General features: G+C 37.3%; 6 protein-coding genes and 4 long non-coding RNA genes across 18 annotated transcripts; 6 read left to right on the top strand and 4 right to left on the bottom strand.

Annotated features, from left to right (window-relative positions):
• On the top strand, nucleotides 99970-114354 carry ARRDC3 (arrestin domain containing 3). 4 transcript variants are annotated; one of them, XM_021084528.1, is made up of 9 exons: nucleotides 100519-100653; nucleotides 104400-104484; nucleotides 104574-104655; nucleotides 106565-106712; nucleotides 107716-107818; nucleotides 108161-108417; nucleotides 108763-108925; nucleotides 109197-109351; nucleotides 111605-114187. In XM_021084528.1, the coding sequence occupies exons 2-9, from the start codon at nucleotides 104400-104402 to the stop codon at nucleotides 111659-111661; spliced, it is 1050 nt and encodes a 349-aa protein (XP_020940187.1). In that variant the 5' UTR covers nucleotides 100519-100653; the 3' UTR covers nucleotides 111662-114187. The 4 variants fall into 4 exon arrangements, 3 of the variants coding, with proteins under 3 accessions (XP_020940188.1, XP_003123831.3, XP_020940187.1); XM_003123783.6 differs by lacking the exon at nucleotides 104400-104484 and having other exon boundaries at nucleotides 100095-100653; nucleotides 111605-114354; XR_001307093.2 differs by lacking the exon at nucleotides 104400-104484 and having other exon boundaries at nucleotides 100125-100653; nucleotides 109159-109351; nucleotides 111605-114354.
• On the top strand, nucleotides 172212-178968 carry LOC106508640. The gene is made up of 3 exons (XR_002341818.1): nucleotides 172212-173411; nucleotides 175945-176035; nucleotides 177007-178968. It is a non-coding gene; the product is annotated as an uncharacterized LOC106508640 (long non-coding RNA).
• LOC106508521 lies at nucleotides 233619-254597 on the bottom strand. The gene is made up of 3 exons (XR_002341817.1): nucleotides 250582-254597; nucleotides 243417-243577; nucleotides 233619-234424 (listed from the first exon to the last, which is right to left on the bottom strand). It is a non-coding gene; the product is annotated as an uncharacterized LOC106508521 (long non-coding RNA).
• On the bottom strand, nucleotides 266958-841157 carry ADGRV1 (adhesion G protein-coupled receptor V1). 5 transcript variants are annotated; one of them, XM_021085375.1, is made up of 92 exons: nucleotides 840893-840987; nucleotides 823654-823715; nucleotides 769138-769322; nucleotides 767004-767153; nucleotides 765839-765934; nucleotides 761701-761805; nucleotides 759423-759536; nucleotides 756246-756811; nucleotides 755027-755297; nucleotides 754164-754493; nucleotides 746857-747033; nucleotides 744129-744352; nucleotides 741252-741284; nucleotides 739415-739541; nucleotides 738276-738461; nucleotides 737350-737530; nucleotides 736211-736374; nucleotides 734806-734929; nucleotides 733540-733806; nucleotides 728437-728563; nucleotides 727267-727484; nucleotides 726004-726747; nucleotides 724790-725163; nucleotides 715639-715815; nucleotides 711684-711864; nucleotides 710239-710441; nucleotides 701344-701473; nucleotides 698387-698467; nucleotides 696876-697015; nucleotides 694305-694914; nucleotides 690514-690729; nucleotides 688341-688556; nucleotides 687404-687648; nucleotides 685745-685926; nucleotides 684136-684947; nucleotides 681189-681398; nucleotides 674326-674456; nucleotides 673171-673270; nucleotides 672053-672232; nucleotides 670766-670929; nucleotides 667759-667852; nucleotides 665432-665510; nucleotides 665189-665327; nucleotides 664228-664369; nucleotides 662279-662541; nucleotides 658763-658938; nucleotides 657837-657961; nucleotides 654476-654633; nucleotides 654239-654385; nucleotides 653799-653906; nucleotides 650327-650591; nucleotides 649488-649610; nucleotides 641726-641948; nucleotides 640797-641001; nucleotides 635271-635417; nucleotides 632523-632778; nucleotides 630850-631052; nucleotides 629013-629189; nucleotides 628470-628652; nucleotides 626398-626577; nucleotides 622674-622838; nucleotides 616712-616829; nucleotides 615161-615284; nucleotides 614108-614246; nucleotides 613727-613912; nucleotides 613164-613396; nucleotides 610770-610918; nucleotides 608716-608917; nucleotides 608004-608223; nucleotides 605619-605858; nucleotides 603853-604002; nucleotides 601882-602355; nucleotides 597101-597244; nucleotides 593008-593182; nucleotides 592170-592305; nucleotides 589284-590401; nucleotides 585786-585903; nucleotides 584750-584921; nucleotides 577409-577654; nucleotides 570791-571198; nucleotides 564150-564334; nucleotides 560082-560331; nucleotides 559358-559497; nucleotides 557722-557882; nucleotides 547315-547415; nucleotides 445738-445854; nucleotides 430466-430644; nucleotides 354328-354485; nucleotides 331164-331285; nucleotides 282006-282197; nucleotides 279691-279868; nucleotides 267615-270176 (listed from the first exon to the last, which is right to left on the bottom strand). In XM_021085375.1, the coding sequence occupies exons 3-92, from the start codon at nucleotides 769318-769320 to the stop codon at nucleotides 270058-270060; spliced, it is 18951 nt and encodes a 6316-aa protein (XP_020941034.1). In that variant the 5' UTR covers nucleotides 769321-769322; nucleotides 823654-823715; nucleotides 840893-840987; the 3' UTR covers nucleotides 267615-270057. The 5 variants fall into 5 exon arrangements, with proteins under 5 accessions (XP_020941031.1, XP_020941034.1, XP_020941033.1 ...); XM_021085372.1 differs by lacking the exon at nucleotides 823654-823715 and having other exon boundaries at nucleotides 266958-270176; nucleotides 840893-841157; XM_021085374.1 differs by lacking the exons at nucleotides 823654-823715; nucleotides 840893-840987 and adding an exon at nucleotides 809578-809755.
• Nucleotides 389354-396103, top strand: LOC110259685. The gene is made up of 2 exons (XR_002342051.1): nucleotides 389354-391099; nucleotides 395401-396103. It is a non-coding gene; the product is annotated as an uncharacterized LOC110259685 (long non-coding RNA).
• On the top strand, nucleotides 840887-856042 carry LYSMD3 (LysM domain containing 3). The gene is made up of 3 exons (XM_003123779.5): nucleotides 840887-841208; nucleotides 846167-846432; nucleotides 851369-856042. The coding sequence occupies exons 2-3, from the start codon at nucleotides 846178-846180 to the stop codon at nucleotides 852032-852034; spliced, it is 921 nt and encodes a 306-aa protein (XP_003123827.1). The 5' UTR covers nucleotides 840887-841208; nucleotides 846167-846177; the 3' UTR covers nucleotides 852035-856042.
• POLR3G (RNA polymerase III subunit G) lies at nucleotides 856550-898693 on the bottom strand. Of its 2 annotated transcripts, none has more exons than XM_005652940.3 (8): nucleotides 896411-898693; nucleotides 886142-886291; nucleotides 882890-883019; nucleotides 877269-877325; nucleotides 874838-874888; nucleotides 866932-867011; nucleotides 862327-862473; nucleotides 856550-859055 (listed from the first exon to the last, which is right to left on the bottom strand). In XM_005652940.3, exons 2-8 carry the CDS (start codon nucleotides 886256-886258, stop codon nucleotides 858969-858971), a joined length of 669 nt encoding a protein of 222 aa, XP_005652997.1. In that variant the 5' UTR covers nucleotides 886259-886291; nucleotides 896411-898693; the 3' UTR covers nucleotides 856550-858968. The 2 variants fall into 2 exon arrangements, with proteins under 2 accessions (XP_005652997.1, XP_003123826.1); XM_003123778.4 differs by having other exon boundaries at nucleotides 856677-859055; nucleotides 866932-867014; nucleotides 896411-896549.
• On the top strand, nucleotides 896658-912394 carry MBLAC2 (metallo-beta-lactamase domain containing 2). The gene is made up of 2 exons (XM_003123780.4): nucleotides 896658-897567; nucleotides 908854-912394. The coding sequence occupies exons 1-2, from the start codon at nucleotides 897114-897116 to the stop codon at nucleotides 909237-909239; spliced, it is 840 nt and encodes a 279-aa protein (XP_003123828.1). The 5' UTR covers nucleotides 896658-897113; the 3' UTR covers nucleotides 909240-912394.
• On the bottom strand, nucleotides 911642-951593 carry LOC102167126. Its single transcript, XR_002342050.1, has 2 exons — nucleotides 951487-951593; nucleotides 911642-914551 (listed from the first exon to the last, which is right to left on the bottom strand). It is a non-coding gene; the product is annotated as an uncharacterized LOC102167126 (long non-coding RNA).
• CETN3 (centrin 3) lies at nucleotides 951485-970802 on the top strand. Its single transcript, XM_003123777.3, has 5 exons — nucleotides 951485-951623; nucleotides 953422-953557; nucleotides 955109-955223; nucleotides 961697-961888; nucleotides 970395-970802. Exons 1-5 carry the CDS (start codon nucleotides 951607-951609, stop codon nucleotides 970436-970438), a joined length of 504 nt encoding a protein of 167 aa, XP_003123825.1. The 5' UTR covers nucleotides 951485-951606; the 3' UTR covers nucleotides 970439-970802.

Here is a 1062843-nt window from a genome sequence, read left to right as displayed (position 1 = left end):
AGGAAGAAGTGTTTCATGTGTCAGAGCTGGGATGAAGTATGATAAAACCATCAGAATAAAGGGAATGACATTTCAGAATGTTAGCATTCTGAGATATTAAAAGTGAAATCAGGAGTCAAAAATCCTGAATATTTAATCTGAAATAAAATCCGCCTATTAAGGCAAGGACTTCAATAGGAGAGGGAAAAAATAAAATCTTCCTCCCTTTGAAAAATCTTCAGCACATAAGTTAGGCAATAAAATTCTGTGAATTTTAACCAAGCTAGGTATCTTTGAGTTAAATGGCATTCATAAAAGGTGCTGAGCTACCTTCTATTAAACTTACTGAGAATGTAGAGTCCAAAGAATATCTCTTCAACACCGTCTCACTCTGAAGATACACTGTTTTCATAAATGTGGATAGCAATAGTCACTGGACCCTGTTTTATGTCTTTCTTTATATTAAAACCACAATTTAAAATACCATCACAAACGGACAACTCAAAGTCTAGGTCTAAAGCTCTACCTACTTTTGAGTGAAAGAGCATATTTTCAAACCAAAACTAATTTAAAATGTTAACTGCAAATGGATACTTACTGGGAGTTACTTTATTTTTCTCCAAGTGATATAATGTTCTCCAAAAGGTAATGCAGTAGAGTAAAAAATATGTTTAGGACAAATGCATTCAGTTTTTTTAAAAACCCTTCCCTTAAAATGTATGCCTTCTCATTACTTCTTAATCCCCTTTTTCACTGGAAAACAAACGGGTTGCAGTGTTGCAAGAGAGCAGGGAGTTAAACGTCATTTAACTTTAGTCTTACAGTGCCATCTAGTGGTGATAAGTGGTAACACTAGCTAACCTTTCCAATTAAGTATAAAAATAGAAATGGCTACATTGAGAATGAGAAGTTATTTCAATGAGTGTATCCCTTTTCTGTGGAGGTGCACAAAGACCTTACCTGACTCTGTTCTACTCTGTGTGCTGTTTAGGAAATTTAGTTTTATGCTGCGCTTAGCATCCATTTACTGGCTTGTCTCTCTTGCCCCCAGAGAGACAAAAAAAAAACCATACATATAAGATCAAGGCTGTGTTTGCTCTGTGCAGGTTCTCTACCCATACCTTATATTATGAATGTACAATGTTAGTGATTCAAAACAAGTGTTCAATATGTGGTCAAATTTGTTAAAAACACACAAGCACAAAACCTGCCCAGTATCAATCTCATTTTGCTCTCAACCTCTTCATAACCAGCAGAGCAAACCTAGGTGCAGATTCACTAGCCTGGCTCTTCCCAGCCTTCCTTTTCTTAGCTTCACCATATTGCAGAAGAGCATGAAAACTGAAGGCAAATAGACCTATATTTTCTTTCTATGTCTTAAATATTATCTATGTGGCCAGAAAACACTGTTAAACCTCTTTAAGTTTTAGCTTCTTCATTGATGAAATGAGCTAGCCCCTACCTCAGAGGGTTTGAGAAGATTGAATTAAGTGATATATGAAAAGCACCAGAGTCTGGTCTGTAGAAAGTGTTTGTTTGGTAATTAGCTTCGGTAACATTCTTCCACTAGATTCACAAGCAGCCAAATATCCTACTAGTTTCCAAATATCTCATGTACATTCCAAGCCCTGTCACTTTACTCATGCTGTTCCTTTGATTGGAATACCCTTCCTTCCAGGACTGACTTTGGTCCATCCTCCTTCATGAAAACTCCCTTAACACTGATCTTCTCCCAATTTCTCCTTTCTCTGGTTTGGAGCACTTACTGGGTTCTTGAGATAGCTCACCTTGTTTTACTAATGCCCACCCTCCTCTCAGCTGGATTTTAAGCTACTGTAGGACAAGATTTCATAACTAGAGCACAACACAATTTCATCTAGTAACACTGAGTAGTCACTAGCTGTTTATAACCCTGACAACAGTTGGGAAGTAGACAAGTTCAGGTATCTGACATTACCTTAAGCAGTAGTATAAATGGCAGCCTTCACTCCAAAGGCGACCCACAGACCCACTTTATCTGAGGAAAACAGGGTTTTTAATTTTTTTTTTTTTTTGGTCTTTTGAGGGCTGCACCTGCGGCATATGCAGGTTCCCAGGCTAGGGGTCGAATTGGAGCTGCAGCCGCCAGCCTACACCACAGCTACAACAACTTGGTATCCGAGCCCTGTCTGCAACCCACACCACAGCTCACAGCAACACCGGATCTTTAACCCACTAAGCGAGGCCAGGGATCGAACCCTCAACATCATAGTTACTAGTTGGATTCATTAACCACTGAGCCATGACAGAAACTCCCGGGTTTTTAAATGCTTGAAAGTAAATAAAGAGTAGGGGCTTTCAAGTCATTATTAGTGGCAACTTTTCTTTCCTATCCCTCCTGGTTTCCAGGTAAATAGAACGTCCAAGAGCAGCCCTTTCATCTCTTGCCCCATTTTCCTTCCATGAATTAAAATTGCCTTTTTGATTGGCAGGTGGTGCTTATTTACTAAAATCTAGAAGGATGAAGAGCAGGGATTTTCTTTCCTACTGCCCTGAACCACTGCAAACCAGGAATCTAGGTAAATGAAACTCCCCGTTTTCAGGTACACCACCTCATGTGTCAGAGCCAATGTGTGATGAGGTAGGGGTGGAGGCAGAGGTCAATGGACCATTACAAAACCGCTTTCTTCCAAAACTTTATCAGGAAACAAAAGGTAATATTTTCAAATGTTATCTGCCCAATACAATAGGCATATGTGGATCTCTCATCTCGACTCAGGCAGTGGAAGAGTATCAAATTCGCCTTTTAAATCCTAACGAGGTGTTTCCATTACTCTTACAGCTTACATTTTGTTTTCCCCCAAAGACTTTTGAACAACAACAAAAAAATCACAACTTTAAATTAAGTTGGATACTGATGCTGCACTCACATGACTCTGCCTCACTGGCCCAGCCTGACCTCAGCCCTGATTCCAATAAAACCTTCTGAACCAAAATACGCAGTCAACCCCAAAGGTGTAGGGGGCTGATTTGACTTTTTTAAATATTGATTTAAAACATGGAGTTCCTATTGTGGCTCAGCAGAAAAAAATCCAGCTATTATCCATGAGGATGTGGGTTTGATCCCTAGCCTTGCTCAGTGGATTATAGATCTGGCGTTACTATAGCTGTAGTATAGGCCAGCCGCTGCAGCTCTGATTCGATCCCTAGCTGGGGACTTCCATATGCCATGGGTTGCAACCCTAAAAAGACCAAAAAAATGCATTAAAATGTTATCTTGATTTCTGAAGTGTTAGATGTCATCTTATACACTGTACTTGAAGCGAGTGCCTCACTCTCCTCACCCTAGTCCCAGCCACTCTGACTTAGAACTTTTTTCTCTGGGTGCTTCCTGGCAATAGAGAAGCAAAAGGCTTGGGGAAACAGGGGCGAAGACAATCAAATGATAGTGTCGCATCTCTGAGAGACAAGCATTTGGGTGCAGGATACAAGGAAGACTAGAGTCCTTCCACAGAACTGGACTGCAGGCAGGAGTTCTCATGCAACAGAGGTGGCTAAGTATGGGAGGCAGGACTGGGCTGCCAGCGGGCATCTTCTCCATCCTTTGAAAGGGCTTGTGCGCAGAACAAAGCCAATCAGAGACCAGCAGAGATAAAAGCTTGGTAGAAAGAGCACATGAATCCAGTGGTACTAAGATTCTTTCTAGTATCTGAGGTCCTAGTTCTTCTAGTGGTTCCTTCAGGCACATAAGCTAGTCCAGCTACAAAAACCTTCATATCTCCTTTATATTCAAGGTAATTTGAATTGGATTTGTTCACCTGTGTCGAAAAGAATCTTGAGCAATTCGGGGATCTCATCATTAGAGGATTTTGAGGTCTATTCTTATTTTTCCTAAATTCTTTGGTCCTGTCTGAGCCCTTAGAACCTTCAATTCCAGGATGGCAAATCCCCCACATAGAGAGCTAAGTATTGTCCTATGTCAAATAGAAGAATGTTTAATAATGTGACACATTTCCTGTGGTCCAAGTCACCAATTGTTTCCTAATATATCTGACTTGGGGAGAGGCTGTGGAATAAAAAAAAAAAATTACTACAAGGCCTTTAGAATTCCTCCCCCACATGTGCAGGAAGCTTAATAAAGCTAATAGCAGAGAAATTCTACTTTGAGTGAACCCTACTGAGAAAATTTGTCTTCATAAAATGTCAGGCACTTCACCCTACTCTCTCCAGGGAAACTGGAACTCAGAATTAATGAGGTTACAGAAACTCTTCCTCTAAGGGTTCCTGGCCATATCTGTGTTCTCTGAGTAGCTGAGTCCCTGGACCTACACAGATGACAGGGCACTCAGCCCTTATTCATCATACAACATGAAACCTGTTTTGTTTTATTTTTTAACTTATCATAAAATAAGATTGCTTGGGAATTCCCTGCTGGCATAGTAGTTAAGGATCTGGAATTGTCACTGCTGTGGCTCAGGTCAATGCTATGGCTCGGTGAACTTCCCCATGCTGTGGACCTGGCCAAAAAAAAGAAAGAAAACACAAAGGTTACTTGCAATGACACTCAGTCACTTTAAGTAGCTAGAGATCTGTACACTTTTATTTTAGAATTCTTAAACTTTGTCTGAATAGAGGGTATGGTTTTGTACTGCCCTCCACAGGTGCCCGCAGCATGGGGTCCAGGGGACTTATTCTGTGCTCAAGCTAAGCTAAGCCCTAGGGAACTTCAAAAAACACAGACTGCCCTTTGCTGGCTCAAAGTGTGAAGCCAGTAAGGGTTTATGGCAGATTCTGGGAGCATAGGACCCAGTCTAGAGAAACTGTAAGTGAGAAATGAGAGCTGCTGTGTATAACAACTTATACAACCTATACCCAGATGGTGCTATAATCCATCCTTTAATTTCTAACCAATCTGTGCATCCTGGAACCTTTATAACTGCCCCACCTGGTGGGGATCCGGGGAAGTGTTCCTTTTGCAATTTATCCAGGAAGAAGCAGGATATAATTGAAGATGTCCTAACGGGTGACAGAACCAGAGTTTAAAGTTTCTTCTCTCAACTATACAACCAAAGCAAGGCAAGTAGAACCATGGAACTTTCTGTCCAAGGGAGAACCACTCTGTTCCAATGTCAAATAAGATAGCAAAGAGCAGCAAATAACTTTGATCACAAAATGAATCATTCTGATATTCAAATGAAATTGATAAATAAATCATGCAACAGAAAGAATAATACACTCTCACACACATCCCAATTCCCTGAACCTGTGAGTGTGGCAAATTACATGGTAAAAGAGCATTTAAGTTGCAGATGGAAGTTCGCTAATCAGCTACCTTAAAATAGGGAAAGGTGCCTGAATTATCCAGGTGAGTCCAATATAATCACAAGGGTCCTTTTAGAACAGCCTTGGTGGAAAAGGATCCTGTAGTTAAACAGTGAAGGGAGGAAAAAGAGAAATTAAGCAAGCATAGGTTAGGTCATTAAAAACTTACATCTAGAAAATACCAATGTTCATGACTTTTTTTTTTTTTTTTTTTTTTTTTTTGGCCATCCCTATGGCATGCAGAATTCCCCAGGCCAGGAATCAAGGTGGCACCACAGCTATAACCAAAGCTACTGAGGTTGCAATGCTGCTAAGCCATGAGGCAACTCCTCATGACATTTATTTATTAAAAACAATTTGAAAAGCATATATATTTTATACTTTGTGAAAACTTCACAGGCATGCACCAGTTTTGAAGGGCATTTTCCTGTGTGTGAAAGGAGAGAGAGAGAGATTAGATTTGCAATGGCCACAGTCTTGCCATACAACAGCCAATTTTTATAGTTAGGTGAACAAGCTTATAAATCAGGATCTTGCTTATACTGCTTATCTAGAAGGATAAGCATGTATTTGATGAAGTACAAAATATATGCTGAATCTGAGTAGTAGAAATCTAAAGTATATGAACTTATAGAACTGTATGCATATTTTTCTACACTTACAGTCATTAATATCTTCAACAAGTTTATAGATTTAGAGAAAACACAGATACCATTACACCGCATTTTTAGCCTCTTGTAACACATTTTGTGGGGTAGATCTTTGGGGACTGCGCACCAGCAGTATAAGGTACCATATTCTCTGCTATCCTGATGGGAGCACAGTAATGCACTGAAGGCTCTGAAATAACTCAGAGCAGTACTTCTGTCTCCTGTCCCCAGCCCAGCCCAGGCTTCTTACACTATCATGAAAACTATATTCCTGTACTTATCTCAGGCTCTTACTTCAGAGTACAATGTGGCCTAGAGGAACTAAAAGATTAAAGATGGGACTGTAGGAAAACAGGATTTAGAACCCAGGAAAATGTTTCCACGACTGAACACGCACCTATGCTACAAGCCAGAAATTTCCACCCTAGAGTACCCAAGAGAAATGAGAACATATAGTCACATAAAGACTTGTAGTGACTCTACTTGTCATGGTCAAAAGGTGGAAACAGCTGTCTATCAACAGGTGAATGGATAAAGAAAATGCATTCATTACATTTAAGGTAATACTACTTGACAATAAAAAGAAATGACCTACAGAGGTATATGGAATAATAGACCAACAAGGAACTGCTATACAGCTCAGAGAACTCTACCCAATATTCTGTGATAATCTATGTGGGAAAAGAATCTGAAAGAGAATGTATGTGTGTACATGTAATAACTGAATCACTTTGTTAAACAGCAGAAATTATCACAACCTTGTAAATCAACTATACTTCAATAAAACTTCAAAAATTGGAAAAAAAAACTATGCTGATAAAGGTAAAAAATTAACACTTTTGTAAAGCATTAAATTATTTGTGTACAGCAAAAAAAAAAAGAAATGAACTACTGATACTCGAAATGGTATGACAGAATCTTGAACAGTGTAGATATGAACATTTCCATTTATATGAAGTTTTAGAACAAGCAAAACTAACCTGTCCTGAAAAAAAAAATCACAACAGTAGGACAGAAGTGGAATTGACTGGGAAGAGATGCAAGAAAACGTTCTGAGTGATGAGAAATGGTTGGGGTTCCACAGGAGTATTGATTTGCGAAGAGTATCAAATTGTACACTTAAAACTTGGGACTTTCACTGTATGTTTAGTTTTTTCACTGTATATAACTTTTACAGTTGAAGTTTTAAGTCAACTACACTTTAATAAAAATTTTTAAAAATATAGGATGGATTGATGGATGGATAGAAAGGATATGTGATGACACAAATAGCAAAAATTAGGTGTCAAAACAATCTCAATTTTAAAAAGTAACAATTATGGATATCAAGCATCCACAATTAAGTAGCTAATTAAAGGATCAATTTTTAGTTAGAATTTCAAAATTCACCCATCCTATTTTCCCTTGTGCTGCTGCTTGATGCTTAATAGACCTGTGGCAAGTGGATAACAACAGCCCTTACCTTGCACAGACACCACCACCCACTTAAAGGGGCTTTATAGTGCATTTTATTTGCTCTAAACATTAACTTATAAGTGAGTCTCCCAAGGCTCAAGAACAACCTCAGGTCAAGAAGATTTAAAACTCAGATAGTGGAGAATAAGAATTTCTCAATCTGGAAAGAAACATTTTCAAATTCTGAAATTCTATGAAATTAATATAGCCAAAAAGTCCCTGGGTTCCTTAGAACGAATTCTGAAAACAAAAGTCTGGCTCATAAAGAATTATGAAGGCTGAGGTTTTACTGTACAGCACAGGAAACTATATCCAATCTCTTGGGAAAAAATAAGATGGAAGATAATATGACGAAAAGGGTGTGTGTGTGTGTGTGTGGGTGTGTGTGTGTGTGAATGACTGGGTCATTTTGCTATACAGCAGAAATTGGCACATCATTGCAAATCAACTACACTTTAATTAAAAAAACAAAAAATTTAAAGTAAAAAATTTTTTAAAATTATAAAGATGATCTTACCTCCTTGATAGGTCTTAAGAGTTCCCTCACAAATGCTAGCAGCCCTGAGCTATGGGAAGGACACTTTTAAGATCTCCTTTAGCAGATACCTCTCAACATCTGAAATGTTTTTTGGTTCTCAGCACATGCCATAAAGTTCACCTATCCACAGGATCTTCATCACTTTTACTTTTCTTTCTTTTCATACAAATAAAGACCCCAAACTTTCTTGACTTTGCCTTCTTTTTTTTATTTTTAATTTTTTTTCCACTGTTCAGCATGGGGACCAAATTACACATATATGTATACATACTTTTTCCTCCCATTGTTGTGTTGCGATGGACTTTGCCTTCTTTATGATTTATTTTGTTCTAGAATTTAGAGAAAAATTGCTGTGTCATGCAGAATCCAAACACCCCATCTGACACAGTGAGCGGTAAAGTCATTTGTGAACGGGTCAAATTTGCCCTGGTTGTGCCCTGGCCCTGAAATTCATCTACTTCCCCAAGGTAGAGCAGTACAGAAATTGCTGGGTTTCGCTCTTTCCTAAGTCCAACCCCTTAATAATGTCTCATAAATCATCACAATACTCAAAAGTCCTTCCTTGGAGGAAATTTAGAGTAGGAAATTTTAAAACTCTCTTAGCAAAAGGAACTCAACTCTCCAATACAGACAATTCAGAATTAGTCCAAAACTAAGGATTTATCTTTATAACTACTAGGATAAAACCCAGATGAAGATTAGAAATAGCATTCTTTCATTGCTCTCTGCTCTTTTGTAGAGTTATTTATTCTGGCTTTGATGGATTTATCTCAAGGGAATGTAAAACTGAAAGTTAAAACAAAATTGAGTGGCAGATGTAACTCTGACAGCATTTCTGTTTTTTCAGAGGGATGGCTAAAATTGAAGAAATGTCCCTGAATTCAATTAATTGTTCTCCTTTTATGAAACAGCCTGCTCAGTGGACATTTCATATTTCCCAGAGACTTAAGTTTTGATTTATTCAAAATAATCTTTAGCCTTTGATATTCAAGAAAATGACACTGATACTGAACATTCCATATAAATTATGGGAGAGTCAGAGAACTCAGCTTCCTACTAACCTTCCATATCCTTGAATCAGAAAATATTCCAAACATAAAACCTTTCTAACTCTTAATCCATGAATTTAAGGAAGTGTGGAGACCTAACTGTAAATTGTCTGGATGCTGTCAGTGCCCCATCGACCAGGCAATTCTGAATCTTGAATGCTAGCCTTGTACAATGAATTTTCCAGGACCAACTTTGATGGATGTAAAACTTCCTCAATCAGCTGACAAGGCTGAGAACTCCTTTATCTGAGTGTGTGTATGCATGATATGCAGAAGAGAAGTGTTCACAAAACAGATGGGAGGTGGTCTTGTCACTTCATTTTTTTATATACCTCCTCTTCTAACTACTTGTAATGAACCAGCTCTGCAAGCAAATCCTAACTACCAAATGCCGTAAGATTTTGCAGTGATTCGAAAGCATCTATTAAGCTGCTACTGTGTACAGGAGCCAGAAGAAATAGCTACTTAAGACATGTCTGTGGCCTTGAGAAGCTTGTAACTGCAATATATGATCAGCTGGGAGGCCAAAGAGATTTTGTGTATAGCTTCTCAGGTGTTGAATTCTTCATAATAAAATCAATAGGAAAGCGTTTTGTCAGGATGCCTCTAAGTTCTCTTGTAGAGCCAAAATCCTGTGGTCACAAGAATTCATTATACTGTCTTAGATGTATTAGACTTTTTGAAGCTAGAAGAAGGGCCAGTAGCCCAGTTTAACATAGCTAGAGTTTTTCTCCTGTGTGGGTAACCTGGGAATTGAAGAATAACAAAGTCATCTCCACCACTTTCTTTTAGCAAACTTAGCCCACTTTGAGTCCTCAGTAATAACAAGTTTCAATTTCCTAGTGGTTCCACTACCTTCTATTTCAACTCATAGCATGTCTGCTCCTCTTCCTTCAGCCTCTGGCTTTGGTAAGTGGTGGCCTGGGCAACCTTATGGAATCAACAAATTGCTTTCTTTGTGCAGGTTGCTGTGCTTCTGAGTTGCTTTACCACTTGAGTGCCTCACTTTTGAATGCCTCGACAAGATCTAACCAGGGCCAGTCTCCTCTCTCCTGTGGGGAGCATCCTGTTTCCTGGAGTTCTCATGCCACGACATGCCACCCCACACATCACCGGCCCACAGAGTGCTGCCTTCCTCTGAGTCAAGTGCTAATCTTTGATCCAGTCAGCTGTGCCCCCAAGGAGGACATCTCTGTGTCCAGGGTAAGGCCCTCTCTCTACCTATGTTCTTTAGAAACAGGATATGGAGTTAAGTGGCATTAAGATAAAACCTAATATACCTAGATACCATATATTTTTCTCAGACTGTAATTATATCATCATCAGCTTACATCTCATTTGGCATATGCATAGGAGGAAATTTAGAAAATTTGGTTGGGCTTCCTATACAGCAAAGACAAAATGAAGAAGTCTTCCCTTTTTTTTTTTTTTTTTTTTTTGGCCATGCTGACAGCATGCAGAAGTTTCCTGGCCAGGGATCAAACCCATGCCAGAGCAGTAATCAGAGCCACAGCAGTGACAAAGCCAGATCCTCAATCTACGAGGCCACCAGGAAACTCCCAGGAAGTCCTCATTGCTATATTAAGAATACCACCTCAAAAATTTCACACTTAAAACCAAAAGTTAAAAGGAACAAGATTTTAAAACTCACTGCCTTTTCAAACGATGAGCTCAAAGTTATTAACATAATAAAAATGAAGATGTAGTTTCTGGATGAAAAATCTAAATGTTAAAAAATATAATCTAGCCACAAAGATCAGAAACATTTATCAGAGGGGCTTATGTTTCTGATAAATATTTAAGTGTGTAATGCAGAAACACTGAGAACAATAAATACTTTATAGCTGGCACTTTGTCAAACCTATAAGTGGCTCTGCCTTAGAATTTTACATCATCACTGAATTTACAGTCATTTGATAAGTGGAACAGGACAAGAATTACTTCTTTCTAAATCTAACCCAGGTAATAAATCTAACATCAGGATTCTTCTTATTGTCTGTTATCATCTGATGACAATGCCTTTTACCTTCATTGTCTTGGCAGAAATATGCTATGTAAAATTATAATGTCATATCACTCAGAGTGATTTAACACTATCCAGCCCATACCATTTTAATCAATCAAAATTGTCGCTTTTTAGTGTAATGATTTTGTGGTGGATTCCCTGTGTTTAATATGATATATAGTCCTATCTACCCATTGATTTACTATTCTCTTCCAAAGTCGAATGGCCCAGGAGGCTGTTCTTGCTTTTGGACATCTCTGGAATTAGCAAACAAGAATAATTTGCACTAATAAAAATGCTAATTTCCATGGCACAATGAAAGTGGGAAAAATATCTTAAGTGACAGTAGCTGCAGCTACTTTCAAGTGCAAATAAAAGATGGTTTTTGTAAATTAAAACCACAGAAGACCTAGAGCATTTTCCTCTGTATCCTAACATGATCAAGGCTTCTGTAATACTATAACCAGGTACCTCAGAACATGATTTTTTCTTTCAATTCTATCAAGGAAACTTGGGAACAGCCAAAGTATTCCCTTTAATAAATTCAGACCTACATTGTACAAAGAAAGGAATACAAAAATACAATGCCTTTTAAAATTGCACCCAAAAAAATCAAACACATGGGTATATACCTGACCAAGGAAGGGAAAGACTTATATGCTGAGAACCATAAAACATTAATCAAGGAAATTAAAGAGGATTCAAAGAAATGGAAAGATATCCCATGCTCCTGGGTTGGAAAAATTAATATCGTAAAAATGGCCATACTACCCAAAGCAATCTACAGATTCAATGCAATCCCTACAAAATCACCCAGGACATTTTTCAAAGAAGTAGAACAATCCAAAATTTATATAAAAACATAAAAGACCTAGAATTGCCAAAGCAATTCTGAGGAACAAAAACTAAGCAGGAGGCATAACTCTCCCAGACGTCAGGCAATATTACAAAGCCACAGTCATCAATACAGTGTGGTACTTGTACCAAAACAGACAGACAGACCAATGGAACAGAATAGAGAACCCAGAAATAAACCCAGACACCTATGGTCCATTACTCTTTGACAAAGGAGGCAAGAACATAAAATGGGAAAAAGACAGTCTTTTCAACAAGTATTGCTGGTAAACTTGGACAGCTACATGCAAATCAATGAAACTAGAACACACCCTCACACCATGCACAAAAATAAACTCGAAATGGCTTAAAGACTTAAATATAAGACAAGACACCATCAAAGTCCTGGAAGAGAACATAGGTAAAACATTCTCTGACAAGCTTTTGCTCAGCAAAGGAAACCAAAAAGAAAACAAAAAGACAACTTAGAATAGGAGAAAATAGTTTCAAATGATGCAACTGACAAGGGCTTAATCTCTAAAATATACAAACAACTTACACAACTCAACAGCAAAAAAGCCAACAACCCAATGGAAAAATGGCCAAAGACCTGAATAGACATTTCTCCAAGGAAGATATACAGATGGCCAGCAAGCACATGAAAAAATGTCCACCATCCCTGATTATAAGAGAAATGCAAATCAAAACTACCACAAGACACCACCTCATACCAGTTAGAATGGCCATCATTAAAAATTCCACAAAACAATGCTGGAGGGGGTGTGGAGAAAAGGGAACCCTTCTGCACTGTTGGTGGGAATGTAAGGTGGTTTCCCATTATAACTGGTTTACAGTGTTCCATCAGTTTTCTACTGTACAGCATGGTGACCCAGTTACACATACATGTATACACTATGGAGAATAGTATGAAACCTTAGAAAACTATGCATAGAACTCCCATATGACCCAGCAATCCCACTCTTGGGCATATATCTGTACAAAACTTTCCTTAAAAAAGACACATGCACCCCCGCATGGAAGTGCAAGACATGGAAACAACCTAAACATCCATCTACAGATGACTGGATTAGGAAGATGTGGTATATATACACAATGGAACACTACTCAGCCATTAAAAAAGAACAAAATAATGCCATTTGCAGCAACATGGATGGAACTAGAGACTCTCATACTGAGTAAAGTGAGTCAGAAGGAGAAAGACAAATACCATATTTTATATCTGTACTCTAATATATGGCACAAATGAACCTTTCCACAGAAAAGAAAATCATGGACTTGGGGAATAGACTTGTGGTTGCCAAGGGGGAAGGGGAAGGAGTGGGATGGATTGGGGGCTTGAGGATAATAGATGCAGACTAGTGCCTTTGGAATGGATTATCAATGAGATCCTGCTATTTAGCACTGGAAACTATGTCTAGTCACTTATGATGGAGCAGGATAATGTGAGAAAAAAGAATGTATACATGTATGTGTAACTGGGTCACCATTGCTGTACAGTAGAAAACTGACGGGACACTGTAAACCAGCTATAATGGAAAAAGAAATCATTATATAAAAATTTTTTTAAATTGAAAGACAGTTTAAGTGATTCCTTAACATTTATAAACCTTTTCTACTAGTGATAAGCTAATAAAAATCAACCTCAGTTCCCATTACTCACACATTTAGCATTTACTACAATGCAATAACAATCAACTACAAAATCTCAGTAATTTTTGGCTTATGCTCTGGACCCCAGATACAGTTATTTAGGGACCCAGAGGCCCAAGGACCCAGGCCACATACTCCACATAGGTCACCAGAGAGTCCCTGAGGAAGCCTGGTTTGCAGAGGCCCCACCACCTCATAGCTGCACCTTCTGGAATATAAAGCCCCCTAGGACCCTGGGGAAGAGGAAAACAGAGCTGCAAGTCTTGAGATAGTAATCACATGACTAAATTACAAGTCTGCTGTGCCCATAACCCATTGGCCAGAACTAATTACATAGCTTTTCCCAATGGCAAGGTTGGGAGAAAATACTATCCTCCTCTATGCTTACAAAAAGAAAACAGATTATGGAGGAGCTCAAGAAGTCACAAACTTACATGTTTGTAAAGAATAAAGATTTCTAGGTTTATTAGGGGTAACTCCCCTTATTAGAATCTTGAGAAGCATGTATGTCCCCTGGAATCTATAACACTAACACTCAGAGAGAAAATTACTTATATGACACCTGTTAAGATTAACAACTGATTCCATTATTTAAGCTGCCATATATGTTTAAATAAGAGGAAAGCAAATATTCTGCATATAGTTTAAGCTTAAAAATACTTATCTTTAAAACATTTTAGGAGTTCCCTTCATGGCTCAGTGGTTAACAAATCCAACTAGGATCCATGGGGATACAGGTTTGATCCCTGGCTTCACTCAGTGGGTTAAGGATCTGGCATTGCCATGAGTGGTGGTGTATATTGCAGACGCAGCTCAGATCCCATGTTGCTATGGCTGTGGTGTAGGCCAGTGGCTGCAGCTCCGATTTGACCCCTAGCCTGGGATCCTCCATGTACCTCGAGTGCAGCCCTAAAAAGGAAAAAGCAAAAAATAAAATATTTTAAACCTAGCTCCAACGTGCAAAGTAATAAAAATTATTTAAAGTAAAACTTTTCTTTTTGACACCCAGTCATCCAAATTCTGGCTATCCCAATTACATAAAGACATAAAGACAGATTTTAAGCATAAAAATACTAATAAGAAATCTAAGATTCCAAGATTTTCAATGTAACCTTAGCAGAATGAGTTGAGCTTCTTTAAACTTGTTCAAGTAGTTTCCTTTCCCACTGTAACTGACCACACCAGTCAGCCTGGGTGCTGTCACTGCAGTTCCCAGTAGGCAGAGTCAACAGCTCTTAGGCTGAGCTGGCTCCACAAGAGTTCCCAGTACTGATGGGGGAGAAGAATATGAGTTTATTTATTCATTCAACAAATATTTATTGAATACCTGCTTTGCACCAAGCAATCTGCCATACTCTGAATGTGTACCAATAAGTGAAATCAACAACAACAACAACAAATTCTCTCTTGGACCTCACATGCCAGTGAATGGGAGAGCAAACAAGATTAAGAGAAACTTTATTTGCTTTATAGCAAACCAACAAATAAGGAGGATAATTCCACATAAGGATGAATGAGATGAAGAAAAGTCAAAAAAACAAAACAAAACAAAAAAAAGACAGGGGAGTTGGGAGCTGTTTGGAGTGGATGGCTAGAAAAGGTCTCTGAGGATATGACATTTGATCTGAGAAGCTGATACCCAGAATGGAGAACCTATACTTCTGTTTCATTATCAGCTTCTGCCCACAAAAGATGCTAAGGTTATACACAATGCAGCAACTGTGAATAGCCTTGCCTTCCTAACAACTGATGTCATCAGAAAAAAAAAAATCACAATTTGTTATAGAATATGAAGCTCTTACTTGTTTTCTTTAAGCATTTCTGCAGTGTTTGCGGCGAGAGAGAGCTAAGCTTATAACAAAGGGAGGAACATAATTTTTGCTGTCTCTATAACTGCAATAGTTTTCTACTGTCAGCCAAGCATGGCCTATGTTTCCCACTATTCTTCCTGTTTTGTTCTGGGTGAGAGTGGCACAAGGGAAATGTGAATGAGATTTGGGGAGGCAAAACTGAGGCAGAAGCCGTTATGCTATGGTATATGTACCAAATGAACTTATGAATATTGCTCAATAGATTTAGATACTACCAAACAGGTTTTTTAAGTGTTCATAATAAAACAAAATTAGAAGAGAGATGGGAACTCAAGAAGGAACTTTTGTGAATAGAATTTAGAGAAATTAAGGAAGAGTTTTTAAGCATTAAATATATTTACTAAATTGGTATGATTGACATTTTATGTTATTGGGTCATCCCATTCAAGAGCATGGTGTCTTTCAGATTAGTTAATGGACTTCAATATATGTTATAGTCTTCTTCAAATAGACAAAAAAGCATTCTATTTATCCCCTGCTAAGTGACTGGAATATTTTATAAGAAGTAATTTAAAATACACACACACACACACACACACACATATTGCTTGGCTAAATGATTTAAAATAAAATGCTGACTAGAGGCAAGAGCAGGAAAACCCCATCTGCAAATTACAAACCAGCCTCTGTTTACACTTTACACAAACTGTCTCTTCAGCAAATTGCCTCTGTCTTAATTAGAAGTCACAAGTAACATTAGTAGTGAAACAAAGTGTTGGGTCCCCACTCTGGATATCAACTTCATAATTTTTTAAAATTTTATTCTGAAAAGTCATAAATGCAATCATTTTCATTTGGAAGATTCCATAATCAAGAACTAACACAAATCTTTCAAGAGACAGTACAAACAGGAAGGAGAAAAGCATATGAATGTTACTGTTTTTCTGGTAATTGGTCTGTAGCTCTAGTCATTTTGTCCTATTTTCAAGACATATAAGAGGATATCAGTTGGTTAGCTAAATAGTTCCAATCAAGATATTTCAGGGAATCCCTGAATACCGAATTATCTTGTAATTTTATATTAGAGTATTTTAGGGTAGGGATGAACTTAAGAGACCTGTATCTGAGACATTTAAACTCCACTTGATTTTATTATGTATCCTTCCAATAAACATGTAATCCAACCAAAGCTGAATTAAGATGTGGGTAAACTAGACAGCTGCCCAGAGTGCCAGGCCAGAACAGACACCAAATATTCCCTAAAATATACTGAAAACATGGCACCAGTATATTGAGGTTTAATATATGACTCCTTATATAACTGTCAAATTATAAGTGAATCCTGTCCTCATTTAGTTCCTGTTCATTGAAGGTATGTATGTCCAGAAAAAAAAATATATATATATATGTAATTCATAATCCGTACCATGTTTTATGGAGAATAGATCATTTCAAGTGGAGAAATGTGTAGTAGCTATTTTTTTAAAAAGACACAGTTTGGCGGTTGCTAGAGGAGGGGTGTGGGAGGTGGGCAAAATGGGTGAAGGAGATCAAAAAGTAAAAATTTCATTTATAAAATAAATAAGTCACAGGGATGTAATGTACATCATGGTGACTACAGTTAATAATACTGTATTTCATATTTGAAACTGTCTAAGGTAATAGATCTTAAGTCCTCATTGTAAGAACATACATTGTAACTATGAATGGTGATGTATGTTAACCAAACTTGCTGAGGTGATCATTTTTGCATTATATGCATATACAGATCATTATGTTGTACACTGAGATGAATATAATGTTATTTGCCAATTATACCTCAATAAAAAAGAGAAGAAAAAGACTGTCAGGTGGAAAGAAAAATTCTACTCATTTTAATGGGCCTTCTGACATACTTGAGGAAAATATTAATATTTACCAGCCAATATAACAAGTTATTAATTTTAAAAAGTAATATTTACTAGCCAGTGTATACATCAGTTAACCAATTTTTTTGTCAGAATAGGAAGGAAGGAAATAAGGAAGGAAGAAAGAGATAGAAGAAAGAAAGGAAGAAAGAGATAGAAGGAAGGAAGGAAGGAAGGAAAGGAAGGAAGGAAGGTAGGAGGGAAGGAAGGAAGGAAGAGAGAGAGAGAGAAAGAAAGAAAGAAAGAAAGAAAGAAAGAAAGAAAGAAAGAAAGAAAGAAAGAAAGAAAGAAGAAAACGAACGAACGGAGGGAGGGAGGAAGGGAGGAAGGAAGGGAAAGAAAGATCTATGACTTTGTCTCTCAGGACTAAACATTCCCATGACTTTCAAAACTGGCTTCATTAACATGGTTTCAAATCCTCTCCCAGTGATGGTCATGCTCCTGCTCCTGAAGCCACAGCCCTCACTGATTAAGAAAATAGTTCACATCCATCCCACCAAGAGGACGTCCAGAAACATCCCCATCTCCTTCCTTATACCATAGTTTTAAAACAGGTAAAAATTGTACTAGCTTTTTTTTTTAGCAGCCTCATCATCCTGTTGCCTTATAAGTTAGCTTTCTATAAGTAATCTTTTAATATTACCTTTTTTACATTCAAAGTTCAAAATACTTAATTAGAAAAAGACACCTGTTTAATTAAGAGGGAACCTGCTAAAGTCATTTTTACTCTGCCCCAAAATACATGAATTAGACTTTCCTAGTGTGTAATATATTTATTCTGACTGCTTAAATTAAAAATTTCTCAAAAGAAATGTTTTTATACCTACCAATTTAATTAATATTTCCATCATTGTGAGAAGTATCTTTTATTACCAATGTTTAATTCACTCATCAGTACACTAATGATAACTGTATTACCATATCAGCTTCTAACAGTTAGTGTGTCAGTGACAGGCATCATAAAGTTAAATAGATAACTAATATTCAAAGAGACTGCAATAAAAAAATTATTGTGGTAATTACCAATGTCAAAAGTAAAGAGTTTTATTCAAATCACTTTCTTGGGTTCCTACATTTTCATTTAAAAAGGAGTTTGAGAAGTCACAGAGAAAGTTGCTGCTTTCAACATCAAATGTAAGTCTAATTAGTGCTTTTTTACTACAATTAATAACAATTATTTATGCTCAGCATTCTTTAAATTGGCATAAATAAATTCTCCTGTTTTCTCGCTTCACATCACTCTTTGCCTGCTGTTTCTAACTAACATTTGGCAACAGTGAAGAGTGTTTGCTTGCAAAATATAATTACCATTCTTACTGTCCTGGAGTTTCCTCATGACTAAACAGAGTAGATATCTGAAGAGATTTCCAATTCCCTCTATTGCTTGTGTTGTGGCTTTTAACAGATTCTGAAAGATGTCATTGGTTTTGTATGACAGTATCTCATAGTGTAAGCTCATACAAAATTTGCTTTCCATCAGTGCTCTATTTATTTTAACACAAATTTCCCTTTGTCCTCCTATTGAAATTGGATTTTCAGAAACAAATAATTTTCTTTGAATAGTACTTCATAATTTTCTGGCTGCATTAATATCCTTTGGTATTTGTTAGAGGTGAAAATTATTATACGAGTATTAAATCAGTATGCACTTGTTCCTTTCCTTAACCAAGATCATAAAGACGAATCCTTACTCATGCCGTGATACCTCAAAATAGTAGAATAAATAATATAATAGTACAATGAAAAGAACAGTGGACTACAAATCAGAACACTTCAGCTGGAATTCTGATCTCCCCCCCACTCCAATTTACTAGCTGTAGAATCATGCACACATTACTTAAACTCTCTCAGTCTTCACTCCTTTAGTTACAAAATCATAATGAATGTGCCAGCTAAACTGAATGTGGCATGTGATAGAAAACACATGGGGTCAAGGACAACTGAGAGATTTGAGGTCTAAGAAAATTAAAGTATGATTTTGCTATTTAATGAGATAAATAGGGCAAGAAAATATTTAAGGACAGGTTTGAGGGTTTGGTTTTTTTGGGGAGCATGTGAAATCTGAAAGATCTATAATATATCAAAGAAGAGATAACAAGACAGCAATGGGCTATGCAAGTCTAGAGTTCAAGAAAAATATCAGAACTGAAGATAGAAGGATTATTCATGTAATATGTTAATAATTGTATTTCCACCCACTATGCACCAAACAGTGCTGCAGATAAGTTATTTATTCCTCAAGACAAACCTTTGAGTTAATAATGGGTATTATTACCATTATTATTTTTTTCTAATTCCTAGTACAGTGTCTGGTTATGTGAGCTACCAAAATATTTTTTGAATGAATTTTTAAACTTATGAACAAAGTCAAGACTCAGAAAAAAAAAAAACTGACCACAACTAGTAAGCAGCAGAACCAGGATCAAAATCAAGTTTGTCCCTAATTCCAAATGGCTATTCTTGCCTTTACTGCAGAGATAATATCAACTGCAAAGCAAAATCCCCACTCATTAGTTTATTTAATCATCACAATAACCACTTCAGGAAGGAGCAGAGACTGAGGCTCAGAGACACTGAAGTGACTTGATACTAGTAAGCATCTTGTCAACGTGCCAGGACTTTCTATCACTCACAGCCAAGAGTAAACCTCCCAACCTAAAGATAATAACCATGGAAAACCCTCTACTGCAGGTCCTTCGGAAAACTTGTTCTCAGGCTTTAGCAGACACCATGAGCCACCAGAATTCAACACATTTTATCATGTATAACGTGACAAGATGGCTGTTACAGTAACCATGTATTTTCTTCTTACTTTTTTTCAAGACTCAAAAGAGGAGTTCCCATTGAGGCTCAGTGGTTTAAGAGCGAACCTGACAGTCACGGTGATGATGCAGATCCCTGGCTTCACTCACTGGGTTAAGCTCACAGATGTGGCTCAGGTCTGGTGTCGCTGTGGCTGTAGGATAAGCTGGCAGCTGCAGCTCTCATTCGACCCCTGACCCCTAGCCCAGGAATTTCCATATGCTGCAGGTATGGCCAATAAAAAAAAAAAAAAAAAAAAAAAAAAAAAGACTCAAAAGAATGAGAGATGTTGTTTTCATCTCCCTACCAGAAAGAAAAGGAACTTCAGACTCTTTGAGGGCTGGGGGCTCTCTGGCCAAAGGGAAAGTTAACAAGGCTCCATTTCAAAAATGTTCTACTTGTAAGAGACCATCGGGTCTGCAGAGGATGGGAAATGGCATTATGGGGGCAGGAGAATAATCTCTCTGAGTGTGGAAAAAATGGAAGGCATTTGGGTGTGGGAGGGGTGGTGGCCTCTCCTTTTTGCACCCAGTGCCCTGGATGAGGGGGAAGGTTTTGGAGTGGTTCTTAGGAAGTGAGGTAGTGGGCTCTTCACTCTTCCTCCAACTCTTCACATGGCTGGTTGGACACTTTATCCAGGCCCCTATCACACATCAAGCCTAACCACTGGGAAATATCCACCTCCCACACCCCACCATCACCTTCTCCTCCCTTATCTGCTTTGTATTACTCTCCAGTGCTAATCTCAACCTGAAATGTTATAACATACATATTGCACCCATATGCTTATGTATTTATTAATATAAGGGCTTACTGTTCTTTTCACTTGCTAGAATTTATGCCCTTTGAAGGCAGGGATTTGGGTTTTTTCAACATTATATAACTAACACCCAGTAGATAATCAACAAATATTTGTTAAATGATTAGCTTCCCCATATCATTGGAAGGACATGAAAGATACAGATGTAATTTTTAGGAACTCCCCAAAATTTATTTTAACTTCTTCAGATTTTTATATTTTTGTTAAATAGTGTGTGTAGAAATAAATTTTAAAACATACATGTTAGGTGAAAAAAATAAAAAGAACAACCAGAAATCACTACTTAGCTTAAGAAATGGAACAGTTCAGGAGTTCCCGCTTGTGGTGCAGTGGGTTAAGGATCCAACTGCAGTGTCTCGGTTCGCTGCAGAGTTGCAGATTCCATCCCTGGCCCAGAGCAGTGAGCTAAGGACTCCACGTTGCTGCAGCTGTGCTGTAGTTGCAACTGCAGCTTGGATTCAATCCCTGGCCAGGGAATTTCCATATGCTGTGGGCGTGGCCATAAAAAAAGAGAGAGAGGGGGAAAAAAAAGAAATGGAAGAGTTTAGTAACTTTAAAATACTTTGTGGAGTTCCTGTCGTTACTCAGCGGAAAGGAATCTGACTGGTGTCCATGAGGACACAGGTTCAATCCCTGGCCTCGCTCAGTAGGTTAAAGATCTGGCATTGCCATGAGCTGTGGTATAGGTGACAGATGCAGCTCGGATCTGGCATTGCTATGGCTGTGGCATAGGCCAGAGGCTACAACTCCTATTGGACCCCTAGCCTGGGAACCTCCATATGCCACAGGTGTGGACCTAAAAAGACACACACACACACACACACACACACACACACACACACACACACACACACACACAAAGTACTTTGTGCCTCTTCCCCATAAGGAATTACTACCATGAATTTTTTTTTCATCCACCTGCTTTTCTTTATAATTTACATGTTTATATCTCTTTAAAATATTGTTGACTTTTTCCTGTTTTTAACTTTTTATAGATGACCCAAATGCTGTGTATCTTTCAACTTGTTTCTCCAGCACAATATTATTTGACAGATGAACTCACATATTGCTTTTAGCCATGGTCCCTTATTTTTACTTTTTCATTGTATTCTATTGAATGAAAACCACAATAAAGTCATCTAGGTTTTATACTGCAAGATGTTCAAGTTGTCTCCAATTTTTTGCTAGTACAGACAATTGCATAAAATTCTTATACTTGTCTATACTAAACATGTACAAGAGTTGCCCTAATATATTTGCTATAAAGAAGAATTTGGGGTCACAGGAGATGTATAGACTGAATTTCATAGAATAATGTCACATTGTCTTCCAACTTGGGTGTACCCAGAACTAGAATTCAGCAGGTACACACCAGTATGGCTTCACCAGTTTGTAAAATATTGAAATAATTCCACACTTAATAAATTGCTACCACCCTGGGTCCCTTGAGGGTTCCCCTGCAGTTCATATGGCCATAGGGTGACTAAACTATTTTGGCTTGCCTGGAACTGATAGGATTTGGGCTACACAGGATGTTTGGTTTTAAAGCAAAAAAAGTTCCCAGCAAACCGGGACAGGTTGGTTGCACTACCTGGCCAGCCTCCTAGATGTCAGAGACCTTCACAATTCAGTGACTAAAGGGTCAATGCCTGACCCAGTGGCTAACATTGTGACTGTTGCCTGTGGTTACACCTGTTTATACTCCTACCAGCAGCTTATGTGTTTCATGTTTTCACCATCATGTGTTATAGTCCTTATTTTTAATTTTTGCTACCTAAGAGTATAAAATGTTATCTCATGCTAATATTAATTTTCATTTTCCTAATGTGATTGATCATGTTCCATAGGATAACTGGCTATTTATGTGGCTTGATGAAAAAAAAATCACTATGTCAGAGAGGAAAGAATATGAGCAGGCTAGGTAAAATGGTTCAAGACCAGAGCTTTGAAGAGATTTCCTCTCCTAGTTGTGCTTAGAGTGGGAGCCCTGCATCTCCAAATTGGCCATCAAAGCTTGCACCATGAGTATCCATCACAATGGCAAAAAACAAATTAAAGGAAAATCAGAAGCACTTCCCTAATGTTTTCAGGTTGGATAGGCCACCTTGTCATCCTATGCCATACTTAAAAAGGAGAGAGCAACAAACTATGATTAAGATTGAATATTTAGCCAAACTAAGGTGGATAATAAGCACATGGATTTTATCTGACCTAGAAATATATATCAATACAATACTGCCTGCACCTTCATCTTGGGGGTCCTATGTATACTCCGTATACCAGACTCCCCTGACCACCAAACTGGACACAATAAAATCTGCTCTAAAAGTATAATCCATGTAAATTAGTATACATCTAAAATCTGAGTAATAATTAGCATAGTCTTGAAAGGTAAAACAAATCTAGAGGAAGTTAGACTTAAAGTAAAACACCACAGCTGGCCATCTCATCTTTTAAGACATTTTAATTATGTCTTGGGAAGAGGGGTTGGCTCAGTAAAGGTAACTGACAAAGTTTCCATGTAATTGCTGCATCGGACGTGTGATCTCTTAAATGTGGGACATTTTCCTAGTTCAGAAAGTGTTTGCCCATGGTGAGAAGAATACAGCATGATTTTAACCTTGATCAACAATATTTCTGTGGCTTTTACATTCTATTGAATTAGACATTCATGATCTTTCTACAACTTTAGTGTATAATAAATTTTTTCCTTGCTTTCACAATGTCCTGTTTCAAAGAAAAATAATTTCTTGAGCAGTGTTTCCAGTGCATTATGCATAAACATTTTGGTACATAAGTAGTGAGGGCAGAGGCCATAGGGGAGCTGGAATAGGAGAATAACTAGCTCACAAAACCAGATAGAAGCTTACTCCTGGGTAACATAATTTAAGAGGTTTAGAAAAGATCTGTCCAATCCCAAAATATCTCCTAACTCCTTGTTTCAATGCCTGGAATTTCATCACTAGACCGTAATTATTAGGCCCCGAAATTTCTCACCAAGAGCATCCTACATATTTCTTTTTTGAAAGCCACTATTTTTAGAATATGTGACTCAAAAATAACAGTGGGTGAGAAGGGAGTTTGGGAGAAAGAAAGCTGCACCATCCAACTCAGGGGTAAGTTCTTACAATTCTTCTAAATCTTCCTTATGCTCCTATTCAATTGACTGAAGAAGTATGAAAGAATCGAAGACAAGATTATCTTCTTTGCAGCCCACTCTGATCAATACCAATGAGTCATTTCCCCACCAGCCTCTTTGCCCCTTGTCACAACAGGCTACTGACAGTCTTTCTGAGCCTAACCAGCTGCTGACCATTCATTCCCCAAGCCACAGAGATGGAGTATCTGGCCTGCATATTTCTAGTTTGTAGGAAAACTCATGCTGCTTCATTCACTAATTCCAACAAATGTTTATTGTAGAGCACTGTTATTTTTAAATGTAAATAATATATCCACTCCTGTTGTCACTTAAGCTATGACAAGGGAGGTAAGAATATACAATGGTGAAAAAATCTCAATAAGTGGTCCTGGGAAAAGTAGAAAGCTACATGGAAAAGAATGAAATTAGAACATTCTTCAACACTATATACAAAAATAAACTCCAAATGGATTAAAAACCTAAATGTAAGTCATGATACAAGAAAGCCAAGTCATAGAAGCAACCTAAATTCCCATCAACAGATGAATGGATAAAGAAAATATGAACACACACATACACAGTGGAAGATTACCCAGCCATGAAAAAGAATGAAATAATCCCATTTGCAGCAAAATGGATGGACCTAGAGATTATCATATGAAGTAAAGTAAAGCAGACAAAGACAAATATTACATGATATCACTTATATGTGGAATATTTCTAAAAATGATACAAATGAACTTATTTAAAAAACAGAAATAGATTCACAGACTTAGAAAACAAATTTATGGTTACCAAAGAGGAAAGGAGGGAGGGATAAATTAGTTTGGAATTAACATATACATATTTCTCTATATCAAATATATAACCAACAAAGACCTACCTTATAGCACAGGGAACTATATCCAATATTTTGTAATAGTCTATAATGGAAAAGAATCTGAAAAGAATATACATATTATACAAAATATATAAATATATAATATACATACACACACACACACATATATATGCATAACTGAATCACTGTTGTACACTTGAAACTAATACCACATTGTAAACCAACCATATTCCAATTTAAAAAAAAAAAATTAGGGGGTTCATACTGTGGCACAGTGGAAGTGAATCCAACTAGTATCCATGAGGACAGGCCTTGCTCAGTGAGTCGGGGATCTGGCATTGCCCTGGCTTTGGTGTAGGTCACAGACACAGCTCGGATTCTGAATTGCTCTGGCTGTGGTGTAGGCCAGCGGCTATAGCTCCAAATTCGACCCCTAGACTGGGAACTTCCATAAGCCACAGACACAGCCCTAAAAAGCAAATAAATAAGTAAATACAGTGGACTCTAAAAAACATGTAAATAATATATCAACAGAAAATGAAACCTAAAAAGAAAGTTAAGAATTAGAAACTACTTCTGTATTAAACCTGAATCATTATTCATGCTGAACATCTGGGGAATTTGAGTGGCTAGTGTTTAGATCATGTAGCATTCTGTAGTTTTTATATACAGAATAATTTAAAGAGCTAAACTCAAAGTCACATAGAGTAGCAGGAAAAATAAGGATGAGTGGCAAGTCATATCTCATGGGTAATCATATGAACCCATGTCTAGAAAGAAAACTCTTTCTCTCTTTAGATACACTTCATATAAATCAGTCCTGATACTTGGAGCTGGGGCCTTTGGGAGATAATTAGGTCATGATGAGGGTGAGGTCATGAAGGCAGTGCCCTCATGATAGAATTAATTCTCTTAAGGGAGTTCCCACTGTCATGCAGCAGATTAAGGATCCAGCATTGTCTCTAGCAGCACAGGTTTGCTCCCTGGCCAGGCACAGTGGTTTAAAGATCCAGCGATTGCTGCAGCCATGGCACATTCAGCTGCTGCTTGGATTCAATTCCCAGCCCAAAAATTTCTATACACTACGGGTGCACACAAAAAAAGAAAAAAAAAAGAATGCTCTAAAAGAAGGATAATGTGAAAAAAGTATGTATGTATATATATATATATATATATATATATATATATATAAAAAACTGGGTCACTTTGCTGCACAGCAGAAATCAACAGAACAATGTAAATCAAGTATAATTTTTAAAAATTTCTTTAGAAAGAACTTCCTCACTTCCTCTGTCTCTCCATGGACACACACCAAGGAGAGGACATATGAGGACATGACAAGACGATGGCCATTTGTCAACCAGGAAGAGTGCTCTCCCAGCACTGAATCTGCTGGCACCTTGATCTTGGATTTGAGCCACTCAGCCTATTGTATGCTGTATGGCAGAAGGAGCTGACTAAGACAACATATTATCCAAAGGCAGGAGAATTGTGAAGTTATTAATAACTACGGTTAAACACACAGAGACACCTACACACAGACACATAGGAAAATAAATGTCCTTCTGTGAAGGGAAGAGATAAATCAAGCAATGTGTATTTTTAAAAGCTGAAAGAATCAACAAAATAACATAGGATGAGCAGAGAGGAAAAAAATAAAGGATTTGGTATAAATCTAATTAGTCATATCAACAGAGAGAGGGTGCAGGTTGGTTTTGGTAAACACTGGGTGGTTTCGGAGCGTAACAAGGCACTGAGGTACTGTACTAATCACATTTGTTCTACACTGACCTTATAATAATTAAAAATTGATGCTTGAAACATAATACAGCTGTGCAATCATATTTAAACCTAATCATTTCATAGAGAGAGGAAAGTTGTACAAAAAGGTCAAAAACACTTTAATTTCATGATAGTAAATTTACTCTTTATTCCCAAAGTGAAAATGTCTAATTTCTAAAAGAGCAAACCAATAATTACTTATTATAAAGCTATTTTAGTCAATACTTAATTTCTCTATATTGATTAGTGTTTAGACATTTAAAATGTACCCTACAGCAAGAATATGTGTTTACAATACTATTCTCCCTACTGATGTTTGTAAGTATTACATGTATTGATCAAAGACATGTCTCAAAAATGCCAAACATAATAGTAATCATATAAAAAAAGAGTCTGACTCTCTTAAATCTGGAATTTAATTTTTAAATATTTGAATACTAGTGTGGTTAAAGGTCTCTATCATGATGGCTATTTGTGCATTATATACTTTAACGATGAGTGTTCGATTAAACTGTGCATTTTAAGTTCCACCCCCCTCCCAAAAGTAATAGAAAGAGATAATATAAAAATGATCAACTCTACCACTCACAACTGGAACAAAATGTTTCTTTTTATGTACTTCTGATTGTAAAATAAAGACTAGGATATTATTTCCCCCTTAACTTGCATTCTGCGTAACTTAGAGCTCCTTGCAATAAAACGAAATGATGCTTCATCAGGATGTTACTGGGAGTACCAAGGCAATTTACAAAGTTTCAATCATTAAGTCTGAGAACATCACTGTGAGGCAGGTATTAATATAACACTTCTCTCCTGAGGAGTTCGATGCACTTTACATAACTTGACTTTATTAACTCTTCCTTGAGCTGGGCAAAAAGGCTAAGATGTCTAACCATGTACCCCACTCACAATGCATGTAATAAAAACAGAAAAGATTATATATAGCCATATATTTTAAACTTGATTTTGCTTCTCATCTGAAATGATGACTAAAGATAAGAGCAATTGGCTGACCCAATACATTTGGCTTTTGTTATTATTGATTTTAAGCAGGTTTCAATTTCGTAAATTTGAAGTCAGAATTAAACACATAAAATATTTTTAATCCCATTAATTCATAAGCAATAATTGTTTCTAGAGATGGAAAATACATGAGTAACAATCAACTTTTCCCTTAATATACTAAAAACTACAAAAGCAGATTATGATCATAGGGCCAGGCATCACAACATTTTAAGTAAATCTATGCATTTCTTAGCAAGAGGGCAACTAAGTACACATGGAGACAGAAGGCAAATATAAAGTTCAGGACATAGAAACACTAATAATATCTAGCAGTGCTCACCAAATGTCAACCATTATTTTAAGAAAACTACATGGATTAACTCATTTAATCCTTGTGACAACTCTATGAGATGAGCGATATTATCCCCCATTTTATAGATGAGAAAACTGAGGCTCAGAAAGCTGAGCTTGCCCTAGGTCACTAAGCTACTAAGTGGCAGAGCTGGGATACAACCCAGGAAATATGATTGTAGAGTCATGTACTCAGCCAATGTTCTAGAAAGGAAGAAAAGCTGTCCTCAGCTGACCTAATCCATGGCATACCCCATCATAGTTTCAAGTCCATAATCTTTCTCCACTTCAATTGCAACATTTTCCTGCCTGCGTCAAGCTCACAATTACTGCAGAACAGCTGCTCAAGTTTGTGTACTGTGCTTTCAAATATGACACCAGTATTTAAAAAATGATCAAGGGAAGGTAGTATAGTATAGCTAGGAGTACAGATCTGGGTGTCAAACAGAATTTAAGAGGCTACCACTAGGCAAGCTACTTCTACCCAAGCTTCATAAAAATAGAGATACTTGAACTTTCCTTCTGGCACTGCAGTTAAAATTATACAGGCTAATGCTAGTGTTTAATACAGAGCCTCACTCAATAAGTGCTTGCTATTATTGTAAGTTAACATAAATTATTTGAGCCATTCTCAAAACTCTGCAATTCAGAATTAACACTGGATTTAGCACATCACAATACTGGTGGCAAATTACACTGAATCAATTCTTTTGTCAAATATATATTCTAGGCATTATGCATGATCTTATTTTATCCTCAGAACAAACCTAGAATTGAAGTGTGGATATGTCCAATTTAGATAGGAAAGAAGCTTAGAGATTTTACTTGTCCACTATCCCACCAAGAGTAACTAGATGATTAATCAGTTAGCTAGCTATATCTGATACACCAGAATGAAAACCAATAAGTGGAAAAGTTATTTGAAAAACTCTCCCTTCTCAAAATTGTGGAAGTGAAAAGTTCCTGGGCTAAATTCACCTGGTTTAACTTTCGCTGTACTTAGAGCAAGGTTACACCCAAAGAGAATAGTTAGAATAGAGATGCTAAAGAGGAAAATTACTGCCCCCAAAATATATCCTTCATGTACAGCATAGGACAGGTGCTTCAGCTACCTCTACCAAAGCCACTGAGACAAACAACAAGGGCTGAGGTTAGGGCAGGAGCTATTAGAGAGGACAGTCCAGAGCAGAAGCAGATAAGAACTCTGCACTCAGGGCTGGGGCTCCTGCCAGAGAGAGGCAAGACTGTGGTTCTACAAAGCACATTTGCCTCAAATTTGCCTTATCTGTACCCAAATATCCTATAGAGATCAGTGTCTGTTCTAGTCAGAGAAACCTGAAGAAAAATAGAAAATACATTATATTAGTCTTCTGCTGACCTACTCTGTGAATCTTGACCTACTGCTATTCTCTAAGTTGGAAATGCCTTAGTTATACAAAATAAAAATACCTCCTGCTGAAATAGGACACTATTTCCTCTTTCTTTCATAATGCAAGTGAAAAGTTTTTGTCATTTGCATAATATCCACCATACATAGAAAGAAAATTATTTTATCATTCTCACTTAAAGAACATGATTCAGAACTGGCTGCAATACATACTTCATTTCACAATGACTGAAAAAAAGCTTTAAATGAAAGAACAGAATTTCCTATTGCACTGGCCAACATACAGGCTAAGAAGAAGGATGTGGCAGATATAAAGTAATCAGATATAAAAAGAGACATGAGCTCAATGATAAGAATTTTTACACAAGTGTGGAAAGAATTGGAAAACAATTGACCCACATGTGAACAAGATATATAATTGAAAATATATTTATATTATCTCAGTAACATATAAGAACTTGCATTCCATTATCAATTAGCAGGCTGAGAACCTACTCTATTTCTTCCATGTTTAGAATACATGACCTCTCTGGATAACTTATTCTGGATTTTAACAATTGTTATATAAAGGGAAGGCTTTTTAATCTAACTTTCAATCACTCATATAATATGTTTGAAACACCTAGAATGATGCAAATCACACACGTTACTCCATAAACCTTTGTTGATGAGATGGTGATTTCAGTCTATGTCCCTTTCTCTGACCTTAGCGGAGGGAGACAGGAGAAATGCTGAGACAGAAACATTGGCCACAGGGTTAGAGATGAGAGCAAGCTGATAAGGGACAAACTGCAGAGAAAAACTGAGGAATAAAACTATGTGAAATGACTCACTGTGCCTGAGGACAGTGTGATCTATTTCAGAAGACAGCCAGCCACCGTCAGAATGTGAACTGTAAAACAGAACCAGCTAAAGCAGGCACTTGGAAAACCCACTGCTTCCCTGCTTCCCTGCTTCCCTGTTTCCCTACTCAAGTTCATTCAAAAACTCCCAAATCCATCCATCTCTCTTTCTAGCCTGACTTCTCCAAGAGTTCCAGTTCCATTCATATAACTGATTGTAATAACTGCATTGGGTTGTAAGATGGAATGTTCTTTCTCCATGATTCACTGTGTTCTTTCCTCACAGCTTTTATGCTAGTATGGGAGGCATCGTTAGTTAGACCTAGTGAAAAGAACCACATGGGTTGGCAGAGTGACCCCTTGATGTTTAGGTATGAGAGGTAATCAGTGTTAACAAGAAAAAAAAAATATTTACTTGTCTTGCAGGTTCTTCAATCTCTTGAGCCAACAATGTGCAGACAAGATCTGACATTGCCCATGCAAGGAGGACTTAAACAACCCTGGGGGAGAAGGCAGAAAACTCCCTGGAAAAAAGTAAAGTGGGTGATTGGTTAACAGCAGGACTCTGGTCATGGAACATAGTTGCCTGTTACCTTTTCCAATAAAAGATCCAATAAAAGGGTTAAATTTGGATGCCCAGGAAGCACCTCAAACTTAAAATTTCTAAAATTAAACTTCCCCAAGAAACAGTTTCTGCTGACTTCCTTGTTTGCTAAGGGTACACTTGTTCTCTTGGTCTCCAAACATGAGTCATCTTGCCTCATTCCTCACCCACCCCCATCATATCTAATTAAACACCAAGTTGAAACAGTTTTTCCTTCAGCACTTTTGTGCAACTCTCTGCTGCTTTCTTTTCCCATTGCTTCACCTCTCATTTGGTGCTGACCTCACACTTGGCTCCCTGACTACAGCCCATTGATTCTTCCAAACAACCCATCTGGCCTGTATCTTCAGCTTTGAGTTTAAGCTCTGCATTGATTGGATAACTTTTTTTTTTCAGGAATATTTGGTGATTTCCCCCTTGTCTACTGTACAAGGATATTCCAAGCAATTTCCAAATGCATCCCAGGCTGCCTTTCGATTTTACCTTCTCCTCTCTTTCTGGGCACCAGCCACGCTGACTGTAATCCTCCTCCCAATTCCACATTCTACTGCCCTAACTCCTGCCATGTCCTTTTCCTGTACTACAATGCCTGCCCAGGCCCAGCACATTCCAACCCCCCCCAACACACACACACACACACACACACACACACACACACACTCACTCACACACACGTTTTGGCATCAGCTCAGACATCCTCCACATCTTTAACTCTTGCTTCACTTTCCCACAGATGCCCCCAAGAGAAGTTTTTCCTGCTCTAAGAACCTTCATTTGCCTTAAATCTATATGAAAACATATTTCTTTGTATTGTAGTTTTTTTTTACTTCAAGGACCTTTTTTCCCTACTATGCTCTCCACTCTTGCGAGGAAGGATCATGCCTAATTTGTGTACTATCGCACCTCATTGCCTGACATGGTTCCCTCACCAACTGACTGGTCAGGAACTATATCTTATGTGAATAAACGCAAAAACAAAATGACTGATCCAGATATACTGTTTTCAAAACAGTGCTTTTCTCCCCCCCCCCCTTTTTTTTTTTTTTCGTTATTTTAGGGCCACACTTGTGGCATATGGAAGTTCCCAGGCTAGAGTCAAATCAGAGCTACAGCTACCAGCCTACACCACAGCCACAACAGCACCAAATCTGAGCCCTGTCTGCAACCTACACCACAGCTCATAGCAAGGCTGGATCCAATGGTTAACCCACTGAGCAAGGCCAGGGATCGAACCTGAGTCCTCATGGATACTAGTTGGGTTCATTACTGCTGAGCCACAACTGGGAACTCCAAAACAGTACTTTTCAAGTTTTAGAATGCCACAGAATTACCTGTGATGCCTGTTCAGATATTCCAATTCAAATGATGTGGTCTGGGAACCAAGTATATGTATTTTAAAAGCTTTTTAAACTAAAAACCCATTAGTGCCCATGGGAAAAGATATGGTCTGTGCAATTTGTAGTCTGCTGAGGTAGAGTCAAGCTATTATTCTTTAAAAAAAAAAAAAAGAAAGAAAGAAAGAAACTTGAAAAACTGCATACCTCAACCTAGCAAAACAACTGATGTTCAATAACAGTAATAATAATACCATGGAGTCAGTCTTCTTTGGCCTCATCACTAGTCTGAGGGAGGAGATGAAGTAAACACAGAGAAAAATTGAACTTTTCTTTCCTTAAGATGTCTATGAATTCAGAGAAAACTATTTTTTCTATAAAATTTAGAGATGGGGAGTTCCTGTCGTGACTCAGTGGTTAACAAATCTGACTAGGAACCACGAGGTTGTGGGTTTGATCCCTGGCCTTGCCCAGTGGGTTAGGGATCCGGCATTGCCATGAGCTATGGTGTAGGTCGCAACCTTGGTTGGGATCCCGCGTTGCTGTGGCTGTGGTGTGGCAGGCGGCGACAGCTCCGATTAGATCCCTAGCCTGGGAACCTCCACATGCAGCGGGAGCAGCTCTAGAAAAGGCAAAAAGACAAAAAAAATAAAATAAAATAAAATAAAATAAAATTTAGTGATGGACACTGTGGATTATGTAAAATTATAAATTTTAACAATTTATATTTTATTTAAAAATATTATTATGACTAGTAAGAAAAAGGAATATTTTAACTTTAAAGCATTACCTCTAGTTTGAGAAATAGAGCCAAAATAAACAATCATGGATATAAAAAAAATGTGTGTAAAGATTTAGTCATGATATATATACATATTTTTTTTGTATTTTTGTCTTTTTAGGGCCACACCCATGGCATATGGAGGTTCCCAGGCTAGGGGTCTAATTGGAGCTGTACCCTCTGGCCTACACCACAGCCATAGTAAGTGGGATCTGACCCATGTCTGTGAACTACACCACAGCACACAGCAACGCCGGATCCTTAACCCACTGAATGAGGCCAGGGATCGAACCCGTGTCATCATGAATGCTAGTCAGGCTCGTTAACCGCTGAGCCTCGATGGGAACTACTAGTCACAAAGTTTTTTAACAGCAAAGTAATTATAGATTAAATGTCCAAAAGTAAAAGATTAGAAAAATATAATTCATTAATAAATCAGAAGAGTATATAATGGCTAAAAGTGATGCCGTAGATATCTATTCAGAGAAATATAAAAAATTTTAAGAAGCAGATTACAAAATACTATATGCAGTAACATTTTATAGACACATATAAACATGGAAAATAAACACAGGAAAGACATTCACCAACAAGTCGATCATGGTTGTTTATGGTTTTGAGAACTATTGTTGAATTTTTTATTTTATTGTGAATAATTTCTCGATTTGATGTGTTACCTATGATAAATGTAATATTTTTATAACCGATACAAAAAAAGAAAATTAAAGTCTGGAGTCTAGTGATAGCTGAGTCACCTCATGCAAGTCGCTTAGGCTCACTCAACAATAGTTAGTTACTTATCTAAAAAAGTGGGCCAATAGTTATACTAACTTTATAAGTTTGGGTAATAATTAAAATAAATGATATAATAAATGTAAACTTCTTAGCACTGGTACATAAACAGAACTTTGAAAAGACCAGCTAAAGAAAAGAAGCTCTATAGAAATTTCAAGTTTTCCCCTCTTTTTTATTCTTCATTAACCATCAAGCCAGTCTACTGTTGAATTTAAAGTCTCATAAATCAAATAATTGTTCCACTAACTTGTATGGGTTTGCTGAGCCAAAGACGATAACTATGGCTGTGGCCCAAGTTGATATTTTCCACCAGCTACATTACACATTGGTGGTTTCAATAAATGGCCATAATGTCCAACAGGGGAAAGAAAAGAATTATCTTACAAATCCACACTCTTTGGGAATTCTACAAAGGAAATACATAATTACTAGAATTTGGCTGGCATATTGAACCTGGTGCATTAAGAAAAGTCATGGGACTTCTAATGATAGAAAATGGCCCAGACCTCAGGTTTGTATGTCACCAAATAAAAATAAATATTTTAAGCAAAAGTACTCTAATGAAGCCATGTTTCACTTCTGGGTATACTTTAGTCATTTTAACTGGAAAAATATATTATTATTCTGTATGATTATTATATTTTCATTTTTCTTGGATGTATGCATCACTGTTAATCAGGTAATAATCTTAACAGAAAACAGTCACAAGTTCAGAAACATACTTTACTCCTTCCTTCCTGCATTCTTTCACCCAACAAATATTTATTGATCACTTAGTATATGGCATTTACTACATAGATGCTGAGGACCCAAGGAAGATCTTTTCTTAGGAAGCATAAAACACTGTGGGGAAATATTATTTAAATAAATATATATAATTATTCACATAAACATATAATTCTAATTGATGTTACAAAAAAGATGTAATACAGTACCAGGTGAAGAACTAGAAACATCAAACTTTTAAGATGCTCAGGGTTCTTTACCACAGTATGGAGGTTTCTCTCATACACTTCCCTCTATTCTCTCTCTCTCTCTCTCTCTCTCTATGCCCACAATGGCACATCCATACACCTGCTTTAACTTACTAAATTGAAAGTGTTAGAGGTACATACTAGTTTTCCAGGGTTGCCATAACAAAATACCACAGACTGGTAGCTTAAACGACAGAATATCTTTTTCTAGCAGCCTTAGAGGCTCAAGTCCAAGTTCAAGGTGACAGCACGCAGGATTGGTTTCCTCCGAGGGCTCCCTCCTGGCTTGCAGATGGCCACCCTCCTGCCACCTCTCAGCATAGCATTCCCCTGTGCACATCACCCCTGGTATCACCTCTTCTCCTTATGAGGACACCAGTCATGTTGAATTAGGACCACACCCTAAAGGCCTCACTTTATCTTACCTCTTTATTTTATTTTTTTATTACTCAATGAATTTATTACATTTATAGTTATACAATGATCATCACAATTCAATTTTATGGGATTTACATCCTACAACCCCAGTGCATCCCCCCCCCCCTCCCTGAACTGTCTCCTTTGGAAACCATAAGTTTTTCAAAGTCTGTGAGTCAGTATCTGTTCTGCAAAGAAGTTTACTGTGTCCTTTTTTTAGATTCCACATGTCAGTGAGAGAATTTGATGTTGGTGTCTCATTGTATGACTGACTTCACTTAGCATGATAATTTCTAGGTCCATTCATGTTGCTAAAAATGCCGTTATTTCTTTCCTTTTAATGGCTGAGCAATATTCCATTGTGTCTATGTACCACATCTTCTTTATCCACTCCTCTGTCAATGGGCACTTAGGTTGTTTCCATGTCTTGGCTACTGTATAGAGTGCTGCAATGAACACTGGAGTACATATATCTTTTTGAGTCATGGCCTTCTCTGGATAGAGGCCCAGGAGTGGGATTGCTGGATCAAATGGTCATTCTGTTTTTAGTTTTCCAAGGAATCTCCATATTGTTTCTTTTTCACAGTGGTCACACCAATTTACAATCCCACCAACAGTGTAGTAGAGTTCCTTTTTCTCCATACCCTCTCCAGCACTTATTGTTTGTAGGCTTTTTGATGATGGCCATTCTGGCTGGTGTAAGGTGGTACCTCATAGTGGTTTTGATTTGCATTCCTCTAATAATGAGTGATGTTGAACATCTTTTCAGGTGTTTTTTGGCCATCTGTGTCTTCTTTGGAGAATTGTCTGTTTAGATCTTCTGCCCTTTTTTGATGGGGTTGTTTGGTTTTTTTTTTTTTTTTTTTGGTATTGAGCAGCAGAAAGTGTTTATAAATTTTGGAGATTAATCCCTTGTCAGTCAATTCACTTGCAAATATTTTCTCCCATTCTGTGGGTTATCTTTTTGTTTTGTTTAGGGTTTCCTTTGCTATGCAGAAACTTTTAAGTTGATTTGTTTATTTTTGTTTTTACTGTCATTACTCTAAGAGGTGTATCTGAAAAGATGTTGCTGTTGTTTTATGTTGGAGAATGTTTGGCCTATGTTTCCTCTAAGAGTTTTATAGTATCTGGTCCTATATTTAGGTCTTTAATCTACCTAAAAATACGAAAGACCTGTATGTACTCTGAAAACTATAAGACACTGATGAAAGAAATCAAAGATGACACAAATAGATGGAAAGATGTACCACGCTCTTGGATTAGAAGAGTTAATATTATCAAAATGACTATACTACCCAAGGCAATCTACAGATTCAATGCAATCCCTATCAAATTACCAAGGACATTTCTCATAGAACACGAACAAAATATTTTAAAGTTTGTTTGGAAACACAAAAGACCCAGAATAGCCAAAGATATCCTGAAAAAGAAAAATGGAGCTGGAGGAATCAGGCTCCCTGACTTCAGACTACACTACAAAGCAATAATCATCAAAACCATATGGTACTGGCACAAAGACAGAAATATAGATCATTGGAACAGGATAGAAAGCCCAGAATTAAACCCACTTACCTATAGCCAACTAACTGATGACAAAGGAGGCAAGAATATACAATGGAGAAAAGACAGCCTGTTCAATAAGTGGTACTGGGAAAACTGGACAGCCATATGGAAAAGAATTAAATTACAACACTCCCTAACATCTTACACAAAAATATCTTAATTACCTCTTTAAAAAACATTTTCAAATAGAGTTATATTCTGAGGTACTGAGGGATGGGATTTAAAAATCTGCCTACACAATTCAGCCACCAGAGGGTGTTGGGGAGCAGAGCTGCCACGTATGGTTGTGACAGTTTCACAACCCCAAGGTGTGCCACCCACATCACAGTTATTATAAATCTATGCAATTTTTAATGGGGAATTTTCCTGCTAAAAGTTTTTTAATTGAAATATTCCAAGGGGAAGCTTTACTAACTTCTAATTTTCACAAAAGACCTTTGGGCTATAGGGTTAAACATACAGTTTCTAGAAGCTTCCACTATGGTACAGCAGGTTAAGGATCTGGCATTGTCTCTGCAGTGTTCTGAGTGGCTGCTGAGGTACAGGTTAGATCCCCAGCCCAGTGCAGTGGGTTAAGGATCCAGCATTGCCACAACTATGGCTCAGATTTAATTCCTGGCCCAGGAACTTCCATATGCTACAGGTGCAGCCAAAAAAAAAAAAAAAAAATCCACACAGCTTCTACAATAAGATGACCTGGGCTTAAACCCCAATCCTACCATTATGTAACTATAGGCTTTTATAAACATGTGTATGCTTAAGATTCCTCATCTCTAAAATAAAAATGATAAATGTACTTACTCTTTAGGGTCATTGTAGGAACTCAATAAGATTAAAGCTATTCATAAGTGCTTTGTATAAATAAACAAAAGGCTGCTGTTAATGCATCTGCATAGTTTGGGGACTGCCCTTCCGATTCCCTTCGCACAAGCTGAGGCTTGAGAGCCACACTAACAATGATTTGAATGTAGTTCCAAGGGAGCAGCAACTACACTCCACTACATTCAAAGACAAGCAGAGCCCCTGATCTGGGGAAAATATGATAGACTTGTCAAACAAGTTTCCTAAAGGAATCAAGGCCAGACTACAAAATTCCAGTCTACAATGGAGAGTGCAGCCTTCATCTCATTAGTCTGTGTATCCTCTAAATAATATATGATAGCTTGTATGGTTATCTATGTATAACCATATACATTAATATAGTTTTTATCATTGTCTCTTTTCTGGGAACTTTTTCTTTAAGAAATTAAGAGTTCCTTGATTTACAAGAAGAGTTGCACAATTTTTATTTATTTATTTATTTTTTTGTCTTTTGACTTTTTTAGGGCCGCACCTGCAGCATATGGAGGTTCCCAGGCTAGGGCTCTAATCAGAGCTGTAGCTGCCGGCCTATGCCAGAGTCACAGCAATGCCAGATTCAAGCCACATCTGCAAGCTACACCAAAGCTCTTGGCAATTCCAGATCCTTAACCCACTGAGTGAGGCCAGGGATCAAACCTGCAACCTCATGGCTTCTAGTCAGATTCGTTTCCACTGCACCATGACGGGAACTCCAGAAGAGCTGCACAATTAAAAATGCCTTCTGTTACTATGTACACAAGCTAAGACATGGAAACAACCTAAATGTCCATCGACAGAGGAATGGATAAAAAAGATGTGATATATACATCTTCTTTATATACACACACACACATATATAATGGAATACTAGTCAGCAATAAAAAAGAATGAAATAATGCCATTTGCAGTAATATGGATGAGCCTAGAGATTATCATACCAAGTGAAGTGAGAAAGACAAATACCTCATCATATCACACATATGAAATCTAAAATATGGCACAAATGAAATTATCTACAAAATAGAAACAAATTCACAGACATAGAGAATAGACTTGTGGTTGCTAAGGGGATTAACGGATACATAATGGAAAGAAAATGAAAAAGACTATATATATATGCAATTGAATCACTTTGCCATACAGCAGAAATTAACACAACATTGTAAATCAACTATACTTCAAAAAAATAATTTCTTTTTAATTCCTGCTATGGAGTTTCAGAGATGGATGGTGGTGAGGGTTGCACAACAATGTGAATGTACTTAGTATCACTGAACTGACTCAACTGTACTCTTAAAAAGATTATAAATTCTATGTTATGCAGATTTTGCCAAAATTTTTTAAAATGTCCACTTCAGATCTATGGTAAGAAGAAAAAGAATGGGAGAAAATAACTGCAAACGATGCAGCCAACAAAGGAAACCATAAAATAACAAAAAGACAACCATAAAATGGGAGAAAATCTTTGCAAATGATGTAACTAACAAGGGCCTAATCTCCAAAATATACAAACAGCTCATACAACTCAACAGCAAAAAAAAAACAAACATCCCAATCAAAAAATGGGCAGAAGACCTAAATAGACTTTTCTCCAAAGAAGACATGTGGATGGCCAGCAAGCACATTAAAAAATATTCAATATCACTAATTGTTAAAGAAATGCAAATCAAAACTGAAATGAGGTACCACCTCACACCAGTCAGAATGACTATCATTAATAAGTCTACAAATATCAAAAGCTGGAGCAGGTGTGGAGAAAAGTGAACCCTCCTACACTGTTGGTGAGAATGTAAATTGGTAAAACCACTATAGAAAACAGTATGGAGGTTCCTCAGGAAACTAAATATATAACTGCCATATGACCCCACAATCCCACTCCTAGGCATACAGCTGGACAAAACTACAATTCAGAAAGATACACGCACTCGTATGTTCATAGCAGCACTATTCACAATAGCCAAGACATGGAAACAACCTAAATGTCCATCAACAGATGAATAGATTAAGATTATGTGATACACACACACACACACACACACACACACACACACACATGCATATATGAAATGGAATACTACTTAGCCATAAAAAAGAATGAAATAATGCCATTTGTGGCCACATGGATGATATTATGGATTCTCATATTAAATGAAGTAAATCAGAAAAAGAAGGACAAATACCATATGATATCACTTATATGTAGAATCTGAAATATGGCACAAAAGAACCTATCTACAGAAAAGAAAGAGACTCACAGACATGGAGAACAGATATGTGGTTGCGGAGGGAGGGGAGCAGAATGGACTGGGAGTTGGGATTAGTTGATGCAAACTATTCCTTTTCTCTTTTTTGGGGCTTTTTTATGGCCACACTTGCAGCATGTGGAATTCCCAGGCCAGGAGTCAAATCGGAGCTACAGCTGCAAGCCACAGCCACAACCATAGCAACTCGGGATCCGAGCTGTGTCTGTGACCAACACCACAGCTCACGGTAATGCTGGATCCTTAACCCACTGAGGGAGGCCAGGGATCAAACCATATCCTCATGGATACTAGATGGGTTCATTACCACTGAGCAATGACGAGAACTTTGCAAACTATTATATTTAGAATTTAAACAATGAGGCCCTGCTGTATAGCACAGGGAACTATATCCAATCACTTGTGATAGAACATGATGGAAGATAGTATGAGGAAAAGAGTGTGTATATATATGTGTGTGTGTATGTGTGTGTGAGAGAGACAAGGAGAGCAGAAATTGACAGAACATTATAAATCAACTATAATTATTTTTTAAAGAAGAAAAAGAAATTGTGCTACTGAAAAATTTGGTTGAGAATTGAGTGAGATACCAGAGTGCCTGACACATGGCTGAAGCTCAATAGAAGTCAGTTCCATTTTCCACTACTTCTAGATCACAACAGTCCCAGAGGGTGACAAGTCACCCAGAATGCCTGTAGTTCCCACTGCCAGATAAAAGTTTTCTCTAAGGGCGTGGGGGTGGGGAGAAATCTCTAACTTTTTTAGTGCTTCCTGTCCTGATACTGCAGATGGTGGAGATAACCCCTCTCAAAGAAACCCTCTAGCTTGATCTCTATTATAATCAATTCTAATCATAAATTACAAAGTATCAAAGGAAATGCTTGAGTCTATTAAAAGAAGACATGCCATTTACTATCCATTTTGGATAGGCATCTGTAACATTTTGTTTCAAATAACATGGATTTCTTTTTTCAATTACAGCTCTAGTGAATTTATGTGCCTCATTATAAAGTAATTCTGTAGGAGTTGAGGGATTAGAAAGTAGAGTCATTAACTCTTTCTTCAGAGGAAAATCACAATAACCTACAAAGAAAGAATGACAGATGTAAATAAGAACTTCATATTTAGTAGAGAATCAATATTTTATTTTAAAAGATATATTTCTATTTACCTTCTAATCAGTCTCCTTGAATTTGACTTTTTTTTAAATCAATGTATTTTTGACTGTCTGCATTTAAATAAATCATGACATGATCCCGAGAACTTGGCAAGAACATCAATGATTTTACATCTGGCATCACACACCAGCTGCATATTGAGGGAATGAAAGCTTTTCTATTTCTTTACCTTGCTTCATTAGTGAATATGTGGTGATGCATGCATTGCCGCGTGTGTGCAGGCTCAGCTCCCCATATGGAGAGGCATCCAGCAATGTCACAAAACCCATGCATCATTTGCTATAATGCTGAACTTTCAAAAACAATAAGATGATATTTTGCAGAAAAATTTTTATCCGTAAATGGACAGACGTTTCTCACCAATGGAGCTATATGCTTAATATATATTGGTAGAACCTGTTGCAAAAATCTAATGGAGAAATAACTTTAGCTGTCACAGTTGAACATATGTACAGTATGGTACCCATCTTCAAGTCATCATACAGAAAAAAACAATACTTTCCTTGCCAAATCTATGTCCAACACATTTCTACTTAGTTCTTGACAACTATACTACTTACTAGAAAAATATCTGCACTGTGAGCTTTATGGTTATCTAATTAAAGAAATCTTTATGACATCCTCATTCTCTTCACAGGTATTTGCCTTACGTTCACGTACTGTATGTTGAACAAATACCTCTTTTTATTAGTTAGATGCTGTGTAACAAATTACTCCCTAAGTGTTAGCCTAAAACAACAACTTCTTATCTTGAGGTTCCAGTGGGTCAGGAAATAAGATGTGGCTTGGCCAAGCAGTTACAGCTCAAGATCTCTTATGACGTTGCAGCTCAGGTTCCACACTGTAGTCATCTTACCATTTGACGGTGGCTGGAGGATCTGCTTCCAAGATAAGCATTCACTCACATGACTGGCAAACTGGTGCTAACTCTTGGCAAGAGGTATCAGTCCCTTTATTGAGAAAGTCTAGAAAGCTCTTTGAATGTCCTCGTGACATGAGACCTAGATTCCCCAATGACTGATTCGAGAGAGCAAGACAGGAAAGGCACTGTCTTTTACAACCTACCAATGGAAGTCACACACCATCACTTACGCCATTCTCTAGTTGTCACACAAACCAAATTTGCCATAATATAGGAAAGCACTGCCAAAGAGATTCAGTATCAGAGGTGAAGGTCTTTGGGGGCTACCTTGAAGACTGGCCCCCACACTCATCTGTTAGCTTCCATTGTACATATACTTTTTATTTGGTAGAAATCTGATTTTGCATATGTTCACTTTTCTGTCTTGGCTGAGAATTAAAATAGCAGCATAAAGATAAAAATAGAGGTTTGCAACCATAATAATTTAATCAATCCAAAAATTACAAGCATATTCACATGCAACTGATGCAAAAAAAAAAAAAAGTATCTGATCTAACAGCAAAGCTATTTGTAATCCACTAGAAGCACTTACCTAATAATGACAACAAAAATCACTTTAAGTTACTGGTTAAAATTATAGCCAAGGAAACTAATTATTTGGAGAGATTTTGCTGTTTCATCTTATTTAATATTCTGAGGTTATATCAACCATTAATCTCAAAAAAAGGTTCTGCATGTCTGATCTTCTGAAGCCTTTAAGTAATGATACATTAAGGGAAGAGAATGATCTTTATAAGTTTTCTAGTCAATAAAAAGGCAATATTTTTGCAGAGATTATCACTAAGCTATTTGCAAAATCTCTAACTTGGTACCCAACCTCATTCATTCAACAAATATTTCTTGAGTATCTATTACTTTGAAATACTCCAGAACATAAAGAAAACTAAGCCAAGGCCTTTGCCCTCAAGAAACCTATATCTAGAAGTTCCTGTCGTGGCTCAACAGTAATGAACCCGACTAGTATCCATGAGGAGACAGGTTCAATCCCTGGCCTCCCTCAGTGGGTTAAGGATACGGTGTTGCCGTGAGCTGTGGTGTAGGTCAGAGTCACGACTCAGATTCAGCATTGCTGTGGCTGTGGCATAGGTCAGCAGCTGCAGCTCCGATTTGACCCTGAGTCTGGGAACTTCCACATCCCTTAGGTGCAGCTCTAAAAAGCAAAAGAGAAAAAGAACCTTATATCTAGTAAGATTGATAAGGCAGTTTAACACATATTTTAATACTAAACATCCTGCAATAGGTTTTATAAGAGAAAGAAAAAGTGCACTATGAGTTCGAAGAGAGAGAAATCAGTTCTGCTTGGCAAACCCAGCAAAGCATTAGGGAATAATGGCATTTGAGCCACCTGCTTAAGGATGAATAGATTTTAACAGGGGGAGATTATAGCGTGGTTATTTCAACGAAAGGAGAGCAAAATAAAAATATAAATACAAGGAAATCATGCCACTACTAATACTTATCAAGCCTTCTCTAAAGTAGGCACATCCTCCCATCACCTCCATATTTCAAGGTGAGAGGCCAGATGTAGATTTTGCTCCTCAGATGATTATACCCTTCATCCAGTGCAAACCTTGTCATTCCTTCCTATTGGCTTTTATACATATATATAATGATTTTTATTTTTTCCCATTAATGCTGGTTTACAGTGTTCTGTCAATTGTCTACTGTACAGCATGATGATCCAGTTACACATACATGTATGCATTCTTTTTTCTCATATTATCAGTCTTTTTCCCATTTTATATTCTTGCCTACTTTGTCAAAGATTAATTGACAATAGGTGTCTGGGTTTATTTCTGGGTCCTATTGGCTTTTAGCTCAAATTTTCTAAGTCTGGTTTTCCTTCCCTTCCATCAGGATTTGTGCAATACCTAATACACTTTCAGTGAGTTCTTCACTGCTTTCTTTCCTGTTGTAATTAATCCATGAGGATTTCTGTATAGGATTTAAATTTTAAGCTCTTCTGATATAGCTACTGTGTCATATTGTGCTTTTCAACGTGGCCACAAAAATAGCCTGAGCTGAAGTCCCAGTCCCAGCTGCCATCTGACTGCCACCATAAGACTGGTCTCAAGTGAGAAATGCCTAACTGAGCCTGGTCCACCCCACCAGCACAGAAGGTAATAATGAACAGACTGTTGTTGTTTTAAGCCATTATGCTTTTGTTTCCTAACAGTAGATAATTAAGAAGGATTCTGGCTCCAGGAACTGGAATGCTGTTGTAACAGAATCCTAAGACATGTATCATTGTCTGTGGGACCAGGTTGTGAGCAGAAAGATGGAAGAACTCAGAGAAGACTGCTAGTGGAAAAAACCAAAGAGCCTCCATGAAAGCATTAGTGGAATCTGAGGGCCTCAAGTAGGCTGCAGCTAGGGTTCAAGCAAAGTAAGATTAATGTCACTGAAAGCAGGAGGAAAGGGTACATTTGTCATGAAGAGGTGCAAAATTTGGCAATGTTGTCATCTGTGGTAAGGTGGAAAATGCAAAATGCACCTAATGAACTTAAAGCTCTAGCTAAGGAGCTTTTCAGGCAGGATACTGAAATTACCACCTGGCTTCGTCTCACTGCCAGTGATAAAAATGCAAAAGGAAAGAGATAAGCTAAAGAATGAACTGTTAATATAGAGGCGCCAAGCCTTGCTGGGTTTGAAAATAAAACTATTTCTTATTCAAAGCCTCTCTAGACAGCAAATGATTCTAAAATTAAAAGTCGCTTCTGGGCAGAGATGAAATCCAGTGCACTATCAGGAAAACATGGTCTAAAAATGAAACCGAGGGCATGACTAAAATTCTTTGTTAAGATTTTAGAAAGATCTAAAATGGTACTCATAGACCCTTTCAATCAGACCCAAAGCTTTTCAAGGTTTGGCAAAGTGACTCAGCTCTACAAGGTTATCCAGGGATAAAGTCATTTCAAGCTTTTCCTTTACCACCTCATCAGGTTTTCTTCATCTGCAGGGTCAACACCACTCACTAGCACCAAATTCACATTGTCATTTACAGAAAAGGGGAAAGAACAGAACAAATGGCAAGAAACCTACTTATTAAAACAGATTCCAAAACTCCCACCTATTAATTCTGCTACTTTCCCATTGGCCAAAACTTAGAACGACCCCTAGATACACGGAAGGCTAGGAAATACAGACTCTGGCTGAGCAGATATGTACCCAGTACATGGACTCCAAGATGGCCTTATGGTCCCTTTTTACTGGTTATTCATGCCCTTGTATAATCCCATCTGCTTGAGGGTTAGCTGGACCTGTGACTTGTTTGTAAGCAATATAATATGGTAAAGATAATAGATGCATACGATTACATACTTGTCATGACATTACATCACATTACATTACACATATTACATTACATTAAAGATGATAACGTCCATCATGCTAGAAAACTCTCCCTTGCTTCTCAAAGAAGAAAGCTTCCATGTTGTGAGTTACTATGTAGAGAGGGCCACGTAACAAGGAAGTGAGGGCAATCTCTGTCCAACAGTCAGCAAGGAAATGAATGTTGCCAACAACCATGAAATCAGATATGTCAGAACAAAGAGACTGGTTCCATCCATTAGCAAGAGAGCAACAACATCAAGACTTAAAAGGCATTTAGTGAGAGAACAGTCATAGGGAACCAACCACTCAATCTGCCAGCCCAGCTCAAGTCATGGAGGTCAAGTTACAATTAGCACATGAGCATACAATCAACACAAAGGAGTGAGTGACTATGATTCGGATGCTGAACAGCACTAGAGTAACTGAGTGTGCGTTATCACTACACAGTAGGAACAGACCTGCAAATCCAACTCCCCAGAACAATGACTGGATGAACAAGGTTAACATTTCCCCAGTGACTCTCTTCTGCTTCCTGGGTAAGCTGACCAACCCTTCTGATTGATACACACTTTCCGAATATTCTTACAAATCCAAATTTGCCGGGTAAGGACACCATGGACAGTTACACAGATTGTATGGATTATACAGTGTACAATGATCACATATAATCTGACCATCAACATTCATGTGCATTTCACATATTTGAATATTTATTGTGATATTTATCCAACCAGATAGAAGTCACGTGCTCTGAGAAAGGGGTACATTTTGTAGTAAATTATATAAAATTCTGTATGGACTACTGGCATTCCTTGGTTTGTAGATGAATCACTCCAATTTTTGCTTCCCATAGTCACATGACTTTTGCCTGTGTCTGAGTCCTACTTTCCCTCTTCTCAAAAGGACACCACCCTAAACCAGAATAACCTCATCCTAACTCGATTGCATCTATGAACACTCTACTACCAAATAAGGTCATATTCACGGATACCAGGGATAAGTATATGAACATGTTTATAGATGGCTGATTCAACCCACAACAATATCAAGTCTTAATTTTCCTCCACAGACAATATAATCTAATTTACCCAAGGAAAGTATGTTCCTGGAATCAATATGGCTTGCACCCAAATCTCAGCAAAATAATATCCCCAACTTACGGTGCTAAAAAATTTACCCATTTCATAGGTATTGAACTATTTTTTGTTTATTTTTAACTATCTGGGTCTCTGGAGCTTCTGAGTTTGTAACCCCTTGGAGAGAGTCCATTTTTTGTAGGGGTGGTATCACTCATATTTTTAAGGTGGCTATATATGTATCTGTATGTCCTCTTTCGTGCTGTTCTTTAAATTTAACAAAGAATAAGTTTTATTTCAAAATTCTTAAAGGAAGTTACCACCTAATTACTGCCACATACTGACAGCACGAGTTTTGTGTGGCTTTTAGATTAATATATAATAGCTCAGTGGGTGAAAGTTAATAGAGATACAGATTTTACAAAATTATAGAACAAATTTTTAACCCTTAAAATAATCTGAAAATAGAATAAGGACTGGTCTTTAGTAGTGAGTAGTCTGCCCCTATAGGTGTTCATTCAGAAGATCAATAGAGCTATATCAAAGATTATATATTAGAGTGTGAACAGTGGCTGGCACACAGTAAGTGCTCAATAAATGATAGATGAAGTAACGGTAGAGAGAAAGTTCCTCTGAGGCTCTGAGGTCTCATCCAAATCTGAGATTCTGGAGTTCCCATCGTGGCGCAGTGGTTAACGAATCCGACTAGGAACCATGAGGTTGCGGGTTCCGTCCCTGCCCTTGCTCAGTGGGTTAAGGATCCGGCGTTGCCATGAGCTGTGGTGTAGGTTGCAGACACGGCTCAGATCCAGCGTTGCTGTGGCTCTGGTGTAGGCCGATGGCTACAGCTCCGACTGGACCCCTAGCCTGGGAATCTCCATATGCCGCGGGAGCGGCCCAAGAAATAGCAAAAAGACAAAAAAAAAAAAAAAAAAAAAAAACCCAAATCTGAGATTCTGTCATTTTACCTGGAGTTCATTTAGAAAAATCCATTTAGTATCCCTAAAATTTTGGGAACTTTGAATTTTCATTAATAATATTATTACTACTAGTAACAATAGCTTCCAACCATCAAAAACACATATTTCTAAGGCTTTAGGCTAAGTGTCCTATGTTGTCTCATGTAAATATTTACATGAGATAAGTATTATCTTCCCACTTTACAGGTGAGGGAACTGAGGTTCACCCTGTTTACATGATATATGCAAGAATACACAATTAATAGGATACAAAATCAAGATTCAATCTGAATCTGCCTGGCTCTAAAGTCATACTTACCACTTCTTGTACCCTGTCAAAGACCAAAATGGCTGATTACCCTCCAGAGAGAAAATACAACCGGAAAATTATTTTCAAGTAAGGCAGAGACATAGATGTCCTCAGATAGATACCTTCACTTGACTCAAAAAGGTACCATTGTTCTTCCTTGATAAGGTCCCAGGAAGGAAAGAGACCACACGGCAGATCAGAGGGAATTTTACCTTTGCCGAGCTCCTTCCTTGGGAACAGAAGCCAAGAGAAACTCCAGCCCTACCCCAAGGCTTCCAGCTACCATTTGAAAGGAGCTGGGGCCTATGAACCAGAATGACAGCTAGGAAAATTTGTACTTTGGGGAATTCTTAAGTGTACTTATTTTATTAAATTATTTTTTCCAGAATGACTTGTAGAAATTCCACAAAGTAAAGAGGACCTGGGTGCTTGTCTTTAGGCACAGGAAAAAAAAAAAAAAAAAAAAAAAGTTCCTTTTTTAACAACCAGGCTGAGTGGGGAGAAATAAAGACTTTTAGCAACAGAGATTGCAGTAGAGTCTAAAAGAGAAAAATCTAAGTGAAATGGCCAATCTCTCTAAAAAAAAAAAAAAAAAAAAAAAAAAAAAGAAGAACTGGGGTGCTTGGGAGCTGAGTGCAGCCCACCTCAATAAGCAGTAGGACATGTCGCCATCTCTCCTGGGGCACAGAGATGACTAACCAGAGGACAGGCACTCGGACCTGCCCTAGAGGAGTGGTTCTCAAATTGTGGTTCTCAGGCCAGGATTTCATCTTCCCCTGGGAACTCACTTGCTATACAAATGCCGCAGCCATTGCTGATGTACTGAATCAAAACCTCTGGAGATGAGGCCCAGAAATCTGTCTTCAATAAGCCTCCAAGTGATTCTCATATGTGCACAAGGTTGCCCACCTCCACACTAGGGAACAGGATTTGGCTCTTGACTGCATTTCACCTCGAGGGGGTACTGATCCCCTGACACAAGGTGAAAACAAAAACAAGTTGATTAGAAAGTAAGTGAGCTGGGAAAGCTAGAGAAAATGATTCATTTCTTCAGTATCCACCAAGAGAAAATGTCACAAAAGAAGCAAAGCGAATAATCAATCGAGTGATCATGAGTCACCACGGTCGGTAGCATCTTTTAAATAGATTGTGGTACAATCCACATTTGTTTGCTGACAGTTTCACTTGCTAACCAAAACCAAGAATACTCACTATAAATGATATAAAAATAGGACTTAAAATTAGTGAAACTTACCGTATCAGTTAGCCGTAAATTTGGCTGAAAACAACATATGCCTAAGATAAACACATATCATTCCAGTAAGACACTTTAAAGAAAAAAAAATTAAAAAAAAAAGACTCTGGTTATCAGTGGAATATTAGGCACTGATGTCCTAAAATGAAAGGTTCATTATTCAAACATACTCATGAGCTTGTTTAAAATGTGACAAATCCTCTACTACATTTAATTCACTGGTAAGGATTATGCATTCTAATGAGTTGGACAAAAATAAAAGAAAACAGTATACAAGATCATGCCCAAATCCATCTAAAGCCATGATGTTTTGTTTCCCAGATTTCAAAACATGAATCTTGAACTTTTATATTTCTCCTAACAAACAGCAAATGTCCTTATCATTATATCATACAGGATCCACTTTTAAATTTTTTTCTTTTCCTCAGAGATTGAAACAGCAAAACAGGAAGACATATTTTAAACACAACCCTTTCACTGAAGTAAAAGAAACACAAGGCCTCTCACCATTAGTAGAAGATAATTCCCTGAGGTGGATGACGAAAGGTAGCTAAGCCAAGGAGAAACACAGGCTCTCAGCTGCAGAATTTTACACTGATGTCAAAGACAGAGGAGTGATGCCAGAAGACTTCAGTGCAAAAGCCTGGGAACATGAGTCATAAAGGTTTACACAGGGAAAGGGCAGGGCGTGGGGGGCAGGCTGGGATTCTATTCACCCTAGCCATGTAGGTGACAGCAGATCTTTTTCATCTTCAAGTGCTTAAGACAGCATTTTGTATTTCTTTATTAAAACAGTGATAACCAAGAGAAGCTACAGTGATGTTGTGGGTCGGGGGAAACACCAGAGCAGCACATTGTTTCAATTTAGTTCATACAGTTCTCTTTCCAACTTTGCTGTATTCAGAGACACCTAATTATATCACCATATGCTTTGAAAAGAACATTTTTTCACTGCATCTAAAACAAGCATATGGTGAAATGTTTTTTTCCAGGGTTTTCTTTTAAACGAAGTGAAGAAGAAATGATGTGGTATGTAATACTCCTGATATGTAAGGAGCTTGAAAACCTTTGAGATAAAACATCAGAATAGATGGATTAATAATTTTCTTGACATATTTTTGCATGTTTGATTAATTAATTGGTGTCTTGAGACTATGTCATTTTATTTCAAGATTTGAATGTACATGGGTTAATTTAGTAATGGATATCATTTTAATTGGATTTGAAATGGGGTATATGTCTCTGAGGATCTTAACTGGTCAGGGTAGTCAAAAGTATTAATTAATGCACGTTAGAATATTAACTTATTTTCTGAATGCCTTATGGTCCTTCTCAGTTCATAAATTTGTGAAAGTTCTCCTCACAGGATGAACTCATGCCCATAAATTTGATGTTACAAAGATTAGTCAAATGTAAAATGATGAAAAAAATCTTAAAAATTAGCATGGACCTTCTGTTACTGATTTTTAAATTAGTTTACTGAAAATACACTTGTAGTATCTAGGAAAAATTCAACTGTGTATTTCTTGAATGCCTAGATTCACTTCCTATCAAATACAAATGCATTGGCCCATGTTATCAAATTAAGCTATTTAAACAGTGAGTGTTATTGATCTGTTTTAGAAATATGTGTGTCAAAATACATATCAGGTAGCTTGGAGATCAAAAACCATGGGAACTGGTGGTGGTTCTTTTGTTCACTATCCTGGCCAAGTTAACCTGTCTTTTTGTGTTGGGTTAATGCGTCCTTATTTGTAAAATGATGCTACATTCTAACATGGCACAGTTCACTGAAGTGTAGGTCTGTGAAGCCTACAGAGTGAGGAGACTGTTTGCTGACTTTGTTGTGCTAATTGAGAGACCTCCTAGTCACTCAAAGACCCCAAATACAAGGTATTGCACACACTGCAGTTTACAGAGGTGAGGCCTAAGGAAATTCAGTAACAATTCCAGGCCCACCAATGAGTGGAAGTCAACCTCATTATTCCTATGCACGTCAATGGACCTTAATACTTTCCAGAAAACATCAAGATGTAAGTAGGGCAAGTAGTCCAGGAAACACTCCAGAGATCCTGGGTCCATTACTTTCCCATCATGAGCATCCTGTCTCACAAGAAAGCATAGTCCTGTTCCACAAAAAAAAAAAAAAAAAAAAAAAAAACATGGTCCCATATGTATGCTGCCCTCTGTTTTACTTTCTTGTTTTGTGTGGGATTGTTATCTAGAACCAGAGGGAGGCAAAGCCTCCCAGGAATTTCATGTGATCTATAAGGACCTGCATGATTTGGCCATCTGCCTGCCTCTGACTTCCCCTGCCTGGGCTAAGAGTGGGGCTGCCCCTAACCTTGCATACTCTGGTTAGAGCAGCCACCTTGCCACCTGCCTCAGGGCCCCAGTACCTTCAGTCTTGCTCTGTAGGCCCACACACAGTCTTGACCATATAAGCCATTCTGATCTTTGTAAAAGTATCACTTTCTCAGGGAAACTCTCCACAACGCCCTGGTCTAGATCATGTTTGTTTATGATAAACTCTAAAGGATTATGATCCCTTCCTTCACTTATCTACATCCGCAATTATGCATTTATGATGGGATTAATTCAGTAATATTTGTGTCCTCAACTCAGAGGTAACATCCATGATCATGTGTACTTAGAGCCTTTTGCTCACCAGTTCTATCTTTCAAGTTCATAGGCACATGCACCCGACAGCAATTATGACTAAATTACAACACAGGAGACATAAAGATTAAAATCCTATGTCAGGCACCAAGCTGCCTGGATTTAAATACTGAACTTATTTAACGCCACTGCCACTTATTACCTCTGTGGACTTGGACAGGTTCATTAATCTCTGTGTACCTCAGCTGTCTCATAGGTAAAGTGGGCATTATTAGAGGATCTATTTATCAGAAATGTAGTGAGGATTAAATTAGTTTATTCATCTAAAGCACTTAGTAAGAACAGACCAAAGCATATGTACATTTGTTTGTTTGTTTGTTGCCAAACCCACAGCATGAAGAAGTTCCCCCGGCCAGGGATCAAACTCACACCATAGGAATAACAACCCACTGACTCCTTAACTGCTAGGCCACCAGGAACTCTCCGGAACAAAGGAAATATTCAGCATCCAATAAATTTTGGCTACTATTATTTAAGCAGAAAATAAATGTATTAATATTCATTTTAAAGGTTATTGATATAATAATGAAAATTATATAAATGTTATTGGTAATGCTTGATGATTCTGGAAAAAGGAATAGAAAACAGATTAGGGTTTGAAGATGGCTAGGGTTGACTGCAATGGCAGGTACATAGATTTATATATTATCAAATCTGTAAAACTGCTGGCCACAAAGAGAGAATTAATTGTATGTAAATTTTATTTATTTATTTATTTATTTTTTGTCTTTAGGGCCACACCTGCAGCAAATGGAGGTTCCCAGGCTAGAGTCTGAATCAGAGCTGTAGCCACTGGCCTACACCACAGCCACAGCAACGCCAGATCCAAGCCGTGTCATGCTGGATTCTTAACCCACTGAGCAAGGCCGGGAATCAAACCCATGTCCTCATGGATGCTAGTCGAGTTCATTAACCACTGAGCCACTACAGGAACTCCTATTTTATGTAAATTTTTTTTAAAAAATGAAAGGTTACTTGATAGCTCATATAATCACTCTAATTTGGAAGAACTAGATCTAGACACTGAGCAGAATAAGAAAGGCCAGTCAATATTGAGGACCATAGCCTAAATCAGTTCAGAGGGGAAAGGCACCACTACTTCTGGAGACTGGATGCCAGAGACCACACCACCGCTATCATTCAGGGCATGGAACATGCAAACCTCCATCAGGATTCACTGCCCCTGTTATTCTGACAGACCCTGGAAACTGGATATTAATACTTCATGGCAACCACCTGCCAGCTAAGAGGAGTCTCTGTCCTGACTTCTTGGGCCAGTAGCTACCAATTCAAAGTCTAATGGGGGTGCAAAAACTAGCAAAGCCTAGACCATGAACACATATCTTAGCTGCCAGGGAGGCTGGATACAAAAATGCTTGTTTCTGTTTGTAACTATTGGCAAATGCTACCCCTAGCCACGTGAATGAGGTAGAAAATTATTCTGAACAAAGGCATGGGTTCAGATTCTGGACAAAATTAAGGAAATAAAAACTGAGACAAAATAAGCATACCAATGATTGCTTTCAATAAATGAATCAGATTTACAACAGAGAGCTGAAATTAGGCCTTTCAGAGAAGTTCTTATTAACCAATAACTTTAATGGCAGCCAATTACTCCTGTCCAATTTAAATATAAACTAGCATTTAACAAGAGGCAGTGTGTTAGAGTGGAAAGGGAACTGAACCATGCAACCATAGATCTTGAATTCACAGGCAAATGCCTTGACCTCCTTAAAGCTTTCATACCTGTATCTATCCAAGCACAGAAATGGTGTGAGAGTGAAATTGGGGGGGAAATACGAAAGTTTTTAAACTCTAAAAGCCCATACAAATGTAAGTTATGAAATGACATTGCCTCTTTAAAATGATTTAAATCTTCATATGCTGAAGTGGTAAGATCTCCAAGATATATTTGCTGGAAAAGCAATTTCTATCCTCCTGCCTTATATTTCCCTGTCAACACTTGGGAGAGGCAGGCTCCCAGCTATGCTCCCAGGCCATCTCTCTACCCCCTTCCCAGCTACTCTCTTCCCTCCCATGAGAGGGAGAATTTTTAATGTCATTAGCCTCATTCTTGGATCAAACCTGACTAAGAGCAGGGCTACCATTCCTTAAAAACAAGAATAGTTTCCACTGATTTTTTTTTCTTTCTTTCTTTCTTTCTTTCTGGCCAAACCTGTGGCATGTGGAAACTCCCAGGCTAGGGGTTGAATTGGAGCTATAGTTGCTGGCCTATGCCACAACCACAGCAAAGCCAGAACTGAGCCATATCGGCAACCCATGGTCAGCTTTTAGCAACGACAGATCCTTAACCCACCGAACAAGACCAGAGATGGAACCTGCATCCTCATGGATACTAGTCCATGATTTTCTATTGCTATCTGTTCCTCTGCTGCCTGTTCACAGAGCAGAGCCTAGCCTCAGAGGCAGGCCAGCATGCCAACACATAGGCTGGCTAGGTAACTGGATTTAGGAAGCAGAGGGCAAGTGGCCCTCCTTAGATCACTAGCCCTCTCCCTCATGGACTACAGCCACTTCACAGGGGCCCCTTCTTTATAGAGATACAGGCACCTGCCCAGCTGCTATATCTAAGAAGTCATTACTTGTCCTGTGTCTCCTCTTCCCCACCTTTGGGCTGTTGTTTATTAGTCAAGAGTCCCGGACAGAAGGTGGGCCAGTTGTAGGATTTAGTATGAAAATTTTACCCCAAACAGAAACTATTTTAGTGAAAGAAATAAAAGCCTTAGAACAATATCTTTATTATAATTCTGTTTCTGTCAAAACAAAAGTGTCCTCCAATTCTGTGTATATGCTTATATGATTATGAGAATAATTTCTGAAAAGGTCAGAAAGGATGCAAGCCAAATACTTACTATACCTGCTATTTGAGAGGAGAAAGGGCTGCAGGGAGTTAGAGGGGTAAAAATGTGAAGAGAGATGTTGATTTTTTCCCAGTTCAACTCTGTACATTGTTCGAATTTTACAATGGGCATGCACTCATATATTATGTGTGAGTGTTTCAAATGAAAAGGTTTACTGGGTTTCAATACATAGAAAAATACCTTGCTGAACGTCAGAAATCTAAAGAACAGCAAATCTCATACACAAAAATTCCTTAAGCAAATGTATGGGCTTATCTATAAAACAAAACCTATTCTCCCCTCAAAAAAAATCTATAAAAATCATGAGAATCAGGGGGGAGAATCATAAAAAAAAAGATAATAAAAGATATAATACAAAGTAATTCCTATTTTCAGTTTTTCTCTTGGGTGGCTTGACTTACTATCACCTCTGGGCCTTTCCTAGAACTAGACTATCAAACAACAGGTATTTTGAGGAATGCATGAATAATTATGAATTCTCAGAGGACAGAAGAGAGGATGAAGTTTGCAAAGTAGAAACTGATGTTTATCTTCTGAAGTCACATGCTATGATTACCAAGTGCTACATATTATACAATACCTAGACAGAGAGCACACATACATGCATATGACTGTTAACACAATTCATGCAAAATATATATTACTGAGCTTTCTAAAAGCAAGAGCCATAATTTGGCCACTTTGTATCATAGTACCCAGTGTAATAACCTGACAACTTATCATCACACAAATATTTTGAGATGCTTAACAATACTTTAGCTATCGTCAATTAAAGATTATGCTGGCCACTTAAATACACTGTTATGTAACCTACAACTCACTAGGTAGAGATTATGGCCTGAATTATATTCCCTTTAAATCCATATGTTGAGGTCTTAACTCCCAGGACTTCAGAATATAATTCTATTTGGAGATGGTAATTAAGGTAAAAATGAGACCATGTGGGTAGGTCCTGACCCAATATGACTGATGCCCTTGAAGAGGAGATTAGGACACACATACACAGAGAAGAAACACCACCAAATGAAGCCACTGGGGAGTGACATCCATCTATAAGCCAAAAAGAGGCCTTACTTGGACTTCCAGCCTCCAGGACTGTGAGGAAAGTTAATCTCTGTGGTTTAAGTCAGTTTGTGGTACTTTGTTATGGCAGCTTCAGCAAACTAACATAGTAAGTAAATTATTTTATCCTACTATCTGATTCTTTTGAGATTTACTCAAGTCTGGAGAGTGCAGCCCAATGGACTTGTAGTGGATATTTGCTTGGGAAAGAGTTCCCTGTTCTTTCTAAGGGCTTCTATTCCATGGAGTCTTTGTAGGTCACCAACAAAGGCTGAGCCCATGATCACGACTATGACATCCTAGGATTCCTTCTCACTGCAAGTGGCCCAGGGGAGACTTCTGGACCAAGCATTCAATCAGCCTCTCTCTTTTAGGATCTGAAATCTGAGTAGAATCTCATGGAACAGAAGGAATTTGGGGCTGAGTCATTTCAAGTCTGTTGCCCCAGAGTTTCTTCATAAGTTCTGGCTATAGAGATCCAGAGCCACCCTGATTGTTGACCTTCCTAAGGCCTGGAATTTTCTTTTTTTCTTTTCTTTTCTTTTCTTTCTTTTTTTTTTTTTTTAATCTTTTTCGTGGCATATGGAAATACCCAGGGTAGGGATAGAATTGGAGCTGTAGCTGCTGGCCTATACCACAGCCACAGCAATGCCAGATCCAAGCCACATCTTTTACCTATACCACAGCTCACAGCAATGCTGGATCCTTAACCCACTGAGCAAGGCCAGGGATCAAAACTGCATCTTCATGGATGCTAGTCAGATTTGTTTCCACTGAGCCAGGATGATAACTCCAAGGCCTGGAATTTTCAACTCCTCCTCTGCTCCTGAACCAGTTCATTCCCTTTTTTGGCCTAAGCTCATTAGGGACAGTCTTTGTCCTTTGAAGTCAAAAACCACCTGAGTGATACACATATTATTTTGTACAATCAAGTTCCTCCCATGATAATCTGATTATAAATGAGTTAATTGTGTATTTTGGGGCCCCTTCAGGAAAAAATAAGTTTGAGAATGCCTTGCAAATATACACACCACTGTGTACAAAATCGATCAGTATCAGATTGATTTTACTATTGTATTTTTCCCCAGCTACTATATAGCTCGGGGAAATCTATTCAATACTCTCTGATAGCCTATGTGAGAAAAGAATCTGAAAAAGAATGGATATATATGTATATGTGTGGCCAATTCACTTTGCTGGACACCTGAAACTAACACAACATTGTAAGTCACCTATACTCCACTAACATTTATTAAAAAAAAAAAAAAGAAAAGAAAATGCCTTGCAAAATAAAACTCTCTATCACACCTAACCAATGTAGGTAGGTGACAATGCCATTTCACAGATGAAAAATGGTCAAAGAACAGATGCTGACATAAAAAGAAACTTTTGCAACATACCAAACAGAATTTCATAAGAAGATGAGGGACATGAGAAAATAGGACATGGAAAATTCGAATTTGAAGACCTATAGAATTTGCTCAGTAACTAGGTTGGAGTTTGTCCCTACGTGCACTGTGACACACAGCTAACAAGGACCTGGAGAGCAACTGAATGCAGGAATTTTGCAACAATAACCTTGCCCTACTGAACTCTCACCCCCCACACCAGATGGCTTCCACAGAGACAACCTATCTCATTACCAATGTGACTTAATATCATGACTTGGTAAAGAAATGTTTAAATCATATTCTCTAGCAAAGTTTCCTGATAGTCTACACAAGTCAAATGCAAAGTTCCATCTGTTTCCTAAAACAGTGAGTTCCCACAATGAAAATTGCTTATTCTGCATTTATTATTTATATCACATGTACTTGGTTGGCATAAAGTTTATAAAAAATATATTCTCCCAATTCCCTATCAGTCACGAGTTAAAAGTTGCCTAGAGCCAGATCATACAATTAGATCTCAGAATTAACATAACTTCTTTCTGCTTAAAGTTTAAAACATCAATACAGCTTTCATTTATTTTTCCATCCTCCTTCAATATTAGAAATTAAATTTCCTTAAATTTTTCTAACACCTGGGAGATTTTTACTTGTAGTTTCTGCTTTCCTTTATGCATCAAAAACCTGCTACAATAGTTTTCAAAAGCTTTATAAGCCACAGTTGAAGTGATTTGATCATTCATGAAACTGGCATCATTCACTCAGCCAGTCTGCTACCTCAATTAGTAAAAATTAAGAATGACCTTTATATTACAGGGGAGTAATCACCTACTGCGTAGGTTAACTAATGGGATCAGCAAGAAAGCCTTATATCCTATGTCCAAAGATGTTTTCAGGTGTCCCATTACCAGCCCCAGAGCTAATACTTATTTTGCCCAACTACAAATCTACAAATCAAAACCTCTCCTTTCAAAGAAAAATTAAAAAAAAAAAAAAAAAAAAAAAAAAAACACCTCTCCCTCAGTCTCTTCCTCCATCCCCTGCTTCCCTCAGTTTCTGAATGTTCTCATTTCAATGTTCTGGATCACTCAATCCCAGCTCAACAAACTAGCTTTCAAATAGAGACAAACACAGGCAGCGAAAACGTTATGACTTACAAGTCTCCACGGTGCTATTCCCTTTATGTAACAGTTCACATTGCCCCCCAATTCCCACATTAATAACCACAGAAGTTTAAGGCCTGGTCTCTCCAGATCAACTCCGTTAAAATACATACAGCTGCCTTTGGTAAATTAGCGTATGAATAGCCCTTACAAGGAAGGGGGCTTTGTGCTAGGGATGCAAAACCCAAGCAGTAAGTGGCACAGATCTAGACATTTAGCTCCGAGGTGATCCAGCCATCAGTAGACATGCAGGTTTAAAGGCAGGAGTAGAGAAATTGGAAGGAATAAGAAGTAAGTTATGCTCCAGAAGGAGCTAAGGAGACATCTATACGTAAGGTAATGGCTTCAGTTGAGAATAGCAGGGACAGACCCACATTTGTGTGATAGGCAGACTTAGACATTTTTAAAATTTGTTTTAAATTGGCACAAAAGTGAATATTTATTTAGAATGAGAAAATAAATAACAACGAATTACTCATTTTTTTACAGCTGACTTATCTGACAGATTTTTATGATGTTTTCTACATTTTTTTTCTATATATTCACTATCTCTTTATATGACAATTAGCTCATGTTATCTACAGAGAGAACAAAAAAGTAATTCAATCTTTCTTTTAGCATAGCTGGCAGATTTTTAGTTTTTATTACAAATATATTCCAAGTTTCATTTCCTTTCATACCTAATATGTCATTTTGAGTAAACTTTTGGATTTTTTTTTTTCAAATTTGACAATGCTTCTCACCAAGTTTCATATATAACTGGCTTCCATTCTCTGCACTTCAGACCTTGTTTCTCTCCACTCCTAAGTACTTTCTGTGCCTAGAACATGTTCACATTGCAAATGTTCCCAGTCTTGTACCTTCACATCCAGCTGCCACTGTGGGCAGCAATTCCTACACAGGGACCGTGGCTTTGGTTGTGAAACCACATGTCAGCAGCCATTTCCCTTTTATAACATTTCTCTGTAACCAAGTTGCACGATACAGAAGCATTTAGAGTATCAAGCGAAGCTACACCCGCTTTTAATTTTATGTTAAATGGAATAAATCACATGAATTTGCCGATAATTTCCTCCTCACCAGAGCATTTGCTTCTTCTGATTTGGCTTTCTTCCAGGCCTCTTTAGATAGCAGCGCTGACCAAATTATCCTGTTATTCAGAAAGCTCAATGAAACATTAGATCATATTTATTTTCAATAATTAAATTCATACCCAGCTGCCGAACAAGAAAAGCACTTCTTCTAACGCAAACCAAAATCAGTTTTAAAAAGACATTGCTCACAAAGAGTTTGTGTACTGAACCAGAATATCCTACATTTAAAGCTACACATAGCAACATGGGCAACTGTGGATACATTAATTTGCAGGCAGTAAGGGGATGTCTTCCTATTCACATTATTTCGTCCTTATAAAATATAAAGTTCTATCTAAACCGCTTACTAAGGGATTGATCACCATTCACAAAGTGCCTAGTATAGAAACTAGATTTAAAAACCATGAAATAAAACAGTATTTCCATAGAGTTAATTGAAAGCATCTATTCACACTATTCTTAGGATAGCTATGAAATTCCTGGTTTGTGTCACAATGATTTTATAAAGTTAAAGAGCCAACTGTATGGGCTTTTTACTCTGAATTTATTAATTTATTAAAATATAAAGACCTAAAAATACTGCTTTATCACTCATTTGACCCGTTAGGAAATTCCTACAGAAAAAAAGAGTTTAGGAGTACAGGACAAAATAAATATGTTTTAAAATTTGCTTTGACTAAAAATAGTAAAATATTGCTTAACACAGTTGTTCTCGATCTTGGATGCTTATTAGAATCACCTGGGGAGCTTTTAAAACCCCCTACTGTCCAGACTACACCCCAGACAAATTAATTTGGATTTCTGCAGAGAAGACCCAGGCCTCAGTATCATTGGAGATGTTAAGTGATTTTGAGGTATTTTAAAAAGTGAGAACAATTGCATTGCACTGTATTTGTAATGAGCTAGCAGGCAAGAGCAGACAAGAATATTTGCTATGGTTTAATTCAGAGAGAAAACTTGTAGAAAGCACCAGAAAGCACCAAAGTCATTCCCAACATCTCCAGGCTAGAGGTCCTCAAAGTAAAAAGACTCGAGGTAAAGATTATTTTAAAGATGTAGATATAAATCTTTTTAAGATTTCACAAACTCTCCACTATTCTAACTGGTTTCTACAAATGCTATGGGCTTTGTCTCATAGCACCCCATCAATTCCAGAGAGACCCATCTTGAAGTGACTTGTGCATGTGGCTTTTATCTCATGGAGTAAACCCCCAACAAGATTCATAGAAAAACCCACAAAACTTTTAAGAAAACTGTACTAACAGTTTCTTAACTGGCTTAGGGGACAAGGAAGAAGAGCCACGGTGCCACCAATATTCCACAGAGCTTTCCCCCAAAGCAGATTTAGTCTCCCCAGCTATCACGTGGACCATGGAAAAGGAAGACTAAAACAGAGGACAGAACCAAAGATCTTGGAAGGTGACGCAAAGAGCACAGAGACTTCTAACCAGAGCAGAACCAGGGCCTGCTCAAAGAACCAGAAACCTGTGCCCAGCTGGATTTTAGAATTCCAGTTGATCAGGGGACTCCTTTTCTACTGCAGCCATGACAAATTACTGCAAAATTTCTGGACTGAAACAACACAAATTTATGAGCTGATAGTTCTCTAGATCACAAATCAGGTACAAGAGTCATCAGACTAAAACCAAGATGTTGTAAGGATTTTCTGGAAGCATTAAGAGAGAATCTGTTTCTTGCTCATTCTGGTGTTTGGCAAAATTTAGTAACTTGAGATTATAGGAACAAGTTTCCTATTTTCTTGCTGGCTGTAGATGGAGGGCCATTTCCAGCTTCTGGAGGTCATCATACTCCTTGGCTTATTGTCCATCTTCATAGCAGCAAAAGCCTTTCTCTGACTCCCTCTTCTGCCTTTCTCTTCCATTTTTAAGTGCTCAAGTGACTCAGATGACCTGGACAATCCAGAATAATCTTCCCACCTCAAGTCCTTAAACTTAATCACACCCTTTTACCATGTAAGGTAACATATTCACAGGTTCTGTGGATTAGATCATAGACAGATTTGGGGGCCTTTTTCTACCTACCATACTCACAAGTGGTAGAAGCCTTCTGTTCTCCCTTTTTAATGGGAACATCTTCTGCACTGATCCTGTGTCTTACCAAGGTATGCATGGGGGTGGGGAGAGCTAACAGTGGGGAAGAGGAACAGATAATCAGTCTCTTTAATGTGCAGGTCTTCAGAGCAACTGGTTCTCAGCTTAAGGAACTAAACCCAAGGAACAACCCTGAGGCGCTCCAGCCACATCTGGATCCGATTTAGATAAAGAGTTCTAGATTTTGATCTGATGTTGTAGTAGAATGACATTTTGGAAAACCTTGGAAGGGGCATATATATTTTGCATGTGAGAAGAATGTAAAAAGGTTGTGCAAATTGTGGTGGAATAAAAGTGACAGCAAATTCTTTTTCTCTTTTTCTTCTTTTTCAAGTTTACACTTGTGGCATATGGAAGTTTCAGGGGCCAGGGATCTCATCAGAGCTGCAGCTGCTGACTTACACCATGGCCATGGCAACACCGTATCCAAGCCACATCTTCGGCTTACGCCACAGCTCACAGCAATGCCAGTCCTCTTGCAGAATCTGCAGCCCCTGCTCTTGAATCTTACAACTGCTTTAACTAACAGAGTAATGCAAAAGTGATGCATCATGACTTGCCAGGCTGATTATTGTGCCTGTCAATAACAGAATGCTCAAAAAAACATGTGAGTGGATAAATGAAAAACCTACTCTCTATAGAAGTCAGGACAGAAGATTACATTAAATATTAATAATGTATATGGCCACATAATTTATTGGAGTCTTCCTAGGCGCAAGGTAAGATGCAAGGTGCTTTTATACAGGTATTAAGATTGTATTATCTGCACTTTATGATAAGAGCAGAGAGATTAAGTGATGTGAATATAATCATATGGTTACTAAGTGACTTAACTGGGGTTCAAACCTGGGTCCCTCTAATGCCAAAGTCTCCTTGCTTTCTTCTTTCTTTTATCTTTTAACTTATTTTTTAAAGTTATTCATAAAAGCAGTCCAAAAAAAACCAGAAATAGTCTAAAAAGTATACAGTGAAAAGTACCTCCCTCTCACCTCTGATTCTGGTCTCCCTCTCATTCCCATCCTCAAAGAAAAGCACGGCTGCTAGTTTTCTCTGTATTGTTCTAAATATATCCTAGGCATTTACAAATATATATATATATCTTTTTTTTACACAAATGGTAGGATTTTAAACACAGTAATTCAACTTTTTTCATCTAACCATATGTATCCAAAATTGTTAAACAATATACTGCATTAACATATACACACACAAGAAGAAGTAAAAACTGGAAAATGTCAAAGTAATTTGAGGCAGTGTAATTGTTTAAACAATAAAACATTATTGTAGCCAAAACAAATCAAACATTTTATTCCTCAAAGTTTTCAAATTAAGACTCTTAAACATATGTTCTACTCATAACAGTTTAGGAGTATCAAATATTATGTTCATTAAGCAAATGAAAAAAACAAGCAATGTAACTGCTTAGCTCTGATACTGTTTAACTATTTTTTAACCACCAAGGAAAAAATATGAGGGGTATACAAAGAAAAAAATACAGACATTTTCCACAGAGTTATGAAATATTTCTTTTTAAACATTCTGAATCTATGGCTAATTATCATATGAAAAAAATTATCTTGGCTCTTATACTGAGTTTGCCTCAATCTATTATTGATGCAAAATAAAACTTGAGCTGAAGTTTTCAGAATAGGAAGCAGAAAAGTTTTATTAGTATAAAAGGAAAAAATATAAATTTCACAAAAGCTGAAAAGAAGATTTTGCAATATGAAAGATTAATTCCATACTTCAAGAGTCACTCTCCTGGAAAAGGCATTTATGTTCAAAAATATGAGAATATTATCAAACTGCATCTTTCAGGATAAATTTGGCCAATAAATGTCATACAGAATAAAACTATCAATTAATAAAACTCATCTTTCCTTTAGTAGTAAGAAAAAAAAATGGTCCAAATATTTGGCTATAAATTTTTCATCACACCTGAGTAGCTTATACATCAAGTGACACCCTAAATAATATACACACATGAATAATTCACATTTGTCATGGTTTGGATTTCCCTCCAGAAGCACACTCTGAGCTAAGGATTCTAGCACACATAGTTGATCTGGGAGGAGATCTTAGGAAAGACCATAGTAGAGTGGAAATTAGTGAAGGGTGTTTTATGGAGGCAGTGAGCACTGTGGGCAACCAGATTCAATACCCAAGGAGGATTCTGATAGTCAGTATTGAACATGTCCAACTAAGGGACGAGGCAGCCTGGGTATTTTATCCATTAACAGTCACTGAGGGAAAGCTCCTCCCCAAAGATGTTGATTTGTGTATACTTCTGACCTGTTAAGAGCCCAGGCAAAGGGGGCTCAGACTCAGAGAAAGCCCTTAAACAGTAACAAGGACTTTGCACTACAAGGGTGGGTAGAACCCAAAAGAATTTGGAACATCTCTGCCATATTTCAAACCAGGGGAAGGCAAAGGTTTTCTGTAAAGTCCCAAAGAGTAAACATTCTAGGCTTTGTGGGCCACTACAATCTCTGCTGGGGCTTTGGGCAGTTGTAGCACAAAAGCAGCCATAAACAATCCATAGACAAAAGAGCATGGCTGTCTCAATAAAACTTTGTGGACACTGAAATGTGAATTTCATATCATTTTCATATGTTAGAAAATATCATTCTTCATTTGATTTTTTTCAACCACTCAAAAATGCAACAACTGTTCTCAGTTTGCAGTTCATAAAAAAATAGGCAGTAGGCTATATTTGGCTCACTGGCCATAGTTTTCCAACCCCTGTTTCAGACTGTGAAGATATTTACCAAACATTTATAAAACCCCATGGGAGATAATATTCAATTTGTAAGAATTTCATGATAATATTTAATAACTAATCTAACACAAAAGCTGTCCTAGTGTTTTGAAAATAGTATATTTCCATTTTAGTCTACTGATCTATGCTGGAGTTACTAATTATTTATTAAATGAAGTGAACATGTATATGAAAATCCAAGTGATACAAATTACCTCAGACTTGTTTAAAAGCTGTGCAACTTCATCTCATTAACCTGCTCCTTGTCAGAATAATCTCATATCTGATCTGATGATTGCCAAAAAAAAAAAAATGAATTACTATACCACAGACAGTTTTTCATCAGTCTTAAGTGCATTATGCTACCCAGCATATTTAAATCAGCTATGAAGTCTATGTAATGCAATCTAAATAAGCAAGTATGGAATGTCATTTTATTGAAGGGACTTAGGTGAACTGGTTGGAGGGTGGAGCTAATCTTGTATGCAAGGTTACTTTTCCTTTCTTTCTTTTTTTTTTTTTTTTTTTTTGGTCTTTTTGCCATTTCTTGGGCCTCTTCCATGGCATATGCAAGGCCAGGGATCGAACCCACAACCTCATGGTTCCTAGTCGGATTCGTTAACCACTGAGCCACGACGGGAACTCCGCAAGGATACTTTTCTTTAGACTGTAAATTTAGTTGGGATTGATAGATAGTGAAGAAATACTGTAGATGACAGAAGGATGCAAAGTCTCCTTTTCTATGTGCTCCTTTTTGCCAGCACTACACAGCAAAAGTGTCAGAGAGCCTAAGCTCAACCTCCCACAAAGAGACATGTTACCTTGGGGAAACCATCTGACCTCTCTAATCATTATTCATCTTGAAAATACTCATTAAACACCAACTGTAATCACACAAAAAGCACCTTGCTAGATGCTGGAGATGGTCACTCTCTTTTAAAAATCAAGATCCGAAGGACAGATCACAACAATTCAACATGATAAGTGCTCAGCTAAATGCGTGCACAGTGCAGCATGTGATCTCAGAACAAAGAGAGACTAGCGAGCTTCATGTAGATAACATGTGCGCTAATTCTCAAAGGGTAAGCAATGCATAGCACCCTGTGGGAAGGCATTTAGAATTTATCCTGCACACAATAAAGAAATGAAAGGTCTCTGAGACGGGGTGGGACATGCAATACAGAACAGGCAGCGAAGGTAAGATAAGGAATCAAATTGAGAGACATATCTGCGCTAAAGTGGTCTGCACGTCCCTGATTAGATGAGGGATGAAACAGAGCAGCAGTTAGGAGGGCTCACATTGCTAGCTTGGTGGACTGGGTCAGTTGTGAGGACAATGATGTTGATATACAGGAAGAAAAGAATGGGGACAGAATAACAATTGGCTTTGAAAAAAGTATATGTAAGTTACTTGTATTGTATCCAGAATACTCATAATAATAGCAGCCTAAAATTAAAAGAAATGTCTTAGATTTAAGAGACTCTAATCCATGGAGAGCTGTGAGAAAAAATAGAAGAGGCTGAAGGCAAAATCCCAGTAGACACAAAAGTGTTCCTGTTTGTAAAATGGATATAATTATGGACCTTAGAAAAGTATTCTTTAGGCACAGACAGTATTCAAGAAGTTCAACCAAAAATTATTGATTGATTGATCCAGCAATATTTATCAAAAAACTTCTAAGTACCAAGCACAGTGATAGGTCATTGGTTTGCAGCAAAGAACCAGACAGAAAAATTTAATGACTCATAGAACATACAATCTATGGGAAGACATATTTAACAAATAAACAAAGAAGTAAAATAATTCTAGACTATTTCAAGTACTAGGAAGAAAATGAGCAGAGTGCAATGACAGAATAACAAGGGACCTACATAGAAATTTTTAATTTATGTTTTTTAATTTGTGTGTGTGTCTTTGGTCTTTTTAGGGCCACACCTGCAGCATATGGAGGTTCCCAGGTTAGGGGTCTAATCAGAGCTGTTGCTGCGGGCCTACACCACAGCCACAGCAATGCAGGATCTGAGCTTCATCTGCGACCTACACTTCAGCTCACAGCAACACCAGATCCTCAACCCACTAGGCAAGGCCAGGGATTGAACCCTCAACCTCATGGTTCCTAGTCGGATTCCTTTCCGCTATGCCACGACGGGAACTCCTAATTTATGTTTTTAATTATGTTTTGTCAGGGCCAAATTTCTCTGAGGAGGTTTCATTTAAGCTGAGACCCAAAAGAAAAGCTGAAGGAAGAAGTTCTGGGAGATGACAGTAAGTGCAAAATCCTTCCATAAGGAAGGACTTGATCTGTTCTCAAAACGCCTGCATGTCTGCATGCCTAAGAGATAGGAAGCAAGATGGGAATGAAAGCAGAGATAGGGGTAGGGAACAGATCTTTAAAAATCTTGTAAAACCAGGAGATTAAGATTTGAGAGTTTTTCAAAAGAAAGTTGAGAAAGACTCCCTATTTTCTGAGTGTACTAACTATATAGTATAATTTGCAGAAGAAATGGAGAGACCCAGTAAAAGACAAATTGGGGGTTAAAACTTAAAATTTGATTTGTACTAGTAAGTGAAAGTATGTACAGATGGCCAAGTAAGGAATGCCAAAAAGTCTTTTGGGTATAGGAGTCCATAGTTTAGAGGAGAGATTTTAACTGAAGAAATACTTTGGGGTTATTTATCTTATATGTGATTTTTATCTTATATGTGATATTGTAAGCTAATCTTATATGTGAGATTGTTTGACAAGAATGATATATTATTCAGTAAATGTTTGCTAATGAATTAGTAAACAACCTGTTAAAAATGTCTTCATGTCAGACAGATAATAGGTTTAAACCTTGACTGCGCCACTTATGAGCTGTGTGACCTTGGGTAAATTACTTAACCACACCAAGTACAATGTAAAAATGGAAACAGTAAACAACAGCTCACTTGGTTGGTTTTAGGACTAATGAAATTATGAATCTAATATGCTTAACAGTGCATGACACATAGCAAATTCCAACACATGTTACATTTCCACCACCTCACGTCCACAACACCCCAATGCCATGGGTGAAACTTTTTACAGTATCTTTATCAAAGCCTTTTATGTGCCAGGTAGAAGATATCTCCTTTCCCTTCCTGCCTTCCCCTATTTTCCTCCCTCCTTCTCTCCCCCTCTGTCCCTCCTTCCCTCTCTCTCTCTCTCTCTCTCTCTCTCTCTCTCTCTCTCTCTCTCTATATATATATATATATATATATATACACACACACATATATATGTGTGTGTGTGTGTTTATTTCTGTTGAAATAGAAAGTGAATGCCTACTTTATACTTGATGCTTCAGCTTCCTTTGGATACTGGAAACAGCAGTAAACAAAAGCATAGTAGGAGAGAACACAACCCTGTGCCTATCATTATCCTAAAAATAGAATTAAATCAAATGCCCACCCAATCTAGCTAACAATGATAAAAATCATTCCCTATAAAAGAGAAAAAAAATGAAAAAGATCTGTCAATTCAGCTTCTCAAATGGGCAACTGCAATCATTTATTAAAATAAAGTTGGCCTTCTCCCCAAATATTAACATTTTTGTTCTTAATCTCTTAGACATTTCTTGAGCAGTAAAACTGGCAACACTTCCTAATCTTAGGGGTGGCGGTGGGGAGTAAATAGGACCATCTCCTGAAACATCTAGGACAAGGCTGAGTACAAGCCAGACAACTGACAAAGTTACATCCAGCCCCTTTCCCCTTCTTGTATTTTAAAAATAACTTTGGAAATTACACACACACACACACACACACACACACACACACATCCTAACCCAGTCCAAGCTTTTACAGAAATGTTAAAAAATAAATTTAAATCTTACTGAATATAGACAAGTCTAACTTCCTTTTGGAAATGAGTCTTCTTTATATTAAGAAGAAGATGGCAATTTTTAAAGTTCTCAAAAATAAATTGAGTACAAATATTAAAAAAACTCACTCAAGATTGAAACTCAGTCATATAAATATAGGTATCTTATATTGTACTTAAATGTGTATTTTTATGTGCATAAGTTCTTGAAATTTATAACTGAAATAATTTTACTTATTTCCTATGGTATTTATTAGAAAGTGTAATCACAGTAGTTCTTCAGTCACAAAAGGGAATCCAAAAAGTTGGTATTTGACCAGAAGATGGCGCCAAGCTCCCAAAAATTTCTGTGCCAGGCAACCAAAACAGCATTCAAAAGTTAATTTAGGGCTGGAGGGTAGTCAACTGCTCCCAAGCTTGTAGTTACACACAAAACCAACTCAAAGAATCAGAAGAAATTATTTTCTAAAGATCAAGACTCCTTTTATGTGATCCTACCAGATTCTTGCTTTGCTGTTAAAATTTTCATCTACCCAGTTAAAAAGATACTTTTCACTGCCAGATCTTTACCACATAAGTTCAATGAAAGAAAAAATATTGAATACAATTATTCTCAATTTTTAGTTATTGTAAATTCAAACTAGAATGGTAAAAATGATTTAAACCAATTTTCTCTGGGTCATTAGGGTTTACAGTAGGAAGTTGAAATATTTTAGATTAATCAAACATGGAGATTCCATTCCTGAGAAATCCATAGCTGCTTCTTTTCAAAGCAGTTGAACCTGCTATGTATTTCAGTTTTCAAGTTGCAACTTTCAGTGTTCCACATATATTTAAAATCCATTCCACATATTTCTGGATGATACTCTGAGATTTTGAGACTTTGGTGTAGGTCTCATTAAAATGATTCAGGTTTCAATATTCTCTTCCTTATTTATTTTTAAATATAAGAAAGAGAGTATATTGTAATTACAGGTCTTCGACATTTTAAATGAATTAAAAATTACCAATAAAGAAAATTAGAAATTTTATTTTAATCAAAGTTTGTAACAGTAAGTTGTGCTGCTATTATCTACAACCTCCAAAGTCTCAGTGGATTAAAAAACAAAGGTTTATTTCCTGCTTATTCACAGGTGGTTTGGGGCTCTTTCACAACATGCTCCAACATACTTGCTCTAGGACCCATGCTGGGATCAATTACCAACTGGAATATTCCTTCTCTCTGTGGCACAGGTAAAGAGGGACAGTAAACCTAAGTTGCTCAATAGCGTCTATCTGGAAGTAACATGTCACTTTCACTCACATCTCATTGGCCCAAACTTGTCACACGGGTACACCAGGAGACCTGGAAAGCTGGAAATATATGGTTAAGAATGACTATGTATAATGCATAAATATTACATCACTACACTGTATAACAGATTTAGGACTACCATAATAGAAAACATTTTATATGAATTTTTATGGCCTTACCAAATCTTCCTAGTATTAAAGAAATGCAAAAGTTCTTTCTTTTACAGGCATTCACTCTGGTTGGAGAGAAAAGACATACTTGAAAAGTAAAATTCTTAGGACAACCAATACCAGAGGTAATAAAGTGATAAGAAAGTGATTTTAAAAAAGTCACAAATTGATAAAGATGATTAGCTGAAGGAGAGATTTGATCTGCACGTCAGAAGAAGTGTAGAATTTGTATCAAAGTAGCAGGAGACATTTGAGACAACAGGAACAATCATGAGAAAAGACAGAGAAGTGGGAATAAACAACTGTAAAACAACTAAGATCATTATGTTTCCTTGACCAGCAAAAAAAAAAAAATTTAAGAGAATATGTGTGTGTGTGTGTGTGTGTGTGCGTCCACATGTACCTTGTATTTTTGCAGCAGGGAGAAGTGGGAGGGGTAGTGAGGTGGGAAGAAGGCAACCATCAAATTTACCAACTTATGGTTTTCCCAAGGAAGACCTTTTTAAAAATTCTGCCATCAACTATCAGCATTTTACAAAGAACGAGCTTTTTTGGCTTTTTTAGGGTCATACCCACGGGATATGGAAGTTCCCAGACTAGGGGTCAAATCTGAGCTTCATTTGCAGGCCCATACCACAGCCACAGCAATGCTAGATCCAAGCCGCATTTGGGACCTATACCAAACTCATGGCAATGCCAGATTCCCAACCCACTGAACAACTCCAGTGGGATGTGCTCAAACCCACATCCTCATGGATACTAGTCAGGCTCATTACCCCTGAGCCACAACGGGAACTCCAAGAATGAATTTTTTTTAATTTTTATTTTTTTAAATTGTTATTTCCCCAATACAATTTTTTTCCACTGCACAGCATGGTGACCCAGTTACACATACATGTACACATTCTATTATCTCACATTATCATGCTCTATCATAAGTGACTAGACATAGTTCCCAGTGCTAAACAGCAGGATCTCATTGCCAATCCATTCCAAAGGCAATAGTTTGCATCTATTAACCCTGAGCTCCCAATCCTTCCCTCCCCCTTGGCAACCACAAGTCTATTCCCCAAGTCCATGATTTTCTTTTCTGTGGAAAGGTTCATTTGTGCCATATATTAGAGTACAGATAGAAGTGATATCATATGGTATTTGTCTTTCTCTTTCTGACTTACTTCACTCAGTATGAGAGTCTCTAGTTCCATCCATGTTGCTGCAAATGGCATTATTTTGTTCTTTTTTAATGGCTGAGTAGTGTTCCATTGTGTATATATACCACATCTTCCTAATCCAATCATCTGTCATTGGACATTTGGTTGTTTCCATGTGTTGGCTATTGTGAATAGTGCTGCAATGAACAATTAATCAAGGAATATTCCATGCTTCTGGGTTGGAAAAATTAATATTGTAAAAATGGCCATACAACCCAAAGCAGTCTACAGACTCCATGCAATCCCTATCAAATTACCCAGGACATTTTTCACAAACAATCCAAAAATTTATATGGAACCACAAAAGACCCAGAATTGCCAAAGCAATTCTGAGGAACAAAAACCAAGCAGGAGGCATAACTCTCCTAGACGTCAGGCAATATTACAAACCACAGTCATCAAGACAGTGTGGTACTGGTACCAAAATAGACAGACAGACCAATGGAACAGAATAGAAAACCCAGAAATCAACCCAGACACCTATGGCCAATTAATCTTTGACAAGGAGGCAAGGACATAAAATGGGAAAGACAGTCTTTTCAGCAAGCATTGATTGCTAGGAAACCTGGACAGCTGCATGCAAATCAATGAAACTAGAACACACCCTCACACCATGCACAAAAATAATTTCAAAATGGCTTAAAGACTTAAATATAAGACAAGACACCATCAAACTCCTGGAAGAGAACGTGGGCAAAACACTCTCTGACATCAACCTTATGAATATTTTCTCAGGTCAGTCTCCCAAAGCAACAGAAATAAGAGCAAAAATAAACCAATGGGACCTCATCAAACTGACAAGCTTTTGCATAGCAAAGGAAACCAAAAAGAAAAAAAAAGACAACTTACAGAATGGGAGAAAATAGTTTCAAATGATGCAACTGACAAGGGCTTAATCTCTAGAATATACAAGCAACTTATACAACTCAACAGCACAAAAGCCAACAACCCAATGGAAAAATGGCCAAAGACCTGAATAAACATTTCTCCAAGGAAGATGTACAGATAGCTAACAAGCACATGAAAAAATGTCCACCATCCCTGATTATTAGAGAAATGCAAATCAAAACTACCATGAGATACCACCTCACACCAGTCAGAATGGCCATCATTAATTAGTCCACGAATAACAAATGCTGGAGGGGGTACAGAGAAAAGGGAACCATTATGGAGAACAGTATTGCGGTACCTTAGAAATCTATACATAGAACCACCATATGACCAGCAATCTTACTCTTGGTCATATATCTGGACAAAATTTTTCTTAAACAAGAATAAACTTTTTATCACAAAAAAAGGGGGAAAAAATCTCAGATTTTTTTAATTGAAATAATTTTTGTTTTATACTACTCTAACCACATTGTTCATATTTTTACCTTTTTACTATAGGCCAGCTTTTTTGGAAATGGAGAGTCCAAATTGAGAGGAATGAGAAAGTCAACACATGTTCAAAACAAAACTGAGTAATTTCATCTGGTTGGCAACTGGTAACTACTATATACCTTTGAGTAGAGAGCCAAGTAGAATTTGCTTGTGGAGGTGGAAGGGGAGTCTAGGAGAAAAAGTCCAAAATGACCGGCAGTAACCCAGAAAGATACAGGGGCCTGGATTAGGATGCAGACAGAGGAAAAGGAGCCGCATGATGGAGGGAAACCAAAAAAGACCTTAAAAATAATCCTATTCTCCCCGCCTGCTATTTCCCACCCACCTATCTGGGAAGGTTTTCTTTTAGTGATTTGTATAACAGAGTTCTTAAACATCTGACACATCAGAATGTTCCATACATCTTGAAGAAATGCTATATAAACAAGGCTATAATTCCTCAATTAGAAAGTATTTCAATATCCTGCACTATTCTGGGACTATTACTTAAACCTTCACCTGCAGACTTGGCCCAGCAGAATGTGGCAAACTGTGTTTATGTAATGTTGACCTCACTTGCGTTTTTTACTTTCCTTGTGACCCATTCAACCACATTAGCATATGAAAACGATACGACTTAAAGTTTATTTATACCTGTGTAACTCTGGAGAAAGAAGGCATTACTTAGATTAGACTATAAGTATTTATCAGGAGATATTAAAACCAGGAACCACACTGTTTTACATTCAAGTAGTTTTAACCTAATTAAATCACAGCGTTTTCCTCTGATGTAAAATAAGTATTTTTTCCAAAAAAAAAATTTTTTTTAAATAAAAGCTTTTTGGCATTAAAAACATATTTCTTTTTTTTAGTTGTAGATAATTTAAAATTTATTATTTATATTTTGTTTTTCTGTTTATTTCTTTACTTATTTATTTTATTTTTTTCCCACTGTACAGCAAGGGGATCAAGTTATCCTTACATGTATACATCTTTTTTTTCCCCACCCTTTGTTCTGTTGCAATATGAGTATCTAGATGTAGTTCTCAATGCTACTCAGCAGAATCTCCTTATAAATCTATTCTAAGTTGTGTCTGATAAGCCCAAGCTCCCAATCCCTCCCACTCCCTCCCTCTCCCATCAGGCAGCCGCAAGTCTATTTTCCAAGTCCATGATTTTCTTTTCTGTGGAGATGTTCAACTGGTACAGCCACTATGGAGAACAGTTTGGAGATACCTTAGAAATCTATACATAGAACTTCCATATGACCCCACAATCCCACTCTTGGGCATATATCTGGACAAAACTCTACTTAAAAGAGACACATGCACCTGCATGTTCATTGCAGCACTATTCACAATGGCCAGGACATGGAAACAACCCAAATGTCCATCAACAGATGATTTGATTAGGAAGATGTGGTATATATACACAATGGAATACTACTCAGCCATAAAAAAGAATGACATAATGCCATTTGCAGCAACATGGATGGAACTAGAGAATCTCATACTGAGTGAAATGAGTCAGAAAGACAAAGACAAATACCATATGATATCACTTATAACTGGAATCTAATATCCAGCACAAAAACATTTCTTTATACAGGGCATTCTTCTCCACTGTTAATGAATCGACAGATGCTTTAGTTTTTAAATTATAAATAAAAGTCCAACATCCAATCAAGTTCACTATAATGTTATGTATCATTTTGGAGAAATAGTACCATATTTTTTTATAAAAAATAATGAGAGTGAATTTTCCCCTGGTTTTAAGTGTAAAATATTTCAGGCCTATCAAAACATACACAGAGTAACAGTAGAAATAGTCAGGCATCCTCTTGTTCTGTTTTAAAATAGAAGACAGAAAATTAAATTTCCTGTGAAGTCCATACACACATCCCAGAGATAAACACTGAGTTTGATGTTTATCCTTATGATCCTGAATGTTGGTATATCTTTACTATTTATATAAATACCTATGAACCATGTACAATACTATGTAGCATACTTTACAACTTTATACACATAGTATTCTATCGTACAGATGCTTCCCTATTTTGCTTTTCCATTCACCATAATATCGGGATTTAATTATAAATTGGCACCTAATGACTATAGATCACTCAGATTTTCTGCCACATCCTATTTACTTATCCTCTCTTCTACTGTTGGACAATTAGGTATTTTTCCACTCTTACATTATGAACAATGTTGTCATCAACCTTCTTGCCTCAATCTCCTCAGACACACATGCCAGACTTTGTCTGAATTCTATACCCTGATGTTCATCCTTGCCTCACATTAGTAATATGAGTTCCTTTTGTTTCTCCCTCTAACCAAAACTTTTTAAATGAAATTTTCTCATTTTATGCTAGTCTGATGAATGTGAAATAGTGTTTCCGTGAAGTTTTAATTTCCTTTTTCCTGATTACAAGTGAGGTTAAGCGTCTTGTGTTAATGACCATTCAGATTTTCTGTTCTGTGAAATGTCTCCTCGTATCATTGCCTTTTTCTCTATCTAGCTGTTGATCTCCTTATTGACTGCGTAGGATTCTTTGTATATTTGGAATATCATTCCTTTGAAAGTCAGTAGTAATCATTGCAACTATCTTCTTTCCATCTGTGGCTTGTATTTTTTACTTTTTTATACTTTTGTTAATGCACAAAAAGTAATGTTAGGAATACCTCTTTTGCTTCATGGTTTGTACTTTTTATATCTTGTATCTTATTTAAAATAACAATCACCAAGGGTTCCCACTGTAACCTGTGGCTCAGTAGATCAAGGATCTGGCATTACTGCAGTTGTGTGGCTCAGATTTGATCCCCAGCCCAGGAACTTCCATATGCCGTGGGTACAGCCAAAAAAAAAAAAAAAAAAAAAAAAAAAGCAATCACTATTCTGAGGGTGTATAAGTATTTCTTTATATTTTCATCTAAAAACTTTATTTAAAGTTTTTCTTTCACATCGAAGACTTTAGTGCACCAAAAATATATTTTCAAATATCATGTTCTGTAAAAATCTAATTTTATTTTTTTCCATATGGACAAAGAATTGTCTTGGCATCACTTATGGAACAGTACATGCTCTTCTTAATCTTTGCAGCATCTCTGTCACTTATCAATTTTCTATATAGGTGAGGATCTGTTTCTGAGCTTTGTATTCTTTCCCAGAATCGGAGAGTTTTCAAAGAACAAAGCCTTATCTAACTCTTAGCACTCATTATCTGATTTATTTTTTTTCCTATAGGTAAAGTGTAAAGTATAAGAAAATTTACAACTACACTTTCCAAAAGATTGAGAAATGAACTTAATAAAATAGACCTATACTTTGTCTTCACCAACGTAGCAGCATAAACTTTAACAAAACTCTGATTCTTTAAGAAATATTTCACATTCTTATGATAATTTCAAGTCAGGACAATCAATTCCAGGTTTTCTCTTTTTCCCTTCCACCTGGGGTGGCAGTCAAAAAGATGAACCTTGCCGACAATGGTAAAATTTGCTGAGAAAGAGAAAGAAGAGTTGGGGAGTTGGGAGGAGAAGTTTGCACTTGGGTGCATACATGCATACACACACACACACACACACACACACACAACACACACACACAATACACACATACACAAACCAAGATTCATTGCTCAGTTTATTTTTCTCTCTTCTAGTTCATCTGCTGTTTGCTTATACCCTTTCCCACCTGCCTTCCTTAAATTTGGTACCAAATTTGAGACCCAAGTGGTGTGATGAAAAAGCAGGGTACCTCTGGAGTTTGATCATTTTTGCTGAGTCTTGGCTCTGTCACTTTCTAGCTGTGAAACCTTGGGCCTATTACTTAACCTCTCTGTGCCCCATTTTCCTCATTGGTAAAATGTAGATTACAATGATACCTACCCCCACAGAGCTGTCGTGAAGAATAGATGAATTCATCTAATTAATATTTCTAAGGCATTCTAGACATACAAGTGCCAATACATGCTACTCCACTGTACTCTGTCTTCCATTGTGGTAAGAGAACTCAGATATCAGTCTGAGATTTTTCTCCTTGGAGAACTTGTTTTTTCTCCTTGGAGAACTTGTTTTTTCTAATATAAAAGTCAGGCACCATTTTATATTAATGATTGGAGTTCAGGGATTTTATCGTGATATACCAAGTATTTTTCATCATTTTTCCAGCCTGAAAGTTGGCAAGATAATATAATCTGCAAACTCATTTCTTTCATTTTGTGGAAACAGACTTCATTTGTTTAATTATTGCCTGACTTCCTTTTTCCTCTTCTGAAACTACCGTCACTCACATGTAAGGACTTCTGAAGATATTTTCTAAGTATCTAATTGTTTTCCTCAGATTCCTATCTTATTTATTTATTTACTCTGCACTTTGAGAAATGTCTTGTTACTGATTTCTAGACTATTTCATATTTCAACAGTAAGAACCCCAAGTTCCTCTAATAAATTATTTGGTTAGTTTTGTTGTTTTGTTTTGTTTGGGTTTTGGCTCCAGAAAGCCTCTTTTGTGCCTCATTTTTATTTCCTTGGGTGTTCTTCTTATTTTTGAATTTAAGATTTTCCTTTTTCTCTGTCCAAGAGCTCAATTTTACTGAATATTCTGCCTTCTGAGCCCAAGCTCCCTCTTGACTGTTTTAGAAGCCAAGGAGACTGAGTTCACTCATTCTGAGCCTGTACAGACTCTGCCTCTCAGGGCCCAAAGTCTCCCTGAATCCATAGCTTTCTGGCTTTCCTCTGCCTGGTCAGCCACTGGCCTCACTCCTTATGTTATAGGCTTCAAGTCCCCTTCAAGGAGATTAAATCCAAAAGCCTCTGGCCATGTCTCATTGTAATGCTCCTTCCCCCAGCTTGACCAGCCTGGGCTGCTCACTCCCTACTAGGCTACTAAGGAAGGCATGTCCCCCACTCCTCACCCTGCCTCTCCATAACCTGTTCCCCTTGCAGATAAGGTATCCTGCCTGAGACCAATGCAAAAATCAAATGTGCCCCATGCAGAGATCAAACAACACTCAGCCCCTAAGCTTAGCTCAGGAGAGCTGGAACAGGAAATTGGGTCCCCAGGAAGGTCTGTGGCATGGAAATATAAGGGAAGACCCATCTGCAAGCAGAGCCAGTCCCTACTCCAGGATGGCCTGTTCGCTCGTTCTCTCTAAGGGTGTAAATAAATTTGCTGTACACTGCCGCAAACTTGACTTGAACTTGATTGTGATCTCTGAAGGAACCCATGGCGGGAGTGTTTCTTGCTCTGGGAGATGCGTTGGGAACAACCCCTGAAACACTCTAACAAGAGTTGTAACTTTCAACCTAAGATGCTGTGGCTTTGAGGGGAACTCCCCTTGACCCAAAGCCGTTCCAGTCCTGCACTGAACGCTCTTGCCTAGAGAGCCTGCCTGCCTCCAACCCTATGCAGCAAGACCACTGGCTCTATCCTGTGCTGCTGTAGCACCTCTCAGCTAGAACGGTCCCCTGCCAGACCATCCACACTTCCAAATCCTTGCTGCATGTGAGAAATAATGCAGAGGGACATGACACTAACCTGCACTCAGCTTTCTCAGTTTGATCCACGAAAAGCATAGAGAGTGGAATTGGGAGTGAAAGTGAGGAGAAGAACTGTCCAGATTCTATCCTCCCAGCATCTTTTTTTTTTCTCATTATTTACCTAATTTATTGATATAAAATTGTTACACTATTTTTAAATGATTTTTATCTTTTCCATTATAATTGGTTTACAGTGTTCTGTCAATTTTCTACTGTACAGCAAAAGTGACCCAGTCACACATACATATATACATTCTTTTTCTCACATTATCTTCCATCATGCTCCATCATATGTGACTAGATATACAGTTCCCAGGGCTATACAGCAAGATCTCATTGCTTATCCATCTTACCATCATCTTTTTAAACAATTTATAAAAACTAAGATGAAGGAGTTCCTGTTGTGTCTCAGCAAGTTAAGAACCTGACGGTCTTCATGAGGATGTGGGTTCAATCCCAGGACTCACTCAGTGGGTTAGGAATCCTGTGTTGCCGCAAGCTGCAGCGTTAAGTTGCAGATGCTTCTCAGATCTGGTGTTGCTGTGGCAGTGTCATAGGCCTCAGCTGCAGCTCTAATTCAACACCTAGACTGCGAACTTCCACACGCCACAGGTATGGCCAAAAAGACGAAAAAGAAGAACTAAGAGATAAAAGGCTAGAAGAAAATACACTCACCGAAGTGAGTATACAAGATAGAAATGTTATGGGTGGGGCATGTTTGTTATTTCTACAATTTCCAAATATTCTAAAACAGACATGATTTTGATAAACAAGAATTTTACACATTATTTACTTTAAAAGCAACTGTTGGCTGTTTGTATGCCATTTTAAAAGTCTATGCTTATTGCTGGCTGAAATGTGTCACACGCTTTAATTGCTAAGTAAGTTACTATTATGATTTAGTTTCAGTTCATTAAAATACACTTCTAACCCAAATTAATGAATTAAAGACCAGCATTAAAATGAGATCTAACAAATATTTCACCATAATATTGTTCTAGATCATGATTGACTATAGATAATTTTATACAGATTTCAGTAGTCAGTCATATATATTGTAACTGCTCAGGATCATTCTGTTAGTAATGGCTTGCTTTCTGAATTTACCAGTGAAAATTTTCTATTTCAGTAGGTGAAAGAGCATACTGGGAAAATGTCTACCCCGAGTATATATTTACCTCTATATATTCTTAACATTAACTTTTTTTTACAATTAAAAAGTATACATGCATGATTTAAAATTTCAAACAGCACAAAAATGTACACAGTGAAAATGAGGCTCATGGTCCACTCATCTCCCCACACCTCAGGTATTAACAGTTCTCTTGAGCATCACTCCTCAAAATGTATATACTGATACAAGAGTATATTCACTTAAATATCCTTTTTAAAAATGCAAGCATAGGGAGTCCCCATTGTGGCAGAGTGGACATGAATCCTACTAGTATCTGTGAGGACATGAGTTCAATCCCAGCCTAACTCAGTGTGTCAGGGATCCAGTGTTGCTATGAGCTGTGGCGTAGGTCACAAACACGGCTAGGATCTGGCGTTGCTGTGGCTATGGCATCGGCTGGTAGCTGTAGCTCCGATTTGACCCCTAGCCTGGGAACTTCCATATGCCAAGACTGTGACCCTAAAAAAGCAAAAAATAAAATAAAATAAAAATGCAAGCATATACTACAGGCTCTCTTGCACCTTGCTTTTTTCCAAGCAGCAATGTATTGTGGAAATCATTCCCCTTTTTGAATGGCTGTGTAGTGCTCCATTTCTATATAATCATTAAATGGGTTTCCCTGATCACCCATAAAGGTACTTATTATTATTATCTGCACTTTACTAATAAAAAAATGAGGTCCAGGGCTTCACAGATAAGAGAGCCAGAATTCAGAAAAGATTTGAAATATTACAATAAGCTACCCTAATTTTCAGTTTTATGCTTCAGAAATGAATTTAATTCAATCACTATGCCTCATGTTGGAAAGGATATGGCCAAGGGATTTCTTTTATTTTGCTAAGTGTTGCTATTTCTGAAATGATTTAGTTTCCCTAAGCAAACTCCTCTCCTTTTCCACCTCCTTCTCTTGACAGATCCATAACCAGGGCACTGGCATTGGCCTGAAGAGGGCACAGCTGTTGAAGATCCTAGCAGCACTGCCATTTCTCAGGCCATCTTCCCACACAGTCTTGATTTTCTTTGCCCAGCACCAAAGACTCCTTCAGCTCTTTCTTTAACAGGATGACTCTACTGAGAAGCTCTTCTCACAGGTAGTGGGTGCTAGACTAAGCTATTTGATTATAAATTAAAGTAAACTTGGGTGATCAGTATTTCAAGGTCACGTGCTTATTTTCACTGCTGCTAGTTCACTGCTGTTAGTTCTGCTGCTGCCCTGAAGAAAGAGCAGGTGTTAGATCCACAAAAGGGCTTAGCAGTGGCTTCAGGGCCAGTGTAGCCCCAGGCAAAATGAAATCCACTATTTCTTAACCTTTCCAAGGCAGACATCACTAATCAATCCCTGCACTCTGTTCTGCAGAGACCTGATAAGGATTTACAGTCTTTCTCAATACAGCATTCTAGGCAGGCACTCCTAAGTGACTACCAGTGATTAGTAAGATTATATTACCCCAGGTTTAGGCTAAAACAGAGATGAAGCAAGTTGCATTCTTCTACAGTGACTTGAGTTTCTCATTATACATAACCTGATTCAAATATTTTGCTCTTATATACCTCTTCTGGTGTTTGGTTTTTTGGTTTGTTTTTTAACCTGATTTTCAGTGAGTATATTACTTTCTTTCATTTGGTCCCCAATCACAAACAATTTATCTTTTTAACTCTCTGATGCTTTCAAGTGTAATATTAACCACCACTACAGTTTAGTTACTGAGTTCTCATATCTAATCCAAATAAATATATTTAAGTAACTAGTCTGTGATCAGGGCTTTGCTGAGTTGATTGAATTTATTTGTGCTCTCATTGGTGAAATATAGTTCAGAAAAACACAAGAGTACCTAGTGGTAGCTGCACCTACTGTAAAATAATATTATACATTTTTATATCTTACAAGGATGTATACTTTTAATTTATTGCAAGTATACAACTAACCATCTAATATACCCTGGACTCTGGACACTAAAGGAAAATGTCTCAGTCTAAAAGGGTGAATAAAAATTTGTTTATATTTTATTGTGATTAAAACTGAAACAAGTCTACATGAGAGGACGATGTTAAGTTTTAGCAAGAGGTCCATAGCCTGGAGAATCCTGGTTCATTTAAGGCCTTGGTTTACCTTATAGTGAAGCTGCTTCTACAAAATAACAGAACAGAGTCAGACCCTTGCCAACAGTTGAAAGAGCTGAGCTTTGGAACTAACCACTGCTCAGTATGTTACTAGCTGTACAATACTGAGCAAGTTATCAATCTTTACAAGCCTCAGTTTTCTCATCTATGTGGTGGATGTAATATCTCCTAATTTGCAAGGGTGATGTCTTCAAGATTAGAAATAGGATAAAAAAATTTTAAGACAGTTTTATTGGTTACTTATGATGTTGTTGTTTCTGATGTTTTTTGCTGGAATTGAAGCTGACAAGACAGTGCTGCACAGGCCTGGATCCTGGAAGTGACTCCAGGGTTAATTAGCAAGAGGTCTACAGACTACCGAGTAGCTGCCTTCCTATCTGGTTTGGGTCTCTGACCCAGACTCTGAAATCCAGAAATTGGCTTCTCCGTCCAGGTACACATGATTCACCAGATGCTGACTCTTGGGATGTATGTACAAAACATTTCTTTCCATTCCATCACCCAAATGTCCACTGAGGATTCCCTGCTGTTCTAGCACCTACAGTGGTAAATGCTATCACTATGCTTTATTCTCTTTATAGCTTTTTCACTACTTGAAATTACATTCTAAGCTGATAGGTTAACTTGCCCATTATTTGACCTCACCATTAAGAATATAAACTCTATGAGGAAGGGAATTTGTTTCTTTTTACCATTTGACCCTCAGTGCCTAGACTGTGGCTGGAACATATTTGGATGAATTTAACACATATTTTTAAAAAAATAAATGATTTAAAATAATTGCACTCACTCTGTGCAGCTTAACATAAAACTCAGCTCTGATTCAAGAACTACTAAATAATGTACTCACACAAAAATATTATTGGTCAATGTTGATTTTACTGAACATTTTGTATGGGAAATGAAGATAGGATTTATATTGGCACTCTTCATTAAAAATTGCTCAACCTCACAACAAAAAGAATGCAAATTACAACTGCACCAAGAAATTTGAGGAGCTTATGAGGGGTGAAGAGAACTTCTTTGGGAGATGGTGGGAGGGAATAGGGATCCCTACATGGAGTGTGGAAAATCTTTATGTGCAAGAGAGGCAGTGATGTGAGGTGTGTTAGAAACAAGAGAATGGTGAAGTAAGTAAATATATAAGAATAATGTGAGCCAGGTTTCTCACTGTCAGAGAAGTGAGTTAAAAATACTCAGGAAAGGGAGAAAACCAAAATGAATCATGGTGTGGGATAAGAATTGAAAGTGTGGTATTAACTCTAGTTTTTAATATGCAAATAAACAAATGAGATGCAAATATGTGTCTGTTTACTAAGAGGGTCTAGGAACAGAGACACCCCAACAGGAAGGAGCAAACCAAGCACCAGATCTTGGATTCTAAATACCATTCTCCACCAAAAGTTGCCTTGAAGAAATGAGTAATTCCAAGTCCAGAGCAGCTAAAACACCTCTTTGAATCAGACAACAAGGAAGTAAGTGTTCACAGAATGAGGGCAATAAGTCAAAATGACAAGGAGCTTCCACTGACCAAATCTATAATTTTGCCAACAAAATAAATGATAGTAATAGTCTATGATCCAGTGAATATAATAGGAACCAATGGATCCATAATAATATAACTTAAAAAATTAATAAATTGAAATTTTAATACAAAAGGAGATATTTACATAATTTCAAAGTACCCAACACAAATACTACTAATTACAAAAGTAAAAAACTAAATTTACATTGGAGAATCCTAGAAAACAAGGCCTTAGTCAGATGACCAGAATAAACATTATCATGAATGCAATAATTCAAAAGCATGCACCAACTGATAGGTTATAAAGAGAATACAGTGTCACTTCTGTCATATTCTTGCCAAAGATGTATAATCTGAACTGAATCAAAAGGAAACATCAGGAAAACCTAAATTAAGAGAAATTTTACAAAATATCTGTCCTATAATATTTAAACAGCATCAAGTTTGTGAAAGCTAAAGAAAGCAGAAGGAACCACTTCAGATTGAAAGAGGTTAAAGGGACCCAGCAGCTAACCACACATGATTCTCACTAGATATTTTTGCTATAAAGGACATATAATGGTTAATAAGCAAAGCATGAATGGGGTCCTAAGATTAGATGGCAATAATGTATCAAAGCTAATGCCCTGGGATTGGTGGTTTTATTTGGCTACAAGAATGTACTTGTTTGTAAGATATATACCCTCAAGTTTTCCAGACTGCAAGGATATCATATCAGCAAGTTACTTTTTAAACAGTGTGTGGAAAAAAGTTTTTGTACTGGCAACTTTTCCATCAGTTTGAGATAGTTTGAAATTTTTGAAAAATTGAACTTGAAAACCTAGACACCAAGATGCCATTTGTCAGGTTTTGTAAAGCATGGCAATACACCGTGTTGGCAAAGCTTTAGGAAAAGCAGGAACTTTGCTCAATTATTTCCATTGGGAGTATAAGTCGGTACAGTTCCTTCGGAGGGAAATGTAGCAATGTCTATCAGAATTCCAACTGCAGATATCCTGTCCAACAATACTAGAACTGGGAATTCATTCTATGAGTATACATGTTTTAGTGAAAAATAAGCTCTAGGACCCTTTTCCAGCACCTAGTCCCCAAACTAGCTGAACTTCTGCTCACCTCTTTTTGCTAAAGCTCTATAAAAATTCCACCTTTTTCCCCCAAGGCAGAAAGTTCCTTCAGCACCTCCTTTGACTTTGATGTGGCATTTTGAATAAAGACTCACTTTTCACAGCAAAAAAGAAAAAGAAGCTCTATATGCGTTTACTCAATATTGTAAATGCAAAAAATTGGAAATAACCCAATCTCCATAAATAGGTTCAATTAATCATGGTACAGCAATAAAATGGAATACAGTGGAAGAATGAAAGGAATTAGAAAGCTCTATATGTGATGACAGGAAAGATGTCAAAAATATATAGGATAATGAAAAAATTAAAGTACAGAACAATGCATGTAATAAGCTAAATTTGGTGTAAAAATAAGCAGAGGAAAATAAAACCAATATTCATATTTGCTTTTATGTTTATAAATAAATTTGAAGGCTTACATACAAAAACAATAGCTGTTGTTACTTGGTGGAGAGAGGTGTGAACACTGAGGGACCAGGATATTAAGGAAACTTTATAGTCCAGGTTCTAATACTTCTGTTGGGTTTAGAGTAGGCCCACATGATAGATGTGTTTCTATCATCTATTCAAAAGATTAATTTTAAAAATCTCTCACTAAACATTTCTGTTTTTCAGTCTTTCTTTAAACTAGTGGCTGCTTCCCTTTACTTCCTCTCTAAAGGGTCCTTAACCCTTTAGAGGTTAAGCTGGCTCCTCACTTCTCCCAGCATTCTTCAGAATCTCACATTCCATTCTCCTTGTAAATAACCCAAAACTACACCTTCTACTAAATTCTACCTCCATATCTACTTCCCAGCTCTTCAGGGAAGTGACCAAAACCAGGGGCTCTATGTGGAAGGCAATTCTCCCTTCTTGGAGAGGAGAGGAAGGCAGGTCTGATTATTCCTAAGTAGTTTATCAAAGCATTTTTTCTAAATACATATATTCTCTGCCCAAGGGAAACTCCAAGGAATGGGATTTCCTCTATGTTCTAAAGTTCTCATTTACCGGCTAGTGTTGTCCCTCTGGCTGACACACGTAACTATATACCCCATGACTTTCTCTTCCTTTTCATTGTGGTGGGTCCTAATAGGCCTGGGCCATCATCTCTCTTGTCTAAAACTGAACTGAGCTGCGTCTATCTCTAAATAGGCCGCAGGCTCTGCCCAAATTTGGAGAAACATTTAAGAACTAGCTAAAACTTAGGATTTTTGGCTCAAACTCAAGATGAACAAGATAAACAAATTCTGCCCAAATGGAATCTAGTTCTGATATACTTCTCTGCTTTCTAATTAAAACCAAATGTTTAAACATATCTTAAATTACCTCTGATGAACTTCATAGCATTATTTTGCCTTTTAAAAGTAGATGAATTTATGGAGTTCCCATTGTGGCTCAGTGGTTAACAAAACTGACTAGGAACGATGAGGTTGCAGGTTCAATCCCTGGCCTTGCTCAGTGGGTTAAGGATCTGGCTTTGCAGTGAGCTGTAGTGTAGGTTGCAGATATGGCTTGGATCCCGCATTGCTGTGGCTGTGGTGTAGGCCAGCAGCTACAGCTCTGATTAGACCCCTAGCCTGGAACCTCCATATGCGGTGGGTGTGGCCCTAGAAAAGACAAAAAGACAAAAAAAAAAAAAAGTAGATGAATTTATATGGACATTGTTAACAGGTGTCTTTCAATTCATTCTAGTTTTCAGTGTGTTTGTCATGGGGTGTCATAAGTCTCCATCATAGCTGTCCCAGTAAGCTCTAATCTTTGATGGACCCACAGGCACATTTGCTCCCTGAACTGCACATGTACCAAAGAACTATGAGAGCCACAAGTGGTCCAAATACCCTCTCTCACAACTTGTTATCATTACTTTTCTCCCTGCCTTGGGAGCTAGGGGGAAAGATGCCTTGATATCAGGGATCAATTAAGAGCAACACTGAAAAAAGTAAAGTCCTATGACGTGACCATACTTCAAAACAATACTCTCAATCCCAAACATTTCCACAGGGCATTTCAGAATCCACTGCAGGTGTTATCCCACTGGATTTCCACAAGCTGAGGTGGCTATCGTCATCCCTGCTCTGTAAGTCAGGAAATGAAGACTCAGAGGTGAGCACCCAACTTCCCCAGATCACACAGCGAGGAAGGAACAAGCCTGTCAGGTGTCTGATTAGGCTTATCTTCAATGATCTCAGACTAAATCTCTGATTATTAGGTTTAATAACTCTATCAGTACTGGGTATTTCTAAATTCAAATGAGTTTAAAATTTTATGAGGCTATCTACTGCCTCAAGAAGAGTATCTGCGGAGGTTGGGAATTCCAGAAAATAGGAGCTAAAAAGGTTAATTTATTCTGACAGAAGGATTATTAATGTAAGGTAAGATTACCTATCTCTAATTAACCTAGTCCATGATTGCATTCTTAACATGAAAGATATGGAGAGTAGAAATGTCACTCAAAGAATTCAGCTGAGAAAGTCTGCAGACAGTACCACTCTAGGAATGATCATCATTATACTTGTTAGCCATTGGGAATGTTTAAAATCACCTTCCTATTTAAGCCAGAACCTAAAATACTTCTTTATTCCAACCTCTTTTAAGAGGACTATGAGGTATAAGATTAACAAGTACATTTTAACATCTACTTAGATAAAAAATTATCTTACAAAGTTCTTAAAGAGAGTTCTGTTTATTTTTTTAATCAATGCCAATTCTGCCTATTATAGTCAAAGTCCTTCTAATAAAAATAGTTAAATATTGTTACTCAGAAATATTCTTGACTGATCAATGATTTAATAATAGGCCTAACACCTCTCCCTCACTGATCTGCCTGATAACTTCCATATTCCAAAGGGAAATCAGACAAAACAACTATTAACATCATTAAAAGTATTTCTAAAGACTGTGGAAAATCAATGTTGCTTTAAACATGCCTAACTAAAAATCTTAAGTACTGAAAAGACCTGGTTTTCCATATTCCATGGACTAGAGTTTGTGGGTTTGTTTTTTTTTTTTTTTTCTTTTCTTTTCATTGTAAATGGCAGCATCAAATAAGAAAAAAGGATATCATTTAGTTTGGTTTTATAATAGAATGTTGAATAGGACTTTTCCTGCTGTCTTGGAATTAGTTATTCTGACTGAAAAATGATGACAAAAAGGCACAAGTATTCCATGCTTTTAAAGGCCTCTCCAACCACTGGCGCCAAAAGCCCCTGAAGGACTTACTCAGAGGCAGGGAAACCATGTCTGCTCCTCCCAACCACCAACTCAGTCCCAGAGTGGGCATAAAAATACTTCCTCTCAACCCTCCAGAAGCCAAATGAAGGAGAAGTTTCAATAGAGTACAGAACCTGAGTGCAGGCAAGGAGGAAATATTGATGGTCTTCTGGCTGGCTGAATACTTGCAGAGTCAGGGACCTAGAGACAAACCCTATGCCTGCCTTCAAAGTGCAAGGGGTCCCATGAGGGAGTCTGGGGGAGAATTTGACCTGTGTCTTTTGGAATTTTGGAGCATATCTGAATACCAAGAATTGTGCCTGCTACTTTTCTGGAGATGATGAAGGAAGTGGACTTGCTGGGTGAGCCCGAGACCATGTTACAGGGAACTTAAGAAGGAAGGGAGGAAAACCTCCAACACATCCTAGGTTTCCTCCTCTTTCAAAAGGTGCAGAGGAGGACTTCCATGTTTGACTCCATATGAAGAAATATAGAGAAGAGAAGAGAAATGGTTGGGATGTGGACCAAAGGCAAGACTATAGGAAGACATGGGTGCTCCTTCTGTGGGTGTCCTCAGGGGTGTGGAGGACCAAGGTGAAGCTAAACAACTCTAAACACTGCACAAAGTTAGGAGGAGACCACACATCCTCAGAGACCACCAGTGGCAACAGAATCTCGTACAGTCTTGTGGGAAGAAGCACTCCTCATCTCCAGGAAGCAAACCCTGCCGTCTCTCATATTCCTCCTCCCTGACAAAAGGTTTAGATGTGAATAGAGGGAATTGAAAGGATTAAATTTGAATCAGATTTTAGATTGGATTTTTACACTGGAGTGAAATTAGTCTGGTTTTGCTTTGTTTTTTTAATAACTGAAAGTGATGAGAAAGTTGTGGAATGTGCCCAAGAAATTGTCTTGGGAGATTCTACATAGTACTATTGGGAATTGTGATTGGAGAAAAATAAAAACATTATTGTGTTAATATCCACAAAGTAGAGTCTACTCAACAGAACTATTTACACTAAAATGTTGACTTTTAAAGCAGGCTGGGAGGAGTTGTTTTATGGGAGGAAGGAGGTTACTTATTGTTTCGAAAATAATGAACAATGAAAAGAACAATAAAAACAAAAAAAATAAAAATAAAAACAAGTAAATTCTTAAATGTAGGGATTACAGAAGGAAATTTCAAAAGAATAAAAAATCATAGAAATTTTATTTTATTATGTTAAGTTGAAGACACATACTTAAATACGTCTTTTCCAAAGCCAATATTTTAGTAAAACCAACTACAGATTTGTATTAAGACTTAGAAGTTTTCAATGCACTGTTTTGTACTTATGAGCAAGAAAGAGACCAAACTCTCATTCTCACTGTGGATATCCATAGTGTACATGACAGATTTGAACCAGAGACAATGTTCAAGCCATGACTTTCAAATCAATCTATCACCTTCTACCCACTTCTCCCCTTTGCTGTCATATCTTAGTCATTGTTCCACAGTTACTGAAGATCTGAGGAAGGGAGATAGTTTTAATTATTTTATTTTGTATTGTAAGTACATATTTGGTACAATTCCCACAGCAGGAATTCCAAAAACAGCATCAATACCAAGGCATTACTGTCAAAATGGAATAATTTAGTGTTTTTTAACTGAACCACAGGACATAGTAATGATTTCCTCCACTCTCTTAAGAATGATACAGGGAGTTTCCATCATGGCTCAGTGGAAATGAATCTGACTACTATCCATGAAGCCACAGGTTTGATCCCTAGCATTGCTTAGTGGGTTAAGGATCCGGCATTGCTGTGAATTGTGGTATAGTTTGCAGAAGTGGCTCGCATCTGGCCTTGCTGTGGCTGTGGTATAGGCAGCAGCTACAGCTCTGATTCGAGCCCTAGCCTGGGAACCTCCCTCCATATGCCATGAGTGCAGCCCTAAAAAAAAGAATGATACATAACTAATACTCTTTTAGGTGTACTGAGATAAGATAATTTTTTTTTTTTTTTTTTTTTTTTTTTTTTTTTTGCTATTTCTTTGGGCCGCTCCTGCAGCATATGGAGGTTCCCAGGCTAGGGGTCTAATCGGAGCTGTAGCTGCCAGCCTACGCCGGAGCCACAGCAACGTGGGATCCAAGCCTCGTCTGCGACCTACATCACAGCTCACGGCAACGCCAGGTCCTTAACCCACTGAGCAAGGGCAGAGACCGAACCCGAAACCTCATGGTTCCTAGTCGGATTCGTTAACCATTGCGCCATGACGGGAACTCCAAGATAATTTTTTCATACCGGTGCTTTAGGCTTAATTCTCTTCCAGAACCCTGATTGGAAAAGGCCCAGAAGTACAGTCCACAAAATAACTGGTCTATAATCTTTAAAATGTCAAGGTCATTAAAGACCATGAAAGATTGTTGCTGCTCCAAACTCAAGGAGACTAAGGAGGCATGACAACTCCTTCTTACAACAGGTGATTCTGAACTGTATTCTTTTGCTCTAAAAGACAGTATTAAGACAATACACTTGATTGGGATTTGAGGAGTAGACAGTTGTAATACATAAAGTCAATGACCTGATTTATAGTTGTATTATGGTTATGTAGTGAAATGTCAATTATAGGAAATACGCAGTAGAGTATTGAGGGGTGGTGGAACAGCATACTGGCAAATTACTTCCAAATGATTCAGAAAAAAAGTTTCTGTGCCACCGATTTTCTTTCTTTCTTTCTTTCTTTTTTTTTGGGGGGGGGTGCCCTGTGTGAGGTTTGAATCTACCAATTTTTAATTGTATCAAAATTGTACAAATCAAAAAAATTAGAATGAACAAATACAAAACTAAACAAATACAAATTCATCATCCACCTCACTCCTCATCTCAGTGAATGACTCCATTCACTCGTCAAGTTGCCTAAGCCAGAAATTGATTCCCCTTCCCTCTATTACAATATATATCCAGATAGTATGTCTTCCAACTGAACCCATATCCAATTACACACCAAGTTCTCATGAGTCCACATCCTAAATACCTCTTGAACTTATCCTTTTCTCTCTAGCCTCTCTGATTTCTGGCCACCATCCTCACTCTCCCGTATCACTGAACAGTCTTGCAAAACAGGCTCAAATCTTCCCTAATCCATTTTCCACATCTAGTCTGTGTTACTCTAAAACACAAATCTGATCATGTTATTTCCCTTAAAATCCCTTCAGTGTTCTTAATTGCACCTAGAATAAAGTACAAACTCCCTACAATGTCATACGTCCTGGTTTGCCCAGTTTTTGCTTATTTCTGTTGTACCCGCACAGATATTATTGATCTCCTTTTCACTCTCCAATATCCCAGCCAAGACAATCAATTACATGTATGTTCTTGCTGTAAGGTTCTGACAGTCTGGCCTCCATTTACATCTCTGATCACCTAGCACTCTGCCAATTTCTCTCTCCTCTCTAGTGAATCTCAACAATTCTGGGAAAGCTCCACCTGAGCACTGGATCAGGATTCACTACCTTGGCTGGATGCTCCCTAACATTACATTAATCCAACTAGTAACTCATATCTATTGCATACATATATCTATTGTAACTATTTGTTTGTATTCTCACTTAAGCTGTAATTCTGTACAAGTAACTCTGCCACTTACGGTGTGACCTTGAGCAAGTTACTCAACCCTTCAAAGTCTCAATTTCCTCATCTGTAAAATGAGGATAATTTGCATTACGGTTAAGATCAAATGATATAAAGTACATAAAGAGTTTAGCCCACCATTTCATCATTTTATTTTTTAAGAATTATGTAAATAGTCAAATGTATTTTTTCTCTCTACAGCTCCTTAAAGTTATCTTCTTTTCATACCTAATCTTTTGATTTTGTTTTATGTACCCTATTTATCAAGCAAGTAGAGATTGTTTCTTCACACAAACATAATATGTCTCTATAATAGAGTTCTTTTAAATTTTATTTATTTCCTTTTTCAAAGAAAACACATGTTCTTACAGAAAGTTATCTTTTGGGAAATGAGATAATACCAGAAACTGTTAGCTTTGCTCAGGCATTGAATATTTCTTTCCTCCCTGTTCTAGTGAGCAAACACGTAAGTTCCCACAGCAAACTCTGCAGATATATAGTATAGCAAATATAGCATATATATGTATATGTGTGTGAAAACATTCGTCTAGCACATTATAGAACACTGATGGCCAAATGCATAAATTTGTGGAAAACAATGTTTTCTATCATTTAAAAAGTTGTTTATTAATATTAATTATTGTTATAATATTAATATTAGTTATAACATTGTTTTTGAAAAGAAAGCCCTATCATAAAAGGATAATTCAACAATGACAATTAGTGCATCCTAAATTGACTGCAGACATTGTATATAATGTATTTAGTGCTCTTTTCAGTCTCATAATTGTGAAGAAAAATATGCAGGTATTTTAAAGGTCTCTATCTTACATGGTGATTCTTTTATAAATTTTAAGCTAAAAATTCTGGCTTCTAGGAGTGAAAATTCAGAATTACATGATTGTATATTTCTACTCACTAACTACATTCTTTCTCTAACTTTATCATGTTTCAGCTTTGTTAGTTGTACAATTTAATCATAGATTCCTTTTGTTCAATAAAGCATATAAGATAATACACTAACCACATCCTTATAGCTTTTCTTTTAATTATTAAAAGAAAATTAATTCATATTTTCAGAACTAAATTTATACAAACAACCAGTATAGCCATTGTTATAACACAGTACTCACCCTGTTCATGCTTTCTAGTATCCTGAAAGCATCTGGAATGTTTACATCTCATTTCAAGTCATAAATGCATAAAAATCTGCTTAACCACACAAATACCTCATTATTTTCCACCTATTTCATTGTTTTTCAAAAATAAAAAAGTATATTTAGAAATACAGTTAACCCTTGAGCAACACTGGCTTAAACTGCATGGATATAGATTTTTTTCACCAAATACATATTACAGAACTAGGCAATCAGAGGTTGCCTGAGGTTGGTTGAATCAGAGGCTGCAAGACCTTGGATTCAGAGGAACCTGGGAAACAGAGGGCTGACTGTAAAGTTATACATAGATTAAATGAACAGGGGAGGGGATTGGTTGGTGCCTGCAACCCTCAAGTTGTTCAAGGTTCAACTGTATTCATAAAATCTTTTTTTTTTTTTCCTTTTTAGGGCTGCACTTGCAGCATAAGGAAGCTGCCAGGCTAGGGGTCAGATCAGAGCTACAGCTGCCGGCCTACACCACAGCCACAGCAACGCCAGATCCAAGCTGCATCTGTAAACTACAGGGCAGCTCTGAGCAACGCCAGATCCTTTAACCCACTGAGCCGAGCCAGGGATCGAACCCTCATCATCGTGGATATTAATTGGGTTCTCAACCCACTGAGCCACAATGGGAACTCCATATAAAATTATCCTTAAATAATATATATTTTTAAAGATCAGCGTTGTACTTACCTGATTATTGAGTTTACCAAATGAAATTCAACATGAATGAAGAAGTGTTCATCTTCAGAAATGTTTTCAGTGATTTTAACTTCTAAGAGAGACATCACCTATACATAATCTAAATGTATGGATCAAATAATAATAATTGAGATCTTTGAAATAAACCTTTCTATTACCTACTGGCAAATCAGCTCAGAACACTATTAACTTTTACCTGTGAAACTGTGTTAAAAATACCGATAAACAGTATTACAAGTTTTATTCAACTTCCCTAAATTCTTACAGTCAGGTATTTTGCTCTCTGCTATGGCACACAACTGAATTTTTCTTGTAATTAAAAGCAGCCTGGGAGACTCCTTGTTGATTAGTTGTAAAAAACGTATGAATGTAATGTAAGTAGACAAATGCTCAAAGAGGATATATGTATTTTACTATGATTATTACTCAATAACCATAAATTTTAGCAAAGACCAGTAATCCTTATTTACTTTAACTGGTACTGGATAATATGTCATGATGGCAATCAGCATACATTTATAAAATCATGGTTTGAAACTTAAATCTTATTTTCAGTTCTTCAGTTTCATGTGGTTATCTGGAAAAAACTACCCATAAAACTCTATAATCTTACAATGGAAAACTGCTTAAAGATAAAACATTCCAGTATCAATTTATCACATATCAATAAATATTTATTGAGTTTGTATTAGGTGCCAGGCACTATGCTAAGTGCTTTAGATTAAAAAAAAAAAAAAAAAAAAAAAAAAAAAAAAAGACTAACACTTGGGCACCAGATAAGACATGGAAAGTGCCCTTGAGAGGCTTGGAGTATTACAGTAGAGACAATAAATGCATAAACTATGTAACAGATTGTTGGAGTTCCCATTGTGGCTCAGCAGTGAATGAATCTGACTAGCATCCATGAGGACACAGGTTTGACCCTAGCCTTGCTCAGTGGGTTAAGAATCCAGTGTTGCCGTGAGCTGTGGTATAGGTCAGACATAGCTCAGATCCTGCGTTGCTGTTGCTGTGGCCGTGGCCAGCAGCAACAGCTCCAGTTCGACCCCTAGCCCAGGAATCTCCATATGCTGCGGGTGGGGCTCTAAAAAAGCAAAAAAAAAGAAAAAGAAAAACTGTAACAGATTGTCAAGAAATGGGGTTTTTAAAAGGTGTTGTGTAAAAAGAAGTGAAACTATGGGAAGAAAAGATAGTTACAGTGTTACAGTAGCGTCCTTGGAGGAGGTATTGATAAATAAGCCTACTGACTTGCCTGCGGTAGGGCATAGTGATTTAAGAACACAGGTTCAAATCCTTACACCATCTGCTACTAGCTGTATAAATTTGGTAACCTACTTGGTCATCCCAAGTTTCTTTTCTTCTTTATAACATGAATATAATAATATCTACCTCATAAGGCTGTTAAGAGGACCAAGCGAGATAAGAGTAGAAACCCCAAATAAGAGGAGAGAACACTGGAGTTCCCACTGTGGCACAGCGGAAACAAATCTGTCTAGTATCCATAAGGATGCAGGTTCTATCTCTGGCCTCACTCAGTGGGTTGGGAATCTGGCATTGCCGTGAGCTGTGGTATAGGTTGCAGACGTGGCTCAGACTTCACGTTGCTGTGGCCACGGCATAGGCCAGCAGCTCTAGCTCCCATTTGACCCCTAGCCTGGAAACCTCCATATGCTGCAGGTGTGGCCCTAAAAAGAAAAAAAAGAAAAAAGAAAAAAAAAAAGTAGAGAGCCACAATGATTGCCATAAGATACACTTGTATTCTGGTTCTTATAATGTTGATTTCTTTCCCTCTCTCTCACACACACCCCTTAGCATACAACTTGTTGGTTTCTGGACTTCTTGGCCAAGGTATGTGTGTCCTATATACTTAAAAAAGAAAAATACTCTCCATCCTCACCCCTATTTTCTGTTATCAGCCAGGCTTCCCAATTCCCTAAAAAGTCTCCTTGACTCGCCATCATTACCAGACCTGCTTGTGCCATTGCTACTCTCTGAACATGAGTCTGACCACCAAGGCGTCTCTGGACTATCCATCCACCACCACTGTCCGCTTTTCCTTCAGTCTCCACATTCACTAAGAGGTAGATCTCTTGGACCATCACACGACTCTCTGATGCATCTTTCTTACTGGTGTTTAGGTGATTTTTATGCATTTCACTTTACCAGCTTTGCCCTTTAATGACTGGCCACCACTGTCTGCAAGCCAGTAGCCAATATTTCATTTCATTTCATTTGGAGTTATAATCATTGTAGAGAAAGACAAGAAAAATACATGAATTTACTAAGTCATGGGCTGAATTGTGATTTCAAGGTTTAACTATCAGATAACCTGTTTCCTGACCCTGAAACATCATTTGAAACTCTTAAAAATTCTGGAGGCAGTGAGTCCTCAGTAAACTTCTAAATTTAAATCGACCCTTCTTCTTTTCCCTATAAACACTTCCTTCATCATAGCTATTTCTTCAGTGTGGTGGCAAGTAAAATCTCTAAGAACAAAAATGACAGTAACATGAAAACTGAGCTGATTAGAGATGGGTGAAAGTGAGAATTCTCTCTTACATTTTAAAAATTATGATAAGATAATAAATAATTAACAACAGTAAATAAAACTAACCTTACTTAGATGGCAGACTTTTGGAAAATGCTTCCATTAAAATAATCTTGAGAAGGTAGTGACAGTAAACAAGTTTTTGGGCTTTTTAAATTATTCATAATGAGCCTCTTCATCAAAAGAAAAAATGCAGATGATTGGAAGGGCAAAATTCTCCAAGTAAGATATTCAACATGAAATTCCACTTAGCCAAATATGAATTTGATATAAAAAACTGAGAACCGGCTCCTTTCAATTATACTTTACCACTAAAACTCGATATTCAGGAGTTCCCGTTGTGGCTCAGTGGTTAACAAATCCAACTAGGAACCATGAGGTTGTGGGTTCAATCCCTGGCCTCACTCAGTGGGTTAAGGATCCGGCGTTGCCATGAGCTGTGGTGTAGGTCGCAGATGCGGCTCAGATCTGGCGTTGCTGGGGCTATGGTGTAGGCCGGCGGCTACAGCTCCAATTAGACCCCTAGCCTGGGAACCTCCATGTGCCACAGGAGTGGCCCTAGAAAATAGACTAAATAGATAAATAAAATAAAATGGCAAACCTAAAAAAAAAAAAAATCAACTCGATATTCAGAAAATATTAGTGATTATAATTTGAATTTTTAGCCTCATTACAGGATGCTGTGCCCATTCAAAAATGATAAAATAGTTCAGAAAAGAATTTAGCATTTCTGATACTTCTTGTAGACCACTTCTTGTTCTTATAGCCACTTGAGCCTAGATAAATAATCTTTATCAACACATCTAACTTAGCAGACCCTAAATGTTACAAATTAATTAAAGAGTCTATCCCTGGGAGCCACTAATCAAATCTGCTGTCAAAATATGCTACTGGATTCAACAACAACAAAAAACAAACAGCCAGATTTACAAATGAGCATAGGATCTGAACAGACATCTTCCCAAAGAAGACATACAGATTGACAACAGGCAGATGTTCAACATCACTAATTATCAGGAAATGCATATAAAACCACAATGTTGAACTAAATGTTGAAAGGATGTTCAATGTCACTAATTATCAGGAAATAAAAACCACAATGAGATATCACTTCATACCTGTTAGCATGGCTATTATCAAAAAGACAAGAAATAGCAAATGTTGGAAAGGATGCAGCAAAAAGGAAACCCTCATACACTGCTGGTAGAACCGTAAATTGGTGGAGCCACAGTGGAAAACAATAAGGAGATTCCTCAAAAAATTAAGAATAGAACTACCTTATAACCAGCTTTTCTACTTCTGGGTATTTACTGGAAACACAGAGAAGCATAAATTTGAAAAAATACATGTACCCCCATGTTCACTGCAGCATCATTTACAATAGCCAAAATATGGAATCAACCTAAGTGTCTATAGATGGACAATGGATAAAGATGTGGTGTATATACTAAATGGAATCTTAGCCATAAAAAGATAAATAAAATCCTGCCATCTGCAAAGACATGAATGAAACTTGGGAGTATCACGCTAAGTGAAATAAGTCAAATGGAGAAAGACAAATACCTATGGTTTCACTCATATGTGGAATCTAAAAAGACAAAACAAATGAAAAAACAAAATAAAACAAAAATAAACTCATAGACACAGAGAGCAGATTAGTAGTTACCAGAGGAGTAGGAGGTTGGAGGGTGGGTGGAAACGGGAAAGGGGATGGTGATAGATGGTAACCAGACTTGTGGTGGTGATTACTTTGGAGTGTGTACAGATGCTGAATTATAATGCTCTACACCTAAAACTTAGGCAATTTTTTTTTAAGTTTAAAAATTCTACTTCATAAGAAGCATTGTCATTGCTTAACAGGTAATGCTTTTCTTTCTTAGTTGTACATCTAGATGGAAATGTACCAAAATGTTAACAGTGGTATCTCTAGGTGAATAGTAGAATTACAAATGATTTTACAAACCAAATCAAAAGGAAAAAGATTAAATGGCTTTCACATAACACATATCACATTTCTTAATGATGGAAAACAGAAACCAAATTCAGTACTGAATTTTTATCACAAAATCCAGAAGACATTAAAACATGTATTAAGTATGAAGAACATAACAAAACATACCATACAATTCACTATCAAATATAAAAAACAAATCTTGTTCATTTTGCTATTACTATGTATTTAGCAAATCTTACCTCTAATCTCCACATCAAAGTCAAATTTGCTGCATCTTGAAGATATTAAAGAGTTAAGTCAGAGCTGCAAAATCTTGAAATGCAGAAGACAAACAAAACCTCTCTTAGTTTTATAGCACTCAAGCCTGTCACGTGTTAGTTAATATTAGGAGTAGGCATGGATTTATTTCTCTTTAAAAAATAGGTTCTGACTGCTGATAAGTTTTTCTTACAACCACATACCAAAACTTCCGGTTGAGATGGCTTGCTTTATTCTGTATAATAATGATACTGAGCATTTTGATATAATACGTGGAAAACTCCAGATTTGGCAGTAATTTTGACATACTGTCTCAATATTATATATCTTGATAGCGATTATCATTTGTCAGTTTTTGACAGTTTCTGAGCTTGAGTTTAAAACTTTATATAGTAAGGGGGAACAGCCATTGAATTTAAAATCCAAGAACAAATACCATAAGTAGAGATTCCTATTTAAGTTCTTAAAAAGCTGTAAAAGGGGGAGGGAGAACTGAGGATTCTGCCTAGTAGGAATTTTATTCAGTTGTGCCAACTGAATCTAGTGGAGGGGTTAGAAGAAGAGAAAGGAGACAACACAGCAGTGGGATGTTCTGGGCACAGAAAGCAGCCTGTAACTGCATGCTGGCAACAGTGAGACAAGCTAACAAAGGGGACAGAAGATTTACTTGACAGGAGTATAGAGAGAGTTAGCAGATGAGTAGGAGGAGATGGCATATGAGCCGTAGGCTGGGGTGCAGTAGGAAAGAGCCTCAGCGGTAAAGATGAATAGCTTAAATTTAATGCAAAATACAGTAAGGGCCCAGGGAAACAAGTCCAGAAGCCCCAGACAATGGCTACAGTACAGCATTTCAAGCTGTGTGAAGGGTAGGTATTTGACAAGGAATCTTGAAAAGGGGAGGTTATCAAAGTTATGAGAGAAACATTCAAAACTTAAGTCCAAGTGTCCTTTTCTTTTAGAAATGGAAACACGCAGGGGTTTAGAGGTGCCAGAGGTGGCTGTTTGCTGCTGTTTGTTTCTGATGTTTTCAGAGTTTCAATAAATAGGAGGAGGAAAACAAAATGAAATAAATAAATTCAAGTTTATATATTTAAGAAATAGTCACATGACAGAATCGAAGAGAAGAAAAGTAATAATTAGTGTGAGTAGGACCTTAGTAAAAAATGAGAGGGGGAAAAAATTTCTTGGCAACTTGTCAGTTCCTAAAGTATTCAGGAAGACATCATAAAAAGAAAAAAAAAGACAGAAATAAATAATAATAATGATTTATAGCATCCTAAAAGTTTTACACAGAAGGGATGATGTAATACAGTAAGAGGAATGAATCATTTAAGGTGCTAAAACAATTTTCCAAACTATAAGTAAATTTCTTCAGAATTCTTTTTGGTTAAATGCAATTCTAGCTTAATTTAAACAGCTGATTCTTATTTTTTCAGAAATAAGTCATATTCCAACTGGAGAGGTTTTACTAAAAATTCTGAAGAATTAAGCAATTATTCACAAGTCCTTAGTAATTTAGAACAACTTTGGTAATAAAGGCCTCACTTTGAACTGCACTTTTAAATCCATTCTTTGTCCAACGTCATTTGGCTGCTTAGTATATGTCACCTTAACGTCAAACACTTTAACAAATTCACCACTTTTACCACTAGGTGGCGAAAAACCCCAAATAGTATCGGTTATTGAAGCTTGTACTTGAACTAGAATAGCCAAGCACTTGACAACTAGAACAGCCACCAGGTGTCAACCAAGAGGGGAGGGGAGTCTATTCCTTCCACTCTGATTCATAGTTTTAAACACAACCATCTAAGCTCCATCAAGAGATAAATATCCTGCCAATTAACTGTCTAAATAGTCTGCATATTTATAATCTGTATAAAGCTCTTGACTCCAAGATACTGCCTTTTCAACTAAGATCCAACTAAATAAAATTTAGTTTCTCCCCCCTCCCAAAAAACAAACAAACCCAGCAAGACCAATGAGCTTAGTGTGCTGTGACACACTGGTTCAACCTACCCAAATATACTGCACAAAGAAACTAAAATGGCTTAGACATGGACAGCCAAAAATCTTCCAAAGTGTATTTGCTTATATATATATATATATACACACACGCACACACACACACATACAGTTCCAGAGTACTATTTTTTCTTCCTATATTTCTCTTCTATAAGCAATTTTGTTGAATGCAAAAAATCTATATAGGTTTATGCTGTTATGCCTTGAATCCCAGTGATTTTTATGAAAGCATTGTTATTTGCTATCAAAACGTTCACAATAAAGAGACAAATGTATCTGTCCTTAAGATAGATGTATTATGAGAATTACTGGGTTGAACAGTCCAAGGCTGAAAGTTAAAATTAAAACTTTACAGAATTAAGCCCTATTTATATAACAAATTCTCTCTTAAAGAACCATCTTCTGCGCCTCACTAACTTCTAACAAAAATTTTTCAATCCTGTTGTAAACATTACGTCAGCTAAAACGCAGTGATGCAGCCTTTTATAAGGTAGTACTTTTTAGGCCGAACTCTATTCTTAATCCTTTGGACACAGGAGTTGTAATCATGTCATACCCTGCAAATCTAGCTGTAGGTGGTATCTCAAAAAAGGACTTTTTTCTTTCTTCGAGGAAGTGGTCAAACCTTTTTTCCCCTGATGTCATCATGCAAACAACCTGGTTGCTTTTCATTGCTATCGAATTAAGAGAAGAGAAAGCAAAACATACTGAGTACATTTTTTTGCTTCTCTTCCTTGCTCCGTGTAGTATTCTCTTTTAGTCTGGATTTGGCCTCCACAGAGCTCATTTCTTCACTGCCTACAAAGCACTGGTTTAAATAAACAAACAAACAGTGCAGGCCAAGAATGCTCTTGTCCGTGAATATCATTGCTTCTCTAGTTTTTATTACATTTTCTTTTGAAATTCATTAGATTATGCTCAGCAGCCCTTGCCCAACCGGTTTCTTCCCTTCCCCCATCTCTCTACACACATCACTTTTGCTTCCTTCCCTCCGGGGAATGGGCAAACCCCTACAGCGCCGGTAACGCACTCTCCCGGCTTGGTCACTCATCAGTTTGTCTTTACTTGGCTTTGCAAACAGTTCCCCACCCAACCTTGTCCCCCAGTGCCCCCTCGGCCATTATCTTTCTGCCGGAGTATGCTCGATAAGGGACTCCAGATAGCACGTCGAGGGTTTACGGTAGCCTGCCTACCAATAGGAACCCACAATGAAGAGAAGTCAGGTTCGGCCTCCCGGCAGCCCCACTGCCGTCTTCCTTGGTTGTACACCTACTGTACCCGCGAGCGAGCGAGCCAGGGAGCGAGCCCGGCGCGGGAGGGGGCGCGCAGGGAGGGCGACAGCAGCCGCGGCGTGCGCATGCGCCCTGGGGTTGTTTTTCACAAAGCTGCTCTTAAAGTGAGCTGGCAGGTTCCAGCCGCCCGTCTTTGTAAGGAGACCACTGAGACTAGCAGGAGCGAGGAGCAGCAGCCTCTCTGCTGCCTTGACTTTTTAAGAAATCTCAATGAACTGTTTGTAAAGAATCACTGATCCTGCCTGTAAGCTTTTTGCACGGCAAAGACATCGATCAGTGTTAAGTGAAGATCACATTTTATATGTGTTCTTGACTTTTTTTTGTCTTACATTATATTTTTTATAGATTTTGTTACAAACATGGTGCTGGGAAAGGTAAAGAGTTTGACAATAAGCTTTGACTGTCTTAATGACAGCAATGTCCCTGTGTATTCCAGTGGGGATACAGTCTCAGGAAGGGTGAATTTAGAAGTTACTGGGGAAATCAGAGTAAAATCTCTTAAAATTCATGCAAGAGGACATGCGAAAGTACGCTGGACCGAATCGAGAAACGCCGGCTCCAATACTGCCTACACACAGAATTACACTGAAGAAGTAGAATATTTCAATCATAAAGACATCTTAATTGGACACGAAAGAGGTAAGTTTTTACATTATTCAGAAATTATTACACCTATTTTCTTTGGGAAAGTATCTGTTCAATTTCTCTGAATTAATGTAATGTTACTCCTAGCATAAAATATAGCAGTTTGATAAATGTTAGCAAAGTTAGCCAAGATTTGAATTCTCCTTGACTTTCATCGTGTGTTAAGCCATAATGCATGCAGGCATCTGCAAAGTGACTGCAAACTGCACTTATTCAACTACCTCTATACCCGGCTTGATCTGTGCCATACGCGCTTGCAGTCTATTTCCACCTTATAAATTCTGCTTAAATCCGAGGCAGTAATTTTACTGATACGTTTTCAAATGAATTGCTAAAAGCTGCAGTCCAATATTAGATTTTTTCCTTGTTCTGTGGAACCTTAGATCTTAAAAATTAAGCCTCAATGAAGAAATGAAATAACATTTTTAAGTGGGTTAATGGGTGTACTTCATTTTTAATATTGACACTCAAAGACTTTAGAGAATTGATTGTTGTTCTTTGATAAAGGGTTTCTGTGGCTTATTTTGACATATGGTATGAACACCCCACGTGTTTTTTCCCTATTCTTTCCAGTTCCTTTAGAAATTTACATCAAGCCTTCTCTATTTTAAAGGACAATACCAATCATTATGATATGTTTCAAATCGGTTTTAGAAGCCATTTAAAGTCAATTTTTTTTTTTCTGAGCATCATGCCTAACTTTGGAACTGCATTCAATGAAACCTAAGCCAGTCAAAAGGAATTGAAAAGTATTCGGCTCATTTGGATTTGATTTTTGGTTATAAAAGGGAGATAAAGGGTTGTCAAAGGGAGAAGGGGTCCTGAGATTTCCAATCTATTGTTTAAATGGTCACATTGTGGAAATATAGGAGACTCTAAGCTTGTTTTTCTAAGTTTCCACCCTTTGTTAGAAGCGGTTCAATCCTGTTTCGGACCAGTTCTAGGGGGTGGTGAGGAGGGGCGCTTGTTCTGCTCTCAGCAGATTGGTTACACGCGTCAGGTGGTGGGGATGACTTAATTCCTAGCCCAAGAAGAATATAATGTTAAAACTGGTTATGTAATTTTGTGCTTCTCCTTTTTAATGCAGTATTTAGTTCTAATGTTGGCCATTTCTCGAAGAGTAGAGCACATTTTTACCTCTTTTTTTATACTAAAAAATACCCATCCATGAGGAAGTGCTAATTGAACTAAGGCAAGTGCAGAAATGTAGGGGTGCTTTGAGTTACAGCATCTTAATGCATTATTTTAACAAATTTTAAGATGAAATCTGTTTTGTTGGGTTTTAACTTGCACATAGGTCATTTGCATCCTGAAATAATTTCTAGTTAATATCTCCAACCATTGACACCGCTTAGAAATGCAGCTGCTTAATGACAGTCCTGGTGTTTGTTGAACAGCACACACACGAGTTTGTATTTGAACCTTCCTGGACTGGCAGCTTTTTATAATACATGGGTGAGAAAAAAACAAAGGTTTTTAAGGAGTTGAGGTTTGCGGTGAGGCAAAAGTAGAATAACGATTTATGGGGACAAACACAATTTCATTAGTTGCGCTATGATTTCATAGTAAAGAAAAACTGTGTGTCCTGAACTCCACGGAGATGCCTCTCAACCCTTGCAAAGCATGGACGAGCCTTTAGCCTGGAATAGTTTCAATGACTTAAAACTGGGACCTCTCAAACTAGCCTGGAAATTGAGACCCCGCCCCGGGCGGCCAGCGATAGGCGGAGCCGGGTTTGTTAGCCTGTTGCTAAGGCGATGCCAGGCTCTGATTGGATTGGGTGCAGGCGGGTGGGGAGAGTAGGCTCGCCGGCTGGGGCGAGGCTTGGAACCGGCGTGCGCCGGTAAAGGTCCCTCCTGAGCAGCCACCCCCGCCCGTTCTCGCGTCTGCGTTGCGGGCTCCTGGAAGCAACCGTAGTTCCTGTCACATATTGTTCTGTTTGCCTCTCACTTGAGCCTGTGCAGCCCCCTCCCCCATGGAATAGCTTAAGGTTTTGAAGAGTAGAGGAGAGATGCTTTTGCTGGCCTGATAGTTGCCCAAGGGTCCTGGGTGCAACTTTTTAGCTCAAGATCTATATACAGGGAAGTTGGGCCAGCATGGTCAACAGGATCTTGTTTTCCAGTTTTTCGGGTGGAAGTTGTCAGGCGGCTTCCGTGAAGGCTTGCCTTCCTCCTAGCTGAAACAAAGCGACTTTCCCTATCTAGGCACTCATCAGACTGGCTACCTTGATTTGACCTGAGAGGAGAGGTAGCAAAAGCTGGCCAGGAAGAGAAGGGAAAGCGACACTAACATCTAAAGCTGGGGGGTGGGGGCCCTCCGCCACTATTCCCCGCCCTTTCCCCATTGTTTCCTGAGGCTTTTTGATCCTCCCCCGTTCGCCGCCGCCCCAGTTTCCCTCGCCGCGACTGTAAAGGTGTCAGGGTGGCCCGAGCCAGATCGAACCGGTCACCGGCTGGGGCGTGTAAAGCGGAAGCGCCGTGGCGCGCTCGCCCCGCCCCCCTAGCAAGCTAGGTTGCGCGGCCACGAGTGCGAGCGCCGCGCGACATATGCCGTATGTATAGCGGAGCGCGCGGGCGGCGGCGGCGCGCGGGCGGGCCGGCTGGGATCTGCTCGCGCCGGTTTAGGCCGGTCCTCTCCTGCTCCGGTCTAGTTCTTGATTGACAGCCCGGCACTTGTTTACCACGGCGCGGCCGCCGCCGCTCTTCTCAATGAGACTGCTGAGCTGGCACAAAAAGGGAGCGAGAGGGGAAGAAAGGAAAAGGGAGGCAAACTTTGGGCTTCTTGGAGGGAGCGGTTTTAAATGGCCCCCAACTCATCAGCCGGTTTTCGGTGCTGAAATCCTGTTGAGAGAATTTGCACAAGGAGCGAGGGAAATATCACTGACCTAGAAGCCAGTTATTCTGGTTTTTGAATAAAAGTATCCACATATAGGCGTTTTTCTTTTCTCCTATGAGGGAAGGGAAGCATCACATTTTTTATGTGTATTCAGTACTTTAGGGGGAAGTTAAGTGATAATACAATTTCTTCTACTCACATAGTTAATGATAAAGGTTTCTACACCGAGAAAACTACATATATTTGTAAGATATTTATGTAATGAATCACCTAGTCAGAATGGTTTAAAAGATTTTAGGAATCCAAAACCCTCTCCCACATTTCGTTCTATTTATTTTAGAGACATTTTTAAAATAACCCCTTAGACCAAAAGAAATTGGTTGTAAAATGAAAAATCATCCCGTTTTTTTTCCTAGCATTTGGAAACAACCTTAGTCTTCATTTTTCAAGGCTATGTGACTGTTGTTTCCCACAAGTAGGCACTTTTTAAAGCTAAGGTATGTATTTTATATATGTGAGTTTTTAGCTGTTGCTAGAACATACTGAAGTTGTCATAATTTTAGGTTCAGTAAGAATTTTTATTTTTAGCTATGAAACTGACATTAAAATCACTGTTCCTTTTTTTTAATTACGAAACTTATTTGACAGTTTTCTAATTGTTTTGGAGTTTGAACATTCACATCGTCTCTATCAAAACTGATATATTTTAAAAGATTTACATAAACAGTGTTCACTTTATATATAGTCTTAATAGGATAAATTGGTTGAAGACAAAGGTAAACTCTTAGTATGAGGTTGGCGATCTGAATCTTTTGTTGAGTCTGTACTGTGTTACATGTAGGTGCTTTACAATTAATTACAAAGCCCCCTATGGGGTTTAAGTATTAATTATCCCCATTCTACAGATGAAACAACTGAAGACAGGACTTGTATTTTACTCAGAGGATGTGATGAAGTTGGAATTAGAACTCATATCTCTCAGACTCCAAAGTTTGTGGCTTTAATTATTACATGAGCATCTTTAAAATTAAAAGAGTGTAAAGACTTATTAACAGTTTTTTTCTTTTTATGTTTATTAGATGATGATAATTCCGAAGAAGGCTTCAACACTATTCATTCAGGAAGGCATGAATATGCATTCAGCTTCGAGCTTCCACAGACGTAAGTATTTTGTAACAGACATTTTTCATAAACATACATTCTTTTAAAGTAAAACTTATTCTAAATTTAAATATTTTTAGTTTTTTTTCTTTAAAAAAAAAAACCCTTTTCATTACTTAATCTTGCTAGAGGAAAACAATATACTCAAAAAAGAAGCTATTTTTTTAATCCAGTGTGGCAAAATTACAGAAAGCAAAGCTCAATTTTTAAGTACTCCATCTCAAGATTTAGAAGATTTTTAAAGCTTGAGTAGTAGTTCATTTAAAGTGAGTGAATTGAAAAGTACTAGTCAAATAGTAAGTACTTAATACTTTATCAGAAGTATTAGCAGAAAAGTTAGAACATACCAAGTCTCATTTAACAGTTTATAAAAATTCACTGTTCTGTCTTTTCTACTGATGCTAAGCAACACCAGTAAGATAAGAAGGTCAGAATAATTAGGAATTTCCTTACTTTAGAAGAGATAGGGTTTCTTGATAAGAATTCATTAGCTTCTGTGCAAAGAGCTATACAGAAGGTTACACAAGAGATACTATGAACTGGATTTAAAAGGAACCATCCATCAGAGATACCTTAATATAAAGCTTGGAATCTTATGAGAAGAGGAAGGAAAGTAGTATGTTCTCAATAAGAAGTATGAGGAAATTATCCCAAAAGCAATTTTTAAATAATGCCTTAACAGGTATCAAAACATGCAAAGTGACACTTGTACTGATATTCTGAAGGATAAACTTAACATTACATAAGAACTTACCTAATGCCAAATGTACATAATTCTATATTTTTAATTCTAGTACTTGTTAGATGTGAATAGAATTCATAAAGGATTTTTTCAGAGTGTTAAAATCACATTGCTTGAGAACATCATTTTTAATATAATGCCCTAATTACTTTCTGAGAAATATTTTAAGTCTGGATACAATAAGACTAATATAATTGGGCCTGAATATTTTCAACAAATGGAGGTAATAAGTTCTTTAAAAATTCTATCAATAAATCAAAGCCTTTTAAAATAAACCCTAGAAGACTAGCATAGATCTTACATTTTATTTTTCTGTGCTATAGAAGTTAATGCAAGAGCCTAAAATGCAAACAAGAAATAAGTAAAAATACCATTACTCTTCATAAAAAGCTAGCACTCTACCTTGTAAATAACTGAACCTTGGACATTTTTATAATGAAATTATGAAAAAGACTGAATTTACTAAAATAAAATCTCCCAAAAGTAGTAAAATCTGGGAGAGTTGAAAAAAGATTCTGATTCTCCTGATGCAGGTCAACAGAAAAGATTCTTTTTCAAGTCAATAGTATAATTAGAAAACATGGCCAAAAAGTGTTAAAACATAAGTGGGAAATGTTAAGGCAGTATTTTAGAGTGAAATGTGAAAAATTTTTGAAACTAAAATGACTATTCCAGCCCTTTTCTAGACTGTCTTAATTAGTTGCAATTAAAAAATAGTAATTCATACCTAATGAAAAGTGGAGCACTGTAGGGAATTTGCTCTGAATGTTTAACCAGTGTCTAGAATTTCTCAATAGAAACAGTGAAACTATTCTTAACTTTTATTTTTAAACTAAAATCTTGACTTATTCAAGAATTGTTCATTTTCAGACTTTCGTAATTTTGCCACCAGCATTAAAAATAGCCTTCTCTTAGGTTAAAAAGATTGTATTCTTCTGGCTTTTTCAAGCAAATTTTCTGTAATATTTAACAATTATCTATTTTTATTTGGAAACAGTGACTTTTCCCCCAGTGACTTTTATCCCTTTGGAAATTTTTTTATATGATGCCTTTGATACCTCATTGATATATAAACAGTACAATATATTAACACTTCTATGCTGACCTACTGTTTAATTATTAAAAAGAAGTGTAAGATTAATATATTGACCTTTATATTCTGCACAGACCACTTGCTACCTCATTCGAAGGCCGACATGGCAGTGTGCGCTATTGGGTGAAAGCCGAATTGCACAGGCCTTGGCTTCTACCAGTAAAATTAAAGAAGGAATTTACTGTCTTTGAGCATATAGATATCAACACTCCTTCATTACTGGTAAGAATTGACTAAATTCTACATTCTTTGTTTTTGGCATAAAAATACTAAAGAATAATTATCTAAATTATGCATTCTTTATAATTTTTAAAAAGTAGCTCTATTTTTAAATTCCATAAATATTATTTTCAAAAAAAGTCAAGAGCACACAAATGAATGCAGAATATGCTCATATTTTTCTGATAGAGTAATAACTTTAAGTAAATGTTTAAAATGAGACCAGTATTTGGTATGAAAATATGTCTTACTCAAAAGATAACAGTAGTCTCAAAAAATAGATCTGTTCCCTGGATAATTTGAGTGGAAAAGGAACAGCAGTACCAATTGTTGTAACAATGTCATTTAACTTCAAAATACCATAATCTGAAATTTTTATTGTATTGCATTATTCCAATATAGGGATAGTTGTCAAATGATGGGGAGATTATTTTCATGAAAAAACTTAATTCTTTTTAAATTGCATTTTGTCACAGATTCAATTTGACTTCAAAAACTTTATTTGATTTAAACAAATAATAACATCTTTAAGCAAATAAGTTTTAAAAAATGAGTAGTTTCCTTTTTTTACACATTGAGTTTTACATTTTCAAAGAAAGATGTTATCATTTGGGATAATAATCAAAAGTTGCTTTCCAAGCTGCCTTTTTTTTTTTTCTTTTTAAGGCAGTTCAAATGGAATGTGGAAAGGGTTTTTTTGTTTGTTTGTTTTGGTTGATTTTTAATTACTATATATGTAAATAGTGTGGGCTAAAACTATGTTTATAAAATAAAATGCTATTAAATGCTGTACTCTTTTTTCTTTAGTTGAATGGGAAGTTCTGTAAAGACAAAAATATCAGTTTAAGCAGAAGCCATTGGTTAGTGAAAAAGTATATTTGGATATGTAAAAAGCAACACAGCTTTTAATGTTAAATTCTCTAAGGATTTAGGATTGTGTTTTAAAACATTCTCTGACTGTCTCAGTTCGTACGTTGATCTTTTTCTCTAAATTTATTTCTTACAGTCACCCCAAGCAGGCACAAAAGAAAAGACTCTCTGTTGCTGGTTCTGTACCTCAGGCCCAATATCCTTAAGTGCCAAAATCGAAAGGAAGGGCTATACGCCAGGTATGTATGAGGTGGATTCCCACAAAAATGATCTTTCTTTACTTAGCTTTTGTATATAAATTTCCATTATGTATACTCAGTGCAAAGATGATATGGTATTCTTTGGTAAAAATATCATAAATTGTGCTTATCTACTTTCCTTTTGCAAATTGGAATGTAGTCTTATTTAAATAGCTACTGTAAATGAGTAGTTTGTTTTTATGACTCTTAAGTTACTTGCCACTCTCAGGACAGCATTTTATCCACGTAGTTCACTGAACTTTCAAACTTTAAGAATCTGCATTTTTTAGGGGCTTATTGGTTTGTTTTTAACAGTAGATACATATTTTTTTTTTCCTCTAGGTGAATCAATTCAGATATTTGCTGAGATTGAGAACTGCTCTTCCCGAATGGTGGTGCCAAAGGCAGCCATTTACCAAACACAGGCCTTCTATGCCAAAGGGAAAATGAAGGAAGTTAAACAGCTTGTGGCTAACTTGCGTGGGGAATCTTTATCATCTGGAAAGACAGAGACATGGAATGGCAAGTTGCTGAAAATTCCACCAGTTTCTCCCTCTATCCTCGACTGTAGTATAATCCGTGTGGAATATTCACTAATGGTATGTATAGATTTAAGGGTTTGGATTTTTTTTTTTTAATCTTAACACATAGAATATCGTTCTGTCTTGTATCCAGGATTTTTTTTTTTTTATTCTGCATGTAATACATAGACTCTTATATAAATATTTATACAGTTTGGATTATAATTACTAATTTTACCTTAGGTAAATGTCCCATATAATAGTGTACATAACAGATAAAATTTTCTTTTATATGTATATGACAAAAAATTGAAGTAAATGAGGGCCTGAAATAACTTTAGCTTGGGTTATTAGTTTTTAAAATTAGAAATAGTACTTGTCATTCTAAGCCTAATACCACCTTTTTTTTTTTTTATTCGGTAGGTATATGTGGATATTCCTGGAGCTATGGATTTATTTCTTAATTTGCCACTTGTCATTGGTACCATTCCTCTACATCCATTTGGTAGCAGAACCTCAAGTGTAAGCAGTCAGTGTAGCATGAATATCAACTGGCTTGGTTTATCCCTACCAGAAAGACCTGAAGGTAGGTTGCTAATGCATAGCTAAGCTTAATGTATTATTTTTAAGAACGTAATTTTGCTTCTGATATTTTATGATTTGATAAATTTTGTCTGTACTTGAAGAGAGTAGATGTGTCCTTAATGTTAGGGTTAATATGTATATCTCCCTAGTTTTGATAACAGAACAAATTATTATTATTTTACCTTGACATTCCTTTTTAATACCTACTATTCTGTGTATTTTGACATGCATAAGAACATGCTGTTCGAATTGCGTGTATCTTTTTCCTTCAGCACCACCCAGCTATGCAGAAGTGGTAACAGAGGAACAAAGGCGGAACAATCTTGCACCAGTGAGTGCTTGTGATGACTTTGAGAGAGCGCTTCAAGGACCACTGTTTGCATATATCCAGGAGTTTAGGTTCTTGCCTCCACCTCTTTATTCAGAGGTAAGCATCAAATTCTCAAATAAAAAACTGGCTGGTTCATTTTGGAAAGAATACTACAGACTTCTGAAAACACAGTAAAGTTTTGATTATCATGATAAGAGAAAAACAAATAGTTTAGAAAAACAGATTAAAACTTTGATTAGCGCTGTCAATATTTACTAAGTTTGATCCAGAGTTAGGACTGGTCTCTTACATTATTAGGGAAATAAAGATAATGATCTAATAACTTCATGCTTGCAAAATGCCAGTTAAAGGAATAATTTGTATTTTAAAGTATCAGTAGAACCGGTATTTTGCAGTCATTGATTATATAGTCAGAATTTATCTTTTTCTTCATCCTTTTCCAACTTAATTTTCATTTTTTAACACTCTGAATCATAGGGGAAAATAAAATATTAAACAGCATTCCTACACTGTTAGATTATTTTTATTTATCTCAAGTAACTAAGCATTTACATGAAAAAAAACATGGGGGAAGCCTACAGACATGAAAAAAACAAACTTAGAAGGAAAATATTACATAACATTATGATAGGATGCACACAGTTCATTTGATGAGTAGCTTACTGGGTCTTGAGAATCAGAAGGAGCTTCCCTAAGAAGGTGATTATTAAACTGATTCATGAAGAACAAGTAGCTCTCTCAAAATGTAGGATGTTCAAGGCAGGAAGAAAAATATGTGCAAAGAAAAAGAGGTAGGAAGAAATCCAGCAATTTCAAGATATTTCAGAATATACATATACGTAATACATATTGAGGGACTTTAGAGTTGGCCTTGATATTAATACAGTACCAGGTAATTATGTCAATCAGTAGAATCAGCTTTTTATTTTTGGTTGCTGGACTTTAAGCAGCTCTTTTACAATTAAATATTACTCCCCAGTAAGACATAAAAGGATTGTTTTAATCTTCAACAAATTGCCTTTATTTATTTTTTTTGTCCTTAATACCATGACTAAAAGAGTCAGTTTTCCTTTGGATGTGGTTAAGGTGAAATCCACTATATTCACTGATTATAGGATATTCAGAATCTGTTTTGTTCTTACAAATTTTTGATTGGATATAATTTTTCTAACCCATTTCAATTCATAAAATTTTTCATAAGCTAAAAATGTTCTCCCACTTGTTAGAAATACTATTACTACATTTTTATTCTGACACTTCTGTCTTGATTATTAAGTCCTTCGTTTGTGACTTGATCCTAGGCTTCCTAGCATCCAATAGGCATTTTAAAAGACTGGCAATCTAAAGTATCCATTTTTAAGCAATTTGTCATAAAATTCTATTGCCTGCTTTTAAAATGAACTAAACATAATCAAGAGAATTTAAAACTTTTAAAACCCTAAATTGGTTCAGGGTGTGATTTAATTATTTAACATCTATCCACAAAGAGGGAGGGAAAAGTTCTAGATTGTATTAAAGTTATTTTGAATTTTTTTTTTAAGCTTAGTCATTAAAAAAAGAGTAGTTACTTGGCTTTTTTTCTTCAAAAATGTGTCGTTTTACCTAAACTTTTTGAGGCACTTTGGATTGTCTCACATTTAAAATGCAAACAAATGGGTCTTGTTCAAAAGATCTTTCAGTAAAAGAAATGTATTTATCCTAACAATTTGCCTTCCTGTGCCCATTCTGTTTGTGCCTAAGAAGCAACTTAAATATATCCACTTTTATTAAGTGTAGATATGGAAGTCACTACAGAAAGAGAGAAGGTGAGAATTTCTTAGAGCATTTGGGGTTCAGCATTCTTATTTCTCGATACACATCGATACACATTGTATCCGTACACCTTCTTGTCACACCCATGAGTTATTACCTCATTTAAGCACCAAGAACACTGTTTATACAACTACATTCTTCCCAAAGCTTAGGGAAGAGATGAGTTGACTTTTTTGGTAGCAGAATGAAATGGATACTTTACAGAAGAAAATCATTGCCATGAAAATGTTTGCCATTGTGTATATGAGTCTTAAGTACTTAAGTGCTAAGTAAAACTCCATTCTCTGATAAAGTGTTAGTTTTTCTTTTGTGAAAGAAAACTATTTGGACAAACCTTTATAAATTGTATTATAATCTAGTGATTGAATAGAATAGCAGGCACTTTATATATAAAACTAGTATCCTTTCTTCCCGTACAAGTTCTGTATGTTCTGATTATATTTCTCAACTAGTATTCAAAATATTAACCTATTTGCTACATTCTTACTAAACCTTTATCAGTTAACTTTGTGGATTTTTTTCCTTTTTTCTTCCTAGATTGATCCAAACCCTGATCAGTCAGCAGATGATAGACCATCCTGCCCCTCTCGTTGAAGGAAAAATTGGTTAAATCAAGTTGATGTGGGTTCTGAACTGTATCTCTTCCCTTCCCGGCTGAGGACAGAGAAGTATCTTGGAGACACGTTTTCAGAGGAAGTGGAATTGCTTTTGCCCAGAAAAATGGCGAATACATGAAACAACCAGTGATCACTTTAGAAGCCTCCAGCAACATTCTGGGACTGCTCCAACATGCTTGAAGATCTAAGCTTTTCTCCTTTAAAACTGGCACATACTAAGAGCAGTCTTCTTAGCCTATGGTCATATGTGTCAAGACACCACGTTGTAAAGAGGGATGATTTCCTTCTTTTGATTTGAAAATTTGCACATGCTCAATGCTTACATTGTGCGGTTCGATGTCACTACAGCTTTTTTTTTTTTCATTTATGCCAGACTCTTGATACTCTTTTAAAACTTGTTTGTGGTGAGCACAACAAGGAACAAAAGAAAGCTTTGAAAAAAACTTTAACATGAAAAAAACGCACTGACTTTTTTTTTTTAATTTAATATAGCCTGGACTTTACCCGCGTATGCACATGCTCAGAATTGTCCTACTAGGCTGACCATGTATCACCTCTTCAGCTTGGATCCTATAGTGGATTTATTTACAAACATCAAATGCCTTCAAGCCAATCCTTCTTGCTGTATGTTCTGCAGCCTACTGTAGTAGATACGCAACAGATATGTGGGAAGAGAATAAGAGGAGGAAGTAATAAGAGACTTTGTCAAGATTGTACACCTTCTTGGTTTCTTTTAAGAATTTGTTGCCTCTCTACTCTTACAGCAAAGCAGCATTTTGTTACTGACTGCCTAAAATCACTTAATCTCAGGTGAACGCATCACTTGCCAAACTGTTGGAATGCTATTTGTGTTTTGTTGCACTGTTGAGTTATATTTTTTTTTGTTTGTTTATTTGTTTGTTTGGTTGGCTTTTTGGAGAGGGAGATTTGGAAGAGGGACATACACAAAAGTGATAACCCACCCGCATTCCCTTTTTATCATTACATATAAGAAGAAACTAGCAGAGCTTAGAATGGAGTAAAGGCAGTATGGCAGGCACCAGCAAAGAGTTAAGGGCTGTTGCTCTTAAAAATTGTTGTTATTTTTATTATTATTTTAAAAGTATAGAAGTTTTCCAGTCACTGGTGAGGAGGAGAAAGTGCATTTATTTTTATACAGAGTTACTTAATTACCTCCAAAACACATATGTTGGAAATCATTTTTGCTGGTGCAGAGTATTTTCATGAGCAGGAATATCTATATGTTAAGTCTATGATTAGAGAGTTCAATTTATACATTACCTAACCTGCTCAAGCTTGACAGAGCTTGAAAACCCAAGTTTATTCTAAAAGTGTCTAACGTCAAAATTACAAATACTAGAATATGTGCTGGAATAGTAACTTTTATATTTTTGTGGGGGTTTTTTTAATGAAAGTATTTTTTCCATTAGCTAAAGATTTCGCTGAGTATGAGAAAACGTTCACTTTGAGTATAGATAGATATGAAGAATGATCAACATCAGTAAATTTTAGCTTATATTAAAGGTAATTTACTGTTGGCTCTTAACAAATATACCAGCATTCATGAAGACACTTAAAACTGCATTTTCCAAGGTGTATCAAGTGTGCTGCTTATTTTAGAAGGAATTCAGCTCTGATGTTTTTTAGTGAAAATCAGCATCTCTGATGTTGCAACATATGCGTGAAATGGGTATTACATCTATCCTGCCATTTAAACCCATAGTTAATAAAGTGACTGAAAAATAATAGTAACTCTGGCTTGGTGCTTGACCTGGTTAAATACTGTCTTAAAGCTTCATACAAAACAAATAGGCTTTTCCATAAGTGGCCTTTAAGAAAACATGGAAGACAATTCATGTTTGAAAAATGCTGACAGGGTGAAGAAAGCCCATGTAAAAATGAATCGCGTTTTAAGTGATTCGGTTAAAGGGTTTGGGCTCCCGTAGCAAACTAATACTAGATAATAAGGAAATGGGGGTGAAATATTTTTTTATTGTTGTTGAATCATTTTGTGAATGTCCCCCTCAAAAGAAGCTAATGGAATATTTGGCATAAAGGGCATTTGGTGGTTTTATTTTTGTTGGGGGGGGTGAATTGTCCAAAAATCCCTTTTCTTTTCTCTCTTCTTATGTCTAACTGACTAGGGAACAATTGTTGATATGCATAGCATTGGAATACTTATCACCATATACTCTTACAAATAACACACGAGGAAAGAATGACCAGTATTCTGATAATTGGCACTGGGTCACAAAATGTGATGGAATTTTAAATCTATAAAACTTTATCAAATAAAGTTTTATTTCCCCATTAAAATATTCCTTTACTTTCCTATTTTAAGGCATTACTCCTTTCTAAATATTGGTCAATTCTTGATGTAAGATGTGAGGTTCACAGGTGTATTCCAGTATTCAAGCTAGATTCCTGATTTTTCAATTAGGAAAAGTAAAATCCAAAATGTTAGCAAAACAAAGTGCAATATTAAATGTTTGCTTTATAGATATATTCTATGGCTGTTTGTAATTTCTCTCTTTTCTTCTTTTTTATTTGGTGCTGAATATGTCCTTGTAGGCTGTTTTAAGAAAACAATATGTGGGAAATGATTTAATTTTTCCTATTGCTCTTCCTTGTGGAAAATAAAAGTGTTTTGTTTTTTTCTTTTTTGTAAAATTGTTTGGAAATTTATTTAATCCTGACCATGTCAATAACTCACCATATATGCAAACACTATTAAGACTACAGTTAAACTCTTTTAAACAATTCTGGATAAGAATTGTTCCTAGATCTATACTAAAAGAAATTACTGAAGGCTTAAAGGAATTTTTAATACAAATGATCATTGTTTTACGTAATAATTCATTAAGTTATGGGTGCTTTTTTCTAAAACTTAGAAGTTAGATAACATTGGAGTTTCCTTTGTGGCTCAGTGGGTAACGAACCCGACGAGGATCCACAAGGTTATGGGTTTGATCTCTGGCCTCACTCAGATACAGCGTTGCCATGAGCTCTGGTGTAGGTCACAGACCCGACTTGGATCTGGTGTTGCTATGACTGTGGCATAGATCAGCAGCTGTAGCTCCAATTTGGTTCCTAGCCTGGGAACTTGCATATGCCTTGGGTGTGGCCCTAAAAAAAAAAAAAAAGCAAAAAATGAAATTACATACATAAAATTCCTTCATATATATAAACCAACCAGGTATAGTTTAACTTTCTCACTGTGATGTGTCCAAGTTTCTACTATTTCAGGAGCACATAAATATAAAAATTATGATTATTCTAATCTTAAAACATAATTTTTCTCAATTTTAAAACATTTTTCTCTGAGTTTTATAGTGATTTGTAACAAGAAGTGTCTTTGGCATCATTTAGAAGTTCTCTTCTTTCATCAGTGTTTATACATTGACAGATGAGCTATCAAGTTATGTGCCTTATTATATGATTCTCCCTTTCAAAGTGTTTGAAAGACATTTAGACAGATAAGTTTCTAATCAGTTTTATAGCAACACACTCTCATCTTTGATATAATTAAGAGTCAGCAATCTACACAATGTCCTTAATACAATAAGGAAATAAAAATGACTATAGAGGAAGAGGAATTAATAACATGAAATGGATAGACCTATGTTCTGGGTCTGTGAACTAAGACGCAACCTTAAATAAGATAAGTGAAACTTTTTTTTTTTAATCTACAAAGTGGGTAAGAGCTATCCAAAGTCATCACTGAAGGTATGAGATCATAATACTTACTTAGGTAGAGAAATAATGCTCTACATCAATTATTAAAACATTGGAAATTAACCGTATTCTAAATTTGCATCTGAATACTTTTAGGCTGAGTTCAGTATATGTCACAAGTTATACAAAGGCGACAGGTTATCTAGAACTGCTTTTGCATTATGTCACCTATACTCATCAAACTCCCCTTGCTATTAATTATAATTTATTGAATGGCCTAATTTGGTATATTTATCAGGACTTTCGATTGTAACAGAGAAATTCAGACTAGCTTAAGTAAAATGTATTAAATAGTAATTCTGGGGAAGAACTATATTAAGCATGTTTGGATTCAGAAAGCCAAATAATGCTCTGGGGACACATTGGTCTGGCATCTCTGTTCCCTTACCTTGTTCATATTAGCAGTATTCTTTCTTACCATCTTTATTCTTTCATGTTAGATGGGTCAGGAAAAATGACCCTAGCTTTTACAACTCACAGAAGAAATGCTATTTCTAGCCCCCAGATCACTTGTCAGGGAAGATTCTGATTGACCAATAACTGGATCATGTTTAATGCTACATGGAATGGCTTTCCCAATAGAAAGAGTTCTCTTTCCAGCAGAAGGGAGAAAACAGGTCATTACATTCTTGCTACTCAAATGCTGTTCAAAACAGGAGCAATGGCATCACCTGGGAGCTCATTAGAAGAGAATATCAAGATCTATCCCAGAATGTTGACCCAAAACACCTGCTTACATAATCCCCTGATGATGTGTAGGTACTACAGTTTGAGGAAACTGCAGCACACCAAGCAATTTTGCTTTCATGAATCTCAATCTATAAATGAGCTGAGAATTTTGTCCTCTTAATAAGTGAAAAATAATCATGCCATTTTAAATTACGAAGTGTAATTTACAGTTTGATGTTTTTGAGACAGGACTGAGATGGTGGCAATTATTAAACCTTCAGAATTACTACATCAACAATCAGTATTTCTCAAAACTTCTATGACTGAATGATGAAATACTTTGCCTTTTCACTTCTTAGTCAAATCAATATGGTGGGGAGAGACATTTTTCAATTCATGAGAAAAAATTTATTCATATAAGAAAATTTATTTTGACTTCTGAGGAGTATAATAAGTCTATCATCTTTTGAAGAAAAAAATTTGGGGCAAATAACGAGGAGATGTGGTAAACACATGACTACGGACAGGTCACCTCAAATTCAAGACGACTAGTAGTTTAAAAATCCAAAAGCACATGCCTAATTGGGAAGAGAACCACTGTCTTTGACTGTTGAACAGCACTAAAGTAAACATGGAAAATAATTTTTTCAAACCAGTTTCACACATACCAACTTAGACAAATAATGTCATTATACAGAGCCAAAAAGCAAACAAGTTTCTTTAGAATAGTGTTTAGCATTTATATGATAAGTGTATGTAGTCTAATGTGATTCAAGAAAACAAATGTTTATGACATCTATATTAAGAACTTCTGATACATCATAACTAATTCTAACTGGAAATGGATTTTTGCTAGTTCTAATTCAAGATTTACATAACTTCAACATTAATTTCCAATATTACCTCTGGCACTGATAAGTCTCCAGGAACATTAATAAAGTTAAAACAATGAGTTAGAACAGGATTTTGTATAATTTAGAGGTCTGTTTACTAGTTACCCAGAAGAGTCTTACCAGTGAACAGAAGGGCGTGAAAGATTAAAATACACTGTCCTAATTTTTAACCTTATAAGATGTGAATTTTGCTAACTCATAAATCTAACAGTGATGATACAACTAATAAAGTCAAAGTACTACTACACTGTCATTACTTTAGATGACAAATTTTTACCAAAAGGAAAAGCTATCTGATGCTTATCGAATATAGGAATTTAGATTTATTAGGTCATTTTTGTCCAGTGAATTAATGGCTTCAACAATGATAGAAATGCAAAAAGTTGTTGGACTAAGTAGTCAGTTTCTGTTTGTTTTAAGAAAATCAATATTTTCACTTTCTGGTGCAAGGCCCACTTTTATAATCTTGTCATCTTGATGGATCTGAATCCCCAAAAATAGTACTTAAGATATACTAGAATAATAGAAAATAATAGGAAACTATAATACAGCACATGCATCATGCAAACAAACAGTATGCTGGCAGTCTGTAACAGCACGGCCAGAACCTACAACAACAAAATCACACATGCATTCTTCTCTGAACTGCCAATTCCAAAATTACAAAAGCAGCGTTGGTGGTATAATGGTGAGCATAGCTGTCTTCCAAAATTACAAAAGCAGAGGAGAAAATGATCCCTCCCCTTCACTATTCTTCCTCCCATTTAGAAAGCCAACTCCAAAAAAAACCCTTGTGAAGAAAAAAACCATAGGAGCACAGGCTGTGTAGGAAAGCAGCAGACAAGTACCTCAGGCTGGTGAGCTGTTATGAATGCCCTGAACAGACTGATCTAAACAAGCAAAATAGATTTCCCCTTTACACTGCCCCCTGTTTTCATTTCCTAGAGCTGCCTTAACAAAGTACCGCAGGAGTTCCCTGGTAACTCAGCAGTTTAAGGATCACAAATTGTAACCGCTGTGGCTCAAGTCACTGCTGTGGTGTGGGTTCGATCCCTAGCCCGGGAATTTCTGCGTATCACCAGTGCGGCCCACACAAAACAAAAACAAAGTACCACAGCCTGAATACTTAACCAAAATTTATTTGCTTCACAGTTCTGAAGACTACAAAATTACGGCAAGGCTATATTATATTCATTCTGAAGTCTGGAAAGGAAAGTATTTCCTTGCCTATTTGGGAGCTTCTGGTAGTAGGTGGCAGTGTTTCGTGTTCTTTGGCTTGTAGAAGTGTCACTAGAATCTCTGCCACTCTTATCTAATGGCCATCTTCTCCCTGTGTATCTCTGCCTCTTCATATGATACTCTTTCTAACTTCTCAGTAGGGCTCAGTCATTTTGGATTAAGGACACACCCTATTCTGGTTTAATATAATTAATAATATAATTCATTGACATTATATTAACTATTCTATCTGCAATAGCCCTTTTCCAAATAACATCACATTCTGCAACATTGAGATCAGTGCTTCAGCATATCTTTTTGGGAGATGCAATTCAATCTATCATACCTTCGTTTCCTCCAAAATATGAAACCATAACAATATAGTATTTATAAGGAAAAGCCACCTCTTCAGGGTAAATACAGTTAGCTATTTCTCACTTTATAGAGAAGATTTAGTTCTGAACTCTAAAATCAATATAGATCAAAGGAAACTTCATTTAATGTTGTTGTTATTACTGTTACTATCCTTATTTGATCTGATGAGCCATAGTAGTAGGCAAGCGCTCATCTGGGAGATAAACCTAAATTCTGGTCCACAGACACTAAATGGCTGAATGAACTTGAACAAGTCATGTGAGTTTTTTGGGCCCTCCATTTCCTGTCTCTTTATTTAAGAATCAAAGGTTTGGGGTCCCTTCCAGCAATACCTTTCTGCTTAGGGTACCTGATATAATTGAGTGAAAACATTTAGCCTTATGCTCAGGCTCTGGTGTTCAAGATTTTATATTATTATAAAATCTGTAATTTCCCCATATTTAAACAAGCAGGGTAACTTAAAACTTAGGCAACTGAATTTCACTATTAGAAATAGTTTGTAGTGATATGTAGGCCACTACTTTATTTCAAAACAGTAAAAACTCACCAGGTTATTTTAAAGCTAGCCAGGATACCATCTAGTAGCCGCTGTGTTTGAGAAAGCATGGAGGAGTTCCCACTGGAAATGAACCCGACTAGTATCCATGAGGATGCAAGTTCGATCCCCGGCCTTGCTCAGTGGGTTAAGGATCCGGTGTTGCCAGGAGCTGTGGTGTGGGTTGCAGATGTGGCTTGGGTCTGGTGTTGTTGTGGCTGTGGTGTAGGATGGCAGCTGCAGTTCCAATTCAACCCCTAGCCTGGGAATTTCCACATGCCTGTGGCACGGACCTAAAAAAAAAAAAAAAAAGAAAGAAAGAAAAGAAAAAGAAAAAAGAAAGCAAGTATAGTAATTACACAATTTCTTCTAGACAAATGGTATACCTCTTACTCAGTGGGTTTGAAATGCAGGTGAGAACCAGTTTTTAGAGTGCCATAAAAGCAAACAATGTGACTTGGGATGGGTTTGATTATTTAGGCATAAGTCTTTTTCCTAGAAACTTAAAGTAACTAAAATCTTCCCAATTCCAGCACAAAATGTGTATTTTTACCTGGCATTGAGAAATTTTAATACACATTCCTAATGCCAAGATAGAGACACAATTTTTTAAATTTCAGGATGTGACTATTATATAAGAAAGATACTTGGCTTTATAAAATTTATGACAGCAAACATCAGTTTATATAAAGAGCTGTTGGGTCCTAGTTGGTATAAGAGTCACCAGAGAGTAAAACTTCTTCTAAAGAAGATTTGGCCTAGTCCTCAAGAGCAGCCACAAGTCACCTGCCTGCTTATTTATGGCGAAGACACTGGGGACCCTGACGTCCATAAAAGAAAGGAAGAAGATGACAAGTCGAAACATTCCTTCTAAGGGAAATTGAGTATTTCCCTGTTCACTTTAATGTTGTTTACTTCACAGATAATCTCCCATTTAGTGTTAACACTAGATTCTTTCAAGAGGAAAAAATGAACCTGGGATAGTCCCATCTGGGACAAGGCTACTAGGATACAAAGCAGAAAAATCTAGAAAAACACAGTATAGAGTTTTAGCTACAATCCCCTCTTCCTGCACAGCGAAATTTCCTTCTAAAACACCCTTGGCTCGGTGCTAATGGAGTACAACATAATAGAGTTTTGTTACCTGAGGGTATTATCTGCACCATTCTATGTCTCCTTGACAGTTAGCTTTCTTGATTCAATAAGGGAGAAGAAAATTGCTCCAATTTAAGGAAAATCTATTAACTGGTTTAGTTCTCCAAGGTACTATTCTTCTGAATGCTGAAGTACTAGCTTACAAAATAACATCATAGAAATCAAAAAGGTTCTGACCATGTAGGACCTAGAGTCTGTATTCCTAAATTAGGGGAAAGATTATATGTCTATCTGCTTTCATCTTCTTTTTCCTAAGGGCCTGTAGCACATAGAATGATTTGCCAAGCATAGAAATGGCATATGTATATTTTCCTTTGGCCTGTCTTCTAAATACCATCCTAAGAGACTCCTACACTGTATCAGGTACTGTGCAAGGTCCCTTTATGTATGTTATTTATTCTTGGAGCCACTTTCCAAGGTAGTTATTACCTATAGTGATTTTTAGTTGGGGAAACCTTTTTCAAGAAATTTGAGCAACTCACACACCTGTCACATTAAAGACTAATGACTCATATCCACTATTGGCTGGATTTAATGCCTTGGCATTTTACCACAACACTACATCTATTATGAATTAATAATTATAATTATCACAGCCAAGGCTTTGTTTCCAGAAAGCCCCCAGTTAGCATAAAATGCATTCATCCACACCAGGAACCCTCCAGAACTAGAGACTAGAATGGTTGGTAATGCCAGTAGGAGGGCAGAAGAGGTTGGAGGAGTTAAAATACTGGGTGCAAATGTGAGCAGCCCTGAGCTCCTAGGAGAGAAGTAGGAAGTTAAAAGACCATAGCACTTTGTCTTCACAGAGGTAACCAGGGCCCGACTGTCAGCAGCAGCTGTTGGTCTAGGGAGAAAGGTCAGTGAGAGCGGAACTGCCAAGGGGAGAGGCCAAGGTAGGCTCAGGAGACAGGACCTGATTCCAAGGGGAAAACTAGGTCACAGCACAGTGCCGTTCTTTCCCAGGCTCCCTGCCCACTGGGAATGCCTGAGTGAATGTACCTGGACTAGGCTGACAGTCAGATGACTCCTCTGAAAACTGAGCTCATTAATCCCTTCATGTGATGGCAGAACCATTTTAACTAATCATTTCTTCAGTGTACGAGCAATAAATAATCCTCACAACGCTCAGTTCCATGGAGGAAGGGCTCGACCTCAAAACATCCCTGATGCATACATGGCGTCATGGATTTTAAACTCCTCACATTCACTCCTTCAGTCATCGAGCCAACCAAAAGATGCTGATTGTATATAGCACTAAGGGCTGTGTATATCCTGAGAAAATCAGAACAAAATTCATTCAATTTTCAGTAGAATTATACCACTATGCCATTTGTTATTGCTAGATCCTTCAGGGTGATGATGATGGCCCTTAGCTCCTTGCTTTCCATACATTTCTCTACATATTTTCTCAAAGAAATCTTTCATTTCTTTAGCTTCAACAATCAACTCTATAATAATAATTCAAATAATAGTTATCTTTGGTCCTAGTTTTTCTCATCTCTTTGCCCTTATTCTGAATGGCATTACAGGTAATTTGCTTGATAAATTCTTCAGTTTCTAAAAACTGATATTTTCTAAAATGAATTCATCCTTCCTCATGTGCCTAACTCCCTCTCCCCATACCTTCCCTTTTTCTGGGATGTCTGATCGCTATTAATCTACTCTCCTCGCCCATTCATTCCATGCCTCAGTTACTGAAGTTTCCCTCTGTCTTCTCTATAAACTTCTATGGTCTTTGTCCCTGTCCCTCCATTCCCATTGCTGTCTTCCTGGTCTAGGTTTTTATCCTGTCACACACTTCTTACTTCCTTCCACCCATGTTTAAATCCTAGCTTAAGCTTCATCTCCTCCTTAAAGTTTTTTGGACTATACCAAACCCTCATTGATCCCTGCTACTATGGAGTTCCCTCACCATTCATTCTAACTTTACGACTTACTGGTCTCACCTCCCCAGGGAGTATTTCATCTTACCCTCCCCCACTCCCAACCACCACAATCCCTGGTCCATCCTGGTTCAGGACAGGTGCTCAAAAAATACTAGACAATGATTAATCTTTGGGTACCGCTATATATTGAACGTACCCTACCCTCTCCAATTTGTACACTGAAGCCCCAGCATTCAAGTTCATTATAGAAGATAGTGTCTTCAGAATGGAATTAAGGATAAATAAGGCTATAATGGTGGGGCCCTACTCTGATAGGACTATGACCTTATAAGAAGAGGATGAGAGATTGCTTCCTGACTGTCTGTCTTCCTGTCTCTCTATTTTTCTCTCTCTCTGTGCCATGCAAGGACATAGCATAAAGGTAGTCTTCTGCGAGAGAGAAAGAAAGCTTTCACTAGAACTCAACCAGGCTTACACCCTGATCTTGGACTTTTCAACCTCCAGAATTGTGAGAAAGTAAATTTCTGTTGTGCAAGCCACCCAGTCTTAAACAAAATTTTTGTTACCCCATGCCTTTTAGCCATGAGGTATGAAAGAGCTAATAAAGAGTAAATCTCAGTTAGCTTAGTTTTGCTACCTTTTATTTTGTGAGAATTTCTGAGAAACTTCCTTGCTCTCAGCAAGGAATTGTCAGGATATATATTCTCTCTTCCACAGAAAGTTATTGTGTGGAATTATTTGACTGCTTATTTACTGAGTAGGAAGGCAAACTAAAAACGAAGCGGACACAGAGAGAGGGGCAGAGCTGAGAGACAGAAGAGAGGTAGAGCTAGAGACTTGATCAGATGATGCCTGAAGTATGTCCTCCCCCCCTCCCCCGCACTTTTGGTTCTGTGAGCTAGTAAATTTCCTTCCTTGTAAATGTGATTCTGGCCTTCAATTACATGCAACCAGAAACATCTTTCTTATAGAAAAGATAGTTAAGCCCATTACAATGAGGAAGTTATTATTTTGCTTCCCTATTGTATTTTTAAAATTATTTTATTACAGTTGATTTACAATGTTCTGACAATTTCTGCTGTATAGCAAAGTGACCCAGCTGTACATATATATACATTCTTTTTCTCATATTCCACCATGTTTCATCACAAGTGATTGGATATAGTTCCCTGTGCTATACAGCAGGACCACAATGAGGAAATTATTGTTCCCAGGAGAAAATTCAGATCTTCTCACTCTATATCTCAATCTGGCTGGATTCATCCCACAAATGCTTTGTAAGAACATTTGTCCTTACCCTCCAGTATATATCTTTATCAATGCTGGCCCATCCTATAGTCTGAGGCACTTTACTCTGAGTACACTAAATGTAAATTACATATATTTGTCCTCTCAGAACAAACTAAAGTCTCTGATAAAATAAATAGAACAACAGAATGAACAATTGCAGAAGCACTGCAAAGGCATATATTACGAGGACAAAAAATCCACTGAGAAGAACTGAGAAAGAATTGTATAACCACTGAGAAAAGTCTGGGTCCCACTTTCTCAGCAGCAGAATGGGAGTCGGCAGTGTAAAAACAGTGAAGGCCAAATGTAAGCTCAGAGATCCAGAGCCTTATATTTTTGTCATGGTTGCGACAATACAATCTAGCTAAACTCTCCTGCTGACTCAGGGGTCAAAACCTTAATTTGTTAAGAATAATTTTCAGTGGGAAAGTCCAAAGAGGATCTAATGCCTGCAGATTAAGGTCTATGAAGGTAAGTTTCAAACCAGGTTACTGTAGCTGGGAGATCACAAAATCAAATGCTGTCAGTGTTCAGGCAGGTACAGCTTGTGGGTGGGGAGTGGAGAGGACTGGGGATCAGTGCTCTGTCCCCAGTGCACAGGGGCTTCTCGGCTCTAGATCATTTTTTTCCCTATAGAAATATTACCCTCCTGTCATCAGATTTTACAATTTTTTCAAGAGAACCTGAAAATGTGTATATATAGAGTGTGTGCATATGTGTGTGAATGTGTATAAGATTAATCTGAAAAAAAAATCACTGTTCAGTCCAAAAAAAAAAAAAAAAAAAAGGAAAGAAGGAGAAAAGAAGAAAGAAGAAAAAAGAAAGTCAATGAGCCATTTCTCTGAGTTATGCTTTAGAGAAGTCATCTTCAAGGAGCCTGTGGAATAGATCATTGTTCAAACTGTACTTACATCTACTCTCCTCCACACCTGAGAAAAGCCCCAAGGTTCCGACAGTGCACATGGCAGAAAGAGTGTGTGTGTGTTAATTATTTTCTCTCCCTGTGCACTAAATTATATCATTAGGCAGAAAATGGCCAGCCTCAGAACAGGACTTCTTTTAACCAGGGGTCCTGTTAAAATGCAGATTCTGACTCAGCCCGGTCTAAGACTGAGATACACATTTCTAAGGAGCTCCCAGATGTTACAAAGCTGATGGTTCACACTTTGAGTAGCAAGAATTTAGAGTAGGTTTTTCCAATCTCTTTTGACCACAAAAATAAAAAAAATACATTTTACTTGGCAACCTAAAACACATACACAAAATAGACATACGACTGAAACAGAAACAAAAGTTATTAGATGGAATGTAACTTGATTTTTTTATACAATTCTACTGTTTTATCTTGTCCTATTGTAGTCTATCTTTCTCAAATATTAGTCAGTACTTATTAAAGAGTTTTTCTGAGTTTTTAACCATTTATAAGTGATGATATAAAGCTTGAAAAATACTTCCATTAAATTTGTATTCAAAACCATTCTGTTACATTTTTTAAAATGTATTTTTCTAACTCTTCAAAGACAGAACAAGAAGCAAAACCCCTCTAAATGTTGCTGGAGGAATGTAGATCAGCAGAGATGATAGTAATAACTGACAGGGGTTGAGCACGCCTATTTTTTAGGCGTTTGATTAAGCAAGCACTTGTGCTGCCAGACCAGACTGCAGGATTCTAATCCTAGCACAGCTGTGATAACTGGGCAAGTTACTTAATCTGTCTGTGCCCAGTTTCCATATTTGTAAAGCAGAGATAACAATAATACAAATGCCTCATGGGGCTTTTGTGACGATTGCTGTATATATAAAGATATATGTGCAGAGGACAATGTATTGCACACAGCAAGTGTCATAGAAATGTTTGTCATTGTCATCACTATTGCTTAGTACCTTGTAGGAGTGGTATCATTTACCTTTCCAATAATCCCATGGGTTAGGCGATCCCACCCATGTCTTTATTGACAGAATTCCTATTTACTCAGGGCATCCATCCCTCCCAAGTGATTCAGAAGTGAGTTCTGGTTGGTAAAGTGATCACAATAAACCTTCCTCCCAGGCCAGTGATGAGTTAAGAAAGAGCATATGATTCAGCTCTGGGAGGTATCTGGGAGATGTTCCCACTCCCTTAAAGTAAGGCAGAAGAAAGGAACATCCAATCTTCTTGCACTGGATGTTATTATGTCCAGATGTGATGCCAGGAATGGTAGCATTTGTTTGCAAACCATGAGGGAAGCCAGAGAGAACAAAGGGAGAGGCATGCCTGTGGACCCAGTAGATATGGTTATCATCTCTACTGCTGGTGTGGAAGGTGAGGATGAAGCAAGTATAGGACGTTTCCAAAAATCACACTAAGGAAGTCAACAATTCTTTATCCACTAGGCTACCATACTCCCATTTTAAAAGAATGCATAATTATGTTCTTCAAATGCCCTGAAGATATGAATTGATATCTATGGAAAACATTTCCAGAATCAGTTGTCCATCACAAGATGGTTAAGGTGGGTTGAGATGATCATTTGCCAGGGGGCAGGTAGGTTGGGATCCTGTTACTATGCATAGCATGTAGTATTTACTTTGTGCTGCACTCCGCCACTGGATACATGTTCATTACTTGGCCTTTTTTCTCCTTATTACATGTCTATGGATTAGTTTCTCTCTAACCAGGCTGTCAATTTTGTAATTATCCTATAAACAACCTTAACCCAAGGCATTATTGACTAATAATACATTAACACATCCCAGTTTCCCAGTTAAAGGTTTATGCTTTTAACATACATCTTCCCTAAATGAATTTTAATACTTTGGAATTTCAGAGACTCTAGCAAGGATATAAGTGATATTTAGGGGGTGAGGTGACCACACTGACGCCTAAAAGTAACACCCCTTTAGGAGGGTCTGACATTTCTTTTCTAAAATATAGCAGTCATAATATTCTTTATGGCAACCTCTCTATTAATCCAGTGGACACAGGAATTCCTAAATGAAAGTTTTACACAGGTATGATGTTTAAAATTTACTAAGTCATTTTATAAACTCATAACAACATCACCTGGTTTTTGAAATCAATATTTTGATTTTTTTTTTTTTTGTCTTTTTGCCATTTCTTGGGCCGCTCCTCCAGCATATGGAGGTTCCCAGTCTAGGGGTCTAATCAGAGCTATAGCTGCCAGCCTATGCCAGAGCCGCAGCAACTCGGGATCCGAGCCGCATCTGCGACCCACACCACAGCTCACGGCAATGCCGTATCCTTAGCCCACTGGGCAAGGGCAGGGATCGAACCCACAACCTCATGGTTCCTAGTCAGATTCGTTAATCACTGCGCCACGACGGGAACTCCCAATATTTTGATTTTTAAGAAACACACTATCATTTAACACTTTAGCATCTCTGAAGTCAGATAGTATCTTGCAACTTTTGTTGGCCAGGCAGAAACTAAGATGCAGTTGCCATTGACTCGGCACAAACTTTTAGTTATTTCTTGCAGCAAGACTGAAAAATTCTAAACTTGTGTCATTTTAGATCCACTTGAGTTGTGGTTGTTATCTAAAAACTTTCTGTTGGAGTTCCCATCATGGCACAGTGGAAACGAATCTGACTAGAAACCACGAGGTTGCAGGTTCAATCCCTGGCCTCACTCAGTGGGTTAAGGTTCCGGTGTTGCTGTGAGCTGTGGTGTAGTTCACAGACATGGCTCAGATCTGGCATTGCTGTGGCTGTGGCGTAGGCCGACGGCTGTAGCTCCAATTCGACTCCTAGCCTGGGAACCTCCATATGCCACAGCTGAGGCCCTAAAAAGAAAAATAAAATAAAAACCTTCTGTTGATATCTTTTGGTAAGCTGAAGAACGTCATGACAGAAAAACTTGTAAATAGGTGTCAGAAACTTGGAGGGGGCAAAGTATAATGACAACAGTGAAAAGTCTTTTTGAAAATGTTGCATTAACACCCACAGGCATTGATAAATCTGATTCAAGAGTGAATCTGAAAAGCTAACTCCAAAGAAATTTTAGGACTACCTCAACTGGTTATCTGGCTTCTATTTTCCTTTTTCTATACACAGGAGTAAAATAGGACAAAAAAATCTCCGATTCTAAAAGAACTCAACTATAGAAATAAATACTAACTCTAAGTGATAAAAAGAACTGTCAATTAAATTGGCATCATTTTTTTTTCTTAACGATACCTAAACTTGTGATGCATCTTCACATCAATGACAATTTGAAGTCTGTGAATATGATACTATTCAGGGAAGAGCAAACACAATCAGAAAGTGTAAATGACTTAGACTTACACACACACACACACACACACACACACACACACAGTTTCTACAGGACTAGAAGACAGGTCCTTTCTATGCAATGCAATATTTTGCCTCTCCTTTGTTGAGCATTTGAGTATGAACCAGATTTCAAAGATTTCTGCTAATCCAAGGATTTAATTTAGAGACATTATTTGCCACCCATGGAATGTTATGTGTATGTTTTCTCTAAGACCCAGGGCATAAGAAATGAAAAATGACATAGCAAGGATCATGTGTTCTCTTCCTTGTGAAATCATTGTGAAGGAAGCAATTAATTGTCCAGACTGCAGGCAGGGACTGCAGTCACATGAGACACAGACTACATATGTTAAGGGGAAAGACACATTGTAGACACATGCTCTGCTGCTATCATTGTTATATTACCTCAGAGCCTGTCAGCCCCTGGAGAGAGTGACACGCGTTTGCTAGGCTGACATGCAAAACACAGAGTGCAAAATGTTCTGATGATCTCTAGATTATGTTTCAGAGTTTAGCTTCAGTGATCAACGATATAAAGGAGTGATCAAGATCTCCCCAAAGTTTAAAATCTGAAAGGACCTAGAGGGAATTCTAGTTTGATCCCACAGTGTTTGTAAGCTCAGAGTCTTCCAAGCCCCTGCTGGCCCACAAGTAAACATTTCTTTGAAAGAAAAACAGGCCCTGGGAGAGAAGGTAGAAACCATGCAGGAGCTTCTGGACTGTAGGATGGTACTGAAGCGCTCGGGGTTTGAGAGGGAGGCCTATCAAAGATTATACTTCATATGCAATGCAAATGTTCAGAATGCAATGCAATGTATACAATGTTCAGAATGCAATGCTTTAAATTAAAAACAATAAATCTAAACTCCGGTTATCTGCCAGTAATCATTTGGAAACTGAAGCACAGATCATTCAAGCAGATCTGTGGAAGGGGAAGGACAAAATCCAAGGGAATTTTTCCTGCTATGAAGCCTTTGAGAGCAGTCTGCCAAATGGACAGTTTTATGGCTGTGCTGACTTGGGGGGCAGGGAGAGCAGAAAATCTTATGTACTACAAAAACCCTAACAGAGTCACTCTCTTCAGACCAATGATATTAAAGTCCTTACACTAATTTAATTTTACCTTTGTTAAAGCAAATTATAAACCATTTTAAAAAGTCATTTAGGGAGTTCCTGTCGTGGCACAGTGGAAAAGAATCTGACTAGGAACCATGAGGTTGCAGGATCGATCCCTGGCCTTGCTCAGTGGGTTAAGGATCTGGCGTTGCCATGAGCTGTGGTAGAGGTCACAGACGAGGCTCAGATCCTGTTTTGCTGTGGCTGTGGCATAGGCCGGCAGCTGTACCTCTGATTTGATCCCTAGCCTGGGAAACTCCATATGCCGCAAGGGCGCTCCCCCCTCCAAAAAAGCAAAATAAATAAATAAATAAAAACATAAAAAGTAATTTAGGGCTCCATTTTTTTTCCATCAACGCAAACTAAAAAGCTTGTCAAATTTAGAGATTTTCAGATAGTAATTTATTCAGTACATTTTTTTTCCGTTCCACAATTAAAAAGAGTTCAGTGGAAACTTCAGTGGTCTTAAACCTCAATTATTTTTCATGCAGATCTAAAATATCCAGGCCCTGTGTTCAAGAAGGGGAAATAATCATCAGCAGCAAAAACTCTTCTAAGCTACCATCTTTATCTGTGTTTGCAAAGTGCCTGCTTCCTCTTAAGGAAATGTGTAAATAACCAGGAGTACGTGTCCATCATTCCAGGATATTATGTCAAAGCTGAAAGAAGAAAACCTTGAGCATTACCTTCTTATAAAGTTTAGGCAAAAAACGTTTCTTTGGTATTTTTTTTCTGTAGTAATAGAAAGCATGTAGAAAATTTTGTTCAAAAAATAAAACATAAAATTTGATAATGGACAAAACTCCTTTTTCAAATCAGCTTCTTTTTTTCCCCTACAATTTACGCAAAAGGAGATTTTATTGTTGAATGCTTCCATTCTGCTTTGCTATGATTTTCATCTCAATTATTTTCAGAGGAGCCATTTTTTAACATTTCTGGGGTTGGAGTTCCCCTTGTTGCAGAGCAGAAACGAATCCGACTAGGAACCATGAGATTGCAGGTTCATTCCCTGGCCTCGCTCAGTGGGTTAAGGATCCAGCGTTGCCATGAGCTGTGCTGTGGGTCACAGACATGGCTCGGATTCCACATTGCTATGGCTGTGGTGTAGGCCAGCAGCTACAGCTCTGATTAGACCCCTAGCCTGGGAATCTCTATATGCTGCAGGTGCAGCCCTAAAAAGACAATAAAAAGAAAAAAAAAGAAAGAAACATTTCTTGGATAACTTCAAATAAATATCTATGTTCATATAGACCAGTGGTTTGCAACAGAGACATCTTTGCCTCCTCCAACTCCCAGCTCTTACCAAACCTTAGGGGAAATGTGGCAATGTTTAGATACATTTTTGGTTGTCATAACTTGGGAAGAGGAGGAGGTGCTACTGGATCTAGTGGGTAGAGGTCAAAGAAACTGCCAAGCATCCTGCAATGCACAGCACAGCCCCTGGAATTGTGAGAGTGCTAAGGATGGCTGACCTTGATCTAGACACGTCTCTTTGTTTGAACAGCAACATGCCACAGGGTCCATGGGATGGAATTTAGTGCACAGGGAGAGCAAACAATTTTAACACACATTCTTTTTGCCACATGCACTCCCAACACCTTAGACTATTCCACCATAAATTGCATGGATTACTTCTGTAGCTTCCCCACTGGCCTCCCTGTTTCTACTTCTGCTCTCTCTATTCCAGATTCCAGTCTCCTCCAGAGCAGCCAGGATGTCTTAAATAAGGGGTGGGGGGGGGCTTACTATAGATCGTATTTAAGTCAATATCCTATGAGACCCTGTAGGGTTTCCTTCCTGCCCCCTCTATCCTCAAGGCACACTGGCCTCCTAATTGCTCCTATCACCTTGATACCTTGCCCTCGGAGCCTTTCGGTTTTGCCTCCACTGCCTCTTTATTCCTTTTTTATCTTTCAGATCCACTTTCAATTCCAAGAAGCCTTCTTTAATCCATCTTTACTAGATAAAGTCAATCTGCTGTAAAGTCTCATAGCCAGCTCCCTGTACTTTTTTATTAATACACTACATCATTTACATTATACACTCATGTAAACTATCTCTGCTAGTTGACTCTAAGTTTGTGCATGCAGAGCCACTACCCAATTTGCCCATTGTTTTGTCTCCAAAGCCCAACAAGGTACCTGATACAGTAGCTCAATTATACTATTGAAAGGATGAATCTCAGGTTTTGCCTTCTTGGATAATTAACACCACTGACGGGGCTAGAATACATCGTCTCTTAGGTTTATTAAAATACTCCAATGCATCTGCATCCTGTGGTAGGGGAAACATTGAAAGGCATGATTTAGATGGGAAGAAAGTATTGAACTGCTTTGTATGAATTAGAAGGTTTGGAGGTGGCAGGTGACTTGAGAGAGGAGAGACCTGGGGGTGTAGAAGTACATTCAGGAGACAGAGAAATTCTCCATGACAGGGACTAACTGCTAGATTTCAAGAGAGTTATGGTAATGACTTTGAAGTTATTTCCTATACTGTGCAGCTCCATAATTCTTTAGTATTAATATGAATTCCAGTAAAAACTTTGCACTCTTGACCTTGTATTAGTGGTGCTTTCTGAACTGGGAGTAATGCAGGCTGTGTTTAATGGTGGGAACAGGATGGAAAAAAGACATCAGACAGGGGCGGGGCCTGAGATCTCAGCAGATAACAGCAAATTGGAATGATGAGAAATGTGAACCCCTCGAGGTTCACCCCTCTGAAGATATTGAGATAGGTGCTGGGTTTCTTCCATTTTTATAAAAGAGCTTGAGTCAATCTTTAATATTAGGGGTCTCATTGCTCGCAAGCAGGTGACACATGGGAAGTGGAATCTGTGCTACATAACAATGTGGGGCTAAAGATAAAAAAAAAAAAAAGGAAGGGCTAAGCCAGATGATATCTAAGGTCCCTTTTTCAAACATTTCCCCTTTATTCTTTCTAATAGAAAGGGCGAAGCATGAACCTGAGAATAATTGCTTTTAATTTTAATATTTGAATGTGTATACCTTTTTCTCTGGCTTGTCCAAGTATTATTTCTTTTGTTTCTTGAACTCTCATCTCACAAATTGCCAAATGGAAATCAGACTTACCCTTTATTCTCAATTTCCCAGAAAGGTTTACAACTTCCTATCTAAAAGATACCAAGTGACTCATTATGGAAAGAAATGGGAAAAACCAGCTCTAATGAGGTGTGGGAAAAGGAATTGCAACTTCTTCACAGCCAGGATACTGTTTGCTGACATATGTGTGCCAGTTTCTGTCTTTAAGAGCTTTCATATATTAATTCACTGAATCTTATCAACTCTATGAGGTAGATAATATCATTATCCCTATTTCACAGAAAAAAACATTTGAGGCATAGAAAAGTTAAGTAACTTGCACCAGCTCACACAGCTAGTAACTGGTGAGCCAAGGTTAGAACCTAGGTAGTCAGCCTCCAGAGCTCACACTAAACCAATGTGCACTCATACCTCAATTTGATTAAGTTCATCCTGATTGGTGGGCTTTTGAGTATAGTGCAGTGCTGAGTAAGACAGAGAATGACATCCCTATTAATGCCACCTCTGTCCTTCGTTTGCTCAATCCAGAAAAACATCTTTGAGTTCTTTCTTTCTCTAACATTCTACATCCAATTTGTCAGGTAATATCCACAGCTTTACCTTCAAAATATAGATCGGACTCCGGTCAGTGCCACAGTGTAGTTTCGATCCCTGGCCCAAGAAATTCCACATGCCGCAAGCATGGCCAAAAACAAAAACAACAAACAACAACAATAACAGCAACAACAACAAACCCAGACTCCAACTGCTTCTCATCATCTTCACTCCTACCATCCTGTTCTAAATCACTCTCATCTCCCCACTGGATTACTGCTCTAACCTCCCAAATATTTTCTAGGCTTGCCTTCCAACACGTTATTCTCAATATAGTAGTCAAGAAGGATCCTTACAAACAAAAATCAGATGAAATTACCTCTCTGCTCATAATCATTCAGTGGCTTCCTCTTTTATTCCAGGTGAAAGCCAAGATTGTTACAAAGGCCTATATGTACTACATCCCCTCCCATGCACACAGCCACCCAGTGACACTGGACCACCTGCTCTTCCTCTCCTGATTACTCATACAGACTCTCTACCCTTAGGGCTTTGGCACTAGCCAGTCCCTCCACCAGAAATTATGCGTGGTCATTATCTTCACTTCCTGCAAGTCATTACACAAATGATAGGCCTGTCCTGAAAACCCTATTTAAAATTATACACGGCTACTACCCATGGTCCTGCTAAATCCCATCTCTTTCTCTCTCTCTCTTTCTGTTTGCCTATGGCACCACTTCCTGATATAATTTCTAATTTACTCCTTATTTATTGTTTGTCTTCTCTATCAGAATTTCAGCTTGTCAACACCAATGTGCCTTTTTTTTTTTTTTTGTCTTTTTTTGCCTTTTCTAGGGCCGCTTCCCGCGGCATGTGGAGGTTCCCAGGCTAGGGGTCTCATTGGAGCTATAGGCACCAGCCTATACCACAGCCACAGCAATGCAGGATCCAAGCCACATCTGCGATCTACACCACAGCTCACAGCAACGCTGGATCCTTAACCCACTGAGCATGGCCCAGGATCGAACCCGCAACCTCATTGTTCCTAGTCAGATTCGTTAACCACTGCCCCACAGCAGGAACTCCAACACCAATGTATCTAAAGGCCATACAGATTTGTCAAATGAATGAAAGACTATGTGTGGTCATAGTGACCCTAAGGAACGAGCACAGCTGGTTTTTTAAGTCAAGAAATTGTCTATGGAAGCAGGTGGAGCATATTACCATTGGCTACATCAGTTGTTTGATACGCAAACATAAGCATTTGGATTTTTAGGGACCTAAATTTTTTCCCATAAGTTTCCAACATTAAAATACAAATTTACAAGTAATAAATCTTACCACTTTAATCATGACGTGCCTCATTCCAGCAAATACCCAAATATTCTCTTTCTAGTCACCTTACAGGGTCCCCAAAAGGAACAGGAACAGTTACAGAAAAATTATACACAGGCTTTTTTTTTTTCCCCCAGAATACTTTGTCCTCCCAGTTTGCTCAGCCCATTCTTATAAGTTTTCTTCTCCCATGGAATCACTCCATTTGTGCATCATACTCTCAGGATAATGCAGAGGAAGCAGGTATCTTTCCTCCTCCAAGCTGGATGCCAATCCCATCAGCAACCAATGTGGTCCAGGAAAATCCACATCAGGATTCCTGCAACCCCAGGACTGATTTAGAATCCCAAGAAGTGGGGCTGAACATTTGCATTTTAGCTTCATTCTAGTGTGATTACTAAATTCCACTGATGTTTAAGAACCACTGTCCTAGTCTAGACTTTTCCTGATCTTTCTCCCAGGTGTAAATCTGCCCTTCGTGATTCTTACTTCCTTGTGCCCGATTCACTGCCAAGATTAATCTCCCAAGAGATATTCAGGCAATAATTATAGATAACGTTTTACTGTGTTAATTCTCAAGACCTCCTTTCCACAACTGCATTCGATTCTTGCATGCAAACTAGTAACCAATGCCAGGGTCTGTCTGCATCCTCATGGGCTTAGGAAGGGAGAGAATTTTTGACACCTATCCCATTCAAGAAAAGTTTTCCTGCCTAATATTTTGCCTGAATGATTTGACTGAAGGGAAGGATGCTTTTCTCTGTAAGAAATAATATTTTTCTTTCCAAAATATCTCTTCATTGAAGTCATATATTTGGAAATAAAAATTATTTCCTTGTATACCATGCTTGCATTTTTTTTTTTTTTTTACACAGCTACCAGGTTGACCTAGACAAAACCAGGGGAACCCTAGGGAGAATGGCATAAATTAAATTAGGCCTTGATCCTTAATGTTTGCTGGGTTATAACAAATATTGCTATTCGAAAGTAGGTACTTCTGGTGTTTTTAAGAATGAAGTTATTCTGAGAATTCCAATAGTCTTGTTTATGTAGAATTCCACTAAATAGCAGGTGCTTTGAAAGCAAGAGTCCAATTTAATATAGTTGATTCTCATTATTCATGAGAATACATTCTATAAAGTCATCACAAGCACTGAATTAGTGAACACTGAACCATTGCTCTTAAGGGGAATACAGGGTTAGTTTCCTACAAGACTTGGGTCACAATATTTTTGTCAAATTATCGATATATAATTATGTTTATGTGTTTTCCTATTTAAACACAACTTATTTAGTAATAATGTCATAGTCATGAGCCCCCCAATTCATGCCTGATTGAAGCTTATCCAACACATACATATTGTCTGTAAGATACATCACAGCCTTCTTGCTCTTAGGAACAAGCACTACCGCACAGTACTTGGTGGCCAAGATAAACAGTAATATTACCAACAAAAAGCACAAAAGTGAGAAAACCACAGCACTAAACAGACCATAAAAAGGACATTTGTTTACACTGTGAGAGCTCAAACGAGAAGGCATAAGGTCACCTTGTTTCACTTTAGTCAGGTAACTCAAAATTTTCACTGCTCTATGCATACACATGTCTGCAAATAACTGTGGATACCACAAGTATTGATTTTAGGGTTACAAATAAACTGTAGCAAATAGGAAAATTCATAAATGTGGAATGCACAAATAATTAAGAATTGACATTATATCCAAAATAAAATACCAATAATGATAGTATAGCTACCACTTATTTGAGTATGTTATGCCAAGCACATTTATTAATTCACTTAATTTTTTTTTCTCTTTTTAGAGCTGCACCCATGGCACATGGAGGTTCCCAGGCCAAGGGTCAAATCGGAGCTGTAGCTGATGGCCTACACCACAGCCATAGCAAAGCCAGATCTGAGCCTTGTCTGTGACCTACACCACAGCTCACGGCAATGCTGGATCCTTAACCCACTGACTGAGGCCAGGGAGTGAACCTTCATCCTCATGGATACTAGTCAGATTCGTTTCCACTGAGCCACAACGGGAACTGCAATTCACTCAATTCTTAACACAAACTTATCTAAGAAATTGGAATTTAACAAGATTATTGTCTCAAGATCACAGCACTATAAATATCAAAGCAGGAGTCAAGAACTCAAGATTTATTTTTAAGACCACTTAAATATTCTTTCAAAACATACATGAGGTTTGACTTTTTCTTTCTTTTACATTTAAAACCTTAATTTAAACATCATTAGTTTGAAGTTAATAAAGGAATTTTTCTGACATTACCTTATATCAATGGGAAAAATCAAAGCACAAAGACATTAAATTACTAGCCAGGCTCACAAAGTCAATTTTAAAGAACAGGAGTTTCAACATCCAATGGCAGAGCCCAGACATAATGACAATCGGACTCTGGATAGAAACAGAATGGAATATCCACTAAAATAATTGGCATGTCATTTAAATTTGAATTTGCCAGACTATTCCTAACATCTTATTAGATTGGATAATGTCTTTCTGAGGATATGTGAAGGATCATTGTAATTGTAGCAGAACATAAGCTTTACAATTTAGTGCTTTTATTATATAAAAATATTGGATAATATATAATAGAATTGCTAGTGAAATTGTTCATTAAATGTTACAGAACAAATGGACATGAGGAATTGCCATGTCACTCCCACAACACTTTGCACTGATCTCTCTATGTAGTATTGTAATTATATGCTCTCATGTCTGACTGTCCCATCATGATACATGCTCCTCAATGTCTAGGACCCAATTTTCCTCACTTTTGCATTGTCTAGTACAGTGCTTGACTCATAGTAAGTGTCCAGTGAAAGTTGTGGAGTGAATTCTTGAATGGATGGATGGATGAATGTATTCATAATTGACCATAAGGTTTCCCTGTCACCATATGTGAGGTCTTAAACAGTGAGACTGGGTGGAATGTCTTTTATTGCCAGTTTGTTTACACATTAGCACTTAATTCTTGAGCCACTTAGGTGCTGGTCACTGCCCTAGGCATCAGAGGTAACTTAGAACAAAAGATTAAAAAAGTCTTTGTCTTATAAAACTTAATATTTTAATATTTTTGTGGAAGGGAAAACATCAAATAATTAAACACATAAATGTCTTCAAATAGTAAATAGTGTAATGGAGACAGAAAAAAAAAGTCAAGGTCATTGTGGGCAGAGTGACTGGGCTGGAGGTGAGAGGACTCCCTGAGTGGGTGACATTTGAACCAAGACCTGAATTATGAGGGCAAAATTTTCAGGTAAAATCAGAGGGCCCTCTACCTCAGCCCAGGAGTAACACACCTTCCTTCTGCTCACATTTCACTGGCTACACTGTTCACACGACCGAAACTGACTCCAAGTGGGCTGGGTAGTTGAGTCTCCTGTGTGCTGGGAAGGAGGGGATGACAGATTATGGTGCACCAGCAGTAGCTACCCAGTTGCTCAAATAAAAGGAAATGGCTCAACAATTACTTTGCTGCTTGAAAATACAATTACATTTAGTATTTAGTGTGGCTTGAAAAATCAGGACAATTGTTCCAGGCAGAGGGAGGGGAAATGTTTGGCACATTAAGGGAACAGGGAAAAGGCCAGAGCATGGCTGGGACAGAGGAAAGAGAAGCGGTGCAGTGGGACAGGCAGAGTTGGAGGAGGTTCAAGCAATGGGAGGGAGTTTCCTCTCAGTGCAATGGGAAGACTTTGGTTGCAAGGAGAGTCAGATAATTTGACTTAACTTTTTAAAATATCTCTTTGGCTGTTGGGTGAAGAATAGATTGAGGTTGGGGCCGGGGTGGAGGGGGCAGTGAGTAAAAAGGTTGAAAGACAGTCACCGAACTCTACAGGTGAGAGAGGATGGTAACAAGGCCTGGAGGGAGGGAACAAAGAAGATGAAGGTAGATTTTTGTTTTTTTTTAGGGCAGCACCTGCAGCATTTGGAGGTTCCCAGGCTAGGGGTCGAATTGGAGCTGTAGCTGCTGGCCTATGCCAGCCACAGCCACATCAACACAGGACCCGAGCTGCGTCTGTGACCTACACCACAGCCCACAGCAACACCAAATTCTTAATGCACTGAGTGAGTTCAGGGTTAAACCTGTGTCCTCGTGGATGCTAGTCAGATTTTTTAACTGCTGAGCCATGATGGGAACTCCAAAGTTAGATCCTGAATGTAGAAGAGACAGGACTTTGCGGTAGATTGGATGCAAAATAGAGAAAACCTTCACCAGTAAATAGTGCCAGATATTCGTTTTTTTCTTTCTATTCTTATTTTCATCCATAAACGTGAGGATGCCAGAGTATATGCTATACTATGTCTTTCACTGCAAAATGTTATGAACTGTATGGGATAAAGTAGAGGCGTCCAATTTTTTTTTTTTTTTTTAAGTACTTCATCTGAGACATTTGGAAGTTCCCAGGCTACGGGTCAAATCGGAGCTGCAGCTGCTGGCCCACACCACAGCCACAGCAATACACATGCTGCAGTTTTCAGCAATGCGGGGTCCTTAACCCACCGAGGGAGGCCAGGGATCAAACCCATGTCCTCATGGATACCAGTCAGGTTCTTAACCTGCTGATCCACAATGGGAACTCTAAGGAGACCAATTTTTACTTGAAAATAAAATAGACTTAATAGACCTTGTCAAGCCAATGGTCATCTTTAAAAAAAATACAAACTATTATTGAGTTTGGTTTTTAATATATATTTCATAACTCAGGGCACACAACTGCAGAATGTGAATTTGTATTGAAAGTTTTCTAGAAGTTAGTCTATGACGGCCTGGTGTGGTCCAAGTATTAGTACAGCAATTGAATTTTACAAATGTCTATATTTGCTGTCAATGCCAATCACAGGCTACAAAACAGTTTCCTAACTGACTATAATCATTGGTGGCTTTGTAATTACACTGTAAGAATAATGTTCCTAACCTTTATTTTTTTTAAGAAATGCGAACTTCAGCCTTCTGTCCTTTTACATTCTTTATAGAAACACAGAAGTTATTTTCACATAACATTTTGACAAAACAATCACATCTTTTAATGAACAGAGATGTATGCAAAAATAAAATTTAAGAATTAGCTCCTCAGATATATTGAAGTTTATATTCATGTTATGTTCCAGACAGGCTGAGTTGCAACAGAACAGGCTGAACGCTGGATGAGCCACAAATCTTACAAGACGAGGTTGAAGTAGAGATATGGAATGATCTGTTTATTTTATTGTGTTATGTGACCAGATGTGTTTAAAATGCAACAGAAGCTGAGTCACATCTTCCATGAGGCTAAGTGTTGGTGAGGAACAGCTGCATGGTGTGGTTAGGAGACAGGGTTCATAAGAAGAGGCTGCTTGCTGTAGTCTCTTTTCCCATATTTAAGAAGGGATTCTCAGTCCAAGTTCTATGTTCATTTTTTCTGAAGCACTTTATACCCAGCTTTCTTAGATGTGGAAACCGTCCCAGGAAGAAAGAGCTGGGGCCCTGTCTGATCCAAAGACCTGCTAACCTGCTTTGCTGTTTGCCTGTGAGAGCTGGGCTGGTTCCTAAGTAAGCAGGAGTCATTGGGCTGGAGTGACTGGCGACTCTGAGGGTTGCCTAGCCCTAGAGAGGAGACCAGTTGCTTTCAATAGCACTTCCTTGGGGGAAGAACTTTTTTTAAAAATTTAATATAGTAAGGATCTAAGGGCATGTATCAAGATGAAGGATACAGCGGAGAGAGAAAAGGAGCACCAACACCAATGAGGAAAGGGACATCAGGCAAAGGGGGCATTCCAAGTTTTGAGGTTTTCTTTTGTTCTGGTTCTTTTGGAGAAATGATTTTGTAACTTTGGCAGGGGGGATTTTCTGTCTTCCTCTTTTTTAGATTTGGAATGTGTCTTTCCATGAGGCAAGGAGGGGTTACTGTAAATGCTCACGTCTCTTTCTCCTCTTTCTGCTAAGAAAATTGCCGTTGAACATGCCGCTGCTACTCCCTTATTTTGCACCAAGTAAATGTTTAAATATTTTAAAATAAACATGTTTCAGCTGACTGCTGGGTGAGATTCATTATAGCCAGGAGGAACTCAGTGGAACTGTTCAAAGAGATCTGGTTAATATCACCATGATTTATGCCTGTGGTGGAAACTGCGCTAATATTTACACGAAGGGCATGGTTTGGGGCAATGGCAAGGCCCGATTGATGTGGGAATTTGCACAGTCAATGCCCACTAATGAAAATAGCTACAATTCAGTGCTCTTTCCAGAAGCATAATTAGGCCCTTCAAATGACATATTATTTTCACGTTTTTACTCTGAAGCTGTAAACTTTTTCTTGCCATCCCATGCCTGCACCGAGATTATTCCTTTGCAAAAATAATTAAGCAAGAAAATACAAGGTTATAGGATAACGTCTAAAAAATGTATTTGTCCTGTTCTTTGATAAGCTTTCCCAAAGGAAAACAAAATCATCATTTTCTTGATTAGTTACAACTATTTTTAAATCATCTATAAGGGTCTGAGTAACATTGTAGAACTGCGTTTCTTGGCACTGTGAACACTTGAATCAGTTTCATGTGGGTGGAAAAGAAACTTCAGACCAAAATTTACACTGAAAATACAGTTCTGCTGAAGTCCTTGTGGGTTTCCTCATTTAAGTGATGAGTGAGCCAGGAGGAAATCCTCTGATATTAGGTTTGCCAGGCTTTTATTTTTTCTTTACTCTTGCTTTCCAAGTTCAGTGGTTTTCTAATTTGTTCAGGAAGCAGAATATTCTGGAGGTCAAGGTGCTCTTCGTGTCACATGATGAAATACAGATCTATTTATTATGATTTAGTATAAAAAGACTTAACTGTGTATCTCTATGTAGAGACAGATAGCTATATAGATATATAAAAAATTATGTATTTACTTTACTTGTTTTTCAACTTATTCAATCTTGCTGTTGTAAACAATATTCCCTTGATCTTATATTTATAAATAAAACAAGGCTGTTCTAGGTTTCCATAAGGGTCATTTCCAATGTTTTCTGTAAGAACTTTTTTGTTATATGTTCACTCACTTTCATATCTAGCAAATAAGATGCAATAGCTGGTGTTTTGAGAAAAAAAAATAGAGAAAAATATAAAGTTTTAAAGGTTATTGGAGTTCCCATCATGGTGTAGCAGAAATGAATCCGACTAGTATTCATGAGGATGTGGGTTCGATCCCTGGCCTCACTCAGTGGGTCAGGAATCCAGTGTTGCTGTGAACTCTTGTACGGGTTGCAGATGTGGCTCAGATCTGCCATTGTTGTGGCTGTGGTAGAGGCTGGCAGCTGTAGTTCTGATTCCACCCCTAGCCTGGGAACCTCCATATGCCTCGAGTGTGGCCCTAAAAAGCAATAAATAAATAAATAAAGTTTTAAAGATGTGTTTCACTTATTTGAGATTTTTCTGAGTTGGGGAAATTCCATTATTTGATTTTAGCACTGAAGACATTAGCCTAGCAACGATAGATTTGAGTATAGCTTGAGAACTATTTCTTTAACTTTAAGAGTGCATTATAACATCTAATTGCTGCTCAGAAGATAGAGACAAGGTATTAATATAGCCCAAGGTTAACTGGAAGGCAGCTATGGGCAGCTCCCCTTTTTTTTTTTTTTAAATCTTTATTGAGCACTTAACTACATGCTAGGCACTGATTTAAACCCTTTACGTGTATTAACATTTTTAATCTTCCAAACTCCAAGAAGCCAATATCATTCTTTCATTTCTTAATACATTTATACTAAGTGCCTAGCACTATGCTATGCCCTGGGGGTAGAACATGAACAAAAGAAAGTCCCTGCTCTGCTACAGTCAATAATTCTCATCAGAGTACAAGTCTGTCTATGTTCAAATCCGTGGTTCACCTGTTACAAGCTCTGTGACCTTTGGGCAGATTACATAATCTCTCTGTGCCTAAACTGCTTTATCTGTAAAATATAGAGGATAATAGTTCCTTCCTTGGAAGGCTGATATGAAGTGATATGGTATAATATTAATGAGTTAATAACTATAAAATAAAATAAAACTTGGTATGGAAAATAGACTAGAAACAGATTGGAGGCGGGGTCAGGTTGATTTTATACAGGTGAATAGGAAAAGCATCACTGACAGAAGTGAGAGCCTGGGTCATGTGGCCGTCTAGGGAAGGAAAAGTCTGGGTAGAGGGAACCGTACCTGTAAAGCACAGAGGAAGGTGTGGCGTGTTTAAAGAATAGCAAGAAAGTAACACAACTGAGAAAGGGAGTGTGTGGGAGATGAGGACAGAAGGAAGTAAGGACTGTGATCAGGAAGAGGTTTGTAGACTATAAGAACTTTCTAGTTTAATCAGAGCTTCATTCTGAATAAAGCGAGAGGCTTCATATGAGATCCACAATAATACCCCTCTTCCACACCCAGGTTTTAAATAATTGGTAAAATAAAGCAAGGGATTTTTTTTTCTTTGCCTTTTTAGGGCCACACCCACAGCATATGGAAGTTCCCAGGCTAGGGGTCCAATCGGAGCTGAAAGTTGCCAGCCTACACCACAGCTACGGCAATGCCAGATCTGAGCTATCTATGTTTGCAACCTACACCACAGCTCACAGCAACGCAGGATCCTTAACTCACTGAGCAAGGCCAGGGTTGAACCACCACCTGATAGATACTAGTCAGATTTGTTTCTGCCAGGCCACGATGGGAATTCCAGAAAGCAAGGGATTTTTAACCTGATTTTCTTTTTCTTCCCTTCCCTAATGTATCCCAAGCAGCAGAACAGTACCTGGCATATAGTAGGCTCTCAAAAAGTACTTGATGAGTGAATGAAGAAATTCTGTTTTAAAATAAAGATGGTAATCAACACATCAGCTTGATTACTGATAGAGGTGAAGCTGTTAGATGCTGCTTTGGATTCATTAGCCAAGTAGATGTGCTAATAGTGAATCCCAATATTAGGCAGAAAGGACCATTGATCAGCGCATTAACTGAGAGGACCAGAAGAGCTCTGGGAAGGCCGAGCTGAGGACGGTGCCTGAGGGGGTGAAATACCAGTCCTAGTTTCTCACCCTACACTTACGAGATAAGTCAGTCCAGCTTCCCAGGAGCAGTGTCAGGGGACAGAAGCCAGGAATGTGCTTAGTAATACTCCCTCCTCAGGAAAAAAGAGGAGAGGGAAAACAACTGACTGAGATAAACACACCCTTGAAGATCTGGACCAGGGAAGGCCATTTTCTGATTTACATTTTGCAAAGATTCCTTCTATTTGCCCTTCCAGATCCCCACTTCTCCCTCCTCCTCTGGCTCAGTGCTCCAGGGTGGATGGAATAGGACTGCAAGGGGGGTGGGGGGTGGGGCATCAAAGAGCTCAGGCTGGGAATACCCTCCCTTTCTGCATTCCAGTAACCACTTCCTGTGCTGTGAGATACCAGACCGATTCCTTTCGGATTTCCCTCAAACCTGTCCTTAACTTTGTAAATCGTTCCTTTACTAAACTCTTCAAACTGCTAAGTTTGTGCATGCCATCTGTTTCCTGCTAAGACCCTGTTACCATCAAGATAGAATTGTTCTGGCTGTTTTGTGGGGAAATGATTATTTGGCTGGGGGTGGAGGGTACCAGAGGAGAAGGCAAGTATAAAAGCAGATCTGTTAGGAGTTGATTGCAACAATCCAGGTGAGAGAGGTTGGTGCTGGGCATCGTGGGAGGGATGTCATATAGAGTGAGAAATGGTTGAGTTCAGAATTCATTTGACAGTAAAACAAACAGAATTTGCTGATGCATCCAAAAAGGCTCTAAGAGAAAAAAACTTCAGAAAAGACTCAACATTCTGTGCAACAGAATGGTGCTATTTAGAGGCCTGATGGAGAGGAAATTGACTGGTTCTTTTCAGAGGTGGGACAATATCCTCCAAGAATTTGCAAGATTGCTTAAGCAAGTTTTTTCCTATTGGTAGTGATCACCTCAAACCTGTTATTCCTAGAGCCTATCCTGAGGCCTTCTGTGGTTTCTCCAACTGTTGCAGATATTCCCACCCGAGGGGATGAATTTTAACCCACTTTAATTAAAAAAGCAAACCTGGATATATGCCACACAGCCTTTTTAGGAAAAGGGAGGAAAAGGAATATTTTGAACCAAATTACCAAGGGATGTTTTAATTGTAAAACGTTTGGTTTTACTATCCCATAGCATAAAACCCTAAGTTTCTGACCACTGAATCTTCTCATCTGAGTCACTGGCCATACAAACTTCTGCCTACATATGCTGAGAGAATAGGCACAGTTTATTCCTTTATGTCTCAATAATATACAGATGCATGCACAGGTATGGTGAACCAAGACCTTGAAGATAAAAAACAAATTCCTAAGATTATAAGTGATTTAAAATTTTCTCTTTATATTTATCCACATTCTAAGTTTTTGTTTGTTTGTTTTTTCTGCTTTTTAGGGCCATACCTATGACATATGGAAGTTCCCAGGCTAGGGGGTCAAATCAAGCTACAGCCACAGCCACAGCAACAGGGGATCCAAGCCGAATCTGAGACCTACATTACAGCTCATGGCAACGATGGATCCTTAATCCACAGAGTAAGGCCAGGACTGAACCCACATCTTCAGGGATGCTAGTTGGATTTGTTTCCACTGTACCACAACAGGAACTCTACATTCAAAGTTTTCTGATAAATCAGGTTATTAGTTTTAGAAACAGTTTCTATTTTGGTACTGCACCCTTAGATTGGGCTTACTTGGCTGTCTATCTAAAATAGTGATTCCCTCTCCCTCTTCCCACTTTCACACAAAAATATACAAACAAAGCTTTACTCTTCTTAACACCACATATCACAGCCTGAAGTTATATTATTTGCTTACTGTTCTGTGCAATCAATAAAATTTATGCTGTCTGAGACTGGCACTGAGGAGAAGTCTCGATATTTATTAATTCACACACACACACATACATGCACACATGTTAAATATCTTTTCAAAGGCCAAAGAAAAATAAATCATTATAGGAATTAAATTTCCGTTGAAAGAGGTATATCACATACTATTAAATTTTAAAAGAAGTAGCAAAGCAGCACGTAGAGCCTAATTGCTTATATGTGGAAATCTTTGGAAACTCCAGAATATTAATTGTGGTTATTTCTGGATTACAAGATTATAGATGTTTCAGTGTTTCTCTGTGTGCTTATCCACACATTTTAAAATATCTGCAATAAAGACTTGAAACAAAGGATTGTTTTATTTTATTTCATTTTTCAATAGCATTAAAAATTATTATAAGCAATCCATAATGGATTTCCTAAGGAAAACTGCAACTACAGCATAACTCAAAGTGGTAAAAATAAAATGTTCCAGTGAATTAAAATCACAAAAATGTCTGAGTATTTTCTCTATTTCTGCTATCCAACATTTATGTCAAATGGAAAAACATTTCTCTCTGGGCTCCAAAAGGGATTTGTAGAATTACCGCCACCTCCATCTGCCAGCAGAAATGATTATTGCAAACAATAATTAGGTTAATATTGAAAACCCTGGTGGGTTAATACAAAAGCCACCATTCTCTATTATCCTTGAGTGGAATCTGCAGAGGTTAGTGAAGATGTACTCTTTCAAATTCAAATCAAATAAATGGTAGTAAACTGCACTAGACCCATTGAGGCCCCGAGAAACACAGAATGCGTGCTGCAAGGTGCTTGGGTGACCAAAGACTATGCTTATTCAGCCCGAGAACGTTCTGATCAAGAAGGCTGGTTTGCATGTGTGGGAAGGATAGTGTTAGAGATGAAGAGTGGAGTTATGGACAGTGTATGTTGCTTCCCTAAACTGAGCCAGGAGTTGCACAAATGTGATTTAAAAGGTGACTCAGCCCTGCAGGTATTTTAAATACCTAGAGTGCTTAAAAACAAAATTTGAAATTTTATTTAGTTTTTTTCCAGGCATAGTACTTTGCAGGTAGTCTGATTCAAAAGTTTGCGTAATACTTTGCAGGTAGTCTGATTCAAAAGTTTAACTTACGGGTCCTACAGTTATAGTCTTTGATCCCTGTATCTGAGCTATTCATGGATCCCTATCTGAAAGCTGATCAACACTGGTCAAACAAAAAAATCCAGAGAACACTGACTTTAATGATCAGCATGAAGGTGTCATGCTTTCAAATTTTCATAATGCTAACTCTCACAATTCTCAGGGAATAATTACTAGGTAGGATTTCCGCCCAGACCTCTTCCTTAAAGCTTTGTCTTGCTTCTGCTTATCAGCCAGAAATGAAAACAAAGAAATGAAAAGCAGCAAGCCAGGGTTTAACAACAAACCTAATGCAGTGCGGGTCTATGGTGCTGAAAAGCAGGAGTAGATCATTTTCTGCAGGATCTCCATTCCAGGATGTGGAATTCTGACTTTATCCTGAAGAAAATCAAAGGTCCCTGATAGGGAGATAGAACAAAAAGTTTTAAGCAGCCCCTAAATTTCAGAAATGGAATCCATCGATAAGAGTTTCTTCTAAAAAGGTATCTTCCCACTTGAAGCATGAGATCAGGCCAGTCCAACAATTTCTGTCAGTCCCCAGAAATTGTGGGGTGCCTTGGCCCCTGGGCTGATGGGTTGGCAAGAAAGGAGCGATCGTGTGTCATATCAGAGACCGCCACAGACAGCCGGGGCAATGTAATTTGTCACTTAGAAGAGGAGGCAGCCTAAGAGTGTCCCGTCCTGGGCCGGCTGCTGAGTCATCCTACTCTGGTAGCTATCTAAACAGAAGCCTCCAACACACACACAATCAACACTCCACTCAGACAGTGCCCAGACCTCCAGAAACCGTATCTAGCTTGGATTGTCCAAGACAAGTACAGTTTTCAAAAACAGTTTCTGTCCACTTTTCCCGGTACTGTCACTCTAGGGGGTTCTGACTTCTGGTTCCTTTCCTCAAAAAGGAGCCCATCCAGCAGATCCTGCAATAGTACCTTGGCCCCAGAGGCCATCAATTTCTGTTTCCAGTTTTCTCACAGTCTTTCTGGTATTTCTGTCAAGTCAGCAAACACTGGTTGAGCACCTGTTATGGGTTAGGCACTGACCTACAGGTAAGGGCTGGTTAAAGGATAAAGGAAACACATTCCTTGTTTTGAGAGGCTAATAGTCTAGTGGAAGAGACAGATAACTGCAATAGGTGAGGTAATGGCTCCAAGACAGGTAAGTACAAGATGATATTTCAGACCTGAATTTGGGGTGGGGGAGGGCACCTCTACTCTTTTCTAAAAGCCATCATCCTTTGGGTCTGGCTTTCTGGGAGGAATTGAAGGGATGTGGGAGGCTTCAAAGGCATACAGGAGGATGGATGTTTTAGAAGGGCTTTTCAAATCTAAGAGTGTGTTTGCATTTCCACCTGTCTGCCAGCCAGCCGTTGCCCTGTTTGACCTGGGTCCTCGTGGCTGCTCTGTCTGGCTGTGAATACTGTGAAAGGTTCTTTTCCTTGCCCATCCTCTAGGTGCTTCCTTCAGTGTGTCAGATGAGGACTCTCTTCATGGTTGGCTGTCATCTATCCGCCACAACTGTCCTGCCCAGAAGCGCTGGCTTTGGCTTTCAAGTCTGCTTCCTGGCTGGCTTTTCTGCCACTCCATTAAGGATACCATTTGGTATCACATGTGCTGCAGGTGCTGTTGATGAAAGTGCTAAAGTTGCTGGATGTGACTGACGTCTTTGGGAAGGACAAGACAGTGTACCCATGTAGTTGTTGTGTCCAAAAGCTGTTCTGACCTCTTGATGGAAATGTACTGTAAATAAAGGGAAAGGGCACTACCTTATTTTAAACGCCAAATATGAGCTAGGTGCTATCCTGGGCGCTGTGTAAAAGCTTTATTTATTTCTTGGAGTAAGAGTGTCCCATACAATAGACCGAGGAAATTATGGCTCAGAGAGGTTAAGAGACTTATCTCAGGTCACACAGCTCTTTAACTTTTTGTGTGAATTTGAACACAGATATATATCATTTGAATCTTTTGTTCTTTAAACTGTTGGACTAGTTCACAGAAGGAGCTGTGGAATATTAACATGGCAATAAGATTTCTGATTCCAATCTGATTATCAGTCTTCTAAGAGTGATATATATAGGATGTATAGCATACATTTCTGAATCTTTGCTCTGAAACATGAAAGCAGTTGGAACAAATAGGAGTAGAAGGAAGCAATGATCATAGAGTAAAATATAGTTCATCAGATGAAAATATGGATAAATACATTTACATTCATAGAAATTTTAATATTGAAGAATAAAAGACACACTGGGAAAGAGATAAGGGGAAAACATGTCCGTTTTTATGACTTGTTGATATCTATGGGGTTTTTCCTTAAGCCCCAAAACAATTTACAGCATTGCCAGCAGCATTCAGTACATTCAGAACAGGATCATTTCACCCACAGCTGAACAAGGACCATGCCTGGGACAGCACAGAGAAGAGCCTTCCAAGAGACGTGCCAGGGAGTAAGCCAGGGTCAGTCAGTGAAGAGGCAAGCAAGGCCATTTAAAGCAACACGGTTTATGTAAGTGTGATCTAATTGCTTCCACTGGAAATGGGTCAGATTCGTGTCAAGAAAACCTGGTTAAATCGGATGATGGCTTTTCTTCCAATCTCCTCGGAGAATATGGCATACAATAATAAATGCTTGGATTCATTATAATCTGCCAGGTTTCTCACTCCCTTCTTGCTTCCTCAGAGATGATTTGTTTTGTTTTGTTTTCTTTCTTTTCAGTGAAACACATTAAACTAAACAGGATATATCGTATGACCGACTGTGATAAATTTACTATTGGGAATAGGGAAAAAGTATGGGATAAAGAAATAAGTCTTTTTTGCCTCTCAGAGCCGTGATTCAGTTCTGACTCAAAAGGAAGTATGCCACCTACTGAATCATGGAAACCACTTCCTGTAGCTGTTTGGTTTATTCTGGAGGGGCATCAGGCCAAGTACTGCCCTGCCCTGACCCTGACTGGCTCTTCAGAGCCAAGGCGTTCACAGCTTGAGGTGGTTTGGACTCAGACTCTGAGAACATTACATATTAAATTACAAGTGTTTTGTTTCCTAGCGAGGAGGCTTCAGCAACATGAAAACGAACATGTGTTATTTGCAAACCAAGTGTACCATTACTCAACCCAAATATCCTCACTCTTTCATAAGGTATGGATTCTGGATGACCGTTCTCAAGATCTGAAAATACACTGGTTCTGTTTTTCCTGAGAGCAGCTTGGGCAGGCGATGGTGTAGCATAAACCAAATGAAGCTGCAAGGGTACCCTTTTGTCAGCGAGGCAACACTGGACTTGTAGTCATTCATTCTACATGTTTCACAGGTTCACTGCCATGCACCCTGCTGGCTGGTGCGGAGGATTCAGTGGCAGATAAGTCTTTCTAGTGCCTGACCTTGGGATGCTGATAGTGTATGCTGTATGGAAATGATAATCTCCCTTCTAGAAGCAGGGGCTGTGTTTTGTACACCATTAAAAGGCACACCAGCTAAGGGAAAACTGCTATTTCCTCTCTACCCACAGAACATTTCTGATACCAAGAAGCGTGTGTTTTTCCACACTGAGAATACTCCACTTCTTGGCACACATTCATTGGGTATCCTACAATTTAACTCAGTCCTGACACTAACTGCCTGGTGTTAGCAGAGACCCCTCAAGTGCTCAGTCCCATAGGACTACCCCCCACTTCAAGCACCAAGTCCCAGTTGTCACCTGTACTTTTGACAAATGTCTATCTAACTAAGTGTTCCCACCATCCCCTCCTCAGGGTTTGTTTGTTTTTTTGGTTTGTTTCTTTCTTTTTAGGGTCACACCCATGGCATATGGAAGTTCCTAGGCTAGGTGTCAAATTGGAGCTGCAGCTGCTGGCCTATGCCACAGCCACAGCAATGCCAGATCTGAGCCACATATGCAACCTACACCACAGCTTGGGGCAATGCTGGATCCTTAACCCACTGAGGGAGGCCAAGAATCGAAACAACATCCTCATGGATACTATGTCGGGTTCTTAACCCATTGAGCCACAATGGAAACTCCCTCCCCTCCTCAGTTTTGATAATTTGCTAAAATGGCTCACAGAACTCAGAATAAACACTTTACTCATGTTTACTAGTTTATTACAGAGAATAAAACTCAGGAACAGCAAGAATGGAGAGTTACATAGGGCACGATTTGGGGAGTGGAGGGGTGAGCAACGGAGCCTTCATGTCTTCTCTGGACCCATCATCCTCTCAGTACCTCACCAACCTGGAAACTCTGAACTCCACAGTTTAGAATATTTATGGAGACTCCATCACATGGGCATGCTTGACTATTGGCCTGTGGTGATTAAGTCCATCTCTAGCACCCTCCACCCCTGGAGGCCTGGGGATGGGGTCTGAGATCTCCAGCCCTCTAATCACATGTCTGGATCCCCTGGCAACCAGCCCCCATCTTCCAAGAACTACCTTATTATCATAAACTCAAGGATGGTTGAAAGGGTCTTATCATGAATAGCAAAAGATGCTCCTATCACCACTATCACTCAGGAAATTCCAAGAGTTTTAGGAGCTCTATGCCAGAAAACAGGGAAGAAAACCAAAATCCCTATTTCTTATTATATCATGATTATGCAATCTCAGCACCCAGCACTGGGCCTTGCATGAAGGAGCCCCCTCAATACTTGTTAGCTGAGTAAATATTTGAAAGAAGAAAGAAAGAAGGAAGAAAGAGAAGGAAGAGAGAAAAAACTTCATATTATTTTTGGTTTTATTTAGATGTGAAGATATGAAAACATCCAGTTTTGGGTTTTTTTTTTGTCTTTCTTCTATAATGAGAATTTCGAAGAGACTATGGATTTCTGCTCTTAGGTGGATCTGGAGATTCTACAGTGCCTCAGGACACATGTGGGCTCTTAATCAGGGAAGTTCTGGAATGAAGGAGGCCCATTCTGAGATCAGGTCAACACTTGAAGTTCTGAGAATACCATCTGAGAGTAAGAGGCTCTTTGTTCTCCTCCTCATTAGGTCAGAATCTCTAATGATAGGAAATCTATCATCCTTCTGGTGGTCTATGTTCATTGGATGTGTCAAAGAATGGTTGCAAACCTGTGTAACACTAGATCAGTTATTTACCCACTTCACAGATGAGTGTGAGAACTCAAGAGAAACAATGTCTAGAATGACACTTAGCACACAGTAGGCTCCTTATAAATAGAAGCCATCATAGATGCAATTTCTCTTATCATCATTATCGTTACCTCTACTATCATTATTTAGGTTGTACCTATAAAGCCAGCAGCTTTTCCAGGGTATGACCTGTGGCCTTATGTTTAATGACAGAACTTTATGGTTCAGCATGTCTCATCCTTTCTAAACCCATAGTCTTCTTTGAACAATCATAAAAACCTTAAACTGAACTTCCAGTTTAAAATCCCTGTCAAGATGGTACTGTCTAAATTACTCACCATTTTTCCTTTATGAGAACAATATATTTTATGGCCGTACCTATGGCATATGGAAGGTCCTGGGCAAGGGATTGAGTCTGAGCCCCAGCTGTGACCTATGCCACACCTGGAGAAACACTGGATCCTTTAACCCACCAGGCTGGACATTGAACCCACATCTCTGCTGCAACCAGAGCCACAAAGTCAGGTTATTAACCCCCTGCACCATGAACGCTTTTAAAAATTATACATAACTCAAATATAAGTAGTGTTAAAAGATAAATTAAAGTAGTATTAAAAGATATTTTAAATTTTGGCACAACATTATAAATCAACTATACTTTTTTTGCCAACAAATATTTTATCATTTTTTATTACTTTATGAATTTTGTTACATTTATAGTTGTATAACCATCATCACAACCAAAGTTTATAGCATTTCCATCCCAAACCCCCAGTGCATCCCCCACCCCCCAACCTGTCTCATTTGGAAACCGTAAGTTTTTCAAAGTCTGTGAATCAGTATATGTTTGGCAAAGTTCATTGTGTCTTTTTTTTATATTCCACATGTAAGTGATAGCATATGATGTTGGTGTCTCACTGTCAACTTCACTTAGCATGATAATTTCTAGTCCATCCATGTTGCTACAAATGCTGTTATTTCTTTCCTTTTAATGGCTGTATTTGTGTACCGCATCTTCTTTATCCACTCCTCTGTCGATGGGCATTTAGGTTGTTTCCATGTCTTGGCTATTGTGTATAGTGCTGCAATTAACACTAGAGAACATGTATCTTTTATTTATTTATTTATTTATTTTTTAAATAATTTTTTTTAATTTTCCCACTGTACAGCAAGGGGGTCAGGTTATCCTTACATGTATACATTACAATTACATTTTTCCCCCACCCTTTCTTCTGTTGCAACATGAGTATCTAGACAAAGTTCTCAATGCTATTCAGCAGGATCTCGTTGTAAATCTATTCTAAGTTGTGTCTGATAAGCCCAAGCTCCCGATCCCTCCCATCCCCTCCCCCTCCCATCAGGTAGCCACAAGTCTCTTCTCCAGGTCCATGATTTTCTTTTCTGAGATGTTCATTTGTGCTGGATATTAGATTCCAGTTATAAGTGATATCATATGGTATTTGTCTTTGTCTTTCTGGCTCATTTCACTCAGTATGAGATTCTCTAGTTCCATCCATGTTGCTGCAAATGGCATTATGTCATTCTTTTTTATGGCTGAGTAGTATTCCATTGTGTATATATACCACATCTTCCGAATCCAATCATCTGTGAATGGACATTTGGGTTGTTTCCATGTCCTGGCTATTGTGAATAGTGCTGCAATGAATATGCTGGTGCACGTGTCTCTTTTAAGTAGAGTTTTGTCCGGATAGATGCCCAAGAGTGGGATTGCGGGGTCATATGGAAGGAGAACATGTATCTTTTTGAGTCATGGCCTTCTCTGGATAGATGCCCAGGAGTGGGATTGCCGGATCAAATTGTAATTCTATTTTTAGTTTTCTGAGGAATCATCATACTGTTTTCCACAGTGGTTGCACCAAATTACATTCCCACCAACAGTGTAATAGGGTCCCTTTTCTCTACACCCTCTCCAGCATTTATCATTTGTAGACTTTTTGAAGATGGCCATTGTGGCCAATGTAAGGTGGTACCCCATAGTGGCTTTGATTTGCATTTCTCCAATAATTAGTGATGTTGAACATCTTTTCTGTGTGTTTTTTGTCCATAAATCAACTATACTTTCATAAAAAAAGTTAAAAAGGCAAAAAAAAAAATCACCAACAGAGCACTATTATTTAAAAAAAGAAGCATATTAAAATTTTTAAGAATTTATTTGAGCAAAGATTGCATTAAATGGGACAGCACCAAACCAGAAGTGGTTAGGAGTGCTCCATCAACAGGCACCAGAGTGAAGACTTTTATAGAAAAGGGTAGGGGGCGGGGGGTGAGGGAGGTGGGAAGAAGGGAAGGAAATTATTGGCTATGGCTTAAGTGGTTGCATTATTTGGAAAAGGTTCATTAGCTGTTTGTGATTTGGTGCCCTTAGGTTTTTATTTCCTGACCTTGAGGCATTTACAGGCTTAAGTCTGGGTTCGCTTACTAGTCTGCTGAAGCCTTAGAACCACCCCACACTAATGCCCTCCTAATTTAATCAAGGTAGGTGGCTTTGTCCCTGCTCTAAAGTCTATCTCTACATGTTTGACATAAAAGAAGAGGAAGAAGAAAAAGAAAAGGAGGAAGAGTAAGAAGAGATACAAAGGTGCAGGGGGGTGGGGGGAATGTCCCCACCCCAAATGTTGAAGAGAAATGGAGGTTTTAAGTGAAGTTTCTTAAGTATTGCTGAAGCATTTGTCCTGTCCCTCATATCACAACAATAACTGATATCTTACTGAAACCTTGACCAGTTTCACTCAGAGTTTCTCTTTCTGAGGAAATCCCATTTCCCTTCTATAGGTTCTTTCTTACGTGAATGACAATTTCCTTCCCTGTTTCCTCCAAATTATCCCAGAGTTTGCCCCTCTGTTTGCACAAAGATCAACTTAACTGCGTCTCAGCCCCCCTGGTCTCTCTCACCTCTCATGTCCTTTGACTCAGCAAAGAACAGGAAGTTAGGTCTGAAGCGAAGTTTTCACAGTATTGAGATGTTATGGAGCCAACAATTATTATAGCAATTACAGCAGCAATTTCCTTCACAAGAGTCTCAGAAGCCCAACAATAATTTAAGCCCTTATTTCTGTGTACAGTTTTGTTTCTGTTTTTTTTGTTTTTGTTTTGCTTTAGGGCCACACCTGCAGCATATGGAAGTTCCCAGGCTAGGGGTTGAACTGGAGCTCCAGCTGCTGGCCTACACCACAGCCACAGCAATGCCAAATCTGAATGGCATCTATCAACTATACCATGGCTCATGGCAAAGCTGGATCCTTAACCCACTGAACGAGGCCAGGCATTGAACCCGCAGCCTCATGAATACTAGCCAGGTTCATGACCACTGAGCCACAACGGAACTTTGTTTTGTTCCTGTTTTTGTTCTGCTCACTGATGTATCCCAAGTGCCTATAAGAACACTGAGCATAAATATTTATTGAATAAATTCATTAGAGAGTTAACATTTCAAGTAAAATAAAATACCATAAGATTATCTATTTTTTTAATCTTAATGTGTATGAGACAAGTTGTCACACCTGCATCCACAGCAAAGGATACAATTCTCTGTAATTAATTTTTTTATGTCACTTTCAGTCAAGTGTGACAGAAAATTATATTGAACACTTAACCACTCTATCTATTTTTTCCATTGGAATATTGGCCCAACTAAGAAATAACATCAAGGAAAAGTTATTTTTTGGCAGAAAAAAATGTCCTCACTAAATTCTTTTGTGTTTTGTTTTGATTTTTCCTTAGTGACTGGAGGTCAGTTTCAATCCACTAAGGCACGGATTCCAAATTTTCAATCTGGTTTTCTTGAGTACATACCAAGCGCCAAGAATGAGGCAATGACACAACCTCACTACTGAGACAGACGCATAGACACAGAGTTCAGGGCATGTTCTGGTGAACTGCAAGCATATCACCCTAAAATTTGCTCTCAAAACCATACTTTTATTCATGTATTTATTTATTTATTTATTTATTTGTGTCTTTTTAGGGCTGCACTCACGACATATGGAGATTCCCAGGCTAGGGGTCAAATTGGAACTTCACCTGCCGGCCTACACCCCACTACAGCAATGCAGGATCCAAGTTGTATCTGTGACCTATACCACAGCTCACGGCAATGAGATCCTTAACCCACTGGGGCCCAGGATCGAACCCGAGTCTTCATGGTTACTAATTGGGTTTGTTACTGCTGATCCACAATGTGAACTCTGACAAAACCATACCTTTAAATATCTCCTCTTTCTCTCTCTAGCCAATTCTTATGCAATTTTTTGTCGCATACACTGGTCAGGGTATTCCAGACTGTAAAATATATCATAATGAAATCATCTATTGACCAAAGATAATGTGTCCTTTCCTTATCCTTTCTTGCTTCCCTTGAAAACTTGGATTTTAATATGCTCAGGAGTGAATCAATGACTATAAATGTAATTCTTGAAGAAACAATCATTTGTTTTAACCGAAGAAAAAAGGAACACAATATTTGACAGTACCCCTCCCAATAATCGTATGTTATTAAACAAGCAATATAGAGGAGGGACAGTGCCCTAAAGGAAAGAGTGGCACCCTGGACAGCCAAAGGAACACACGTCTACTACCAGTAATATGAGAGCCAGGTTTGGATAAGACTCATCTCTGCAATGAGACTAGAGACAGTTCACTTAATATGAGCCTTATTTCTTCAGCTATGACTAAAGTGCTGATACCCTTGTCTACTTATTTTGTAATTCTCCTTACTCCAGTTAACTGTGTCTTTTGTTCCTTGAGTCTTCAATTCTCAGAATAAACTTTTCCTGTTACAGCCACATTCTCTATCATTAACAGAGATCTTCACCTGGTTATTTTGGCTTCTCTAATCCTGCTGGTGAGAACACCTCCAAGGGAGCTTTTGCTCAGGAACTGACAATGGCATTTAAGGTCACTTGTGCTCTTGGTGGAATAGGAGAATTTGAAAGGGAACGAGGATTTAACCACCAATAATATATTTTTTAATTTGGACCTAGTAACTTCCTTGATAATGATATTTAGCTCATATTTTTATGTCCTTATTAATCTAAGCTTTTTTTAAAAAAATGTATCCCTTCATTTAATTCTTACAGTAATCCTTTGAGATAGGACATCAAGGTGTTTGACTCTAAGTTACAGAAAAAAAAATTTCCAACTGAGTTAATAAGGGCATTTGTTGGCTCACATAACTTCTAGTCTATAGAGAGGGCAGCTTCAAGGTTGTTTTATGGTGGCTTCACATTGTCACCAGGTCCCCAGGATATGTCACTGTCCTGACATCCAGTGTTGGATTCCTCCTAACACCAATTTCCCTCTATAGGATGGCCGTCAACAGGAAACCTGCTTCCTTATTTATATCTAGCAGAGGTGAGAAAGGACCCCCATAAACAATGAAAAAAGTGAAAAAATTACCTTCTCCTCCTCATGATCTACCTAACTTTAGTGACCTGCTTAGCTCTGAAACAGTAGCTACTGAAGATGGAAGTCAGGGGAAGGAGGAATATTATGGTATAATTAACTAATCATCCTGTATCCAACTATTCTGATGGATTTGGTTGAATTATAATTTACTCCTGGAGCTGGGGCAAATCTCTGAACCACGTTGCATCCTATACTATGGAAGAGGAATAGAGCAAATTTGGGGGAACCAACTACGATGCGCATTATAGGTAAATACTGCTAATTCCCAATTTACAGATGAGAAAACTGAGGCCTAGGGGAGGAAGGTTAAGTAATTTGCCCAAGATCATAACTGAATCTTAAACATGTATCTGTACTCTAAGACTTAAATTATCTTCTGTGTGCATTTTTTTTGAAAGCTTATGATATAGGAAGAATTAAAGGAAAGACCACAGCATTAAGCATCAAGAGATGAGATTACGATCTTGCTTCCCCCAGTTACTAGCTAGATAACTTCTTTGGAAACGAGAACAATATAATTTGAGCAGTGGCAAATTTTCAAATAGAAACCATGTAGAAGAGTGGCATCACTTGGGAGCTTGTTTGAAATGCAAATTCTCTGCCCTACCCTAGATCAGAATCAGAAGCTTTTGAGGGGGTGAGGTCCAGCAATACTTTCACAAGCCCTCCAGGTAATTGTGATGGTTGCTAAAATCTCAGAACTGATGGTCTAACACATTGCCCAGTGCCTAAGTTTTTATTGCTCTGAAGACAATGAATACATTGACTTCTATCACCAAGAGTTTGCAATCTAGGGAAATACAAAGTTATTTTAAGATCTTTAAAATAGGACCATACTGTTTGTTGTTTGTTTGTTTTTGGCCAAGGTGTGGAGAAGTTCCAAGGCCAGGGATCAAACCCAAGCCACAGCAGTGACAATGCCAAATCCTTAACCACTAGACCACCAGGGAACTCTAGGACCTACTGTTAGACGAGTGCTCTAATACAGGTTTAGTTCACTCTGAAAGAATAAGGGGTTGAATTTATTTCTAACAAGATGAATCTCAGAAGGATTTATAATATAGATAAGAAATGCAAAGGGGAAAAATAGCTATGAACTAAAAGCGGTAGAGAAAATTAAACTTCCTTTGATTACAGCCAACTTCTATCTAGAAAGTTAAATTAAAATACAGTTGACCTTTGAACAATGTGTCGGTTAGAGACACTGACCCTATGCACAAAGATCTGGATTTAACTTGTATTTGGCCCTCCAGAAACATGATTCCACATCATCAGATTCAACTAACACAGGATTGTGTAGTATTTACTACTATTAAAAAAAAATGTATAGAAGTGACTCCTCACAGTTTAAATCTGTGTTGCTCAAGGGTCTGGGGTCATATGTATGACAATGCAAACTTAGAGACCTTGTGTGTACAGGAATAAGAACCCATCAGAAGTTAGAAGATGAGGATTTTAATCCGGATGTTACACCAGCTGGTCCTTAGTGCGCTATTTCATAAAAGAGATTGGATCCTGGATTGTTAACCAGAGGAAAATAAGGTGGAGATGGGGCATCTGCAGACTTAAAGATTCCACAGGGGAGTGTGGACACACCCTGGTTTAGAAGCACTAGACTCAGTTGTCTCTAATCGGTCACTGTATATTAAAGAATTACTGAATATGAAGTTAATACAATAAAGAAGCATACAAATATCACTAAAATTCTATAAGCCAGACTCTGCTCTTTGCTATTGTCATTTGCTTAACATCTCTGATGCACCTCTAGTGTTCAGTACCTGAGCACCCAATTAATCAAAGGGAAACATCTATAATGTGTACCAACTCAAATGTCACCTTCCCTGTCGTGGATCACAAAGTCCTTGGCAGTCGCATCCATACCAGAGAAGTGAGTGTTGTTGGTCTCATTTTCCAGATGGATAAACAGAGGATAAAGGCCTGGTTATGTATCACATGTTTCAGTCAACAAGTAAGACACAATGCCTATCAGTCTTCTCATCCCTTCGACAATAAAGAGCTTTTAAGCTCTTGCAGTCAACAAGAACTTCTGGAAAGACCACATTGGCTGGAAAGGCATCTATGTGCATGCCATCCACAAACAGGAAAATCAACAACACTGAGTGACTAAGCTCACGGACTCTCAGAAGAGACAGAAGAAGTGTAAAGTTTTAGCAAAAAGGGATCTAGATAAAAATAAATACAGTTGATTATCATTATTTTGACATGGTCAAACAAGGGCAAAATTACCCTAAATTGTAACTCCTATCTCTTGATTGAGTCATTCATTTATTCATTCATTCAATACTTATAGATTGCTTTTATGTGCCAAGTATTATAAATGTAACAATGACCAAAAGCAGATGATAATAATAATACTACAGCTGATGCAGCAAGTACTAATAATATAAAATAAATAATAATAGTTTGCTGAATAAAATGTCAAAACTCAGTATGAACTAGCTTTCTCTTCGGGGCTTCATCCACTGACTGTAGGTCAGCTAATCGACTTTGAAAATTTTCAGTTCTGGGGCTTCTATTGGAAGACACTGTGATTGGACCTGCCTCTTATTGTCGATGCATCTGCCAGTGAAAATGGACTAATGTTCACTCTCCTTGCAAAAACCACCAGAACTGAGAGCACTGTGACATTTTTTAAACTGTGATTTCTTGAATTACTGGAACCAGTTCTTCTAAGTTTACATCTTTGTTTTCTACTTACTCAAATACTGGAAGAGATATGTAAAATAAAAGAAATGCCTTCTTAAGTTTTTTTAAATACAAAAGTGTTCTTTCAAATGGGCTTGAGATGGAGTAAAACACCAGCATATTTGAGATTCACTTCCAATGGTAAATTCATCCTCTATATACTTTTAAGAGTAAATGCTTGCGGGGCTTTAAAAAAACACCTCCATCTTTTTAAATGTCAATTTACTCACTGATGATGCTCTCAGAAGTTAGGAAATATTTTGAGACAGAAAGTGGGAATAGAGTGATGCAATATTTCTGAGTGTCAATTGATTTCACAATTTGTTTTTCAATCTGTTTGGACTTCCAAAAAGGAAGATTCTCCTATGTCAACAATCTCAGGAACTGAAGCTTAAAATATGAGGGACAAAACCAATATATATAATCATATTCTTTGTTTGGAGACTGGCATTCATGTCTGATCTTCTGAGAAATGTTAATTTTTGCCTGAGAAATTTCTGGCTTGCTTCAACTGAACACACGAACCATGAAACATAAACAATGCCTAGTAAGAAAACTTTCTGTCTTCTCCAAGGTCAAAGTTGGTAAAAGGAGAGGGAATTCAGTTTTCTTTACTCAACAGTATTCATCATTCTTGCAGTCAGTGTGCTCATAAAGAAGCCAAACCTCTTATAGTTAGTAAAAAGATACAGCAAATTTTCAGATCTAAAATATAAACTGATGAAACTGGAAAGGTATAAAAAGATAATTAACATCTTCCATTTCCAGATTTAAAGTCTGAACTCTGTGCTCTCCTTGTTAAGACAAAGTCAATGTAATTGAAAACAAGAATTTGTTTTCTTACATTTTACTACTCCAAACACCTATAAGAACTTTTGCTAGTACTGAAGCTGTTAAACTACCCATGTTTCTATGCGTTTTTTGTTTTGTTTTGCTTTTTTTAGGACCACACTGGCTGCATATGGAGGTTCCCAGGATAGGGTTCAAATTGGAGCTGCAGCAGCTGGCCTACACCACAGCCACAACAACACCAGATCCGAGCTGGGTCTGTGACCTACACCATAGCTCACAGCAATGCTGGATCCTTAACCCACTAAGTGAGGCCAGGGATTGAACCTGCATCCTCATGGATACTAGTCATATTCGTTTCCACTGAGCCACGATGGGAACTCCAGTTTCTATGTGTTTTTCCAACCTCTGCTGAGCGTTTCTGGTATGGTATAGATGGCTCAGTGATAATAGGTAAATGAGGAGGAAAGAAAAAACATAACATTTCAAAACAGCATTAAGAAAAGCAGTAATAAAACATAATTGTCTGGAAATGACAGCCTTGGAGACAGGTGGGTCAAATAAAATGCATCATATTTAGTTTGGAGTCAGGAGATGACTGGAATTTGTCTCTATTGAGCATTTATTTGGTAAACTTTAGCCAAAGTTTTGTGACTCAATTTTCAAAATGTAGCTAAAATAAAATGACAGTGTGAAGTAATTTTTAAAAGTAATGGTGCCAATTAAATACAAAGTGGCATGAAGACATCATATGGAAATAAAACGCGAATTCTGTCTTATTGCCAGATCCAGAAGCAAAACTTTGAGAAACTGTCAGTATTATAATTGCAGAATCCTTCACTGCATATTCTTTCAATATTCTTAGATTTTTCTCATCTTTACTATACCACATTGTATTAATAGGTACCACAGCTATGTTTATTTAGTTTATTCAAGTCACAGTCAACCGGCATAATTAAGAATTATCTTCCCATACAGCTGTGGCCTGATCACAGCATTTTAAATTCCATGTATTTAATACCTCTGTAAAATAACTACCATGCTAGAATTATGATGATAATATGATGAATCACATCAATCACAACTTACATGAAGTTTTAAATCTGTTAGAGCAGATATAGTAGTAAAAATAAAATACCACCTTCCCTAAAACTCTTCTAGCCCTAAAGGCCATCTTTTTAAAATAAACGCTATATGAATTTCCTCCATATCTTGCCCGTGTTAAGAGTATTAATACACTTTGCAAAATGTGCAATTCATTAGCAGGTAGTAACTCAAGCAAAGGAAGCAAACCGGCTGGATCAGTGATTTGTCAGCAAGGCCTGAATCACAGGAGATTGGTCTCTGGTGTATCCTCTTGGTCCAGAAAGTGGGAGGTGGTGGTCTAGGGAGCCAGGAATTGCCTGGCAGCAACAACACACTGGCTGTTGCCCAGGGTAGGTTGCATTTTTTGGCTTTTGCTCCTGAACCAAAAGTTCAAGTGTGAAAACCAGGACTAAAGCCTCTTCTCAGCTGGATCCAGGACACCCCCAGTTCAGCCAGAAGTTAGAGGGTGGAGTGGCCCAGTGTTCCAGGAGTGGCACATGTCACCAGGAGGTGTGGCAGGGCTGTGTCCCAACTGCGGAATTGGGCTTGCCACACATCCTTCATTTCATTAATATGCTGAGTTTCTGGGTGACTGGGCAAAGACGCTGTTGAGACAAAACCAAGATGTGACTTACGTGCTGAGTCTATTATCTCAGTTTTGGGAGTTGCGTACTGGAGAAGAATCAGGCTATAGCCCATAGATTTCAACTCATCTTTCCACCATGTACCTGAAAGCTTCTCCCGGAAACTCATTTCATCATTACTCGGAGTAAAGCGCTCATGTTTCTCTCTTGCTCCTTTTGCATAACTAACTGCTTCTACAACAGTGCTTCTTGGAGTGGACTCTGCATTCCAAGGAAGGGAACACTTCCCCACGTGACCTCTCCTGGCATGACCTGTTCCCTTATACTGCTGGCACTGATATGCTTTCATAAACTGTATATAGACAATTAAAATGTAGGCTGTACTTATGGTGAAAAAAATCAGAAGAGCACAGAGATGTATGAACTGAAAGTATTAAAAATAAAAGTCCACCTGCTGTCCTTCTGTGGCCTCACTCTCTTGGTATTTTTCTGAATTTTGCTCTGAACACACACTACACACACACACACACACACACACACACAAACACACACACTATATATGTACTATATATATACTATGTATAAATATTTTTGTTTCTATAAATCTGTGCTTTTTTGGTTTTGTTTTATTTTTTACAAAAAATGAGCTCTCACTCTTCTCTTTGAGCAAACATGTGCACAGACAGCAGTTGGAGGAGGGGCAGGTGCTATGTGTCTTCCTCCCAACCCTCTCAGGCTTACCCCATGCTCTGGCTCTGCATGACCTCAGAGGAGAGCTTCCTGGTGTGGCGTCCAGGACTGGGGCCATGCAGCAGAGGTATAGCCACTGGTACAATGAACATTTGGTTCTCAGATACAACTCACGCAGCCAGGATTCAGGTACTTGTCTTTCAGTGCCCAGCAGAATCCAGCATCAGTCCAAATTTAACCAGCCAGGAAGGAACATGGGAGTGCAACTGTGGTAACATGATTCAGCTGAAAATGTCAATGACTTAAAGGAAACTGGAATGAAACTTCCCAATGGCTAAAATTTTATGGTTCACTTTTGCATGGCTCTTGGCACAAAAGGCAATTAGGATGTATGTGCAAAATGGTAGGCTGATTAGTTGTTCACACACAGGAAGATAATGCTTTTCACACATTTTAATTGGTTTTCTGCTAAGGAAAGTGAAATTTCAAATCATAAAAGCGTAGCATCCTTCATTTTAGTAACAGGTAATATATCCTGAATATCATTGAAAAATGACAAAAGACACATATTTCCAGGGAAAGTTGAGGTTAAGACACTGCTGTCATAGAAGACAATTATAAAATATTACTATTCACACAATACACATATCCCTGTACAGAAATATTATGATTTACTATTTTAATTTTAAGGGTTTGTTTTTTGCATTTTTCTTGTTTGCCTACATCAACCTGTAGTTTAGGGGAATATACTGCCTCAGAAAGAGGGAGGAGAAAGACTAGAGTAAAAGGGTTAAATTAAAGTCCTCTATAACTTTTCTAAACACTAAGGTAGATAGAATCATCTTGAAAGCAAACACTTCAAGAACATAAAGAGCCTTTTAAGCCCCATAAGACCTAAAGCCTGAAGGAGCCAGAGCCCTAGAGTTTCTATCCTAAGACAGAGAGTGGGTAAAATGGGAATTCCTGCTGTGACCCATCAGGTTAAGGATCTAACATTGCTGTAGACATGGCATAGGTTGCAAATGTGGCTTGGATTCGATCCCTGGCCTGGAAACTTCCATATGACACGAATGTGGCCCTCCCCCAAAAATCTTTTTTAAAATCTTTAACAAATCTTTTGTTAAAAAGTGGATAAAATTGTGAAATTTCTTTACATTAAGATAAGAGATAAATGTTTTTCCAGCTGGAAGGAGTCAGACATGCAAAGGGAGACCTGGTTGGTGCCTGGGCCCTGGGAGGGGGCAATAGGAGTCCCATAAAGATGTAGGAAGCCTGAGGATGGAGAATGTGGGAGATTTTTGCCTCTATTCTTAGAGTGTGGCTAGAGGAGACTCCAGATATTTCAGAGGAATGTCATGTCCAGCAAGGAAACAGAGCACAGTGGATGAGGGAGGATCTGGGTAGTTATAACTGAGGGGAGGTCTCACCTCACCCAGGGCAGGGGAGGACCCACCAGAGCCCATGGTTCTCTGGAAGAGCACTGGGACAGCTGAGAATAGCCACAAGACCCAAAGAAACCTAGGGTGGGATGAGGAGGATACCAAATACTGGGATGACATCTTCTATATCTTGGACTGTGAGCACCAGCAGCAGAGGCCATCAGGGCCAAGCCAACTGGGTTCTACTTCAATCAAGGCCAGCAGGGATAGAAGATGATGGCAGACCTAGGGCTCCATTACCACCAGATGTCAGGATGATATACATGCCTCTCTTCAATATCTCATCCCCAGAAAAGGGGTGGGAAAAGATAAAGAGTAATCCTGAGTTAAGTGAGAATTACTCAAAAGAAAATGAACTTCGAATTAGCAAAATGCAGTTTTCCACTGGCAGCAGAAATAGGACTAGGCTAAGTTCAGGGTTAGAGAAACAAAACTACATGCTGTTACCATGGCTGTTAACCTCCAGCTCTAACTCGTCCTCTTCTTTGAGGGAACAGGCAAACTGTGGAACACTGTTATCTTTGTCTTAAAGGAAACCACCAGAAACAAAAAATGAATTACATTTACAATGGATAATCAACGAAGTCCTACTATATAGCACAGGGAACTGTATCCAATCCCCTGGGATAGACTATGATGGAAAATAATATCAAAAAAGAATGAAAAAAAAAAGAATGTATATGTATGTATGACTGAGTCACTTTGCTATACAGCACAAAATTTGCACATTTCTATATGATAAGTAAATCAACTATACTTTAAATTTTTAAAAATGAAATAAAGAAGAAATGAGAAACAAGAGTCCACCAGAACCAATTAGAACCAACTAGGCCCAAGATGGTGGAAGACCTGACCTCCAGTTGACCTTGAACGTTATGATATACTCATTGTAATACATTGGCATGCTGTATAACACACCCATCAGCATCATGACCCTTGACAACTGCCATGACAATGGCAAGAAGAGCGTCTACAAGGACTGATAAATCATAAATTTTCCTCGCTGTCCTTACTCAGTTCCCTCCTTTTAACCTCGAAACCTCCAATATATACATTGCGTCTCAGCCTGAGTGGGGCTGAGAAGTTAATCTGCAAACTAAGTTCTTCCTTCTCCATTCTCTGGCCACTGAGTAAAGCTTGTACTGTTTCAGTCTCAGCATAGGTTTCGTTGTTGGCTGTGTGAATCTGAACAGAAAAGGAACCTTCCCAGTCAAGGCTGTAGGCTTCTGCCAGGCTAGGGCCCAAGTAAGGGTCTATAGGACAAATTTGGTAGAAATGCTATACCTTAGTCTGTGTCTGGAATTTCATGCCCATTGTGTATACACACAATGCATAAATGCATGACTAAAGAAATATCTGTGTCTGTGCCTTTTTTTGTAATATCATAAATCCTAGAGGCAAACAAATAGCTGGATGACTTTGGGCAAATTTTTTGATCCAAGATTCTGCTTCTGTGAAACTAGGACTGATAGTATCTTGTAGGTTTATTATGAGGATTAAATGAGGCCTAGAGGTTACTCTAAAATCTGGCATTTGGTAAGCCCTTAATAAATGTTATTTATTATGACCATGATAATAATTACCACTGTGCATTTGCTCATTTTGACTATGAGTCTGAACTTTTGATTGGTAGGATTTAATTACCTGTTGTACACACAGCATTGCACATCCAGCTACCAAGATAATAAATGCTTAGAGGTAAAGGGGACATTCATTTACAGGCTTTCAGTGATGATATTTAATGTGCACCTACCTATATATATTTGTGTTTATTGTTTAATTCTGAGAGTTTGTTCTGAGGGAGAGTATATGTGCCTCTAGATTTGGGGAAATTAGAGGTAAAATTCCTTGTGGGCCAAGACAAAAATCTAAATTTTAGACACAGAAAGTGTTCCCCATCTTCACCCCCATCATGTATCAGGAAGTAAGGCCCCAATGGTCACATTTGGTTTTCTCTTTGCCAAGCTCATCAGAGACATAGTGTCCTTGAACTTCAACCCAGCACACACTGAAGAGACCTGCTTTATGCATCCTAAAGCTTCCTTTCGGAGATTTGGTCAGGCAGTGGTTTTATTAATGTATTGTCCTTCTAGAGTAAACAGGTTTTTACGTCAACATTTTAATGCAGCAATATCCATGCCATGTCTCTGCTGCTCCCTTCTGAAGAAAGGAAATTTCACTAGACAAAGCATTCAGGATGCTTCTCCACATCTCTGCCCTAATCATCCTACACCTCTTATCCAAGAATGGGTAGGCAAGCCTAGTTCCACTCCCTAGTGGTATCAAAGTATAAAACCTGCAGAAATCACTATGTCCCCAGGTAATAAAACTACACAGTCTCAGGGGCTAATAGTCTATTTTTGGCAAAAGAGGCAGCTTTAAGTCTTTGCTTGATCTCTGAGTGCCTCAAAGCTTCCAATCTCTTGACTCAGTAGTTTATTTACAAAAGGGGGCTAATGATATTGTGCCACTTTGCCTCAATGGAGTATGCTGGAAATTTGCACTGTTGTACTGTTAAAGGACAAAGCACTATGCAAATGTTGTGATTATCATTAATCAGCACTGGTTTGATTCATATGGTGAGTCAGTTTTGTTTATTGTTTACTACATCCATTCCCTATATTTGTTAAGTGTGGATAATAGCATTTTCACTGTTGGCTTCTAGATTTTATTCAAGGCAGGCATAGAATTCACTTGGGTCTCTGTCTTTCTCATCCTGAAATAAATCACAACAAAACAAACTTTTTCTATTAGAAAGGAGGTTCTGTCCTATAGAGTGTGCAGTTCAGAGGCAAAGCCTTGGCCGTGTGAAAGAAGACAGATGCAAGTGGCCAGATGGCACCTGAATTAGGCCTGCCCTCATGCACAGATCTTTTACTCCACCTGATGATGTTGTTAAAAAGAAAACTTGTGTGCAAGTCAACATTTGGCAAGTACTTTAATACGCACAACTGTGCCTTCTTACAGTTATTATAAGAGTAAATGTTCCTTGGTATATACATGTTATTCAAGCTACCCAGAAGTTCCTGTCTTCTTTACAGCACCTCTAGAAATATGGGTGAACCATCCTCCAGTCACACTTATAAAAACATATATTGTGTACACTTGTGGGAAAAACATACACAAAGTTGCAAAGGATCTTTTTTTTTTAACTCTAAGGGCAACACTCTGACATTTGAAGCCATGGGAGAGTCTGTGTTTTCACCATTACTCAAATTTCCTCGGGGTTAGTTGAATTGCCGAGGAGACGTGAACCCAGCCCTGGTCTACTGGGACAAGTGCCAGCTTTATGTTTTGGTCTGGCTGTGGAAAATCCCAGGGTAGATCTAGGAATATCTTGGCTGGGACATATGATTTGATCATCACCATTATCATCCTTCTAATAGAGATGCTTCCCTTCACATCTGTGTCTTTCTTACAGAGGGCCTTCCAGAAGGCCTTGATCACCTCAGTGTGGGCCTCATGAACTTTAGACCCAAGAGATCCAAAGGCCTAAGACACCAGGTGGGGTCCAGGATTGCCTGGCTTCCCAGAGCACCCAGCAATATTATTTCAGGGCTCTTATTCAAGGGACAAAACATAGTCAAGGATAGACCTGTTTGGCCCTAGAACTCTCCTCTTGACTTTGTTTCCCAAAGTAGATTACAAAACTCCTGCAGGTGGGGGTCCATGCTATTTCTTTTACACATTTCATGGGAGAAGTGGACTCTGGGGTGATTCACATCCTGATGTGAACTCAGGGCAGGGAGCCACATGTACTTTTCATTGGTGATAAAGATGATATGAACTAGGTCATTCTCTGTCAATGTGATTAATAGAAAACATTCTTTATATTCTACCTCTCTCAATAAACCACCACAGAGGCTGGAGCCTGTACTATACTGACCACGGCCACTCCTCACACCCCAGGGGGTTCCCACAATGGTTACTGGAATCTATCAGATACTTGCCTTTTCATTGAATTTTACTTAGAACTGGTGAAGAAGAGCAGTACTTTGGAAAATTTTCTAAACTAGAAGATAAACTCATTTGTTTATCCAAAAAACACAATTGATTACGTTCACTGCTGAATTATATAGTTGATACCAGTATGTTCATTGAAATTGGCTAAAACAACCCCATTCTGAACATTCTTTAATAAAACAGATACCTGAAGCATGATATAAAGGAAAGAGAGCCGGTGTTGTTGGAATCCAGGCCTAGCTCCACCAATTCTGAGATGCGAAGTTCTGGGTAAAATATCTAACTTTTCTCAGTCTCTGTAAAAATGAAGACTGTAGAAATGAGGCAGAGTAGCATTATGATGAAAATCTCATCCTCTGCAGCTGGACAGGCCTGGAGTCTAATCCACTTTGTTTCTGCTGCTTATTAGCTGAGTACCTTGGACAAGTTACTTAACACTGCCTATTTCTTAGTTTCCTGATATAGGAAAATGGGAATACTACTACCTCAGCCCACAAAGTTGCCTTGATAAGAGTTAAAGAAAAAAATAGTCTAGAGTGCTTACTTCAGCATCTGGCTTATAACAATAAAGAGTAAAACATGGTTAGAAAAATAATTAAAAAGAGAGAGAAAGAGAAATCCTGAAAGAACTTTTGGGTTCACAAGGTATAAACTCTTTCACTTTTTTTTTAAATTGGAAATGGAGGCCCAGAAGTAAAGGATCTCTCTTCAGGTCACTGAGCCTACATGTGTGTGACGTATATTCCCAAACATTCTATGAATCCTCTGATCTGGACACAGGACTATCTCTTTGTGACCTAATCCATTTACCAAAATATGGACTGAGACTTGGTGATCACCAAGTTTCCATCCATGGAAAAATGCCAGTGATTGCATTACTATTGAACACTTCCTATGTTCAGAACATGCTGCTGGAAATTGTGGGTGTTAAAATGGGCATGTGAAAATCTCTCTGGTCTCTAGAGGATTTAAAGTTTAGCTGGAGAGACATTTATATAGAGAGTTATGAGACATGTAAACTATGGTATAGCCACACAATGAGGCCAAAGTTCGAGTACAGACTGGACTCGGTGAGAGCCTTTTGACTTGAATGTTAGTGATGGCGTCATAGAGAAAAAATAGGACTTTACTTGTGCATGAATTTTGAACTGGATTTTTGAATACACAGAGAGGGGAGGGGAGGACATTATGTGCCTTGAAACTTTATGTGCCTAGGCAAAAGTGCAGAGGTAGAGACAAACACCATTGAGGGTGGGGCATTCACTTAAGCTGGCTCGACCATTCCTTATGTCAAACCCAGTCCTCTCAGCATGAACTTCTGTGGCAGTGGGAGTTTTCACAAGTGTGTATGTGTGTGTATACAGGAGCACACACATTTCAGTATTCTCTACTTTAAATACTGGCAGGGAAACAATACCAAGACATTGTGACACCCCAAATTCAGTACCCCAAAAAGTACAGGTCATCTCTGATTCCTTTGGCTTTTGACTCATTCCAATCTATCAGCTTACTGGCTCTTCTGCCTCAAGCATGTATCTTGGGATCTTACACTTCTCTTTATTTCCATTGCCCCAATATCAGTCTTTATTATCTATTGTTGTACCAATGCTAAAGGCAACTCCATTTTATTCCTGATCCCTGTGATGCATTTCCCACTGTAACAGTCTTCTGATAGAGTGAACTACATCATGGAATTCTTCCTTGCTGAAAACATTTCAATGGCTGCCAATTTTACTGAGCATATAATCTAAACTCTTTGCTATGGCCTTCAAGGTGCTGTAGAATCTGACCTCTCAAACCTGTTCTCTTGCAATTCATCCTCTCCCTTGCTGTTCTTTGAACCAGACAAAGTGCTTCCAGACACAAGGTCTTTGTGCTTGCCATGCCCTCTATCTGAGCTGTTATTCCCCCAACTTTGTGAAATCTTATTACCCTTCAAACTGCAGCTTAAATGTCATCTTCTCTGAGAAGTCTTCTTCTTCTTCATTTTGTTTTGTTTTGTTTTTTTTTGTTTGTGGCCATACACATGGCATATGGAGGTTACCTGGCCAGGGATTGAATCCGAGCCACAGCTGTAACCTACACCACAGTTATGGCAACATAGGTTCCTTTAACCCACTGTGCCAGGCCAGGGACTGAACAAGCACCTCCGCAGCGACCTAAGCCACTACATTCAGATTCTTTTTTTTTTTTTTTTTTTTTTTTTTTTGTCTCTTTGCCATTTCTTGGGCCGCTCCCTGCGGCATATGGAGGTTCCCAAGCTAGGGGTTGAATCGGAGCTGTAGCTGCTGGCCTATGCCAGAGCCACAGCAACACAGGATCCGAGCCGCGTCTGTGACCTACACCACAGCTCACAGCAACACCAGATCGTTAACCCACTGAGCAAGGGCAGGGATCGAACCCGCAACCTCATGGTTCCTAGTCGGATTCGTTAACCACTGCGCCACGACGGGAACTCCTACATTCAGATTCTTAATCCACTGTGCCAGAGTGACAACTCCTGAAAGGTCTTCTTTGATCTTACATAATAATTTCCCTCTGGGATTCTAGATGGCAGCCTATGAAATTTCCTTTCTAGCACTTATCACCTTTTGATACTTATTGAATTGGTTAGTTTTTTTTTTTTTTTTTTAACTTTTTGAAATGTCTGTTTTCCTTCCATATAACCTCTGTGATTAGGCCCTGTCTGTCTCTTTTGTCTTTTGTTGTTGTTGTTGTTGTTAGTCTCCAGGATCTAGTACTGAAGATTTCAGATAAAGGAAGTAAATGAAAATATATTAGAGTGAGTAAATTGTCACAAAATGCACTAGCTTTAGTGGCCACATTCACCTCTTGATTCTGTAAATATGAGACTATGATCAGTTACAAAACAGTTGCTTTATTTTAGGGTAATTCTAAAAGAAACATTTGTCTTATTTTTTTCAAGAGAATGACTGTTGCCTCTCATGAGTAGAGGACTCAGAGTGGCTTGGAGTGACTAATTGGTCCATAACCTCCATTAATAGCTAAGCCCATTACTTTACACCTGGAAAGAACCAAATTTTTGTCTCCACAAAACAACAAATTACCACGTCACAGAAGTTGATTAATAATTTAAAGGACCAATGTTATATTCTCTTTGCTTAATGACTGCTATACTATTCTGTCAAGTTGTTCTCTCTGTGGACAGAGGAAAAGGGCTCTAGCTTGACTATTTTGTATCACCTTTCTGGCCAACAGGTGATTGTAGGCTTTCTCTTGCTTTAGATTTGCCTTATTTCTCTTTTAACTTTCCTCTCATAATCAAAGAACATTAAACCCTCATCCAGCCGTTTTACAATCTTACTCAAAGATCTTGCCTAAGGCCACTAAACCAACAGGTTTGTGATGCATTTTCCCAAAGCCTTTACTAGTTTTAGGATTTGTATAAAACACAACCTCTTTGTGACCTAATCTATAGTTTAATCAAGTTCAACAATAAGGACAACAGGATGCAAGCATTCATTTATTGAAGCAGTTTTTTTCCTTTTTTATGTGCCTGGTATTGTGCTAAATCTTTTATAGGCATCAGATCTTTTAATCCTGCCTAACAAGCCCATGAGGTAGTGATTTTAATCTCCATTTCACAGAGGAGGAAGTGAAGCTAAGATTTAGTGAAGCTAAGTAAATAGCCCAAGTTCACAATGTTATAAAGTGAACTTGGATTTCAAAGTTTGGACGACCCCATAAGTGCCGAGGTAGTATCAATATGGATAAGTTAAAAATAATCAGAACCAGGAGTTTCCATTACGGTGCAGCAGAAACGAATTTGACGAAGAACCATGAGGTTCCAGGTTCCATCCCTGGCCTTGCTCGGTGGGTTAAGGATCCAGCGTTGCCATGTGGTTTGCAGACGCAGCTTGGATCTGGCATTGCTGTGGCTGTGGCGTAGGCTGGCAGCTGTAGCTCTGATTCGACCCCTAGCCTGGGAACCTCCATATGCCATGGGCACAGCCCTAAAAAAAAAAAAAAAATTCAGAACCAGACACAGTTTTTTAAACATTAAATGATGTATAGACTGATCTATGATGGTTCAAATTAATGATTTTTTGACAGTGGTGGGAAAGGAATACATGCTCAGTAGAAACCATACTTCAAATTTTTGAATCTTCATCTTTCCGGAGCACGTGAGCTATTCCTTTGTGACAAAGGGCGGAGGTAGTGAGCCATAGCTCCCAGTCAACCACATGATCACCAGGGTGAACAACCTATACAACCATTCTATTTTTCACCTTCCGTACAGCATGTAATACATTAATGAGAGATTCAACACTGTTATAAAATAGACTTTGTGTTATATGATTTTGCCCAACTGTAGGCTAATGTAAACTTTCTGAGCATGTTTAAGGTAGGCTAGGCTGAGCTATGGTGTGCAGTAGGTTAGGTGTATAACATGCATTTTTTGACTTATGATAATTTCAATTTACAATGAGTTTATTTGGGACATAACCCCATTGTAAGCAGAGACAGATCTGTATATGCTTAGTTAAAATTTTAGATTTTTTTTTTTTTTTGGTGAGGGGAGGGCTGGGCCTGCAGCATATGCAATTTCCCAGGCCATGGATGGGACCTGCACCACAGCAACCACCTTAGCTGCTTCAGTGATGCCAGATCCTTAACCTACTGTACCACAAGGGAACTCCTAGATATTTTATATAAGAATAATTTAACGTGCTTTTTAAAAAACCTAGCACATAAGTATATCCCTGGTTATGAATAGTTCAAGTCTATTGGATTCCATTTTTGGTCCATATTACTCATTTTGCTTTACTGGGCTCTCACCATTGTTCACATTTTCATGTTTCCTTATTTTTTTCAGTTTGGTGGTTTTTCCCTCCTTTTAAAAAATTGCATTGTCATGCTTCTCTGTAACCTTGGTGAGTCAGTTCAACCTCTAATTACTTCAGTCTCCTTCCCTGCAAGAAAAGCTGTCAAAATACAAGAACACTCAAATGTTTTGCATCATCTCACACGCACACAGGGATAAGGAGGGATATAATTCTCCTGAAGAAGCAGAACAACTGGCAACAGCTGGCACAACAGCTTCTAAAGACCTAGTCTAACTCTGTCTTCAAAATCAGCCTCATACTGCCCCGAAATAACAATTACCCCATCTGCACCAGGGCAATCTCATTGACCAGTTACAGTTAATGACATAATATCTGCTATCAACTTTCAGCATAGATGTAACCATTGCCATAATATTTTGTAAGATCAACAAAGTGTCATCTGTACCTTAGGACAGTGGGATATTAGTTAGGTAACAGGATGCACAAGGACATTGCTCTCCTTTCTTTGGTAACCCCATATCAAACTGCTATCAATTACATCTCCAGTCTTCAACATAATTTAGTTTTTAGAAAGGTGACTGGATAAACCGGCAAAGATAATTTCTTAACCAAAAGCAAATCAGAACAGAATGAGTTAGTCTTTTTCTCCAGTTACCCAGCATTCAAAGCTCTAACTGTAGTCATGCTGTACTCATTTTAGACCCTAAAGCAGTGTGACCATTTGATACATAATTTTTAACACATGTTTTATTAATCCATTCTTCCTGTGCTTCATTTAAAATACTGGAAACTATAAAAAGATCAGCGTGTTTCTGCCCTTCCAGGAAAAAGGAAAAAAAGAAAAAAAAAAAAAAAAGAAAAAGAAAAGAAAAGAAATGAAAAACCTAACAAACACCTAAAAAGCCAGAGCAACTGAAATCTCAGTCTCGAGGAAACACATGGGATTGAAGCATCCGCCGGAGCTCTGTCATCAAGTGTCGTCTGTGACTCTACCTCGGTGCTAAAGCCTAGCTGTCACCTGGCTGGAGTGAGGAGGAGGCTGTGCGTGCAGGCCAGTGAGTGTGTGACCGCGGGGGTCAGGGTGGGGACCTGGGGGCCACGAGCCTCGTCCGCGGCGCGGGCAGAGTCTGCCAGGAAGCCCGGAGCTCCGCTGACTGAGCTGCTGCGAATCAGGCTGGGGCGCCTTGGCCGGCACGTAGCGCCGGGCATGACTCAGCGCTGACTCACCGCTCCCTCTGCCAGTGGATTTCCCGGTCTGAGAGCTCCGCCTGCCCTCGCAGACGCCTGCTCTCCCGTCTTTTCCTGCACCCTGCACGTGGAACCGTCTGCTTTAATCAGAACAGGACAGATTTTATAGCTTTTGAATCCTGATCAAACAGGGAACAAACTGGCTTTGCTTTCTTTGACTTGAAGAGTTAAATAGTCCACTGGTCAAATTCTTTCAAAGGTTTGTTGGAACAATTCTCTAACGACCTTCCACAGTGACTTAGAGATGACCTCCACTCAGATTTTGCTTCTCTTGTCCCAAGCTCGAATCTTATTTTGTTCCGCATTTGGGAGGTTATCTTTTCAATATGTTTAATAACCAGCCTTGGCACAAAACCACGACTGCGGTGACGCAAATCAGGTTGGAACTTGTGTGGGCCTTGAGTGGCTTTCTGCAAAAACTGGGGAACACTTCAAAAAGATGTCCTTATCTTCCATCTCAGTCGCTGATTAAATGCCATGCTCCTTTTCAGTCTGTGGCTACCCTTTGCAAGGTCCTGGGATAGATTTAGATTGTTAATAGCCAGATTCTTGGGCGGCCATGCTAATTTCTTGCTTTGCAGGGTCCAGTGCAGAGAGCAATAGTTAGGCATTATTTCTCCATCTGTAGCCCAAGGACCACCTGCATGTTCAGGCAATATTTGGCAAAAAAAAAAAAAAAAAGCAGGTTCTTAGACCCCACTCCAAGCTGCAGACTTGGAATGTTTTGGGCTAGGACCTGGAAATTGATCTTAATTAAGCAGCGCATAAGGGTTTGCAAACTAGGTAGAGGATGAAGGTGGGAGACATTCTCTGAAGACTAGGAGAAATCCTTACAATCAAGATCGCTTTGTTCTAAAATGGATATTGACATTCTGATGTCAAGCAATCATATTTCTAAAATTAGTTTTCTATATAATATTGTGTTTGCTTTAACAGTATATCAATACAGACAGATTTTTTTCTTTATAATTAGACATTCAGGTATAGGATTAAATGAAGTACCTGTTAACTTTCTTATTTCATACCAGTATTTCCCAAACCTGACTTTGCATCAGAGTTTTCCACAGATCCCTAACACACTCTAATTCCTGGACCAGACACTAGGTAGGCCTAAAGAAACACTCTCTGAAGGTGAAGCCCAAGAACAGGTAATTTGAAAAGCTCTGAAAGTTAGTCTGCACCTTTGCAAAAGGCCATTATTCCCAAGTACAATAGAAATGTCATTTCTGCAAGGTAGTGCAGGGTAGTTGGGCTGTGTTATTCTAATACAGTGTTCATTTATCTCCCAGTCTGCACTGTTTACTTTTGAAATCACCATTAAAAAAAAAGGAATGTTAAAAGTGACCACATAAAATGTCAACATGCCATTATATTGATATGTTCACTTCTTCCAAAAGTAAGTTTGAAATCTTTAAATTTTAAGTATTTTGAGGGGAAGGAGTAGGGAGCATGGCAGATGTCTAGAGAATAATCAGGGAGTTTATTTTGAAAATGTTCTTATTCTTTTTCTTGGATATTTTGTTTACTCATTTTCTTTTCATCTTACAAAGATAAGTGTTTTCACTTATCACTATTAGCATTGTGGCAAAAAGCCTAGATCTGAAACACACCTGACAGAGATAGCTCCTTGCCTACTTTCTTATAGAGCCTTGCTCTGGTGTGGTTTTTGGACCAGCAGCATAGAGGTCACCGGGAACTTGTTAAGAAATGCATAGGAATTCCCTCTGTGGAGCAGCAGGTTAAGGATCTGGCATTTTATCTGCAGTGGCTAGGGTTGCTGCTGAGACACCCAGTGTGTCTGTGGCATAGGCTGCAGCTGCGACTTGGACTAGATCCCCGGCCAGGGAATTTGATATGTGTCAGGCGTGGCCAAAAAGCAAAATAAAAATGCAGACTCTCAGGCCACATCCACAACTACTGAATTAACACATTAGCAAGATCCCCAAGTGATCGGTATGTGTGTTAGAATTTGGGAAGTGCTGTCTTATGATAATAATAAGGGTTATAAAGGGGGGCTGGTAGAGGAAAAGAGAAGAAATAAGAAGTGGGATATATTGGTTCCCTAGGGCTGCTGTAACAAAGTACCACAAACTAGGTGGTTTAAAACAATAGAAATTTGTTGATTTATTCTTCTGCAGCTCTGGAGGCCAGAAATAGAAAATCAAGCATTAGCAGGGCCATGATTTCCCTGAGACTGAGTAGGATCCCTCCTAGCTTTTAGTGATAGCCATGGATACTTGGTGTTTCTTGTTTTACAGCTGCATCTCTCCTATGTTTGTCCCTATCATCACATGGCATATTCTCCCTGTGTGTCTCTGATTTTTCATTTCTTTCTTAAAGGACACCTATCAAAATGGATTATGGCTCACCCTAAAGAGCTCATGCTCACTCAATTACATCTACCAAGATGTAAATAAGGTCATATTCACAGGTAAGAAGGGTTAGGGCTTCAACATAATCTCTTTGGAAGACACAATTCAAACCACAATAGGAAGATGGGGAAATTCTGTTTTCCATAAGTAGAAATGCATTATGTGAAAAATAACATAAAAATTAAGTATTATTTTAAAATAACCTGATCAGATTTTATAACCTGATCCCATTTTAATTATGATTATCAAGCTATGAAATACTTCTGGACAAATATACAAAATCTTACTTGTTTTAATCTATTGATGGTACAGGGTCAGAAAAGATTCTACCCACAAAGAGTAGCTTGACCATAAAATTAAGCCCTAAAATAAAGGAAAAAAATAATTATAGCTAGAAGTATAACCACAGTGATAGGCAAACTGAAAATACCTTAAGATCAGGGCAAAAAAGTGAAGGGAATCCTTATAACCACAGAAGAGGATAAGAATAGTACCAGAGAGGCAGCCAAGAAGGTAATGTCTTTTTAAAAGCCCTTGACAGTTTGTAGTGGGCACCTGGTTTTGTTTGCTCAGCATTCATTTTCCCTCTTTCCTTAGAGAATGCCCTAGTCATCCTCTCCAACATTTTTGTGCAGGACTGGCAATAACCACAGTGTTTCCCTTCCCTCTTCCTCCCAAGGCTGAAACACATGACTCTTTTCTTTCTGTCCTGCACACTGAAATCTGGGTGAGTCTCCAAAATGTAGAAAGTGATCGAAGCTGAGTCATTTCAGTGGTAGCGCTTGAAGACAACAACCAGGTGTTTTTGTCTATTGGTTTCACTGTTGAGAATCCCAGAGTAATCCTAGTTACAGTCTTCACAAGTCCCAACTGCTTAACTCTTCCTTTTGTCCTGAGAGCTGTTCAGTATTTTTTTAAATATTAAATTATTTAAAAATGTAAAACTGCAATGTTTGTTTTTAACTTATTCTTTTTAGATCACCATTTTCTATTATTTTATTATAATTCAATGTTAATTTTTTTTTTACAGAGCCTAAAGTTAGCCCCAGTTGTTTTCTGTTGCCTACAGACAAAAGGACCTAACTACTATGAAAAGACTGATGGAGAGGACACATATTGCCCTGCCAAGCCTATCTGAAACGGTACTCTGGATTCATGATAAATAAAATACATATTCTAGAAATGTAATGAATGAGGCTCTTCTCTAACTTATTTCAATTGATTTTTCCAGCTCTCATCATTGCTCTGTATTTTAAGCTGAGTCATTCTTCCCTTCTGAACCATCCAAATTGCCAAGGGGTGCAAAAGAGACAATCACTTTTGTTATGCTAATTGCAGGCACCAATCATCTTCTTTATGTTGCCTCCAATTCCTCATTGTGGTTTTTATGATATTTGCAGTATTAAGGAGATTAAAGAAAAGTACTCCAGAGTTTCTAATTAGAGCTGTTTTACCAGGGGTCTAAGTGGCACAATAGAAACAGGGCAAATGTGATCTTTTCTTTGTAAATGTGATCTTTTCTTTTCTTTGTAAGCAAAGATTAGCCCAAAGCTTTTATACTGGCCAACACTAAATGTCTGTCTTTTGAGTTCGGCTGATGGGATTTAATTTGGTCAAGGTGCATCAGCCCCCTTCTATCATACACTTGTTCCAATGGTGGCATGGTAAATATGGTTTCGTTTGGCTGGGGTAGGGAGCACACAGGGAGAATAAGCCACCAAAATAGCTATTTTAGAATTATAGTGAATCATGAATATTGTGGTAAGAATTCTGTACTTAAGTATAATTTTTCAACGGTTTTTGATTAAGGCAAAGAAGTGTGACATTTATGCCTGGAACTACATTATCCAGTGATTTCCTGTTTATGATGGGTGGATTTAGCTCTCTTACACAAACTAAGACATTAAGTAAAATATTTAAGACTCAAAAAAATTTTGTATCAGTCACAGATAATATGAATATTTACTTTGTGAGAAGAGGGTGTATGTTCCCCATCTTTTCTTCATCTTTCTTTTCTCTTAATACCTGTTGAATTTGGTCACCTTTTTTTTTTTTTTCTCTTAGTACCTGTTAAATGCCGTCATGTTTCCTTTTACCTTATTGAGATTGATAACATTTGTGTTAACTATTCTGAGGTTCAGGTTTGACACTGAACTAAAAAAAATTCTTGAACAATTGTGTTACATTAAGACGCCATGAATATTCTTCTCATGTTTTGAGCTAGATGGCTAGAAGTAGGGAAATGGGGAGCACTGTTCATTGTGGTCCACTGCTCTCTACAGAAACTTTATCTGGATGTTTTTGTCCCACTTTTCATTGTGATCCATCTTACATCCCTCAGTGTCTGAGAAGAGAGACTCTCCAGGTGCTGCAAATACACAGCTTTCTGCATTTTCCAGGGAAGCTCTCAAAGAGTACAAATTCCTGGGCTCTACCTAGGGATACTGATTCAGCACCTTTGAGATATGCCAAGATACCTGCATTTTTTTTTTTTAATATCTTCCTTGGCTCATGCACACGTTCAGTTTGGGGCACCACCAAGAATGAAGCAGATGTAGGAGGCTAATAACATGGCAAACGACTGGATGTAGGAAGAACAAAGAGCAAAGGATCAAAACTGTCTACTAGGTTTTAAGCCTGAGTTGGCTCTCAGAGTGATAGTACCATTAGCATAAAAAGGAAAAGTGATCAGGAGGAGTAGGTTTTACTTTCTTCCTGATTTTTACTTCCAGATATTGTCCTAAATGGCACCCCCACAAAATATTACTAAAGTGATCCTTTCGGAAGAAAGATTGCTAATAAGAGTGATGTTAGATTACAATAGAAGGATGAATAAATAGATGTGTAAATACATTTTTAGGCTGGAGAACCAGTATTTATATGCACAAAGTAATCGATCCACCTTAAACAATTTATAAAGGTAATTAAAAAACATTTAGGAGTTCCCGTCATGGCGCAGTGTTTGACGAATCCAACTAGGAACCATGAGGTTGCGGGTTCGATCCCTGCCCTTGCTCAGTGGGTTGACGATCCAGCGTTGCCGTGAGCTGTGGTGTAGACTGCAGACTCGGCTCGGATCCTGCGTTGCTGTGGCTCTGGCGTAGGCTGGCAGCTACAGCTCCGATTGGACCCCTAGCCTGGGAACCTCCATATGCCACGGAAGCGGCCCAAGAAATGGCAAAAAAGACAAAAAAATTAAAAAATTTTTTAAAAATTAAAAAAAAAACATTTATAGAGCATTCTAAAATGAAATGTGAGTAATTTATTTGTGGAAAGTTCCTGGTTTCCTTTCAATCAAGTGTCTTAATTTTGCAAATGTGAAAGAGCAAAATTCAAATATACAATACCTCTTATACTTACTATATCTAAATACAGATACCAAAAAAAAACCCCACAAAAACCACAACCAAGCAAAATTCACAATGATATCTACTGTTCTTTATAAGATTTATATCCTTACTAAAATATTGCTGTTCACACAGTTCAATTTCTATTAATAGAACAGCCTGATGACTCATTTTATATACTGAGAGTCTAAGGAGGATTTTTATATCTGCAATACTTGTGACAACAACTAACAGCTCCTTCTCATTAAAACATGTTTTCTTTGTAAATAGTTCTATGAAAATATTGATTTTTTTCTTTTTAAAATTAGGGTATAATTTATATGCAGTAATTTTTAGCCTTTATAATGCACAGTTCTGCGAGATTTGACAAATATATCCAGACATAAAATCACTGTCACAATCAAAACACAGAACAATTTCATCATTCCTCAAAGTACTCTCAAACTTCTTATTTATTTCTTTTTCTTTCTTTTTTTTTGTTTTTATTTTTGTTTTTAGGGCCACACCCATGGCATATGGAGGTTCCCAAGCTAGGGGTCTATTTGGAGCTACAGTTGCTGGCCTACACCACAGCCATAGCAACGTGGGATTGGAGCCACGTCTGTGGCCTACACCAGAGCTCACGGCAACACCCGATCCTTAACTCACTGAGCGAGGCCAGGGATGGAACCTGAAACCTCATGGTTCCTAGTCGGATTCGTTTCCACTGCACCATGATGGGAACTCTCTCACAAACTTTTTAAATAAGTCAAATCCTACCCTCCCCCATCCTAGCCCTGGCACTGACTGATCTGTTTTCTCTACATACAGTTTGTCCTTTTCCAGAATACGTTATATCATCAGCCAGTATATAGCCTCGTTCATTTAGCATAATGCATTTAAGGTTCATCTATTTTCTTGCATGTATCATTAGTTTGTTCCTTTTTATTGCTGATAATATTCCATTGTACCACAGTTAGCTTATCTAAATATTGATATTTAACCATTTATCAATTATTTTGTAAAAGAGGATGGTTTCATGACTAGGAAATTATGCATTTATCAAGAAGGGGAAAAAGTAAGGTAAATTCCCTTTATGCTTTGAATTCTCTAGTTACTTTAGATTTATTTGACTATATATTATGTAGAACTACTTCAAAAAATGTTTCATATAACTGAAAAAAAGCATAAATATTTGTTCAACTCCTGTGTATGTACATTTGAAGCATGTACTGTGATTCAAAAGGTTTTCTCTACTTAAAATGTGAATACAACACTTATGATTATTATTGCTGATAACAATAGATAATGTTTTGCTTAAACTCTGAGGATAAGTGCTCTATGAAGACCCTATTCAACCCAGAACCCCAAAATGGCTCACTTTCTATCGAAACCCTGTTAATCTTTTACTCCATGGAGGTAACAGGTGGGTTAGAAAATAGCCAATAGAAAGACAATTCTTGTCCTTTGGGATCAGTGCCAATGGAAAAAAGTGACCTGAAATACAGATCTCAGGCCTGACATGACGAAAATCTAATGCCACAGCTGTTGTCTCTCACAACTGTCACTCATCATGTTTTAATTTCACAGTTTTGATTTAATCTTTTCTAAATACAGCACTGGATAAACACAGAAGAAGATAACGAGGATTCCCAGTAAAGGAGCCAGGTCAATGTTAGCACCATCCTCCTTTCACCACCTCCCCCACCTTTGGGGTTTTATTTTTTGTGACATTGCATCTCCAGACACTACTTTTTATGTTCACAAGGGCCAATGCTTCTGTACCAGCTCAGAAGCTTAACAGGAATCGTTTTGATTTCATGGTGACTTCTTCACTTTTCTTACCCTGTCAACCAGGATGCCTTTACCAGCCATCTTAAGTTGTAACAAAAGTGGACATGTATGTGAAAAATAAAAATAAAAAATTTCAATGATATACCCTCAGATCCCTCCTTTTGTAAAATATACATTTAAATATACTGTTTTCAGTGTTTTTCCTATGAAAGTCTCTATTAAAAAAAACTATATCGAGCTATATTTTACATACAATAAAATATACCCTTCCTAAATGTACAACCTTGACAAATGCACATCACTACAAGATATAAGCATCTGCCCCCTTAAAGCCTTTCTAATGTCCTTTACAGCCCTCTCTCCACTGTTAATCTCAGGCAAGTGATTTACATTCTTACATGATAGATTAGTTTTACTTTTTCAAGAATTTCCTACAAATAGCCTGTATTCTTTTTGGTCTGCTTTTTAAAATTAGCATGAACTATTTGAGACTCATCAATGTTGTTGCATATATCTGTTAACTTGTTCTTTCTTTTTCCTTCTGAGTAGTATTCCATTTTATGAATATACCACCCTTGGTTTATCCACTTGCCTATTGATGAGCATTTGGCTTGTATCCATTTGGGGGCTGTTATGAGTAAAGCTGTTATGGACATTTGTGTATGAGTCTGGGTGTAGTGCTCCTTTTTTAAATTTCTTAAAATTACCCAATGAATTTTATTACATTTATAGTTGTACAATGAACATCACAATCCTATTTTATAGCATTTCCATCCCAAACCCCCAGCCCATCACCCCACCTCCCAACCCGTCTCATTTGGAAACCATAAGTTTTTCAGTCTGTGAGTCAGTATCTGTTCTGCAAGAAGTTTACTGTGTCCTTTTTTAAGATTCCACATGTCAGTGAAAGCATTTGATGTTGGTATCTCATTGTATGACTGACTTCACTTAGCATGATAATTTCTAGGTCCATCCATATTGCTGCAAATGCTGTTATTTCTTTCCTTTTAATGGCTGTATATGTGTACCGCATCTTCTTTATCCACTCCTCTGTCAATGGGCACTTAGGTTGTTTCCATGTCTTGGCTACTGTATAGAGTGCTGCAATGAACACTGGAGTACATATATCTTTTTGAGTCATGGCCTTCTCTGGATAGAGGCCCAGGAGTGGGATTGCTGGATCAAATGGTCATTCTGTTTTTAGTTTTCCAAGGAATCTTCATACTGTTTTCCACAGTGGTTGCACCAATTTACAATCCCAACAGTGTAATAGGGTCTCTTTCCTCTACACCCTCTTCAGCACTTATTGTTTGTAGGTTTTTTGATGATGGACATTCTGGCTGGTGTAAGGTGGTACCTCATAGTGGTTTTGATTTTCATTCCTCTAATAATGAGTGATGTTGAACATCTTTTCATGTGCTTTTTGGCCATCCAAAGTATGTATTCTCTGGGGAATTGTCTGTTTAGATATTCTGCTCATTTTTTGATGGGTTTTTGTTTTGTTTTGTTTTGTTGGTCTTGAGCTGCAGAAGGTATTTATAAATTTTGGAGATTAATCCCTTGTCAGTTGCTTCATTTGCAAATGTTTTCTCCCATTCTGTGAATTGTCTTTTTGTTTTGTTTTGGGTTTCCTTTGCTGTGCAGAAACTTTTATGTTTAATTAGGTTCCATTTTTTATTTTAGTTTTTATTGTCATTACTCTAGAAGGTGGATCTGAGAAGATACTGCTGTGGTAAATGTCAGAGAGTGTTTGGCCTATGTTTTCCTCTAAGAGTTTGATAGTGTCTGGTCTTATATCTAGGTCTTTAACCACTTTAAGTTTATTTTTGTGTATGGTGTTAGGGAGTGGTCTAATTTCATTCTTTTTCATGTGGCTGTCCAGTTTGCCCAGCACCACTTATTGAACAAGCTGTCCTTTCTCCATTGTATATTCTTGCCTCCTTTGTCATAGATTAGTTGGCTGTAGGTGTGTGGGTTTAATTCTGGGCTTTCTATCTTGTTCCACTGACCTATATTTGTTTGTGCCAGTACCATGCGGTTTTGATGATTGTTGCTTTGTAGTATAGTCTGAAGTCCAGGAGCCTGATTCCTCAAGCTCCATTTTTCTTTTTCAGGATGTCTTTGGCTATTCTGGGTCTTTTGTGCTTCCAAAAAAACTTTAACAAACAAACTTTATTTTGTTCTGTGAAAAATGTCCTTGGTAATTTGATAGGGATTGCATTGAATCTGTAGATTGTCTTAAGTAGTATAGTCATTTTGATAATATTGACTCTTTCAACCCAAGAGCATGGTATGTCTTTCCAACTATTTGTGTCATCTTTGTTTTCTTTCATCAGTGTCTTATCGTTTTCAGAGGTCAGGTCTTTTGTCTCTTTAGGTAGGTTTATTCCTAAGTATTTTATTTTTTTCAATGTGATGGTAAGTGGGATTGTTTCCCTAGTTTCTCTTTCTGATCTTTTGTTGTTAGTATATAGAAAAGCCATTGATTTCTGTGTATTAATTTACTATGCTATGACTTTGCCAAATTCATTGATGAGCTCTAGCAGTTTTCTGGTAGCATCTTTAGGATTTTCTAGGTGTAGTATCGTGTCATCTGCAAATAATGATAGTTTTACTTCTTCCTTTCCAAGTTGGATTTCTTTTATTTCTTTTTCTTCTCTGATTTCTGTGGCTAATACTTCCAAAACTATATTGAATAGTAGTTGTAAGAATGGACATCCTTGTCTTCTTCCTGATTTCAGCAGGAATTCTTTCAGCTTTTTACCTCTGAGAATGATGTTAGGTCTGGGTTTGTCATATGCAGCCTTTATTATATTGAGGTAGGTTCTTCTCCCACTTTCTGAAGGGTTTTTATCAGAAATGGGTGTTGGATTTCATCAAAGGCTTTTTCTGCGTCTATTGAGAGGATCATATGGTTTTTATTCTTCAGTTTGTTAATGTGGTGTATCACACTATTGATTTGCAGATATTGAAGAATCCTTGAATCCCTGAGATAAATTCCACTTGATCATGATGTACAATCCTTTTAATGTATTGTTGGATTGGTTTACTAGTATTTCATTGAGGATTTTTGCATCTATGTTCATCACTGAAATTGGCCTGTAATTTTCTTTTTTTTGTGGTATCTTTGTCTGGTTTTGATATCAGGATGATGGTGGTCTCATAGAATGAGTTTGGGAGTATTCCTTCCTCTGCAATTTTTTGGAATAGTTTCAGAAGGATAGCTGTTAGCTCTTCTCTAAATGTTTGATAGAATTCTCCTGAAAAGCCATCTGGTCCTGGACTTTTGTTTGTTGGAAGCTTTTTAATCACAATTTCACCTCCGGTACTTGTGATTTGTCTGTTCATATTTTCTATTTCATCTTGGTTTAGTCTTAGAAGATTGTACTTTCCTAAGAATTTGTCCATTTCTTCTGGGTTTTCAGTTTTATTGGCATATAGTTGCATGTAGTAGTCTCTTAAGATCCTTTGTATTTCTGTGATATCTATTGTAATTTCTCCTTTTTCATTTCTATTTTTTATTGATTGGAGTCCTCTCTCTTTTTTTCTTGTTAAGACTGGAGAAGGGTTTATCAATTTTGTTGCTCTTTTCAAAGAACCAACTTTTTGTTTCATTGGTCTTTCCTATGGTTTTCTTCATTTCTATTTCATTGATTTCTGCTCTGATCTTTATGATTTCTTTCCCTTCTGCTAACTTTAGGTCTTGTCTGTTCTCTCTCTAGCTGCTTTAGATGTAAAGTTAGGTTGTTTACTTGAGCTTTTTCTTGTTTCCTGAGGTAGGCTTGTATTGCTATAAACTTCCCTCTTAGAACTTCTTTTGCTGCATCCCATAGGTTTTGGAGTCTTTTATCATTGTTGTCATTTTCTTCTAGGTATTTTTAAATTTCCTCTTTGATTTCTTCAGTGATTCATTGATTGTTTAGTAGCATTTTGTTTAGTTTCCACGTGTTTGTGTTTTTTGCAGTTTTTTCTTATTGTTGATATCCAGTCATATAGCGTGTGGTCGGAAAAGATGCTTGATATGATTTCAATTTTCTTAAAGTTACTGAGGCTTGGTTTGTGGCCCAGAATGTGATCAATCCTAGGCAATGTTCTGTGTGCACTTGAGAAGAATGTATATTCTCCTGCTTTTGGATGGAATGTCGCATAAATATCTATTTAGTCCATCTGGTCTAATCCTTCACTCAGGGCCTGTGTTTCCTTGTTGATTTTCTGTCTGGATGATCTGTCCATTGTTATAAGTGGGGTATTAAAGTCTCCCACTACTATTATGTTATTGTCAACTTCTCCTTTTAAGGTTGTTAGCAGTTGCCTTATATATATTGAAGTGATCCTACTTTGGGTGCAAATGTATTTATAATTATTATATTTTTTTCTTGGATTGATCCTTTTATCATTATGTAATGTCCTTCTTTGTCTCTTATAGTATTCTTTAAGTTCTATTTTATCTGATATGAGTATTGCTAGTCTAGCTTTCTTTTGATTATCATTTGTATGGAATATTTTCTTCCATCCTCTCATTTTCAATTTGTATGTGTCCCTAGAAGTGCAGTGGGTTTCTTGAAGACAGCATATATCTGGGTCTTGTTTTTGTATCCATTCAGCCAGCTTATGTCTTTTGGTTGGGGAATTTAGTCCATTTACATTTAAGGTAATTATAGATATGTATGTTCTTATTGCCATTTTATTAACTGTTTTGGATTTTTGTTGCTCTTTTTTCTTTCCTTCTTTTCTTCTCACGTCTTGTGGTTTGATGACTATCTTTAGCGTTGTATTTTAGTTGATTTTTCTTATTCATGTGTGTATCTACTGTAGGTTTTTCATTTGCTGTTACACTGAAGTTTTTATATAGGAGTCTATTTATGTATGAAATTGTTTTAAGTTTTTGATCTCTTAATTGCAAGTGCATCTCCAGTGCCCTCCATTTGTACCCTCCTCTTTTCGCAGTTTCTCATTTTGGTAGCATATTTGTGTGTGGATGATTTCCTATCTTTACTGTATATATAACTGGTGAGCCTTGTCATTTGTGGTATTTTTGTTTCTAGTTATGGCCTTTTCTTTTATGCCTAGAGAAGTTCCTTTAGTATTTGTTGCTGAATTCTCTTAGCTTTTGCTTGTCTGTAAAGTTTTTGATTTCTCCTTCAAATCTGAATGAGAGCCTTGCTGGGTAAAGTAATGTGGCTGGAGGTTTTTTTCCTTTCATGACTTTAAGTACATTGTGCCACTCCCTTCCAACCTGCTGAGTTTCTGCTGAAAAATTTGCTGATAACCTTATCAAGGTTCCCTTGTATGTTACTTGTTTCTTTTCCCTAGCTGCTTTCAATATTATCTCTTTGTCTTTAATTTTGGTCAGTTTGATTAATATGTGTCTCAGGGTGTTCCTCCTTGGATTTATTGTATATGGTACTCATTGTGCTTCCTGGATTTGAGTGAGTGGTTCCTTTCCCATGTTAGGGAAGTTTTGGCTATTATCTCTTCAAAAATTTTTTCTGTCCCTTTCTCTCTTCTCCTTCTGGCACCCACATAATATGGATGTTGGTGCATTTAGCATTGTCCCAGAATTCTCTTAGATTGATTTCATTTCTTTTCAATCTTTTATCTCTTTTCTCTTCTGCATCAGTGATTTCCACTAGTCTGTCCTCCACCACACTTATTCATTCTTCTGCCTGCTGTATTCTGCTGTTGGTTGCTTCTAATGAATTTTTTACTTCAGTTACCGTATTTTGCATCTCTGCTTGCTTACATTTTAAATTTTGTATTTCTTTTTCAATGTTTGCTGTAAATTAATAATCTTTGCCTTCAGTCTGTTTCCAATGTCTTGCCTCGTCTTCACTACCATCAATCTAAAAATGTGGAGGCTGATAATCTCCAGATCACTTAACTGTTTTTCTGATTTTTTTCTTGCTCTCTTATCTGAGTTATAGTTCTCTGACTTTTCACTTTTATAGGTTTTTGGTGTGGTCTCGTTTTTGCAGACCACAGAGTTGTAGCCTCTCTTACTTCTGATGTCTGCTCCCCTTGTGGCTGAAGTTGGTACAGCGGCTTTCTGTAGGCTTCCTGATGGGAGGGACTTTGCCTGCCCACTGGTAGGTGGGGCTGATCCCTCTGGTGGGTGGGGCTTTGTCTCTGGGTGAGATTAGATGGGGCTGTATGCCTGGGGGTCTTTAGGCAGCCTGTTTACTGATGGGTGGGGCTGTGATCCCACTTGGATTATTGTTTGGCATGGGGCTTCTCAGCATTGATAGGTGGAGCCAGATATTCCCAAAATGGCCACCTCTAGAGGAATACATGCTGATTAATATTCCCAAGAACTTTGCCTCCAATGTCTTTTCCTCACAATAAGCCACAGTCACCTCCTATTTTCCCAGAAGATCCCCCAAGAACTTCAGTCAGGTCCAACCCAGATTCCTATGGATCTCTGCTTTGCCCTGGGACCCAGTGCACATGAAAGCCTGCATGTGCCTTTTAAGAATGGGGTCTCTGTTTCCCCCAGTCCTATGGAGCTCCCACACACAAGCCCCACTGGCCTTCAATGCCAGATCCTCTGGGCGCTCTTTCTCCCAATACCAGATCCCCAGGCATGGGGACCTGATATGGGGCTCAGAACTCTCACTCCGGTAGGTGAGTCTCTGTGATACAGCTACTTTCCAGTCTGTGGGCTGCCCATCTGGGGGGTGTAGGGTTGCTTATATTGCATAATTGCCCTGCCTACGGTCTTGATGTGGCCTCCTTTTTGTCTTCTGGAGTAGGATATCTTCAAACATCTCTGTTTCTGGGCTATACTTTTGACAAAGATGTTTGCTGTTTTTGCTGATAGAGAACTTCTGAATGCACATTTTATACTGGTACATATTGAGAGTAGAATAAATTGTTAGTAGGAAGGATCACCCTTTCCAAATAAAATGAAGGCTTCTAAAAACAAGCAAACTTGGGATTCATGAAATTCTGGAACACCAGAAGAGGCAGAATAAATAAAATAATAGGCATGACTTTTCTAAACTTTGTGATGATTAAACATCAAGTTCCATTTGCTAAACAACTTGGAAAACCAGTAGAAATGTGAATTATAGCTCTTCCTCAATGAAGTAATAAAATAACATTGCCCAGATAGCAAATTTCAATAAAATTCATTTAAAATTGGAAAAGATAAGCCGATTTGGAAACTGCTGTTAATTATTCAACCAGCAAGGGCACTGAACATATATCTTATGTCCATCAGTGGTTTAGAATGATGAAGACATATGAGAGAGAAAATGAAAAGGTCTTTGCACTCAAAGAATTTATAACCTAGTTCTTAGTGACAATTTTGCTTCAGATTGGTAGATAAAAGCTTTAGGTGTTCCTTGATAACCTTCTTTCAAGAATCAAATTTTGTCAGAATCACAGGACTCTTTTAGATGATACAATGGAGTAATTAAACAATATTGAAAGCGTTTGCTTCAAATAAGGTCCATATTTTATTCAGTGAGTCCTGTTTGAAATATCTCAGTGTGGAAGAAGCCCTGACCAGGATTTCTTTACCCTCAAAAAGGAAAAATAACATTGGTTCTGCTGGCAAAGAACACATGAGATAATGGGCAACTGCACACCAAGGACTCTGATGTCATTTAGAAACAGATTTCCAAAGCATCAAAGAGATAGGCATTTAAACCAAACAATTAAATTGTAGGAAAACAACTTAAAAATAAAATTGACTACTTTTGTAATCTTGCTGGACATTCTGCCCAATCATCTCTCCTAATCCCTACATGGTCCAAACTGCTTCTTTTCTTTGCATATTTTGGAAGGAAAAAAATAATCATTTTTTGATGCCAAATTTTTGGTGAAAATTACCTAAAGACTGGTTTAAATCTACTAGATTTCTCATATGTAATCCTTATCCATGATCACTGCACTGAATGTAAATTGCACTTCAATTCAATAATATATTTATTGCACAAGTTTGAGGTACAATTCTCCTTGCTAGACATGGAAAGAAATAAACACATAAACATTAACCTATGTTTGATATCCAGATGCCCACCAGAGATAAGTCCATAAATTCTATAAAGTTGCATTTATACTGTTAAGATGTATCTGAAAGCTGCACTGTTGAATACAATGTTGTCAAAGTAAACTAATATTGATTTTTTTGTTAGTTTGTTTTGTTTTTGTTTTTGTTTTGGCCATGCCCATATCATGTGGAAGTTCCTGGACCAGGGAATGAATCTGAGTCACAGCAGTGACAGTGAAGATCCTTAACCCACTGATCCACCAGGGAACTCCCTTGTATTTATTTTTATCATTAAAAATAGAATGGGGACTGAAGGAAAAACACAGTTTTTAGAGCTTGCTCATTGTTTACATGCCATAAAAATTTATTTACATGTGTATAATATATGTATACTATATTTATATTCAGTTTTAGGACCTAGAAAATAGGAGGAGAACTTTTTCAGAGTCAATTAAAGAAATGAATAAACTTGGAGTTCCCTGATGGCTCAGCAGGTTAAGGATATGACATCCTCACTGCTGTGGCTCTGATCACTACTGTGGCAGGGATTTGATCCCTGGCCTAGGAACTTCTGTATGCTGTGGATGTAGTAAAAAAGGTTTCTGTGGGTTTTGTTTTGTTTTGTTTTATCTTTTTAGGGCCGTACCTGCAGAATATGGAGGTTCCCAGGCTAGGGGTCAAATCAGAGCTGTAGCTGCCGGCCTATGCCATAACCATAGTAACACCAGCTCCGAGCCATATCCATGACCTACACTGCAACTTGTGCCAATGCCAGATCCTTAACCCACTGAACAAGGCCAGGGATCAAACTTGCATCCTCATGGATATTAGTTGGGTTCCTAACCTGCTGAACCATAATGGGAATTACTACTTGATCTTTTAAAGGTTCAGAGACACTTTTAGTACTGTAGTATACCAATCTTTAGTGTTGTCATATTTATTTATTTATCTTCTTAGGACCACACCCACAGCATATGGACGTTCTCAGGCCAGGGGTCAAATAGGAGCCACAGCTGCTGACCTACACCACAGCCATAGCAACACTAGATCAGAACCGCATCTGTGACCTATAACACAGCTCACAGCAATGCCAGATCCTTAACCCACTGAATAAGGCCAGGGATTGAACCCGCATCCTCATGGATACTAGTCGGGTTCATTAATTGCTGAGCCACAACAGGAAGTCCAGGTCAGGTGTTGTCATATTTATATTTGTTTCAGAATTCTCTTATTATCTCTCTGCATCAGACTATGTTTATATCTAATCTTACACATAAAAATGGTCATTTTGCATTTATTTATTTAACAGTGCTCAAGAACTATGATGACCTCTTTTAGTTTATGACAATACAATTCTGCTATTTGCAAATAGTGGTAATAACAAGAGCTGACATTAACCCTCAAAAACCCTTACAAGTCAGATAATATTATTATTCCCAGTATACTGACAAGGATACTGAAAGAGAAGATGGAAGCTAAGAAACTTACTATTAAGTAGTTAGAGCCCAGCTAGTCCACATAAGGTAATAAATGGTAAGAACAGAATGACAGCATTGGATGGGTCATGACAGCTGCTCATTTCTATTGCGGAACACCAGAAGAAGAAAGACATCAATAGGCATTTATTTTATTTTATTTTGCTTTTTATTTTATTTTATTTTTGTCTTTTTGCCTTTTCTAGGGCTGCTCCCGCGGCATATGGAGGTTCCCAGGCTAGGGGTCTAATTGGAGCTGTAGCCGCTGGCCTACACCAGAGCCACAGCAATGCCAGATCCAAGCCGCGTCTGCGACCTACACCACAGCTCATGGCAATGCTGGATCCTTAACCCACTGAGCAAGGACAGGAATCAAACCCACATCCTCATGGTTCCTAGTCAGATTCATTAACCACTGAGCCACGATGGTAACTCCTTATTTTACTTTTTAGACCTGTACCCATAGCATATGGAAGTTCCCAGGCTAGGGGTTAAATCAGAACTTCAGTTGCCAGCCTAAGCCACAGTCATGACAAAGTGGGATCTGAGCCATGTCTGCAACCTACATGGCAGCTCACAGTAACACCAGATCCCCAACCAATTGAGTGAGGCCAGGGATCAAATCTGCATTACTATGGATTCTAGTTGGATTCATTTCCACTGCACCACACGGGAACTCTGCAAAAGGGATTTTGAATGGCATATGTAAAAAGCCAAGAGGTCTATAAGTTGATAGAAGAGGTCATGATGTGGTTTATATGTGGAATAGACTACTTGGTGAGTCCAACTGTGAGGACTATACTTATAAAGTGATAAAGGTAAGGTAGGAAGGATCAGAGCCCACCAGGAAGAACGTTCTTTTTATAATTCTGGACAGAAACAATGTTCTTTTAGTGTGCTACCACTCATTCTCTCTCCCTTTATCCACATAATCTCTTCTCCCAAACAATTATTCTTTGAAAAATTTTTAAAATATTTTATCATAATAAATAATAAGTATAAAAAAGTACAGAGAAGAACATAATATACACGTACCTATCATTCAACTTCATCGTTTGAACATTTTGCCTAATATTTTGTTCTAACATGAATTTTACTTGCTAATTTTAAAAAATTATTCTTTTCAATTCTATGCTAGATTAGACAGTTAAAATAGTATAAGGAACACAACTACATAACTTAAAGAGTATTAAAATGACTATTCATTATGCTGCAATAAGCCTAAAAGAAAAGACATTACTCCTATGTTAGCAGTTTCTGTATTTCCCTCTCTAATGTTGATACTTTAGCAGAGTATAGAATTCTAGGTTGGAAATAATTTTGCCTCAGGATTTTGAAGGCAGTGTTCCATGGCCTTCTGGCTTCTAGTGTTGCTGTTCAGACACCTTATGCCATGTCCTAATTCCTTATGTTTTGTGTGTAACCTGCTTTTCACCCTCTGTGGAAGCTCTATCTCCAGTGTTTTGAAATTTCACTATGCTGTCTCCTGGTGTGGGTTGATTTTTATCCATGTGCTGAGCACTCTGTGAGCCCTTTCAGTCTGGAAACTCATGAACTTCTGCTCTATGAAATGTAATTAGACTACTTTTTGGTGATTGTCTATGTTTCCTGCTCTTAATTTGAATTTTGGATGTGATGGGTTGGTGTCTTAATTAAAAAACATTTTTTTCCTCTCATTGTTTAAATCTCTTTGCCTTTTTGCTGTACTTTACTATTAAGTCCTCTTAATTTCTTGCTACTTTGTTTATAATTTCCAATGGCTCCTAGGAAGTATTAGAAAATATATGTGTCAGTCTCAGCCCCTGGTTCCAGGTGCAGAGCTCCTAAAACCCTTGTAATTTCCTAAGTGATAACAGCATTAGGACATCTCTGTTCTCATGAGGTGACTCTAGGAAAGACCAAGCTTTGGAATTTTCAGCCCTGTCCCCCACTTCTCTGGGCAGGGGAGAGATGCTGAAAATGGAGTCAATAATTGATCATGCCTATGTAAAGAAGCCTCCATTAAAAACTCTAGTAATACAGGGTTCAGAGAACTTCCAGGTTAGTGAACACATCTGCACCAGTAGCATAATATACCCCAACTCTACGGGGAAAAAAGCTCCTGCTCTCAGACTCTGCATGCTCTTCATATGAGCATCTGTCCATCTATATCTTTTATTATATCCTTTCCCAAACTGGTCAACAGTTTATATCCTTTCCTAAACTGGTCAACACAAGCAAGGGTTTCCCTGAGTTCTGTGAGCTGCTCTTGTGAAATAATCAAACCTGAGGAAGGATTCATGGGAACCTCCAATTTGCAGCAAAACTCGACAGAAGTTGTGGGTCACCTCGAGATGTACTACTTCCAATTGGCATCTGAAGTGGGGTGGGGCAGCCTTGTGGGGCTGAGGCTCTAACCTGTGGTATCTGACCCTATCTCCAGGTGGAATTAAGGTATTTTGTATAGGACACCCAGTTGAAGTCACGGAGAATTGCTTGATGTGGGTTAAAACCTCTACAAACTTGGTGACCAGAATGTCAGAAGAGATGTGTTCTATGTAAATAGTAAAGGAGAAAGATACAGAAGGAAAATAGGGTGATCTTTCTTATGCAGCTTCTTTGTCTCATCTGTTCTTTAGTAAAGCTTCAGATTCTTTTACAGAAGCATTATTTACCTTTCTGAATATATAGATAAAAATTTTTTTCTCCTCTTTATGTGGTCTTTGTCTTCTTAGAAAAGCTTTTTTTCCATTTCTTTGTTTTGATGTCTCTTTCTCATATTCTTTATTATCTCATAGTGATCCTTGCCTCATTGGCATTAAAAAATGGGGCATTGAAAAGGTGTTCAGAGTTCCATATTCATATCCAGTGTTTATTGATCCCAAGTTTATTTTAATATGTTTTAGCTAAACCATTTTATTGGGGAATCTCTAACATCTTGCCTATTGGTGTATTTTTATGAGAGCTGGAAAATCCCCTGGGAGAGATTCTTCCTTTCTCTTTTCTTGCCTTTGAAACCTGACTGCTATATGTTTCAGAGTCAGGAGGCTGTAGAGGGATGGTGGTATCTCAATAGTCAGCTTGTTAACATTTCATTTAATCCTTCTGCCTTCAGGTGGTACCCAGGTCTGCCATTAGCTGTGCCCTGAGCCCTTCAATCAAGAAACACTCTGTCCTATCCTCTCAAGGCTGTAAACCTCCAGGGTCCTGCTGTGTAGGAAAATGGCAATCTCCTGGCTACATAGAGCTGCAAGGCTCTGGGTACCTAGCTCCTCCTTTTTCAGGCCTGACTTAACTCCCACTTCCAAAATTACCAGATATTAGCAATGCTGAGATCTTAGTGACTTTGAATGTATATATTGGGTTGCTTTTTTCCCATACACTTTCTCTCTACTTTCACGTTAGAGTAGGAAGCTTCTTGAGGGCTACTAAATTCATCTAATTTTTAGAGTCTGATTTAGACTTCCCATTCTTTTTCCAATTAACCTCAAGTTTAGATGTGGATTTCATTTATCATGTTTGGGATTCCTTATGTCCTTGAATGTGAAGATTTGTATTTTTTCCCAATCCTAGAATATTCTACTAGTAGTTTTTATGTACACATAGCTAAATACAATTCTGGGGAATTTCTTTTGACTAATCATTCAACCCACTAACCCACCCTTCAGCTATGTGTATAAACTGCCTTAAACTGTATATAGAATTTCTAATTTTAGTCATTATACATTTTATTCCTAGACTCTTTAATTCTTTTAAAAATAACTAAACACACTAAGCATGCTTATTATCGTATATTCTGTGGCTTATAATTTCAGTAGCTTTGGCCTTTGCAGTTTTGATTCTTCTGTGGTGATGGCATTTTGTTTTCCTCTTGGTGTTTTCTCTGCTCAGAGTGGCTTGTTTTATTGTATGTTTTGAGACTTTTCATTTTTTACTGTTTTTTTTTTTGAAATTTACCTGTGAGAAGTCTTTGAGACCTGGATTTAAAATATCTACATTTTCTTCTATCAACACTACATGGGAACATCAACAACCTAGGACCACTTTGATGTAAATTTTTAGGTTGGGCATTTTAAGCCACATAGAATATAAATTCTGACCCTAACTTAGGTTGAGGACTCCCTTGAGGTTACACATTATCAAGGAAGAATTCCCACTCTCATACAGATTAAGACCAGGAGAGGCAAGTTTCTTCACTTTTCCTGTTTTTGTTGTTGTTGTTGTTGTTGTTGTTGTTTATTTGTTTTTTAGGGCAGCACCTGTGGCATATGGAAGTTCCCAGGCTAGGGGTGGAATCAGAGCTGCAGTTGCCAGCCTACACCACAGCCATAGCAATGCAGGATCCTTAACCCACTGAGCAAGGCCAGGGATTGAACCTGCATCCTCATGGATACTAGTCAGGTTCATTACTGCTGAGCCACAATAGGAACTCCCTATTTCTTTTTTTCCTATTTGTCCTATTGAGGGGAACAAATATCTGTTGTTATTGGGGCAGGGTCTTATATAATTATCTCATATAATTCAGTTTCTACACTGAATGGATCCTTATCACTTGTACTAAACTAAAACATCTAAAGCTCTAGATTCTTGAGGAGATCATAGTCTGCCATACCCTGTCCTCTCCCAAGAGTGGAGGAAATTAACTTTTTTTTTCTGTATCATAGCCCTATTTCATGGTTCACATTACTGTGCATCAGATCACATGAGTTTTAAGAAGAGATGATCTCTAACCTTAACAAGCTTTTCTCAAAAAGAGATTAAAAAAAAAACCTAAATACAAACATACAAATAAGTTACATTTAAATTTCAATATATGAATACATTTAAGCATAATGGAAAGAGAGATGGAGCTGACTGGGGTGGGGTGGAGTGGGGGTGCAGAAGTAAACATACAGAGTTAACTCTGTGGAGTGTACCCAGCCTGGCTGTCCTCATTTACCCCTCAGTTGCATGCTGACAAAACATTCACTCCCTCTGTTTGGTAGCTGGAACATTTTTAGCAGGCCTAGAGTCCAGACATGCACACATTTAGATCTCCCATTCTCCTCCTGATTGACAGTCCCTGAAATGGAAATCTCTGGAAATTTGGTCATTTCTGAGTCTGATGTCTCATCAGAAAAATGAAAAAGCAAAGCGTATTAGTCCTTTTTCCAGCCAGTGTTATTCAACTGCATTCCTCTACCACACAGCCTTGAAACTTCATGGTGCTAAGCATGGACTTTCCATTAACTCTAACGTTAATCTCTTTTTCAGCGATCCCCCCAGATAGTGGGGAATAGAATCACCATCTTTGGAGGCATAGTAGTGGAGTTAGCTACTTGTAGGGAAATAATTTTATCTATAGAAGAGTTGGATTATTAGAGGAACAAAGGGCATCTAATTTTTGCTTTTATTCCCTTTGCCTGATTCAGCTTAGCAGAGTAGCCCATGTCTGTAGGTGTGGATCTCTTTTCCTATTCTCCTTCTCCAGCATGCCTTTCCGTCTCCCATTCTAATTCTAGTGTGTGTGTATAATCTGATAAACTGAGTCTGTCATTTCCATGAAAATATAAAAAGGCCAAGTGTAACTAAGACACATATGGAAAACAAAGTAAGAGTTCTACCAGAATCACACAAGAAAAAGTGCAATGCAAGACGGATGAAGCTTCAAAATATCAGCCTCTAAGAAGGGAAAAGGAGGAAAATATTCAAAGGAAATTTCAGATTGTACTCATAAAATTTGGGGAAGTCTCTAGTAATAAGTTCTGAAATATATGCTATTTCCAACAAGTGTGATAAAATGCTTTGGATTTGTAGTTAAAAACAATCTGCATTGCACTTCTAACTCATTACACATCACAAGCTTGCTACATGTGTAAAATAGGTATATTATTCTAGAATCACTGTAGCAAACATCTCTAAAGTGAAAAGTATTGTTATTAAGCTCAGTCTCCTTTGAGATAAGACCAAGAAGAGTTTTAAACCAGTGAGCTTGATGGAAATTTTTGGCTAGTTTGTGAGAAATACTTCTACATTTTTGAGGGTTGACAGGTCAATAAAATGAAAATAAAATGTCCATTTTTAGATAATTTTGTAAAACATGTAAGTGGAAATTATTAAATGGATTAATGTCCATCTAAAAATGTAATGAAAAAAATTGTTTTATTTCCAATCATAGTTCAAGTAATTAGTAGTTGAAATGAAAATATCTCGTGTATTTCTACTAACTGCAATATTAACAAATACTTTCTGAATAGTTTCTTCACCACCAGCTGAGCATATGCAAAATTTTGTATGCATGCATTGCTTGTATTTGCATGCTACTATCAGGGGCACTTGTTCAAAGGCCACTGTCAACTGGACACTCTCTCCCAGACAAGTAGAGACATTGTAAGTGGAAGGCCATGCATATCCGCACAGTGACAAAAAATTGTTTGTGTGATTTACAAGCATGAAGTGGAACTTAATGTATTGTGTAATATTTTGGAAGTTTAAAATGTTGCTATTTCTAAACTCAGTTTGCCAAAATTGTCAAAACACTTGCTATTGGGGATTTTGTATAAAATTTCAAAATGGCTCATTTTGAGTTTTCAAGAAAAGCACACGTTCCTTCTTCAACAGTGAAAGTAACCCAACATTGTTATAATTAAATATTGCTATGTTTATAATACTTTATATGTTAATCATGTGCTGGCCAGCTGATGGTGAACTGGCTAGTATTTTTGAGTGAGGATGCCAAAAACAAAATTTCATAAGATCTTTACTTCTCAATGATAAAAAAACAATTTTTTTTTAATCAATTAAGAATGTAGGAGTTCCCATCATGGCTTCACAGTTAGAGAACCTGACTAGCATCTATGACGACTCGGGTTCAATCCCTGGCCTTGCTCAATGGGTTAAGGATCCAGCATCCGGCATTGCCTTGAGCTGTGATGTAGGTTGCAAATGGGGCTTGGATCCTGCGTTACTGTGGTGTGGGACGGCGGCTACAACTCCAATTGGACCCCTAGCCTGGGAACCTCCATGTGCCGTGGGTGTGGTCCTAAAAAGACAAAAAAAAAAAAAAAAAAAGAAAGAAAGAAAAAAGAAAGAATGTAGGGGGGATTTAAACATCAGGAATTTCTGATTCAAATAAATCTAAAATTCTTCTGAGGTATAAAATTATCATTTATGATCATTATTATTGATATTAAAAAAAGGTTGGCAGTGGTCTGGTTTATAAACTAGATTCCCAATCCAAATATCTTACGCCCAGTCTTCTCAGGTACAAACCCTAAAAGCTACCTGTTATATGGAATTTGTCACTGGTCAAATTCTGTGTACCTCCCGGTGGGATGCAATGAGGTATGTTATGTCAATGGTGCACTAGAGCTGGTGCAAAATGACACTTGAGAACCAATGTGGGTGTGTTTTCCAATGCCGCTTTAAGTGACGTCAGGCTGATGGTTTGAAATCAGCCATGGCAGGAGTAGCTATACGAAGGAAATTGGAAAACACTATAAGTCTGGTCTTCTCACCCTAGAGAGCCAGCTGTTAAACATTCACCAGCTTATCATCATTTAGGGGAAAAACAAGAAAAGGAAACATGGGTGTGGTATTAGCTGTAAGAAGGTAATGGAATTTGGAAGTGGAGCTGAGAGTGACTCGTCAGACAGAATTGGAAAATATTTTCACAATGTCATGTACTTGAAGAATATTTTAGCTTTGGTGAGATAAACTAGTTTTGTAAAATGTGGAAGAAGCCTACTAGGAATTTGAAGTAATAGGAAGTCCTGAGGAGTCTAGTATCTTTGTAAAAGGGATGTGCAATGTGATCAAATGCTATCTTATCCAGCACCTTGGTTCTGGCCTGCTGCAGATTATCCTGATTTGAACAAAAACGCCTTCCCTAGAACCTCAGCTAAACCTGGTGTGGAGGACCAAGATGTAGGATGCAGTTTGGTGTACACTTGAAAGTGAATGCATACACGTTGGCTGGTACAAAGTAATTACATTCTTCACTTGGTAGAGTCAACAAAAGTCAGCTTTCACTAATGGCAATAAAAAAAAAAAAGTTCTAAGATGTTATAATTTGACTCCAGTTGAGGTCCACAGTGGAAATTTACAAAGAAAAATTCATTCATATAGCTCATCTTGAATAAGTAATTTGATTGATTATATACACAATATAGAAACAGTTATTTTGTATATAGTATGAAACTGTAGGACATCATGGCTGTTACAAACATTTACAAGTAATGAACAGATACATATTCAAGTATGTGAAGCCACAATGATACACAGATGAAAAGTAGACCTATTCTTGTAACTACCATTTTATTGTTAATCAACATGCTGTATCCTCTTTCTTGGATTATTTTTATCTCCACATACTTATCACACTACATAACTTTCTGACTGTTCTTATATACCTATTTCCATCTATGAGAATGTGCAAGCCTATGTAGGCAAGGGCCTTTTCTATTTGTTCATTATCTTATTGCCACTGCTATGTCCTTTCATCACTTGGCACATGATAGAGAATAATTTTTTGCTGAATAACTGGATGAATTAATTAGCACAAAGACTGGTAAAGGAGTCCAAGTGACTAAAAACTTTCAGAATTCGAGTCTATTTGAGATTCCACTAACCATTACAATCAGAAATGGATAAGATGCACAGACAAACCTGGCACAAAAATGTTACTCATTTGTACCTAGTTTACTAAGCACAGAAAATATGTTTCAGATGTCACATCTCAACTTAGTATAATGAAGAACATATCTTGCAAACATTTTAGCTAATAAGAAATGATAATTTTCCAGAGAGCCAGGTGAAGTTATCATTAAACAATCTGATTTCAAAGAACAAAGTCATCCCTAAAAATCCTAAAGATTGGACACTTCTATTTTATTTTATTTTTTGGCTTTTTGGCTTTTAGGGCCATACCCACAGCATATGTAGGTTCCCAGGCTAGGGGTCCAATCAGAGCTACCCCAGAGCCATAGCAACACTGGATCCAAGCATCATCTGCAACCTTCACCACAAGCTCACAGCAATGCCACATCCTTAACCCACTGAGCGAGGCCAGGGATTGAACCTGAGTCCTCATGGATGCGAGTCAGGTTTGCTAACCGCTGATCCACAATGTGAACTCCAAGATAGGACACTTTTTAACAATGAAATGAAATAGGATGATTTTCCTTCCTTACGCTGGAGATCCACATTCTCACTGAGCGTTTCTTTGACAATATTTAAATGTGGTCTCAGGGAAATTTATTCCCACATAGATAGGCTTACCTTTTCAACAATTTTCCATATTTACTCACTCTTACCATTATTATATTACAAAGGAAATGTAGAAAATTATTTTAAACCCACTGTAGAAGCAGGTTAACAGAAAAGTGCTAATGAATTAGCAGACATGGGTTGGATAGTGGGAAGACAGCCGACCCAGATGAGTTCAGATTATCCAGATTCACAAGATATGTAAATTCATCAGAAAATAGCCTGTTTTTACTTGGATTTGACTATTTAAAACTAGTAGTTAAAGAAAAAAGCTATATTTCTATCTCTCTTTCAAACATGAGATTTTTAAAAGTTGAGTTATCTGTGTGTTTTTAGGGTTTTAAATTTCTAAATTATTAACAAAATGTCTCCATCAGATAGTCTGATGGTGAGTTCCTTGGAGGGCTTTGTCATCCTTAACATCTACTGTGGATCTGAGAACATAATCAGTTCTCAATAAATATTTATGAAATGAACATTGCATAACTGATTTAATAATGAAGTATCTTAGCAACCAGGCCTCTAACTTTGAATTCAGAGCTGGACCAGATATTTTGGTCCCTAAAACTCATTTTCTTCATTGAACTCCCTTTATTCTTTGCTTACCTTATGAGAGAAAAGTAGAATCTGGATCCAACAAAGTAAATAGAAATGCACAAAATAGCATTTTTAACATAAGAGACCATGTGACCTTTAAGAAGAGTCCAAGCTCCATTGACTGAAAAGTTTTCTGTGGGCAAAGCATTTTCTCAAGGTCAGGAGAGTTCAAAGAACACAGCAAACTTTGAGGAACATGCCAATGAATTTTGTAAAGTTGTTTGTGTGTGTTTGTGTGTGTGTGTGTGAAGACACAGGGCTTGGCTGGTCATTCTGATCTCCAGATGGTCACAGGATGCAGCCAGTAATGACCATGGAACATCCTGAAACAGATTATTAGTTTAATCAAGCAACATAGTCTCATTTGTTTGCTTAAAAGAGAGAATTCGTCAAAAATGTTAACTCTGTTCTCTATCATTCCACCTACCACCCCAGGCTAAGGACCATTGTTTTTCTTCTGGATCCTTGTAATGACTCTGTTTATTAAAAAAAAAAAGTTTATTAGAGTAAGTTGCTTTACAATGTTGTACCAATTTCTGCTATACAGCAAAGTGACCTAGTCATACATATATGTACATTCCCTCTCTTATATTATCTTCCAGCCCAGTCTATCCCAAGAGACTGGATATAGTTCACTGTGCTATACAGCAGCATGTCATCACTTACCCATTCTAAGTGTAATAGTTTGCATCTACTAACACCAAAATCCAAGTCCATCGCACTCCCTCCCTCCTCCCCCTTGGCAACCATAATTCTGTCCTCTATGTCTGTAAGTCTGTTTCTGTTTCATAGCTAGGTTCATTTGTGCCATATTTTAGATTCTACATATAAATAATGTGATATATGGTATGTCTTTCTCTTTCCAACCTACTTCACTTAGTATGAGAATCTCCAACTGCATTCATGCTGTTGCAAATGGCATTATTTTGTTCTTTTTATGGCTGAGTAGTATTCCATTGTATATATGTATCACATCTTCTTAATCCATTCATCTGCAGATGGACGTTTAGGTTGTTTTCATGTCTTGGCTAGTGTGAATAGTGCTGCTATGAACATAGGGGTGCATGTATCTTTTTGAGTTGTAGTTTTGTCCTAATATATACCAACGAGTGGTATTTCTGAATCACAATAGTGCTTTTTAATAATCCTGCTTCCCTGCAATCTATTCACACTGAAGCTGTAGAGATCACTTTAAAACTTAACTTGAATCCTGTCACTTGCAGCATTTGTAGTTAGAAAAAAATGCAAAAATCTTTACTAAAACCTACAAAGCCCTGTTTGATTAGGACTCCACCTTCTTCAGCTGTTTCTCCAGCACCTAACCATTTGACTCCAGCCACACAGAGTTCTTGTGGTCCTTCAAAATCCCCAAATCCCTCCTTATCTTAAGGCTTGTCCTGTGCTCTTCCTTCTCCATGGAACATGCTTCTCATTCATGATTTAGTACTGTCTTTACTATCCTAGACATCTCTTGAAGGGTTAGGAGGCAGTAGTTACTTTTACTGGGCTAGGCTGGTTAAGGGTTCATGACAGAGGTGATTCTCAAACTTGAAGATGAGTAAGCTTTCCTAGCCAGACATGTGGGATGAAAGTGGAATTGTAGCAGAGGGAACAGATTAGATAAAGATACAGATGGCAAGAAATATTCTACCCCATTTGGCATAGAAATAGCTCTGCCATTTGTTAAAATAAAGAAAATAGACTGAGAATGAAATTTTGAGAGATAGATGATCTCTGCTTGGACATGTTGAGTTTATCAGCAACTGCAGGATGGAGCTCAATAAAGAATAGGCAACTGGATATGTGGGGAAGAACAGTGAATGGATACATAAAAGGCAAGTAAGGATATACAGATCCAGGAGTTATCAGCATGTACCATTTCCTAGGAAATGTAGAGAAACAAAAATGCCAATATTTAAATAGCAGGCACCGGTAAAGAAGATAAGGAGTTCCCATCGTGGTGCAGCAGAAACTAATCCAACTAGGAACCATGAGGTTTCAGGTTCTATCCCTGGCCTTGCTCAGTGGGTTAAGGATTCAGTATTGCCGTGAGCTGTGGTGTAGGTCGCATACACAGCTCGGATCTTGCACTGCTGTGGCTCTGGCGTAGGCTGGCAGCAACAGCTCCAATTCAACCCCTAGCCTGGGAACCTCCATATGCCACAGGTGCAGCCTTCAAAAGACAAAAGACTATATATATAGTCAGAGAAGTCAGAGAAATTGTCTCTGGAGACAAGCAAGTGGAGAGTTTCAAGATAGAAGTGGTGGACTTCCTATCACAGAAACATAGGAAATCATTTGATTATGGTGAGGATGAAAATTAAATGATTTGGAAATAGGAAAATCTTTGATGAATTTTACCAGGGAAATATGAGAAACTGAGCCATAAGTAAGCTAGATGGAGATTGAAGAGAAATTGGGATATAAAGAAATGAATCTGGAGTTACCTGGTGGCTTGTAGATGAGGATCCAGTGTTGCCACTGATGTGGCTTGGGTCACTTCTGTGGCACAGGTTCGATACCAGGCCGGGGAACTTCTGCATGCCATGAGCACAGCCAAAAAAACAAAAATCAAAAGAAAGAAAAGAAATGGAGCCAAACTCAGAAACAGACTCACAGACACAGAAAACAAACTTACAGTTACCAAAGGGAAAGTGGGTAGAGGTATCATTTAGAAGTTTGGAATTAACAGATACACACCACTATATATAAAATACATTACCAGAAAGGATTACTGTATAGCATAGGGAACTATTATATTCACTATCTTGTAAAAACTTACAATGGAGGAGAATCTGGAAAAGAACATTGTGTATGTGTGTGTGTGTGTGTGTGTGTGTGTGTGTGTGTGTGTGTGTGTGTGTGTGTTGCGTACATAACTGAGCCGCTTTGCTGTACATCTGAAACTAATGCAACATTGTAATTCAACTATACTTCAATTAAAAAAAAAAAAAGAAATGCAGCCAGAGAATGAAGGCCTTCTTTTGTGGAGCTGGGCTGTGAAAGAAAGGAGAATGGTAGAAGGACAGGAGTGCTAGCTGTGAAGTGGGTGCAAAGTTGAGGGAGAATTATTTATTTATTTATTTGACTAAATCTCTTTTACAGGAGCAAGGAACATGTTATTGAGATACAGTTTTTGAGGAAATAAGTTATGAAACAAAATATTGCAAGAGAGAGCAAGGGATTTGCCTTTGAAACAAGAAGAATTAACTTTTAGTGCAGGAGCTTAAACTTCTGAGATGAGAAGAAAAGGGAAATGAGTCATAGGGTGCTGACACATATGTTTGCTGCAGTCCTCTGTGACATAGGCGATGTGGTCCCTGCTAAGAGGGCAGAGGATGTGAAAGCAACTCGATCTCAGTAACTTCACTGATATGTCTGATGGTGCTAAACCATAGTGGGTTTATATGTCAAGGGTTCATGGTTAAGAGGACTTGATGCACACATAAAATAAAATATTCAAGGCAATGACATTTCTACGGATATGTGCACATGGCCTGGTTTAGGACCAGAAATCGGAATGCGAGGCCAGAGAGGACATTTCAAGGTCAAGGATATGAAAGCAGCCAGGACAGCAGGTGAGATCCCCTCTGAATGGGAAAATGAGATTGTTAGAGCGACTGATTTTTCTTTGACATAGGCCTTGACACCATCTTCTTTTCATCATTAGAGTGCGTTTAGTAGTCACTATAATTCAAGACATTATCTAATAATGATTGAATGTACTCAAATTTGAGGTTTTCAGTGTTTTTAAATAACTTTCATTTTGAGAGGGATGAGAACTTTTAGTGAAGGAGTGATGTATGGAATTTTCTATCGTCAAAATAAATAGCTATGCAGTTCCTGTAGTTCTCACTGGGAAATAACAAACAAAACACTTTACATATTTACTCAGTATTTTTGGCATATGTTTGATAGATACATTTGGTTTAAATCCATAGATTATAGCTGTGGTTGATTCTTTATATATTTGTCAATATAATTATCTCCTAGTTTTAGTGGTACTAAATGTTTCTTCAGTGCAATGTAATTTTTTTTTTATTCTCAGCTTTTGTTCTTTCCCCTTTTCATTTTCTTGTCTCTTTTTGCCTTCGCCTGTGTTACCCTGCTGAGTTAACAGTATCTGGACACAGAGTAAGCACTGGATAAATACCTGCTGATTCACTGACCCAAATCCTGTGAGGATGCTCCAGTCACAGGGTCAAAACAGGAAAATGAGGTTGCCAATTTAAACCTGTCTTCCTGGTTGCTTCAAGCCACCCATTCTTGGCTAAGCAGGGTGTGTGAGCAAACTACCTTGCAGTATTACTGGCAGTGCTGTTAGGAGTGTAGGAGGGAGAATTTACTAAAGTACAGAAATCTCTAGCTGGGGTTTTCTTTGTCTCCAGTTGCTAATCTTAATTACACTGTCAACCTAAAGTTATCACAGGTACCTGACACCCATTTCTTCCTTCCTTTCCCTTCCTTCCTTCTATAGCCGCACCCATAGCATATGGAAGTTTCTAGGCCAGGGACTGATTTGAGCCACAGCTTCAACCTATGCTATAGCTGCAGCAACACCAGGTCCTTCAACCCATTTCACCAGGCCAGGGAATGAGTCAGTACCTTTCCAGTGACTCAAGCCGCTACAGTAGGATTCTTAACCCAATGTGCCAAGTCAGGAACTCCTCTTCCTTTTCTTTAACTATAGCTTCATTAGCAGAAACAAAAACTGGGGGGATGAGACCAGTTTTGACCAGTGGTTTTGACAAATAATCAAAGGTTAAGAAATTGTTCAAGGCAACAATATTCGAATACTTATTTTTAGTAGTTCCTTAAAAAGAATTTTTTAGGTGTCCCTATCATAAATAGTATGCCAAGGGCTTTCCCATGCTATGTATTTCTGGTGAAGTCATGATATGCATTACTCTGTGGTGTTGTATTTTTGGCACAATGTTTGACTTAAAAGGTTACTGATTTTTCCTAGAAAGTTTTTGTTAGTCTATTGAATATGTAGGGTTTTTTGGTTTGTTTTTTGTTTTCCTTGGCTGCACCTGTAGCATGTGGAGGTTCCCAGGTTAGGGGTCCAATCGGAGCTATAGCCACCAGCCTACTCCACAACCACAGCAATGCAGGATCCAAGCCATGTCTCTGACCTACACCACAGCTCATGGCAATGCCGGATCCTTAACCCACTGAGCGAGGCCAGGGATCAAACCTGCTTCCTCATGATTGCTAGTCAGATTCATTAACCACTGAGCCTGATGGGAACTCCTGAATATGTAGTTTTTAAATCTTTGCCTGTTGTTTCATGTGCAAAAGGATTTTTTTTTTTTTTTGAATCACGCATGGCTTTTTACAACCACCATCTAGACAGCTAGAATTTTCAACAGGAATATGTACATTCCTCTAATGCAGTAATATACAAGAAAGGCTAGATCCATGTCCTGATGGAGTTTATCTTCCAATGAAGAAGACAGTTTAGAAAAGCAAGCAAAATGATAAATGTATAATATAATTTTAGGTGGGGGATTAGCATTATAAAGAAGAATAGAAAAGAGAAAGAGGGCAGCATGGTGGAGCTTGCATGAAAATGGGAGTTGCTGTTTTAGACGAGGTGATCAGAGAAGATCTTTGTGAAGAGAAGACTAGGCAGAGACCAAGTGAGGAACTGAAATGTTAGAAGGCCTGGGGAAGCTGAGTCAAGCAGAGGGAAAGCAAGTGCACAGCCTATGAGGTGGCAAGGTGTGTATGAAGAATATCAAGTGGGCCAGTGTGCCTGTGCTACATGAATGCGAGAGAGGCTGGTTACAGACAAGTTAGGATAATGTTGGATTCTTCAAGTAATATTGAGGCTTCTGGATTTTGTTTTCCAGGTAAATGTGGGTAGCTGTGTTAATCAGCTGGGGCTGCCATAGCAAAATACTACAAATTAGGGGGCTTAGGATAACGAAGATTTTGTTTCTGAGATTTGTGGAAGTTGAACGTTTGAGATCAAGGTACAAGCATAGTTGGTTTCTATGAGGACTCTCTTTGTTGCAGACAGCCACCTTCTCCAGCCTTTACTTCATATGTGTTTACATCGGGAAGAGAGAGCAAGCCAGCCTATGAGAGTGTCAGCATGCAGGTAAGCTCTGCTCTTTTTAATTTTCCCAGCGTTATTGAGATATAATTGACATATAATATTGTGTGGATTTAAGGTATACAATATGAGGATTTGATCCACTTATATACTGCAAAATGATTATCACTAATGGGTTAGGTAACACCTCCATCATCTCACATAATTACCTTATTTTTTTTTGTAGTGAGAATATTTAAAATCTACTCTCTTAGTAATTTTCAAGAGTATAATACAGTATTGTTAAACTACATTCATCATCGTATACATTAGATCCCCAGAGTTTATTCATTTTCTTTCTTTCTTTTCTTTCTTTTTCTTTTTTTTTTTTTTTTTTTTTTTTTTTTTGTCTTTTTAGGGCCGCACCCACGGCATATGGAAGTTCCCATGCTAGGGGTCCAATCCAAGCTATAGCCACCGGCCTACACCACAGTCACAGCAAAGCCAGATCCGAGTCGTGTCTGCAACACACACCACAGCTCACAGAAACACTGGATCCTTAACCCACTGAGCAAGGCCAGGGATCAAACCCACATCCTCACGGATGCCAGTTGGGTTTGTTAACAGTGAGCCACCATGGGAACTCTCCGAGGTTATTCATTTTCTAATGAGAAGTTTGCTCCCTTTGACTGACATCACCTCTTTTCCCCATCCCCTCAGTCCCTGGCAACCACTATTCTATTCTCTGTTTAGGTGAGTTCAGCTTTTTTAGATCCTGGGTATAAATGAGATCATACAGTGTTTGTCTTTCTCTGCATGGCTTATTTTACTTAGCTTAATGCTTTCAGGTTGCATCCATGATGTTGAAAATGGCATGATTTCCTTCTCTCTCACAGCTGAATAATATTTCATTGTATATATATAATAAAATGTATATCCCATCTTCTTTGTCCATCTGTTGATGAACACTTAGGTTGTTTCCATATCTTTGCTATTGTGGATAATGCTGCAATGAACGTGGGTGTGCAGATGTCTCTTCAAGATCCCATTTTCATTTCTTTTGGATATTGCTGGCTCACTGCTGATAGTTCTATTTTCAGTTTTTTGAGGAAAATCCATGCTGTTTTCCATAATGGTTATACAAATTTACATTCTCACCAACAGTACACAAAAGTTCCCTCTCTTTACATCCTCACTGACACTTGTTATTTCTTGTCTTTTTGATAATAGCTACTCTAACAGATGTAAGGTGACATCTCATTGTGGTTTTGATCTGCATTTCTCATGATTGATAATGTACTTATTGGCCATTTGTGTATCTTCTTAGGAATAATATCTACTCAGATCTTCTGCCAGTTTCTTAATCTGATTATTTCATTGTTGTTGTTACTACACTGTATGAGTTCATTATATATTTTGGATATTAACCCGCTAACAAATAGAGGAATAGCAAATATTTTCTTCCACTGTGTAGGTTGTACTTTCATTTTGTTCAGTATTTCTTTTGTTGTACAGAGTTTTTGGGTTGACATAGGTCCATTTGTTTATTTTTGCTTTTGTTGCTTGTGATTTTGGTGTCATATCCAAAAAAACCACTGCCAAGACCAATGTAAAATAACTTTTTTCCCCTCTTTTCTTTTTCATGTTTTATAATTTCAGGTCTTACATTTAAGTCTTTAGCCCATTTTGAGTTATTTTTTGTGAGTGCCATAAGAAAGGATCCAATTTCATTCTTTTGCATTTGATTATCCAGTGTTCCCAACTCCATTTACTGAGGAGACTATCTTTTCCCCATTAAGTATTCTTGGTTCCCTTGTCAGATATTTATTGATTGTACATGTAAGGGTTTATTTCTGAGCTCTTGATTCTATTCTATTGGTCTCTGTGTCTATTTTCAGGCCAGGACCACACTGTTTTGATTTCTATAGCTTTATGATATAGTTTGAGGTCAGGAAGTGTAATGCCTCCAGCTTTATTTTTTCCTGGGGTCTTTTGTGGTTCTGTATGGATTTTAGGATTTTTTCCCTATTTCTGCAAAAACATGCCATTGAAATTTTGATAGGGATTATACTGAATTTATAAATGACTTTGAGTAGTATCAATATTTTAACAATATTAATTCTTCCAATCTATGAACATGTTGTATCTTTCCCTTTTTTATGTGTGCCTTCTGCAATTTATTTCATAAAAATCTACAGTTTTTAGTGCATTCACCTCTTTGGTTAAACTTATCCCTAATTATTTTTTTGTCTTTGATGCTATTATAAATGGGATTAGATATTTTATTGTGAGTGGTATCTCCTTTTATAAAGACACTAATCACATTGGAGCCAGGTTCCTGTCCTGATTTCATTTAACCTTAGTTACTTTTTATTTCATTTAACCATCTGCAGTAGGCTTTAGCATATGAATTTGTAGGAGTGGGCACAAACATTCAGCCCATAACAGGAATTGTATATCTGGCTCAATTTTTTTTTTAAACATCACATTGGGTGCTATGTACTGAATAAACCACATGGAGAAAGAGTGAAAACAGAGAGGCTAGTTATAGGTCTAGGCAATGGTTTAGATAAGAGATGATAAAGGCTCTGAATAGGATGACATTGGTGGAAACTGGGACAATATGTAGATGCAGATTATATTTTGAAAGCACAGCTGTAAAAACTTGCTAGATATGGGTGGGTAAATGAATGAGGAGAAGCAAGGAAGAAAAAGATCATGGCTTGGGATTTGAGCATCAGGGAGCATGGTGACATCATAACCTAAGATAAAGAGGACTAGGGGTAGAAAAGTGGAAAAATCAACAGTTGGAATTTTTTTTTTTTCTTTTTAGGGCCACACCTATGGCATAGGGAAGTTCTGGGGCCAGGAGTTGAATTAGAGCTGTAGCTGAGCCCTAAGTCACAGCCATGGCAACCCGGATCTGAGGTGCGTCTGCAACCTATGCTGCAGCTTGTGGCCAACCCAGATCCTTAACCCACCGAGCAAGGAGGCTAGGGATCAAATATGGCCTGTTCAGAACCTTTATCATATATATACATCTTTAATCTACAGACCATCAGAAGGCTGGCTGGTCTCCAGACAGTATGGAAGCTGAAATATTGCTAGTTCAAGCCTAGCAAGGGCAATATCATCCTAAAATGCATTTAGCACTTTTCTTGCCAGAACCAATTCTGTTTTGAGGTGTCTGGAGGAGATTTCCTTGAATACCTATGACAACTTCTGTTTCTAGGTACCCAACATGCTATAATAACTACTTAATTCAAATAAAGTTAATTTCAGTGTTTATAACTAAGTGATAAATAACCTTCCTGAAAAAGATGCTGTTGTCAAAGCTGGTTATCAATCAACATTCCACAAACTGAATATTCGTCCAACCGCATACTCCAAGTTAACAAGACTGTGTAATAGGCACCTCAATCTTAACCTGTTTAAAATACAGCTCTTGGAGTTCCCACTGTTGCTCAGTGGGTTAAGAACCTGACATAGTGTCCATAAGGATGTGGGTTAGATCCTTGGCCTCACTCAGTGGGTTAAGGATCCAATGTTACTGCAGTCTACAGTGTATGTGAGATTCAGATGTGGCCTTGCTGTGATTATATTAGCCTATTGATTATATTGGACTCCTTCCATAATGAAAAGAACAGTTATTTGGGAATACATGATTAGACAATTATTTTATGTTCACATTTGCTTTTCCTGTCCATTCTTCCAAAAATCACTATTTATAGATTTATTATATGTATTCTTCATCATGAAGCACCATACAACATAATTTCTAATCCAGAAACTTACTTTGTGGTAAAGAGTAAAGAAAATGGACTAGTGTTTATGGAATTACTGGCTTTACCAGGTATTCCCATTATTCAGCAGCAATCGACCTTACAGAATTTTGGAATAGCACATAAAATATTCAGTTCTGGTACTAGCTTGGAGACCTTCGTGAAGTTGGGGTGCTAGTATACAAGATATAGTATATGCTCTGAACCAATAACCATGTATGGTACTTGGTTCCACAGCCAGAGTACATGAATCTGGTAAGCAAGGGGAAGAAGCGGGAGTGACGCCTCTCACACATTTGCCTAACGGCTCATTCACAAAAATTTTGCATCCTATTCCAGCCCCTCTAGGTTCCATGGGTTTAGGGGTCTTTGTAGGCGCTGGGGAGGTAACTGCCACAGGCATCGAGTAAAGACTGGTTTAATCCAACCAGATGCTGAGAATGCCAATTCTCTATTTTCTATTCTGAAACCACAGGATGACTAGTCAAAAAAGAGATCATGGTACAACAGGAATGATTGATCCTAGCTACAATGGGAAAATAGGGTTGCTATTACACAATGGGATCAAAAGATGTTAAGGGAAACCCAGTAATCTTCTGAGGTGCCCTTTAATACCACCATTTCCAGTGATAAAGGTTAAAGAAAATCCACAAAAACTCAGTATAAGAAAGATGGCCAAGGGGTCAGTTTTCTCAGTGATGAAAGTACAGGGAAACTCTCGACCGAGGGCAAAAGGAATGTGAAATTGATAGCAGAGGAGCCAAATCAACAACACAAAATACAGCACCAAAGATGAGATGCAGAAGTAAGGATTGCATATATGTACATATTCTTTTAGGTGTATATTTATATATTTTATCACATTTTCCTCCATTTTCTGTCCATTTCTCCTATGATTTATGTAGTGTATGTTCCTGGGGTTGAACTTAAACTTCAGTAGATGATTTATAGAATACTGAGACAAGACCATGGCACAACTCCAGAAGAATTGGACATCTTCCAGAAAGCCTGCATTTCAATCTGAATGACCTCAGCTCATTCCCTTTATATGGGGAAAAATAGTTGCTTTAGGTTAAGTGCAAGGAAAAGTGTGTAAATTGATATTAGGCTGCCAAAGTTTGACTTAGAGAAGGCATTTGTGATTTCTTTTGGCTACATAGCAACTAAGTCCCTTTCTATATTTGGAGAATTCTCACTTAGGAGTCTTGGTGTGGGGCAGAGGGAGTCCATTGCTATAGAAGCTGAGAATAATAGATACTTAGCAGCTTTTCTTAAAGATAGAACGCTTTCATGAGAATTAAGATTCATAGCTGGACTTTGACCAAGTAGTTACTGATGCAAGAAACCAAGAACAGGAGGCTGGTAGGGGTGGGGGTGTTGCACACGTGTGTGGCTGACAATGACAACAATCACTTCTTTTTGAAAACCAAGACTGAGACTTAGGTTGGAGTTTTCCTCTGGATTCCTAGCCTGAAATTGTGCTCTCCACTCCAGTGTGTCTATAAACTCTTCCATGTCCTTTTAATGAATTCCTTTTCTACTTAATTCTAGCTGGAATCGTTAGACGTCAAGAATCTCAACTAATATAACATCTGTTGAGATAGTTTCCAACATTGTGTCAATGTTATGAATCACTTTTTAAAAATACCTTCAAAGCAATCCCTTTAAAAAAAAAAACCCTGTTTTTCAAAGTTGGTCACACCTCCCATATTTTAAACTTTTAATGTTTAAAAAATGCATTTATTAAGTCTGTACAATTTTGGCTCAGATAAAATTACCATTCATCAATTTAAAAATACTAAAAGTAAGATATATGCCCTCATTACTACTTTTATTTACTTAGTTGTTTGTTTATGTATTTATTTATTTTTAGGCCTGCAAGTGCGGCATATGGAAGTTCCCAGGCTAGGGGTTGAATTGGAGCTGTAGCTTCCAGCCTACACCACAGCCATGCCAGATCCAAGACACATCTGCGGCCTACACCACAGCTCTTGGCAACACCAGATCTTTAACTCACTAAGCAGGGCCAGGGATCAAGCCCACATTCTCATGGATACTAGTTGAGTTCGTTTCTGCTGAGCCACAATGTTAACTCCCCTTCATCACTACTTTCAGATTGAGGAGATCACCAGGTTGAGATAAAGTCAACATTGTGCAATAAAACCTCATTAATTCAAATTAAAAAGAAGGAAGGACTCCCAATGTAAAATAATGATTTTCAAAGCACTGAAGTTTGATTTTTAATCACTGAAGTTTTATAATTTGAAGCAATGTAGTTTTATAACTTATGATAAGCAACTACATCTAAATACCAACAAAGCCCTTATTAGAAATCATAAAAATCTATTAGAAATTACTATAAATCTGCCAAGCCAGATTTATAGATTACATAATCATACAGTCAAGTTTTGTTGAACAGGACCTGTATTTTTTCAGGATTCTGTTTCAAATAAAAGAAATTCAATTCAAGGAGTTCCCATCATGGCTCAATGGTAATGAATCCAACCATATCCAGGAGGATGCTTGTTCAATCCCTGGCCTTGTTTAGTGGGTTACGGATCCAGCATTGCCGTGAACTGTGGCATAGGCCAGCAGCTATAACTCTAATTCGATCTAATTCGACCTCTAGCTTGGGAACTTCCATGTGCCTCTGGTGCTGCCCCCACCCCCCCAAAAAACAAACAAACAAAAAAAGGCATTTTTTTTTTTCCCCAACAGTTTCAAAAACTCCTAGGACTCACTCAGCATTGCCAGCATAATCCATGGCCCATTCTTGGCCAAAAATCTGCAGGACACTGAATGCCTATATCGGGATCACACTGCCATTGCTGGAACCTGAAGATGACTTCAGCTCACCTCAGAAGTGGGTTCCACCAAGAACACTGAGATGCTACTAACAGATGGAGAAGCAATGAGATCTTGGCCAGGCAGAAATCACAGCAATTTCCCTGGAGGACCTTGGATTCTCAGCATCACCTGGGGTATCATCTCCTCTCTGCCATCACTGATTGCTACTGAACTTCCTCTTGAATACTCCTTATGTTGACACATGTTTTTGCTCACTCAGTAACTATTTTGCTACCAATGCATATTAAAAGTACTTCCTTATATATATTTTTGTTCTTTTTTTAATTTGCTTTTGAGGGCTGCACTTGCAGCATATGGAAGTTCCCAGGCTAGGGGTCGAATCAGAGCTGCATCTGCCAGCTTACATCACAACAACACCAGATCCAAGCTGCATCTGCGACCTAGACCATAGCTCATGGCAACGACAAATCCTTAACCCACTGAGCAAGGCCAGGGGTCAAACCCACATCCTCATGGATACTAGTTGGGTTTGTTACCGCTGAGCCATGATGGGAACTCCCAGTTCTTCTTCGTATTGAATTAAAATTTGCCTTCTTAATTTTAAAAGCCTAAATCTGTCTACATTCTGCTCTCTGGAGTATAACCTTTGCCCCTTCCTACTTAAAAATGGTGTTCTTTCAAGTGCATGAGGTCATGTATCATACAAATCTTGCTTCCCATCCAGTACTGCTTCCTCAGCCATTTCTCAAATGATACATTTTCCACCACCTTCATTGTCTTGGACACTTTTCCTCAAAACATTTTCTCTTTTGTCTATGTTCCTTTTCCTAGTGTTTCGTAAAAATATACTTCTATACAGGAATACTTTGGGAGTGGGATAAATAAAACAGGAAAACAAGATTATACCATGAAATATAGACTATCATTTTGTTAACTGTGGCCCATCTTCCTACAAGCATTTCAGTTGGGTTAGGATACTAATCTTTGAATTTAGATGTCAAGTGGATGCAATACGCTGCTTTATATTGTGTCCTAAATAGAGCGACCATAGTCTTCATGGCCTAGGACAGCCCCAATTATACCTCTGGACTAGTGTAGCTATTGAGATGGTGTCCTTTTCACTTTCAGAATCTCATGTTGGTCACCCTAGTTTTGAACTATCGGTCACTCAGATAAAAGGTTATTCCACAAGTTCAGGTGCACTAGGCTGTGACCTAAATGAGAGACTGTGTTTTATTTGACCTTGTATTCCTGGAGCTTAGCTGGGTGCTGGGACACAGTGGAAGAAGGGAATGAATAAATCTAATCATATTGTGTTAAGCTTAAACACAAAATTTTGCATCTGTCCTTTAAAATACACATATACCTGGCAGACGCATGCTTTAAAGCAAGTGGTATATTTTGATATTTAAGTATTTAAAAATAGTTCTCTACATAGTCTTCAAAATAGCCTGAATATTTCATAGATAATGCCACAGACAGTGAACAATGGCCAAATAAATGAAATGTAACTAGTAGAATCTTAACTAGTAGTAGAGTATCCCTGTGCCCAAGACAGAGTTTCACAGATAGTAAATATTAAATAATATTGTTAGAGTCAAAACTAACTTCAAAAATATTTAATTATCACAGGTATAGATTGTGATGGTAAAGTAGATACTGAATAAAGTGAATTCAATAGATTTGGTCTTACATATCTATTAGTTTATTTTATAACAGACAGTGAGAAGTGTAGAACTGGCAAAAATGTTGGTTAAATAAAATGCTTAAAGTAGCAATCTAGACTCTCAGAATTGTCATGCAGAAAGATGATGGAGACCACCTGGTTTAATCTACTCTTTTACAAAGGAGAAAACTTGATCACAAAAATAGACTTGTTCAAGGCCACATAATTACTAGCAGAAACAGATAAAGAACACATGTTTTAAGCTGGAAAGGTACAGGGCTTTTTACTTATCTCTAATATTATCTTCCATGTCAATGGAGTTGAATAGATAAATATTTTAGAACTCTCTATTACTGTGTTTTTAAAGCAGGGGTGTGGATCAGCTGATAAATATTTCCAGGATCTTATTTTCTCATATAGCTACAGGAGCACTGTAAATATAAAGGGACTACAGTCCAGTCATGAGGTTCCCCTATAGTAGTTGCAGAGGGAATGCAGATTGAGAGAGCTATATGTGGAGTGACCAGATAATTTATCACCCAAATGGAAAAACTTTTGAGAATGAGAGAGGATGCTATTAATAATTATGCTTGGACAACAGTTATAAGCCAAGACTTCCCTGGGTAAACCAGGATGTATTTTCACCATAGACAAATGTGTACTCATTCCATAGTTAATTGCCTCCTATTAAGGAATGTGGATAAGAATTCTGATAATGGAAGTTGGGAGTATGGGCTTTGTTGTATTGGCTGTACTAAAAATATACTTTAAATAAAATATTACATTTAGAATGGATAAACCACGAGGTCCTACTGTATAGCTCAGGGAACTCTATTCAATCTCCTGGGATAGACCATGATGGAAAAAATATTTTTAAAAAAAGAATGTAAAAAAATACCTTAAATAATAAATGAGTTTCAGGATTTGGATTTAGTCTAAGCAAATTATACATCTAGAATTATACATCCAGAAATTATACATTTGCTATATCATTTGGGAGTGTCAAGGTTGGTAACTATAACACAAATCAGGCTTAAAATAGGTTGGGAAAAGTACAAGTTGTTTTGAGACACCTCGGCCTCTCTCTAATATCATTACTAATCATGAAAGCAATGCAAATGCCTTTGTTTTCCTCTTGACTTGGGTCACATTCCACTGTGGAATGATGTAAGAGTTTTAACCAAGCGTAGAATAACAACGAGCAGTTTGGGAGATCAAGTTGTAAAACCTTGCCTTTGGTCACACACAACTAGCACTTAGACTCTAAAAATGTGGAACCTTTTGATTTGCAAGGTTAATTGTACACCTGTTTACTTCTGGCATATTTTCTAAGATGTTAAAACTGTAAAAGCAAGGGGTAAGTTATGGTCCACTTGTCTAAGGGAAAACAAAAAAAAAAGGCTATGAGTCTTGCAGTATTTTTCCTATCTCATTGAAATATACAAGCCTGGACTCCAAAGCTCTCCTCTGAAGACAACTGAGAACTTTTGACTTTTGCTTGTAGCTGGTAGTTTCCAGCTTGGCTGCACATTAGAATTACCTGGAGGGCTTTTTAGAAGTCCTGTGGCTTAGGCCACACCTCAGATCAATTAAATGATCATCTCTGATAATAGAACCCAGGCATCAGTATTTTAAAAACACTACAGTCTCTCAAAGCACCAGAAATAAAAGCAAAGATAAACCAATGGGACTTAAACTGACAAGCTTTTGCACAGCAAAGGAAACCAAAAAGAAAACAAAAAGACAACTTATAGAATGGGAGAAAATAGTTTCAAATGATGCAACTGACAAGGGCTTAATCTCTAAAATATACAAACAACTTACACAACTCAACAGCAAAAAAGCCGACAACCCAATGGAAAAATGGGCAAAAGACATGAATAGATATTTCTCCAAAGAAAATATACGGATGGTCAACAAGCACATGAAAAGATGCACAACATTACTGATTATTAGAGAAATGCAAATCAAAACTACCATGAGATACCACCTCACACCAGTCAAAATGGCCATTGTTAATAAGTCCACAAATAACAAATGTTGGAGAGGGTGTGGGGAAAAGGGAACTCTCCTGCACTCTTGGTGGGAATGTAAGCTGGTACAACTACTATGGAGAACAGTATGGAGGTACCTTAGAAAACTATACATAGAACTACCATATCACCCAGCAATCCTACTCTTGGGCATATATCCGGACAAAACTTTCCTTGAAAAAGACACATGCACCTGCATGTTCATTGCAGCACTATTCACAATAGCCAAGACATGGAAACAACTTAAATGTCCAGTGACAGATGATTGGATTGGGAAGATGTGGCATATACACACAATGGAATACGACTCAGTCATAAAAAAGAACGAAATAATGCCATTTGCAGCAACATGGATAGAGCTAGAGACTCTCATACTGAGTGAAGTGAGTCAGAAAGAGAAAGACAAATACCATATGATATCATTTATATTTGGACTCTAACATATGGCACAAATGAAACTTTCCACAGGAAAAAAAACTCATGGACTTGGAGAACAGACTTGTGGTCGCCAAGGGGAAGGAGGAGGGAGTTGGGTGGATTGAGAGCTTGGGGTTAATAGATGCAGGTATTGCCTTTGGAATGGATTAGCACTGAGATCCTGCTGTGAACTGTTTCTAGTCATTTATGATGGAGGATGATGATGTGAGGAAAAAAGAATGTATACATGTATGTGTAACTGGGTCACCATGCTGTACAACAGAAAATTGACAGAACACTGTAAACCAGTTATAATGGAAAAAATAAAAATCATATATAAAAATTAAAAAAAAAAAACCACTACAGATAATTCCATTGTGCAGGCAAGGCTGAGAAACACTACTTCAGACCCAGCTCCATCCCTAGCTTGGGAATCATTTAAGGGCTGATTGGAGGAGTTCTAGCCCAGTGCTCTGGGGAGAAGTCAAAATCAAGTTACAAAGCTAGCATGACTTACTAGTTCCAGTAACTGATCTCCTAGAGTTGCCAGTGGAAGTAAGAAAGAGATAATTAGCTTTAGACTTCGGTAGCCTTTATTTTTAAACCCAGAATCAGATACTTAAACTAGCTATAAGACTTTAGACATGTCACTCTTCTCACTTAGCCTCAGTTTCCTCATCTGTAAAATGGACCAATAACACATTTTGCCAGCCTGCTATGGTTGCTTACCAAACCTTTTCTCCCACTTACTCTAGCATTGGAAGCTTCTTTTTCTAAAATATCTAGTGTTCTGTGTTGATAACTTTATATTCCATAGTATATTCTAGAACTTGGCCTCTGCCTTGTTTATATGTATGCCTTCTAAACGACTGTCTCTCCTTGACATCAGCCTGGTGTTGGGGTTTGCTTCCTGCTGACAGATGATTCTGATCTTATTTTTCCACACACATATACATTTGTGTGCCATCTCTCCTAGATCTCTTGTTTCTGGCCTCCTGCCACCTGACCACTGGCATATTCCAGAACTTCTTTCTGGATACCACTGACACCTGTTGTCTCTGAGTACACATACTGGGCACCAAGTTCTAACAGTCTGACTAGACTTTTGCTTAGTACATCTAACTGGGCTATCATCCCAAGTTCTGCCTCAACTCTAGGGAATGTATTGGGTTTATTCATTAAATCAATATTGGTGGAGCATTTGCCAAATCAAATCACTTTGGCTCTGCACTCGCAATTTATAAGATAGATAAAAAAGATGTAACAAGTTCGTTCATGGGGACAGTTCCAGACCTTGATTATCCCTATATTCTCTTTTTTCCACAAAGCTTAATGCTTTTACATTTGTTTATATCACAAAATAGGATCACTGTTTAAACGATCATAGCAAGGAAAGTGGTTATTGCCTCTATTAAGTTATGCTGGATACTCGTGTTTTGCTCCACACAATTGGAATGATTTGGATTAATTTTGTTTTGATGATTTTTCCAAGTTCGTTTCCTACTCCTTGGCATTGTGCAAAAGCACACTCTCAATTCTACTTGGGGAATATCTTTGCGAATGTAAAGAGCTCCATACTTTTCCCTAGAAACAATTTAGTATGCTGTGTGAATGAGGTATCCTTTGGCTCTTGAAAAACCAATCTGGCTTCATCTGTCAATTTCTATAAACACCTCACAGGTATGTGTGCAAACAAGTCTCAGAGAGAAAAGGAATTTGATGGCCTTTCCAACAATCTACGTGATGGAGCAATCAGCAAGGATGTAATCTAAGCTACCCTTTTACATTTTCCCTCGACTGTGCCTTTCAGTCCTGACTTCCCTCTGTGCCTTCCTAATTATCTTTCTTTGTGTTTTCTGTGGCTGGCAGCAACTTTATATCACCTATCAGAGGAATGAAAATGACTGATTCTACCAGAGGCAATTGAAATGGTTATATACGCTCACAGCAGTGATGATGATGATGACTGTTATCTTAGCATTTTACAGAATTCAGAAGTAATCGGCTGCCTCCTGGCCATACTACTCAAGACCATTTAACCTTGAAGTTGTCCAGTTTGCTTTGTAGTGATCAGGGCTGGCGCAGCAAAAATTGCAAAGGACAAAAAGTCTAGGTTTAGTAAATCTGTCTCCACTACTATGCATCTAGTCTCCTTGTGTTGGTTTCCGAGGGTGCCCTCTGCTGGGCTCCAACCAGGAGTTCTGATTCTGGGCAATAGCCCATGAAACCCATACCTCAACTCTCATTAAGAACTTACTATTTTATGTCATATGTCGTAAGAATCCTAGTATTTGTTTTCCAAGCTGACAATTAATTAAGGTAAACTAACCCATGTCAATGAGTAATGTATTTTATTGTATAAATGGGAAAAAAAAACAACACCCCTCCCAGATCAATTAAGTGTACATTTCCACAATGAATTTATAGAGATAACACTTATACCTAGAGTCTATTTCATTGGTGACTAATGGTGGGAACAGAGTCCAGGCATCTGGGGAAGGCCATGTTCTGGGAAATCAAAGGGGAAAAACATTTACCAAGAGGCAAACCTTACGGCTCCCCTCAAATTAAAATGTGTGGGCAGCCGTCAACTCTAGCTGCCTATATGATCAGACCCCACCCCACAGAAGTAAGTTTCACTCTGCTAACAGGAAAAGAACAAACAACATTGTTTACTTTTAAGTTTTTTATGAAGAATGCCTAAAGCTTTTTTAGAGGGTATTATCTAAATTCTACCAGGTAAGTATGTGGCATTGTTTGGTGGATTAGTATGGCCATAAATATGTGCATAAGATGTACATTCATTGGCATGACCTCTGTTGCCCTATGTACTTTCTTGTCTACTGAATTCAATTGGGCAATCCCTGTCTGTAAGCACATTTCCCATGAACTGGTTAGATCCAGTCTTCATAAGAGGAACTTATTATGAAACCAGCTCCAGAGGATATTTACTTTGTTGAAGATCTGCTGAAAGATACACTTGCTTGAAAATGAAATTGCTTTCTTTTGGCTCCCATCTGGCCCCTTGAGCACTAGAGAACCTTGGGGCTCAGTCAGAATTAGATAGAGAAGGGAGATGACAGCTGTACCTGATTTGCCTTTTAATACTTACTCATCATTTAAGCTGGTATTTTCACAGCTTGAAAGCATGTGTTTCACAAAGACCAGATAAACTCATAACATATTACCAAGTTAATAATGTGCCTGAGATTGGGAACTTGGAAAACAGTACACATTTTTTGAAGGCTTACCTTTTTCTTAAAATTTTCTGTAAATTGTTTCTCTTTCTCTTTAACATATCCATGTTTTAAGTCAAAAATAACAAGTAGGTTGCTTTCCAGATAAGTTATTAAATCTTCAGTTAAGTTAATGTTCCAGTAAGAAACACCACCATTAACTTGTGGCTCCTGATCTAAAATTGTGTATCCCCAGGGTTATATCTATTTAAAGTTGAGAAGCACAAACTCTTAAGAATAGTGAGGGAGAGGATCTAGTTGGGGAAGAATGGATGTTAATGATAAATCTGTTGGTAAGGAGGATTAGCCCGAGTTTGGCTGTGGATGACATTCACAGGGGCATAGTGGCTTTGGATGATAAGATCCAAAGTGCATAGTTGTAATGAGATAGGGATGTTAAGAGTATCTACGTAGCACTGAAGTTGAAGAGACAATAAACTTAACATACAGAGCCATGAAGATGGGTGGGGAAGAGGCAGAAATGTTATTAAACCAATGCACATTTCCCAGGTTCCTTATAGACCTATAGCAGTTGTGGGTGCACAAAGTAAATGGCAAGGCAAATAAAGAAAGAAAAAAATTCTGCATATTAATTTTCACATTACAGTATCATCTCTTGTCTTTCTGAAAGTTTAAAGCATATATATATTTTAATCTTATAAATTCTATACCTATATTTTAATTTATTATTTTTTTCTTTTTACAGCTGTACTTGTGGCAGATGGAAGTTCCTGGGCCAGGGGTCAGATTAGAGCTGCAGCCACCAGCCTACGCCACAGCCACAGCAACATGGGATCTGAGCCACATCTTCGACCCACACTATAGCTCACAGCAACACCAGATCCTTAACCCACCAAGTGGGGCCAGTCCTCATGGACACTATATTGGGTTCTTAACCCACTGAGCCACAATGGGAACTCCAACTATATATATTTTAATCACTAGTGTTTTATATTTATTATCTGGAATACATTTATTCCAGAAGTTAATTCATCTATAGGTTATTTGAAACTCAGAGCCTGCTTTCTATTAGTCATTAGCAGTGGGTTTTTCATGCCAGTCCCCAAAGTGTATTTAACGCATAAGGGAAGGGTACCTGCATTTTCCTTTTTTTATAAACACACTTTGATGAAAAATGGTCTGAACAATACTGTGAGAAATACTGTTTTAAGAGGTCGAAGTCTTGTGATGAGGGCAAGAGACCAAGGACACTGGCTGAAAGCCTGGGATAGGGTTACCAGGGGGTGTAGAGATATGCTAACGTTGACTGCCCTCTTTGCTACCTGGTTCTTCTCCACACATCCAAAAAGAGTGGTTACTTTGGCAATTAGGTGAAGCCTAATGGAACGAGTGGACGCCTGACCTAAGTTAGGTCAACCAAATATTTTAACTTAAGAGTTTGCAAATGAAGACAGAAGCACCAATTAACCCCTGCGGGTTATTGGAAATGAAGAGATTTCCAGGAGCTACAGGGAGCCAGTCCTGTCAAAGCAATGGGCAAGCGGCGGGCTAGCATACACAGAAAAAGAATGAGAAACACGCACAGAGAGAAGAAGAGATGAGAACTATGCTTTGTGGGTGAGGAAGGTGAGGCAGAAAAAGTAGATGAGGGAGAAAAAAAGAGTGAAAGCAAACAAAAAAAGAAAAAAGAAAGGAGAGAATTTTCCTTGGAGCCTGTCAATTTGTTGTTGTAGATGCCGGTCCCGTCTATGGTTATGCTTTCCATCTGTTGTGTCCTTCCTATTAATTTACTTTTTCACTTAAGCTAATTTGGATATATTTCTGATGAGAAGACAACCAAGAGTTTTGGAGAAGAGAGGACAAAGTGAGACCTATTTTATTCTGTCTGCTCCCTCGTCTGGTCTGTCCCATCTTTCTTACTCTACCCTCTTTTCTCCATTTCCTTTTTCTCCAACTCTTGATCTTTTTGATGCTCTTCCTTTTCTGCTTTTAACATCCTTTGCTTCTCCCTCTCAAAGAATAGGACCTCTTTTCCTCTCTTCGTCTCCAAGTCTTGACCATTTCTGCCCTAAATAGAAATAAATGACCAGAGTAGAGAGGAAGGGGGCAGAAGGACATTCCTAGGATCATATGGGCACAAATAGAAAGTGACTACTTATACTGAAATATAATACTTGGACTATATTTATTAAAATAGCCCATTTGTTAAGTACATTGAATTTAAGAAGCAGCTTCAGGTTAGCTTGACAGTATTTTTGTGTAGCAAATAAAAATGCTATTACTCTCTTTGAAATCTAACCTTTTGTAAGGTTTTACTTTGATGAAACCCTTCTCAGTCTTAATAAGCTTTAGTTGCACTAACCAGCCTTAAAAATTAGATGGTCTTCATTGCACTGAGAGAAAAAGAATTGCAGATGAGGAATAAAGGTCTAGATATGTTATTAACTTGAAATATAATAGGTCATACATAAGATTTATGACTTTACCTCATAAAAATCCTCACTATGCTGCAAGGGCTAAGCTAAAAATGCTCCAGTTTTGGCTTGGGTTGTTTTTTATGAAGCCTTGGGCTGAGTCGTAAACTCACCTGATCAAGGCAGACAACATATTTGCCTTAAAAGGAATTTTGGCAGCTTTCCTGCCCTGCTTTTGTGTGAGAATGGGAGAAATGTAGCCTAATATGAGTTGACAGAGAAGACAGCTTCGAGTCTACCTCAGTTCTGCTGCTCACTGGCTACAAGAGTCAGAATAAGTCACAGTTCCTCTGGGTCTAAAATTTCCCATTTTATGAAATGTAAAATCCTTTCTTCAAACAAAGCAACAATAGGTGCTTTGTGGATATGATGAAGGTGGAGTGCCCCAGGTCCAGTTGGGGTGGGGTTGGGCTGACAAGGCCAGAATCCTTTCCCCTGGCTCTCTTCACATTACCCCACAACTCTACCCATCCCCCACCTGCATACCTGCCTCCATCCCACAGAGCCTCCCATGAGCTCTAAGGGTTTTGTTGAACATACCTGAAAATTCCCCAACTAAGTAATCTCCGCAATTGCTTCAAGCTTATTAATTCTATAACTTTATGAGGTCTTTAATGAAAACTCTGCAGAAGAAGAGAAAATATGTCCTTTGCTCCACTTAGTGTTTGTCACTAAGATCCTGGGTCAGGCATCAAACCTGTGCTGCATCTACAACCTGTGCCATAGCTGTGGCAACACCAGATCTTTAATCCACTGAGCCATGAGGAAACTTTCAAATATATTTTGGATTCCAATATCTCTCTCTCCCTTTTTTTTTTTTTTTTTTTTTTTTTTTTTTTTTTTTTTTTTTTTTTTTTGCTATGCATGTGGAAGTTCCAGGGCCTTGGGATCAAATCCAAGCCACAGCAGTGACAACACCAGATCCTTAACCCATTGTGACACCTGGGAACTCTGACTGACTATGATATTTATGATTTAAAGGACCAGATGATGTGGGAAATCAGATTTTTATTGGTACTGCCATTTTAATTGCCAGATACCACTTTGTATGTGTGTTTATTGAAGAGAGAATATCCCTCATATGTCTGCATTTAGACGGAATTTCAGAGCAAAAGAATATACTCATAAAAAAAGTTGATGAGTTCCTGCTGTGGCTCAGCAGTAATGAACCTGACTAGTATCTGTGAGGATGAGGGTTCAATCCCTGACCTTGCTCAGTGGGTTAAGAATCCGGTGTTGCTGTGGCTGTGGCATAGGCTGGCAGCTACAGCTCCAGTTCACCAGCAAACTACCACCGGAATTAGCAAAGAGGCGTGGAACAGATTCTCCCTCAAAACCCTCAGGAGGAACTGTTACCAAGGCTGTTGCCCTAGAATCATACTCTACCTCTGTCTGCCTTGAATAGAAACCAATTACTCAATTATCTAAGTTTCAGGAGGAAGCTGCAAAGAGAAAAATCCAAGAACTGTTTAGAACCAATTAGACCCACGATGATGGAGGAGGATTTGACTTCCTTGAAACTGAGCCTCATTATATGCTCCCTGGAACACACTAGCAAGATGAATGATACACCCATCAACACGATGACAGTTGACCATTGCCATGACAACAATTGGAAAAACCCATACACGTACTGAAAAGGAGAGTGGTCAAGCACCAGGTTTAAACCACACCCCTGTTCTCAGATAACTCATGAATATTCCTCCCATTCTTTCCAATTCCTGCCTCCCTTCCACCTCAACCCTCCTATATATTTGGTGTCTCCCCCTACCCCTCCCCAATTGACTGAGCATTTGATTAGTTGATTTGCGAAGTAGGTTCCTGCCTCTCCATTTTTTGGCCATTGACTAAAGCTTGTGCTGTTCCAGTCTCAACACTAGTTTTTATTAGCTGTGTGAATCTGATTGGAAAAAGAACATCTCTGGACAAGACGGAGGGTCTCAGTCTGGGCTAGAACCCTGGTGTGTGTCCAGCAGACCAATTCAGTAACAGAACCAATACTGCTCTCCTCTCATCTTACACTTCTCACCTCCAGAACTAAGAGACAATTTTTTGTTAAGCCACTCAGTTTGTAATACTTTGCTACGGCGGTGCCAGCAAATGAATACAACCACCATCATTGTTAATTTTCTAGAGGGCTGTTTCTTAAATGTCATTTGAGTAACGTTTTTCATGGCTTTTGCTAAGGTAGTACATAGCACCTGTCTTATTTGCTTTACATTTTTCTTCAAAAACATTTTTTTTTTGGCTAGTTGGATAGAAGAAGACTTTTAAATGGACCGTGGCCTAAGTGTTTAAAAACCACTAGAGGTGCTGAGGTAAAATATCCTTTAAGATATATAGCTGACTAAAAATTAGACAAAGTTCCAGGTTTCAAGGTGCTAGGTTAAAATATAATAAATATCCCTTAAAATGCACAGCAAACTTCATAGAAAAAGAAAAGAAAGTTCCAGGATTCAGGAAAACTTGTGAATCCATTCACTGTTTTTTGTTTCTCCTGCATGCCTCTGTCTAGCCACCACCAGCTTTCACTCTGGACCCCTGTAAAAGGTCTCTTCTCCCCCAACAACTCTTGCTTCCTCCAAACCATTCTAGGTAAAGCCAGATAAGCTAAATATTTACATTTAAATTTCAAAATACAAACAAAATCAATTACCTTTGCGGTTTAAATCCTTTCCATGATCTGCCATAGCTATTAGGATAAAGACCAAAATCTTAGCATGGCCCCTGCCTACCCTCCTAGTAAAGCCAGATTCCAGTTATACTGGTTTTCTCTGGGTCTCTGAGCAAAGCGATTTCTCAGTTGGAAACATAACCCCCCTCTGCTCTCTCAGCTCCACCTTTCTTACTTAACTCTGGCTCACCCCTCAGAGCTCTGCTAAATGACACTTCTTTTAAAGACTTCCCCTGATCCTCCCAAACCAAGAGGACTTCATTGTTTCACTTACATCTGTCCTGCTAAATTTAGGCTCCATGAAGGGAGAGACTGTATCTATCTTGTTCTCTATGATATTCCCTGTACCAAGCATGGTATCTTCCACAGGGAATTAAAAATATGTTGAGTGAATGACCTGTATGTTCATGAGAGGAGAACTGATATGAATTTCTCTCCACCTCACTCCTTACATTCTATCCACTAATCATTTTAAAAGTAATGTTAACCTGTGACAAGTTTTCTTTCAGCCTTTCTTATAAAGCCTACATAAAGAAGCTTTATTCCACACTCCCTGGCAAAATTTTATCACTCCTCTGCAAATTGAAATATCAAGAGCACTATACTCCACATACCTCTAATTGTTGCCAGGGACTTATTATTTTAAGTTCTTATTTAAAATTTTTATGAGTGAATCTCAGTTGAAATATATAAGTGAATTTAATTATTTAGGTTTGTCTGATACAACTGATTTTACTTTACCTGAAGCAGGTTTGTGGTTATAACTGAAATATTAATTTTTGCAATATAATCAACTTGTGTATGTGTGACCAGTTCCCCAATTTAGCACAGCCTAATTAACTAAGGATTTCCCTTGCCTGTAATCCTCTTATTTTATCAATTCAGATATAAGATTTGAGATCTTTAAAACTGGCAACAGTGGAGTCAACAATCCTATGGAAATAGAATCTGAATGTCTGTAAAGTTAGCTTTAGAATTAAATAAGCCATTCTCATGTTTAACAATTATAATTAATGCAAAAGACATTCTTTAGCATATAAATAACCAATTTTCTTGGTGTGATAGTTTTTTTTTCTTTTAGAAAATGAGACTCAAGTCACCTCTGTCATGTGAGATTGTTTGCAATTCAGTACTCTTGGAGACTGTTTCATGCTAAGTTATTTGCCCACAAATTAGCAACAACAACCAGATGAGTGCAGAATTTTTTACTGCATATGATTAAGTGTATAAGAAAGTCAACAAAGGGCCAGGCCCTGAATTTAAAGCTTTACATCCATCATCTCATCTTACTTTCAAATGCTCTTTGCAAGGCAGTGGGTCATTTTATCATGTCTTCATTACTCTCATTTCTTGAAATTCAGAGAGAATGAGTAACTTCCCCAATGTCATGCATTTAGTATACGTTAGGGTCAGGAAGGGAACTCAGTTTATTTGATTCCAAAGCATCATTTTTAAGCACTATGTTCTAGTGCTTATACATGAAAAGCTATATGTTGCCTAGTATTCCAGTGCATGGCATTTATAACCATGATACTTTTAGATGAATTTAATTTTATACTTATTAGGGTTACACTGCTTGTGCCAGAATTTGAAGAAATCAGGTGTCCTGATTTCTATCCCAATTTTCTTCCCATTATATTATACTACTTCCATTTATAGAGCTTTTTAACACATGTTTTAGTTGTGACATAAACTAAAGCAATATTGCTGGGCTCTATGCTTAAAGAAGTTATATACACCAGAAATTTTCAAAAAAATAATGCCTGAGTTAAAGTTTGATGTTATTCACATGGTTAAGAGGAGGTTGATTTTTTTTTTTAAGTGCTCCTTTCTAAAACCCTGATCATGATCTTGAAAAAAGACATCGGAGTTCCTGTCATGGCTCGGTGGAAATGAATCTGACTAGTATCCATGGGGACACAGGTTCAATCCCTGGCCTTGCCCAGTGGGTTAAGGATCTGGTGTTGCCATGAGCTGTGGTGTAGGTCACAATCTTGGCCTGGATCTGACATTGCTGTGGCTGTGGTGTAGGCCAGCAGCTACTGTTCTGATCTGACCCCTAGCCTTGGAACCTCCATATGCCACAGGTGCAACCCTTAAAAAAAAGAGAGAGAAAAAAGACATCTTCTGGGACTAAGACCTCGATCTCAGAACATTAGACCAATGGAAATGTTAGCACAGTCTTCATTTTTTTCCATTCTTTCTTCAACTACTAGTAAGAAGAAAATCACACAGAAATTCTACCCTATTTTACGATGTCTAACACTTCTGCTCTGTATTGCACATGGTAGATATAAGCAGAAAAAAAGAATCATTAAATAGAACCAAGAGAGGGAACATACCTTAACCTAATCAAAGCCATTTATGACAAACCCACAGCCAATATAATACTCAACAGAGAAAAGCTGAAAGCCTTCCCACTAAAATCTGGAACAAGACAAGGATTGTCTGTTCTCATCACTTTTACTCAGCATAGTATTGGAAATCCTAGCCACAGCAATCAGACAAACAAAATAAATAAAAGGTATCCAAATTGGAAAAGAGGTAAAATTGTCACTCTATGCAGATGACATGATGCTATATATATGTCTACACAAAAATTATATGAACAAATAAATTCAGCAAAGTAGGATACCAGGTAAATATTCAGAAATCAGTTGCATTTCTGAATACTAACAATGAAATATTAGAAAAGGAATATAAAAATACAATACCTTTTAAAATTGCACCCCCCAAAATTAAATACCTAGGAATAAACCTGACCAAGGAGGTGAAAGACATATATGCTGAAAGCAATAAAATATTACTTAGGAAATTAAAGAAGACTCAGAGAAATGGAAAGATATGCCACGCTTCTGGATTGGAAGAATTAATAACATTAAAATAGCCATATTACCCAAAGCAATCTACACGTGAATTACAATCTCTATCAAGTTACCCATGACATGTTTCACAGAAGTAAAACAAACAATCCAAAAATTTATACAGAACCATAAAAGATCCAGAATGGCCAAAGCAATCCTGAAAAACAAAAACAAAGCAGGAGGCATAGCTCTCCCAGACTTGAGATAATATTACAAAACTATAGCAATCAAACTGTGGTATTGGTACAAAAACAGACATACAAACCAATGGAAGCAAATAGAGAACCCAGAAATAAATCCAGACACCTATGGTCAGTTAATCTTTGACAAAGGAGGCAAGAATATAAAATGGGAAAAAGACAGTCTCTTCAGCAAGTGGTGTTGGGAAAACTGGACAGCTGCATGTAAATCAATGAAAGTAGAACACACCTTTACAACATTCACAAAAATAAACTCAAAATGGCTTAAAGGCTTAAAGATGTGACAAAACACCATAAAACTCCTAGAAGAAAACATAGGCAAAACGTTCTCTGACATCAACCATACAAATGTTTTCTTAGTTCAGTCTCCCAAAGCAATAGAAATAAAAACAAAAACAAACCAATGAGACCTAGTCAAACTTAAAAGTTTTTGCACAGCAAAGGAAACCATTAAAAAAAAATCAAAAAAACAACATATGGAATGGGAAAAAATAGTTTCAAATGATGCAACCAACGAGGGCTTAATCTCCAAAATATACAAATAACTCATACAACTCAGCAGCAAAAAAACAAGCAATATAATTGAAAAATGGGCAGAAGTCCTGAATAGACATTTCTCCAAAGAAGACATACAGGTGGCCCACAGGCACATGAAAAAATGCTCAACATCACCAATTATCAGAGAAATGCAAATCAAAACTCCTCACACCAGTTAGAACAGCCATCATTAGTAACTCTACAAATAATCAGTACTGGAGAGGGTGTGGAGAAAAGGGAACCTTCCTACACTGTTGATGGGAATGTAAATTTTTGGTAAAACCACTATGGAAAACAGTATGGAGGTATCTCAGAAAACTAAATATAGAACTACTATATGATCCAGCATCCAACTCCTGGGCATATATCCAGACAAAACTTTCAATGAAAAAGATACATGCTCCTATATGTTCATTGCAGCACTATTCACAATAGCCAAGACATGGAAACAATGTAAATGTCCAATGACAAATGAATGGATTAAGAAGAGGTGGTACATAAACACAATAGAATACTACTCAGCCATAAAAAGAACAAAATAATGCCACTTGCAGCAACATGGATGGAACTAGAGACTCACACTAAGTGAAGAAAGAAAAAGACAAATACCATATGATATCACTTATATCCGGAATCTAATAGACTGGCACAAATGAACATATCTACAGAAAAGAAACAAACTCATGGACATGGAGAACAGACTTGTGGTTGCCAAGTGGAAGTAGGGGGGATAGACTAGGAGTTTGGGGTTGGTAGATACAAACTATTGTATTTGGAATGGATAAGCAATGAGATCATGCTGTATAGCACAGGGAACAATATTTAATCACTTGTGATAAACATGCAGAAGGATAATGTGAAAAAAAAGAATGTTTATATGTGTGTGTGTATATATATATGAACTGCGTCACTTTGTTGTACAGCAGAAATTGACAGAACATTTTAAATCAACTAAAATGAAAATTTGTTTAAATTTACATAAAAATAAATAGACACAAGAGAGAATTCTTTCAGATTTTATTCTTTAATCCAAAAAATTAACCATTTTTCTACAATTAATAAAAAAGATATCTCCCTGCTTGGTATTTTCAAAGATCCATAGATAAGGTGTTATTTAAGATTTATATATTATGACTTTCCTTTTAGTAAAGCTCATATAACCTGCAATTTTAAAAAATTACCAAAGGGGTATTATCTCTTATTAGAAATCCTAGGGACTTCCCGTTGTGGCTCAGGGTTAACAAATCCGACTGGGAACCATGAGGTTGCGGGTTCGATCCCTGGCTTTGCTCAGTGGGTTAAGGATCTAGCATTGCCATGAGCTGTGGTGAAGGTCGCAGGTGCAGTTGGATCCTGCATGACTGTGGGTCTGGCATAGGCCGGTGGCTACAGCTCTGATTAGATCCCTAGCCTGAGAACCTCCATATGCCACGGGTGAGGCCCTAAAAAGACAAAAGACAAAAAAAAAAAAAAAAAAAAAAGGCAAGAAATCCTAGTTATACCCCCACCCTCACCCCCAAAATACATTCCTCAACCAACTGACAAAGCTTTGTGGTGGAGTTATTAAGCATAATATCTGAAGTACTTGTATTAGACTTTGGTAACTTTTAGGAACATGATGAGTGTTTTTCTCAGGCTATTTTATTTCATGAAGAACAGTTCAGAACCTTTCATTGCTCCACATATCCTTATTTTCCAATTGCTTAGTAATCTTTTCTGGTTCTTCTCGGACCCTATGGGCTTCTATTTTGGATTATTGTACTAGTTGGCTCAATGCTGAGAGCTGGAAGTTCTATGACCTTCCATTCACTCACCCATTCAACCTATGCTGTCATGACAGCCTATGACAGGCACTGGAGATAAAAAAGCAGATCTAGCTCTAGGAGAGACTGATCAGTGTTCCTCAAGTCATTTGTTCTTCTTCCTGGGTGCACAGCTAAACCACTTTCCCCCAGCCCTATAATTAGGTGTGGCCATAGGCCCAAGCCTGTGGCTTGTGGGCACAAGTCATGTGTGACACTAGCAGGGCTGACCCATCACACTTCCTTCCCCTTTCTTTTTTTTTTTTTTTTAGGGCTGCGCCTACAGCATATCAAAGTTCCCAGGCTAGGGGTTGAATCAGAACTGCAACTGTCAGTCTATGCCACAGCAATGCCAGATCCAAGCCACATCTGTGACCTATGACATAGCTTGCAGCTAGATCCTTAACCCCCTGAGCATGGACGGAACTCACATCCTCATGGGTACTAGTTGTGTTCTTCATCTGCTGAGCCATAAAGTGAACTCCCCTTCCCCTTTCTTAAAGTAAATATGCATTGAAACAGGCTGAGTCAGAAGATAGAACTTGAGATCGCTCACTCCAGCCTGGAGAACAGCCACCTGACAATTAGCAACGTCATGGACTTTGTGTGGACAAGAAATAAACCTCAATCACATTAAACTACTTAGAGGTAAGAGTTTATTTCCTACAGCAGCTAGCAGAGCCCTAATTAATACACTGTACCCCCAGCACAAACAGGACAATAGATGTAAAAAAACCACTATATGGCACAGTGCTCCAATAGTGGTCAAACTTGCTCTCTTCAAAGAACAGAGGTTGGCCTAGGGAGCCTCTGAACTGAATTTTGTAGGGGTTTTTTATTGGGTTTTTTAATTTTTAATTTTTTAAAAGAACTTTTTATTTTTAGGGCCACACCTGAGGCATAAGGACATTCCCAGGCTAGGGGTCAAATCAGAGCTGTAGCTGCCGGCCTACACCACAGCCACAACCATGTCAGATCTGAACCACATCTGGGGCCTACACCATAGCTCAGGGCAACACCAGATCCTTAACCCACTGGGCAAGGCCAGGAATCAAACTTGCATCCTCATAGATACTCCTCAGATTTCATTACCATTACACCACAACAGAACTCCTGAATTGAATTTGGAAGGCTCAGTGAATGTTGGGCGAGCTGAGCAGAGAATGAGTGTTCAAGACAGACTTGAATAGGCAAGAAAGAGTAACGTCAAAGGATGAAAAGACAATTGAGATGGATTACATGCTGACTTCCTTTAAGGCGAATGCTGATGCAGGAGCCCACAGAAGGAAGGAAGAGCCACTGAAGAGGCATCAAACATGTAAAGAACAAGTAAGGAAACATCATTCTGGGCAGAAAAAAACAGAAGATACAAAGCCCGGAGTTATTAAAGGGCATACTGATCACTAGAGATTTAAACACAAACGGGCAGAGATGGAATAAGGTAGGAATGGAAAATAAGATAGATAAGAAGAGGCTGGAATGAAGACCAGACCCTGTTCTTCTTAACTTGACTTTGAAGACAATAAAGCACTATTAAGTCGTTTTAAGCAGGGAAGCCATGGAACGTATGTCTACCTTACAAATATTTCTCAGGCAGGAAATCATGTGGAAAACATTAGCACTTAGGTGGTCTTTCAACAAAGTGTTGTCTTCCTATCAAAAATGTTACTGAGAGGAATTTTCCCATTGAATTTTACTTTATCATTCAATAAAAAGTAAAAGTTTCAGTGCTCATGGATCATCATCAGGATGTACAGGATTAGGAAAGATTGGAAATGGGGGGACAAGTTAGGAAGCTATTGGTGTGTTCAGAATGTTGCTGGTGAGATAGCAAAGAGTGGGGGAAAATGTGAGATACAGATGTAACAACTAATAGAGGGACCTTAGATGGAAATAAATATCAAGGATGACTTAAGTTCTTTATGTTGGATGAACAGGGAAATGGCAATGCTATTCACCAAAGAAGGGCCCAGGACATAGGTAAAGGAAAAATTGGGAGGACAGAAATCTGACTTTTGGAAGACTGATTCTGAGGTGACCAAGGTACATCCGAGTGGAAATGCTGAGCTTTCATTTGGAAAGCAGCACAGGGTGAGGCTCCCAAAGATCAGGAAGCAGAGGCTAAACTGTAGAGTGTCATCAGTGTATAGAAGTCCCAGTAGAAGCCTAAATGAAAGCAAGAGATTGTCCAGGGTGAGCAGAAAGAAAGGAGGGCCAAGTATGGAGGCCACATACATTTCAGCCACCCAACTAGATAAAAGGAGAGACAAATGGAGTAGAAGGAAAGCAACTCTGAAGCAAGCTTCTGAGCCCAGAGCAGTGCAGTCATGGAAAAGGATTCAAAAACTTAAGATACAAAACAAACAAAAAACCACCCTAGAATTTAGGAGTTCCCACTGCAGCTCAGCAGGTTACAAACCTGACTAGTATAAATGAGGATGTGGGTTTAATCCCTATCCTCACTCAGTGGGTTAAGGATCTGGCATTGCCACAACCTGTGGTATAGGTTGCAGATGTGGCTTGGATCTGGCATTGCTGTGGCTGTGGCTGTGGCTGTGGCGTAGGCTAGCAGCTACAGTTCCAATTTGATCCCTAGCAGAAGAGGCCCTAAAAAGCAAAAAATAAAAAGCACAAAAACAGAAAACAAAAAAACTTAAGATGCTACAACAGGGGGAACCAGAAGCTTCCATTGCTAGCAAAAGGCCCTTGGAGACCTTTTGGGAAAAAGGTTAGTAGAATGCAAGAAAGCTTTTCCTTTATTGTACTGGATTCTGGGTGCATATCTGATTTTTGACAGTATGAAACCTTGTAATAACAGCCTGAGTCCCTCAGAAATCTCTTCCCTCTTCTGTTTTCCACTGTGACCAGCAGAGACAGTAATCCAAGTTGATTCATTCATAAGGTTTCTGCCTTTGTCATCTTAATCACAAATGACGGAACCAGGCACACTTACAGCCATCATTTTCCTAGTAACAGTAGAGCTGTGACAGGGCAGGTTACACAAAGGTGTTGTTGGAAAGAGCCAAAAATAGTGTTATTCACTTCAAATTTCTAAATGTACCCTTCCTTGATGATCTAAACTCAAAGAATTCTCATGAAGTGTGATTTCATGACAACATGTGTGACTGAAAAAACAAACAAACAAACAAAAAAATGGAGGAAAGCCCAGATTATGGTGACTGATAAGTGCAAAGATGTGGAAGCATCAAATGTTACTATTCTTTCCAGAAATTTTGCAAAATGGCTGAAGACAGAAAGAAAGAATTCTCTTAGGAAGAAGAAACACTTGAAAATATGTATAAGAATGAGGGATGGTTGCAATAGGTAAAGGCACCGAAGGTGAAAAAGCCTGGGGATAGGGAACAAACTCTTCCATTATGAGGTGTAAGCGAGGCCTCTCTTTCCATTGCTCAGCATCATTTGGCAGCTTCCAGTTCTTTGGCTCTGAAATGAGACCATTTCTCACAGAGAGTTCCACAGGGAAAGTCCCTTCTGCACTAACCACTGTGTGATCTTCAGAGCCAGTAGGACCAGCAGCACAAAACTGAAAGACAGGAAATGCTCACTGCAGAGAGCTGTAAACTCAACACGTACATTCAACATTGATTTATTGGATGTACCTGACTCATCTAAAAAAAAAAAAAAGATTTCAAAAGTTTGAAGTTAAAATGAGCTTAGCGAGGAGAAATGAATGTTGAAAGGACTATTTTAGAGGCCAAATAGCAATATTTTGTTGTTGTTGTTATTGTTTTGGTTTTTTATTTTAATTCTTTCGAATCCCAAAAGATATGTATTTAAGGTACAAATCAAGTGCATTTCGTTTGCTTTTTTGTCTTTTGAATTCATGGCAGAGAGCAGAAGCCATTTCTCATGGGAAAAAAAACAATTCTTTTTTAGACCATCTGTGGATACATGTTGCTTCATTCCTACTTTTCAACCTGTTCTCTAAGGATTTTTTATTAAATTCATAAAGATGAAATAGTTTGTATTATCAGTGCCACTAATTTTATGTCATTTCAGTCAAGTCAATATAAAATCTTTTTCTATTTTGTCTCTGTTTCTCAATGCTTAAAATGTTAATACCACCTGCTTTGCTAAAGTAGATACTGAAGAAGATTGTTGGATTCTAGTTTTGAATGTGTCATAGAACAGGAGGTGACAAGGGATTGAGAGTCAGAGAACTCAAGTTTGAGTCCCAGCTCTTTCTTACACCAAATGTGAACAGGTTTGATCACAGGGATAATAAGTAAACTTCCTGATTGACCATTGTGAGATATCTGTGAAAAAGGACCATACACATACAAGTTTATGTAGACTTCTAAGTCCTTGTTTAGTAATCCTTAAGCAATAACAAAAAAAAAGTATCTTAGGGAGTACCTACTGTGATACAGTGGCTTAAGAATCCAACTGCAGTGGCTCAGGTTGCTGTGGAGGCATGAGTTCAATCCCTGGCCCGGTGCAGTGGGTTCAAGATACGGTGTTGCCCCTGCTGAGGCTCAGATTCAAGCCCTGGTCCAGGAACTTCCATATGCTGTCCGTGTGGCCCTAAAAATAAAAAAATCTCAAAACAAGTAAGCAAACAATCTTAGCTTGAAACTTGTTATATAGACTACTGCCAAAATGAAAATAAGTTTTTCATAGGTCATTTCTACAGATAATAATTATTTCATTAGGTAATAGAATCAGCTGGCAAAGGTTAAGTGTGTTTTAAGAAAGTTTTCCTGGAAGTTCACCGTGGGGATTACAAATATGCGGACAAATATAAGAAAAAGTGATCTGGACAAATAGTTTCTATTCTTCAGAATAAATTATCAATTTTAGTGAGAATTTAAAGCTCAAAGATAGAAGCCTGACACATCTGATCCAAAATTAAGTGTCTTTGTGGTATTTTATATTTTTTATGAATATATTTTACATAAACAAAACTTCAGCATTCAGATTCCTTTATTTATTTTTATTTTCATATAAACCTAATGCTTGACTAGATTACATGGGCTGCTCTAGAGCTCATTTAAACTTTGATCTTTAAACAGTATATATGCTTATGCTCACCTATTCTTATCTACTTAGCATCTGTCTTCTTTTGCTGCCTCAATATTGTGTTTTTATTTTCTCAGAAGGCAAGGCAACATCTGTGTTGTAAGCAATTTGATATGTATTATAAAGCCTTGAACATAGTTTCGCTTTTATTTATTTATCCTTTTATTTTATTTTTTTTTTTTTTGCCACTTCTTGGGAAGTTCCCAGGCTAGGGGTTGAATCAGAGCGGTAGCCACCGGCCTACCTACGCCAGAGCCACAGCAACGCGGGATCTGAGCCACGTCTGCAGCCTACACCACAGCTCACGGCAATGCCAGATGCTTAACCCACTGAACAAGGGCAGGGATCGAACCCACAACCTCATGGTTCCTAGTTGGATTTGTTAACCACTGAGCCACGACGTGAACTCCAATATGTATTATAAAGCCTTAATGAAACTTTTGATCGGTTTTACTTGCTCTGTTAGAATATTCGCATTCGACTCCATTAAATAATGACTCTGATTATTATAATAAAAAAATTAGATCAGTATATAGGGATCATTCCAGGTTTCTATGTTTAGGGACAATCTTTTCTTGAGCTAAAATGAGCTCATACTGACACACACTGCCAATATCGGGCTTTCCAGCACTTGTTTTGTTTGTACGTGTATGGGTTTTTTTTCATTTGGGGCTATGTCTTTGACTACACCTGAAGATTCCTCAGATAAGTGAAACCCACATTGGTCTTTCCATACTTTAAATTTTTTCCTAAGAAGCACTGTTATCTGTTTTATCTGTTAATTGCTTGTTTGTTTGGGCCCCACGGCATATGAGTTCCCAGTCCAGGGATCAGATCCACAGCTGCAACTTATGCCTCAGCTGGGGCAATGCTGGATCCTTTAACCCACTGCGCTGGACCAGGGATGGAACCTGCAAGCTGGTGCTGCAAAGATCCCTCCGAACCTGTTGTACCACAGCAGTTAACTCTGTATCAGTTAATTGTATTACCCTTTCCTCTCACATAATCTCCTTGAATATAGCTTAGTTTTTTTTTGTTTTTTTTTTTTGTTTTTGCCTTTTCTCACAATTTTCAGCTCTCTGCTTCATATGTATAGTCAGTAATGCATTACGTATCTAACTATAAACAGTTAACCTTTCCCGCCCATTTGCACAAACTTTTTTTTTTTTTTTTGCTTTTTAGGACCGTACCTGAGGCCTATGGAGGTTCCTGGGCTAGAAGCTGAATTGGAGCTGCAGCTGCTGGTCTACACCCAATACCACAGCAACAGCAACTCAGCTTCTGAGCTGCGACTGTGACCAACACCACAGCTCATGGCAATGCCAGATCCTTTAACCCACTGAGCTAGACCAGGAATTGAGCCTGCATCCTCATGGGTACTAGTCAGGTTTGTAACCCACTGAGCCACAAAGGGAACTCCTAGTACAAGCATTAAAATCACTACTACTTCAACATGGTAGGATTATTTCTGCTTAATCAGAATGGCCCAACTACAAGGTACAGTCCCCCGAATGCCAATTTGGTGAGGCAGCCAGAAGACTCTGTATTAGTCAGGATTACCAATGCCGGAAGGTTTAACACAAACTCCTAACATCTCAGTGGTTTAATACAACAAAGATATATACCTCTCTGTCACTTTTTGGTCTGATACACATCTGGTGGCTTCCACCAAACTTGCAGTTAAACCACTGTACCAGTGCCTCCTTGGGGGAAGGCAGGGAAGAGCTGGAGGGATGGGTGCCTTAAGGAACCGGGCCTGGGAATGACTATTTTCCACTGCCCTTATCCTAAGTTCAAAGCCAGTCACAGAGGCCAGGGAGGCTGGGAAATGTAGAAAACACATGGGTATGTGTTGAGTACTATAGACCCCTGAGGCTCCTTTAAGATTGAGCAGTAATAGGAAGGGCCATTTTCCATTTCTGTAGGGATGTCAGCTGTGGGAACTAATAGAGTCACAGTGGGGAGGGGGTGCAATCATGGGTGACAACGAAGTGAATGTGCAGCTCTGCATTTTAGGGCTCCTTCACACTTTGTGGTGATTGTACTGGGAGAGCAAAGGCTGGGGTAGAATGCTACATTTGGAGCTACTTGGCTTCTCAGCCATCTCAGACCTATGATCAGTGAGCCCCTTACTCCAGCCTCAGGTTTGCTAACCTCTCATTCTTGAGGTCAAAGGGTTGCTTTGATGCAGCCCTGAGAAAGTGGTTAGAAATCAGTTGCCATTCACTTAATATGGTGGAGATAGAATGATTTTCTATAGTGATCTCGACTGAGAAATAAAACTGGACAGGTTCAAACATCTGACCAAAAAAATGAGATTCTTTCCTCTAGGTCTCTGTTTTCCTCTGAAGGAAAAACAGATATTGAATGAACTCCTGTGAATCAGGTATCCTAGGAATAGTGCAGAATAGTAATTATCTATGCCTCACTGCAGTCTGTTCTCAAAAGCATGGTCACAAAATTAGACAGGGTAAGTCAGTCTACCTGCAATTTTGCTTCTTCGGGGAATTTAAATAATTTAAAGTTAACTGATTTGATTTTCAGTTTGATTTAAACCCACTCTGTTACATGGTTCAGTGCAGGGACGGGCAGCTGGCACTTGGCTGTGCAATCATTCTCCAGGCAGAAATAATCATCACAATATTACCTTTCACTCATAGCAGGTGTCACCAAGGAGCTGGAGCACCACAATTCTGTTTGGTGGGTAGAAATATAGCCCTTTAATGCGCTCATTGCATTGAAAAACAATGAAACATAACCCTGATGATGGGTAACCATTTTCAGACCTGGCCATGGCATTCCCTCTATTGTAGTAATGGCATATTATTGGCTACCACTCATCGGTAGATTTTTGTGGCTCACAGAGATCTAATAAATTGCAGCAGATGAAGTTCCAAGTCTCCTCAGAGAACTGACTAATCCTACAACCTGTGGAACTGCTCTCTTTATGGTTATGGCTTGGCCTTTTTCAGAGACAGAAAATGAATATGACAGGGAAACTGACAGAAGGAAAACTAGCTGCCAGAGCTTTGACACTCTTCTTTTGTCTCTACTGTTCAGGAGCTGAATCTTACTCCAAACCACAGTAATTTTGTTGCCGTGCCAAGCAAACGTACTACTTTATTCACACTGGAAATTAGAACTGTGCACAGAACCCAGATTAGCTAACTCAGTAAGGGGATATTTCTGGTCCCTACCACCCTCTACAGATCATTTTTTTTGTTTTCCGGTTCTATTAGTCTGCTCAGGTTGCCGTAACGAGTAGTGTAGACCTGTTGGCTTAAACAGCAGAAGTTTATTTTCCCACAGTTCCGGAGGCTGAAGTCTGAGATCAGGGCACCAGCATGAGCAGGATCCTGTGAGGACCCGCTCCCTGGCTTGCAGATGGCTGCCCACTGGCTGTGTCTTCATGTGGCAGAGTGAGAGACACAAAGCCAGCTCTCTGGTGTCTATTCTCACGAAGCATCTAATTCCTAACTCTTCTAAGGGCCCTCCCTCATGACCCCATCTAAACCTAACTGCCTCCTAAAGGCCATCCCCAAATACCATCATATTGGGGGTTAGGACGTCATCATATGAATTCAGTCCACAGCATTAACATCATACGTGCATGGAATGCTCTAGGAGTTTCTTGAGGGATCTTGCTGTTCCTCCCTAGACCCTTTAAGCTATTCTCAAAGTAGATTTTTGAAAAACACATATCAAATAACATCACTCCCCTGTTCAAAACCCTCCAACGACTTCCAATCACACTGAGAAAATGTATGATATGCATGTATGATATGTCAAGTAATGGAGAAAAAGGTGTTTCAACCGTGGCTTTCATTAAAATTGTTTCATTTTCTGTTCAAGAGCAAAAGTTTCCTGTAAATGGTATGGAAGAGTCATGTTCTCTGGTAAGGAACTTACTTGCATTTAGTAGTTATCGATTTGCAGATAAACTGTCTTTTTTTTTTTTTTTTTTTTTTTTTTTTTTTGCTTGCAGCATGTGGCAGGTTGATGTGGGATCTCTTTCCAGACAAGGGATTGAACCCGGGCTGCCCACCAGGGAACTCCTGATAAACTGCCAGTTTATCATGGGACATGTTGGGATATCATCATTAAAATAAAATGCTGCTACACAAAATGTGAAGGCAACATGCGTTCTATTCAGTGATTCAGTTCTTCCCCAAACGACTTTGCCATGCTTAACATAGGGCTTTGACAAAGATTTTTAAAGCCCCCAATACGACTTTGTTTTAACAACTCATTATTATTGCAACCACAAAAGGCTGCACCTCTAAATCCAGGTGTTTTTAATCAAAATACAAAAGATGAAGACTATCCTGGGACCAAGCCTGAGGCAATTGATTATATAACTGATTAAATCAAGTTGAGGCTCAAAAGCAAGAAAGCATCTCAGTCTACACAGGACTCATGGGCTAATAATGATTTCATATACTACAAGTGTTGAAAAGCACAACATAAAATATTTTGTGATATGTAAAAATCAGTATGAAATACCAATTTCACACAACTCTGCCCATTCATTTACATCTTGTCAATGTCTTCTTTTACACTGTAAGAGCACAGTTAAGTAGTTGCCAAAGAAAGCTTCAAAATTTTTGACTGGAATTCTCAGTAATGTATTTTACATCAAGAGCTGTATATGCACAAAGATACATAGCTGAAAATTGTCACAAAACAATCTTTATAGTATTGTAATCTGCTGTACTGTGTTCTGCTCAATTCTATTTCATTTAAACAATATTTCTAATGTTATTTCTGAATCTGAGCCACTAGTGACTGCTACTTATAATTTGATAAACATTAATTTAGATTTGTTTTCTCAATCCTAGTTGCATAATAAACCACCTAGGAAGTTCTTAAAACACTACCAAGTCCCAGTCCAGACCAGTCAAATCAAAATCTCTAGGCACCTGGGTATTGGGCTTTTTTTTTTTTTTTTTTTTTGTCTTTTTAGGGCCGCACCCCCCTTGGCATATGGAGGTTCCCAAGCTAGGGGTCAAATTGGAGCTGTAACCGCTGGCCTACACCACAGCCCCAGCAACGTGGGATCTAAGCCATGTCTATGACCTACACCACAGCTCATGGCAAAGCCAGATCCTTAACCACTGAGCAAGGCCAGGGATCGAACCTGTGTCCTCAAGGATACTAGTTGGATTCATTTCCGCTGATCCATGACGGGAACTTCAGTGTTGGGCTTTTAAAAAGAGTGAACAAATGGCCTCTCAAGGTGATCTTATTGAGAAGCTCAAGTCGAAAACTAATCCCCTTGCTGTTCAAAGCCTGGTCTTAGAACAACAGCATCAGCACTTAGAGTTTGTTAGAAAGGCAGAATCTCTCGGGCTCCATCCAGATCGACTGAATCTACCAAATCACATTCTGCTTTTTTTACAAGATCTCCAGGTAATTTAAACACACATTAAATCTAACCCCCCCAAAATTTGATTAAGGACTGCAGCATCAGGTTACACTCTTCCTCATTATTAGGGAAAGGAAAATGATCACATTTGCTTCTGGTTAGGACTGGATTTGAACTTGCAAGGGTAATGGTAAAGAATAAGATGTATCCAGAAAGAAAAGCTATTTCATGGATAGGCGTTTCCATCTATAGGAGTCCATCAAACTCCAAATTAAGGGAGTCTGAGAGCTGGGTTCCAAGAGCAGAGCAAGAGCAACTGTGATGTCTCAAATCTAACGAGCCATCCAAACTGGGTCCAAGGGGGTTCTAACCCTGCCCTCCCACTCTCCTGCTGCTGCATTGAGACCCAGTACACAGCTTTATCTAATCTCAACCTTTGCACCTGGGCCAGAACCAGACTGATATCTAAGAATCAGAGTTATCAGCTCTGTTACCATCTATTTAGTTGGAAAACTCCCTGTCGTAGAAACCAAGTTCTGGGGATTTTCATCCCAGGAGATCAAAGGCAGAGTTTCTGCATTCTCTCTTGTTGCTGGATCTGAGGATTCCCAGGGACACAGTGAGTCACAGAGGAGCCACCAAGGGGTGAGGTCTCCGGCAACCTACACAAACTCCTTGGCAACTGGAACCCAGGATGGAAAGTTTTCCCGCTGTAATTTCCTCCGGACTTGTCTACAGTTTAAACTATTTGTGCTCTCACAGCATTTCCAAATGCTGGCTTTACCCTCCACTGACCTGAGCGATTCTGTTTGGCACTGTTAACTTTTTATGCGCTGGTAAGGGACAACATTCGGTTTAGATTTTAGCCTTGTTTTGTTTGGGAGGCAGGAAGAGGTTGTGATTAGAGGTACTGGATTTTGAAGCAGGCATTAATAGTTTAGTCAAATAACACTAGGTCTAGACACAAACACTAGAAGCCATTTTTTTTTTCCTTTAGCGCTCCCTTCCAAAACAAGTAATATATAATACACAAACTGTAAGAAAACAATCACAAATCATATCTAATTTCAAAAGACCACACTGAACCTCTCTGGAGGAGTTTACACAACTTCCCTTGGATGTTTTTGCTCCCAGTCACCCTGGTGACAGTGCACATTCCCAGGGCAGTGGTTCTCAAAGAGTGATACCAGGACAACTCACGTCACTTTGGATCTTTCTAGAACTGTACAAACTTAGGCCTCCTCCCAGACCTGCTTAATCCGAAGTTCTGGGGCCCTGGACTGGTTCCTCAGTGATTCTGAGGGATGCTAAAACCAGGGAATAACTAGTTTTTCTGGGGAATAACTGAGTTCACATCAGCCATAATTTAAACTGATCTCAAACACAGGTTGACCTTTTTAGAAAACAGCACTACCTTTGGAAAATAAGTTGGATTTATGAAAGACGATTCTTACTCTGAGCATAGACAGATTAAGATCAACTTTTCATGGTTGCCAAAGCACTTTTCCGATAAGAGATTTTAAAAGTTGTATAAACATTACCAAGTCTCACTAATCCTCAGAGTCACCTCATGGGTTGGTCATCTTGTGTTGAAGATGATGTACTCTAGTGGGCATGAATCTGTCATAAGGAAGAGTACAAGCTGCTCTCCTTCTGCAGTTGAATTATAACTCCAGTCAGTCAATTAGATAAATTAATATTTATTTGGAAAGGATTAAAATACCTCTAAACAAGGAGGAGTTCACTGGTCAAGATTCAATTAGCAGAAAGAAATCTCTGTTCCCACAACTAGTGCTTTAAAAGGTAAAAGATAAGCACACCTGCATACAAACTCAGAGGCAGTATCCACGATACATTTGCCCAGTGAATCATGAAACATGGCCTAGCATGAATTTGCAAGCAAAGTGAAGACGGAAATTGCTGCCCAATCCTTTGGCACAACAGTAGTTCCTAAAGGAGACCAAGCCCAACATTGATATAAGCTCTAGGTAGAAATATCTTGAGATTACACTCATGTGTATAAAGAATTGCTAAACAACAAAAGTATTAGAGACAAATCATTTTCCATTTAGAAAAACTTTTTAAGAAACCAAGGTTAAATTGGAGTAATTTTTAAAACAAAACAACCTACCTTAGTAGAAAAGCAGGAAAAGTAAATTCCAGGTGGAGAGACTTTCTTCTTGTAATTTATATACCAATAATTCATTCATTCATTTGTTCATTCATCAGCCTGTCATTTGTTCATTCCACCTCTCATCCTTTTCACACATTGAGCTCTCCTTGCCTAAGGGACTGAAAATCATCACTGATGATAAGTATCCTGACTTAAAACTATTATTTTTTTTCTCTTTTGGCCTCCCCATGGCATATGAAGTTCTGGGGCCAAGGATCAGATCTGAACCACAGTTGCAACCTATGGCACAGCTGTGGCAATACTGGATCCTTGAACCCACTGTGCCGGGCTGGGGATCAAACCTGCATTCTGGTGCTGCAGAGACACTGCCAACTCCATTGTGCCACAGCAGGAACTCCTGCCTTAGAATTATTGGTCACCAAGGAAACGCAAAAAGTTTTAGTTATTTAGAAGTTGGGTGATTCTTTTTTGGCTGAGCCTGTGGCAGGTAAAATTTCTCATGCCAGGGATCGAACCAACACTACAGCAGTGACCCGAGCCACTGAAGTGTCAATACAGAATCTTTAACCTGCTGTGCTGCAAGGAAAATCCAAGTTGTGTGATCTTGAATAAGTTCTAAGAGAACCTTTTATTTCTACAACAAAATTATACTATTTTATGTGGTTCTTATTGGACATCCTATACATTCTCCCAATGGGATTTCCTCAGTGAAGTAGACCATTGTAGAGAGAAGTCCAGCAAACAGTCATTTGGGTATTTTGTTTTGCTTTAGAAACAGTATCAATGTCAACTTTTTTGGTTTATTCTAGATATTATTTAAATTCAAAAGATCCAAAAGGGAGTCCTCCCCCATCCAACAAAACCACTACTCTTTTATCAATATTTGCCGGTTTATCAGTGTTTATTAATTCCTGTTAATCAATTTGCCAGTTTATCAGTGTTTATTAATTCCTGTTAATCAAACTAATCATATCGAGTGCCCTCTGTACAATCTGTCAAATCCAAGGAACAATCACAGTCCTTCTGTTTCTCCCTTAGTAACATCTTCCTTACCATCTAATCCCTTTGCTTTGTCTCATTCTCTTGTGCCTGGACCATTGCAATAGTCAGTGATCTCATTTTCCTGTTTTCAGTTTCTTTTTCTAGCCAATCTAGTCTTGATAGTATAGTACGTGCTCAGACAACATTTAGCACTGTTTGCATAGTTTTTAGCACTGCTTGCATAGTTTTCATTCACCTACACCTTTTCATAGTTATCTCAACTTGGACAAGTTATTTCAACACAAATAGCTTTTTTATTTCATCTGGAAAATGGATACTATAAAAGTATCTGCATATCCAATCTCTTGGGATAAAACATGATGGAAGGTAATATGATAAAAAGAATGTATATATATATGTATGACTGGGTTACTTTGCTGTGCAGCAGAAATTGGTACAACATTGTAAATCAATTATACTTCAGTAAAAATATTTTGAAAATTATCTGCTTTACATACGCTGTTTTGAAAATTCAGTGATATGAACAATGTAAAATATTTACTGTGCTTAGTTCGGAGCAATCACCATGTAAACATTAGTTTATTTTATTCATCACCCAGTCTTACTAAAGCATATTGCATATGTCACTGCCCACTCAGAAAAATCCAGAATAGCTTCCTAATGCCAATAGGTTAGATTCCAGAATGTCCATAAACGGCTGATACTTTTTGTTGGAAAATGCATACTCCAGAAATCTTAGAATAATGCTCTTACCTTAAGAAACTGTGTCAATTAATGCAGGAAGGGAAGCTAATATTTGGATGCTAATACAGGGGAGGGAAATAGATATATTTAAAACACCTCATAATCCAACCTGGAGGACATGTGTGCCAGGAATCCCCTCCTTTCTTGCAGGTGCTGTGTCACCTTTGCCCCAAGCTGACTAATGCTTAAATCTCTGAATTTATCATTTCTAAATCCCCCAGATTTCCTTCCTGCCTCACAACCCAATATACAAATTTTTTTTGTACTTTACCTAGTTCCAAAGAATTTGAGAAGGCTTACAGAAATGTGTGCAGCAGGAGAAAAAATACATAGCACTCTGTTAAATGAAGTTTTTAGTATAGCTAAATAAACCCTCTTAAAATCTGGAATGTTCACAAGAATGCCTCAGTGGCACAACAGGGATTGGCAGCGTTTCTACAGTGCCAGGATGCAGATTCGATCCCAGCCTGCTGCAGTGGGTTAAAGGATCGGGTGTTCCTGCAGCTGCAGTGTAGGTTGAAACAATGGCCTGGATCTGATCCCCGGCCAGGGAACTCCATATGCCTGCGGGATGGCCGAAAAAAAAAAAAAAAAAAAAAAAAATCTAGAACCTTCAAACCAATTCTCCGTGTGTGTTTGAATTAGGCCCAATAAAATGAATCCATCTCTTAACCTACCTTGCTATGTCTCTATATTTCTTTATAAGTAAATTAGGGAGGCAAGACCCACGGGGCAGGGGCTGAAGAATTAGTTTGTGACATTTGATGATTTTCAGCAAATTCCTGATATATTTAGGTACTCAAAGTTCCCAATGGTGCATCCATTGCTCTACTAAAAATTGGAGAATTTTAGGGAAAAAACTGACACTTTACTTCCAAAATAAACCTTCAAGTTGTTCAAAATAAAACCAAGTATCTTTGAATCAATGTTGAAATAGTTGGAATGACTGCAGGTATTTTAATTTTTAGAAGGGTTCACAGAAATTTATGTATGTGGGAAAACTATAGCTGTTTCAGAGAAGTAAATTATATAATGAGATTCAGAACAGATTAGCTGAGATTTAAAATGTAGGATTATTTTTCAAGAAAAGTAGAACAGATCCACTTCCCAGTATGAAAAAGTGAACAATATCCTTGCCACATTCCAGCATAATAAAAATGTTATGAGAACTAGCGAAAAACTAAACTGAATGTTTAAAATATTCACTTACAGGTGTGTTGGCCCCATGTCCTATTTTGCCCTTGGACAGTCCATATTTGTATCTGTTGTCCTGGAATGATTGTTGGTAGTGGCCCCTTTTTGATCTTCAAAGTGTTTTGCTGCAGATGATAAATTTTATACTCACTCTTTAATTGTAAACATTATATATATGTGTGTATATATATAAAATTTGTAGTATTACACATCTTAACGTTTTGACTGATTAAAGTGCTTATTTGCCTGGTTTGCAGAAGCAGAACTCTAACAGAAACTACCTGCTTGGGTTGGAAGCAAACCAGTTCACTTTTCTAAACAGGCACTGAGAAGTTCCCACTGTAATAAGTGGGTTAAGAATCTGACTGAAGCAGCTTCAGTTACTGCAGAGGCACAAGTTTGATCCCTAGCCTGATGCAGTGGGATAAAGGATCCAGCATTGCCCCAAAACTGTGGTGTAGGTTGGAGCTGTGGCTTGGATTTAATCCCTGGCCAGGGAACTTCCAAATGCCAAGGGTGCAGCCATAAAAAATGAAAACTAAATGGGTCTGATTCTAGGAGGTTTGGGAGATTTTTCCCAACTTTGTTGTATATATAATAACAATTCTGTGTGGATCTCAAAGTCCCAAAGCCTGGTAGGAATTACCATTTTGTTCCTTCCCTTTGATAAAGCACCTCTGAAAGACTGGTGGGAAGGGCTGGGACTGCTGGGAACAGGAAGTTAACACAAGTCCCCTTGAGGTGGGGATGAAGGGGAGTGTATGCATGTCAGCATTTCAGCCCAATGCCCTTCTCCAGTCCTAGAGAGATCAATGTATTAAAAGGTCACAGGCCAACTGTGAAGATTAATTAAATCCTTAGGTTAATTCTCTCAAGCTGGTTTCCTGATTTTCCATAAACATAAATTTTTCCAAGTCCTTGTCACTTTAAGATCCCTCTCATTCATGAGCTATTGAGAAAAACCAGTAAAGACTTCTTGGAGGCCATAGGGAGAAGTAGAGGTGAACACTTCAGTCAAACACTGAAAGGTGAATATATGATTTGCATACATGGAGGAATTACCCATAGCTCTTTAGACAGATGTCTCCAGAGATAGCTCTAGTTTGCACCTCCAAGTCCTTTCTATTTCATGAAACTGCATCAGAAAATAAAATGGATAATAAAGATTTTTTCTTTTTTTTATCAAAGTCTCAAGCTATTTTGGGGGAATAATACCCTCACTTTCATCTCAAACTTCATATACCCTTTAATGAATAAAAATATGTAAGTGATTATATGCAATGACATATGAGACCATTCACTACAAAGAAGTTATAAAAATGGAAGACATTATTATGGTTAAAATTTCACATGTCCAAGTCTTCCAGATTCCTTGGGGTGCCTGGCCCCAGAAACATACAGCATTGAGAGCTGTATTGCAAGAACACCAGTAAAGCTGATGTTTCCTGTTCTCTGAGTAAGTGGCTGGGAGGAGGGGCTAGTGTTTCAAGGCTCTGGTGCTCACTTCTCCCTCCTTTGCAAATTTGTTTTGGCAGTCAGGTGAGCTACCAACTTCTGAAAACAGTAAACTGGGGGAGGGGGTGGATCAGGAGTAAATTCTTACTCTGTTAACCTGGCTTTTTTTCTTCTCTTGGCACAGCAGTTTTGCCTCAACCTGAAACCTCTTCTTATTTTGAGTTCAACATTTATGCTTCTCAAACTGAAATCTTGCTGCTGAAGCCCAGAGAGGCAAATGAAAAGGAAAAGAAGAATCAAGGAGGAAAACACACACACACACACACACACACACACACACACACACACACACATTAAGGTGGCATAGAAAGAAAGCTAAAACAGGATAGAGAGGAAAAGGTTGAGGTAGAAATTACTATAAAGATATCAAGTGTTGTGGGTTTCGGTTTCCTCTTCTATAACATGGGATAATCAAAAATCGAATAGCTTTTAGCAAGATTGAAAGGACTCTATAACATTAAGCATAGGAGTTTGTGTATAGTGCAGTGGGTTAAGGATCTGGAGTTGTCACTGTTAGCAGCTCTGGTCACTGTTGTAGCATGGGGGTTCAATCCTTGGTCCGGGTACTTCCACATGCCGCAGGCACAGTCAAAAGATTAGGTATAGAAATGACGTGAATCAGTGCCTGGTGTATTACTAGTAATCAATAATTATTATATTATGTAATTATAACAGGAGAATCGGAACATAAGAAATAATTTTTACAAGTCGCCTGTTCATCATTAGCTAAAGATAGCTCCTTAAAAAACAAACAAACAAAAAAAACCCAGGAGTTCCTGTCATGGTGCAGCATAAACAAATCTAACCAGCATCCCTGAGGAGGCAGTTTCAATCCCTGGCCTTGTTCAGTGGATTAAGGATTTGTGTTGCCATGAGCTGTGGTGTAGGTCATAGATGAGACTCAGATCTGATATTGCTATCATTGTGGCATAGGCCGGTGGCTGCAGGTCTGATTCAACCCCTAACCTGGGAACCTCCATATGCCATGGGTGTGGCCAGGAAAAAAGACAAAACAAACAAAAACCTGTAATCCCTACTCGGCGAAATGTGTAGTAGAGATGATCCAACCCTTGCCTTCTGGTCAACATCCTCGGTATCCAAAACCCAAACATGCAGTGAATACACAGAGACATGCAGATTTCCTTCTTCTGGATACTGATTACGAACCTAGGATTCTTGGCCATAGGTCTTTTATCACCCTTGGTTTACTTTTCAGCAGGAATGACATGATTCATCAAATAACTCGGGGCTTTTTGCAACGGAAATAATTAGAAAGTAGCCAGAGATGCCTCGTGGGTTATGTGTGATCTCACTGAAGAGTCACGCCCCCACATCCCAAGGGTTGCTGGGTGCCAAGCCCGAATTGGCTGCCACCTGGGTTCTGGATTCAGCTGGTTTGACTTTGGATGGTGTAAGAGGCCATAGAAAAAGATAGATCATAAAAGGCCTTAAGAAATCCTTTTCAATTACAGGTGTGGTGTTTTCAAAATAACCTTGTTTTCAGTGAGCTTAGCTCCACCCAGAGGAGAGAGAAGTCTATAGCCAGCCAAAGAGAAATGACTTTGTTCAACCTCTGCATATACAAACACGGAAGAAGGAAGTTGATGCCTCTATCTTTACCTTTGGGTGCAGTGTTTTACATGAAGCAGGCAATGACCTAGTTATAAGTTGAACCAGCAAACTCCTAAGAAACATATGTAAGACATACCACCTCCTCCCTTGTGGTCAGTCTCTGAGGGGTCCTCTCTGGCCTCTTGAATTCCTATTCCTACCCCAGCTGATGGAAATTCTATGCTTCATCTAGTCATAAGCTAACAATAGAAGCAAATGCTAGTGGTATCCAGGGCATTTGCTCTATCAAAGAAAAGAGTTAGCAATTAGGAATGTGCTTTTCATATACCCAAGTAGCTAAAGACACAGCCTGTGCCAGGAGATGGAGAAATATCTATTATCTTTTCCTGGCCTGTCTCTTAGACCTCCTTGCATACTACATGCATCCACGCTTGTGTAGGTCTTGCCTGAGGGGCCCGCTATAATGCCAGAAAGACTCTCATGGAAGAGAATAAATCATGGAGAATTGGAGCCAAAAAAGACATCCAAAATAATCTAGTTCAGTGGTTCTTGTCACTAGCTGTATATTAGAATTATTGGAGGAATTCTGAAAAACTTCCAATACCAAACCCTACCCTAAGAGATTCTGATTTAATTGTTCTGGGTTAGGGTCTGGGCTCAACAATAGTTGTTAAAGGAAAGGATACATGTATTAATAAATGCATAAGTCATAAATGCATTTACTTTTTTAATGCATTAATAAAGAACACGTAAATTTAACACTTTTCTGGATAGCTGGAAACAAAAGCAAATATTTTGAGCTATGATCTTGGCTTACTCATTTTGATGTTCTGAGCACCCTCTTTCCAATGAGGTGGGGCACTTCCCCACACCACCACCGATTCTCTGGGGACATCAGCTGGGTGTCTACAGTTCAACTCATTCTGACACTTTATGTACCCCGAGATAATATCAGATATTCCACAGTTACATCCCCCACACACCACGCCGTTCCAGACTCCTTAGCAAGCCCAGGTTGTGACCTCTGCTTCTGACCAACCGGCTACAGCCCAGAGATTCCAATGACACCCTTTTTCCTTTCCTTCAATTAATTTGCCAGAGTGGCTCCCAAAGCTCAGAGAAAGAGTTTACTTACCAGGTCACAGGTTTATTATAAAAGGAAATAACTCTGGAACAGCCAGACGGAGAGACATATAGAGAAGGGGCAGGGAACAGGTGTGGCACGTCCGTGTTCTCTCCTGGAGCATCACTGTCCCAGAATCCCCCTGTGTTCACCAGCCCGGGCACTCTTCGAACGCTTCTTTGGGACCTTTAAGGGAGGCTTCTTTATACAGACAGGCAAAAGTAATTAAATCATTGGCCATTACTGATTGACTCAACCTGTGGACCCTCTCCCCTCCCTGCCCTCATCCTTAAGTCGGGTCTCAAAGTCACCTCATTAACATAACAAGTCACACTTTTGTTGCTCTCCTCACCAAAGGAGCTCTGTGCTGGAAATAAGATGAAGACCAAATATGTATTTCTTACTATAGATCACATCATCACACTCCTCTACCTCACGCTGGTGAATTATACAATGCAATCAATCAAAAAAATAAAAATTGAGTATAGGCTCAAAGGTAAAGTCTGAAGTCATTAACAAACTAATGGTGGATTTAAAAACACATTTACAGATTCTTTGATATTCCTTCCTTCATGGGGTCAAACCTAAGTTCTCTCCCCTTGAGGATGGATTTAATGACTCGATTCTCTAGAAAGAATAAAGCAGAAGGTGTGGAGTATGAATTTGGAGGTGTGAAAGGGCCCTGTGGTACTCTTACCATCTCTCGAGTGCATAGCATGCCCTCTATGGAAAACAGCTGAAATACATTAGGACACTCGGGCAGCCCTGCAAAGCCAATGTTGTAAAAAATGGAGGCCTTCTGTCACCAGCGATCTGAGCCAGCCATCTTGGAAGTGGATTCTCTAGGTCAGGTCAACCCCTCAGATGACTTCCTATGAGGTCCATCCCTGACTGATCGCTTGAGGGCATTCCCATGAGATCACTTGAGCTAGAAGCTCCTAGCCAAGCCACTCCCAGATTCCTGGCCTTCGGAAATTGTATGAGATAATAATGTGTGTTAAGATTCTAAGCTTTTGCGTAACTTGTACAGCAACAGATAACTATTACAGTAATACATGATCCTCAGCCTCCACGAGTTTGCAACACAGTTGAAGTCGGTTATAGCACAAAAAACATCAACTATGAAAGGCTCAAAATATTCTGTCATATGAAGGGAACTGTTGTATAGTAGAACTAGAGGATAATAGCCACATCATAGTCTTTGTGAATTGAGTGCCCTAAAGCCAAGCAATTTGGAGCCCACATGGCAGCACAGAACAGTGGATTAGAAATACATGGATAGGTAGATGATAGATAGATAAATAGATAGATAGAGATAGGCAAACAGATGGGTAGATAGAGGATCCATGTCCTTGGGAAGCCTCCTCGTGGTTCTAATTTGTCTGAGGAAGCCAGTGATGTAACTAATACATTAACCTGGGTATTTAAGTAGCTCATTTAGATAGCATGTAACATGCTACCAAAGTTCAGTTAATCAGACAGAGTAACACAACATTTTAATTAAGGTGCTTGATCAATCATTGTGCAAAGCTTACTTTTCCAGGTTTTAATGCTAGCCTTGGTTTCTTACGATATATTCTGTGTTCCTTGAGCTGTACCAACAGTGGGCCTTTAATCCTCATTTGTATGAAATGCTCCAGCCCTTGCCAAAGTTGATTGAATTAGAGGTTGAAAACCTGATTCAAACTGGAACGACCTGAGATTCCTTTGTAGAAATTAAGAATGGGGTCTCCGTTGAGGTGCTCTCTTAAACAGAGGATAGGTTGGTTACACATTTTCTTCCACATCTACCCAGGAAGCACAGAAATCTAGTCTGAAGGAAGAGAGATTAGAGTGCCATAATATGACCTGTGATTTTATAACAAATTTTCAATTTCCCCTTATCACTAAATCTGGTTTCAGGTGGATCTTTCTGCCACCAAAAGAATAGTCTTCATGATCTTACAGTTTAGACTTAACATTAAAAATGACTTGAACTTTGTCTGTTGCATATTATAATAAGGTCCTAATGGCAAAGCATCTATTCTTTTGCACTTTAAATGATTTTCTTTTTCCTAAATTGAATAACTTCCCAGAGAAATGGCACGAGTGAAAGAATTTATAAACAACATCTGTCTAGCTCATGTTATTGGTTATTTGTATAAAAATTTGTCTTATTACTCACACTAGTTTTTTTTTTAACCTTTGGAAAAGAATAATCTATGATTTCCTGTAAGTGAAAGAGACAGGGAAAATTTTTTATTCTGATCTAAGTTGTTGCTTCACTTTTAATTATAATACCTACCATTGCCCTATTAAGCCAAGAAAAATCTGACCTGGTGTACAGCTTTAGAATAATTTTGATTTAAAAAAAGTTTCAATAGGAACTGTAAGTCAATTTAAGTCAAAAGGACTGTTGTACTCCCATGGGTTATTGAGGAGATACAGATAAAGTTAATATGATAAACCAAGACAAATTTGAAAAACTAGAGCATGCCCTCTAAAGAAAATTGATTATTATCATTAAGTCAAATAGGAACATTTTAATTTTGCCATATATGATTCATTTGATAGATACAAGCAAAGACCAGGAAAAAATCCAGTAGTACCACCCTCTATTTATTTTTCTAGCAGTGCTTGGATGATTCTGAATTCCAGAAGAGCTGTGAGGTCTTTTCATCATGGAGTTTTTTTTTTTCTTTTGTTTCGGGGAAGAAAAATATCTGGTTTAGTAGTGACGTCTGGTGTAAGAGATTGTTTTTCGGAATATTTCGACTCATCTTTGGGTCACTGACCTCAGGTCTGAAAAGTGCAAGATGTTTCCTCATGCAGCTTGTTGTGTGGAACACTTCTTTCATAACTCTAGTATCTACCCCTAGGCGCTCTATTCTGGCACCGATGATTTACCTTTTCATCTCAGGGAATTCTGAAAGATTGTAAATCAGAGTATCAAACATTATTATGTTAGTCTTTTAAGAAAAACCCTAGGTTCTTATTTCAGCTTCTATCTGCCCTAGTATTTTCATCATAGCCACTTTTATTGGTTCTTACTCTTAGTATTGATGGTTTCCTCTGGTGGCTGGTGATGATTCTACTGGCTTATTTTTCCCTCATTTTTTATTCTTTACAGACATTGAAGGGATGAACACAATCTGGGGCAAGGATATTACTTTGGAAGCATTTGATTCCTGCCTGAAATTTCAAATGCAGTGGTGAGGGTTGTCAGGAAGTAATTTACGAGGATTGTGGGAAGAGTAGCTTTGGGTGAGTTAAAATGGTAGAAAGATAAGATAGAGAGGGGCACAGGGTGGTTGGGATGCTAAGAGCAGGGTGGACATTAAAACATGTCCTAGATAATGATTGGTCACCAGAGATGGTATGATTATAGCAAGAATTGAGAGGATCTCTATATGGTATAGGCTCTTGGTGTTTACCTAGATCCGCTCCTTTATAGCACACAATTCAACATATTTCCTAGCCCTTCTTGTACCCAGGTAGGGTCATGTGACTGCGTCCTGGTCAGTGAACTTCTAGTTCTGATCACACAGATTTCAGGAAGATTTCCATGCTTTCTCTCTTTCCAAGGCTGCCCTGTTGGAAATGAAGAATTCTGAGGATCTTAAAGATGATGCTACAGGATAGAAGGAGCTGGGACTCCTGAGTCCCTTCTTGGAGGGGAGGTATGTTAGATTTTGCAAAAAAAGAAATAAACCTAAATGATGTTAAGCCACTAAAAACTGGTCTTTGTTTCTTACAGTAGCTAGCATTGATTATCCTGATTAATATCATATCTCTTTGGTTATGATATTGTCTTTGATAGCATCACAGTAAAAGAATAAAGAAACAGGAAAACATTACTCCAAAAGAGAATATTTGGGATTGGAGGGAGGGGATGAGGAGCTGGAGAAAAGAGGTAGCACTGGGCATGGAGGGCCTCCCAAGACAGAAAACATTTTGTGGATGTTCTGATTTAATACTAAAACTGAGCAGGACACTTCTAAATGGACTTCAATTTGTATAAAAGTAGACTGACATATTTTTGACAATTATAATTAAAAGAATACAACTGTAAATGAAACACAATATATTAAGTTTATTTAAAAATATAAAATAGGGAAAAGCAAAGAACAACAATAAAGTTCTTAAATACATATAAAAGATTTTTTAAAAAATACCGAAGTATGCTACATGTACTTCAAAATACCAAGGAGAGAAAAAGAGGAGGCTGGAAGCTCTCAGCTTGCTGAGTGGAGGGTGTGTGAGGTTGGACACTGTATGTGGAGGGGATTTTTATTGCGGGCAATTGCATATAAAGCATTCTGGGCCTGGGAGTCCAGAGAAAGGGGCAGGAGAGGACTAGGTTTTCCTTTTGCTTTTTAGTACTTAAATACAGTGTCTTAAAAGTCAGTTTCTATGCAACAAAAGGAATATTTAGTAATCAGATTTCGAATACTTATTTGCAATTTCCAAACATCTGAAGGGTAAAAAATTTAAAGCTAACATTTCCTTTGAAACATAGCAATTTTTTTTTTCCTCAAACATGGACTAAATCCTCAAGTCGGCCATAAAATCCGCAATGGTCACTCTTCAGTGTATGACCATCAGTTAGATGTCATTAATTTTTAAAATATGTTAACATTGTGGCACCACTGATTAGGATAAAAGCACTCCTTTGGTCCTTCTATAAACTGCCACTGACAGCCTTTCTCTGTGACTTAGGGCTTCCCTTTTCTTTTCCCCTTCTTTTCCACACCCAAATTTGAGACTTCCTTAGCTGAGAGGGAAGTCTAAGTGTTTTTGAATAGAGATCCCCAAGACTCTAGTGCCTAATGGCTTCTGTGGTCCTGAGGCTCAGGGTGGTCACTCTGAGTCAGTCACTGTGGTCGCTCAATATCTTCTCTGAAGCATGACTTTCTATCAGGAACAGGGTGTTTGAAGTGGTCAGACTCTAAAAATCTTACTAGCCAGGGGTAGGGTGGGTGGGGAGAGAGAAATAGGTAGAGCACAGAAGATTTTGAGGGCAGTAAAAATACTGTGTATGATTTAATAATGATGGATTACATTGTTATATATATTACAACACCAGGAGGAAACCCTAAGGTAAATTTTTGGTACTGGATAATTATGATATGTCAGTGCGGGTTCATCAAGTCTAACAAATGTACGTTCTGGGGGGTGATGCTGATAATGGGAAAACTATCCAAGTGTCAGGGCAGCAGATATATGGGAAATCTCTGTACCTTCCTCTCAATTACTGATATTGTAAACCTAAAACTGCTCTAAAAATTGTCTTTAGACTCAGTGGATTAAGGATCTGGACTTGTCACTGCTGTGGCACAGGTTCAATCCCTGGCCCAGGAAATTTCCATGCCACAGGTGTGGCCAAAAAAAGAAAAAAAAAAAAAAAGTTGTCTCACTAGCTATAGTTTTTTCACAAGGAAAAAAAAAAAAAAAAAAAGGTGTCAAACACCACCTGCGCTAAATTCAGGGCTAAAAATAATTTCCAACAAACTGTACTTTTTTTTTCTGATTTCAAAGAAAACACATGTCTTTGTAGAAAACTTGAAAAGATACAAAAAGAAAAATATACCAAAAAGAAAAGGAAAATCTCTAATCACTGTTAGCTTTTTATATACATATGTGTGCATTTGTATGTCTGTGAATATGCATGTAAATATACCTACATTATAAATGTAATATATGATGTATGTTATATACTTACATACATATAGTATATACACCTATTTTTACATTTATGTGAGGTTTGCATAAATACGTAGAACTTTATTGTGTATAACTTTGTTAACTATAAATTTGGTTTGTTTTAAGAAGGTTGTCTTATGTATTCATTAATACTTTTAAGATACTCTAGCGATATTCTCTCACAAGTGACTTCACAAGAGCTTTCTTCCTACATTTGTTTCACTCTCCAAAAAAATCTGTACCAGAGAAGGGCCTGTGTACTGTGTACATTTCTAATCTTTCCATTGTTACATTTTTCTTTAAAACAAATGATATTCTCTTTGAAATGATGCTTTGGAGTTATTAGGGAAAACTGCCAACTATAACTCATGAACATCATCAAAAGGAAGTTTATAAAATCTTTTATTATGTGTACTTTTTGGCATGCCATCAGCATATGTATGTACCACCATGTGGGTCATTGTAGAAGCCATATTTTAAAAAGTCCAACTATTCAGTTATGAATTTAATAGCTTTGGTCATTGTCTATGATTCTTTTACAGTCCTTGAAGGGTCAGTTATTGCCTGAGGGGAATCAGTGGTCTGTTTTTCCCATAATGAAAATGATAAACGGGAAACCATTATAATGGTTTCCTATTTCGTTGGAAACCTTGGCACTCTCAAAATCTATTTATAAAGGATGCTCACATAAGTCACTTGTAAGTATGTGATGACATGTTGAGCTTAATTTTTACTTTGCCTTGAAGGAGGCAGAATGTGAGCAATTCCCCACTCTGCTTCACATTACACAGTTTAGTCCTAAAACAGAAAGCAATGATTGTTTATTCCAAAAACCATATAGGGTCTTGGTTTCTACAGATTGTACCATATGGCAACTGGAATCGAGTTGATGAAATGCGTGAAATTTATTATATATCCAATTGGCATTTTTCCACTCTGAAGGTCTAAGTCTTCAGCAACCATGCTTAGGAGAAGATGTGGATGCAAAGAGAAATACAAATCACTGAAGTTAAAAGGCTTGTCATCTTCAGAGAATTTCTAATCTGTGCTCTCAGAGTTATTTATTGCAATCTAAATCCTGGGAAGAATGTTCCCCAAGGAGAGCAAAATATATCAGATAGTTTAAACGCTGGAAAATGAAGGAAACTTTTAATTCGAAATGGACAACCTTGTATTCTTGAGATGGTATTTGAGCAAAATACAAAAGCCAATGAACTTTGCCTGTGAAGTTCTTTTGGTTGGATGAGATGGGAGCATATAGTCTTAAGCATGGTACTGTGAAACCAGGAAAAATCTGCAATTGTGTTTTAATAGAAAATATAAGCTACTCTCTTTGCAGAAATAAAGCAGAACCTGAGTTTACTTACATGAAATCATGGCATGCTAAATTCAACAGAGTTTTAGAAAACGTTGTTGGGCATTTGCAAAGCTTTTCAGAATAATCATTTAGTGAGTAATTCTGTTTCTTAGTAAGATCACCTGTGAGTAACAGGCAGACATTAATCTAGAGTTGTATCATTTTCCTACCTCTTCATAAATCTTTTGTGTTCCAAATTTGTTGAGTATTTTATAGTGCTTATGTCTTTTATTCCTTGACTTAAATATTTGTATTGCAAAAGAAATTCAGTTTTTCTTGTCTCAAAGGCATGTTCAATTCCTACTTAATTCCTGCTCACTGCATCTACTTGTAACCCTTCTAAAAATAAATTTATCCACCTGACTGGGATTCATTCCTTTTACTGTTTGCTCTTAAGGTTTTCATTTATTCCTTTTATTGTGTGCTCTATTATGAAAATCCAGTATATGTTCTATACATTTTTCTTTAGCTGTAGAGTGTAGCATTAGTCATACTTACTTGCGTAAGTTCTTTTCATATCCAGGTAAGTAACTTCCTTTATAGAGTTTCCTAGCTACTAACAAGCAGAGTCTACTAGTCTGAATGTCATGAGGCAACTGATCACTGTGTAAATTAAAGAAATTACTCTTAAACCAACCATGAATAATTGGTTTGGACTTGTTAACCCCATTAACTACTTCAGATTACCTAAAGTTTTTAGGACTTTGTGTTTATGGGGTTGGGGAGGAGTGTAGGAGGAAGGAGAGGGAAGAGTTGGATAATGTCACAAAACCTTCTGAGCTGAGAACAAAGCAAAAAGTTTCATCCCATCTTGCCTATTAACTCTATATCAAAATAATTTACCCACAGACATAAAAAATGTTCCCATTTGGGTTTTTTTTTTTTTTTGCCAAGAATACATACTGCATTGAAAACACTTATAGTTGAGTATCTTTCTACCTCATCAATGCTGAAAAAAAATATGTTTATTTTGTTGGTGAAAATTCTAAAAGGTAGAAAGACACCAATTGCTCTCCACTTCCCTGAAGGCAGTAATGGAGTGGATATTTATTAAAATATTTTCTAAAAATACAGATTGACTATATAATCCATATTTCAACACTCAGTGGGGAGGATATAGGTGGGAATTGTATGAGGAAAACAATGACCTTATTTCCAGCTACAATGTAGAAGTAATGTGAGGGGAGAAGAATATGCTTATCATTTTGGTTCTTCACTAATGTTCTGACCAGGATCATCACTCAGAAGTGGGTCTTTACTGGAGTTTCTGCTGTGGCATAGCAGGTTAAGGATCTGGCATTGTCTTTGCAGTGGCTCAGGTTGCTGCTGAGGTCGGGTTCCACCCAGGCCCTGTGAAGTGGGTTAAGGATCCCGAGTTGCCACAGCTGTGGCATAGGTCGCAGCTGCGCCTCCGATTTGATCCCTGGCCTAGGAACTTCCATGTGCTGTGGGTGCAGCTGCTCTTGGATATCCCCCCAAGCACCTGATGCACAAATGCAGGTGGAGGCACACGGACAGGCTGAGGATGGCAGGGAGAGATTCTCCTTCTGTGCTCAGATCTCCAACCTCAACCTGTTCTCTGGGGACAGAGGACCTTAGTCTCCACAACTATGTTGGTATGACTGAATACTCTTAACAGTGCCTCAAATCTGGTGGCTATTCCAATCTCAGGGTTAGCCTCTCTGGATTCACTGTAACGTTTTAGAGCTGCTATCAGTCTTAAACAAACCCTGATAATAAGATAAAAACACAAAGAGAAACATAATTTCTATTGCTCTGCTCTCCCTGTCTGGCTCTGTCTGGCCTCTGCTCCATGCCCTGGCACTTACACCTACACGGCATCTCCAGCTAAATCATTATCAGGTGGTGACTTAGGCCCTGAGGAGTACTGGCTGAACATCACACATCTCCATTTGTTGTCTGTTTCTTTTTTCCTTTTGATGAACAAGCAGATGTACCTCATCTTAATATGAGCTAATCTTTTATCAGAATCCTTATTTATAACCAGACTTTCCCACATAGAGAGGAAAATGTGATATATTTTATTTAAACACATAATTTTAAAGTAAATTTTGAGAAATTCATTCATCTATAAAATAAGTGTGCCTGTGTGAGGAAACGGGGAAATGGTAAATAGGAAGACAAAGGGTAAAGATTCCCAATCTTCTTTTTGTCTTATATGGTAAGATGATAAAGGAGATTTTTTTGTAGCATTAAACTCATGTTTTTTTCTCTTTCAAAATAGTTTATACTGTTCTAGTGTATAGAGTTTTACAATACCTGGACCAAAGATAAATTGAAATAAAATTTGTTCATCTTTCTGTTCATCCTTCCAATCTGGTTCATCCTTCCAATCTGGCAATTCTGCTATAGACTCTGTAGTGTTTCCATAAGCAAATCATGATTTTTGAGCAATTCATCAGTTATTTTTGTCATATTTTCTAAGGTTTATTCTTTTAAAAATAAGTTGCTTTTTCTTTTTTTTTTTAGGACCTCACCGGAAGCACATGGCAGTTCCCGGGCTAGGGGCTGAGTGGAGGTGTACCTGCCAGCCTACACCACCACCACAGCAACGCAGGATCTGAGCTGCATCTGCGACCGACCTACACCACAGCTAACAGCAACGCCACATCCTTACTTAACTCACTGTGTGAGTCCAGGGATCGAACTTGCATCCTCATAGATACTAGTCAGGTTAGTTACCACTGAGCCATAATGGGAACTCTGTAGTTGTTTTTCCATTTTTGTCCTTTGCCAGAATGAAGTAGAGAAGGTCTACTTTCCACAGTTCAATCTTGGAGAATGGCAAGAAACAACTTTTGACACATAATCCTTTGGGTTGTCTTCAGAAATCATCCTTTGGGTTGTCTTGAGAAATCGCAAAGTGGCTGGATATGGGAAGGTCCTGGTGCTTATCAATAATTAGTTCCTAACAGCATGTAATAGAGGCATTGCTCAGTTATGAACATGATGGTGTGTTCCTCCGGAACTTAGACCCTAACAATTAGTCTCGTAGACAATGTCATCTTAGCTTCAGAGTACAATTAGTCTTCTTCCCTTGGCTCACTAAGATTAGAAATTACATGTTATCTAGGTTTGAGTGTTACAATGTAGACTGTTATTTCAAATATATTTAGTGCAGGCATAATGAATCAACCATGAAATGACACATACACACTCCTTTGACTTCCTACTGTGGAACCAGATAAATATGAGAAAGATTTTAGATTATAACCCTTTGGTTACAAAATATTCATGGGCATGTAATTTCCCACACAAAGCCCTTATGACTAACAAGTCATGGAATAGTAATGAGATATAAAGACTAAATATCACCTCTTTTTGTCTATTTATCCTTGGTTTGGCCTTCTCCTTGCCCAGCAAGCCTTAAAAAAAGTATCTTAGTTTGAAACTTGTCACATAGACTATGGCCAAAATGAAAATAACAAGTTTTTCATAGGTCTTCAGTGGTTTTCAAGACTCCTTGAATGACTAGGAAACAGGATGCTTTATATATATAATTCAACAAATTATAGCTTTGGAAATGAAAGCTGTTGGTAACATGACGATGATATGGCATCTGATTTTGCAATAATTCCCATTCATGTGGATTATTAAAGGCAAAACATCTTTAACTAAAACTATAAAAGATCAAGGAAAAATATGCTCTAATTTAGTTCTTGGGATAAAGATGATTTTTTTTTCAGTTGAATATATATTTATTGGCCATCGATTTTATTCCAGGTTTGTGCTAGGTCCTTAGGATACCAAAACAAATAAAACTTAGTTTCTGCTCTTCAGGAGCTTAAATCTAGTGTGGGTTTCTCATTTGGGGTTCTGCAGAAGTCATTAGGAGTTCTATGAGAGGTTAACTAGGAATTCCAGAAGAGATTGGAAAACACATGAAATTTTTTTGAACTTCCTTCCTCATGCAATGCCAGCACTTGCAGTAAAGAATAGTGATCAAGCAGTCCTGTTAACAATTTTAAAAATTGTTTTATTTTATTGTGCTATGAATACCTAACATGAAGTCTACCCTTATGACAAAATTTTAAGTGTTAAGAGGTACAATATTAAAGAGCAAGATCTAGAGCTTGTTCATCTTGCTTAACTGAATTTTTATGAACACTGATTTTGTAACTCTCCATTTCTCCCTGCACTCACCCCCAGGCAACTACCATCCCACACTCTGATCCCATGAATTTGATTATTTTAGATACATCTTAAGTAGAATCACACAGTATTTGTTTCTCTGTCACTGTCTTATTTCATCTATCAGGAAAGTGAAAGGGCAACCAGTGAAAAAGGAGAAAATATTTATAAACCATCTATCTGATAAGAAATTAATATTCAAAATATAAAGAACTTCTACAACTCAATATCAAAAAAAAAAAATAATAACCAACCCAATTAAAACATGGGCTAAGGACTTAAATAGACATTTCTCCAAAGAAGACACACAAATAGCCACAGGTATATGCACAAATGCTTAATGTCACTAGTTATCAAGAAAAAGCAAATTGAGACCACAATGAAATATCACCTCACACCTTTCAGGATGGCTTTATCAAAACAACAACAAGTGTTAGCAAGGACATGGAGAAGGAAATCTTGGACACTGTTAGTGGGAATGAGAAATGGCACAGCTACTATGGAAAATAGTATGGAGTTTCCTCAAGATATTAAAAATAGAACTACCAATAATCCAGCAATCTCACTTCTGGATATTTATCCACAAGGACTGAAATCAGTATCTTGAAGATACTGCTCTCTCATGTGTATTGCAGCATTGTCCACAAGAGTCAAGACATGGAAGCAACTCAAATATCTGTCAATAGATGAATGGATAAAGAACATGTGATGTATACATAATACGAAACAGTTTTAAGCCTTAAAAAAGTAGGTTGTGATGATGGTTGTACAACTATAAATATAATAAAATTGATTGGATTAAAGAAATAAGGAAATTCTGCAGTAGGTGACCACATGGATGAACTGTGAAGATAAAGATAATCTTTCAAAAGAAGAAACCACCAACTTACTACATAATACCTGTGTGCCATTGATAGGATAGAAATTCAGGAAAGGAATGATAATGCACCTGATGATTTGTGAGGACTTCTCTAGTCTGTTTTAGTGTTCTCATGTTTTGCAAGTGTTTTATTGGAAGATTACTATTTCCGTCTTATAATGTGGTGAGTCTTCAAAATGATTTTGATGGATTCATAGACCAAGGACATAAACTGTGGGGCAAGATGATGGGCAATGTAAAATACTTCCTGAATCAGCCTTTCAAAATATCTTTTGGAGTTCCTGCTGTGGCTCAGTGGGTTAAGAACCTGGCTGCAGCAGCTTACTTTGCTGTAGAGGTGTAGGTTTGATCCCCAGCCTGGCACAATGGGTTAAATAATCTGGTGTTGCTGCTGCTGAGGTGTAGGTCACAGCTACAGCTCAGATTCAGTCCCTGGCCTGGGTATTTCCATATGCTGTGGGTGGTACAATTAAAATATATTGTACCAGGTATTATAAACTGGTACGATATATTTTAATCAGGTATTATAAACTATAATGGAAATTATTATCATGATTTTCCTTGCTTTCCTTGCTTTGAATGCCCAGATTTTTTTTTTCTCAATCTTTCTTTTATTCTCTCTCTTACATGCACATATATACTCTCTTATCTTTGAAGTAAATGTAATCAAAGAAGTGATGTAGCAATGATACACATTCTCCTCTCTTCCTTCTTGTTGCAAAACAAATACACTCCTAAATTAAAAAAAAAAAAAATCAAATTTGTGATTTTGCTCATAGACTCCCAAAGGCTAATCACAGGAAAAATCATAGTTTACTCTGCTTAAGTTGGAGTCCTTTTATCTGTTAGAAAACAGTGAGTACTTATGTTTTCTCACAGAACTAACATTCCATTTCATGCCCTGAAAGTGCTAAAAATTTCCTTGAAGTGAGTCTTTTTTAAGGATGTCCGCTCTAACCTTGGTGCTCATAGAACAGTCTAAGCTGTTGAGTCCAACTGCTGGGCCCCTAACAGGGGCCAAGCTGGGAAATGAATTGAAGCATCCTGTAGTGCTCGCTCCCAAAGACCATGGTAACAGCACTTGATAACTGTACCCCATTGTCAAAGATGATGAGAAACAGGGTTATTCTCCATTTGCTTCTTTTCCTGAAACCACATACGTTACTTAAGTAAAAGATGTTTATTAACCATTATTATTAAACTCTTTTAGCTCCAGTGTAGTAAATTCTTAATTAACAGGGTTTGCCAAACTTGTCAGGGTGATTTGAATCATTACAGACCACAATAAAAATAATGTCCCCCTCCCCCACAAGAATATTTTCTTTTTTTTTTTTGTCTTTTTTTTGTCTTTTTTGTTGTTGTTGTTGTTGCTATTTCTTGGGCCGCTCCTGCGGCATATGGAGGTTCCCAGGCTAGGGGTCGAATCGGAGCTGTAGCCACCAGCCTACGCCAGAGCCACAGCAACGCAAGATCCGAGCCGCGTCTGCAACCTACACCACAGCTCACGGCAACGCCGGATCGTTAACCCACTGAGCAAGGGCAGGGACCAAACCCGCAACCTCATGGTTCCTAGTCGGATTCGTTAACCACTGCGCCACGACGGGAACTCCAAGAATATTTTCTTAAAAATACTATGCACATATTCATTGTATGTGCTAGATAGTATGTGTTATTAATAAAGCATCTGGAGCTTCCTAAATTTTTATAAAGATGAGTTCGGTTTTCTATTTTAGTGTTGAAATTATTTTTATGAGATAAAAGCTTCAGTAGGTGAGATGTGTTGGGTTAATGACACAAACTTACCAACTAAATCTTACCAATGAGAATATTATTAATCTTCATTTCACTAGTCAGTCAATGAGATTAGAAGATACTCAAGATAATGGAAGAGTTCTGAGCTTCAGTCATTAGGTCCATTCTTTAAGTGTTACTTACGGGCGAAGTCCTACGACTTATATCCTGTTAGGCAAGTATTGGGGAACTGGGTTCATGCCATTAACAATTTAAAAACTACATGAAACACAGGATTTCCCTTGTTGGTTTCTCTGTTTCCACTGTGGTCAGGCTGTCTATAGGAGATCCACTGGTATCTAGCTCCTTTGAAAATTCAGCATTACCTACTTATCTGATTCAGACCTAGCCTCAAACGGATCTACCCAGAGGACCTAAAGCTAATCTCAAGCAGATCTTAAGTGTGGGTAAACACAAGGCTGAGTTGTTTAGGAGCTATGTTCCTGACCGGCATTTTCTTTTCCCAGTCATACCTCCATCATGTGTTTATTATCTGGTCAGATTTGGGAAACATAGAAAATATTAATTAGACACTAAAACTCCCCAAGGGATTGAAAACCAACTCAAAGCTACAGTTCCTAATGAAATTCTTCCCGTGTTTTGCTTACTGAGATTTTCATTTGCCAGTTCTCCCGCTACTCCACACCTCAACTGCATACCTGTCTGCATTTGAGTCCACATTAGGAAAATCCTCTTTAAAAATAATCTTTTAAAAAGTTGAGAAAAAAATAAAGCAAAAAGAAAAACAAATTTTAAAAAAAATCAGAAAAATGCAGAAGCAGAGACATTTCCCAAGGAAATGTTAGGTGTCTACTGACAGAGGGAAGAAAATGTCAGGGAGATAGGGCGAGTACAGAGTCTCTGTGTGAGGATGATAAAAAATGTTTTGGAAATAGAGGTAATGATTATACAACATTGAGAGTGCAGTACCACAGAATTTTTTTTTTTATTTTCCCACTGTACAGCAAGGGGATCAAGTTATCCTTACAAGTACCACAGAATTTTAACAAAAATTTTATTGTAGTTGACTTACAAAGTTGTGTTAGTTTTAGGTATACAGAAAAGTAAATCAGTTGTATGTATATCCATTCCTTTTCTGATTATTTTCCCATGTAGATTATTATTATATAGTATTGAGTGAATTCCCCTATACTATACAGTAGGTCCTTATTAACTATCTATTTTACATATAGGAGTATGAATATGTCAATCCCAACCCCTCAATTTATCCCTTCTCCCACCACATTCCCCTTTGGTAACCCCAAGTTTGTTTTTCAAAATTTTTGTCTGTTTCTGTTTTGTGAACAAGTTCCCCTGTATCATTTTTTATATTAAATTCCACATATTAGTGACCTCATATATTTGTCTTTTTCTGATTTACTTCACTTAGTATGATAATTTCTAGTTTCATTTATGTTGCTGCAAATGGCATTCTTTCATTCTTTTTATAACTGAGTATTATTCCATTGTGTATATGTACCACATCTTTATCAAATCCTCTGCTGATGGACATTTAGTTTGCTTCCATGACTTGGTTATTCTAAATAGTGTTGCTCTGAGCATTGGGATGCATATATCTTTTCGAATTATGGTTTTCTCTGGATATATGCCCAGGAGCGGGATCGCTGGATCATATGGTAGTTCTAGTCTTAGGTTTTTAAGGAACCTCCATACAGTTCTCCATAGTGGCTGCAACTGCTTACAGTCCCACAAATGGTGTAGGAGGATTCCCTTTTTCTCCACATCCTTTCCAGCATTTACTGTTTGTAGACTTTTTGATGATGGCCATTCTGACTGGTGTGAGGTGATACCTCATTGTAGTTTTGATCTGCATTTCTCTAATAAGCATTTTTTCATGCTTTTTGGCCATCTGTCTTCTTTAGAGAAATGTCTGTTGAGGACTTCTGATCATTTTCTAATTGAGTTGTTTTTTTGATATAAAGCTGTATGAAATGTTTGTATTATTTTGAAGATTAACCCCTTGGTTGCTTTGTTTGCAAAGATTTTCTCCTATTCTGTGGGTTGTCTTTTCTTTTCTTTCTTTTTTTATGGTTTCCTTTGCTCTGCAGAAGCTTTTAAGTTTAATTAGGTCCCATTTGTTTATTTTTGTTTCTATTTTCATTATGCTAGGAGGTGGATCCAAAAAGATATTGCTGCAATTCATGCCAAAGACTCTTCTGCTTATGTTTTCCTCTAAGAGTTTTATAGTATCCAGTCCTATGCTTAGGTCTTCAATCCGTTTTGAATTTATTTTTGTATGGTGTTAGAGAATTCCTAATTTCATTCTTTTTGCCAGTTTCCCTGCTACCACATATTGAAGAGACTATCTTTTCTCCACTGTATATTCTTGACTCCTTTGTTGTAGATTAATTGACCATATGTATGTGGATTTATTTCTGGGCTTTCTATGCTGTTCCACTGATCTTTATTTCTGTTTTTGTGCCAGTACAATACTGTTTTGATGAATATAGCTTTTCAGTATAGTCTGAAGTCAAGGAGCCTGATTCTTCTAGCTTCATTTTACTTTCTCAAGATTTCTTTGTCTATTTGGGGTTTTTGTGGTTCCAAATTTAAACATTTTTTTTGTTTGTTTTAGTTCTGTGAAAAATGCCATTTATAATTAAATAGCGTTTGCACTGAATCTGCGGTTTGCCTTGGGTAGTAGAGTCATTTTGACAATACTGATTCTTCCAAACCAAGAACATGGTATATCTTTCCATTCGTTTGTATCATCTCTGATTTCCTTTATCAGAGTCTTAATGGTTTATAGAGTACAGGTATTTTGCCTCTTTAGGTAGGTTTATTCCTAGATATTTATTCTCTTTGATGCCATGGTAAATGCGATTGTTTACTTAATTTCTAATACCACAGAATTTTAAAATTACATTTAAAAATGGTAAAATGGCAAATTTAGTGTTACATATATTTTACCACAATTAAAACAAACAATAATGTAATATAATCAAATAATACTGAATTGTACACTTCAAATGGGTGAGTTGTATAGAATGTGGATTTTACTTAGTAAAGTTATTTTTTAACTTTCATGGAGAAAAGGAGTGTCAAACATCCTGAAAAGAGAAATACCACAGTCAAACTGTTACATATATTTCTAGTCTTCAAGTTTTCTTTTTTCTGTTTCTTTTCTTTTCTTTTCTTTTTTCTTTTTTCTTTTTTTTCTTTGGCTACAGCATGCAGTAGCTTGATTTGGGATCTCAGTTCCCAAACCAGGGCCACAGTGGTGAAAGTGCAAAGTTCTAACCACTAGACCAGGTAACTCCCAAGTTTTCATTTTTAAGACTTTGATTTGATTTGCTTCTGCCCTACACTGTACTACCCTTCCCTGGCAGATATCCCATTTTAGTCAACACTGAGAGGATGGCAAAATATTGCTGCTGTGGGATATTAAGCTTTATTTGTTTTAGCACTGTGGCTTCAAGAAATCTTGCTTTTTCCTTCCAATATTTAAAGTGTCATGCTGATCAGCAGCAAGTGGTTCTTTTGATTCCTTATCAAGATGATGTTTTGAACAACAACAGAAATTCATTAACCTGAAGTAACAAAGATGTCCCTGATTGGTCATATTTTTGTTCAGATTTTCCCAAGTTCTGACAACATGTAGAAATGAAAATAGCTCTTGACAATTGCCTTTGTTAGAGAATTCATCATGGTGAAGTTATAATCATTATAGGAACTTACAAAATGTTGGTTATAAGATAAAATTTACCATAAGGAACAAATAAGAATTGAGTTATCTGCAACAAAAGTTACAGTAATTATGACTGATGGATTCAACATATTTCTGATGAAATCTCACATTTCTGTAATCATTATCTAAGCCTCAAATTCATTAAAACCTATGAACAATTTAAAAATGCCTAGCAGTTTCAAATTTTTCATCTTAAATTCTTATTTTTTAACAAATTTCATCAATTTTTTCTACTTATTTTGGAGCAGACTATAGTGCAATACTGTAGGCTGAGAGAGACAACTAACTTATTTGTCACTTAACATAAATTCAATCATATTACTACCACTTTTAAGGCTCATTGAAAGTGTTATAACTCCACCAATGATGCTGCCTTTGTTTTTTTTTTTGTTGTTGTTTGTTTGTTTTTTGTCTTTTCTGTCTTTTTAGGGCTACACCTGCGGCACATGGAGGTTCCCAGGCTAGGGGTCTAATTGGAGCTGTAGCCGCTGGCCTACACCACAGCCACAGCAACGCCGGATCTGAACCCTGTCTGTGACCTACACCACAGCTCACGGCAACGCCGGATCTGAACCCTGTCTGTGACCTACACCACAGCTCACGGCAACGCCAGATCCTTAACCCACTGAGCAAGGCCAGGGATTGAACCCACAACCTCATGGTTCCTAGTCGGATTCATTTCTGCTGCGCCACAGTGGGAACTCCTGCCTTTGTTTTTTATGCTGTTTGATTTTGTTGTGCAGCTTTGTTTTCTACCTAAAAAGACAATTTACTGATCAAAACTCATCATACGAGAAGGAAATGGAAGCACGGGAGGACCAACAGGAAGAGGAGAGAGAGAGTCATTTTATAATTCATCAAGATCAACAATACCACCTGAGGTTTTATAAACAGTGATGACAGAACCTTTGGATATTTTAATGGAAAGTATTAACAGAACATAATTTTCTGAGATTGTTTTCAATTTTAATTTTTTCTTGAAATGATATACTGATTTTCCTCAAAATACTTAAGAATTCAAAAGGCCAAAAAGTCTTTCTCAGAACAAACTTGTTTTGTTCCTAATGATTCTTCTGGAACCAGAGTCAATGAAATCATCTTGAACACAACAGTGTTTGTTCTAGGATAGACTTCCTGATTTCTCATTACAAGACAACGAAAGACTGAAAAATCCGAACCAAGAAATATCTCTCTCAAACAAACTCTGTACTGTTTGAATGATTCTGTTCTTAGCTGTGCTAAAATGCTTGATGGAGTTATTTTTAACTGGGAACAAAATATTCATCCTGGAAAATGTTCAGATCCTTCGTTTTATAATGAGCAGAAACACATATTTTTGATGAAATATTATGCAAACTACAATATTGTGTCAACACTCTGGTGCAAAATCATCAACAGTCAATATGTTTTATGGTTTTTAGGACCCAAAAACTTCTAGATATTGCAAAGTCTTAAATCTGGATCACCTGTATCAATGTTGGAAGAAATAGGGGTGCTGGACATCATCTAGATAGAGTGTTTCTCTGCTCAGCCATAATATTTCCTCATAAATAATGAGCCTGGGTGATGCCAAATGGATTATATTGTCTTTATTGATTATTATTATTTTGTTAAACAATGTTAGCCATGTAGGATGATTTAAAAAAACAACTAATATCCATGGAATATGTACATCCTATTAACTGATATAAATCAATCCTATTAACTGATATCAATTGATCCAGTCTTTCATTACAGCAGTTAATTTTCAGGTTGGACAAAGATAAGTAATTTATATACAAACACAGTAATCACTTCTAGGTTAATGATCCAGTATAATTCACATATTCCTGTTAGACAGCTGCATATCCTTATAGAGTTTTAGCATAGAACCAATACAAATATGAAAATACCCTCATTCTAATGGTTACCGAGGGACTAGAGGTGTGTGTCGGCGATGGGTATCCTTCTGAGTTCTACGATCTGGGAGTCAGTCAGGGTGCCTCCCTCCTGGCTGCCTTGACCAGATTCATTATCACTGACACTGAGACCAGCACCTGCAACAGAAAGAATCAACACAAAACTCCCAAATATTAGTCCTGCAAATTAGGGTCAAGTTACATTGTCAACCTACATTTATTTCTAGCAGATTGGTTAAAAAGTGGGCTACACATTTATAATAAATATTATTAATACTTAACACTTAAAAATAAAACTATATTTTAAATTCCTTTTGGTATTTTTTAAATTTATTTCTTTTACATTTTTTATTTTTTTGTCTTTTTAGGGCTGCACCTGCAGCATATGGAGGTTCCCAGGCTAGGGATCGAATCGGAGCTGTAGCCGCTGGCCTGTGCCACAGTCACAGCAATGCCAGATCTGAGCTGCATCTGCGACCTACACACGGCAATGTCAGATCCTTAACCCACTGAGGCCAGGGATCAAACCTGAGTCCTCATGGATACTAGTCAGATTCATTTCTGCTGAGCCATGACAGGAACTCCCTTTTGGTAGTTTTTATAAGTAGAAATTAATTTCTAAAGACACAAATTTGGGTTCTCAATCTTTTTTTCTGTTTCTACATGGTTGACAGGTAGAACTTCTAAAGAGCCGCATTTCTTAATTGGGGGCTTACTAAAATTTAAAAAAAAAATCAGGCAGGTTATTAGAATATTTCAGTGGGGGGCAGGGAGGGAGGAAGGAGGATTTGCTGTTAGAAAACATATAACCTCCAACCCCTCATGTACTGTACCTAGAAGGTCTTTGAGCTAAGACTCAGTATGGGTAGGAATTTGAGAAGAAAACCATGCATTGACAGCACCTGGTATCATATCAGTGCCCAGAAGACACTGGCTCTCAATGACTCAGATCTGACCCCAAGATAAAAATGCTTATGTAACACAGTGCCAAAACAGATCCACCCAAGAATCCCACAAAGCTAGCTGTTAATTACAGATAGCGATGAGAATCTCTTTTGAGGAAGCACCACTATTTCCCACTTTTTCACAACTCAGAATAATTCATAAAAATTGACACTATGTTAGACTAACACCTTGTTATTTTCTTCTGTAATGTTCAGAGGAACACACACACACACACACACACACACACACACACACACACAGAATAGGGATGTGGTCACTGGGCCTGCTGTTGGCTGACTCACTAAAGATTATGCCTCCCAGCCCCACCCCCCTGCTGGGCACAAAACTGCAAACAAGAAGCATAGTGAAAAACCAGTTGCCTGGGCAGCTGAGACTTCTCTTTCTGTCTGAGATGGCGGCGGGGGGGGGGGGGGGGAATTCTGCAGCTGATAGCCATGGGAAGATGGTGGATCAGCTTTTTCTTAACCTACTTGGACATGAAAGCGGAAGCCCACTAAGGACCTCTTTCTAGTCGAACCCTCCCTCTTTCGGGTCTCTGTCCTTCCCACACTCTCTCTGTTAAAGGCTGACTGGTGAAACCTCACTTCCTCGCTTTGCTTCTGTGACACTGCAGTGACCCATCTCATCCTCTGATCTGTTGGCTCTTTCCAAAGCTCTTCTGCTTTCTTTCTTTTGCATCTCCTCCTGCTGTCTGACCTCTGGAGAGCTTGTCTTCAGCCCAACTTCAAGGTCCACACAATCCACCTGACTCTTGCCTGCTATCTAGCTTAATGTCTCACCAGAGCTGCTGCTCATTCCATTTTCCCACCATGTTATTAAGTGGACATTTATGCCTAAGATGCTCTGTTTCTGCCCATCTTCCACTCTTTCTATGAATATTAACTCAGTATCACCTCTGCTACCCATGAAGACATGATGATTCTCTTTTAAAATTTATGATTATCCCATTGGATTCTGTCTCCTAGTTCAGAGGACAGTGCCCAGCACATTGCGGGTGTGCAGTAAATGTTTGCTGAATGTATTAAACTTTGTTCTGCATCCTAGTTCTTGAAAATGCCTCTTCCCACTTTTATTGCCTGTTCTGTTCCTCTGATCCAGTCTGCATCCTGATTCCTTCTCAGGATCAAACATTAGTTCCTACTGCCAACTGCATCAAGCCTGGAACCCTCTGCATTGCATTGCAAGACACTTTCAACCTGGCAGGATCTTACCACATAGACACATTCCAACCTTCCCCGACTGGAGCACTTTCTCAAAGCGATCAGTTCTCTCGAATGGTCTTGCATGTGCCATGTTAATTCTATCCTGAGCATCTTCCTGCCTGTCCATCAAGGCCCATTTACACACCCTTTCATACTTCTTTCACTAGTCCTTCAAATCAGAGAGCTGGAGGATGTACTATTTGAAAAGTGCTAGTTTATACATGAAAAAATTATTAGTCACATCCCTTTTACTCCTTTTTACATCGAATTGCCCTGATGTGGACGATAAACTGTATGATACCATTATATATAATGTACATGAGTCATGAAACAAAATGTATAACAAACCCATGAACTCTTCCCTGAAGTTAAGAACTAGAACACTACCAATGACAGTGTATTTTTACAAATTTAATTACTTGCCATAATTTAAAATGAATACATTTAACATTAAAAATCCGATCTGGGAGTTCCCTGGTGGCTTAGTGCATTAAGAACCCAGCATTGACATTCTGTGGCTGTGGCCATGGGTGTGACCAAAAAAATCAGATTTAGGGTTTCTCTTCAAAGAGAAGAAGGCAAGGCAACACTGGGCCTGAATTTCTGGACTGTCTAAAACAACAACAACCAAAACAAAAGTAAAAACATGGATTAGACATGACCTTCTGGTTTGTCACTGTCTGAATGGCCCTCTTGAATCACTTACGGTATTTGTCTGGCCCTGAGGTAATACTTGAGTTTGAAGGACAAAGGGCCCATGTTTCTCTGTCAGGGAAGTGGAAGAACTGTTTAACTTAGAAGAACCTCAAAGTAGATCACTGACAGGTTGCCATTTTATAAAGCTGCTACGGCCTAGAGCAGCTTGATCTGGGGGAGGAACTGAAGGGCTCATTAATAGTGGGATCAACTACAGAGAAACAGAGAAGACCCCAGGATCAGCACTGGGGAAGAACGGGGCTTGATGAAAAAACCAGCACCAACTCCCTCTGATTGCACAGTTGGCCTGCTCTAAATGCCACCAGGAATGCATAAGCATTTGTCCGCCATTGGGGAAAAACACACGAGAAAGAAGTTCTGAACTGAGAGCCTGCTGAGCAGACCATGAGGGATTGGAGCACCCTGAGCTGGGAGATTCAGCGTGGGGTACAGCTTCACAAGCAAACAGGTGTCACCAGCTCGTTCAGTAGGCCAGAGCTCTGGGAGATGGCAGCAGGTTCTAGACCCAGCCTCCCCTTGAGTCATCACATCTGTATGGCTCACCTCACTCTCCTTTCCAATTTCCTCCCAGGTGGCATAAATGCACAATACTCACATCCCAATCCCTCGCTAAGACTCAGAAAGGACACATATTACAGACAAATAAGACACGGCAGGACTGGGAGTAGCCCAGGTTTCTCGTCTCCTTGTTATTCATTCAATGGTCTAGGAAAGTATTTGGCAGTGAATGTTCTGATTTTTCTGAAAGGTATTTTTGTGCCTATATTTTAAGCCAAAATGTCATGAGAAATCCCACAACTGTGATAATGCTCTCCCCCTTGGTAAACTGAACAGGTAGATTCAAAGGAATGATAGGTAATAATTCACATTCATCTAGCATCTCTCCTTTCCTCAACATCTCAACATACTTTAGTTATGAAAGCTAGATGATTAATCCTTTTTACAGACATAGAGACTGAGTGGGGATCAGACAGATTCATTGAGCTGCCCATGTCACACAGCAGGGAAGTCACAGAATGAAGATAGCCAATTGGTCTTCTGGCTCCCAGTGTAGGGTGTTGTCTGCAAAACCCAGTATGGCCTCTTATGGAAGCAGCTCTAATCATGTGACTTCTTTGTCCCCCAGGTTTGAAGTGTTCATCAAAAAAAGATAATAGACCACAGGATCTAACACAGGGTTCTCTGACCTCAAAGCCCATTCTTATTTTCTATGGCCTTTTAAAATGTAAAATGATATACAAATTTATAGATTAAATTTCAAATTCCTGGCACATATTCAATCACCAGCCTACTTCACTCAATAGTTACCGTGCAGTAAACACTCAGGTATTACAGAATACATACAAACATTTAAAATTGTATTGAAGCATAAAAATAAATTGAATCCAACAAAAATTTATAACACATACTGAATTTCTTTACATAGACTCTCATCTCCAAACTCCACGAAACCTCATAAACTAATTATAAAAATCCTTATCTGATAAATGAGGAGACTGAAAGTCATACAGATAATAGACTATAGGCGTTCCCATCACAGCTCAACTGAAACAAATCTGACTAGGAACCATGAGGTTGCAGGTTTGATCCCTGGCCTTGCTCAGTGGATTAAGGATCCAGCATTGCTGTGAGCTGTGGTGTAGGTTGCAGACTCGGCTTGGATCTAGCATTGCTATAGCTATGGCATAGGCTGGCAGCTGTAGCTTTGATTAGACCCCTAGCCTGGGAACCTCCATATGCCGTGGGTGTGGCCCTAAAAAGACAAAATAAAATAAAATTTAAAAAATAGAACTTAAGCCTTAAAAAAAAAAGCTAATAGTCCATAGGATCTAACACAGGGCTCTCTGACCCCAAAGCCCATTCTTATTTTCTATGGCCTTTTAAAATATACGATATACAAAGGTTCTATTCCTTCAACGTACTTTTGAGGAAAAATAATCGAAACCTTTCCAAATTTTACTTTTCCACCTTGATGGCTGCCTAACTCTGTTTAGTACACTGAGCTGCAGAAGTTTTTGAAGTTAAGTAAGTCCTTGTAGTTTTATGCAATGTCACTGAAAGAGAAATTTATTAATGAGTTCTTTGCGGAGTTCAAGTATTTGGACTTTGATTCTGAATGTTTTCATTTGTGTACAAGGACATGCTACTTATTTTCTTCTGAATCAAAAAGAAGTCCATTTAGCTGTTTCCAGTAGGGAAATGTTTACCATGACATTTGTGTCACTGGCCTGAGGTAAAATTGGGAAGTTAAGGGACCAGAGATACTGGAGAGTCAGATTAGTCTTGCTGGGAGAAGCCCCTGTGAAGAAAGACCCTGTTGCTATGCTCCCAGATTGACATTTTCTAGAATCTGGTCAGCTTTGGATCAACATAAATATGCCAGGACTCAAAATGCTTCCTGTTAGGGATGTAAGCAGAGGGCATGCCCTCCCATCCTGGACTCACCCTCTCTGTTGGCTGAGTCTGTTCTAGTTAGTTCAGCACCTTCTCCCATTGCCTACAATGAAGTCTGTATCAGGATCACTGTTCTCATTCTCCTAAAGTCCTGGCTGGGGACATTGATGATCCATTGGGAAGTTCTATTTAAATAACTAATAATAACTAGGGCACCACTGTCTAGAACTGACTGTCTCACTTGCTTGTGAAGAGGCCGATACACTTTGAGAACAACTAATTGAAGGAAATGTCTGTCCTCTTTTCAGAGTGAAATGCGAATTTCTCATAGAAAAATAATTTCTTTTAGAAATAAAAAGGTCAATGATGTTTTCTTTTTCTTTGTGTGTGTGTTTGTTTTTAAAGAAATTCAATATGGTTAAAATTCAAATGGAAAAAGAAGTCCATTACTGGCTTTGGGAAAAGGGCTTCTATTTTATACCAATTCAATGAATTTCAAACAAAAAATATAATTCATTAGGATGAAATTCTGTGTTGGGAGTGGAAAGGTAAGAAAGTTCAAAGAGAAAAGAGAATGGTAGAAAAATTTCCAACTGTAAAAGAAAAGCCTGTTCATATAGATTTAAAATAAAGTGAATGACAGTGGGTATTGAATTGCTCTGGTACTTAGACTCCCTTGTTATTAGTTTGAAAGAAAAAATGTAAACTTTTTTAAAAAGCACTAAAATGTATAATACAGTGGATATTACATCGCTTGATGCTATTTCAATTTATGATAAAAACCTTCAGCTGTTTGTTTCCATGTATGCAAAGTGTAACATGGCTTTTCAAAGTTGTTCAGCAGTTGAAATGAAAAAGACTGGGAAGACCCGCCTATTTGACTGGGAGTGGCCCACAGTTAAGTGGACCTGAGACAGGTCAAGGTTTGCAAACCCAGGCATCACAGAGGCCAGGCAGGCTAACATAATGCAGTGATACAGGTCTGCTGGGCACTGGACAAATCGAAGAACATATGTCCTATCTTAAGGGGCATCCATTACTCAGCTCCAATTAAGAAATATTGTGCTAGATTTTAAGCACTCTACTGCTAGATTTTTTTTTTAAAGAAATTCTGGGTTTTTATATCTCTTAATTTTTGAATTTTGGCTAAAAAAAATTAAAGTGCAATGAAGTTCACCTAAAGCTCCCTGATGGCCCTAAGCTGGCCAATGTGTCAATTGTGCATTCCTCTGTGGATGAAGGGGTAGGTGGCCTGGTCCTTTGATTTAACCATATTTCATGATGGAAGTAGAGGGTAGTGCTTGACTATAGTACTTTTTCTAAAAATAGATGAAGCTTAGTGTTAGAGACTTCTATTTTGGTCTTTTTAAGTCTTTACTTCCTAAAGAGTTTAGTGAACTCTAAGGAATGCTAAATTCAGTCTATAAGTAAGTGAGTCATTCCATGCATTCCTGAATGGAATGCATTTAATACTTGTTATATATATATATATATACATACACACACACACACACATATATATATACACACACACACCCAGATCTAATTTAATTATGTTGCAAGAATTCATTTTATGCTTCCAGAGTTGTAATCAACTGAGTGTCTTGGAGTACTGGGGACATAAGCTGCCATGAGAATTCTTTGTAATGTGAAAACTCTTTCAGTCCTAACTTGAGTGAGCATTTTTATATAATTGTTCCTTCCCTTCTGCAGGAAACTCTGGTCTCTCTAGTTGTTGTGCTAACCAACCATGCTACAGTGTCCTCTGCGGGATGCTATTTTATTCACCTTTTTTGTTTTGTTTTGTTTTGTTTTGTTTTTGTTAATAGCTGCACCTGTGGCATATGGAAGTTCCCAGGCTAGTGATTAAATTGGAGCTGACTGCCAGCCTGCACCACAGCCTCAGCAACTCGGGATCTGAGCCACGTCTGTGACCAACACTACAGCTCACAGTATTGTGGGATCCTTAGCCCACTAAGCGAGCCCAAGGATTGAACCCACATCCTAATGGATCCTAGTTGGGTTCATTACAACTAAGCCACACTGGACTTATTCACCCTTTAAAAGTAGGTATCATCTAAAATGCTCTTTTTGTTTCCTTTCCTCTCTCATGTTTTCCCTTCCTCCTCCTCCCCTCCCTTCCTCACCTCTTTTCTTTCTCTCTCTTAGCTTTTACTCTTCCAGACTAAATTTATTCATCCCCATAGCTTCATCTGGATTCTCTGCATGATGCATTTCAGATTGCCTTCAACTCTCGTTCCTCGCCAAAGACCTCAACTTGGTTATTGAAGAGCCACTAGGCCAAACGATCAAACTATCCACATCTGAGCTCATCGGTTTTCCCCTGAAAACAAAAAAACAAATGCTCTATACACACTTCCTCAGTCTCCTATGTGGGAAGCACGAGCTTTTGCTGACTGTCCTCTAAGCGTTTCCTCAGCATTTCTCTTTTTTTTCTTTTTGCTCTCCAGATCTAAGGCCTAAATCTTCTTCCCTTGGACCACTGTAACCACCTCCCAGCCTTTCTGATTTTGCTTCTAAATTTACTCTTCAGACTTTCATGAGAGTAATTTTGCCTCAAAACCAGTGGGAACACGCTGTTCCTCTCCTCAAAAACCTCCAGGGCTCACTGGGTTCTATAAAAATCCCACCCCTTATCATGGCATCTGAAGAGTGTTTTAATATCATGCAGGATATCAGTAAGTGTTCTGCTCTCCCAAATGCATCTATCACTAAATGTGCTCTGGAAGCTCCAGGTTCAATCAAATGAAGGGGGTTTCCTTACTCTAGTCATTTTGGAGCTGCTAAAATGCTCAGGTGAATTGTGATTCTCTGCAGTTTCCCAAATATATCTGATGCTTTCACCAAAGAGTTCTACAAAGAGCTCGGGGAGGGTGCTCACTGAAACCCAGAGAAACTACACTAAAGTATCAATAATGCAGGTAAACTACCCTCCAGGCTTTTCTCCTGATCCCTGGCTTCACCCACTCTCCACCCCAGCCACAATGCATGCTTGTCCTCCCTGAGCAGGAGTGTACCCTCACCCCCGGGTTTTGGATAATCCTATTTGCTAGGTCTGCAGCACCTTTCCTCTACGCTTTACTTAAAACCTACATAAGAGCCAAGGGAGAAGCATTTTTTTTAAAAAGTGCTTTGAAAATAGAATGTGTACATGCATGTGTAACTGGATCACCATGCTGTACAGTAGAAAAAAAAAATTGTATTGGGGAAATAATTAAAAACATAAAATAAAATTTTAAAAAAAGTGCTTTGATATCCTCAATAATTAATAACTCTCTGCACAACTCTTTTTTATGTCAGGTGTGTGCAAATGTCTATTCCTTTAAGTTTCACTTTTCTTTCTTTCTTTGTCTTTTAGGGCTGCACCTGTGGCATTTGGAAGTTCCTGGGCTAGAGGTTGAATAGGAGCTACAGCCACAGCCAGATCCGAGCCACATCTGCAACCTACGCCGAAGCTTGCAGGAACACTGGATCTTTAACCCACTGACCGAGGTCAGGGATTGAACCCACATCCTCATGGATCTTAGTTGGTTTTTAACATGGCTGAGCCACAGTAGGGACTCCTTTCCTTCTTTCCTTCCCCCCTCCCTTTCTATTATGCATTCATTCTCCAATATCTACAAAAGGTTTACCAAGTGGCAAGCACTAATCTGAGTCTGGGGATATATACAGCAGAATGTACTTTTGATGAATGATTTCAATAGGTTCACCTGAGCATGGACAAATTTTCTTGCTTGTTTGTACATCTAGAAATGAAAAGTTCACTTAACTTATTATAACAACGTCAGTTCAACATTTTTATGAGGGCAAAAAAAAAAAAGGTGCATATATGATTTGAAAATAACTATCCACTGGGATCACAGATTGAGTGAAGTTAAATGTACAGGACGAGCCAGTGAAATTCTATATGTGATGGCACTTTGAGAACTGTAGAACTATATGAGGCCCATTATGTTGCCTTGGAAAGTTTCTGCTTCAAAGAGACTGCTTAAGAATTTCCCTTTGGCAGGTCAGAGCCAAAGCTCTCTCCATGAGATCCCCACCAGATTCTCACAGCCCTGAATTTGTCTTAGTAACATCCTGGTATTCCAGCAAGATTCCAGTGAAGAGATATTTACATCAAGTTAGAGTATGTCTTTTTCTTAAAAAGAAAATTATAAATTATTTTTAGGTTGTCTTATATTTGGTGCCAAGAACAAAATATCCTAGAATTTGGCGGGGATTAGGAATGGGTCATGAGAATGAGGATGTGCTAAGGGTGACAGATTGAACTTTTGCAACTTCATGGGAAGACGATATAAACTGTACTGCAGCAAGGTGCCTTCTAACGGGGTTTGTGAGTTCACACATACCTGTTTTGAGTGCAAATATCAAGTCATCAAATTCCTGGGACTCTTCGTCGGCTATCAGTGATCCTTGGCCATAGACTCCAGAGGAAGAGAATGTGGCACCATTTTGAGGGCTCGGCTTTAAGCCAGGGCTGGCCTGACTGCCTTGCTGGAAGGATGCTCTCTCCCAGTCAGGTGGCACCTTTTTGGGTTGGGATTGAGAGATAAGGAAACCGTAATATGAGTACATATATATTTATCCTAGAATCTATGGGAATCATTTATCTCTGTCTCCCACTGCAAAGACCAATGAAAGGGTTGTTGAACTGTTTAGAATTAAGACCTTTAATTTTACCTTTGCTCCTTAGAAAAGTATGTCTCTGCATCTAGTCATGCTAAACCGTTTCTCTAATAGGATTACTTGTAGATTTCTATGCTATCAAATGTGGAGAAAGAGAATGATTTTTTAACCCAATTGGAACATTCATTTTTTTCATAGGAATGTACAAAGAAAACTGTTAAACATGTAAGAACTGGAGAAGAATCCTGATAATATTTAAGATACAACATAGAATTTTAAGTAGAGTAGCTATCTATAAGGACATACTGAATTGAAAAAAAAAAGTTCTTGATGGAATTCTGAACTCCTCCTTTTTAAAATTAAATGATTAAAAAAGACACTGCTATAATGAAAAGATTATACTGACAAATAACCCTCAATCCTTCCTTTCCTAATGCATTCCCTTCTCTGCTTGGCTTTCCAGAATGTCTCTGCCAGTCTCTCGCTGGATCAAGGCCAATTCTAAGCCTCCAAGGAATGCAAAACACACTTTAGGGTTTGCCATTGTGCTCCACCCAAAATGAACGTTTAAGTAGTTAGGCTCAGGCCAGGAATTGAGCTGTCACAGCTGCTGCCTCCCAATATAAGGTTTTCTGAGAGATTGTAGGGCTGCCTTACAAGGAAAAAAAATGATTTGAGGGCTGGAAAAGTACATTTGACAGAAGATGAAACCTAAAAATATTTCACTAAGAAGCTGAACATCTGGACTAGCACATTCAATACAGTGATGGTTCAATACAGCAAGGGGATGCTACAAATGCTTTATACCTTTGTTCTCTATTATAGTAGCCACCAGACACACATGGCTACTAAGCACTTGAACTTGGCCAGAAGTGACTGATGAAGTGAATTTTAATGTTATTTAATTCTGTTTAGCTTAAACTTAGCTACACAAGACTTAATGGCTAATACATAGTTCAGATCTAGACAAATGCTAGATGGGGTAGCCAAGCAAAGAGACAAAAAAACAAAAATTTTTTTTTGAATTGCTGATCCTGAAATATTGTTATCAACTGTGATGTGAAAATAATTCAGTTTCACATTTTTAAGAACTTTGAGGATATAAAAATGGTACGAGAATTCTAAACTTGTAAGGGTACTAAACACATATCTCAATTTTTAAATGCAGTACTTTATTTGTGATTACTTACCTGAATTTTCACCTGACATAAGTAAAATTACTTTCTACATTAACATGGAAGACAAAAAAGTATCACTGAGCAGATCGATTAACTATCTACCTACTTAACTGTCTATAAACTCTTCTCAGATAGACGTACTTTGATTTCCTGTTATTTTTCAGGTTGCTAACACAAATGCTGTTCCCCCTGGGCAATTTAATAGAGAGAGGGCAACATGAGCTATGTAAGAAATGGTGGGCAAGCACGTCTCGGGCACTGCAGAAATGGTCAAGCATAGGATTACCATGTCTTCCTGGACAAATGTCTCCAGCTACGTTTTGAAATATGAGCAGTAGTGCCATTGCTATGGCGGCCCTACCGATAGGTTGGTGATTTAGACACAGGAACCCCAAATGATGCAGACAGAGAACAACGGGAGGTTTGTTTGAGGGTTTGCTGTGACTAAAGTAGTGAACTGGGATGGATAAAGGAAGAGAGCCTCGAAAATATTTTTAGGAAGAAAGAGTATTTGAAAAGCCATTTCTGAAGCAGATTCCGTCACTGCCATGTCAAACTGGGAAGCTTTTGAAGAAAGAGATGACAAATTATGCTCTGACAAACCACTGATCAGTAGTGTTCACTAAGCAAAGAGGAAGAAGAATTAAATAACAGACATGATACTGCAGTACTCACATCAAATACCAGAGATCAGAGAATGTCAGTAGGAAAAGAATTTACAAGTTCCGTGGCATCATTTAACTTGTACCCTTTATAAAAGAGAAAGGTTGTATATGAAAGAGAGAGAGAGAGAGAGATTCAGAGAGAGAAAGAAAAAAAAAAAAGAGAGAGAGAGATAGAGAAAGGGCAAGGGCAGGCACCTCCTCCATAGCACTGATAAGATTCTGTGTGGACTTGCTGATTTCCCCTCCGGCAGGAGGCATTCCGCTCCCAGGTGTGAAGAAGGCTGTGCTGGGCCCTGGGTGCCCATTCATTTCCACTGTGTAGCTGGCCTTCATCGGACAACATGTCTGGTTGTGTAGAATGAAATAAACCACAAAAACGTAAAGTCCCTGCAACAGAAAGAACATCAGCATGTCAAAGGAAGTTCTGCTATCAGAACTAAATAATAAACATGATTGTAAGCACAGCTGATATTCTACACGTATTCTCCAAATTCTACAGCAAACCAAGAATTACAGAACATGTTAGAAGTCTAGTAAGACGCCATTGTAAATTTCTGAAGGTCACACAAGTTCTCCGGTGTCATTTGAGAAAACTGCCCTCTCGCTCACAAGCCATTTTTTTCTTGGTTAAAACCTAAGTAACTCTGAAATCTAGCTCTACTCATATGTGGAAACAGAATTACAGAAGTCTATCTGATAAGCTGTGTACGTTTTGTTTTAGAGGGCAAACCTCTGGCTTTTCAAAAAAATTATGGTCTTTTCCCACTTTTACACTTATTTTCATTTTTTTCTTAGCAAAATGGTTAAAGTGAGATACTAATGCTCTAGCCACCGTGGAGACTGATAGAAGAGCAACACTAAACAAGCCTTCAGATTTTGTCTATGTATCTCAACTACTTATCTCATTTGCAAATAAAATCACTGGGTAGGGACTCAGAGGAATTCTATGGATTGCTTAATATGCAGCATGTGTAGCTTCTCAGTAAATGTAACATGAGAACAACAAAGCCATCTTGTGCATTCTTAAACATGGGCTGGCCCTTTAAAGTCTTTTGCAACCAGTCAAACTCTTGACAATTGCTCTGCTTCCTTCCATCACAGAAAACAACTCACATTTTGCAATTGTGCTCCAGACAGTGCCTACACTGGCTTTCCTTCATGATTTCTACAAGGGATCTACTGTATACTTCTAATGGTGGTTCTATAAAGCTTGGTAATTTTGACCTTTACACTCAGCCAAAAAAATATGTTAAAATGTGCCTTTTGTATCTGTTAATTCTGGTGTTTAAGTTTGGAAGCAAGTAAGAATCTCCTTAGTTACTACAAGTCTTAAATTAATCCACAAACATGAAAGCAAGACACTCAGCTTACTAAAGGAAAAAAGGAGTTAATGCCAAGATTCTTCATAAAACACAAATAAGTATCATTATTTTGAGAAGTTTGCAGTCTCCCATAGTTCCTAATATTTCTAATAGTGTAGAGGCAGTAAAGCAAATGATACTGTGGGCTGGAAACTTTTTATCTGCTGGTATAAATAATAAAAAGTCTAATAGAAAATACTCAAAGCACAAGAATTATAACTAACTTTTTCTTTCTTTCTTTTTTTTTGGTCTTTTTAGGGCCACACCCACAACATAAGGAGGTTCCCAGGCTAGGGGTCTAATTGGAGCTGTAGCCGCAGGCCTACACCAGAGCCACAGCAATGCCAGATATGAGCTGAGTCTGTGACCTACACCGCTGCTCACGGCAACACCGGATCCTTAACCCACTAAGGGAGGCCAGGGATGGAACCCACAACCTCATGGTTTCTAGTCAGATTTGCTTCCACTGCACCACAACGGGAACTCCACAACTAACTTTTAATGTAAAATGATATTAGAGAACAGTCTGCAAGGTATGAATGTTAGCCTTTGATCTGTGTTGCCATTTCTGGAATACTGTTATAAATTAGGCTTTTCTCCTCTTTCTACCAAAATGACCCCTTCCAAGGTGGCATCCAGTTTATATAATTAACAAATATGTTTTAAAATCAGTGTTAATTTGCTAAAAATATTTTTACATGTAATTACTCTAACCATGATATAAAATTAGTAACAGAAACATTCAGTTCCTTTTGAATTAGGGTTGCTTTGTTTTTTTAGAAACATTAATATTCTAAATTACGTAGGGCAAGTGAATTAGTTTCACGTGCAAGTGATATCATGAACATGTTTCTTAGTAGAAACAAATCTTCCTGAAAACACACACACACATCCAAAATTTTCTTGTACAAGTAATTTTTCACATGGGTATGACCTAATTACATTGGCTAAAGCAATAGACAAAACAGGAAAAAAAAATTAAACTGTCAGCCTTAAAAATTGTGAGAATGTCACTGATTTATTTCAGGATTTCTCTAAGTGTCACTAAGTGATAGGGTAAAAGCTAGATCAGGAAACAAAAACCATGCCCTAAAAATCCATCTCCAAGGACCCATTTGTTAAAACAGCACATTCTCCCTTGTTTGTTTTTATATCTAGCCTTTTGTGCTTCAGAGAAAGAACTGCCTGCTGAAAATAACTTGCATGTGAAAACTGCATTTTTTTCTTAAAAGCATATTTACATAAAGAGTAAATATTTTGCATCTTTTAGATGTGCACTGGGCAACATAAACTCTGTTAACATGGAAAGAAAAGCATGTTTCAGTGTAGATTTGGCATTTGCCTGTGTCCAGCCCAGGCTGGGCAAATAGAGAAAAAGGACCTTCATTATCCAAAGTACTCAGCTGTGGAGGTTTCTGACCTCAGAGGAAAAACAAGTCCTTATTGCAAACTCTGTATGTTAAATCTCAGGCTCTCCTTTGTATGGTGTTCTGTCAAAGAATTTTTTTTTTCTTTTTTTGGCTTTTGGCTTTTGTCTTTTGTCTTTTTAGGGCCGCTCCCACAGGCATATGGAGGTTCCCAGGCTAGGGGTTGAATCAGAGCTGTAGCTGCCAGTCTATACCACAGCTGCAGCAACTCAGGATCCAAGCAGAGACTTCGACTTACACCACAGATCATGGCAACCTTAACCCACTGAGCAAGGCCAGGGATTGAACCCAAGTCCTCATGGATACTAGTCAGGTTCGTTAACCACTGAGTCATGACCGAAACTCCTGTCAAGGAACTTTAAGAGAGAATCTAGAATCTCAATGATTCAATTCACTGTGCTGACCACCCTCTATGTGCTCTAGCAGCCAATGAGATACAAGGACAGATCCCTTGGCTCCAACTGCTCAGTTGCTCACAAAAGCAACAATACCCTACAAAATCATAGGTTCACTGTTTCAAAAGCAGGGCATATATAATTCATCTGTTGTTCTTATTCTTTCCTTAGTGAAAGTTCACAGAGAAAGGAATTCTAACTGTGCACTACTGTTTTTTGTTTTGTTTTGTTTTGTTTTTTGGCCGTGCCTGCAGCAATTCAATTCTAGGGCCAAGAATTGAACCTAAGTTACAGCAGCAACACTGGATCCTTAACCCACTGAGCCATCAGGGAACTCCATGCATTGCTGTTTTGGTGATTTTATTAGATCTCCTACTCCAGTGATGAAAAATGCTTTCCAAAGTCTTTAGTTATATTGTATCTTGATTGATCATACCCACTTTGGCCAATTTTGGATTTCTTTTGATCCAGAAGTTTAAACTTACTAGCAAACATTCAGTGAGACACAGATGAGACCACAGTGGTTTACAGGAGTTAATAAATATTCTTAATATCATCAAGAAGTAAATAAGTACAGGCGATTTTGGCTGCTTATCTCAATAATTTATGCTGGTTCGATATGAAGTAGGAAAGAATCAACATCTTACTTGACAAATTTACCCAAGAAGTGGTGGCAGAAAGTATGTAAAACAGGAAGTTGATTAACCAGCCTGCCTCTGAAGGAAGAGAAGTTATGGAGCTTCATACCAATTTGAAAAACTCAGATGAATGTCCCCTCTAAGGACTAAGACACAATCTTAGTCTATATTAGACTAACAATAACAATTAAGCTTTGTAGGACTTGTAAAAAGATCTCAGAAGAAGGTAAAACCAGGTACCATACCATAACTACAGGCGTGCTCTCTTAGCAGTCCTTTTTATCCCTGCCTCTCCCATCCCATAATTTCTTCAGGTTATAGACAAGTGGTGAAAAATATCAAATGCATTAAATGAGCCTGCTTAACAGCTGTCCAGGCTCATTCCTTTAATTTTTTTGTCTCTAAAAAAAGTGAAACATTGCTTCATTATTTTGTCTGCATTCTGAATGCTAGCCTGCACACACAGTTGGAGCTGGTGTGACAGACCTCACACTACATCTTCCACCAGTAAGCACTGACACACCCACACAGCAAGGGCTCTCTACAATCCTGACCTAAATGTGTTCAGCATCCTGACATACTGACAACACATGACCTCTATTTCTAATAGTTATTTTAGATTCTGGCCAAGAGTTATTATACATGATAAAAAAAAATACAGGTGATAGTGCATAGCCTGACATTAAATCACAAAAAATGGAATCAGCCTAAATATTAATATATAAATTTTGTAGTGGTGCCAGAATTTAAATATTTGAGGAATAAAAAACTAGAGACCATATATCTCATGGTATGCTATGAGAGCTGATGAATAACTGTGCTATCAGTAGCTGGAACTGGTATGGATGAGGGAGATCATCCATGTCTCACTCAGAGAATGTGAAAATAAAGGAAGAGAATTTGGACCTTTATATTAATAAAGGTCCAATGAATTAAGATAAAAAAGAGAGATTAAAGGAATTGAAGAAGCTAATAGTACGAAAAATACTCAGGAAATGGTAATTGCTGTCCTTTAAATAGGGAATCCAATGAATGTAAGTGAGGATGGAATAAAAATGGGTATTCCTGTTGTGGCACAACAGGTTAAGAATCTGGTGTTGTCCCTCAGTGGTGCAGGTTCTGTCCCGGCCTGGTGCAGTGGGTTAAAGATCCAGCATGGCCACAGCTGTAATGTAGGTCACAGCTGCACCTTGCATTCGGTCCCTGGCTAGGGAACTTCCACATGCCACAGGTGCAGTCAAAAAAGGATAACAATGAAAGAAAAAATATATATAATACTAATTCAAGAAAAGTTTCCAGGGGGAGGGGGCGGGGAGGACAAAAAAACTTAATCTGCAGATTGAAAGTTTAATTTCATGTATCAGGGAAATTTTGATACAAATTCTTTAAAACTACATCATAGCCTTATTAAGTTTTAAACTTTAAGAGATTTCAGTAGAAAAAAAAGCCAGTCTCTCAAAAAAGTAGTACATTTTAGGCTGCCTTCAAGCTTCTTTACATCAGCTTTTAATGTTAAGAGACAGTGGAGCAATATCTATTTAATTCTGGAGGATAAAATGTATACCCAGCCAATATAGCATTTGAAATAATTAAACATAAAAAAATACTAGGAATGTAGCATTCATATATTTTATTGGGGAAAAAAACTTTCAAAAATCTCTAGATATATATTAATTCTGTTATGAAAAATGGTTAAGAAATAGGCAGAGGAATCCTATAAGTGACCTAATCAAAACCACCTATTTTTTAGATAGCCTAAGAAAGAGTAAAAACAATGCAGGATAAAGGACTTAGAGGAATTAAATCTTCATTAAAATCAGGCTTTTTGTTTTCGTAACTTGGGATTACGAAAAGAATATCTTTTATTAAATAAACTGTAACCTCCCACAAAGCAAGAGACTATGTCCAGTTCACTGTCACATTTCTTAGTTTATAGCATGTTCCCTGGCACACAGAGGGGCCTAAGAAATATTTGTTAAATAAGAAATTATGGTTTTTAAGTATTGTCAATGGGATTGAATAGAATGGGATGGGGACAGGCATGGGTTGCTTTTAGTCCTCTAATTTTCTCACTTTAGGTAATTTGGTAGTTGCTCAATAAAATTTAGTTTCAGCTCAGTCTTGACTTTATGCATTTGAGAAAGACGTACCCACTCTTGGCTGGGTCTCTGCCTCTCTGGTGGTGGACCTGCTTGGCACTGAGCCCTCAGATGACTTCCTGGCTGTCTCTGGCTTCTGCTGGGACTGGGTTTACGTACTGCTGCTGCTACTTCTCTTAAAGGGCTTCACAGCTTTTTGTTTTTGCTTTTCCCTTGGCAGACACTCCTGTGAAGTCCATGATTTGTTGTTTCTGGCTTCACACTGCTCTTGTGCTGCTCACCTACTGCTGTTTTGTATCACCAGTGACTTAGGACGGATCTCACGCCAATGACAGAATTAAAAAGACAACAGTATTTAGGCACTTGTACATTTTTTCAGGTGTGAGATAAGTAGGAATTTTGTCTTTTATTGCTTCATATTTTTTAACTGCTCTTATTTTTCACAGCTTAAGTTGCTTTTATTAATGTTCTTATTTACAGTAAGAATCAGCCATCTAATGTGTGGGTTAAATACACAGAGAAAAGAAACAAGTGAGTCATCTTGATGGCCACTGATTATCAGCACAACCGAAACATTTAGAAATCTTTGGGAACAACTGTTACTCAAATGCTCTTAAAAATACTTGGATGGGATCGGTAATGACCTTGCATTCACCATGGGTCATGTCAAGTTTTTCTAAAATTTTTTTACAAATTTAAGGGACACTATCTATTGGGAACAAGGAATGTCAGTAGAAGTTCAGGTAGCTTAGTCTGCTGGCTTCAGATAAGTCTGTGACTAAAATATCTGGGTAGCAGGCTTTCACTTGCAAGGTTTGGGCTCAGGAAGATGTCTCTTCTCAATTTTGTAATTCCTAGGAGTGACAATTCTTTATGTTTATCATAAATATCCAGAGTATAGACAAGATTTTTTTTTCTTTTATCCAACTAAAGTTTCTAACTGAACTTTAAGGACATATTTTCCTGCATGTCATATGGACAAGAGGAGCCTTTAGCAGTCTTCGTGGTGCTTAATACTCATGTATCAAAAGGCAATTACTAGTCATCCCTCAGCAATCTCCTCTCCAAATGGTATGGTCTTCATTCCTTCGGCCTCTCCTCTTGAACCTTGGCTTCAGTTCAGAGATTCTCGGTGTTCTCCAAGCTTCTGTTAAGTTTCAATGCATGGGGTGCTAATTAGTGGTGATACTATTTATGAGGAGTCAGACTATTTCTGACAAGATAGAAGGAACTGAAAATTAAGGGGTTTTTGTTTTTGTTTTTGTTTTAAAGTTACAATAACACAGACCCCTAACCCCACCAACACTCTGTGTCTGAGGGTTCCTAGATTAGAACATTTTCAGAGGTACAAAATGAGATGGGTGGTGGAATTCAGGCAAAGAAGACTGGAAGAGTTCATGACAGTACTGAGATGGAACTAAAGAATATGGAAGAGGTTTGGAATCCAAGGATAATTTTTTAAGCATTTTAATAAAAAGTGGGAGAAGAAATGAGAGTTGATTCAGTTTTAAATGGGAAAAAAAAATCGAAATTACAAAAATGCCAAGCTGTATCATAAGTATTTATTTAAATATTACTATATTTACAAATACTTTAAAAAATTTGATATAACACTGTAAATGAGCTATAATGGAAAAAAAATCATTTAAGAAAATTTGAGGAGTTCCCTTCGTGACTCAGTGGTTAACGAATCCGACTAGGAACCATGAGTTTCCGGGTTGATCCCTGGCCTCACTCAGTGGGTTAAGGATCTGGCGTTGCCCTGAGCTGTGGTGTAGGTCACAGACACAGCTCTGATCCTGTGTTACTGTGGCTCTGGTGCAGGCCGGCGGCTACAGCTCCGATTCGACCCCTAGCCTGGGAATCTCCATATGCCACAGGTGCGGCCCTAGGAAAGACAAAAAAAAAAAAAAAAAAAAAAAAAATTGAAACCACTTTTGGTTTCTTCTGAGAAATCTATGCCACAGGCACTGGAATTAGTTGGAGTCTGTAGACAATAATGATGACAATAATGAAATAGTTAAAATGAGTTGTTTCATACCCTCTGGGGTGGTTTTTCTATGTGAAAAAGATTATTCAAAAGCTCACTTTTAGTTTCATCTAAGAGTAAAAAGTCTGCTCTGTGTCGAACAAAGTGCAGCAATAGTTCAAATAGCCCCACACTCTATTTGTATACTTAGAGTAAATCATGATGTACACTTTAAATATCTTACAATTTCATTGGTCAATTAGACCTTAATTAAGTTAAAAAAAATAACAAAAAGGATAAACTACTGATACATAAAACAACATGAATAAACTCAAAATCAATACACTGGGTAAAAAAAACAAAAGCCAGATACAAAGGAGTACTCTCTGTTTGATTCTATTTATATAAAATTCTAGAAACTACAATGAATATACAATGACAAAACAGAAACAAAACAAAACAAAATAAAAAAGGAGTTCCCATCGTGGCACAGGGGAAACGAATCTGACTGGGAACCATGAGGTTGCAGGTATGGTATGACCCCTGGCCTTGCTCAACGGGTCAGGGATCTGGTGTTGCCGTGAGCTGTGGTGTAGGTGGCAGACATGGCTCAGATCTGGCATTGCTGTGCTGTGGCTACAGCTCCAATTAGAACCCTAGCCTGGGAACCTCCATATGCCGTGGGTACAGCCCTAAAAACATAAAAAGACTATACACACACACACACACACACACACTCACACACACACACACACACACACACACACACACACACAATGACAGAAAGCAGATCAGTGGTTGACTGGCAAAGGGCAAAGGGAGGGATGTTCTCCAGGGAGGCCTGGGTAATCTTCTGCAGGTGATTGGAAATGTTCTGTATCTTGACTGCGGTTTCATGCGTGTGTAAACACCTGGTATTTTAAAAACATTAGAACAAACAAGGGTTTTGGATTTGTGGTTTTAATAAAGTGAACAATATCTTTTAAACCAAAGGTCTGCATACTTTTCCTGAAGAGAGTCACATAATAAATATTTTAGACTTAGTGAGGCATATGATCTCTAAGTTACAGTGAAATATGAATTTCACAATTTTCACATGTCACAAAGTATTTTTCTCTTTTCCCAACATTTATAGATGAAAAAAAATAGCTTTCAGGGACCTATAAAGAACTCTACAGATGAATCTAAACAGTTTGGGCAGGGTTAGGTAACCAAAGAACAGCACTGGTGATGACAAAAAGGGAAAATTGGATGACCCAGTGCCAATAACAATAAGAGAGGAGAAGGAATCATTTTGCTGTGGAAAATGAAATTAAATATCATCCATGTGGAAAGGAAAATAAGTGAGATTATTTAAGTACTAGACAGGTCGTCAGGAGAGAAGGCAAGGTTAGAGACAAAAGTGTGGAAACGGCTGTGCAGTGGTGGGAAATGAAGGTGTCTGGGTGTATGAGTTTTTAAGGAAGGTACTACTGACAGCAACAGGCTGAGCACTTAGGATTCAGCACAGCTGGAAGACACAATCAGTAAGAGGAACCCATGAAGCAAACAAGGAATGACCGGCTGGTCGGGGAGGTCAGATGTGAGAAGAGGCACAATCATGCTGGAGACCCTAGGAGAAGACTGTTCCAGGGGAATGAAGGGGCTCACATCATCCCAAACAGACATGAAGAAGCAAAAAGAGGCATTTATTCACTGCAGGTGTAACTGATGTCCTTGGGAAAAACAGAGCCCCTCACCGAACGGTACCTTTTCCTCAGCAGCACTCTATATTATATAGTTCAGTCTATTGTCATCCCCCTCCAGAGAGTGGTGAGAATAGACTGAAATATGAGACACACAGTGTTGTCAAGGAAAGGTATCTTTAGGGAATGACCTGTCTCAGGACACGAGATCAGCCAGTGTGATAACTATGTCATGACACTGGATGGGGTGCTTTCTTCCTCCGACCTCATCTACTTATTTCATTATTATTCTTATTCAGAGCCAAAGACTGTATAGCACAGAACTTAATTTCTGTCAACTACAAACTTCGGGCGGCCCATCTGAAGAGGCTGAATGAACACTGAATATTTCACACTAATACAATGCCGGATTAATGTGGGTGTGCCTTTCTGACAATTTTAGAAAGGTCCCTTTGGGAGATGCCCAATTTTTGTACTTTTGACTTATTCCTGTCCCATAGGTTGCCAAAAGCAGACAGGCAGCCAATGACACACTACACCTGGGCTTCTACATCTTTTATATTGCTTTTGAAAGGAAAAAAAGAATTTAGTAAACTTTTAAGAAGCTATTCATTTCATCATAATGTGGTTGACTGAATATCAAAGATGATCCAAATGGTCTTGTTTTAGAAATATTCTTGGATAGGAGTTCCCATTGTGGTTCAGTGGAAATGAATCCGACTACTATCCATGAAGATGCAGGTTCAATCCCTGGCCTCCCTCACTGGGTTAAGGATCTGGTGTTGCCATGAGCTGTGGTGTAGGTCACAGAAAGGGCTCAGACCTGGTGATGTTGTGGCTGTGGTGTAGGCTAGCAGCTATAGCTCCAATTCCACTCCTAGGCTGGGAACCTCCATATGCTGTGGGTGCAGTCCTAAAAAGACAAAAAAAAAAAAAAATTCTTGGATAAACCAATTCCAAAATAAGGATATAGTCCTTGTAAATTTTACAGAAATGTGGAATCCAACATCCTATGCTTTGCTATACTGAAATACTCAGGTATAAATCATGCACTAAGGAGATGGAAGGAGATTCTTATTACAATTCACAAAACTGGAAAATTCTGAGACATCTCAACAGCAGATAAAAACTCTGAGTGGTCACATTTCTGGGAATCCTCAAATTTATAGATTTGAGATAATATAGCTACCAGAAATCAATGATAGTTCTAGATATTAAGAACCAGATTACATATTACCAAAATATTACTTGTTATCTTCAAATATTCTTTTCTCATGATTAACAAGCTACTTTGCCAGGAAAAACCTTTTTGTATCTTTTGGTTACAATTTTCTAGTTACACTGCAAGGACACTAAGATAGCACCAGGGATGCTCTATGGAATAAATAATTAACAAAACTCTAAAAAAAATTTCATGGACATTTAAAGAACAAAAATTTAAAGCAGTCCAAGTTTACTGTTAATATTTATTGCGGGGGGGGGTGGAATACAGAGAAGCCAAAACACTCCCAAACTTAGACCAAACTTTTAACACTCAGAAATAACCACTCTATCTTGGGTATAAACTTTCTTAAAACTACAATTTCTAGAGAGGGTTGATTTTCCCCAACCCGTTAATTATGTAAGGGTGCATTTTCCTATGTAAGCATTTTTGGGGAATAGGAGCTGAAGGTTGGATTTACAGTTGGGCAATAGCTGAATAAACCTCAGATCCTGATTTGCCTGAGACAGCACTGGTTTGCTTGGGATTCCTGGCTTGGCCTGTTGTCTCAGCATTTTTTTTTTTTTTTAACATCAGCCCCTTACCCTCAAGCATCAGTGACAGTGAATTATATGGCAGCTTAGGGCAGCTAGATAAGGCTCAAGAAGGACGCAGCCCTGTGGAGGCCATACTATTTGAAACAGCAGAGTTACTGAGTATATCCTAATAAAAACCCAGAGTCTAACCAGCCATCTTTACATGAGGATGGTGTGCAATTTAAATTCTCTCCTAACCATCTTTGATTCATGTATTAAGTCAACACATAACAATTAAATGTCCACCTAGTAGCACACTTAGGTTCCAGGTATGCAGTGAACAGACAGGCTCAGTGCTTTCCTGGTAACTCCATGCCCACTCTGGGGTTCAATGCTTAGAGGCTCCTCCAGGAGTTCCTCTGCTTCCTAAACCTCAGATCACTGTCTGAAGGGAAAATCCATGTAATGGAAAAGGGGTCTAGTGATGGCCCTTACCTAAATTTTGGAATACTCTTCCAAATATTTTACCTTTCTTTAACAAAATAACGTTGTATATTACCCTTTGAAAAGTTTTTGAGAGTCGAGGATATATGGAAAATTCTGTGATTCATAAAATAATATAAAAGATGTGGTACCTGTTTCAGTGAGCTTACACTAGAATAAAAAAATATGAGGGATATAAATAAAATTAAGTCATGTGTCTAAAATGCCTCCTATGATGAAGGTCCATACTCCCAAACTTCTTTCACAAGAGAATTTTTCAACTTTGCAATAGTAGGTAAGTTTCATACCTGGGCGTGTATTATCTCTGTGTGAAAGTTAAAGGAAAAGAAAGATTTAGTTTCATCTATTGATTCCATGGACAATTTTTCAGAACACACAAAAAAATTATTTTATTTATTCTCCTTAGACCAAAATAAATATAAAAATCAGCAAAATGGGTATTATATTGTTTTATATTTGGAGTCCAAGAACAATATTTATTATCTTCTACTCTTTAAGGAAATGGAGTGTTCAATTCTTGTGATTGACGAGTTAACAAAAAATCTAAATAAGGATTTTAGTCTAGCCCTCAACTTAATTTTCTTTATTGGTTATACCTATTCTCTTGTAGAGAAAGGGATTTAAAGTCATATATCTCATATATCTCAGAATTCAATGTGTAATACGTAGTATAAGTACAATCATATACTAATTAGTATATTTAGCATGATAAATTGCTTTGTTACTTACTAAATACTGTTATGTTCAGCTATGCTTTATCTGAACCTCAGTTTCTTTATGAATAAAATGGGAATAAATACTTCAATGGGTTTCGGTAAGGTTTAGATAAAATAAATGCAAGCTATAAATGTGCTTTTATAGCTTAAAATGTAAGCCATAAATCTGCTCTATAAATATAAGGTGATATGGTTTTTATGCTAAAAGGATTTGTTTTGTACAAAGTTAGCCTCATCCTTAACCTGGTTGGTTTCTTTCTTTGTATGGCACATTCCTACTAGTTGAGGTGGCCTGCCACAAGGTTGTGTTCCGAGAAATAATGTAACACTATAAAGCCAAGCAGGATCTTCGTGGTTGAATATTTTACATGGCTCAGAACCACTTCTTTCCCAGAACTGCTAGAGAACACAAACCAAGGTGTTGTTCTGCCTTACTGTGATTACAAATACAATTCTTAGTCATCTTTCTTAAGGCATAGGTATCAGTTTCTTCACTGATATTGTTTATTTTTATTGAACCATTGCACAAAAATATGAAGGGAGAGGGGAAGGATTAATGCTTCAGGGGTTCCCAGTACCTTCAAAGTGGAGAACATAATCTGTAACTTGGCTAATATAGCCTTCTGCGGTTTAGTCCTGTCTGTCACCACTCCCTGCCTCAGACTCCACATGCCAGGCAAAATGAACCACCGAGCACTTTCAGTTCCTTCAGATGGGCTGGGCTTTTACTCAGGTTCCCCTATGGACTTGATGTTCCCTCTGCTGCTCTTCCTCCCCTTGCCTGGCTGGCCCTATTCTTTAAGTATCAGCTTCCTTCAGGCCACTGAGACGCTTCTTTGCCCTCTCCATCACCCCATTCTGGGATAGGTAATCCAGCACTCTGTCCCCACACCCTGGGCACCCCTTACGGCATTTATTATGCTCTATCCTCGCTGCCAGTTTTCTAGTTAGTGTCCTACATCAATCAACACTGTAGACTGCAAACCTCTTAAAACAAGACAACCAGATTTCTTCACTACCATAAGCCCAGCCCAGCACCATCAAAGACCAAGTTCTTCATAAATATTTGTTGAATGAGCGAATATATGAAGTCTACCCAAACCTGTATTACCTATGGCCCTGAGAAATAAGAACAAGAAAAACCAGGATCTCTCTATGAACAGCTTCCATGCCTTAAGGGCTTACTTTTAACTAAGAAATGGGTACCATCTATGCCATTAGACAAATTGGGGTACTCCCTTTGGCAACTGGTCCCGTGACTCAGATTCCAAGTAAGTGAGGGTATGAGGGTATGTAATCACAAATTTTTATAGGCTATTAAGTTGAAATAAAAACTACCTACAGTGGGAGGGGATGAAAGGCATGTTATGGGAAAGGCAATAAAAGATGAACCGTGTGTGTGTGTGTGTGTGTGTGTGTGTGTGTGTGTGTTTAAAGCCCTAGGGAGTATATGTGAAAGCATGACACATTATACTATTTTATTGCTTTAAAAATAATTTTAAGCATATGAAGCAATAGCTAGGTCTAAAAAGAAAATTTACTGAAATTAAGGAACTAAACTCCAAACATCAAATTTTATACGTGACATACTTTTGCAATCTTTCAATGAAGAAAGCGGTTTGTACCTTGACTTTAAATTGTACCACCCTTATAAGAGAATGCATAGTTTACAACATTATTCTCACCTAGGCTGTAATTTTTGGAACAAATGAAAAAGTAAGTTAAGACAAAGAAATGGAACCCCATATTCTCTTAAAAATTATCTTTAAAATATTTAAAAATTCTAAGTTTGTATAAGGGAATGTTTACACAGTTAATGAAAACAATCTAGCAATATTTATCTCCATATTATTAGTAAAATATAGTAAATCTATGTATTTGACCACACAGCTAAAGGATAACTGTGATCCTTATATCACCTGTCAATAATAAAAACGCTTGGACACAGAAACATCAGGCTAGTCCTTGAAGATATGATACATGGGGTAAAAGAGATTGCTCTAATCTTGTCTATTTTTTTCCCTCAGGAATTTTGGACACATACCTCTGTAGTTTACATACCTACATATTTTATACATAAATGTGCAAATAATAGGCCTGAAATATTGTTACTTGGGTCTTTTCCATTTTATTAAATCTTTAATATGGAAAGCTGAAGTCAGTGGCAGCCTGAGCATTTACCTTTTTTAAAAAAATGGGAGCTACACACATTTTAGGAAAGGAGCAAGCACTCTCTTGGTGCTACAAGCGGAGTTACTGTCTATGATACTATGATTTATAATAAGCACTATATATTTGGCCTTCACCTCCATTTCTGGCACAGAGCTCTTAAAACCCTTGGAATTTTCTTTAGTGAGGAGAGAGAAAGAGGTGTCATTTGTTAGGTTAATGAGGTGACTTTTAGAAAGTACCAAAGGATGGAAGCTGGATGCCGGCAGAGTCAACCTCCTGATTAGAGGGAACTTTCATTTCCACCTTCTTGACCTCCAGGAAGGGGAGAGGAACTGGTGGTTCAGTCAGTTGCCAATGGCCGTGATTTTATCAATCATACCTATGTAGCGAAGTCTCCATAAAACCCAAAAAGACCTGGTTTGGGAAGTTTCCAGGCTGGTGAACAGAGGAAGACTTGGGAAGAGTGGTGCACCTGGAGAGGGCACAGAAGCTCGCTGGCCCTCGTCTCTTCCCCTCCTCGGCTATAACCATCCTCTGTAATAGAAAACGTCACTTCACTCATTCTAACCCTTTAAAAGACTTACTACTACTCTTAAGAGAAAGGTCCCAATCCTTAGACATTTTATAAGCCTCTGCATGACCTGGATTCTATTTACTTTTCCAAGCTCATTGTCACCACCTGGTCTGCCCGCTCCACATTTAGCTACACTACATGTCCCTCATCTCAGGGCCTTGGCACAGTCATTTTTCCTATCATTCATGAATGCTCATTACACAAGTAGGATGGCCAGGAAGAGTTCTAAGTGCTGCTTGCTCACATGCTGCTCCTTCTGGAAAACTCTTCTTGAATGCATAATCCCTCTTGGGCCTAGCACCACTTATTCAGATACCTGATCTCACTTCCTTAGGAATCTTCCAAATTAAATGACTTTCTTATTTATGCTTTATCTTTTAATTTTTATTTTATTGAAGATGAGTTGATTTACAATGTTTCAGGTGTACAACATGATTCTTTTCCATTACAGATTACTACAAGGTATTGAATATAGTTCCCTGTGCTATACCGTAGGTCCTTGTTGGTTATCTATTACACATACAGCAGTTTGTATCTGTTATTCTCAAACTCCTAATTATCCCTCCTTTCCACTTTTCCTCTTGGTAATCATAAATTTGCATTTACGTCTGTGACTGTTTATGCTTTTTATAGCACCCTATACTGTTCTCTTGTAGAATTCATCACGATTTTTAACAACGTCTGTGTGATTATTTTATTAACATCTGCCTCCTACAGAAGCAGCAGCCACTGTGATTTTACATACTCTGTTTGGAATCATTCCAATGTACCCTTAGAACCTGATGTAGTGACTTAATAAATATCTTTTTTTTTTTAGGGCCACACCCAAAGCATATGGAGGTTCCCAGGCTAGGGGTCAAATCTGGGCTGCAGCTGCTGGCCTACACCACAGCCACAGCAATGTTAGATCCGAGCTGCATCTGTGACCTATAGCACAGCTCACAGCAGTGCTGGATCCTTAGCCCACTGAGTAAGACCCGAGATCAAGCCCGCAACCTCATGGTTACTAGTCGGATTCTTTTCCGCTGCACTACAACGGGAACTCCAATAAATACCTTTGATAGAGAAAAGCTATCTGATGAAATCTTTTAACATATAACCTAAAATATGATTGGAAATATATTAGTGATGAAGGTAATGACAAAACTCATTTTTTTTTTTTTCCTGCACCCACAGCATGTGGAAGTTCCTGGACCAGGATAGAACCTGTGTGGTGGCAACAACCTGAGTCGCTGCATGACAACACTGGATATTTATTAACCTGTTGTGCCACAAGGGAATTCTGACAAAACTCAAATTTATCAAAAACAGTAGAGGGCCTTCTAACTAAAGATACACTGATCTACAAAGCAAACAGTTAACATAAATTTAACAATTTGTTCTACAAAGGCAAAACAGTCAGGAAACTAATAACAGATGATCATCTAGGTAGCAAGTGAGAGGCAAGAATCTGTCAGATTCTTCATCATGAACCAGTGACCCAGGCACTGTGTTTCTTGATGTCCTCTTCCACATTTAAATTTAGAAATTTACCAGTCTCCCCCACTCAAAGTGGAGACAAGGTGCTTTATCAGATGACTTCAGCCCAATGGAAATATTCTTTTTTGAGCATTTCCCCCCTGTTTTATAGTTGCTAAAGAATTTGAAACATCTCTTGGTCCAATTTCTGACCACCTATCTTACTCTAAAATCAGGGAAGCAGCAGGGGCTGTGAGAAGTACATAGATCTCTATCTAAGAGACCTGGATTCTAGCCTCATTGCTGTCACTAAATAGTACTAAAACCCTGGGGTCCCAGTTTCTCATCTGCCAAGTCAAGGTGTGTTGTAGACTGGATTTTATATGAGTCTTTCTAGAATTGAATTTTATTTTTTCAGAATGTAACGTGGTTGCAGATATTTTGTCTTCTCTTGGAACTTATCGCAAAGAAAGTTAAATCTCTATTTTACTTTCTGTAGACAACAGGTCTATTTCCCAGGCACACACGAATCTCATTGTAAATTAATACATCATGAATAATTGAGCAGTGAATCAGCCTTTCTGGAGCCTTGTCAAGTTTGAGTGTTTGAGCCTGCAAAGTTAGGGATTAAAGTTTGATTGATGGTGTCCTCAAAGAAAGAGGGGGGCTCTAAAATATACTGGAGAAAAAACCCCAAATAATACTCCATCCTACACATTATAAAATACTAGTGAATCCAATCATAGAAATTAATGATAGAATTCATAGGAAAGGAAGAATTCTACCTTCTTTCCAAACTTAGCTTGGCTCATGGCCTATATGACTGAGAGTAGTAATAGGGGAAAATTAAGAAGTAGATCTTTAATAGCAATTTTCCTCTTGTTACATAGCTCACAATTTTGTGTCAGAGAAGAAGGAACATCTCTAGTAAATGTCAACTGTATTTGTTTTTAAAGAAAGGAAATGGATTTCAGAGTTAGTTCTAAACCACAAATGAAATAGCAAAACATTCTATATATATATATATGTGTGTCTAAATAATTTTGATCTTAAAACACCCACAACAGTCTGCATCAATTTCTTAGTCCAGAGAAAAATAAATAGTTTAAATTCAGGCTTTTACTATTTTAGGCTGATTGCTATTTTTCCTCATCTATACTAGGACTTCTTTTTTTTTTTTTTTTTTTTTTTTTTTTTGGTTTTATTTAGGGCCACACCTGTGGCATATGGAAGTTCCCAGGCTAGGGGCTGAATCAGAGCTACAGCTGCTGGCCTACGCGGCAGCTCACAGCAACACTGGATCCTTAAACCACTGAGCGAGGCCAGGGATTAAATCCCAATCCTCATGGATATTAGTAGGATTGGTAACCCACTGAGCCACAACAGGAACTAAGAGGAACTCCCTCTTTTAGTTTTAATTACATGTTTTTCTTTTTCTTTTTCTTTTTTATATTAAAGAACGTTTCCCTCATTGTTTTCTAGAATAATCCTCTAGGAACTTAAGCAGAACTTTTATTTCCCAGTCATTTACCTAGGACTGAACAATGGTGATGATTCCAGTACTAAGTCTTGGGAATACCAGACAGACTGTTCTGAAATTAGTGTGGTCCTCACCTGTTTACTGCAAAAACAGGAGAACGGACCTTCACACCCTTACTATTTTTTCTCCAGTGTTTGTGTGTGTGTATATGTGTATGGTGGGGGGTGAGGGTGGATTGGGGGTGGCAGTGGTGGTAGATAGTCATGTAAATTTAGGATATATCCATGTAGATCAATATGTTGGAAAGGCACCATAAACCTTTCATTATTCTTAGCATTCATTCAAAACTTAGCAAGTTTTCATGCATTCAAGGATCCATTCATTTATTCAATATTTATGGGGTACAGGCATTGTCAGAGTTTGGAACAAAGAGATAAAACACAGAAGACTTGTCTTCCAGTGGCTGGCAGGTGAGTAAGAGAAAAACAAACGTAATGATAGGTATAGAGTGCAAATGCCATAATCAGGATAACAATCAAATTGCAGGAACTCAGAGGAAATATATCAAAAAGTGGTTGGGTGATGACTGTTTACAACGAATAAATGTAATAAAATTCATTGAGTAATTTAAAACAAACAAACAGAGTGGTCAGGGTGGAGCAGAGAAGACTCCTTACAAGACTTGGCTTCTAAGTGAGTTTGCTTTTTTTTTAAAGATAATAAATAGGAAGCCAGGCAACAGGCAGGAGGAAAGAGGAAAAGACGGAAGAAGGTGCTCAAGGGGACCAGACAACCGCAGGCAGTGGAGGAGGGAGGTCCAACTGAATCAAACCTTCATGTGGCATTTTATTCTCAGTTACATCTAAAGAGAATCACAGACATTTACTAAATGGGCCTTCTGGTTCCCAATAAGTACATTGCAAACCCCAAATGATTCCTGTTGATTGTTCGAAATTATAGTACCAAGAGATGTGATTGGATTTTTTTTTTGTTTTATTGGAGTATAATTAATTTACAAGGCTGTGATAATTTCTGGCAGTTAGATTTTAAACTGCGTAGAGGGCTTTTTTTTTTTTTTTTAATATGAAATGCTTCACGAATTTGCATGTCATCTTTGCACAGGGACCATGCTAATCTTCTCTGTATTGTTTCAATTTTAGTATATGTACTGCCGAAGCGAGCACTGTAGAGGGCTCTTTGAGGGGGGCATGAGGAATTCTAAAAACTTGTAAAGCCAGGGAGTTCCTGTCATGGCTCAGTGGTAACGAACTCAATAGTATCCATGAGGACATGGGTTTGATCCCTGGCCTCACTCACTGAGTTAAGGACCCGTCATTGCCATGAGCTGTAGTGTAGGTCACAGACATGGCTTGGATCCAGTGTTGCTGTGGCTGTGGCCAGAAGCTGCAGCTCTGATTGTACCCTTAGCCTAGGAATTTCCATATGTCGCAGGAAGTGGCCCTAAAAGTGAAAAGCAAAAACAAACAAAACAAAACAAAAAAACCTTATAGAACTAGAATCCTTCTAGTGAGTGTGAAAATCATAGTGGCTTTGAAAAAGGCTTAACAGAGTTGTTGAGGTGGTGAATAAACAGCAAGACAGTCTATTGGTCTTGAAAACAACCCACATTTGTATTATAAAAATAGAAAAAAACTTGAAATGGTCCAGGCCAAGTGCTGGTATCACCTATAAAGTTAGCCTCCCAATTTCTTACCCAGGAGTCAAGCTATGAGTAGGTCTTATTTTGCTTTGTCTACTGTGTGACTACATAGACTGTTTATCCAGCCAAAGAGAAATCTAAGACATAAACTGTACAGTAGTACCTTTTGTAATTAATCAAATCTCTAATAAGATTATTATTAGTTAACAAAAAATGTCTCACAAGCTTTACAGGACAGCTGCAGAGTAAGGTCAGGGCATGATAATAGCCCCGATTGGTGAGGGCTTTCCTCCTGGTAAAAGATGAGATGGCTAGCTCATCTCTGGTCTGAGGGAGTTTATAGAAAGAGTCAAACCATAATAGCTACAGGGAAGTGCAAAAGCATCCTCCGTCCCGGTTACTGAGAAGTCCAATGAGGGGACCCCATGTATTACAGGACCCCCTGGTTACTGTAATTCTGGAAACAAGTGACCATCATCTATAAAATGAACACGTGGCTCTACTGTAACATTGGACATTAGAAAACCAAAAACTTGGTAAGATGGGTATGTTGCTTGTTGCCTCCATGAGAGGCACCACTGTTCAAATGCCAGGCATTTCTCCTGTTGCTTCCACACACCTTTGCTACAGAAGTGGCCCATAAGTGACAGAGCCAAGTCACATAACAAATGCTGCTTCCAGTCCAATACTGCAAACATAGATTAAGTCATATCTTGGAATTCTTCCACTGAGAAAACTTACAAGAAGCAAAGCAACTTTTCAAAGCACAGCAAAATAAACATTTGCTCCATGACTTACTGAATTTGGCACGTGGAAAATATGCACTTCCAGTAAACTTAGTGACTTAGCTGAGGCACCGACTTTACCTTCCTGGTTGCTTAAGGTTACCCGACTGCCCTGGGAGGCTAGCCTTGCTTCTTCTCTGACCCCACCACGAGGTCTATTATCTGAGGCAAAGCACGTAACCTTGAGCTATTTTAGCTCTTCAGCGGTACAGCATTGCTGGCTATCACACAGTTCTTAGGGCCAACGTATACTAATTAAATACGTTCTTTTGATATAAATGTTTTGGTAGTACATGCTGGAAAACTATGGAGCACGTAAATAATCTGAAAAGGTCAGCTTGGGATGAGGTGCTAAAATTTGTGAGTCACTGCAAGAGACTTCCCTAAATTGAGGAGATTTGTGGGAGGGGAGTGGAGACTTTGGAAATTTGAAATAAGAGATTTAATTCGTCAAGAATTTACTGAGGACCATGTGCCAGCCCTGTAATTAAGCATTCCGGGCAGGATGAAAGAAGTGGGAGAGTGGGTCTTCAGGGAACTGGTTGGGGAACAGCCCCAGGTGGTGGAGGATGTGCCAAGTGAGTGAAAACAGAACACAATGTGGGGGCTGGCATCAGAAGAGATTACCATAAAGTACCAAGGCTCGGAAGGTTTCAGGGAAGTGATACATTTAAAGCTGGATCCTTATGAAAGGTAAGATTTGGAAAGCAAGGTTAAAGAGGAACACCATTAGACATGAATGTAACAGTGTGGTGGTCGAAGGCAAGGAGATGGGCACGAAATAAAACCCCTCCGTATCATAAATGGCCATAATAGCTGTGTTTGTTCATCCCCACCAGTGGGTCCTAGCAATACTTCTTTCCATGATTTGGTGATATGGTTCCCATGGAAAAGCTCTAGCACAAAATGTATTGACTCAAAATAATTTTGAAGAATTATTTAAGGCCATGTCACACTTCTCTTTCTGTCTTCTTTTTCTCTTTCTTTAAAAAAAGTAAAACTACCCTTCATTGAGTGTTTAACTTATGTGCAAAGCACTGGGCTAAGTGCTATTTATGTTATTTCATTTAGTGGGACTTAGGGATGGCATGGTACCTGGAATTCAAACTTAGGCCTGATTCCAACCTCTAACTGTTGTAATTTATCCCAACCAATGTTGTCTGGATTGTCTCTGGACCCTAGGGATTTTCCGTGCATTCTCATGGATCAGGTTATTCACCCAACTAATGCTGTGACATGAGGCTCCGGATTACAGCTTTCATTGTATCTTCTAACTACACTCCCAATCCATTCAGAGAAGCACAGTAAGGCCTTCTTTGGGGGCAAATCATATTACACAACATGACCCATGCAGAGGGAGTGATATTTAAAGACCAGTGTTAACCTATTTGCATCAGCCGCCCCCAGTTTAAAATGCCTTGGGAGCAAAACACATAGGGAGCATCAACGGTTGCTCTTTCATCCCTCTGTAGATTCAGGGCAGGCACATCTTGAGAGTTGAACACACCAGAATAGGAAGTAGAGAGAAAAGTAGTGCCTGATTTTCCCTCTTCCACCTTGTTGGTTTTATCTGCATAGTCTTGGAGTTCCTGCTATGGCTCAGTGGGAACGAACCTGACTAATATACTTGAGGATGCAGGTTAGATCCCTGGCCTTGCTCTGTGGGTTAAGGATCCGGTTACCATAAGCTGTGGAGTAGGTTGCAGATGAGGTTTGGATCCTGCGTTTCTGTTGCTGTGGTGTAGGCTGCAGCTCTGTTTTGACTCCTAGCCTGGGAACTTCCATATGCTGCACATGTGGCCCTCCCTAAAAAGCAAAAAATACATATATATATATATAAATAAAAGTAGATACTCTTGTTCACTCTGAGGCCTGTACTGCCCACAATAAGATTGCAGAAACCCCAAGTCCCCAAGGGACCGTCTAAGCTCCAGAGACTTTTAAACTTCACATTTGAAGTGAAAATTCTTTTTAATATTAAATAATTAAAATAAATGTACTTTAAGAAAACTCATACAGACTCAAATATAAGAGTACTGTGGAAAACTTCAGAGTTATATATTTTTAATGTAATTTCCCTGAACGAAACCAGTCAACCTAAAATTTTTCCTCCTGACTGTCAGGCAGGCCAAAATTTGTTATGAACAGATTTTTTGAGGAAAACTATATTTTATAGGAAGTTTGCTTTTTTTTCCTATCTGCTATCTTTTCCATTCTTCACTAAGTTGACCTCAGGTACCTGCACTAGAGAGAGAACATTTTCTCTCTGCAGCCATGGTAAAGTCACCACCAGAACACTTCAATCCCCAGATCAAATATTCTTGTCCAAGTTTTGCCCACATGGCACCTACCTTGGTAAGTGAAGTTAATTTAAGCAAATACGTTTTAACTTCCTTTTGATGCAGCAATACTAGATTGGCTTAAGTGAAACTGGAACTTTACCTACTTACCTGGGAGGGAAAAACAAGACACACACACACACACCCCCTTTTTTTTTGGCTTTTTAGGGCCACACCCACGGCATATGGAGGTTCCCAGGCTAGGGGTCGAATAGGAGCTACAGCTGCTGGCCTACACCACAGCCACAACAATACAGGATCCGAGCCATGTCTGCAACCTACACCACAGCTCACGGCAACGCTGGATCCTTAACCTATTCAGTGAGACCAGGGTTCGAACCCACAACCTCATGGATCCAAGTCAGGACCGTTAAACACTGAGCCACAAAGGGAACTCCAAGATACACATCTTTAAAACTTAATTTTGGATGGATGAACTCCAATTACACCAGAAAATAAATGCAATAGGAAGTTTTATGATAAAGGTCAAAATATAGATCAAAAGAACTAGTCTAAGAGATTCATTTAGTGATACTATTCTAATAATGTAATAGAACTCACTGATGTCTACTCAGAAATCATGCAAACAAAAACCTTTATTCAGGAAGATTTTAAAACTACATGGACAAGGAAGTAAAAGCAATGGAGGCTAGGATATGAGACCTTCCCTGTTTCTTTTTTTTTTTTTTTTTTGTCTTTTTACTATTTCTTGGGCCGCTCCCGCGGCACATGGAGGTTCCCTGGCTAGGAGTCGAATCGGAGCTGTAGCCACCGGCCTACGCCAGAGCCACAGCAACGCAGGATCCGAGCCGGGTCTGCAGCCTACACCACTGCTCACGGCAACGCTGGATCGTTAACACTGAGCAAGCGCAGGGACCGAACATGCAACCTCATGTTTCCTAGTCGGATTCGTTAACCACTGCGCCACGACGGGAACTCCCCCTGTTTCTTTTTATATGTGGTCATCTTTCACCTTCTCAATGAGCTTCCTCAACCACTAATTCAAAATTTGCCAACCCCTCATTCCTCTGAATTTGGTTTGATCGCATTCTAACAATTTCCTTATTGTGTTTACTCATATTATCTACACATCCCCTTCTCCCAACCTCCAAATGCAAGTTTCTCAAGTTTCTGTTTTGTTAACCAATTTACCAAAGTACATAAAACAGCTCTCAAAACAGAATTATTAATCAATTAACTCATTAAAGTTAAGCATCTTCTAGTGCTAACTACAGAAAATTCAAAGCTCAGGAACAGCGAAGTGATTACAGATCAATTCAGCAAATGAGATTTGTAAAACAGTAGTGGTAACATTGAGAATAACAAAAATGATTAACACTTATTGCATGCCTACTAGTACATAGTATTTTTACCAGTATTTTTTTTTTTTTTCTTTTTATGGCTACCCCGGTGGCATAAGTTCCCAGGCTAGGAGTCAAATTGGAGCTGCAGCCGTGGTCTACCCCACAGCCATGGTGACACTGGATCTGAGTTGCATCTGTGACCTACATTACAATTTTTGTGGCCCAATGCCAGATCCTCAGCTGAGCGAGGCTGAAGACTGAACTGACATCCTCATAGAAACAACGCTGGGTCCTTAACCTGCCGAGCCACAATGGGAACTCCTGTACTATCACTCAAATCATTTACATATATGGTTTCATTTAACCTCTCAACAGCTTTGAAATAGGTATCATTCTCATTCTCACTTTACAGATGAGGATACTGAAGCACAGTGATATTAAGGAACTTGTCTTAAATCACAGAACTAGAAAATAGCAAGCCAGGATTTGAAGCTGGTAAATATGGTGGAGGGCTTGTGCTTGCCATCTACACACCCTGAAAGGTCAATAAATGAGGAAAATGGGTTTTACTATGTTCACTTTCTCCTCAGGAGTAAGAGAAATGGGAGGAGGTTGCATCTTTTTAAGATGCCAATATCCTGGCAACAGGCACACCTGAGACTAGCACCTTGAGACTGTCATGGGAGATGAAGTGACAGTGAGCCAAGCTCAACAAAAAAGCACAATTACAGGGAGAAGGTAGATAAGCCAACAAAAGGAAAAGGACACAGGGAGTGGAGTAGGGAGCTATGCAAGATTAACTTTGGCACACTCTATTTTGAATGTTACTAGTATGACTTTTGTCACTGATGGCAATGATCGTTTCCTGACCTGCATTTTGCCAGACTACTCTCAGCCTTTGTAACAGGATTAGAAGAGGCGATGCAGAAATTTATGGTTTCTCACTGTAAAACAGTGCTATTTTACTCTTTTCATTTTTTTTTCTTCCAAAAAGAGGTATGAGGTGGTGGTACACCATGACCAGATCAAACAGTGCTGATAAATAACAAGGGTTATTTGGAAATAATCTACAACCAATACTGCTTTCTTTTTTTCTAGCCCTGTGTGCGTGCTCAGTTGTTCGTCATCAGTTATAAAAAAGGAAATGACCTCTCTGCCTGAGGAGCAAGTCCCTGGTTAGCATTTGGTAAATGCCTATGAAGTGTATTCAGTAAAAGACTTATTTCCACAACTACGTTCTGTTCAAGAACATCAAAGGATAGAAAAGCATAAGGAAAAAATCATGACAGCCCACCCACTCAAAGTGACAATATATATTCCACATATATGTACCCACCGAGTAATCATAAACAACTTTTCCTGTCAAACTAGTTTTCTCATTGTTTTTTCACTGAAAGTCTCAGAAAGAAGAGGAAAGTGGTTTACTTTATTGAAATCTAGTCTCTCTTGTTTCGGAGCCATGAAAACATTTTTAGATTTAATTTTACTGGTAAATAAAACACTTCTGAAGTTCAACAACAAGTTAAGGGTCCAAGTTTCATTTTTTTCTTTTTTCCCTCTTTAAGCCATATTGACCTTTATAGAAGCAAAAGAACAACATCTGACATTTCGTGGAAAATCAAGAAACATAATTTAGCAATTTTTAACCAGTTGCCGCATGCTAGAGCTTTAGAGTTGCTCAACTCTTTCCAGACACAAATGTCTCACAAGCATGTTTCATATTCTTTTTAAAATCACAAGTAAATAAACAAAATTTTAATGAGATGAGCCTGCCTCACATTTTTGGCTGATGTCATCCTCTCCTCTCTGGGACAAAAAAAAAAAAAAAAAAAAAAAAAAAAAAAAAAAAAAAATTAAAAATAAAGAAAAAGAAACAGAAGATACAGATGACACCGTCTCAATGCCGAGCTGTATTTCGTACGTGCAGCACGATAAAGTCAAACCTGCAGGTCCTGACTCGGTTATTCAGACTTCTGGCCCAACTCTCACACCATAAAAAAAGAAATACACCCATGAGATCAGGGGTTGACATTTCTTTCGCTTTGCCCCACGTCATCTGCTCACGTGGCTCATTCTTCCACTTGGAACAAAAACTCTCTGTGGTCTCCACCCCAGCCACTGGACTATTTTTGGTGAAAATTCCCCATAGTCCGGTGGATGGATGGGCACATTCAATGAACCATTAAGGAAGGAGCACAAAGCATTTTCTGTAGGCTGCTTACTCAACTCCTCTACCTTTGATTTCCACAGCCTGTATTTAGCTCCAGGTGAGGAACAGAAATAAGCCCTATTCCCCGACACTCCCCATTCAATTGCTTCTTTATCTCTCCTGTCTTCACAGCATCTCATTCCCTTTTGCGTGGACAGACTGCAAGTTGCCGAGCACAGCTGAGGAGGTTCTGGCCTGGCTCGCCAGGCATGTGACTTTCCCTATCTATCAAGGATGATTGGATTTGTGCCTGGTCTGGAGCTGATGATCTGAGCAAGGCTGAACCCAGTGTTTTGAAGTCAGCAAGAACATCCAGAATGGCCAGCTTCTCCCGCTTCTCCTCTAGGACCAGCCTTGGACTGGGGGGTCACTTGAGGGGATGGATCATCCAGAGGCCACCCGGAGCGTCGGGGTTTGTTCCAGACTATGTTCAGGAGAAGGGTCTAAGAATTCTTCCAACAACCCTGATTTTGTAAAATGTCAGTATAAAAAACATGTAAATGACAAGCAAAGCCGGAAAAGAATTTCTTTTCCCTGATCCACATGAACTATGAGGGAGAGAACCCTTTAGAGAGCACCTCCTAGGTAAGCCAGAGGCCCAAAGCTGGCAGCTTGAACACTGCCTGCCCACAGGTTTTGATTGGCCTGCTCACTATTTAAAGGTTGTCTTCAAAGAGCTGCCAATATTAACAAATTAGGCGCTTTCACATAAAAATCAGATTTCTGGCTTCTCTAGAAAAAAATCAGAAGATCTGGCTGATAAGGGATTTGCTTCCTGTGTAGCAAACACTTCACTGCAGCCAAGTAGCTGCTGCCCCTTTAGATGAGGCACACTGGCTCTTGACTGCAGGCCCCAGTCTGGTTTTCCCAGCTGCTGCTGCTGGCAAATGCAGCCTAGGTACCTAGGAGAGATCCTGGTAGAAGCACCAGGTTCTTATCAGTATTTCTTGGAAAGACTTTGCCTTATACTCCTCTTACTCTTTCCATCCCCTTTCTACCTGCTTCCGAGCTGCCCCGTGGCTGCATGGGCACTTACTAGTAAGAACCCTTTTCCTTTGCCTTTGCCAAAGGCTCTGAAGTCCAGGAAAGCCAAAATGCCACCACTCTCTGATGGCGCTGTGTCTATGAATTCAACTGCATTGGCAGAAAAAGACTTATGAGTGAGAAAGATATATAACTCATATAATTGAGCCAAGTATTTGTCAGTGAACAGATGTAACTTTGTGCCAAGGGAGAGAGTTCTAAGGGCCAAAGGAGAAGTGTGTGTGTGTGTGTGTGTGTGTGTGTGTGTTTGTGTGTGTGTGTCTGTAGTTTTATTTTATTTCTTAATGCGGGTCCCAAATTGGAATGCAAAGTTGATAAATAGAAGGCATGATGTCTGAAGTCAAGATAAGAGCACTCCAATATTTTCTTTGCTTCCACCCATGACTATGGAGATTACATTTAGACTCCATATTCAGGCAGTTGCCAACTCTCTTCTTAGCAAAAAGCAGAGGCTAGCTACTGGTGACACACAGCATGAAACCCACTGCATGGCTAGGTGATAAGTTGGTAACACAGAGGCAAAAGATAATTAGGAGTGATTTTCAAAGTGCTTCGGGGCCAGCAGCTGTAAGACGCCCGTTGACTGCACAGCAGTAGGGCAGCTACATTTCTCTCTTTCACACAGTTCTAAAAACATAAGCAATCAACTCTTGGCTGACTTTAGGAATCCAGTTTCCTGCCTATGATTCCTCACAGCACCTGCCATTATTAACTGTTCCTAGGAATGTGCATTGGTTTATGAAATTGCACAGATCCGGATGTTTTACTCTTTCCTCTCACCCTTTCTGAATTGGGAAATGCATCATGTCTCCTAAAACGAACAAACCAGAAAGGCCCTGCTGAACATTATTAGGTGGATTTGAGGGGCTTTATTTTTTCAACACAGAAATGGATTCTTGCGTGCGGAAGGCTTGCTGTCTCAGGGGATGGCATACATAGTTATCCAGGAATTACTGACAGGGCCTCCAAATGTGTGAGAATGATCAAGAGAGAGAAACAACAAAAAGAACAAGATGCAATTGAAAATAGATGTTGAAAGGGAAAGAAAAATGATAAGAAATTCCAGCTGATGAAATGGAGATGGAGAGAGGAAGAGAAAAAAGAGACCTCCCAGTGGTTTTAGATGGATGCCAACGATGCTAGGTTCGGAGGACCCCTCAGTGGTACCATTCTCTATGCCTTAAGAATGAGATAAGGTCCTTTCACTGCAGAGCCTGCTAGTGCAGCGGCTAAAACAGCAAGTGGTCTCTGGACTCAGTGGGTCCTCGGCATTATGGGAGGGGGAGGGGTTATGATTGGGAGAACATGAAAGACACTCTGGATTACAATTTTATTTTGTGCATTTATGTATTATATATTTATAGAAAATTCCTTTCATGCTCCTGGAGATGGCTCTCTGAGTCAGTGACAGTGGTAGGAGCATGAGCATCCTTGATCAGGGTCCTCTTCCGGCAAAATAAACTCCCTGGTGGCTGTCTCTGAATTTGTCTTTACAGAGGGAGTACAAGAGACCAAAACTAAATGTTTGCAGTGGTTAAGATATTTATAAAAGAATGTTTTGTTTTTTGTTTTTGTTTTTTTTTTAGCAGTTGTTAAAAAATCCTTGAAACTGTTCTGATAGATTTCATAGAATATAGTGAAAAGATTTTGTTCAGGTCACCTCCCTACCCCCACCCCAGGGCCTTTTCAACTCTATCTCCTTTTAATCTACATAAGCCTCATTCCAGCTAGACAAAGATAATTGTGTTCATTTCCATCCTGTGCCATTTTCTTTCTTTCTTTTTTTTTTTTTTTTTGTCATTTTGCCATTGCTTGGGCTGCTCCCGAAGCATATGGAGGTTCCCAGGCCAGAGGTCGAATTGGAACTGTAGCCACTGGCCTACACCACAGCCACAGCAATGCAGGATCTGAGCCACATCTGCAAGCTACACCACAGCTCACGGCAATGCTGGATCCTTAACCCACTGAGCAAGGACAGGGATCAAACCCGCAACCTCATGGTTCCTAGTCGGATTTGTTAACCACTGAGCCATGATGGGAACTCCCTGGGCCATTTTCCACCCCTTTCTTCTATCTGAAAAAACGTGAAGAGACTCCAAATTTGGAACCCTTTGCAGCCCAGCTCTAGGACCACACCTATTATGAAGCCATCTCCGTCTTTTCTAGATCTTTCAATGAACTTCTTTAAGTACTGTTGTTGCTAAAATGATCACAAATGACTAGGTCATAAGCATCTCCATCACGGTAAAGCTAACTAATATTTCTGAGCATTCCTTCATCTCCACAAACTTGGCCACACTTCACATACAGTATGTTATTCATGTTATTCAATCCTAAGGTAGGTACTATTATCATTCCCATTTTTCGGGGAGGGGTAGGGTGGGAACTGAGGCTTACAGAAATGAAGTACATTTTCCAATGACACCCAGTAAGTGAAAGAAAATTCTTGTTCAGTATCATCAATTTAGCATGAATTTATGAAACTTTGCATCTCTTGAGTTGCTATTTACACAGTTATCGAACTATTTCAAATGTACTGTTTGGACAAGGGGTTTTAGTACGAAGTGAAACTGGGGTTTCAAATACAAAATGTACTCTTCTTTCAATCTCATGATTGCTTTTTCAGGGTTCTGAGAGACTTCTGAGATACCGGCGATTGAGCAGAGAAAAGCTTGGAGAGCACCTACCAGGGAAGAAAGAAGAGTGACAGCCCAGAAGAACACTGGGATGTCATCTGGGATCAGCGGCCTTTTGCTGGAAACCCAAGCCCTTATAGGTTTGTTGTTCTAGAGCTCCTCTCACTCTCTGAGATCTGGATTTTCCAATTTGAAACAAAAGGATGGCAGATAAGCACAGGGACTTGCAGAAGGTACAAGAAAGAATGAATGGCAAAAGCAACGTCTCTAAAATGTTTCTGGTTTCTCATGCAGAGCGTTCGTTATCAATTTTTTTTAAAAATAAAGTTTTGGAATAGAATCATAAAGTTCCAGGGCTAGATAAGATACTGTCTGATTCCATTTGTTTTATAGACGAGGAAATTTCAGCTTCATGACTTGGCCAGAGCCACACAATTTGCTAGTGACATGTCTGTGCTTCCCATCTCTTCGTTCAAACCTGTTTTCCTGGGTCATCACGACCCATAAGTACAACTTATTTCATAGGCAAGTCCATACATGCCTGTTTATATGTGTGCTATATAGTAATACACTCGTAACCAATTTCTTTTTATGATGATGTTCTTCCAACACTACTTTAGCCCCAAATGAAAATAAAGAGAAGTAGAAAATTTATTTATTTTTATTTTTATTTTTTGTCCCTTTGCTTTTTTTTTTTTCTTTTCCCTAGGGCTGCTTCCAAGGCATATGGAGGTTCCCAGGCTAGGGGTCGAATTGGAGCCATAGCCACTGGACTACGCCAGAGCCACAGCAACGTGGGATCGGAGCCGCATCTGCAGCCTACACCACAGCTCATGGCAACGATGGATCCTTAACCCACTGAGCAAGGCCAGGGATCGAACCCACAATCTCATGGTTCCTAGTCTGATTCATTAACCACTGCGCCACGATGGGAACTCCAGAAGTAGAAAATTTAAAAAGAAAACTTAGTAACTTAGCAAGTCAGCCTCTCCAGCCTTGGCTCCTCCATCCGTAAGTGAAGTCGTTGATTTTGATTTAAGAGTTTTAAGTCAGTGAGAAGCTTACAGAATGATAAAACTACTTTTGGTGCCCAAGAATTATGCAAGTTGTTATAGGGAAAGGAGCAAAAAAGGCAATAGATGTCATAGGAGACAATAATCCAGAGGAGCAGAAAACAAAGAAGGTTAGGCAGGGGTAAAGACTGCTGTAAAGAGAAGGAAATAATAAGCAGTGTTGGTAACAAAAGAGAAACGCAAGGAATCGCCCAGAACTCTGGACATGTGGAATGAGAAGAAAACCTGTGTAAAAGAAAAGTAATGCATACAAGAAACAATGAGTGGGAATGAATCCTACAGCTGTGAGGGGTAGTAGCGACAGCCACTAGGATCTTGGAAAGTTCACAGTGACAGGGAGAGCGGTGAGCACGGTATAACCATAACAGGACAGAACGAGCCTCTTTCTCTCAGGTCTACAAAGAGAGGCAGGAGAAAGGAAGAGAGTTAGTGAGCATCAGGATCAGGGGTGTATATGATTTTGTTAATCCACACTGATTAATGAACCCATTTGGTGATTCAAACAAAGCTAGGTTTCAAAACAGATTCTACATTGGGTTTCTATTCACTTTTCATTAAAAATGTGCATTCCCTGCTTGAGAAAAAAGAGCACATGATGAAATTAAGCACCAAGGACTAGCGAAATGTGGTTTTGTTTTGGTAGAGATGACCTTTCTGTTTCTCTGACTTTACTTTTCCTAATAAAATGTTTGATTTATATGGTTTAGAGGCATAAAAAAAACAAACACTGTGGACTCTGTCCAAAGACTAAAGTACTAAATTATAGTGTACTAACAGAAACCTACCAGTTGCAAAACACTGTGGCTTTTATTATTTATACGTAACATACTGAAACATGGAAGAAGAGGACAAAATGAGGATTTTATAAGTACATCTTATCAAAAAACCTTTAAAAATGTGGGTGATACATCCAGAAAATCATTTGCAGCAATGATTCAAAGGCACCTTCAAGATAACTCTTGCATTTGCAGTTCCCATCTCTATTGTTCTAGTCTAACATTTTTCTGAAAATTTAATTTTGAAGCGGAGCTCACAGGTAAAGAACAGAACTGAGAAGCAGTTCTAGTGTAGAACCTGTAGTCAGTTTCTGAGGTTAATAGGAACTTGCCAGTCTTTGTTTACCTGTAGCACATTATTTCGCTTTACTGAAGACCGCACTGTTGAGAGATATCCAAATACTTTGTCTTAGTCCAGTATATATTTGTAAATAAAAAATATTTTCTTGGTTGTTTCCTCAAAATATCAAGACTGGTTTGGAAATAACTCAATCTGTAAATGGGTAAAATTCAAGATGTGAAAAATTTTGCAGATTTTTTTCTATAATAATTACTTAATTCGCTTCTTTAGCAGAAAGCAAACCTTTAAAATATGATGAATGAGATTGTCTGAATAAAAGAAAAGCAAAAGGCTACGAGAGAAAGTTAAATTTCTCAAAAGTATCTCAGAGGAATGTGGTATTAAAATGTCCACAAGGATGACAACTTTTCTTAAATTTGTTTTGAGCATGAATATTTCTAAAAGGTTCTGAGAAATATAAATACATTATTATTAATGTGGAAAATTATTATGAATAAACTTATTACTGATACAGTATTATTATAAGAAAAATTAAAAAGAAGCAGGTTCTTCACAGACTGAGAAACACCTAACTAAATATTCACATTTGGGATGAGAAGGAAAAAGGGAGGCATCCTTGTACAAACTCCCTTTTATTTCTAGAGTGATTCTTCATGAAAAGTGGAGAACTTAGAAGTCTATCATCTGTAATTCAGGTGACATTTACAACTGTTATAAAATTCATTAGTAAGACTATAATCCCCTCCAACTAGCTGTAATAAAGCAAAAGGCTACAAGAAAAAGTTAAATTTTTTGAAAGTATCTCACAGGAATGTGGTATTGAAAAGTGTCCACAAGGATGACACTTATCAGTAGCTTTGGTTGCTCCAAGAACTGTTGCTCTGCTAGACTTCAAAGGCTTTCTTTTCTTCTTCTTCTTCTTTTTTTTTTTTTTGCTTTATAGTTGCCGCACTCATGGCATATGGAAATTCCCAGGCTAGGGGTGGAATCAGAGCTACAGCTGCTGGCCACAGCCCACAGCAACACAGGATCCGAGCTGCATCTGTGAGCTACACCAGAGCTGACAGCAACACTGGATTCCCCAGCCACTAAACAAGGCCAGGGATCAAACCCGCATCTTTATGGATACCAGTCAGATTCATTTCTGCTGCACCGCAATGGGACCTCCCTCAAGGGCTTTCTGATAAAAAAATTTATCAGGGTAAATTTATTCAATTTCAATGCACCTATCATTCTTTATTGAAAAAATTTTAAAAAGTGCTTTGAAAATCTTCTTTGTAGCAATTAATCAGGTCGGTAATAACAGCTCTAGCAATTAGGTGGAACAGTTCCAGTAAGCTTTCTTCCTGCACTAGCCCATCTCTTGCTGCGCTGGGGGTGGAGGTGAATACTCAGTGATGAAACAACACATCTTCAGTACAAAATGCTGCAACCATATCAGCAAACAAGAGGCTGCACATACACTCTAATAGGAGAGAAACCAGAGAAGCAGAAGGAAGAACACCAATTTCCTGACTTCGTTTTAAGAGACCCAAGCACATCTGGGACAATTGCTCCCTGAATTGAATATAGTCAGTGAATCCAAAGTTTCCACTCCTTTTTTTTTTTGCAGTTCCATCATTTCAGTTGGCCTGCCTAGCCCCAGTTAGTGCTACGTTTACTATGTCTGTCTTCCCAGCAAAGATCAAGTGGAGAACAATAACGCCCAAGACTTAGTGTTTTCCTAGAAAACGTATTAACTGTACTATGCTTTCTCGGCCATGTTTTGTTTTGTTTATATTTAGGGCCACAGCCATGGCATGTGGAGGTTTTCAGGCTAGGGGTCGAATCGGAGCTGTAGCCATCAGCCTATGACATAGCCACAGCAATGCAGGATCCGAGCCGTGTCTACAACCTACACCACAGCTCACAGTAACACCAGATCCTTAACCCACTGAGTGAGACCATGGATCACACCTTCATCCTCCTGGATGCTAGTCAGATTTATTTCCACTGAGCCATGATAGGAACTCCATTGCTGCCATGTTTAAATGTAGTGGAAATTCACTTAAAAGTAATATGTGTTAGGGATTTCAGAAAAGAGTGGAATAGATGGATGAGAATGCTACCATAGGTTTGGGAAACCCACTCCATTTGCCCTGTTTAGCTCAATGCAAATGGCTTTTGGGTCTCCTTTAAGAAGCATCATCCTAGATGCTTTGAGCCTGGGCCATGCAATCCATTGCATGTTTCTTTTAGGCCTGTCTTAGTTTCTAATTGTATCTCATTTTTTAAGTTTTTTCCTACCCGGTAAGGGCTATGTATATATTCCACCACTGGTCTAGGTGGAAGGTGGTTCAATTATAGCAGCAGTTAACAGCATGGGCTCTAGAGAGTGGCTGGGATGATGAGAGATGGGAAGAGATGGGAAGGGACTTATGAGGGAGCCAAAAACATATCACCGATTTCATGTTTTTCTAGAGCTTTTCCTGCCTTTGAGGGCAAGGATCCTGTTTTTTTATTTCTGTTCCAGCTTTCTCAGTGTTTACAAGTGTCCCCAGCAAGCAAAAGGAATCTGACCTGCTAACCTGACTTGATGTTCTAAGTCACTTCTATTAAGACTGGCTAAATTACAGAACTAGGGAAATGAAGGATGTCAGATAACTTTGGACAGCATAGTCACTGTGGAAACTTCTGTCTGATCTGAAGCCCGCTGCCCCACAGACCCCTCAGTGAGGATCTTCAACTAAGCCAAAAAGGGACTGTTTTTTGGGAGAATGAAACTTTACAGTGAACATTAATGTTAAAATAGATGAACGTGTGTTGAAATGCATCACCTTTTAAAAATGGAAGGTAACAAAACAATAATGCATATGTTAATTATGCTTATTTATTCATTTCACTTTTCCTCTTCATGCACCTTAATTAAGCAAAACTTTTTAATTCAACAAGCATTTGTTGAATAGCTAACCATGAATACAACCTTCTGCTAAGGTACTGTGGAGTAAGTAAATAATAAGAGGTTCTTCTGTCTTCCAGCATCACAGAGTCTAGCACGGGAACTGATCACAGTTTCTCGACTCCAAGCTCATGAGTTACTGGTTATATGACCTTGGCTAAGCTACTTAACTTCTCTAAGCCTCCATTTCTTTGTATGTAAAATGGCAAATAGTCTCTACCTTGTAAGATTGTTGTAAGGATTAAATGAAATAAATACAATTCTGCATAATAAGCACTTAATAAATATTAGTTATATTTTTGTGATTTCTATTGTAAGTTTATCTTAAGCATAGAGGCATGGAGACACGTGGTCTAACATTTACATACCCAAACACTTTCTAGACATACTAATGCTTTTCAATGAATGCATGTAAAATTTCCAGTGTTATGATATATTGGCTCAAACAATAAGGTAAAATACATGTAATCTATCATACTACTACTTCATTTATTTATTTATATGCTTTTTAGGGCTGCACTCTCGGCATACGGAAGTTCCCAGGCTAGGGGTCAAATCGGAGCTACAGGTGCCAGGCTATGCCATAGCAACATGGGGTCCGAGCAGTGTCTGCAACCTTCCCCACAGCTCACGGCAACACTGGATCCTTAACCCACTGAGTTAGGCCAGGGATTGAACCCACAACCTCATGCATACTAGTCAGATTCGTTTCCACTGCGCCACGGCAGCAACTCCATATACTACCACTTTATAATGAGAGTTCCCAGAGAGTATGAAGTCCCAGAGTGTTCCAAGGCATTAGTTATGAACAAATGACACACTATAATTTATAATTAATAGGTTTTATGTTTACATCATACTTTTAAGTATCTATACTGGGGTCTTGTAGCCAAGTAAGATCATACGATGATAGCTTAGTGAATATGGCCTCTAGCATCATCAGAGTTCTGAACAGACTGAATAATCCGCACTTACAGAAGCACTGTTAGCCATTTCAGTGATTGGCTATGACGATCCAAAGCTCAGAGTTTTTATTGGTATGAAAATAATCTTAAATGAGTATGCAATTACAGTATCACATTAGGGAAAGGAGAAGGGCAGCTAATGTTATCATGCAGATTTTATGTGCTGGAAATTTTAAAATATTTTTGGGTCGATGCCACAGAGGCCTTATAAAGTAAGCAGTCATAACTTATTTCAGAGAAATTAAATAAATTGTCTAAGATCACAAAGCTAAAAATTAGTAGGGTAGTGCTTGTATTCCAAAACATTTTAAACTCACTATTTCATGCTATTTCTCAAGCTACAGAAAATATTATTTAAAATACTTGCAAAGGAAAACAGTGACACTGAATTGATTTATTCTGAAGTATGAAGAAAGAACTTCCTGGATCTGAAATAAATTTTTCAAATTTCAGTTTATATTTGAATTTATGCCAAAAAAATTTTTTTCAGTAGGGTTTTAGTTGGCATTTTAAAAAAATCTACATTCTTTTTTTTTTCTTTCTTTCTTTTTTGGCTGTACCTGTGGAATATGGAAGTTCATGGGCCAAGGATTGAATTTGAGCTGCAACTCCAACTACACTACAAGTGTGGCAATGACAGATCCCTGATCCATTGTGCTGGGATGGGGATCAAACTAGTGCCTCAGCAGCGACGCAAGCCACTAGCAGAGACAGCACTGGATCTATTTCCTAGGGCAATAACCTTTTGAAACATGGTTGTTTCTCTGTTATGTGTGGTTTAATTGGTTAATTTTAGTCTTGTGAACTAGCTATGAGATTATTCTTTAGCCAGAATATCATTGCTGAATCTCAGTCTTCAGTTGGTGGATTACAAATTCTAAGATCTTAGTTTTTATTTAAAAAAATACAGAATCCAGGAGTTCCCCTTGTGGCTTTGTGGTAATGAACCTGACTGGTATCCATGAGGACTCAGGTTCAATCCCTGGCCTCTCTTGATGGGATAAGGATCCGGCTTTGCTGTAAGCTGTGGTGTAGATCGCAGATACAGCTGGGATCCTGTGTGGCTGTGGCTGTGGTGTATGCTGGCAGCTGCAGCTCCAATTTGACCATTAGCCTAAGCACTTCCATATGCCATGGGTGCAGCCCTAAAAAGACAAAAAAATAAATTTTAAAAAATTAAAAATACAGTATTCATATTTTGGTGATATATAAAACAGAAAGTATGCCTGATCAGTTAACTTTAAGAAGCTGCATGAGCAGGCTTCCTTATCAGTTTCCCAGGGGCTCCAGCCTAGCGCGTATGTTTTAAACGGTATCCCCAGAGAGCTGATGAATTGCAGTGGCTCTAAATATCTTCATTTATTAACATGCATTCTGTTTATGTTAAACATTTATTAGATGTTTGCCAAAATAAATTAAAGACTTTAGCTCCTGGCTCTGATCAAGTTTATACCTTATTAACTCTCACTGAGCACAATTCTACAAGCTGGAGAATATACATTTATATGCACATATACAATAATAAAATAACAACAAAAACACTAAGAAAATAGCAGAGGGAAGGCATCAAAAGATCTAGTATTTGAGGGGCTAAGATCCTGGAGAGAACGACAATCCATTGAGTGGGGGAGCTCTATATTCACTGCTGTTTTTGTTTTTCTTCGGGAAATTTTCCAATTCAAAGTGAGGTGCTTAGAGTTTGAACAAGAAGCAGCAGCCTGGGACTTGCAGCAATCTCACTAGGTTGGGGAGACAAAAAGTAGGATTCAAATCTACTAAAGTAACCAGGATTTGAGGGGCCAAGACTCCAAAAGGGAACTGTAAAGGCATTTGCCACTTCTGAAGCTGTCTGCGTGCAGGTTGAAAGGCTAAAACTAAGTAGAAAGCAGCTGCTCAAAAGCTCAAAAGCTAAGCAGAGAACTCAGCAGTTTCCTCGTAGTACCAGGGAGTGAGAAAACAGAGAGTCCAGAGACTGCCCAGGGGGAGGAGTTCCAGAAAACACAGCAGACTTTGAGATGAGTCACGGAGGTTCTCTGAACAAACTTTTAGTTTGATCAAGAGAGGGGGCAAACCAAACTAGATTAGCCACTACAATGCCTGAAACTCAGTTTCTACCAGACCATGGTGATTGGCCCATATTCCATTTGGCATCCAAAAAAAAAAAAAAATTAAATCCTCTTGCGAGGAAGAAATTTGAACTTATTTTTTATATGGGGGTTGCATACCGACTGCCATATTTGAGAATTCACCTGCCAAAGCTTTTGTTTGGCTCACCCAGTGTTTGCTTTTTCTCTTTGCCTGCTTTTGGAAGGAGTGTGCATTATCCAAATCTATAGGTCCACGCCAATCCCTATGATCTCATCATGAGCTTATTTTGCCCACATAAGTCACTACCTTGAAACTGATGGCATGTGCTACACATTTAAAAGCAGATACAAGATGACAACATCTTTGTTTTAAGCCAGGCACTGTGACAGCAATCAAGTGGGCAGCATGAGGGAACCACCTGTGACGGGGTAAGACCACTCAGGGGCAGAAAAACTGTCTGAAGAGAGGATTTAAAGACTGAGTTTATAAATTGCCTCTCATTTACCTTCACACAGCTTCTGACACCAACATTTCTTTTTGTTCATTTATTTACTTATGGTACTTTAAAAAATATTATGTAGTTTACAATTATATATATGTCAATTATATATACACACATGCACGCACACACACACACACACACACACACACACATATATATTTTCTTTTTATCTTTTTATGGCTGCACTTGGCAGCTGATGAAAGTTCCTGGACTGGGGTCGAACAGGAGATGCAGCTGTGACCTACACCACAGTTTATTGCAACATCGGGTCTTTAACCTGCTGAGCCACAATGGGAACTCCTACAATTGTACTTTTATACATATATTTTCATATAATACTTAGGACAAAACTTAGGTCAAGAATCAGCACCTCTGTTTGGAAGGTAGATAACTAAAGCTCAGAGATGCCAAGTTGTTTGTAGAACAAAGGCTGCACAAAACAACTGCACACTCTTTCTATTACATCTAATGGCTCAACATTAAAGATTGCTATCAGAAAATATGCAAGTACATGTGTTTACAAAAAAATGTATTCTCTCAACCCCAGTGTTGGAGTAATACATGAGATAAGAATAAAGTTTTAAACCCTGGTGAAATTATAAATTAACCACCATGACAAGGAATGTGAATGACTGGGTGAAAATTGGCCCCAAATGTTTACTGTTTGCTTTCTTTTCCCAAAACTGTTTTAACAGTGGAGAAAATGTATTCTGCTGACTCTCATTCTTGTAGGTTTGATATTTCAAGAATCAGAGTGTGCTAGATCCTTTCATAGGTAAGGTGAAAACCTACAGAGCCCAAGAAGCCATGCTACAGTGCTGCCCCCAGAAAACCAGGTTTTGTTTTGTACTCTCCTGTCACAAATGCTGCACTATTGGTTCTTGTTTTATCTCAAGAATCTAATTTATGACTAAACAACAAAAAAAATTATGTCCAGGACTTTAAAAATGCAAAAAAAGGGGGGGGGTTAAAGGGATGCTCTTGTGATACAGCCAGTTAAGGACCTGGAGTTGTTACTGCAGTGGCTTGGGCCACCTTGCTGTGGCATGGGTTCAATCCCTGGCATGGAAACTTCCATATGCCATGGGCATGGCCAAAAAATGTGGCTATAGAGGGTATTAGAAAAAACTGAAATGAGAAAACCACAGGAAAAGAAAAGAAGATAGGATTAGGGGAGGAGAAATGTAGGCACCTGTTTTGCAAGAATGGCAGCAGGTGTCAAAAGATAGTCTATTCACCCCAACATCACTAAACCTATATTTAGAGAAGACATTCACTGGCAGATCAGATCCTGATACTTTTATTTAGAGAACCCAGTACAAACAAAAGTAAACATCCTGCAGTCTGTCTGAAGAGCCCTGCTTGGCCAATCAAGAGGCTAATGGCAAGGTAATGTTAGAAGCTGTCACTCATTGTCAAATGGAGAAGTTTACTGCACGAAAACACAGTTCACCAACCCAGATGCTACTGAACATTGAACAGAGTGGCATGACCTAATCGAGACAGTTTAAATACATCTCCTTGTCTTAGCTTCTGTGTATTTACTTGTAAAGTTATAGCAATGTTCGAGTGTGTTTTGAAGAGCACAGGAGGCATTCATTAGTTTCTGAATTTCACTGTCCAAAACTAGTGTAGTGATTTTTTTTCCACTGAACTTGACGTGGTTCTGGGACAAATCTGTGATAGAGTCCCAACCTCCCCTGGCTTCTACATGTTTATTCCAGGGATTTCTGGGAAGACTGCTTTTCCACTCTTCATGAATAGTTCATGTGCTAGTCTCCAATGGAAACAAAGTGACATTTCTTATTACTGCTGGCTGTTGGAAAGCAATTGCAAAGGGAGTGCCTTGAAACAATTAGTCCTCTGTAACTGATTATTTAACAATGTGTATTTCCCAAGAGCTGTTTATCTTCAAAAGAAAGCAGCCAAGACTAAATCTGTACTGTATCTAAGCAGACACCTGCACCTCACAGAAGAAAATTAAAGGAGGATTATTAATTTTCTTCTTTTTTCCATTTGTGATGAACTCTGTAGCTTTTCGTGAGCAAGGAAACACAGTCCATTTCTTTTACCTTAAGGACTATTTTCCTTGGGAAAAATCTCTATAAAAGATGGTTTTAGTTTAAAAGCTGAAATTCAACATATAACAACAAGAGATACATGAAAAGCAAAGAAAGGAAAAAAGAGTTAAGAAAGAGAAGGAAGGAAGGAAGGAAGGAGGGAGGGAAAGAAAGAAGGGGAAAAAAAGAAAGAAAGGGGAAAAAAAGAAAAGAGGCACTATTTTTGAGTTGAAGAAAAAAATGCTTTAGGTGTTCAAGGCACTCTAGTAGTCACCAAAAAACAGTAATTTTTTAAAACATAGGAGAAACTGTTTCCACCTTTGAGTCACTAATTTCCCTAGCTGTTCAAGATATGGGGCTAGGAAAGAAGATGATTTTAAACCAGATGACCTTAAATTTGAACACAGGCTATATATTTTTAGCTACAAATTTCATGTTGCAACTCTCTTCTCCGAAATAGGGAATGATTCAAAAACTGCCAGAGAACATCTCGGGACCAGATGCTTGGATGAACGAACAAGTACAAGTCAGTTTCAGAGAGACAGTCAAATAAGATTCTAAAGAATGCAATCTCATAACTCACATTCTGAGAAGTGTCATATCCCCATACTATGTAAAGCTCTGCTCCCTTGCCAACTGATGCATTCCTAAAAGAATGCATTTTAGCTTTTGGAAAGGTTCTTCTCTGTATAAGAAACTTCTCCAAAAACATTCTTCAGCATCTTCAAAAAGCTTACGCCTCTTTACTGCTGGCTATCCTCATTATCTTACATAGGATTCCCTACATGTAAGAAGACAGTCAGTGAAATTTTGACTTAGCAAATGAAAGAGAGTTGTATAGAAACCTGAAATAAATGCTGTATGTAAGTCTGAAGCTGAATGGTCCTGCTTAAAAACAGAAATGCATTTTAGAATGTAGTTAAGCTTGGACTGATGCATGAAACATTTAAAAAGTGTTGCATAGGCACTGACCAATGACCATTGACAGATGAGTAGATAAAGAAGACACATGTATGTGTGTGTGTGTGTGTGCGTGCGCAAGAGTATGCACGTGTGTACATACACACAATGGAATATTACTTAGTCATAAAAAGAATGAAACAATGCCATTTTCAGCAGCATAGATAGACCTAGAGATTATCATACTAAGGGAAGTAAGTCAGAAACAGAAATACCATATGATATCACTTATATGTGGACTCTAAAATATGACAAAAATGAACCTATCTACAAAACAGCAACAAACTCACATAGAGAACATACCTGTGGTTGTCAATGTGGAGGGGGTAGGAAAAGGATAGAGTGGGAGGTTGGGCTTAGCAGATGCAAACTATTATATATAGAATAAATAAACAAGGAGTTCCGTCGTGGCGCAGTGGTTAACGGATCCAACTAGGAACCATGAGGTTGCGGGTTTAATTCCTGGCCTCACTCAGTGGGTTAAGGATCCGATGTTGCCGTGAGCTGTGGTGTAGGTTGCAGACACGACTCAGATCCCATGTTGCCACGGCTCTGGCGTAGGCCGGCGGCTACAGCTCCGATTCGACCCCTAACCTGGGAATGTCCATATGCTGCAGGAGTGGCCCAAGAAATGGCAAAAAAACAAAAACAAAAAAAACCCAAAAAACAAAAAAACAAAAAAACCCAAAAAACAAAAAAAAGGAACAAGTAAACAACAAGGTCCTACTGTATAGCACAAAAAATGATATTATCCTGTGATAAACCATGAGGAAAAAATATGAAAAAGAATGTGTGTGTATATATATTTGAATCACTTTGCTATACAGCAGAAATTAATACACCATTGTAAATCAACTATATTTCAATAAAAATTTAAAATATTTCCTTTTAAAAATTGTATAAAATAATAAATATCAAAAAATCAGAATATTATAAAAAGTTATCCTTTTCCATCATTTTTAGAGCACCTATGACATAATAATGAAAAAAAAAAAAGAAGCAATAGTTGCCTCTGAGCAAAACATAAAAGCCAAGGATAAGATACATAATACACTTTTGTAATCATGGGTGTTGATAAAAGAAATAAGAAAATACAAAGGCCAGTTTAAAAAAAAAAACATTAAATTTTCATGAAATATACTTGGCAGATCTTACTATATAGCCATATTCCATGGAAACGTCCAAGTAGAAGACATGAAGTAGTTTATAAATTAAATGAACCTTAACAAACCCTAGAGAAATCATAGTTTCCAAGTGTTTCTTAATAGGCATTCCTTTTAGGACTGACTCACTGAGCACTGGTACTTGGAATGTGCCAGTGTACCAGATACTAGGCATTAGTGATACAAACAGTCATTGCTTCAAAAGCGCCACAGAGATGGACTTAAGCTCATTAAACATGAGTTTAAAATATTTTTAGTTTTCATTTACATTTAGCTTGATTTCAGTTCCTCCAAGAAAGGGATCATAATGACTCCCTTTATATCTCCCCTTGAAATATAGTTTAATACCCAATAATCCTCCTTAATTACCAAACCTCCCATCTCCATAAGAGCTCCATAAACCTTTTCCATGCATATGTGCTTGGATAGGTTATACTGGCTACCATTTTAATCAAAGGCTTAATTCATTTCATTACTGCTGAATTACAATTACCGATTTCAGGCTTCCAACCCAAATCTGATCGGTTTCTCTCCAAGCAGTCATTTCTTTACCATCTTCCAACCCACCATAATTTGTTATTTACTTTCTGTCTAGAAACTGCTCCTTAGCTTTTATTATTTTTACCTCAAGCTTTTAACCCCATCGTCTCAACATATGTCCTTGCTTTTTGCCTTTTAGAGATGAGAGAGGGCATTAGATGCAAATTCCAACTTTCCACACTTTCAGCTCCAGAGTAGTTTTCTGTGTACACCTATCTATCCATCCTTCTTTCCTGATCCTCAGAGAAACATATCTCCCCTGGTCTCATACGGGCTGTCTATCTCCTCTGCTCTTCCTGCCCTGTCCATGATCTTGCCAAGGCAACCAGTCTTCCCTCCAGTTGTCAGTTTCTTCTTCTCTGTTGGCTATTCTCACAACAAGAAAACAAAACCCTCAAACTTCCTTTGAACCAAACTAACTTCCTTCCTACCCTATTGCTTTCTCTTTCTCATTCTTCATTAAACTTCTTGAATAAAACAAACAAAACACTTGTTCTTTATTGGAACAACTGCTTTGCATTCATTATGCCATTTAGTTAAATCACATTGTAATCCTAAATGGTATTTATTCCTGTTTCACAGATGAAGAAAAGAGAACTGAGTATCAGTGACTCAGCTGAAGTCAACCAAATAGTAAGCAGGCTGGTGGGGTTACGATTATGCTTTCCTTTAACCAGGGTTTCTCAAGCTGTGGTTTCTAAAGTAGTTGTATCAGCACCACCTGGAACTTGTTAGAAATGCAAATTTTCAGAACCCACCTTGATTTACTGTATCAGAAACTCTGGGTGTGGGACCTACAATCTGTGCTTTAATAAGCCCTTCGTGTGATCCTGATGACAACACAGTTTGGGGTCCAATGTACTGGACCACACTGTCCTTCAGTTCTCATCCTATTTAACGTCTTGGCTACACTTCACAGAATTAGGTGTTGTTTTCTTTTGAAGTTTTCTTTTCTACCAGCAACTCCAAGAGTGATTCTCTTTCACTAAGAGTCTCCTTCACTAGCTTTCTTATTAAAACATTGGGAGCCAAATCTCATCAATTCACCAACTCTACTATATATGTCCCAGAACCCTCTCTTGATGTGATCTCCCCGTTGACCAGAGGAGTCAGTGCCCAGCCATTCACCCAAGCTAGAATCTCTAGGGGATGTTGCTCTCTTGCACCTTACATTCCTACATTTAACTGGCAAACCACATTTCATCAATATTTATCTCTATAATGTTCTTAAACCCATCACATAGTCTCTATTCCCAGGTGTACTGCCAGAACATTGTAGGCTGGAATATAATAACCTTCCTGTCTGGAGCTGCTCTTCTTTTCAATACCCTCCTCAACACTTTCAATTATCCTTTTAAAAAGTAGGAATGGGTATGTCATCCCCATCCAAAATTTAAAAATTAGAAACAAAAATAATGAAATTTAAAAAATCAGATCAGATCAAAATAACCCAACTTTGATGACTTCCTTTTACTGAAAGGCTGAAGGTTAACATCCCCTTGTGAGCATGGTAATATGGAGATTAAGCCAACTTAGCATTCCACTTTCTCTCCACTACCACCTTTCTAACTTCAAAATGTTTCTTCCTTAACGTAGGCAAGATTAATCATACTTCCTTTTTGCAGCCTAGGCTAACACTGTGTTCTCTGCCAGACATACCCATCGCCAACCATTTACTCATCACTTATTTAATAAACACTAATGTTGACAAACTCTGAGGCAAGTGAAATAACTGAATTAAAAATACTGAGTATAATGAGGTCACATGTGCCATCTAAAGAGGGCTGCATCAGGAATTCCCAATGTGGTTCAGTGGGTTAAGAACCCAACTAGTATCCATGAGGATGTGGGTTCAATCCCTGGCCTTACTCAGTGGGTTAAAGGATCCAGCATTCCTGTAAGCTGTGGTATAGGTCACAGATGTGGCTCAGATCTGTTGCTGTGGCTGTGGTGTAGGCCAGCAACTGCTGCTCTGATAAGACCCCTAGCCTGGGAACTTCCATATGCCACAGGAGTGTCCCCCAAAAAGGAAAATAAAATAAAATAAAATAAAATAAAATAAAGAGGGTAGTATCTACTCAGGACTTGAAAACTGCTGCCATGCAAGTACTGCTATTAAAGAAAAACTACACATTCAGGTTTTTACGTGAAATATCTCAATTTTAAAAGTTTGCAATTCTAGTTAACCTTAAAAGCTTTTGCACAGCAAAGGAAACCGTTAAAAAAAGAAAAGAAAAAACTATCCACAGAATGGGAGAAAATCTTTGCAAACAAAGCAACCAACAAGGGATCAGTCTCTAAAATACAAACATCTCATGCAGCTTTATATTAAAAAAAAAAACAAAAAAACAAGCCAATTAAAAAATGGGCAGAAGGAGTTTCTGTCATGGCTCAGTGGTTAATGAATCCGACAAGGAACCATGAGGTTGAGGGTTCAATGCTGGCCTCGCTCGGTGGGTTAAGGATCCAGCATTGCCATGAGTTGTGGTGTAGGTCACAGATACAGCTCAGATCCCAAGTTGCTGTGGCTCTGGTGCAGGCTGGCGGCTACAGCTCCAATTAGACCCCTAGCCTGGGAACCTCCATATGCCGTGGGTACGGCCCTAAAAGCACAAACAGAAAAAAAAAATGGGCAGAAGATCTAAATAGGCATTTCAACAAAGACAACAGACCATAGCCAAAAAGTAGATGCTCAATATCACTAATTATTAGAGAAATGCAAGTCAAAACTACCTTGAGGTATCACCTCACACCAGTCAGAATGGCCATTATCAAAAAGTATTCAAACAGTAAATGCTGGAAAGGGTGTGGAGAAAAGGGAACACCCCCCTCCCAGACTTTTGGTAGGAATGTAAATTGGTACAAACACCATGGAGAACTGTATGGAGATTCCTTAAAAAAACTACCATATGATCCTGCAAGCCCACTTCTGGGTATATATCTGGAGAAAACAATAATTTGAAAAGATACATGCATCCCAGTGTTCACTGTGGCACTATTTATATACCCAAGACATGGAAGCAACCTAAATGTCCATCAACAGAGGAATGGATAAAGATGTGGTACACACAAACAGTGTATATAATGGAATATTATTCAGCCATTAAAAAGAACGAAACAATGCCTTTTGCAGCTACATGGATGGATGTAGAGATTATCATATTAAGTGAATTAAGTCAAATGAAGATAAGTATCATATCACTTACATGTAGAATCTAGGAGTTCCCTGTCATGGCTCAACGGAAACGAATCTGACTAGGAACCATGAGGATGTGGGTTTGATCTCTGGCCTCACTCAGTGGGTTAAGGATCTGGCATTGCTGTGAGCTGTGGTATAGGTCACAGATGCGACTCGGATCTGGCATTCCTGTGGCTCTGGCATAGGACAGCAGCAATAGCCCCGATTAGACCCCTAGCCTGGGAATCTCCACATGCCGCAGGTACGGCCCTCAAAAGACAAAAAGACAAAAATAAAAATAAAAATAAAAATAATAAAAATACATGTGGAATCTAATAAAAATGATACAAAAGAACTTATTTATAAAATAGAAACAAACTCTCAGTTCTCGAAATCAAACTTAAGGTTACCACAGGGGAGACTGTGGCAGGGGAAGGAATAAATTAGATAATTGACAAGGATCTGCTGTATAGCACAGGGAAATCTACTCAATAGTCTGTAATAACCTATATGGGAAAAAAGAATGGATATATGTATACATACAACTGATTCACTTTGCTGTACCAACTGAAATTAATACATTGTAAGTCAACTACATACCAATAAAAGTTTTTTTTTAAGTTTTCGGCAGATATTTTATTTTTTTTTATATTTTATTTTTTTTTTTTGCAACTCTACTCAAATTTGTTTAATCCTACAGCTACCCCAAACCAACTTTTATATTCTTAAGACAAAATACACTTCAGCCAAAACAAAAACAAAACAAAAAAACAAAACAAAAGCCTTGATTCATTAATGTTTGGTACCAGATAAAATTATATACACTTAAGTTTATAACTACATTTGAGTCTACATCGGGTTACTGATTTTATTTTCTTTTCTAGTTTTTTTATACCAATATCATGCCCTAATGATGACTGCCTTATCAAACTAACCACTTCTTTCACAATTTTTCTAAAATGCATGAACAAAATAGTATACTTCCTAGTATCAGTTTTTAGGTCACAATTATTAAGATGTGAAAAAAGAGGCATTCCTGTTGTGGCTCAGGGGTAACAAATCCAACTTGCTTCCCTGAGGACATGGGTTTGAATCCTGGCCCTGCTCAGTGGGTTACAGATCTGGTGTTTCCATGAGCTGTGGCATAGGTCACAGACATAGTTCAGATTCAGTGTTGCTGTGGCTGTGGCATAGGCCAGCAGCTGCAGCTCCAATTGGACCCCTAGCCTGGGAACTTCCATATGCCACAGGTGCAGCCCTAAATCGGCAGATATTTTAAAACCCTGTTCTGTGTACCACTGCGTGTCCACCAAATAAAATCCATCTGTAGGATGTCAGTGGAGACTTTGGTGTTAGTTCCACTAGGCCTAGAGATTCAAAGTTGACCAAGACAGGCCTCAGAGCTGAATGGTTCACTTTTGGGGCTCAGCTCAAATACCAGGACAGGCAGGAGTAAACAGGTTCTTCACTCTGCTCACTTAATACTTTCCTTACCAGCGCCTGCCACAGTGTACCCTTACACTGCCACAGTGTACCCAAGCTACTTGTTTGCTTGCTCTTTGAAGCATCAGCTCCTAGAGGGGCAGGGCTGTCATCTTCATCCTGTAGTCATGGCAGCACTGGCACACTGCCCTAGGAGCAGGGACCCAAACATAACTCATTATTGAGAGATGTCTCTATATCAACTTATAACAACTTGATTTCAAACTTTTAAGCTTCTTTCTTTGCCTCCCAAAATTGATATTATGCCTTGATTAGGCACTATGCTGTTAGATACAATCTCATTAATGACTCTGTCTCCTAAGAAGCAAAGTTAAATGTGTTTTGAGTCGTATTTCAGTTATGAGCTATAGCCCTCATATGTTTTTATACAGAGGTTTCTTGCAAGATGGTGGTCCAAACCAGGGCTGTTTAGGGATACCTTTGGCAAAGTCAGGAAATTGTTTTAGTCTAGGACAGCTCTTTTCACTCTGGAAAATAAGAAAAGTGAGTTCATTTGTTCCATGTGCTAATTTCAGGGTGCAAGTTTTTTCCATTTAACAAAAGGACTAAAAAAGTCAGCTTTAATTTTTGCTACAGTTATATAATTCCTAGTTATGCTACCCAAACATGCTCACAAAGCTATTTTAAACTAGGCATTGCCAGACTTGAAGGGTGTCAATCATTTTTCAGTGAACCAAAACACTAAGCACCAGACTTAAGGAATTGCTTGACCATCATTGTTATTTTTCTCCTCTGGAGCTGATCTAATTTCTAGACACAGTCCCAGTCCAAATATGTGCATATGCCCTGGATGGTTGCCATCTGCAAAGTTTATAAACATCAATTCTGTTGAAAAAGAAACATGTTTTTGTAGTTACTTAGGTGTTGTCAAAATGAAGGAGAATAAATATTTTATGTCTTCCCTATCTGTATAACCAGTAAGGTAGAAGCACAGCCATATTTCAAGCATTAACAACTTTTAACATAATCTTTATCCTTTTATTCCACAACGCTGTACACTGTTTTTGAAAGTGAGAATTCACCTACATGTAGACGCTTGATTCCTTTACGTTGAAACTCCATGCCTTGTGTTCATTAGGATACACATGTGCTGTAACCAAACAGTAAGGCTTACCTGCAGACTGTTGAAAATGACAAAGAGGACCAGCATCCAGAAGTGTCTGTAAGCCATGTGCAGGCCTCCCCAAAGCCATGTCATCGAAATGAGGGCAAAGAGATACAAAACCAGTGGAATTTCTAGACACCATTTAAAAAAAGAAGGAAGAAAAAAAGATTTTTTGAACTTCAGAATACTGCATAATCATACAGATACAAAAAATTATTTTTAGCTCCTTTCTGGAGATACTTTCTGCACCTAAGTACCCATTTTGAAAGAACAACCTTGGAAATCCCATTCTTACGCCAGAGAACAGAAGGCGCATTGCTGAGTCCACATTCCTTCTGTTTTGCTGGTAGGTAGGGGGATGGAGAAGGATGAGAACTGTTCCTCTCCTAGACTACCACCTGCTGGACAGTTCAGGAAGTGCCATGAACAACTGCAGAGATGGCAATCACATTTCAATCCTGGGGAAAACTGAGGATATAAATCTCCTTAATAGAAGATCTCTACTAGAAAACAGTAGGCACAGTGTGTTCCCAACATTACTGTAGTCCAGTTCAACATTTTAAAACATTAATGACAAAACGGGTTTGTATATAATGGAAAAATATGTATTTATCTCTTTTTTTTTTTCCTGAGTAGACACCAAATTTTACAGCTACGGTTAAGAGCAAAGATGAAGTAACGGATTACTACTGTCAACACCAAGCCTCTTCTATGCCTTATTTTATCATGCAATTTGTTGTAACAGTTTCCAGAACAGATTTCTTCAGGGCCAAAAGACTTCGTTACCCTTTCTACTTCCTTTTGATATTTGGGATTCACAGCAAAAATTTTAAAGAGGGGTTATTTAAATGGCAAGCTACATAATATCTGGAGAGTGAATTAGATCTTAGTAGCTACAAATAAACACATTTTCAAGCTACAGAAAGACATCAGGATGGAATCACTAACTCTTATGACAAACTTCAAGGTCCCTACACACTCTCCATTATCGATTAATGCCTAAAATATACATGCCCTGTGGAAATTTGAAGTTATTTACAACTTTATCAAATTTAACATTTTATTTTGAAACAATCTCAAACTTGCAGAAGAGTTGCATGTATGACAACAAAGTTATTTTTTTTTCCTGAACCATTTGAAAGTTGCCAACCTGATCCCCCATACCCTTTAAACATTGTAATATGCATTTTCTACTAAGATATTCTCCCACATAAACACAATACAACCATCAAATCAGAAAATAAACACATGTTATGACCATCCTCAGATCCTATTCATGATCTGTCAATCATTCCAATGATTTCCTCTGTAGAAGAATCCAGTTGGCATTCTCTACAGTCTGCTTTAATCCAAAACACTTCCTTTGAGTGTCCTTGGCTTTCATGACTCTGGCATTTTTGAAGGTTACCAGCCAGTTTGTCTTGTAGAATATCCTTAAATTTGAGTTTGATCTTTTCTCATGCTTTACATGACAAATTTTGCCAGAAATCACAGAAATGATGCCGAGTTCATTCTTTTTACATCTTTCTAGTGGTTGGCACAAGAATTCAATTTGCCCCATTACCAGGGATATTCATTTTTGGTCATTTTGATTAAGGTAGTGGCTGTATGAATTCTCCACTGCAAAGTCAGTCTTTTACCATTGTAATGAATATGTACCTTGTATGGCATTACTTTGAAACTAGGTAAACATCCTTTCACTTATCAAATATTTGACTTATTCATTTATTTCTATAATAAGACTCAGAGACTCTTACTGTATAATGGGTTATCTATTACCACTATTTATTTTGTTTTTTTGTTTTTTGGCTGTCCTGTGGCTTATGGAGTTCCAAAGGGCCAGGGATCAAATCTGAGCTGGATTTGCAACCTACGCCACAGCTGTGGCAATGCTGGATACTTAACCCACTGCACTGGGCCAGGAATCGAACCCACATCCCTGCTGCTGCAGAGACACCATAGTTCCCATTGTGCCATAGCAGGAACTCCACTACATCTATTTTGATGTACATGATATCCTAAGTCTGATTAGTAGAAGCCCCTTCAAGAAGGTTTCTGTCACTTCTGTTACATCCTCATCATTCTATGAGCACTTTCTTGCTTTCTGGCCCAACGAGATGTTTCAATCTCATCTTGTACTTTCCCTGCCCTGGTTTTGGTATCCTTTAGGATAGAATGGTGTTAAAAGCCAAGATCTGGGGCTGCTGGGTATGGTCACTGTTCTTGGGGTGCTGCTGCTCCTAAGTTTTCTGAATGGACAGAGCTAGAGAAGACATAGCTGTACACATGTGCACACAAACATTTACACATGTAATTCTCGATCTCCGTAGAATGAAAATCATTTGTTCACACCAATACTCGCAACTCCAATGCAATGCCACTGGGTTAAGTGTAACTTTCTCTCTTTCTGTACCTGTAACTCCCTTCTCTTTTATTAAGAAATGCATTTCCATTATTCCTAAAATATTTACCTATTTGATCAACTCTACTGGGTTGTAACCAGTCACCCACTGTTGTCATCCTTCCCTTGCACAGATGCCCTGCCAAAGCCACACCAGTTCTCTTGAGCTTCATGGGCACACCCCACCCTTCATCTGGAGCTTCCCTCATAATGACAGGGTTGGGATACTCCATACTTCCAGTGGGTGCACACCTTGCTCTGTACAAACTAATGACTATAGGATGGACTTGTTCTTGGAAGAGAAGAGAAAGACCAAGAAGAGAAAGAAAAGAAAGAAGGGAAGGGGGAATTGAGTTTTCTTTTTTCTTTTTTCTTTTTTTTTTAAGGAAGAAAAAATGCCTTTCGAAAGAGACCATGCTGATATCTTGTCAGATATCCCCTTCATAGAAAAATGTCAATTGTCTGAGTTATTACAACTGCACAGAGAAAAGGAGAAGAATTGAAAACAGTTTATATACATGAATGAGCTCCTTGTTATTAAAGCCTTACAGCAGGACAGGAGCGAATATATAAAGATTTATTTAATTTTTTAAAAATTCATTTCTGTTTAATGAAATCATACAATCTGATAAAGGGACAGAAGGTTCATTTTTACTCCTCACAAGATACCCTAATAGTTAGGAAATTGCCTAAGCTATGCTCATGAAAGTTTTCAAAGATGAGGCATTAGGCTGGTAATGGCATTCTTTGCCCTCACTATGCAAGTACAAAATTCTATTTATGGCTCTGTGCACAGTACAAAAGGACAAGCATATTTTGCATGAACAGCTAGGAACCAAATTTTCAAACTTTGGCCTGCATGTTCCTCTGAGTGGCCAGAGCCAGACAAGTGCTGTGTGCTGACAAAGCTCGGAACAGAAGCCAGGGGAGCATACCAGGGCTGACTAGAAACACCCAGAGCTCATGTTTTTCTGGAACTGTGCAGAAAAGTGTGGTGGCTTGGCACCCTAGATCAGAAACTGCAAAGCAAGAAAGCCAGCCATAAATAACTTAGTATACTGATCAATAGATCCCAGGCCGGTTTGTCAGCAGTGCAACAATGATTAAGACATGATTTCAGATGGAAGGAACGTATTCAGGGGCACATCCGGATTTTGTGGACCTGAAGTTTATAAAACTTGGAAAGACTTCTGTAAAAAATAAAAGTTCAAAGGCATAATTAGGTATAAGATCTTGGAAGAGGACCATGCAAGTAAGAGGCCCTAAAATGTATGCTTCATCAGCTTTATAGTTAACCTACCTAAGGAGGCACCATTCAACTCTCTGAGGCCTGGAGTAACAGTGACCAAAAGGAAAAGGGATGTGGGAGTGAGTGATGACCATAAAAGTGAGGGGGAATGCCGTTCCTTAAAAGCTATAATGAATTCCACTTGGCAAACTGAAAATTAACATTCTTTTAGTGAAAATCATTTGAGTTACATATTTCCTAAGCTGATTTTTCACATTTGGTGAAATACCAGTAACTTTCCCGTTGGCTATATAAGCTACTGCTTAATAAAGCAGGTGTTTATAATAGGCAATGTTAGAAATTTATGTTTACTGGAGTTCCTATTGTGGCTCAGCAGTAAGGAAACTGATTTGAATCCATAAGGACTCAGGTTGAATCCCTGGCCTTGCTCAGCGGGTTAAGGATCTGCATTGCCGTGAGCTGTGGTATAGGCCAGCAGCTGCAGCTCCCATTCGACCCCTAGCCTGGGAACTTCCATATGCTGCAGGTGTGGCCCAAAATCACAGTATTTACGGGCCCAAGGAATGAGGGTATCTACATGAAGACTGTACTACCCAAAATTATATAAGGAAACTTACAACTTAACAAAAGACAAACAACCCAATTGAAAAATGGGCAAAGGACCTGAGCAGACATTTCACTAAAGAAGATATACCAATGGCCTCTGAGCACATGAAAAGATGACCAACATCACTGGTCACTAAGGCAAATTAAAACCATAATGAGATATTATTTGTATCCACTAGAATGGCTATTACCAAAAAATTGGAAAATCACAAATTTTGGCAATGGGTGAGATGTGAAAAAACTGGAACCCTTGTGCCTTGCTGGTAGGAATGTAAAATGGGGCAGCTTCTGTGGCAAATGGTTTAGTGGTACCTCAAAAAGTTAAATATAGAATTACCATATAATCCAGAAATTTCACTTCTTGGTGTCTACTGAAAATAACTGAAAGTAGGGAGGGCCTCAGATACTTGTACATCAATGTTCATGGCAGCATCATTCCCAGTAGCCCAAAGGTGGAAATAACATAAATATCTCTCAACAGATGAATGGATAAACAAAATATGATGTATGTACGTATACATACAATGGAATATTGCTCAGCTTTAAAAAGGAATGCAATTCTAACATATGCTACAACATAGATGACCCTTGAAAACATCATGTTAAGTAAGATACACCAGACTCAAAAGGCCAAACATTGTATGATTCCACTTATGTGAGGTGCCTAGAATAGGCAAGTTCAGAGGCAGGATGTAGAACAGAGATCACAAGGGGCTGGGGGTGGGGGCAGTAAAGAGGGACTTATTTAATGGTACAGAGTTTATGTTTGGGATGATGAAAAAGTTCTGAAAGTAGATGGTGACAATGGTTGCACCACACTGTAAATGTGTTTATTACCAGTGAATTGTACACTTAAAGATGGTTAAAATGGTAAAGTGTATATTATGTATACTTTACTAGAAATTTTTTTAAAAAGCCAGGCTAAAAAAGGCAGGGGGTGGGAAATGAAATACTCAAAGTGCTTAATTTAAATACTCACATTAGCAAGGAATCACTAATGTGAAAAATAAAGTCAATTGAAAAGGTTTTAGTGATGAAAGTTACTTTTGGAAAAAAAAAAAAAAAAAAAAAAAACCCAGCAAGTGGATCTGTCATTAGTACTACTATCATTAAGAAAGTCTACTTATGGGAGTTAGTAGATTCCATTGAGAATACACATAATCTCTTTATTTTATAGTGGAAAATATGATTTTCAATGAATTTAATTGCCATTTTTGAAGAAAATATGGTGTTGTATTATCTCTTTTCTTTGTAATTGCAGCCTCGGCTTTATTGCCATGCACCAGTGACAACAATAATGGCTTTATTATGGAAATCACACCTCATTTACATGAGACTGAAATTTATTCTGTGTTTACAATCTTCTAAAGTACTTGTTTTAATTTTACCTCACTGACCTAACAATTTGGATGTGCTACTAAAACAAACTCATCAACATAAAAACAAGGAACACAACTGTGAAATAATGTGGATTTAAGATATTTATAGCTCTATTTCCAACAATAAGCATGCATTATTTTTAAATTGGAAAAAGAAGTAATTAAAAAAAAAGCATCAAAAAGTCTTATTTCTAAAATGAGGGCCTTTATCCTGAAGTTAACACACACTTGAAGGCAAAGACATTTCATCAATCTGATCCATTTTCTGGTGAGAAAATATTAACTTTGTTCTTAAGTTTTCTTAACAAGGGTTATTAATACACATTGCATAGTTACTGGCTTCTCTGCAAAAAAAACCTAACGTTGTACTGGAAGACAACAGGGCACTTATTTCACAGAACTGCCAAGTTAGCAGGAGGATACTGTGAGTGGAACAGATAACAACAAACTTACGGATTGGGTTTTCTAAGCTGTTCAGAGAAACACTCCATACTTTAACTGGGTAGCCCGCATCCCTAACCTTTGGTCACTAGTCGTATACTTGGTTCTAGTTTTAGAATTTCCTTCTTGCTTCAGTACTTCAACACATTCCCCAAAGAGTTCTTGAGAACCATTTGGATGACAGGGAACCCACGCTAAGTCCTTTGGCACTTGTCTCCAGACACAGCTGCAAACATTTGTTGCAGCAGACTAGGCTTTGTATATCTCAACTTTATTATGTGCTGGGCTCCTCACTTTATTTAGCCATTTTTATCAAATTCGTAATCTGTATGGTCACCTTTTTTCAATGAGCATGTGAGGGCCAACAATATCTAAATAGCATCTCTATCTCTCCTGAGGGCCAGGCATCCAGGCCTGGCCATCCTCAAAGGACCTCAAACTTGGTTCATCCAAAGCTAGATATGCTATCCTTCCTCTCAAACTTTTCTTTCTTCTGACTATAAGTACCACCATCCACATGGATTTACCCATACCTTATATTCCCTTATACACTGCACCAAATGCAAGGAGGGTGGGGGAACCAGGCACAGAAAGCAGTCAGCACAGAGCCTGGCACAAAGAACTTGCTCCAAAAGCCTTACCTGCTGTCATCTATCACCATCATCCTCAGACCATTACGACTTGAGTCATTAGCGAAATAGTGGCTAGTGGCTATAGATAGCCCTTTCTTGCATATTTACAGTACCAAAAAACCATGTAATAAAGATAACTTTTTTGTACTTTTTTCCACAAAGTTTTTTGGTGTTAGACTTCTGTGTATATGAAGATAACACATAGAGTAGGGTTGTTTTCAGTGTGTGGATTCTAAGTTCCAGCACATCCAAACTGTCACTGAGAACCTCCTTATCAACCTAATTAAAATGGACCTCTCAGGGTCTACTATTCCCTTCTGCCTTCCCTCGATTTATCCATCCTATCCTATCCTATTCCATCCTTTCCTCTCCTATCCTTCTATTCTACTCTCTTATCCTATCCTAATTCTATTCCATCCATCCCACTTCACATAAAAATGCTGGCAATAAGACTAAACAGTGTATTGTGACTCACAATGTATAAACCTCTGCTCTGAAGGGTAATTTAATGGCTTGTAGGAGATCTTAGACATAAGGTAGGTACAGGAAGCAAAACCATAGTGGAGGCCTATAGCTACCATATTCCAACATAGATCTACCCTGACTCTTCCTGGTACATGGAAGGAGGTCAGCCTAATTTGGAGGGATCTGTACAGGTGAGATATTGGATCTGCAGGCAGCAAAAAGTCAGCACTGGATTAGAGTATATTTTCCAGGGGTAAAGAGGAGGAATGTGAGCAAATTCTTGGAGGAGTCTCAAGTCTGCTGGGAACCTAAATAGCAGTCTTTTGTCAATGGCTGACTTAGGGCTCTCTTAGAGGCTGGAGGACAGTTGAGTGTCAGGCCTACTTTGAGAATGATTTATTGGGATTGAAAAAAAAATGGTACAAGCCTAGAATTATGGTCTCGCCTTGCAAAAGCTATATATAATTTTCAATTTGCAGGCTATAATTTTGAATCTAAGGAGAATAATCAAATTAGATGAGACATACCCACATGGACCTTGCACGCACTGTTATTAGAGTAATTCCATTTGAACCATGCGCTTCAAATATCCTACGGGGTGGGGGGGTGGTCAAAAAGGTCTGTGATTCTTAAGGAGAAGGTTAAATGATTTGTTTTCTTGTGAAGAAAATGCCTTGGAACTATGGGAAGGAGAATTATCATTTAGTTTCACAGCCAACATGGTCATTTTCAACACACTTCACAAAAGTTTCATAAAATGACATTATGTCAAACATTTTTAGAAGACCAGAGTTCTAAAACAAACATGAACTCAGCCAACTAACAATCGAAGACTGGCTTAACCTAGTTTTCTAACTACATTACCGGTTACTCAGCCGTTAAGGAGTTCAGAACAGTCATCCTCAGGCATGCTCAGACACCTAACAGCAATTCCCAACACACTTAGCTTTCATAATACAACGAAAATGTACAATGCATCTTTCAACTTGCTACATCTGTATTTTAAACCTTTCTAGATGGCCTCATAAGTTCTGGAAATTAGGCTACTATGAATTTGGCCATGAAGAGCCAGTTATGTTTAAAGATAATTTGATAGTACATCGTATAGCAGTCATTAAGATTTAATAGGCTTCATTTCAACACTGACGTCTTGAGTCAATTCTGACACAATGCCTCAGAAAAATTAACACTAAAAATAACTCTGTGTTCAAAAAACCTTTTTACAGTGTGTTAAATATGTCAGTGCCCAGAGCTGTTTCCTGGTAGAGTCTCATTCTGGATAAATGCCAGATGATTGCAATGCTTATTTCCTTTCTTTAATTTGGTCCTCTGGCCATCATATTTCCAAACTGTAACACCAATTTAAATTTTTATTTTATTTTATTTGTATTTCCCTTGCCATGTCACTATTCTAAAAAGTCTACTTTAATGAAATCCTTTTGTACCTCTCTATCAATGTGGTTATTTGTATCTCTTCTCCCAACAAAGAGATATTCTTATATTAGAAAGTCAGGGTATGGTCTGTTCCTAAAAAATAATGTTATGTATTTCCCAAAAGCCTTTGGGGATGTTACTTAATTTCTGTTGTTAAATAACTATATCTGTAAATACAGAAAACTAATATCAAACCTACATAGCTATTTTCAGGAATGTACAATAACAGACCATAAAGTGGTATAACACCTGTGTTATATAAAAGCTTATCATTATCCATTAAATAATAACACAGTACCCACAGGTGTGTCAGGAATTTCCAGGCATATGGGAATGAATTAATGTTTTATTACTTATTCTTACTAACAACCTTGGACCAAGCCCTTACAGAGAAAAGAAAGAGAAACCACTGCATTAAGAAAGAAAGGCAATCCCCATATTAAATGTCATGGGTAAGATCTAGGGAGAAGGAGGCTGTCCAACAAAAATATTTACATTGACAATATTGCTATATTAGTGATAAAAGCAACTTTATCAAAGTAATCTGTACCCAATGATAAACTTTAAAATTTTCTTCCTGTCTTTGTCAATGTTACATGAAAATCTTAAAATTTGTGAGATTTTAATTCTAACTTTTTCTCCTCTTTCATGTGGCATTAAAATTTTTAATGGTTAGATTGTTTCACAGGTGTTGGATTTTAGCAGCAAATGGTTGGATACTAGCCCTTATTTCTGCCTCAAGCTCGAAACTGTTTTTCTTCCCTCCCTCCCTTCCTTTCTCTCTTTTTATTCCCTTCTTCCTCTCTCTCCCTCCCCCTCTTTCTTCCTTCAGACTTCCACCTTCCTTCCCTCCCTTCTTTTCTTTCTTTCTTTTTAAACAGGGAGAGCCTTAGAATTTTACTTAACTCTGGGTACCATGGATTGGGCATTAGTAGGTAAGATTACTGAATGAACAGCCATGCTTTTTGGTCACTTTGCTTCCTAAGCCCCCCACCTGGAGCTGTTTTTACTATTCATTTCCATCTTTAATAGGCTAGACAGATCCTGCTACATTTTTTTTCTTATTTGTTCCTATTCCCCCCATTTTTTAAGCCAGGTGAAATTTATTCCAGTACAAAGTTTGCAAATCACATTTTTAAAAATACTTTTTTCATGGTACTCTGGCAAATACTCTGGCATGAGTGGGGAAATGATGGAGAGGGCCAATCACCATACTTCTTGGAAACCATATAATTAAACAAGTGTTAAGTATCAAATACTGTTCACTCAATTACTTGCCTATTTACAACCACATTGATTTACACTGCCTATAAAACGGCACAATAGAGCTTCAAATTGTTCTTTGATACTTTTAGTCTTTCCTATGACCCAATTTCTCCTTCTTTTTTTAAGTTGATATATCCTAATTATAAATCACATCATTTGCCTTCCCAAAGGTGATTTATACTAAAATAATTTCCTTCAGTTAATTCAATTAAAAAAAAAAAAAGATCTGTTTTGAATGTGGGCACTCAGCCAAATAAACTTTTTTTAAAAAGCATGCACTGAGGCTGCCTGAGTGGGATTTCTTCATTTATAAGATAGAACAGTAGAGGTTTTTCTTTCTTTCATCTTTTTAGGGCCACACCTGTGACATATGGACATTTCTGGGCTAGGGGTTGAATTGGATCTGCAGCTGCCAGGCTACACCACAGCCTAAGCAACATCAAATCTGAGCTGCATCTGCAACCTACACCACAGTTCAGGGCAATGACGGATCCTTAACCCACCGAGGGGTCATTACCACTGACCATAACAGGTACTCCATATTTTACATAGCTTTCAAAAGAGTAGAAAGTAATGCCTTATTGGTAATTTTTCCACAATAACCACGGAAGGATTTGAGGGGGGGAAAGTCCCTTGGAAGAATGGAGTATGCCAGGAAAATTAAAATTTTAAATTTTAACTAACTTGCAGGAAAACTGCCAAGGAAATATATGTGAAACTCGGCCTATGTATACAGATTATAAATAGTTGGAAACATTTCACTGATTCTCTGGGTCAGGCTGAGGCATGGGAATGGTATGCCTATGACAAGAGATGCCTACAACAAGAGATGAAGGTCACAAAGTGTGCCATGCACCTGAGCAGCAATGCCCAGGTAATGCTCAATTGACCAGTTGACCAGATCTTCCACTAACCCCCGACTAAAGCTTATTTATGACAGGTATCAAGAAATTAGTTTTAATTCCATTCTTCCTCCTCCCAACCACCATAAATGATGAACTCAGGTGAGAGTGAATTCGGTTGTATTAGGTCCAAACTTAAAGGACCTCATGTCACTTTTGGCCAACAGCACAGTTCGGTATGGCTGCACAAACATGGGGAAGTAATGGAATTTGCCTTTTATCTTATAGTCTAAGGATTGGTATCAGATAAATTTAGTGATGTAATCAGTTTCACCCTTTAGATGATCAATGTGGAATGGGGACATACAAGAAACAAAGAATATCAATCTTAAGACAGATATGAGATTATGGAGGCTATAATCCAGGTGCTATGGACTGAACTGAGTCCTTCCAAAATTTGTATGTTGAAGCCCTAAACCCTCTTTATGATGGTACTTAGAAATGGGCCCTTAAGGAGTAATTAAATCATGAGAGTAAAAACCCTCATGACGGGATTAGTGTCTTTATAAGAAGAGACACAGAGAACTTTCTCTCCCTTCCCCCCATTCTCTCTCTCTCTCTCTCTCTCTCCCTCTCTCCCCTGTGTGAGAATACAGCATGAAGATGGCCATCTGCAAGCCAGGAAGAGGGCTCTCACTGGGAACCAAATTGGCCAGCACCTGGATTATGGGATTTGGCCTCCAGAATAAATGAGGAATAAATGTCTATTACTAAAATCACCCAGTCCACGACATTTTGTTATAGCAACTTGAGCTGATTAATACATCAGGCCTAAACATGAAGAAAGGAAGAGTGAGGCGTATCTGAGAGATGTTTAGGAAGTATATAGGACAAGGTATCTATATATCTGACTATATTCTGCACCAATTACATATTGAAAAAGTTATGCTAATAAAAATAATGATGTGGAGCTCCCATTATGCCTCAGTGGTAACTAGTATCCATGAAGTTCTGGGTTTGATCCCTGGCCTTGCTCAGTGGGTTAAAGGATCTGGCATTGCTGAGAGCTGTGGTGTAGGCCGGTGGCTACAGCTCTGATTCACCCCTAGCCTGGGAACTTCTGTATGATATGGGAGTGGCCCTAAAACACACACACACACACACACAAAACCCATAAACAAAACAAAACAAACCTGATGCATACTGAGGGGCTGACTATGTTTCAGAGAGTGTACTAAATACTTTACATGAATTAATATTTAATCCCTCAGACTGCTCTGGAAAGTTAAATGCTATTATTATGACCGCACTATTTATGAGAATAGTGAGGAAAACTAGGCATGTTTCAGTCCATAAATGGGGGGGGCGTGTCTTTCTTGGAAATCAGAAGATGAAGGAATAATATGCTAACATGCTAACCTGGATCACTTCAAATTCTTCTGGGAGAACAGAGTCTAAACAATTACTTTTATGGAATTAGAGTTTTCTAGGTTTAATTTAATGTTTGCATGTTATTCTTCTCAGTTGAAATTTTTGATAACAAAATGATCAATAGTGAAGCACTGGTACTGGCAATAATGTAAGCTCTGGAGAGCTGAGAAGCCATCTGTGATTCTAATCCCAACTGCACAATGTAACAGCTTTGTAGATCTGGACACTTTTCTAAACCTCTCATTTTCTTGATTTTCCTGTCTATGAGAACAGTAATACCTACTTCACAGGTTTCTTGAGAAAACTGAAGGAACGTATACCAAGTGCTTAGCACTGTGTCTGGCATATGGCGAATGGTGACAAGGATGGTGATGATGACCAATCAGCAGAGCCCAAGTCCATTCACAGCCTGTCACGTATATGCAGTCCAGCCCTTGACTCTTCCAATCCTACTTCATCATGCTCTATGCCATCCGCCCAGCTAAAAACAAGTGTAAACTGAATGCAGCAGTTTAGTAGTGAGATTGCCTCAATAGAAAGGACCCTTGTCCTAAGCAGCTTTCAACTGAGACCAGGTAAAAGTCAATCACTGAGGTATGGATGACATTCAGAAAACCTGAACTCGGTCACAACTTACCAGTCCTTCTCTGGTTACATGTGCAAATCAGGAGTTTAAGGAGAAATTGAAGCTTTCCTTCATTTTTTATCTCAATGTTCTAAGCCTTAGGAGACTAATTCCAGATGTTATTGTTCTAGGAGTTTTTAATAAGCTGTATCAAATCCCCAATTTTTTCAAAAACAATAATGAAAACAACTAAGACACACTGAATGACTGCACATCATCTTTCAGGCTCAAAGATTTCTGATCTGAATTTTTGAAGACTGAGGCCACGGATATAAATCTAAGCAGAGGATGGGCATCCATAAAGTTTCCTCAAATATTTTGGATTTTCCCCACTGCTGCTGGCAAAATGTGGGAAGACTGAGCTGTGCTCACAAAGCTCAAGTGGAAGAGACTGTTCACGGTCCAGGAGCTCTGGGGTTTTCCTTAGGTTCCTAGGCATTGTTTTTTATTTTCTTTTCATCCTTGGAACTGGGAGTAGACTGCAAACAAAGAGCTCACTGCCAAGGCCATTTGAAACCTGTTATATTGGTCACTCTGGAACCAATTCAAGTACGTACTGTTACTAGGTAGGATTACTTTACTTTAGTGGCAGCCTCAATTTTGGTTTAAGAAAAAAAAATCATACTGTGTTTTTCTGTTTTTATTTATAAACCATGCAAAATTGAAAATGACAATGACATACTTTTAATTTAGAAACATGTATCTGAAATGACAAGTAATAAAAATTTAAAATAAAACAATGCCACAAAATAAACATGGCAATAAAATTGAAAATGACAATGACGTACTTAGAATTCTGATGTGAGAATAATAAGGATACTAGAACCAGAATGTTTCAGCTATTGATTGCTACAAAATAAACCACAACAGAACTTGGTGGCTTAAAATAATTTATAATCTGGGCTAGGCAGCTTTCTGCTCTGTGTGGTGTCTACTGGGGCTGGAACCTACAAGAAAGCTGCTTTAGTCCCATGTCTGGAATCAGAGCTGGGATGCCTGACACATCTGGAAGCTGGCCAAATGTGCCTATTCCCTGGGCCACTCCACATGCCTAGCTTGGCATTACTAATATCATGGTGGTCTCAGATTAGTAGGACCTCTTACACTGTGGCTGGCTTCCAAGAGAAAGGAAGCTGAAACGGCTAGTCCTCTCAAAGGCTAGACCCGTTATGGGGCAGTATCACTCCCATCAGATTCTATTGGCCTAAGGAAATCCAAAGTCAGCCCAGGGCTAAAGGGAGGGGAAACAGACTCCACTGCTTTATGTGAGGAGGAGCAAGCATGCATAGGGAGGTAGAAAACTGATGGCAGCTATTTATGGAGAACACAACTCAGAGTGTTTTGCATTTATTGGGAGCTATTTCCTTTTCTTCTTTTACTTTGGGCTCTCAGTGAGTTTCTTTGAACTCTTTTTAAAATGTCTAAGATGTCAGGAGAAAAATAAAAATCACTCAACTTCAGAATGTAAGGGATGATACTTTGTAATACTCATTATAAGTTTTTAATGATTTTTCATAATAGCAATGGAGTCTTGATTTGTATGAGTTTTGCTGTTCACTATAAATACAAAATAGAGCCTCAGAAGAAACTGAAACATTTATCTTCAAATATATTACCAAGCAGAGAAGTGGCCATTATTGTACCAGGAGATTCCAAATACCCCTGATTCATGGCTAGCTGGATCAAGGCACCTTTACATTTTTATATATCATACTGAGACCTAAGTGTGGGATTTTTAGAAGAAAGAGATTTATAATCACCTACTTCCTCTTTTTAGTCAAATTAATTTTCCTTCCCTGATCCATGAATCATTCCTCACATAAGAACTTGCTGATGAATCAGAAACGAGTCAGTAAATTCTAATGAGCCTAGAAGGAGAGACAAGCTTATCATTGCCAGAGATCAAAACCAAACCCTAAAATTACAGGGTTTGTTTCAAATGCTGTTTGAGACATTGAAATTTAGTCCAGGGAACATACCTTTATCCTGACGCATTCTCACTGCACACTCACCCCACTGAAGGCCAGTGAATTTCATTAGGAGCCACCAACTTTTGAAAATTTGGCTCAGGGCAGCTGAGCAGCAAAAGGTGCACAGAAGGAAGACAAGCTGACATTTGTGTCCCAGCCTCAGTCAGAAAGGGAGGGACTGCCAGTGGCCATCTTTGGAGAGGACAGCACAAAATGTATCTTACTTACTAGCAGCTCTTCCTCTGCTCCCCCTTTCCTTTAGGGTTCCGTCAGTTTATTTGAACTCTGAAATTAAGGGATATTAGGAGCAAAAAGGTCAAAGTATAGAGTATAAAGGGGTGAATATTGAGCAGATATAACCAACACACAGTGTTGATGTGAAATTGCTCCTGTTGTCAGGCACATCTAATTTGCACAAGAGTGATGAGTTTGGAGAAGAGTTCTAAAGAAATATGGAAGATTCCAGGCCTAACAAAATGATTGATGCTAGCTCTTCAATTATTCAGATAGGTCTAATGCTGGTGGTAACTGATCACATCCTATTTACCAAACCTAAAACTCTAAGGTAAATAAATAATCCTAATCATTCTAGTTACTTAAAAAAAAAATCTTGGTGATAAGAAAACTATCAACTGATCTTTATGTCTCATATTGCATCTTACTCATTGTTAAAAGTAATTTATAAATAAACAAAAAACCCTTGACCAGGTTTGACCAAAACATACTCAAACTTTGGCATAATTTGGAAAACTGGAAACTTTGCTTCTGTAAGAAAAGGAGATTTACTTTCAACTCTTAATATTTGAGAATATATTTCTCATGATACTATTTAATACTGTTGACCTGTGAACACCACCAGGGTGCTAGATCTCCTCATAGTCAAAAATCCACCTATAACTTTACAGTTATTATATATAATATATGCATTTTCTGCATCTGAGGGGTGGATGGTGTAATACTCTGATAAGTATCTACTGAAAAAAAACCATGTGTAAGTAGATCTGCACAGTGCTGTTCAAGGGTCAGCTGTAATCTCTAACAACGTTCAGCCAATTAAAAAATGCAGAGCAAAATATAACTAAACTATTAACATTCTCAGCTGTCTTGGGAAAAGGGGCTATTTTTGCATGCTTGGAATTGTATAGTTCAAAACTGGATCTTCTTGAGACTATAGTGCTTCCTCTACAACCATAGGAGATTAGTTCCAGGACCCTACATGATTTCAAAATCTGAGGATGCTTGAGTCCCTTATATAAAATCAGGCAGTATTTGCATATAACCTAAGCATATCCTCCTGAATACTTAAAACAATCTCTAGATTACTTACAATACGGAATACAATGTAAACAGTTGTAAACAATGCAAATGCTATGTAAATAGTTGCTGGTGTGTGGTAAACTCAAGTTTCGCTTTTTAGAATTTTCTGGAATATTCCCCACCCCCAATATTTTTGATCTATGGTTGGTTGAGTCTGCAAATTAAAAATCTAGTGATATGAAGTGCAAACTGTAATTAAAAACCTCCCTCCTTCTCAGCTATAAAGTGTGCACAGGGGTATAAAAACTGCAGGTATCTCAGAGGGACGAGGAGAAGAGGCTGGGTACCAGTGTGTGTTTTGCCTTTGAAATTTGGTTTTTAGAGAACTTAATAGCATCTGCTTGCACCATGGACTCTGAATTCCTGAGTGAGGTTTGTGCCAATTATTTTAACAATAAAGAATACTAGAAGCAATAAAAAGGTGCTTAGTATGCAATTTTTCAAAAATATAGACATAGGAACCTTACTAATAAACTAGACATTTTAGCATTTTCCTCCCTATTTATTTATTTATTTATTTATTTTCTTGTCTTTTTGTCTTTTCTAGAGCCACACCCATGGCATATGGAAGATCCCAGGTAGGGGTCTAATGGGAGCTGTAGTCGCTGGCCTATGCCAGAGCCACAGCAACTCTGGATCTGAGCTGCGTCTGTGACCTATACCACAACTCACGGCAATGCCAGATCCTTAACCCACTGAGCAAGGACAGTGATCAAACCCACAACCTCATGGTTCCTAGTCAGATTCATAAACCACTGAGCCACGATGGGAATTCCCCTCCCCCCCTTTTTTAAAGACAATACAGAAATTTATGTACAGTTACATTAATGTTTCTAGAATATCCTCAACCATTATGTTTTCAAATCTTGATTTTTCTCCAATTTCTGTATTCTTTTCTTCCTTGCATTCGCATACTTCTGTTATAGGTTTTAAGTCGTCTTCAAGGAGATTAAACATAAAAGCCTCTGGCCATATCTCATTATAATGCCCCTTCCCCCACTTTGAACAGCCTGGTAGGGCAGGAATGTTGCCCATTCCTCACCCTGCCTCTATATAACCTGTTCCCCATGCAAATAAGGCATCCTGCCTGAAACCAACCAGATTAAATATGCCCCGTTCAGAGAAAAAAAAAACACTCAGCCCTTGATGCTCAGTGTAGGGGGCTAGAGCAGGAGAAATTGGGCCTCCACTCAGGTCCGCCTGCAGGGGGGTGGAGTGGGGAGTAAATAAGAACAACTCTAAAATGAGTTGGGCTTTTTTTCTTTTTTGTCTTTTTTGCCATTTCTTGGGCTGCTCCTGCTGCATATGGAGGTTCCTAGGGGTCGAATCGGAGCTGTAGACACTAGCCTACATCAGAGCCAGAGCAACACAGGATCCAAGCCGCATCTGCAACCTACACCACAGCTCACGGCAACGCCGGATCCTTCACCCACTGAGCAAGGCCAGGGATCAAACTGGCAACCTCATAGTTCCTAGTTGGATTCGTTAACAGCTGAGCCACGATGGGAACTCCTATTGGGCCCTCTTTTTTAACCTGAGTGCACCTGAGCTCTCTCTCTCTAAAATGTACTTTTGCTTTAATAAATTTGTAAAACACCCACCATTCCAATGCTTTGTTACCACGATGGGGACCAAGGAAACTGTGACTCTATCACTTCTTAGCCCTGTTTTCATATTTTTTCTTTTTTTTTTTCTTTTTTTTATTTTCCCACTGTACAGCAAGGGGGTCGGGTTATCCTTACATGTATACATTTTCTTTTTTGTTTGTTTCACTGATGAATTCCTTAACCCTAGTTTCAGATTCTAATAGTTCCCTCTTCTCTGTCTCATCTATAGTTTATCACAAATATTAAGATGCTTAAAATGTTCAACTAGTATATTTTTCATTGCCAATATTTTTGACATTTATTCATTTTCACACAGGCCTGATTTTATTTATTTCACCTATTTTTGGTTTTTTTTTTATGTTTAAATGCTTTGAGGGAGGATATCTTCTTTTACGTCAGGGGTTGAGGGTCAAACATTTTCTACACAGAGCAAGGTTTTTGTTTTTTGTTTTTTTCCTCTTTCAGCCACACCCACGGCATATGAAAGTTCCCAAGCCAGGGATCAAATCCAAGCCACATCCAACGTACACAACAGCTGCGGCAATGCTGGATCCTTAATCCACTGTGCCAGGCGAGGGATCGAACGAGCAATGCCCACAGAGACAAGCTGGATCATTGATCTACTGTGCTATAGCAGGAACTCTCAGGGCCAGATATTAAATATGTTAGGTTTTTCAAGCCACATGGATTTTGTTAAACTACATATATTCAACTCTGCATGGAAGCAGCCATAGAACATATGTAAACAAACGGGTGTGGGTGGGTGTCAAAAACAACAACAACAAAACTTTACTCATAGAAGCAGGTCACTGCAGCTACTTGGGAAAACAGTTGGGTAGTTCCTGAAAAGGTTAAACACAGAGCTACCAAATCACCCAGAAATTCCAATTCTAGGTATATACCCAAAAGAAATGAACACATATGTTAATACAAAAACTGGTATATGAATGTTCAAAGCAGTCTTCTTCATAATAACCAAAAGTGAAAACAAACCAAATGTCTATCAACTGATGAACAGATCAGCAAAATGTAGTATATTCACACAGTACAACATTATTTGGCAATAGAAAGAACTAATTACTGATAGATGCTATAATATGGATTAACTTTGAAATCACTATGCTAAGAAGCCATTATAATCCCATTATATAAAATGTCTGGAATAGACAAATACATAGAGCAAGAAAGCTGATTAGTGGCTACCTAGGGTTCAGGGAAGTGGAGAATGGGGACTGTTTGTTAATGAATATGGGGTTTCTTTTTTGAGATGATGAAAAATTAGACTATGGTGATAGTTACACAACTATATAAATATAATGAAGACCAATAAACTGTACAATTTAACCAGATGAACTTCATGGCATGTAAATTATACTTCAACGAGGCTATTAAAAATAAAATAAGGAACAGGTAAGTGGCTGGTAAGGCCACAGTTTGATGATTCCTGCTTTATATTTTTAAGAAGTCTAAATTCTTATCACAATTATTTATAGTTTATTTCTGTATATTTTTAGCTTAAATTCATCTTTTTAGGGATGCATTTGTGGCATGTGAAAGTTCCCAGGTTAGGGGTTGAGTTGGGAGCTGCAGATGCCAGCCTATGCCACAGCCACAGTTATGCGGGATCCAAGCCACGTCTGCAACCTACCCCACAGCTCACAGCAATACTGGATCCTTAACCCATTGAATGAGGCCAGGTATCAAACCCACATCCTCATGGATACTAGTCGGAGTTGTTACCACTGAGTCTTAACGGGAACTCCTTAAATTCATCTTTTTGATTGCTGATTTTAAGGGCTGTCTTTGTTAGTCTCCAACATGTAAGACTTTTATATTGCAGCTAATCTTGAGTAAAAAGCATTTGTTTCTTTGCTCTTTCTCCCTCCCTTTCTTTCTTTTTCTCTCTGTCTCCCTCCTGCCTCCCTTTCCTTCTCTCTCTCTCCCTACTCTGTCTTTTTCTCTGGCAATTTTTTTCTGCCTAATGGTTTTGTGGTTGCCTCCACTTAATCCTCCTGTCCAAAGAGGACCAGTCTGATATCATGTGTCTTCTGTTCCCATAATGACACATGCATATGGCAGATAAACTCTGTGAGCTCTAGAGAGCCTGGCACAGGAACTTGACAAGATGGCTCATCTACTTTCTCCTTGGGGTCCCAGATTCCTAAGCCAAAGCCCCCGCTACTATGGCAGCTCTTTCTCAAGTTCCCTTCTTGCAGGTGCTTGCTCCAGTTGACCTGCCTTGGATGAGACCTTTAATTTCCATCTTACCACCACAGCAGTTGAGACACTCGTGTATCCACAGGCTTGCAGACCCAGAAAACACAGGTCCTTGGCTGCAGCCCAGTTTATACTTTGTGTTTCTGCTCTATTTCTGATTCACAGTTCATCATCTTTTTGATTTTCTCATGTTATATCTTGTCACTGATCACTATGTATATGGAACAGAGAAGTGGGCAAAACATAAATTTACAATGACTGGATATTTTTCAGGTCAATGCAATGGAATTTTAGCAGACAGATTCAAAGAGAGTATCAAACGCTCCTTGGTAGACTAGATAAACATTTTTTCTCTTGAGATTTTAAATTAGAGTTAAGTGAAACATATTCAAGTGGAGTAGAGTTAAAGGAAGTTCCAAATAAAATACCAAATGTCAGGTCAGAGGTCAAAGCTGAAGACATAATTTAAGGAATTATAGAAGTCAAGGAAAAAGTAACAGTCCTAATAACTTTCAAAGGGATACCTACAAACTGATCAATGGGATAAATTCTATAATTTCTACTTTTGTTGATATATTCTTTTTCTTAATGCTCTATGTAGCTTAGGCATCCATTCCTACAATTATAAGATTTTATAGTACATTGATGATTACTAATTTATTCATTTAGTCAAAAAATACTAACCATGCTCCTACTATCCACTGAGCACCCTACGAGGCTGTGGTAAGACAGAGATGAATAATAAATTTTCCATGCCCTCAAAGAATTCATAATTTATTAAGGAAATCAGCCCCACACACCAAAACAGGTCACTACTCCATTCTAAAATAAGAGCTAAGTATTCTAATGGCTGTAGGGACAAAGTGCTTTAAAGGCATAGATGAAGGAATAAGTAATTCCTGTTTGGTGTTCTTCTATCAAGAGGCAGTTCCAAAGGCTTCACAGAAGAGTCAGCAAGCATATTGGGAGCTTTCAGAATTTCTATAAAAGAGCAGTATCTTTTTGGAAGGGGAGTCCTAAGGATTAACTTGTGTTTGCTTAGCACCATTTTTACTTAGATGATGGGTTTATTTAGGGAAGCTCTGGGGTAATGGGGGGTGGGTGGCTAGTAAGCCCCTTCTACCTGTCTTTCATCTACGTTTTCTCACACTACTTACTAAACATATGGATTTTAGCAACTAATAATGAGGAGTTCATAGAGGGTACCTTCCATGAGTGAAGATGACAGTATCAGGTAATTTTAGGAACAAGTTAAGAGTAAATTGATGGCAAAAACGGTAACTAACTTGGGGATGAAAAGATGGCCCAGGAGTGGACTATAGAGACAACAGTCCAGTATAGAGACTCTTGTATTATAAAGAGACAGGACTTTCTTCTGGGCAATGAGAGAGATGTTGAATGACTGTTATACAAGGGAGTGAGGGGAAGCCATGTACATTTCTAAAATAGAGATGTGAGAAAAAGAAGTGGAGAAGAAAAAGACTAGAACTGATGACCAATCAGGAAAACACAATAAGAGTCCTAGTGAGATAATGATTATTAGATTGAATGGGAATAGGGGAATCCGAAATACCATAAGCTTTCTTATTTGACGAGCAATAATAAAAGCAATACTTCTATTAATATTTCAGTGTGAGAGAGGTTTTGCTGGTTGAGATACAAGTCTGCTAGAGCTTTTAGCATCATGTTCAGTGCTTGCGGGTGATGCTTTTCAGATAATTGGAGTACTGTTTACCTTCTGTATTCATGATGGATCATATCCAAAAGGCATAGGGTTGATTCAGGTATGAAAAATACTAACTCATTAGATTAGAACTTTATGATATTATTATCTATAACATGCAAACTTTGGCACTTTTATATTATATAGAAGACAAATATATAATTGTTTTTAGAGGGAACAAAAACAAACTTCTCCTTTGAAAGAGAATATGCAGGAAGTTCCCTTCTGGCTTGGTGGGCTAAGGATCTGTGTTGCTACAGCTGTGATGTGGCTTGCAGCGGTGGGCACGGGTTTGATCCCTGGCTTTGGAACTTCCACATGCCATGGGTGCATCCTCGACCCAAACACAGAGAATATACACTTTAATAAAATGAACCTGAGGTTGAATAAAAGCATAGCCTCTGGATAAATTCCACGTCCCATGAGAAAGTTGAATTTCTACATTGAATATTGCTTTTTTAATTGAAGAATTTAGGATTAATCATAACCTTAAATAATATTTATGCCCATATAATAACTACATGCTAAATGAGAGAGAAGAGGGGAGAGTTGGCTGATATAGCAACCCCACAAACTTACATAAAAGAGTCCCTTCTCATTACACCATGAGGAAAATCTTGCTGCATCTTCCCTGACAAATTTTAGGAACTAGAGGCTTTTCTTTTATTAGAATGAATCCTTTTATTATCCTATAAGTGACAATATCTACTGAGCTTCTGGCAATGTATTAGACGTTATTATAGGGACTTCATGTATGGTATCTTCCTTAAACTCTGAAAAGCATTTAAAATGTGAAGAATTTCTCTAATTCATCTGGCTCTGGATTTGTAAAAGCTTAGAAGAAAGGAGACCAGTCTTACTCTTGGCCCAAGAGGGATTCCCTATCCCCAGCCCATTAGATTCTCCCGAATATTCTGGTCACTCAAACCATTTTAGAGCAAGTTTCCTGTATGCAGGAAACATTCCTAAGAGACTCTAATCTACCAACAGAAAAAGAATCAGATTATAAAAACCTGTGTTCAGTATGATTCAAAGGGAAAAAATGAGCTGCAGTGAGAGCCAATTTGAGCTGGAAAGACTTGCACTCTTAAGTAACCAGACATGTGCAGCCACTTATGAAGCTGTCTGGTCACATATGTTTTTGAACATCTGTCAGCACAATCAGAACTCCACATGCAAAATACAGCACTCGCCAGCTTTAGGGAGGTTTATGATGAAGCCTCAGAATCTGAAAGACCTGAATAGATTTCACAGGTTGAACACAAGTTGTTATTGCTCGAGTTGAAGAATGCTTGGGGAAGCAGCTCCCAAAGGCTGTGAGTCATATACTTGGACATTCCTATCTTAGGGACAAAACTGAAACCAGCAATAAAACCTACAGAGCCCTGAAGCACAGAGATGTCAGGAAGTCTCAAGATGAAGGAGAAATGGGAGAACAATAACTTAACTTATGGCTTCAGAGCTGACAGCTAACTTCACTCTTTTTTTTTAAATCTAGAATATTCAGTGACATTTTCCCACGATTAAAATTTCCCATCTCCAAAGTGCAAACACAGTTTCTTCCAAACCTGCAGCATTTGTTCTTCCTCTGAAGACATCGTCATATGCTTGCCACTGTGGCTTCACCTGGTAGGCGTGAATAAACACCACAAACACCACCACGAGGCACATTAAAGGAACAAGAGCTGCAGTGAACAGGGCTGCGTAGATGTTTGGGATGAAACACCTGCAGGAGACAGGAGAAGAGAGAATTCAGCTTCAACACAAACATCTCTAAATGCACCATCGATTACATCACCAGTTTATACTGGCCCTTTGTATATAAATGTTGACAAAAGCCAATTTTTGGTTTGCCAAATTGGAGTTCTGTTTGAGTGGAGGCCACATGATTAAATCTAACCCACTGCTTCACAAAGTAGGTTCTATGGAACAGGCATATCCTGAGCTGCTCAGAAAACATCCCAAAAGTTTTTGGCCAAATAAATTTGTAAAATGCATATTTGCTTTTCCAGCTCTGTCTTCTTAGCCTAATGAGACCAAGACCAAGGTCTTACTAGGGACCCCATGAGAGAAGGTTTTCTTTTTTCTTTCTTTCTTTTCTTTCTTTTCTTTTTTTTTTTTTTTTTGTTGTTGTTGTTGTTGTTGTTGTTGCTATTACGGCATATGGAAGCTCCCTGACTAGGGACAGAATCAGAACTACAGCTGCCAGTATACACCACAGCCACAGCAAAGCAGGATCCAAACCACAGCTCATGGCAACGCTGGATCCTTAACCCACTGAACGAGGTCAGGGATTGAACCCACATCCTCATGGATACTAGTTAGGTTTGGTACTGCTGAGCTGCAATGGGAACTCCCTTCTTTTTTTTAATTGAAGTTTAATTGCTGAACAATATCATATAATTACAGTTGTACAATATAGTGATTCACAATTTTTAATGGTTCTACTCCATTTATAGTTATTATAAAATATTGGCTATATGCCTTGTGTTGTGCAACACACACTTGTCACTTATTTTACACCTAAGAGTTTGTACTTCTTACTCCCCTACCCCTATACTGCCCCTCCCACTTCCCTCTCCCCACTGGTAACAGCTAGTTTGAAGAAGGTATTGCTTAAAGGCAAATCTGAAGATTCCTAGAGCTCAACTCTATGTCATCTCCCCAATTTTGTTTTTTGAATGAATGACAGTTTTGTCATCCCTAAGCTGTACATGTCCCTGGAGCCATTCATTCTTTTGAAAAGGATGACAATTTTCCATTAGAAGCTATACTGCATAATTGTATCTATTATTACTGGAGTTTATTTAGACAGTTTAAGGTAAATTTAACATTATTTATTTTGGTAGCATTGAGATTCCACGAAAAATGGTTTTAGAGATGTAATTGGAAGTTTTCACTCATAGGTCATAAAAATCCTCTTGCTTATATAAATCTTTCACACAAAAAAATCTCAAAGTGGAGGACTGTTAAATAGGTTCTCAATATCTAAAATTGTGCTTTTGAGGTATTCTTAAAAAGTATACACTTCCTACAACCTATATACTTTACAGTGCAAGAAATCTTAATAGTAGAGAGTATCTCTTTTAAATTATTTTCCCCAACTTCTTGATTTTTAATGTATGATATCTGTGAACCTGGAGATTACAGTATAGCCAAAAATAAGAGATGCTGATAACTCAAGGAAAAAATATAACCTGTTTAGAAGGAAAACCTCAAAATCTAAAATATAGGTAACTGGAGTTCCTGCTGTGGAGCAGTGGGTTAAGATTCTAACTGCTCAGAGGCTCAGGTTTGATCTGTGGCCTGGTGCAGCGGGATAAGAATCCAGCGTTGCCTCAGCTTCGGTGTAGGCTATGGTTGTGGCCTGGATTCAATCCCTGGCTCAGGAACTTCCATAGGCCAGGGACGCGGACATAAAACAAACAAAAAACTAAAAAATTCAAAAACAAAATATCAGTAGCTGGGGGAAACACCCATTCCTGCAACTTGTTAAATTCGCTCTTTGATTTTGTATTAAAAAGAGATGCATTATTAAAGGCTTTACTCAGGTTATTATTTCTAATGAACACAATCTGCTAAATGTATTCTTCAAGTAAATAAGACACATTTCAAGAGATATTTCAACACACATTCTGCATCTGGAAAGAGATGTCAGAATGATGAATTTTCTGGCTTTTAGAATTTAATTTGGACAGCATAAAGCCTGATTCCTTCCCTGTACACTCATTTGCATGCCATAAGACCCATATCTTCCAGGTAAATGGCATATGATTAAATATGACAGCCAAACATTAATGGCTTTGATCTTGAATATATTTCTGCACTAAAAATAGTGGTCATGTTGGCTACTAATTTTCATGCACATCGGTTTTAAAGGATTTATTGCTTTCCTGTGAATTATGGATTCACTGCCATGGACTGGCTTAAAGGCACTTAGACAAATACAGATACTGAAGAAGGAATTCACACAGGTTTCAGTGCTTTATTTTTAACTGGAAAAAAAATGTCATCACAATTCAATTTCAGGTTGTAAAACGGGCATAATTACTGAATCTATTGTGAGCTGCTTTAGGGGGTAATAAACATTTTGTGCAGAGAGCTATGGTATGTAAGTTTGGCTCTCCAATAGTTACATTTTCCAGTGGCTGGCCACATTTGGTTCTCACCTCTATTTGCAGTGTTTTGCTGAAAAAGGAAGAAAGCTTTGGAAAGCAGAACCCCCACCAATGGCATACCATCCTGGTCAAAAAAATAAATTGGGCCAAGTGGACTTGTGGGAGGTTAGAAGGAACCAGGAATGTCTGCAGTGGCTTTGGAAAGAGAGGAACATTCCCTAAGCATCACAGCTCTTCAAAATCTCATTTGTGACCGTCCCTGCTCATCCACTGACATGGCCATGCCGGGCCGCTCTTTCAGAGAAAGGGGCAGGAAAATGATCCAATCCTGATCAACCCCTTTCCTCTCTGTTTCTTCAAAGCCTCACCTGTCATGGCCTCTTCTCAGTCTCAAGTTGCTAAGTGTCCCCAGTCTGCCCTCCACATGGTCACAGTGGGGCCAGATCATGACTGAGGAGGGCTCTGGCCCGCAGTGGGCCTGCTCTGTTGGCAGCCCCTCCCGCCTTCCTCTCCACCACAGGGACCTCGGTCTAGCAGGGGCCTCCCTCACCCACTCCTGTCCAGTTGTGACTCCTCTCCAGCCTCCTTTCAAAACAAACCTCTCTGCCTTGTGTCCTATGTCTCTTAGGGATTAGAAGGGCAGAAAACTCTTCTGAAACACTAGCATTTGCAAACAAGACAGGGCTGAAAGGGTAGTCCACAGGCATAGACCACAGTCAGGGCCCCCACTCACATGGCTCAGGCCACAGAAAGCAGGAGGAGCAGACCACGTCATTCCACATTCTATCTCATACAGAACTTGTTTTAAATTCCCATTGAAATTTTCCTTTAAAACTAAAAGGTATTCTAATTTTCTGATCCATCTTGTCCGAATGGGATTTCTACTCATGTAGAATAAAACTTGTGACATACATTTAAAAGTTTCTGAGACAAATGAACTACAGTCTACCCTTAAAAGAAAAAATATATATATATCCTGACTAACCAGAATTTCCTTTGGTTCAAGTGAATCAGATGTGCAGGACATCCAGGTAGTTTGAGGATTAAGACCACAGGAAAGTGATGTGGGGGGTTAGGAAACTGTGAATGTCATGTTCAAAATAGTTTTTGAAATAAAGCTGGAAGCAAATTCTTGGAAAAACAATGTAATGTAAGAAACAAGCTGACTTCCATGACTGTGGAAGCAGCTGATTAATGTGCTGGCAACTGTTGCTTCAAGGACAGATCTGGCAGTTACCAGAAAATGAGACAAAAGCCATGCGGATTTGCTTTCTTAAAAAGGGCGAGGACAGTGTTCTTTGTAATTACAAGCTCATCCAGCTTCAAAGTATTCTGGTGACCCTTCTCTCTGCTGGTGCTGAAAATTCTTTGGGGCTCTTGTAATCACATGACTAACTTTTGCTGTTCCCTTTTAAAGTTTCATGAGTAAATTTTCTTTCTTATTATAACCCACAGACAATCTGACTTTATTTGAAAATTTTGCCAGGACTTCATCCTTTTCTCTATTTTTAGCCAGATGAAACAAGCAGATGAGATTTCATGATCTTCAGTTTTTCCTCTTCAAGTCTACCCCTGGAGCATTCACAATGCCTTATGTCACTTTCTAATTTAGAAAGATTATTACCTCTCCTAGGTAGCTCTTTAAACTTATTGAAGTGTTTCCACTTGCATTATCCAACTTGATTTTAAAAAGGATGTGGGTGGCATGGGGTATTTCAATTTTTTTTTTCTTTTAAAAAATTTTTTAAAATCAGCATAAGGAGGAGCTCAGAAGCAAAGAGTCCAAGACAGACAAGAGCTTCACTTGCAACTGCTGAAAATATTGGAAGGGATGCTGGGAACTCCCTGTACATGAGACTGTGATTTGAATCCATTTAAATTACATTTTAGAGAACAAGTTGACCCTTGCAAACTGGAGAACTTGAAGCAATCCAGGCAGCTGACATGTGAGTTACATCTGGCTTACATAGGTAATGAAAAAGGAACTAGGTAATGAAAGAAGCATAAATGTTTGTTTCTAAGGTCTTCTTTATAAGTACTTCTCCTCAACAAGACAATAACAGTTATGATTCACAGGCTCACTTGCCAACTGCCCCCAGGTAGGTCTCCTTAAGATTTCCTTAATGATGGCATCTAATCACAGTTACATTTGCTGCTCCAACCAACTTTTCTTTTCCACATGGAAACTCATGGCGATGCCCTACTTTATATGAGAATGAAAGAGACGGTCTGTTAGTTTTCATTCTAGAAATTTTTAAATGTATGATTAGGCAAGAATTGCTCATTTATTGCAAAGTGATTTCTATGTTGTATGAAAAGTACAATACATTGGCTTATTGGCCCTATTAGTTGAAGAATACAGATGTTATTCATTATGTAGATGCTTATCATCTATAAATAATATCTAAGCCAATATTTATGAGTTCAATATTCCTTTTCTTGAATGTTTGATTTACTTTTTTCCAAAGATGAGGTTTTTATTTAACACACATTTTTACTTCACCTGTGAATATTTGTAGGTATGTATGTATGCATGCATACATTTCCATCTCTATGTGTCCTATCCAAAATGGCTAGAGAGGTTTAGAAAGACCTTTTAATCATATTAATTTTTTTCTAATGAATAACTTTATGAAGACATTAGAGTGAAGAGAAAATAGTAGTTTAGTTTTAACCAGCTGCAATGTACGAAAACAAATTCCTTCTGTCCTTCTGTTGCAGTGCGTACAACTGAATCCTAAAATTTATTTTCCTATAATTTTAAGCTTTAAACAAGAAGAATATTAAGATTAAATTCCAGATGAGCCCTACAAAGTGAAATCTCATATTAGGACAATGTATGGACCTAGAGAAGAGGAAGAGCAAAATATTTCCCTAAACTGAATTAGCTGGATAATGAAAATGATGTTAAATATCACTACAACGATTCTTACTTCTACTGCCACTACTCAGGGTATTAGCAGTGATCATTTACTATGCGCCAGGCATGAAATTCAATCTTTACATGCATTATCACACATAAACATCACAACAGTCCCATCAAACTCACTGTACATACAAAAAAATGATACAAAGTATATGAGGTCAAACTCTAGTAGCATAAATAGGCTCATTCTGCTACTCTTAAGATTCTAACGTTATTTTAAATTCTAGCAAAGGCATATTAGAGTTAGTAGGAAACAGTGTTCTCCTTGAGGACAAGGGCTGTAGTTTTTAAAACAGTTTTCCTGTTCCTTTGTATGATCACACCCTTAAGAAATGTTTATTAATTTCACTGACTTTTAGCAGTCTTTGAAACAAACTCACTTAAAAAAATAGGCACAGAAAAAAATGCATTTCTTGTAAGTTCAGTTTAATTGTAACCTAAGCAACATTTGAATACCTATTACGTACTAGGCACAGTGCTGGACATGGAAGGGCATATAAAGATGCCTTAGGCACTGTCCTTCCCATCAAGAAGATTATAGTTACAATAAAGGAATCTAGTTTTCTATTCAAAGTGTTGTTGTTTCATCAACATCGTCAAAACTACTTGGGAGCTTGTTAAACACACAGAATCTCCCACCCTGTAACAAAGCTCCTGAAACGACATTTTAACAAGATCCCCAGGTGTTTCATGTGCACATAGAAAGTTTGAGTAGCATTCTTCTAGTGCACACATGAGGCAGAAAGTCGCTTACTGTAATTAACAAATCACCTAATCTTTCTATCTTTTTCTAGCAGTGAAGCCAAGGGACTACATAACCCCAAGGAGACTCAGCCCCAGAGATTTTTGCAGCATATGGTGGTCATAGCATCTGAAGAACCAGAAAGAAAGAAAAGCAGCAGGAAGCAAAAGGGATAGAGAAGCAGAGGCCTGTCATTTTTTGAAGCCTGGAATCAGTAACCTGAGCATTCTCATTACAGAAGAGGAGAGAGGGCAAACAAATCAAGTGAGAGAGGACACAACTTATCTGCTGATTGGTAGAATGAAACAAGAATGGGTGTGCTGGGCTGAGATGGGTGTTGCTGGACATAAATACTCAATCCAGCGCTACCTAAACAACCTCTAAAGGAATAAGAATTCTGTCAGTTATGAGCACAACAGAAATTCTCTAGAATCACCCACACTGCTCGAGGTTTCTGGAAGAGGCAATCCCATGTGCCATACACCTCTATCTTTACACCCTGGCCACTGATCACCCAGAAACAGGTGACCAGAGTAGACATGCACGTCTGACTCAGAGAGAGCCATTCTTCCGGCTTTCTCCCAATTTATAACTGCTCTAAAAGTGGCCCTGAGCCGACTGGCCTATTGCTCTTGAGAATGTGACATGGATAAGTGCCAGTTAGTCTTGGGCACTAGAACTGTTATAAATTCAGGGCAAACAGCCATGATGGAGTAAATACACAATGACTATAACAGAGAGAAAAACAGAAAAAGAGGGAGGAGGAGAGAAGGGTTGGGAGGAGTGCTGAAATGCTCCCCACAACTAGAAGTGAGAAACTGTCCCTGAGAGATGAACAGGATAGCCTTGGTTTTCAGCATCCTAATTCCAGGTTCTCTGAGGTCTGATTAGACCACACTTCCTGCTTTCGAATGTCCATGAGAATGCCTGAGGAGTACACATACTTTTATAACTCCACTTCCTTTTTTTTTCCTTTTTTTTTTTTTTTTTTTTTTTTTTTTTTGCTTTTTAGGGCCACAGTTATGGCATATGAAAGTTTCCAGGCTAGTGTTGAATTGGAGCTGCAGCTGCTGGCCTACTCCAGAGCCACAGCAACAGCAGACCCAAGCCATGTGTGCAACCTACACCACAGCTCATGGCAACACCAGATCCTTAACCTACTAAGCAAGCCAGGGATTAAATCTGCATCCTCGTGGATACTAGTTGGGTTCATAACTCCCTGAGCCACAATGGGAACTCCCAAACCCCACTTCTTTTACTTGGAGTAGCTTTAGTGGGTTTTTACATGTAAGTATAATGGCCATAGTTAAAGCATGAGAAATAGACATCCTTAAAACAGAGCTAGAGAAAGAAGGAGGGAACACACTACTGTTCCTTAAAATAGTATTGCTCTTGAAGATGTAGCCATGCCTGCCAATTTCAGAGCTCATTCTACACCATGGTTAGCATTGCTATCTAATTCTATGCATTGACAGCTGCCTCAGAAGAAGCCAAAGGACCAAAAAATAAGAATCAGTCTCACCTTTTAGTACTTCACATATAGTATGCTTATATTACTTGAAAAGATTGAACAAAGAGGAGTTCCCATTGTGGCTCAGTAGGTTAAGAACCCGACATAGTGTCAGTGAGGGTGCGGGTTCAATCCCTGGCCTCGCTCAGTGGGTTAACAATCTGGTGTTGCTGCGAGCTGCAGTATATAGGTTGCAGATGTGGCTGAAATCCCATGTTACCATGGCTGTGGTGCAGGCTGACAAATGCTGCTCAGATTCAACCCCTAACCTGGGAACTTCCATATACTGCAGGTATGCCTGTAAAAAGGAAAAAGAAAAAGAAACCTGAACAAAGAAAAATGTGGACATATCAGAGAAATACAGCTTCATCTACTTCAAAAAGAGCAGATATTGGGATTCATTGAATATTAAGATGTACAAAATTTTGAAGTAGCCAGATATATCATATACACTAAAGTGCAGCCTTGAATGGAACATTATTAGCTCTTGCTGAATGAGACGGTTGCCCCCATCCTTAGCTCATTAAAAACTCAAAGTATTAACAGGTTAGAGAGAATTGATGAAAAAGTCTGAAAATCATATCTCAAATGATCTTTTCTTGTTTTTTCTTTTTCCAAGAAACTCTGAGCAGTCTGTTCCCTGAACAACTTGATGATACTATTGAAATTGGTCTAGTGGACAGTGCTCACCAAAGGCACTTAAGGTAAGTTCCAGTGAATCAAGCCCCTGCAGAATTTAATCAGAATAAGGTCAGGATGACTTGTTATTTTTTGCATGTACTAATGCTCTATGTTCTCATAAAATGAAATTATTAGGTACTGGAAAATGTCATTGTCCTAGAGCATGCAAAGGTGTCCTGCCCTTACCTCTTACTCATGAAGCCTCTGAATGGATGGCTAAAAAGTTTGTTTCTGACTAATTCTATTGCCTTCTTATATCAGAAGATACAAAATTATAGGGATTTCTAAATTTATAAAAATAAATTTACAGAGGTAACTGTGGGAATACAAGATTAATGTCCAAAAATATTTCTTTTTTGCACCCCCACTTTATTTACAACAGCACAATGATACTCAGAGTATGACCTTTCACAAGAAAACAGCTTCAGGCAAGATTAATCCCCCGTCACACAGGTAGGATGAAGCACTTTCTGATTTGAGGTTAATGTTGGAGATACGACTTTGTGCTTTAAATCTGAGGTTTCAGTAAACTCAAAGCATTTAAGAACAGTTTACGAGAAATTAGTGGTTCAGTTTCATGTTAGTGCGTATATATATATATTCCCTCCTTTTCCAGTGAAGACTTTATAGGCTTTGAAGTACTGCTCCCTCCCCAAATACCCTGGCAATACACTTGTGTGTGTTTGATTTACAGCCCATGTGAGAAGGGTAGACATGTAGATCTAGACTTACCAAAGTGTCACTGTTGCCACTCTATTGATCATGTAGATGTTTGAAGTGGCAAAAAATCCTGACAGCAATGGTAATCCTTTCTCAAAGGGTAAAAAAAATCACTTGAGAGATGAATAATCCAACTGATAAGCCACTATATATTACAAAACAACGGCCACATTACGTTGTCCTGAAGATTAAGTTCACTGATGTCTCTGGCTTTATGTGAAAGTTGCAAGTACTCCAAGAAAAAAACTTCTAGAGCATTCTCTACAGGAATGAATGCTCAGTCATACCCACATGTTGTATCATCTACATTGACAACATTTTACAGTATATAAACAATATTTCTAAATGTTGCCTTTAAGTCACTAAGCAATTGTTCATCAAAGTTAGTCATATTCTATTTAAAATACACTATTCACCTCTTTGCACTTTTAGGAAACTTGAATCCTGAAAACAATAGTGTTAACTTTTAACTATTGAGAACACGAGGATAATGTGAGTAGATGAGGGGATATGTCAATGATTTCAAGGTCATATGCCAAGTTGTAGATAACATAGTTATGTTACAATATTCAGCTCTACTCTATTCCAGTATGCAGCTCTGTTGCTGAGGCCAATTCAATCTGATGTCCTGAATTTTTTACCAAATATACATTTAAGGATGTTGGTCATTAAAGATGAGTAATGGGTCAGCACATCAAAGATGTGCTGTAAGACACTGAAACAATATGTTCATACTAGGTGGGTTGTTAGAGCTGGTTTATGATTCTATAATTGGTGAGTATTTATTGAGTATTTTTATATGTTCTGCAATGTTGCAGTTATAGATGGAAACGTAGGATATGTAAAAGACACAACTCCTTCCCTGAAGGATCTTGGAGCAAGAAAAGTACAATGTAACAATGAGAGAATATTATAAAATCCCATAATATACTGAGGGATTGCTAATAAATGCTTAAAAAGTGAAGAAATATAGGCCAAAATACCTGGGGAAAACTAGAGAGAATTCATGGATTAATTTCAGAAAAGGAAAGTGAAACTGGAAAGGATCTGGAGGCCAAAATTCTAGCCACTCTGTGGGGAATCCCCAGCTTTGATGGGAAATGACATGCTTTATTTTCCTTGAAGTTTTGAAATATAAGGATGAGATCATACAGATGTAAAAGCAACATCTGAAAGTCCCAAGTTGCAAAGTCCTAAACAAGATACCAGATACACAGTTATAAAATTATTCCCTTTATGGTTTATGTAAAAACTTTTTTGTTGTTGTTGTTGTTTTAGGGCTGCACCCTAGACATATGGAGGTTCCCAGGCTAGGGGTCAAATTGGAGCTGTAGCCGCTGGCCTATACCACAGCCACAGCAACACGGGATCCGAGCCACATCTTCAACCTACACCACAGCTCACGGAATGCCAGATCCTTAACCCACTGAGACGGGCTAGGGATCAAATCCGCATCCTCATGGATACTAGTTAGATTCATTTCCATTGAGCCACGATGGGAACTCCGTAAAGACTTTAAAAAAAAAAGAAAATGATGTTGCTGTTGATAATATATATGTGTTGAGAAGGACAGAGGAGGTAGAGCCTCTTACTTGATCAGGAAATACTACCTATTAAAAAAAAAGTGTGGAAAGTGTACTGTTAAGAGTGAAGGCTCTGGAACCAGACCGTCTGAGTCAATCCTAGGTATATCTTTAATGACTGTGATTTGGGCCAGTATTGAGCTTTTCCATACCTCAGTTTCTTAAAAAATAAAATGGAGTGAACAGTAACATCTGCTTCATAAGAGTGGAATGAGAACTGAATGTAAAGCTTTTGGATCAGAACCTGCCACACTGCAGGTGCTCAGTAAAGTTACTTATGATTATTATTATCATCTATTAAGAAGCCCCTGATCCTCTTATGTCTATACAAGATTTAACTGTATTTGAATAAAAAGAAGATACCAAACAGTAGAGAGGTAACTGTGAACTTCCGCCATGTTTTTTAGGTGTTGGGGCAAAGTGCTGAACAGTGTGAGTTTAAAGACAGAACAATATTTAAACGGGGTAGGCAAGGAAGACTTCATGGAAGAGGTGGGTTTCACTCCAGCCTTTCTCCTCTGGAATTCCTTAACAGTCAGCAGATACTCAGGGTCATTTAGACATGCAAATAAGTTGATCTCCCTGTGTCCACAGAGACAGCTGTAAGAGGGGAAGGAGGAAAACTTTCCCCTTTGTAGCTTTTCCCATGACTCATGTGTTTCTGCAAAGCCAGTTGTTGAAACTTGGTTCCAACATGAAAAGTCGAGGTAATTATGGGTCATTCAAAAAAGAGGCAGGTAATCTTCGGGGAAGTCCAGTATGACTTTATGGCTCTGCTACAGTCTAACAAGCAGGCCTGGCCCCAAAGTTTCAGCAGAGGGACTTCTCTAGGCATTGGAGCAGAAAATTTCTTACCTCCTATGTCCTTCCCGCCACACCCCTCAACCTCCAAGGAGTGAGCAAAGGGTGCTGGAGGGAGAAAGCCAATTAGCTGATGGATTTCTAGAAAAGGGAGCCTGAATTCTGGCTCAGGGAAGCCTGAATTCTGGATGGGGTGACTGCTGGAGGACGCCCAAAGTTGGCTGTTAGAAATTAAGGCCCTATAACTCCCATCAACCTGAGTTGCCCACAAGAAAGATAACTATACCTCCCCCTTCCATGAAAATATTTTTTCTTTGTAGACTATTAGAACTAGAAGGAATAGTGAAGGTCATCTCACCTTCCCTCTGGCTTTAAGGGTGAAGAACCCAAGACCCAAGGACTTCTGCGTTTTGCCTAGAACCTGACTGTCTAAACTCCTATGTGAGTGCTCAAACTGCAGAAAGTAACATAATGTGTTTTCTATCAAAGGAAATCTTGGTTACTCCATTTTGCTCTGGTTTCGGCTGAAACACCCTCCTGAGACCCCCTCCTCTTTCCCTCTTCTCCCAGTAACAATTTGTTTCAAACTAGCCAAACAAGAAGAATGTGCGCCCTGACCTGACCAATGGGAAGGGGACAGGTACATCTCCTGAGTTAGGGATAAATAGGGAGGTCTTTTCTTCTTTGCGCGCACCTTTTGAGTATCCACTCTCTTCTGCAGAAGGAAAGAGCCTTGTCAAGATCTGCCCATGTTCATGTGTCTCGTCATCCGACACTGATGATCCGAGCTATTCCCCAACAAAACTAAGGGTCTGAAGCTTAAGTCAAGAAAAAGAAAAAGAAACCAAAATGTTTTTAGGGGCCTTTTTCTGCTAATAATCTAAAAATCCCTTTTTTTAGGAAGAGTCTCCAGTGCTTTTATTTAGCTAATCAATTCCTAGGAGCTAGAGGGCTACTGAATATATCACAGAATGAATCAATAAACATGCATATTTCTGAATATAATACTCAGTAGTAATGACCCAAGCAATGTAATACCTTATTTGTTCCTCTCATGAAAGTTTTTAATCATATACAAATTACATTTTTGCAAAGTATAAAAAGTCATACAAAAGAATACATTTCATTTAGAGATGTAGCAAAGATAGAAAGAAAGGGCAGTGAATCCAAAATGGCATTCTGTCATTCATAAACTCCTTTCCCACTGAGGCTCTTCTCATTCTTGCTTTGGTTGAACTAATATTTTATCTATCCTAAGGAGTTTATTTTTGACAACAGGATGTTCCTGTTATTTTCAAGTCCTGCAATTTCAACAACAGGATTTCAGGTCAGTGAAATGAAATGGGAACAGCAGAGTAGCATTAATTTATGAACATAATCATGAATGTGTGAGGAAAACCCAAGTAGTTTAAACCCTGCTTTAAAAAATTTAAGGCTCCCTCCTGCATGAATATGCTGAATTTCTTATACTTAAAAAATACCATGTTGACTGTGCAGGAAAGATTTTTTTAGCTGAAGTTCTTAACTTTTAAATTGTATCTAAACTTCTTAGATGTAGAACTGGGCCAGCTCATGTCCTCTGAAACTTCCCTTTGTGATGCTACACTAGTTTGTTTTTTTCTTGATTTGTTTTTCTCTTTTTCTTCATATGGAAGTCCCATGTGCCGCAAGATGTAAATAATTTTTAAAACATGCTAAGAATTCACAAGTGTGATATGCATGCCATCTGGAAGGATATCATGGACTCTGCAATGATCAAATCTTGCCAAATGTCAAGACCATTTTTCTTAATTAATTTGAAGGTCTACTACTCACACATATGGAGAGGAGTCAGGAGATACCACCCCCTCTAACTCATGCAGACTTGAAGATTCTGCTGGCCGTTATCACCAAGAACAGAGACTAACCTAACTGGGTTTATGGGTGAATATGCATCAAAACCCACTACTGTCTGGGACATTCTAAATGGAAGATAGGAAGAATGTGATGACTTCACAAACAGGGAGTGAGAAAGTGAAGTGCTTAACAGATGTGGACTCAATCAGATGGGCCTGGCTTTGAGCCTTGGCACTGCTATTTAATAGCTGTGTGACTATGGGCAAGTGAAGTTACCTCTCTGAGCTTCAGTATCTTGTTCAGAAAATACAAAATAAAAATCTGCTTTTTTTCCATAAATGTGTTGTGAGAATTAAATGAGATTAACTCCATGAAAATGCTTAGCACAGTACCTAGCATGTGGTAAAGACTCATAAAGAACAGCCATTGCCATTCCCTGTAGCAAGTAAATCAGTTTAAATATTTGGCTGAAACACTGTAATGCTAACTTGTGAATGGAAATTATACATGGTATTAAACTGGGTTCAAATTCCATTTCATATATTTGGTTAATATCATGATTTTTTTTTCGCAATAGTAAGCTTCTCCACAAAGTCATCATCACCTCTAATCCATTGCTCAGAAGAGCAAGCATTTCCTTTAATACCCATAGCAGTGACTTGAATCAAAAAATTAAAAACAGTGCCACTATATAACCCAGCAGTTCCACTTCTGGATATTTATCCCAAAAAATTAAAAACAGTCATTCAAAAAAATAATGTACCCTAATGGTAGCATTCCTTACAATAGGTAAGATATGGAAGCAACCTAACTATCCATCCATAGATGAATGAACAATATGTGATATATACTACTCAGCCATGAAAAGAAATCTTGCCGTTTACGAGAATATGAATGGACCTAGAGGCTATTATGTTAAGTGAAATAAGTCAGACAGAGAAAGACAAATACCATATAATTCCTTCATATAGGGAATTGAAAAATCAACATAAAATGAACAAATGTAACATAAGAGAAAGAGACATAGATACAAAGAACAAACTGGTAGTTGCTAGGAAGCAGGAGTGGGTGAGTGAAATAGGGGAAGGGTATTAAGAGGTACAAACTCCAGTTATAAATTAATACGGCACATGGATGCAAGGTACAGTATAGGGAATGTAGTCAATGATATTGGAATAACTTTGTATGGTGACAGATGTTATTAGACTTATTGTGCTGATCTTTTAAAAATGTATAAAAGTGGAGTTCCCGTCGTGGCGCAGAGGTTAACGAATCCGACTAGGAACCATGAGGTTGCAGGTTCGGTCCCTGCCCTTGCTCAGTGGGTTAACGATCCGGCGTTGCCGTGAGCTGTGGTGTAGGTTGCAGACGCGGCTCGGATCCCGCGTTGCTGTGGCTCTGGCGTAGGCTGGCGGCTACAGCTCCGATTAGACCCCTAGCCTGGGAACCTCCATATGCCGCGGGAGCGGCCCAAAGAAATAGCAAAAAGACCAAAAAAAAAAAAAAAAGTATAAAATATTTAATCACTATGTAGTATATCTCAAAGTAATATAACCTTGATTACCCTTCAATTAAAAAAGTAAAACAAAAAAAAATTTAAGGCTCTGAATCAATATTTAGTCATTGGAAAGCAACTCATACAATCTTTAAAAATATGTTTTAGGTCTTCATTTGGTTCTACCAAGATAACCCCAAACTGTCTACAATGAATTCTAGATTTAAAACCACAGAAAGGTGAGGTGCGATGAAGTCATTATGTTGGGATATAGACTGCCTACCTCCTCAGGGATGTTTTTCCCTACGGTTCCTGTTTTGAAGGGTTAAAAATCATGTGCCACCACAGCAGTCTCCTTAACTACAACTAAGATGTTATTTTCACAGCCATGTGACTATACTTGGAAGGCGTCTTCTTTGGTAGTTAAGGCAGCTTGGTTAAAGTTTCCTATCATTATTTCAATATCAAGGTAATAGTAAACAGCATTCTCAGGGTGTTTTTTCCCCTACTTTCATCTTCAGCAAAGAAGTGGTAGATCTTGTTTATGCTCCTTTATTATTTCTAAAGGTTTTAAGTAGCTTATAAAGACATATATTCTACATAAAATAAAATAAAAATCAAGGAAATGAGGCAAACAAACAAAAAAACAATCTAAGACTGAATCAGGAGTGGGGTACAGAGTGTTATTTGCTAAAAACAGGCCATACATTCATCCCAGTGTATTTTCTCTAGCAGGTGTTTCAGAGGCATGCACACACACACATACGTGCACACACACATTCAACGTGCAGTACAACGCTTTCCAATATCAGAGCAACATGGTAACTGCGTCATACAATGGACAATGTTCTTGGCCTTAGAGTACACAAACACACAGTATGATAGTTCAAGAGCAGTACAACTCTTTTCAACATGAGAGCAAGAGAGCAACATGGTTACTGTGTTGTGATTCACAGGAAATCCAATTTGACATTTACATGACCGCTGTTCATTCCACATACATCTACTAAGCAACAACTACATGCAGGCACGTTGTTTGCCTTGCTACTCGTCAGCACCCCATGTCTCTTGACCTAGAGAAGATCAGAGTCCACGGTAGAGGAGAGGTTAATGCCAAACCTTACTGCAGCATGTTCAGTGTGACAGCACAGCTGCCTAGAGTGTGGCAGGAGCTCAAAGAAAGGAGTGAATTCTTATGTGTAGTGGAGTTGGATGGTGAAATCATATTTGCCAAGGAAGAAATGAGATGAGAATTGAAAAGGACATTGTTACTTAAGTAACCTGGTAGGAAAATGATCTGGACAGTCTTGGGAGAGCCGGACTCCCTTTCCCGGACAATGGCCAAGAAAAGGCAACACTCAAAAACTTCTCAGCTTCGTTTCCTGTTGCTCCAGGAATCATCTGTGCTCTTAAAAAGGAAGCATGGTCTGAGATTTTCAGGAAGATAACATAATGGTGATTAATCATTGTTCTTCTAGGGCTATAAAACTTTCAAGGCCAAGGATTTGTGTATATGCCTTAATGTGGGACATATGATTTTGAGCAGGGACCAGAATTAATAATTACGTGGAATTAAAACACAGGCTGGATGGGTCTAAAGATACATGAACTGTGTATTTTACTGATTTTTGAAAAAAGGCCCAGAGTGAAAGAAAGACACATCATTTCACTGTTCCTCCAATACAGCCTGTGTGAAGGAGAATTATGGAGGTAAGTTCAAAAGAGTGCCATGTAAGAATTTCAAAAGAAGCCCAGACAATCCAGAAACCCCAGCTGCCTCGGAAGGAAGCAGTTATTGAATCAATGCTCTCTTCTCAGGACCCTTCACCCCATGAACATGGCAAGGTATGATCCATGAGATCAAAGCTGAGTGGAGGGGGCTTGGGAAGTGAAAGAGAGGATAATTCACTGCTCCTAGAAAAATTCCACTTTCCTCACACTAATCAAAACTTAACAACCAAGAATATACTAATATTGGATAGACTGAAAAACACTGAAAAAGCAGTATTTCTGGAGGGAAAAGAGACCTTTGAGACTGCTATACACTCTATCTTTTCAATGGAAATCTGTCCTTTATTGATAAAAAATTCTTCCTAAGCTATAACTGTGATCTGACCCAGACATTTTTAATAAGGCACAATGTACTTAAAATGCTAGATCTAGAAGCTAGACTTTCCTGATAGCCTAACAGCAGCACAGCTGTCAGCATGTTGCTGTCATGTAAAGAAATGTGGCAGAGCTTCTACTCTATTTCAATACTTTCAACACAAACAGGGTACAAAACATTATAAGCCATCTAATAAATGCTATTACTGTGCAAATTCTAAAAGTTAGATTCCAAGATGCATCTTTTTGAGAGGAAACGATCAAGAAAATAGAGGCTATCAGGCTCTCACACATGCTAACATCAGATACCTTATTCTTTGTAACTCCCTTTCTTTAATCCTTGTAAAAAGTCACTGCAGAGCTCCTGATGTTAATATTTGCATTTGCTTAGAGTTCCGAGTGGAGCACTGTTTCTGGCCTTCCTTGATTCAAATTTTAAGAAAAAGAAAAGCAAAGCCAGAAAGGTTATCCTACAGTTTAGACATAATCATTATCAAATAATCAGTGCCAAGGTACCAGTCAAATAAAGTCACCAGTAGTTTTAAGTCTATGGTTTTGTAAAACGTTCAGGATATTATTCTGTATTTTACAAAAAAGAAGCTTTTATAAGCCAAACATAAAGCCAGTTGCTAATGAAAATCATGAGCTTCTCATTATTACCAAAAAAAATTTCACTTATAAAAACTAGGATGCCAAGTATAATTTTTTTGGCCATGTCCCCAGAATGTGAAAGTTCCTGGGCCAGGGATCAAACCCACGCCACAGCAGGGACCTGAGCCACAGCACTGACCACACCAGATTCTTAACCCACCGAGCCACAGGGAACTCCTGAATATAATTCTCAAAAGTCAAATGTATTTAAAATATGCATGTAATCAGTATATCCCGGTTTAAGGGTTGACATTCACACATTTAAAAGTCAGGTTTGGCATTTCTGGGTGCCATACGAGTCCTTTTGGGGTTTGGGGGTTCAATCTCCTACACTAGGTGTTATATTAGGTACTTCTGCACAAATATTTAGTTTAATCCTCAGGACAAATCCATAAGATAAGCACTGTTTTCTTCATTCTTTCATTTAATGAGTATTTATTGAGCATCTATTTAGTGCCAGAGACTATTCAAGTCTGCAAGGCTAGAGCAGTGAATAACCACCACAACCAAAAGCACTTGCCCTCCAGAAGCTTGCTTTCCAGTGGATTCTGCTTTTTCTTAATTCTCTGTAATTTTAAGCTTATTGCCTTAGATTACATAAAATTAAGTAATCTTGCCCTGAGTGTCTTTTTAGAAAGAAATTAAATTTTTAGAAAGAAATGAAAAAGCAAAAATTTTCATAGATCACATCTGAAATCTGACACAGATATCTGAAAGAATATATGAAAAAAAAACCCACAGTAGAATAAATAAATATATACTACACCTGATGGTGATAATGCCATGATGGAAAATAAAATAGGATAAGGTGACTATGAAGTTCTGGCACTTGCTAATACTATATGAAAGGGTCAGAGAGATATTAAGTCTCCCAAGAAGAAGCACATCTGAGATATAAGATTATTCTGACCAAATCAGTGAAGTAGACAACAGATGTCTTTTTCAAACAACAGGAAAAGATAACATTATTTCAGAAATATTACCAGAATGTTGTTGTCCCAAACAAAATGATGCTAGTGCACTCTAAAAAAAAATAATGGAAGTATTGAAATGACAGAATACCACCCAATGAATAAATACCTCATTATACTGAGAAAAAAAATCCTATCACTTTATTTCTAAAACATAAAGATCATCATTGTCCCCATATGTACTGTTAATTACTTTTCTAATTCTTTATCAACAGGATCTGGAGGAGAACATCTGGAATTCTCCCAGGCAGGCCAGCACACGACCTGTATCAGTAAAATAATTGCACTGGATATCTGCTAAGTCTACAGATTTATATGAAGCATTTTAGACCTCATATACTGTGTGTTTTTCTTGCAGAGTTTATTTCTTTTGCTTAAAGCATTCACCTTAGAAAATAATCAAAAGACACAGGTGATTCAAACTGTAAATTTGCCCAAGGATAACATTTTTTTTCTCTTATTGGAATCCCATTCACCTGATTATAGTCATCCCTTAAATCCTTCTATCTGCCAAAACACAGCCTAGTCTGTAAATACACTGAATAATAATATTTATTATAAGCCTGCATTAATATATAGGGCAACAAATGTTCATGTGTGGCCATTTGATGTATTATGCATATATTTACCTAAGTATTTAATTTGACCTATTTATTCCAAATGGGCTGCCTCATTCCAACTGGACCAGCATGAGGGAAAAAGAAAAATGACACCTAAAAAACTGCTGGAATAATTTGCACCTGAGTGAAAAGTCCATTCAGCCTAGACTTTATATTTCCTTCAGAACAATGGAAGAAACAGCCTGCATATCAGACAATGCATTTAAAATGAGAGTAGGCCTGACAAATCCATAAACAAAGACCTGAATCTTGAGAATCACTCCCAGCAAACACTGAGCACATGGAAACATTAGTGGGAAAAAATGAAGTCCTAAGTACTTCTCTTCCTAGAAAAATCTAATTCCCATTATTAGTAATTTATTATTATCTTAAAAAAAAGCTTGAAATAAATAACAGACATTAATTATACACTATCTGTTATTACTACTTTTGAATATATAAGAAATCATTAAACTTTCCTTTATTTAAGGTGTCTTCTCAATTATTTTAGAAACATTAAAAACAGAAAACAAGGAGTTTCCGTAGTGGCTCAGCAGTAATGAACCAACTAGTATCCATGAGGGCACGGGTTCAATTCCTGGCATTGCTCAGTGGATTAAGGATCTGGCGTTGCTGTGAGCTGTGGTGTAAGCCAGTAGTTACAGCTCTGATTTGATCCCTAGCCTGGGAACCTCCATATGCCCTAAGCTCTTGCTGATGGAAGGGCAGTCATTCTAACCGGACAAAATTAACAACTTTGATCATTCCATGGGACTGGAACTTTTACATAATTGAATCAAGACCGTTTTTTTGTAATTCAAAGTAACCATAGGATTTTTTCTTTTCTTTTTTTTTTTTTTTTAATTTTCTTGGCTGCACCTGTGGTATATGGAAGTTCCCAAGCCAGGGGTTGAGCCACAGCCACTGTAAAAGCAATGCCAAGTAGTTATGCTGTGAGCCCACTTGGGAAGTCCAGGACTTTTTATTTCTTAAGCGTGATTAGGAGTGTCAAGAAGTTTGCCAAGGTTTTATTTATTTAAGATTTTTATTTTTTCCATTATAGTTGATTTACAATGTTCTGTCAATTTCTGCTGTGCAGCAAAGTGACCCAGTCATATATATATACATATTCTTTTTCTCACATTATCCTCCATCGTGTTCCATTATTTTTACTAATTTTTTCCTCTTTTTTTTCACGAAGTTGTATTTCTTTTTCTTTTCTTTCTTTCACTCTTTCCTTCCTTCCTTCGTTCCTTCCTTTTGCAGTTGATTTGTTCATGTCATAATCCACGCAAATTCCTGGATGCTTTTTTTTCAGCTCTGCCCACAATATATGGAAGTTCTGGGCCAGGGAATGAACCTGTGCCTCAGCAGTAACCCGAGTCTTTCTTACACTGAATTCTATTAAAAGAGATTTGCCCATAGACACATTTGCATTTTGGTTCTGCCAGATCATTAACCCATTGCGTGAGGCCAGGGATCGAACCCACATCCTCATGCATACTAGTCAGATTTGTTCCCGCTGAGCCACAAGGGAAACTCTATTTTTTTTTTTTTTTGATTCCTTGCCTTTACTTTCCCCGAGTTCCACACTGTATCCTTAGAAATTTTACCTTGGGGTGGATTTCTTTATTTTTATTTTTTTGGATGTCTTTCATTTTTAACCAAAAGACTCCTAGCTAAATATGAGCAGAAGTATACTGTATTTTTTTTTTAAAGTTAAATACTTGCTGACTTGCTAAAGTCCATGCTTATCATTCACTGGAAAACTTAAATAGACACCTGTTGGGATCCAATTGGAGAGAGGTGATATTTACATTTATAAGCTTACTAAACTGACAAAACATGTTCTGGCCATTGGATGATCCCAGGTTCAAATCATTTGCTCTGGCCTTTCGGCCACGCTGATTTGCCTGTTTTTATCTCTGCTCAGGACAGCCTGAAATTCATGGGTAGAACATCTTTCCTTCCTTTGTTGCAAAATGCTTTTTCACCCTTTAACGCCTGGTTAAAGCATTAACCTCTCTTCAACTTCTTCTCTAGCCATACTGACCCAAGATGATCTTTCCTTCATCTGAATTTCTGTGTCACTAACAATTTTCTGCTCTGTACTGATCTCTTATTGTTTTTGTCTTATTTCTCTAAACAAATTGTAAGTTTTCCAAAAACAGCGCTACAGTTTGTATTGTATCCTACTAAATACTAAACACAATAGCACATGATAAAGACTCAAGAAACAAGAAATAATTTTTCTTTATGGTACCACCAGTCTGCACTTAAATGAGATTTCAAAAGGCAAAGTCAATTTATTCTCATTTTAAAATACGTGAAATCACAACATGAAAGCACGTGCAATTCTCATGAGGGTTTTTCTGCCATCTGCATTTTTACTTAACCTGCTTAGATTAAAGAGCCTTGGGTACTCTGTTCCAAAGCAAAGCAAAAACAACAAATCTTTGTGGAATTATTTAAAATTGGAAATGAGAAAGTGCTTTCAATCATAATACTGAAAAAAATGCATACTAAGTGATTACTACTTTAAAAACTCTTTCTTTACCAGTGATAGAAAATATTGTCATCTTCGTGTATGAAGAAATGTCTTAATGCTTTAAACCTGCATTATTTTCTTTTCCTCTCTCAAATGTACGTTAAATTTCATGTATCCTGAAAACAAAACTGATTGAGAAGTCAAACTAAAAGGTCAGGCTCGTGTTGTGAATCACTACAAACACTACAGTGTTGGGTATGAGCATAATTTTCTTCAATTCATTGCAAGCATAACTTAAAACCAGGATCTAGTTCATTTTGAAGTTGTTGTGATTATTTTATGCATTAGGGAGTTTTGATAGGAAGATCTATATATCTATAGAAATATACTATAATGTAAATATCCTTTTATCATAATGTCTTCATTTATTCATTCACCAAATATTTGTTTACATATATATATATGAGTATGTACGTATATATACAAACACACACACATATACGTACACTAGATAGTACTCTAGACTGAAGGTACGTAGTGCTACACAAAAAAACCTTTTTGAGATTACATTCTTTTTGAAGAAACAAAGAGTTAGAAAGATGAAATAAATATAAAATATAAAATTGGGTGGTGATCAAGGGTAACATAAAATAAAGCATCAAATAGAGATAGTAGAAAAGATGGTTAGGAAAGTCTTCTCTGAGGTGTGACATTTGAAGTCAAAGAGCATGCCATGTGAATATCTGAAAGAACATTCCAGAAAAAAGGAATGCCAAGTGCAAGGGCTTTGAGATAGGAACAACTATAAAAATACATAACAGGTAGTGTTCTTTACTAAATGCTAGGCCTTTTCTTAGTAGATTGGTAGAATAAGTGAAATATTATTTAATCATTCAAACAATCTTCCTTCCTTCCTTCCTTCCTCCCTCCCTCCCCCACTTCTTTCTTTTCTAATGGCTGCATATGGAATTTCCTGGGTCTGGGGTTGAATTGGAGCTGCAGCTGCAGGCCTATACCACAGCCACTGACAACACCAGATCCCAGTTGCACCTGTGACCTATGCCTCAGCTTGCAGCAATGCCAGATCTTTAACCCACTGAGCAAACCCATATCCTTACAGAGACAATGTTGGGTCCTTAACTCGCTGAGCCACAATGGGAACTCCGTTCACAACTAAGAGGTAGTTTTGAGTGTCATAACTTTCATTCTACAATTAGGGGAATCAAAGCACAGAGAGGTTAAATAACTTTTTCCAGGTTAAACTTTAGGGGGAAGCAGAAATAGAGTTTGAAGCCAAGCAGTTGGCCTGCCTCCAAAGTCCCTTCTCTAACAACTATGCCACACTGCCTCTCTAAACAAGGGGGCTGCTGTGGTTGGGCATTGAGTGAAGTCTTCTTAAAAAGTTGTAGCAAGAGCCTCAAAGAATATTGCCATCAAGGTATAAGCTATTGGCTTAAATTTTTAAAAATTAAGATTTATCAGCTCAAATCGACATAATTCTTAATACCTGGAATTGAAACTCCTCTGGAAGAATAAGGAACACAGATGGAGTTTTGCACAGGCTAGGGGCAACTCTACCGTATTACAGCCAAAAACACTCCATAGGTTTACTGCTTTGATTACATCTGAAATAATGAAGCAGAGATGGGACTTGATGCTTCCTCTCAAAAGAGTTACATCTGGTTTTCCCAGACGGTGAACAGGAAATTGCAGATAAACACTGGACTGTGGATAAAGCAACTACAGAAGTCTCAGACTGTTGCTGAGCACACATTAATACAAATGCTTGGGGGTTACTACTGGCTTAAACTATACCTTGTTTGTTCTCTTGGGAAGGAAAAAAAGCCAGAAATCAAGTCTTAAGGATCTCAGTAAAGAGCTGGAGCAGAACAGGGAGTGCTTTCAGCACTTGGAATCCCATGTAAAACCACACCACGAGAGAGGCTGCCTTCTAGGATGCGTCCCATTTATGGGTCTAGAAGCACAAGTTTTTAAAGCCCTGACATACATAACTTCAGAACTCCAGAAAGGAAACAGGACAGAGACTGCTAATGTGTAGCATATTATTTTTGGAAAACTGATATATTTTCTGACATTTCATTCAGATAAAAATTATCCTGATAGCTCTCTGCAATGTGATTGGCTAAAAATCAGAATGTGTCATGCTTAAGCAGTGTAACATGTGTTTTACTATCCAAAGTGGTAGACATGTCTTGTGATATCGAAATGGACAGCTCTGACCCAATTAAACAGTTGACTTTGTGGCTGTAAGAAAGGTACTAGTTTTTATCAACAAAATATATTGTAATGCTTATTATAAGCCATTATCACTTATGGTGACTCCCAACAGCTTGATTACTGGATTTCTTTTTTTTTTTTTTTGCTATTTCTTGGACCGCTCCTGCGGCATATGGAGGTTCCCAGGCTAGGGGTCGAATCTGAGCTGTAGCCACCGGCCTACGCCAGAGCCACAGCAACGCAGGATCCGAGCCGCGTCTGCAACCTACACCACAGCTCACGGCAACGCCGGATCGTTAACCCACTGAGCAAGGGCAGGGACCGAACCCGCAACCTCATGGTTCCTAGTCGGATTCGTTAACCACTGCGCCACGATGGGAACTCCTGATTACTGGATTTCTTTAGTATTCAAAATAAAAACGATTGTCTGTATCAAAGAACAATCTTTTCATAATGCATTAACTACTCAAATGATTTCAGAAAAGTTCAGGCAGAGCCTAGGGAGATCTTCAAATTTAATGAGCAGTATGTCTTCCTGGGCCAATGGTATATGGATTAGAGTAATCAGATCGAAGATACATCAGTAAACTAAGAACTTCTAACTTCTATGAATCAGTTAAATAACTTCTTCATTTGTTTATCTTTAAAACTACCTCCTAATGGTGAGCTAATTTTAAACACACAATTTTCAAATCTAAGACATTCCTTACATATAAAGAGAAATGAAAACGTATTAAACCTGAATTTATCTGCATTTGTTGAATCTGTTTTCAGAATCATGAAAAAAAATTACAAATCAATGAAATTTCATGATGGTATTCAAGTAGAGATTATATTAACCTATTGAAATTAATATTTCTATTAGGAAATAGCTTCTGAAAACTTTCCTCTGGTTTTGGGAAGTTTTCATCTTTTAAGCAGGTATGGTCCAGGTTCTGTCAAATGGAGGTTATTTCACATTTGGCAAGTCATTACCATAGTTAAGCCTCAATCCCATTATCATTTAAATAATTATATGACTACTGGAGGAAAAGTTGGGTAGAAGATTGGTCTTCAGTATTTTTGCTGAACCCAGATTCTTCTTCTTTTTCTTTTCTTTTCTTTCTTTTTTTTTTTTGCTTTTTAGGGCCTCACCTATAGCATATGGAAGTTCTCATGCTAGGGGTTGAACTGGAGCTGCAGTCAGCCACAGCCACAGCTATGCCAGATCTGAGCCACATGTGCGACCCATACCACAGCTCTTGGTAAAGCCAGATCCTTAACCTACTGAGGAAGGCCTGGGATTGAACCTGCATCCTTGTGGATGCTTGTCAGGTTCATTACCACTGAGCCACAATGGGAAATCCTGCTGAACCCAAATCTATCACTCAATTCCATTTTAACCTGGATTCAATGTTGAATCTATTTATAAAGGTACTATGACCATGTGCTTTTTATTTAGTATAATTTATGATATTAATAAACTCCATTTTTCATAATTATTAAAATGAACTCCTAATTGATGACAATAATAGATGAAGATTTGAACCAGATGATCCAAAGCTGCAGATAATTGGAAATTATATATTTTTCCCCCTGTCATTAATCTTTTATTTGGATTAATAGCATATCTTGCTTCCATTAACTGAAAGCACAGTAGCTAGAACTTTGGCAGAATAGGAGTCTGCTATGTGTGATAACACAAGCGTAAATATAATATTTGTTTGACAAATCCACAAAACAGATTCCATACAGAGATACTTAAGAATTGATTTATATTATATAATTAGAATCACACACACTCACTCGGCAAATGTTTTAAGGTCTACTATGCACCAACCCCTAAGACACAAATTTGCATAACAAGCGATTCCTGTCCTCTTGAAGTCTATGTTCATCTACCTCTTCACCCTGATTCTGAGCAGCATAGGGTCCCCACCCAGCAAACATACAAGAAGGAACTCGATTTTAAAAGATTCAGGTAACATTTCTAATTTATTCCAATATTTACTAATTCCCAGCTAAAAATTTCTCTATCTCAAATTCAAATGTTTCATTCTTCTGCTCAAGCTTCTTTTATTCTGTTTGATCTTGAGTATAGATACAGAAAGAGTCATTTTTTTTTAATTAGAACCATACACATATATAGAATATTTAATTTCTCTTTTACTATTGCAATAATTTGACATCTTTTATCCATCTCAAAAGGCTTTGTTTTGCATAGACAAAGCACTACATTCATACTTATTGACTTTTAAATTTCATTTTCTACTTCATTTCATATCTTTGTAGAACTCTTCCAAATCTTTTCCATTTTGTTTTCAGTTTATTTTTTTGGTTGAAGAGTACCAGCTTAGGTACAAGCATCTTATTTAAGGGTAGTCAAACAGTAAAACTAAATCATCATTCCTGTATCCCATACATAGTTTTTATTCATCCTTCTGTTATCTTGACTTTAAAACCTTGTCACCTACTGATTCACAAGCAACACAGTACAGTCTTTTCATATTTTTATTTGTATTATTGCATAATCACCTCTTCTTCATCTTATATTTATACTCCTTGTTTTAATCTTTTGGGTCTGTAATTCTACTTTTGCCTTTATTGAAACCATTCAGTGATGTTTCAGGGCTTTTCCAATTTTCCTACCTGAAATGACATCTGTTGTTTGTTAGTTTACATGCCCATCCATCATCCTTCCCTCATGCTCTGGGGTCACATCTCCATCTTCTTGCAGATAGGAGATTACAGATACTTCTGGCTAAAGTGGCCAAGGCAAACAGGTGACTTGATTTGGATAGTCATTGCCGTATCATCTGGCCACAACGATTAGTTCAGAGATGAGTACGTGACTCAAACAAAGTCTTCCTTGTTTTCACAGTGGGAAAACAATACCTTTTTCCACTGGGAAACCTGAAGGACCATGTAGGCTAGGAGCTGCCAGTGGCTTGTTTTCCTGTCTCAAGGATAAAGCTTGCCAGTAATTAAAGGAACAAAGGAACCCACACGTGAGTCATGGAGTGAGGCAGAACCCTGATGCCTGAATACTACTCTGCTCTGAAAGATTTTACATAGATGAGCTATATGTTTTCTTATGTTAGTTTGGGTTGAGTTTGTCAATTCCTTTTTAGTCTTTTTTGTTTTTTTAAGCCACAGCTGTAGCCTATGGTAGTTTCCAGGTTAGGGGTAGAACTGGAGCTATAGCTGCTGGTCTACACCATAGCTACAGCAACACAGTATCTGAGCTGCGTCTGTGACCTATACCACAGTTTATGGCAACACCAGATCCTTTAACCCACTGAGCAAGGCCAGAGATTGAACCCATGTCCTCATGGATACAGTCAGGCTCATTACCACTGAGCCACGACAGGAGCCTCATCAACTACATTTTAAATATTCTAAGAATATGCTTCTAGGAGTTTCTTATTCCTAAGAAATAACTTACACATTGTGAACATCAGTTTCACTATATATTGGCTCAATATATATTTGATATAGTTGCATATCTACTACATATTCAGAATGTCTGTGTGTAATAAGACAACATGAGAAAAGCACATAAGCCTCAGAATTAACACACTGGGAATTTAGTGTGCCTCAGTGATGGTGTTACACACTAACTTAAATTGTAGAAGTTTGGAAGAGATCATACTGGTAGGAAAACTGGAAGCATAATATTTTTTAACAACTGACAGCATAAGAGTATACTTTTTTCAATGAATTTGAGAAAAAAAAAAGAGCTATATATTGAGTTAGGAGGTATATATAACATCTCAATTCCCTAAAGCCCATCTTTCATCTGCACCAAAGTGAGTTCTTAGAGCTCTGGAGAAAATCAGGTTCCTTATGTATATATATCTAAAATGCTCACTGTCACTGAAATTGAAGTGAATTTATGAGATAAATCCTCAAGAGGCTAGTTAATTCTTTCTAGGCATTCTGCCTGTGCAGTTGTCCATGCCAGAAATCTGAGAATCATCCATGACTTTATTTTTCTCCCTCTAAATCAAATCAATCACCCAGGCCTGACAACTATACTTTAAAAATATTTTTGGAATCCTTCATCTCTTTTCATGTACATTGCCACTGTCTATAGACTAGATCACGGTCACCTCCTGCTTGGCTTACGGAAATAAGCTTTCAAGTCCACAGTCTGCATTTGACTATTACCCTGCAACAAGTAACTTCTACAACAACGGCTGTTTTCAGGGGGCAGGGAGGAAGAGGAGGCTTTTAAAAGTTTAAATATAATAACACACTTTCTGTCTCAACACTTCAGTTGTCATCTGGATCAAGTCCGAAATGAAATCTATCTCCTGTTTATTTTATTCTAATCTAATAATCCTGGCCTTCTTGTAGGTTCTCAAATAACCTGGGTTTCCCCTTCCTTTATCCAGTATGATCTTCATTCTACGTAGAACATGGCACCCCTACTCTTAATCTCATGATTCCTTCTACATGGTTAGGCCTGGTTTTTCTACTATTCTTCCTTAGAGACACAAACTTTGACATTATGACCTAGAGCAAGTCCCCCTAATACTTAATTCATAAAGTAATTTAATTTTCTTTGGTGATATTTACCCAAATTGCAGTTAACCATTTTAAAATTTATGTTTAAAACCTGTAAGCTTTCTAAAGGAAAATACTATGTATATCACTCCTTTGTATTATTTTTAGATTACACCTGTACATGACATCAACCTACAGTATTTGTCTTTTTCTGTCTGATTTATTTCACTAACCATAATATTCTCTAGGATCATCCAAATTGCTGCAAAGGCAGTATTTCATTTTTTTTATATATATAGCTGAGTAATATTCCACTATATATGCATACCACATCTTTTTTTCATATATAATGATTTTTATTTTTTCCATTATAGCTGGTTTACAGTGTTCTGTCAATTTTCTACTGCAGAGCAAGGTGACCTAGTTACACATCCACGTATACATTCTTTTTCCTCACATTATCATGCTCCATCATAAGTGACTGGACAAAGTTCCCAGTGCTATACAGCAGGATCTCATTACATCTTCTTAATCCAACTGTCTGTTGATGAGCACCTGGGTAACTTCTATATTTGGGCTATTATAAATAGTGCTGTTATGAACACTGGGTGTATGTATCTTTTTGAGTTAAGATTTTTATTTATTACAGATAGATATGTAGGAGTAGAATTGCTAGATAATTCCACTGGTGGTTCTATTTTTAGTCTTTTTTATGGTGCCTCCATACTGCTTTCCATACTGACTGTACCAACTGACACCCACCAACAGTGTAGGGGGGTTCCCTTTTCTCCACATCCTCTCCAAGATTTGCTATTTATAGACTTTTTGATGATGGTCATTCTGACTGGTGCAAGGTGATTACTCCCTGTGGTTTTGATATGCAGGTCTCTAATAATTAGTGACACTGAACATGTTTTCACATGCCTGTTGGCCATCTCTAAATCTTCTTTGGAAAAATAGCTATTCAGATCTTCCATCTATTTTTTGATTGAATTGCTTTTTTTTTTTTTTTTGATATTGAGTTGTACGAGCTGTGAGCTGTTTGTATATTTTAGATATTAACCCATTGTTGGTCACATCATTTGCAAATATTTTCTCCTATCCCAAAGGCTGTCTTTTTGTTTTGTCAACAATTTCCTTTGCTGTGCAAAACAAAACAAAACAAAACAAAAACAAAAAACGTATATAAGTTTAATTGGATCTCATTTATTTATTTTTTTTATTTTTATTTTTTTGCCTTAGGAGACTGATCTAAGAAAATATTTAAGCCATGAGTTCTTAAGCTTAGCTGGAAGGATGGGCTTCATGGGATTAGGAATCCAATATGTAAGCACTATTATTTTTGCATAGTTCTTGAAAAGAGCAATTGCTTTTATCATATTTTCAAAAGGCCAGAAAAAATATTAAGAACCACTTAAGAGTGCATGCCTTACTTTCTTATGAATATTTTAGATTTATTTGGGATATATTAGAATAAGTTGAAAAACAGCTGTTTCTTCATTAAGTATATTTCAAATGTGGTACTTAATTTAAAACCCCAATCAATTAACCTTCTTTTTTTAAGACTGCACCTGCGGCATATGAAAGTCCCAGGCCAGGGTTTGAATCAGAGCTACAGCAGGGTCTATGTTGCAGCTTATGGCAATAGTGGATCCTAACCCACTGAGGGAGGCCAGGGATTGAATCCATATCCCCACAGAGACAATGTTGGGTCCTTAAACTGCTGAACCACAACAGGAACTCCTTCATACATTTTTGTTTTCAAGTACTTGATATAATGTGTGTGATGTGAATACTTGAACCTTAGCTAATAAGCACTTGGCATTGTTCTAAGAGCTTTATGTGTATTAACTCATTTATTATTTCCAGCATCCATACGAGACAGGTATTATTATTATTAGATGTTATAGATGACAAAACTGAAGGCAGAGAGATTAAATCACTTGTCTGTCCAAAGTCACAAACCTAGCCAGTGAAGGAATATTTAAAACCAGATGGGGAGATATATGGATTTATCTGTGATCTTGATGCACAAGCTATCCTGGCTTTTCAATTTCATGAAAAATTCAAGATCTTCTTGGGTTCCTCTTGCTGTTACATATTGGCCTATGTGTGTTACTTAATTTGATTTAATTAAATTGGACTAGTTAATATAACTACAGAGTAAAAATAGCTTACTAATCACATTCCCGAAAATTAAATTCTTAAAATTTTTATTATTTGACAAAATCAGAGTCAGCTGAAGCATTTCAGAAAACTGAGGTTAAACAAAAAGTATAAAATTCTAAAACATATGTTGGGAAAGAAAAAAATATGATTTTAAAATCTGATAAACAGAATTCTTCTTAGGGATCTAAGTTATTAGCAAAACTTCTTAACAGGTCATTGGGAGGTAAACACGTGGGCCTCAAGAGAAAGAGAAGGTGAGAGCAGGGTTGATTTGCTGTTCCAAGAAAGTGAGAAATAAGCAATTCCTTTCGAGAGGGAGCCCAAGAGGGAGGTAGAGAAAGACGATATAAAAGAGGCTGGAGAGCAGAGAAGATATGACAACCTGGATGATGGAAGAAGGACTGGGCTAGAAGAAGAAACAGGGCCACTGAGAAAGTCTCTGTGTGCAGAGGACATTCGAAGCACTAAAAATGATGTAAAGCAAGATGCTCTATAGAGTTTTTTTCTCCTTTTCACTCTGACTTGTGCTTGTAGAATTTGACAGGACACAAAAAAGTGAAAGAAGTCTACACTTGTCTTTTTGATAAGAGAAAGAGAGAAACTAAACATAGAGTGAAGAGGTGGAATACAAGAAATGCAGAAATGCAAGCGCCAGTATTTAGAGAGATACAGGTGAGAATACTGCACTTCTCACTTTCCCTGTGATGGGGAATCAGGCCAAGCTCTCAAAAACCATTATATGGATGAGTGACCCTGAGGATGGAGTACTTGATAAATCAAAGTTCTAAAAAAAAAATCCTTTTTCCAAAACAAATCAGATTAATTGAAATCAATGACATGATTCTTCTTGAATGTTCTTCAAATGTTCAGAAAACCTTGTAGCAGTGCTGTCATTTATAAGTTTTTGTGCTATTCTTCCACAGGTTTTGTTTTATTCAAATTTTAACCTGCTTAAATTTGCATCCAGGTTGTACTGGATTGACATGATAAATGTTTTGTATTTAGACAGACCTTGAATATTTTTCACAAGCCTCAGGAAAATGCATGGGTAACCTCCTGGCCTACCCTGGACTTGATCTTCCAGCTACATTTTGGAAGATTTAAAGAAAGCAATCACCATTCCCATATTCTTAGGGGGACTCAACCAAACACTAATTAAAAAGCTCAAAAAATGGTAACTTTTGGTATTCACATATAAAATCAATTTATCACAGAAGGCAGTTGGTTGAGAATTTTTATATACTAAACTTCATTCCCCTTATACAAAGGAACTGAAATATTTGGTGACCCAGAACAAGAAAATAATTAATTTCAAATGAACAATGTATTGGAATAAGGCAGCACTGGAAACATGAAGCAATATCACTAATAGTTTGAATATTAATTTAAAGTAAAAATGTGGAGGATGGACTTCAAGTCAACGTGGTTGACTATACTGAATTTCTGCCTGCTCCAAACAAACTACTGAAAAAATAAACAAGAATAGTAAAAATGTAAATACAAAAATTAAACATTATAAAACAACAAATCCTTATGTGCCGGGGGCTGTAGTCTTGGGACTCACAGAACAATCATAACCATAGAGATCTGGGTTTAATGCCTTTGTGAGGGAGGCAGCACTCTCCCTGTAAGTTGCAGGACTGAGTAACATGCAGAAATCTAGGAGCCATGACTGGATGCAAAAATTATGAAAGAGGAAACAGAAAAATCTTTGCTCACTGCCCTGTGGAAGTGGGAATGGCTGCTAGCCAGAAATTTGAACTCCCACCTCTGTCCCAGGCAGATGTGACACTCAAATTTACATATTCATATAATCAGGAACATCGAGCTGAGAAATTACGATAGAATTGTCTGGAAACTATTAATTGTATAGGACTTGTATCTAAGCACAGGGAATTCCTATAGAAAACAACCCCTGTCTAGCTAAATTTAAAATAAAAAAATAAAAAAATCATAAGCCACACAAGGAAATAAGGTCCTTTTACCATTTAGGAAATGGTTAAAGACATTATTAAAAATTTGCCAAGTATACATGTTTTAAAATTATACAAATTTATAGGCAAAAAACTGAATTTCTTAACAAACCAATGAAAGAACAGCAAAAACAAAAGTTAAGAAAAAGCTAAGATTCATAGAAAATATAAAATGGGATAGTAGAAACAACTCAGAGTTTAGCAACAACCGCAGAAAATGTATTAATTCCAGCAGCTAATAGGATTTCAGATCTGATTTAAGAAAACCCAGATATATGCCACCATGAGGTTTTCCTAAAAATAATGACCCATGAAATTTAAAGTAAGGGGTCAGGGAATGCCAGAGCAAAATAGAAAACTGGGATAGTGAAAAAGCAAATAGAAGGTAAAGCTTATTTGATAGAGACAAAAATACATATTAGTTAATGATAGAAAGAGCAATTCCCCCTAGATTATAATAATGTGAACTTAAATGCACCTAACAAGACTGTCTAGAAAAATATAATGAAAATACTGATATAAGGTAAAACCAACAAATTTGCAATCATATTGAGAAATTTCACTTTTTTTCAGAAACAGATAGATCAAGTTGACAAAAACAAAAAATAAAGAAAATGAATGAATAAACTACATAATTAAGAGCCTTGGCCAAACACAATATTTAATTATAACTATTAGAATAAAATAGATGAGAAAATGTGGTTATTCAACTAAAGCAAACAGAAGGAAGAGAGTAATAAAGATAGAAGCCAGCATCGCTGAACAAGAACAAATAAAACAAAAACATCAGAGAGAGAGAGATCATTTCAACTTCACCTCTGTATCCCCACTGTTACCACCTTGGGCCAAGTGGCCATTATCTCTCTAGTATTGCAATAGCCTAAATTTCACCTGGCTTCCATTTACATTTGAAACTATAGATCAGATCATGTCATTCCTCCAGTAGCCTTCTCAGCGTAAACCCAGAGTGATTACACTTACTATTTCTTTAACCTTTCCTTTTCTCTTTCTCTCAGTCTCTCTACTTGGGCCACACTGGTCTATTTGCAATCTCAAGTCATATCAGGAATGCTCCTGCCTTAGGGCCTTGGCACTGGCTGTTCACTCTGCCAGGAATCTTTCTTCTCAGAGACTCACATGGCTAACTTCCCTGCCCCCTTTAAATCTTTGTTCAATTCTCATTTTCTCACAGACACCTCTCCTGTCCACCTTTAAAATTGCCAACCACATGCCCTTGCACCCTCCTGCACTCCTGATCCTGCTGATGCTGCTCCATTTTTTTACATAGCATTTCTTATCTTATGATATCCCACATAATTAATGATGTTTTATGGGGTTTTTTTTGTCTCTGCCCCATAAACTCCGTAAGAGCAGAGATCTGAATACTTTGTTCTCTTTTTTTCCCCATCCAAATTACTTAAAACAGAGTCTAGCATATACCAGTTATTCCATGGAGTTTATTGGTCACGCTAATGAAGTGTAATTGTTTAAAAAGCTACTTCTTTGAAAAGATACTAACAGTCATTGGCATTATTGATCATTAAAAGAAAGGTCCCCAAACAATGTTAAAAATGAAAAGGGGGATATAATTTTACATATAAGAAATAATGTGAAGCATTTTATGCCAACAAATTTGAATACTTAGGTGAAGTAAATTGCTTTCCAGAAAAAAATTTCAAAAGTGAATCCGTAAAAATACAAAACATGAATAGACTAAAAACTATTAAAGAAATGAGAGTAAAAATTCATCCCAAATTTTCAGGTCATTAAAGTTTTATAGGTGGCTGTTAAATAAACTTTTATGGAAAGAATAACTCCATCAAATACAAATAATAATATAAAAGAGAAGTTCTCCACCTCATTTTTTGGTGCTATGTAACTTGGATATCCAAAGGTATGAAATAAATGAGAAGAATCATAATAAACCAACTTTGCTTTGAATATGCATGCAAAAATCTAAATTAAACATTAGTAATGTGAATCCAAGAGTGGACCAAAACAAAGTGGATTTATCCAAGAATTTCAAAAGTACCTTAATATAAGGATACCTATAAATGTAATTACATCACTCACATATTATAGGAGATATATCATACAGCAATTAAAAGAGTATAGGGTTAAGCAAAAGGAACAGAAAGAGTCTACCCACATTTGAAGGGGAATTTTAGTATAAGACAAATAAATGGGGGAAGAATAAATTACTCAATAAATGATACTGAGAAAGGTGGTAATTAAAAAAAAAGAATTCCTACTTAATTCTACTCACAAAAATACATTTCAGATAAATAAAATATCTAAATGTAAAAAGTAAAACTTCAAATATCTTAGGAAACAAATAAGAGATTACTTGGGGAGTTCCTGCCATGGTGCAGTGGGTTAAGAATCTGACTTCAGTGGCTTAAGTTGCTGTGGCAGGGGGTTAAAGAATCCAGCACTGCTGTAGTTGCAGCCTAAGTCCCAGCTGTGACTTGGATCCGATCCCTGGTCCTGGTCCAAGAACTTCCACACTTTCACAGGTGTGGCCACAAAAAAAAAAGAGAGAGAGATTATTTTATGATAACGGGATAGATTTTTTTCTTAAGCAGAGTACAAAAATACAAGTGCTAAAGAAAAAAGATGGGTTAATATGACAATATCAACTTGAATACTCATTGATATACAGAATTAAAAAGAAAAGGGACAGACTAGAAGCAGATATGTGCACGCTATTTAATTGACAAACTGTTATTATCATGAAAAAAGTAATATAAAATTTTTACAAATCAGCAAGAAAGAGATAACTATCTATTGGCAAAATGGGCACTTATTTGAAAGGACCAGTCATCAGGTATCAGTAGAGCTGCAGGGATATGCTCCTTTATACCTAGTGGGGTATAAATTTCTAAAATAATTTTCAAGAGCAACTTGTCAATGTCCATAAGTGTTTGAGATATGTCTCCATGAAGCCCAGCACTTTCATTTCTACTCTTATGTTCCAGAGAAACTTCTGTTTATCTTGTACATATGTACACTTATGAATATGCAAATATGTCCACTGAACCCCTGTTTACAACAATAAGAAATAAGGGAAAATCTACATGTCTATCTATTCATAGCTAATAAATTAGAGAAATAAATTATATTCTATTTACACCTTGGCATATAGGAGAGCAGTTTAAATGAGTGAACTAAAGGTGTATGTATTATGTTGGAATAACCTCTAAAACATTACATTGATTAAACAAGCAAACTTCAAAAGGATGCCTACATTTAAATAAATTAATTCTCTATGTAGTTCATGAAGAGCATAAAAACATCAGTAGAAAGGATACACAGTAAGCTTCATAAAATAGAGGATAGAAAGTGAAGTTAAACTGTATGTATGGAGTATGGCTTTAAAAAAGAAAACTAGGAGTTCCCATTAGGGCTTAGTAGGTTAAGGACCTAACATAGTGACTGTGAGGATGTGGGGTTTGAACCTGGCCTCGTTCAGTGGGTTAAGGATCTGGCATTGCCACAAGCACTGTAGACCATATATGCAGCTTCAATCTGGTGTTGCTATGGCTGTGGCATAGGTAGGCCTGCAGCTGTATCTCCCTCTCTTCCCCTAGACTGGAAACTTCCATATACCACAGGTGTGGCCCTAAAAATAAAATAAATAAATAAGAAAACCAAGAAAAAAAAATCTAATGTTTTCACTTGCTAGACTTTGCTTCAGTCATATTCAGTGGTTCTGGTAACTCTGGAACAGGTTGTATTTAGAGAGGCTGGTCCTTGATGGGAGAAACGTCTTAACACTGGAGCTGGAAAATGCATCACCAGATCATTAGAATATTTCTAGTGTATCAGATAAGTCCAGTCACGTATAAGTGGGCTTTATTTCTGGGAGAATCAGCTTAAGGGCAGGATATGAGCTGGGTCAGACAGACAAAGTGTAAAATAAAAGGTTACCAAAATCGACTTTAAGAATATCAAAGTCAGCCTAATTTCTTTTGAAAACATAGCCACAAGTAAATAAGCAAGCAATCAAGAAGGAATTGAGAAGCAGACCTTGGCAAATATAATTTTCTGGCAGAAACCAGGCCTGTAACCCAGGCCAGCCTTGGCTCTGTTTAGAACTCCAGCTCTATGGGCTCAGGCCCTCTATCCAGGTTTATGTAGATAACTGGGTAGAAGGGCGAAGGGGAATTTTGGTGGGAAATGATTTTGGTAGGAATCCTTCCCTACACCATGATCCAGACAGCCTCAAGATGGATTCAAGAGCAGGTTTGTAAAACTCTATTCTCTCTTCAAAAATCTGTCTTTCTATTCTTTTGACAGGAAAGAAAAGCAGAGAAAATCTGATATGCAGCCATTCACTGGTTTAAGGAATTAAAAACAAAACAAAACAAACCACTGGACCTGAATAGCAAGTGGGTCTCTAGTGTCCTTTAGGACACAAAGCCCGTTATTTTAGTAATCCTGATTTAGAAAACAAATTCCATTAACAACAAAAGAAAGTCTGCTAGCCTGGTAAAGCTTAGAAACCAGCAGCCTCTTTAAAAAGTTCATTGTAAGATTCAGTATTTATGCCACCAACAATATTGTCAATAAATTAGACTTACTATTGTACAACACAGGAAAAGAGCAATGCTCCCTGTTTATCTTTGGCTGCTGTTTACTTTCAGCTCTGCTGTGGGAAAGAGAACTCAAACAATGCTAAGGTTTTCCTTAATGAGATCCTGATTAGACAGTCTGGACCAAGGTAGAAAACACAGTATACTAAAGCAGTAGAGAAAAATGAAAATCTTTGTCACCTCCTCTGCTGTAAGCAAAACCATCAAATCACTCCAGTTTATCCTCAGCACAGCGCGGAGCCTTCTCACTTCAGTGACCTCCCTCTTTCCTTGTGTGCCCATCCCAACTAACCCAACGACTTTCCCAATGTCCTTTCTCCTGCCTTCTCCTATCTTTCCATATTCTGGGCTGGCTTTGCCTTGTTTCCAAACAAGCAAACACGCCCACCATATCCCACTTTACAGCAAAGTAGGCACTGTAAACAATGTGAGAGGTTTAATCTGTATTTTTTTTTTTTTTTTGTCTTTTTGCCATTTCTTGGGCCACTCCTGTGGCATATGGAGGTTCCCAGGCTAGGGGTCCAATGAGAGCTGTAGCCACTGGCCTACGCCAGAGCCATAGCAACACGGGATGCGAGCCATGTCCGCAACCTACACCACAGCTCACGGCAACGCCGGATCGTTAACCCACTGAGCAAGGGCAGGGACCGAACCGCAACCTCATGGTTCGTAGTCGGATTCGTTAACCACTGCGCCACGATGGGAACTCCCTGATCTGTATGTTTTTAACCTGAGTTCTAAGATGAGGTTTAGGTGCCCACGCATACAACTGAATCTATGCCTTTATATTTCTTCAGAGAGAGAGAGAGAGTTCTGAGTTTTCACTAGATCATCAATTAGCTTAGCGGCCCTCACTGAGTCCACTTATTTTTTGATGATTGGAAATGAATTAACAGAGATCGTTCCTTTCCTCCAGTTAGTTAATGGCAAAGAGAGGACTGGTTTCTAATCCTATGAACTTTGAGGTTCTATCCTAATCACACTGTAAGATCTGAGGTTAACCTGTCTTTATGAAAAGCATTCATTCTTATTGGTGGATGAGGCATTTTACTAAGGTTTTCAATGTTCCTATCTCTCACCTGCCGGGTGTCTTTGGCATGCTGCTAAAATCCACTCACAGCACAGATGGCTGTGTCACCTATGAGTTCAGGAATGTTCATGTTCAGAGTTCTATTAAACCTCCCTAAGAACTTTAACACCAAACACATTTCTTCTATGAACTGAAATCCAAAGAGGTACCAGTCCAAAGTTATCTCTAGTTAATAGCATATACTTACTTCCTTCTACTCCTCAATATTACACACACAGAGGTTTAATCTTGACAGTTTCCATTTTTTCAAGACTCGTATTCCAATACAAGGAAAAGGAATGGTACTAAGACAGAAAAAACTATATTATGTAATAATTAAACTGCAGGATTTTAAAATCATAGTTTGGTTAACTTTTCCAAAGCAAAAAGGGGGTCAAATGATCTTTGCTGTATTTTAAAGGGCATTGTTTTATGCTCTGATTCAGGGAAATATTTTACATTTCATTTGCTGGCATAGTACCTATTCTGCTTTAAAGCATTTGCAAGCATTTAATCTTATTTGTAAATCATGGACGTTTCCTAAAGGTTAACAGAATTGCAATTTAGTGGTTTAAAGCACTGACCTGGGAGCAGGTTCATATTCCAGCTAAGGCCCTCTTTTGTGGTGTGACTTGTACAAGTTTTATGTCATTACTTTGTGCCTCAATTTTCCCATTTCTAAACGGAAATGATAATAGTAATGACTTCAGAGCAGCACTTTGTAGTAAGCACTTAATAAGTATTATTATCATTATTAGGTGGCACTTTCGTGATTACCATCTCATCAATGTAATGTGGCCAATTCTTCAAATTTGTCATAGCTGCCTTGCTTATTACTGAGGTGTTTTCCTGTGTCGAAGTCATCTGCTGGGCTCTTCCATGTATTATGCCTTATTTTTCACCAGTATATCCAGAGATCCCGGGGCCAACACAGTGGAATGACAGCGCTAAAACAGTGTTGTTTCCATTCTCAGTAAACAAAAATTAAGGGTTTGTGTGGTTTCTTCTCACTGCTGCTGACTGGGGATGGCAGTGGTTCACGGGCTGCCATTCAGAATGTCGTGGCAGGCGGGAGGGGGAAAAAGGACACCACTGGCTTTGTCTTTGCCTGTGGCAGTCCATTGTGAGATCAGCTTAAATAAACTATCTTTTCCGAGGGCTTGCCTTTCCTTGAGGTCTTTCACAACTGAAAAGATGCTGCATGTTCAAAAGTAATCATCTCTATTATTCCAACTCTATGTTTACAAAGAGTCCAAAAGATTCATTTTTATCCTAAATCAATCCCAAGTTCTTTTAAAGGTATTTGTGCATCCATATGGATAACTGCTTTAAAATGCTTAACTGTCAGGCCTAGGGAAGATACAGTTTCAAAATCTTCCTTCTGCCTGTGGGCCACTTTATTTTTGCAGTATGCTAGCTCCTGATTCTATCCCTAACTGTGTGATTTTTACGTAAGTTAGCTAAATTCTGCATGGGGGAGGAGGTGGAGAACAGTAAAGGAGAGAAGGACTAAGTGGAAAAACAGAACAGAAAAGCAAGGCGATATTAGAAGGGGGAAGATTATGCAGAATGTGGACACGTTACTTAATGTGTGACAGGCTTCCTACTTCAATGGATCGGGAATGGTCTTGAGGTTGCTAGGCTAAAAAGCTACAGTTTAGAACTCAGAAGCAGCAATGGAAACTTTAAAGCCTTGAATCTTGGCACAATTCCCAGGGAAGTTGATGAGGGGACCCACTGGCTCCGAACACCATTCTGTGCAATTTGACGCTTTTCATTTGGTAGAATTTTGTTGCCAAGACTATTGCATCAAGTGACTGAAATCTTAGTGGATGTAAATCGTCTCATCTGTCACTTGGCCTGGCAAGAAATTTAAAGGGCATGCTTTCTCCTTAAATGAAAGATTTAGCCCCTTTGGCCCATTGTGCAATAACCAGCATTCTAAACCCTGCAGAAATGCTCATGCTTTAGTTTGTGTATTTGAGAACAAAACTGTTTTTTTTTTTTTTTTTTTTTTTAATCAGAAAGGAAAAGTTTTAGTGGAACCTAGTTCCCTTTGCTATGATATATGCACACATTCAGAGGCATATTCTAGGGATCAAGCGTTTAATTTTATACCTTTTAATCATTGTGTGTAGTTGTTCAGTATTTTAAAATTTATTCGTAGCTGGGCACTGCTTTCAGTTAAATCCCAGGAAAGAAGCAAATCAGTGTTGATCTACAGAGGATATAAACAAAGGTTTACTGTTCTCAAATCCTAAATGTTGGCAGAGTAAGAAGAGTAGCTAATAGAGTACTACCTTAGGTTTTATTAATCTACTAAATAATTCAGGCAATACAGAGATTGCTTCCCTCTGTACAACAGGATATTAACATGGACTTCCTTTCTTCATCTAGACTGAAAATGCTCAAACCTTTAGTTTCACTGCCAGTCTTGTTCTCAAAAGCATCACACACAGTAGATAAGTCTAGTAATAAAATGGAGGAAATGGCTAAGACCATCAAGAGAGTAAACAGCTTACATAAAGAAATGTTAGATGGCTGGGCATCTAGAGAGGAGGAAGTCGACTCTGGCTATTCGTTCAAATCAGGAAGGGAGTTTTTAGAACCTACTCACATCTGGGACCGAGGCCTTAGGTGCCGAAACTGATTTAATACTTGTTTCAAAAAGCTTACATGCGATTCTAATGTGTAGTCAAGGTTGAGAACAACTGGCCTCTAGGATGAAAAACATTAGGAGATAAAACTTTAGTTTGTTAAGTTCTAGTATAGTAGTTACTATTTGGTGTATATTAATTATTACATTTTGGTTCTAAAAATAAATACAAATGATATTTTATAAGCATTTAAGTAACATTCTGTGTCTTTTTTTTCTTTTTCAGCCACACCCCCAGCCAGGGATGAAATCCATGCCACATCTGCGAATTAAGCCAGAGCTGCAGCAATGCTGGATCCCTAACCAACTGTGCTGGGCCGGGGATTGAACCAGCAACACCACAGTGACAAACCAGATCATCTCTGTCAGTATAAACCCTTGCCCTTTCAAATAAAAAGGAAATATAACTCTAACAGTCTTGCTCAGGGCTCCAAGGCAATGCCTTGCTAGGACTCTGGGACCCCTGCCCCCTAAGATACCCCAAGAGCTTGGGGGTGCTCTAGGATACTTTTGAGATGATGAGATAGCAACCATGGGTGGGGATATGATTTATATTTTTGAACCAGATACCAGAAAACATTTCCAAACACCTTTCACTCACTACGCTTAGGCAACTAAACCTGAAACAGCTCAGGACAATTAACAATTCAAACTCAAAAACCAAAGAAAAGATAGGGAGAGGAAACATACACCTTTTAATTGGAATATGTAGCAACAATTGCGTTTTTGGTGTCAGGTCCTTGTCTTCCATCCCATTCCTACTGCATCCCTAAGGAAGGTCTTTATCATCTCACCGTGACCACTTCTTTAGACTACCACACTTTTCTCTGGGCTCTGGTGCCCCCCTTAATTTAGCCTGTGAACATTTGCAGATTAATTGTAATGCTCCAAATATGTAGTGCTCATATTAAAGTCATAGTTCAGCCACATATTACGGTGTTTTTATCACAAGAGTGTTTTTAATATTTAAACACTGGCCCCAATAACTGTAAGGCTGTAACATATAAGTCTGCTTATAAGTATGGGTTTCTGTTTAAGCATCAACCTCCCTTTAAAATCATTAGGTGTTAAGTTTATCTGCAAGATCTTCAATAGGAAAAAAGAAATCATTTCTAATGTTACCTATACAGAAATGAAGTAATAAGACCTGAGAAAACAGGGAGCTTGAAAAATGACAGAAATATCCCTAAGCTCGCAAATTTCCTTTCAAAGGCCCCAGGATTTCACAACTAAATTTAGTTATTTTTAGCTCTTTTGTCTCCTTTAAATATAACATCTTAAAATAGCAATACAGAAGGCTGTAGTCTAAAACCATAACTTGCAAACCTGCTGGAACAAATTTAGTCCCTCATATTAAGAGAAACAAAATTATGGTATTCATTGCCCCAAAACTGTATCTCCCCAAGTCATGGAGTTTATCTGTGACCCAATTCTAGTTGCTCATAAATGGGGGTGGGGTTCCACAAACCCCACAGTGGAAACACTTGAAGGATTTACGAGCCTATAAATGGATGTTAAGCCATTTCAAGAAAACCCAGGCCAAGCCAAACTCTTAGCTGTCTGTATTTAGCCTTGATTACAGGGGTTACACAAATAAGAATCCAAATGTCTGCAGGACTTCGAAAATTGCTTAGAGGCTTTCCTTTCCATAAATCTTAAAGCACAGAGGGTATTCTATGCTGAGCATCTGAATCAAACCTTTCAGCCATTTTTTTTTTTTTTCCTGTTGCCTATTTTCATGGTTTAATTTTGTAGCTCAACTATCCAACTCTCTCTCCCTTGTGGTAGTTTTAGGGGCTCTTCCCATTTGGGCTCCATGGGCACTCTAAAAGCAGTTGGATGTATCCAAGCTTAAGTCTAGCTTTAGCAGAAATATTATGTTTACTTGGCTATAAATTCTACTCATACAATCTGTTACCATTGAGCTGAGATTGGGTTGATACATACAGTGGACAGTTGAATCAGGCCATGAGGCTAGAAGAAAGGTAATGATTATGCCACTTTATTTCAGAATGGAATTGTTTTGAAGGTTTGAATTACTGTATGAACCATTCCACTGTTGTTGTTTTTTAATTTCAAAAGGTTTTGAAGGAATTACAGGCTAAATTTAGAATCTGTCACTATATTCACCTCCTCGATTGCCATTATTGCTGATGAAGAATAGACTAATAAGGTTGCTGACCTAGTTGCATGGGTAGGCAATCATATAAAAAATGATCTTTCCTGGCACTTCCCTGTGTGTATGATACTCTGGCTCACATGAGGCACCTAAATCTGAATTCCAAGAGTTTCAGTTGCTCCAGGTGCAGATACACTATGCTTTCTACCCAGATGCTACTCTTCTTTTCAAATAATATTTAGAACTGCTGCTGTATTTTCTGAAAAACCAGAACAAGGGTCAACATGGGTCTGTGCCACACAGATGTAATGACTTGGTGGTATGACCACAATATATCCACCTGCTGCCAGCCTTTGTCAAGAGCCTGTGTGATTTATGCCTACCTCGGTTTTCCACCTCCTTGGTAAAGACTCACATTAAAGCAGATGAGAGGACACAGGGCTACTTCATCAGAAAATGTGGAGGATAAGCTGTCTTTAACCTGGTTCTCTGTGCAGGCTTAATTAGGTCTCTGATTCTTTCATGGGCACAGAAATTATCAGTCTCAGCTTTGATTTCCCCACCTAATATAAATAAAGCTGAGTTCATTAAACCATTTGATCTGCTTCCAGCCACTCAAATTGGATTTTATGTACTTAACTTTGTAAATACAACATTGTGAGGCTATTGGGAGAAAAATAATACCACCAAGGGGAAGACAATAGGCCTCGGTTATAATTCAAGTCATATCTTACTTACTGAGTAACAAACAGACAATCTTATGCCATTTTGCATGACAGCCCTGCAAAAAAATTAGTTGTGACAGTTGTAACTGACATTCTTGAAACAAGTTGAAAATGAGGTTAGGAAAAAAAACTTTCTTTTTGCAATTCAAAGTCCCAATAATAAATTAACTGACAAAAAATAATTGCCCTTAGGAATCCAAATCATTGATTTGTGTCTCTTTCTGATATGGAAATATTTGCTTTAAATTTACATTAAAATTTGAAAATAGTTCCCATTGTGGCGTAGCAGAAATGAATCCAAAAAATCCAACAAGAAATCATGAGGTTGCGGGTTCAATCCCTGGCTTCGCTCAGTGGATTAAGGATCTGGCGTTGCCATGAGCTGCAGTGTAGGTTGCAGACACAGCTTGGATCTGGTGTGGCTGTGGCATAGGCTCTTAGCTGCAGCTCTGATTAGATCCCTAGCCTGGGAACCTCCATATGCCATGGGTACAGCTCTCGAAAGACAAAAGACAAAAATAAAATAAAATAAAATTGAAAATATATAAAAAGGACTTAAAAAGCATGCTTTTTCTTTTTGCATACTAGCAAATGAGATAAATAAGCTTAAAAAATTCAAAGTTAAACTACAAATTTCAAATTAGGTGACACTCAATGAAAATAATTCCTTTATTTAAATTGGGATACAACTTATACTCAAAGTCTACTTCTTAAATAATATTTCAGAAATTTAGATGGTAAGGCAATGGCACTGAGTAGGTTTAGTGTCCTCTAAAATGTCTCCTACTGCTTCATCCTCTTTCCAGTGTCTTCCCAGTGTCTCAATTTCTGACAAGGCCCCATGCCTTCCTGCCAAAATTCCTTAGCCTTGCAGCCTTCCTGATGGACATATACAACAGCAAAGGGTCTTTCACACATGCTTAGCACTGTTTCACAAATAACAGAATGGATTCCAGGCAGTGGTGTGATGGAAAGAATACATACTCAGCCCAGAGTCAAAGCCCTGACTTTGTCATTTCCTATTTATATAACTTGGCACAAGTTACTAAAGGTCCTCAAGCGCCAGTCTACCTGAACATTTAGGATAATGACACGTCATCTATGATGAGACTCAAGTGGGATGATGTACATGAAAAGAGTTTCTAAAATGGAAAGTCACATACAAATGGAAGCCGCCTGTCAAGTTCTTTTTTCTGTGATCTGCTGATTATGTAGGCCAGTGCCTATGTCAGTATTTAAGAAAGTCACATAGTTTAGAGGGCTGAGAATGGAAATGGACACATGTTGGATTCCTAGACCCACTCCTTAGGATCAAGGCCAGCTTACAAAAGCACACACCCATGGCAGCCTGACAAGAATGATTACTGGGACCTGCCCAGAAATAACATAAACCAGCAAGCATTACACAGATAGAAGCATCATACGAAATCTATGGGGAAGAAATCAAAGTCATCCTACCATAACTATAAGCCATAAAGATATTATAGTTTAAAACAGTATCATATTTTCTCAAAATTTCTCTTAAAACATGACCTATTTTGATCACCAAGGCCTAAACAAGCCCAATTGTTTGATGGGAATTTTAGTTTCAGCTGCTCAAATGATAATTACACAAGGAGAAAGTATTGAAGACTAGGAGTAAGAGAGATGCGAGAGTAGGAAATAGCTAGACAAATGAATAAGGGAATTCTCTGAGAGAGAATAAGTGGATTTCTCTTCATATATTCAGATAGTTATTTAAAGAGTTAAAATGTGAAGAACTAAAAATATCATTAAAAAATGTGCTTGCACAATAGTATTTTTCACTAGCAACCACATTATTTGGATGACATCTATCACAAAGAGTCCCAGGAATTTTTTGTGAAGATCTATTTGTATCATTTACAATTTTTCCCCAGATAATGAGGAAAAAAAAAAAACTAAGAAAATTAATGGGATAGCAATGGTCATGCTACCACATCTATGACCATTAAACAGGGGTACCAAAGAGTCACCTTAGATTGGTTTCATTTTACAATAAAGTGTAATATGCTTATTTAACATAAGCATCTTAACAGTTTAAAGCAAGAAGAGATGATTAAAAGTATTCTAGCTAAAAATGATCATCTATACCAGATCAAAGCAGACCTCAATCAGAAGAGGAGATGTCAAAAAGCCCACTGTGATTTCCCTCAGATATCCTAATTCCTAGGACTAATTTCATGTAGATTTTTACATACTATTACTTATGATAGACCTGCATAAGACATATATTTGCCAGTTGTCTGCCTAGCATTTATTCCTTCTTCTTTTGGTAACAACACTTCAGAACTTCCTTTGAGATCCATGCAATTTGGTCTTAGCTGACCTCACTCTTCCTTCTTCTAAGAATGGGCCCGTGACCTGGCCAGTTAATGTCATCTGCTCCCTCATCCACAGAGAAAAGCTCAGAGATGGACACTGACTCCAAGGAGCCAATGAGGCTTATGTTTAAGACTTTTGCTAGAACTCTTAAAAAGAAAAAACTCTTCCATTTAGATTAGTAGGGTAAGAGTCTGAAAGCCACCAGCTATCATGTTACCACCTAAAGGGAAGCATCTCACAGTGACAAAATGACTGAAAGACTGATTGCTATGACATGGGTTCAACCCCTGGATGGTGAGGGTCACAGTGCTATGACATTTAGAACCTCTGGATTCAGCAATGCCTGAAACCATTCATTCACTGTAATTAACATCCATAATCTTTAAGGCATATGCCTTGCCAGTTTGCATTGGGTTTCTGTCTTTTGTATTAACATGAATTCTGAGTAATGTTACCTTGTTTCACAAAATGAGGAGATTTTTACTAAATTTGTATCAATGTGCTTTAGGACATTGCTTTGGAAAAGAATATCGATGGGATGATTACATAAAAGGATTCACTTCTTTATGTGCATGAATACACAGAACATTTCTTTCTATTTGCTGATTTAAAGCAAATATGAGATGCAAGACTTAGAGTGTCTGTTACTTTTTCAGAAGGGCAAAAGTTGCCTTTCATACTTAAGAACCCAAAGCAAACACTATTTGAGGTCAAGATATTGAGTAACATAAATCTCAACTTTTCTATCAACACCTCTCTTGAAGAGGCCCTGCCAAAAATGCCATCCTACAACACTGCTATGCAAATCTCCCATATCAAGTTTACTGATGGCATCTCTCATGGAATGTCTCTTCAGATCCTGGAACTGAGGAGGGACCTGTTTGAGAAACCCAGCTGGCTACCAGAGCTGTCTGGAGCTTCAACTAACTCCGAGTATTTAAGGGCAGGTCTCCCTGCAGAGTATGCAACTGAATTCCAGGAAGCACACCAGGGACTTCTTGCAGGACCCCAGTCCTTAAAAAAGACAAGGTCAGAAAGGCTAAGAGATGCTCAAAGACTCACAGGAAAGGTTTTCCTTTCCCTTTCAGGACCAGATTCTTTATTGGATTTCTCTATGCTGCTTTCTTTTTCTAAGTAAATATGGAAAACTCAGTATATACTTGGTAAAAACTGGGGAGCGCTGATTATGAATACTTTCAATAAACTAAATTTGTTTTACATCAGCTTTCAGTGTATAGTATATATTCTCTACTTCAAATACGTAATTATTATATATTTTATTTCTATTAAAAATGTAGTTATGTCGACTGACAGGAAGAGAGTCTTTTCCTTCTAGTTCCCTAGCTTTCAAATTTCAGTTTGATTTGAATCCTGGAGTTCCCACTGTGGCACAGCAGAGACAAATGCAACTAGTATCATGAGGATATGGATCTGATCACTAGCCTTGCTCAGTGGGTTGGGGAATCCAGTGTTGCTGTAAGCTGCGGTCACAGACTCGGCTCAGATCCTGCACTGCCATGGCTGTGGCATAGGCTAGCAGCTGCAGCTCCAATTCGACCCCTAGCCTGGGAACTTCCATCTGCCATGGGCAAGGCCCTAAAAAGCAAAAAAAAAAAAAAAAAAAAAAAATCCTCTCTGAGGACTTGTTCAAAGTGTAGACCCCTAGAGCCCAGACCTTGAGGAATCTGAATCACTGTGGGCAGAACCAAGAAATCTGAATTTTCAGGTGATGCAAGTCACCTGAAAACCATACACTGAGAAATATTATTATGGGGGTAAATTCATACCCAAGGGCACTCAGTCATTTGTATATTGCATTCATTTGCACTTTGTAAATCTAACAGCAACATACACAGGTGCCATGTTTTCCACTTGGTGCTTTAAGCATAAAATCTTATTTATCAAGAGCTAAAGAGTTAAAAATTTGAATGTAATATTGCTCTGACTGGTTATTTTGCCTACAATTACCTCCTGTATTCATGTCATGGGAGTATTACAGTATTTCTGATTCATCACTGAAGTGGTAGCACAATGTAAACAAATAGCTTCAGTTCTCCTTCTGGTGACAAAGCAAAAGACATTTCAGAGACTCCCATGGATCCACGTTACACTTTAACTTGAAAAGTTAACATTTTGCGGGGAAGGTTGCTTATTTTCTATTCTAATTTTTAACACAGAATTATAGGAAAATACCTGATGTTTTGTAGTTCATACTAGAACACATTCTGCAGATTGTGGTCTAAATGCAGTTTATATGGTTCAGCAGCTAGTCAAGCAATGTGGCAAGAGGGAACCTCTCTTAACGAGGAAAAAAATACATAAAAATTGAAAACTCAGCATATAAAATTGAAAATTTAGCAATAGCATATAAAACTAGACTCTTCATGAGTCACATATTTCCATGTTGAAAGACACACATACAATAAGGCATGTTTGAAATACATATTAATTCTTGTAGATTGGTACCATTGAAAGCAATGGGATAACAGTTTCATCAATGGTTCTCCCACTGGAACTTCTCAAATTATAGCCTAAATATGCCTAGGTTTACAATTATGTGACAGTCTTTCCCATACCTTCTGTCTTTTTACTATCACTGGGAATAATGTCAAAGACTATTTTCTTCACCATGTCTCCAATATCTACCAGAGTGCTTGGCACATACAATTACTTAATAAATACTTCTTAAATGAATGAACAAATGAATGAACACATGAATTAAATGGCTTTCTTTTCTTGGGCCCCATTATCTTTTATTCCATGTTTACTTTATTCAGTCCATCTACTCCAGCTGGAGTGGTGAAATAATCTCTGTCTCATTCTTACCCTTTGCCATAGAACACCTAAAATCCATCAGCCTTGCCCTTGGCAAGTTTATGGTGTTTCTCAACACATAATCCCCAAGGACAGAGAATGTTTTTTGTGGAATACCAGCCAGCATTTCCCCTCCCTCCAAAGTCCTGAGATTTTCCTTCTTTAATTAGTAGTCAGCTTAAGGAGATTCAGATAGAAAAAGAGACTAGGAAAGAGACCTGGGTCACAAGTCTGGATCCATGTGGATGAGAATGCATCTCAGTCTGTGTCTGAAGCCTTTGGGGTCTGAGAGTGGAGGTGGTGTATGGACTATGTAAGAGCAAGAACTCCCAAGGGTCTGGTAATTTCTAAAGAATGTTCCACTACACAGTGTCTAGATCCAAACAGATAATCAATAAATCTTTGCTGAATAAAGACAATATTTACCTTTCATTTTAAAGGCAAAGTATGGCCTACATCAATTAAAGGTTGATTAAAATTACAAACATATATATTTGAGCCACCTCAATTTTAAACATATTTTAATTATCTGTGAATATACTTTATCATTGACATTGTGTCAGGCAGGAAGCAACTGCTTCTTGTTTTCCTGAATCATTATATGACACAGAGTAGGTGAGTGGATTAATAAAGATTTAAAAAACTACATAAATGGTGAAAGAAAATATGTGAAAAGTGCCATAAGAGTGCTTACAGAAATGGAAAGCTACCCATAGGCGAGAGATACTGCTTAGAATGACAATGAAGCAAGGCTTCTAGAAGGTTATGGAATTTGACCCAAAATATATATATAAGATTTTAAGAAAGAAGCAGAAAAGGAAGAATGAAGGTGATTTATTAAAACAAAAGGTATATGCAAATGGTAGAGAAAGGAAACAGTAAGTTGTTCAATGGGGAATAACAAATATTCCAACTAGACTGGAACAAATGGAATGTAACAGTTACAGGCCAAGCTAAAAAGGTGCCCAGGGACATTGAAAATTAGAAGAAAGGAAATCAAATTTTATTCAGGAATAAGCAGGAAACTAGTCACTGGAAGAATGGCAAAGGAGAAGATAGACCAACCTGGCCCCCAAGTAAAGAGAGACTGGAGGGGCCAGCAAGCTAGTGAGATGGATTTTATTTCAATAGTTAAGCCATGGCTTTAAGTGGTTGTAGTGGGAATGGAAAGAAAAGGTCAAATGGGGATGTCCTGTAAAAGATGAATCAAAAAGAAGGGGGGATTTTATTCTACGTGAAGAATGAAGGAGGGGAGTGTAGTCAAGGTAAGTTCAGAGACCTGGGAGAATTCTCAGAATTGAAGGAGATCATGGCTCATTGCCCAGGGAAGAAAGTGTTTTAGTGTAAATGGATAGATCAGTTGACTGCTACTATTATCAATGGAATGCCATTCAAAGCTAATGAAGTAACTTATTAGGTGTGAAACCATGTGTTTTTAGCACCACTCTTTTTCTTGCCTTACTAGAACCAAACAGTGAAACCCTTTGTGAAAGGAAAGCATAAACCATATTATTAACAGACAAATTGATAATGATAAGGGAATAGTAAGAAGAAGAACAGAGATATTTAAAATTCATCATTTTCTAGTTTTCAGATGAGCAATGCTATACAAAATATGCCAATATAATATATATAAAGGGTCCATAAAAGTAAGTATTTTGAATTTAATAGTGTTCTAAATGAGGGAAAATGTGGAATGAAATCTCCTAGCATCTAGGCTTTTTTTTTTTTTTTTTTGCCACTTCTTAAGGCATTTGTGACTAAGTGCAGAAACTGGAAGAAGTAGAAATGGCCATAAGACTGTGAAGAGAAGATGAACCCAAGAAATCAGAAAACAACAAGAAGTGACATGTCAGAATTACAAAAGTCTTCAAATTAAATTTTTCTTCTTTTGAAAACAAAATAAATAGTGGTAAAACTCTGTAAAGACTCAAATATAAATGTAAGAGAGAGTTAGATATTTGCCAAGTTTTCCCTTCTACAAAGTTTTCCAGTGCAATATATTTTTGGCCTTAAACATTTTTATCATGAGAGTAGTAAAGTAAGCTGATGATAAACACAATCAGAAGAATCCGAACCAGAAAGTAAACATCTCCTGATCCCTTTCCCCGTCTTATTCCCTAGAGAAAACGACTGTTAATGGTTTGCTGTAGAGGTTTCATATTTGTTCTATGCGTTCTAATATTTGTAATACACATTGAACTCAATAAAGCATGTTGCTATCTCTTCCAAAGAAATCATTCATTTATCAAATAGTAATTGTGTACCATGATGAGAATCCAAAGTCAAATAATATCTTGATTTTGTTTTCAGGGAATTTAGTATCTATTGGGAAAGACAGAGATTCAGGTCAATTATTACAATACAGAACTCAGAAGTATAAGAATTATTATTCTGTCTGATGCTTATTGAATATTTCAAAAATTTCAGGAGTTCCCTTCATGGCTCAGTGGTTAACGATCCTGACTAGCATTCATGAGGGTGTGGGTTCGATCCCTGGCCTTGCTCAGTGGGTTAAGGATCTGGTTGCCTTGAGCTGTGGCATAAGCTGCAGAGGAGGCTCGGATTCATCATTGCTGTGGCTGTGGTGTAGGTTGGTATCTGCAGCTCCAATTCGACCCTTAGCCTGGGAACTTCCACATGCCATGGGTGTAGCCCTAAAAATCAAAGAAAAAAAATTTCAGAAAATTTAAGTGATTTTTACTTAATAGTGCTCATTTTCCAGCAATTTTAATAACTGAAAATATCTTTGACCTAAAGATTTTCATTTTGTTTTTGCCTAATCAACAATCCATTTGAACAACTGTGAACTGATTTTCCTATTTTCAAACATTTTGGGACTTTGAGGAAAACCCAACTTCACTGACTATTCATAACTATGTCTGTATAAGGGCAAACAAGAGTCAATGAAAAGTGCTTCAAAGATCATCTGATCTCCGAGAACAAGACTGGTGTTTTAACTCAGCCTTTGTGTTCAGTCAAGCATTTCCCCTTCTTTTGGAAGATGGACAGATGTGTGCTCATATTTAGGTGGTTCTTTGATCCACCCTAGGAACTGCGTATGAAACTACCGCTTCTCAGAAACGCTGAATGAGATCATTATTCATTACTTAGGAAGCCCGTGTGTCATGTCGCATTTAGCTTTTATATATCCCCATTCATTTTGTTCTCCTACTAACATCTACTTCCTACCCCAGCCAGCTTTCAGTAACTCACATTTAAAGACTATTTTCTTTGTGACCTACCATAGACAAATTTTTGTGAATAGGATGCTAAGATAGTGGCAGAATTACTAGGGTGACCCTGATCCAGTCAACATCCTTTTGGTTCTGTAATACCTTAATGGAACTCAGAAAGAAAAGCAATGTTCAGTGTTTAGAAACACATGAAATATATACTTATAATTCACGTAACTAAAATTATTGAAACATATTTCAATGTACAGCCTTACTTTTCTGATGCTTAGTTTCTTTCTCCTTGACTCCAAATATAGCTGAAGTGACAGAATGTTTTGAAATACACCCAAATTAGTGGCATAGGCACTACAGCACAACTTAACATATAACTTTGGTTCATGACATGGCTGATCTGTCTCCCCTTTGCCATTACAAAATGGAAGAGGAACACTTAAATAGGATTCTTTTTATTAAAATCATACTCAAAGGTTACAGCTTTAACAAAAGAAAATTATAATTATTTTCCATTATTGGGTTCTAAGTATCTGTCAGAGACAGATATCTATTACATGACAAAGCAAGCATGGGAGTTGTGAACATTTGCAATAAAAAAAGCCTTCTGAAATCTCTTAGGAATATTTTATTTTCTCTCAAAGGAAATCAGCAGTAAGTCATTCTTGGGACATGTCAGGACTGTATGATCCTCTGTTTCAGTTCTGTCCAGCAGAACTGGGAGGTACAACCTGAAGATGGATGGCCTGATTACAAAGCTGGGCTACTAAAAACCTCACCAGAGGAAATACTGCCAGTTCTGGACACCACACCTATTCTCTTCAACATTTCCTTGATGAAAGATCATTTTGCAGAGACTCTGAGAGTGGATGGTCATAGTTGCTTCCTTTCACCTCATATCTGTTTACGAGGGGGGGAAAGTTACACTCAGAGGAAACTCAGGAAGTGGTCAAGAGTCTTTGCATTTCTCTGCGATTTGCCCCTATGGACTACAAATTTTGAAGACTTTTATGAATTGAAGAGATAGCTAGTCACATACAAATTAGATAGATTATGACGATAACATCAGTATCAACTTGGAAATGTTAGTCCCTACTCCACTGCCAACATGTTTTTTTGTGTGGTTTTTTTTGTTTGTTTGTTTGTTTTTTGCCTTTTTAGGGCCACATCCATGACACCATGAAGTTCCCAGACTAGGGGTCAAAACTGGAGCTGCAGCTGCCAACCTACACCACAGTCACAGCAATGCCAGAAGCAAGCTGCATCTGTGACCTACGTCACAGCTCACAGCAGTGGTGGATCCTTAACCCACTGAGTGAGGCCAGGGATCAAACCTTCATCCTCATGGATACTAGTCAGATTCTTAACCCACTGAACCACAACAGGAACTCCCCAACATGACTTTTTTCTTTTTTCTTTTGCTTTTTAGGGCTGAAACTGGCATAAGTAAGTTCCCAGGCGAGGGATGGAATGAGAGCTGCAGCTGCCAACCTACACCACAGCCACGGCAAGTCAGGATCTGAGCCACATCTGCGGCTTACACCATAGCTCACGGCAACACAAGATCCTTTAACCCACTGAGCAAGGCCAAGGAACGAACCCTCATCCTCATGGATACTAGTTGGGATCATTCCCGCTGAGCCAAAACAGTAATTCCTCCAACATGATTTTTTAATAGAATCTCTGAAAATGATTGTTAATGACTTGTTGACATTTGCTTCTAAGGAGCTACAAACAGTGCTGTGCTGAGGCTGGCTTGTAGGAGCTCAATGAAGTGACTGTTGCATTTTCAAGAATTTTGTAACCCAGTTGTTAAACACAGATATTATTAAAAATGAAAGCATACAGCCTTACAATTAAGTTAATGGTATTAAAAGAAAAGGAAATACTCAAAACTTGTCACTTTCTAATTATTTTACTATATTTTATTATCACCCATGCATCTACTAAATTTGTGCGGTAGAAATGTCATATAATGGTGTGCTATTATTTTTTTCCCATCTGTTCTCAGGGATGTCATGTTGGTAGCTTGAACCTACCCACCGTAGGAGCATTTACAACAAGAAAACTAACTAATGCTACAAATCCATTGTGCCCTGCTCCCAGGAGCCACTTGTTAAACATTTACTTGCATCATACTGGCAGGGTAGGTTCTAGAACTACAAAGAAGATCTTGCCTTCACAGAAATCATGACCTAATTGGGAGATAGGTAAATACTTAACTCTAAGATGTCCTGTAAGGGATGAAATAGGAGTTAAAGATGTTACAGGAAAAGAAAGAGATGTAGTTGATTCTGCTTAATGTGTTCTTAGAAAGTCTCACTGAGTAAATAACCTTTGACCAGATCTTAAACACTGAGTAAAAATTCATTAGCAGAGAGGACGAGAAATGCTCTTCCAAAAAATAATAAAGGGCAAAGTATGAAATGCCGTGGCATGTTCTGAAAAGGGCTAATCACTGAATATGTCGAGGGCAGAGTTTCTTAAACTTTTTTTACTTAGAACCGCTAATGGCAAAGAATGAATGGGTTATTCTGGTAATCTGAATTTACAGCTTGAAAAGGCTAACTGCTAAGAGCTATTGCTTTAATTTTAACTATTTTGCTTTTAAAATTCACCAGAATTTTCCATTATCCTTATGTATTTTCACCTTCTTTTTTCCATCTTGACCTCTCCATGAGGAGGGGAAAGTTCTTTCAGGACATCAAGTATTTAAAGGCATGAGGGAAAAATCAATAGTATCAAGGGAAACATTAGTATATCTTGTGTATGCTAAGCTCTGAGGGTGTAAGTATCTACTAATAACCTCCCAGTATGGAGAAAGAAATGGCAAAGATGCAGTGGCAGGACAGAGCATGGCCAAGGAGATAGAAAAGGAAGTAGAGAGCGACCATAAGGGAAAGTTCTCGGGATGACTCTAAACACTGAAAGCTACGCGATAGGGATAGGTCTTCTAACTATTCCCTAGACTCCAAATATATTTGTGGTTAAGTTTCAGTATACTGTAGTCTTTCTTAAAATGAACCAGAGGTGGAGGCACCAGGAAGCTAATGAAGCTTAAGCTTCAGGGGCACTCATTGGCATAGGCTCTTTTCAAGAGCTTGGGCGTAGCCCTAGCAGTATGTTCACCTGGTCATGAGTTTTTGCAAAATTTACAAAATTTTGCAAGATGTTTTCATTGTAATCAGTTAAGACTACTAGCTTTTCAATCCTAACTCTGCTTCTGTTACAATGTCTCTTGGGCTAGGTGATACTGGAATGACTGGTAACTTAGGATGTGGCTAAGGGGAAGTTCAGATAGGACTACATTTTGCTGGAACATGTGGGACACATTCATGTGGCTTAGAGTCACTTCCATTTATTGTGAGATTTTTGTTAGATGTCCTCCACTGTTCCCCTTCGCTGGGCATCAGTGACAAGGACATGCAGGGGCAGAAGTTATAGAGAAATAGGAAAACGTACAGCTGAATCCAGCCTTAGGAGAAGGAACAAGTTAAAATGTATATGCTCAGAAGTTGGCCAGTAGAAAATGTTTCCAATTACTATTAGACTCCAATTTATCTCCTGTCAGAAATATATTCAATGAACAAAATAACTCTATATACTTACATTTTTTTTTACTAAGACTTTATTTTTTAGTGGTTTTAGGGTCACAGCAAAATGGGGGGAATGGTACTGAGACTCCCCATACATTTCCTGCCCTTACGCATGCCTAGCCTGTCCCATAGCAGTGGTACATTTGTTACAATGGACAAACCAACACAGACATCAACACCATCATCACCAAAGGCCATAGTTTAGATCATGGCTCACTCTTGGTGCTATACAGGCTATGTGTTTGGACACATGTACAATGATGTTTCAATCATTATAGTGTTGTACATAATATTTTCACCACCTTAAGAAATCCTCTGTTCTCTGTGTCCCCTCCCCCAACTCCTGGCAACCACTGATCTTTTCTTTTCTTTCTTTCTTTTTTTTTTTTTTTTTTTTTTTTATCTTTCTGCCTTTTCCAGGGCCTCTTCCATGGCATATGGAGACTCCCAGGCTATGGGTCAAATCGGAGATGTAGCCCCTGGCCTACGCCAGAGCCACAGCAACGCGGGATCCAAGCTGCATCCACGACCTACACCACAGCTCACAGCAACGCTGGATCATTAATCCACTGAGTAAGGCCAGGGATTGAACCGCAACTCCACGGTTCCTAGTCAGATTCGATAACCACTGCACCACGACGGGAACTCCAACCACTGACCTTTTCAGTCTCTCCATAGTTTGCCTGGAATCTGGATCTGCCCCTGTAAGGCCCTGTGTCTGTATTCCCACTCAAATGTCATAAAATATAATGAGTTTAGTATAAAAATAATCTTTTAACTTATTTACCAATGAAACTAATTTATTTTTGCTCTATATATTTAGATAAAGTTAAACTTCAGAAATCCAAGCTGTGTCTATCCTGAGGTTTTGTCTATGGCTCTGATAGCAGCTCTGGGGCACAGACATATAGATCCAGGGCTTGGCATACACAAGTGGCCATGAAGGGCCGAATGAAAAAAATTAGGGCCAGTGTATTAAGGGTGTTGTCTGATGTTTATAGGATTTTGATTTTTTTTTTTTCCAGAGAGTTGCTGAAGGGTTTTAAGCAGATCTTGTTTTAGAATGAACTTTGGTGATAGAACAAGGAAAGAATTAAAATGGTGAGTAAATAACATGATCACCAACTTTGAAGCTATTGCAATAGACTTTGTTCAAGACCATAAGGACTTGAATTAGGCCTATGAAATCAAGAGGGACAGGAGGGAACAGGTTTTAAGTGTTATCAAAAAGATCAATAGTCCTGTGACTAACAGGATGTGAAAAGTGGGTGAGAGGGAGCTGCCAAAGATGACTTTTAATTTTCTTGCTTGAGCACCTAGAGGAATAATACTGCTGATAATAAATTGGAGAATGCAGCATAAGCAAATTTTCACAACATAAATAATAATGGCAAACAAACTGGAATTGTTGCTTTAAAAAGTTTTGATAGATTTTAAAAACAGATTTTGAAAATACCGTTCTATTTCTTTTTTTATATGAGTATCTTGCAATGTCTTTTTCCCTTAAAGTCAATATTGGGTTTCTCAGTTATATCCTACGTGATATTTTAGCAACACCTAGAATCTTGAGGCAAATTTATTTATTGGGAATTTATTAAGCATTTACTCTAAAATCAGCACAGATAAATTTAAAACGACTCTTCTTTTACAGTAAGGCCCCGTTTGTATCCATAAAGCTCTACACACCATCAAGTGACATCATCTTAACCACCAGGACCATTCCACTCCTGAGAGACCATTGTTTTCCTCATTTCTCTTTACCTTCAGAATTCAAAATGAACTACTGAATTGATACTCTTTGTATACATTTATTTAATCAAGCATAAAACAACCATATTCAGTCCATACTCTACCATCTTAAGAAAATCACTGGAAATATGTCACAGACCACAATGTTTACAGCATTCTCCTGAAATACTGACACATACTTTAGAGAGGAAACTGGTCTAATAGTCATGTATCTTTTTATCACCATTTCCTTTTCTCTAAATATTCCTAAGAATCTCTTTGTTCCTTCCTTCCTCCCTCCCTCTCTCCTTTTCTTTCTTTCTTTGTCTTTTTAGGGCCACACCCACGGCATATGGAGGCTCCCAGGCTAGGGGTTTAATCAGAGCTACAGCTGCTGACCCATGCCACAGCCACAGCAATGCCAGATCCTTGACACACTGAGTGAGGCCAGGGATCGAACCCGCATCCTCATGGATACTAGTCAGGTTCATTATCTTCTGAGCCATGACAGAACTCCAAAAATCACTTTAGTAAGATATTTTAGGAAGTTTTTCCAAGACCAGGAAAACTGAGAATCCAATTTATGAACCTGGGAATGAAATGTGCTTATTCTCCATTTGTTTTCTGTTACCTGTCATCCATTCCTCAATGTCGGTTTATTAGATTTTCTCATATTTGAATATTATTATTAATGCAGGAAGAGAAATGTGAAGGTCTTTAGTAATTGGTTCACTTTCTTGAGATTTCTTTCTCTCTCTCTCTTTTTTTTTAGGGTTGAATCTGTGGCATATGGAAGTTCCCAGGCTGTGGGTCGATTTGAGCTGCAGGTTCAGGCTTATGCCACAGCCACAGCAATGCGGGATCTGAGCTACAGCTTGCGGCAACACCAGATCCTTAAACCACGGAGCAAGGCCAGGTACTGAACCCACATCCTCCTGGACAATACGTTGAGTTTTTAATCCACTAAGCTACAATAAGAACTCCATTTCTTTGAAATTTCAAGTATTTTACCAGTAGCCTTTTTTTTTCTCTCCCTCTAGATATTCTTTCTGCTTAACAGAGAAAATTAAAGCAAAGTCTACCTTAAATCACTTTTTATTTTTCTAGTATTAAATGCCTTTCTATCATAGAAATTTTCTCCACTGTTGAGTATATCTTTAATCTGAACAATAACTTTAAGTGGACCTTTCTTTCCAGCAACTGTCATTTTATCATTTTTTTAGCATCTCACATTGAGGTTTAAGCATCCTTTTTTCTAATATAGCCACCCTTTTCCCATTAATGATACATTCCTTTCTTTCATTATGCCTGTCTAGTTATATCTGAGCCCATCAAAAGAATACATACACGCCACTGATTTTGATCATGATTCTTCCTTTTTTCCCCTCTTTAAAATTATCTCAAGCATTTCATTTGAATTTAATTTTTTAAACTTTCACTCCTCTAGTGCTATGTTTCCTTTCTGAGTCTCTAGTCATGACATATTACCCAATTTTTGTCTGAGTGTTTCAAAAACAGAGCTTCCTAAATTTTAGGATGTATATTTATCTAATTATGTTCAGGCTTTCCCTCTCTGTTTATCAAGGGTTCCATTTGGGAAGAGTTGATTTCTGCTGGATCTTACTGTTTCTGTTTCTCAAATTGAACAGAATTATGTCAAGTGTGCCTTATAGCTTCCTCTACCATCTGAAAAGATGTCAGATAGTCAAATAAAACACCATCAGTTGTTCTGTTTTAAGCAGAACAGGATTTCCAGTGTGCATATGAGAGAGCAGCATGGACCTATGGATAAGTGAGACCCACTGGGTTTAATTCTGGCTGTGCTACCTATAATTTCTCTGACTTTTCACCTCTTTGCATCTTAATTTCCCATGAAAAAACAAGTTATCTAACGCATTCACATGGCATTCCTTTAGCTGAAAAGAGCCAGGATCTCTACCAACTTGAAAGGTAGGCAGCTCACAGAAATTTCCTTGTGAGACAGCCCACATTCTTTTCCTCTTCCCGGCAGTCCACCTCTCCAACTGATATTAATGACCTTTATCCATTGTTTCCAAGGCTGGAGTTCACCAAATCCATAGGAGCAACAGAAGTAAAGGGGACTGTGCTGGGCATGGTACTTAGGAAGGTATGGGTCCTAGGTATAGGTACAGGGACAAGAAAATCCCTGGCAGCAATGTCTACTGGGGCTATCATTTGCAATGCAATGTATTCCTATTGGCTTAAACTGTCAGACAACAAGGCTATCCAGGCAGATGAAAACACTTCTATCCTAGAGACCTGCAGTAAATGTATGTTATAAATCATTATTAATTGGGCTGTTACTAGACCCAACAGACCTTACATAGACCTTAAATCAACTTTAACATTGAAAAAGAAGATTCTAACGAAGAACAAAGAGAGCAGAGCTAATCATGACAGCTTCATATACTGGACAATACAAAGTGCCACAGAGATTTCATTCTACAATGAGTAAATAATTTTTGAAAATCGACATAGGATACATGAGAAGAAACAGTGAAACCCAAAACTCCTAAAAGAGATAATGACTTTAAAAATTATTAATGGGCCAGAAAATTTTTTAACTGCTTAGAAATTAAATAGACTATAAGAAAGCAAAAACCTAAGGAAAAGAATCAAAATAAGGTCCAGACAAAAGCTGACTAAGCATCTCTCAAGGAAATAAAGAAATGGGGAAAAAAACACATAAAAACTGAAATCTGCATTGGAACCAGTGATGAGCAGAATGACAATGCAGAAACCCAACTGACTGACAGGGCAGACATACTTGAGAAGCTGTGTCAGGATACATGGGGAAAATTCAAAGAGTTGAAAAAGATACAAAAAAGTATGATTATTATGATCACAGAAAACAAGGTAAAGTAATACGTACTTATGTTACTTTGAGATCACTGATTCTAGAACAGTGGGAAAATAGCAAAGAAGTACGTGATTGGAAAATTCAACTGAGCAGAACTCACCACATCTGGAGTTAAAAGCTCAAGTACCAGACACATACAAAGGAAAAAAATAGCCATAATTCTACACATGCAGCCTAAACTTTTACATTATAGAAATAAAAATTTAAAGGTCTACAAGCATCCAAGAAGGTGAAGAGTAAATTTACCTAAATGTAAAAACAGTATCAGCCTAATCTCTGTCACAAAAAATGCCAGATAATTACCACATATTATTTCTTGAGTTCTGTTGGGAAAAAAATAACACCAAGCAAAAATGATAAATTATTTAAGAGCATAAGAAATAAAATAAATATAGCTTGCAACTGAATTAACAAAATCAATCAATCAATCTATCTTCCTTCCCCCATTCCTTCCTTCTTTGTTCATATGTATGTATGTATGTATCTACCTACCTCTATCTATCTCCCTCCCTCCTCCTATTGATTCTGTGTCACTGGAGAACTCTAGTACACTGCAGTTACCTATCAAAACCATAAAGCTCACAATCAAGACTAGCATTGGTACTGGGAGACTGGTACTCTCAAGAAATATCATTAAGACTAAATTTTTAATCTTTCTGGATGACAATTTGGCAATATGTCTAAAATTTTATATTTTCAATTCAGTAATTACATTTTAAGAAATCTGTGATGTGAGAGTTCCTGTCGTGGTTCAGTGGACATGAATCTGACAAGTATCCATGAGGATCCCTGGCCTCGCTCAGTGGGTTGACGATCCTGCATTGCCATGAGCTCTGGTGTGGGTCACAGATGCGGCTCGGATCTGGCATTGCTGTGGCTGTGGCGTAGGCTGGTGGCTGCAGCTCTGATTTGACCCCTAGCCTGGGAACCTCCACATGCCATGGCCCTGAGAAAAAGACAAAAAACAAAAGAAAGCAAAATTTGTGAAAACATGACAAAGCACACTCACTGCAGACTTTTTAAATATTAAAAATGGAGCAAGGGAAAACAAATTTCTAATGCTGAGAAATGGTAAACACTATGATAAATTTTATCTTGAAACAGATATTGTGATGACATTAAAAAATGTTGAGCTTTACCAAATGGCATGGGAAATTCTAATAACATTAAGTGAAAAAAGGGGAAGATAAAGCTTTGTGACCTCAATTTTACATTATAAAAATAAAAACCTTTAAATCTAGATATATACAGAAACATATAAACAATTAGAAGTGTTAATATTTGAGTGATGGGAATATATGTGAGTTCTATCTTTTAAATTATATTTTATATAATTTCTAAAACAAATACTGATTTTTTTATAATAACAAAGAAAAAAATATTACTTTAAGATAAAAAGAAATGGCAAACAGATTCCTTGCTCCTGAAAAGCTGCAAAGTAGAAAATACAACTCTAAAATCAACTGTCAGAAAGTCCTTTTGAGCCAGGAATGGTTTTCTTAAGTCATACTAAATATCCTGTTGGACAAACTGTTTATATTTGTGGGCATTTCCTTTTTCATTAGAGACTTCAACAAAATTCCCTCTATAAGTAACAGATTTGTTTCCTGAACTAATACACACTTGATCATCTGTGGTTGTATAAAATAAACTTTCTTAGTTTTCCAAATGAGAGTTTTTGATATACTGCATAATACCTCATAATGCAGAACATCTGAAAATGAGAGCCGACCAACTTTTTCATTTTATCCCTAAAATTTTCCAAGAAAATAAGCAAGATGAAATGCAGTTCACAAACTTCTTTCATCATAACTCCACCTCCTGCAGTTTTACAATTACCTCTTTCCTAATGCTTTATTTAGCTTGATATTTCAAATGCTGAAGTTCCTAGCACGTTGCATTAAAAAGTAATCATTATTCTTCCTGATGCTGTCTCTAGTTAATAAGTTAGGATGAACACAGACAGAGGTTCTTGTGGCAATATATTTTCACCATTTTGACCTGGAGTAAATCACTTTAAATGTTCTCAACATTGTAACTCTAGTATTATTGTACTTGGAAAATTTAATTACTAAACAAAACACTTAAAATAATTCTTTGAAATACTCTGATATCACACAAAGCTCATTTCATATATTAAAATGTAAATTTTCCTTAAAAAAATGAATAGGAGAAAGATGCATTAATAGAGAAATAAAAATTCAAGGGAGACAAAAGCTAATAGCCCTAGTTCAGTGTACCTCACCTCTATAAAAAAGTAAAAAGAAAGAAAAAATATTCTCCAAATTACTGGAAAACATCAGAAAAATCAGAAAAATTAATGGAGAGAGATGAACAAGCAATCCACAAAAGAAATTAAATGCAAAATAAATGTATGCAAAGATATACAAAGGAGACAGGTACTTAGTGTAGTGTCTGATACATAATAAATGAAGCTATTACAACATAACAAATAGATTGGCAAACACAGAAAAAAAGACTTACAATACCCAGAGTTATCAATAATGTGGGGCAATTGTTTTATTTTTGTCATATTCTGTGATTTGGTTATAAACAGGTGTGTCTATTTTCGGAACACTTCGGTGATATCTTTTAAAGTAAAAAAAATACATACGTATTCTTTGAATGAGTCATTTCATGGCTCAAAATTCATCCTATGGAAAACAGTAACACAAGTATACGAAGATGTCTATGTAGGGATATTCATTACAGCAATGTTATAAAGAAAAACGGGAAATAGTCCAAAAGTCTACCAATAAAGTGGTGAAATAAATGTAATAGAACACTGTAACACAAAATATGATTAATATATACTGATAAAAAAAACTGTCCTATAAATAAAAAGTAGACTGCAAAATAGTACATATCCTGTTTTTATTGTGAGTGTGTGTGTGGGCGGCAATATGTGCTTATAAATTTATTAGAATATACATAGAAAAAAGGTAGAAAATATATGCCAAATAATTTAATAATAAGTTATATGGGGCTACATATTATTATAATATTGTTATCACAGAAATATTGAGACTTGGAAAAAGCTATTACTTATACTCCTGAAGTCATCATAAACAATATATGATATTTATTTGACACTACTCTCTGAGAATAATATTAGAATAAATCTAGTTGTTTCTGGATACAGAAGGATAGAGTTGCTCATCTTTTAACATAAATGAAGCTAATTTTCCATTATTTTTCACAACTTGTAGACCTACCAATAATAACTCCCTGGAACTAAATGGATACTTAATCTTTCACTTCAGATTGTATTTACATTTAGATAAACCATAAAAATACCAGCTATGGACTGAATGTTTGTGTCCCCTGTTCCCCTTAAATTCACATGTTGACACTGAAACTCTAACCTCCAATGTGATGTATTTGAAGGTGGCACCTTTGGGAAATACTAATTGTTAGATTAGGTCATAAGGGTGGGGCCTTGAGAAGGGATTATCTCTCTGCACCACTAAGGAAGGCCAGGTGAGTACAAGACCAGGCAGAGGCCCTCATCAGGAACCTGGCCCCGCTGACACTCTGGTCTGGACTTCAGTCTCCAGAACTGTGAGAGAGAAATGTTGTATTGTTTAAGTCACCCAGGAATCAAGGATATTCTGTTAGACCAGCCTAAACTAAATGAGTACTACAGAAGACTGCAAGCTTTGAGGCATTTTTTTTTCCCCATTTATGACAAAAAAAAAAAAAAAGGTAAAACAAACCAGACAGCTGACTTAGATTGATGAAAGCTTTTCGGTTTCAGAAATATTAAAGAACGTATTGTTTGTAATCCTAATGTCAAAATGTGAAAGAAAAGGACAGAAATAATTTAAAAAGTCGTTTCAGAATAACTGGAGGTAATAAAATGATTAGGAATTCATAGGTCAGTAATGTTTAGCCAGGCTTGTCTGACAGATTACATGTAATAACCACTTCATATGAGACATACATTCACAGACCCATACATGAGGCTGTCACGAATTGACCCTTCCTCTGCTCCAGGTACTGTGCCTGCATTTTCACTTCATGCATCTCCACATCACAACCCTATGACAAGGTTTTATTGTACCTATTCCACAGATGGGGAGCTGCAAGCTCTCAGAGAGTAACCTGCTTGGGGCCACAGAGCTAGAACACTCAGAGCCAGCACTTGACTTCTTGTCTATCCACCCACAAAGCCCCTGCTCCTTCTGCCAGATTCCAATCAAGAAAACATTTACAGCCACCTCTCTAGACATAGTTAATTTGCTGAAGTGCTTTCTTTTTTTTTCAGTTCCTTACATTTCAGGACCTGGGTGTTGTAAACATTAAGCACATTTACGTAAGAGTTGGATCCCTGTGTACTAGAAATAAGAGAGTTGTATCTAGCCATAGGTGCTTATTTACAAATGTTAATTAGCTAGAATAACTAAATAAATAATAAATACTATTTTTTAAAAAATTTTTGGCTGCCTTGTAGCATATGGAATTCCTGGGCCAAGGATCAGATCTAAGCTTCAGCTTTGACCTATGCCACAGCTGTTGCAACTCTGGATCCTTTAACCTGCTGTGCCAGGCCGGGGATTGAACCTCCATCCTGGAGCTGCAGAAATGACACTGATCCAGTTGCACCACAGTGGTAACTCTGATATTCTTTTTAATGAATAGTGCTATTTGATGATGCTATTTCCTTTACATAGAAGGATATTAGAGGTAGTATCTGAATGTTAAATAATGAATACTTTTTACTCAAATACAAGACATGGTAGAATTAGTTTATCAGATAGCCTATTAGAGTATTCAATGAATGCTTTATGGAGAGAAGGAGCAAGGGAGGTAATCTATTTATGAATTTCTCCATAATTATGACAGGTAAAAGATGCTGAGGCTCCTTTAACTTATAATATTAAATTAATCATGTGAAATTTTCATCTTTGTCTTCTAAACTTTTTTTCCTTGAATGTTATGCTAGTGTGTCTTAAGTAACACTCCACACCATAGGTACACAGCTATGGAATACAAAAGCCCATGTAATTATTTTTCAAATTAAACTGAATAATGGAAAATGCATGTGAGACAACTTTTAAGGCTATCATATGTCTTCCCTTCATTTTCCATAGCTAGGAGCAGTTAACAAAGATTTTGTCATGCTGTTTGGTATTAAGGAAACCAGGTCACGAAAGTGAGATCATTTGTGGAGAACAGAATTTCATGCTTGTGGGTATATCATAAAGAAGTGACAAGGGCTTTACAATCTTTCATGCAAGTAAATTTGAAAATCTATGCAACATTTAGATTTAGATTTACAAAGCTTAAACAGACTAATTTCTAGAGAGAACTAGGACAAGTTATTAATGGGCAACTCCATAAAAAAGCAACAAGCCCAGATCGTTTCACAGGGGAACTCTACCAAATCTCTTAAGACCAGACTGTCTCATGTGCTATAAAAAAGAGAAACTTCATAAATGTTTTTATAAAGTAAGTAAAACCAAATGAAACACAGTCCAAGGGAAAAAAAACTCACAGACCAACATCACTAATGAATAGTGATACGATAATACTAAATGAAATAAAAATAAAGGGAATCCAACTCCACACTAAGAAATAAAACAATGACCAAGAGGTATTCCTTCCAGGAATTGTAGATATGCTCTATCTAATAATATCATACATCATATTAGTATACTGAAATAACAAGAAAATCATATGCTTGTCACCAATTTTTGAGAAAACTCGTGAAATTTGAACACTGTCATTTAGTTAAGAGTATTTTATCATACTTAATTTTCTGGTTTTGATCACTGTACTATGGTTATATAAAAGTATGTATATACGTGCCCTCAGGTGAAGGGTATATGTAAACTCTGAATTTTTTAAAAATTTTCTATTTAAAATTCTTTCAAAAAAAAAAATGTAGGAGTTCCCGTCATGGCTCAGTGGTTAACAAATCCAACTAGGAACCATGAGGTTGAGTGTTCGATCCCTGGCCTTGCTCAGGGGGTTAAGGATCTGGCGTTAGTTACTGTGAGCTGTGGGGTAGGTCGCAAACTGGCTCAGATCCCGTGTTGCTGTGGCTCTGGCATAGGCTGGCGGCTATATCTCCGATTGGACCCCCTAGCCTGGGAACTTCCATGTGCTGTGGGTACAGCCCTAGAAAAAACAAAACAAAACAAAAAAAAGTAAAAGGAGAAGAATAAGAAGAAGGAGGAGGAGGAGACTGATATAAATGGACAGATAGAACAAGTTTAGATGAGAGCTACTGAGATAGTAAAAAGATGCAAAAGCATGTTATATATGGAAATATTTAAACAAATCAGAAACATTTAGCTTGGAAACAAAAGAACAGTGACAAAATGAAAGATTAATAAATTGAATAATTTGGGTTTTTTGTATGAATCCAGCAATTCAATTTTGAGCCAGCATCTAAAATATTTCTACTCTCTGTGAAAAGTCCTGGGAGGAAATACACATCCTCTCACAGAGGGGTTCAAGTATAAAGTTAATGAAATTTGCCAGTGATGCTGTAAAGATTACTCTAGGATTGTATGGAGACTGAATTCAATGCTTTATAAAGTTTCTTTTCACCATGGTTCCACCTTGCATGTGAATAAGAGGATCCAGAGACTTCAGAGAAGCCATGAAGGGTATAACTCAAAGCACCAGTTGGAATTTTTCTTGGAGAGATACAGCAGTAGTTAGAAAAGCTGAGACTGTTGCTCAGTGAGCTAAAAGCTAACACAAGCTAAGAGAATGAGGTAAGAGGAGCAGAATGAGTTGTATAATTAGTAGCTGTAAAAGGTCAATAAACTGAGTATGCTTAGAATAAGTTCAAGATGCTAATGAGTCTTTGAACAGAGGTTTGAATAATGATATGCTTCTGAGGACATACCTGGAACTTTATTAAGGCAAATGAGATAGATTCCAACCCTTTGATTTTGTGATTCTAAAACCTTGTGAGGAAGCATACTCTCACTGTCTCTTTACTTTGAAGCTCTGGAAAGTGCTAGTCGAAAGCTGCTACTTCTTTTCGTGTGTGTGTGTGTGTGTGTGTGTGTGTGTACACATCCGTGTGTAATATATTCCACTCACCTAAGAAAATCCATGAAGAGATCCTGCCAAGATCTCTCTTCCATAAATTTACAGCAATTTTCTCTAATCCTTGGACAATAGGTAAATACATTCTTCATACTTATAAACATTTTTTCATGATTCTTTTTAATTAATTCAATGAAAATAAAGACTGTCAAATGACAGCATGCTTCCCATATAACACTATTACTTCTACTTTAGTTCTAATTTAGAATACACAGATTTGTCCTCTATATTAATATTTCTCCTAATATAGCTAGCAAAATTAGATTGTTTTTAGAGGATTGAGTAATTTATAAAATGGCTAATTTAGTTCAGAAGCAGGATAATCAGAATAGCTTACAATGAAGATTTGTTAAGAACGTCCAATGTAAGACATGAGGCTAAAATACTAAGAAACTAAAATACTGAGAAATTAAAACACTGTGATCAATTTTAAAATTGTTACGCAGTTTTTCATTATAAGCAAACAAATTCTTAGCTTAAATAGAAGAGAATTCACTTGGGCCTTAGCACGTAATAGTTATTCAATAAGTAATATGTTGATTTTTCTTTAAGTTTGTATTCATGCAAATTATCAAGAAAGATAAAAAAAAGCAAGTTATTTTGGAAGTAAAAACCTGTCATCATTGTTTTGTCTTTTATGGTTAATGACAATTATTAATGTGTCAGGGCCTTACTGCTCAGAGGTAAGTTATCCAGATAAGTCGGCTTCACTGTCCTCCCCCATATACCATTACTCTGACGCTCATTCTCAATCACTCTATCCGTCCGTAGTAACATAATTGTGGCCACATATTAGCAGCATATTATCTAGTTAGGGTGATTCTCAGGGCCATATTCCCTCTGCTTTCACCCTGGCTCTTGACTTGGTGTGTTATTCTCTTTCCTCTGCACTTGACATCATAAGGTGAGGGATTCTCCTTCCCTTGTTTTCTTTTCCTAAGGCAGCAGAGAAGCCAATCCAAGAAAACTAGGTGACTACTTCCAAAGAAACTCAATATAAACCACTCAATAGAGACTACCTCTGGTACTCTCAATAGAGTTACTTCTGGTAATCAATGGAAATCAATCAAGGACAGATTTCATTTACGTTAGCTTTACTTTTATTAAGAACTGTTCAATCTAAGATAAAAAAAAAGCTGGAAGAATTTCTATCACAAAATGAAAATGTCTTTAAAAATATTAAAGGTATATAAAAAGCCTTGTTTTGTTAACTTATAGTATAATTTCCTATAGATTCATAGGAATAAACCACTCAGTGACAAAGAAGCAGTAACTAGTCTATAGAGTGTTTTACTTCATTGACAAAAGTAAATTTTAAATTTTACAGGTTCTTTAAAACCTTTCTCCAAATCACACTGTGTGATTCAAATCTAGATTCAAAAATCCATTCATCCTGCTCTGTAGCACTAAGAACTATGTCTAGATACTTACACTGTAACACAACAATGGGAGGAAAAATTATGTATATATGTATGTGTAACTTGCTCCCCATACTTTATAGTGGGAAAAAAAAATCCATTAGTCTTGGTAAATTAGAATTTGATCTTTTATATATGTATAAGGAAATTTTTTCCTTAAGATATGACAATATTTAAAATACTGAGACAGTATTATTTGGTAAATTCCAGGTATTTTAGATATATTTTGCTAATCATATTATTGTGCAAAATTTTATTATATATATATTGCTGGATAGAGAAAGCATGAAAGTTTTCTCTAAATCTACATTTGTATCAATTTCCTCTAGTTGAGGCTTTTCTTTTTCCACTTCATATATTTCCATTATAAAGTGCATTAAGCCCTGCATCCATCATAAATTCATTAACTCTTCACCATGTATTCTGTAATTTATCACTGACCTCCAGCCTGGATTTCAATTTACATGGCTACCTTAATCAAGTATTCATAATATAGTATGTACAGTATGTGTAGTATAATCATAGGATTTATGAAGGGAGCTGAGTCTACCAAGGCTATATATAAGAAGTAGTGTTTTAATTTGAAAATAGATATTTTAAAGAATTGACATATAGGTTGATGCTTAGAGGAAGAACAGGTATTTTGGGGACATGCGAAATGAAAGAAAAGCATTTGAGACATAGAAGACATATTCAAAGGTATAGGCATAAAAGACCATGGGAAATAGAGAGTGATTCAGGGTAACTGGAGATGATGGGTGGGAAGGATGCTAAAAGAAGCTGGTTCAAGAGTTTAGTGTCATAACTGTGGATAACCTAACAATCTATGACCTTGACAGTAATGAAAAGCAACTCCTGGGTTTTACACATCAGAGTGATATAATCATTTCAATACTTCAAAATCTAGTGGATGGACTATAAAAGGAAAAAAAAACAAGAGATAAGAACACAAAAGGCAACCCAAGAGACAGACAGAGATAACACAGCTGACATGAAGAAATGGTGCTGAAAAAAGAGAGGAAGATGAAAATGAGAGTGAATCAGGAAGACATTTATAAGTTAGGGTATAAAATAATTTATGATTAATAAGATGTGAAATGTAAGAAAAAACAGAAAACTCAAGTTCACAGTCTGGGTATCTGGATGAATGGTGGACTTTTGATAGGAAGTGGAGGTCAGAGCACACACTTAAGAGCTTAATCTTAAACCTGCTAAACATAAAATAGCTGCATGTCATTTTGATAAAGATGTTTATTGGATTTCAGAATAAATAACAGAGGTCCCTAAACAAACTCAACTCACAGAGATCTTCTCCAAAAAACACATTACAATAAAACTCTCAAAAATCAAAGGCAAAGAAACTTAAAAGACAGCAAAAAATAAAAATTAAAAAACAAAAAACATAAACAAAAAAACCCCCATGTAACTTAACAAGGGAACCTCCATGATGCCATCCATGAATTTTTCAGCAGAAACATTACACACCAGAAGAGAGTGGGATGATATATTCAAAGCACTAAAAGAAAATCCTACCAACTAACAATATCCTATCTGATATAGCTGTACTTCAGAAATTAAGGAGAAATAAAGATTTTCCCAGACAAACACTAAAGGAATTCTTCACCACTAGCCCTGATTTACAATAAAAACTGAAAGGAATTCTTCAAGGTGAAATGAGCAGATACTAATTAGTCACACGAAAACATATGAAAATTTACAACATACTGGTAAAGGTAAGTATATAGTCAAATTCAAAATATCCTAATATAGTAATTAAGTAGTGTGTTGACCACTTAACTCTAACAAAAGGTTAAAGGACAGAAGCATTAAAAATAACTATAGCTACATTAATTTGTTAATGAATACCCAGTTTAAAAAGAGGTAAACTGTAACCTCAAAAAGAAAACAGGAAGGGTAAAAAATAGTTTTTGTATGGAAATGAAGTTAGGTTTTTATCAACATAAAATAGACTGTTATATCACTAAGGTATTTTATGCAAGCCTTATGGCCCCACAAAGCAAAAACCTACAACAAACACACAAAAGATAAAGAGAAGAGAATCAAAGCATATCATTATGGAAAACCATCCACTCAAAAAGTAAGATAGCAAGAGAGGAAAAAAAGGACAAAGGAACAATAAAATAGCCAAAAAATAATTGATAAGATATATTAGCAAGTCCTTATCAATAATTACTCTAAATGGATTAAATTCTCCAATATAAATGCACAGAATGACTGGATGGATTTTTTAAAAAAGATCCAAATATATGCTACCTACAAGGGACTCACTTGAGCTTATGGACACACGTGGGCTCAAAATGAAGGGAAAAAAAGATATTCCATCAAGAGTCACTACACTAATATCAGACAAATAGACTTTAACTCAAAAGGTATAATGAGATAAAGAAGGCCATTATATAATGATAAAGGATCAATTAATCAAGAGGATATAATAACCAAAAATATGTATGTACCTAACATCAGAGCACCCAAATATATTAAGCAAATACCAACCAATCTGAAGGGAGAAATAGACAAGAATACAATAATAGGTGACTTCAACATTCCACTTTCAACAATGGACATATCACCCAGTCAGATAATCAAGAAGGAAATGTTGGCCTTGAACTATTCTTTAGACCAAATGGATCTAACAAACATACAGAGCATGCCATCCAGCAGTAGCAAAATACACATTCTTCTCAAGTGCACACAGAACAGTTTCCGGGATAGATCACATATTACGCTACAAATAAGTCTTAAGAAATTTTAAAAGATTTAAAAAAAAAGAAAAGGTTAAGAAAAAGAAGTAAGTTTAATGGCTCTATTTTTGCTCATTGTAATTATATATTAAAGAGTAAATTCTCATTAAAAGGCCCTAAATGCCTGTTCATAAAAAGAGAGAGACCTCTGTGATTTTGTTCTCCACACAATCCCAGTTATTGTATTGAGGCAAGTCATCAAACTCTTGAATATTCTAAACTTTCTATTTGGTTTCAGAACTGTAGTCATATATTGAATACCCAAATTTCCATGTCTTTAACAAGTAATGCAATTACTGTATTAAAAAGATAATGACCATAAAAAAGATTAAAATCCTAGTAAATACCTTTTTTAATTACAATAGTATGAAACTAGAAGACAGTTACAGGAAGGAAACAGGAAAATTCACAAATATATGGAAAGTGAACAATATACTCCTGAACAATCAGTGGGTCAAAGAAGTAATCAAAAGGGAAATAAAAATATCTTAAACAAAAATGGGACACAATATTCCAAAACTTATGGAATTCAGCAAAAGCAGCTCTAAGATGGAGTTTATAGCTATAAAAGCCACCATTAAGAAATAAGAAAGATTTCAAATAAACAACCTAAGTTCATACCTCAAGGAATTAGAAAAACAACAAACTAAGCGCTAGGTTAGCAGGAGGAAGGAAATAATAAAGATCACAGACTGTTGTGGGAATGTAAATTGTTACAGCCACTACAGAAAACAGCATGGTAATTCTGCAAAAAAAAAAAAAAAAAAAAAAAAATAGAACTGTCATATGATCCAGCAATCCCACTTCCAAGTATATACAAAGGAAATGAAATCAAGACCTTGAAGAGATATTTGCAACCCCATGGTCAGAGCAGCATTATTCACAATAGCCAAGATATGGAACCAACCTAAGGGTCTGTCTATGAGTGAATGGATAAAGAAGATGTGAAATATATATCTCAATATATACAATATAATAATACAATATTATTCAGCCAAAAGAAAGAAGGAAATCCTACCATGAGCAACAATATGGATAGACTCTGGAGGCATTATGCTAAGTGAAAAAATTCAGCCAGAAAAAGAAATCGTACAATCTCGTTTATATGAGGAATCTAAAAAAGCTGAACTCATCAAAAGAGATTAGAATGGTAGTTGCCATGACCTGAGGATGGGGGGTTGTGGGGCGTGTTGGTCAAAAAGTATAAGCTTCTAGTTGTAAGACAAGTAAGTTTTGGAGATACACTATAAGCAAGGTGACTATAGTTAACAATACAGTGTTATGTACTTGTAAACTGGTAAGAGAAGAAATCTTAAACTTCTTACCACACATACAGGTAACTGTGTGAGATGATAGAGGAGCTACACTATTGAAGTAATTAGTTCACAATAGATGTGTGTATCAAATCATCATATTGTACACATTAAACAATGCAATTACGCATGTGAACTACATGTCAAAAACGCTGGGTAAACCTTTTTTTTTTTTTCTTCTTAATTTTTTTTAGGTATGTACCTATGGCATGTGGAAGTTCCCAGGTTAGAGGTTGAATCAGAGCTACAGCTGCCAGTCTACAACACAGCAATGGGGGATCTGAGCCACGTCTGCAACCTACACCGCACCTCACGGCAACGCTGGATCCTTGACCCACTGAGCAAGGGGCAGGGATTGAATTAGCATCCTCATAGTCCCTAGTTGGGTTTGTTAACCACTGAGCCATGAAGGGAACTCCCAAGCTGAGTAAACTTTTTAAATCATTAAAATAAATGCATAATACCTGGCATATAGTAACCAAAGCAAATAAGATTAATAGAATACATTTTAAAAGGAAGAAAAAGAAAAACCAGACAAAATCCCAAAATAAAAGTATATTAAAAAGATGAGTATAGAAAAAATTCTGAAATTGAAAATAAAGGCACACTAGAGAATACCAAGAAGTCAAAAGCTGAATTTGAGTTAGAACAATAATATTCATAACCCCTCCATCATGACTGATCAAGAGAGGAAAAAAAAGGTGAGAGAAGATACAAACAGACAAAATCAAAAATGAAAAAAGATTCATCACTACCAATTTACAAACAAAAAAAATTTGAATAGTTAGAAGGAATGGAAATATTCTTAGAAAAAAAGACAATTTATCAAATTAACACAGAAATAAACACATGTAGAAAATATGAATAGTTCTACATGTTTAAAAGAAAATGAATCTGTAATTAAAAGTCTTATTGCAAAAAAAATTTGAGGCCTAACTGGCTTTCATGTGCGATGTCTTCCAAAATTTTAAGAAACAACACTAAACTTGTAAACTTTTTTAGCTAACAGGGAAAGAGAGATCACTTCCTGTGTTTTTGAAATTACCATAATCTTGGTTCTAAAATTTGACAAAAACACTGTAAAAATAACAACTTGCACATATGAGTGCATTAGAGATCTACTTAGAGAAAATGCTTCACTTAAAAGAAGTTTTATTACTACAAACAACTACTACACAACAGATGTCTTGTTATTTTACAACCACAAGTCCCATCATTACCTCCAGAGAAAAGGCTCATTTTCAAATGATATAGTTATGCAATATTTTACAAAAATAATGTAGTAATTTATTCTTATATTGAGATTAAAGTGATATTAAACATACAGAATTTTTTAAAAAAGGAAATAAATTCATATGATGTGAATGAAGGAGAAAGGTAACCTATATTACTTAGAAAGGTTAGTCATTTTTGGCTTAATAATCCTATAATACTAAATGGGGTAAAGGTTAATATGTTTTACATTTTACTTACTACAGTTGAGCTGGTGATAAAGAACTTTCTTCAAAAGCCTCAGAAAGCAAATATTTTAAGACCCCTTTGGTTTGGACATTGTTGTGTAATACTTTATTTCTCTCTTTAAAAATCCTTTTAGAAGCATCAACAGAGAGTTTCTTCTAATGAACATCGCTTTCATTGGGGCCCATTTTTCAAGCATGGGTGTGTATAAATGTGATGCTAAAATTGCTGCCAAATAACTCTGTCTTGCCATCATGAAAGGGAAGGCTGCTGGCCACCACGACTTGTCTCATGGTTAGTCTGGACTTCATAAGAATGATGCAGAACTTTCTGAAGTTGAATCTGGCAGCTCAAGATTTAAATTCATGCCAGGAATAGTAAAATGTTATAATTGTGAAAAGACACAATCATTTCTTTCCAGATCAGGCTTTTAAAATCTTACATGGACAAAAGCTTTTACTACATTTCAATACTATTGTTGTAACACTATAATCAGGATGAGGGAATCATCCTGAACCTCAATAAAAATACAAATTACTGTATATGGTACTTAATGGGTGTTCGCGTATTACAACAGCTAATCTCTTTGGATCGATTTGATATCTTTGGAATATTAGTCTGCAACTGTCCATGTATGAAATAGATCTGCATAAATCAAAAACAAGTATTTATTAAGTATAAAATGGATGATTATAATTGATGAGGCAATAATGATATTAAAATGATTTCTGCTTATATAGTGCTTTTACTGTCAAAGATCTTCCACATTTGGAATTCCCATAGTGGTGCAGTGGACATAAAGCTGACTAGGAACCATGAGGTTGCGGGTTCGATCCCTGGCCTCGCTTAGTGGGTTAAGGATCTGGCATTGCCATGAGGTGTGGTGTAGGTCATAGATGTGGCTGTGGCGTAGACCGGCAGCTGTAGCTCCGATTAGACCCCTAATCTGGGAACCTCCATATGCCGCAGGTATGGCCTTAAAAAAAGACAAAAAGGCAAAAAAAAAAAAAAAGATCTTCCACATTTATTAACCAACTTTTATTTTCACAATAACCTGTGAGATAATTAGATAATATTGTCCCCATAAGATTGTGTTTAAGCTATTTGATTGAAGCTTTAAGATTTAAGATTTAAGCTTTCTTATGTAGAAATGTTACTTTTCTCTGTATATCCTCATTACATGAAGGGGGTGATTAAGTTTTATTATTATAAAGGGTTTTGTGTGTGTATGGTCAATAAAAGGGGCTGAATGGTCCTCAAAGCTTTAAGATACCACATTTAGCATTAAGGCATGAATATTAGTGTGTGTATAAAGATTTCAAGGTCACTAGTGAACTTTAATCAGAATATATAAGAAGGAGCCAATTTACCTTGTCTCCTTCCCATGAACTTTTGCAGACACCTTACATCCACTCTGATATAATCTTTTGGTATTGAAGGATCTTAGGATCAATGGTGCCTACCACAGCCCTCACCCTGCCCCCAAATATCAGACTCATTAGACAATGCGCCACACAACGTTTTTCATTGATTCTATTCTTTACCAAAATTTTCATAGTTCCCAGATTTCACTAAGCATTTTTGTTTGTCTCAATCTAACAAACTAAATTATTACAAAGTATAAATTACTATGAACTGTTTGATACATCAACTCACCAGAGAAATTGCGTCTATCTAAGGAATCAGAGGGGCAATAGTTTCTTATTTAAATAGATAATTAGAGGAAGTAGAAAGTTAGATGGTGTGGCAGGAAAGCAAAGGTCTTCACAGTACTCCTTTAATCAGACCCCTTAGTCACCTGCTTCTACCACCTACCAGAAGAGCTGCTTGGGTACAGAAAGGCTGAGGAGGCAGGGTGCTCCGAGTGGATATACTTACAGGTCACCGTGGATGAGTCCATAGATCTGGGGCATGCTCTGATGATAGATTCCTCTCAAAATGATAATGAGGAGAATTACCACAAAAGCTGGAAGTCCCCAACTCAGAAAGAAAAACAGCAGATATCGCCTTTCTGTATGTTCATCATTCATCACCAGCACGTACCAGAAATTCACAGACTAAAGAAAGAAAGAGAGCAACAAAATGAACAGGCTCTGACCTAATAGAACAGAACACACACTTATCTGGCTTAAGCAGAAGTTACTGACCAATAAAGGGCCAGGATTCATTCAATAATTATAATTTGTTTGTTTTTGCTTTTTAGGGCTGCACCTGTGGCACATGAAAGTACCCAGGCTAGGGGTCAAATTGGGGCTGCAGCTGTCGGCCTAGCCACAGCCACAGCAACACCAGATCCAAGCTTCATCTGCGACCTACACCACAGCTCATGGCAACACTGGATCCTTAACCTACTGAACAAGACCAGGGATCCAACCTGCATCCTCATGGATACTAGTGGGGTTCATTACTGCTGAGCCACAACAGGGACTCCCAATAATTATAGTTTTTATTTGATTTTTCAGTTAGTTCACACATTCATTCTTTCATAACTCAAGATTAAGTCACTTTTCCAGTTTCATAAAATTAGAAAGTGGTGTCACCAGGATTAGAACTCAGTTTCTGACTCCCTAGTGCTGGGTTCCAACACATCTCTTTAACCCTCATCATTGCAAACACACCTGTGTGAGGCCTTGTATTGGTACCCCATACAAACAAGGAATAAGACACAGTCTTTGCCCATGAGGATACCACCATGAAATGCTGATTTGCGTGTTCCTTGTACATCTGCAAATTGAGGTCAACAGCCACACGTTCCAAATACATAATGTTAGACTCAATCAGTGTACTTATTCCACTGCAATTTGCTACAATACACTTAAAATAAAGTACCTACATAGAAAAGAAGGTTATGGTTACCAAAGGGGGAAGGGAGGAAGCAACAAATTAAGAATTTGGGATTAACAGATACATATTACTATATACAAAATAGATAAACAAGTTCCTACAGTATAGCAGAGGGAACTATACTCAATATCCTTGATAAACCATAACAGAAAGAATATGAAAAGAATATGAACCACTATGTTGTATACATGAAACTAACATGACACTGTAAATCATTATACTTCAATAAAAATAAAAAAATAAAATAAAAAGTCTGGAAATATTTGGAAATTCTTTCCTTTTTAGAAACTCGCTGTGTTTTTTCTTATTTATAAAGTAGCTCTTTTTAGGATAATACATTTGGAATGAAGTAGATGAGTTAGACCCCATCCAATGTGTATGCGTCGTCTCTTTTCTATCTGAAAATGACCTGAGAGTCTCAGCATCAATTGCTTTGTGATAGTATCTCAGTTGTGATATCAGACTGATTTTTTTTAGTGTCATTCTCTTTTTAGCTTATGGTCACTATCAGCATGCTTGTGCAAGATACCCGGCTGGCAATGGAGTACATGGTGATGTTAGAGACGTGGGAGTTCCTGTTGTGGCTCAGGGGGTGAAGGACCCAACATGGTGTCTTGTGAGGATATGGGTTTGATTCCTGGCCTTGCTTGAAAGTTTAAGGATCTGGTGTTTCTGCAAGCTGCCACACATGTGGCAGATGTGGCTCAGAAGCAGTGCTGATGTAGATGTGGTATAGGCAGCAGCTGCAGTTCCAATTTGACCCCTAGCCCAGGAACTTCCATATGCCACAGGTACAGCTGTTAAAAAACAAACAAACAATACAAAAACACAACACCTTTTAAAAGTGCACCCGAAAAATCAATTACCTGGGAATACACCTGACCAAGGAGGTAAAAAAGACTTATATGCTGAAAACTATAAAACATTAATCAAGGAAATTAAAGAAGAAATGGAAAGCTGTACTCCTGGGTTGGAAAAATTAATATTGTAAAAATGGCCATACTACCCAAAGCAGTCTACAGATTCCATGCAATCCCTATCAAATTACCCATGACATTTTTCACAGAACTAGAACAAACAATCCAAACATTTATATGGAACCACAAAAGATCCGGAATTGCCAAAGCAATCCTGAGGAACAAAAGCCAAGCAGGAGGCATAATTCTCCCAGACTTCAGGCAATATTACAAAGCCAGAGTCATCAAGACAGTGTGGTACTGGTATCAAAACAGACATACAGACCAATGGAACAGAATAGAGAACTCAGAAATAAACCCGGACACCTATGGCCAATTAATCTTTGACAAAGGAGGCAAGAACATAAAATGGGAAAAAGACAAGTCTTTTCAGCAAGTATTGCTGGGAAACCTGGACAGCTGCATGCAAATCAATGAAACGGGAACGCCATGCACAAAAATACTCAAAATGGCCGAAAGACTTAAATATAAGACAAGACACCATCAAACTCCTGGAACAGGACATAGGTAGAGCATTCTCTGACATCAACCTTATGAATTTTTTCTCAAGTCAGTCTCCCAAAGCAACAGAAATAAAAGCAAATATAAACCAATGGGACCTCATCAAACTGACAAGCTTTTGCACAGCAAAGGAAACCAAAAAGAAAACAAAAAGACAATAGTTTCAAATGATGCAACTGACAAGGGCTTAATCTCTAAAATATACAAACAACTTATACAACTCAACAACAAAAAAGCCAACAACCCAATGGAAAAATGGGCAAAAGACATGAATAGACAATTCTCCAAGGAAGATATATAGATGGCCAACAAGCACATGAAAAAATACTCAACATCCCTGATTATTAGAGCAATGCAAATCAAAACTACCATGAGGTACCATCACCTCACACCAGTCAGAATGGCCATCATTAATAAGCCCACAAAGAACAAATGCTGGAGGGGATGTGGAGAAAAGGGAACCCTTCTGCAGTCTTGGTGGGAATGTAAGCTGGTACAACAACTATGGAGAACAGTACGGAGGTACATTAGAAAACTATACATAGAACTCCCATATGACCCAGCAACCCCACTCTTGGGCATATATCCGGACAAAACTTTCTTTAGAAAGGACACATGCACCCACATGTTCATTGCATCACTATTCACAACAGCCAAAACATGGAAACAACCTAAATGTCCATTGACAGATGATTGGATTAGGAAGATGTGGTATATACACAGAGTGGAATACTACTCAGCCATAAAAAGAACAAAATAATGCCATTTGCAGCAACATGGATCAAATAGAGACTCTCATAGTAAGTGAAGTGAGAAAGACAAATACCGTATGATACCACTTATATCTGGCATCTAATGTACTGTACAAATGACACTTTCCACAGAAAAGAAAATCATGGACTTGGAGAATAGACTTGTTGTTGCCAAGAGGGAGGGGGAGGGAGTGGGATGGATTGGGAGCTTGGGGTTGATAGATGCAGACTATTGCCTTTGGAATGGATTAGCAATGAGATCCTGCTGTGTGGCACTGGGAACTATGTGCACTCACTTATGATGGAGCATGATAATGTGAGAAAATAGAATGTAAACATGTATGTGTAACTGGGTCACCATGCTGTACAGTAGAAAAAAAAATGTATTGGGGAAATAACAATTTTAAAAAATTAATAAAAGGAGAAATAAAAAGCATAGAAAAAACAAATAAAGAAAAAACACACATCGATAAAAGCTCAGAGACAGAGAAATATAGATATTTTCTGTTCAGGGTTTCTCAAACTGGATTAAAGCACAGCCCTGTTTCAAAGGAAAAATTCTTTGGGTTTTCAGTATTGACTTAAAATTCTATTATGGTAATAGTTAAATACATACATTTAGAAAACCAAGACAAAGACTAATTATCAATTTAGTATAACATACTATTTTGCTAAAACCAAATTTATAACATTAATTTAATATAAAATATAACAAGTGCTCAGTTTTATATACCACTTGTAGACTAGATTCTTTGATCTTCAATATAGTGGACCATCATTGGAGTCCTTATTATTACTACTATTTTATTATTTTTATTAATCAATTTTTAATTGAATATGGTTGATTTACAATGTGTTAATTTCAGGTGTACTTATTATACCTTTTATTTTCCTTAATTTGTTTTGATTTACTCTCAGTCATAATTGTCTGTGATTGCCCTGTAAATGTGTCTTTGAAGAAACACAGACTGATTGATACTCAAATCTAACTTCCCTGGAAACAACTTCAGGATAATGAGCAAACAGCCCTATGCTCCAGACTTTTAAACAAGTTTTACTTATTGAGGGCTTATCATCTGGTGGGGCTAGACATTGTTCCAGGCAATGGCAATATAGTTGTTACAACAGCCTCAGTCTCAGTTCCCAGTGGGAGATACAGACAAGTAAATAGAACATGACTGCATAGAGAAAAATGTTCTGGGACGGGGGTAGGTTTTACAGCCATTTTTCTTTCTCAATTTACATTCTCTTCTCTTTCTTTTTTTTTTCTTTTATCTTTTTAGGGCTGCACCTGCAGCATATAATATAGAAGTTCCGAGGCTAGGTTCTGAATCAGAGCTGCAGCTGCCAGTCTACAGCACAGCCACAGCAATGTGGGATCCAAGCCGCATCTGTGACCTACATCACAGCTCACGGCAAAAACTGGATCCTTAACCCACTGAGCAAGGCCAGAGACAGGTAATAGTCGGGTTCATTACCATTAAGCCACAATGGGAACTTCAACTCTCTCCTTTTTATTCATTCACTTGACAAATATTTGTTAAATGCGTACTGAATTTCACAGGCCAGTCCAGGCATTGAGGAAATAGCAGTAACAGAGACACTAGAGGCATTGACCTTCCTGAGTCTTTGTTTACAAACAAATGGGAAAGAAATTATTAAGGAAAATACTTATACCATACTTTCTGTCATTTCTTACCTTATAAAAATAAACATATAAAAGCGTATAGAGAATGAGGGCGATGAAGGGACTTTATATGGACAGAAGGAACCGGACGCCTGGAAATGTTGTTATTGGTCCCAAATCACACTTATCCACTAGATAATCTCTCTTTTCCATTTCCTCTGGTAAAAAGAGTCTGAGCATAGATGAATTACATATGTACACTTTTATACATTAGTGGACTAACTCTGAGCACAGGACAACAACTCCAGAGCCTCAGTTTCTTCACATGTACAACAAAGTTAATATATGATTACGTGAGACACTGCATACAAAGTGCTAAGCACACAGTCACCACTGGAAAATATTACCACCTCCTTTAAACCTCCTTTTAGGCTATCAGTATGAAAGACAAAAGATAAGTAGTTTAAAACCAAAAGCAAGCTGTGAAACAATGGGAACTCTTCTATGTGATAAACAATGTACCCAACATTCTTGGGAAGGCCTTCAGATACTGCATACTGAGGCTTCCAAGTACTGGACCAAATCAGCCTTGAGGGATTAGTATTGATTGGCCTAAGCCAGGACTGGATAAAAACATTTAGCTACTTTAAGATTTTTGTCTCTGAATTTTATTTCCTGTCAGTACTCCATATCTTTATGCACATCTGCTTATACCTGCAATTATGAAGCATGTTTTGAGTTGTTGTGTATGTAAATTTGTTCTAACTACTTTTAAAAATTATTTGGTCCAAGAAGAGTTTTTTCTTCCCTTCTATAATTATTATAGAGACATGACCCAAAAGAGTGGGCCTGTATCAAGAGTCTCATGCTGGGGTGATCAATGCTGCCTGTTTTAGAGAATGAAAATTCATGCAAAGTAAGGATGACTAACCCATCTCTAAAATAAAATACTGATTATTTATTTTAAATAGATGTTTGTATGTATCCATGTAACATGGTAACTCAATAGTGCAGTCAGGGGAAGGATCAGGAAGAAGAGTATAGATTGATGAATGACTTTTAAGTTGATTCATCATGATAAAGATCAGGGCATTTCCAAAATGTTCACTTTTACACAGATGGACATTAGTTCCATCAGTTAGAATCACTGAACCTTTCAGCAACTGTCTGACCTTTACCATTGGCTTAGATAAGACTGAGACAAATGTAATTGCTTGTTAGATTTATACAGATGTTTCTGCTCCAAAGAGTTCAACATACAATGTGGTTGAATACTTGAATACTCAGTTAAGCAAAACTAGCTCCAAATGTCATAAAATTTTGTCAATTAAAAAAAATCTTTTTTTTCTTTCCTAAAAGAATCCAATCATTGGGGTATACTCTAAAGGAAATACTTTTTCTTTTGGTTACAGAATGGAAACACTATGTTATGAAACAGTATTTAATTATTCAAGAAATACCATATGGCCTAAACCTAAGATTTGTTTTGAGTAACTCCAAGTTTAACTTGAATTTTAAAATATATTTTTAAAAATATTTTAATATAGAATGTTTGGTAGGTACATTTTGGCATATATGCCTAGGATATCGGCTTGCTTTCTCTGAACCCTGTTTCCCTACTCCCACTCTCCCATCCTCTGCCAACATATGCATAATGGGCTCATGACCCTGCTCCTGTGTCCACAGCTGTTCATTTGGAAGAAGCCTGACCATGGCTGGACCAATCATCTATCATTGAATTCCCTGAAATTTTGTGATAGTTGAAGCTGATCAACCGCAAAAAGAAAATATAGGAATTTTAGGGATGGGGGCGTCTGAAAGTAGAATGAAGAAAGTGTGTTGTTTATAGAGAAGAATGGACAGAGCCTTCTATTCCTGCTCACATTTCCCAGAGATACAACTGCATTTATAGTACTTGTGTTCAATGAGTATCCTATATGCTTATTATTTTTTCTTTATTTTGGCTGTGCCTGTGCCATGTGGGTTTCCAGGCCAGGGATCAAACCCACACCACATTAGGGACCCAAGCCACTGCAGTGATAATGCTAGATCCTTAACCTGCTGTACCACAGTGGGAACTCTACTTATTATTCCTTTTATTATTTGAATATTTGCTTAAATTAACTTAGTTTTTTTCACTGTTCTAAAAAACTGAGTTATATGTTGTTATTCTGAAGCACTTGGGTTAAAAGTTCCAGTTACTGTCATTCTCCACAACAAGGTGGGATTGGAGCATTTGAACTAATTCCTTTCCCTGTTATCATGGTTCCTCCTTTGTAATCGAAAGTAAGAGTATTAAGAGATAATTATTTTTGCATAATATTTTTATGTTGATGGATATGTAACATATGTGATCTGTGTGTCCCAGTATCTGTGTTTATCCAATGTCAGAACTAAAAGAATTATCAAAATTTGATAGAAATTAAAGGGTGTAACTCTCACCAATGTGTTTTATCCAGGCTGAGCACAGCTTACCATACTTACCTATTTCTGGCTAAAGACTAAATGAGAATTGGAATGTCAATAACTAGATCTTTAGTTATCTTTCTATTTCTAAGCTTTAAAAATTTTGTTAGAACCATCCATGGACTATCTTTGGATATCTTATTTAAAGATATGGAAGCTGAAGCAGTGAGAGAAAAACATAGCTTTTCCATATTCAGGTTAGTTATAGAACTGGGAGTAGACCACAAATCCAAAGCATCCTATGAAAACTAAGCTTAAGATTTATTTCCATAGAAATACACACAAATACTGACAATATTATCATTTTCATGAGAACTTATTTTTTGTCCTTGTTTTCCCTGACTCACTTTATGTGCCAGTGGAGATGCAAAATTTTCCCAGTTCAAGTAGAGCGATAACCTATTAATTCTCTCCCTCTCCACTCTTTCCTAACGCTAAATGAAATCTTATAAAGTTTAATCAGAAAAGAAATGGCCGAAACATATCTGTGAGCTATGGTAGATTAAATTTTGTATCCCTTAAAGTACCCAGTAAAATGTTTTGCGTACACTCTCCATTAAGAAATAAATAAGTGAAGATGTACACAATTTCAGAATTTAATAATTTTTATTGAATTTAACAGCAATTTCATAATTTGGTTTTGTTATTGAGTTTATTCATTTACATACTACCTTGCCAGAAAGGATTTTAGAATTTATTTGATTGAACTCCTAATGAAGAGGGTCAAAGTTAACCAGTGGAAACTTAAAAATGTTAAATACAATAGTTTAAGAGAGGAAGAATGGAACCAATACTTACTAGTTGGCTAATAAATGTAGACACCACATTAAGGTATCTCTCTCTCTCTCTTTTTTTTTTTGGGTGGGGGGGGCCACACCTGTGGCGTATAGAAGTTTCCAGGCTAGGGGTCAAATCAGAGCTGCAACTGCCACAGCAATGCGGGATCTGAACTGCATCTGCAACCTATAATACAGCTCACGGCAATGCTGGATCCTTAATCCACTGAACAAGGCCAGGGATGGAACCCATGTCCTCACAGATACTAGTTAGGTTCGTTAACCACTGGGCTGTGATGGAACTCCAAGCTGTATCTCATTTAATCAAGACAACTGCTCTCGTAAGTTTTATTATTATTTTTTTACACTGGAGGAAAATGAGGATGGGAGAAGCATATTTCCCAGAATTAGGAATTGAGGCTTTTAGAATTTAAGCTGATTCTGATTAAGATACAAGGCAACCAACAGAAATACCCAGATATAATTTAGTTCAAAAACAGTTAGGAATAAACTAAAAGATGGTGTGTCTGTAAGCATATTTACTAACATTCCTATGTGGACATGTTTGTTTATTTTTACAGAAATATTTTCACTGACTCCCACTCCACTTTCCAAGTGTTCACAGAGGAAAAACTGAAGATACACTTTTTTAACTGCTTGATTATCATGGGTCATAAATGCTTTCCTATGCTTTGTAAACACAGATTCATGAGTTTGCTCATACAATATATAGTATTGTAATACATATTATGACACTTATAAAATACAAAGGAGAAAGAGAAATGCCTTTTCTTTTTTAAGCTAAAATAAATTTTCATGCCAAGTGGAATAAAATTGACATCTAGCCTGTTTTTTAATATATGGTTATTAACTATGTCATCAGAAACCCTGGACTGATGTATAGTAACAAGTTTAATCAGAGATCATGGATGTTATTAATTCTGTCATTACCACATGTTCTCAGTTATTCATTTCAGAGGACAGTCTAAGAAATGTTACCACATAGCCTTGTTCCAGTTATCCTTCCTCTTAACAATTTTTGCAAGGCTTTGTGAGGATTGGAAAATTCAGTATTTCCCGGGTATGTCATTTTTATCTTGATAATTACCAGTCTGTTGTCCTTAATACCTTTGATGTCCCCCAAATTAAATCAATGACGAAGGAAAAACACAGCTAAATTAGCATTTCCCTTCCTGTTGTTATGCTCTGGCACTAAGTAGCCTTCCCACCAAGGAATAAATAATATGTACATTTGCTTCTTCATAGTCTGATTTTATGGAAAAATTAAGGCACAAGATGTGAATGTCCAAGTGCAGTTGTGAAATGATTTCTAATTTTATTCTACCATTAAAAAAAAAAAGTCCTTCAGGTAAACTTTAGTTTCAAAAGAAAATATGATATTTCCGAGTATGCTATGTCCCTCGGCATGAAATTCAAGGATCATCCAGGCTTGAATAGTGATCATAACTGAAGCAGATTAATTTGACTTGGTGATAGGAAATGATCCTAAAACTGGGCCAAATAAATATACAAGCAAAATTAAGTTTCTATTTATCTATATTACATACCAATATCTAAAATAACTTACTTGTGATTTATCTCTTTCATGGATTAACTCATGATCTGGCAATCCATCTGGTAGCATTTTCATGTAGATGTTAATAGTAAAGACATTACTTCTAGGCGTTTACTCTATGGATATTCTATAAGTAAATAAATATTCACACAAATAACAAAAGCTGGAGAAGGTATGGAGAAAAGGGAACCCTCCTGCACTCTTGGTGGGAACATAAATTGGTACAACCACTATGGAAAACAGTACCTCAGAAAACTATATACAGAACTACCATATGACCCAGCAATCCACTCTTGGGCATATATCTGGATAAATTTTCCTTGAAAAAGACACATGCACCTGCATGTTCATTACATCACTATTCACAATAGCCAAGACGTGGAAACATCCCAAATATCCATCTACAGATGATTGTATTAGGAAGATGTGGTATTATATACACAATGGAATACTACTCAGCCATAAAAAAGAACAAGATAATGCCATTTGCAGCAACATGGATGCAACTAGAGACTCATACTAAATGAAGTAAGTCAGAAATAGAAAGACAAATACAATATGATATCACTTATATCTGGAATCTAATATATGACACAAATGAACCTTTCCACAGAAAAGAAAATCATGGACTTAGAGAACAGATTTGCAGTTGCCAAGGGGAAGGGGGAGGGAGTGGGATGGACTGGGTATGTAGGGTTAATAGATATAATAATAGGTAATAACTATTGCTTTTGAAATGGATAAGCAATGAGATCCTGCTGTATAGCACTGGGAATTATATCTAGTCACTTCTGATGGAGCATCATAGAGGATAATGTGAGAGAAAGAATGTATATATGTATATGTGACTGGGTCACTTTGCCGTACAGTAGAAAATTGACAGAACACTGTAAACTAGCTATAATGGAAAAAAATAAAAACCATTAAAAAAAATATTCAGAGTGCACGGATGTTCAAGGAAAAACTGTTTACAATAGCAAAAATAAGTGGAAATAACCAGCGTTTCATTAATGGGAGACTAGAAAAATAAAATATGGAATAATCATATTATAGAATAGAAAAAATGTCTATCTGTAGGGAGTAAATTTAAATACACACAAATATATTTACACTATATATAAATATGTATATACATCATATCCACACTCAAACACACACATATGTGCTTCTTTATATATCTATAAATATTTATATATTTGTGGAATATATCTGGAGGGATAAACAGGAAACCACAGTGTTTACCTTTGGGGGTAGGGCTGAGGGTAGAGGAGAGGGTGGGAAGCATATAAAATAGGGGGAAATAGATATATTTTTCATTTCATATTTCTCTATAATGTTTGATTACATTTTACACAAATTAGTATATGCTATTTTTAAAATGAAAGTAAGTCAAAACAGAAAAAAGAAATAAAAGTAGAACAACAAGAAAATAGAATAAAAAGTACTACAAGAGTTCATATTTTCTTTTTTTTTTTGTCTTTTTGTCCTTCTAGGGTTGCACCTGTGGCATATGGAGGTTTCCAGGCTAAGGGTCTAATCAGAGCTATAGCCGCCTGACTGTGCCAGAGCCACAGCAACGCCAGATCCAAGCCGCATCTGGACCTACACCACAGCTCATGGCAACGCCAGATCCTTAACCCACTGAGCAAGGGCAGGGACTGAACCTGCAACCTCATGGTTCCTAGTTAGATTTGTTTCTGCTGCGCCATGACGGGAACTCCAAGAATTCATATTTTCACTGTCAATTTTTCTTAGAGTAGACATAACCCTGTTATATTAAGGAAGTGGGAGACTATTTCAGAAATTTCAGGGTGATCTCATATGAAGGGCAAACAGAAGATACCTCCATTTCCATGGCCAAAAAAAGAATTTGTGAGTTGCATGCTTCTAAAAAAATAAGCAAAATAAATTGTTGCTCCATTCCCATCATGCATGGTATGACTTCCCTGTCAGAGGAGAGGGAAGCCTAAAGAACCAGCCAGGGGTACCAGCTCTGGAGCCTACAATGAGTCAGGCATGCACTTCAGTAAAGAGGTTAGAAGTTACCAGCTTGCTAAGGCTTTGCAGCTAGTTAGTGTCTGCCTCACAGTCAGTTCTCTCTTTCCCAAAAACAGACTATTCAACATATTTCAAAATCTATGAATTATTATCCTACATATTTGCTTAGCAAATAATATGAGTAAATACATCTGGAGCATAGTCTGTATCAGGAACCGTTCCAAGTTCTTTCCATGTATTCATTCATGCTATCTTTCCACAGTCGTCAAAGAGAGATCCTGTTATTACAAATCTGATTATTTAGATAAGAAAAACCTAGACTCAGAGAAGTTATGTAACATATTACCAATAAGACTGCTTTTATCTACTCTAAAATAGAATCCAATTTTACTATAATGCATTAAAAGTATGATATAAAAGTAAAATAACTTTTCAAGATAAATTCATTTAAATGTATTAATTCTAAGATTGAAGATCTAATCAAAGTAAACATTTCTGACATGCTTAGGCCAATGATTTAAAGTTGGTGATTAACTTATAGTTATAAGCTGTGCACACACATACATATATCAAATTCTCTCCTAGACTGCTAAAAAATATTCAGTAGAATTATTAAAATGTTAATATTCTTTCAATTTTTTCAACTTTGTTCAACTAATAAGAATGAACTAACAGTAGTAGAATCTTTCACATAACGTTTTAAAAATAAATTATAGTTTTAAAAAAAGATTTTAGCAGACAGTATTTTATAAAGGAGAAAATACAGGTTAGTAAAGTGACAACCTCTGACCACAAAGTAAGTCATCAGAAGTAACCTACCTAGAATCAGAAGTTATTGAATTTTTCCCTTGTGGTCACACCACAAACCATGAAAAATGTGTGGTGTACCATCTGAATCACATTAAATTTCACTGGTACTTTAAATAGTTTCCTAAAGCATTAGCCATATAGCAACCTGATTAGTTTACTAAATGTGCATCAGCCACAATCATATTTACCCAAGTTGTGAAGAAGACATACAGAAAATACCAATTTCTATTAAATTGGGTTAAATTTTATATGCCATCCTGCTAACACTGCCTAAAGCATGAAATCTAAAACATATTTCAAAGTTGGGCATTTCCCCTCTTTGAATATATTTCAGTGAATGAAGGCCCTCTACTTTTAGAAACGGCTTCTTCAACTTTCACATTTTTATTTGCTATAAAACTTCTTAACGTGCATCAAATTTGCTTCCCTAATTTTTGACCCATTTGTTCTGGTTCTTCTAAATGAAGCTGTACAGTCCATTCTTTCTTGCCTGAGGCAGCCCTCCCAGTATACATACAACCATCTCATCTCACTAATTTCTTTCCAGATTAATAATCTTCAGCTCCCTGTTAAATTTCTTCTAGGACTGTCTCCCAACTTCTCATTGGCTGGTTAATGTTTCTGCTGAAGTGGTTACAGGGTCCCAAGGTTGTCTGAACCTTGTAGATTACAATGTAAACAAGCTGCCTCAACTGCCTGCATACTGTTGTTAATATAACCTAGGTCTGCTGTGGTTTTTGTAGTTACTGTAGTTGCTAGAGTTTAAGCAATCTGGTCACACATTTGATTGCTACTGAGTTTGGGATAAATTAAAATTTCAAGTTGCTTACTTTAACCTCCATCAGCTTGTGTCTCTTTCACTCTCAATCTGTCACAGTATAGTTTTCTCTATATTAATTTTACCTGTGCTCTTAACACAGGCAGCTTGCTGGTCTAGCTATCCTTTCAACTCTGCATCATCCGTGTACCTGATAAGACAGCATCCTGTATCTTCATCCAGGTCATTCATCAAAAACTGAATAGGTCAGGGACATAGACAAAGACCTTCAGAAAACCACCACAGACCTCAGTTCAAGCAGATAAATAGCAACATACACAGAGTGCACATAAAAATATTCAGCTTAGATAAACTGATAAAAAGAATCGAGAATCTAGCAAATGCTAATTTCAGCAAATATTTGTTTTATGTTATACGGTTTAGATTTACTTCATAATTGTTTGGGGAGTTGGAGAACATCATGAACTTTTCATAATTAGAGCTGCTCAAAGAGCTATAAAACAATAATTCTATGACGTAGGAATTATTATTCTCATATGCAGATTTAGAAACAAGCCTTAGAGAGAGTTAGTAACTTGATTAAGATTACAAAAATAACGACAGAGCCAGAATTCAAACCCAGATGCAGGCCTCCAGTTGTTCCAGCTAATTCTATTAACTAAACAATTCAGTTTTCTTCTTCTTCAGCGCCAACTGTAATATCATACCTGAGAAAATATCCCTTCCTTGAGTCTCTATTCTCTCATAGTAGTATCACCTCACTGTTCTCCCATATTGCCAGGTGATGGAAATCCCACTTCCTTCTTACTCAACAAGAAAAAAGAATATGCAAGGGCCTGAATGTATTTATTTACATACAATAGTTGATATGCATGCTCAGGAACAGATAATGAAACTATTTCTAGCACATGAAAGACTGAATAATACCATTATGGAGAAATCATTTCACAGGCAACATTTTAGTCGAGCTATTTAATTAGTGACATTAATTCTGCTGAAGTGGATCCAGCTCTCACATTAGCCTCCTTATCAAGCAAATCAGCATTGGACAATAGAGAGAATTCGGGATTTTACTCAGAAAAGGAAGAGCTCAAGTCTTTCCCAAACACTTGTTAGCTCCTCAGGAGAGTATGCTAGGACTTTGTGGGTCTCGCTCTGTACTCTCCCCCCTCCCAAGTGATAGGTGCTGAAGCAGCGGCTCCATTTTCCAGCTCTAAGTCAGTAATTTTCTACTGTGTTTCTATAGCCTTGGCCTCTGTTCTGAGATTTAGCCCTGAGGACCCCAATTCTCTCAAAGACCCCACTGGAGATCTCAGAAGAACTGTACAATCAGCATGTCTTACAAAAAAAATAAAACACAAAAAACAAAAAACGCTCATCATCTTCCCCAATCATTATTTCAGTTCAAGGCAACACTATCTACCCATTTACTTATGCCAGAAACTTGGGTAACATCCTTCATTCCACCTTCTGCATTCTTTATAACCAATCTCTACATCTTATAGTTCAATTAAAAAAAAAATTCTCAGAAGATGTTACCTTTGCCTCTTCTGCTAGCTCCTTGGTTAACATCACCACATTCTTTCCCCTGAATACAGCTAAAGCTACTTAACTGGCTCCTGTGTTAAGAGTTAATCTTTCCTGAACTCAATGCACTACAAACAGGGAGTTCTTTTTAAAATCCAAATCTCATCCCTCCAAATCCCTTCATGTCACTCTCTTGCATAAAAGGAATTCTATGACTTCCCCTAGAAAAAAAGTTAAAATTTCTTACTGTGCCTTAGAGGGGCCCACATCACAAGCTTCATCTCTACCACTCTCTTACTGCCAACTCTACTAGATTTCTTCTCATTTCCTCAAATTCACTATGCCTTCTCATGTTGTACAGCTTATAAGTTTTTTTTCTTGTGCTGATCTTCTGGGTAATGCAGTGATGGATAGATGGAATTATTTCCATTGCAGTATAAAGAAGGTCAGCTACAAAGGCCATTCTATCCAGATGCACTGGAAAGCTGAAGGGGGGAGAGAGGCAATGAGATACCAACCTGAATGAGCATCCAGCTGAACTGGCAAAGATACAGGTAGTGTGTGACAGCAGCCATGGCTGAACAGCTCTCGTCTGTGAGTTGGGGACTTGCATAAGCAGATGCCAGGAACATAATCTACAAGAAATGAAGACTTTTATTTTTAAATTATGTCAAAGTTAATAAAAATATTAAGCAAATAAACAATTTTCTTATCTGCATCTATGATTTCATGACTCAAAGGCAAAATAAGTGAATTTGTTGCCTGAGATGACTAAATCGCTCTAAAAATGGCAACACATGGATTTTTATGTTTCTAAGAAACAATGAATTATATCAAATTATGGTACATGCTGCTCTGAGGTGTCAAGAGGAAATTCTGAAAGTAAACTTTGTTCTTATCATGGATGGACAAAAATCATATGAAATACATTTACTTTAGTTAAGTACAAGAGAGAAAACAGAGTGGAAATACCATTCCTCGTGTAAATCTCTAATAGGAAGGAAAGGAAAGAGAAGCAAAAGCTCTGACTTTACCAATATCTGCATCCTCTTGTCAGGAAGTAATATCTGTAACTAAATAGACTTAAAATATATTTAAAAATTCAAACCCCATGGTACCCTAACTCTTGGATTTTCATTTCAACTGCCCTCAAGACTATGTTCAAAAGTAACCTTCATGGAGTTCCTGTCTTGGTGCAATGGAAACAAATCCGACTAGGAACCATAAGGTTGCACGTTTGATCCCTGGCCTTGCTCAGTGGGTTAAGGATCCGGTGTTGTCATGAGCTGTGGTGTAGGTCACACATGTGGCTCATATCTGGCTTGCTGTGGCTATGGTGTAGGCCAGCAGCTACAGCTCTGATTAGACCCCTAGCCTGGGAACCTCCATATTCAGAGTTGCAGCCCTCAAAAGACCAAAAAAAAAAAAAAAAAAAAGTTACCTTCACAATGAGACATCTCTTGACCACACTATTTAAAGCTGTACCCCTTTTCTTTTCTCCTTCCCACACATGTGATTGCCCCTACTCTTCTATTTTCTTTTAAAAGAGCACTTGTCACTTTCTACCATGCTCTGTAATTTATTTATGTTTCTTGGTCACTATTGGTCTCACCCACTAGAATGTGATCTTATGAAGGCAGGATCATTGAGTATTTTACTCACTGGTATATCCAAACTCACATAGCCTGGTTCTCTGATAGAGCAGGTACTCTTAAAGTCCCTACTGGAGGTACTCAACAAAGACTTGTTGAATAAATGGATAAACAAATGACGTGAAACCCTCCTATGATTTCTATCATTTTGTATTTTCTCTACTATATGACTACTGTGTCAAATTTTATAACAGAAAGTACAGATGCCATGGGAAAATTGGGAGCAAAAATGGTGTATTGCAACCTCTCAAGGAATAAACTCCCTCCTTCTTTAGGACAGAGACCAAGTATTTTTGATTTAATATTTTAATAAGCTGCCACTACACCTGTAACATAGAAATGTTCAATAAACAATGGATGAAAGAATGATGACTTTCAAAAAGACAGAGGAGTGTGGAAGGAAAAAACTAGCTGACTTATGCCGCAAAATCTCTTCTAAAAAGGAGACACAAATATCTTTAGTGCTGCTTGAATTTTTTAAAAAATGAATAACATGCTCAAAACCAAATCAGAGCAATGGGATGAAGTTTGGTTTTTATTTTCAAGTGAAATATGCCCATCACCAATTCTTTTGTCCCAATGGTATGTACATTAAATCTCCTTGAAAATTCCTGCCCAGCGATAAGGATGTGGTTAATGCCAGGGTCTGGGATGGGGCCTCACATTCTCCCAGCATCTCTATTTCACAGGGAAAGTCTCACCTTAACCAATCTCCTTAGTCAATGACAGAAGAACCAAAATGCTAATTAATGTTTCAATTATATGTACTTCAAACCACACTGAAGTGACTCTTCCTTCTTGGGGATTTTTTATTGAGTACTTCCTGTACCAGGTAGAAAAGAAAAATAATTCTTGTCCTTTTCTTCTTAGACATACAGGCACTAAAAAAGTCACTTTTCCCTTCTGGGAAAAAAAATCCCTTATCAATAGTAGGAGGAAGTTGGGAAAAATAAACTCTCAAGTCCATTTCTACTCCAAAATTCCTGGATTATTTTTTAAATGGGAAGCACTCTAGATCTAGAGTATTTATAACACACAATAAAAAAATAAAACCAGACACTAGAAATGGATGTGTCATTATTTCCTAACAATCTGGTACAAATGAATTCCCTGGGGAAAAAAAAAAAGTTAACAAATTTGCCCTTCCAGAAGGCATCACAAATAGTTTTTGAATTGTTAGAGTATATTTTAAAGACATGTTTAGGTTTTCCTATAATGAATTTTGACATATTATAGGTCATAAATTTAACCTTCCTAAATTTCACAAATATTCACTGAACATCTAACAATGAACACCAACCACAGAAAACCAGGCTTTTAAAAGAACTTGTAAACATAGAACTGTGAGATTCAACCAAAAAATCCCAAAATTAAACAAAATTATTTCAACATTTTATGTTCTTTCTTTGTACAAAGTGGCATCTTTTCAAAGTGTTTTTTTTAAATTACTCAATGAATTTTATTACATTTATAGGTGTACAACAATCATTACAACCAAATTTTATGGTATTTACATCCCAAACCCTCAGTGCACCCCCCTACTCCCCAATCCATCTCATTTAGAAACCACAAGTTTTTCATAGTCTGTGAGTCAGTATCTGCTCTGCAAAGAAGTTCATTGTGTCCTATTTTGGATTCCACATGTAAGTAACAGCATTTGATGTTGGTGTCTCATTGTCTGACTGACTTCACTTGTCATGATAATATCTAGGTCCATCCATGTTTCTGGCAAATGCCATTATTTATTTCCTTTTAAAGGCTGAGTAATATTCCATTGTGTATATGTACCACATCTTCTTTATCTACTCCTCTGTTGATGGGCATTTAGGTTGTTTCCATGTCTTGGCTATTGTATATAGTACTGAACAGTTATTTTCAAAGTATTTAGTTATTAGTTAAACATTACATTCTCCCTCAAAATGCTCTTTTGAGAAAGGCCTAAAAAGCTTCACTGAAAAGCACAGCTTTTCACTTGCCAACATGAAAACAGAACTCTTTGATGGTTTTATAATGGAAAAAAGTTCTTCTTTTCCCCACTTGGGACATCTCAGGTATGTATGATCATGAGAGGAGTTGAGAGCTCCAAGTGTCTCCAAAAGAGAGGGAAGGAAAACTCATCTGTAAGTCTAGATCAAATATTGAGATAAATTTTTTTTCAAATGTCAATTTTCATTTTTTTTTAATTTTTTAATTCTTTTCATAGTCTTTATAAATGTATAATAAATTTGAGCCTCTCTAATTCAGATTCTATAATGTGGACTGTGCTGAATTTATTTTACAATTTTATTCTAATCAACTTGAACAGTTTACTAAGTGAAATAGCAGTGTAATCCAAACTGTAATTGAATGTGTTTAGTTTTAAGCATTCCATGAAACTATTTATAAATGGTATGCTAATTTAAATAATTCTTTTCTTTTTCTTTTTAGGGCCACGCTTGCAGTGTATGAAAGGTCCTGGGTTAGAGATGAAATTGGAGCTGCAGCTTCCGGCCTATGCCACAGCCATAGCAAACCAGATTCACGCCACATCTGTGACCTACATCTCGGCTCACGGCAAAGCAGGATCCTTAATCCCTGAGTGAGGCCAGGGATCAAACCCACATCCTCATGGATACTATATTGGGTTATTAACTTACTCTGCCACAACAGAACTCCTAAATAATTCTTATACTTGTGAGTATTCTTCTTTGAAACAAATTAGTACAAATTATTGTTTAAAACTGTGTTTAATTGTAGAATACAGTTTTAACACCCCATATTTCATTCTTAAGATATGACTTCATATCTTATTACGTCTTCATTTTCTTTTCTAAATCTTAAGACCAGTTACAAACCTACTTTTGTAAACTATCAACATTCCTCCAGAATGTTCTCCAAATTATGACAAAAGCTTCTGTCTCTATAGGAGAAGATTGATAAGCAGGAGAAGCCTGAGCTCTCAGGACACATACCACAACAGGATGAGCTAACAATATTTGGAGAGCCAGCACTTACATGTCACAGGGTCTATCTAAAATTAAAATATATGGAATTAAAATTCAAATTAAATGATTATAAGATAAAATCAAATCTCCTAGCATATTTAGCTCTTATGTATCTTTAAGACACATAATCTAAGAAGAAATGAAGTTTTACCTTTGCTTTTTTACTTAAACACATAGAGATAAAAAGGTTGTTTTCACAGGCCATTCTCTAGATATACTAAGTTGAACACCATAATAGAAGACAAAGAATTTTTCAGTGGTTCTCAATCATCCCATTGATTCTTTCAGTAACAAATGTCAGCCTATTATCTACAGAGTATTATGCCATCTATCTATGCAAGATGAAGAATATGATGCCAGAAAATGTGTGCCAGAAAAGCTACCTGGTCTCTCCTGGGGTGTGTGTGTGTGTGTGTGTGTATGTGTGTGTTTGTGGGGGGAGGGGTGTGCATACATGGAGGCGTATTTAAGCCACATATTCTCATATTAATGATATGATGTCATTACTGTTTTTATCCCAATTTAACAAATGATAAAAAGGATCTGATAGGGGAACTACCTTGTTTAAAGGTCACTGAACAAGTTTTAAAATTAAAGTGGGATTCAAATCCTGGTGTTATGATTTGTAAGGCTAGCTTTCTTTCTAGAATGCCAGGGTACTGCTTACCAAGCTAAATTAAGCATGAGTCCTGTCTCAAAGTACTAAAATTCTAGGTCACTGTTTCTCAATCATTTTTAACTCACAGACCATCACAGGTTCACAATGGCAGCAGAACATAATGTCCATGACAAATATAATATTACTCTTAATTCTATATTGGTATAACATGTATACATCTTAACTATAAGAAAAATAAATATTCTCAAAACAGATATTGGATATATTTTGTTAATAACTTATAAAATTCTTTCTTCTTCTGATTGATTAGAGCACTACTATAACATCCAAGGGAGAAAATGGAGGGAAATATCCTATTTTTTTCACTTTAAACATATAGCATGTGTCTCCTCTTCTTGCTTGAGCTAAATGATGACAAACAATAAAAACTTGTTTTTCTGTAAAGCTGAATTCTCAGTACTCCTTATTATATCCCCCAACACACTTTACTATAGACATTCTCCCTTCTCTCTATGCTCTCTATTTTATGAAATGCCCTTCTCTCTATGCTTCATCTTATCCAAACCTACTCATTGTTTATAGGAGCAGGTCAAATTCCACTTGTCTTCTCTGATCATGATAAGCTAGATTTTCATTTTTTTAGTGTTAACAGCACTTGTTATTGACCATTTATAATGACCCAAATGTTGTCCTTTTTTAAAGGAGAGTACCTATGCATGAAGCCAGTCCCACACACACACACACATGATGTGATAAAATGTCACAGGTATTGTAACAGAGTATGGGGTTAAGTGGCAGGGGAATACAAGGTCAAGATTGATTAGTTCTGCTTGTGGAAGTCAAAGAAATATTCAAAGAGGAAACAGAATTGCAGCCCAAAAGTGCCATCTGCTCTACCCTCTTTTCATAAGCTTATCTTCCACAAGATCCTTCATACCCCAAACCTGCTACTCTAACTGCATTAATTGCTATTCCCTAAAACATGTTCCATCATCTCTCAATGCTTTGCCTTGGTTCTTTGTCTTCCATGTAGCTAGAAGCTCTGTTTCTTATCTTTCTCTGTTGAAATCATGACCATTTTTCAAGGTGTGGTTGAAATGTCAACTCTACCATGAATACATGGCTATTTCTTTCAACCACAAATAAACATTTCCTCCTCTGAATTTTTAAAACAGGATTTTATTAATGTAAAGACTGATTTTCCTATCCAATTCTCCCAATTCTTAGATAAAAATAAGCCTGAATCACTTTGAAAACTGTTAACTCTTTGAAGACAATTTGATCATACTATCTAATTATTTTGAAACACATTTTTAAAAGGGAAAAACACAGCAAGTATTCAGTATTCTTATAATAATTTTAAGCATAGTGTTTTCGTGAAATATGATTGACAGATAATAAATGGCATATATTTAAAGTATATGATTTAATAAGTTTTGACCCACACAGACGTCTGTGAAACCATAACAATCAAGATGATTAAAATATACATCATCCCCCCAAGTGTCCTCATGACCTTCGTAGTACCTCCTTTAACCACTGCCACCTCACACTCCCAGGCAACCTGTTTTCAGTCGCTACACATGTTTCATTTATTAGAATTGCATGTATATGGAATCATACGTACTCTTTTCTTCTCTAGTTTATTTCTTTCAGCATAATTATTGAGATTTATCCTAAATAATGTATCAATTCTCTTTTTATTGTTGAATAGTATTCTAATTACATATCCTTTCACCTGTTGACAGATATTTGGGGTGTTTCCAGCTTTTGGCTTTTATAAACAAGCTGCTATGAATGTACAAGTCTTTGTATGGACATATGGTTTCAATTATCTTGAGTAAATATGTAGGAGAGCAATGACTGGATCATATGGTTAAATGCATATTTAATATTTTTAAAAAACTGATAATTATTTTCCCAAAGTGAATGTTAACATTTTACATTGTCATCAGAAACGTCTGTGTCTAGTTATTTCACATTTCCACTAAAATTTGTTATGGTTAGTTTTAAAATTTTTAGCCTTTCTAATAGGTACACAGAGTTTCTCAGCGTGGTTTTAATTTACATTTCCCTAACCAGCAATGATGTTGATCATTTTTTCATGTGTTTATGTGCAATCCATATCTCTTCTTTGAGGAAATGCAAACTTTAGTCTTTGCCCACTTTTAAAATTGGTTTGTTTTCTTTACTACTCAGTTTTATGAGTTCTTTCTATATTTGTGATAAAAATGTTTCATCAGATACATTTTTGAAAATAATTTTTCTAGGCCTGTGATTTGTGCTTTCATTCTCCAATCAGTGTCTTCTGAAGAACATATTTTTAACATTGATGAAAACCAATTATATATTGGATTATACATTTTGATCTTTTATAGATTATACTTTTGGTATCATATCTATGAAAATTTTGCCTAATTCAAATTCACAAATGTTTTCTCTTATGTTTTTCTAGAAGTTTTACAGTTTTAGGTTTTAGAATTAGGTCTATGATTAATTTTTAGTTACTTTGACTATGATGCAAAGTACGGTCCAAAGCTTTTTGTTTTGCAGATGGAGATCCAATTTTTCCAATGTCATTTATTAAAACACTACCCTTTCTCTAGTGAATTAATTACCTTTGCATATTTGCCTGTATACATGAAGGTCAATTTCTGATTTCTGAAACTTTTCCATGATCAATTTGTCTATGTTCACACCCATAATATATCATCTTGATTCCTTCAGATATAATTCTTGAAAATAGGTAGTATTCGACTCAATTTGTCCTTCTTTTTCAAAAACAATTTTTTATTACAAGTCACTTGCATTTCATATGAATTTTAGAACCAGGGAGTCAACTTTTACCAAAAAAAAAAAAAAAAAAAAAAGCCTACTAGGGTTCTGATTGGGACTGTTCTGATTTCTCAATCTAGCAAAAACTGACGTATTAACAACATTAACTCTTGAGTCTCATGAACAGTTATCTTTCCATTTATTTAGGTCTTCTTTAATTTCTTTCAGGACTGTTTGGTAGTTGTCCATGCATAGGCCTATCATGTATTTTTTAAAAGATTCATTCCTAAGTATTCTATATTTTGGCTCTTTTGTAATTGATATTTTACAAAACTTTAATTTCTGATTGTTCACTGCTATTATACAGAGGCACAATTAATTATTGTATATTGATCTTGTATTCTGTAAACTTACTGAATATACCTATTAGTTTGAATAGCTCTTCTGTAAAAAAAATAAACATTATTTTTTTACATAAAGGATAATGTTATCTTTATATCATATTTGTCAATGAGTGATTTCTTATTTTTACATTATCTTTGCATTTACCAGTGAGCTTTCTCACTTGTAATTTTCTTATTTCTAATTGTGGCCTTTTCTAGAGAAGTTCATTTAGTAGTTGTTAAATTAATGTGATACATCACATTAAACAAACTGAATAATGTAAAACATATGATCATTTCAATAGATACATAAAAAGCTTTTGATAAAAATCTATACATGATAAAACCTCTCAACAAAGTGAGTATAGAGGGAATATGCCTCAACATGATAAAGGCCATATTTGACAAACCCACAGACAACATCTTAATGATGAAAAGCTGAAAGCATTTCCTCTAAGATCAGGAACAAACAAGGATGCCCACTCTCACTACTTGTGTTCAACATAGTATTGGATGTCCTAGACACAGCAATCCAAAAAAGAAATGAAAAGAATCTAAACTGGAAAGGAAGAATTCAAAGTTTCACTGTTTGAAGATCACAAACTATACATGGAAAATCCTCAAGATGCCACCAGGAACCTACTAGAATTCATCAGTGAATTCAATGAAGATGCAGAACACAAAATTAAAATACAGAAAGATGTTGCATTTCTATACACTACAAGTAACTATCAGAAAGAGAAATCAAGAAAACAAACCCCTTAATAATTTCATCCACAATAATAAAATACCTAGAAACAAATCTAAGGAGGTAAAAGGCCCAAAATTAAAGATGACACAGACAGAAATATATACCATGTTCATGGATCAGAAGAATTAATATTGTTAAAGTGATCATGCAATTCTTATTGAAATACCCAGGGCATTTTTTTTCCCACAAAACTAGAAGAATTCTAAAATTTGTATGGAAATATAAGAGACCCCAAATAGCCAAAACAATCATGAGAAAGAAGAACAAAGTTAGAGGCATCCCATTTCCTGATCTCAAAATATATTACAAATATATAGTCATAAAAATAGCACAATATTGGCACAAAAATAGGCACATAGATCAATGGACCAGAATAGATATCCTAGAAATGACAAATGAAGTAAGAATATACGTAAGGAAAAGATAACCTCTTCAATAAACGGTGTTGGGAAAACCCAACATCTACATGTGCAAGACTAAAACTGGACTACTCTCTCATACCATAAACAAAAATAAAATCAAAACTAACTAAAGATTTAAATCTAAGACGTGAAACAAAACTTTCTTCTTCTAGAAGAAAACACAGGCAAACTCTTTGACACAGGTCTTAGCAATATATTTTTGGATGTATCTCCTCAGGCAAGGGAAACAATATAAGTAATCATATGGGACTACATCAAAATGAAAAGGTTTTGCACAGCGAAGGAAACTACCAACAAAATGAAAAGTCTGCGTACTGAATGGGAGAAAATATTTGCAAAGGATACCTCTAATAAGGAATTAATATCCCAAATATACAAAGAACTCACATAGCTCAACCTCAAGAAAACAACCTGATTAAAATATAGGGAAAGGATCTGAAAAGACATTTTTCCAAAAAAGACATAGAGATGGCTAACAGGCACATGAAAAGATGCTCAACATCATTAATAATTAAGGAGACGCAAATAAAAACCACAATGAGATATCACCTCACAAGTGTCAGAAGAGCTTATCAAAGACCACAAGTAACAAATGTTGGTGAGAATATGGAGAAAAGGGACCCCCTGTGTACTGATGATGGGAATGCAAGTTGGTGCAGTCACTATAAAAAAACAGAATGGAGGTTCCTCAAAAAATTAAAAATAGAACTACCATATGATTCCATAATTCCACTCTTGGGTATTTATCCAAAGAAAATAAAATCCCTAATTTAAAAGGATATATACACTCCTCTGTTCACTGCAGCACTGTTTATAATACCTAAGATATGAAAGCAATCTAAGTGCTTTTCAATAAACGGATGGATAAAAATGTGATTATATATGTGACATATATTAGAATATTACTCAGCCATAAAAAGAATGAAATCTTGCCATGTGTGACAACATGGATGGACCTAGTAGGTGTTACGCTGAGTGAAATAAGTTAAACAGAGGAAGGCAAATACTACATTATTTCACTTGTGTGCGAAATGTAAAAAATAAAACAAATGAACAAACATAACAAACAGGAACAGGAACAAAACTATAGATACAGAAAACAAATAGTGGCCGGAGGAAAGCGGATAGGGTGAATAAAAGTAGGTGAGGGAGATGAAGAGGTACAAACTCCCAGTTTCAAAATAAATAAGTCACACATATGAAATGCACTGTGTGGGGAATACAGTCAATAGCAATGCACTATCTTTGGTGATATATCATAATTAGGCTTATCATGGTGATCATTTTTGAAATGTAGAGAAATATCAAATCCCTATGCTGTACAACGGGGGACTAACAGAGTTGAAGGTTAACTATATTTTAAAAAGAAGCAAACAGACAAATTTATGGAAAAAGTGATCAGATTTGTGGTTATCAGAGGCAGGTGGCAGGTGAAGGGAGAACTGGATGAAGGCAATCAAAAGGTAACAACTTCCAATTAAAAGATAAATAAATACTAGTGATGCAATGTACTTATGATTAAAATCAACACTGCTTTATGTTATGTAGGAAAATTGTTGAGAGTAAAATCTAAAGAATGCTCATCACACACACAAAAAAGATAAGGGTTTTCCTCTTATGTTATATTTTATTATATTTATTTCTTACTTTTATCTCTTATATTGCGTGAGATGCTGGAAATATCCTTTGTGAATTTAGCTGCTGATACACAGGCGTGTGGGGTGTGTGTCTATGTGTGTGTGTATGTATACATGTGTATATATATTCATCAAATTATTGCAAAAAAAAAGTTCTTTGAGTTTGCTAGACTGAACCAAGGTTCCTCTTCCTGTGCCATAGCCTGGAAAAACCTCATAAGGCACTATTTCAGGGCAACTGTTAAGTTCACTTTTGTTTTCTTTTATTTATGTATTTAGTCTTTTTTGCCTCTTCTAGGTCTGCTCTCGCAGCATATGGAGGTTCCCAGGATAGGGGTCCAATCGGAGCTACAGCTGCTAGCCTACGCTAGAGCCACAGCAATGCCAGATCCGAGCCATCTCTGTGACCTACACCACAGCTCACAGCAACACCAGATCCTTAACCCACTGAACAAGGCCACGGATTGAACCCACAACCTCATGGTTCCTAGTCGGATTCGTTAACCACTGAGCCACGAGGGGAACTTCACTTTTGCTTTCCATACCTCAGAAAGCACTATACTTCATTGCTTGATTTCTAGTCTCTTTAAAATTATTGGTTCAGGAGTTCCCGTCATGGCGCAGTGGTTAACGAATCCGACTAGGAACCATGAGGTTGCGGGTTCGGTCCCTGCCCTTGCTCAGTGGGTTAACGATCCAGCGTTGCCGTGAGCTGTGGTGTAGGTTGCAGACGCGGCTCGGATCCCGCGTTGCTGTGGCTCTGGCGTAGGCCGGTGGCTACAGCTCCGATTCAACCCCTAGCCTGGGAACCTCCATATGCCGCGGGAACGGCCCAAGAAATAGCAACAACAACAACAACAACAACAACAACAAAAAGACAAAAGACAAAAAAAAAAAAATTATTGGTTCATATATTTTTCTAATTTTTGTTTCAGGGTTGAAAATAAATCTAGTCCCTGTCATTTCAATTTAGCTTGAGGCAGAATTTTGTAGGTATTCAAAACTTTTGATCCTGTTGTTAGTATTCTTTTTTCTAGTTAAATTTTTTCTATTACTATGGTGCTCTGTCTTGAGCGCAACTAAAAAGCACTTAAATTTGAGTTATCCATATACTTTCTTTTGTGAATTTTTATAGTTCACTTTTTCTAATCTGCTTAGCTTTTCTTGACTACAAGTGGTTTTATTCTTTCTTCTTTCAAAGTTAGTTAATAAGTAAGCTATTTTAAACACTAGTTTCAATGACAAAAACAAGATATTTTAAGTTCAAAGAAATCATAAAATGCTGAGCTTTAATTATCTCTGCTACATGTAAATCATTTGTGTGCAAAATTCCTTTCAGTAGAAAGTTGTGTGTAACTTTAATCTGAAGCTAAAGACAAAGAGATCTTTGCATGCTGTTGCTGTACTGGCTACTGTGGCAGTGCCGTGTAATGTCATCACAAGTGTAATGGCATTTCCATGACACTAATGCATTCTATGATGACAGACTCCTTTTTGTATAATTTTTTTCGGCATTATCTGTGCAATTTTTAAAATTACTTGAAAAAACATTTAAAACTCTCTTAACACAGCATTAAACATAAACCAATAGAACTTAGTGATCATCTTTAACTACTTATGCAACCATGCAGAAGCCAGAAATAGAAAAGTAACTCTAAGAAAAGGCTATCATTTCCCCCCACCCCGCTTGACTATGCCCCAAAGAGACTGCCTAGCACATGTTCCTATAAACACGGCACTTGGAATAATGTCATACTTAATTCTTGTATCTTTTGTTCTTTATCTTATGATCAAACAGTATGTCTGCTTACTGATATTTTTGTTTTCTGGATTAGCATCTTTTCCACTTGTATCTCTATCCTACACTTTAAGAAGATGTTTCAGTGTCAGGAATATTCTGTCAATACCAAATCTTAATTTCCACTATTATTAAAAACATCTTATTTAACATTATTATTATTTTCACTGGTTTCACACACCTATTCATTTCCTTATTGGCTAAAAGACTTAAATATTCTTTTTTTTTTTTTTTTTTTTTGTCTTTTTAGGGCTGCACCGGTGGCACATGGAGGTTCCCAGACTAGAGGCTGAATTGGAGCTGCAGCTGCTGGCCTACTCCACCGGCCACAGAAACTCCAGATCCAAGCCGCTTTGGCCATCTACACCAGAGCTCATGGCAACGCCGGATCCTGAACACATTGAGTGAGGCCAGGGATTATACTTTCATCCTCGGGGATACTAGTCAGATTCATTTCCACTGAGCCACAATGGGAACTCCGACTTAAATATTCTTGGATAGCTTTCGTGTGGATCAAGGAATGCAAAATTTATTATGCTCACTCTCAGGATTTCCTGAGGATCAAGGAATGCAAAATTTATTATGCTCACTCTCAGGATTTCCTTCCTTCCTTTTTTCTTCCTTCCTTCCTTTTTCCTTCCTTTCTTCTCCCTTCCTTCTTTTCTTCCTTCCATCCATCCATCAGTCCATCCATCTCAAACAAATCCCGATTCCCTATATTTTACATTTACTTCAGTTATTACATGAAATATATGGAATCAAAGATCCTTGAATGTCAAATTAAATATGCCTCTGAATGTCTTAGATGAATCAGGGAGGTGTTTTACACAAGTTTTTGGCAACCACTGTATGTCAGAAACTTGTCTGAACAGGTTTTTATAATAATATATAGTTGCCATAGTGAAAAGACAGTTAAAAAAAATCAATCAACATACTTAGAGTTTTCAAATGGCACATTCTGCGCAGGTCCTGTCTTTAGTGTATCTTTGTCCCAACTGCTGTAAATAGCTCAGATCTCCTACTCATACTCTGTGGTACCGTCAGCGTACAAGTAAATCAGTAGCTCTTAGTCAGAAGCAGATGGAGGTTGGAAGTGTTCACTCAAATTGTAGTCACAGCCAGATTATATTATCCATTTAGGTACGTGATTTAAAATCAATCTATAAAATGTTAATTATCATTTAAAAAAAAAAAAACCTTATGGCTTGTCTATACACACCTCAGTTTTGGTCCCAGGTTATCTTTGGTAAAGTAGATTGCTTGGGATATCTGTCACCCAGAGATAAAGACTTTTTTTTTTTTTGCTTTTTAAGGCCACACCAGTGGCATATAGAAGTTCCCAGGCTAGGGGTCCAATCAGAGCTACAGCTGCTGGCCTACACCACAGCCAAAGCAACACAGGATATAAGCCACATTTGCAACCTCTACCACAACTCACAGCAGTACTGGATCCCCAACCCACTGAGCGAGACCAGGGATCAAAACTGCACCCTCTTAGATACTAGTCAATTTCATATCCACTGAGCCATGAAGGGACCTCCAAGAGATAAAGACATTTTTAAAGGCTAGTCTGTAAAAAGCAATGACATAATTTACAGAAACCCCAACAATCTCTTAGCCCCTATTTCAGATATTTTGAGATATTTTATTACATTTTTATTTTTCTAATTTTTATTTCTTTCTCTCTTTGAGAAACATATCTTTATGCATCATTCATTAACACCAAGACTAGTATTTTTTCATCTGGTACAGAAATGCTAACTTATTTTTATCAGTAATAATAATAATAATAATTTCCACTTAATGAATAGTCATTATGTGTCAGGTACTATGCTAAATGCCCTCCAAGACATTAATTCATCTTATTCCTAAATAATCCATGCAATTTAGAGATCACTGCCTCCATTTTCTAGAGGACACTGAGGCACAACAAAAGTTTTAAAAATTTTGAAAAAGAAGCCCTATATTTTACATAGGATTTTACATAGTATGTGAATATCTAATATATGCTGTTATGTTTAAAAATCTATGTCAGCCTAATGTTGTCACCTCATTATTTGTTTAAATATACTAAGTGCTTTGTAATTCTACTGATAATTATTTTACCTATCCATTGGCATAGTAAAATTAAATGAGCGTAGCAGACATTTAATTCACAATTAGAAAAACTATACACAACTTTGAAGACTTTTAAAAACTCTTTTATCTTTCATCTACATTTTTAAGGAATAAAAAATGAAATTCACTTCCTATAACAATTACCATACTCTCTGTTATTCTTTGCACCATATCCCCTTTTAGAATTATTCAAGATAATTATGTTATACAATTATTATTAGGGAAAAAGCACACGTGAGTCTCATGGTTAATTAGCTTCAATTCATATTTTTACTTCAAATCAAATCATTCAATTTCAATACATAACTTTAAAAATTTTTAATTGTTATTCTTCAAGTGCTGGGCAAGTTGTCTTGACTTTATAATTTCACAGAGGTCATTAGATTCATTAGTAGAAACACTGATACATCTTCAGGGGTTGAAAGTAACAACTGTGTATCTGGAAAATGACATGACTGAATCAATTCTGGTGAGGAATATGTATTATTTAGAAAAGACAGCTCACATAAATGAAGCATGCTTTTTACACATAGAGCACGTGGCCCTCTGGAAAAAAACAGGGCACCTGTGATGCAGGATGGAGGGTACGTGAAGCATTGGAACAGTTTATAAACTCATTAGCTAGCCCACAAGAGCTAAAGCATATAATCACTTGCCTATAAGGAACTTGAGAAGCTGAGTATAATATGAACAAGCTGTGTCCTTTTGTCAGCCATCATAAGCCCACAATGAAAACAAAAACTAAGATTACACGTTTTATTCAATCAAATCAGAAGAATAAGTGGGCATGCCTAGGTTTCTCCACTGTACCACAAACCCAACAAGGCTGTGCTATGGACAATGCAAGCAAAGCTCATTGCCCGATAAAATTTAGGAAAGGGCCAGAATTTTAGGATTTAGGCCAGCATATGTTATCATTTCTAATTCATAAAATTTTTGAAAGAAACTGAAGCCACAAATGCAGATTTCATATAAGTGTTGTCAAAAGAGATCTGCTAAAGACATTTAATATTTGAAGTTGCAGGGAAAATTAATTTAAAAAAACTGAAGTTACAGAGAGTCTCAAATTTTCAAATTCCCCAATTATTTCACCAAAAAAAAGAAAAAAACCAAAATAGCATAATTTACAGTGATTGCGATCATGAGCTCTGGGATAGAAGGTTTAAGTCCTGGCTCCATTCCTTAGTTGTTTTTGAGCCTTGGACAATTACCTCTCCATGTCTCTATTTTCTCGTCTGTAAATAGGGATGAGAAGTACAGTCTATCTCATAGGGGTGCTATGAAGATGAAAGATAGTAATAAGTGTAAATTTCTGTCAATGTCTGTCATAAAGTAAGCATGGGTAATTTGTTCAAACGGGTATAATTATATGCATAAAACTGTAGAGATTGATGAACAGCTAGCAACTAAAGACTCCAGTTATTTCCAAATGGTAAATAACCTCTTAGTTAATATAACCATATTTTAAAGAAATGGAGGATTCCATGGTATAAATGAAATCACATTTCCTATGAGTGTCTCAGATTTTGCTCAATTTGAATTGTGTTTTAATTTTGTATAATTGTTTCTGAAGTAGAAACATCAGGATGTTTATGAATTGTCAAGTCTTCATTATCTGAGGTCAGTTAAAACAAAACCAAAACCAAAAACTGCACTAAAAATAAACTAGTTCCTCCAAGAAGATCCAGCATTACTGGAATTGTAGAAGAGAGTATATAAATCACAGAACTGTTTGAAAATACTGATTATTATGGGCACACTGGGCAATGTTTTGACTCATATAAATAGGGAGAAAATTAATCAACATTTATTGGGTTCCTAAGGTGTGGCAGACTTTCTGTGGTTTCTATAGATAGGTTATTTCATTTTAATTTTCTAATAGTCCTATAAAGTTATCATCCCCGTGTGATGGCTAAAGCAAGAGAAATTCAAAGGCTTTTCAGGGAACCAATGACAGAGCTTGGACTGGGCTTATCTGACCACTAACTCCATTCTCTTTTTGCTATTCTCTGCCCCCTTTATGCTATTTCATGATAACTGCTGAAATTCAGACAAGGAATGCCGTTAGTTCTTTGAACGTGGAGACAGAATTGAGATTTGCCACACAGCTTTGGACACTATTTCAGTTAATACCTGTGTACCGATATACATGGTAACTCGCACATGTAGTTCAAACAGTTCAATGAATAAATTGTATTAAACTGCTTTTAGACTTATATTGATACTAAAATTTATAGTCTTGAACTGATACAACAGGTGATACAACAATTACCAAAATAAAACCAAGTGTCTCTCTTTTAAAAAAATTTTTAAATGAAAAATTCCCTCTATAGACAAGTCAGCAGCATATAGGAAATGATACAGGGCAAGTCAACATAAACAGGTCAAGATCTACAAAAAGTTTACTCTTGTATCTAAATGGTAGTCATTTGAGGGGATGTGTTGGTGTTTTCCTCTTATTGTCATCCATATAGAGAGCTCACCTGAGGTCATGTCCCCAAGGAGAAAATCTGATTCTCTTGAGAAGGTTATAAAATACTATTTGGAATAAGACAAGGATTTATGGAAGCTGAATGGATCATATTATATGTGTTGGGTATTTAAAGATCAGCCTTATGGCAGCTTCAAGTATCCAGAATGTTCCAAACTTCAAAGGATCTCATGTTTCTACACACTCCATAGAATGGCCCATCTTATGGCCCTGCCCTCAGGCACAAATAAGATTTAACATGATGCACAGAAAGTAGTAATAAAAACCAAAGGGCTCAGATAGAATAAACAGCAGCCCATGATTGGTCAGAAGAAAAAGAGCAGGTCAGCTGTCAAAGGATGTCTGTAAAGCAGCTGTTTTGAATGAAAGTGAAGATTCTCTGGCAAAGTGGAAGAAACAAAAAGAGCAGAGAGAAAACGTGGAGGGCGAGGAGGTGGCAGCAGGGCAGAAATTAGAAGTGGAGGCAGCAGAGAAAGCCAGTATTAAAACTGGGGACAGAGAATTTTTTAAAGGTTCAGCAAAGACTATGGGCAAAAAACACTTCTTGGTATAATGGAGTCTTGGATATCCATAAACATTTTTCATTAATTTTAAGTGTGTGTAGAAATTTCAACCCTTAATCTTTAGAGAAAATTTCTACTTCGATAATAACAAATGACTGAGCTTTATCAGTATTGCCAATGATGTGCATAAGAGCATTACCGCAAGTAAGCCATTATCTGGAATAATTAATACTTCTTTATATTCAGCATAATATATATCCTTAAAAATAGCTCCAACTCCATGTAATTGGATTTAACGAATTCTCAGTTCAGATTTAAGCATCTTGAGGGCAGGGCTCATTGTCTTGTTTGTTGAGGTATCTCTAACACTTAGTATATTGGCTAAGATGTAGTAAGAATTTATAAATATTTGTTCTATATTCATTATTTAATTTATATGTTATTATTTAAATCAATAATTTATTACTTATGAATTAAACTTAAAATTATGTGTTATTTAATTTAAATGAATTTTTGTTGAAATTATTTTATGTAGCGTATCAAATCATTTGGAAATGTCTATAAATCTGACTTAATTAAATTTGGAGACATTATTTGATTGCTTGCACCATTTAAAGTTTTTTTTATATTAACTGTCAGTTTATTCATATCCTTTGCTTTAACAACAAAACAGAAACTGCATTTACTGAAATGTTACTTTTTATAAGTAAACAGTGAAAAAAAATTTAGTAGGCTTGTTTGATATAAATAATGATCAAATGGTTTAAAATTTAGGAGTTCCTGAAGTTCCTATTGTGGCTCACAGGTAACAAACCCAACGAGTATCCACGAGGATGCAGGTTTGATACCTGGCCTCTCAGTCGGTTAAGGATCCTGTGTCACCGTGAGCTGCAGTGTAGATCACAGATGTGGCTTGGATCCCATGTTGCTGTGGCTGTGGTGTAGGCCAGCAGCTGCAGTTCTGATTGAACCCCTAGTTCCATATGCCGTAGGTGCAGCCCTAAAAAGAAAAAAAAATTAGGGGTTCCTACTGTGGCGTAATGGGATCTCAGCATCTTGGAAGTGCTGGGATGCGAGTTCCATCCCTGGTCCAGCACAATGGGTTAAGAATCCCTTGTTGCCATAGCTGCAGCCTAGGTGGCAAATGCAGCTCAGATCTGATCTGTGGCCTGGGAATTCCACATGCCATGTAGTGGCCAAAAAAGAAAAAAAAAATGAAATAAGATTTCAAGAAAATGTTTAAAATTACAGTCTATTTTCAAGGGCCCACAGTAATTAATGAAATTTTATTCATTCTTTTCTCAAGCAAGAGGAACAGGCATCTTCAAAATTTTGTGTCACTTTAAAAAATAACTCATAATTTTGCCTTGTCCCTGACTCAATGCTGAAAAGTTAGCAACGTCATTACTTCTCTACAACCCAATTCAACTGGTTAATAAAGGCAGAGAACGTCCATCACTGAGGTGGGATCTATGAAGATGTTACAGAGAAGTGTTTCCAATTAGGAATAGTGGTTCATCTAGAAGCAAAGATGAGCTGATTTAGAAAAAGGCTGGGTTACACCCCAGATTCCCTCTCTTCTACTGTTTGTTCTGCAAAGTAGGAATAGGGATATAAACAAATACTGAGGTTTATTTTTGTTTATCTCAGTAAAATGAAACAGTTGGCATTAATGTTTTATTCAATTAGCCATGTTATCAATAGGAAAAAGGATACAGATTATTATTTATGATTATGGAATTAATCAGAGACATAAACTCAGGCATAACCTCTCCCTACAAGACTCCACACTAAAATTTGCATCCTCTCTATCAAAAGTACTCCTACTACTCCAGTGTCCTGTGGCCCAGTCAACAGCTCCAACATTAATCCTGTTACTCAAGACCCTGACTCCTTTTACATTTCATCATATGCAATTCTCAAATTCTATCAGCTATACTTTTCAAATACCTCTTGAATATGTCAGTTCCTCCCTCCTTTCCATTACTACCTTTCACCTGACGACTTCCTCTTCATGTGAACTGTGTGAGGTAATTACCTTAATGTACAGCAATATATACACTCTATACTGCTCTCTCTCTGTTTTCTCTCCATATCTATCGAAGATATAACATATATATACACATACATATTTCAGTTTGATCCAAGAGATAAATACGGTTTAAAATGAAACATGAGGGAGTTCCTATTGTGGCTCAGCAGTAACGAAACTGACTAGTATCCATGAGGACAAAGGTTAGATCCCTAGCCTCGCTCAGTGGGTTAAGGATTTGGCGTTGGCATGAGCTGTGGTGTAGGTCACAGACATGGCTCAGATCCGGTGTTGCTGTGGCTGTGGTGTAGGCTGGCGGCTTCAGCTCCAATTCGACCCCTAGCCTGGGAACTTCCATACGCCATGGGTATGCCCTAAAAAGACGAAAAAAAAAAAAAAAAAAAAAGTAAAGAAAAGAAAGGTGAAACTTTAAAATCTACTCATTACTACATTTTTCACTGAAATAACTATCTAATTATGAATATATTTCCAGTTCTCTTATATTCAGAAACATTTCATTGTTAAGATTCTGACAGGAATCAAGGACCAACCACTGTACAAAGTTCATGTTTAACAATGCATTATTCTGGAAATGGTTAATCAAACATGAGTTAAGTCATCCCTCCTTTGTCAAGAAATGCCACATCAGAGCACCGTGTACTTTACTGAGTCACTTCCAAACAGTCAGTAGAACATAATTCATTTTAAAATTAAGAGGGTTGGGCTGAATGAAAGCTAATGTACCTTACCATACCACTCTAAAGTACCTTTTTTTTTTTTTTTTTTGCTTCATTCTGACCATTCAAAAGCATCTCAGAATACATGAGTCAGAGGCTAAACCAAATCCAGCCATTATGTGCAGTGCACCCTATTATACAGAGAATACCCAGAGTTTCCCCATAACAAGGGAAGGCATGTCGCTGCTCTTTTCTACACCTGTGCTCATGAGCAAATCCCTATTCTGGTAACCTATTCTAACACTCTGCTCTTGCATATATTACTTCAACCGTCTAAGCTCTATAAGGCTTCTTACTAATTTCCAGTTCATTTTAAATTTAATTTTTATATTAATTAAAAAGAATTCATATACAAGTTTTGTTTGCTTTTTAGGGCCGCACTTGTGGCATATGGAGGTTCCCAGGCTAGGGGTCCAATTAGAGCCACAGCTGCTGGCCTATGCCACAGCCACAGCAATGCAGAATCTGAGCCGTGGCTTCGACCTACACCATAGCTCACAGCAATGCCAGATCCTCAACCCATGGAGCAAGGCCATGGATCGAACCTGCAACCTCATGGTTCCCAGTTGGATCTGTCTCCGCTGCGCCATGATGGCAACTCTGAATTCATGTACAAGGTTTTTAAGATCAAATTGCTTTAGATCAATCCTCTAGCCTCTAGACCAGCTATCCTCTAGAGCCTGCTGTGCAGCTAGCATCCTGGGACTTCTCTTTATCATTGCTTTAAAGTTACCCCTTATGTCTCTACTGTGCTGTCCAAACCCATACGTTTCTGGAATTCTGGCTTCTACATTTCCCTCTGTTTCCCTCCTTTCAGGGAAGCACTTCTCTAGTAGCTATGTCATAGTACATAGTGATCATTTTTTGAGGTCAGGTATGACCGAAAATGTTATGCTTTTCCTCTCAACTGAATGGTGGTTTAGCTGGGCAAAGAATTTTGGTATAGAATTAATTCAGTCAGAATCCTAAAGTTATTCATTTTTGGTCCTCCAGCATTGCTGTTAAGAAGCCTGCTGTGATCCCTGAAATGTGACATTTTGCTGGGGAGGAGTGCTCTGGACACCTTCTTTTTATTATTTATAGTGTGCTAAAATGTCACAATGGTTGGGTGCTTTGTTTTGTTTTGTTTTGTTTGCTAAGCATTTGAAGGGCTTTTATGAGTCATATTGTTCAATTCTGGGAATTTTTATTATGTTATTTCTTTGATAATTTCCTCCCCTCTATTTTCTTTTTTCTTACTTTATAAATCTCCTATTATTCCAGATAATTGGCCCTTCGGTCCTGACTTTTTTTCTTCTTTTAAAAATACATTCTTCTTATTTATTACCTCCTTATTCCCCCATCTACCACACTAGGCGAACTTCATATAAATGAAAGCATACAGTATGTAACTATTTCATTTCTGGTTTATTTCTCTTAACAAATGGCTGTGAGATTCATCCATGTTGTTGTATGTAACAATATCTCACTCTATTTTTAATTGTTGTATAGTATTCCATTGAGTGAATATACCCAAATGTATCCATTCTACTTCTGGTGGATATTTGGATTATTTCCAATTTGGGAATACTATGAATAAAGCTTCAATAAATATTTCATAGACTTGTGAATATATATTGGGTATATACTTAAGAATATAATATCGATGGGTTGTAGAATAGGCATATGTTCATATGTTTTGCAGAAACTCCCATTGGTAGCACCATGTATTGCATGCTTGTTTTTTCTTAATTTTAGTCATTCTGGCTGCTGAACATTTATGCATCATTCTGGTTCACATTTATTTTTCAGTCTTCTTTACTCTAGGTTTCATACTCACAAAGGACCAAATGCTATGACTACTTTTCAGTCCTCATCTAACTTATCTGTTGGATATTTTGTTATTGGCACATCCTCCTTCTTTACACTTGCTTTGCTCTTACCTGTCTTCCCTATATTATAATTTAGAGATTTCCTTCTTCTGAACCAAAGAGTCCTGGATTCAAATTTTAATACTACTAGTAATTAACAATTATGCCAGGGAAACTAAACTTTCTGAACTTCAATATCTCTATCTTAAAATCAAGTTAATTATATTTATCTTGTAGGGTAGGTGTGAAGAAGCTGAAACACATTTAGCATATCTTAAACTTTTTTATTCAAGTACCTCTATGGGAAAAGACTATGCATGTCTGACTCCTCCTGGAAAGTCTGGGGCTGTATCGCTGACAAAGACTTCTTTCGTGGTGTGTCATACTTAATCTTAAATAGTATGCACATTTTACCATGTTGCTTAATGTCATCATGCTTATTTAACTACAACTATATGTTCATTTTATTATGCTGTAAAATAATATTGATAACTGATGATGCAGGAAGATGAGACAGACTTATGAGTTCTAATTCACCCTGCAACACTGCCCTCCTTGCCCAGGGGAGAAATGCACCTGTGACAAAATTAGACTACCTACATTTGCAGGCAGAGAAGTTGTACTCATGACCTTCCCCATTCTGCATTCTCTTCCTTCTACTTATATCAAATACTGCTGTTAAGGCCTCTTTAGAATACTAAATGAAATAAAAAGAAGGAAGAAAAATCTTGGAATAGGAAGAAATTCAGTTCATTGGCCAGGAAAGGCCTTGTATTGTTTTGCTTAGGAATTCCAGAATTGTGTTTTAAAAAATAAATGGGGAGGGGCTTATACTTGTTTAAATAGTGTCACCCCAAATTCACATTTACCTGGAACATCAGAAATTGACTTCATTTGGAGACAGGGTCTTTGCAGATGTCATAAGTTTAGATGAGGTCATACAGGCTTAGGTTGGGCCCTAAATCCAATGACTGGTGTCCTGATAAGAAGACCATGTGAAGACAGGCTCACATGCCACAGGGAAGAAGTCCCTTGACAACAAAGACAGAAACTGAAGTAGTGCAGCTGCAAGCTGAGGAATGCCAAAGAGTGCTGGAAATCACCAAAAATTACAGAGGCAAGGAAGGATTCTTCCCTAGAACCTTCAGAAGGAGCATGGTCCTGCTGACACTGATTTCAGATAAATAGCCTTCAGAACTGTGAGAGAATAAATTTCTCGGGTTTTTTTTTTTTTTTTTTTTTTTAACTGCCCAATTTGTGGTACTTTGTTACAGCAACCCTAGGAATCAAGGAGAGGTGCCACTTTTTTCTTTTTTTTTTTTTTTTTTCCTTTTTAGGGATGCACTTGCTGGATATGGAAGTCTCTGGGCTGGGGTCAAATCAGAGCTGCAGCTTCTGGCCTGCAACATAGCCATGGGAATGCCAGATCCTTAACCCATTGAGTGAGGCCAGGGATTGAACCCGTGTCCTCCTGGATATGACTCGAGTTTGTCACGGCTGAGCCAAGATGGGAACTCCCGAGGCACCACTTTATATGGAAAGGTCATGGGAGACTTCATTAAAGAAATGACATTTCAGGAGTTCACATCCTGGCTCAGTAGAAACGAACCTGATTAGCATCCATGAAGATGCAGGTTCGATCCCTGACCTTGCTCAGTGGGTTAAGGATCTGGCATTGCCACGACTGTGGTGTAGGTCTCAGACACAGCTTGGATCCTGCATTGCTGTGGCTATGGCACAGGCTGGCATTTATAGCTCCGATTCGACCCCTAGCCTCCATATGCTGTGGGTGCAGCCCTAAAAAGAGAAAAAAAAAAAGTAAGTGACATTTCAGCTGTCACCTTGAAGATAAGAAAGCTACAGTCAGGTAAGTGGAAGAGAGGTTTTGCAGGCCAAGGAAACACAGCATGGATCACAGTTCTAGGATAGAAAAGAATCTGTTAGGTTCAAGAAGCTGTATGATACATCCAAGGTGATGAGGCCAGGGAGTAGAAGAATTGAAATTTGGTTCTGAGACTTCTGATTCAAAGACCTGGGGTTAAAATTTTCATAATAATACATCTCAGATCTCAGAAGATTCTCCAAACAACCAATCAACAATCCTGCCAATCCACCCACCCACCCACCCCTCTCTGTTCAATTTTCTTGGCAGTTAAGAGCGAAAAATACTGTTGGCAGTTCCCATCGTGGCTCAGCAGGTTAAGAACCCAACATTGACTCTACGAGGATCTGGGTTCAATCCTTGGCCTCACTCAGTAGGTTAAGGATCTGACTTTGCCACAAGCTGTGGAGTGGGTCGCAGACTGGCTAGAATGTGGTGTTGCTGTGGCTGTGGTGTAGACTGGCAGCTGCAGATCCCATTCGACCCCTAGCCTGGGAACTTCCATATGATGCAAGTGTGGCTCTGAAGAGAAAAAAAAAAAAAAAAAAAAGAGCTGAAATCTGGCTTAGAGACAAGCAGCGCAGATATTGCTGACAAAGGACATTTTTTTTAAGAGAGCAGGAGAAGGCTAGTATTAAAGAACTACTCTAATATTTTCCTTCCTAACGAAAGCACCTTAATGAAACACATGTGAGGACCAGCTTAATCAGTCTCCAACTCTTGGTGGGTTTTTTTATAGTTCCTTGTTGGAGTAGGGGCAGAAAAGGCTGCCTGGAGGCTGAAGCTCTTTCCTACTCAAAATCACCTAGAGGCAAGCATGGTGAAACCTTCCTAAAATATTCATCATGTCTCTGGCCTGATGAAAAGCTGCAAAGCTCACCTTTTCCCACACAAACTATAGCTGTAGTGATATAGGCTGAAGTCAGCTTCCAGATAGGTTTTGTTTGATCTGCTTGGTGTTTTAAAAATCTAGATATTTCACACAACAGTTCAGATACTCAGTTTTTCTTAAAAAGTCAGAAGTCCTTGCCAGAGGCAATGATTAGTCAGAGTTGGATAACAGCTTCCGATTAGAAAGGGCATGCATTTACCAGTTACCACAGTCCCTAGAGCCTCACTTAAATAGCTTTTCTGGTCTCTTGCAGGCATTTGGGTTTGTGAGCCTTGATCTATAAAGATTAACTTTAAAATCTTCAACCTGACTCTTCTTTATCTGTACACTTAAACCTTTCACTAGTCTTAAACTCAGAACCTACTATGAACTCTGAGAAACTCCTCAATCTTCTGTAAATATTTCATATTCACGTCTGCTCTCCATCCCTTTAGTCAAAATTAACCCTCCTCCAGAGAACACAAGTCATAGCACTCTCTTCAAATACTCCTGGCCCACTGTTTTTCCAAAACCAACTCCTTACTGTGTCTGCTACTTAGAGTTTTCATAATTGAACACTGACTTGAATTGTTTGTTAATTGTCACCTCATATGTTTAAGTCAAAGATTATATAGGGTTGTCCTAAATATCTCTGCTCTCTAAGGACTCAGCAGTTATAATACTCATGGGTAGTTTCACAGAATGTTTGATGAATGAATGGTATCAATGAGTCATCACTGAAGAAAGGTTGGCTCGTTAATAATTCTAATTATTCACACTTTTGGATTAGATTAGCTAGGCTTTTGGCTTTACCATCTTACTTCTAGACAATGCGTTACTTGATGGATAGCTACCAAAAAGTGGGGAGAATAAAGAAGGGTAGGATTTTCTTGTGACTGCTCTAACATAAGGCTTTACGAGAAGACTGAAATCAATGGCCAAAGTGAGGTTATTAGGATTTTTGTGATCACAGTTACCATGGAAAATTAGAAATCAATTGCATCATCATATGTTAATTTCCAAAATCATTATAACACTATGAGTTAATCATGGATGGCTTCTACTCAATGAAATGTCAAGTTAGCTCTGGGTTTTATTTCACATGCACCTGAATTTAGACTATCCTGGTTCTGCATGTGAGTTGGCCTTGAAGTTGAATTTTTAAATTCCTAAGATATCTATGTGGCTAAGAATCTGGGTTAGACTGTTCTCCCAGTTCTGTCTCCAGTCTCTGCATTTTCCGTTAGGGGACCAGGTTGGCAGTGACTCCTGGGTGAAAACCATCTAGCAGGTTTTAAATGGTTTTGGATTGCCGCCTAGCAGTAGTAAAACCAAAATTAATGAGACAGAACTGATTTGAGAATGATGAGTTTGAAATATACCAGAAGCCCCATATCCACACTCTTGCCCACCCAATTTAACTCATTCCTGAAGGTCATTCTCATTTTAAAAAATAGCTATTTATGTTAGGTTCACAGGACTGATCATTTACTATTAACCAATTTCATTTCCTTTACTTAAGAAAATCTTTAGTGACTGTAATCCTCACGGAGGATTATAAGTGATTTCCTGTCTCTGTTGATTTAGAGCAAATGGGCATCCCTAATGCACATCTTACAATATGGTGATTAGACTTCCCTGTGAAGCAAAGTTTCATTTGCTTTTGATGGTGATATCTGCTTACAACATTTAAAAGAAGTGTTTTCACTCGGCACAATCTTCCTAGGAACTCTCCAGAAGTAGATTTTGTTTATACTTTGTTTTTATTTTTTTCTTAGGAAATGTTCAACACTAAGGATTAGGTTTTATCAGTATTCATACTCTACTCTAAACACAGGGAAGAAAAGGGCAAATCTCAGGCCAGGAAAATATAGAAAATGCTGCTGTAGCACAAATAGCTATTTCTGTGTTTCTTTCACAGATAAATAAGAATTTTGTGAGAACATTATGCCCATAACCACACATTCAAATGAGATCTTCTAAATGGCCTTTACAGTGAATCTCTGAAATCAGGCACTGGCTGAACATAATTCCCCTTCTGAGGGCTCCTCCTCTTGAGAGTCCCACCTCTCTCTCCCTGTCATTACTAACTAGTGCCGGATCAAACTGGCTGGCTCCAGTCTATGCAGCATTCTTCCCCTTTCTCTGGGCTTTTGTTTGAGTTAGAACAGAGCATGGCTTTTTGCTTCCATGCAGCTTGTGCAATTAACCCACAAAGCGAAAAACATCACTGAATAACCTACGAATGTCTTCATTATCTAGAAAGACAGTATTAATCTAAGGCAAATATAACAGCATGTTTACTATTTACTATCACATGTATTTGGATTTCATCTATTCTCCTGGTTCTGGTAGTTAAACAGCTTTTAATACTCGGCTAATCATAAGTCATCCTATATAACTGTTCTATTTGCTTGGTTATGAAGTCCTACAGAAATATTTATATGAAGAATTTGTAAGGAATCCAAGGAAAGGATATTCAAATATTCTAACTTTTTCTGTTTTTGCACTGGGCAGACAGGAAGAGTAAACAGAACAGTTCTGAATCATGCAATAAAGGGAAAACTGGAAAATGTCACTGATACAGTGGCATTATTTTAAGCAATGCACTGGTTTTAGAATCAATTATGTGAAGCACTGACTATGTCCTTTCTGTCACAATACCTGTGGGAAGGAAACTATTTCAATGCAATTTTTGTTTTTAGAATACGTATATGTCATTATCCAAATTCAAAGGAAATAAAAGCAATTTAAAGCATAGAAATGTTATCTTCTGATAAAATAAAAATTAGCATTATTTAGTTACACCAAACAGCTGCCATCCCACATTAACTGCACCTTCCCTTCTAGTGCTGAGAATTAATACACCAGCCTGTTTTCAGTGGAGTTCGGGCCTCAGGCTCCTGGATTCCTAGGCCTGTGCATGACTGTGCATGTGTGCTGTGGGAGGAAGAGGAAGAGCAGAGAAAAGATGAGAGCAATATGATAGAGTCAATGATTCTTTCCATCAAGGCTTTAGAACTCCCTTAGATGCTAACAGACACTTGACAAATCTAAGGGGATCTACCAAACTAAACCCGCTGAGAGAACTGGCCTTTGCCTAATGGCACGCATCACACAAGAGAAAGTGAACGTTTACCTGCACACGTTTTGTTTGGCCTATACAGTGTTCTTAATGATATGAGTGTGAATGCCCCTAGGCAGGGCTTAAACTCCTGTGTCCTCACTGTCACATTCCCCATTGCCTTGTATTTGTCTTCATTTGTGTGACTGGCCTCTGAAGGCCTTAGAGTTTGTGACGCCACTCCAGAAGCTAAGAAGAGTCTTATGATCCAGCAACTCTACTGACCACATCCTAAAGCCTGCCTCCAAGTTCCTGACACATATTTTCCTCTCTACTTCGGGAATTTTGTCTCAGAAGCAAATATAAGAGACATGGCAGTGTATATAAAATCTTCATCTGTCTGTCCCCAGTGTACATGATTACAATTAAACAGAGCATTGTACTGAAACTCAGTCAACTCACCTGTGTGTCATCCCTTTGCCATCGATGGACAAACTTAGAATAAGAAGTAACATCATTAAAACCATGGATGACTCATAAATTCAGAGTAAGTGCTAACTAAATGTGGCCTTTTGAATTATCTTGGATTGTTAAAGAAATGCAGAAAATGATACAAATAATGTGTATATTTTCCCTTTGTGGATATGTCTGAATGCTGAGTGTGCTTCTATGTGTCACAAAATAAGAGCAATTCATATTTTGGAAGGATGGGATCAGAGTTACATCCAAGTCCTTACAACGTGGAGGAGGGTGCAGGGTGGTAGATTCTTAGCATCTCGCTCATCTGCAATAAATGCTAGGAGCTGTTTACACAAACAGTTCTTAAGAGAAAAAAGTCAACAATGGAATTTTGAAGGCCTAAAAAAAAAAAAAGAATATCAAGTTGTACATTTGGGAAGTATGTTATTCCTGAATGGCATGAGGGGAGGAGAGAATGACAGGATCTCTTGCCTCTCCTGGGAAACGCTAAAACAATATCAGTGTTAAAGGATAAGATAAATGTGTCCAATTTCTCTTAAGCTCTCCAAGAAAGCATTACTGTCTGCTTTTCATGAGGCCATACAGAAATGGTCTAATTTGCAGGGCTTCTGTAAGTATCACATTAGAAGTTAGAATGAGAAAGTGCTTAAAAAAATTTAGAAATCACTACTCAAATGTTAGCTGTTATGACTATTTCCCAAAAAAAAGAAGTGTGTGTGGGGGAAACAGCTATTATTCCCCCTGTAGAGCACAGTAGCTAAATTTCCACTGAAAAGTTGTTTATTAGTTCCAAATATTATTCCTAAGTGAACAAGAAAGTTTTTTTCTCTAAATTATCATTTTCTTCCACACGTACTTTCATAGTACTTTATATCCTTGTCCTTTAAAGCATTTCATTCCCAATAACATTAATACACAATATCTCCACAAGGCAGGAAGAAATGCAAATTGCATGGAAAGTAAGCAGTGAGCCCAGAATGGAATCCACATTTCCTGACCTTCAGTTTAGAGTTCCATCTGTTAGGCCCTGGTATTTGAATAATGAATTCAAATTAACCTAATTGTCATTGCTCAAAAATTCATTAATCACAGCAGCAAATCTGAACAAAATGAGTAAGTCAATGAAAACTAATACCCTAAAATTACTTTTAAGTGTCATTCCTCACACAGCTACCTAATTAACATGAGAAACTATAATCCACTTCTTGTACCTCATTAAAAATGGGACTCTGTTTACTATATTTTAAAACAAAATTTCAAGGCTTAAACTGACAGTATGGTTTTCTTTCATTGCCTTGCTTTAACTTTGGTTTTCAAGCTAGAAGACGTGAATGTGATTTTCCAAAAGTAGCACATTTAATTTATAGACAAACAAAATATATTATCAGTCTTTTCCTAAATTACCTTTATTTATTTTAAGTCCATTACTATAGAATTAGAATAAGTGATAGTCTTCTATCACTGTAGATTTACAATAGAAAACATATATAGACAAAAGCATGTACAGATGTAGGTATTTCTAATGTCAGTGTTACAGGCATGTGACAAGAAGAATCGATTGAGTTCCTCAGCTCCTGGGTAGAAAGATAACTGAACCTAGAAGTACCAACTGCACTTTGCCTACTAATGCTGTACCTAATAACCAATCCCAGAATTTTAACTCTCCTGAGTGTTTAGTGAATAATAAAAACACTACTTATTAAGAGATATTATTAACTACAAACTAGAAGGTAAGCTCCAAGAGGATAGAGATTTCATATGATTTGTTTGCTGTCATATGCCCATATGTGGTGCACGGAACAGTGCCTGGTATATATTATGGGCTCAATAAAATATTTGTTGAGTGAAAGAGAGTGGGGAATTAAGCAAAGGCTCTAGCTTAGGAAGCAGAGTAATATTATCCAAAGTAGATCACAGGAAGCTTTAATGAAGCTTCAGTAGGGAAGCCTTTAATAAAATAGTCTCTTTTTACACAGAAATACTGTCAGGCTTGTTGTTATACTTTCCCTCCAAAAAGCATACCCTTCAATACTTAGAGTAGTGTATTAAATTGGGCAACAGGTTACAAGTCAAAGCCAAGTGGTTCCAAAAAGAAAAGCTCCAAGGTAATCAAAGTGAATTATTCAGAACAAGTTCCACAACTAGAATGAAGGCTAGTAAATAAAAAAATTATTTTTGTCCCAATTGGTATTAAATATTACTGAATGACAACTCAAAAATGTTTCTTTATTTCTTCCTCTTGCTTAAAGAAGCTGTTTTGGACTTGGAATTCAAGAGGCACAATGGCTTCTTCGCATGGGAAAGTGTACTCTAAATAGAGACCAATGATGGAATTTAAAAATACAAATGTGCGGGAGTTCCCTTCATGATTCAGTGGTTAATGAACCTGACTAGGATTCATGAGGATATAGGTTCTATCCTTGGTGGCACTCAGTGGGTTAAGGATCTGGCTTTGCTGTGAGCTATGGTATAGGTCGCAGACACAGCTCGGACCTGGCATTCCTGTGACTATGGTGTAGGCTGGCAATTGTAGCTCCAATTTGACCTCTAGCCTGGGAGTTTCCATATGCCATGGGCGTGGCCCTTAAAAGCAAAAAAAAAAAAAAAAATTTTTTTTTAAAGTGTGGGAAGAGTAAAAATCACTTCCAGGGTCAAATATAATCAGATATTTCACTGAACTAGACATGTAACAAAAATCAAGAGACTGGGGGAGTTCCTCTTGTGGCTCAGCAGGTTACAAACCCAACTAGTATCCATGAGGATGCAGGTTCCATCCCTGGCCTCGCTCATTGGATTAAGGATCCAGCATTACCGTGAGCTGTGGTGTATGTCACAGACTTGGCTTGGTTCTGGCATTGCTATGGCTGTGGAATAGGCTGGCAGCTGCAGCTACAATTTGACCCCTAGCCCAGGGAATTCCATATGCTGCAGGTGTGGCCCTAAAAAAAAAAAAAAAGAAAAAAGAAAAAAAAAATCAAGAGACTGGGCAGATGCTGAAGAAGTGATCTTATTGGGCTGTGGGTCTGAAAGTATGCTGAGACATCAGGAACTTGTACTCCTGGAGTAGTTAACTTGTGGCGCAGTGGTTAACGAATCCAGCTAGGAACCATGAGGTTGCGGGTTTGATCCCTGGCCTTGCTCAGTGGGTTAAGGATCCAGCGTTGCCATGAGCTGTGGTGTAGGTCACAGACGCGGCTCGGATCCCGCGTTGCTGTGGCTCTGGAGTAGGCCAGTGGCTACAGCTCCGATTGGACCCCTAGCCTGGGAACCTCCATATGCCGCAGGTGTGGCCCTCAAAAGACAAAAAAAAAAAAAAAAAGAAAAGAAAAGAAAAGAAACTTGTACTCCTTTGGGATAAAAAGAAACTAAAATCTTTCACAGATGATGGGGGACTGCACATAGCATGTGCTAATGCCTCCCCACCTCAATTTCCTAAAAAAAAGACTGAAACAGTTTCTGTTCAACTGTTCCCTGTGTTAGTATTTTGTGGAGGTGTAGGAAAGGGTAAGTGAAAACACCGATATGGTCACCTGATCAGAAATTGAGCCAAGTCATTGTTTGGCTCCAAGACTAGATAGACCATATCGTCAGTATGAGTTTATTATTGTTAAGTCTGAGCTCCAAAATGAAGGCCCTGAGTTTTGAGTGGAAACCACTGTAATATATTAGACACAAAGAGATAGTGGAAGGAGGAAAAAAGAGGAGAAGAAAAGAAAAGAAAAAACCTGCTACTCAAATGAATCTGCCAACCAGTATTTCGAAACACAAGAATAAATCTAATGCTATCAAAAGGCAATCAATAAAATCAACTCTTTAAATATAAATACATTCCAGAAGAAATTAAGTTTATAAAACAGTCTGACAAAGATCTTAAAAGAGAAGGTTAACAAGGGCCAGAATTAGTGCAGACAAAATTATTAATAAAAATAACAAGGGCCCAAAAAAATAAACAGTCGGAAATGATATAAGAATAGATAAATGTGAAAAAAAGTAACCTTGAAATTTAAAAATATAGTTAGTGAAATTAAAGATGCAATAAATGGGATAACTTTAGGCTAGGATCAAAGAGTAAATTAATGAAATACTGAGAAACTCATGCAGAATGCACTACACAAAGACAAGGTTAAAATTTAGAAAAGAATTTGTAAGATATAGGAAAGTATCCTAACATATGCTTCAGAAAAAGATAATTGAAAAGATGTGATAAGGCAACATGCACTCAAAGCGTAAGTAGAATAAATAAGGATAGATCTAGACATAGATATATTTTTTATTAAAGTATAGTTGATTTACAATATTATGTTAATTTCTGTTGTGCAAAGTGCACAACAAAGTACCTTAGTTATAGACCTATATACATTCCTTTTTAAAAATATTCCTTTCCATTATGCTTTATCCTGGTAGCCTGCATATAGTTTCCTGTGCTATACAGTAGGACCTTGTTGCTTATCCATTCTCAGTGTCACAGTTTGGATCTACAACCCCAAGATTCCAGTCCATCCCTCTCCTTCCCTGATCCCCCTTGGCAACCACAAGTCTGTTACCCTTGTCCATGGGTCTGTTTCTGCTTTGTACATACAGACCTAGAGATATTTTCTAATGAAACAGTAAAACTTTAAAAACTATCAGAGAGTGTAAAATATAAATTATCTACATATGAATGATGAATAGGCTGACAATAACTTCTCACTGGCTACAACAGATGGCAAGACATAATGAAGTGATATTTGCAAGGTGCCAAGGAAATAAAACTCAACCTAAAATTTCACACGCACTCAAACTATTATTATTTAATTGAGGGCAAAACAAATATATTTTAGACATAAAAAGACTGAGATACTTGGCACCAACATGTTTACCAAAAGACTCATTAAAATAAATTATTTCAGAACAAGAAAATTAAACTCAGCAAGAAGGTATAATATACAAGAAACAATGATAAACACAGCAAATATATAGGCCAAAATGTTTTATCTTTTTCCAAAAAAAAAAAAAAAAAGGTTCTTGTTGAAAAAAGCCTATAAACAAAAATTTATTTCAAGTAGAAAGAGGTCCAAAATTATAACTACAGATATGATTGAAATTTTTACATTAAAACATATAGGCCAAAATTTATGAGTAAACATTAATACAATCTAAGAGTTCAAAGTTATCAGAAAAAAATAAGAGGCTAAAGAAAACAAAATCCATTCTCCAGAACATAGAGAAAGAGAAAAATGAAGAAGAAAAAAAGAGGATAAACATAAAATATAAAATAATGTAGAAGTCATCCAATGTATCAGTAATCACAATAAATACATATTAACTAAAGTGTTATCAGGAGAGAGAATATCTGAATCAATTAACAAAAAAAAATCAAGCTTTTAGTTGCTTACAAGAATCTCATTTAAAATAAAAACACACAAAAGGCTGAAAATAAATTATGAAAAAGATTACCATACAAATACACTAAAAACAGTTGAGGTTACCTTAGCAATAAGAAAATTAGACAAAATGTAATTTAAAAGAAAAAAACGTTAAAAGGATAAAAGGATATTTATATGGAAAAATTATCAAAATAAATGAAAAAAATCAATGTAATCTTAAAACCTATTTGGCAAAACCTGACAGAATTCAAAGGAGACAATGAGCAATATCCAATCAAAATAAAACATTTTTATCAGATACTGTCAGATCAAGCTGATAAAAAAAATTAGCAAGGAAGGAAAAGTTTCAAAGAAACAAAAATTTGACAAGTTAACAGCAAATATTTATGAAAACTGACCATTTACAAGATTCCCATGAAAATCTCAACTTTTTTTTTTTTCTGCCCTTTGTCTTTTTAGGACTGCACCTGCGGCATATGGAGGTTCCCAGGCTAGGTGTCTAAAGGGAGCTGTAGCTGCCGCCTACGCCAGAGCCACAGCAACACCAGATCCAAGCCACATCTGTGATCTACACCACAGCTCACGGCAACGCCAGATCCTTAACCCACTAAGCAAGGCCAGAGATCGAACCTGCAACCTCATGGTTCCTAGTCGGATTCGTTTCCGCTGTGCCACGACGGGAACTGCTCAGCAAATTTTTTAAATGATGTAATTAATACACACTATATTTTAGACTCAATAATACTAAATTAGGACTCAGCAAGAAATAACAATAAAATATTTTTAAAACGTGCTCTCAAAATAAAGAAATGAAAATGACAGGAGTTTCCGTCGTGGCGCAGTGGTTGACGAATCCGACTGGGAACCATGAGGTTGCGGGTTCGGTCCCTGCCCTTGCTCAGTGGGTTAATGATCCGGCGTTGCCGTGAGCTGTGGTGTAAGTTCAGACGTTGCTCGGATCCTGCGTTGCTATGGCTCTGGCGTAGGCCAGTGGCTACAGCTCCAATTCGACCCCTAGTCTGGGAACCTCCATATGCCGCGGGAGCGGCCCAAAGAAATAGCAAAAAGACAAAAAAAAAAAAAAAAAGAAGAAATGAAAATGACAAAAAAAGTATTTAGAACTAAAGGAAGGTTCCAAATTTTATACCAAGGCTGCTTCAGTGGTACTTACAGGTAAATTTATTGACTTAATTGTACTATTTACTAAAAAAGCAAAAATAAAATAGAGAATTTAATTCAAAAGCTAAATAAAGGTTAAAAAGTATACTAAGTAGAAAAATACATAATAAAGGAAAAAGCATTTACTAGAAAAAAGTAGAGACATTAAGCAAAACCATATAACCTTGTTCTTTGAAACTATAAATAAAACAGATAAACCTTGAGAAAGGCTTATCAAGGAAAGAGGCACAAATAAACAATATTGGGTACAAAAAGGGGAAGATGCTTCTAGGTACACTGATATCACTTTAAAAAATCATAAAGAGATACAAAATATTCATAGAAGCAAATTTGAAAGGTGGAGAGGTAAATACAGGTTTAGGTCCACATAGAATGTAAGTGTATGCCTTTAAGAAAAAAAAAAGAAAACTACAATTTAGGCTATAAATAAACAGATGATAAAATAATTAATTCAGTAAAAATTAACTAAATTTGATCCACAATCCAAAGTATCTCGGCCAAAAAGAAATCACACGGGTTGTCTGGAAAAACAGTGTTTTGGCCATTGTCTTCCCCCCAACTTATAGCAATGATTCAGAAAGTTTAGGGCACAAAACAATCATCTTGGAAATTTATTACAAATACAAAATATCAGTCTTCATCATGGGAGATTCTAAGTCAGTAGTTCTGGAATGATTGCATTTATTTTTTATTTATTTATTTATTCAACTTTTGTCTTTTTAGGGCCGCACCCACAGCATATGGAAGTTCCCAGGCTAGGGAAGCTGTGGCTGCCGGCCTACACCACAACCACAGCAACTTGGAATCAGAGCCACGTCTGCAACTTACACCACAGCTCAAGGCAACACCAGATCCTTAACCTTCTGAGCTAGGTCAGGGATCGAACCCGCATCCTCCTGGATACTAGCCGTGTTTGTTACTGCTGAGCCACAGCAGGAACTCCTGGAATAACTTCATTTTAAACATGCATTCCTAGTGACACTGATAGAGTTGGCCTTCAAGTCGCCTTCTGAGAAAAACTGATTTAAGACACAAGACATTTGGATATTTATCTATGAAAGCTCAGTTTAACTTCCTAACTGGGATGCTGAACACCTAGCATAGATGTGTGTTTAGGGGTGAAGGTATAAATTCTATGGTACCTACTGAATTAATAATTTAAAAAAAAACAATACAAGAACTATTAGAAAATCACATGCCTATGTTTTCCTGTTGAACATAATAGACTATGAATTTTCAAGTTTCAAGAACATAATCTCTCCCCTTTTTAAAGAGTAAAACGGGCCCATATAAGTTACAGCAATTCCCCTCAGTCCCCAGATGGCATTCAGATCCCAGAGTGGATGGAAATTGAGAGTTAAGTGTTGCAGGGAGACACCAAGCCCCAGTACTACTCACCCCAGAGAAGAAATGCTTAGAACTACTCACTGGGAGGCAGCAGAAATGAAGACCTTAGTCTCTGACCCCAGAGCAGCTGAATGGCAGGCACGGTTTGGGGATGCCAGCCCCAGTGTTATTGTCAGTGGATCACAGCAGGGGCCAGAGTGATGCTCCTGCCGTCCTCCCACAGATGGCGTATCATTACAAGAGACCCCAAGAACTTGTACAGCCAGAGGAAAAGGCCAAGGGAGACCAGCATTGCCAGATTAAATTTCCACCCAATAGCAGAACCGGGCTCAATTCAGCTATGGTCAGAAAGAGTCATAATCCTGACATATCTGCGTGGGTGGACTACAATCATACCCACGACATTCCAGGCAGAAAGACCCTAAATAAAACACCAAAGGATCGGAGAGCAGGGCATGTACAAGAAATAGCAAGCTGCCTGGTGTTGCTTCAAGAGCAAGTGAAGGAAACTGAATACTAAAGGCTTTCTGGGGTTCCCACTGTGGTGCAGTGGAAATGAATCTGACTAGTAACCGTGAGAGTGTGGGTTCGATCCCCAGCCTCGCTCAGTGAGTTAAGGATCCAGAGTTGCTTTGAGCTGTGGTGTAGGTCGTGTAGGTTGCAGATGCGGCTCGGATCCCACGTTGCTATGGATGTGGCTGTGGCCAGCAGCTATAGCCCCAATTTGACCCCTAGCCTGGGAACCTCCATATGCCATGGGTGCGGCCCTAAAAAGCAAAAAAAAAAAAAAAAAAAAAAAAAAAAAAAAAGGCTTTCAAATACTGAATTCAAAAGTTCTGACTTTATGCTAAAGTTACAGGGAACCATCACAGGTTTGGGAATTGGGAGTGTGCAGGCAAAGAAACACATACTCAGAAGTGTGTTGAGAAATGATGTAATTACTGCGGAAATGTATTTGACAGGAGACTGAGAGAACAGTAAGGTGTGTGTGTGAACTCAGATGATCCTCTGGATCAGTCAGTCCCACAAAGCCATGGCCAAATGAATCCAGCATAGTCTGCCACTGAATCCTCAAAACGAGTTGATGCATTGGTCTCATGATCTCCTGTTACCATGAGGAAACAGCCTCAACAATGTTAGGGAACTTCCTCAAGGTCATGAAAAACCATCATCTCTTGCCTGGACAAGTGCAAAGTGACTAGTTTTTCCTACTTTTATCACAGCTCCTGGATTCATCCCAGACATTAGAGCGATCCTCTGAAAAGTTAGGTCAGATCAGCGCAAATTTTACCAACAATGTCCTTTCTCCTTGGAAGTAAAATTCTACTAGGTCCTTTCACATCTCTCCGACCTCCTCTGCTACCACTCTCCTGCACATTCGGGCCCAGGGCATCTGACTGATTCTAGAATAAACTACAGGACTGTGCTTGCTTTTCCTTTTATCTGGACTGTTCCCCAACACCGCCCCATTTATATGCATGACTTTCTTATTTCCTTCAGGTCTCTGCTCAAATAGCACCTTTTCAGAGAGACCTATCTCAGCCTCTCCATGTAAAATAGCTAGGCTTATACTACTCTCAACCCTTTTACAACTGTCTTACCCCTTTTTATTGCAACCTGCTATGCACCTTTGTCCCCTGCCACCATTAGAAGCAAATATAAACACAAGCCAAGAGATTTTGCTCTTACGTTTGCTGCTCTAAACAAAGTCACGAACAGAACCTAACACAGTCTGCACTCGATAAATAAACAGAAATTGACAGAACACTGTAAACCAACTATAATGGAAAAAATAAAAATCATTAAATAAATAAATTAATAGATGCATGGAACCAGGTCCCTAACCTGTTTTAACAAATTTGAAAAATCAAGCTTTACTTAATTAAATGAATAAATTTCCACTTGAAATGCACTTTAAATGTTCAGTTATATATTTGATAACAGAAATTTGAAACTATCTAAAAATTCAATAGCTGTATTAATTACTACCTCTAAAATACAGATCAACTGTAATTTTTTCTGATGTCACTAATAACTCCAGTTTAATTCTACATGCATCCTTATGACAAGGGGCCTGCATCTATCAGTGTATGACCAGCAATAATGAGACTGAGTACCACATGCCACTAAGAAAACGTTCTCTATGGTCTGGTGGTTCTCATCTGTCTGTATGTTTGTGTATACACCAATCTTCCAGTCTCTGATGATTTTTTGAATCTGAAAGCTGTTCCTAACACAAATCACTGTTTTACTTTTTGTAACACTGCATTCTATTGTGACTTAATATCCTCAACTCTGCACAACTGACATAAACTTAGGGATCTATATGTTTCTACCTAAGAGAAAAAAATATTAAGGGGAGGTATTAGTAAAAAAAAAAAAAAGGTTTAAAAGTATTAGAATTTTACTGAACTTTTGATATCAAATAGATTGTGTTTTTCTAACAAATTAAATATTCCGTTCCAGAAAACAGTACCTAGAAAAACAGGTACCAATCAAAATATGTGGAAGATTTTTTTGTTGTTTTCACAACAAAAAAGCCTGTTTCCACTGGCAAGTAGAGACTGCATGCAAAAACCTTTAGCCTAGAAATAAAAACAGAAAAGATGAATAAATACCCACAAGGTTTACTGGGGAAAAGTCTTCCGGGTGCACTGAAAAATAAAGTTTGGAAAGAGTGCCTCCTAGTGGGTAGACTTGCTCAATGTAGAAGTGATGAGATGGAAAAGTACCTTTTACGTGAAAATGAAATGAGGTATTTGGGAAATCATACCAGTAATGAAAAAAAAAAAAAAAAATCAAAGCCTTGCAAACTCATTTCCTAGCAAGTCACCACTTCCTTGAATTCTCTCACCTGTTAAAATGATTGCATACAAATTTATCCAGGAGAAAAATAAGCTAAACTGTCTAGCAATGCTTGAGAAATCCTTCCTAGCAAGTGGAAAATTTATAACAATTTATGTGGTGAAGGAAAATAAAACCAAGTGTGTAAATTAAAAACATAAAGCTAGAGTTCTTTATGGTTCTCACTGTTCCAACTCTGTACCTCTGCTCCTATGGACCACTTACTTTATGACCACTAAATATTCAATTTAGCGTTAAGATTTTAGGTGCTCAAATTTAGATCAGCGGTAAATTGCCAGTGATTTTTCTCGCAGTCAATATATAGCAAAGGTTTTTAAGCATATGCCAGTCCAGAGAGTTATTTCATGTCTGTCCACCAGCTAAGAAACATACCTAATTATGCAATAACCAAAGAAGAAGGAATGGACAAACTGCTTAAAATATTTCTCTAAAGAAATTGTGCTCTCAATTGCATGTAGCTGAATCATACTTACTTCTTTCCATACTTCAATTTAGTCCTTATATAATTTTTAGTGCAAAAGCACTGATAACTGCAAAAAGTTATTTATTCTTATAATTTGCAATTTTAAAAGATTTACTAGCTGTAGGCCAACAGCTACAGCTCTGATCGGACCCCTAGTCTGAAAACCTGCATATGCCATGGGTGCGGTCCTAAAAAAACACAAAAACAAAAAAAAAAAGAAACATTTTTCTTTTCCAAAGAGTTTTAGGCAGATCATATTAAAGAGAACAAATAACAATAACAAAAAAATCTTCAAAGGTCAGTCCATTCAATGGAAAGCCAAAACCAATGGCTGAATTTAGTGCGTGCTTAAATATGGATTGGCCAACTGAAATTCATCTATTATAAAGCAATATATGGATGAATAAGCCAAAATGTAAACACAAATACAAACCTTTACTTAAAAAAAAAGATTTTTTAATGTTTTTGTAGTCCATAGTCATCAACCTACTTTCCTTAACACTGTACAGAAAAAGATACACATATTTCTATATAGTAGTCAACAACTTAAATATACTCAAAGCAGTATAATCTGTATTGGACCAGCTGATGACTAAAAGCTATTTAGAGAAGATGTGCCTAATCATAAACAGCAAAATAAAAAAGGCAATACTAACAGTACCTTTCAACTTCCAAGTTTTGTATGTATGTATATACATACATATATTCTAGCATATATTTAAATTTTAGATTACATACTCCATTTTTTTTAATTTCTTTTAAATTGAATTTATAGTAAATCTTTAACCTGTGATGGAATTTTACGGTATGTATTAAATAAGAAGCAATTATCTTTTATATACATTATAGTAGATCTTACTCTCACATCTGTTTATGAAAATATCCTTTTAGGTAATGGCTCCCTTACAGGCATAACAAAAATTATGAGCATAAATTGCAATTTATTTGAACCAGTTTATGTGACATATACATGTAATGCTCATAAGTTTAAAATTTAAAGGATGTGGTTTGGGAGGGGCAAAAAAGTGCTTCTATTTCTTGTGGAGAAATATGGTTTGGTTTAGTGCTGAAAACACCCAAATTCCAAGCATAATTTCTTTTTTTCCTTTTTCTTTTCGTGTGTGTGTGTGTGTGTGTGTGTGTGTGTGTGTGTTTGTCTTTTTAGGGCCACACCCACAGCGTATGTAAGTTCTGAGGCTAGGGTTGAATCAGGGCTACTGCCGGCCTAGGCCACAGTCACAGCACCTCAAGATCCGAGCCACATCTGTGACCTACACCACAGCTCATGCAACACTGGATCCTTAACCCAGGGATCGAACCCACATCCTTATGGATACTAATTGTGTTCATTACTACTCAGCCATGATGGAAACTCCCCAAGCATGATTTCTCATGACAGCATATCTCCAAAGGAGACAAGATGAAATAAAAACCTGGTCAGTATGAATGTATGGAGAGCCACTATGTAATAGATACTCTGTAGAAGTTTGGGGGGGATTCTAAAATGAACAAAATGCAGTTCCTGTCTATAAGAGATAATGCATCAAGTATCAAATATATATATACTGTTTATAAAGCCTGAATGCCAGCAGTATCAGGTCACATAGATTCTAGTTACAAATGCAGTTGTGATTCAGTAATCTGGCTAGGCCCAATTTTTTGCATTTCTAACAAGTTTCCCACTGATGCCAGTGCAGACGGTCTGTAGACCACATCCTGAGTAGTGAAGCTTTAAATATTTAGCAACACAAGTAAAGCAACAATGAACTGTACTTCAATGGAAGGTTATCCAAGAAAGCCACTGATAGGTGACAGCTGTATAGGATAAAGGGAGAAACAGCTCTGATCATAGGAAACTTCAAAAATAAAAACATACAGCTATGAAAATATATATACAACATAGTTAAGTGATAGTGAACTAGCTAAAACATTCAAAGTATAGAATACTGGAAAGGGGCCAGGAGATAAGGTCAGAGAATAACCTGAGGCCAGGTTGTCACCGTTCTAGACATTTGTCACGCATCATGGAGTTTATCCCATAGCACTGTAGAGACTCCACAGTAATACAGGCATTTTTTTGTGTTACTTTAATTTTTTACTGAATATATTTTACATAAAACATTATGTAAATTTAGGGTGTACAATATGTTAATTTTAGACATTCATATATTGTAAGATAATTGCTGTTACAGTGATATTTAATGCCTCTATGATATTACATAATTATCCTTTATTTTCAGTGGCTGGAATAATTAAATTTTAGTTTCAAAGAAAGTTTGACAATTACAGTACATTATTGTTGTCCATACTTATTACACTATGCTTTAGGCATCAACATTTCAGAAAGATAATTTGGACATCAGCATGAGGAATGGATTGGAGGAAATAAACATAACCAGGCAAATGGCTATCTGAAATAGTTTGAGCTAGAGATGCTGAAGCCTTGGACTAGAGCAGTGGCATTTAAATGGGACAAGGAAGGGGATCCCCTCAAAGGCAGTTACGAAGCCACCTGTGGCACAGACATGGGACTGTGCACCAAAATTCATTCTCCCTTGATTTCACAGTGTAGAATTATGGCCACAGGGCGGCTGCCCACTTAGAGATTATGTTTCTTGGATGCCCTGCAGTTGACAAAACATGAAGGAAAATAATCTGCACAACTGAGGTCCTGCTTGAGCGTCAGTTTCTGACCCAGGGCTTCCACTATCCCTTCTTGCATTAGCTAAACTGGTGACAATGGAAGTCATATGCTGAAGATGGGTGAGCTGCTGCTGTCAGAACCTCTAAAGAACTGTATGCTCTAGAGCTGCTGGCTGACCTGAGCATTCACCTCAGACGACTGCATGAGGGAAAAACAAAACAAGACAAACTTCACTGGCTTAAATCTTACTAATTATGTATATGTATTATTATGGGTCTTTTCTAGTGGCTTAGTTTTTGCTTTCAGTAGCTAGAGGATTTAGCGATTTAAGTAGTCGTGAGGAGAAAAGAACACAAGGGGTTTCAGAAGAACTGAATTTACCAACACAGACCACAGAGTTGCTGGTGTGTCCTTATGCAAATTAAAGAATAGCAGAAGGAATTGCAGGTCTAGGGAGAAGATAATAAACTCACTTTTGAGGAATGAAGTTTACAGTACTTGCAGGATATCCTGTTGCAGACATTCAGCAGATTTTTGGACAAACAGGCCTGGATTATAGGCGAACCTAACAGTGTTGCAGAAGTCACGGGAGGTGGGGGAATGCAGAGGGAGAGGCTTTGCAATGAGAAGAGAAGGCTGTCAGTTAACAGAGCCCTGGGAACAAAACCAACGAAGGAGTGGGCTCCAACCAAAGGAAATGAGTGAGGGAGTAGCAGAGTGAACAGAAAACCGAGTCACAGAAGTTTAAAAAATAAAACTGAGGACAGATCTCATGAAACAATGTCAAGTGAAAAATACAGAGGGGTGCTAAATAACATACACATACATACTTTGATACCATTTATATAAAGGTTACAACATAAAAATATGACATATATATATGACACACTAAGTAGGAGTACACACATATCCAGTAAAAGTATAAAAAAATGCACGAGAATGGTAAATACCAAATTTTGGATAATGGCTACACTTCCATTTGGGCAGGGAGGAAATTACTATCAGGGAGGAACACGCAGGGGACTTGAACTCTGTTGATAATACTTAATTTATCAAACTGGGAGGAGGCACATGAGTGAGCACATTTTTAATAGTTTACATGTTTCATAATAAAATTGTGAAACTAATTAAAATGCTTAAAAAAGTTTCACAAAGTGCAACATTGTAAACAGCATCGAAAAAAGATGAAAAATGGAAAACCAACAACTGGATTTGGCAGACAGCAGTTTGTTAATGACATTTAGAAGACAAATTTTAGTGAGCACACAAGAATTGAGTTAGATTTTTTTTTTAAGGAGTGAAATTCTATCTTTACATTTCTACATTAACTATACCCTTTCTGTTGAGCTTTACAGTTTAGAGGAAATTATATAACTGTTTTATGAGAAATGTAAATAAATAAATTTTGTTCCTATAATAGAGGAAAAGTACTAATGAGATTATAACTTCAATTCATCTGACAAAACATAAATTTCTTGATTAGCTTAGCTCATTAAAGGAGTAAACCATAAAGTAGTTAATCATTCTCCATGGAAATTATTCTCCATCAGCATATTAAAAATAAGTCCAATATCTTATAAATTTATATAAATTCTAGGGGGCAACAGAATTTTGAAAAATGCAAAGTAAAAACTAACTCTGAGAGTAAAAAAGATCTTTCTCATTCATGAAGCTAAACAAACAACTTTCACGAGTACTGCAAAATAATCCTCTTTCAAAATATTTTGTCTATTTATTCTATTAGTAATGAGATCTCAAGCTCTTGTTTGTATTTCCTCTAATGGAAGGACATAAACTCAAAGCCTAAACAAAACCTCACCTGAATCAGAGGTAAATACATTAAATAATTGTAGCATATTTCAGCAAGGTAGGAGATTACTTTCAGGAAGAATTTAAATTTTTCAAACTCCAGCTGTTTTTCTTCTTATTTACAATAACAATCACCACGAGATCCTGGTAAACTAAGAGGAAGTAAACTACTCATTTGAATTGGTAGTAACAGAATTTTATACATATAAATTACACTTTCCCATATTATTTTCTCTTAAAAACTTCTTGAAATTTCTAACTCCATCTAAATACCATCCCTCTAAACATTATAAGAAATTGCTATTATGACGGGGCAGGATTTTCTATTTCACCTATTTTTGGGGAATATAGAGACCGTACCGAGAAGCACATAAGAGAAATGGGAACAAGAGTGCCGATTTGGGCAAAAAGGAAATGATTGGACCAGATGAGTTCTATGGTCCTTTGTGATTCTGTCATTCTAAATATAGGTGACAGGAAGGTTGCTTTTAGTAGCTAGAAAATATTACAACTAGAAAAAGAGGTTTCGATTTGATACTTGAAATTGGTGGGCAATTCATAATGCTTTATATGTGGCCAGAAAAACTGAGAAATGATCTTTAGTAGGCCAATGAAAACAAACTTTTAGAGAATCTTAACCCAAGTTCTATATATGAAACAATGCGCTTTCTGCCAGCTGTAAAAAATAAATGTGCAATTTTATCTTCTTGAAGGTTGCTTCCTCAAAGCCCTATGCTGCTGCAGACAAATGCTCAAGCAAAGATTTATGCATTGGAATCCACCCAGAAGACAAGTTCTTTGCTTGTACAAAATTGATGTGTTATAATGTCTGGAATCAATTGAACAAAATGCTAATGGGGATAGACAAGGCGCTATAGTGACTACCTGACAAAATTAGTCTTTAAGACTCAAGAAGAGAAGGCTGAGAGGAGATAGAATCAAAGTCTGTACAATCATAAATAAGGAAAAAATAAGCACAAAATGAAACTGAGAACCAGAAGGCAATAGTAAAGTCTTAAGGATTCACTTTAAAATTCTACTTTTTTAAAGATCAAAGATAGTAAATTTTTGGAGAAGCTTGTACTATGGCACTAAAAAAAAAAAAAATAGTTGTGGGGGAAAAAAAAAACAGATCTAAAGAAGTTTATGGAATACAACAATAAGGAGCTGTGACTAGGTTGGGAAATGTGCCTAAAATGAGATTAGTAATTTCAGACACAATATTATCCCTAAACCCCTGTCCAAGAAAGACACACTAGCTAGGATGGTCCAATGGTATTACTCAGAGACAGACTGATTTAGGACCCTGGGAGAGGAATGCTGAATTCCTAATTTTAGGAAAGACATGATTAAAGAATTGACGAGATTCTAGTGGCTAGTATTTGTATATGTTCCACTAAGAAGTAAAGAGAAGGAAGTCCTGGCTTTAATAATATTAGAAGTGGAAATGTAAAATAGTGGTTTAAATAATCATTGTGGAGTGAATAAAACCAGGAGTAAAGAGCCTACATGTACAAGACATTGTGTAAAATATTTATATACAGATATTTTGTTTAGTCTCCTTAACAACCCTGCAAACTTGTTATATGCATTGTAAAGATCAAAAAAAATCAAGGCATAGAAACATTAAGTAACTTAGCTATCCAAGGTTACAAAAGAAGTAAGTAGTAGAGCTGGATTTCAAACTCAGATACAGCTATATTCAAAACCTACAGTCTTTCCACACTGGTCTTCATAACCTAGCTCTCTTGCTGAACTTGGTGACTGATAGATGTGCAAGATGCAAGAGATAAAATCACTGAAAATAGCCTGAAGATTCAAACCTAGTGACGTGAATGTTAATAAAAGAGAACTAGCCTCTGCAGAATAGAAGTTTACAGATATTTCTCCCTGGATCTCGGCCTTCATTTGGTCTAGTAGACATAGCTTGTCATAAGACTATTGCAGGCTTCTTGAAAGTCAAGGAATGCTTCTAGAGGCTCATTAGAGCCAGAGCTGGTGCAAAACTCTGGGAATACTTCCTATAAGAATTAATACCTTCCATAGTCACTGGATTGGAATGACTGGCCAGCATTGGAATCTAACACCCAAATCATAAGCAACTGCGAAAGTCAAAGAGTCTTAGAAAGTCCATTAGATGTCTGATTGCATGGGCTGGAAGGACAGATGCTGGAATCTGATACACCTCAGTTAATGCTCTGGTATACCAGCTTCCGTTCTTACTGGTTGTATAACTTTGAATTGGGTGTTTATTCTCTCCATACTCAGTTTCCTCATTTGAAAAATGAAGCAGTGAAATACAGCTCCCTAAAGCTGTATGATAAAGGTGAAATAAAGTAAGAGAGAGAAAGTCCTAAGTATCGTACTTTAAAAATGCTTTTATAAAAATGATAATGATAAAAAATAATTGAGGATGACAATGAGGAGGGGAAAGAAGAGGAGGAGTCCAATTCAAAAGTTCAGGGATATTCTCTGAATATCTACATTTCTATGTTTTGTTAGTCAATAAGCCTTTTCTGCTTGGACGCATACTTTCTATAGTCGAAGGGTAATAACTATGAGAATTTCTAGCTGGTTCTTCTTTTAAGAGAAGTTTTTCTCTCAATTACAGAGGTTATCCGGTTTGAAACATATCTCCTCAACAGTATGTCAGATTTAGAGCTTGATATAAACCTTAAGAATGTGAAGCTGGTTTCACGTGTTCATTTTGTTTTGATTTACCACAATCTGGTTTACTTATTTTGAGCATTCCAGCTACTAATACAACATTGTTGTAAATCATGGTAGTTAATTTTTAGCCATTCTGGGTTACTGTAGGTAATTCGCATTTAAAAAATTTGGTTATAATCTAGAAAGCCACTTTTAAATTAGAAGATTCTACCTGTATCTATCTGATTACAGTCACAGCGCTGCATGCATCTCCCTGCTTCCAGAGAATTGCTTTCTGGCTCTGTTTATAAATGTAACTATTTGAAGCATTTGTGCCCTGCCCCCCACCCCCATTTTTGGAGTCCTGAAGATAGTGAAGATTTAACATGTGTTTAGAAAGGGGTAATTCCCAATTCCAGGAAATTTGTGGTGAAATGAGCACTCACTGCTGATAGTATTGTGATTGCTACATTCCTTATGAAAGCAATGTGGCAACTACAAACAGCAAGGTTTGTTCATTCTCTTTGATTTGGTCTGGAAATGATCCAACAGAAATCAAATGATACTGCATCATTGTTTCCTACTGACTTACATATGAAACATTCAACATTATAAGGATGATTTTAAAAAATTATGATCTGCAAATATATGTACAATTTACTGAAAAATGTGAGATTATGAAGAAACTGAAAATATTTGACATAACACTAAAGTAAAACAGAATATATAGATAGGATATAAAATAACCTGTACACTGTGGCTAAAACTGTATAAAACACTGATTCTTTACCCAGGGTGTATATGAGACCAGCTGCAGAGCTTCCTAAAAATTTAAATGCCAAGGCTTCACCACAAAAAGATCCTAATCAGTTGATTTATTGGTGGTGGAATTGCTAAAATTTTACATTTCCTTTAGATTTTATTTAGAGTAGTAATGTTACCAATTTCAAAATACCTTCATATTTTCAAGCTATTTAAATGTTATTAAATTACCTTAATGGGTGTCATTTCAAATTAAATAAAAATTATTATATTAAATCTACATTTAAAAAAACTGTCACTGCCTTATTAAGTATAATCTTTACATTCAATTACCTCCCTGGAGTGAGATTCTAAAAGCAATCCCATAAAAATATAACAAAGTGGCAACATTGAATATTCAGTGGGAGGAGGCCAAAAGCATCCCACATCCAAATATCCCCTCCCCCACTCTCTAAGCTCTGGTGCTATTCCATGCTCAGAGAACACCTCCTGGCAAGGCTACAAGGAAGTCAGGATTCCCAGCCCAGGCCCAGCTAAACCACAACCTATCACCCCAAATATAGGAACATCAAAAACATTCAAGGGCTAGAAAGTATGAACAAATAAGGCCCATTAAATATGGCCAGAAGCCCTATAATTAGAGCCCAAATGTTTACACATGTGAATTACAAAATGCTCAACTATTAACATGTGTATATTTCTGAGTAAAATGAACCAATCTATTCTTTTGAAGTGATTTTGGTAATTTTTCTGCCTAAGGATGAAGCCTATCCACACAGTACACTTATAAGGGCAAAGCCTATGATTAGGGGGCAGGGTTCCTCCCCAGAGCATGCCCGTGGGATGGGTACGGCCCTCCTAACCACAGGCCAGCCAACAGCCCCTGGTGGGCAGTGCACTGATAACACTAGCTAATTTTAGAATTTGATATGTATTTTTTTACTTTGTTCCCATCCCCTTTTCTACCAATCTCATAGTCAGCATTCATTTTTGCAGAGTGCTTTTGCATTCCTAAAAGAGTTTAGCCTTCAGACACAATGAAAAAACAAACAAGGTCATGGACTTTATCATGCTCAGTTTATGTGGCTCTTTCCTGAGATTTCTGACCAAAGGCCACAGAGATTAATAAGTAATATTAAAGTCAGAGGAATTACAAACAACCACTGACTTCTTAAGCCAAACTCCATAGTCACTCAGTGCAACAAATTTCAAAATAATATTTTAACATCAAGGTCCTTTTAAACCAGAATCTTGATTATTTAAAATTTTTATTTGCTGCTTAAAAATGACAATTCCCTATAATTAATAATTTTTTAAAAGTTATCCTAAACTACATCTGAATATATTACAATTTCTAAGATTACTTGAAGAATACTGTCTTGAGAGTCTTTTCTAGGTAATTCCCACCAGCTAATAACAATGAATATTAAAAAAGTTTAACTATATTTAAATTTCTCAAAATTAAAACAAAGCAAAAGAAAATATTAAAACATTGCAATCTGGAAGCAAATGAAGTATCTATCTATAGATGAATGGATAAAAAGATGTGTGTGTGTGTGTGTAAAGATACACACACACACACACACACACACACACTGGAATTTTACTCAGCCATAAAAAAGAAAAAATACTGCCATGCAGCAACGTGGACTGACCTAGGGATTACCATACTAAATGAAGTAAATCAGACATAGAAAGACAAGTACATGTTATCACTTATATGCAGAATCTAAAAAAATAATACAAATGAACTTATTTACAAAACAGAAACACACGCACAGACATCAAAAACAAATTTATGGTTACCAAAGGGGAAAGGGGGGAGGGATAAATTAGCAGTATGGGATTAAAAGACATACACAGCTATACATAAAACAGATAAACGACAAGGATTTACTGAATCGCACAGAGAACTATATTCATTATCTTGTAATAACCTATAGTTGAAAAGAGTCCAAAAAGTGTGTGTGTCTCTGTGTGTGTGCGTGTATATATATATATATATATATACACACATATATATGCATGATTTTTTTACCTCAAATTTTAGTTGGTTTTTTTGCACTGCCACCTCAAAATGACAATTTGGGGAGAAATTTCATGCATAATACACAGTGAATATTTTTATAGGAATAAATCACATATTGGTAGTGGTCTATAGAGCCCAACTTATTGCATAGTCAGGATAAAGATCATTTTGTATTCTTCAGGCTATCAGAGCCATACAATGCCTCTCCTTAATAATTATGACTGGTGTCAGTTTTATTAGCTGGGTCAGAGAACTGAGGGAACAGACAAGGACTCCAGGAGTCAGCAAGTGTATACACATACACACATAACTGAAAAAAAAAAAATCACAACTTATTCAGTTTTGAGGAGAACACACAGGAAGAGATTATAAACTCTCCTTGTTCATAAATATCCCAACAGTTACTTAGAGAATTTGTCTCTTAAGGATCTTGAAAGTAATTAAAACATCATGATTATATGACTACTGTTAGTTAGAAAAGGTTTCTTAGAAAACAGGCTGTTTTTGCTGTTGTTAATAAATAAACTTGGTAGTCTTAAAGGTTTGTTTAAAGATTATTAACCACTTGACCTATAAATTTAATGAAAAGAATCTAGCAGCTGCTGGTAAAAGAAAATCAATGAGAAATGGGAGAAATATCTTTTTTATTAAAGGTTAATTATTAGTATTAAGCTGCAGAAGGTGTTTATAAATTTTGGAGTTTAAATCCTTGTCAGTCACTTCATTTGTAATATTTTCTCCCATTTTGTGAGTTGTCTTTTTGTTTTGTTATACGGTTCCCTTCGCTGTGCAGAAACTTTTAAGTTTAATTAAGTCCCATCTTTTTTGTTTTTATTGTCACCTCCTGTAGCTCAATACCAAAAAATCAAACCCCATCAAAAAATGAGCAGAAGATCTAAACAAACAATTCTCCAAAGAAGACATACAGATAGCCAAAAAACACATGAAAAGATGTTCAACATCACTAATTATTAGAGAAATGCAAATCAAAATCACTATGACGTGCCACCTTACACCAGCCAAAGTGGACATCATCGAAAAGTCCACAAATGATAAATGCTGAAGAGGGTGTGGAGAAAAGGGAACCCTATTATACTGTTAGTGGAAATGTAAATTAGTGTAACCACTGTGGAAACAGTATGGTGGTTCCTCAGAAAACTAAAATTAGAATTACCATTTGATCTGACAATCCAACTCCTGGGCATCTATCCAGAAAACTATGACTCAAAAAGATACATGTAGTCCACTGTTCATTGCAGTACTATATACAATAGCCAAGACATGGAAACAACCTAGACGTTCATCAGAAGAGGGGTGGATAAAGAAGATGTGGTACATAAAGATAATGGAATATTACTCAGCCATTAAAAGGAAAGAAATAATGGCATTTGCAGCAACATGAATGGACCTAGAAATTATCATGCTAAATAAATGAAGTTAGACAGTGAGACACCAACATCATATGCTATCACTTACATGTGGAATCTACAAAAAGGACACAATGAACTTCTTTGCAGAACAGATACTGACTCACAGACTTTGAAAAACTTACAGTCTCAAATAAGACAGGTTGGGGGTGGGGGATGGGCTGGGGTTTGGGATGGAAATGCTATAAAATTGGGTTGTGATGATCATTATACAACTATAAATGTGATAAAATTCATTAAAGTGGTTAATTAGATAAAATGTGCATATTTACAAAATTTTTACGTGCATAATTTTTAGCAATACATTTGTATAGTTATGCTTCACCAAGTTTAATATCCAAATTCTTTAGTCTGGAATTAAGTGCTAAGCAGTTTGTCACCACTTAATAGTTGTGTGACACTTAGACAAGCTAAATAAATTCTTTGAACCTCAGATTCATCATTCTTTAAATAAGGACAATGAAAGTAATCCAATCAAAGATTTGTTGTGATAGAATCAGATGGTCTCCAGGAAAGAGGAGCAAAGTAAAGCCTCAGTAGGGTTATGGTATTATTCAGCTAGGCTTGGATCCAATACCATGGTCTCACTCACTACCACACATACCTAATAAAAGATGACATTTTCACCGTCAGTGTAACCATGCTAAGAAGGTCTTATTAAATCTTTAAAATCCATGTCATGTGACAAAACACTATAGCATGATATTCACCTGCAAAGATTTGATGCTGAGGAAGGACAAAAGTATCACATACCTATGAACAAATAATTCCAAATATTTTCAAATAAAATGATCACATGCATCTTGAAAGTGCCTTTTCATTGATTTGGTTTTCCCTGTGGACACTCACATGGAACTCATTTTAGAGTTTCTTTTGAAAGGAAGCTCTCCTTTATGATTATATTTAGAAAACCACGCTGCAACGGGAAAAGGTGCATGAATTGTGACAAAGGGGGCTTATAAGGCACATAGTTGAAAAATTCTGGAGAAAGGATACCTAGGTTTCGATATCAAATTTACATTTCTCACAATCAAGAAAAAAAAAACCTGGAAGACATTTCTTAAAATTTTGTTATAATCTGGAGCAGAGCAACATACTAAGCCATTTAAGGGATGTTTGACCTCAAGAAAGTCAGATTCTTTTTTTAGTCTTTTTTTTGGTGGGGGGGGTCACACCTGTGGCATATAGAGGTTCCCAGGCTTGAGGTCGAATCAGACCTGCAGCCTATGGACTATGCCATAGCCACCACAATGCCAGATCTGAGCCCTGTCTGCGACCTACACCACAGCTCACAGCAACACCAGATCCTTAACCTACTGAGCAAGGCCAGGGATTGAACATGGATACCAGTGAGATTCAAAGAAACTTAAATTCTTTGTGTCCCAATATCTTCATCTGTAAAATGGCAGTAAGTATCCAGGATAACTGTGAAGATTAGATACACTGATATATGTGTGTGTGTGTGTGTGTGTAGGGATCTGAACAGTGCCTAATTAATAAATCATTAATATGTGTTTCTAACAATACCTTTGTGACTATTCCAATTCTCTCCTTCAAATGTAGGAATGGTCACCCTTTGATGTTAGGGTTTGCTTCTAAACAATTTTTCTCATTTAATTCAATCTAGAAAATAGTTTTTCAAAACCTACTATGTTTATCTAGTCTTATTTTTCATACAGTATAAACTGAGGGTTAAGGAGAATGAAAATATGTTCCAAATTGAAACACCAAAGTCTCTAAATTTCAACTATACAGCAATAAGTATGGACAATGTAGGTTTGAAAACTTGACTTAATTAACTCTGAGCAAAAGTTAATGCAGGCAGAGGGTCAAGAGAAATGCTTACTATTGTCATTTAAAATAATAAAAAGCCCCTGGAGCCTCAAGTCAACTCAACTCCTCCCATTCAGCTGCTTCTCTTCTTCCTTACGTCCTCCCTTCCTTCATTACAAGGGGACTTTATATCAGCTTTCTGCTTCTCAGCACTGGTCTTTTTCAGAAGTGTCTTCCTAAACACCCCTGTTAAGGTTTCTTTCTCTCCACAATCATACTGACAATAATAATAGCTTGTATTTATGATATAGTTTTTATGTATTAGGCACCTTGTAAGGGCGTTTATATACTTGTGGAGGTTTTTTTGAATTTTATGTTCTTAACAACTCCCTGGGATGGGCTCATTTAGTCAGCTGCCCCCAGCATGCAGCTCAGAAATTGGCAGAGCCAAGAGATGAACCCAGGTAGCTGTGCTGCAGACTCAAGGCCCTGAGCAGTAGGAGGCTGCTCCCACAGCAGAACTGGCAGCTGTTCTCTTATGTATAGTGTATCTTCAACCTGAGCTACAGGAAGGCACTTTTGTGGGAACTGAGACAGTTCTCACTTTAATTAACTTCCTGAGAGGACAAGGGGGGGAAGTCCATGATACTGTTTCTGATTCAAAAAATGTATTTTCTTTTGGAGATACAGAAAGCTAAGAAGACAGAAGCCAAAATAAATACACAGATAAAGGGAGGAAATATTAGATATTGAACATCTACAATAATATTGAAACCATTAATTCAACAAATAAGACTTTTCAAGGACAACTGGTATGTGATTCATTTTATATGTTTTTATATTAATTCCACAAGCTAAAATAAACTTTATTCTCCTATGTAAGCCAGTATGTAAAACAGTATTTTAGACCAATTTTTTTAGTTTCTATGGAAATATTAAGAGAGCAGATCCAAATCACATCTTTTAATAGATTTTAAATAAACAAAGGTAATTGATCAGATTCAGCACATGAGGCTTAGATAAGAATGTTTGGATCAAGAGACAAACTGATCCTTCCTAATGTTTGCAGAAAATGAAAGAGTTCAAAAGGTAAATGCCGAGCTGTCTGTCTGAAAGGGTCACATGTTGTGAATACATGAAAGAACTGACCTAAGTTAAAAATAGAATTCTCATTATGCTGCCTATCCTCTTTTCCTGAAGAATTTCACTTAAAAATAAAGCCACACTGATTTTACAGCCATAATTACCTTCCTTGGTAAAACCATTATCAAACATTTAAGATATTACAGCTCTGTATTAAAACTCCTTTACTAGGTCTATTTGCAGGCTGGACAGAAAACACATTAACTAGAACTCTATTTTTCAACATAAAACAAGATTTGGCAACTACTCAGTTAATATAAAGATCATCTCAGACTAGGTTAATGTTATCCTTCTTTCTCTTTTGAGTTGCAAAGTTCAAATATCTGACCAAAATTGTAGTGGGAAATATAAACACTGACAAAAGAACTTCTTGCCGTCACCACTGTCAAAAATTAATTCCCATAAAAATCAGATGTTTAGATAATAATTAGTTTATTGCTATTAAAATAAGAATAGGGAGTTGCTGATGTGGTGCAGTGGGTTAAGAATCCAAATACAGCAGCTTGGGTTGCTGCAGAGGTATGGGTTTGATTCCTGGCTCAGTACAGTGGATTAAAAGTTCTGGTGTTGCTGCAGCTGTGGAGTAGGTTGCAGCTGGGGCTTAGATTCAATACCTGGTTCAAGAACTTCCATATGCCACAGGGGCAGCCGTAAAAATAAAAACAACAAAATTGTAAAATTATATATATGCATATATATGTGTGTGTGTGTATACATATATATACATATATATATGTGAGTCTAAGAACCTGGGAAGTTTCCATTATGACTCAGTGGTAACGAGCTTGACTAGTATCCATGAAGAAGAAGGTTTGATTCCTGGCCTCGCTCAGTGGGTTAAGCATCCAGTGTTGCCATGAGCTGCTGTATAGGTCGCAGATGTGGCTTGGATCCTGAGTTGCTGTGGCTGTGACTGTGGCATAGGCTGGCAGCTGTAGCTTCAATTTGACCCCTAGCCCAGGAATTTCCACATGCCACAGGTGTGGCCCTAAAAAGAAAAAGAAAAAAAAGAATCTAAGAACCCAAAGATTAAAGCTACTACTCATGATATAATCACATGTCAAAGCTGATCTATCTATCTAAAAATTAATTAGTTCACATAAGCCTATATTGAGTATTCAAGAAAATGGTACCCAATTTAATTTTCCAACAGAACTGAATTCTTCTGGTATATGATTTCAAATGAGAACCTAATGATTCAATAAATGGTATATTCTCTCTTCAACCACTTCAGAATAAACTTCAATTAAGTCTAAACAGATCTTTTCACTCCCAGACTGAAAACACCCCTCCCTAGGAGTATCTGTGGGGTCCAAACATTTTCAATCTAATCTAACCGCAAAACAACCCCAGTCACTAAAATTTTTTGGTCCTCTATATCTATTCAAAACATGAATGGATGAATATGTACATCTATTCTCAGAATTAAATACAAATATTACTAAACATGGGAAAAAGCAGACATTTTAAAGGTTGAGTGTAAACATGAAGTAAACACTATTTCTAAATGATAATACCTACACAATGCTTACTATTCTAAAGTAAAATATACACCTAGGGTGTAGTTTTTCTAAGGGTCTACTTGGAAATTATCTGTTTTTGTTGGTGGGGTTTCTGTTACACCTGCATAAAATAGCACTGATTTTTGTTCTTAGTAAAGTTAAGGAAGGGTCTGTCTCAGGAGTATAAATATCAGCTTTAACATGTACATCACGAGTAGTGGCTTCAATCTGCAGTTACTTGGCAAGAATCTTTTTAAGGCACTTGATCATTCTGTGAGTGCTCTTTTGGTTAAAGCTAGAAACACAACCTGTAAATCAAGGTACACATAACCTGCAATACCTCAAAAATGCTGTAAGTGAACAAAACTCAAGGTCCCCACTGTCAACCCTTCCAGGTTATTGAGTTTAGACTCTCCCTCCAGAAGCCTGTTACCAGACCTGATATGTGACTATCCAGTATACAGAGTAACTTAGGATACTCTATAATTTAAATATTGGATTTTTGATTGATTTTTATTTTAAAGATTTTCACTGTTATTTATTCTTTATTATAATTAACTAGTCATTAAAATGTGTAAAGATGAAAATGCACTGAACTAACCACTCTAATAGTATCTTTCCACACCCCAATGGATAATCCTGCATGTTTTTGAGGTGCCAAAACTCCTACATAACCTGCAATACCTCAAAAATTGCAGGTTTTTAAGACTACTGGCATAGAGAATGAAATATAAAATTCAAACTGTCTTGAAAATTCCGTCACAGCTCAACGTTAACCTTTTTTTCTTTCAGTATCTCCACAAATATTTTTCATTGTTCCCACAAATGAATCTTTCATGGCAAGCAAGCTGGTTGTTATGATAGAAAAAGAAACTGGGCAGACAACTGAGATACCACAGTCTCTGGCTGGAAATGCACTCTACCCAACAGGTCAGCAACTAGACAGATAGTCAGCTAACCATACTAATAAGTCAAGGGTCTGAGTAAGAACAGTAAATTGGGAACCCCAGGCAGGCAGAAGTTAGAACACACAGGCCATAGGAACTCAGAGACTGAAGGCAGGAAAGAAATCAAGCAGGCAGAGGAGAACCCCAAGGCACAATGGTAAGGCTTTGGGAATGGTCAAAAGGTCGAGGAGTCAGGAATCAGGAGATTCACTTTAACTAACAGGGGGGTTGGTGAAAGGACAAGGAAACAGATGTGAGACCCAAGCAACAAAGCAATTTGATATTGAAGCAATTTTGTTACGGCCAGGAAGTATCTTACACGTTTCCTACTGGATTCTTTCCCAGAACTTGGCTAGTGTGACCCTGTGCAGAGCAGCAGGCAAATGCAAGTGTCTGGAGGAAAAACCTGGAATAAAGAGGAGGGACCAAGGGAATATTCTCCAAAGCTTGTATCTCTGCTATGATACTCTCATCCTCCAGGAGTACCCTCTCTTATTCATTCTTAAAATGAGGCTCAAATCTTACCTGCTCCCACAGTCCTTCTTTAAGCATCTCAACACACCACTCTATAAATTCCTATAGCAATTATTTTATCCTCTGAGATTTTTCATACAACCCCATGAAGGCTTGCACTTTCCTTTCTCATTTTACATGTCAGTGTCCTCAAAGAGATTCCAAACACCTGGTAGGCTATTCCAAACATCGTGGTATACTTTGATGTTGAGTAGTCAATGCTTCTTAAGTGTTCCTGAGAGTTCTTTGAATAGAAGATGTCACTCTTTACCAGACAAATACAGAGAGGATCATCTCCACAATATTTAGCGTACAGTTATTTGAAGTCAGGTAATTGGCTTGAGATAACTATAATTAAATTCTACCAATGAATTCAAAGTAAAGGTAAGTAAGTTAAAAAAAGGCTTCTGTTCCAAAATATAATAGATAGTGATTTCTTCACTGTGTGAAGTACGAAACATTAGAATAGGAAATATTAGATGCTAGTCATTAAAGTATTGATTACTATCCACCCAGGGACAGATTATTGTAACATTCACTTATTAATTTATTGACAAATTCCCTAAACATCTACAATAACCCTTTTATTGAGTACCTTGAAGATCCTGGGGTAGATGCTAGATGAAAAGGTGGATACAGAGATGAATGAAGCATCTTCTCAGCCTTGGAAAAACCTAGACAATACTGAATATTTCAGAGCTACCCAATCAAGCCCAGAAAAGCTGCTCAGCCATTTGATACTAGGCATGAATAAGTAGTAGTAATTTACTAGACAAAAAAAGGCGACAAGTTTCAGGAAGCAGCACAGTCTACAGGGACAAAGACATGAGCCACCCAGAGTATGTGTGTGGGGCAGAAGGGGGGTTGTGAGAAAGAGAAGGGATGGAAGGTGAGACCGAAGCAGAGCTTAGTGTTTAAGCATATGCTGTGTCACAGCGTTTAGGCTTTATCTTGGAGCCACTGGTGAACCATAGCCAATTTGTAAGTAGTAAATGAGAAGATTTCATCTGGGTTAGTGAATAAAAATTAATATTTGTTAATTAGGTGATTATTTAATTGCAGGCTCTTACTAAGATAATATGAGAATCCAGCCAAAGTGATACATAACATTCAGGATTATTCTCTGGTTTCCAAGTTAGCTATTTTTTTAAAGCCAGCTGAGTTCCAAATTATAAGGAAAATTCAAAACATACACATCATTAGGTTGAAAGAGTGATGTCCACAGTGACTCCATTTAATGTATTAATAATGCCATACCCAGTAACTAATTTGCTAATACATTTAATTTAGACTTTTTCCTAGCATTTTCTAGATGTATATTAACTTTGCAAAAATTAAGTCCTGCCTGGACTATTGCCTGAGAATCATTACTGAGAGATCCAGAAGGCTATGTGTGCATCTTCACAGGGGAGATATATATATACATATATATATATATATACACATATATATATATATATGTAGTACATAGTCATTTATATACATTGTAATATGTATAAATTTATTTCCACATTTGTATATATGGAATAATACATCACCATTTTATTATTTGAGCTATTTATGTCCCAATGGATCATCAGTCTACCAAGTCTGCCAGCCTACCCCAGAGCCACAGCAATGCCAGATCGAGCCGCGTCTGTGACCTACACCACAGCTCACGGCAACACCAGATCCTTAACCCACTGAGAGAGGCCAGGCATCAAATCCACAACCTCATGGTTCCCAGTCGGATTCATTTCTGCTGCGCCACAACGGGAACTCCAAGTCTGCCTTTTTTAAATTAAAAAATGGAAACCAAAAAGAGAGACCAAAAAAACAAAGAAACCCTTAATCTACTTGCCTCTCCATTTAGGGTACATTTTAATTTCTTTGAAAAACATATCTGACAAATGATCCATAGTCCATAGTATGTTCCAAACAAAATATTACCATTCCAAAATGAGTGGAATTTACTCAAGTCCAAGAAAATACCGCTATTATTTAAACCTGTAGAAAGCTAATATAATTGTCCCATTTGAAAGAGATAAATGTTTCTCAATATTTTAAAAAATAAACTTTGATGTGTATTATAAAACAAACATAAGGAATTTATCTTCACCTGAAATCATGCACAATATTATAATTTCATGGAAATATTTTGGGATAATGACTTTCAAATGAATACAGGAAGAATGTTATTAAAAAGAACAAAGATTAGGAAATATACTGTCGGGCATAACCCTGCAGTGTGGGGAAGGCAACAGTCTCCTATGATCTAATTGGATTTTTCCATTCTTAACATGGTTAATCTAAGACACAAAGCAAATAAATCACTCTTGGTTTTCTAAAGTCCATGGTGATTCTCAAAGGAAATTAATTCCCTTTGCTAAACATGGTTGATAAAAACATATTATTAAAGTCAACTCAATTAAAAAAAAAACTAGATTTATTAGGAAAATGAGGTATCTTTTTTTTTTTTTCATGAAACAAGATTTTTCCATTCTTTCCCAAACAGTTTCTAACACAAAAGTAGCTTTCCAGGATTGGCAAATACATGGTGAATGTGTAGACTGGCCAATATATGATGGTGGCATAATGGAAAGAGCATGGGTAACTCAGTGTGGTAAAGAGATTAGTCCTTAAAACCTGAAAGCAGAGTGCTGCCTTCTGAAAAGCCCAGGTATATCACCACTTTAATATGTTGGGGGGAAAAGAGCCAGACTACTGGCACAATGGTGATTAAAAGTCTTACCAAGACAGCTATTACATTGGAATCAAAATGTTATCATCATTTAAAAATATTTATGTAGAACCCAGGTGTAATAAGTCTAAGACAGGAAGTGCCCTCTGGATATTGAAAACCATAGATGAGAGTTCCCGTCATGGCTCAATGGGTTAAGAATCCTCTGGTATCCATGAGGCTGAGTTCAACCCTGGCCTCACTCAGTGAGTTAAGCCTCTGGCATTGCCATGAGCTGTGGCATAGGCTGCAGATGCAGCTCGGATCCCGTGTTGCTGTGGTATAGGCTGGTAGCTGCAGTTCCTAGCCTGGGAACTGCAGGTGTGGCCCTAAAAAGTAAACAAACAAACAACAACAATAACAACAAAACCCAAAGATAGGCACTTACACGGATGTGTACATATTGAAACATGGAATTAAACTCACAGAGCAAGTATATGAATGGAAAATGAGGCATGAGTATTTCTCAGTTACAAAGAATGTGCACTGTAGCAAGGAGGCAATAAATGCAACTGGATTGAAGACAGAAGAGCTATGGAAATTCTTCCTTCCAACTGAATAAAGTATGTGGAAATAGTCTGGTCTTTGGTCAACTGGAAGAGTTTGCTGAAAGAGCAAGGATTTCAAAATCTGTTAGAAAGTTCACAGAATGGGTACAATCGGTAAGCTTCCAGAGGTGAGTGGTGACAGAAGTGATGAGAAGCAAATGACTAATGGAGAATGGCTCAAAGTTCATTTCTCATAGGAAGCAGTAACTTGGGTAACTGGTGTGCTGAAGAAAAGGAATCAATAAAGATTAAATGACTCAAATCAGGGGTTTTCCTGGACCCCTAGTTTTCCCTTATACCCAACATCTATTCCAGTAGCAAATCCTGCTGGCTTTACCTTCAAAATATAGTGGAAACCTGAAACCTCTTCTTCCTGCTATAGACTCCTGATTTCAAGCCATCACTGTCTTTCACCTGCACCCCTACAAAGGCCTAACTGTTCTCTTTGTTTTCACTGTTCCCCCCCTTCCACCCAACAGCCAAAACTTTATAATGACTTTGCATTACACTGTTTATCATAAGCAACGGGATCTTAGATTATCTGGACCCTACCTCTTCCTTTAAATTCATCTCCTTCCATTTCTCAGCCATGCTTTCTCCAGCTTACTAGATTCAAAATCCTAGTTGACTGCTGTTTCAAGCAACATGAAAACTTGACCATGTATAGACATTGTTTAATTACATGTCCTCTCTTAGCTAAGAGAACTTGAAAATGAATTGAACTGCAGAAATATGCATTACAAATAACAGCAGTGATTTACCTGATACCAGAACAAATAAAGCAATACAATATAGGCATTTTCAAATTTATCTTTAAGATAAGAACAATAATCAGGAGTTCCTGTTGTGGCCCAGCGAGTTAAGAATCCAATATTATAGTGTCTGTGAGGATGCAGGTTTGATTCCTGGCCTCACTCGGTGGGTTAAGATCTAGCATTGCTATTGAGCTGTGGTGTAGATCGCAGACATGGCTCAGATCCGGTGTTGCTGTGGCTGTGGCGTAGGCCTCCAGCTCTGATTCAGTCCCTAGCCTGGGAACTTCCATATGCTACAGGTATAGCCCTAAAAAGAAGGAGAAGGAGAAGAAGAAGAAATACACACAGAAAAAGCCTATGACTATGGGTGCATATGTTCCTCCGACACATAAGATATGCTCACCAACACTGCATGTGCAGAGCAAACAGGAGAGAAATGCTGAGAGAAACAGGAAGAGAGATGTGATACAGGTGCCAAAACGTGCCATACATACCATGTAGAGCTGGGATAACTGCAGGAGAAAGGGCTCTCATCTTAATTCCAAGGTGAGCAGCAAAGATCACAGAGTCAGCAGGCAGTGACTTTCACATACACTACACCACCATGCCCAGGGGTTCTGGCTGAGTAAGAAAGTTTTCAGCATCTTTGCATCCTTTTCTAACATGTTTATTACAGAGCACACTCTTCCACAGAAACCATGCTATGAGACAGTGAGGCTTCCTGAATAGACCACTAAATTCTATTTAATCCATTATACTGCTGGGACAGGGCATACTTTCAGTGAGGAAGAAATGGGTATCAACTGAGCACCAATTAAATACTATAGTGTTGAGTTTTATACTTTTACTCAGTGAAAAACTGACTTTATAACCTTAATATATATGTATTTATATATCACAGTCACACTATGGATTAAATTATCTTTGGGGAACAAATAAAAGAGTCAAAATACTATTTTTAAATTATTTGCCTCCTAAACACCTCAGTATAGCTAAAGTGTTTGCTAAACTGCTAAAATGCATAGCAACTCTGAATCAGAGATTGATTAAGTGTTTAAGTAGCCTGAACAAAGGTCAAATCAGTTTACACACATTCCCAATGGGAGGGTGCTTGGGGTGCAAAGGTTTGAAGGCAAGGGAAGTGGGGCTGGGAATACCACAGCACAGGAGAAAGGAGCTGAATTTCCCAATTTGGGTCCAGATTGTACTCATTTCTTCCACTGGCCTGAAGCTGGCCAGAATCTTTGAAAAACACCTCTCCCTAAACAGGTGAAGGTCAGTCAGGACTAAGATGAATCCAAATGCCATGAAATATTGTACATTTATGTATACTCACCAATTAACCATTGAAATACTATACATTTATGTATACTTCACCAATTAACCATTAAAAGAACTCGGAACTGTGCTGCTCTCCTCTTTAAGCCACTGTGAAATCAACTGACAACCATGTTTTCTTCTTCCATCTAATGGGCAGGGAGAACTCTGACTGGGAACCATTAGAGTCTCTGATTTGGAGAAAGTCTAATGCCCTCATTACAAAGTGAATGGACTTTGCAAACCTGAGATTAACGCATCTCCTGAGAAAAAAAACGTAGTAAAATCTAAGAACAATAAGGGGACTTTTTGAGGGAATAATTACCTCCTGTATAGCATAATAATATTCTACAGGATAAAAAAAGGTGCTGGACAGAGGGAAAAAAAAAACCTTGAATGCAAACTCCCCCAAACGTTACAGTGACTTACTCTAGGTGGTGGTAATATGAAAGACAGTTACTTTATTCTTTGTAAATTTTTGGTACATTTTAATTATTTTAAAAAACAAAGTGAGACGCTCCTATTGTGACTCAGCCGGTTATGAACCCAACTAGTTTCCATGTGGATGTGGGTTCCATCCCTGGCCTCGCTCAGTGGGTTAAGTAAGGATCCTACATAGCTGAGGCCATGGTGTAGGCCTGCAGTTGCAGCTCTGATTTAGCCCTTAGCCTGGAAACTTCCATATGCCCCAGTCTGGCCCTAAAAAGCAAACGAAACAAAACAAAAACAAAAACGTTTTTGGGTAGAAATCTATCTCTTTGGCTCCAACTTTTATTCTCCTTTTAAGACAAGGATCACAAACTCATATGCCTATAAGGTAGAGCAGCTAATATACTTAAGTCTGCATGATGAGAATTGTGTTAAACCAGTAAGCATATCCCCACTGTAGGAGGCAGCTGTTCCTTAGTGACAGGACACAGCTGCTGCAGAGGAATGCAGGCAGTGGTGTTAACAATGCAAAATTTTTTGACACTGTAAATCTGGATTTTTGTTGAAATTTCCTAATTTTTATATGTCAACAAATAATTTAAATTAAAAAGAATATAACTTTATGAGGGACCAAAAAATCTTAGGGGAGGTTCAAGGGTGATTTTTCCTATAAAGTATAAAGTACTTACTGTGTATTTGTTTTATATACAAACCTGTATTCACATTAGAGTCTGAGAAGCACAGCTCTCGATCAAAGAAAAGAGTAACAGCAGTCTGTATGCAGACTAAGCTAACTATTAATCTCTGTCTAAATGGAGAGTGACATCTCTATCTAATAGAAGACATTCCTAAAGTATTATTTTCTGCTAGTAAAATTTATTTCATTCTATTTGTCGGTAAGTCTCTACTACATGTTAAGAGATTAGTGAAGTGACATCGATTACAAGGGCAAAGCGGTAAAACTTTACTAAACTGTAAATGAAAGAAGTATGTGTGTGTTTCTTATATTATGCATCCAACTCGAAATCCGTCATGAGAAAAAGAGCTAGACTAGATGAGTCAAAGAAAGGAAACTACAAGTATCTATTAGGATAAATCCATAGCTAGAACACCCTCTCCTAAAGAACTTCTGTCCCCCTGGTTGACAGAAGATTTGGTGAGGTCCACTAGATGGTGAGGGAATGTTAGCTGGCCAAAATTCTATCAGAGAGAGATGCAAGAAACTTATGTTTGGTTCCACTGTTCAGGTGATGTGTGATAGACTGGGGAGCAGGAAGAATGAAGAGGAAGAGTCTGGAAGATGCAGGGAATAGCCACGAGAATCCTGAAAGTCCATTCTAAGGATGAAGAAAAACCCAAAGTATCTGGAGTGTAAAGATTAGTGGTAGGATACAAAGAGAGAAGGTGAAACAAAGCAGAGGGAGGAAAGTCTAAATTCATATACTACATGAGTGCTGAGGTCAAGGCCCGTGAGAAAGGACAGTGGCCTAAAGTCAAACCCTGGGAAACGGTAAGAGGCAGACTAAAAACAGGTTTCCAGATACAGCCAGTCTTTTCAACTTTGTTGTTTTTCACCAGGAGAGGGCTGTTTACCTGTTAAGGGCCAAAAATGGTAAAGGACATAACCCAAGAGAGGTATATGGGGTGATCTGGTCCCCAAGCAGACTGGAGGTAAGACATACCATCCCGCAGGCCTGGACTGACCCGGGACAGAGCAGCACATCTTCCTCTACTGCAGGTGAACAAGGACAGTGAGTCTACCATCTGAGATATTTCTGCGAAAACTCAACAGCCAGGAAGTTCAACTGCTTCAATGACTTTGCAAAAAGGGTATGATCAGAAAACATTTTAAAGAAAGAGATTAAAATTTTTTCCATAAGTGAGGAAATTTTTTTCAATATTCTGTGTGATCCTTGGACTTTATGTTTGCTTAAGAGAGACAGGCAGCAGCAGAGTCCATTCTAATCTTTAACCATACCTGATTTCCAAGAATCAGTGACACCATCCCTCAGTTCCTTTGATTCAGTCACTCTCCACTGGTTACCAACACTTAAATTTATTCAAGCAGGCTTGGAAACCAGATGCAGTGAAAATGCAAACCTCCATTTTTTTATTCAGAATGAAAAGTACTTCAGTGTAACAAACCTAAATGATGACATCTGCTATGAAAGTGAAGATACACTAATGATTCAAGACTGACTAAGTGAACTAAACCTTGTAACTTGTCAGTTTATCAAGCTTTGAAAACTAAGTTCTATGACCAATTTGAAATGTAGAAGCTAAATTAAAATACATGAACCATTTAAGGCAATGAAATGACTGCTGAGGACCCCAAAAAGGTAACTGAATTGCTGGGTCCCCTACTTCTTGGCCCAAGAGAAATGATGAAAGTCACCAGAGACCCTTGCATTCTGGTTCTGAAGAGAAAGTGCTATCCCTTATTTTCTCTGTCTACAAAGGAGCTTCAACACTTCACCGTCTATACCCTGTGTTGGACTGCTCATATACAAGAATGCACCATAACAAGAGCTACATCTAGCCCTGGTGGTCCCTTCTTGTGCATTTAATTCTGCTTTATGTACATGTGGTAATTAGGATTTCATGACATACTTATTTTTTTCATAGTTTTTTTCCTTGAGAAATCATAGTCCTTACTTTTTCACTAACATGAAACATTTATTTTATAATGTTAATTTCACTTCTAATGCATGTACACTGAAACAGTAAGAATAAAACAGAGGAGTCAGGGACCAAACATACTGCATGGGTAGCAACTGTCAGATATATTAGCTACAACAATACAAATTGTTTTCTACTTATTTCTTAAGAATAAACTCTGATGCTTACACAATGACTAACAAATATTTCACTATTTTACTGGATTTGCTTTTATTTTTTTTAATTTTTTTGTATCTTTTTTTATAATCTCCTCAATACATTATTTTTTTTCACCTGTATAACATGGTGATCCAGTTACACATACATGTGTACATTCTTGTTTCTCACAATATCATGCTCCATCATAAGTGACTAGACATAGTCCCCAGTGCTACACAGCAGGATCTCATTCCTAATCCATTCCAAAGGTAATAGTTTGCATCTATTAACTCCAAATTCCTAGTCCATCCCACTCCCACCAGTTCCCCCTTTACAACCACAAGTCTATTCTCCAAGTCCATGATTTTCTTTTCTGTGGAAAGGTTCATTTGTGCTATATATTAGATTCCAGATATAAGTGATATCATATGGTATTTGTCTTTCTCTTTCTGACTTACTTTACTTAGTATGAGAGTCTCTAGTTCGATCCATGTTCCTGCATATGGCATTATTTTGTTATCAAAACAGTTATCAAAACAGTGTGGTACTGGTACCAAAACAGACAGATCAATGGAACAGAATAGAGAACCCAGAAATAAACCCAGACACCTATGGCCAATTAATCTTGATAAAGGCGGAAAGAACATAAGGTAGTATTCCATTGTGGCTGAGTAGTATTCCATTGTGTATATGTACCACATCTTCCTAATCCAAACATCTTTCAGTGGACATTTGGATTGTTTCCACGTCTTGGCTATTGTGAATAGTGATGCAATGAACTTGTGGGTGAATGTGTCTTTTTTAAGGAAAGTTTTGTCTGGATATATGCCCAAGAGTGGGGTTGCTAAATCATATTATATTTCTATATATGGTTTTCTAAGGTACTTCCACACTGTTCTCCATAGTGGTTGTACCAATTTACATTCCCACAAATAGTGCAAGAGAGTTCCCTTTTCTCTACACCTGCTCCAGCATTTGTTATTTGTGGACTTATTAATGATGGCCATTCTGACTGGTGTGAGGTGGTATCTCATGGTGGTTTTGATTTGCATTTATCTAATAATCAGTGATGCTGGGCATTTTTTCATGTGCTTGTTGCCCATCTGTATATCTTCCTTGGAGAAATGTCTATTCAGGTCTTTGGCCATTTTTCCATTGGGTTGTTGGCTTTTTTTGCTGTTGAGTTGTGTAATTTGTTTGTATATTTTAGAGATTAGGCCCTCCAAGGAGGTAAAAGACTCATATGCTGAGAACTATAAAACATTAATCAAGGAAATTAAAGAAGACGTAAAGACATGGAAAGATAGTCCATGCGCCTGGATTGGAAAAAACAGTATTGTAAAAATGGCCATACTACCCAAAGCAATTTACTGACTCAATGCAATCTCTATCAAATTACCCAGGACATTTTTCACAGAACTAGAACAATCAATCCAAAAATTTATATGGAACCACAAAAGACCCAGAATTACCAAATCAATTCTGAGGAACAAAAACCAAGCAGGAGGCATAACTCTCCCAGACTTCAGGCAATATTACAAAGCCACAGTTATCAAAACAGTGTGGTACTGGTACCAAAACAGACATACAGACCAATGGAACAGAATAGAGAACCCAGAAATAAACCCAGACACCTATGGCCAATTAATCTTGATAAAGGAGGAAAGAAAATAAAATGGGAAAAAGGTAAGTCTTTTCAGCAAGTATTGCTGGGAAACCTGGACAGCTGCATGCAAATCAATGGAACAAGAACACACCCTCACACCATGCACAAAAATAAACTCAAAATGGTTTAAAGACTTAAATATAAGACAAGACACCATCAAACTCCTGGAAGAGGACATAGGCAAAACATTCTCTGACATCAACATTATGAATGTTTTCTCAGGTCAGTCTCCCAAAGCAACAGAAATAAAAGCAAACATAAACCAATGGGACCTAATCAAACTGACGAGCTTTTGCTCAGCAAAGGAATCCAAAAAGAAAACAAAAATACAACTTACAGAATGGAAGAAAATCATTTCAAATGATGCAACTGGATTTGTTTTTAAATTTGATCACTTTGGGCTAAACTTACAAGTTTAAGTAATGAAGAGATAAATCCCTTTCCTTAGACTTTGAAGTATCTCAGAAAGAAACAGCAGATCGACTGCATTTAAACAAATTTATGATAGTTTTTTTTAAGCATATGGTCCAACAATTTATATTTTCAACTGCAGTTAAAGTCCACTTAGCTTGACCATTTGATAGTCAACCATCTCATAGGCTGGCATAAACAAGGTTGCATGCAACTCTTTGGTCACTCTGGAGACTAGACAGATCATAGCACGTTTCATTCTAATGAATGGCACAAATCTATAGATGAAACAACTTTCAGTTCAATTATTTGCACAAAATGAATAGATAAATGCCGTGTTCAATTAAAGCAAAGTGTGGATACTATCTTTTTTGATACACTCCTCCTGACTGCTTACCTACAAGTGTCTGGGATAATCTTGGCTGTAAGATTCATGTTACAGTAAATTTCTCAAGCTGGAGACATCAGCACAATAAGTGTTATATCAAAATTCAATAGCCACAATAATGTCATTCTCATCAGCTAGTCCTCTAATGTAAAATTTGCTAAAAAAGAAGCATATAGTTTGTGCATTTGCTAAACTGGGAAAAAAGAAAAGAAGCATTAACTTAAAGATACGCTCTACCAGGGACCTGCCTACCTCCTAACCACATTTTCTAAGACTTTCCATCTTGTTCACTAAGCAAGGGCTACCCTGTCCTTTCTTTTGCTCAAGCATGCCAACCTTGTTTTAGTGTCTGAGTCTTTCTTTGCATTTGCTATTTTCTCTGCCAAGCATGTTCTTGCCCCAATCTTTGCATTTCCTCTCAGTTCATGTGTCACCTCTACAGCGAAACCTTCTTGATTCCACATCCCTCCAACTGATTTTCACCCTAACACTTGCTCATATAAAGTGTATTTATTTACCCCTTCATGTATGTTTCAAATGGTAAAATAATTACACCCCAATTACACTTTGCTCTTTTTTCTTCTCCACTGTGAACATGGTTGCCTGGCCCTTATTAGAAACTTAATAAATATTGATTAATGCAATGAATGATTAAAATAGTCTAATAAAAGCATCTGAGAGACCACATTTAGGAAACAAGACATTTTTCTTTAATATTGACACTTAATCAAAATTTAACTTGAAGAAATTCAAGGTATCCTATGCCCTGGGTATCCTATGCCCTGCTGTGTGCTGAGTGGTGATGATATGCCAACACTCAGAGAACTGGCTGGAGTCTGGGAAAGCAACATGCTTTGCAGAGTCTGTGACTGCTGTGCTCTTAGCAGAGTCATAAAATACCAGTGAAATAATGAATTATTCTGGGAATAGAATAGTCAAAACTTAATAGTTTTCTCAGTTTTGTCAGTTAGTCAACAAATACAGTCTCCCTCCTACCCTTTCCCCTCAAACAAATGAGTCTTCAACACAGTAAGCAAAAGCTATTTCGCCTATTCACTGTAGATGCTGCTTTGATGTGGGGTACAGTTAAAATTATATCAAATTGTGCAGGTATTCCTGATGTTTTATGAAATGATCAGTAAGAGTGGATGATGAAGAAATGGAATAAGGGTGTAGAAAGAACAATGAAATTGAATACAGATCTGGAAGTCTGAAGGAAATCTGAGAATGATGAAAAACTTTTGCCAAAGCTTAAATAAGCCTTAGAACTTGCTGCCTCTTTCCTGGAAACAGGTGAGCTACAGGATGGGGCAAAATGATTTTACGGCCAGATTTTTTGATGCTGTGCTCAGTTTAGTTTCATTGTTTGCACTTGGGGCTTATTTTGAATCCCATACACTATTACTGTTAATATGTGAGAACATCTATTAATATTTTGAGTCTTTATTTGAATTTAACTACAAGCTATAATTTAACTTTAGATGATCTTTTAAAAGCAGGCTGAATTTCTAAGTGGGGTTTATTTTTACTCTCAAATCCTCTTTATTTCTCCCCACACCAGTCTTCAAAGCAACACTAAAAAGGAATTTTAAATGTATCTACACCTCAAATATAAGAAATACATTGAAAACTGGGAACACCACACTAACAATCTTCACAATGAACAACTTTTTCTGCATTAGGGCTTGGGAAAAATAAATATTGAATTAGCTAATCTAATTTAATATTTATTATTAATCCCTCTGATTAAAACTACAAATAATAGGATCAGACTCTTTTATAACACGGTGTAGACTTAACCAAAACAAAGCGATGAACTAAGTCAGATTTAACAAAAAGTTACTGAAATAGAGAGGGCATTTAAAGTAAATGCCACACTGTTATTTTCAACCACTAATAGTAAAGTGTTAAATAAATATGTGCTTTTAAAAATTATTATTCGAGAAGTTGTAACACTGTTGTGCAATCAGCCCATAAATATTAGGCATATGGATCCTGCTAAAGTGGGTTCTGTGAGCCCACCTGAAACAACAGGTGGGTTTATGTGATTTGCTTCCTTACATTGGCAGTAACATTCAACTTATCTTAATGAATTTTTCAGAAAAAGTCGTTCTAAAATTAAAAATAGTACTTTTATATGCTATTTAAGAAAAATAAGTGATACAGATTCATTTTGGTAACTCAGATTCAATGAAAGAGTTAAAATACAATATTCTATGGGATATTTTATTATTTAATTATACCATAATCATCCTCTATTGTCAAGAAGCTAATGGGATTTTCCCTTTTCTGATCCTATTACTCTCCAGATATATTTTCTATATTTTTAATAAAGTGAATGTTACCATTTTAATTTGACTATTTATACTTTTTTAGCAACGTCCTAGATTTTATTTATTTTTATTAAAGTTGATTTACAGTGTTGTATCTATTTATACTTTTACAATTAAGATTTTACTGTAATTGTTTTTATTGTTGGAACATGTGCATACTGGTTTTTCTTAATCAATGAAATTTAGAATATTGCTATCACTGAAATAGTGGTTACCTATAAGAAGGTGATTGCCTATAAAGGCTATTTTAAGACAGTATCTCTCAGTCTGTATTACATGACACTGCATCACTACCCCTGTACACACAGCTATTGCTAACTGCTCTTGAAATGCTAAGAAAACCAATGCCTCACTCCCGCCCCCAAAAGTGAGAAAGGTACAAAATTATGTCCAATCAGAAAGAAGTCCACATCACAAACATTCAGGACCTGGCTTGAAAATAAAACCTCAACTGATTTCTCTTTTAAAAATTATAAAATATTGAAAATGATGAATAATGTAAACAATAAGCAGCTATCATAACTCAGACATAGTGAATAATTTTTTTTCTAATTTTCTTTAGATTTTTGTTGTTCAAGAAAGAAAATGTTCAGATACATTTAAGTTCTAGTCTCTCATTCCATTTCTGTTCCTACTTCCTAGAGGTAAAAACAGAAAAGAAGTTTTCATATATTTTAATTTCATATGCTTGTACCTGGTATTATACATGTCTGCATTTTGGGGAAAGACTATTAATTGGCAATTCCCAGAAAGGCCAATTAGAGAAGATTTTCAACTTGACTCCTCATCAGGAAGTACAAACTAAAATAACAGAGACTCTGCCACCCACTAGACTGAAAGTGTTGGTAAAGATGAGGACAAACAGGGACTTAATGTAGGTAGAAGCCTAAGTCAGTACAATGTCTTCAGAGAAAAATCTAACAATTTTCAAGCAAAACTGAACATAGTCCTATGCTATGGCCCAGAACGCACCCTTCTAGGCATTTACTCATAAGAAAGAGCCACAGTTGGACCTCTGAGGGCATGTAAAAGGACCATGTTTACAAATATTACATCTAATATTACACAGTGCCTCCTTTGTGCCAGGCACTAAGTCCCTCCTATGTTTTCTCTCTATGATCCTCATAGTACACCTTCCTCACAGGAAACATAGCACACTTTACAGAGGAGTACACTGAAGCACAGAGGTTTATGACTTGCCAAAGTCATGTAACTAGTAGTGGTAGAGTCACAGACCCAAGCAATTCAGTTCTGGAATCTGTTAGCCACTACATATGGGTCACTGAAGTACACTGTATGTGAGAGTGAAGGAGTAGAAGCCATCCAAAAGCCCATCAGAGAAGAAGGAACAATCAGCAGCACATTCACACAGAGCAGAAGAGTCCAGCCAGTTAGATGCAAAAGCCAGACTGCACACAGCAGCTGGCACACATTCCAACATCCTAGCATGGAGGGAAAAGGCGAAGGGAGAGAGGATTTGTACTGAGCAATACCTAAACTCATCTTTATGATTTATTTCCAAGAGCTAAATAAAGTAGCTAAAGCACTCAGGCTATACATATTAATAAAAATATAGAATCAGAAGCAAAAAAGGACTCCTTTTCTTTCCCTTGGCATTAAGGACTGATAACACTTCGAATAACGTGTCAGTTCTGGGAACAGCAAGACAGATTAACTAGACTGGGTTCTGGAGTGAACAGCTGGAATGGGGAAGGATCACGCAGCTGTTGGGAGCATGTGTGCAAAGTCTTTCAAATGATCAAACAAATCTGCTTATGTGCAAGAAAGGAAAACATTCTCTATCATTTCCCCATAGCCTTCCCATCAAATGTGTGGGCACGCAGTTATTATAAGGCTTATATTTTTGATTTATGACTATTACCTTCATGCGAAAGCCAAAACATTTATTAGTATAACAACTTTAGGCACATTAGACACGGTTTCCACAAATACATGGCAAGGCTTTAAATACCAAATTACATACTAAATGTATTCTTAGAAAATTATATAATTCTAAAAACGAATTCTGGCTATTACATGACCAATAAAGATAAACAAATGATACAAAATAAATTTAATAGTTTTTACACTGTAAAGTTTTACATGACAGGTCTATCAAGGGATTTCCCTCCTATTGAAATAGACTACTAACTAAAAAAAGCACTTGTTTTAACAATCGGTACTTAAGAGAGATTCTAGCCCTGAAAACAATGGTCTGTACTAGGTCGCAGCATTGAGCTCTTCCTCCTCACTTGGCAAATGAGCCTGCTTGGTGTAGTGAACAAGGAAAGCCTGTCAAGACCCCATGAAGTTGATGTTAGTTCATTTAAACATCAGCCTCCACAGAGCAGGATTACTCTTTATGGAACAGCAGTTAATATTTTTTTTTAAGAAAAGATTTCTTTGGAGAAAAGACCAAGCTAATAAAGACAAACCTTTGAAAGATCAACAGGTTAAAGCGAGCACTGATACACATGTTTAAAATATTAGTTTTCATGGAAACTTAATGGACAAATAAGTAGGGGTATATTATATGTTAATTATCCTTAATCTTAGCTGTTGAAAAGTGCTTTAGGTTTGGGTGTGGCAGCTCCTTTTGAAAAACTTGTTGGCACTCCAGTGTAGACCTTGCTATGATTTCTTTCCAACAATGGACACACCTTGTTCAAAAGACAAATGACTCATAAGAGGCCAAAATCCAAGATGCTATATTCAGCATTTAACTGGCTAATGATACCCCAGGTTTAGCCACAGCTTCGACTGTGAGAAAAAGAGTAGACAGGGGATTAAAAAACCATGGCTTCTCAGTTTCACCTGAATCAGTTGTGCAAGAACAGTAAAAATACAGCTTAAAGAGTGTCAGATAAGGTAACGAGGAGAAAGGACACAGTGGCGGGGGCAGGGGGGGAGTGTGAAAGTCTGCCAACATCAATAAATGTTACTCAATATTTGTACCACTTAACAAAAATAAGTCAAGCATATTTGGTAAAAATGGCTAGATAAGAAAGGAGAAAACAAAGGCTACTAATGTGAGAGTTGACTAAGCAAATTTGTACTATGATTAAAAATACCAAGTCACTGCCATATGATATCCAACATCAAATGCCTTAGTCGCTATCTAGAAAAAAGGCCAATTAGAGTCATTTCTTCCTTCAAATTCCACAAGCATATTTACGCATATTTTAATATGCCATTCCAATGGTTGTCAAGCTTTTTTTTTGGTAAACACTTTGAACAGTCACAAGAAGTTGCTATTATATCCATGCATATCTTGGAGAGACTGCAGGTTTGGTTCCAGACCACCTTGGAGATATTGCAGATTTGGTTCCAGACCACCACAATAAAGTGAGACACACGACTTTTTTTTATTTCCCAGCACATCAAAGTTAAGTTTATATTACACTTTAGTCTATTAAGTGTGAAATAGCATTATGTCTAAAAAAGCTGAATCTCTGGTGAGTCATACTCTTTTTACAATAATAACATCAAAGATCACTGATCAAAGACTACTATAACAAATACAGTAATCATGAAAATGTTTTAAATGTTGCAAGAATTATGAAAATGTGACAGAGACAAGAAGTGAGCAAATGCTGCCTGAAAAACACTCTCAATAGCCTTGCTCAATGCAAGGTTGCCAAAACCTTCAACTTGTAAAAAATGCAGTATTTGTGAAGAGCAATAAAGTGAAGCAAAGTAAAAGCAGGTATGTCTAGGAAGATACTGCATTTCTTCTTACAAATTGAAGGTTTTAGACAAACATTGTCAGATGATGATTAGCCTTCTTTAGCAATAAAGCATTTATTAATCTATGTGCATTTTTAAAGACATAATGCTATTGCGCACTTCACAGACTACAGTAGAGTATCAATGTAAATTTTGTGTGCACTGGGAGACCAAAAAAATCTGTGTGACTCGCTTTATTGTAATAGTCACTTTTACTGCAGTGTATGGAACCAAAGCTACAATATCTCCAATGTATGCCTATATATGGAGATCAGTTTTCTCTTAAAGTTCATTCTTTCTTCTACAGGGAAAAAAATGATTTTAGTGCTATCCAGTTCCACTAGTCAAAATAAAAGTGATGCAATAGATTTCATGTATATTAAACTTGGACAATGTATTGATCCCTCAGGTACACATAATTTTAACAGAACCCCAGAGAGAAGACAATATTCAAAATGGTAAAATTTCAGGCCCCAAAATGAAGAGTTAAAGAATACTTGTTATGCTTTCTTTTATAATCTCCTTCAAGTCAGAGTATGTAGGCAGATGGCCATTTTCTATCTGTACTTAAGGTCAACCCTGTGTTTGTTCTTCTTCCACATAAATGAAAGAAATTAGTCACTGTGTCTGGAATGTCAGATGTAAAAAAACTGCACAACAAGAATCTTACTGTGAATTATTACAAATAAAAGAAGTACTATTGGTTACTTAATATTGTTAAATATTTACACATAAACTACATGAAAGCAGGAGAGATGAGGGATGGGACAATACAGAGTTGAATTATTACAACTCCATGTTAGGCATTCGTCTGTAGGTTTCCACTTTCAATACGAAATCAGAAACTTTTTAAAAACTCACCTAAAGTCTATTTAGCTAACATTTCTTGGCCCTACATCAGACAAACAAATAAAACCTAAATCATAACTAAATGATTTAATAAATATGCACTGAGAGTTATTATTAGCCAGACACTGTTCTAGGTACTGAGTGTACAATATGATGGAAACAGCCACAATTCTTGCCTTCATGGTGTATATGGTCTCATGAAGGAAAGAGAAATGAATAAATAAATAACCACAGTATGCCTAGTACAATAGAGGAAAGGAATAATGAACTGCGAGAATATTGTGTGCTGAAGATGAGGGAGAATTAAACAGAATGAAGGAAAAGGATGAGACTAGTCTCCCAAGAAGAGACATTTAACCTGATCCCTGAAGTGAGTGAAAGGATGTGCAATGTGAGGAGCCAAAGATCAGGAAAAAGAGCCTTTCAAGAATAGGCCACCACACCCACAAAGGTCCCAACAGAGGGGACCTTCAGGAAACCAAGGAAAGCCAGCATGGCTAGAGGCAACAGGCAGTGTTGGAGCCCAGTGAGGAAGAGATAAGGGTAGAGTGATAAGGCAGACTGAGCTGGCCATTTACTACCTTACCAGCCACACTGAGATGGTTGAGTTGAATCTGAAGGGCAGTGGGAAGTCATTCAAATTTCAATAGAAGGTAACATGACATTTCTAACAGATGACACTGGATCCTAAAGAGACAACAAATTGGAAAGGAGCTAGAGTTGAAGTAGGCAGACCAATTAGAAGCCAGTTTCAATAGTCACCTAAGTTGGGTGGTGGGTTGGACAGAAGTAGTAGACAGATTAGGAAAAAAGAAGATGAAGTCTTTGAATAATTTGGAGGCAGAATCTATAGAAGTTGCTGATAGGTCAGATACTGTGGGTAACACAGAGGAATGAATGTGTTGGGAAAGATGGCCCCAGTTATTGAGCCATAGCAGACTGTGAGAGGAAGAGGATTGAGGGAATATCAAACATTTTGTTTAGATATGTTAAATTTGAGATACTTATGAGACATTCAAGAGGAAACATCAGGAACAATAAAGTATACAAGACCAGAGCTTCAAAAACTGGTAGTGAAGACTAAATTTAATAGTCATGAGACATAAAATAGTGCTGAAAGTTATAGCTAATGATGTTAGAGGTGGATTAATATTTCTATAATTTTCATGTGCAGAAAAATTTCCTGGGAGATTCTGACTTGGTAGGTTTGGCATGGGGACTTGGAATCTGCATTTTTTTTTAAACTCTAGGTGAGTCTGATTCTCATACCATTTTGTTAAATATTGCCATGGAGACAGTAAATAAGTGAGTCCAGTAGTGAGCTGAAAAACTAGCAGCTGACAGCTGGATAGAAGAGGAGGACTCTGAGAAGCTGAAGACAGAGACTAACCAGGAGAGAGTGGTTCATGCAATTTATACCATCGTCAATAGAAGAATAAAATGCATCTATTAAGTAGTCCTAGCAAGAGTCTGGTCAGAGTTCCTTTTATTTTATTATTTATCTATTTATTTATGGCCACATCCACAGCATGCAGAAGTTTCCAGGCCAGGGATGGAACCCACACCACAGCAGTGACCCAAGCCATAGCAATGATGATACTGGATCCTTAACCCTTGAACCATCAGGGAACTCCCAAGTTCCTTTTAGCAAGTTCCTATATAACCATGCCAAGAGCAGGCCTCCAGAATAACATGTCAGTGCAAGTGCTCAGTGCTGCTCAATGAGTTTGTGCTTTGTTACTATAAGAAGAAAATATGGAGGACATCTTCTCAGTATGACTACCACTACAGTGAAATCAAGAGACAGCACCATGAGACTAGTACTGGCCATGCTGGAGTTAATGAGATCTTCACCAACCTACTCCAATAGTCCTGAGGGTAGGAAATGTGTAACACTCCTACTTTTTATCCTTTACTTCCTTTGAGTGTGCAACTAGATTTAAATCCTAGTATTTATTAATTTCTTAAAATAACAGGCTAAGATAAGTTGGGCAGGAAAAATTAGGAGGTAAATTCATTTCTACCTCTTTCTAACTTCATATTCTCTTCTTAACTCCTTTCCTGATACTCCATATATCCTGCCCACTTAGAACTAGTTCTTAGAACTAGTTTACCTGCTTAGAACTGTCATCATTCAGTCCTTAGCAGTTCCAGACAAACCAAGCCTCAGAACACTCCCTTTGATCACCTTTCACCCAGCTTGTGTCATAACCAGTTGATATATATGATTATTACACACTAATGGAACTGTTATTGCCCACATATTTGCATTTTAACAGGAACTTCTGTAGATAAAAACTTGCATTTGAAGGAGTTAAGCTAACATTGGAACACTCCTGTGTCATCATAGAGAAGAAAGATGAAATACGAAGAAGACAATTTTAACAATCTTTAATCAACACCCCACAGATTCCTATCTATTTTACCTTTAAAGTCTTGACAGACAATTTGAAAAGTCTTTGAGTTCTCCACCTAGGAGTAAGCAACCACTTAAAAGACTGCCAAGAGATTATAAACTACTTCAGAAAGCTGATTTAATGTTACATGATAGGTGAAAGAAATCCTGAACAACAAATATGTCTATAAGTCTGCCTTGTAAAAAAATCTAAAAAACTCAAAGATTTACTTTACAAAATAATAAAGCTGGAAGCAGTTTTTAAATGGAGGTTACAAACCAAAGACAATCATATACAAGACAATCAACATAAATGTGTAGAGGAACCAGATATAAAACAACATGTAGCCGAGAGGTCCACAGCAAACATTCAAATTCAATTTTGGGGAAACACTGTGAGACCACATATGCCACAACTATCCCCAGAATCTCAGTGCCTCTGCATTAAATTCCCCATGCCCCTGAAGAACTGAAGGTAGAAGGAGACTAAGTTACTCTAATTGCCAAGGAAATAAAAGAAAACCCCAAGGTAACACCATGGTTTTTCAAATGTCCCAGATTTCCCAGGACTGAAGTGTTTACCAGGATGCAGAACTTTCAGTTCCATACCAGGAGAGTCCTGAGCAAACAAGGATAGTTGGTCGCTCTAAATGAAGACAATTATTGCTCTGTGCTTTGGGTCTGGGAGAGGAAAACCCTAATGACAATATGGGGTCTAGTTTTCACAAAAATGTTGAAATGGGTAGCTTGGTTTGAAAAAAATTTATAGGCAGCACATAAGGAAGAAGGCAGAGTCATCACCAAGATATTCTCCAAATAGTGGCCGGAATGATAAGGCAATCAATTGTCTGAGGCACCAGGTATATGTTCACTGACATTATCTTTTCAATATCTTACACAAAAACAACACTGTGAAAATGGATTAGCAGCTCTTGCAGAGACTATGATAAGAAACAAAAGTAATCAGAGGCAATTTAATGACCAGTAGGGCTGAAACCAAAATCCTAAAGTCTAGTGAAATAACTGTTCTATAATTTAAAAACAACAGGATACAGAGGAGTAGCCAGGATGGTGGAGTAGGGAGAACTGGGTCCACTTCCTCCTATGAGCATACTAAAATTATAACTATTTACAGAGCAACTATCAATGAGAATGACCTGAAGACTAACAGAAAAGATATTCTACAACTAACAATATAAAAAAAAAAGCAACCACAACATGTCAGGTAGGAGGGATAGAGATGTGATATAGACAAGACCCACACCCCTGGTAGGCAATCCACAGGTATGAGGATAATTGCAGTTTCGGAGGTTCTTTCCAGGGAGCAAGGAGTCTAAGCCCCACATCAGCTTTCCCAGCTTGGGGATCTTGCATTAGGAACAAGAGTCTCCAGAATGGTTGGCTATGAAGGTCAGTGGGAGTTGCTTTCAGGAAAGTCAGACGACCATAGGAATGGAAACTCTGCTCTTAATGGTGCATAAAAAATATGTGAAGCCCAAGGCAGAAGCAGTAATTTGATCCTGGAGAGCCTCCTGAAGAAGTAGAAGGCAACTGGGGCTCACCCGGGGGACAAAGATGCCAGTAGTAACAATTTGGAGGATCCCAGGAGGACATTGGGACTAGCAAGCACCATCTTGGTGTGCTCCCTTTGGCTTATTAGTGTGGAGAAATTGACCTCACTCACCAGCCAGTGGTCAATAATCCTGGTAACCCCTAGGGCAATCGGCTAGCTACATGAGAACAAAGCTCAGCTCACCAGCAGGCCAGGACCTGGTCTCATTCACCAGTAGTTAGCACCCTCCTCACCAAGTACAGCCTAGCTACCAAAGGGACTGGGGGCCAGCCACACTTACCAGTGTGCCCACAGTAGTCAGCCTTACCATAGAAGACCCCATGCAACCCACATAGAGCATATAGCTCTGGCAATCAGAAAAAAGTGTGTTGCTGGGCCACATAAGATATCTCTTACATAAGGCTACTTCTCCAAGATCAGGAAATGTAAGTGGCATACCTAATACATAGAAACAAAAACAGAGAATTAGTCAAAAGGAGGTGACAAAAGAATGGGTTCCAAACAAAGGAACAAGATTAAAGCACAGAAAAAGAACCAAGTGAAGTAGTGAAAAACAACCTGCCTGATAAAGAATCCCAGGTAATGATCATAAAGATGTTCAAAGAACCTGGGAGAAGAGTGGATGAACACAGTGAGAAGTTTAACAAAGAGTGAGACAATATTAAAAAAAAAGGAACCAAATAGAGATGAATCATATCAGCCAACTGGAAGACAGAGTAGTGGATATCAGTCAATTTTAACAGAAAATATAAAAATAAACAACTAAAAATGAGGACAGTTTAAGAGGCCTCTGGGACAATATCAGGCAAATTAATATTCTCATTACAGTGGTCCCAGAAACAAAAGAGAGAAAGAAATGCACAGAGAACATATTTGGAGACATAATAACTGAAAACTTCCCAACCTGGAAGAGAATATAGACATCCAGATCCAGGAAGCATAGAGAGGCACAAACAAGATGAACCCAAAGAGATCCATTCCAAGACACACTGTACTTCAAATGGCAAAAATTAAAGATAAAAAAGAGAATATCAAAAACAGCAAGGGAAAAGCAACAAGTTATAAAGAAGAAATTCTCAAAAGGCTACCAGTCAACTAACTTTTCAGCAGAAGGGAATGGTATGATAAATTTAAAGTGACTAAAGAGAAAAAAAGAAACCCTACCTACCTGTCAAGGATTTCATTCAGATTTGATGGAGAGAGCAAAAGTTTTACAGGTAAGCAAAAGCGAAAAGAGTTCAGCACTACAATATAAATTTACAAGAAATGTCAGAAGGACTTCTCTAAGCAAAAAAGACAAAGCCACAAACAGAAACGTGAAAATTATAAAAGGAAAAATCTCACTGGTAAAGGCAGATATACAATAAAGGAGAAGATTAATCACTTATAATGCCAGCAAGAAAGATAAATACAAAATTAGTAAGATCATCTCCATCTACAATAAGTACTTAAACAATACACAGATCAAAAATTGTGAAATATTACATCAAAGACATTAAATGTCAGGGGAGAGATAATAAAAACACAGGGCTATTTAAAAACACTTGAACTTAAGAAATGAAAATTTTAAATAGTCACATGTACATATATAGACTGCTATATATAAACCTAAGTAATCACAAACCGAAAATCTAGAAGAGAAACAAAAGTGAAAAAGTGAAAGGAATCCAAACATAACACTGAAGAAGTCATCAAATTACAAGGAAAGAGAGCAAAAATGGAAAAAGTGAAAAAGGACTATAAAAACAACCCCCAAATAATTCACAAAATAGCGGTAAGTACATACCCATCAAGAATTATTTTAAATTTTGATCCAATCAAAAGGCACAGAGTGACTGAATGGATATGAAAACAAAATTTGTATATATGCTGCCTACAAAGATTCATTTCAGATCTAAAGACAAACACTGACTGAAAGTAAGTGATGGAAAAAGTTACTCCAGGTAAATTGAAATGTAAAGAAAATTTAAACAAAGACTGTAAAGAGACAAAGAGGGAGTGGAATGGACTGGGAATTTGGGGTTAAGAGATGCAAATTATTTCCTTTGGAATTGATAAGCAATGAGATTCTGCTGTATAGCACTGGGAACTATATCCAGTCACTTAGGATGAAGCATGGTAATGTGAGAAAAAAGCATGTATAATGTAAGTGTGACTGCGTCACCTTACTGTACAGGAGAAAATTGACAGAACACTGTAAATCAGCTATAATGGAAAAAATAAAAATCATTATTGAAAAAAGAAAAAAAATTTAAAAAATAAAAAGAGACAAAGAAGAAAGTTATATAACAACAAAGAGATTGATCCAAAAAGAATATTACAATTGTAATTATATATGCATCCAACATAGGAGAACCTAAATGCATACAGCAAGTATTAAGAAACAGAAAGAGAGAACCTGACAGTCATACAGTAATAGTGGGGGATTTTAACACTCCATTCATATCAATAGACAGATCCTCCAGAGAGAAAATCAATAAGGAAACAATGACCTTAAATGACATATTAGACTAGAAATACAGAGAACTAAGAGGAGGTTGTTAGAACTGATGGGGCAGGCGGTGAGAGAAACAGATGAAACAACTTTCACGTAAAAAATAAATGAGTCATAGGTATGAAATGTACAGTATAGGGAACATAATCGATAATTATGTAATATCTTTGTGTGGTAACATGGTAACCAGACTTATCTTGTGATCATTTTGAAATACACAGAAATATCCAATCGCCAGATTGTGCGCGAGGAACTGCCATAGTGCTGCAGGTCAATTATATTTCAAAAACCAACCAACCAACCAACAACAACAACAAAAACTCATAGAAAAAGATGTCAAATTTCTGGTTGCCAGAGGTGGCAGGAAGGGAACTAGTTGAAGGCAGTCAAAAGGTATAAACATCCAGTTGTAAGACAAATAAGTACTAGCAATGTAATGCGTGACATTATTAATGTAACTAAAACTGTTTTATGTTATATATAAAAGTTATTAAGTGAAAAAATCCTAAGAATTCTCATTACATGAAAAAAAATTTTTGCTATATTTTATTTTGTATCTATATAAGATGATGGCTTTCACTAAACTTTCTGTGGTAATCACTACATGCTATATGTAAGTCAAATCACTTTGCTATATACCTTCAGTTTATATAGTACTGTATGTCAACTATACCTCAATAAAATTGGTGGAAAAAATAAAATATAAATAACAGAATACATTTCATAGAGCATGTAGATAAAAATGATGAACAGAGTAGACTGGTTATCTAGAGTACTAGCTCTCAACTCGGGGCAATTTTAGCCCCCAGGAGGCATTTGATAAAGCCTGAGGACATTTTTAGTTATCAGTCAGGTGGCAGAGTGCTACTCACATTTAATGGGTTGCGGTCGAGGATAATGCTAAACATTCTGTGATGTACAGGACAGATTCCATCCAGCAGATTTTCTGGTGCAATCTCAGTGGTACAGAGGTTGAGAAATCTTATTTTAGGGCAATAACATCTTTACAAAGACCATTTGGTTAATTCCAGTGAGGTTACAGGGCATGAAAAGTACTTTTATTCTATGAGTATGATTTCTAAATGTATGTGGGATAAGAATTTCTCCCAGTTAAATCTGGAAGCTGTGAAAAGTAACTACATAGTATCATAAGAAGGACTACTGGAATGGAATCATTATTTAAATGAAATGTTCCAAGTACTAACTAGGTATCTGAAGACTAACATTTTCTACATAGGCCAATATTGGGTTTTATACCTATTGAAATAATGTGAAAAAGAAAACAAAACAAAAAAAAAAAAGATAGCTATTTAAGAATCAGCACATATTAGCTGCCTCTCTTCTTCAAGGCCTGAAATACTGTGCAGCTATTCTAGAAGACAGAAGCAAGATGTAGCCTTCTTTATGGTTCCCAAAGATGAATATGTAATTTTTAGTATAATATCTCTACCACTAAAAATCTGGGAGGGTTCATCTGAAAATATTTTTGAAAGAATCACGATTCTTTAAAATCCTATTGTTGAACAAACAAAATCATTTCAGACATAATTAAGGCGAACTGCAGTTTTAGGGGTATACCCACTATTTTGTTCAAAGCCTGACCTTTTAAAGTAGAGATGGAGTATTTTCTTACAGCACTACTACTTTGATGGAAATATTACTACCAAAAACCATCTACCTAACATACAGATCTCTAATTACTAACAGCATAATATATAAGATGGTCACAGATATTTTTTAAAGTGAGACTTTATAATTCAACATGACTTTAAGGACATGGACAGAATTTTTAGAATTTTGAAATCACAATTCATGTTAAAATGTATTTGCTATGTATTTATTAATTATGCACTTATTAATTAAAATATCTGTGTATTTTTGGATGTTTCATCTTATCTTTCAAGAACTTAATCCATATATACAAGTTTCTTTAGGAAAAGGAAAGGTATTTATTTTCTGGATGTGAAATGCAAACGCAGTGAGCAATTTATCATGTCTAAACAGGTCAAGTGGTGAGTGCATCCAAAGGCTTGTCTGGGCTCAAGTGTTGTTTTCCCATCCAGAACAATAGCTTTCTTGAAAATGTTCAATGAGAACTATCACAGAAGTTTTTAAAAAAGTCTGTCACGAAAAAACTAGATACAGGTATACCTATAATGGAAAAAAATAGGCTTTGAAATGAGCCAGTTACAAGTTATACTCTCAGCTTCATCAGTTACTCAGGCAAGTGGCTATATTAGGTGAGTCTGTCTTCACATGTGTAAAATGGGGATGTATAAAAGGTAAAACACCTGGTGCGCAACAGAGTATTCAATGTTATTTCCTATCCTCACCTCCAAAATGAGTAAGACGCAAAGAAGCACTAAAGGGCTCTGCAAAATTGCTCTCAGAAATGGAGAAAAATATTTCTTTTAAACTAATTATACTAAATCAAAAAACATCAACATCAATTTTAAAATCCAGAAATAGCTTTCTGTTTGGAGATAACCATATTAATGGAAAAGGTGATGGCTTTGTGCCTATGAGAAAATCTGCAATTTTCTCCCAACTATGAATTTTACAAGTTCTTCCACTGACTCAATTCCTAGTAAAAGTTAGGTTATAGTCAACAGGTAAAGATAAAATTGTCCCATATTTTATTCTTGGTGTCTCTTCTTTCCAATCACTAACCATTTTACAGATTTCAGACTTTTTTCCCCCCACGATTTGCATTAATACCACGAGAACATCTAGGAAATATTACAAATGGTGAGCATCCCTCACACACAATACCCTATCTTTGTCCTTTACTGTGAGCCACTGGCCAAAGTCTGCTTCTATTGAATTATACAACATGAACTTTATGGAAAAATACAAGATTAAAAATTTTTTCTAAGACTTTTAATGAAGGTTTGTGATCAGACAAGTCTATCAAATGCTAGCACATTTAATGAGTACTTAAATAATATTATTAGCAGTCCAATAATTAGACCGTTTTGCCACATACACACACAACACACACAAAATGTCAAAGCAACAGGGTCATAATTTCCGGCAGTACCGATTAGGGTATTCAGGTCTTAACTTTTTTATACTTTCTTCTTAACTTGATTAAGCCAGAAATAATGAGCAAATGTGAACCCTTCCTGGAACACATCATTTAATTTCTCTTTTAAAAACTGCACAGGTGGAATCCACAAATTTCTTGGCAATGTACTGAGGTAGGATTCAAGAAATAACAAAATATTCCATCAATTATCAACTAAGAATGAGATGCACGACCAAGTTTCTCCCATTGGTATTTACCCTCAGAGTCTGATTTTGTTAAAAAGCAGCACAGTCCCAAACATTATCCAGCTGTGAACAAAAGGGTGCATCACTGAGCAGATAGAGTTTATGTTTCCCCCAAAAGTGAAAGCAGTGGATGTCAGAACTCTACATGTGCCACATAGAACCTTGGGGTTTATAGAGCAGTCATTGATCAACAAAGATCACTGCTAAACTCTGTTCACTTTTCAGTGTAACCTCACTTAGAAGGGTAAGAGATTACAAAGGAATGGGAAACTTGAAATTACTACCATATCTTAACATAGCAACAGTAGTCTCCAGAAAACTGACATATTGGGATAGTCGTTGCTATTGTTGAAAGCTAACAAACTGTTTAAGTACTAATTCTATATGCTCAAAGAAGCTGAGCCAAGAGGTGATTCTGGGATAGGCCTTCTGATCATGTCATTTCTTTGACAAAACCCATCCAATGTCTAGAAAGTAAAGCCTCAACTTCTAAGTTGAGGTCTCCCATAAACTAATCTGGAACTGCCTTTCCAATCTTTTCCCTCAACACCCTCATTCAAAGATGATGCATGTCAGTCACAATATCCTATTGTGGACATGTTAAAAACATGTCCTGTACTTTCTTACCCCCAAGTTATCACTGATGACATATTCTTTACTCAAAATGATTTCTTCCTCCTGAAAATCACCCTCCACCTCTGACTGTTCAAATTTTATCTATCTGGCTACAGCCTTTAGTAATTTCCAAGAAAATGCAAAAGTACTGCTATATACAACACACATTCATGCACTTGTGACATACACGTGCATACATGTCTGTGGGTAATTTAATGGATCAAAGAGAATAAGACATATAGGGTTCAGATCTTAGTCCTGCTTCATAGTTACGGTTTCTGGAGAAATGTAATTACATTTTGAGACTTAGTTTATTTTACTCAGCTATGAAGGAAAGATGATACTACCTACTGAGAGCACTATTGTGAGATGAAAAAGAAGTAGCCACAAAGTTTCTAGATTATAGCAGGAGCTCAAAAACAATACCATTCTTTCTCTAAAAGTTATATAAATAAAATAAAACTTGAAAATAGATTCTTAAAATAACATTTTAATTGAATTAAATTTTAAAATTAAATATGTCACTTTACCATTTGGGAAAATGAAGGGATTAAAGCAAACAAAGTAGCACAATGAAAAAGAAAAATGAAATGTCAAGAAAGAAGGCTAACCCTCAGAAGGAAGTAAGGAAGTGGGGGAAAGACCATACTCCCTTTGACGAGGGGAATCAGTTCTTCCACAATCAAAACAACTATGCATCACTTTTTTTTTTTTAATAGCCCCAGTTGCAGCATATGGACGTTTCTGGGCCAGGGACTGAATCTGAGCCACAGCTGAGACCTCTGCTGCAGCTGCAGCAACAATGGATCATTTAACCCACTGCACTAGGTGGGGGATGGAACCCACAGCTATACAGCAACCAGAGCCACTACAGTCTGATTCGTAACTCACTATGGCATGGCAGGAGACCCAGTACCTCATATTTTAAAAGTAAAAAAAAAATGTTAAACCTAAACTAACAAGATATTTTAATTGTTTTACTCTCATAATGTCGTACCTTATTTATTTACGTGAATGAAAACTGTTCTACTCAAATCTCCTTTCAAACTTATATTTCATCTTGTTCAGTGATATGTCTTGTTTTCAAAGTGTGCACATGGATCACACTTCAGATGTATGTATGAAGTGGATTTTCTGTGAGTATGAGACACATCTCTCCTGTAGCTCTCAAAATGTTTTCTGGAAGTAGTGGGGTGGGGAATTTGGGGTTCCACTCTTGGGTCATGAACCATGGAAATGAATTTGGAGTCCTCACCCTGCTTTTCCTGAAGTGTGCTCTCTTCCCTTCCTCCTGTTTGCAGACTAGGAGAATGGCAGCCAGAGCGTGAAATTCGTTTCAAACATGGGCTTATTTCTATAACACCTTCCCCAAGCCATTCTCCACTTGAAAGCTGGAACAGGCTTATTTTAGGGAGAGAATTACTCACATACAGCTAGTCAATGGTTTCTCTTCCCATTTGTTCCAGTGTCCACAGAAAGAGATTTAACAAACAAATGTGGTGAAAATTCTTGCCCTCAAAGTAAATGATCATCTGTAAGTGGAAAAAAGTGTAAATGTGCAGCAACAAAGAATGTGTGATGGCTACTCCTCATTCCTGTGGCCAAATTCATGCTCTCTTTATTTTCTCTTGCTCCATATCTGTATCAATATCCCTAGTATTTTCTGGATTATAATCATCTTGAGGACATGATTGTAATTACCTTGAGGTCTGTGAGTCAGTTTATTTGTTTAATCTCATGCCGAATTTATAAATGACAGTAAAGTATTTATTCAAAGTATGTCTTTGACATTCCACAATTACCCCCAAAAAAGTGGTAAGAGGGCACCCTTCAGAATGAGATCTTAATTAACATATAGGACTAGATGCTGAGCACCTCTTTTAGATGTATACAAAATAGTATTCCAATGGTGTTCTAGACTATTTACCCCGGCCTTCTAATTTCATGTTCGATCAAAGTGGTAAACAATCTTTTCTTCAAGTTGCTTCCTCTCTCCTGGCCACCACTGACGCAGACATCTGCTAGAAGAGAGGCCTCCAAGGATTAGGCAGTGTGCGTTGTACGCAACTTGGCAGCTACTTGTAAACTCCAATGGGAGTAAATTAAATATCAGGGACTGAGTGTGAAGCTGAATTGCTTCCTCTTTTCCTAGTTTCTCACACAACTGTTTGAATTCAGCTTCCCCTCTCCCTAACAGCAGCCACTTCTGACGGAAGTCTATTCTCTCAGACCAGCTTCTATTTAGGAAAAGTTGCTTATATTGTTCTCAAGTCTATTAATAACTGTGAAAAAAAGTTACACAGGCTCCATTTTAACCACCACCTCAACTATTTTCCTTTGGTGTCTTCACTGCCTTTCTCTATGCTCTGAATTCTATCTTTACCTCAAGAGTAAAGTACCGTATTCACAGAGGGTAGTTATCATGGAAAATATACATAGTATGTATTTCTTACTGTTAGGTAGCTGGAGTTATCACAATTTCATTGTGGTTTTTTTGGGAATTTTGCCCCTAGGGCTTACTAAAGGGAACAATAAAATGTAGTGTTACATTAATATTTTTATAAGTTTAAATATTGCAATATGTAAAACTACACTGATTTTTTGCCTTTATGGGTCTTTGATATATGAATGCAAATTATATTTGAACATGAAAAAATACTTTATACCTGAATAGCTTTCTCCTATTTCTTCATTAAAACTAATAGCAAAGAGTTCATTGGGGTTGTTTTGAGAAATTTCTCTTTAAAACATGAAATAGCTTTTTATCTCCATGTATAATGAATGCTTCAATTTCTTAGAGGTATTACCTCATGCATTAATAAAAGACCGAAAAAAAAATTCTGAACCCTATTGACACCTCACTGAATAGAGACTTCTGATATTTTTTTATGAGCAGTGGTACAGAATTGGATATGTTAGCCTTTTCGGAGTAGACTAGTTAGCACATTTCTAAGAAAAATGCTCATAAAACCAAAAAAAAAAAAAAAAAAAAAGGATCTGTGGCACCTAGATTTTCATCTCTGAAAAACTTGTAAGATATCCTCATTTCCTATTCCTTCCCCAAATGGCAATTATGCTCAGGTCTGAAGTCACACTCCATCTCTTCCAGGTCTGCAGCAGAAGTAATTCTCCTTTCCTCACCATCAACCCTTACCCAGTGGAACCATCCCTGAAGCCTTGCAAAATAAACAGAATGTAATCCAATATAGAGTATCAAGAATCCTGCCAGACACAGTCCATTCCTCTGCCTTTACTAATGTCTGTATTTTAATTATATGTAGATTCTACGTCGTAAAGACTTCTCATCTTTCAAGACAGCTTTAGCACGCTCACCTCTATAAAGATTTTCCTGACCCCACCCCTCACCCTGGATAGAATTAATAACTCCCTTTTTCTTGGTTCCCATTGTATGCTGTACAGACTGCTATTATATGCCTATCACACTGTATTGCATTCATTTATTTACAATAGACTATAAATGCTTAAGGGTCTAAACTATGTCTTATTTATCTTTACGACTATAGTTCCTAGCAAAGAGCTTGACATATTGTATCTGACACTAAATGTTTGCAGAATGGGAACAATGAATGGTTTGTTTATACACAGAGAGATAAATTTAAATTGTGCTTCCACAAAAATTGCAGAAAAGGTCCTCCTCTTTTTGTTACCTAGAAAATAAATATATTTTTCTGTTGCTCTGATTAAAACTCCAACAGGAGTTAGCAGACAGACCTGACTGTCCTCATTTGACTTTCCTCTACTCACACAAGTCTTCAATAATTAACCCTGACAAACATTTTCAAAGAGCAATTCCTAATCCTTAGAGTTGAAAGTTGCTCAAGTGTGGACTGTTTGTATAATATTAAACCTTTTTTATGGAGTCTCACAAGTACCTAGTGAGTTAACAGCAATGATGACTGTGATCTGAGCTAACAGTGGCAACCCCAGCTACTCTGTCTTCCTGGGTTAATCTCTTAAACTCCTCTGGCCTTTGTACCTCTGCAGAGTGCAGAAACTGTGTAAGCAATACCTACACGCCTCTATTATATAATTTAAAATGCTTATATTGCCTAAGACAAATATTTGCTGAATACTTCCCTAGGCAGATTCAAAGGGGCAAAGAAAATTAGCCAATACTTTTACTTTTTTATCTAAAGATTTCTAAGGAACAAAAATCATACTCTTTAAATGCAAAGACTTTAATTTAAAAAAAAAATTGGGCGGAGGAAGGAATGGGGTTTTGCGATTATGATATCTCATTAACTCACTTGTAAGACGAGGCATTGTAATGAATGCTTTCAGTTATTCATTGATTCAAAGGCTTTAGGGATGTGGTATCAAATATGTACAATAAGCTCAGAAACGAACAGTGGTTTCATCACGATTATATAAACATGACCTAAACAAGGCAGGATTGTTCATTAAGTCTAGACATATTACAGTTATACTGGGGTATTTCATCCCAGCTCTAATTTCAACACATCACCAATACAACAACCTTGATACTTTTATTTTTAATGGTCCATTTTAATTCCTTTGGCACTAGAGACATTTACCAGTTAACCTATTTATCAGAAGTAGCTATTATCATTGGTTATTATCTATCCTGAGTGTCACACGCAATCTTAACACAAAATGTTATTCCTAGGGGATACCGAAATTTTACTGAGGCACAGAAAAAACTGTTTTTGTGTACTCAAATGTTTTTCTCTCATCTCCAGCCTTGCTTCTCAAAAAGAAGTTAATAAAGCTACTTTGCGAGCCAAATCTCTGTCCCTACACTATGTCCAAAAGGCCGAGAAAACCTTGAGATTTGCTATCCAACAAACGTGCAGAGGCATCTACCCAAACTCAGGAAGCTGGTTTCAAGAAGACTACGTCACCCCTCTAATTTCCTTTTCTGAACCCCTCCCCACTCCATCCTGAGCCCTTACTGTCTGCTTCTCTGGCTACTAAAAGAAGGAGAACCAGGTAACAGAGGCTGGGGATGCAGCAAGAGTCATCTTAAAGTTCTCAATCAGATATCGGAATGTAGCTTTTTTGTTTGTTTTTGTTTTTTTAGGGCTGCACTCATAGCAGATGGAAGTTCCTAGGCTAGGGGTCGAATCAGAGCTGCATCTGCATCCTATACCATAGCTCACGGCAATGCCAGATCTTTAATCCACTGAGCAAGGGAGGTGAGGGGTCAAACCCATGTCCTCATGGATACTAGTTCGGTTCATCACTACTGAGCCATGACAGGAACTCCCAGAATGTGTTTTAACATAAGAAAAACTACTATTAGAACCCATAATAGCCAAATGATGAGTTACAGGGCTTTGGCAGCTGGCTTAGAATCTTCTCTTTTTCACTACTTACATGGAAAAACTAATTGTGAATTTAACATTTAAATTATAAACCAAGATTTAAATGCAATTTGTTTATAAGTTGTAGACCACTATAATGTTATAATTCCTTAAGAATATGAATGATATTTTTTTAATTCTGATTTTTCTTTATGGAATTGAGAATGTAGGAAGTTTACTTCCATGGGAAAATGGTGATGGGTTAGTTTCAAATTGCTGAAGAATGCTCATTAGGGGCCACTCTACAACTTTCTTTCACCTCATTGTTTTATTTTTTAACAAGTTTCATTGTTGTTTTTTTAACTAGTTTTTATGGGAAATCTAATATGTTCCTTAAAACTTTTCATAAGTGCTAGAAATACAGCAATGAGTAAGACAGGCGATTCCTGATCTAATGGGGTTTATTATTATTTTTTTTTCCTAATGGGGTTTACATTCTAGGAGTTGGGAAGTAGGGAGTGAGGAAGGGGACGAAATACAGTACATGAGCAAGAGAATTCAGTACTGATAAATGATATGAAGTAAAGATAACAATGATGTGATACGGTAGGGCAGGAGAGCTACTCAGGGCGGCTCATCTGAGGAAGTGGTATGTGAGGTGAATGTGAACGAAGAATGGATGAATGAACAGATAAATGAGCAAAGCACCAGTGCAGACCTTTTCAGGCTTAGAGATTAGCTGGAACCCAGGACCCAGGACAGGAAGGAGGTGGCATGTCCACTATCACTGGTACTGGGTGAACGGGTGGAGATGGGAAGAGGTGAGATCAAAGCAGGCAGGGAGGCTCCTCGTGATCTGCGGGGATGCAAGTCAGAAGTTTCTCTTCTATGAGTAACAGGAAGTTGCTGAAGGCCTTTAGGTGGGAGAGTGACTTGAGTTGACTTAGTCTTTAAAAGGATTAGTCTGGCTGCTGAGAAGAGAACAGATCATAAAGAAAGGTTCCAGAATGAAACCACAGGAAGTAATCTGGAAGATATTATAAAAGACAGATGGCTTAGATGAGCATGATATTGGTAAAGATTGACAGAAGAGGATACAATCGAGATGACCCTGGAAGGATGGAGTTAAGATGTATTTAACTCCCAAATGTGGTTAATATTATACATATTTTTTAAAGGGGATATCTATAACAAAAACTTTTAAAATATGCAAAAACTGAAAATATGAATTTAGAAGTTGACTTTCACTTAACTTTGATTTTCCATATTCCAGAAGGAGCGAGGGCATAAACTGGGTTAGGGTGGGGCTTAGAGGTGAGGTCTGGGTTTGCTACAGAATTTCACAGTTTCCAGGCTAAATCGCATGAAATCACTTACACATGCCATCTTCTGCACATGAAAATTGGCCAAGAAATGCACTTGGTTACTGACATGTGACATGTAAATGTTTCAATCTGGCACTAATATTCACCCTTACAACCAAAACATGGTGCCTGAGAGCACATTCCTCCTCGCCTTTGGCAGAACAGCAGAACACAGCATGTAAGTTCCTCAGGCGTGGGGGCCAAATGAGGTTCAGCCAAAAAGGTGGTTCTAGATCCACACAGCAAGTCTATAGCACAAGCCTACAGAAATGGCTACTTTACTTTTATAATTGCTATTATTCTAGCTGTCTTAGATACTTTTTGGTATAGCATTTCATGTAAAAAAAAGAATAGTCTCTTTGCTCAGCAACTTAAAGCTCAGTTAGGCAGATAGGCAATTAAATATATGGTGCTCAGTTGGTAGAGCAAAAAAGCTAAAACTCAGACACAAGTTCTTGGGATTTATAGACATACATGGAAATGTAAAAGCCAGTTTTATAAGGGCTACTTATGGAAAAGATCCCCAGAAGCAAGCAAGATGTCAAGGAGCTAAAACGATTAAAGTGAGGCCTATTAATAAGATTAGTATAGTTGCAAAATGTTAACTGTACCTCCACAAAGCTACAAAAAATAAAATTGAGTGGAAATGAGTGTACAACTCTGTAAATATACTAATAGCCATTAAATGGTACAGTTTAAATGGGTGAAATGTATGGCATGTGAATTCTATCTCACCATGGCTACTAAAAAAAAAAAACTGTTTGCAAGGCACCACGCTGTTATGCTCCATGGAAGTAGAGGGGAAAGGCACCACTGAGAGGTTCCGAGGTGTCTTTCACAGAAGAGTAGAGAGGGAGATGGGCTTTGGAGTTGATAGATTTACTTCAAGTGGGATCTGGGGCAAATGATGTAAATTTTTGGAGTCTCAGGTTTCTCATGCACAATGCAGAGGCAACAATAATAGTACTGATGGCCTCACAGAGTGTTGTAGGGATTACATGGAATTATGAAGGTCAGTATTAATGGTAATCCTTAGCAGCACTATTTCAATAAAGTGTCTCTGTTAAAAATACATCTATTTTGAGACTTCCTGTTGTGGCTCAGAGGTCACGAACCCAACTAGTATCCATGAGTTTTCAGGTTCGATCCCTGGCCTCGATCAGTGGGTTAAGGATCTGGCATCACCGTGAGCTGTGGTGTAGGTCGCAGACGTGGCTCGGATCCCACGTTGCTGTTGCTATAGATGTGGTTTAGGCTGGCAGCTATACCTCTGATTTGACCCTTAGCCTGGGAACTTCCATATGCCACATGTGCAGCCCTAAAAAAAAAGAAAAAAAAGAAGTCTATTCCTGGAGTTCCCATTGTGGGGCAGTGGGTTAAGGATCCAGCAATGCTATAGCTGTGGTGTAGGTCCCAGCTGCAGCTAAGATTCCATCCTAGGCCCAGGAACTTCCACATGCTGTGGGTGCAGATGTAAAAACAAAAAAATGCCTATTCACAATTTCAAGTGTACTCACATACACAAGTTCACACCATACACACACAGACACACATACATAGTTCTTTTTCAAAGAGGCATAAACAGATTGATTGACTGACTGATCAATCAATTGATCTATCTATCTACATCTATCCAGTTCTTGAGTTTCTAACAATTCAATACAAACAATGAAGTCACAAACAAGTAGAAAATACTCAAGATTAAGGGGGAAATCTCATTGGAAAGTATAAATAAAGCAAAATTCATATAGTGTCTACAGCTAACGCAGACCAACATAAAAGCCTTTCTGGGACAGTATAGTGAGTGGTGTGACAACAGACATGATAGAGACAGATAATTTAAAAAGGGTGGGACTAAAAAAAATCACTACTGCCCTCGCTGTTGATTTAAGAAAAGCTCCAGAAGAGAAAAGCAGTCTCCGTTCTCCTGAGGGCATTACAAAGGATTCTACTCAGAACAGAATCCACTGGGCCTCTAGCAGGCTCGTGGCAGAGGAGTCATCCTCACCTTTGGCCTTGTTTGAGCTCCAGGCCTTGAGCTTTTTGAACAGGACTCTTACCCTCTTAACGCTGCAAAGCAGGCATTCTTATTATTGTTTCCAATGATTTTTCGGATGCAACTCGGGGATATTACCCCATGTGTCCTAATTCCAAAACGGGGACTCTTCCTCCTACACTCTCTATTTGTTACTTTTAAAGTTCTTTGGAGCTATCATTAAATATTCATAACAGCTTTTTTCTCAGATGCTGATTTTCCCTACTTCGGGAGATCAAAAGAAGTCTTTTAAAAGTCAAGGATAGTTTATGTTTTTGAGGCTGTAACAGAAGATTCCAAACTGGTATTTTCTGGTAAAGCCTAGATTTGCTTCACAATTTTTCCTAGTAACAAAAGCCATGTTGCAAACATGATAATGTCACTGTAGCCTCATTCAGAATATTACTCACTCTTTCTGTTGCTTTGCTACTTCAGCACTCGGGAAAGTTTGAATTTCCCAGTAGTGTGACCATGATACTATTTTCGTATCCTCAGCGTTCACTTATTTTCAATTTAGTGAGTTTATGCTTGAGCTGAATTTTGAAAACTTGCTGAAAAAAAAAAGAGCTGGATCTTATTATTAAAAGAATTAAGAATAAAAAATTTGATGCATAAAGAAAATGTGTTCTTAAGAAAAAAGCAAAAATAAAATATATTACTTCTCCTGAAATTCAATATGTGCATCAATATTCAAGTCTTCCTCCATTTTAAATACCACTATCATCTTAATCCCTCAAAGCTCATACTAGTGAATAACAGTAATACTTTTGATTGCAGAATGGATTATAAAATTATTTGATAATCACTAGTTACAAACTTCATGACTGACTGCAAGTTCACATGAAATTCAATAATAATAATAATACCAAAAAAAATAAAGTCGTTAAAGAAAGTTTAGATTCCAGAAATGGGGGAAAAGAAGAGCTCAAACCAGAGCTTTAACCTTTTCCTAGATGTAACATGATTAGGGTGGGCACAGAAGCAGAGAGTCACATGGCTTAGACACAAAAAATTTCAAAGTAATCAAAACATAATAAAAACATGGACAAAGAGAAATTTATTTATTCCTATTATCCTTTCATCCAACTGCTCTAGAAAGTTCTATTTCAAGAAAAGAAAAATATCACTGAAGGGGAGTGGAATGGGAGAGAAGGAGAGCCACCCCTTTAGTGGGTGGCAGCTCGTGGCCCCAGGATCCAGCTTCCCTTCAGCAAGCTTTTCTATCAGAGGCCTCAGGGCTGTTTCCCCCTCCTGTGCTCCCACAGCCCCCTTCTTTCCACACCAAGCTTCTCTCAGGTGTGGTCTGAAACAGCCTTCCTTTTCCTCTCTACCCACTGAACTCCCTAACCTCCTATGTCTTATTTTCATCATCTCTCTCCAAGGTTTCTGGTGACCTTGTTCTTGCCAAATTGGGGGGTTAATCTCCCACTGATTCTAACCTTTTTTTCCTTTCTTGGCCTCAGAAACTCTATGAGTTGCTTCTAATGATCTTTCTCATTCCACCTGGCAGAGTAATTAAAACACAGAGGTTTTGGAGCCAGACAGATGGGTTCGAGACCTTCCAGCTGTCACTTCTCTTGGTCCCATTTTTTCAATCTGTAAAATAGAGGTGATAAAAGTACCCATTTCATCTGGTTGTTATAAGAAGTGAGTTAAGCAATGAATGTAAGTCGCTTACAGTACCGTTCAGTGACATAAAGGAACTCCAAACCCCAGATGCCCCACACTGCATGTATCCCTCTCCATCTACGAAAACTTTTGGCCTTCTCTATTCAAGTCAAGTGACTTAATAGAAAAGGCTATGTACCTCTTTGGTGATAAAGTAAACCTCATTAATTCATGATTTATGAGTCAGTATACATGGTGGTTAAAGGCTGCTTGCATTCAATTAACAGTTCTGTCACATATCACCACATGACCAAGTAACTTAAAATTCTTTATGCCTCAGTATTCTCAGCTGTAAAATAGGAAGAGTACTAGTACCAACTTCATATAATGCTTAGTAGGTATTATATTACCTCTATTAGGTAAAATAAAATGTACAATGAGACCGTTGTATTTATTTAAATAGAAAAGTGAAATAGTGAGACTTTCATAGCCCAAAACAGTGTTTTTTATTAGTTTTTATTCCTTCCTTTGAATTCTCACTGCCACTACCACTGTCCACAATCACAACCCATCACAAGCTGACAGTAAAAGCTGCCTACCCTGCCTCTCATCTTCCAAAATCCAGCCTTTCTTCTGTTTTAATCCATTTTTTTAAATTTGATTCCCAATTGCTAGATTAACCCTTTGGAACAATCCTTTCATACTGTGCCCTTCTAGACTAACTCCATCGGTGACTCCCACCATTTCTCAGACAATATACAACTACCTCACTTGCTGTCAGCTTATCTAGTTCTCTATGCTCAAGTGCAGACCCTACCTCAAAGGAACTCCCAGGGTCTCTATACCCTCCAGGTCTTTATTCTTGTTCTTGTCCTTGCCTAGAATATGCCACATCCATCTTTCAACAAATAAGTCAGATTCCAATCACTCCATAGAGCCTTTTCAAGCTGCCAGCTTACACAGAACGACCTAGTATACCAGAGAGGAGCAGACCTTCTGCATACAACCTAGTTCTGACCATAAGGTTCATTTTCAGACTATTATTTACAAGATTCATGTGTGCATATCTTGTCTGGTATTTTCCACTGCATGAGCTAAACACTGTACATATGGTAGATCAGGTGTAAGCAGGTGAGTTTGTAGATAATAATGATCCAGGTTTGGTGTTAAGTAGGGTTTGTTCAATTTTTTTATTTTAATTATACTAGTGGATGGTCTGTGGGCATTCAGAGTCATGAATGTGATAATACTTTGGCCATATTAATGAGCACACCTAAATTATAGTCAAACAGTTTAATAAGTTTAACTCAAAAGTCTATTCATACCTGTGTTCAGAATGCTCTTTATTCATGTGTCATCAATCTCTACATGAAGAAAAGGTACAGTTAAATACCACAAAACTGTTTTGTACTGAAAATAAAAGCCTTATGTACTCAATGATATTAAAATGGGGACATTCACAAGCTCTTCATAGGAAAGAAAGAATTGGGTGGGGGTTGGGGGGGGAGCTGGCTGTACTTTCTCTCTAAAGGTTTATGTCCAAATACAACACTAATAAGTTTTGCAAGTGTGAAATGCTATGAGAAAAACCAAAACAAAAGCCTCTTCTGTCCTCCCAATCATACCTTGTCTGAGAATCTTTTCATTGTAACCCAGGGGGGAAAAAGAAAACCAGAGAGGAACAGCAGAAGTTTTCCCTTTAGGAAGGAAAACTAAATATTTAGGAGGGGTTTAAAGGCAACAACACTTTAAGTGAAAGTTAAAATTTAATTAATGAAATTTCTTCAACCAAAATTTTTATAGTAAAGAAAATAGGTTAATACTATGGGTTTAGTAATAACATTAACAACAGTAACAGTAGTAGCAGCAACGACAAGCAGAAATGTACTTACTTGGGCCATTATAGAGCTAACCTAATCTTTCAACAAGCAGGACCCAGAAACCCAACCAGACATAATGAATTTTAGCAAGATGCTTATATCCAACCTTAGGAAACACTTTCCCAATCCATTTATATCTGCACTAAATATAATCATAAATGTACTGAATTATGACACTTTGTGCATCTCAAGTTCCCAACCTTCAAAGCAAGGTCCAATTTTGATCCTTGTATGTAATTTCCTAAATTCATTTTTCCTTAAATAACAAAAACAGAAATAAGGATACCCTACTTAAGAAGTAATTCACCAAAACTTCTAGCTAATGAAAAATCTGTTCTGATTAATAAGTATTTCACGATTTCTATCTTACTTTGCTTCAATCCACATATCTTTGCCTATTAGATATGTTTTTAGTCCCTACACACGGAATGACTTTCTTGAGCTGACAGTCTCAACAAAACAGTGCCATCTGCCAGGAGAGAAATCAGGTCCTGGAGCAGCCAGAAGTAATCAGCATTGAAGAGGTCACAGCTTCTGGCTTCAGTCACGTGCAGCCAATAATTCTGAGTCTCAGTGATGCTAGATATTCAGAGTTAAAATGATATAAACTGCAGATTAAAGCAGAATTTATTGGCAGGAGTATCTGAGCAGGATCTTACCTGGGAAACAAACGGATATTGCAAAATGACATCCCAAAACATTACAGAATGAGGAAACTGGACAAGTCACTGCCTGTCCAACTTTTGCTGAATTCCAGAGAACAGTCCTCTGAATTTTAAGGCAATTTCCTCGTCCCTTCTTAAGGAGAAGGCCTATGAAAGCTAAAACTTCTGCACATCCAGCAGCCACCGAAAATTCATATTTAAGTATTTCAAATTCTCAGATATTCAGTGTCATTTCATATAATATTTTTACATACATTTTTTTTCTAGACTACTTTGCTCTTCAGTTTCAGAAAATGTGTTTAAGCCATGCAAACAAACAAACAAAGAGGAAAAAACCCCAAACATTTTCATCAGGTTAAGTTTACTAATCAGAGTAAATGCAGTTGTCTTATCATAATATTTTCTATGAAGAAATTTCTGTTCTTTTTTTTTTTTTTAAGATTTGGAGAGTTGCTTTTTCAGACAGAACCCCAGAACTGAGAACCCTGAACTGCAAACTTGTCCTTTGTCCTAGTTGTTTACCAACCTTATCAGGGCACACATGGGTTGGTAATGTGATTCTAAGATAAAAATTCCAAAGATATAATTAGATGTTTTTCTGAGAAATATCACCCAATGCCATGAAAATTTGTTTGCTGTTTTTCACTTCATACTTGAAGATAATGGGCTCACAATTTCTTGCCATTTAATCATTTTCTTTTAGATAAGTGAGAAACATTAACTTGGCACTGAAGAAAATTACATACTTAAAAAATATAAACAATACTGAAAATACAGATCTTATCTCAAAACCTCTGAGGCATTTCAATAAGCATATTTTCTATAACAACACACTTTTTAAAGCTTATAACAACATAAATATCATGAAAATAATGTTATACCCCTGAATTTAACTACAAATGATAAATGATAGAAAGATCTATTCAAACCAGTGATACACAAGCTTTCTTTCAGAGCCTGACAGACTCAGTTCAATTCTGAAGAAAGTAGATAAAAACAGAAAGGTAGAAAATCACAAATGCATACTTGCTAAGCTGAAGAAGAATACTTTCTAGCCCAGTGACATGAGCACTGTGGAAACATCTCAAGTTTTCTACTGAACTCCATCTTTGCTAGAGACTAAAAAACTGGTTTTGAAAAAAACAAAAAACCCCAAAAATCTTTACTGCCACCTGCTGGTAGTTTATGGTCAATGGTTCTCAAAGATGCTTGAATGACATAAATTCCAGATTAAAGCAGGATCTTTTGCCTTTTAAAGCAAGAATATTAGATACAATACATATTTCTAGCTGTAGACAAAGCCTACCACACTTTCCTGATGATCATGGCCTCCCTCACTGACACATGGCCTGGAAAGGAAGTCAGAGACCATCACATTTCCATTCTTCCCTTTCCCACGAAAGTCACTCAGCTTAGTTCTAGGTCAGTAATAAAGATTTGAAACCAAATGGTCTTGGCAGACCTGTCCACAGAGTATTCACAACTCAAACGCTTGAGGTCAGCTAGAGAAATGTCATGCTCCTAGCCAAAAAACTACAGCCCAAACTATTTTTTAAGGCTTCTCGAGAGGAAACAAACTCAGTGTTGATGAAAGGATCCCAGATGAGAGATCCGAGATGAACTGGCAAGATTTTGTAACTGGAGATATAAACATGATTTTTAAATTCAGAAATGAAAGGGTGGGCCCAGGTTCCCATGGGCAGCTTCATTTCTTTTTTTGGAGAGTCTAAGAATTTTAAAAACACTTTGCCAAACAATTTTAAGGGAAAAAAATATTCTCTTTAATTTAGAAAATATTTAAAAATCCAAGCAGATAGGTAAAATATTGAGGAAACAGTACTTTTTGTCAACAACCTATCAACAATTCTTCCTGCCAAAAATAATCTATGGAAGTTATTGTTTAGTTATTTCATGTCCCAAGTCATACCTTATAGGATTTTTCATGCCACACTGCTTCATTTATTCTAAAAATATACTGAAAAACATGGATTTGACTAACCATCTTCTCCAAAATTAATGTTAAGTGCAATGTGAATCAGAAGTCCCAAGATATAAATCCTGAGTCTTTTTTTCACATCCCTAGACATGAGCAAATTTGTCTGCTAGGACACTGAAGAGTTGTCTGTAATTCTATGGTTCTATAATTAAGACTTGTACAAACTCTGCTGCCAAAAAATCACCAGAGTGGGTGGTGAATACAGCCAAGTAAACTCTAATTATGGAAGGCGGGTTTTCTACGATCTTAAATACAAGAAGCAAAGGCAAGATCAGACAGTGAAGATAGTTACCAAGGCAATATAAATAGCCTTGTCAAACTCAGTGTAAGCCCTCTTTGGTAACAGCTGTTACCTCTCATAGTTATAGGTACTTGAAAAGCACAATCTGAGATCTTCTACTTAGAATTCAGCACTTAATTGTTCCCTAAAAAACAGAGTTATAAGATTTACACATGTCATTTTCACTCCTGGGACCAAAAAAGGCAAGAGAAAGTCCAACGTCACAGATGATTTTCCATTCCATTACACTAGTGCCTCCACTAGTATTATTTTTAAAAAGTTCTATTTGGAGTTCAGTAAAATGCTGTTAGCAAGCTAAAATGTGCACAAGTGTACAGCACAACACATTTATGTAAAGTGATTTTTCCTGTTTGCTTGTATAGACATCTTATGCCTCTCTCATTCTTAATCAACAACCTGCATGAACTTCTCATTCAAGTGCCACCCTACATATCATCTCCTCCATGAAGACTTCCTTGACTTTCACAGAAAAAAATACGTCCTCATTTTATTCACAAATAGTCTATGTTTACCCTTATCCACTTACCACACAGCATTAGAGTGATTTGTATGTACATCTATTTACCTAGACTGTGAGTACGTTATAGACAGAAAGGGCAGTTGATTTCATCTTTTGATCTGCCTTCTGGGCTTTAAACTGAATGCTTTAAAGTGCATGCTAAAGAATGACTCAATATTTTTCACACTATTTCTTCTGCCAGACACAATTCTTCAAAAAAGATTGTTCAACCAAACTGTGTTCTGTAATATTAACTGAAACAAAACATTATCCAGAGATCTTAAAGTATGTGTTATTTTAATGCCCCTCATATAAAGGATCTGTAACAATATATTTTATTTAAACAGATTAAATAAAAAATTTTAATATATACATACACATATTAGTAATATATTTCACATAGATGTGTTGATAATAGGATGCTTCATGGTAAGAAGCAGCCATTTTCTTATAAGTGGTAATATTAAGGTATTTTCTGTAGAAAAAAGTTCACGAAATATACTGTTTAGATCTGATACTCAGCTTTCCTCTTAACTGCTCTCCTTCCCCATCCTCCTCCACCTCAAAATTAAACAAGCTTATTTCAACTGAGCTGAAATTAAACTTTACTTACACATTCAGTTCAAGGATCACAGAGGAAAAAACACAAACATCTCATGAAAGTAGGAAAACCCAGAGCTCTCCTACCTGGGTACCTAAGCTGGCTGCCATCATGTGAGTCAGAAGTTTAGCCGCAAACATGGAATACCTGGCACAGAAGATGTGGGAAAGCACAGCCAGACAGAGACCTGCAGGAACAAAAAAGTCCATATGTGGTTTTACAATCCAGGAACAGGCAGGAGCACAGTGAAAATCTGTGGAAAAAGTAAGCATGTAAGGCCTGAAGCCGGCCTCTGCTGCAGAGCACAGCACCTCTGGAAACTGTCACATTGCAATTTTAATCTCCTCCACTTTACCAGACACATAGAATCATCGCACTTATCAATGAAGCCCAAAGGGTAACTTTAAATTTCAAATATCTACTTGTTCAATGCCCTCCTAAAAAGAAGGCACAAATTAAGTAGATTAATAATTCTGTTAAGCTTTTGGTTTTCTGTTTCCATTAGACACATTTTACTGTTTAAAAGAATCAAATTCAATCTAATTTTCCAAGAGCCGGCAGCTCGGCTAAACAGAGATGTTAGGCAGATGAATAGGGTTTTTCGGACATAAAATTGTGAATGGTGCTACCAAAACTCAGGTTTGGAAATTACCCCTTTTTATCTACCAGGAATAGTTATGTAATTACAACAGTGGTAATTATGAATTTTAAAGGCAACCTCATGCTCTGGGTGCCAAAGCCAAGAGCAAAATGTGTTCTTTCCCCTTGAGATGCTTTTTAACCTAAACATCTACATTTTTAAATGGTATAGAAAAATGTATTCTTATTTTCTTTACATCTACTTGAATTCAACTACCTACACTACTTGAGAGGAAGACTTGAATCTCAGCACTAAGCCATTAATCTTTTATTTGCAATCTGCATTAATTTCTTTAAAGGTTTAGTGTATACATATTTTTAAAATATTTCCTACCTTTTAAAATTTAAATGTGCTGCATAAAGTAACCCCTTTGCTTTATCACTTAAGCCTTTATTCTGCTCTCATCCTCACACAGGGTTCTATTATCTAAGAATTATCAAAACAAAACAACTGGCTGGTGTATGCTACTTTACCCTGTACTTTGCATGTATTATCTCATTTACTGACACCTTCCTGACAAAAAAGAGACACTACATTTATTTAACATTTTGTTTCTTCATTATCTTTTCTGAAGCTATGGGACAAACTTCTCAAGTACACCACATGTTGGCCCAAGTGAACCAGGCATCTTTCAAATGCCCACATGGGGGTCTGTGACTAATTGTCAGGACAGAAATGCCTTCCATAAGTCCATCTGGGAAAAGCTTTCATTATGTTTAGGTTTGAAGAACAAAGACAGAGTTCCACATAGGAAGTGAGGCTTTGCATTAGTCAAGGTTTTCAGCCTAGAAATTTGGCCAAGAAACCTGGAGTAATGCTTTCTTAGGAAGGCTGCCATAGAGTGTTCTAAGACAGGTGTGCAGGTCCTGGGGCTGCCTCCAAAATCCACCCACACAGGTACACAGTACAGCCAGGAACTGCAGCTTTACTTAGGTAGCTTATAAACTACTGAAGCTGTTGCTCCAAACTCACTAATGTACCCTTTGGATTTCCTATGATGGTCAAAGCCACCCCAAACTGAAGGTTTAAGTTGAGTGGGGAGGGGGAGTGTATGTGTGCGTGTATGCATGTGTGTGTGTGTGTGTGTGTGTGTGTGTGTGTGTGTGTGTGTGTGTGAGATATACTGACTTAAAAGCAGGGCCTTGACTTATTTCATCACAGGCCACACAATCACAAACATGTGCATTGTTCTAAGTTTACTGCCATGGGATGGTAACTGTGAGGCAAGGGGATTAGTGTTTGAGGCAAAGGAAAAATACTCATGAGTCAACTGTTTTTTTCTAATTCACAAGAAGAGCTTATTCATAGCCTTTTTCCCCTACCTTGGTAATTGTCCATTATACTTCCATGTCATGACATAAATTGAGTACATTTAAACTTGATCAGATCAGGAATATTTAATTAAGTCTGTTAAGTTTCAATTAAAATGTTAGCATGACACCTGGTGGCAGTCCAGGATTCAAAGCCAGTGGCAAGAAAATGGGCTCAATTCTGTTAGTCTATAACAATAATGTATGATGGTTATCTAGATACATTTTTTTATTTAGAGAAAAAGAATGGGACTAAAACTCTCAAGCAGGCCATACCATAACCTCAGCTGGACTTGGGAAAGATACTGAATACCTTAGATCTAAAGTAATAAATATTGCAGTTACCAAGTTCCTAGACACCATCTACCAAGTTTATCTTGTATTTTCTTATCTGATACTGAGTAGCTGTATTTAGCAAGCATACATAATTTAAATTTACTAGTCGGTTTTTAAAAAAAATTGTAATTTTTTTTGGTTTAAATTCTCTTCATATATAAATCGCATGGTATAAAATTATAAATAAAATTTTTTTAAATAAAGTATAAAATTCCAGGCATTACCTAAAGGTATATTCTAAACAGTTTTTTAAAAATTAATTCCTTGGTAATTATGTAGAAAAATTTTGCTTACTTTTTTCCCTAGCACTATGTACATTACAGATTCAAATGGAAAAAAGCAATTAACTAGTTTACTAACAAAATGACTTTTCTATATGATTAGACAGTAAGAGGGAAGATAAGTTACCCTTAATAAGATCATAATATTGATAATCTTTGATTCAGATGAGAAAAACTCTAAAGGACAGTTAGATTCTTTTGCTGTTATCAAAGTGGACTGAAGATCTATATAACATGTGAATGTTTATAGGTGTATACGCATATGTAATGCCTCTATGTGAATATGCATATCCAGTAATCAACTCTATTGTTGGCATCCCTTAAGAGTGGGATATACTTTCCAAATTACTAAAGTTTATCCATCTACAAGCATAATAATAATATTTGATCCCATGAAAATTTCTTTAAAATATTTATAAATTTTTATAGATTGTTCCATCCATGTATCTTTGTCTTTTCTGCAGATAAATCTAAAAACCAAATGATCCCAACATTATTATTAATTTTTTTTCTTTTCACAGCTAAACCTGCAGCATATAGAAGTTCCAGGGGTAGGGATCAAATCAGAACTGCAGGTGAGAGCTACACCAGAGCCACAGCAACACTGGATCTGAGCCAGTTATGGCAATGCCGGATCCTTAACCCACTGGGCAAGGCCAGAGACTGAACCTGCATCCTCATGGATACTACATTAGGCTCTTAACTCACTAAGCCACACAGGAACTCTGATCTCTACATTATTAAATCAGTTATGTACTTGTTAGCTTAGGTTTGTTTCTCTTCTTCCACATAATGCTACCTGTAAATGTCACCTTTTCTACTTTTTGCTCATCTGTATTGATTCCCACGTTTTTGCAACTCTCCACTCAGCACAATGCCTCTTGATTACAGCTACTAACAAGCTAAACACAGGAAAACAAAAGTTTTCTATGTTAAACACAAGTTAGAATGAGACATCTTACAGTACACAAGTTCTGTGTATTAGAGGGAAGGATTTACTCCAGAAGGACGAGGTGGCCAGAAAACCAGCCTCCACGTAACCTGTGATGTTCAGTACAATGTCACTAACCACGCATGACTATTTAAATTTCAATTAATTCAAATCAAATGGAATTAAAAATCCAGACCCCAATCATACCAGCCATATTTTAAGGGCTCATTAACCAGATGTGGCAAGAAGCCACCATACTGAAGAAGAGTATAGAACATTTCCATCATCAAAGAAAGATCGACTGGGGAGTGCTGTGTAAGCAAGTGAGACTATGTTATCTCTCAAAATAATTTTCATTAAAAATGGCTAAAATGAGATGGTCTGGGACGTCAAAGTATGAACTTGACTTAGCCAGCTATACATCTCATTATTGGAGGATGTCAGACCAACACCATACATTTGTTTATTAATTTAACAAAGAACTATTGGAAAACTACTATATGTCAGGGGCTGTGACAGGCAATGGAGACACAATGTTCAAAAGACAGTTTCTCACTGCTCTCCCATTGCTTCGGCTGTATCTTTTCCCAGAGAGAGACTGTTTATGAAAGGCCACAGAATACAATTCTGGTCAAAGAGATGTGCGGGAAAAATGTATGGTGGTTTTCAGGAAAGTTTTCATTGCTCTTAAAACAGGATCCAAATAAGTGCCTTTCCCCTGGCAAGCCTGGACATAGCTGTGGGATGCTTAGAGCTGCTGCAGCCAGCTCAAGACTATATAGGGGAAAGGTGAAGAAAATAAAATAAAACCTCTGAGGAGAGCAAAGGAGAAAAATGAGAAGAGCCTGGGCCTCTGATGATGCCATTGAGGTGCTGAGTTAATCAACCCTGGAACTAAATCTGTTTACTTAAGATATTTGACTTGTCTTATGTTACCTGCATCCAGGGTCACCTTAAACAATATGCCTTTATGGACATAGCTGGAGAGATCCACCATTCCTATGCCATGTCAGAATGAGACTGAGCTCTCTGGCATCTTTATCACCTGCAGTCATCCCTTCAAACTGTTTTTTTCTTTTTTTTTTTAAGTTCTTACACATTTTTTTTTCTATTCTTCCTGTAAATAACTCCCCATTTGATAGATTGAAACTGTTCTGATATGCCATCCTCATAATTAAAATAACTGTCTTAGGATAATGATTACTATGAATATGTATTTAATATCTTTGGAAGAATTTGACACAGAAATTTAGAAAATATACCATCTTTAAAAATAATTTAAAATGATAAAGGTTTTTTTTCTGGAAAAACAATTTGAATATCAGCCTGTAAAATATAAAAGGTGCAACTAGAATATTCTTGCGGTTTGAAAAGCCTGAACAAAAGAATAACCGTGCTTCAAAGGATTTTGATTTATTTATCCTTAATCTTATTATTTAGCAATTTACAGATAATTATTTCCTGTTACTTACAGTAAACAATGATACTGTGTTGGCATTTATACACTTAGTAATCTGTAGAGCAAATAAAAATATGAGCCATTTGAAAGGGAAAGCTTTAGTTTGACTAAGGTGTTAAAAGATTTCTTTACCATAAGAGAACAAAAAGAAGAAATGAAACAAATGTGAGGTCCATGGTCTATCTCTAATCTCAGCTTAGAAGCACTTCAAAAAGAAGACTCACCTACAAATTCATGAAACATGACCTCGTTCACAAACTGATGTTAAAACTGAAATGGATTATGGAATGTTACAAGTCTCGTTAAGTTCATAAGGCCATACGATTTGTATTCAAAGACAAAATCAAGATGGTTCCAATCCAATGTCCACCTTGATAGACCAACATCAACCCAAGTCATGAGAAGCAGAATATGTTTCTTCAACATTATCCTCCAAAGAGTAATAGCACCTCAAACTATGCTTAGGTCCCTTAATAAGTAAACTACAAAATTACAGCATTATTGTCCAAAATCATTCTAAGTTGTATTTCTTCCAAGTCACCGCTGAGGTGAGTTCCATATGCCTTTATGTACACAGCAGGAGAGATCCACCATTCCTATGCCATGTCAGAATGAGACTGAGCTCTCTGGCATCTTTATCACCTGCAGTCATCCCTTCAAACTGTTTTTATACTGATGTGTACAGTTATTTACTTGTCCTCTCTTTTTAACTTTTTTAGCTTCAAGGGATAACCTTGGCTTAATTTCTTGGAATTTGATAAACTGGTTTACAATTTTAAAAGTCACAGGTATGTCCCCTAATCTTTTACCTTTTTAAATTGAGAATTACTAAACTTTTTGGCCTAGATGCCTATTTTACACACTTGGATCACTGTAGTTGTTCTGGTCTAGTATAGTAAGCAGCACTGTAAACTACTAGAATTGGGACATATTCACTGTGATCTACCCTGAATGAACCTATCTACAGAAAAGAAACAAACCTATGAACTTGGAGAACAGACTTGTGCTTGCCAAGGGGGAGGGGGAGGGAGGGGAATGGATTGGGCATTTGGGGTTAGTAGATCAAACTATTGTATTTGGAGTGGATAAGCAATGAGATCCTGCTGTACGTCACAGCAAACTATATCTAGTCACTTGTGATGTAACATGATGGAGGATAATATAAGAGAAAGAATGTGTGTGTATATATATATACATATATATGTATGACTGGGTCACTTTGCTGTACATCAGAAATTGACAGAACACTGTAAATCAACTAAAATAGAAAAAATACAAATATAAAAAAAAGAATCTGAAAAATTAAATGAGTATAATACATAGATATACATATATATATATATATATATAATATATATATATATAAAACACTGAATCACTTTGCTGTATACCTGAAACTATCTCAAGATTTTAAATTAACTATATACAATTCAATTAAAAAATAAAAAACAAGTGAATAAATAAATAAATAGGTTTAATTCCTGTCTAATTATTTGTTACCTCATTTCATAAGAGTCAGACTGCTTCCAAATTCAGAGGGCTATGCGGCGTGGCCTGATCTAAATTAAAATATGTATGTAAGAAACAAAAAAGTCTCTTTAGCTCCTGGGGACCTTCAGAGAGATAGAATGCCATTCTCCCCAGAAGCTGAAAATGAACACAGAGAGGACTTTACATCTCCCGATCCACAGAATGTGCTACCCATGTCACAATATGTCATGGACAGACGGGAAAAAAACTCAGTATCTTCTCTAAGTAATAAAGGTAGGTAATATTTGTGTGTTGATTCTCAAATACATGAGCAAATCTCTGCATTCTTTTCAAGAGTGAGTTGCAAAAATATATATATTTGTTAACAATTCTTTCAGGAAATATATTGTAGTCCTGCTAGTCTAGAAAATACCAAGATAACATTTTCTCATTAGTTTTTTTTTCATTTTTTTTATAACTCAAATGAATTTACCACATCTGTAGTTGTATAATGATCATAACAATTTCATTTCACAGGATTTCCATCCCACAGCCCAAGCACATCCCCCCAACCCCCAAACTGTCTCCTCCAGAGACTATAAGTTTTTCAATGTCTGTGAGTCAGCATCTGTTCCGCAAAGAAGTTCCATCTGTCCTTTTTTCAGATTCCACATGTCAGTGAAAACATTGGATGTTGGTATCTCATTGTATGGCTGACTTCACTTAGCATGATAGTTTCTAGGTCCATCCATGTTGCTAAAAATGCTGGTATTTCGTTCTTTTTGATAGCTGAGTAATATTCCATTGTGTATATGTATCACATCTTCTGGATCCACTCCTCTGTCCATGGACATTTAGGTTGTTTCCATGTCTTGGCAAATAGTGCTGCAATGAACATCGGAGTACATGCGTCTTTGCGAGTCATGGTTTTCTCTGGATAGATGCCCAGGAGTGGGATTGCTAGATCACATGGTAGTTCTATGTTTAGTTTTCTGAGGAATCTCCATACTGCTTTCCACAGTGGTTGCACCAATTGACAATCCCACCAACAGTGTACTAGGGTTCCTTTTTCTCCACACCCTCTCCAGCACTTATTGTTTGTAGACTCTTGGATGATGGCCATTCTGGCTGGTGTAAGGTGATACCTCAGCGTGGTTTTGATTTGCATTTCTCTAATAATGAGTGACGCTGAACAACTTTTCATGTGTTTCTCGGCCATCTGTATGTCTTTTTTGGAGAACTGCCTGTTTAGATCTTCCGCCCATTTTTTGATGGGGTTGTTTGTTTTTTTGGTATGGAGCTGAAGAAGCTGTTTATAAATTTTGGAGGTTAATCCCTTGTCAGTCGATTCATTTGCAAAGATTTTCTCCCATTCTGTGGGTTGTCTTTTTGTGTTGTTTAGAGTCTCCTTTGCTGTGCAGAAACGTTGAAGTTTGAGTAGGTCCCATTTGTTTATTTTTCTTTTTATTGTCAATACTCTGATAGGTGGATCTGAGAAGATGTTGCTGTCGTTTATGTCAGAGAGAGTGTTTGGCCTATGTTTTCCTCTAGGAGTTTGATAGTGTCTGGTCTTATATCTAGGTCTTTAATCCACTTGGAGTTTATTTTTGTGTATGGTGTTAAGGAGTGGTCTAATATCATTCTTTTACATGTGGCTGTCCAGTTTTCCCAGCACCACTTATTGAACAAGCTGTCCTTTCTCCATTGTATAGTCTTGCTTCCTTCGTCATAGATTAGTTGGCTGTAAGTGCATGGGTTTAATTCTGGGCTTTCTATCCTGTTCCACTGATCTATAAGTCTGTCTTTGTGCCAGTACCATGCAGTTTTGATGACTGTTGCTTTGTAGTATAGTCTGAAGTCCGGGAGCCTGATTCATCCAGCTCCAATTTCTTTTTCAGGATGTCTTTGGCTATTCTGGGTCTTTTGCACTTCCAAAAAAACTTTAAAATATTTTGTTCAAGTTCTGTGAAAAATGTCCTTGGTAATTTGATACGGATTGCATTGAATCTGTAGATTGCCTTGGGTAGTATAGTCATTTTGATAATATTAACTCTTCCAATCCACGAGCATGGTATATCTTTCCATCTATTTGTGTCATCTTTGATTTCTTTCATCAGTGGCTTGTAGTTTTCAGAGTACAGGTCTTTTGTTTCTTTAGGTAGGTTTACTCCTAGGTATTTTATTCTTTTGGATGCGATGCTAAACGGGATTGCTTCCCTAATTTCCTTTTCTGCTTTTTCATTGTTAGTATGTAGAAATGCTATCAATTTCTGTGTATTGATTTTGTATCCTGCAACTTTGCCAAATTTGTGGATGAGCTCTAAGAGTCTTCTGGTAGAGTCTTTAGGATTCTCTAGGTATAGTATCATGTCATCTGCAAATAGCGATAGTTTTACTTCTTCCTTTCCAATTTGGATTCCTTTTACTTCTCTGATTGCTGTGGCTAGGACTTCCAGAACTATATTGAAGAGTAGTGGCGAGAGCAGACATCCTTGTCTTGTTCCTGATCTCAGCAGGAATTCTTTCAGCTTTTCACCATTGAGAATGATGTTTGCTATGGGTTTGTCGTATATGGCCTTTATCATGTTGAGGTAGGTTCCCGTTATGCCCACTTTCTGAAGGGTTTTTATCAGAAATGGGTGTTGGATTTTGTCAAAGGCTTTTTCCACGTCTATTGAGAGGATCATATAGTTTTTATTCTCTGTTTTGATGTTCAGTATTTAGAATAAGCAAGGGAATTTTGTGGGTCATATCAGCACTTATATTTATGTCTTTATGAAAATATATAAAGTGATACCTAGATTTTATTTCAGCATTTTATATTTGGTTTTATTTCATCGGTCTATGAAATTTCTGTAAATAGATTGCATCAAAGTGAAATAGGATGTCTCCATCTGATTTTGGAACCATATGTACCTAGACGAATCTACTAAGCAACAAACTCATTCTTATGGAAGAGATTATTAAGGATAAGAAAACGTTAACTTTTGCTATTGAATCTAAGTTAGGTTCAGGATTAAAATGCATTAAGGAAAATGTTTAACTTTAGAAAATCAAATTTTAATGGAAATATTTTAACAACCAGGACAAGAAGAATAATTAATTCTATGCTTCTACCTCCACAAAATTTTCCTAATAAAGATTATTTAAACACCAAGTAAAAGACATCAATTTGATGATAATCACATCTATACACAAAACATCATTAAAGAGGAATGTCTGGATTAACATATCTACCACACTGTCAACACAATTTAAAATCATATATGGTGGATGGGGAAACTGAGGTGTTTGCCCCAGGTCCCCAGGGGCAGGACAAGGATTTGAACCAGGCAGTTTGGCTCCAGAGTTACTGGGTACCCAGTTCTTTGTATAGCATGTTGTTCCCAGAAGCAGCAGTGGGGCTACAAGAGAGGACTCAGGACACAGAATGTGTGAGGGTGGGACAGAAATATAGGTTAAGGAACTCAGACTCCCAACCATAAAATCAAGTCAGCAAATGAGAGTAATTCTACAATTCTTCCAAATTAAGTTATAGGTAAATAGTTTGACAGACATTAATATAATACAAGTTCCTAATCCTGCCAGAAAAGGGACCTAGATGTAAAAGGTAAAAGACAATTTATTTTTTAACATGGTGGTTGAGCATATTCAGAGCTTCTAGATTACAGAATACAAATCAACCCACAGAGGAGGTTTATTTTTCTAATGAAAATATGCAATGCTTTGTTTATATTACCTCACACAATCCTGGCATTCTATTGCCGAACCTGCCTTCTAAATCACAATACTATCAACTAAACCCTTTCTTGCTGTCTAGCTTCTATTCCACACTGTACTTTCTATTACTGATAAGTGGGAACTATGTCTTGCTCCTTACCCTCAGTCCAAAGTTGGCCCTCCATAAATAACTGTTGTATGAATTAATGAATACAACCATGGGAAAGTTTATTTTCTCCCAATGCTAATGAATTACAGTAGGCCTGCATCTTGCATATATAAAAGAACTATGGGAAAGCAGATCATAAATATTGCAAATTATTGATTCAAAAATACTATAACTCACCTGAGATACATATAAATCCAGAAGAGAAAAAAGCTTCATTGTATGAAGACAAATTGTCAGTCTGGGCGTAGACCGCATATAGGGACGTGTATGAACAGGCACATTCCACGTAGTCTGAAGTATCCTCAACCACTTTGCAAAACTGACTGTCAGACAACCAGCTAGGGCAAAAACACAATCGTCACTACTCCTCTGTCATCAGTACTTAAGGCTTGTAAAGAAAAAATATCTTACTGAACCTAAGTGTTCTGTACTTGAGATTTAGGCAGACTGCATTTTCAAGAAGAAACACTAGAGGGAACATCTTGTCCAAGACATGACACATCAGATCCCACAAACATCTTAAGAAGCAGCCTAAATACTAACCAAACAGCAAGAGCATTCCCAATACCAAAGAAGTTAGTCGTCTCAAAAGAGTAGTACCAGTCCTACCTAACCTAAAACAAACACATCCCAGGTATTCAATAGCAGGCACTCCTTCCTAGCATTCAAAGACATCAGAAGTTTAAAAGAGCCATCCAGTGTGTGGTGTCCGCCCTTCCTCATTTTTCACAACTCCTGTATTTTGAACCCCATAAATTACTTATGTGCTTTTCTAAGTTTCCTTCCTCATTGTTTTTGGATTTTGAGCCAGTTATGTTGTATAAATGTTTCCCAAGGTTCCTCCAGGTGTTTCCTTCTATAAGGTTTGAGTTCTTGCACAAAAACTTTGTTGTGATAATAGCAAATACAGTGTCACGTGCCAGAACTTCTGAGCTTTCCCCAGTTGAGCCCCTTCCCTTCTAGCCTCTTGATCCCTTTAATTTTCCAAGGTTATAAGACTTCTTAACCCCAACGGCAGAGTCCAGCTTGGCACATTCATTACTAATTATACATTGAGGAGCGTAGAGTATCTATATATTAGGTTAAGATCTGTCCTCAGACATTAGAAATTTCAATAGAAATTTATTTTTTCACAAAGAGACTACACAGAATTGTGGTATTTGGAAGATAGCTGGTTACCCAACTAATCTGTTGAACCTTTTCAGAATTCTAGTTTGTGTGACTAAAAATCAGCAATAAACATAATCTAGTGACCGATGTGAACCCTAAGCCCTCTAAGCCAGCCATGCATGACCCACAGCCCTGATGGAGCTCCAAATGTACTAAGTGCTCAGAAACATGAGGTCTTGGGTCGTGGAGATTCAAAGATAGGATGGCTCTCTTCTTCCCATTCCCATGCGTGGCTTTAATGCCAAAATGTACCCACGTCATATGTGGACTAGAATTATAAATCCCTACTAATCTCTCTGAACATGGAGCATCAGGTCCTGAACCACAAGTCAGACAGCAAGAGTCCTTCCCTGCTCAGTAAATTAACTAATAACCATAGGAAGGTTATCTGAATTGAGCAGAACTCACATTAAGTCCCATGACAGAGTAATAATAAAAGGGTAAATAATGTGTTAAACACATGTTTACATTGTTTGGCTGCATCTGCCACCTGTACAACGTTAGCCCATTTCCTATGCTGCTTTGCCTCATTTATTGTAGAGGTTAATCTCCAGTCTAAAATCTCACCTACGAAAAACTGGGCTCAATGGTACTGGAATGGGGAAGGACCAAATTTTGATTTTAAAGAATTATTAACAAGTACCTCGCAGCAGCCTGATTCCAAAGGAGACACAGAGACGTCTGGGGAACAATTCTAGGCTCGGCAGCATAAATCCTGTACAGAACCTCATTGTTGTTGGTCAGGGCTTGTGAACTCTGACCTTTCACACTCAATGATAATACCTGTAATGCCAAAAAGAATAGAAAATTTAATATTTTCAAATTAATGTCATGGCTGAATCTCCCATTCTTAACTTTGCTTCATTTTTCTAGTCATGCTAGTCACTTGCTTACTATCACTATTAACAGTTAGCTTCCTTATGAATGCAGAGTGCATGGATAGTTTTTCCACTGCAAACATTCTACCTCCACTTCAGTTATGAGCAGACTGCAGCTGACTGTAATCACTTTTGTCATCAGACTTCAATCATAGTGGGATATATAATACGATACAGCATTAGTGAAAGCTATGTTTTTTCCACTTCGCCACATTTACATAGCATAGATATATCTCATATATACACATATAAAAGAGAGAAAAAATATATATCATATATATATTGCTTAATATAACACGAAGGAAATATTTCCAACTATTTTTGAGACTAAACATTCAATAATAGCTCATAAAGATGGGACATGTTTCATAATTAGCTCACCCTGTGAAGCACTTACCACAAATCTGATCAAGCAAAGTATTCTGAGGACTCTGTCTCCTAAGGAAAATATCAGATTCCAACCATTTAATTCTTCAAATGAGAGATTACCTTATTTTTCAGGGCATGAAGATTGTTTCCAGTTATAAACCACTGCTGGCTGCTATACTCTGTAAATTGCACTAGTTCACATGTACTTTTCTCAGACATTACGTCTGCCTCTGGAACATCCAATAACCTCTCTGGAACTCGAATATAATCACCTTCTTTTCCTTCAAACTTGTGCCCATTGATTTGCTGAGGATACCAGTGAAGAGCCAGAATGGACAAATATGGGCAACTGTCAAGGATGGTTTTGCTTCTATGACAGAAAAGCAAAGATTCTGCTAAAATGGTACATGTTTGCATTTGTATGCTTACTTACATCTGTTAAGATTCATCACACTAGGGCTCTGTTCTTTATGTATAACCATGACACTACCTACCCAGAATCAGTAAAGAAAATGAATGTACTTTCGGTTCTTTTCTGGTTGTTATGATTTTTTCGCACAGAAATTTTCTGCATCCTCTTGCCTGATCCCACTTATAACCTAAACATGGGTTTTTGAAAGCCATGATATCAGAAAGACTCCGTGGCTAAAAATGCCCTTTTCTGTGAGGGCTACATCAGCACTGCTGGAAAAGTTTAAGGGAAGAATATATCACTAAGCTGAAACTCTCCAATTTATATTCAAGGATATCATAAACCTTATACATCTAAGACATGTTTTCATTGAGTTTACCTCATCCCTTTCAAACCCATCAGAGCATTTTGAATTTAATCATGTGACTGATAAAAAAGAAACAGCCCTGAACAGCAATCTTTATTCATTTAACAATTCTTTTTTGAACATTTCTTAGGCACAAGATCCTGTGCTTGGTGAAACTGCTTCCGAACCTCATTGTGTTTTGAAATCACTTTGAAGGATGTTTAAAAATAGAGGTTTCTAGATCACATCCCATTCTTACTAACTCAGAATCCTTGCCTGGGGTATGCTGGGGTTCTACAAGACTTTAACCAGTCCTCCAAAAAACCTATACATTTTTTTTCTCTGGACCCATCAGGTTTCCAATGAAGAGACACAAAGATGAATCAGATATAAAACCGACCTGAAAAAATCTGGAGAATATTAGGACATTAAAAAAAAGTTATGTATTAAACTTTAAAAGTTACATGGGCCACAAGAGATGCTGAGTATACATAATTATATCATGGATAAAAAGACCCCTAACCTGGGAAATAAAGCTGAGAATTTTAAAGGGAAGATTTAAGAAAGAGAAGGAAAGGGAAAGGGCTTTTTTTTCCCTTAACCATACACTGTCCAAAAAACATTTAACTCTACCACATTTGAATCAGTACTTTTAAATATCTATCTTTAATCCAGCCATTGTCCAGGCTCTAGACCCCTGTGACCAGACTCCTATTAAAATACCTCAACATATACAGGCCACCCACACCTACTCAACAGTTTTATCAAAAACTCATCTCTTTATCTCCCCACCTAGCCTTCCACACCTTCACTGGTGACTCTGAGCTAAAAGCTGCTGCTGCAGATCTCCCCATCCCCTGACCAGGTACGATGTTGCTGAGACGAGGGACCCTACCTACCCCCTTCCCATCCCTCTGACATGTTCTGATGTTGAGCCCATCAGCTCCATTGTAGTCCCCATCACACTGGCATTCAGAGACCAATACAACATGTACAGTGACTCTATCCAGACACGACACAAGTGTGTCAAACTCCTGGCCCCTCTTACCTGACAAGGACTACATTCTCCCTGATACTTTAATCTCCTCTATCCGTGCCCTCCCAATGACTTCACTTTCATCGATCCCCAAATCTGCTTTACACCCAGGCTTATGTGGGGTGGGGGGAGAGAATACACCTTAACATGTAGACTGGCATCACTGCAAATCCACAGTGACCAACCCAGTCAGACTAATCCACCTGACATTGTTTTTGCTTGGCTTTCAAATGACTGTTCTAGACATCATCTTTCTCCTCAATATCTCTATTCCCAAACCCTTCTTTCTCAATAGATACCTCTGAATACTGCTTAAGACAATGTATAAATAATGCCTATGAGAATGGTCAACATCTATAGAGTTTTCTGAGTAAAAAATAAAAACTAGTCTTGACCACTCTCTTATTTTCTATTTTCAACTTGCCCCCATATGTTAATTCTATTACCTAATTATTTCAAGATACCATCCTCCTCATGTCCCTGCCTCAATTTCAACCTGCATCTTCTCTTACCTAAATAATTATCCCCTTTGTAGTCTTCCTATTTCCCTTTTTTTTTTTTTTTTTTTTTTTTTGTCTTTTTAGGGCTGCACCTGCAGCACAGGGAGGATCCCAGGCTACGGAGCGAGTCAAAGCTATAGCCACTGGCCTATGCCAGAGCCACAGCAATATCAAATCTAAGCCATGTCTACGACCTACACCACAGAGCTCAAGGCAACACTGGATCCTAAACCCACTTAGCAAGGCCAGGGATTGACCCTGTATCCTCATGGATGCTAGTCAGATTCGTTTGCACTGAGCCAAGATGGGAAATCCCTTATTTCTTGATTTACCCTATTCTTTAGTCTTTAATACTGTCCTCACATATGGCTCTAAAAGTCTGTCTGATTCACACACACAACCTAACTTATTCTATATTCAATCTTTAAAGGGTGATGATCTTCCCAGACACACCATGCTCTTCTTGCCTGACTGACATTATACATGCTTCTTCCTCTTCCTAAAAATCTCAGATGAAAAGGTAAGTCTACAAAGAGGATGCATGTGGCACAAAATGCATTGATACATTCATTCATTTTATTCACTCATCATACCATACCATCTACCATGACCAGACACTGTTCTAGGCCCTGGAAATACTTTAGGCAACAGGACAGAAAAGGTCATTTCTTTTGTGCATTTACACTCTCTTGCGTTCTCACCAGGCCTTTGAGGGCACAGGCTATGGAAACCAACATTCACAGCAGGATAGATAGGTTAATCTAAGACTATCTTGATATCCTAGTGATCTTGCAGAAATATGGAAAAACAAACAGAAAGGATTAGGACCATGCAAAGCTACGAACTATTTGGCTTCACTGAACAACACTTTTAATCAGACATGTCCCATTAAAGAACAGTCACTGTTTTATAAATAACACATGTTACCCTTTGAAAATTGGGGGGTGGAGTTTTTAATTTCTAGTCATGTTCTATCATCAGCCCTTTTTTTTTTTGGTCTTTTTCTGGGGCCACTCCCACAGCATATGGAGGTTCCCAGGCTAGGGGTCAAGTCAGAGCTGTAGCCACCGGCCTACATGACAGCCACAGCAACGCGGGATCTGAGCCGAGTCTGTAACCTACACCACAGCTCAAGGCAACACCAGATTCTTAACCTACTGATCAAGGCCGGGGATCGAATCCGCAACCTCTTGGTTCCTAGTCAGATTAGTTAACCACTGCACCACAACGGTAACTCCTATCATCAGACATTTATTAATCAAAGAGAATTAAAACATGTTGAGGTCTTTGTATTACAGTGATCCAATTTATCTTATAAATGTAATTTAAAACACCAAGACTTCTGGAGAATATTAACACATAGTTACAAAATTAAACACAGTTAATAATGAACATGAGCTATATTTTATTTTTTCCTTTTCCTCTTGCTTGCTTTCTGCCATGAAATTTCAGCCATGAAACAACTAGTCTGAAGTTCAGCAACTTTCAGTGAACTTCCTTCGAATGGATGAAACTGAACCAAAATTCCAGGGAGAAGCATAATTAACAGCACACAAAAAAATCTGTAAAGTTGGAATCACTTTCCTTTTTTTAATTTTAGAATGTTATCTTATATCTTCTACTCATTATATAAATAAGAGTAAGCAATAAGACTTTTTATATTTTTAAAGGACACTTCAAGAGGAATATACTATTGACGGTATAAATTAATTTTTCTTGATACAATTTCTATGTTTTCTTCAAATAATTAACTTAACTTGCCCATTAGGTACAATGCATTGAATGAATGTATAATCCTTAGTTACATCACCTAGGTCAATCTGCATTGCATATTACTTTGTAAACTGTGAAGGAATACATCTAAGGCACCACTATTATATTAAAAGATACTTACTTTTCACCAGGAGAGCCACAGGTAACATCAGTCAGTAGAGAAAAAGCAAAATTCTCAGTCACTTCAGTAAAGTGACTGAAACCCTTAGTGTCCTTGCGTTTTGGGTTGACAAGAGCACAGAGAATCTCATAGAAAAGACTTCGACTTTCAATACTTAGTGGTTGTTTTTTTCCTTCAATAGTTATCTAGAAAAAAAGATCCAAGTATGAAAATATATCTTTGAAAATAAACTGCTTAAATGACACGCATGGTATAACGTGTTCTTTAGTTCCAGTTACTAACATTCACAAAATAAGGATGAACCCATGAAGAATTTAAAGTAGTATCAAAATCCTATTTCAAACACATTTGCACTTTGAACAGCATAACCCATCATTTTTACTAAAAGGCATAATCACCAAAATATTTTCTACTCAATGTCTAGGTAAGGTCCCAAACAACTTCAAGGGTCACTGAATTTTAACCACAATAATTAACATCATGAGTTAAAATTAACCTCACTTTTACATCTACACCATCGTTTCTTTTTCTTTTGACCAACAATTAAGGAAATAAACACAAGAATATCTACCTATAATAGAAGCAAGATTATTCTTCAGTATCTGTTTTTCACTGGAGAGAAGCTACTACATATCACTAAATTTCTCAAACATCAAGTGAGCAAATCCTTTTCCAACCAAGAGTAGACAAGAGTTCCTGATATTCCTGCCTTTATTGGTAAGCATGAGCGTTCCTACCTGAAAGGACTGGGTTATTTGTTCTTTGAGGGACAAGGAGACTAAAAGGAGAAACACCCTTCATGATTTCATTTTTTCCCCTTGCCAGAATGATGGGGACCACATCTTTATGGTCATGGGTGTGAAGTCCTGATTTGTTATTCCACTATGCTCTTAGATACCTGAGAAGAACCTATTAATTCTTCAGAATTCAAATTAGGCATTACTTTTATTGTGATTTCTAAACTGTGCCCCATCTGCCAAGATAGATGATCACTCTCTTTGTAACTTCCAAGTACCTTTACTAAGGAACTTATGACAATGCTGATTTTTCCGTTACCCGTACTAGCTGAGCTCATTGAGGAAGTGGTTCAACGTTCCCCATACTGTTTTTACAGCTTTGTAATGTATACAGTGCCAAGCCAACAGCTGAACTCAAAATCTAAGTTTATAAGAGTAGTCATCTCAAAGACAACATGAAAGAAAGGAGAATAATCCACAGGGAAAAGATAAAAGGTAGAAATAAAAAATTAACAGAGGAAAAAACTACAATGGAGACAGGGAACAGACCGCTGTCTATTAAAACAATCAAACTGAATATATTAAATGAAAAATGAGCCCAAGAAATGCTCACAGAACTCAGAGAAAATACTGCAGACAAATAGGACAAACCGTAAGATATAATATGCATACAAAATAGCAAGTATAAGAAAAAAGCAACACAGATACTTGATAAGCTAAAAAATACTCCTGGATAGGATGCAGATCTTGCTTTATTCCAGAGAAATTTAGGAAAAGAAACAACACTAGATTTGGGTGACTTTTAAATACTATTTTAAGAGTTTTTAAAAAATCTTACCAGAAATCAGGAAAGAAATTAGTAACAGAGAAACAAAAATTAACTCTGACATCAGACTTTTTTTGCAAATGAAATGCCAGAATCCAGCAGAGTAACATATGCAGTTTTAAGAGTTAAAAGTTGTGATCCAAGAAGTCTAGAGCTACACAACCTTTCATTCACATTCAAAGGCCTTAGATAGTTTCTTTAAGCACACCAAAAATAAAGCAAAAAGTTCATTCATATAGCCCTTGGTATGTAAGGGTGCTGTTCTCAGCACATTATATTAACTTCTCTCATTCTCACAAGGTGAGGAAGGTGCCACTGTTATTTTGTTTTGTTTCCTGATAAGTCACCTGAAGCAAAAGAGGGTGCTTAACTGTTCCATGAAGATGGAGATGATGAACTGCCAAACCAAGTAGGCACATGTGACAGCCATCCTGCCCTAACTCAAACATGCCCCCATTTGCTTGTTCTAAAATAACCACACAGATTGTCCCAGGCTGTAGACAATCAGTCAATACATTGCAAGCATGAAACCCAAAACCAGGTAGGAAAATACAGAGCTAAATCTAAATCTTTCTGTTAGTCTGATTACAAAATAAATCAAATGTAAAAAAATAATTCTTGAAATATAAGATATACAATATTAAAAAGTACACGATGGAAAGGAGTATGCTGGCTCTAAAAGGCCATTTTACATAAACAACAATAAAAAGAACTTTCCCCATAAGCAAACTGGCTTCTGAAATAGTTTTTAAAAAACAAAGTCAGAGAAAACTTTAAAAACTGTCAGGGAAGAACACAAAAAGGGAACCTTAGTTGGGGGGTGGGGGGGTCTAACAAACTGTCATAGAAGAAATCATTCCTGGGCTCTTTCGTGTGTTCTAGAACTCAAAATTAAAAGCAATGCCTCCTGACTTGTGTTTTGCAAGCTTCAAAAACCTGGAAACCAAAATCCAATTAAATTAAAAATTTGCATACTAAACACAGCAGTCTTAAAAGACAGATACTAGTATTAAAGCAACTGATAGGTTTTTTGGTTTTTTTTTTTTTTTTTTTTTTTGTCTTTTTGCCTTTTCTTGAGCCGCTCCCGCAGCATACGGAAGTTCCCAGGTGAGGGGTCTAATCGGAGCTGTAGCCACCAGCCTTCACCAGAGCCACGGCAACTTGGGATCCAAGCCACACCACAGCTCACAGCAACACCGGATCCTTAACCCACTGAGCAAGGCCAGGGATCGAACCTGCAACTTCATGGTTCCTAGTCAGATTCGTTAACCACTGCACCATGACAGGAACTCCCTGACAGTATTTTAAATAATGTTCACTGTGCCATGTCTAAGAAAACTAATGGAAAGAATATTATGTTGTAGCAAAAAAATGTGCCCAAAGTCACAGTTGGATTTTATCCAGAACATCTTTAAAGTGAGTCACTTAAGGCTGTTGCCCTTGTTAGCACAATATTTGTTTCTTCTGAATATAAATAAGAAGTCACTTCTACTAATAACTAAACAATACCTAAGATTTGTTGAGCTCTTCCTATAAAGAAATACATGACATAAAGCAGATTCTTTTTTAAACAATCTGGGGGGAGAGGAGTTCCCGTCGTGGCGCAGTGGTTAACGAATCCAACTAGGAACCATGAGGTTGCGGGTTCGGTCCCTGCCCTTGCTCAGTGGGTTAACGATCCGGCGTTGCCGTGAGCTGTGGTGTAGGTTGCAGACGCGGCTCGGATCCTGCGTTGCTGTGGCTCTGGCGTAGGCCAGTGGCTACAGCTCCGATTCGACCCCTAGCCTGGGAACCTCCATATGCCGCGGGAGCGGCCCAAAGAAACAGCAAAAAGACAAAAAAAAAAAAAAAAAAAAAAAAAAAAAAAACAATCTGGGGGAAAATAAAACTTATAAATATGAAACAATTTCACTAAGAATACAAGACTTGGAAGTTCTATTCAGTACCCCTGAATTTGAGGATATCTTAGATATATATGAAGTACATATAAGACATATGAATGGTTGCTAGATAAAGTACAGGTGACTCTATTTGATTTGTTTGTTTTGGTTTTTTTAGGGCTGCACTCATGGGATATGAAGGTTCCCAGGCTAGGAATCAAATTGGAGATGTACCTGCTGGCCTACATCACAGTCACAGCAACGAAGAATCAAAGCCGCATCTGTGACCTACACCATAGCTCAAGGAAATGCCAGATCCTTAACCCACTGAACAAGGCCAGGGAATGAACCTACATCCTCATAGATACCAGTTGGAGACACTTCTGCTGCACCACAGTGGGAACTCTGACTCTATTTGATTTTCAGATAAACAACCAATAATTGCTTCATATAAGTAAGTCCCAAATAGTGCATGCAAATAAAAATATTTTTATTTGTAATATATTTATACCAACTATATATTCATTGTTCATCTGAAATTCAAAAATAATTGAGCATCCTATATTTTATTAAAATTTCAACCCTACCATGTGTTTACCTGCATTTTCAATGCCTCTTTCATTACTGTCTTGTCGTTATTATCAATATGTCTATCTTTTTCCAATTTTTGTTATTCCAAGTAATCCTGAAATAATCATTCTTGTTATACATTTATTTGCACAAAAATTCCCCAGACCTATTAGCTCTTTTTTCCTTACTTTTTCTCTCCACTTTATATAATTGAAACACAATCATTAGAATGTCTTTTGACTTTGCAGTATATGCAAAGAGAAATTGTGTTTAAACTTTATGTGGTCAAGTTTATCAGTCATTTCCTTTATGACTTCTGGGTTTTGTTTTATGCTTTAAAAAGAATTTTACCACTTCAAACTTACATATTAAAAATGTTTCATCTAGGTTTTCTGCTAGAATTTTGTTTCGGTTTTACAGTTAAATCTCCAATCTGTCTGGGATTTATTTTGGAGAAGGGTTTAGGATGGAGATATAGCTATATTTTTCTTTCAAATGGTTAAATCACATGTACCAACACTCTTCTTAGAGAATAATAATTTTCGACCCACTGATCTGAAACGTCCCCTTTATCATGTATGAAATGTTCAAAGTTGCTTGATTTCTGCACTTTCTGTTTAATTCCATTAACCTGAATGTCTATGGCAGCATCAGTGCCACCCTGTTTTAATCACTGTAACTTCATATTTTCACTTCTAGTAGAGTAAGGTCCCTAACATTTTCCCCTTTTTCATTTCTGCTCTTTTTCACATATATATTCTTCCAGGTGAAGTACAACACCATATGACCAGGTAAAACAAATTTAAAACAATTTACTGGTACTTTGATATGGATTATTTCCATTTAAAGGTTAATTTATAGAAAATTACTGTCTCTATGATATTGAGTCTTCCTTTTGTTAAACAAATTATAGATTTCTATTCACTAGAGTCTTTCATGTTACTCAGAATTTTTCAGTTTTGTTTATATGTTATAATATATGATATTACTGAATGATGTCAGTTGCTTAAATTATCAGTAACTAATAGCATATATAAATAACTTTAAGAAAACAATATGCCATAACACTGAAAAAATTTTAGTTACATGATTTTAGCAATAATCATAGCAAAGGCAGCCTCAGTTGGAATACAATAATTTTCTTTTAAGAATTTGAATAATGCAATCTATTTAATTTTATAATATTTTAGGACACAAAATATATTTTATTGCTTTAATAACTGCCAGGTTATTTCACATAAATTACTTTACTATATGAGAAAAATTATACTGTTTGTTAATGATCACTCAAAAAAATGAATTAAATTTTTCCATAGGTGCTTCTTTCATAATTCAGTGTCACTGTCCATGATAAATCTAACTGAAAAAAATCAAGATGTACTATTCAACAACTCTAGTTAAATTAGTGTTGACTCTCAACCAATAATATATAGCTTTCTATATAACTTGCTGAGGGAAAAAAGAGGTAAAACAATGTTCTTATATCTCTTCTAAATCACACAAAAAAGAGGCTCTCTTTTTTAAAACTTAGTTACCATATATTCTTTCCCTCTTTTTAGACAAAATTAAATTGTTATTTTCCTATGCTTTCATCATTAGAATTTTAAGTAACATCATTTCACAGGGTAAATCCTTACCTCTAGAACTTTCTCTGCATGAAAAAGGAGTCACTTCTCTTCTCTGTACTAGCTCTTCTTGCCTATATACGTATAATTTTCTTTTCTACATTTCAGTCATTGTGCTTTACGAGATATCATAAGAATTCAAATAGACATGATAATCTAAAACTCCACTGTCAACATTTTAGGTGCTTAAAGGTCATGTGTTAGAACTGCAGTATTTATAAACCAATATGTATGCATTTAAAACTTTTTATCCCTTGCACTTGAATATATTGATAAGAAATATCTTGATAAGAAAGTCCCAAATAAACCCCAAGATTTTTTTCCTTCAATAAAATTCCTCTTTGATATTTTCTTTCATTTACATTCTTAGGATCTTACAGCTCCATTTAATTTCTTGATTTACATAAATGTAAACAGATAAACAGGTTTAAAAAAACACATAGGTGGAGTAAGTCCACTCCAATTCAAATGCCTGAAATCATTTGGTCATTACTCAGTTCTCTTTTTCTGCAAAAGTCTTCAGTACCCAGGAGGAGCAGGGAACCAGCAGAGGGCAGGGCCTCCTGTTCCATGGCATTTCAACTGGAAGAACTATGCTACATCGTCTAGTCCAGGCCCTCTTTTTATGGACTCAAAAAACTGGGATGCAGTCCCAAAAGATATTTGTCTAGTTGCTGGAGAATCAGAAAGAGCTTGGAGCTTCTAACATCCGGTGCCTCTTTCCAGACACTGGTCTTTCCTACTGCTGCAGCAAATCCCTCATCATTCTCTGAGTGTAAGACGGAAGTTTCCAAACAGGCATCAGTCACAAGAAGCAAAACCACAGTGTCAGATGGGATGAATTCCATTCTTAGGTTCAGAACTTTAACTGTATCATGATATCTGACATTATAACTAAATTCATGATAAGAGACATTATAACGGTATACGGGTTTTTTGTCTTTTAAAAATGTATGCAATTTTAGCAGTGGTGCAACTGCTAACATGTGCAAGAGCTCCTTACCTTGTCTATTAAATGCATCACGGCGCTGAGTTGTTCATCTGTGTTCTCCGTGGCCACTTTCACGCTGATGCTGTGGAGCACCCTCATGAGAATCTCCCCATCCAGGGGCTGCTGCAGCTGCTCTGCAAGCCCCCAAAAGGCCTGCGAATCCGCGTCAGAGACAAGAGTGATGTTAGCAGTCCCATACACCTTATCAATTCTGGCACCACCTTCTGGGTCAAAAAGCACAATCTGGAAGCGTTTCGGAAATGGATTTAAAGACCCTGTGTCTGGCGTTAGGATGACATCCAATACAGTGTTTCTCTGGCCAGGTTCAAAGACCAATGTGCCTTCAGTTCTCACAAAGTCTTTCCCAGAAAGAGCTGGAGAGATGAGAGTACGGCCAATTGTCTCAGCACTCCTCAATTCCTAGAAATTAAACAACACTGCTTTTGTGAAACTATCAAACCACAGATCTTGTCCTAAACAAATTTTATTTCTCTTAAACAATCTGATGAACCACAACAATATTACTATTATAATGGGGGCGGGAGCGTTTACACTTTTTCTAATCTCCTAAGACAATTAGACAGATAAATACACATCACACAGTGATGAAGTTAAGAAAGACAGATTCCTTAGAATAGATCAAGAAAGAGAACTAGAAATGGCACTACTGCCTTACAGGATTTCTCCAGATGTGAGCCTACTAAAATGTGAAGATACTCAGAGACGTACGTGCCCAGGGGTCAGATCACAGATGTCCCTTGTACAAAGTATGACAAGAAGACAACGGAGTGACACATTTTACTGCATATTTTTATGAGTATCCAGGCTTGTGGATAGTTAGGCTATAGCAGTGGATAAGGATGGAAGCAAGGAGGAGGGATGGGGGTTTACATTAGTTCATGCAAAAAGACAAGGGGAACTTGGGTTGTACAAGTAAAAAGAGAAGTGCTCAGACTGGGTATGCACTTTGAATGTAGAGTTAGCCGGACTTTAATTCATTGTTAGATGGAGAGGAAGAGGAGAATAAGGATAACTCCTAGCTGTTTGCCTGGATGAATGGCAATAAACTGGGGGAAATATTGTTAAGAATGAAATCAAGAATTATATATTATATATATATTAAGCCTGAGATGACTTTCAGACAATTCAAATGAAGATATCAAGTAAGAGCAATTAGATATATGAGTCCAGATCAGGATCAGAGAAGGGTCTAGTGATAAAAATTCAGGGGTTCTCATTTTATAGGTGGTATTGAAAGAAAACAAGTGTGGATGGTCTAGGCTAGAGAGTGAGTCTAGGTGGACCCCAGTATGTATTGGTCAGGAGGACCAAAACCAGCAATAGGAAAGAGCTGTGAGAGAGGTAGGGGTGAAGTACAGGAACCTGTGGTGTTCTAGATGCCCTAAGGAGAAGTCAATGCATCCAGGAGGAAGAAGAACATGCATCCAGGAGTGATGTAAAGTGAAAAATCAAGAAAGATAAAGAGGAATTCTCTCTGTGGCTCACCAGTTAACAAACCCGACTAGGATCCATGAGGATACAGGTGCTATACCTGGCCTCGTACAGTGGGTTAAGAATCTGGCCTTGCCACGAGCTGTGGTATAGGTCACAGATGAGGCTCAGATCCCATGTTGCCATGGCTGTGGCGTAGACCACTGGGTGTAACCCCAATTCAACCCCTAGCCTGGGAATTTCCATATGCTGAAGGTGTGGCCCTAAAAAAAAAGGCAAAAAAAAATTTTTTTTTAAGTAAAGAAATAAAGAAAGATAAAGAGCTTTCAAGGATCCCTGCAGCATAGCGGTAGGGGGAAAACAAAGAAGAAGCCTTGCTAAAGGAAACAACTAAAAAGTCTACTGGCTTCAGCATGGATACGTTAAGTATCCACTGCAATATGATATAATCAGCAAAAATGAAACAACTACACGCATCAGCACAGGTACTTCTCAAAATAAACATTGTTGAGGAAAAAAAAAAAAACACACCATAGGGAGTACCTCTCATGGCTCAGTTGTAATGAACCTCACCAGTACCCATTTGAATGCAGATTCCATCCCTGGCCTCTCTCAGTGGGTTAAGGATCCACTGTTGCCTAGAGCTGTGGTGTAGGTCACAGACATGGCTTGGATCTGGGTATTGCTGTTGCTGTGGTGTAGGCCAGTAGCAACAGCTCCAATTGGACCCCTAGCCTGGGAACTTCCATATGCTGAGTGTGTGGCCCTAAAAAGACCAAAAAAACAAAAACCAAACAAACAAACAGCACACCATAAAACAATACAATTAGAAGAATCTCATTTGCACAAATTTCCAAAACAGGTAACCCTGAACAGGATATGGTAGGTGGTAAAACTATAAATAAAAGCTAAAAGTAAGGTAATAAGTCAACATGAAATTCAGAATAGAGGTTATCTGCAAGATCAGGAATGGTTATTCTGTAAGATAAAACAGGATAGCATCAGAGAAGGGTTTATGGCAGTCAGTTCTAAGATACTGATAAAGTTGGGTTTCTTAAGGTAGGTGGTGATAATTTCATTACTATAAACTACATATATACATCCATCCACAGTTTTCTGGTAGAATTTATTTCACAATTCAGATGTTTAAAGGAAATGGGACAATCAAAATGTTTTCATGTTTATAGAATACATATAACAAGTACAAAGATGCACTTTGCAATTTAAAAGCAACGACGATTAGAGAGGGCAATACCAAACAGCCTTTGAAGAAAATGAGGTGAAGACTGCCTGCTTCAATAACCAAGAATATTTATGTTTTGAGACGGGTGCCTGATCAAGTACACTTTTTGCTGTTTTCTGCATTTAGGAGATCGTGAGTTCTTGATTGTTGGCCAACTTTCAGGCAAGTAAAAATCAGTGAAGCCTATAAATTTTTCTGAGTTTACAAAAAAAAAAAAAAAATTGCTCTGTTCCTTCTGGGACACATGTTTTGCTGCTGAAGCCTAGATCCTCAAAATAAATGAAACCTAAGGAGGGGACTAATAATTCATTAAAGTAAATCAATGGTGTTGCTACTAATTCCTATTCCACAGAAGAATTGTTTGTAGTGGATAAATAACATATTTTGGGCAGATGAACTCAACCTGACAGATAAAAAGTTTGCTTTGGTTACAGTTGCCTATGAATATGGGTTTCAAAACAAATATAAAGCCTTAACTTAGAATTAGATTATGTGTTGGAATCACCACTGATTTATTTAATGTTAAAACACCTAAGTTCTCCTACTAAAGGAGAAATGCATGTTTGTTTACAGCTTGTTTGTAAATAAATATGCCATGTCCTATGGCTTTACATTTTTGGTGTGTTTCTGTGACATTGCTAATCCTGCCCATTGAGTTATTTACGGAAAAATGGAGCATATGAGAGTTCTTCATGTACAAGAACTGTTTCCCCATGAAATCTTAGTTATTTGAATTGTCCTAAGATTATTTGTAAAAGCTGAAATTCAGTGATGAAAGAGAAATGAGAATTCTTTTTTTAAAAAAGAGCAATGATGAAAATCAATACAGAAATACCCTTCGAGAGAATAAGAAATGTGAGAATTAGAGGAAAGGCATGCTCTTTCTTAAATTTGTGGGCTTTGGGCTAGTATACAGATAAATATGAAATTACCTGGAATTGGTTTTCAAATTTGGCTTAGCTATATGCTTATTTAATTTAAAGATAACTGGAATGAATGATATTTTCATTATCTCAAATCCTTATATCCCTTAACTATATATCACAAATATGTACATATAGGGGAACCTAGGCTATGACTACAGTATTTATGTACTGGGGAACACTGACCTACCAAAGGCTAGGTATATAGCTACTGTTTTAGCTACATTGTTAAAATCTATTTAAAGCAAAATCTAAACTGTTATCTTTGTAACAGACCAGAAACTTGGTCCATAATTATTTTCTCATCCTTGCCAGCTACTGGAAAATAAAATTGTATAACTTTTTCTTTTAGAAATATGCCTAGCATTCAGAGAGAGAAAATGTAGGGGCAATGAAGCGACAGGAAAAAAAAAAAATCACACCAGGGAGGTGAAACTTTTATTTCTAATTTTAAAAATTAAACTTTTTATTTTGAGATAATTATAGATTCACATGCAGTTATAAGAAATAATAAAGAGTGGTCTCCTGTACGCTTTACCCAATATCCCTTGTTGGCAAGATCTTGCATAATTATATCACAAGGATAGCAACATTGATAGAGTCAAGATACATTTTCATCACCACAGGGAACCTCTAAGTTGATTTTTATAGTATTATAAAAATGCTATGGTTACATGCTAGTGACAGCATATGTTTTGCAAGGAATCATTTGTGAATAATCTAGAAAGACTATAAATGAATATGATCAAGATATCGGCATTTAGATTCTTATTTTTGGCATCTTCAATTCCCCTTTCAACTGAGTGTACGAACTAGTTTAAAATGCATCTTAAATCTTTCTATCACTTCTTCTACTCTTCCATTCTACAAAGCAGTGAGCATATGATGATATATATTTCATGGGAGAAGAAGCACATATTTTTTCCCTCATTTCTGTTACCATCTTAAATGCTTAAGAGAAAAAAAAAATGCTAAAATATCCCCACCATGAATCAAAATACTTTTTTTGTGTGTTTATACCATTTCAAGGCCATTTAGAATGGAATTTATTTCTAGAGTCTCATATGATAGAGAGTTTCATCTTCTTGCTTGCCAAGCTGCAGATTCTGTCATAAAGACACTTTTTTCTGCCTGGCAAGCTTCCAGGACAGCTCACTACCCACAGCTCAAGTCCTAAACTCCCATCTCTGATTCACACAACTGCCACAGCAAACTGGCTGCACATATGTTGCATTTTATGCACAGAATATTCTATGTGACTGAGCTACTCAATAGTGACACAACCAAGCACATATTAAATAGCACTTTGTATAAAAAACAAAAAAAGCAACTCTGAAACCCTGAGGTTAAAATGTCACTAGGTTTGGAATTTTGAAACAGGGAAAATGAAAACACTGTCCAAAATGGTAGTTTTTAAAATTGTGGGTTTCTTGGAGTTACATGAGCCAGGAAAAAAAAAAAAAAAAAAAAAGAGGCTTCAGGTGCAGAAGCTCCAATTTCCACAACTGTGATTCAATCAGAGTAGATACACACATTTGTTTTACTATATTGGAGTTTCACTGCTAAAATAAAGTCTAAACCATAATTCTGTAAAGGTATATGGTGTTGTGTGGACCAATCCCAGGCTCTAGACACTTCATGTTCCATAGCACTTCTTTTCTGAGTTCCTGGGTACCTACACGCTCCCTCACTTCCACTTGATGTCACCCAATAAGATAGATATGAAAAGTGGCCAGAAGACTTCATGAGCTCAGGAATTTAAAGAAACAAAGCGTCTGAAGTCCTGAATATTTTCAACTAGTTCAGGTATAAGCCAAAAAAAAAGACCTGCACTTTTTGTTTCTGGTCTCAGTTACATTTTGAAGTAATTTTAACTCTCAAGAGATTTTTTTTTTTTTTTTTTTTGGTCTTTTTAGGGCTGTACTCTCAGCATGTGGAAGTTCCCAGGCCAGAGGTCGAATTGGAGCTGCAGCTGCTGGCCTACACCACAGCCATAGCAAAGCCAGATCCGAGCCACATCTGTGACCTACACTGTGCAGCTCACGGCAACATCATGTCCTTAACCCAATGAGCAAGGTCAGGGATGGAACTCACATCCTCGTGGATACTAGTCAGGTTTGTTACCACTGAGCCACAAAGGGAATTCCTCTCTAGAGATTTTATAGAACAGATTTATGTGAGACACTTTGCATTGTATACCAACTCTTCTAAAAGAAAGACAAAGACAGAGTTCCCATTGTGGCGCTGCAGAAACGAATCCGACTAGGAACCATGAGGTTGTGGGTTCTATCCCTGGCCTCGCTCAGTGGGTTAAGGATCCAGCATTGCCGTAAGCTGTGGTGTAGGTCACAGATGTGGCTCAGATCTGGCGTTGCTGTGGCTGCGGCATTGGCCAGCAGCTGTAGCTCCAATTAGACCCCTAGCCTGGGAACTTCCATATGCCAAGGGTGCAGCCCTCAAAAAACAAAAGACAAAAATAAATAAATAAATAAATAACTGACTGACTGACAAAGACAAGAGACTATCATTTTATTTTATTTTTTATTTTATTTTTTATTATCTTTTTTTGTCTTTTTGCCTTTTCTAGGGCCGCTCCCACGGCATATGGAGGTTCCCAGGCTAGGGGTTTAATCAGAGCTGTAGCCGCCGGCCTACACCACAGCCATAGCAACACAGGATCCGAGCTGTGTCTGCAGCCTACACCACAGCTCACGGCAATACCAGATCCTTAACCCACTGAGCAAGGCCAGGGATCCAACCCACAAACTCATGGTTCCCAGTTGGATTCATTAACCACTGACCCACAACAAGGACTCCGAGGCTATCATTTTAAAACATGACCTAAGTGAAAAAATTGAACTGTTTCAAGGATAAAGCTTAATGTAATAAACATAATGTGAATTATGAGGGCATCCATTAGAAAATAAGATATTAATTATTCTCTGTGTCATTACATATGCTATAGTTAAAGCAGAAAACATTACTGTGTATTAATACATGGTGCATGCTTACCTGAGTACTGAACTTAACAGACATCATCAGTCCTGTCCCAGAGTCCCTGGCCACCTGCAGACTGATTAAAGTGGCCTTCTTATGAGCCACTGGCAGTCGAGAACCCACAGAGAAATACACAAGACTTGGAGGTTCATCCCTTTTTGGTAAGAATTTAATTTGTGCAAATCTGGCACTATTATTTATGGCTGCTCCAGCAGTTACTTCATACAGTTCCACAAAAAAATGCATTTCAACCTGCGGTATCTGACAATGAGAAAAAAGGAAAAAACAGGATGATTATTAATGGATTTTTATTTTAAAACAATTCTGATATTAAGAAATAGTATTATTCATATATATTATAAAAATAAATATACATGTACAGATATGTTACGTATAATTTACAAAATTAAATTCTTATGTTAAATTATCATGAGATTTGTTTTTCTGGTATTTCTTTGAGAATACCTTAACTCTTTGTGGATGAGCTTCTTACAGAAAATCAATGTCAGGAGACAACTTATACATACTTCAATAAAAAAAAGAATACATAAAATATACTCATACAATGAAATGTTCTCTAGTAGTTAAAAAGAAGGAACCATGTCAATATTTTTCTACAAGGATGGATCTAGGAGTTCCCACTGTGGAGCAGTGGAGTAGCCTGGGTAGCTGCAAAGGCACAGGTTCGACCCCTGGCCCGGTGCAGTGGGTTCAGGGATCCACTGTTGCCACGGCTGTGGCTCGGATTCAATCCCTGGTCCAGGAACTTCATGTGCCACAAGGGTGGTTATTAAAAAAAGAAGAAGAAAGAATGAAAGAAAAGAAAATTCAACAAAGATGGATCTAAAAATATGATCATGAGTAAAAAAACAAGTTGCATAAGGATACATATGGCATGATACAATAAATGCAAAATTTTAAATTACAAAAAACAAGCTACATTTTGTTAAAGGATACATATTTAAAGAATGAAAAAGAAAACAAAACCCCAAGACAGTAACTCTCAGATGGAGGGATGGGCGTTGTGGTTATGTCCAGGTGTGGAGCTGAAAAAACCTGGGAGGTGCAAAAGGGAGCTTCAACTATGTAAGGTTTTATTTTAAAGAATTTTACATAAATATGACTGAATACTGGTAACAGTTAACTTGGTGATTTTTGTATTCTTTAAAAATTCCCTAAATTCAGTATCAAGAAATCTAAATTTAATCTATAGGTTGCAGTTTGCTCATGTTTTACTTTGGGACTTTCTCAACAATCTCAAATAAGTTATTTTCTAAAGCCTGAATTCAATTTTGCAAAATACTGTCAATCATCTGTTTTTACCTATTTGCTCTTACACAGTAACCTAAAAATCTTAGTAGCATTGTCAGTTTCCAAGCATAACTCCAAGAAGCGAAGCTGAAGCATTTTAAACTGTACATATCATTGTCTAATTTGATCTAAAGCATTTTTATCTATCAGCAAGAGCCTTATTTATCATTTGTTTTGTGATCATTTTAATGAGAATCATTGCAACCAAGGCATATTCAAAATGAGTTGCAACTTAGTAGCACAGTAAATGAATTTAATCTTCTTTATCTGTCTGAAGAAAAGTTTTCCTGTGGTATATTATTCTTTACTTTTGCTAATCAACTCTCAGTATATATTGAAATGAAGGTAAATATACTCTTCCCATTTTTGAGAAACTATATTTGGTAAGTACAATAAACTAAAACAGTAGAAAAGTAAGGGTAGCTCTATATTCAATAACTATTATTCCCTAATGGATAACAGCTTGAATTCACAACCGTTTCATTTAACTAAGGATTTCAGCATACTGCCTTCCAAAACAGACTCTTGTCTTTATTTTTCAGCATATTTCTTCTCATTGTGCTGATGATTAAAACATTATTTATTGTCATTGTGATGGTGATTAAAAATGAACAGTGCAGATGGGTGCCAGCAGAAGAAATAAAAGGAGCCTTCCAGTCTCACAACAAAACACTCTATTTAAACAGTATTTCTCAAGTATATTGGGAAAACTAAACTCACATATCATAGCTGAACCTCTCTAGACCTATATGACCTGAGACTTTGCTGGAACTCAAGTTCCTTTCCTAGTTAGTCAGCAGTATTTCAGGACGATCTTCAGCCCAACTAGTACAAAATGGTTTGTGGAGTGCTTAGAAGCAAAGTAAAAATGAAATAATATAATGAAACAATGTCTTTTTTAAAAGCCAAGATGCTTGTATTACATTCAATTGTATACAGCATTTACAAAAGTCCCAGAAATCTAAAGGATTGTAAAACGATTGTATGATGGAAGAGAGAAAAGAAGGATTAAAACATGATTTCAGTATTGTGCCTCATCAGGTTAAGAATCTTTCTAGTATCCACGAGGATGTGGGTTCAATCCCTGGCCTCACGCAGTGGATTAAAGATCCTGCATTGCTGCAAGCTGCAGCATAGGTCTCAGACACAGCTTGGACGTGGCATTGGTGTGGCTGTGGCGTAGGCCTTCAGCTGCAGATCCAATCCAACCCCAGCCCAGGAACTTCCATATGCCTCAGGTGTGGCCCTCAAAAGAAAAAACAAAAAAAAGATTTCAAATATCCTTTCTGGTGAGTATTTATCTTGGTTTGCTCTTTTAATTATTTTTTATTTTTTAGAAAAAAACTGTTGAAGTATAGTTGATTTACAATAATAGGATACTTTTCTCCAAAAACATTCTACTGGAACTGAGTTTTTCCTTATTTTTTTTCTTTTGTTTTGTTTAATATATGTAAGTGTATTTCTTTCACTTTTAAAGTTTTATTAAAGTATAGTCGATTTACAATGTTTTATATATATATATAAAAGGTGAATCATTTTTCTATATACTTGAAACTAACACAACATTATAAATTAACTATACTTAAATAAAAAATAAAAATAAAATTCTTAAAATTGCCAAAGTTAAAAAAAAATTAGTGGTAATCAATAGTTTAAAAAACGTATTTTCTAGGGAGTTCCCATCGTGGCTCAGTGGTTAACGAATCCGACTAGGAACCATGAGGTTTGCGGGTTCGATCCCTGGCCTCACTCAGTGGGTTAACGATCCGGCGTTGCTGTGAGCTGTGGTGTAGGTCACAGACGCAGCTTGGATCTCACATTGCTGTGGCTCTGGTGTAGGCTGGTGGGTACAGCTCCAATTCGACCCCTAGCCTAGGAACCTCCATATGCTGTGGGAGCGGCTCAAGAAATGGCAAAAAGACAAAAAAAAAAAAAAAAAAAAAAAAAAAATTTCTAGCCCTATGACTATCAAGATGGCTCATAGGAGCAGCACCTTTGTCAACCACCAACTCTCATGTCTACCTTCAGTACACAGATTCATATCTCTGAAACTACAATGAAAGAAATCAAGTCCTTAGACAATAGTTGCTTGGACGTCTTAGAAAAGGAAAAATCAGGATGGCTCTAGAACACAGGTTATTGCTATAAAGCAAATAAGCATCCAGAAATTTTTAAAGCAATATGAAAAGACAAAAGGCCAGTGTAATAGGTCTTTCAGTGGCCATGACATGACCATTTGAATAGCAAAAAAAAATCGTTTAAAACAGAATTTAAAATTAGTTAAATTTGAATCTATAACGGTACTTAAGGCAGAAAAGTTAGTGCAATGTGTTAAAAAATGGTTATAAAGAAAAATAAGTGAGTATAATGTATACTTAAATTTTATTAATTTTAATGATAGGAGAATGTTAAAATATCAAGAGTTTTGCTTTTATTAAGTATATGTTCATTTATTAAGGAATGATAAACATTTTTTCTTTGTACATACTTAGGAAAGGGTTAATAAAAATGTTAAAAAGTAGCCAACAAGCACATGAAAAAATGCTCAATATCACTGATTAAAAGAGAAATGCAAATCAAAACTACTATGAGGCACCACCTCACAGCAGCCAGAACATCCACAAATAGCAAATGCTGGAGGGGTTGTGGAGAAAAGGGAACCCTTCTGCACTGTTGATGGGAATGTAAACTGGTACAACCACTTGGACAACAGTATGGAGGTACCTTAGAAAACTATACATAGAACTAACTACATATGACCCAGCAATCCCACTCTTGGGCATATATCCAGACAAAACTTTCCTTGAAAAAGACACATGCACCCGCACATTCACTGCAGCACTATTCACAATAGCCAAGACATGGAAACAACCTAAATGTCCATCAACAGATGATTAGATTAAGGTGTGATTTTATATATATAATGGAATACTACTCAGCCATAAAAAAGAACAAAATAATGCCATTTCCAGCAACATGGATGGAACTAGGGACACTCATACTAAGTGAAGTGAGTCAGAAAGAGAAAGACAAATACCATATGATATCACATATTTGGAATCTAATTTATGGCACAAACAAACCCTTCCACAGAAAAAGAAAATCATGGACATGGAGAAAAGACTTGTGGTTGCAAAGGAGGAGGGAGAGGGAGTGGGATGGATTGGGAATTTGGGGTTAATAGATGCAAACTATTGCCTTTGGAATGATTAAGCAATGAGATCCTGCTGTATAGCACTGGGAACTATGTGTAGTCACTTATGATGAAGCATGCTAATGTGAGAAAAAAGAATGTATACATATATGTGTAACTGGTTCACCTTGCTGTAAAGTAGAAAATTGACAGAACACTGTAAAACAGCTATAATGGAAAAAATAAAAATCATTATAAAATAAAACGTTAAAAAGACAATTGTTGGAGTTCCCATCGTGGTGCAGTGGTTAATGAATCCAACTAGGAACCATGAGGTTGCGGGTTCGGTCCCTGCCCTTGCTCAGTGGGTTGACCATCCGGCATTGTCGTGAGCTGTGGTGTGGGCTGCAGACGCAGCTCGGATCCTGCGTTGTTGTGGCTCTGGTGTAGGCCAGTGGCTACAGCTCCGATTTGACCCCTAGCCTGGGAACCTCCATATGCCGCAGGAGCGGCCTAAGAAATAGCAAACAGACAAAAAAAAAAAAAAAAAAAGACAATTGTTGCCAGAAAAATGAAAATTGTACCAAAAATAGGAATAAATTATTAGGACCTGTGAAACACATACAAGTGAAGGTGAAAACAAGTCAGAAGTTAAAGAGTACCAGCTGTCACACACAAGATGAAAGATGATGAAACTGTGGGTTTGTTCAAATACTAAAGAGAAGATGAACTACAGAGATGCTCTAAGATCACAAATTTGTTATCTGATTTTCTTTCGTTCTTTTTCTTTCTCTCTCTTTCTTTCTTTTGCTTTTTTTAGGGCCACACTTGTGGCACATGGAGGTTCCCAGGTAGGGGTCCAATTGGAGCTATAGCTGCCTGCCTACACCACAGCCACAGAAACAACAGATCCGAGCCACATCTGTGACCTACACCACAGCTCATGGCAACACTGGATCCTTAACCCACTGAGCAAGGCCAGAGATGAACCTCATGATTCCTAGTTGGATTCATTTCTGCTGCACCATGATGGGAACTTATTCCTTCCTTCCTTTCTCTCTTTCTCTCTCTTTTCTTCTTTGCTATTTTTTAGGGCTGCACCTACATTACTTGGAAGTTCCGAGGCTAGGGATCCAATCGGAGCTGCAGCTACCAACCTACACCACAGCCACAGCAACACAGGATCCAAGCTACGTCTGTGACCTACACCACAGCTCATGGCAACACCAGATCCTTAACACAATGAGTGAGGCCAGCAATCGAACCTGCATCCTCATGGATCCTAGTTGGGTTCATTACCACTGAGCTGCAATGAGAACTCCAAAGAACAAATCATTCTGAGGAAAACATATGATAACTGTGTTGAAAATGTTAACTTGTAAAGCATGAACTTAAAACACACGTTGATCTAATAAGTCAAGTCATAAAATAGATCCCAATCAGATGATGAGCAATTCTCATCTGAAACAGATAAGAATCAAGACCTGTGGTCCTAGCAAAGTATTAAGTGGTGATAACCAAGGGCATGTAACCATAGATGATCTGAGACAAGTAAGTATTCTCTCTCTTCTGGGACCAATAAAATTACCACCCTTCTGGGAAGGTATGAAAATATGTATCATTGTAACCTTAAAGAAGATCAACAGAACTGCTTGATTAATTCTCAGAAGGCGAAAAAAACAAGTAGAAAAAAAGTGAAAAAAGAGTTAAATCTACAGGGTTATTTAGAATGGGTTTAAGGACAGTTATATGTTTGGAAATAATTTTATTTGCGTAAGGCTCTTTCGGCTGTTTAAAGTATTTGGCATGTTCAAAGATACTATGATACTTTTGAACTTTTGTAATATTACAGCTAGTTTTTGCATTAAATATTTGCATGTAAGTGGCAGACAAAGAATAAATACTATTGAGTGATCCTTAAGCATTGAAAAAAATCACAGAACAGTCATTTAAAAAGCCACACATGATTACTGAAGGACTCAAGCTCTGTTAGGTCATCAGTGACCAATACCTTGTGAATAATGCATATGTCTTTAGAAAGAGGGAGGAAAGCTTGCCCTCTGTGCAATGTGAGCCAACAGAAGTTTATCCGAGAGTTCACCAAGCATAGCCTCTGTACCTCTTCAGAAAATCAAAACTGAACTCTCTAACTAAACGCATAGAGAATGAGCGAACTTTCACTCTACAAATGAAATCTATGAACATAACATGCTATAACTGTATCTATGGATATGATAAAAGCAAAAAACTACACATTCGGAATCATCAGAGTTACTAGTTGGGCTGAAGATGACTGAAGGCATTATTCATATTCTGAGCAGGTGGGCCAGGAAGAAGCTTGGAAATGACAAGAAACAGAACTGATAAAACTGATGAGCTTTTCTTTTTTTTTTTTAATTTGCTTTTTTAGGGCCGCCTGGGTGGCATATGGAGGTTCCCAGGATTGGAGTCTAATCAGACCTGCCGCCAATGGCCTATGCCACAGTCACGGTAACGTCAGATCCAAAGCTCATCTGCAACCTACACCACAGCTCATGGCAAAACTGGATCCTTATCCCACAGAGCAAAGCCAGGGATCAAGCCCGCAACCTCATGGTTACTAGTCGGATTCATTTCCACTGCACCACAATGGGAACACCAAGCTTTTTTTTTTTTTTAATTACTGAAATAGAACTGCCATACAGCATTGTATAAATTTTAGGTGTCAACTAATGAGCTTATTTACAAAACTTCATGATGTAATAAACTCTAAATATAAAGTCCCTTGTCTAAAGAGATCTAGACATTATGGCTAGTGAGACACAATGGACTGCCACATAAACAATGTGTAGGTTTCAACAAAGTGGAGTTAAAATGACTGATTCTAAGGAAATATAATCAAAGTTGACAATATCTGCCTCATCATTTCTTACCTTCCCTGGTTGGAGTTCAAGGGTGATAAAGCACTTTGTGTGACCCGCTGTGCAGATCGTGGCCCCTGACACAGACAGAAGTGCATCCATCAGGTTCACACCATCTTTCTGGAGCACAGTGGCCGTAGTGTTAAATGTGACTTGCCAGAAGACCTTAACATCTTCAAAGGCTCTGTGAACAAAGCAAAACCCACGCAAATGCAGTCAGAGAGTGTTATTCCAGCAGTTAATGCAGAATGTGTTATCGTTATGCCTACGTGGACCTCTTCATCCAAACACAGCACTTCCTTTTCCACTGATAATGCTGAAAATAACCAATTCTCCCATTACACGTAAGAAATTAAGGCCAGTTTACATGGCATTCTTTGACCTTACTCTATTCAATACTGATTAAGTATTTATTGAACTATGATTTCAGATACAATGTATCATGAAATATGAAAACAAATTATAGAGAACTCTCATCTTCAAAAAAATGTTCCTCATTTGTCTTTTAACAAGAATCCTTCTCAAGGAAAAGCACTACTGTGAAAAATAATTTTTACTGCAAAAATAAACTCCAAGAGATGACCTATATTTTCAGAGAATATTTAGGTGCAAAATAGAAAGGAAATATATATACAAGTCCCTATGTGCCTACCCAGGACATGCACGTGATGAACACTCAGAAGATGTGTACTCTACACTATTAAGTTGCAAGCAAAAAGTTGGTACTCCAGGTCTCCCTAACAGTAAATTGCTGTGTATATGGAATGATCATATACACCATACGGTGTGTATGATGAAGTGATAACTTATATGATCTGACAACTGTACGGTCGTTTACAAAGTACAAATGTTCAACGTAGCCCTAAGTTATGCTCGTAAACCAAGTGTGTGAAATTACAGACTAGGAACTAAAGCAACTGAACACTGACACACCAAATTCCATTCCACCTTCTTCTATCAACATGTCATCCTGCCTCTACTATTTTATGAATTCAAATTAGATACCTCAGATACACAGGATGTCTTCCACATATACATAAACACATACCTGTTTGACTGCCGTGTGACAATAAGACGCAGTCTGCTCACCTCGGCGCCTTCACCCAGCTCCAGTCCACTCTGGGACTCCTCACTGAACCCTATGATGCCATTGTGAAGATCACTCCCTGGAAAGAAAAAGAAAGAGTTACGACATACTTAAGGCTTTAAAAAGATCTCCAGTGCTTCACTCATCTTTCCAGCTCCAATGGTATAGAAGTGAGAAGTTCACAAGTGAATGGGGCATGGAGTGGGCGGGAGTTACAACTTCTAAAGATCATTACTACTAACAGACGAGAATCAAAATGATAATGTCAAGGTAGTTGGCACTTTGAAAACAGAACTCCAAAACAACGAAAACATCAAATTGAGCTCCCCATGCTGACATAAATGCTCATCTCTCTCTCATGAGGCCCTACTTTTTATTTGATAGTCCTTGATATTGTTATTTAGAGTGAGCATATCCTCATATATAAGTTCAGCACATCTTCAGTAAGTTCTACTGAACAACTGTTTTATTTACCACTGTATCCCTGGTAAACAGGAACTGCATTTAACAGAAATTTAGTGAATAAATGAACTCCATCTGATTTACTTGCCTATAAGGGAGTTGACCAAAAGACCATTCATATTATACATTGGGTTATTTTCCCCCAGAGAAAAAAACAGAACTACTAAGGAACTCTTGAGAATCAGTGAGCAAAAGAAACTCCTCCAAGCAACTCTTGAGGTCACAGGCACCATCATGCTACAATATTGTGCTTAAACTAGGGCCCACATTACACTGAAATAGTCGTTCCAAATCCTTGCCGACCTATAAGCTAGCTTCTCAGATGAGAGAAATACCAATAAACAGCTCCTGCTGCTTTCTATTTCTCAATGATTCAGTTTTGCAAAGTGATCTTAAAAGCAGTGACCCCAAATGTCACTTGTACCCATCACCCTGAAACCTGACTCCTGAGGTTCCAAGTAGAGAGAACTTCCGTAAGGACACAGAAAACCACTGATCTGTCCCAAAGGGGGAATTTCTCACATCTCAAGTGCGAGCAAATGCACAGCCCATGGTCTAGGGGAAAGCATGGGATGGACCATTTCTGTCCCAGTGTCTCATGGTTTTGTCTCAGTCAGACTGCCCATCTTCATCCTTAGCAACTAATCACTACGATTGCTTCTTAGCCCTGTATCCGAACCTGACCTCAACTTTTTCCCTTCAGCAGCAACTGTTTTCTCCTCCCTCTGAGTGGGAATTTGGATTCCTCAGTTAATAATAAATAGACCAAAAGCTTGTCAAAAGCAGAACCTTGATTTTCTTCTCTAGTGCGATAGTAATTTGCATGGTTCTAATGAGTATAATACTACCCTTGCCACATATACAATCATAAATATGATGTCAAATTTCAAGATGAATTAAGACTTCTAATGTGCCGATGATTGACAACAAAACTAAATAAACTATTTTCCCCTGATTTACTCGGCAAGTTTGTTCTAAAATCTAAATGCGGCAAGATTATGAAGATTAAAGGTAAGAGGAATAAAGAGGAAATCAGCTAAATTAATGATATAGTTCAAAGAGAAATACTGTATAGAAATAAAAAACCAGGTAAGAAGATGATAAGATTATTCAGAGTAAGGGAACTTAAGGCACATGACATGCAAAAATGTTGGTGATATTTTCAGGTAAATTATACCACATGACACAAAGAGGTGGCAATCATTTTCTGTGGGTGTATGATGCCACGTGTTACATAGAGAAGGTAAACATTAGAGATCTTCATTGAGGCTCAATTGAGTGCCTGGTGAGTTACGCTTAGAGCAGCTACGTGGGATTTTGCTTGGTGAGTTAGTCTCAGAGTGGATACAGCATGCCATGTTGGTACATGATGGTATGCCAAACTGACTGAGAAGCACTTCCATCCCATCTGGAACAGAGTTGCTGCCCTGAGCTACCCCAAACTCTTTGCCACCATTCTACTCATTACAAGATCTCCCTATGATTCAATAACTAATAGGGTAATGTCTGGAACAGCAAAAAGCCTCTGGCAATCATTGTGATTAGTCAAATTTTTGACTCTCAGCTTTGGTCTTTTTTTCTTTTTAAACATAATTTCTTTTTTGGCCACACCCATGACATGCAGAAGTTCGCAGGCCAGGGACTTAACCTTAGCCACAGCAGTGACAATGCCAAAAATCCTTAACTGCTAGGCCACCAGATAATTACTGTCAGCTCTGGTCTTATTCAAATAACTAATAAAATACCTATGTCACGGAATGGGAAGGTGGTTGTTGAGTGCCGAAATAATTTCAATAGAAATATACAGTTGGATTAAGCTAATGTGAATCAAAATCAGTAAAAACGTTGGAGAACAGAATTAGAATTTGTAATATTCAATGCCAAAGAGGAGCAGGAATAAATGACAACTCTAACCAATATAAATTTACAGGGTAACACGCATGGGAGAACACTGAGTATAGAAGGAAATTACACAATTGCAAACTTATGACAATTATAACTGAATGGCTAATAAAATAAAATTCTAGGAAGTATCAAAGCCTAAAAGGAGATCATAAACCTGTTTATTCTAAAATTTTCCTTTTCTAAGAAAGAAACACAAAGCATAGACACTAAATGATTTAATCAAGATTTTTCTGATTATAGCTAAGCTGAGCCAAAAATGTAGGTTCATGCTTTTTAGTTTTATTTCCACCACACTCTTTCATCATAGTATCATCTGAAACTCTAAAACACTGTGTAAAACTCATAAATGTTTGTACAAAAGAGCAAAGTAGGTAAGAATCACAAGATAGCCTTGTCAACACTCTGACTAGTGACAAGCAAGGTGAGCTAATTCACTTAAAGAAATACAGTATGATTTCAGAAGAAAACTGCAAATTATCACCAAAAATTTTATCACATACATGAGGAACTCTTTTTTAAAAATCACTGCATTTTTAAGTTACTGTAATATAACACATATATACATACATACACACACACACACACACACACAAATACAAAAGTTACATAAACTGCATTGGTTCAAAAGCAGAAAAGGAAATAGTTTTCATCTATTCCCTAAAAGATATAAAAAATTTTCTGTCAGTGAGATCTTAAACTTTGGGATGGATAATGAAAGTGGTTGGGAAATTCAGAATGAGGTTTCAGAACAGGATAGGCCCTCATGTTTGGATGATTAAGTACTTTCCAGAAGAACATGAATTTAAAATATTTTTACTATTTTCCCTATATTGCAAAAGTATAAATAAAAGATTACTTAGCTGGCTCTGAGCTAAGTGACATTTACAGTCCATTAAATTCTGACCTAGCACCTCAAAACAATATCATGAGTTCATGTTATGGGTCCATGCTGCAGAAAAACTAAATTTTGAAGATTCACTATGAGTGATTCAAGTAATTCACCTTCTTTAATTAAATCTAAGACAGAATGATCTTATTACACATTCTGCACCACAAAAGTACATTTTTAACTCCACCACTCCAAAGATATACCTGCAATAATGATCACGGCAAAAGGTGCGAACCCACTGTCATCCTTTTCCTTCACAACCTGTGCTCCCCCTTGTGGGTCTGTGAGAAACACATAGAAGAATTCTGGTCCCTCAGGGTCATCATCATCCACAATGTGAACCTGTACTTTCCGTTCTCTCTCTCCATCTACAAATGGAAGGATCAGAGTTTGTTCTTCAAAATCTTCTTCTTCAATTGCCCATGTTAGGTTGGAAATCCCAAGCATGTCAGGAAAGGGCAAAGCATTTGGCTCTTTCAGAGCAGATCTTTCACCAAAAGTTTTAACTGTTATACTGACATTACCAGTAGACCCACCAGTTCTTCGGACAAGAACTTCTGCAGCATTAAACGTGCCATTCTTCATCTCCTCCTCAACATAAACAACAGGTGGGCCAAGACTAAATGTTCCATGAATGGAAACATTCACAGCTACAGTGGCCACAGTAGCCATGTCAAGCTCCTCAGACGTGGCAGCTGCACCAGAAGGGGTGACAAGGTTCTGAGGGATGGTAGATGCACCAGCTGCCTCAGTAACAATGGCAATGACCTCGGTTGGCTGGGAAGCGGCAGCCGTCCTAGTTGTATCAGGGTGTGTGGTGGATGACTCAGTTTCTAGAGGAAGGAGTGCCGTGTCTACTGCTACAGCCGCAGTTGTCTTAGGGAGAGAAATATCCACTCCTGCCAGGTCATCATTGTCCAATATGGTGATCACTGCCACCCTAAAATCAGGATTCAGGCGTGGTCTCCAATTAGCACCAAATTTCTGTAACCCTTTCATTTCTACTGAAGTTAGATTAACGTAAAAAACCTCTTCTATCTCAGGAAGCTCATCATTAACAATACTTATTTCAAAATACACCTCAGCTTGCAATTTCTGAAAAAGCAGCTCCCCATTCTGAACAGGCTCAAAGTCTTCCAGGGGCTCTGCCCTTCCTGCGCTTGTCTGATAGGAAACTTTAATAAGATCCCCGTGGAACCCAAATAGTCTTTGTACATGTAGTCTGATCATCTGTGTATCCTCCGACACTATGATATTTCTTGAACTGGGGGAAAATTGAAAGACTCCCATCGGTTCAATTTCAGCAACAGTGAAACCTGACCTGGAAAAAAAAAAAAAAAAGGTTAAACTATGACAGACCAGATGAAAACTAGGAATACCACCGGAGAGATTCATCTTTCATACACTGAAGACGATGTTCATGAGGGTATCTTAAAAATGACATGCCCTTTCAAATACCAAAAATCTCGACTCACTTATTGATGAAGATACCAGAGCATAGGAAATGTGAGAACAGGAGCCATCCTGCAGGTGACAGGACCTAACGAGTGTTAGCAAAGTGAAGAGCTCAAAGGTCTCTGATCTGTTTCTCCAGTCACCCCACAGCAGCTCCCTGGAGGCTCTGAAACATCAGGCTTTCTCTTACCATCACGCAGAGGGAACCAAAAACTCTTAGAATGCTTTGGATGTCAGCCAGATTTCTTACCTAGCAAACAGAAATAGCTGCCTCTACTAGATGTAAAATCCTTGCTTCTTTCAAGTGGCCAGTAATAGGACTATTCTCTCACACAGGTGTTGCCAAAATTTTACAGATGAATTAGAAGAATCACCCATGATTGAGTGATTTATCCTTAGCTTTCTTTTATGGAATTCTGTTGTGAGTTAAGTTATATCAGAAGTAATACTGGTTACCCATCAGCTGAATCCAAACAACAGACATAATTTCTCTAGCTAATAGTTTTCTCACATGTAAATTTGAATGCCTTTAGCGAGGATGGTTCGGAGCCCATCACTATTTATTTTTAGTAGTGGTTAAGAGTTCAGACAGAGGCCAGATGCCCTGGGTTCAAATCACGGCCCCAACACTTATTAGCTGTGTGACACTAAGTCCATGATAAAAACCTATCTGTGACTCACGTTTTCCATCTTTAAATGGGCCTAACAATAGGATCTATTCTATAAAGTTGTTGTGAACAGTAAGAGTGAACAAACATACATATTTGAGAGAAAGAGACAGAAAGACAGAGAGAAAGAGAGAGGGGCAATGCTGGCCTCGGCAAAGCACTATAAAACTGTTAGCTATTACTGTCGCTGCTAAAGGCATCTGAATTTGTTACCCTAAGATACACTGTGTCCAAACACCTTTTAAACAGCATGTGTATAATCCAAAACCATATTCAATTCCACTAACAAATATCTCCCACACATAAACATATACCCAAACATACTTGAACACACACACATTTTTCACATTTTCCAAATAAGTAAACTGAAGAACAGGAAGATCAAGTAGCTTTCCCAGTGTCACACAGCCAGTGAGTGGCAGAGCCAGGATTAAACCCAGGAGTCTGGCTCTAAGATCTGCCCTCAGCTATTCTGATCAAGCCCATTCCATGTACAAGAAAAGTCAATTACTTTTGGCCCAGGCTATATTTGCAAAAATAATGATTAACTTACACTCAAAAGAACTATTGGTAGAAGTTACATTATTATCCCATTAAGATTTCTTATTCTTACTCTTTATCCCTTGAGGAAATCAGGTATTTCCAGCTGCCTTGGAGAGGAGAGTCCCCTTTAAAAACAGGCAACTCTGCCATCATGGTTCTGACTGGGGATGTCACCAAGGCCAACATGCTTGAGTCAGAGGTTGTGATAAACCTCTTCAAGCAGAGAGTCTGGTGGTGACTCTGCAAGTTGGTCTCCCTCTGTGGCACCTGTGTCATGCGGGCCATGTGATGCTCTGCACTGAAGGTGTTTTTGCATCTGCTTCAAGGAGAGTGACCGTTGTGTCTTTTGTTTGTTTGTTTCAGCTGGTAAGCTCCAGCTTATTCCTCAGAGACTTTCTCGACGGAGAATCAAGTTGGTCTTACCGAAGCTGGGCCCCACCGGGGACACTGCTCTGCACTCCTGAGAGGTGAAGAACAAAGGCCTCTGGCTGACCAGGGCTAGGAAAGGTCCACAGCAAGATGCTTTTACTTTCTTCTCCATGGGAAAATGAAAGACTTCCTGACAGGACATAGGAAAAGGGAAGTTGGGTTTCATTTCTGAGTCCTTCAGCTGGGATTCAATTCTTAAAATACAGTGAAATATTTGATTTTCCAAAATTCTCTGACAGTCTCAAACAGTAAAACATTTTTAACAAGCAGTAGCAGGGGAGGGCCGTGTAAATAAACTTAACGGGAAGCTCCCTAGACCACACAAACATTGCCTTTAACCCCTGTTTACTGTACAAGGTAGAGATAAGGTGGCAAAGCCAGGATTAAACTCAGGAATCAGATACATCTGCATCTCACTGACCCTCAGAGAGCTAACAGTATAACTCAAGAGTAAAATAGATGAAATAACAGCTGCTCTACTGTCAGAAATATTCAAATGAACATATAAAGGATTTAAAGGTATGTCCATATGGATTACTGTATGGGCCACATCAGGTTTTTAGAACTACTTGTAACAAACTCCTGGTGTATAAACAGAGTAGTCTGCTTAGCGAAAATTATTTCCAGATGAGCTATGAAGTTTCTAATATGACTGAAAAAAGCTCCTCCCATTCCCAACAAGCACCCTCTGCAACTCTGATCACTTAGACATGAGAATACTGTATTACAAGGCCAACAGTTCACTGTCTAGAATAAAGAAGATCCGAGGAAATTAGTAGTCAATTACACATTTCCACGCTCTAGGGAAAATCCTAGAAAAGACACAACTCACCCAGTTTGGGAGTCATGTTGCCAACGACAACAAATTCAGGGGTTTCTAACCCTGGAATATATCCAGCCACCCAGGAAACTTTGAGAGAGCCGTACGTGCCTCTCCTAGAAATCACAGCTTGGCTTGTTCCAGCAGAAATGTCCGTGAGTGGAAAAGCAGTAGATTCAAATCCAACCTGATGGAAAACATGCTTAGAGTGCGTTATTTCTCTCTAAAGGTTCTCAGTTTCTCAAGAGTGTGTTAAAGGCCAACTTCCTCTTTTTTATACAATATATTTCCTTGTTTTAAAATATATTCGATTAGGAGTTCCTGTTGCGGTGCAGCAGAAACGAGTCCGACTAGGAACCGTGAGGTTGTGGGTTCAATCCCTGGCCTCGCTCAGTGGGTTAAGGATCTGGCATTGCTGTTAGCTGTGATGTAAGTTGCTGACACAGCTCAGATCTGGCATTGCTGTGGCTCTGGCATAGGCCGGTGGCTACAGCTCTGATTAGACCCCTAGCCTGGAAACCTCCATATGCCACAGGTGCAGCCCTAAAGAGTACAAAAGACAAAAATATATATAAATATATACATACATATATAGTCAATTAAAGAGTAATGCCTAAGAAATAACATCTGAGATTTGAAAATTTATTCTATTTTATAATTCTGATTATAGTTTATAGCTTTATTTTTATCAAACATAAACATTTGAATTAACAATACGTAAAAATACAATGGTAATTATGGTTAAAGGAAAGCAAAATACTATAAATGGCATTTTAATATGCTACAGGTTGTTATGGAACCTGCTTTCACAGGTTTTTATAGAACCTGACTTCTCTAGAATTGAAATTTGGCATCTAAGATATAACAATAAAACCTTCATTCACAAAGTGAGCGCCATAAACCAGAATTTCTATTATGGTTCTTTTCAGAACTTTGATTCAATTTAACATCTTTTGTGTATGAGTGTGTGAGAATCAGAAACCTTCAAAGAATTTTTAAAATAATGATCTGTTTTCATCTCCATCAAGTAAGATCTGATTTAAGGGCAAACTTCTCAGGATACCCTGGGATTTATAGATGATTCATAGATGAAATAAGTTGCTGTCAAAGAGTATGAATAAAACCAGATTCTTCGCTTCACAGGAATTGCTATTTGGACAACTCAATTTATCTCTTTTGGTCCTGAAATCTATAAATTTAGGATACTATAGGATCAATAATTCTATAGTAAGACTCACTCTCCCCATTTTTTTTTTTTTTTCTTTTTTGTTTGGCTACAGCTGCAGCATGCAGAAATTACTGGGCCAGGGACTGAACCCACATCACAACAGTGACAATGCCAAATCCTTAAACACCAGGCCACCAGGGAACTCCTGCCCTATTGTAAACTGAACTGGGAAGTAGCAGAAAAGTGTGAGAGGGTACCACAAAATAGCTTCTGAAGGTACACAAAAGAAAAAAAAAAAAAATTCAATTCGACACCAGCCTAGATTCCCTATTACAGTCAGGTTCTGCTTAGCAATTGCCAGAATCTTTGGTGTACCTGAGCTCATGCTTGCTACATGGCTAGAGGCCGTTTCAAAGTATCCTAGCCACATCTCTCTCTCTCTCTCTCTCTCACACACACACCCCACATAAGAATAATGGTAAGGACTACAGAGGATACAGCAAGACTAGGAATACACCATAGCCCTGATCTAGCTCTCTGAGGTGAAAGAACTTTGTGACAACATGCATGGACAAGGACAGTAAACTGCTCACTACACCAAATGAATGGTGCAGGTTGAAAGGAATCTGTTATAAAACCTGTGAGCAAAAAGAAGATAACAGAATTCAAAGTATTAATTCTACACTCTCCCTGCCTCCTGAACAAAGGAGGTGCACAAAGAAAAAAATTCCTCTCGGTTTTGTTTTTTGTTTGTTTATTTTGTTTCGTTTTGTTTTTTAGGGCCATACCTGAGGCAGGCATATAGAGGTTCCCAGGCTAGGGGTCCAATCAGAGCCACAGCGACCAGCCTACACCAGAACCATAGCGACATTAGATCTGAGCCACATATGCGACCTACACCACAGCTCTCGGCAATGACGGATCCTTAACCCACTGAGCAAGGCCAGGGATCAAACCCGCAACCTCATGGTTCCTAGTCAGATTTGTTTCTACTGTGCCATGATGGGAACTCCCATCTCAGTTATTTTTAATGCTGGCAGGCTCCACTCAGGAGGACAAAGCATGTTAAGTTACTGTGGACAAGCAGCTCAGGAGGGAATAACTGAAGGCATCCTCTTCAGGCCAGAGATCCTGTTACTCACGGTGCTGGCCAGGTCTGCCCACATCCCTCCCCTTTCACTTGCAGATTCCATGTCCACATCTTGGCCAGGCCTGCCTTGGTCAAGCTAAAGGAACTCCCACCTGAAGGAGTGGAATGCATGCTGACACCTCATCATGGTTTATAAAATACACACATTACTGTGGAGTTCCTGTTGTGGCTCAGCGGTAACAAATCCGACAAGTATCCCTGAGGACACAGATTCAATCCCTGGCCTCGCTCAGCAGGTTAAGGAAGTGGCATTGCTGTGAGCTGTGGTATAGGTCAAAGACGCAGCTCGGATACTGTGTTGCTGTGGCTGTGGTGCAGGCTGGAAGCATAACTCCAATTTGACCCCTAGCTTGGGAACTTCCATTTGCCACATGTGTGGTCCTAAAAAGAAAAAAAAAAAAAATTATAAAAATACACACATTTCCATAGCCAGAGACAGCAGGCCTATTGTGTTTCTATATGAACAGAATAGGTCTATACATGAAGTAAGGCCCACAAGGTGTTTTGTTCTTGTATGAATTTATGAAGTGATTAGGAAACACTCTTTCCTCAGGTAGAAGATTCAAATACTCAAATGATGCATCCATGTCACCGAATCTCACCATTAGCATTCATCTTCATCAGCACAAACTAGCTATAGTTACAAGAACTCCCCAAGGAGTTCCCATAGTGGCTCAGCGGTTATTGAATCCGAGTAGGAACCATGAGCTTGTGGGTTCGATCCCTGGCCTCGCTCAGTGAGTTAAGGATCCGGTGTTGTGAGCTGTGGTGTAGATCGCAGATGCGGCTCAGATCCTACATTGCTGTGGCTCTGGCGTAGGCTGGCAGCTACAGCTCTGATTGGACCCCTAGCCTGGGAACCTCCATATGCCGTGGGTGAGGCCCTAAAAAAGACAAAAAGACAAAACAAAAACAAACAAACAAAACCTCCCCAAATTAAATATTCACTGTGTTATTAAATGAAAAAGTCTGAAATATTCTGAAGTTTTGACTCTAAGTAACTGTCATTTTAGTGCCATTTGCAGCCACATGGATGGAACTAGAGACTCTCATGCTGAGTGAAGTAAGTAAGAAAGAGAAAGACAAATGCCATATGATATCACTCATATCTGGAATCTAATATAAGGCACAAATGAACCTTTCCACAGAAAAGAAAATGATGGACTTGGAGAATAGACTGTGGTGGCTGAGGGGAAGGGAGCAGGATGGACGGGGAATTTGGGGTTAATAGATGCAAACTATTGCCTTTGGAATGGATTAGCAATGAGATTCTGCTTTGTGGACCTGGGAACTCTGTCTAGTCACTTATGATGGAGCATGATAATATGAGAAAAAAGAATGTACACATGTATGTGTAACTGGGTTACCATGCTGTATAGTTGAAAGAAAACTGTATTGGGGAAATGACAATTAAAAAAAATATGGTGAACAAAAAAAAATAAAAATGAGAATTCTATACCTTATATTCAAATAAAATTTCTGCACCTTATAGTCTATAAGATAAAAACTTTCCAAAACTCCAAAAAGGAAATACGTTTGTCTATTTCATGTCAAAAACTGACAAATTATTTTCATGTAGTGTATCTATAATGCCAACTTTGACATCATAGGATACTTAGGAAATATTTAAGGAAATAGTGAATTTTAGGAAATATTTAAGGAAATAGTGAATTTTAGGAAATATTTAAGGAAATAGTGAATTTTAAGAAATTTCAAGAATCTTAGTCCTTCCTGTAAAAGCTGCCCTCTAGTGGTTTCAGAGTAGAACCACACCCAGGGCCAATTACCTGAGAATTGGCAGCTTTCTTGGGTACTGGAAGGACCACGGATTTTGCTTCCTGGAGAATTTTTGGCATGCCATAGAAATTTCCACCAACAAGCATCACAGTCACCAGCTGTAAGGTGAAATTAGAGCCCAGTGGCAGGAAGACCTATAAAAAACAGTATCAATGACTCTTTTAGCAGGAAAAAATAAATTTCAAAGCAAAATACTGACATGTGACATGGATCATTAGTACTTGCCTCCTTTTGAGTCAGTTTCATTGATATACACCCTTTGTTCCATCTTATGAAACAAAGCACCAGCATGAGGACTTTGGGGCTAAGAGTGACAGTTACACAGTATTTAAAAACAACACACACACACACACACACACACACACACACACACAAAAACATACATCTGTGAATTCTCTCTGTGTTCCCAAATGACCACAAGGACGATGAGAATCCCAGGAGTGGTATTAATAGGATCATGGGCCACTGGAATGGAAAGCCTTTACTGGTGAATAGCGATTGCTCCTAAAACCAACAAAACTCACTTTCCCTTCCTTTTCACTGAGGAGGACCTAATAACTTTAATGACATTTATTCAAAATAGATCATGACTTAGGTGTACTGATTAAGTGAATATTTTGGATAAATCAAAATGACTAACACCATACATTAAGACTGCCAATTTTCAAAGCTTTAGAATCCAAGAAAATAGGGTACCCCTGAATTTAAGATCTGGTACTGCTTTAAAATATTTTTTTGACCCTTATAATATATTTTAATAGATATCTTATTATTGATAATTAATAAACCCCCAAGTTACCCCATAACCTGGAATATCACTAGAGACTCTGTACATCTTTATCAAATATAAAAATAACCATCTCTGTGAAGTCTGCTCTTCTTTTAAAATATAATATACTTAAACATATATCACACCCTCCAAATGTGTAAAATATGTACTAGAGTGGTTTCACATGTGCAACATGAGGGGAACAGATGTTTTATTCATTCAATCAATCTTCATTTTTTCAAAATGACATTCACTGAACATGAAGCATAGATCAAGTACTAAGGAAAGAGAAATAAATCACAGTGTCCTGACTTCAATCATAGACTCTCTGCTGTCCTCAGAAGGGGTGCCTCTTCCCCACGCAGTTCACTGGCTGGGCAGCTAAGGATTTTTTATCCCTATTTCCCGAAGAATAAAAAGCAAGGTGACTGCTCGAAGCACCCAACCATCTGTGCCTTCCCACCCAGCTCCTCTGTTCAAGGGCCTACGTAGCACATGCACTTGTGTGGTGTGGTGGGTCCCCAAGGTGCAGTAATTAAACAGCAAAGGTGAACAGGAGGAACAACGGATTTGGGGAACTTGAAAGTTTTTAGAAGTTGAGCATGTGCTGTGTTGCTCTTCCACATCCCTGGTCCAGGACGGCATTACCAATATAATTCTACGTACTTCCCACTATTCCTGATGGCATTTGGGCACAAACAGAATTTATAGCTCCATAATATTCTGCATACATCTTGAATACTGCTTATCTGATTGTTTTTACAATGGGCTGTTAAAGGGCCTTTTCCTGCACTAGACAAGAAGCAACATGACAACAGGGATTGTGTCCTTGTCATCACTGTTATCTGCTGTGCTCTTACAGTGGCTGACATGTAGTAAGTGCTCAATAAATATGTGAATAATTATCAACCATGAATATAATCTTATCTTGCATTCCAACTTAAATTCTTTTAAAGGCAGGATTTCCCGTGGTGCATTGGAAACGAATCTGACTAGCATCTATGAGGACACAGGTTCAATCCCTGGCTTTGCTCAGTGGGTTAATGATTCAGCATTGCCCTGAGCTGTGGTGTAGGTAGCAGACGCAGCTCGGATCTGGCATTGCTATGGCTGTGGCATAAGCCAGTAGCTACCGCTCCGATTCAACCCCTAGGCTGGGAACACCATATGCTGTGAGTGCAGACCTAAAAAGACAAAAAAGAAAAATTTTTTAAAGGCAAATTTGTTTATTTAGTGTGCCATTTTTTCTTATCATCAGTAAGAATTTCATATAAGAAGCCCATTGTTAACCAGCTCAGGTAACTGCTCACTCCCTAATCCTCCTGTTAAATCAACATCAAGAGTCTCTTAATTTTCAGAGCCTAATGGTAACTCATTCTGTTCCAAGACCCACTTGAAGGTCTTTCTCTGTGGCTGACCTGTCTGAAGTCCTTAGTTTTATCAGGAGGGTGGAACAGATAGAACTGTATATAACTTGTAACTAATATCCCAAACTTCAAAGAGCAATGTGTTTTGTGTTACACACAGGATGTGAGGGGAGAAAGGGACCACTGTAAAAATCCTCCCTTTGAATTTACACATACGTCACATCTTGCCCCAAACAGTCACCTTGGAAGATGAATTCACACAGTATAGTAGATAATCTATGTGCAATACGCAACACTCACCCTGGAATGTAGGAGAGAAAGAACCCACCCATTTTTAAACATATTAATGGAAGATGTTAAAGTAAGCAAATAAGAGGAAAATTTCATGTATGTAAAAGCTAGTCAACTTTTGTTACTCTTCACTGAAAACAGATAGAAATCATAAAAATAATTAATATAGGTTCAAAACAGATATTAAGAAATTCACAGATATTTCAAGTAAGTATTAGGAAAGCAAAATATCTTTATAAACTATACCATTAAACTTTCAAAGTGAAATGAAAAGAGGACTACCAACCTTCAAAATGTCCCAGGTACCACAAGAGATAAGCTAAAACCTAGGCAGATTAAGGGTCTTAGTCTATGTACTATATAGCGCCTATTTCAGTTTTCTTCTACATAATCTGAGAACAATTTGTATTATTCATACTATACAACAGTAGTTAATCTCCACTGGGACATGTCTTATTGTCAAATAAAAATCTCACCATAAAAAAATACAAATCTCTTTGTAGAAAAGTTTTAAAAATGCCCTCTAGTGTCATTAGCAGAGCTTTTAACATGAATGTGCTCCAAAGGTGGTGTTACCAGATATCTACAGTGAAAAGTTCCAAGTTACATAATTTAAGCCCACAGTATTTTTTAAACTCTTCTAATTTTTAAATGACACCTAATGCAATGGTATTCTAGTTACCTCACTTCATCTCTCATTTCCCCACTTTGTACCATCTACTCCATTCTCCACTCTTGAGAATTTAGGGATATGGGATATGGATACAGAAACTGATAAAAACAAGGCACAGTATTGGGTCAATTTCCTCAAGAATTTAAGCGATGTATGAATAACTATGGAACCCACAGCTCATAAAGTAGCTTCCATTTCACTACTTTATTAAACAGAAAAAAGCAAAAACCCAGATGCACAAAAGATCAAAAGGTTGCACAGTAGGTACCAATCAGGATAACATGTTAAAGGTAGCCTATTTTCTACTGATCAGAAACTTAACATGAAACTAAGATCATCAATTACTGAGTGGGCTGAACTTAGTGAAGTATAAATAGGAAACTGTTTCATTTTTCTTCTCTTACTGTTTTGTGGGGTTTCGTTGCAGTACCCTTTGACAACGTTGTGGGTACCTCTCAAAGTTTCCTATGACTTTTAGGAAGGTAAAGGTCAGATCTATATTAGTAAAAACTTTCATCTCACATTCAGTTAAAGCTCCTCTGTTTATCCAAGTCTTTCTCAATCCACAGCTCAAGATCTAGAGTGGGAAAGGGATCATGGTATTATTTTTCAATACCCCTTCATTCTCCCCTTAGATCTTTCCACCAATCCTCTGGCACTTCCAGGGGCAGGGGAAGCACTGCTTTCAGACAGAATGACAAATATCTTGCCTCACTGCTGTAGCCCTTTCTTAAAAAGCACTGGCTGAGCACTGGCAGGCCACAAATGTTTGACCTTTCATGCAATTTGGATGTTCCTCAAAGACTTCAGAATTCAACTCTTCACCATTCTCTCACAGAAGCGACACACTCTTCTGATGACCTTTTTGACTATCTCCTAACTCCATAATTCACCTCACACATTCTTGCTGCGATGACCCCAGTCCAGCTATCCTCTCCTATAGACTTTCTCAACCATGAGGTAATTCCCACTGCTATAATGGGTCCCATGTATAAAATAAATTAACTTCTCTCCTGTGCATATGGAATGATACTAGTCTTCCTCTTGGGAGGATTCAGACAAATAGTCACTCACATCACTTTCTGTGGTTCAGACTGAGAGAGATGGCTGGATACATAGTTGACCCAGAGGAAACACATGTATTTCTATCACTCTCACTGAACAGTCCTCTCTCCTTAGTACCAATCACAGAAAACCACAGCTGATTTCCTAGCTCTGAGAATTTCAAAAAGAAAAGAGCAGATACCTTGTAGCCTTGAAAAACTCCGGGAAACATCTATCAGCCTCTCTCATTGCACCTGCCTTTGGTAGGAACACAAGGAAGACAACAAACATCTCCCCTTGACCAGCATCGTGTGTGCGTGTGTGTGTGTGTGTGTGTGTGTGTCTTGAAACAATTCCTGGAACTCTGTAAGTACTAAATAAGTGCCCACTACTATCTAGACAAAAATACTTTAACTCCAAATAAGAATATACTTACTTATAATCTGCAAATACTTCAATTATTGGATAATATATGTATTATTCAATAATTACTATGCATTTTCTAAAGCATTTTTCATGGTTCCATTTAAGTATCTGAAAAATTTTTTAACTGATCATGAGATTAACTAGTGTTTTCTTCAAGGAGTATTAATGGAAAGATCAGGAAACTAAAGAAATGCTACTAACCTGGCTCTTGACTGGCACCATGTCCACTTTGTATCTGGTGCCATCTTTGACAACCAGCTGCCTCTCTGCATTTTCAGTAACAATGGACTGCTCCTTATGATCAGATGATATTTGATATCCAACAGCCACATCCCCAAACATTCCAGCAAGCCGGGTTATATTAATTTGCACAAATCTGCTAAGGTTCTGCGCAGTAAAAATTGCCTGATGGTCTGAATACAAGGCAAATACCCCATGTGGGTCATCATTTGCAGAAACAGAGAACTGTGTGATGCATTTGTCTGGATCCAGTTCTGCTCCTCCCTTTACAGAAACAAGCTGGATCACATAAATTTCCTCTATCTCAGGTATATCATCTGGTAGCAAATGAACATCAAAGCTGGCCTCACTTTCTCCATCAGCAATGGTGAAAAATCCTTTCGTAGAAAGAAAGTCTCCAGTGATGTCAAACTCACTACTTAATTCCCAATAAACCTAAAATGAAAACAGAAAAATCCAACAAAGTTACATAATTCAGTACATTGAATATGAATTAATCTTTTTTTTTTTTTTTTTTTTTGGCTTTTTATGACTGCACCCATGGCATACGGAGATTCCCAGGCTAGGGGTCAAATCAAAGATCAAAGCTGTAGTCGCTGGCCTATACCACAGCCACAGCCATACAGGATCCAAGCCACATCTGACTTACACCACAGCTCATGGCAATACCCAATCCCTAACCCACAGAGAGAGACCAGGGATTGAACCCGTGTCCTCATGGGTACTAGTCAGGTTCCTTAACTGCTGTGATCACGAAGGGAAATCCCTGAATTAATCTTTAGTTTTTCTCTAATACACATGCAAAAAATTTAAGTGTACATCATTATATTTAAAGCCAAACTCTCCAAGTAGTTAATTTAGAAAGTATCATAATTCTTTCAGGCTCTTGTATGCAATTTGCAGGACAGGAGTACAAAAATCTCAATTCACCTTCTTCAGAAATAACAACATAATTTGAAGAGATAAAAAGAAACAATTTAACTTTAAAATGCCAGTTCCATAAACACACTCAGTTGTAAAGCATAGATAATACTTGAAGGTAAAAAGTGAGTAGATAATCTGGTATTCACATTGGAATTTTTTTAATAAAAAGAGAATATTTAAGATTTCCAGAATTAAGAATTTCCTTCCCCCCAAAAAACCTCTAAAAATTATTTCCAAGAATTTTTTTACCTCAAAACCATAGTTTCAAGTCAAAAAGTAACAATCTCCAATGCAGAAAAAGAAGTAAGTTTATAGAGAGATTCCACAAAATGTTTCGCTAACAAACAGGTAACATTAATCTGTTCAGTGAATATCTTGCTGATTTATAAGAGCATACCCCGAAGTTCTTTATCAAAATACACACAAATGCAGCCTCTTAAAATAGAGCTGCTAAATAGAAAAATTACACTGAGATTAAGAATATATTAAGCAATTTATAAAAAATCATGGATGAGCTTGTTAAGTAGGAAAAGATTCATGTTACAGCAAACAAGAAATTACAAAACAGTTCAGTCCTACTCTTGATGGTTAAATGTGAGAAAGATCTTTTAAATCTAAATGTAACTGAATTCATAAAGACAGCTAGAGGTTAGTGCTGGCTAGAGAGCCCAGAGGTGCTTCAATGAACCTTTTCAGTGACTGAAAACTCATGTTACTTCAGTTTATCAAAAGCTGTATCCAAAACCATGATGGAAGAGAATATAAGAAAAGGAATGTATATATATATGCATGACAGGGTCACTATTCTGTACAGCAGAAATGGGTACAAATTGTAAATCAAATGGACTTTAATAGAAAAATATTTTTAAAAAGAAAGAAATGAAAGCCAGGCATGGCCAAATATCAAGACAAACAAACAACTTTATTCAGAACATGCAGCTTCTTTGTTCATCTCACACACAACTGTTAGGCAAATGATTAGTTTAAAAATCAAATGAAAAATGATACCATAATCTCTCCCAAAGTGCCCTTGACTCTTTTGACAAAGAAAGTAATGATCAAGGGCCCTTCCAGAGCTGATGGCTCCAAATAGGTCTCCTCAGATAAAGATTCAGGAGCAAACTGAACCACTCCATTTGGATCACCAAACTTTTGTATCTAAAAATAGAAATAGAGAGCAGAGTGAAAACCTATATAACAACTATGGATGAAATTACAGTATCTGATATATCAATATACAGATAGGATGAGAAAATGAAAGAAACACAATAATGATACTTGAATACAATCTACCTGGCTACCTGATTTTTAAAAGCCTTTACTACACTGAGTGTTATCTAAAATAAGTAGGTTCTTATTCCCCAAGAATAATGGGAATAAGTGTTTCGAAAACTTCCTTTAAACAGCTAAGTTTGGCTAACCTTTTTCTACTGGTTATAATAAATATGGAGAGAAGCAAACGTCCTGTGATGTTTAATTGTATGTGTCAACCTGGGCAGGTTACAGTGCCCAATTATTTGGTGAAACGCTAGTCAACATGCTGTTGTAAAGGTATTTTGTAGATGAAATTCATATTTACAACGAGGTGACTTGAAGTAAAGAGAGTGATCCTCAATGATATGGATGGATCCCATTCAAACAGCTGAAAGCCTTAAAGAGCAAAAACTGAGGTTTCCTGGAGAAGGAATTCTGCCTTCAGACTACCATTTAGGAATCCAGCTAGAGTTTCCAGCCTGCTGGGCTGCCCCACAAAATTCAAGCTCAAGACTGCAACTTCAGTTCTTGCCTGAGCTCCCTGCCCGCCAGTCTGCTTTACAGATTTTGGACTTGCTAGCACCCACAATCCCACGAGCCAATTCCTTAAAAAACATCTTTCTCCACATATGTTTCCTATTAGTTCTGGTTCTCTGGAGACATCTGACTGATATAGACCTGTGAAAAGAGTACTTACCAAACTTAAAAAAAAAAAAAAAAGTGCATCTTTCAGCCTTGTTTTTCCCCACTAACCTTGGTCCCCAGGACTTTCTGCCCCAGTAGACTGGGTGGTTCATACTAAATATGCTGAATTCAGAACTGATCCACACCATCATTGTGCTAATTGAACAGGTACTATTCTTCTTTCCAACAATCTGACTTGTGAACTTTTACACACTTCAATGGCAAATATAGCCAATGTTTAGGATGATATGACAAATACCCTTTCTCCAACAGCACCAAATATCCCCAAAACATCAAGTTTTGTTAAAAAGTATATTATAAGTATTTCTCTTTAATAACTCTCTTAAAGTCTTTAAAACTAACCAATAATCAGGAGTTCCCATCGTGGCTCAGCAGTAACAAACCCAACTAGTATCCATGAGGACACGGGTTCGATCCCAGGGCTCACTCAGTGGATTAAGGATCCGGCATTGACATGAGCTGTGATGTAGGTCACAGAAGTGCCTTGGATCCCCGTGTTGCTGTGGCTGTGTGTAGTTCAATTCGACCCCTAGCCGGGGAACTTCCATATGCTGCAGGTGTGGCCCTAAAAAAGCAAAAAAAAAAAAAAACAAAAAAAACCAAAAAAAAACAAAAAAAAAAACAAACAAACAAAAAAACCCAACAGTCAGACTGTATAAGAAACTAATATAACACCTAGAACATCTGACCCATGGCATTACAACTTCATTTGGTTTTGTAACTTTCAATTCATCATAAGTCTGCAAAGTTTCAACAAATGTAAACACAATTTCCAGTCCACTAAGTCCAAAATTTCATGGAAAAAATAGACTTACTGTTAATGTAACATCTTTAGCTCTGGAGTCTAATTTAGCTTCTCCTTTTACAAGTTTAAGTTTAATAATGAACGTCTTTTCAACTTCAATGTCATCATGAGGATAGACTGTCAGAATTATGCTTCTCATCCCACCTTCCCCCTCTCCAAAATAGAAGGACCCGCTCACTGGGTCTGCGATGTCTCTGTTCTGTGGTGGTAAGGTTTCCTCAGAATTGGGTCCTACTATCTCCCAGTTCACCTGCAGGTTGTTTGTTTTTTAATAGAGATAAGTTTTAAGCAAAGAATCACTTAACAGTATATGTAGTATTAAATATACATATATATACACACACATGAGAAAATTTTCCAGAATATCTCCAGCAAATTCATTTGTTATCAACTCCTGTTTTTTAAATTAATATTTGCAAATATAAACTACATACCTAGAGAATACCCATTTTCATGAATAACAATGTCTAACGCGTAAAGAAAAATCTGAAAACACTGTCATTTGTCATTACCACAGGATAATAAAAATATATAAGTATGTATTCTGAAAATATGTATATTATAGAAATACAAACTTTAGAAAAATATGACATACTGTCTTGCTAGTGTCACACTATGGGTTAAGGATCAGGCATTGCTGCAGCTGCAGCTCAGATTCAATCCCTGGCCTGGAAACTTTCATATGCCACAAGCACAGCCACAGGGGGGGGGAAAAAAAAAAAAAAAAAACCATTGTTTGATTCAGATACTAAAACCACCTGAAGTGCACAACCTCTTCTGAATATTGTTAAATTCCTAGTGTAAAAGGAACAGAAATTTTCATATATTGTTAAAAGAATCAAAATTCTGTATTGTAATAAATGCGTTTCTTAAAGTTTTTGTGATTTAAAACTGGGTACTTTCATGCCCATAAAGAAAGAAAACTGGGCGCCTCTCTTCGCTTCTTTCATCAGCATTCGACACAGCTAACCACTTCTTCCTTTTGAAACCCTGCATCCTGCATTCCTTGGCTTATGTGATATTTAAAGAACACATGCGCACCTTGCTAGTTTTCTTTCTCTCCTTGTTAAACTTCTTGGCTGGCTCTCCCTCCTCAGAGTCCTAAATGCTGGGAGCCTGGGTTTTATCTATATACCCTTGACAACCCTGTCTACACTCCTTAGGTCGCAAGAGTTTCAAATGCCTCCAGCTGTGCCAACATCTTTTCACTCTGTCCGCAGTCCTGACCCTCCAACCCACACTCACCCATCTCCTGCCTCCCTGCACCTTCCACTGGGTGGCTAGTCGCTATCTCAAATCAACAAGGCCAAAACAGAACTCCTGCTTTTCAGCCAAGCGTCAGTGTCTCAGTAAACAGTACTACAATTTAACCAGTTATTTAACTAAAATTCTAGCAGTTATCCTTGATTCCTCTCTTTCTCTCAGGCTCCACCAGCCCAGTGGATTTTTCCTCCAAAACATATTCAGAGTTCATTCATTCACGTCTGGCCATCTGCATCTCCACCAATCATCAGCTATGCCCTGGGCTGACGATGGCTCAGAGGGCAAGAGTCTTCTAACTGCCTCCCTGCTTCTATTCCAGCTCCTTGACAACCCGTTTTCCTCACAGCCGTTGTAAGTGAACTGAAAACCCAGTGATATTGACATCATTCCCCTGCTTAAAACTGTCTAATAGCAATCTATTTGTACTTAGATTAATCTTTAACTTAGCTTAGAAACGTCTCTGTGATCAACCATCTATTGACCCCTCTAATTTACCATGTGCTGTTATCCCCTCACCTCTAAGCCCTACCCCCAGCACCCATGGGCTTCTTCACACCTCAAACATGCCAGGTTTGTAGACCTGCACTAGCTAATCCCTCTGTCCAAATGTTTATCCTTCTAACAAGCACACAAGCACCCCTTTTTTATCATCCAACTTTTAGCTTAAATATCACACCCATACCATCCAATCAAGAGTTGCCAGCAAAGTCGCATGAGATTATGTCCTTTGATCTTACACTCCTGCCAAAAACTTAGTGTTATCAGATCATTTTATTATTATTTTTTAAAACCCTATGAGAACAAAGTTCATGAAGTCTGCCTTGTTCACCAGTGTGTTCTCAGCACCTGTAAAGCACATGGAAAGCACTCAACAGATACTTGTTGACCTAAGGCATTTTACCAGAATTCTTAATTTATTTTGTAATTTGCTCTCGAGTTCCCTGAAGATAGCTGTATGCCTCATACATTTTTATATACTTCATAAGATTTGGAAGCTACTTTATAACTACTAATTAAATAATAAATATTATTAACTGTGGGTAAATAAATGACTATATTTGAGAAATAAGAAAATCCAACACCATATCTAACAACCAAAATTATTTTTAAGACCAGGGGAAGAATAATTTACCTGTATCTCTCCCAAGAGTCCTCCAGTCCGCTCCAGCACCAAGGGTAAAATCATTGTGGAATTGGGGTTAGGAATAGAAATTTTGCTTTGATTGAGAAGTCTGACTACACCAAAGGGAGAGTCACTCTTGGCAATTGTGATTCTGCACACTAGGTGGCGCCCAAGGACTGCTCCACCAGTAGCTCCAATGAGCAGAATTTCAATGGGCTCCTCAAATTCACTGCATAGCAAGAAAGAGCAATTCTGTGAGTCTAAACATATTAAAATGCTTCTAAAATCTAAATAACCAGTCATTTTCCAAATTGGTCATACATATTCAAGGCACAGTAGTCACACACCAAGTGGTAAGAAGAGGGTACTGAGCCGAAAGCACGAATGATCGACTTCAGTATTATATAACCTGCAACAGTTTAAATTAGACTGTCTTCTCTTTTTAATTGCTTAAGTGACTTGCAGGATGTATTCACATTCTGATTAGACTTTTAAAAATCTAGAAGTGCAAAAATTATTATTTCTTCTATTTGGTAAAAAAAAAGACATATAATCACAATGGTCTTCCAATCCCTTTTTCCCTATTCCAGCAACCACTAAATTTGTCACCTGCTTCTCGATGAGTACAGATATCATCTAAAATGCTATTATCCATGCAAAATATAGGTAAGAACTGGAACACAATAGTCATGTTAGTTCTGGTATCACTAAAGAGTATTACCTTTCACTGTCATCGATGATGGAAACATTTATAAAACTTAAGTTCTGCCCATGCTGAAAGGTGACAGTACTACCATGCAGTATATAATCGACACCACCAGGAAGTGCAGAGGAACTGTGAGAGATGAAGTCTGCTGTGACATGGCCGTGAGTTCCATGAAGCCTCACCACTGGAATCATGATCATCCCCACATCTTCCTCCACTATAAGAGGAGTCAGGAATAAATCAGCGTGCCTGACAGAGCAACTGACCTTTATACAACTCAGTCAAAGCAAACATGACAATTAACTACAGCAATATGATGCAAGCTTTCAATTTTTCCACAGTTCACTTATCTCTTAAAAAAATTAGTGAAAACGTCATGATTTATTATTTTTTAGGAGAAATGGAATGTGCCCCAAGTTGAAAGTTAGAGTGAGCAGTGTAAGTCAGAATTTAAATAATCAGTTTAATCATTAGTATAGGTATTCTTCCTCTGTGTATCACATACATGGAAATACACCTTGCTTTTTAAGGAAATGCTAGATGAACACAAAAAACACTTAAGGGAGTTCCCTTCATGGCTCAACAGTTAATGAACCTGACTAGGACCAATGAGGATGCAGATTTGATCCCTGGCCTTTCTCAATGGGTCAGGGATCCGGCGTTGCTATGAGTATGGTGTAGGTCACAGATGTGGCTCAGATCCCGCATTGCCCTGCCTGTGGTGTGGGCCGGTAGCTGTAGCTCCAATTAGACCCCTAGCCTGGGAACTTCCATATGCTGAAGGTGCAGCCCAAAAAAGAAAAAAAAAATCCACTTAAAATATGTGTGGTCAAAGGAAACCATTCTAGACTGTTTCTGCACATTTAGTTGAAACATAAGTAATATAAAACAGAAGTGGACCTTATTTACATCATATGAATGTTTCAGAAGATATATGTTTCATTCACATATGAGCGATATAAATATGCTTCTATTACATTTCAGTTCCTATGAAATCTACTTGTGAATCTGAAAATGTATCCACAATGTTTGATTTCAACTTAAAAATTCTATTCAAAAATTCATTTCTTTTTAAGTCACGTTAACATCTGTATATTAAAATATCAATCAATAGACTTCATAGTAGCCAGGGCTAAATAGCACTGAACTTACATTGTAATTATAAATATATATTGCCCCAAGTCTCCCCAGTGATGTAAACCAAACAGAAATCAGTGAACAGAAAAAAGATCCAAGTTTAATTTTTCTTCTTGCTATAAAAATGCAGCCTTTTACTGACTGTAGACTCACAGTCACAAAACGGTGATTACCTTCCATGATTTTACCCATGAGGTCAATATAAATCAACTCTTAAAGTGATCTCTGATGAACTTTTAAAAATGGCTAGATGACCAAAGAATTGTGACAGAGGCAATGAAGCCAACAGCTTAATTGCAACGAGAAGATAACATGTTGATTTTGAAAGGTATATTCATATTCTGCCTTTCAATGGAATAAGAATCAGCCACCTCCTAGCCAGGAGGAAATACAGTGATTTATTCTGCATTCCGCTCCCACAAGAGGAGAGAGTGGCCAATACAAGGCAAGCTGTTATTGAGAGCTGTTTTGAGAAAGCATGGAGTCCAGACACTATCTGCACCTGCCGTCCAGTAAAATATTTCAAAGGGGATTGTTCATTGTAAAGTGATTATTCACTGATTTCTAATCACAAAGGAAGCAGTTCATAACTTAGAAATATATTCAAGAGTGTTCAAAATGTAAACATTTCAATAATCCTAAAGTTAAAAAATAATTTCTCAAAATTATCTTATTCCTACTGATTCTGCTTTTCCATACACAAGTGAGATTCAAGACCACCCAAAGGTAGCTCAAAATATATTTGAAAAATAAATATATATAAAGGCATATATAAACACATATAAAGGTGTATATATGTACACACGCACATCCAGGCACATGCACATACCCCAAAATGAGAAAATGTACATATGGGGATTCAAACTGACAATGTCGTGGTCATTATTCTAATTCAGAAATTGCTGGTAAATTTACAAGGTTCCTGAACCTACCTTCCAAGGCAGTGAACCGTGGGTCAAATTCAATGATTCCCTCTGCATTATCATTTTTCATTATTATGATTCGGACAAGAGAAACATTTCCTATTTCAGGGGGTTGATCTAGCTGAAGTCCATTTTCTTGGATGGTAAAATCATATCCTCTTGCAGAGTCATAAAAAAATAAAAAAAATAGATTGAGTACATAATTGCTTAGCATGAACTGAAGAAGGGTCCTCTTCACTTCTATTATTTAGTCCTATTAAGCTTCTTAATCCTTTTAAAGATCCCAACACTAAAATGTAACTTTTCTTTTCTGAATTGACGTTTGAAATGGATTTCTGTGCTGCTCCCAATTATCACTGCCTGCATAAAACCAAAACTAATATCAAGTTATTAAACTCAGGCAATGGGAAGATAATAAAAACTATTAGACAATTAGGAAGAAGTTGTAAAATGAACCTCTGGGGCTAGGAACGTACGGCTCAACATATCTACAGTAATCGTTCACAGGAGGGAATGTACATTAAATTGTAGCACACTCAAAGACAGAAACCAGCTGGGCTGGAGATTTACAGTGTTCCGCTGAGAAAGTTACTTTATTATTTTTTATTTTTTATGGGAGATACGGGGCGGGGGGGGGGTTCCTTGTGGATTAGCAGTAACAAACCCAGCTAGGATCCATGAGGATGCAGGTTCGATCCCTGGCCTCGCTCAGTGGATTAAGGATCCCGCATTGCCGTGAGCTGTAGTGTGGGTCGCAGATGCGGCTTGAATCTGGTGTTCCTGTGGCTGTGGTGTAGGCTGGCAAGTGTAGCTCTGATTCAATCCCTAACCTGGAAACTTTCATATGCCGCACCTGCGGCCCTAAAAAGTAAAAAATAAAAATAAAAAAAAAAGATACAGGGGGAGAAAAAGATACAGTGAGCGTCATGCCACTCAAGAAATTTCGAGTACAACCATCAAGATTGAAGAAAATTTTCAGTTTCTGTGGACATCGATTAAATCAATGCCTTTATTCTTTAAGATATGGTAGTTTATTTTCTACCGATATATTTCTGCTATGCAAGTTTTTTTTAAGACTGATAATATTCCCATCAAAGAAAAGTTTTGACTTCTAGGGTTTTCTATCACTTTAATTCCTCAAGCTAAAACCAATGGCAATGAACCACTTTAGTACTTCCTACAGTTCCCACATTCTATTTGTCTAGTCTTTCTACCATCTCTAGTGTCAAAAAGATAAAAGCTGGTTAGTAAGATAATACATAAGGCAAAATTAGAAAACTTGGGATTAAAATATTAAATGATGAAAGGAAATGCTATCAGTAGTCTGAAATGAACTGTAGTTGAGCTGCTTACCGTAACTTAATATCAAGGCAGTAAATTTTCTAGCACGAAGGCAAAAAGATTTTATACTACTTTTCCTTTCAGATCAAAGTAAGCCTAGAAATTTATCTGGAAGAAAAACTTATTTCCTCAGAATTAAGCTTAAGTAGGAATTGTTTTTTGTTTGTTTGTTTGTTTGTTTTTGTCACACCCATGGCATATAGAAGTTCCCAGGTCAGGGATCGAATCTAAGCCCAAGCCATAGCTGCAGCAACACCAGATTGGTCTCGCCCACTAAATCAGAAAATAAGAAGGTCTTGATATGGTTAGTTCTTGATCTTCAATGAATGGTGAATTAATGACCAACCATCTTTGACACAAATTTTCTCCCTGCTTTTAAAAATACCACTGGGGTTCGACCCCTGGCCTTGCTCAGTGGATTAAGAATCCGGTGTTACTGTGAGCTGTGGTGTAGGTTGCAGACGCAGCTCGGATCTGGCGTTGCTGTGGCTCTGGCTCTGGCGTAGGCCGGCAGCAACAGCTCCAATTAGACCCCTAGCCTGGGAATCTCCATATGCCAAGGGTGAGGCCCAAGTTAAAAAAAAAAAAAAAAAAATGCCACTGGGTCAACATCTACCTCATTCACCCACAAAGAAGACAAGACAGCCTTCAGAGATACCAAGGAAAGAAATCTCTCACTCCAATCTCTTCACAAGCATGAAGACAGAAATGGGGAAACCGAAATCTGTCCCACCAGCTGACCTTTGACCTAGAGAGCAGGGACTCTCTTCCTCTTCCCCCAAATTACTACCAGCCCACACCAGGTTCAAGCCTCTCGCTGCCCAGAATGACTTTACAACAGAAACACACACTTTCAACTTTCAGGCATAAAAATTATGTTCAGAACATTGCATAATGAACTGTCTTTGCCACCATGTCCTGGTCTAGTATCATGTAAATGGGAGAAAAAGCAGGGAAAGGCTTTGTTACACTTCAGTATTAACCCCTGTGCAATCTAGTTTTGACTTCTCTTTTCTCTCTTTCTGTTTTGTTTCCCTTTTCCTCTTCTCCTCTTGATTTTACCTTCCCAGGAGTTCCACCTTTGTAATCACTAGAGAAAATTCCTCAGGGCCTTCAGGAAGGCTGTCATCAAGGATTTCTATCAGGATGCTTTTCACCATCTCCCGTGCTTCAAAGAGGAGCTCCCCTGGTGGCGGGATGAAATCCAAGCCAGCCTCAGCTGTCCCACTCACAGCCTCATACCAGAGCCTCACGGGCCGGAGAGATCCACCTGAACGGATGACTGTGAGGTTGACCTGCGCCAAGGAGCAGTTTTTATTTGATTTGGAGGAGTACACTACCAGACAAGACTTAATTCTGAGTCTCTCTAATTCTCTTTACCAGGATTATGTTGAAATGACATGTAAATTTATAAACATCTATAAAATTCTATATACTATTACTGTTCTATATAATTGTATATTTTATATACTACCTATATACTGCATAAATTCTATCATTAAAAGGATATCAGCAATACCAGTTTGTGAAAACTTGGGAATATGAACAAAGAAACACATTCTAAAGCTCACTCACAATATAAAAAATAAAAATGATATTTAAGCTTTACGGATTCCATGATCTACCTTTTGCACTTCTTCTGACACTTGAAGTTGCTCTTGTGAAAAGGTGAATCTGCCGTAGGGAAAGTCACTGGCCACCACTGTGATGTTAGCAGTGCTGCTGGATTCACTGAGCATTGCCCCCTCACTGACGCCAGTGAGTTGAAACTCATAGAAACACTTTTCCTCAGGAATGTCATCATTCAAAGCCTTGAGAAGGACAAAAAAGAGCCATGAGCAGCTGAATCGGAACATTTACAGAAAAGTATTACACAAGCAACAATAACAAACTCTGTCATATTAACCACCTCCCAAACCTCTTCCTCCAGGGACACACACACACACACACACACACACCCCACAAGCACAGGCACACACACAGAGCAAAGGGCATAACACCGATACCTGTATCATGACGATTGCCGCAGACTGGCCATCTCGCATTGTGAGCTTTCCTGATGTCTCAGCAAACTCCCCCTCCGAAGGAGGGAATAGCCTCCAGTAGACTGTGACCTCCCCTGAAATCGCTGGGCCACGAACAAGACTACAACAATACACAAATGTACATTTCAACGCATTTTCATTGAAGGCACTTATCCTAAGTAATCGCTGTGTCCTTCAACAATAAATAATTTTCATTTATTTCAAGAACATTATGCATTTAAATAGCTCTATCTGTCAACCAGAAAGCCAAAGGAAGTCTAATAAGACAGTCACACCCAAAGTACTGAGTTCGTGTAAAGCTGCTTGACAAGAATACTGGCAAAAGCTAAACTCAAAAAGTAGAAGGTTTAAAGAAACCAAAAAAAAGTGTGTATAGACATTTCACTTAATACACAAGGTATACCATATGAATGGCCTAAAGAATAGTAAACACTTCACACATGCAATGCTAATGGAAAAGCCACCAAAAAGAAGTTCTGAAACAAATTTAGCTACTTTATGGATTGTTGCTATCCCACTCCATGTGATAAATACTGTACTAAACAAAATTGTCTATGATCATACCGCTTTATATAAGAGACCCTAATGTTACAATACTTAGAATTATAAAATCTTTGACCCGGGTGAATTTTTAAGGAATGATTTTGTGGCTGAGACACACAAGCTCGTAGCGAAGAAGGGAAAACTCTTACATTACATGGTTAGTGACAGAAAATGGCAGAAAGCATAGATCTCTGATGTTATTCAAGGTGGTTTCCTCGGCATGAGTTGTGCACGTCATTTAAGAAACAGAAACCTCCTCATGATCTAACTTCAGGATAGGTTAGAATATACCTTTGGTTTTTAGCAAAAATGTGCTCTACTCTCCACAGGATTTACTAATAGATATTAAAAGACAATGCCTGAAGAATGTGTCTGTACTGAGAATAAGGTATTTGGGGCATAAAAATGTTAATTATGTAAATAAAACCTCAAAACCTTCACCCAGGCAAACCAAAATTATGAAGCCCTTACCTGATGAGAGCAGTACCATTGTATTTTGCTGAGGGTTCCCCAATGAGGATGTGCCTAGAAGACGGAGCTATTCCAACTTCGCCTGAGGCTCCCTTATCGCCCCGAATGATTATGGATGCGCTACCTAAGTTGAAGATATACATATACCACTTACATAGAAAAGACAGGTATTCACTTAGTATATGCCTGGCGATGTTCTAAGTGTTTTACATACACTAATCGTATGCATTTATCCTCGTGAAAATCATACAAGTTAGGTACTAATATTATTCCCATTTTACCAATGAAGACATTTAAGCACATAGAGGCATTGAAGACAGACACTAAGGCAAATGACTTGCCCAAGATCACATTTTAATGGAAGGAATGAAACACGATAGGATGAACTTCTTGAGAGCAAAAAAATGACATGTAACAGTAACTAAGCTCTCACAGCAAAGTTGTTGAGCCGTTTTTATGGCTATTATTAGTTATACCACGATGAAACCATTTTAGCACCCTTCATCCCTTCTCTCTCTAGATCTAAGAAACAAATTTTCACATGGACCACAGACAAATGAGAATTATGATGCTTGTTTCTGAAATTTCAAAATATCTAAGTAATTACTTTCTGATGAAAATAGCTATTATGTAGGCTAAAAGAGACAATACTTTAAGTTTTTTTGTTTTTTTTTTTTTGTCTTTTTGCCATTTCTTGAGCCGCTCCCGCGGCATATGGAGGTTCCCAAGCCAGGGGTCAAATCAGAGCTGTAGCCGCTGGCCTACACCAGAGCCACAGCAATGCAGGATCCTAGCAGCATCTGCAACCTACACCACGGCTCACGGCAACTGCCGGATCCTTAACCCACTGAGCAAGGCCAGGGATCGAACCCACAACCTCATGGTTCCTAGTCGGATTCGTTAACCACTGAGCCACAACAGGAACTCCTATTTTAAGTTTTGAAACAGTACAAAAGTAACATGTGATCACTCTAAGTATGTGTAAAAAACAGAGGTAACCAAAAACCATGATCAATCTTTCAAGTAAATAATTCCAAACATGTTTAGGACATGCACACAATAAAAATGGGATTATACTGAAAATGTTGTCACGAAGCCTGTTTTACTAACTTAACAGTTATCCATGTAGTTAAATGTTCTTAACTTTATGTAATTAAGGCTTTTTCTCCCACATTTTTTTGAATAGTTACATAGTATTCTGTTACATTTTACCTGTCTCCTAACAAAGGATCATTTAAGAAGCTTTCATATTTTACTTTACAAACATTGCTAAAATAAACACCTTTCTTTCAAAAAAAAAAATCATTCAGCTAAGTAGTATGAAATCTTTGCCGTATGACCTTACCAAAATTAGGTATTATAACTTTTGCTTTTTAATGAAAGCAAAAGAGTCTTTAATTATCATACAAGTGGGAAATAACTTTATGCTTTAGCAAACATTTTAAGAAATATAAAGACTAATACTATCTGTCATTGTTACTACAGACGATTTGGTTACATTTTTTCTGAAAATCTACTCTTTAAATTTCCAAAAATGTCAGTTTCCTTTACCTCTTATTGGAGATATTTCTACCTCATCAACTGATAGCAGCTGAATTGTGAAACGTCTATCCTCCTCCAACACGGGGTCTTGAAGCGTGTGCAGTACAATGGTTTTCTGGGACTCCATCTGCATCAAATGAGAGGAGTCACACATTTTCCAAATTGACCAAAGTTAAATTCTGAATGGTCTCATTATTAGGATGGCATTTATGACCATAACCATTTTTTTAAGTGTGTTTTTTTTTGTCCCCTAGAGTTGTGGGTTTCTTCCAGAGTAAATTACTCTGTAAAAATTAGCTCTGAGCATAAATCCCATTAAAAATAGGAAAAAAAAGAGGGAAATTTTAACATGACTTTTAAATTTACTGAAAAAAATTTCAGCCATTGGAAGCTTAGCCACTCAGCCACTTAGAGTTAAATGGTCACAGCACACCGTAAATAGATCAGGCCATAAGTGTACTACTTACAAAGGTTATCATTCTACTACCCATTTTCACTCCTTGCCCTCTACCCACTCCTGCTTCCTTCCTATTCCTTCCATAGGTCTGATCTCAAGCACGTTCACTATTATTCCTTCCCCCTCTTAGACTTAGATCTGTAATTTCTGAGAACATATGTTAAATCTTCAGTGTAGACTGGAAGAGAAAGAATAAGGGAAAGCAAATATACAGAAGACAACCAGCTTAATGCATCTGGACATAACCATATACAGAAGACAACCAGCTTAATGCATCTGGACATAACCAAGACAGAAATTTTTATCTTAAATGATTTTGTATGCTGATTAAAAAAAAACTCCCATTTGTACCCCACACGTCATTGACTAATTTTCTACAGTTTGAATTCTGCTGCATATCACTCTTCCTGTACACCATAGTTCTGCAACTGCATCTTTTCTTTGAGATTTTTATTATTAAAAGCATTATTTTAATCTCTTCTCTCACACTATTTCCTCTTCATAGTTCCTTATTTCTTTTCTTTTTTTTTTTTTTTTTGTCGTCTTTTTGCTATTTCTTTGGGCCGCTCCCACAGCATATGGAGGTTCCCGGGCTAGGGGTCGAATCGGAGCTGTAGTCACCAGCCTATGCCAGAGACACAGCAACGCTGGATCCGAGCAGTGTCTGCAACCTACACCACAGCTCACGGCAACGCTGGATCGTTAACCCACTGAGCAAGGGCAGGGACCGAACCCGCAACCTCATGGTTCCTAGTCGGATTCATTAACCATTGCGCCACGACGGGAACTCCTTTTTTTTTTTTTTTCCTTATTTCTACGGTATAGTATCTGTACTTTAAAAAAAAATTCATAAGAGCATCTAGGAAAATATATACTTCCTTCCTCAGACCTTATTAAATGTACTCGTGGAAGATCTAGAATTCCCAGGATGCAACAAATCACTGTCATCCCTCTTATTCCCTGCACACCGTGAATTAGCAGCTTTGAACTGTGTGCTTGGCTACAGAGCCATCTGTTAGAATGGAGACACAGGTGTGTCAGAGCTGAGCATCCAAGGACAATAAAGCTGTTGTGCAGCTGAACGTGAAATGTACCAGGCTGGTAGGCAACGAACGAGATGGACAGGATCAAATCCAGATGATCCACACACTCACCCCTCCTGAGGCAGTACTCTGAACAAGGACGGCCTTATTCCCTGGGGGAAAAGATCGGACTGCCCTTTTGGTATGGATACCCTACTCAACACTAGAAAATCTTCCTATTCATCTGGGAAGTAGATCTAGCAATTAGAAATGAGTAACTGGGAAATTACTGCTCTTTATGACTATGGAAAATCTTTATTCCTTTAGAAAGAGCTCTATTTAATGCCAAGAAAATTATTCAGGCATGTACAGTACAATGATACATGAGGTAATATCAGAACCCTGGATTTCAAAGAAACCTTTCCTATGGAAAATCTTTACAGAAACTTCAAAGTAATTTCCAAAATCTTCTCATACCAAGTAAGAAGTATACAGAGGGCTAGGGCATGTTACCTAGCTGTTTCTTGAGCCACTGCATATCAGAACCTAAGAAATGAGTAGATGAAATATCTGTGACATCCAGCTGGAGTCATTAATTCCACTGGAGTAACCAACACTTCGAAAATGGTGGCAGAACATCTAAGTGGCAAATGGATTGCAAGAGTACATCACTAATTAATTTCTTAATTGCTCATTAGAAAACTGAAAGGAAAAAGTATTTGCTTCTGTATTGATGTTGAAAGCTCTGGTGAAAAGTCAACAGACTTTAAAAAAGTAGACTCTGATGATGTTTCATTGGGATTATTTTATTTTATTTTTATTTTTATTTTTTTTGTCTTTTTGCTATTTCTTTGGGCCGCTCCCGCGGCATATAGAGGTTCCCAGGCTAGGGGTTGAATCGGAGCTGTAGCCACCGGCCTACGCCAGAGCCACAGCAACGCGGGATCCGAGCCGCGTCTGCAACCTACACCACAGCTCACGGCAACGCCGAATCGTTAACCCACTGAGCAAGGACAGGGACCGAACCCGCAACCTCATGGATCCTAGTCGGATTCGTTAACCACTGCGCCACGACGGGAACTCCGGGATTATTTTATTTTTAAAGGTTTGGTCAGATTTCTTTTAGAGAACTACCTTGGGGACTTTGACTCTCTTATTTAATCTTTTTATTGTATTTTGTTTATAGAAATTCGTCTGCTTAGACTTTCTGTATCTATCATATACCTATTAGAGTCAGTTTCATAGATGTTTACAATTGTCTAGATTTGTACAAAGTAAACTAAAAATTTTATAATTTCTCTTTTAAAGGTTCTTTCTTGTTAGCTCTTATTTTGTGAGCTTATTTTCGTTGGCTTTTTAAAAAGCCACTCATCAGTTCTACTGTTTTTCTGGTTTTTAACTAATTTCCTTTTGCATTCATCTTTATTAATGTAGGAAAGACTCATGCAAACATGAAAGCAAAAACCATGAAAGACTGATAAATCTAGATACTCCAGTTTCTTCTCTTCTCTCCAGGACTGTTTGTCTAGCCCAGAGCCAAGATCATACTGCCTTCTTTACCTTTGCTACATTATTATCTTAAATTTATCAGAGAAGCCACTCTCTAGTCTTCTTTTTGAGTTTCTGACTCTTCTTTGTTTTTGGCTTTTCCATATGTATTTTAGAATAAGCCCGTCATTTCTCTTCCACCTCTCCAACCCTCCCTCCAGAAAAAGAGTTCAGAGTTTGATAAATACCACTTGACTCTGCTTAGACTGGACTCACAGTGAAACTCAGATTAAATGGACATGAAATGCTGCTTTTCCCCCAGCTTCTTTGGGTTATGAAAGCTGCCCATGGAGAAGAAAGCTACATAACACAGGAAACCAGCAAAGGTACATTCTGGAGTCAGGTGATACTAGAACCAAGGTCCTCATGGCTAGTGGTAATAGGACATAAAGAAATTCAACATTTAGGAGTTTCCATCATGGCTCCGGAGAAACGAAACTGACTAGTATCCATGAGGATGCAGGTTCAATCCCTGGCCTCTCTCAGTGGGTTAAGGATCTGGCGTTGCCATGGGCTGTGGGGCAGGTCACAGACATGGCTCAGAACTGGCATTGCTGTGGCTATGGTGTAGACCAGCGGCTACAGCTCTGATTGGACCCCTAGCTGGGAACTTCCATATGCAGCAGGTGCAGCCTGAAAGAAAGAAAGAAAGAAAGAAAGAAAGAAAGAAAGAAAGAAAGAAAGAAAGAAAGAAAGAAAGAAAGAAAATTTACAACTCTACAGGACCCTGGAAAGAGAAAGCATTCTAAGGAATCATAAAAACCAACTGCTTGGCCAAAGAGATCATAGTCCTCCTTCAAAGTTATACCCTGGAGGCTGGGACACATGTAGATGGACTGTACTGTGTTTTCCTTTCTTCAATTATTTATCTTGATTCAGTCTTTCGATTGGCAGAAACACTAATCTTTTTTTAGGGCCACACCCACAGCATATGGAAGCTCCCAGGCCAGGGGTCGAATTGGAGCTGAGGCTGCCAGCCTATGCCACAGCCACAGAAACATAGGACCGGAGCCATGTCTGTGACCTACACCACAGCTCACTACAACACCAGATCCTTGATTCATGAGGCCAGGAATTGAACCACCTCTTCATGGATACTAGTCAGGTTCGTTTCTGCTGCGCTGCAAGGGGAACTCCAATTTAATCATTTTTTTCAAAGTGTATATGGATGTTAAAAATTCATCTTTGTAACAGATTGTCTTTCTGTTATTATGATATATGATAAATATTTTGACTCTGTACAGAGTTCTTTTTTTTTTCTTTTCTTTCTTTTTACGGCTGCACCTGCAGCATATGGAAATTCCCAGGCTAGAGGTCAAATGAGAACTGCAGCTGCTGGCCTAGCCCACAGCTTACAGCAAAGCCAGATCCTTAACCCACTGAGCTAAGCCAGGAATAGAACCCACATCCTTGGGGACACTGTGTTGTGTTTTTAATCTACTGAGCCACAAATGGAGCTCCATTACAGTGAATCATGTTTTTTTAACATCTTATTTTATCCAGTGCAAAAGAGAAACATTTTTTGTCATTTTGTCATCCGTTTTTGCTTCATTTTTTTTTCTGTCACAATTATAACTATCTTTCATTATCCTTGAAATTAATCCCCCCAAGATAAACTTCATTGTGGATCTTTTAAATATTTTAGTCTGGGACTGGTGGAGTCATTCTGATCTAAAAATTGAACTGTTTTTGTCAACTCAGAGAAATCTTTATCCTAATAACATAAGGACCAACCTATTCTCTCCCCATAATATGCTTTTGAGAGATATGCCACTACCTCACCCATTCCCAGAAGAGCAAGATTTAAGTCTAGAAAGGAATCAGAGTCACCCATGCTGTGTGTAATGCTGAAGAATTAAAAGCCCCAAGGTGAGTATGGAGATTCAAATATATACTTTGTAAATCTTAGCCTTTAGGATATCTCACTCCTGTGTGGAGAAAGACACACAATTACTATTAGGTTTAATCACAGGATAGTGCCATTTTGCAGAGCAAACTGGTCAAACAGCTACAATTCCATATCGTTTGATCTAATAATTCCTGTGATAAGTCCACTTCTCAATCAACATGTAAACAGATAGTGGTAATACACAAAGGTGTGTTGAACTTGGCTTAACATCAGAAGAGAAGACTTTAGAGGGAAGGTGGTCAGCAGGATGAGAAAACAGCAACTGGATAAAAGAGTGCTATGAAACTACCCAGAATATTCTGGATTATTAGTAGATTGTTATTACTGAAGCACAAAGGACCATACTAAGCAATAAGAAAGAAGAGGAGACAGCTATAGCCAGGATTCCCTCCACGAGGCTTTGTGTACCATGTTGCAGAGCCTGAAGTACAATGAACCATTGGATCATTGATTTCTCTAATGAATATCATTTTAATGAGATACTCGTTATAGAAAGAGATCCCTAATCTGTGGCATGGATCATGTTAATAAAAGGGAAAAGACTTGGGATGGGAATGTTAGTGAAAAGACCACCCAAAGAAAGATGATGGAGGCATGGATCATCACAATTATGACAGAGTCGGTGAGCCAGAAAGGGTATTTAAAAGGGAAAGCTGACCAAACTCAGTTGTCAAATACACACAAGAGTTACAGAATGGGTGGAGATGGGAATAACACCTGGGTATCGGCTTGGTTGACTGCTTCTGCCCTCAACCAGGGAGGAAATATTGAGAGAAGCGTAGTTTTAATGGTGGGATGGAGGCAATGTCTGAACTAAGCTTGGTTTCAGAAATCTAGGGGTGTGGGTGTGTGTGTGCATGTGCATGTGTCTGCGCGTGTGTGTGTGTGGTGTTAATGACTTTTCCCCACAGTGCATATGATTTCAAAAATGTCCAGAGATAGTGAAAACTGTCATATGCATTCATAAGCAATATTATGGAAAAGAAAATCAAACAAATTAGAGAAAAACTACAGGAGTCTTGGTGATGATTATACCTCATCAAAGTGAAGTGTTCCATTCAAAGGACTGAGATCATCTTTGGCCATCTCATCTATGGTCCACTGAAGTCGGACGGCTCCTTTTCCTCCTGGGGACCGGACAACTGTCAATGTCACATATGAATCAGGGTCATCAGACAAAAGGGATTCATCCACCATCACCTGAAAAAAAGAAAATCCAGTAAGGTTTAAAAAAGAGAGAAAGAGAGAGAGAAGGAGCAGGACAAACAGAATCTCATTTCTATTCACAGTAACTGCAATTTTTGAATTTAGAACTATTCATGGCATGTTACAATCATGTGGCAATGAAAAAAAAAAAAAAGTTTCACCAAATCCCACTCCCTTTTTGTTCTAGACACTTCAGCTCCTTGGCATTTCCTAGCCTCTTCTGCAATTAGGTGGATCTTGTGACTGAATTCTGGCCAAAGGAATAGAAGCAGAAGTGAGGTATGCTAATCATAGTCTGACCATCACCTTCCCACACAATCTCCCACATTCTCTCTTTCTCCATTTGCTGGAGATTAGGGAAGAACAGCGTTACAGATGGAGAGAGTCTGGCGCCTGAGATGCCAGTTGGAGAAGAGGTGTCCTTAAGACCCCCCACTAGGGACAGTGATGTAGAAATAAAGTCTTATTATATTAAGGAACTGAGAATTGGGGGCTCTTTTTATGGCAGTCAGGCTTCCCACACAATAAAGACCTAAACTGCGCTCTGAATTTATTTGCAGTTTGACAACTTCAATAAGTTCAATTTTAAAAAAAGACTTTATTAACCTGACATAAAGAGAGAAGGAAATTCAGTATGTTAACTTACCTGTGCTAATTATTTTTTACACAAAATCCTTAGTAAAAGATTTGGTTCAACTGAACTGCATTTATTAATGTGGTGAAGCAAAGTCCAAACTGAGCCTATACTATGGACTTGCTATGTAAATACAAAAATATAACACAATGCTCTCCATTTTCAAGAAAAACGCTTAATGAGCATATAATTCAACCTTATTTGTTATTCCCCTTTCATTAGATTTTTGCATTAGTGTCAAGAATAGAGATTTGAAGCCAACTGATACTTATTGAGCTTCTATTTTGTCAGGTCTTGCACATATTTTACCTTATTTAAACTTCACAAAAATTGTAAGAAATCTGAGGGCCACAGACATACATATATTTGGAGGAAAAGGAGCTTGGAATATAGTTCAGATGTTTAGACTCCACACCCAGAGCTACTCATATCACTTCTCAGAGGCCAGAAATGTTAAACAAGAAAAAAGGAAAGTCAAAAAAAAAAAAAAATCTACTATGAACAAAATGCATATATAAGTCCTTTTTGTTTCCACAGATAATAACATTCTAGTTTCAGTTTCACAAATTTTTCCACAAATTTCTGCTATTTCCATTGTTTTGGTAAACTCAGCACATTGCCCTGCGAGCAGCTTATTAATTTTGACAGATTAATACCAATAATCTTTTCTCAGTGTTCTTCAGTTCTCCATCTAATCTGTATCGCCCAAAAAATGCTAACAGAATGTTCACTCCGTGCATAATAATATGTATCTTCGATATATGTTAAAAGACTAACTCCATATTATCAAGAGCCTTTGGCATAAGAAAGATAGGATACAAGCAAAACAGCCACAAAGGGATAAACAACAAGCTACTACTAATACTACCGACAATTAAAATAGCAATTGACACCCACTGAGTGTAAAGTCCAGTTATATGTGCTTTACATATATCACCTCACTTACTCCTCACAATAAGGGTTATAAGAAATAACACAGTAGGGTTTGGGTGACTGTAAGACAAACTGGAAATCTGAGGCTATTACAATAAGACAGTAGCTCCCAGACCAAGGGTGCACAAGAGTTTTTGCGATACAGTTTATGATAGCAGTTAAAATGAATACACAAAAATTATTTATGAATAGTTTAACTTCATTTTCTCAAAAAGTGATAGAAAATTGTAAATATGCTGTCCAAAGGCTAAGTCCAAAAGTGTGACAAAGTTAACAGCAAAAATATTATTGTAAGGTTTCATCAATCGAACATGAAACTTTTAATCTCAGAAGCTAATACAGAATATACTTTTAATATATTTAATATATTTTATGAAAATAAATTACATATTCATGTATATTAAAATATTTCTTTGCTTATATGTAAAGAAAGCAGGCCTGGATGGAAATACAAAATTCTAATGATATCTATCTCAGAGGAATAATACAACAGGTTCTTTTACTTTAATATGTTTTTTAATTTCCTAGACCATTTAGGTTGCCTGGGAAATATTCACAGCTATTCTTTGTGAATCTATCACTCTTTACCAACAGTTACTTCTGCTCATTCCTTTCTCAGGGGAGAAAAAGAGTATCATTAGGCTACAGCAGTGAAAGTGTTCTGTCCCTTTCAGTGTTTTCACTTTCTTATGAAGTTGAAATTTCAATGATCAAATCATTGGGCAATTATTAGGGTTTCCCTGAATCTCGGATCATTGGAGTTCCCGTCATGGCTAGTGGTTAACAAACCTGACTAGTATCCGTGAGGACGCAGGTTTGACCCCTGGCCTTGCTTAGTGGATTAAGGATCTGGTGTTGCTGTGATCTGTGGTGTAGGTCACAGACGTGGCTCAGATCCTGCGCTGCTGTGGCTGAGGCGTAGGCCAGCAGCTACAGCTCCAATTTGACCCCTAGCCTGTGAAACTCCATATGCTATCGGAGCATCCCTAAAAAGAAAAAAGACAAAAATTAAGTAATTAATTGATTTTGGAGCATCTAAGCAGGCCAGCCCTGACAGGCAAGTTGTAGGTCTAGCCTTGTATCTACAGAACAGTAAAGACAATGGGCATTAGAATAATTTGCTATTATTCTAAGTGATCTATGATGAATTACCGATTATCTATAAGTGATTAAATAAATGGAATGGTGACATAGGAGTCAGAGGAATTGTTATGTATATCAAAACTATCTAAAGATTTGTACGATTTTTGTCATCTTGGAATTTCCTTTGAAAGGTAAAGTCATAATAATCATGACACGATCATTATGCCACAATAATTATGATATACTTTCTAGCATTGCATTTTATATTTAAGGTGTACAGAGATAATTTAGTACTAGTCACCAAATCTGACTACACAAATGATTAAGCTTTTTTTTATCCATCAGGGGTTAAACCAATAATAATGGGGGTCATTCTTCAGGTCCTGGAAGTAAGCAGCCAATGAGAAGCAAGAAGGGAGAGAAATAAGAAATAGGGAAAAACACATGAGCTGGGATGACTCGGGTATTTTGTTCAGTATAAATCATGAGAGAAGACCTGAAAGGTGGATAATATAAATCCTTTTCCAGCTAAATCCATCTTGGGGTGTAAAACCAGAATATAACAGAATCTTGGTTTATAATCAGGATAGTCGCCTGGCAGCAGAGCAGGCAGAGAACAGAGAGTATAGACAAAAGGACCTCTGGATCTGTTATTCCCAATAACAGAAGTATGTTCCACTTTGCAAATGCCTGATGTTAAGAGCTCTCATTACAATCAACCTGTGTGCATAGGTTAGAGGACTGGCCTCTAATTCAACAGCCAACCCAAAAGAGCCTTGAGAAAAGAATCGTAAGTGAAGAGCAATGAAGAATTTTGAAAAAAAGAAAAATACCTTTCACTACAAATTACATGAAAAATTAGCCTAGGGGAAGGCACCCCCCTCCCTGATATATGTCACTTACACTCTCTTCTTCAAATCCAAATACTCCGAATGGAGAATCATTCTGTGGAATAACAACAGTTACCACAACATCATCGCCAAGCCTGCCTCCTCCAGCCACCTTGATTAAGGAGATACTGAACATCTCCATGAGTTCAAATTCAGCATCATCAATTATGGTAATTTCTATCATTGCACTAACCTGTAAAAGAAGGAAAAGAGGGAGGGGGAAAGAAGGAAGAAGGGCAGGAGAGAGGCAGGGAGGGCATAATGTAATAGCAAGTTTTGATCACGTACATCTTAACTCTTTAGCTTGAACTTAGAAACACAATGCCAAAGAAAATAAAGCAGAAATTTTTGCCTGTTATGCTCAGAATACTATTGTAAAGTCATATGTATTTATAGCATTTCAAAATTTTTCAGCCTATTGTTTCCAAGATAAAGGAAATTTTATATGTGATAAAATAGAGCATTATTTATAGATTTTTTTAAAATGAAGCCTTATTCTTGAACAAAAATATTTAAAATGTCATGAAGGCTCTAATAATCATTGCACATAAATTTTAGTATATTTAGTACCAATAAAGTATAATATAAAACAGTACCAAATAAATTATTACTGTCTTCAGCATTTAGAATAAATCCCTTTGGTTTCAAATTATTGTTCTTACAGTATAAGGAAAAAGACAGGCATGAAGAAAACCCAAATTTCCTGTTAAGAGAAGTTTATGGTAAGGATTTCATTCATTTTTCTGGGCCTGTGTTAAAAGTTTCTATAACTTAAGAAACTTACTTTATAAATAAGTAAAACTTGGTCCAGCTCGTGATTTCACTACTGAAATCATAAAAATAGCCTAGCTATACCTCCATATTTAACTCTTCTGTAGCCCAGAAGTAAACGACATAGACATTTATCAAAAAATGAAGTTTTCCTAACTACCTAAATTCACTTTTAATTTAATAACAGAGAAAAGTAAGAAATCTGGACATCACATGCAGAAAAACAAAACCTGAACAAAATCAAATGCTAAAGTGTTAGCTTATTAAAATGTCTGCACCTCAAATTCTATAGACTACAGAATTCTTTCCCTAGAGAATATTAAATTTAAGAATAATGATGCTTCTAAGGATGCTGATAAGTGATGTGACTTCAACTTCATGAAATGAATAAAGTGCTGGTGATATTACTAAAGTTGGAAGGCTACTTCAATGAAAAATCAATTTATTTCTTTCTACTTTTAATATAAGTAGGAAATGTTTTAAAGTTCTAAATGTGTTAAAAACTCATGACTTCGCATTTTAACAACAGACTTTTATGCGTGGGAAAATTTAGATCTGCACGCTTATCTTTTAGCAGCATTTACGATCCCCCTAAGGGCAACTAATCAGTTGATACACACTATGCAAATCTGTGTAAGCAAAATCAGACTGCATGGTAACAGAAACTGCTATTTGAAGTTACCAGCATTTTCATGGGTGTTCACATGCTTTTTCTACTTACTAATTTAAAGATTCATGAAAACACATTATCCTTACATATTGCAAAATACTCAGTTCACAAATTTACAGTTCTTACAACTCAATTTTTAAGACTGGGTGGTCCAAATCTAGAATACTGCTTTTCAGTTTTTTACCAATTGTAACTACTTTATTCCTTTTCTATCATTTTAGCCTTTTTTTGGATAGTAGTAATAAATGCACATACTTTTAGTGCAAATCCTAAATATTTGTATTTATAAGCATTAAGAAATAAATAGAATAAAAGAACCTAAAATTCAGAGGAATAGTCTATAGTTCATCAGGCAGGTTGTTATATATTCTTGGGCACCTCTAAGCCCAATATTATCCTCTTATAATTTCAATTTAAAATAGAATAAGGTGGGGAAGTTCAGAAAAGGAGGGATTCTTGCTTATTTGTGTTCTCTTCCTGTATCCATTAATACATTATACATTAACTAACAACATTTCTGTTTGCCTGGCATGGAAATTTAAAGTATAATATATTAGTAATCACTACTGCATATTCACTTGGTAGATGTGTATAAAATGTCTGAAATACAATCAAAAACGTTCACTTATCCAGGAGTAGCATACTTGTCTTTCTGCAAATTCAAGAATCCCGTGAGATGGCGTCAAGTCTTTCAGGTCAGCACTGTCCAGTGTTGCTTTCCAATAAACCTTAACTGTCCCAAAGCTTCCAGCCAACCGGATCACAGGAACCTGAAGAATGTTCAGAGGTGGAGGCACCTCATGGGCAGTAATAACTCCACCAACATCCTTTAAATAAAGAATATAAGTTAAGAATCAAAACAAAAGTAACTCTTAAGTCATCCCTTTTCAAATACATTATTTCTGTGTATAGTTCTTATACTTCACTCTTCAATGTAGAAATCAATAGTTGCACATAAGTCTACATAATAGGTCTTCAGAACTCTTAGAGTGACGTGTAAATAAACTTGCTTAGTCCTCTGGTCTCGCTCAAAGAGAACTACGAGTTAGTCCATAACATAAATTTTAAGACAGATCTTTATAAATAGCTACGAGAGAAGTCAATTCATTTTCAGAAAATACAGACAGTGGCCCAATCAGCAAGTACAAGCTCTTGTATGACTATAAATATGTAAAAGTTCATCTCACTCTGGTAACATGAAAGTTAAAAATTCCTCTGGGATCATCATTTTCTTCAATTATTATCTCAACCATTTCCATCCCAGGCCTCTGCACACGTGGCTGTTCTGCAGAGAGGTCAGAGTTCACCAAGTACACCTCAGTGATGTTGACAATAAACCCTTCCTCCAGCTCAGGAGCATCATCCTAGGGGTGAGAACCAGGGAAGGGAGAGAAAGCGGGTTTTTTTTTAATATATTGAATTCTCATTGGAAATACAATATTTTTCAGTAAAGAATGTCCAAGGGAATGGGCAGCTCTATTACACATATAAAAAAAAAATTCCTTTTTATGTTTTAATACACTCTCACTGACAACTTCAGAATCTTAGAGAATAGTCAGGTTTATCACTGATGTTTCAATGGAAGCTATATACTCATGAGCAAGTGAAATAATTTTTAAAACTCCATCCTAGGAGTTCCCTCTGTGGCCCAGCAGAACCTGACTAGTAACCATGAGGACAGGGGTTTGATCCCTGGCCTCGCTCAGTGGTTTAAGGATCTGGCATTGCCATGAGCTGTGGTGTAGGTCACAGACATGGCTCAGATATGGCACTGCTGTGCCGTAGGCCAGCAGCTGTAACTCTGTTTTGACTCTACCCCCTTTGACTTCCATATGTGGTGGGTGCAGTCCTAAAAAAACCAAAAAAAACCCAAAACTATCCTACAATTTTGACCACATCCTACTGAATATGTTTTACATATGTAATATTCCCTAAATTTAGGAGAAACTGGTATACACATCTTAAACGTGAAAGCTCTAGATTTGTAAATCTAACTATAATCCTATATTTTACTTTTTAAAAACTGTTACTTTATTTTTCAGTAAGTAGTAAAAATTCTCAACAGATAAAAAGAATACCTAAGAGTTCTCTCTGTGGCACAAAGGGATTGGCAGGGTCTCTGTATGCCAGGACACAGGTTCAATCCCACCCCAGCACAGTGGGTTAAAATGATCCAGCATGGCCACAGCTGTGACATAGGTTGCAACTGCAGTTCAGATCTGATCCCTAGCCTTGGAACTCTGTATGTTGCCAGGAGGCCAAAAACGAAAAAAAAACAAAAAAGAATACCTAATGAAAAGGGAAGGGAACTTCTGTTCTGCCCCATCCCTCATATCTTTCCAGAATGTCCTCTTCATAAGCCACTATTATCTAATACCAGTAATACTGCGATTAGTAACATTAATATTATTATATAATATTTATTTGATGGTATGATTATAATTAACATTATATATAGTACTATAATATATAAATGTAACTTTGTATTACATATTTTGATAATACTATTAACCAATTTGTTTCTTGTTCATCATTACAGATGTATATACACATTCTCTTAGACACATAAAAGAAACAGAGCAAGTGAGAGCACTAAAAATAGATCTAATCTTAACTCAAGGAGTTGTAGCTTGAAATGAAACTGCTGCCCCACGAAACCAGTAACAAAAACAACCAGATTGAGTTGGGAATTTTATTCATTCAGTCACTAGTGGAAAGCAACAAACCAACAGAATAGAGGATCCAACCAGATAGGTAATTAATCTAAATTCAATGCTATGAAGTTCATTCAAACAATATTTCAGTTCAAAAATAAATGCAAATGATTAATATACTTATTTTTATCTTTCAGTTATAAAATATTCATTCACTATGCATTAGCGTGAGTGGGAACATTAGAGTACTTACATCTTTACATTTAAAGAGCATCCTTTTTAAAGATTTTTATCTTTAAGAACATCACATTTTTATCTTTAAGAGCATTTTCCTTTATTTTACATCATATTCATTAGAGCCTAGACTCACCGGCAAAATGGCAACCTTGACATAAGTTTCTTTTACGTTTTCTTTCATTATTACCATTGTTTCTTGTAGCACATAATCATCATTCTCAGTAGCTTGATTATTGATGTGCAGTAAGAAGTTGGGATTAGCTACCAACTGAATGGCTATGTCTCCCAGTAGTCCTTTATCTCGAACAATTTTTAACTGAAGAGCGGTGATGTTCACTGAGAGACAGACATGCCTCAAGTAAGTAAGTTTTTCTACTTGCCATTGACGCTGTTCCAAGCACTTAGGGTACAATGTTCTGCATTATTCCTTTTGGATGGGTAAGGAAACAGAGGTAAAGCAAAAACAAGGTATACTCCCCCAAGGAGTATTTTGTGCTTTATCTGCCTGTCTCCAAAGTTGTGCTGAGAATCACCTTACACTGCTATTATTACATCTCAACTCTAAACCCTCATTTCTGCTTCTCTAATTCACTCTCCTATATTGCAAATGTCATGCACTTTAACAGAAATTGCTTAGGAACGTGCATACCTGCAGGCTAAGCAGAGGTAGTAATTATAAATGCTAAGAAGATTCTTCGAAATGAAAAATTAAACATAGTCACCACTGAATTACCTAATCATTGGCAGAAGAATAATTTCATTCTTATAGTAAGGTGGCTTTCTAAAAGCTCAAAGTATTTCACAGCACCTATTTTTAATTTTATTTCTTAGATGTTTAAAATTGAATTTGCCATACAAATGGAAAAAATACTTGTCAATCTTCCCTACCAGTCTCTGGGTTTCTAATGACCAAATGTTGTGCCTTTGTTTCCAGAACAAATAGCGCAATTTCTGGTACTTACTAGGGGCTTCAAAAGTGATTGGTGAATGGATAAATGAACAGATCATTTTATTTTAAGACTACTATTTCTGATCCCATATATACAGATATATAAAGACCCAAATGCATAATTATACTTCCCTTTTTTCCATCAGCTATTATAAATGAAAGGTCCTTGAAAGATAGGCATATTCCTATCTGAAATTTTTAGAGCCCTTACATAGCATATCCTTAATACATAAATACTACATATAACCTTTTATTCAAATAAGTCAAATGACCTTTATCTATAAAAATATATTTATTCCATAGTTAAGAATATTTATGCCAAGAAGCCAATACTAACTCCAAGGAAATAGGGAAGTAGGGGCTTATTGCTTACACTTCACAGAAAGAACTATTATTTTAATTACTGCTTTTACTGGATTTATACTGGGTTTAATAATTAACACCTTGAGTACCATATGCATTTTTCTATGTTGCTCATTGTTTCCTATAACTACTGAAAATCTATAGAGGGGGAAATCTGGTAGGGAAAGAACAAACAAATTTTAAGAACAGAAAATTTAAAATTTTTGAAAAAGAGAAAGTAAAATAAAACCCAGACATTTCACTACAATGCTTTACTAAAATATTAAAATTTCTATTATGACAGTAATGTCTCAAAAAGAAGTATTTCATGCTGCATTATCACTGACTGATGACAGGATGATAAAACTTAATAAAGACAAAAAGTAAAAAGGATTAAATATGGCTTGTCAAACTGAAAAATATCAGATAAAAAGAAATTTACATCCCTAGTAACTATTAGAATTGGATTATCCAATAAAACTCACTAGAACATAAAAATATTTAATAAGATTTACCTTTAGGCTCTGCTACTCTAATGAAGAGAGACTCAGCATGCCAGCCCACCAAGCCATAGGGTGAGTCACTGGGCAGAGTGGTGATCACAGACTTTTTTCTTTTCTGATCAATAGTTGCACCTTTTGATGGGTCCTCAACCCCTTCTGTGATAATACGGATGAGTGTTACAATCACCATCTCTGATAACTCCGGCAGGTCATCAGCAAGAATAGTCAGAGTAATTGTAGACAGCGCCTGGCCTTCAGAAAACGAAATCTAAAATTTTAAGAAGATTTTATTTATTTTCTATTTATCACTGTACAGTAATAATGTCAAAATGTTGGGTTATCTTTTAATACTGATTGTCTTAAATACATTTAGGCAACATAGTATGATCCTATAAACCAATCAAATGCCTTTCATAAGATAAGTGGAAGAATGTTAGGAAAAAGAAAAAGTAAAACACTGCTGACACTTAAGCTAATGAAACATGTAGCCTGAAGCCTACAGTCTACTAAAATATTGAATACATACCCTCTGCCTAGGAATCGAAATCCTAGCACCATATACAAAAATCATAAAGGAAGATGGTATATAGCTTAAACATTTTTCTCTACAAAATTTCTGCTAGAGTTACTATTTTTCTTGCCTAAATTCTGAATAGAAGTATTATTTCATAATGAATCAATCAAAACAGAAGTAGAAAGGGAAAGACAGGCACAGATACAAATCAAAGCATTTCTCTCCTCCTTAGTGTCTCTACTGTTAGAAGGGGGAAATCCGAACTTGCTAAAATTCATCTGGGGAGTTCCTGTCGTGGCGCAGCAGAAATGAATCCACCTAGTAACCATGAGGTTGTGGGTTCAATCCCTGGCCTTGCTCAGTGGGTTAAGGATCCAGCATTGCCGTGAGCTGTGGTATAGGTCACAGACGCGGCTTGGATCTTGAGTTGCTGTGGTTGTGGTGTAGGCCAGACCCTTAGCCTGGGATCCTCAGTATGACATGGGTGTGGCCCTAAAAAGCAAAAACAACAACTACAAGCCATCTGAAGTCCTTCCTGATGGGGCTTCTGTCTGCTTCTTAAATAACACTTCCTCTTGTTCCCCATCTCCAGCAACATGGCTATGAGCTGCTTACAACTACTTAAACTAGTTTACAGGCCTATTTTGCTGCCATTCATCTTTCCACCTAGAGAAGGCACTTGAGGATATAAATTTAAGAGCTTTATTATTAAAATCAGGAGTCAGAAAACTACCGCCCTTTGGTCAAATGCAGTTTTTAATATGTAAAGTTTTATTGGAACACAGCCAAGCTCATTTGATAACACATTGTCTATTGCTGCTATTGTGCTGCGAAGGCAAAGGTGATAGCTGGGACAGAGACCATACAGACCTCAATATCTAAAATATTTATTATCTGGCCCTTTACAGAATTTAATGACTTTTGGATAAAATAATTAATTCATCCAAAGTAGTCTACACTTAAGATATTATTATGCATTTAAATTAGAAGTAATTTTTATCATGCTTATATAAGAATATTAATTGGGGAAATATAATTGGGGAAACATAGAACACAAGAGATATAACTTAAGAGTGCTGGTAGCTTGAATAAGTAAATATTCAATGCAATAAAATTTGCCATAATATTCTTACCACACTGAAGCTCCAGTCACATTTCAAATGATACAGAAACCTAGAAATGATAAACTATAACATACACCTGACTTTTGTACAGAAAATTCCATGAGGAGCCTTTCGAAACACTCCTCAGAGAAGCATTTGGGCAAAATACAAAGATTATTATATGAAACTTAAGACAAGTCAAGGAGACAACCCATCTTCCATTTAGGAACAAATGGCTCCTTGAACACCCTCTCTGTAAGTCATCTACTTCTTTGGCGCACTGTGAGTCCATTCTTGAACCTGTGGCACAACTGTCTACTATCTCCCCACAGTAGCTAATATGATCCTCTGCCCAGGCCCCTTCTTGGGGTTGATGCATCCATCCCACAGCTGCTGGGAATAACCAGCTTCTGTATTTCTCGCTGGGAACTGCCCTCAGCTGCAGCAAATTATTTCGCCCAAGGTTATGCCCCAACCCAAAGGTGACCAGAGGTAAAGGATACAGGGATGCAACATCACAGTCCCCTCACCCCAATGGGAAAAAACCCCAAAGGACCAACTCAGCTCCAGGACGTCCTCATAAACTCAACGTTTGGGGCCATTGTCTGGGGATCAACTTCGCCCTCTGCTCACACTTGCCTTCCTCACTTCCTTATAGATCTCCTTCCTAGTAAGCTTTCTGCCCACAACTCTCAATTTCAGAGTCTGCTTATAGGAAACTCAATCTACATCACTCAGAAACTCTGGTCTACCTTTCCAAATGTCTGGTTATTGTGCATGAACTTGTTGCCTATTTACTGCTTCTATGCTACCCCAAATCTTGAAACTACATTTCCAGCCCTCACTGGATTGGTTTTACCTTTCTGACAGTGTAATACATGCATAATTTGGCCAACCAGTGTGCTGAATCTCAAAAGGGATGACATTTTTACAGGTATTTTTGGCATTATAGGGAAAAAAAAAAGAAGAATCACAGCAACAAAACTAACATTAACTTTTATCCCTCTCTATGGTGATTAGCAGGAATCCAGTGCTGACAGGGTCAAACTCAAACATTTCCCCCATAAGGCAGGGTTTGTTCTCATGCATCAACAGTAACCATAATTTAAAACTGACTCTCCTATAATTCTGTAAATTACGTACCACTCCTGAGGTAGGAAATATATCACTAATACTTCCATCAGCTTCCCAGGCTACAGTTATTCGACCATATGTTCCTTTTAAGCGTTCAACATTCAAGGTTACTAGGCTGTCTTGCTCCATTTCTTCTACTTGCTTATATAATGAACTCTGAAAAATACATAGGAAGTCAAGAGGTGTTTTGTGAAATTACCTAAGCAGACTTTTATTTCATGATATGATGTATTTATAAACATCGCAGTACTAAACAACATGATATATTAAGTATAAAATATATTTACAGAACAGTAATACAGGATGACCACACTTTTATTTTAAAAATATGCATCTGTGGATAAGTAAAAGGCTGAGTTAAAGTAAATGAAAATATTGTTATAGGATTTCTTTTCCAGATGCCATATTTTTCAAATTTTCTTCAATACACATATATTATTTTTATACTCACAAAGCATATACATTTTTTGTTTTCAGTTCTTGTTTTTATATTTTCTGAATTTTATTTATTTTTATACATATAGGAAACAGTAGAATATTACAGTAAATATCCAAATATTTAATTCCTAGATTCAACATATCATTTATATCTTAACGATGTATTTTAAAGTTAGAGATATGTGATAAATTCATTCTGTTAATTATATACCCACATATAGATGCTATTATTGTCATCTAGAGTATTTTTTCTTTTTCATTTCTTGAAGTTTTATTGAAGTATAGTTAGTTTACAATGTTGTGATAATTTTTGCTGTCCAACAAAGTGATTCAGTTATATACACATCCATTCTTTTTCAAATTCTGTTCCCATACAGGTTATCACAGAATACTGGATAGAGTCCCTCTGCTATTCAGTAGGTCATGCACATTTTTAAAAGAAGTATATAGAATACGTAAATAGCTTGCAGAACAGAGAGTGAGGGGAACAGAGAACCCTTGTTCTCCCATGCTAAGCTCTGGCAATCTTCCTGTTTATAAAGTAAGCTTTGATCTACATGGTCCCCAGGTCCCACCCAAATGTAAGGATGTCATGAGAATCAGGGAGCTCTTCTAATCATCTACAAATTTATTTTGCTTTATTAATGTAGTCATTTTTAAAGTTTTTATTATGATTGATTTACAATGTTCTGTCAATTTCTGCTGTATAGCAAAATATATAAAAAGAATATATATATTATTCTCACATTATTCTCCATCATGTTCCATCACAAGTGATTAGATATACAGTTCCCTGTGCTATACAGCAGGTTCCCATCTCTTAATTCATATCCTCTGGAATGTTTCCATAGGTTGTGATGTTTCCACAGTGAAGTTTCATTCTTAACTCGTGGTCTTTACAGCTGTTTTTTCTGCTAAAACTAACCCTTTCCTGCATGTTAGAATTCCTTAGTCTCTTCTTCTTCTCACCTATACCTCCCAGCCTCTTTCCTTTGCTCCAAATTGATTTCTGCCTCTGTGTGACTGCCACATTCCCTGCCCACCACCTGCAACTTCTCTTGCCAGCCATTTAATGAACTCTTCCTCAGAATTAATACTGCAGAAAATCCCTTCTTATAAGAGCCCTGGTTTCTCTACAGGCAACAAAGTGAGAATACAGAGTATAAAGATTTTTAAAATCTTTACAACAAGATTCTTCTTGTCTTTTTACTTACTTTCACTTAATCTGAAAAGAGATCCCCCCACCCCCATTCATTTCTTAAATGAAATTAAGAAACTTCATTTAAGCTTATGAAAACCTCTAGTTAGAATGCAATCCTACAGCAATATTTTACACAGCATTTTAACACACTGTTACAGATGTTACATTGCAATAAAATCTTGCTCAGGGCAATCAGACATTCCTACAGAAAATGTCTTGATTTTAAAATACGCATATAATTTGTTCAAAAAGACAATGCCTTTTAAAAAGAGAAGCCTCTCACTGACTTCATGCTCTCTGTTAATAAGGGTTAGTAAAATGAGGTTTTGATACAGCCAGAGAATATTCAAGGAACTCTCAACATCTACTAAATCTCATTTTGCAATGAGGCTGTCCAAACACAAGAGGCCTGTACTGAGAAATTTTATTGGCCAGACTGAAGGAATCTAGGGTACTATCTATTGGCAAGGATCAAACCACCATGATTTCATGTCTTTAGAATAACTGTGAAACAAGCTTTATTAAGAGAGATCTATGCTTAAAGAGTTGAAAAGTAGAATGTACTTCCCACCTGCAGCAAGGCCACAATGAGAAAATGAAGCTGAGCAGCACGGCCCGTAGGGTCCTGCCCCAGGGTCATCTGCTCTGCCTTTCACGTGTGTACAAGATCCTGAGAAGCACATGAGTGTTCTGTTTCCTCCTCTGCATAATGACAGGTTCATAGTAAGCACCTACTGTGTGCCAGGCACATTTCTGGTTCAGGGAAAGCGACCAAGAAAGCAGTATGCTGGCTCTCACACTCTTAAATTCTAGTGAAAAGAAACTGGCAAGAGACAAATTAGGCCACTGTAAGGGTCATATAGAAGAGTAATGGAGTTTACACTGTGGCTCAGCAGGTTAAGGACCTGACATAGTGTCCAGGAGGATGAGGGTTCGATCCCTGGCCTCACTCAGTAGGTTAAGGATCTGGTGTTGCCACAAGCTGCAGCGGAGGTCACAGATGTGACTCAGAACTGTGTTGCTGTAGCTGTGGTATAGGCTAGCAGCTTCAGCTTCGATTCAACTCCTAGCCCAGGAACTTCCCTATGCGGGTGTGGCTGTAAAAAGAAAAAAGAATGAGGTGAATTGTGGGAGTCACAATTTTCCATCAGAAAAGGCCTTTGTGGTAAGACCGCATTTCAGCCGAAGGAAACAAAGTGAGGAACCACACCATGTGACCACCTGGTGAGGACACAGATTGTCCTCTTTTTCCCTAACCCTTCCTGCACAACTCAGAGCTGTACTGCCCTACACAGTAGCCAATGGCCACATTCCAAATGATACTGAGTACCTGAAATATGACTAGCCCACAAGCGTAAAAATGTAGACTGGCTTTGAGGACAAAGCACGATAAAAAAAGGATGGAAAATACTTCATCATCAGTTTTCTATTGATCATATGCTGCAGTGATAAGATTTCAAATATACTGAGTTAAATAAAATATAATATGGAAACTATTGACTTCATCTGTTGTTTTTGTTTGTTTTTGCTTTTTTAATGGAGCTTCCAGATAATTAAGAATTACCTGGTGGCTCACACTAAATTTCTATTGGGCAGAGCTGGCCTGCCTTATGCCCCAGAGATTTGCCAATGAATGACTGCAGCGGTCTCCTAAAGAGTCTCTTTCTGCCCTTTTCCACTTACAATCTAGTCTCAATGCAATGAACAGAATGTCATTTTAAAATGCAAGTTAGATCAAACTGCTCTTCTACCCCAGTTCTCCAAAAGCTCCCAATTTCACTGAGGGCCCAAATTCCTAATAACACTGAAGGGCTGGCAGAGAAAAGACTGAAGGTAGCAGGCCCCACCTGCTACCTTCAAAAGGCAGGCAGGCTATCCTTCAAAAGGCCTGCTTACAAGCAAAGTCCCTCCTTGGCTGGTGTCTGGGAACTTGGATTTCAGGAGGGTTCTCACCATTCCCAGAAGTGATAACCAGCTCCCTGTGTCTCTGAACTGTCTGAACACACAATGTAGTTGATACTCAACACCTATTTTCCTTCTGGGAGCCTGGAATTTTGCTACTTGGCAGGTAGGCGGTCCTACATGATCAGTCCCCAGTTAAAACCTTGAACACTGAGTCTCTAATGAGCTTCCCTGTATGGCAACACGCACGTGTGTTATCACAACCGGACTTGATGCTGGGGGAATTAAGTAAGACTCCACTGGGGAAAACACTTGGAAACTTGCACCTGGTTTCCCCTGGACTGAACCCTGTGAGCCTTTTCCCTTGGCTGATTTTGTTCTGTACCCTTTCACTCTAATAAATCAGAGAATGACTAAATGGTGAGTCTCCCCTAGCCAGCCATCAAACCTGGGGGTGCTGGTGGAGATCCCTGACTCAGGGCCCTGGCCCTTCACCTCTTGTGCCTCACCTCCCCTTGTAACTGGCTTCAGCTACAGTGTCCTCGCTGCACCAGATGGGTGGGGCCTCCCTTAGGGCCTTTGCCCTTGCTGATGGTTCCCCAAGCCTTGAATGTTCATTCCCCAGATAAAACACAAAACACCCTCCCCCCATCTCCTCCAGACCTTCACTTTTATTATGCTATGTGCTCAGGGCAGCCCCCTCTGATAGTTTTGGATTTCCTGGCACACAACCCCACACTCTCCATCTGCCTTCCTCCTTAATGTTTCTCCACAGCACTTATTACCATCTGCTATAGTACAGATGTTTCCTTTGTCTTTGCTTATTGTCTGTCTCCCCTTGCCCTCCCTAGAATCTAAGGACCATGAAGGATAGGGATGGTTATCGTCTTATTTGCTGACATATCTATAGTACCTGAAATGGTATCTGGTACATGGATAGTGTTTGTTAAATACTTACTACATGAATGAGTAAATGACTGGGTAAGGGGGCTTGTTAATGGGCTCTGGCCAATGAGACATAAGATGAGGCTTTAGGGCAATTTCTTCCTAACACCAAGAGTCACATAAAACATCCCTCTCTCTCTCTCTGTGCAACTGGACATGAACAGGAAAACATTAGCCCTAAAAACAGCAGCAGCTTTCAAACAACAAAATGAAGGATTGGCTTTATGTTAGTAACAGAGAGAGATGGGAAAAAATATGAGAAATAATAATGCAGCAGAGTATCCAACCAACCTCAAGGCCACCTTCTCTGTGGACATGCCCTAGATGTTTAAGCCAGTTTCAGTTAGGTTCTTCCTTACCCTCAGAATATTTCAGAGGAAGGCACGTGATAGCAGCAGCTGTAACTGCAGTTAAGAAATCAGGATACACTTTGCAAAGAGGACTAAATGACTCCATATGAATGGTATTCTTGTGCTCATTGGTAAAGGAATATGAAGCCTGGACACGAAAGCTGACCTGGTAAGAATTCTATAGTTCTCTTCCCTCAGAAGAAAGCATCTCCATGTGTACAATGACCATATGTAGTTACGAACTTCTCTCTCTCCCTTTCTCTCTCTCTCACTTCTTTCTCTCAGTACACAGAAATAACAAAGGCATAATAGGACAGTAACACATTTGTAAGTGATGTGTGTGACAAGACACAGTGTATTCTGTATTGGGAATATGTCTCACCAGTAGCCTGTGAATACAAGGGTAACATAAGAGCCAAACTCCTGGACCGAGGCCAACTGGTAACATTTCAAATTCAATCTTATAAAAGGGATCAGAACCCCAAAAAGGTTCAAGACCAGTTGATTCAGGAGTCCATTGTTTAAGTCTGGTAAATTTCAATCATCAGTAGAATTCACCTTATAGTGCAGAGCAGGGGGTGAGGCAGGGAAAGGAAAAGAAGAGAGGCTTAGGACGCTCAAAGTGTGACTCAGTGAGTGCTGATAGCAGCTAATAAATAAATTCAGTGAATAAATCACTTGTCTTCTTAGTATCTTTACCTGAGCAAATCCAACAACTCCATAGGCATCATCATTAGACAGAATAGTTATTTTTACATGACCATTAATACCAATCTCTGCTCCTCCTTTGGGATTTTTAAGCTGAACTCTGAAGGATTCGTCTTCCTCCGGAACTGTATCATCAAGGATATTTACCGCTATTACAGCTTGTTTGTCTCCAGGTTCAAATATCAATTCACCTGAACTAGCATAAGAAATACATATAAAATAAGTGAGCTGTAACAAACTAAAGACATAAATGGTACATTAATCATAAGACTTTCATAACTACTACTATTAAATGTTTGTAGTAATTATAACACTTTGTAAGTAAAATTTTAATCCAAAATATTGATATACTTCTGATTAACTTGGTAGAATAGATATTAGAAATATGATAATAACCAAATTTCTGGCTTATAAATAGCGCTTATATTTGTATTTTTTCAATCACTAAACAAAGACTTAGAAATTAAGTGCCAGGAGTTCCCGTCGTGGCGCAGTGGTTAACGAATCCGACTAGGAACCATGCGGTTGCGGGTTCAGTCCCTGCCCTTGCTCAGTGGGTTAATGATCCGGCATTGCCGTGAGCTGTGGTGTAGGTTGCAGACGCGGCTCGGATCCCGCGTTGCTGTGGCTCTGGCGTAGGCCGGTGGCTACAGCTCTGATTCAACCCCTAGCCTGGGAACCTCCATATGCCGTGGGAGTGGCCCAAGAAATAGCAACAACAACAACAACAACAACAACAACAACAAAGACAAAAAAAAAAAAAAAGAAATTAAGTGCCATATAAAATAATGATGAGGCAGAGCTTCCGTGCCTGTCCGCTTGCATCTCTCACAAGTGTCCTATCTTAATAAATTTATTTCTTGCATATAATAAATAAAATTACAATGAGATAAAAACACAGTATAAAATGTTGAACCTACCTAGGAATAAAGTCAGATTGGCTTGAGAGGTAGGCCAGTTCATAGATGTGTGAGTGGGTGGCTCCGGTGAGAGCAATTAGATTCTTGCTTGAATTAAGGGACTTTACTGTAACAGAAGTTGTGTCATAAGCAGAAGGTGCTTCCAGAATATAAGAGAACTGATTTAGCTCTGAATTCCAGCAATAAAGAGCAGACACATCTTGGCCAACAAGAAGTATGTGAACTGCAGGAAGCAAAGAAAAGGCAATGAGAATGAAAAGTGACTGTCACTTCACATGCCCCCCACATGGGTACCCTCAAAACTCTTGGGTTCTTTTTGCTTCTCTTTCTCTGATTTGATTTTTTTTTTTTTTTTTTTTTTTTTTTTTTGCTTTTTAGGGCCACACTTGCGGCATATGGAAGTTCCCTGGCTAGGGGTCAAATCAGAGCTATAGCTGCTGGCCTATGCCACAGCCACAGCCATGCAGAATCCAACTGCGTCTGTGACCTACAGCACTGCTCACAGCAATGGCGGATCCTTAACCCACTGAGAGAGGCCAGGGATTGAACCAGCATCCTCATGGATACTAGTCGGGCTCATTATCACTGAGCCACAACAGGAACGTTCTCAAAGCTCCATTTTGATTGCTGGAGTAACTAGATATTCAACCTCTGAAATAAATATAATTTGATTTCTAGATATAAACAATAATTTTTAAATATTGTGAAACAATCAAGTCAGCCTGACATGTATCCATAATCCACTTAATTACCCAATGAACTCTTTTGTATTCACTTCAATATTTATTTATTAGATAGCATAGTTAGATATTACTAAAGTGAAAAATACCCATAATCCCACCACTAAAAGTTTTATTTTTCTGTCCAGTTACCATTCATATGAATTCATAACTGGCATAGTTATAAACAGTCTAAATTAAAAAATCTTAATTAGGAGTTCCCGTCGTGGCGCAGTGGTTAACGAATCCGACTAGGAACCATGAGGTTGCGGGTTCGAACCCTGGCCTTGCTCAGTGGGTTAACGATCCGGCGTTGCCGTGAGCTGTGGTGTAGGTTGCAGACGCGGCTCGGATCCCGCGTTGCTGTGGCTCTGGCGTAGGCTGGCAGCTACAGCTCCAATTCGACCCCTAGCCTGGGAACCTCCATATGCCCCAGGAGCGGCCCAAAGAAATAGCAAAAAGACAAAAAAAAAAAAAAAAAAAAAAAAAAAAAATCTTAATTAAAAAGTTGAATGTCACATTTACAGCATCTATATTACATATAGTTTTATATTTTGCTATATAGCATTCATATTTATAATTCTAATGCATACATACTAATCTATAGGGTTGATTTTTTAAATATATTTAATAATTCCTCTATACTGGATGTTTACTGTGCTTTCTATTTAATTTTTCAATATTAATAGATACAATGTTCGTCTTTTTAATTATTTTCACCTACTAAATTCTTAAATGTGCCCAAAGGGTATTAACAAATTTATGTACGCTCTTAGGAGTATATTCTTCCAATGTTTTTTGAAATGTTGGTAGGAAAGCATACTCTTAATAGTTCAAGGTAATGGCATCTATTTGTATCTACAGAAATTAGGAGGGGAAGGGGGCTTACTATGCTGTATATACCAATAAGTCCTCAGGCTTAAAGTGAGAAGAAAAGTGAGAAGCTACAGAGAAATATGCACAAATTCCAGTACTTGGAAAATACATTAGAATACAAAGATATCAGCTAAGATTTACTGGGCATTAAAATAGCACATAGAACTAGAAACCAATCATCTCTTCTAAAATTTTAGCCGATAGGTTAAAATGGAAAATCCCATCTCCTTACTTTGAAACGTCAAGAACTACTGCTCGTATTTAATTTATGGTAATTAAAGTACTATTTCAGTTTAGTAAATGTTATGTAATAAAGATCAAGAAAGGTTCTTAATAAATCTGCTTTATAAAACTGATCAAATATTTTTATAAGGCTTTGTAAAATTGTATAATTCAGAGAAGAGCAAACTGCTCAGGTAAATCTCAACATCTCTCAAGTTTAACTGATTCTACAGTTTAACCAAAATCATAAACCAAACATCATTGATTATGTGTCAACCCTTAGAGATATCCTTGATTCAATTCCTCACAATCTGATTAGAATGACAAGGCAACACACAGATAATCAGCAATTCAGAGAAGAAATTTTAGGGCCTCGAATCTGCATATATGTATGCAGAGAGCACTTTCTCAGAAAAGAGACATTCTTACTTATTCATGAAATTAGGACAGAGAATTTATAACGGGAAAAAAGTTTCTAAATCTCTACTCTGGAGAATGGGATTTTAACTAGTACTGATTATAGAATTCTTTTCCATATAACAAAACTATTTTTTTTAAAAAAAGAAAAAAAATCCCAAAGGAAAGAAGACAAATGGTTTAGATTATTTAAAAAGGGAGTGTAAATAAAGAGATGTTCCATGACTAGATGTAAGAGCAAGCATCCCTGATATTTACAGATGTGGGAATAGGAAAAGGAACCAGTAAGAGACAGAACAGCCAAGGAGGACTGCGTGGGAAACAGTGTCCTCAGGAGAGAGCTGGGTTCCAAAGCTAGGAGATGAAGGAAGGATTCTGAGAAAAGCCTGAGATACAGTGTGTCTGTTCCACAGGACATTATGGAAGGGTGTGGGGAGTTGGGGGAGGTAAGAGTTGAGCATATGCTCTGGACCTTAGGACTCACATGGTCTAGAGCATACATAGACCACATGAGGAAGAAACAGTCTCTTTAACCCCAGAGAGCCTGCTCCTCTTAGCGGGATGAAACAGGGATGAAGAGAGTGCTGAATTAATACTAATAATGTTCAATGGCCATGATTTCCAAAGGTGATAGTTTTAATGAAAACTCCTACTGCTCAGGGACTAGGAAGGGAGGGGTAAATTTTTCCAACAGCATGCAGAGCTCTGAGGATTAAATGAGATCAAGCAAAGGACCAGAAGAGGACCTGGGACATAATAAACATTCAGTAAGTGTTAGCTATAAATTTCCACATTTTCTGAATCCATTTATCATATGTTCTTCTTCACCTGCCCTTTAAAAAGAGGTATTCAGCATAACTTGGTTTAAGTTCCCCATCTCTCATACAATACAGTCTCTTCCTAGACCAGTTCACCTCTGTAGTAAAGTGACCCTCTGCATGTATAAACCTCCAATGTATAGGTATAGTCTAGGATTTTCTTCTAAGCTCCAAACAGTAACACTTATCCAGTATCTGCACATCGACGACTCCAAGGCATTTCAAATTATCCCAACCAGACTCATTATCTCTCCCTCCAAAAGCCTGGTTTCCCCCCAACGCTACCCGCTCCAGCCCCCATCAGTGATCACCATAATGGTTAAGGGACTATAACCAATTAATTATTTGCAGAAATTGGGGCTCAACCTTAACATTCTCTCACTTACCCCCATATCTAATCTAACATCAACTTCCATGGATTTTATTTGTGAGATAGGTTCAGAATCAATCTACTTCTGATTTTACACCTGTATCATCTACTACTTTCCAAGCTCCAGCATTCAAGTTCTTCAGTCTGAACTTTAGTAAGAGGCCCCAGCTTGTCTTCAGAAACCTTCTCTTATCAGCCTCTAAGATTTTCTTCCATTGGTGGTCAAAGCTCCTTTTTAAAACACACACATACACAGGCACACACACACTCTCTCTCACACAAACACAGACACACACACACACTATCTCTTTGTGTCTGTCTCCCCACCCCCTCCTGGCACCTTTGTCTTTCTTCATCTCATTATGTTCTATAAAAGGTACCCTAATACTTACAGGATAAAGACAGTAACTCTTTTAAGTCCCTATGTGGCCTAACCAATTACATCTTCAGCTATACCCTGGACCACTCTCCCCTCACTGCCTCTGACATCTTTACCTATGGTGTTCCTTTTGCCTAGAGTATGTCTCATGCTCAAAACTTTGCCTCACTAATTCCTACTCCTCCTACAGTTCACAATTAAATGTCTCTTCCTTAAGGAAGCTTTCTGGCATCCCTTAGACCAGGTCATTCATGCCCTCTCCATTGTATGTTATGTGAGTCCTTTATTCTTTCATAGCAGTTACCTGTTTGTAACTAAAAACTTACTTGTGTGATTATACATAATGACTCTCTTGCCTACTTGTTCAACTTCTTCAGGGCCAGAACACTATCTGATTTTGCTTACCCTTGATCCTTGGGGTCTACCACTGTGCTTGACACATAACTGGCACTAAGAAATCTCTGTTAGGAGTTCCCGTCGTGGCGCAGTGGTTAACGAATCCGACTAGGAACCATGAGGTTGCGGGTTCAGTCCCTGCCCTTGCTCAGTGGGTTAACGATCCGGCGTTGCCATGAGCTGTGGTGTAGGTTGCAGACGCGGCTCGGATCCTGCGTTGCTGTGGCTCTGGCGCAGGCCAGTGGCTACAGCTCCAATTCGACCCCTAGCCTGGGAACCTCCATATGCCACGGGAGCAGCCCAAAGAAATAGCAAAAAAAAAAAAAATCTCTGTCAAATAATAAAGGAGAAAAGGGAGAAGAGGAATATAGGTTTATATATCTTCGAGGTTTTTGTCATATTCATTATTCCTCTTTCATTTAAAGAATTCAGTTACCACTCAATAATCTGTCTAGTCAGTAACCAGAATAAATATGCAATCCTCACAGTCATGGCTCCAATCTAATGCTTTTAACAAAATATTTGAGACTTTCAAAATAAGAAAGTCCTTACATATCATTTATTGCATAATTTCAGCTTTCAGGGGATCTATAAGAAGCCATTCTAAATCTTTTCATACTTCTACATCTTCAAATCACAGAAACAAAAGAGATAAAGGGAGCGCAAACGAGTCCCTCAACAAGCCTCTGGCAGAATTTTCCACAAATTCTTTTAGAAACTGTGCCTATTCTATTTTTTTAAGACTTTAAAGGAAACTTCAATTAATGGCCCATTCAGGCAGCACTCTTTATCCTTGAAAAACATTCATTAGGCAACTATTTAAAATCATAATAAGTGACACAAGTAGACATAGTTAGTCCACTTGAAAACTTGAGATATAAGAAAAGCAAAAACAATAAGGGCACAAAATTAAAGGACGAGGAGACAAAAACTAAGCAAACACATGGTGAAAGACACTTAATTTATTCATCAAATCAACTGCTGAGTGAATGATAAGTCACAGAATTGTATACATAGGGTAACACCACAGATTTATGGCCTGTCAGAGGTTGACAATGTAAAGGGAAGTTATTTAAGAGGATGAGCAGAGCAGAGACAGACACAGAACTCTGAAAGCAGAGGGAACCTGTACAGAAGCTGGAAAATGATGTAGCAGTCCAGAATTCAGGGAGAAAGTGTCCTGCATGACCAGAAGGATGCCTGGCTGAGGAGGACAGAGCAGGACACCTGGACACAAAATACAAAGATATAAACAATCCACTACAGAAAATGAGAGGTAAATAGCCTCTGAATCCTGGTCAATAGCTGAGGTGACTAAAGGTGGCAGTGCTTAAAAGCAATAATACCTGACAAAGAAAACAGCAGTCAGGCACCTAAGAGAAAAGCACAAGAACAGATTTCTTCATTTGTACCAAATCCTCTACTCTTCTCATCAGTATTTCCTTTGCAGACTTTTAACTTTTGTGAGTTCAACAACCCCCACACATCAAGGTGTCCTGTCACGGATTTCCTCCTGATTTTGGTTCCTCATCTCTAACCACCCACTAGGGCTTCTCCATTGCTGCCTAGATAGCTGCAAACTGCCCCCGGCATGTTCCACACATGGAAGCTAGGTGGCGCTATAAGACACACCCTGGATCACCACCACCTTTGAAATGCCTTCAAGGATATCTCTACCTCAGGAATGTTCAAGGTGAGTCCAGGGACCCCTAAGAGTCCTGGGCACACTTTAAGAGGACCTGTGAGCTCAAAACTATTTTCCTAATAATACTAAGATGCTGTTTGTTTACTTCATTGTCATTCTCTCGTGAGTGCATGAGGGGGATCTTCCCAAGGCCAGATGACTGATATTATTGCAACAGGCTGAATTAGACACAGACACGAGAATCCAGCTGTTAAAACAAACATTAAAGACACCTGAAAAAAATTTTTTAAAGAAGGGCAACACCACTCTTACAACGGTTTTTGTTTTGGAAATCCTAGGTTTTCAAAGTTAAAATATATGTTATTTATGTTCACAGGTAATGAGTTTATTGCTGTCATTTTGAGTTCCTAGGCCAGGGGCTGAACCTGAGCCACAGAAGCAACAACGCCAGATCCTTAACCAGCTAGGCCACAAAGGAACTCCTACTGCTATCATTTTTAAATGAATTCAATAAATATCTTTTAAATTTCTCAGCTTTAATTTTTCATATAGTGAATACCAATAGACACAGTCCACACAAACAAACACTCTTTGAGGTTCTCAAATTTTTTAAGAGAGTGAAAAGTTTCTAAGACCAAAATGTCTGGGATCCACTAGACTACCCTGGGCCCATCTCAAAGCCCTGGGCCCAACATTCCACACCTTCTTGCCAGACTCTAGCCTATGTTCCCAAACCTACCACCACCACCTTCTGAGCCTAAGCCTCTACCCTCACCACCCAAGTCTGTTCATTGTGCCCTCAATGCCAGAGACACTTCTGCCTCTCTCCTTCACTCACACCTTTTCCTCTGTCCATATTTCCTACCAATCCACTCAGGCATAGTTCAAGCTCCCCTCTTAGACCTCTTAACTACTCCAATTCTATCACTCACATAGCAAATGGTATTTGTACTCTACCTTGAAGTATTAATTATTTTTCTTGCTTCTCCAACCAGACATTAAGTCTCTGAAGGGGAGAAATTCTTCCTAACTTTAAACCCTTATTAATCATGGACTGCCTGATTAATAGATGATGTTTCATTCACACAGAATTGCTGAGTCTTATTTGAAAAGTAGAACCCTGATTCATTCAGATGTGCCTGCTGAGCCACTCGGGCTTGGCTTCTCAGGTCCTCTGGACACCTCAACAGAAGATACACTGTCTTATACATGTGCCCCCTGCGCTGTTCACACTTGCTCTCGGAAGCACCCCCCAACCTCACCAGGCCCTTGGCTTCTTCACCTCAATGTCATTAGCTGCTCCTCTCCCTAAGTGATTTCTTACCAATTCTAAATTAATCCTACAGCCTCCAGACAGCATTAACTCCTTGGGTTCTCACTAACAGACTTTGTTTCCAAAATCACTGAAATTAAAAATACTGCTTATATTTCTGACCTGTGGATTTGAAGTATAGAGGACCAAGAAAGGATTTCAACTGCAAAAGAATGTTGAACGTGTGAAGGAGGACACCAGAATTCTCCACAATCATTTTTTGACTTTAAAAAAAAAAAATCTTAAATGCAGATACTTTATCTCCCTTTATAAACCCTTTCATGTTTTAAAATATAATGCAATGCCACTCTTCACTATTCCCTAGACAAAAGCAATGTATTACCTTCATTTATCCCTCACTACTTTATTTATCTCCCCCTTATTTCTGTCATTCTGATTCTTCTCAAGCACAATGCCCATTTTAAAAGTATCTATCCTTTGGAAATTCTAGGAATTCTAGAAGTATTATTGTGGAGATCTTGATTTTATACCCTTATTAAAATCCTTAGAGTCTGGAAACGTGAGAAGACCTCTAATTCAAAGAGATGAAAATCATTCTAGCTTTTCACACTGCCTTTAGGACTGGTTAGCAGTTTAAACGTCCTTACCTATTCCCGAGGCTGGTGTGAAGGAGTGAATCTTATTAACAGCAGCAAAATCTAGGGATTGAAAATATCTGAAAGAAGACTGTCCTGTCTCCCAGATGAAAATTTCAACTGAATTCTGATCTCCTACAACAATAGAATAAAAGTCAAATCTGAAGACAAAAATTTACAGGAAAAAAATGACAAAATTACATAATAAAAACATTAAATTTAATTAAAAAAACAAACAGGAGGACATTCTCAGAATTCGTTCAATTAAACAAAAATACAACTCAGAAGGAAACCTTCCAAAGTATTTTTGCTTTTACTACATGAAGGATATACATGCTTTAGCTACTAATATTGCTCTGATATCAAAAGAATAAACAAATGTTTTATTTTTTTAGGAATGTTGAAATTTTACCTGTGAAAGGTCTACTCAGTAGAAAAAAGCATATTTGTACTCAGAAAATATTTTTAAATGGTCCCATCAGAAGTTGCTTACCATGACTCATTACCACTTCAGACTATCCCAAGCAGAGTCATATAAAAAGTTACATGTTTGCACCTTGCGTATAAAATCTTCATAATTCTTTCTACTCTACCCACCCATCCCTGATTGTATTTTAATATATTTAAAGCAGTGGTTCAGAACACTTAAAGTTATGGACATAACATTTAAAATGTTTTTCTTTTTTCCCAAAATCCATTTGTGAGCTGAGAGTCAATACTTAGATCCATCAAGAAACAATCTACAGATTAGCTAAAAATTTATTACAAGAGCATTTTCATATGAACATGCTATATGAATGCAAGATAACTTTGATAACTATGCATGCATTGCAAAGAGTATATCGTCTCACCTAGAAAGACAGTTTTGGCAAAAATTAAGTAAATATCATCGCCCGAAGTCAAGGCTTCCACCTGTTTTGTTCCACTGATGGGTACTTCTTGAAAGTTAATAAACTTATTGCCAGACCACCTGAGTAAAAGGGAGCTTGACCTGGCAGTGGCCCGAGAAATGGCTAAGAACACAGTGCCTCCTCTGGTGAACAAGGCCATGCTCAGCACACCTCGGACAGGCAGTGTCTGGTGCCCCACGAAGCTTCCTCCATTCCACCTGAAGACCTGCAGGGAATGTTCAAATACAAACCCCTTATGACCAAGGATTCAGCACTTGCAAGACTATAGCCAATATCATATGTTTACTCCCCTGGACCCTTTAGTTAGGAAGATACTTTCATTTTTAAATGAAAAAATATCAGAGCTCACACTATCATTGCTTTCTTGCTTTTTATTTGAGTGTTTGTGTCTGTCTGTGTCTGTGTGCCTGAGTACACACACAGAATGAACGCAGAAAAGTTAACTGAAAATAAATCAATTTCAAATACATATTTGGGCAGGGGAGGGTGATGGCAAGAGAATGGGAAGCCAAAAATAGGAGAATATTTAAAACTGGATAAGAAACTTTCCAATGCTGTACTGTTATTAGCCACTACTCAAGTAATAGAATATAAAGAGATACACTGAAACTTTTTAGTCCTGAAGGTAGCAATGCATACCGTTTGTGGTGACTGTTCATGTATTTAAAACTAAAGGAAAACCCCTAATCTAGCTGATTTCTTACGCAATCTGGTAAATGTCATAAAGAATTGTATTTATTCAGTCAAGCATTATGCAAGATGTTACAGACAGAGTCAATTTCCCTTTATGGATCTTATTAACCACTAGGAAAAGGCAGACAATAAACATATCAATAACTAAATAAATGTATGAGTTTCCAAATGAGGCAAAGGCTGAAGAAATAATCAGGATGGTATGAGAGAAAATTATTTATTAAATAAATAACCTTTATTCTTTCTAAATAAAGTTAGAAAGAATGACATGAAAAAGTTGCTAAAGCAGAAAAAGTTTGCCATAACCTCAATGAAAACTGGTCCAGCTGGAACGAAGTTGACAGCACTGTGGGAATGAAGGTAAGACTGGAGAGGTAAGACCATGAGGTACCTTTTGTTATGTTAGCATTTAATTTATCACAGGGATCCTTTAGAGAATAAAAGAGACAATCGTAATAATTGTAGGACAATGGGCATAACTTAGTACTGTGCTGGACAAAGAAGAAGCAGGGTTATTAAATACTTTAGAATTTCTTCCAAACATAATTGGAAATCATTGTATAATTTTAAAATGAGGAGCAATATGAATTAATATTTTTAAAGATTACTCCAGCTACTTGGAACATAGATCTGAGGAGGTCAGAGAAGTTCAGAAAGCAGCTAGGAGGCTACTCTGTTTGTGTGGTGAGAAGTAAGGGAGACCAGGATTAGGGAAGAAGCAGAGTAGAAAGAAATATCTATACTGGCATCAGGAGATATAATCAGAAGGACTTAATAATAAATTAGACGGGAATGAATTAACCAGGTAAAATCAAGAAAAACAGAACCCAGCAGTCTACTCTAAGTAACTGTATTTATGAGGTTTCTATTTCCTGAAATGAAAGCAAACAGTTGGAACAAGTTTATAGAGAAATTCCAAATTTTAGTTTGGGATATGTTAAATATTAGAGACATAAAACATATTTAAGTGGATATGCTAACAGGCAATTCGACATGAAGACTAGCCTACAGAGGAAAGTAAGTCTACTGACAAATTTAGGAAGCAGCCTATAGCTGATATTTAAAGCAATAATACTGATAAAAGGACTCAGAGTGAGTGAAGAGAAGGAAAAAAAGAAATGTGAGCCAAAACTGAACCTGAAAATCGCCAATATCTCTAAGTTCAGAAAAGGAAGAAGGAAGTGGTAAAGGAGACTGAGAAGGATGACACAGAAAGACAAAGGGAAAATCTGTGTAGTGTTTCAAAAGATCAAGAGAAGAGACGGTTTGTATTTGAAGATGAGGCAACAATCAAGTGCTGATGGGAAGCGATGTAAAATAGTGACAGAAAAAAACATCCACTCTATCTATCAGGTGTCTTCAATGACCATGAGGATGTTTACAAAGCAAGAAGAAAATTCTTTCAAGGTAACTTACTATAAAGGAGAGAAAAGAAACAGAAAGTAAAGGAGGATGAGACCAGGAGAGAAATTACCTCTCAAGCTTGGAGAACCTGCCTTTATGCTGATTGTAATAATTCGTCAGAGAGAGAGAGAGAGATGGTAGTTACATTGGCACTACAGGGAATAACTAACTAACCCATACAAGGAGCATGTACATCCAAAGCCTGGCTTTTATAGAAGAAACACTTCTGCCTCTGTAACAGGAGGGAGGAATAAGACTGGTTTTCATAAGGGTTTCTGAATTTGGTGCTGGGAAGATGAATAATTTCCTTTCTGATTGCATTTCAACAAATTCATGAGCTGACAATGAGGAGATGAGAAACAGGAATGCGGGTCTGAGGAGTGACAGAAATTATCAAATAAATATTATTATGATTCTGAGATACATTTTACTAGAGAAATATGGGATATCTGGGGTGAAGTTGTGTGTCCATTTGGCAATATTTATCATAAAACTTTAAAGATACCAATTATCTAGCCATGTGATTTTTCTCCAAAATGTTTTCCAATGCAATAAAGGCTAATTAAATGCTCGTGCTTATTATTATACTTGCTCTAGCTCTGGAATACAAAATGATATTTATAACTCTAATATTTAAAATTAATTATGACTAATCAACATCTATGTTCTTCTTTACTACTTTACCACAATCGACTTCTGGTTTTCTAAAAAAAAAGGGGGGGGGCTTCCCATTGTGGCTCAGAAGGTTACAAATCTGACTAGTATCCATGATAATGTGGGATTGATCCCTGGCCTCACTCAGTGGGTTAAGGATAGGGTGTGGCTGTGAGCTGTGATGTAGGCTGCAGATGAGGCTAGGATCTGGCATTGCTGTGGCTGTGCCACAGGCCAGCAGCTGCAACTCGAATTAGATCACTAGCCTCAGAACTTCCATGTGCCACAGGTGTGGCCTCAAAAAGAAAAAGAAAAGGTTTTGGTTTTCTTTTATACTAAACCTACAGACTATACCTTTGATGTGTTTCAATCATTGTATTAAAAAGAAAAAAAATTCACTTTAAAAGAATCAAACCTGGAGTTTCTGTTGTGGCTCAGTGGCTAGTGAACCCAACTGGTATCCATGAGGACGCTCAGTGGGTTAAGGACCCAGCGTTGCCATGAGCTGTGGTGTAGGTCACAGACATGGCTCAGATCCCGTGTTGCTGTGGCTCTGGCACAGACCGGCAGCTACAGCTCCAATTCAACCCCTAGACTGGAAACCCCCATATGCCATAGGTGCAGCCCTAAAAAGACAAAAGACAAAAAAAGAAGATCAAACCTGAGTTAATTCAGAATCATCTCTTTGACTTGCAACAATTAAATAATCTTGACTGTCTGAAGTAAAATATCTTACTTGAGAACTTTCAGAAATAATGATTGTTTGTACCTGCAAGGAAGACAGAATAGTGGGAATAAAAATTTAAAGAAAAATTTAATTAAGAAAAGCTGTGAATACAGTAGTAGTCTGAATAAATATTTGAAGTTCAAAACTTGAAAAATTATTCTGATCCCTAGGTATGCATATCTAGGTATCATTTCAAGAAAGACAAAAATATCACTGGACTAAGACACCTTGCTAAAATATGTATCAAACCTGCAAAAAGCCCTTTTGCACATTAACATAGAACATACACTATCTTCTATTTAGCGCAATATCACAAATCTGATTTTTCTTTTAAATAAAGCAATCTTTTAAAAAAGTGAACTTTTTTTTTTTACCAGGAATAATTTGAATCCAGATGTGAATGTATACACACTGTTAACAGAAGGCTTTTCTTGATCTCTTTCTTCATGCATAATCACAAAATAGGGGTAAAGACCAATATTAAAGACCTCACAAGTTTTAGGATTTTCTATACTAAAATCCTAGGAAAAAAAGAATAACAGTCACTCTTGAGGCATCCAAGATCTGTATGTACATTTTACTCGGTGTACCGTAAAATAAGTGATGTTTACCTCAAGTGGAACAAAAATCCCTTGCCAACGGTAAACAGTAGAAGACAATTTTCTTAACATTATACCATAAGCTGCATCTTCCAAAGTAAAGAAACACCAGCCAGAAGCCGATGTATCCAAAAAACTTTGAAATAGAGAAAACGTAACATCCATTCCCCCTGAAAAACATAAATCATGATTTGCTTGTGTAAAACCCTCTCCAAACTTCATCTATTCTATGTTTATTGTTTAAAGAATGAAACCAGTGAGTTTGTTACTAGAAATAGAAATGCTTCCATGACGTGTGTGCATGTGTATGTGTGTGAGAAAGAGACAAACTAAAGAACTTCAAAACAGTAACTAATATAGCAACTTACAAAGCCACGAAAAATTGTTACTACCCTGCACTAAACCCACAAAAGGTTTCCAGAGTACATTTATAAATAAATACTAAATATGCACTTTAAAAGGAAATACGTTCAGCCTGATTTTAATCAGCTTTCACAAAGATGATGAAAATATAAAGAAAATTTTAAAAATAAATACTTTTGATGGAAACATGCTAAATGTTGGGTTTTGAATAACTTAATACTATTATTTTGAAACTATCCCCATACATATTTTAAGAATGCCAAAGCAGACTCACCTACTACAAATGGCTGTCGTTTTACCAGCCTGCTATAACAGATACTTGTCCTAAAATTCTAAACTGCAATTAAACAGACAAAAACAAAAACCCCTATCTAATGAAGAATATCTTTTAAAAACCTTCTATGTTCTATTATCATGACAGTTTCCCATGAAAGTTAGTTCTTTTTAAACTGAGTTAATGGCGTGAACAGCAAAAAACAACTGTCAAGGTTGAGACCTAGGATCCTTGTAAATTAATGATCATTTTTAGATTGCCAAACCTGAAATTCACTTAGTTCAAGAAGTCATAATGCCAGGAGTTCCCATTGTGGCTCAGTAGTTAACGAATCTGACTAGGAACCATGAGGTTGCAGGTTCGATCCCTGGCCTTGCTCAGTGGGTTAAGGATCCAGCATTGCCGTGAGCTGTGGTGTAGGCCGCAGATGGGGCTCGGATCCCTCATTGCTGTGGCTCTGGCGTAGGCCGGCAACAACAGCTCCGATTGGACCCCTAGCCTGGGAACCTCCATATGCCATGGATACAGCCCCAGATAAGGCAAAAAGACCAAAAAAAAAAAAAAAGTCATAATGCCAATGCCTTTTATGTACTAGCCACTAATGATTTCCTTTCCTAGAAATCCAGTATTTTAAAGTCCTGTTTTGCCACCACAGCTTTTTCATTAAGAGTCCGAGTGTTCTGCACTGAAGTCTTGGTCATAAGGTCAAATCCTTCCCTACCGTAGTTCAGGAAGATGGTGAATGAAGAATAAACAATGCCTACTGACATTTAAGAATCTCCAACACATACTCTCACAAGCACTTCCACAAAACACATGCAGATTCCAAACTCTAATGAGGTAACTCTGGATTAGAAACCATCTTTCTTCTTTGGGTCCCTTTTAGATCCTACTGGACCTTTTTTGGATTTTCCTGCCTTTTAGGCAAATGTACCATTATTAATTATCCCCTCTCTCTTCTAAATATTCAATCCTGTCCACTTACAAGGCCTTTCTCATGAACATTTACATGTGCTTAGGTCTCATTAAACTAAACAAATAAATAAAAAGCCCTGGCCTCTACATAACATCACTACTTTTGCAAGGTCCTATGTTCTCAGCCAAACTTCCTGAACTACTTGTATACATCTGAGGTCTCCATTCCCTCACCTCCATTCAAAATGTTAATTCCTCTACACAAAGAGCTCTTGCTATTTTATGTCTTCTATATTGCTAACTACCATGAGTGTTTTTTTTTTTTTTTTTTTTTTTTTTCAGTTCTAATCTTACTGGACTTCTAACCAGGAACTGACACAATGCACCACTTCTTTCTTTTTAAAAGGCTCTTCTGGAGTTCCCATGGTGGCACAGGCTTAATGAACCGGACTGGTATCCACGTAGACATGGGTTCAATCCTAGCCCCACTCAGTGGGTTAAGAATCTGGCATTGCCGTGAGCTGTAGAGTAGGTCTCAGATGTGGCTCAGATCTGGCGTTGCTGTGGCTCTGGTGTAGGCCGGCAGCTAAAGCTCCAATTTGACCCCTAGCCTGGGAACTTTCATATGCCATGGTTGTGGCCTAAAAAGACAATAAAATAAAATAAAATGCTCTTCTGCTGCTGTCTACAATCCCACATTCCCCTGGGTGTCTCACCAGGTCTTCTAAGTCTCTTCCTCCTCTCCCTAGCCATTCAACGTGAGCCTTCTCAGAGCCCAGTCCTCATTCTTTCTCTATCTTCATTCTCATTTTCCAGGTTTTTACATCAATTTCCATGACTTGAAAAGTAACATGTACGCTACAGATTCACACATGTATCTCTCCAGCAGAGATCTCCTTTTGAGTCTAGAGAAATGTCTTCTAACAAGTTAACTCGAATTCAAATATTTTACCCCCATCACCAAAATAACATTTATTCCCATTTAGTACTCCCTTTCTTACTGAATGGCATGACTCTCCATCCAACTGCACAAGCTCAAAACCCATGAGACATGGCAAGCACCTTCTTCACATCCAATCCACAAACTGGTCTAAGCTATAATCACTTGTCCTTTTGTTTACCTCCTTTCATCCTGTCATTTCTCCTGTGCCAATCCATTCTTTACATGGTACCGAAAAAGATACCTTCAAAATACAAATGTGATCATACTACCTCCATACATGCATGGGAACCCTTCCTCATGCCAAGACCACTCAGAGACTTTCCATAACCCTACAATAAAGACTAATGTATGTGACATATTCTCCAAGTTCTGGAATGATCTGGTGTCATCCACTCTCCAAACTCCACACTCTCCCTTATTTTTAAACCCAGTGTTCACTTTTCAATTCTTCACTTACATGCCTTTTTATGCCTCTAGACCTCTGCCTTGATTGTTTTCCATTTTCTCTTCCATATTCCTCCAACTCAATGTTCAGTCTTAGTTCAAACATCAATACCCCTGGGAAACACTTCTTTATGTTCTTACAACACTTAGAACCTTACCTTCAAAACATTTATCATAGTTTAAACTACACATTGATTTTTCCTTTTTGATTTATTTCTGTCTCCCACTAAATTCTAAGCTTCATGAGTTCAGAGCCATGCCTGGCACAGGACAGGCACTCAATAAATATTTGTGAATGTAATAAAAGAATGAGATATCTGTTCTCCATCTTCAACAAATCTAAAGGATACAATTCACAGGGGGAAAAATGTCAATCTTATACATACAATCTTTCTTAATTATAGAATTTTGTTCTTAAAAGAAAGTGAACATACTCATGCCAAAGGCTGTTTCAGAAACTGTCTCCCACTCCACACTCACGGTTAAATCAATGCCATTGGTACGTGACACATTTAAATACACAGTCCTGTTGGCTTCTTCAATGTCTATAGAGGTGGCGCTAAAAGAAACAAGTGGTTACAGAAAGCAGAAAAAGAATATTAATAATATTCTTTTATTAATATTAATAATAATTTCCACATTTTAAATATCTCTATCACATTGCTTCTATGTATTTAATACACTTTAAACAAGTTGAGATCCATCCACAAACTTTATACAGTAGGAAGATTAGAACCTAGAGCTCAAAAATATTCACTTATTAAGATCTTTAAAAGCATCATGATCTAATACTATAATGGTAAGAAAATACAGACAGTAGCTTCAGTTAACTTCACACTACATATTCCAAAATAAGTAAAACTTTGTCATTCCTAAGTTTCTCTTCACATAAACTAAACATACTTAACAGAGAAAAAATGAATCAGAAAACTCTTAACATATTGATAAAACTAGATCTATTGGAATATTTCTAGGATATTAAAAAAAGTTTTCAGTTTCCAGAAGGAATTTTTTAACTACAAACATGTTAATATATGTTTGAAGAGTCATTCACGTGGTCTGAGCAACTAAACATAATTTATATTATTTCTCACTTTTTATTATTATTGAAAACATAGAATAGTGCTTTTACCAGAAAGTATGGATTCTGAGAAAATAAAAATTCTAATAACATCATTCTATAGGACATGAATTAGGTTTTTCATGCTCCCTGTTACGGTCTCTCTGGGTCTGGCTGCTAGAGTTCATTTTAAAAGTTCCCATCACAATAATTAGAGATCAATTTTCTTTGGCATTTCAAACCAAAAGATACTTCCTACTTAGCTTCAAAAGTGAAAATTTCCTTATGAATAAACTATACCTATTTGCAACTGCAGAGATACTGAAGAGCCCCAAAGGGGCCTGGTTTTGCAAAACTGTTATCAGGGTTTGAATATGCGCCCCTAGTCTAGCACCTCCAGTTGGATTAAACAAGGTGCAAACAAAATGCTCATCCATCTCTGGCTCCGTGTCCAATACGGCAGATATGTGTAGGGCCTGAAAACATAATCAAAAGATACTGGAATTCAGTATTTTTGCAATACACGTCTAGAGTAACGGGCTAAATAGTTTTGACAACAAAATAATATTTTGGAAAACATTGCCTCTTTTTTATTTTAGTACTGATCCTCGTAATGTTAAAATTGTTTCAACTTTTAAGATTTTCAACTCTGTGATATATTGCCCTGAAATGTCTGAAAATAAATATTTAAGGCCTTCAAAAATATCACTGAGATTAAAAAATTACATTTAGATTACATTTAGGTCTTTATTGTTGCTCCTTTTTTTTTTTTAAATCCTGCCCTAACCACATAACTGCATTAGTCTCATGTGTCATAGGATTCACTTTTAAAAGCACTTATGGCCATACCACCAACAAATTAAAAACTATCCACATGTTTATCAACAGGACAACAGATAAACAACCTGTGGTCTATCAAATGAAATGCTACTGAGCAATAAAAGAAGAGCCAAATACTCATGTGTACAACCAAAAACTATGTTGACTAAAGGAAGCCAGAATACATACTGTATGCTTCTATTTATAAGAAGTTTAAGAATCAGCAAAATGAGTCTTCAGTGCTAGAAACCAGAAAACACTTTACTCATGGGAGGGCAAGGGACAAAAAGGAAACCTCTGTGTGACATAATGTTTAATATACTAATCTGAGTGGTTGTTACATTGGTGTATACGTATTTTTTAAAGTCACTGAGGCATAAGTAAGACACAAACCACACAAGATTTTTGTATTTTACTGTTTATACCTCAAAATAAAAACATGTGGGGAAAAAGTTATGTTGGTGAGAGAAAAAGTATTTAATCCAATTTGCTCTAAAATTTGCCTAATGAACAGAAAGGTCTTCAAACACACTGTGAAAGAGCCTTTTAAGAAAAAAAAAATGCCACAATAAAGATATAATAATACAGAATTCCCGGTGGCACAGCAGGTTAAGGATTCAGCATTGTCACTGCTGTGGCTCAGGTGACTGCTGTGGTGTGGGTTCAATCCCTAGTCCAGGAACTTTCACATGCTGTGGGCTCAGCTAAAAACTTATATAATAATAATAATAAATTTAAAATATACAAAGAATTAAATAAAATAAAATTTGAAACTTTTTTAAAAAGCATGTGAGGAGTTCCCGTCGTGGCGCAGTGGTTAACGAATCCGACTAGGAACCATGAGGTTGCGGGTTCGGTCCCTGGCCTTGCTCAGTGGGTTAACGATCCGGCGTTGCCATGAGCTGTGGTGTAGGTTGCAGACGCGGCTCGGATCCCGCGTTGCTGTGGCTCTGGCGTAGGCCGGTGGCTACAGCTCCGACTCAACCCCTAGCCTGGGAACCTCCATATGCCGTGGAAGCGGCCCAAGAAATAGCAACAACAACAACAACAAAAAAAAGACAAAAGACAAAAAAAAAAAAAAAAAAAAAGCATGTGACTATGAACCAACAGCAAATTCATAAAATACTTCAAATTTGATACAAATCTATATCAAGATCTAAGTGTCTGAACAAATCAATTAAAGGTTCTAAATTTCTAAAAACATGAAAAAATCAGACATGCAAATCAATATAAATTCAAAAATGTGTTGAAGTTTATACAGAATGGTCATAAACTTATTTAACTATTAGATGAACTGTTTTTAGATGACACAGTTTAAAATATAACATATTTTATTAGAATTATTATATTTTACATAGTTGACTTGAAAAATATCTGAAGCTAATACAATCAGTTATTTTTTTGCCTTTTTAGGGCTGTACCCACGGCATATTCAAGTTCCCAGGCTAGGGGTCAAATCAGAGCTGCAGCTGCCATCCTATGCCACAGCCACAGCAATGCCAGATCCAAACTGTGTCTGCAACCAACACTACAATGCCAGATCCTTGAACCTTCTGAGCAAGGCCAGGGTTTGAACCCACATCCTCATAGATACTAGTTGGATTCTTAACCCACTGAGTCAACAACAAAAACTCTTTTTTAATTTTTTTCTTTTATCAGACACAACTTAGAACAGATTTACAAGGAGATCCTGCTGAATAGCATTGAGAACTATGTCTAGATACTCATGTTGCAACAGAAGAAAGGGTGGGGGAAAAAACTGTAATTGTAATGTATACATGTAAGGATAACCTGACCCCCTTGCTGTACAGTGGGAAAAGAAAAAAAATAAAATAAAAAAATAAAAAAATAAAAATCAGTTACTTTAAACTCTGTTTTAAAAATAAAGTTTAGGAGTTCCCGTCGTGGCACAGTGGTTAACTAATCTGACTAGGAACCATGAGGTTGCAGGTTCGACCCCTTGCCTTGCTCAGTGGGTTAAGGATCTGGTGTTGCTGTGAGCTGTGGTGTGGGTTACAGATGCAGCTCGTATCCTGCGTTGCTGTGGCTCTGGTGTAGGCCGGTGGCTACAGCTCTGATTAGACTCCCTAGCCTGGGAACCTCCACATGCTGCGGGAGCAGCTCAAGAAAACACAAAAAGACAAAAAATAAATAAATAAATAAATAAATAAATAAATAAATAGTTTAGTAGCAAGAACAGAAAATTATTAATATACATAAAAATAAGTTTCAGAAGGTAAATTTCTGCAAGTTCACATTTATGATCAGTTCGAAGTCTAACATTTTTCCTGAAATAAGTTATTTCTATTCACAAAGGATACTTACTTCTTAAACAAGCAGTCTAAAGGAAGCATTTCTATTTTGTTTAATAAAAATGTGGTAAAAGAAAAACTGACTGTTTTAATGAGTGCAGTAAATGGCTTGGTATTTCTTTTAGTTATATGATTTAGAGACAATGCAAAGTAATGTATGCCATTTAAATATACTTAACATTTAAAACAGCAATATGCATGTTTTTTTTATTACTTCCACATTCTACTCATCAATTTATGGGACAAATTTCTCTAGTAACATTCTATGCAAACAATGCAGCACTACGGCACTTTCACATGACACTCTAATTTTTTTTTTTTTGGTCTTTTTAGAGCCTCAACCACAGCATATGGATGTTCCCATGCTAGACTGAATAGGAGCTATAGCTGCTGGCCTACATCACACCCACAGCAACATGGGATCCAAGCCACATCTATGACCAACAACACAGCTCACAGCAATGCCGGATTCTTAACCCACTGAACAAAGCCAGGGATTGAACGCACATCCTCATGGATACTAGTTGGGGTTGTTACCACTGAGCCATGATAGGAACACCTAATCATATCGTTACCTATTACCTAAGCTGTACTTTTTTTCTTTCTAGGATCTAGGGTGCTCCTCAAAGAGAAAAATATTTTACAAATATTAATCACTCATTCTCATCAAAGGTTCGTATTGTACCTTGAAATGAACACCTTCTTCTAAAACAATATATCCTTTGGAAGGAGTAAGATCTTTAGACTCCACTGAAGAATTCACTTCTGTCACAATGAACTGAACAGTCACAGTTCCAAACAGTCCTTGTGCAGGTTCCCGAACAATGTACAATACTGCCACACTCTGCTGGATGTAGAGAGCTGTTGGTTCTTGCAGGAAAAAGTGCTCACTGTTGTTAAATGATAGAATTCCAGGGCCATCATCATTAGCAAGGATGGTGATGAAGGCTGTCAAATTAAAAATGTTAAAGACCAAAGAAATTGCTGGTGAGGATGTGGTTAAACACTTTATACAGACACTTTGGAGTGTAGGTACTAGAGAAGGTAGTTGGTATCCTTTTTGCACAATATCCATTGTACTCAACAGATATTTTAATTGCCCATATACACAAAAATGTATATACAAGGATATTCATTGAAACTTCATCAAAGTTTGGAAATAGTATAAAGGTCAATTAATGAGGCCTGGTTTAAGAAATTACCTAGTATTTACTGTCCTAAGGATTTTTTTTAATATTTTAAAATAGCAAATTACAAGCATAAAGAGTCAAACAACATATTATTTCCTCCTACTCACAGTAGTGGGCGTGGAACCTACATAATTCCAATCCAAATTATATCTGGACTTTTTAGGAATGCTTAATTTTGAATACTCTGTCTTTCCTCTTATGGAATGTAGAAGAATGCTGGTAACTGTCTTGTGAAAACAAGTAACATTAACCTTGGGAGGAGGCAAATACTCCTCAAGGAAGGAGAAGAGACAGAAACTAATAGGGTCTTTGGTGACATGGTTAAGTCCCAGTCCTTTCTCATCTTAAGCTACAGGTCTCTCGACCCTTAGATTAAATGAGCCAACAAATTACTTCCATTTAAGTCAGTTTGAATTGGGTTTTCTGTTGCTTATAGGTTAAAGTCTCTTAACCAACCCACTGTGTCTACTCCTACAACCCTTTACATACAGCCCACTGTGTTACACAAAAACAAACAAAAAAAAGTATATTTTCAACATACTCCTTGACTTTGAAACAATGGCCAGAGCCTCAAGAAAAAATTCGGCAGCCTCAGAAATGTCACTTAATTTTATCAATATGGCAATAAAAGTAAAACCAGTTCTTGGTTAATCAAAATTCTTTTTTTATTACAAACAGATTTTTTTTCATAAAGGTCAATAATTTAGGGATATAAAAGTTAGTGAAATTAAAGAAATCCCAAAGAACTCTTGGCCATTATCTAAAAAAAAGAAGCTACAGAGTCTGTCAACACTTAAGTCTTTTAAATCCACTTATTTATCACCAAAGGAACTGAAGTAAGTGTCCTTTTGCAGAGCTCTTCCAATCCTGAAGTTCTATATTTCTATGAGGTTTCCTCTTCTGTCTCCTTTTTTGTACCTTCTCTAAGCTGTCAGCATGATAACTATTAAGCAGTGAACTAGAATGTTCATTTTCCTAATAATGTCAAACTGTTCCAACCAAATAATTATGGCCCCCACAATCTGTCTGAAGTATCAATTTATTTCAATTCTATGTGAAAATACTCTATTAGATGACAGTAAAAACAGCTAATTTGTCATGCCCTCTACTGCTAAACAGGAAATCAGAGCAGAACTCAAATACCAGAGGAAAGACATTTAGAAATCAAATAAATTGTACAATAATTGCAGAAATAACTTAGTAATAATAATTTTTGCTACCAACCTACTTTTTGGTTTTACACACACACACTCATATACTCACAGACAACTAGGTATAGGCTAGAAGCACTGTTACACTGACATGGAATTCTAAAATGCTTAACTTAAAATATTTTTCATTCTAAGCACTGAAAACCATCAAAAAGTCTCTCTAAGCCTTTACAATTGCCTCTGTATTAGCAAAACAGAAGGAGTGATCAAGTGTGTAAGAAACCATCAATTACCCATTATATTCTCCCCAAGCTCCAGTCCAGGAGAAGGATTTGTTAAAATCAGCTGAAATGTTTCAGCTCCTTCTGGAATGTCATCATCAAGAATCATGATGTCAATGTTTTTATACCTTTCTCCATCAGCAAAATGAAGAATCTGGTCAAAAAAGTCAAAGTAGACTTGTATTATATTTTAATACACTTTGAGTTTTTATAAAATGTTTGGCAACATGTACAATTTAGTTGTGAATATGAAATGAGCTATTTACAGGAATTTTTCCTTATTTTTTGCATGATCTTTTTATTTAGATTAACAATATTAAGTTTAAAAGTAAAAGTTGTGTAGTAAGAAAAGAAAATTAACATTTGACTAGTGTAAGGCATGAACAGACAAAATAAAAAGCACTTTCAAACACTGAAGATGTTTCAGCAAATTAAAGAAATAAAAGAGTTAACATTTTCAAGGAGTGTAAGAAACACTCTGAGAAGGTCATCTAATGATATAAATTCTTTAACACAGTAACTTTTGTTCTCTAGTATCGAATATTGAAATAAAAAAGTGAATATCAAATAGTTCAATAAGTAACGATTGAATGAAATGATATACAGAATAATCTTTATAACAGTTCTGAAAATTCAATTTATATATTTTACTAAAATAGTGAAGAGAGCTATTCCACCATGTGGAAATCTTTTGCCCTAGTTAACTGTGAACTATATAGTAGTTTATTCTTTTAAGATTAATTTAGGAGTTTCTGTTGTGGCTCAATGGGTTAAGGACCCAACACTGCCTCAAGCTGCAGCGTAGGTCACAGATGCAACTGGGATCCGACATTGCCATGGCTGTGGTTTAGGCCTCAGATGTACCTACAATTAGATCCCAAGCCCAGGAACTTCCACATGCCAGAGATGCAGCTGTAAAAAGGGGGAAAAATTAATTTATTCACTAAGTCACTATAACTCTCATTGAACTCACCATTGGGGTAAAGATGTAATCCAGCCCCAGCTGTGCTTCCAAATTCTGCGCATACACAAACAAGGAAACCTGGCCAAGAGCCCCTCTGCTCCTCTGGGCCACCAATGTTAAACTTCCTTGGGTTTCATTTACTTCAAACCTATAATAAAGAAGATACATTCATTTTTCCTCGTAAGTTTTTATTCATTAGAGAGTAAAGAATCAGAAACTCAAAATAGGACTCTCACACAGCCTTGGGTTTACCTGCTATGTTGCCACTCAATTATGCCTCGAGCACCATCATTGGCATCAATAATAATTTGCGCAGTCAAGCCCTCTGAATCTGAAAAAAATGAAGACATTTTAAAATAAACATAAGTGATTTAAAAGAGAACTATCTGATACAGAATTTAAAGATCATATCTTTGGTATTAACAGTTCCCAGTACAGAGAAACTGTTGACATATTCAAAACATGTTTAAGAGAATAACACGTAAATGTTCATAACATTTGAACAAGGAAACTTTTTGATAACAGGAACCACTGACTTAAACAAATTTAATCAACTCCAAACAGTATAAAAGAAGCAAATGAAGTTATGGTTTTATTTCTATATTTTAAAGGTAATCAGTAAATTTCTTTTTAATTTTAATGATTTTTATTTTTTCCATATTTCTATTATTTTAATACATGTCAAGAGGAAAGAAAAATGGGGATAGTCACAAGGAGTAGAAAGAGGAAGAAAAAAAATGGGACGAGTAAAGCAGGAAATGCTGCAGAGAAAAATACAGGTGTGCAAAAGAGAGAGTGAGAGATAGGGTTATGAACAGGCTGAGACAGGTGGGAAATACGGGGGAAGGTTAGGCAGAATAAAGATTAAGCTTAAAGTAAATTTCTCTTAAGCCTTTATATTCTGTATTCTACCAATTTCAGTATATTACCTATATCCATTATTCAAAACCCTTACTCTTTGTTCTGTTTTTTAATAAGTTTGTCCTTTATCTTTTAAATGTTAGAGGCTCCAGCTTACTCTAGAATACTTATAACAGCTGCCTGGGTGAAGAAGGGTTAAGAAGAGAATCCTCCCTGAGTGAAGAGGCTAGACAGTGTTGAGGAAAGAATATAAAATCAGGATTTGTGCCCATCAAACTAGAGGCTACAGAGCAGTAGGTCAGCTCCACAGTGTCCTAGCTGTGTGACTTTGGCATGCTACCTAGTGTCTCTTAGCCTAAGCTCCTTCATCTGCAAACTAGGAAAACATAAGGGATAATGGTACTAATATACAAAGCATTTAATATGGGGGCATTAGGAGTTCCTGTCATGGTGCAGTGGTTAACAAATCCGACTAGGAACCATGAGGTTGCGGGTTCGATCCCTGGCCGCGCTCAGTGGGTTAAGGACCCAGCCTTGCCGTGAGCGGTGGTGTAGGTCAAAATGCGGCTCAGATCCCGAGTTGCTATGGCTCTAGCATAGGCCAGTGGCTACAGCTCCGATTAGACCCCCAGCCTGGGAACCTCCATATGCTATGGGAGCAGCCCTAGAAAAGACAAAAAAAAAAAATGTGGGGGCATTAGAAAGCCCCTATCAAAAGGTAAACTAATCAAATTACCTCTAATCTGAGCATAAGGAAATGTGATATACTCTGTTAGTTGTCTTAGTACAAGCAATAATTACCTTGTAATAATTGCTTGATGTAAACAGCTTAGTCACTGGAATCACATATTTGCTTTGCAAAACAAAGTAGAAACTTTTCAAATAATAATAACATATTAAAAACTGTTTATTCCTTTTCCCTATTTTCAAAGTTAGCATTTTGAGCCTCTGAAGTGAATGAGGAACACGTATTCCTTAGGCTACCGCTCTTGGCTGTGCTTCTTCTCCTTTAAGCCAGACTAATTTCCTCTCTGCCCTGAGCACCTTCTAATCAAGGGATGGGGAGCAGGATACCTCAATGCTATTCACCGCCCCCCCCAACTAGGCCATCATACCTAAAAGTTTCAGACAAAATTTCCAATATCAAACATCTAAATCATAAATAGGAGTCTGTGTTTTAATAACAGGAATACATCCTTTTAAAGTAATCTACATAAATTTTGTACTAAGGTTCAAGTTTTACCTTTCAGTCTGTAATGTATTAACTGAGTCTTTTCTAAAGCATGAAAAGAAAGAGATAAAAAGTCAAAAAAGGAATAGAGAACACAACAGAAAAACAAACAAAATCTCTGTTTAATTTAAGAGAAAATAAAAGCATCTGGTAGTATGGAGATCTAATGAAAACAACAAATTAAATTTTAAAAGGAAATTCCCTTCTTAAGAACTAATTCTATTCTGAAGATTACAAATGTGGTTATAAAAGAGTTGTAATGTTTTAAAAGCATCAGACAATAATTCTTAAACATCTTTACACTGTCCAATGTACAAAACTACAGTAGATGATGGTCTCTAAATTAAAATAAATCTAGAAGCCCACCATAGTTTAACATATAGCTGAGATTAACAAACTTCACAACGATTACTCTGACTAGAAAATGAAACTTTACTTCATTTGCAGAGAGTAAATAGAAACAAACCAACAAAAAAGTCCATCATACCTAGTCTAGGAGGAAATGAAGTAGAAGGAGCCATGATAAGCTCCACATAAGTTAAATTCACGAGAAAATATTCTTCTAGTTCTGGTATATCGTCCTGCAAAAATTACAGCCATTAAATTTTCTATAATTATGCTCTCAAATTAATCATCTTTCCTAAGTTGTTTTCTTTATCTTATAAATATATATACTTAAACAATGCATGGAAAATATAAAATTGCAAACACAGAGTAGAAAAAATTTAAATCAGAAAAAAATACAGGAGTTCCCGTCGTGGCGCAGTGGTTAACGAATCCGACTAGGAACCATGAGGTTGCGGGTTCTGTCCCTGCCCTTGCCCAGTGGGTTAACGATCCGGCGTTGCCGTGAGCTGTGGTGTAGGTTGCAGACGCGGCTCGGATCCCGCGTTGCTGTGGCTCTGGCGTAGGCTGGTGGCTACAGCTCTGATTCAACCCCTAGCCTGGGAACCTCCATATGCCGCGGGAGCGGCCCAAGAAATAGCAACAACAACAACAACAACAACAAAAAAGACAAAAAAAAAACAAAAAAAAAAAAAGAAAAAAATACATATGTCTTGGCGATGACTTTTTTGGATTTGACAGCCAAAGCAACAAAATCAAAAATAAACTAGTGGGACTATATTAAACTGAAAAGCTTCCGCAGAGCAAAAGAAAACATCAACAGGAGTTCCAGTCATGGCGCAGTGGAAGTGAATCCGACTAGGAACTATGAGGTTGCGAGTTCAAATCCTGGCCTCGTTCAGTGACTTAAGGATCCAGCATTGCCATGAGCTATGATGTAGGTCACAGATGCGGTTCAGATCTGACGTTCCTATGGTTGTGGCATAGGCTGGCGGCTGCAGCTCTGATTAGACCACTAGCCTGGGAACCTCCACATGCCGTGGATGCAGCCCTAAAAAGACAAAAAGACAAAAAAAGAAGAAGAAAAGTAAAAGAAAACATCAACAAAAGGCAACCTATGGAACAGGAGACAATATTTGAAAATGATATATATATCCAAAGTATATTTTAAAAGGCATGCAACTCAATAGCAAAACAATAAATAATCTGATTTAAAATGCAGAGGAACAGAATAGAAAATTTCCAAGGAAGATATACAAATGGCCAACCTGGACATAAAAAAAATGCTCAACATCACTAATCATCATAGAAATGCACATCAAAACCACAATGAGATTTCATCTCACACCTGTTAGACTGGCTTCTACAGAAAAGCCAACAGATAAGTGAGCAAGGGAACCATTACACACTGCTGGTGGGAATGTAAATTGGTACAGCCACTGTGAAAAACAACATGAAAGTTCCTCAGAAAGTTAAAAATATCCAGCAATCCCACACCTGGGTGTTTATCCAAAGGAAATGAACACAGGATATCAAAAAGGTATCTGCAGTCTGATAACTGCAGTATCATTCACAATAGCCAAGATACAGAAACAACCTAAGTGTCTGTCAATGAATGAATGGATGAAGAATATGTGGTATGTATATAAAGTGGAATATAGAGCCTCAAGAAAGAAGGAAATCGTGCCATTTTTGACAACCTGGATAAACATTGATGGCATTATGCTAAGTGAAATAAGCCAGACAAAGGAAGACAAATACTGCATGGTACAACTTATACATGGAATCTAAAAAAAAAAAAAAAAGTTTTATCAAATCTTATGCTGTGGGAGTTCCCTTCATGGCTCAGTGATTAACAAAGCTGACTAGGATCCATGAGGATGCAGGTTCGATCCCTGGCCTCACTCAGCGGGATAAGGATCTGGCACTGCGGTAAGCTATGATGTAGAACGCAGATGCGACTCAGATCCCGAGTTGCTGTGGTTGTGGTGTAGGCTGGCAGCTGTACCTCTGATTCAACCCCTAGCCTGGGAACTTCCACATGTTGAGGGTGTGCGCCTAAAAAGCAAAAAAAAAGCAAACAAACAAATCTTGTGCTGTGTCATGTACTGACACAGTGTTACCTTTCATCTTACACCTTCAGAGTTCTCATACTATTATATTAGGTCATAGTGCCATGGGAATAAACAAAGAACTACTGACTTCAGATGGTAGATGCTGTATAGTACATATAATTTTTAAAAGTAAAAAACCACTGAAAAATATAATTTTAAAAACAGAACGACCAAAATATATAGTAATTGAAAATTATTTTTCTGGAGTTCCCATCGTGGCACGGTGGTTAAGGAATCTGACTAGGAACCATGAGGTTGTGGGTTCAATCCCTGCCCTTGCTCAGTGGGTTAACCATCCGGCGTTGCCGTGAGCTGTGGTGTAGGTTGCAGACGCGGCTCAGATCTCGAGTTGCTGTGGCTCCGATTAGACCCCTAGCCTGGGAACCTCCATATGCCATGGGTGTGGCCCAAGAAATGGCAAAAAAGACCAAAAACAAACAAACAAACAAAAAGGAAATTATTTTTCTAAGGCAATATTCACTCTCTTTCTTTCTCCTTCCCCACCACACCATCGCCTACCTTCCACAGACATACTATTTTCATAACACTTTTAGAAATGAATTTACATAGTTGAAACATCAAATCCCCAAACAGCACAAGATTCCACAATATGAACAACCATCTAAAATGCAATTTTGGTCACCAACGATTACTTTTAAGTTCAACCAAAATCACATTTTATACCAACAGACGGTGAGATTGAACCAGTCCTAACAACTAGGACACTGACCTACAGGGCTTTGCTAATACAATGAATCCTTTGGAGAATTCAAAAAGTTCCTTAAAAATCTCATAGGCCAATGTCATGTTAAAGGAGAATGCCTTAAGGAAATTTTCTTTATCACAAAATGTTTCTATATGAAAATACTCAGCAGAGCAGCCTATCTAGACAAGAACAGAATCCCCTGTATGGTTTTTAAAAAGTCACAAAAAGAAATAAACTGACTTAAAGGCACCAGAGTATTTAACCAATTTCTACTTTTTATCTGGTTATTCAGGTTTAATACAGGAACAACAACAAAATAAGCGTTTTACCTCAAGTATAGTAATGTTGATGGCTGCTGCTGTCTGCCCTTCTTCTAAAATCAGAAAGCCAAATACTGGGACAAAGTCAACATCTGGGTCAGCTAGGTTTCCTTCCGTTTGGTTCTTTGGCCTCAACATTCCAGGAACTGTGGTATATGTGACATTAATGGCTCCTAATTGAATTGGATGGGAAAAGATTTTATAATTATTTATAGTTGAAATATGATATCTGCTCACGAACTTTTTAACTTTCCTAAAAGCACCTATAGCAGCTATATGACTAACCCCAATTCCTCACCGCTTCCTATGTCCTTGGCCTTTACCATGTAATGGCTCAGTTATGTTGCACTTTGGCCAAGGCATACTGCTTTCTGCCCTATCTCCAGACTTTGAATTTGACCATCTCACTTATTTTGGCTGCTAGGACAAAGTAAGAGGGATGATGTGCTTCTTCTGAGCCTAGACCGTAAGGGGCCTGACATGTTTTTGCTTGCTTTCTTGTACCTCTGCTGCTGCCAGGAAAAGAATGAGGTACATATGGAACAGTCATACCTGGCCAAGCCCAGCCTCAGTCAGAGGACCAAGAGCCAGCCTGTCATCATATGCTGCTGAGATTTTACAATTGTTTGTTATACAGTATCCTGTAACACTAAATAGTTCTCTAATCTTTCAGAAATAAAGTTATAAAGTCCTGTCCTGAATTAACAATTTTTTTCCTGTCCCTGATTTATTTTCCCAATGCCTTGCATCCATTCCAAGAGAATATTTTTTTTTTAATTTTTTTTATTTTCCCACTGTACAGCAAGGGGGTCAGGTTATCCTTACATGTATACATTACAATTACATCCCCCCCCCCTTTCTTCTGTTGCAACATGAGTATCTCGACAAAGTTCTCAATGTTATTCAGGAGGATCTCCTTGTAAATCTATTCTAAGTTGTGTCTGATAAGCCCAAGTTCCCGATCCGGACACAACTCTACTTAAAAGAGACACCCGCATGTTCATTGCAGCTCTATTCACAATAGCCAGGACATGGAAACAACCCAAATGTCCATCGACAGAGGATTGAATTCGGAAGATGTGGTATATATACACAATGGAATACTACTCAGCCATAAAAAAGAATGACATAATGCCATTTGCAGCAACATGGATGGAACTAGAGAATCTCATACTGAGTGAAATGAGCCAGAAAGACAAAGACAAATATCATATGATATCACTTATAACTGGAATCCAATAGAATATTTTAAAAGCATCTGGAGGAAACTCCATTCCTTCTAGAGTTAACACAAACCTAGAGATCCAAATTCTCTGTTGATGAAAAGCTGAACTGTCATGTTAGCCTCTTGTAGCAAAACAAATCTTGATGAAAGAGCAAAATTTAAAACTCCATGTGGTTCATCACTGGCTTCCACAGTCAGAACAGCTGCAAATCCTTGAGCATCGAGCAGAGCAGTTCCTGCTGGTGCAACTCCTAGGAGTGTCAGGGACCATAAGAAATCTTGCAGTGATTTGACATTACCTTCTAAATACTTAAAATAGAACCCCATTCACTGTTTCCCTGAAACAGTAACCAAAAAGTTGTTACTGTTACTTCTCTAACAGAAATCTGAGGGTTGACAAACAGAACCTATCTTTTAGTTTTCTTCTTCTATAGCAAATCATGAATATTTTTTGCTTGATTATTATCATCCTTATCTGCTATACCGGTCATCTGAATTACAGAAGTTGAGTAGAAACTGTGGAAATGACTTAGATAATTTGCCCAAATGATTAAATCTGTTTTATCCATATAACTGATCCAGAATCCAAATTTATCTGTTAGTATACAATTAATTTCAGAAAAATTCTACCTTTGGAAATATGTTTTATTCCATAGGAACTATTGAGAAAAAAATTAGGGGTTTTAACTGAATCCATAGAGATAAGTATTTTCATTCTGAATTGATTTTTTTTTGGCTCTAAATTTTAATGAGACAGACGATATTTAAAATAACCATACCAGGGAGTTCCCGTCGTGGCGCAGTGGTTAACGAATCCGACTAGGAACAATGAGGTTGCGGGTTCGGTCCCTGCCCTTGCTCAGTGGGTTAACGATCCGGCGTTGCCGTGAGCTGTGGTGTAGGTTGCAGACGCGGCTCGGAACCCGCGTTGCTGTGGCCCTGGCGTAGGCCGGTGGCTACAGCTCCGATTGGACCCCTAGCCTGGGAACCTCCATATGCCGTGGGAGCGGCCCAAGAAATAGCAACAACAACAACAACAAAAAGACAAAAGACAAAAAAAAAAAAAAAAAAAAAAAAAAAAAAATAAAATAACCATACCATTTTAAAAATCAGTATGTATCTAATTGTTAAATACAGAGATAACAACTATTATTTTTTCAGAAAATAATTTAATTAAATTCTGCATTACCTTGTGTCCTGACATCATACAGAATGACCTGGTACACTTCTTTCTCCTCAGGAATGTTGTCGTCCAACAAATGCACAAATAGTGTTTTATTCAACGACCCCTATGTCAGACAGAAAGAAACTCATCCCTCTACTGTCTTTGTACACAAACTATCTCCTGCTTTTATTGGTCTTATAAATTGTGCATCCAAATATATTTTTTACTTAAAGTGTTCTGTGGCTTAAAAGTAAATAAAAAACTGTTGACTCATAGGAAACCAGGCTTAAAGTAGATAGGGAACAACCAAGGGGGATTTTAAGTGCTGAGCTAATGAATGTAGATCTTATTTAATGAGCAATGCAGCACTACTGAAAATTTCAGACAAAGCAGTACTTTGGAAAGCTTTCTATAGCAGTGGTGAATGGAAGAAACACCGGTATGAAAAAGAAGGCGTGTTTACAGAAACCAGTTATTAGAAGTCAAATGCAGTACACAAAGCAGAAAGTTATAGGGCTTTGGCTTAGTACTGAGGCAGTGAAATGAAGAGAAAAAGAATTGAACATGTTATTAAACAAGAATTCATACTGAGTATGGAGAAGAGATGACAGAGTTTACTACAAAGTAGTGCTAAATTTTCTGTCCAAGAACTGTTTTTATACAGTTATTTTCCACCAATTAATTTCTTTCAAACTATTCAGGCAGAGCCTTTAAATGCAACCTCAAAGAAGATACTGTGTAAAGAGATAAAAAAAGGCATTTGTTTCTAGACCTGTATTTGCTGTTCCATAGCAATGAAACATCTGAAGTTCCAAGAGCACTTACAGTTCCAAGGCAGTGAAGAGTAGAAGAGGGGCGGCAGTACTTCACCATCTTCAGAATAACACTGTTGACACCCACAGCAGGAGGGCAGGAAAGCATCAAGAGGGCTTGCCTCAAATACAAAGTCAGCATTTTCTATCTCCTTAAAGGAGATTCAAGTGCATATAGAAAAATAAACCCCTTCCTAAGCCTTAGAAATTCTCTATTTGAGGAATGTTCTTCTTTTAGGTTTCTAACCAAGTAGCTCCATCATCAATCTCTATTAATCCCTGAATTACATAATCAGTTTTCCCATTTTCCTCACAATACATGGTTTCTTCCAGATACGTGTGGTAAAGCTTTTCTTGGTGGTATTACCTCAGGAAAGAAGAGCTGTCCAGTAAAGTTAGCAAAATTGAGTTCTAGGTGTTTCCCAGTAATTTTCCAGTTAACAGTAACATTTCCTCGACCAGGGGGTGTTCTTATCACATGGAATTGTAAAATTTCTCCTGCAAGTGAAATGTACAGATTGATGAATGTTTAAGGTAAAATGAAGTTGACATCTGAAGTCAACAAAACCCAAATCCCAAACATGCAACTATTATAGCACCTTTTCCAAGAACATTACAAAACTGTTGTTTGTAATTTCCTAGAATCTTTATACATGCTTACTGCTTATCAACACATTATTGTTTATCCCACTTCTAAATACTTCCATTTAGTAGAACAACAGAAGGTCAATATGCAAAAGTTACAAAAGCACACACTAAAATGGAAAACACAAACTTCTGTTCACTCCAAAACATGCCCCAGAACAAAAATGTTCTGTAAATTAAATAACTGAGTCCTCATGGTCAAAACTAGTAATAACACAAGTAAATTCTTTCTTCACTTCTCAAAAGGACACAAATTCCTTACACTGGTATGCAATGTGATTTTACACAATGCAAGCATAAAAATGCTTGCAAATACCTGAAAATCACATTTCTTTAAATGGTAACTTACATATATCATCAATGATTTTGTTTTATAAAAAGAAATGCAAAGGAAAGATGTCAAATGTGTACATCAACCTCTCTAACTTCACCAGAGCTACAGTTATCCTTCCTGGATAATTGAATCATTTTAGATACTTTCCATTCCTGGATTTTATCCTCATGTAATACTTTGTAAAATTGAATAAAATCATAGTAGTCATTTCCTCTAAACTGAGGAAAGTAAGCTCATAGGGAGTATTGCTGATGGGCACTTGACTTGCTGAAAATATGCTAAATTCAAAAGTTTTAAGATAAATACAAGTTAAGGTATACAAATAAACTATATTATTTAAAAAAGTTATAAAAAGATGAATGAACTGATGTTTAAAAGAATTTTAAAAACACATCCTTATTCAAATTTTATAGCAGAGATATATAGTTGACATCCATGTATATTCACTAAAAAATAGCACTTTTACTTAGCTATCCAAATAAATACTTGTGACATTTTTAAATGAGAATAGAAATAAAACAATATAAAATTCCTTTCCAAATATTTTTTAACTATCAATTTATTTTATTTTTTGAAGATGATAAAATTAAGCAATTATTTCTAATGGAAAGGTCTTCTAAATTAAAATATAAATTTAGAGATTATCTTAATTTTAATTATTAAAAACAAAATAAAAATGTTATACTAAATTTAAGCACAGATAACTTTAATAAAATAAATTATCTGGGGACAGCAGAAAATATAAGAAAGCAAAACAACAGAAAAACTTCTAAATAAAATAAATAATTATTTAGTGTATACATTTTTAAATGTTTCAATACAAAAAAAAATTTAATCGCTATTACATTAGTAGGCTATGACTTGGATTTTTTTTTTTTTTTAACATATAGGAACAGCTATTACAAATCAGTGTCCAAAGGTTAGGATATATTGAAAGAATGGGTATAATCAGCCATAAATGCCATATCATTTTAAATTGCTTTACTTGCATAGCTCATGTGAATAAAACAGAGGCATTACAACGAAATCCTGGAGTCTATTGATCACCATGCAGAATTTCTCAAGGGTTTATTACTAAAAGCCACGCAACAACCCTGGAGTTACTAAGCCGTTTCATCTGCACTGTTGTCTAGTGACGTAAATAAAAAGGTATACAGTGTCATGGTTTTCAAATTTTTTAAAAAATCACAAAACTTAGTAACACTTCAAAAAAAATTATGGAAGTTTGATCAAGTACTAAAAATTTAATGAGAACACATGTGGCAAAAGAAATGTAGGTCAATAAAAACCCATGTTTAAGGAGAACCTATAAACATCACAATAAAAAAAATTATAGTTGTAAGATGGTACAAAGAGATTTGGGAATAAATACACCATTAAGGGTAAAACTAAAAATGAAATGTTAAGCAGAGCAAAAAGTAAAATCTTACTACAAACTTATTATACATAAAAATACGCAGTCTAATACCAGCTAATATTGCCTTTGAAAATGTAACACGTTACCATGTAACTTGCAAGAAAATATGCAAAAAAACACAATTTGAAGCACAACACACAAAAACACATAAAAAGTAAACCAAGTATTCCTTAAATTCATAATCTGATAATCCTACTGAAAACCATGTCAACAGAATAAACAGTGTGAAGATTTTCCTAATAATCGAAACAAAGGTACAGACTCTGCCTCTTTAAGGCAGACTGCTAAGAATCCGGCCCATTCAAGATGCCTTCTTAAAAAAAACTACCAGAAAGCTAGCTTCTACCAAGAGGAGGAGTCAAAGAATATAGGAAAAAAGAAAAAATTAGGAACAAGTGCTCAGTCCTCTAAATGTAAGGGAAGGACAAAAGGGTTGGTCCTAGAGAGGGAAGGCAAAATTTTTAGATAATATATTTTACCACACTGAATTCTGATTTTTGCCCAGATGGGCCCTCCCCTACCAAAGAGTCTGACTAATAATTCTCAGAAGACCACCTTGGTATGAAATCTAGAGTCCAACCCAAGTTTGAGATACATCTTAACTCTAAAGATCTAGCATATGGGTTCTAGGTCTAGCCTAACATAAATAAGAATATTAATATAAAATTCATTTTGATAACCCAGTGTTGTGTCTACTTGTGGCCAAATCAGGATTCTTTTTACAAAGACAACCATCAACCACAATGGAAATGGTTGATGGAAAAAAAAATGGAAAAACTAAAATATAGGAAACATGTTTTAATAGATTCATGTATATACATGGTATATAAGTACCATCCAAATTGATTGTGCTCTGTAAATAACAGAAAATGATTTAAAACAACTACCGGGGAATGGATAATGTGAAACACAAACTGTCAATAAGAACAGTTAAGGGAAAAAAGTACAGCATTTCTAATACAGCAGTTCGGTAAATATTTTTTTAAAGAATCAGATTTATTGTTCAGATCTTTGCCTAGAAAAGGTACATGTTGTCTCTGAGAAAAGGAAAAATTTTAAATCCAATGTCATTTAATGATTAGTGATTATGATGCTGCAGAGCTGTGTGATGGACTCATGTAGAACACAGATTTATAAAGGGCATGTTTATACATAGTTTGCAACCACAGTAAAAATCTATTGTCTCATATTTCTAAATTCTGCCCACCACATTTGAAAGAAAGTAATATTTACCATTGGGAAATTGTCCAATTGCTTTAGGATAAAAATGTAGAAATGGGATTCTACAAAATTCAACACATTGTTAAACACTAAGGCGATTCCTCACCATGAACTGAAAATGTATTCTAAAGCCAGAATTTCAGCATAGTCCATATTTTAAATCTAATCACATAAAGGAAACTCCAACAGTAGGCCAAAAGCAATTGTTAACATTGTTAAAAGCCCAGAAGGCACTATTTGTTTTACGCTATTTGTTTAGCAGTTATCTTTGAAGAATCACCAGCAAGTTTTTCATTAATTCATTTTTGTAAACATATGCCTGATAAACATTTGCCTATGCAATTTCAGAGTGATATAAAGAATGCACACACAAAATACTAAGTTCTTGACATATGACATGTTTCTTAGAAAGCAAAATTAGACTGAGGAAAAGGTTTAGGAGGACAGGGAAAGAAAACTAAAAAAAAAAAAAAAGAAAAAGAAAAATTCCTCCCAATTTTTATTTAGAAAACGTAAAAAAGTCTAAGGAGTACTAATTAATAATAGCAATTCACTGTTTTACTTTCTGTACCAAACTCATGCTCATAGATTGATATGATGAAGCAGATTCTTAAATCAGTAACACAGTTGGACCACATGTGTAGCAACTAATCATTTTTCCTCTTGGCTTCTCCTGTAGACATTTAGCTGCTGGAAACTAAAGAGACCACAATCTGGTTTTCAGGTTAGGTCCGTTCAGGCGAAAGAGAACATAGGTGCCAGTGTCTACAGTTTCTCCAAGATGACTTGGTGCTCAGTATGTGAGCCTGAGTTTCTTCAGAGCCTCCAATCCACCACTACCGCCATTACCCAGACTCTCATAAGATGCCTTTATGACACTAGCTGCTTTACAGTCAAAATTCTTCTGCAGTGATCCTAGACATCTAAATATTTTTGTAGTCTTAAAAGAAAAATCCCATCATATTGCTGAAAATAACACACCTAGTCTAGCTCTAAGCACTCTCTTCAATCTAATCCCTTCTCTGTGCCTGAACTTATTTATAACTTTCATGACACTAACACTCTTACTCTCTTCTTGGATGCAACTTTCTCCCCTGTATTTCTTCAACAAAACAAAAACAGGTCCAAAATACCCTTCACTTTAATCTATTTTCTCCAATTTTTCTCCTTTCCTTGCTCTCATGGCCAATAAGCAGAATATCCCCCAAGGTAGTGCTTCTCACAATTATAGCAGTAAAGAACAAGGGGTTTTGTCTTTTGTTTTGTTTTCCTTGATCAAAGACTGACTTTTAAAAAAGCACATACACAATAAAATAAATGACTAGGTAAGTTAAATGGCAAAAAAAAAAAAACACATGCAAAATACAAGCCTATGGATATCACTTTTGGATATCACAGCAGAATGAGATTGCCATAAAAGTCTCTAGAAAGATTATTTCCATTTTCGAACTTACCTTGTCACAAACCAGAAGCAAATGCTTTATGTGCAGGCATCAGCTTGAGGACTAACTTTGAGGACCACTGCCCCCAAGGCCTCTAAGTCCTGTCTTTTGTTACCCTTAGATTTTTGCTTTTCGTCCCAAGCTCTCCTTTAAAATTTCTCTGCAGTTACCACTGCTCCCTCTAGCCCATCTGGGAGTTGAATCAGCTTGCTGCCCATGTTTGTTTTGTTGTTGTTGTTTTTGCCTTTTTACGGCCACATCCGCGGCATGTGGAGGTTCCCAGGCTAGGGGTCTAATCGGAGCTATTGCTGCCAGCCTACACTAGAGCCACAGCAATGCCAGATCCAAGCCATGTCTGCGACCTACACCACAGCTCATGGCAATGCCAGATGCTTGCGGCCCATGTTAGTAGGAGACATACTGGTTACAGTCTTGTGATAACTAAAGAAAACACATTCTTATTGAGGTCTCTTCCCTCCTCCCTGGCAGAGCCTTTTTACCCCTCTCCCCTTTGCCTTTTGCTTTTCCCAGCACCCTGGCCCGGTGGTCCCCACAACTCCAACACTGATAACTTGCTTTTCTTCTTCAATCCATAAGGATCTTAATAATTTTCCTGATTCCAACTATTATCTCTAAAAATCCAATTTCCATCTCTAGCTTGAGATAGAATCAGGTTCTCTCACCAATTTCCTCCTCTCACATGGACACGGTTACTCAAACTCATTATTCTTCCAACTCGAATCTTGAAATATTTACCCAAAGTTCCTACAGTATCAGGTTCTGCAGTAGACAGAAGTCCAAATGAAATAAAGTTTCTTCTCACAAGGTAACCTATGGCATAAGCTTCTGATTCAGACTAGGTCTAAGCTCCATCATGAATAACTATGTGCCCGCCAGATAGTCCCTCTGAAATTCAGTTTCCTTACGTGAAAATCTGGTGTGTATCATCACACCCACTTCATATTTCTATGGTTAAAATTAAGTGAAATAATGGATGTGAAATGTCTGGCATGCAGAAAACACTCAATAAATGTTATTGTTGTTGTCATTATTATGAAGATTAACTCCTCCTGCAGTAACTTTTTACTTATACTACAAATGATTTCCCAAGAGTTAATGATCTGTCTTTAGATGAGACCTATAGCAATTTGTTAGTCACTTTTACTTGCTACTGCTATGACAACATGAGATTGTAAACCATTCATAAAAGGAAAGAGTGTTGGGAAAATGTCTCAGGCATTTGCATTAAGTTAAATAAACTTGCAACTTGGGAGCACACTAAGGTAAAAAGTGATGCACCCTAAAATGCATTCAGTTTCCAGCACAGCCACTAATTAACTATATGACTTCATCCTGTCATTTATTCTCTCTGTCTTGGTTTTCACATCTGTAAAAACCCAAGTCCAAATGCATGGTCCTTTTCATTTCTTAACTCTCTGAGGTACAATTTGTTTTTAAATTTTAAACACAAGTTATAGTAAAACGTAGACTATAAATACCAGTTTTATCTCAGTCTTCTTCAAAGTCAAAAATATTGCTATAATGTTCTAAACTAATTAAAACTTAGCCTATAAGTATAAACCCTATATATGATGTAAAATATTAAGATTCAAGGAAATTTTGTTTTTTTAAGAGAAAAAAATGACATTTTACAGTTTGTTCTAGTTTGGCACTTTGTTCATAAGACATATATACATCAAATCCAGGTTAATTGACTCACTGATTACAAACTCTTGTTTGTTTTGAACAGAGAGCCAATGTTTCACTATTTAACATCAACACCTACCACTGAACACATTTAAGCTAATTGCCCAGAACTCTGCGAAGCATGTTACATTTATTGGTTCACTTCATCCTCACACAGAAACCTATAAGAGGAATGGTATTTCCCCTCATTTAACAGATGAAAAAGCTGAGCATCCTAGATTTGACTCATTTCCTTAAAATCACACTAGTGGCAAGCTAGGACACAACAGCAATCTGCAAGGCCTCTACATCTAGCTCAACAGTTCACGATCCAGCGCTCTCCCAGATAAGCCCCACGTACATTAACATACGCCGCTGGACCAAATAATGAAAGAATTTTAAAAGTGGGAAACTTTAAAAGACTAGGCAAAAAATGACATCCAAGGAAAAAAGAATGAATGTGCTCAACAGAAAAAGGAACCCACCTTCATGACCTATGACAGATCTGGAAGCAGTCTGAAAGCTAACAACGCCTGCAACATTGTCATTGGCCAAAATGTTCACTCTAACAGTGTCGGAGCTGGGCAAAATTCTACTTCCGCCATCCGTGTATACTAAACTAACTATGATGCTTTCATCATCCTCTGGTTCCAAATCATCCAAAATGGTTAAGATGGCTATCTTTTTGGTTTCACCTACAAAGAATTAATGGAATAAAACCAAGTAAGAAAATCATCAACAGGGAATTTTCAAAGTTGTCCAAAATAACCTCTTTCCCAAAAAAAGTCTAGTAAAAATACATGAGTGAATTATAATAGTTCAGTATCATAAGCAATATTACTGCCACTATAAGCAAATGTTGCATGTTAATCTGTACACTCTTTTGCATATATAACACTGTAAAATCTCATTAATATGGACAGCCTTTGGAAAAAGACATTTTGAAGTATGGAGAGTTAAAGGGTACTATTATTTCAAGAAATCATGGTTTTACTTCCTGACCTTTAGCCAAGTACAGTGACCTAGCTAGGGGAAGAAGTTCTAAAACATCTTCCGTTTAGAAAGAGCTCCCTCTAGGCAGTGGAGCTGCATTCTAATTCTGGTATTACTGTGAATGATTTTCAGGTAATCAAGGCCAAACTTCCCGCAAAGACCAGGAACACTTTGGGAAGAGTGGTCAAAATGGGAAACAGAAAAGGATAGTAAATTCTGAGTGAAAGAACCTGCCAAAATGAGTTAAGTCTTTGGGGAGCCAGATGAGATGACAACATCCAATACTAGTGTCCAAGATGTGTGCAACAAAGAAAGGAGACAGAGAGGGATTCAAAGGGATGCGTGACAGGAACAAGGGCCAGGTAACCTACTTTGCAATTTAGTCTAGGACCCCATTAGCTGAATACCCCTAAACCCAACACAGCTTCTGCTGTGCAGCCTACAGTACTTTTCATCTGATTCTTTGTCACCTTCTAGAAAGAGGTTAAAAGGATGAGAAAAGGCAGGAAAAAGGAGAAAGTGGAAGTGAATGCACGTTCTCATAACACTGGTATATTTTATCAACTCAGTGTCAAGACTGGCTGGAGAAACTGTATATTATCTGAGAATTTAAGTTAACTATAAAATATAGTCCACTTTGTGTGATACTTAGGTTATAATTCAAAGTAATACTTATTTATACAATGCTATTACATGATAGGATAATTTTCTTTGTAGTTACCAAAGCCACTGGAAAAATCTAACTATAAATTTTCATCTCCGCTCCCTCCTCATTAAATTTTTATTATTTCCTTTGAAATTGGGAGAAGTGTTACCAGTTACCAACCTATCCACACACCCCCACCCGCATCAAGCATATCATCATTTCACTGTTTCCAAAAATCATTTGCTGGGAAATAACCACTACAGAATTTTTTTTTTTTTTTCGGGGCCGTATATGGAAGTTCCCAAGCTAGGGGTTGAATCAGACCTGCAGTTGCTGACCTACACCACAGCCAAAGCAACTCGGGATCTGAGCCAGGTCTGTGACCTAAGCCACAGCTCACGGCAATGCCAGATCCTTAACCCACTGAGTATCCTCATGGATATTAGTCAGGTTATTAACCCGCTGAGCCATAACAGAAACTCCTAGAAATGTTTTGTACCATTTTAAAAATTTACTCTAAAATATAATGCTTATTAGATGTTTCAAAAATTATAATCCATATGCATCATGATCCCAATTAGTTTCAAAAAAAGTACATAAGCATTAAAAGTTAAACAATAAAAGATGCACTGAATTGCTCTAAGATACGGAACTGTGAATAACATTTACTTTCTTCATTTTGTTGCATAACCTGAAGTTTTTACAAATATACATTACTTTTCAATCAGAAAAACACTATGTTAAAAAAAAAAGCCATATGGAGGGAGTTCCCATTGTGGCTCAGTGGCAATGAGCCCAACTAGTACCCATGAGTATGTGGGTTCAATCCGTGGCCTCGCTCAGTGGGTTAAGAATCTGGCATTGCCATGAGCTATGATATAGGTTGCAGACACAGCTCAGATCTCATGTTGCTGTGGCTGTGGCATAGGCTGGCAGCTGCCACGCTGATTCAACCACTAGCCTGAGAACTTCCATATGCTGCGGGTACAGCCCTAAAAAGAAAAAAAAAAAGAAAACCCATATAGAATGTATAACTGCCCAAATCTGGATTTAAACAATGATCTCAGTAAAGACACATTTCCTCTACTCAAAGAAAACTATTTTAAATATGTGAACTTTTGAAATTTTCAAATATTAGGTGATTCAACCAGACCTGGAAAAGAATCAGTGAATCTGACCTTAATTTTAATTATCATCCAACTTCTTTATAATTTCATTATTTGTGAAAATTTAAAATAGTGATCCCATCCAAGAACAGTATTATAAATTGATCTATCACTAGGCTTAATTTAATATGAATGAAGTCATCAAAGTTTATACTATTTACACTTACAAATTATTTTCTTTGGAGGTTTATGCTGATTTGTCTAGTGCATATGAAAAAGCTTCCCAGTTAATATTCATTTTCCTAGCTACCAGTACTTCTTACCCACATATTTTTTTGTAGATACATGGCTCATTTTATAACTTACAAAATTAAAACTTGCTTTAGAGAGCCTCTAACTTTCCTTAAAGGCTCTCTATCACACATAAAGAGGATAAAACTCACACATTGGCTGCAAATCTTCTCTTTGTAATAAACTGAAAAGATATACATGCAGACACTATCAGCCTGCCTATATCATGTCAACCATTAACAGGGCAACTAACTTCAATTTTTTTTTTAAAACCATCATTCATTTTACATATTAGCAAGAATGTATACAGTTAAGAATTCATGAGAACATTATCATGAAAACTGACAATAATGACTTTACCCGGGAAACCAAAATCCATTTAGAAGCATCACTCACCTTCAGCAAAAGTCAAAATGTCTCCAGCACCTATAAAATCCAAACCTTCAGTAGCTGTTCCACCAACAACACGCCACTCAACTGTCACCTGACCTAAGCTGCCCCCTGTCCTATGGATCATCATCTCCACTGTGCTTTGGGGCTGCTCCTGAACTTGGACATATGAGCCATTTTCCGAGGTATTGGGACTAATACTGTAGATCATAAATACTCCAAAGGCATCACCATTTAGCGCTATGACAACAGTAGAAGTATTTGGCTGTCCTATGGTTGGCTGATTTTTAAAACTGGCTGTGATGTTCATGAGGTGAACTTCAAGGAGAGAAATCAGGAAACTCTCATCCATCTCTGGGACATCATCGGGAAGAATAGAAACTGTGAGATTTGCAAATTCATCGCCTTCCAGCATCATGGCCCATTGCCTTGTCACAGGCTCATAGTCACTACCAGCCACAGCCTGACCACTAAAAAGAGACGCTACCCTGGTCATGTTCTTCTTGTAGGTCCAGAAGTCTGAGTTGTTAACAGTTGGCCTGCTCCATGATGTCATCCAGAAACACTGGGGGCCTTCAGAAGCACTGAGAAAGGAAAATGCTGAGCATGCGTGTTCTTTGAGGCACAAGGTGGCACAAGTGTACTGGGGTTCCCCCATTGCAGAGACGTTCACCCAAGTTCTCCAAAATGGGTCAGGGACCCCTTGAATTGGCGATTCATAGTAGGACAGTAAATCTTGACCCTCCTCAACGGCAAGAGCCACTACATCAATATCAGAAGTACTGTAGAACAGTAACAGCCGACCAAAGTGCCCTCCGCTAAAACATGGAGTGACAATTAAAAGACAGGTTAAGCTCTCAAAGCAATCTGTGGATTACATAGAGAAGAGAATACCAACTGTGGTTTTCTCTTTTCTTTTTTTAATGTATAAAATAATAGTACAAACACAACCATGTTTCTCAATTACATGTGTCTTTCATTGCTTTCTCATGTAAGGAAACTTGGCTTGCTTTCAATCAAACAATGCTTATTTTTAACCAAGCTATGCAAATATCTTGCAAGATATGCAAATCATATCCATTTCAGCTTTTCAAGTAGAATTAGAAAATCAATCTTCATGACTACATTTCGCAGAAACAAAGTAACAAAGATACCAACATGAGCACATTTCAAGGAAATGTAATTACTTGCCATAAGGTCACAAGACCAAGTATTTTCTATTTCTGAAGGAACTCAGTGAACTGTATGCTGCCTCACAAAAGAAATGCAGAAAAATTGAACCTGAAAATCAACCACTTCATGTGGCATCTGAGTATCTCTTAACTTGGAAACTACTTGTATTTAAGTTTTAATTCAAACAAATCATAGATTAAAGCAATAATTACTGGGGTTAGAAAGCCCAGTGATATATAATCCATTTCACTAATAAAAGGTATGAAAAATATAATGAGCTCTTTATATTAATAGATATAATTCATATAATAAATATAACATATAAAATAATTTACATTATATAAAACTACCAAACTTAAATTATTTAATTATTCAAGAGATCCTTTCCCACCACCCCACAAGTCCCATCACCCCTACAGATACAAGCAGCTATCTCATATACCTTCTCCTGACAGTTATGTTAGCACAGGAACTTCTCTCCAGAGGCTCTTGAACACGATACACCGACTGAACAAAGGCTACTGTACCATAAGGATTATCATTGGCAGGAATAATAACATTTGCCACTCGATCTAACCCAATAGTACCTCCACCAGAGGCATCAGTAAGTTGCACTTGAATAACCTAAAAATACAGTGAAAACTTCCTTAACAGAATCCTGGTTCTGAAAGTAGAGTAAAAAGATGCAGGAAAAAAAAATCAAAAATATCCACAGAAGTACAAGAATAAAATGAAATGTAATATAAATGGACTTAAAGAAAATCCTCCACTACATTTACAAACCTAACATGCAAGAGAACAATCCATCACCAGTTTTTAATAATCTGAGCATGATTACACATAAGAAATATATGCTGTTGAAGCTCCTTAACACTGTTATAAAAATCTTGTGAATCAATTTAAAGATGCCTGTTTATGTTTACCACTTCAATAATGTACTCTTATCTCCTATACCTTTTTTTTCACTAAAGTAAAATATTACATGTGTGCTTTATGAATAGTTAATTTATTATGCTTTATTTCTCACATTCTCATAAATGGGAATTCTCTGATAAAATTTAAAACAAAAACTCATATAATATCACCTAAATTTAGAGAAAAGAAAAAAGCTTTATATGTATTAACTAATACCTAATATTTTACAAGTGAATAATGACATAATTAGCATTCAAATGAAATTTTATGGACTTCCCTTCTATGAAAATTTGATGCTATTAAAGAATAAATACTATTAAATGCAATTTTATGAGACCAAAGTTTTAATAATTCTTGAATTTCATAAAATAAAATAAAATTATCCTCAGCCAATATGTGTTAGTGATGAATCAACTTCCCCACTGTGACTGTCTTTATTCACCACCTTGCTTCTTCATCATCAAAAATAAATATCAGGCAAATAAATCTAGCATGGTATTTGTCACACAGTAAATCCTCAGCACTGTTGAAGAATAAATGAACAAGTGGAAAATCAAAATCTACACTTAATTAAGACTGACTGGCTGGCTGACAAGCCAAAAGGGAGTTTGGATACAAACAAATTAAGAGTTTATATGGAACAATATAGCAAAACTTATGATAGATTATATATATAATCATTTAGCCAAAACTGTTGAAAATATAATTGTACAAAACAATTTTTTTTTAAATCTTTTTAGGGCTGCGTCCACAGCATATAGAGGTTCCCAGGCAAGGGGTCGAATCAGAGCTGTAGCCGCTGGCCTACACCACAGCCGCAGCAATACCAGATCTGAGCCATGTCTGCAACCTGCATCACAGCTCACGGCAACACTGGATCCTTAACCCACTGAGCGAGGCCAGGGATCGAACCCGCATCCTCATTTTCTAGTCAGATTTGTTACCACTGAGCCATGACGGGAACTCCACAAAACCATCTTATACTAGTAAACTGGTATGTGTATGTATATGAATATTCTGGAATATTCTTGGTTCTGTTATCTGTAAGAAACACTTTCACACTACCATATTTTGAACATTCTACTTATTGGACACCTCTACAAATGTCACAATAACAGCCATCTGTTTCAGTTACTCTAAGACAAGATAAAATTTAGTGGCATTCTAGGCTAGCCATTCCTCTCACCTCTTCAATCTCCGGAACGTCGTCAGCCAGGACCTCTAACAACAAGGTTTGAATGGTTTCCCCAGGGGCAAAGGTCACATTACCTGAGACAACTCGCAGGTCGCCAGTAGCAAGCTGTCCATTAATGGTGGCAACCCACTGAACAGTAACATTGCCGAGTGTCCCAGAATTTCGAATTATTGGCAGGTTTACCTTCACTGAGTTAAACTCAGGTTCCTCTACAAAAAGTTTAGTAATCTGAAAACCTAAAGGGAAAAGCAGAGATAATTTCAAATACAAAGTGAAACTAAGTCAATGTAGAGCTAACCAACTACCATCCTCTGGTTGATTCCTTTTATCCCTCTTAGCAATCTAAGAAGCTCACTCCTACAAAATCAGAGTAATATGCTCTGATACAAATTGGTCAGGCCAGCCAAATTTTCCAAAATATTCTTCATTGTGATAGAAACAGAAATCATAAGCTCACTTGCCCAACAAGGTCATGAGTGAAGGGGATCTCGTGAATTCTGGGACTGACTGCATGGTATAAGCCTGGCAGTTGCTATATAATTCCTATGACTGAAGCTATGTAGAAAAGGGGGCATGATGTTTCCAGATTTTTCTACTATAAAGAAAGCCCCAAAATTCATACTTTTTTGTATAAATTTCTGTGAGTTAAATTAGCTTTTTAAAAATTTTTTCTGAGATTCACAAACAGATCTAGGAGCCAGATCTGACCTAGAAGCCTAAAAGTATATGTTTTCCAGATTTATGCTGAGAGGTTTATTTCTTTTTCAACAGCCACTAACCATTGTTAGTGAGTGAATATAGGTGTCCTGTGTATCAGTTAATAGCAGGTTTCAAGGAAACTATCAGATCAATTCTGAATCTCTAAAAATAAAGAAACGTACGAATCTATATAGACAAGTAAAAGGGAGACACAAACTAGTCTCATTACCAAATAATCCATAGGGGTCATCAGAGGCCTCAATAATAATGACTGCCTCTGTTAATGCCCCTAGTTTGGCTCCTCCTGTTGTTTCATTCAGCAGTTGCACAAGAAAAGATTCTTCCAGCTCAGGGTAGATGTCGTTAATGATATATATTGGCACAGCTTTACTGGATTCTCCTTCTAACAAGACCACATCCGATGAAGCTATGCTATAATCTTCACCTGCAAAGACAAAAAACAAAATGCTAAGACTCGTTCCAGTATATGATAGTAAACATCCTATATACTAGGAAAATACTATGACACAGCACATTTCCTGGGTATACTTTGAAAGATGTTTTTGAGGATTTACATTTATTCTAAACAAGATGATTTTACCTCTCCTGCAAGAGAAAAGTGGGTTTGATAACAACAAAATAATGAAAAAGATATCCGGGGTGTTCAAGTCCATTCCTTCATTTTTAGAAAGATGTACACATAATTTATTCTATTTCCATTACATGTATGATAATAGAGATGTAAACACAGATATACAGATATGGACATGGATTCATTACCAAGTCATTCTTTACCACAAGATGGCCCCTGTCCTACAAAAGTTTAAAAAATAAAAAATTTAAAAAAAAGGCCAAATTGGAATTCTCATTTCATTGGGGAGATAAATCACACTGTTTCACAGAGATGGGCAAGTCAGCATCATCCATCTTACTGCTGGAAACTATGACCTTTTCTACAAAGTCGGATTAAAAGCTGCTACTTCTGCATATCACTCAGGGTGGCTTTGTCTCCAAACAGTGAATGAGGCAAAAAGAGAAGCTTCTTATACAGCCTGGGTGCTAATTTTCTATAACAGTGATTAATCCGTACCATCTGTCAATGTGTAAAGCCCCTTATAAATAGGCATTCCTCTGGGCTACCACCCAAATGTATGGGTGCATGTACGTGTGCACCCACATGTAATTTATGGACTAGGTATGCCTGGTTTATGATCTTTTCAAGCAAGTATCATACCAGATGATTTATTTCAAGAAACCAAGGAATTCCCATTGTGGCTCAGTGGAAACGAATCTGACTGGAATCCAGGAGGACGCAGGTTTGATCCCTGGTCTAGCTCAGTAGGTTAAGGATCCAGTGTTGCCATGAGCTGCGGTATAGGCTGGCGACTGCAGATGCAGCTTGAACTTGGATCTGACATTGCTGTGGTTGTGGTGTAGGCTGGTAACTGCAGCTTCAATTCGACCCCTAGCCTGGGATCCTCCATATGCCCTGGGTGTGGACTTTAAAAAAAAAAAAAGAAAGAAAGAAACTGAGCATGTTTTCCCATTCATTCACAATCATTCACACTCACATCCTTTGCACACTAGAGAGACTCTAATTGAATAGCTCTTAGGAAAATCTCCTTCTAGATGCTGCAACTGTGCCACCAAATCAATCTCCTAATGTTTGCATTTGGCAATGAAACCTTTTGCTTATAAAACAATCAATGCTAATCACTGCCTCTACCATGTCCTTCATAAATAAATAAACTAGCAAGATAAATGAGTAGAGAGACAAGACTGTTGCCAAACACTGCAATCATATGGCGTCACATTTTATCCTGTATCCCTCAGTATCATTTAGACATGAAGCCTTCCAAAAAACTTACAAGTCCACACAGAGAAAGCCTAACAATGCTTTCCTTAATTTACTTTTCATTGGTTTGTGCCTATTTGGGTTATCACAGCTTTTAAATTCATAAAAATTTGCCAACATTTTTCAAAAATTCTACAAAATCAGTGCCATAAATATATAATAAAAACTCGAAGATCCCATTGGGGCACAGTGGAAACAAATATGACTAGTATCCATGAGGATGCGGGTTCAATCCCTGGCTTCGCTCAGTGGGTCAGGGATCTGGTATTGCCATGAGTTGTGGTGTAGGTCACAGATGCGGCTCCGATCCTGTGTCATTGTGGCTGTGCACTAGGCCAGCACTGTAGCTCCAATTTGACCCCTAGCCTGGGAACTTCCATAAGTTGCAGGTGTGGCCCTGAAAAGCTAAAAAAAAAACAAAAACTTTACATGTGTGCCTTAAAAAAAGACACAGGAGTATGGCTGTTTTCTGCTTGACTTTTCAAACTACATCTTTGAGCAGCTTCCCTCTTAAACACTTCACCACTCCACAGATGTCTTTTCTCACCAGCTACTGCAGTTATTGGCACGGCTTTAAACTTCACGGAAACATCTGCAAATGCTCCTCCTGTTCTAGTCACATTGATAATGGGTCCAACATGATTTTCTGCTACTCGAACAACTGGTGCTGAGAGCTGAAGAGTTCCAAATGCATCATCATTGGCAATGATAATTAGATGAGCAATAGTTTCTACCTTAGGACCAAGGCGTGGAGAGTTTGGGACTGAAACAAAGAAAAAAAAGCTTATATATCAAAACCCAAAACACCAGCCAAAAGTCATCCAGAAGCCTCCACAAGATCCATCAGCCAAATGGGATCATCATTTTATGTTTTCCACTATTTATATAAAAAAGAAAACATTTATTAGTTACTAGGCAACAGCATCAATCCAGGTGCCAGGGGTACAAAAATAAATTAAAAAGAACACCCCTACTCTCCTGTAGTTTCTAGAGAGATTTTTATTATAGAACCCTGAGCAAAAGAACAGTTATCCTATAAGTATTATTTCAGTAAATATTGGAAATTTGTCAAAAGGCTAAAAAAAACTGATTAGAGCATAATTAATCAGCACTTTGCATAACAGTATAACAGACAATGATGAAATCTATGTAATTATGCTCTTCTACTTGGTTACCAGCACACCATAAATTTTCTCTAAATGGCACTAGTTACAAAACTGAGTAGGGAGGTAATCTAGTTCCTTGCCCTCAAAGATGATATGAAAATCATCACACTCTAATTAAATTACTTCCTCTCTCCCTGCTCTGCTGCCCTCCCTCACAAACCTGTTCTCCCTGCCCCATCTCAGTCAGCAGCCACTCAGCCACCTCTTCCGGAAAAGTTAGCTTCATTGCAAACTCAGCACTGCTATAACAGGGTCTGCTCGCTAGGGCTTTTAAGGCTATACTTTAGGGCTGTATTGTTAAGTCTACTTTTAAGACTCTTCTTATTTTCCACTGATGTTAGAGAGAGCACAACTTATTTTGAAGGCATTTAGAACTTCCTGCAAACTCTCCCTGACTTACGCTCTAGGTTCAATTCCAACTGGCACCCTTGTCAAAACAATATAAAAAGTGAATTTTTTAACAAAAATGAAGCATCAGGAGTTCCCGTCGTGGCTCAGTGGTTAACAAATCTGACTAGGAACCATGAGGTTGCGGGTTTGGTCCCTGGCCTTGCTCAGTGGGTTAAGGATCTGGCGTTGCTGTGAGCTGTGGTGTGGGTCGCAGACGCGGCTCAGATCCCGCATTGCTGTGGCTCTGGCGTAGGCTGGCAGCTACAGCCCCAATTCGACCCCTAGCCTGGGAACCTCCACATGCCACGAGAGCGGCCCTAGAAAAGGCAAAAAGACAAAAAAAAAAAAAAATGAAGCATCAACAGACTCTTATTACAAGTTAACAACTTTGAGTTCATATTTCATATCTAGAAACAGTGGTATCTGAAACTATATGATAATGAATAAAATTTAACATTTTCAGACAATTTAACCTCAAAACAAGTAATAACACCATTTAGTTTCAATGATACAGACCACACTAAATTATATCATAGTTAAAAATCACAAACTATATATCAATATAACATAATTTGACTAAACTGGAAAATAATGGCAATGACAGAGAATTACAGCAGCAGATTACATTTTGTAAGTACGCACTATTTGACAGACATTGTTCTAATACTTTCATTGCATCCAGACATTTAATTCCCAGACTATCTCTACGTGGTAGTTAAGACTCCACATTTTACAGATGTGGAATCAGAACTACAAAGATGTTGAGGAAGTCAGCTAAGGCATCACACAAGTTCCTGGTGGACACAATTATTCCGTAAGGGTCTATCTAATCTCTTGCGCCCGTACACAATTCCTCATCAAACCAGGTATAAAACCTTCATCTGTCCATGACTTTTCATCCTGCCCTATGCCTATTCATCACCAGCCTTCTCACATTGTTGTCCTGAAAGTGGATGACTATATCCAGAGCAGAATACAGAAACACTATAGGTGCTACACTGATTTTGCCTATCAAAACTGAGACAGGATCACACAGATTTAGACTTAATTGTTCTTTTTTTTTTTTTCATTTTTAATGACATTTATTGTTTTCTTTCTAATGCACTTAATTGTTCTTTAATTTTTTTCACATCTTAGTTTATGCCAGTTCTGAACAGCCCCAAGTATCCTGCACGATTCCAGGAACATGTCAAGTGTGAAATACATGTTGTGGTTTCTCCCATCTCACAGCACATGGATATTCTGTGTATACCACTTTATGAATAATAATTATTCACATTTATTGAATGATTACCATGTGCCAGGCACTGTTTTCATTTTCACACATATTATCAATGATCATTCTTAAGCTCTATAGTAATTCTGTATTATAGATTAAGGAACCAGGGGCTTAAAAAGTTTATATGCAACAGTTTATTACTATACTTTGAACACGTTACCTGAGACCAGCACCCACAGCTCCTAGCCACTGCTATATGCAATTCTCCCTCTGGCTTTACTTTAGGCTCACTCAAAAAACTATGGGTCCCTTGAAAACTGGGCTATATTTCATAATTCTTATTTAACAAGGCTAATTATTGGTTTTATTTCAATGTATTTGTTATTATAACTGATCCTTATTCTTACTAATAAAAAAAAAGGGTTGGGTTTCCATATGAGAATTTTGACCTTGACTGTAAACTGAAAATTTAATGTTAGCAGCTGTCCTAAAAAGTAATCTTCTTGCTAGAACCCTGGACTACAATTACATTGTAGGCAAGAATGTAGCTCAATATACATTATGTTCATCCCAGAGTTAAGGTAAGGTGAAGAAATTTACTTGTAAGAAACCTTAATTTATATGGCAGAACACACTCAAAACAAAGATCTTGAAATTCTACTCTTTGGAGTATTTCATTCCAGTTTCTTTAAGAAGGTTTCATTATGCATTAAAAATATATAGTATTTATTTAATATATTTATAAATATTATCCTAAAATTGATATTCAATTAATAGCACCAAACTTTCTTCCTTTTCTTGTTATATTATTCCAGGAAATAATTCTTGTTTTTAATTAAAAACCCCTAAAGTTAAATGTCTTCTTAGGGAGATGCGTCTACTGAACAAGCTCTAATGCATTAACTCTTTTTAGCTCCCCAAGCTCAGACTCTGCTCTCTACTACCAGGCCAAGCTACTAAGCCACAGAGCCAGGCTGCTACTTTCCCCACAAAAGCTGCTGCATCAGATCCTCTGCCAAACATGGGTCACTCTCCATTCCTCATTCTTATGTCCAATCAGTGCCTTCTTCTCAACTCTCACGGAAACCCACAAAATCTCCAGGATTTCTTACTACTGCACAACCTTATCCCCCTTCCCTCATTCAGTGGCCAGAGCCACATGCTCCTCACCAACACAAAGCGATTCAGTTGGTTAAGGAATCTTTCAAAGTGGATCAAGGCAAAAGAGACTCAGGTTCTTGCTACCAGGACTGTCCCTGAAATCCCCAGATTGATTCCAGAATGTTTTTGGAAGGTACAATATATAGCACAATAGTACTAGAGGTTAGTTACACTGGTTTACACAGACACGTCTAAAAATGTAGTCTGGGAATGTAATAGACTTTTAAAATATCATGTTTTCAAGAATTCCACCTCCATCTGCCTTATAGATAAGTTTTTTTAAGAGGATGCTTTCAAAGTTAGAGCTTACTATTTTTATAGAATTTTCTACTATACTAAATTCTTAATTGTTTCAGGATTCTGAACTTTAATAACAATAAAAACACACTAATGGTTACTTACTTGGGCGATTCTGCACTTTCTCCACTAAAGTAGAGTTGAGTAGTTCAATAAACAAAGACTCCGATCTTTCTGGTTCATCATCATCCAAAATTGAAATAGTTATTGTTGCCTCGCTCTGATTGGCTCTAAAAAGAGCAAACCCAGAAGCTGGTATATAATCTTTTCCTTGAGTTGCTCTGGCTAAATTAGGTGGAAAATAAGGCAGTTTTTCCATATCATCCAGTGTTGCATAGGTGACTCTGACTTTTCCAAGGAGGCCTTTTAACCTTATTATTGACAATGTGATGTTTTGGGTTGCTTCCTCCACTTTAATAGGTCTATTTTTCCCAGAAAAGATGAAGACCCCATAAGGATCATCACTAGCCAAAACTGTTAATGTTGCATTAGTATGAATTCCCAAAGAGCCACTGGAGACACTGAGGATTGACACAGGGAACACTTTATCCAGTTCTGGATCTTCATCAGGCAGTATTTCCACTGTGATGTTGGCACTCTTCTGCCCAATCTCAAATGTGATGTTGCCAGAGGTGAAGGCCAGATCGCCATCAGGATCAGAGTCTATGCTCCAAAGTAAAGTCACTCGAGACAGAGCCCCATGACTTCTTATAACCTTTAAAATAGTTCATATTAAATATATCGAGAGGAATTAAAACAAGTGAATAGAGGTTTGTAAATATAGAATAACAGGATATTAATTTTTTATTTTATTGTATATAAGCTTTTTTTTTTTTTGGCCACACTTGTGGCATGTGAAAGTTCTGGGCCAAGGACTGAACCCAAGCCACAGCTGCAACCTGAGCATAGCAGTGACAACACTGTATCCTTAAGCTTCTATACCCCATAGGAACTTCAAAGAAAATTAAGATTCTCAAAGGCAATATACATACGACCCATTTTGAAGACCCTCAGGGAGTCCCACTTAAAAAGTGCTTATTGTGTGAAATGACAAATAGATTGAACATTTTTAGCTTCTAACTAAACCATAGTTTTTTAGCTTCTAACTAAATTATACTGTACCATCTCTGCAACTTTAACAAATATCAGTAAAAATGAAAACATAGTTATCAGTGTCTTATATTTAAGCATATTCATGAACATGTTTACATTTCCTGCAAGGAGGGTACACGCCTTACAAAGGAACAGATGAGTGATAATTTCTCCATAAAGTTAGCCATAAAACTCATTTTTAAAACAAATTGTAATTAAATATTCAATATAATACAAAAAACAAATTCACCGAAAAACATTTTGACATATGGTTATATAAAACATATTTTAAGAGAAATTTTTTGATCAATAGTATATTAAGAAGAATTTGAAAAGCCTTAAAAAAAATCATGTTAAGTCCCAACTAGAAGTAATTTTTATCATGTTAAGTCCCAAACTTAAAATATGAATTCTGACTCAAAATAAAATTAGGAATTTTACAAAACTTTATCTCTCCCTTAATCCTTGTTTTCTTTCTTGAGAAACTAGTTATCCCTTCCAAAGTTGCCAAATCTTTTCCACAACAGTTTACTGAAGATCTGCCATAAAAGTACAGAAAGGATATATTTTGAGTTATCCTGCATCATTTGTATAAAATCTAAGGCTGAGCATGCTTCTAGCTTCCCCGGGATATTTAACAATAGAATCCTACTAAATCCCTACTGGAACACCATAGACACACACCAACATATACTCACACACATCACACAGAGTTGTTCTTACTGTCGCTGTTCACAGTTGTTTTGGATTTCTTTCCCTTTGGCAGAGATACAGGACAGCACTGCACTTCTCTACCTGCTTACATTAGCATGGTCATGTGACTTACTTTGACCAAAGAAGTAAAGGGAAATGCTGGAATCCCTTCCAGAAAGAAGCTGAAGAGCAAGTGTACAGCTTCCCACATACACATTTCCCAACTCAGTGGAGGCAGAAGCACCTGTTGAGATGGAGACTCTGCAATTCTCAGCCCTAAGTGACTGATGACAGCCAGCGTAAAATGGACACACACCATAAGTGATGTTCAAGCCTATGAGATTTTACAGATGTTTGTTACCACAGCTTATCTGAATTAAAATAAAAATCTATGTATTACAGCTTCATGGTATTCCTTAAAGAGTCAAGAATCATCAGAATTATAAGATGAATCTGTGTGCAAAAAGAAGCACAAAGACAGGAGTTCCCGCTGTCACTCAGCAGTAATGAACCTGGACTACTAACCATGAGGATGCAGATTTAATCCATGGCCTTGCTCAGTAGGTTAAGGATCCAGCATTGCCATGAGTTGTGGTGTAGGTCACAGAGATAGCTCAGATCCCAAGTTGCCGTGGCTATGGTGAAGGCTGGCAGCTATAGCTCTGATTTGACCCTTAGCTTGGGAACTTCCATTTAAAAAAAAAAGAAGAAGAAGAAACACAAAGACAAATGCCAAATCCCTGTTTAATTATCAACTTGAATTGTCTGTGCCAATACACTCATTCCTTTCCACTTACACAGAAAAAAATTAACATAAGCACACCTTCATAATACAATAAAACAATAATAAAAAAACAAGGTATCTATGACTAGAGAGAAAAATGTACTCACATTTAATACAACAGTGCTGTATCCATCTTCTGGTTCAGTTCCACTGACAAAGAGTGACTCAGGGCTAAATTCAAATACACCATGAGCATGGTCAGAGGCTGAAATTGTCACTAGAATTTGGGAAGCCACTCCTAGACTGGCTGCATGAATAAGTTCCAACAAACAGCAAGAAAAATGTTAGTCACTAATTTACAAGCCAAAGGAAAAAGGCATCACTGAGTCTGTCCTAAATTTGTTTTAGAAAGAAAGGCAGACACAAATGGCTGCTACACATATTCATGCTTTTATGACTTTCTTCTGTCTTGGCACCAATGTGATACACAAGTGCTGCACAAGCACTTGAAGATGAATAGGGCAAACTTGTTTTTCTTTTCCTTTTCTATGAAAGAGAACATTCTTCCACAAGGAGCATATGAAGAAAGTCTCCCACGACCTTTCCTGACCTCAGAAGAACATGAGCCAAAAATGACTCTTATCCCTATGATTTTTGTCAATTTGACTGTGCAGATTCTTGGTTTCCAAATATGCATTAATTCTAGGCCTATGTTTTCATCATATTATGATATTATAGATCAACCTCTCTGGGTCTCAGAGTCCAGTCCTATAACTAAAAAGATGTCAAGATCTAAAGAAGTACTTAATGTTTTCCTGAGAAGTATGTTCAACTTTCATGTTGTATTAGTGGATGCAGACAGGAAAATAAATAATCCCCAAATTAGTAGAGTAATCAAATACCAGAAGTTACATGAGGCAGTGATGGAAGTCAGGAATGAGAGGGGTGGGAACATGAGTTCTGAAACTAAAATATAAAATCTGACACTGTGAAAAGGGAATTTTTGGGGGGATTCCTCAAAGGGAAACTTTCTGAAAGATAGAAAGCGTTCTCTTTAAAGAAAATAAGTATTCTATGTATTCTCCCTTAATATAAAGAAATGTTTGATGTAAACATCATGTTTGAATCATACTTGCATATGAATCTAATTCAAAAGGCATCCCCTTTTCAATATTCCCTCCCATTAATTGGCAACTTAATCCACATTTATTTTCTTCTTAATTTCTCCTTCCTATTTGTTTTGATTAAATGCTACATATAAAACTTTTTTTGTAAAGCAAATTAGTGTGATACCTTTTACTTGAAAATATAAATGTTCTATTTATCTCCTTTTTAGGTATTCAAAGTCATGTAAAATCTTTTTCAATAAGCACTTTTGTAAATGATATCAAGAAAAATTTTTCTTACAATTAGTATCAGGAAACTGCATTAGGTATGAAGAGGGGGAGAATCTGGACTTTGGTGGCAGGCAAGGACCTGATTCTTACTTGTTCATGTTCTACCTGGGTGATGATAACATGGAACAAATACTATTTCCCAAAGTTTTTGTGCTGATTAGTGAGATAAAATATCTAAAGGACCTATATATGGTAGGTATCAATAAGCAGTTAGTATTGCTGTCTCTAGAAAGAAAAGTGAAAATGTGGAACAGTCAAAGGGCCTTGGAACAGCTGCTTACCACGTTTGTGAGTAGTTGGAAGGAAGAATTCCATGTCCCCATCACCACTACCACTGCCATCAACCCTAAAGAGTCCAGTCACTTCACAAGGAGACACACACAGAGACACAACCCATACAACACACAATGACACAATGAGAAATTTGAGAGCTCTTAAAACATATCCAGCAAACAGAAAAATACAGTAATATTCAACACTCATTCTTCCATAAAAGTAGATTAAGTGAGAATAGTAAAACATGAGTCAAGCCACAAATTTAATAAATCTTTCATTCATAGCTTCAGGAAATAGTCCATGTAGGTTGTAGTTAGTATTTCCCATTTCTGTCAATTTAATCTAGGGTTTTTTTTTTTTGTTTTTTTTTGTTTTTTTTTTTTTGGTTGGGGGGTTGTTTTGTTTTGTTTCGTTTTTTGTCTTTTTAGGGCCACACCCACAGCATAGGGAAGTTCCCAGGCTAGGGGTCTAATTGGAGCTGCCGTTGCTGGCCTACACCACAGCAACCCCAGATCCGAGCTGCATCTGTGACCTACACCACAGCTCATAGCAATGCCAGATCCTTAATCCACTGAGCAAGGCCAGGGATCAAACCCGCATCCTCATGGATACTGGTCAGGTTAGTTACCACTGAGCCATGATGGGAACCCCACACTAGTTTTATTTTTGAATTTTCACTTACAACCAGGTAAATTGTTTACAACATGTCAAATATTTTTAAAATATTTGTATGCATATATCTGTTTACACTTAGGCCTATATGCCTGTGACGGTCATCTTACCACTTAAAACAACCAATTCAAACATTTCCCTCCAGCTGCACATTTAAATAAATTCCAGCATATTTACCATTCTCAGATTTGATCACCCTTTTGCCACTAACATTTTTGGAAAGAACCCTAAACAAGTTGTCTAAAAAACTCTGCTTCATCCCTGGCTGTGAGAGATACCAGCCTGTAAAACCTTCAGAAAATCACTAAAGCTCTTGGTACCTCACTTTTCTCACCTTTAAAAGGTGCTTGCTGCCTTGTGTAGAACTGCTGCCAAGATCAAATAATTAATATTGTAGAAAATGAAGCACCTTGGCAGTACATAAAGACTCTAATAAACAGAAAGAGGTTTTAATTTTCCTTTCAATACATCTCATACATGCCATTATTTTACCAAGTATTTGCAAACAAGAAAGACAGGAAGGGCAGCCATAGCAGCAGTGGAAAAGGAATAAGATAAGCAAGACCACATCCACACCTATGTACTACTACCAGTATCCCTGATTGACATGTTAATTTTTAAGATCTGTCCTGCTCTTTTGTTCCTCTCCATAGGACTGCGATATACCAGAAATGAGAATTCAGGGCTTCCCAAACCTGAAATGATTTTAGAGACTTAAGAGGCAAAATGGACTTCAGGAAATACCGAGTGCATGGCTTTGTTTCCATATTAATTCCAAGCTGTGAGAAAGAGGGGTGCAACTTAACACCGATGTGCTCTGGCTAGCATAAAAACACCTATGCAGGTGGCCACTATATGCAGAATCAATTTTATAGACAAAACAGTATGTATAAGGGTTTCTCCCTTTACCCTCAGAAGAATTTAGCTCTACAAGCTATTTCTCCTCTGAGGGAGTCCCAGCTACATGGGAGCTTGCATCTAGATTCCTTCCAATGTCCACTCAACAGGGTCAGAGAGGACCAGATTCTCTGCCAGTATTGCCCACTTGAGAAACTGCAAGACTGGTTTCTCATGCTAAATTAATATACAGCAATGCACATTCTAGAGACAAAGGAAGAAGTATCTACATAAAATCAAAAGCATCACTATGATCACGAATATAATTTCTGAAGAATATTTAATGTGCCTTATTAATGAATAGTAGGTACTGATCACTAACATTTTCTCTATACATAATTTTTTTTTGGCTGTGATACAAAGAACAACTTTTCTAATATCCTATAGTCACCTCTGATTAATGAACTCCTTTCATGAAAATAATGATTTGGAAATGTGAAGACTTGTCTTTGGAAGACAAGCAAAGCTGGTCTGATACCAGCCAAACACACTGTCCAGTATACTTCCACTGCTTTATGTAGTCAAGCAAGTTGTGGGACTGTATAATCACTTCCCTAACTTGACTTCCTTTGTTTGCATGTGGGCACTGGGAAAAGAAGAAAGCCCCAAATTTGTGGGAAAATTTTGTCATACTGATGCCACAGTCTCACTACATATGAAAAGGCAATATTAATATTTCTGTCCTACCCAATTTCTCCATTTGAATGGCTTATATAGTACTATGACTTTCTTCATCAAAACATAATATTACTAGCTTTTGTAATAGAAGAGACCTAATGAACACCATACCAACACTCAATTTCTTACATTTATAAAGGTGATAGGGTACATATCTCATGTATTCTATAATACTCCCAGTAGCACCTGACCATCAAATACAGTGAAACTTCTGCAAAGAAGCATATAGAGTTAATCTAAGCAGGATAAATAACGATTATAAGAAGCCTCCCTCCAATGCAAATGACTTCTGCCCTAAAATGGATTTGACTCCAAACATCTTTGATAATCAGAGTTGTCAGCATATCAGAATTAAGGATAAGCTAGTACTAATTTGCCTTATTAATAATCACCCTATCATAATCTAAAAGGACTTATTTTCACCTATTCTGCAATTGGAGATGACTCTAAAGGACCCACTATGAACAATGAAATAAGAAAGAAGGGATAATGATGATTTAGGGGCACCCACTATAAAGAACTACTATAATACAGTGATTTAGCATAATTAAACTATTTTATTGTAAAAGCACACCTACTTTAGAAAAAGACAAATGAGTAATGAAAGACTAACACAAGAGAGTAATCCAAAGGAACACATTTCCTTAATAGAATCTACTACTTTCATGGTGAGTGGACAAGTAAATATTTGGTATTTTTGAGTCACCAGTCTTACCTCCTCCCTCCAAGTTTAACAACTCAACTTTAAAGGATTTTTCCAATTCAGGAATAGAATTATCAGTGATGTTAACAGAAATGTACTTAAATCTTTCTCCTGGTTGAAATTCTAAGGTACCAGCAACACTCTGAAACACAAATAAAAGATTTATCTATTAGATCATAATTATTCTGAATATGAATGTATAAAAATGAGAATGTTTACTATGTCCCAAATTGTTATAAATACTGAAACAAATGAAGATAAATATAAAACTAAAAACATTTAAGTGGATATGAATAATGTTCAATATAAATTCTACATAAATATTCTCAAACTAAATACAGTAGATGGACTTCTTTCTGATTTGCTTATTCATCAAAAAAGTAGTCAAGGCAAATGAGAAATGTGAAGAGGTGACATCCGCATATTTCTAAAGAATTAATTCAATGAGATGCATGGTATTTTCCTGACCACATAAGCATACTTAGAGCGTCTGAAACTGTATCATTGAGTAATTTAAATACTCAGTGAATAATAATTATGGCATTTTCATTTCAAAAATTTTTCCTAGCAATAATAAATATCTTAATCTTTCCTTGATTATTCTCACAATTGCAATTCACAATATAGATCTTTCATCAGAAAAGTTCATAAGGACTAGAAATATAAAAAGTTATTTTAGGTCTTAGGGACCTTTTTTCCCAATTATCTTAGGTTAAGCATTTCCTCCTCAAGTTGTGAGAATAAATTTTAAAACTGTTTAAAGTTTTCTAGGTTTAGCTTCTGCGGAGAATTATATTTCATCTTGTGGAACAATTAATGATTCTAAAGCTAAACTGAGGGGAGGAACCCAAGTACAGAACCAAATTACTTAGTGACTCATTAACTTTTTTCAGTATCTTCAAACACATTGCATGTGCATGGTACCATTTTAGATGCTTGGGATTCAAAAACAGCCAAGACAAATCTCTAGCTCCATGAAAACATTCCAGAAGAGTTTAACATGGAATGGAAAACAACTGTTATAACAGACATAGAGTTAGCTCAATAGAAAAAGGGAAAAAAGTAATGAACCTTGCCTAGAATACAGTTATCAAAAGAGGAATTCTACAAGTCTCATTCGACTGTCTGAGGAAACCACCTTACTTGAACTTAGCAATATCTTACACAATTAGCCAATCCTTCTTTCTTTGGTATTTCATTATACTGCATTTCCTGTTTTTCTTACCCTTTAAGCTCACTCATCCTTTTAGCATTCTTTGCCCTTTTTAGCCTTCTCCTGTGACCCAGAAAAACTATTTTTTATCAGATTCTCTCTGGACTCTAGCTCTAGACAAGGCCATTATATTCTAGGTTTTTAATGTCATTTATATGTTTCCAGCTGCCAAATTTCTACAGGCATACTTTATTTTATTGCACATTGCTTTACAGCACTTTGTAGATATTGTACTTTTTACAAAGTGAAGATCTGTAGTAACCCTGCATAAAGCAAGTCTATCTGCATTATGTTTTCAAACAGCATTTGCTCACTTCATGTCTCTGTGTCACATTTTGGTAACTCTCACAATATTTTCAAACTTTTTCATAACTGTTATATTTGTTATGGTAATCTGTTATCAGTGATCTTTGATATTACTATTGCAATTGTTTGAGGGCATGGGGAACTATACACCAGTAAAAGACAGTTCATTTAATAAATGTGTGCTCTCTGACTGCTCCACTGACTAGGTATTCCCCTTCTCTCTCCCCTTCCTGGTGCCTCCCTATTCCCTTAGATACAACAGTATTGAACTTAGACTGATTAATAACCCTATAATATCTTCTATGTGTTCAAGTGAAAGGAAGAGCCCACATGTCTGTCTCTCACTTTAAATCAAAAGCTAGAAATGATTATTAAGCTTAGTGAGACAGGAATGTCAAAAGCCAAGATAGGCCAAAACCTCAGCCTCTTTAACTGAACAGTTAGCTAAGTTTTAAACGCTAAGGAAAAGTTCTTAAAGGAAATGAAAATGCTACTTCAGTGAATTCAATGAATTCGAGAAAGTAAAACAGACTTATTGCTGATATGGAGAAAGTTTCAGTGGTCAAGAGAGAAGATCAAACCATACACAATATCCCCTTGAGCCAAAGCCTAATCCAGAGCAAGGGCCTAATTCTCTTCAATTCCATAAGGACTGAGAGAGGTGACAAAGCTACTAAAGAAAAGTCTGATGTTAGCAAAAGTCAGTTCATAAGGTTGAAGCCAAGAAGCAATCTTCATAACATTAAAGTCCAAGGTGAAACAGCAAGTGCTGATGTAGAAGATGTAACAAGTTATCAGGAGATCTAGCTAAGATAATGAATGAAGGTGGCTACTCAAAAGAGCAGATTTTCAATGTAGATGGAAGAACCTTATATCGGAAGAAAATGCTGTCTAGGACTTTCATAACTAGAGAGGAAAAGTCAATGCCTAGGTTCAAAGCTTCAAAAGACAGGCTGGCTTTCTTATTAGCCCAGTAGGGGCTAATGTAGCTGGTGACTTTAAGTTGAAGCCAATGCTCCTTTACCATTATTAAAATCCTAGGACCCTTAATAATTATGCTCAACCTACTATAACTGTGCTCTATAAATAGAGCAATAAAGTTGAGGTGACAGCATATCTGTCGACAACACAGTTTATTAAACATTTAAAGCTTACTGTAAGACCTACTTCTCAGAAATAAAATATTCCTTTCAAAATATTACTGCTCACAGAAAATGCACATGGGCACTCAAGAGTTCTAACGGAGCTGTATAATGAGATTAATGCTGTTTTCAGACCTGCTAACAAAATACCCATTCTGCATCTCATGGCCTGAAAATTCTTTTTTTTTTTTTTTTTTGCTTTTTAGGGCAGCACCCACGGCACATGGAAGTTCCCAGGCTATGGGTGGAATCAGAGCTACAGCAGCTGGCCACATCCACAGTCATAGCAATGAGGGATCTGGGACGCATCTGAGACCCACACCACAGCCTACGGCAATGCCAGAACCTGGATCCAGTGAGCAAGGCAAGGCATCAAACCTGCATCCTCATGGATATTAGTCAGATTCATTTCCACTGCACCACAATGGGAACTCTGGCCTGAAAATTCTCAGAAATGTCTCCAAGGGTATTAGCTTTCTGACATTCATGAAGAGTGAGAATATAAGCTTTTGCTATTAAAGAAAATGATAATTCAGCAGGAGATTGGGGATGGCCACATATGACAACCCATAACTAATAACATACTCAATGGTGAAAAGCTGAAAGCATTTCCTCTAAGATCAGGAACAAGACAAGGATGCCCACTCTCACCACTTTTATTCAACATAGTTTTGGAAGTCCTCGCCACAGCAATCAGAGAAGAAAAAAAAAATAAAAGGAATCCAAAGGAAAGGAAAAGGTAAAGTTCACTCTTTGTAGATGACATGACGCTATACATAGAAAATCCTAAAGACCCCACCAGAAAACTACCAGAGCACATCAATGAATCTGGTGAAGTTGTAGGACACAAAATTAATATACAGAAACCTGTTGCATTTCTATACCCTAACGACAAAGAGATTAAGGAAAATTTACTCTCAGAAAGAGAGAATTAAGGAAACAATTCCATTTGCCATCATATCAAAAAGAAAAAAATACCTAGGAATAAATCCACCTAAGGAGGCAAAAGATGTGTACTCTGAAAACTATAAGATACTGATGAAAGATACTGAAGGTGACATAGATAGAAAGATAGTCCAAGTTCTTGGATTAGAAGAATCAATACTGTTATTGATTTACAGATCAAACAAAATCTCTATCAAATTACCAAGGGCATTTTTCACAGAACTAGAAATATTTGTGTGGAAATATGAAAGTTCCCAAATAGCCAAAACATACCAGCAACATGGATGGAACTAGAGACTCTCATCCTGAGTGAAATGAGCCAGAAAGACAAAGACAAATACCATATGATATCACTTATAACTGGAATCTAATATCCAGCACAAATGAACATCTCCTCAGAAAAGAAAATCATGGACTTGGAGAAGAGACTTGTGGCTGCCTGATGGGAGGGGGAGGGAGTGGGAGGGATCGGGAGCTTGGGCTTATCAGACACAACTTAGAATAGATTTACAAGGAGATCCTGCTGAATAGCATTGAGAACTATGTCTAGATACTCATGTTGCAATAGAAGAAAGGGTGGGGGAAAAACTGTAATTGTAATGTATACATGTAAGGATAACCTGACCCCTTTGCTGTACAGTGGGAAAATAAAAAATAAATAAATAAAAAAATAAAATAAAATAAAACTATAATATGCTATTGACAAAAAAAAAAAAAAAAAAAAAAACCAAATAGCCAAAACAATCTTGAGAAAGAATGGAGCTGGAGGAATCATGCTCCCTGACTTCAGACTATACTACAAAGCTAAAAGTCATCAAAACAGTATGGTACTGGCAAAAAAACTGACATATAGACCAAGGGAACAGAAGAGAGCCCAGAAATAAACCCACACACTTATAACCAATTAATATTATTGATTATAATATTAGGATTATATTGCAAAGGAGACAAGAACATACAATAGAGAAAACACAGTCTCTTCAATAAGTGGTGTTGGGAAAATTGGACAGCTGCATGTAAAAGAATGAAATCAAAATATTCTTTAGTAGGGAAAATTGGACAGCTGCATGTAAAAGAATGAAATCAAAATATTCTTTAGTACCATATATAAAATAACTCAAAATGGAAAAGACTTAAATGTAAGACCAAATAATATAAAAACATTTAGAGAAAAACATAAGCAGAACACTCTTTGACATAAATCACAGCAATATCTTTTTGGATCCACCCCCTAGAGTAATGAAAATAAAAACAAAAATAAAACAAATGGGATCTAATTAAACTTAAAACCTTTTCCACAGCAAAGGAAACCATAACCAAATTGAAAAGACGATCCACAGAATAGGAGAAATATTTGCAAATGATGCAATTGACAGAGATTAATCTCCAAATACACAAATATCACATGCAGCTCAATATCAAAAAAAAAAAAACCATAAAAACATACTCAGAAGAACTGAATAAATATTCTTCCAAAGAGGAAATGTAGATGACTAATAGACACGTAAAAAGATGCTCAATATCTCAAATCTGTCAGAATGGCTATCATCAAAAAGAACACAAATAACAAATGTTGGTAAGGATTTGGAGAAAGGGGAAGCCTTGTATATTGTTGGTGAGAATGTAAACTGGTTCAGCCACTGTGGAAAATAGTATGAAGGTTTCCCACAAAACTGAAAATAGAACTACCATATGACCCAGCAATTCCACTCCTGAGTACATATCTGAAAAAAACAAAAACACTAATTTGAAAAGATACATGCTTCCCAATGTTCACAGCCACGCTATTTACAGCTGCCAAGACACAGAAGCAACCTAAATGGCCATCAACAGGTGACTGAATGAAGAAGTGCTATGTGTATACATATATATACATAGACACACATATATAAACAATTTTTACAACTTGTTTATACTATATATAAACAATAGAATACTACTTAACCATGAAAAAGAATGAAATTTTGTCATTTCCAGCAACACGGATGGATTTGAAGGGTATTATGCTAAGTGCCATAAGTCAGATAAAGACAAACACTGTATGATATCACTTATACGTGGAATCTAAAAAATACAACAAACTAGTGAATATAACAAAGAAGCAAACTCACAGAGAACAAACTAGTGGTTACCAGTAGAAGGGGGAGCAATATAGACGTGGGGGAGTGGGAGGTATGAACTACTAGAGGTAAAGTGTCAAGGATATATGGTACACTGTGAGGAATATATCCAATATTTTGTAATAACTGGAAAGTAATCTTTAAAAAATTGTATACTTTTTTTTTCTGTCTACTTTCCCATTCTTTTTTTTTTATTTAATATTTTTTATTTTCCCACTGTACAGCAAGGGGGTCAGGTTATCCTTACATGCATACACTACAATTACATTTTTTCCCCATATACAAATTAAAGCACCTGAATATATGTTTCTCAAAAGAAGACATACAAATTGCCCACAAAAAGGTGCAAATCAAAAGCAAAATGAGGTATCACCTCACACCTGTTAGAATGGATATTGTTAAAAAGACAAGAGATAGGAGTTCCCGTCGTGGCGCAGTGGTTAACGAATCCGACTAGGAACCATGAGGTCGCGGGTTCGGTCCCTGCCCTTGCTCAGTGGGTTAACGATCCGGCGTTGCCGTGAGCTGTGGTGTAGGTTGCAGACACGGCTCGGATCCCGTGTTGCTGTGGCTCTGGCGTAGGCCGGTGGCTACAGCTCCGATTCGACCCCTAGCCTGGGAACCTCCATATGCCGCGGGATCGGCCCAAAGAAATAGCAAAAAGACAAAAAAAAAAAAAAAAAAAAAAAGACAAGAGATGGTAAGTATCAACAAAGATGTGGATTAAAGTTAATGCTTGTACACTGTTGGTGGAAATGTAAATTCATACAGCCATTATAGAAAACAGTAGAGATTTCTCAAAAAATTAAAAATACAACTTCCACATCATCTAGTAATCCCATTTCTGGATATATATCCAAAGGAAATAAATTCACTATCTTGGAGAATTATCTGCATTCCTATGTTCATTGCAGCATTTTTCACAAGAGCAAGATGAAAACAATCTGCATGGCTGTCAGTGGATGAATGAATGAATGAATAAAGAAAATTAGTAAGAGAGAGGGAGGGAGGAAGGGAGGGAGGAATATTGTTCAACCTTAATAAAAGAAGGAAATCTTGCCATTTGCAACAACAGGGATAAATTTGGAGAACATTATGCTAAGTGTAATAAACCAAGCTCAGAAAGGCAAATACTTCATGATCTCACTAATACATGGAAACTAAAATAGCCAAACTCATAGAAGCAGAGACTAGAATGGTGCTTACCGGGAACTGGGGGAAGGGGAAAACAAGGGCATATCTCGTTTATCCAAGGATGCAAAGTTTCAGTTACATAAGATAAATAAGTGCTGCAGGCCTATGCCACAGCCACAGCAACACTGGATCCAAGCCACATCTGTGACCTACAGGTTGTGGCAACACCAGATCTGCAACCCGCTGAGCGAGGCCAGGGATTAAACCCACATCCTCACAGAGACAGCATCCGGTCCTTAACTAGCTAAGCCACAACGGGAACTCCTTAAGTTGTAAATCTTAAATTCATACAATTTTTCTTTGTCATTTATACCTCAATAAAGCTGAAAAAACTTTTAAAAAACAAATAAAGACCACCAATATAAAGACTAAAGTATTTCTTTAGGAGAATGCAAAGAAGATAATGCTAACCCAAGCTACACTGTCCTATGAAATGTACTACATACCAAACTAGTTAAAGACACAACAGATGTCAGGGCAAGAGAAATGAAACTTGCCCAATAAGGAGAGCTTGAGGAAGAAGAAATCTGAGAAAACTTCACTAAATGGAATACAGCCACAATTAATTGAACACAATTAGTCAAAGTTTCTGGGGTTAGGGGGAAGAACTGTGTACAAATTACTGAACATTACACCATTGTACAGGCCTTATCAGGAATAACAGGAAAAACAAGAAAATTAATATTAAATTTAAATAAAATCAGCAGATGAACAGATTAAGAAGATGTGGTTTATGTACACAATGAAATACTACTCAGCCATAAAAAAGAACAAAATAATGTCATTTCCAGCAACATGGATGGAACTAGAGACTCTCGTACTAAGTGACGTCAGTCAGAAAGAGAAAGACAAATACCATAGGATATCACTTATATCTGGAATCTAATATACAGCACAAATGAACCTTTCCACAGGGGAAAAAAATATCATGGACATGGAGAACAGACTTATGGTTTCCAAGGGGGAGGAGGAGGGAGTGGATGGATTGGGAATTTGGGGTTAATAAATGTAAACTATTGCCTTTGGAATGGATAAGCAAAGAGATTCTGCAGTATAGCACTGGGAACTGGATCTAGTCAATTATGATAGAGCATGCTAATGTGAGAAAAAAGAATGTATACATGTATGTGTGACCCGGTCACCTTGCTGTACAGTAGAAAACTGATAGAACACTGTAAACCAGCTATAATGGAAAAAAATAAAAATCATTTAAAATAAAAATAAATAAATTTAAAGAAAAAGATTTTTAGGGAAATGAATGTTGAAGGATATAAAATACTTCCTGAGAAAGAGAGGGCAGGAAAACTATGAGCATTGGCTGATATAAGTATTGGTGATAATAAGACTAGGTAACAGTTACTGAGGGTTACTATGTATGCACAATGTACTGTCCATGACCCTTAAAAGGGTGCCATCAATCCTCAGAGTGATCCTGCCCAGTAGATACCTCACTCTCTCACAGGTAGTGAAACTGAGGTCAGGAAAGTTGGAGCCTCCTAAGGCCACACATTTAGAAGTCCAGTTTAAAGCCAGCTCCATCTGGTTCCAAATTCCAGTTTGTTTGTTTTCTGGGTTGGTTTGTGTTTGATTTACCAGTACCACACCAGTTCTCATTTAGAGAAAAAAATTAAAATTGAAATGATATAGACATGCAAATTCTTTACAGTTTTGGTTTTGTTCAATGGACATAGACAAGAGGATTTAAAATATGTAAGAATTGTGATTTTAAATATATATGATCAAAACCTGTAACATTAAATAATACAAGTACGGTGTTCAACAAACACAAGGTAGAAGTCCATATGACAGCTAGCTATTTAAGTGTCAGGCTTCGATGGATTGAAATACTTTAATTTAGAGAAATTTAAAGGCTGAAAAGCCATCAGTCTTTTCCTTGTTAAGCATTTTTCAGGTAAGTGCTAATTCCCCTCCAATCCTCAAAGTTTTACAAGTGCAAATACCTCTTCAAAAGGATTAAATGATTTACCTGGTAGTCCTCAGGACTGAATGCTGTCAGTGACACTGTTCTAAATTCCGCCATAACCCTCCCCAGGAGTCCTTGTGCACGGACAACCAGCAGCCTAACTTCTCCATCTTCCTCCTGCACAGTGATGTGTGGAACACTGCTTGCAGGCAGGGTCATTGTGTCCTCAGGCTGCGGAGGCAGGCCAGTAGCGAACTGTAGCAAGCCTGGCAGAAACAAAGAGAAGCAGGGCATTCTTGCCCCAATTATCTGTAGAAGAATTTCTTATTTCCTTGAAACAATCTCGCACAATTATCTTGATCACCAGGATAAAATTCCGAGGGCCTTCATTTAATTTAGAAAAAACTTTAGTGAAGATTCTATTAACATGCTTTTGACAAGGAATATGTTAGTAAGTTTTCAAGATGTTAAAAATTGAAACAATTGTCTCTATGCAAAGAATGGTTTTTTTTTTAATAGAAGCCATCAAAAAAAGAATAGTGATAGAGTTTTAAAATACATGTTATCAACCCTTTACTCACATTTGAGTCTCTAGAATTCATTCTTAAACTTATAGCAGAACAAGATTAATGGCAGCCTATATGAATTGCAACACTGTCTTAAAAATTTAAGTATGAAAATCAGAGTGGAAGAACCTCCCAGGTTTTCTACATAGATATTTTGTTTTATTACTACAAAAGAACTATTACTTTCCAATGCAGAAAACCGTCTCAACTTACTAGAGTAGACATCAATGATAGTTCCCCAATTAAGAAAATTATCACTTTTCAGCATAAGGCAAAAAAATTAATATATATAGACAGTGATAATGCCACTTCTTGAAGTTTAATAAAATATAAATTACAAAGTACTTCAATTAGGTGTTACCATACCACAGCAGGATAATTTCTAACACAGAAATCTGAGGGAGTTCCCACTGTGGCACAGTGGAAATGAATCCAACCAGTAACCATGAGGATGCGGGTTCAATCCCTGGCCTTGCTCAGGGGGTTAGGGGTCCAGCATTGCTGTGAGCTGTGGTGTAGGTCACAGATGTGGCTCAGATCCCACATTGCTGTGGCTGTGATATAGGCCTGCTGCTGCAGCTCCAATTCAACCCCTAGCCTGGGAACCTCCATATGCCTAGGGTATGGTCCTACAAAGCAAAAAAATAAATAAATAAATAAAATAAAATAAAAAGGGATAACCATGAATAAAAATACTTTTTTTCTGTTTAAAATAATGCTGCATATACTTTTCAAAATATATTACTAAACTTTAGAAATTGATCTTTGTATTTTTTCATAAACACCTTCTCTCAAAATGGCATCTCAGAAGTTAAAGAGCTTAAAAGTTAAGAGGGTTTGAAGGCGTTCTACTTTGGTCATTTGCAAAGGTCCTTTAAGTTCTTAACAACATTGAGTACTCCCAAAGAAGCAAGGATTATTCTTGCAAAAGGGCTCAGTTACCATACGGATGATCACTAGCTTTGATGGTGATATCTGTCGTTTCCTTTTCAGGATCTATGCTTGCACCACTGGTGGGTGTTGAACCTAATTTCCCATCTCCAGGAATTGCTGAAACCAGCGTCACACGGAAATACTCGTTAAGCTCAGGAATATCATCATCAAGAACATAAATATTCAGGACCTATAGATATAAAAATCCAGAGGCATTAAACAATGAGGCAAGTAGAAACTATTTACCACTTATCAGAAGAAAATAAAACAGCCAATTAAACTATCTTTAATTGAAGTTGCTTTTAAACATGACAGATTTCTACACAAACTTAAATCATTAAGACAGAAAGCAAGAGAGAGAGACAGAAAGAGAGATTTGAGAAATTAATTCTGTAAATAATAATGGGTGGAGTTCCCATCGTGGCTCAGTGGTTAGCGAATCCGACTAGGAACCATGAGGTTGCGGGTTCGATCCCTGACCTTGCTCAGTGGGCTAAGGATCCAGTGTTGCCGTGAGCTGTGGTGTGGTCACAGATGTGGCTCGGATTCCCCATTGCTGTGGCTCTGGCATAGGCAGGCGGCTACAGCTCTGATTAGACCCCTAGCCTGGGAACCTCCATATGCCACAGGGGCGGCCCAAGAAATGGCAAAAAAAAAGACAAAAATAAAATAAAATAAAATAAATAAATAATAATGGGTGTTGAGCAGTAATATTTTTATATAAAAATATCCTAGTCATGTATTAATATACCATATATGATACACTGATATATCAATATCATACATATATTCTTTGTACCAAAGACAGTGGTATTACCACTACACATTATTTAACAGGATGTGGCAGGGTGGTACAAAAGGACAACGTATCCATGTCTAGTTCCTGCCTAAGGAAAGCCTGACATACTCAGAAGCAGCATTCTAGAAAACAGATTCACAGTGGGCCCTAGAAGCCTGGCATAAAAAAATCTGTCCAAAATACATTATGAAAGGAGGTAGCAGTAACTCAGCCATGCTCTACAACATGTAAGTCAAAATCTGAAGTATAAAAAAAAAAAATTCCTGCTTCTTTTATTAACTGAGCAAGCATGTTTTGACATCTACAATGTGGCAGAGTTACCGTCTTTCATAGGAGAGATCTGTGAAAAAACACTTTAAATGCAATATAAAAATGTCATACCAGAGTTATGTACCAAGTAAATTGTGAAAAAAACAATTTATCTGGTAAAGGTTTTACAACAGACAAATTTGAAGCAGATCTTTTTTCTTTTTTCTTTTTTTTTTTTTTTTGTTCCTTTTTCTTTTTAGGGCAGCACCTGTGGCATATGGAAGCTCCTGGGGCTAGAGGTGGAATCAGAGCTGCAGTTGCCAGCCTATGCCACAGCCACGCCAGAGCTGAGCCATGTCGGCAACCTAAACCACAGTTCACAGCAATGCTGGATCCTTAACCTATTGAGAGAGGCCAGGAATCAAACCCGTATTCTCATGGACACTATGTTGGGTTCTCAACCTGTTAAGCCTCAACAGGAATTCCTAAAGCAGATCTTAATGAATTAGTTCTGGTTGTAAGTAATAATGAGGGAGGACATTCCAAGTACAAGGAACAACAGCGCAAAAGAGTCAGACTTCTGGGAACTGCAATTAGACCACTAGGGCTGGATAGATAGTCAGAAATCAGATAATAAGTACCTTTTATGCTCTCATTTTAAAAATGAACTTCATTCCATATAGTAAAATTAAAGAATCACAAGCAAGAGAATGACAAAATGAGAATTCCATTTTTAGAATCAGCAGGATGGCAGGATGCAAATGGAGTGAGCAGAACAAGAGAAAACATGAGGGGTTGAGTTAGGAAGTGACTGGCCAGAAATAACTGATTCTAAACTAACTGCAGTAACAACAAAGATGAAGAGAAGCGAATGGACTTGAGATTTGTTCTGGAGATGGAAAACCTAGGCCTTAAAGACTCAGCAGAGGGAGTAAGGGACAGGAAATCATATGAGTGGTGGGGGGGAGGCTCCAGCCTGCAGTTCCTATGTGATAAGGCTGAACAACAGTAGGAGCCAGACACCAAGAATAACAGAACAGTGACCCAGCATCAGGCATGAGATAACAGTCTACCTCCACAGCTAGAATATTGAGATAGTCAATCCAGAGAGTTCCTCCTTTAAAAGCACAAATAATTGAAAACAAGTTGGAAAAAAAGTTGAAAATCTTTTAGATGCCATGAAATTGTATTTATGTTTCTGTCTATCAAATCTATTAGGCTAAAAAGATGTTTTGTTTTCTTAGGCGCCTAAAGATACTTCTGTAGCATTTTCTTCCTAGGGCAAGCAGAAAACAATAAGAAAATTTTTAAAAAGAAACAAATTAAAATTAAAAACAACTAAATAAAAACATTTGAAAAATGCACTTCCAGTGTACATTCCTGTACTGCAACAAAACACACACACAGTTTCCAGGCTTTCTTGCTGCTAGATTTCTAGATGTGGTATAAGTATATTTAATTAATCTACTCCATGGATATTAGGAAGGCAGTAGCAAAGTAGAGACCAGCTTAGTGCTGTTCGTGCTGGAAAGCACAATCTTGGCCCATCAGCAAACATCTCAGTTTCCAGTCTCTGCCTCAGTAAGACTAGGAGTTGGTGTAGATCCACCAGGCATTATGTTATAAACCAATCCTATTATTCACTGCTATTGTTGCTTCAAAGGTTGACTGGTTTTCTTAAAGAACTTTTTAATTGACAGAAGAAAATAGTTTAAATGACTCTTGGCAGGAACACATACGACTATTTTCCTGACCAAAATTTTCCTATCTCTTTCAAAATATATATGAATTGACTTTATAAAACAGTAGTTCCCATTGTATTTTTATTTTATAATTGGCAAATTTTCTAAGGGAAATTCTAAGGATCAACTCTTTTCCTAGTAGGAGCATTAAAAAACTACCACATACTATCAACATTACCTGATAAGAGAAAGAGCACTTTAAATCCAAAAAAGTTGTGAAAATGACAGCATCAGAATAAAAAAAAAGTCCTTTAAATGGAATAACTGCAACCTTATGGAAACCTACTGGTTGTCCTAAATTTCCTCATTTTACCAAAGAACAGTAAAACATTTATCATGGCTCTATCTGCAGACTGCTATTTGGGAGCGTTTGTTACAAGTTATTTAATTTGTTTCCTTCTTCCCTCCTATCATAGAAATTTGGTCATGCTTCCTTAGCTTTGACTCTTGAAATCTTATATCTTAAATTTTCTCTAATTTTATCTTTTTCACCTAATTAACTCCCAAGTTCCTTAGAAATTTCTTCAAAGATTATATTTGCAAGTCATTTTACTATTTATCACTGATAACCTAGAAGCTACTTACATTACTAGTGAAAAATTATACTGATATGAATATTCCAATGCACTAGACTAAAACAGTGTAAAAAATTTTTCACATAGGAGGAGGTCACATATCACTTTCACTTACAAGAAGTGTCACTTATTTCTGGAGTATCCATTCAGAAATCAGCATATGGCTCATGGAAAGTTTTTGATAAAATTGGTGATCACATGCACTTCAAAACAAAGAAACATCACCTCATTTTTCCAAATTTAAAAATAATTTGAGATTACAGTTAGAGGAATTCCTCTTGGCTAACTGGAACAGTATAAATCAGAATTCTACAGTTTCTCATTGTATCAGTAATAACAAAAAATCCACAATGATAAAGTTTCAAGCTATACCAGTTTTACTGATTAAAGAACAGATAAAACTGTAACATCATTCAACATCCTTAATTTTTTCTTTTGTAGAAATAAATACAAAAATATTTTATACCATAATATGGACTTAATAGCCTAAATATTTCAAACTGCTTGGAAAGCAAGAAGCTGCAAATAAATTACAGAATAAATAGATGAGGAAAAGCTTTCTAGGAAGCTTTCAAAGAAACAAAGAAGGTAGGGTTTACCTCTGATCTCTGCCAAGGAAGGAATGTGATAGTTCCACTGGCATTAGCAAAATCATCAACAAGGTAATTAACACCATCAGATTCGATCTGCGAGATGGTGTAAAAAACATGCACATAATCCAGAGCTCCTCTGGTTCGCTCCACTACGCAAGAAATGGTGGATCCCTCCTCGGCAATCTGAAATTGAACATAAATTATTTACAAGTATATATCAAGTCAAATCAGTGATAAAATTACAAGGCTTTCATTGAAATCTTTCTACCGTAAACTTAATTCTGTAACTTTCAACCTCTCTAAGGAGGCCTCTACATTCCTCCAAATGTATGTTTGACTGCTAAAAAGTATTTACAATCATTGATCTTCCTACTCAGTCCTCTAAAGGGATAATAAGGCAAAAACAATCATGAAAATGAATTAACTATATATGTAATTCATTCATTGAAATCTCCTGTATATCAGCCACTGTGCTGGATGCTATAGTTACAAAAGATTGGGAAAAAAAAAAAAAAAGCACAATCCTTTCTCTAAGTCTAAAAAGGAAAACAAACTCATAATTGTATGATGAACTCAGTATCAAAGGAACTGGTAGAGTGTGGAACACATCAGAGAGAACTTCCTAGGCATGGACATAGGAAGTAATAGAGGGGATTGGGTGAAATCATTTCACAGGTGGTATAAAGAGTTCAGCAGGGAGAGCCTTGAGAAATTCTGGGTGGGAGACAACAGTCAGATAAAGGAGGTCACCAACACAATGCTTAGTATCTTTTTGATATTTTTGTCTTATTTCCATATATGTATGTATACGTATGTATCTGCACAATTTTTTCCACATGGAAAATAATTTTACCCACATACTTTAAGGTAATATTTAAAAATTATACGGAGCAGAATTTGGGATATCATTTAGAATAGATCTTCAAACTCCTCTCAGTCTCTCAATTCAATTTTATTTTTACATTATCCAACATAATTCATTTAAAAAAGAACTAGCAGTTCCCGTCGTGGCTCAATGGTTCACGAACCCAACTAGCATCCATGAGGACACAGGTTCGGCCCCTGGCCTTGCTCAGTAGGCTAAGAATCCGGCATTTCCATGAGCTGTGGTGTAGGCCGCAGATGTGGCTCGGATGCCCTATTGCTGTGGCTCTGGCATAGGCTGGCGGCTACAGCTCCAATTTGACCCCCAGCCTGGGAAACTCCATATGCCACGGGTGCTGCCCTTAAAAGACAAAAAATAAATAAATTAATTAAATAAATAAAAAAGAACTAAAACTGAGTAAATAGAGCTCAAAATACGTCTTAATATATATGTCATCTCTATCTTTCATATCAATAATCACCTCTGGTCATCATTAAATAGAGCTATTTTGCTGCCAATGCCAGAGCTGGAGAGAGCAGATTTGAAATTTATCTATAAACTGGCCAATAAATATGGAAGCACCAGGTAAATCAGGTTCTAGTAAATCCTGAGTTTCACTGAGCATCAGCACTCGTACACCAATGCAGAGCAGCAACCCTATGCCTCATAGTCAACAAGATCAAGCACGTAGTAACAATGCTCTAACTCTTTCATTTGCCTGCCCTTCACTAGCATAAGAAGCCCAAGATGACCACATGGTTGTTCAAAAGAGCCCTTGGTGTGTCTCCTGAGGAACACATCCCACCCCCAGGCCCAACCAAAACCAGAACTTCTAATCTGGTGGAGCCTAAAACATGGCAGTAGGAAACACAGTAACACACAAGCTGCAGTTTCTCTGATGCGACTTCCACAAGCAAACTTAAGGTTTTTTCCAAGGTATATGCTTTATTACCATATTTAAGAATTAAAACATTGTATAAGAATGTTTTTTATCAGGTCCCGGCCTTTCTTTTTATATATCACAGACCAATTTTTTTGGGTAGTGTTCTCCTGACCACCCTTCCCATTAAGTTCTACATTTTTCATTATGCAACTTGGCCTTGTGTGGAGATTTTTAGGAACCCACCTATCATGTCACCACAGAAGTAACTGTTCTGAAGGTGCAACTCTCCAACCCTAAGAGGCTGGAAAGAAGAGGAAGAAGCAAAGAGAAAGAAGTGCTCAATATAGCACCTAATTTAACTTCCACCTAGACATTTACATCAGCATTGTCATTACGTATGGTATATAAACACATACATAATGGAAAAAGCATGGCTTTAAGGTCAGAGTCCTGAGCGTCTTCACTCTACCTCTTACCAAACATCCGTAGCCTCAGTGATCTCTTCTTAGAATGACAATCACAATGTCTCATTGTGATTTTGGTGGAGGTTAAACAAGTGCTTTATATGCTACCTAGTAACACAGTATGTGCTAAAAAAATTTTACATTTCTTCCCCTTAAAATACAGATACACATACACGATAGCCAAAAAAAAAGCTACATAAAAACATTCCCTCATCTTATCAAGAACTTACATGCTTGTGTATTAAAAAAAAGGCAACAAATCCCCATGTATTTAGATTCCTATCACAATGGAAACAAATTTACTCCATTTTTTCACCCTCAATTTTAATCAGAATGAACATTCTGAATGAGTTAAATTAATAAACCACTAAACCATTAATCTGAATCTGTGACTATTCAAACTTTCCCTTTTATCAAGAGGTATAGACTAAATAGATCCAAAGACAACTTGAGGAATGTGATGTTTGCTAACAGCTTTTTTTGGGGGGGGGCAGTCACTCCATAGTATATGGAATTCCTGGGCCAGGGATCAGACCTGAGCCACAGTTGTGACCTACATCGCAGCTGTGGCAATGCCCAATCCTTTAACACCCACCGCCAGGCCAGAGATTGAACCTGCATCATGGTACTGTAGAGATGCTGCCAATCCTGTTGCATCACAGAGGGAACTCCTCCTTACAGCTCTTTATCAAGGCAATCATGTTACCATGCAGCATCCAGGACTAAGCATTTTGCTTGCAGGAATCATGGGGAAAGCTATTTGACCATATTTTTATTTAGTAAAGCCTTCCTTCAAATCTATTGCCTACTATTTTTAGTTTTAAAAAGAAAGGGGAAAAAATGATATACAATACAAATGTACGCAGATAGATGCTATGTATGAAAATTTCATAGAAAATAAGAATTTATACAATAAACTCTAAAGTTTTAAGTAGAGAAGTTTCAAAATCAGGTGTTCATAAAAAAAAATCACCTAGGATGCTTGATAAAAATTTGACTTTTATACTTATGAATTTACAGAGAAATGATATAATAACTGATATGTGCTTTAAAAATTACTTCAGCCAAACATGAAAAAAACAAGATTGGAGCAAGGCTGATAAATACTGAAGCTAGGTGATGGGCCATGAGGGTGCACTATTCTTATTTTTTTTCCATGTTTGTGTATGTATGACATTTTCCACTTAAGAAAAGATTTTAATTCAGCTTTTTGCTTCCCATTCCATCTCCCACCAGAGGTTCTGACTCAGAAATGGGGTTGTGATTCAGGAATGGTATCCAGAAATATGCATTAGATATTTCTAACCAAGGCTGTCCGTGCACAGCACTTTAGGAAATAGTGAACCATAGGATGGAATTAGTAAAACCAGAAGGTGATCAAGACATAGAGAATAGGAGTTCCCACTGTTGCTCAGCAGTAATGAATCTGACTAGTATCCATGACGTTTCAGGCTCCATCCCTGGCCCCACTCAGTGGCTTAAGAATCTGGAGCTGCTGTGAGCTGCAGTGTAGGTCACAGTGCAGCTTGGATCCTGCATTGCTGTGGCTGTGGCAAAGGCCGGTGGCTGCAGTTCCAATTCAACCCCTAGCCTGGGAACTTCCATATGCTAAAGGTGCAGCCCTTAAAAAAAAAAAAAAAGAAGATGACATGAAGAATAAACAAAAGATCTTTTGTACTATTAAAAATTCATCTAATTAATTTTAGAATCATAATATAAGCAAATTTTAAGCCAGTATGTGAAGAGGCATAACATCAAGTAATAATCATTAGAATCATCATCACTCAGTTTTTCACAAGAAATGACAGTAACCACTATTGTTTTCTCTTTTGAGTCAGGAATTGGTTACATCTTCAGATCATCAGAAAAATAATATAAAAGTTAACAGTGAGAAGAGTTTTAGAAATATATTTTCCTAGAAAAAATAATGCACTGTTCCAAGCCATGAACTGGCTTTCTCTATTGAAATAGAAGATTAAAGCCAAACAACTACACAGCGAATTAATTTTTCATCTTGCTTCATGCTTGGGTGATGATGTGTGATATCAGATTATATCAATACCACTTATATCTAAAGGAATCTATTCACATAACATATGGCAGGCACTTAAAAACACAGTCCAAGTTAAACAATACTCTCATATTTTCAAAGATCCCATCAAAATAGTTCTAAATTTATTCTCAAGCCTTGCGTTAATAAATATAAAACAAAATCCAAATATTAATTATAAAAGTAAAATAAGAAGAAGACCAAGTTTTATGAATCAGTATGAAAAGTAATTTCATAATTATGTGGTATATGAGATTGCAAGACATACAAAAACAGTACAAAAATAAGGCAGAGAGAAAATAATATCAAAAATACACAGAATAACAAAGTACAGGAAGGCAACATTAGAATGTGGTTACCAGGCTATATATCATCAATTCAACATGGATCCCACTTGGAATCCAAAGAACTATTAGGCATACCACCATCCCCCTCCCTCCAGGGCTCTAATCTGCATTTAAATTTATTCATTCTTTCAGTTAAATGTATTAGGCACCTGCTGTTTTTCATGACATGGTGGACCTGGCTAGGAGGAAACAAATCACAAAGTAACTGTCATATCTTTCAATATATCAAGTATTAGACTCCCGTATTCCATATATTTTCATTAATTCCATGTGAATATGCTTTCATTTTAACCTGAACAGTACTTTACGTTATACGAATCTATACAAAATGCAAAAGCATAACTCAGGAGAAATCAAAGGATATTTATTGGCCTCAGCATTTTTGAAGGGATGAGAAAAAAATTAACTTTTCAATTATCACCGCAACAACACAATGAAGAAGTACCAGTTGAAGCGACAATAGTTTTTATTTCTGAAAATGAAGCAAATAACCATAAAATTTAAACTCTGAAGATAACTCCAGGCATAGAGTAAATCGCCAATTCTCAAACATTTTAGTTTCAGGGCTCCTGAACTCTCATAACATTATTGAGAAGCCCAAGGAGTTTCTTGTTTATGTGGGTGAAATTTGTTGATATGTACCAAAAAAAAAAAATTGTGATGAGGGCACTGTTTTACATTTTTGCAATTCTCTTCCATGTCTAGCTTAATTGAAGACAGCTAGATTCTCATATCTCCTTTTGGAATCAATTTGCCTGTTGCTACTTGTTGTTTTGGTTGAACTATATCAAGACTGTATATATATATATATATACACAACTGGAAAAGGAAGAGGATTACAACAGTCTTTTCAGATAGTTGCAAGTATTCTCCCTCCTTATCTTACATTTGACAAGTGGTAGTTTCTCACAGTTTAGCTGCAATGTAGAATCATACTCTAATACATTCAAATCCATTGGTATACCCTGCACTTTGAATCAATCTTTTACCCATGCATGATTTTGTAACAATATGTTCACTGATTATCTGGAAAATATCAGTTCACTGAGTTACACAGATCTTCCAAATGCTGACACATTTCATTATACAAAATAAATACATCACACTTGCTAATTAGCAATCTTATCTGAAAAGTCTTTAAGTATTGTCCAGCTCACTTGGCAAGTAATATGTTCTCCAAATTCTAATTTTTGTTCACAAGCTCAATTTTTTATCATTGGCAACAAATGCTACCAATTATTTTCTTTTTAGTCTTTGGCTCACTTCATTTATTTTCAGGAAAATATCTGCCATATACCCAAGTCTGAATAACCAAACTTTGTCAGTCACTTTTTCAAGTAAAAATGGTGCTCCACAAAAAGAGCAGCTAGTATCTGCACAAGGGCTTTTCTTCACAACTATCACATTTTGTTAATGTAACAGAAGTGCTTTATTTGTGCTGCTCATTTCATGATATGCAATGCTTAAAAGAGAGGTATTCAAGGGTCGAGATTTTATAAATTAATGTTTTGTACTGCTTCATTAAAGATACTCAAGTGAATTTTTCACCTTTAAAACTATGGTTACGTGGTGGCAAATAAAACATAAACAATTGGCACAGTTTGGTACCACTTTCTTGATTTGAACAAAGCTGCCAGCTGCTAGCAATTTCGACAACCACTGCTTCTGCAGTGCAAATGTCAGTAAAACGAAAAAGACATCATAGTATTTTAGAAAATTAGATTTGACCTTTCTAGAACTTCTGAAAGATCTCAGGAATCCACAGGGATCCTTGGACTACACTTAGAGAACAAGTTCAGTAAGCAATCAATAAATAGTGACAATGGTCACCACCACAAAAATATTTCATGTTACTTCTGTCTTCTAATCACCCCAAGATGAAATTAAGAGTTATATACTTCTATGCTTAACATGCTCCAAAATGGAAATTCTGTAACCTTCCTGGCAATCAAATTCTGAAGTTTGATTTTTTAAACACAACACGTTTCCTGTATTAACCATCTGAAGTTTACTCTTTCCAATATAGATGTATTCTATTTCTCTCTCATATGGGCCTAGAGAATAAGCAGTCATGTTTTAGTTTTCTTTGCAGCATTTCTACTAGTATATGTGTTCTGGCTTACGTAGAGAAGTTGTCTTCTGCAATCAAAGGCTTGGCTGTACCTGTTCAAATTGTGAAATATCTGGGAACAGAACAGAAAGTTGCATACCTAGGTGGAACTAAATACCAGTACCAACACCACCTATCAGTGGAAAGTGTGAGATAAGCCAGTATTTGAAACTTTCTATAATGACCCAGAATGCCAAAGAAACACTCAAAAACTGTTCCTCATTTTAGACAGCTTTTAAAACTTATATACCTTTTTTTCAGTTTGGTTATTTATGCATCTTAGCTGAATCTAAATGTGTTGCTTTGAACTATGAGCCTCTTTGTGTCTTGATATTAAAATACAACTTCAAAAAATATTTGAATACCTACTCTGTTCCATTTTATGTGTTATAGATATAATAATGAACAATAATAAAACCTTAATATACTCTGAGCTCTTGCACTTTTGTGGTAGAAAGGATAGCCAGTATATAAGTAGGCTTATCAATAACACAGGGAATTGACAAGTGTAATCAAATCTACAAAAAAGTAAAACCAAGTGAAGGGATGGAGAGAAGCAGTTGGGAGAAGTGGGAGGATCACCTAAATAAAAAAGGCTTCACTGAGAAGATGTCTTTGGAGCTGAGACTCCCATAGCTAATCCTGAAGATCTGGAATAAAAGTGTTCCAGATAGAGAGGCTGGGAAGTGCTGATACCCTGAGATTGGAACTGAAACAAAGCAACTCTGACTAAAAACACTGACCAAAGAGAATTGCACAAGAAGTCAGAGCCACAGGCAGGTATCAAGTTATGAAGGGATAAGAAGGAAAACTGATTTTACACCAGAATGGCTCTCACAACCTGATAGAAGTCATCTTTTGAAAAATAGAGATGATAACATTAAAGACATAGGGGCAGGAAATACAACAGGTTAGAAGTTACAAGACATAAGCTCAAATTCCAGTTCCTCCCTTTGTATCTTAGGAGCGAAAAAAGGAGGGGGAGAGGAAAGAAAATCAGTATTTATTAATTGCCACACTGTGAATCACATATTTGATCCTATTTCATTTAATCCAATCAGAACTAGTTATTTTCCCAGGTCTCTAAGCTGCTGTTTCTAAGCCTATGAAGTGGAGAGAGTAATAATTAATATTTGTTCATTTTAAAAAAGGGAGTTCCCACTGCAGGGAAATGAGTTAAGAATGAGATTGCAGTGGCTCGGGTCACTGTGGAGGTGTGGGTTAAATCCCCAGCCCAAGGCAGTGGGTAAGGACCCGGCTTCACTGCAGCTGCGGTATAGGTTGTAGCTGCGGTATAGGTTGCAGCTGCAGCCTGGATCTTATCCCTGATCAGAGAACTTCCATGTGCCGTGGGTGTGGCCATATATAATAATAATTAATATTTGTTACAGTGATATTATGAGCTATCAGAAAGGCACATAAAAAAGGTAACGTAGTTTTTTTGATGACTGAATAGCTAACAGTATTACCACTATAAACATATTTCTTATTTTAAGTCACAGATCTGTATGACGTTTGTCCCCCCTGCCTAGGATATTCTCTTTCTGGCATAGAAAAAGAGCACTATTTGAAGATCTCTTAGGATTATCACCAAGCCAAAGAGCTAAGAGGGGCAATATTACACTCCAGAGAGCCAGGCATCCCAACTAAGCTACAATGAGGCCTATGACCTAGATATTTTTTCAAGCTTTACCCATTCATGTTTTTCGTAATTGCTTCAATGTACCTATATACTCCTCTAAACCTGTAAGAATCAACTTGCAAAGGAAAGACCTCTCTTGTTCCTTGGCATCCTTTCAAGGACACTGAGCTGCTGCTGTCAGACACAACACCTGTGAAGTAGTTTCACAAGATCTCACATTACTGAACAGGTAACCAAGATGATTACAAATCTTTGAAAACTTGGAAAGGACTGATAAGGACAGCAAAACCACCTAATGAATTAAGGTGGCCAAGAAGGGTGATAAGAAAGGGACTTACAACCAACATGGGAGAACGCTGTAACTACTTGAGAACGTTTCAAGTATGTGAGAGAAAAAAGCTCAAAAAATCCTATTTTGATAAACTTTTGATTACAATTATTCATAGAAGCTTCCAATATGTATTATTTCACTTATTTACATGGTAGCCAAAAAGTAAATTACACAAGGAATATAATTATGCATTCTGCAAAATGCATTAACTTTAAAGATAATTTAAAAGTTTCATTTGCCTACTTGTTAGTACTTTTCTCAGCTCATCAAGCTTCTGATTCAGACTGTGAACTTCCAAGAGCAAAGAAAGACCTTATAATTTACATTTGCAACCACAGGTTGTAGCATACTTCTGGGCCTAGAGTTAAGACTCAAGCAATCTTACCAAAGAAAAGAAAGCTCACTCCTAAACAAATCCACCTAGGCTGACCTTTTAACTCTGAAATCACCCAGCCCACTCCTTACCTCTGGTATACAGGAGCCTGTGAAACCAAACAAGCCATTGGCATTGTCACTTTTTTGTATTACCAATCTTGCTGTAGTGTTCTCTTCAGATATGCGAGCTCCTCCATATACAGAGACAAGTTTAAGAATGAATAATTCTTCTCCTTCCTCTTCATTGTCATCTCTTGCAGAGATAATGAATGATTTGTTAGTTTCTCCCTCTTTGAACTCCAGATATCCAGAAATAGGGTGTAAATCACTCTTTGCTGGTGTGGCATGAAGTTCGTAAATTTCTTCAAGGGTCAATTTTTGCTCATAGGACCTCACATCCTGCATCAGACCTGTAAATCTGTCATTGCCATTTATCCCTGCCCCAATTCTCAGTGTTCCTGGACCTGAAATCAGAAATGGGTTTAAATGCTACAGTATCCACAATAACCCTGTCCTAAATCATAAGTGTGATTTAGAAAGTGAAACTATTTTATTAAAAAGTTTTATTAGGTAAGTAAAGCTTTTGCACAACCAGAATACAATCAAATAAGGGCTATTTTCCATTATGATGAAAATGACTCAGTGATCACTGGGATATAAGATATTCTGCACCAAAGGTTATTTTGTACATAAGTGTGTTTGTGTGTGTGTGTGTGTGTGTGAGATATATAATATATATAATATTTGGGGGTGGGTTGTTTTTTTTTTGTGTGTGTGTGTGTGTGTATAATATTTGGGGGTGGGTTGTTTTTGTTTTGCTTTTGTTTTGGCAATGCCCACATCATGTGGAAGTTCTTGGGCCAGGGACTGAATCCATGCCACCGCAGAGAAAATACCAGATCCTTAACCCACTGAGCCAGAGAACTCTGCCTCATTCATTTCTGTACCACTCTGCACAGAACTTAGACATTTTTTTAATTATTTAAAGAAATTAAACCAATACACAAGCAGATTTGTAAATACTTGTTAGCCTTTTAAAAAAGTCAATGTTTTTAAAAACTCCAAAATCGATCGTTAACAAGGACCTACTACGTAACTCAGGGAAATCTATTCAATACTCTGTGATAGCCTCTATGGAGAAAAACTCTGGCAAAGAATGGAAATATACATATATGTATGGCTGACTCACTTTGCTGTACACCTGAAACTAACACAACACTGTAAGTCATCTATACACCAAAAAACTTTATTAAAAAAAGTTTTAACTCAAAATTCAGGGTCTTAGTTGTAAAGATGACACTCACCATCAGTAATGGCTTCTCCTTTCAGACTCTTGATTCCTCTGGGCATGGCATTTCCATCAAGGTAAAATTCAATTATACCATCATCCAGGACAATGAGAAGATGAAGCCAGACATTTTCTTCTACATATCTCATGACTGTTGTCTTGGCGATATACGTAACATTGGAACTCAGTGTTTTATAATGAAGGGAAAGTGTTACATGGGATTCATTTGTTTGAATTTTTACCCCATAGTAGATGCCTCCATTACCATCATCCTTTGCTATAACAAATCCATTCGTATTGGCATGGGGCATTATCCAAGCTGAAAATGTAAAGTTGGCAATTGAGTTGTTCCTTGAGGGATGGTATTCTGGATTGACAGTTCCAAATGCACCCTCTCGTCCACTGAAGTACAAAGCATCCGTTCCACTATGGTGACGTCTCATGTGTGGTTGTGAATGCACAGTACTGGGGAAAATTCCCACCAGCAGAAAATCTATCATTGGAGGCAAACCAGCAGGGAACACACTAGACAGTATTTCCCAGCTGACTCGGACATCACCAAAGACACCCTGCTGCCTCAAAATAGTAAAGTTGGTGATATAAGACATATCATCTTCTGAGAGGACATCTTCTGCCACTTCTCTCTCTAGGCACTCTGGATCCAAGACGAAAATGCCAAAGGGATCATCATTGAAGGGAATCATTACTGCAACATGGAGGTTGGTTCCTGCTAGTTGGCCCCCAGAGCCTGGGGACCCACCTGCAATAAGATAATTTATAAGGAATGAGAAACCAGAATTGCAAGTACTTTCTAGAATAAGATGAAGACAAAAAGAATTTGTTTAGCAAACTTGTCATTAAGGAATTTATTTGCTGATCAATAAACACAAGTGTCACCATATGGCTTTCACCACATTTTCAAGGGTATTCTAGTTCAGTATAATTTCATTAATAGTCACTTGAGCCTGAAAAGAGAATATTAATTAGAAAGGCTTAATTCCCATGCCTTAAACCAAAAGTGATGGGAAAACTGTTTAAATTATGGTACAAAGACCAGGCTTTAAGATAACATGAACCTACACTTCCTAACTTCCACTAAAGTTTTGTTTGAGATATTCTACTTGGTGCAGAGGAAAACCTATTTACAAGTTTGAAGATGGAGATCAGTCTCCAGCCATAAAACTTCTTCATTAACTGCATTTTCTATATAGCTCTAATTATTTCAGCATAAAATATTAACTTTAGGTGGTAAAATAAAATAGAAGAAAAAACACGGCACCTGAAATATTTACAAGCTTTAAAATATAAAACTCATTGAACTCAGGAATTTTGTCTGGAAAAGCATGGAGAATTATTGGTTTGGCTCCTTCTCCATCCATAAAGTTAACAATCCCTGACGTTTCATAGAACTCTTGTCCAAGTTGCAAAGCAGAATCATTCTGAAAAAGCTGCCAAGCCACAGAAACATTGCCAAAGTGTCCACGGTGCCTCAAAATCCTATATAAAAAAATTAAAGAAAATTATTTTTATGAAAAATATATAAGTACTGTATCTATCTCTAATCAAAACTTTCTGTATTACCTCAGAAATATATTTTTATCTATTTACCTACTTTAATATAAACCAGTCAGCTGGTTCTTACTGAGCAACCATGAAGAATCTCATACAAAAGCAAGAAAAAAGTCAAATTATAAGTAGTAAAGAGAAACAGTTTTAAAAATCATAGTCTTTGAAGTCTAAACCAAAAGATAAAGCTGCAATAAATTCAACTGAAAATATTTAGATGGGAATTGGCAAAAGTTCTCCAAAAGCAAAATACAGGGTGGGGGAAGTCACATATCATTAAGAGTTCCAGAGACCCTGGATAATTCAAGTCTCCCAATCCTGATGAGGAATGGAAGTTTGGGTAAGAAGGGTGGAGAGAACCATTTCTACCTACCATTTAAAGTGTTATGGCATTGTTTTTTTTTTTTTTTAACAAGTGGAAACAGCATAAACAAAGTTTAAAATTCATTCAGACTACCAACCTTGAAATTATTCAAATTCCTTTTTCTTTTTTTCTTTTTTTTTTTTTCTTTTTTTTTGTTTTACTTTTCAAGGCTGCACTCATGGCATATGGAAGTTCCCAGGCTAGGGGTAGAATTGGAGCTGTAGCTGCCAGCCTACACCACAGTCGCAGCAACGCAGGATCCAAGCTGCATCTACAACTTACACCACAGCTCATGGTAATGCTGCTAGATCCCCAACACACCAAGTGAGGCCAGGGATCAAACCTGCATCCTCTTGGCTACTAGTTGGATTTGTTTCTGCTGCACCATCATGGGAACTCCCAAAATTATTCAAATTCTTAATTTTTTTTTAATTTTGAAAGATTAACAGTATTTCAAATTTCTGCACACAGTTATTTATTTTATCCAATTTTGAATTTGCATTATCCAAATATGCTTACCAAAATGAATTAGTCTTTCCTTCTTCTACAGCTTTGTCTATGGGCTCCAAAGAAAAAATACCATTTGGGTCATCATTAGCTTCAATTATCACTGTAGCTATTCCATGTTGATATACTACTGTATCACCTAAATTAAAAATGGAAAGGTCAAAATAACAAAAAAAAAAATACTTAACTTACAGTTAAACTTGTGTTTTTAAACTAAGAAAGACCTTATAAGATTCAAATTCCAGCAAGAACTTCCTCATTAAAGGTAATAAATACATGAAAGAGATGTCTAAATAAGTTTAATGTGACTTGTTTCTAAGGAAATGTTTGATTACAGAAGAACTACTTTATTAAACTGCAATGTATACATCTAAGGATGACCTGACCCCCTTGCTGTACAGTGGGAAAATAAAAAAAAAAAAAAATGCACAAGATATTTTTCTTTGTAATAGGAGTATCACTTTAATTAGAAATTAAAAACACTACAGATGTGATAAATTCATTTGAGTAATAAAAAAATGAAAAAAAGAAAAAGAAAAAAAATAAATATATATGGATATTATCTGGTACATCTTTCAGACAACTATTTAAAGACTGTTGGATAGATTATTAAAACTTTTTTTGAGAAAAAGAAAAAAAAAGAAATTAAAAACAGAACTGTATCACTTTCAAGATTTTGAGGTATATTTTTTCACTTCAAAAAAAAATGAATGAATTACCCCATAAGATATGTGAACTGGAATCATGGCTTGAGCATTTCCCTTTAGATCTCTGCCCTCAGGAAGCAGCATTTGATCTGGTTACACTTAGGACAAAACAATCTTTATGGTGTTGAACTCGATCCCTTTCTACTCCAGTTCTTCCCACAGCATGTTTGCACCATTACAGCCAATAAATGAGGTCTCTTCTCATCACTCCCCCGAGGTCCACAGCTCTTCCTCTTTGCTGCACCTATTCCCTCTGTGAGCAAAAGTCTTCCATTTCTATTCACCTATTATCCCTTCTCAGGACCCAGCTTAAGTAACAACCCTTCCAGGAATTCCCCCTTGAATTCCCATGTTAAGTGCATCTCCACTGTGTTTCTACAGCACTTTGCACTTTGGCAATCTAGCATAGCGATTTTTGCATTATTAGTACATACACACACAAAACACACACACACACACAATTTTACTGTAGGTCATTGGACAAATGCTTCTTAATCAATTCCATACCCTAGCAGGATAAATGCTGAGTAATTGGTACAGAGAAGTTATTTATGAATTTTAGTTAAACCGATCCAAATAAAACTTTACAAATTAGATAAGTATAACACCTAAAACTAAAATGATATAAACAGAAATATGTAGCAAACCAGCATGTTAAAAATAAATTACATAAATATACAGCTGTATTCAATCTGACTTGATAATTAGCCAATGGAAAGAGGAAAAAAAACATAAAAACAGAAATAAATCACTATTTAGAAAATTCTGACATTCAGAGTAATAACTTCAAATATAGCATAAAATCTAAGAAAAACAAATAAAACCAATAAAGCCTACATCTGGCAGGGTTCTGCTATGATGAGCATTGGTTATGTGACATGTCATGGGAGGTACTAAAAAATTATTCTGCTTCTCCATATTCTCTGATGCAATAATTCAGTCTCAGGGCATACACTATGAACAATAACTATCAGGCACATCACCAAGTGCCAGCACTAGGTCACACGGAAATGCTGCCCCTCAAGCCCTTCCACCATTGATCTCCTCAGGCCCTCAATGTTTGAACATCATAAAGAAAGAAGAGAAATTTTGTCATCCAAGTCTTCATAGCTAAAGTCATTAACTCCTCACAGGCCACCATTTCTAGAAAAATACTGAGGTCAGATGCAGCAGCAGTACACACACACGCACACAAACACTGGACAGCCGCCCCACCCACACTGCTATCACCCTTGCTTTTACACTCTTTCGCTCTCTTTCTCTTTCAAATTCAAATATACATTTCCACAATGCTGTATCTTACAAATTAAATATGCTCAGCCTCTCCTTGCAATTATTTTCCATTCTCTTTACAAGAGATACAGAATTTTTTTTTGTTTTTGGGGTTTTTTTTTTTGTCTTTTTGGCATTTCTTGGGCCGCTCCCGTGGCATATGGAGATTCCCAGGCTAGGGGTCCAATCGGAGCTGTAGCCTCTGGCTACACCACAGCTCATGGCAACGCCGGATTGTTAACCCACTGAGCAAAGGCAGGGATCGAACCCGCAACCTCATGGTTCCTAGTCGGATTCGTTAACCACTGCGGCCACAACGGGAACTCCGAGATACAGAATGTTTTGATGTATCAATTTAATCATAGTGACATTTTGTTCCTGACAGTAGTTTAACTCCAGTGACATTTTGACCCCACACATGCTTGAGACATAATTTTTACCAGAATTATATCAGATTAATAGATGGCATTAGGAACTTATTTCCAGAGTAAATGCTATTAAGACAGGGTCATTTTTTCATCAACTTCCTATACCTCACAGCAAAACTTTCTGTTTTGCACTTTTACTTCACTGAAATTATTTTCATCTGTAATGATGCCTTTCATTTAAACTTTAGGCTGAGTGGATTCACCAAAATGTTTTTCCTCTAAGATCTGACTACTGATGTTTTGGGGTTTTTTATTTTTGTTTTTGTCTTTGCAACTGTGAAATTTCTTTTGTGTTCCTTATGCTACATAGTTAAAATTGTCCTCACCAGATGATAGCTCTTAGCCTTTATTTTCTGGTATTCTTAGTTAAATCCTGTGAAAAAATGAGAAGGAGAGGAAGAAGAATAGGAAGAAAGACACAGAGAGAAACAAAGGAACAGGGAGAAGGATAAACACAACACAAACCTAAGTGGTCTCTTTCTTTTCCTCCTCTTCTTTCTGAGTATTTCAGTCTAAGGGGCACAGGTTAAGTGCAAAGTAGGCATTCAAGCTGGGCGTGAGGGGCAGGGCCCCACAGAAACCCGGCACAAGGTCAGAGCCCTTGCCTGGTAAGGAGGGCCTTTCCAAAGGAGGAAGGCTTGGTGTGATGCTGGAGTCTGAGGGCAGTGGGAGGGCATCCACATGGGGGACAGGCAGGAACCTGGAACCCCAGCGAGCTAAGAAAGGCAGTCTCACTGTGGGAAGACAGTGAAGGAAGCGATGGGAAAGTGGTTACACACAGGGAGAACTGATCAAATAAGTAAATATATTCAAGATAACAGGAACTGGATTTCATGATACCGGAGGAGAGTGGGATAAAAATGAAAAGGGAGAAAACCAAAATGAACCCTGTGATACGGGATAGAAATGGAGACATTGGTATGAATGAATGGTCTTCGATGTATACAGCTGGATGTTAATGTGTGTTTGTATACATAACTGCTGTGTTAATATATGTATGTATACATAAATACATACATACTTACACTCCCTATCTCTGTAAGAAGGCCTAAGAAGAGCATAATATCAATAACAATTAGCACACTGAGTGCCAAGATCCTGGTTTGTAAGTAACATTCTTCACTAAGAGGAACCAGGGCTTCTTGAAGAAATGGCTATTTCAAGGCTGTGACAAGAAAAGTGCAAAATGAGTTTGGAACAACTTGCTGTGCCAGGAAGTAAGAAAAGGCTCAAAGTATAATAGGGATATGTCAAAAAAGACAAAGAAGTCATCTTGAACAGGAAAAATCTGGGATAATTTGACCATCAAAATAAATAAAAAGAGTAAAATATAACCCACTGCATTAAATAGAAATTATGAGTCCAGAGTGATAAATATATCAATGAAAAAACTGAAAGTTTGATGGGTAACAGGATATTTCCATAGTTTTAAAGTATCTCCCCACAAAATATTTATTATAAAGGAACAAAAGGTACAGTAGAAAAGCCTGGCAGTCACCAACTAAACTGTGGTCAAAGTGAACATGGCAATAAAGAGACAAAACAAAATCATGTGCCAGCTGAAGGGGTACGATGACAACACAAAATTGCTTCCATGAAATTCCTGCCAAGGATACAAAGCCTGAATCTAATAACAAGAAACATCAAGCAAACCAAAATGAAGGACATTCTACAATATAACCACCCTGTAATCTTCTCTATTATAAAGGGCATGCAAGTCAAGGAAAGACTGAGGAACTATTCCAGACTGAAGAGATTAAAGAGACCTAAAAATTAAATGCATGATATGGGAAAGGATCATTGCTAGAAATGACATTATGGAGACAGGTGGAGAAAGGTGAATGGGGTCTGAGGCAATGACTGTATTAACTTCCTGACTGTAATGTTTATACTGTTGTTACGTAGGAGAATGTCCTTGTATATAGGAAAAGAGCACTCATATCATCAGCGATGATAGACTATCATGTCTTAAACTCAATCTAAAAGAAAAAAATAGCTCTTTGTTCTTTTTTTTGGCCACACCCATGACATGTGGAAGTTCCCAGCCCAGGGATCAAACCTGCGCCACAGCAGTGACTCAACACACAGCAGTAAAAGATAACATCAGGTCCTTAACTTGAGCCACCAGGGAACTCCACTCTTTGTACTCTTAATAAAATATCAAAAGAAACTATAGCCCCTTCAATTTGCTAACGATAGGGATAAAACAGTCTCAGCCCATGTAATGGGGTCAAAACAGCCTGATTCGTTTATAGCATGGAGAAGAATAAAGAGCTTATCTTCTCCCCCTTGTAAACTGTCATTCACTATGGCTATAGCTACAGAAAATTATCAAACAACCAGTTGGGCTCAGCCAGCTATAGACTGCAGCTCCCCAACCACTATGCTCCCAGCAGCTCCTAGCACCTTGCTGGGAGGAAAGAGGCTACAGAATACTAAAGCCCTAAGCTGTTGGGTAACTAGAAAAGACCTAACATAGCTTTAGCTAGATTTCTTTTGCTCATATAACATCATTTTCTGCATGTGCTATAGTTTGAAAAAAAGATCAAAAATAATGACACACGGTATACCAGGTACATGAAGCTTCAACACATATATATTCTTCACATCTTCCCTCAAGAAAGCAATGAAACAAAGTATTTTGCTCTCAAACAATCACAGGTGACAGCACTGAAACAACAGATCTGCCAAAAATACAATTTAGTTACCTGTTGAATTAAAGAGGATTATATAAAAGGCTTCATCTGTTTCTGGGACATCATCTTCGTTAATGAATACAGATATGTTCTGCTCTCTACTTCCAACTGCAAAAACAAGCATTTCTTCTTTTTCAATGGGAACAAAGTCTCCTTCTCTGGCAGTAGCTTTCCCATCCATGGTAGCATATCGGACAGTGCAGGCCACGTCAACAGATCCATTTCTGAGAACTATAAAGTTGGCAGTCTCACCTTCTTGAACCCTCACTACACGAGGTTCTGAAATATTCATAAAGAAGGGATGTGTGAGCTTTTCTGATCCTATCCACATATTTTCAGATCACGTAAGTTTCTCCCTGCCCCCCACAAGAAATGCCCTCCATCATATCTCTACTTAAAGACTCAATGCCTAAATGAGGTCTCCTCTGAATGCTTTCAGTCAATGGCCCTCCTCCTGCCCTGATTCCTACAGAATCCACTATCTTCACCGACCAATTTGTCAGCAATTGCATACTATCTAGAATCCTCTGCCTACTGTTTCATACACTTCATTTCCAAACTTGCACCATACACATTCCTTGAGAAGAGGCCTAGATGGCTTATACCTTAACTTTTATTTTTGCCATAGCAGTTAGCAGAAAGGTGAAAGGTGAACACATGACTAACTCCTTAAGTACGTGTTAACTGAAGGTTAAGAATGAAAATTAATAAAATTCAAGGGGTTTAAAAGATTCCTACAATTCTAAATTAAACAGCTTGCAAAAAATGGTTTAAGAAAGAATTAGACACTAATTAAGTGCCCCAAATGAAACTGAAAGATGTCTCAGGTAGCAAAAGGCAGTTCTAAAGAAAGCATTAATGTGGCAAGAAAGGGGAAATCTTAATTAATATGTCCATTAAAGAATAGTTATCATAGCACTCATTAAGTACCCTGAACTGGTTGCACTGTGAACTGGAAGAGATTATGTGGAAGAGGGCATTTTTGTTTTCTTTTTGTTTATGTTTTTTTTTTTTTTGCACAAAGGAAAGAAAATAACCTGGAATTTAAAAGCGGGAAAAGAACAAAGCTAACAAAATAGTACATTCAGAAGATCCCTAAAAATATTTGTTAAAATGCCAGAGAGATTAAATAATGATCATCCAAACAAATTATGGAATCATATTTCAATAAGCAACAATTTTGCTTTACTGAAAATATTCCCTTAAAATAATTACTGAAAAAAAGTATTTTTATACTCTTCAAGAAAGATGCGAACTCAAATAAGATAGTAATACCACCTGCAAAATAAATGGGGTCATCATTTCTTGTAATCCTTAGAGTTGCAGTAGTTTTATTTCCTATTTTAGCTCCTCCAGTGGCATTAAGTAGAATAACAGTAAATTCCTCCATTTCCTCCGGAATCTTTTGAAAAATGTTACACGTTTTTAGTCAGATGATTTATACAAATAATTCCATTACATATTCCTAAATTATTTTTCTCTTTTAAAAAACAGCTTTATTAAAATAACAGTATAAATGTTCGTTTCCATTTTTGAGGTAGAACCACCCTAAATTATTCAGGGAGGACTCAGATCCCCTCAAAATTTTAATGTACATTCATCCAAATAGCCACTTTATTCTGACTCACTATCAAATTTAATGGAAATATACATATTTTGCCTTACATAAGTTAAAAACAGAAATACTACACAGTTCATATTATTTCTGTAAGAAAATGAGATATGTTGGTTTTTGTTTTTTGGGTTTTTTAGGGCCGCACCTCCGGCATATGGAAGTTCCCAGGCTAGGGGTCAAATCAGAACCACAGCTGCCAGCCTGCTCTACAGCCACAGCAACACGGGATCCAAGCCATGTCTGCCTACACCACAGATCACGGCAACACTGGATCCTTAACCCATTGAGTGAGGCCAGGATTGAACCCATATCCTCATGCATCCTAGTTGGGTTCGTTAACCGCTGAGCAACAAAGGGAACTCTGGATATATATATATATGTTGTTTTAAAGGGGGAAAAAATGGAAAAGAAAAATAACTTTTGACACATTCAGAACAGAGTTCATAACAGTAACAAAAGTTTGGCCAGCTCTCAAAAGCCCCTTACAAATTTTACTTTTTACCGAAGTCTATCCTAAAGACCTCATTCCCCTGTTCTAATAAAATGAGATTCCTTTCACTTCATTCATGTGAGCTGGTCTTCTCTGCATCCTAAGTGGGAGAGTGTTGGAATTTTGCCTCTCAAGGCACAAGTTTGAAGGAAAGAAGGGGACAGGCTTCCACACCTGTTCAAAGCACAGTTCCCCTCAGAAAAGTCCACCCCCATTGTTAACTAGGTTGCTTCTCTTCATTACCTTCAGTCCACTGTCCATCTTGTCCACTGTCCTGATTCTGAGGGTGCAACACAGGATACATGGCAGATGGAGCCCTTACCTTTGTACAAACCAAGCACTTAACCTCTCTCACAACTGGGAATCCTATGCAATGTCACCAGTGACTATCAGTTCTAATAGTCAAAAATGCCTTCTGGGATACCAAAAATAACACTTTTCAGCTTATAGTCAGACATTACCATACCTGAGCTCTTTTACCACATACTCTCATGACAAAATAAATTTACTAAATGTTTAATTATTTAATAAAAATAACGACTAAGCATCAAAAAGAGAGTTATGTATGTAACACTTACCTCATCTGGAAGGGAGTAAATGGTGATATTTTTTGAAAATTCCTGATCTCCAAAGAAAAGAATCCCTTGGACAGGAAATACATCCTGTGTGAAATCCGGACTAACCACCCATGACACATTAACATCACCAAAGTTGCCTCGATTTCTTATTACACCATAAAGAGCTGTGAAATACAAATGGGTATAGCATACATGAATACATATGAAACAATTTTTAAATGATAAGAAATTGCTCAAATAAAAGTAAAAATAAGACCTCTTTTTGTTCAGCCCTGCCTCAACATATAAATACAAATGTACCAATGTAGTCTTCCCTCTGTAGATATACAATTGATAAAACAAATGGACTCGATCTTTTCTATCACAGTTTGAAATTGTAAAAGTCATTCAGTGTAAGGAAGAGAATGGTGATGAATTAGGTATACCTATAGCAAAGGATATCTGTTAAAGGCAGCTAGAGGAAGCGGCACACTTGAAGGTGATTATTAAATTAAATGACTTAATTTAATTATTAAAATAAATTACTTCTCATTTCATGAGCTCTAAAAATAAATTACTTCTCATTTCATGCCACTGTAAGAGTTTCCTAGCAGTAACTCTTCGAGTCTTCCCTATTTGACTCAACTCAAAGAATGAGTGTTTGAATTCTACCACATATGGTTAAATGAAATCAAAAAATAACTGAAGTTATTAGTATCATCACAATACTATGTGAGAAAAAGAACAATCTTCAATACGATTTTTTTAAAAACATCAATTGCTGCAGTACATGTAATTTTTTCATTTTAGGACCACACCCGTAGTATGTGGAAGTTCCCAGGATAGGGGTCAAACCATTGGTACAGCTGCCGGCCTACAGGACAGCTACAGCAACACAGCTGCATCTGCAACCCACATCACAGCTCACGGCAATGCCGGATCCCTGACCCACTGAGTGAGGCCAGAGATCAAACCTGCATCCTCATGGATACTAGTTGGATTCATTTCTGCTGTGCTACAATGGGAACTCCCTGCACTGCATGTAATTTCAAAGGCAGACAGACAATTAAAAATAGCCATTTACTAAAGAAATAAATGAAAAAATGACTAATTTCTTCTTCCATAAACAGTACTAGAATATAAGAAATAGAATAAATTACCACTATAGGTATCATCTCCTTTACTTTCATTTATCATAACAATGAGATCATCAGAAGCAAATTCTATGACCCCATGAGGATCATCATTTTTTAGAATCGTTATGTTGACAACTGTGGCGATTCCCAACTTGCTTTCCCGTTCACCATGGCTGCTGAGGACCACCCAGTACTGTTCATCCAACTGAAATAAACATGCCAAATTAGGGAAAAGAGAAAGTTGAAATTTTCAGAGCAAATAGAAAATATACATTCAAGAATACTAATACTGTCCATTTTTCACAAACATACTACTCACTGAAAGGACTAAGCTGATTTAAAAAAAAAAATTTTTTTAAACATTTTTCCAACATCACACCCAGGTATAAATTACCCAAAAAAGGAAAATATAAACCATGATATTATACTAAAATGGTATGGCAACTAGACCTCATCACTGATGACGTTTAAACTATTGAGAGTAAATAAAATAAAATTAATTTAAAAGCTACTTATGCATTGGTGTGCAAACATAATGAAACAGTATCTGCTTCCTTTAACATAAATTTAAATGTATTTCCTTTAAAAGAGTAATTTTCCAGAAATATTTCTTCAGTTCAAAACAGTATCATTAAAAGTTGAATTAACACAGATTATACAAAATAAGGTTTAACATATATATAAAGTTAAAAAGACGAAAACTGACAATGCCCTGAAAGTTCCAGACTGTTTGGTATTGCTTCTTGTAGGACAAACATGGACAATTCAAAGTAGAATGCATCTTTATTAAGCTTATTTTTTTAATTTTTCAAACATAAGTACTTCTCAATCCTTTCTTGTCCACTTCCTTTCCTATATCTCCTTGGCAATGTTCAAAACATTTATATTGATAACATACTAGATATTATCAACCTTCTACAAAAGCACAAGGAAAAGATAAAATCCTGTACCTCTGGTATCCCATCCAATCTTGCTAACAAGGTGATTACGATCTCCCTTTCCGAAGGTTTAAATTCCAGTACCCCTGTGTTTCCATAGAACTCATTGCTATCTCTCGGCTCTATTCGATAGTGTAGAAACTGCTTAACCAGAGCTCCCCTGGATCGGGTGATGTGGAGCTCTACAGATTCGCCTTCCTTAAAAAAAGCCAAAAAATTCAAAGAGATACATGTGCCCCAATATTAACATAGTAGCACTATTTACAATAGCTAAGATATGAAAGCAATGTGCTGTACAGCAGAAAATTAATAGAATACTGTAAATCAGCTGGAAAAAATAAAAATCATTAAAAAAAAAAAAGAAAGCAATCTAAGTGTCCATCAACAGATGAATGGATAAAGAAGACGTGGTACCTATATACAATGGAATACTACTTAGCCATTAAAAAGAATGAAATTTTGCCATTTGCAGCAAAATGGATGGACTTGGAAGGCATTATGCTAAGTGAAGTAAGTCAGACAGAGAAAGACAAATACTTTATGCTATCACTTATATATGAAATCTAAAAAATACAACAAATTGAAAATAAGAAAAAGAAGTAGATTCAGATATAGAGAACCAACTAGTGGATATCAGTTGGGGGGAGTGGCAATATAGGGGTGGAGGGTGTGGGAGGGACAAACTATTGGGTCTAAGATTGTCTCAGTGATGTATTGTACAACACAAGGATTATAGCCAATATTTTGTAATAACTGTAAATGAAAAGTAACCTTTCAAAATTGTATTAAAAAAATAATAGATTTGCATCACAACTTTAAGCAGTTTGTCTAAGATTCAACTAGAAATGCCAATATGTTTCTTTTTCAGAAAAAAATCATAAAATGTGAAACACAGCACAGATCTCTTTAAGTCATTGTGAAGACTAGGGGTTATAACTATAAAGTGCTTAGAACAGTGACTAGAACATAGAAGGTCCTCATTCTATGCTATCTACAATGACTATAACAATCAATGATTATGTCTTCTTCTGGCCAGTAAAGCAGCATATAAAGCATGGGGCAGGGGTGAATTCCATAGAAGGTAAAATCCTTCAAGATTGTTCTTCTGAAGCTGTAAGTACGGAGTAGATTCAAGTTTCTTTCATACTTACCTTAATAACATAGGGTCCTCTGGAAACAGGAGAAAATTCAAAAATTCCCCCAGGATCATCATTTTCCAAAATAATTAGGTCACGGCTGGTATATCCAGATTTCAGCACTTGGTTTTCCACATTGACCCTGACGAAATCAGAAGGAAAAAAGGTACCCACTACCTATAGTCTTACTTCTGAATTTTCAAGTCTTATTTACAATATTTACAACACTTTCAGATAAAGAATATGAACATTATTAAGAGTTAAAATTTAAATTGGATTTCAGTGTATTAAAATCACATAAGTTCAAAACAGTTTTACTCAGAACATTTATGGAAGAACTCCTATTTCTGAATTCATTTATCTTTTATACTGACTAACATCAAACACTGCATATGTATACCAAAAATATATTAATCAAAGGTTTAAATTTATTTTTAAAGGAGTATCAGTTTACATATTTGTTTCCAGTTTTAAAAAAATTTAGTTTGTAGCATAGTTTAAAAATAATTTAAATGAAATTGCTTTAACTTTACATGTACCTCAGTTTCTTTAAAAACTCACTACATAAGACTATACCAACTGAATACAAGTTGGATAACCATTTGGACTAAAGCAAGATACACTGACCAAAAATAAACAAAAAATTGTGACTAGATTTTAGAAATACTTTTGTGACCTTTAATATGATTCTACTCTTGATTTTCACTTCATACTTCATACCTTTTACATTTTATCATAAAAGGAAAGAAAATGTAGCATATAAACACACAAAAAAGGCAAAGAATGTATCTGAAATGTATGACATGCTATAGCAATTCCTATACATATCTCAAAAGAACACAGAACAAGATTTTTTTATTTCTGGTTTTTGTATATAGTTAAAATGATCGAAGGAACTGGGACTGTAAGACTCTGAGGGTTTAAAAGCCAGCATACAGCCAGCATACTCTTTGAGAATTCTCAATCCTGCAAGCTGTTCTAAATCTTTCCCCAAATGTCACTTTCTATTGAATCAAAAAGTACCTCTGATCAGACCTCAAAATTACAATGCAGCCACAATTAATATGCAGAAAGGACAGTTTACTTTCTGTATAATAGAAATTAACATCTTTCCCCAGCTTGTGGAGTCTGATAACCAACACCTAGCATACTAGCGGCCAGAGAAGATATAAGAAATAATAAGACATTTATCTTTTTATATTATTAATGCAGTCATATGATTTTCATAGCAAATTTGCCCATGTTACATTTATATCAATGATATCATTAATTAATTTCCTATGTCCATATAAGCTAAGAGACAAGAAAACAGGATCAAGATGTGAAATGTAAAAATCCATGCTGACCATTAAACAAATGAATTTATTTTTAAACTTTCCTAAAATATACTACCGTTTTGTGGAAAAAAAGGCAAATTTTTGAAAAGTTCTTTATTTAACAACTGAGAAAATGTAGGAAAGAAATTGCTTAGATACACTCAAAAAGCAGTGCAAGAGATCGGAGAACTGATTCTGAATTCCTAGTTAAACAAACCACAGGATTCATAAAAGATATTGAGAATCTCACATGCAAAGGACACAAACTGTTCTCCTGGTTATACACACACTATAAGGTAAATTAAAAATTTTAAGTTCTTCAAAACATATAATTACGTAAATTCTCAAAACTTTTACCAGATAAGCTCCCCTTATCATTAGAAAATCAAAGGGGCACACACAGCATGCACAGGCATATGGACAAGCAAAATATCTTAAGACTGGTGGTCACACAAAACAGCAGCCTTGTCCAAAACAATGGCTTGCAAAGCAAAATGGTGAATCACTAAAAACAAAACACTCTTCAGTACACTTACCCAAAATACACGACAAACCTTTCAGTTTCTACCCTGTCAAACACAGAAAGAAATGTGGGAGGGGGGATAAAAGGAGATACTATTCCCAAAATCTCACTAATGCTGCTGGAAATGTGAATGGCAGAGTAAAAATAAAGCTAAAGAAAGCCTTTCTCCACCTCCCCCACCCCGCTCACTGCAAGAGCTAGCCATATTCTCTTTAAGGAAACCGCACACTGGGTTCTTTACTATGGACAAATGCCAGCAAGAGATTGGGCAGTTCCCACTTAGGGAAGATGACCCCATGGCCAGCCAGCATGTCAAGACCCATTGAAGACATTCCTTTCCAGACCTGTTTCAAGGCGCTGGAGCCTGCCAAGCACTGTGCATGCTCACAAAACCACAGCAGCTGAGCAAATTTCATTCAGTCCGACTTATAATTACTTGGCAGGTTTAATTAGGTTTCAAAAAAAAAAAAAACCATGTCCTCAGATCTAAAGCCAGTGGTTATTTGAAAAAATACAACTTTACCAGAAGAGAAATATATCTTTCATCATTTGCACAGGAATATATTCAAAAAGCCAAAAGATACAACTGTATTTTTCATTATGACAAAATATAATTTATGTCGGGAAATATAAACACTTTTCCAAATTGCCAAATGTGATGCATTTTCAAACAGCCTTAAGAAACACAACAGAATGTACGATCCTAGTATTTCATTTTTAAAGTCAACACTATAAGTAAGGCATTATATTATACATGTATCACAAATTTTTCTGAAATAAATTGGCATAATGAAATTGTTTCTAATTTGGAGAAAACAAAACAAAAAAATATTTTTAACTAGTATAGTATTTAAAGTATGAAAAATTTTTTAGTACCAAGGCAATTTTTATTTATATTTCATTAAAATACAGATAATTTTCATTTGATTTTGACATTAAGTGAAAACTATAAATGGTATCACAATAAAGTTAATTATTTTTGTTGCAATATTTTATTGTAACAGTATAATCAGACTAGCACTCATTCATTCTTTCATTTTAGTTTTGTAAAAAATTTGCAAAATTGAGATGGTGGTTTTGACAAAAATGTTATTTCAAATCGGAAATTTAATTCACACATTTATTTCATTAAATATGTCTTAGAACATTTAAATGTAATTTGTTCATGCACAATTGAGATAATATAAGCATGCACTAGTTAATAGTTGAATTAAAACATTTTGGTATAAATTTGAAGTGCTTTCCTTTGAAGTATTTGGAAAAGAGAGGAACCAATAATTTCTAAAATTATCTACTCATGGTTTGTACTTCCTTGTGTACTGTTTTTATTCATAGGAAAAAGAAAAAAATACTTAAAATTATATTTAGTTAATTTAAAAGGTTTACATAAAATTTAATTATTTTGAAAGAATATAAAGAATAGTTTCCATAAACTTACAGAGATATAATTTATATCATTATTTAAATATTTAGTTCAGAGCAGAAAGTCTAAGCTGAGCTAACAAAGTTCCTATAGATTGCCATATCTTTGGTTTATAATTGCTGTCCATTTTTCTTTAGTTTTTTTTTTTTAAGATTGTCCACTGATTTAATAAGTAATCAAATCTAACTTAAAGAAAAAAAGCATATAAGTGAAAAAGTAATAATTTTCCATTTACATTTAGTTAGGTTTCATCAATTGTTTTCATCATATGAAATACTTTTCCTTAAGATTTAATGTAAAATATATATTAAAACCATAAGTTATTTAAACTTTGTGTGTGTGTGTGTGTGTATATATATATGTGCTACATTTGGTTTTTGCTTTGGGGGGTTTTTACATTTGCCTGTTTTGTTTCATTTTGTATTAATTTTTACGTTTTTAAAAAAGTAATAAAACCCAATGAGATCATGAAAACAAAGTGAATAGCAGACATTCAACAAATTGTTCCCTACACTCTGCATTTTTCTTTTATGTAAAAATAAAAACAACTACTCATAAGATTTATGAAACGTTTCCACAATACATCTACAAAGTAAATTCTCTAAGAGGCTGAGAGTAAAATTTGGAGAGGACCAGAGGGTACATAAAATAATTATTACTACTCAATCGTGATTAATATAGTACAAGATAAACCTACCGAACTCATCTATGAATTTTACTGTTTTTAAAATAAGAGTTCTGCAATTCATACTTTCTCTAATATATATCAACTTTAATATATAGACTATATCTATGTAGTAGATAAACTTAGCTTTGGTTTTTAATTAACATCAATTAAACAGTATTTTTTCATTTTTAGAAATTTCTGCATTACTGAAAAAATTTCTCTTTGAGAGATTATGATTTTTCTTAAAATAAATTATCTACTGAGAAATGCTAAGTAAAATCCTTATTATTACTTAAAAATACCCCTTAAGATTGTATTTTTTATTCTCTGTAAAATATGTACTATTCAATATTTAAATTCCACATAAAAACAGAATTTCATTATTTGAAGATTAAAGCTTTCTTTTGACTTACTCAAAAAACCTCTAATCCTCTTTCTTGATGAAAATGAAGCCAGCAGAGCTGTGTGTCTAACCTAACATTTTAGATTTGTTGCTGCCTATTTTTTTAACATAGCAACATATTAGCAATGCTTAAGATTTTTCTAATACTTTCCAGAAATTCTCGGTTAATGTTTCTTCACAATAAATAGCAGGGTAAAAGTTCACTATATCATGATATTCATAGTTTAACCAGAAGCCATCAACAAATAGCAGAAAAGTCGGAAGATCAGCATAACATTATCGTCCAAGTTTTTTCTTTCTACATTATATGGAGAAAAGAATTAAAACAAAGTAAAATTATTTCAAAGAACTTGAACATTTATTAATGTAACTGAACAGTACCTAAATGGGTTATTACCTGTCTAGGGAGAGTGTTACCGTCTCATTCAATTCCGGAACGTCATCAGCTTTGACAGTAATGTTGATTGTTGTGTCGCTTTGCCCAGATAAAAATACAACAGAGCCATTAAAGGGTCCTATATCATCCAGGGTCACTGCTTTTGAATTAAAGCCAGAGGGCTTCAAACTCCAATAGACAGTAGCATGGCCTTCAGTTCCATCCCGATGTAAGGGAATGCATATCTTATAAAAAGATGAAAACAGAAAAATTTCTTCTGAAATATATGCTCACATATTATATAAGCTTTTGAATTGCTGCATAATCACATCTTGTGAATGCTTATGTAGTATACATAAAAACAATGAACTGTTAAAATTAAAAATACAATTGAACAAGTTCTTCTTAAGAATGACAAAAATTTCAGATTTAAACTATTTTACATTAGTTTTTCCAAATCAATTTTATCTACAAGATTTCCTGCACCCAAAACATGCCTTAGCCAGGATTTATCTTAACAAGAAAAAATTAACTTTAAAAACCAAAGGACCATGAAAACATAGAAAAATCTGGCTAAAGATTAAATTTCCATCAGAAGGTCTACAAAAAAATAATTAAACTAATATCACAATATAAACTGAAAAATAGACTTCTGTGATTAAACAGAGGAAAGCATATGGTTATATAAAATGCATCCTGAAATGACATTCGAAAAACTGGAATCTAATATCTGAATTTTTTAAGACAAAAATACATATGAGAATAAGAAATGTTTCTAACCAATAAAAAATCAGATACTCAAATCATGACTCTGGGTTATGATGGGCAAGTTACTTAACCTCTCTGACCTCAATTTTCACATGTGAAACAAATCTAGTAGTTCCCTGCTTTGCAAGTTTATGGAGAAGGTAAAAGTTTCTCTCCATAGTATGAGCTACATAAATGGAAGCTATTATAACAATTCCGAAACAAATGGTATTTGGTAGTTTTATTTAACTGCATTACACTTTAAATATAGATAATGAAATGATCACCAAAGATCATGATGAAGTTTTTTCAAAGAATATAAACAAATTTTAATAGTACCTATTAAAAAGAATGCTATTTTTTTAAGCTTATAAATAAAAGGTATCCTTTGTTCTTTACCCTTTAACACAGATCATCTTCAACATAAGGCATTTTCCTCACTAACTCTTCTGATCTGGCTAGCAATGGTCAAGCTTAGAGACTAGTGAGCAAAGTAAGATTCTCAGAAAAGACAGAAAAAGTAAGAAAGGACTGGGCCCTTAAATCACTCCAAGAGAGTGGGCAGGGCCAAGGCTGCTGATGGGACAAAGAGAACAAAGGGAAATTCTCACTCTTTGTGCTATTTCCCAAGAGGGAAGAACGCAGGTTACAGAGCCCAAAATGCCCTAGAAGCTAATTTCCCTCTAGGGAAAAATATGAAAAGGTAAATGTACGTACAGGTTTGTAAGATAAATGAATAAAAACAACCCATTCTTTCAGAACAAATGAAACGTTTTTAGTTCTTAGAAGAAAAGAGTATATTAAGAAAAATACAAAAAATCAAAACCATCTGGAAAATGAGAGCTTCTCTGCCAATTTACAAATCAAATATATATGCAAAGGAAGCTGTGGTCACCATGTTTTGATATGAGGCTTTGATAATAAAAACAACTATTCATATTCCTGATCTGACCTGCAACACAATTTAAATCAAATCTAAGTGTGAAAGACTTGAAGAGGGTCTTAAGGACTGACTGTGGCTCAGGGAACAGTAAGCCCAAAGGTCAGCATGGCCCCTAGACAGACAGCAGGAAAATTCAAGCAGGGTGGGGTGCAAGGAGGGGTGCTGTATATGTGAGCATGCTTGTACGTGTGTGTGCAGAAGTTTACATAGACATAAAACTATATACATACATATATGTAATTAGAAATTCCCTAGTTTAAAGTATATAATTTACATATATATAAATAAAACTATACATAAATGTATATACATAAAAATTAAATTAGGAGTTCCGTGCTCATTCATTAGTAGCAGAAACGAATCCGACTAGTAACCATTAGGTTGCGGGTTCGATGCCTGGCCTCGCTCAGTGGGTTAAGGATCCAGTGTTGCCATGAGCTGTGGTGTAGGTCGCAGACGCGGCTCAGATCCTATGTTGCTGTGGCTATGGTGTAGGGCAGCAGCTGTAGCTGCAATTCGACCCCTAGCCTGGGAACTTCCAGGGCAGGTGCAACCCTAAAAAGCAAAAACAAATAAAGAAATGAATAAATTCCTAAGACTAGGCATTCTACAACTTTATCCTCCTCCACCAAACATAGGGTGCCATCCCAGTCCTGACCAAGGCAAGCATGATAAGTGCTCAGAAATGAAAAAGGTCAAGGATTCTTGTGTTACATATGACCTGGCCAATTAAAAAAAATTGCATTTGACTATCACTCTAACAAATGTCATACCAATAGCTGAAAGCAGTCATATAAAAATATCCTATTTCTGCTGGGAGCAATTAATTCTCATTTTATTCTATCACATGTAGCCAAAGATGATGAAAAATCACATACAAATCAGTTTCTTATGTCAAATTATCTATTGAAGGCTTGCTGTATATGGTGAAGCTTTTCAAGACTTGTTAACTCTATAAACTAACCTTACCAAAAAAAACAAAAACAAAAAACATAAAAACAGTGTCTCTACATTGTCTCAAACCCATTAGGTCCCATCAATAAGAAAAAACCTACTTACCACTTCAGCAGCAAAATCTTCTGGTTCATGCAAAATGATTGGAAGATTGCTAGTGAAGCCAATTTCTCCATTTGCAATGTCTGGGGTAACCACTAAAGAAATGTTTCGAATTTTCCCAAATCTAGGACTTATAGGTGGGATTGGGGGAATGATATTCACCAACTCCACAGTTTCCAACTATAACAAAGAAAGAAAACACTATAAAGGTTGAAAGAAAATAAGTTTTTAAAAAATTTTTGAAGTCTTAATTCCATGGGATAAGAAAGCATGCATAGGTAAAGGGCTTCAATAATTTGGTAACTGCCTCCTCCTTCATCCTAATTCACCATCTTTTTTTTTTTTGAGGGCCACACTCATGGCACATGGAGGTTCCCAGGCTAGGGGTCTAACCGGAGCTACAGCTGCCAGCCTATGCCACAGATACAGCAATGCCAGATCTGAGCCACGTCTGTGACCTACACCACAGCTCACGCCAATGCTGGATCCTTAACCCACTGAGCAAGGCAAGGGATCGAACCCACAACCTTGTGGTTCCTAGTCAGATTTGTTTCTGCTGCACCACAATGAGAACTCAATTCACAATCTTGATTCAACCCCCTGCAGTGGCTCCTCGAGCTCTTTCATCTCCTCAGTTGTTATCATTCCCCAAAGTTCTTCTTAAAATCTCTATCTTATAATTTCATAACCTCTGCTTAGTAATCTCTGGATCTTTCCTTCAAATGCAAAATCTTTATAACTAACTGCCACTGCATATGATACAAATGTCACAGAGACACCTAACAGACAGACTGGACCAAATAGAAAGTACTATCTCTTCCATGTCCTCTTATGAGCTTCAACAAAATCACCATCTGCTTTTCCTCCTTGTTGCCTATATTCAACCACACCGACGTAAAGTCAAGCATCAGAAAGTTGCCCACATCTCTTTCCTCTCTTCCACTGGCCTACACCTCCAGTCCAATCACCCACTCCTCTAACAGAGAAAATTCCTTACCAGAAGACCATTTGGAACTCCAAATGTGACTTACGATGTCTTTATGTTTAAAGAAATATAGCACACATATAACATACAGTGTCTCTATAATTAATGAACATGACATCCAGAGTAACTTTCATGGTTTCTCCTCTTGTAGAATGGCCTCTGTTCATTACCTCACAAATGAAAATGCACTCACTCTTAAAGACCAGATAATTATCGCTCACTCCCATGAAGATACTCTGGGATTCTCCAGCCCTCTTCTTCCTCTTTCTGAACTTCTACTGCTACCTTCATTAAACTTACAGCTTAATTTTAAATTTCACATATTGCTTGCTTATCATGTATTTGGGTGCTCCAGGCTTTTACTTCCCAATGGAACTAAAGAATTCTTGTGGGTCTGTGTCCTTCGCAGTGTTTTCCTAAAACATGACATGGTCCTGAAAGTACAGCAGTTACACAATAAACATTTGTTGATTTATCCCTCTAAAACAAACTAACCTCAATAAAAATCCTGATATATCACAAACCTTTGAAATCTTACTATTTCAACTTTTCAAAAGCCATCTTCTCAAAGCTCACAGTGTTCACATGAGTGTAGGAATAGACCATCATTACAGGATGGCAAAAAGCGTAGAATTTAAATTAAAAAGCAATTGTGAACACAATAGGACATTATGGATCTCTCACTCTTTAGAGCCTTCTGTTAAAGTTTATAATGTGGAAGCGAGGCCACTAAGTAACCACCAGTAAAGACTTGTGATTTGGGTGGAGTTTTCACAGGCGTAGAGGACTGATACTGATCTTGTACAGATGCTCACATTTTATGATGAACACTACACATTTTAAGGACAAAAGTAAATGCCATTTATTTATTTACTTTTTAGGGCCACACCTGCAGCATATGTAATTTCCCAGGCTAGGGGCTGAAGAAGATCTACAGCTGCAGGCCTACACCACAGCTCACGGCAATGCCAGATCCCCGACACATTGAGCAAGGCCAGGGATCAAACCCGCACCCTCATGGATACCATTTGGATTCATTTCTGCTGCGCCACAACAGAACTCCAGTAAATGCCTTTTAAATGTAACATACTGTGCTTTGAAAATCAAATACAAGATAAAGTTATCAAAAATTCCATATTTGGTAAATATTCATTTTAAGTAAAATAAAAAAAAGAAATTAACCAATTTTGCCAAATATTGGTATGCAGATTAAGTCTAGCAAAATAAAACACGTGGTTCTCCAGAATTTTGCATTTATTTTTACAAAATAAATAAAATGTAAAGAGCGTTAAAACCACCTGTCACTCTTTCTATAGAAAAAAATATTCATACCATATACATATATGTACTTTCTTTAAAAACAGCACAAAAAATTTAAAAATAATATATATATATATATATATATATATATATATATATATTTGAATGGCATATAAAGTGCTTTGGTTGGAGGCAAAGATTTTTTTTTTTTTTTTTTCAGGGCCACACCCGTCGCACATAGGGGTTGAATCGGAGCTGCAGCTGCCGGCCTACACCACAGCCACGGCAATGCCAGATCCGAGCCATATCTGCAACCTATGCCACAGCTCATGGCAATGTCAGATTCTTAACCCACTGAGCAAGGCCAGGGAGCGAATCAGCATGCTCATGGATACTAGTCAGCTTTGTTACCACTGAGCCACAACGGGAACTCCCAAACACTTTTTTAAAATACACCATTCCTGTGTAAAAACATGTTTGTAAACACTCATTCCTATGAATTTACAGAGAGCTAAACTGATAATACCTTTTAAAACATCAAGAAAAAAAACTCGATATATCTTTACTTCAAAACTTTTCAAAAAGAAAGGAAAAAAATCATATTCTAATTATACTTATCAAAACAGTTACATAATTAATTCTAAAGATAGCATTTTCGAAATATAAAGAAAGAAGATATAGAAGGCTACGAAATGATCTAATCAAAGGGAAAATGCTAATTTTCCGTGGCTTATTTCCTAGTCTCTAAGCCTTTCTGTCTGAGTTGTTTAAGCATCTGCTAAATCAAACTACTCCATTCATAAAGAGTCGTTCTTTGCTTTCAGACAGTTTGCACTGGGACAGCACATTAGTAACCCCATGCCTGCCAAAAGCTGTATCTCAGACTAATGTATTAGCCGAGAAGGCTGCTGCAGAATGAGGGGCTCATGTCTCAGATTCTCCTTTCTTCACTTTCATTCAGTTTTCCATGCAGAGGCTGATGCCTCCTATTCTTGAGTTGCTTGTCCATTATGTACTATACAAACTACACAATCTTCTCGTTCCAACCAATCTTCCAGAGCCTACAGCTGTTCTGAACCTTAAGGAATTATGTCAGTGACTAATAATGCCCTTTTTTCCGAAAGTGTTAAATTGACTGTCTGTACTGTAAGACCTTTGTTTTTGAACTGAATACAGAAAGAGATAAAGAACTAAGTCTGGAGTTAGTGGTGCACATAGATTTCTAATCTGGGATCACCAAAATTCAGCTATTACATGCTTCAAGTTTTTCCTATTTTTCAGGTGTCATTAAAAATCATTTCTGTCCGAGTTCCAGTCATGGCTCAGTGGAAACAAATCTGACTGGCATCCATGAGGTTCGACCCCTGGCCTCGCTCAGTGGGTTAAGGATCTGGCGTTGCCGTGAGCTATGGTGTACGTCGCAGATGCAGCTCGGATCCCATGTTGCTGTGGCTGTGTCATAGCCCAGCAGCTGCAGCTCCAATGTGACCCCTAGTCTGGGAACTTCCATATGCTGTGGGTGCAGCCCTAAAAAGACCCCCCCCCAAAAAAAATCAATTCTGTCAAGTTCATACAGAATGCCAAAGTCAAATACCTAGAGTAACAGCTGACCTGCTGAATTTTCTTAATAAGGGATTAAGATCCCTTTACACAGGGATTCTGCGTAGCTACTTGGCTAGAGATAGATATTTCCAAAAGACTGCAAGTTTAATATAAAAATTAGTAATATTGGCATAGATAGGGGGAGGTCTCTATCCACAGTAAAAACTCGTTTTGAGATAGAGTAAGAAACAAAATCAGAAGTGGAAAACAGAAAAGTTCTCTTTAAATCAACACTTCCACGTCATCGACTCTCAAACTCACATCACTGCAGCCACTACAGGTAATTCCAGGATGCCCCAGCCTCTAAAAAAGCGAAAGCAACTATGTGAAATTTCTGCTTCACATCCTTTGTTTTACTAATTTGGTTCTTATATGAGTAGTGACCTACGTAAGATTGAAGACAGAGAGAGAAGTGAATGCTGAGATAAAAAAAAAAAAAACCTTAAACATAGGCTGTGAATTGAATGTTTGTGTTCCCCTCCTTACCTCCCCTGGAATTCAAATGGGGAAATAATACCCAATGTGATGATACAGGGAGATGGGACCTTAGGGAGATGATCAGGTCATGAGGGCAGAGCCCTGAGGATGGGATTAGTGTCCTCACAAGGAGAGACACCAAAGGGCTTGCATCCTCTCTCTCTCCACCATGCGAAGACACATCAAAAAGGCAGGAAACCAGGAAGAGAGCTCTCCCCAGAACCCCCTACTCCTGCACCCTCTTCTCAGACTTCCCAGCCTCCAAAACCGTGAGAAGTAAATGTCTGTTGTTTTAGCCACTCAGTCTGTGGTAGTCTTTATAGCAGCCCAAGCTGACTAAGACAATATCTATTAATAAAAATGCTCTGTATCCAAAGGACACCAACAGCAGAGGTAAGGGAGAATACTGACACCAAAAATAAAAACCTGCAATAAATTCTGAAATTCTACTTGACAAGTTATGATCTCCTAGAGACACCTAAAAATTTCTAAGTTTGAGAAATGCTACCCTAAATGCAAAATGGTAAAATTACTAGGTATTCCCATATATTCAAAGGACCAACTTTAAAAAGTTATGACATGTTTTTGTATGAGGCTAAACATAAAGCTTTTTAAAACCTTCTAAACATATCACTAATTGCAGAATTCTCTAATGGCAGAATTCTTGCGGGGTTTGTTGGGTTTTTTTTTTTTTTTTCCCTCTTCTCTTCTTTTTTGGCCACACTTGTAGCATGTAGAAGTTCCTGGGCCAGGAATCAAACCAAAGCCACAGCAGTGACAACAGTGGATCTTTAACTCCTTAATGGCAGCATTCTAACCACTTTAACTTCCTGCTCAACAGGGCCAGGGCCATGGCCTTGACCACTTGCTAAATTCCACTTCACAGATTCAGATCCCCAACATCCAGCCAGTCATCTCACAAAGCATTCCACGAGCTTCATGGGGAACAGTCACAATTGTGAATGATGCCATGTTCTATTCACCCACCACCCCAAGAAGAGAAGTTTAAGAGTCCTCCAAAAAGTGGGCTGTCCTCATAAACAAAAGGATGCATCATATCATAACTTCCCCATTTTGAGAAGATAAAGGAGAATACTAGAAGTAATAATAAGATAAAGAGGAGTCACCACTGTGGTGCAGTAGGTTAATGATCCAGCTTGTCTCTGTGACGTGCTGCTTCAATCCCTGGCCCAGCACAGCAGGTTAGGGATCCAGCATTGCTGTAGCTATGACGCAGGTCACAGCTGTGGCTTGGATTCAGTCTCTGGCTCAAGAACTTCCATATGCCATGGGTGCAGCCAAAAAAGAAAAAAAAATTAAATGATAAAGATGAAGAGCAGATCTTTCACCACTGGAGACAGAGCCTTTGGGAATGTTGACAAAAGGTCTCCCTATGTGCAGGCATACAGCAAAAAGGCATCCCTACACAGTGACAAATCATATATCCCCACAACGGACCACCCAGCAGACACCTCCACTAGGAGTCCTCAATTCATGCACGAATAGTATAAGCATGAGCAGCGGCCCAGCTCAAAAAAAAAAAAGACAAGAGTCTTCAGAATAAAAGGGCCCACCGCACCAAGTGCTGAGTAAGGTACAGCACAGCCCTCTGAAATTCAGAATGCTAAAAAGATCTTAAAAAAAACAAAAAAAGCTTTCAGAGATAAAGAACAAGTTAACCACAAAGATAAATAATTTCTTCCCCCTCAAATTTCTCATCAGTAACTCTGGAAGCTTAAAGACAATTACCTTTCAAGTTCTGAAGAAGAAATCATTTTGATCTAGAAATTCCTACCAAGCTGACTATCAACGTGAGGGCAAAATTTCATTTTCAGTTGCTCAAAGACTCATAAACTTTAACGTGCACATACCTTTTCTACACATATACTTAAGGACAGATATACTACAACAAAACTCAACACAATGTGAGAAGTAAAAGGCAAGAGATGAAGATAATTCAGGAGTTCAGCAAAAACAGTCCCAAGGAGCAGGAAAAACAAGTGGAGAAAGCAGTTAGTATTGCTAAACTCGATGTTCAACACATAAAAGACAGCTGGAAGACCTAATTTGCAAAGAATGGTATATAGAAAGGAGAAACTCCGGAGAAAGTAATAATAAAGTAGAGTCTAAGCAAAAATAGGATACAAATTTTAAAATGGCAGGATTCAAAGAAATTTATGAAAAGAGATTTCATTTAATACATATTTCAGTTAGCAAAATGTAGTATGACATAGACTGTACTTTCTTTATTGATCCATTCTTACTGATTCTGTATTAAATTTATGTACATACCAAAATTTGATAAGCACCCATTTTTGGCTTTCTAATTTTCAGACTCAATCAATACCAACCATATGGAAAATCTAACCATAGTAGCATAAGTGAATGCAGATGTTTCAAACTTTGGCAATTAAAAAAAAAATGCTTTGATGAATAAAAATTAAGATACTATAGAGCCCTTCTTTCTTCCTCTTAAGCATATGAAAATCCAAAGATTCTACCTACATTTAATAGACAGATTTATTTATGCGTCTACACAATTTTTCTCATAACGCTTTTTTATTTCTGGAATGCCTTCTCTGCATGAAAAACATATTTAGTGTACAAACCACATTCCTATGTCAGTTTCCCAAATTAACTCAATAGAACGGCAGAGCTCTCGCTCTCTTTCTCCCAAGTACCCCCCTCCGCTAAACAGTGTATATGCTACTCCATTATGTCATCCATTATATTCTGACCTATGTTTCATGTCTGATCTGCTTTAACTATTACAATTAAAGCACTGACTTTAGTATAACCCTTGTTTTATTCATCCTTCTACGCCTTAGGCACAGATAAAGACCCTCTTCGGACTCCTTACATAACTTCAAGTAAGCAATAGAATCCCAAATATAAATGAGGGCAAAATAACGATTATTTAACTCTCACATAGGTAAGTATACCTGTAGTTTAACTAAGGCAGAAATTATTTTAATCATTAAAGTACCTGTACTAGGAAGTGGGCCCCGTTTTGAAGAAATGCATCGTTTCTTATTGGTAACTGTATAGTGACTTGGGTTTTATGTTCTGGAAAAATGAGGCTATTTCTCCTGGACACATTTAAGATGCCATCTTTTGCTCGCAAAGGGTCCATAGCTCCAGCAGGAATATAAAGTGCAGAGTAAAACATCTTCACATCTCCTTTACTTCCTCCTAGTCTTGTAAAACTCAAGGATAAATATCGTTCACCTGGGCTGCTTCTGATCTTCTGATTTTCCATAGGAAAAAATGTTATTAGGCCATAAACATCATCACTATCCTGAATGTAGAACAAAAGCTGCAGATAAAGTAATAAAATATTAAAGTGAATAAGTCTCATATCTATGATTACCAAAGGATTTGGTTTCAAGGCTATTCTGATTTTTAAGACTTATTTATGTATCACATTTAAAAATGATCCGTCTTAAATGTAACAGAGTAAAAGATGAATCAAGAACACATTTGAAAATTCTGTGGAATTTTTTTTTTTTCATTTTCAGCCCCCAACCCTGACCCTCCACCCCCCAGCAGCATATGGAAGTTCCCCGGCCAGGGATCAAATCTGAGCCACAGCTGTGACCTATACCACAGCTGCAGCAATGCCAGATCATTAACCCACTGCATCACAGTGGAAAAACCTGTGGAATTTTTTTTAACAGCAGACTTACAGAAGGGACAATCTTCAGCAAGGGAAGCAACCACCACTTCCAAGGCCAGTGTTCTTCCTGGCACATCAAACTAAACATAAATGTGATTTGTGTGGTCAAATTCATTGGCTCTTCTCTACAGAGCATAAATAGTCACACAAGTAAAGCATAACAAGAGATCTACCTCTGCTGGTTCGCTCACTTCTGCACCTCCTTGTACTGTATGAGGTAGAATCTGAAGTAGATAAGCTTCTGCCTCTTCTGGAAGATCATCGTTAACAACAGTAAGCGGAATTGATGCCAACATCTGCCCTTGTGCAAAATGGAGAACTCCAGAACTGGGCCTGATGTCTGCTGTTACCAAAGAGGGATCACTGCTGTTCCGTGTTAATACCCAGTTCACAGAAATATTCCCATGAGTGCCACCATTTCTAACCACTGTAATTTCTTCAAATCTAGAATTTTTTTAGAGAAATACATGTCATTCCAGCACCATTCACAATAGCCAAGACATGGAAACAACCTAAATGTCCATCAACAGATGAATGGATTAAGATGTGGTACATATATGTGATGGAATACTACTCGGCCATAAAAAAGAACAAAATAATGCCATTTGGGGGAACATGGATGGAAGTAAAGACTCTCATACTAAGTGAAGTAACTAAGAAAGAGAAAGACAAATACTATATGATATTACTTATATCTGGAATCTGATATCTGGCACAAACGAACCTTTCCACTGAAAAGAAAATCATGGACTTGGAGAACAGACTTATGGTTGCCAAGGGGGAAGGAGGAGGGAGTGGGATAGACTAGGAATTTGGGGTTAAACTATCGTCTTTGGAGTGGATAAGCATTGAGATCCTCCTGTACACCACTGGAACTATATCTAGTCACTTATGATGGAGCATGATAATGTGAGAAAAAGAATATATATATGTATTTGTGACTGGGTCACCTTGCTATACAGTAGGACATTGACAGAACACTGTAAACTAGCTATGATGGAAAAAATAAAAATCATTTTTTAAAAATTAAAAAAAGAAATATATAAGGTCACATAATACACTCTATATCCCTCAAATAGGCATTTTCCACATCAAGTTGACCATCACACATTGGTAAAAGTTAGAATCCACATGATAAAGAATACTATTTTTAATATGAAAGAGTAACTATGCAGATGTGTCCTAGGAAATTACCATCATTTGAATTAACTTGCATATTTAAAAATGTGATTTAAATATCACCCTACAAAATAAGAAAGAAAAGAGTGAACCCATGGTGGAGGAAATGACACATAACCTTAACAACTCAGCATTGTGTCCAACACCACAAATATTAAATTTTGGAATAATATATTAAAATAAACATAGCAATACGTTTAAAACAAATCCTACCTTGATGTTGTATCTTCATCAATTATAACTGTCCTTTCAAACAAGATACTGTTGAATGAGAGGACGCCATAAGGTTTGTCATTTGGCTTAATGGTGACTTGCACAATAGAAGGGCCTAATAGCACAGCATCCCCCTGTAAGGTATCTTTTAGTAACATAACATGAAATGATTCAGCAATTTCTGGTATAGTATCATCAACTATTTGAAATTTCAGGTGTGATTCATAAATAAATGGTGGAAAAACAATAGTTGTGTTTGGCTGAAGATCAATGAAGTCTACATTTTGCTGGGCATGTGCTGTTGAATTCCCAGTTATAATAACATAAATGATAGAAACTTCATATTCATCAGATCCAATCAGATTTCCATTGTCATCTTTTCCACGAACCACTGGAATTGTGAGTATGTGGTCCTCCTCAGGTACCAAATAAACACTCTGAAGGAATCTCACAGGACTGTCATTTTTCTTAATGATGATCTCAACTGAGCTTCTGGAGGTGTTGATCTCAGCTCCTCCTTCGACACCTTTCAGTTGAATCAAAAATATTTCATCATGTTCTGGCACCTGTCAAAGACATATAAACAGTGGCAAAACATCAATAGTCAAAACACCTGCCAAAAAAACTCAAAGTGTAAAAAGTCCCTAGGTTTCAATGCAATTACATGGAAATAAAAAGTTTTAACTGAAGAGAATAAAGAGGCTTATTCAATGTCTATTTACTAAAATATTCTCCAAAGGTAAATAACGTGTTTAAGATACAGCAATAATGGGAACAAGTAATGAAGTATCAGTGCAGTGTCTTCCAACCTTGATCTATCTTAAGATAATTAAAGATTTGACAGTAGGAGTTCCCTTCATAGCTCAGTGGTAACAAACCCAACTAATATCCATGAGGATACAGGTTCAATCCCTGGCCCTGTTCAGTGGGTTAAGGGTCCCTCATTGCTGTAAACTGTGGTGTAGGTCACAGATACAGCTTGGATCTGGCATTGCTGTGGCTGTGATGTAGGCCTGCAGCTGCAACCCTGGAAGACCCCTAGCTCTGTGTCTTAAATACCACATCAAACATTAAAACCTATTTAGATAGAACTACACTCCTCCTTCAACAGTATCAATATCAACCTAAATTCCAAAACTCTATTTAATCTTATTTTCCTTTTCTTGCCAAGCCTAGGAACTTCCATATGCCATGGGTGAGGCCCTAAAAAGACAGACACACAAAAAATGATTTGACAATAAAAGTGAACACAAATTCTTACTAGTTTCATCAGGTGGATAGGGTCAGAAGCAACATGCAAGTACTAATAATAACTAAGAATCTGGAAAACGACATTAAACATCACATACAAATTGTTAGTTTACAATCATGTCAATTATTCTTGCTTCTCTCTAAATGGTTTATATCTCGAGAGTTAAACATAAGATACCAATCATATGATTTTCAAAACACACATCATGCCTCACTAGAGAATAAGCTCTAAGAGTCACTATTAGGCAAAATGATAACACTGCTAAAATAAAACTTTTTTTTTGTACCTACATGGAATCAACAGCAATACAAAAAGTTAAGCTATTGATGCCAAACAATATATATATAATGATTTGATTGATGATCTTTTTTTCCCAACTTTATTGAAGAAAAACTGACAAATATAACTGTAATATCTTTGAGGAATATAACATGATTTGATATACATACACACTATGATTATCAAGATCAATCCAACACCTTACGAAGTTAATTCTGTGAGTGTGTATGTGTGTGTGTAGAATGCCTAAATCCTACTCTCAGCAACTATTCTTTTAATAGAAGAACATAATTATCCATTGCCACAACACCACTTATAATAACAATCATTTAGAAACTACCAAAATATTCATCAGCAGGAGAATGGATAAGTAAATTGTGGTGTGTTCATACCCCTACTCCCAGCAACTTTTAAGTATACAATAGCATGGTATTAACTATAGTCACCATGCTGTACATTAGATCCTCAGAAAGTGATCTTTTAAATTTACAATTAAAATGTGTAATTAATCACTGCCCCAAATAACCTGTTCAATGTCCTGGGATCTAAAAACAAAAAGGTTTTCTAAGTGTTCAGAACCAGATAAACTAGAGTTATCAATGCTACCTAACATTTCATTTTTTCAAGAGAAATACTCTTTTCTAAGAATGTTTTCTAATTCATTTTTTCGTTCTCTTGGTATCTGTTGTGATTTGGTTTCATAATTTTTTGTGGGAAGGTAAAGGAAATTATAAATTCTCAACTATTACCTTTTATCTGGTAATACTATTAAAACTTTATTAAAAGTCATGTTTTCTTTTGGTTAGCTCAGGGATGACATCCTGGCACATATTGTTTAAATCCATTCTTTCCTTGCCAGTTAAACTAGCTGTGTCATATATCTCAATTCTTGACAGGTTCCGTATGAAATTGAAATTAATGAAAGCCTTGCTATGCATGTGAACATTTAAAATATCCGACCAGGAGTTCCAGTTGTGGCACAGTGGTTAATGAATCTGACTAGGAACCATGAGGTTGCAGGTTCAATCCCTGGCCTTGCTCAGTGGGCTAAGGATCCGGTGTTGCCGTGAGCTGTGGTGTAGGTCGCAGACGCGGCTCGGATCCCACGTTGCTGTGGCTCTGGCATAGGCCAGCAACAACAGCTCTGATTAGACCCCTAGCCTGGGAACCTCCACATGCCACGGGAACGGCCCTAGAAAAGGCAAAAAAAAAAAAAAGACAAAGAAAAAAAAATCCAACCAAATTGATTATCAATTGCGACAGAATTTTCTTTGCTTTTATAGTAAAACATTTATGCTGGGTAAGTAGTACCATACCTGCTCCAAACTGAAATCACCAGCAAAAATCAATCACCAAGATTTACCAAGCACTTAAATGTTTGTATTGTGTGGTTGTCAGTTACATTCAAGTTCATCACCATTTAGATATACAACTAAATGTGAATTGAATAAGGTAAATAGTAACCAGATATATTCCAAAATAGCTATTTATAGTTATGGCATAATTGGCCACAGTACATTAACCTTACAAAGGACTTTGTTCTTGAATAATTTCAAATACTGAATGTAATTTAACACTTGACATAATGTTATCTAATACATCTGTAATCCAGAGAAAGTTCTTTTAAGCATTTAACACTATCTTACCTCATCATCAAGTACTGTTAATTTATAAACCACTGTTCCTTTACCAGGAGGAAAAGTGATATTTCCTTTAACTGGACTTAAATCTTCTTCAGGCGGATTTGGACCACCCTCTACCTGTAAAGAAATATATAGTGCCATCAATAAATACAAAATATTATAATATCAGCTGACATAATTACCTAAAAATGTTTTGCAAGAAAAATGATACTGGAGTTCCCACTGTGGCTCAGTGGGAAAAGGACACAACATAGTGTCCATGAGAATGTGGGTTCGATCCCTGGCCTTGCTCAGTAGTTTAAGAATCTGGCATTGCCGCAAGCTTCGGAATAGGTCTCAGATGCAGCTAGGATCTGGCATGGCTATGGCTATGGCACAGGACTGCAACTGCAGCTCCAATCTGACCCCTCGGCCTGGGAACTTGCATATACTGCAGATGTGGCCATAAAAAGAAAAATAATGCTAACCTATAATTAAGTCCACCCTTGTAATTAATAGTCAAGGTCTATAATAAAACTATAGATCTTGGACTATAATTATGTTAAACTACATGGTTTCTAAAAGCTTTCTCCTTTTTCAACCATAAAATTAAAACTGAGGAAAAAATACTTTTTCTTGAGCAGAAAGTATTCAAAATCAGTATACTCTCTTAAGTAATGGAATCAAATACGAATTCCACCACTGGTAAGGCTTAACCCTAGGCAAGGTTATTTAACAACAATGTATATCTCTATAATAAGCATAGTAATGTCTACTTCCCAGGCTAGATGTAAACAGTAAAATCATATTCCTTTTGAAAAGTATTTATAAAGTACTCTGTGTCTGACCTCTTTTAGGTACTAAGGATACAGTGGTGAACGAGGCAAACTTCCTACCCTTCAGGACATTACATTTAATGAAAGAGAATAAATGGAAAATAAACAAATATGTGTCTGATGATAATAAATTCTCTGGAGAAAAAATGTAAAAGGGCATGAGGGAGACAGTTCTGGGAGGAGCTGTAGTTTACATGCAGCAATAATCAGTACAAAGCACTTAGAATAGTATATGGCAATATTAAATACTCCACAAATGTTAGCTGTAATTATTTCAACAAAGCAAAAGGCTCGAGTTCCCTGGTGGTACATACAGCAGGTTAAGGATGTGGCCTTGTCACTGCTATGGCCCGAGTTTGATCTCTGGCCCAGAACTTCCAAGTGCCTTGGGTACAGCGAGAAAAAAAAAAAAAAAAAAAAAACAGAGTTCCTGTTGTGGCTCAGTGGGTTAACAAACCCAACTAGGAACCATGAGGTTGTGGGTTCAATCCCTGGCCTCGCTCAGTAGGTTAAGGATCTGGCGTTGCCATGAGCTGTGGTGTAGGTCACAGAAACAGCTCGGATCCCACGTTGCTGGGCTACAAATCCGATTAGACCCCTAGCCTGGGAACCTCCATGTGCTGTGGGTAGGGCCCTAGAAAAGACAAAAAAAAGAAAGGCTCAAGACCCAACAAAATAACTTCAGACATCCATAGACAGTTGAAAAGATTGTAATCTGATAATGCCTTTTAGTTTCTACAGCCAATTTTTTTTTTCCAGTTTTTAGAGTGTGCTATTAACACCAAAGCTTAAGTATATAATTTTTACGTTTTTTGGGGGTTTTTTTTGTTTGTTTGTTTGTTTTTTAGGGCTGCACCCATGGCTTATGGAGGTTCCTAAGTTAGGGGTCGAATCGGAGCTGCAACTGCCAGCTTACACCACAACCACAGCCACATCTGCAACCTACATACACCACAGCTCACGGCAATGCCGGATCCTTAACCCACTCAGCAAGGCCAGGGATCGAACCTACATCCTCATGGATGCTAGTAAGATTTATTTCCACTGAGCCACGATGGGAACTCCTTCAGTATATTTTTTTAGTATGTGGGGGAGGAGACTACATAGTAAATAATTTTATATAAGCCTAAGGAAACTACAAACATTTTTAAAATGCATTTCTTTGAAAAGATTTATCATAAAGGTTTTATGAATTTTATAAAATTATCACCATTAAATTTGTGGTTTATTATCATCCTGTATGAAAATGATATGTTGAGTTTCATGTAAGGATAGTATATCCAAGCATCAAGGAAAACAGTTTTAAATTACGTATGAAATTTATCAGGAGCTGAAAGTATTTACTTTTATTTCATTTTCTTTAAAGGTCATGCTTATTATACAAAGGACCTTGATTTGTGAAACGGTAGCCAGCTGGTATGAACTCCAAAGCACTACTATTTAAAATGATTTCAGAGTAAACTTACCTCAAAAGTCACAGTGACCATCCCATAGGTTCCTTTTTCTCTGATGAGAGTAAGAGGCACAGATTCATTTCTGCCCCGGGGTTCACTCACTGTGATTGAGAAAGGCTATTGAGAAGAGCAAAGACCATCAGGTGCTTGATCAAGCAGAGGTAGGATGTCATTCAAATTGCTACTCAGAAGTACTAACTTGCTGCAGACAAATTAATCCACACTGTACTCTAAGCATGTGGTTTCCCTGGCATTCACCAACTGTAGCTAATAATAAAGCCTAAAGGGTTAAAATAATAGTATAAAGGGAACACAAAACTAGCAAAACAAAAGACAGAAGTTCCTGTACTGCTCCTACCAACAACCAGCTGTGCTGCTGAGAAATCTTAAAGGTCATCTAATGGGAAAATGGCACAGGAATTCCTGACCTGGCGCAGTGGAAACGAATCCGACTAAGAACCATGAGGTTGAGGGTTCAATCCCTGGCCTCGCTCAGTGGGTTAAGGATCCAGCATTGCCGTGCTGTGGTGTAGGCTGCAGACGTGGTTCAGATCTGGCATTGCTATGGCGGTGGTGTAGGCGGGCAGCAACAGCTCCAATTAGACCCCTAGCCTGAGAACTTCCATATGCCGTGGGTGCAGCCCTAAAAAGACAAAAGACCGAAAAAAAAAAAAAAAAAAACTCAAATTCTTCCAGAGGCCCAAGAGGTCACAGAAACGAGTTTTGCCTCCAGACTAGGTAGCTCACTGGGACTACAGTTCAGCCTTGCTCCCAACCACTATTCCCTCATCAGCCAGTCTGCCTCTGAAAAACAGACAACTGTAATGACTTTCTAAGAGTGTGATCACGGAGGGGAAGAAGGAGACAGGACTTCAAATGTTGGAACATGCTGGCACGGCTGACTAACAGCAGAAATAGAATAGGGAAGTGACCAAGGACACACTAGCTACAGCAGCAGGGCCCATCTCTCCAGGTAAGAGTATGTCTCAATGTCCCCATACATCAACAGGGATAGGAATGCCTGTCTCAAAGGGTTGTAAAGCGGTTTCAATGAGATAATTCACCTATAAATGCTTATCTTAGTATACGAGACATAGTGAGGGCCCAGCAACGATAGGCTACAATTTTCATCATCATCATCATCATTTTCTTCATCATCAGTATAATTATCATCCAGTTCAGACATCAAAGCCAGCCTATGCAGTAACTACTGTGAGCTCAATAGTTAAAGTTTATTTGCTGTCAGAAGCTGTCTGACAGCTCTGAGGCCACAATAATCAGGGACCTGAGATCAATGACAGAGACTAGGATTCATTCCCATAGGCTAAGATATTTAATATCAAAAAGAAAGAAGGAAAGAAAGCTTTAAACAAATCAGTCTGAGGTTGGGAGTGAGGATAGAGGAAAGGCAGTAAGGAAGAAACATAGGCAATGAAGGGAGCCTGGTTCATAATTAATTTATAATTCCCTATCATTCAAACAGAAGTGATTCATTAATTAAATTATTTTTTGTAAATATAGGTACAGTGGAGGTTACAAAAGGTCTTCTATATGGGCATTATCCACGTATCTTTTTTCTTTCTTTCTTTTTTTTTTTTTTTTTTTTTTTGTCTTTTTAGGGCCACACTTGCAACACATGGAGGTTCCCAGGCTACGGGTCCAATTGGTGCTGTAGCCAACAGCCTACACCAAGCCACAGTAATGTGGGATCCGAGCCACATCTGCAACCTAGATCACAGCTCACTGCAACTCCAGATCCTTAATGCACAGAATGAGGCCAGGGATCAAACCCGAGTCCTCACAGATACCAGTCAGGTTCATTAACCACTGCAGGAACGTATCCTATTTTTTAATCAAGATACTGCAACTATAAAGATCATATGTATCTATAGCCCCCCTTGTTTCAAAGATAATTTAAGATATTAAGAAAATAACATATAATATACAATTGAAATAGCAACCTAAATTGGAAAGTAAATAAAAAGCTGGAGAGTCTCACCTCATCTTTTAGTAATGATGATTAGTAACATGATTCAAAAAGACTCCAAATCAGGAAGGTTATTGCAGACTAAAACTTAGGAGCAATATCCAATTTTACTTGAAATAAATTTTATTTCAGAGCTGAAAATAATTTTTCTCAAGGAGGATTCTATCCTGTGTTTGTTTCTAAAGACAAACCCCTCTGAACATAGGACTGGCCAGGGACACGGGAATTTGGTGGTAAGGGAGAAAAAAAAATTAACTGATGGGCAAAACTGAGAGGGATGGCATGGAGTTTTAACCGTCAAGAAATATTAATTAATAAGAAAATCTCAGGGTAGGTAGGGAATGGCTACAGAATTTTTAAGAGCTATAATGTCTGCTATTCAATTGTAAGTTTAGGGTCATTTTTCAATTTAATTTTCATTTTATATTGGAGTATACTTTTTTTTTGGTGACACCCGTGGCATGTGGAAGTTCTAAGGATCAAACCAGCACCACAGCAGCAACATGTGCCATAGCAGTGACAATGACAGATCCTTAACTTGCTGAGCCACCAGGGAACTGGTGATTTACAAGGTATTAATTTCAGGTGAACAGCGAAGTGATTCAGTTATACTTTTACATGTATCTATTCTTTTCCAGATTCTTTTCCCATATAGGTTTCCCATTACAGACCACTGAGTCCCCTATCCTAGACAATAGGTCCTTGTTGATTATCTACTTTTTGCTTGTTTGGGGTGGGTTGTTTTCTTTTTTTTTTTTTTCCTTCTTCATTTTTTAAAGTTGTATTGAAGTATAGTTGATTTACAATGGTGTGATAATTTCTATTGTACAGCAAAGTGATTAAGTTATACATTAGACACATCTTTTTAGGTTTTTTCAATATTCTTTCAATATATTTTTGTCTCAAATCACTTCAAACTTTCAGAGGAAGCTAACAGAAAGCGCTTTAAGTGGCAGTTGGGGACATCAAGCATAAGGACTGAGTTATAATGTCTGCAACTGACTAAAGGTTTGTGCCCCCTCAAAATTCATGTTGAAATCTAACCCTCAGTGTGATGGCATTAGGAACTGGGGCCTTTGGGAAGGGATTAGGTCAGGAGCCCTCATGAATGGGATTAGTATCCTTATAAAAGAGACCCCAGAGAGCTCTCTTGCCTCTTTCACCATTTGAAAACACAGCAAAAAGACAGATGTCTCTGAACCAGGAACTAGGCCCACACCAAACACCAAATCTGCTGATGGCCTGATCTTGGAAATTTGTGGACTTGGAGAACAGACTTGGGGTTGCCAAGGAGGAGGAGGAGGGAGTGGGATGGACTAGGAGTTTGGGTTAATAGATGCAAACTATTGCATTTGCAGTGGATAAGCGATGAGATCCTGTTCTATAGCACAGGGAACTATATCCAGTCACTTGTGATGGAACATGATGGAGGATAATGTGAGAAAAGGAATTTCTGGGTCACTTTGCTGTACCGTAGAAACTGACAGAACACTGTAAATCAACTATAATGACAAAAATAAAATCATAAAATAAAAAAATAAATACACTTCTATTGTTTTTAAGCCACTCACTCTGTGCCATTTTGTTATAGCAGACCAAACTGACTAAAACAACATCCGAGTTAGAGACCACCAAACTAGGTAACAAACGAGTCGGGTGAAAGGATCAGCAGAAGGAGATTAGGGCAAGAGATGACTACAATCACACAGGCACCCTCATTTCGAAGAAAACTTAGGTAAAACAAAAAGACAGTCTTAGAATATGGACTACAGATGGAATCAGAGCAAATTTTATTTATATATCAAGACAAGATGATAGCAAGTAACATAAAAAGTCATCAAAATTAATAAACTAGGAGTTCCCCATCGTAGCTCAGTGGTTAATGAATCCAACTAGGAAACATGAGCTTGTGGATTCGATCCCTGGCCTTGCTCAGTGGGTTAAGGATCTGGTGTTGCCATGAGGTCGCAGACGCGGATCGGCTCTGGCTTTGCTGTGGCTCTGGCATAGGCCAACAGCTACAGCTACAGTTAGACCCCTAGCCTGGGAACCTCCATATGCCGCAGGAGCGGCCCTAGAAAAGAAAAAAAGACAAAAGACAAAAAAAAAAAATTAATAAACTATTATTTAGCAACCACAAGATTAATCAAACTATAACCATACCATATTAAATGAAATAATTCCAAATGCATTGTCATTGGATAATATTGTCACAGAAACAGTCCTTGGCCATCCAAGCTTCACATTTGCTGAAGGTTTCTAAAATAAAAATCAAAAGAAAAATTAATAAATTAAACATAAGAGGAAAAAAAATTACTTCAAGAGAATTAGTCTTTAATTATTCAAAATATGAATTTATAAGCATATTTTTAATGAACAGATTAAGAAAATAAGTCCAACTAAGTCAGCACAGTAAAGTCCCAAATAAGAATTTGTAAAGAGTTTTAATAATCACTGACTATTAAAATATAAGATATTATAATTATAAACACTGGCTACCAATATAATTACTCCATGTTATTACTAATATAACAGAGAATTAAGTAACAGCATGAAATTCTACTCCAAGGTGATTCTTACACTATAGAAGATGCTGAAACTTAAGAATTAGTCTATAAATCATAGAGCCAAATTAAAGCTAAAATATTAAAACAATTTTTCTGATACAAGTGGGAAGAGTTTGCTACATTTAATATTCAATACCAGAATAAAGGAATATGAAAAAGAGTGATTTACAAAAGCAAACCATGACTGCTTCAAGTATCATTTTCATAAAAATTTTAATCATACCAACAAAATCACTGTAAAAAAATTCTCAAACCACTTCAGAAAAATTAAGTAGAGCAGTGTTAGCAGTCAGTGCCTCAACCTAATAGATCAAGCCATAAGGGACAAATAAACCTCAGAGTATTCAAGCATTTTTCCCAGGGGCACTCCAAATGTATTCTAAGGCACAGGGACCTCCCACTTCCATGCCTGCTTTTTGTATCCTTCTCCTTTGAACTCAGAAGTCATGGTCATTCTTCCTGCATCTGGTAGCAGGGGAGGGACAAAAGAAAAAAGGGCCAAAGGGAAGACAAGGTTTTCTTGAGCATCTGTCATGGCAATTCCTAAATAAGCTGAATTAAACCAAAAACTAGTTGTGGAAGCTTCTAAACAAGATTGTCTGAGGAATAACCAGACCGTGGAATTGCCAAAGAGATTATTGGTTCTGGCTTCTGCGAAAACCACCATCAGTCACCTAAATTGGCTAATCTCTAGAAAAACTGATTTTTAAGCATTGTGAAATTTTTATGAGTTTATGCTTAAGGGGCAAAGAAGGACTTACCTGCAACGATAAGTGAAAAATAAAAGTTTCATCTGGCTCTGGTAAATTATCATCACATACTGCTATGTACACTGTCCTATTTATTTCTCCAATAGGTATAAAAGCTGCAGCGTATGTGTCAACAAAGTCACCAGTGTCATCTCCATATAGCTACCAGATGAAAAACATAGATAGTTCTTACATAACGTAGTGTCAGGACAAGCAAAATTGATGCTAATTGGAGCAATCAACAGAAAAAAACATGAATCATCAAATGACACGTTTATAAACAAGATGTGCAAAAACAAAACAAATATTTAACGACTGATAAAAATCACCTTAAAAGAGCACTATAAACGAAATGATTCTACACAAAAACAAGTGTTTATGCTCTGGAAGGTAAAGGAACCATTACACAGAAAAGTAATGATTATAGGAAAGCAATGATGTTAATTTTATTCTCTGCCTCTTGATTGATCTGAAGTGGATGACAGGAAATCTAACAGGAAAACAAATACGATCTAAATCTCTCCCAAAGAGATGTAAGTTGCCTGCCAAAATACATCAGAAAAAATCCGTTAACGAAACTTCTTTACAGAACTTTCAACCTGAAATTTTATTTATATTCTCCCACAACACCAAAAAAGACCCAAATTTTTAGCATTCCAAACTTATTAGTCATTATAAATTCTTCCTTAAAACTTTTTAAGCTCACATTCTGTAACATCAGCATTGCAAAGATTCTCAAGGAAGCAATAATTATGAAATTACCAAGGAACAACTTCTTGTGCAAACCCAAAAGAACTCAAAACAGCTTAGCTACAGGAAAAACAAAAACAAAAACAAAACAACAACAACAAAAAAAAAAACCTATGATTTATTGTAAATAAAAAATAAAGGATTTGTACAGGGACATAGTAGTCAATTTCTAGCTCTCATTTACAAAAATAAAGTTAATTTTAAATAACTGAGAAATCCAAGTAAGCTGTTAAGAGTGTTGGAAAACTTGTACTCATACCTTAATATAAAAAGTGGCACAGTTTTTGAGAGAGCAATAAATATCAAGAGCCACTGAAACAAACAAGGAGAAAACCACAGTAATTCAACCCCCAAAATCATTGAACAATCCAAAATAGGCAAAAATTGATACGTATGTGTTAATATCTATGTATTCACCAGAGCAGCACTTAACAACAGCAAAACCTGAAAGCAACCTCAATGAAAACCTGTTGAGAAATGACTGGGAAATGATGACGCCACTATCAAGAAAGGTTGTGGATACGACAGAGCAACCTGAAAAAATTATTAGGATGCAATCAAAGTCATATGCAGATGGTTATCAAATATAATATATACTCAAACTAAAAATTAATTCAATTAGCATATACACATGCCATAAATTAAAAACTAAAAGCAATGCACAAAATCATAATAATTGGGTTTCTTTCATAGGTAGTTTTTCTTCTTTCTCTCCTTTTACAATGTTTTCCAATGTGAGGATTTAACCTACTGTTTAAAAACTTTTTTAAGAAAATGAAAATTCCAAGGAGTTTGCAATATCCTTAGTGGTTATATGACATGACTCTCAGGTTAAACACAAATACAAATATATGCACATACAGTTCATCCACTAACTAAACCATGTGTAAGATAAAGCACTAGTTTAACCAATCCGAGCTAACTTCTACTTAATATACTTAATTTCTCCCAAAAAAAAGCTCTCTGACATAGTGAATGTTTTTTTAATAACCCTTCTTCTACTTTTAAATATTTCATACACTTTCTCTAAACCTCTAAGCCTGACATTAAATAATAAATCCAAGCAGAGATAATGAGAATCCAAATTACCCAACATAAAATTACATAAGTATTAGAAATACTTCTTGATATTTTTGGATTTTCTGTTTTAAATAAACATACAAACATTTAAAAATAACCAGCCTATGACTTTAAAATATGATATTATCAAATGCACACGCTACCTTGGAGCACTCTGTGAACTTTTAAGAGATATGAAAGGAATACAGAGTTTATCTGCAAATTTTTATCATAATGTAACTACTGAGAATCTCAAACAGTTAAAAAAAAATGTGTCCTTGAAACTAAGAAATATCATATCTATTTCTGTAAAAATGGAACTACCGTCATTTCTTACCGATACAATCGCCGTGACATTTGCTGGGTCTCCTATCCTTTCAATGACAAGACGAATAACTGTTGTACTTGTTTCATTAACTACAAATTCTGTTTGTCCAGCAAACCTTATTTCTGTTTCTCCAAACACAAAAGGGACGAGTAAAGCTGAAAGAAGATTTACTAATAAAGATGCAGAGGGCATCCCTATAGAAAAAAAAAAAAAAAGATTTTTTTTCACAAAATATATCTAATATATTTTCATTAGATTGCATTACCTACAAATATATAAACACAGAGTGAAGAGTTAGTAAGCAACTAAGACATATATACATCAACTATTAAGCCATCCACTTCAAATATGTGATCACAGAAATAAATTAAAAATCACCATCTCCTTTGTGGTTCTGTATACTGTTCTTAAGCACTTTTTTTTTCAACTTAACATATTAACATAACAGTTATAACTAGCCTTAAAGTTATTTATTAAATTTAGTTTACTTTAAAAAATTGTTCCTCCAATTTATTCTAAGAAAAACCTGAGCAGCAACATGAAAGCTGAATTAAAGCCCATCATCCCCCAAATCACACTGTAACACCCAAGCCAAACTAAAAATTACCAAATGGGTCGATCATCTTAGTGGAATATTAATTATTTGATCATCATATAAATATGAGCAAACTCCTGAAACTTTCATAAAGCAAAACTAAAAGCTTATTAATAAATTGATTTCTTGGTTGTGTCTTCTTTTTTTATAAGTTTGTCTTCAGAATTTTTTAAAACATTTATTGCAAGGAAACACTAATCCTTTCAAAGAACAGATAAATTTCCAGGACTTAAATTTCTCCCATTTTACTAGCTAAAATACTAATACTATTTCTTAGAAAATGTCCATGTTGCTTTAAAAACTAAGCAAATCTGGCCTAAGCAAATTTGGCCAAATGTTTTCTTTCTTTTCCATAACGTCTATTGTTTTCTTCTAAGTTCAGTGTGTGTTTCTGAGTCATCAATATTGCTCCTACTTCCAATATTGTGTGATTCAAGTGTTTTCAAAAGCACAACAGTGCAATGGCTCTTGAAAGAGCTGCTGTTTTGTAATGTAGATGTACCTCTAAAAATGTGAACAATTTATCTCACGGATCATTAAGATTCCAAAGGATTATGTGATCAGTCACACGAACATAACAAGTTCATGCGTTTTAAAGAAGAGCTGCATTATATGCTCTATGAGCCAAAATGCTTCCTATTCATCTTTACTGTGGTCAAGAAGTAATAAAATTTTCATGTATCTGGTATTTCTACATGGCTACACATAGCTTTATATTTAGGAACCACCAAATACACAAGCTCTTGATATACTTTGGGGTTAAAATGCAATTTTCTCAGTCGGTATGTTCAAACAATGCTGTCTGAGATTGCTTAATGATGTCCAAAATGTTTATGGACATAGACAGAGATGCAGAGTTCAGAGCCCAGGAGAGAGACCAACAGGGACAGAGGTTCTGGAGGACTGAGGCACTTTTTGCACCTGTGCCTTCTCTCTTAGAAAGCTTGCCATGCAGCTAAGGGATTTAAGAGAAGAAATAACATAGTTCTCCCTGCAAACTCTCCCAACTTCTAAGCCAGGAATGTGTACTGAGAAAAAGGAAAGAAAAAAGATGAGAGAAAGAAGGAAAAAGGGAATGTCTAGATGAAGCAGGAAACTGGGAGTTCTGGGCTTAACCAGAGACATTTAAAGATCTGTGAAGTTCTAAAGTCAGAATGATTTCACACCTCACTTAAGACAAATAATGGGAGAGAAATAAACTAGGGCCAAGAAAGAAAATACAGAAAATACAGAGGTAGCAACCCAGGAAAAAAAAAAATTTGGCCTATGGTTATTGTGCAAGAAAAAATCTCAATTCCTTAAACATAGGTGTGATAGAACCTTCAGTTGAGGAAAATAAGTGAAGTTCTAAGTGAAAAAGACTGAGAGTGAGTTATAGTATGAGAAGAGGGAATCATAAACAATGGGGAATGTAAGCTCTCAAAATTTGTTATGCCTAACAATCAACTCCAACGTTTAATAAAAATGCCAATTCGCAAACCCAGAAATTCTGATTCAGTGAGTGTAGAGTAGGGCCCAAGAATCTGCATTTACCAAGCAGCCCTATTGATTCCAACACAACTGATCCTGGGACACCCTTTGAAATACACTATCCACAGGTGTGAGAAAGTGGGAGGAGTTGTGTCCTAAAGTAGGTAGAAAATAGATCACCTCTGTAGCTTTAAGTTAATGTCTGAATTTTTCAACACGATATGCTTGAACTTACTGCAGACTTTTTCATCTATTTTTCTACATATTACTATATAGCATTTTAATATTTTACATATCCTGAAGAAAAATTGCAATGACCTATAGAATGTAATCATAAGAGCAAGCGCTTATAATAGCATTGTTCTGGGTACTTTACATACAGTAACACATCTAATCTGCACAAAGTCTCGAAGAAGAAAGTGCAAGTATTATTAACCCCATTTTATAGCTGAGGGAACTAAGGCACAGAGAGCTTAGTTATGTTATTTAGGAGTCAGTTGAACCCAGGGCTGTGCCTCCAGACTCTACCCATAACCACACTAGACTGCCTCTTTCATATGATTTCTATAAATCACATATCTCTGTCTTGAATAACACGGTAGAATGTTTATGCTACACGTTTCCAAGCGTTCAAGTATTTTAAACTCACGCACAACAAAAATTATCCTTAAAAATGCTTAATTACAAGTCTCCTAAAAGTTTGCACCTTATTATTCTGATAAACACTACATTTATTTAACTGAAATTGTGGTTCTATTGACTACTTTAAATATTTAACAGCATCTTTTAATGTCAGGACCAATGAGCTCAAATGGTGCATTCTTGCAGCTTCCCAGGCAATTAGAGCTCCAAGATTTTGTGGTTAGGTCAATAAATTATTTAATTTGGAGCACACCAGTGAGTTTTGAGATTATGCAAAATGAACAAACAAGCATGATTGGAAATGCCTCAAATTGTGACATCACTGATAATTGAATCTCCTCTGCTTTCATCTTTTCAACTTGTAAGAAAAGTTGCTGAGGCAAAGTTGGCACTCAAAGGAAGTTAAAAGATGAAGAAAAAGCTTTGAAAGTGAAGTTCCCATTACAAGACAGGCATAATTACACAATGCTGAATAGTTTCTTTTTTAGGGTAACTAGGTACATTTTCTCTATCATATTAAAAATCTAATCTTTGTAATTTCCTTTATGAAACTCAGAAGATGAGGCATTAGTAACTGACAGAATACATAAGTCTTATATCTATTTCAGGTCACTTTTTCTCTTATTAGACTTAATAGATGTTTTACATGACCCACCAGACCACCAAAATGAATTTCAAACAACTTATGTTTAAAGATCATAATGTGCTTAAATCATATTCTGTCACAATTGTGGAAGAATAATTTTAGCTTTTTCTAATCATTCCTCTGCTCTGTAATGACAAGATATTCCAATATTCAAGTCTTCTCTTTCCAAGTATAATCCCCTTACACCTCCCACTTTTGCTCAGTATGATTCGAAAAAAACAAAAACTATTTCTGCCACTAGATGTCTTATCTCTTAATAGATCTCTTATTGTATTAAAACAATGTGACATTTAGGGTACTTTATTTCCTGCATTATACTGTGAAATTTTGATGGAGTCCTGATAGCATGAAGGCACAAAGTCTTAGGTTCTTGAAGTTTAGGAATCATATTCAACATACGCAATAAATCACCTAATTCTGCAAAAAACACCTGAAATTAAAATCAGGAATATATTAAAAGAGCCCTTAAAATGCAAACCAGCTGTTTTCAGAAGAGTAGCTTACAGTCTGGTATAACAATTGTACACTGAGCGCCTACTATATATTGTGTAAACCTGTGCCAATCACTGAGGACACAAGATCCACAAGAGATGGCCCTTGGCTTCACGGTACTCACAGAGAAGGTATAGGATTTAGATCAGCCCAATCAAAGCCAACGAGACACAAGTCTGAGACTTTTGCTAAAACATAAGGATGCAGATTCCCTCCACTGCTGGATTCAGGATTGTGCTGATTGCAGCCAGCTTTCGCTTAGGCCCAGAAATGAAACCAGTACAGCCAAAGACAGAGCCAGGAGGGGGAGAGGAGCCAAGTCTTGATAATCAACCTTAGGTTTCTGAATCCAGCTTCACCCTTGCCTTTTCAGTTGCTGAGGCAATAAATTACATATTTCTTGCTCTGGCCAGGCTGGGCTGGATATTCAGTCACTTTCAGCATCAGTATTTATCCACTAGATTCAAACCTGGGACACTATGAACTTATGCTAGGATATATCAAGTGGAAGATCCCTCCTCCTCCACTCAACAGTCATAAACATCTGTGAAAGGACACCACACCAGCTACCCTTCCCGTTCTCCTGCAAGTATTACCATCTACAATACTCCCCCCCCACACCTTGAAATGGACAATGACTAATGAGAAAATTTAGGACACGTAGACAAACCAAAAATGCTTCACAATAGAACAAAGCAGGACAGGAGTATATACCACATTGATTCAGTATTTTGAAAAAGTTAATGCCCTTTTGAGTGTCATAAGGAATCCCCAGTATCATGCTTCTTCAAATTAGCCTGGCATTCATTCTGACCTCTTGCTTTTTTGCCTAGCTCTTTCTTCCCTTTTGAAAACCTACTGGTATTTGCTAATTTCATTCCTCACTTGTATCACTTACCACATAAACATACTAAATTTCATTTATAAGACAATACCCGCCAACACAATATAATAATCACTGAATTCCAAATCCTGTTATCTAGGATATTACCTTCCTCCCATCTTGCCCCTTATGAATCAGGTACCTTGGAAAAGGTATAGTAAATGTACATATTCTGAATAATTGGGAATAGTCTTCTACTTTAAGTTTCAGTAAGTCCGTAGAAACAGAAAACAACAAATAAATGAGAATCAGGACTCGAGAGATGACAATGCAAAGAAAACCATGAGAATTCAATAGAGTTTGCTGATTTTGCAGTAACCAACTTTTATACCAAACCTTTCATCAATTTTAAAGTTAACTTTGTCTTTTTAAATTCCACAATAAATAACTGCACAACTCTGTGAATCACAGGACAAGGTGGATTATTAGAATTGAAGAGATGGAGTTCCCGTTGTGGCACAGTGGTTAACGAATCCGACTAGGAACCATGAGGTTGCGGGTTCGATCCCTGCCCTTGCTCAGTGGGTTAACAATCGGGCGTTGCCATGAGGCGTTGCCATGAGCTGTGGTGTAGGTCGCAGACGCGGCTCGGATCCTGCATTGCTGTGGCTCTAGCGTAGGCTGGCAGCTAAAGCTCCGATTCGACCCCTAGCCTGGGAACCTCCATATGCGGCAGGAGGGGCCCAAGAAATGGCAAAAAGCCAAAAAAAAAAAAAAAAAAGAATCGAAGGGATACATTGACTTTTTAGCTTTAGCTTTTGCCTTGTCAATGCCATCTTCCCACGGTGTGACCACCAGGTAATTCACACTGAAAATATGATCCTAATGGAGCAAGGTTTTCACGTTTAGAATTACTTGAATTCTATTACATTTACTAAAGGGCATTCTAAAACTATAGAATTACTCCTGTGGAACAAGAGAAGTTTCATCATTCATATTATCAATTATTCAGCAGCTAAGAATTCTTAATCTACATTATTTGTGTTTGGCAAGCACTACAAAAAAAATTGGCCTTTCCCTTCTTCAATATCTAAACAAAACTTAAATGTGCAACTTGCCAAAGGACAATAATCAAATGCTATAAACTGAGGAAATGCTAAATATTTTTAAATGATAAAAGAAATTGCCTCATATAATTCAGATTATAAGTAAAGTTTCTTACCTTTATTTTTTTTACTTACTTCATAATTTTAAGGTATACATTTTATTTTATGCCTCTTCAAATAACATATATAAATGTGGTACAATACTTTAAAGGAACAAAAAAGTAAACAATAAAAAATAAGTCTCCCTCACACCTGCCTCCACCAACCATATGCTTTTCCCCATAGTTCATCACAGCTCCCAACATCATCTGTTTCTGAAGAGAGAATCTATGCATATAATAAGATGTATATCTATAGAAAATTCCTGCAAAAAAATGTTTTCTTCTGAATACAGACTATAAGAATAAATACATTTTTTTTTCAAAACTGTGGTTAATAGAGAGATAGATACTAGGCCTCACTGTAGACACTCATCATGGAATCATGTTTACCATCTCAACTACACACCATCATCATTGTAATCTCACCAATAAAATGATGGTTCCCACTGACTCTTACAACACCTAGCAATCCACCCTCTAGGGAAATGCAGACACAAAATCTGCTAACTTGCACTTTCCGAGACCACACACCATCAAATCTATATTAATCAAGACTGCACAGAACACAAAACTCATCCTGAGATCCCTTTTTACATCATCCTGGGATTCCATGTGATTCTTTCCTATGTTTGCTGATTCCATGTTTACCTCTTTTTTTGGTTTACTTGGTTTGTTCTTTTGTTTTAATGAAGAACATCCTCAAATAAAAGGTATGTAAAGATAAATGTTTTAGGTCTTACATGTTAGAAATTAAGACATTAATCAACTAATACTTTCTCTGGATATAGAATTTTAAGTAAAATTACTGTTCTTTCATTACTCTGAAAGTCTTGTTCCATTGTATTCAAGCTTCCAGTGCTGCTCTTAAAACACCCAAAATCATTTTGATTCTGAAGTGTTATACGCATTTGCTTTTTTGTGTTGTCCTCTCTGAAAGGTTCTGCTCTTTGTCCACAGACGTCATGAAATAGCACAGGATTTTTCTTGGAATGGGTTTAATTTTTGTCCATTTGAATGAGCACTCAGTCCCTTTCGATCTGACATTCACCCTTCAGACCCGGAAATTTTTCTTGTATTAATTCATAATAACTGCCCCCCCTTCCATTTTCATTGCTCTTTCATCCTAAAACTATTATTTAATACTGATATTCTCAAATTAATCCTCTCATTTTCTTATCTTTAATTTTTTTAATTGACAATCCTTTGATTTTTGCTATATTTTCAGAGAATTTAGTTGAGTAAATTTCAATTCTTCTACTAATTGTTTTGATTTATGCCATGCTCTTTTCAATTTCTAAGAATTTAATGGTACCCTATTCTCTTCCCCTTAATCCAGTATACATTCTTTTATCTCTCAGAAAATACTTACTTTTAAATATTTCCTATTCTCTTTACAGTCTGTTACCTCAAGTTGTTTCGTTATTTATTCTGGAATCTATCTTCTACATAAGATTTCTTCAGATGTATAGTAATCTTGATTATTAGCACATATTCAAAAGTCAGAGACTAAAATGATGACTCAATACTCTGAATATATGATCAGTATATCTGCATATGATTAAGAATGGGAGAACAAAACGATGATTTGAAGCACTGAGCGTGTGTGGGAATGTTTCACTTGTCAACACTAGGTGAAATGGGTAAGCCTTTTATTAGAAAGTCTCAATTTTAGGACTTCCCACTGTGGCGAAGAGAAAACAAATCTGACTAGCATCCATGAGGATGGGGGTTCGATCCCTAGTCTCACTCAAGTGTGTTGAGGATCTGGCATTCCTGTGAGCAGTGGGGTAGGTCACATACGCGGCTCGGATCCCACGTTGCTGAGGCTGTGGTGTAGGCTGGCAGCTGTATCTCTGATTAGACCCCTAGCCTGGGAACTTCCATGTTGTGGGTGCAGCCCTAAAAAAGAAAAACAAAAAAACAAAAAACAAACAAACAAAAAAAAGAAAGTCTCAATTTTAGTATATTTAGAAAAGATTTTACCCTCAGGGTGACCAAAGAAGCATCTTCCGCTTTCCTCTCTAGAAAACTGAGACACAATTATGAAAGCTTCTGGGACCAAGGGCAGGAAAAGCACTGGAGTCTCAGCAGGCTGTAATCATATGGTCATTTAATCTCCTGTTTTCTATAGGGACCCTCACACTCAAACATGTCTCAGAACCCCGGTTAAGAAACCATGTTTCGTTTTGTTTTACTGTTTCCAGGTAATAAACAATAGCAGTGTTATTTATTAACAGGGAGTCAGCAGCAGTGCAGATGGAATGGATGGTAATTCTAGGAATCTGACTACTCCTAAAGTAGCTTTCACCCTGTGTTTTACTCAATACCACCCACAGTTAGAGACATATCTGGTGCTACCATTTCCTACACCGTCTGAGGATTCTTCTGTGCAAATTTAACTATTTCTTGGCCTGCTAGCTTGGGTTAAACTGCCATGGGTCTGCTAAACCAATGACTAGTCATCTATCTTCTTCTGGCTCAAAAACTGAATTGCTACTGTCTCCTCTCTTCTTCTATCCTTGCGAGCTTATATAATTTTTTCCAAAAAGAAAAAAAGAAAGAAAAAAGCCCTTGGCTATAAGGTTTGAGGAGGTATAGGTGACTCAGTATTAAAAGTGTACCTCTAGGAGTTCCCGTCGTGGCGCAGTGGTTAACGAATACGACTAGGAACCATGAGGTTGCGGGTTCGGTCCCTGCCCTTGCTCAGTGGGTTGACGATCCGGCGTTGCCGTGAGCTGTGGTGTAGGTTGCAGACGCGGCTCAGATCCCGCATTGCTGTGGCTCTGGCGTAGGCTGGTGGCTACAGCTCCAATTCGACCCCTAGCCTGGGAACCTCCATATGCCGCAGGAGCGGCCCAAGAAATAGCAAAAAAAAAGACAAAAAATAAATAAATAAATAAAAGTGTACCTCTAAATTTCCTATATCCCCAATTTTCTTAAATATGCACGGTCACTTTAATCCTGTCTGCCATGGTTTTTACAAACACTTTGCAGTCTACCATTAGTGGTACCAACAGTTTTTATTTCTTTTCCAAATGCTGCAAATATTTATTTATTAGCAGTTACAGAAATACACATTTTAACAACATGATAGTCTTCCCTTTTTTGGAAAATAATGAAAAGATAAAATTCAGCATCAGGGAGAACATGGGGTACTATGCACTCTGGAACACCACCAAGAGAATAATTTTGTCTTAATCAGTCATACCTATATCCATATCTATATCTGTACTCCCCATCCAAATATCTTTAAAGAGCTCATATGAAACGTTTCATTATTAACATCTCAGTCATTTGCATCCAAGTTCAAAATTTGGGCTTAACTACATTTTTTAAAATAAATTTTATTGGAGTATAATTGACTTAGAAAATTGTGTTAGTTTCAGGTGTGCCCAACGGTTTATTTTTATCACTTTCATATTTTCAACTGGCTTGTTTTAATCACTCACCCACTTTTGCATTAATCATACATTTGGAGTCATATCTTGGATCTTGTCCTTAACTGGGCAATGGATTCATGGAGGTTCACTATATTATTTCTTCTACTTTTGTGTATGTTTAAACTCTTCCATAATAACTAAAAAAAAAAAAAAAAAAGCTTTCATGGAAAAAGCTTTAAAGGATCCTAACTGCACTTAAAAATAAAATGCAGGAGGAGTTTCCATGGTGGCTGAGCACAAATGAATCTGACTAGCATTCATGAGGATGCAGGTTCAATCCCTGGCCTAGCTCGGTGGGGTAAGGGTCCGGCGTTGCCGCAACCTGTGCTATAGGCCAAAGATGCAGCTTGGATCTGTCATTGCCATGGCTGTGGTGTAGGCCAGCAGCTATAGCTCTGATTCAACCCCTAGCCTGGGAACCTCCATATGCTGTGGGAGAAAGAAAGAGAGAGAGAGAGAGGGAGGGAGGGAGGGAGGGAGGGAGGAAGGAAGGAAGGAAGGACGAGCTAGCAAACTCCTTACCGTGGACTATAAAACCCACTATAAATAGATCGTATCTTTTCTATCAAATACCACTCTCTTCCTCCACGCATTGAGCCACACTCGTGTTCCAGATCCTTGAATGAGTTAAGCCCTTTCCTTCATTTTGCCACAGCTGGTTGCCCTTGAGGCTTAGGACTCTCTTCTCTCCCACCTTTCACATGACCCTTTCTCATCTTTTATGTTTTTGCTGAAATGCCACATTCTCAGAAGGACCTTTCTATTCTCTGTATATAGGGAAGCTTGTCCTCTCAGCCTCTTTCATTGCACTCATCACAATTTGTATTTATTCCTACTCTCTCCTTAGAACAAAATCATCTTCAGGACAACGATCTTGCCCATATTGGATACCTCTGCATTTCCAGCACCTAGCACAGTGCTCTGCATATAACGGGCCCTCAAGACATGTTTATTTAATGAAAAAATGAGTGAAGCAGTAAGTCAACACATCTTCTTAGAGAAATGGGAAAGCAGAAAAACATGGTAAAGGAAAGCAAGAGACACTATTCAAATTCCCTTGCCTTATTTAATTTTGTTAGGGCCAAAAACAATCACCTTACTTGGACTACGATTCCCATAGTCTGTGTACAGACATGAGACTTGTTGATACTGATTTTTTTTCTAAGAATAAGTATCCAAAACTTGGAGGTGACGCTTCAGTTCTAGAGCTATGTGGGAGCTAAGATTATGGACTTCAGTCGTACATTCTCAGCTCCACTTTGGCAAGGCACAAAATCAAAAATTTAGTATCCTAAATCCTTTGAGGCAAATTCAAAAGCAATAAATTAAGCCAAGATTTATTTACACAGCTACCAATTCTGAGTATGTGAAAGATCTCTCTGTCAAGGAAAAGACACACTGGCCTTTCTGCTCCTTTGAAATATAAGGACCATGTGTCTAAAGGTGATTTCTTGAACCATCGTTATATGGCACCGCTCCACCTTCAAAAAACAATCAATAAACAATTCTGAAATTATGAAAAGACACCATAAAAATTTAAAGATAGATTTTTGCCATCTATAACTCTTTGCAAACATTCAATTCTTCATAGAACTGAAAAGTAAAAGTCACAAAAACAATTTTCTTGAAATTAAGATCCCACTGAAAACAGGAGTTACTATTGTGGCACAGTGGGTTCAGAATCAGACTGCAGCAGCTCAGGTCACTGTGGAGGCACAGGTTCAATCCCCACCCGGCAGGGTTGTTTAAAGTACCCAGCATTGCCACAGCTGTGGCATCAGTTGCAGCTGTGGCTCAGATTCGATCTCTGGCCTGGGAACTTATATATATGCAGATCTCACTGAAAACAGTTCTAACCAATCTTAGTTTTTCTTGCCTCTGAGATTCAGTATTACCTAAAAAGAGAAGTGGGCGGGGTCTTCTCAGCCACTTTTTGTGAGTTTCTTTCTATTCTGTACTTACTTATCAACTATCATCTGTTTTTACTAAGAATCTAGGTGCCTGGAGTTCCTGTCATGGCACAATGGTTAACGAATCTGACTAGGAACCATGAGGTTGCAGGTTCGATCCCTGGCCTTGCTCAGTGGGTTAAGGATCTGGTGTTGCCATGAGCTGTGGTGCAGGTCGCAGACACAGCTTGGATCCCGCTTTGCTGTGGCTCTGGCATAGGCCAGCGGCTACAGCTCCTATTAGATCCCTAGCCTGGAAACCTCCATGTGCCACAGGAAGTGGCCCTAGAAAAGGCAAAAAGACAAAGACAAAAAAATAAAAAATTAAATAAAGAATCTAGGTGCTTGTTTCTCTAAGTAAACTATCTGCACTCATGGCATGTAAAGGAGAGAGTTTCATGTTATAAACCCAGGGACTTCAACACAGAGAGGCCAAGTGATGTGTCTTCTAGTCTAAACTGTGTTTACAAGATAATACTTAAAGAACTTGTGCCAAGATTGAAAATGTAAATATTCTGCATTTTTTAAAAAAAATGGATTTCTAGTCTCTTTTGGAAAATTATAAAACTGACAAATCTGAGTACACATTTTCACATGACATCGATTGGCTGGACCTGAGCAGCAGTTGTTATTTAGACAGAGAATTTGCTCTCCAGTCCCTTGCCAACACCTCCTCAGACTAAGGTCAAAGAGGAAATAAACATTTCTTATATCTATGCCATTCAAAGGCAGAACATCAGGCACAAGTGTGTGCCCACACAGACATACACCTGCTTGCACGCACACATACACACACCATTTATGGACTGCCTTCCTGTAAAGTCCTAGGAATTTGATTTTATAGGACAACGGGAAAGCATTCCTGGCACACCTGGGGATTCTGCTATAGATGCTATGAAACCTCTAGCTGAGCACTGCCAAGGCCCTTGGAAGTGCTGGGCCCCATCACCTCTAAAGCAGCAGGTGAGTAGTGGCTCTGGAGTCAGACTTGGGCTCCACTCTAGTCTTAGTCACCTTCCAAGATGTGTGACAAAATCAAAACTTGGACAAATCAATTCACTTCTGGGCCTGGAGTTCCCTAAACTGTTAAAGGGAGGAAAAAAGAATAGCTACAGCACTGGAGGAGTTAAGAGGTACAGTGGAAGACCACAGAGGTTGACTAACATTTTCATCACATCATATCAAAGGTACATACTATCAAAATGACTTATCACTGTTGATGTTAACTTTGATCCCCTGACTGAGACAGTAATTATCAGATTCTCTACTGCAAAGTTACTTCTCCCCAACTCTGCCTCTTTCCAGACCATATTCTTTGGAAGGATGTTACTATGTACAGCCCACTCTCCCTTTTTTAAGAATCTTACTGCTGTCCTTTAAATCAAACAAGCCCAACTTCCTTTCATCCATCCATCTACTGATTAGAAAACTAACAAGCACTGAAACATTTTCTAGATGTGGTACAGTAAATCTGTATAACTTAGCTGTGGAAACTAGTTAAAAGCAGCAAAGGATATATATGAGAGTCTAACAGAATTAATGGAACATAGAGTCATTACAAAGATGTGTTGCCAACTGGTTAACCAGCAATTTCAGATTTTGCTCAGTATCTCTGAAGTCATACACGTGACTTCTGTTAAAATAAAGCTTGTGATCATATTGTCCTAGTTTGCAGTGATGTTTTGGGGCCTTTCCTACTGTACAAGCTTCAGCAATGTCCAAGTGACAGCTGATTCACTTTGCTTCCTCAACCGGTTACTTGAAGCAATTGTTAGGATCTCTGGCTATATTACTTGCAAGCCATTTTCTAGCCATTAAGGGTCTGAACTGTTAGCAAAATTCAGACTAATAGACTGGTTGATTAGTGCCAGCATTCATGCTGGAGAAAATGCAGCAGAATCTATCAGCTGTGCCTTTAGAATGCTTTGCCATGTGCCAGCTGAGTCACTTTAGGCAGTAGTTTAATCTTGTAAGTTGGCATCTTCATCTGTAAAGTGAAGCAGTAAGACTACTGACTTTATCTGCCTATTCTGACCTTGGATTTATTTGCCAAGTCCACAAATGTTCTGATTTTGTAATCATCTACTTTCTCTTTAATCTTTATCAATTTATCTATCCTGAGGGGCTTATTACAGCATTGTTTTAAGATTCATAAATTTAATTTATTTTAGTTTTCATTAGTCCTTAGCATCTAAAGCTATAGTTGTGCTCTGAGAACAGCTTTTGCTAAATCTCATAGGTTTTGATAAGCTAAGTTCTTACTATTATGATATACTAAAAATTGTTATTGCAGATATTAGTTCCTCTATAACACAAGATTATTTAGAAGAGCTGGGTTTTCTCTTGTTTCCAAAAGAAAGAGAGGGTTTTTTTAATTTATTATTGTTTTTAATTTTGTTTTAATAAAATGTATGGTTTCATTTAACTTTGTTCATAACATTCTGTTTTCTGTTAATCTTTCACTTATTAACTTTGAAACAAAACTGAATTGTGTGAGCTGAACAATAATACGTGGAGGGGAAAAAAAACCCTTTTATTCTTTAGTCTTGCCCAAATTTTGTTAAGGTAAAATAGTTAAAGTCACTACACTGCCTAAATGTGTGATGTTCAGATGAATTAGTTAAAATGCTAGAAGATCACCTCTGGTCTAGCTGAGTAATTCCTCTTTCCTATTAGTAAGGTATTATGTGTCAAGCAATCTGTTGTAACTGCTAGTAGTCATTTTTCTAACAAATTACTTTTTAAATACACAATCCTTTCAATCAACATGTTTCAAATTTTTCATAGAGTCTTAAGAACTGTACAAAATGTTAAGGTTAAAACAAAAGCATTAATTTGAAACCAAAATATCTGAACACTTTCTACTCTTTCCCCAATTTCTACAGTTCTCGGCAACTATGAAATTTATAAATCCTAAAACTGAATTACAAACTTTCCATCCCAGGAAGTGTGAAGCCAATGACCTTTCAATATTAATTTATTCCTCTGTCTGTCTCACACACTGAACTTGTGATAAATAGATTTAATGTCACCTCAGTACATCACAATATTTTGTCAATATACTCATGTTTCTAAAGGAAATCACTGAGATTAATTTCTCACACTGTCCAACTACATAGAGTGGTTTAGAAATTAAAAGTATCACAATTAAGCCAAACCAATTTTGATAAATTTCTATAATGCTTCATAAGATTACAAAAGTATCTCTAAGAAGCAGGTCAAATTTTCCAAATGCTAAAATACTTCCCATCTTTACAATAGCCAAGACATGGAAACAACCTAAATGTCCATCAACTGATGAATGGATAAAGCTGTGGTACGTATACACAATGGAATATTGCTCAGCCATAAAAAAGAATGAAATAATGCCATGTGCACTTACATGCAGACCTAGAGATGATCATACTAAGCAAAGTTAAGAGAAAGATAAATACTATAGATACCACTTCTGTGTGGAATCTAAAATATAACACAAATGTACATAATCACAAAATAGAAATAGATTTGTGGTTGCCAAGCAGGAGGAGTGGTGGGAGAAGGAAGGATTGGGAGTTTGGAATTAGTAGATGCAAACTATTATATACAGAATGGATAAACAACAAGGTCCTACTGCATAGCACAGGGCACTATATATAATATTCTGTGACAAACCATAAAGGAAAAGAATATATATGCATAACTGAATCGCTCTGCTAAACAGTAAAAAGTAATACAATATTATAAATCAACTTCAATAAAATTTTTAAAAATAAATAAATACAATATTCTTCACTGAGCTCATTAAGCACTGCTAAGCACCCTCTGGAAATGCCACTAACCCCAGAGTAAAACTCATTTCAGGCTGGATTTTGACTGATAAAAACGTTAATAGCATCCATCAGAACATTTCAAAGTGTGAAAGTTTTCCAGTTCAGGGAAGCCTAGGAATTTATCATTAATACATTGTTGAGATGGGTCTGAACTGTATAAAACACTTTGCAGGATCTTCTGATTTTTAATTATAAATAGTGTATTTGTAAGGTTTGATTCAAACTCATTTTAGAGACACTAAAACCTAATAATATACTGACTTGACTCTTGCTATAATGAACATGCTTTGTAACTATATCTGTGTTTTTCTCAAAGCATTCATTCTAGCTCATCTAATATTTTTCTCTTCTTACCTTAAATTTTGACTCTTTCAGGTCTTTCATGGCCATGATGCACTGCCTACACAAATTTCAAAGTTAAATGTTTCTCTTCTTCTTTCCTCTTAAAGGATATAGGTTGTTTCTGTTGTCTTAAATGTAGCCCAAACTGTTTCAATAATATGCTAAGTGTTCGGAGGATGATAGAGTAAGAGTTGATAAAAAATTTTCTTATGGCTATGATATAATGAAAATAATTAATTCCTTGGAATCCTTAGTAACAAGTATGAGTTAGTCAAAAAACACCTATGGTGCAAACATGTAACCACGAAATTATTTCTCCAAGTTAAACCAAATCCTACTCGAAAGGAAATCCAGTTTTGTCTTGGAGGCCCTTTATTTGTACGTTCCTAGAATCCCAAAGGCTTATGACCACCAAACAATTTTCCCCTATTGATAGCTATGTGCATTCTGTAGAACCAGACTCGTATTGTCAACTACCTAGAGACTTCCATCCAGCTACCCCAGTTTCTAATAAACTATTTTGATTATAGAAGGCAATACTCCTTATTAAAGTCCCAATCCTACACATTGAGCTTGAGACACTTTCAACTGACTACTGGGTATTTCTATACAGATGAGCTACCAGTTTCTCAAACATGTCTCAAACCAAAATAAGTGCTACACTTGCCAATCTGCACTCCTCCTCTGTCCCCTGCCTCTACAACCCTACAGCAGAGTTGAGCATCTCTCTCTTACAAATCACCTATAGCATCATTTCTTGACTTATAATTACATCCATCATCCACCAATATTTCGCCTCCTTAATAAGAAAAGCCAGGAGCTGTCTAGTGGCTCAGAGGGTTAAGGATCTGGAGTTGTCACTGCTGTGCCTCTAGTTACAGCTATGAGGCAGATTCGATCCCTGGCCCAGAAACTTCTGCATGCTCAGGGCACAGCCAAAAAAAGAAGAAGGGAAGCCATGATTTATTTATCCCTGCATCTTCCTCTGCATTGAGTCTAATCTTATTCCAAATCATTGATCAATACCATTTTTATATTTTACAGGAGAAACTATATAACCCTTGCACAACATGGATTTAGATTGTGTAGATCCACATATATGTGATTTTTTTCAATAAATACTACAGTAATACATGACCAGTGGTTGACTGAATCCATGGCTACAGAATCCAAATATGGAAAGCTGACTATGGGACTTGAGTATCTAAAGATTTTGGTATCTGCTGTAGGTGCTGGAACCAGTCTCCTGGGATACCAAGGGATAAGTGTGTATTACACAGCCTTATAAACACTAGTTTTGAAGTCACATAGCCTGAATTCAATCCGGGTTCAATCCTTACCATCTATATTAACTTAACAAGCGACTTAGCGTCTCTAAAGCTCAGTTGTATCTCTAAACCTCAGTTTTCTCATGAATATGTGATATTAAATCATATAACTCAAAGGGCAGTTGTGAAGATTAAATGAAATAATACATAACACTCTTAGCACACTGCCTAACTTAGAGTAACTACTCAATAACTGCATTACTGTTATTAATTCAGCCAATTCATACTAAGAAAATCGTAGCTTCCAAGGATGTATCAAGAAGTAGGACACCAGGTTGAAATTATTTTTAGCAACAAGGCAAGAATTCACTTTAAATGTCCCTGAATAGCTGACTTAAATCATTTCTAATTCCCAAATGGCTAGTTCATAAGCCATTAGCAGTTATGCCTTTCTTTTATCAGATCTCTTGTTATTTCAGCCCTTTATACTGGTTTGCTAAACCCCTTTGCAATTTAGGGTGAACAATTTAAACCATTTTGTCATTAGTATAGTAACATCAGTAGATCTTTGCACAGATTTATTTTTAAGAAGTATTATATCAGAGCAACATGAAATGAAAAAAAAATCTTTTATAAAAATATTTATAAGCATGAGAAAACATTCAAGGATAAAAGGTAGGATGAATACAATATTATACTGTGACAGCAGTTTTAAGTGTCCATTTTCACAAATAGTAGTTAAATGAATATATAACATGACTGATATGCATCTACCATCATAGCCAGTTGGAACTGAAGTAATTATTCCACTTTAAAATTGTATGAGATCACTTGCAAAAGGTTACAGACAGCTGCAAATTCTTTACTACTCCTCCCTTGAGAGAAAAAATCTAATTCCTCTTTTCTTGAATTTGGCTTGAGTGATTTGCATAATCAATAAAATGCAGCAGAAGCGCAACATTCTGTTTCTTCTGAAGGTAACTCATAGAAAGTATTGAAACTTCTGCTCAGTCCTCTTGGAATGCTTGTCCCAGTAGAAACCAAACACAGTTTAGGACATGTGACTCCCATGAGACCACCATGATTTAAGGAAACCCAAGGCAGTCACAGGGAAAGGCTGCATGGAAAGAGAGGCACCTGAACAGCTTCTAGTTGTCCACTCGTGTCGTGTCCAAACATGACCACACAAGTCAGACCAGACATGTGAGTAATTAAGTGTCAGATGATTCATCCTCAGCCACTATCTAGCTTAAATTCTAAGATGAATCCCAAAGCCTTTCAACCCCACAGCTATGGAAGGTAATCATAAATTAGCTTCAGCCACTAAGTTTTGGGGTGGTTCATTTAGGTAGCAACTGATAACTTGAATATCTCTGCTCACAATCCTGCCATTTTAACATACATTAATTCCCTAAGTCAAATATAACATCATTTTAATTCTTATTACATAATTATTTAAAATAATGAACATACTATGAAATATTATAGTCTAATTTCAATGAATTTTATGCCATGTTAATCTAAAATATAATACTTTACATAAAAAATAAAGACTAAACATAACACATACATTTATGTATACAAGTGAGTATCCATATAGAAAAGTATTGTAAGAACAATGGTCAACTTTAAATGAGTAAGTTTGAAGTAATTTTGCTGTTTCTTTGTGCTTTCCTATATTTTCCATAGGGACTGCATTTGAATACGTTTAACTTTGGTCATTCTAATCCTTTTTTTGAAAAGTAAAATACAAAGAAACAAAGCTGTGAAATTAAGCCCTAAAACCAAGATCATTTAATACTCCCACTCTAACACCTAAATTGTGGATATAAATCCAAGAGCTACAACCTTAGAATTATATGAATGTACTTTTGATTCATTATCCAAACAGGGAAGTTCTAGATGTTTAGTACCCAAGTGTTTTTATAAAGTAAAAAAGGCAGAAATATCATTTAATCAAAATAAGAATATAGATAAAGTTCTCCTGATCTCTGCATCATTCTTGTTTTCTTCCTTATCTTTGATTCTCCATTTCCTTCTTTCAGCTGCAATACATGACTTGAGAACACACACACACACATAGTTCACATCCTTCTATGGAATCTTCTATACCCAAAACTTACCTTTGAAGAAAATTCACAAGTGAAAAGGAAGCCTTTAATAGAATTCATAGTATCAACTATGCTATCTTTCTTTCATCTCTTGACTTTGCCTTAGGAGATCTGGTGTCATGAACTGAACTGAAATACAGGGAGTTTTTTTCTGATGATGTAATGACCCCAGACTTGCTTCTTCTTCTTTTTTTTTTTTTAAATTTTGCACTTCATTGATGTGTCCAGGGTACAGAACACTTTGAAGTCATACCACCCACTTTGCTCTAACTTTCTAGCATGGAAACTGTCCCATCTTTCAATCATAAAATTTATCTAATGAATTGGCATTTTTAAGAAAAAAAGATACATCATTTTTCTCTTTTTTTACAATTCATGAAAGATAGTACTTTTTTGTTCATTCTTATTCTTTCAACTTTAAACTTTAACTTCATCCTATTTTAAATCCAGAGTTTAAATTTACAAAATCAACTGAGAGGGTTGAGGCTGTGAGAAGGTAGTTAGACTAGGAGTGAAAGTTTTACAGGAATTGGCTTACTTGTATTTCTCTTCTATCTTGGACTTAACTTTCCCATTATCAGAACACATTTCTTCCCACTCTCAATATCCCCCATTTCCCTAAGTTAAACTACCTTCTATAACTTTTTAAATATGCAATTTCAGTTTAGGATATACTGGAAAGACAGCAATACATAATGTGACTGGCAGGGAAGGTGGTCACTTCATGCTTCTTGAGTCACTTTCCCATGAGGCTTCCTGATGCCACATTCGTCTGGTTTTCCTTCTCACTCACTAGGTACCCTTCAGCCTCCTTTGCTGGATCTCTGTCATCTTCCTTAGGTCTGAGTGACAGAATGTTCCAGTCCCCAGGTCCACACCTCTTCTCTATCCATACTCACTCTCACTGTGAGCTCAGTCATCTCACTGCTTTAAACACAGTCTTCCAAATTTACATCTCTGGGCACACTTCTCCCCTAAATTCTAAATTCATATACTCAACAGACTATTTGACATATCCAAGTGTAGTAATTTTTTAACCTAATTTTTATTTTCAAAATATATAATGCATTTACATGATCACAAGCTTAAACCTATAGTATAACAAGGTATATTCAGAGAGTGTTCATTTCCATCCACCTATTTCTTTCTTCTCCCCATAGGGAACCATTTTTACTGGCCCTGGAATTATGTGCAATGTTTCTTTTGCAAATATAACTATATACAGAGGAGCAAACTGAAACAAATTAAATAACTGTTTATCAAGTGGTAATGCAATCACGTAGACAAAATAACTATTTCTAGTGGCTTTAGAACATAGTATTTTGAATGTCTGCCTGAAGTAGAATAAATTCTAAGGAAAAAAACAACTGCAAAGAAAGCTTACATTTCCTTCAGTATATTCTTACTGTCAGTGGTAATATCTCTTACTGTCAGTGATAACATCAGTATTATATTTAAATTAAATTTTTCTATTGTCAACTATATATTTCAAGATAATATTTTATATGTTATAGAATAAATATCTTGAAAATATATATGCTGTAGGTTAGAGTAATTACATAAAAGAGGAAAAAAAATGACAATAAAACCAGGAGTTCCCATTGTGCCTCAGCAAGTTAAGAACCCAACATATTGTACGTGAGGATGCAGGTTCAATCTCAGGCCTCGCTCAGTGGGTTGAGGATCTGGTCTTGCCATGAGTTGGGGCAAAGGTCACAGCTGTGATTCAGATCTGGCTTTGATGTAGCTCCCATCTGACCCCTAGCCTGGTAACTTCCATGCGCCATGGATTCAGCCCTAAAAAGGAAAGAAAAAAAACAGAAATGAAAATAAAACCAAACAAATTATGCAAAGTCTCTACAGGGTTAAACTTAAGTTGGAAACAGTGATTATCACCTCATGAGTTTCTTCCACTGCCACCCTCACTCCCCACCCCATTCCTGGCTGCTCTGAAGCTTATGAAGTTCCCTTGCCAGGGATCAGATCTGAGGCACAATTTCAACCAACAGTGCAACTGCAGCAACACCAGATCCTTAACCCACTGTGCTGGGATGGGGATCAAACCGGCACCCTAGCACTTTTAAGACACTGCCAATTCTACTGCACCACAATAGGAACTCCACCTCATGAGTACTTTTTTTTTTTTTTTTTTTTGGTAAAAATAGGTATTTCCTGACTCCTGAACATGAAAAAAATTTTAGAAGTAATGACAAATCAATAACAATAAGCATCACTAGTGCCTAGATTTTTGTCTCTAAATACCGTTCCTCAATAAAGGACCCAGGACTCCCTAAATGAGTAAGAGATAATAACTGAGCTCTTAGGAGGGAAATATGCAAAATGAACCTGAACATGTTACACCAACAAGGAAGCTACTGAAGATTAATGAGATCATGTCAATGGGCCACAAGAGGTACATGAAAAGGTTCTCACTGGCCAAAGATTAAAATTTGTGCATCTAAAAGAGTAATGACTGCCAATCATAGTGGGAGAATTTAACACCCCACTTACAGCAATGGACAGATCATCCAGACAGAAAATCAATAAGGAAACACAGCCCCTGAATGAAGCATTAGACCAGATGGACTTAATAGATATTTATAGAGGAGTTCCCATCGTGGCGCAGTGGTTAAGGAATCCGACTAGGAACCATGAGGTTGTGGGTTTGATCCCTGCCCTTGCGCAGTGGGTTAAGGATCCGGTGTTGCCGTGAGCTGTGGTGTAGGCTGCAGACACGGCTCAGATCCCGCGTTGCTGTGGCTCTGGCATAGGCTGGCAGCTACAGCTCCAATTCGACCCCTAGCCTGGGAACCTCCATATGCCATAGGAGCAGCCCAAGAAATGGCAAAAAGACCAAAAAAAAAATTAGATATTTATAGGACATTCCATCCAAAAGCAACATTCTTCTCAAGTGCACATGGAACATTCTCTAAGATTGATCACATCCTAGGCTACAAATCCAATCTCGGTAACTTTAAGAAAACTGAAAACCTATCAAGCATCTTTTCCAACCACAACACTATACAACTGGAAATCAACAACAAGAAAAAAACTGCAAAAAACACAAACACGTGGAGACTAAGCAACACGCTACTAAACAACCAATGGATCACTGAATAAATCAAAGAGGAAATTAAAAAATACCTAGAAGCAAATGACAACAAAGATAACACACTCCAAAGCCTATGGGGTGCAGCAAAAGCCATTCTAAGAGGAAAGTTCATAGCAATACAAGCCAACCTTGGGAAACAAGAAAAAGCTCCAATAAACAACCTAACTTTACATCTAAAGCAGCTAGAGTGAAGAACAGACAAGACCTAAAGTTAGTAGAAGGAAAGAAGTCATAAAGATCAGAGCAGAAATCAATGACATAGAAACAAGGAAAACCAGAGAAAAGAACAATGAAACAAAAAGCTGGTTCTTTGAAAAGATCAGCAAAATTGATAAACCCTTAGCCAGACTTACTAAGAAAAAAAGGGAGAAGACTCAAATCAATAAAATAGGAAATGAAAATGGAGAAGTAACAACGGACATCACAGAAATACAAAGGACCATAAGAGACTACTATATGCAACTATACACCAATAAAACGGAAAACCTAGAAGAAATGGACAAATTCTTAGAAAAGTACAATCTTCCAAGACTAAACCAAGATGAAATAGAAAAGATGAATGGACCAATCAAAAGTACTGAAATTGAAACTGTGATTAAAAAACTTCCAACAAACAAAAGTCCAGGACCAGATGGCTTCACAGGAGAATTCTATCAAACATTTAGAGAAGAGCTAATACCTACCCTTCTGAAACTATTTCAAAATATTGCAGAGGAAGGGATACTCCCAAACTCATTCCATGAGGCCACCATCACCCTGATAACAAAACCAGACAAAGATACCACAAAAAAAGAAAACTACAAGCCAATTTCATTGATGAACATCAATGCAAAAATCCTCAGCAATATACCAGCAAACCACATCCAACAATACATCAAAAGAACTGTACATCATGATCAAGTGGGATTTATCCCAGGGATGCAAGCGTTCTTCAATATCCAGAAATCAATCATTGTGATACACCACATTAACAAACTGAAGAATAAAAACCATATGATCCTCTCAATAGATGCAGAAAAAGCCTTTGACAAAATCCAACACCCATTTCTGATAAAACCCTTCAGAAAGAGGGCATAGAGGGAACCTACCTCAACATAATAAGGGCCATATATGACACACCCACAGCTAACACCATTCTCAATGGCAAAAAGCTGAAAAAATTCCTGCTGAGATCAGAACCAAGACAAGGATGTCCGCTCTTACCACTACTCTTCAACATAGTTGTGGAAGTCCTAGCCACAACAATCAGAGAAGTAAAAGAGATAAAAGGAATCCAAATTGGAAAGGAAGAAGTAAAATTATCACTATTTGCAGATGACATATTATACCTAGAGAATCCTAAAGACTCTACCAGAAAACTGTTAGAGCTCATCCACGAATTTGGCAGTCGCAGGATACAAAATTAATACACAGAAATCGATGGCATTTCTATACACCAACAATGAAAGATCAGAAAGAGAAATTAGGGAAGCAATCCCGTTTACCATAGCATCCAAAAGAATAAAATACCTAGGAGTAAACCTACCTAAAGAGACAAAAGACCTGTATTCTGAAAACTATAAGACGGTAATGAAAGAAATCAAAGATGACACAAAAAGATGGAAAGACACACCATGCTCTTGGATTGGAAAAGTCAATATTATCAAAATGACTATACTACCCAAGGCAATCTACAGATTCAATGCAATCCCTATCAAATTACCAAGGACATTTTTCACAGAACTTGAAAAAAATATTTTACAGTTTGTTTGGAAGCACCAAAGACCCAGAATAGCCAAAGACATCCTGAAAAAGAAAAATGGAGCTGGAGGAATCAAGCTCCCAGACTTCAGATTATACTACAAAGCAACAATCATCAAAACCATATGGAACTGGGAGTTCCCATCGTGGCGCAGTGGTTAACGAATCCGACTAGGAACCATGAGGTTGCGGGTTCGATCCCTGCCCTTGCTCGGTGGGTTAAGGATCCAGAGTTGCCGTGAGCTATGGTGTAGGTTGCAGATGCGACTTGGATCCTGCATTGCTGTGGCTCTGGCGTAGGCCAGCAGCTACAGCTCTGATTAGACCCCTAGCCTGGGAACCTCCATATGCTGCGGGTGTGGCCCTAGAAAAGGCAAAAAAAAAAAAGAAAAAAGAAAAAAACAACATATGGAACTGGCACAAAGACAGATATATAGATCAGTGGAACAGGATAGAAAGCCCAGAATTAAACCCACACAACTACAGCCAACTAATCTATGATAAAGGAGGCAAGAATATACAATGGAGAAAAGACAGCTTGTTCAATAAGTGGGGCTGGGAAAACTGGACAGCCACATGTAGAAGAATGAAATTAGAACACTCCCTAACGCCATACACAAAAATAAACTCCAAATGGATTAAAGACCTAGATATAAGACCAGACACTATCAAACTCCTAGAGGAAAACATAGGCCAAACACTCTCTGACATAAACGATGGCAACATCTTCTCAGATCCACCTCTTAGAGTAATGACAATAAAAACAACAATAAACAAATGGGACCTAATTAAACTTAAAAGTTTCTGCACAGCAAAGGAAACCCGAAACAACACAAAAAGACAACCCACAGAATGGGAGAAAATCTTTGCAAATGAATCAACTGACAAGGGACTAATCTCCAAAATTCATAAACACCTTCTGCAGCCCAATACCAAAAAAAAAAAAAAAACCCATCAATAAATGGGCAGAAGATCTAAACAGACAGTTCTCCAAAGAAGACATATGGATAGCCAAAAAACACATGAAAAGAAGTTCAACATCACTCATTATTAGAGAAATGCAAATCAAAACCACTCTGAGGTATCACCTTACACCAGCCAGAATGGCCATCATCAAAAAGTCTACAAACAATATGTGCTGGAGAAGGTGTGGAGAAAAAGGAACACTAGTACATTGTTGTGGGACTGGAAATTGGTGCAACCACTGTGGAAAACAGTATGGAGATACCTCAGAAAACTAAAAATGGAATGACCATTTGATCCAGCAATCCCACTCTTGAGCATCTATCCAGAGAAAATCATGACTCGAAAAGACACATGTACTCCCATGTTCACTGCAGCATTATTTTCAATAGCCAAGACATGGAAACAACCTAAATGTCCATCGACAGAGGAGTGGATCAAGAAGATGTGGTACACATACACAATGGAATATTACTCAGCCATTAAAAGGAACGAAATACCGTCATTTTTAGCAACATGGATGGACCTAGAATTATCATGCTAAGTGAAGTCAGTCAGACAATGAGATACCAACATCAACTGCTTTCACTGACATGTGGAATCTGAAAAAAGGACAGACTGAACTTCTTTGCAGAATGGATACTGACTCACAGACTTTAAAAAACTTATGGTTTCCAAAGGAGACAGCTTGGAGGGTGGGGGATGCACTGGGGTTGTGGGATGGAAATCCTATAAAATTGGATTGTGATGATCATTGTACAACTATAAATGTAATAAATTCATTGAGTAATAAAAAATTTAAAAAATAAAATAAAAATAAGAGTAATGACTGTAATTGTTTGAAACACATAATATATAAATCCTTATGATCATCAGGATACTAAAATCAATCAATTAGTCTGTCAGTCTCTGTGGTCACCAATAACAGCAACTAGGGCATCAACTTCTTATTCTCAAATTAACATTTAAAGGGGAAGAATTAAATATTTATTCTGTCTGTCCCGCGTAAATTCCTTTCCAGAGTAACCAAATAGCCTAGTTAAAGCAAAGTTTTTCCTTAAAGAATTCCAGCTAATGTGACAAGAGTGACAGAGTTAGAAAGGCACCTGTTTGCAACACCTAAGAAAATTAACTAAGGAAATGATCATTTGTAGATGAAACAATTAGATAAAAATCAAAAAATGGATTAAAGACTCAAATTAAGACTTGAAAGCATAAAACTAGTAAAAGAAAGCATAAGGGGTAATCTTGACATCAGTTTTGGCAACAATTTTTTGGATTTAACATCAAAAGCAAACACAACAAAAGCAAAAATAAGCAAGTGCAACCACGTTAAACTAAAACGCTCCTGTTCAGCAAAGGAAACCATCAATAAAATGAAAAGGCAACCTATGGAGTGGGAAAATGTAAATCATTTATCTTATAAGGAGTTAATATCCAAAATATATAAAGAACTCATACAACTCAATAGCAAAACCTTTTGATTAAAAAATGGGCAGAGAAACGAAACAGACTTTTAACAAAGACATAAAAGTTACCAAAAGGTAAATAAAAATACGCTCATCACTAATCATCAGAGAAATGCAAATCAAATATCACCTCATACTGTTAGAAAGGCTATAATCAAAAAAAAAAACAGAGATAAGCATTGACAAGGATGTGGAGAAAAGCAGTTGTGCACTCTTGGTGGGAACATAAACTGAGGCAGCCACTGTAGAAAACATAAAAGTGTCTCAAAAAACTAAAAACAGAATCACCATATGATCCAGCAATTCCAATTCTGGGTGTATATCTAAAGGAAACAAAATCACTGTCTCAAAGAGATATGTGCACCACCATGTTCAAGGCAGTATTATTTACAAAAGCTAAACATGGAAACAACCTAATTGTCCAACAATGAATGAACAGATAAAGAAAATGTGATATAGGAAGTTCCTGTGTGGTACAGGGGCTAAGAATCCAGCAGTGCCACAGCTGCAGCACAAATTGCAACTGTTGCTTGGGTTCGATCCCTGGCCTGGGAACTTCTATATGCTGTGGTTAAGTCCTAAGCAAACAAACACCACCACTACCAACAACAACAACAACAACAACAACAAAATAATATAAAATGAAAAAAAAAAGAAAATGTGATATAGATAATGGAATACTATCTATAGTATTAGAATATAGAAGAAAATCCTGCCATTTTGACAACATGGATGGACCATGAGGATTTTATGCTAAGTGAAGTAAGTCATACAGCAAGAAATACTATATGGTCTTACTTGCATGCAGTATCTTAAAAAATCAAAACAAAACAAAAACTCAGAAACAGAATAGATGGGTGGCTGCCAGGGGTGGAGCCGGGGGGGGGGGGGAGGAGGACAAGAGAAGAGGTGAAGGTGTTCAAAAAAGTAGTAACTTCCGGTTAGAAAATAAATTCTGATGACGTAGTGCACAGCATGGTGTATTTAGTTAACAATACTCTGTTGTATATTTGAAAATTGCTAAGACAGTAAATCTTAAAAATTCTCATAAGAAAAAACACTTATAAACTTATTGCAGTAATTATTTTGCAATAATACAGATATCAAATCATTATTCTGCACACCTTAAACTAATACAATGTTGTATGTCAATCACATCTCAGCGAGGGGCGGAGGGGGGGAGGTTAATGTGAAACCTGTGAATGGAGGGACTGGACTTTCACCACTCAAGCCACTGCTGACTCCTACTGTCACTAAAGAGAGCAGCAGCCATGACGTGATATCACACACAATTTAGAGCACATCCATGTGGCACTCCTGCCCAAAGGATAGAACCTGAATCCAATGGAGATCTGAAAGCTAACTCTCAGATTACCAGGAAAAACAAAAAATAAAAAACAGGGGATTAAGAAACACATTAAGTACCCCAAAAGGAAAGAATCAAATCTAGAATATGGACATTTTAGGGGACAAATTAGCAAGTTTCTTCAACAAATCAAAGTATGGGGGTGGGAGGAGAGATTCAAGGGGACTTTAAGAGACTGTCAGATAAAGTATCTGAGAATTATTCACATTCTAATTAGAAGAATCAAACTCTACAAAGTCATTTTTGAGACAATCAAGGAAATTTGAATATGGACTCCTTACTGAATGAGACTATGAAATTATTGTTAATTGCATTAGGTAGGATAACAGCCTTGTGACTATGTAAGAAAACAGCCATATTTTTACAGCTTCCTTCTATGATATGGTAAGATACATGAAACAAGTATGGCAGAATCTTGAAAACTGCCACTTCTGGGTAAAGGAGTTCATTTTACTACTCTATTTATGTGTATGTTTGAAAGTTTTCATGATAATACCTATTTACTGGCAAACACATATAACAATCAAGGTTCTAATTAATTTAACACTAACGCTTCTTTTATCCCAACTAGATCTGCTAAAAACTGGAAGCTTACAGCTGGAGAATGGGTTGTTGCACTTTTCTCTTCGCCCATCTATAGTTCTCTTCCTCCCTTAGTTGATCAACTGGTTTCCCATACCCAGTGAGTGCAGAGCAAGGTGGGAGTCAAGACTGAGAAAAGGCAGAAGAGAGAGGTTCTTTCTTGGTTGGACTGTCAAGAGATGACTTTGTCTCTATGGCCTGGTTGAGTTGTTCTTGAGGATACTTCTGCAGGTTCCAAAGAGGTTTCACTGCGGTACCCCCTCAACTTCAATCTCCAAGATGCAGGCTATTCTTCTCCTTCGTTAGGCTAATCCAGAACCCTCCCCAGCTTGGTTGTCCTCTCTGACAAGACACCTTTAAAACGACCTCAAGCTGACATCCCTACTGTGAGTGACATAGCTGGCCCATGGGGCTTATGTCCCTTTGCTCTGCTGTGGGAGGTGATGTGGTTCAGCCCCAACACACTCCTCCATCACACTGAGCTTTATCACAAATTATTCAGGGAGTTCCCATTGTGGCACAGTGGAAACAAATCTGACTAGGAACCATGAGGTTGAGGGTTCGATCCCTGGTCTCGCTCAGTGGGTTATGGATCCAGCCTTGCCATGAGCTGTAGTGTAGGTCGCAGATGCGGCTCAGATCCCGTGTTGCTGTGGCTGTGGCTGTGGCATAGGCCAGCAGCTACAGCTCCGATTGGACCCCTAGCCTGGGAACCTCCATATGCCAAGGGTGCGGCCCTGAAAAGACAAAAAAAAAAAAAAAAAAAAAAAGAAAAGAAAAGAAAGAAAGAAATTATTCAGGAACTTCTTTTGCTATGATCCTTAACCATAAATGAAACCTTCCAAGAAAAGGTGAACCACATTTAAGGTTATATAAAAATATTCGCAAGACAGGAAATATTGCACAGTTCATGTAATATAAATTCACCTCAGAAAATCCTCTCAGAACACACTCTTTTGAATTTTGTACTTTGTATGAAGAAACTTTAAAACTATGCAATTAGTTTCTGTTATCTTCTTTGGAATTCTTAGTCTCAGCAATTTCTCACAAGTCACTTTGACATCTGATGCACCTATTTTTGGTGCTTCAGTTGAAAATTCCAATTAAAAAAAATGCAAAAATATATTGCCATCAGAAGGTCAAAGTGGATTTTTCCCCTTTAATGTAACCCAGGAACCACACCCTCTGCCAACCTGCCATCACCTCAACAAAGTGGCCTATGGTAGCTACTTTTCTTATTATTTTTATTTGTAACAGCAGGGTAGTGGTTTTAAAATATGGCCCCACAATTTTTGACACTCCTCCACTGAGAGACGGGCTACATGTCTCCTCTTCTTAAACAAAACCTCTGTGGCCACTTGCCCGTAGAAATTCAGTGGAAGTGAATATTGTACTAGCTTCCAGCCTAAACCTTAAAGCACTGACAGCTTCCACTTCCTGTCTCTCAAGCAATGCTTGCCCACAGAACCTAATCGCCATGCTCTGAGGAAGTCCAAGTCTTCTCATAGCATGAGGTACATGTGAAAAGGAACCAGAGCCAGCTTCCTTGGTAAAGGATCCCCAGCCCCACTAAGCTGCGCCAGCAAACACAGTGAGGAATTGAGACAAGGTGTGCTCACCAAGCCCTACCCAAGTGGCAGATTCATAGTAATTTAGGTATTATTTTAAGCCATGAAGTTTTAGAATGGTTGCTTATACCAAAGCATAAATAATTGGGGCTCCCCTTCAAGTAGGATTCAAATTAAATACAAACTGTTAGGGACTGTTACCTCTTTTCACATTCTATGGCTTTTAACCTTCCTATGGACTTATGTTTAATATGTCTATTGTAAACAACATGTAATTGATATTTTTTCTTTTTAATTTTATGGCTGCACCCACAGTGTATGGAGGTTCCCAAACCAGGAACCGAATACAAGCTGCAGCTGAGGCAACATTAGATTCTTTAACCCACTGCGTGGGGCCAGAGATTAAATCCATGCCTCCTCAGCGACTGGAGCCACTGGAGTCAGATTCTTAACCCACTGTATCACAGTTCCTATATCAGCAATTCCTGATTTCTATATATTTTTGGTATTTCCTGATAATCTCTATATTCTTAATGAAGAGTTCAATTTATATTCTTATAAGGTTTATTATAACTGGCCATACATTTAAATTTTCTCTTATATCATTTTGTGTTTTTCGTCCTGCCCTTACACAGTTTTATTTTTCTTCTCTTCCCTCCTTTTGCTGTGCTTGTGGATTTATTCATTGGTTCTCTGAGAGATTTCATTTTTGTCCTGTAAACTTTTATAGGTTTAAACTTAATATCTTCAGAGTTCCCATCGTGGCTTAGAAGAAACGAATGTGACTGGTACCCATGAGGACACAAGTTTGATCCCTGGCCTTGCTCAGTGGGTTGGGGATCTGGCACTACCATGAGCTGTGGTGTAGGTTGCAGATGCGGCTCAGATCCCGTGTTGCTGTGGCATAGGCTGGTAGCTACAGCTCCGATTCAACCCCTAGCCTGGGAACCTCCATATGCCACAGGTGCGGCCCTAAAAAGACAAAAAACAAAAAATAAAATAAATATCTTCAACTCACTGTTGAACAATAAAAGAATCTTAAAACACTTCAACCCAATCATCTGTCACACAAGCTGCACTATCAGCTAACATTTTTCATGACATAGGCTATACCTTGTTTAACTTAACTCTCAATATTTAACATTATAGAATTTAGTCATTCATATTTTCTACATCTATCCAAATGTTTGCTTTCTACTTCAGTAAACATTCCTTATATCTTAGATTCTTTCGGGATTATTTTCTTCCTTCTGAAGTTCATGAGATAACAGACTCATACTAGTGAAGTATTACTGGTATCTGCGACTAACAGACAAAACAGACTACAAAAATCACTACTGCAGATAAAGATAGCCATTATATAATACCAAGACTATCAATTTACCAAGAGATACTATAAGCTAAGACACAACTTCAAAATATATAAAGCAAAAATTGCTAGAATCCCAAAAAGAAGTATGGGATCTTAATTCTTAGCATCTCTCTTTTTCTCCCTCTTCTCTCTCCCCTCCTGCTCTGTAGTTAATATGCCAAGTATACAAAAATTATGAAGGGCATGGTAGATTTGAACTACACAGCAAAGGTTATCTGGTGATCCTACGGCATATGAAACATCTCCATTAAACAGAGAACACAATGTTCTTTTGAACATACAGAAAAAGTTTATAAAAATTGACAGTAAATTCCAAAAACTGGGTATCATATAGACCTTGTACTCTGAATATAATAAAATTTATTGAAAAATGAACAGTATCAAAAACCAAAAATAAAGCAGCATCACTTGAAAATTAAAAAAAAAAAAAAGACTCATGGGGGTCAAAGCAGCAATGATTATGAAAACAGGAAACTGTATGATATAAAACCTAATTTGAGGGTTTGATTTCCTTAGGGAAATGCTTATGTTAGAAAATAAAAAGGCTAAATATTAATGTGCTAAGGATCCAAAATAAGCTTATGTAAAAAAGAAAAAAATATTATGGGCTAGAGCTTGAGTCCTAGGTAAATTTAATTTAATTTTATTTAATTAAATTAAATTTAAATAAAACAAAATAAATTAATGAAATTAATTAATTTTAATTAAATTTAATTCTAGGTAAATTTAAATCCTCTTCAGGGATCTAGAGGAGGCAAAAGGAACTAAGGAAAAGATATCCTTAGGCACCTTAATCATCAATAATTTGGATTTCATGTGTGACAATAGTAGCTAATAGCAGTTAACTTTACTAAGTCTAGTTGCCATTATAATTGTTTTACATGTGTTAACTCATTTGATCCTCACAGCAACCATTTGAAATATAAGATACGTACTATTGTTACACTCATTTTCAGATGAGGAACATAACAGATTAAATATATTTGCCAACACTATACCTTGGAAATGCAAAGCAAGGAATATAAACTCAAGCTCTCAAGGTCCAGATCTTATGCTCTTAACTAAATGCAAGATTAATGCTCTCCATTCAACAAAAGAGTCCTGCTAATAATCATATAGCGAAGATAATTTTAAAAGCCACTGCTTCATACATCCAATCATATAAAAACACCATGAAATGAAAAGTGGACATCCTCATTCTCTTCCCTCTGTAATGAAATGCAGTCTCTCACAGCCTACTCAGTAGCATAGTCCAGTAAACAGAATAGCCCCTATACCTGATGCTTAATGGTATAACAAAAATGGTCATATTATACACAACTTCACACCCAGATTGCCATTTGCAAGATAATTAGGTGTCAGTATAGATTTTATTTGTAGCTGACATAATACTTTAATAAGAGCAGAATCATGTATGCAGCCTTAATGCTTTCCATGGCTACGTTCATCTCCTGTTCTGAAAGAAGTGAGCCTGGGGGAACAGGGAAAAGGTGTTGGCTGCCTGGAAGAGTAGGGTTAGAATTTCTAAACAAACAGTGCCATGAAATCACTGGAATTTTACATCATTAAAAACCACCAAAAATCTAAATAAATTTTGAGGTCAGTGAATATAATAAAATGTGAAAGTAGAAATCACCAGCTCCATGTATTTTCCAAGGGCATGGCAGACTGCCTTAGTAAACAATACATACATGAATGACCAACCCCCAATACAGTATCTTTCATAAATATTAGTAAGAATAATAAAGAGAATGTAGTAAAATTCCTGAAAGCTAAAACAGCTTCTGGAAATTCTATTAATCACATTATTTCAAGATCTCAAGTAGCAGGTATATCCCTGACTTATAAAAGCTAGAGCATTTTAATCACCTAAAAACAAGAACTATTCCCAAACTTTGCTTTCCATGACAAAGATATTTAACTACTACTTAAAACTGCCACACAATGACAAAATTGCTTTAAAGCTGATATTCAAAGATTATCTCCAATTATGTATAGTTCTGACAACATGTGTTCATAAGAAGTAAAGTCCTGGCTTAGGTTTGGGAATATTCTTATTACAGTGAGGTTTACAATGTATGCTACCCAATGAAACAGATTTTTTTACATTGGGAGATTTAAGATAGAAAGTCAGTTCACTTTAAAATTAACATAAATATTTTTGTAAGATACCAAAATAACAAAATACTACATTATGGTAACTACTGTGATTTTTAATGAGTGGACAACTTGCGGATATTAAGTTGAAGATCTGGGCTTTTTGTTGTTTTTAATTAATTTTGTTGACTTTTATGAATCATGTCATCTATTAAGTAAAAACCGCTAACTTACAATGAAGCCGTTATAAAATTACATGAATAAATTTATGCAAACATATGCTCCAAATTATAAGGCACTAAGCAAATATACTCTTTAGGTTTTTTTAAAGGAGCATAAAATATTTTACCTCAACCAAAATCAGACAGGTTTGTTCAAATGTCAGTTTATTTTATAAAGTACATCAGACCCTTTTAGGAAATAAGTTAAGGTTCCAGATAAACAAATCCAAAAATGCACATACACATACATACACACACACCAGCACTGGTGCTATCTGACAAACTATACGTTAGTGAACTGGTCTTTTAATTGTCTTTTACCTAAAGCCCTAGGCTCAAACAAGTGACTCAGGTGCCGTCATTAACAAAATCTCATTTTAAAGCTTCTGTAATCTGCCTGACAAGGAAAAATAAATTTATTTCACATTGTCAGTTCAACCACATCATTTAGATGAGTGCCTACCAAAAAGAAAGAAGTCATCAGAAAATTGAATTCTGTGTACATCAGGTAATATCCAATCACATTTCTGATTTTGGCACATCTCAGATAGATCAAGCATTATATCATCCACTACCACATTTCCCTTCTTAGGAAAACCTAGAGCCAATGGTGAGGAAGAAGTCACTGATTGAAAATTGTGCCTTTATTTTGTTTTCTCACAGTTTCGTTGTGCTAAATGTCTTATTACTGGCAGAAATCTATGCAAGCAGAGTTCTATGTGCTAAACCTTCAAGCCATACTTGATGCATTTCCCTCATAATGTGACCTTGAGCTTAAGAGAAAGTATAGAAGAATAAATTTCTTCTAAACACATCCTGGCTATCTTATCCTCCTCTCTATTGATCCAGCAGTTCCACTCCTAGCCAAGAAAATTGAAAACATATGTCCATACAAATATCCATAATATAATAGTCAAAAGTAGCAACAGCCCAAATGTCCATCAATTGATGAGTGGATAAACAAAAAGAAGTATAATAATACAATGGAATATTATTCAGCCATAAAGAAGAACAAAGTAGTGATACATGCTACAATACGATGAACCTTGAAAGTATAGTGACAGAAGGTGGACACAAAAGGCCATGTATTGGAGGATTCCATTTATATGACTGTTTCAGAATAGATACATTTATAGGAATGGAAAGGACTTAGGGCTGAGGAGAGAATGGAGAGTAAAGCTAACAGGTAGAGGATTTTGTTGTTGTTGTTGTTGTTTTGAGGTGACTGAAAACGTTCTGGAATAGACACTAGTGACAGTCATGCAACTCTGTAAATACACTAAATACTACTGAATTATCTACCTTGTGGGGCCTTTTTTTTTTTTTTTTTTTTTTGATAAATGAATTACATCTCAATTTCTTTCAGAAAAATGTATCCCATCCTGCACATTCAGCCATCTTGTTCTGACAACAATTCCAGTCAAGTTGATCTAATGTTTATCTGGGTCAGAAAAGCCAGATCATTCTTACCTCTGCACCTTTGATCCAAGATAATCCCCAGGCTCTCCTCTCTACCTCTCACCACTCCCTCTTCTCTACCATCCATCAAAGTCCAGATCAAGTCCCACTTTTTCCACAGCTTTCCATGCTTAGTTGACTAGTCTGCCAGAGAACAGGTAAGCCTTCTTTGTTTCATTTCCACCCATCAACACTGTTGAATTTAATTGAACGATATACAAATGACACATTATAGCTGCAGATAGGGCTTTCTCTTTATATCACAGTGTGGAAATATAGAAGATAATAAAATTCTTTCATATATGTTTTCAATTATAATGGTCACTTGCAAAGCTTTTATCTAATACATGCCTTCTTTCAGTTAAACATTATTTGAAAAACGAGAAATGTATTACTTCCAAATAATTACATAAGTACAACCTTACAAAAACTATTGCATTAAAAGATGAGTTAAACTGAATTGCTGGCCTATGATATGGATTAAAGAATATCATTCCAATTATCCTAACAAAAGGATTATCATAATGTACAGTGGTTCCTTCAGATAGATATGAGTATATACATGAGGTATATTAATATTACCTAATTATCAGAATTCATGCATAAAGAAGCCAACAAAATCTTCTTTCCAAGTAGCACACAAATACAAACCCTTGAATTAGTTCCACAATATGCCTCAGAGCACTTGTTCATTTGTTGCAACACTTAAAATTTTTTCTCTTTTACACATACTCCCTACAGAATTCTTTCTTGCAGAACAAAGTCAATATAAATAATCAAGAATTGCTTCTTCTGTTAATTTTGAGTCATCTTAATTCATATTTATATATACCCTCTGTTTATTGCACATACTACATGCAGAAATAAACGATTAAGAGTGGCTCACAAAGCCTTTTTGAAGTGCATTTGATTTGAAGCTATTCAGTATCTTTCAACCTGTGCCACATTTCAATAATGACTATTTAATAATTACAATCATCCCCTTATTAGCCTGGTATTTCATTTTCCTTGCCCTATGGCACCCCACAGTTGAAGGCAAGGAAAACTCTGTTGATTAGTTATTTAAGACCAGCAACAATAACTACGCTGGAGACAAGGCTACTTGGAGAGGATTACACAAGAGCTGGAGCTCAACTGCCTCAGACAGAGAGCAGCAAATTATAAACCCAAGTACTTCGTTGCATGTAACCAAATTGGCTAGTTGAAATGCTAATTGCCTTTCAGCAAAACTAAAGACAGACAGGGGACCCTGTGCTTCAGAGAATGAAATGCATTTTTACTCCACTTCTGCACTATTGTCTTGCTGAGAATCATTTGAAATCTATTCATAAAGGTAGCTCTTTCCCTAACCTTTAAAATGTGGGAATTTTATTTAGCCCCTACCAGCACCTCCAATGTGCTGATGTGCCAAGATGTGAACAGATGGTTGGATTTAAGCCACGTTAAGCCCCTAATAAAGCAAAGCATGAAAGAATTCTACTCCAAATATAGAGCACAAATCAAGAAAATGTGCCTAGGGGAAAGGAATTTTGAATAACAAAGTTATGAAATTAAAACATTCAAATAATATAATCTTTAAAACATGAATATTTTAATGTACTTACATGCAAATGCATATGAGGAGAGCTAGCACTGTCTCTTTCAAAGAGACCCCCAGCCTTTCTTTTAACTAATAAATGTGTATTAGTTCAAAACTCATCTATGGACAACTATTCAAACAGTCAGTTTTACCCCTTCATATGAGAGAGGGTCCGTTCTGGGTTTGCAGTATCCTGAATAAATGAATGAGAAATGTCCTCACAGCATCTTTCCCTCATTCTGAGGTATAGCCAGATTCACGCCTGACTGCACCAGAAAGGGCCCCAGGACCACCTGCCCAACAGCTGGGGGAGGGACTTGCTCTGGTACATTTTAAAGTGTATAGTGTGTCACAGTGGAATCAGAAAACACAGCCTTTGTATTACCACAGCCTCCAGTGTCCCAGCTCCACCCTTCTCCTCCTCTGCCACACCTCTATGAGAGCAACAGAGGCCGGGTGCTGTGGCTTTCTGTGTGGCCTGACATCCTGGCATATCAGGAAACCCTCCATATATGCAAAGCTGTCTGCAGTTCCCCCAGGCTTGACTTGTGAAGGGGGAAAAAAAAAAAAACAGGCATGCATATGTGGCAAAATCAACTTTCTGTATTATTTCATTCTGCCTGTGAAGGAGAGTCTGGTTTATTAGTAGTATGTCTCTCTTCATTTCTCAAGAAATACCTTTGTTTATATAACTTTTCAGCTACCTGGGAGTGAGATAGAATACTAAGACTAAATAGAGCTTTAAACCGTAAACGGTTTCCGTAAATAATTCAGCTCTCACCCTGATTTGGCAGGAGTTAAGGGAAGAAAGATACCCGTCTGTCTGGATGCTCACCAAAACCTTTGGGCAGTGGAGTTCCTGGTGATTTTTCTTTTTCTTTTATTTATTTATTTATTTTTCTGTACTGTTTGAATTTCCTACATGACTCTGTATATTAGCTTTACAACTGGAAGAAAAAAGTTATTTGCAAGTCAGAGAAAGAGATGTTCACTCAACTGCGTGAAATACTTATTAGCTGTTTTACTTTGTTTCTCCACAAAACCAGAGGAATACCCATCCACATCCCTCTGTAGTAACATACTACATTTTATAGGTAAATTAAGCAGTTACCATCTAAAGAGTTTAAAATGTTTTATAGGTATGCGTAAATTGTCTAGTTGCCCTCTTATGTGAGATCAAAGTGGAAATGGCACAGTGCTTCCACTGTGTAGATTCTGGACCCAGTACATAAATTAATCCCTTGTCACGGGTAAATAGGAAACAAAGCCATTTATTCAATATGTTAACCATTTTGCTAAACCCTAGAGATAATACAGAAATATAGCAGAAAACAGTTACCATTCTCAAAGATTTTGTATCCTAAGTGGGGCGACCCTGAAATTTTCAGTAACAGGACAGCAAGATAAAAATGGGCATGAGGCAGCACTTGATTGAGTGGCAATAAACTAAACATTTAATGACCAAGTTCATCTGTTAACATGCTTCTCACTTAGTTATCGGGAATGTACAGATGACCAAAGCCATAAACTGGAAAACTGAATACTGACTTTAAGTGAGTCTCTTAACTTTTCATTGTGTTTTTTTTGTTTGTGTTTTTGTTTTTTTGTCTTTTGTCTTCATAGGGCCACACCGGGGGCATATGGAGGTTCCCAGGCTGGGGGTCCAATCGGAGCTGTAGCTGCCAGCCTTCACCAGAGCCAGAGCAACGCCAGATCCGAGCCGCGTCTGCGACCAACACCACAGCTCACGGCAACGCTGGATCTTTACCCCACTGAGAGAGGCCAGGGGTCAAACCTGCAACCTCGTGGTTCCTAGTAGGATTCATTAACCACCGAGCCATGACAGGAACTCCAAGTCTCTTAACTTTTCTAAGTTTCAGTGTACCTAAATATATATATATGGGGGGGGGGCGGTGATTGGTCTAGTTTGGTTCCAAGTCTTCTTCCAATGCTTGAGAATTTCGATGTTGTGTTCACAGCCTATGAATTTCTCAGCAATAAAGGACCACACACCTAGTCTAAGTCAAAAGGTAATTTTTTGTGGACTGTCCCAGAGCATAGATCTTTCTGCCTCAGTTTCTTCATCTGCAAATCAAGGAAATAGTATATGTTGATTAAATGTAAAATTACTCTACTTAAAGGGCCTAGTAGAATTCCTAGTATATAGTGGACATTCAAAAAATGTGGCATACTATTATCATTTATCGTGGGAACATGTACAAAAGGGTTTAGTCACAACCGATTCTGCTGTGAACACTTTTTCTAGCAAAGGTACGGGCATCTTCAAGTAGAAAGATATCTGAAATACTTTTGCATAACACTAGCCTCTGACTTCCCATATTATTTCTAATTGTTATTTTTATTATCGTAAAAGAATCTGTGTTCCAAACATACCTCATGTTATTATTTTCTAACAATGAATAGGATATGCATTCAATATTTGATAAATTATATACACAACATAAAACTATAATTGTTGTTTTTAAAATATAATGAATGTTGACTGATACATCATTTCTATGTCTGATAACAAAACGGTGCTATTGCACAATTTTACCATTACTCCATTGTGGACTTACATTTTAGTCTAAGATTATTTCTTAGCTGATGCTTATGGGTGGTTTCAGGTTTTAATCATCACATTCAGTATAGCGTAGACGCTAAGAGCCCTCAGGAAAAATCTTTGATCCAGCTTACTAACTGGGGGAACTTTGGACATGGAGCTTAAACTTCCCATGCCTCAGTGTCATTATCTGTAAACTGGGATAATACTATTTAACTTAGGGCATTGTTGTGAATGGTAAATAACATAACCTATATAAAGAGAATTCAATACATAGCAAGCATTCAATACTGGGTGGTTGCTATTGCCATTCATCATAGAAACTGGAACATGGAGCTAGGTTTAGTCATACTTATTTTTAGTGTACACATTTTGGCTACTTCTTTTTAATCTTGAGACCTTTCACTTCTAACTAAAGTCTTCAATCTATTTACAAATGAAGAGACTAAGGCACAGAAGGATGAGTGAATGTCCAAAGTCACTCTAGGTTAATGGCAGAGCCAGCATGTTATATCTAAACGCATATGTTTAAATGTTTTATTGCAACACAGTTCAAGGTGTTATTTGGGACTTCCTTGCAGCCTCAGAAATTACACAAAAATAAATACACTGCTGGAGTTCATTTGTATTGTGACTAGAACACAAAACATTGTTCTTTTTCCTTTTTTTTTTTTTTCCTAGCTCTTTTGATACACAATACACAGGAAAGGAAAAAGAACTTTAGTAATATAAGGTAATAACTTCAGCAACAATTAGTATATAATGCCGTGTGTATTAGTTAAGAGACTTTTTTCAGTTTTATCCTAATTGTCAGTAATTATGCACCCTTAAGATTCGCTATCAGTAAACTCTAGAAGAGTTTGCAGCTAACATATAAACACATTACACACATTTTAAAGGTTGTTGATTTTGTGAAATGTAAAAAGTTGGTTTAAAACAAAAGTTACAAAGAGTAAGTGAACACTGCACCTGAAAATCATTTTTCCCGATGAATACTGCCAGTTTCTTTTAGTTTTAAAGAAAAAAAAATCAATTTTAAAATATTAAAAATATGTACATTTTAAATAGATATATATAATTCTACAGCTCCAGGCTGATTCCAAATTGCCTGAAATCAACTCCCTGAAAAGTTCTTCGACATACCACTTATTTTGGAACCTAAGACTCCTTAAAATTTATCTCAACCTTCCCGTTATTAATTACTATCTATGGCGCACCTTTCTGAATCTGTTATTTTCCAGGAAGTTTTTTTCTTTTTAATTAAAGCGAGAATTCGTGTTTCAAACAGGCACAAAGGGAAGAAAAACTTTTCCCTCTGTTCATCCACTTCTCACCTTTTTTAAGATTCCTCACCTCTGGAAGGGAGGGTGGGAGGCACGCCAAGCTCACCGCCTAGCTGCAGTCATGCGCGAGCGGACGCGGGCACCGCCGCGGGGTCAGCTGCAGCCAGCCGCGCGCTCGCTGCCCACCTCCAGCAACAGGTGCGAGAGAGCAACGCGAGGAAACTGCAGCCCTCTCGTGGGCACCGTGGATGCTCGCAACACCACCCCGCAGCCACAGCCTACCTGGCCCCGGGGACACCGACATCCGCCCACGCCCTGTGGTCTCCGCTGGTCCTCCCTTAGCACAGCCTCGCTCGCTCTGTCTCTCGCTTGCGTCCCCACGCTTCGCTGGGGCTGCCTGCTCTTTCTGCCACTATCCGATCAGGAAGGTGGCTCCATCCTCCCCCTCTCACCCTCCTCCCTGCCTCCTCCCACTCCATCCTCCGTCTGCTCCAATAGGGCTAGCGGTTCCTCAGGCTGCGCTCACCTGACCAGAGGAGCAGGGGTGGCCGCCCAAGGCAGCGCGCCCCCCGTCGGCGCAGCGGGCAGCCAGGTCCGCGCTCCGGCGGCGGGAACACCCTGCCTTGGCCATCCCTAATGGACTCTTCCAGCAGAGAGGCGCCCGAGTTGACCTGCCTGAGCGCGGTCCTGCAGCTGCAGCGTATCTAGGACCTGATGAGCAGTTCGTGCTATATAATTGTCAGTTTGGACTAAACTAGCTAGTTTGTTCCCTTGGGCACCGGGAAGCCACACCTCCACCACCACCACCTAGACAGCAGGCACTCTGCCCTGGGAACGCCAGTATAAGCAATTCCCTGTTTTCTTTCCGGGGAGAAAACCGCTTTACTGAGTCTTGTTAATTTCCTAGAAAGGCATTTCTTTCAGCGTTGAAGCACTGAGATGTTTATCTCCTGAGAATTTGCGCGTGCATTGGTGAAATATTAGAAATGAGGAATCTACTCCTACATAGCAGAGACTGATGTCAACGTCTGGGTAGGTTATCCGTCACCTCGTTTATAAAATAGGATTATTAATTCTTACCTCATAAGGCTGTTGGAGGGATTAGATGAATGAGATTATGTGAGGTGCAACTCTTTGCACCTGACATGTGGTAAACAAACCCTCAACAAATGTTGGCAGTTATTCCCAAGGCTTAAAAGTAAAGCCCCAAGGTCACACCATCTCATGAGCAACATGCAAATCGCCATCTACATCGGAGATTTTTAAAGCACAAGCTGCAGACCTAAAACCACAGAAGTTTGGAACCAAGAGGGAGATTAAAATTAGCAATTAGCAGTCCCACACCACCTCGCCACAGATTTTATGGTCAAAAAAATTTTTTCAAAGAATTGATTGAGTGGCTTAGTTAAAGGCGGAATTAGAACTAGGTCTTAGGTTTCCTATTTCCAAATACAGAGCATGTAGGTAAGCTTCCTAAGGATAGAAATAGTAATGACTAGTAATTACTTTGTCATTACTAGTTACTGCTATCCAGGAGTACTAATTTAGCTTTATTATGAATTGTTGCTGAATGCCTCATCTCAAACTGCAACAGTCAACAAATGGAATCAAAGACAGAATTTACTTAGACAGAAGGGTCTGATACAGAAACCATGTGGAAATACCAATGATGCACTTCAAGGCTCAACAATAGGTAGTGAGAAGAGCAACCTAAACGATCAAGGGGATTGAGCAGTTTTCCTGTGAGCTAAACTACAGAGGTGGAGCTGGGTTTAGAAGCTATAAATCCATGAGCATTATTAACAAAGTAAACATAGATGTGCTTAGTGTGTCCTGCAATAGAGAAACAAACTTGTTGACAAATTAAGGTCAAAACAATGAACTGATTCTCCATGTACTGATAATGTGAAACAGAAAACAATATTAGAAGAATGTTTTCTTACATTAGTTATTGTAAACATGTGTTTATTTAACATATGCCATTGATTTACAGCTTCTAAATTATTTAAAATCTCTTATAGCTTCCAAATTATTTAAAATGTCTTACTAGGAGTTCCCGTTGGGGCACAGTGGTTAACAAACCCAACTAGGAACCATGAGGTTGCAGGTTTGATCCCTGGCCTCGCTCAGCGGGTTAAGGATCCGGTGTTGCCATGAGCTGTGGTGTAGGTTGCAGACGAGGCTCGGATCTGGCATTGCTGCGGCTCTGGCATAAGCTGGTTGGTATAGCTCCAATTCCACCCCTAACCTGGGAACCTCCATATAGTGCAGGTGCGGCCCTAAAAAGACAAAAAGACAAAAAAAAACAGTTACTAAAACGTATATTCAACCCACAGTTTTGTCGTGTTATTGAATGCTTAAAGGCTTTATTTGCTGCTACATGTTATTTTATTGAGACCCCAACAGAGTCAATGTTTATCAACAAACTATTTTGTCTTAATAATTGTTTCACCAAGTCGGGTGATTTAACATAGTCTGCACAACTGGACTTATTCAACATTCATTTTCTCTCTGTGCCAGACACTGCTCTAGGCACCTTGATGGGTCAAAATGAAAACTTAATCCCACTCTCTTTCTCAGAGCTACCTCAGGGAACTAAGTAATTCATTAACAATTATTACTGAGCATTCAGAAAGCAGAAAACACTGGAAGGCACTGTGGGAAAAACAGTGATGTCTAAGTCACAACCATGAGTTCATTGAGGTTACACTTTCTCTGGGGTGAAAGTTTAATGAAACAAAATGCAGAAACATGCCAAGCCAAAAAAAACAAAAACAAAAAAAACACCCAAGCATCCCAAAGAATACTAGCAATGCTCCAAGAGAAAGAGATTATATGGAATGCTGAAAGCTTCTCCCAAGAGCTGAAAAATAAAACCACAGCAAACAAATATAGCTGATATTTTAAGCAAAGTAGTATAGATGTTATCAAATGCATGTCCATCCATTACACTTAAATCCAGACTCCTCACATGGATGAAAAGAACCCCAACTTGTACCATTCTCCCTCTTTTCACTCTATTCCTATCACACTGACCTGCCTTTGTTTTTTGGCTCAAACACAGCAAAATCATTCCTGCATCAGAACTTTTGCACAAGCTTTCCTCTCTGCCTGGAACACTGTTGCCAAAACTCTTCATCAGTTTGATGCCATCTATCACATCTTTCATTTGGAGGGTAGCTTAACTGTCCCTTCCTTGAAGGTGTCTGCCCTAACTACTTCTGTGGGCACTCTTATGTACTGCTTTATTTTATTTTCTTTATATTATTTATACCTAAAAAAAAAATCTTGTTTGCTTATTTTGGTGTTTTTTGTCTGCCCATATGGATGAAGCTCCAAGAAGATAGGTTTCGTGTCTCTCTCATTTGCTCCTCTATACCCAGCAGTTAGAATAGGCTCTGGGATATAGTAGAAAGTTAATACGTATGGAAGGAACCGAGGGAGGAAGGAAATCTTCTAAGAGTGTGTGAAGAACCTGGAGGCTATTATCCAAAAAAATGCCCAGAGCCGACTTCCTTGTATTTCACCATCCAATCTTGGAAAACATGACTTGATTCCATGTTAAAATACAAATATGCCCAAATCAGAGATATTTTAAATTTCTTCCATTATTTACAGCTTAAAGAGATGGTTCTTCAAGTCATGTTTTGATAAGGAAAACAGGAAGGAAGTGGATTACTGAGCATCTGGAGGTGGGAGGTTGGAGATGTCGGGTGCTACTGAGAGAGAAGGGCGTTGAGAAGAATGTTGAAAATTCTGAAGGCAAGTTGGCCTATTTCCCAATTCTGCCTAAATGCAACAGAATGGAGGATAAGCATTTTTCTCTATAGTAAGCTTCATGAAATAAAATCAGTAACTCCAAATTTCACACATTAAAGAGTAATTCGTTTTCTTAAACCCTATAAGAAAAGCACTGATGTCACACAATTTTTCTTCTCTCTCCGATTTAGTTAGTCTTAAATACTAAGTAAGCCTCATAAATCTTCTCCAAAGATCTTTTTAGTTCCTTGAAAGAGGTATTTGTCATACTTGGCATTCCGAGTTTAGATATCTAAGTTACTTATGCATAAGGCAGTTTCATCAAAGGAACAAAACCAAGCTTAGGCAGTATCGACTTCCCTTCCCTTCAAAAAAGTAGAAGTAAGCGGTAACCTCAGGAATACCCAAGTCTGTCTGCCAGAGGCTTCTTCTGTTTGGGCCCAGATAGAAGAAAAAAATCCAGACTTGTCCGGAGTTGCTACACACCTGGACTCCTCTTTCTCTCCCCACTCCTGGGTTCAGGCCCACTGAGGCAACTAATCAATTATTTTTCCTTCCTTACACCCCAACATGTCATAAAGTTCTCAATAAATTTTATTGTTTATCATTGTAGCACTTCATAATGGAAAAACAGAGCTCAAATCCAAGCTCTCAAAGGGCCTGGCACAAGGTAGTAATTCATTTAATATTTGTTGACTGAGTGATGTGACTGGACAAATACATAAGAAGAAGGCTCCACTGCCAGAGTTTCATTTTGTGACACAAAGGAATCAGAATATCCATTCAATAATTGAGAATACTTTAAACATGAGGTTCTGCTCCCAGGTCAGAAAAAGACAAATACTCTTGGGCTTTTTGGAAATAAAAAGGCCTTGGAAATCTGAGCAAGTCCCTGAACTATTTCTCACACAGAGCTATCCTTCATTGCTAACTGCTTCCTTAAATACTCCACCCCAAACTAATTTTCCTTTTGCTATTCTCTTTCTTACTGATACTTAGAAGCCTTCTGCCTCTGAGCTGTCAGACCCTGCTTTTCCTCTTCTTCAGATAGCACCATAATCCTTCTAGCTAAAATGCATCTTCTAAATGAGTACCTATTTAACCAGAAGCATCTCTCAACCCTCAGAATATGAATATGGACAAAATGCAGTCTCTGCCCTCATATAGTCCACATTGAATAGGAGAAAAAAGACATGAGTTCCCTGGTGGCCTAGGGGTTAAGGGTTCAGCATTGTCACTGCTGTGGCTCAGGTTATTGCTATGGCTCAGGTTACTACTGTGGCTCAGGTTTGATCTATGGCCTGGGAATTTCCACATGCCATGCACATGGGGGAAAAAAAATGAAAAAAGAAAGAAGATATAAAACATGATAACTGAAAGTACAATGTGACCATCAAAGAGATCAAAAGATGGTTCAGAGAAGGGAGAGACGAGATTACTGGATTCCACCAAATGACTTCCCTCTTGGCTTTAACAAATCTGTCACATCCACCCTGCTCTGGTTCCCAGGCCTTGCTGTTGTCCTGTCTGACAGAACAGCCAAGTGCTCGCAGTGACCTCTGGACCTGAGTTAACCATGCTGCGATTGAGTCACACTCAACAGGAAACATATATAAAAGCAATTTTAAACCTCTGTGCCAAGGGTCAGAAAACTTTTACTACAAAGGGCCAGACAGTAAATATTTTAGACTTGCAGGCCATCCAGTCTCTGTTGCCAACTATTCAAATCTGTCATTGTAGTGTGACAGCACCCAAAGATGATATTTAAGCAGATGAGCATGGCTGTGTTCCAATAAAACTTATTTACAAAAGCAGGCAGTGGCCAGAAATCACCAGAGTTATATTTGCCAACCTCTGCTCTATGCAGGAGCAAAAGTTACTTTAGTTATCAGGAGCTTTTTGATGCTGATATCTAAATTGATTAATTCACTCAACAAACATTTTTTGAGTGCCAATGATATGTGTTTCAGAGATATAAAGATGAATAAAGATATGGTTCCTGTCCTTAAGAAGATTTCTGTAGCAGAATTTGCTGTCCTGTTCCACAAGATCCCTCTATATATTCCATTTTATATGTATTTTAGCCCTGAGTCTTTGTAAAAAATCTGGACTATTACTTGTCCTAGGTCCTCATTTTTATAATCTGCTATTTCCTTTTTCTCTGCCTAGTTTCTAATCAGTATTTTCATCTGATCTTCACAACAATTCCATGTGCAGATTCTGGCCAGCTTTTTTTTTTTTTTTTTTTTTTTGTCTTTTTGTCTTTTTAGAGCCGCACCAGTGGCATATGGAGGTTCCCAGGCTAGGGGTCGAATCGGAGCTGTAGCTGCCAGCCTGCACCAGAGCCACAGCAACGCAGGATCCGAGCCACGTCTGCAACTTACAACACAGCTCACGACAACACCAGATCCTTAACCCACTGAGCAAGGCCACGGATCGAACCTGCAACCTCATGAATGCTAGTCAGGTTCATTAACCACTGAGCCATGACAGGAACTCTGACTTCTTGCTTGTTTTGATCTAAAATTCTGACCCTTAATAACCTTGCCTCAAGTTCCTCACTCTCTAAAGAAAAAAAGAGAGAAAAGAAACTTTAAAAAAAGCAGCTAACAACAATTATCCACATATGCATCAATGGGGGCTTCTCATCCTCCTGCTATGTACATTTTACAATATTAAAAATCAATGTACTGGAGTTCCCATTATGGCTCCGTGGGTTAAGGTCCCAATGTTGTCTCTGAGGATGTGGGTTTGATCTTGGCCTTGCTCAGTGGGTTAAGGATCCAGTATTGCTGCAAGCTGTGGCGTAAGTCGCAGATGTGGCTCAAATCTGGTGTTGCTATGGCTGTGGCCTCAGCTGTAACTCTGATTCAACCCCTAGCCTGGGAACTTCCATATGCCACAAGTGCAAGCTAAAAAAAAAAAAAAATTAATGTACTGAGTGGGCAATTTCTTGCTTCTGTAGAACTGGTGATTTGACCCAAGCCAGGATTAAAGAGACAAGTACCTGACTTCTAAAGAGAGCTGCCAACTTCTAAGACCAGAGTCTCCCTCCAGGGCTTTTTAAGAGGTGAAAAGAGGAGTTCCCATCGTGGCACAGTGGTTAACGAATCCAACTAGGAACCATGAGGTTGCGGGTTCGGTCCCTACCCTTGCTCAGTGGGTTAACGATCTGGCCTTGCCGTGAGCTGTGGTGTACGTTGCAGACGCGGCTCGGATCCTGCGTTGCTATGGCTCTGGCGTAGGCTGGCAGCTACAGCTCCAATTCGACCCTTAGCCTGGGAACCTCCATATGCCGCTGGAGCAGCCCAAGAAATGGCAAAAAGACAAAAAAAAAAAAAGAGGTGAAAAGACAAATGTAGGACAACCACCTGCCTCCACCCTCACCCTAGGGGAAAGAAGAATCAGCCCTGAGTAGTAGTTAGCCTACGGGGAAAGTTCTTACTTTTATCTTTCCTTCAGAATAGTGTAGAGATTGGAGATCACAGTAGAAAAGGATGTGGGTTTGATCTTGGCCTTGCTCAGTGGGTTAAGGATCCAAGATTGGTAACTATTCCACTGTTGCCTGCTTAGGCCAATAGATCTGTTGATTTACTCTGACCCTACTACTAAGAGGAAAGAGAATTGGGCGGTGGGGAGCGGGAAATGGCAGGACAGAGAGAAAGAGGGCAGAGGAGCAGCCCCACTGTCAACTTTGTACAAAAATGAGTAGATCCTTCATTAACTGTGATAGTGTGGAAGGTACGCTTTGGTTAAATCTTGTCAATATCTGACCGAAGAGAACAGCCCCTGCAGTGGGAAGATCCCAGGAACAAAAAGGCTGTGCACTTCTGGGAAGTAGCTGAAGGAGTAGTTAAGGAAGAACCCACTTCAAGGAAAGATGCAATGGGGAGGGCTCACAGAACCCACCAGAATTTACCCACCTGCCTTTGAAAACGTCAGCATGCCAGTCACACAGAAAACATCTAGTCTGTATTATCCAGAGAATCAGCCACAACCCTAGGGAAGGGCACTGTACATCTGATAAGTAGTCAAAGAGGTGTTTGTCCTTTTATTTGCCCTCTCAGTTCTTGGTATGAAAAGAGTTAGACTTTGGAGTTCTATTGTGGCACATCGCATTAAGGATCAAGCATTGTCACTGCAGCGGCTCTGGTCACTGCCGTGGCACAGGTGTGATCCCTGGCCCAGGAACTTCCATATGCTCTGGGCACGACAGAAGGAAAGAAAGAAAGAAAGAAAGAGAGAGGGAGAGAAAAGAAGAAGAAAAAGGAAGAAGAAGGAAGAAGAAGAAGAGGAAGAAGAGGAAGATGAGGAAGAAGAGGAAGAAGAAGAAGAAGAAGAAAGAAGGAAGGAAGGAAGGAAGCAAGGAAGGAGGGAGGGAGGGAGGGAGGTAAAGAAAGAAAGAAAGAAAGAAAGAAAGAAAGAAAGAAAGAAAGAAAGAAAGAAAGAAGGAAGGAAGGAAGGAAAGAAAGAGGAGGGAAGGAGGGAAGGAAGGGAGGGAAAGGAAAAGAAGGGAAAGGAAGGGAAAGGAAAGGAGAGTTAGACCTTGAAAAAGAAGAGATAAAAAGAGAGGTATTCTAGAACCAGAATCACAACACATACACACACACACACACACACACACACACACACACACACACACACACCCATATACTTCAACAACTAATCATTTCTCCATTCTGTTTCAGACCCCTGGAGTCATTGGTCTAGTCAGTAGTGAGGAGAAAAAAGCTTTGAACAAGATCTGAGATTGGGATGTAATAAAATAATGGAAACTTCCCAAGATTTGCTATCCAATAAGAAAGAATAATTTGGCATAGAAGACATAGGGAAGTAGAGTTCCCTTCTTGGCACAGTGGAAACAAATCCAACTAGGAACCATGAGATTGCGGTTTGATCCCTGGCCTGGCTCAGTGGGTTAAGGATCTGGTGTTGCCGTGAGCTGTGGTGTAGGTTGCAGACACGGCTTGGATCCCACCTTGCTGTGGCTGTGGTGTAGGCAGGCAGCCGTAGCTCCAATTAGACCCCTAGCCTGAGAGCCTCCATATGCTGCAGGTATGGCCCTAAAAAGACAAAAAGACAAAAAAAAAAAAAAAAAAAAAAAGAGAGAGACATAGGGAAGTATACAATGATACTTATTCGTATTTATGTTTGGAGTTCATGTTTGAACCCCACTGAATTAAAATTCTTCAGGAAAAGAGCAATACCAGCATTTCCAAAAGCATGTGCTGTGGGTTTCCTTTTCCCAAACTTGTAATCAAACCATAACTGTGGGAAGTGTTCTTCAAAAACAATGCATTAAAATATTTGAATAGTATAGTAAATAAGCCAGTTAAAATTTGCCTAACTCACAGTTTTATACATTTATTTGATCAATATGACTTCTATTAATATTCTTCAAAATACACTTTAAAAATTCTGTTCGAAAGAAGTATCAAAGCCAGCTATCAGTCTAAAAGTGAAGACATATGAATGCCAGCTGGGAAGATAATGGAAAGAAACCTCTTCCTTTTGAGTCTGGGTTCTTTGTGGTTTGGGGCTCTGTCTGTCTGCATCTTTCCCTCCAGGGCTGAAGGAGTTGTGTGACTCTTGGTGGTATCATTGAAGAATCCTCCTGGAAGTATAAGGCTTACATCAGAAAATAAAATTGGAAGCCTGGAAGAAGTGGGAGGTGTCAATACCATGGCTCCTGAGGGGTATTTTTCATGTCTTTCTCACCCTACACAAAACCTCCTATCATCAAATTTCTTCATGCTCTGAAAAATTAATGAACAGAAACTTCATTAAAATGGGGTCGGGTGACCAGAAGAGGGAGCCCTCGTGCACTGTGGCAATAGCAGAGCCCAACAGGAAGAAGAAAGACTCCTCTTCTTTGCAGGCAAGGACTCAGCCAAAGAAGAGCCTTTGTTTGCTATAGTCCTCCCAACTTCCTTTTCCTCTCTATAAAAGGATTGCTGTTCCCTTTCTGTTGCGGGGGGTGGGGGGGGGGGAATGCACGAGGCTCACCATGGTTGCAGGCCTTGAATTTCAATTCTCTGCTGATCCCAAATAAACCCATCTTTGCTGGAGAAAATATCTAGCAGTCTGTTTCAGGTCAACGAGACAAAAAATGGAACAAAAATGATACCAGAGCCCCAGGAAAGATGACATGTGTACAGCTGTATGAGAGAGGAGCCCGGACAAAGGCGTGTGGCAGAAAGGGTTCATGGCCTCAGCAAAGGCTGAGTTTTGAGCCCTAGTTGGTTCTAGTTGGGCAAGTTGGGGCTGCTGAAAGCTACTGCTCAATAGCCAACTGAGGAGGGCCAACAGCAATAGGCTAAAGAGCTAGCAGGAGCCATGGTCCCCATATTTTCCTGTCTTGCCAAAGCCTTTGGTTACACTGGCTCTTACCTATTTATCAGTTGTCTAGAAGTGACTAATTTGTGATAATTTATCACAATTACTTTGAAATCTCTAATGAGCCATGTCAGAGCCTTCTCTGTAAATGATCTGGTTCCTATATAGACGAAATGTACAAAGGGTAGTTGTTAGGACTGAGATGTTTGACAAGGTAGCAATGAACCCAGACCATCACAGGTAATAGAGGTTGAGGTGGCATTTTAGAATTTTAAACCAGAAATGTGTTGCAAATACATATATATATATGTATATATTTGTTGTGTTGTGTATATATATAAAACATCAAAACCTTTTCTCTCTCTTTTTTTTTTTTTTTTTTTTTTTTTGGTCTTTTTGCTATTTCTTTGGGCCACTCCTGAGGCATATGGAGGTTCCCAGGCTAAGGGTCGAATTGGAGCTGTAGCTGCCAGCCTACGCCAGAGCCATAGCAACGCAGGATCCGAGCCGCGTCTGCAACGTACACCACAGCTCACGGCAAGGCCAGATCGTTAACCCACTGAGCAAGGGCAGGGACCGAACCTGCAACCTCATGGTTCCTAGTCGGATTCGTTAACCACTGCACCACGACAGGAACTCCCAAAACCTTTTCTCTTTTATCATGTGAAAATAATCTATCACTTTTTCTGTGCTTGTTTATATCTCCCATTTCTGTTTCTCATAATCTCAGTATTTAATTTTTCTAAGATTAATGACTAAACAGTAAAGGATGAATTAAGTCTAATTTTTATGTTCTACTACAATTTTTTTTTTTTTTTGCTTTTTAGGGCCTCACCCACAGCATATGGAGGTTCCCAGGCTAGGGGTCAAATCAGAGCTACAGCTGCCAGCCGATGCCACAGCCACAGCAAGGCAGGATCCAAGCAGCATCGGTGACCTACACCACAGTTCACAGCAACGCCAGATCCTTAACCCACTGAGAGAGGCCAGAGATCAAACCCACAACTCATGGTTACTAGTCGGATTCATTTCTGCTGCACCACAACGGCAACTCAAGCTATGAATTTTTTAAACCTTTATCTTCCTAAGTTAAATATTCTTCTTCCCCCCAAAGTCCATTTACAGAGGCTGGTATGTAAAACTTTGTAAGATCAGTAACACAGTTTCTATTTCTAAAGGCATAAGAGAACAAAAAAGCATCTCTCATAGTTAGGTCCAGATGATGCCAAGAGATAGTGTAGCATAGCTGGGTTGAGCAAACAGATAAATTTATTAATCTTTCATGTGTTTGCTTTCCTTATCTGGAGGAGATTTTTATAACACCTACTGCACAGACTTGTGTATGGATGGAATAAGAAAGTGAAGTCTGGTGCATAGTAAGTTTTCAATAACTGACAGAAAAAATAAATAAAATAAAACAACAATTTCCTACTCTAGCTGTATTTCAGATGCATTTGAGGAAGTTTATCTTGTGAGTTAACCAATCCAATATTGAAAACATTATGATGGTAATTATATGTAAACAATTTTACAAATTATAATTACATATTTAAAAGCATTTTCCCATTAAAATGTTTAAATAATTTCTTTTCATTGCTATAATGTAATTGTATCTCTCTTTAATATATCTGGGTATATTTTATACCCATAAAGAAAAGGATAGTAATTCCCTTTGTGGCTCAGCAGTTAGCGAACCCAACTAGGATCCATGAGGATGTGGGTTCGATCCTCACTCAGTGGGTTAAGGATCCAGTGTTGCCATGAGCTGTGGTGTAGGTCACAGATGCAGTTCAGATCCGGAGTTGCTGTGACTGTGGTGTAGGCCAGCATCTATAGCTCTGATTGGACCCCTAGCCTGCAAACCTCCATATGCTGCAGGTGCAGCCCTAAAATAGAAAAAAAAAAAAAAAAAGAAAGAAAAGAAAAGAAAAGAAAGAAAAAAAAAGAATAAATGTAACTGCTAAAACCCTCTATCAAATGAATATTAAGATCAAGCAATAGCCAAGTGTATACATTACTTTCTAACAAATAGTCTCCTCTCCTTAAAACTCTAAATACACACAGTAGTATTTGGCTATATATATCGGTTTTTATTTTTATTATGGTCACATGTAATACCTATTACATTATTTAGCAAGGGGTAAATTAAGTACAATTTTATATCTTGTGGAAAATATTTTAAATCCTTATCTTGCCAATTTAAAAGTATTTTTCCCCAAGAAATCTGTTTACAAAACATTTACAGAAAATGCTGTCTGTAACTTTTTTAAAGATTAATAATAGTTTATATTTCTTAACAAGAAGCATGTCTGAGAACAGCTTTTCTCATATTTTAAAAGGAATTTCCCCATAAATCAGATACAAATGTGTATGGAATTTTTAATCCCTTAAGAACAGCTAATTAAATCTTTTTTTCTAGTTGCCTCTGGTTTAGGCACGCTGTGTGTGGCACTCCCGTGGTTTGTCATTTTGCTTTAATAGCAGGGGGAAGAAACGAGCACAGCTCAGTAACCACACTGCATATCAAAATGTCACCATGGCAGCATTTGTCCACTTGTCAGAGTCGTTCTGAAGTGCCTCAGCCATTCATTTTGTTGAATCAATATTGAAGCTTTTGAGATTTATTACTTGAGGTTTTGGAGCAGGCGAGGCAAACAAATCCTTCATTCCTAATATCAAGTTCTAGTTGGACCAAGACTATGATCTTTGTGGACACTTTACTTATGAGGATAGACTAAGTTTTCCACTCCGCATAATTATCTTGTAATAAGCTTGCATTTACATGCCTGATGGTACAGTGAAAAAGAATTTAAAGTTTCTAAAAACATTGTGTGGACTGCAGTAAACTTATCGAATGCTGAATTCAAATAGCAAATTTCCTGGGTGGTATGGTGGAGGAGGGTGGAAAGAGAGATTTTCTTTTGCTAGAAAAATCTTTAAATCTTTGATTTAAGATTCCTTAAACTCCATTTTTATATAGCCCATCTAGAAGCATAATTAAGAAGAACGAAGATAAGCATGTTATCTACTAAGTCTTTCTATTTACTAATGCCCACTTTCCCCTTCAGCAAATATCAAATTATAAAACTGATCTTTTTGATTTTAAGATACTGAGTTTTCTTCATTTTTTTTATAATTGCCTAAGTTCTAGTGGATAGGGTCACAAAATGAGTCTGAATTCTCAATGTAAACACTCACCATGTGCATTTTCATTTATCACTGGGCTAAACTCCGTGTAGAGCTCATCAGTACTGTCTAATGATGAAATTATGAGAAATTTTTATAAGTATGGATCAGCCTGGCAAACCCCGAAATGTCTCTGAGGCTTTATTGATTTATAGGGCAGGCTAACATGAGAGTGGGCAAGCTTGTCTTCATTATTCCTCCTATCCCATCTCTTCCCAGGGCATAGGAGTCTCCCCCTGAACATCTTATGACCTAGGCCAGTCCCACTAGGATCCACAAGGGATGCTGTGATGTGATTATCCTCAGTGGGGTGAGTCTACACCAGATAATCTGATGAAGTCATCTGTGATGGGTCATAGGATCTGCTCTCTCAGGACCTCCAAGTTCTACCCCCAAGGATGACTCCAAACTGAGGTAATGTTTGTTTTACCAATGGCTGCAAGCAAACAAAGCCACTGCAAACAAAGCTGCCACTGTCCACTTCCCACATGGGTGGGAAAATCAAGCCCAGGGGAAAGAGAGGTTTGACTGATGGAATGCTTGGGGATCATGCAGGGCCTTGCAAAGTGTCTATATGTGGGGGTGTCTGGTCTACTTAACACAGACATCGATGCTAACAGCTTCGAACTTAAGTTTAGAGTGCTTTACCTTGCAAACATCCAGTCAGCTTTCTTAACTTCAACAATTTCATAATAGCCGTAGGCATTTCAGCTCATCCTGAAATGCACGTGAGTATTCTCTGCAGTTTCTGGCTGGGTAATGAAAAAGTTTTTGAAGTAGATCATGATGCTATGGAACATTGTGCGTATACTTAATGCTGCTGGATTATATATGTCAAAAAGATTAAAATGGCAACGTTTATGTTATATTTATTTTACCACAACTTTTCAACATTAATAAAGTTATATATCAAAAGCCATTGAATTGTATATTTTAAATGGATAGATTGTATGGTATGTGAATTGTATCTCAAGAAACAGCTTTAAAGAAAGGAAAGTTAAAAAAGTATACTCTGTAGAAAGCTTCGGCGCTTTGTCTGTAGCTTGTATGTAAGTCAGGTCATATCAGAAAACTTACCCTGGAATTGTCTCACTTTTTGCAAACTCTAAATTCTTTTGAGGTTTTCTCTTTGTAGGGTTCTGAGAAAGAAACAGAAAATTTTCTTAAGATTGTACTTGAAAGATACTATGCAGACAAAACCAGCCTCAGCATTGTATTAGAGTAATCCCACATGGAATACTCCCAAACAAAATGGAAGTCTCTAATACTCCTTAGTCTTTCTTTTCTTTTTTCTTTTCTTTTTCTCTTATAAAAGCAAAGAAGTGAATTGTGAGTATTTTGTACAAGAAATGCTGAGCTGGTTAATTTTTGCTAATTATAAAATCACGGGTGGTCACAAGTTCAAAGAAAATCTTTCCCAAATAAAACCAATTATGAGCAGAGACTTTAACTGTGTCCCTTTATCCACTGCCAAAATTCAGTATCAATAGAACAGAATGTGAAAGCTGCAGCTTTGATATGAAAGGTACTGAAAGTATTCATCTTTTGGTAGTTGTTCTGCCACCATATGGAAGGAAATAAAAGAAGAAAAAATTATGTAGCATCAACTTGAATTATGCAATGAGACAAAAGGAAAAGCAAATCATAACCAGATGTGTCTATGCATACGATTTTATTATAAAAATTTCCTTTGATATCACCAGGCACCCAACACACTCTACTAGTAGTGTAAAGTAATTGAAAATAATATAAAAGAAAAAATTTAGACTAACACACATTACCATTCACTTACAGAAGGGAAATAGCAAATGTCTTTAAAGCTTCAGTATTAGGCTGAACCGCATGAAATTGATATTTTCTTATGTTAAAACAGTCAATGACAAAATCATTGCATAATAGTAATTTTATATAATTCAATCTAATACACAGTTCTCCTCCTACTTTAAAATGGCAGTTTATTCTGTTCTTTATCACCATCATTTGAGAGAATAAAGGACCATGCATTTAATTTTACATAATTTATTTAATTTTAAATTATTTAACATTTTTAGTCTTTTTCTATGGAAAGATTCCCTAAATACATGAATCAATTAATGTTCCCTTTCGTCCTTTAATTAATAAATATTTTAAAAGTAGGATACACTCAACTACATACTTAAAATTTTCCACTGGTCACTCCAGCTTGACTTTGTGAAGGTGCTCCAGCTCAGATTCAATCTTTGGCCTGGGAACTTCCATATGCTGCAGGCGATAGCTGAAAAAAAAAAAAAAAAAAAAAAAGATACCACACTGGAAGTTCCCTTGTGATGCAGCAGGTTAAAGATCCAGCATTGTCATTGAAGCAGCTCAGGTCACTGCTGTGGTGTGAGTTTGATCCCTGGGCCAGGAACATTCACATGGCACATGCGTGGCAAAAAGGAAAAAAGCTACCACACTGAAGAGATATAGCTAGAAGGATGAAGTGACCCCTAGCAAGACGATTTTCGATGACATAGGAGAAGGCAAGGATGGAAGGTTAATTATCAGTGGCCTGCCTGGGGAAACACAGCCCACCCATGCTGGGGATCCCCGTAGATGAGAAGAGAATCTTCAAAGAACTCATTCAGTTTGAAAGAAACTTTCTTTACCTCTGTATATCTCTTTGTCTGCTTTTCAACCCTCAAGGGGCCATAAAGGAGGACAGTGAAAAGGGTTAAGTCTGGGAGTTGGGAGGAATCAGGAAAAAGAATGACCATGCCCTCTTTCTCCATTGTAGGCTTTACAACCTTAACCAGACTTAAGAAGGCACAGATTGGCTTGCAAGGCTAAAATGAGAGGCAGGTTAAGCTTTGCTTATACTGTCTGAGAATAAGACCATTTGTTAGTAATTGAAAATGAATGTAAAACGGGATCCACCCAAGATTTCATCCTGGGACAAAAAGAATGATTAACAGTGCAGCTTTAACAAGTCTCAGTGGTAAGAAAGAACAGAATTCAGTTAATTCAATAAACTGGCTATATTGGTATTGAGCCCCTTTTCAGTATTTCCCCTTAGGTTAATCTTACACTGGAGTCTGGAAAACAACTTCATTCTCAGTCACTTTCAGGCTGCCTCTGATCTTTGACTTTAAGTTAGGAGGAATTGTTTAATGGTTATTCTTCTCCTGGGAAATGTCCACAACTGTGTGCTGAGCAGTTTTCTGAACTGCAAACAGTGTGGCCTGCAAACAGAACTTTTTCAGTTGTTGGATGGAGTAGACTATCATGACAACATGATATTTTTTGGTAGAACCATCCAAATCCTGCCCCTACAGTGGGAGCCAATTACAGTTGCACCACAGCAGAAACTCTGAGGTATGGTATCTTTAAACAATGGAGACTCTCTCCTGTTCACAACTAGCCCTCAGAACACCATACCCTTGCCATTACTCTGACTTCAGACCAGGGTCAAGCTCACCTTTTGACTTTTTCAGAATGAGTCAAATACCAGTCTCTATTTCCCTCAAACTCCATGTCCAGTTCTCTAAGTGATTCTCTGACTCTCTACCACTTTTGCCTGAGGTGGTAGAAGTGGAACGTATAGCAGTGCTCTCTAAAGGAATTCTTACCACAGACCTCAAGATTCATCTCCTGGCCTCCACTTACATACCCTGAAGGTACCTGATAAGAACCACAAAATCAGTCACAATGTTAATTAGCGATTAATCTTGTAGATTCTAGAACTGAGTTCGGAACTCTGCTCTACTATTTACTAGCAATATGACCTTAGACAAAATACTTAATCTTTCAGCATCCTTATGTACAAAGTACTGAAACCCATAAGAAATACAAGAAATACCTACAGCATAAATTGTTTTAAAATTCAGTGTGTTAAGTACTTAGAAAAGTACCTGATCACGAATAATGAGGCAAACCAACATCATATGCCTTCTGATGCTATGCACTGAGAAATACCCAACATCACCCATGTAGGACCCTTACTGCTCAACATTTGAGCTGAATCTAATCATGAGAAAACAATCAAACAAATCCAAAGTGCGATATAGTCTGTAAAACAATTATATCTCACTTTTTTCAAAAATATCAAAGTCATGTAAGATTTAAAAAAATTGAGATAGGGGAGGAGAGCCGGAGAATTCATAGAATTAAAAGAAACAGAAGAGACATGAGAACTAAATGCAAAGTATGAACCTTGATTAAATCTTGGATCTCATTCTGAAATAAATAAATAAACACAAAAAGAAAATCAGATAAAAGACAGAATCAGGACAATCTTGGATGTCTAAGTATAAACTGAATATTAGAGAATAAGATTGTATCAGTATTAGATTTCTTGAGTGATAGTTATGGTGTGGTTATACAGAAGAATATCTTTGTTCTTAGGAGACGTATGCTGAGGTATGTAAGGGATGAAGTACCATTAAATCTGTAACTTATTCTCAAATTGTTCTTCAAAACGTTATATTAAAAATAAAAATAATAGGGAGTTTCCATTGTGGCTCAGCAGGTTACAAACCTAACTAGTACCCAGGAGGATGTGGGTTCAATCGCTGGCCTCACAGAGTGGGGTAAGGATCTGGCATTGCCACAAACTGCTATGTAGGTCACAGACCCAGCTTAGATTTGGCACTGCTGTGGCTGTGGCGTAGGCTGGCACTTGCAGCTCTGATTCAACTCCTAGCCTGTGAATTTCCATAGGCCACAGATGTGGCCCTAAAAAAATAAATAATTAAATTAAATTTTTAAAAAATAGGAAGTTCCCTTGTGGAAGCAGGTTAAGGATCTGAGGTTGCCATAGCTGTGGTACAGGCTGCAAATGTGGTCTGGGTTCAGACCCTGCCCTGGGAACTTCCACATGTCAGGGCATGGCCAGATTAATTAATTAATTAATTAATTGAAATTAAAAAATAATAGTGCCATACACATAATGAATCTCTTAGAATAATACCTGGCTAATGAGCAATCCATAAATTATGTATTATTAGCATAGATACCTAGACAACAGGAAGAAATCACATTTAAAATTATTATACATTTATCAAAATGAATTAATGTACTGAATTGTGAATTTCCTTATACCTTCTATACCTACCACTCACTATTCCTTAGCCCAACAGTCATCTTTAACTACTCTTCTCTCTTCAGACCATGCTTAACTTCTAATAATATAATATAAAGTACGTTTTGGTAGTTAATGTAATCAGAAGAATTTTTTTCAGTTATGCTTTAATCTGTTTTTGTTTTTTGTTTTTGCTTTTCAGGCCACACCTTCGGCATATGGAAGTTCCCAGTCTAGAGGTCAAATTGGAGCTATAGCTGCCAGCCTACACCATAGCCACAGCAATGAGGGATCCGAGCTGCATCTTCGACATACACACAGCTCATAGCAATGCCAGATTCTTAACCCGCTGAGCAACACCAGGGATTGAACCTGGATTCTCATGGATACTAGTTGGGTTCATTTCTGCTGAATCACAAGGGGAATTCCATATGCTTTAATCTGTAATATTTAGATTCACAACTGATTTATATTAGAAAAACTTTGTACCTTAAAATTCACATAGTAACTTGACTTAGATACTTTTGATTTTCAAATCTTTTAGAGTCATAACTCCTTTACTCTCTTAAAAATTGAGGATTTAAGGAGTTCCCCTTGTGGCTCAGCAGGTTAAGAACTTGACACAGTGTCCATGAGGATGCCCATTCAATTCCTGGCCTTCCTCAGTGGGTTAATGATTGGCATCACCACAGGCTTTGCTGTGGCTGTGGGGTAGGCCTGCAACTGCAGCTCTAATCTGACCCCTAGCCCAGAAACTTCCATATGCTGCAGGTGTGGCCCTATAAAGGAAAGAATAAATGAGGATTCAGGCTTTTAATTATTGTGATTATAGGTACAAATATTTATAAAATTAAAAATTAAAACTAAGAACAATTAAAAATATATATTAATTCAATTAAAAATAAACTCATTTCACATTAACATAAATGTTTATTTTTATGAAAAATGTAGTTCAACCAAAAAAAATTTTTTTGGCTGCACCAGCAGCGTGTGGAAATTCCCAGGCCAGAGGTCAAACCCATACCACAGCAGTGACTTGAGCTACTGCAATGAGAACGCTGGAGCCATAACCCACTGCACCACAAGGGAAATCACCCAAAAAATTTTTAGTGAGATCAGTGGCATCATTTACCATTTTACTATCTCTTTAATAGTTGGCTTAATAGAAGATAGTTGTACTCTTTTTCTTGATAATTGTGGTAAGGAGTTCCCCTCGTGGCTCAATGGAAATGAATTTGACTAGTCTCCTTGAGGACGTGGGTTTGATCCCTGGCCTTGCTCAGCAAGCAGGTTAAGGATCCAGCGTTGCCATGGGCTGTAGTATAAGTTGCAGGTGCTGTGGCAATGGCATAGCTCAGATTCACTGTGGCTATGGCTAAGGCATAGCTCGGATTCGACCCCTAGCCTGGGAACATCCATATGTCATGGGTATGGCCCTGAAAAGCCACACACACACACACACACACACACACACACACACACAATAATAATTGTTGTGGTAAATAGACATAACATATAATTTACTATTTTAAATGTTTTCAAGTGTATGATTTAGTGACATTTAGTACTTTCACAGTGTTGTGCAACCATTGTCACTATCTAGTTCCAGAACATTTTGAGGACCCCAGTAGGAAAATCTATACCCATTAAGCAGGCACTTCCTGTGACTCGCTTCTCCTAGGTCCTGACAACAAGCAATCTGTTTATGTCGCTATATATTTGTCTATTTTGGATATTACATACAGAATCATACACTATGCTTAAATGATGGAAGCCAGACATGTTTTCAAGATTCATCCATGTTGTAGCATATATTCAGTACTTCATTTCTTTTTCTGGCTGAATAATATTCAGTTGTATATGTATACCACATTTGTTTCTTCATTTACCTGTTGATGGACATATGGGTTGTTTCTACCTTTTGGTTATCATGAATCATGCTGTAATGAACATTCATTTACAAGTTTTTGTTTGAATACCTGTTTTCAGTTCTCCTGAGTATATAATTAGGAGTAAAATTGCTGAGTCATACATTAACGCTATTTTTCACTTTTTGAAGAATTACCATATTGCTTCCCATAGGAGTTTCCATTTACATTCTCCCCAGCAATTTATGAAGATTCCAATTTCTCTGCATCTTTGCCAATATTTGTTATTTTCTGTTTTGAAAATCATGGCCAACCTAGTGCTTATGTAGTACATCTTGTGGTTTTTTACTTGCATTTCTCAAATGACTAACGATGTTGAGCACCTTTTCGCATGCATTTGACTATTTGTATATCTTCTTTTGAGAAATATGTATTCAAATCCCCATTTTTAAATTGACTGTTTCTCTTTTTGTTGTTAAACTGTAAGAGTTCGTTATATATTTTACATACTAGACCAGCTGTATGATTTACAAATATTTTCTCTTATTCTATAGGGTGTCTTTTCACTCTCTTGATAGTGTCTTGATGCCCAAAAGTTTTTAATTTTAATAAAGTCCAACTTATCTATTTTTCCTTTGTTGCTTGTGCTTTTGTGTCATATCTTTAAAAACTATCACCAAATTGAAAACGTGAAGATTTATGCTTATGTCTTTTTCTAGGATTTTCTATTGCTTTAGCTCTTACACATTATATTGATCCATGTCGAATTAGTTTTTGTCTTTTTTGTTGTTGTTGTTGTTGTTGTTGTTGCTATTTCTTGGGCCGCTCCAGCGGCATATGGAGGTTCCCAGGCTAGGAGTTGAATCGGAGCTGTAGCCACCGGCCTACGCCAGACCCACAGCAACGCGGGATCCGAGTCGCGTCTGCAACCTACACCACAGCTCACGGCAACGCCGGATCGTTAACCCACTGAGCAAGGGCAGGGACCGAACCCGCAACCTCATGGTTCCTAGTCGGATTCGTTAACCACTGCGCCACGACGGGAACTCCTCGAATTAGTTTTTATACATAGTATGAGGCAAAGGTATAGCTTCATTCTTTTGTATATGGATATCCAGCTGTCCCATCACCATTTGATGAAGAGATTCTTTCTTTATAGAATGGTCTTAACACCTTTGTCGAAAATCAATTGATTATAAATTTAACTAGGTCTCATTTGTTTATTTTTTCTCCTATTTCCTTTGCTTTAGGAGACAGAACCAAAAAAAAATTATGATTTAAGTCAAAGAGTTTTCTGTCTATATTGTCCTGTAGGAGTTTTATGGTTTCTAGTCTTAAATTTAGATTTTTAATCCATTTTGTGTTAGAGAATGTTCTAATTTCATCCTTTTACATGTAGCTCTGCAGTTTTCCCAGAATCATTTTTTTACAATACCATCCTTTCTATATTTTACATTCTAGTCTCCTTTGTTGTAGATTAATTGACCATAAGTATATGGGTTTACTTCTGGGCTTTCTATCCTGTTCCATTGGTCTATGCGTCTGTTTTTGTGCCAGTATAATATTGTTCTAATAACTGTAGCTTTGTAGTATAGTCTGAAGTCAGGGTACATGATTCCTCCAGCTCCGTTCTTCTTTCTCAAGACTATTTTTGCTATTCAGGCTCTTTTGTGTCTTTATACAAATTTTTAAATTATTTTTTTCTAAGTCAGTGAAAAATGCCATTAGTATTTTGATAAGGATTGCATTAAATCTGTAGAATTGCCTTGGGTAGTACGGCCATTTTAACATTGTTAATTCTTCCAATCCAAGAATGTGGTATATCTTTCTATCTATTTGTGTCATCTTCAATATCTTATAGTTTTTGGAGTACAGGTCTTTTCCTTCTTAGGTAGGTTTATTTCTTTCACACAGCAAAAGGAAAACATTGAGAAAATAAAAAGACAATCTATTAAATGGGAGAAAAATTTGTAAATGATATGAATGATAAGGGGTTAATATCCACAATATAAAAGCACTTCATACAATTCAAGATAAATTTAAAAAACAATCCAATTTAAAAGTAGGCAGAAGATCTGAACAGACATTTTTCCAAGCAGGAAATGCAGATGACCAATAGGCACATGAAAAGATGTTCAACATCACTAACCATCAAGGAAAGGAAAATCAGAACTACAATGAGATATCACCTCATACCTGTCAGAATGGCTATCATCAAAAAGAATACAAATAACAAACATTGGTAAGGATGTAGAGAAAAAAGAGCCCTGTACACTGTTACTGGGAATGGAAACTGGCACAGCCACTGTGGAAAATAATACGGAGGCTTCTGAAGAAACTAAAAATAGAGCTACTATATGATTCATCAATTCCACTCCTGGATATTGATCAGAAAAAATAAAAGCACAAATTCAAAGAGATATGTGCACCCCCATATTCATAGCAGCATTATTTACAACTGCCAAGATATGGAAACAACCTAAGTGTCTGTCAACAGATGAATGGATAAACAAGATGTGGTACACATGCAAATATCCACACACAATGGAATACTACTCATCCATAAAATAGAATGAAATTTTGTCATTTGCAGCAACATGGATGGACTTGGAAGGTATTATGCTGAGTGAAATAAGCCAGAGAGAGAAAGAAAAATACTGTATGACATCACGTATATGTAATCTAAAAGCTATAATGTATTAGTAAATATAACAAAAAAGAGTAGACATACAGATATAGAGAACAAACTAATAATTACCAGTGAGGAGAAGGAAGGGCTAGGGGATTAGAAGGTACAAATTATTATGTATAAAACAAGCTACAAGGATATATTGTACAACACAGGTAATATAACCAATATTTTATAATGACTATAAGTGGAGTATGACCTTTAAAAATTGTGAAACACTACATTTTACAACTGTAGTCCACTGATTATGTCTATTCTTAGGTCAATACAACACTGGATTAATGTAGCTCTATTTTAGGTGTTGAAATTAAGAAGTATGATGGGGGAGTCCCCATCGTGGTGCAGTGGAAATGAATCGAGCTAGGAATGATGAGGTTTCAAGTTTGATCCCTGGCCTCACTCAGTGGGTTAAGGATCTGGCATTGCTGTGGCTGTGGTGTCGGCCAGCCCCTGTAGCTCCGATTCGACCCCCTAGCCTAAGAACCTTCATGTGCCCCAAGTGTGGCCCTAAAAAAAAAGAAAAAAAAAAAAAGTGTGATGGAGTTCTTGCTGTGGCTCAGTAGTAATGAACCTGACTATCCATGAGGATGCAGGTCTGATCCCTGGCCCTGTTCAGTGTGTTAAGGATGATCTGGCATTGCTGTGAGCTGTGGTGTAGATAACAGCTGCGGTTCGGATCTGGCATTGCTGTAGCTGTGGCATAGGCCAGTGGCTACAGCTCCAATTCAGTCCCTAGCCTGGGAACCTCCATATGCTGTGGGTCTGGCCAATAAAAAGACAAAAAAAAAAAAAAAATTGTGTCCTATGATAAAAATGGCTTGTTCAGCTCCCAATTCAAACAAGGGCACAAAAGATTTTCCTTCAAATGACCACTGTACTTTGGTATGCAGTAGAAGAGTTTTGTGCATATTTCCCATTTCATCAGAAAGTATAATTACAAAACCATGTGGTCAAGGGTTGAGATTTAATAATAATGAACATTCTCAGTAAACTTTAAAAAAAAATAAATATGGAGCAGTGGGCAATATAATGACTAATATAGTTTGATGTCACTGCCTTTTTCATGCTAGGAATTAACATAAACACAAATGATAACACAGTGTGCAAGGCAAATAATTTCTTAGAATTAGTGCAAAAATCCTGTTGACCTTGAGAACTCTATGAAGGAGTCTTGGGCATTGGCAAGACCACACTTACATAACAAGTGTGGCAGACTAAACTTTGACAAAAGTTGGTATAGCTATTGAAATGTCAATTTTGCCTAGACTGCCTTAACTTCACAAATATTGAAAGAAGTAGATATTATCATTCTTATCATAACACCCTTACTGAAGCTTTCCAGCACCTTAGCAATGTATTTGGGTGCTCTCATTACACACAGCCAATCAGCAATAGAAGTCCCTACTTCCAGCTGTCATAAAACTAGAATTTTAGTGGGTCAAGAACAGATATTTAGAGAAAGGTGAATATGGCTCATGGAAGGTAAGGCATGGGAGGAAGAAAAAAGGTTTACAAACCCTTTTGTGTATTCACATCACATTTACCTGCAAACTCTCTCCCATCCAGTTGCTAAAACCAAATGAAGTAGAAGAGCTAGCATATCTATTTTACCGGGCTAGATTATTTAATAGTTTTAATGCCTTTTTTTTTTTTTCCCACTGTACAGCAAGGGGGTCAGGTTATCCTTACATGTATACATTACATTTTTCCCCCAGCCTTTTTTTCTGTTGCAATATGAGTATCTAGACAAAGTTCTCAATGCTATTCAGCAGGATCTCCTTGTAAATCTATTCTAAGTTGTGTCTGATAAGCCCAAGCTCCCGATCCCTCCCACTCCCTCCCCCTCCCATCAGGCAGCCACAAGTCTCTTCTCCAAGTCCATGATTTTCTTTTCTGAGGAGATGTTCATTTGTGCTGGATATTAGATTCCAGTTATAAGTGATATCATATGGTATTTGTCTTTGTCTTTCTGGCTCATTTCACCCAGTATGAGATTCTCTAGCTCCATCCATGTTGCTGCAAATGGCATTATGTCATTCTTTTTTATGGCTGAGTAGTATTCCATTGTGTATATATACCACATCTTCCGAATCCAATCCTCTGTCGATGGACATTTGGGTTGTTTCCATGTCTTGGCTATTGTGAATAGTGCTGCAATGAACATGCAGGTGCACGTGTTTTAATGCCTTTTGTCTTATGAATAACCATATTTTATACAAAGCATTCTTTTTCAAGCTGTTGCCTTCTTTTGCATCAGCATTAACTATAAGGCCTATATAAATTACCTTTCACAAAGCCAAGAGTAACACACAAGGAATTTTCTTTTGAGGACTGGTGCAGTAAAACATTTATCTTTCAATGAAACAACTGAAGCAATAAGATTTAGAAATCTTTACAAACTAAGTATTCATTTATATCATGTTATGCTGTAGGTAATCAAATTTATAATGTAACCTTTAGGATAAGGTAATGAAAGGGAAATTAATCAAGTTTCTATTAATGTAAATTGATTCTCCTATAGAGCAAGAGATTAGATGGCGAATACTCCAAAGGAAAATAAGTCCTTTTCATAATAACAGATTAAAAAAAAAAAAAGAATTTCAGCCTGTTTCTTCTTAACAGACTGCTCACAGATCAACATATACCATTGCCAAACATACTGTTCTGTGGAAAGGAAGGTTCCACTGCTCTTGCTATATGCTCCACCGAGTAAATCCAAGTGTGAAATGTTCTTTGAAGTCAGCAGGCATTCTTTGCTTCAAATAATTCTGAAGGGATTTAGAAGCCAGATAGGATTAAAGCTTGAAAAAAAAGGGGGGTAAATGAGTTCAACATTATCTGTAAATTAAAGAAAACATGGTGAGGGGGGAGAAGGGAAATTTACTTAGCTCCAATAATTGCTACAGTGGAAAATCTGGCTTATTTAGAACAAGGGAAAGAGTCTCATTAATGAAGGTACGTAAGAAGGAACTGGTGAAAAATATCTTTAAAACCAAAAGGGAGCAACCTCACAAATTTGGGTGCTTTGAAAAATATATTTTTTAATTTTATCGGAATATGGTTGACTTACAATGTTGTATTAGTTTCAGGTGTACAGCAAAATGAATCAGTCCATCAGTCCATCAACATAGCCATCTTTTTTCCCATATAGGTTACTACAAACTATTGAGTAGAGTTTCCTGTGCTCTACAATATGTTCTCATTAATCACCTATTTTATATTGTAGTAGGTATATGTCATTTCCACCCTCCCAATTCTTCCCTCTCAGGGGTTTTGGTAACCATAAGATTGGTTTTGAAATCTGTGAGTTTGTTTTTGTTCTATAAATAAGTTGTTTTGTTTCATTTTTACTAGATTCCACATATAACTGATATCATGTGGTATTTTCCTTTCTCTGTCTGACTTAGTAGGATAATCTCTATGTCCATTCATGTTGATACAAATGGCATTATTTCATTCTTTTTTATAGCTGAATAATATTCCATTGTATATATGTACCACATCTTCTTTATCCATTCCTCTGTCAAGGGACATTTTGGTTGCTTTTATATCTAGCCTACATAAATAGTGCTGCAAAGAGCATTGGGGTGCCTGTCTCTTTGAATTATGGTGTTCTCTGGATAGATTCCCAGGATTGGAATTGCTGGGTCATGTGGTGAAAAGATATTTTTATTTTTTGTCTTTTTAGGGCCACGCCCACAGCATATTGAGGTTCCTAGACTAGGGATCAAATTGAAGCTGTAGCTGCTGGCCTATACCACAGCTCACAGCAATGCCAGATCCTTAACCCACTGAGCAAGGCCAGGGATTGAACCTGCATCCTCATGGACACCAGTCAGATTCATTTCCTCTGAACCACAATGGGAACTCTGAAAAGATATTTTTAAACCAAGTATTTGTAATACAAATTAATCTGATATTTTATGTTGTCTGATTCAAGCCAATCTCTTTTCTGCCTGAGTTACTGCAATCGCCTCCTAACTGATCTACATGCTTCTACTTGAGCACTCCTGAATGATTTTAAATGGTAGATAACATCCTCCTTTGCTCAAAACCCTCCCAGGGTTTCCCATCGTGCTGCGTAAAAGCCCACATCCTGTTAATGACCTACAAAGGCTATCTGATTTGACTCTAACCTTGAGTCTTACTGCTCTCCTACTTGGGGCAGTCAACTCCAGCCATGCCAGCCTTCTTGCCATCCCTTCAATACTCTAGGCACGATTCCTCTAGACCTGGCATTTGGCTGTTACTTCTGCCTGGCAAACTCTCCTCCCAAGAGCCAACATGGCTCACAAATACTGTTTTCAGGCCTGTGTCTATCCATCAACTTTTCCATCAGGACTTTTCTTACCCACCTGATTGCAAATACAAACTCCCCTCACCCAAAACACTTCAATCTCCTTCACTGCTTCATTTTCCTCCATTAAATTACAATCATTTAACATACTTATGTTTTGCTTATTTATTTTATCTCTCTTCCACCACAAGAATACAAGCTCCATGAGGACAAGGATTTGAGCCTGATTGTTTACTGCTTATCCCCAGTGCTGAAAACAGAGCCTGAAACACAGCAGGAGCTTAATTAATATTTGTCAAATGAATAGATCTAATTTCTGTCTATATTTTGTCAGGTAAGTACTATCTTATGTACATATTGCTGTTCTATGCTTTCTTAATCTGGGCATGGAAACTTTGCTTTGAATTTCTGTCTTGTTTTTTTGAATACTATTGGTTAACCTGAGGATTGTTGTGGACATCGTCCCTAACTACCTGGAAAGACCTAGACAAGAATAAGAAAACACTTTTGTGTCTCCATTTTGGAGATCTTTCCATGTATCCCTTCATTTTTTTCTTTATGCTTCCCTCCTGTCTGTCTGATTTTCCTGACTCCATGAGCACATTATTGAATATGTAAGAAATCTAACTGGATGTTCCCTCTCTGGACTTTATTTTGACTTGCTCTCCAATTCCACTGACTGGGTCGTCTATCGTGTTTTCCTTTGGTGAAGTAGATTGATTAATTCTGTCTGACCATCATAGGTCTTTGGAAGGGTAGGCACAATAGCAAGAAGGTTAGAAGGTCTAGGGCGTTCACCTGCCCGGCTTTACTTATGTGGCCACAGTAATTGTAAAGATCATGGGAAACATGGAATTTCAAGTTATACTTTACTTAATTATAAACACATAACTAGTTCTATATGGAACAACTACCTAGCTAAAGAATTTTAAAATTAGTGAGGCTATGGCACTGGAAACTATGTCTAGTCACTTACGATGGAGCATAATAATGTGAGAAAAAAGAATATATATGTATGTATAACTGGGTCACCACGCTGAACAGTAGAAAAAATAAATAAAAGGTAAAAAAAAATTAGTGAGGCTAGATACAGACATTGGAAGCCCTTTGAGTCACAGTTAAATATCCCTGATTTACAAGCAACTTTGGATTCCTGAAGCATGCTTGATTCTTCCTTTATCCCCACTACGGCAGAGCTGTGATTATGCTAATCACTATTTTTTAAAATCACAGGATGAACAGCAGCTAGGAAGCTCATCTGGTTTATCTCTAGCAGAACATATCTAAATCATTCAGTCTGGTTTTTTTCCCCAAGACTTCTAACGATGAGACAAAATAGTTTTACTATATATAGATCGTTTGAAGATCAGAGATAAGGGGAGGTTTTTTTAGATTTCATCCCATAATTGAGTTTTAAATTCATTTGAGTTTCAGTATTTCCTTAGTGTACAACAGTCTTTTCCAGTTTTGCTTCTAGAAAGCAGAATGTGAAGGAAAGGCTGATAAAATGATACAAGAAGGAACAGAGAGTAAAAAAGCAGGGATGAAAGAAATCTGGCTGAGGGAAATAAAGAAGAAATATAAAAAGAAATCAATGTTCCATTACTCTTTCATTTTTTATTTCCAAGGGATTTAGCCTGGTTCTTTTCTAGGCACTCACCACTCAAACGCTAAGTACAAACACACTCAGGAATGATTAAGGGAAGCATGGTTGACTATGCATTGGTTAACTGGATAAAACAAGTTTAGTTATTCAACAATGTGTTCAGTCTTAATCTTTTTAAAATAGTAATAAAAGCACAAGGTAATAAACATTCAATCTATATAAAGAGGGCTAAGAAAAAAGGCAAGGTTTCCTGCCACATCTAATCCTTTCAACCACTGCTAAAATTTCTATTAGTGATTTTCTTTTCTTTTCTTTTCTTTTTTTGGCTTTTTGTCTTTTTAGGGCTGCACCCCCCAGCATATGGAGGTTCCCAGGCTAGGGGTCTAATCTGAGCTACAGCTGCTGGCCTATACCATAGCCACAGCAATGCAGGATCCACGATGTGTCTGAGATCTACACCACAGCTCACAGCATCGCTGCATTCTTAATCCACTGATCAAGGCCAGGGACCAAACCTGAAACCTCATAGTTCCTAGTTGGAACTGCTGCCTAGTCGCTTCTGCTGTGTCATGATAGGAACTCCTAGTAGTGATTTTCTACAAAAATTAAATGCATTTTCCTGTGTGTATATATATGAATGTGTGTGGGGGGGGATGAGGTATGTGCATTTAAAGTTTTATTCCAAAGGAATAACATCATTCCTACTATGTGGCAATTTACTTTTTAAAATACATTTTGGTGATCTTTCTGTGTGCCAAGTCACAGAAGCTCCATTAGTAGGGAAGCTCTGTCTTTTTAAGCACTGTACTCCTAACACCTAGAACAAAGGTCTCACATACATTTTTTCTCCAGAAAAAAGATATTATGTAAATGAATGAGTAAATCAGAAAATACAGAAAATTTGTTTTGAACAAAAGCATAATCTTACATTATTTAAATGACCCAGAAGTATCCAATCTGTTACTGATGAACATTTAGAATATTTTCAGATTTTTGCCTATTACTGTAGTAAACATTCCTGAATATAATAGGTAAAGCTTATACATCTGTAAATTAATCCAAGGTAATTACTTAACAATGTAACAGTTCAGTCAATTGCATTTTTAACTTTGATATTTCCAAGTAATACTCCTAAACGGTTGCATCAATTTACACTCTATGGAAATATAATTTTTATTCTGGGGAAAACCACAAAAACTAAACGTTTAATGACACATTCCTAGAAACTGCAAAATGTTTTATCTACAGCTTTTTAACGAAAACTGTGTCAAATGTGACACTAAAAAACCCCTGAAAATCCTTGTGGCCCCGTTCGGTACTGGGGACATCCTTTTTGCAAACACAAAGTACGCAGTCCTACTGGCCAGCTTTTTGGAACTTGGCCAAAATTCATGGCTAACTGCTTCTTTTGTGTATTCTAATAATAAAATACAATCTATTATTTTCTTTTTGTAAAAAAGTTCAATAACAGCACTTTGTTAAATGTAAGTAAGGATTCAAGAGCATGCACACATCACTGAGAAAGTATTTATACAAAGGAACAGGTAGCAGTCATGTAGAAAAGCTTGAAATTCTACTACTTGGGCTTTCACATGGATTCCATTGCCTATTGACATTAAAATAAGAAAAGTAACCCATATGCAGAAAGAAGGTTGTATTCACATTAACATTCATGAAGGCTGAGCAACCGAAGCCCTACACATCAAGTAGGGAATATATCCTTTGTCTACTGATGAGAAAATGTCTCAGTGATAAATGGTTACAGACAGGGGTGTCACAAGGGCAACAGCACACAGAACAGCTCCAACAAACTTAAAAAACATTTTTTTTCAAAGTCTTCTCCTGCAGTTCTTTTTGTAGCATTGGGGAGCGCAGTGCCTAGCCTCTCAAACAAGAAAAACATTGCAATGCAGAATTCCTAATTTTTACTGAGGCACTTCCCAGAAAACAGAAAACATACTCTTTGAAAATAATTCAAAACAAAGCTTCAAAGACTTCACAATGCATAAATTTTCAGACAGCCTGGAAAAGAAGTGCTCTGCACCCTGCCTGTTTGGGTCTAAAATGTATATTGTCATAAGACTACATGGTTATCAAAGTGCAAATTCTACTGGTCAACACTGGGAAACATCGGGCACATCATTAAAATCCTTTACACTCATTTACATAAATTCAAACACATTATCATACTCATTTAGAAAATTTCTGAGAAAAACCACATCCGAAGTCATTCGTTGGTCATTTAACAAATATGTCATTGACCCCAACAGTGAAGCGGGAGACTTTCAGTTCATTTTCAAAACAAAAAGAAGTTACAATTTATGGACAGCCTAGCCTCATTGAGAATAAGAAGCCCGAGAATCAGGGCTCAAGGGCAACTATTTCCCTGGGCCTAACTCTAGATGGCTCACTTTCCTCACCTAAAAACACAAAAGGCTGAAACAACCGTCCTCCCTTCCCAAAGGTTTTTTTGTCTATATTGTCTCTTCTGAAGGAGTCTAGGGGATTCAGCATGAAGCGTAAGGAGCACAGAACCAATCTAAAACAGAGAATGTCAATACTATGCTTTCGGGCGTCCTTCCCCACCCCACAGAAATTTCCAGAAGCAGAGCAAGGTGAAATGTTCGATAAGTCCTTAGCACCTCCCCCCTTCGACGTTTTCTTCTTTGCCAGACCAGTGAGAACAAAAGGCAAAGGCGAAGCCTGCAGGTCCGCCGGGGTCGCAGGGTTAGCCCGCGGACTTGGCCGGGGAGCTACTGGGAGTGGAGGGGCGGGGCGGAGGGGAGTAGTCAGGGGCGGGGCTGGAGCTGGGACTCACCCACGGATTCCGGCGCCTGCGCGCTCGTGCAGGCCTGTGGTTGCGGAGACTTGGTTCTGGGCTCGCCCTTGCGCACCCGCTCTCCCCCTTCTCCCAGTCCCTTCCCACCTCCGCCCACTTGACGCGATGACGCACGGCAGGTTTGCGGACGTGGCGGCGGCGCACGGAACGAAAGGCGGAGACGTTGGCGGCGGCAGCGGCAACGGTGGACCCGGGCAGCCGAAAACAGAACCTCGGCCATGAACTGTGCCGGGAGGGCAGTGGTGGCGGACCTGGTAGCGGTCTCTTCGTTGAGTCCCCCGTCCTAACGGGACAGGTAAAGATGGCCGGGAAAGGTGGTGGGTTCCACGGTTCCGGCCGGAGGCGTTGGGCCCCAGCTGCATGGTCAGTAGAGGCGGCGCGGTCGTCTCGGCCGCAGATGTGGCGGGGGTGGCTAGTTGGACTTGGACCGGGCCCGCTTGGACCCGGGCGTCCTCCGAGGCAGGGGAGACGTTTGAGACCAGCCCCACCGAACCCCCTTGTCACACTGTTGGGGAAACTAAGGCTCAGAGGAAGGATTCCTACCTGCCTGAATCCCGGAGCATTGCATTTTCCACATAAACACGCTGCATTTCTCCCACAACTTCGTGTTTGCGATGAATATTCGTTGAAGGCATCTCGTTCACATCGTCCAAGTGAGATGTTGTAACATAGAGATTTAATCCTTGCAGAGGATAAAGGGGAAGAAACAACTAGATGTGTGGAATGGAGGAGGAGGGAAGTTTTTGAAAATTGAATTGGCCCTAGCCGACACTGTCTCTGTGATACTGTCCCGGTGCTGAACTAGCTTGTGCCCTGTGGCCTTTTTATTGCTTCCTGCTTAGAGAATGTCAAAGCGAAATACCCAGCAGCAGTTGTGTTATATAGTATGAAGGCGTTTAGAAAATCATTTTCGGTTAGAGTGAGGTGATGAGTGCTTTAACACGGTGTCCATTTTAATAACTTTTTAGCACCTCTTGTCATCTCCTTAGCCTGCGGGCTTGTCTCAGTTTTCTGAAGGGGCCGTTTGTGCTTTTTGCCCTACCTGAAGAGAATTATGACAGGCGAAGAAAATTGAACCACATGACTAGTGTGTATTTTCTAAACTTTGTATAGTTGGCTCAGATAATTATTATATGCCTGGGCTGGAGTCTGGCTTTTCACTTGAATTAAGGACACAACCAATTCTTGATTACTTAGAAACAGAATACCTAGTTTATGTATTCTGCTGCCTTTCAGTCCAAGGGGAATGAAGAGATCGTGAGACAGATGACATCCTAGTCTTTAAATATTATTTAGCAGTATTTATTGGAGAGACATTGATATAAACATCTAAAGCGATTTTGGGGCATTGCTCAGTGAGCTGCATTTCAGCTGTTCCAGGAACAAATTATCAGAGAAAAAGTCTAAAGGGCAAGCATAACTGAGTCAGTGTAGTTAATGTGTATATTGCTGTATATTAATGGCTCTTTTTAAACTTTCTGAGAATGTGGAAACAATAAATTTTATCCCCAGAAATATATACATATGTATAAAATTTTGCCTAGGAATCCACAGGATTCATAGCCTCCCTTGATTAAAGACAGGATAGAAAAGACTGTTAAGTAAGTGGAAATAAAACTGTTAATCCATTTTAGGTGAAGGTGAAATACTTTCAGCTTTTTTTGAGAACAAAATAAAAACAAAGCATCCTTAGTTTATTAAATGTTAATTAGAATTAAACATAATAAAAATTTTAAAATATTAATTTAAAAGTGTTAAAAGTTTAGTCTTTAAACTTGTTAGAGCTGTCACTTGTTAGAATTCCTTGAGGGAATAGGTGTGACTTTAAAACTGTTTTTGACATGTAAAATATGGGTAGCTGTCTTTAGTTTGGTTGCTGTCCAGTTAGGAATCCCAGTTCATGGTAATAAATAATGTAGCTCTTGGGGCAGCAGGTGAAATGACCTACTTAGTATATAGCTATTAGATATTTATGTTCTCTGAATAGAAACTATTGAATTTTTAAAGTGTTACAGTGTTGCCATAGAGCAGGGCCAGAAATTGGTTTTCAGGGAGTTCCTGTCTGGCTCAGTGGTTAATGAATCCTACTAGGAACCATGAAGTTGCAGGTTCAATCCCTGGCCTTGCTCCGTGGGTTAAGGATTTGTCATTGCCGTGAACTGTGGTGTAGGTTGCAGATGCGGCTTGGATCTGGTGCTGCTGTGGCGTGGGCCCTAGCCTGGGAACCTCCATGTGCTGCAGGTGCAGCCCTAAAAAGACAAAAAAAGAAAGAAATTTCTTTCAGGAGTTGGATCGATTATATGAAATAGTTGCCCAAATTTTACAGGTATGTTCCTACATAGAGAGTATGTAATCCGTTGTCATGTATATTACAAATTCACACTTTCGGAGTTGGTCTTTTCTAATTTTTTTTTCCTTTTCACTTGGTGCTTATCCATGGTATTGATATCAGAACTAAGTCCTTGGAGATGTCATTTTGTCTTGGCTTCCATGGCACAACATTTTCATGGTTTCCTCCTCCTTTGAACACTCCTTTTCTATCTTTGCAGGCTGATTTTCCTTCATCTAGTTACTAAATGTAGCAGTTCTTAAAGGATCTGTCTTGGACCCTCTTTTTTTATTCTGTGCTCTCTTTCTCAGTAAGCTTATGTATACAGCTTCAGTTTCCTCCTATGTACAAATGAGTCAGGAAATTTTATCTCTAAACCAGACCTTTCTGAATTTGACTATATAGCTCACTTGACTACTTGACATTCCTTTTGGTTGTCATAGAGGAATTTGTAGTTTCAGTCATTGACTTCCTGCTGACCCCCAAGTTCTTCCAGTGTTCCAAGTCTTAGAATGGCACCACCATTTACTCAGGGATGCAAACAAGAAATCTTGGTATGATCTGTAGCTAATTTCTTCTCTTCATATTTGAGCCACATTATTAAGCACTAAGTATTTTATCTCCCCAAATTCCTCTTACTACCTGTTTTCTTTCCATCTTTCACAATAATTGAAAACAGTCTCTCCTTTCTTGTGTGAGCAGTTAACATGAAGCTAAAACTGTGAATGTGGAATTAATTTTTTATGTTTTTTTTTTTTTTTTTTTAAGTCGTTGACAGACTTCATAGGGGAGGGGAGGTCTGGTTCCTCCCTGGGATCCCATCCCCTTAAATAAAAAAGTACATAGAAAAGAAGGGATTTAGAAACTCTTGCACAATATCCATTTCCTGGACTCTCAGGGCTAGAAGCAGGTGATTGGTAGGTAGGCTGGAGGGGTGGAGGCAGCGCCCTTGCCACCTGTATGCCCGCATTTCACTCTTAACATGAGGGTTGGATGAGATGCTCTGGGAAGGAAGAGGGAGTCCCCAGGCTAGGACCAAGTTGGCAGGAGGAGCTATGGCATATAGCCACAGCTTCAGCAGTACTTGGCACCACAGTTGCAGGGTGTCTTTAAGCTGGCATCGTCAGTGATAACTTGTAAGTCATAGGTGAGCTCCTCATCATGCAGGATGCAATAGTGCAGGGTACAGTGAAGATGATAAGCTGCTTATGGCCCTCTAGGTAGATGACTCCCAGAGAATAAGTTGGACTCACAGAAGTGGTTGATGAAGCAGGTGGCATTGACATGCATCTTGGCATACCCCATGTCAGAGCCGTCCATTTGGAACATATAGCTCTTCCCATAGTAGAATTTCTTCTATTATTATGATTATTGTTATTATTTTGTCTTTTTTAGGCCTGCACTGGTGGCATATAGAGGTTTCCAAGCTAGGAGTCGAATTGGAGCTGTAGCCTCTGGCCTACACCACAGTCACAGCAACATTCAGATCCGAGCTGCGTCTGTGACCTGCATCACAGGTCACGGCAAGGCCTGATCCTTAACCCACTGAGCGAGGCCAGGTATTGAACCTGCTTCCTCATGGGTACTAGTCAGATTCGTTTCTGCTGAGCCATGACTGGAACTCCGCCCACTTATTATTCAACAAGAATAGATTAGTTTGATGAACGTGAGTTGATAGTATACTTAGGTGAGCTCTCATCTCAAGTCAGTCTTTAAATGCCTTTCCTGAAGTAGGAATGAACATGGTGACTTCTAATCTGTTAATCTTTATGGACCGTAAACTGAGTTTCAGTAGTACTTTGGTAAATTCAAGCTTTGGTGAAAAGCTGCCAGGAATGAAAAGTCCTTGGTTGAGAGCAAAGTCATGACCTGTATAGAAGGCACATACTGTACTGATTGTAAATACTGACGTCAGCATGATCCAGGGAAGGAGGTATGTGGTTCAAAAGATAGTTCAGGAGTTCCCGTTGTGGCACAGTGACTTAATCTGACTGCAATGGCTCTGGTCACTGCAGAGGTTTGATCCCCACCTGGCACAGGGAGTTAAAGGATCTGATGTTGCCGCAGCTGCTGCGTAGGTCACAATACCTCCCTGGTCCAGGAACTTCCATATGCCTCAGATGCAGCCATAAAACAAAACAACAACAACAGCACCCCCCCCATACAAAAACAAAAAATAGTTTAATCCCATGGAATTTAAAATGCAGAACAACACAGGAAAGTTTGAGTTTCATAAATGTGTTATGTGTACATAAAAAACATACTTTGCTTCCATCAGATCTATAAATTGTATATGTGATCACACTTTTTAAGACATAATACAAAATTATTTCTCTAGTTTTTTTAACATACTCAGAATAGGGAAATTTAATTTTTTGTAGGGAAAAATATAGCAATCCGCCCTTGTTAAAATGTAACCAGGAGTTCCCGTTGTGGCTCAGTGGTAACCTGACTAATATCCATGAGGATGTGGGTTTGATCCCTGGCCCCATTCAGTGGGTTAAGGATCCGGTATTACTGCATGCTGTGGTATGGGTTGCAGATGGAGCTCAGAGTCCAAGCTGCTGTGGCTGTGGCATAAGCTGGCAGCTACAGCTCTGATTCAATCCCTAGCCTGGGAACTTCTGTATACCCTGGGTGTGGCACTAAAAAGACCCCCCCCAAAAAAAAAGTAGTCATCTCCATGTTTTGTTATATATGGTCTATATGAATGGATTAGCTCTCCCTCCCATCTTAGTTTCTACATTGCCAAATATGTTCATTGTACATCAGTAACTATAAAACTTGAACCTAAAATTTTAAATAACTAAAACCATTAAAAACAAAACAAAGCAAAAGATAAAGTGTCCTGAATATGATTCATGTAAATCAGTCAAATGAATCAGCTGCATTCCAAGGTTTTCTCTGCCTTCTTTCCCCCCCAGATTTTGACATTATGGCAGGGAGGCATCAGAATCGTAGTTATCCTCTTCCAGGAGTTCATTCAAGTGGTCAAGTACATGCATTTGGAAATTGTACAGACAGTGATATATTGGAGGAGGATGCTGAAGTGTATGAGCTTCGATCCAGAGGAAAAGAAAAAATCCGAAGAAGTACATCAAGAGATAGACTTGATGACATAATAGTGTTAACAAAAGATATACAGGAAGGAGACACTTTAAATGCAATAGCACTTCAGTACTGTTGTACGGTAAGTTTTAATTTGATTTTGCATAATATAGCCCCTAATGAATTATTTGTTCATAACACAAATTGAAATTCTGTGCCCTTTTAGCTTGTATTTTCCTCCCCCCTACCTCTTTTCTCATCTTTCCATAGAAATCTGTATCATGTTTGTGGATGTTAACTTTTAAAATTTTTATATGAATACTTGAATTCCTGTTTATTTCTAAATCATGATTCTATTTTTAGATTGCAAAACACTTAAATATATTTTTTTACTTATTCGTTCAAGTTACAAGAGAATATAGAAATATATAAGGAAAAGTTTTTTCCTGACCCTATTTCCTGAGATAACGCCCTTTAGTGTATTTCTTTCCATACTTTTTTTGGGGGGAGGGGTGGGAAATATATGTGTGGTGATTTTTGTATTTTTTAAATTGGTTTATACTATACCTTTCACTCTGCAACTTGCCTTCGACTTTTTCATTTCTTAGTATATCATAGACATCCCTCATAGCCTTATAGATCTAACTCATTAGCTTATGTAGCTATATAATACACCATAGTGTGGATGTACCATAATTAAGTTATTCTCTTACTTATGGATAGTCAGGATTTTCTCCATGTTTTGCACTGTGCAGTGAATGTCATCACAACTGTGTTTTTAAATGATGGTACCTTTATTCATGTGGAATAGATTTGCAAAAGTGGGGATTTATAGGTGAAGAGTATATATTTTTTTTAACTAGGTATTAAATTCTGTTTGAACCCATTTTATATCTGTTTTGTGTACATCTTGTATCCATAGCATGAAATCTGTTTTCATGTAAACATACTGATATGGAAACTGTTTATAACATTGGTTTTCAAACTTTTTATTCTCCTTCTCCCAAAAGAATTTTGAAATGTATGTTTGGTGTACCTCCTTGCACATTTTAAAGTGAACTTCTTAAATACTTCCTATCTTAAAATAGAAAGAATTTATCCACCTTGATTTATCCTTTCTAATTATTTTAAGATAGGAAGTATTTGAGAGTTAGTGTTTAAGTTCCAGAATGTTGTCAATTTTGACATTTAAAGAGAAGACAATTAAAATACTCTTTAAATATATGCATGGAATCCTAAATACTACCAGGATTTGCTACCTGAAATAATTCATTTAAAATACATATAAATGAGCTTTTTTAGTAGTATGAAATTTTATATCATTCCTTTTTCTCCTTAATTAATACTTTCATTCTACCCCTGAAATCTTTCACAGTGTAAAATATTTTTATACTTGAAAACCTTTTATTGATTATCTGTTACATAGTTCTCTGCAGTAGAAATACACATATATATTTGTAAATATATATAAATTAAATTTAATTTTAAAAAAGTTGCCTGTGACCATGAGGTTATATGTATTTTTATCTGAATAATTATTGCAATTATTCACTATTGATTAAATGATCTAAATAAATATTAAAAATTTTAATTCAAAATTTAAACAAAATAGTATTTTTTGAAATAAATCTCTTGATGAGGTAAGAAAAACTGGGTTTGGGTTGAGGAGGTTGTAACTTGTCCTCTAAGTCAACACCATGTATTGTTCAATCAGAAAGTATCTGATTCCATTCTTTAATGGAAATAAAATTGTGAATGTGTGTTTGTAGAGAAATAAGACCACTGAGAAATAATTACAGAAGTTTGGTAATGAGAAGTAATCAAGATCTTAAAATTAGGGGCAAGGCTAAAAATATCAAGGTGGAGATCCAACAAGAGTGTGGTCAGGTAGCTTTTTTAGAGAAGGACATTAGTTTTCTTTTAATGAACTTAGAAAGTTTCCTTCCTTCCTTCCTCCCTCCTTCCCTCCCTCCCCCCCCCCTTCCTTCCTTCCATCCTTCTTTCCCTTCCTCCCTTCCTCCTGGCTGCACCTGCGTCATGCAGAAGTTCCTGGGCCAGGGATCAAATTTGAGGCACAGCAGCGACACTAAATCTTTAAGTGCTAGGCCACCAGGGAACTCCTAGAAAGTTTTCTTAGCAAAAAGGAAAAAGTAGGTCATATTTCCAATGAAGTGAAAAGGAGAAAGTATTTCAGGTATATATCAGTGATGTGGAGAAGATTTCAAGGAGGAAATAAATAAGGTGGACAACAGAGAAAGTTTAGTGTTTCAGAAATGAATGACACAGACCAGGATAAAGTACTTTGAGATAGCTAAAGTTTGATCCATAGTATGAAGACATCATTGTAAAGTTTTAACAAGAACACTGCTTGGTTAAGGATTGGGTTTTATCACTGCTATGGCTTGTTGTCACTGCTGTGGCTCAGGTTCCATCCATGGCCTGGGAATTTCTGCATGCCACAGGTGTGGCCAAAAAAAAACAAAAAAAAAAACAAAGAGTGCTGCAAAATGGGGAAGTTGCTGGTGAATTAAGGGGAATCCAAGAAAGAGGTTATTGAAAGATGATCCAATGAAGATGATCAGGGCTTAGGCTGACATTTATAATAAGGATAGAGAAGAAGACGATAGAAAATGTATTGGGGGGAAATCAGGGTGTATCTGCTGTTTCCTTAATTAAAATGAAGAATGATAAAAGGCATTTAGCTTAATATTTGCAGAAAGATGGCAGTGGCCACAGTAGTGGGAAAATTGATAAAACAGAGTTAGAGAGTTAAGCAGTGCTCTCTTTTGACAGGGGCTAAACTAGCCCCCCCCCCAAAAAAAAAAAAAGATTCACAAAAGGTGGAATTTTCATTTAAAAATATGGTAATTAGTGTTATATTCCACTTATAAATATTCAATCTTGGGAGTTATTGAAAACATGCCTGTTATAAAACAGTGGTAAGAGGAATAAAAAGTCCAAGGTTGGAATCCTAAATGTAACCGAGGAAGTTAGAATTACAGAGAAAATATTATAGGGATATTTAGAGAGGTAACCTAGGTAGATACTAAACCTTGAACCCTGGTTCAGAAACTAGTTATTAGTCAAAATATATATTACCAAACAAAAACCCAAAGACTAGAGTCAGGTTTTGGGATTTGTTGATGAATCTTCATTTGCCTTGAGAAGAAGAGTCTCAAGGTAATAAAATGACAAAGCACCCTTCATCATTACACTCTCATCTCCTTGTTACTCTTCAGGCCCCTCTCCCTTTAGCTCCCCACATGTATACTTCAAAGGAATTGATTTTTCTAATAAGAGCTCTGATTTTTCATCAGACTTGATCAATAATATGCAGTTAATCCAGGCCACGGCTACCTCTTAAAAACTCTCTTGTTTGACAACCTTGATTCTGCAGGTTTCTGATTTTCCTACTATTAAAATTTTAAACCACCAGCATTTGCATAAGATGCTGTGTATCACTATTGTAAATGTTCTTTGGACATTTTAATACATTAATCTTTACAGCAACCTTATGTGGTAGGTAGTATTACTGTCATCTTACATATGTGAAACTGAATTGCAGAGAGGTTAAACTACTCTCCCCAAATATACAGCTGGTAGTGTCAGGACCATGCTTCAAACCTAGATAGTCCATGCTTTTAACCAACATCATATAGTGCTTTCCTGGCCCTCTTTCTTAATCCTCTTTGTGGATTTCTCTTACTCAGCATATCCCTCAAATGTTTGCATTCCTCGGGTCTTTCCTATGTGACTTTTTTCTGTCTTTTTCTACTGAATCTATCTACTCTTTTGACTTCAGTTACCTATTTTGCTGGTAATCCACAGGTTTATATCTCTAGCCAAGATCATTTTTCTAATTTCAGACATCTGTAACTGCATTTTAGACATCTTCCACTTTTATATTTCAAGCACCTCGAAGTCAACATGTATGAAATCTGTATTCATTCTCTTTTATCCCTTCTCTAGTCTTCATAGCTCAGAGAATGACAGCATTATCCACTGACTTGACCAAACCAGAAATCTAAGTTTTAGCCTAGACTCACATTACCTCTCTGACATCAATCAGATGATAAATGATCAGGGCTTAGGTTACAGCAGTGGTGGAAGTGATGAATGGGACTAATAAAGTAGTTGGAAAGTCTGGCATAGTAACTGGTAACCTGAGAAACACTCTCCTGCACCTTTACAATACAGACAGGTTGAGGACTGTATAAATATATACAAGGAAAGCTTATAAATAGGACTCATCTTGGGGATAGTTAAATAATACATTTACCCTGAGAAGTCTGGGACTAAATGGCTTCAGAAGACAAGTGGAGACCAATTACCATATTTTTTCCATTCTATTCAATTTTTTTTTCTTTTTTCTTTTTTTTGCTTCACTCCTACCATGTGAAAGTTCCTGAGGCAGGGATCAAACCTATGCCACAGTAGCCACCCAAGCCACTGCAGTGACAATGCCAGAGCCTTAACCTACTGCACCATAAGCAAACTCTTAAGATATATTTTTTAAACAGTTTTAACATTTTTGAAATTAGAATGATGGCATCTTCAGTATTTGGTGGGTTTTTTTTTTTTTTTAATCTTGATACAAAAAAATAATGGTGCATCTTAGAGTTGATGGCATCTTGCTTTTGATAAAATATGGTAGTTTTAGTTGGGTAAATTGATATTTGCATGTACTCTAATTGCCAAATTGGAAGAAAGAACGTAAGTATCTGTAATCCTTTCTTTCACAAATTGTTTACAAGCAGCAGAATCGTATTTGTGCATGACAAAGACAAATATCAAAAAGTCCTAGTAACTACTTAAATAGCCAGCATTAGTATTAATGATGTATGTGTGAGAGTGGAATGTAATTGGTGATTTCTTAAGACTGGTAAATCAAGAGTGGTATAGAACTATTATTCACAAATAAAATCTCTCTGGGTGTGGTAACTTAATACTTCTAATAATAATTAAGTTCAATTTTAATTTTTCCCTCCAGAAGTAAGTGGGATGAATGAATATTACTACCTCTATTTTAAAATTTAGTTCAATGTTTTTTTTGTTGTTGTTTTTTGTTTTTTTAACAGGTAGCAGATATCAAGAGAGTTAACAATCTCATCAGTGATCAAGACTTTTTTGCCCTTAGGTCTATTAAAATTCCAGTAAAAAAGTTTAGTTCATTGACTGAAACACTTTATCCTCCAAAAGGGAGACAGGCTTCACGTCCTTCATCTGTTCATTACCTTCCAGAACAACAGGAACTTCAGTCTGCTAATGATTCTCTTTCTTCCAGTGAGTCAGCTGGTAGCTTTTTAAAAGAAGTAGATCGAGATATAGAACAAATAGTAAAATGCACAGACACCAAACGAGAGAACCTTAATGAGGTGGTGTCTGCCTTAACAACGCAACAAGTACGTTTTGAACCTGATAACAAAAACATTCAACGTAAGGATCCTTACTATGGAGCAGACTGGGGAATAGGGTGGTGGACAGCTGTAGCGATAATGTTGATAGTAGGTATAATAACGCCAGTATTTTATTTACTATATTATGAAATTTTAGCCAAGGTGGATGTTAGTCACCATTCCACAGTGGATTCTTCACATTTGCATTCAGGAGTCACACCCCCATCGCAGCAGAGAGAAATGGAAAATGGAATTGCTCCAACGAAAGGAATACCCTTTGGTCCACAAGATGACCCTAAGCTGTATAGTCAAGATGCTCAGTTACCTGCTGCTCAACACAAAACATAGCAGTTAGCTCACAATTACAGTGTTAGCAATCACATGTGCATCTGGACTGTGGTCAATCAGTTATATTCAATAACCACTTCAAAGGCAGAAGTTAGGGAGATTGAAGATGCTTTGTTTTTCACCTTTTTTCTGTTTTTTTGGAGCTGTTTAAATTGGATTGAACATAAAACCCTACTGTTGCTACTTGTTGATACTGAAAGTAGTAAGTCTGTGTATCTGTTGTGTTGATACTTAAAGCAGAGATGAATTTTTGTGTCTAGGAAATTCTTGGAAAATGCATCATTTTTCTTCAGGGCTGGTTAAATTTTTAAGTAATTATTTTTGGTTTGAGGTTATTAATATTAAATTCATTAAGCAGAATAATGATAGCATCAGATTCTGCAACTGAAGAAAATTTGTTTATTGTGAAGCATCAAAATAGTTACAAAAGAGTTGTTTGATTCTAAAATTATTTATGATAGTTACTTAATATGCCATTTTGAAACTTTTAAAAAACACTTCTAGTATATATGGAATGAAAACATAGTAGAACAGAAATGGGAAAGAAAAGAAATGTATAATTCTGTAAAAGAGGCTGAGATATTATTGTTAAGCCCCCAAAATAATGATAGTGTTGGGAAGTTGCCGTTTGGTCACTGAAACACTGGATTATATCAGGACTTAAGAGTAGTCTTTGTCTCTTAAAGAATGCTGCCTCTGCTTCTGTTTTTAAGGTGATTATATTTGCCTCTGATATTTAAAGCACTTTTGTTGTTTTTGATGAAAAGTGTTGTACAGATTATCATTATTTAGGAAGTATCTCGTTATATACTGTGGTAAGTTGTTGCTGTGTTAATGTTACATGTAGTAACATGCCTTAATTACATTTAATGCCTTATATTATTATTCTGTGTAAGCTAATATAAATTTTAGAATTAAAACTAAGCATTATTTCAGATGGTCCAGTAGGAGTCATAACATAAGGTATATAAATTTGTCTCCACCTTCACTATCAAACACAAGTTAATGGGATCAAAACAGATTTTCACTGTCTGCCTCTGAGGTCTGTTGCAAAAAAGCAAGGGAAAAGAAACCTTTTGCCTTAGCAGTAACAGACAAATTGTTTTATTTATTGATCCCTTTCACAGAGAAAATGTTCAACTTAGGCCTTTTTTTCCCCTTAACTAAGAGCATCAAATTGGGGAACAGAAGCAAAAGGTGTATGGATTGGTTGAAAGGGCTTAATGGTGCCTCTTTTTAAGATCTACTGTGAATCAGAATCTGGCTAAATAAGCTTTTGCATACTGATTCCGTCATTTGATTTTTTAAAAAGTATGTGTTTTTAAAATGTCATCAAACTGATTCAGTATAAGCAAGATTTGGTCGAGTCTGGATTGCTTGTTTTGTCTATAATAAAGTATATACCTTAAGGTATGTAATACCACCTCATTTTCTGGGCATTATTTTCTAATTATTAATGTTTCAGCTTTTTGACCAGTCGTTCTATATTTCAGACTTCAATCTTAATACAAAGTGGGGTGAAAAAATTATTTGCTTAATGAGGCTTAATTTACTTTCAGGAAAAAATTATCATAGAACAAATAAGTCAAGCATTAAAGCCCTTGAATATATTAGAGGGCCTCAGTTAACCAAAAAGTATTAATATGGAAGTTGTAGCAAATGGATTTGAGTAACTCTTTTAGTTTAAGACTTAAAAATTGTTTTAACATGCCTTGGGCATCTTGAGAGAAGTATGATCTTCCTAATTTATGCTCAGTGTTAACTTGGTCAGTTTACATTTTGTTTAGCCTGCTGAAAATCAAGTTTTGGGGATGAAAATATGGATTGTTTTAGTGTTGAATGGCTATAGGTGTCCTTAGAAAAACTTTGTTTACATCAGACTGATGAAATAGAGTCAGCCATTCCTTTTTGCTAGTGGTACTTTGAAATTGATAAAGAGGTCTGATTTCCAAAATAAGTAACTTTTCAAATAATGATGTGTACTATATACTTGTTGATTAAAAAACATTTCTGTCTTGCAGAGTGTCCTATTCCTTGAAGGAATAACATATCCTTATGATACAATCAGGCATTTTCTTTGTCCATACATTTGAATTATACATTTTTATCTTAATCAAATATAATTTGAATTATATGTAATTCAATATACATTCTACATATAGAATTCTATATGTTATAATATAGAATTCTAATTCTTAAGTGTCATTTATAAAAGAAAAAAAATTTCCAAAGCATGTAATGGTATAGAATAATTTTAGCTTTTAAAAAGTACTAAGTAATGTATCAAAATTTGTAGCAAATGCAGATTACTTTGTAAAACTTAATAAAACAAAAAAGTTATTTGATACTGTAGCTTTTGTGTTGAAACCTCAATTGAATTTACTTTGAGGCTTTACATTAAAAGATACACACATATGCTGATATAAAAGTAACAAGTTGTGAATCTTTGTATTTAATTCACTTAAAAAGTTGCAAGTGAAGACAAATCTGCTTTTTAAAAAGGACAGATTCTTTTTTCTTCAAGTCTGGGTAAAATGGTTAAGGTGGTTTCAAACTAACGGGTGCTATTTAAATTAAATAATTTTTGCCATCCTACTCCTAGAAAATTGACGAGATTTATGTCGAGATAAATTAAAATCAATTTATAAAGTCTGCTGGCCATATTAAGAATTCGAAGACTCGGAGTTTCTATTGTGGCCCATCAGGTTAGGAACCCGATGTAAAGTCTGTGGAAATGATTTAAATTCCTAGCCTGAGAACTTCCATATGCAGCAGGTGCAGCTCTAAAAAGAAAAAAAAGAGAAGACTGTAGTGCTAAGTCAACTTCTGCAGAGGACTTTTTTTTTTTAAAGCTTATCTTTTTCTGGACTCTACTTGTTGAGTGGCCCGAAACGTTCTTTAAATGAACCACTATTTAATTATTAGTTCTTTTTAAAGATGTCTACTTCTAAAGTTACCTACTTGGAAATATGAAGGATATAGTTAAGAGTTTAAGAAATACCGTGAAGCAAAAATCCATTTAGCGTGTTACAGGGTAAAGGTGGAGGTATTTACAAGTCTGTATTACAGGTCTGTATTTAAATGGTACATTATGATGGGAATCATTCTTATTTTGAATTACAACAGTGTTGCTCAGGAAATCAGTATTTTTCTTCCAAGTATGTGCATATTGCACCATTAGATCATAGAAATCTGAATGCTTTATTTAATTCTTTTTATGTATGCAAATTATATAAATTTTTGTATAATGTGTTTTATACAAATGCAACATGGAATTGTAGAACATTATGTTGGCATGTACGTCTGTAAAACTGGTTTTTAAAACTTTTCCCCTTATTTTTCATATTTTAAAAGATCTTCAAATTGTAATAAAGTTTCTATTTTATTATTCAATCTAAAATGGAAGCTGGTTAATTTAATTGAATAAAGCAAACCTTTACTTTTAGAACTATTTGACATAGAGATACTATGTAGGATAGACTGAATTGCCAAAGACTGACCAATTCAGATTTCCCCCTTTTTATACTGAAACAAAATCAACTAGATTATTCATAGTATGTAAGTGAAAGGAAATGAAAACAAATTTCAGATTAATGTTCTTTGGGGGCAGAATTTTCATTCTCAGTGAAGAAGTTCTCATGAGGTATGGTCCACACCTTCTTAGCAAGTTGTGCATCAGTCATATAACAGTATGCTCTATTTCTATGTAAATTCTATTATGAAACAACCCTTTTCAAAGTATTATTTTTATAAAATGCCAGTAGCAGGAGTTCCTGTGGTGGTGCAGTGGAAATAAACCCAACTAACATCCATGAGGATGAAGGCTTGCTTGATCCTTGGCCTCGCTCAGCTGGTTAAGGATCTGGTGTTGCTTGACCTGTGGTGTAGGTCACAGACACAGCTGGATCCCAAGTTGCTGTGGCTGTGGTGTAGACCGGCAGCTACAGCTTAGATTTGACCCCTACCCTGGAAACTTCTATGTGCTGCAAGTGAGGCCATACAAAAGACCAAAAAACAAACAAACAAACAAAAAAAAAAAAACAAAAAAAAAACAAAACAAAAGGAATTGAGAACGTTACGAGGAGTTTTTATTTATTTAATGAAGGAATTTGTGATGTAATCTTTGTTTTGTTTTGTTTTCATTTTAAAACTATCGATCTTAATTGTATTGACAGTTTTTCTTATAAAAAGTTTTTACTAACTCCAGAGTCTTTAACCATATTAAGGCAACACCATCAATACTGTACATTTGAAGGCAGTGGGGAAGGAAAAGTGAACAAAGTCTTCTGAATTTCTCAGCATTGTCTCAAAAGCCATTACTTTGTTATCACAACTTTAATCACCTGGAGTTCTGTTGTTGATGGTGGTTTGCTCAAGAACATTTGATACTGGCTTCCCTGCTCAATAATTAAACAGTTGTTTTACCAGGTAAAATTAGTATTAACAAATGAGCTTTCTCTATGAAACATAATTCAGGGTCAATATAAAACATCTTAATATAAGACAAAAAGGACACAATTTTTTAAGAATTTAATGTGTAAACAAGTACAGAAAAATAAACATTATAGCAACAAAACAGTTTTGCATCTTATATAGAAGTTTTAAAGTTATTTCACCAAGTATTTAAGAAGCTAATCACTGCATTAAAGTTTACCTTCTTATAGAATAATTTCACAGTATTTGAGATTTTAAGCCAGAAAAACAAGATTCATGCTGGTAAAACAATCTGCAAATACTTCCTGCCTGTTCCCACAATTATTCTACTTTAAACTTATAAAATGATCTTCCAATGGGAGAAGACAGTGCACTTGATAGGGATGGCTGGGACCTCCCTGGGCAAATCCTTGCCCGAAAAGATGCCTTACCATCTGCAGGACTAAAGTGGTGGAGACAAACTGAAAGCAAGGAGAAAAGATTCCTCTATCTTTGGTATATTCGCCTGATTCAAGTTTTATCTGCAGATTTATAATTAAGTAAACAGAACCATAGAGATAATGTTCCTATAAATTACATGGTATTTGGCTACAGTACTAAGGTGAGAGAATAAGAAACTTAGGTTAATTATCAATTCTAAATAACTATTTGCTCATTACAACTGAAAACAGGATTCTACTCTTGAGTAGATTGCTACTTGAAAGTGTTTTATTCATGTTTTCCATTTAGAATCTTTAAAACTTTTGATAAGCTTCTTTAAATAAATCACAACTTATGATCAATGATCAACACAATACTGAACTAAAAATGGCCCTCACACGCATACTGAATTATCTGAGCAGGTATTACAATTGAGAGTGAAGAGTGATCTTTTTTCCTGAGAAAGCCGTGATAGAAAATGGCACAAGACAATACACATTTTCTCCAATTTTCCCCACCAGAATACAAGAAAATCAAATCACAATGTTATTTTGTAAGGAAAACGTGTTTGCAAAGAAAACTGTGTTCAACCACTTTCCCAGCTAAAATCTTTTTAGAGGGTGAGAACCAATTTAAGAATGATCGTTCTACAAGGTGAGAGTTTTTGAGTTTTTGTTTTTATAGAAAACTGTTTTAAGGCACAGAAAACTTAGCCAAGCTCAATTTCAAGGTTGAGTTTTTAATAGTAAAGGTAGAAATGGAATCTAGGGCTCTTACTCTCAGGTTAGAGGGTAATGGGTGTTATCTTCCCAAGAGGGAAAAATTATTTATTTCTTTTGGTGGATAATGTTAATAAATCATTTTTAAATATAAGACTTTCCTTGAAAATCTTTGGCATTTGTGAGTCGTTGGAGGCTGAAGTTTTAGCTATCCTCCCCTACCTCCCTAAAAGGCAGGGGAACTAGTTTTTAACTGTAGCAAAAAAAGATTAATCTTAGTTTCAAAATGACCTGAATTTTATCCTGTGGTGTTATATAAATCAATTGGACAGCTAAGTCCCGTGAAACATAACAGAGACCACTACACCTCAGAGATTTCATATACATGAGTTCTGCAATAAGATTTATATGACTAGAACTTACTCCACATTTAAGTACAAAATTAAGATGTCTTAGTCTAGTTTTTCATAAGCCAACTACTCAAAAATATCAAACTTACTACAGTGGGATGATGAATTCATATATTACATGGTATGAAGTTAGCCCCAATTCACATTTTTGTTTTTTGTTTTTTTGGCCACACCTGTGGCATACTTAAGTTCCTGGGCCAGGGACTGAATCCAAGGTGCAACTGGGACCTAAGCCACAGCTGCAGCAATGCTAGATCTCTAACCTGCTGCACTACAGAGGGAATTCCCAATTCAGGCATCTTTAATATTCACCCCAGGTCTTTGTACTGGTTGAGATGTAAGCTGTGAAATTTATTTAGCTCAGATTGCCATTTTTCCTTGTGCACATGCTTCCAGTCACAAAACTTTTAATCTCATAAAATACACACTTAGAAGCGCTCAGGTAGGTTTATGTGGTCGTAACATAGTAGCACAGAACATACCATGTAAAAGTAAACAATAAAATTATGTTCAAGTTTCTTTGTTTTTAAAGTGCTCCATGTGCAGTATTAAACCGACTTTCAGATTAGAGAACTCCATTCTGATGACTAGTAGTAGTTTTAGAAAAGACTAGCAGTTAAACAGGAATAATTTGTTCAGGTATGAATACATAGACTAAAAGATGCAAAAACTATTTAGGCACATTCTAATCCAAATAATATTTAAAAAATCCATTTGAATACACAAGAAGGATGACAGAAGAGTTAAGAAGGAATGTCCCAGTGTCAGGGATTAATTGGTAAGGTAACTAGCATGTAAACATAAAGTAGTTCTCAGTGTTTCAGTAACAAGTATTTGTCCAACCAATCACGAACAAAAAAACTCATTCCTTATCAGAAATAAAACAGAAATACAAATCTGTACAAATGTTCAAAAGCTGATCATAAAAATTTGGGGGGGGGAATTTCACAGCTAGTAGGTTGCTTCATCCATGTTGTCATCACTGTCTGCACCAAAATCATCTCCATCTTCAAAGTATGAATTAATGTAGTCATTTTCCTAAGTGAAATAATATATTCCTCAGTACACATTAAAAGAATGAGTAGTAACATTAAAGAACATAATTGCAGGCTGTCCCTTTACTATAACTTTATAAATACCAAATTTAGGTAATGAGAAAATAATGCTAGGCTTAAAAGAAATCTCTGCTATTTCAATGCTTTAAACACATATTAACTTCACACATATACCTGTGGTGCTTTCTTCCTCTAGGCCACCATCTCCTACTAACTATTCTCAGGCACCATCTAGCTAAAGGAAGATAAAACGGATGCCCATTATACCTTAGTAGAATGATGTATCTAAATCTTTACACCCTAGTGGGAGGATACATGGTTTAGTTAGCTAAACCACTAAACACTTACTCCAAACAAATGTTTAAACACTCAAGAAATGAAGCCAATTTACATCAACATTCATTCATTCAACTACACCAGAACAGATTTTCACAGAATGCATAGCTGAGCAGAAGCACAGAGATCTTTGCTTCCTATCAAAGACCTCAGGATACTAAATCAAATATAGAAGATGCCATATTACATTCCATCTAGGGCCCCTCATCTTCCTTTAAGTTAAGAGAGATTAAGCCCCTGGGAATACTCCAATTCTTATAGCTAAGACTAATATCCATGTAAATGACTCAAGGTATCTCTGCTTTCTATCAAAAATTCAAAACTCCTTTTTAGATATAGATGAAAAGAAATAGAGTTCTTAACAAATTGCAGTGTATGGCCTGTTTCTGAATTCCAACTGGAACAAGCAAAACATTTTCTTCCAGACAAAATTTGAACACTGTTTTAAAATATGACGGTATTAAAGAATTATATATTTTATTGTGTTAGGTATGATAATGGTATTGTAATTTTGTTAAAGAGCCCTTATTTTTGAGTACATACTGAAATATTTATGGATGAAAGGATACAATGCCTGGGATTTGCTTTAAAATAATCCAAGGCAGCTGGGGGATTGAAGTGGGGGGACTGGAGTGAATTGGGTGGATGAAAGAGTGATGGGAAGACTGGCGATGAGTTGAGCATTGTTAAAGCTAGGTGTTAAATCCACAGGTGTTTATATTGCTAGTCACTAGTTTTTGTATATGATTGAAATTTGCCATAAAAAATTAATCTCCACATCTCTACTGTCTATAGCAGGAATTATGATAGAGTAAGAAATACAGACTATTCTCAAAGTCTCCTGGAAATCAGCTTTTTTACTATCTGAATGGTGGGATTTTATATATAAATTTATATAAGTAAGAGAGATAACTTGTACAGTTTGTCCTCCCTAAACACTTAAGTTTTCCATACCCAGCTAAGACCCTTCCCATTTCCAGGAAGTTGGCCTGGGTTCTCTGGGGCCGAGGAATCTAACAGTCTGAAAATCTGGCTGGATCCTGGGGCCAGTGTACCAGGGACAGGTGGCATGGCTGAGAGCATTAGGTAATTTTGTGAGATTAGTAATCTTGATACAGGTACAAAGTAAGAACTTGTTGAAACTGATGGCTTAAATGGTTCTTGGCTTTTATATGAGCCCCTGCTTTTTTCTTTAGTTATAATATTCAAAAGACTGAAGAAAGAAAAAAGTCTACATTTTCTCACTTTTACATGTGGGTGTTACACAGATAAGTTGCTCCATTTTATTCTTCAAAACAAAACAAAAAAATGCTTATCAAATCCTCAATATATCAGGTGAGTTAATTAGCCATAATTTTTCATTAATTAGTTAATTGCTAAAAAGAGCAAAGAGAATAACTTCAAATCTAGAAAGGCTTTAATCAAGCTCCTCTTTTCATCCCTCACCCAGCCTCATACTCAAAACATATGTAATTTCTTTACTAAAGTAGATAGTTGTTTTTTAAATGAAATATTTAATACCACTGGTGGTGTTTAGGATTCTGTTAAGACCCAATACAGAATTCTGAAGTTACCAGAATTCTGATGTTTGCTGTTCTTGTCAGGATGGATCTTAATTTCAACACAGCTCAACCCAAGTAGACTTTATAAACAGGGCATTTCAAAAGTCAAAGAATATTCAGGAAAATTCCAAAAGAAGGGTAACATGCTCTAAAAATATTAACAAATAACCAGATGCTTCTATTAACTGGAATACCTTAGTGATGATTCAGAAATAGACTGATGAACAAAGTCCAGAAATATATCTAAGCAGATGTAGGAATCTAACAGCTGATAAAGGAGAATTTCAATCAATGCAAAAAGAACATTACTTAGTATATGAGGTAGGCAACTGGCTAGCCATTTGGAAACTGATAAAAATGGATCTATATCCCTCCCTGCACACTAATATAAATTTCACAAGAATTAAAATTTAATGCACAGATATTGCAGCATTTAAGAAAGATTTCTGGAGTTCCCTTCATGGCTCAGCAGTTAACGAACCCAACTAGGATCCATGATGATGCGGGTTCGATCCCTAGCCTTGCTCAGTGGGTTAAGGATCTGGCATTGCTGTGAACTGTGGTATAGGTCGCAGATGGGGCTCGGTTCTCACGTTGCTGTGGTTCCAGCGTAGGCTGGCAGCTGTGGCTCCAATTCAACCCCTAGCCTGGGAACCTCCTTATGCCATGGGTGCGGCCCTAAAAAAAGGGAAAAAAAAGATTTCTTGGAGCAATTCAGGGGAAGGAAAGATTCAGGGTGTTGTGTGAGCAGGTGAAATGAAGACAGTGGTTACAAGAATGTAGAAGACTCTCAGCCTAGGGTTACTGCACAAGGCGTCTATAAAGGCATCTATAAAGTCTCAAAGAGGCCACAGCAACAAACTTATTTTTTGAAATGCTTCATGTTTCTGAAGGTTGGAAATCCCAAAACCAAAACACTGAGTCTGACTCAAGTCAGATCCTTTAGGTTGAATTATAAAAGTTCTCTGTATGTCCTTAGGCACTTTGGGACTTGAAACCTGATGTACTGAAGAGATTCCCCTCCAGAACTACATGACTAAACCCTTAATTATCTGAACTGCCCACTTAAAATTATATGTAGATAAATCTTAGTTACACTAATCTGATCAATTTCCTTAACTGGTGGACTTCCACTTACAAAGCTGCCATCAAGTTATGCCTCCTACATCTCAATTGGTATCATTACAATTCCAATGCTATAATTCTCTTGATACCAAGGATTGATGCCAGTGATGATAATGTACCCCTGATTCCCATCAACTTGGTTTTTGTTTAAGTATTTACCATATATCTGATTCTGTATTTGATCATCTTTAAGCCTAGTAACTTTGTTACCCTCCCCAAATAGACCCTTACCTCTTCTTGCTCTTCTTCATCATATTCCTCCTCTTCTGCAGCATCATCGTCATCATCATCATCACCTTCTTTACTTTTCTCTTTGCTTCCTTCCTTTTCTTCATTTTCCTCATCTGATTTTTCACCATCACCTCTCTTTTCCAATTCCTGGCATAAATGCATTTAATTAATTTAAATGGAAACCACTAGACTCTGATTTCCCTGCTCAACCTCAGGTAAAGAGTTACCTATCACCTTAATCTAATCTTCCCTTCCCAACACCTCCAGACCACCACTTAGGACTCTGTGAGTTAATTCAAGAAAGGAGATACTGGCCTGTCATTACCCTGGTACTTTCTATGATTTTGATACTTCAAAAGTGGGTCTTAGGTAATGCTGGGATTTTGGCTCTAGATGTACAATGCTTTATTTTTATGATTTCTATGCTAACTCCTTCTAAAATAGAGTTGATTTGGTTTATACAGAAGAACTTTCAAAGTGTTATTTTGTTTTCCTCCTGACATAAAGAGAAAAAAAAGAATGTAATGATAACATTTAACTAAAATATGACTATTCTTAATCAGTAATCAGAACACTATTTTATAAATCTATAAATACTCTACAAGATATTTGCTCTGTAGATTAGATATAAAGAGAAAACAAGAGTTGCCATCGCAGCTCAGCAGGTTAAGAACCTGACATAGTGTCCTAAAGATGCAGGTCAAATCCCTGGCCTTACCCAGTGGGTTAAGGATCTGGCGTTGCCACAAGCTGTGGGCTAGGTCACAGATGCGGCTAGGATCTGATGTTGCCATGGCTGTGGCATAGGCCTGTAGCTGCAGCTCTGATTTGACCCCTAGCCCAGGAACTTCTGCCATGGGTGCATCCGTAAAAAGAAAAAAGAAAACATATTTTGCATTTGCAGTGACTACAATTTAACTATTCTATTATTGATTCTTAAATATTTATTTTTTAAAAATTCCTTTAAGTACATTCAAATTTGAATTTAAGGAAATCAAAGACAATGAAAGACTGTATCAGAAAGACTCAATTTTTAATAAAAATTCAAACTCCACTTTCCTGTCACCCTCCCTACTAAGATAGAAAAACTGAGACCGAAGTAATAGACATAAGATGATTTATCTTCATACTGACACATATTATTTTATATAAGTTATTACTACAATATACTGTGTGCAATTTTTCCCAACTGGCCATCCTTTGGAAGTAAACAAAATGGTATTTATCGATTTTTTTGAAGTGTCTATAAACACACACACATACACACATAATGATGCTATGTTAACATTAATTAATACACAAAACGTTTTTCTTTTTTAATCAAACTATAGTAAAAAGGCCTACAACCTGCAAGTTTGTGTTGTTCAAAGGCAACTATGATACTATATTTACTTAACTCTGTACAAGGAATATGCTATGTCTAAAAAATCATGCTATTAGCTATTACTTCATAATTAGCAATAGGATTTTTAAACCAGTTACGTATAATATTTTTTAGATAGAGAATTCATTCAGTGCTACATAGGGACTAGGAGATTTTTATTTCCACTACTGCCACCTCAAATATCTTTTTTCTTTTTGCCTTTTTAGGGCTGCACCCACAGTATATGGAGGTTCCTTGGCTAGGGGTCAAATGGGAGCTGTAACTGTCAGCCTATGCCACAGCCATAACAATGCAGGATCCAAGCTGCGTCTGTCACCTACATCACAGCTAATGCCAATGCCAGATCCTTAACCCACTGAGCAAGGCCAGGGATTGAACCTGCGTCCTCATGGATGCTGGTCAGATTCATTTCCACTGAGCCATGACGGGATCTCCGCAAATATCTTTAAATAACCTCAACTTTGTTACTACCACATACCTCCAAATCAAACCAATAAAATACCTAAATCAGTTAACAATTATCATATTTATGAAATTTAGAAAAAAGACTGCAGAGGCACACACATTGTCTCATTGTGTCATTCTTTTTGTGTTAAGCTATTGGTTTTTTATTTTTATTTTCGGCTCCACTAGAGGCATGTGGAAGTTCCTGGGCTGCGGATAGAACCTGAGCTACAGCAGTGGCAGTGCCGGATCCTGCTGAGCAACCATGGAACTCCAAGCTATTAGTTTTGATTCATCTACTTAGTAGTCGCCATAGATGTAACTACTTACTGCTACTACTTTACATGTGTTTCACTAATAATGTGAGCAATACAATATTAAAATACTTCAAAAACAGTTAATTTATGAATAGGAAATAGTTCTTCTGGTTTAAATACTATAGACCACCCTAGAGAGAGCCACCTACATTTGTATCATGCAGAATAAAAAGCTCAAATATTAGTTTACTGCTGTTTGATTATTCACACATTAATCATGAGATCTGACTATATGTCATTCCCTCTCCTCACAGAAGCCTTATTAAAGAAAACTTACAACTGGGAGTTCCCTTTGTGGCTCAGTGGTTAAGAAACCCAGCTAGGAACCATGAAGATGTGGGTTCGATCCCTGGCCTTGCTCAGTGGGTTAAGGATCTGGCATTGCTGTGGCTATGGCATAGGCTGGTGGCTGCAGCTCTGATTTAACCCCTAGGCTGGGAACCTCCATATGCCACAAGTACCACCCTTTAAAAAGCAGATAAAAAGAAGGAAAGAAACAAACAAACAAACAAACAAACAAACTTACAACTACTTTTGCTGAAGAAATAAACAATAATAGTCATCTGGAAGCTAACTTTGCTCTATTTTAGCCACTAACTCCTGGGGATTTCTAGACTTAAAAATTCCAGTTTTAACAATGTGTATACTGAAAATAAGGTGTTTTAATGTAGGAATAAGGAGACACAATTTGTTCTGCTGAGAAACCACATCCAATGGTCCAGATCAATCTTCCTTATAGCACATGTCATCTTAGCAACTTCTTTCCAGGAAGTTTTAAGAATAATCAGAATCTGTGTTCAATCAATATAAAATGGCACACCCATCCATCATTCCACCACAGTTAAACCTGAGAGTTATTGCTATTCCTTCAATAATCCTTCTGGCTTGATTTTCAGACATGCCATCTCTAGCTCAAGTACTGGTCAAAAATAAAATTTAATGAGTTTCTGTTACCATGCAGCTATGCCAACTTGGCTATGCAAGTAAAAATTTTAAAGCCTTGACTTCCTCATTGGTAAGTAAGGAATAATAATACCCATTTCTCTTTGTATTATGAAATCTTAAGGACATAATATATGTAAATAGCTCACCGAAGAGCCTGCTATATAAAAAGTTCTCCAAAAGTGCTAGCTATTATCCTTATCATCATCATCATCATCACTGTCAATGCAAGGTACTACATATATTCACAGTGGGAATAAATTGGTATAACCTTTATGAAGAATGATCTGTCAATCTTTATCCATATTATCCATATTTGCCATATAATACAGTATACACAACAACCAATCTCATAAATCCACTTCTAGTAATCTACCCTACACATGTGAAATGACAAACTTAACATGGATCTACCGCAGCACTGTTTATGACAGTGAAACACTAGATGAAACATAATGTCCATCAATAGGCTATTGATTAAACAAATTATGGTTCATTCTTGTAGTATAGATTTAGAAAAACAAAGATGAGGCAACTCTATACAGACTGACAGAAATATCTCCAAGATATTTTATGTGATAAAATAAAAAGGCAAAGGAGTATATTAGTCTACCTTGTGTCATTAAAAAAAAAAAAAGAATCTCTATTTTCTATGCATAAAATGTTTCTGGAAGGATATATAAGAAACCGGTAACACTGGTTGTCTCCAGGAGGGGAACTGGATGGATGACTAGGGACAGGGATGGGAGGGCATATTACCAATTTATTAATCTTATGAATTTTACATCTTTTTGTTTTTGAAATATTTAAAAATAAACATATAAATATTTAAGTTCCATAAACAGGATTTTCCCTGAATAGAATCTTCTATATTTAATATAAGACAGGGAAAAAAGCATTACATATATGTATACACAAATAGAAAAAAAATGAGAGATTTTTAAAAGATACACATTCATTTTTCTTTCCCACACATAATTCAAATGCGGGGGGTTGGGGGGGGGAGTTTCCATTGTGGCTCGGTGGTAATGAACTCTGACTAGTAACCATGAGGATATGTGTAGGATCCCTGTCCTTGCTCAGTGGGTCAAGGATCTGGCACTGCAGTGAGCCATGGTGTAGGTTGCAGACATGGCTCAGATCTGGCATTGCTGTGGCTGTGGCTCAGGCCGGCAGCTGCAACTCCAATTTGGCCCCTAGCCTGGGAATTTCCATATGGTGCAGGTGCGGCCCTAAAAAGCAAAAAAAAAAAAAAAAAAAAAAAAAAAGCCAGGGGAAAGAGGAATATGGTGGAAAAGGAGGCAGGCTGATAGGTGAATGGGAGAAAGGACAGGATGGAGCCCCACATTTCTCCACCAACAATGTGCAAATCTCTCTAATTACCATATATACCCTATGTGGTCTTGGTTCTGCCAAATGCACATGATATTAAAAAGTAAGAGAAAGTGGAAAGGTTGAAGGCAAAAAAGAGGCATGACATTTTTCCAGTATGTTCTTTTAGTAAGAAGAAAATCTTACCTCAATTTTTTTCAGTACATCTGCAGTATTAGTGAGTGAAGTGCCTTTGCCTGGATCTTTTGTCTTTTTGGATTTGGGGCCTGCTGAAGCAAAAAACCACCATTAACACATTCTTCTATGACAGTAACTGTGTATTACATTTCTTCATCTTTTAAGATGCCATCTAGCATGGTAGTATGTCATACCAGGCAGTCACATAATTTGCACGCTGAATTAGTTTTCTTAAAGAATAAACAAAATAATAAATCAGCACATGTCACCAATTTTCCATTATGAGGGATGATTATTACTTAATAGAATATTTTCTAAGGCTGCAACCAGGTATCTTGATAGTAGTACTGAAATTGTGAACTGGCAATTAATGTCATCAGGGCCAAAACTGCCTAACAATGTTCTTCAGGCAGGAGCACAAGAGGGCCAGTGAAAGGCTCTCACAAACTTATCATTTGCACTGGCTTTCTGTTCACTGATCACGAATTTTAAATATGGCAGTCTTACCAGATTTGGAAAAATAAAAAACAAACTTCCAGTTATAAAATAATGTAATCACAAAGATATAATGTACAGGGTAGGGAATAGGGCCAATAATATTATAATAACGTTGTATGGTGATAGGTGGTAACTAGACTCACAGTGGTGATCACTTCATAATGCATAAAAATATCAAATCACAGTGTTTTACAATAGAAATTAATATGATACGTAAGTCAACTATACTTCAACTAAAAACAAACAAGTGCAGAATAAATATGCATCTGCCAGTGGCTCAAGAGATGAGAAAAAGAGGTTATATTCAGGGCATCCCAGTATCACCTTTTGAATGAAGAGTAAAACAGTTAAACTAAACATACCCATCATATGAATATGAAAACTCAAAGTAATATAAGTAAAATGTTTTCATGGTTTTGGGATACATAATTTTTTAAGGCATATCAAAAATACTGCCTTTTGAGGGTACTCTGAAACTGCAGGGAATAGAGAATTGTTTCACATGTAGATTCCGCTAGTTTGTTACCAAAACATTATGGGATGTCCCACTGTGATCAAAAAGTATTACAGTTCTTTCCCAAAGTCAAACTAAACACCTAGAAATTGCTTAGTAACAAAGGAAAATATGGCTCAGAAAGTTGTAATTTTTGTTAAAGATTAACATTTAACCTCCAGAAGAAGAAATTTTAAGATTGTGGCACATGACCCATAATAGATGGAATTTATAACTTAGTGTGTTATACCAAATTGTCCCTCAGGGAATGACTGAGCTCAGAATTCTCAAACATACATATTAGTAAGGTTTTGCTCAAACGAAAATTATAAAAAATAGTTTGATTTAATGATGGGTAAATTTCTCTACTCCCTTTGACATCAAAGACTATTTAATAGGAATTGTACCATATACAATATCCTATCATATATGAACAAGCTCTCAATATATATTCTAATATTGATGCCAGAAAACATCAGCTTAAAAACTAATTTACTCACGTCATGAAGTCTTTTTCTCTAAGGAGCTTTTATCAAATTACTTAAATTTCATAACACAAATTTATTAAATGGATGTTACAGAACACAATAGGGTAAATAAGCTTATAAAAATTATTAATCTCTTAGCTAAGAAAGTCAGCTGCATATTCAACTCCACTAAGCAATTTTTGCTATGTATTATTCTAGTTATTCTTAAGGGCTAATCTTTTATTTGTAATTGGGAAAGAAATGTCCATTTACCAAAATTTGTTAAGACTGTTTTAATTCCAAAAGCTTTATATGATTTTGTTTTAATCTTTGGCCAAATATTTGCATATATTTGAATTTTTTCCTTTTAACACCTGCCAGTAGTTGGTTCTTCAGGAAACAAACTTTTTCAGTCTTTGGCTCTTTTTGGTATCGTTCATTTTCATGTACATCAGGGGAGGCCATTTTAACAAAAGAGAGAGTATAAGCTTACCAAAAATGAAACACAAAAATTATATAATACGCAATAAAAATGTTAGAGAAGAATAGAGAAAGAAAGTTTCGTTGTTTTGTTTTCAACAAATGAAAATCTTGATGCACTGGAAACTTTTACTAATGTATGTGTGATCCCAGAGATGAGCAGTTGGTGGGATATATTTGAACATTAATTCCTCCAAATCAGATACATTCTTTTCAGCTTTTTAAAGTTTGCTACAAATTTGTGATTCACTAGGACATGACCAATATCATCCATGCAAATGTTATTTTATTATGAAAGTAATATATTTGCTCAATAAAAGCCATGGTTATAAAAGACGGTAGATAAACTATCATATCTAACATACAATATTCTGTTTTCAATCAACCTAAATAGTCTTTGAAATAAAATAAAAATACTTCCATTTAAAATATTTGTCATTAATATTGTTAAAATGGCCATATTACTCAAAGCCATCTAAAGATTGAATGTAATCCGTATCAAATTACCCATAACATTTTTCACAGAACTAGAGCAGATAATCCTAATATATATAAATGGAACCATAAAAGACTCAGAATTGCCAAGGCAATCCTTAGGAAAAAGAACAAAGCAAGAGGCACACCTCTTCCAGGCTTCACACAATACTACAAAGCTACAGTAATCATAATCAAAATAGCACTATATTGGCAGAAAACAAACATATGGATCAATGAAACCAGAAAGGGAGCCCAGAAATAAACCCACACACCTACAGTTAATTAATCCATGACAACAAAAGCAAAAATATGCAATGTAAAAAAGATAGTCTTTTTAGCAAGTGGTGCCAGGAAAGTTGGACAGCCACATGCAAATTAATGAAGTCAGACCACACCTTCACACCACACATAAAAATAAACTCAAAATGGCTTAGAGACATGACACCATAAAAGACATGACACCATAAAAGAGAATACAGGCAAAACATTCTCTAACATAAACCATACCAATGTTTCCTTTGGTCAGTCTCGCAAGGAAATAATAAAATAAAATAAAAATAAAACCAAAAATAAACAAATGGAACCTAATCAAACTTATAAGCTTTCGCACAGCAAAGGAAACCATAAACAAAATGAAAAGACAACCTACAGATTGGGTGAAAATATCTGCAAATGATACAACCAATAAATGCTTAATTTCCAAAATATACAAACAGCTCATATATCTCAATAACAAAAGAACAAACCCAACTGAGAAATGGGCAGAAGACCTAAATAGATATTTCTTCAAAGACATACAGATGGCCAATAAACACATAAACACAAATTACTGGAGAAAGGCAAATCAAAACTATGAGGTACCACCTCACAGTGGTCAGAATGGCCATCATAAACATTCTACAAATAACAAATACTGGAGCGGGGTGTGGAGAAAAGGGAACCCTCCTACAATGTTGGTAGGAATGTAAGTTGGTACAGCCACTATGGAAAATACTATGGAGGCTCCTCAAAAAACTAAAAACAATGTTGCCATATGATCCAACAATCCCACTCCTGGGCATATATCCAAACCAAACTATAATTTGAAAAGATACATGCACACTTATGTTCACTGCAGCACTATTTACAATAGCCAAAACATGGAAATAACCTAAATGTCCATCAACAGATGAATGAATAAAGAAGATGTGCACACAATGGAATATTACACAGCCATGAAAAGAATGAAATAATACCATTTGCAGCAGCACAGATAGACCAAGAGATTATCAGAGTAAGTAAAGTAAGTCAGAAAAAGAAAGACAAATACCACATGATATCACTTCTATATGCAATCTCAAACAGGCCACAAATCAACATATCTATAAAACAGAAACAGACTCACAGATACAGAGAACAGACTTGTCCTTGCCAAGGGGGAGAGGGGTTGGGGAGGAAAGGACTGGGAGTTTGGGATTTGCATATGCAAACTACTACATACAGGATGGATACACAATAATAAGGTCCTACTGTAGCACTGGAAACTATATTCAATATCCTGTGATAAACCATAATGGAAAAGAACATGAAAACATAAGTGTGTATATATGTATAACTGAAATTTTGCTGTACAGCAGAAATTAACACAGCATTTAAATCAACTATACTTAATTTTTTCAATTACAGTTAAAATAAAAAATTTTTAAATACATATGTCAAAATTTATCTTAATTTTGAATATGCCCATTTTATTATATGTCAATTATACTTCAATAAAGCTGTTAAAAAGGGGAGGGGGATCTCTTTTAGAGGACAGAAGCAGAGGGAATACTTTCTAACTCATACTATGAGGTCAAATTTACCCTAATAACAAGGTCAGACACATTTTACAAGAAAGAAGACTAAAGATCAATCTCTCTCATGAATAATGATGCAAAAATCCTCAACAAAATACTTTAAATCCAATCCAACAATATATGGAAGGAATTATACATTACAATCAGTGGGATTTATCCCAGGGACATAAGGTTGGCTTAAAAATCAATTAATCTGTTACCTCTACAAGTTAAAGAAGAAAAATCACATGATCATATAATAGATACAAAAAAAGCATATGACAAAATCAAACAGTCATTTATGCCAGGAAAAAACCTCTTAGTAAATTAGGAACAGAGGAGAGCTGCCTCAACTTAATAAAGAATATCTAAAAAACACCCTACAGGTGCATCATACTTAGTGGTGAAAAATTTGATGTCATACTTAATAATGAAAAATTTGACACTCTCCCGCTAAGATCAGAAACAAGGCAAGTAAGTTCCCTCTCATCACAGCTTTTCAACATTGTACTGCAAGTCTTAGCTAATGCAGTAAGGTAAGAAAAGGATTCAAAGGTATATAGGTTGAAAGAAAGAAATAAAACTTTCTTTGTTCACAGATGACATGCAGAAAATCTGAGAGAACTGGTTAAAAAACTCCTGGAACTAGTAAGTAGTTACAGTAGTTTTATAGGATATAAGGTTAATACACAAAATTCAATAGCTTTCCTATATATGAACGTTCACTTCAAATTCAAGTGGAATTTGAAATTTAAAACACAGTACTCTTTACATTAGCACCTCCCAAAATGAAATACTTAGATATAAACCTAATAAAATATGTACATGATTTATATGAGGAAAACTACAGAACTCTGATTAATTCAATCAAAGAACTAAATAAATGGACAGATAGTCGATGTTCATGGATAGGAAGACGTAATATCATCAAGATGTCATTTTTTTTCCCAATTTCATTTACATGTTCAATGTAATCTCACTCAAAATCCTAGTAAATTATTTTGCAGGTATCAAAACTGACTCTAATGTTTATATGGAGAGGCAAATGACCCAGAGTAGCCAACACAATACTGAATAAAAATAACAAGGTTAGATGACTTGCACCACCTGACTTTAAAACACACTATAAAGCTATAGTAATCAAGACAGTGTGTTATTGGTGAAAGAATAAAAATATAGATCAATGAAACAAAATAGCCCAGAAAAAAAACTCACATAAATACGGAAAAAAAGAGCAAAAGCAATACAATGGACAAAAGACAGTCCTTTCGACAAATGGTACTGAAACAATTGGACTTCCATGTGCAAAAAAAAAAAAAAAAAAAAGAATTTACATAGATTTCTTTTTTTACACCTGCCACAAAAATTAACTGAAAATGGATCATGGACTTAAATGTAAAACACAAAACTATACAACTCCTAAAAGATAACAGAAAATTTAAATGACCTTGAGTTTGGTGATTACTTTTGAGATGCAAACCAAACATACATACAATCCATGCAAAAAAGAACTGATAAGCTGGACTACATTAAAATTAAAAACTCCTGCTCTGCAAAACAGTGTTGAGAGAATAAGACAGATATAGACCAGGAGAAAATATTTGCAAAAGACATATTTAATCAAGGACTGTGTGAAATAGAAAAAATATAAAGTGGTCTTGGCTCCTGGTTCCGTGCACAGAACTGCTAAAACCCTAATAACTTCTATGTGTTATGAGTATTTTTTTTTTTTTTTTTTTTTATCTAGTAAGTGTCTAAATCCCTTGGAATTTACTGGGTGATTAAAGAACTTAGAACCAAGTGGTTTTTTTGTTCTAGGGTAACTCATGGTAGGCTCCTAGGTAGCTTCAGGATGGGGCTGGCCACCAGATATATCAAGCCATGATTGGAACTTCTGGCCCCATCTCTCCTCCCGTAGAAAAGGGAAGAGGGACTGGGAACTGAGTTTGATTGATCATGTCTATATAATGAAGCCTCCATTAAAAATTCAGAGCATGTGGTTCCAAGAGTTTCTGGGTTGGTGAACACATCCGCATACTGGAAGGTGGCACATCTCAATTCCACAGAGAAGTTCCTGAACTGGGAAACTTCCACACTTCATGTATCTCTTCATCTGACTGCTCATCTGTATCCTTTATCATAACCTGTATTATATAATAAGCTGGTCAAGGTAAGGAAACATTTTCGAGTTTTGTAATCGGCTCCAGCAAATCAAATCCAAAGTGTGTTGGGGGCGAGGTTGGGGGGTCATAGGAACCTCAGATTTGTAGCCAGCTCAGACAGAAGTTGTGGGTAAACTGGGCACATACTATACTTTGGACGGTCATCTGTGGTAGGGAGTAGTCTCCTGGGACGAGCACCTAACCTGTGAGGTATGTGCTAACTCCACTTAGTGTCAGAATTGAATTGAATTGTAGGATATCCAGCTGGTGCTTCAGAGAATTGTCTGATATACAGGGAGAAAACTCACATCCATCATCAGAAATGCTGTGAATGTGATAGTAATACAAGAGGAAAAGAGAAACACAGCACAAGTGTTTTTCCTACTATTACCCAAAATATACAAAGAACTCTTAAAATTCAACAAGAACACATTAAAAAAATCAATTTCTCAGCATTCCCTGGCAGCCTAGTGATTAACGATTTGGTGCTGCCATTCATTGCTGTAGCTCGGGTTTGATCTTGATCCCTTATCTGGGCATTTCTGCCTGCTGCAGGTGCAGCCAAAAAAAACCTCCTAATTTCTTCAATGTCTCTCTCCCAACCTCATTGTAGTAAACTTGTATTCATTTTTAATCTGGAATTCAAGTGCATCTCCTCAAAGAACCCGTCCCTGACCTTCCCAAGAGGACAGTGTGTTTTGTTTAATGTTTTTACTCCATCTGACAGTAAGCTCTGTGAGGGCAAAAATTATTCCCATTCTGATCACCATCTTCTTCCTCTTAGCACAGTGTCTGGCAACAGTAGATGCTCAACAACTACTTATTCAGTGGAACTGTAGAAGAACAACACAACAGAAAGTTTCACTTTGGTATTTTATGTATACCATAAAGTTCTACTCTACCAGTTCCCAAATATTACCAGTTCTGAAGGTTTTATTAAAAACTTAAAATATATTGGGAGTTCCTATTGTGCCACAGTGGAAATGAAATCTGATTAGTATCCATGAGGAAGGGGGTTTGATCCTTGGCCTTGCTCAGTGGGTTAGGATACAGCATTGTTGTGAGCTGTGGTGTACGTCACAGATGTGGCTCGGATCCCATGTTGCTGTGGCTGTGGCATAGGCTGGCAGCTATAGCTCCGATGTGACCCCTAGCCTGGGAACTTCCATATGCCCCACCTGCGGCCCTAAAAAAAGACAGAAAAAGACAAAAAAAAAAAACCCTTAAAATATAGCCAGTACATATTTAAAATTTTTCAAACATGCAAATGAGAACATTCACATAACTGAAAAGTCTTCCTAAGCATATACAAATCGTATAAAGAAAGGAAAAGCAACTAAATAAACAAAAACAAAACAAAAAAACAGACAACAACAAAAAGCTCTAACAAAATAAAATGTCGAACATATTTTAAGGAAAGGCATTCGGAACATAAGTGTAACTTTAGGTTGACAATTCCATATTAAATAGAAGTTAAGGAATAACCTTTTCCTACCTGGATTATTATTACATTAGTTAATGTACCTTTTTTGCATTTTTTTCTTGGCATCAACTCTCTGGGAAGTCTTCTCCAATCTGTATGTACAAAAGGAGAAATTTTCTCTAGGAATCATTGGCACTGGATATAATAATTTAAAAAACATGATGGCTGTTTATACAATGAAAATAAAATTTCTTAATATTTGACTGTACTGCCTGGAAATAAAATTATAACATTGATATATTTTTAAGTTTATTAAAAGAGCTTTGAAATACACAATTTTCACAATAGTCTTTTAATACCTATATTATATTCATATAATTAGTTTTAAAAACAGAAATTTTCATAACAAGAAAAATATAGAAAAATATTTATGGACATGAAAAATTATTTATGACAAATTATTCAATTAAAAAGCTTCTTAAAAATATGTACAGAATCCCATTTGAAAAAATAAACCTAGGAGTTCCCGTCGTGGCAAAGTGGAAACAAATCTGACTAGGATCTAGGATCCATCAGGACGCAGGTTCGATCGCTGGCCTCACTCAGTGGGTTGCTGCAAGCTGAGGCATAGCTCGCAGATGTGGCTCGGATTCTGTGTTTGCTGTGGCTGTGGTGCAGGCTGGAAAGCTACAGCTCTGATTCGACCCCTAGGCTGGGAACCTCCTTATGTCTCTGGTGTGGACCTTAAAAAAAGATTTAGTAGTTCCCATGGTGGCTCCGCGGTTAACAAATCTGACTAGGAACCATGAGGTTGCGGGTTCGGTCCCTGGCCTTGCTCAGTGGGTTCACGATCCAGCATTGCCATGAGCTGTGGTGTAGGTTGCAGACGCGGCTCGGATCCCGTGTTGCTGTGGCTCTGGCGTAGGCCAGTGGCTACAGCTCAATCAGACCCCTAGCTTGGGAACCTCCAAATGCCACGGGAGTGGCTCTAGAAAAGGCAGAAAGACCAAAAAAAAAAAAGATTTCAGGTAATTCTTTGTAAGTGTTAAAACTACAAGTGCTTTTCTTAAGTGTTATTTAACTACTCTATATTTTGTAAGTTTTCTCTAGTTGAACACATGCAAAGTTTAACAATTCTAATAATTATCTGAAAACGTAACATAAAAATCTTAAAATTAAAAACACAAATAGCTATAGAAAAGTAAATTCCCTCCAATAAATGATTTTGCCTGCATTAGCTACACAATTCCTCTAATTTGTCACTTCCTTCACATTTTTAAGCAGAGTTAATCAGAAATATGAAGCAACATATAAATGGATTAGAAAATGCTATCTGCTAATAAAAAAACTCAGTGTCTTTTGTAGAAAACTATTTTATCTCTCAAGCTATTTTACTTGAACTCATAAATTTTGCTTTGAATATGTTTGTTTTTATAAATGATCCACAGATTATCATGAGATAGTATTTAAAGAGAATCACTTAAGAGACAAATGTTTATGAAGTAGAATAAATGTGAGACCTAAGAGTGTCTCCAGAGGGACACGCCTTAGCAATGATCAGCCGGGAAAGCAGTAGTGCCGGCAATGCCATTTATGCTTTTACATACAGCTTCTATAACATACCAAGGACAGTGTCAAAGCAAAGTGAGTTAAAATGAGGAAACCTGGGTTCTAATAGTCCTGTCCAAGTTGCCCTGACAGGTCACTTCATTTCCATAGCAACTGTTACTTTTCCACAAAATGAATCAACTGGATGAAATCTCTGCAGCCTCTTCTATACTGTCTGTATCCAAGGTAATTTTGTGAATGTTGAAGAAAAAACTCTCTTAGGTGTAGTTCTGTTGAAAAGCCATCTTAACAACCAAAAGTAGTCTATGCCTGCTGGAAAGCCACAGCTTGGCTTAAAATATCCTTAAAACTAACTGTGTTTTCTCCTCAGAAGTTATAAAATCACTCAGGAGCAAGTAAGTGAGTACTACTGGTATTAAAGGTTAAAATTATGCTTGTGGCCAATGAAAGTCAAAGACTCAATGGATTGGCAAGCCCTATTTTATAAGGAAAAAAGTATTCTAAGAACTGCCACAAAAAAACACTTCCTTGTTACAATATAAAAATCTTTTCGTCTAAGTTTTCAAAAGATATATGTTACTAATTAATTACAGGAAAAGAATCAGACTCTGTTTCAAATGGTGAAAATAGAAAATTTCTCCTGGCAGTTCCTGGCATGGTTCAGCAGTAATGAACCTGACTAGTGTCCACAAGGATGCGTGTTTGATCTTTGGCCTCACTCAGGGGGTTAAGGATCCGGCATTGCCGTGATCTGTGGTGTGGGTCGCAGACATGGCTCGGATTCTGCATTGCTGTAGTTGTGGTACAGCCTGGCAGTTAAAAAAAAAAAAAAAAAAAAAAAAAAAACGACGAAAGGAAAAAAGGGAGGAAGGGAAGAAGGAAGAAAGAAAATTTGTCTTAAAAAATATGGGGCAGAGAGATAGCCCTTAAAGATTATTTTAACATTTTCAGTTTTATAATTACCTGGTATCCACTCTTCTTTGTCCACCTTCATATATCTTTTACTATATCTTTCAATATCTAGAAAAAAAGAAAAAAGTATTCACTAGAGAAATTGAGAATAAATCTGAATTGAAACCATTCCTTTAAGATAACTGAAACACCAGATAACACCTTTTATTTCACATACAGAGAGTTTCCCACATTTGTACACAGTGTGTTCCTGGACACACAATGAATGGTTCAGTGAGTATGACATGTTCAAGGAAGTGCCAAGAAGCAGCTGGGTATGAATGGTTGGGGGTGAACAGAGACCCAAACTCTAATTATGGTTGTTAGAATCAGACCATCTGACTCATCTCTGAGAATATTCACAAAAGCCTAAAGCCAGGTTACCACATAACATAAGGGCGCTGAATTGTATACTTGAAAAAGTAAATTTTAGATATGTGAATTTTATCTCAATAAAGCTCTTATTTGAAAAGGAAGAAAATTAATTAATGGGAATTTTAATAAGAAATTAAGCACAGTAAACTCAAATTTATATTCCATTACTTTCCTGGTTTTGAAGGTATATTTACCCCAAGTGGGAAACATCCTTTGAATGCAGCTAACTGCACATCAACCACGCATCATGGGTTTGTCACATACAAAACCTGAATATAAGCTTTTCATAATCTTGATTCCAGATTTCAGATACATTTTTTTTTTTTTGTCTTTTTATCTTTTTGCCTTTTCTAGGGCCACTTCCGCGGCACAGGGGTCTAATCGGAGCTGTAGTCGCTGACCTACGCCACAGCCACAGCCACACCGGATCCTTAACCCGCTGAGCAAGGCCAGGGATCAAACCCTCAACTTCATGGTTCCTATCGGATTTGTTAACCACTGAGCCATGACAGGAACTCCCAGATTTCAGATACATCTTTAAGAAATTCTAACATTACTTCTGGTTCTTCTTGCACTTGCACCACCCAAATGATTCTAAATTACAAACACATTTCTATCAATAGATTCTAGCTTATCATTACTACAAATTATTTTTCTACTTGCACCATCAAAATGGAACACTTCAAAAAAATTTTTATGGCTCACACTTTTGTTGAAGAGAGGATGGCCCAGCCATCTTCTTTGGTCTATAATTGTAAACATTTTCATTATTAAATTTAAAATTACCAATTAACATGATAAAGCCAATAAATTCTTTCATTTCTGGAGTTCCCGTTGTGGTGCAGCGAAAACGAATCCAACTAGGAACCATGAGGTTGCAGGTTCAATCCCTGGCCTTGCTCAGTGGGTTAGGGATCTGTGTTGCCGTGAGCTGTGGTGTAGCTGCAGACGCGGCTCGGATCCTGCAGTGCTACTACGGCTGTGGCATAGGCTGGCAGCTGTAGCTTGGATCCAACCCCTAATCTGGGAACCTCCATGCTGAGAATGCGGCCCTAAAAAAGCAAGAAAAAAAAAAAAATCTGCAGTGCTATGGCTGTGGCATAGGCTGGCAGCTGTAGCTCGGATTCAATCCCTAGTCTGGGAACCTCCATGCTGAGAATGTGGCCCTAAAAAAGCAAGAAAAAAAAATCTTTCAGAGTTCCCATTGTGGCTCAACAGAAACAAATCTGACTAGTATCCGTGAGGACTCAGGTTCGATCCCTGGTCTCGCTCGGTGGGTTCAGGATCTGGCGTTGCTGTGAGCTGTGGTATAGGTCAGAGACACGGCTCAGATCCCACTTTGCTGTGGCTGTGGTGTAGACCAGCGGCTATAGCTCCGATTCGAGCCCTAGCCTGGGAACCTCAATATGCTGCAGGTGCGGCCGTGAAAAAAAAAAAAAAAATTCTTTCATTTCCACAGAATCAAACAGAATATCTTTGCCTTTGCTTTCAGCATTTGTCCAGTTACAAACAATATCAAATAAAATTTGGTGAATAAATACCATAAAAAAAGAAAAAAATATAGTCACATGTCATTTTAGCAAGTGAAATTTTCCCGGTTTGTATCCCAAGTATTATGTGATAAGGTCCGTTTCAAAGATTAACTGTATGAAAGTGTCCTATTTCCTTTTCATTCTTAGAGATGTACTGTTTACCCTACTGATTCATGAGTTTGAGAAATTTTACCTAGGACACTGGCATCTGAAGACTCTGAGACTTCACTTGTACACTCATTTTCACCAACATCATTGGCATTCAGGGAGCTACTATCTTTATCTTTTTGCATTCATCTTCTGACTCGTCTAGTAATTGTGAAACATCTTTCTGTCAAGTTTCTTCTTTTTTGTCATATAGTAGAAAATGAAAAGTTCTGAATTCTAAATTATATTCTACAAAAGCTAAAACAAAAACAAAACACCTACACAGACAAGAGTCTCTCCAGACTTTTATATCTTCTTAAAAATTAATGTAATACTTTGGGCAACACAATAGGAAAATTAAAGGATAATGTAATAGAAATGATTTATTTCAAAATGGCATGATCTTTCTATGTAATTTCACCATTCTTTCATTTTTTCTATTTTAGTCTTTATCTTACATTTTTCAACATAGTAGGGAATAATTTTAAAAAATGATGAAATAATGTCTTTGTTAATAAAACAGAAAAAATATTTCAAGATGCAAGAAAAATAAGATCACTAAGATTCCAAACTATATTTTAGATTTATGAAAGACTCCATTGGGCCAATATGGTAATGCTAAGATAAAATGAGTTTTCCTCTTGTTTTAAAGTAAATTCTCTTAGTTCTTTGGAAGATTTCTAAATAAGAACTATGAACATCAATCATTACATATAGTAAGAACCGCTCAAAAATAAATTCAAAAATTAAAATGAGATCTTATAGACCTTTATAGTATATTAAGAGTTAATACACCAAACTCCATTTTTTCAAAAATACTATCTTGTGGTAATAATGGAGGTAAATGTATGATTTCCACTAAGCTTTAGAAGTGCTGAAAATGGCTTACAGAACCATCACCATTGTCACTCCTGTTTCTAACTAAGAGGACCCCAGTGGTTCAGGAACCTGAGCTGGGAACCAGTGCACCAGATGCTCTCTGTGTACCTTTGCAGCTAAAATCCATTAAGAAAATAATATTCATTGATGTTTTTTCTTTATTATAAAAATAACAAATTTTACTGTAGAGAAAATACCAACCACTGCTGTAATTCTACTTGAAAACACTACAAACAAACCTTGAAGACATCACAACAGGAAATATGTTTATTTTGTGCCCTCAGTTCTTTGCAACACACCTTAATGCCCTGAGCGACCAGCCACCAGGTTATCAGGACAAGACCTCTTCCCACCATACTGTCTAAGTCTCTAGGGATTTAGTTCTTTACATCAGTGTATACTTAACAGTATATATTATATTAACCTGTATTCATACATATATATTGTATTTTTCTTTAAAATCTTTATTTTCAATCATAAATAGAACGTGTTTACATTCCATTTGGAAAGAGAGATAAACATGAGTATATTCAAAGAGAATTTATTTGTATCAATTTGGAAAAGTCTATGCAAGTTTTCCTCTGAAGGAAACAGTAGCAAAAGATTCCTTTATTTATTTATTTATTTATTTATTTATTTATTTATTTTGCTTTTTAGGGCCACACTAGCAGCATATGGAAGTTTCCAAACTAGGGGTCAAATTGGAGCTATGGCTGCCGGCCTACACCACAGCCACAGCAATGCGGGATCTGAACTGTGTCTGTGACCTTCACCACAGCTCATGGCAACCCTGGATCCTTAACCCACTGAGTGAGGCCAGGGATCGAACCTGCATCCTCATGGATACTAGTCAGGTTTGTTAACTGCTAAGCCACAAAGGAACTCCCAAAAGATACCTTATATTTTTAAATATTTTATTATGCAGTTACCAAAGATAAAGAGCCTCTTGATCCAGGTATAAACCAGCTATTCCCAGAAACAAGCAACAAAATTATGTTCTAAATGTCCCAATCTGAAAGACTCAACATAAATGCTTTCATGGTATGATAAACTTTCAAATGAGACATGAGTTTTAATAACAACCACATTTAGTTAAGTAAGTACATCCCATAGTCTAGAGAAGAGACTAACTTTTAGAAGACTAAAGTATATCCTACATTATTATTTTTTCCAGTAATAGTGATTATTTATTTAGTTCACTTATCATTAGTTAAAGCTTTAATTTCATTTTCAAACTCGAATAGATAAAAGCATAGAACATAATCTTAAAAGTAAAAAAATTCCGTACTTTTGAGGTTAAAATATCTAACCATTTATTATATAACTTTAAGCAGCTATGTTTTGAAAAATTAAATGAACTTGTCTAAAATGCTTCTTAGAATTATAAACACAGGTAATATTACTACATAAGACTTCCTTTTTGATTCTTATCCAATTCTAAGCCTTTTAGAGAGAGGGAAAATGGTATGCATTTTTAATACTAATGGAATGAGATGATACGATATGAATTTCTCATGTTTTAATGATGTTGTTTTGAGAGCTCAAGGATGATATCGACCTCTCTAATTTCAACATTCAAGGACAGGAACTGAAAATCAATACTCAACCGAGCTAAGTACTCAGGAATGGGTTCCTTTCCTCTAAGACTACTTCCCACTTCTAGTGAGACTGCTAAGACTTCTCCAACGGCAATTTTTCCTCTCTGTCCTTGGCATAACCAATTAATACATATTTTGTATTTTACATCACATATATGAATGGTATGCCAAAATATGGTCAAGGCTTTTAAAATTTTTAACAAAAATTTAATCAGAGAACCACTTAAAAAGTGATGTACAAGGGCAGTAATCGTAGTATTATATATGAGCAAAAAACTAGAAACCACCTTAAATCTAATAGTAGGGAACTAGTTACAATTAACATTATATCCACATAATGGAATACCACATAGCCATTAAAAATCATGTTTTCCAAGACACTAGGAATGTCTTCCTAGTGTTATTATTATTATTAAATGCTAATAATATGCTATTGAGTGAAAAAGGAAAATACAAAGCAATGTGAATCCAATTTTGTAAAAGGAACATACATACAGAAGAAAAATCTAGAATATATAATAATACATTAATAAGTTGTTCTCTAAACATAAGGAGTATAGATAATTTTTACTTTCTTTTGAGTTCCCGTCATGGCTCAGCAGAAAAGATTCTGACTAGCATCCATGAGGACACACGTTCAATCCCTGGCCTTTCTCAATGGGTCAGGAATCTGGCGTTGTCATGAGCTGTGGTAAAGGTCACAGATGTGGCTCAGATCCCGCTTTGCTGTGGCTGTTGCTGTGGCTGTGGCAAAGGCGGGCGGCTACAGCTCCAATTCGACCCCTAGCCTGGGAACCTCCATATGTCATGGGTGTGGCCCTAAAAAGACAAAAAAAAAATTTTTTTTACTTTCTTAGTATTTTTTTTTCATAAGTTTCACTGAACACATAAAACATCTATTGTGAAAGGTAATTTTAAAAATAAAATATCAAGAAGTTTAAAAAACATTTTCTGTTAAATCAACATTAAATATGCTTTCTCAATGTAGTTGATAACTTCTGACTGAATCAAATCAATCAGCATTAAACATCATACATCTTATACTGAAACTCTGTTTCATCTGCAGACAGTGAACCACATAATCAAAGAGTTCAATACACACCTTGTTTTTCTTCAGGTGTTTCTACAAAATAAGGCATTCTTTTCATTGTTTCTCTCAACTCCTGTTTTAAGGCCAGTACATAATCTTCACCCTCTCCTGTTTTCAGTGGCACTGGTTTATAATCTGTATCCTGTTTAAATGAAGAGGCAAATTTTAAAAATTAATTAACTATTTTAATATCTCTTTTGTCTATATTTAAAAAATGTCAGTTTTATTGAAAAATCACATTTTACAGGTAGTAAGTTCTTCAGCCAACCTAAAAGATTTTGAGCTTTTATAATCTATAATCTATTTAATTTTGTAATCTTTTCACCCATTTCCTACTTTCTGCTTATTTTAGAAGTAGGAAAGATACTTAGTTTTCTATCTCCCCTAGTTTTCTTCCTGATCACACCAATAACCATTCTGTTATATAGTCTTTTGACTGTGCTTCTATATTTAAAAATCAAGGCACCCAAATAAGAGCAACTGCTGTAGAGTCCTATTAATCTCAATCAGTAGTAGTGCTACTGGGAGAAGCAATAGCATTAAAAAAAAAAGAAAAAAAGAAAGAAAGAAAGAAATAGTAGCAGATACCATTTAACCAGTGGTTACTACAACCTGGATATACTTAATATTCAAAATTCATGTTCTCATGTAAAGTATCATCAATATTTCCCCTTTTACAGTGAGAAAAATGAGAACTGAATAATCCATAAGCTCACATAACACATAAATGGCAAAGGAGAAATTTGAATCTGTATCTTCAATTTTAAAAAATTACATTCATGCACGCATATGTATACATGTATGTATATATACTCATAATATACATTCATAAAAAAGTGGGTCTTCAGGGTACATAATGAAAACATTTCTGGTTTTAAAGGCTAAGTATAGGGTACATTTAAAAATTTCACTCTGAATTTATTCATTCATTCTACAATTATTTACTGAGTTCCTACTATAAGCCACACATGGCTGGACAACAGGAGACACCACGATGAACTCCTCAAAGTTCTTGCCTGCATGAAATTTACATTCTAGGGAAGAAAAACACAGTAGGAAGTAAACAAATGAGGTCATACATAACTTCAGATAGTGCTAAGTGGCATAAAAGGACTGAAGCCAGGAAGAGGAAAGAGCGACTGACAGAGTACATGGAAGAGGCTGGTCTAGGCAGAGTAAGCACCCATCCTCTTGGGGAAGTCATGCTCGAGCAGAGATCTGGATAAAATTAAGAAATGCGAAACCAGTGGTTCCAGCCAGGGAAACCAGCAGAGGAAAATGCCTAAGGGGACGAAGAGACTAGGATGGCTAAGGAGAGAAGGACAGTGGTAGGAAAAGGGTCAGAGAAAAATCAGAAAGGCCAGAGCAGATAAAGCCCTTTAAGCCAGTAATAAGGAATTTCAATTTTACTCCATATATAAAATGACAATATGCACCAACATTCCCAGGCTTTAGAAGTAATCTCCCACATGAAAAGGAACTTATTTTAAAAGAAGTCAGTGTAAACTGACATTATGTCTATACCTGAGGTAATTATCTTTGTTTTTAGGCTGTACTGAATATCAAAAAGGCAAAATATCAAGAGCAAAAAGTATACACTCCCTATGTGAAACATCTAGATCCCTAATATGTTTGTCCAGGGTCCTCTACTTACATAAATCTTTCAATAAAGGATGTTTCCTTTTGAAAGAGGGAAAAGATTCTTGGAGGGAGTACTGGGTTATTTATGATTTTTTTCATATTTTATACTATAGCAAATATGCATCTAATAAGATAAGCTTACTTTTTTTTTTGCTGCGCCTATGGTATGTGGAAGTTCCCAAGCCAGGGATCAAACTCACACCACAGCAGTGACCCAAACTGCTACAGTGACAATGTCAGATGCTTAACCCATTGCACCACAAGGAAACTCCCTGTAAGCTTACATTTTAAACTAAAGTGAAAGCACTAGATTAAAAATGATGCCAATTAAGTATGCAGTATACTCATTACTAAATGTAATAGATGTGCTTATGTTTTGATAAACAGTAATAAAATTCAAACTGACTTTAATAAAATAAGGAAGAAAAAAAAAAAAAGTTCAGTGGGGAAAAAAGGCCAAGTGGTATACTAGGAAACAAAGTTAAATTTATGGATACAAGATGAGAAGAAAAATCATTAAATGAAGGTCAGACATAATGGGAAGTAAGGACCACTGTAAGATCTAACTGTATTTTTAAAAATATTCTGACATTGGAATGTATCATTAATAGCACTAGAAGATATAAGAATTGAGAAACAAATTCTTTCTTAATTCACAAAATACTGAATATATTCAGGGAAAGGTATATATAGGTTTTTGAATTTTTTTTTTTTTTTGTCTTTGCCTTTTCTAGGGCCTCTCCTGCGGCATATGGAGGTTCCCAGGCTAGGGGTCTAATCAGAGCTGTAGCCTCCAGCCTATGCCACAGCCACAGCAATGCAGGATCTGAGCCTCATCTGCGACCTACACCACAGCTCACAGCCAATGCCGGATCATGAACCCACTAAGGAAGGCCAGGGATCAAACCCACAACCTCATGGTTCCTAGTCGGATTCGTTAACCACTGAGCCAAGATGGGAACTCCAGTTTTTTGTATTTTAAGAAAGCATGCTGATAATTTGAAGTGGTTCAGTAGACTTGTGGCTGCCAGGAGGGGGCTGGGAGAAGGATGGAGTGGAAGATCGGTGGTAGCAAATGTAAACTATTATACATGGAGGGGATAAACAAGAAGATCCTGCTATAGAGCACAGAGAACTATATTCAATGTCCTATGATAAACCATAATAGAAAAGAGTATTTTCTAAAAAAGAGTGCATATATGTATAACTGAATCACTCTGCTGTACAGCAGAATACACTGTAAATCAACTATACCTCAATTTAAAAAAATTAAATGCAATAAATAAAGGAGTTCCCTGGTGGCTTAGTGGGTTAAGGATTCAGCACTGTCACTGCCATGGCTCAATTGTTGCTATGGTGTGGGATCCATCCTTGGCCTGGGCATGCTTTTAAAAAAAAAAAAAAAAAAAGGAAGAAAGAAAGAAAAAGGAAAGGTTCAGAAAACAGTGAATAAATTCAAAGGTAAGTGAAACATATCCTCCTTTACTCTTTTATATTCTCTTCTTTTCCTTGTAAGAGGGTAAGAAGATAACATAACGATATACATTCAAGTCCTATATACAATTTAAATTTTGTCTGAAACATGAAAAGACATTCTGAGAATTTCGCTGTTAATGTACTTACAGGAAATAGTGGAGGTGGTTTCAATACAACATCGGGTAACTTTTCACCTCTGCTAAATCCAACTGCCTCGATGTTAAACGTATAAGCAGCACGTCCTCTTCCTTTATTCCCAGCCATTGGAAATTGTTATACCAGAAAAGTAGGCAAATTCTGAAAGACATTATCAATGATTAAGATTTGATGGATCACATGAAAAATGAAACCAACATCTTAAAACAAAATACACTTCACTCCTTAAACAGCATGGCCCATTTGAAACATTTCTGGAAAGCACACCTTGTAAAGGCATAAATATGTGATATGCTGATCCCTGATCCTGTCACATCTAGTCATGTTTGGTAGGTAAGATGATGATGGACTCAACTACTTCACCTACATCCTGGGTAGAGGGCTGACCCTGGGTCTCCTTTGCGATGCTGCCCCAACCACACAGTACAGCTGGTGCAATTCTCTCCACCTCTCTGTGGCATGGCAACAAGATCTAAGATGCATTAAAAAAAAAAAAAAAAATTGAATGGTTGGGCTGATGAAGAGAGGACACCTTGCTTTTTTAATCAACTTGAAGACTATTAGCAGCCATACATATTTTCAATTTTTAATGATTTATTTACCCTAAATTTTGAGTATTAGAAAGAATCTTTAAGATCTAGTCTAATGTCCTCCTTTTAGAAATGGGAATGGGCTCAGTAAGACTTTGAAGAGGTCAGAGCTCCCGTCGTGGCTCAGTGGTTAATGAACCTGACTAGTATCCATAAGGATGCCTTGCTCAGTGGGTTAAGGATCTGGTGTTGCCATAAGCTGTGCTGTAGGTTGTAGATGTGGCTCGGATATGGCATCACCGTGCCTGTGGTGTAGGAACCTCCATATGCCCCAGGTGTGGACCTAAAAAGACAAAAAAAGACTTTGAAGGTCTGTCCAAGCAAAAAAAGAAGTTTTCAAGTTCAGAGAAAAACAGCTGAAATAGTTAAGTTAAAGGTGAGATAAATTTGTACTCTTTACAGATAATAATGTCGTCCCTCTCCTGCACTGAATTTCTGAATTGTCTGAAACATGATTATTACACCCTACACTTGACACCTGAACAACATGGGGTTAGGGCACATGCATCCAGACACCATGACTTATGTATGCAGTTTAAAATCTGTGTATAATTTTACAGTCAGCCCTTTGATTCTTCATTCTTGGATTCAACCAACTTCAGACTGTATAGTTTTAGTATTATTGAAAAAAAAATTAACATACAAGTAGACCTATGCAGCTCAAACTCATGCTGTTCAAGAGTCAACTGTAATGTGAGAATGGGATTTCTACACTAGGGCTCTTTCACTACTACTCTGCACTGGACTGTAGTGAAGATTAAAAGTAATAATATGCCCCTCACACCACTGTAACGGTTCCCTCCCTTTTCTCTCTAACCATTTATTTGTTGACAAAACAAGGTCATTGTCCTTTACAATGCTTCTCCAACTTTAACACACATGCAAATTACCTAAGAATCTCCTTAAAAGGCAGAATCTGAACCAGCTGGCCAAGGGTGGGGCCTGATAATCTGCATTTCTAACAAGCTCTCTGAATATATCAATGTTTGGAGACCACACTTTGAGTATAGGAAGCATGTGCAATTTTCTATATTCTGGATTTGAGTAACCACATACATAAGACATGGTGTCTGGATGCACATGAAGTCTCTCTCAGCAATGTTCTCTGGTCAATGAGTTCAGGTGCTGTCAGTCTTTTTCATCCAGTACGAAGTTCCTATCAGTTTTCACCTAATGGTTTTAAAATTGTAGCCATTGGAGTTCCCATCACGGTGCAGTGGTTAACGAATCCGACTAGGAACCATGAGGTTGCGGGTTCGATCCCTGGCCTTGCTCAGTGGGTTCACGATCCAGCGTTGCCCTGAGCTGTGGTGTAGGTTGCAGACGCCGCTCGGATCCTGTGTTGCTGTGGCTCTGGTATAGGCCGGTGGCTACAGCTCCAATTAGACTCCGAGCCTGGGAACTCCACATGCTGTGGGAGTGGCCCTAGAAAAGGCAAAAAAAAGACAAAAAAATAAAATAAAATAAAATTGTAGCCATTGATGATCATAGCCTAGATTCACTATTCCATTATGGATTGTAATGTGGTGATATACAAATTTTATCATTCTTTCTTTATGACCTGGAACCCCTCACCCACTACTTTGTTACTATGAAACACAATTCATACAGAAAAGAGTGAGAAAATATCCAAATGGCCTCATTTCAATTGCTAGGTCACTAACGCATACATGCTGAGCCTAGAGAAAGCACATCTCCCAAGCATGAAAATTGCTGAGCAGAAGAGCTCACACTTTCACTCAAAGGAAAGAACTGCAGAAGCTCAGTAGGCATGGCTGAGACCATTGGGCTAAATTCCAATGCAGGATTTGCCACTAGTTAAAGATTAAGGACAACTGTAGATAACATTTTCCAAACTTGCCTGCTCATGAGAACTCCCTAGAGGACCTGCTAAAGATAAGGAATTCCAAATGATCTTCAAGTCCTCAAACTTCAATAGAAACCCTGGAAGTGAACCCTGGGAAGAAGTTTGGAAAACTCACCCTAAAAAAGACAGCATATCAGCTTCCATTGCTTGACAGAATATCCCTTGAGAAACATCAAACTCTGCTGACACTAAACTTCCATATTTATCAAGAAACCTTTAGGTGTATAAATTGATTATCATTAGTGAATGCACTCCCTAGCTCTTCAGACACTCTTAATAATTACATGGGGAGTTCCTGTCATGGCACAGCAGAAATGAATCTGTCTAGGAACCGGAAGGTTTGATCCCAGGCCTTGCTCAGTGGGTCAAAGATCCGGCGTTGCCGTGAGCTGTGGTGTGGGTTGCAGACTCGGCTTGGATCCTGCATTGCTGTGGCTCTGTAGCTCCGATTCGACCCCTAGCCTGGGAACCTCCACATGCCAAAGGTGCAGCTCTAAAAAAGCAAAAAATAAAAATAAAAAAACCCCACATTACATAGCTTTCTGGTCTGCAAGTCTATTTCTTTTCAGCTTCGTTATCCTGAGTCAATTCTCCTGTACCTGAAGAAGCTGCTAAATTCTTTTTCTTCTCTTGCAGAGAAGGACTCCTGGGACTCTAGTAACTGTCTTATGGTAAAAGCAACTCACAGTGTACCCTAAGCTTTGCTGTTTGAAATCCTTTAAGTTGACTCAACCATTACTTTGGTCCTTTTTCACCCTGCTCAACTTCTTGAATGAATAGTTTTTAAACCAGCTTTCTCCATTTCCACATGATCCAAATCTTCCTCTACTTCATGTAAGCCAACTTCATCCAACTAATATTGGGCGTTCCAGACACAGTGGTAGGAGTGAAAGCCCAAAATAAAACTAGGTCCCTGCCCTCGGAGCTTATATTTCAGTGGATGAAAGAACACAAATGAGTAAACAAGTATGTAACATTATGTGCTCCAATTCTGGGTTGAACTATGCCCTCCCCCAAAAAAATATGTTTTAAGTTCTAATCCCTGGTACCTGTGAATGTGACCTTTCATATTTGGAAATAAAGTCTTTGAGGATGTAACTGAATTAAGATGAGATTATATTACATAGGGGTGAGCCCTGTTCTAATGACTGGTATCCTTACAAAATTTGGACAGAGAGAGACACCCACAGGGAAAACACCACGGAAAGATGGAGGCACAGACTGGAGTGGTATAGGAGCAACCCAGAAATGACAAGGAGTGCCAGGAATCACCAGAAGCTGGAAGATCGGCATGGAACAGATGGGAGCCTCCAGAAGGAACAAACGCTGCTGCTATCTTGACTTCAGACTTCAGGCCTCTAGAACTGGAAGGGAAGAAATTTCTGTTGTGCTAAGCCACTCAATTTGTGGTGCTATGCTATGGCAGCCCTAGGAAATCAATACAGCTCTGAAGAAAAATAAATCATGGTAAGTGGGTAGAGAATAACAAAGATGTATGGTAGTGGCTTTTTCACACAAGGTAAGTCTTTCTGGGGAGGATAGATCTGAACAGTGTGCTGCAGAAGGGCTGTGAGCTACAAGACAGAAGAATGAGGTGAAGGTAGCTTCAGACAGAAGGAAGGACAAGGCAGAGAAGGAAGCCACAAGCTGGATGTGTCTGAGGAACAAGGAGCCCCCGTAGCTGGTAAAGAGCAAGGAAAGGCTGGTTAAGACCAGATCTTGTGTAGTTCTGTGTGAGCTTATAGTGAAGGCTTTGGCTTTTATTCACTTGTGATGGGAACTCTACTCAGGCAAAAGCTGAAGGGTGAGGTCTCTAATGGTTCTCAATGGTCAGGTCCTCAAGCCTTTTTCCCTTGGTCATGCTCTTGGACTTCCAAAGGACACCGCTCACTATTGCCTCCTTTCTTTTTTGCAAATGTCTTGTCTTCAGGCTTCAATAAAATTCCAGAGTCTTCTATCCCATGACCATTTTTGTCTGCTTCTCTTGTTAAACCTCCTAAATATGGATTTTTTTTTTTTTTTGGTCTTTTTAGGATTGAACCCATGATATATGGATATTCCCAGACTAGGGGGTCCAATAGAAGCTGTAACCACTGGCCTATGCCACAGCCACACCACAGCCATGCCATATCCACGCTGCGTCTGTGACCTACACCACCGCTTATGGCAATGTCGGATTCTTAACCCACTGAGCAAAGCCAAGGATCGAACCTTCGTCTTCATGGATACTAGATGGGTTCATTAACCACTGAGCCACGACAGGAACTCTGACCTCTTCAAAGTCTTATTGAGCCCATTCCCATTTCTAAAAGGAGGACAGTAGACTAGATCTCAAAGATTCTTTCTCACAGTCAAAATTTAGGGTAAATAAATCATTAAAAATTCAAAGTATGTATGGCTGCTAATAGTCTTCAAGTTGATTAAAAAAGCAAGGTCCCTCTTTTGCTAAAAAGCAAAAAAAAAAAAAAAAAGGGATCCAACCTGCATCCTCATGGATACTATCTGGGTTCGTTAACCACCGAGCTAGGACGGGAACTCCTGGATTTCTTAAGGTTCAATCTTTGGTTGTGCCTTTTTTTTTTTTTTTTTTTTTTTTTTTGGTCTTTTTGTCATTTCTAGGGCCACTCCCACGGCATATGGAGGTTCCCAGGCTAGGGGGTCTAATTGGAGCTGTAGCCGCTGGCCTACGCCAGAGCCACAGCAACGCGGGATCCGAGCCGCGTCTGCAACCTACACCACAGCTCACGGCAACACCAGATCCTTAACCCACTGAGCAAGGCTAGGGATTGAACCCGAAACCTCATAGTTCCTAGTCAGATTCGTTAACCACTGAGCCACGACAGGAACTCCGGTTGTGCTCTTTTTTTATCTTTGGAAAAAGCACTCGGTCTCAGGGTTTGATGATCTTTCCCACACCATTACCTCTAGCAATGATAGTGATCTTTGTCCTGAGTTTTAGTCCATTTTCTTACTACCAAAAGAATATTTGGACAGTACCGTAAACTTAAAATACGGAGATCATCTTCTCTCTATACTAACTAGCTTGCCTTTCATGTATAATGTCCCTATTTCTATCCATGGTATTTTATTTTCCCAGTGACCAATATTTGAAGATTTGGAGTGAGTCAGTATTGATTCCTCATTCTGTTCCACACCTCCTAAGAAATCAATCATCTAATTGTTCCTTCAAAATGTCCCTTCCTTTCTGGAGTTGCCGTCGTGGCGCAGTGGTTAACGAATCCGACTAGGAACCATGAGGTTGCGGGTTTGGTCCCTGCCCTTGCTCAGTGGATCCGGCGTTGCCATGAGCTGTGGTGCAGGTTGCAGAGGCGGTTTGGATCTGGTGTTGCTGTGGTTCTGGCGAAGGCCGGCAGCTACAGCTCCGATTGGACCCCTAGCCTGGGAACCTCCATATGCCGCTGGAGCGGCCCTAGAAAAGGCAAAATGCAAAAAAAAAAAAAAAAAAAGTCTCTTCCTTTCCATTTTTTCTACCATAATCCAGTTCAGCTCTTTTCTACTTCCCTTTTTTTTTTTTTTTTTTTTTTTTTTTTTTTGGTAGGGCCGCACTTGCAGTATATGGAGGTTCCCAGGCTAGGGGTCAAATCGGAGCTGAAGCTGCCGGCCTACGCCGGAACCACAGCAACGCGGGATCTGAGCCGTGTCTGCGACCTACACCACAACTCACCGTAACGCCGGGTCCTTGACCCACTGAGCAACGCCAGGGATCAAACCCGCAACTTATAGTTCCTAGTCGGATTTGTTAACCACTGAACCACGATGGGAACTCTCTCTACTTCACTTTTGACTAGCTGCAAATTTTGTGGTATCTCCTGTTCTTCCTATTTAATTTATTCTCTCACATTATTCATCCTAAAGCATCATTCTGATTATGCTTCTCTTGTCATTTTCCCTCTCGGCTAGAGATTAAATCCCAGCTCCGTAGCCAGGTATTCAGAGCCCTTTTAAAATGGCTGCACTGATCCTCCTGACTCACTTGCCTGTAATCATGTCTTAACTACCATTTGCTCCAATAGAGAAACCTCTTCTTCTCTATCTGACTGCATCCATTTTCACATTAAGATCCAGCTTAAGTCCCTCAACATTCACAACTGTCATTTCATTCCACCTTGCTCCTGGAAAGATCCTCCTGTTAAATTAAATGGATTTTTAAAAATTGAGGTGATACATATTGTTCCACTCTTCAATTCTGGAAGAAATACAGACAATGCCCCTTTTGGGAAATGGGCCTTTTCCAAAGAGAAGGAGTTTCAATTCCATTTTTGTTTATTTGTTTGTTTCTTCCACTGTATTAACAGCAGAGATTTCATATACCTACTACCTAGAAGAGTGCTCTCTATACAGCAACAGCTCTATAATCAATGTTAAGCTTTCCTTATTTGTTTACTTATTGTGATTTTATGAGCAAATCTCCCTACAGAAATACAATTCAGTCTGCTCACTTATTAAGGTTTTTGGTTTTTAACTTCTAGAATAAGTTTGGGACCCAGCTGTACACTAGAATCATCAGGAGAGTTAAAATAAACCAACCAACCAACAAACAAAAAGCTCTCAAGCATCACGCTGGAACAACGCATTCACCTCAGAATCTCTGAAGATAGGATTTAGGCAATAGGACCTTTTGTTTTTTCTTTTTTTTTTTTTTTTTTTTTTTTTTTTGTCTTTTTAGGGCCACATCCGCAGCATATGGAGGTTCTCAGGCTAGGGGTCAAATCAGAGCTACAGCTGCCCACCTATGCCAGATCCATAGCATCTTGAGATCGGAGCTGTGACTGAGACCTACACCACAGTTCACTGGCAACAGCAGATCCTTTACCCACTGATTGAGACCAGGGATCGAACCTGCATCCTCATGGATACCAGTGGGGTTCATTAATGCTGAGCCACGACAGGAACTCCCTAGCACTTTTTAAGGCATCCCAGGAGATTACGTGTAACCTAAGTTAAGAACCACTGCTCCAGACTAAATTTCCTGTTATATAGAAGAGGAAAGTGAGACTATGAAGTCCGAAGTCCATTGAGTGCCTAAAGACAAAGAATTAATTCCTAACAAAGATAAGACTGCATTAAAGTGTCAGGATACCCTTCCATTGTCCTTAGCATTTATATTATGCTGCCTGCAGCACACTACCAGGTTAGCTGAAGACCTTTTAAATCGCAGAGATGTCTTTAATCTTTACAATGAAGTGGAATAGTAATGACCAAATGGATTGGATTTAAAAATATAAAATCAGAGGCACCACCCTTCCATTCTGGGATGCTTTCTGAAAATTTCTGTTCAGAAGTGTTCTAAAATAGTTTGACAAGTGCAGTTCAAGCATCCAAGAGCTGAAATGCAAAAGCATGGAAACAATCTTGTGGCAGAGGTTGCGCTCATGCCCGAAATTCCTCCTAGCTCTAACCTTGTGAGTTATAATTGTGGCTTAAATGTATTGTCTTCCACTTCTCACAGTCTCTTGCACAAATTTGCTAAGTGAATAAACATATAAGCAGGTATGGATTCTGAGAGAGGCACTGAAAGTCTGGTCACAGTATCCTTCCTGATGAATGACACTTAAATTGCCCTATTCAGAAGCTGGTCCTGTTGACCTTGTCCTCGACTCCCTTGATATCCTCATTTAATGGTAGAAGACTATCAGTTCTGTGTCCCCTTTCACATATCTGCCTTTCTTCACCATCCCTGACCCGGACCAACCTTCCCATAGCCAGACTTCCTCTTTCAAACCACTCTCCAGACATCCCTCTAGAACATAAACCTTGATGTTTCACTCTCCTTCTTAAGCAACAGAGCTTTGGAGTCTGACTTTGTGCATCTGGCACCTTCTCCTTTCCTGACCACTCCCAAATCTGCCATATCAGCTCTTGCTTGTAGTGTTCTTTCTGCTGGGATGCCACATCCACCTGAGCAAGCCCCATCATCATTTAAGATACCATGCAAATGCCACTTCTCTGAGACCATTTCCTCCACCCTAAGTGGAGCTAGGCCTCTCTCTTTTCTGTCTCCCAAATACTACCCTGTTTTATTACCATTTAAAAAGCATGTTGTAATCATCAGTTCTTGTCTGTCTCCCCATAAGTTCTTCAGTTATCCTTCTTCAAGTATTAATTAAGCACTCTTAGGTCAGGCCATCTTCTATGAATTGGGAATATAATAGTGAATAAAACAAAACCCCTGTTTTCATGGTGCTTAGAGTCTACTACAGGAAAGGGAAAAAATATTTCATAGAAAATGTCAGGTAGTGATCAGTGATGTGGAAAAAAAAAGCAGGAAACATGGGTGCTATTACAGAAAGAGTGGTTGAAGAGGTCCTGTATTCTGTAATATTTGAGCACAAAACTGACAGAAGGAAAAGGCCATGCTGAGAATCAGGAAAGGATATACAAGGGAAAGTGTAATACAAGCAGAAGGATCTGTAAGTGTGAAGGCCTCTTTGAAGATTTATTCACCTCTTCCTGCCCCATCACCAACTAGAGCCTGGCAAAAGTCCAATAAAAATTGGATGAATTATTGCTGAGCTCATGGCTTAGTAAGAATATCACTCCAATTCACCTCCCTTTACCTAGAGGAAAAATAAAACTACAGAGAGCTCTCTACTTTCGTGCTGAGAACATCCTAACAACAGTGGTCTTTTAAGGCCAGCTCAAATGCCTCTACTCATCAGTCCCTTCCATGCATATTCTCATAGCACCTGGTTTTTACTTCCTCTGGGGTACATATCTCATTTGCTTTTTACTGCAAACATTTTTGTGAAGATATTGCTTCCCTCAAATTCCTGAGAACCCAGATCATGACTTTAAAAAAAAAAAAAAAACAACACAATTCTGTTTTTCACACATCATTTAGCTGAGGGACTTGTACATAAGGATAGCCCTGAACAGAGTGTCTGGATAAATTCTAACTAGGTTAGGTAAACATTCAGAAAAGTTGCATCCCCCTCAAAGACTTAAGGTTTATAGGGAAGGAGAGAACACCTCTCCCTCTATGAAGGCTTATTAGTAGCTGAGACAATAAGGGTTTTCATAATTATCTTTTATAATGCTGTCTCATGGGTCTCTTTATAATTTTTCCTGGCTGGATAGGGAGGTTAGTCGAGTTCTCAAGGGAATTGTTTAAGTCTGAATGGATATACCAACAGCGAGGAGCTGAGGGATGGGGACAGGGACCTTATGTTAATACTAGGGATGATTTTTTCAGCTGATGGGGCCACACCCAATCATTATCCACTTTTCCTGCCCTCACAAGGTGCAGCTGCCTCCACCCTTCCTTAGTTGAGCCTTTCTACCAACTTTCTTTGCTCTCTTCCAACAGCGGGCAAAGTAACCAAAACAAGGAAGGGGAGGGGAAGGAATATATAATTTAATTTTTCAGAAGAGAAGTAAAACCTTATCAACAACACCTCTCCTCACAGTACAGGGTAAAGTGCTAACGGTAAAAAACAAAAAACAAAAAACGTACTGAATAGTGCGTCCTTAGCAGCAAGTCTGCGGCAATGACTCGTGTTTGAAGCAATCATACCATCGGAATTGAAAATCAACCATCAGTAAAAGCATAAATTCCCTTCGAACTCACTGAAAACAGTCCTAATAAGTGGAGACAAGATAAAATCTGGAACGACGATTTCAAAAGATTGTGAAGGGATTAAGAGATCTCGCTACGTCCCTCAATCCAGAGGCTCTTTAATGAATCTCCACTCCTGCCTTCCCCGGTCTTTTCCACGTGCCCCTTTAACTCCCCCCCCTACTCATTCCATCTCCTCCCAACCCCTCCATTGCCTCCTCTGTTACCTGCTTACTAAGTCTCGAAGCTTGAGAAAACTGTGCGGCCGAAGTGCCGGCCGGCAAGGAAGGGGTGCGGACAGAAGGTTCCGACGCCGAGTGCTGGTTCCACCTCTGGAAAAACGCGCTCCGCCCTCCACGAGGCCTCAGAATCGCGTTCCGATCGCACCAGTTAGCTCCGCCCACTCGCTAGGTAGGCCCCGCCCTCTGGGGAGAGAGCTTTTTATCCCTTGGCGGGAACCGTACCGGTCCAACCTCCTTGGCCTGACTCTTTCTGCGCCGGCTGGAAGTGCGCATCACGGCGCGCGGTGTGTGGGCGGCCCTGGGGCCTTCCAAACCTGGCCCCTGCCCTCTACAGTCAAACACCTGGCGGTAGGAAGAGTGTCGCTTTCTGAATCCCTTGTCTACTGAATTGACGCTACTTTCTGCTGTGGCCTCTGATGCTGCGATTGTTTCTGCACCGGGGTGCAAGGAGATAGGTCTCTGTTCTTTGCGGACCGGGAGGGAGGGTGCGGAAGGCAGCGTCTCCGAGAGTCCTTCCTCCTCCCAGTTCTCCTCCCACTCCTTTTGCATCCCCCGCCCCCTTCTTGCTCTGCGCCTTCTTCCCGACTGCAGGCAGACCAGTCTATCCCGCCGCAGCGCCGGAGTCTGGGCAGCCTGCAGGAGGCACACACGCCCACACCCACTCCGCCTGGCCGCATCCCTACTCAGCATGTCGGCGCTCGAGTGGTACGCCCACAAGTCTCTGGGCGACGGTATCTTCTGGATTCAGGAACGCTTCTATGAGTCAGGCAACCGCGCCAACATCTGGCTAGTGCGAGGCTCGGAGCAAGACGTTGTGATCGACACAGGCCTGGGCCTGCGCAGCCTCCCGGAGTACCTGTACTCTTCTGGCCTTTTGCAGGACCGCGAGGCCAAAGAGGATGCGGCATGCCGGCCACTGCTGGCTGTGGCCACTCACGTGCATTTCGACCACTCCGGCGGCCTCTACCAGTTCGACCGGGTGGCAGTGCACCACGCCGAGGCCGAGGCGCTGGCTCGCGGGGACAACTTTGAAACCGTGACCTGGCTGTCCGACAGTGAGGTGGTCCGGGCTCCGAGCCCCGGCTGGAGGGCCAGGCAGTTTCGAGTGCAGGCGGTGCAGCCCACCCTCATCCTGCAGGATGGTAATGGCCCTTCACGAGCGCGCGCTCTCTCATTAAGGGAAGGGATTGGGGAGAAACTGTCCGAGGAGTGCTTGTTGCAGACGTGCGTGGCTGTAAGGGGCCTTATTTTGTCCCATCGCAGAAACACTACTTCTGTTTCACCCTTCCTGATTCAAAACCCCAGTCGACATCAGGTCGATGGTAGGCCGTCTTAGTCCTCCTTACCGGAGACCAGCTCTGGCACCGGGTAGCAATGCAGAGTACTCAAATGAGAGCCGGCCCCACCCCCTAGTCAGTTTCCTGTGTAACGTACAGCAATAACACCAACAGAGTCTTATATCTAGGATTTCCATTCTTTCCCCAAACATCTGTCCGACATTTTCAGGCACTTTTCTAGCGAAAAGTCTTCCTTAAAAGGAATGACGCCTCATGGAGAGTGCATGTCATGCTCTATGCTTTTGAGAACTGCTGACTTCATCTGCCCGGTTCACACCTGTAGGCTTAGAAAGCCATTAGAGAGCAGTCAGTGGTTTCAAACTGTTCATTCATCCTTATCTTCCAGATAGGTTTCTGTTCTTGATGTTGCCTCACAAGAGAAGAAGCTTGATAGTGAACATAAAAAGTAGAGTATGTCTGAATCTTAGAGTATGGCAGCTCTCTGTTCTGGTTGAAAGCAAGGCCTGAGAAAGATTAATGAATGAGGAGGCTGTTTCCGATGATGGTGAAGTATGTGGACTGATGCATAAATCACCTTGGGCTTCTTGGCTCTGAAAAAACAAGATGGGGTTCAGAAAGAATAAAATAGGATAGGGTTCCTGCCCTTCCAGCTCTACACAGGCACTTAAATAATTGAACCAGTCATAGCAGTGCTGTTTGTATATTTTCTTTTTAGGATGCTTTTGATGATTTCATTTAATCCTGACAACTCATTGGAAGCGAGGTTGCTGACCCCTAATTAAATGGCTTGCCTAGAATTTACAGAACAAGATAGTAACAAGAGCTAGGATTTGAACCCAGGTGCAATAAGATCAAAGCATGCAGCTCTCACGTTAATCCTCCATAAAACTGGTAATTCTGAGTAGGATGTGAAAGTCCCTTTCATTTCTATCGTGAAACCATTTTATTTGCCAATTTAATCTATTAAATCCTTCCTCTAAGAGGTGGAAAAATCTAGTTGCTGCAGTACAGTAAGGTTCATTTTATGACCAACCAGTATGCAATAATGAAATATTTTACAAAAATGAGATCTTGATCACATGAGATATAAAAAATAGAAAGCAAGATTGTATATCTCACACCCTGCTTAAAAAGTCTTCATTAAAATTTTAAATCTAAAAATTAAAAAAAAAAAAACCCATGGGTTTAGATGGGAGTCCTACTTTACCTGACAATTTCAGATGAAAGAAAACTACATTTACATTAAATGTGCTTTTAGTTACTGTATTTCTTGATTAAACTGACACATTTAAAGGTAGGATTTCCATGGTGTTGATTGGTATTCAGACTAAACTCTGACACCCAGGACAAAAAGTCTTTACATAAGTATTTAAAATATATTTAAATTATCTAAATGAATAAATTTTTATTTATTTACTTTTTGCTCCTTTACCAGAAATAGGAAATCAATGATGAAAGAATGATAGAAATTATTGTTTTATAGATGGAATCCAAGCAAGCTTGAATATCATGCCTGGGGTCACATAGCCAAGTTAGGGAAAGAACTGGGACTAGAATCCAGGTTTCCTAAATCCCAGTTGATGGTAAAATTATAGTATTTTGGAATTGCAAGTAGCTTGCAAGTCACCTGTGCAGTGCTTTAAGCCTTTGAAAGTGTGAAAAGAAAGCTCAGTATTTACTACACACTTTGAAGGTGGTAATTCTATGTAAATTAAAATTTGTTTTTCATTAGAAGCTGGATGCCTCATGCCCTCAAATAGTATCTAATTTCCTCTTTTCTCAGGAATATTAATTTCCTGTCTCTTCTGAATGGTGTGGCTTGCTAACTTGATATTATCATTAATGCAGATGTCTGGAAGGAGATCTAGAAAAACTCATACACAGTTCCACATACATGAACAGAACATACCTAACTAACAGCATAACATCTTTATTGTTTTGGTTAGAACGTAAGACTGAATTCATCAGCTTATGTCATTTCATTTAGTGTTTTGATGACCTCTTGTCATGGAAAGATACAAATCTGTGTACTGTTTCACTAACCCAAAAGCTGAGTTGGATGTGAGGGACAAGGAGAGATCATCATTCTGTGCATCATCTTTGATGGAAAATCATCTTTAATGAAAAAAACAACTCTTCCTACTAATAGTAAAGTTGTATCTTCCTTTAAGAAGATAGCAATAAACCTTAGGTTATACAGCACATTCTTGAGTGGGCACACATCATTTGGACTATTTTTCATAATATTCAAGTAATATGAAGTGCAGGCATTTTGACCTCTATTGTCCATGTTTAAATAATTTTCCCAGAGTCACCAACATATTAGAACAGTTTTTCAGGTGAACTTAAATCATGTGAAGAGGTTAAAAACAAAAAACAGATTCCAGAAAGGAAGCAGCAATTTGAACAAACACATCTAATGTGATTCCTTCTCAAAACCACACTAAGATTACTGCAAGTGAACCATGATTTGTCTATTTTATGTATAAATTCACATTGACTGAGGTTCTATTTTGGATACTGGAGAATAAATATGGTGATCGAGTTAGCAGGTTTGTGTTTGTTTGTTTGTCTTTTTAAGGGCCGTACCCACAGCATATGGAGGTTCCCAGGCTTGGGGTCTAATCAGAGCTGTTCCTGTCGGCCTACACCAGAGCCACAGCAACACCAGATCCAAGCCGCGTCTGCAACCTACACCACAGCTCAGAGCAAGTTGGATCTTTAAGTCAGTGAGCGAGGCCAGGGATCAAACCCACAGCCTCATGGTTCCTAGTCGGATTCGTTTCCGTTGAGCCACAATGGGAACTCCTGGGTTAGCTGTCTTATCCTATGCTGGCAATGGAAAATTCAGAACCATTCAGGTTTGCACTGCAGGAGACCTAAAAGGCTCAGGAATTAGCACTAGCTGGTACTTTAGTAGAGGTTAAGGGAAGCATACTAAAATAAGTAGAATTGGTTGAAAGCCATTTAAGAAGCTGTTAATAAAACGCTGGAACTCTTCCTAATAAAACTCTCATCTCCCACCCAGTTAGTTTGTTCTCTAGAGAGAATAAAACAAAGGGGTTTCTTGATTGAGGGGGGTACCAGGTACTACTGAGCTCAGGGGTTTAGATGGAAAATAGAGGAGGGGTAAGTGTATGTACATGTATATAAAGAAAAAAGAGAGAATGCATATGTTTTTTACTAGTTTCCTGGAAGGATGAAAATCCGGCCTTTACTCCCCAGGTAGGAAATTAAAAGAATCTTTTTGGAAAATCTGCCCAGCCCTAGAAAAAAAAGACTAAAGTGCTAATTCTTAAGTAATCCTTGGCTTGAACTTTTTTGTTATTGGAAGTTCCTGGGCTAGGGGTCGAACCCATGCTATAGCAGCAACCCAAGCCATTGCAGCCACAATGCCAGAACCTTAACCCCCTGAGGCACATGGGAACACCAAAACTGGCTTTTTTTTTTTTTGCCACACCACAGCATGAAGTTCCTGGGCCAGGAATCAAACCCAGGCCACTGCAGTAACCAGGGCCACAGGAGTGACAATGCCGCATCTTTAATCTACTGAGCCACAACAGAATTCCTTTGCTTGAACTTTTTACAGTGGAGCCTAGGTCACCAGGCTCCATGCATGTGCTTCATACAAGCTTTTTATTATTCCTGCACTCTTAAACAGGCACTCAAGCATTATGAAAAATCCAAGAAAATCCTCTCAGGTGAAGTCAAATACTAAACCATAAAGCAACTTGAGAGGAGAGGACAGTCATAATACCATCAAGGGATATTGGTAGCTATTGCATTCAAGATATCTAAGAGGTAACAGGATGCCTTAAAAATAAGCAATAGAACAGTATTCAGACTCATAAAAGAGCTCTTGGAATTTAAAATGTCAGAAATTATTCAGTAGAATATCCAGAAAATAAAGTTGAAAAACTTAAAAAAGGAGCAGATATGCAAAATCAAAACTAGGAAAGAACCAGTAAAGGACCAGAATGAAAAATGAGACACTGGTATATTATTGTATGAGCACAGATGGAGCAAATAGAGAAAGTAGAAGAAAAGAAAGCATAGTAGAGGTAATTCAAGAAAATATCCCATAATTAAGGGATATAAATTTCCAGATTGAAAGAGCCCCCAGAATTCTCAGTACAATGGATGAAAACACATCCAACCCAGGGCACATTATTATAAAGTTTAAGAACACTGGGGTCAAAGAAGAGTCTACAGTTACAGATTTAAACAGAAGGGGTCATCTATACAGATCACAATGACTTTGGAGCTAGAAAAGAAGAGCTGTGCCTTATTTGTTTTGTTTTTATTTTCTTTCTTTCTTATAATTTTAGGGCCGCACCTGTGGCATATGGAGGTTCCCAGGCTAGGGGTCGAATCAGAGCTGTAGCTGCTGGCCTCCACCACAGCTCGCAGCAACATCAAATCCTTAACCTGCTGAGCAAAGCCAGGGATTGAACCTGAGTCCTCATGGATACTAGTCAGATTTGTTTCCACTGAGCCACGACGGGAACTCCAGCTGTGTCTTATTTGAATAAAACTTTTCCAACTGAGACTTCTAGAACCCATTCCACTATCAATCAAGTTCTCAAAGTATTATTGCCCACATTCTGTTACTTAGATAGATCTTTATCTATTTACTTCCTTCAAAATAAGGGAATAAACCAAGAGGAAGACATGGAATATAGTAAATAGATGTTCTAATGCAAGAGAAAGTTAACAGGAATCATCAGGATGATGGCAAAGGATGACACTGACAGTGTTAGAACCTCAGGCTTGGACGGTTCCAGATCTGGGCAGTTGAATCATTACTCTTGACGGGATGAGAGGATGTGAAATGTATACACTGTGGGATGGTAAGTGGAGAGAGGAGTAAAAAGAGCTACTAAAGATCCTTATATTTCAGAGTGGAAGTCAATGGATAACATCTAAAATGAAAAACCAAGAAGTGGTCATGCATGAATAAAATCAGAGTATATCTAATTGGCAAACCAAGAAATGGACTATAAATATTATTTACAGGTTAACTATATCCAGTAGAAGCAACTACCAGACGAAGTAGGTAAAATTGTTAAAAGCTCCCCTCTGGGAAGCTGGATTGGAGATAGAGCCAGAATAGGGCAAATAACTGTTTCTTACATTTTAAGCCCTCCTGAAATATTTTATTTGAAATTTGTACCTCTAATTCTTTGATTGAAAATGAAATAAAATATAGAGATTCCAAGATGGGAAAGGGTATTTGAGAAGCCAAAAGATGTCTGCTATGATTGGAATCTGGTGACAGCTGGGTTAGGCTGAGAGCGTGGAAGGATAGTTATGTGTATATATATCTTTTATGTATATTTATATGTGATATTTATTTTTACATATGATACATTTCATAGAGTTTTGGTTCTTGTAAGAGAGGTCTTGAAATTACATATGAGCATTATCATAAGGCGCATTTATATAAAGCTACAGGGTAATGACAGATCTAATAATGTTCAGTCACTATGGCCTTAGCAGTTGCTTATAGTTGTTCATTTTGATGCAGGGGTGCTTATATCTTATCTATTGCTAAATATTTTTAATATCACCCAGCCTTGAATATAAAAGACCTGTAACCCTCTACCTCTCCATCGGTCATTCTCTACAGCTTCTTTTTTAGCATCAGACTTCTCTCATTCCTCTCCTCTCTGTACAGGTATAAAAGAGTCTGGTTCCAACAGCTCTATTATTAAATCAACCAACTTAGCTGAAATTTCTTTTACCTTACTTGCTAATCAACAGGAAATGGCAATGGTCTGTGATCCCCAGAAGCACCTTCAGTCTGGAACAAGTATCCTGTGAAGGAATCTGGCCTCTTAGGATTGGAATGTAGGGAAATTTGGGAGCACCTGAGTGCATCTTAATGTAATTACTTGGATTCAATACAGGACCAGGACAATCCCTGCTCCCAGCCTGGGTGGGCCCCACCAATCTGTTTTGTGTTACTACAGTTTTGTTTTTCTAAAAATTTTCTAAAAACATAATTCTATAATACATAGTCTTTTATGTCTCTTCCACTTGGCGTAATGTTTTGGAGATTCATCCATGTTATCTATAAATAATTCTTTTCTAATACTGAGAAATAACTCATTTATGGATATAACACATTTGTATATTCACCTGTTGAAGGCAATTTGGATTTTCTATTTTGGAATTGTTATGAATAATGCAGCATGAACACTTGCATGTTAAGTCTTTGTATGGATGCATGTTTTCATTTCCTTGATAGAGACCTAGAAATGGATTTTCTGGGTTGCATGGTAAATCTATGTAAAAAAGTTTAAGAAGGTGTCCAACCATTTTATATTCCTAGCTGCAGTATATAAGATTTCCAGTTTCTTCACATCTCTGCCAGTGCTTGATTTTGTTAGTTCTTTTGACTGATGTTCTAATAAATGGGTAGTGATATTTTACTGAGGTTTAATTTGCATTTCCTTAATGACTAAGGATGTTGAGCATCTTTTCAGATATTTGTTTGCTATTTAAATTTCTTCTTTGTTAAAAGGTCTATCAAAATCTTCTCTTTTTTTAAAAATTGAATTTTTGTTTAATTGTTATTGAGTTGTAGGAGTTCTTCGTATATTCTGAATTCAAGTCCTTTATCAGATATACATTTTGCAGATATTTTCTTCCAGTGTGTGGCCTGCCTTTTCATTTTCTTAATGGTATCTTTTCAAGCAAGAAAGTTTACAACTTGAGTATACTCCAGTTAGTCATTTTTCCTTATATTTTATGCTCTTTGTGTCATGTTTGAGAGCTCTGTGATAGCTCAGAATTATAAAGATTTTCTTCTGTAGTTCTCACATTTAGGTTTATGATCCATTTTGGAGTTCATTTTTGTTAATATTGCAAATTAAGGATTGAGAGGTTATTTTTGGTTATTCTGCATACAGATATCTAAAGAATCTCAGTCTAATTTGGTCTAATTTGTTGAAGAGACTATCCTTTTACCCATTAAATTATGTTGGTTGATATCTTTCTCAAAAATCCACTATATATGTGAGTGTTTCCTTGTGGACTCTAGTATCTTTTGTTGATTGTCATTTAGCTAGCACCACCCTCTCTTGGTTATTGTAACTTTATTATAATTCTTGAAATTAGATTGTGTAAGTCCTCCAACCTTGTACCTGTTTTTCAAAATTGTTTGGCTCTTCTAGGTCGTTTGCATTTCCCTATAAATTTTAGAACCATATTTTCAGATTCTATAAAAAAAGCATGTTGGAGTTCTGTTGTAGCACAGCAGGTTAAGGATCCTGTGTTGTCTCTTTGGCAGCATGGGTTTAATCCCTGGCCCAGCACAGTGGGTTAAAGATCTGGTGTTGCCACAGCTGTAGTTTAGATTTGATTCCTGGCCTGGGAACGTCCATATGCTGCAAGTGCAGCCGAAAAACAAAAAAAGCATGTCATGGTTTTGATTGAGATTGTTGAATCTATAGATCTTTACTAACCAGTAGTCACTAGCCACATGTAGCTATCTAATACAAATTTAGTTTAGGACTGATTTTAAAATTAAAAATTTAGTTCCTGGAGTTCCCATTGTGGCTTGGTGGATTAAGAACCTGACTGGTATTCATGAGGATGAAGGTTCGATCCCTGGCCTCACTTGGATCCTGTGTTACTGTGGCTGTGGTGTAGGCTGGTGGCTATACCTCCAATTCGACCCCTAGCCTGGGAATTTTTGATATGCAGGTGTGGCCTAAAAAAAAAGGTAGTTCCTTAGTTGCACTAGCTTTATTTTGAGTGTCATTAGCCATATGTAGCTAGTGGCTACCATACTGGACAGCGTTGATACAGAACATTTCCATAATCTCAGAAAGTACTATTAGAGAGTGCAGCTATAGGAAAAATTGGATTTAATTACCATCTTAACAATTTTGAGTCTTCCAGTCAATGAATATTATAGCTTATTTCTCCTTTTGCTTAGGTTTTTAATTTCTCTTGAAAGTGTTATTATAGTTTTCAGTGTACAGATATAACAAAACATCTTTTGTTTTTTCCTAAGTATCTAAATATTCTTTTGTTGCTACTGTAAATAGAATATTTTTTAAATTCATTTTTGATCATTTACTGCTAGCATATAAAAATAAAATTGATTTTTTATGTTGATCTTGTAACCTGTGATAGTACTAAACCTGGTTTTTAATTCTCTAGTTTTTTCGTATATTTCTTGGAATTTTTCTGCATGTAAAGATCACATTGACTGTGAATAACGACAGATTTACCTCTTTGGAAATCTATGTGACTTTATTCTCTTTTTCTTGGCTTAATGCACTGGCTAGGATCTTCAGTACAATGTTAAATAGAAGTGATAAGAACTGATGTCCTTGCCTTCCTATCTTATATCTTAGGAGGAAGGCATTTACTATTTCTATTTGGTGAGAGGTTAGGTGTAGGTTTTTCTTAGATGCTCTTTATCAGTTCTATTTCTAGTTTCCTGAAAGTTTTTAAAATTACAAATAAAGATTGATGTTTGTCATATACCTTTTCTCAATCTGTTGAAATGAATGTATGGCTTTTCTCCTTTATTTTTTTAATATGGCATAATATATTAATAGATTTTCAGAAGTCAATCCAAACTTACATTGCTGTGATAAACCCCATTTTGTCATTATCCTGTTTATAAATTGCTGTATTTAATTTGCCAATATTTTAATTATTAAGATTTTGTTACTACATTCATTAGCAGTATTTGTTTGTAGTTTTCTTTTTACATTGTCTGGCTTTTATCAGGGTGAAAGTGAATTGGAAAGTTTCCCCTCCTCATCTATATTCTGAAACTCTTTATATAAGATTGATATTTTCTCTGTCTTAAACATTGACAGAATCGATCAATGAAGCCATCTTTCAGCCCAGATCTTCTTTGTGGGGAGATTTAATTATTGATCAGTCTCATTGCTAGATATAGGTCTAGTTAGAGTGTATTTCTTTGATCATTTCTGCTCATTTGTCTCTAAGAATTTGTTTCAACTAAGTTGTCAAGTTTCTTGGCTTAAAGTTATTTCTAACATGCCTTTATACTCCCTTTAATTTCTTTAGGGTCTATAGTAATATCTCCACTTTTATTCTTGACTTTTGCAATTTGTGTTTTCTCTAACTTTGTCTAGCAAAAGGTTTATCAATTTTGCTGATTTTTTCAAAGAACCATTTATTGTTTTCCGTGATTTTCTCTGTTGATGTTTGCTCTCTGTTTCATTTATTTCTTCTCTGGCCATTATTTTTTTTTCCTTAATACTTATTTTTGTGATTGATTTGTTCTTCTTTAACTGACTTCTTAAGATAGAAACTTTAGTTGTTGATTTTAAACATTTACTGCTTTATAAATAAGCCTTTTTCATTTTGGCCACATATGTAGCATGCACTAGTTCCCAGGCCAGGGATTGAACGTACACCACAGCAGCAACCCAGGCTGTTGCAGTAACACAACTGGATACTTAACTCACTGTGCCACAAGGGAACTCCCTAAATAAGCATTTTAAGCAAAAAAAAATTTTCTTCTAAGTATGCTTTAGCTAAAGTCTATATATTTTGATATGTTTCAATTTTCATTTAGTTCAAGTGATTCTCTGATCTCCCTTATGATTTCTTCTTGGATCCATAAGTAGTGTATAAATGTGAGTTTACTTATTTGGATATTTCCTATTTTTTTAAATATTGATTTCTAATTTAATTATGTTGCCATCAGCGAACATACCTTGTATGATTTTATTCCTTTTACATTTATTGAGTTTTATGGCCTAGCCTTATAGCCTGGCAAATTTCATGTGCAATTGAAAAGTATGTATACTTAGTTATTTCAGGGTAAACTATTTTATATATGTCAGGTAGGTCAAGTTGATAGTAATGTTCAGATTGTCTGTATCCTTAATGATTTTCTATATATTTATATTATGCATTATTCAGAGAAGAATATTTAAATCTCTAGGCATAATTGTTGAACCGTTGATTCTTTTTTCAATCTTGTCAATTTTACTTTATGAATTTTTAGTCTCTGTTTTAGGTACATACACAAATTTATTTTAGATTTTTTTTCATGCATTGACCTACTGTATATCATAAAATGTACCTCTTTTCTTTAGTGATATTCCTTATATAAAAATCTATTTTTGTCTGATAATATAGCCACTCTAGATCTCTTATCATTAATATTTAATATATGGTATAACTCTTCAACCTATTTTTGTCTTTAACTTTGTAATTCCTCTTTTGTAGACTGTGTATACATCTTGCTTTTCTAGGTGGTTGGGCAATCTCTGCTTTTGATTAGAATGTTTATCCCTTTAATATTTAATGTAATTATTGCTATAATTATATTTAGGTTTGCCATTTTGTTATTTGTTTTCTATGTCTCATTTCTTGTTTATCCCTTTATTTTTCCTTTTTTGTCTTTTTTTATGTTTAGCAAATTCTGATTATTACATTATACATTTTAATTTTGCTATTTTTAGCTATATTTCATTGATTTTTTTTCTGTTTTTGTATTTTTGCACTAGTGATAACAGTATGACTCTTTTAACTTATTATGATTTACTTAAGTTAGTACTAATTTTTAAATCCAGCAAAAGAGCAATTTTGTATTAATATAGCTCAGTTTCCTCCCTACTGTCAAATATCTGGGAAGAGTTTGAGATTTTACCCTATTTGCAAGTTAGCAAGTTAGCCTGCCACAGTTTAATGGATTTTGACAGAGGACATGAGGTTCCTGGTCAGAGATGAAGAACAGTTTATTACAGCAATAGCAGTAGCTAGAGCATCATCATTTGTACTGATTCCTTAAGGCTTAATTCCCATAATGTGACCCCCCCCCAAAAGCAAAAATATAATACTGTGCACTAGAGCACCATTCACACCATTCATGAATTATGTCACTAGGATACTAGTACAGTGGATATTCTGAAAAGATTTTTGTTTTGAAGTTTTGTGGTGAAATAAATTTGAGAAACTATACAGCCGTATCTCCCTTGGGTATATACACAATGTACATTAGTATATTAAATGTACACTAGCTATCATCCTTCCCAACATCTTTGAAACCATTTAGGGTACTATGATTTAAGTGATTAAAGGCAAATATATAACATGTTTATCTGTAAATTTTGTTTCCATTTATAGGGGATGTAATTAACCTTGGTGACAGACAACTCACTGTTATGCACATGCCTGGTCATTCCAGGGGCAGTATTTGCTTACATGACAAAGACCGAAAGATTCTCTTCAGTGGAGATGTCGTCTACGATGGATCACTGATTGATTGGCTCCCCTACAGCCGGATAAGTGACTATATTGGAACCTGTGAACGTCTGATAGAATTAGTGGACCGAGGTCTGGTAGAGAAGGTGCTTCCTGGGCATTTCAATACCTTTGGTGCTGAAAGGCTTTTTCGATTGGCTTCTAACTATATTTCAAAAGCTGGGATATGTCACAAAGTTTCTACCTTTGCCATGCGATCTCTTGCAAGTTTAGCCCTACGTGTAACAAATTCTAGGACCTCAGCCTAGTATCTGTACTGGTAATCCCTTTTGATTAATTCTGTAAATTAATCCAGTTCATTTTGTGTTGTTTAAAGTAGTGAGCATTTCAAGAAGTGCTTTTATACTACTATTGTATATTAGAGGAAAAAAGGTTGAGAATGAATAAGCCAAAAAAGGAACTTCTTAGTTTAATTTTTTTTTTCTTTTTTCCAAATAAGAAACCACTTAAATAAGCTTATAATTTGCCAAAGCTTATAATTTGACATCATGTTGTAATGTTTGCTCTAGAAATGACATAGAAGTATATGGGGAAACGAGAAGCATTTTATAGTACAAGAAAGAACCATCCAGAAGTTCTCTTGTGGCGCAACAAGTTAAGGATCCAGCTTTTTCACTCAGCAACTTGGGTTGCTGCTATGGTATGGGTTTGATCCCTGGCCCAGGAACGTCCACATGCCACAGACATGGCCAAAAATTTAAAAAAGAGAGAAAGAACTATCCTTGCCTCTAATTTATTTTATTTCCTAGATGTCCTAGGAAAAAGGGCATAAAGGGTTTTATGTTTATATTACAAACTTAATATTTTTAGTATATTATTTAAAGATAAAGGCTTTGGGTTTAAAATACATTAGAACTCAAAACAAATATTTAAACTAATATTTGGAATGACAGGTAAAACAATCCATTGTTATGGTACGGAATTTTCATGTTTAATTTTATTTATTTTTAATGTAATTATAGTGTACATTATGTGTTGTGTAATTTACTTACAAAAAGTACAATGAGTTTTGTTTTATTGCAAAGCTTTAAATATAAATTGCAGAGTGCTTCAGTAAAAAAGCTACTATATATTGTTGTTTGTTGTTATGTAAGTGTAATATTTTTAATGATAAAAGTGAAATTCAAATGTCTGTCCTCTACGAATTGTCAAATTTCTCAAAAGGACACTGTCAGGCAAATTTGAAAATATACACATTGAGAATAATTTTTAAATTATATCCTATTTTAATAATAATAGCTATTATAAACAAAAATTTTTTGTTAAATAGCAGCTTCAGTATATGTGTCATATTTTATAGTACCAAAACAAGTACAGAGATCTACAACATCCTGATATAAACCATTCTTTTACTTAGCATAACATACATATGAACCACAGCAGGCTTTTCAAATTAATTGCAAAATGTGCATTAGATATGGACTTAGAGTGAATTGCCTTTTTTATCCTGATTCACAACACCTATTCCTGTTCAGTATTCTTTGTCTTAAATGAAAAGAAGTCTACATTTATAAAGTTATAGGAAAGGTTATCCCACTATTTAGTAAAATGTTTTGGTTTGGTGCTCTTAATAATTTATTAAAAAGCTTTTTGGAATATTTCATAAAGGTTTTTCAAACAATTTTTCAATGCCTTTTTATTATTGACATGTCCAAAACCAAACTTAGATAGCTTTGGAAATCAGATTTTTTAGTATTAGGAAGGTCCAGTTTGATTTCTGAAAAATTATGAAATGTTTTCTCCCCTACACCCCACTCAGGTTCTTTAGTCTTTTATTCATTCAACCCCCCCCGCCACATGCATATACATAATCACATACATACATGCATATATTGTGCTAAACACTGTGGAAGCTTAAAAAGTCAGAGACTGTGTTGTAGCTGGAATTAGAAGACATGCAAAACATGAGTAATAATATATGGAGGTTGAAGTTAATATAAATTATACATGAGTGTCAGGACATAAATGGAGGGGTGTGAAGCTTGGTTAGGGAAAGGTTCCTGGGGGAGGAGTTTTTAAGTCAGATTTGGAAGGATGATTTGTTTGGTGATAGGGATAGGCAACAAGAATAGGGTTGTTTCTGCATCTTCAGTGCTACGAGTAGGGATGGAAGCATTGCTCTCTAGAGTAGGCAGTTCCTTGTGACAGTTTAATTTTCAGGAGTCTTAAGTCTTCTAAACACCAAGTATTTAGCTTGACAAAGATGGGTTTGTGATTGTGTATGTAAGAATCATCCTTAATGACTGACAGGCTATACTGCCACATGTCACCAAATGAACCTTTACTTAAAAGCAGTAATGAGGCCATAAGTAAGGTGTTCAAATGTAGAATATCATGCGGGTTTCTCTGTGATAGTCACTCAAGGCAGTGGGTCTGTTTTAATTGATGGTGCAACATCAAGAGGATAGATTTGGTTCAGGGCAACTACAATCACTTAATGAGCCTTAAATATAGCCATTATTTTTATAACAATAGCACAAAAGAAAACCAAAAGCCCTTAACCACTGACCATTTTATCATTTTTTAGGACTTTTTTTTTTTAATCAGGGTATAGTAGGCACTAAGTTTTATTGGAAAATATTTGAACCTGATGAAGGCTTTCCTTATTTCTTAAAAGTGTGATTCTTCAAAACGCATTATTTTATTTTTAAATTTCCTAATTATTTTCTAGTTTTTTCAAATTGTACCAAAATATAAAACTGTGATATTTTGTTATTGCTTCAATGTGAGTAAACTGGGGAAAGGCTGTATCATTCATTTAGAACCCATGCTACGCATTTAAAAAAAGGCATTATTTTATTTAATCCTGGCCTCAGTGCCATGAAGTAATTGACCAGCCTAACAACACAACTGTGGACAAAGCTGGTAACCGAACACAGGTCTGTCTGCCTTCCAAACTGTGCTCTCTTATACCTGCACAATAACATAAAATTGGCAAAGTCTATTTTTACTTTACAAGATGCCACATGTGCCAAGAATAAATCAAGTGATGTTAAAGCATAATAATAGCATATTTTAAAAAAGCTTTAGAAATATGTATTTTCACCCTGACAGTGACCCTTGTTGTAATTTATGGTTTTGGGAAATAATAGTATGTAAGTATAATTCAAAGTTGTCAAAATATAAGCCATTTAGAAATAAGTTGTAGTATTTATTTTGTTAATAACTTAATTTTTGGAAATTCAGTTTCCTTCTTTGGTGTTTATTTTAACTGAGAAGTCCAAAACAAACAAACCCTTGTGTGTTATTCTGATGTAGTTGAATAAATGATTATGTGTAGTTGTTCTTATATAGATAGTAACATGAATGTGACATGCACAAATTGTCCTCTTTTAATTTTCAGATAAGTGTAAGTAAACATTTGTGTGATAACTATTAAAAGTGAATATTTTATTTCAACCTATAGTTGGTATAGTTGATATTTTTTTCCTTTTTTTTTTTTGGTCTTTTTAGGGCTACACTCATGGCATATGGAGGTTCCCAGGCTAGTGTGGAATCAGAGCTGTAGCCGCTGGAGGGCCTGTTAAACCACAGATTAAGGCCTTCCCTCTGTCCATTCCACCTGATGTCAGAGCCAGTACACCTGGGATGGGGCCTAAGAACTGTCCAGCAAGTTTCCAGGTGATTCTGATACTAACTTTCCGGTGGACAAAGGTGTTAATAAAAGGGGAAAGATTCAGAATGTATTTTATTTTATTTTATTTTATTTTATTTATTTATTTTTAGGGCCGCACCTGCAGCACATGGAGGTTCCCAGGCTAGGGGTCGAATTGGAGCTGTAGCTGCCAGCCAACACCACAGCCACAGCAACACCAGATCCGAGCCACGTCTAAGACCTACACCACAGCTCAGGGCGGTATCAGATCCTTAACCCACTGAGCAAGGCCAGGGATTGAACCTGCGTCCTCATAGATGCTAGTCAGATTCGTTTCCGCTGAGCCTGACAGGAACTCCCAGAATGGGAAATTTTGAGAATATGGAGTATTGGCAAGGGTAAGGTAAGTGATATTTTCATGCTCTGTTGCTACTTGTGTAACGTTCTCCAGCCATTTTGGGGGGCAGTACTGGAGTGTGATATGGCGCATTCTGATTTGGGGTTAAGAATGGCAGGTTGAGAACACCTTAACTTCTGCTCCTTTGTGAAACTCAGTAAAATGACAAGAAAGGCAATTTTTTTTTTATAATAGTATAAACAAACAAGAACAGTAATGTAAAGAAAACAACAGCATCAACATTTGGACACCAGAAAGCTGATAGAGAAGTGAGAACTTGGCAAACACAAGAAAGCTGAAAACAGGAATAAGGAAAACAAAGAAGCAATCCCATTATAGCACAACTTCCTCCTAAAAGGCTTAAAAATTGATAGTAGCAGGCACCTCTAGGATTCGGAGTAAAAGTCTTCTAGTTTCAAATTTTGTTTGCAGTTTAGACCATCAAAACCCCCTCTAATTCTATACTATTCTATTTTTTTTTTTTTATTAAAGCATGGTTGCTTTTCTATGCTATTAAGCAATAGGTTGAAGACTAGTTTAGATTTATCATGAAATTAGGTAATCTTTAGCCTCCGGGCTTAGCACTGGCATGTGTCCCTCCAAGGCCCTAGGAGGGGCCCAAGAAATGTGCACAAATAGTCATTTTTTTTCTGTTTCAATTTGTAAAACTAAGTTATTTTTTATTCTCTGCCCCAAAGCCTCCAAATTTTATGGAGTTTCAGGCCCTGCAAAACTGGGATCTGCTCCTTCCTTGAATTATGTGAAGAGGATAAAATAGGATCTCTACTCAAAAGAAACCAGACCTTGTTAAGCCACAGTCTTCTAAGTGAAAAGAGAGCGATTGAGCAAAGTTTTATGTACAGTGAAGTTTGTATACTAAAATTCACATTCCCAGACTCCTCTCACCTAGTTTAAAGAATGATGACTACTAGAATTATAACCTCCAGGCAGTAGATTGAAAAAGCCATTTCTTTAAAAATTGACTACCCAAAGAAAAGACAATGATACTGAATCTGGAGTCTCCAAAGAAAGGTCCCTGTGAGATCACCCTACACTGCAGTGCACAATTGCTGAGCCTCCCTTCCATAGCATTTTCACACATGGAAATATTTCAAAGACCTATTTCTTTGAAAATATAATTCTTCAGCCAGACTCATCAAGGAAAAAAGAGAAGGCCCAGATAAATAAAATCAGAAATGAAAAAGAAGTTAACAACTGACATTATAGAAATACTAAGGATCGTAAGAGATTACTACAAACAACTATATAGCAATAAGAAGAACAACCTATAAGAAATGTACAAATTCCTAGAAATGTACAGTCTTATAACACTGAACCAGGAAGAAACATAAAATATGAATAGACCAACTACAGTAATGATATTGAATCATTAACAAAAAAAATCCCGGCAAATAAAAATTCAGAAACAGATGCCCTCACAGATGAATTCTACCAAACATTTAAAGAAAAGTTAACACTTATCCTTCTCAAACCATTCCAAGAAATTGCAGAGGAAGGAAGACTTCTGAACTCCTTATACGAGGCCCGCATCACCTTGATACCAAAACCTGAAAAAGTCAAAATAGAAAAGGACAAATATTGTATGATTTCACTTACATGTGGAATCTAAACAACAAAATAAATAAAAGCACAAAACAGGGAGTTCCCATCGTAGCTCCGTGGTTAACAAATCTGACTAGGAACCATGAGGTTGTGGGTTTGATCCCTGGCCTCGCTTGGTAGGTTAAGGATCCAGTGTTGCCCTTAGCTGTGGTGTGGGTCCCAGAGGGGGCTTGGATTTCGTGTTACTATGGCTCTGGTGTAGGCCAGTGGCTACAGCTCCAATTGGACCCCTAGCCTGGGAACCTCCATACACTGTGGGTGTGGCCCTAGAAAAGGCAAAACAACAGCAAAAACAAACAAACCACAAAACAGAAACAGGTATAGATACAGAGAACAAACAGGAGCTTCCAGAGAGGAGGGGCGTGTCGGGAGGGAAGAAATAGGTGAGGGAGATTGAGGCACAAACTTCCAGTTGTTAGAATAAATGAGTCAAGGGTATGAAATGTATAGCATGGAGAATATAGTCAACAACTGGGTAATATATTTGTATGATAATGTATTATAGCTAGATGTATTGTGATAATCCTTTTGAAATGTATAGAAATATCAAATTACCATGTTGTGTAACAGGAACTAATATAGTGTTTTAGGTCAATTATACATCAAAAACATTTATAGAAAAAGAGATCAGATTTATGGCTACCAGAGTCAAGGAGTGGGGGGAGGGGAGATTAGATGAAGGCAGTCGAAATGTACAAACTCCCATTTACAAGATAAGTGATTACTAGGGATGTAATGTACAACATGATAAATATAATTGATGCTGCTATACATTACATATCAAAGTTGTTAGGAAAGTAAATCCTAAGAGTTCTCATCACAAGGAAAATTTTTTTCTATTTCTTTAATTTTCTAATCTATGTAAATTGATGGATTCACTACATTTATTGTGATAATCATTTCATGATGTATGAAAGTTAAAGCATTATACTGTACAACCTTAGACATATACAGTGCTATATATCAATGATATCGCGATAAAACTGTTGTGAGCCACACAGCAAGTCCAATATCTCAATAAAACTGGAAGAACTCAAGCCATGAAAGATATGGACAAAACCCAAATGCATGTTACCTCATGAAAGAAGGCAATCTGAAAAGGTAACATAGTGTGTGGTTTCAGTTTATGCCACATTCTGGAAAAGGCAAAGCTATAGAAACAGTAAAAAGATCAGTGGTTGCCAGGGGTTGGGGTTGGGGTTAGAGGCAGGGATGGATAGGTGGAGCTCAAAGGATTTTTAGCATTGTGAAAATGCACTGTACATAATACTCTCATGATGGATACAAGTCATAATACATTTGTTCAAATCCGCAGAATGTACAACACCAAGAGGAAACACTAAGGTAAACTCTGAACTTTGCATGATTATGATGTGTCAATATAGATTTATCAACTGTAACAAATGCACCACTCTGATGGGGGATGTTGGTAATAGGGGAGGCTATGGGCAATCTTGACACCTTCCTTTCAGTTTTGCTGCAATCATAAAACTACTCTTAAAAATGTCTTCAAAATTGTCTTCATTTATATAAACAAAAATGAGTCCAAAGATATAATTTATAATATAAAATACATATGTATTTATACTAAATAATTTTAAAACACTTAGGTACAGGAGTTCCCACCATGGCTCAAAGGGATTGTCTGTGTCTCTGGAGCGCTGGGATGTAGGTTTGATCCCCAGCCCAGCACTGTGGGTCAAGAATCTAGTGTTGCCACAGCTGTGGCTTAGGTCGCAATGTGGATCAGATCTGATCCCTGGCCCAGGAACTCCATGTGCTAAAGGGTGGCCAAAAAAAAACCCCCAAAAAACCTTAGGTACAAATGTAAAAATATACAAGGAAACATACACAGGGGATATATATTTGAACATACACATGAAAACAATATGGGAAAACAATGTTTTAAAAAATACTATGTACTTGGAGAGAAATATTGGAAGACAATTCTCCAAGAGTATCTCATGTTTCTGCACATCTGGCAAACAGAAGAACTGACTGCATTTGTTCCACACTGTCTTTTTAAAAAAAAATGTTTATTATTGAGGTATAATTTATATACCATGCCTTACCCATGGCATGTGGAATTTCCCAGGCCAGGGATGTGACCCGCACTGCTATAGTGACAATGCCCTCTGATTCTTAACCTGCTGCACCACAAGAGAACTCCAAGAGCAACTTATGCTTGAATGAAAAAGTTGCTGATGAATGCAGATTAGAACCAGCTGCATTTCTGAGAATATTGTCTCAAGAATTTTTTAAAAACTTATCTGCCATTAGCCTCTTTGTCCTAATGCCAAGATTTTTTTTTTTAACTTTATTTTTTAGTGTCATCCATTAAAGACTGAATAGTCTCAAAACTTGGAATTCCACTTAAGAGGCTTTTCTGACAAGAAAGGGAGTTGAATTTCTTTGTCCTGTATTGCAAATTATGAGTAAAGTAAAGCTATATGAATTTTCAATTCCACCAAGTCACTATATGTGCTTGTTTGGCTACATTGAATAATTCTAAATTTGTATCTTAGCGTAGGTATTATTGTTGGGAATTAAGACTTTATATGGGAATTAAAACATGTGACTCACCATTGATATTCTAGGACCATTCTCTCAAGATCATGGTTTTGTTTTCTCCATCAGATAAAGCATAATTTCAAAACTGACCTAAGGTTTTGAATCAGCAAAAGGAAAAGTCTGTTCATGGGATCAGCTACCTACCTAATTTATGGGGCCCAGTGCAAAATGAAAATGTGGGGTCTCTTGTTGAGAAATTATGAAGAATTTCAAGACAGCAAAAGCAGAACATTAAACTGAGTATAGAACCCTTCTAAACACAGGCCCTTCCACACATGTGTATATATGTATGTGTGTTGCATGTGAATGTATACACACACACACTTTTGTAGAAAAAATTAGATTTTTAAGGAAAGAGTCAAGTACATAGTCTTTTATATATACATATATGTTCATGTGTATACATACACATAACTATTTCTCTTCTTTAAAAACCTTAAAAGAGGATCCTGGGTTATTGATATTGTGGGGCCATTATGCCAACTCTACACTGCCTGTCTCAGACTTTTATATGTTAATGTTATGTAAGTCACTGATAGTTTGAAATTTTCATTACCTTAACTGAATCTAATCCTAACTAATAAAATAGACCTCTCAAATTTAATACGTCCAAAATAGACTTTGAATTTTTTCTCAAACCCCAGTAATGTTATCTTATATCCTCCCACTGGCACAGGCTGAAATCTTTTTGGAAAGGGATTTTTAATTTTGTCTTGTTTTGTTTTTAATTTTTTTTTTCTTTTCAGGGCCACACCCACGATATACGGAAGTTCCCAGGCTAGGGATCCAATCGGAGCTGCAGTTGCCAGCCTATACCACAGCCACAGCAACACCAGATCCAAGCCATATCTGTGACCCATACCTACACTACAGCTCACAGCAATGCCAGATCCTTAACCCACTGAGTAAGGCCAGGGATCAAACCCATATCCTCAGGGATACTAGTTGGGTTTGTTATCGCTGGGCCACAAAGGAAACTCCAAGGGGTCTTTAATTTTGGGCTCATGAAGGTTCAAGGGGTGAAAGAGTCTATAAACTTGGATGGGGAAAATTTACACCTATAGTACCATGAACCTGTAACTGAAAGTTAATATTTCTTCCATTTATGATCATAAGCAATAAACCACAACCGTGTTAGTAGTATCAGTGGCTACCACCAATAAAAATCATAAATACATTTATTTCATATTATAGTTGTTGCAGAAATTTCAAAATATCTTTAATAGTTATTATGAATTCAACATAGGCAGAATTATGAAGAAGCACATATACTTATTGCATATTTTCTAATATTTTAATAATAATACATCTATATAATTGGCTTCCTTTGTAATCTTATGTATTTCATTTCATACAATAAAACATTGTTCTGAGAGGGCAGTTCATTATCTTCAACAAGGGCTAAAGGGTCCAAGGCATAGGAAGGATAAAAATCCCTTGCCTTCTGGTCATCCTTGACCTCTCAGTTTATCTCATACCCACATGGCAGAGGGTGCTAGTTTCCGCCAGTATCCATGCTTCCTATTTCCTTAATATCAGAACCTCAGGCTTTTTTGGCAGGGAGTGATAATATTCTCACCTGAGAGACTTCATTTCCCAGTCACTCCCTGTACTAAAGCATAGCTTTGTGATAAGGATTTATACGTCAAAATGTTTTGTAGGATTTCCGGAAAGGTTGTTTAAAAGGTCTGACTTAGCTGGGTAGAAGACACAGAGAGCCACCACACTGTCATTGGATAACCTACTTCTGGAATTTTCTTTTTTTTTTTTCTTTTTTTTATTTGCCACACCAGTGGTATACGGAAATTCCAGGGTCAGAGATTGAATCTGAGCTGCAGCTGCAGCGGCAGCAATGCCAGATCCTTAACCCACTGAGCCCAGCTGGGATTCAAACCCAGACCTCCACAGCCACCCAAGCCGCTGCAGCCGAGTTGTTAACTCATTGCACCACAGTGGGAACTCTTGGAATTATTTTACATTAAAAAATAAACACTGTAGGTAGATTTCCTCTCCTAATTGCTGAATACAAACAATTCCTAAATTCTAACTGATATGTCCTACTTTTTAACAAATCTTATTGGTTCTGCTTCAAATTCTAATTTCAAATTCAGAGTTCGAGTACTTCTCACTGTCTCCACTACTGTTACCCTTGTCCCAGCTCCCATCAAATTTCACTGCATTACTGCAGTAACAAATTCTAACTGGTTTCCCCTTCTCCTGCCTGGCTCCCCACAGTGTTTTCTCAATAAGGATCCAGAGTGATATTTTAAAATTCCTAAGGTGGATCACATGACTCCTCTGCCCCAAACCTTCAACAGTTTCTTCTCTTTCCAAATGAAAGTTAAGTCCTGGGAATTCCCATTGTGGCTCAGTGGTAACGAACCTGACTAGTGTCCATGAGGTTGTGGGTTCAATCCCTGACCTCACTCAAGGGTTGAGGATCTGGTGTTGTCATGAGCTGTGGCACAGGTCTCAGACGCAGCCAGGATCTGAGTGGTGCTTGTGGCTCCAATTCGAGCCCTAGCCCAGGAAGTTCTATGTGCCGTGAGTGCTGCCCTTAAAAAGCAAAAATAGAAAGGAAGGAAGAAAGGAAGGAAGGAGGGAGGGAGGTAGGGAGGGAGGGAGGAAGGAAGGAAGGAAAGAAAGAAAGAAAAGTTAGGTCCTAATGATGGCCTATGTAGTTTTACAAGAGGCTACCAATGGAGTTCCCATTGTGGCTCAATGGTTAACAAATCCAACTAGGAACCATGAGGTTGAGGGTTTGATCCCTGGCCTCGCTCAGTGGGTTAAGGATCTGGCATTGCCATGAGCTGTGGTGTAGGTCGCAGACACGGCTCAGATCTGGCATGGCTGTGGCTGTGGCTGTGGCGTAGGCCAGCAGCAACAGCTCCGATTAGACCCCTAGCCTGGGAACCTCCATGTGCCATGGGTGCTGCCCTAAAAAGACCAAAAAAAAAAAAAAAAAAAAGTGGCTACCATTCTATCCCTTTATCTCTGATTTCTTCCCCACTCAACCCCATCTTACTCAATGGCTACCATTCTATCCCCTTATCTCTGATTTCTTCCCCACTCAACCCCATCTTACTCAATTCCTTTCCCGTCTGCCCTCTTATTGCTCTTTAAATATGACAAACAGGCTCAAAGTATGTGTTCAGTAATATATTTATCAAATGAATAGATGAGGAAGAAAATAGAAGGGCATTTCAGGTCAACTTTTGCTCAAGGCTGGAATTATTCAATGTGGATAAACTTGATTATTCCCAATGATTGGATTCTTATGTGTAAAATTCATGAAATCGATAAAATATTTATGGTGTTAATAGGGTAGAAAATAATAAAAGGTTTCAGTGATCATGAGAGAAAGAGCTATTGCATCTTAGATGATCTAATTTAGACAATGTTCGCATAAAACCAACTCTCTTGATTTCCCCATTTCTCTCACAGGTACTCAGACTCAAATACTCAGTTATCCTGACTCTTTCCTACCAAAAAAATGCCATCAGCTATATCTCTCAAGCTGGTCTCTTACTTTTCATCCTTTTTGCCTTCCATCTATGTCAAGGCTCTATCATCTAATAAATGGATTACCCAGGAACCTCCTACTGTGCTCCTATCATCTCTCTTATCGTGCATACTACCATTAGAATAAATTCCCTAAGAGACTGGTTTTACTAGCTCCTCTCCAGATCAGTACCATTTAATATTTATATAAATGGTAAAAACTAAGATGCAGTGAAGCCTGTTACTAGAGGTAAAGAAGCCAAGCAGTCTATTTGTTCCTATTGCCATACTATAATCACAGCAAAAGTAATAATAATGAAATTTAATTATCCATAACATACTTGTCCAAATAGTTGGTATAATTAGATGTAATTAGAAAGCTACTTGCCAGTAAAGACTTGAAAAAAGATGTTTCTAAAGAACTATGTTTTATACCTATATATGCATCCTCTATAATTCATGCCAATTCTCACTTAACACTTACAAGATACATAGTACTAAACTAACTATTCTGGGAATAAATGAATACACCAAATAGAAAATATTGGGAGTGTATTCTCTACTGTCAAGCTAGAAAGAAATTCTGGTAAGGTATTGAGAAAAATGAGACACAATGGGGAAAGGGAAAAACAGTCATTGAATCATTGGTCAAGGAATCAAGGAGAAATACATTTTTGGGGGTAATTTGTTTCTATTCACTTATTTAGATTATTTCAAGTTTTTAAAAATACCTGGCCATTAAATAGACAATAAAATGAACAATTTTTAGTTATTTAAATGATGTTTCTTATGGCAAAAACTGCAAAAACTATAGCCTTTAAATTTAAGTGTAGCAGTCATCATTATATTTTTAACAGAAATATATGATGCTGAGAGAGTTACAGAAGAAATGCCGAGGAAGACTCAATTGGACCCTGTGATTCTATTTCATGTCTTCTCAGTAAGGCTATAACCCTCAGAGTCAAAACGATAAAAAGCACTTGAGAACGCTGTGAGAATCACCATGGAGACCACACAGTGTTCTCAGGTCACATTAATGAGGTTTCTCCATTCTGCCAAGGAAGAGAGTTTCTTGGATCTGCAGTGCTGCAGCTAGTTAACAGGGAATTGTGTGGTTGCAAGTAACAAACATACATACACTCAAATTAACATCAATAACGAGGGGCTTTATCAAAGGGATAAAACTTGTCATTTCAAAAACACTTGAATAAAACACAGTTGGGCCACCTGGAAAATGGAAAAAGACTGTTAATACACCCAACAACTTCCTTTCATCTCCCTCAGAGAGTTATGGACTCTGCTTTTCTCTGTGCTTCTGGGTTTACTGGCAGCATCTCTGCTCCTCTCTAAATCATCTTGTACTTGGCTCTCACTTATCCTTTGTCATGGCTTGCCCTACCTTTTAGGTTTAAGTATTTAGCACCTTCTGACTCACTAGCCGAGTACTGTATTCAAAAGTCCTGAGAAAAAGAATTTGATTTGTTCAGTTTAAGTCAAGGGTCTCTAGGTGGGGCAATAGACTATAGTGGGTGTGGAGGCCTTAGTCTATATCCTTGCAGGGGCTGTGATCAGTTAAAATACACATCCATAGTTTTGTGAAATCCTTAAGGGGTAAAGAGGGCTGTGGTGATAAAATATTCCCTGCTCCATTTTGGACTCTTACTGTTAACTTATTCACACTTTTTCCTCCCCACTGATTTTAAGAAATTGAGACAAAACACACACACACACACACACACACACACACACACACACACACACACACACAGTTACAAAACAGCTGACAAAAAACTAAGGCAGTTATATTGATCCTTCTGCTTGACTTGTTATTTGAATGACAATTCAATGAGGAAATACTTATTGATTCTCTTCAGTGAGCTGAGCACTGGACAACATGGGGGTAGGAGGGTTAAGGAGGATAATAAATGATACAAGTGGTTTTTGAGCTTCTAGTTTTTTCTAAGTTATGAAACGTCCAAACCCCCAAAGGACCCTCCATTTCTGGTAACTCCCAGTTGACTCACAGGTATATAGCCTACACATACTTATTGTTGATCTGCTAATTTCTGCTGCTCAATTCTTGCTACTACTTCTACAATCACACTCTCACTTCTCAGAACTTGCCTCTTCAACAGGCTTCACATGAGAGAAGACAGTATGCTTATACTTATTTATTTATCTATTTTTGTTAAGTGGCCAACATCTTAAAAAGACAATCAAACAACAAAAATCAGGAGAATTCATATAAAAATATGGTTTTCTTATTTCTCTTGAAAAATCTGAAAATCTGGCATTTTGGGATCTGTATTTCCATACAGTTGGACCTGAATAGTCATCTCCCTTTTTAGCAGGGGCATGAATTTCCCAATAAGTCATAATTCCCCGTTCTCATACTGTGTGCTATTTTACATCCAGCCTGCTTTGCTTAACTTAAATGCCTTGCCCTTGTAGGCATTTGCGTTTGCAAATCTTGATCTTTCACAGTTCATGAGATGGACTGTATTATTTCTGTTCCAAATATAACCTCTGGAGAAACTGGGACACATCTCCAGATTCGAGAATATTTTGTGGTGCCACATTACACTCCAAATAGTGAGCCAAGTCAGAGACAGGTAATTTCTATTCTCTTTTAGTGACAATTTTTTGCTTACCTCCTCTGACATCTACTTCTAGAGCTAAGAAAGTCCACTGCCTGCTTAGTATACCTCAAAACTTAACGACAGTGTCCCTGATTTTATCATTGGTCCTGGTTGCCATCTGTGCAGCAAATGTAGTGTAAAAACTGCCTCCTTGTGGTTTGCCCTAATATTGCAGCATTTAGAATAAGGCTTTTCTGCAACCATATTGTTCATCTCAACATAATTATTTTAAAAGACAGTAATATTAGGAAAAATTGTCTACTACTTAGAAATGGGCGAAAGAGATTAAATTTAGCAGACCTTCCGGGGATTACCTGGTTATATATGGTTATGTTTCCTTGATCAACTTTCTACTGAGGCTATTTTACATCTCAATATTGTAGAAATTAACTTGAACAAAACTAATGTTAAAGCAAATAATTCTTGTACACAGCAATTCAAATTAATTAATTTTGGATCATAGATTTAAAATTTATTTCTGTCACATAGGAAAGATTACCCCAAACATTAAATTTTATTGCCCTGTGGGTTATTAAACAGTTTTGCACCTATTAGCAGATTCTTTTCAGCATTTCTAATTGTATGCATGTATGTATGTTTTTGAAAATTTTTAACACTGATTCTCCCATTATTACGAATGAAATCTTTCATGTGTGTTCATTTTATATATGTATGAAAGTAAAAATATTTTTTTCTTTTTGAACATAATAACTTAGCAGTTAAATAACTGATGTTTTGATTATTATATTTCAATAGCTCAAACTGAAAAAGAAGCTCAGCAGGTTTAGTAACCCACTTAACCTACTACATTACACAAAAATTAGTTGTAATAATCTTCAGGTAAAAAGAACATTTTGGGTATAGTGACTATAGTTTTTACATGCAGTATGTAAACTTTTCTGTAGTAAAGGGATCTATTCCACAAAAATGATTTGTTCTCAAACCCTTTCTTCTACCCTTGGTTGTATTTTTAAATCTATAAGAGTGAAAAAGAAATTTTAGGAACAGTGAAATTTGATAAGAAAGCAAAAAAAATTAGTGATAAGAAATGAAGACAAATTCAAGAACACTGTTCCAGCTGTCTTTGTGTATAGAGTATCCTCATAGGCCTAAGGTCTTAGAAATTTGTGTGCTTCAAAGTGAAGCCAAATTCCAAAGTGAGTTTTCACCTCAGTGATCCAGTGACACCTCTGATTATTATGGAAGAACATTGATTTACTATCCCAAGTACAATAGAGCCCTCTTTAATTGGACTGGAGCTTTCTCCTCTGTAGTTTTCTTTCTTTAGAAATGAGGAATAGGGAGTTCCCATGGAGGCTCAGAGGAAATGAATCTGACTAGTATCCATGAGAATGAAGGCTTGATCCCTGGCCTTGCTCTGTGGGTTAAGGAGCCCGAATTGCTGAGAACTGTGGTGTAGGTCACCGATGTGGCTCGGATCTGGCATTACTGTGCCTGTGGTCTAGGCCAGCGGCTACAGCTCTATTCGACACTTAGCCTGGGAACCTCCACATGTCGCTGGTGCAGCCCTAGAAAGACAAAAAAAAAAAAAAAAAAAAAAAAAAAAAAAGAAATGAGAAAGAAATGAGGAATAGCAATTTGGTAGCTGAGGTCAGAGCTTTAAAAAATATGGTAATTGAGCATTTTCTTCCAGAGCCATTTGTCTTCTGGATTCATAAAGAAACAAAGATATTGCCATCTAGTGGTTTAATCGAAGAAATTCAGTGAAATAATTTTTCTCATGGTGGTTCATATTAATAAATAGTTTCTTTACATGGCTCTAAATTAAAAAACAACTTGCTTTTACAAAGAAGTTATTAATATATTTTTAAAAATTAATATTTCAGATTTTGTCACTTTTTTTCAATTTACATTACCTAACTATTAAGCTCTGTAGAATATGAATTAGAACAGGAAAAGATGTTTTCATAATTTGAAGAAAATATTAATAAAAGATAATGTTCCACTGAATAAATTGTCAGATGTTAAACTACAGATATAATGTTAAACAAAATATAAAATCAAGTTAATGATCAAATTAATAGTTCATATCAAATTTTAAAAAGGAACTGTATGAAATAAATAGGTTTACATTACATACAATTATAAAAGCAAAGTTCTTATATCTGGTCACTTGTGATGGAGCATGACGGAGGTTAAAGTGAGAAAAAGAATGTAGATATTTATATGTGTGACTGGGTCACTTTGCTGAATAGTAGAAAATTTACAGAACACTGTAAACCAACTATAATGGAAAAAATAAAAATCATTTTAAAAAATAATAGCAAAGTTCTCTAAAGTATGGTCTAAATCTAGGCTCTTATACCAGGATCCTTTGCTTTTACTGAACGGCTCCATTACAGCAAATTGGCTACAAAAGAATATTCCATTAAATAAAATATTATCATTCACTGTGATTATAAAATAAGAAATGTATCTATATAAAACTCTCCAACCCCAACATTTTGACATTTAAACATAAAAAGTATATTTAAGGAGTTCCTGATAGCCCAGTGATTAAGGACTGGCATTGTCATTGCTGTGGCTCAGGTTACTGCTATGGCTCAAGTTCCAGCCCTGTCCTGGGAATGGTTTCATGCTACAGGCACTGCCAAAATATACCTATATGTGTGTGTGTGTGTATATATATATATATATATATATATATATATTTAAAAGTCCATCAAAATTTTATTTAGAGGTAAACAGAAAATTCACAGATACTATCATTTATTTTCTGCATTGATATAAATTTTTATAGTCCTACGTAAAAAAGAATTACTCTGTTCTACCATATAACTATTTCATTTCTAATAACAGCATGAGAGACAGTAGCTCCTGCAGATATTCTGACTCCATCTGGCTGCGATAGGGATTTTACCAGGTTCCCACTGGATTTTTAGATCATAATGTACCCAGATTCCTTCGAAGCAAAATTTTGAATAAAAATATCTGAGCATTCTGATTCCACTTTTAAAGCAAACTTTACACTCTGGGAACCATAATGCTTATACTGAACCTAGCACAACCTTCTCATCCTTGGCCAGGAAAGTGCCATGATGGAATCCATCCAGCCTGGGACAAACAAGAGAAAAAATGTCTTTTCATGACATCTTCTGGGGGTAGATATAAAAATGTAGAGGGAGAGAGACAGAAACTAGGTAGAGGGACAGATAGGCTCCATTTATGATCCCTTGTGAAATGATGAAGTCTGTTCTGAAAATAGTTCAGAGGCCCAGATGGCCATGTGCCCCTGGGTGGTATTTAGAAGTAAGGAGAGGGAAGGAGTGTTACTGTGTATACTCATTCTCATCCTGCAGCAACCCCAACCCCAACAATTGTTGTCAGAGTTCAGGTAACTACAGAGCCTCTTGTGGTTTTTATGGAAAATAAGCACAGACTCAAAGTTTGGAGTAAGATTTGATTCTGGCATCTAGAAAGAAGGCTGCATGAAGGAAGGAAGCCATGTGATTATAAACGAGCCAAAGTTGGATGGCCACGTTCCAAATTCTTGACCACATTCCCAATTTTCCTGTCAGCTATTTAATAAAAGCCATGGAAATCTACTTTTATATTTACCAAGAACGAGGGGCAAAAATTAGACAATGTATTTTCTTTAGGAACATTAAGTTAGCAGGCAATTCAAATAAGGCAAAATATTATAGCACTGCTAAACTTCAAGAGCCATTTGTAAAGTATGCTGATAACTTTTATTGAAACAGGTCACGTTATTTGTCTAGAAGAAATAAAACAGAAGTGTCTGTCAGTTTGCAGAAATTTCAGACTTTTCTCTGTCTATATAATATCTAGATGTCCTTATTATAAGGGATAGTTTCTTCTTCAAGATCTTATTAAAAAATATAGAGCTTTGCCCCCCCCCCAATACTACTGAGTTAGAATCAATGAGATTGGGGCTCAGCCATCTCAATTTTTAACAAACTCTCCAAGTCTTTATGGTATATCTTAGTTGAGAACTATTCTTCTAGATGCCATCCACAAAACCAATGAGACTAAATAATTTTCATTAAAAAGATCTAAAGGCAATCAAGAGTGAAAAAGTGGGACAGCAGGAAAAATGTAATAGCCACTTAGCTGGAGGACTGGCAGATCACCAATGAGAGATATCTGATTTACAATACCATTGGTACAGGGAATAATTTTTTAATGAGTCATATTACCATAGGTAGAAACCTAATAAAACTGCTGTGAAAGAGTGGAAATACTCAAAATGTAAATAGTAGTATTTATTAATACAAGAGTTATTTATTGAATACCAACTGCATTTCAGGTGCTATAATAGGCAATAGAATCAGAAAGTTTTTCCCCTCAGGAAGTTCTTAGTATAATAAAATGATTCTTAGACTTCAGTAGAAATAAAAATCACCTTGGGTGCTTGTTAAGAATACATATGCTCACTATCTGATTATGAAGAATATTGGCCTAATTAGTAAGTCACACAGTAAACAGACATCTATAATACAAATGGTAAATTTTAAGAGATATACAGAAGTATTATCTGGTCACTGATCTAGACCAAGAGGGAAGGGTAAATGTCAGCGATAGTTTTTCATAAAAAGTGATACCAACTTGAATTCCTGAATAAAAACTAGCCGTTTTCTAGATGAAGAAAGGTGGTGAAGAGTATGAAAAGTGGCATTGAATTGTGAGAAAGTATGGCACATATGAGGAACCAAGGAAGGTTTCTAGTATCTGGAATTTAGGAGTTAAAAGTGAGGCATAAGGAAAATAGTGGTATCCAAAGCTAAAGAGTTTTATTTTTATCACCAAATAAGTGGTGTATAAGCCAGTTAGAAGGTTACCTGATAATTGTAGCAAGAAATGTGAATGTTGCTGGGATAGAGAAAAGAGAAGGGAGAAGGGTTAAAGTGATTAAATTGATGGGATGAGAAGAAGAAGGTAGTATGAAGAATGTCTTCAAGGTTTTGGGTTGAGTCTATTCATCTCATCTCATTGGTAATACTGTTTTTTTCTTTTTAATTGCTGAGACATTCCCTTTTCCATTTTAGTATTTTGTATTCTAAGTAGCTAATATCATTTGTGACTGCATGCTATGTCCAAATGCTACCCTGACAAACACACTGTCTCACTGCAGAAGATGCTGTCAAGGCCCTGGCCATATCCTCTCAGACCTCTCCAGAAGTCACCTGTAACCTTGGTGAACAGTTCCTAGAAAAACCCAAAGCTTCTTACTTTACACCCTGGATATTTCTCATTGAAGGCTTTCTCTCACCCTGGAGTGTGCCTGACCTGTGCTCAGGATAAGTCAGAAGTGTCTGACAGTTAATGCCCCAGGAGCAACTGTCAACCAATGGGGAATAGAGATTGCGGATAAGTACCCTTCCAAGCTTCCTAGCCTCTTGGTGGATGATGCCTAGTAGGATTCCCTTCCATGTCTCACTTTATCACATCCTCATCATGTTTCCTGGGATCACTTCCCAAATAAATGACTTGAACCCAAGTCCTTGGACCCAAACTAAGGTACTCAATCCTCCCACCAACTATTACTATCGCTATTTTATATGTGTGCAGTCTGACGCTTGGAGAGGTTAAATAAATTGTCCTTATCATTTAGCTGGTAAATGCTAGAAAGTGAATTCAAATCCCAAACCTGTGATCTCAAGACTATGCTATATTGCCAGTCCCTAATTCCAAGATGCAAACCAGGCATCACCAACTGTGGAGTGAAATCCAGAGGCAGCCTGTCAGTCTCTAATGGGCAACATTGAGACTGATTACTATTTTCAGATTCTGATCCTTACTGTTACCAAGGCTGAGCCTGAGATTTACCTGCCAGCATATTTCCTCTCTTCATGCCCACTTTAGAGGATTGAAAATCCATCACATAGTTTCTTTCCCTTGCTAAGAATGGTAGTCATGTAGAATTCAGAAGCTGAGCAATTCATTTTGAATGAGGTAAATGTAACAGTGTAATGACAGAAAGTAGTATGTTATATCAATTACACACTTTTTTTTTTTCTTTTTAGGGCCACACCCGTGGCGTATGGAAGTTTCCAGGCTGGGGGTCAAATTGGAGCTGCAGCTGCCTGCCAATACCACAGCCACAGCAATGTGGTGTCTGAGCTGTATCTGGGACCTACATCGAAGCTCACGGCAATGCCAGATCCTTAACCCACTGAGCAAGGCCAGAAATTGAATCTTACATCCTCATGGATACTAGTTGGGTTTGTTCCCACTGAGCCACACGGGGACTCCTACATTAATTACTCTTAACGCTTTGCTCTATTTCTCTAGTTCCCCATGTTTTCATGGTTTTGTTCCTGGTTAAGTATTTGAAGTGGAAGTGAGTGATCAAAGGAAAGGGGAAACTGGTACTTGAAGTTATTAAAAAAGTGATATATCCAGAACTAAGCTCATATTTTCCTCTTCTTGCCTATAATGTCTGACAACCCACATTGAAACAAAGTATGGTGGAAGAATATTAGAAATTAGAAGATCTAACTTCAATTCCTTTACCAATTAGCTGGGTGACATTAAGCCAGTCACACAAATCAAAATCATGGTTGTTATCCATAAAAAGAAGGGTTTCAAGTATGGCTGATCTGTAAATTTGCTTCTAGTTTTAACATTTCTGTGATTCTATCCAATTCTAATGGAATACTAGAGTTATTGGATGAAGGAGTCTCAACTTTAAATATGTTAGTCGACTTTCCTATTCCTGCCACATATTTCGCACTTTCCTAAATGCATGCTTTTTCCCTTTGATTTTCCTTCCATCTAGAATGCTTTTGTGGAGTTCCCATCGTGGCGCAGTGGTTAACGAATCCGACTAGGAACCATGAGGTTGCGGGTTCGATTCCTGCCCTTGCTCAGTGGGTTAAGGATCTGGCGTTGCCGTGAGCTGTGGTGTAGGTTGCAGACGCGGCTCGGATCCAGCATTGCTGTGGCTCTGGCGTAGGCCAGTGGCTACAGCTCCGATTAGACCCCTAGCCTGGGAACCTCCATATGCCGCAGGAGCGGCCCAAGAAATAGCAAAAAGACAAAAAAAAAAAAAAAAAAGAATGCTTTTGCTTCTCTTATAAAATTTCAACCCAACTTTAAAAATTATTTGCCTTAATGATTGCAGAATAATTGTGCCCTCTTCTGAATCTTTAAGCATTTATTATCATACCACTCATTCATGTGGCACTTCCCATTTACATCACAAGAAAAACTCTGCAAGAGACATTGCAGAAGTGGCAGAGAATATGGGATTAATTGCTAGAGAAGTGGTCTGGACTGGAGTTCTCAACGTGGACAAATCACATTGAGTTTCTATAACTCTATTCCAGTTAGATCCACACTGGTGTGTCATAACCCTCCAGGTTGAATATAATTAGTATATAAATGAACTCAAATATTTATACAGGCCATAACACACAAAATGAAGCAGTTCATTTGCAATAAAAAAAGTCAGGAGGTCTCTGGCAAAAAGAAGAGCACTCAAGTCCCAAACAAAGGGGGCAGCAGTGCCTTGGCAGTGAGAAAGGTGTGGCATCTGTAATGCTAATCTTTGATTCTTTGAGCTGGAAATTGAACGTTTTTCTTTGTTCCTAGTTTTTAAATGTTAGCAGCAAAATCAAACATTTTAAACATACTTTCTGTAGGTCTTAGCTAGTATGTGGTTTCTGGTCTCTGGTCACCTCCTCCTTAGCCCATTACTTCCTCACTATGATGTTTCCAGTGAGATTACTCATCCCGAAGTTACAACAGCTTTGTGACCTAAGAAAAGTAATTTAACATGTCGCAGTATTAGATTTTTTTTTGCATATGATATTGACCTCACAGGATGTGTTAGCATTAAAGGAGAAAACACCTTATAAGACCTAGCACATAGAAATAAGCATTCCATGAATGTTTGTTCCTACTATGCTCAAACCACACTGCAATCTGGCTTCTTCCATCAACTTGTTATAGCTTTAAACACCCATGGGCTATCTCTTCTTCTGCCAGTGCACAATCTTCCCCTTGACCGTCTCAGTTTTAACTCTTTGAATAAGGTGCTTCTCAAATTGTGTGCAAGTTTTTTAATGGTAAAGACTATCCCAATTCCTGCTCCCTCCCCCACCAACATTTAAAAAAATCCTTTTATTCTGGAAAACTTCAATCATACACAAATGTAGAAAAATAATAGTATAATCAACCCCTGAGTACTTATCTATCTCAACAATTTTCAATACCTGACCAGTTTTGTTTCATCTATACCCTTATCAAATTCCTACCCTCCTACCCTACAGACATATTGGGTTATTTTGAAGCCACCTGTAGACATCACTTCACCTCATTTGTAAATACCTCAATATTTACACAGTTTTCTAAGGAATGTGTAAGAAACAATGGTTTTGTGGAAAGATTCTTGGTGATGACGGGGACGGCAAGCAAGAAGGGATGGTCTCATGACAGAGTCAGGTTAAAGGAAGAAATTCTTTCTCCAATCACCGGGTAAACCTATGCATTTAAATAGTTTTCTACCTTATTGTTCTCATAATTAGAAGAAAATTTCAACATATATTTTGAATCTGATTTTGCATAAATACCTTTTACATAAATCTTGATGGACAATAGAAAGATTATGACTATTTTAAATTAATACAATCTGGCTTCCAACAACTTTCCACTAAATGTGATCTTGCTGAAATTACCAACTTAGCCAAGTCCAACTGAGTTGACCACTTCCTCCTGCTTGGTTTCCAGCATGACATTTACTCCTGGCTTTCCTTCTTTTTCACATTGACCATTCCTTTCACATGCCTAGATTTGTCTTGAACTTTATTTAAAAAAAAAAAAAAAAAAACACATTACTTTTTCCAGTTGATTTTGACTAGTTATATGGCTTTAACTATAATTTAAATATTGATGACTCTTAAATTTATTCCTAGCCTTCCTTTTTTCTGAAACTTCACACACACACACACACACACACACAGACACATTTTATACAAACACACATACATTTTAGAGTAGATTTTACTGATATAAAGATTATATTAGGAGTTCCCATCGTGGCTCAGTGGTTAACGAATCTGACTAGGAACCATGAGGTTGTGGGTTCGGGTCCCTGGCCTTGCTCAGGGGGTTAAGGATCTGGTGTTGTTGTGAGCTGTGGTGCAGGTCGCAGACACGGCTCGGATCCCATGTTGCTGTGGCTCTGGTGTAGGCCAGCAGCTACAGCTCCGATTTGACCCCTAGCCTGGGAATCTCCATATGCCGTGGGAGCGGCTCAAGAAAAGGCAAAAAGACAAAAAGACAAAAAAAAAAAAAAAAAAAGATTATATTGGTCCCTGGTGGTCTAGCAGTTAAGGAATTAGGGTGTTAACTACTGTGGTGCTGGTTCGAACCTTGGCCTGGACACTTTCACGTACTGTGGGCATGGCCAAAAAAAAAAAAAAAAAAAAAAAAAAAAGAATATGCTCTACAAAAATCAAATGCTGGAGAGGGTGCAGAGAAAAGGGAACCCTCCTACACTGTTGGTAGCAATGTAAATTGGTACAACAACTATGGAAAACAGTGTGGAGGAACCTCAGAAAATTAAATATAGAAACACCAGAATGATCCAGAAATCCCAATCCCACTCTTGGGCATATATCTAGACAAAACTTTCATTGAGAAAGATACATGCATCCCTATGTTCACTGCAGCACTATGCACAATGGCCAAGACATGGAAACAACCTAAATGTCCATGAACAGATGAATGGATTAAGAAGATGTGGTACAGGAGTTCCCGTCATGGCGCAGTGGTTAACGAATCCGACTAGGAACCATGAGGTTGCGGGTTCCACCCCTGGTCTTGCTCAGTGGATTAAGGATCCAGTGTTGCCGTGAGCTGTGGTATAGGTCGCAGACGCGGCTTGGATGCCCACATTGCTATGGCTCTGGCATAGGCTGGCAGCTGTAGCTCTGATTCGACCCCTAGCCTGGGAACTTCCATATACTGCAGGAGCGGCTCAAGAAAAGGTAAAAAGACAAAAAAAACAAAAAAAAAGAAGATGTGGTACATATACACAATGGAGTACTACTCAGCCATAAAAAAAAAACAAAATAATGCTATTTGTGGCAACATGGATGGAACTAGAGACTCTCATGCTGAGTGAAGTCAGAAAGAGAAAGACAAATACCATATGATATCATTTATATCTGAAATCTAATATATGGCACAAATGAAACTGTCTACAGAAAAGAAACTCATGGACTTGGAGAACAGTCTTGTGGTTGCCAAGGGGGAGGAGGGGGATGGAGTGGGATTGACTGGGAGTTTGGGGTTAGTAGATGTAAACTAGTGCATTTGGAGTGGATAAGCAATGAGATCCTGCTGTGTAGCACAGGGAACTATATCTAATCACTTGTGATGTAACACGATGGGGGATAATACAAGAAAAAGAATGTATATATATGTATAAATGAGTCACTTTGCTATGCAGAAGAAATTGACAGAAGATTGTAAATCAACTATAATAAAAAATTAAGGAAGGATATGTTGCACAAATTTGTAAATATTAATAAAAATAGGAAATATTTTTCATTATAAATTCTATATAGCATACGAATTCATTCAGAATTCTCTCATTGATGTTGCCAAACATTTGTATCTATATTCAACCTATGACTGCAACTAATAAACAAATTTAGTTCCAATATGAATGTTCACTAATTCTTTTCATTATGTCAATAAGATGACATTAGCCAGCTCCAGTACTCCACTGATACTAGAATTCCCTCTGTTTCTGGATTATTCCCAGCTTATTTCCACCACAGTACTTTTGCATTGACTCTTCCTCTGCTCTGTCTCAACTCTTCACTAGACTAGATTCTGATCTCAGCTCAAGTGTCATAGAGAGATCTTCCCTGACTGCCCTAGCCTTGCAGCTTTACATACTTCATCTACTTTCTGTCATATTGTTCTCCTTTATTTTCTTCATAGAGATTTAGCAATTATCACTTCTAAAAAAGCAAGGCATGGAGTTCCCTGGTGGCCTAGCAATTAAGGATCTGGTATTGTCACCACTGTGGTGCAGGTTCAATCCCTGGCCAGGGAACTTCTGCATGCTACAGGCACAGCCAGAAAAAAAAAAGTAAAAGCAAGGTATGTATCCACGTAGGTATTTACTATTTGAATGGAGGACGCAGGCTTTCAGCATATTCACAGTTCAAACAGTGCAAAAATATATCCAGGAGACTTCCACTTCTAGGAAGATAGAGTACTTGTACTTTTCCAATTACAATTAAAAACTCTGGGTATGGAGTTCCCGCCATGGCTCAGTGGTTTATGAATCCGACTAGGAACCATGAGATTGCGGGTTCCACCCCTGGCCTTGCTCAGTGGGTTAAGGATCTGGCGTTGCCGTGAGCTGTGGTGTAGGTTGCAGACGCAGCTCGGATCCCGAGTTGGCGTGGCTCTGGAGTAGGCCGGTGGCTGCAGCTCTGGCAACCCCTAGCCTGGGAATCTCCATATGCTGTGGGTGAGGCCCTAGAAAAGATAAAAAACAAAACAAAACAAAGCAAAAAAAACTCTGGGCATAACATATAAAACAACTTATGAAGATTCTAACAGTTAAAGAGAAAGCTGAATGGCTAAGGACTTCAGGATCCAAAGAACAAACAACATGGTGGTGAGTTCTTTTTGATACACATAATTCTAGAATGAGTACTGAAGCAGCTGGCAACCTGAAAATGCCAATAGGCACTGACAAAGGCCCAGCCAAAGCCTACTCCCTGGAGCCAAAGGACAAGAAAAGGGCAGCCCAGCAAGACAGGAAACTTTTAGAAAATAATCAGTTTATCACACAAGAAACTACGGCCTAATCCTTATCCATGCCAAAAAAAGTCAAGTATATCTTTATACTCTTATAGGCTTTCCTCTTTAGAAATGAAATTTGTTCAGCTACTCAATCATAGAGTTTCCCCTGCTTCTTTGAACTTCCTCAAATTACCCAACAAGAGCGAAGTCCTTTATTATAATCTTTTTCTGAGACAACTCACAGTTCTTTCGTGATGTTTGCAGCAAAAATAAATAAACAAATAAATAAACTTACTAGTTCAACTATAGTTATTTTTGGTAATCTATGGCTGAAGAGCGTTGACATTATGACGAGGCCTTAATCTCTATTATTATTGCTATTATTATTTTAACTCAAATGATATTATGTAACATACATTACTCTATACTTTCTTTTATTTCACTTAAGGATATATTTCAAATATAACACATATTAATATACACAGATCTGCCTTACCCTTTTTAATTTTTTATTTTGCTTTATTTTATTTTTGTCTTTTTAGGGCTGTACCCATGGCCCTAAACATATGGAGGTTTCAGGCTAGGAGTTGAAACAGAGCTGCAGCTGCCAGTCTATATCTCAGCCACAGCAACGCCAGATCCAAGCTGCATCTGTGACCTACACCACCACTCACAGCACTGCTGGATCCTTAACCCACTGAGTGAGGGCAGGGATTGAACTTGCGTCCTCATGGGTACTAGTCAGATTTGTTTCCGCGGAGCCAGGATGGGAACTCCTGTCTTATCCTTTTAAATAAGTGCATAATAATTCCATGCTATGGATGTAAATTAATATGTTTAACCTGCCTTCTATTCATGGATATTTTGTGATTTTCCAATTGTTTTCTACACTGCAATGAATAGTTTTGTACATACGTTTTGCACAATTATATCTACAGGATAATTTCTGGGAAGTATAAATGCTAGTTCAAATGGTATGTGCATTTAAAATTTTGGTACAGGGATTTCCCGTTGTGGCTCAACAGGCTAAGGACCTGATGTAGTTTCCATGAGGAGCAGATTCAATCCCCGGTCTCTCTCACTGGGTTAAGGATCCGGTGTCATTGCAAGCTGCAGTGTAGGTCGAAGATGTGGCTCTGATCCAGTGTTGCTGTGGCTGTGGTGTAGACCTGCAGCTGCAGCTCTGATTCAACCCCAGTCGGGGAACTTCCATATGCCACAGGTATTGCCATAAAAAAATTTACTTGCAGGGTTTATTTGGAGACATGAGTATATTTCCTCCCTCTATCGTTTGCAAGCTACTATTGTGATTCTGGGCTTCTTTTAGCTACTTTCAGAAAATTTACTTTGATACTCAGGTATTGACTGGTTTAACCCCTAAACAATTATTTCAGTGTTTGCTTTCTCTTCTGGTTACTAGCTACCACACTTTACTCTTCCGTCAAAATACTTTTTTCTTTTAATCATGCTTTGGTTGAATAGCCTAATTCTCTCTCTCCCTTCTCCTGCTCTTCCCCCCCTTTTTTCTTTCTCTGCATATTTTAGCTGTTGCCACAGTAATCACTTTATATAATTAGATGAGGAGGAAAGAGAAGAATTTTTCAGAAACATTATGATTTATTAAACTAAAAGAACCATTATTTCCCTCCTGCTCTAAATGTTGTCTGCCTGTAGTATGGAGGTGGTAACTAAAAATAACCCTATTAATCTCCTCCATATTGTATTCAGCAGCATGTTTAGTGCCTCGTTACTAATGAGAATTCATTTAAAAAAATGCAAAATACTTTATTTCTGATTGTTGTGATAAGAACACCATTTGGGTTTGAAGACATTCTATGAATCTAACAAATAAGAATATCTAAATACAAATTATTTGGTTTTAAGAAAGGTAAAGTCAGACAAAGAAGACATGAAACTTCTCTTTTTAGTCAAAACTCCTCAAAGCTGGTTACCAGACTACTGCTAGAGACTAAATACTCTGATTTGAAGAGTCAACCTGAGATGAATAAAACATTTTCAATTTATGCAATGCTTCATAGGGAAGTTTTCAATCCATCATAATAACTCAAAAGGCTAAATGGCTTATTTTTGAAGTGGAAAGCAACTTCTTAATAAGGATTTATATATTCTACTTCATTCTCATTATATTTTTTGCCATATTTTTGTCTTAGGTGTTTTGTTCTTTCTAATCAATAGTATTAGAATCTACCTGTATTCACTGCTGGAAGTAGGAAGTGTAGATAATCCTAGACCTAAATGTGACTAAATATTGACCTTTAGTCACATTAGGCCTAAATATTGCCCTTTGCTCTGGACACAAGAGGCCATCGCTCAGGGCCCTACACTTTGGAACCCACTCTGGCCTTTCTTCAGCTGTATTTCACATGAAGTGAGGAGTCTCAGGAGCCTAAGAAGATATACCCATCTGAGGAATAGCAGAATATGCTACCTTAAAATGTGCCTCTAACAAAAAACATATTTTGAACTGAAGGCAACAAAGAAACAGTAAATGCAGGAAAAGGTCTCTCTAACCTCCCCCTTAGAAGGATACAAATTCTCCCTTTCCTGGAGATAGACCCTTATTAGTCCAGAGACGGCACCAGAGGAATCTGCAAATAAACTTTCTTTCATTAGTTTCCTCCCATATAGTCACTTTCCCAGTTTGCTAGCCTTGAAAATTTAAAATTGTTTTTCTTTATCCTATTATTTCTCTACAAAGCTATTGTTCTTTGTTGAAGATGCTATGTAAGCTGGACTTCTAAGCCACTTTTTGGAATCACTCATTTTCCCCTGGGTATCTCACATGTACATAAGGGTAAACGTGTTAAAAGTTCACAGGTAAAATAGCACCCCTTCACAGTGTGAGGTGGAGTTGGAAGAAGGAAGAAAAAGTTGAGTTGGTCTGATTTTTCCACATTACCAGGATTCAGTATGAAATGCTAAGGAATCGGAATTCTAACTTTGATCCTGGACTTCAGGTCATTAAGAAGCTATATTTGTCAAAGTAGGAGGATAGAACATACTTTATTTAACAGCTTGTCGGCTTGATTTATAACTTTAAGATATTTATAAAAAGGTATTTGGAGTCTCATCTGCACTAGCCCTCAGAAATTTTAAAGAAGTGCTGGGGACCACGTCCCTTTTCCTCCACTAGGTCTTTTATCCTGACTCCAGATTATTCGATTTTTTTTTTTTTAAATCATAGTTTATTTTATTATTATTATTTTTTTTTGTCTTTTGTCTTTTTGTTGTTGTTGTTGTTGCTATTTCTTGGGCCGCTCCCACGGCATATGGAGGTTCCCAGGCTAGGGGTTGAATCGGAGCTGTAGCCACCAGCCTACGCCAGAGCCACAGCAACACGGGATCCGAGCCGCGTCTGCAACCTACACCACAGCTCACGGCAACGCCGGATCATTAACCCACTGAGCAAGGGCAGGGACCGAACCCGCAACCTCATGGTTCCTAGTCGGATTCGTTAACCACTGCGCCACGACGGGAACTCCTCGATTTGTTTTTCAACCTATTCATGGAAAATAATTTTCAGCAACTCTGGTCCTTTTTAAAGGGGAACTAACATCTATTGATTGTCTATATGGACACTTCATATGTATTAATATTTTCATAGCAACCCTGTGAAATGTAATTCCCATCGTAGGGATGAAGAAACTCAAATAACTAGCCCTTCACAGGTAATGAAATTGCTAACTGACTTCATCAAACCTCTACTCTACCTCCAGTCATCTTTTCACCCCACCTCTTGACTTTTAGTTGTCCTGACTTCCTATTTTACTAAGAAGATTGAGCATGGCCCTAAAAAGGAGAAAACAAACAAAAAAAATGGAGGTGAAGAACAGATATAGTGAAAGTCCTTAAGTTACTTCCACCTCACAATCTGAATATCTTCACCCTACCTTTTTATTTTTATTTTTGCTCTATCTTCCTTCTCTTTATTTAGATAATCCTCTACTTTTGACTCCAAGACACCATGCCTTATTAACATTCTCTTCTCATCCCTCAGTCCTATCTTTGTGACCTGTACCTCTCATCTGGCTTCTTCACTAGTAAAGCATTCCCAATTCTAAAGAAATTTTTAAAACTTTCTTTGACTTCTTGGTATCTTTATTAATTCCTTAGTTTTCTCCTCCTCTTCAGAGCCAAATTTCTTTCTTTCTGCCTACCCTTTTCCCTTTCTCTTTCTTCCCTTCCTTCCTTCGTTCCTTCCTTCGTTCCTTCCTTCGTTCCTTCCTTCCTTTCTTTTCTTTTTAGGGCCACTGTGGCATATGGAAGTTCTCAGGCTAGGGGTCAAATTGGAGCTGCAGCTGCAGGCCCACACCACAGCCACAGCAACACCAGATCCAAGCCGCATCTGCAAGCTACGCTACAGCTTGCAACAACGCTGTATCCTTAACCCACTGAGCTGGGGTAGAGATTGAACCTGCATCCTCATGGACACCATGTTGGGTTCTTAACCCACTGAGCCACAATGGGAATTCTGACAAATTTCTTCAAAGTGAAATTAATCCTCACTGCTTCATCATTCTTTAATCCTCTACAATCTATTTTCCTTAATTCTACAAAAATTGCATCCAAAGCCCCTATGAGAACTCCAGCTGCAGTTTATTTTGATCTGTAAAAACATTAACCTGAAGGACATAGTAAATTAAATTAGCATATTTATTTTAACACACCTTTTGTGACCGTCTGTGTACACTCAGTTTCTCTAATTTTCTTGTAAACCAGCTTTATTATCCTATTGGTTTCTTGATTAAAGAGTTAAATATATCTTGGAGACATACCATTTTACATTTGTACAAGAGTCATATCTTTAAATTTTGAAAATTATACTTTAACAAAAGTCAGGAGTTAAATGTTATTCCAATGAGTTATGTGAACGGGGTGACTGGTGATGCCATTATGCAAGGTAACGAATACATAAGGTTTTTAGGAGAAAATGATTTTTGTTTTGGTTTATTCTTTTCCGTTAAGGTGGACAAGCATAACACACAAATGGAAATCTAGGTTTGAAGACTGAGTGTACAGGACTAGAGAAAAAAAATTGAGAATTTATTTGTATGTTAGGTGATTGCTGGCATTTAGGAGATGAGAGGGCATAGAGATAGCATGGAAATATTAAGGATATAATTCTGTAAAAAATAAACATTTAGGGAGTGAGTGAAGAAAAGCCATCAAAGAAAACAAGGAAGGAGCAGTAAAAAGCAGCCATGAGAGCAGTTTTAAGGAGGGAGTGGTCAATGTACACACTCGACCCAGGGGACAACAAGGACGGGAATTGAAAAGAAGCAATTGAACTTAGCGTTTAAGAAGTCTTTGGTGACTTAGTAAAAGCTCTTCCAGTAGAGAGGTAAGGATGTAAGTCAGATTTGCTGTGGGTTGGAAGAAAATGAGATATGAGGAAATGGATGCTGTAAATATAGATTGTTTCAGGAAGTCTGTCTCTAACACCTAAATCAGATCATAATAATTCATTGCTTAAAGCATGCTGATGGGTTTTCATTGCACCTGAAGTAAAATTCATCCCCTCATCACAGTTAGTTCTATGTGATTAGGACTCTGTTTATCAACCTGCCCTCCTGTACCACTTTGACACTCTCATTATGCTTCAAACTTATTGAATCCTTTTTTATCTTGCAAATTCCAACCTTGTCATATCTTAGGGCCTTTGCTATTTCCTCTTTTTGATATATTCTCCCTCCAGACGTTTACAAGGCTTGTGCGACAGTAATGAAGGCATCCTAGTCAGATCTCCCTTTAAAAGAACCTACTGTGAGGAGTACAGTTAACACCTTCCTGTTGCCATATCTTCAGACCCCCCAACACTGAGGCCACACTTACCCTGAGCTGCACCTGCCTACGAGGATAGCAGGGATGCTAGAGCTAGTGTTAAGCTGCTCCTGCCTAACACAGGACTCCTGGAAAGGGCAATTCTTGTTTTGGGTCTCCTCATTGGCCTAAGATTTTCTCACAACTGCATTTTACTTTCCTACCTAACCTTCCTTCCTGGTCTCTTTGCCCAGGTGTCAAAACTAGACTGTAGTTTGAAGACGGTTTTGCCTTCTTCTTGTCACATCTTTTACCCTTCACAGATGTCACAATTGATCCTATCTTCTCTTTTGGATTTTAGAAGACCTAAGGTGACATAGCTGGCAATCCATTTAGTATCTCAAGTTGAAAATCACTTTCTCAGAGACCTTCTTAAATCTATAGTGCTTGACCTCTGAACCTTCAGCTCACCTCTTATCTCACTCTCCTGTCTTATTTTCTTCATAGAATTTACCATGGAACTTAAAAATTTTTTAAAGTGTTTTATGTATGCTATTTTATTTATTTTTTTTTATCTTATTCTATTTTGTCTTTTTTTTTTTTTTTTTTTTTTTTTTTTGCTATTTCTTGGGCCACTCCCATGGCATATGGAGGTTCCCAGGCTAGGGGTCGAATTGGAGCTGCAGCCACGCAGGATCCAAGCCACGTCTGCAACCTACACCACAGCTCACGGCAACGCCGGATCGTTAACCCACTAAGCAAGGGCAGGGACCGAACCCACAACCTCATGGTTCCTAGTCGGATTCGTTAATCACTGCACCACGACGGGAACTCGATGTATGCTATTTTAAAGCAAGCTACAAACAGAGCTCCCCCTGTGGTACAGTAGTTAAGAATCCAATTGCAGTGGCTCAGGTCACTGCAGAGATGCAGGTTTGATTTCTGGCCCAGTGCAGTGGTTTAAAGGATACAGCATTACTGAGGTCGGGCGAAGCTGCAGCTTGGATTCAATGCCTGGCCCAGGAACTTCCATATGCCCTGAGTGTGGCTGTGAAAAAAAAAGTTACAAACATTTTGAACATTTCACCTCTAAACACTTTAGTTTGCATCTCTAAAAAAGGGAACATTTTTATAGTTGCACAGAATATTATTAGAATGCCTGACAAAATAATTTGTTTATAAAATCTAATTCCTTCTCCATATTCAAATTTCCTCAGTTATCTACATAATGTCTTTTATAGCTGCTTTGTCCAAACCAGTATCTAATTCAGGACAAAATGTTCTATCTGGTTGTGATATCTTTTAAGATCCTTTCATCTAGGTTGGTCCCTTTTTTTCAAGCATTGACTTGTTGAAGAGAATCACCAGCTGTCTTATAGAATGTTTTACTTTCTGGGCTGGTCTGATTGGTTTCCTCATAGCACCTTTTTTTTTTTTTTTTTTTTTAAAGAGGTTTCTCTATTTACTATATTTCCTATAAATGGAAAATTAGGCATTGCAGTTTAATTAAATTCAAGTTAAGTATTATTGGCTAAAAGATGAAAGAGGTTGGGTTGGGTACTTCATATAGAATTATATTAGCAGATATCTGATATCTGGTGATACTCTAATTGGTGAAGCTAATGTAGACCATTAGATTAGACTGGTGACACCCTGTGATAAAATTATTTTCCCCTTGGGACCAGAAAGTCATCTATGTGGTGTTACTAAGTAAATATATGGAAACATAGTTCTCCATCACAAACTAATCTTTTTATGCAGTTATCTTACCTCACATGCCATACTTTTAATGTTTGGTTGTTTATTTTGCTTAATGGAGTTTTTGCCATACAGAAATGTTTCATTATCATATAATAGAATCTGTCAATCTTTGCTTATTATATTATAGTTTTCTAGGGCTGCCATAACAAATTACAACAGACTAGGTGGCTTAAATAACAGGAATTTATTTTCTCCCAGTTCTGAAGACTGGAAGTTTAAGATTATGGTGCTAGCAGGGTTGATTTCTCTGGGGGCCTCTCTCCTGGCTTGCAAATGACTGCCTCCTCACTGTGTCCTCTGTTGTTTTTCTTCCTCTTATAAGGACATCAGTCCTGTTGGATTAGGGCTCCACTCTTGTGCCCTCATTTAACCTTAATTAACACTTTAAAGAACCTACCATGAAATGTAGATACATTTGGGGATAGGGCTTCAATATATGAATTTTGGGGAGACCCAGTTCAGTCCATAACGCACTTATACAGCAGCTGACGTTTGCGTCATATTTAGGCAGGACTCCACCATTCTTAATATTATAAAAGCACTTTCTCTCTTGTAGTACTTTTTAGACTTCGTTTTTTAATTAAATTATTCACCCATTTAACTTTATCCTAGTATTAAGTATGTGGTATGAACCCACCTTTAACTTTTTTCCATATAGCTACTCAATTGTTACAACTTATCTATTAGGGAGGAGCAATGAACTAGATGTAGTTTTGCCCTAGACTAGACCGGACCTTTTAATACCAGAAGGGAAATCATAATTATAGGAATGGGACTTATAATCAAGATATACCCTAGATGTAAAGCAATAAGAAGAGAGACTGGGTATAATATACTTGAAATCAATAAATGGAGAACAAGACAATAAACTTCTTTCTGGTTTGGAACAGGTCAAGGTGAGATTGTATAATAAACAGGTTTCAGTTATATTAATGAAAAATAATACCCCCTTGTCCTTCACATATTTTGAAAATATTTTTCCTACTTCATTAATTGCCTTTTAATTTTTTAATCTTTATATTTTGGGGTCTTTATTGGTTTTATTATACTTGTCTTTATTATATATGTATATATATATATATTTCCCCCCTATCTATGGCTTATAATCCATTCAGTTTTTCTTGAAATCATTCTAGGTGTCCATCTATTTACTTTAACTAATTGCTTTCTAAGCCTTTTGCGTCTCACCTTTTCTCTTTTCTTTTTTGGCCACCCCAAAGCATTTGGAGTTCCTCGGTCAGTGATCAGATCTGAGCTGCAGTTGCTACCTAAGCTGCAAGGGAGGCAATACCAGATCCTTAACCCACTGTGCTGGGGTGGGGGATCAGACCTGCGTCCCAGCGCTCCCAAAATGCTGTGGAACCCATTGCACCACAGAGGGAACTCCATTTTTTTTTCTTTTCTTTTTTTATATTTTCACCTGTGGCGTATGGAAGTTCCTGGGTCAGGGCTAGAAAGCCAGGTGCTTGCTCACACTTTCTTACTTTTCTTATAGGAGAAATCACAGGCTGAGAAGATCTCTCTTAACATTGAAGTGTACTGTCCACAGGGAGGGGTGATGTGGGAAAGGTGAAACTGTTCCTCTTAACCTCTTCAATGTGTCCAGCCTCCATTTTTTTTTTTTCTCCACTGGTGTGCTGGGACTTCTCCTGGTACTTCCACAAAATCCCTCTTGTCCACAGGTGATTGTTAAAAATTGGTGTTTAGGGAAAGATGGTAGAAATTTATATTTTTCTATGTTGATGGTATCAGTTCCAGGGGTTCTTTTTTGAGCTAGGGGTCGAATTGGAGCTGCAGCTGAAGCCTACACAACAGCTTGTGGCAATGCTGGATCTTTAACCCACTGAGTCACAATGAGAACTCCTCACTTGTTCTCTTTTCATTGAATTATAAAATGTATTAGTTTTCTCTTCCTATCATAACAGATTACTACAAATTGAATGGCTTAAACACTTGCTCATTATGTCTAAATTTTATAGGTCAGCAGTCTAGGTACAGTGAGACATCTGCTTAGGATCTCACAAGGACTAAATCATGGTTGCAGTGGTGATATGCTCCCTTCTGGAGGCTCTGAGGATGAATCTACTTCCAAGGTTTATCAGGTTCCTGTCAGTCCCATGCTTTTGTAGGACTGAGGTCCCTATGTCCTTGCTGCTTGTTGGCTGGGGACTGTCTCAACTTCTAGAAGCTGCCCATATTCCTTGACTTCTTCATTTTAACGTGAGCAATGGTGGATTGTGTCCTCATTCTCCACATCTCTCTGACCTCTTCTGCCTCAGGCAAGTTCCCTGGAGTTCCCTTGTGGTGTAGCAGGTTAAGGATCCTGCATTGTCACTGCAGTGGCCTGGGCCACTACTGTGGCCTGGGAACTTCCATATGCTGCAGGTGATGCCAAAACAAACAGACAAACAAAAAACAAAATATGGAGCAAGTTCCCTGCTTTTTAGGGCTGATATGATTAGATTGAGCCTACTGGATAATCTCCCTATTTTAAGGTTGGTAACCTTAATTACACCCACAAATTTCCTTTTGTCATGTAACATACATGTGAATATACATATTCACAAGTTTCAGTAATTAGGGCATGGACAGCTTTGGTGAGTCATTCTCCCTCAAAACACTAGATTATAATTCTTGTCTTTTATATTTTTATTTTACTCATTTTTCAGAAGTACACCTCTCAAAAAGCATATATGATGATTGAATTTTCTGAAATCCTTATGTTCTCACACTTGATTTTTGTCTTGACAGGGAATAGAATCCTAAGTTCAAAATAATTTCCCCTTACAATTTTGAAGGCATTGTTTATCTAATGTCTCTAATAAGAAATCGAATGCTAATTCAAGTATTATAATTCTTCTTTTGGAGTTTCTGTCGTGGCGCAGTGGTTAATGAATCCGACTAGGAACCATGAGGTTGCAGGTTCGGTCCCTGCCCTTGCTCAGTGGGTTAAGGATCTGGCGTTGCCGTGAGCTGTGGTGTAGGTTGCAGACGCGGCTCGGGGCTCGGATCCCGAGTTGCTGTGGCTCAGGCGTAGGCCGGGGGCTGTGGCTCCAATTCGACCCCTAGCCTGGGAACCCTCCATATGCCTCGGGAGTGGCCCAAAGAAATAGCAAAAACACCAAAAAAAAAAAAAAAAAAGTGTCAAACAATAGAAATTACATTAAAAAAAAATAATTCTTCTTCTGTGACAATTTGGGATCATTAACCTGCTGTGCCACAAGGGAACTCCCCAATTGGTTTTCTTTTCTAGATCAGATTCTTGTCTCTGAAAGCTTTTAGGCCTTTTTCTTTTCTTTTTGATGTTCTGAAATGTCTTCTTGATGTGGGTAGGTATGTTTTTTTTTTTAACCATTTATTTTTCTTAGCACTAGGAATATCTGTCAATCTGGAGACATGCTTCTCTTCAGTTCCTTGAAATTTTTCTTCAATTATTTATTACTTTGATAGTTTTCTGCCTCTCCTTCATTTGTTGCTTTTACTTTCTAGAATTCCTATTAGTCATATGATGGACCTCCATTTTGTTTTTCAAATTTTCCTTGTTTTTGTCTCTATGTTCTGAAATATTTCAATTAAATCAACTCACCATCGTATTAAAAAAATTTGTTTTTTTCTTTTTATGGCTACACCTGTGGCATATGGAAGTTCCTGGGGTGGGGTCAAATTGGAAGCCTAAACCATAGCCACAGCAATGCCATATCTGAGCTGCATCTGCTACCTACACTACAGCTTGCGGCAATGCCAGGTCTTTAACCCATTGAGGGAGGCCAGGGATCGAACCCACAGCCTCACGGATACTACCTGGGTTCTTAAACTGCTTAGCCATAATGGGAACGCCATAATATTCCTTTTTCAAAATATCCTATTCTCCAATACAGTATTTTTTTTTTTGTCTTTTTTCCATTTCTTGGGCCGCTCCCGCGACATATGGAGGTTCCCAGGCTAGGGGTCGAATCGGAGCTGTAGCCACCAGCCTACGCCACAGCCACAGCAATGCCGGATCCAAGCCGCATCTGCAACCTATACACCACAGCTCAGGGCAATGCCGTATCCTTAACCCACTGAGCAAAGCCAGGGATCGAACCCGGAACCTCATGGTTCCCAGTTGGATTTGCTAACCACTGAGCCACAATGGGAACTCCAATACAGTATTTTCTTGACTGCTTCTTTGAAAGCTTAATATAATTAATTTATTATGAATTTCTTTTGGTTCCTAATCTCAGTCTTCCAAGATAGCTTTGTTTTCCTTAGTTTTATCTTTCATGCCTTTGATTTTCTTCATGTCTCTGACGGTGTTTGATTTCTCATTCATTTTTAAGAGTGGGGTTCTAGATAGAGGTGAAGAGAGGGAAAATGAGGAGGGGAATCTGGAGAAACTGAAGTGCAGTGGTTTCCTAAGGAGCTTTTATTATTTTATATATTTTTTTAATTTTCTTTCCCTGCCCTGCAGCATATGAAATTTTCTGGGCCATGGATTGAATCTGAGCCACAACTGTGGGAATGCTGGATCCTTTAACCTTCTGTGCTGGGATGGGGATGAAATCTGAATGTCTGTAGTGACTTAAGCCACTGCAGTTGGATTCTTAACCCACTGTGCCATATTGGGAACTCTTGCTCTCGTTATTTATTTTTATTATTTTTGGTCATGATGCAGCAGGTGGAAGTTCCCAGGCCAGGGATCTAACCTACACCACAGGAGTGACCTGAGGCTCTGCAGATACAATGCTGGACCCTTAACCCACTATGCCACAAGAGAACTCCCTAAAGAGCTTTCAAATTGACATTTTTTATTTAGCCGGCTTCTCATTTTTACCCTCTACAGCGTAACACTAATCCTAGGATCTCTCTGGGACTCTGCCAAGGAGATGAACTCTCTCTGAACTTTTAGTCACCTCTTACAAAATCACCTCCTACAGAGATGCCATTCTGATGGCATTATTTTGTTAACAGGCTTCCATATCTCTTTTGCTCTTTCAGATATTTTTTGAAATAACTTGTCTGCTGATAATACATTTCCAGGTCACTTCAGTATTAGAACTTAATTTCTTCATTATTGCTTTATTAAGGTTTCAGGAGGAAGACTAAACAAATATTAATGCCACTATTTTCTTAAACCTGAAGTTTTATGTACTTTTGGCTCTGGTTCTAGACTTACATTCTCATTACCATATTCTATTTTCCCATATTATTTGCTCAAAAAATCCATTCTTCACTAATGACTGTAAACATTCCACAAAATTCTGGTGTCTCAAGACCAGGTGTGAGAAACACTAGCATTTTATTAGGTACAATAGGCACCATGTTTTTAAAAAAGTACCTTTTATACTTCGTTAATTAATGTGTATATTTATCAGGAATGGGTGTTGAGTATTTTCCAGTGCCATTTTGGACATTTGAGACTATCACCTTGATCTAGAATTATGATATTAATCATAATTAGTATCATTAATTAAGATTAATTAATACAGGATTGTTTTGAACTATCTTTACATTTTTATTTATTTATTTATTTTTGGCTTCTCCGTGTGGCATGTGGAAGTTCCTGGGCCAGGGACTGAACCTGTGCCACAGCAGTGGTCCAGGCCCCTGCAGTGACAGCGCTGAACTCTTGTATAGTTCTCTCTATACAAGAGAACTCCCTACGCAAGAGAACTCCGTATCTTTAATTTTTAAAATAAAGTATATTTGGTTTGGTTCACCAAATTTGGTTTTAATGAAATGTTCCTTCAGACAATACCAAATCGATTTTGCCACTGTCTAGGACTTTTGCACATACATTCACTAATGTGTATCAAATATGAGGTGGGCACATAACAATAGTGAGCAACATGCATACCCTCTCATCACAGAGCATGAATTCAGTAATTTTAAATGCTTTTTAGGATGCTAAGGATTGTGCTAGCTTCAAAAATTAAGCTAAGAAGGTCTCCATCATGCTTTGAGTTTAAAGCACAAGAATTAGCTCTTCAAGAATTTTTAAAACTCAGAGTTCCCGTTGTGGCGCAGAGGAAACAAATCAGACTAGGAACTATGAGGTTTCAGGTTTGATCCCTGGCCTCGCTCAGTGGCTTAAGGATCCAGCGTTGCCATGAGCTGTGGTGTAGGTCGAAGACACGACTTGGATCTGGCATTGCTGTGGCTGTGGCTGTGGCCAGCAGCAACAGCTCCGATTTGACCCCTAGCCTGGGAACCTCCATATGCCACGGGTGCGGTGCTACAAAAGACAAAAAAAAAAAAAAGAATTTTTAAAACTCACTCATAAGTCTGAGTCAGCTGAATGCCTTTTTATTTTGTGATACAGAACTCTGGCATCATTTTTTAAAGTCCTGTCTACAGTTATTAACCTAATTTAGTTTTCTACCTTCTTTGAGTCTTTATCTCCGTTTTCCTTGAAAAGTGACTATTTCATTTTGGTATTAATATTTGTTGAAAATATAGAGCTGTATAAAATATTTTAATAATTTTTAACTCTCTCTTAAACTACTACCCTTATTAGTGGCAATATTCCCTTTCTTGTTACACTTCCTTAACTCTGCCATTTTTATTGGTACTGCCAAAAACCAGTTTATTATTACAGTATGAGAATATTATACCAATTTATTAAACAATTTTCTTTTTAAAACCTGTTTTCTAATTCCTTTGTTGTTGTTCTTTTATCTTTAGTAAAAGTTGTTTTATCTTTAGTTCTTCCTAACTTCAAATAATTTTGATCACTTGTAAAAATATTCAAATAAATGTTTTTCTTATTTTTGTTTTTATCTAATAATAAAATAATTTTTCCCTATAGCTTAGTCTATATCTTACAATTTTAATATATAGTTTTTTCCCTGTCATTACATTATTGTATGTAATTATGTAATTGCAATATTAGTGTCCTTTTACACTCAAATGTGATTTATAAAAGTACCTTAAAATTTAAAGTTTTCTACTTATTTGGGGGGAGGAGCTATTAATTTTTAGCTTTATTCCATTATACCACTGTGAACTGGAGTTTGGCACTTGCTGTCTACCTCTACATGCATTAAATCATGAGCCACTGCAGCTGCCAACCAGCAGTGGAGTGGAGCTCAGGGCAGAGACCAGAAGTGAGGCACTCTGTGCTCTGGGAAAACCAGAAGAACAGATCTTCAGACAGTCAAACGTTTTTAGGAAAAGATTTTATGTGCCCAATTCTTGCATCTCCTCATATCAAGCAAAACACTGAAATCCTTCATGGTGATGTCTGCTTCTAATGACTAGTAGTAACCTTCATGAGGCCAGTAGCAAATTTTTGTAAACTGTATGCATGACTGCATGCACCTCCCCCTTTACCTTTATCACCAGTTATATCCTGGTATTTCCCCTTTCCTCTCTGAGGCTATATTTATTAGAGCTGTGTGAATGCAGCCACCTCCAAGGCTAAGCTGCTGAGCCCTGAGGGAACTCAGGAAAGAAAGAATACCTGTCACTTTGCAGCCATCAGACTACAGCCACTCCTAACAGCAAAGTGTGAGGAAATTTAGGCTGTGAAAACACGGGATACTGGCCCAGATAGCTAAAGTGCATATCAAAGGAATGATTTTAGTGAGGCCAGACCTCTGGGTCTTCCCAAAGAAAAGGGCTTAATTCTGTAACTTGAGATACCTAGTTTTCGGTAATCTTTTGTTCCTACTACCTGCCCTTTGTTCAAAAAACAACAACAACAAAAAAAAACCCAAAACCCCAATGACAATAAAAAACTTCCTCTATATCCTTATTCCCCCCTACTCCCGCTGCAGAATGTTTTTTTCTGGGTTACTTCAGATGTTTCCTCCTGGGCTTAAGACCTGATTTTGCCCCAAACAAAACTTAACTTTTAGGTTGTGCATTTTTTTTTTTTTTAAGTCAACACATTCTTTACTTATCTAAATTTAGTTCAAACTTCTAGGCCTAACATAAATGCCATCTCCTTCAAGAAGTCTTTCTTCTATCCTGCTGTGTTCTTTCCCTTCTATATATATCTTCCCCCTTCCCCTGTTGGACACTCTCAGGCTATTTTATGAGATTTGCAGTTTAGCTCAGTACTTTGTGAGTTTCCATAGCAAGATTCCATTCAATACAGCAATATTTATTGAGCACCTCTGCATCAGACATTGTACTAGGCCTTAGGAATAGCGTTAAATGAAACCCCGGCCTTCAAGATTAGTAGGAGAGACGAACAGGTAAACACATTAAATACCCCAGTGAGCTTCAAGAGACTTGGTTCGGTAGTGAAGTACCAAAGCACCTCAAAGGAGGTATAGGGGAGCAATTGCCATCTAGGCACAGCTTCACCGTAAATAGCCTAATAATTCAACCCAGTGATTATAAAGGTATAATTAACAGCTCCTGCCTCAGAATCATTTGGATTTTGTAAGGAAAAAGAAAAAAGGCAGATTCACATCTACTAGAATCAGAATGAAGGAAAGTGACACTTAAATCTGAGTTTTAAACAAACTCCCCATGTATTTAAATCATCCAAAATTTAAGAATAGAGTGGAGCCAAATTTCGCAGATCTCATTCACAAGCTACTTCCTCCTCCTAGCAGGACAACCTGCGGGGTGTCTCTTCCCTTCCTGCGCCGTTTCCAGACGTCGTCCACATGCCGCAGGCCTTCTCTCCTGAGGCTTTGGTCAGTCACCCTCAGTCCGAAAAGCCCAGCGGACACTCAGACCCTCGCTCCGCAAAGGATTGGAGGGGGTGGGGGCTACGCTACAGGTCAACCTAAAAGGCGGGAGGGGCAGCAAGAGAGCCGAAAGGGAGAGCTCTTTGATTGACGCGAAAAATGCCCAATGAGAGAAGAGGACTAGTGACGCTTCCGCCCTAATGGGCAAGGCATTAGCTATTTCAACCAATCCAGCTCAGAAATGTCTACCTTGTGGGAGGTCTTGAGGCTGCTTAGGTCGTTGTCTGTTGAACCGCTTGTGGAAGTCGTTCGGCTTTGAGTAGGGGGTTAAAGTCGTTCTCGAGAGGAAAGTCTCTGGCCGAAGAGAAAATGAGTTTAGCTCTGAGGTCGGTAATGAGGAGGCGGCAATGCTCTCCACACCACGCAGCGGGCCCCAGGGTGGGTGTGTGTGGAAGGGAGGCAGCTTGGGGCGAGGCAAGGAAGGGAATGCAGTTTGGGACGAGGGAAGGGAGCCTTGGCCACCTTTCCTGGGCCAGACTCCTCATCTTCGGGGCCCGGGTGAGCTCCGTGCAGTTAGACGGTCATTTCTGTCAGGCCACTGGGCTTTGGACCCCAACAACCTGGGTTGTTATAGTCTCGAGGAGGCAGTGAAATATCGCGAGGTTTCTACGCTCTTGTTTATGTGAACTAGGAAACCAGGCCTTGGAGCATCCTTAGTAAAGTTCCCGTCATTCCTTCGCTTATGGCCTCCACCGCAGCTCCCTTCCTGCTAACATCTAACCCGTAGATTTTAGAAATAACGTAAAGCCCTCCTTGCTTCACTATGTAATAGTAGACCCATTTTAGTGCTTTTAGTTGGTAATCTCTTAGATTCCCTGAGTTTATTTTTCGCTCATTTCCAACCACTAACCTACCATTTGTTGCCTACTTCCCAACTCCGACTAGGCGTGTTACCGTAAAAATACCTATAGAGTTACACCTAACTAAAAAGGTACCGAGTTCTGATAAGGCATAATCGTGGTATCCTTGGCTGGGGTCAGTGGTCGGTGGTTTGCGAACTTGTCCTCTCAAAATCTTGGGAAAAGAATGGCCGACCCCCAGAACGTCCAGGCTTGTGTGAAGTGGGGTCTCCTGTGAAAGCAAGATCTACCTCAGCTTTATCATATCTCTTTTGGTCACTTTCTAGTCATCTCTTGCCTTTTGTGTGTGTGTGTGTGTGTGTGTGTGGTAGATTTCAGAGAACAAAGCAACTTAAAATGCAAACAGATAACGTGTCTAATAAAATCAACTGGGTTTTTACATTTTCTAAGTTTTACAGAATTCTTCTGCTTCAAACTTGCAACCCTATTTGAAAATTTGGAACATCTCAAGATATTTCTGGCTTTTACAATAAATTCCTTTTTTTCTTCAGCCTTTTTCAGGGTTTATGAAAAATTAAATCCAAATGTATATGTTAAGTGAGATTTACAAGACAGTTGACTCCACATTATTATATAGCGTTAGCACAAATATGTACTTTTCTGGTGTTTAATAGTATGCTTAGGCTAAGTTTTTTGGGTGATTGTTAATAATATCAGTGGGAGAAATTGCAAATAAAATGCCAAACTTAAAAATGTGTAATCTAAAAACACTTTTGATCCACAATGCCAAAAGAGTTTATGTTAATTGATGAGTTAGATGTCTTTTTGTAGTAATTTTGATAGTTATTAACACTATAAAAGTAAGCCTAATATGTAGTGATCATCAATTGTGAATTCTTTTTTTTTTTTTTAACAGACATTGTAAAACGAGTAACTATGGGTGCTTTGTTTTTTTGGGGGGGTTCTGATATAAAACTAATGTTTCTTATTCACATTTCTTGTTTCTTCCATAGTAATATTAGTGGAAATAAATAAAAAGCCAGGAGGAAGGGAAGTAAGGTCCTCATTTCTTTAATAACTTAACACTTTTCAGTTTTAGGAAGCACAAGTTTATAGCACCTTAGTCGATGGGAAGAGCAGGGCTTTGACTCATGTAAGGAAAATCTCTTCCTTTCATGTAAGGAAAATACTTCCTTTTTAGAAATTTAGGTATTTATTAATTGGCTAATTTTTTGTATTTTTGGATTCTTATTTGAGTCATTTAGAAGCATAGGAGAATGGGATTAAAGTGCAATAAATAGGGTTTTCTGTCTTCATTTCATAGAAATGAGCTTGTAGTAGACAAAACAAAAAGGAAAAAAAGAAGAGAACTCTCTGAAGAACAGAAACAAGAAATTAAAGATGCTTTTGAACTATTTGACACGGACAAAGATGAAGCAATAGATTACCATGAATTAAAGGTAATATACTCGACCTCTATCTGTTAAAATGATTTGCATATTGACAGTTGATTAAAAATATATTTATAAATATTTTAATTTGGTTTTGGAAATATGAAATCATTTTAAACATTTACCATTAAGTGCTTTTAATAAAATTGAATAGTACTTGTAGCATATCTTTTTAGAAACTCCTTCTCATATGGTAAAATGAATAGTATAATGTAAAAATACATTCCTATGGAGGGGCTTATTTTTCATTCACGTAGTTAAAAAAAATAAAGCTATGGTATTTAAACTATACTTACCGTATTCCTCTTCCCACTTTGGTGTTTCTTCTTTTTTGGTGACATATTTTTCAGATTGAGGGAGTGTTACTCGTTTTTTAATTTGAACATGTTGGTAACAGTCTCATCCTGTTTTCTCTGGTGCAGGAAACATAAGTGATATCTGATGTTGACACAATGCTAATGGGGAAAGTGTCAATTTTAGGTTCTAGAAATATTTATAAAGAATCAAAGGGGAATTGGTATTTAAGGTAGGTTGGATCTTACACTCAGCACAATGAGGAAGATAGTATTCTTATAGCTCTGTACTCACAGTTTCTTTTAGTTACCCAGTTTTGATCAATTCTTTTTTTTAATAATGTTTCTTCTATTTGTTGCTATTGTTATTATATTGGTTTGGGATCTTAATTCATATCTGAAACTTCCTAATTGGTTTCTCTTTTTCCTGTACACTCTCATTAAATTCATCTTTCTAAAATTCTTTCATCATATTATTCATTGCTCATAAGCTTTATTTTGTATACTCCGTAAAGTTCACATTTTTAAAAATTTTTATTGAATGCCCTCCACACTTTTGCTACGACCTACTTTTTTTCTCATTTGCTAACTGTTTTCTTCTACCTAATCTCTTCCTATTCAGGTAAGGTGAACTGCTCTATTCCCTGTCTTCAAGCTTATTCTTTATTTTAGTGTGTATTTTAATACTAGTCATTTTTTTCTAAATGCCCTTCTGCTCTACTTCATTCGTGCACCATTTAAGGAACAACTATAATCTTCTAAATTAGACTTCTTTAACCATCTCTTATTACTTGTAACTAGTATCTAGATCTCTTCTTTCTCTAAGCTCAGGGTCCTAGATTACTTACTTGATAACTAGTCATAGAGAATCTGATGAAAATTCTTATTTTAATTTTTTAATCTCTTCTTCTGTATAACTTTTTAATATTTATATTATACCTTCTTTCCATTTTGATTGTTAATAGTTTGAAAATGAATAAGCCATTAAAATTATCTTTCACAAAAGTCAGTGCATTGTATAGTGTATTGTCTAAACTCATTGATTAGTTTGTCATATTAAAAAAGGGATATATAGATGAAAAAATTGCCATCTAATTTTAGTACTGAAGAAAAACTATCACTATTATTTTAGAGACATAAAATATGCGAAAGAATATATGTTTTATTGATGTATTGTAACTTTTAAGTACTAAAAACTTATTTGAGAATGGGAAATCACTTTTGTAAAAAATGCATTATAATTTGCTTTTCTCTTTTAATCCAAAAGGTGGCAATGAGAGCCTTGGGGTTTGATGTAAAAAAAGCTGATATACTGAAGATTCTTAAAGATTATGACAGAGAAGCCACGGGGAAAATCACCTTTGAAGATTTTAATGAAGTTGGTGTGTATTTTAATAGTCTTTGTAATCATCAATTGTTAGAAAATTACCTAACTATTTTAAAAATTCTCTCGGTTGTGGAATTTTGTTACCGAGTATATATGATATGGATCTTAATTTTGGGTTTTTTTTTGGTATTTTTTGCTGATTTTCAAAGAAAAAAATAAGATTTATTGCTTCATTGTAAATGGGATTTATCATTTTGTCTTTTGTTCTGTTCTGAAGATTTTAACCAAGGAACTATTGTATAGCTTCTTATGGAAGGATATCTTTCCATGTAATGTGTGCCTATATTTTGTGATAAAACTAAAAAAAATCATCAAAAAATTATTTTCTTGGAATTCCCTCATGGCTCAGTGGTAAGGAACCCAAGTTCCTGTCATGGTTCAGTGGTAAGGAACCTGACTAGTATCCATGAGGACACCAGTTTGATCCCTGGACTCGCTTACTGCGTCAAGGATCTGGAATTGAGGTGAGCTGTGATGTAGGTTGCAGATGTGGTTCGGATCCTGAGTTGCTCCGGCTATGGTGTAGGCCAGCAGCTACAGCTCCGATTCAACCCTTAGCCTGATTCAACCCTTAGCCTGAGAACTTCCATCTGCTGTGGGCGTCGCCCTAAAAAGACAAAAAAAAAAAATTATTTTGTTACAGTAAAAGGTAAAATATGGTATTTTTGTTTGGAAAATATTTCCTGAGACCATTCTTAAATATGATTTTTGTTGGCACAGTGAGAGGAGAGGAAATTGGCACCAGTTGGTATCTTTGGCTGTTGATGAAGTTCCTGCCCTCAGGTTTACAGAGCTTGTGAGGGGCTGCCTACCCTGGATGACCTTGATCTCAGAGAATAATGTCATCTCTTTAAAGCTGCAGGTGGGGAGAAGATTGTAGTAAGGGAGATAGTTGACAGACTGGGAACAGGAGAAAACATTTTAGAACAACTGACTGGGTCATAATATAAGCATAATTTAGTTATTTTTACATATTTAAAAAATCTAGAAAAAATTTATATGCACATATGCACATGAACTGTTTTAAATAGTCAGTAAGTAATACAGAAAAACAGAAAGAAATGGCAATTAGAATATGTGGAAAAAATAGATTTATTCGTAATTTTCTTCTAATCTGAAAATTCAAATGAGGACATGAGGAAAAGGGAAATTAAAGAATAAACCCAAACAAGAAAAAAAGCACAGTACAGAAGATCCCCCAGTTTGTGAACTAATAGATGACTAAATATTTAGAGAGGCAGCTTCTCCCTTTGGGGATCATATCCTTTTTTTCCCTCTAATTTGTAGAATTATTTACTTGAGAGAGAGAGTCACCTTTATTTTCCCAGTATGGAAGCTTTTCTGGGGTTTATAAACTTACTTCAAATTTCAACTTAAATTGAAACTTCAACCTGGTTTAAGTACAGTGGAAATGATACTACTAGGAAAGAGCTATAAGTCAGGCACATTTGGTCAGTGTAGTGGTTTAGCATGGACATCCTGGTACCAATTGCTTGGGTTTAGGTCTTGGTTTTGCCACTTACTACCTTTTACTTCTTTGCGCTTCATTTTCAACTATAAAATGGGGACAGTTTTACTATCTCATAGTTGTACTATACTTTATGAATAATAAATAAGTTAAAAATACGTGAAATGTTTAGCAAAGGGCTTAGTATATAGTAAGTCATATTAAGTATTTTTGTTATTATTTAAAAATTAGTCTTTGTTTCAGTAGCTGGAAAATAACATATATATACCACTGGAATATAAAAGTATTACACTCCATGTATTTATATTTTTTCGAATTTCATTTTTTTCTGTGGTTGCTGGCTACTTTAAGCACTATATAATTGTCTCTAATAATTTTATACAACACATTGTTTCATCTTAAGTGAATACAGTTTTAAAAATTTTGATAATTAGCAGTTGAGGCGAGAGTCCCATGCTGGCGAGTCTCTACCTTTCCTGACCCTTTTCTTTGTTATTAACAGAGCAGAAATACTGGGTTCTTTCTAGAATGAATGGCCATGAGTAAACTTCAGTCTGACTTTCAAAGATCAACCTTTGACAGGCTCAGTAGATACTTTAGCTATCCTATGACTACCTATTGAGAATACCAACTATCAAATAGAACTTTATATCGCTGTTTGGGAATCACATGGTCGAGAATTTTGTTAACCCTCACTTTTTGATTATTTTAATATAATAGATGAGCACAGATGAATATGTGTTTTGTTTTTTGCTTTTTAGTGCTGCGCCTGAGGCATATGGAAGTTCCCAGACCAGAAATCAAATTGGAGCTGCAGCTGCCGGCCTGTGCCACAGCCACAGCAACGTAGGATCTGAGCCATGTGTGTGACCTATACTACAACTCACTACGATGCCAGATCCTTAACCTATTGAGTGAGGCCAGGGATGAAACCCACATCCTCAAGGGTACTTGTCAGTTTCATAACCCACTGAGCCACAACTTGAAATCCCTGACTATATGTTTTATATTTTGGTACAAATAACTCTAAGTCAGGACATTTGATTCTATCTCCTGTCTATTACTGTCTAAGGATATTGTTTCACAGATATTCACAGGTATTTCTCTATAAAGTTTGGCACTTTGAATTCTTCCCATTGTTAGAAAAAAGTATTAAAATATATTTAGTGTAAGTTTAGAGTTTAGAACATCTGAGACCAGCAACTAATAGGTATTTTAGGAATTGCTACTTAAGTCAGATATTTGTACTCATCTATTTTTGGCAAGTATTATTATTTTATTGTCTATGTGGAATAGAATATTGTGTTTTTTTTTGTTTTGCTTATATAGCAAACATCTGCTGAATTTTTTTTTTTTTTTTGGCATTTGATACTGTGCTGGGATGAGAGAAGGGAATTAATCAAAAATTACTAAGAGGTTCTTCTTTCAAGGAGTTTATTATTTAAATGCAGGTGACAGCAAGACATGGTGCTCTTTGGAGAATTACAATTTTGTGTAGGGCAGGCACTGGGAAACTGCAGCCCTTGAGCTAAATTCAGCTGTTGTCTTTATGCTGTCATATCATTTTTTTATGCTGCTCTTGTGATACCATGGCAGAGTGAGTAGTTGGGACAAAGACTTCATGCTCCCCTCTCTCTCCAAAAAAAGCCTAAAATATTCACTATCTGGCCTTTGAGAAGAAAGTTTGTCAGTTCCTGTTCTAGAGCAATTAAAAAAGACTTTGCAGAGAGGATTTTTAATTTAGGCTTTAGGGATGGGAATGGAATTTCATCTCAAGGAGAAAATTATGGGAGGAGTAGCAAAAGGTATGAGCAGAGAAAACAGCAACAACAAACATAGCAGAAGTATAGCATGTTTGGAAAACTTCACTTTATCTCCTCTTCTAGGGGATAAGAGGGAAATGACTGGAAAAGTAGGATTGGGCCAGACAGATAGAATCTTGTATAAAATAGAATTTGTACTCTAAACAGCAGATCTATGTCAGTTTTTAAAGAAGAGGAGATGATATGTTTTAAAGAGGTAACTGTTGAGAGTATTAAAGATGGGTTGGAGGGAAGAGATACTGCAGGCAGAATATACAGAAGATATAGTTGGTCCTCTCTATGCCTGGGTTGTACCAACTGTGTATTGAAAGTCTTACTGGAAAAAGTTTCAGAAAGTTGCAAAAAGCAAAACTTAAATTTACCGAGTGCCTGGCAACTATTGACATAGCATTTAGATTGTTTTACAGTGATTTACATAGCATTTACATTGTATTAGGTATTGTAAATAATCTAGAGATGACAGGAGGATGTGCATAGATTATATGTAAATACTGTGTGTCCGATTAGGTATCCTTGGGGGATTCCTGGAACCAATCCCCTATGGATACAGAGGGACTGTTTTTTTGTTGTTGTCTTTTTTTGTTTTTTTTTTTTGTTTGTTTGTTTGTTTGTTTTTGCTTTTTAGGGCCGCACCTGTGCATACTGAGATGCCCAGGCTAGGGGTCCAGTCGGAGATAGAGCTGTTGGCCTACACCACAGCCATAGCAACACAGGATCCAAGCTGTGTCTGTGACCTACAGCACAGCTTACGGCAATGCCAGATCCTTAACCCGCTGAGTGAGGCCAGGGATTGAACCTGCAACCTCATGGTTCCTAGTTGGATTCCTTTCCACTGTGCCATGATGGGAACTCCATGAGGGACAATTGTAATAAACTTTTTGTGCTGAAGGTTCTAAGAATGAAAAGAAAAGGGGTACATTTAAAAGCGAAAAAAATGGTATCCTTTGTACTCTAGGATCTAATCACTGATTTGCTTTAAAGTTTTATTTTTGAATTTACCCTGTTCTTAATGATTTTTATAAGGTATAGGCCTAACTTTTGAGTAAGTACATTTCTGATAGTGTAAAAATCATTTGGAAATAGAGCTACAGGGACAGAAATTTGTGAAATAGATTGAACACACCTTTATTGCCTGTATGTCAGTTGATTTATTTTCATTGGAAAAAATGTATTTCTTGTAATTAAATTCTACTTTGTAGAACAGGAATAGAACATGAAAGCTTGGAGGAGAGTCACTATAAATTTGTAATGTTTTAGTTGTCCGGAATTATGGATATTTATAGTTCCCAAGAAAGTTGCATTCTAAGGCAAAGTATTGATAAAAGATTATATAGACACATAGTCTAAAGTTACTAACACAATTAAAGCACCAGTGGGATATGAATTTATACATCTTGGAGCCCCATCTGTTCTCCAGATCACCCTGTTGTTTCTTTAAGTACATTAATATTTTCAGCAAGCTGCTTTTTTGGTTCACCTGTCATGTAAATTATTTAATTGGTGAAGAAAATTTCTTAACACTTTTTTTTTTCCTTGTCCTGCTTTTTTGTTGGGACTAAATTCAAAATAAGTTGAGTATGAGCCATAGAGTTAAGTGTGGTATTTTATTTTGGTGTTATGGCTGTATATATGCCAACTCCTTTTTAACTGAATATTTATGAGCTTTGATGATTTGCATACTTATAGTAATATACTTCAATTAGTTACTTGGAAGACTTTTTGGATAAAGTTAATGGATAAGAGAAAACCATTGAATGTATGTAACATTAGCTTGAATAGGTGCTTATTCTAAAGGGTACTCAACTAGATACAATGAAACCAGTAAAACAGCAATTTGTAGGGGTCTTGAATTATATTTTTCTTTTTTGGTACATTAAACGTTCTAGTACTTTCCATCTACAAGCATTTAAAAATTTTTAATTCTATAAACCTCAGTAGGACTGACTTTTTTTTTTCTTTCTTTTTTTTAAGGGCCACGCTTGTGGCGTATGGAGGTTCCCAGGCTAGGGGTCTAATCAAAGCTGTTGTTGCCGGCCTACATAAGAGCCACAGCAACACCGGATCCGCCACATCTGCGACCTAAACCACAGCTAACAGCAATGCCAGATCCTTAACCCACTGAGCGAGGCCAGGGATCAAACCTGCAACCTCATGGTTCCTAGTCGGATTTGTTTTCGCAGAGCCACAATGGGAACTCTGGACTGACTTATTTTTAATGGCACAGTGAAGGTCATAAATATCTTCTGTGGTAGTGGTAGACTAGCATATAGAACTAACTCAGAGATGTTTGCTATTTTCAGAATTCTATCTAGTAACTTAAAAAAATTTATACCACAGATTTAAAAATTTTTGTTATTGTGATTGTTGATTAAAGACTGTGGTAATAATGAAAATATTGTTTAAGTTTACTAAATTTTTATTTACTATTACATTTAGTATATTAAAATACTTATTACTATTAAAGTCTGAAATTGCGTGTAATTTTAATTTGGCTGTCTGAGAGTTACTATCTTGCTGAACAAAATCGCTTTGACTTTAGAGAGGTCTCCTTCCCAGACCTTTCCCCCCCGCCCACTGCAATCAGATTCAATCCTTTTTATAACTGCTTTTGGGAAACCAAGAGGTTCTTCTAATCATGAAGATACCAGTGGAATTTTCATCTATTGTCTAAGAGTGTGTCTGTATCAATGATGGTAGTTACTTTGTTAATTTGTCACAGGTGTTTTCTTTTAAATTTGAGGAACAGCCAATATTACTATTAAGCAAACAACTTTTACCTAGTTGGTTTTTATTGTTTGATTTTTATAACATCTCTGCAACTCATTTCTAAACTCCTAGGCTTGTGTTTCTGATGCTAATGTAGCCTAGTACAATTCTTGATAATAGTAGATCTTAAATAAATATGGTACATAGTTTTAAAATTTTTGCTTCTGTGATACAGTTATGTTTATCTTATAATGGGATAAATTGTTAATAATATAAAGGTTAAATTTTAATATATTGATTTGGTCTTTATAATTTTATCTCTGGAGCTTTGGGCTCCAGTATGGCATTTTTATTGTCAAACTAAATATTGACACATTCACAGCTTTAATTCTTATCTAATACTTAGTTGATTTCACAAATGAGTGCTATAGTGACTATAAAGTTTTGGTTTTCACCTTTTTTTAACTATAGTGACAGACTGGATATTGGAAAGAGATCCACATGAAGAAATATTGAAGGCATTTAAATTATTTGATGATGATGATTCAGGTAAAATAAGCTTGAGGAATTTGCGACGTGTTGCCAGAGAATTGGGTGAAAACATGAGTGATGAAGAACTTCGGGCTATGATAGAAGAATTTGATAAAGATGGTGATGGAGAAAGTAAGTTTCAAGTAAAACATATATTCCAAATATTCCTAATATATGCATATAGTAAATTTTTCTAAAACCAAATTATTTTCAAGATTCTTTGCAAACTATTTAATGTAAATGTCGTTTATCCTGTAATGGGCTTTTTGTATAAATACTACTATAAATACTACACGTACTCAGTTTAGAGTGAAGCAGACCTTTAAAACCTACTGTGTAGATTATAATATGAAGTTCCATACTTTAAGAAAGTACTTTTCTTTGAGGATGAAATATCTCCAAAATTTCAGCCACTCAGTAAAATTTCAGCTTTAATACCTTCTTCCTCAAGCTGCATGTGCATCTAAATTGTAACTAAGTTCTTTGCATCTACCTTTCAGAGTTTTTGAATCTGTTTTATTTCTTTATTGCTGCTGTCCTAACTTAGGCTCTGATTTCTTTGTTGGAATGTTATCATAGTTTCATTTGTTTTTTCCTTTTTTTGTGTGTGTGTGTGTCTTTTTAGGGCCACACCTGTAGCATGTGGAGATTCCTAGGCTAGGGGTTGAGTTGTAGCTGTAACTGCTGGCCTGTGCCACAGCCACAGCAATGGGAAATCGGAGCCGTGTCTGCGACCTACACCACAGCTCATGGCAATGCCAGACAATCCTTAACCCACTGATTGAGGCCAGGGGTTGAACCTGCGTCCTCATAGATACTAGTCAGATTCGTTTCTGCTGATCCATGGCAGGAACTCTTATTTTCTTGAATGCCTGCTGCGTACACTGTTCTGTTTGTTAACTGATGCTACCCAGTGACAAAGGCTTATGTTGTCCCTGCTCTGCACTCTATGCCTGTAAGCCTCTACTCTCTTACTAATTTATTCTAAAGCATTTTTTTCCCTAAAATACAGTTTTAGTGATTTCATTTTCCTGTTCTAATGCTTAAAATGATTACTCAGTGCCTACAGAGTAAAATCCAAAGCCTTCTGTGATCTGTCCTACCATAAGTATCTAGTTTTATTCCCCACATTATTTTTCTGCTTTCTACTTTAACCCTCGCCTCCATATAGTATGCACACTGTCACAGAATACACTCTATCCTGTCTTTTTATGTTTTGCCTTTCATGCTATTCTTTAATCCTAGAATGTTCTGTTTGCCAATTTGTTGGCTAAAATGTACATTCTGAGGTTCTTTTTAAACTCTGTTTTTTTTTTTTTTTTCCTCAAAATCCTCTCTCAGTGATCTCTGTTTAAAAATTATGAGAGCCCATTGAGGGCCCATAGCATTTAGAGAAACAAGCTATTTTGACACTTCTATATTCTGCCTTCTCTTAGGTATATACATGTGTGTCTCTCCAGTAATATTGTGAGCCTGTAAAGGGCAGACAATCATATAATGTGAAAGACCTAAGGTTTTGGACTCAGGCAGACCTGGATTTGCATTGAATCTCTACCACTTACTTAATTGCCCTAATTTTGTGCAAGTTTTCTGAGTCTCATTTTTCCTATTTATATCAATAAGAATGGTAATACCTTCCAGGATGGTTATGGGCATTAAATGAAAATAATTGAAGATACCTAGCTTTATTTTTATTTATTTATTTATTTATTTTTTGTCTTTTGTCTTTTTAGGACTGCACCTGCAGCACATGGAGGTTCCCAGGCTAGGGGTCTAATTGGAGCTGTAGCTGCTGGTCTACGCCATAGCCACAGCAATGCCAGATCCGAGCTGCGTCTGTGACCTACACCACAACTCACGGCAAGGCCACACCTTTAACCCACTGAGCGAGGCCAGGATAGAAACCTAGTCAGATTCGTTTCCACTGCGCCACGACAGGAACTCCAGAAGATGCCTAGCTTTAAATACAAGCTTATTTTCCTTTTTTTCCATCTTTGTAGTCTTCATTTTTTTTTAACATGGTGAGTACTTTGATGTTTGCCGACTTAAGCAGCAAGCAGGAGTGTGTGTTACAGGAGATACATGTTGATATAGTCCTAACTATATATTTTTACTTATATTATCTTGAAAATACTGTCATGCTTTAATAAGGAGATAAGACTGTAGCAACTAGTTATCAGTTTAGGTTTGTAGATTGTCCATTAGAATTGTGCTCTATTGTGCTTTCTCATATTTATGTGACTATTATTTAAGCATTATACAACATTTCTTTTTCTGATGCTAGCTCTATGAAGAGTACTGATATAGTTACTTATATTTTAAAACAGAAATGATTAAAACTTGAGAAAATTTAAAGGATTTATTTAGCTGTTATTCTAATATTTGGACTTTGCATCCACTGCCTTCATATTTAAAAAATTCTTGTATCCTCCCTAGCTGTTGATTATTACCCTAAATTAGCTTTAAAGGAGTCCTTTATGTAAAAGTACTTTCTTCAGTGGTAGAGCAAATCATGGTATGTCTATTTTCTAAATCTTTAATAATAGCTACTATGCGTGTCAGAAGATCAGAGTTATAAAGTTTCTTTTTCCTGTAGGAGGCACATGCAATACAGATTTTAGTTATTAGCTTCATTTGATATTAGTAGAAAATATCAATTAGGAAGCTGCTCTTAAATTCAAACTTGATATGAGTGTTTGCTTAGACAATGTGTCCATTTCTTGTATTCCTTGTTAGACTGCTCTACCTACTGTTGCTTTAGAGTCTGAGTTCACACCTGTGCTCCATTGCTAGAAAATTTTATTTTAGTGGATCCTTAAAACATTTCTTCAATCTTCACTGCTTGTCTTACTCTGCTTTAAGTCACTGTACAACTATTGCTTGGCAATCCTCCTGTCCTTTATTCAAATGACTAAGAGGCAAATAACATTTTTTTCTCCTTTTTTCCCTAGTGGTTGATTACAAATAAAATCTACCTGACACATAATCTTTTATTGTTAAGATACATGTTTTTGTGGAGGAGAAGAGAGTGGGTCATATCATATTAAAATAGCCTAAGTTTGTAGTTTCCAAGACAGGGTGTGGGTGTCTAGGGGTGGGGACCTTCTGAAGTATTGCACAGGGCTGGGAGTTCATGTATGCATCAAATATTGTCTGTAGACCTTATGAATAATAGTATTGATGTACATGCATATTTAAGCTGTTATTTTTCAGTTATTTATCTAAATGCTATTGTGATTGATAAATACACTTATTGTGTAAAATTTATAGTACCTGTTTGACATTATCTACTTCTCAAGATTTACTGAAGACAGCTGTTGTAGCAAGTCCTGATAATTATTGCTGAGGTCATTTTCATATTCAGAAACAATGAGAACTACAACTCAAATCTATTTAGTGGGACTAGGAATACTGCCTTAACTTATATTGGGTCTCTGCAGCTACCTGCAAATCTGCCCAGTTTTGAAAAAGTAACAAGTTAGATTTTATCATAATGTTAATCTGATCACTTAATCTTTTTGTTTGTTTGTTTGCTATTTTTGGCTGCAGGCAAAGTTTTGCCTAGATAGAACCTCTTTCTTTGTATATTTTAAACTATTAATAATCATAATACTTTGCTGCCTTTTTTGTGGACTTTAGTAGTTGTTCTATATTTATGAATTTTTCATACTGTTCAGTTTTTCAGAGCAATGAAAGTGTTTTTATTGTATATATAGAATAATAAATGTGATGAATGAAGAATTAAAGGAAAAGAAGACAATATGAAGTATAAATAAAGCTATGGTAATGATATAGAAAGAATCCCCCCCCCCAAGATATATAAAACAGAGTAAATCTTTTTGAGTAAATGGAAGTAACATTATTTATTTATATATTTATTTATTTTGTCTTTTTAGGGCTGTACCTGAGGCATATGGAAGTTTCCAGGCTATGGGTCTAATTGGAGCTGTAGCTGCCAGCCTGAGCCACAGCAACACAGGATCCGAGCTGTGTCTGCTACCTACCTGGCAGCTCACAGCAATGCCAGATCCTTAGCCCACTGAACGAGGCCAGTGGGTACTCCTCCGTCCTCATGGGTACTAGTCTGGTTCTTGTTACCGCTGAGTCACAACGGGAACTCTGGAAGTAACATTTAAAAAGCCAAAGTGGACCATCTTCTGAGTAACTGAGATGAATGTTAATGTATGTTAGATTCTATGTATAGCATGTTGTGGTTATTAAGCATCACATGCTAATCCCATAGCATGTTATGGATTATGTCACTTGATTTTCATAATAGCTTTTGTGAAACCAATGTATATACCTATTTTTGCATAGTGTAGATGAGGAAACTGAAGCTCTGAGAGTTTAATAACCTGTCTGATATTATTACAAAGCTAATACATGGCAGAGCCAGAGGTTAAACTCATCTCTCCATAATGACAAAGAATATACTTTTAACCATGACACTGAATTGCCTCTTGTGCTATAAAGTAAAATATTAATTAGATTTCTGTGTTCATGGAATTTTTTTAACTTGAATACTGTTATAGGAAACAGTGTATTAGTAAAATATTCAACTGGCACTTTGAATGTTAAAATTTGTTTTTTCCCCTCTGGAGCCAGATGGTCTCTGAGGTACTTAATCTATTTAATTTCTCTAAAATTCTTTGTTTTAATGGCATATAATACGATTTACTCTGTTTAATGATTGATTTATGAAATTTTTATTTAAAAAGACAGTGTAGGAAAAAGTGAAATGCCATATTTATTTGATTCATTATATTTCATTATATTTTAACACATGCCTATTTTAAGGTAGGCATTGTGCATTATTAAATATAGGAACTTGGTATAAGATATGATTGGAGGTCTCTTGTGGCACAGCAGATTAAGGATCTGGCATTGTCATTGCAATGGCTCAGGTTGCTGCTGTGGTTTGGGTTTGATCCCTGGCCTGGGAACTTCCACATTGCTGCAGGTGTGGCAAAAAAAAAAAAAAATATATATATATATATATATGATTGATGTGGAAGGTAGTAAAACCATATGATTAAGGGCATCACCTATTCTCGTAATTGTCTGAAAATCTCACTGATGATAAAGGAACTAGTTAATTTCCGTAACCACTTTTTTCCGTAAAAGTGAGCTTTTATGTTCACTTTTTTGGATTTATGTATTCTGGTTTTAGGTGTGAAATTATGAAATAGTTAAAAGTACTTTTGAAATGCTACAGTACTTTAAAGTGTTTATACACAAGTAATATAAAAATTAAGTTGTTGTTTTAGAACTGTATGACGCTTACTTGAAATTTGAGTCTTGAGTTCCTGTTGAGGCACAGCAGAAATGAATCTAACTAGGAACCTTGAGGTTGCTGTTTGATCCTTGGCCTTGCTCAGTGGGTTAAGGATCTAGCTTTGCTGTGAGCTGTGGTGTAGGTCGCAGACGCAGCTTGGATCTGATGTGGCTGTGGCTGTGGCTGTGGCTGTAGTGTAGGCCAGCAGCTGTAGCTCCAATTCAACCCCTAGGGAACCTCCAAATGCCACAGGTAAGGCTCTAAAAAAAAAAAAAAAAAAGAAATTTGAGTCTTGAAATTTCAATTTGAGAGAAGAAAATTTTAGATCTTTAAGTAACAAAGCAAGTACTTCTTAGATTTTGAATATTTTAATCATGGTTCTGTTATGCTGTTAAAATGATTTGTAGTCAAATCATTCTAAGTCTGCTTTCCTTATGTTGTTTTTCTTAAAAATATATTCTTGTTTCCTATTTTGGTCTAGATGCCTCTTTCTAGATTGATTAAATTAGGAGTTTTTAAATGAAGGTACAGATAGATGCAATTGTTTAAAATTGTTGTATATCTTGATTGTTTTTTTTTTTTAACTAGAGAGAGAGCAGTCATAACCTTTCTTAAGATACTGAAATGTATTCATTTAGCTACAAAGGTTAAAGATCAGTGCTATAACTTATAAAATCATTGAAAGTATTTTGAATACTACAGGTTTTATATTCTGTTCAGTTGTGTCTAGCATACCGTCTTGTAGATGTTTAATATTGAATGCATGAATTTAGGTCTTTAAAGGCTTTTGGACAGCTCATTCTTAATGCCTTATAGCTTATTTTTGCACTATTTTTTTCTTTAACTATGTTTTCGATGGTGTTCTCCTACCTTAGCCTTCCTTCCACCTCCTGTTAAACCAAATTCTTTGTTTTTATTTTGGATCCCAAATCAAGATTTATTTTTATCTAAATTTTTCTCATTAGTAATAATTTTTCCCATTTTGTTGGATTTTTTTTTTTCAACACTGATATGTGGCTTTTATTTTAATAATAGATCATGTTTTGTCTTGGGAATTCTTTTGTAGTGCAGCCAGTTAAGTATCTGGCCTTGTCATTACAGCAGCTTTGGTCTCTGCTGCGGTGGATGTACCATCCCTGGCCCGGGAACTTCTGCATGCCTCAAAAAAACCCCAAAAAACAAAAAACCAGAAACAGATCTTTTTTTTTTTTTTTTTGTCTTTTTGCCTTTTCCAGGGCTGTTTCCCGCAGCATTTGGAGGTTCCCAGGCTAGGGGTCTAATCAGAGCTGTAGCCACCGGCCTACGCCAGAGCCACAGCAATGCGGAATCCGAGCCGAGTCTGCAACCTACACCACAACTCACGCAACGCCGGATTCTTAACCCACTGAGCAAGGCCAGGGATCGAACCCGCAACCTCATGGTTCCTGGTTGGATTTGTTAACCACTGTGCCATGACGGGAACTTCCAGATCATATTTTGTATTAGACATTTGTTCTCTGTCTCACATATAAAACATGGCTAATATAATTATCGAAACTTGTGTTTTGAGTGGTTTCTGGAGTCAGTATACTTTTTTCATTCACAATATATATATATTTGATCTCTTCAACTTTTTTAATTGGTTAATTTTTTTCTAACTTTTCATTATGAATCTTCTCAGACATGGAGGAAAAAAATGTTAGACTAGTGAAATGAATACTAAATTAGCATTTTACTATATTTGCTTTAGTGTGTATATTCTTTCTGAGTCATTTGAAAAATAAATCGTGAACTTAACACCTCCCTAAACTTTTGGTATGCATCTCTTAAGAATAAAAATAGTATTTTTTTCATAACTATGATGCCATCTTTACTCATAAGATAATAATTTTGTAATATCACCTAATATTTTCTTTACTTCAGTTTCAAGATATTCTAGATAGGAATTCCCATGTGTGTTTTCACATGCAACTCTTAGTATGGTGGGGCATTCACTAGACAAAAATGTTTGATTCATTGGAGTGTTTTCATATGTCACTATCTAAGGTGTTTTAAGAGTTAAAAACACCTAAAAGATCATCTCGTAGTTCATTATTTTCATTTGAAAAAAACTGAGATGCAGAATTGTTGTGTTTCAGAGCTATGACTAGAATTCAGGTCTCTTTTCTCATTATAGTGTTCTTATTATCAAAATTATCATTCATAACTTGTGTCTTGTTAAGATATGTGTTAAGTCTTGGGCCCATGAACTCACCTGTTTCACAAATTTGAAGCATTCCTTTCTGAACATTTCTATTGCCAGTTCATGTGTATGTTGGTTTTTTAAAAATGTTTATTTTATTATTTTATTTTATTTTATTTTTTTGTCTTTTCTAGGGCCGCTACCGTGGCATGTAGAGGTTCCCAGGCTAGGGGTCTAATCAGAGCTGTAGCACCAGCCTACGCCAGAGCCACAGCAATGGTGGGATCTGAGCTGCATCGGCGACCTACACCACAACTCACAGCAATGCCAGATCCTTAACCCACTGAGCGAAGCCAGGGATTGAACCCGCAACCTCATGGTTCCTAGTTGGATTTGTTAACCACTGAGCCACAATGGGAACTCCTTTTTTTTTTTTTAATTATGTTAAATAAGATTATCATTAATTTATTTCTAGATTGCTTTCTTAAACATGCTTTATAAATTAGAGGTTCTTATGAATTTTATTTATGTTTTTGATAAACTGACAATCTATCAGTGATTATTTCTTGCATTGCTGTCCTTATTTTATAGTTGCATTATTACCTTGGTGATGAAAATCAAATCTGTATCTTTAAAAATTACTATTTTTCTGGATACTTTTGAGGTATGGTGACCTGGTTTCAATTAGTGTTTCTTTAAAATAGGCTTTTAAATACATAAAAGTTCAAAAAACAATTTGACTTTTTTTCTAATTATAATATTTTTTTATCCTTTAGCATTCTAATCTACATATATGATGTATGTAAGCTTATTTGTTAAGAAAGGGTTTGCCAAATGTGCTAGTACAGTAAAGGTTATAAAGAGAGTTTAACCATCTAAGAAATTTTAGATTTCAAGTTTTTAGAACTGTTTATTGTGTATAAATATTATGATTATGATGAACTTTTTGTAACTTACTATTATGTCTTTTTCCTAATTAATATTATATAATACTGTATTACATTTTATATGTTTTTTTATTCATGAAGTTCAGTTTAATTAATATAGTCAACTTCCTAGCAAAGAAGTAAAAGCAAAAACTGTATCTTGGTTTATTAAAAATTTTGTGTACTATGAAATTTAAAGATACTTATTGTAAAATAGTAATATTGTTCTCTGAAAAAAATTGTATTTCTGACTTATATTTTTCTTTCTTACCACAGTAAATCAAGAGGAATTCATTGCTATTATGACTGGTGACATTTAAAGAATTACATGGATAAACACTAAGAATGTTGAAGTTATCGTCTTATATTCTATTTTTGTGCCTGGAGCCATGTTAAAGAAAAAAAAAAATTAGTTCTTTTTTCCCTAAAGGACCAAAAAGAAGCATCTTATGTATTCATATTTTACTACTGTCAAGTTTCTTTGTATGAACAGTATTGTTAGTACTCTTAATAGTTCAGCTTTGTATTTATAATATAGCTTTTATATATATAAAGTTTTAAAAAATTGAATCATGTGGTACACATTTTTTGAAGGTTTTTTTTTTTCAGCATTAGTAGTCACTTTTGGTGTACCTGTTTTGTAGACGTTCATTAATAAAATGGTTAGTTTTTAGTATTTTAAAATTTGGTAAGTTTTTTCTTTTATTTTGATTCCAAGTGTCTGTTAACCCTCAACAGTATCTTTATTAAGTCTTTTTATTACACTATTGGTTTCAGAAACAAAAATTGAAGCACAAATAGCAATAGATCACCACATTTTTCCATTACAATTTTGACATTTGATGTTTCAGTACAAAATGATGACTCAGTATTGGCATGATTCCTTTTTCAAGTCATGTCTTTTACTTTGGAGGGAAAAAAGTATTGTGCTTATAGACTGATTTATCCTCATGTATTATGTTCTATAACACTTTGGGTGTCTTAACATAAGTTATGACAGTTAAATCTGGATATTTCCTTCTTAAACTAATTGAATACAGTTTGAATCATCTAACTTCTTGACAAAGTGAAAGGTTTAAATTTTGGAATTTTGATCTGTTAAGATAATCATCACTCAAACGTCACAGTGATGAAAATAGAAAACTAAGCCACAGAAATCATTTAAGGCTCTGTTTTACCTGTATAAAGGAACATTCTGTGATTCACCAGGAAACAGTGGAGACAAATTTTCCAGGTATTGGTGGGTTCTTGTTCCTTGTAGAGGTGTGTGTTGGGGGGACACCCTTGATTTATGGGAGGCAGGTCATAGGGAGGAAGAGTCTTTCACTAATAATCTGGTTCCCGGTTGTATATGAACTGTTCAGGAAGAAAGTTCATTTGTCTTTTTCAGTGGGTTTCCTTTAAGTTTCTTGTTTTAAATCTAAAGTATAGTAATAATTTGAGGCACTTTAAGTGTCCTGAGCCTCCTAGAGTATAACAGAAAGAGTTATCCACTAGAAATTTACCAAAAATCAATAGAGAATAATATAACTGGTGACATTTCCAACAGTTACCTAGAAAGCAAGTTAGTTGTTCACCATACTAAAATATAATTTTAAATATGATGTCAGTGTTCACAGTAGTACCAGTATTCAGAGCAACAAATAGACTGTAAAATTGAAGAATTTTTTTATCAATTTTACTGATGAATTGCCTTCTGTTTTTCAATCACAAAATATTTTGATTTCCAGGAAATTGAAGAATAAAGAAAAAGAAGAATAAAACAAAAAAAAAAATAAATCCAGGTGCTAGTCTTCTGCCACTTTTTTGGAGTAAATAACACAAGGTACATTTGCCACAGAGATAACTTTTTTATTCTTAATACAGTTCTTAGGATGCCAGAGTTTTGTTTCTTCTTACTGTGGGTTGAGGGAAGAGTGCTCACCTCAGTTCTTTATGTTCATGAAAGTTTTCTCCTATAGAAGAATGTGGATTATTCTCAAGTTTTTTCCAGTGTTAATAATCATCAGTAATGGGAGTTCCCATTGTGGCTCAGTGGTTAATGAATCCGACTAGGAACCATGAGGTTGCGGGTTCAATCCCTGGCTTCGCTCGGATTAGGGTTGCTGTGAGCTGTGGTGTAGGTTGCAGACTCAGCTCGGATCCTGCATTGCTGTGGCTCTGGTGTAGGCCGGCAGCTACAGCTCCGATTTGACCCCTAGCCTGGGGACCTCCATATGCTGTGGGTGCGGCCCTAGAAAATGGCAAAAAGACAAAAAAAAAAATAATAATCATCATCAGTAATTGTGGAGTCAAAAGGCTGATACAATTGAGTGAAGGTGGTAATGAGAAGAAAGGAGTGAATTTGCTTTAAAAAAGAGGGAAGTGAAGGTAGGTATCAGTCATTTATCATTATAGTTATATTTATTATGGAATGGCATTTCATGATATTAAAAAAAATAACTTTTTTGCTAAGCTTAGCTAGTGCATTTGCTGTTCTAGTGTCTTGGTACACTTTTGATAGTTTGGGATGTGTCAGCTAAGATCTTTTCTTATAGCCAACAAAGCCTGCTTTCTAAAAAGGTTTTGTGTCTTATCAGTAGTTCCTAGATTAGGGTCTGGTGGTAAGTAGTTGGGATGGGGAGGAAATCAAAAATATATTTGTTAATGCACTTAACGTGTGGTGTAGTTACTGTGCTAGGCTTATTTAATCCTTTATTACAGAAAATTCCTACAGCACTTCTAATGGAAGCCTTTCAAATTTAGTTGTGCCAGTGTTAATGGCCTTGGGTTAGCAAATATGATGAGTAGACCCAGTTGAGTTGCTGATTGCCTCAGCTCCCTAAGCCATCTATCTGATGCTGATCTCTGGAAGTAAATTCTCTCAGGAATTACTAGTGATGTGTTCTTAAAAAAATGATTTGTAATGTTCCAAGACCAACGCAAAGAAGGCAAAAGAATTGCCAAAAAATAAAGTATGTAATTAAATTACATAAGTAATATATAAAGACAGTGAAATGAAAGCAAAATGAAAAAAAATTTTAATCCCCAATCCCATTCCCATTCCTCTGAATAGTATCAGTTTCATTTGGACTTCAGACAGGAGGAAGAGCACAACTGGATATTTTTCAGAGTGTTATAAGGGGTTAGGTTAAATTGCTGCTGGAGAACCAAAAAATTAGAAAAGGACCACTGAAATAGCTGAGAGTAGAGATTGTAGTTACTAGAAACTAAAAGCTTAGAGGAGAGGTACTATAGAGCAGGGTCTCAGAGACTCTTGAGGAGGGGGGCACTGGTGGGTGTTGCTATTATTGATGGGGAATGATGAAGCTAAGTTGGGGAATCTTGAGAAAAAGCTGGAGAATGGAGTGCTGCTCCTGAAAGAATTGTTTTGGGGATGCTGACAGCAACTGTAGGCAAACAGGAAATAGCAAGATTCTTTCCCCCTTCTGCCTTCCTGTTCTATTCTTCTGGTTCACTTTTTAGTGGAGCCTAACAAAAATTCAGCTGGCAAAGGGGAAATGTTTACCCCAGTATTACACATTTGAGTATAGAATAGTGGTTTGGAGCTGGGGGTGCAAGTGGCTGGTTTAATAACCAGCACAGATGACTATATACTTTAGCATTTGAACCATGTTATTTGAGAGTGAAGTAGTTTGGAGGAGACTATATATTGGGACAACAGGTGTAATTCAGAACAAGCCTAGGCAAACTAGGACATACTGTCACTTGATCTCTGGGAATAGTAACCATTGTTATTTTAGAGAGGATTCTTTCAACCTGTTTCCTTTATACTTACATGAAATTATATAAGTAGTTTTTTTTCACATGAATATTTTATCCATTCTGCAACCAAGTTTTATAAAGGAAATATCTTTTTAAAAATTTAGTGCTGCTGTGTTCCAGGCACACATAGGGTATTTACATACATTATATATCTTAATTTAATAACCTGGGGTAGATAACTGTTAGGTTGTCTTTATTTTACACACAAGAAAACCAAAACTTAGAGGGTTTAAGTAACTTGATTAAGGTAGTACAAATTGGAATTGAAACTTGATCCTAAGCTTTCTAACTCCAGAGCTCACTCATAGCCACTAGATTACATTGTCTCCTCATAGTTACTTTTATAGACCACCTCAAGGTATAAAGATCAGAATTTTAAAAAACTGCAAAACTAAAGAGATAGGACCTGCAAATCAGAAGCTCAGCAGCAAAAGTCATTAAATATTGTACTTAATCTAGCATGACATTCATTGTCTTATTCCATGTGAGTTAATATCTGGTGCTAGATGTTTGGAAGCTAATAAGCTTAGATAGATTATATGTCTTTAAATAAAATCACAGAGATAGCACATTGAAAAAGTAAATGGAAAGAAATAATTAAAAATACAAATACTTAAGCAAATACTGATTGAGAAAATGCATAATATTGAGTAGTAAAGACTCAAAAGATTTTCATTTTGAGCGTAAAATTTAGTAAACATTTATTCCAATTAACCTTTGTGGAGAAGATTTTTTTTTTTTTTTTTTTTTTAGGGGCTTCTTAAATGAAGAAAGAAATCAAATTCTTGGTAGGGAATGAAGGAACCTCTGGATTTGGAGTGTTTTGGTAAAAAGATGTGTGGGAGGGTTTTGGAGGCATCTAGCCGAAGGGGAGGAAGGTTTATGGAACCGATTGTCTGAAGCAAAGCTCTTGTAGGTCTCATTGGAGGTGCCTTGGGAAGGGGATCAGTGAGGGGCATTTTAATGTAACAGTGATGCTTGTTTAGTGTTTGGGTTACAAACAGAATTCTTGGGATGAAATATGGCAGTCATCTGGATGGCAGCTTAGTTGGGTCTTGGAGATCTTAGTTAAAGAGCCTAGGCTCCCCCCATTCAGTTGAAATAGGTGGAATTTGCTATATTTCCTGATTCTGAGTTCAGTTATCTGTCATCCTGTAGTTAAACCATTTATTGAAAACTTTATCTAAGACTCTAATGAAAGATTGCCAAGTATAATTTAACACTAGTGAAATGAAATCTCTGGTTTTTCTGAGGTAGTATGTTTATGTCAGAGTTACCTTTGTGAGGTATACCGTAAATCTTAAATACAGTTATTAATAGTATTATCTATAAAAATCCAAATTATACTTTTCTTTAGGACTTTGACAACCTGTATGTCTTGTGCTGTTCTGAGAACATTTAAAATATTTTTTCACTATATGATAATTTTAAGAAGATTACTAATATTTTATAGAATCAAAGGTCAGCATGGTTACTTCTATTTTATACTTAATTAAAAATATTTTTAAATGGGTTTTCTTTATCCCATAATAAGAGAAATCAGGGATACTTAATAGAATCCCTGGAGTTAAATATTTCTAATTTTATGTGCTTGTAGCATTTGGCCCACACACTACTGTGTTCTATAAAGAAGCAGTCATTTTCTCTGTATGGCATTACTACAGACTGTCTATCCCCAAGGTCTTCCTAAAGGTCTGTGTAAGCCTGACAGCTAGGAAAGGTGTACTGTTGTAGAACATAAATTCTGGTGACTTATTGATGCAAGTCTACTCCTGATGGATATGTCTTCAGAGTAAAAATCATTCTGCATATATCAGCTAAATGCTAAAAGATAAAAACATTTCCAAATCATTCTCTATCATGGATGACCTCCTTAAATTTAACAGCAGGTTAAAAACTTGTGTTTGGCCTACTGAGGAGGAATCTTTTGTTAGAAAATATGCATTTGCTTGTGTTGAAAATTCAGGCATTTAAAATCATTGCTAAGCTGGTAGACTTAATCATACTTTAAGCAAGCTCTGCATTTTCCTCTTTCATTTTCTCTTAAGACAATATTCAATTAAATCTGAAATAGCTGGCCAAAACTAAACTTTCCAGGAGACTTTTTATATACCATTACTGCTGGGAGATAATTATTGCCAACCTAAGTCCTAAGAGATGGTGTGATGTTTTTCAACATTGGCGATAAAAACAAAATAACTACCTCAAAGGCAAAAATAATCAGCAAGATTCAGATTCTAAAGATTTTTTGTTATGAAAGAAAACTTTGTTCAAATCTAATTTGTTGGTTTCATTGCTATAGCAAAGATGAAAAGAAAAAGGAAAGATTTTAAAAAACTAGAAACTTTAATGTAAAATAAAATTTTATATAACTACCTTATTTGGCTTTGGGAAAAAATAAATTGGATTATGCTTGTAAAGATGCTTTGTGAATAGCAAAATTTTATTAAAATATGAATTGTCATAATTAGACATGAACTATAGTTGGAATTTTTGGTCTGTGGGCACAGGTGACTTAGTGTTCAATAGTCTGATCCTGGAAATTCTGGGATCTCCAAAGCCTCCAGGAGACTTTCAGATGCACCGTACCTGGGTAGCAAAGATACTTCTCTGAGGAAAATTTTAAACCTACATTTGTTATTAGTAGTTACTGTTTTTTTCTTTGGAATGTTCATAAGCAAATGAGTAACAAGTAAGCCAAGTGTTCAGTCAATGTGAAGAGAGTATTTTCTTAGGGCACTGGGCTATCTCAGAGAAGAGGATTATATAAATCATATACTGTTTACATTTGGTCAAAACAGGAATAATGTTAACTATTTCCGTTTGGTGAAAATAAGTTTAAAATCCTAAGAATTGATATTTCTACTCAAGTTATTATGATCAAAAGTTTGTTTTTTTTTTTTAGGGCTGCACCTGAAGCTTACAGAGGTTCCCAGGCTAAGGGTCTAATCAGAGCTGCAGCTGCCGGCCTATGCCATAGCCACAGCAATGTGGAATCTGAGCCATGTCTGCAACCCACACCACAGTTCATGGCAATGCCGGATCCTTAATCCATTGAGCAAGGCCAAGTATCGAGGCCTCTTCCTCATGGATACTAGTTGGGTTCTCTAACTACTGAGCCACTACTGGAACTCCTCAAAAGATTTTTTTTTTAATTATCATAAAAATGCTAATCTTGGTTTCCACAGCTATTAGAGTCTTTACTTCTAAAGGATTAGTTCATATGAAAAAGAAAGAAAAAGGCAATTTTTAAAAAGAGTTCTCTGTTTCTATTTTATTGATAATTTGTATCATCTTTTTCCAAAGAAAGATTTATAGCAAACTTCCCCAGCACAAATACAGTAAGTTTATTAAATTAGAAGCAATAAATTATAAACAATATGGAAGGAAGATGAGACATATAAGACAACTTCAGTTATTCAGGGTTAATTTGAAAGAGTTTTCAAATGAACTGGCTAGCAAAGACCTGGCATAAGCCTTATCTTCCTGTCAAAAATAGCTGCTTACTTTTGTTCTCGCCTTCCTTTTGTCTCCCTGGGATTGGAGAAGTCTCGAGTTAACCAAGAAGCATCTGTGGTTGAAGGTTGGTGGGCGAAGTGGAAGAAAAGAGAGAGTTTGAGACTTAGCTGTGTCAGTGTAGAAGTGTCTGAAGTGAAAGTTAATTCATGGACTCTTTTATTTGCCCTTTGTCATACCCCATACACTATTTTCTAAATAAAGTCTAGAAACATGAAATTAAAATCAATTAGGATTGCTATAATATATGGCCCAGTGATTAAAAAAGTAGTTCAGTATTCTGATGAATTGGGCATAGATGAATACACTAACCATTTCAATAGCTGCTCAGGGGCTCATAGGCCTCAAATAAACCAGCGATTTAAGGGTACTATGGGAGAAGCTGACAGTTTTAAGGAAAGGGTAAGTGGCAGAGAGATGCTGCTGGCAAAGGACTGCTGAGTAGTTATTGGTTTGTGCATTTACAATCTGATATTGATGTTCTGGGGTCTCCAGGACTTCTAGGGTATGGAAAACAGTGTCCTAAATTTCTGTTTTTGTCCTGGACTGACTCGACCTGGGTTTTCAAAGGAGCACAGAATGAAATCTAAGTTACATACTGTTCTAAGGTGATGGTGGGTAGATGTCCACTGATGGAATTGAATGGGAACACCTGAACCAGGTGTTCTGGTTTCATTTCAAAAACTTCTGTTGCATTCATACATAGGAGAAGTTGGCATACTTATTTCTTCCATTTTATATCACTTAGGGTATCATCCCATGTAACCTAAAGATGAAAAGTGTAATTCTTGGTACTTCAATTTGGTAATATTTTTGTGAGTTTTCAGTAAATAGTGATTGTGCTTTTGTGTCTAAGGAGCCATTTATTTGCCTTGTATATGTTAACAGATATAAGCCAATAAGAGGAGTTATTTAGCTAGATTCTTACAATCTGTGGGTCTAATTTTTAAAATCTTTGTCTTGTTTGATATTCATTTTTGTTTATCTCTATTAACTAAATCTTTATGTTTTGAGGATGTACTTTTTAGGGGAAGGGGTTCTGATTCTTGTCGTTCTGAGTATGCTAAGAACAAATTTACATGTACAATAGTTGACAGTCGATCCACAGGTCTTCTGATTTCTTTAACCAGCCAATTCTTCTCTTAAACCTTCGCCTATACATTTCTTCAAGGAAGAATGTAAATGTATGTAATCTGACTTCAAATTAGCGTAATGATTTGGAAAGAGAGAAAAATAGGACAAAATATACTTTCAACCTCCACCAGGGGGACCTATTGCTGCAACTAAAGAATTAAATCTGAGGAAGAACATGCATTTCACATGACAGATACATGATATTAATTTTTATTTTTTTTGAAGCATTTTAAAAGCCTCTGTATTCCATATAAGTATTTATTATAAGTTTAAATTAAAATATAAGAACAGAGAAATAAGATACTAGGTTTTCTTGATTTGTGGACAAACTTTTTTTTAGTAAATCTAAAGATGAAAATATAGATTCAGTCTTTATTTGAGAATAATTTGTATTTAAAATATGTATAGGATGACCTACATAAAACAGAAAAAAATCTTTTTCACAAAACACTTTTTTTTTTTTTTTGGTCTTTTTTCCTTTTTTCCTTGGGCCGCTTTTGTGGCATATGGAGATTCCCAGGCTAGGGGTCTGATCAGAGCCGTAGCCACCGACCTATGCCAGAACCATGGCAATGCGGGATCCAAGCCACGTCTGCAACCTACACCACAGCTCACGGCAACGCTGGATCCTTAACCCGCTGAGCAAGGCCAGGGATCAAAACTGCAACCTCATGGTTCCTAGTCGGATTTGTTAACCACTGTGCCACGACGGGAACTCCACAAAACACATTTCTGAGTTTTGCCAATTCAATATATTTTATTCCCTACTCTACTGGCTTCTGTCTGAGATTTAAAGGCTTATAGATTTTACGAAACATTTTCACATGTACTATAGTATTTATAACTATAAAATAGGTAAGTTCTGTAACTACAAAATTGTTGAATCTTTTTGCCTCAGTTCTAGTTGTGAGGGCATTCTCTTTTGTGTCTTTAGATTATACATGCTTTCTTAGAGTGTCAGGTACTATTTTTGTTTATACTTTGTATCTCTTAATATTCCGCAATTTTTTATGGGTTAAGTAATTCTGTTTCTATATTCTAGATGTTTTAACCTGGCTCATGTTACTTACCACTTTCCTGATATTATTGATTAGAAGTAATTTATATTAGTGGTTCTTAGAGGTGAACAGTTTGCAAATTCTGTGGAACAGATATTACTGTCTCTAGTTTTCAGATGAGGAAATTGAGGCTAAGAATGATTACATTACCTAACTAATGTAATGTACTCTGCCTTCTGATTCTAAGCCCAATATTTTCTCTGCAATACCCATGGTTGATTTAACGTATCCCAGATGTGGACTAACTATTTTTCCAAACATATTTCCTCAATCTAGACTAGTCAACTCAAAATTTCAGTTAATATAATGTACCTTCTGACCATATGTTCTTCTGTTGGAGAAATGCCTTGCTATAGATAACTTCTCTTGTCATTAGAAAATACCAACATGTGATGTTTTAGATAAAGCAAGAGATATTTTTTGTATACTATCATAATACATTTGGCTTAACAGTGTAGTCATGATGCCTTTGAATTTTTGTTTACACACACACACACACACACACACACACGCAAACACAGAGTTTTCCTCCCCAAAGAAAAGTTTTAACACTGCATTATGAAGAATTGAAAGCAACTCAAGCAAAATGAAATGAAAACGTGTCTCAGATATATGAGACACGTACAAAGAGAAATGACAAGGTACACTGATACACTCGTACAAAGAGAAATGACAAGGTACACTGATACACTATTTTCACTTATTCATTTATTTTTGTAATGCACTCTGTTGGGGGAGTGTAAATAAACAGACATTTTTCCACTGCTGGGATTAAAAACTGGTGCAACCTCCATGGAGGGCAGTTGATAATGTCTAACAACATTATAAATGATAGACATCACTTGGCTAAGAAACTTGTTTTTTGGAATTTAGCTCATGGATATACTTGTGCACATGCAAAATTATATGTGTTTAAGATTATTAATAGGTTTATTATAGTAAAAATTGAAAATAGATGTCCCTTGATAGGTTGATTGAATAGAATACTATATAGCTGTTAAAAAGAATGTGACCAAGCTTTACAGTGATATGCAAGCGCTTTAAGCAATATATAATGAAAACTTCAAGGTACCGAACAGTCTTAGCTAACTTTTCTGTAAAAATCAGTAAGTGTATATATATACACATATATATATGTAAAATATTTATAAACTCTTGGAGGATACACAAAGGAATAATACAAATGATTGCTTGGTTGGGATTAGAGACAAAAGAGGCAACTGGGTAGCTGAGAGATGAGTTAAAAAGACATTTTCTGTAGAACCATGAGACTGTTCTACCTATTTTTTAAAATGTGTATGTTTGAAAGAGAAAAAAAGAATATGTAAGTCAGATTAAGTAGATGCATATATACTTTTATTTTCTAAAATGACAGTAAAGGAGTATTTTTAAAAAGGCATATACCCACAAGGACAGAGAAAATAGAAGAGGAAGACAAATTTCTGGAAGCTGGAAAGCAGATGAATGAATGGTAATGAATCAGCAGTCCAAGAAAGCCATATTCTTTGCTGACAGTGGGAAAAACAAACTTTCACGTTGTAGGATATTCTAAAGGCTCAGGAATTGGCTTCTCCATTTACCTCTGGAAATGAGATTATAGGTAGGGCTAAAAATAGGAAAAGCGTTGAAAATGTCTTTAAGCAGTTAAATCCCAATTGCACAGCCAGGTATATTCCCTTCCCCAATCTTCAGACTTCAGTGTCTGGAATGGGTTAAAACACACACACACACACACACACACACACACACAAAAGATGTACCAGGAATGGGTTAAAACACACACACACACACAAAAGATGTACCAGGAATGGGTTAAAACACACACACACACACACACACACACACACACACACACACACAAAAGATGTACCAGGAATGGGTTAAAACACACACACACACACACACACACACACACACACACACACACACACACACTAAAGATGTACCCCGAAGAGGTAGGAGCTGGTAAGGAACTTGCTGATAACAAAGTGATTAATTGATCATTTGCTTACTGAATACCAAGACCTTTCCTCTCATCTCTCTCTTTCCTCATTTGGTGTCCAGAGTGTTGACAATCCAGTCTAGGCTGAAAATGCTTTTTTTATGAAATCTGACTATTCAGGAGGAAAGACATTGGGGAATCCAGTGAAATGACCAAACACTATACAGTAAAGCTCAGGTGACTAGTCCTAGCATGAACTTAGAGTTTTCAAGCAACTTTTTAGTATCTCATTCTTAAGTATGAAAAACCAAACATCCCTAATTAACTCAGGAAAGCTTTTAATATGAACAATGAAGACTGTAGTGGATGCTGTATTGCACTGTTCAGATTGGACTTACAAGGACTGAAGCATTCCTTCCTCCAGCTGCTGATAATGTTGACTACTGAGTGGCTGAGAAGTGTTACTTTGCCCATGGTTGCATTCTGTCCTCAGAGCAGCCAACATCCAGTCTGTTTGAGATGTAGGGTGTGAACTGGCATCACAAAGACCTGGTTCCCTTTCCTCCACTGAGAATGAAAAAGAAACAACTCTAAAGGACCATCCAAGTTTCAGAGCTCCCTGTGGGATTGGCTGTTGAAACTATCACAAGTCATCTTCTCAATGGCCCAATCCTGCCTTCCTTATTTGCTTTAATATTTTGTTCCTGAAGACATTCCCCAAATAACCTTCTCTAAATATCGAGTTTAGGGGAACCCTATCTACAACAGAATCCAAAACAAATAAATAGAAAAATGTGGGAATAAAAAGATTAATAACCTCAGATAAATATGAGAAGACATTACATCTATGATAAAAAAGCAAGACCACAGAAGAAAATTTGAAAGAATGTAAAAGAGCTTCTGAAAGTTAAAAAAATATATGATGGCAAAAATGAAAAACTCAATAGATAAGTTGAAAGATAAAGTTTGGGAAATCTCAAAATAGAGCAAAAGGAAGAGGAAAGAACAAGATGTTCTGAAGGTCAATCTAAATATCTGGCATCTGAATAAAAAATGTTTCAGAAAAAAACAGCTGAGGAAATGGGTGTCATGGGGGAATAAGGGGAAAGCAATCATCAGCAAAATAATATTCTTAGATTTTAGGGTATGAGTTTCCAGGTTGAGTGCTTGGCTCAATTATAAAGATAGGGTACCTCAGCAAAATTTCAGATCACTGTGGGACAAAAAGAAGATTCTGTAAATTTCCAGAGAGAATAGATAGGTCACATACAAAGTAATATGAATCAGGATGATTTCTTAGCACACTGGAAGTGGAAAAATTACTTCCAAGCTAATATTCCATATCCAACCAAACTATTAATTGTGAGATGGAATAAAGACATTTGGAAACCTGCAAGTTCTCTTATTTACCTCCCATTTGTCTTTTTTGGAACTCCTGGAAGATATACTCCCCAAAATGAAATCTTTGTTTAATAAACTTCAAGATGTAGTATCCATGAAAGAACAATGCAAAGGGAAAGCAAAATAATGACAATGGTTAAGGGAAATATCAAGATGTTGACTGTGTCCTAGGCTTCAGAGCATAAACCATCCAGATTGGAGCAAGTCTGAAAGCACTGGTAGAAATTTCCAAGATGAAATCATACCTTACAATGAATAAAAGATTGAGAAGAGATTTAATAATTTTCAGAGTGTGGAATTAAATTGGTGAAAACTACACTGAAAACTAAGCAAATGTAAAAACAAGATTGTTACCAACTTCAGGAAAATGAAAACTTATTCAAGAAATAAAAAGTAGGAGTTTAGTAGGTTAAGAATCTAGTATCTGTGAGGATGTGGGTTCCATCCCTGGCCTGGCTCAGCAGGTTAAGCATCCAGTGTTGCTCTGAGCTGCGGTGTAGGTCGCAGATGTGGCTTGGGTTCTCTGTTGCCGTGGCTGTGGCTTAGGCAGGCAGCTGTAACTCTGATTCGACCCCTAGCCTGGGGACTTCCTTATGCCATGGGGTGTGGCCCGAAAAAGAAAAAAAAAGAAAGAAAAAGTTATTATCTTTACTGCCTAGCTGTAAAAAACACATACATAACCATAAAGGGTAAACATTGAATACTGATAAAATTAATGCAATAATATTGAGAGAATGATGGGAAAATAGATGTGTATATGCATGTGTTCTTATGTCTGTATTTGTCGGGGTTAGAAAAAGAACTAATTGCTTATCTTCTATAGAGAAAAGTAGCACTATAAGAATAGAGCATACTTTAGTGTTAAGAACATGAACCTCGAGGAGTTCCCGTCGTGGCTCAGTGGTTAATGAATCCAACTAGGAACCAGGAGGTTGTGGGTTCGATCCCTGGCCTTGCTCGGTGGGTTAAGAATCCCGAGTTGCCCTGAGCTGTGGTGTAGGTCGCAGACGTGGCTCGGATCCCGCGTTGCTATGGCTCTGGCTCGTAGGCCAGTGACTACAGCTCCGATTCCACCCCTGGCCTGGGAACCTTCATATGCCGGGGGAGTGGCCCTAGAAAAGGCAAAAGACAAAAAAGAAAAAAAAAAAAGAACCCCCCCCCCAAAAAAAACCCCCATGAACTTCGTGTCCAGACTGCCTAGTTTTGAATAATAACTCTGCTACTGGGCCTTGGGGAAGTTACTTGACTTCTCTTTATATCAGTGCCCATTTATAAAAGGGGGATAATGATAATACACATCACACAGGGTTATTGTGAGGTTAATATATATGTGAGCTTAAACCACCACTGCACTGCTATATAGTAACTTCTATATACATATTTTAAATTTAAGTTCTTTTTTATTAACTGAAATGTGCTCCCCACCAAATTCATTTGTTGGAAGACTTAACCTCCAGTACCTTCAAGTGTGCTTGGAGCTAGGGCTGCTAAAGAGGTAATTAAATTAAAATGACACCATTAGGTTGGAATTACCATGGTTGGCTTAATCTAATCTGACTGGTATCCTTATAAGAAAAGACTAGGATGCACAGAGAGACACCAGGAATACCTGGGCACAGAGAAAAGGATATGGAGGACAAGTGTGTCTTCTTCATAGATGGCACACAGGTTTTCATCTAAAGCCAAGGAGAAATTCCTTGGGAGAAACCAAACTTGCTGACACTTTGTTCTTAGACTTGTAGCCTCCAGAACTGTGAGAAAATAAATTTCTGTTATTTAAGGCACAATCTATGGTATTTTGTTATGGCAGCCCTAGCAAACTAATACATTACCATATTCCAAAAGATTAATATTAAGGAGCTAAGATGATTGTCTGGAAGCATAATATGATAGTAAGGAAGAGAGACTGATTTTTTTTTCTCTTAATGAAAATTTTGCAAGAACTCATTGACTGCATAAACTATGTGAATTTATAACTTAAAAAAACAAAAATAATAGAAGGCAGCATCTGATAAGTAAGAGTTGTCACTTGTATTTTTTTTTTTTATCTGAGTTATTAAGAACTCTCTGGAGTTCTCTTTTAAGTACTGTAGACATTTGGGACTCTGTCAAAGATGCCACCAAATAGGGACTAGTAGAACTTTGGTCACTCTTTTAAAATGCAGGCTGAATTAAATCTAGCCTCAGTAATATCCAGGTAGCTAGTCGTGACTCACTGCTCCTGGGTAGGAACCTGAATTCACCAATAAATCTTTTGCAGCTGAGCCCCCTCAGAGAATTGTGAAATGATACTCCGTATCTCTCATCTCACTTTAAAGAGTGTATTTCTTATGGTATACTTTTTTAAAAAATGTATTTCTATATAGTTTTTCCAGTCTCATCTCTGACTTCTGTCCCTATGACCCTTCCAACTTTTTTACCCCAAGAAAGAAATAATCAGTTAGTGTGCATTTGGCTCCAAGTAATAACCAGCTAGAACTGTTTAACAATAAGGAAATATTTTCTCATGTAAAAGGCAATCTTGAGATGATTGATTCTAGGTAGGGTGTCTAGCTTGATGGCTCAATGACATTATTAAGGACCACTTTTTTTTTTAATCTTTATTCTGTTTACCAATCTTAGCATGGTGGCTACTCTTGTAACATTGGTGCAAGATAATGGACTTCACTGATTCTACCTTATGTCCTCATAAATAATATCCAAAGGCTGCATGGGAGAAGAGGACATTCACATTCTTGTCTCTCTTTAAAGAAGGAACATTTTGCCAGAAGCCTCCAGTGTGTCTTTTCTCATATCTCAATGAAAATAACTGCATCACATGTCATTCCTAAACTAAGTAACCAGAGTAATGGAATTACCATGGATGGCTTAATCCAAATTATACACTCTGGAGTTGGGAAAGGGTTCAGGCCCCTCTGAAACACATCTCTGACTCATACCTGGAAAAAGTCTGGGTTATGTTAGTAAGAAATAAGGGAGGAAGAGGGCAAATGCCATGGAAAAGAAAAAAGAAATACACATTTTAGCCTCAATTCTGGTGAGATAGGAAGGGAAAGTATAAAATTCTTTCACTGAGAAGAGGAGAAAGAGAAAGGCAGTGAAAGGTTAGAGATGAATGTCCTGGCTTCCCACTTGGGTGTTTAAACATGGGGAGGGGCCTTGTAGGCAGAAGTTAAGAGTAATGAAAACACACAGGTTCTAGTGAAGGGATCCTAAGTCCTGGCTTCTTAAGCATGGTTTAGGAAATTGCAAACGTTTTAAAATTATTAGTTAATAGCTCTGCCCTCACAGCAGTGATGATGCTGGATCCTTTAACTGCTAGGCCACCAGGGAGTTCCCAATATTTCAACTCTCTAACAGAAGTCTTGAAATTGGAATAAAGCCACATCCAACATGTCACCATGTAAGAGATTAGATGGCTGAAGAATAGGGCTAGGTGAAGGGTCTGAGAATGTGTGGGTGCTATATGATCCAAAGTTCCTGTAGAAGGTGAATTTTTTTTTCCCACTGTACAGCAAGGGGATCAAGTTATCCTTACATGTATACATTACAATTACATTTTTCCCCCCACCCTTTGTTCTGTTGCAATATGAGTATCTAGACAAAGTTCTCAATGCTGTTCAGCAGGATCTCCTTGTGAATCTATTCTAAGTTGTGTCTGATAAGCCCAAGCTCCCAATACCTCCCATTCCCTCCCGCTCCCATCAGGCAGCCACAAGTTTTTTCTCCAAGTCCATAATTTTCTTTTCTGAGGAGATGTTCATTTGTGCTGGATATTAGATTGCAGTTATAAGTGATATCATATGGTATTTGTCTTTGTCTTTCTAGCTCATTTCACTCAGGATGAGATTCTCTAGTTCCATCCATGTTGCTGCAAATGGCATTATGTCATTCTTTTTTATGGCTGAGTAGTATTCCATTGTGTATATATACCACCTCTTCCGAATCCAATCATCTGTCGATGGACGTTTAGGTTGTTTCCATGTCCTGGCTATTGTGAATAGTGCTGCAATGAACATGCGGGTGCACGTGTCTCTTTTAAGTAGAGTTTTGTCCGGATAGATGCCCAAGAGTGGGATTGCGGGGTCATATGGAAGTTCTATGGATAGATGTCTAAGGTATCTCCAAACTGTTCTCCATAGTGGCTGTACCAGTTGACATTCCCACCAGCAGTGCATAAGGGTTCCCTTTTCTCCACAGCCCCTCCAGCACTTGTTATTTGTGGATTTATTAATGATGGCCATTCTGACTGGTGTGAGGTGGTATCTCATAGTATTTTTGATTTGCATTTCTCTTACAATCAGCGATGTTGAGCATTTTTTCATGTGTTTGCTGAGAAGGTGAATTTTATACCTGAAGACTCTGGTTTCTGGGCTACAACAAAAAGAATCGACGAAACTGCATGGATCACGGGAGAATTCCCTATATCACTGCCTGAGAGTATGAAAGCTTCACACTCCCTGTATTCTTTCTGGAAGAGGAAAGGGGAAAGAAGGGGAAAAAACTGTTCTGACAGAGATTTTCAAATTCTGCATTGACTGAATATTCACAGTTTAAAACACAAATAGACTAAATTATATTTAATTTGGAATTTTTTCTTACTGGAATGGGGTTTTAAAATAGAGATCAGTTATAGAGAAAAATTAACACTTTTCTTCACCTCAAATTATATAAATTTTGGCCATGCTATATTTTAAATATTTCAGGATCATCTTCTTTTTTTTAACCTTTTGAGGCCACATTATAAAAAGTAGAAAAGGCAAGAAGAAATGTGAAAATGGAGATGCATAGGGCTCTCTTAAGAAATAGCTAAGCAGTTTTACAGAACATCAATTAGGATTATGTAAAAATAATGCAAAATTATTTAGCTAACCACTTTCCTCCTAAAAGTTAATATTGTTAAAATATTTTTAATATTTTTAGTAAACCTAATACGATGTCATTTAACTGGATTTTTAAAACTGTATGTATTAAAATGTTTGTTTAAATTATATAAGGATAACCATGATTCAGTACAGAAATAAGCAACCAGGTTACTTATATTTATTTTGTTTGCATTATGTTTTCTCTTTACTACATATGTTAAACCAGGTGGAAAACAACAGAAAATTTCCATTTTTTTAAAACAAATATAACCTGGTCAGGAATCGAATTTACATTCTAATTACATTATAATAAATCAGGAATGTTTACAGTCGCATCTAGCACCCAGTTAAAACTCAACACATGTATAATAATAAGAAAATTTGTTGGCCAAAATGTTGTAATAGCTACTAAAAATACATGAATAAATTTTAATACCAGACAGGAAATAACAGACATACAGTGTGTACTTGAGGCACATGTATCATTTGAACAGACGCCAGAGTTATGTAGCTAAAGATTAAAGTGTGATTTAGAGATATATTCCACTCTGTAAGCACGTGCATTGCCTCCATTAGCATTAATAGAATTTACATGCACACAGATGAGAGAACTGAAATTTGTTGAAAGGTAAAAGAAGGAATGAATTTTAACTTTGTAATTCCAGGAGTGTGGGACTGTATTATTAAAAGCTATGTGAAATGTCTTAATTTAGGAATTAAGATGTAGAAGCTCTTAAAAAAAAAGATCTATAGAGGCTCTCTATCAAACTACTACATGTATACTTCGTTTGTATTATTTGAGAAAAGTGAGCCAGGCAAGCTAAATAATTTGTCAAAGACTGATCTGGAATCATAGTACTGTGTAGAAATGGGAAACAGTATATACATTTTGGATGTGGATTAATTTGAAGAACATGAACAATTTTTAACTGAGGCAAAATGCAATTGACGTTAATATGTCGTTTGGTCGGTCACACACAAAACCTCAGTAACTTATATTACCTATATTTATTTACCTATAAACAAACATCTATTCTGCACCCAGGCTTTAGGAAGATGTAAGTATTTTCAGCCTACTGATTATATTTATTTTTCTTGCTGTAAGATTATCAAATTATTAAATCCTGAGGTATCATGGAAATATGGGGGGGGGGTGGAGAATTGGAGGGAAAAGTAAATTTAAATCCTTCTCTCGACCATTACTTCCCAGGAAATGGCTCTCATTAAATATACCTATTCCTTTATTGAGTATCAGGAAGAAATAAACTAGGTAAATAATGAATCAGACCAAGATGGCAACAGGTGATAGACTTAACCTTCTGTGGAAAAAATTATATTTGAAAGTACAATTTTGGAAAGTCTGTGCAGTAGGTTGATTTATTTAGCACATTCTTAGTGAAGACCTACTATGCGGCAGTCACTTTTCTGATTCAGCTGATCCAAAGGCAAATGAGACAAGAATTCCTGACCTGGATTTTACAGGTGAGCAATATACACTAAGAACTTTAAAAATGTCCACACTTTTTGATTTAGTTATTATATTTTTATCTAATCTGATACTTAGAGAGTTATGCAAAGATTGATGCATACAAATTCCTATTGCATCACTACTTATCATGCAGAAAGCCATAAGCCTTATATGCTCAGCAATATAATGCCATGTGTCAAATATCTAGATGCTTTTGAATATGTTTTGAAGTTCTTGATAATAAGAAATAGATATCTCTAGCTAATGAAAATGAGTACTTTTAATTGCAATGGTTCTTTCCTACTCTTTCTGAAATTTCAGAGCATCCATTGCTTTTAAAACTTAAAATGATTTTAAGGTCCTTTTAATCTAAAAAGGTAAGTGTTGATAGAATGTATATATGTAGATGTGACCGGGTCACTTTGCTGTATAGTAGAAAATTGACAGAACACTGTAGACCAGCTGTAACGGAAAAAATAAAAATCATTTAGAAAAATTAAATAATGAAATAAAAAATAAGTGTTGAAATGTTTGGGTCAGACTTGAACTTTAAGTAAAAAGAGGCTATAGAATTGAGTAGGAGTGTTTTCTACTTCTTACCCAGAAATGTGAATTGTCAGCTGCTCAAATACAAAACGTGTCATAATGTATTCACAAGTATTACTTCCTACTTCTAGGCATTCGAAAGGAGTGAAGTTAGGTGGACTGTATTATTTGTTTTGGCTAATAAAATTGGAGCAGAAATGATATGTGTCAACCTGAGGTGGGAATGTTAAGAGCCTGTGTATAGTCTGGCATTCCCTTGCTGTGATGATCATGAAGTTATGTGTTAAGATGGAATTTCCATAGCCTGGGTTTCTAAGTGACAATATTGAAATCTCCTATGATCCATCTTTAAGATTTAACATGGAAAAAATTAAACTGGTTTTGTCAAGTTACTATGTTTTGGAGGCTGTTTCTTATCACATCATAGTCCAGTTTTGTTGGATGGATAAAAAACTAAACAAAAATATTATTTTTCAGTATCTTAACACAGATTTCCATCCACAGGTCATTCACTGAAGAGTTGGTTTTTCAAATGAATAGTTTTTTTTTTTTCTTTTAAAACCAGATGGCCATCATACACTAATGAGTCAGGAAAAGTTTAAATCTTAGACATTGAATAGCTTTTATTTTCAATACCCACCCCTTCTTGGGCAAGGAGTTTTACCTTTAGCTTTCTCTGTGGGTCATGTCAGTCATAGGTAAGTGGTTCACAAGACACTAGAAGTTGTTGCAGCACAGCTGTGAAATTAAGAAAAAAATGTTTCCTGACACAGAGCTCCTAAGACCTTTGTAATTTCCTGACCAAAAAGAATGCCTGACAATGAACTCTTTGAGAGGTCCTTGGAAATTCTGGGTAATAGGAATGTGTTTTGTTCTAAAGAGGTGACTCTAAGTGGACTCCTGGATAGGTCAGTCAGCAGAAAGACAAAGCCATGGTTAAAAGCTTGAAACTTTCGGCCCCACTCTGCATTCTCCAGAGACAAGAGAGGGACAGGTAACAGAGTTAATATTCCATTATGCCTGTATGATAAAGCATAGTACAGGGTTTAGGGAGCTTCTGGGTTGGCAAACACATCCATGTACCTGGAAGGTGGTGCATCCCAACTCCATAGAGACTGAAGTTCCTGTGTTAACATCTTCCCAGATCTCTATGTGTCTCTTTAATCTGACTGTTCAGCCATATCATTTATCATCTCCTTTATAGTAAACTGGTAGATGTCAGTGAATGTTTTCTTGAGTTCTGTGAGATGTTCCAGTAAATGATAGAATCCAAGGATGGAGAGTCATGGGAGCCTCTAATTTATACCAAGGTGAACAGAAGGTGTAGGTGACCAGAGGTCCTACTACTTATAATTGGTATCTAAAGTTGGGGATGGTATTGTAGGACTGAGTCCTTAACCTGTGAGGTCTTCACTTACTCTGGTTAGTGTCATAATTAAATTGAATTGTAGGACACCCACCCGGTGTCACAGAAAATTGCTTGGTGTGAGAAAAATAACCACAAATATGGTGTCAGAAGTGTTGAGAGTGTGGTATTAGTGTGAGATCAAAGGCAAAACACACAAGTTTTTCCTTACAAGGGTCTATTACCTAGAAACAAATATGCTGAGAGAGGAACAGAGAGCAGCCTGTGCCATTTATTTAAAAAAAGTGGGAGGGTGGGAGAGCTACTGCTTTACATGTGGGTTAAAAATCTTTGAAAGCTTGACCTTGGAGAATGGAGAATGCTTAGTGTTTTTATTAGTTTGTCTTCTTTTTAAAAATGGAGCTTAAACTAGAAGTTTCTGAGTGTGATTCTGTGACTGACAATTTATCCACTATTTTATAACCATCCTTTTGTATATATTTCAGGTAAGTTGTGACAAACTGCAGGGACTTTTCTTTGTTAAGTCTGTAAAGCATCCATTATAAAGAAATGCCATACTTTTGCAAAATGAATAATTATGAAGCACATTTCTTTTTTTTTTCTTTTTTTTTTTTTTTTGTCTTTTTTGCCATTTCTAGGGCCGCTCCCGTAGCATATGGAGGTTCCCAGGCTAGGGGTGGAATCGGAGCTGTAGCCTCCCGCCTACGCCAGAGCCACAGCAATGTGGGATCTGAGCCGTGTCTGCAACCTACACCACAGCTCAGGGCAACGCCGGATCATTAACCCACTGAGCAAGGGCAGGGACTGAACCCACAACCTCATGGTTCCTAGTCGGATTCATTAACCACTGTGCCATGATGGGAACTCCATGAAGCACATTTCTAATGTCATACACACTTTCCTTTGTGCGTATGTTTTATTGGTTTTCTTTGTAGATTGATTTTTCTTTTCTGTATAAATAGTTACCCCCAAATCCTCAAATTTATATGGATTCAATTTTTTAATTTTAATTTTAATTTTTTTGTGTGTTTAGGGCCACACCCACAGCATATGGAAGTTCCCAGGATAGGGAAATCAGAATTGTAGCTGCCAGCCTGTACCACAGCCACAGCAACACAGGATCTGAGCCCCAGCTGTGACCTACACCACAGCTCACAGCAACACCAGATCCTTAACCCACTGAACAAGGCAAGGGATGGAATCTGTGTCCTCATAGATACTAATCGGGTTAGTTACCCCTGAGCCATGACAGGCAGTCCGTGGGCTGTTTTTAACACTAGCAGAGACAAACTAGAGTTTCTTATTCTTAAGGACAACTTCCTGGAAAGAAAATTTGAATGGACAAGATTTTGTATCTGAATCTGGCCCGATTACTTCTGGTTTACAACACTAGGGAGTAACACTTGGCTACCAGGGCCCATCTCTGAATGGGGTGGAATATTTGTTCTCATAGAAGGAGGTTGACAGCCTAGAACGTGTATGCTGCAGAGAGCATTTGGAACATAGAATAGTTGGAAATCATTGCCCTAGAGTATTGTCAGTATACTTATGTACATTATTAGTATATTCTCAAAGGATTTGACTATTACAGTCAGTTTATAAAAAATCACTCCCTTGAGCTGTTATAGTTGTTAAAAATATTTCTATATGGTTTTTATTTAAATTAATAACAGTAGGGGAGAAATATTGATCAGATTTTGGTCATATCACTTTAATAAGTAGTACTTTATTATAAAAAGAATTAACTTGTATATAATAATAGTAATGCATGAATAATAACATGGAAAAGGGAATGTATATGGAGGTAAATTTATAGAAATTATATGAAACAATGATTTAATGATTTTAATATCGCTAGAAGAGATATATTTTATAAATCAAACAATTTACTTAAAATTCAAAACGACAAATTCAAAATTAAAAAGTTTACAATACACTGGTATTTACTAAAGTGTAAGCTTTACAAGTTCTTCCTCTAAAAGATTTCATATTTTTATATTAGTATGTCAAAGGCTCTGAATATGCCCTCTAGAAAAGAAAGTTGTTTAACCTTATAACCCCAAATTATTTCAATACAGATTTTTTAATTAGTTAATAATGCTATAGAATTAGGGAGTTCCCGTCGTGGTGCAGTGGTTAACGAATCCAACTAGGAACCATGAGGTTTTGGGTTCAATCCCTGGCCTTGCTCAGTGGGTTGGGGATTTGGCGTTGCCGTGAGCTGTGGTGTGGGTTACAGATGTGGCTCGAATTCTGTGTTGCTGTGGCTCTGGCGTAGGCAAGCAGCTACAGCTCCGATTCAACCCCTAGCCTGGGAACCTCCATATGCTGTGGGAAGTGGCCCTAGAAAAGGCAAAAAGACAAAAAAAAAAAAAAAAAAAGCTGTAGTATTAGTGTTATAAACTCAGCAAGTTGGCTGATTTTGAGGATCTCATATCACTACCTGTTAGCTTTCACAGTCAGTTGGAGTTATAGTCTAAGAATGTGTATTTTTAAAAGAAATGATAAGAGCAAATAGCATGCAAATGTTAATATTTGCCAGGTTCCTCAAACTCTACTTTTGGTGTTCAAACAACCCATAATAAAGACCTAGGGGACATATTGTACATTATTTATCATTGATGGACTTCATTTTGTATTTGACAATTCCACAAGTCACCAGAGTATCTGTTGTGAACTCAGGCTTAGTCATTTTAATCTCTAATTTATATACTAGGAGCATCTCATCTCCATGGATACCATAACAAACAGATGATCTTGGCCGAAGTCACTTTAGAAGAGTTCAAGTTCCAGTGATGATAAATGGAAAAGGAAAACAAAATAAGACTTCATTTTAATCTTCATTAAACATTGGTTGTGTATTTAGTCATTCATGTATTTATCCAGCTAATATTTACGTAACATTGACTATGTGCCAAGCACAATGTGGGAATAAGGAGGGCCTCTGTCCTTTCACAGTTGACATTTTGTCATGAGAATGACGCTTGTCTGTAATCTAATGCTGAAATATTATACTATATTCCAGGAATCATTCCAAGTTTTCCTGGAGGTGAAAAGTGAGGGATGGTATTAAGGAGGCTTGAGGTTTGTTAACTGTTAGCCAAATTATTGAAGACTTAGCTTACTGGTTCCCAAACTTTAGTGTACATTGGAATCACCTAGAGGGCTTGATAAAACACAAATTGCTGCCCTGCAACTCTAGAGTACCTAATCCAGTAAGTCTTGGGTAGAGCCTGAGAATTTGCATTTCTAACAAGTACCTGGGAGATGGGAACATACTTTGGGAATCACTAACACGGAATGTATTGCTGCTATAACAAATTGGTCCAAAGCTTATTGTCTTAACACAATTTTTTATTATCTTGCACAATTTCTGTGGGCCCAGATCTTCTGGGAGTACTTTAGATGGGTGGTTCTGGCTTTGGATCTCTCAGAGGGTTTCATTCAAGACATCAGCCAAGGCCGCAGTCATCTGAAGGCCAGCCTGGGGCTGGAGGATCCACTTCCTATGTGGCTCGCTTACCTGACTGTTGGCAGGAAGCCTCAATTCCTCACTGGCTGTTGGCAGGAGAACTCCATTTCTTGTTATCTGTATCTCTTCATTGGACTGCTTGAGTGTCCTTATGTCGTGGTGGCAGGCTTCCCCCCACTAGCAAGTGATCCAAAATAGAGAGCAGTGTCTTCGTTGCTCCAGACTTTTATGACCTAGTTATATACCATCACTTTTACCACATGTTATTCATTAAAAGTGAGTCACTGAGTCCAGCTTACACTTAATGGAAAGTGAATTAGAATCCACCTTTTAGAGGGAGGAGTGTCAAAAAATCTGTGATTGTATTTTTAGAACCCATGTGAGAATATACTCTATAATTAGTATTTGACCACTTGTTAGTTATTGATTATTAAACATAGCAATTAATTAGTGATTATTAACTCTTCCAAGATGATATGATGATAAAAGAATAAAGCAGAAATACTGAATAGCCAGAGTTAAATACGTAGAATTCATTATTATAACTATTTGTGGTTTTAAAATATTTTGAAAAGAATAGTAATATAACATTATTGCTGATACTTTGAATATTACTCATATTAAATATTCCTATTTTATAAAAATATACTTTGCTTAAATGTAGATATTAGGATGTGTCTATTTTGTGTATGTACGTGTGTATGTATATATGTAACTATATAGCTCTGAATATAAGTTTGATCTTGTAATGGTTTGAATCCCAGTTCCATCACTTGGTAGCTTTGTGATCTTGAGTAAGTTATTTAACCTCTCTAGAACTCAGTTTTCTCATATGTAAAATAGATTTGATAATATAACATACTTTATAGAATTGGTGTGAATATTAAATTAAATGATAAATGTTAAAGAGCTTTGTGCCCAAATATTGTTATTTAATTTTTATGAAAACATGTATGTATACATAAAAATAGAATAATTCAGGAGGGATTAAAATGAAAAGTATAAGGTAAACACAGAATGTAGCAAACTTAAATGAATGTTTGGAGATTTAGATCAAGTTTATCTCTTAGCCAAACAGATAATTTTAAATTGTATTAAATATTGCTATGCTTAAAGACAATGAAAAGCTTTACCTATTTCGTGCAGGTTGTACTCTAGCCTCCTGCCATACTGCTTACCATTATCCCTCTCCATTCTTCCTCCACTCTATAGAAATACTTTCTTTCCCAAATTTCTTACATTTTTCATCCAGAGCAATTTAATCCTCCCTTTGTTCTTCTGTTTTCTTCTGACCTATAATTTTCCGTCCAGATGGCTTATCAGGATGTTTTCCTAAACAAATATAGTTCTTTCTCTCTTTAAGAAGAATTCTGGTGCCAGCTATTTAAGATGAATGTTTTTGTTTTTGCTTTTGTCTTGTCTTTTTAGGGCCGCACCTGTGGTACATGGAGGTTCTCAGGCTAGGGGTCGAATCAGAGCTGTTGCTGCTGGCCTACACCACAGCCACAGCAACACCAGATCCCAGCCGCCGTGACTGCGACCTACACCACAGCTCATGGCAACGCTGGATCCTTAACCTACTGAGCGAGGCCAGGGATCGAACCCATAACCTCGTGGTTCCTAATCGGATTTGTTTCCATTGTGCCTCAAGGGGAACTCCCTGTTTAACATAAATTTTAAGTCCTGCTGCTTATAGGATAATTCCTATAATATCCATTAATAACCCATGGCTATTGACCGTGCATTTTGTGTTCTAACTATGAATACACTGAGCCTGTGATCTACTCAAATAGGTAGGTGTGAAGTAGTAGGTCTGATGCACACCATTGGTATGACACTGGCATATTAATAATTCCTGAGGTATGATGTATCATGAACATTGTTTTAAATAATCCCAAATATCACTTTGTATTCCACATCACATAAATCAAATAAAAATTTCAAAATCTCAGTTTACTAGAAGACAATTAACCTAAATTTAAAGTTTTTGAATGTAGTTTCCTTAGAGGACAAAGGTAAAAGCCAGGGCTAGTGGCTCTTAGATTCTTTTCCAGGATTTTGTGCCTTCACCATCTAATTTCACAGGTTTGGAAAAATGATTAGTGGTCAGGATGATGACTGAGGTGCTGTCAAGTCTTGCCATCAAAAGAGGTTTTATTATTTTTTTATCCTTTACATAATGCTTCTTAGTTTCATCTTAAGATGTGAATAAGAATCACTCCAGACACACATAACAAATTAGACCATAATTTGGGAATTAGAGTCTAATCCCAGAATGTAACCTGGGAATCTGCATTGTAACAAATTCTCTAGTGCTTCTTCTATACAATAAAATTTGCTCTGTTTAGTAAAACAGTTGGAAAGATTTTCAGTAGCAACCTTAAGTCTGCAAAAAGTATTTTTTCATTCATGATTAGTTAACCAAGGATTATATTAAAATTAATAGTCTCCTTGGGAGTTCCCTTGTGGTGCAGCAGGTTAGGGATCCAGTGTTGTCACTGTAGCAGCTCAGATCACTGCTCTGGCACAGGTTTGATCCCTGGCCCGGGAACTTAAACATGATGTAGGCAGGGCCAAAACAAAACAGGAGAAAATCTCCTAATTGTTCTGACTAATTGAAGATGTATTATAATATAGTTTGTTGATTGATTTTAAGGATTTTATTTGTGCCTTTTTGCCAGTGCATGAAGCCATGGATATTTAATGACTGGTTTTGATCAGCTAATATTAGAAGAGTAAAAAGGTATAGTAGGAGAAAGTCTAGAACCCAGGTCTCCTTAGTTATAGTCCAGTGCTGTTTGAGTTGGTTTTATCTTTCTGAGATTGATTTTGCCTCTCATGCTGTTTTTAGTTTTAATATAATTAAAACTTCATTTGACTATTTTGATATTATCTTTTTGGACTTTACTAGAATTGTTTCCTTTTGTGGTATGGTAGAAACATTATTTGTTTTGAAATCAAACTGAACTGTGAATTCTAGTTCTGCCAATTACTAGATGAATGAATGTAAGCAAATTTAATAAGTTCTCTAAGCTTCAATTTCCTCATCTGTTAAATAGGGATAATAATTCCTGTATTATAAGGTTATTATAAGGATGAAATAAGTAGATGCTTACATTTCTATTTCCTTTACCTTTTTCTTTTTTCACTTTCTTTCTTTCTTTTTTTTTGAGTTGGGGGTGCACCTGAGGCATGAGGAAGTTCCAGGGCCAGGGATTGAACCCATGCCCCAGCAGTGACCCAGACTGCTGCAGTGACATCGCGGGATACTTAATCTGTTGTGCCACAATGGAAATTCTCCTTTACCTTTTTCTGAAAGAACTTTTGGCCACTTAAAGAAGTGCTTAAATTAATTTAACTTGACTAAAGATATTTATCATTTTCAAATTCACATTTGTATTTACATTTTTCTAATAGGCAGTTTGAAGATGATTAAAGGTATTTTTTTCTGATTAATTGGTTGTCCTTTCTATTCATAGTATGTAATATTGATTATCTTACTTTGTAAAGGGGAGCATGTATCAAAATTGCAAGGTAATGAGCACCCTCTTACTCAAACCCTGTCTTTTTTTGTTAAGCAAGTGCTGTGCTACATGCCATAGGAGATGTAAAGAAGAGAATTATGAGATATGATCTGTGCTCTCAAGTATCTTGGATTCACCAGTGGAGAGACATCAGAAACAAGTGGAAAAGTAAACAAAAATAGAAGATTTAAATAGTATTGAAAACTTTAGAAGAGCTGCTCCAGGTAGTACCTGAGTAATTGTCAGAACACTCACGATTAGCATGAATATGTGCTAATTCAACTCTCTGAGGAATGGTCAATTTTCATATGAAATAAAAGCATTCATCTGAAGTGATACTGGCAACTAGAATTACATTTTCCTCTTTTCTATTTCCAGGGCAACCCAGGGAGGTCAGAAAAATACTATCTATAATTATCTATCAACCTCTATTATAAGGTCATGAGAAATAAAAGTGGACTTTTCTTCCTAGTGTTGGAAATTATTCTTGAGAATAGCACTGAAGTATGCAGTATTTAATCTTTATTTTGTAATGACAATAATAGGTGAAGAGAAGATGGATTGAAATTCTCAAGTGGTGGAATTTTTTTCTCACTTGTGGTATTAGAGCACACAATATAAAATAATTACTTATGCTTTGATTCTAAATACCCTTCAAAAATTACATGAGGAGTTCCCTGGTGCCATAATGGTTAAGGACTTGGTAGTCACTGCTGTGGCTCAGGTTCAATCCCTTGTGGGGCCAAAAAAAAAAAAAAGAATGAATGAAAAAAGAAACTACAGTTTCATGCTGTCTAATTTCAATCCAATAGCATAGGATTCATTTTAGCCTTCCCCTTCATTATTTGTAAGTCCTTTATCCAACAGAGGAAGAGATACCTGAATTTTATTATTCATAATGTATTTACTTGCTCAATCCTAGTAGGTGTATAGTTTTAGAATAGTTTATTACTTAGGGTATAGTAGTTATGAAGTTTTTTGTCTTTAGACTTAAAAGACATATTAAAAAATTTTGGGGGGGAGTTCGTGTAATGGCTCAGTGGGTTATGAACCTGACTAGCATCCATGAGGATGTGGGTTCGGTTCTGGACCTAGCTCAGTGGGTAAAGTATACGGCATTGCTGTGAGCTGTGATGTAGGTTGCAGATGAGTTTCAGATCCTGTGTTGCTGTGGCTGTGGCTGTGGCATAGGCTGGCAGCTGCAGCTCCCTAGTCTGGGAACTTCCTATGCTGTAGGTGCAGCCCTAAAAAGCAAAAAAAAAAAAAAAAATTTTTTTTTTTACAAAGTTACTTATGTTGGTCCTTTTCTTCTTTTTTCTCTTAAGTAGGGTCATGTTATTCTTTTTATAATACAGTTATTTCATCTGTTACTGTTTATATTCCATTTGGGGCTTTCTACAAATCCTAGCTGATATTTTTTTTTTTTTTTTTTTTCTTTTTCAACTGTGCCCATGACATATGGAAGTTCCTGGGCCAGGGATCAAAGCCAAGCTGCAGTTGCAATCTACACCACAGCTGTGGCAATGCCAGATTCTTAACTCTCTGCACCACAGTAGGAACTCCCAAATCCTGTTTGCTTTTAATCATTTATTTATATTTTTTACATGTGAGACAATGTCTTTGTTCTAAAAATCAGAATTATACAAGAAGATATATTAAGAGATATTTCCTCTTATCCGTTCTCTCCAGTTCTTTCTTTCTTTCTTTCTTTCTTTTTCTTTTTTTTTTTTTTTTTTTGTCTTTTTAAGGCCCCACCCGCGGCATATGGAAGTTCCCAGGCTAAAGGTTGAATTGGAGCTGCAGCTGCTGGCCTGCACCACAGCCCCAGCCATGCCAGATCCAAGCTGTGTCTGCAACCCAAACCACAGCTCACAGCAATGCTGGATCCTTAACCCACTGAGTGGAGCCAGGAATCGAACCCACATCCTCATGGATACTAGTAGGGATCGCTTTTGCTGAGCTCATTCTCTCCTGTTCTTATTCTTCCTTCCATTTATTCTGTTCTCATCTTTGTTGGTAGCCAATTTTATTAGTTTTTTTGTTTATCAGTTATGTGTATATCTTCTTATATTTCCCTTTTCTTTTTTTAACACAAATTGCAGAATACCGTAGATAGTCTTTTGCATTTTGCTATTTTCTCTTAAATAAATATCCTAGGAATCACTCCACATCAGTTCATAGAGATCTTTCTTATTCTTTTTTTCTATAGTTGCATAATTCTTCTGTTGTGGGTGTAGCATGATTTATTCATCATTATTCTTTTTATGAGCATTTAGGTTATTTCTAATATTTTGCAATTATAAATAATACTGCAATGAACAACTTTATGCATATGCATTTTTCTATTGTTGTAAGTGAATCTTCAGGTTAAATTCCTAGAAGTGTAGTTGTTGGACCAAAAGGCACATGCATATGTCATTTTGTTAGTATTGTCAAATTCACCTTCAAAAGAGTGTAACAATAAGATATAAAAGTGCCTGCCTCCCCACAGCCTCACTAACAAGAATGCATTCCCATGTTTTAAAATTTTTATTAATCTGGCTTGTACAAATTTTAATTCTCTTACCTTTTCTGTTGATTTGGAACTAACACTTTGAGAATCCCTTTTTACTTTTTAGGATCTCTCAGGTGATTTTTTTTTGAGATTCTGCCGAGGTTTATAATTTTTTGGTTATAATCATAAAGTTTTAACTATCCATTCTCTCACTACTTATTCAAAAAACATCCTGAGTGACTTCTATTTTTCAGAAAATGTGGTAAGACACAGTACTTGCCCTCAAGTTGTCTACTGACAGGGAGGATGGGGTAAGTAAATAAATGGACCATTACAGTACAATGTAATAAAAACCTTATTATTGGGGATCCAGAGGGATGATAAAAGTAAGTACAAAGTATTTAGGGAGCACTATAGTGGAGCATTTCCTTTATATTTGCAAGAAGCTTCCTGGATAAAGTAATTTCTTAGCTGAGTGAATATTTAACATGAGTAGAAATTAACCAGTGGAAAGAGGAGGGAAAGAGTTTTGGTGAGCTTTCCAGAAAGCCACAGCTCTGTGCAGGAGAGAACTTTCAGTGAGGGAAGAGAGAGCCAAATGTATCCTGGAATTGCAAGTAACTGTGGTTGGTATGTAGAATTCATGTGTGCAGTCATAATAAATGTGGTGAAGTGAGAGAGGAACAGAGGGAAATACAGTTCAAGAAGCATGTTGAGAAGTTTAGACTTCATCCAGAGGACAGGACAGACTTGCTCAAAAGTTTTAAACAGAGTAGAGATATGATCAGGATTTTTATTGTGGAAATGACAATGAAGTATTTCCAAAAAATTTGAGGTTTGTCCTCAAAGTATTAAACTATGTTGCATATATAAAGATATGTTATGTCACATAAAAGAAAAGGAATGATCCCTGGGCCAAGAACGGACTGATTTTAAAGTAGTAACTTCTCTAGGAAAGAATGGACCAGCTGAATTTGGTCAGCAATGACAGGTTTTAAGGGAAGTGGTATCTGAGAGGAGACCATTGTCTGTTCTGGTGATTTAAAGTGAGTCCTTTTCTCAGAACAGGAGCTGCTGTTGATATGCTGGGCTTTTCCAGCTGAATAACAGTAGTAATTATATGTTTTGAGAAGTGCAACGATTTCTATCTCTACCCATAACAGCTTATGGTCTGCATTGACATTACTTGCCTTAACTATTTCAGAAAATTCTTGCCCAGAGGGATAAATTTGCCAATAACTATTGTTTATTTCAGAAAATTCCTAGAAATTCACTAAAACCAATATTAGACAACTCAAAGCAGAATTGAACAGCTATTTACTCTTCAAAATATGCTTTGACACCCTTTTTTTTTTTCCATAATTTTCCCTTCCATCTACCTGTCCTGTACTATGAGATCACAAATTTGGGTAATCGTATCAAAGCCCTTCTTCTCACACCAAAAGATCCATCTTAAACGAGTATCCTCAAGTCCTCTTTATATCCTGTCTTTGCCCTTCCTCTTCTGAAACACTATCATGATTCTTATCAAGACATAGTTGGCATCTTATACAGTGGTAAGCAATGAATTCAGGTTTGCTTTATTAATGGGTTATTTTGGTGGTGTTTTCAGGGAGTAAAGTACATACAGAATTTATTTCTTATTCCATCTACAAATGCTTTTTGTGTAAGTGATGATTCATAGTTTGGAACCTTAAGTCTAAATTAACAGTTCAAGAATATGTGTTACCTTTCTAGTTTTTTTCTCTTTTTTTGACATATGACATTTACAGAGAGGTCTCAGGGAATATCACTTGTGGTTCAGTCATAATTATTGTTTTTCAAATTAGTGAATCTGGAAATGCATTAGGGCTTCAGGAATAAATAAGTGAACTGTGTGTTCTATTCAATCAGCCTACATCAACCATGGAAGACTTTTGAAAAAAGCTATATAGATTTTATGTAAATTTGGTATTTATGAACACCAAACTTTTAGCACTGACATCTGCCTGAGAAGAAACTTCATTTACAGCAGTGGCAGAAATGAAGTTCACTGTGAACTACTTTTGGATACCATATGCTTTAACATGCTGAAGAGGAGGGGGAGAAGAGGCATTTGAAAAACAGATTTTTCTTGCTCTCACTGTGGATGATGTTGCGTGACAACATTGTGACATCATAACTTACGTTATTTTATTTGCTGTTGTACCAATATAGCATCAAGGCATGTATCAGCACCTTGGATGTATATAGTACTTTCCTTCCATGGAACTTAAGGCACTTCACAGGCATTTTCTTTCTAAACCTCACAACATCTCTCTAAGGTATTGCCAAACTGGAGGCAAATTTCACAGTTTAATCATGTGGAACACATTGGTAAATATAGATGTGCCTTTTAGAAAGTTGCTTCAAAGTGTATTTTGCAGCTCACACGACGTTTCTCAGGGTGTAAACCAGTGGTGTAATGTAAAGCTTTTGGCCCTCCCCCACGTGAGCTGGGAGGGGAGATGTGCTTGGCAGCACATAGAGGCACAGGAGGAAAGGAAGGTCTTGGGGAAAGGCAGGCTGACTATTTTGTTATACGTCCTCCCCTTTTCTCCATATCTCCACACAGGGGTACCCCCTTTTTCTCCGTCTAATTCTTTTCTCTTCAGCATCAAAGAAGAAGACTGAGTTATAAAATTTAACTGTGATTAAGAGCCCTGTTTAGATTTTCAGAATAGAACAAAAAATCCATGTAACTCACAAGGCCTGTTGATCATAATCCTGGCAATCTAACCAGTACTTACAGTTTTAATGGAAAATGAGTTCTTATGACATGGGAATGTGGCAACATTGCAGATATGCCCTGCCGTTTCTTGCTCTAAACTCTCCAAATCCACTGTGAAAGGGAATGGGCTCTTTTTCAGAGTACTTCTGCCTTCCAAATTCCACCGTTCTTTCCTAAACCCCCACACTTTGCAATTTCCTAGAAAAGATCTCTTGATATGGAACAGAGACTGGATGTGACTTCTAGCTGTGTTCTAGAGTAGCTGTATGAACCCTGGGGTGTTTAACCTCCTTGAGCCTTTCCCCCCATTTATAATTTATCCATACTACCTAATTTACGGTTTGTTGTGAAGATTAAATAAGACAATGTGTATGGAAGAACTGAACTGCTCTCCAGCAGATAAGAATAAGGTTAGTCAGAACAATTTGACTATCCAGTTTGCTGGGGGTGGTTTGTTCCACTTCTTTGGGTATTATTTAAACCAGGACTTCTTTTTTTTCCCTGTCTTTTTAGCGCTGCACCCATGGCATCTGGAAATTCCCAGGGTAGGGGTTGAACCGGAGCTGTTGCTGCCAGCATATGCCACAGCCATAGCCATGTGGAATCTGAGCTGCCTCTGTGACCTATACCACAGCTCATGGCAATGCTGGATCCTTAACCCACTGAGTGAGGCCAGGGATTGAACATGTGTCTGCATGGTTACTAATGGGGTTCGTTAACTCTGAGCCACGATGTGAACTCCAGGACATTTTTGAGAGTGAAAGAGGGAGCTCCTGGACAACAACAGGCAGAAACTGGTACTGTCCCAAGCAAACCAGGATGTCTGATCAATCTCTAGGGAACTTTCAGGGGGACTGTGCCTACGCTTAATTTTATATACTATTGTGGATAAAGGTGCACTCATTTTATGAATAAGATTATAATTTATTTCCCACATATAAGTTGAACCTGTACCACTTATTTTTATTTTCACAACTCCTTGTATATCTTGTATTTCTCAAAGTGTGCTACATGAACAATAGGTAGCACCTGAGACCATTTCAAGAGTTATGTAGCCAACATTAAATTTTTTAAACTATTGTGTCACACTTATACTTTTGAAGGTAAAATATTTTATTTTAAAAGAAACTTATTTAGACCAAATTTTGAATTTATTTAAAGAAAACAATTAAGTAAAGAATATTACAGTTGAATCATAGAATGATTGATAAGGGGAAGGCCCTGATTGACAGTATACAGCCAGTAGAAGGAAAGAATAAACTACTCAGTATTTGAAGAAACAGTATTGTAATACATCACCTTTCATTCCAGGAAAAGTGCTTTGCAAGAGTTGGAGATTAGACAGACACTCCATTGTGGCTCAGGTGAGTGGAACAGAAATGAAGTATTTGCAACTGAAGATTAGCCTTTGTTACATTTCCAGGTAAGTCAGTCCTGGGCCTTGCCACTATTTTTGAACATTATTAATGTAAACTATGTATGAAGAATTGATAAATTTTGGCAACATTTATTACATACACTGGCTTAAACTTTGTGGGGACATTTTACTCTTGTTTATTCTTTGAGAGACATGATTTAAGAAAGAGATGATTTAGGATTTAGTTGGTCTTGTCTTGAGAATTGCAGGAATAAATACTCTTCAAACTCTTTGAGTAGTTCATTAGATTCTCTGGTAACAAAAAGGTCTTTCTGATATCTAGCCATAATCCCTTGTATTTTTAAGTGCATTCTCTTAAGAAAGAGAAAAAATGGGAAGATGTTGCTATTCTGCTTCTGAATTTGTCACCAAGATGCTGACAGCAGTGGACTTGCTAATACTCACCTTACTTTGCACTCAGTTTTTGGGTTTGGGACTTCTGACAATACAAAGCATGAATGCCTTCTTACTGCTTTTGTTTGTTTGCTTCGAAGGGAGACAATTCAGATAATGTATCAAGACACTTTAGTTTGAATGATAAGAGGTCAGCCATTAGCAATTATACTCTTTCCTAAAACACGTCAAAATATTTGAGAGATGGTCATTCACAGATATCTGTGTAGCCTCCAGCTCAGGATTGGTAAAGGTTTACAAGTATTTATGTATGGTTTTATGTGTATTTTCAGATTTTTTTTTTCCTTGTGGAACTTTGAAAAATGAAGAGAATTAAGTTGTTTCTAAAAAGCCAAAGCAGCCTGCCATCTCCTTTTCTTTTCTGGGCTACGGTCCAATTTGCACAGCAGTTGCAAAGAAAAAGCAAACGCATCACTAGATTCAGCGAGAAATATTGTAACAGTATGTAATCTCTGTCAAGATAAAATTGCTTTGTGATTTACATTACAATAAATCCTGACCTTTAAGTGCTGCAGACTAAGCTAATCTGTGAAGTACTTTATTCCAACACTGAATCAGCCAGTGAGGCTCAACCAAATTGACGGCGTTAGTCCCACTGTGGTGTGGGTAAAGAGCCTATATATATCCAAGCAGATTACAGAGCATTGTTCTATGTGTACTATAATAAGTAGAATAATTGAAATATTCAATCTGTTTCATCATTGTGAAATAATAGAATTATTTTAACCTCCCTTCTGTTTGCCTATTATGGGAATTACAAGTAGCTTCATTTAAATATCATTAGGGCCTGATTTAGATAGATGAGAACAAGGAAATTCAGAATTAAGGGTAAAATACCACATGACATTTCAACCTTAATTCACTTCCTATGGCTGTTATTTTCTTTTTCTTTCTCTGTCTCTCTCTCTCTTGATAAAAAGTTCAGATGCGATGTTGAATTTCTCAGTAGTAGCTGTGAATTTTTGGCTTTTTGTCTCCTCAAGTTAAATATTACACTTATCAATCACTAGAGAATGGAATTTTCTCAAAGATATTATGAATTTAAAAACTAATTATAATTTACCAAATTTTGGAGATTTTTAACCATTATTTTTTTTAAATATTTTTATTCCCTCCTCTCTCTTGGCTTTCCTCTGGATTTTGAATACATGCAAATTAGATGACTTTATATTATCTCAGAAGTCAGTGATTCTTTCCTTGCCCAGTCTTTCCTTTTCTCTCTGTGCTTCCTTTTGGGTAGTTTCTACTGCATGTCTTCAAATCCCTCTTTTATCCCCCCGTAGTGCCTAATTTGCTGTTATTCATATTTGGTATTTGAGACTGAGTTTTTAAGCTTTGGTTGGCTGATCCAGAATAGCCTTTAGTCTAGGGCTGATTTGGCCTGTGGCTAAGACACAAGACTCTTTCTCTTGCTTATTGTATTATAGGTCTTCTCACTCGGCCTGGTAAGAACATGGACTATTTCCATCTCTGTAGATGTGAGAATTGGTCAGCTTACTGCTTATTTTTATTTTTATTTTTTTGGCTGCACCAGCATGTGCAAGTTCTCGGGCCGGAGATCCAATTTGCGCCACAACAGCCACCCAAGCCACTGCAGTGACAATGCCAGATCCTTAACCTGCTGCACCACAAGAGAACTCCTGTGCTGCTTCTTTATTTGACATCAGAGGTACTATCTTCTCTTGAATATACAGATCAGTACCCAGCCAAAGATATATGGAAAACACTCCACTGAACTCAGGAAATCTCTCTCCCCTCTGCTGCTTTGCCCGAGAAAGTCTACCTGTCTTGGCCTTTCTGAATTCCAACTTCTGTCACTTCAACTCAGCAAGACCACAAGGCTCAATTTGGGTTCTCTTCCCTCTTCAGGTAGTATGCTGAAACGGTGATAGAACTTGTAGTTTCCTTTTCCTTAGGAACCACGCTCTTGTGTCACCTATTGTTTAATGTCTGTAAACAATTCTTTCCTATATTTTTGTCAAGTTTTCTAATTGTTAAAGGTGGAAGTTTCCCTTTTACTCTATCATGGTCAGAAGTGATGTCTCAAATAACTGGAGTTTAATAGGTAGCTCAATATTTTTATTCAAGTATTTGTTCAGCAGTTCTTGCTAGGATACATTTCTGGAGACATCAAAGTAGGAAGGTTATTAGTACAAATACTGAATTGGTCACAATAAACTGTAACAATTGTTAGTGTTCACTGTCAACACACAATGTAATGGTTGCAAAGCCCATAAGACACTATAATCACCTCAGCAACTTAAATAGATATTTTAAGAAACTTCTTTTAGGAGTTCCCATTGTGGGTCAGTGGTTAAGGAAACTGATTAGCATCCATGAAGACGTGGGTTCAATCCTTGGCCTTGTTCAGTGGGTTAAGGATCCGGCGTTGCCATGAGCTATAGTGTAGGTCGTAGACATGGCTTGGATCCTGTGTTGCTGTGGCTGTACGGTAGGCTGGCCGCTACAGCTCCAATTTGACCCCTAGCTTGGGAACTTCCATAGGCTGCGGGTGCAGCCCCCCAAAAAAACCCCCAAATAACCACAAAATTTCTTTCAAAGTAATATACAAGAGAGTGTTTTTTGAAGTGCTAGCTAGCTAGCTTCCATTGTTTCTTATGACAACTGTTGCTCTATTTTAAAGTTACATTTTAGTTCAGGGGAGCAGTTTTTGTTTTAGTAAGGCAAACTTTTTTGTTATTTTGTGTATTTTGTGTTTTAGATTTTTATAATAAATTTATAGGGTGCCTGGAGGGCAGCCCAATTTGCATTGTAGGGTGCCACCTAAGAAACTCACCGGGGACAGACCACTCTGTTCTGCCTTAGAGCACTATTGCCTCGAACCAGAATTGTTCATGAGATACCCCACCTTATAAATAGAGACATCCTCAGGGCACCATATCAATGTATACTGGAGGGTCTTCTCATGCATTTTGAGGGGAAAATAGCAAATTTGATATCCCCAAGATAAGAGCAAGTATTCCTGCTGCTAAAGGGATACTTGAACACTTAGCTGAAACAATAGTATTTTTAAAGGCCGATTAAAAAATTGCTTCCAAACAATTTTAAATTTAAAATATGGTAATTTTCTAGAATATTTGCTTTAGTGCCAAAAAATAAGTACAAAATTAATAGTTTGAAGGAAAGATTATCTAAAAATACCGATAGATTGATTCATATAAGTTCACACAAACATACATGAAGAGTCATTCAAACTATCTTATTTTCCTACCAGTTTTTAAATTTGCCAACTAATGGACTATTATAACCTGATGACTTTTCAATATTCAAATTTTCAAAATTTCTGTGACCTAATCTGCAAAGCATAATAGCTCACTGATCTTTTGTGATATCAATTATATCAACATTTACCTCTGAAACAGCAATTTTATTTTTATTAGAAAGAAGCCTTAAGTCTTAGCCTGCAACACTGCATTGATTCAGGGTTTTGCCACCCTCAGGTCAGTCAGGCACCTCACCACCTCCTTATACAAGAATGTCAACTCTGCACAGGTCACGAAGCTCTTGATGTTTCGTTCCTATCTGCTTGATTTGGGGGTTCAGCATGATACCTTATTACCTATTTTGTTTTAGATGTTGGTCTGTGGGTTTGGGTTTTGGTGTTATAACTGTTTTCTGATTTTATGACAAAATTTGGGGGAGATTCAAAACTATTCTACTGCTACCACTCTCTTCCCAGAAATTCTCCCTACCTTGAATTCTAAAGCGTTTGTTTCTGCATTGGTTGGAATAAAGAGAACTAAACCATCTCCTAATATCCTTTCCAATTCTAAGATCTGTGACTTTATACAGTAACCCTAACTAGACCCAAAATTGTGACAGAGGGGTGCATGAGGTATATAGCCTCGCTCTTTTATTTTCAGACCCTGCATGTCTAAGATTAAGTTGCTGCGTGCTATGATTACATTTTGTTCTGAATCAATACTTATCATTGTATCCATCCAACTGTCCATCCATGATAATAACAAATACTGAGCCTCTGCTCTCCATTAGCTTTGTTTCTCCAGGTACTTATCAGTTTTGCTGTGCTATTTGAAACTGTAAATAGCCATACTCTCTATATATGTCATTTCTCAGATATATGATCACCTAAGCAGATATGATTATTACCTGGAGATGAAATGTGAGTGTTACTTTTATTTGTCTGTTTATTTTTGTGGTGGGATGAGTAGGGGTAAACTATTCCAGCTTTTTGACATAGAGGATTTCTTGCCTCCCACCAAAATCTTGACTACTTAACATGATCAAACCAAGACTTAAAATTTCCCCAGGATTTAGCAATCAGCTGAAGAAAGCCAACTGACCTGACCATTAGGTAGTAGTCAGACTCTGTGTACTTGGAAGAATTGAATAAATCTAGACCTATGTCAGGACAGTGGGAAATATTACCTAAAGGCATGTGGCTATTTAGTGTTATCAAATAGTGTTATCAACTACCCACTCTGCTCTGAGGAGGGATAGTTCTGCTGGACAGTGGTCAACAGAGACTTCAGCAAACACTTCAGGAAAGATACATGAGTATAATTTCAGGCAAAACATCATTCCTCCAGAAGGATCTTGAGCTTAGCAAATGTAGATTTTCACCATATTCTCTAAAGTCATACAATTTACATAATAAACATTTATGGAATAGTTTCCACATACTATTTTGTTAGGTATTTTTATCTTTTTATCCTAATGTAATTATTTTCTTATTAAAGTCATATAGGCACATGTTTAAGAAATCAAACAATACTTCAAGATTCAAAAAATAGCTGGCTCCTGGGAGTTCCCGTTGTGGCTCAACGGTAATGAATCCAACTATTATCCATGATGACTTGGGTTCAATCCCTGGCCTGACTCAGTGGGTTAAGGATCCTGTATTGCAGTAGGTCACAACTGCCGCTCAGATCTGGCGTTGCTGTGGCTGTGGTGTAGGCTAGCAGCTACAGCTCCAGTTCGACCCCAGACTGGGAACTTCCATAGGCCGTGAGTGCGGCACTAAAAAGACTGAAACAGAACAGAACAAAACAAAAAAACCAAAAAGGAAACACCTGGTTCTTGATTCATTTTTCTCTTCTTCTAATTCCTTCTCTAGAGGCAATTACTTTAAATTATTTATTCTTGGGAGTTCCCGTCGTGGCGCAGTGGTTAACGAATTCGACTAGCAACCATGAGGTTGCGGGTTCGATCCCTGGCCTTGCTCAGTGGGTTAACGATCCGGCGTTGCCGTGAGCTGTGGTGTAGGTTGCAGACGCGGCTCGGATCCCGCATTGCTGTGGCTCTGGCGTAGGCCGGTGGCTACAGCTCCGATTGGACCCCTAGCCTGGGAACCTCCGTATGCCACGGGAGCGGCCCAAGATATAGCAAAAAGACAAAAAAAAAAAAAAAAAAAAAAAAATTATTTATTCTTATATTTGTTTTCATCTATCTAAATGGCTTTTATTGCTATTTCTTAATTCATCAGTTTTGAATATTATTTATTGACTTTCTGCTCTAGAAGGTTATGGTTTAGCTATCTTATATGCCCATCCCTTCAATATAGACATATTTCCCCTTCCTCACCCTTCCAGTAAAATTATGTAATCATTTTTAAAGTCAATATTTTTGTTAACATTTTTATGATCATGTAAATGTTATTACAGATAGTGAGCCATATATTATTCTTTATTATTCTTTATTTCATTTTCTTTCAGATATAACATATTTCCTTTGAAATTAAAAAAAATCTTTTTTTGCTTCTTATTTTTCTGTGTAGATAAATAACATGAATTCATCCCCAATTCTCTGACCAAACTGAAATCTTAAGCATTTGGGTAACTGTCACATTCATTATGTGTGAGAGGTATCCCTTCTAGAGGCCTTTGTTCTCCTGTTTCAGTCTGCATTGGTTGCTTTTCAGGCCCACCCCGTAGCTGTCATCCTGAGGGTTCTACTGATATGTCTGTTATACATTTTTACTGTGCCCCATTTGACTCTAATGCTATTTCTGGCTTTCCATTCTTTTAGTCACTTTATATTTCAGTTTTGGAATTTTTTTTAAATGAACTGTTTTCCAATTCATTGATACTTTCTTTCTTTTGCTTGTCTAATCTTTTATTACACCCATCTATTGATTTCTTAAATTGTTATTTTCTTTTTCAGTTCTAGAATTTTCATTGGATTCTTTTTTCATATAGACTGCAGTTTCCATGAAATTCCTCATCTTGCCATTTATTTTCCTGAATATATTATTATAGCTATTTTGAAGTTCTTATTGATAACTGTAATAGTAGGAATGTGATTCTTTTTTCTGTTTTTCCTCTCAGTTTTAGTCATTTTTGTCTTTTGGCTGCCTGATTATTGACTTAATGCTGGACATTATAAATTAAAAATTATAGAGGCTCTGGATGGTTTTATTATTTTCTAGAAAGATTCCTCAACCCCCCAGCAGGCAATTAGAGGTAGGATGGATCACCTTCATATATCTGTAGGTAGTTATTTCCAGTCTTCTTACTCTTACCGTGCTTCTCTTCGGGGAACCTCAGTGAAGTCTGGAGGTGTTTACCAAGACCTCTTATCCTTGGCAGGCTTTGAACTCCAATTTTTGTCTTCCTGACGCTATGGTCAGTAGAAGACTCTGCTTCATTTTTAGCTTCAAATTGCAGACTTCTGCTTGGTTTTTTGGCTTCTAATCTTGCACAACTTCAGAATCTGCAAATGCCTTGAGGAAAGAAAGTTCCAAGGAATATTAGGTTTACTTCTTCCTGTGGTCCTCTTTTCTTTAGGAAATGAGATCTTCAAATTCTGGAAACCTAGGTATCTCTGAACTTCAATTTGGGTCTCCCCAAACCGTGGAGAATGACGCAAACTTTAGGTCAACCCTTTGTTCAACCTTAGTGCCCCACAATGCAAATCAGCAAATATTCTGAGGGTAGAAAGCATCATTGAATATAAAGCTCACCTCAGTGAGTTTCCCCTTTCTCTGTGATTTTGACTCTTCAAGTCCAGGCTGCCTAAGTTCTTTCTAGTGCATTACAAAAAAAAAAAAAAAAAATCTATTTTTATCCAGCTTTTAATTTGGAACTTATGACTTCCAGGGCTTGAATTTTTTTTTCTTTTTTAACTTCTTTTTTTTTCTAATTGAAATGCTTCCTTTTTTAAAATAAAAAAATTATTGTTATTTTTTGGCCACCCTGCAGCATGCAGAATTCCCAGATCTGAGGTGCAGTTGTGGCAACACCAGATCCTTAACCCATTGCTCTAGGCTGGGGATTAAACCTGTGTCCTGGTGCTCCAAAGATACCACGGATCCATTGTGCCACAGCAGGAACTCAATTTTTTTTTTTTTTTGTATTAGTTCTATAACAATTTATGTCCTTCCATCTTTCCTTTTTATTTTTAATTTTTAATTTTTTAATTCTTTAATTTTTTGTCTTTTCCAGAGCTGCACCCGTGGCATATGGAGGCTCCCAGGCTAGGAGTCTAATTGGAACTGTAGCTGCCGGCCTACACCACAGCTCATGGCAACACTGGATCCTTAACCCACTAAGCGAGGCCAGGAATCAAACCTACAACCTCATGGTTCCTAGTTGGATTCGTTAACCACTGAGCCACGACAGAAACTCCCATTTTTCCTTTTTTATTTTCCCCTCCCCAAAGCCCTGACATTTTGATATTGGACTTCCTAGAAGGATCCCTTAATTTTAACTTCTTTCCCTCTTATTTTCAGTTCTCTGTCTTTTCCCTTAGGTCAGTTAATTCAGAGAGGAATCTTTACTCTTATGGCTTGGAGTGTGGGGTAAGAATGGCTACTGGTATTCTGAAATCTAAGTAGGGGTTAAGGAGAAAGATTGTTTTAAATGTAAACTTGCACTCAGTGTCTCTGTTTTCAACTTGGTACTTTGCCAATGCCTTCAGCTGTAACTTCTGTCCCTGGTTCCACACTTCTCTGGTTCATCCTCTCCAGATATTAAACTTTAATCTTTAGCACAGATGGAGGAGAGATTTGTCTATAATTTTGTTTTCAGTCCCACTCTACATGTAGTTTCAGAAATACTTGGTGCTGCGCATTCTTGAAACTTCCCAGGCTCTGTGGCACAAGTAGATTATAGATTTAGGTTTCAGCTTTCTCTGGTATGTTAAAATACTTACCTTTCACCCATTTACTTTCCATCTTTTAAATTATCTTGTCAAATCTTGTCTCATATTCTTCTCTCATTTTTGTTGTCCTTGTGCATTTATACTTGAAGTTTTTTTTTTTTTCTTTTCTTGTTCTTTTTTTTTTTTTTTATTTTCCCACTGTACAGCAAGGGGGTCAGGTTATCCTTAGATGTATACATTGCAGTTACAGTTTTTTCCCCCACCCTTTCTTCTGTTGTGACATGAGTATCTAGACATAGTTCTCAATGCTATTCAGCAGGATCTCCTTGTGAATCTATTCTAGGTTGTGTCTGATAAGCCCAAGCTCCCGATCCCTCCCACTCCCTCCCCCTCCCATCAGGCAACCACAAGTCTCTTCTCCAAGTCCATGATTTTCTTTTCTGAGGAGATGTTCATTTGTGCTGGATATTAGATTCCAGTTATAAGTGATATCATATGGTATTTGTCTTTGTCTTTCTGGCTCATTTCACTCAGTATGAGATTCTCTAGTTCCATCCATGTTGCTGCAAATGGCATTATGTCATCCTTTTTTTATGGCTGAGTAGTATTCCATTGTGTATATATACCACCTCTTCCAAATCCAGTCAATGGACATTTGGGTTGTTTCCATGTCCTGGCTATTGTGAATAGTGCTGCAATGAACATGCGGGTGCATGTGTCTCTTTTAAGTAGAGCTTTGTCCGGATAGATGCCCAAGAGTGGGATTGCGGGGTCATATGGAAGTTCTATGGATAGATGTCTAAGGTATCTCCAAACTGTTCTCCATAGTGGCTGTACCAGTTGACATTCCCACCAGCAGTGCAGGAGGGTTCCCTTTTCTCCACAGCCCCTCCAGCACTTGTTATTTGTGGATTTATTAATGATGGCCATTCTGACTGGTGTGAGGTGGTATCTCATGGTGGTTTTGATTTGCATTTCTCTTATAATCAGCGATGTTGAGCATTTTTTCATGTGTTTGTTGGCCATCTGTATATCTTCTTTGGAGAAATGTCTATTCAGGTCTTTTGCCCATTTTTCCATTGATTGATTGGCTTTTTTGCTGTTGAGTTGTATAAGTTGCTTATATATTCTAGAGATTAAGCCCTTGTCAGTTGCATCATTTGAAACTATTTTCTCCCATTCTGTAAGTTGTCTTTTTGTTTTCTTTTTGGTTTCCTTTGCTGTGCAAAAGCTTTTCAGTTTGATGAGGTCCCATGGTTTTATTTTTGCTCTAGTTTCTATTGCTCTTGTTCTTTTTTAAATCTAGAGCTTTGGGGACGGACCAGAGAACAGGTGTGTTTAATCCACCATACTTACTGGGAAATTTTAGGTGCTTTATATACATCACAACATATTTCCATAGCAGGTATTAATATATATAAAGAAAGTGCTGAAGGAATATAGTAAGTGACAAAATTGGAGTTAAAATCAGTCTGTCACCAAAGCCCTTATTTTAGAATGAGATTAAAAAAATTTTTGTGTTTGTTTTTTACTTTGAAATTCAGACTTTACTCACAAGTGTGAGGAAATCCAATCCTATTTGAAATCAAGTGATTCATGAATAAGAGATTTTTGCAACATGCACTCACCTTCTCTATTTAACATTAAATTCTTATATTCTTATCACACTATGAATTATAAATTTTCAAAATCAAATGTACTTTTACTAATATCTTTCTCATTAAAGATTTTATTTTGTGCTTGAAATTAATTAGTAAAACTTACCTCTGGAGAAATCATTCTATAATTGAGACTTTCCTCTAAGTCAAGATTATTCTTTTCAGCAGACTATGCCTACTTTCTTTCATAGAAAATAAAGCTTCTTTTTTTTTTTTTTAACCATTGTTTCACATTTTTCTCAAAGTCTGAAAATTTCTGGGAAGTTTCTTATTCTTTTCCTTTTGGGCTACTCTTCTTCCTCTTAGCAGGTCTTTGACCTTGAAGACTTGTGGTAAAAATTTCCCCATGTATTCATCACACAGTTAATACTTTATATTTCTTCTGGGAAATAAGTTAAGATCTTTTTCTTTTCTTTTTTCTTTCCTCCTCCTCCTCATTATTATTATTATTATTAGTGTGTGTGTGTGTGTGTGTGTGTGTTTGTGTGGCTTCACCTAGGGCATATGGAAGTTCCTGGGCCAGAGATCGATGGAATCTGGACTACAGCTCTGACCTACAACCTATGCTGCCACTGTGGCAATACCAGATCTTTAACCCTCTGCTTTGTGTTGGGGATCAAACCTTTACCTCCACATCCACCCAAGCTGCTGCAGTTGGATTCTTAGCCCACTGCCACTTTGCCACAGCAGGAACTCTGTAAGATCTTTTTCAAAAGACAGTTTTGTAATGAATGGAACATATAATGTCTGGAAGGTTTCTGTAAGAAATCTCTATCTAGAAATTGTGCTGGGAGTTCCCACTGTGGCTCATTGGGTTAAGCACCCAACATAGTGTCTGTGAGGATGTGGGTTTGATCTCTGGCCTCATTCAGTGGGTTGCTGCAAGCTGTGGCATAGGTTGCAGATGTGGCTCGCATCCTGTGTTTGTTGTGGCTGTGGCATAGGCCATCAGCTGCAGCTCTGATTCAGCCCTTAGCCAGGGAACTTCCTTATGTTGCAGGTGTGGCCACAAAAATGAAAATAAATAAATAAGTAAAAATTGTGCTGGTTTCACTTTAATATTTCTGCTAAAGAATGGAGAGGACCCTGGCTATCGGACATTTTACGTGAGGAAATTAAATTTTAAGGGGCTGTCATCACTTCCAAACATTTTTGGTCCATGGCAGTTACAGAGGAACATACAGGTGACTCTTGAACAACTGGGTTTGAACTGCAAGGGCTCACATACAGGCAAATTTTTTTTTTCAGTAGTAAATACTGCAGTACTATATGGTTTGCGGTTGGTTGAATCACTGATGTAGAATTACAGACACAAAGGAACTGTGTATTGGAGGAACTGTAGATATGGAGGCACCACTATAAGTTATACACGGGTATTTGACTTCTACCTTAACCCCTGTGTTGTTCAAGGGTCAAGTGTAATTTTCATTTTGAAGTTGTCACTTTCAGGCAAAAACCTCTTTTTCTGCTCTTGCTTCCATATGTTCAAGAGGTAGGGCAGTTATATCTGCTAAACATTTGTGGGAAAAATATCCAGATAATCAAAGAACTGAAGCCAGTGTGGAAGCATCTGATGCTTAATACTGTTTGAACTTAGAATAAATTGAGTCTCAAACTCTTTTATTGGTTTCTAAGTCTCTTGGCATTCTGAAATCTCCATGTTATTGCCTGTTTTGAAAGAAACAAAATTGCTTTCTTTGTTAAATGCCTAACAAAAATTTTCACTTATTTAAAAAAATTTCTGCTCCTTAGGAATTATCTTTGAGCCTATTAGATAAGAAATACTCACTTGCTCTGTATCCTCTTTGAGTGATTTGTATGTTTAGTTTATCTACTTTTCCTCCAAATATTTAATTAATTAGTTAATTAATTAATTAATTTTTTGTGGTGCTCCCTGAACCATTTCATGGTCTTCTGTCTCTCCTAACTAGATTGCAAACTGTTAGAGTTAACAAAGGAGTGCCATACTGACATTACATAAAAATATGCTCAATAAATATTGTCTCCCTAGATAGAGAAGATATATGTTTGTTTTAATCCAGTAGTGTGTGTTCTTAGTGAAGAAACTGATGAAGTATCTCCATTTCCACAGTGGATCCTGAGTGGTTTGCCATGAGCAAGGGAGCAGCAGGTGGTTCTGATACTGAAGACTTTCCAAACCAGGGTAGAGATATCTATGGACATACACAGACCAGAGGAAGATAAAATTAAATAATGACAGGGAAACAGTTTAAAGGAGTGAAATCCTAGCTGAGTAAGTGATCAATTAGCAGATAGAAGCAGATTGAAGAATTTTCCAAAACAAATCAATGAAGGGAAATCTATAAATCAAAAAAGAGTACATATTTAGATCTATTATAAATCATGGGACCTCCTCTGTAACAAGGGCTGTTTCCAACAGGCAACTCTGGATAAGAATTTAAAAGTTAATATTAAAGCCGAGTGGAAAAAAACAAAATTGTAAGTTAGAATAGCTTGAAAATTACTGTTTCAAAGCCTTTTAATGATAACAAAAGAGCAGCAAAGAGGAAAAATTCTTAAAGGAAGAAAGGTACCAATAAAGATTGAAATTACAAATGTTAGAAAAGGAGAATCACAAATTAATGATGCAATTTTCCCCTCAAGTGTAGCAGAAAAAAAGAGATTTAAATCATTTTGAGGAATTGACTTGCTGATGTAAAAATCATGTTTGGGAGTTCCCTTCGTGGCTCAGCAGTTAAGAGAACCTGAGGATCCATGAGGACACAGGTTTGATTCCTGGTCTTGCTCAGTAGGTTAAGGATCCAGCATTGCCGTGAGCTGTGGCGTAGGTCTCAGATACAGCTTGAATTCAACATTGCTGTGGCTGTGGTGCAGGCTGGCGGCTATAGCTCTGATTCAACCCCTTGTCTGGAACTTCCTTATGCTGTGGGTGCGGCCCTAAAAAAAAAAAAAAAAAAAAAAAAAAATCATTTTTCTCTTTTAACATGTAAGTTATGCAAAAATATAAGTTTTGTGTTCAAACTTAGATCCTCTCATCCTTGCCTTATGTCTGCCTTCCTCAAATCCTTTTATTTGGTCTATTAGAAATAAAGCTGGGGAGTTCCCATTGTGGTGCGGTGGGAATGAATCCGGACTAGTATCCATGAGGATGAGGGTTTGATCTCAGTGGGTTAAGGATCTGGTGTTGCCGTGAGCTGTGGTGTAGGTTGCAGATGCAGCTCGGATCCTGTGTTTGCTGGGGCTGTGGCACAGGCCAGCAGCTGAAGCTCTGATTCAACCCCCTAGCCTGGGACCTTCCATATGCCATGGGTATGGCCCTAAAAAGCCAAAAAAAAAAAAAAAAAAAAAATTGAAAAGAAAGAAATAAAGCTGGGATGATTGTACTAATATGCATGTGAAGCTGTGCTGACATTTTAGCCTAGCATACTGGAGTTGAGGTAGCAAAGAATACAGGGAAAACAGGAAAAACTGAGGATCAGCAGCTAGTAACTCAGGTGATTAAAATAAGAGATGGAGAGAGATGATTGAAGTAGATGGGTATCAGTACCTCCCACATAGCAGGGTCCAAGAAATATTTGATGTAAGAAAGGAAAAGAATAATACAGTTGTGAACATTGGAAGAAATTTTCCCATACTAAAACAGATAATAAAAATAGCTACAATTTATCAAGCGCTTTTCACATGTCAAATGCTGTTCTAAATATTTCTGTATTTTATTTAACTTGTAAAACACCTTTAGAAGCTAAATATCTTCAATTTGCTGATCAGGAAACCAGGCTTAGAGATATTAAGTTCTCTCAGCCTGCAGACATGACCGGAATTCAAGACCATCAAACCACTGAGCTTGAGCTGTCAGATACCATGATGATACCTCTTCTCTCTGAACAAAATGAGTAAGGCCGTGATGTTCCCCCTGTTGCTTATTGGAAGAACTAATTTCCATTATAGCATGGTACAGAGTTTTTGTTGCTGTTTAACACTGTAAAATTGCCTGAGGGATATCTTTAGTTGGATATTCCATAGGCCATAGTTAATGATTAAAGGGCCCAAAGCTGATTTCCTCCTCTCCCCTCCTCCTTCCTCTCCTCCTCCTCTTCCTCTTCCCCTTCTTCTCCTTCATCTTCCTTCCTTCATTATACTTAATGGCACAGTAATCTACTCAGGAAACTAAATGATTCTGCTTTCACAGCCTCCACAGCCAATTTTGTCACCAAGTCCTGGGCTTTCACCTCTACAGTATCTATGGCATCTGAACCCTCTTTATATACCTTTGCTGATACCTTTGTCAGTCCCTCATTTTCCTCACTTGTTCTGCTTCAGGAAGCTTTTGATTTGTTTTCCTGCCTCCCATTGTGGCTATCTCTTACTTAGCCTGCAGCTAGAGTCATTGCCCCTGATTAAAAACTGCTACCCTAGGGGGAAAAAAAAATCTCTTTGCTCCCAGGACTTCACTCACCATCTGTATGTTGATAAATCACAAATTTATATCTCCAGCCCAAATTTCTTGTCAGAGCTTCCATACTAATATTTCCAACTCAGTAAATAATGTGCCCATCCACCCAATGCCTCTAACATTCTCATTCTAATATTTATTTGTTTCAAGTTCCTGAATCACTTTCTTTTCTGGTACTTTCCTCCATCCTGACTGCCATTATTATGGTCTAATCTTGTACTTCTGCAATAGCCTGAGTCACAGCAGCAGCCATGACATTACCCTTTTAACTAGTCACTCTGTATCCATGGTTTCCCACTTTTAATTCATTCTCCACACATATTATATTTCATCAACTGTAACACATGCTTTTTTCTTTTACGTTTTAACTTCTCTAAAATCAGGATATGTCTTACAATTGATTTATTATCTATAGTTTAATTAGCAGAATTTTAAATATATATATATATAAAATGATAGTGCAGTTTACATTCAGTGGCATCTTAGAGTTGATGAAATATAATTGGAAAAAACATCTTTCTGATATACTAGTGTCCTATATAGAACCTTCAATGATTTCCCATTGTCCCTTTTTTTTGGCCTTACCATGGCATGTTCTCAGGCCAGGAAACACACCCTCACCACAGTAGTAACTAGAGCTACAGCAGTGACAATGCTGGGCCCCCACCTGCTGAGCTACCAGGGAACTCCCTCCCATTGTCCTTAAGATAAAATCCAACATTCTTAACATGCCTATGATATCTTGTATGCCTGGCCTTTGTTTACCTCTGTAGAATCATTTTGTGCTAATCTTCTGATTATCTGTCCTTTAGGCACATTCATCCAACAAATATTTGCCAGCGGCTAAAACAGGATGTCACTTGAGCAAGGAGGTCAGTGTCATGGGTCAGCATAAAAAGCCATGTTAACAATGAGCCCCCATGTAGCCCCTAACAACTACTATGTGCTAGGCACTAGGACAATACATCAATGAACCAAAAAAAAAAAAAATAAACGTGGCTCTCGCCTTATGCTGCTGACTATGCATTTGAAGCCTCCTGGCCTCGCTTGAATTTGCCATGTTATTTCTTGCCTTAGGACCTTTAAAAATGATAGTCCCTCTCTCAGGAAGGTACTTGCTCCCTCCTCCCCTGCTTTGCTCTTCTGCCTAGCTAAGCCTTACCTCCTACTCATTCTTCAGGGTTTATTTTACAGAGCCTGCCCCCACAGTCATCCTGTTCAATATTCTCAGAGTTTCTGTACTTCTTTTCATGGCACTTTCAGTACTTAATTTCTTGGGTTCTGTCTTTCCCTCTGGACTGTCAGGCCTCTGAAGGCAGGGTCTTTTATCTGTCCAACCTACGGCTTTCTCCCCAGCCGTTAGTCCAGTGCTGGGTCATATTATGGCCTCTTTAAATATTTATCGAATGGTTAATGGAATTGGAAACATAAATTCAATTTTGAACCACCCTGAGTTACTCTGAATTTGCTACCAGTGGAATATATTATTAAAACAAAACAACCACCAAAATAGAACCTTCAACATATGGGGTTTACATGAGATGTTTTAGGTTGATAGTTGAGAAGAGAAGAAAATATATTATCAGTTTCAAGCTGAGATGCACAGAAGTTTCAAGCAGTAATATTAAATCATTATTTTCATTACAAATAAAATATACTAACCAACATTTGTACAGTAGTTTTTGTGTCTTGACAGGTTAGATCATATTTTTCCTCTGTTGGTTTCAAAGGCTTTGCTTTCTTTGGTCTACCCTTTGTATTGAAGATGATGAGCTCCCTTTGTGCATCATAGATTAGCTCAGTGGATTATACTTATGAACTAGTTGTAGATTCCATTCTAAGTGGTAAAGTAGCCTAACACGCTAGACATAGTCTGCTGTTCTGCCAACATGAGTCCAGTTATATTCCCAAGAAAGCAATTCAAAAAGAAGCTTACTAATGTCATCTTATTTTTAAATATAGCATGTTTTCATTAGCATTCAAAGCAGTCTTTAACTGCTTGTCTTTTCTTTGCTCTAGATACAATTTGTTTCTTCAATTATATATATCTAGTTCATTATGCAATTCTATGTTTCTTGTAATTGCCTCTGTATTTATATTAGCATAATCCTCCTCCATGTTACCATAGAAAAATTTGAGAAATAATCCAAAAAAACCTTACCTTTAAAATACTCCACAATAGGTAGAGTAAGAACCATAACTTTAGGCTTTCTAGTTATTGAATTTTAACTCTCCTATTTTTAGTAACATCTCTCCAACTCCTTGGATGAAAGGGCTATAAAATGTGAAGTATTATTACTACAACCTGTAACAACAAACTACCTCAACATAGGTATAATCAAAAGGAAAATTTGTATAAGCACATTCATATTCAAAGATCTTGTGATATAAGCCAACCCCTGTGGGGGTATTATTTCCAAACATAACAGGTTGACATTATATAATTACACACTGCTGGATATTGAAATATCAAAAAAAAAAAAAGGAAAAAGTGCTTATAGTAGTACTTGCAGCACACTATTATGAGTCTTCACATTTATCCACACATCTTTAGAGAATTATTTCTAGTTACATATTATAGACTTCAGCAAAGATTTAGTGATTTATTTAATATCAATATTAGGTTTTGACATTAATATCTTAGCAAGCATAGGGAGGCGAGATCTCAAGACTCATTTCCACTCAACAAAGAGGCTCCAAGGTGAACCTGTTCTCCATTGTTCTGAATTCAATTTGTTAAATCAACATTTTTGTATATGTATGTACATGTAAATATTCAAAATCTCAATTATTTTTATTATTTACACTCCCAATCTATTTAGCTTTTCCCTTCATTGTTTCTATTTTTGATGATGACATTTTTCTTTCTAAGGTAAATTCTTCTTTTTATGGTCCCATTTTGCCATTCACTTCTCCTTTATTCATCTTTTGTAGAAGCGACGGGATTTGTTGGCATTTCTGAGTTCTCAGATTCCTTTTCCTCTACTCTCAATGCCACCTTCTTCCTAGTTCATCTCTGGATTGTAACCAATTTTTACCTTTCTCCTTTAAAACCGTCAGGTTTCTACGCCTTCCATTCTTTTCTCTTAACGTGAGGTTTTTAGTCTGTGTGGTGCACTGCGAGATGTAGTTTTACAATATTTAGGCTTCAAATAGGTTGTATCTTAGAATCACAGATAGTCTCTCTCTCAAATTGGCCAGCTTGATAATCTTACATCTCCTCTTCCTACTGGGTTATATGTGTAAAATCTATTGGCTGCTTTTGAATATTTATTATTTCTGGACTTCTTTTCTAAAATGGTATGCATATAATTATAGGCTATATTACTTGTTATTTAATATTCTTAGAGTTTTTTTTTTTCCTAAATGACTTACCTATGGGAGAGTATGATTGAGGTAGAGAGGAGAGACAGAATTAGATAAAGCACGAGACAGAGACACAAATAGGATGTATTTTAATTTTTGCTTTCTATGGCCACACTTGCAGCCTATGGAAGTTCCCAGGTTAGGGGTCAAATTGGAGCTCCAGCTGCCAGCCTATGCCACGGCCATAGCAATGCAGGATCCAAGCTGTGTCTGTGACCTATACCACAGCTCAAGGTATTGCTGGATCTGTAACCCACTGAGCTAGGCCAGGGATTGAACCCCCATCCTCATGGATACTAGTCGGGCTCAGTAGCACTGAGCCATGATAGGACTCCACAAATAGGATAAATAGGGAGGAGCATTAATATGGCATACAAGAACAGTCACTATTTAATAGTAAATACTTGTAAAGCAACAAACTGGCAGTATATGTAGTAGTCTAAGCAGTAGTAGTATGGGGAAATACTCCCTCCCTTATCAACAAAAATCACGCAGTCAACCAACCAACCTTGCAGTAACGGAATGGGCTGTCTCACTTAACATGCTTGGATTTAAGTAGGTACATACTCAGTAAAGGTGAACCAAGACTCTTCATGGTGGTTACAGAAAGCTCAGAGAGTTTACTAAGCTAACTTTGTCACCAAATCTGTCATCTCTCCTTAGATTTCTTACTGTTTCTTTCAAATGCCACAAGCCAAGTATCCAAATGCTGGGATGGAAGGTGAAAATCTTTAACTACCAATTCCTCAGCTTCCTACCTCTAACCATTTCAGGGGCTGAGTTATAGCCATAATGGATTTTCAAAAAAATATTTATACATAGGAATTGTAACTTGGAGAAGAAATTCAGTTAACCTAGTCTTATTCTTGCTTTGCTTGCTTATTTGTAATGAATTATACTTGGGGAATTCTTTTTTTTTTTTTTTTTTGTCTTTTTTGCTATTTCTTGGGCCGCTCCCTCGGCATATGGAGGTTCCCAGGATAAGGGTTGAATCAGAGCTGTAGCCGCCGGCCTACGCCAGAGCCACATCAACGCGGGATCCGAGCCGTGTCTGCAACCTACACCACAGCTCACAGCAATGCTGGATCGTTAACCCACTGAGCAAGGGCAGGGACCGAACCCTCAACCTCATGGTTCCTAGTCGGATTCGTTAACCACTGCGCCACGATGGGAACTCCGGAATTCTTTTTTTTTATTTTTATTTTTTATTACTCAAATGAATTTATCACATCTGTAGTTGTATAATGATCATAACAATCTGATTTCACAGGATTTCCATCCCACAGCCCAAGCACATTCCCCTCACCCCCCAGGGGAATTCTTATTAGGGACATCTTTACTGGCCTTTAAAATCTTCCTTAGAGGAGTTCCCGTCGTGACGCAGCAGAAACGAATCTGACTAGAATCCATAATGATGTGGGTTAGATCCCTGGCCTCAATCAGTGGGTCAGGGATCCAGCATTGCTGTGAGCTGTGCTGTGGATCACACATGTGGCTCAGATACAGCATTGCTGCGGCTGCAGCATAGGTTGGCAGCTGTAACTCTGATTGGACCCCTAACCTGGGAACCTCCATATGCAGAGGGTGTGGCCTTAAAAAGAAAAAAAAAATTAAATCTGAAAACTTCCTTAGGTATTGTCTTGAGGTATGCATCTGAAATCACTATCTTTTAACAGAAATGCAATTGGAAAATCCTGTTATCACCAGAAAACTAGAAATAAGTGAAAACATACATCAAATAAAAACCAAATGCAAATACTTTGGAGATATACTGTGACTATTCTGTTTTATCTCCCATAAAATCTGCTCTTCACACTCTTTATGGCCTCTTTGGGGTGTTGGTATTCATGAATAAAAATATTACTTTAAAAAACAAAACAAATTTCTTTCCTCTAATTAGGCAAAATGAAAGCCTTCTGTTATAATTTATATTATTAAAATTTTGACATTTTGTAATGGCATAAAACAGGTTCTATTTTTAACAAAGTCCTATATTAGAAAAATGCTTGAGGATATTTCCAAGTTCTAGTGAAGCTTGAGATTTTGCAATTATTTGATACCTCAAATTGTGGTGTAATAAGGAGTTTCCACTGTGGTGCAGTGGGGTAAGAATCCTACTCCAGCAGCCTGGGTTGCTGCAGAGGTGTGATTTCAACCCCTGGCCCGGTGCAGTGGGCTAAAGGATCTGTCTGGCATTGCTGCAGCTGCAGCATGGATCTCACAGCTGTGGCTCAGAATCAATCCCTGGCCTGGGAACTTCCATATGCCATTGGTATGGCCATTAAAAAAAAAGGTAAAAAAGTTCTGCTATAATAAAATAATTTTGGTAGTCTCTAGACCCATTTCAAATAGTAATTGATCTCTGGAATTACATGTGCCCAGAATAACATGATTAGTGATTAAAGTTAAAAGATAATTATTAAAAGCTTCACACATGGTAGAAATTATCATTTCTGGGCAACAGAATCTTTAGGGAAAACAGTCAAGTAGGATTTTCCTGCTTCAAAACTTCTTGAAAGGACTTTTTAATCTGGACCTTTTTGAATACTACAAAATTGTTGAGAATGACTGAACTGCATAACTGTTTTTAAGAACAATAAATGATAAAGGACATAGAATTCTAATTTCCATGTTCAGTTTTTGCTCATTAAGGAATTGATGGTAACTCTGAACAATGTGGCTAAGGGTATAATAGTCTCTGCTGTAAGCCCCCATTTTTTCTTCTCTAGTTTACATGGTTTTAAAATATACATATTTATATGTATCATATAGCATAAAAAAAATCTACTTCTTGCATCAGGGCAAGTTTATCAAGTTTTTTGAAATGTGAAATTACAAACGCTCAAAATCCACCTCAAAGAAAGTCTTATTCTGGAAATTTTGTTTTTCCAAAATATTTCCTATTCAATTTTCAAAAAGGAATGGCTGTTTTATGCTTCAACTCTAGGTCTTATTCTATTCAAAGCATTCTGGGCTTGGATTCATTCTGCCGGTGTTTATTGAGCATGTATGATGAGGAGGCATTGTGTTAGATACTACGAATACAGAAGCGAATTCGACACCTTCCCAGCCCCAGGGGAACTTACATGCTAGGAGCGAGTACAAACAGAAAAGAAATTGCCATAGAGAGATGAGATTGGGGTAAAAAGAGAATGCTATGGAAACATCAGAAAAGCATCTAGTCTAGTCTTCATGGGTCAAAAAGGGCTAACCAGAAGATGCCATTAAACTGAACTGTGAAGAGTAAGAATCAGCTAGATCAGCTGGAGAGGAAGAGTGGAAAGACTCCATCAGGAAGATGAGATAGCATGGAGGCTCTTAAACTGACAAGGTTTTCTTTTCATAAATAGTTTTTGAGTGATGAGAATGTTTTTTAAAACAACTACTGGCAGGGAAGAGTCACTACTTGTTTTGTAGTGACTTTTGATTCCTTTGTATGGGGATGCATGAAGGCTTTTCACTGTTGACTACCCCCTCACCCTCTTAGTAATAGCAAATAGCTGGACTAATCACTTGCATACAAAACAGTGAATGCAAGTATACATGTAAGAGCTTGCTTGTACCTTCCTAACAGGTCTGCTCATTAATAAGCTGCACAAAATGAAAGAATATCTGGAAGGAATATGGCTGTTAACAGTAACAAAGTGTCTGGTCACAAGTAACAACAACAACAGCAACAAAAATCCAACCTAAATCGGTTAAAAAATTGTGAAATTTATTTTATGTTACTGATAAGTCAAAAATAAGGCAGGCAATTGCTGGTGTAGTCATTGAGGATCCAGGTATTTTCTGCCTCTGTGTTCTAACAAACACAACATCAGCTTCATCCCATTCTTCTTCCTCTCCCTGTGGTTTCCATCAGGGCCCTCAGGGCTACATGATTTCTTGTTCATATTCAATAGGAGAGAGTGAGATCCTCCACCTCAAATGTGGAATCAAATCATTTCCTTCAGTCTACTTTATGTAATTTAGGACACATTATACCTTAGACCCAAGAAGTTTTGAGGGTTACACAATTTTCTATTTGCTCAGTGGAGAGGTATACTTAGTGAGGCTGAGGAGTCAGGAGATCTTCTCCTGAGTCATGGAGAGGAGACACAGGTACTTAAGGAAAATCATTGTTAGGAAGGATGAAGGGAGACTGGATATAGGATAAACAAACAAATGTGTGTCCAAATTGTTGCTGCTTCTTCATATTTGTTTAATTTAAATTCAGTCTCCTGACCAAAGAAAAAAATACTTTTATATCATTGGGAAAAAAAGGGCATGATTCTAATGGATTCTAACTCTTTGAACTACGCATGGATTGGTAATTAGACAGAGATGAAGTAAATGTTGAGCTGTGGAGACTGCTATTTTATCTTTCCTTTCCTTTGCTTCCTGAATTGTACTTTTGAATTTCTACATTGGTTTTTGTGGTCCACATTTACCATAGAGTAGAAAGAAATTGCAGGCATTTATTTTGCTGTAAAAGTATTTTTAGATGTTTTGTGGGCTGTGTATCAATTACTGTATAACATAGAGTTAGGAAGGAATGTGCAAAATATATTTAGCAACCTTTTATAATATTTTAAGAGCATTTGATTCTGACACATGCTATATAATTTATAGAGACACAGGTTACATCATTATAAGGTTATATATTGGGAAATCTACAAAAAAAATCCTTCACAAAAATACCTTCTTGAAACACAGACTGAGGAATGTTCCCTCAAAGGAAAAATATGTGATAATTGCTCAGGCTCCACCACCCCCCCCACAACCTTTATTTTGCTTTTGTACTTTCTATGCAAGTATAGTTTTGTGACTTCTCATCATGACAAATAGATAACTGAAACAGAAGGAGTTTATGTCTATTGAATGACCCTTATTTTTTATTCAGAACTATTCTTTCCCTCTGGCTACACAGGGTGGAGTGATGTGTTTGCCAGAGGCTGGGCAAAGATAAACATATTCTCCTATGCAAGTTGCAGAATGCAACAAAACAAGAAAATGAGAAAGGTGTTTTGTTTTGTTTTGTTTTTTGCAGGTGCAGGTTCTTTCAGGGTAACCTTTGATGGACAGAAGGGAGAATAAAATTAATAGGTTAAAAGTAGAAAAAACATAATTTCCATCTAACATTTGAATAGTTACATATTTTTCAGAGCGTTTTTGTATATGTTATCTTATATAATAGAATACCCCTGTAATAAGAGAAGGATGGTAAAAGTATAGCCATTTTGCAGATTAGGAAATCAACATAGATGAAGGTTAAATGAATCGTCAGTAATCTCAAGTTTAAGAATAAGGTTCAGGAATTTAAACGTTTCTTTCTTTATCATGCGTGTTTTTTTGTGTGTGTATGTGTTATCTAGTAAAATATTTTACTCCCCCTCTTTTTTTCTTCAAGAAAGAGAACAACAACAACAAAAAATATACAAGGAAAGCAAAAGGGAAAAAGGAGAGTTCAACAAAAAAAACCTTGCTATGTTAAACATACATAATGATCAATTTTTAAAGGATACACATTTGCTAGATTGTGAGCTCTTTACAAGGTAGCAATTGTAAATTAGTTCTAAAAATTGTATTACTTAAAATACTTTTAAAAACACCCTTTAGGATTTAAATTTTTGCTCTTTATTTTTATATCAGGCAGAGGTCTCACATAACAAGTTTAATCTCAAGTTTTTTTTTTTTTTTTATGCTTATCTCCTTATTCTCTTGTTTCCCACTCCCCCAAACCTAAACTCACCCCTCTTATGGTGTTTGTGGCTCAGATTATTTGAGTAACCTCCACTTGAAGCCTGGAGACCATAAATGGGCCCTGTCAGATTATTTAGAGGCATCTGTTTAGGAAGATACATTCAGGGGAAAGGTTGTTGCTGGAAGTCTTTAAAATCACAATATCACATAGTGGTTACCCATTTCTGGGAGTGCTCCTAGATACAGTATTAAGAATTTGATGATTGGAGTTCCTGTTGGGGTGCAGTGGAAAAGAACCGACTAGGAACCATGAGGTTGTGGGTTTGATCCCTGGCCTTGCTCAGTGGGCCTTGCTCAGTGGGTTAAGGATCAGGTGTTGCCGTGAACTGTGGTGTAGGTCACAGACACGGCTCAGATCCCACATTGCTGTAGCTATGGTATTGGCCAGCAGCTACAGCTCCTATTTGACCCCTAGCCTGGGAACCTCCATATGCTACAGGTGCGGCCCTAAAAATAAAAAATAAAAAATAAAAAAAAAAGAATTTGATGATTGACATTTAGTTGCCTCTCAATAAACAGCTATAGATAACTATTGGGTTTGCTGCTGGGGTGACTGTGTTGCATGATTTTGTGCTTTCTGAATACAAAATAGGTCTTTGAGTAAGGTATGCTTTTTTGACAGCTGTAGATAACATCTGAGAGACAATTTAATTCGTCTTCAACTGGAGCAGCAGAAAATAAAAAGCAAACAGGTTACATCACTACTACTGCTTATTTGATGAATAACAATAAATATGGATGAAACACCTGAAGGAGCACACGAATGCCTAGTTAGCAAATTTGCCAAGTATGCAGACAATGGGTGTGCTGCATGATTATGTTTGTTGAAAATAAAAGAGAGACGCACATAAATAGGCCTAGAGAGAATGAAGATTCAGTGACAGCATCACATAAAGCTCATAAAGTATCTTTCATCTTGGGTAGTTGAAAGCATTTTAAAAGTGTCCTCATGACACCCTTCTGGTGCTAGTAGATGGTAAAGAAATATCGACTCCATTTAAATTAAAAAGAATGCTGAAATGGGAGTTGGAAAGTGAAGTGAACTGCCTAATGTCTCAGTCTCAGAAACGGAGGCTGTGTCTGTCTGTGGCAAGTGTATTGTGTCATTTGCCCCCAAGCAATCTTTTTCTAGCTCTGTATAAATTATCTACCTGGCAAAAAGAAGACTGAAGCTGGGAGCAAAAATATACTTCTGTGGGTGTAATTGTATTCGTGGCCAAATAGAATTTGGACTTCTTCCATTAGCAGGAATGCCTGGTGGTAGTACTAACTTTAAAATCCTGAGTTGTCAACAAACAGAAGGAGCCTAGCTGAACAGGATTAGAGAGCAAGGAATGGAGAGATGGGATAAATATGCAGCCACATCCAAGGATTTAACCTCAAACTTCCTTGAGGAAGATGACTTTGTGGGAGGGATCCTTTCCTTGAGGCTGGGCTCATTTCTTTCTCTTCCCTCTCCCAACTGCTATGCTTGTCCCCCTTTTGCTTCTTGGTTTCTCCCAAGTACCAGAAGTCAGAACTGGGCAACCAGCATCTGGGACAGTTTTTTTCCTGGTAGGGGTAGCAGTATTAATGATATTCCTTCCTCCTGCTGCGGACATTGAACATTTCCCTGAAACACCTTGTTGGGTCATCCTTTTATCTCCCATCTTGCTCATACCAGCTCCAATCACACTGGTGCTTACTTTTGCTCAAATAAGCCAGGCATGTTCCTGGCTCAGTCTTTGCACTTCTTGTTTACTCTATCGGGAATTTTTTTTACTCAAATAATATTTTCATCATATGCTTTTACTGGTCACTCAGTTTAGATTTAGAGTGAAAAGTACCCTGTTTTGCTTGTGACTGGAGATTCCTAGGACATGGGACTTCTAGTTTTAAAACCTGGTCAGTCCCAGGAAAATGTGGATGCCTTGGTTGCCCTATTTAAATTGCAGCTCTTTCTATCAGGCTCCCTTCCTTTACTGTTTTTTCTTAGCATTTATCACCATATATTATACTATACATTCTATCTACTTATTTTTTATCAATTGCTTTGCCTTCTCCCCCAGTGCTATCTCCACGAGGGCAAAGATTTTTTAAAATTTGTTTTTTTTTTTCCTTTCCCTGATATGTCCTTCACAGCCAGAATGGCTCAAAGTAGGCACTTAGTAACTGTTTTTGAATGAGTAAATAAATGAATTAATGAGAATTTTAGAAAGCAAACCAGATACGAAGCAACTATGTTGGGAATATATTTTGTGAATGAATGATTGAATCCATAAAGCTTTGGTCTGATGTAATTTGACTCACAAAATAAATGCATTGCTTCATAATGAGTGATACATTTCTAGAGAAATTGAAGCAATTTTTTTTTCATAATTTAAAATTAAAGAGTTATTTAATTTGTTTTTGAAATAAATTTTTTGGGAGTTCCTGTCGTGGCTCAGTGGAATGAATCTGGCTAGTAACCATGAGGATGCGGGTTCAATCCCTGGCCTTGCTCAGTGGGTTAAGGATTCGGTGTTGCTGTGAGCTGTGGTGTAAGTCACAGATGTGGCTCAGATCCCTAGTTGTTGTGGCCGTGGTAGGCCAGCAGCTGTGGCTGTAGCTTCAATTAGACCCCTAGCCTGATAACTTCCATATGCTGTAGGTGCATCCTGAAAAAGCAAAAGTAAATAAACAAATAAATATTTTGTAAAAATAGACTATAGAATGTAGTATTACACTTAAATATGTTGGTGGATCATTTGTGCGGGTTTAGGTCCACTAAGTTTAATATATTGGAATATACTTGTAATGGAAATTCAATTAATTTTAACTCATGGAAGTCTCTCATTTGCTTTCATGAAAACTTAGGTGTATGTTTAATTGTGCCTCAGCAGCAATTCAAGCCACTGCAGTGACAATGCCAAATCCTTAACCCACTGAGCCACATGGGAACTCTGAAACATTCTTTTCTTAATATTCAGTTATTATTGACTGGATGGATGACTTCAAAAGGCCAATATAAAGAAAACCACATGAATTATAATCTCTCTACTGAACAAGAAATCAGAAGTCATGAGCTGCCATATACTTGGGATAGCATTCTTGGGTGTCTGACTACTGACCTTAGATCTAATGTGGAAAGCCTGGCCAAGCTGTCCCATTGCTCTATTATCTGAAAGCATCTTCATTGTCCCTCACACGTCCATATTGGTGAAGTGCTATGGGGAGAACATTGAATCTGGGTGCACAAACCCTGGGTCCTCATCCCTTTTTACCATCTGACTTTCCGTGTGGCCTTGCATGATCACTTAATCTCTTGGAACTTGAACCTCTTAATATGTTAAACGAGGATGGTAAAGGCCTACCTACCTTGCCAGGTTGGTATGAACTCAAAATAGGAGTGGTGATGCTTTGGAAATCATTAGGTGCTGTGTAACAATGTAAGTTGAGGTAAGATGAAAGGAGAGGTGTTCTCCTGGTTGCATGTGTTGCAGGTGATTGAGCAGCCACTGCTGGATGGGTGGCTCTTGGCTCATACTTTTCCTTTACCTCATGATGAAGGTTCTCTCTCTCACCAGTGATTCAGATAGTATCAGGATTGGAGCCTGCATTTTCCCCTTTAGATCTAAAGAGTCACTTAAGGACTACTAAGTGACTCTCATTACTTCATTAATGAAGTCTCATGACTTCATTAGGGAGCTCTTCTAGTGGCTTCTTACCAGGTTTAATCAACTCACTGTTATAGATGCAGGTCACCCACTGGGAGCAATTTTTTTTTCCTTTAAAATAAGCATCAGTACTCCATTTTCAAAGTAGAGTCTATCTTTGTAAGTTGATGAATAGCCACAAAGAGGCCAAATAATATGGTGGTTAAAATGGACTCTGGAGCTAAGCTGCTTATGATTAAATCCCACCTTTGCCATTTGCAAGATATTTGGTATTGAACAAATGACTTAATCCATATGTATCTTGGTCTCCTCTACCTCACAGTATGTATGAGAATTAAAAGAGTTAATAACACAAAGTGCTTAGAAGAATAGCTTCTGATATGTAAGGGATGTTATGTAATTTTTATTATGTTACTATTATCATGTTAATCTGACCCTGCACTCAGATGGGGTGACTTTGGCCTCACTTCAGGCCTGGTTTCTGGTATTCTTTTTGTAAAGATCCACCAATGACTATGCTTCATTTCACTTCCATGAGCTTTAGGACACATGCAAATTGAGTATTATCTTGAGGGAGTGGTACCCCTGCCAGGCTTTCCTCTCCTCGGAAAAATCCACCATGGACTTCAGGTGTATTTTTGGATTATTTAGGAGTAATAACATGCAGGACAGTAAGTCACAGTTCTTAGCAATTATTACACCATCTAAGGGTGATTGCTCTGCTTAAAGCAGCCCCCTGTTGAAGTAAGAGCCGTATGTAATTTCTTATACATATCTTGCTATGATGGTATCATCTATCCCATCTTTATTGTCACTGTTGGTTGACTCAAGGGAGGAAAACAGACTCAGTGTGGCTGGTGTATAAGCTGTCCAGTGAAAGGCTTAGGAGGTGATTTTCCAAGTAAGTTCTATTAGAATGTGGATTTTTATTTATTTAGGCCAACTCAGATGTTCTACTGGGGTATATGTTATTGAAGATATGTAGAGAAACAAGAGTTATTTATCAGCAGCATTAAAGTTAAATGAGCTGAAGTGATGAGTAAGCAGTCATTACTTAGAGAGTAAGCTATGAACAAACAGAAATCATGCATAAGCAGAAGGCAAAAGACATACTACAGCAGAGAGTGAGATAGCTGGCTTTGTAGCGGCTACAGCAGAAGCAGAGGGAGATCAACAAAGTCCTTCTGTTAAAGGGATGATAGGCTAATAAACTCCCCAACTGCTTTGAGTCCTTCAATTTTTGACTTGTTTCAAATTCCAGAGGTCCACATCATGGTTGACTCTGGGTTTTCTTGAGATTATGTCAGTGTGCATGCTTACAAAATATCCTTATTATCTGAGGTAATTTGAATGAGATCTCTTTACCAGCCAAAGAACTCAAGGATCACTTCAGAAGCTATCGTGTCTCCTTTATTTATACAGGGAAAAAATAATGAAATTTCAGATCCTGATGGCAGGATATATGGCCTTTGGACTTAGCATTACAAGTCCAAATTTTAAATCAAATATATAGTTACAGTAACTTTGCTAAAGAAATGTTTTTGAATAGATAGGTGAAAAATGACTATTGCTAATTTCCCCCTTTTTATTTATTGAGGTATATTTCTCATACAATTAAATATGCATATTTTAAGTATTTGTTTGATGAGTTTGATATTTGGGTTCACACACACACCACCATAATCAAGATAAAAAAAAAGGAGTTCCCATCATGGCTCAGTTGAAACGAATCCAATTAATATCTATGAGGACGCAGGTTTGATCCCTGGCCTTGCTCAGTGGATTATGCATCCGGCCTTGCTATGAGCTGTGGTGTAGATTGGATCTTGTGTTACTGTGGCTGTGGTGAAAGCTGGCAGCTATAGCTCCAATTAGACCCTAGCCTAGGAACTTCTATATGCCTTGGGTGCGGCCCTAAAAAGATGGAAAAAAAAAAGAGAGATAAGTAAAAAAACATTTCCGGAGTTCCTGTCATGGCACAGCAGAGATGAATCCGACTAGGAACTATGAGGTTTTGGTTCGATCCCTGGCCTTGCTCAGTGGGTTAAGGATCTGGCATTACCATGAGCTGTGGTGTAGGTGACAGATGCAGCTCGGATCTGTGGCTGTGGTGTAGGCCAGTGGCTACAGCTCCAGTTCAACCCCTAGCCTGGGAATCTCCATATGCCATAGGTGTAGCCCTAAAAAGACAAAACACACACACACACACACACACACACACACACACACACAAATTTCCATCATCTCCAGGAATTTCCTCTGCCCCCTTTTCAGTCACTCTCCCAACCTTAAGAGATGATCACTTTCTTATAATTATCACCACAGATTACCTATTCTCAGACTTCAGATAAAAGAAATTATACAACAGATATTCTTATGTATTCTGTTTCGTTTGTTCAACATAATGTTCTTGAGATTCATGCATGCTGGGTGTGCTTCAGAAATGATTCCTTTTTATTGCTATGTTAGCATTCCATTGTATAAATACAACATAATTTATTTGTTCTTTTCCTGTTGATGGATATTTGATTTGTTTCCCATTTTGGGACTATGTAAGTCTTTTTGTGTACATATGTTTTAATTTCCCTTGAGTAAATAGCTAGGAAAGAAATCCTTGGATGACAGTATAGATGTAGGTTTACTTTTGCAAGCAACTGCAACTATCAACCTGTTTCTCAAGGTGGTTCTATAATCTACACCCCTCTGAGCAGGGAATCAGCATTCCTCTTGCTCTATATCTGCCACATTTTGCGTTGTCATTTTTTTTTAATGGGGTAAAATTGGCATGTAATATTAAAAAATTTCAGGTGTACAACATTATTTTTGACATCTGTATACACTACAAAGTGATCACCACCAAAGTGATATACATCACCATACAAATGACCCATTCACCCATTTCATCCACCACTGACCCCTTTCCCCTCAGGTAACCATTAATCTGTTGCCTGAATCTATGGCTTTGTTTTTGTTCTGTTTGTTTGGTTTGGTTTTTTTTCAGATTCCACACAGGAGTGAAATCATATGTTATTTGTCTTTCTGTGTCTAAGTTATTTTATTTAACTTAATACCTTCATGGTCTACCATTTTGTCCCAGATGGCAAGATTTCATTGTTTTTTATGGCCCTTAATATTCCATTATATATATGTGTGTGTGAGTGTATGTATCTCACATCTTCTTTTCATTAAAAAAAAATTTCCTTCATCTTAGTATATGCTTGGAATGATATGCAAGTGGTTTTCACTTGCATTTGCCTAAAAATTCAAAATGTTGTACACTTAAAAAATCTTTTTAGTGACCCTTCACAAATCTTCTGTGAAGTATTTAAATCCTTTGTGCATTTTTTATTAGATTACTTATCTTTTTATTGTTTATTTACCAGACTTTTTATATACCCTGAGTCCTTTTCAGATATACATATTGTAAATATATTTTTCCTAGTCATTGGTTTACTTATTCATGTTCTTTTTTATGACTTTTATTTTTTCCATTATACTGTTTTCCTCAATCCTAGGAACAAACACCAAGCAGGAGGCATAACTCTGTCAAACTTAAGACAATATTACAAAGCTGCTGTAATCAAGACAGTGTGGTACTGCTATCAAAACAGACATGCATACCAATGGAACAGAATAGAGAACCCAGAAATAAACCCAGACACCTATGGTCAATTAATCTATTTATTCTTTTTCTTAATTTTTTTGAAAGCATTTGAGCAGAAATTTAAAATTTTGAGATTGTGAGTGCTCTTCAAAATTTTTTTCAGACAGTTTATTATATGAATCAGAATAATCATTTTTAGGCATCTCTGAGTAAAATATTTCAGGAAAATCTGCTTTCATAAAAATACCTTTTCTTTCTCAAAATGGTAGACTTCAGTTTGGGATCAAGAATATGAGTTGTCTGTGTGATAACTATATTCTCTTGTAATTGTGACAGTAATTTCCCAGTAGTGTTTGTTACAACTGGTGGCTGTTACAAGTTCTCTTTTGAAGTTCCCTGGTGGCTTAGTGGTTAAGGACTCAGCATTGTCACTGCTGTGGCTTAGGTTACTGCCGTGGCTTGGGTTTGATTCCTGGCCTGGGAATTTCCACATGCTGTGGGTGTGGCCAAAAAAACCTCCAAAATTCTTTTTTTTAGTCATGGGACCACTTTCAAGGAAACAAGATTTTAGGCCATACATAGAATGTAAATGAAAGTTATCATTTAGCATACAGAGCAGGTGTGGCTTTTAATTTGAAGGAATTTTATTTTTTAATATTAATTTGATTTTAAAATGAAATAAAATTAATTGGGTTTTCCATTTAAAATGTGGAACAGATCAAATCATTGCCATTTTGAAGTAAACCATTTATTTTCTCACTTAATAACTATCTTCCATATTTGAATTTTTGCCCATTGGTTTCTAAAGTACCAGAGTGGTATTGGTTATTAATATATATGTGCAAATCAAAATTTCCCTGACCTATTTTGTTGGCTAATGGATTATATGTAGTCATATTGACATTATTGCTCAAATTATGGTGGCTTTGGACATATGTCTTAAGAAACTAAAGGGAGTACTACATTTTGGACACCTTAAAAATCAGCTTTTCTGAAGATGCTTTTTTTTTCTTTTTTCTGTTTTCAAAAAGAGTGATAGATGCAGATCACACACTAGTAAAGAGCATGACATTTAGAACAGAATGGGTTTGAATTTCACCTCTACCATTCACTAGCTGTGTGACCTTTGGTAAATTTCTCATACTTTCTGTGCCTCAGTTTTCTAATCTGTAAAAAAGGGAGAAGAGTAGTAACCATCTCATAGTGTTCTTGTGAGAGATGAATGAGTTGACAAATATGGAGCACTTAGAGCAGTGCCTGGGAAATGGGAGCTGTTACTACTGTTATTGTCATTGTTGTTATTATTATTCTCCTTGACAAAAACTTGTGGGTGTTCTTGAATGTGCTTACTAGTTTCATAAATAACACATCATGTGTTGTTTTGGCAGTTTACACATTGCAAATACACTCTGACTTTAGCCTTCTTATGTGCAAAATAATTTCTCAAGTCTCAGGTGGCATGGCTAACCAACCTTAGGCCAGAAGAACTCCTTTACACTTTCTATATCTGTAGATGCTGAGAAGGCATTTGTCAAAATTCAGTCTCCATTTCTAATTTATTAAAAAACAGTAAAATAGCAATTGATAGATTAACTCTCTATCAATCTAAATGTAGAAATGCACATGTGTTTAGATATATATACACATGCATACACACATATATGCATATTTGTGTATCATTATCTCCCCAACAATATCTACACAATAAAGCAAATGTCAGAGACATTCTCAGTGAAGTCAGGAATAAGACAATGACACTTGTTTTTAACGATACTATTTAAAGTTATATTGGCAGTGTTAGCAAGCACTGTTAAATAAGACAAAAAATTGAAATGGTAAGAATAGGAAAAGAAAAGGCAATCTATGAAGGAATAACTGGAAAATTCCAAGAAAATCTGTTAAGGAGTTCCCATCGTGGCTCAGTGGTTAACAAATCTGACTAGGAACCATGAGGTTGCGGGTTCGATCCCTGGCCTCGCTCAGTGGGTTAAAGATCCGGCGTTGCCATGAGCTGTGATGTAGGTTGCAGATGAGGCTTGGATCCAATGTTGCTGTGGCTGTGGTGTAGGCCGGCGGCTACAGCTCTGATTGGACCCCTAGCCTGGGAATCTCCATATGCCATGGGAGCGGCCCTAGAAAAGGCAAAAAAAGACAAAAAAAAAAAAATCTGTTAAAGTGATTACAATCAAACTGAGAAGGGTAACAGAATATGAAATTAACATATACAAAAAATAGCATTTATAGACACAAAAAATGAGTTAGGGAGTCCCTCCCTATTGTGGTGCAGTGGAAATGAATCCGACTAGTGTCCATGAGATTCAGGGTTCGGTCACTGTCCTTGCTCAGTGAATCTGGGGTCCGGCATTGTGGTGAGTTGTGGTGTAGGTTGCAGATGCAGCTGGGATATGGTGTTGCTGTGGCTGTGGTGTAGGCTGGCAGCTGTAGCTCCAATTCAACCCGTAGCCTGGGACTTCCACATGCTGAGGCTGCAGCCCTGGAAAAAAAAATGAGTTATAATATATAATTGAGGATAAGACCCCATTTACAATAGTAACCAAAAGAATATGGTGCTTAGATAAAAGTTAACAAGAAATATATAAATCTTATAAGTTATTCTATACATTTAAAGCAAACTCAAGTTCTTTTCTGTTCTGTTCTGCTCTTTTTTACTTCTTTTGTTTTTTAGGGCCACCCCTGTGGCATATGAAAGTTCCCAGGCCTGGGGTTACATCGGATCTATAGCTGCTGGTCTATACCACAGCCGCAGCAATGCAGGATACAAGCCATATCTGTGACCTACACCACAGCTCATGGCAAAGCAGGATCCTGACCCACTGCGCGAGGGTCACATCCTCATGGAAACTAATTGGATTCATTTCCGCTGCTCCACAGCAGGAACTCCACCAGATGTCTTTCTTATTTATCAGATTGTCATCACCCAAGATTTTGGTAATATTCTCCTGTTGATATGTTTGTGGAAATAGGCACTTTCTTACATTGCCGGAGAAGTGAGTATAAAATGCCCACCTCCTCTGGAAGGAATTTGGGAGTTTTTACCAAATAATAGGTGATTTTTTTCACTTTTTACCCAGCAATAGGAATCCTATGTGTATGTGTCTGTATGAATTCTTAGAATCTTCCTTTAGCTATGGGAGAGTCCACAGTATCAGCATATTAGGCTATGAGATCTTTCAGCAAAAAAAAAAAAAAAAAAAGAGTCCAGGGATCCTTGTGCATTATATGGCACAAAAGTTATTAAATATAAGTCCTGCACGTTTCATTAGTTTTCTGAGCCCACATGCAGATATTATGGTGTTACACTTTTTACTTACATGAAATACAGACTCATCACTGAATGCTAGGCAACCTGCAAAGTCATATCCATTATCCATGTGAATCTGAACATAGTAGCAGCAATTGTTGTTGCAACATATTTGTCTCTGTCAGGGCCTGGAGCATGTGCTAGCATTTAGATTTCATCTTGAGCTGCTGATGGAGAAGTTGCATGCCAAGAATGCCAGATAAAACTTTTCTGCTCCATTTGTTTGTCCTAGAGGCAGAGGATGTTTTGAAGAAGTGACACTTTGTAGTATCTTAAATGGACTGACCTTTGTACTTCAGTGCAGAACCAAATTTAACAAAATCCAACACAGGCAAAATGAGAAAGAGATGGGTAACTTGACAATCTTGTGTGGACTCGGTGCACAAGTAACCTAGTTCCTGAGTTTAGATGAAAGTGTCAATGCTCTGCCTGTATTCCCTTGGCACTTGCCATTCCCATGTGCTTTCTTATTTTTTTATTATTTATATATATATATATATGTATATATATATTTTTTCCTACTGTACAGCATGGTGACCCAGTTACACTTACATTGTATACATTCTTTTTTCTCACATTACATATTCCATCGTAAGTAACTAGACAGGGTTCCCAGTGCTTCACAGCAGGATCCCATTGCTAATCCATCCTGAAGGCGACATTCTGCATCTATTTACCCCAAGCTCCCAGTCCCTCCCTCTCCCTCCCCTTCCCCCTTGGCAACCACAAGTTTATTCTCCAAGTCCATGATTTTCTTTTCTGTGGAAAGTTTCCTTTGTGCCGTATATGTGATTCCAGATATAAGTGATATCATATGGTACTTGTCTTTCTCTTTCTGACTTACTTCACTCAGGAGAGAGTTTCTAGTTCTATCCATATTGCTGCAAATGACACATTCTCTGACATCAACCTTACAAATGTTTTCTCAGGTCAGTCTCCTAAAGCAACAGAAATAAATGCAAAAATAAACCAATGGGACTTAATCAAACTGACAAGCTTTTGCACAGCAAAGGAAACCAAAAAGAAAACAAAGAGAAAACTTATAGAAATGGGAGAAAATAGTTTCAAATGATGCAACTGACAAGGGCTTAATCTCTAGAATATACAAGCAATTTATACAACTCAACAGCAAAAAAGCCAACAACCCAAGTGAAAAATGGGCAAAAGACCTGAATAGGGGAGTTCCCGTTATGGCGCAGCAGAAGCAAATCCGACTAGGAACCATGAGGTTGCAGGTTCGATCCTTGGCCTCATTCAGTGGAGTAAGGATCCAGCGTTGCTGTGAGCTGTGGTGTAGGTCACAGACATGGCTTGGATCTGGCGTTGCTATGCCTCTGGCGTAGACTGGCAGCAACAGCTCTGATCAGACACCTAGCCTGGGAACCTTCATATGCCGTGGGTGTGGCCCTGAAAAGACAAAAACAAAACAAAACAAAACAAAACAAAAAAACACACAAAAAACAAAAAAACCCCACCAAAAACCAAAAACCAAACCAAACCAAACCAAAACCAAAACCAAAACAAACAAAAGACCTGCATAGACATTTTTCCAAGGAAGATGTACAGACGGCCAACAAGCACATGAAAAATTGCTCAACATGACTGATTATTAGAGAAATGCAAACGAAAACTACGATGAGATACTACCTCACACCAGTCAGAATGGCCATCACTAATAAGTCCACAAATAACAAATGCTGGAGGGGGTGTGGAGAAAAGGGAACCCTCCTGCACTCTTGCTGGGAATGTAAGCTGGTACAACCACTATGGAGAACAGTATGGAGGTACCTTAGAAATCTATACATAGAACTACCATATGACCCAATGATCCCACTCTTGGGCATAGATCCAGACAAAACTTTCCGTAAAAAAGTCACATGCACCTGCCTGTTCATTGCAGTACTGTTCACAATAGCCAAGACATGGAATAAACCCAAATGTTCATTGATAGATGATTGGATTAGGAAGATGTGGTATATATACACAATGGAATACCATTCACCCATGTGCTTTCTAATCTGGCTCCTAGTCTGCTTCCACAAGTGAAGCTAAATTTACCCAGGAGTACCTTCTAATATGTCTCAATAATCCAAGGTCACATGAACTGAGAAATTTTTACTATCCTAGTCCCACACACACTCTCTCAGTCTTGTCCCTGCTTCTTCTCATTTCCACTTCATTCTTAACCCCCACCCCCCACTCTTAGAACATTCCTGGTGTGTCTTTCCTCTAGTCACATTTGAACATCATAGCCCAACATCAGATTATTTTCAAGATCTGGTTGTTTAATGTTAAATCAGATCATGAGTGGGTTTCCTATACTTTGTTGTAGAAAGCTTTTCAAACCTGACTGAGCTTTAGAAGCATGTGTGGAGCTTTCTAAAATGTAAAGGTATAGGCTCCATCCCCAGAGATTCTGACTCCTGTTCACTCCTCTATCCTTGAAACCAGTATAATGTCACATATCTTTTCAGTATTCCTAAATCTTAGTTCCTGCTATCCTGTGAGCAGTGATTAGATTTATGACACATCCTTACCCACAAGGAAAGCAGCAGTGTGGAGGTATGCTGCAATGAAAACCGTATATGAAAAAGGAATTTTTCCTCTTCAAAGGAAAATGTCCGCAGAGATTGAACTCAGCCTTTCCATGATCTCAATCAACAGTTTAGCTCCTAGGAGTCACAACTTCCCAAACATTGCTTACTTTATATCTGTATAACAAAAGGACTCATTGTGGTATTTTTCTAAGAACCAAAGAAAAAGTGGTGTGTGATTTCACATCTTGGAGGACATAAAGTGGCTCAGAGTATTAAAAAGGCAGTTTTTCCAGCTTTGAGGATTGAGAGAGCTTAGAGCCAGTGTGGCTCAATATGCCCATGCACCTGCCTGCCTCCTGGCCATCCCTGGACCCACAAAATATCATGCTGACATGATGTCAAGGGGAGAGTTAAGCCAAGAAGAATCACCCTTCTCTGTTACACAATTAACATCTTAGACACTTTGTCCAAATTGGCACAAAACATAAATAGGAATAAATTTTTTTTATGCTTACGATCTTTAATAAGAGGGAAGAAGAACAAATAATATTGCCATTCAAATTTGTAGTTGGCAGAACAGTAGAAGTTTAAAAAAATCAAATAATTTTCTTAATGTCAAGTGAAATGATCCAAGAAGAGAATGCACATTAATGAGAAATCTCATAGAATAAACTACTGTTCAAAAATTGAGAATATTCTTTAAAACTTTTGGATTGCCCTATTACCTGAAAATTTAATGTTGCTTTGTGAAACCAAGTTCCTTACCTTCACAACTAATAGCATTTTAGATCGGTTAATCTCTATAGTCTATTTATATTATAATTAGTGTTTTCTTTTAAGGTTACATCAACTCAATTAGTTTTTTCTAGAAGTCTCTTCATCTCAAGTTTATTTTGTTCCCTTGGGGGGAAAAAGTGTTTTACATTAGACTAATCTGTTATGAAAATAATATTTTTAAAATAATTGAAGAAATAATTTATATCATTCTTACAATTCTAATTAAGCCTTCCAAAATGTTGCATATAGACCGACCACAGTCTCTTAACTGGCTTGTGTTTCTGTATTAGTCTACAGATTGGATTTTTTTTTTTTTTTGGCTTTTTGGCTTTTTGGCTTTTCTAGGGCCGCACCCGAGGCATATGGAGATTCCCAGGCTAGGGGTCTAATCGGAGCTGTAGCCACTGGCCTACGTCAGAGCCACAGCAACGAGGGATCCAAGCCTTGTCCGCAACCTACACCACAGCTCACGGCAATGCCAGATCCTTAACCCACTGAGCAAGGCCAGGAATCGAACCCTCAACCTCATGGTTCCTAGTCAGATTTGTTAACCACTGCGCCATGACGGGAACTCCTACAGATTGGATTTTGAGGCGTTTATCTCTCCCTATTAAAAATGAAAAATTCTTTTGGAATAAGTAAGCAAAGTCCATTCAAGGACCTTGTGTGAAAGATTTGAGTTGTATGTCTCAAGTCATTAGTGTACTTCTTTGCTACTGCTTCTGTGCCCCTGTACTTAGTGAATTTGCTTTCCCAATGTAAGTCACTTAAGAAAAGCATTTATACCCTAACAAAGAGAATTTTAAGGTCAATTTGTTAGTAGACAAAATTCTCACTCCTCCCTCAACTACCTTTTATTCATTAGTTCATTCATTTTCTCACACTAGATACTATAATAACAAAGGAGTATCCTGTTCCTAGACTCTTCCTCTCTGCCTAGAAGGTAACAAATGTTGATAGAAGAGAAGCTGTTTAAAACAAATACACATGTAACTTTGGGTGATATTAATAATAAATAAGGTCATGTTTAAAAGATGACTATTTTTTAAAAAAGACTTTTTTCAGTTTCCCCCCCCCAAAAAAATACCGTTTTCTTCAAACTATCTTATGTTATTACGACACTGGGGGGTAAAACTGGATAGAACTCATCTCTGTAAGAAAACATCTAGATTCACCTGGTACTAAGTAATCATATCAGATTTCTATTTTTTCCCCTTTACCACTCTTAGTAATTTCACTTGTGTTTTTAAAATTTCACACTTCATAATAATTGAATTCCAAATTCTTTTTTAATTTAATAAATTTAGTAGCTTATTATTATTTTTTATTTTTCTTTTTTCAGTTATTTTTATAGCATTTTTATTACTCAATTACATTTATAGTTGGACAATGATCATCACAACACAATTATTATTTCTAAAAATTTATTTTATTGAAGTATAGTTGATTTTCAGTTTGTGTGAATTTCTGTTGCACAGCAGAGTGATTCAGTTATACATGTATATATAATAGTGTGGATCTGCTAATCCCAAACTCCTAATCCATCCCTCTCCCATCTTCCTCTCCCTGGCAACCACAAATCTGTTCCCTATGTCTATGAGTCTATTTATGTTTTGTAGATAAATTCATTTGTGTCATATTTTAGGTTCTACATATAAGTGATATCATATTGTATTTGTCTTTCTCTTTCTGATTTATTTCACACTAGTGTGATAATCTCTAGGTCCAACCATTTTGCTGCAAATGGTGTTATTTCATTATTTTTTTTTAATGGCTGAGTAGTATATTTCTTTGTGTGTGTGTATGTATGTATGTATGTATGTATGCCACATCTTCTTTATTCTGTTAAAGAATACTTAGGTTTTTTCCATGTCTTGGTTATTATAAATAGTGCTGCTATGAACATAGGGATGCATGTATCTTTTTGAATTATAGTTTGGTCTGTTTATATGCCCAGGAGTGGAATTGCTGGATCATATGTATATAATTCCAAATTCTAAGGTCATCCACATGAATAAAAAAATTTTGATGAGGAAATAAATTTATACATGCTACATGGAAATGTGACATGTAATCTCTGGGTGGCAGCAAAAAGTTCTTAAGTAATGTTATTTCCTTTTTTTAAAATGAATTGTAAAATTGATGGGTCAGCCATATTCCATGGTACAGAATGGCTAGGTCATTTGATAACCCCTCTTCATGTACTTTTTGAACAAGTTATAAAATGTAGAACTGGTGCTAACATAATTAACTGCAATCGTGTGTGATTGTGAACTAAATGCAAAGACATTGGTTAATTCATGCACCAATGTCAATTTTTAAGGCTTTCTTTAGCTAGTCTCCTTATTGAACTTTCTTTTAAATGCCTTGGAAACTGTACTCAAGCTTCTAAAAATTACAATTAATATGAACTTTATAGTGAATATATTAGATAACAGAATCATACTCATTGGAAAGATGGAATAAAACCAGTTAGATATAATGTTGTAGATATTCAAATCTTAAGATTATTAAAATAATATAAAAGATATCATAAATTATAATACCACAAAGACCTTAGCATTATGGTCAATCCTAAGTGCAAAATGAGACCATAAAAAAGGCGATGTGACTGTTAAGGCAACAGTTAGAGTTGAAGCTTGGCGTTGTTCACATCAAGAGGGACTTTACCTGGGGCACTGTCTGCTGGTTAGAATATGCTTGTATTATACTCAGTTCTAGGTGTTACACTCCAAGAGGGCCAGTGACATATGAGAGTATCAAAGAGAATTGGGAAAGGTAGAAGGTAGAGAGTCTGGAAAGTATGTTATAAGAAAACACTTGCACGGTGTGGGGATATTTGGTTTGGAACCAAAAAGGACCTGGGTACATGGCAGCAGTGTTTGATTATTTGAAGGGCTGCCATGTTGGGGAAAGAGACTTTTTTGTTTGTTTGTTTGCTTTGGAATAAGCTGTAAGGTATGGGGGCTAAAGTTGTTGGACTAAGGAAAACCTTTCCAGTAAGAATTAGAACTATTCAGTAAGTAACCGCTCACCATTTATTCCTCATTTCTGATTGTACTTACCCAATTATCCAGTGTGAATGAGGATTGGATTGTCAAGGATTGCTGTGGAAGAAGTCCCCTCTATTACTAAAAGCCTCATAGGGACTTCCAGTCCTTAAGAGTGTTCACTTCTACTTTTGGATCCGTAATGACTTAGGCAAACTTTCAAGATGAGTGACTGCACTTTTACTTTTGCATTTACATTGATTTGATTGATTGATTTTTGGTCACAGTATGACATACCCAAATTGTAAAACAGGGTCTCTTATGATTTTTTTTAAGTTAGCTACTTGGGTATTAATTTTAATAATGTTAGACAAATGAAATAATGTCATCTGTGGTATACTGCGGTCTAAATTTTAGGAAAGACAACTGATTTAAAACAAACCTAAAAATCATGTATAGAAATAAAACATAATAATTTGTTGAGACATATTTTCCCTCTTGTTTTTTTCACCATAGTTTTTCATACATGTGATACTTCACAAACACTGAGCTGAAGTGATGTTCAGATTATTAACTCCTATTTGGGCTTCTGTGGCTTGTTTAGAGAGGTTCCAATCTTCCCAAGTGAATTTTCACTGATTTTAAAAAGTGACTTCATTGTCAAATAGAATATTTTTCTGTAAATTATAAGGTGGAATTGTTTATCACTATCGGAGAACATTATGCCTATATTATATTGATTTATATTTATAATTAATATCTATAAATTAAATAGCAAATATAATAACGTTAGCTTGTTTATCATTTATGTTCATGCATTTTTTAAAATAATATTGGCTTAGTTTTCATTTAATCGACCTTAAAAAGAAGTGGCCATTTTCTTTAAACACTTTTTTAATAAGAAAAAAGACTAAAATCAAAGCAATGGTAGCATCTGAATTTTTTGTTTTATTTTGTTCTGTATTATTACTGAGGGAAAAGGACCCATATTACCTTGGCAGAAAAGCTAGTAGAGCATTTATTTCCCCTACATCTCTAAGTGCTTATTTTCAAAACAATTGAGAAATAACAGAAAATAAAGATACAACAAAAGGTTTCAGGAATTAAGTTAAAACTTTTAACAGAGGCCTATAGGCATTCATTCTTTGACTAGATTGTATCCCTAACAATTTATTTTCACCAGGGGCAATGGGCAGGGTTGCCCTTTATCCACACTTTTATTTTCTATGGTAATAGGGCCTTTGGGTGAGGCCATCTATATATTCCATAAATATAACTGTTATTGACATAAATGGAGTGGAGAATATAAACTAGCATTCATTGCTGAAGATCTTATAATGTTTGTCATTCACCTAGACTTCTTGTTTACAGTCTCTGTGGACAAAATTGAGGTTTTAGCATTAGTCTGACTCTCTGTATTTTCCTTTCTCTAAATTGTAGTCATTCCCCTGTGCATTCAGTTCTACCCCTGAGGTTACATCTTTCATTTTGCATTAGCAACTCACCATTTCAAATATTTATATATTCAGGTTAACAGCTGTCTAGGGAAAAATAGTGTGTTGTATACTTATATCCTTCTTACCTGCTCCAATTTTTTATTTATTTTTTAGTTTTTGAGGCAATCAGGGCAAGCAGCAGGATTGCTTTTGTAATATTTGGAAGAATACACTTAAAAAATCATCCTAAAGAAGAAATTTGGCCTTTTTTTTTAAGTTGCAATAAAGATTTAAAGGGAATTTAATTTAAAATGTTTTTAATAGTTAATTCAAAATAAGAAATTATGAAAAACTACACAGTGAAAAGCAGTCCATCAATTCTCTTCTCATACATGCTCCCACTTTCCCTAGGTAGCTAATGTAAAATTTTAAGATATACCCTTACAGAGTTTTGTTTATGTCTGTACTTGCTACAAATACAGATATTTATTTTTCATTTATTCTAAATCTGACATTATATCATATAAACTATTTTGTATTTTTGTCTTTTTAGGGCCGCATCTGAGGCATATGGAAGTTCCCAGGCTAGGGCTCGAATTGGAGCTGCAGCTGCTGGCCTCCACCACAGCCACAGCAACACGGGATCCGAGCTGCATCTGTGACCTACGACCTACACTATAGCTCACGGCAACGTTGGATCCTTAACCCACTGAGAGAGACCAGGGATCCAACCTGAGTCCTCAGGGATACTAGTCGGGTTCATTTCCATTGAGCCATAGTGGGAACTCCTCTATTCTGTATTTTTAAAAACTCAGGTCTTTCTAACTATGTAGCACCTCTTTTTTTAATAGCTACATAGTATTCCATTGCAATGATATTCTATAAATGACTTAACTAGTCCTCTGTTGATGGATGTTTATATTGTTTCCAATCTTTCATTATTACAGTACAAAATGACTCAGTTTAATTTCACACCCATTTCATACTTGGGCAATGATATTTGTAGAATTCCAAATAGGATTTTTAAAAATTTTGATTTTCTTTTTAAGAAATGGGATACTATTGTTTCTTAAAGATTCTACATTTTGATACTAGCTCCTCCTCTCTTTTGCAACTCGAGCATGTGGAATCAAAAGGTTTTCTGTCCATTTTTATAAATGCCAGGCCTAATCTTGCATACTTTTCTTCTATATCTGCTCTAGAGCCTGGGCCTCCCAAGGAAGAACCCCTGGCTGGGTCTAATTGAGCGTCTACATTCTGAAACTATCTTTCTTGTTCTGACAAGTACTACTTTTACAAACTGACTCTGATGCTACATGTCTTCTTGAATTACCATTTCATTGTTTAAGAACAGGTCTCGTCTAAGCATGAGAGGAAGAGTTCTTTATTCTTTTACTAAATTGGTCAGCCAAAGAACAGCTTTTGGTGAATAAAAGATATTCTCATTTTAGCAAATGAAGGGGAAGTTCTATTCCCTCCAGTCCAATGCAAAATGTTGTTATTCCTTAAAAATGTTCTAAGTGCTCAAAGTGCTGGAAACTGTTCAGAACGTACCACAGAACCCAGTTCCTCCCTACATTCAAAATGTTTACATTCTAAAAATGACAAGAGAGGGAAGGTTGGGAAGGTAGCTAGATCCGGAACAGATGGGCACATATGCCCTCTCTCCTTACCAAATGCAGTCCTATGGATGGCTCAACAGTTAATGTAGATTTCTCTTTACTAAGTTTTATAAGTAACTCTGCTGTGCACAGCCAAATGACTTGAAATGTGAAGATGTAATGCCTCTTTGCTGTGCCCTGCTGTTCAAATGTTCTCAGCTTTGACAATTTATCTTGCTGGAAAATGTCTTCAGAATGTCAGTCACTTCAGTTTTCATGCTTGCCATTTGCATGTTGCACACCTGCTGGTATCTTTGGTTGTGATCTATTGTTATTTTTCTGTGGGGGTGGGGGAGGTACAATATTGCATTTGCAGCCTTGGAGTTCAGTTTGTGTGCCGTTTGGGAATGATTCTTGTGAGCCCAGTTATTCTTCTTAGCATCATTATCACCTACAAACAAATGTTTACTGAGTGCCTGGTGAAATTTTAGTGCTACATTAGCTACTTAGGGAGATAATCATAGCTGAATGAAAAGACAAGTTCTTTGTCCCCAGAGGATTAGGTCTCATATTAGGATACACGTAGATATATAGGCACATAGATTCACAAAGGAATACTCACAAACAGTATCATTTGGGCAAACATAGGTGCAAATAATCCAGTTAAATAAAAGTATGTTAATAGTGGATGTATCTGATAAGAAGTGAGCAATGGGAGGAAGCGTGAAGAAGAAGAATAACTTTGTGTCCTGTATTCTTCTCTATTTTTTATTTGCTTTTTCAATGAGTGTGTAGTAACCTGTTTCATTGAGCATGCAATGCCTTGTTAAATTTAAGATAAATAATTTAAAAAACAGCAATAAAATAATTTTATATAACGTTGTGTCAATTAGGATAATCTTGGCTGCAAGTTATTGAAAACCTATCTTGAAATTAGCTGAAATAACAAAGCATTTATTACTTGACATAGGAAAATCACAGAGTAGGATGGTGTGAAGGCTGGTGTTCATCCAGTGGCTTAATAATGCCAGCGGTGTCTCAATTTCTGTCCCTTTCTCTGCTGTAAGAAGAGGCGCCCCATCAGGGTCATAATAATGCTCAGAAGCTGGAAACAGGAAGCGGGTGCATCCTTCTGTGTTAGAATTTTCCTGTCTCTAAAATCATTCAATTTTGGGAGTTCCCTTCATGGCTCAGCTGAAACGAACCTGACTAGTGTCCATGAGGACGCAGGTTCAATCCCTGGCCTTGCTCAGTGGGTTAAGGATTCAGCATTGCCATGAGCTGTGGTGTAGGTGGCAGGTGCGGCTGGAATCTGGTGTTGCTGTGGCTGTGGTGTACGCTGGCAGCTGTAGCTCAGATTTGACCCCTAGCCTGGGAACTTCCATTTGCTGCGGGTGCAGCCCTAAAAAACAAGCAAGCAAGTAAATAAACAAACAACCCCCCCCCCAAAAAAAAACCTTTCAATTTTGGAAAATTTCAAGCATACATCCTTCACCTAGCTTCAATGACTATCAACATTTTGCCTGTCTGTTTCATTTATTCTTTGCCTCTACTAATTTTTTTTTACTCGACTGTATTAAAACAAACATCACATATTTTACTCATAAATATTTCAGCCTGCATTTAGCAAATATGGACTTTTTCATGTAACCATATCCCTTTATCACATATAAAAGTAATAATAGTTCCTTAAAATCATTTACACACTAATCCATGTTCAGTTTTCCCCAAATATCTAAAGAAAAAAAATCCAAATATGATCCATACACTAAATTTGGTTGTTATATTTTTCTAAGTCTCTTTTAATCTATAACAGTCTCTCTCCATTTGTTTTACTGAAAAAACTGGATCATTTATCCTGTAGACTATCCACATGCTGAATTTGACCGATTGCTTCTTTGCGATGCATTAAACTTGATTTTCTTCCATATATTTAAGATATTTAAATACAAAGACTTGAACAGATTCAGATTCATTTTTGTTTTATTTTACAAGAATAGTTCGTTAAGTGATACTGTGTACTTCCTAAAAGTTCAAATCAGAAGACAGGTAGTATCTGGTTATTCTGCTTTTAGTGATATTATGATTCATCTGGACTCAAAAGTTGTCAATATGATACATTCTTTATAAAGTTCCACAGGAATTTCTGCATAACATTTTGGCATCTATTGATTCTTGTTGCCTCTGTTCATTTTTCTCTTTGGGGCTTTATTTATTAATTGGAATTTTTGAATAAAATTTTTTTCCTCAACATTCATTACTCAAAATACAGGAAAAAAAGAATAAATGCTTGATACTTCCTTTCTCTTATTTTTTATTTTCTGCTGGTCTATTTTAAGTATGATAAAATTTGTTCATCAATCTGTCAGAAATTTCCCCTTACTTCTTACTGGCCACTTTTGTAGCACATGTCTATTCCCAAAGTAATCATTTTCAGGGGAAGTAGAATTACCATAATTGACTTGGATCAGACAAGCTTACCTTCTTGGGGTTGAATACAAGCTCAGTCATTTGAGAAGAAGATGCTAACTTATATTTGAATGAATTGAGTGCTGTTAGTAATGAAAAAGCAGAAAAATTGCTAGTGGGCAGTCAACTATGTGGGGACATAACCGTGTATATGCATGTGATTGTCACCTCCTTATTTTTTGATCACTAACAAGCAAACTGAATTTACTAAAATAAACCTTACCCTTTACCTGTGTACTCTGAGTACTCTTCAGTTTCTTTGAATTTTTATTTTTAAATCTTAACAAAATCCACTACAACTTTTAATGGCTAGTCTATTTCCTTCCCTCTCCTTCAATGGCTTTCCAAGATCATATTCCAGAGAGTCTGGTATCAATACAAGCTGGAAGAGTGAGGGGTGACTGTAATGGCAGAATTAATAACAGTTGTATGCCAGAAAAGTTGGGAGAATAACTTCCAGCTAATTTTTATTGAACACAAGCCATGTTCTAAGCACTCTACTTATATTAACTTATAAGAGTATTATTACCACTTTTTTTCAGATAAGTTTTTGGACAAACACTGTAGACTCCAACTATATGACTTTCTGAAGAAGGCGAAACTGTGGACACAGTAAAAAAAAGTTGGTGGTTTCTAGAGGTTATGGTGAGGAAGTGATGAATAGTGGAGCACAGAGGATTTTTAGGGCAGTGAAAATACTCTGTATGGTACATAATGGTGGATACATGTTATACATCTGTCAAAACCTATAGAATGTGTAGCACCAAGGGTGAACCTAAACTATATACCTTGGGTGATAATGATGTGTCCGTGTAGGTTCATCAATTGTAACAAATACACCATTCTGGTGAAAGACCTTGATAAAGGAGGAGGCTATCCATATATTGGGACAAGGGTTATACAGGAAATATCTTCACCTTCTACTCAATTTTGCTATGAACTTAAAAGTTCCCTAAAAAAAAAAATAGTCTTTACATACATATGTATGTATGTATTTATTTAAAAGAGAACTTTGTCATTTTTTGGGAGCTTCCTAATTTTTCATAACATTAATTCCTGCTCTTGACAGCTCATGGTTGGCCTTCTATTTTTCCCAAGACCTGACTGTACAGATTTTTAAAAGTTCTATGAATTATCTTTTACATTTTATTAAATTATTTTTGTGCTTAAGTTAACCAGAGAGAGCTTGTATTGCTTGCAACCAAAGAACTCTAGCTGCATATCCACACACAATTTCATGTTTTATGGCTCATTTTAAAAAAGAATTTGACTTACAAATTGTAGTCATATCTTGGCCAAATGCAAGGAATTTTTAAGGTTCTTCAAAACCAATTGAAATTTCAACAGACTTTGAAAATGACTTTGCAGTATTACCAAAGTGAAGTTACCTTCACTCTTTATAAACTCAAAACAATAAAAACATTAGAAGATATTTGTAATATTTATAGGTAGATATACTGTTACAAATATACTGTATATTTATGTGAATATAGATCTTACCTACAAAATGACAATTTCATGTGGTTCAACTAATTACACACATGAAAGAATCAATATTTTCTTTTTGCTTTCATTTTTAAAATTTCTGTGTTCTCAGGAACAATATGTATAGGCACCAGAATGGATGATAGGGAACTCGTGAAAATATAGGAAAAGAAGAAAAGGCAAAGTTAGGATTTGGTAGGAAGAGGTCAAGCATTCTTGAAGAAATAGCCAAAAGAAGGGGAAGGGTGAAGTGCAAAATGGAGAGAAAAGACATGTGAAAATTTCACTGTCTGCCAGCCTTACCTGGCCTCTCTCTGCACTACCAGCTGGCTGTTAAGTCTCTACATTAGTGATATCCTCTTATAGAGTCCAGTTCTTCAAATTTGCCTATGAATATACAAATTTCTAAGAGGAAACATATTTTCAAGTAGAGATAAATGATACTCTTTTTCTTCTAATTATCAGTAAAAATTTCAAAGCCTATGGATAATAATATAGTTACATTTACTCCATTTACTGAGAATTAACCATAGGCTAAGAACTCACTTAATCCTCCCAACAATCCAGTGTGCTAGGTTTTATTACTCTGATTGTACAGGTATGAGATCTGTATTTTTTTTTTTTTTTTTTCTTTTTTCAGCTGCACTTGAGGCATTGTGAAAGTTCCCAGGCCAGGGATCAAATCTAAGCCACAGTTTTGACTTGCACCATAGTTGAGGCAATGCTGGATTCTCAACCCACTGTGCCACAATGAGAACTCCTGAAATCTGTAATTTAAAGAGTTTAAATAATCTTCCCAAATCTTTCTGCTGGTTAATATCTGAGTAGAACTGGGACCCCTGCCTGTATTTTCATGCCTATTTCTCTCACCAGCCACTGCCTCAACAGCTTTTTTCTTTATCTTCTCTTTAAATTTAGGGGATGCTCAAGAAGCAAAACCAGGATTTTTCAGAGTAAGGCAAAGAGGCTTTGAATTTTCTTACATTAATGTTTATTCCTATTATTTTTGCTTATGGATTTTCCAATGATTCTAACCTTTACTCTTTTAAACTAATGAACTAATTAAAACTTTGGTTTTGTTATTTATATCCTGGTGTCCTTGCTTTCTATACATTTTGATAACTTTCATTTTTTACTTTAAAGTAGAGAATAAATACATTCTGTATTTGTCAACTTTTTTTAGAACTACATTAAGCCTTTTTGGAAATGGTCCATCCCAGAACAAATCAAATCGTCAAGTATTTATTAAGTGCAAATAACAATGTGCTCACTCCTAAAATGAGTATTGTGGGGAGGTGGAAGTTAGAGAAGACGTGTTTCCTACCCTTAGGAAGCTTGCAAGCTAGATAGAATTATAAAAGTAACCAAGAAGAAACAATATCAAGCATTATAGAACAGTATTTGCTGAAGTCTGAGGTGGAGATTTGAAACAAAACTGTAGAGTTTGCAGAAATGAGAGGCTGGGGTTTGGAGTTGCCAGGTGAGAAGTGGGGTTTCATTTGGGTATTTATGGAAAGCCTCCCTTTGATAGATGGAAAGGAGACAAAACACTTCAGACCACAGTAACATAGTCAGGGTTAAGGAGCAAAAATCCATAATCCCAAGGATTAATATTGATGTGAGGATTTCTGTTTCCATGCTTGTGGTCTAATGTTTGATGTGTGCCTACCATTGTCTTTTTATGCCATGTACATTTTGCTATCTGTCAGCCATAGTTCTCTTGCTTTTTAGGGCCGCACCCAAGGTATATGGAGGTTCCCAGGCTAGGGGTCCAATCAGAGCTGTTGCTGCTGGCCTATGCCACAGCCACAGCAATGCCAGATCCGAGCCATGTCTGTGACCTACACCACAGCTCATGGCAACACCAGATCCTTAACCTGCTGAGTGAGGCCAGGGATCGAACCAGCAACCTCAAGGTTCCTAGTCGGATTCATTTCCTCTGAGCCACGATGGGAACTCCAATATTTTTTTTTTATTCATATGCTATATCCCAGCATGTGGCACTTTACCAGGCATATGATTGTTGCCCAGTTAATGTTATTAGTGGTTTGATTGATTGCATGTAGAATATGTACCTGAGCTGAATCAGGTTAAAAAAAATCATTCTTCTAAATTCACCTCTTTTGTGTACTCCGAGTGGGTGGAAGAAGGGACAGACTCAGGTAGGTATCAGGAGCCCAGTGATTTGTGAGAGTGGGTTGAAATGTTTTCTTTTCCTCAGTGTTTGTGGAGAGTAGGGAAGGTGAGGGCAAGAAAATATTCTATCACTTTAGACAAAACACCTTAAGCTTCTAAGTGTGAGAAATTATTCTAAGTGATAGGAAGATGTGTAGCTTTACTTCCAGTTTGCTAACATGGCCATGTTGTGACAAGGTCCTAGATACTGAGGCAGACTTTCGGGTGGCCTCACTTGAAAGCACCTTGGAGATGTACAGTCCTTGTCACCAAGCCATGAAATCAAATTTTGTTTGCAAACTGACTGGCTTATACATCTCTTTGAAAGTAAGCATGTCGTAGCTGTTTATTTCCAGCACAACAGCTTCATCGGCCATAACTAATAAATTCTTTACACTGAGACCAACTTTACTAAACACAGGCATCGATAGGAAGTGCTCCTGGAGCGAAGACATTTCAAAGACATTTTAATACAGTGGCACCATGTGGAGGGCATTAATCTTTCTCCTGATTTCCTCTTATTGTAACAATGGAAAAGGCTTCTAATGCGCGAACCTCGTTAAATCAATCATCTTGGGAATTTAGATTCACAGTGTGATAAAAGCAACAACTTTCTTTATCTTATGGCAATTTTCCATATGTTTTGAAAGTTGGGATCTAGGAAAAATAAACTCTTTGAGAGATTTATGATTCAGCTTCAAATGTATATTTGAATTATTCACTTTATTAACCAAAAGAAATAGAAAGTCCTAGAAAGCTAATAAAGGGTGTTTCATTTTTAGATAATATTTATTGTTTACATGACTGCCTAGGACATTCCTTTTATATCTTTTAAGCTGTAACTACACTGACAGAAAATAATGGGAAATGTATTAATTTGGAGCAAGGAGCTGCTTATACTGTTCTTTATTTACAATTCTTTGCTATTTTTGTTTAAGACTTTAACTGCTATTATCTGACAAAGCAGTTTTGTAGAGATTAAAAAGTGCAAGGAAAACGCTTAAGACAAAATGTCTTAAGAGGTACAGATTTTGCCTAGACTTAACTTCTTCCTGTTTGTATATAGAAAAGAACACTGAAAAGGAGCACCAACTTCCAGAATATTTTAAATTTGGGCCTAAATGCACATGGGTTATGCCTACACAACTACAACATTAGTACTGGCAGGTGGGAGTGACACATTTGTAGGAGGCACTGTTTTAATGATAGAATGAGATTGGCCAGAAGAAATGCACAATTAAAGCATTTGCTTTAAATCTCTGCTGCTATATTAGGAAAAGAAATTGATTCAAATGTTAACTTTGATTTGCTTTTATTAAATGCCATCCATTATTTACCTGGCTGCTAGAGTGTAGCTGGGCATTTCACAGCAAGATGGATAATATGGGAAGGTTCTAAGGGTTCACATAAGCACATAGGCGTGGTTGTTTGCAGCCCTGTAGCTAAACCATCTTGGAATTAATATGGTCAAACCTTATTTATATTGCTAGATCTCTCCTGAGGTCTCCTCTTAAACTATGGGTATTGGTTCCGGGAATACCTAGATTTAGTCTATAGACCAAGTGGGGAACTCATGCTCTGAACTCAAGAATTCCAAAAATCAATATCATATTGAACCAGTTTTCTCACTGCTCTCCCATTGTCCCTGGTTTGGTATTTTTGGAAGTTATATTAACTCCTTCAGAGACATCGATGCCAAATCCGTATGAGACAAGTGTTTTCTAATTATATCATATTATGTTTTCTAGCTCTTTTCCAGTTTGAATTACGCTTATTACATTGCACTCAGGTGTTAAAAACAGACAAAAGCGTCACCGAAACAAAAGAACTATATTATTTAAAATTAATTCATACTTAGTATTAGGAAATTTTAAATAGCAAGCAATTGTGTTTCAAAACTTATATGTGTATGTATATATACATGTACTATAAACATTTTTCAGAAGTGAAATTATATTCTGTAGTCTCAGAGGAGGGTAGAGCCATTTAAAAAACAATACTTGTGTTATTTCTGATCCTGAGGGATCACTGACTCTAACCTTTGAACTTTTGTTAAACACCAGTTTTCTTCAGAAAAACAGAGTTTAATTAAACAGTATAGTCTTGTAGGAGAAGTACAACATTGTAAGAATTTTTACATGGCTGAAAGCTTACATGACACCTAGGTAAACTTACACTATCTACTAATTGACAGTGTAGATTTCCAGGGCTCAGAGAAAACTGACAGCTGTGGGAATGAAGTAAGCCATCAAGATAAGTGGTTATCTAGGTCTAACTGAGCAGTGGTCCTTTCCCAAATGCACTCATCTTGTAAAAGTGGTGGTATCATTTGTGTTTCTGAATAAGAATACCATTTTCTGTTTCTTTCTCCTCTTTGCCCTTCTCTGTCTCTCACCACCTCCTCCATCTTCATGCTTGTCTGTCTTCCACAAGGTTTGATCCTGGTAGTCTACCCCCCAGTAGGCTATTCCATGGCCTTTGCTTGCCAACAACCCTTTAACAAAATTTCCCCCTGTGATGAACCGTCTCCCGGTTACTTAATGGAGGTGGCTCAGAAACCTGTGTTTTTTGCTATAGTTCTCTGGGGGAGCTGGAGTGAGCAGGTCTTTAGTCTCTATTTACTTGGCCTTTCCATAAATTTTGAGGTTGAAAATGTGAACTGGCACTTACCTGGATACTTTCAGGAAACTCTGAAATAGAAGCTTTAGTTCTATTAGAAAAGTTTTGGGAGAAGATCTGATAAATGAGAAGATAGGATAATCATGCTTGGATAATAATGGGGTTGGAGAAATGAAAGGCAGTAGGACCCTCAGTAGCTATAGGCTTGACTTCTTTTCTGAGCAGTGCATAGAGCAGCCACAAAGCAAGACCTTCACTGGGTGGAAGGAAAGTACTCTTACAATTCGATCAGAGGAGTGTGAGTAAATTAGGAGCTAGCCAGAAGTGGAGAGAAGAAGTAGGTGCTTTGGTAAAAGGCTTGGAGACAAATACCACTTTATAGTATTGATAACTACATTTTATTATACTATGAATTATGTAGTCTCTGTTATTAGACTATATAATAATAATAGCATATTATATATTATATACAACTCATTTTTATAAAATTAAGTATTTTGTTAAAAAGCATTATGATAAAATACAATATAGACAAAATGTTTGTATTATTATTGCATTCTTACACTTCTCCACTGCTGCCAGATATGCTCAGAAAACTTTCATATAGAATATACTTGCTCCATGCATGTGGTTCTTATTTAAAATAGGATAAGAATGAGGTGTGTAAGAGTGTGTGCCAATCTATAACAATGAAGTTCTGAACTTGTTTTAAAAGAAAAGCATGATTTATTAACGTGGTGTTATTTCCACTCTTCCTCTCTTCTGTGAGAGCATAGGCCTCAGCTTGGTCAATCCTCCATTCTACCTGTGTCATCACATGGTGTTGCTGTGGACCACAGCTCAGCTCCATCTAGGCACAGGTGTGTCTTCACTACCATCCTGCTCTATTTGCTCAGCCATCCTGGTATATGCCTTCTGCTTCCTGCTGCTGATGCTTTTCCTAGTGATTGATGCTGGCTTTCCTTGATGTACACCTTTCCTGATGGGTACTTAAAACATTTTTCAGGATCCTTGTGAGCTCAATTTGATATCAGTAACCCTTTTTACTCTTTGAATATTTATACCCTTTTCTTTAATAAGTTTTCCCATCTATTTCAAATAAAACCAATTTAGCTATCAGATCTCCAGATGGGGTCTTAGGTTTGGAGACAACTCTCCATATTTGCAAGGATCCTTTCAGTGGTCTCTAGTGTTAGAGCTACAGATGGAGATTTTAAACTAAGAGAATTTCCAAACTTAGCTCTTAAGATACTGGTACTTGCCCCTGGATGTTAAGATCTCAAGGACTTTAACATTGTTGAATGACTTTGGACTGACTGATAGAATAGAACGTCTATTGCAAATGAGGTGTGAAGGGTTGAGCACCTTTCTGGAGACTTGTAGAAGCTTTGGGAAGAACACGGAAGGAAACATGATAACAATTAAACCAGGATTTAGAAAAAAGATTATCAAACAGTGCTGAGGCTTAAATAAGTTTGAAAAATGTTCACAATTTACCTGTATCTGGAAGAAGTCAAGAAGAAAGGGTTCCTGGTTAGGAAGTAACTTTTAGGTAGGCGATAGGGACAGGTTACTTGAGTGGCTGCTATTGTATCTTTGTGTGTGAGAATCAAAGGTGATCAAGACTTGTCCTTAAAGAGTAGTGTTGTATTTGGCACTGAATGAGCATCTTCAAAAAGGAAGGCCAAGTATAAAAGCTACAGTTCAAAACACAATTCAAACTCAAATGGGTAGGTAAGAGAAGGAATCAACATAAGGAGTCAAGATTATTAACAAACACAAATTATCATGAAGAAAGAGGGGCGGGGGGGGGAGCTATAAAAAGATGGGGCAGGAATGACTCCATTGCTGACAGGTGAAGAGCTGCTGTTTTTCACTCATTAACAGTAATCTTGGAAGTTAAAAACAACTGAGGAGGGAGTTCCTATCATGGCTCAATGGTAACGAACCCAACTAGTATCCTTGAGGGTGTGGGTTCCATCCCTGGCCTTGCTCAGTGGGTTAAGGGTACAGCGTTGCTGTGAGCTGCACAGTGTGAGTCACAGAGGCAGGGGTGGCTCAGATCTGGTGTTGCTGTGGCTGTGGTGTAGGCCAGCAGCTACAGCTCTGATTGGACCCCTAGCCTGAGAACTTCTGTGGGTGTGGTCCTAAAACAAACAAACACCTCCCCCTCCTTAAACCCCCAAAAAACCCTGGGGAAAATAATGTGTGGTAAGAGTTTGTACAATCTAGCCCACTTGGCTATCTGACTTCTTTCAGAAATGGTGTATAGTCTCAGGGTAAAACAAACAGAAGAGAACAGTCAGGAATTTCAGGCTTTCAAATTGTCCTGGCAGATAACTGGAAGGGTTTGAGTTGGAGCAATTGAGATTAGTGGACTAGAAAGACCTTGGTTGATAAAATGAAGTTCTGACTTTCTGGGAGAGACTAATTGCTAGAAAATAATTCTCATGAGGTGGGTAAATGATGTAGGCTGCCATGGTATAAATTCTTAAATAACTTCTAATAAGATACTACCCTCCTCTCATTTGGAATCTACCCTCCAAAAATCACGTTCAAAGTAATTTGACCCTTCCCTCTGTTTTATTTCAACTTTTCATTTCTTCCTTTTTACCATCAAGGAAGTTTGCAGCATTAACTTTTCATTTACCTTTACAATGTAATGTAGCTCTGTGAGAGGTTTAAAAATAAGGTACATGTGGAAAATGTACCTTCTACATTATTCATGTAACAATCATGAGCTAGAAGAAATCTTTCATTCTTGATACACAGACAGCTATGTGAATAGAGCAAAAGGTACTGGTCAGTCTGATTTGATGCTGGCTTGGTTACATCCCTGGGGCAGGGCATGAGTGGGAAATTGGAGCCCTGCATTTATCAGCATTGTGGTATTAATGTGAACCATAGCAAGTCATATTTTATGACTTTATATTTAATTCAACTACAAGATATAGACATGGATGATTTTAAATATAAATTTAAAAAGTATGTGGAGGAGTACCCGTTGTGGGGCAGTGGAAACTAATCCGATTAAGGAACCATGAGGTTGTGGATTCGATCCCTGGCCCCGCTCAGTGGGTTAAGGATCCGGTGTTGCCATGAGCTATGGTGTAGGTTGAAGATGCAGCTTGGATCTGGCGTTGCTGTGGCTGTGGTTTTAGGCCAGCAGCAACAGCTCCGATTCAACCCCTAGCCTGGGAACCTCCATATGCCGCTGGTGTGGCCCTAAAAGGACAAATAGACAAAAAAAAAAAAGTTTGTAGAAAATTTCTAGTCTGTGCTTACTGTAACTAGTTCAGCTATATAGTTCAGAAACTTGATTTGGGGCTGGAGTTGCTAGAATTTGATTTATATCAGCTGAATAATTTCCTGATCCCTTTTCACTTATTTCTTATAATCTCAACCATAAGTTCATACAAAGAGCATAATTATATTTGGATTAGAAAGCATGATACTCTTGGTCACAAACTTTGTTGACACCATATTTTATTGTGGAAACAAGTGTGAGGCATAGATAAATGAACAAACTGCATGTCTGAAATGCTGTTTTATAAGTTTTAAAATTTACTGTCTATAGCCTATATCTGGAGGACAAATATTGCTTGTGAAAATAATCATTGATCTTTAGAGGTGATTTTCAGTCTCTACACATAGTTGATAGGATAATATCCCCCGTTATAAAGTGGTAAAAGTGTAAAAAATTTAAGGTAGTCTTAAATGGCAAGGGGCAAATTTGGACCAGTGTCTATTTGTGACTATGACAGAAAGCCATGAATTTTATCCATCACATACACAGCACACAATTAGTGCTGCCCAGCTAAGAATGACTCCTGTATAACCAGCTAAATCCTCTGGCTACCAGGCCTGTATTTTCTGCTTTCTTTCCCAGGTGTCTACTCTTTGTGTTTTTTACAGACTTTTCATCCTCAGTGGCCACCTGGTTTATATTCCTTTTGTTTGATCCTAGCTCTCATCTCCCATGGTTCTGAATAGTTTTGCAGAGATCAGCATATTCTATTTCTTGCTGAATGCCTTCCTTTCTCTGAGTTACATTTTGTTGTTCTTGTACTCTCATTTAATCTTTTTTCTTGCCTCTTTTCTAATTAACTCCATCGTTGCCTCCTTCATTATGCTTGTAATGAGGTCACAGAGGTGTTCTGAAATTTCTCCTTTTCCCATCTGCTTCAGGGTTCCAATTAGTTTTCTTTGGAATTCTAAAGTTTTTTTTTGTTTTGTTTTGTTTTTTGTTTTTTTTTTGGCTTAGAATCTTCCAGTGAGGCTAACTCTAGGATGGCCTCTTTTCCTTCATCAGTTCACATGAAAACTTTCAAGATTATTCAGGCTCTCAGTGGTGTAAAAGGCATCATTTTCTCTAGCATAGAAATGGAGTTAGAGACAACAACAGTTGAGCTACACAGAAAATTTAAATATCTTTTGAAAGAGTGTGAAGTCTGTTCTTCCAGATTGCAAGTAGATGCAGGTGAGAAATTTCAGAAAGACACTTTTATCCACACTTGGACGTGAAGGGTATGTAGCTAACACAACAAAATGAATTTTAAAGGAAATTTGCAAATAATATATTTTAAGGAAAAAGTTTCTTAACTTTAGCATCTTGCTTCTGGAGCATTATTTTCATATAGAATTTCTCAGTAGACTGTCTAGACTTTGTTATGGACTGAATTCTGTACTCCCCCAAATTCATATGTTGAAGTCCTAAGTGTGACTGTGTTTGACAGAAGGCTTACAAGGGCATAATAAAGCTAAATGAGATCATAGGGGTGGGGTCCCAAATGGATAGGCTTGTTGTACTTATAAAGAGGAAAAGAAGTCTCTCTGTGTGCTCTGAGGAAAGACCACATGAGGACAAGGTGAAAGGAGGACATTTGCAAGTCAGGAAGAGAGTTCTTATCAGAAACTGAACCCAGAACTGTGCCTAAGCTTTGCTGCTTCCAGATCTGCAAGAAAATAAATTTCTGTTGTTTAAGCTATTCAGTCTATGGTATTTTGCTATCGTACCTAAGCAGACTAATGCAGCCATTAAAAGTAATTCTTTTAAAGGCTGACTTTAAAAAGAATAAAGTAGTTTGTAAAGCACTGCACAAAACTAAATATATTAGTATCTTAATTCAAAGAGTATGGGAGAAATTGTAACTCTCATATGTTGCTGATGGGAATATAAAATGGTATAGTCACTTCAAAAACAGTTCAACAGAAAACAAACAACCCAGTCAGAAAATGGGTGAAAGATCTAAATAGACGTTTCTCCAAAGAAGACATAGAGATGGCCAGTAGGCGCACAAAAAGACACACTCAACATCACTAATTATTAGAGAAATGTGAATCAAAACTACAATGAGGTACCACCTCACACCAGTCAGAATGGCTGTCATTAATAAGTCTACAAATAATAAATGCTGGAGAGGGTGTGAAGGAAAGGAAACCCTCCTACCTGGTTGGTGGGAATGTAAATTGATACAGCCACTATGGAAACAGTATAGAAATTCCTCAGAAAACTAAATATGGAATTACCATATGATTTAGCAATCCCACACCTGGGCATAAACCTGGACAAAACTGTAATTCACAAAGATACATGCACCCTTATGTTCATTGTAGCACTATGCACAATAGCCAAGACATGGAAACAACCTAAATGTGCAT

Source organism: Sus scrofa, chromosome 2, assembly GCF_000003025.6.
Source record: "Sus scrofa isolate TJ Tabasco breed Duroc chromosome 2, Sscrofa11.1, whole genome shotgun sequence".
In the NCBI taxonomy this organism is placed as follows: domain Eukaryota; kingdom Metazoa; phylum Chordata; class Mammalia; order Artiodactyla; family Suidae; genus Sus; species Sus scrofa.
The sequence above is the reverse complement of the archived record's forward strand: the minus strand, read 5'-3'. Positions and strand labels throughout refer to the sequence as shown.

Excerpts from the sequence above, each read along its gene's own strand:
- ADGRV1 (XM_021085372.1), bottom strand. The coding sequence starts at position 841,133 with ATGGCCGAGGTTCTGTTTTCGGCTGCCCGGGTCCACCGTTGCCGCTGC. Across the intron at positions 711,865-715,638 it reads TTCCTTGGCAGAGATCAGAG|GTCCTGAATATTTATGTTCT; the intron begins GTAAACCCTACC and ends TTATATCTATAG. Across the intron at positions 430,645-445,737 it reads TCAGCTGGATGCTCATTCAG|TCTGTGAATTTCTGGTACGT; the intron begins GTTGGTATCTCA and ends TTCTTTCTTTAG.
- LYSMD3 (XM_003123779.5), top strand. The coding sequence starts at position 846,178 with ATGGCAGGGAGGCATCAGAATCGTAGTTATCCTCTTCCAGGAGTTCAT. Across the intron at positions 846,433-851,368 it reads CACTTCAGTACTGTTGTACG|GTAGCAGATATCAAGAGAGT; the intron begins GTAAGTTTTAAT and ends TTTTTTTAACAG.
- CETN3 (XM_003123777.3), top strand. Across the intron at positions 953,558-955,108 it reads TAGATTACCATGAATTAAAG|GTGGCAATGAGAGCCTTGGG; the intron begins GTAATATACTCG and ends TTAATCCAAAAG. Across the intron at positions 955,224-961,696 it reads TGAAGATTTTAATGAAGTTG|TGACAGACTGGATATTGGAA; the intron begins GTGTGTATTTTA and ends TTTTAACTATAG.
- POLR3G (XM_003123778.4), bottom strand. The coding sequence starts at position 886,258 with ATGGCTGGGAATAAAGGAAGAGGACGTGCTGCTTATACGTTTAACATC. Across the intron at positions 874,889-877,268 it reads CAAAGAAGAGTGGATACCAG|ATTGGAGAAGACTTCCCAGA; the intron begins GTAATTATAAAA and ends TTGTACATACAG. Across the intron at positions 862,474-866,931 it reads ATGTACTGAAAAAAATTGAG|GAATTGGAAAAGAGAGGTGA; the intron begins GTAAGATTTTCT and ends CATTTATGCCAG.
- ARRDC3 (XM_003123783.6), top strand. The coding sequence starts at position 100,374 with ATGGTGCTGGGAAAGGTAAAGAGTTTGACAATAAGCTTTGACTGTCTT. Across the intron at positions 100,654-104,573 it reads CTTAATTGGACACGAAAGAG|ATGATGATAATTCCGAAGAA; the intron begins GTAAGTTTTTAC and ends TATGTTTATTAG. Across the intron at positions 108,926-109,196 it reads CCTACCAGAAAGACCTGAAG|CACCACCCAGCTATGCAGAA; the intron begins GTAGGTTGCTAA and ends TTTTTCCTTCAG.
- MBLAC2 (XM_003123780.4), top strand. The coding sequence starts at position 897,114 with ATGTCGGCGCTCGAGTGGTACGCCCACAAGTCTCTGGGCGACGGTATC. Across the intron at positions 897,568-908,853 it reads CACCCTCATCCTGCAGGATG|GGGATGTAATTAACCTTGGT; the intron begins GTAATGGCCCTT and ends TTCCATTTATAG.